Below are 1,153,433 nucleotides of genomic sequence, written 5' to 3'. Positions count from 1 at the left end.
TGAATTTGTGACCCCGGGGCTTAGGGATTTTTTCAAAAAAATATTTTCTGCCGGTTAAGTTTTTGAGGGCTGATTTCTTGTCACAATTTCAGCAAAAATCTGACTTTTGGCAATTCACTCAAAGATGGTGCCAAAAGCCTGAAAATGCTCTCCTGAAAGGTTTAGCACTCGAAACAGAAGGCTTTTTATCACAGGACAAGAAATCAGCCCTCAAAAAACTAACCGGCAGAAAATATTTCTTTGAAAAAATCCCTAAGCCCCGGGGTCACAATTTCCAAAAGTCAGATTTCTGCCGGTTATGTTTTTGAGGGCTGATTTCTTGTCCTGTGATAAAAAGCCTTCTGTTTCGAGTGCCAAACCCCGGGGCTTAGGGATTTTTTCAAAAAAATATTTTCAGCCGGTTAAGTTTTTGAGGGCTGATTTCTTGTCCTGTGATAAAAAGCCTTCTGTTTCGAGTGCCAAACCTTTCAGGAGAGCATTTTCAGGCTTTTGGCACCATTTTTGAGTGAATTGCCCAAAGTCAGATGTTTGCTGAAATTGTGACCCCGGGGCTTAGGGATTTTTCAAAAAAATATTTTCTGCCGGTTAGGTTTTTGAGGGCTGATTTCTTGTCCTGTGATAAAAAGCCTTCTGTTTCGAGAGCCAAACCTTTCAGGAGAGCATTTGAAACCGGTTGGCACCATTTTTGAGTGAATTGCCCAAAGTCAGATGTTTGCTGAAATTGTGACCCCGGGGCTTAGGGATTTTTTCAAAAAAATATTTTCTGCCGCTTAAGTTTTTGAGGGCTGATTTCTTGTCCTGTGATAAAAAGCCTTCTGTTTCGAGTGCCAAACCTTTCAGGAGAGCATTTTCAGGCTTTTGGCACCATTTTTGAGTGAATTGCCCAAAGTCAGATGTTTGCTGAAATAGGGATTTTTCAAAAAAATATTTTCTGCCGGTTAAGTTTTTGAGGGCTGATTTCTTGTCCTGTGATAAAAAGCCTTCTGTTTCAAGTGCCAAACCCCGGGGCTTAGGGATTTTTCAAAAAAATATTTTCTGCCGGTTAGGTTTTTGAGGGCTGATTTCTTGTCCTGTGATAAAAAGCCTTCTGTTTCGAGTGCCAAACCTTTGAGGAGAGCATTTTCAAGCTTTTGGCACCATTTTTGAGTGAATTGCCAAAAGTCAGATTTTTGCTGAAATTGTGACCCCGGGGCTAAGGGATTTTTTCAAAAAAATATTTTCTGCCGGTTATGTTTTTGAGGGCTGATTTCTTGTCCTGTGATAAAAAGCCTTCTGTTTCAAGTGCCGAACCTTTCAGGAGAGCATTTTCAGGCTTTTGGCACCATCTTTGAGTGAATTGCCAAAAGTCAGATTTTTGCTAAAATTGTGACCCCGGGGCTTAGGGATTTGTTCAAAAAAATATTTTCTGCCGGTTATGTTTTTGAGGGCTGATTTCTTGTCCTGTGATAAAAAGCCTTCTGTTTCGAGTGCCAAACCTTTCAGGAGAGCATTTTCAGGCTTTTGGCACCATTTTTGAGTGGATTGCCAAAAGTCAGATTTTTGCTGAAATTGTGACCCCGGGGCTTAGGGATTTTTTCAAAAAAATATTTTCTGCCGGTTATGTTTTTGAGGGCTGATTTCTTGTCCTGTGATAAAAAGCCTTCTGTCTCGAGTGCCAAACCATTGAGGAGAGCATTTTCAGGCTTTTGGCACCATTTTTGAGTGAATTGCCCAAAGTCAGATTTTTGCTGAAATTGTGACCCCAGGGCTTAGGGATTTTTTCAAAAAAATATTTTCTACCGGTTAAGTTTCTGAGGGCTGATTTCTTGTCCTGTGATAAAAAGCCTTCTGTTTCGCGTGCCAAACCTTTCAGGAGAGCATTTTCAAGCTTTTGCCACCATTTTTGAGTGAATTGCCAAAAGTCAGATTTTTGCTGAAATTGTGACCCCGGGGCTTAGGGATTTTTTCAAAAAAATATTTTCTGCCGCTTAGGTTTTTGAGGGCTGATTTCTTGTCCTGTGATAAAAAGCCTTCTGTTTCGAGTGCCAAACCTTTCAGGAGAGCATTTTCAGGCTTTTGGCACCATCTTTGAGTGAATTGCCAAAAGTCAGATTTTTGCTGAAATTGTGACCCTGGGGCTTTGGGATTTTTTCAAAAAAATATTTTCTGCCGGTTAAGTTTTTGAGGGCTGATTTCTTGTCCTGTGATAAAAAGCCTTCTGTTTCGAGTGCCAAACCTTTCAGGAGAGCATTTTCAGGCTTTTGGCACCATTTTTGTGTGAATTGCCCAAAGTCAGATGTCTGCTGAAATTGTGACCCCGGGGCTTAGGGATTTTTTCAAAAAAATATTTTCTGCCGGTTAAGTTTTTGAGTGCTGATTTCTCGTCCTGTGATAAAAAGCCTTCTGTTTCAAGTGCCAAACCTTTCAGGAGAGCATTTGAAACCGGTTGGCACCATTTTTGAGTGAATTGCCAAAAGTCAGATTTTTGCTGAAATTGTGACCCCGGGGCTTAGGGATTTTTTCAAAAAAATATTTTCTGCCGGTTATGTTTTTGAGGGCTGATTTCTTGTCCTGTGATAAAAAGCCTTCTGTCTCGAGTGCCAAACCATTGAGGAGAGCATTTTCAGGCTTTTGGCACCATTTTTGAGTGAATTGCCCAAAGTCAGATTTTTGCTGAAATTGTGACCCCAGGGCTTAGGGATTTTTTCAAAAAAATATTTTCTACCGGTTAAGTTTCTGAGGGCTGATTTCTTGTCCTGTGATAAAAAGCCTTCTGTTTCGCGTGCCAAACCTTTCAGGAGAGCATTTTCAAGCTTTTGCCACCATTTTTGAGTGAATTGCCAAAAGTCAGATTTTTGCTGAAATTGTGACCCCGGGGCTTAGGGATTTTTTCAAAAAAATATTTTCTGCCGCTTAGGTTTTTGAGGGCTGATTTCTTGTCCTGTGATAAAAAGCCTTCTGTTTCGAGTGCCAAACCTTTCAGGAGAGCATTTTCAGGCTTTTGGCACCATCTTTGAGTGAATTGCCAAAAGTCAGATTTTTGCTGAAATTGTGACCCTGGGGCTTTGGGATTTTTTCAAAAAAATATTTTCTGCCGGTTAAGTTTTTGAGGGCTGATTTCTTGTCCTGTGATAAAAAGCCTTCTGTTTCGAGTGCCAAACCTTTCAGGAGAGCATTTTCAGGCTTTTGGCACCATTTTTGTGTGAATTGCCCAAAGTCAGATGTCTGCTGAAATTGTGACCCCGGGGCTTAGGGATTTTTTCAAAAAAATATTTTCTGCCGGTTAAGTTTTTGAGTGCTGATTTCTCGTCCTGTGATAAAAAGCCTTCTGTTTCAAGTGCCAAACCTTTCAGGAGAGCATTTGAAACCGGTTGGCACCATTTTTGAGTGAATTGCCAAAAGTCAGATGTTTGCTGAAATTGTGACCCCGGGGCTTAGGGATTTTTTCAAAAAAATATTTTCTGCCGGTTATGTTTTTGAGGGCTGATTTCTTGTCCTGTGATAAAAAGCCTTCTGTTTCGAGTGCCAAACCCCGGAGCTTAGGGATTTTTTCAAAAAAATATTTTCTGCCGGTTAGGTTTTTGAGGGCTGATTTCTTTTCCTGTGATAAAAAGCCTTCTGTTTCGAGTGCCAAACCCCGGGGCTTAGGGATTTTTTCAAAAAAATATTTTCTGCCGGTTAGGTTTTTGAGGGCTGATTTCTTGTCCTTTGATAAAAAGCCTTCTGTTTCGAGTGCCAAACCTTTCAGGAGAACATTTTCAGGCTTTTGGCACCATCTTTGAGTGAATTGCCAAAAGTCAGATTTTTGCTGAAATTGTGACCCCGGGGCTTAGGGATTTTTTCAAAAAAATATTTTCTGCCGGTTAAGTTTTTGAGGGCTGATTTCTTGTCCTGTGATAAAAAGCCTTCTCTTTCGAGTGCCAAACCTTTCAGGAGAGCATTTTCAGGCTTTTGGCACCATTTTTGAGTGAATTGCCCAAAGTCAGATGTTTGCTGAAATTGTGACCCCGGGGCTTAGGGATTTTTCAAAAAAATATTTTCTGCCGGTTAGGTTTTTGAGGGCTGATTTCTTGTCCTGTGATAAAAAGCCTTCTGTTTCGAGTGCCAAACCTTTCAGGAGAGCATTTGAAACCGCTTGGCACCATTTTTGAGTGAATTGCCCAAAGTCAGATGTTTGCTGAAATTGTGACCCCGGGGCTTAGGGATTTTTTTAAAAAAAATATTTTCTGCCGCTTAAGTATTTAAGGGCTGATTTCTTGTCCTGTGATAAAAAGCCTTCTGTTTCGAGTGCCAAACCCCGGGGCTTAGGGATTTTTTCAAAAAAATATTTTCTGCCGGTTAGGTTTTTGAGGGCTGATTTCTTTTCCTGTGATAAAAAGCCTTCTGTTTCGAGTGCCAAACCCCGGGGCTTAGGGATTTTTTCAAAAAAATATTTTCTGCCGGTTAGGTTTTTGAGGGCTGATTTCTTCTCGTGTGATAAAAAGCCTTCTGTTTCCATCACCAAAGCTTTCAGGAGAGCATTTTCAAGCTTTTGGCACCATTTTTGAGTGAATTGCCAAAAGTCAGATTTTTGCTGAATTTGTGACCCCGGGGCTTAGGGATTTTTTCAAAAAAATATTTTCTGCCGGTTAAGTTTTTGAGGGCTGATTTCTTGTCACAATTTCAGCAAAAATCTGACTTTTGGCAATTCACTCAAAGATGGTGCCAAAAGCCTGAAAATGCTCTCCTGAAAGGTTTAGCACTCGAAACAGAAGGCTTTTTATCACAGGACAAGAAATCAGCCCTCAAAAAACTAACCGGCAGAAAATATTTCTTTGAAAAAATCCCTAAGCCCCGGGGTCACAATTTCCAAAAGTCAGATTTCTGCCGGTTATGTTTTTGAGGGCTGATTTCTTGTCCTGTGATAAAAAGCCTTCTGTTTCGAGTGCCAAACCCCGGGGCTTAGGGATTTTTTCAAAAAAATATTTTCAGCCGGTTAGGTTTTTGAGGGCTGATTTCTTTTCCTGTGATAAAAAGCCTTATGTTTCGAGTGCCAAACCTTTGAGGAGAGCATTTTCAAGCTTTTGGCACCATTTTTGAGTGAATTGCCAAAAGTCAGATTTTTGCTGAAATTGTGACCCCGGGGCTAAGGGATTTTTTCAAAAAAATATTTTCTGCCGGTTATGTTTTTGAGGGCTGATTTCTTGTCCTGTGATAAAAAGCCTTCTGTTTCAAGTGCCGAACCTTTCAGGAGAGCATTTTCAGGCTTTTGGCACCATCTTTGAGTGAATTGCCAAAAGTCAGATTTTTGCTAAAATTGTGACCCCGGGGCTTAGGGATTTGTTCAAAAAAATATTTTCTGCCGGTTATGTTTTTGAGGGCTGATTTCTTGTCCTGTGATAAAAAGCCTTCTGTTTCGAGTGCCAAACCATTGAGGAGAGCATTTTCAGGCTTTTGGCACCATTTTTGAGTGAATTGCCAAAAGTCAGATTTTTGCTGAAATTGTGACCCCAGGGCTTAGGGATTTTTTCAAAAAAATATTTTCTACCGGTTAAGTTTTTGAGGGCTGATTTCTTGTCCTGTGATAAAAAGCCTTCTGTTTCGCGTGCCAAACCTTTCAGGAGAGCATTTTCAAGCTTTTGCCACCATTTTTGAGTGAATTGCCAAAAGTCAGATTTTTGCTGAAATTGTGACCCCGGGGCTTAGGGATTTTTTCAAAAAAACATTTTCTGCCGCTTAGGTTTTTGAGGGCTGATTTCTTGTCCTGTGATAAAAAGCCTTCTGTTTCGAGTGCCAAACCTTTCAGGAGAGCATTTTCAGGCTTTTGGCACCATCTTTGAGTGAATTGCCAAAAGTCAGATTTTTGCTGAAATTGTGACCCTGGGGCTTTGGGATTTTTTCAAAAAAATATTTTCTGCCGGTTAAGTTTTTGAGGGCTGATTTCTTGTCCTGTGATAAAAAGGCTTCTGTTTCGAGTGCCAAACCTTTCAGGAGAGCATTTTCAGGCTTTTGGCACCATTTTTGTGTGAATTGCCCAAAGTCAGATGTCTGCTGAAATTGTGACCCCGGGGCTTAGGGATTTTTTCAAAAAAATATTTTCTGCCGGTTAAGTTTTTGAGTGCTGATTTCTCGTCCTGTGATAAAAAGCCTTCTGTTTCAAGTGCCAAACCTTTCAGGAGAGCATTTGAAACCGGTTGGCACCATTTTTGAGTGAATTGCCAAAAGTCAGATGTTTGCTGAAATTGTGACCCCGGGGCTTAGGGATTTTTTCAAAAAAATATTTTCTGCCGGTTATGTTTTTGAGGGCTGATTTCTTGTCCTGTGATAAAAAGCCTTCTGTTTCGAGTGCCAAACCCCGGAGCTTAGGGATTTTTTCAAAAAAATATTTTCTGCCGGTTAGGTTTTTGAGGGCTGATTTCTTTTCCTGTGATAAAAAGCCTTCTGTTTCGAGTGCCAAACCCCGGGGCTTAGGGATTTTTTCAAAAAAATATTTTCTGCCGGTTAGGTTTTTGAGGGCTGATTTCTTGTCCTTTGATAAAAAGCCTTCTGTTTCGAGTGCCAAACCTTTCAGGAGAGCATTTTCAAGCTTTTGGCACCATTTTTGAGTGAATTGCCAAAAGTCAGATTTTTGCTGAAATTGTGACCCCGGGGCTTAGGGATTTTTTCAAAGAAATATTTTCTGCCGGTTAGTTTTTTGAGGGCTGATTTCTTGTCCTGTGATAAAAAGCCTTCTGTTTCGAGTGCCAAACCTTTCAGGAGAGCATTTTCAGGCTTTTGGCACCATCTTTGAGTGAATTGCCAAAAGTCAGATTTTTGCTGAAATTGTGACCCCGGGGCTTAGGGATTTTTTCAAAAAAATATTTTCTGTCGGTTAAGTTTTTGAGTGCTGATTTCTCGTCCTGTGATAAAAAGCCTTCTGTTTCGAGTGCCAAACCTTTCAGGAGAGCATTTGAAACCGGTTGGCACCATTTTTGAGTGAATTGCCCAAAGTCAGATGTTTGCTGAAATTGTGACCCCGGGGCTTAGGGATTTTTTCAAAAAAATATTTTCTGCTGGTTAAGTTTTTGAGGGCTGATTTCTTGTCCTGTGATAAAAAGCCTTCTCTTTCGAGTGCCAAACCTTTCAGGAGAGCATTTTCAGGCTTTTGGCACCATTTTTGAGTGAATTGCCCAAAGTCAGATGTTTGCTGAAATTGTGACCCCGGGGCTTAGGGATTTTTCAAAAAAAAAATTTCTGCCGGTTAGGTTTTTGAGGGCTGATTTCTTGTCCTGTGATAAAAAGCCTTCTGTTTCGAGTGCCAAACCTTTCAGGAGAGCATTTGAAACCGGTTGGCACCATTTTTGAGTGAATTGCCCAAAGTCAGATGTTTGCTGAAATTGTGACCCCGGGGCTTAGGGATTTTTTCAAAAAAATATTTTCTGCCGCTTAAGTTTTTAAGGGCTGATTTCTTGTCCTGTGATAAAAAGCCTTCTGTTTCGAGTGCCAAACCCCGGGGCTTAGGGATTTTTTCAAAAAAATATTTTCTGCCGGTTAGGTTTTTGAGGGCTGATTTCTTTTCCTGTGATAAAAAGCATTCTGTTTCGAGTGCCAAACCCTGGGGCTTAGGGATTTTTTCAAAAAAATATTTTCTGCCGGTTAGGTTTTTGAGGGCTGATTTCTTGTCCTTTGATAAAAAGCCTTCTGTTTCGAGTGCCAAACCTTTGAGGAGAGCATTTTCAAGCTTTTGGCACCATTTTTGAGTGAATTGCCAAAAGTCAGATTTTTGCTGAAATTGTGACCCCGGGGCTTAGGGATTTTTTCAAAAAAATATTTTCTGCCGGTTAAGTTTTTGAGGGCTGATTTCTTGTCCTTTGATAAAAAGCCTTCTCTTTCGAGTGCCAAACCTTTCAGGAGAGCATCTGAAACCGGTTGGCACCATTTTTGAGTGAATTGCCCAAAGTCAGATGTTTGCTGAAATTGTGACCCCGGGGCTTAGGGATTTTTTCAAAAAAATATTTTCTGCCGGTTAAGTTTTTGAGGGCTGATTTCTTGTCCTGTGATAAAAAGCCTTCTCTTTCGAGTGCCAAACCTTTCAGAAGAGCATTTTCAGGCTTTTGGCACCATTTTTGAGTGAATTGCCCAAAGTCAGATGTTTGCTGAAATTGTGACCCCGGGGCTTAGGGATTTTTCAAAAAAATATTTTCTGCCGGTTATGTTTTTGAGGGCTGATTTCTTGTCCTGTGATAAAAAGCCTTCTGTTTCGAGTGCCAAACCCCGGAGCTTAGGGATTTTTTCAAAAAAATATTTTCTGCCGGTTAGGTTTTTGAGGGCTGATTTCTTTTCCTGTGATAAAAAGCCTTCTGTTTCGAGTGCCAAACCCCGGGGCTTAGGGATTTTTTCAAAAAAATATTTTCTGCCGGTTAGGTTTTTGAGGGCTGATTTCTTGTCCTTTGATAAAAAGCCTTCTGTTTCGAGTGCCAAACCTTTCAGGAGAGCATTTTCAAGCTTTTGGCACCATTTTTGAGTGAATTGCCAAAAGTCAGATTTTTGCTGAAATTGTGACCCCGGGGCTTAGGGATTTTTTCAAAGAAATATTTTCTGCCGGTTAGTTTTTTGAGGGCTGATTTCTTGTCCTGTGATAAAAAGCCTTCTGTTTCGAGTGCCAAACCTTTCAGGAGAGCATTTGAAACCGGTTGGCACCATTTTTGAGTGAATTGCCCAAAGTCAGATGTTTGCTGAAATTGTGACCCCGGGGCTTAGGGATTTTTTCAAAAAAATATTTTCTGCCGCTTAAGTTTTTGAGGGCTGATTTCTTGTCCTGTGATAAAAAGCCTTCTGTTTCGAGTGCCAAACCCCGGGGCTTAGGGATTTTTTCAAAAAAATATTTTCTGCCGGTTAGGTTTTTGAGGGCTGATTTCTTGTCCTTTGATAAAAAGTCTTCTGTTTCGCGTGCCAAACCTTTCAGGAGAGCATTTTCAAGCTTTAGGCACCATTTTTGAGTGAATTGCCAAAAGTCAGATTTTTGCTGAAATTGTGACCCCGGGGCTTAGGGATTTTTTCAAAGAAATATTTTCTGCCGGTTAGTTTTTTGAGGGCTGATTTCTTGTCCTGTGATAAAAAGCCTTCTGTTTCGAGTGCCAAACCTTTCAGGAGAGCATTTTCAGGCTTTTGGCACCATCTTTGAGTGAATTGCCAAAAGTCAGATTTTTGCTGAAATTGTGACCCCGGGGCTTAGGGATTTTTTCAAAAAAATATTTTCTGCCGGTTAAGTTTTTGAGGGCTGATTTCTTGTCCTGTGATAAAAAGCCTTCTGTTTCGAGTGCCAAACCTTTCAGGAGAGCATTTTCAGGCTTTTGGCACCATTTTTGAGTGAATTGCCAAAATTCAGTTTTTTGTTGAAATTGTGACCCCGGGGCTTAGGGATTTTTTCAAAAAAATATTTTCTGCCGGTTAAGTTTTTGAGTGCTGATTTCTCGTCCTGTGATAAAAAGCCTTCTGTTTCAAGTGCCAAACCTTTCAGGAGAGCATTTGAAACCGGTTGGCACCATTTTTGAGTGAATTGCCAAAAGTCAGATGTTTGCTGAAATTGTGACCCCGGGGCTTAGGGATTTTTTCAAAAAAATATTTTCTGCCGGTTAAGTTTTTGAGGGCTGATTTCTTGTCCTGTGATAAAAAGCCTTCTGTTTCAAGTGCCAAACCTTTCAGGAGAGCATTTTCAGGCTTTTGGCACCATTTTTGAGTGAATTGCCCAAAGTCAGATGTTTGCTGAAATTGTGACCCCGGGGCTTAGGGATTTTTCAAAAAAATATTTTCTGCCGGTTAGGTTTTTGAGGGCTGATTTCTTGTCCTGTGATAAAAAGCCTTCTGTTTCAAGTGCCAAACCTTTCAGGAGAGCATTTGAAACCGGTTGGCACCATTTTTGAGTGAATTGCCCAAAGTCAGATGTTTGCTGAAATTGTGACCCCGGGGCTTAGGGATTTTTCAAAAAAATATTTTCTGCCGGTTAGGTTTTTGAGGGCTGATTTCTTGTCCTTTGATAAAAAGCCTTCTGTTTCGCGTGCCAAACCTTTCAGGAGAGCATTTTCAAGCTTTAGGCACCATTTTTGAGTGAATTGCCAAAAGTCAGATTTTTGCTGAAATTGTGACCCCGGGGCTTAGGGATTTTTTCAAAGAAATATTTTCTGCCGGTTAAGTTTTTGACGGCTGATTTCTTGTCCTGTGATAAAAAGCCTTCTGTTTCGAGTGCCAAACCTTTCAGGAGAGCATTTTCAGGCTTTTGGCACCATTTTTGAGTGAATTGCCAAAATTCAGTTTTTTGCTGAAATTGTGACCCCGGGGCTTAGGGATTTTTTCAAAAAAATATTTTCTGCCGGTGAAGTTTTTGAGTGCTGATTTCTCGTCCTGTGATAAAAAGCCTTCTGTTTCAAGTGCCAAACCTTTCAGGAGAGCATTTGAAACCGGTTGGCACCATTTTTGAGTGAATTGCCAAAAGTCAGATGTTTGCTGAAATTGTGACCCCGGGGCTTAGGGATTTTTTCAAAAAAATATTTTCTGCCGGTTAAGTTTTTGAGGGCTGATTTCTTGTCCTGTGATAAAAAGCCTTCTGTTTCGAGTGCCAAAGCTTTCAGGAGAACATTTGAAACCGGTTGGCACCATTTTTGAGTGAATTGCCCAAAGTCAGATGTTTGCTGAAATTGTGACCCCGGGGCTTAGGGATTTTTTCAAAAAAATATTTTCTGCCGCTTAAGTTTTTGAGGGCTGATTTCTTGTCCTGTGATAAAAAGCCTTCTGTTTCGAATGCCAAACCTTTCAGGAGAGCATTTTCAGGCTTTTGGCACCATTTTTGAGTGAATTGCCCAAAGTCAGATGTTTGCTGAAATTGTGACCCCGGGGCTTAGGGATTTTTCAAAAAAATATTTTCTGCCGGTTAGGTTTTTGAGGGCTGATTTCTTGTCCTGTGATAAAAAGCCTTCTGTTTCAAGTGCCAAACCTTTGAGGAGAGCATTTTCAAGCTTTTGGCACCATTTTTGAGTGAATTGCCAAAAGTCAGATTTTTGCTGAAATTGTGACCCCGGGGCTTAGGGATTTTTTCAAAAAAATATTTTCTGCCGGTTAAGTTTTTGAGGGCTGATTTCTTGTCCTGTGATAAAAAGCCTTCTGTTTCAAGTGCCAAACCTTTGAGGAGAGCATTTTCAAGCTTTTGGCACCATTTTTGAGTGAATTGCCAAAAGTCAGATTTTTGCTGAAATTGTGACCCCGGGGCTTAGGGATTTTTTCAAAAAATTATTTTCTGTCGGTTAAGTTTTTGAGGGCTGATTTCTTGTCCTGTGATAAAAAGCCTTATGTTTCAAGTGCCAAACCTTTCAGGAGAGCATTTTCAGGCTTTTGGCACCATCTTTGAGTGAATTGCCAAAAGTCAGATTTTTGCTAAAATTGTGACCCCGGGGCTTAGGGATTTTTTCAAAAAAATATTTTCTGCCGGTTAAGTTTTTGAGTGCTGATTTCTCGTCCTGTGATAAAAAGCCTTCTGTTTCAAGTGCCAAACCTTTCAGGAGAGCATTTGAAACCGGTTGGCACCATTTTTGAGTGAATTGCCAAAATTCAGTTTTTTGCTGAAATTGTGACCCCGGGCCGGCTTAGGGATTTTTTCAAGAAAATATTTTCTGCCGGTTAAGTTTTTGAGTGCTGATTTCTCGTCCTGTGATAAAAAGCCTTCTGTTTCAAGTGCCAAACCTTTCAGGAGAGCATTTGAAACCGGTTGGCACCATTTTTGAGTGAATTGCAAAAAGTCAGATGTTTGCTGAAATTGTGACCCCGGGGCTTAGGGATTTTTTCAAAAAAATATTTTCTGCCGGTTAAGTTTTTGAGGGCTGATTTCTTGTCCTGTGATAAAAAGCCTTCTGTTTCGAGTGCCAAACCTTTCAGGAGAGCATTTTCAGGCTTTTGGCACCATTTTTGAGTGAATTGCCCAAAGTCAGATGTTTGCTGAAATTGTGACCCCGGGGCTTAGGGATTTTTCAAAAAAATATTTTCTGCCGGTTAGGTTTTTGAGGGCTGATTTCTTGTCCTGTGATAAAAAGCCTTCTGTTTCGAGTGCCAAACCTTTCAGGAGAACATTTGAAACCGGTTGGCACCATTTTTGAGTGAATTGCCCAAAGTCAGATGTTTGCTGAAATTGTGACCCCGGGGCTTAGGGATTTTTTCAAAAAAATATTTTCTGCCGCTTAAGTTTTTGAGGGCTGATTTCTTGTCCTGTGATAAAAAGCCTTCTGTTTCGAGTGCCAAACCTTTCAGGAGAGCATTTTCAGGCTTTTGGCACCATTTTTGAGTGAATTGCCAAAATTCAGTTTTTTGTTGAAATTGTGACCCCGGGGCTTAGGGATTTTTTCAAAAAAATATTTTCTGCCGGTTAAGTTTTTGAGTGCTGATTTCTCGTCCTGTGATAAAAAGCCTTCTGTTTCAAGTGCCAAACCTTTCAGGAGAGCATTTGAAACCGGTTGGCACCATTTTTGAGTGAATTGCCAAAAGTCAGATGTTTGCTGAAATTGTGACCCCGGGGCTTAGGGATTTTTTCAAAAAAATATTTTCTGCCGGTTAAGTTTTTGAGGGCTGATTTCTTGTCCTGTGATAAAAAGCCTTCTGTTTCAAGTGCCAAACCTTTCAGGAGAGCATTTTCAGGCTTTTGGCACCATTTTTGAGTGAATTGCCCAAAGTCAGATGTTTGCTGAAATTGTGACCCCGGGGCTTAGGGATTTTTCAAAAAAATATTTTCTGCCGGTTAGGTTTTTGAGGGCTGATTTCTTGTCCTGTGATAAAAAGCCTTCTGTTTCGAGTGCCAAACCTTTCAGGAGAGCATTTGAAACCGGTTGGCACCATTTTTGAGTGAATTGCCCAAAGTCAGATGTTTGCTGAAATTGTGACCCCGGGGCTTAGGGATTTTTCAAAAAAATATTTTCTGCCGGTTAGGTTTTTGAGGGCTGATTTCTTGTCCTTTGATAAAAAGCCTTCTGTTTCGCGTGCCAAACCTTTCAGGAGAGCATTTTCAAGCTTTAGGCACCATTTTTGAGTGAATTGCCAAAAGTCAGATTTTTGCTGAAATTGTGACCCCGGGGCTTAGGGATTTTTTCAAAGAAATATTTTCTGCCGGTTAAGTTTTTGACGGCTGATTTCTTGTCCTGTGATAAAAAGCCTTCTGTTTCGAGTGCCAAACCTTTCAGGAGAGCATTTTCAGGCTTTTGGCACCATTTTTGAGTGAATTGCCAAAATTCAGTTTTTTGCTGAAATTGTGACCCCGGGGCTTAGGGATTTTTTCAAAAAAATATTTTCTGCCGGTGAAGTTTTTGAGTGCTGATTTCTCGTCCTGTGATAAAAAGCCTTCTGTTTCAAGTGCCAAACCTTTCAGGAGAGCATTTGAAACCGGTTGGCACCATTTTTGAGTGAATTGCCAAAAGTCAGATGTTTGCTGAAATTGTGACCCCGGGGCTTAGGGATTTTTTCAAAAAAATATTTTCTGCCGGTTAAGTTTTTGAGGGCTGATTTCTTGTCCTGTGATAAAAAGCCTTCTGTTTCGAGTGCCAAAGCTTTCAGGAGAACATTTGAAACCGGTTGGCACCATTTTTGAGTGAATTGCCCAAAGTCAGATGTTTGCTGAAATTGTGACCCCGGGGCTTAGGGATTTTTTCAAAAAAATATTTTCTGCCGCTTAAGTTTTTGAGGGCTGATTTCTTGTCCTGTGATAAAAAGCCTTCTGTTTCAAGTGCCAAACCTTTGAGGAGAGCATTTTCAAGCTTTTGGCACCATTTTTGAGTGAATTGCCAAAAGTCAGATTTTTGCTGAAATTGTGACCCCGGGGCTTAGGGATTTTTTCAAAAAAATATTTTCTGCCGGTTAAGTTTTTGAGGGCTGATTTCTTGTCCTGTGATAAAAAGCCTTCTGTTTCAAGTGCCAAACCTTTGAGGAGAGCATTTTCAAGCTTTTGGCACCATTTTTGAGTGAATTGCCAAAAGTCAGATTTTTGCTGAAATTGTGACCCCGGGGCTTAGGGATTTTTTCAAAAAATTATTTTCTGCCGGTTAAGTTTTTGAGGGCTGATTTCTTGTCCTGTGATAAAAAGCCTTCTGTTTCAAGTGCCAAACCTTTCAGGAGAGCATTTTCAGGCTTTTGGCACCATCTTTGAGTGAATTGCCAAAAGTCAGATTTTTGCTAAAATTGTGACCCCGGGGCTTAGGGATTTTTTCAAAAAAATATTTTCTGCCGGTTAAGTTTTTGAGTGCTGATTTCTCGTCCTGTGATAAAAAGCCTTCTGTTTCAAGTGCCAAACCTTTCAGGAGAGCATTTGAAACCGGTTGGCACCATTTTTGAGTGAATTGCCAAAATTCAGTTTTTTGCTGAAATTGTGACCCCGGGCCGGCTTAGGGATTTTTTCAAGAAAATATTTTCTGCCGGTTAAGTTTTTGAGTGCTGATTTCTCGTCCTGTGATAAAAAGCCTTCTGTTTCAAGTGCCAAACCTTTCAGGAGAGCATTTGAAACCGGTTGGCACCATTTTTGAGTGAATTGCAAAAAGTCAGATGTTTGCTGAAATTGTGACCCCGGGGCTTAGGGATTTTTTCAAAAAAATATTTTCTGCCGGTTAAGTTTTTGAGGGCTGATTTCTTGTCCTGTGATAAAAAGCCTTCTGTTTCGAGTGCCAAACCTTTCAGGAGAGCATTTTCAGGCTTTTGGCACCATTTTTGAGTGAATTGCCCAAAGTCAGATGTTTGCTGAAATTGTGACCCCGGGGCTTAGGGATTTTTCAAAAAAATATTTTCTGCCGGTTAGGTTTTTGAGGGCTGATTTCTTGTCCTGTGATAAAAAGCCTTCTGTTTCGAGTGCCAAACCTTTCAGGAGAACATTTGAAACCGGTTGGCACCATTTTTGAGTGAATTGCCCAAAGTCAGATGTTTGCTGAAATTGTGACCCCGGGGCTTAGGGATTTTTTCAAAAAAATATTTTCTGCCGCTTAAGTTTTTGAGGGCTGATTTCTTGTCCTGTGATAAAAAGCCTTCTGTTTCGAGTGCCAAACCTTTCAGGAGAGCTTTTCAGGCTTTTGGCACCATTTTTGAGTGAATTGCCCAAAGTCAGATGTTTGCTGAAATTGTGACCCCGGGGCTTAGGGATTTTTTCAAAAAAATATTTTCTGCCGATTAAGTTTTTGAGTGCTGATTTCTTGTCCTGTGATAAAAAGCCTTCTGTTTCAAGTGCCAAACCTTTGAGGAGAGCATTTTCAAGCTTTTGGCACCATTTTTGAGTGAATTGCCAAAAGTCAGATTTTTGCTGAAATTGTGACCCCGGGGCTTAGGGATTTTTTCAAAAAAATATTTTCTGCCGGTTAAGTTTTTGAGTGCTGATTTCTCGTCCTGTGATAAAAAGCCTTCTGTTTCAAGTGCCAAACCTTTCAGGAGAGCATTTGAAACCGGTTGGCACCATTTTTGAGTGAATTGCCAAAAGTCAGATGTTTGCTGAAATTGTGACCCCGGGGCTTAGGGATTTTTTCAAAAAAATATTTTCTGCCGGTTAAGTTTCTGAGGGCTGATTTCTTGTCCTGTGATCAAAAGCCTTCTGTTTCAAGTGCCAAACCTTTCAGGAGAGCATTTTCAGGCTTTTGGCACCATCTTTGAGTGAATTGCCAAAAGTCAGATTTTTGCTAAAATTGTGACCCCGGGGCTTAGGGATTTTTTCAAAAAAATATTTTCTGCCGGTTAAGTTTTTGAGTGCTGATTTCTCGTCCTGTGATAAAAAGCCTTCTGTTTCAAGTGCCAAACCTTTCAGGAGAGCATTTGAAACCGGTTGGCACCATTTTTGAGTGAATTGCCAAAAGTCAGATGTTTGCTGAAATTGTGACCCCGGGGCTTAGGGATTTTTTCAAAAAAATATTTTCTTCCGGTTAAGTTTTTGAGGGCTGATTTCTTGTCCTGTGATAAAAAGCCTTCTGTTTCGAGTGCCAAACCTTTCAGGAGAGCATTTTCAGGCTTTTGGCACCATTTTTGAGTGAATTGCCCAAAGTCAGATGTTTGCTGAAATTGTGACCCCGGGGCTTAGGGATTTTTCAAAAAAATATTTTCTGCCGGTTAGGTTTTTGAGGGCTGATTTCTTGTCCTGTGATAAAAAGCCTTCTGTTTCGAGTGCCAACCTTTCAGGAGAGCATTTGAAACCGGTTGGCACCATTTTTGAGTGAATTGCCCAAAGTCAGATGTTTGCTGAAATTGTGACCCCGGGGCTTAGGGATTTTTTCAAAAAAATATTTTCTGCCGGTTAAGTTTTTGAGGGCTGATTTCTTGTCCTGTGATAAAAAGCCTTCTGTTTCGAGTGCCAAACCTTTCAGGAGAGCATTTTCAGGCTTTTGGCACCATTTTTGAGTGAATTGCCCAAAGTCAGATGTTTGCTGAAATTGTGACCCCGGGGCTTAGGGATTTTTCAAAAAAATATTTTCTGCCGGTTAGGTTTTTGAGGGCTGATTTCTTGTCCTGTGATAAAAAGCCTTCTATTTCGAGTGCCAAACCTTTCAGGAGAACATTTGAAACCGGTTGGCACCATTTTTGAGTGAATTGCCCAAAGTCAGATGTTTGCTGAAATTGTGACCCCGGGGCTTAGGGATTTTTTCAAAAAAATATTTTCTGCCGCTTAAGTTTTTGAGGGCTGATTTCTTGTCCTGTGATAAAAAGCCTTCTGTTTCGAGTGCCAAACCTTTCAGGAGAGCTTTTCAGGCTTTTGGCACCATTTTTGAGTGAATTGCCCAAAGTCAGATGTTTGCTGAAATTGTGACCCCGGGGCTTAGGGATTTTTTCAAAAAAATATTTTCTGCCGGTTAAGTTTTTGAGTGCTGATTTCTTGTCCTGTGATAAAAAGCCTTCTGTTTCAAGTGCCAAACCTTTGAGGAGAGCATTTTCAAGCTTTTGGCACCATTTTTGAGTGAATTGCCAAAAGTCAGATTTTTGCTGAAATTGTGACCCCGGGGCTTAGGGATTTTTTCAAAAAAATATTTTCTGCCGGTTAAGTTTTTGAGTGCTGATTTCTCGTCCTGTGATAAAAAGCCTTCTGTTTCAAGTGCCAAACCTTTCAGGAGAGCATTTGAAACCGGTTGGCACCATTTTTGAGTGAATTGCCAAAAGTCAGATGTTTGCTGAAATTGTGACCCCGGGGCTTAGGGATTTTTTCAAAAAAATATTTTCTGCCGGTTAAGTTTCTGAGGGCTGATTTCTTGTCCTGTGATCAAAATCCTTCTGTTTCAAGTGCCAAACCTTTCAGGAGAGCATTTTCAGGCTTTTGGCACCATCTTTGAGTGAATTGCCAAAAGTCAGATTTTTGCTAAAATTGTGACCCCGGGGCTTAGGGATTTTTTCAAAAAAATATTTTCTGCCGGTTAAGTTTTTGAGTGCTGATTTCTCGTCCTGTGATAAAAAGCCTTCTGTTTCAAGTGCCAAACCTTTCAGGAGAGCATTTGAAACCGGTTGGCACCATTTTTGAGTGAATTGCCAAAAGTCAGATTTTTGCTAAAATTGTGACCCCGGGGCTTAGGGATTTTTTCAAAAAAATATTTTCTTCCGGTTAAGTTTTTGAGGGCTGATTTCTTGTCCTGTGATAAAAAGCCTTCTGTTTCGAGTGCCAAACCTTTCAGGAGAGCATTTTCAGGCTTTTGGCACCATTTTTGAGTGAATTGCCCAAAGTCAGATGTTTGCTGAAATTGTGACCCCGGGGCTTAGGGATTTTTCAAAAAAATATTTTCTGCCGGTTAGGTTTTTGAGGGCTGATTTCTTGTCCTGTGATAAAAAGCCTTCTGTCTCGAGTGCAAAACCTTTCAGGAGAGCATTTTCAAGCTTTTGGCACCATTTTTGAGTGAATTGCCAAAAGTCAGATTTTTGCTGAAATTGTGACCCCGGGGCTTAGGGATTTTTTCAAAAAAATATTTTCTGCCGGTTAAGTTTTTGAGGGCTGATTTCTCGTCCTGTGATAAAAAGCCTTCTGTTTCAAGTGCCAAACCTTTGAGGAGAACATTTTCAAGCTTTTGGCACCATTTTTGAGTGAATTGCCCAAAGTCAGATGTTTGCTGAAATTGTGACCCCGGGGCTTAGGGATTTTTTCAAAAAAATATTTTCTGCCGCTTAAGTTTTTGAGGGCTGATTTCTTGTCCTGTGATAAAAAGCCTTCTGTTTCGAGTGCCAAACCTTTCAGGAGAGCATTTTCAGGCTTTTGGCACCATTTTTGAGTGAATTGCCCAAAGTCAGATGTTTGCTGAAATTGTGACCCCGGGGCTTAGGGATTTTTCAAAAAAATATTTTCTGCCGGTTAGGTTTTTGAGGGCTGATTTCTTGTCCTGTGATAAAAAGCCTTCTATTTCGAGTGCCAAACCTTTCAGGAGAACATTTGAAACCGGTTGGCACCATTTTTGAGTGAATTGCCCAAAGTCAGATGTTTGCTGAAATTGTGACCCCGGGGCTTAGGGATTTTTTCAAAAAAATATTTTCTGCCGCTTAAGTTTTTGAGGGCTGATTTCTTGTCCTGTGATAAAAAGCCTTCTGTTTCGAGTGCCAAACCTTTCAGGAGAGCTTTTCAGGCTTTTGGCACCATTTTTGAGTGAATTGCCCAAAGTCAGATGTTTGCTGAAATTGTGACCCCGGGGCTTAGGGATTTTTTCAAAAAAATATTTTCTGCCGGTTAAGTTTTTGAGTGCTGATTTCTTGTCCTGTGATAAAAAGCCTTCTGTTTCAAGTGCCAAACCTTTGAGGAGAGCATTTTCAAGCTTTTGGCACCATTTTTGAGTGAATTGCCAAAAGTCAGATTTTTGCTGAAATTGTGACCCCGGGGCTTAGGGATTTTTTCAAAAAAATATTTTCTGCCGGTTAAGTTTTTGAGTGCTGATTTCTCGTCCTGTGATAAAAAGCCTTCTGTTTCAAGTGCCAAACCTTTCAGGAGAGCATTTGAAACCGGTTGGCACCATTTTTGAGTGAATTGCCAAAAGTCAGATGTTTGCTGAAATTGTGACCCCGGGGCTTAGGGATTTTTTCAAAAAAATATTTTCTGCCGGTTAAGTTTCTGAGGGCTGATTTCTTGTCCTGTGATCAAAATCCTTCTGTTTCAAGTGCCAAACCTTTCAGGAGAGCATTTTCAGGCTTTTGGCACCATCTTTGAGTGAATTGCCAAAAGTCAGATTTTTGCTAAAATTGTGACCCCGGGGCTTAGGGATTTTTTCAAAAAAATATTTTCTGCCGGTTAAGTTTTTGAGTGCTGATTTCTCGTCCTGTGATAAAAAGCCTTCTGTTTCAAGTGCCAAACCTTTCAGGAGAGCATTTGAAACCGGTTGGCACCATTTTTGAGTGAATTGCCAAAAGTCAGATTTTTGCTAAAATTGTGACCCCGGGGCTTAGGGATTTTTTCAAAAAAATATTTTCTTCCGGTTAAGTTTTTGAGGGCTGATTTCTTGTCCTGTGATAAAAAGCCTTCTGTTTCGAGTGCCAAACCTTTCAGGAGAGCATTTTCAGGCTTTTGGCACCATTTTTGAGTGAATTGCCCAAAGTCAGATGTTTGCTGAAATTGTGACCCCGGGGCTTAGGGATTTTTCAAAAAAATATTTTCTGCCGGTTAGGTTTTTGAGGGCTGATTTCTTGTCCTGTGATAAAAAGCCTTCTGTCTCGAGTGCAAAACCTTTCAGGAGAGCATTTTCAAGCTTTTGGCACCATTTTTGAGTGAATTGCCAAAAGTCAGATTTTTGCTGAAATTGTGACCCCGGGGCTTAGGGATTTTTTCAAAAAAATATTTTCTGCCGGTTAAGTTTTTGAGGGCTGATTTCTCGTCCTGTGATAAAAAGCCTTCTGTTTCAAGTGCCAAACCTTTGAGGAGAACATTTTCAAGCTTTTGGCACCATTTTTGAGTGAATTGCCCAAAGTCAGATGTTTGCTGAAATTGTGACCCCGGGGCTTAGGGATTTTTTCAAAAAAATATTTTCTGCCGCTTAAGTTTTTGAGGGCTGATTTCTTGTCCTGTGATAAAAAGCCTTCTGTTTCGAGTGCCAAACCTTTCAGGAGAGCATTTTCAGGCTTTTGGCACCATCTTTGAGTGAATTGCCAAAAGTCAGATTTTTGCTAAAATTGTGACCCCGGGGCTTAGGGATTTTTTCAAAAAAATATTTTCTGCCGGTTAGGTTTTTGAGGGCTGATTTCTTGTCCTGTGATAAAAAGCCTTCTGTTTCGAGTGCCAACCTTTCAGGAGAGCATTTGAAACCGGTTGGCACCATTTTTGAGTGAATTGCCCAAAGTCAGATGTTTGCTGAAATTGTGACCCCGGGGCTTAGGGATTTTTTCAAAAAAATATTTTCTGCCGCTTAAGTTTTTGAGGGCTGATTTCTTGTCCTGTGATAAAAAGCCTTCTGTTTCGAGTGCCAAACCTTTCAGGAGAGCATTTTCAGGCTTTTGGCACCATTTTTGAGTGAATTGCCCAAAGTCAGATGTTTGCTGAAATTGTGACCCCGGGGCTTAGGGATTTTTCAAAAAAATATTTTCTGCCGGTTAGGTTTTTGAGGGCTGATTTCTTGTCCTGTGATAAAAAGCCTTCTGTCTCGAGTGCAAAACCTTTCAGGAGAGCATTTTCAAGCTTTTGGCACCATTTTTGAGTGAATTGCCAAAAGTCAGATTTTTGCTGAAATTGTGACCCCGGGGCTTAGGGATTTTTTCAAAAAAATATTTTCTGCCGGTTAAGTTTTTGAGGGCTGATTTCTCGTCCTGTGATAAAAAGCCTTCTGTTTCAAGTGCCAAACCTTTCAGGAGAGCATTTTCAAGCTTTTGGCACCATTTTTGAATGAATTGCTAAAAGTCAGATTTTTGCTGAAATTGTGACCCCGGGGCTTAGGGATTTTTTCAAAAAAATATTTTCTGCCGGTTATGTTTTTGAGGGCTGATTTCTTGTCCTGTGATAAAAAGCCTTCTGTTTCAAGTGCCAAACCTTTCAGGAGAGCATTTTCAGGCTTTTGGCACCATCTTTGAGTGAATTGCCAAAAGTCAGATTTTTGCTGAAATTGTGACCCCGGGGCTTAGGGATTTTTTCAAAAAAATATTTTCTGCCGGTTAAGTTTTTGAGGGCTGATTTCTTGTCCTGTGATAAAAAGCCTTCTGTTTCAAGTGCCAAACCTTTCAGGAGAGCATTTTCAGGCTTTTGGCACCATCTTTGACTGAATTGCCAAAAGTCAGATTTTTGCTAAAATTGTGACCCCGGGGCTTAGGGATTTTTTCAAAAAAATATTTTCTGCCGGTTATGTTTTTGAGGGCTGATTTCTTGTCCTGTGATAAAAAGCCTTCTGTTTCGAGTGCCAAACCTTTCAGGAGAGCATTTTCAGGCTTTTGGCACCATTTTTGAGTGAATTGCCAAAAGTCAGATTTTTGCTGAAATTGTGACCCCGGGGCTTAGGGGTTTTTTCAAAAAAATATTTTCTGCCTGTTAAGTTTTTGAGGGCTGATTTCTTGTCCTGTGATAAAAAGCCTTCTGTTTCAAGTGCCAAACCTTTCAGGAGAGCATTTTCAGGCTTTTGGCACCATCTTTGAGTGAATTGCCAAAAGTCAGATTTTTGCTGAAATTGTGACCCCGGGGCTTAGGGGTTTTTTCAAAAAAATATTTTCTACCGGTTAAGTTTTTGAGGGCTGATTTCTCGTCCTGTGGTAAAAAGCCTTCTGTTTCAAGTGCCAAACCTTTCAGGAGAGCATTTGAAACCGGTTGGCACCATTTTTGAGTGAATTGCCAAAAGTCAGATGTTGGCTGAAATTGTGACCCCAGGGCTTAGGGATTTTTTCAAAAAAATATTTTCTTCCGGTTAAGTTTTTGAGGGCTGATTTCTTGTCCTGTGATAAAAAGCCTTCTGTTTCGAGTGCCAAACCTTACAGGAGAGCATTTTCAGGCTTTTGGCACCATCTTTGAGTGAATTGCCCAAAGTCAGATGTTTGCTGAAATTGTGACCCCGGGGCTTAGGGATTTTTCAAAAAAATATTTTCTGCCGGTTAGGTTTTTGAGGGCTGATTTCTTGTCCTGTGATAAAAAGCCTTCTGTTTCGAGTGCCAACCTTTCAGGAGAGCATTTGAAACCGGTTGGCACCATTTTTGAGTGAATTGCCCAAAGTCAGATGTTTGCTGAAATTGTGACCCCGGGGCTTAGGGATTTTTTCAAAAAAATATTTTCTGCCGCTTAAGTTTTTGAGGGCTGATTTCTTGTCCTGTGATAAAAAGCCTTCTGTTTCGAGTGCCAAACCTTTCAGGAGAGCATTTTCAGGCTTTTGGCACCATTTTTGAGTGAATTGCCCAAAGTCAGATGTTTGCTGAAATTGTGACCCCGGGGCTTAGGGATTTTTCAAAAAAGTATTTTCTGCCGGTTAGGTTTTTGAGGGCTGATTTCTTGTCCTGTGATAAAAAGCCTTCTGTCTCGAGTGCAAAACCTTTGAGGAGAGCATTTTCAAGCTTTTGGCACCATTTTTGAGTGAATTGCCAAAAGTCAGATTTTTGCTGAAATTGTGACCCCGGGGCTTAGGGATTTTTTCAAAAAAATATTTTCTGCCGGTTAAGTTTTTGAGGGCTGATTTCTCGTCCTGTGATAAAAAGCCTTCTGTTTCAAGTGCCAAACCTTTGAGGAGAGCATTTTCAAGCTTTTGGCACCATTTTTGAGTGAATTGCCAAAAGTCAGATTTTTGCTGAAATTGTGACCCCGGGGCTTAGGGATTTTTTCAAAAAAATATTTTCTGCCGGTTAAGTTTTTGAGGGCTGATTTCTTGTCCTGTGATAAAAAGCCTTCTGTTTCAAGTGCCAAACCTTTCAGGAGAGCATTTTCAGGCTTTTGGCACCATCTTTGACTGAATTGCCAAAAGTCAGATTTTTGCTAAAATTGTGACCCCGGGGCTTAGGGATTTTTTCAAAAAAATATTTTCTGCCGGTTATGTTTTTGAGGGCTGATTTCTTGTCCTGTGATAAAAAGCCTTCTGTTTCGAGTGCCAAACCTTTCAGGAGAGCATTTTCAGGCTTTTGCCACCATTTTTGAGTGAATTGCCAAAAGTCAGATTTTTGCTGAAATTGTGACCCCGGGGCTTAGGGGTTTTTTCAAAAAAATATTTTCTGCCTGTTAAGTTTTTGAGGGCTGATTTCTTGTCCTGTGATAAAAAGCCTTCTGTTTCAAGTGCCAAACCTTTCAGGAGAGCATTTTCAAGCTTTTGCCACCATTTTTGAATGAATTGCTAAAAGTCAGATTTTTGCTGAAATTGTGACCCCGGGGCTTAGGGATTTTTTCAAAAAAATATTTTCTGCCGGTTATGTTTTTGAGGGCTGATTTCTTGTCCTGTGATAAAAAGCCTTCTGTTTCAAGTGCCAAACCTTTCAGGAGAGCATTTTCAGGCTTTTGGCACCATCTTTGAGTGAATTGCCAAAAGTCAGATTTTTGCTGAAATTGTGACCCCGGGGCTTAGGGGTTTTTTCAAAAAAATATTTTCTACCGGTTAAGTTTTTGAGGGCTGATTTCTTGTCCTTTGATAAAAAGCCTTCTGTTTCGCGTGCCAAACCTTTCAGGAGAGCATTTTCAAGCTTTTGCCACCATTTTTGAATGAATTGCCAAAAGTCAGATTTTTGCTGAAATTGTGACCCCGGGGCTTAGGGATTTTTTCAAAAAAATATTTTCTGCCGCTTAGGTTTTTGAGGGCTGATTTCTTGTCCTGTGATAAAAAGCCTTCTGTTTCGAGTGCCAAAGCTTTCAGGAGAGCATTTTCAGGCTTTTGGCACCATTTTTGAGTGAATTGCCAACATTCAGATTTTTGCTGAAATTGTGACCCCGGGGCTTAGGGATTTTTTCAAAAAAATATTTTCTGCCGGTTAAGTTTTTGAGGGCTGATTTCTTGTCCTGTGATAAAAAGCCTTCTGTTTCGAGTGCCAAACCTTTCAGGGGAGCATTTTCAGGCTTTTGGCACCATTTTTGAGTGAATTGCCAACATTCAGATTTTTGCTGAAATTGTGACCCCGGGGCTTAGGGATTTTTTCAAAAAAATATTTTCTGCCGGTTAAGTTTTTGAGTGCTGATTTCTCGTCCTGTGATAAAAAGCCTTCTGTTTCGAGTTCCAAACCTCTCAGGAGAGCATTTTCAAGCTTTTGGCACCATTTTTGAGAATTTTTTCAAAAAAATATTTTTTGCCGGTTAACTTTTTGAGGGCTGATTTCTTCTCGTGTGAAAAAAAGCCTTCTGTTTCCATCACCAAAGCTTTCAGGGGAGCATTTGCAACCGGTTGGCACCATTTTTGAGTGAATTGCCAAAAGTCAGATTTTTGCTGAAATTGTGACCCCGGGGCTTAGGGATTTTTTCAAAAAAATATTTTCTGCCGGTTAAGTTTTTGAGGGCTGATTTCTTGTCCTGTGATAAAAAGCCTTCTGTTTCGAGTTCCAAACCTTTCAGGAGAACATTTTCAAGCTTTTGGCACCATTTTTGAGGATTTTTTCAAAAACATATTTTCTGCCGGTTAAGTTTTTGAGGACTGATTTCTTCACGTGTGAAAAAAAGCCTTCTGTTTCCATCACCAAAGCTTTCAGGAGAGCATTTGTAACCGGTTGGCCCCATTTTTGAGTAAATTGCCAAAAGTCAGATTTTTGCTGAAATTGTGACCCCGGGGCTTAGGGATTTTTTTCAGAAAAATATTTTCTGCCGGTTATGTTTTTGAGGGCTGATTTCTTGTCCTGTGATAAAAAGCCTTCTGTATCGAGTGCCAAACCTTTCAGGAGAGCATTTTCAAGCTTTTGGCACCATTTTTGAGTGAATTGCAAAAATTCAGATTTTTGCAGAAATTGTGACCCCGGGGCTTAGGGATTTTTTCAAAAAAATATTTTCTGCCGGTTAGGTTTTTGAGGGCTGATTTCTTGTCCTGTGATAAAAAGCCTTCTGTTTCGAGTTCCAAACCTTTCAGGAGAGCATTTTCAAGCTTTTGGCACCATTTTTGAGGATTTTTTCAAAAAAATATTTTTTGCCGGTTAAGATTTTGAGGGCTGATTTCTTGTCCTGTGATAAAAAGCCTTCTGTTTCGAGTGCCAAAGCTTTCAGGAGAGCATTTTCAAGCTTTTGGCACCATTTTTGAGTGAATTGCCAAAAGTCAGATTTTTGCTGAAATTGTGACCCCGGGGCTTAGGGATTTTTTCAAAAAAATATTTTCTGCCGGTTAGGTTTTTGAGGGCTGATTTCTTGTCCTGTGATAAAAAGCCTTCTGTTTCGAGTTCCAAACCTTTCAGGAGAGCATTTTCAAGCTTTGGCACCATTTTTGAGGATTTTTTCAAAAAAATATTTTTTGCCGGTTAAGATTTTGAGGGCTGATTTCTTGTCCTGTGATAAAAAGCCTTCTGTTTCGAGTGCCAAAGCTTTCAGGAGAGCATTTTCAAGCTTTTGGCACCATTTTTGAGTGAATTGCCAAAAGTCAGATTTTTGCTGAAATTGATTTCTTGTCCTGTGATAAAAAGCCTTCTGTTTCGAGTTCCAAACCTTTCAGGAGAGCATTTTCAAGCTTTTGGCACCATTTTTGAGGATTTTTTCAAAAAAATATTTTTTGCCGGTTAAGATTTTGAGGGCTGATTTCTTGTCCTGTGATAAAAAGCCTTCTGTTTCGAGTGCCAAAGCTTTCAGGAGAGCATTTTCAAGCTTTTGGCACCATTTTTGAGTGAATTGCCAAAAGTCAGATTTTTGCTGAAATTGTGACCCCGGGGCTTAGGGATTTTTTCAAAAAAATATTTTCTGCCGGTTAGGTTTTTGAGGGCTGATTTCTTGTCCTGTGATAAAAAGCCTTCTGTTTCGAGTTCCAAACCTTTCAGGAGAGCATTTTCAAGCTTTGGCACCATTTTTGAGGATTTTTTCAAAAAAATATTTTTTGCCGGTTAAGATTTTGAGGGCTGATTTCTTGTCCTGTGATAAAAAGCCTTCTGTTTCGAGTGCCAAAGCTTTCAGGAGAGCATTTTCAAGCTTTTGGCACCATTTTTGAGTGAATTGCCAAAAGTCAGATTTTTGCTGAAATTGATTTCTTGTCCTGTGATAAAAAGCCTTCTGTTTCGAGTTCCAAACCTTTCAGGAGAGCATTTTCAAGCTTTTGGCACCATTTTTGAGGATTTTTTCAAAAAAATATTTTTTGCCGGTTAAGATTTTGAGGGCTGATTTCTTGTCCTGTGATAGAAAGCCTTCTGTTTCGAGTGCCAAAGCTTTCAGGAGAGCATTTTCAAGCTTTTGGCACCATTTTTGAGTGAATTGCCAAAAGTCAGATTTTTGCTGAAATTGTGACCCCGGGGCTTAGGGATTTTTTCAAAAAAATATTTTCTGCCGGTTAAGTTTTTGAGGGCTGATTTCTTGTCCTGTGATAAAAAGCCTTCTGTTTCGAGTGCCAAAGCTTTCAGGAGAGCATTTTCAAGCTTTTGGCACCATTTTTGAGTGAATTGCCAAAAGTCAGATTTTTGCTGAAATTGTGACCCCGGGGCTTAGGGATTTTTTCAAAAAAATATTTTCTGCCGGTTATGTTTTTGAGGGCTGATTTCTTGTCCTGTGATAAAAAGCCTTCTGTATCGAGTGCCAAACCTTTCAGGAGAGCATTTTCAAGCTTTTGGCACCATTTTTGAGTGAATTGCCAAAAGTCAGATTTTTGCTGAAATTGTGACCCCAGGGCTTAGGGATTTTTTCAACTAAATATTTTCTGTCGGTTAAGTTTTTGAGTGCTGATTTCTTGTACTGTGATAAAAAGCCTTCTGTTTCGAGTGCCAAACCTTTCAGGAGAGCATTTTCAAGCTTTTTGCACCATTTTTGAGTGAATTGCCAAAAGTCAGATTTTTTTTCAAAAAAATATTTTCTGCCGGTTAAGTTTTTGAGGGCTGATTTCTTGTCCTGTGATAAAAAGCCTTCTGTTTCGAGTGCCAAAGCTTTCAGGAGAGCATTTTCAAGCTTTTGGCACCATTTTTGAGTGAATTGCCAAAAGTCAGATTTTTGTTGAAATTGTGACCCCGGGGCTTAGGGATTTTTTCAAAAAAATATTTTCTGCCGGTTAGGTTTTTGAGGGCTGATTTCTTGTCCTGTGATAAAAAGCCTTCTGTTTCGAGTGCCAAAGCTTTCAGGAGAGCATTTTCAAGCTTTTGGCACCATTTTTGAGTGAATTGCCAAAAGTCAGATTTTTTCTGAAATTGTGACCCCGGGGCTTAGGGATTTTTTCAAAAAAATATTTTCTGCCGGTTAAGTTTTTGAGGGCTGATTCTTGTCCTGTGATAAAAAGCCTTCTGTATCGAGTGCCAAACCGTTCAGGAGAGCATTTTCAAGCTTTTGGCACCATTTTTGAGTGAATTGCCAAAAGTCAGATTTTTGCTGAAATTGTGACCCCGGGGCTTAGGGATTTTTTCAAAAAAATATTTTCTGCCGGTTATGTTTTTGAGGGCTGATTTCTTGTCCTGTGATAAAAAGCCTTCTGTATCGAGTGCCAAACCTTTCAGGAGAGCATTTTCAAGCTTTTGGCACCATTTTTGAGTGAATTGCCAAAAGTCAGATTTTTGCTGAAATTGTGACCCCAGGGCTTAGGGATTTTTTCAACTAAATATTTTCTGTCGGTTAAGTTTTTGAGTGCTGATTTCTTGTACTGTGATAAAAAGCCTTCTGTTTCGAGTGCCAAACCTTTCAGGAGAGCATTTTCAAGCTTTTTGCACCATTTTTGAGTGAATTGCCAAAAGTCAGATTTTTTTTCAAAAAAATATTTTCTGCCGGTTAAGTTTTTGAGGGCTGATTTCTTGTCCTGTGATAAAAAGCCTTCTGTTTCGAGTGCCAAAGCTTTCAGGAGAGCATTTTCAAGCTTTTGGCACCATTTTTGAGTGAATTGCCAAAAGTCAGATTTTTGTTGAAATTGTGACCCCGGGGCTTAGGGATTTTTTCAAAAAAATATTTTCTGCCGGTTAGGTTTTTGAGGGCTGATTTCTTGTCCTGTGATAAAAAGCCTTCTGTTTCGAGTGCCAAAGCTTTCAGGAGAGCATTTTCAAGCTTTTGGCACCATTTTTGAGTGAATTGCCAAAAGTCAGATTTTTGCTGAAATTGTGACCCCGGGGCTTAGGGATTTTTTCAAAAAAATATTTTCTGCCGGTTAAGTTTTTGAGGGCTGATTCTTGTCCTGTGATAAAAAGCCTTCTGTATCGAGTGCCAAACCGTTCAGGAGAGCATTTTCAAGCTTTTGGCACCATTTTTGAGTGAATTGCCAAAAGTCAGATTTTTGCTGAAATTGTGACCCCGGGGCTTAGGGATTTTTTCAAAAAAATATTTTCTGCCGGTTATGTTTTTGAGGGCTGATTTCTTGTCCTGTGATAAAAAGCCTTCTGTTTCGAGTGCCAAACCTTTCAGGAGAGCATTTTCAAGCTTTTGGCACCATTTTTGAGGATTTTTTCAAAAAAATATTTTTTGCCGGTTAAGTTTTTGAGGGCTGATTTCTTCTCGTGTGATAAAAAGCCTTCTGTTTCCATCACCAAAGCTTTCAGGAGAGCATTTTCAAGCTTTTGGCACCATTTTTGAGTGAATAGCCAAAAGTCAGATTTTTCTGAAATTGTGACCCCGGGGCTTAGGGATTTTTTCAAAAAAATATTTTCTGTCGGTTAGGTTTTTGAGGGCTGATTTCTTGTCCTGTGATAAAAAGCCTTCTGTTTCGAGTTCCAAAGCTTTCAGGAGAGCATTTTCAAGCTTTTGGCACCATTTTTGAGTGAATTGCCAAAAGTCAGATTTTTGCTGAAATTGTGACCCCGGGGCTTAGGGAATTTTTCAAAAAAATATTTTCTGCCGGTTAAGTTTTTGAGGGCTGATTTCTTCTCCTGTGATAAAAAGCCTTCTGTATCGAGTGCCAAACCTTTCAGGAGAGCATTTTCAAGCTTTTGGCACCATTTTTGAGTGAATTGCCAAAAGTCAGATTTTTGTTGAAATTGTGACCCCGGGGCTTAGGGATTTTTTCAGAAAAATATTTTCTGCCGGTTATGTTTTTGAGGGCTGATTTCTTGTCCTGTGATAAAAAGCCTTCTGTATCGAGTGCCAAACCTTTCAGGAGAGCATTTTCAAGCTTTTGGCACCATTTTTGAGTGAATTGCCAAAAGTCAGATTTTTGCAGAAATTGTGACCCCGGGGCTTAGGGATTTTTTCAAAAAAATATTTTCTGCCGGTTAGGTTTTTGAGGGCTGATTTCTTGTCCTGTGATAAAAAGCCTTCTGTTTCGAGTTCCAAACCTTTCAGGAGAGCATTTTCAAGCTTTTGGCACCATTTTTGAGGATTTTTTCAAAAAAATATTTTTTGCCGGTTAAGATTTTGAGGGCTGATTTCTTGTCCTGTGATAAAAAGCCTTCTGTTTCGAGTGCCAAAGCTTTCAGGAGAGCATTTTCAAGCTTTTGGCACCATTTTTGAGTGAATTGCCAAAAGTCAGATTTTTGCTGAAATTGTGACCCCGGGGCTTAGGGATTTTTTCAAAAAAATATTTTCTGCCGGTTAAGTTTTTGAGGGCTGATTCTTGTCCTGTGATAAAAAGCCTTCTGTATCGAGTGCCAAACCGTTCAGGAGAGCATTTTCAAGCTTTTGGCACCATTTTTGAGTGAATTGCCAAAAGTCAGATTTTTGCTGAAATTGTGACCCCGGGGCTTAGGGATTTTTTCAAAAAAATATTTTCTGCCGGTTAAGTTTTTGAGGGCTGATTTCTTGTCCTGTGATAAAAAGCCTTCTGTTTCGAGTGCCAAAGCTTTCAGGAGAGCATTTTCAAGCTTTTGGCACCATTTTTGAGTGAATTGCCAAAAGTCAGATTTTTGCTGAAATTGTGACCCCGGGGCTTAGGGATTTTTTCAAAAAAATATTTTCTGCCGGTTATGTTTTTGAGGGCTGATTTCTTGTCCTGTGATAAAAAGCCTTCTGTATCGAGTGCCAAACCTTTCAGGAGAGCATTTTCAAGCTTTTGGCACCATTTTTGAGTGAATTGCCAAAAGTCAGATTTTTGCTGAAATTGTGACCCCAGGGCTTAGGGATTTTTTCAACTAAATATTTTCTGTCGGTTAAGTTTTTGAGGGCTGATTTCTTGTACTGTGATAAAAAGCCTTCTGTTTCGAGTGCCAAACCTTTCAGGAGAGCATTTTCAAGCTTTTTGCACCATTTTTGAGTGAATTGCCAAAAGTCAGATTTTTTTTCAAAAAAATATTTTCTGCCGGTTAAGTTTTTGAGGGCTGATTTCTTGTCCTGTGATAAAAAGCCTTCTGTTTCGAGTGCCAAAGCTTTCAGGAGAGCATTTTCAAGCTTTTGGCACCATTTTTGAGTGAATTGCCAAAAGTCAGATTTTTGTTGAAATTGTGACCCCGGGGCTTAGGGATTTTTTCAAAAAAATATTTTCTGCCGGTTAGGTTTTTGAGGGCTGATTTCTTGTCCTGTGATAAAAAGCCTTCTGTTTCGAGTGCCAAAGCTTTCAGGAGAGCATTTTCAAGCTTTTGGCACCATTTTTGAGTGAATTGCCAAAAGTCAGATTTTTGCTGAAATTGTGACCCCGGGGCTTAGGGATTTTTCAAAAAAATATTTTCTGCCGGTTAAGTTTCTGAGGGCTGATTTCTTGTCCTGTGATCAAAATCCTTCTGTTTCAAGTGCCAAACCTTTCAGGAGAGCATTTTCAGGCTTTTGGCACCATCTTTTAGTGAATTGCCAAAAGTCAGATTTTTGCTAAAATTGTGACCCCGGGGCTTAGGGATTTTTTCAAAAAAATATTTTCTGCCGGTTAAGTTTTTGAGTGCTGATTTCTCGTCCTGTGATAAAAAGCCTTCTGTTTCAAGTGCCAAACCTTTCAGGAGAGCATTTGAAACCGGTTGGCACCATTTTTGAGTGAATTGCCAAAAGTCAGATGTTTGCTGAAATTGTGACCCCGGGGCTTAGGGATTTTTTCAAAAAAATATTTTCTTCCGGTTAAGTTTTTGAGGGCTGATTTCTTGTCCTGTGATAAAAAGCCTTCTGTTTCGAGTGCCAAACCTTTCAGGAGAGCATTTTCAGGCTTTTGGCACCATTTTTGAGTGAATTGCCCAAAGTCAGATGTTTGCTGAAATTGTGACCCCGGGGCTTAGGGATTTTTCAAAAAAATATTTTCTGCCGGTTAGGTTTTTGAGGGCTGATTTCTTGTCCTGTGATAAAAAGCCTTCTGTCTCGAGTGCAAAACCTTTCAGGAGAGCATTTTCAAGCTTTTGGCACCATTTTTGAGTGAATTGCCAAAAGTCAGATTTTTGCTGAAATTGTGACCCCGGGGCTTAGGGATTTTTTCAAAAAAATATTTTCTGCCGGTTAAGTTTTTGAGGGCTGATTTCTCGTCCTGTGATAAAAAGCCTTCTGTTTCAAGTGCCAAACCTTTGAGGAGAGCATTTTCAAGCTTTTGGCACCATTTTTGAGTGAATTGCCAAAAGTCAGATGTTTGCTGAAATTGTGACCCCGGGGCTTAGGGATTTTTTCAAAAAAATATTTTCTGCCGGTTATGTTTTTGAGGGCTGATTTCTTGTCCTGTGATAAAAAGCCTTCTGTTTCGAGTGCCAAACCTTTCAGGAGAGCATTTTCAGGCTTTTGCCACCATTTTTGAGTGAATTGCCAAAAGTCAGATTTTTGCTGAAATTGTGACCCCGGGGCTTAGGGGTTTTTTCAAAAAAATATTTTCTGCCTGTTAAGTTTTTGAGGGCTGATTTCTTGTCCTGTGATAAAAAGCCTTCTGTTTCAAGTGCCAAACCTTTCAGGAGAGCATTTTCAAGCTTTTGCCACCATTTTTGAATGAATTGCTAAAAGTCAGATTTTTGCTGAAATTGTGACCCCGGGGCTTAGGGATTTTTTCAAAAAAATATTTTCTGCCGGTTATGTTTTTGAGGGCTGATTTCTTGTCCTGTGATAAAAAGCCTTCTGTTTCAAGTGCCAAACCTTTCAGGAGAGCATTTTCAGGCTTTTGGCACCATCTTTGAGTGAATTGCCAAAAGTCAGATTTTTGCTGAAATTGTGACCCCGGGGCTTAGGGATTTTTTCAAAAAAATATTTTCTGCCGGTTAAGTTTTTGAGGGCTGATTTCTTGTCCTGTGATAAAAAGCCTTCTGTTTCAAGTGCCAAACCTTTCAGGAGAGCATTTTCAGGCTTTTGGCACCATCTTTGACTAAATTGCCAAAAGTCAGATTTTTGCTAAAATTGTGACCCCGGGGCTTAGGGATTTTTTCAAAAAAATATTTTCTGCCGGTTATGTTTTTGAGGGCTGATTTCTTGTCCTGTGATAAAAAGCCTTCTGTTTCGAGTGCCAAACCTTTCAGGAGAGCATTTTCAGGCTTTTGGCACCATTTTTGAGTGAATTGCCAAAAGTCAGATTTTTGCTGAAATTGTGACCCCGGGGCTTAGGGGTTTTTTCAAAAAAATATTTTCTGCCTGTTAAGTTTTTGAGGGCTGATTTCTTGTCCTGTGATAAAAAGCCTTCTGTTTCAAGTGCCAAACCTTTCAGGAGAGCATTTTCAGGCTTTTGGCACCACCTTTGAGTGAATTGCCAAAAGTCAGATTTTTGCTGAAATTGTGACCCCGGGGCTTAGGGGTTTTTTCAAAAAAATATTTTCTACCGGTTAAGTTTTTGAGGGCTGATTTCTCGTCCTGTGATAAAAAGCCTTCTGTTTCAAGTGCCAAACCTTTCAGGAGAGCATTTGAAACCGGTTGGCACCATTTTTGAGTGAATTGCCAAAAGTCAGATGTTTGCTGAAATTGTGACCCCGGGGCTTAGGGATTTTTTCAAAAAAATATTTTCTTCCGGTTAAGTTTTTGAGGGCTGATTTCTTGTCCTGTGATAAAAAGCCTTCTGTTTCGAGTGCCAAACCTTTCAGGAGAGCATTTTCAGGCTTTTGGCACCATCTTTGAGTGAATTGCCCAAAGTCAGATGTTTGCTGAAATTGTGACCCCGGGGCTTAGGGATTTTTCAAAAAAATATTTTCTGCCGGTTAGGTTTTTGAGGGCTGATTTCTTGTCCTGTGATAAAAAGCCTTCTGTTTCGAGTGCCAACCTTTCAGGAGAGCATTTGAAACCGGTTGGCACCATTTTTGAGTGAATTGCCCAAAGTCAGATGTTTGCTGAAATTGTGACCCCGGGGCTTAGGGATTTTTTCAAAAAAATATTTTCTGCCGCTTAAGTTTTTGAGGGCTGATTTCTTGTCCTGTGATAAAAAGCCTTCTGTTTCGAGTGCCAAACCTTTCAGGAGAGCATTTTCAGGCTTTTGGCACCATTTTTGAGTGAATTGCCCAAAGTCAGATGTTTGCTGAAATTGTGACCCCGGGGCTTAGGGATTTTTCAAAAAAATATTTTCTGCCGGTTAGGTTTTTGAGGGCTGATTTCTTGTCCTGTGATAAAAAGCCTTCTGTCTCGAGTGCAAAACCTTTCAGGAGAGCATTTTCAAGCTTTTGGCACCATTTTTGAGTGAATTGCCAAAAGTCAGATTTTTGCTGAAATTGTGACCCGGGGGCTTAGGGATTTTTTCAAAAAAATATTTTCTGCCGGTTAAGTTTTTGAGGGCTGATTTCTCGTCCTGTGATAAAAAGCCTTCTGTTTCAAGTGCCAAACCTTTGAGGAGAGCATTTTCAAGCTTTTGGCACCATTTTTGAGTGAATTGCCAAAAGTCAGATTTTTGCTGAAATTGTGACCCCGGGGCTTAGGGATTTTTTCAAAAAAATATTTTCTGCCGGTTAAGTTTTTGAGGGCTGATTTCTTGTCCTGTGATAAAAAGCCTTCTGTTTCAAGTGCCAAACCTTTCAGGAGAGCATTTTCAGGCTTTTGGCACCATCTTTGACTGAATTGCCAAAAGTCAGATTTTTGCTAAAATTGTGACCCCGGGGCTTAGGGATTTTTTCAAAAAAATATTTTCTGCCGGTTATGTTTTTGAGGGCTGATTTCTTGTCCTGTGATAAAAATCCTTCTGTTTCGAGTGCCAAACCTTTCAGGAGAGCATTTTCAGGCTTTTGCCACCATTTTTGAGTGAATTGCCAAAAGTCAGATTTTTGCTGAAATTGTGACCCCGGGGCTTAGGGGTTTTTTCAAAAAAATATTTTCTGCCTGTTAAGTTTTTGAGGGCTGATTTCTTGTCCTGTGATAAAAAGCCTTCTGTTTCAAGTGCCAAACCTTTCAGGAGAGCATTTTCAAGCTTTTGCCACCATTTTTGAATGAATTGCTAAAAGTCAGATTTTTGCTGAAATTGTGACCCCGGGGCTTAGGGATTTTTTCAAAAAAATATTTTCTGCCGGTTATGTTTTTGAGGGCTGATTTCTTGTCCTGTGATAAAAAGCCTTCTGTTTCAAGTGCCAAACCTTTCAGGAGAGCATTTTCAGGCTTTTGGCACCATCTTTGAGTGAATTGCCAAAAGTCAGATTTTTGCTGAAATTGTGACCCCGGGGCTTAGGGGTTTTTTCAAAAAAATATTTTCTACCGGTTAAGTTTTTGAGGGCTGATTTCTTGTCCTTTGATAAAAAGCCTTCTGTTTCGCGTGCCAAACCTTTCAGGAGAGCATTTTCAAGCTTTTGCCACCATTTTTGAATGAATTGCCAAAAGTCAGATTTTTGCTGAAATTGTGACCCCGGGGCTTAGGGATTTTTTCAAAAAAATATTTTCTGCCGCTTAGGTTTTTGAGGGCTGATTTCTTGTCCTGTGATAAAAAGCCTTCTGTTTCGAGTGCCAAACCTTTCAGGAGAGCATTTTCAGGCTTTTGGCACCATCTTTGAGTGAATTGCCAAAAGTCAGATTTTTGCTGAAATTGTGACCCCGGGGCTTAGGGATTTTTTCAAAAAAATATTTTCTGCCGGTTAAGTTTTTGAGTGCTGATTTCTCGTCCTGTGATAAAAAGCCTTCTGTTTCAAGTGCCAAACCTTTCAGGAGAGCATTTGAAACCGGATGGCACCATTTTTGAGTGAATTGCCAACATTCAGATTTTTGCTGAAATTGTGACCCCGGGGCTTAGGGATTTTTTCAAAAAAATATTTTCTGCCGGTTAAGTTTTTGAGGGCTGATTTCTTGTCCTGTGATAAAAAGCCTTCTGTTTCGAGTGCCAAACCTTTCAGGAGAGCATTTTCAGGCTTTTGGCACCATCTTTGAGTGAATTGCCAAAAGTCAGATTTTTGCTAAAATTGTGACCCCGGGGCTTAGGGATTTTTTCAAAAAAATATTTTCTGCCGGTTATGTTTTTGAGGGCTGATTTCTTGTCCTGTGATAAAAATCCTTCTGTTTCGAGTGCCAAACCTTTCAGGGGAGCATTTTCAGGCTTTTGCCACCATTTTTGAGTGAATTGCCAAAAGTCAGATTTTTGCTGAAATTGTGACCCCGGGGCTTAGGGGTTTTTTCAAAAAAATATTTTCTGCCTGTTAAGTTTTTGAGGGCTGATTTCTTGTCCTGTGATAAAAAGCCTTCTGTTTCAAGTGCCAAACCTTTCAGGAGAGCATTTTCAAGCTTTTGCCACCATTTTTGAATGAATTGCTAAAAGTCAGATTTTTGCTGAAATTGTGACCCCGGGGCTTAGGGATTTTTTCAAAAAAATATTTTCTGCCGGTTATGTTTTTGAGGGCTGATTTCTTGTCCTGTGATAAAAAGCCTTCTGTTTCAAGTGCCAAACCTTTCAGGAGAGCATTTTCAGGCTTTTGGCACCATCTTTGAGTGAATTGCCAAAAGTCAGATTTTTGCTGAAATTGTGACCCCGGGGCTTAGGGGTTTTTTCAAAAAAATATTTTCTACCGGTTAAGTTTTTGAGGGCTGATTTCTTGTCCTTTGATAAAAAGCCTTCTGTTTCGCGTGCCAAACCTTTCAGGAGAGCATTTTCAAGCTTTTGCCACCATTTTTGAATGAATTGCCAAAAGTCAGATTTTTGCTGAAATTGTGACCCCGGGGCTTAGGGATTTTTTCAAAAAAATATTTTCTGCCGCTTAGGTTTTTGAGGGCTGATTTCTTGTCCTGTGATAAAAAGCCTTCTGTTTCGAGTGCCAAACCTTTCAGGAGAGCATTTTCAGGCTTTTGGCACCATCTTTGAGTGAATTGCCAAAAGTCAGATTTTTGCTGAAATTGTGACCCCGGGGCTTAGGGATTTTTTCAAAAAAATATTTTCTGCCGGTTAAGTTTTTGAGTGCTGATTTCTCGTCCTGTGATAAAAAGCCTTCTGTTTCAAGTGCCAAACCTTTCAGGAGAGCATTTGAAACCGGATGGCACCATTTTTGAGTGAATTGCCAACATTCAGATTTTTGCTGAAATTGTGACCCCGGGGCTTAGGGATTTTTTCAAAAAAATATTTTCTGCCGGTTAAGTTTTTGAGGGCTGATTTCTTGTCCTGTGATAAAAAGCCTTCTGTTTCGAGTGCCAAACCTTTCAGGAGAGCATTTTCAGGCTTTTGGCACCATCTTTGAGTGAATTGCCAAAAGTCAGATTTTTGCTAAAATTGTGACCCCGGGGCTTAGGGATTTTTTCAAAAAAATATTTTCTGCCGGTTAAGTTTTTGAGGGCTGATTTCTTGTCCTGTGATAAAAAGCCTTCTGTTTCGAGTGCCAAACCTTTCAGGGGAGCATTTTCAGGCTTTTGGCACCATTTTTGAGTGAATTGCCAAAAGTCAGATTTTTGCTGAAATTGTGACCCCGGGGCTTAGGGATTTTTTCAAAAAAATATTTTCTGCCGGTTAAGTTTTTGAGTGCTGATTTCTCGTCCTGTGATAAAAAGCCTTCTGTTTCGAGTTCCAAACCTTTCAGGAGAGCATATTCAAGCTTTTGGCACCATTTTTGAGAATTTTTTCAAAAAAATATTTTTTGCCGGTTAAGTTTTTGAGGGCTGATTTCTTCTCGTGTGAAAAAAAGCCTTCTGTTTCCATCACCAAAGCTTTCAGGGGAGCATTTGCAACCGGTTGGCACCATTTTTGAGTGAATTGCCAAAAGTCAGATTTTTGCTGAAATTGTGACCCCGGGGCTTAGGGATTTTTTCAAAAAAATATTTTCTGCCGGTTAAGTTTTTGAGGGCTGATTTCTTGTCCTGTGATAAAAAGCCTTCTGTTTCGAGTGCCAAACCTTTCAGGAGAGCATTTTCAAGCTTTTGGCACCATTTTTGAGTGAATTGCCAAAAGTCAGATTTTTGCTGAAATTGTGACCCCGGGGCTTAGGGATTTTTTTGAAAAAAATATTTTCTGCCGGTTATGTTTTTGAGGACTGATTTCTTTTCCTGTGATAAAAAACCTTCTGTTTCGAGTGCGAAACCTTTCAGGAGAACATTTTCAAGCTTTTGGCACCATTTTTGAGGATTTTTTCAAAAACATATTTTCTGCCGGTTAAGTTTTTGAGGACTGATTTCTTCACGTGTGAAAAAAAGCCTTCTGTTTCCATCACCAAAGCTTTCAGGAGAGCATTTGTAACCGGTTGGCCCCATTTTTGAGTGAATTGCCAAAAGTCAGATTTTTGCTGAAATTGTGACCCCGGGGCTTAGGGATTTTTTTCAGAAAAATATTTTCTGCCGGTTATGTTTTTGAGGGCTGATTTCTTGTCCTGTGATAAAAAGCCTTCTGTATCGAGTGCCAAACCTTTCAGGAGAGCATTTTCAAGCTTTTGGCACCATTTTTGAGTGAATTGCAAAAATTCAGATTTTTGCAGAAATTGTGACCCCGGGGCTTAGGGATTTTTTCAAAAAAATATTTTCTGCCGGTTAGGTTTTTGAGGGCTGATTTCTTGTCCTGTGATAAAAAGCCTTCTGTTTCGAGTTCCAAACCTTTCAGGAGAGCATATTCAAGCTTTTGGCACCATTTTTGAGGATTTTTTCAAAAAAATATTTTTTGCCGGTTAAGATTTTGAGGGCTGATTTCTTGTCCTGTGATAAAAAGCCTTCTGTTTCGAGTGCCAAAGCTTTCAGGAGAGCATTTTCAAGCTTTTGGCACCATTTTTGAGTGAATTGCCAAAAGTCAGATTTTTGCTGAAATTGTGACCCCGGGGCTTAGGGATTTTTTCAAAAAAATATTTTCTGCCGGTTAGGTTTTTGAGGGCTGATTTCTTGTCCTGTGATAAAAAGCCTTCTGTTTCGAGTTCCAAACCTTTCAGGAGAGCATTTTCAAGCTTTGGCACCATTTTTGAGGATTTTTTCAAAAAAATATTTTTTGCCGGTTAAGATTTTGAGGGCTGATTTCTTGTCCTGTGATAAAAAGCCTTCTGTTTCGAGTGCCAAAGCTTTCAGGAGAGCATTTTCAAGCTTTTGGCACCATTTTTGAGTGAATTGCCAAAAGTCAGATTTTTGCTGAAATTGATTTCTTGTCCTGTGATAAAAAGCCTTCTGTTTCGAGTTCCAAACCTTTCAGGAGAGCATTTTCAAGCTTTTGGCACCATTTTTGAGGATTTTTTCAAAAAAATATTTTTTGCCGGTTAAGATTTTGAGGGCTGATTTCTTGTCCTGTGATAGAAAGCCTTCTGTTTCGAGTGCCAAAGCTTTCAGGAGAGCATTTTCAAGCTTTTGGCACCATTTTTGAGTGAATTGCCAAAAGTCAGATTTTTGCTGAAATTGTGACCCCGGGGCTTAGGGAGTTTTTCAAAAAAATATTTTCTGCCGGTTAAGTTTTTGAGGGCTGATTTCTTGTCCTGTGATAAAAAGCCTTCTGTTTCGAGTGCCAAACCTTTCAGGGGAGCATTTTCAGGCTTTTGGCACCATTTTTGAGTGAATTGCCAACATTCAGATTTTTGCTGAAATTGTGACCCCGGGGCTTAGGGATTTTTTCAAAAAAATATTTTCTGCCGGTTAAGTTTTTGAGTGCTGATTTCTCGTCCTGTGATAAAAAGCCTTCTGTTTCGAATTCCAAACCTTTCAGGAGAGCATTTTCAAGCTTTTGGCACCATTTTTGAGAATTTTTTCAAAAAAATATTTTTTGCCGGTTAAGTTTTTGAGGGCTGATTTCTTCTCGTGTGAAAAAAAGCCTTCTGTTTCCATCACCAAAGCTTTCAGGGGAGCATTTGCAACCGGTTGGCACCATTTTTGAGTGAATTGCCAAAAGTCAGATTTTTGCTGAAATTGTGACCCCGGGGCTTAGGGATTTTTTCAAAAAAATATTTTCTGCCGGTTAAGTTTTTGAGGGCTGATTTCTTGTCCTGTGATAAAAAGCCTTCTGTTTCGAGTGCCAAACCTTTCAGGAGAGCATTTTCAAGCTTTTGGCACCATTTTTGAGTGAATTGCCAAAAGTCAGATTTTTGCTGAAATTGTGACCCCGGGGCTTAGGGATTTTTTTGAAAAAAATATTTTCTGCCGGTTATGTTTTTGAGGACTGATTTCTTTTCCTGTGATAAAAAACCTTCTGTTTCGAGTGCGAAACCTTTCAGGAGAACATTTTCAAGCTTTTGGCACCATTTTTGAGGATTTTTTCAAAAACATATTTTCTGCCGGTTAAGTTTTTGAGGACTGATTTCTTCACGTGTGAAAAAAAGCCTTCTGTTTCCATCACCAAAGCTTTCAGGAGAGCATTTGTAACCGGTTGGCCCCATTTTTGAGTGAATTGCCAAAAGTCAGATTTTTGCTGAAATTGTGACCCCGGGGCTTAGGGATTTTTTTCAGAAAAATATTTTCTGCCGGTTATGTTTTTGAGGGCTGATTTCTTGTCCTGTGATAAAAAGCCTTCTGTATCGAGTGCCAAACCTTTCAGGAGAGCATTTTCAAGCTTTTGGCACCATTTTTGAGTGAATTGCAAAAATTCAGATTTTTGCAGAAATTGTGACCCCGGGGCTTAGGGATTTTTTCAAAAAAATATTTTCTGCCGGTTAGGTTTTTGAGGGCTGATTTCTTGTCCTGTGATAAAAAGCCTTCTGTTTCGAGTTCCAAACCTTTCAGGAGAGCATTTTCAAGCTTTTGGCACCATTTTTGAGGATTTTTTCAAAAAAATATTTTTTGCCGGTTAAGATTTTGAGGGCTGATTTCTTGTCCTGTGATAAAAAGCCTTCTGTTTCGAGTGCCAAAGCTTTCAGGAGAGCATTTTCAAGCTTTTGGCACCATTTTTGAGTGAATTGCCAAAAGTCAGATTTTTGCTGAAATTGTGACCCCGGGGCTTAGGGATTTTTTCAAAAAAATATTTTCTGCCGGTTAGGTTTTTGAGGGCTGATTTCTTGTCCTGTGATAAAAAGCCTTCTGTTTCGAGTTCCAAACCTTTCAGGAGAGCATTTTCAAGCTTTGGCACCATTTTTGAGGATTTTTTCAAAAAAATATTTTTTGCCGGTTAAGATTTTGAGGGCTGATTTCTTGTCCTGTGATAAAAAGCCTTCTGTTTCGAGTGCCAAAGCTTTCAGGAGAGCATTTTCAAGCTTTTGGCACCATTTTTGAGTGAATTGCCAAAAGTCAGATTTTTGCTGAAATTGATTTCTTGTCCTGTGATAAAAAGCCTTCTGTTTCGAGTTCCAAACCTTTCAGGAGAGCATTTTCAAGCTTTTGGCACCATTTTTGAGGATTTTTTCAAAAAAATATTTTTTGCCGGTTAAGATTTTGAGGGCTGATTTCTTGTCCTGTGATAGAAAGCCTTCTGTTTCGAGTGCCAAAGCTTTCAGGAGAGCATTTTCAAGCTTTTGGCACCATTTTTGAGTGAATTGCCAAAAGTCAGATTTTTGCTGAAATTGTGACCCCGGGGCTTAGGGATTTTTTCAAAAAAATATTTTCTGCCGGTTAAGTTTTTGAGGGCTGATTTCTTGTCCTGTGATAAAAAGCCTTCTGTTTCGAGTGCCAAAGCTTTCAGGAGAGCATTTTCAAGCTTTTGGCACCATTTTTGAGTGAATTGCCAAAAGTCAGATTTTTGCTGAAATTATGACCCCGGGGCTTAGGGATTTTTTCAAAAAAATATTTTCTGCCGGTTATGTTTTTGAGGGCTGATTTCTTGTCCTGTGATAAAAAGCCTTCTGTATCGAGTGCCAAACCTTTCAGGAGAGCATTTTCAAGCTTTTGGCACCATTTTTGAGTGAATTGCCAAAAGTCAGATTTTTGCTGAAATTGTGACCCCAGGGCTTAGGGATTTTTTCAACTAAATATTTTCTGTCGGTTAAGTTTTTGAGGGCTGATTTCTTGTACTGTGATAAAAAGCCTTCTGTTTCGAGTGCCAAACCTTTCAGGAGAGCATTTTCAAGCTTTTTGCACCATTTTTGAGTGAATTGCCAAAAGTCAGATTTTTTTTCAAAAAAATATTTTCTGCCGGTTAAGTTTTTGAGGGCTGATTTCTTGTCCTGTGATAAAAAGCCTTCTGTTTCGAGTGCCAAAGCTTTCAGGAGAGCATTTTCAAGCTTTTGGCACCATTTTTGAGTGAATTGCCAAAAGTCAGATTTTTGTTGAAATTGTGACCCCGGGGCTTAGGGATTTTTTCAAAAAAATATTTTCTGCCGGTTAGGTTTTTGAGGGCTGATTTCTTGTCCTGTGATAAAAAGCCTTCTGTTTCGAGTGCCAAAGCTTTCAGGAGAGCATTTTCAAGCTTTTGGCACCATTTTTGAGTGAATTGCCAAAAGTCAGATTTTTGCTGAAATTGTGACCCCGGGGCTTAGGGATTTTTTCAAAAAAATATTTTCTGCCGGTTAAGTTTTTGAGGGCTGATTCTTGTCCTGTGATAAAAAGCCTTCTGTATCGAGTGCCAAACCGTTCAGGAGAGCATTTTCAAGCTTTTGGCACCATTTTTGAGTGAATTGCCAAAAGTCAGATTTTTGCTGAAATTGTGACCCCGGGGCTTAGGGATTTTTTCAAAAAAATATTTTCTGCCGGTTATGTTTTTGAGGGCTGATTTCTTGTCCTGTGATAAAAAGCCTTCTGTTTCGAGTGCCAAACCTTTCAGGAGAGCATTTTCAAGCTTTTGGCACCATTTTTGAGGATTTTTTCAAAAAAATATTTTTTGCCGGTTAAGTTTTTGAGGGCTGATTTCTTCTCCTGTGATAAAAAGCCTTCTGTATCGAGTGCCAAACCTTTCAGGAGAGCATTTTCAAGCTTTTGGCACCATTTTTGAGTGAATTGCCAAAAGTCAGATTTTTGTTGAAATTGTGACCCCGGGGCTTAGGGATTTTTTCAGAAAAATATTTTCTGCCGGTTATGTTTTTGAGGGCTGATTTCTTGTCCTGTGATAAAAAGCCTTCTGTATCGAGTGCCAAACCTTTCAGGAGAGCATTTTCAAGCTTTTGGCACCATTTTTGAGTGAATTGCCAAAAGTCAGATTTTTGCAGAAATTGTGACCCCGGGGCTTAGGGATTTTTTCAAAAAAATATTTTCTGCCGGTTAGGTTTTTGAGGGCTGATTTCTTGTCCTGTGATAAAAAGCCTTCTGTTTCGAGTTCCAAACCTTTCAGGAGAGCATTTTCAAGCTTTTGGCACCATTTTTGAGGATTTTTTCAAAAAAATATTTTTTGCCGGTTAAGATTTTGAGGGCTGATTTCTTGTCCTGTGATAAAAAGCCTTCTGTTTCGAGTTCCAAACCTTTCAGGAGAGCATTTTCAAGTTTGGCACCATTTTTGAGGATTTTTTCAAAAAAATATTTTTTGCCGGTTAAGATTTTGAGGGCTGATTTCTTGTCCTGTGATAAAAAGCCTTCTGTTTCGAGTGCCAAAGCTTTCAGGAGAGCATTTTCAAGCTTTTGGCACCATTTTTGAGTGAATTGCCAAAAGTCAGATTTTTGCTGAAATTGTGACCCCGGGGCTTAGGGATTTTTTCAAAAAAATATTTTCTGCCGGTTAAGTTTTTGAGGGCTGATTCTTGTCCTGTGATAAAAAGCCTTCTGTATCGAGTGCCAAACCGTTCAGGAGAGCATTTTCAAGCTTTTGGCACCATTTTTGAGTGAATTGCCAAAAGTCAGATTTTTGCTGAAATTGTGACCCCGGGGCTTGGGATTTTTTCAAAAAAATATTTTCTGCCGGTTAGGTTTTTGAGGGCTTATTTCTTGTCCTGTGATAAAAAGCCTTCTGTTTCGAGTTCCAAACCTTTCAGGAGAGCATTTTCAACTTTTGGCACCTTTTTTGAGGATTTTTTCAAAAAAATATTTTTTGCCGGTTAATTTTTTGAAGGCTGATTTCTTCTCGTGTGATAAAAAGCCTTCTGTTTCCATCACCAAAGCTTTCAGGAGAGCATTTTCAAGCTTTTGGCACCATTTTTGAGTGAATAGCCAAAAGTCAGATTTTTCTGAAATTGTGACCCCGGGGCTTAGGGATTTTTTCAAAAAAATATTTTCTGTCGGTTAGGTTTTTGAGGGCTGATTTCTTGTCCTGTGATAAAAAGCCTTCTGTTTCGAGTTCCAAAGCTTTCAGGAGAGCATTTTCAAGCTTTTGGCACCATTTTTGAGTGAATTGCCAAAAGTCAGATTTTTGCTGAAATTGTGACCCCGGGGCTTAGGGAATTTTTCAAAAAAATATTTTCTGCCGGTTAAGTTTTTGAGGGCTGATTTCTTCTCCTGTGATAAAAAGCCTTCTGTATCGAGTGCCAAACCTTTCAGGAGAGCATTTTCAAGCTTTTGGCACCATTTTTGAGTGAATTGCCAAAAGTCAGATTTTTGTTGAAATTGTGACCCCGGGGCTTAGGGATTTTTTCAGAAAAATATTTTCTGCCGGTTATGTTTTTGAGGGCTGATTTCTTGTCCTGTGATAAAAAGCCTTCTGTATCGAGTGCCAAACCTTTCAGGAGAGCATTTTCAAGCTTTTGGCACCATTTTTGAGTGAATTGCCAAAAGTCAGATTTTTGCAGAAATTGTGACCCCGGGGCTTAGGGATTTTTTCAAAAAAATATTTTCTGCCGGTTAGGTTTTTGAGGGCTGATTTCTTGTCCTGTGATAAAAAGCCTTCTGTTTCGAGTTCCAAACCTTTCAGGAGAGCATTTTCAAGCTTTTGGCACCATTTTTGAGGATTTTTTCAAAAAAATATTTTTTGCCGGTTAAGATTTTGAGGGCTGATTTCTTGTCCTGTGATAAAAAGCCTTCTGTTTCGAGTTCCAAACCTTTCAGGAGAGCATTTTCAAGTTTGGCACCATTTTTGAGGATTTTTTCAAAAAAATATTTTTTGCCGGTTAAGATTTTGAGGGCTGATTTCTTGTCCTGTGATAAAAAGCCTTCTGTTTCGAGTGCCAAAGCTTTCAGGAGAGCATTTTCAAGCTTTTGGCACCATTTTTGAGTGAATTGCCAAAAGTCAGATTTTTGCTGAAATTGTGACCCCGGGGCTTAGGGATTTTTTCAGAAAAATATTTTCTGCCGGTTATGTTTTTGAGGACTGATTTCTTGTCCTGTGATAAAAAGCCTTCTGTTTCGAGTGCCAAAGCTTTCAGGAGAGCATTTTCAAGCTTTTGGCACCATTTTTGAGTGAATTGCCAAAAGTCAGATTTTTGCTGAAATTGTGACCCCGGGGCTTAGGGATTTTTTCAAAAAAATATTTTCTGCCGGTTAAGTTTTTGAGGGCTGATTTCTTGTCCTGTGATAAAAAGCCTTCTGTTTCGAGTGCCAAAGCTTTCAGGAGAGCATTTTCAAGCTTTTGGCACCATTTTTGAGTGAATTGCCAAAAGTCAGATTTTTGCTGAAATTGTGACCCCGGGGCTTAGGGATTTTTTCAAAAAAATATTTTCTGCCGGTTTGGTTTTTGAGGGCTGATTTCTTGTCCTGTGATAAAAAGCCTTCTGTATCGAGTGCCAAACCTTTCAGGGGAGCATTTTCAAGCTTTTGGCACCATTTTTGAGTGAATTGCCAAAAGTCAGATTTTTGCTGAAATTGTGACCCCGGGGCTTAGGGATTTTTTCAAAAAAATATTTTCTGCGGGTTAAGTTTTTGAGGGCTTATTTCTTGTCCTGTGATAAAAAGCCTTCTGTATCGAGTGCCAAACCTTTCAGGAGAGCATTTTCAAGCTTTTGGCACCATTTTTGAGTGAATTGCCAAAAGTCAGATTTTTGCAGAAATTGTGACCCCGGGGCTTAGGGATTTTTTCAAAAAAATATTTTCTGCCGGTTAGGTTTTTGAGGGCTGATTTCTTGTCCTGTGATAAAAAGCCTTCTGTTTCGAGTTCCAAACCTTTCAGGAGAGCATTTTCAAGCTTTTGGCACCATTTTTGAGGATTTTTTCAAAAAAATATTTTTTGCCGGTTAAGATTTTGAGGGCTGATTTCTTGTCCTGTGATAAAAAGCCTTCTGTTTCGAGTTCCAAACCTTTCAGGAGAGCATTTTCAAGTTTGGCACCATTTTTGAGGATTTTTTCAAAAAAATATTTTTTGCCGGTTAAGATTTTGAGGGCTGATTTCTTGTCCTGTGATAAAAAGCCTTCTGTTTCGAGTGCGAAAGCTTTCAGGAGAGCATTTTCAAGCTTTTGGCACCATTTTTGAGTGAATTGCCAAAAGTCAGATTTTTGCTGAAATTGTGACCCCGGGGCTTAGGGATTTTTTCAGAAAAATATTTTCTGCCGGTTATGTTTTTGAGGACTGATTTCTTGTCCTGTGATAAAAAGCCTTCTGTTTCGAGTGCCAAAGCTTTCAGGAGAGCATTTTCAAGCTTTTGGCACCATTTTTGAGGATTTTTTCAAAAAAATATTTTTTGCCGGTTAAGATTTTGAGGGCTGATTTCTTGTCCTGTGATAAAAAGCCTTCTGTTTCGAATGCCAAAGCTTTCAGGAGAGCATTTTCAAGCTTTTGGCACCATTTTTGAGTGAATTGCCAAAAGTCAGATTTTTGCTGAAATTGTGACCCTGGGGCTTAGGGATTTTTTCAAAAAAATATTTTCTGCCGGTTAAGTTTTTGAGGGCTGATTTCTTGTCCTGTGATAAAAAGCCTTCTGTTTCGAGTGCCAAAGCTTTCAGGAGAGCATTTTCAAGCTTTTGGCACCATTTTTGAGTGAATTGCCAAAAGTCAGATTTTTGCTGAAATTGTGACCCCGGGGCTTAGGGATTTTTTCAAAAAAATATTTTCTGCCGGTTTGGTTTTTGAGGGCTGATTTCTTGTCCTGTGATAAAAAGCCTTCTGTATCGAGTGCCAAACCTTTCAGGGGAGCATTTTCAAGCTTTTGGCACCATTTTTGAGTGAATTGCCAAAAGTCAGATTTTTGCTGAAATTGTGACCCCGGGGCTTAGGGATTTTTTCAAAAAAATATTTTCTGCGGGTTAAGTTTTTGAGGGCTTATTTCTTGTCCTGTGATAAAAAGCCTTCTGTATCGAGTGCCAAACCTTTCAGGAGAGCATTTTCAAGCTTTTGGCACCATTTTTGAGTGAATTGCCAAAAGTCAGATTTTTGCTGAAATTGTGACCCCAGGGCTTAGGGATTTTTTCAACTAAATATTTTCTGTCGGTTAAGTTTTTGAGGGCTGATTTCTTGTCCTGTGATAAAAAGCCTTCTGTTTCGAGTGCCAAACCTTTCAGGAGAGCATTTTCAAGCTTTTTGCACCATTTTTGAGTGAATTGCCAAAAGACAGATTTTTTTTCAAAAAAATATTTTCTGCCGGTTAAGTTTTTGAGGGCTGATTTCTTGTCCTGTGATAAAAAGCCTTCTGTTACGAGTGCCAAAGCTTTCAGGAGAGCATTTTCAAGCTTTTGGCACCATTTTTGAGTGAATTGCCAAAAGTCAGATTTTTTTTCAAAAAAATATTTTCTGCCGGTTAAGTTTTTGAGGGCTGATTTCTTGTCCTTTGATAAAAAGCCTTCTGTTTCGAGTGCCAAAGCTTTCAGGAGAGCATTTTCAAGCTTTTGGCACCATTTTTGAGTGAATTGCCAAAAGTCAGATTTTTGTTGAAATTGTGACCCCGGGGCTTAGGGATTTTTTCAAAAAAATATTTTCTGCCGGTTAGGTTTTTGAGGGCTGATTTCTTGTCCTGTGATAAAAAGCCTTCTGTTTCGAGTGCCAAAGCTTTCAGGAGAGCATTTTCAAGCTTTTGGCACCATTTTTGAGTGAATTGCCAAAAGTCAGATTTTTGCTGAAATTGTGACCCCGGGGCTTAGGGATTTTTTCAAAAAAATATTTTCTGCCGGTTAAGTTTTTGAGGGCTGATTCTTGTCCTGTGATAAAAAGCCTTCTGTATCGAGTGCCAAACCGTTCAGGAGAGCATTTTCAAGCTTTTGGCACCATTTTTGAGTGAATTGCCAAAAGTCAGATTTTTGCTGAAATTGTGACCCCGGGGCTTAGGGATTTTTTCAAAAAAATATTTTCTGCCGGTTAGGTTTTTGAGGGCTTATTTCTTGTCCTGTGATAAAAAGCCTTCTGTTTCGAGTTCCAAACCTTTCAGGAGAGCATTTTCAACTTTTGGCACCTTTTTTGAGGATTTTTTCAAAAAAATATTTTTTGCCGGTTAATTTTTTGAAGGCTGATTTCTTCTCGTGTGATAAAAAGCCTTCTGTTTCCATCACCAAAGCTTTCAGGGGAGCATTTGCAACCGGTTGGCACCATTTTTGAGTGAATTGCCAAAAGTCAGATTTTTGCTGAAATTGTGACCCCGGGGCTTAGGGATTTTTTCAAAAAAATATTTTCTGCCGGTTAGGTTTTTGAGGGCTGATTTCTTGTCCTGTGATAAAAAGCCTTCTGTTTCGAGTTCCAAACCTTTCAGGAGAGCATTTTCAAGCTTTTGGCACCATTTTTGAGTGAATTGCCAAAAGTCAGATTTTTGCTGAAATTGTGACCCCGGGGCTTAGGGATTTTTTCAAAAAAATATTTTCTGCCGGTTAAGTTTTTGAGGGCTGATTTCTTGTCCTGTGATAAAAAGCCTTCTGTTTCGAGTGCCAAAGCTTTCAGGAGAGCATTTTCAAGCTTTTGGCACCATTTTTGAGTGAATTGCCAAAAGTCAGATTTTTGTTGAAATTGTGACCCCGGGGCTTAGGGATTTTTTCAAAAAAATATTTTCTGCCGGTTAGGTTTTTGAGGGCTGATTTCTTGTCCTGTGATAAAAAGCCTTCTGTTTCGAGTGCGAAAGCTTTCAGGAGAGCATTTTCAAGCTTTTGGCACCATTTTTGAGTGAATTGCCAAAAGTCAGATTTTTGCTGAAATTGTGACCCCGGGGCTTAGGGATTTTTTCAAAAAAATATTTTCTGCCGGTTAAGTTTTTGAGGGCTGATTCTTGTCCTGTGATAAAAAGCCTTCTGTATCGAGTGCCAAAGCTTTCAGGAGAGCATTTTCAACTTTTGGCACCTTTTTTGAGGATTTTTTCAAAAAAATATTTTTTGCCGGTTAATTTTTTGAAGGCTGATTTCTTCTCGTGTGATAAAAAGCCTTCTGTTTCCATCACCAAAGCTTTCAGGGGAGCATTTGCAACCGGTTGGCACCATTTTTGAGTGAATTGCCAAAAGTCAGATTTTTGCTGAAATTGTGACCCCGGGGCTTAGGGATTTTTTCAAAAAAATATTTTCTGCCGGTTAGGTTTTTGAGGGCTGATTTCTTGTCCTGTGATAAAAAGCCTTCTGTTTCGAGTTCCAAACCTTTCAGGAGAGCATTTTCAAGCTTTTGGCACCATTTTTGAGGATTTTTTCAAAAAAATATTTTTTGCCGGTTAAGATTTTGAGGGCTGATTTCTTGTCCTGTGATAAAAAGCCTTCTGTTTCGAGTTCCAAACCTTTCAGGAGAGCATTTTCAAGCTTTGGCACCATTTTTGAGTGAATTGCCAAAAGTCAGATTTTTGCTGAAATTGTGACCCCGGGGCTTAGGGATTTTTTCAGAAAAATATTTTCTGCCGGTTATGTTTTTGAGGACTGATTTCTTGTCCTGTGATAAAAAGCCTTCTGTTTCGAGTGCCAAAGCTTTCAGGAGAGCATTTTCAAGCTTTTGGCACCATTTTTGAGTGAATTGCCAAAAGTCAGACTTTTGCTGAAATTGATTTCTTGTCCTGTGATAAAAAGCCTTCTGTTTCGAGTTCCAAACCTTTCAGGAGAGCATTTTCAAGCTTTTAGCACCATTTTTGAGGATTTTTTCAAAAAAATATTTTTTGCCGGTTAAGATTTTGAGGGCTGATTTCTTGTCCTGTGATAGAAAGCCTTCTGTTTCGAGTGCCAAAGCTTTCAGGAGAGCATTTTCAAGCTTATTGCACCATTTTTGAGTGAATTGCCAAAAGTCAGATTTTTTTTCAAAAAAATATTTTATGTCGGTTAAGTTTTTGGGGGCTGATTTCTTGTCCTGTGATAAAAAGCCTTCTGTTTCGAGTGCCAAAGCTTTCTGGAGAGCATTTTCAAGCTTTTGGCACCATTTTTGAGTGAATTGCCAAAAGTCAGATTTTTGCTGAAATTGTGACCCCGGGGCTTAGGGATTTTTTCAAAAAAATATTTTCTGCCGGTTAAGTTTTTGAGGGCTGATTCTTGTCCTGTGATAAAAAGCCTTCTGTATCGAGTGCCAAACCTTTCAGGAGAGCATTTTCAAGCTTTTGGCACCATTTTTGCGTGAATTGCCAAAAGTCAGATTTTTGCTGAAATTGTGACCCCGGGGCTTAGGGATTTTTTCAAAAAAATATTTTCTGCCGGTTAGGTTTTTGAGGGCTGATTTCTTGTCCTGTGATAAAAAGCCTTCTGTTTCGAGTTCCAAACCTTTCAGGAGAGCATTTTCAACTTTTGGCACCTTTTTTGAGGATTTTTTCAAAAAAATATTTTTTGCCGGTTAATTTTTTGAAGGCTGATTTCTTCTCGTGTGATAAAAAGCCTTCTGTTTCCATCACCAAAGCTTTCAGGGGAGCATTTGCAACCGGTTGGCACCATTTTTGAGTGAATTGCCAAAAGTCAGATTTTTGCTGAAATTGTGACCCCGGGGCTTAGGGATTTTTTCAAAAAAATATTTTCTGCCGGTTATGTTTTTGAGGGCTGATTTCTTGTCCTGTGATAAAAAGCCTTCTGTTTCGAGTGCCAAACCTTTCAGGAGAGCATTTTCAAGCTTTTGGCACCATTTTTGAGTGAATTGCCAAAAGTCAGATTTTTGCTGAAATTGTGACCCCGGCGGCTTAGGGATTTTTTTCAAAAAAATATTTTCTGCCGGTTAGGTTTTTGAGGGCTGATTTCTTGTCCTGTGATAAAAAGCCTTCTGTTTCGAGTTCCAAACCTTTCAGGAGAGCATTTTCAAGCTTTTGGCACCATTTTTGAGGATTTTTTCAAAAAAATATTTTTTGCCGGTTAAGTTTTTGAGGGCTGATTTCTTCTCGTGTGAAAAAAAGCCTGCTGTTTCCATCACCAAAGCTTTCAGGGGAGCATTTGCAACCGGTTGGCACCATTTTTGAGTGAATTGCCAAAAGTCAGATTTTTGCTGAAATTGTGACCCTGGGGCTTAGGGATTTTTTCAAAAAAATATTTTCTGCCGGTTAGGTTTCTGAGGGCTGATTTCTTGTCCTGTGATAAAAAGCCTTCTGTATCGAGTGCCAAACCTTTCAGGAGAGCATTTTCAAGCTTTTGGCACCATTTTTGAGTGAATTGCCAAAAGTCAGATTTTTGCTGAAATTGTGACCCCGGGGCTTAGGGATTTTTTTCAAAAAAAAATTTTCTGCCGGTTAGGTTTTTGAGGGCTGATTTCTTGTCCTGTGATAAAAAGCCTTCTGTTTCGAGTTCCAAACCTTTCAGGAGAGCATTTTCAAGCTTTTGGCACCATTTTTGAGGATTTTTTCAAAAAAATATTTTTTGCCGGTTAAGTTTTTGAGGGCTGATTTCTTCTCGTGTGAAAAAAAGCCTGCTGTTTCCATCACCAAAGCTTTCAGGGGAGCATTTGCAACCGGTTGGCACCATTTTTGAGTGAATTGCCAAAAGTCAGATTTTTGCTGAAATTGTGACCCTGGGGCTTAGGGATTTTTTCAAAAAAATATTTTCTGCCGGTTAAGTTTTTGAGGGCTGATTCTTGTCCTGTGATAAAAAGCCTTCTGTTTCGAGTGCCAAACCTTTCAGGAGAGCATTTTCAAGCTTTTGGCACCATTTTTGAGTGAATTGCCAAAAGTCAGATTTTTGCTGAAATTGTGACCCCGGGGCTTAGAGATTTTTTCAAAAAAATATTTTCTGCCGGTTAAGTTTTTGAGGGTTGATTCTTGTCCTGTGATAAAAAGCCTTTTGTATCGAGTGCCAAAGCTTTCAGGAGAGCATTTTCAAGCTTTTGGCACCATTTTTGAGTGAATTGCCAAAAGTCAGATTTTTGCTGAAATTGTGACCCCGGGGCTTAGGGATTTTTTCAAAAAAATATTTTCTGCCGGTTAGGTTTTTGAGGGCTGATTTCTTGTCCTGTGATAAAAAGTCTTCTGTATCGAGTGCCAAACCTTTCAGGAGAGCATTTTCAAGCTTTTGGCACCATTTTTGAGTGAATTGCCAAAAGTCAGATTTTTGCTGGAATTGTGACCCCGGGGCTTAGGGATTTTTTCAAAAAAATATTTTCTGCCGGTTAAGTTTTTGAGGGCTGATTTCTTGTCCTGTGATAAAAAGCCTTCTGTTTCGAGTTCCAAACCTTTCAGGAGAGCATTTTCAAGCTTTTGGCACCATTTTTGAGGATTTTTTCAAAAAAATATTTTTTGCCGGTTAAGTTTTTGAGGGCTGATTTCTTCTCGTGTGAAAAAAAGCCTTCTGTTTCCATCACCAAAGCTTTCTGGGGAGCATTTGTAACCGGTTGGCACCATTTTTGAGTGAATTGCCAAAAGTCAGATTTTTGCTGAAATTGTGACCCCGGGGCTTAGGGATTTTTTCAAAAAAATATTTTCTGCTGGTTAAGTTTTTGAGGGCTGATTCTTGTCCTGTGATAAAAAGCCTTCTGTATCGAGTGCCAAAGCTTTCAGGAGAGCATTTTCAAGCTTTTGGCACCATTTTTGAGTGAACTGCCAAAAGTCAGATTTTTGCTGAAATTGTGACCCCGGGGCTTAGGGATTTTTTCAAAAAAATATTTTCTGCTGGTTAAGTTTTTGAGGGCTGATTCTTGTCCTGTGATAAAAAGCCTTCTGTATCGAGTGCCAAAGCTTTCAGGAGAGCATTTTCAAGCTTTTGGCACCATTTTTGAGTGAATTGCCAAAAGTCAGATTTTTGCTGAAATTGTGACCCCGGGGCTTAGGGATTTTTTCAAAAAAATATTTTCTGCCGGTTAGGTTTTTGAGGGCTGATTTTTTGTCCTGTGATAAAAAGCCTTCTGTTTCGAGTGCCAAAGCTTTCAGGAGAGCATTTTCAAGCTTTTGGCACCATTTTTGAGTGAACTGCCAAAAGTCAGATTTTTGCTGAAATTGTGACGCCGGGGCTTAGGGATTTTTTCAAAAAAATATTTTCTGCTGGTTAAGTTTTTGAGGGCTGATTCTTGTCCTGTGATAAAAAGCCTTCTGTATCGAGTGCCAAACCTTTCAGGAGAGCATTTTCAAAAGACTGATGGATCTTCCAGTCTCGGTTAGCAATCTTACTACCCTGCTTTGGACCAGTCTCAAGTCTCCAGATTGTTTTCACAAGCAACTCCAGGTAATCCAACTGGGAGCTTTTACGAGAGCGTGGATACACTGTGTCATTTGTTATATTGATTTTAATGGATTACTGTTCCTACCTATTATGAATTACTGATTTTATATTGCAAACTGTTTTGTGAATGAGCATTGCAAAATGGCATGTGAATGCTGTGCATTCCATTCAATATTTTCTCACTCTTTTGCCACAGCTTGTCACAACTTCTACACCCTCTCCTTTCTGTTTTGCAAAGGCATTGAACTGTATGCGTGTAATAAAGAGAACTGAAGGGCTTGTGGTTATTTTCAGTTCCTCTTTTCTTCCTTTTGCGGCAAGAGCTACAGTTGCTTGTGAAACCCACAAAAAGTAAGAAAAACAGCTGTAAGGGTGGCCCTTGGGTAATTATGGTCTCTCTGCGTTTATTTATCAGTGAATTTATATACCCAGTGCTTTTTTCTGGGGGAACGCAGGGGTACGCATACCCCTAAACATTTTGTGAATCTTTGTACTTTTGTCCATTTATTGTATTTATTTTCCCCGATTTGACCTATAAAAAGGTGATCTTCTTGCGTCAAAATGAGAGTACCCCTAAACTTTTTTTTTTAGAAAAAAAGCACTGTATATATATACCAACTATTACAAATCTGTCTCAATGGATCGTACAAGTTAAAATGATAAAATAGTAAAATTGTAATAATATAAATGCATTTATTTGTTGCATTTATATCCCACCCTCTTCTCCAAGGAGCTCAGTGTGGCATACATTGTTTTCCCCCATCTCATTTAATCACCACTACTACAACAACTCTGTGAGGTAGGTGTTAAGCTGTGGATGAAGATATCAGACGACACAGCGATTCTTCAAACAGCTCTTGTTTATTCACAGGCCAGAACAGAACTGAACTGAAGGGTTCAGCCAGCCTGCTTATATAGAGCTCCACTACAACACAACAGTAACCACTTTCTGTAACTATCCAATCACTGAACGTCACTTTCAATCCCTTATTTGCCGATGTGGACCTGAGTGAAAACTATCTACAGTATCCCCCTGCTGGTCCAGGGTGAAAACTTCAGTACATAACAGTAGGTTAGGCTGAAAGGCAGTGACTGCCCCAAGGTCACTCAGTGAGCTTCATAGCCAAGTGGGGACTTGAATCCTGGTGTACCAGTTCCTAGTTTGACACTCTAACCACTATATCATAAATAAAATGGAACTGGCAACCCAAGATTGTCATTCTGACACTAAACACCAGAAAAGTCTAGACTACACAGGTAAGGTTTTGGCTGAATAGTGGAATTAGATGAAATTATTATGATTGGCCAATGGGGCCTGTTGACTGCATAGACACCAGGCTTCCTCAACCTCGGCCCTCCAGATGTTTTGAGACTACAATTCCCATCATCCCTGACCACTGGTCCTGCTAGCTAGGGATCATGGGAGTTGTAGGCCAAAAAACATCTGGAGGGCCGAGGTTGAGGAAGCCTGATACACACCATACATTTAAAGCAATTTTCCTCCCACTCACCCCCAGAAAAATCCTGAGAACTATAACTTACTTGTGACAGAGCTACAGTTCCAAAGCGCCTGCAACAAACTACACTTCTCAAGGGCTCTTTGGGGGTTTGTGATTTGAATCTGTGGTGTGTGTGCAGTCAACAAGCTCTAATAATAATAATAATTTTATTATTTATACCCCACCCATCTGACTGGGTTTCCCCAGCCACTTTGTCAGCCAATCATAAATCATTTCAATAAATCCCAATAATCAGGTGCCATTGGTCGTGAAGCCAAAACAGCACCACCCAGACACAAGAGGGAGATACAGCGGTACCTCAGGATGCGAATGGGATCCATTCCGGAGCCCCATTCACTTCCTGAATAGAACGTAAGACGCAATGGCGCGTCTGCGTGAGTTGCGTTTTGACACTTCCGCACATGCGTGTGACATCATTCTGAGCGTCTGCGCATGCGTGAGCGGCGAAACCCGGAAGTAACATCCTCCGTTACTTCTGGGTTGCCGCGGAGCGCAACCTGAAAGCGCTCAGCCTGAAGCACATTCAACCTGAGGTATGACTGTACCAGCAGCCTTGGCAGAAGGCCTCAGGTTTGCAGAAGTGCTCTATGGAAGGATAAGAGAGGTTGACAACCCAAGAACAGCCCAATGAGGACTCAGTGAGAACAGGCCACAGACTTACTCTAGAGCAGGTGTGGTGGGGAGTAGAAAGGATCAAGAATCAGTAGCCTTAGTGGAATAACCTGAACAGGAGTGCTCTGCACTGCAACATTTTGCTGCAGTACTTGTGAAAGAACAAATAGTATATTACAGGTGTGATGATAACATGCCACATCACACCATACATTTAAAGCACTCTTATACAATCTCGCTTCCCCCAATCAATATTGGGAACTGTAGTTTTTTTAAAGGATGCAGATAGATGTCATGGGAAATATTAACAAATAAAGTTCCCAGGGTACCTTTGGGGAAGCCTTGATATAAGATAGCTTTAAATATATGGTGCAGATGTGGCCAACTCTCTCTCCCCACCCCTGCATTTCTGATTGTGTTTTTGTGGTTTGCTCCACCTTTCCTCCATTCTCTTTCTTAATGTTCTTTTTTAATATCTTTGCTGGATTTGGGACTCACAAATATGATATAGGATACCCAGAGAGGGTGGTTGCTGCTGCAGGCTCTCTTGTTTGGTATTCTAATGTCAACCTTCCTTAAATGAAGAATGTGAAACAAAACACAGGGTTTGGAGAGGGAGCCTGTACCAGAGTTGATGACAGGACACTGATGATGCAAGAGGAGTGGTTTTCTAAAATCAAACCATTTCGTAGACCTTCTTCATTCAGGAGTGTTGCCTTGGATTAAAAAGCAGTACAGTGGTACCTCGGGTTACAGACGCTTCAGGTTACAGACGCTTCAGGTTACAGATTCTGCTAACCCAGAAATATTACCTCAGGTTAAGAACTTTGCTTCAGGATGAGAGCAGAAAATGTGCTCCAGCGGTGCGGCGGCAGCAGGAGGCCCCATTAGCTAAAGTGGTGCTTCAGGTTAAGAACAGTTTCAGGTTAAGAACAGACCTCCGGAATGAATTAAGTACTTAACCCGAGGTACCACTGTATATAAATAAACCATAGCAGGAGGCTAGCTTAATTCAGCTGAAATTATAGAATTCCTTTCACTTGCTTCTTTTCAAAAACAACAGTGACCCCTAGAGGTTTGATATTTAACAGCCACATAAACAATTTTAATTTACTGTGGCGTAAACTCCCGTAAGCCTACTTGAAGTGGCCTCTAATCCACGAGAGTTTAGGCCACAATAAATGTAAATTTATGATGTGACTGTTAAATATCAAACCCCCGTACACATACCCAAAACGCTTGGTTTGAGTAAGTTGCCATTTTCTGCAGCATATATATGCATAGCCAGTGCTTTTTTTCCTGGGGGGATACATACCCCTAAATATTTTGTGAATCTAAGTTTGGCCTCATTGAGGGGCAGTATTTCAATATGAGTAGGAAAATGAGAGTATTCCTAAACATTTGTTTTAGAAAAAAAGCACTGCGTATTGCAAACAGGAGAGGAAAAACATTCAGGAGGACTTTTTGCTGTCTGAAATCTGCTACCTCCAATTTATCTGAAAGAGAGGCTCATTCCCTTTCATATTTATAGGGAGCAAGGGGTGCAGTCTGTTTGTTGCTACGGCAAATGGGGGCGACTGGTTGGTACTTAGCCAAATTTTGCTTCCTGTTGCATCACACTGGGCTTTGAGGTGTCAAGAGGAGTTCGGAAAGGAGCAGCTGGGGCAAGGACATAAGGCTTGCTGAGTCCAATAGTGCTTACTCCCAGGTAAGCATGCATGAGACTGAAGCTGTGGCGCATGAGCCTGTTCCATTAGATGTATTATCTTTATCCCACAAAGCATCTTACAAAATTTAAAAATTGTAAAACGTGCTCAAAAGCCTCATTGACTTTTATTGCATTATATTACATTGCATTGCATCCATATTCCAGATTTTCTCCACACAACAATCCTGTAAAATAGATTAGGCTGAGAGACTGTAACTGCCTCAAGGTCACCCAGTGAGTGTTATGGCTGAGAGCAGACTTGAACCCTTGTCCCCCAGGCCCTAGTCCACTACACTTCAGTGGGACTTACTCATGTAAGCATGTAAGGCTACAGCACCCAGAACAGATCTATTCAGAAAGATGTTCAACTGAACTCAATAGGATGTGCTCACAATTAAGTTGCATGAGAGTGCAGCCGGTGGAGGACGAGGATGCAAGACTCCTTTGCAAATACGAGGACCAGATGCTGTGATTAAGAACACGTAGGTTTAACAGTTGTGTAGGAGAGGGGATTTTAGAAGTTGCAGCTTCTGTATTTTCGCGCTGCAGGGGCGAAAAGAGACACACCTGCTCAAATTCTTGCTTATGTACAGTCGGCTCATATGGACCAGACCAAAGTCCTGTCTAGTCCATCTTGGAATACATAATAGTTGTTGTTGTTGTTGTTGTTGTTGTTGTTGTTGTTGTTGTTGTTGTTGTTGTCATATTGTATTTTCTCAATTAATGGAGCCTAAAATGACAACAAATAGCATGTGGGGTGTCTGCAACATTTTTTTAAAAAATGATATTTATTAAATTTTACAGACCATATAAAATTACAAAATTAAAAATAGGCATAGAAAAAAGTAACAATAATAAAAGAAAAAAAATACAAAAATACAAAGACAAAATACATAAAAAGTAAGAAAAAGAGAAAAGTTAGAAAAAAGTCCATGTTTTCATATCTTATATTTCATTTACTTGTTTCCTGACCTCCTCACACACCCCTTTTTTGTATTCCAGTTCACATGATTAATTCAGCAAATCCTTACCCTCTATCATTTATCTTCACATTATCTTCGCATCTTCACATTATCTTAACCTATTATAACTATATATTTCCAATCATTGTCAATCCATATTTACATATTCTTGTTAATCTTTTTACCAATACCGCTTATTTTCAATCCAACATCACTTTAACATTCATTAATTTTACAGTATTTCTGCAAGTAGTCTTTAAATTTCTTCTAGTCTTCTTCCACCACCTCTTCTCCCTGATCTCGGATTCTGCCGGTCATTTCTGCCAGTTCCATGTAATCCATCACCTTCATCTGCCATTCTTCCAGTGTGGGTGAATCTTGTGTCTTTGTCTGCAACATTTTTTGAAGTTAAAAAGGGGTCATCGTAATTATAAAGATTGGGAACCGCTGTCCTAAATCATAAACTCCAATAAGTGTTTCAACAAAACCGCTTGATTGCTATTCTTAGCAGTGTGTCCGTTGTGAGATTCTCTAGTGCAGTCTCCTTCTTCTTTGGGCGTCCAAACTTTTTTCAAAGAGGGCCAGATTTGATGAAGTCAACATGCATGAGGGCCGACCAAAGTTGTTGACCTTCTTTTAAGATTGAAGTTGTTGTTGACCTTTTTTTATTTTTAGGATTTTACCCCAAAGTTGTTGACTTTTTTTTAGAACCCAGGGAAGGAACTGCCTGTGGGGGCTGGATTAAACCGACTGGTGGGCCGGATTAGGCCCCTGGGCTGGACTTTAGACATGCTGCATTGCATGGATTCTCAAAATGTGGTCCATTGAGAGTTTCATGAAGACTGTTGGCATCCATCTGTCTCAGGATGAGGCATCTGATCAAGACCTGCATTTTAAAATGAGCTTAAAAATAGATATATTTGTAAATGTTTTGTATCTCTCATGCCAGGCAGAAACCAGCTGGGTGCTTTGGCAGATGTTTATCTTCCTAAACAGGGCCCCACTGATCTATAAGCAGTTCCTCAGGGTTGTAAAAGGAAATTACAGGCTGGGAGCAAAAGGCCACACTGACCATACAAATTACAGAATACAATCAAGCTGCAAAAACCCAAATTAAGAGTTGGTAAATAGTAAGTTTTATTGTTTAACAGAAGACTCAAGCCATATTTTCATAAGGTTAAAAAGGGCAAGAGCTAATAGAAACAGCAGCTGGCTAGGAAAGGGAGTTGTAAACTGAAGAGGCTTCTCTTTGAAAACGCCATTCCTTCTAAAAATCTATCTATGTTATGTATGAAATATATTGGCTTAAATGTAATTATGCAAAGGATTTAGAAAGTAAGAAATGTTAGATTCTTATGTTAGATTCTTATTTCATTGATGGTGTGTGAGAAGGCGAACCCAAGATCTCTGTTTAAGATAAAAATTAAAAACCATGCACCATCTGTTTTAGCCATCTGTTTTGCAGTGAATAGGGCAATAGGGCAAAGATGATCTGATAATTAAGGTGCCTGGTCGAGGCAAATGTAAGATATATGGCTACTTGTCTGCCATTTATGGATAGAAGGAAATATAGCTCTTTGTCTCCCATAAAAGGTAATAGGAAATGGGTGTATCTTTTATGATTGGTTCTAGCAAACAGCCAATAGGAATTTCAACCAGGCTGATTGGACAGAGGCAGCCAAAGGAGGAGCAAGGGGGCTGGGCTGAGGAAATATAAGCGCTGGCCATCAGGGCTGGAGTGGGCAGAGCTTTGGTATCCATATACCACTGTGTCTCTCATTTATTTGTCTGACAAATAAATTATTATTTTAATTTCTCTATTGTTGCGTTGAATATTTCATTCCAGCTAAGCGTTAACCACAAGCAGGGTGCTACAAGGAGACAATGAAAAAGTGCACCTTTTCAGGTAAAATCAAACTGTCGGAGCATTACAGCACCTGCTGTGACTGTAGAGAGGGATACAGGAGAGACATATTTTATTTCAGGTGAGGCAGTGGAACACACCTGCTTTTTTGCTGCTACAGGTGCACCAAGGAGTTTATTCTCTCTGCGCTCTTCCCAGCGGTCCACAGTATATATCTGTGACTTCGCAGTTGAAGACCAGAAACAGTACACGGCATTGCATTAAATAGGCATCTTGATTTTTAATTGTATGTCTTATTGTTTCTTTTATTGAATTTCAATTTGAATACTGTGGAGTTCAAATTGTAATGCAATTAAATGTAATATATAAGAAATAAAAAAGCAACAGAAGGTTAATTAAATGACCCTACAGCATCTTGCTGTAAGTGTTACACTGCTACAGTTGGCTGAACAATCATTAAGGGGCCCACCGTAAACCTCAGTAATTTTAAAGTGGTCCATGTGAAAGGAAGTTGGGGGACACCAATTTGCCACATGCTTCTGCTCTGTGTGTCATTCCATACTTAATTCTAGGGGGTAGACGCTGGTGGCCATATTGTGGTGGCACCTGTGCTTGCCCCCCCCCCCTCGAAAGGTTTTGAGCAACTAGTCTGAGATGGTATTTGATGGTAAGAGCCAGAATGATGAAGTAGCAAGTGTTAAGACTAGAACTTGAGGCTCCATCATGAATTTCGCTGCATGACTTTGGGGGCAGTCACCCTCTGAACCTAGTCTGCCTCATAGGGCTGTCGTCAGGATATAAGGAAGGAAGGGTAAAAGTGTGGGTGGCGCTGTGGTCTAAACCACTGAGCCTCTTGGGCTTGCCAATCAGAAGGTTGGTGGTTCGGATCCCCATGACAGGGTGAGCTTCCCGTTGCTCTGTCCCAGCTTCTGCCAACCTAGCAGTTTGAAAGCACCCCAGTGCAAGTAGATACATAGGTACCACCACGGCGGGAAGGTAAACGGTGTTTCCATGCACTCTGGTTTCCGTCACGGTGTCCCATTGCACCAGAAGCGGTTCAGTCCTGCTGGCTGCATGACCCGGAAAGCTGTCTGTGGACAAACACCGGTTCTCTCGGCCTTAAAGTGAGATGAGCGCCGCAACCCCATAATCGCCTTTTAACTGGACTTAAGGACTTGCCGATCAGAAGGTCGGCGGTTCAAATCCCCGTGACGGGGTGAGCTCCCGTTGCTCAGTCCCTGCTCCTGCCAACCTAGCAGTTTGAAAGCACGTCAAAGTGCAAGTAGATAAATAGGTACCACTCAGGTGGGAAGGTAAATGGCATTTCTGTGCACTGCTCTGGTTCACTAGAAGCGGCTTAGTCATGCTGGCCACATGACCTGGAAGCTGTATGCTGGCTCCCTTGGCCAATAAAGCGAGATGAGCGCCACAACCCCAGAGTCAGTCATGACTGGACCTAATGGTCAGGGGTCCCTTTACCTTTACCTTTTTAACCATCCAGGGGCCCTTTAGAGAACACTTTGGAGGAAGAAGAAGAAGAAGAAGAAGAAGAGTTTGGATTTGATATCCCGCCTTTCACTCCCCTTCAGGAGTCTCAAAGCGGCTAACATTCTCCTTTCCCTTCCTCCCCCACAACAAACACTCTGTGAGGTGAGTGGGGCTGAGAGACTTCACAGAAGTGTGACTGGCCCAAGGTCACCCAGCAGCTGCATGTGGAGGAGCGGAGACACGAACCTGGTTTCCCAGATTACGTGACTACCGCTCTTAACCACTACACCACACTGGCTCCTAGTGAAGAATGGGGGTTGTCCACACGGGAGCAAAATGCAGACTGCCCCCCCCCCTCCATGCCATTGTTGTCACTGATCTTTCTTGCTTAAAATGGAGGTTGTTGGTTGTTGTTTTTTAAAAAATCATTTCAAAGGATCAAAACCCCCAGCATTTAAAAGAGCGAAAGTTCAGGACAACACTAGGATGGGAAGAACATAATACAGACCCCCAACATTAAAGAGACAAGATGCCGCGAATGCTTCCTTGTGGGCAAGCCAAAAGATGGAAAGTGTAAAACTATACCTTTATCAGGCGACTTTCTGATTACAGTATATGATTATGGAATCCTTTATGTACCGTATTTTTCGCTCTATAAGACGCACCAGACCACGAGACACACCTAGTTTTTGGAGGAGGAAAACAAGAAAAAAAATATTCTGAATCTCAGAAGCCAGGACAGCAAGAGGGATCGCTGCGCAGTGAAAGCAGCGATCCCTCTTGCTGTTCTGGCTTCTGGGATAGCTGTGCAGCCTGCGTTCGCTCCATAAGGCGCACATACATTTCACCTTACTTTTTAGGAGGGGAAAAACTGAGTCTTATAGAGCAAAAAATACGGTACCTTTGCTTTCCCATACCACGGGTATGAATGCCAACCAAATCCAATAGCACAAGAAATGTGTATGAATCATATCACAAGATGGCAGAGCTCTGTCCCAGAGAGTTTACAATCTAGAATTTGGTGCAGAGAGGACATAACAAAGAAAGAGGAGGGAAGGAGAAGGTAACAGAGAATACATTTATTTTTCGTAGGTGATATGGGGTCTACAGGGTTGTGCTTAAAGCTGCCTTAGGTGACTTGTATGCCCAAATTATATTGCAAATTTATGGAAATTAAAAGCATTAAAAGGGTTTTTTTGAGGTTTCAGAAAATCTCAGGCCACACATAAAAGCTTTGAATCATAGGATAAAGAATCCGCTTGTGGGTTGTTTTTTTAATCACTCCAGTGCAAGGACAATCTAATACCCAGCCTTCTCAAGCTACTCCTGTTTTATATGTAATCAGATACAATGAGTGCCTGAGAGCACCCTCCCCACTCTCAAAAGAGCTGTTCAGCTTGTCTGGACTGCTTTAAAACGTTGAAACAGATTGGGGGATGCTGGCGAGAGATAATTTCCAGACACAAACTCATTTGAGCCTTTTATAGCTGGTTCTCTTCCAATTGTAAAGGATTTAGATTGTACAAATGCTGATATTTCAATATGAATGGCAAGCGAGTCTGTTTCATAGAATCAGACAGTACATAATTGGAGCCCTCGTTAAAAATAGATCTGTCAGACGTGTGAAATCATTTTCACTAATAGCAATTTTTAAGTCCTTGTCCAATTTTTTTTTAAAAATAAAAAAACCGACATTGATTGGCATTCCGCTGAGCGACACCATACTGTGTTTTAAACAAATGTCTTGTCTGAGGGAAAATAATTCCAAAGTTTCATGTATATATATTTTGGAATGTACAAAAAGGGCAGCGTTCAATTTGGATGAACATGTTGCCATTTTCCAGCATTTTCCCCATGGAGAATTTTTACCACCATCTTAAATCCATGACAGTCCTAATGGTGGCAGTACTGTCTAAAGGTTGGAGCCATGGCTGACACTGTCTCCCAGGGGTAGCCAAGGTCCAGCAACATCTGGGGGCAACTCCCAACAGCCACAGTTAGCTTGACCAATGAGCAGGGGTGATGGGAATTGCAGTTCAACATCTGCCCTGCCTCCTTGCTTCCAACCAGAATAAGCGGCGACATATAGCCTGTCAGCTTCCTTCTTCTCCAGCTCATTGCTGCCCCCTCCAGAACTCAGCAGGGATGAGGATGGGGACAAAAACTAGAATGAGTTTGCTGTGCCTGTCGTTGGCTCTGGCGCCACCTGCTGTTGGGCTCCCTGCTTTCCATCCTACCAGTCCTAATGAACACAGACCACCAGTGGAAATAAAAGGGTGTGTTGCCTGTTATGTACTGAGTTGAATAGGATCTAAAATGCAGCATTCTGATTGGTCCTAGAACAATAGGATCCAGAATGCAGCAGTCTGATTGGTCCTAGAACAATAGGATCCAGAATGCAGCAGTCTGATTAGTCCACAGGAGCCACCCAATCCAGTTCCAGGTGGAAGAGAATCTGCAACCTGATTGGCCTACAGGAGAATTAGCCCGGAATTAGCCAATCACGTGGGGCCCATTGTGTAAATAATGTATATAAAGCAGACATTCTGGGGGAACTTCCATTCCTCCTCACCACTATGAGCTCAATAAAGACCATGAAATCCACTCTCGACTTCATTGCCATTGAGGACTGATCATGCTCCGTGGGGATGGACAGCTGACTGTGGCAGGCCGGGAGAGGGAAACCAGAGGGAAGGTCGAATGGAGTGGGGAGACTGGGAGGCTGGACAAAAAAAACACTCCACATTGCAACGATCCCTAACTCATATTTGTTTTAGTGCAGGGACACACACACACACACACACACACACACACACACTGACGCCAAAGCTCTGTCTTATCAATTGTGTGCCTCTTCCTTGGCTATTAATCAGGACTTGGTATGCAGCTGCGGTTGTGCTACTCCTACGCCCAGCGGTTGCTCCACCCCATCCCATTATCTTCTTGACTGCGGTTCAGGGCCATCTCTCACACAGATGCTAACAATAGCACCAAAGTGTGTCCGCAGGGATTAGCATAAGGGTGTGTGTGTTTAATGCAGCTTCCAGACAGAGGCTTTCTTTCCACGTCTTCTCATTTTGATGCTTTTACTTTTTGGTGCTCCGGTTTCCCTGTGCTCTCCCCAAGCAGCAGTGGGAGTGTCAGGACCCACAATGATGGTATTGGGAACCTTTGACTCTCCAGATGTTGCTGAACTATAACGCCCATCCTCTCAGCCAAACAGGCACGCTTGCCAGGTGGCCACTGGAAGCGATAGTTTGGAAGGCAAGGAGCCCGATAGTTGACCCAACACAGAGAGAGCCAGAGGCAGCTGATTTTTGTCTTGTCCCCATTATGCCGAGTTCTGCAAGGGAAACACTCAAGACTGAAGAGGAGCAAGCTGACAGCCAGTCTGGACAGGTTGTAAGTAAGAAGGCAGGTAGCTGGGGGCTGGCTGAAGACCAACAGAGTTTGGTGGGGCTGTGCCCCATTTGTTCTAATGGACTAGCGATGGGAGTTGTAGTTTAGCAACATCTGGAGGACCAATGGTTCCCCAGACAGGGAGCCAATGGAAATACAATCATACCTCGGGTTGAATGTGCTTCGGGTTGAGCGCGTTCGAGTTGCGCTCCGTGGCAGCCCGGAAGTAACGGAGTGCGTTACTTCCGGGTTTCGCCACTCGCACATGCGCAGACGCTCAAAATGACGTCATGTGCATGCGCGGAAGCGGCAAAACACGACCCGCAGACGCGCCGTCGCATCGTGCGGTGTAGTGGTAAGAGCAGTAGATTTGTAATCTGGGGAACCGGGTTCGCGTCTCCGCTCCTCCACATACAGCTGCTGGGTGACCTTGGGCTAGTCACACTTCTCTGAAGTCTCTCAGCCCCACTCACCTCACAGAGTATTTGTTGTGGGGGAGGAAGGGAAAGGAGAATCTTAGCTGCTTTGAGACTCCTTCGGGTAGTGATAAAGCGGGATATCAAATCCAAACTACTCTTCTTCTTCAGGATGCGAACAGGGCTCCAGAACGGATCCCGTTCGCATCCCGAGGTACCACTGTATAGCAGCAAAGGCAGACTTATACTAGCACGATCATTTCTACTACACTGGGCACCGAGCCTAGGGAGTGGTGCAGGGCATTGCAACTATGGCACAGTGAATTTAGCTGAACGGAAGGGGTGGTGGTACCAAATTTTGGGCATGCACAGGGAGCCGCCAAAATATGGAAGACTAAAGTCTGCTCCTGATGGCTGAATGCTCATTGCCAATGTTTCCCCTCCGACACAGGGAGAACAATGGGGATGGATGCTGTGACATGATGGAGGGATTGGGACCAAGCAGAGTATCCCACCCTTCTTAAACACGTGAAGGCTGTGTTCTCTGCCATGTATAGGAGCCACTCACCCATAATGTGCCTAGCCTCCACAGGCCCTTGATTTATTTGGTTGCAACTCAGCAGGCTTAATCTGGTGGCTGTGTGTGCAAATTTCATCCACTTCTGCCAAAAGGCGGGAGGGAGTTACAGGCATTTTCAATACATTCCCCATAATAAGAAATGGTGTTTCGTTTTTAACGAAGTTGCTACAGACCTGACACATGAGTCGATTAGGACAGACCACAGAATGTCTCAGAACAGACGGGGCTTCTTCCTGAAGTGATGAGAGATCTGAACCAAATGTTATAAGGCCAGTGCAGATCCCTAAATTATAGTGATTGTTTCTAATTCGTGCATATATTGGCACAGGCAGATTTTACGCAAATATGGACCCTCTTTTCTTCTTTTTGCAGGGTGTGTGTTTTGTTGGTGGCACTATAGTGCGCAGTCAAGAGCCTTTACTAATTAGGCGCAGTACATAAAACACAAACATCATCCAGCATTGTGTTCTCACAGAGGCCAGGCAGCTGCCCATAGGAAGCCTGCAAGATGGCCCTAGAAGCAAAAGCACTTTTCCTACTTGTGATTCCCAGATACTGGCCTTCAGAGGCATACTTCCTCCAACACTGGAGCCAGAACAGTGGAGAAGAGACAGTAATGGACTTAACAAGATTGAACGGTGGTCTGATTCAGCATACAGCTCCTTATATCCCATACAAAATTGTGATATGAGGTACTTTTGTGCCTCTTTCCCAGAACCCACTATGTTGATAAGTCAAAACAAAGTGCTTAAATGCTACAATTTTACACATCCCCCTCAGAAAAAAAACCACACCACATTAACTCAAGAAGCTGAAAAATATATACATATGTATTGAGAGCCACAGAAATTAGAATTACAGACGGAGGGCCACAAAGCCTGAACAGATACATTCCAAAAATTCAAGGTAGTAGAACAGGTGAAATACAGACTGTTAAAGAGATCCCAACCACAAGGTCCTCAAACCATGCACTTGGTAACAACATTGCCTCCAGTCTTCCAGTCAGTTTTGTCTTTATCTTTTAGGCTCTGGTGTAGATCACTCCAAACACTTTAGTGGCTACCATTTTGGTCAGGGATGAAGAACCTGGAACTCCTCCAGTTGCTGTTGGGCTCCAGCTCCCATGAACCTCAGTTGGCCATGGCCAATAGCATGGAATGATCGCAGCCGTAGTCCATCATCATCTGGGAGAGCCACAGTTTCCCCATTCCTGATTTAGGGTCTTCCTACAGGCATGTAGTCCTCACTTGGGAGAGGCTCCCTTGTAGTCCCAATAATACAATAAACCTGGGCAAATATTTACACAATCCTGGGTTTGCCTTCTTCAGCAAGCCAACTTTGCTGCTGCATATCGGATTTTCAACATCAAAGCATACATCTGCATAGTTTTCATGTGTGCATGTATGTATGGTTGTTGGGGTTTTTTTACAGTTGAGGTTATCTACCGAAAGAAAGATTATTTCATTTCACTTATATATATATTTATATATATATACAAAATAATAAAGGCCTTGGGAATCTCTTTGATACCTCTGAAAACACAGTTGAAAACTTGACAGCCATTCCCATGAAAAATATATATCCGAAAGGAATGTTCTCTGTTCTCCCATCCTTAACATTGCAAGAGCCCTTTACTTTGTCATCATCAACTAGTTTTTTTTATTTTTTATTTTTTAAAGCATATCAGGGTAAATTCTGGTCTTCAACCCAAGCAGAAACATAGTACGTGGAGTGTCTCTCATAAACTGTTCTCCATTGCTAATTCAGACAAAGAAGTAAAATGTTAAGGCTTCAAGTTAAAAAAAAATCAAAAAATCAAAACTAATCTCTCTCTCTCTTTCTCTCTCTCCCTGCAAATATAAAACCCACATAATGCCAGAAATCTCAGCATTTTTTATTGTGAATTCAAGCTACAACACTGCAGTTTGCCCAACTCAGTGAAATGACAGCGATGGGAGGAGACGGGATGGCACACCCCAAATCTGTAATGCAAAACTATTGCTGTTTCTTCAGTAAGATGGAGACTTCAATGCAAAAGCTGAATTGTACGGGTCACATTTAAGAACATAATAAGATTCCTGCTGGATCAGACCAAAGGCCTATCTTGTCCAACATGCTGTTCTCACAGTGACATAGCCCTCATGATTCCTGGCCACCAATAGCCTGATCTGCCATGAATTTGTCCAATCCCTGCCCACATTGATTGTAACCGAGACATCTTGCGATTGCATATTCCATTATCACACTGTGCTTTCATCTGTTTTGCATTTCCCACCAAAGATTTGCTTGAAAGGGTGTTTGAAGTACAGGCTTTGAGAAAACTAAGATTTACCTGCACTCAATCATTTATTGTCAGCTTATTCTGCCTTGATCATAATAAAGGATCCATGTCTGGTGTAGAACACCAGAATGAGGGGAACCCAAGTTACATCTTTGGCATGTTGTTTTATGGCGACTCCATCTAATTTAACCAACCGGAACAAATGACTGTGTAATCCCATAAATATCTAGTCACAAGTGAGCCCCACCAAGTTCAATGGGATTTGACTCCCAGATTATAGGATTGTAGCTTCATTCTCACATCGGCCTTTGTTTTACCCAGTCAGGAGCTGGAAAAACACACCAGCTTGCTTGAACTTGATTGGATGCCTGTGTCCCCGATAGTTAAAAGAGTTAGCCAAGATCCAATGGGGTGTATGTGAAATCAGAGCATATGCCCTGAGTCTTATAATACGGGATACCCTTTGCTTTGGGACGCGGGTGGCGCTGTGGTCTAAACCACAGAGCCTAGGGCTTGCTGGTCAAAAGGTCGGTGGTTCGAGTCCCCGCGACAGGGTGAGCTCCCATTGCTCGGTCCCTGCTCCTGCCAACCTAGCAGTTTGAAAGCATGTCAAAATGCAAGTAGATAAATAGGTACCGCTCCGGTGGGAAGGTAAACGGCGTTTCCGTGCGCTGCTCTGGTACGCCAGAAGCGGCTTAGTCATGCCGGCCACATGACCCGGAAGCTGTCTGTGAACAAACGCCGGCTCCCTCGGCCAGTAAAGCGAGATGACTGGACTTAACGGTCAGGGGTCCCTTTACCTTTACCCTTTGCTTCAGCAATCGCCAGGTAAATGGCTAACCAAAAAGAGGAGAATCAATTCCCTCCATTTTCTCTTGCTCTGTCCTTCCCCAAAATCCCCCTGCTTACAGTTGATGCTGAATAGGCTCTTTTCAATGGAGAATGGGCTATTTCAGGGCTCACCCCACTGCCAAGGAAACAGCCCGGGCATCATTATTTTCACTTTTTAGACACTCGGTTAAAAGACATTTTTATTTACCCAGGCTATTGGTGTTTATGGTTTTGAAATCATACTTCTGCGTGATTCTAGCCTTAATTGTGGTGCTCAGCTTTTAGCGGGGTGGGGTAGGATTCATACTTTTTAATTCTATTTTTGGATAAGCACATGGCAGTGTTCAGTTTTAAAATTTTATTTGGCTTTTATTTTATCTGTTGGTACTTTATCTTCCTGTTAAGTTGCTCTGCAGCATTTTATTTTTTTTAAACAAAGCGACAAACAAATGCAATAAATAATATTACTGACAAAAGAGAAAGAGACCAAATCAGTACACAGAGAAACAACCCCTTCAGGTCTTCAGAGCACCTCGGTTGAGACAAGCCTGGCTGGATCAAAGCCTGTGTGCGAATCAAAAATGGCACCTATGAACTGTAAACTTTTATGGGATGCAGTAGCCCTGTTCATATAGGGTGTCATGTGCCGCCTCTTGCTCCATTGATGTTTGTGACCCAAGTTTTATAAGTATGCATGGAACCATAAGAGATCCAAAGCTTAAGTGCTGATCCAAAGGTATCTATTTAAGTCTATTACTGATTCGGGAAATTATCCTGTCTTTCCACAACCTTCCACCTTTTGTCCATTCCCTCCCCCACCTGCCACAGACACCCCTGCAATCCTGTTTGCCACCATAAATCTGCCCAATTCAGTGGCGATCAGTGGGGTGACAGATGTCGCAGCCAGATCGCCCTCACATCCAATTCAGTGGCAAATTTAGCAAAACGGAAGGAATCTCTGGATTGACACCTGACAAGCTCGTCCTAACCCGTATGTGCACCAAAACCACGCTGAACTCTCTGGGCCTTTCTTCTTAGCTGATGTATTTAGAATCACAGCATTAGACAGAAATAGGGCAGAACTGGGTGCCTCTGCCTTTTTTCAGGTTAATGCTAATCTGCAGATGCAGACTTCCAGGAAGATTTGAATAATTTACTGTCGTCTCTGGGCCACTCAGGCTATTTTAAATGCAAACTTCAAAGAAGAAGAAGAGGGGTGGAATCCGGGGCTATCATAAGCCTATTAATATGAAATGTATCTCCCCATCCCAGAGGAGTCTTGTGTCTGGATTTAACAAGCTACTGTTTGCAGCTTGTGTGTGCACGGATCCATCATACATCTTAACCTAATATGTCTTCCCCAAATGCATTCAGTTTTCAACCTCTATCCCTACAGCTACTGCAGCTTGGTAATGAAAGCTTCAGAATCACCCAACCCACACATAAAAATAGGGTTGTATCCAATTAAGTGCTACTCAGAGTAGACCTATTGAAGTTAATGCACCAAAATTAGTCATGTGCATCCGTTTCAATGGGTCTGATTTGCATGGGACTAGCATTAGATACTGTCCATAGTCTTACCCAGGGGTCAGCAAACTTTTTTTCAGCAGGGGGCCGGTCCACTGTCCCTCAGACCTTGTGGGGGCGGACTATATTTTTGGGGGGGAAATGAACGAATTCCTATGCCCCACAAATAACCCAGAGATGTGTTTTAAATAAAAGCACACATTCTACACATGTAAAAACACTAGGCAGACCCCACAAATAACCCAGAGATGCATTGTAAATAAAAGGGCACATTCTACTCAAGTAAAAACACACTGATTCCCGGACTGTCTGTGGGCCAGCTTTAGAAGGTGATTGGGCCAGATCCGGCCCCCGGGCCTTAGTTTGCCTACCCATGGTCTTAACTTTGAGCAGGTATTCTGAAGTCTCAGCTGGGCAACACTGAAGTTAACCTTTACCAATCATCTGTAGCTGATATTTCCCCGACAAAGTCAGGTAAGCACTGCTATCACTTGGCTGACATTTCAGTAAACTAGGCTGCATCCTAAATCAGTTAAAAGGTGAAGTCAATACATAATAGATAAAGGCCTTTCAGCCGTTTGGGCTTCACAGCTTGAAAAGACACAAGTGCAATGCAGTGAATCAAAAACTGGCACCGCTGTCAGTCTCTCTGTGTACCAGCTGCCCCTTTTACATATTAAAAATAAGTTTTAAGAGCACCGCAATTAGCACCCACGTGCCTAAGTTATTTGCTGCCTTATTGTGTGTGCTTTTAAACATTAAGAAAAAAAATCCAAAGGGGGCTGCTGCTCTACTTTGGTTGCATCTGTGGTTGAGGCAAGATTCCATCTTTGTGAGTTCCAATATGAACCAGTGTGAATGACGACGCTTGAAAGAATGGAGTAGACCCACTGAAATTAGTGGACATGGCTAACTTAGGTGCTTTCATTACAATCTGTCTACTCTGAGTAGAACTGAGTTGGACCTACAGAGCCTAGGACTTGCCGATCAGAAGGTCGGCGGTTCGAATCCCCACGACGGGGTGAGCTCCCGTTGCTCGGTCCCTGCTCCTGCCCACCTAGCAGTTCGAAAGCACGTCAAAGTGCAAGTAGATAAATAGGGACCACTCCAGCAGGAAGGTAAATGGCGTTTCCATGTGCTGCTCTAGTTCACCAGAAGCGGCTTAGTCATGCTGGCCACGACCCGGAAGCTGTACACCGGCTCCCTTGGCCAATAAAGCGAGATGAGTGCTGCAACCCCAGAGTCGGCCACGACTGGACCTAATGGTCTGGGGTCCCTTTACTTTTACCTAACCTAGTGTGTGGATTGGAACAAACAGGGGTGTTGTCACAGATGAGTTGACAAGGCCTCAAATCTCTTCCTATGTGCTCTGAGTATTTCTGGGTTGGGTAATCGGGGGTGACCTAGGTTACTGAGTACATCATCCTCATCCTCATCATTATTATTGGAGGATGATAAATTGATTTGAGATGGCTTTATCTAGAGATGATTTGGGGTTAATGAATGGAGGTGAGGGAAGGGGAATTGGGTGCAATAAGTGGGAATGAGTGGGAAATTAGCTAGCTTGTGACATTTCTATTTTAAATTTGACTCTATTCATACAAATCAGCATATGCTAATTTTATGCATTTCTGTGTATTTGGGCCCATGTCCCAAATCTGTTAAGTACACAGCAACAACTCTGGGAACACAGCTAGCCATTCGTCTTTGCATTTTGCCAAATTTTGCAATGCAGCATTCAAGTTTTAGGTTTTTAAATATCAAAATAGGAATGCATATTTGGATAGAAAATGTGTTCAAAAGATACATATTTAAATATGTACTTAAACGCAAACCTTTGAGCAGTGGTTTTTTAATTGAAGATGAATGCAGAAACAGGGCACAGCAGAAGGGACTTGCGTGAACACTTCTGGAAGTGAGATGCTCCAGAAACTGAATGATTTAGCTATCCCTAACCTACTGAAGCCAAAACCACAATAAATCTTGTGGCACCTTAAATGCTAACACATTTATTAGGATACAGACTTTCATGACCCTGAGAACCCTCTTCATTGAATTCACAATGCAACTGATGAGATTAGTCTGCAAGCTGATAAACAGCTGCATTGTCCCAGTGAACTCAATGGGCTTGCAGGGATCAGCAAGCTTTTTCAGCAGGGGGCCAGTCCACTGTCCCTCAGACCTTGTGGGGGGCCGGACTATATTCTGAAAAGAAAAAAATAAATGAACGAATTCTTATGCCCCACAAATAAGCCAGAGATGCATTTTAAATAAAAGCACACATTCTACTCATGTATAAACACCAGGCAGGCCCCACAAATAACCCAGAGGTGCATTTTAAATAAAAGCACACATTCTACTCATGTAAAAACACGCTGATTCCCGGACCATCTGCGGGCCGGATTTAGAAGGCTATTGGGCCAGATCAAGCCCCCGGGCCTTAGTTTGCCTACCAATGGGCTTGCTTCTCTTACTTCTGAGTAGGCATGCATAGGATTGCACAGTTATTTTAGGAACAGAACAGAATACAAACAATGAACAGATAACAAAAGCAGCTTACCAAAAACAAAACAGTAGAATAATACCTCCATCAAAACAACAATCAAAAGACAACAGTACTAAAACTCACACTAAAAAGACCCACACTATAATGAATTAAATTACTAAATGCTAATCACTAATTAAATTCTAGCTTGAATTAAAATATTTTACCATCCATCGAAAGGCACAGGGGGAGCCTAACAAATTTGGCCCAAAAGGAGTTTCTTCATTGTGGTGCCAGCACAGAAAAGGCTCTGTATCTCATGCCCTGCACTCCCTGCCAGATCTCACATATGGACAATATTCAGGGTCTGTAAGGCTGATTACAAAGCCTGAGCAGATTCACACAAAAGCAGGTACTATAGCTTCTGAGATAATCCAGTCCTAAACCATTTAGGGTTTCAAAGGCCAATTATCACCACGTTAAATTGAGCCTGGAAACAAACAGATTACCAAAGCAGATGAAGTAAAATTGGAATTATATGCTCTAATAATCTCCAAGCACCAGTTAATCTTCTTTTGCAGGGCAGAAGTGGGCCCTGGGGCCATGAATGCTTCTAACACAATGTATTTGCCACAACATAAGGTGCCACAAGACTTTCCACTGTTGTTGCTGTAGGTGCAAACAATCCCAAAGAATTGGGAAGGGAGAAATTTCTTGCTGATGTCATGGAAAGCCAGCCAATCAGCATCATGAACAGACAACCAGCTTTGGCTGCAGACTTTCAGAATTATTATGTTTCAGAGTTTTGCCCGGGAGACAAGGAGTCGTTATGGTCGGACTGAATGCTGTAAAAGGATTCCCAGGCTAGTCGCATTGCTTCTTAAACATTCCATTTGTTCTTCCCCTAAAATCATGGAGTTTGCTTAATATTATGCAAAGGATCAGCTGCTTAGGTTGCCAGTGCCAGCGAAAGGGAAGACCCCAGCTCCTTGACTGCTGTGACATTGTAGTCTAATTACACACATCCTGTCTTTGAACACTAAGCACTATCAATACGGGTGCTCCAATATCCCGAGGCAGCCCTCTGCACACCACTGTTGCTTTTCACTGTCCCATTTTGAAACTGTAACAATTTTAACCACCCCACCAGTGCAGTGCAAAGCCACAGCTTGTATCCAATGGTAAACCCCACTCAGAGCAGACCCACTGAAATTAATGGACATGGCTAACTCATTGTCTATGGGACGCGGGTGGCGCTGTGGGTTAAACCACAGAGCCTAGGACTTGCCGATCAAAAGGTCGGCGGTTCGAATCCCCGCAACGGGGTGAGATCCCATTGCTCGGTCCCTGCTCCTGCTAACCTAGCAGTTCGAAAGCATGTCAAAGTGCAAGTAGATAAATAGGTACCACTCCAGCGGGAAGGTAAACGGCATTTCCATGCGCTGCTCTGGTTCACCAGAAGCAGCTTAGTCATGCTGGTCACATGACCCGGAAGCTGTACGCCGGCTCCCTCGGCCAATAAAGTGAGATGAGCACCGCAACCCCAGAGTCGGTCACGACTGGACCTAATGGGCAGGGGTCCCTTTACCTAACTCATTGTCTAATTTCCATGTGCTGTTCTATGAGCCTGATCAGCTGAAACACTTGGACCAAGTTCATGCTCTGGTACTAAACTAGCTCCATATACCCACTGCCCCAGGCTGTGATCCTGTGTGCAGTTACAGGAAAGCAAGGGCAGGCTCACACAAGTCTCCAGAACCATACATGCACTTGGGCGGCAGATCTGTGCATGCACAGCCACTCACATACCACATACATGATGGAACGTGATGCAGCTGTACACATGTACATTCCTCCATCTGCACCTCCCCAGTTTTCTATGATTCCTCCACCCTTGTTCTCTCAGAAGGCAGGATCAGAGGATGCCACACATTTTGGTGCGCACTGAGTAGATTGTATTCATTTTGCTAGACATTGCGCTGTTTCCAAATTGGAGATGGCACAAAACTGGCCACATGTTCTGTTGAAATTTCGCTCGGTAGTTCATCATTCTGTTAATAAATATCCTTGCACCTTTCCGTGAACATAAGAATGATGCTTCTGAGTCTCAAAATTGTAGTTTGAGAAATCGCCTCCGCTGCGCCGACCCTTTAGCTGAACCCCAGGCAGACAGAACCACAGGGCTAGTTGGCTTCAGAAGACGAAGACTAATGACAAAACAAATAAACAAACCCACAGGTGCCATGAAACATTTCCTGATCCAGAGTGCTCATAGAGCGATGTGCTTATCCAGGTGCAAAATCCTGTACCATTCCCATGAAACGCGTTTTTTGGGGGGGTTGCCTGCAGTTTAGACTTGGAACCATTGCAGCCTTTTTTGTTTCCTCTTTAGAATCTTTTAGCAGTCCCCCCGCTCCCCTTATCTAAGAAACCAAAACAGTTGGGAAAATAATGAAACAAGGATGAGAGAAGAAAACTTAAAAGGCACTGAAGGTTCAAACCAGACATGGTGTTGAATACATCTTTGCATCTGATCTGCAGGTTTAGTCAAATGCAAAATCCATCAGTTGGAGGCTGGGGGCGGAATATGACCCATTTATAATGGGATTAAGAGAAGAGCAGAGGGGGAAATTCAACTTCCTCTTGCGATGTGGCCATCCTGGGGAGAAAACCTTCTTAGGAAGGCCATATACTGAGTCAGATCATTGGCTCATCTAACTCAGTATTGTCTATACCAGGGGTCTGCAACCTTTAAGACAAAAAGAGCCACTTGGACCCGTTTCTGAAGGAAAAAAAACCTGGGAGCCGCAAAACCATTGCGACATTTAAAACAAATATATCTCCAGAGCCGCGATCTGACAGCGGGCGGGAAGGTGACATTGGGACTAACGCACGCACCGCCCCCATGCGGCGTCACAGCCAGTACAGCGCCCGCCACAGTGGGGAGTGTCGGGGCGCACAATGCGCCTCCTCCCCTCGCTAGTATCCGCCCCGGAGCCGCGGCAAAGGTGTAAAAGAGCCACATGCGGCTCCGGAGCCGCGGGTTGCAGACCCCTGGTCTATACTGACTGGTCACAGCATTACAGGATTATAAACAGGGCTCTGTCACTGTCCCACCCAAAGATGAGGGGTCTGAACCTGATCTTTTGCATGCAGAGCATATGTTCCACCACTGAAGTATGGTCTTCCCCACTTCTGAAGCATGCATTGACTTGGGGAGGAAATCCCACCATTGATATCAATGGTAACTTTCCTTCCAATGCAAACGTCACCTCCAGATTAAGGATTTTCCTCTGGTGGCAGCAGAAGAGGAAAGGATTAACTTGACCACTCCCCGCCTGCATGGATCCCATTCATTATCAGTGGTTGACCGGAAGAACCAGAAGCATGCCCCAGAGAAGGATCCATGCCTCTTCTATCAAAACCACTCTGCAGAGAGGAAGCCAGCTGTGGCTGTCACCAGCTGTGTGACTTTGCAGGGTGCCAGTGCCGGCTGAAGGGCTCTCGACTGAGAGGGCCGAAATATGCTAAAACAAAACACTCAAGTTTTTGAAAGCAGAGCTGTTTCGAGAGTTGGCTGGACGTGACTTGGCTGCATGGTCCGCTGAAGTTGTGTGTGTTTGTATTTATTGCCACGTTTAGTTAATTTGATGTGCGTGGTTAAATGCAGCAATGCAGGGAGGGGGCAAGAATAAGATCAGGATTGCTGGCGCTGCAGTGAGATCCTAGCTTAGTGGTAGAGACAGTCCCAGAATCAATTCCAGGTACCTGCAGCTTGAAAAAGATTTGGGTGGAAGGATCAGCCAATGGGCAAGACTCTTTACTTGAGACCCTTGGTGGGCCGCTGACAGTCAGGGCAGATAATACTAGATGAACAGATACAAGGCATAAGGCATCTTTCCGTCTTCTGCTGAGGAAACCGGGGCTAACTTTTCCACTCAATGGCTGTTGGTCCATTAGGGCGAATGGGGTACTGCCCCACCAACCTCAGTCTGCCCTCAGCCAATCCCTACCTGCCTCCTTACTTACAGCCAATCCAGGGGTTGCACTGACTGTCACCTTCCTCTGCCCTAGTCTAACTGTTGCCCTTGTAAAACACAGTAGGGAGGAGGCTAGGGACTAAATAGAATAAGTTGGCTCTGCTTGTCATTTGCTCTGGCGCCACCTACTGTTGGCCTCCCTGCCTTCTACCCTACCAGTTTGACTGGCACCTGACATCACTGTTTCAGTTATTATTTGGTGACTCCCTTGCCTTGTAGCTGGTGGTTGTGCTGCAAGTGAAAAATTCCAGGTTTCCCTGTGCAGAACAAATATAAACTTAATGGAGGCCATTTTAAACTGGTAAATAGAACAGGATTTACCTCCTCCCTACTCAGTACTGTAGTCACGATCTCATTCAGGTCTCCTGCAAATGGTCTCTGGTGTCACCTCTCATTTATACACCTGGATGTTAAACTTTTAAAAACTCTTACCCCTTCACTTAGGGACACTTATAAAAGAAATCATTTGAATAATAAAAAAAGAAAGGTTTAAGGCAATCACGTTAAGCATCAGGTCCCTAAATGCAATGCTTTTTCAACTTGCTTTTCTCTAAAAACGTGCAAATCCAATAGTGTCCGTGATTGACAACTCTGGGGCGGCAGGACAAGAAACACTTTCTACTTCAGAGAATGAACATCTTGAATCTTTGTAAACAAGTCGCTTGAGGATTTTCTTTTGTCTCCAGATTCCCATTCATGGGAGCTCTAGCCAGCGTGAGCACCAGCACTGGAATATACCTGACTTGTCTCTAAATATTTAGGGTTCACTGATCATCAGGCAAGCAATAAAATCTATCTCCTACAGGCACGTGCCCGGCTGACAATCACACACTATCAGTTATGCACGCAATCATGTGCGTGCACACACACACACACACACACACACACACACACACACACACACAGCAAATTTCGACAGATCATATAATACCTTGCACTGAGATTATACACACTGCACCTGTGCAAGACAACACATTGTATTACAGCCCATCTCCAGTAGCACAAAAAGAGGAGGAAGGAGGATGGCTGTTTACATTAATAGGTTACCATCCAAATATTTGATTTTCTCTCTCTCTCTCTTGAGCAAGACAGGCTTTTTTCTTTTTTTAAAAAAAAACCTACCTAAAATTGTCCAAGGAAGAAAATTGTCCTTGCTTGTTTAATGGTTCTAGGACATGGACAGATGCAGTTGTTGACACAGAATCTCCTACACGACCACAAATGGCAATAGGGTAACTAAGAAACCGCCCCTTTCCTTATTTTGCCCATATAGACCAGTCTCCAAGATGGTTGCTGGATGACTACTGGGAACCCACTGGCCTCCTTCAGTTGAAGAGGGATACAATCAACATCACTTGGGAGTTCTTCCTCATGTGTTTGCTCACCAATGCAGAGATCCATACATGGTCACACGTGCGCATGACCTTCAATGTACCTGTGAGCTTCCCCATTCATTCCAATGGAAGAAGCAGATCTGTCCTCATGAACATGAGGACAGGCACAAGGAATCTGCATTCTCCCTGGAAATGAACCAGAAACCATTGTAGGCAAGGAACAAGCCAACCCTGCTGATTAGGGGCAACGGTCTGCTACATACTCAACTTCTCCAAACAATTGAACAGTTTGATCACTTGTAGGCCAAACCCGCTACCCAAATATATAAAACCCTTGTTGGGCTCAGCCGCTCCTTCATATTCTTTTCCATCAACCCTGGAGAGTTTAAGAGAAAACACTAAGCCCACATGAAATTGTTTTTAGACCACAGCACGACAATGTCCACATGACAAGGTTTGGTGGACAGAGACAAACGCACAATAGCTTTCCCATTCTCTTCCACGCACAAAAAACCCAAAAAACCCTCTGAATTGTGGTGCCATACGTCAGCAGATGTTAAATTAGTTCCCAATTGTCTGTTCAGGATAGTTTCCAATGAGCTGTACAAAGTCTGATTCCTTCAAGAATAAGGCTGCAGCTGGTTTTTGGCCAGAAAAAAAAAGATTGTGTGTATGTATTTTTTTTTAATAAAAACAACACAAAATAATACAGAAAGGTCACCATCAGCTGCTGCTCCTACTTTTCATCTTGTTGGCATTATTGTGTGACTCTTCACAGTGCACCTAGCTTCATGGCCGGGTTTGCGGATGGCTCTTTATATTACGAATTTCTTTTTATACTGAAATTTCGTAGGTTGTTCCACCCACTCCAGACACTTTCTTAACGTTTGAGTGTCTAGCAGGACTCATGGGGGGCCCCTGAGAGCTAGACGTTGAACCTAGCCGACACTCTACTCTGGAAATTCCTTTTGGCTGTCCATTAATTTTACTGTGAGGTGTCTTCAACTGGATGTCTTCCCTGTGTTGGAAGAAAGACAATGGGATTGGGAGTTAGTAGACAGAAAGCAACAGAAACCAAAGCTCAACATAAACTTCCAAGAGGTTGTTTATGCTCTGGTTCCGCAAAGAACAGCCAAGAGAACACATTCGCAAGAGCCACTTGCTTAGGAGACAGAAAGACCTAATATGAACCATTGTTGTAGTCACTGAGTTTTGTTTAGGAAGACAGCTTTTTTTCCTATGGCAGGGGTGGGGAATCTGTGGCCTGCTAGAATACTGGACTACAATTCCCATCACCCCTGAACATTGGCCATGCTGGCTGGGGATGATGGGAGGTGCAGTACGACGACATCTGGGGGGCCACACGTTCTCCAGCTTTGTGATATGGAATTAGCTCAGAAGAAAATGGTTCCATGTGTTTATGGTGGGGGAAAAACATGTTGTGTACAGGACTGATTGGCTGAAATATCACTCACCCACATACCCAAAGCAGTTTTTACTCAACACTTTAAAAAAAAAAAAATCTGGTTTAAGGAGAGAGAAGGATGGGCATACATTTAATTTAACAGATATGTGCCATTTTATTCATTTTTCAAAATCGGGCGGCTCGGCTGAAGTATGGCAAAAGGCAGTGTCTAATGAACTGCACTTGATTCGCTGACTGATATAATAATTAATAATAATAATAATAATAATATTTTATTTATACCCCACCCTTCCTGGTTCAGAAAACCGGGCTCAGGGCGGCTAACAACAAATTTAAAACACTTAATTGATGCAACAAAAAAACAGCATAAAATACCGTACAAAACGTGAAGAACAATAAATTCAGAATTCAAAAACCAGTTTAAGGGGAAAATCCATCCAATAAACATTAGATGATCACCAGGGCTAGCTGGCTAAATTAGTCCTATTTGGGCCAGCGAGGAGACCAGGGGAGAATTAGCTGTGGGATCCCAGAGCGGGTAACCTTCATAAAACGGGGAGGGGGAGGGAAGGAAGGGGAATAAAAGATCAGGCTAAGTTCAAATTGAAAGCCAGGCGGAATAGCTCTGTCTTACAGGCCCTGCGGAAGGAAGTTAAATCCTGCAGGGCCCTGATCTCATCTAGCTGTCAAAGGTGGTGGGGAAGCCAGGCTTCAGTTTCAGGAGAAACACAAACATACCAAGTCCTGCCACTGTAATTTCTTAATGTTATCTGCCTGACCTCCAAGGAGCTGAAGAAGGCATACATGAGCTTGTCCCACTTTATCCTCACAATAGCCCTGAGAGGTAGGTCAGCCCTTGAACCAATGCCCCCTAGTAATCTTCATGGCTCAGTAAGTATTTCAACCCATGTTTGCCTTCTCCACGTCCAGTAAGACAAGCTCTGACATACTACATGAGAATGAAATGCTTCAGAAATGCCAGGTCCACCACCTACAGGTGTGAGGAGAGGAAGATTCCATACACCTAAATGTTATTCTACTCCAATGCAAACATGGCAAAATGCAGTTGTTGTTGTTGTTGTTTTAAAAAACTGCACGTTCCCACACATCATTCAAATTAAACTGCAACGTTTCCCAGGAACTATCCCAGGAATTGTCATTCCAATTTTAAAATGAGCTGCTGCCTGCGCCGCATATCTTTAGGCAAAGAAATCCTACCACGTTAGCTCATATAGGGTTAGAATTGGTCCGGCAGATATCCTAGATCCAGGTCACAATATATTTATAATGGGTGGGTGATTTTTTTTAAAATAAAAAAACCCCACCGTATCTGTTTTTAATTCATATTGCGAGCTGCCTTAGGTCCTGAACTAGGAGAAAGGTGGAATAATTAATTAATTAATAGTTAATTAATGGTTAACACTGCAATCCTATATGCAGCACCTCTACGCAGACATCAGGAGTGCCACAGGTGGTGTCTTAACCCCTGGTTTCACCAGCAATCCAGACACAGAGAGTCAGAGGCACCGGCTAAAGAGTTCAGGGCTGTGAGCTGACTGCTGGAGATCAGAAATCTACTGTGCTTGAGGCTGTCTGACAGGAGCTCCCAGAAGAACCTCTCAGAACAGCAGGGCCCGTAGGATCAGAGCCTGGAGCCAGATGCCTCCCCTTGCATGCCGCTGGGCCAGCAATGCAAGGAGGGCACCAGGAGAGAGGCTATGGAACAGAGGAGTGCCCGTCTCTAGATCACATGATTGGCCCTTGAAAGCTATGGCATTCCCCAGCAGGGGGCAGAGCCTGGGGACAGCATTTCCCAAGGCCTCAGCCTGATCCCCAACCCTTGTTGGAGCACGTTGCTCACTTGGAGCTATCCATGGTCCTGCAACTTCAGATGAGTCCTGCCTCTTTCTCCATGGGATGTTATAAAAGGCCCTTAATTATTGCTCAGTGCCTTCCTTAGACGCTTCAGAGGCTTGAGAATTTATTTATTTTCATTAAAAAACGGGGGGGGGGGACACTTCCGCTTTTAAAATCTACCCAACTACAGAAACAGCTTGAAAAAGGTGGACAAAGATTTAATCATTTAGTTATTTCTGTACTCCTTTTTCAAGATGTTTCTATAGTTGGCTAGATTTTAAGAATCTCTCTCTCTCTCTCTCTCTGTGTGTGTGTGTGTGTGTGTGAGAGAGAGAGAGAGAGAGAGAGAGAGTTTTGCTTTTTTTATTTTATTCTGAAAGGCACTGAGCTATAATAACAAGTCTTTCATCAGTGAGCACCAAAGCACTCTTTGTTCATTTGAAGTGCTTCTTCCCCCTTTTTCTTGCACGCCTGCTGTCAACAACAACAGTGATATGAAAGCTTATCCGTACCTTGGAGTCCCCATAGGCTGTGCCTCTGTTATCTCCATGGTGTTAACGAAGGAGACAGCTTTAGGGCCTCCATAAGAGGGCGACCTGGGAATCCCCCCGGGGGATGATGGGACTTGGTGGCTGGGTGACTTATAGGAGCCATTGCTCATCCTGCCCTGCAGTGCCTGATGGGCCTGGACATTGTTATTGGCTAGGTCAGCTTGGAGGGAAGGAGTAGAAGTCCTTGACGTTCTGGTCATCGCACTTGAGAGCGAAGAAACGGATGCCTGCAGCACAGGATTCCTCACGCTAAAGCTGTTGCCGGTCATCAGGTTGTCCCTAGAGCCATACCTCATGACTATGCTACGGGGGTCTTCTGACAGCATGCTGACTTGCTGAAGGCTGTAGGAGCTAGGGGTGTCGTACACACCAGAGTCTGCAAACACCGAGTCTGGGTGAGAGAGGAGGAGCTTCTCTCTCTCTTCCATTTCTTTCCTTTCCTGAATGGATGCCATGATTGTTTTCGATAGGTTGTCGTAGCGCACTGGCGAGGGGTCACGTGGGTGCAGGGCCGAGCTGCCCAGCACAGGGCTGAAGCTCTGTGGGGGAACGCGCTGAAGCTCCCTGCCCCGCAGGTGGCACATTTTGGCAGACAAATACGGTGAGTGGTACCCAACGGAGCCCACGGCGGAATGAGCTATGCATCTCCTCCCTGAGGGGGACATGGGGTTGAGTAAGCTGTCATACGACAAGCTCCCATTCCTGTTTGAGAGGGAGTTGGGGGAAAAGATGCTTTTGTAAGGTGTGGAGGTGGCCCCTTCTGACTTCATGGGATGCAGGGGCATTTTGTCTGTTCCTCCTCTCCTGCTGGCAGATTTCAGGCTCAAAGACCTCGAGTTGACAGCAAAGGAATCTATCTGCAGCGGGGAAGACTGGTAAGTCTTGTGAAGGGAACTCTTCCGGTAGTTCGGGATATCCAGGCTGGGCTCTGACTGGTAATCGAGGCTGCTGTCATTCTCCTCCATCACAGATCCTGGCTTGTGTCCTTCCTGAATGGAGATCTGATGGGAAAGTAAATATGAAGAGGGAGGGGAGACAGGTCAGGAGCAGTAAAATGTTGATGGTTGTTCCCACATCTTAATCTATGACAGATCTCTTTTGCCCTCAATGTACAGTTCCCCTAATCTCAACTTCTGAATAAAGGTTTTGTAGCAGGGATGATGGGTTCATGACCCTCTAGATCAGCCTTTCTCAACCTGTGGGTCCCCAGATGTTGTTGAACTACAACTCCCATCACCCCTAGCTAGCAAGGCCAGAGCTCAGGGGTGATGGGAGTTGTAGTCCAACAACATCTGGGGACCCACAGGTTGAGAACCGCTGCTCTAGATATTGCTAGCCTGCCATCATCCTTGACCATTGGCCATGGTAACTGATTGATGGAGTGATGGAATTTCTATGCTGCTTTTCAGTCAAATAAATCCCAAATTGGCCGACAAACAATAAATAGCAGTAACATAACAAGAGCACCACAAATTAAGCATAATTCATATAAAATAATTTAAAAATCACCAGTGAAACAAGTACAATCTGTAAAACCCTGTTAGCAAAGCAGCAAATTAAAAAATAAGATCAATGTCATAATTATAGCAAAGGTCAATATTATACAGGCAGCGCCCTGTTTAATTGTGTTCAATATACACACGACTGTGCATACACGCATTGCGCTGGAAGTGACCCTAAAACGTCATAAAGACACCACTGAAACATCACTAAAAGGGCAGAATGGAGGCGGGGCGTTTGCAGGCTTTTTCAATGGATTTCAATTATGCACAATTTCACTGGTGTGTGCAGTGCCTTGGAACATAGCCCCCGAACAAACGGGGAGCTGCCTGTATGATTCACAAATCAATACGGCATTTATGATCTATAACAACAATATTGACAACATTAACAGAGCAGCAACTAAAAAAATAAGCTGAGCACTGTTAAGTTCATACATACATGCTCCACATGACTCAAAGACACATAACCTTTCACTCTATTCCATTCATTAAAATGCACATCAAATAGATCTAATGCCCATTGTTAAGTCCTTGGTGGAGATGGTGAGGCCCTCAGGTCTACTGGGGCCAAAGGGATTTGAAGGCCCCAAACCTGTTTCCCAATCTGTTTGACTGCATAGGCTGCTGAATTTATCTAACCCAGGGGTCTGCAACCCGCGGCTCCGGAGCCACATGTGGCTCTTTTACATCTTTGTCGCGGCTCCGGGGCGGATACTAGCGAGGGGAGGAGGCGCATTGTGCGCCCCGACACTCCTCACTGTGGTGGGCGCTGTACTGGCTGTGACGTCGCATGGGGGCGGTGCGTGCGTTAGTCACGCACCGTCCCGACGTCACCTTCCCGCCCGCTGTCAGATCGTGGCTCCGGAGATATATTTGTTTTAAATGTCCCAATGGTTTTGCGGCTCCCAGTTGTTGTTTTTTCTTCGGAAACGGGTCCAAGTGGCTCTTTTTGTCTTAAAGGTTGCAGACCCCTGATCTAACCCCTCTAAGAACATAAGAGCAGCCCTGCTGGATCAGGCCAAAGCTCCCCTGGCCCACCCCCTTGGTCCAGCATTCTAGTCTCACAATGGCCCACTAGATGCCTGTGAGAAGCAGGACCAGAGTCAAACAACAAGCCCTCCCCACTTGCAAGCGGCATCATTTCTCCTGCTTTGTGGGGGTAGATAAGAACATAAGAGCCAGCTGGATCAGGCCAGAGGACCGCCTGGTCCAGCATTCTGTGCTCACAAGTGGCCAATCAGATGCCTGTGACAGGCACAGAAGTAGGGCCTAAGCTCAACGGCACTCTGCCCACAAATAAGTGGTATTCAGAGGTATACTGCCTCCAAGAGCAGAGGTGGAACATGGCCATCATGCTGAATAAAGGTAAAGGTAAAGGGACCCCTGACCATTAGAAGAAGAAGAGTTTGGATTTGATATCCCGCTTTATCACTACCTGAAGGAGTCTCAAAGTGGCTCACATTCTCCTTTCCCTTCCTCCCCCACAACAAACACTCTGTGAGGTGAGTGGGGCTGAGAGACTTCAGAGAAGTGTGACTGGCCCAAGGTCACCCAGCAGCTGCATGTGGAGGAGCGGGGACACGAACCCGGTTCACCAGATTACAAGTCTACCGCTCTTAACCACTACACCACACAGTCGCGGATGACTCTGGGGTTGCGGTGCTCATCTCGCTTTATTGGCCGAGGGAGCCGGCGTACAGCTTCCGGGTTGCGTGGCCAGCATGACTAAGCCGCTTCTGGCGAACCAGAGCAGCACACGGAAACACCGTTTACCTTCCTGCCGGAGCGGTACCTTTTTATCTACTTGCACTTTGACGTGCTTTCGAACTGCTAGGTGGGCAGGAGCAGGGACCGAGCAATGGGAGCTCACCCCGTCGTGGGGATTCGAACCGCCGACCTTCTGATCGACAAGTCCTAGGCTCTGTGATTTAACCCATAGCGCCACTTGCGTCCCTTGTATCATGCTGAATATTCTGTGCTAAAAGCTGCAATTCTGTGCTTGCTTGCTTTTCTTGCCCAGGACTGCAATATACAGAAAGTTGTAAGAACACAAAAAGATCCTTGTTGGACTGGACAAACGTTCAGCATCCTGTTTCTGTGGCATATGAGCATGGAAGCTCCACATAGTATACACAATCCTGCTTTTTACCTATATTCGGCTTGATCTATTCAGTTCCAGGCTACAAGTTCAGCACTAGCCGAAGCACACATAAAGCAATAGCGGAGGGAAGCAGCAAGCCATTTGTCAAGCTAATAAGGTGAAGCGGTTGAGATAATAAGCTTTTCAGCCAAGGCTAACTCAGTGCTGTAATCTTGCACCGCAAGGCTCCCTTTCAAAAGCTCTCCCTCCATCAGCCAGCAGACAAGTCCCCTTAGAGAGACTGATGAGTCACCACACTGAACTCCAATCCCAAAAAAACAAAAGCCCTGCATGTTTCTTAAAACCAAAGTTTTCGCTCGGTGTCTCTGCCTCAGTTTTAAAGTTAAAAAGGATGGAGGGATTGCTTTATGCGAGGAGAAGAAACTTCAGCTCATAGAGAGTAAAAAATAAAATGGCCCGCACTGTAGCTCTGTAGCTAATTGGGAGGGACAGAAAGGTCCACTTCTGAAGTTCCCCCTCTGGTTCTTCTTGCTAGAAAATGTAATAAAGACCATCTTAGCTGTGAGACCTGAAAGACTTGCTCCCTCCCTTGCTGGCCTGGGAGGGCAGAGCCCAGATTGACTCCAGCTGAAAAATCTGAGGCTGCTGAAGAGAACAGAGATAATCTTGGCTGTCTCTTAGTGCAGACCCAAGTCATTGAGCCTGGGCTGCCAAGTCATCGCCTGCCATGAACCACCATTGGCAAGATTAGCAGCAACAGAAGCAGATATGTATTTTGCTTAAGAAAATATTTTATTCCCTTGCTAATTATACTGTTTTAAATGTGCATTTTATACTTGACTTCTTTTAATTAAGTTTTCTTTTGAAATATAAATATATATATATATATATAGAGAGAGAGAGAGAGAGAGAGTTAACTTTACTGCGTTAAATGTGCATTCTGTCCTTGACCTCCTTTTCTAATGCTTTATTTGGAAATCCTTTAAGATAATATTTTAGTTCCCTTTTAATTATGTTGCTTGGAATGTATACTTTATATTTTACTTTATTCTGTAATGTTTTATACTGGATTGTTTGATTTGATGAATTAATGTAGTTTGTAAACCGCTTTGAGATCTCCCCTCCTTAAAAATATAAAGTAATACAGAAGTGAAATGAATGATAAACATTTTCTGAGGTTCAAATTTGTTCTTCATGCAGATTTTTTCCTGCATAATTGCTGCTTTTGGAAAGACTTTTTGATTATTTTACTACAATGTAATCCTGTGCTTCTTGACCTGGAAGTAAGCACCACCGTATTCAAAAGGGTCGTATTCCCAGTTAAGTGTCCATAAGACTGCAAACTATTGATAGGCTCACCTGTTCGGATGCTCCGTGGTAGTGCACTTTGGGATCATTGCTGAAAGCTGGACGATACTTGTACATTGCAGGTGTGGGGGGGCTCATCAGTTTGGGTGAAAGGCTGCTCTCTGGTTGTGGGGAAGAAGAAAGAAAACTCACTTACTCTCTTTCTTTCCACTAAGTCACGTTCTCTGGCTTCAACCTGCCCCCCTTTGGCTTTCTTCAGTTTTGATATATAAACAGACACCATATATTATTCCACAAGGTATAGTGTCTTTTACTATTCAGTGCCACTCAAGTTTAAAAGACAGAACAGAGGCCCTATTTTGAAGTAGAGGATCAGCAGCCTCCTCACTCCAGGACCTACAAGGCCAGAAGACATGGCTTTACGTGGCTCCTAGGCTCCTGACGTGGACAGCTTCCCTCCCACTAATGGAGTTCTCACCCCCAACATGCCATAGGAGCTAGTACCTGCAGCTTCAGGTAATGCCCCTTTAAATCCTATCCTCAGAGGGAGAGGGGTTAACAGCAGGTCCAGACCAGTCAGCCTTCATAAGGCCTCAGCATGCTGCTGAGACAACAGCTCTCCTTGGGTGAGCTCCAGCCAGCCCTTGCCATAGGGTCCTGAAAGACTGTGCCTTGCTTGCCTGCTGCAATCCTTTGTAACCTATCTTGACTCTGCCCTGGACGATAGGATTCTGCTCTTCTAGTAAGTTCCACCATTTCAACCCAGCTTCCCCTGGGAACCTCAAGGCAAGCTGGGACAGTCACAGATAAGACAATAATTTGTTCATGTTGATGTGCAAGCATATGAAAGAAGCACATGCGTAGTAGCACTGGATAAGCAAGGTGTTCCCTTGGATAATTCACACTGAGCATATGAAACCGCCACTGAGCTACAGCCCCTTCATGTTACAATGTGCAAAGGGATTTGGAGGTGGTGATAAAATGTTTGGCAGAGACTGGCATAGATGGAACAGAGCAGGTGAAGCAGGCAAGAGTCTTTGGCTGCCATTGGCTGATTTGTTTGGCTCTTCAGAGGGACAATGCAGTCAAAAAGGTCATAAGATGAGGAGAAGGAAATTCTAGGAAATGAATCAGGGGCTTGAGGAAAGTTAGGGGAAGCTGTGAAAACAGAATGTTCCGTGATTCAATTTATACCCTACTTTTCTACAGACAGACACCCAAGACACCCAACTACCTTCATAAAGAGAAAATACCAGGACAAAAAACCCAAAATATATCAACATTGGAAGACACAGCAACCAAGACCAAAGGAGAACATGGCTCCCCCTTTACCTTTTATTATTTGTACAAGCAAAGAAGCCATTTTGGCTGGTCCAGTTTTGTCATACAGGGATTTGGATGATGTTGGCGTAGGGATAGCTACAATTAAAGATCCCTGTCTTTCTTTGCATCTTGTTACTCTATAAATGAAAGAGGGGTGGCCCAGAGGAACGGCAAAGTGATATCAGAGAACACCAGCAGGAGAACTATAAACTGCAGAGATGCAGGGTGGCGTTCAACTAAATTTTACTCAGAGTAGACCTGCTGAATTTAATGAGCCTAACTTTGTTGCAGTGACAGATAGGTAGCCGTGTTGGTCTGCCATAGTCAAAATAAAAAATTCCTTCCAGTAGCACCTTAAAGACCAACTAAGTTAGTTCTTGGTATGAGCTTTCGTGTGCATGCATTCAGATTGCAGTGATTTATGCCAGCAGGTCTACTCTGAGTAAAAATTAGCTGAATACCACCCGCAGAATCACATCTTGATTTGAACAGTGTAGGTTGCTAGCTCTTATATAAAATACATAGGATGCTGCCTTCTACCAAGCAAGAAAACGGGTCCATCTTGCTTCATACTGTCCACACTGCCTGGCAGTGACTCCACACAGGTCTTTCCAAACCTTCCCTGTAACAGGTAAAGGTAAAGGGACCCCTGACCATTAGGTCCAGTCGCGGCTGACTCTGTGGTTGCAGCACTCATCTCGCTTTATTGGCCAAGGAAGCCGGCGTACAGCTTCCGGGTCACGTGGCCAGCATGACTAAGCTGCTTCTGGTGAACCAGAGCAGTGCACGGAAACGGCATTTACCTTCCCGCCGGAGTGGTACCTATTTATCTACTTGCACTTTGACGTGCTTTCGAACTGCTAGGTTGGCAGGAGCAGGGACCGAGAAATGGGAGCTCACCCCGTTGTGGGGATTCGAACTGCTGACCTTCTGATCGGCAAGTCCTAGGCTCTGTGGTTTAACCCACAGCGCCACCCGCGTCCTTCCCTGTAGATAGCGGCAACTGAACTTGGGACCATTTGCTGACAAAGTGTGTGCTCTTCCACTGAGAGGTGGCCCTTCCCTGTAAAGTGGGGGGTGGCCAACCTGGGCCCCCCAGATGTTGGACTCTAACTCATTTCAGCATTGATGTCCGTGAGCATGTCAGCAGGGATAACGAAAGCTGGGAGTCTAACAACATCTGGAGGGCTAGTTAGAAGATGTGGTCTAACGCTGCAAGTGGTGGGTCCCCCCCCCCATATAACATCACTCTGAAGCTCTCTTATAGCAAGTCAGACCACTGATTGAGCGAGCCCAGTCTACTCCTAATGGCAGTAGCACTCTAAGGCTTCAGGTGGATAAAGGTGTTTCTCAACACCTGCTTTGAGTGTCAGCTTCACCTTTGAGCCGGTGCCAACGACTGGGCTCAACCTCTTCAACCCCGACTGGGCCAGGTGAGCTGGGAAAGCACTCCCAGAGACCTTCCACTGCAGGAGAGCAGGTCTAAGTGCAATGGACTCACAACTTTGAGCTGTGAGTACCAAACTCATTGCCAGAGTCAGCAGAGCACAGCAGAGGATGAACTACACGGACGACGGCTCTGAAGCATAACTTATTTTATAGCTACTGCAAACTAAAAATGAACTAGAAACTAACGGAGGCTACTGGACTGCATGAGTGTTACAGTTGCTTAAGCAGTTGTCAGGGAACTGCCATCAGAGGCATGGGAGAAGGAGAGGGTCTCTGATTCTGCAGGGGAAGGTCCAAGCGCTAGAGGGAGACTCAGCCGGGAAGAAGGGGAAGAGAATGAGTGTAACACCAGGGATCCAGGAGAGCAACGGGACAGGGAGGTGCAGGGGCTCCAGGACTCTTCGTTGGAAGTTAGCGAGGAGAGCCCAAGCACCCCGCTGCCCACGCCCACCCTGCGCAGGAGACTCCCGTGCAGTGAGAGGCGGAGACGATTGGGCGTCAAACAACTCTTATGTTGGCAACGCTTTAAGAAACGCCCACAGACAGATTCTACGAGTGACTAAGGGCAGCCACGCTGAGATGGGCTGTGCAGTCCGGAGGGTTAAACCAGGCAATCTAATGCTCAAATGGAGCAGGATTACGCACGAGTAACTCCCAACCCATTATAGCAGTCATCTTATCTCTAGACAGATAACACTCAGACTCCCACAGAGTCAGGCTGGAGCGGTCCTTTTCTGAAAACATTGTCAGGAGATTCTTGCAATGGGACGGGTGAAATATCCACAATGAGATCTTTTTAACCAGAGAGGATTGAGATTTAACCTAGGACCTTGTGCACACGCAACATGTGCTTGGCTATGTCCCCTCTGCCAACTGGACAGAGTTTTCTGCATCACAGCTACCAACTCAACCTATCTTCACATTCTAGCAGAAAGGAGGTTTCAAGAGACCAAAGATACTTTCCCTGGTTTTAAAAGTACAAAGCACAAAACAGGGTACTGTACCTTCGCTGCTCCCCAGCTCACTGTACTTGCTGGAATCTCCTTTGGGGGGTAGAGGAGGCTGAATATCCATGGTTTTATCTTCCAGCCCTTCCAGGCTAACTTTAGACTGAAAATAACCACAAAGCAAATGAGGTCTTTCCATACCATACCAGAGAGTGTGGCATAGAAGTCGTGCAATCTCTTCAAGTAAGGAGGTTGATTCCGACCATGCCATTTTGCAGGCATTTGGCAATATTTCGAATTACTTCTCCAAATTGTCAGGGTGCAAAGGAAAACACTTAAGTCAGTCTCATAAGCTAATGCCTGGATTCCTCCTAGATTTGGTTCGTAAGTGCACGGAGCCCCCAGAATACATATCCCTGAATTACTAGGCTGTGTAACACATTACTGGTTTAAAAAGCAGCTAGGTGGTTGTTCTTCTCAATTCAGAGCAAAACTGGTTTGTGTCCGGGGTGTGTGTGTATGCATGGCACCAGCTTGCAGCATTTCATAAGAAACAGCAAGACAGATACAGGGTAGATACAGATTCTTTTCAAACATGCAGTGGAGTTCACTGGATGCAGAATTACCATATTTTTTGCTCTATAAGACTCACTTTTTCCCTCCTAAAAAGTAAGGGGAAATGTGTGTGCATCTTATGGAGTGAATGCAGGCTACACAGCTATCCCAGAAGCTAGAACAGCAAGAGGGATTGCTGCTTTCACTGCGCAGCGATCCCTCTTGCTGTTCTGGCTTCTGAGATTCAGAATATTTTTTTTCTTGTTTTCCTCCTCCAAAAACTAGGTGCGTCTTGTGGTCTGGTGCGTCTTATAGAGCGAAAAATACGGTAACAGGAGTGCGCACACAGTCCTAGAATCTTTTGATCACATTTCCATCTGTTTTCCTACTAGCTTTGAGAGGTAGCAACATGCTTAGTAAACAAACTAATGAATGAGATTATATATTTATGCATCACACACACACACAAGCATTTTTACTTCAAGTAATTAGCCTGAAATTATTATTTCCCTCCGACTGCATCTCTAGTACCTGTTAGAATTCCAGCTCAATCCATAAACAAGCATTCAAAGGAAAACTCAGTATTTAAACCACTCTGATTGCAAATACAATTAAAGGGTTAGGTCCAAACTATTTATTTTATTGTGGGTTGCATCCAGCTAAATTCCATTCCGTTTAACTTAATGGTCCTGAATGAATCATGTCTATCAGTTTCAAGTGTCTAGCATTACAGTGGTACCTTGGTTGTCGAACAGCTTGGCTCCCGAACAAATTGGCTCCTGAACACCGTAAACCCAGAAGTGTTTTGGTTTGCGAATATTTTTTGGAACTCAAACTTCCGACACAGCTTCCAATTGAGTGCAGGAAGCTCCTACAGCCAATTGGAAGCTGCGCCTTGGTTTTCGAACGGTTCCGGGAGTCAAACAGACTCCCGGAACAGATTAAGTTTGACAGCCAAGGTACCACTGTATTTTACTTATCACCATGAGGTCCCAGGGTGCGTTACAACAATATAGAATTATAGAATAACAAATGGAACAATCGCAGAACAAGGAAAACAACCCATCACTCGTGCCCTATTATTGCATCAATGACATGTTGCAGAATATACCTGCCCCAAGCCGCCACCAATCTGGAGGGACCTGAAATCTGTGATGCCATGAATGCTTTACCTTGCTCCGGTTGAGATTGGCTTGGATGCCGTTGTCGCTTATCTTCACTGTGATCTGTCGCTCAGTTAAGTCTGGTCTCAGGAACGGTGGTTTCACACTTACGGGCTGTTTCTTCTTTGGCTCAACAATGTACCTGAGAAAGTATGTAAGCAATTCTCCTTTGAAGACAAAGTCTTCTTGACATGCAGCAGCTGTCCCCAACCTGGTGCCCACATCCAGATGATTTGGACTACAACTCTCATCAGATTCTGCCTTAACAGATCTGTTTATGGGCTTCAGATAATTCATTACATCTGTGAACTTTAAACCGCTTAGGGTTTTATAACAATCAAGCAGCATCAAAATGTTGTGAAATAAATACGTTTGAAATTGGAGAAAATCATTCCAAAGGAGAGAAAAAAGTATATGGGTTTTTGTTGATTAATCTATTAAATCTGCTAACGTTGGAAATTGGAGGAAAAAACAATTGTTCTGAAGGGGGAAAGGACATGATTTTAGTTGATTAATCCATTAAATCTGCGTACACTGGGAACTGGAGAAAATGCAATCATTCCAAAGGAGAAAAAAGTATATATTTTTTTGTTGATCTATTAAATCTGCTTACAATTGAAATTGGCGGTGGTGGTGGGGGCACTCATTTTGAAGGAAGAAAGTATATGGTTTTAGTTGATTAATCCATTAAAACTGAATACAACGGAAATTGGAGAAAAAGCAATCATTCTAAAGAGGGAGAAAGTATATAGGATATAATTTTTGTTTTTAGATTATGATGCCTGCCATGAGAAAGGCATCATTATTGGCGAGGCATTCTCTCCTGCCTCTTCTAAGATGAGACCTCCGGTGAAACATGCAGGATTATATTTATTTAATACAAGTATATTTTAAGAAAACCTTAAGGTTGTTAGCATCATCGTAGAAGAGGCACCACCTCCTATGTGAGAGAAGAGAGGGGAAACCTTTTCTGAGCCACTGATATGTTCCCTCCAACCAAGACATGTGAATAAGTCAAGGAGGTAGATTTGAAACAGGCTGTCCAGGCCCAAAGCTGACTTTTGCAACACAATAAAAACACAGTGGGGATTCACCCTTGTTCAGTAGCTAGAGTTTCATATGTCTCTCCTCCTAGCTTACCTGGGTGCCAGAGGGCTGCAGAGAACATGTTCCACATTACCGCAGCATCCTCGAGTGAAAGGATTTACTCCCCCACGGAACTTACCCGTCACCTGGAATTATAACATTCAGGGCACTTTGAACAGGTACGTGAAGCATCAATCAACCCTTTAGAAACCAACAACACATTGATCACCTGTGCCCCATTTCGTAAGACCTTAAGAAGGATCCTGCTTGCTCAGACCAGAGATCCATCTAGCACAGTGTCCTCTTTCCAGCAATGGCCGACTCGGTGCTTCTAGAAATTCTACGCACCAGAAAAGACCGGCCTTCCCCAAACTGGTTCCCCTTAGCTCAGGCATGGCCAAACTTGGCCCGCCAGTTGTTTTGGGACTACAACTCCCACCATCCTTAGCTAACAGGACCAGTGATCAGGGATGATGGGAACTGTAGTCCCAGCTGGAGGGCCAAGTTTGGCCATGCCTGCCTTAGATGTTTGTTGGGACTCCATTTCCCATCAGCCACAGCCAGCATGAGCAGTGGTCACGGATGCTGGAAACTGTAGTCCCACCAACATCTAGAGGCAACTAAGTTGGGGAAAGACTACAATAAACGTCTCCCAGCAGCCCACAGCAGTTCCTAGATGCTTTTAAAATAAAATTTAAATAGCAAAGCTCCTTGGGGAGCAAGGGAGTACTTACTTTCCTTTACCCTGCCTATCATTTCCCTGCCCTAAGGCCCCCATTCCCTTTCCCATTTTCCTCCCACATGTAGGGGAAAGCTGTTTTTTAGCTTTATTTACATAAACCCTACTGGCAATGGTGGGCAGCAGAAGTTCAGTGAAAAATTCTGAGAGCATGTGATGGCCTAAGAGAAAATTATATGCAACGGATATATCAATGGTATCTAACACCGAGTAAATTGGCAAAAATGTATAAATCTAAATCAAGTAAGTGTTGGAAATGTAAAGAGAAAGAAGGTTATTTTTATCATATGTGGTGGTTTTGTAGTAAGGCTAAAACTTACTGGGAAATGATATATAATGAATGGAAAAGGGTGTTTAAAATAACGTTTGTAAAAACAAACAAACCTAGAAGCTTTCCTTTTGGGAATTACAGGGACAGAACTACCAAAACTGTATGGAAACATATTCATGAATGCTACTATAGCACCAAGAATGTTACTTGCCCTCAAATGAAAAGAAGTCTCAGCAGGAAGAATGGATACAAAAACTTAAGGAATATGCAGAAATGGTGAAACTTACCAGAAGAATAAGAAATCACGATAACAAACTTTTTATAAAAGAATGGAAATGGTTTATTGACTATTTACAGACAAATTGTAAACTGGTAAGAACTTTGGCAGGATTACTGTAATAACCTGCAGTTTCATAAGAGTATATTTTTAAAGTAGATGAATAAAGGAACAAATCAAGTTAATTTGGATAGGCAGAAGATATTAAAAATAAATGTAAGGAACTGCAGAAAGAGGGGGAAGGAAGTCAAGTTTTGAAATGGTGTTGCTGAACTACAGCTTCCATCATCGCTGGCCATTGATTGCATGTGCAGGGGCTGATGGGAACTGCAGTTCAAGCACACCTGGAGGGCCACATGTTTCCATGGAAATATACATTACCATGCAAATTCCTGCTTTTATCTATCTGCTGTTTGCATCTTTGAATGTGTTTATTGCGTCGCTGAGTTCCTCTAGGCAAACTGTTTATTGAGCATCCATCTCTGCTTTGCTTATACAGAGCTTGTTTGGAGATGATAAGATGTCTGCTTTTTATTGAAAGCTAATCAATCGTTACCTCACGCTTTTTTGTGCATTCCCCTGTCACCTTCATAAGTGGAAAAAGTCAAATGAAAATGCAGGTTTGTTGCAACAGAGCACGACAGAGTGCGACTTTAACTGTGCAAACCCAAATTTCCAGAACACTATTGAATCCCTCCCCCAAAATAATGATAAGCTGGAGGTGATCTTTAATATTTTCATGTATGCTGCCCGGCTAATGCAGTCTAAGGGCAGGGTATACATTTTTACTACTCCTGCTAATAATAATAATAATAATAATAATAATAATAATAATAATAATAATAATAATGTCATCTTACCTGTTCATTAGTAGTGCGTCCCCGGGCCACTAAAACAATATGGAAACCTGTGAGACCAATGACTGGAATAAAGAACAAACCCGCCACACACATGACAGCCATACTGTATGCTAGCATTAAGGAAATTCTATACTTAAGGATGACGAAATGACTGAAGGAGCAGAAAAAATAACCTGGAATATAATCGTCCTCCATTTGGGGGCAGGGAAGACCCAGTGAAACTTATTTCCCTCCATTTGTTTGTCCTCTGGCAAATACTAGTGGGTGGTATACTGCCTTTGACTACAGAGATTTTACTTAGCTTTCTTCTTCATTATCATAATTTATTATTGATAAAGGTGTCTAAAAATATACTAAGAACTGTAGAGGAATAAAAACTATCAGGCCCACAATCTAGAAAACAAGACACAAAAGGGAACAGAATTAGAAGGAAGAAAGGGAAAACTCTGCACTAGCTGGGAGAGAGACTGATCTGTTTCAAAACACAACACTAAGCCAAACCATGTCTAAGGGTGAATGGTGGAGTGTGCTAGTACGCCGAGTGCAGCTGCTTTGCAACTCGCCTTGCACCCAGCTGGAAATATGAGAAACGAACACAGGAAGCTACTTTATATTGGGTCAGTCTCCTGGTCCATCTAGTTCAGTATTTCCCACACTGATGGGCAGCAGCGTTTTAGGATTTCAGATGGGAGTTTTGGGCAGCCCTACCTTGGAGATCAGAAGGTCGGCAGTTCGAATCCCCATGACGGGGTGAGCTCCCGTTGCTTGGTCCCTGCTCCTGCCAACCTAGCAGTTCAAAAGCACATCAAAGTGCAAGTAGATAAATAGGTACCACTCCAGCAGGAAGGTAAACGGCGTTTCTGTGCGCTGCTCTGGTTCGCCAGAAGCAGCTTAGTCATGCTGGCCACATGACCCGGAAGCTGTACGCCGGCTCCCTCGGCCACCAAAGCGAGATGAGCGCCACAACCCCAGAGTCGGTCACAACTGGACCTAATTGTCAGGGGTCCCTTTACCTTTACTTTACCTTGGAGATGCTGAGGATCGAACCTGGCACCGTTTACAGGCAGTGTAGGTTCTCTAGCTGGGCCACAGCCTTTCTCCAGCAGAAACAGAGGAGGCCAGGAGGGCTTTTGGACCCTGCATCATGCCATGTTAGCTGACAGCTGCATAAAACATCTGCACCAGGGATGGGGAACCTAGGACCTTCCATGTGCTATTTGGGCTGCAGAACTCCCATCGTCCCCAATCACCGGCCATGCGGCTGGGAGAAGTCGTAGAACTACCATGACTGAAGGGCCAGCTGTTTGTGCAGGTCCTAAGAGAGGCCCCATCTGCCCGGTTCCTTCTGCACAGTTCTTGAACATCCCAAACACCGAAGGAAGGATACGTGATGGCTGTGGGCGCCGCCCCCAGCTTCTGCGCATGGTGTAAAACATAGATAAGCCCAAAGCTGAACACTCCAACCATGTGGGCGCTTAAGGACAGCAAGAAAAGGAAAAAATATCGGTAGTTCCTCCGTCCTATGCAGTTATTAACCCAAGGGCAGTGATGGTCAAAATCCTTGCAAAGAAATGAAGAGACACAGCATAACATACAGCTACGGAAAGAAGCAACGTTATCACAGATGCCACCCACAATTTCCAACTTTGCTTTGCCCGGTATTTAGTTGGCAACAACAAAACCACAGAATCGGGCTGGATTGCACTATTTTGAGAATCTTGAGCTTTTCATTATTTTTAAACTTGGTCCTAGGTCCCATTGCTTAGAAAAAAAGGAACACAGCAAGTCAGACCATTGGTCCATTTAGTTCAGCACTGTCGACACTGACTGGCAGTGACTTTCCTGGGTTTCAGGTAGGGACACCAGGGATTGAACCTGCGACCTTCTGCATGCAAAGCAGATGCTCCACCACTGAGCTATGGCCCTTCCTGTCAAAGAAAGACCCAATGAGAAAGTGGACTTCTATGGAAAGAGAAAATGTGGGTTGATTATATCTGCATCATAGTTTGGTATGCGGCAGAGTAATTACCATATTTTTCACTCTATAAGACGCACCAGACCACAAGACGCACCCAGTTTTTGGAGGAGGAAAACAAGAAAAAAAATATTCTGAATCTCAGAAGCCAGAACAGCAAGAGGGATCTCTGCGCAGTGAAAACAAGCAATCCCTCTTGCTGTTCTGGCTTCAGGGTTAGCTGCGCAGCCTGCATTCGCTCCATAAGACGCACACACATTTCCCCTTACTTTTTAGGAGGGAAAAAGTGAGTCTTATAGAGCAAAAAAATAAGGTACCTGATGGCTTCACCCCATGCCCAGGTAGAAGCTGAATTCTCTGCCTCCGCACCAACACCACTTTAAGTTAAACTGCTGAAAGCTAAGCTTTTACACTCACATTTTCCTGAACTGTACATAACTTGGTTTCTAATTTGAACAGCAGAAAGTGTGTTGTCAACAACACTCAAGGTGCTGCACAGCAATATAAAAACAGACTTTTTCAAACCTGGGGCCCCCAAACACTACTGGACTACAACTCCCATCAGCCCCAGACAGCTTAAGCCAATGTCTAGGGATGATGGGATATGTAGTCAAAAAAAACAAAAAACCGTTGGCAACCCAAGGTTGAAAGACGCTGCTCTAGATATTGCCTCATTCTGGAGCATTGGTGGTGGAGTGGTGGTGGAGATGGCAGTCATCATTCAATATTGTAACCAACTTATTTCTTCTCTCCCTCTATCTCTTAATGGTTGATAAAAATAAAAAAAAACAGCAGCCATCATAGGAACATGGCAGTCTGCACAGGTGGTGGCAGCAACCCCTTTCTCCCAGCAATACCCATGCAAAGTGGCAACTTCTGGGGCATTCTGGGAAAATAAAGTGGTAGCCATCAGAAGGCACCTGCAAAATTTTAGGCCCACTGCCTATCCCCAAGTGACCGGGACAAATGAGCTGTTGAAAACAAGCCCAATTGTTACTCATGGGATTAATGTTGAATGTAGGGCTTCATTTGGCTAAATCTTTCATTCATTACCAAACGACTATGTGCCCCTACTGCAGGGCGCTATATTGAGTCGCATGCCCTACCCATTGCCATCCTTTCCAAGACAAGTTTGGTGGGACGGAGTGAGGTCTACCTGCTCAAGGGCCTGGCAAAAACTGGAACCAACTGAATGGCAGCATGCAAAATTCAGGCATGTGTGGACAGAACCAATTTATCCCACGTGCCACTGGGAAAGGAAGATTTGGGCTTGTCTTGTGCGAGTAGAATGGTTGTGGGGACTGCCTGTCTCCCGCATTTGCTATCTCGCCCTGCAGCATTTAAGTTATGCTTTCCATTGGAAGTGATTGTGAAATTTAAAACCTGGATGTGAATGAAACAAATGAATGACGACTCTTGCCTTTTAAAGGGAGCCTCTGGATTGAAACGCCAATAAAGGCTTCATTGTGACCAAGTCTCCTGGCACCAGTGTGATACATAAGCACATAGGAGTTTCACCTCGCCAAAAAGGGAGGGGGAAATCAATAGACGGCTTGGTCTGATGACAAAGCTTATTGATTCAAGGTTTGTTAATGGCTCTGCTTATTCTCCTCGGTAAGCAATCAAAGCTTAATAATGTAGGAATGCTGTCTGCTACAGCAAACCAGGACGGGAAGTGATGCAAGATGGTCTGCACTATGTCTTACTCGGAAAACTGGGAGGGAAAAAGGACAGCTGGTCTCCTTGTGCTTCCTCGGGGGAAAGCTTGTAGGGCAACCTCCCCTAACTTGGATGCCCGCCAGACGTTGTTGGACTACAAGTCCCATCAGACCCACCCAGCATGGTCAATGTTCAGGGGTGATGGGTGTTGTAGTCCAGCACCTGGCCACAGTTTCCCCATCCCTGCCCAAATGGAAGGTTGGCCTCAGTGAGTGCGCTTCCACAGTGAGCTCCCTGCTCAGATTAGGGCTTTCTCTTGTGCAAATGGCTCTTGCAAATTCTAGTTCAACATCATCTAGTTCAAGGGCGGAGAACGTGACGCCCTCCAGACAGCTCACATCCATTCCAGCCAGCATGGCCTATGTCAGGAATCATGGAAGGTGTAGTCTAACATCTGGGTCTTGAAACAGGCTGAGTGAACAGGCATTGAATCCAATGCTTTTCGAATCTCGTGTCTTTTCCTGTTGCTGTGCAGGGTGGCAGAAAAAGATGGGAATTTTTTAAAAGTGCCACGTTCAAGCAGAGGCTGGAAAGGAAGTAGATTCTTTCTTTCTTTTTGAATTTAGCACTGTGGCTTATGTATCTATCATCTATCTATATCTATCTATCTATCTATCTATCTATCTATCTATCATCTATCTATCTATCATCTATCATCTATCATCTATCATCTATCATCTATCATCTATCATCTATCATCTATCATCTATCATCTGTCATCTGTCATCTGTCATCTATCATCTATCTATATCTATCTATCATCTATCATCTATCATCATCTATCTACCTATCATCTATCTATCTATCTATCTATCTATCTATCTATCTACCTACCTACCTACCTACCTATCCTCTATCTATCTATCTATCATCTATTGTTCTATCTCTCTCTCTCTCTCTCTCTCTCTCTCTCTCTCTCTCTCTCTATCTATCTATCATCTATCTACCTATCATCTATCTATCTATCTATCTACCTATCTACCTAGCTACCTATCTATCCTCTATCTATCTATCAATCATCTATTGTTCTATCTATCTATCTATCTATCTATCTATCTATCTATCATCTATCTATATCTATCTATCATCTATCTACCTATCATCTATCTATCTGATTCATATACCACCTTTCTGCCAAGGCACCTAAGGCGGTTTACAAGTTCAAAACATTGAAACAACTGCGTTGTCTGACATGTAGAGTGACAGAGTCATCTCAGGCCAGCTGGGAGCTGATGATGCATGTCCTCCCTGCTCTGGGCCTCCTCGCTTCTGCCTTCCCTCAGGCCACACAGGTCAGGACAGCCATATGACATCAGGTGATGGGCAGATGAGTATTCCCTCCCCCAAAAAAACCACCTGGAAGGCTGGAGGTTCTTCACCACTGGACCAGATGATCTCCACGTTCCCTTCCATTGTCATTAAGTTCAGCAGGTGTTAAGACTTCAAAAATTCTATTATAATACTTCACTAAATACAATACAATAAAGAATTATTTGGCTCCAATATAGCACAGTATCGACACCCATTGAACCTTATGAGAATGTTGCTTTCTAAAATGTGTAAACTAATATTAGAATGGCATACAAAAGATGAACAGGTTAAATCAGTTATGATACACTGGGCGAGGAACTTTGGACATAATATACAACTTACAGCATGTGAGAGGTTATGGAACTGGGATCTGAAGTTTACAGCATATTATACTTTGAAAGAAAATTACATTGAAATGATGTACCGTTGGTACTTCTGGTAAATTAGCTAAAATATATAAAACAAGGTCGAATACATGCTGGCAATGTAAGGAAAAAGAAGGTACCTTCTATCACATGTGGTGGACTTGTAAAGTAGTAAAAGAATTTTGGGAGACGGTATATAATGAACTAAGGATTGGGTGGCGCTGTGGTCTAAACCACTGAGCCTAGGGCTTGCCAATCAGAAGGTTGGTGGTTCGAATCCCCATGACGGGGTGAGCTCACGTTGCTCGATCCCAGCTCCTGCCAACCTAGCAGTTCGAAAGTACATCAAAGTGCAAGTAGATAAACAGGTACTGCTCCGGTGGGAAGGTAAATGGCGTTTCCGAGGACTGCTCTGGTTTTGCCAGAAGCGGCTTAGTCATGCTGGCCACATGACCCAGAAAAACTGTCTGCGGACAAACATCGGCTCCCTCAGCCAGTAAAGCGAGATGAGCACTGCAACCCCAGAGTCATTCGTGACTGGACTTAACTGTCAGGGGTCCTTTACCTTTTTTAATATAATGAACTGGAGAATTTTTTAAAAAAAATATCCTTTTCTAAAAAAAACAACCCAAAGATTTCCTTCCAGGAATTCTAGGTACAGAAATACCAATGGATCAGAAAAGACTATTTATGTATGCAACCACTGCTGCTCGGATGTTACTTGTCCAGAGATGGAAAGAAGACATATTCCCTACCAGGGAAGAATGGCAAATTAAACTGATGAAGTATGCCAAAATGACTGGAAGAATTAGAAATAAGGAAGACCCAAATTTTAATAAGGAATGGGGAAAACATATAATTTATCATTGTAAACAATTAATATTATGAATAGGATTGGAATGAAACTTGTAGTTTAATGTTGACCTATGGTTGTAATGGAGATTTAACAGACTGGGATTAATAGAGAAGTTGCAGGAGGAAAAAAGTTAACATAAGGACCCACAAAGGGGAGGAGGGAAGTTCAGGAGAATCTATGGAATTCTCTTTTTAATTTGGTTGTTTGATAATTGTTTGTAAATTTCAAAATTAAGAAGATTTTATTTTTTAAAAAAGAGAATGTTGAAACCCGCTTAAAGGTTTGTTAGGGTTGGTTTTTTTTAATTGCTGTTAGAATTAAAATCCTGTTCTTGTTTCTCGGAGAATGAATTCTGCTCCGTTAGTTTTCATTGCGACCGATCTTGTGATTACAGTCAGAATGCTTTACAATTGACTCTGGCTGCCTTTGACACCTCACTTAATGAGTTTCTGCTTATTACAACTGATTAGATTTCCCCTCCCTTTTTAATTACACAGTTGACTACTTTTAAACATTGTGTTAAAGACTTAAGAGTGCTTTCTTACTCTTACTTTCTTAGAAGTAAGTCCTATTGAGTTCAGTGGGGTTAGCATTACAACTTTAGTCAACCAACTGATGGAAAGAAATGGCCTCACAACAGAAATGACCCCGAATAATTTTGGTATGGAGGACAGCTACACTTTGCCCGACAGTAACATCCTGGAGTCACAGTTCTCTAGTTTACAAACAACATTTCCTTGTCTCTTTGGCTGCATTCTTCACCAGATCAGGCTAGAAATCTCCACTATACTTTGCTATTAGGGGGCTGAAGCTAAAAAAGAAAAGAAAAAAGTAACAGTCCTGACCTCACCAAAAAAAGTCAATGGCTGAAAAAGTATATTGAACCCAGGGATTCAAGCTCAATGCTGTTGAGCCAAATATTCATGCTAAATACTACCACCATACATTTTTATATCAATGCAGGATCCCAGGATGGTATGCAACATTAAAAAACAAACAAAAGCAAAATTAAACTAGTTAAAACTAAGCTATGATTTCCCTCTCCGCAAAATGCTCAAGGATACAGTCAAACCTTGGTTCTCGAACGGCTCCATTTTTGAACGTTTCAGCTCCCGAATGCCAAAACGCGGAAGTAAATGCTCCAATTTTCGAATGTTTTTTGGAACCCGAACGTCTGCCACGGATTCCGCTTGAGTGCAAGAAGCTCTTGCAACCAATCGGAAGCCACGGCTCAGTTGTTGAACGTTTCAGATGTTGAACGGTCTTCTGGAACGGGTTATGTTTAACAACCAAGGTTTGACTGTACTGGGGAGTCATATTTTGTTATGGCTCCACCACGGAGCTAGAGTCTCTTCCCCCAAAGTGGGCAGGGGAGCCTTGTCCTACCTCAACACAATTGTCACAGACGCTGCAATGGGAACAGCGCGGAGGGCGGTAGAAATGGCAGGTGGCGCACCACTTCATCCGTACTTGGATCCCTTTAATCTCCACGTTCTTGTAGAGCGGAGCTCGGAAGTCGTCGTCTTTATCCTCGTCTTCGTCTGCTGCTCAAAGGTTTCAACCCCGTCCCCGGGAAAGGAGGAGAAAACACATGGTTAGATGGAGGCAGAAGATGGTTAGCGCCAAACCGCTAAGAGCACAGCACAATGTAATACAGTGGGAATCTGCCTGGTACCAAGTCAGACTATTGGAGCATCTAGATCAGTACTTCCTACACTGCCACTGTTGGGTTTTCCAGCAGAGTTCTGTCCCAGCCCCACCTGGAGATGCCAGGGATTGAAGCTTGGACCTTCTGCATGCAAAGAAACTGCTCTAGCGCAGCTCTGGCCCTTCACCACTGTCTAGGCAAGAGGATGCAGTCACTGAACTATAGCCCTACCAGTGAGAGCCAGTGTGGTGTAGTGGTTAAGAGGGGTAGTCTCGTAATCTGGGGAACCGGGTTTGCGTCTCCGCTCCTCCAAATGCAGCTGCTGGGTGACCTTGGGCCAGTCACACTTCTTTGAAGTCTCTCAGCCCCACACACCTCACAGAGTGTTTGTTGTGGGGGAGGAAGGGAAAGGAGAATGTTAGCCGCTTTGAGACTCCTTAAAGGGAGTGAAAGGCAGGATATCAAATCCAAACTCTTCTTCTTCTCTACCAGTGACACACAGCTGGAACGGGGAAGAGAGGAAAGTCCCCGGGCACGCCAGCCTTAAATGTGTTAGGCCACGCCTCCCCGGCACTCCGATTGGCTGGCCGGGGCGGTGACGCGCCCGAGGATTCCCCTGCTCTCGCGGGGGCTGTGAGCCAGCCCCTGCGTGCGTGGGGAGGGGGTGGGCCCGCAACCCCACCTCCTCTCCAGCTCGGAAGTGGCTTTGTCGAATGGCTTGGCTCCCGAACAAATCGGCTCCCGAACGCCACAAACCCTAGAGTAAGTGTTCTGGTTTGCGAACGTTTTTTGGAAGCCGAACTTCCAATGCAGCTTCTGCAGCTTCCAATTGGCTGCAGGAAGCTCCTGCAGCCAATCAGAAGCTGCGCCTTGGTTTTCAAACAGTTCCGGGGGGCGAACGGACTCCCGGAACAGATTAACTATGACAACCAAGGTACCACTGTAGTCTGATCATTGGGAACAGAGGGAATGATACATGAAACTCATGTCTAAACTGTACAGTCACATTCACACCATGTATTTCAAGCACATGGCTTCGCCCAAATAATCCTGGGATCCTGTGGTTTGTTAAGGCTGCTTCTGTTGCCAGGATTCTTTGGGGGGAAGTCATGTGCTTTAAATCTAAGGTGTGGAAGCGCAAATAAATAAATAAAACCCCCAGCACATTAAAAATCAGAATATCAGGGGAGAAGGCTAGGCTAACATAACCTCCTTCCTCACATCCCATTTTATATATTCAGTGTTTTCTGCTCTTAAAAATACATATTCCATGGAGTGCCCACCTGCAGTATAAATTTACCTCCCTCCTCTACCATTTGTGACAGGCTTGGCGTCACTAGGAAATCTCAGCAGAGGTAACGCATTGAATAAAGCCTAAACCCCAGAAAAACAAACATCAGCAGCATTGCACTAAAGGCTCCTGAGAAGGCAGGAACAAGCCGCTAGTTTCATGACTTAAAAGGACAGGCACTTCAAAAGAAAGAGGCTAAGCTATCCAGACAAGAATCTGCATAGTGTTTACCAGCACATCTCCCATCAAACGTGATAAAAGCTGGCATGTTGCATGAGTTGAAGCCAGACACACACGCGAACACACACACCTGACAAGAGCATTTGTCGCTGTTCACAATGGCAATCCATTGCAAATAAACAATGAATGATCCTATTTGGGATACGGGTGACTAACACATCTAAATAACAACAACAATTCCAATATGCCAGAGATGGGGAATCTGTGCACTTCTAAATATTACTGAATTGCAACTCCCATCTGCCCATCCCTGCTATTTACCAATAGTAAACTCACTCTCTGTTTATAGAACACAACTTGGCCAAAATTGCACCATCCAGGAGGGAGGTATCTACATGTTCAGAGGAGCCCCCAAGGGTTACAGAAGTCCATCAATTTGGGTGGGGGGAAACCTAAGTGGCATTAAAAAAACCCCCACCAGTCTGATGAGGACTGAGCATGCTCGATAGCAACAGAACGCAGAGTATCTGTTGCGGGAGGCGGGGGACGGATGGACGGGACAAGACTGGTGATGGTGGGGAGGATGGAACAGGGCACAGCTGGCTGGCTAGAACTCTGAACAGGAGTTCTCCAAACTGCAGATTAAGGCAGTTAACTGATTTTCCTATTAGGGGTATTAATAGTGGCGGAGGGGGGGGGGGATAAAAGCTGGTTGTGCCATTTTGTAGGCTAAAAAACAGTTCCTATCCATGGGCTGTTAGGCTGCTGAACGGAAAATAATATAGTGCAACTGACATTCAGGATTGGTGTGTTGTGTGATAAGCAGACAAAGTGCAATGAGATTGAGTGTTTGGGGGGGAGGATCAGTTAATTTCATTGTACACAGATTGTACATTGACATTAAAGATATTATTATTATTATTATTATTATTATTATTATTATTATTATTATTATCTGTTTGTTTGCCTTCATTCCTTCCTGCCCATATTTTCCCCGAGCCACCCGCCCTCATCCTGTCCAGCTTTACCTCGTGGAAAAACCCCAGGGTCCATGAAGGTCGCCATGCTGAAGTTTGCGAGTACAAACAGGAACACGAGCCCATTGTATAGAGGGATGGCTGGAGAGACGGCTCTTGTTAACCAGGGGCACCTGCATACAAGAGAAAAGCGAGGTTGGAATTAGTCTTAGTTTGTCAAATGATTTGCCTTTGTCAGTGTCTCCCACCCTAGAGCATCTCAACCCGAACACATTTTAATATGGCATTCCCCAAAGGCAAAAGTAGGAGTGAAGCAGAGATGTTGCTGGCATCTGTCCGTCTCGAGAGACAGTGGAGTTTGAAGTCAAATCGCTGGAGAATCACAGCGCCTGCTGTGGCTGCAGAGAGTGGTAACTTGCAACTGCTGCCTCCAGCACTGTTTTCCTGCAAGCCTGGGCAGCATGTATGGAGGTCCTGGGTTACTCAGACGACAAGACCCAAGGTACTACTGTACATCAACTCTGAACGTGCTCTGAATGCACATGCACATGCACATGAATGTTTCTAGCCACTGGGCACTGTCCCCCCCTCAGCCTTGCTGATGTGGTTCAAAGGATGTGGAAGTGCAACCCATCAGGGGAGCGTATATAAGCCGGGAGCAGGGTGGGTCTTGCTGTCGCTGCAACTACTCTGCAAGGCACAGATCCGTGGGGGACAGTGCCCAGTGGCTAGAAACATGTGTGTGCATGTGCACTCAGACCACATTCAGAGTTGATGTACAGTGGTACCTCGGATTACAGACACTTCAGGTTACAGATGCTTCAGGTTACAGATTCTGCTAACCCAGAAATACAGTGGTACCTTGGGTTACATACGCTTCAGGTTACAGACTCCACTAACCCAGAAATATTACCTTGGGTTAAGAACTTTGCTTCAGGATGAGAACAGAAATCGTGCAGTGGCAGCGCAGCAGCAGCAGCGGGAGGCCCCATTAACTAAAGTGGTGCTTCAGGTGAAGAACAGTTTCAGGTTAAGAACGGACCTCCAGAATGAATTAAGTTCTTAACCCGAGGTAGCACTGTAAGTGCTTCTTCATCAATAAAGACTTAACTATCAGACTTCCTTAGCTGGGGCGGGCCAGGGCACCACTGCAAATCCAACCCATTCACACTTGGTTGCAATTCCACCATGGGCAGCTGCTGTTCAGTTTTTTCCTGTGCAACCCTGGCTTGATTTCAAGATGCAAGAATAATCTTGGTTCTTCTTTTGCGGTTGCGGCTTGAACTGAATGCTTTTTTAAAATTTGGCTTCTTTTCCTGACCGCGTGCAAGGGGACTGAAGAAGGTGCCAAAATCAAAAGGCGTTGAGTTCACACTGCAACTGCAAAGGAAGAATCGGGAGCGTGTTCAGAGTGTGCTCCTGGGTCGCCCTTTGTGACTACTGCTTGAACGTTCCCGTGTCTAATGCCGTTATGATGGAAAGGTGTTCCTGGTTTGCCCCAAACGACCTGGCAAGTCAACGTCCGATAACTGGAGGCTCTACCTCTTTAGACTCTGCGGCTAATTAGCTACCCAGTGAAAATTAATAGGCTATTTTTCAATAGGAAATTAGTGCCACCAACTCCATCATGGAAGGAAACCTACAACCATAAACAAATCTGTTCATTTACTGGAGTTGCATATTTGAATGAGTTCACTGAAGTTTAAAGAAAGGACACAGTGAATCATTATTAGTATTAGCCAGAGTTCTTTCGTCTCCACCCTACCATTGTTCCTTGTATAATTTGTTTTCTGGATTTCTTTCTCTTTTTCGTTTTTTTGATAGGGTATAAACTGCGCTGTGAAAAAAAAGAAACTGCTGCAGCTCTGCTGAGAACTGCAGAACTGAGTTCTGAGATAAGCAGTTGTGAATGAAATTGCCAGCTTAAATGCAAAAGGTAAGATAGGAATACTGTATGTTGTTGTTGTTTAGTCGTTTCCGACTCTTCGTGACCCCATGGACCAGAGCACGCCAGGCACTCCTGTCTTCCACTGCCTCCTGCAGTTTAGTCAAACTCATGTTGGTAGCTTCGAGAACATTATCCAACCATCTCGTCCTCTGTCGTTCCCTTCTCCTTGTGCCCTCCATCTTTCCCAACATCAGGGTCTTTTCCAGGGAGTCTTCTCTTCTCATGAGGTGGCCAAAGTATTGGAGTCTCAGGTTCAGGATCTGTCCTTCAGGGCTGATTTCCTTCAGAATGGAGAGGTTTGATCTTCTTGCAGTCCATGGGACTCTCAAGAGTCTCCTCCAGCACCATAATTCAAAGCATCAATTCTTCGGCGATCAGCCTTCTTTATGGTCCAGCTCTCACTTCCATACATCACTACTGGGAAAATATCACTACTGGGAAACATCACTACTGGGTAAACATCACTATCAGGTAAAGCTCTGCCATGTCATTCGGCCGCATGAGGGATGGGGAACCTGCAGCCCTCCAGATGTTGATGAACTAAAGCTCCCATCTTTTGTGGCCACTGGCCATACTCCCAACTGATGGAAGTAGGGACCTGGAAGCAACACCTGGAAGGTACGGGTATCCCATCCCTGCTTTAAAATGTAATCAAGAATAAAGCTTTTTCAAAAAGCTCAGTATAGCTGAGTGGCACAGAGCACACTTTGCATGCTGAAGGTTCTGAGTTCAATGCTTCACATCTTCAGATTGATTTATTTATTACTTTAAAAAGGATCTCGGGTACTAAATGTTGTGCCAAAACTTCTGCCTGAGATAGTTCAGAATTGCTTCCAAACAGTGAAGACATTAACTGGACCACAGGGAGGGAAGATATTTGACTCTGTATACGGCACCTTTTGCCCATCTGGCTAATGGGAATTGTAGCCCAGAATTAAGAATAATAATTTATTATTTATACCCCGCCCATCTGGCTGGGTTTCCCCAGCCACTCTGGGCGGCTTTCAACAAAATATTAAAAGCTTCCCTAAACAGGGCTGCCTTCAGATGTCTTCTAAAAGTCTGGTAGTTGTTTTTCTCTTTGACATCTGGTGGGAGGGCGTTCCACAGGGTGAGTGCCACTGCCAAGAAGGCCCTCTGCCTGGTTCCCTGTAACTTGGCTTCTCGCAATGAGGCAACTGCCAGAAGGCCCTCGGCGCTGGACCTCAGTGTCCGGCAGAACGATGGGGGTGGAGATGCTCCTTCAGGTATACTGGGTCGAGGCTGTTTAGGGCTTTAAAGGTCAGCACCAACACTTTGAATTGTGCTTGGAAACGTACTGGGAGCCAATGTAGCCCAGAGGGCATCAGGTTGGCGAAGCCTGGTATAAAGTATGTTTTTAAGTCTCTAAACCTTCATTTAGGACAGGCATAGGCAAACTCGGCCCTCCAGATGTTTTGGGACTACAACTACCATCATCCCTAGCTAACAGGACCAGTGGGCAGGGATGATGGGAGTTGTAGTCCCAAAACATCTGGAGGGCGAGTTTGCCTATGCCTGATTTAGGAAGTCCTTGAAGAGCTAGTGTTCTAGATTTGCCCAAAAGTCAAATCTAAACACGTGGGGCAATGTTTTTGCCCTATTCACGAATAAAGCAGGGTGGTGGTGTTGCATTTTTGCACAAAATGGTGCGCATGGGGAGGAAAGCAATACCCAACCCTCTCCCCATGCCTCACCTCCCCCCTTATAACTTTCAAGCATTCCTCCCCCTGGCCCGGTTCTATTACTTCAAAACCAAAAAAGGCATCCTCTGTCCTCTGGCAGCAGCCAAGAGAGGAAGGGTCACTGGGAGGCTAAACTTCCTTGCCTCTGACAGTGAACATCATGGCATGGGGAGAGAGGCTCTATCCATTGACTAGTGAAAGAAAGCTGCTTCAATTCATGTTTTCCTCTTCCCTCCTCATTCCCTTTTCCTTTTGTGTCATGCCTATTTGATTCGGAGTCCAATGGCAGACGTTGTCTTATCTCTTGATGTGTGTGCAGCTTTGCAGATGATTTTGATAATGATAATGATAATACTGGCAGTGAGAAAAATGCTTAACAAGCTTCTGTTTTGTTTAAAAAGCAGACGTCTCCATTCCCCACTTTATATGTGAACAGGATAAACTTTTAACACATAGGTGATTGCCTTGCACATCTAGTTTGGGCCAAAGCCGCTTGGTTGTATGAAACTACCTCCCATGCTTGGTAGGCCAGCTGTAACACGCTTTGATTAACAAAGGATTTCCCTGAAATACTTTGGTACAAATTGTTCTTGTGCGGCTGGCCCGAGATGGTACAAACTAGATGATGTGCTTCCCTTCCTCCCACGCCCACAGAATGGGTAACATTTTAAACAAATATTAATAATATTATTACAAATTGCACAGAAATGCCAAAAAGAAAAAGTCTCCGAGAGCAGAAAAGAAAGGGAGTTTCAATTAGGTTAATTGCAAATCACTAGTCTATGACATCGCCAGCATGTGTTCCTTGACATTATGTTGAGTAAATGCATTGTTCCAAAAAAACAGATGAACAATTCCCAGTCACAAACAAATACTTGCCTTGCCCTTGAATTGCTTTCACGAGCATGGATTATAGCAGTAATTTTACGCAAGATCCTAGCAAGCTAAGCCTTCTGCAACCTCTCCCTCATGGTTGGAATTTTCCATGAGTTCCAGTTTTTGGCAATAAGCTTATTTGCAGTTATCTACATCTCTGTCTTCATCCATAGCATCTTTCGGATTATTTTGAGAGGCAAAAACAATAGGCTTTCCTAGTACTTCCTGAATGGTTCTTGCCCTTGAAATCTGAAAGGTTTTAATCCCTTTGAACAGCCACCAATCCTCCTAATGCTTTCAAGGCTAGATTTGAATTGCCGGAGTATCATATTTGACGCACATCTTTTGAGCAGGTGTGTATTGCCAAACCAAATTGGGCCCCCACATTTTGAAGGGCCTCAGAAATAGAAATTTCAGCATGCGGTTATCATGCTACTGTTACAAGGCCATAGCGGGCAGACAAACAAAGCCACTGTTATAAGAGAGCAAGGCCACAGCCGGCAGACGAACAAAGAAGCCTTCAAAAGGAAGAAACATGGAATGTTAGAGATTGGGTAAGAATGTAGACTTTCACTCTCTGTTTATTTAGTCTATAAAAAGTGGGCGCACCCTGATTGGGGTGTGCAGATTGCGAACATATTGCACTGCACCATTTGCTATGCATAAGGTAAAGGTCCAGTCGTGACCGACTCTGGGGTTGCGGCGCTCATCTTGCTTTATTGGCCAAGGGAGCCGGCGTACAGTTTCCAGGTCATGTGGCCAGCATGACTAAGCCGCTTCTGGCGAACCAGAGCAGCACATGGAAACGCCGTTTACCTTCCCGCCAGAGTGGTACCTATTTATCTACTTGCACTTTGACGTGCTTTCAAACTGCTAGGTTGGCAGGAGCAGGGACTGAGCAACGGGAGCTCACCCCGTCGCGGGGATTCGAACCGCCGACCTTCTGATCGGCAAGTCCTAGGCTCTGTGGTTTAACCCACAGCATCACCCGGGTCCCTATTTGCTATGCATATGCAAATCAAATAAACCTGGTTGAAACCTGAATTGGCGTTTGCCTCCCTGTGTGCAGTCTGTGCTCCAGAATATCCAAGTCACATGTGGTCCAACAATTTCACCACCTGATTTACAAGGCAGCAAAATGGTTTTATGCGGCATTTGGTGATTTTTATTTTTTTTAGGAGAAGTAAAAGTTTAGGGGTGGGGATGTACATAAAACAGCCTATGCATCACTCCTCTTAATGGCCAATGACTGGCACCTGCCATTTCCTCCCCAAAATTCCTTTCTGAGGTTTGATGCTGCTACTGCTGGTGCCGCCGCACACAGCAAAGACGAAAGAGAAACAGAAGTGGGCGATTTCACCTCTGAAATACACCGCATTCGGTGCTATGAGTGTTCCTGAATTATGCACATGCATGCATACAGCCAGTCTTATTATAGGTATTTTTACATAGGAACGTAAGGTCATTTCTAATGTTCTCTGTCTGCTAGCACAAGCCTCTGCCCCACCTCAAAACGCACACACACAAAATCTGCAGCAGAAGCAGCAAGAAGTATACACCTGAAATGTTCTAAGTGTTGCATGGAGATTAAACAAAAATAAATCCCTGCCTGCAGGCTCACAAAAGGAAAAAGGAATGAGGACTTCAGAGGAAAGTAGGAATTGGAGCAGAGTGTCCTTTCTGGGTGGAACAGAGGGGTGGCAAACTCCTTATAGCTGCTCCTTCTCTGGCCCACTAGCAGTAGAACTGAATGCAGGCAGGCTATTTATTTATGCATTTATTTATAGATGTGAAAGCATTTCTAAAGTGCTTAATACAGTCATACCTCGGATTACAGACGCTTCGGGTTGCGTGTTTTCGGGTTGTGCACTGTGCAAAACCCGGAAGTACCGGAACAGGTTACTTCTGGGTTACGGCGCTCGCGCAAAAACACTAAAATTGTGCTTTGCACATGCGCAGAAGCGCCAAATCGCAACCCGCGCGTGCGCAGACTCGGCGCTGCGGGTTGCGAACATGTCTCCCACACGGATCACGTTCACAACCCAAGTGTTCACTGTATTCAAAAAAATTTCTAGGGGGTGTACCATATCAAAACAAACAATATGATCAAAACCAAAACACAATGTACAACACAAGCATATTAAGCCTGTTTTGGGGTCACTGCCCTACAACATCCTGCAGGGCAAGTTGCCAAGAGAGGAATTTTCCCAAATGAGCTAAGGCATGGGTAGGCAAGCTAAGGCCCAGGGACTGGATCCGGCCCAATCGCCTTCTAAATCTGGCCCGTGGACGGTCCGGGAATCAGCGTGTTTTTACATGAGTAGAATGTTTACATATTAAAAACTTCCCTGAACAGGGCTGCCTTAAGATGTCTTCTGAATGTCAGGTAATTATTTATCTCTTTGACATCTGCTGGGAGAGCGTTCCACAGGGCGGGCGCCACTACCGAGAAGGCCCTCTGCCTGGTTCCCTGTAGCCTCACTTCTCATAATGAGGAAACTGCCAGAAGGCCCTCGGCGCTGGATCTCAGTGTCCGGGCTGAACGATGGGGGTGGAGGCGCTCCTTCAGGTATACAGGACCGAGGCCATTTAGGGCTTTAAAGGTCAGCACCAACACTTTGAATTGTGCTCAGAAACGTACTGGGAGCCAATGCAGATCTCTCAGAACCGGTGTTATGTGGTCTCTGCGGCCACTCCCAGTCACCAGTCTAGCTGCCGCATTCTGGATTAATTGCAGTTTCCGGGTCACCTTCAAAGGTAGCCCCACGTAGAGCGCGTTGCAGTAGTCCAAGCGGGAGATAACTACAGCATGCATACTAAATGCAGTCCCATGTTCTGTTTATTTTAGTCTGCAGTTTCGGCACCCTTCAGCACAGCTTTTCTCTCCTTTCCCAACCTCCTTTCCTCCAGGAAATGTCACAAGTGACTGCCTGTTAAAACCTGACTTCTCCCACTCATTTGGCAGAGCAAACTTCAAAAGGCTGGTTGGCTGCCTGTACGGAGAAAGGAAGCTTTGTTTTGGTTAACATGCAACCCGGCTCCCTTAACCAACTAGGAATTTTGATGTGGAGACAGGGGCATTCGGACATTCTTTTTCAACCTGTACCTCCTGCCTTTCCTTCAGAGAGCTTTCTCAGTTCACTCTGGCGGGGTAACTTTAGCGGGAGAGCAAATCTTATCAATTGCTTGTATTGTTTCACTCAGCCGCCGCCAACTCAGTGCCCACCAGATGTTTGGGGCTGCATCTCCCATCAGGTCCTGACATCCAGCTTGGCTTTGAGGAGGCCCCACCAGGCACCTCAACCCATAGGCCTAATTGCAACGATGGTGAATGACCTTGGAGAAGCCAGAGATTAACTGCCAGGAGACATAGCTGTCAATTTACAGATTTGAAAATAAGGGGCCAGCAGCCTTGAAAATAAGGGACCAGCTGCCAAAATAAGGGACCTGCAGCCTCACCTGTTCCAGGCATTCCAGTCCTCCTGCAGTCTGGTCAAACTCATGCTGGTAGCTTCGAGAACACTGTCCAACCAACTTTGTAACCAGAGGTTCAACTGAATAGAATCTGAATCACATGCACCACAAGGCCTATGCAGCCTCAACTTAAGATGGCTCCCCGGCCTGGCTTTGCACTGCAAAGTTTGCAGCAGCACATGCAACAAAATGGCGTCCAGCATTCAAAAACCCTCTCAGCTTGCATTAACTAGCCACACACAAGGCATGCAAGCTCCACCCCCCAGTCGTTCTTAGACTTCTTATTGGGTGAGCAACACAGCCAAGCAACACAGTTGGAGCCTCCCTCCTCCCTGGCCGGCATGGAGGGAGGGAGAGGAGCTGCTTCCTTTGAAATTTAAGAGGCATCATTTAAGGGACATTTAAGGGACATCCATCAATAAGGGACAGCAGCGGGACATGGCGCTGGAATAAGGGACTGTCCCTTCAAATAAGGGACACTTGACAGCTATGCCAGGAGAACATAGCAAGGGATATTATGGTGGGTTTCTTCTCTGCAAAGCCACAGCTCACCTGGCATGACTGCCGCCTCAAGCCTCCCAATCTCCCACAGAAGCTATTTCACTCTTCACACTGCTGCACCAGCAATGCTAATTTCTTTCTTGTAAACACACACACACACACACACACACACACACACACACACACTGAAGCAAAGGCTAGCTGGCTGGCTGGCCAATAACAGCAGGGCATTCAGCTATGCCTAATTCTGGTAACCAACAGCCTAAAGCATGAATAGAGAATCACTTTTCAGCTCAAGGGCCACATTCCATTCTGGACAGGCTTCCAAGGGCCACATGTCAGGGGCCAGAGGCAAACGTGAGGACAGCAATAAAAGTGAATTTTTCCGTTGTGCATTAGGTCTTCACATTCACACATCCTTGTCTATCCTCCATCTAGACCACTAAGAAGCATCCTTAAGAGTTCAAGGACACACTCCAGCAAGCAAAAGCACTCAGGGTGTTAAGTAGGGACAGTGATGGGTGTGACACACAAGGGCATGTGTCCTGGAAGAATCCAGAGCACCCAAACACAAACTGAGTCTTCCTGATTGTAGTAGTAGTAGTAGTAGAAGAAGAAGAAGAAGAAGAAGAAGAAGAAGAAGAAAAAGAAAAAGAAAAAGAAAAAGAAGATTGGATTTGATATCCCACTTTAACACTGCTGCTGTGGGTTAAACCACAGAGCCTAGGACTTGCCGATCAGAAGGTTGGCTGTTCAAATCCCTGCGATGGGGTAAGCTCCCGTTGCTTGGTCCCTGCTCCTGCCCACCTAGCAGTTCGAAAGCACGTCAAAGTGCAAATAGATAAATAGGTACTGCTCCGGCGGGAAGGTAAACGGTGTTTCCGTGCACTGCTCTGGTTCGCCAGAAGCGGCTTAGTCATGCTGGCCACATGACCCGGAAGCTGTACGCCGGCTCCCTCGGCCAATAAAGCGAGATGAGCGCCGCAACCCCAGAATCGTTCACAATTGGACCTAATGGTCAGGGGTCCCTTTACTTTTAAGGAGTCTCAAAGCAGCTAACAATCTCCTTTCCCTTCCTCCTCCACAACAGACACTCTGTGAGGTGAGTGAGGCTGAGAGACTTCAAAGAAGTGTGACTAGCCCAAGGTCACCCAGCAGCTGCATGTGGAGGAGCGGGGAACTGAACCTGGTTCACCAGATTACGAGTCCACCACTCTTAACCACTACACCACACTGGCTCAGGTCCAATATACCAGCACCCTGCTTTGCACAACGGCAAATTAGATGCCTCCAAGGATCCCACAAGCAGGAAGTAAATGCAACAGCCTATCCATACTGTCTGCCCCCCAGCAGCTGGCATTCAGCAGTCTATTGCCTTGAAACATGGAGGTTCTATTTTGCCAAACAGCCATTGATCATATCCTCATTTTTAAATTGGTCTAGTACTGGGGGTGGGGGGGCAAATCAGTACTCCTCCCCACATCATGTGAATTCGATAAGTTAACTATGGAGCGTATGGTAAATGCAAAGATGAGAAGATCTTACACTGCCTTTAAAGGAGAAGTGGGGAAAACTGTTGCCCTCCAATTTGCTGTTGGGACTCCAGTGTCCATCTGCTCCAGCCAGCAGGGCCAGAGGTCAGGGATGATGGGAGTTGAAGTCCCATAACATTCACAGCAACATCAGAAGCAGATATAGGGTAGCCCGACCGGTTCGTCCACACTAGGTGCTGAGCCGGGAAGGCGCCGCAGGAGGCACTGCAACAACAGCAAACAACGGAAGGGGCATCAAATTTTGGCATCGCACAGGGCGCCGCTGAGATTTTAAAGCCCAATGTCCTCCACTGGGGCCACTGATTCACCATCTCTGCTCTAGAAAAATGGTCGTGATTGAGATGTTGAGTCCTGTATGTATTGTTCATCATCATGTTGGCTTTACAATGTCACACTGCGTACCTTAATGTGTGAGTAAACGTGTGTGTGATATTATCTCGATCTTGATATATCTCCTCCAAGTTTCCCTGTTTTCCAGGGACAGTCCTGGATTCACAGAAGCCATCCCGGTTTCTGATTTGATCCTGGAATGTCCCACTTTTCCTTAGGACGTCCCTATTTTCATCAGATAAATGTTGGAGGGTGTGGAGTTATGCAATCCCCAAGTCAAGGAGATAAGTAACATAACCTTTAGAAGACATCTGAAAGCAGCCCTGTATAGAGAAGTTTTTAAAAGTTTTATGTTTTATTATGTTTTTATATATGTTGGAAGCTGTCCAGATTGATTGGGGTAAACCAGTCAGATGGACAGGGAATAATAATAATAATAATAATAATAATAATAATAATAATAATAGTAATAATAATGGCTTTTTTTAGCAGGAACTTCAGGTGGGCAGCACTGCCATTCTAAGAGAACAAAGGAGGTGTTCATGAAGAGTTCTGGCTCCTCTTTTTCTAGAAAAATAGCACTAATAATACTAATAATAGGACGTCCCCATTTTCATCGGAGAAATGTTGGAGGGTATGTATCTATGTATGTCTACATCCTAATGAAGGTAATGATTGGTTCCTTCCAAATAAACCCTGTGGTTTTGAGTTCTAACACTACCACCAACTTTACAAAGGAAATCTCCATGCACCCATCCTTCAGATTCAAGATTTGCAAAGTGGGCTAACAAATCAGGATCTTCTGAATGCTGCAGTTGCGTTTGGAGATCAATCTAATTAATACAAAGCATAACACACTCTGGAGTGTTGCTTGTATCCTTAATTCCTTTTGAAATTCCTGTTTTACATAAACATATTACCATATTTAGATATGATTTAGGGACGACTGGCCTAGAAAATGACGGGAGGCAAGTGTTGAGAGTCATTAAACAAGATCTGGCAAACAATAGGGAAGCCATTTATTCTCTCTCTACCACATTTTGAAGGGTATTTGTGTGCATTAGAAACTGAAATTCCACGCTTACATTTAATGTAATGAATGCTAACATTTGTGCTTCTCAGGAAACACATGGGGGACTTTGTCTCTGTAAGTCGAACCAATTTGGCTTTGAAGCAGGAAATCATATCTAGCATTTGGGCTCTGTTGGTAAAAGCAAATACTTAAAAAACACCCAGCTTGTCTCAGCTTTTTGATTTGAATGAAAACTGTCCTATAGGAAATGACATTTGGGTAGGGAGGTGCACCCACACCCAGCAGCCTTTTGCTGATGCCTACCCAGTTCAACATCTTCAGATATGCAGATGACACAACCTTGATGGCAGAAAGTGAGGAGGAATTAAAGAACTTTTTAATGAGGGTGAAAGAGGAGAGCGCAAAATATTGGTCTGAAGCTCAACATCAAAAAAACAAAGATCATGGCCACTGGTCCCATCACCTCCTGGCAAATAGAAGGGGAAGAAATGGAGGCAGTGAGGGATTTTACTTTCTTGGGTTCCATGATCACTGCAGATGGTGACAGCTGTCACAAAATTAAAAGACGCCTGCTTCTTGGGAGAAAAGCAATGACAAACCTAGACAGCATCTTAAAAACCAGAGACATCACCTTGCCAACAAAGGTCCGTATAGTTAAAGCTATGGTTTTCCCAGTAGTGATGTATGGAAGTGAGAGCTGGACCATAAAGAAGGCTGATCGCCAAAGAATGGATGCTTTTGAATTATGGTGCTGGAGGAGACTCTTGAGAGCCCCATGGACTGCAAGAAGATCAAACCGATCCATTCTTAAGGAAATCAGCCCTGAATCCTCACTGTAAGGACAGATCCTGAAGCTGAGGCTCCAATACTTTGGCCACCTCATGAGAAGAGAAGACTCCCTGGAAAAGACCCTGATGTTGGGAAAGATGGAGGGCACAAGGAGAAGGGGATGACAGAGGACGAGACGGTTGGACAGTGTTCTCGAAGCTACCAGCATGAGTTTGACCAAACTGCAGGAGGCAGTGGAAGACAGGAGAGCCTGGCGTGCTCTGGTCCATGGGGTCACGAAGAGTCGGACACGACTAAATGACTAAACAACAACAACAACCCAGTCCTCACCCACTTGGCAAAAAACAAAAAGGTTTCTAACCTTCTGGTGCTTTGAGTGGCACTAGGTGACCAGATCCCATCCCCATTTTAATTTTGCACAGTGACTTGCACTCCCCCATGGGTGGGTTTGGGGTAGGGTTGCCACCTTTGGTCAGGCAAAACATGGGACAGGTCAGGCAATTCACCATCCAGCTATAGATAAACGCACAGGGTCCAGTTCTGCACACATGATCCCCAGCCAGATCAGGGAGTCTATCTGTAATACAACTGCCTACAACCTTCTCACTGTTTCTTTTTAGATGGCCGATTCAGTGCCCTGAAGGCTGAAAGCATTTTCTATAAAGGTAGATCGAAAGCAAAGGCAAGCGCCAAGGAATGTCAGTTCATCGCTAACACTGATTCAGGATGAAGCCTAGACCGTGTAGGCCGAATTAGACTATATCAAAGTAGAAATATAAGTCACACCACCCATTAGCAGAAAACTTGCTGAATGCGGTTATCTATTACTAAAGGTTGTTGTTGTGATTGTTGTTATTTTTAAAGAGCAGGTGAAGGGGAGCAAAGTACCTTTCAGGAAAAGGGAGCTAGATGCACCATCCCCTGAGGTTCAACTCTATCCAATTTAACCCTGTTTAATTATTCAAATCAGCTGGGCTGAATAGAAATTCGCTGCAGTTTAATAAGATATGATGGGTTTCGGTGGAGCGTTCCATTACAACCTGGACCCTTTCCAAATACTAGTGATGTTGGTTCAGTATACTGCAGATCGGGTAAGGCGAATCGATTGAAAACGCAAGAGAAGAGAGCTGCTCTTAGTAAGGAAAGTCTGATCAGAGCTCTGTCTCACCACCAAGTAGAAACCGCACACAAAAGAAGCTTCTCAACAATGCAACTGCTGAGTGCAACAGACTGGTCCTCGATCCCTTTTTTTAAAATGGCACCCCATCTTAGAATATCACCTCCTACTACGCAATGTTGCACTGGCGGTTTTATTTCTCCTGCATAGCAAATTATGTGTATAAAAAAATCAGCCTTCTTCAAGCTGGTGCCCTACAGATGTTATGGACTACAACTCGCAGCAGCCGAGGTGTATATTTGGGGGCCCTGTTTGGTAAAGTATTCTCTGCATTTCCCCCATTCTTTCTGGAATTCTTGTTGGAATTCTTTTTAGGAACGCTTGGCTTTCTGCCAAGCTATCCTATTAAACCTTTCATGGTGCAAGGTACGTAGTTAAATGTGCAAGTTTTGCAGGTGCCCCTTTTTATGTACTGAAGTTCTCACCCTGGGCCAGCAGGGGGATACTGTAGATAGTTTTCACTCAGGTCCACATATGCAAATAAGGGATTGAAAGTGACGTTCAGTGATTGGATAGTTACAGAAAGTGGTTACTGTTGCGTTGTAGTGGAGCTCTATATAAGCAGACTGGCTGAACCCTTCAGTTCAGTTCTCTTCTGGCCTGTGAATAAACAAGAGCTGTTTGAAGAATCACTGTGTTGTTTGATATGCTCACCCACAACTTAACACCCCTGCTCCGTTGGCTGACTCTTAATTGCTACTTTAGCAGTGCTATGAAAAGGAAAGTGAGAACGTGGCAGCGGAATCAAATATCCATTTTCACTGTTTGAGTTTTAAGCCGCTGAAACAATTCAAAATTCTTGCATCTGTAACCAACTTTGTTGTCTTATCTATTACATCAGCTGTGGTTGGCAGGCTATGCTGGCAGGGCAATGGGGGCACAGGCAGGTTCCCAATGCTGAGCACTGCTGCTGCTCTCGGAGAGGGGAAGAAGAAGAAGAAGAAGAAGAAGAAGAAGAAGAAGAAGAAGAAGAAGAGAGGAGGAGGAGGAGGAGGAGGAGTTTGGACTTGACATCCTGCCTTTCATTCCCCTTAAGGAGTCTCAAACCGGCTAACAATCTCCTTTCCCTTCCTCACCCACAACAAACACTCTGTGAGGTGAGTGAGACTGAGAGACTTCAGAGAAGTGTGACTAGCCCAAGGTCACCCAGCAGCTGCATGTGGAGGAGAGGAGACGCGAACCCGGTTCCCCAGATTACGAATCTAGTGCTCTTAACCACTATACCACACTGGCTCTCCAGTGCAGGGCAGGAGAGGTGGCAGAGTCAATCTGACAGTACTGCCACTGCGCTGGCACCTCCGTGAGCTCCCCACACCTCTCTGCTCTCAGTAGGCGGCAGCCAGTAAGCCAATGAACACATGCGAGTATCTCAAACAACGGCAAGCTCCTACCTACGCCAACATACAGCAGTTCAGTAGCAACATTTAATGTGTTTCACATTCTCCATGGTTCAAAAATGACACTGAGCAGGCATGTGGATTTCTTAATAAGGCATTCTTATCACAAAGCAAAGGGCGGGGAGGAAACGAGGCTCGCCGGTCTCCCTGGGATTCGGGAAAATAATATATTCTGGAGGGAAGTAATTATAATTACACATGCTGCTGATCACAGAGAAAACCAGGAGCTTCAAGAGAGTGGGTCACAATGCAAAGTCTGCAGCGAAAGAGTTTAACAAAGCTAAGCTAACCAGATTTATTTTTGCTCACTGTAACTAATCTCTGAACAGAGAATGCAATTTGGTTATTATAAACCAAATTGCTTGATTACCAGTAGGGAAACTGGGGTAGGAAAAGCTAGGGCACTCACCCTTTGTGCCACTGTTGGCATTGCCAGGCACTTGACAAAGCCCAGGTTTAAGAAGGAATACACTGCCAACTCTGGAGCCCTCTGTCCCAGCTGCTGTTCCTTGTAGCCAATGGAGCCTCTGTTTACCTCTGTTTGGGTCAATGGAGCGCTGCCCCAATAATCTCAGTCCAGAGGTGAGTTTAGGGGAGCACGACCAGTTCGGTCACACTGGGTTCAGGGGGCCTCGGGGCACTGCAACCAGGGCTTTTTTTCAGCCAGAACTCAGTTCCAGCACCACCCAGGTAGGCGCCAGTGGTACCTCAGGTTACAAACACCTTGGGTTACAAACACTTCGGGTTACAGACTCCGCTAACCCGGAAGTAGTACCTTGGGTTAAGAACTTTACCTCAGGATGAGAACAGAAATCGCGTGGTGGCAGCGTGGCGGCAGCGGGAAGCCCCATTAGCAGGAGGCCCCATTAGTCTCAGGTTAAGAATGGATTCGGGTTAAGAATGGACCCCCGGAACGAATTAAGTTCATAACCAGAGTTTTCAAAGGCACAGCCTCACTTGGCTCTCAAAGCAGCAGTCTCACGGGGATTCTCTCTCTCTCTCTCTCTCTCTCTCTCTCTCACACACACACACACACACAGACACTCGTAATCCCCCACCCCAATTTTACACCTCAAAATAAACATTTTACATAATATTATATATCCAGTTACTTCTCTCCTCCTTCCATGGTCCATTTTGCTTATTTATCATTCCTTCATATTTTACTTTAACCATTTTAATCTTACATCACTCCAATATTAATTACACTGTTGAATTTATCTTAATGCTGCCAGGGCTTTTGCCCTTATACAATTATTTCCCATATACAGTGGTGCCTCGGGTTAAGTACTTAATTCGTTCCGGAGCTCCGTACTTAACCTGAAACTGTTCTTAACCTGAAGCACCACTTTAACTAATTGGGCCTCCCGCTGCTGCCGCACAATTTCTGTTCTCATCCTGAAATAAGTTCTTAACCTGAAGCACTATTTCTGGGTTAGCAGAGTCTGTAACCTGAGGCGTATGTAACCTGAAGCGTATGTAACCCGAGGTACCACTGTCCTCAATACATATTTTCCACTCTTCTTTGAATACATGTTCTACTTGCTCTCTTGTTCTAAGTGCTAAACCTGCTAGTTCTGCACATCATAACACAGGGGTCAGCAAACTTTTTTCAGCAGGGAGCTGGTCCACTGTCCCTCAGACTTTGTGGGGGGCCGGGCTATATTTTGGAGGGGGGAAATGAACGAATTCCTATGCCCCACAAATAACCCAGAAATGCATTTTAAATAAAAGGGCACATTCTACTCATGTAAAAACACACTGATTCCCGGACTATCCATGGGCCAGATTTAGAAGGCAATTGGGCCAGATCCAGCCCCTGGGCCTTAGTTTGCCTACCCATGTCCTAAAATCTTAAGTTGCCAATCCTCCTTGCCTGGGACCCCCCATCACCTTCCATTTTTGGGGCTAACAAAACTCGCACAGCGTCTCATAGGGATTCGAACTGGCAACCTTAGAATTAGAAAGCATCTGCTCAGGTGTTACTGACTTGAGGATGTCAGATGAATTGACCGGAATGCACAAAGCTCCTTTAATCAGGTGAGCGTCCTAATCACTTGCTTACATCCCTGTAAACCCAGGTAGGAAAAATGCCCTACATGAAACAGCTATAAGGAAAAAACCAGACAAAATACCCATTGTCTTTCTGCTCTGTTCTGTGTTCTGGCTAAGGGTCGACAACACCCCATTGTAATACCCTGCTGGTACCAGATCTCTTCCCCCACGCCGACTCAGTATAAACAGTGCGCAAGGGGCATTAATAAACGAGGAAATGGCAGGAAAGGGAGCAATTTTGTAAATGTAACACAGTATACGCCTTTGTTGAGAAGTCGTTCCAGCTTATTAGCTGCACCTTTTCACCATGCACACTGCAGGGGGTGCAAGACATTAAACCTTTAATAGATGCCACCTTTCCTTGAAAGGCCCAAGGGGAAATAATTAAATGTAGCAGTGATGACCAAGCAGAGATGTACAGCATTCTGATTCATAGCTAAACAAAGAAAGCCAGTTAGGGCTCACAGCGTAGTTAGGGTTCACAATATTACTTATGGCTGGCAGCCAAGAAAGCAACGTATTAATTGTGTCCTCAATGCGCTTAGGTACTCTGATCATCCGTTTATCTGTATGCCACTTTTCCCGCAAGACTGGGCCCACAATGACTCGCAACGTATCAAATGAACAGCAGCAAATATAATATTTCAAAGAAGAGCAATAAGAGAAATAGTTACAGGAGTGTTTATAATGGCTGCCCACATGTAGAGATGGGCAAGTCTGTCAATTTTAAAATATTATTAAAGGCAGTTGAAACAAACTGCGGTCAAAAGAGTAAGGTGGGCCCAAAAATATGTACCTCAGATGTCAAAGGCTAAGGTCAAAGGGTGAATCTTCAGCTCAGGGGCTGCCACAAAACATGCCATCTCCCACCCAGGCCATCCAGGGCAGTGGAACTACCAAAAAGGAATGTTCTTGACAGCAAACCCTCCAACATTTCGCCGATGAAAATAGGTACGTCCTATTCTATAATGATATTCTTACTATTTATACTCCACACATCTTACTGGGATGCCCCAGCTACTCTGGGCAGCTTCCAACATATATGAAAACACCATAAAACATTAAACATTCCCTGTGCAAGATTGCCTTCAGACGGCTCAGGGGTTGGATCCAATGAAAACAGGGACATCCTAAGGAAAAGTGGGGTTCCGGAATCAAATCAGAAACGGGGACTGCTTCTCTAAATCAGGGACGTCCCTGGAAAATAGTGACACTTGCTGGCAGACTGACTGTTTTAATAGCTATAGCAGTAGGCTATTACTTGGTAACTTGTCATATGTACAGTGGTACCTCGGGTTAAGTACCTAATTCGTTCAGGAGGTCCGTTCTTAACCTGAAACTGTTCTTAACCTGAAGCACCACTTTAGCTAATGGGGCCTCCTGCTGCCGCTGCGCTGCCAGAGCACAATGTCTGTTCTCATCCTGAAGCAAAGTTCTTCACCTGAGGTACTACTTCTGGGTTAACGGAGTCTGTAACCTGAAGCATATGTAACCTGAGGTACCACTGTAGTAGTCAGGCAACTACTTGGAAGAAAGCAGTGGTTAAAAATGCCCAAATGCAGGCTATGAGGTCAGATGCAGACCCAGTCAAAGCCATTTTGCTCCCCTATTCCATGTACAGAAGACAACCAGACTGGGAGCTAAGCTTTCCTTCAACATTGGCAATGCGCTGTTGCGTTAATGTCCTGCAACAGAGGGCAGCAAGCTAGCTAAAAGGGCGCAGGGCAAGCCAAATGGCATGCATCTCTGTCCTGTGACACCTCGTCACCATTCCCTGCCCCTTAGCATCTGGCATCCACAGTGACTGCCTTACTGTGCCTAATGTAGAGATAGCGAACGTGGTGCCCGCCAGGTTTTCCGGACTGCAACTCCCATCACCCTCTATCATTGGCTATGCTTCCTGGGGCTGATGGGAGTTGCAGTCTGAAAATCTGGAGGGCACCAGCTTGGCTACCCCTGGCTTAATGGTAGGGCCAGCTCTGTTCAGATAACAGGAGGAAAAGTAGTGTTTGCCTAGGGTTTATTATTATTATTATTATTATTATTATTATTATTATTATTATTATCCTTCCTTCCTCCTATTGCATTGCCATCTGGCCAATATTTCTCTGCTGGATTTTAGTGCAACAGACACACATGTATTGTCGCATTGTCAGTTCTGCTCACGTTTAGTATGCAAAAGGCATGGCCCGCTGGGAGGTTGCTTCACTTTCCCTCCCTGGAAAAAGAAAGAAAGAAGTGTGCTTGTTTTTCCTCTTTCAATTTCTTCCAAGTTCTCAGTCTCTCTCCCCCCCCCCACTCCTAGGAATAAGCACCCTAATTGTGGTCTGCCACACTCTATTTCACAGCCTCCTGTCACCCAGTCAGTCAAGCCAATTTGACTGCAGCAAGAATCCCCATATCTCCGCAAAGGTTACAGGTGCTGTAGGCTTGAACTGTGCAACAGAATGGAGGTGTTCCAAATTTAAATCTCCAAACAATTTGCAGGGAGAGGTGTGATGAAGTCAGGAAGGTGGTCTAGAAGAATCACAGAAGATGAGCAGCTGTGGAGCTCCTTTTTGTGGTGGGGGTATTTGAAGCAAGTTTGCTTAACAAATGGTTTGCTGCGGGGTATTGAAGCAGATGCTTGCAAGTCCCCTTGAAAAGGCACTTGAGAACCCAGAGGTGATGATATTCACTGCAGATGTTGTGATCATTCATTCACAAAGGCAAGCACCCGTGAAAATGCGTGAGCACAATCTGGAAAAGCGCAGTGGGCCTTCTCCTTGGTGGGAATGTTCCTCCTTTGTCCTCCTTTGGGGACAAGCTCAGAGAGCTAATTTCAAAGAAATACAGTGGTACCTTGGGTTAAGTACTTAATTCGTTCCGGAGGTCCGTTCTTAACCTGAAACTGTTCTTAACCTGAAGCATCACTTTAGCTAATGGGGCCTCCTGCTGCCACCGCGCCGCCGGAGCACAATTTCTGTTCTCATCCTGAAGCCAAGTTCTTAACCTGAAGCACTATTTCTGGGTTAGCGGAGTCTGTAACCTGAAGCGTATGTAACCTGAAGTGTATGTTACCCGAGGTACCACTGTACAAGTTTCTTCAGAATCCTTAGGAACCTTTTGAATCATTTCTTTGTTGGGTGTGTTTTTGTATCCAGTGCTCTCATATTGGATCTCTCTCTCTCTCTCTCTCTCTCTCTCTGTGTGTGTGTGTGTGTATAGCTATATAGTTTACATAAAGACATTTCTTTAGTAATTTGATTCATATATAACGTCTACAATACCTGTCAGGATACAAGTTACAGATGTACATTAATTAAGAGCAATCTTACACATGCTGGTTAACACAAGCAACTCAGGGTTTCTTTAGCTCAGGTGTGGGGAGCCTTTGTCCCTCCAGATGTTGCTGAACTACAACTTCCACTGGTCCAGCAAGCATTGCAAATGACCAAGGATGATGGGGTATGTAGTTCAGCAACATCTGGAGGGACAAAGGTTCCCTACACCTGTTTTAAGCTGTTGGGAGAATTGGAATTGAAGCATACAACAACACTTCATGCGATGATTCATTATTGTATGGGATTTGCTGCCATGTGGTTTGGTTATCATCAAATAACGGCAACTATGAATGGATGCTAATTGCAAACACCATATTAGGAGAACTAGAAAAAAGAGCCAGTGTGGTATAGTGGTTAAGAGCACTAGATTCGTAATCTGGGGAACCGGGTTCTCGTCTCTGCTCCTCCACATGCAGCTGCTGGGTGACCTTGGGCCAGTCACACTTCTTTGAAGTCTCTCAGCCCCACACACCTCACAGAGTGTTTGTTGTGGGGGAGGAAGGGAAAGGAGAATGTTAGCCGCTTTGAGACTCCTTCGGGTTGTGATAAAGTGGGATATCAAATCCAAACTCTTCTTCTTCTTCTCAGGATGCAAACAATGCGTAGGACTTCACCTCCAGAAAATTTCCCAAGTCAATTCCTCACCCCACACCACTGGCTATTTGTTACCCTGGCTTGTAATGTGCAAGGATTTCCACTTGCATAACAGAACACTCTGCCCGCCCCCTAAATTTGTTCTGAAGTCCCACTCAAACCTCTGGAGCCGATCTGGGGGGCGGGGGAATGTTTCTGGGAAAAGGATGGGAGGAAATACCATTGCGCAAGATAAAATACTTGTGTTGAGGGAACGCATTCGCTGGATACCGCCTATGGAGTACAGTGTTACCTCAAGTTACAAACGCCTCAGGTTACAAACGCTTCAGGTTACAAACTCTGCTAACCTGGAAGAGTTACCTCGAGTTGAGAACTTTGCCCCAGGATGAGAACGGAAATCGTGCTGGCAGCGCAGCTGCAGCAAGAGGCCCCATTAGCAAAAGCACGCCTCTAGTTAAGAAGTTTCAGGTTAAGAACAGACCTCCGGAACGAATTAAGTTCGTAACTAGAGGTACCACTGTATACACAGCCTTCTGGTTTTAAGAAGCAGAATGCCGCAGGATACCAGCTGCTTAGAGCAGCAACCAGAGGGGACCTCTGCCCTTGTGTCCTGCCTCTGTGCTCCCTCAAGGCATCCAACTGGGCTTGGTGGGTAATGGGATGCTGGACTAAATGGGCAACTAACTGGTCTGATCCAGCCCTTGAGTTAAACATCTACCCTACAGTGATAAGGACAGCCTCTGCGACGAAGTCTGAAAACAAGGGGCTGAATCCAGGGCCTGCAAAAAGGAATCATAATAATAAAAAAGCTCCCCACGCAAAGCACCCGAAAACAAAAAGGCATTGTTCAGCAACTTTAGCAGTATCGTTCTCACCCAGGCAGCACACACTCCCACTCAGATTGCTAGCCAGCGACTCAGCGTCTGCCATTGTTTGTGGTTAAACATCATTAAAAAGCCAAAGGGAGTTTAAAGTGCCCCGTACAATACAGCCGCTTCTGTAACTCACTTTGCAAGCTGTAAGCCAAAGAGCAAATGCCCTGGGGGCAGGCGGCAGGCGGGGAGCCACAGAAAAAGGGAAATTTTGTTGGCCTTGCCCCCTCAGAAATATTCCAGTCCCTTTCTCTGAATTTTCAGCTTTGGTAAATCGCATAAGGGAAAGTGTGCAGGCAGTATTCTACCCAGCTGCTCACTAAAAGTAGTTACACTATTCCACATGAGGCTACCTGTATTTTTACACTGGATGTTTCACTACGATTCCTGACTGTCTTAGGCCCCCAAGCTCAGGCCTGCCCTCGGCACACAACATCTTCAGTGGTCTCACCTCACCGGGCAACTGTGCCTGAGCTGCCATTTTAGTTTCCAACAATGCCCTCAGATATACAGGCCCAAGAAATTTGGATGTCCGAGAGCAGAGCAATACAGGGTGCCTCTCCCAAGTCAGGGTGCACAACATCCAAAGCCAACATCCAAAATTATTCTGGCACCTAAGGCAAAGTTTCTTTCCCTTCCCTGGTAGTCAAAACACAAGAATAAATTAACTAACAACTCGCTGCCTGAGGCAATTTGCCTCCCTCCGCTTAGAGGTTCGGCAACCTTGGGCTAATCGTGGTTGATACGGCCTTGGAGGGGGCCTGTTGTCAGCTGCCAGGAGAAGGGCATGACCTAAAAAGGCAAGATGGAGGTTGGAGCAGACAATGGGGTGAGGAAGAGGCAAGGGCACAGCCTAAATAGGCATAGTCAACTTCAACTAGGGTCCATTACTCAAGGCAAAATATTGTTCAGACTGACAGGCCAGGACTGAGGCCAAGGCTTGATAGGCCTAAGTGAGCTGGGAATGGTCTATGACAGGGCTGGGCAACATGTGGCCCTCCAGATCTTTGTTGGCCTCCAAGTCCCATCATCCCTGACCGCTGCCCATGCTGACTGGGGCTGATGGGCATTGGAGTCCAACAAGAACTAAACATCAGGAATAACTTTCTGACATTAAGAATTGTTCGGACACAGAATGGACTCCCTCAGAACGTGTTGAACTCTGCTTCCTTGGAGGTTTCTAGACAGAGCTTGGATGGCCATCTGTCATGTACGGTCTGGTTGATATTCCTGCATTGCAGGGGGTTGGACTAGATGACCCCCGTGATCCCTCCCAACTCTACAATTCCATGTATCTATGATTCTAACACACTTCCTTCGTTTCAGGCAGAAATCTGACAGAAATAATCTGTCATGGAGCAGTGGGAATACACCAGTCCAAAAGACATTTAGATGACTTATCCATTTTTACTGTAAGAGGGAACTGATATTCCAGTCCAAACTTGCTTTCTAATAAGGATGCCCTGTTAGAAACCAAGACATCCTTTATGGCACGTGCTACTAATCGATGCTATTAAGCCAACAGTGTCATAGGATTTGTGTCAGGTCAGCAAGCTAAATTTATAAGGAGGCAATCTGGCTGGCTGAAATGTAGAACTGAGAAGACGATGAAAATTCTGCTGAGTCTAGTGTGCTATGAAACAGTGTAGTTAGTAGTGGAAGGAAGACATTTTCTCAAAGGCAGAGGTTTCCTTACACTGAAGCAGATCCATAGCCATATAACCCAGCCTTACTAGCCCTAGCTGTCCAAGGTCTCGGGCAAAAAACCTATCTGCAGATGCCAGGAACTGAACTTAGGGCTTTTTGTATGTGAGAAGCATGTGGTCCACTATTGGCCTATGGCCTCTCCTTTCATTCTTGCCCATCAAAATTAGGGAATCTGGAAAAAGGGGAGATTTGGGGGGTGAGGGATGTAGTAAGTTTCCTTCCAGAGGTTTCACCTGTCCTTTTTGGAGACCTTTTAAAAACAGTATCTTTTTAAGGGCTCTACTAGACGACCTGTTTCTCCTGCCAACCTAGCAGTTTGAAAGCACACCAGAGTGCAAGTAGATAAATAGGTACTGCTCTGGCGGGAAGGTAAACAGCGTTTCCATGTGCTGCTCTGGTTTGCCAGAAGCGGCTTAGTAATGCTGGCCACATGACCCGGAAGCTGTACGCCGGCTCCCTCGGCCAATAAAGTGAGATGAGCACCGCAACCCCAGAGTCGGTCATGACTGGACCTAATGATCAGGGGTCCCTTTACCTTTAGATGACCTGTTTATTCAGAATTCATCCTGATTCGCTTGAACAAAGCTTGTAGTTAGTTAGTCTATGCCTGGTATTTATTGAGCATTTGTTCTGCTTGCAGAGGGTCTACATGTCTTCCCATTCATTCATCCCACACTTTTCATGGTGCATTTTGTAACCACAAGCCGTCTGTTGCTGTTGTATCTTATTTTATTTTTGCAGCACAGTGTTTTAATTCATTTTAACGGTGTAAACCTAAATTTCCAGGACACACTCGAATCCTTCCTGCAAAACAGTGACAGCCCACCCATGAGGCAAGTTGAGGCAATCGCCTCGGGCAACAGGATCCACAGGGCAGGGTTTGAAATTAGCAGGGCGCCAGGTGCCTTTTGCGCCTAAAGATTCTCTACTTGTGAGCACTTCAAAAAGTTTGGGGGCCAAATTTTGCGCCTGGCTGACACTCGAGGATTACTGAAATGTGTGTGCTTTGAAGCCTCAAAGTATACGTTAAGGATAGACAATATGTTTATAAGTTTAACAATAAAGAGCAGAGTGTTTTGAAAACTGAAGTATGGTACCAATATTTTTATTGTAAGCACCAAATTAAACATGTATTAACAATTTCTGATAAAAATGTGATATTAACAATGTGTAACTTATGTGAATTGCGTATTAAGTTTATGCTAATTATGTACCACTGTACATCCACAATTACTGCTTCGGTTTATTTTGAGTTGCAATTCAACTGAGTTTTACTCAAAGTAGACCCACAGCTGATGGCTAAGTGTGTATAAGTACAATGGTACCTCAGGTTACATAAGCTTCAGGTTACAGACTAACCCAGAAATAGTACCTCGGGTTAAGAACTTTGCTTCAGGATGAGAACAGAAATCGTGCTCCGGTAGCGCAGCAGCAGCGGGAGGCCCCATTAGCTAAAGTGGTGCTTCAGGTTAAGAACAGTTTCAGGTTAAGAACGGACCTCCGGAACGAATTAAGTACTTAACCCGAGGTACCACTGTATAAGTATAAAGAGTGTATAAGGGAGACCCAGAAGTAAGTCCCTCCTTAGCCACTATGTTCCTTAACGGACCTGGGCTATTAGCCCCCACAAAGGTACCAGCACAAGTCCACTAATGAACCTAGAATAATCTACAAAGGTAAGTGTAGCATAGTGGCTAACAGATGGTACAGTGAATCAGGAATGTTATTATTTTTTTGGAAGGAGAGCACCTCTGACATAGGGTTATACTTCTTGACTCCCAGAAAAAAAATCACAAGAAGGAGGCCAGCCAGATCCCATTTATCATCCAGGAAAGGAGCATCTGTAGGGAGCTTGCTTCCCACTCACTGCTAGAATGAACACTCAGCTCCATTTGCCAGTTGCTGTGTGACCGCAGAGCTGAAAGGAAGCCCACACTGGCCTCATCCATTAGCCAGGGAACTGAGGACTCCTGGGTTATACGGGCTTTGAGTTTTTTGTGCATGTATTGGTGCAATCTGCCGTAAACCACATTTATAATTACTTGATCTAAAGGCAAGGTAAAATTTATTCTAAAAGAATCAAATGAAGACAGACCACATCCTCGCAATCACCAATATAGGGATAACAAGTGGTCCTGCAATAAAATGTTGCTGCGTAGAGATCTCAGGCTCAGGGTTCCAGCCAGCCTTCTATGCCCTCTTAGAAGAAGAGTTTGGATTTGATATCCTGTTTTATCACTACCCGAAGGAGTCTCAAAGCAGCTAACATTCTCCTTTCCCTTCTTCCCCCACAACAAACACTCTGTGAGGTGAGTGGGGCTGAGAGACTTCAGAGAAGTGTGACTGGCCCAAGGTCACCCAGCAGCTGCAGGTGGAGGAGCGGAGACGCGAACCCGGTTCACCAGATTACGAGTCTACCGCTCTTAGCCACCACACCACACTGGCTCTCTTACAAGTTACTCTGTTCCATTCCTTCTTCCCTCAGTTTTCCATTACCTCCGCCCAGGGCTGGATTTAGGTTTGATGAGGCCCTAAGCTACTGAAGGTAATGGGGCCCTTTATATATCCAGCTGTCCTTTGTCAACAACAAATTGTCACTGTTTTTTGTGTTGAATATATGCTATATGGTAATTTGTGGACCTACTAGGTATCTAAAGCCATGCAACCAGTCCATGCAGAATGTAGGCACCCTATATATAGAAATGAGCAAACCAGTGATATTTTAGAGAGCAGGCTAGCAGGCGGGGCCCATTACTTACATCACAGGAACCTACACAACACAAAACACTGTTGCTGTATGTAGGTTTGATTTGATTTGTTTTTTTATCTTGTATTTTGGAAATGTACATCCAAGTTTTTTTCTTTATTTTTTTTGGCAGGCCCCCAAGAGAGTGGGGCCCTAATCTATAGCTTGTTTAGCTTATACAGTGGTAACTCTGGTTACGAACGGGATCCGTTCCGGAGGCCTGGCCGTATCCTGAAAATTCCATAACCAGAGGACCGCTTCTGCGCACGTGTGCAGCGCTGCAGAGGGCTTCTGCGCATGCGTGAGCGGCAAACCCACTTCCGGGTTTGCTGTGGCCATAACCCGAAGATTCCGTAACCTGGAGGTTATGCAACACAAGGCACCACTGTACATGAATCTGGCACTGCCTCCGCCCCATAACTATCAACCAGTATTCTGTGGCCAGTGAGCATGCACAGTCCTCATTAGGTTACAGTGGACGCTTGGGTTGTGAACGAGATCTGTGCGGGATGCATTTTCACAACCCGCAATGTTCGTAACCCGCAGCAGCGCTTCTGCGCACACGCGGGTTGCATTTTGGCACTTCTGCGCATGTGCGACCCCCGAAACCCAGAAGTAACCCATTCTGGTACCTGTGGGTTTCAGCGGGCCTGTAACCCGAAAAAACACAACCTGAAGCATCTGCAACCCGAGGTATGACTGTATTTAGGGATTTCCCCCTACCTGAGGTCTTTTTTCTGCTCAAAAATATTATTTTTTAACTGCAATCCTGCAACCCGCAAACCTGCTAATACCTTGTGCATGGAAGGTGTTATTTACCGTATTTTTTGCACCATAACACTCACTTTTTTCCTCCTAGAAAGTAAGGGGAAATGTCTGTGCGTGTTATGGAGCGAATGCCTGTGGGTGGTGGTGGGGATCTGCAGCAGTCGTGAGCAGAGGATCCATGGTTCCCCTTCCTTTCCTCCTCCGTGGTTACAAAGCATGGATCCACATGGATCCTCAGGATTTTTGCATTGGGCTACTCCAAACTCACTGTCAGATCACATGTCTGTGGCCACAGCATGAACCACAAAAATCATATATCCACTATTTCGTTTAGAATATTTTTTTTCTTGTTTTCCTCCTCTAAAAACTACGTGCGTGTTATGGTCTGGTGCGTGTTATAGAGCGAAAAATACGGGTATTTATTTTCTTACTACAGAAGGATCTACATTAGAAGAAGAACCGAGTTTGCTATCAGGCTATAGACCTACCCTACTTTACAAGGATTCCAAGAAGAGAGTAGTTCTCCACCTTAAGGCCTGCACATACATCATATATGGCTTCACCCGAAAAATCATGGGAACTGTAGTTTACCCCTCAAAGGGCTGCGGTTCCCCAGCACCCTTAACATGCAACTGCTCCCAGGATTTAAAGCCACATGCTTTAAATCTGCTTTAAATGTTTCGTGTGCACACAGGCCTTCATGTGAAGTGCTTTGACACACTACAGCTAGAATATTGCTTTATGACCACAAATGCTAATAACTTTGCAAAGAAAGCATTGCATATTAGACAATTATATATATTTTGTCAGGACTGTGGTTTTCTTTCCAATAGCCAATGGGATTTTTTTTGGGGGGGGGGGAATCGCTGACATTTGTGTTTGCAGTGACCTTCCCTCAACCCATTTAGGTACGTTCGGAAAGAAACTTAATTAAGGCTACAATCTGGTCTGTGCACACGAACTTAGAAGCAAGGACTTCCAAGTTTACAGACAGAAGGTCAGTCTGCAAAAAATAATAATAATAATATCAAAAATCCTTGTTGCTCATTGCACGACTTGTTTTGAAAAATGTCATCCCACGAACGGAAAGGCATGGAAAAATTGCACAAGACTGGGCTTTCCCTTCAAGTGAGCAATCCGTTTTCCTGGAATAATATGGAGACAGAGGATAGATTTTCTGCGCACACTTACTGAAATTAAGAGCACTAAAAAACATTTGTGCGTAACTTTTGGCTAGATCACGCTCTGTGTCTTTAGCTTGTCACCCTTTGTTCTCCATCTCCTGTGTTCATTCTGCTTCTCTCTGCATTTTGTACATCCACTGGCAAGTCTGTTCTTTCCCAACTACTCCCCCCCCCCCCCACGTTGGCCCAATTTGATTTCCAGGGAGTCTATATTGGCAGCCTGTCAAGCCAAATGTTCACTCCACTATCGACACAGCCAGGGGCGAGGGGGTCCGCCGATGCCAGCCAAGCCTTGCTTAACAAACGTTACTGTTTTATAACATGACATGCTTGGCGATAGCGAAAAGGAAAAGCATTAGGGAGAAAACTTAATCTAGTGATTAAAACGCAATACTTGGTGTTGCTGGCTGCAAACCCTGGCGCCGTGCCTCCCCCCTCAAGGCTGGGTGGGACCTGTATCTGGCGAGAAGTTGTTTCATTAACTAAACGTCCCAGGATACAGATGACGGCAGACCGCATACGAAAAGTGAACCGGGCCAAGCATGACCGCAGCTAAATACGTGCTGCTCCTAGGATGACTTTTCAAGAAGTACGATCCCAGGCACAAGAAGATACAGACAAATACGCAAGAATCATAAAGTCGGAAGGGACCCCCAAGGGGATCTAGTCCAAACCTCTGCAAAGCAGGAATCTCAGCTAGAGCATCCATTGCAATTGGCCATCCAACGTCTGCTTAAAAACTCCCTATGAAGGAGAGCCCACCACCTTCCAATGGAGTCCGTTCCACTGTCAAACAGCTCTTACTGTCAGAAAGTTCTTGAATCCATTGGTTCGGATCCTAGCCTCCACAGCAGGAGAAATCAATTGTTTTTCCCGTGCTGAGCTGTTTTAGGTTGGAGGGGTGTTGAGAAGAGCTTTGATGGTGGTAGGACTACACAAGGTATTTCATTCATTCATTCATTCATTCATTCATTATAAAAGCAATAATATACCACCCACCAATATAGAATATAAAAATGGTGCCCAACAAAACATGCAATGCAATAAAGACATACACACAATACTGTAAAACAGGGACAGGGAAGATTTTGGCCCTCCAGAAGTTGATGAACTTCAGCTCCTATTTATCCCTGGCCATTGGCCGTGCTTGCTGGGGCTAATGGGAGTTGTACTTCTGCAACAAGTGTGCAGAAGACGGCGGCCATGTTTATAAAAGGTCTGGAAACCCAAACCTTATGAGGAACAGTTTAGCGTGTTTAGCTTGGAGAACAGAACACTGAGAGGTGATACGATAGCCATCTTGAAAGATCTGAAGGGTTGCCACATGGAAGATGGAGCAAGCGTGTTTTCTGTTGCTCCAGAGTATATGACCCGAACCAATGACTTCAAGCTACAAGAAAGGAAATTCCAACAAAAAACATTGGGAAGAACTTTCTGATAGCAAGGGCTGTTTGACAGTGGAATGGGCTACCTAAGAAGTTGGGGGCTCTTCTTCATTTGAGGTTTTTAAACAGTTTGGATGGCCATCTGGTGGGAATTCTTTAGCTGTGACTCCCGCGTTGCAGGATGTTTGAATTGGATGATCGTTGGGGTCCTTTCCAACTCTATAATTCTGTGATTCTAACATATGGAGGGACAACAGTTGTCCAGACCTGCTTCAATACAAGATGGCAAGAGGAATCAACAAATCTGTCAATTTTTAAAAAATTCTTTCAGATTCTTGGTTTTCCACATACAGTACAGTGGTACTCGTGTTATGGACGAGATCCGTTCCGGAGGCCCATCTGTAATGTGAAAAGCCCGCAACTCGAAGCGCCGTGTCTGCGCAGCCGCGCGAAGCGATTTGGCGCTTCTGTGCAGGCATGAGCAGCAAAACCCAGAAGTAACCCGTTCTGGTACTTCCGGGTTGCCGCAGGATGCAAGACAAAAACACACAACCTGAAGTGGACGTAACATGAGGTATGACTGTATTTGCACCAGTTTTCGTCGTTGCTGTTTTTCAGGCCCTAATGAAAATTTATCAGCAATTTAGAGCGTATATTCTCCAAGTTACACATTTTTGCAAGCAATTCCCCGTAATATAATGCATTTCTGTACATTGTTTGCACAAATATATGTATTTTATACACACTTCCCCAACAGATCTGTAGAAACATAGATGCACTGAACACCACCAGAATGGATGCCCCTTTTTGCCCACACCAAGTTCTCTGCACCTATCTTTCCAAAGTGCTTCAGGGGTAGCCATGTGTCCTACTTTATATGGTTGCCAAGAGACTTACCGTATTTTTCTGTGTATAAGACTAGGTTTTTTTACCAAAAAATTAGGTTTAAAATTAGGGCTCGTCTTATACACAGGTAGTACTGAGGGGTGTTTTCTTAATTTGAAGTCCCCAAAATAGGGGGCATCTTATACATGGGGGTGTCTTATACATGGGAAAATACGGTATATTTTGAGTCTGGAAGGATAAATAAGCACTGTCCATGGTCATACACAATGGTCACTGCACAATGGTCCGAGTACCTTATGGCCCTGGCTACATTTAAACATACTTCACATAGACGTCAGTTTTGTGTTAACACCTATCTGGCCATTTGGAGGGCTTATATTAACTTAAGATGTAAGTTTCATTTTTCTGGAGACAGTGCGGTGTAGTGGTTAGAGTGTTGGACTGAGACGCGGGTGGCACCATGGTCTAAACCACTGAGCCTCTTGGGCTTGCCGACTGGAAAGTCGGCAGTTCGAATCCCCGCAACGGGGTGAGCTTCCTGTTGTCCTGTCCCAGCTCCTGCCAACCTAGCAGTTCAAAAGCACACCAGTGCAAGTAGATAAATAGGTACTGCTGTGGCAGGAAGGTAAACGGTGTTTCCATGTGCTCTGGTTTCTGTCACGGTGTCCCGTTGCGACTAAAGCAGTTTAGTCCTGCTGGCCACATGACCCGGAAAGCTGTCTTTGGACAAACACAGGCTCCCTCAGCCTGAAAGCGAGATGAGCACCGCAACCCCATAGTCGCCTTTGACTAGACTTAACCATCCAGGGGTCCTTTACCTTTACCTTTAGTCCCCACTCACCCATAAAGCTCACTGAGTGACCTTGGGCCAGTCAACATTTCTCAGACTAACTTACCTCACAGGGTTAGAGTGTAAGGATAAAATAGGCAGAGGGAGAACCTCAAATGCCTTGGACAGGGGTCTGCAACCTTTAAGACAAAAAGAGCCACTTGGACCCGTTTCCAAAGAAAAAAAAACTGGGAGCCGCAAAACTCGTCATTATAAAAATAACTTTTTTGTCACTTTTTTATTATTTCTTTGTTTGACCCCTCAGAATTACTCCTCCTCATAGAAATAAACGTTAAATTAACAAGTTACCTTTTTTTGTGTGTGTGTGTGTTCTTCACTCCCCTTCAAAACAGTGACCAGCGTACATGCCCCCTTTCAATGCAGTGACCAGCGTACATGCCCCTTACAATGTAGTGGGCGGGTGGGCGGGAAGGTGACGTCGGGATGGTGTGTGACTAACGCACGCACCGCCCCCATGCGACGTCACAGCCAGTACAGCGCCTGCCATAGTGGGGAGTGTCGGGGCGCACAATGCGCCTCCTCCCCTCGCTAGTATCCGCCCCGGAGCCGCGGCAAAGGTGTAAAAGAGCCACATGCGGCTCCGGAGCCACGGGTTGCAGACCCCTGGCCTTGGAGAAAAAAGTGGGATATTAGTGCAATAAATAAGTATTTTATGTTACTCAATTCCCCCCTTCCCCCTTCTTTTCCTTTATTAAATTTGCAAACTCTAAAAATTGGAAAAATTATAGTGGATTATTTCTAAATTTTCAGAGACGCAAGAAAGTGTCCTCGCTTGTCCTCCTGTTTGATGACGCATTTCCTCTTTTTTCGCAAAGTGTAAGCAGCAACCCCAAAAGCATTGCATGGATGCTGGGAAATGTGCCTTATTCCAGACCATTCTGTTCCACTCACTGCTCTGTGCCCAATTCTGAACTTGGCCTTGAGCTATGGAAAAACGAGCTGTCTGCTTCCTGCTCTGAACTCTGAAACATCTGCAATTTTTCGTGTTATGTCAGCCACTGATTTCTGTGGTCCCCTGTATAAAATTAGAGGAGGTTGGATTGCCTTGCTGCAGAAAGGGAGGGAGGGAGAGAGAGAGAGGCAGATATAAAAAGTATAGGGTGGTAAGGGGAAAATGTAAACAATAATTAGAAATAAAAGAACTACTCCCATCTTTTCTCTTCCCCCCGCCTTCCCCGCAACCCCCTCTGCAGCTCAAAGGCTTTGCATCGCATAAATATCTACTTAGGAGCCTGCAAAATCTATACTGCGATCTCCAGAACAGCTTCTCAAGCACAATGCCGCTGAAGTGAGTGGACATACTACACAGTTAAAAGCTGTTGAGTACTGCTCTCGTGTATCATAAGCGCTCCTGATGAAATCAGAGGCTTCTCAAATGTGGTCCTAGAAAGCTTTCTCCAAGCCAAGGAAGAACTTAGTTGTACCCAGGGCTCGATTTAGGTTTGATGAGGCCCTAAGCTACTGAAACTAATGGGGCCCTTTATACAGTCATACCTCAGGTTACGAACGCTGCAAGTTGCGTGTTTTCAGGTTGCGGACCACGCCAAACCCGGAAGTACCAGAATGGGTTACTTGCAGGTTTCAGCGCTCGCGCATGCACAGGAACACAAAATGACGTCATGCGCATGAGCGTCGAATAGCGTCACATGCGTGCACAGACGTGGCACTTCAGGCTGTGAACACTGCGGGTTGCGAACGTGTCTCCCGCATGGATCACGTTCGCAACCCGAGGTATGACTGTATGTCCAGCTGTCCTTTGTCAACAACAAACTGTCGCTGTTTTTTGTGTTGAATATATGCTATATGGTAATTTATGGACCTAATAGGTATCTAAAGCCATTTGCACATAACAAAATATGTATTTTATCAAAGTAATTGTTACAACCAGTCCATGTAGAATGTAGGCACCTTATATATAGAAATGAGCAAACCAGTGATATTTTAGGGAGCAGGCTAGCAGTCAGGGCCCATGACTTACACCATAGGAGCCTACACAACACAAAACACCATTGCTGTATGTAGGTTTTATTTTATTTGTTTTTTATCTTATATTTTGGAAATGTACATCCAGTGGTTTTTTTTCCTTTAAATTTTTGTGGGTGGCCCCCCAAGAGAGTGGGGTCTTAAGCTATAGCTTGTTTAGCTTATACATAAATCTGGCACTGGCTGTACCACCCAAATGTAGCCAGCCTGAGAATCGCAGGGCTAGCCCAAGCCATTTTGCTGCCAGTCAAGAAAGGCAATATGGTGGCCCCTCTCCACATCATCCTGTGTATATAGAAGCTGGCTGGAGACTGGCAGCTTCAGCAACTGACAACAGGACAGTGTTGTCCATCTCAGCCGAGGAGAACAGGCTGCCAGAGAAGGCACCTGGCAGGCTGGGTGGTTCGCACAGCTCTGCCCACAAGCATCTTGGCACTGACTCCCACTCTCCTGGCATCTGACACTTGAGGAGGTGCCTCAAGCTGCCCAATGCTAGGGTCAGTTCTGTAAGGATAAAACAGTAGAGCTAGATGCAATGGAGGGGGCGGACTTTCACCCTATGGCAGAATCCAAGGAACCTAAACATTCTGGTTCTTTAACCTTTAAAGCCCTATACGGCCTAGGACCCTCGTACCTACGGGACCGCCTCTCCTGGTATGTCCCACAGAGGAATTTACGGTCTTCAAATAAAAACATCTTGAAGGTCCCAGGCCACAGAGAGGTTAGGCTGGCCTCAACCAGAGCCAGGGCTTTTTTGGCTGTGGCTCCGATCTGGTGGAACGCTCTGTGACTAGGGCCCTGCAGGACTTGACATCTTTCCGCAGAGCCTGCAAGACAGAGCTGTTCCACCAGGCCTTTGGCCAGGGCACAGCCTGACTCCCTCCTTTGGCAATCTTCACAGAACTCTAGCCCAATGGTTGCCATAAATTTGACTTGAATTAATTTTATAATGAAATGATTTTAGAATGTTGTATTATTTTATTGTTGTTAGCTGCTCTGAGCCCGGCTTCGGCTGGGGAGGGCGGGATATAATAATAATAATAATAATAATAAATTTTATTTATATCCCGCCCTCCCCAGCCGAAGCCGGGCTCAGGGCGGCTAACAGCAATAAAACAGTACAAAAGTACAACATAAACAACATTCTAAAATCATTCATTATAAAAATTAATTAATTCAAGCCACTAGCAACCATTGGGCCAGAGCTCTGCGAAGATTGCCGAGGGAGGGAGTCAGGCTGTGCCCTGGCCAAAGGCCTGGTGGAACAGCTCTGTCTTGCAGGCCCTGCGGAAGGATGTCAAGTCCCGCAGGGCCCTGGTCTCTTGTGACAGAGTGTTCCACCAGATCGGAGCCACAGCCGAAAAAGCCCTGGCTCTAGTTGAGGCCAGCCTAACTTCTCTGTGGCCTGGGACCTTCAAGATGTTTTTATTTGAAGACCGTAGGTTTCTCTGTGGGGCATACCAGGAGAGGCGGTCCCGTAGGTATAAATAAAAATTATTATTATTATTATTATTATTATTATTATTATTATTATTATTATTATTATTTATTAGTACTTGTATCCCTCCTGCAAGCCACTGGCAGTTTGGAGTCAGCCTGGAGGAAGAAGACATGTAAACACCCCACTAGCAAATCAGGATTTGTGCGGAATGAAAGCTCATTATCATAGAACCTCACGCTAAACAAATCAGAATAAATGCTCAATAAAGGACCGGACATGGTGTATCTACCACTTGCACTTTGTACAGGCAGATCAGGATGAATGCTCAATAAAGAGGTCATCTGGAAGTCTGCCCATGACAAGCATTCCCGCCCCCCCCCCCTCGTTCCTAATTCAGGAACAAGGCAGCTTCAGAAGTTTACGCAATGTGGTCCAGTGTTCCGTTTTCCTTCAGCCTACCTTCTTCTTCCTCTCCCTTCAACCCCCACCCTGCCTTTTCAAAACGTTTGAACATGTGGTGTGATTTTTGGCTACCATCCTAAGCAGCGAGAACAATGAGACTTCCAAGTAAACAGTGATTAGGATTGGGTTCTTTTATTCGATTCCGGAAACACCTGGAGTGCTTTATTGTGTAGCAAAGTGCCTCCAAAGCTAACTGGCACTGTGTGTGTGTGTGTGTGTGTGTGTGTGTTATGAGTGTGCATATGTATCGCAGCCTGTTGTCTTTGTCCATGGAGTTTTCTTGGCAGGGATACTGGAGTGGCTGGCCGGTTCCTGCTCCAGGTGGATCACGTTTGGTCAAAATTCTCCACTATGACCTGTTTATCTTGGGTGCTGTGCACGGCATAGTTCATAGCTTCTCTGAGTTATTCAAGCCCCTTCGCCACGGCAAGGCAGTGATTCATGAAGGGAGAGCTGGACCATAAAGAAGGCTGATCGCCGAAGAGTTGATGCTTTTGAATTATGGTGCTGGAGGAGACTCTTGAGAGTCCCATGGACTGCAAAAAGATCAACCTATCCATTCTGAAGGAAATCAGCCCTGAGTGCTCACTGGAAGGACAGATCCTGAACCTGAGACTCCAATACTTTGGCCACCTCATGAGAAGAGAAGACTCCCTGGAAAAGACCCTGATGTTGGGAAAGATGGAGGGCACAAGGAGAAGGGGGCGACAGAGGACGAGATGGTTGGATAGTGTTCTCGAAGCTACCAGCATGAGTTTGACCAAACTGCGGGAGGCAGTGGAAGACAGGAGTGCCTGGCGTGCTCTGGTCCATGGGGTCACGAAGAATCGGACACGACTAAACAACAACAACAACAACATGTATCGTAGCTACCAGGCTACGTTCAAGGTGCTGATTCCTGGTGTGCAAAGCGCTATGGGACCAGGACACCTGAAATATTGTCCCAATCTTTTATATAATCCTTGATCATTGTGTTCTGCACGTGAGGACCTCCTGCAGGTATCCATCACATCAGGAGAAGAATCACACCTTTAGAGTTGTGGCAGCTACCCTGTGGAATTCCTTCTCTTGAAAGGCAGGTGGCATTATTTCTGCTGCCTTTTTAGCATCCATTGGCAGTCCACGGATTGAGGTTGAATCCCAACAAGACCGAAGCACTTTCTCTTGGGGGGCAGGGGGAGGGCAGGTGTGGGGGACTCCCTGGTCCTGAATGGGGTAGCTGTGCCCCTAAAGGACACACATGTTTCCACTAGTTGTGAACAAGGGCAAAGGACTATGTTGGGCCTGGAAAACCCCACCTTCTGTCCACTGGACCTTCTACTGGTTTCAAATTGTGTCATCAGCCTCCATGAATTTCAGTGGAGACCCTTAACGCTTTTTCTGCTCTTGCCCCCCCCCCATGAAAGTATCATCCAATCACATGCTGAGGAAATCTGCTTCTTGCCCCGGGACCCACAACTCCCTAAGGCTGTTCCCAAACTGCTTGAGCTCACTAAGAATACTAGATTGCTGCAATGCACCACATTTTAAAGAGATGTGGTATTTTAAGGGCATGCATGCTGCAGTTACGCTACTAAACTGCTGTGACAGCTGTGACCTTAATGTGACAGCAAAATGGCAAGAAATGCCTTCAAATTTAGCAGCGTTTTGCAACCCTGCAACCCTGCGGCAATCGCTGCAACGGCCCAATTTGTTGAGCAGAAGTACTTGGGTTGAAGCCGATTTAGAGATCTTATGAGTCGGGGGGGCTGCAACAAAACGTTGCAGTGTGAAGTTTTCCTGTTCACTGTTCCGAATCAGCCAGCCAACCCCCTCTCAATGACACTCCCTTCCATTTCCCTGCATCCTGCCTCCCCCCCACAACAAAACAGTCGGTCAAGATTACATGGCCACTGAGCCTCCAACAGGCCAATTTTAGGCCCCTTCTGTTGTGGTTTTTCCTAAAGAGTTTCTTTATGCACTTCTGCAAACCTGGGGCTTCCTCAACATGTGCTGATATCCTTGCTCCTGTGAATGGATGGTGCTGTTTCAGCTATGAAAGCAACAGAACTCGTGCCTGAACACCTGAAATACAGTGAACGAGTCGAAGACTAGTTGTGCCAGTTATGTGTGTGCAAATCGGAGGAATTCAGATTTTTATTCATTGGGAAGAGTTTCTGCATCATCCATTCAGTGACTGCTTTTCCAGGAGTTCCCCATGCTGTCATACACATATACTTGGTCGAATTCACACTGCATCATGGGTTAACTAGCCTGAAAATTGTTTACATACTTCATTGCTGTCACAGATGTAAAACAAGCAAGCAAGCAACACCACAAGTCCTGATAGGGCCAAATTTGGCGTGATGGCCTGGTAAGAAAGTAAAATAAAATGTGAGAATGCAGATAGTTTGGTGAGAAAGGCTTAAAACCTTTATCCCTAATGCTCCTGATGTAGCTTGACAGCAAGAAAGCTTTCCCGGTTTGAGGATGAACATGACGATTTGGTTTGATTTATTGTATTTCTATTGTAGTTTCATTCAAATGAATCTCAAAGTGGTCTACACATAACATAATAAAAGATACAGCATGAATCACATAAAACAATTAACAAATCAATCAAACAATTACAATCTATAAAACACCGTTAACAAAACAGCAACAAACAACAAAAAAATGAGCAAAGCATCACAATTACAGCAAAAGCATGCCAGGTTTTGGTATAGCTGCCCGCATGTGCAGAATCCAGATTTGCAAAACTGCAACATTTGGTCTAACTATCGCTTCCCTCCCCCCCCCCAAATTCTAAAGGAAAGTAAGCAAGATTCCTGTCTTCCTTCCAAAAGCAGCAGTTGGAGACACTTCCGACTGCAGGAGGCCTAACAGTTGATGTGGCAATGGTGGATAGTTACATATTTATATGCTAACCCCATTTACCTGCTAGAATGCTAAATTAATTCCATGCCCTTGTTAGATCCCTGACAGTTATACAGACAGACAACTTGGTCTCTGGCCAATTCTAAGCACGCAGTTATCAAGGCAGACTGGCCCTTAAAAGCTGAGGTCTTCTCCTTGGCACGCTTGAAGGAGTCACCCTCAGTCTGACTCGGCTTTTCAGCTGTTAGCACAGGACTGACTCAGCATTTCTGATCAGGCAGCAGCGGGAGTCAGTGAAACAGAGGAAGGCAGAGGCAGACTTGTTAGCTCTTGCACAATTTCACACCCCATCGGCAGAATCTCACGAAATCACCACTGCTGGTGGTGGCTTTCAAATATCGCATAAGAAACAGAGGTGTCCTTATAGGAGGAAGGCTTCTTATACCCTCACGTCCCTTAGGCAGAGGCTGCATTTGCACGCCAAGGTAAGTCAAGGTTCCTGTCTTATCAGGGTTCGTGGTGCATGGGTGATGTGCTAGCGCATGATGCGAAATTACTCCTGCTTTTGTTCATTCTGCAGTGCAAGGAGGAGAAACGACCCAGGAGGCTGCAATTAAGCTTGGCTTCCTGCGGTGTCTGAAACTGGAGTTGTGGTTTGTTTCTTCCTAATAAGGCCAGGACGCCTGCTTCTTGGGAGAAAAGCAATGACAAACCTAGACAACATCTTAAAAAGCAGAGACATCACCTTGCCAACAAAGGTCCATATAGTTAAAGCTATGGTTTTCCCAGTAGTGATGTATGGAAGTGAGAGCTGGACCATAAAGAAGGCCGAAGAATTGATGCTTTTGAATTATGGTGCTGGAGGACTCTTGAGAGTCCCATGGACTGCAAGAAGATCAAACCTATCCATTCTTAGAGAAATCAGCCCTGAGTGCTCACTGGAAGGACAGATCCTGAAGCTGAGGCTCCAATACTTTGGCCACCTCATGAGAAGAGAAGACTCCCTGGAAAAGACCCTGATGTTGGGAAAGATGGAGGGCACAAGGAGAAGGGGACGACAGAGGACGAGATGGCTGGATAGTGTTCTCGAAGCTACCAGCATGAGTTTGACCAAACTGCGGGAGGCAGTGGAAGACAGGAGTGCCTGGCGTGCTCTGGTCCATGGGGTCACGAAGAGTCAGACACAACTAAACAACAACAAGGCCAGGAGTCATAAGCCCAAAACAAACCATGGTTTAAAGCAGGGATGGGGAGTCTGTGGCCCTCCAGATGTTGTTGGACATCATCCCTCCCAGCAAGGTCCCAGGACAGGGATGATGGGAATTGTAGTCCAACAATATCTGGAGGGCAACAGAAGGAATGAAAAGGTTTGCCACAATCTGTTTAACTTCTCTGTAAAAACTCTAGACATAATCATACTATCTAAAACTAAAAGCCCAAACTAAAAACTATTCATGATTGCTAATGATGTGCATCTCAGCAAAATTGTCTTTCCACTCCCATGTTTACACTTATGCAGGAATTTTCATGCGTCCAAGGCATACATACTTGCCTGCGGGGCAGTATCATCAGTTAGCCATACTTTAATCCTATTAAAATAAATGTTAAATCATCCTTGTGGATCCATTCAGGAATGTAAGATTTTTCCACTGGAGTGGTGGTCAGAAAGAATAGCAGGGCCTTTTCAGTTACAGCCCCAGTTTTATGAACATTCTTTCTCCGATGAGGCCTGCCTACCCATGTAGGAGAATGAGAGAGGAGGGCACTGTATCATTTCAAATTGCAGGTGGGGGAATCAAATTTTTTACAGTGATACCTCGGTTCCCGAACGCCTCCGTTGTCGAACGTTTCAGTTCTCAAACGCCGAAAACCCGAAATGCTTCTGTTTTTGAACGCATCTCAGAACTTGAACGTGCAACGCGACTTCCGCTGAGTGCAAGAAGCTCTTGCAACCAATGGGTAGCTGAGCCTCGGTTTTCGAACATTTCGGAAGTCAAATGGTCTTCCAGAACGGATTACGTTTGAGAACCAAGGTACCACTGTAATCCCTAATGGGGGAAAAAAAATCCCTGACAGAAAAAAAAGCTAGCCTGGGAGGGAGGAAGACTCTAGCCAGCCCTCGGCCCCTGCAAGTTTTCTGTTTCTTTAAAAAGAAAAAGAACGAGACCATGTGGTTTGCTGTCATTTTGAAGTCACATAGAATTCTTCGCTGATAGAATGGACAATCTTATTCCCAATTTTATTCTGCTGTATGTACAGTACACTCACAACTTACACACATTTAACTTGTGCGCATTCAGCTTTACATGCTTGGCAAAAAAATTAAAACAAATTGAAAAGGGGGCGGAAAGGGGGCAACCCCATCCAGTGTATTTTGCCTATACAGTGGTACCTCTGGATACGAACGGGATCCGTTTCGGAGCCCCATTCGCATCCTGAAGTAAACATAAGACGTGACTGTGTCTCTGCGGTTGCGCGGGTTGCATTTCACCGCTTCCGTGCATGTGCGTGACATCATTTTGAGCATCTGTGCATGCGCGAGCGGCGAAACCCGGAAGTAATGCACTACGTTACTTTCAGGTCGCCGCAGAGTGCAACCCGAAAATACTTGACTTGAAGTTACTTCAACCCAAGGTATGACTGTACACAATTTTGACTTTAGGTACTACTGTACAGATCCAGCCTAAGTACAGCTCAAGAATTACTGTATAGTTTTTAGAAAAAGACTTTAAAGCAACAATATTCAGGAGGGAAATTCACTGATCTTTTATATCTGTGAACTGATTCCATGCAAGCTGCTTTTATCACATCTTTTCCTCGCTGTAATGTTTCGCTTCCCCACCTCCAGTGATTGCTGGTGCTGTGTTTTGTTTTTCTGCACAATGTGCATTTTTATTAATGTAGAGCATTTATAGCTGCTAAGGATAAGGAAGAGTAATACAAAAAGAGCTGTTCGACAGTGGAATTTGCTGCCAAGGAGTGTGGTGGAGTCTCCTTCTTTGGAGGTCTTTAAGCAGAGGCTTGACAACCATATGTCAGGAGTGCTCTGATGGTGTTTCCTGCTTGGCAGGGGGTTGGACTCGATGGCCCTTGTGGTCTCTTCCAACTCTATGATTCTATGATTCTATGAAAAATGTGTTCGTTAACGTGTACGTTTGTGTGTGCATGTGTGTGTTTTTATTTATAATATTTTTATTCTCCTTTTTGCCCTAAAGGCCCCCAATTTGGCTAACAAAATACTTTAAATCCGTAATTTAATAAAACACCAAAATACACAGCCAGCATACCCGGCCAAACAATAATCAACACAGGTACTAGAAAATTAATCATATAACAATAAATAAAAGAAGTCATTGGGGAAACCCAAAAGAACAACCCTCTGCAATGCAAGGATATGCAGCTGCCCCATATGGGGACCGAACCTACAACCTTGGCATTATCAACACCACACTCTAGCCAACTGAGCTGTGCAGGTTAATATTAATAATACAGTGGTACCTCGGGTTACAGACGCTTCAGGTTACGTGTTTTCGGGTTGTGCACTGCGCTGACCCCGGAAGTGCCGGAATGGGTTAGTTCCGGGTTTTGGCGCTCGTGCATGCGCAGAACTACTAAATTGTGCTTTGCACAGAAGCGCCAAATCGCAACCCACGCGTGCGCAGACGTGGCGCTGCGGGTTGCGAACGTGCTTCCCGCACAGATCACGTTCGCAAACCGAGGTTCCACTGTAATAAAGATATCATAACCAAATCTTGAACGGTGATTCCTGAGATCAAGGAGCAGGTTTTTATCTACCACATTTTTCGCACCATAGGACGCACCGGACAATAGGACGCACTTTGTTTTAGAGGGAGGAGAACAAGAAAAACAATTCTCCCCCTCTCTGCCCAGCGCCCCTTCAGTGAAGCGGCAGGAGGCGCTGCACAGAGAGGGGGAGAACTTTCTCCCTCTTGTTTTCCCGCTCTAAAACAAGGTGCTGTTTAAGGTACGTTCAGGCGACTACCTTTGAAGCCTGGAGAGCGAGAGGGGTCGGTGTGCACTGACCCCTCTCGCTCTCCAGGCTTCAGGTTCCTTTCGACCTGCTCTTTGGGGCTGGCGGGGGAAGCCCACCACCAGCCCCAAAGAGCAGGTCAGGGAGCAGCGGAAAGGGGCAGCGGAGAGGCTCCTGCCATAGCCGCGCGTCACCTCTCCAGCCGGGAGAGCGCGCGCGGGGCTAAAGCAGCTCCCCGTGACCCTCTCCCGGCTGGGGAGGTGACGCGCGGCTATAGAGGCTCCTGCCATACCCGCGCGTCACCTCAGCCGGGAGAGGGTCGCGGGGCTATGGCGTCTTTGCTCCATAGGACGCACACACATTTCCCCTTCATTTTTGAAGGGGGAAAAGTGCGTCCTATAGAGCGAAAAATACGGTATGTTTGGGTAGAAGTGGACACCATTTTGAACAAAGATGGTAGACTGATCTTTTCAAAGCTGCACTGATATATATATATATATATATATATATATATATATATATATATATATGAGAATTCCTGGACAATGCCAGGTAAAAGTCTGCTAGTGTGTGTGTGTGCGCGCGCATGCGAATGTGTTGTGCATATGTATAGCCAAAGGCCCAGTTTGCACACAGTGATAAATTTTGTTAATGGCCCTTCTGGGGGTCAAACAGTGTGCAAGAGCCTGTTGTCCAGTGGCTCCCACTTTGCTCCACCCATGTTGTGAGCAGAAGCAACAAACCCATAGTCCTTGGCTTGTTGTTATGCCTGAACCAGAATCACAGTGTGTTTCTCCTGAGCAACTATAATCAGCAAACCATGGTTTCACAAGCACAGTTCGTTCAGGAGGAAAAAGCTGTGATCCTAGGTCTGGACACTACAGCGAGCCTAGGATTCATGGATTGCTGCCAATGGAGAAGCAAAGCAGGTGTTAGTCTTTGTTTTAAATCAGAGATGTGGTCCTTCCGTGAATTTTATATCTTCCCTCCAAAGCCTCTCCCATGATTCCATTTGGATGTTGCAGCCAAAGTCCCTGGCCCACTGCACCATTACGGATTTGACTTCTTCCTCCTTGACCTCCCAGTCAAGGAGTAGCCTACATATTTTAGAGAGTGGTTTATATTTAATTTGGGACGCAGGTGGCGCTGTGGGTTAAACCACAGAGCCTAGGGCTTGCCGATCAGAAGGTTGGCGGTTCGAATCCGCGTGACGGGGTGAGCTCCCATTGCTCGTTCCCTGCTCCTGCCAACCTAGCAGTTCAAAAGCACGTCAAAGTGCAAGTAGATAAATAGGTACCGCTCCAGCGGGAAGGTAAACGGCGTTTCTGTGCGCTGCTCTGGTTCGCCAGAAGCAGCTTAGTCCTGCTGGCCACATGACCTGGAAGCTGTACGCCGGCTCCCTCGGCCAATAAAGCGAGATGAGCGCCGCAACCCCAGAGTCGGTCACGACTGGACCTAATGGTCAGGGGTCTCTTTACCTTTACCTTTTATATTTAATTTGAATCAAATCTTTTTCAAGTCTCGAAGGTTCTGTAGAAAAACCGATTTTTCAAATCTTTTTGGAAGGCCTCATTCAATTGGAAATACTGCATCCAGTCTGTCAGGTGATTTCGGATTTCTTCAATTTTTTTGAGTTTTAGCCTATTGTCTTTTTCTTCCAGCAGTTTTTTCTTTTTCTTATCTGTTGATTCCTTATGTTACACAGTTTTTAAAACCAATAAAGCATATATTTATAAAAAGGAAGAAACCTGTGGTCCTTCAGTTTCTTCTGGACTTTGATTCCCATCACCCTTGATCATAAGCCACTGTTAGCTGGGGCTGATGAGAGTTGGAATCCAAAAGCATCTAGAGGACCATGAGTTTCTCTCTCTGCTTTAAATGAAAGCTCAGGCTCTTGAGAATACACAACAGCTTCCCAATTCAGCATTTGCAAACACTGTGACGTAACTGCATGCACACAGATTACTAAACATGCTGCCAGTTTGGAAACCAGCTCTTCAGAACATCGGGGATGATGCCAAATGGTTGAAACACGAGAGGATTTCAGAAAACCGCTTGACAAAGGGATCTCGAGGGACAGCAATCATGCCTCCTAATTTCTCACCCTTCCTCCCAGACAAAAAAGGAACTTCTTTGAAGATTGACTTCATTCTTCACCCAAGCTACTAGGACTTGGAAAGCTCTCGCAACAGCTGCTGCTCTCGAAGAGCCAACTCATGGCGCCACAGATCACACTGAGATCCTCGGGAGCAGAAGACTATTTATGCTAGCCTCTTAATTGAGCGTTCCTCTGCCAGCCAAGACATTCCGTGCTCCGCCACACAAATAATGTAAGCTAATTTGCAGCTAAGTGCCGCCGTTGGAAACATACTTTATAAATATCTTCCTCAGCTGAGCAAGGGGGGCCTGGCAGAAGGCAAGTGTTGAAATGGTGTGAGGAAATGCACAATGGGCAATGAATACAAACACCCTCTTTCATCGGCGAACGGGAGGTTGACTCTGGCCTATGACTTGACTGTGTGCCTTAGAGAACCTACATAATAGGTATTCTCATCCCCAATAGAAGATACAGCAGGGTGTACTGAATGCAGCAGTGGTTAGGACAAGAATGGCCCAACTTACTTATTTAGACCATGAGACTCCAAATCTTAGGGTTGTGGGTTCAAGCCCCACATTGGGGATTGGACTAGATGACCCTCATGGTCTCTTCCAACTGTACAATTATATGATCTAAGCAAGGGATGCCTCACTCCACTTATGTGGACCTGGCACTGTTACATGTGCCACATACCGTATTTTTCGCTCCATAAGATGCACCTGACCATAAGATGCGCCTAGTTTTTAGAGGAGTACAAGAAAAAAAATATTCTGAATCAAATGTTGTACTAAACTATTTAATAAACTACCGGTATATCAGAATAATATTTCAACCATGAAAGTGAACAGAAGTCAACAGTGGCATTAAGAACCATCATCACTGTCATGAACAAATGAAGAGAGACTTTATCCCCTAGTAAGAGGGGCAGGCAATGGAAATATATGAGTTTCCCACATTGAGTCCCTTAGATCCAAGGACTGTATGGTTTGGCCCCACACAATTATTTTAATAAAGCCAAAATAAGTGGGACTTTCTTCCTTTCTTGTTCATTGCAGAGAGCTCTGGGGGCTTTCATATGAGGGAGGAATGAAGGAGAAATCTGATTCAATTCCCATTTTGAGTCAAACCTACATAATTCATACCTTTGTACACAACACAAGGATCAAACCACAGCCACCCTTCAAATTGCACACTTCTGGCAAAGGAAGGCACTACTGCCCTGGCAAGACCAGTGGCGGAGGGAGGGTCTTGCGTGGTGGCATGTCGCCTGTGGGGACGTGGGACATCGCCCACGCGAGCGTCATCCCAAGGGGGTGGTGCTCGCCCACCCACCCATCCCAATGGGGCAGCCGAGCGTGGGGGCCGAGGGATTGCACGGCTCCCGCTGTGCTTGCTTTACACCTGTGTAAGCCATGGAAGGTGAGCCATGGCTCCTGTCCGTCCCTCCTCTGAGCAGCATTCACTTCATAAGATGCACAGACATTTCCCCTTACTTTTTAGGAGGAAAAAGTGTGTCTTACGGGGTGAAAAATATGGTAATATGTATTCCACGTCTGTAAGAAATTGATCTTTTAATGTAGAAGCACCCACACTTCCTGCCTACTGATCTCAGGCAGGCGACTTTGCTGTATATACTCGTTTTGGGCCTTCTAAAAAAGACACCAGACACGAAGAATGTTGATGTGTTTTTATCTGCTTTCTAGCTTCTTGTTGATTTCAATTTTTTAATATTTAAAATCATTCTTTTTAAGAGATTCTTTTTTACTTATTGTTTTATTCTTTTTGTAAACCACTTTGAGGCTCTATTACAAGCAGTATATACATCTAGGGGAATAATTAAATAAATTTCCTCCCCAATTTTAAGTTCAGTTTTCCCTACTTCTGCACAGTTTGTAATTAAAAAAACAACATCACAAAACTTTGTACAACTTTTTGTGTGTGTTTCTCTTAATGTATGCAAATTTTGCCTATTATACAGAGTTTTTGCAAGCCAGGTTCCTTAATATAATGCATTTTAGTATGTTAATTTTTCTAACGTACACATTTTTCTGTACACACTTTCCCTACTAAATGTAATTTTGAACACTTTTTTTAAAAAAAGGTTTTCAGAACTTCATAACAACATTTGGAGATTTCTGGTTTTTCCATTTTATAAAATCCATCTTCCAGTATCAACTTTGCTTCTTCTTCTCTCTTTGCGTCATGAGCCAAAATATGTGTTCTACAAGCTCAAGTGAGCTCAATACTCCTGAGTAAACAGGAATGGGACTGTGCCGAACACATCACAATGCAGTACACCTTTCAAAATCACGAAGATTCTATTAACGATTTGCTGTTTTCCATCAAATTGAAGAAGCACAGCAAACAAGAATATAAGGACCACCTAGAATGTTGATGGACTAGATCAGGCACGTCCAACTTCCAAGAGACTGCGATCTACTCCCATTATAAAAAAAACTGGCAGTGATCTACCCTTTGGATTGACCAGAGTTGTTGAGCTTTGGGCGGGGGGTGGGGGGTGGAGAGGATGAAACAAAGTTGATGGGCTTTTTTGGGGGGGGGGGAGGATGAGCTAGAGTTGTTGAGCTTTTTTGCGTGGGGGGAGGGTCCCACGATCAACCATGATTGACCAGGGACACCCTGCGATCATCCGGTACATCGCGATTGACCTGTTGGGCATCCCTGGACTACACCACCCAAATGTCATCAGAGTAATATTCAAGGAAAGAAGATGGACCCTAACAACACATTATTTTCATCAAATTTAAGCTACAGTCCTTGACTATGGAGTAGGTCCCATTGAACACAACTTCTGAGCAAATAAGCACAGGACTGCACTGTTTAATCACATTGCTTTTAATCAATCGAATCTGTGTATATTCACATGCAAATAGTCAAAGCCACATGTCACATCAAGCACCCATCTTAGATGAGGCATTTCTTTCTTTATGTCAACAGCCTTGATAATTTTGGAAAGGCATGGCAAAAAAAATGCATAAAACAAACGCAAGCAAAGAAAACATGAAAGTAACGTCACATCTCAGCCAGTGTTACCTTTACCCATTCCTCCCCACATTCCTTTCAAGTTTGATACCACCCTCCTTCAAATCAGTGGGGGGGCGGACTACCTTAGATAGCTCCAAAGCAAGCCTGCTAAGAAGACAGTGGTCTTCTCTGCTGCCAAGATTGCTGGAGAAAGGTGTTGTTCCAGTGGGGAGCTGCACACAACTGAAGTCTTATGTCAGCTGGCTCCATATCCCCAGAGAAGCTGGCTGGACTGCAAAATGACCCTCACCTGATTTTAGTCTGCAAGGTTGGGGAGACGGGGGTACTGCAGGGACTCTGAGGATGGTAGAAAGGTTGTACCCTCTAGGTGGGAGAAGCCTGGATGCTGTCCTGGTGGTTTTCCACTGAGGAAATGAAAGCATCCCCAGAAACCTGTGCCATGCAGCTGCAAGGTCAAAGGGTCAGGGCTCACAACAATTTCTGTACTGTATGGGGTGGCATTTGAATTTGTCTTGCAAATTTCAGCTAGTCCAAAACAATAACTGGGGGGATGTATCTTTGCAGTTATTTTTCTTTTCCTGACAATGCTAGAGGAAACCAGAGGAAAGACTGCCATGTGCAGAAAGCCTTGTCAGGTGGCGGTTCTAGGGCAAGGGGAGTTACATGCGCTTGTGGGGTGGCAAGGGGGTGTTTGCAACAGACAGCAGAGATGACAGAAACAGGAGGGTAGTCCATGGAGGGACTTGAGCTAAGACGAAGGGCCCAGATTTTTAGCAGAAGGTGACAGAGGTGGCAGCTATTACACCACTCATGGTTGGTGCATTCGTGAGTGCCAAAATTAGGCCCTCTCAAAGGATGGTGTGTATACAATAACAGAGAGGTATACTCTTCCAATCTGCAAGCTGGCCAAGGGAACCCTTCTTCAAAATACCGGAGGGGGGGGGAATGTTCCTGGTTTTTTGTTCCCCACCCCCCAAAAAGTTGCAAAAAGAGGGTGGGGCTTGAGGGTGGGGCTGAATGGGGAGAGCTCTGGCCCTTCACCATTCCAGTGCTTTCGGACCTCCTCTTTAAAAAAAAAGAGAGAGAAAGAAATGGGGGAAAGAATATCTTACAAAGCCTCCCTAAGATGCAACAGGCTGGATGGAGAGGAGGCTGCCGAACTTGAAGTGCTGGATCACAGGGAACTTCTCCAGGCATTCGGCTTTGTACATGCGAACAAGGCCTTGGTTGACCTTCGCCCATGTAGGGACAGCGCTAATGTTCCACAGCTGGTTGGAGTGCTCAGCAAATGGGCCTGTCTTCATTTCTGTAACGAACAGGATGCACTCGAGAAACATGAATTCCTTGTGGTTTTCATTCACCACCTTCTCGTCCAGGAAATGTTGAGGCTCCAGGTTTGGGTGATCTATCAGTTGTGAGCTGCCCCATATGAAGGGCAGGAACTGGAAGTCATCCAAGCCCCAGACTCCTCGGCTGCCGGCCGGTTCCATTCTGTAGGTCTTCTGCAGCTTCCGCATGACTTCCAAATACCTGCTGAACACTTTGAAGACAATGGCGAGCTGGTCATCCACTCTGAGAACTCCAATTTTGCAAAGGCAGCAGAGGAAGGCGACAAACGCTGCTTCGTGACCTGTCCCATAGTCGATACGAGTAGGGTTGCCCACAGACTCCTTCAGGTACACCGCCACCTCGGAGACAGCTTCTGACAGCTCCCTCGGGACCACCGTGGCCACCAGGTTCTCAGCCCCCTGGTCCAGTTTGGTGTACCACGTCCGGAAGGCCTTGTTCCCAAAGCGGGATGGCTGCTCCACTGGTGGGGTTTCGTCAATCCACCTGTCAAGCGTGTCTAGGAGAGCAACCAGCTTCTCAATGGGCTCAGAGACTTTGTAACTGCAGCTCAGCTTCTTGCCCTTGACGCTTTCATTCAGCTTGAGAATGAAGCCCATGTAATCTGCATAAGCCTGTGAGCGTTTCCACTTCGCCATGTCAGGAACCATGTTGATTTCCTTCTTGGGGATCGTGAAACTTGGGCGGGGAGCAGGCCAAGGTGCCTCCTTGGGGGCTTCTAGATACCACTTGCTTTCTGCCATCTTGTTTGAGCTGCCGCTGCTGTCTTTCACCTCCCACCGCCTTGTATCTTGTAGTTCTTAAAACAACTTTATGAAGGAGCAAACTTTATTAAGGACCTGCAGGTTAAACCAACAGTGAAGTCACCAGTATACTTCTCATATTCTAAGGAATTTCCCTTAAGAGAAAACAAGTAACTTTATTTTTTAAAAATATTTTTAAATAATTGATGCATGTAAGTTGTCTCAGATCAGGAGCCTACACCAAATGAAAGGCCACAATTTTTTATTTTATTTTTTGGTCTAAGAGACCTCTAGGTTCCTTGTTTAAGTCCAGCTAAGTCAAGGAACTGAGCCCAAATCAGAATGTAAAAGAAATGCAACCCCCCTGGCTTTATTAGTCCCTCGTTAAATAAATTATTTGCCATACCCCTTATACTTCACAGCTTTACTGTAAGATGTGTCTGATGACACAATCACCGTAAGACAGGGTGTGTGGAAGGCAATTAATTAATTACCGTATTTTTTGCACCATAACACTCACTTTTTTCCTCCTAGAAAGTAAGAGGAAATGTCTGTGTGTGTTATGGAGGAAATGCCTATGGGTGGCATGCCTACAGATTTTCCTCCTCTAAAAACTACGTGCGTGTTATGGTCGGGTGTGTGTTATAGAGCGAAAAATACGGTAATCCCCCTCCCGCAACATTATTACTGTGAGTATCATTTCTTTCGAATAATTCCTACTTCTGGCCCTCTTGACTGCATTCCTAATAATTTCACGTTCATTGTCACCATTTTTATCTTGTCGCTCATGACTACAGTGTTTGTTCTGCATTTCCCGGTCCCTAAACTTCCAGTTATTAACAGCTATCCCCAAAAATGAAAGTACTGTCTTGCTTCCTCACCAGCAGCCAACAGGGCCATCTGAGCAGAAGAAAAATTCTGCAATACAGCTTCCTTGGAGTTCCCTTTATTAATAAGTAGTCTCATCCCAGGCCGTGTCTGCCCAGGAATGTAGCAAAAGCAAAATTTAATGCCTCATATTTGGGGTTTGCTAAAATACTAAAGCCAGATCAATACCAGCCAGCCCCACACACCAGTTTACATCTAGTGCAAAAATTCCAACGGTAAGGTGTACTGGCTCACTTCAGTCCTATCACCTACTGATGCAAAATAATATACCGTTAATATATTTTCAAGGTCCTAAAAGCTCAATTCAAAGCATAAATAGCAAATGTACCACCTATTAAATCAGATGAACAACCTGTTAATCAAACATGATTTGCTTATCTCATTTCCCACAGCTTTGTGTGTGTTTTTAACTCCAGTGACATGAAAGGAAAAAATGGGTAATCTGCTTCCGTCCCACTACAAGTGTGGAAGACATCTTCTGGGGAGATGTTTTCCTTTTACAGTGGTACTGTACCTTGGTTCCCGAACTTAATCCATTCTGGAAGTCTGTTCCAAACCAAAGCCAAGACGTGCTTTCCCATAGAAAGTAATGCAAAATGGATTAATTAATGGTTGTTTTAAAAACAACCCTTAAAACAGCAATTTAACATGAATTTTACGACCTAACGAAACCATTGATCCATAAAATGAAAGCAATAATCAGTGTACTGTACTATAAAATAAAAAAGACAGTATTGTAGATGATAAAAATTAAAATAACTTTCTTACGTGCATTGATGATAGTCATTGTTTGGAAGGGGGGCTTTTATCCATTTCTGCAGCCACACAGTCAATCAATCAGTAGCTGAACTGGGTTCCACACAGTCACAAAAACAAGTCACAGAAATGAAGTCACAAGCCACAGTCACAATCAGTCCCATAAAAGTCACAGTGGGGAAAAACAAAAAAGCCACACAAATAAAAATGCAATGTTTTTTTTAGCAAAAACAAAAGCTCCAAATATCACATCTGTGCTGTGTGGGTGCTCAGGACTCAACAGCCGACAGACTCAACAGGAAGCTTCCTCTGATTAGCAGCGGGGGACTCAATTTACAAGCGGAACACACTCAACAGGAAGTGGAACATGTTCAGCTTCCAAAGCAAAGCTCACACCTACTTCCGGGTTTGCAGCATTCTGTTTCCAAGTTGCTCATAAACTAAGCTGTTCTAAAACCAAAGTACCACAGTACAATCTCCCAATCATCTTAAGCACCCTCCCCTCTTTTATTTTTCCAGCTCTGCGAGCAGATCTGACTGTAATGCTGACAGTACAGCGGAAGCCTTGTTGACGTTAGCAATCATGAGGGTTTTGCTTCCAGGTAGAACTATTATTGCATGAAAAAAGGAATGCCCACCCTGCTTCCTGTAGCTTTAAAGGAGAGGGGTACATCACTTGTGCCAAATTTTGTATGCTCTTAACAGGTATGTCATTGGACTTGGGAGTCATTGACAACTTTCTTAACAGTTCCTACCTTTTTGTCTCCCTCACCCACCTCCTCTTGAATCCCATACAAAAGCAGGTTGGTCCCCCACATTAAAATTTTCAATCTCCTCTGTCAGGGAACTGCCATCAGCTCAGAGGCGAGAGGTGGAAGGGCAGTTGTGTTATAGGGAACCTCCAAAAATCTCGTGAAGCAGTTCCTCCTCTGGCAAGGAGGAAAGCCCCACCTCCAGTGGAGAGGCGGTGGTGGGACCAGAGGATGCTAGGGAGAGCCTCAACACCGAGACTGAGCAAACCGGAGAGAGGGGAAGTACCCCTTTGCCAGCGCCCATTCTGTGCAGTAGGTTTTGGTGCAGGGAGGGGAGGAGAAGGTTGGGGGTCACGCGACTGTTATGCTGGGGGAGGTACAAGGACCGACAACTCCCAGATTCCGCTAGCGACTGAACCAGACATGAACTTGCAATGCTCTTCACTGTAAATAGTTTGCACTAAGAATAAAGCCTGGAAAATACAGGTCGGAGTCTTGCCTGTTTGCTCTCAAACAACCACACCACCACCTGACATCCTCCTCCAGTGCTATTTTTCTAGATGAAGAAGTGCTAGAACTCACCATGAACGTCTCCCTTGTTTTCTTTTATAATGGCAATGGCGCCAACCTGAGAGGTGCTGGAACTGAGTTCCAGCAAGTTCTGGGTGGGGAAAAAACCCTGTCCTCCTCCTGCATTTCTAAAAGTTACCATTTCACTTTCTTTACTGAGTAATTCTGGGCTATGGTAAGATCTAAAACCAAAGAGGCAGTTGCTCAAACGCTATCATTATAAATCTCCAAATCACAAAGCTTACTTTCCAAAAACTCTGTCCAACTTTCCATTAGCTCCAATTCAAATTATTTGAGCTGCAGAGCCTGTTCATTTCAAATGTTGAACCGTCTGTCTGTGTGCTTTTTGTCACTCTCTGTCGATCTAGCATCATTCTGAAGCATCCAAATATTTTTAGGACTGTCTGGTTGTTTATTTGCGTCAGCCATCGGCCATAGCAATAAAACAACAATACGATATACAAAGAATAGAAACAAAAAGTCAATTATATAAAATATATTTTATGGTTTTGAATCAGTAGTCAAATAGTGGACCTTATTCTGATTGCCCCAGCTAAAAACCTTGCATCCTTTGCTGTCACCTGCTCATCTTGATCTGCAAAGAGAAAGGACACTGTGGCAGTGGCTGAGCGACCGGAAATGGACAATAAAAGAGGGGTGATAACCTCATTCCTCAAATCTTTATAAAGAGCACAAGCCAGCAGGGCATGCACCACCGATTTGGTACTGCCATCTCCACAGGGACAAGCGTTTTTTGTGTGGAATCTGTTGGAATCGTCCCTCAAGTACAGCCGAGGGCAATACAGTCAATCTTGAGAGAGTAAAAGCACGTCTATATTTTAGAATTGCTAGGTGATGCAGAGAGGGTGCCAGAGAGTTGAAATGGGAAGGTGGAAAATACCATGGGCAAAATTTCCTAATTGTGACCAAGTTGTTCTGACGCTCGATATCATTTAGGCGCTGACAAATTAGACTGTTTGCTTTACTAAAACCCAAAGTGAGTAGCTGTTGTGGTGATAAACCACAAGAGTGAAGTTTTTGATAGGCAATTTTAGTCCAGGCGCTCTTGTGACAATCTTGCAGCACTAGGGATATTAGACCAGGGGGATTTAAGTTTAGGCGAAGCCAATAGTTAAGTGTCCTACGACTGGGGCCATCCATTTTGAGATGCGGTGCTCACCCCTCCGTTCCAATCAATTTCCATTTTCAATGCAAGTTTCCACTGGCAACATTTGCTGCACCCAGACTAAGCCAAACACATTTTTAAAAAACAACCAAGAACAGACCTAATGTTGCGGTAAAGAAGCAGCTGATGTTATAAATACTTGGTGGGCCTGCCTCAAAATACAAACATTTCTGAAGAAAAATGCCTATGCAATTAAGCTAATGGCAAGTTACATCATCTCCTTTAACCCTCTAAGTATACTTTTAGGCTGTCAAGACAGTTTTGTAAGAAAGGGAACACTAAAAGAAATCGCTTAACTGTAGCAAAACAATGTAATCGCCACTAAATTGCATATTCCAACGACCGCTACTGCTAAAGGATGGTTATATAATCCCTGGAAAAATAACTGAAAGAGGGTCAGCCCGAGACATTTTGCTGCCTGAGGTTAAAAAACAAGATGGTGCCTTCACTTCACCATTCCACGCATCAGCGACTGAGTTTTGCATCAACACTGAAGTTGGGACGGTATCGTCCACCACACCTGAGGGCAATAGACCAAGTGCCTGTATATTTAAAGAAGTTTCGTACTACAACAGTCATGCCTTCCCCCAAGGAATCCTGGGAAGTGTAGTCGGAAAGGGTGCTGAGAGTTGTTAGGAGACTACTAATTCCCTCACGAAACTGCACTTCCAAGAGTTCCCTGGGAAAAGGCACTGATTGTTAAACCACTCTGGGAATTGTAGAGGGGAATGAAAATGTCATCAGGTGAGACACTTCTTGTTGAACTCTGGCATCATCATCATCAATTTATTAACTGCCTTCTAAGCATCTGTCTCAGGGCGATGTATACTAAAGATAATTAAAAGCAGTTAAAAGCAGCAAATGCATTTAAAAGTAAACAAAATAGAAAATAGAAACAAAGGTAAACAAGATAGAAAATAAAAATGAAACCGCAGACAACTGAAGCAACACTCTGCATTAGCACTGGGCAGCTGAGAACTGCCATTTTAATTTCCCACTGCCATAGCATCTCTCGAGAGCGTTGTGAGTAATTTTGCTATAAACCATCTACTCCTAAGGCAATCCGTCTTCCATTGGTTGGTTAGCCAGCGTTCTTTAGAAAACGCTGGACCTCTGAGTCATTAAATGCCTAGAAAGACCGAACGGCTTTGAAAGCATCAATGCAAAATAAATATATTAAACGTCAGAGAGGAAGATTGAATGAACTCCGACATGGGTTTTTCAGAATGTAACTCCCGGTGTACTTGGACAGTGATCATATGCGTAGGATAATTCCAGTGAGATTTCTATGTCTGCTGGGCATGTTTTCCACCTTATTTGGCACTGACCTTAGGCTCTTCCATATCATCCTATTATGGGGCATGAGGGAGTCAGACGGCATGATTCACAAACACTTCCAAGATGACACAGTTTGGGCCTTAAGCCATCTATGGTTATGTCTGTGATTAAAATCCCAAGACTTTGGAAGGAAATCCATACCTAATGCAAGGCCTGCTCCCTTATGCACCTGCCTGGGGGAGCTCGCTTAATGGTGTCACACTTGTTAGAGACTCAATGCGCAGCAACATGAGAGGCAGGGATTCCACAGGCATCCCAACTGTGGAACCCTCTCCCACCCTCCTCAGACAAGGATGGAGCAACAGTTCTTTCTGAGTACCAGCTAAAGACCTACTTATTCGCCCAGGTTTTGGGTTTAAATTTGCGTTACCGCACCTGATAGCTATTTAACAGTGCAGATGCTCTCACCTGGTTTTACTTCATTATTGTTTATTGATTGTTTGATTGTATTGTGTTTTCTCAATATTACACTCTGTAATATTAGGAAACTCCCACTCCAAAGAATTTTGTGCATGTGTTTGGGGTCACAAAGGTGGCCTCAAAGAATCTGGGTACTTGAGTGAAATTCACCGCCCAATACTGTCTGTGTGTTGTTGCAGAAGCCAGCTCTATGAGCGCTGCAAAGAGCCTTTTTCAAGAAAGATAGTTCTGGCCAACAGCATGCCTCACCTTTCTATTGCTATGCTTATAGTGAGGGAGCTCTCTGTGGAGCAGGGACAGCCTGTTCATTTCCTAATCTGCTTCTATAGCTCTCTAGACTTGTATTCTGCTCTGGTCAGACCTCACCTGGAGTGCTGTGTCCAGTTCTGGGCACCACAATTCAAGAAGGACACTGACAAACTGGAACGTGTCCAGAGGAGGGCAACCAAAATGGTCAAAGGCCCGGAAACGATGCCTTATGAGGAACGGCTAAGGGAGCTGGGCATGTTTAGTCTGGAGAAGAGGAGGTTAAGGGGTGATATGATAGCCATGTTCAAATATATAAAAGGATGTCACATAGAGGAGGGAGAAAGGTTGTTTTCTGCTGCTCCAGAGAAGCGGACACGGAGCAATGGATCCAAACTACAAGAAAGAAGATTCCACCTAAACATTAGGAAGAACTTCCTGACAGTAAGAGCTGTTCGCCAGTGGAATTTGCTGCCAAGGAGTGTGGTGGAGTCTCCTTCTTTGGAGGTCTTTAAGCAGAGGCTTGACAACCATATGTCAGGAGTGCTCTGATGGTGTTTCCTGCTTGGCAGGGGGTTGGACTCGATGGCCCTTGTGGTCTCTTCCAACTCTATGATTCTATGATTCTTCCAGAATGGAAGTATGCTGGGGACCAGAATGCAGAAATGCCCATTAAGGTTGTGCAACCTCAGTCTTTTTTTAATCATTGGTTTTTTCAATAGCTTCTCAGCTTTTTGATTAAGTATAAGTGTAAAATCACAAGTTTTCATTTGGTAGCAATTCTAAAGCAACAATATCTGTATTGCTCTGTGAATTGCTATTTTAGGACTAATAATGTGCCTTATTAACACTATTAAGTAGAACACATATTAAGTGAATATGCGAAAGCAAGGCATCTTCCTATGTTTTAATTGATTCATCAGGTAAACATCACAGCCCAAGTCCATAGCAATGACTTCTTTTTAAAGGTCTTGTCCACATAGCCTTTTCTCCTCTTCAATGGACACTCCAAGCAAACTTCAAAGCATTTTAAAGCTGAGCTTTGAGCTGTCATTGACTCTAATTAGACCTCTAATTAGACCCTAATCCATTTTTTCCACTGTAGTTGAGTGCAAACCAGCTTTGATCTCTGGCTTTTTGCTTAACTGTTTAAAGCACTTGTCTTTGTAGGTTCTCTGGAAATCCATAATCAGAATCTTTCTCTCTAAAAAATAGTCCAGACAGTCGTCCATGCTTACAGTTTCACCCATGCTCACTGGGCAAAACTGATGGTCTGGAAAAATCAACCCAAGATTAACAAACAAACCAGTGTCATGACCATAGGACTCCTCTATTTGAGGAAAAACCCAGAGGATCAACAAATCCACCCGAAAACAGAATTAATAACAGCAATAGCAAAATCAGTGCTGGTTTGAGATTACCATTTAGTTGGAAAAAGCAGAATAATTACCGTATTTTTTGCACCATAACACTCACTTTTTTCCTCCTAGAAAGTAAGGGGAAATGTCTGTGCGTGTTATGGAGGAAATGCCTATGGGTGGCATGCCTACGGATTTTCCTCCTCTAAAAACTACGTGCGTGTTATGGTCGGGTGCGTGTTATAGAGCGAAAAATACGGTATACGATAATAATATCATACAATAAATAAACACAAGAGTCAGAAGACAAAATGCCTAAAAATACAAAACTCCCAGCATATCACTGAGTATATCAAGAACTGCAATCTGCATGGAGGCAACTTTGCTAAATGCTCTATCAATGCAGGCAATAATTAGTTTCTTAGTTGTTTCCATAAATGTATACCCACCCTTTTTCCAAAAGGGAGGCCAGGGCAGACTGCAAATGTATAACACAGTAACAACAACAACACACTTAAAATACCCATCAACTCATTTTGAAAACTCCCTAATAAAATAAAATAAAGCAGCAGTAAGTTCAGCAGAAGAATCATTGAACCCCACAACTCCTGGTGGTATAAAAAAAATAAATCCACAGGTCACCTTAAAGTAGACAGAGCAGAGGACAACTAAACAGAAATAAGAGGGAGTCACATAATCTAGGGTTCACTGTGGAAAATCCCTTGTCAGGTGTCACTGCCTGGATGATCTTAATGACTGGCTGCTGCAATACTGGAGATGGTGTTCTTTTGGGTCCTTGTGTCCCAGGTTGTTCAGGGCTTTGTGTACTAATATTAACACTTTGAACCAGACCTGGAGGTTCTCAGGCAGCTGGTGCAGAGACTGGAGGATCAGTGTCATATGACCCCCGCCATCCTAGATAGCAGACTACGATGCGGCATTCTGCACCGCTGCAGCATCTAGACAGCCTTCAAGGGAAGCCCCACATGGAGCACACTACAGTTATCTATATGGGAGGTTATCAGTGCATAAGTAACTGCAGTCAAGTTGTCCATCCAGTAAGAGCCATAGCTTGCCAACCAGCTGGAGCTATACATTAAAATAAGAGGTTATTTCTTAATGCTCTGAATACATTTTTTTTTCCTGAATGAACACTGGGAGAAGGAATTGTTCCAGCAAAATATACCCCTATCTATTATCTCCTCTTTTATGGGACATGCAAAATAAACCTGTACAAGGTTTTAATGCACAGCTGTTCCTTCATAAACTCAGCACCTTCCAGATGTTGTTGTTGGGACTCCAGCTCCCATCAGCCCCAGGAAGCATGGCCAATGGTCAAGGATGATGGGAGTTGTAGTCTAAAACATCAGGAAGGCACCAGAATGGGGAAACCGCTGCCTTATAAGAAGACCAATTCCATAGCACTCATGCGATGGTTTTGACACTATGTATTCTGACAGTGTATTTTCCAACTTGTCAGCTCTCATCTGGAGGTGAATTCAGCCGCTGTCACCTTCTGCATTTTTCGATTATTTTTTTTTTAAGAGGTGTGTTCACTGATCTAAGAATGGAGGCTAAATGTGGGATTGGTATGATTAGCAAAATGGGGACGTTACAGGTTTCATAAGACTGCCACGAGAGGTTGTGAATATATGGAGCCACTTTATATTGAATCAAGCCATTGGCTTATCTGTGCTTATAAACATTATATACTCTAATTTGAAACTTGTATTCTTCTGAACAGGATGCAAGGGCATATTGTGTCCTTAGTTGTTTGTTCCCAACACCTGATTTCCAGGGTTATTCTGCCTTTAAACATTGTGCTATTGTGCTTATAGATCACTGAGATGAAGCGGGCAGGAGAAGCTTTGAGTAGGAGCCTAGGAAAGGTGTGGTAGGAGAATTTTGTCAGGAAGGGTGGGGTCCCTCCTCCTGTCACCTGTCTCTAACCTCCATATTTCCTCCCCTTCCTCCCGAAAAAGCCCAAGTTTGTCTGTCCTCAGCCTTGTCCTCACAGCTCTACAGCCTGCATGAAGGCTTTTCTACACAAGCACAAAGTGACCTTTCACTTTAACTTGCATAGTTGGAATGTCACCAACATTCTTAGGCCAACAGCTTCCCTCTGCAGGCAGAATTTTCATGAAAATTCTAGATCTAGAAAATTCTAGATTGGCCAATCCATGGCAGATGCTTCAGCACCATTTCCACAGAAACACTTAGCATATTTAAGTATAGAAAGAAGAGTGCTCTCAAAAAGTTTGAAAACTTGAGCTTTCAGTAAAGATCGGGGCTTTTTTTCAGCTGGAACTCGCCATTGCCATTATAAGAGAACAAGGGAGGAATTCAAAGGGAGTTCCTGCACCTCTTTTTCTTGAAAAATAACACTGGCAAATGTTATTTTGTAATGTTATGAATCTGGTGGCCTGATTAGTGTGAATGGACACCACTATGATTTTTGCCTAAATCATTACTTGATTGGAGTCAGGGATTTGACAAAACAATGTGACTTCAACAGATGTGGGTGTTTCCTGAATGGGTAATTCACCTGCCAGAATGAGATCTCCAAAAGCTCTGCATGGCGTGAGTCAACATATGTGTAGCAGCAGAAATAGCAGATTGAACAGAGAATCTTGGGGTAGGGGAGTGGGAACGCTAGCTTTTACGTGGGAAAGCCGAGATTAGATCATTAACCACGATTTCTTTTGCTAAAGGTAGTGCCACAGGATGCAAATCTCCCACCCACTTACAGTTACCTATTCACCATGAAGGGGAAAACATACAGGAGCTCGTATTGCACACATGTGTCCCCCCCCCCTCCTGCTTAAAAGCAGCCCTAAGGGATGTGTGATTTTAATCAGGGTGAGAAGTGTGTTGTTAGATGGACACCCCTCCACAAACACACTCCTCTCCAACTACCAGGCATAACTGTCAACTTACAGATTTTAAAATAAGGGACCAGCAGCCTCGAAAATAAGGGATCAGCAGCAAAAATAAGGGATTTTCCAAGCACAGGTATGTTCAACTTCTGAGCCCCTCCGAGCCAAAGACAGAAAGCCCAGCCAGCAGTCAAACGAAGCCTCAAGGAAAACCACTGTCCCCTCTCCGCTGGGAAGCGCTGAGCAAAGGCGAGTCCCCAGGCAACGCAGCCGATTTCATCAGCACAAGGCATGCAAGCTCCACCCTCCAGTCATTCTTAGACTTATTGGGTGAGCAACGCAGCCAAGCAACACAGTTGGAGCCTCCCTCCTCCCTGGCCGGCAAGGAGGGAGGGAGAGGAGCTGCTTCCTTTGAAACCTGGGAAATTTAAGGGACATCATCAATAAGGGACATGGCGCTGGGATAAGGGACTGTCCCACCAAATAAGGGACGCTTGACAGCTATGCTACCAGGTCTAAAACAGGGGTCTGTGGCACTGCTTTTAGGAAGAGAAGACAACAATGGGAGACCTAACTGCAGAATTCTTACATGTCCACACCATTCATTTAAAGCGCTATGATATCACTTACCCCCAATTAATTCTCAGAACTGTACTTTGCTAAGGCTGCTGAGAGCGAGTGGGAGGACTCTATCCCCTCTCATGGAGCTACCGTTCTCAGAATAGTTTAACAATCCCACCGTCTTTGTAGAGAACACGGGGAATTGTAGCTCTGCGAGGTGAATGGGGTCTCCACTGCCATTGGGAACAGACTCTTCAGGGAAGCCCACAACTCCAAGCGAACCAATCTCGTAGAGAGAGTCTTGTGAGCAAGCCGTGTCTCATCCTTAAAAACTGAAATATACTGGGAGTCGAGAGTGGATTTCATGCTCTTTATTCAGCTCATAGTGGTGAGGAGGAATAGAAGTTCCCCCAGAATGTCTGCTTTATATACATTATTTACACAATGGGCCCCAAGTGATTGGCTAATTCCAGGATTCTCCTGTAGGCCAATCAGGTTGCGGATTCACTTCCACCTGGAGCTGTATCGGGTGGCTCCTGTGGACCAATCAGACCACAGTAGTGCCTCGCAAGACGAAATTAATCCATTCCGCGAGTCTCTTCATCTTGCGGTTTTTTCGTCTTGTGAAGCACGGCTATTAGCGGCTTAGCGGCTATTAACGGCTTAGCGGCTTTAAGAAAAAGGAAACAAACTCACAATAACTCGCAAGACGTTTCGTCTTGCGAAGCAAGCCCATAGGGAAATTCGTCTTGCGGAACGACTCAAAAAACGGAAAACTCTTTCGTCTTGCGCGTTTTTCGTCTTGCGAGGCATTCGTCTTGCGAGGTACCACTGTACTGTATTCTGGGTCCTATTGTTCTAGGACCAATCAGACTGCTGCATTCTGAATCCTGTTCTAGGACCAATCAGACTGCTGCATTTTGGATCCTATTCAACTCAGTACCTAACAAAAGCTGGGGGGAGAGATGGGTTTGTTGAGGCCTCTTTCTTGAACTCTTTAAGTGGCACCTTTGGGGATTTCCACCTGTATCGTTGGAAGCCTTGGAAAAAAGCTTTCTTTCTTACATGCACACCAGAGCCTCTGGCATCGTGCTTCGGACAACAGCCAGGACCAAAGTGGCATCTTTTGCTCCTCCTGGCCACCACCATTGTCTGGGGCAGAGAGAAAGGAGGGCAAGCAGTGGGGGAAAGGAGAGGCAAGTTGGGGGGGGGCTGCTCTTGTCACCTGCCCCTTGCCTCCGCCGAACTACATCAGCCCTTGAACGCAACCCTTGTTCACAGCAACCCCCCCCCCTTTCCTTGCACCACAGCCTTGGTCCAAATCCCACCTCCGTAGCTGCTTTAGCAAGAGGGAAGAAGAAACGGAGAGTTTGACTCATTCAACTCCCACATAACATCTAGTTCGGTCCAGAGAAAGGGAGTTGCACTTTCCTTGCTGGAATTGGAGTGCATCTTTGAGGGAGGGGTGGACAAGTAAATCCCTGGGGGTCTTGCAGAAGTGCAAGCTGTTTTGTCTCCGCTTACGCACTGAGACTCCAAAAGCAAATAGAATAGGAGCCAGAAGTCTCCACTCCCCTCTCATGCAAAGGAAACAAAGGGTGTTGTCCTATACAGCAGGAGCAGGGAACCTTTTCAATTCCAAGAGTTGCATTAATTTCTGGACTATTTTCTGGGGGGCAAATTGGGTGGGGCCTGGGCCAAAAGCAGGCAGAGCAATAAATATACTCTAGTTCCTGCACACTTGCCACTCCTATGTCTACCCTTCATCCAGGCAAGCGATGGGCACCATCAAAGGCACATTTCTGCCAGGTAAAAACACTCAGAGAGCAGAGCTACAACTCCCAGAGTGGTTTACCAATCAATCCTTCACCCCAGGGAACTCTGGGAATTGTAGTTTAGTGAAGGGGAGTAGGGGCCTGCCTCCTAATGACTCTCAGCATCCTTAACAAACTACACTTCCCAGGATTCTTTGGGGGATCCAGAGTGGCATGCTACTGCTTTAAATGTATAGTTTGGACAGTTTCCTCAAACTATGTTTGCAGCCTTCCATTGTAAATTGGCATGAGCCAACACGCTTACAACAAAGTTTAGTCGAATAGACACAAGGTTGTTGTTGTTTTTCCAATGCCCCACAGCAAAGGGCAATTTATACAGAACTTTTGTCAAGTGCAGAATGCTGTCGGTAAGCAAAATGCCTTCACCCACTCCTAGGAGTTGGGAAAAAACCCTGCTTGTTTTTAAGGGGAAAGTGCTTGTCAGATTTAATCTCCTTAACCCTTGTTTACCCGGGCATTTGAAAGACACTGTCCCTGGCACCTTTAAATTATTGGCTGTGAGGGTAATAACTGTTTTTAGATGTTTAAAGCTTGCTTCTGTTTTCTTCTTTATTATATTGTTTAAACTTTTGGTGTGTGCAGTTGCTCTTAAGGGCTCCTTTGAGTGGAAGGGTGAGGTATCAATTAAACAACGTAATTAATAAACAATGCAAAACAATTAACGTGGCCATTGTGAGATATAAAGCTCTTTAAAGAGAGATTTCTCCCCCACCGTGCATTTCTGCAATTTAATCTTGGATTTATTCAAGAGCAGATCTTTAAACCTTGCCAAGTGCCATTTCAGTCCTTGCCGAAGTCTGAAATGGTGCCTCTGGGCCATACAATAATACTGGAAGGGCTCATGGTCCTTCAAGCATGTACAGACGTTCCTTTATTCTGAAGACATGATGTCAGCAGACCACTTAGGGCTTTGTACAATTACTACTGTGGTTTCTCTCGCTGCTGCTGCTGAGCACGCATTATGTTCAATAAATTCAGGGTCCTGTGGAACATCAGTGAGGTCAAGCTGGTATCGCCGGTGGCTGTGTCAATAACAGCCATTGTATATCTTTGCCAAGTCCTAACCACTTCCTCCAAGATGCAACTCCAAGATCCTCCCATCACTTTCTCGGCCAGCTGCTAAAACCCTCACACATTACAATCTGGTTCTCCCTCTTAAGAACGTAAGCCCTGCTGAATCAGCCCAGTAGCCCATCTATTTCAGCCCCTTGTTCTCACAGTGACTAACCAAATTCCTACTGGGAGCCCCAAAGCAGTGCAACAGCATTTTCTGCACTTGTGATTCTAAGCAACAGGCATTCAAAGGAATCTTTCCTCCAACAGTGGGAGGAGAGCACTTTTTCTGCACCCTACAATCTTCCAGCCAGATGTTGTTCTCCACAGGGCTAGAAAGATGGTATTTGGGTGTGGAGGCAGCTGGCATGCCTGGAAGGTCGGTATGGTGTGAGTCGTGCATTTTTTCCCAAGAAAAATAGGTGCCGGAACTCACCATGAAGTTGTTACAGCAAGTTGCTGGGTGACTCGGGGCAGCCCAGCTTGGCAACCACCTGAGGAGGGGCTAAAAACTACGGCAAGCTGTCTCCCTAGCTGGTTTGGGGGTTGCTCCTGGTTTTGGTGCAGGTCAAATAAATGCACCCCTGCCTCCCTCGTTCTCTTAGATTCAGACAGAGGCAAGGGCAACTCGGAAGGGCCCTCGTACAAACGTGTGTGCGCGCAACAGTAGAGGCCTGGCTGCAAAGCTGATAGCCCGCCATTGCTACAAGGGGGATAGATTGAAGAAAAGGAAATATGAATGGGCCCTGCCCCATAGCTTGACCAATCATGGCTAGGAGCAGCTAGGAGCTAGGTGCAGTGATAGATCTAAAAAAAAGTGTAGACTCACACATGCTGGCCAGCTTCCATTTTGACTTGAAATGTTCATTTTGGGCTTCTCGAGAGTACACAAAGGCACAAAGAGGGAAGGGGGAGTGCCGGCTCACAATGGTGCCCACCTAAGAGGTGCCAGAACTGCAATGCAGCATGTTCCAGCTGAAGAAAAGCACTGGGTGTGACTGCTTCAGTGCAGCACTCAAAGATCCACAAGCTCATTCGCCAGCTGGCCACTCTCAAGTGCTCATTTTGCTCTTGTGGGAGCGCAAAATTGAGCTGAGCCCCTGTCTTTCTTCTGTGCCTGGAGAAACATGTGTATACTCTGCGGTGCCAGACTGACTCCAGAAGCATGGAAGGGCTCTCCTTGGTAATGCATTGAATACTGAAGCAATGTGAGAGTGGCCAAGCGCAGAGCTTTCCAAACTTTTCACGTTGGTAACACGCCTTTTAGACATCCATCATTTCACGACACAGTAATTCAGTTTTACTAGCAAACCAGAGGTTAAACTAACCCCTTTCCGGTCTCAGCATCATGCCCCCTCCTGTTGCAGGGGTCCTCAAGGGAGCAAACTTTGTCAGGACACCAAAGGTGATCCAATATTTGTTGATTCCTGCCTAGAATTTTAGACCAGAGAGACATGGATTCAGATCTCTGTTCAGCTGCGAGTCTCTCATCATGTGACCTTGGGTTAGTCAGGGATATGGAATTCATGGTTGCACTCCAACTCCGAACAAGGCTGACTGGATTTCCAACAACCATCAGCCTTGACCATTGGCCATGGTGGCTCAGGCTGATGGAAGTTGGAGTCCAACGACCTCTGGAGGGCCACAGGTTTCTCCTCCCTGCTCTAAGTCTTACCTACCTCACAGGGTTAATGGAAACTACAACTAATCCAGAATGCGGCAGCTAGACTGGTGACTGGGATCGGCCTACATTGACTCCCAGTACGTTTCTGGGCACAATTCAAAGTGTTGGTGCTGACCTATAAAGCCCTAAATGGCCTTGACCAGTTTACCTGAAGGAGCGTCTCCACCCCCATCGTTCTGCCCAGACACTGAGGTCCAGCACCAAGGGCCTTCTGGCGGTTCCCTCGCTGCAAGAAGCCATGTTACAGGGAACCAGGCAGAGGGTCTTCTCGGTAGTGGCACCCACCTCGTGGAACGTCCTCCCACCAGATGTCAAGGAAATAAACTACTATCTGACTTTTAGAAGACATCTGAAGGCAGCCCTTTTTAGGGAAGCTTTTAATGTTTGACGGTCTATTGTATTTTAATATTTTGTTGGAAGCCGCCCAGAGTGGCTGGGGAAACTCAGCCAAATGGGTGGGGTATAAATAAATTATTATTATTGTTGTTGTTGTTGTTCCTTCCAGTAGCACCTTAAAGACCAACTAAGTTAGTTCTTGGTATGAGCTTTCGTGTGCATGCACACGAAAGCTCATACCAAGAACTAACTTAGTTGGTCTTTAAGGTGCTACTGGAAGGAATTTTTTTATTTTGACTATGGCAGACCAACACGGCTACCTATCTATTATTGTTGTTGTTGTTGTTGTAAAGATAAAAAAACAGGACAAGGAAGACTACATGTCTGTTTTCCTGAGGGTTTCAGTTTTTATGTTAATTTGACACTGTGGTTTTAAGATGGATTTATCTGGCTCTTGTGTACAGTGCTTTCAGAGCAGCAGAAAGGACAAGGTTGAGAGAGGGGAATTGTATCTATTTATAAAAGTGCTTCTATCACACCTTTCTGATGAATAGCACCCGAGGTGCAAAAAAAAATTACATAAACAAGTCAAATGCCAGGAAGAAGGGCCATAGGTCAGTGGAAGAGCATCTGCTTTGCATGCAGAAGGTCTCGGGTTCAACCCCCAGCCTCTCTAGGCAAGGCTGGAAATGCCCCCTCTCTGAAACCCTGGAGGACCCCTGCCAGCCATACTGTGGCTCCAATAGCACCAGAAATTTAAAGCACCATCGTAGCACTTGGTGATAATAGTCATGGCTTCCCCCCCAAAGAATTCTGGGAGCAGGGCAGATATTTGGGGTACAAATATCTGCTCAACGCCCCCAAATTACCACGGATAGTGGGGATGGTGGCGAAGCTGCACACCCGCCAGCCATATAATTAGCGGGGCGCAGCTAATTCCAACAAAATATTAATATTCCAACAAAATATTAAAATACAATAGACCGTCAAACATTAAAAGCTTCCCTAAACTGGGCTGCCTTCAGATGTCTTCTAAAAGTCAGGTAGTTGTTTATTGCCTTGACATCTGGTGGGAGGACGTTCCACAGGGTGGGCGCCACCACCAAGAAGGCCCTCTGCCTGGTTCCCTGTAACATGGCTTCTTGCAGCGAGGGAACCGCCAGAAGGCCCTTGGTGCTGGACTTCAGTGTCTGGGCAGAACGATGGGGGTGGAGACGCTCCTTCAGGTAAACTGGTCAAGGCCATTTAGGGCTTTATAGGTCAGCACCAACACTTTGAGGCTTGGGAGGCAAACTGCACGCCCACCAGCCATATGTTTGACGGGGCGCAGCTGGCGGGCGTGCAGGGAAAGGGGAGTCCACCGGCAAAGCTGCGCAGCTCCCCCACTCGCTGGGGCGCCCCGAAAGGCCGGCGCCCTGCCGCAACCCACCACTAAGCCATATGGGAAAGTATAAGCTCTGTCTGGGAGTATAGCTTATTCAGGCTGTTGAGAGTTGTTATAATAATACTACTAATAATAAATTTTATTTATACCCCGCCCTCCCCAGCCGAGACCAGGCTCAGGGCGGCTAACACCAGATATAAAACAATTGATTGAAATACAACTTAAAAACAAGATTAAAATACAACATTAAAATGCAGCCTCATTTCAGCAGAAACTCAAAAAAAAATTGGGGGATAGATAGACTTCACCAAGGCTAACTATCCAGACTGGTCCTACATGGGCGAGAAAAAAGCCAGGGAAGTCCCCAAGTAGGAGTTCCATCACAGAAGGAAAAAGGAAAAAAGAAAGAGGGGGAGGGGATCAGGGAAGTTTTTAATATGTGACATTTTAGTGTATTTTTCATCTTTGTTGGAAGCCGCCCAGAGTGGCTGGGGAAACCCAGCCAGATGGGCGGGGTACAAATAATAAATTATTATTATTATTAATTCCAAGCCAAAGGCCAGGTGGAACAACTCTGTCTTACAGGCCCTGCGGAAAGAAATCAGAACCTGCAGGGCCCTGGTCTCATGAGGCAGAGCGTTCCACCAGGCCGGAGCCAGTGTTGAAAAGGCCCTGGCTCTGGTTGAAGCTAATCTAACTTCCTTAGGGCCCGGGACCGCTAGGGTGTTGCTATTTATGGACCTTGAGGTCCTCCGTGGGGTTGTTAGGAGGCAAGCACACCCCTATTCCCCTCGTAGAGCTGATACGTACTCCCCTCACAAGAACTTATATTCCCAAAGATATTCTCCACAAAGAGGGAAATGTTGCAGCATTTCCTTTCTCCTAATAAAAGTGCTGCTTGTGAAGGGACAGGATACCCAAATCCTGTCTGTGAAATCACCCCAGGCCTCAAAACTATCCAAAATTCCCTTTTGTCTTCTAAAAATCCAAAACAGCTTTTCTCTGCTCTTCTCACAAGATGCTGTGCATAGGCAAAATGTTACTTTTAAAGGCTAATGAATAGGCTCTGTTCAAAGCAGGCCTGATAAACGAATCTTATCTCATTCGGTTGCAACATCTTTGGACACGCTGAAACGCTTTCCTGGGAAGGGTGCCAAGAGTCCAAGAGTCCCAAGACAGCTTTCTGTTCATGCTCAGAGGAACTCATGGGGCAGGACTCTGGAAGGAGGAGGAGAAAGGGGGAGGAAACTGGAAGGGGTATATATGTTCTGTGCACATGACTGTGAACTGGTGCATATGCTTTTTGTGACGTATCACACTTGCTCCTTCTACCAGTTCATAGATGGTAGAAATAAAAGCTTTTGGAAGGGGTTCTAGCAACAAGGTAAAATGTAAGACGGGATTGATAATAGATAAACTAATAGGACATGAATTTGCTGAACCAATTTTTAAAAGGGATACAACAAAAGGGAGACGTGAGGAAGTCAGGAAAATAAGTTAACTAAAGATGAGAAATCAAGAAAGAGGGAGTTTTCTTTTCTTTTATATGTGTTTTTTCTTTTTCTTTTTTGTGTTTAATGTTTGTATTTTGTAATTTTGTATATTTATGTTTTTGTATTTTTCTGAACTTTTCTATTGATAAAACCTAATAAAATATTAATAATAATAAAAAAAGCTTTTTCTCCGAAACTATTCCTTGAGTGTCTGTTGACTCCCACTTCCCTTTCCCGGGCGCAATATTTTTCCCACCCGAGGGCAAAGCCTCATAAGGCTACACTTGAAAGAGCCTGGCCGGCCATGCCCTCATCGAAGCCACTCCATTCCTTCCTCCCCTGCCCTTAGGTTGAAGAAAATAAAGGTGTGTTGTTGTTTTTTTAAAAGCAATGCATGGCTCCCTAGCAGAGCACATGCTTTTCATGCATGTTCAATCTTTGGTATCTCCTGCTGAAAAGATCAGAAAGATCATCTTCCTGAAGCCATGGAGCTACTGCCTGTCAAGAGTAGAGAATACAGTGGTACCTCTAGTTACGAACTTAATTCGTTCCAGAAGTCTGTTCTGAACCTGAAACTGTTCTTAACTAGAGGCGTACTTTCGCTAATGGGGCCTCCTGCTGCCGCACACGATTTCCGTTCTCATCCTGGGGGAAAGTTCTCAACTCAAAGTAACTCTTCCAGGTTAGCGGAGTTTGTAACCTGAAGCGTTTGTGACCTGAGGCGTTTGTAACTCGAGGTACCACTGCGCTGACAAGAGTGGCTGTGGCAACCCAGCGAGATGGGCAGGGTATAAATAAAATTAATAATAATAATAATAATAATAATAATAATAATAATATGGGTGGGTCTAGATGTTCCTGTGCAAAGCTCTAAACCAAATATATTAATACCTGCCTGCAAGCTTAATTCCAGACTTTTAATTGGGGGGTGTTGCTGTTATGTAATGTTGGCTGTGACTCACTGGAGCTTGGAGAAATGTAAAAATAGATGAAACGTTGAGAGATATATAAGTTTATAAGTTATCGAGAGCTCGCCTGGCTGTGAAAGTGATATGCACAATAACGGCTAATTTTAAGACGAATGTAGCCTGCTTTATTAATAGCAAAATTCCAAGATGATTTCAGAACTTAGGCTTTTGATGAATGGAAGAACAAGGGAGGAGAGGGGAGGGGGCTATTTTAAGACTTGGTTTTCCAAACTGGGACATTGGTACTTTATTTATTTATTTATTTATTTCCCTGTTTACAGCTGGAATATATACTTCTGCATCCCAGGTAAAAGAACAAAACTCTGCTGCTACCACAACATGAAATCCTGGGACCACATTGCTGAAGCTAATCAGGTCTGGATCTGGGCAGTGTACTACACCTCCCATTATTCCACTGGCCATGATGGCTGAGGCTGATGGGAGTTGTAGTCCAACAATGTCTGAAGGGCACCCATGTGGCTACCTCTGCCTTATGCACCCAGGCTAGAGAGTTTCATTCAGGGAGCAGCAATTGGGAGTTCCCTGAAATATTTAATAAAAAAATAATGTTCTATAAAGAAGACAAGGGACCTGTCTCTCAAGGTGCTGATGGACTAGCACAGAAGCTCACAGGATGAGTCCACAGCTCCCTCAAATATTTTACCGGGGGGTGGGGGTGGGAAGCAAAGGGACCTCGACCCCCACGGCTCTGGCTCATACACAATACTGTCAATTCCAACAATGCCCCAATGAAATGGATAAATGAATGCTCTAATTTGATACCAACAGATATCAATATACAGTTGTACCTTGGAAGCTGAAAAGCTTAGTTCCCGAACGTTTTGGCTCCCGAATGTCGCAATCCAGGAAATAACTGCTTCGGTTTGCAAATGTCTGATGGGGCTTCCGATTGGCTACAGGAGCTTCCTGCAGCCAATCAGAAGAAGCGCTTCGGTTTTCGAATGTTTTGCAAGTCACACAGACTTCCGGAACGGATTCCATTCGATTTCCGAGGTACGACTGTACAGATATAGACACACATACACATATACACATTTATAGAATTAGGTTCTTAATCTACCATCTGCTTCTAATTTGTATCGGAAGATAGAAAGAATTCAGCAACCTTATCTGGGACATAAATAGTCGTCAGTTAAATAGAAAGATATCAGTTTCAGTGGTTTTTCTAGGTTCTTATTAAAGGAAGAATCAGCCTCTGTTGTCTGCAACTGTAGTGTTAGCGGACATAGCCAATAGATTCTATATCTCCATTTCCACAAGGACACAGAGCCTTCTTTGTTAATTACTGTACTTGCATGTGAAAAAATAAGTGTGGAGTTTGGGGGCTGCACCTTTACCACTGTCCCCCCAAAGCCACACTCCTCCTCCTCCTCCTCCTCCTTTTCCTGCTACCATATGAAAGAGAGCACCTGCAATGAGCAGCTTTATCTATGCTCCCCTGTGATTTAGAGCCCTTGCCAATTGCGTCCACGCATAGAGAAGACTCCCTGTGGCAGAGCCTATCCTGAACAAAGTTGTGGAGCCGGCCGGCCCTACTGTTTACCGTCACCATGATCAAGATAATCTCTGCAGCCAGGAGATGCATGGAGACAATTTTATGCATGGAGTGTGACTTTTGGAATGGGGCTAAAATGCACAGCTGTGATCTCCATTCAGCATGCTTCGCATCTACTCGGGAGTAATGTGTGAAGATTGTTGTAGTCATGGCCATGAGGCAGACTAGGCAGCTGCCTCAAGCGGTGAAATGCAAAAGGCACCAGCAGAAGGAAAGAAGTAGATGCAGCAGCAGTGGGGCTCATTTACCAGGTCTTGAAAAGGTCACATGAGATCTCTGGAGGCCTCCATGCAATCTTGCTGGAACCCGGAAGCTGCATCTATGTGACCCTGGGTAAGTGAAGCTCTGGTGGCTGCAAGGGTAGCTTCCCGTTTCACCTCAGGCGGCAAAACGGGATAGACGGCCCCTGGCTGTAGTCATTCACTAAGCAGAAACTTATTCAACTATCTAGTTAGGAGAGCAGAGGCCAGTAAGTCATACCTTGGGTTACAGACGCTTCAGGTTGCGTTTTTTTGGGTTATGGACACGCCGAAACCGGTTACTTCCGGGTTTTGGCGGTCGCGCATGTGCAGAGCGCTAAATCGTGCTTTGCGCATGTGCAGAAGTGCCGAAGCGCAACCCACACATGTGCAGACGTGGCGCTACAGGTTGTGAAAGCTGCTGGTTGCGAACATGCCTCCCGCACGGATCATGTTTGCAGCCAGAGCATCCACTGTACTTAAAACATCTGAGGGAAGCAGGGGGGCTCAGGGGGCGCAGGGGAAGCCACACAGTTCTACCATCCATCATCTTGCCCCCACGACATCTGCAACCTGAAGCCATTGCTTTGAATTGCCTAACGGCAGGGCTGGCCCTGCATTTAAATACATATGTTCATTGCTCAGTTCATGTATGGAAAACAGATGAGTCAACTGGCCTCCTGTTCTGTTTCCAGTGATTTAATACTATGACTGCACATGCTGTGTGAATTTTATCTATATGCTACAAAAACTCTGAGCCTGCACAGTTATTGGGCATTGTGTCATCTTCCCCCCCCCATCTTTCTTTGGAGCCAAATATTACGTCTGAGTATGAATATATTTATGCTGCACTTTTAGTATACAAGAACTGAACACAAACAAATTTGATTAGCCCCAAATTGCGATGCTTGAAAGTAGTCACTGGAGTGTAGATTTTTAAAACTGAAGCAACATGCTGCTCATTTTTGGCTCTATGTATAGGTGTTTATTTTGTTTTTGTTTCGTTTCTGTAATGTGAGGAAATTGCAATGTTTATCTGCTGGAAAGATCTCAAAAGAAGTTGCTTGTCTGTAAATACATTTGCTAGATTTACAGTCCTATTAAAACATGGCCTTTATCTAAAATTACTTTCTTTACGCTGGTACATACAAATAATGGGAGCATAGCTTTAACTCATACACCACAGGAAGCTGGGGCAATATTTGCTTAGGCAACACAAAAACGCCAGCAGATGGATGTAACACACACACACACACACACAGAGAGAGAGAGAGAGAGAGAGAGAGAGAGAGAGAGAGACCCTGCCTTCAATGAAACAACAATATTTGTAGTGGCTCATTTTCCAGTTCTATGTGTATCTGACTCACTGTCAAAAGAAATACCTCCTTTCTTTTTTTTTAATATAAGCACCATTATAGCACCATATTTAATTCAAGGGAATTTCACAGTCATGGGCTATGAATCCATTTGTTTCAACAAACCACAGTTACAATTAGCTACAGCTTAGGGTTCAGGTGGGACGCGGGTGGCGCTGTGGGTAAAACCTCAGCACCTAGGACTTGCTGATCGCATGGTCGGCGGTTCGAATCCCCGCGGCAGGGTGCGCTCCCGTCGTTCGGTCCCAGCGCCTGCCAACCTAGCAGTTCGAAAGCACCCCCCGTGCAAGTAGATAAATAGGGACCGCTTACCAGCGGGAAGGTAAACGGCGTTCCGTGTGCTGCGCTGGCTCGCCAGATGCAGCTTGTCACGCTGGCCACGTGACCCGGAAGTGTCTGCGGACAGTGCTGGCTGCCGGCCTCTTAAGCGAGATGGGCGCGCAACCCCAGAGTCGGACACGACTGGCCCGTACGGGCAGGGGTACCTTTACCTTTACCTAGGGTTCAGGTGTGACACTAAACTGTGGTTATTAAAAAATGGGAGCAAAATCTGATTTCCTTGTGGCCACACTGGAGGAGGAGGAGGGGAGGGGAGGAGAGGAACTGTTTGTTCTGACCTCCAAGCTGGTACATAGTGTAACAAATTGGAGAGGCAATCCTTTTTAAATGTTCTTAGTTATTTCCACCGCTGGATCTTCAGATAGCTCTTGATTTAGAAAAAAAACCCAAACAGTTCAAATCTCTGCTCAGCTATGAAGCTCACAAATGACCTTGGGTCTGAATCTCTGAGAATAAAATAGGCTGGAAAGAGGGAGAGAGAACCCACAGAAGTGCTTTAAGCTCCTAGAAGAGAGGCGGGGCAATTTAAAGTAATTAAAAGGAAGAAGAAATAACTGCAGTTTGTGATTAAATTGTGCGCTAATTTAGTTACCTCTGGTAGACTAGCTTCTTTTTAAAAATGAAATCTCAGTGGCACCCTTGCAGGCTTGGCAACTGGGTAAATGGAATTACAGCCCCGTGTATAACTCTACAATTTTCATGTGTGTCGGGGAGTTTCTGAAATTTCACAGCCCCACAATACTAGGTCATCTTTATTTTGGCTGTAAATGTTTTTCATAATAAATAATAATAATAATAATAATAATAATAATAATAATAATAATAATATATTTATACCCCCCACCCATCTGGCTGGGTTTCCCTAGCCACTCTGGGCTGCTCCCAACAAAATATTAAAAAAATCGATAAAACATCAAACATTAAAAACCTCCCCTAAACAGGGCTGCCTTCAGATGTCTTCTAAAAGTCAGATAGTCGTTTATCTCCTTGACATCTGATGGGAGGGCGTTCCACAGGGCGGGCACCACGGCTGAGAAGGCCCACTGGTGGAGTAAGGCGAGTGCGGGGGTGCGGTGTGGTGCGTACCGGGTGTCAGCTGTGAGGGTGGGTGACATTGCCACGCCACCCCCCGCTCACTGCACAGTGCCCCCGGATGCTCACCGCACAGGCAGCGCCCCCAGATGCTCGGCTAGCCCTGCCCCCACACCGCTCCAGGTGCCGAGACAGGTAGCTCCGCCCCTGAGAAGGCCCTCTGCCTGGTTCCCTGTAATCTCACTTCTCGCAGTGAGGGAACCAGCAGAAGACCTTCAGAGGAGGACCTCAGTGTCCCGGCTGAATGATGGGGGTGGAGATGCTCCTTCACTCATTCTTTCGGTTTAAATAAAAAAATTCCTTCCAGTAGCACCTTAAAGACCAACGAAGTTAGTTCTTGGTATGAGCTTTCGTGTGCATGCACACTTCTTCAGATACACATCTGAAGAAGTATCTGTGTATCTGAAGAAGTGTGCATGCACACGAAAGCTCATACCAAGAACTAACTTCGTTGGTCTTTAAGGTGCTACTGGAAGGAATTTTTTTATTTTGACTATGGCAGACCAACACGGCTACCTATCTTTCGGTTTAAACTGTCTTGAACACTGGCCAAACACACTGACCAAACCAATTCATGGAATCACAGAATTGTAGCGAATGTCCTCGTTCTCTCAATATGTTAAAACAATACTGTGCTTCAGAAATAATCAGACAAGTGGGGGGATATATTAAGACAGCTATTCTTGCTCTGGGGGAGCTTGTAGCTAGGTTTACACTCTCGGAACATCCTGCTTTTAAGAGCTCCGAGGGGTGGTTTTTTGGGAGGGGGGCGGGGGGACTTCTGCTTGCATAGTGTTCTGCCATCAGCTTTGCATAAAGATGCGTTTCCCAGAGGGGTTACACAGAGCTCACACACAGTCACTTCTAGTTAGTTTTGAAAGGCTGGCATAGGTCACTAGCTAGAAGATGAAACTATGATGCAATATCCATGTAGACAGTTGCTGCTGGGAGCAATCGGGACGAGACGCGCTGTCACATGGTACTTTGCAAGGCTTTGACTTACACGTAATTAAGAGAGAGAAAACAAATCAGCTTGCAGGGCCAGCCCTACCGTTAGGTATATGGCACGCAAGCAGCTTAGGCCATAGGTGCTGGGGAGCAAGGAGTAACAGCAATGTGTGACGATGACAGCGCTGGGTGTACCATTTGGCTTGCTGTGCTAAGCCAGGTGTGGGGAACCTCCAGGCCCTCCAGATGTTGCTGAACTACAACTCCCATCAGCCCCAGAAAACATGGCCACTTGCATAAATAACGGCTGGAGGAAAGAGTTGCCTGAATCGCTTTGCCGCAGTTGTTGTTGTTTAGTCGTTTAGTCGTGTCCGACTCTTCATGACCCCATGGGCCAGAGCACGCCAGGCACTCCTGTCTTCCACTGCCTCTCGCAGTTTGGTCAAACTCATGCTGGTAGCTTCGAGAACACTGTTGAACCATCTCGTCCTCTGTCGTCCCCATCTCCTTGTGCCTTCCATCTTTCCCAACATCAGGGTCTTTTCCAGGGAGTCTTATCTTCTCATGAGGTGGCCAAAGTATTGGAACCTCAGCTTCAGGATCTGTCCTTCCAGTGAGCACTCAGGGCTGATTTCCTTGAGAATGGATAGGTTTGATCTTCTTTGCAGTCCATGGGACTCTCCAGAGTCTCCTCCAGCACCATAATTCAAAAGCATCAATTCTTCGGCCATCAGCCTTCTTTATGGTCCAGCTTTCACTTCCATACATCACTACTGGGAAAACCATAGCTTTAACTATACGGACCTTTGTTGGCAAGATGATGTCTCTACTTTTTAAGATGCTGTCTAGTGCTCACCAAAACCACCACCGGAAGCACAAAGCAAAATAAGAATCCTATGTGCATAAGCAAAGGCTGTTCATAAGATAAATTACACCACAGTTTTATAGCCTCAGAAAGCCCATTTGAGTATCCGCTCCGATTGTCATGCTTTTCCCAAGCCCTGTTGCACCCGCCATAGTCTGAAATAAGAGCCAACCTGATGCCATTGCTTATGTCCAACAGCAAAGAGGAAGGCTTAGTGGGAAACCTTGCAACTATTCATTCCATATAAATATATGTGTACACACACACACATGCACACATATAATGAAGCTATTTCCAGAAGCTTGGCACAGATGCGACAAAACTGGACAGCTTGGGAGTATATTTATCCAAGGAAAAAAACTTTCCAGAAGCTTTCAAGCAAATGAAACATAAGGACAGAGCGAAAGTCAATCTCTAGCATATTCCAGACTTGAATAGGACGAGATGGGTTTAAAAAATTCTTGCAGACCCGCTGGCTCTTGCCAGCTCTTCCTAGCTAAAGATGGATCCTTTCAAGGCTACTTCGCCAATACAACAACAGCTGGCGGAGCAAACTATTATCTGCTGCATGTGTTACAGTTGTCCTACACCAGATCAGTCCCAGGGTCTGAGGGCACCTTGTTGAAGCTAAGTGGGTTGGGCTGTGGTCAGAATTTGGATGGGAGACCACGACAAAACCCCGTATTATTGGATTGGGATCCATGATGGGAGACAGGTGGGGATTAAGGGTGCCTTTCGAGTGGAAGCATAGACTTTGGAACAAAAATGTCTTCAGTTGTTTCTGGAAAGTACAAACAGTAAGCACCTATCTTGATGGGCAACATCAAAAAAACAAAGATCATGGCCACTGGTCCCATCACCTCCTGGCAAATAGAAGGGGAAGAAATGGAGGCAGTGAGAGATTTTACTTTCTTGGGCTCCATGATCACTGCAGATGGTGACAGCAACCACGAAATTAAAAGACGTCTGCTTCTTGGGAGAAAAGCAACAGCATCTTAAAAAGCAGAGACATCACCTTGCCAACAAAGGTCCATATAGTTAAAGCTATGGTTTTCCCAGCAGTGATGTATGGAAGTGAAAGCTGGACTATAAAGAAGGCTGATCGCCGAAGAATGGATGCTTTTGAATTATGGTGCTGGAGGAGACTCTTGAGAGTCCCATGGACTGCAAGAAGATCAAACCTCTCCATTCTGAAGGAAATCAGCCCTGAGTGCTCACTGGAAGGACAGATCCTGGAGCTGAGACTCCAATACTTTGGCCACCTCATGAGAAGAGAAGTCTCTCTGGAAAAGACCCTGATGCTGGGAAAGATGGAGGGCACAAGGAGAAGGGGATGGCAGAGGACGAGATAGTTGTTCTCGAAGCTACTAGCATGAGTTTTACCAAACTGCGGGAGGCAGTGGAAGACAGGAGTGCCTGGCGTGCTCTGGTCCATGGGGTCACGAAGAGTCGGACACGACTAAACGACTAAACAACAACATCTCGACGGGAATGCTGTTCCACGGAACAGGAGCAGGCACACTGAAAGCCCCACTCCGAGTAAATTTGGGTGGTTGGGATTAATTCACCTTCAACCAATCCTGGAGGGAGGAGCAAGAAGGAAGGAACAGTCAACTCTGCTGGTTTCAATGCATCACCCCCTCTCTCCCTCTACCATTAGGCAGAGTGAAATGGCTGCTCAGGCTGCTAAATCTGAGTGTCATGAAAAGACCACCAATTAGTTTTTATTATTGGGGGGAAAGAGAAGCTTGTGAGCTTTACTTTTTCCCTTCATGCGACTTAAATTCAATCACTGGCCTTGGATAATGGGCCACATTGAAAGCACATGGCTTCCCCCGTATAATCCTGGGAACTGCCGCTTGTCAAGGGTGCTGGGAACTGTAGCTCCATGTGGTAAACTACAGATCCCAGGATTCTCTGGGGTGGGAAGCCATGTGCTTTAATGTGGATGCGAATGCACGCACCTTGATTTGGCGGTGGGGGACATTTGCTGCTCCACTTCAGGCGACAAAACCCTTTGCGCTGGCGCTGCCTACCCCTTTCTACCCACAACAGCCAGTTCCTTGGAGACAGGATATAAAATGTGCCACCTTCATCCCCTCCTGAAGGAAGGTCTCAGAGGCAGGGATACACACATCCTGTCTCCCTTGTCAGCCCTCTGCTTCTCTGAAACCATCCAAGGGCGATAAAAGAGGCAGAAATGTCAAGGCTAATTACAGATCTAACATGCAAACTCACTTGTCAAAGACCCAGTTTCAGCTGCATCACGGAACAGTTACAACAGTGATGGGTGGGTGGGGAGCAAATCGCCTTGCATCCATCCTCATCTTAATGTGCTTCCTCTCCATCACCACAAACACAGGGGCTGTTGTTGCTTTTCCAAAGCAGAGTCTAGTTCTAAAGCGCTGTGCTCTTGCCTTTTCTCCCTTCCTTTCTTTTTCAAATTGGCTCAGACTGTTTGCACTTCTGTCATTCCCTTTGGGAAAAACCCGATTCCACTGACTAATAACGCCTTCGCAGAAAATAAACTGGAGTGTGGGGAAGGGGAAGGTCACAAAGATTACAATGGAAACACGCAAGCCGTTCTCTCTCCCTCTCTCTTTGAATCTCATGGAAGGTCAATGGAAAACGCGAGGTCAGCATAATTCTCTTTCCGGAACTAAGACTGCAAAGAGTATCCAGTCAACCAGAAATCGGCAGAGAGCACGCAGCCGACTGGACAGGGGAGTTCTTCTGGGATTAAATAAGAAGGTGATGGAAGGGCAAGCCCTGGGCCATTGCTACCAGATAAGTCCCGGTCCTCAGCTCCCTGGTCTGAAGATGTGGCTCTGTCTTCTTCTGTCTTAGAGGACTTCGGTGTAGAAGACGTGACCCATTTGTCCTGCCTTTCTGTGCATCCAGACATCTAGGCCTCTCCTTGTCCTACAACCTGATTAAGCCTTGCTGCAATGCAGAGCACAAAGAAACTTAGATATATAAACTAATCACCAAATGGCACCGTAAACCGGGATTACGGTCACCACAACAGAATGTCTAAGTGCCTTTCCCCCTTCCCCAGGAGAAGTTGTTTTTTTATTTCATTTTTATACCGCTTTCTATTTTAAAATCTCAAAGCAGTTTACAACACATTAAAACATCAAATAAAAACAATCCAGAATAAAACAAATTCAAGCTTAAAAGAAAATATTCCAGATCCTTCTCTAAGTGATATTTTGCTTTTTCCATATTTATATACCTACTTAAGTTTATATAGCTGCCCCATAGCAGAAGTAATCTAGGAAGGCAGTGCAGTGTAGTGGTTAAAGTGTCGGACTAGGACCTGGGAGATCAGGGTCCCAATCCCCACTATGTCATGATGCTCACTGGGTGACCTTGGGCCAGTCACAACCTCTTAGCCTACCTCACAGGATCATTGTAGGGATTTTCTGAGGACAGGGTGAACCATGTACCCCCTAGGGGAAAAGGTGGGATATAAATGCAGAGAATAAGCTCTTCTTATGTGGATTTAGTAGTTATGAAGACATTTCACCAAATGGATGCTGCCAGGATCGCTGTAGCACAACAGCGAAATTTTACATATGTAAAGTGATATAATAATATCACTTTGATATGCCGCATGTCTTAATGAAATAATAGTAACAATATAAGTAAATAATAATAAGTAAACAGCAGATTTGGGGTGAAAGCCAGTTAATTTTTCAGTTCTTTAAATCCCATGTTCTGACTATTAGATCTGCCCCGCTCATCTTGTTCTACAGTGCCAGAGATGTAACTTGGCACACAAAACCTGCCAGCGCAGAATGAGATGAATTAATGTTTAAAGACAACAGCATTAGAGCATTAAATTTTCAAACAATGGCTCAGGGAAGACTCGTTCCAAGTCACACTGCTGTGTAAGACCTGTGTGTAAAAACAAAACAGCTGAGTCCAACAGCTCTGCTTGATTCTTGGCATGAATGCAATGGCTATATGATGACAAACCTTTATTTTATTTTTAAGGGAAGAGGAAATGGGTGAAAAGATGGGAAGAGATTCCTGCAGAGGAACCACTCTGGCAAAATAAACTTGCTCCTGCCATACAGGAAAAGGCACATGCATCTGTATAAACAGGTAACCGAATGATAAGGGATTTACTGCAGAGGGGAAATTATATTTTGCAACCTCAAGGCTACACTGCTATGCTGCTTTCTGCCTTGAGGGTAGACCTTAATGACTGTTCAAAAGCAGCAGCGGTTGTGAAAACACAGCCAGACTCCTCAAGAGGAAAGGTATCTCTGAGAATATCTTACCAATCCTCATTTATCTTGTGCGGGACCATATAATCTTCCAAGCTACTTATTGAGATTTAGGAAGCTCTAAGCAGCTGAAGCCCAGTATACCTAAGAAGCAATCTCCTTCCCCAGAAGACATGTTTAATGAGCCAAATCTCTGAGATTCTTCTGTATCTCATCTCTCTAGAAAAACAGGCCACTTTCTAGAACTGTCTCCAAATGTTCTCCACCATTTGTGTGTGTGTGTGGTGGTCACATTCCAACCCCTCTCCTGGTCAATTTAGCTCGGCTTCCCATGTTCCCAGAGTGGCCAGTCAATGAAATCATAACAAACCAGAGCACCCTAGGTAAAGGGACCCCTGACCATTAGGTCTAGTCGTGACCGACTCTGGGGTTGCGGCACTCATCTCGCTTTATTGGCAGAGGGAGCCGGCGTACAGCTTCCAGGTCATGTGGCCACATGACTAAGCCGCTTCTGGCGAACCAGAGCAGCGCACAGAAATGCCGTTTACCGTCCCGCTGGAGTGTAACCTATTTATCTACTTGCACTTTGACGTGCTTTCGAACTGCTAGGTTGGCAGGAGCAGGGACCGAGGAACAGGAGCTCACCCTGTCGCGGGAATTCGAACTGCCAACCTTCTGATCAGAAAGTCCTAGGCTCTGTGGTTTAACCCACAGTGCCACCCGCGTCCCAACCACAGCACCCTATCCCTGTCCAAAAAAGATACTGATCTTTAAAGACCAGGGTGGGGAGCCTGTGGCCTTCCAGATGTTCTTAGACTACAACTCCCAGCATTCCTGATCATTGGCCATGGTGACTAGAGCTGATGGCTGGTGGATTCCAACGCCTGGAAGGCCAACGTTTTGCCATTCCCATTGTAAGGAAGGTCTTGAACTTGCCAACCATTTGTAGTAGGCACGAAAACAATAGACACTGAAGTTATCCAGAGCAGAGTTCCCCAATTATGAAATTCACAGAGTACAAAATGGTATTTCTTCCTGGGCAAGTGGTGGTGTTTCCCTCCCCCACCCCCACCCCCAAATGAACAACACAACCTTCCTACTTTTATCACCTTAACATTTAAAATGATGGGGCAAGAAATAAGGCTTGTCAGAAGCCATCCTGCAAGGCCTGAATGGGAAAAGGTCCATCTGGAGTCCTAAAGCCTTGCGATCATTGCCTTAATACGTAATTCAGAAGAGCTTAGAGCTCCAAAGAAACATTCTCTAAAGAGCAGGACGTTCAGGAGGAGGAAGCAAATCGGTGCTGACGAACTCTGCCAAATGCAGAAATGACTAATAATAACAATAACAAGCAATTGGTGCGAAGCATGGAACACAGCTGCTATGGGGTGGGGTTGTATTTTCTCACAGTGATTTCCGAAATATCCTTAAAGTTGGTATAAGAGGTGTTGGGCCCATCCATACCTTACCTTAATGCAGATTATGAACCCCTTCTGCCTCTCCTCCAAGTACTGCTGCCCCACATTTTCTCCACCCTAAAACCAGAGATTCCCTATGCTTTGAAAATCTAACTAGGAGAACTACATTGTTTACATGATCACAATCCACATTAAGACCAAGGTATGGACAGGCTCATTTATAGCCACTCAGCATATTACAGAGCTGCCCTTTTAAACACCTGCACAATTTTGTTTTGTTTTCAAAAATGTTTTATTTAGATATTGAAAGAAAACCTCAATATAGGAACAGTAACAACAGGGACCTACATGGGTCATTCCATGCCAAATCACCTGATTTTAATACTCGACCGTGCTCTCACAATGCAGATTTTCTTCAATATTTTTTTTATGAGAGAACCTCAAATTAATTTTTAAAGATTTTTTGGTCCAAGAGAATTTTTGAAATTTTTGTGCGATTTAGGCTAATGCAATTTCTGCGTCAGTTTAGAAAAAACCTCCTGTTCCGCTTATTTTTCAACCAATTGGGCTATAAAGTATAAAAATGGTATTAAGTGCCACAGAAAAGGGTCACTGACCATTCAAAGTGATTTTTTTGTCTGAGTTGTGAGAGCACATGGGCACCAGGTGATTTGGCATGGAGTGACCCACATAGCTGAGAAGTGACTGATAGCGACTATCCCACCGAAAGAATGAGTACTTGCCACTTGCAGCAGAAATAATCTAATTCTTCATCGGCACAGTATACAAAAAGCAGTATCATACCACCACTTTAAACCATCATGGCTTCCCCCAAAGAATCCTGGGAGGTGTAGTTTGTTACACTATGGAGGCAGGAGTGAACCGAAGAAGTACTGAGACGACTGGAAACAATCCCATGGTTTGTTCAAGGCACAGTTGGAAGTTCAATCTATGCCACGCGTTCTAAACTATGGTTAGCTGAAACCACATTTGGACTCTGAACTGAGCCAAAGTCAACATCTGCCCAGCTTTTTAAAACTCTTCCTCATATTATAAAGACTTTTTTGTGTGTGAATTAAGCCATTCTTAATTTGTTGTTGCTCTTTGCGATAATAAATAGTGACAAATATCTTGAGGTTATATTCTGAAGACAGCTTTCTTTGCTGCGAAGACTGGCTTGTGATGTTTGGATCTTCTTGTTAACAAAGCAACTCTCTAATTCAATTTAGAGAGCCTAACATAATTACGGGTACTCCTAATTAGTTCAAAGGGAACAGCAACCACTGTAAGAACTTGTCCACCAGAAACTGGATTGAAATAGCAATTTCACTGTATTATAAGGGCAACCTAAGAGAGCAGCAGAGATGCCTTGTCAGATCGAATCATATGTGAGCAGACACAATCCACATCCAACAAGCTGCACAGCCACACTTAGGAAAACGATCCATCATCACTAAATGATTCACTCAAAAAAAGATGTGCGGCCTGATCCTGCCATATTAAGGTCTACATATATACAACTCATCTCTAGGACAAGAGAGGGGTATCTTCACATAGCAGCCCACTGGAAAATTTAATGTAAGGTCACGGGAGTGGAGGTGGTCTTCAGCATCTTAAGTCTCTCTCTACAAAATCTACAAAAATGAGTGTTCCGCCATGCCAGCAACAGAAATTCAGCTTTCATGGGAACCAGATTATTATTATAATATCATATCATATTATTTATTATTTTGACAAAGTAATAATCATAAATAAATAAGAATAAAAATGTGCACCCCACCCCGAGACTATTCCATTACTATTCCACGTAGAGAGGGCACATTTGGCCCCTGGGGCCACAGGTTCCCAACCCTGTGTTAAAACTCGGGGCTAGCAGCCCAGTCCCAAACCAGAAACCTGTGACAGTATTAAAGGGGGGGGGGGAGAGAGGGTGTTGGCATCTCTCCTCCCCATCCTTCTGAAGCTGCCCCACCACAAGAGGTCTGAACTACAATAACTATAAGTATCCTTGTTCCAGGCTTGCTGAGAGCCAGTGTGGTGTAGTGGTTAAGAGCAGTAGACTTGTAATCTGGTGAACCGGGTTCGCGTCTCCGCTCCTCCACATGCAGCTGCTGGGTGACCTTGGGCCAGTCACACTTCTTTGAAGTCTCTCAGCCCCACACACCTCACAGAGTGTGTGTTGTGGGGGAGGAAGGGAAAGGAGAATGTGAGCCGCTTTGAGACTCCTTCGGGTAGTGATAAAGTGGGATATCAAATCCAAACTGGGTAACTCCTCTTGAGGGAACACTCTGCGGCCCAACCGTGTACCATTCACCAAGTCGCTCCCACCCTGGCAAGGAAATGCTTCCAGCCAGTTTGAGCATTTTCATTTAAATTGCTGCTATTTATAAATGGAATATGCTTGATATAGTCCAACGCACACAGTCCCGATATTCCACAGAAGACCTCTTCAGCTGCACCCCAAGAGATGGGATGGCTTATATGGAGCTAATATTGGCCACAGCTCAGTTCTACTGGAGCAGCTATTTTGGATTGCAAAAGATTCTTCTGGCTGAGTTTGTTAGCAGAACAAGAGGAGCATTTGCTGGCTGCCTAGGTCACACATATGTTCACTGGACAGAGAGCTGGAGTCAACATCAGGAATAGCTTTCCTAAATATAGTCATTTCAATTTCTTGTCAAGCGAGGTGTATGAACAGTACTCAAATGCGACTCGGAAATTCACAAAAATCACCCTTTCCGCTAATGAAGTGATGGTGATTCATTTAAAGAAATGGTTTGACACAGTAAGGTTCATCATACCTCAGCGCAGCTAGAATATGGAAGGGAAACAATTGTGTGTTTGCAAAGAAATCAATGACTACTTGTATATGATGGAGGAGACTGAGAAAACAAACCATTTATGGGTTCTGTCTGTGAAGAAAAGCGAAGAAAACTCTTATTTCATCGATATGATGAAGCCAAGTAAATGAACTAGACTTTATTTATTAATTTCTGACACTTATCAGACATCTATTTATAAAAGCAATCTCTTAAATATTGCGTGACGCATTTAAAACACAACCCTATATAGTAAAAATGCATATCAAAGCTTGAAAATCGAAATCAGCATGCCTTAATGGCACTAGACCTTTAAAGCACATTCTTTCCCTCAAATAATTCTGGCTAAAATGGACGCTTGGGTTGCGAACGTGATCTGTGCGGGAAGCACGTTTGCAACCCGCAGTGTTCGCAACCTGCAGCGCCTCATCTGTGCACCCCTGACTGCTTTAAATGTATAATGCAGATGACACCAGTGACTGGGGGTGGCTCTGAAGGGTCTCAAGCAGGGCTCCCCCTCACAGCTAACCCATAGTTTTCCAGTTTCCAGGAGTCTGGGATTAAAACAAAGACATGCTCTGCCACTGAGCCTAACGCCTCCAATATTCATCCATTATGATAGGCTGTGACCCCAGCTCACACCGGCTGCTTAACTGTTGGCAAGGTTTTCTTGTTTCTTAAAAACAAATCAAATGGTAATCGTAGAAAGTCATCTTGGGAATTTATATTCGGCACGGCAACTCCCTACCATGTAATTTTAATAAACACACTTCAAGGCCTTGAACTCTCAGCTTGGCTGAGCTACGCCCAGGACGAGAGCAGCTGTCAGAGAGAAGCCACATGCTCTGGTCATTCAGCTCTAAGTAAAGCAGCATAGTTCATCAATCTACTCTAGCGCCTTACCTTGGACATTTATTGGCCAACGTCAAAGGCTCCACCAGCGCCACAGGCTGCATTCAGAGGAGAGCCAAGAACCAGAAATGGGAACCAGAGGAACGAAAGCAAGAAACAGGGCACAGGAATTGTCAGGATCCCACCCAACCCAGAAGCGACTCTTCAGAGAAAGAGCTTGAGGGCCTACGGAGAACCCCAGTACTATTTATTAAATTTGTATCCTGACCTTTCTCCTAAAGGAGCCCAGGTCAGTAAACATCAAAATGTTAAGAAGAAGAGTTTGGATTTGATATCCCGCTTTATCACTACCCGATAAAACAATACAATACAATGGTACCTCTGGTTGCAGACATGATCTGTTCCGGGGTGCCACTGGCACCCCGAAAAGTCTGTAATCAGAGCAGTGCTTCTGCGCATGTGCGAAGCGCAACAGAGCATTTCTGCGCATGCGTGAACCGTGCAGAACACTTCTGCGCGTGTGGCAAAACCCGGAAGTAAACACTTTCGGGTTTGCTGCGTTCTTAACCCGAAAAAATCGAACATGAAGTGCTCGCAAGAAGAGGTATGACTATACAATATAAAAAACCCCCCTCAAAAACAGGAAGTATTTAACTACCATTGCAGGGGACCTTTGCTGAATGTGATTTACTTGTGGACAAACATTACAGACGAATACACGTTACATGCAAATTTAGGGCAATGGCTCTGTGACAGCAAAGCTGCCTGGATGCAGAATGTCCCAGGTTCAATCCCAGGCATCTCTGTTTAAACGAACCAAGTGACAATTAATAAGAAAGACCGCCACCTGAGATTCAGGAGAGCTGCTGCTAATCAAACTGGTCAATGTTATGACATCGATGGGTAAATAATTTGACTTGGTATAAAGCAGTTTCCTATCTTGGCCATGTGGAAGGGCATTGGTGGATAACGTGGCACTAGATTAAGCGTTTGGGGAACGTCCCTTTTAAATCCCACTACCAGCTAATTGCAATCTCTCAGCTGCACTTAAAAGAGCAGAGAAGCCACCTAAGCCAGCTTCTTAGCCTCTCAGCGGCAGTCAGCTTCCCTAGTAGATGTTACACAGTCTTTAACTTAAAGTGACATCTACACCATGTTTGAACAAAACAGCTTTAATTAAGCTCTAGTCTTCCAGCGGACCGAATTAGACCCACCACCTGGCATTCCACTCAAAGCAATCCCATTTGAGAGCGCACTGTGGTCAAAGTCGGCTTTCCAAACGCGAGCTGCCGAAGCCTTCGGTATTTCCAGATCAGAGAATAGCGGCGCAGGTTGCCAGCTGAATGGATAAGGTTATAAACAACAATCCATAATGAAGCCTGACCAGATTAAGAGTAAAAGAGCTTATCGATTAAGCAGCGTAATGGAAGAAAGCTACCTTCGTTTCAAAGTGGGACTTGGCCCAATTAATTAAAAAAAAATACATATAGGAAATTAAGCAATATTTTAGAAGAAACTAAGCTTTTTGAGTCTCTAATCCCTGCCACAAATTGAGTGAGCTGCACCTCTATGCTCCTAGATTATGTTTAGCATGAATGTTTCTCTGTGTGTCTGAAGATTGACTGGGGGGGGGGGAGAGAAAATATTAAGGAGTGAAAGCTCCCCCGCACAATTTGCAATCCACCAAAGTGGATATAGGATACCTACAAAGTATTCTGACTTGCAAGTTGTTCAACACCTCTCCCGTCTAGTATAGTTCTTCATTATTACAAAGCTAAAAATATAGACATAACCTACAAATGGGAAGCTTTTAATTAACACTGCATATGATTTTTATTGACTTAGCTGAAAGTAAACATTACTGGCAAATTTAGGTGAGCCGCTCAATAGCAAAAGCTTTTCTCTGTATGCAGGATGTCCCAGGTTCAATACTGCATGTCTCTAATTACAAATAAAGACATATACTGTAGTCCTGGCAGCTCTTTCTTATACCAGGAAATCAGCTTTCAGGAAGACATTTGGGATTGCAGTTGTAGTACAGGGCTAAACTGTGTCCCTGACTGCTGTTTCTCTGTTCTAAATTGTTCCGAGCTTCTTCCCTGCCTCCCACCAGAGGGGCAAAGCTACAAGAGAGAGCAAGAGGTGTGCAAGGAAAGGGTTAATCAACTCCTCATGTTTCTTCATTCGCACTCCCTTCTGCCACAAAAATGGGTTGTTGTTTTTTTAAAAAAAATCTAATTTTGCCTTAGGGTTCCAGTGGGATCTTTGACTACTTCCCTTTGAATAGCTCATCTCGCTTTATTGGCCGAGGGAGCCGGCGTACAGCTTCCAGGTCATGTGGCCAGCATGACGAAGCCGCTTCTGGAAACGCTGTTTACCTTCCCGCTGGAGCGGTACCTATTTATCTTCTTGAACTGTGACGTGCTTTTGAACTGCTAGGTTGGCAGGAGCTGGGACCAAGCAACGGGAGCTCACCCCGTCGCGGAGATTCGAACCGCCGACCTTCTAATCAGCAAGTCCTAGGCTCTGTGGTTTAACCCACAGCGCCACCCGCGTCCCTTATTGCAATAAATACATAGCGATAAATCAACAAACAAACATGAGCAGGGTCCCGCTTGACAAACATGCCCCTAACTTCCTCATGTGTTTCAAACACATCATGTAGTTGGATCCATGCCCTTAAGGTTTCAGATAGAGATCTTCTTTAATCAAAAACAAAATGGCGCCTCTGAGGCGTTTGGGGGCTTGGAGATCTGCAGAATACATATAAGGTTGCCTAGAGATTGCTTAGTTGTCAAGACAGAGGAAAATTAATGGAAGACTTTGACCCGCTACCAATTGCTCATCCAGGTGTATGAAACCTGGCCTCTGAGCCTTTCTTTAAAAAGAGGGGGGGGGAAACATATATAAAATCACTTTATTTATTTCAAACATTTATACACTGCTTAATTTACAACCATCTCCAAGAGTTGGGCAAAAGACTCAGTACCTTAGAACTGTTTAAAACAAAAAAATCAGAAATGAATTTAAAAGCCTGCTGTAGTAAAAAATGAAGGCGAGGGCTTTGGCTGGCTTTGAAGTTCAACTGTCTAGACTTCAGCTAGAAGGGAGTTGAGTTCCACAAAATTGGGCCCACAATACTGAACACAAGTTAACATGATGCAGAGACACAACAGGGGTGTTCACACATTATATTCAAGTTCAGGCTGTAAATGTTGTGCACTCATACATTTATCTGCATGTAACATTCAGCATGTAACATGTCTGTAACATGTATGTAACATGCATGTAACAGTGTTGCCTGTATGTGCAACAGCGGCATCTGAGTACACCTGCGAGATCACCTTAACCAAATATATACCCTCTCGGTCGCTTTATTCTGCAGACGTGGCACTATTGAAGGCGCCACATAATACTCGTTCCACATCTGTAAGAAATCGATCTTTCGCTGCAATAGCATTCACACTTTGGAACTCCCTGCCCATTGATATCAAGCAGACACCTTCACTGTAGTCTTTTGCAGCGCCTGCTAAAAACATTTTTGTTTAGACGAGCCTACCTAGGTATCTAGAATGCTGATGCGTTTTTTTAAAGCATATTGCTGGTTTTCATTTTTATGGGTGTTTTAATGGTTTTTACTCATCGTTGTATTGTTTTATTCTTTTTGTAAACCACTTGGGTTGTTTTTTCAAAAAACAATCAAGTGGTATATCAATTTTATGAAATAAATAGTTGCTCTGTATAACTCAACAAGCATACACACTTCACACAAACCCTCCTACACTGAGAGAAAGAGAGAGAGAGAGAGAGAGAGAGAGAGGGAGACTGCGTCTGCGTGCTGATGCATTAACCTGCAGGTTACCCCATAAAAGCCCTAAACGACCTCGGTCCTGTATACCTGAAGGAGCGTCTCCACCCCCATCGTTCAGCCCTGACACTGAGATCCAGCGCCGAGGGCCTTCTGGCGGTTCCCTCGCTGCAAGAAACCATGTTACAGGGAACCAGGCAGAGGGTCTTCTCGGTAGTGGCACCCACCCTGTGGAACACCCTCCCTTCAGATGTGAAGGAAATAAGTAGCTATCCTATTTTTAAAAGACATCTGAAGGCAGCGCTATTCAGGGAAGTTGTTAATATTTAACGCTGTACTGTTTTTAACACTTGATTGGGAGCCGCCCAGAGTGGCTGGGGAAACTCAGGCAGATGGGTGGGGTATAAATATATTATTATTATTATTATTATTATTATTATTATTATTAAATGAGGAATATTGCTGCTCACTTGTGCCTTTGCTGCTCACTCGTGCCTTTGCACCATGGGATATTATGCACCCTGGACCTCTTTTTTGCATCCCCCTCCCCTTTCCATTCCTTGAAGGTATCCAAAAAAAGATGTGTGTCCCCTTCTAACACAGTCATGAAGGATTTAAATTTTAGAGCATCTTTGGACCGGTGCTTAAGGAGACAGAAACTGTGGGTTATGGTATGTTTTGTGCTCTGTGCTATCCAGAGCTGATGTGCCGTACGGATTCAGTGCACGTGCTGCAAAGTGGAATGCGTCTTGGCTATGAAGAGATCTCAGCCTATCCTTCTGTGATACAGTGGTGCCCCGCAAGACGAATGCCTCGCAAGACGGAAAACTCGCTAGACGAAAGAGTTTTCCGTTTTGGAGGTGCTTCGCAAAACGAATTTCCTATGGGCTTGCTTTGCAAGACGACAATGCCTTGCGAGTTCCTGCTGGTTTTTTTTCCTCCCCCCCCTTTTTCTAAGCCTCTAAGCCGCTTATCAGCTGATCCGATCAGCAGATAAGCCGCTAAAAGCCGCTAAAAGCCGCTAATAGCGCTAATCCGCTAATCCGTCAATGGGCTTGCTTCGCAAGATGAAAAAACCTCTAGACGAAGAGAATCACAGAACGGATTCTTTTCGTCTTGCGAGGCACAACTGTATTAGGATCATAAAAGGTAGCTCATTGTAAAGGGCAGGTGAGTAGCCGACAGCCCAGAGGCCACCTGAGGCATTCCACCTACTTCAGCCAGGCTACACAAGCCCCAAAGGGAAGATGGAACAGAATGATTGGATCAATAAAGGTAGGTGTGTGTGTATGAGAGTGCATGCATTTATTTAACAAAATGTATACACCACTTACGTAATTGTAGTACAGTGGTACCTTGGGTTAAGAACTTAATTCGTTCCGGAGGTCTGTTCTTAACCTGAAACTGTTTTAAACCTGAAGCACCACTTTAGCTAATGGGGCCTTCTGCTGCCGCTGCACGATTTCTGTTCTCATCCTGAAGCAAAGTTCTTAACCCGAGGTACTATTTCTGGGTTAGCGGAGTCTGTAACCTGAAGCGTCTGTAACCCGAGGTACCACTGTAAAACCTCGAAGCTAAGTGCAGCAGACCCCCTGTTTTTCAAAAGCTAAGCCATGGACCCCCTACTTTTGAAAAAAATTGATATTTCTACTGTAGTTTTTGTTACGTGAATGAGACCACGGTCCCTGGAACTCCAACTGTGAACTACTGCTCTAAGCAGTTTACAAGAGATATTAAAATTATCAATTAAAAACATGTTTAAAACTAGGGATAATTAAAATTAACAGTTTTTTTTTTTTTTAAAAAGGATTAAAAATGCCAACATGTCTGGATAGTCTTGTCTAAACAAAAATGTTTCAAGCAGGGTATGAAAAGAAGTCCAGTGAAGCCACTTTCCAGATGTCAATAGGCAAGGAGCTTCAAAGTGCAGGTGCTGTTGCCATATTTCAAACAGTGAAAAATCCGGATGGAAAACTTGACCTTTTTTTTTTGGAAAGCTGTTGATCTTTTTTACAACTGCGGTTAGTGATCTCCCAAATTGCAATTCTCAACAGTTGGCATTCAGAGATGAGGCATACTGCCTCCAACAGTGGAACTGAGGCCTTATCCTCCATTAATTTGTCTAAACCATTTTTGCATTGGTTCCCAGTGTGTTTCCGATCACAGTTCAAAGTGTTCATGCTGACCTTTAAAGCCCTAAACAGCCTTGGCCCAGTAGACCAGAAGGAGCACCTCCACCCCCATCATTCAGCCCTGGCAGTTCCCTTACCGCGAGAAGTGAGGTTACAGAGAACCAGGCAGAGGGCCTTCTTGGTAGTAGCACCCGCCCTGTAGAACGCCCTCCCATCAGATGTCAAGGAAATAAACAACTATCTGACTTTTAGAAGACATCTGAAGGTAGCCCTGTTTAGGGAAGTTCTTAATGTTTTATCATGTTTTTAATATTCTGTTGGGAGTTGCCCAGAATGGCTGGGGAAACCCAGCCAGATGGGTGGGGTATGTATGTACCGTATTTTTCACTCTATAACACGCACCCAACCATAACACGCACATAGTTTTTAGAGGAGGAAAATCCGTAGGCATGCCACCCGTAGGCATTTCCTCCATAACACACACAGACATTTCCCCTTACTTTTTAGGAGGAAAAAAGTGAGTGTTATGGTGCAAAAAATACGGTATGTATGTATGTATGTATGTATAAATAAATAAATAAATTATATGATTATTATTGTTTAAAGCCATCCATGCATCAGATATATATGCTAGCCGCCAAATGGCGCCTTAAACCTAGGTTACAGTAGTTACAATGGAATGTCTAGGCAACATTTTTTACCATCAATTTATTATTATTATTATTAATAATAATAATTTCATTTCTCTACCACTTTATACTTTAAAGGGAAGAAAATCAAAGCAGTTTACAGTTCATTAAAACATCGAATAAAACGATCTAGAATAAAACAAGCTTCAAGGAAAATATTTCAGATCGTCTTCTAGATGGCATTTTGCTTTCCCCATATTTATTTACCTACTTCATTTATATAGCTGCCCCATAGCAGAAGTAATCTAGGAAGGCAGGGTGATGTAGTGGTTAAAGTGTCGGACTAGGACCTGGGAGATCAGGGTTCCAATCCCCACAATATCATGAAGCTCACTGGATGACCTTGGAGTCACAGTCTCTTAGCCTACCTCACTGAGTTTACACAAGTTCATTGAGCTCGGCTTGCAAATAGCCACTTGCCTGAGACAAATAAGCATTGCCTGCCATCACCTAGAAATGGTAAATAGGAAGGTGATAGATCCATTTAGCCTTCATCATCCATAGTCAAATGTTGTAGCGAGAGGGTCTAAGGCAGACATAGGCAAACTGGACGCTCCAGATGTTTTGGGACTACAACTCCCATGATCCCTAGCTAACAGGACCAGTGGTCAGGGATGATGGGAATTGTAGTCCCAAAACATCTGAAGGGCTGAGTTTGCCTATGCCTGATTTAAGGAATAGGGAAGTTGAGCCACAACATTCAGAATCAGAACCAAACTGCAGACAGTTGAATAGGATTTCCTTGTGTTAAACAAAATAAATCAAACAGAATTTTAAAATAAGAGCTTTGTGGTGGTGAAATTATCCCACTGCCTTTGTACTGACTGCCCAGAACATTGGAAAGCAGAAACAAGTTTCCTTCTTTGTTAGTGAATGGTTGGACTGCCTCCTGCATATTTCTCCTTATATTTCTGCAAGTGAAGGAACTAGAGACTTAGGTGTCCTGTTGTGGTTTTTGCATGAAAGCTGAACAAACAAGGATAGGACTGGAATATCACTGATATCCCACAGGGCCCTTTATGGCTTCATTCCTGTCCTCCTATATCACAAATGCCAAATATAGACAAATATTAAATATTGCAGCATGGCTAATTTGAACTACATGTTCAAAGTGAAAATCAAGTCCCCAGAACAAACAGTCACAGCTGAAACATTTCTGGTTCAACACTGCTTTTGGGTCATGCACCACACAAATGGCCACCTGGGATTTGAAGGGCTCTCGCCATAGGTCACCATTGCTCCCAATAGTTTTTTTACTCAGTTTCAATATCGCTCTTATACCAAGGTTTTCTGAATCACGGAGACTCCTCTTCCAGAAAATATCTGTTTTTTTGTTTCTATTTAGCGAAGCTGTTTTTTCTACGCTGGCTTGCAGCCAAAGCTTCCAGAGCCATTAGCATATGTATAATTTTCAAAAGCTCATTAAATCTGAAATATTAATTAAAGCAAGCACCAACAATACAGACAAAAATAAATAAATAGCAAAACACCAAGGTAGCCATTCAAAGCCAAGAGCTGATAAACATCTTCACCTAGGGTTGAAAAGACACTAGGGTCCACTGCAGCTAGCTGTCTTTGTGTAGAGCATTTCACAACTGAGGTGCTGCCACTAAAAAGGCCCTTTATCCACTGAGCACTCTTGAAGGCGGCGGCATCTTCCCCTGCTCTGGTGTCCCCCAGATATTGGTGTCCATCTACCTTGATCACTAGCCATGCCGATTGGGGCTGACGGAAGCTATATCCCAAAGCGTCTGGAGGAGCACAAAGTTGGGGAACGCTAGTAGAGCCCTGGAAGCAGAACCTACCAAACTGGCAATCTCGTATGGGAAACAGAATTCTTTCAGGTAGCCTAGGAATACTCTCTTCGAAAATCAGACCTACACCTACAATACGTCAACTTTTCCAATGTCTTGTGCCATGGTAAGCTTGGATTCACTGCCTATAATTAGAAAGGGGTCAAGTCTGCAAAATAGGTGGGGCTGGGGGGGGGGGGAAGAGTCAGTAGAAGAGAAGAGAAGAGAAGAGAAGAGAAGAGAAGAGGAAAGCAAGTCTTTAACCACCAGCTATGTCTATGTCTCATCCAGGAAGTATAGCCAGAGTTTTCAAAAGCAGTTTTCAATCAATGTGCCATTCAAAGCAAAAAAATAAATAAATAAAAATGCAATTTGTCCCAGATACAAACACACTAAGCAACAACCCCAGAACCATTTGACTAGGGCAACACAACTGACGTTGATCTCTCATGCAAACATCCCATTTTACCATCAAGGTACAACAATGACTCCAAGGACATGAACCCTTGGTTGGGTGTCAACACACGTACACAGCATTTTTGCAGCCAAGCTAGACCCACATTTGATACTACATCCCCATAAATACCTTCCCTTGAGCTCAGATCCAGTGCAAATAAGACCGCATGCTAACAGCTAATCAGCAGAGAATAATGTGTGTGTTTTTTCTAAACATCTCAATAAACATTTGGATTCTTTTACCATTCAGAGAGCTACAAGACCCAACAAACAGTTCAGAGCACAAACTATATCTTTGCTGGAATCAAAGTTATATAGAGGTTTTCTTTAATAGGCAAGTAATTGCAATTACTTTAACAATCCCCTCCTTTACATGCAAAATTTAAAATGAGGAGAAAACTAAAAGAAAGCTACTGGAAATCTCCAAGCTAAAGCATTGGGGGGGGGTATATGAAGGCAAATGCTTTTAAATCTCTCCCCCTTTCCTTTTAAATGAGGGAATGAACCCCATTAAGATGTGCACATTAAATACTGGAGTTTCCAGCACAACCAGAAGCTCAATGGTGCTGCCTCCGAAGGATTTTCTCCAGGCAGCCTTCACCATCCTCCCAAAACCAACAAGACATTTGCTGCAAAAAAGCCCCAGAGGCCAATTCTCTCTTTCGCTCCACACAGCCAGCTTAAGGGGGGGGGGACAAGGCAGGCGAGCTGAATCTGCCCATATAAAAAAACAAGAGGCTTGATTTGGGTTGGCTAATTGCAGCAAAAAAAAAAGAGCGCCTTTTGCACTTCTCAGGATGATGCTCACTCAAAACATACATCAACTCCCCCCCCCTCCTTTTTTCCCTCCCCTTTTGCGCACAGGAGCAGAGCGCGGGGGGGAGAGGGAGGGAGACAGAAAAAGAAGACAGCATTTAATTGGCGCCTCCAATGTACACAGACAAGCAGCCGCAAGTCTGATAGGGCTGATTTGCCATGAAATGGTGGTTCCTTATGAGTCGGGGATCTTTTCTTTTTTTAAAAAGGCTGCTGGAGCGAGAGGATGTGTATTAAATAACCAGGGAAATCTCTGCAAAGTAGGAAGCGTCCCCCTCCACCCCACCCAACGCCACGGCCGCCGCAATCGCCACCCCCAAGGGGGGGGGGAGATCTGGGCACCTCGAAAGCATCACCACCAACGCAGGGGCCTCTCCAATGGATCAAAGCAACTCTCCTGCCTCCTCCATAGCAACCCAGTCCCGAAAGGTACCCAGCCGGCACCACAAACCAGGCCTTATTCGTATCCCCCCCCCCCCCGCACTCCCCGCTTCCTGGCAGAAGCTCGTATCGTCGGCGTTCTCCTTTTAAACTTACGTGAAGACGAAGAACAAAGTAGTAGATCCCACTAATAAGGCTGCTGCTGTGGAGACCGGGATGTATTTGGTAGGTTTAAATCTCTTTCCGACGCTACTGGGCATCCTGTAAGTTACACATCACTAGGTATAAAATCCCAAAGAGTCCGAGTCGCCAGAGAAGAGAGGGAGAGGGAGAGGGGGTCGGGGGGAGAGAAAGAGAGAGAGACACACGAGAGAGAGAAAGAGAGAGAGAGAGAGCGAGGTGAAGCCCTGGCAATGCGGAGACGAGGCAGGGGAGGGGGGAAAGGGGGTAGGGAGGAAGAAAAAAAAAGAGGGAATGAGACAGAAAAGAGGGGGAGGGAGTGAGAGAAAAAGAGGGATTGGGAACAGCTGACCTCTCCAGCACAGGAAATCCCACCCACACAACAGGCCTGCCCACTCGGCTGATGTCAACGAGCCCCTTAAGGTAGAACTGCGGAGAGCGCAATTGGAGAGGGAGGACGCGCGCCCGCCAGCGCGCAGGGAGAGAGGCGTTAAAGGGGCCAGGAAAGCGCCGCCGAGGAAAGGCAGCCCCTCGCCTCCCTGCCCTCAAAGGAGCTGCATTTGCTCCCTAGCTACCTGGCGGGGCTTGAAGGCCTCTTCTCCCGCCACGGAGGGTCCCTCCCGCCAGCTTAAAAAATAAATGGAGAGGTTTTCATGCTTGCGATAACAGAGCAGCGCGCTTCCAAGCTGGCGGCGTCTCCTGCGTGCGCGCAGCATCATCGCGCCTGGAGAGCCCGCCGCGAAAAATGGACCCCGCTAGGAAGGGAGTGCAAGAGATGCCTCCTTTAAAATGTGTTTATTTTTTTAGTGGAGGGGGTGATCTTCACGTTTTGGAGGTCACCTTGTAATGCAGAAGTTGTTCGGATCGGGGCTTCGGCTGCGCCAGGGGTTTTTCCTTCCTAGGAATAATAACCTCCAGTTTGTTTATGGCGTTGAGGTTCCGCCCCAGAGCAGCCTAGTGTTGGGTCAAGCCAAAGGCCTATCATCCTGCTGTCACAGGTGCCCCTCCGATGCTTCCTGGAAGCTCACAAGCAAGACCTGAGGACAACAGTCTCTCCATCCTTGCAGTTCCCAACAACTGGTATATACTGCCTCCTACGGTGGAGGTAGAACATAGCCTGTCTATGAGGCAGCTGCCTCAGGCGGCAGAATCCACCAGGTGGCAGCTTCTGGGTATCAGTAAGATCTTGCAGGGCTCTTGCAAGATCTTGCTGGAAGCCGCCACTTCTCTGGTGCAACTGTGGCTGCCTCCGCCCCTGAAACGAGGAGAAGTGGCTGCAGTGGTAGCTTCCAGGTTCTGGTGAGATATTGCCTAATGCTGCCCTGCGAATCATGATGTGTGTTCATGCTATATAATGTGGGGAAAACCCCTTGAAGCCAGAGACGCGCCTCTTGATTCCAGCAGCCCTTGTTAACTCTGCCGGCAAAAATCACGATGCGGGGAAAACCGTGAAGCCAGCCAATGCCTCTACATAGCTCCATCCTTATTTCAAACATCGTGATACAGTGGTGCCCCGCAAGACGAATGCCTCGCAAGACGGAAAACCCGCTAGACGAAAGGGTTTTCCGTTTTTCAATGCGCTTCGCAGGACGAATTTCCCTATGGGCTTGCTTCGCAAGACGAAAATGTCTTGCGAGTCTTGAGATTTTTTTTGCTCCCCCCCTTTTTTCTAAACCGCTAAGCCTTTAATAGCCTTTTAGCAGCTAAGCCGCTAAGCCGCTAAGCCTTTAATAGCCGCTAAACCACTAATAGCGCTAATCCACTAAGCTGCTAATAGGGTTGCTTCGCAAGACGAAAAAACCGCTAGACGAAGATACTCGCGGAACGGATTAATTTCGTCTTGCGAGGCACCACTGTATTGCAATGTTTAGCTGGTGATATGTCACAGTGTTGAAAACCAGGTATCGCCCAGCCCTCCGGATAACTTTGTCCTCCATGAATTTGCCTAATTTGGTCCCAGGCCCAAAGAAAGTTAGATTAGCTTCAACCAGAGCCAGGGCCTTTTCAACACTGGCTCCGGCCTGGTGGAACGCTCTGCCTCATGAGACCAGGGCCCTGCAGGATCTGATTTCTTTCCGCAGGGCCTGTAAGATAGAGTTGTTCTGCCTGGCCTTTGGCTTGGAGCCAATTTGATTCCCTCCCCCTCTTTCTTTTTTCTTTTTCCTTTCTCCTCCTGTGATGAGGCTGCATTTTAATATTTTAATGTTTCAATATTTTAATGTTGTATTTTAATTTTGTTTTTAAGTTGTACTCATTCAACTTGTTTTTATTATTGCTTGTTAGCCGCCCTGAGCCCGGCCTTGGCTGGGGAGGGCGGGGTATATAAAAAAATTATTGTTATTATAAATCCTCTTTCAAGGTCTTCCAAGTTGGTAACCATCATTGCCTGCTTGAAGAGCGGGTTCCGTAGTTTAACTATGTGCTGTCCCTTCGTTTTGTCTCTCCTCCATCTTCCAACATTCAGCTTCATTGCATGGCCTTCGGTTCTGTTATTGTGAGATTTGCAGAACTCGTTCACCAAAAGTCACACTGCACATCGTCTTTTGCTTGGCGGTGAGCAGCTGCAGCAGCTTCCTGGACATACGGCTTGATCAGTATATGTACCGATTTACTGACTGACTCCGTCATACTGAACTACATGGTGGTATATGAACCTGCCTTTTTAGGTGGCTGCACACAGTGGTGGTTGGTGGTGGTAAGTGGAACCAGAGCTAACTAAGCCAACTAACTCTAGCTTCCCCTCCATCCTGCTTTCTGATGAGTACTAGGAGGGCAACACTGGAGGAAATTGACTGCCAGTTCCTCCCCCTAGGTTGGTTTTAAGTTAGAAGGCAGGCAAGGAGACAGGTGCTACCAAAGGGGAGACTGAGGTTGGTGGGACAACTCCAGATTTGCCCTAAGGGATTAGCCTGCACTGGCTGTACACTCTTAGGATACTGCTTCCAGACTGAGCTTCTTATCTCCTGTATAACTGGAAAAAACAAACATATGACAGCACACACCAATGTTCGTGGATCTCTTCCCAGCTCCAGCCAAGGGTGTTGTTAGGGACTGACCCAGGAAATCTAAGCCCTGGGGCTTTGGAGCTGTGCCCTGGAACTTCTATCCCATTCTCCTACTTCTAAAAAAAACCCAACCTTTTTGGCTGGTACTATCCAAAGTAATGCTAAAGGTAAGAGCCATTTAGTGATATACTTATCCTACCAGAGGTGGTTTTAGGATAGCCCAGAAGGGGGCGCCACAACGTTATAGCAAGAAAGGCTGGGGGCGCCAAAATTTAGTGGTGTCCAGGGTGCCACTGAAATTTGAGCTAGTGAACAGAGTACAGTCCCCCTTCCTTTTTAATTTTTACTTTGCTTACAGGGCAGCTGAGCACACTGCAAATGTGATATCTGGTAGCAGATATGACTAACTTTGATCAATTAATTTAAATGGGTCTATGAGTCTAACCCATCATCTATCTAACCTGTGCTTTTTTTATAGCTGCTATAAAGGCGGAGGTGCACCTTTGTGGAAGATGGATCCGATCCACCAGTCGACTGGAGATTCTTTGGATGTGCATAGCACCTGCACTGTGGACCTGAAAGGCTGTAATGTTGTGATGCCTAACGTGTTTTTCATTCCAGGTCAAGAAGCCCAGCTGATGCAAGTGATGTTATGTCTGATAACCAGTCTTTCCATGCAGGATGTGTGCATGGGTCTTCCAGATTGCTGATGTCTGACATGAAGATGGTCAGGTGTACCAGTGCTCAGGACAAAGCAAAAGGGGGAGGCAATATGGGTATCATGCAAAGGCACCCTATTAGTGATGATGACAGAGACAAGGTGAACCCAGAAAAAGCCAAGATGCCAATGATTGGATCTGACATGTGGGTTCCAAAGTCACAGAGCGATATGCTCAGCAAACATAGTTTGCAAGGCCATTCCCTGGGTTCAGACAGAGTTTCTGATGGGAACTGTGACAAGATAAACCTGGAAAAAGCCAGGATGCCAATGGATGGGTCTGACATGTGGGTTGAGATGTCACGAGGCAGGGAGCATAGATTCTTCCTGGTGCAAGGCTTGTACGGAGTACTAAGGCCTAATAAAGGTAAAGGTAAAGGGACCCCTGACTCTTAGGTCCAGTCGTGACCGACTCTGGGGTTGCGGCGCTCATCTCGCTTTCTTGGCCAAGGGAGCCAGCGTACAGCTTCTGGGTCATGTGGCCAGCAGGACTAAGCCACTTCTGGCAAACCAGAGCAGCGCACGGAAACCGTTTACCTTCCCGCCGGAGTGGTCCCTATTTATCTACTTGCACTTTGACGTGCTTTTGAACTGCTAGGTTGGCAGGAGCAGGGACCGAGCAACGGGAGCTCACCCCGTCACGGGGCTTCGAACCACCGACCTTCTGATTGGCAAGTCCTAGACTGTGATTTAACCCACGGTGCCACCCACGTCCCTAAGGCCTAATACCGAGATGATTTTACTCACTAGGGATGTTGAGTGCAATGCAGAATGCGAGGAAAATCAGGGTATTTTCCTAGGCTACCCCATTGCTGAAGACTTAGATACTAAATCTGTTACTGTTATAAACAGCAGTGCACTGAGGTGCGTTCCACTGATACAGTGGAGGAGATGCGTCAGGTGCGCAGATCAGGAGGAGCTACACAGGGTGAAATGCTCACCAGGTATGCTCAGGAATTTGCTAACACAGCTGTTGCAGATTTAGCTGTGGTTAGTGGCTCGACACAGGTCTTGGAACCCGGAGTCTTGAAAGGGGTACAGGGTTTGTCCTCAAAGGACGGGAAACCATGCCCAAAGGCTGTAAGGGTAGACACTGTTTCCTTGGAGAAGGAAGGTGGATCACGTCCAAAGGCTGTGTGTGCCAACACTGATTCCTTAGAGAGGAACAGGGCTAGGGTTCGAGTCCCAACAAAGCCAGGTGTGAGACTTCCTGATAGTCAGAAGGGTTATGACGCCAAGACTAGTCAGAAGTGCAAGATGGTAAGGCCTAAGGCCAATCCAGCTGCAGGTAGTTCCAAGGGTGGAACGAGTGATACAGGGGTATACTGTGTGTATGACATCTGTATGGTGGTTGCAGTTATAATGTTGACTGCAACACAGATCATGAATCAGGGGAGGATGTTAGAATTCCTGCTCTGTGATTGCAGTCATGGGATTGTTGTCTTATCACATGACAGTGTATGTTTTGACTCGATAGTTCTATGATTCTAGATGTTGGGGCCCCCATCAGTTTCCCATCACTTGCTACATTTTTAAAAAAAGACGAGAGGATGCCAGCGACTGACTCGGGGACTCTCTCTTGCAAAGCAAGTACTGTGAAGCAAGCTTATTGACCCTTTCCACTGCCAAGTCACATTGATCCCTGAACACTTTTGCATGACCAAAGGAAGGAAAGGGAAGCTGTTGCCTTCCAGATTTTGTTGCTGAGTCGCAGCTCCCAAGATCTCTGACCCCTGGTCACACTGGCTAAAGTGGATGAGAAGTACCAGCAGCACCCGGAAAGTCACAGGCTTCTCATCCCGTGACCCAAAGGGTATTTTTCAGCCCCCAAAAGCTGCAGAAAACTTTTCAAAAGGTATTACATTTAAGAAAGGAAAGGGAAAACGTGCGGACTATTTGAAAAACTATTGTAACTTTAAACTTTACCACGATTAAAATAGAACGAGCAGTTAAGAGACAAAGGAATGGGGAATTTTAAAGGGAAGAAAAGGGAATAATTAGAATATGCAGTAGCAAGTATTAAACATAAGAAACCACGGGGGGGGGGGGTTTGACTCAATGGGTTGGTTTTATTGAATTTGTATTGTTGTAAAATTGAAAAATGACATTTTAAAATATTCCGTTTAATTATCCCAATCTTTAAGGATGAATGTGACCTTGTTTTCTAAAAGGCCAGGCAATTCACATCTGATAATTAAAGTTTCAAAGCAATTATCTCACCTGCACAAAATGAGTGTTGGGCAAGGTCCACTTTCTGCAGCATAAAAAGAGAGCATTTACAGCTTAATTACTGCTGCAGCCCTCAATGCTTATTTAATTATGAATCAATGTTCTTGAAACATTTTATATTCATTTCCCTGGTGCCATTTAGGTTTTTTCTTCTTAAGTCAGTACTATTCAAAGCACTCAAGTCACGTAACTAGTCCTGGCCCAACTGCACTGGGCAATTAGTTTCCTGGCCAAATTCAATGTGATGGTTTTCACCTTTAAAACCTTGTGTGTCTCAGGGCCCCAATATCTCACGGACCACCTCTCCTTAGTTGAACTGACCCAGACCCAAGGCCCTTCTGTGTGTTCCCTCCTGGGGGGGGGGTCCAGAGGGTGGCAACACGAGAACACTCGTTTTCAGGGGTGGCTCCCCGCTTGTGGAAAGCTCTCCCCTGATGACATAGCTTTAGGTGCCAGGCAATTTTTTTATTTTGCAAATGCTTTAGCTACAGTGGTACCTTGGTTTAAGAACAGCTTAGTTTATGAACAACTTGGATTAAGAATGCTGCAAAGCTGGAAGTAGGTGTTTTGCTTTGTGAACTTTGCCTTGGAAGCAGAACATGTCCCGCTTCCTGTTGAGTGTAAATTGAGTGCCCCGCTGCTATGGGAAAGCACACCTTGGTTTAAGAATGGACTTCTGGAAAGGGAACAAGTTCGTAAACCAAGGTACCACTGTATTCTGGACTCAAAAGCGGGGGGAATGTTTTGATCCCGACTTAGATTTCTTTTATGTCAGTTTTAATGCATTTGTTTGTTTATATATGTTAAATTGCCGAGTAACCTTTTTAAAAATCTTTTTTGAAAAATAGTAATATTCCCATTCAGACTTTTGTTCATGGAATTAGGCAGTTCTGCAGACATTTCCCAAGGCAGTGTAAATTAGTTTTAGGAGCCTTGCTATCAACATATGCTTCCCAGAAGTTCACATAGCACTTCTACAAAGATATCCTTTTACACAATAACACAATTCAACCTAGAAAGAGTTCATAGCTTAAAATGGCAGCAACCAGACTCCAATTCACCTCCCAATTTTAAAGAGAGAAAATTAAATTATAACACCTCACTTTAGTATATTTATTATGTATAGAGAAGTTGAAATATTGTTTATAAAGTTCTGCTGTATGGCTTCGGTTCATTTTTGAAACATTCTCTTCCATAAAAGCATAACACGTGAGTATGAACAGACAATGTAAACCTCCCCCCCCAAAAAAAAATCCAGTCTTGGTTCAACATTGGAAACCTCCAGATTTTACACTGGAGGCTCACAAAACTCTTTCTTCTGCGTAGTAAGTTAACACACTAACACACACAAGCACACCTTCCTTCCTCTCTGCTATAAAAAAACAAAAATGTGAAATACATTTTAACATCCAAAAGGCGCTCCAACCTCAACATGTTTTATGGTCAGCAAATGTACCATATAAAAATCATGTCACCTGAATGTTTTAAACAGTTGTAAACAATCACAGGTACAAGTCAGAGGATGTGAAGAAGTATACAAATGTGTCATGAGACAACATATTTGAAGAAAGGCATGGTTGCAGCAAAGAGGCACCCTTAGCATTGAAAAGGTCACATGATACGGCTTGTTGCCATTTTCTGCTTCTGTAACATCAATGTATATCTGATGTTATTATAAGAACTAAAAAAAAACAAGAATGATGATTACAGTTAAATTTATTTTGAAGTTAGTTTGGTGAGCAAAATTTCTCCCTTTGACAAGATAAATCAGAATCCACTTATGGTGACTTTTACAGATGGGAGGATCTGAAGAGCAATAGACAATGCCCTTTTCACCTTCAAATGCATTACTATCATATATACTGGCAAGAGTCCTTAATAAGGGATTTGTTGAGGTATTTCTGCAGGTCTTATTCCCACCCCCACATAGAAAAGTCCGAAGAAATTCTAGCAGTCTTGACAGACTCAGCCATAAGAATCAAACATGACAAGGGCAAAATGCTACGCAGCTAACAGTATGCACAAAAAACAGGGGGGGGGGGAATAATCATAGAATTGAAATCCAAAACAATTGTTGGAAACAGAAAATCCAGGAAATGTTTATAATTCTAGGTAAAGACAAGAGGACGCATTCTAAATCCATTATATTAAGTGAAAGGTTTCGCCACCCAGCTTCACGTGAAAAGGCTTGCGTTCGAAGTGTTGTGCATACCATTACGAATAGGAAAAGCAACGTTTCACATCTACACACATGCACACTCAATATACAGTCGATGTGTACATGGGAGGCTCAGACCTTTAAAGACTGCATCAGTTATTCTCACCTCTCAAGTACGTTAGACAATCTATGTGTTTTGAGGAGACCCACACAGTTAACACAAGTGGGACAGTATAAATGTATAAAAAATGGACTTGGACTGAGACAAACCCCAATCCAGACACACACACTTGTGCAACAAAGACCTGGATACAGGAATATCATTGGCATTGTCAGCAATCATTGCCTATTTTGCAGTAGAAGTGTAAACTTGTGTGCCAAATGCAGTCAGTCGCAAACACCCTTGGCTGTTCCTTACGTAGAGATCGAAAAGGACTTCCGTGTGGAAATAAGTTTCCACATAAGCCTATCCTTGCAGTGAATCCTGCAAGATAACCAATTTTTATTATCAGTAGCAGAACAAGCGATAGAACATCTTAGTTTAGGTACATGGCATTGAAGTTTAACATTAAATCTGCCCGAGGTTCTATCCCTATGAGTGATGCGGAGTCCTTAAATGTTGATGCTTTCCCCCAAGAATGCTAAGAGATATTCAACTTTCCCACAGCCTGAAGCCCCATTAAGATTAAGTCAATTCCCCCACCTGCAAAAAGCACTAGGGTATGCTATCATTAAGACAGCAACAAATAACAGTATATGTAATACATTAATCTTAATACTTGTGTTAAATGGATAGCTAAACTGAAGATTTAAAGAGATCATAGTGAACTGGGCTTCGTGTCCCATCTATTCCGCAAACTGCGAGCGATCATAAAGCTTTCCAGACAGCACATTCTTGTTCTGCGTGGAGAAATATTTGAAATATAGTAAGGTCTTAAGCTTCATTGTTGCCAACCAGCATCACTTTCAGCCATGGCAAATTCAGAACGTATGTTCTGCCATGCTCGGTCAACTACAAAGGACCATTAGAAACCATACGTATGCTGAAATCCATTGGAGGATTATGACATTATATTCTAAGGGGTACGCCATTTTCCGTAACAAAGTTTCACGAAACACGTACGTTCACTCAAACCCCACTTACAAGGAAAATATAGAGTATTTTGTTTCATTCATTAACAGCTTTCAGTCACAGTATATGAGAAACATCTTTATTACCTGCACTTTTTCTACTGGTATAATTCAGTTATACTACATCTCATCTAAAGTTATGCACTGAAAAATATAACCCAAGGTAATAATTGCAGCCACACATCTGAAGCATACAGAAAATTCAGTTCTGTCCTTTGACACCATTTTCAAACTTTTATTCACTCTCTTGGATGACTATAAATAAGTGTTTCCACTATGGAAAAGAAAGTTTAGCACAGTACATTTTCATGACTGGGGAATGGATTTTTTCTGAAGATCTCTTCAAAAAGGGCAAAAAGTTAGGAAAAAAAGTGAATGTTGTAATACAGTTCTTTATAAAGTCCCTTGTAAAAATTAAAAAAATTAAGAAAAAAATAAAACACAAGGCCCAAGATGATTTATTGCTTTTCTTCAGTTTTCTCCTTGACTTCTTTCTCCGATTCTTTGATCTCCTCCTTTACAGAAAGTTCTTCTAGTTTCTCGGCAACTTTATCAGCACTATCATTTTTTTCTGTTCCTGCTAAAAAACGTTTAAAGATATTATTAGACAGTGCAGCAGGTAATATGGAAACATGTCAAAAAGATCTGAGAGAACAATATAGTATTTTGTATGGTGTAATAATGCAAGACAGACAGTGTGGCGAATGCTGTGATTGGAACAACGGATAAGCCAGATTCAAAGTTCCACTTAATGGGACAGCCTTGCAAAAGCTGTTACATTTCTGCTCAGCTTACCCGAGAGGGATATTGCTGTAACATGCAATAACCCACCCTATGTGTACTGCCCCAAGTTCTTTGGAGGAAGCAGGGTAATTTGGTTAGGATAAAAGACATGCAACTACAGGCCCAGGAGGGAAGAAGGAAAAGGCATTGGTTGGTTCCTGACTTCCCAATTTCTCACAGGCAGATCCTTATGGCACTCAGATCATAAGCAGCGAAGTTTTTAAAAAAGATACAGTGGTACCCCTGAATGCGAACGGGATCCGTTCCGGAGCCCCGTTCACATCCTGAAGTGAACATAACACGCGACTGCGGGTCGCATTTCGCTGCTTCCATGCATGGCGTCATTTTGAACATCTGTGCATGCGGCGAAACGCGCTCCATTACTTCCGGGTCGCCATGGAGCGCAACCCGAAAATATTCATCTCGAAGCTACTTCAACCCAAGGTTACATGATTTGAAAAGTAGAAGCTCTCTATTGCAACATGTCTATGTTTTTATGCCTTCAGGATAATCTGCAGGAAAAAGTAATGCTTCATAGTTTGAAAAAACATGAATTCAAAGAGGGGGGGAGAATCTCCCCTCCTTACCCGACGATTTTGAATTGCTAACCATTAATACAATTTTAATTACAAAGCAACTAGCTATTCCACTGTAACAAAGTGCTGCAAGAAAGAAATAATTTTGGAATGTTCTGATATATATATATATATATATATATATATATATATATATATATATGAATTTGTATCCATGCAGAGCTATGACGCAACTATATGAAAACCAGACACTTCAGTGGGAATAACACTTCACGTTCTGATGAGTACATAAAAAGTCAATTGAATACTAAGAGTCTCTCTTAAAAAATCCCAACGTCAAGATTTTTAAAACTTGTAACTTTTCTATACCTCAAATTCATCAGTAATAATGAAGTACCTGGAATCATAGAATTGTGGATTGGAAAGGACAAAAAGGGTCATCTGTACCAAGATCAATTGAAATGGACTTCCACAAGTAGGGAAAGTGTTCACAACATCCTGGATTACTCTAGCAGGCCTAAAAAGCACCATGACTGAATATTGCAGTCAGGCACAGAGTGAGCCTGCTATTAAGCATAAAAATGAAGATTGCTTACCTGTTAATCATGGCCCTGAACACTTGATGTAAGAGCCCTGCACAATCAAACCAAAGGTCTATCTAGTCTAGCATCCTGTTGTAACAGGGGCCAACCAGGTACTTACGAGAGGCTCACAAGCAGGACACAAATGCAACAACACTCCTGTGTAACTCCCCCATTATGACTAACAGCCATTGAGAGCATCCTCTATGACTGCCTGATCCTCTTCTAAAGGCATCCGAGATGGTGGTGATTATCACATATTGTGGTAATAAATTCCGTACCTATACAGTGGCACCTTAGTTTACAAACTTCCGGATGTCAGTTCTTAAACCAAGGCATGCTTTCCAACAGCAGCAGGGGGCTCAATTTACACTCAACAGGAAGTAAAACATGTTCTGCTTCCAAGGCAAAGTTCGCAAACCAAAACACCTACTTCTGGGTTTGCAGCGTTCTTAATCCAAGTTGTTCATAAACTAAGCTGTTCTTAAACCAAGGTACCACTGTGTGTGTTTTGTGAAGTACTTCTTTTTGTCTATCCCGAATCTCCATCTGGGATCTTAAGAGGAAGTCGCAAAAATTCAACCTCTCCTTGATTGTAGATACTGAGCTACTTATTGGCTATCTGCCATCAGGCTGCAATCACTCATATCACAACTTCATTTCCTTATCAGCTGCTTGCAGGGCAGAGACATCCAACAAGGTGACAGAGATCCAGGTGTCAAGTAATCCTGTCAATTGTGGCTGAGAGTTCCCTGGTCATAAGAACACCATGTTTGATAGTGAACGTCCAGTTTGACTAGTGAGTGATGCGCAAGGAACTGAGATCAAGCACTCTTTAGAAGAGTATAGTAAGCCCCACTTGTATCAAATGGAGGAAACAGTAAGTACAGTCGTACCTTGGTTGTCAAACGTAATCCGTTCCGGAAGTCCATTCGACTTCTGAAAACATTTGCAAACCAAGGTGTGGCTTCAGATTGGCTGCACTCAACCGGAAGCTGCGTCGGACGTTTGGCTTCCAAAAACGTTTGCAAACCGCAACACTTACTTCCAGGTTTACAGCATTCGGGAGCCAAAATGTACAAGTACCAAGGCTTTCAGGAACCACGGTATGACGGTAACTGAGAAGAGATTCCCTTGCATCCCCTCTCACATGTCAGAAACAAGGCACAAACACTTTGAAAACCAGAAATCATGTACAGGCAAGCCAAGAGCATCAGAGCACAATGGAATACCTCTAAGACAAAGGATGCTGTACAAGTCTTTCACTTCACATGTAACATGCCATGCCAAGGTTATCATATGAAAGACCCGCGATACCCTGGATGATCTTAGTGTGACTTGGATGGCTGATGGCTTTAGCACAACTCAAAAAATACCACTAGCTTGTCAGAAAAGCTTATAGGATGCTGGAAATGGGAGCTGCTTCAAACATACAGGTCCCCATTCTCTCTTTCAGCTACTGTAGCTAAGGATGTAATTTGCTATGTCTCTGTTTTTAATGCGAAAAGCTATTATCCTGCCTAGGGGTGGTGAAACTACTGGTTGAGAAACATATTTCTTGGAAATACTCTGAACATAGAAGTCACTGTTTTTAAGAAACCTCAGGCTTTGAGCTGCGCTTATATTTCAATAAATTTGTTATGTACTAGAATAATTACATGCCTGGCCAAGGTGCTATCTATAACACATTCCTTAATTATATAGAATTCTAGAATGCATAAGTTGGTCATCCTTTTTCTGGCTTATATATTTAGGAAATGTTTTGCATTTTTCTACTTTTATGCAATCATAGAATTTAGTTGGAATGGGTCCAAAGGGCCACCTGCTCCAATCCCCTGCGATGCAGGAATCTCAACGAGATCATACATAACAGAAGGCCATCAAGCCTCTTCTAAACAACCTCCAAGGAAGAAGAGTCCATCAACTCTCATCGGAGTCTGTTCCACTTTCAAATAGCTCTTACTGTCAGAATTTTCTTCTTTTGTTTAATTGGAATTTCCTCTTGTAACTTGAATCCATTGGTTCGGATCCTAGCCTCCGGAGCAGGAGAAAACAAGCTTGTTCCCTCTTTCATGTGACAGCCCTTTAGATATCTGAAGATGGCAATCATAACTCCTCTCAGTCTCCTCTTTTCAAAGCTAAACATACCCAATTCTCTCAACCATTTCTCATAAGACTTGGTTTCCAGACTCCTGATCATCTTGGTTGCCCTCCTCTGCTTGTCAATAACCTTATTAAATTGTGGTGCCCAGAACTGGACTTGGTACTCCAGATGTGTTCTGACCATGGCAAGACCAACAGAGCAGGATGAATACTTCCTTTGATCAGGACACTATACTTGCCTTGGGAGATCTGAATTCATTTAAAGTAACTAGCTGTTCCCATGCCACCTCTTTTCCTATCGTGGGTTGCAGCTCCCTCCTTGCAACATTTATTATTCTGTTATCACCAGGTTGGGCACTGCTTTTCTTTTGGGTGAAGACAGAGGCAAAGTAGGTGTTGCGCAGTTCTGCCTTCTGTCACCCAATAAAATTTCTCAGTCTTTTCCACGCAGAGGACCCACTACTTGTTTGTTGTTCTTCTTGCTTTGAAACATAGCCAAATAAACTTACTTTGTTATTTTTAACCTCTCTTGCAAACCTGAGCTTTGGCCCACCTGACCTTTTCCCTGCAACTGTTGGCTACTCTCCTTTGTGAATGCCCCTTTCTTCCATTTCTTATATATGTCCTTCTTAAATCTCAGCTCATCTGTAAGCACCTTATGCAGCTACATTAGTTTTTTCAGAAGTTTCCCACTTTTCTTGTTGGAATGGTCTGCCTTTGTATCTTCAATATTCCACTTTTTAAAAAACTCTCATTCTTCTTAGACTTCCTTCTCTTTGAGTATTTCTTCTCTCTGAGTATTCCTTAAGCTTTTTGAGATCAGCCTTCTTAAAAGTCCAGAGCACATGTCTGACTGCACTCAAGATTTCTCTTGCCTCTGTATCATTTGTCAATCTCTTCCTGGTAAGTAACAGGTCCAAGAGAGATGATCCTCTTGTTGCTTCTTCCACCATCTTGCAGTTTCCTGCCCTTCAGCAGGTTTCTGGAGCAACACCTCCATTTCCTGTGCGCAAGTGAAGCTGTTATCCTCACTACCAGGTGTCTCCTTGTAGTCTGTAATGTCCTCTTCCTCTTTCTCAGGGTTTAATTGAAGGCTTTCCTGATCAGGTTCATAAGACTCTTAGCAAAAGCACTCTTGCCAACTGCCATGAGGTACAACCCATCTCTTGCCAGACATCCTTCCTCAAAGGAGCAGAGAACGTGGTCCAAGAAGCTACACCTTTCCTGACATCACCTGTGCCACCAGTACTTCCAGCATTTTCCTCTTCCTGTGCCCCAATCTTCAACAGGAAAGAGTGATGAAAATACCACCTGTGCCCCAAGGCCCTTCAGCTTCCTGCCCAGAGTGTCAACGTCCCTTGCTATTATGCTGAAGACTACATCTAGCAGTATCATTTGTACCCATGAAGCAGAAGGGGTTGTCACCGTCAGTGGGCTTTATAAAACTTGGCAACCTCTCTGTCACATAGTGAATTGTTGCACCTGAAGACAGTTCACCACCCAATACATCCTGTTAAACCTGCACACTGCTGCCTCTGTCCCCCTCAAAAGGAAGTCACCTACCACCAGCACACTTCTCTTCCACCTCTGGGGAGTGACAGGAATTGTTCTGCACACTGAACCTTCCACCATCACTTCTATGTATTCTGAGGTCTGCAACTACTGTACTTGCTCCTCTAGCCCAGAATTGGTGTCCAAGTTGAGGGCATGGAATTGATTTTGCAGCTCCAGTGTCAAAGCATGGTTCCTGACAGTACTGCTTCTGTGTGTCATGTTCCTCCAGGCATTCGTTTCCTGCAATGGGCAATCTTCCTCCTTCCTAGGGGCACCCCACCTGTGTTGCTGTTCCAAGAGAGTCCAGTCTGCTCTAATGAGAAATTCCTCACCTTGCCCAGTAGCTTGAAGTGTGGCTAGGCGGGTCTCAAGTTGCTCTATCTTCTCTTTCAGCAAGGGAATCCGCTTGCACTCCTTGCAGGTGTAGTTTTCCACATTCTCAGGCATGAAGACAGACATGGCACAGGTGTTGCAGGTCACTTTAGTAGCTCCCTCGCTGTCCATGTCTCTTGGTCCTATGTACACTATAGCAAGTTAATTTTCTTATATACAGGTGTTAACAGAAAATTCTTTAGCAGTCACTGGCTGTGTTACATGCAACAATAAGTGAATAACCTTGGCTTAATAAATCATACTGTGTACATGATGCGTGCTGGTGTACAGTTCTGCTCCCACTTCATTCCTTCTCTGGCATGAAGAGTTAAACAAACTAGAAAAGGAATAATTTAGCACTGTGTCCAAACCAGGCTTGTGGTTTGTTTCTCCTTATGAAAATCTTGTCAGTTCTCAGTGATTTATAAAGGTAAATGTAAAGGGACCCCTGATCATTAGGTCCAGTCGTGGCCGACTCTGGGGTTGTGGCACTCATCTCGCTTTATTGGCCGAGGGAGCCGGCATACAGCTTCCGGGCCATGTGACCAGCATGACTAAGCCGCTTCTGGCGAACCAGAGCAGCACACGGAAACGCCGTTAACCTTCCCGCTGGAAGGTATCTACTTGCACTTTGATGTGCTTTCGAACTGCTAGGTGGGCAGGAGCAGGAACCGAGCAACGGGCGCTCACCCCGTTGCGGGGATTCGAACCACCAACCTTCTGATCGGCAAGTCCTAGGCTCTGTGTTTTAACCCACAGCACCACCCACGTCCCACAGCGATTTATACTGGCTGCTAATTGGTTTCTGGGTTCAATTCAAGCCTGAAAACCCTTAATGACTTGGGACCTGGGTACCTTAGGAACCACCTTCTTTCGTGTGTCCCTTCTCACACACACCAATATCATCTAGTGCCTGAGGGACAAGACTGGTGTCTGCCCGTAGTAGGGCTTGATTTGTTTAACCATGCATGTGAAACAGATTAAGGTTGAACGCACTAGCACAGAGCTCATACAAGTACAATTTATTAAGTCCAGGCTCTTTGCTTGTTGTGAACACAGTCAATATGGGAAATGAGTTAGTCATCGCTGGATATGTAAACAATGTGTGCTGGACTTCTTATGCAAAGGCCATGTATCTTGTTTATATTTCCAATTGTTCTCCAAGATTACATACTGTTTCTTGCAACTGCTATAATTTTAGTACCTTGCCTGAAAGCCAGATTGTCTATCCTCAAAACAGCATATAAGGGTGTGCTAACAATGCACAATTTGCTTCTCTCTTTAGCAATAAATTGATTTGAATAAAGTTAACTAAACTTTATTTTGTAGAATCAACTGCCTGCCTACCGTTTCATGAGGAGGATTTCTTAAGTGTCTGAAAGTCAGTTGCTCTGACATGCAAAACAAGATAGCATGCCATTTTCTGACATTGCTAAACTGTGGGGTATGATCAAGAAATTCTAAAATTAGGTAAACAGCAAGACGAGACAGTAACGCTGAAAGGTTCAGAGATGCATGTTGCTGAAGATTATGGAAAAAGGAAAGACCACCTCAGTGCAAGCCTCTTTAATTCTTACATTTCTGCTTAAGTAAATGAGGATCTAAAAGAGGGTCTAAAACTTGGCATATAGTACATATATAAAATGCCAGTTATTCTGACGGTTCAGGGGCTTTTGCAGAATTGTTTGCAGTCTCCTGACTACAGTGTTCCTTCATCAGAAGAAAAAAAATTCTTACCTTTCTTTCCCTTGTCAACCTCATTTCTACATTCTTCAAATTTTGCCTTGAATTTCTGTGCATCTGTTTTAAGGAAACAAAGTATCATAAAATATACTGCAATGGATCTAGACACAATTTAAAGTAAGTAACGTTTTTTCTCTGGTACCTCAGATTGCATGAACACTCATCCTCTTTGTATCAAGACCAGAGATTTCCAAACTTTTGATGTTGGCAAGACACTTTTTAGACATGCATCATTTTGGGACACAGTAATTCAGTTTTACTAGCAAACCAGAGGTTAAGCCAACCCATTTCCTGCCCCAGGAGGAGCATGGAGAACGTTCGTGTGACACACCTACATACTGCAGCTGAAACGTATCAAGACACAGTTTGGAAAGCTCTAGTAATCTAGTAAAGCCACATGTACATATGCAGTCTACAGAGTATCTGAGTTTCTAGAACTGTTTATACATTTCAGTGTAAAATGCACTCTTTGATGTTTTGCTGGACAAGTAGGTGCAGTGGAGATTTGTATCATAAAACCTACTGATTAACTAGATCTTAGAGTTCATGTACTAGCATCACTGCCAGATTTTTCTTTAATAGAGTTAATATTAGCAAAAAGGATTTCTGATAAAGATAGCATATCAATACTTTCATAACTATCATACAATGGAAGTTGTCAGGTGGTTTACCGTTACACTACAATATATTAGCAAAAATGACCACTTGAGGTCACTGTTGCTCAATGCTAGAGAATGAAAAATGTCATTCATCAAAAAAGGCATTTTTATTCCATAGGCCAGAAAACAAGAAACAAAGGCCTGTGTCTGATTTGCTTCCCCCCACCCCCAACTTCAAGTCCGTAAAGCCAATTTCACATTATGCACAGAAAGTACGGTTGTGCTCCATTTCCCTGGGTTTACTGAATGGCTTACATGCAACAGCTAACTATGCTCCTCACTGGCACACCACAAGAAGGTATCAACACAGAACCTGAAGGTTGCTATGATAGTAAGTCAATACTTTTTATAGAAATAACAGCTACATTTGGCCAAGACACATGAGAGCAGAACACAATAACCTTTGCTTCCACTTGTTAAGAGGCAAGGATTTAAGGACCTCTAAAATCCTATCGATCCAAAAAGTAAACCCAGTATACTTAATTTGCTTGCCCACAATTTGCATGTGACCTATAATTTTTTTTTTTAACTAGCCCAGACTGCCTACTTTATAGAAGTCATGAGACGTGCTCTTTAGGCCTGTCAACCCTGTTGAAGTATTAACAGAGTACTAGCACAGAGGGTAGCCTGTTTCATTACAGACAAATGTGATGCAATGAAATACAAAACATTCAGTTTACACTCACTTCACATGTCTTCATACATACACAGCAATTTTAAGTGATCAAAGTTATGTTGCTTTTAACTTACTTTCTGCATTTAAAAACCGAATTGCCAGAAGTTCTGGCTTAGGACTCTCATCTGCGAAATCAGCATGTGTATTCCACACCCATGCCCTGTCACTTCCTGCATTGGGCTTCAGCTCCATTACAGGTGTAACTAGAAAGGAAAAGCAGGGGCAGGAAGAGAGAGAGAAAAGTAGCTGGGCACAGGAAGTACTAGAGCAAACAACACAGCCTCCTTAACTGTCTGCCTGAAGATATTCACCTTATCGGCAACATAAAAGATTGTTAAAAATGCATTTAAGTTCTAGTCTAGCCTATTTATCAATGAAGGCATGACTAGATTTTATTCACAATTAAGACTGCATTCCAGACTCTTGACGCTACCCCTTTAGGACTAGTTTTCTGAAACCCTACTACATAGTGTGGCATGTTTTTCATGCTATTGTTGTTAAGACATGTGAAGGTTTCACTGCCATTTTTAAACTAAAGAAGGTTGGACTATAAGTGACTGGGCCCTGCGTAGTTTTCTTCATTTGCACAGCACGGTTCCCCTGCCTTGCTTAAAGCTACTTGCGTGCCTTTGTGAAATATCTCATGTCTGCTTGTGGCATACTGGATTATATTTGGAGATTGTATCTGAAGGACTTTTGCTAAGAGAAGGTAAACTACATAGGCTTCTTGATCCTTTTAACCTCCAACATCGCACCAACTGATGACACAGGCAGAAGCTCGCTGTGCAAGTGGCCTTGGGTCTAACGCTTCCTTAGTAACCAGAACCAGAAGGACCTTCACCACCTTCTGTCCCTATTATTAATTTCCTTTCTTGCTATTACAGCAAAATAAGTAGTACTGTACAACAAGTGCAGTGTACCAAATCACATACTGTAATGATTTGCACAGATTTTTAGGGTTTTATCTCTCCTCATCAAGAGACGAATGGTCCCCTTCTCTTTGTGCTTCAGAAGCTTTACATCACCAGTGCCTCGTTCTTTCCATTCAGGAAGATCGTTTTCCGATGCAAAGCGGAAGAGTTTTGCTCGCCTTTTGGGGAGGGAGACACAAAATGAAAACAAGGCATAGCTTAGTTTATGCATGGAACTTTTTACCAGATTTTTCACAGAACTGCGATCTCTTAACATTAATGCTCCATATGAATGTACATTTGATATGCTTCCCTCCCCTAGACCATTTGTTTCCCCAATATTTTCTCTCAAAAAACACACACAAGTTGTTGTGGGGGACATACTAATCCTTACTAAAGACAGTAGTACTAGGCTTCTAGTCTACTATAGGTACATTGGGAAGAAATAGCTGTTGGAACAAGATAGTCTCTCTTTTTATATGTGTATGTATTTTTAAAGTATTGCTTTATTTTACACTTTCAAGTTGCTTTGGGGCATTCTGTTGTGGGATGTAATTCATAAATTCATGAACTAACTGGTCTGAAAATTGACATTCCTTATATGATAGAAAACACTAGTTTCTGTCACAGAAAAGGAAACCAACTTTGCACTCCTCGTTTCTAGGTAAGTGGATAACGGTTCAGGTTTTTTTTTAAAAAAAGATAGCCCTTCTATCTCAGAGAATTGCTCACTGAGAATAAATAAAGCCTTAAGTTGTTGAATACAGACTACCACATGTTAAAAGTTTGGCCATTCGAAGAGTTACATTGCCATCTAGAAAAAGACAGTTGTACTGACTCTTAAGAAAAAATCCCATATCCCAAAGCTTGGACACTATTTTTTTACATTTTGGTGGCCTAATAAAGACACTGTCCTAGACAACATGTATGCCTTGCCAATGTGCACATGCTGCAACCCATCAGCATATTAATATACCCCAACCCAAAGTTTGGAAGTCACTGACGCACCATTCGTATTGTACTTACATCTTAAAGAGTTCTTCCTCATCTTCTTCAAGAGTTTTGATCTCTTGCTCAGGAAGAGAAACTATGGGCTCAAACTGAGGGTCATGGTTCGAATCATCTACGTTGTCAGGTGCTAAGTCATGCTCCTCATGTGTGTCCTGTGGAAAAAGTCACATGACGAACCTTAAAACAAAATTGCTAAGAGGCTTGTGATATTTAATTCAAAAAGACCCCCAATAATAAAAATGCAAGATCTTATGAACTTGCACATCTTAGCCATTTAATCCAATTTTTCTATTTTGGTCTGAAAGTGATAGTTGCATTCATTTTACTAATTAATGTAACAAGTATATACATCAGCCAGCCTAGGCAAGCAGGAATTCCATGCTGATGAGTGAGCTGGTGGAGGGGGCTCCACCCCTCCTCTAGTCTGCTTGTTAGAGGTGGCTTGCAGCCCACACTTTCATCCTCACCACAAAGAAATGGAGCGTTCCCCTCTTTGGAAGCCAGCAACTTTAAGGGCTGAGAACATGGTTCACTCATCCACATGCCTTTTGATACCAATGACAATGTGATGCTCATGGATTAGCTCAGTGTTAAGAACTGATGGTATTGTTTTTCACTGGTTTTTTCCTACTCAAAGGACCAGTTTCAGAGTGACTTGGCGTCCTGATAATTATGTTATGGGGTGTCCAGGGTGCCATCTTCTCTCCAATGCTGTTTACAGTGGTACCTCGCAAGACAAATGCCTCGCAAGACGAAAGTTTTCCGTTTTTTGAGTCGTTCCGCAAGATGAATTTCCCTATGGGCTTGCTTCGCAAGACGAAACGTCTTGCGAGTTTGTTTCCTTTTTCTTAAAGCCGCTAAGCCGTTAATAGCCGCTAAGCCGCTAATAGCCGTGCTTCGCAAGACGAAAAAACCGCAAGACGAAGAGACTCGCGGAACGGATTAATTTCGTCTTGCGAGGTACCACTGTACTTATATGAAGTTGCTTGAAACAGTAATTAGGAAATTGGAGCATACTGTCATCAATAAGCTGATGACAGCCGCCTCTATTTCTCAGTAACATCTGAGTCAGGTAAGGCCATACAAGTCCAGAACCAGTGCCTCAATGCAGTGATGGTCTAAAACTGAATCTGGACATGGCAGAAGTCCTGTGGGCAGGTGATTCCCAAGTCTGAGATCTGGGATGCTGGCCTACCCTGAATAGGGCTGCACTCTTCCAAAGGAGTAAGTGTGTAACAATGTGATGTTTTGTCAGCTTTGAACTGAAGGACCTGGTGGGCACAATGGCTAGGAATACTCCCCCCCCCAGCTTTGGCTAGTGCACTAGCTATTATCATTTATGAACCAGGAGAGCCTTGCTACTCTGCCTCATGGATCAACCACCTCAAGACTGGATTACTGCAATGTGCAGCAATGGGGCTGTTCTTAGGGTTGGTCTGGAAGCTGCAGCTAGAGCAATATGCAGTGGCTGGGATGCTGACTGAGACATCCTACCATGTATATACTATACCACTCTTAAAAGCAGGCATAGGCAAACTCGGCCCTCCAGATGTTTTGGGACTACAACTCCCATCATCCCTGACCACTGGTCCTGTTAGCTAGGGATGATGAGAGTTGTAGTCCCAAAACATCTGGAGGGCTGTGTTTGCCTATGCCTGCTTAAAAGTGTAGCAGTGGCTGCTAATATGCAATTAGAACAGGTTTAATGCTTTGGTCTTTACCTACAAAGCCATAAAAAACCTGACACTAACTTACCTGAAGGAGCACCTTTCTGAAAATCAACCTGACTGGTCACTAAGATTCTTGGATGAGGCGGCCCTCCTAGTCATGTCACTGTCTACAGAGGCTCTTTAAACTGTGATTAGAAGGTCGGTCTTTTTCAACAGTAGAACCCTCTGTGTGAAACCACCTCCCTCTGAATACACCCACATTTATACAATTCTAGTGCTTGATGAAAAACCATTTATTTTCTGAAACTTTGGCTGGGCAGTAATGCCAATTTTTAACTTACCTGTTGTTGGCCTAGTAGCTGCTGTTTAATCTGAATGGTGCCTGCTTGTTCTTACATATAAAAAGGCAATATAGAACAACTAGGATCCTCCCAAGGACAGGGGATTGTGGTGTTAAGTTAATGTGTCTATTAGCAATGTGAGGTGTCAGAGAAGGTAGAGCAGACACAACGTTTTTTACTTGGTGATCAAAAGATGGGGGGTAGAAACCAAATCAAGGAAATACAAATATCACTATTTTAAACACAGTTTTCTCTTTGTAGAGTGTGCACAACAAAGTTACTAAATTAAAACTGGTATTGTGGGATTTAAAGCCGTTTTACTGTGCTTAGTAGCTATTTTATCTTCTGGGCCAATTGTCAGATTTTTAATTGTGCCCTCCCACTGTTTAGTTTTGCTTTCCTACCCATCCCATTTCTTCTATCATGCCAAATATATCAAACGAGAAAATTCGCATCCCCTTTTATATTGTGAAGGCCTGCGGCCTTAATGGATTCAACTGCCTCTTCCTCCAGCCAAGCGGGTGCACAGGACTGCATCCCTCGAAATACTTGGTAAGAATGGCAAGCAGCAGCAGCAGCCACCTTCTGCATCCTGTTTGAAGCCTTGTGACCCTGAGCGCGCTTTCAATGCGGGTGTTCTCAACGATATTTTAAAAATTGAAATACTAACGAGAGGACATCGCTGTGACAAAACCGGGCTCTCTGAAGGAGAAGCGGGGATGGGCAGCGGAGCACGTGGGGCGGCCTCCTCCTCCAGCAGGCGGCGGGGGGAGAGATCTCAGCACACCCCGGGGCTGGAGACAGAGAAGGGCCCAGTACACCCCCCACTCCCCCCCAAAAAGAGGGGAGGGGGTTTATAGAAATTATTACAAGCCCAAGGGAACGCCACGTCCCAGCAAGCGCGAATCGCGCGCAGCACGTTGCTGCTGCGGCGGCCCTGCCTGCGCGCCTTGGAGGATAGGAGGCCCCAGGCCTTGTTAAGACCGGGGGGGTGGCGGGGAGAGAGAAACGGCTGCCAGGCAGCGCTGAGGCAGCCCGTGGAAAGCGGGCGGAGAAATAAGGGGCGTCAACGGATTAATAAACCTGAGGTGGGGGAGGGGGGATGAGTCAAGAGGGCGGCCTAGTCTCAGGCTTTCTCTCTCTCTCCAACCCCCCCGCCCCCGGGACCTCCTTTGACTGCTCCCCGCTCTCGATTTCGAGGCTCGCCGGCGCTTTTCGTCAACCCTCTCGAGTCTCACCTTCGTCTCGGCCATGGCGGGGGCTGGCGTGGCGTCGTCTCTTTGCTAAGGCTCGAGTGAGGCGCGTCTCTCGTCAAATGTAGCCGCTGCTTTTCTCTCTCCCGTTTCCCGCCGCGACCCCTTTCCCTGCCTGGCTTTTCGCCCCGTCCCGTTCCGTCCGTTCGACCGACCGTGCGCCCGCCTCCCGGCCTACACTTTCTGCCTCGCACGCTCCTTCAGCGCCGCCGCTGCTGCCGCTCCGCCTCCTCCGTCGCTCGCGCTCCCCGCCCCCTCCTTCCTCCCCCCTTCTTTCCCCTCATTCCCGCAGCCCGCGCCGTGGCCGCAGGGGCTGATGGGAAAACGAGGCTCTTTAGTTCCCTCACGAGGGCTCGCGGCGCCATTGCAATAAGAGAGAGGGAGCGGGTTGGTGTAGCGCGCCAGGCAGGCAAGGGAGGCGCGCGGGCAAATGAGATGACGGACTTTTTTTATTGGTTTTCACAACATTATAAACAAACACATAAAACAAACAAACATAAATCATAACCTTATTAAAAATCACACTTTTTTAACATTGTTAAGTGACTTCCTCGCTTCCCCTTGGTTGAATTTCATTGCATGTCCTTTTAACGGTTTCCCAAATCACAGTTCTTAAAAAATAACTTAAAACATTAACATCCTTAGATCTTCACATTATGAAATTAAACATATTAATTCATCAGTTAACTTAAATAAAATCCTAAGCCAATTAAGTATCTGCAAGCTGTTTTCAGTTAATTTACCTTAATATATTAAACTAAGTGATCATTAAATTTGGAGATGACGGACTCTTTGCTGGGTCAGGCCACCTAAGCCCAGCATCGTATCCGCCAGACGCCTGTTGTCCTCAAGCAGGACAGGAGCGCAGCAGCAGCCGCGCTCTAGAAACAGCCTGAAGGCATCCTGAATGAAATTTCATTTTGTGTAGCCGGAGCCATTACGAAAGATATACAGTACAATACAAAAACACACACAAAATAAATACCAGACATTCTGTCAGATAAGAGCTTGGCGGCCGCCCTTCTAAAGGCATTAACCATCCCCACAAGGAAAAAAAATATTGTCGCTCTAAAAGCAAAACAGGCCACTTTTTCTGAGGCAGAGGACCCGTCCCCTAATAAGAGGTGAATCAAATGCCCACTCGATCTCCAAACCAAGAGACCTAAATCTTTGAAAAAAGGCTGGTCAGAAATCCTCGCAGATTGGGCAAAACCAATAAGTAGTGCGGCAAAGTCATGAGCAAAGTTCTAAAAGTACATTAAAACCCACTCCGTAATAATTATTATTTTATTTATACTCTGCCCACTCTGGGCGGCTTCCAACAAATCATGAAACCTCAGGAAAACATCAAAAAAGTTATGTAGTTCTCCTTGACATCTGGGTTTTCCACAGGGAGGGCGCCACTACCCAGTGAAGAACGCACCTTCACTATGCTATTTTCGGTGCCTGCTAAAAACGTTCTTGTTTAGGCAAGTCTGCCCAGATATGTAGAAAGCTGACGTGTGTTTAATCAAGTTGTGTTTTTTTAAAAGCTTATGGTTGATTTTTAACTATTTGTGAATGTTTTATGGAATTGATATCCCGCCCTACACCCGGACGTCTCGGGCCGGCTCACGCCACAGATCCTCGGCGGCTCCCGCCCCCTTTACTTAAAATGGCTGCCGCGCGTGGCGAATCCGAGGTGGGTGGGGGGGCGGAGGCGGTTGGAGGAGTGAGATGTTGCATGATGGGAAAGAGCGGGAAAAAGACTCTGGCATCTTCGCTTATAACTTTTTTAATTTTAGGTTTTTATTTATTTTATTGGTGGATACAATGTATTGACCACAAAAGTGTTCAGCGCATTTATGAGGCTACCCATGGATTCTCTCGGCCCCCTACGGTATTTTTTTTTAAATAAATAAATAAAATCATGCTTTTATTTTTTTAAATGTTTTTTTTAATGTAATAATAAATAATAATGACAAGGTGGAATCGATCCAAAAAGAGGAAGATGGCGTGAAAGGAAATAATATAACCTAAAAACATAAAAAAACCATAGTTTAATAAACAAAATAAAAGAATTCCTTCCAGTAGCACCTTAGAGACCCAGCTAAGTTTGTTCTTGGTATGAGCTTTCGTGTGCATGCACACTTCGTCAGATAATAAGTTTTGTTTTTAATGTAATGACGACGATAATTAATAAAACAAGTTTTTGTTTGATGTAATAATGACGATAGGGAGAGGGGAAATCGAACCTAAAATGTGAAAACAAAACAAAACACCAAACAATAAAAATAATACTTTAATAATAATTATAATTTAAAAATGCTATACGGTACAGCAATAATTAATAATGTCGATGACACACAGAGAGGAGGAACCGAACCTCCAACGGTAGAACCAAAGTATTTTTTTCAAACGGACGGTCTCCCGCGCGTGCGCGGCGGTGACGTCACCGGCGCCCTTCGTCGCCCCGCCCCTTTCCTCCACCCCCTCCCTCCCTGCTTGGCCGAGTCCCGCTGCCTGACGAGGCCTCCTCCTCCGCCGCCGAGAGATGTGAGAAACGAGGTGGGGTGGGGGATGCTTGGCCTGCGGGAGGGGCTGCCTACGCGGGTTCGCACCTCTGCGAAGGGGGGGGAGGGGGAATAAGTGGCCTCGTTGCAAGGAGGGGGGGGGAGGTTTTCATTTTAAGGGTGGTCGCCTGCTGCGTTGCTGTATCGCCTCAGCGCGTGGCTCCCCCTGTGGTGGTGGTGTGGTTTGGCGGAGCCCCCCCCCCCCAAAGCATGGGATCATTTTCCGTAATCGTCATCATCATCATAAAAGTCAATGGTGAGCTAGAACTAGGCAGCTGCAATGTTCAAGCACCCCCCCCCCAGCTCACTCTCTCAGGCTGACCTACCTTATAGGGTTGTTGTGAGAGGGTGAAAGGAGGGACAAGGATGAGGGAGAACCGTTTATTAGTGCTTGTTGTTGTTGTTTAGTCATGTCCGGCTCTCCGTGACCCCCTGGACCAGAGCACGCCAGGCAGTCCTGTCTTCCACTGCCTCCCGCAGTTTGGTCAAACTCATGCTGGTAGCTTCGAGAACACAATGATCAAGGATTATATAAAAGAGTGGGACAATATTTCAGGTGTCCTGGTCCCATAGTGCTTTGCACACCAGGAATCAGCACCTTGAACATAGACTGGTAGCTACGATACATGTTGTTGTTTAGTTGTTTAGTCGTGTCCGATTCTTCGTGACCCCCTGGACCAGAGCACGCCAGGCCCTCCTGTCTTCCACTGCCTCCCGCAGTTTGGTCAGACTCATGTTTGTAGCTTCGAGAACACTGTCCAACCATCTCGTCCTCTGTCGTCCCCTTCTCCTTGTGCCCTCCATCTTTCCCAACATCAGGGTCTTTTCCAGGAAGTCTTCTCTTCTCATGAGGTGGCCCAAAGTATTGGAGCCTCAGCTTCAGGATCTGTCCTTCCAGTGAACACTCAGGGCTGAGTTCCTTTTTTTTTTTAATTAAAGATTTTCTTGTTTTACAGAAGTAAGTGTAATGTCTCTCGTATTTTTTTCCATGTAACATTTTTACAAATCCATTTGTTGAGACATTAGGGGGAGGAAAAAAAGGGGTGGAGGGAGGGAAGATGGGTGGCGATGTTTCTATTATGCTTAATGTATGTAGGGTTTGGTGTCAGCGTTGCTTGTGCTGTTCACTTGTGTTCCTTTGGTGGTGAGAGAGGTTGGGGTTGGCCTAGGGTGCGATTGTTTGCTTGTGATTGGCTGTGGTGATCTTTGTTTTCGTGTGTGAGTGGGTTCGGTGGGTGTTTTGGATCAGGTTAGCCATATTGATTTGTATGCTGTTGGTGGATTATTGTCATTGTCTTGTTGGGCTGTGTATGTGATAAAGGGGAGCGTATAAACTTAACGAAAACAAGCGTCGTATAAATTTAATGGAATGAACAGTGCTATAGACTTGGAAGGGGTCTCTGGCCACTGTCCAGGGGGGGTGCCTAGAGGTTAGTTAAGTTGCCCCCTGCCAAGGGCACAGGTTCTGGGGTGGGGTGGGTGTGGGCGCACAAAAATTGCTCTTCTCCACCGTCCAGGCCTCCCTGGGCCACTTATCCGCTGCTCTGGGTGGCCAGGCGAGGTGTGCAGGCTTCTCTGGGCGCTTCAACAGAGGACTCTGGTTGCTGGTGTGGGCCATTGCACAGCCCTGCAGGTCTCCTCCCCAGTTGGCCCTGGTGGAAGAGTTGCAGGAAGAAAAAGGAAGGGAAGGAAGAAAGAGGTAGGAGGGAAGGCAGCAAGTGGAGGGAGGGAAGGAGGCAGGCAGGACAATGGTTCCCCAAACCTGCTCTAACCCATCAGGTTCCCTCCAGGTGTTGTTGAACTCACAGTTCCCATCATCATCATCATCAACAACAACAACAACAACAACAACAACAACAACAACAACAATAATAATAATTTATTATTTATACCCCACCCATCTGGCTGGGCTTCCCCAGCCACTCTGGGCGGCTTCCAAAAGAATATTAAAATACTATAATACATCAAACATTAAAAGCTTCCCGAAACAGGGCTGCCTTCAGATGTCTTCTAAAAGCCTGGTAGTTGTTGTTCTCTTTGACATCTGGTGGGAGGGTGTTCCACAGGGAAGGCGCCACTACCGAGAAGGCCCTCTGCCTGGTTCCCTGTAACTTGGCTTCTCGCAGTGAGGGAACTGCCAGAAGGCCCTCAGTGCTGGACCTCAGTGTCCGGGTAGAACGATGGGGGTGGAGACGCTCCTTCAAGGCCCAGGCAGTGTAGTCAACAGTGATAATGGAAATTTTAGTACAGCACCATGTTGGCCATCTCTTATAATCTCTACTCCACATAGGTAAGCCCCGCTGTGTTCACTTCCAGATGAGTGTGCATAGGATTGCAGCCTGTCGGAGTGGGATGCCTCTTGCTTTTGAGACATTAATTATATTATTAATAGCAACACCCTAGTGGTCCCGGGCCCTAAGGAAGTTAGATTAGCTTCAACCAGAGCCAGGGCCTTTTCAACACTGGCTCCGGCCTGGTGGAACGCTCTGTCTCATGAGAACAGGGCCCTGCGGGATCTGATTTCTTTCCGCAGGGCCTGTAAGACAGAGTTGTTCTGCCTGGCCTTTGGCTTGGAGCCAATTTGATTCCCTCCCCCTCTTTCTTTTTCCTTTTTCCTTTCTCCTCCTGTGATGAGGCTGCATTTTAATATTTTAATGTTTCAATATTTCAATGTATTTTAATCTTGTTTTTAAGTTGTATTCATTCAACCTGTTTTTATTATTGCTTGTTAGCCGCCCTGAGCCCGTCCTTTGCTGGGGTGGGTGGGGTATAAATAAAAATTAATATTAATAATAATAATATGGCAGATACCTCAGTGCTGCTATGTGTGCTATAACTTATTGTAAAACAAACCTTTCCTCAGACAGTCTCCTCCATCATCCAATACACTGCTGGGTTGTTAGTGCTAATTTTGCTAGTACTGTTCTTGTGTTTTAACATGTAACCTGATTATATTTCATCAGTCCAACTTGCCATGAGGCAGCCAAGAGATCTGATCACACTTGGGTATGGCAAGGACTGCTTTTTAACATGTTAAAGGTAAAGGTCCATTAGGTCCAGTCGCGGACGACTCTCAACTTTATTGGCCAAGGGAGCTGGTGTACAGCATGTGGCCAGCATGACTAAGCCGCTTCTGGTGAACCAGAGCAGTGCACGGAAACGCCGTTTACCTTCCCGCCAGAGTGGTACCTATTTATCTACTTGCACTTTGACGTGCTTTGGAACTGCTAGGTTGGCAGGAGCTGGAACTGAGCAACAGGAGCTCACCCCTTCGTGGGGATTCGAACCGCCAACTGTTAGTTTCTGTTTCTCACTTTGCAGTTGCGTGGAGTCACAGGACTATGTTTACATTCCAGAGATCTTGCAGTCTCACGGGAAAGGGAGACGGGATGTGACGTTAGTGGTTTCATGTTTCCTTTGTTCCTTTGTTCAGTTGCTCTCTGCTTCCATAGAGAGAGGATGTATATTTCTTAGCTGTCTGTGTAGCTTAGAAATAAACTCTTTTAAAATGTAGCTCATACTGTCTCATCCTTCCCTGTGCTGTTTTGATGCTCTGCTGGGAGGACGTGCCTTGGAGCCTCATCAAAGGCTCGAGGTCGTTAAACATGTCGGGAGGCGATTTCAAAGGCTCGGCCGAACGGAGTTCCGACACCGACCTTCTGATTGGCAAGCCCTAGGCTCTGTGGTTTAACCCACAGCGCCACCCACGTCCCTCTTTAACATGTTACCTGTGGATTAAAGCTGCCATATGTACATCACCCTTTAGTTTCTTGAAATTTGATTCTTAGCTGTGCAGGTAAGCATGGAGCCAAGCCTAAATGTGTAGCTAAAATAATAATATTGTTTTTCCCTATGTACTTCTGCCTCCAATTCTCTCCTCTTCCTTTTTTTCTTCTCCAAATTTTAGACTGTAAGATCCTTAAGGGCAGGGACCTGTCCTTATGCACACTGACAGCTTACAGAAGAAATAACTGCTTTGGCCAAACTTAACTAATCTAGAACTTGATAATTTCACCCTTTTGTCAATTCCAACACAGAGGAAAACCTAGTGGGCTTGATTTTTGCAGATGAGGCTTAACTAAACATGATTTGGCTAAGCATTTAACACATTTTGCCCTAGAATAATTAATTCTGTTACTGTTCTCTACAGAATGACGGAAGACATCAGTGGTGCGTGCTTTACTGACACACAAACTGCAGTTCCTCTTGTGGAAACGGAGAGTGCAACTGAAAATCTAACAAAGGAAGATGTGGGAGAAGAAAACAACACGGCGAACACTTCAGATGCTTCCAGCATATATAGATATATTAAAGATGGCTTGTTTACGTCAGAGATCTATAAAGTAGAAATTCAAAACCTCCCCAAATATATTGGTTTTAACGAAGTAAAGAAGTTCCTTGCCAAATATGGCCTTATCCCTCACAAGATAAAACTGTTTGCGAGACAGACTTTTGCATTTGTCACCTTTAAGAGTGAGGAGGGTAGGGACAGAGCTATGAAGGTCCTTCATGGGGCCCAGTGGAAGAACCGAAGCTTAACTGTGAAACTTGCAAAACCAAAGGCTGATCCCATCATAAAGAAGAGGAAAAGAGAAGAGGAGGAGGGAGAGGAGATGAAAGAGCAGACAGCAGCAAAGTGTTTGGCTTCAAATAATGGCAAAGAAGAGCCTCTGAGTAAGCAGATAGCAGATGTGGTGACCCCTTTGTGGAATATCCCATATGAGGAGCAGCTGGCAAGGAAGAAGGAAGAATGTGAGCAAGTGCTGCTGAAACTGACAAGGTAATTTTTCTGTTTGTAATAAATATTATGATTATCTCCATTTCTTCTGTTTAGAATGCCAACACTCGTGTAGCCAAAATGGCACCATCCAGGTACAGGAGGGGACATATCAGTTCCAAGACTTGCAGAAGTGCAATTGGGGAGGGTGTGAACGGAAATGAAGGGTGCATCTCCAGAACAGTGCACTGAGAACTGAGCCTGCTCAATAGGCACAGAATGCTGACTGCCTGCCTGCTTGGGAGAGTGGAAGCAGGAACCCTGAACAGGAACACTCCACACTGCAGCACTTCGTTGCAGGTCTCACTTGCATGTATTCAGAAAGCTTTCTGAGACAGCACAAGCACAGTCCAAGAAACCAAGCTGGTTTTGGCCTCAGCATTAGTGGGAATGAAGCTGATAAATATAGGTATTCTTCTGCTTCATTGTGCTGAGATTTTCTGGCTTCTATTCTCAAACTGCAGTTTGCATATTTGCAATAAATACTTTAGAAATGTGTAAGGGTTTTTTTGTTTTTATATTTCGTCCCAAAAGGCTCTGAGATGCTCTTCTCATCACAGGCTGCCATGCATTGTAAGACCAGGCATCCCCAACCTGCGGCCCTCCAGATGTTTTGGACTACAATTCCTATCATCCCTGACCAATGGCCCTGTTAGCTAGGGATCATGGGAATTGTAGGCCAAAACATCTGGAGGGCCGCAGGTTGGGGATGCCTGCTGTAAGACAAAAGGGCTGAGCCTGTTCCATTTTTAGATCTTCGTGCAGCATCTTAATAATTTTAGATGTTTTATAAATAAACACCAATGGTCAAATTCATAGGTATTTGTGCAGGGGAGGGGAGGGCATAATGTTCATTGATTATTTTTGCTCTGATTATCATGAACGATCAAATTGTTTTACAGGGACATAGGGAACAACAACCGAGCTCTTCTACCATGGCTTTTCATGCAGAAGGAGAAGTGCGGTGGCCTGTGTTGCTCCCTGGAAGGTGTGAAAGCATCACCAATACAGGTCATACATCTCAGGAACTGCTTATGAAGTGTGATACTGTGAGGAAATGAATCATAGACATGGAAGGACAGGGTTAGCCTTACTACTGCACTGTCCATGGTCCATAACCTAAGCTATGTAATTTTTGGGTGGGCACCTTTAATCTGGTAGCATGTTGCAGTACTGGGCATAAAATTCTGGAATTCTGGAATGGATAGATTATTACCATATATATTATTTTAGTACTCATTTAGCCTAACCTGTTTTAATACTGCAATTTGCAACAAATGTTTATGGATGGAAGTAGCAAGCATGTCGGATTCTAGAGGTGTCGGATAGGCATTCTAAATTTTCCCTTACTTTACATTTAGACTGAGTACCGCAACAAATGTGAATTTTTGATCGGCATAGGCCCGAATCAAGAAGATAAAACCGTGGGGTTTCGCCTTGGCAAATACAAGGGTGGAACATGTGCTGTAGTGGAACCATTTGACACCATTCACATTCCTGCTGTAACCAAAAAGGTAGCAAAGGCTTTTCAAGATTACATAAGGTGAGTCCTCCGTTGGGCTGGATGACAGACTCCTAAACACCTTGCCTGTATAAAATTTACCTTTTCTGTGAAACCTTTGGCACAACCTACTAGTTCCTGTGCTATACTGGAACTAAGCCTTTAGTATATGTAAATGAAATAATTGCCTGTTCTTCTCTTGTTTACCCCTGTCTCCATTGCCTTCTCTTCCTGCTGTTGTCTACTCTGTCAGACATCCTTTGAGGCAGGGACCTGCCCTCTTGTACTTTGCCATATACGTTAATGGCACTATATAGATAATTAAAGCCCAACTTAACCACAAAGCTCAACATTGCCTGTGTGAATTCCTTGAGGGACTGTACCAAAGAAGGCTAAGTGGGAGCCTTTTGATAGACATTAGTTTTTCCAAGGAGAGAAAGAGGGGAACTTCCAGTGTGTGTACATTTGCAGCAGTTAGTACATAGAATCCATTTTTGGTCAGGTGATGTGAACAGATCACTGTGAAAATTGATGCAATGCAGATATTTACATGTCATCATCCAAAAATTATAATGTTCAGGATCAGTCTTCTAGTTTAATGTGGCAGTTTCTTAGCAGAAATAATTTTAGCATTATGTGGTTATGCTTTTTTAAATCCAAGTTTAGTAACCAAGAATTTCAAAATTGCAGGTCTACATCCTATGGTGTCTACAGCCCAGAAACCTACAAAGGTCACTGGAAACAGCTAACAGTTCGCACTAGTAGAAATGGCCACATCATGGCAATTGCTTATTTTAATCCACAGGTACTGAATATGATTTATGTAACAAGGGGAAACAAGCGCATGCTTGTAAAGCAGGCATTTCAGAAACTCTTCATGGTTACAGTTTTTCCTGATTCCGGAAATGTATTTTGTGAAACTAACAGTGACACAATGTTTTAAAGGGAAATGTGTCCTCATATGTGTTATGGAGGGTGCACTATTTAAATAAGTACAAGCATACCTATGCTGTTATCCCATAGTTCTTCACTACACCTGTAATCTGTAGGAACATTTTTCTTTGAAGTTTGTAAAATTAAGCACCTTAATCATTAATTTTCTTTTTCTTTTTTGAAATGTCTAGAAACTAAATGAAAAAGAGCTTGCAGAACTGCAAACTTCTATGGCTAAGTACTTCACAGAAGGCAATGGAAAGGACAGTGGAATAACTTCTCTCTACTTTGTGCAGGAAGGTCAAAGGTGATTGTTGCATCTCAAAAAAGAAACTTAGTATGACAATGTAATGTATGGTGTAGCAAAGTTTTAGAACTTGAGCTGCAGTCTCGGCCATTAAGGCACTTGAATCGATGACAACAGTGGGTGACATCCAATACGAATAATTCTCAGAGTAGACCCATTTAAATCAATGGACCTAGGTTACTTAGCTTGATTGATTTAAATGGTCTACCCTGATAATGACTTGCGTTGGATGATACCCAATAAAAACTGCCATAAAATATAGTAAGATTCAAAACTCTAAGCCAGGATCTATCCCAGGATCTATTAAACACTAATGGATATGGTCAAACATAATTCAGTAAAAATTAAAGTCACCCATAGTAAGGAGCTGTTGTTCCTGGTGATTATTTTTATGAGCATTATTGTTGGGAGTATTGTCGGGTGATTGCTTTTATGAGCATTAGTGCTGGGAGTTGATATTCCTTGCATGCTGAAATGTAACTATTTGTATTTTTCTCTTACTGTTTAGTGTTTGCCATTCCTTTGAGTAGCTTTCTTGGATGATGACATCACACAGAGAAAGGGCATGTCAGTTCAGTCATGCATATCTAAATCCCATTAAGACCAGCATTTTTTGAGCTTGCACAGCTGTGTGTTCCTGCTAAAGAAATACAGAATGAATGCATTCAAAAAAGTCCCTAGATCTTTACAGCTTTTTTGCTTGAATTGGTTATCTATACTATTGCATCTGAGTGCGCTTTAGAAGATTAGGACGCAAAGGAAGGATAATGATTTAAACACTGTTTCTTGCTCCCCTCTTCTCCCGCAAGAAAATCACCCAATCGTGAAGATTTGACCTTGGAGCATGTTGCTGGTGACAAGTACATATATGAAGATCTTCTTGGGCTAAAGTTCCGGATTTCTCCCCATGCTTTTTTCCAAGTAAGCATTTAAAGCATTGGGCTTAAGTGTTTTGTAGAAGTTGAGATCTCTTGTTGATTGAGTTTTGCTTTTAGCGAGTTACTCCATAAAAAGTGGGAGAGAGTGGTAGAACCTCCTCATTGTCTGTCAGGGAACTGCCATTGGTTCAGGAGGGAGAGAGGAAAAGCTGGATGGATTACAGAGAGCCCCCAGAGATCGTGGGAAGCAGCACCTCCTCAGCGGAGGAAGGAAGCCACGCCTCTAGTGGGGAGGAGCTGCAGGGCTCGGAGGAGGCGAGGCAGTGCCAGGACACCTTGCCTGGGCAAAGCGGGGAGAAGAGAGGTGCTCCGTTACCCACGCCTTCCTTGCACAGTAAGCTTTTGCGCAGAGAGGGGAGGCGCAGACTGGGCGTCAAGAAATTACTTTGCTGGGGAAAGTTTAAGGACCGCCCACTCATGGATTCTGCCAGTGAATGAGCCAGCCATGGGAGAGTGGCGCTCCGGACAGATAAAGTTTATTTTTGCATCAAAAGCAAGGCCTCACAGCTGAGCAGGGAGGTATTTGCCTGCTTGCCCTCGAGCAACCCCTTGGAACCATTACATTGTCCTTCTGTAATATCCGGAAAGCCATTTGTGAAATCTAGAGTTCATTGTAAGAAAACTCTGGAATCAAGAAATCAGCATTGGTGTATTTTTCAAAAATACATTTCATCAACTTGCACACTTTTTAAACAGTAGTGTGTTAAAGCAGCAGCACAGTCAGAGGTTTCAAGTGTAATGGCTAATCATGCTCTGACTTTCCTTTTTTTAAAAAAATTAAAAACTTGGGTAAGGAGCAGTATATAGTGTAATGTTGTAGAGTAGATTTTAGCCTTTGACATGCTACCCGCCTGCTGAATACTGACACCCTATACCGATGTTGAAATTCTGTAGGTAAACACACAGGCTGCTGAGGTTCTGTATTCAGTCATCCAGGAATGGACCCAGGTGAACCAGGAGACGACTGTGATGGATATTTGCTGTGGAACTGGATCAATTGGTATTTCGCTTGCCAAGGTGAAATAACATCTTTCATGGGACATATGCCCTTTGGTATTGCTTTTGTCTCCTAAAAGTACTAATTCAAAGGACAAAGGTCACCCAACAAGTAGTCTCGCCATGTGGGTAGCTAACTGCATGCCCTGTGTTCTGGAAAACTGAAAACTAACAAAATAAGTAGTAAAATTATGACTACTATTGCAAAATGAATTATCTTAGAGCCAGCATAGATGTTACTTTAAATGTATGGCCTGTATCCAAAGTAGTGCTAAACCTCTCATTACATTAGCACAAATTTAGGAACAAATGCCTCCTAAATTTGTTCTGGAGGTTTTAACGAACCTTCTGCAGCAGATTTGGGGAGGGTGTATGTGGCCAGGTGGAGAGAGCGGCAGGTTCTGTTGTGCAAGTATAAATCCTTGCACAATTATAAATGAACCACTCTGTAATTGCACTTAATATATCTTTTTTCTTTAAACGTTGCAGCTGTGGGGGGATCAGGGTCAAGAAGGCACATTAACCCCACCCCCAAAAGGTGTCATTAGTCCCAGGAGGGAAACTGCTGATGGTGTCAGTTGCAGATTTGGATGGGGGGGGGCGTTTGTTGGTATTAGGATATGAGGGGAAAGGTTTTAACTGTGTGTTGTGGTCCTGACAAGGTCACCCAAGTGTATTTTTCCTTTTGGCCCCTAGGCTCACTTATGATGTAGTTTGATAGATTTTGGGGTGCAGTTTTCTTTCTGTTGCTGGGGCCAGGGTAAAGGCAGAACAACCAATCCTTTGCTCTTGCTCCTCCTCCTTTTCCTGGCTTCCTTGCAAACCTAATCTTTTCATCAGCCTCTCAGGTTTAAAACTGAGACACTCTCTAAGGTCCCTAAAAGCACTAGCTCTGCTTATTTTTGTAACTATTTTGTTTTGTTTTGAGAGGTTTAGATTAACTGTAAACAGCCCCTCTGTAAACCTGTTTTCAAGTCTAGTTCAACTCTGGAGTGGGAACACACAAAAAGTTTGAAGCAGCCTAACAAGATAGCTCCTCAAGTTGCAATACCCATATTTATTTTGCTTGGTACTCAACTAAAAATGTAAAACTGTACATTATTGCTTTCGTTCTACAGAAAGTGAAGAAAGTTATTGGAATTGAACTTTGTCAAGAAGCTATTGAAGATGCCAAAGTGAATGCTCAGCTTAATGGTTGGTAAAAGAAAGCATAATACGGGATCTCAGACTTTAAAGACAGCTCTCATTATTAAGCAATTCACTTTCTAGTCTCTTCTGTCCCAATTTTCTTTTTTCCTTGACTACTTGTCAAGATGTTTTAGACGATTATTATTTGCCAGAACTGAGGTCTGTGTTGACGTTGAATAAATGTCAACTAAGGGATTGGCTCTTCTGGATAAAATTCAGAAGGGACCTGCAACTAATTAGGAGCACCGGGTTTTCTCTTGGTATCTCCTCTTGAGAGCAGAACATTTCTCCTTAAGAAATCTGACCAGCTTCCTTAAAAAAAGCATTATTGAGCTGTGTTTCAAGTGATGCCCACTACAGTCTTGGATGGGCACTACAACATACACAGACAGACTTTGTATTTGTGGTCAACCTCAGATGGAAGACCTCCATCATTATCTGTTAGTCTTCCCCTTATGTAGAGACCCAAGAGATCACTTTCTGAAACCTTTGTTTGCAAAAGCAAGCAGGTACACACCAGCAGAAATGGTCTGGTTTCTGAGCAGGGCCATCTTTTTCCCGGGGGTGCAAGGGGTATGGGGCACCTGGCCGTTGAATTCGGGGGCAGGGCGCCAGGCGCCCACCACAGAAGCCGCCTATGCGTATTGTATCAAGCTGCTATGCGGCAGCGGGGTCAGTGGCACCTTTGACACGACTGATCTTGTGCCGCCTGCCTGCTAATGTCCTGCAGGGAGAGTTCTCTGGAAAGTCTCGCTCACCGAGGCTGGGAGGAGGGGGAGTGACAGGAAAGAGGGACAGACAGAAAGAGAATGCGCCTATCTAGCGATGGGAGCGCGCACAGGCTCTGGAAGAACTCGTATACACGCTCTTGCAAGGGCCCTCCCAGCTCCTCTAGAAATAAGGTTGCTCCCACAATGAATGGCTGCTTGAGATGGCTCTCCCACACATGCACACAGTGCCCACCCGTCTCATTTTCCAGACACCTCCCTACGATTGTAAGCGCGTGTGTGGAGTCTTTACACTGACTTCCAATGTGTTCTTTGTCTTCTTTAGAAAAGTGTGCTAAAAACACACACAAAAACCTCCCTTTTGGAGCCACGCAAGCATGAGTGCTATTTTATCAAATGGTAATAGTGACGTAAAGGTAAAGGGACCCCTGACCATTAGGTCCAGTCGTGGCCGACTCTGGGGTTGCGGGGCTCATCTCGCTTTATTGGCTGAGGGAGCTAGTGTACAGCTTCGGGGTCATGTGGCCAGCATGACTAAGCCGCTTCCGGCGAACCAGAGCAGCGCACGGAAACGCTGTTTACCTTCCCGCCGGAGCAGTACCTATTTATCTACTTGCACTTTGACGTGCTTTCGAACTGCTAGGTTGGCAGGAGCAGGGACCGAGCAACGGGAGCTCACCCCGTCGCAGGGATTCAAACCGCCGACCTTCTGATCGGCAAGTCCTAGGCTCTGTGGTTTAACCCACAGCGCCACCTGCGTGACATGTGACATAAGGCATAATAAAAGTTAATTTGGGGGCTAAACTAAATTTGGGGGTGCTGGGCAGAACTTTGCACCCCAGTGGCACATATGCTAAAGACAGCCCTGTTTCTGAGTGACAATAATACCTTAACACAGAGTGGTCCTGTGTTACGAAGGTATTAAAATCACAATTTTTTTGCAGGGACTGTCTGGTTCCTGTACCCAAGCTGCTTGCAGTTATTTAGTGAGAGTATGCAGGCTATAGGTAGCAGTTGATAAAGCAGAAGGATGTGAGTTATGACTTAAAACTTTTACTGTAAAATATATTAAGATTTTTTGGTTACTAAATAAATCAATAGTCTGACCACTGACCCATCTAGCCAGCACTGTAGTTTATTCTGACTAGCAACACTTCTCTAGGGCAATGGGCAGAGCTTTCCCAATCCCGTTACTTTGGACTTTCTGTGTATCCTGTTTTGGAACAGTAGATAGTGCCCCTGTAGTTCATGCAGCAATGCATGTAGTTTAAATCAACCACCTGCAATCATGGCCTTAGCCATGTTTCTGATGGAGGTCTCTATGCCTGAACAAGTTGCCTACCTTAGAGCCTTTATCATGAAACTGCATATTGATCCTGAAGTAGGTTACTTTAAGACTTCTTTTAAAATAAAATTTTTAATTGAGGAGTGAATGAAAACCTGTATTTTAAGAGACTTGTTTTGCACTAAATTGTGGATGAGGTAAACATTTACTTCAGAGGAACTGTATTAATACTTTTTCAACCAGCATGGACATGGAAAAACTGACAGTTGCAAGCATCAGTTATTAAAGGAAATATCGATGGGGCATGTGTAAATAAGCAAATGTGTTACACTGTTTTGGATTTGTTTTCTCTCTCCAGAGCTGAATAATGTTGAATTCCACTGTGGAAAGGCTGAAGATCTTGTTCCTTACCTTGTTAACTTCCTGGAACTGCAGAATTCTATTACAATTGTAGATCCGCCTCGAGCAGGGCTGCGTGAGTTTTGTTTTGTGACCTTCTTTTAGTGGAATAGTTTGAATAGAGATGGAGGTGTACAACATAGTGAGCAGTAGTGACAAACGTAAATGGGGAGATGTGCTGGTGGGCAGTGAGATCAGCACTGAGAATAAAACAAAGGGAAAGTGTTTCTGGTTCTGCAGATCAGCTGTGGAATTCCTTGGGTGCAGAAATACAGCAATTAGGTCCTTTCAGGCAGGAAAGACTGGTTGATGACTTCAAAGAATATTGTTAGTTAAAAATAAACCTATTTTTTGCTGGCTAGCAGAGGAGCACATAACCTCTTCTAATTTCAATGTAGACTTCATATTTTTCTGGTGTCAACTATTCGCCACAGTTTAATAATATGGACCACTTGGGTCCATTCCCCATTCTTTGTTATGATGGATGGGTTCAGGGTGGAGAAATATGGTTTGTATTGTAACGAGGGCTATGCTATAAATGGATATATTGTCTGATATCAGGTTTTAGATCAAATCGTGATAAGTTTTTTAAAAAATGACTTTGCAATTTATTGCATATTGTGTGTGTGATATTAAAAAATCACAATACTGGAAAAACCAGGAAGCCGATGCTTCTTCCTGTGTGTGCAGCCCTTGCTAACTCCATCTCAGGCAGCTCTTTCCTGCCTCCTGCAGAAACAAGAAATACCGTACTTTTCCATGTATAACACAATCCCTTGTATAAGATGCCCCCTATTTTAGGGGACTCAAAGAACATGGGGGGGGGGGAAATTGCCCAGAGTTCTGCAAACACAAAAGACATCTCTATAGCCAGAGAATGCCAAAACACCATTTTTCCTTGCAGATGATTAAATTTCATTTAATAATTTTTGTTCTGTAAACTTTTATCCATTCTTTCTGATTTGGCTTGGTTTATAAAAGATATGCAATTTTTCCTGGCAATGAAAATACACATTTTGTTTATATTTTGTTCAGTTAAAATTTATCCATTCCATTCTTTCTATTTTAGCCTGGTTTAGAAAAGAAAATTAACAATCAATTTGGTGTTGTGCGATATACACTTTCAACTAAAACTCAATAGTGAATTATATTTGAACATCTAAAAGTGTGACACTGAATTTGTTTTTTTCTTGTTTAGTAATGTAATTAAATTTTTAGGGAATGCTACTAATTACTTCTACTGATTTAATTTTAGAGAAAATGTGCTATTGGTAAAGTAATACTATAACATGTTGTAATAAAATGTTAAAGGTAAGTAAAAATCTGTCAGTTTTATAGATAGACCCATATTTAGTAGCAGTTGGCAGGACATTATCATGACATAGCTCCAGCCTTATTTCAGATATCATGACATCAAAATATTGCAATGTTTAATTGGTGATACATTGTGATGTAGAAAGCCAGATATTGCCCAGCCCTAATTGTAACAGTGTGGAGCTACTTCATGTCAGGCGGTGCTATCACAGTAAAGAATCTAATTTCAGTTTTTGTCAAAATGTTACCATTGCAGATTCCAAAGTAATTGTTGCAATCCGAAAAGCAGAACACATAAAGAAGCTTATTTATGTAGCCTGCAATCCTCGAGCTGCCATGAACAACTTTCTGGAGTGAGTTTACAATGGTGCTGGTGGGATGGAGTAATTTTTTTAAAGTGTTGATCCCTTCTCTCCCCCCCCCCCAATCAGCATTGATTTTCAGTGTTTCAAAGAGAGTAATAACCCATGGGATTAGGAGGTTAGTTAAATCTCTTACTGAAGTGAGGTGGGAAAGTCAGCCCTGACACTTAAAGGACTTTGAACGGAGCAAATGGCCTTTGCCCTTTTCAGCCACATCATTTTTTGGGCAACTTGGAGGGGTGAGCTTAGTGGATGTGGGTCTAACAGTGGATAGGGCTTCATAGGTTTCTGAACTCATGCATTCCAGGAGGGCTGGCGAGGAATGTGGCCTGGAGTGATAAGATATTTGGCCCCCAGGCCTCGTACCCCATTCCTGGCCCAATCAATTATAAAGAAATGTGTAAGACTAATACTGGTCTCTTTGGTAGCCTTTGTCGAGCTCCTTCGAATCGTGTCAAAGGAAGCCCTTTTCGTCCTGTTAAAGCAATAGCCGTGGACCTCTTCCCTCACACTATGCATTGCGAGCTGCTGTTCTTCTTCGAAAGAGTTCAGCATTCAAGTGACAAGCCTTCTGAAGAAGTCCAGAACTCAACTGAAACTCCAGAATTGAAATTGGAAACAGCAGGTTCTACAGAAGAAGGTGATGCAAACCTGCCTAAAGAAGAGGAAACCCCCTGACTGCTCCAGCAATTGATATTTATGCCAACTGGCTAGGCTGTGCCTATTTTCATTCTTAAAATTCAAAACAGCTGCTGTCCTGTTTAAGAAAATTGGAACATTGGTTGCTGGGACTTCGGAATAGTGGCCAATTATCAAAACTACTTGTACAATGCAATCCTGTGCTCAGAAGTCCCATTAAGTTTAATAGGACTTACTCCAAGGTAAGCAGGTAAAGGATTGCATCATCATTGTGCAGCTCTAGAGTTGTCTAAAGCTTATAGGAGGCAGAATGTTTGTATATGTGTGTATATACACACAGAGATGAAATTTAATTTGTTTTTATGCCAAACTGATTTGTTTTTAAATCATGGAACAAGAAAGGTGAGGGATGACTAGGGAAGCTATACTGCTACCTTAGATAGTAAATGATTAACAATACCAGATATGCCAATGGTGTAACAAGCTTTCTCAATAAATGTTCAAAATATTATTTTAAGATTAGGTGAATGCAAAAGCAAATACTGTACCACAATATCCAGTTCGCACAGGTCTGAAGAGGAATTATCTGCAATGAGGAGGGAGACAGGGATTTCTAGCATCCCAACTCTGGAGCCTCAGCAATGCTACATTGCTTATGATATGTCTGTGTGCCTAGGCCAATTCAGCTTTAATGTGGAGTTCTGTCCACATCAACAAGGACTAGTTTGTATGTGCTTAAAATTGCTACTATATAATAAATGAAATAAGTTATTGGTTATTTTTTTTACTCATACATTCAATATTAATGGGCTAAAACACAAAGAGATTTAGTCAGCCGGCAGTCCTACTTTAAAATGTTACATACTGACAGTTCCATGACTTCCATTGAGAAAGTTATGATTTGTAGATATATTTAATGAAACAATGACCTGCAGCACCAGTTACTCACAGCATCTTATGCAATATCAAACTTTATTGCTCAAAACTAATGTTTGTGGGGGAAACAAGTACTTAAAAGACCTAACACACAGGCTCAACGATAGAGGCTTCATAGTTGTACCAACTGACCACCGGCATTGAGAAACTGCACTCAACATACAATCCATACAGCACCCAATAACATTGAGTTGGTCACATTAACTTTTAAAATACAATATTGTAATTGATCACTGCAAGTTGTTCCAAATGGCTGACTTAATTTGGAATCATTTCTACAACAGCTATTTCCATTTTCTGACCAGAACCAAAGAATTACAGACTAGGGCTAGAAAGGATACTTTTGTTAAGTGTGACAACCATTAGAACAGCATAGATAGATACTTGTTTCCAGCAGCTGGAAAGCCAAGTGCTAAAACAGTTAATAAAGCTTAATTGGAGGTTTTAAATGGGTAGTATTCCCCCCCCCCCCACTTATGTTAGTAAATTTCCACTCAGTATCAAACATTCAAATAAGAACCAATTTTTAGCTTTCAAAAAAAAATCACATCTGTGAAGAAGCACATATTAATATGTAATATGGAAAGCAAAAGCTATCCCTAGAGGATGGAACAGCTATTAGTGAAGACCATCCACAATGATATTGATTTACTGAGAGAAAAAGAGGGCTTGAAACAGTTTTTGCTTTAGGCATCGTTAGGACTGAAACCATTACAGTTGACTAACTAGAAAAACAGCAACACACAAGTTACAAAACAATTTTGGATGTCAAATCACGCTGCATAAGTACTCATGCAGAAGCTGAAATTAATGTAATGATTTACCCTCTTATCATAGCAGCTTATGCTCATGTGCAAATGCAAGACTGTTACACTTCAAACAAAATAGTAAACATCAGAAATACAATACTTCACAGTGACAACAGTAGTTACATTGTTTGTTCCAGCAGTTATTGCGCTTTGCCTGAACATTTTGCCGAAGAGGCTACAGCACATCAAATACTTTTTTTTTTTTAAGAAAAATGCATAATTTGTACTAGCCTTTGGTTCACAATGACACATCTGGATGTTTAAGGGCAGTGGTCACCTTTTGCAGGATTCAAATCTTGGCAGACTGAGGTAAGACTAAAGCAAGATGGCCAGCGTGGCAAACACTTAAAAGAATGAGGCATCTATGGATATATATGCTGCAGGTACCCTGCAAAACATTCTGATTTTGGAAAATATATATGCAGAAATTTGTTGAAAAAGTGCAGTTACAAGTAGGCTTTTTTTAAAAAATGCAAGGAATGCACAGATGTAAACACCTACGTTAAAAGGCATAGAAGAAAGCCTATTTGACTTTTAACAACTTTTTAAAGTACTACATCAGTGATGGACAAAGATGAAGACTAAAGCTAGATTTTCTGTAGAACAGAGGCAGTGCATTTAGAACTATGTCCTACTCATTAAACAAATTGCGACCATATTCAGATGTGCTGAATAAAGTTCCAAAATAAATTCATTCTGTAGAGAACACAAGGATTCTTTGCATAAAAACATGAATGAAAACACTTAAGCTTGAATAAAGGCTATATCTCAATGTTAGCATGGGCTCACTACTGCCAAAATTACCAAGGGTAAGCATAACATACAATAAGAGGCTTCCAGCTGGGAGCTTTCAAGTAGTCTGCTTCCTCTGGTTCGTAAGACAAAACCCTATCAGCTGGGGCACACAGATGTCCAATAACATTTCATCAAGAGGTGTTCAGTATTACCAATTTATTCATCACAGGCTGCCTGCTCTTGGTAACTGGTGGCAAGAAACTGGGTGAATCAAAATGGCTGTGCCAAGCAGTAATGTACAATGCAGGGAACATTTAAGCATTTTGCAAGATAATTTGATTAGGATCCGAAAGGTAGCTTTGGTGGAACACTACAGTTGAGTTAGCATATAGTACTAGACACCACCCAATTAAGTTACCACCTGGCAAATCTATGTATACCCAATGTCAAACTGAGTTGTGTAACGAATGTATGGCACTAAGAACTGTAGAAAATTTGCATTCCGAGTGGGAAGCAATGAAACTTGACATATAACTGGATCAGGCAACTCAATTTCTGGCACTCTAGAATGCCCTTTCATGGAACCTGTACAACCCATCTCAAGTATGAGGTGGGACCCTGGGCCTACTTCCTCCTAAAAGGTCTTGGAACAAACCACTACCACTTCCATTTAATTGTCTCCTGTTGCATTATTTTCTTGTGACTGTTGCAGCAGACATCTAGAAATGAGTATAACTTAACAGATATCCACTGTAACATACACAGTACTAGGAGATACCTTAGCAAAGGGCCTGAACTGTAGTATTTCTGGAGTGTAAATCTTAAGTGTAGAAGTATTTCTGGACCACACTGTATGTTTTTTTTAGGGCCATGTGTTAGCTATTCAGTATCTTGTAGCGGATATTGACTGCTTAAGAAACTATATAAAGACAACAACTTGCATATTCATATTCTTTATTTCAACTCAATACAACTTATGCAGAAGATCTTATTAAAGTCCTCTGATGTACCCCAATTTACATTCTAATAGTTTCCATGCAGAAACTACTCTGCAAATGCTAAACATTTAATAAAACAAAGCCAGTGACAACTTTTTTTGAAAATGTTAAAACTCTTCCAGTGAAGAATGCTTCCAGTGATTTTCATGACTGCCATTAGTCAATCCACAAAGGAAAGGGTTTTTCATGTTTGTTTAAAGGTAATAGGGTGCATGAGATTGAAGTATCAATTAGATCTAGCTGCATTAAATAAAAATATATATACCATAAAGGGAGATGCAATTAAATCTCTATTTTAATTGTTAGAACTGTCAGTATATTTTCAAACTGTTTTCAAGTGGGGTCTTAAAAACAGAAGGAAATGCAAATTACCAAGCACCATCACTGCTCACTCTCAGTTCATTCTAATTAATTGTGGAGGACTCTCTCAAGACCAGAATAAGAACAGGCTGCAGAGCACTGGTGCTTAGTCATCCACTCCCAATCACCTGTAATTAATTATGGTAAAAATAATTAGAAGCTATATACTCCTTTCCAGTTGTCTTTTATGTAAACTATTATGGTTTTTCCTATGTTTCCCTATCTTCTTTTTTTTAATATTTTAAGTAAATATAGCCAGCAATTTTGAAAACAGAGACACACTGGTGCTCAACACTGCAGGTGCCATTCTTACTGTCTAAAGACCACTGTACCAGAATATTAAAAAAATTATGCCTGCCAAAATTCAAAAACAAGCAGCACTGGCCTAATCTTAATGGCATTAAGGAACATTGCTTTCCACTTTTCTTCAATGTAGTTGTCAAAAGTGTCTTATCAGTGCATATTATTTTGTGCTGAAATGCAACAAAGCTCTTTTTGAGAAAACAGTTGTCAGCATGTTCATACGAGAGTGTGTACAGCTGTATTCCTATATTATACATTCACTCCACTCTTTACATAGACATTCTGGATTAATCCTTAAACATATCCATTCAAAGACAGCATAATAGTTTCAAAAGGGGTGGGGGAGTGCTTACTTCAGCTTATCCTGTGTGAACATGCTTTTCTGCCCATTTCTATACATTGACCCACACAGATTTTTGCTGTCTTGTATAAATGTATATCTCAGAGGTTTTTTTTAAAAAAACCCTCAAAAGTTCAGTACTATTGCCCTGATTATGCAAAAGAACAATGCATATTTGAAGCAGCTTGGATTGTTACATTATTTTGCATTCTGAAGCAAACCAATTATTAATTAAATTGGGTGAGGGGGACTAGCTTTCTTCACATGTTTTATTGCTCCCCAATTATTCCTTCTGATCACACATCAACAGTACACAGAGGCTCGCTGCCAGGTTGAGCAGATTCGACAATTGTCATCTTGGGTTTCTTTCGAGTTTCCTCCTTAAAGATATAAGAAGCCAACCATAATTATAAACAAACTTGTACACATAGATGGTGTCAACATTTTGAAAACATTTCAACAGATCAAAAACCAGAATTTTCTACTTTTAGCCCCATGGCACCCTAATAAAAGGAAGAGATTAGCATCTATATTGTGAAAATGCAGAACACAAAAGCTACTTTTTAGTGCAAGTCTCTATGTTCCCTTTTGCAAAGGGAATCTGAAATTGATCACAGATGAAAATGTGGCAACTCCCCTTTCACACTTAACCTCTGATTTGGTGGGGGAAGATTTTCTTTTAGTGCTTAACAGCAATCAACCTATGCCTACAGAATACTTGCTAACAGAGAACTGAATTACAAAGATTAGAAAAAGAAAGAGCAATAGTCTAAGCTAGTTGTTTATACTGATGGGCCGTAAGGGAAAACTGACATGCCAACCCCCTGTGACAGCCACATTTCCATGCAAGGACAAAGGCCAGTCATGAAGAAGAAGAAGTCATCACAGCAAGATTATAAACAGTCACAACACAGGAGATATTTCAAAATGTCTGCATCCTAGATAACCATAGTGACCTTTGTTTGAACAGTAAGGAATTTGTTAACTGAAAAAGCATCACAGAAGAATAAAAACTAGTTCTTTCAAAATTTAACTTTAAATTTCTGCAATGTGTATGAAGTTAAACTGTCAAGAAATATAAACACAGCTTTCATGCATGTTCTCAGAATTAAACAAATTTTAAAATTAGTAATCATGCACTTACCCTTTCTTGTGCCAACTTCTTCATTTCTTCCTGTAACTTGTTAAGAATGTGCAGATTTGGCTTGTTCTTTTTGGCATACTGCTGAAGCTCTATCACACTTTTATCAGACGTCTCCTGTATCACAAAGTATCAGAAAGACTAAAGAAAGAGCTCCCATTTTCATCTTCAAGAGGAAGGTTATTTTTATAATATGTTTACTACTAAGGCTGACCAAATTGGCGAGTGCTAGGGACAGGGTTTTTGCAATGATGGCCCCAGTGTTGTGGAATTCCCTCCCCTGGTAACTTCACTTGGGCCCCTTTTCTTGTAACCTCTAATTCTTTGAAGACTTTTTATTCTGGCACACTTATTGCTGATCCCCCCCCAGCCCCTGTATATGCTTTTATCTATTGTTAATTATATTATTTCACAATTGTTTTGTGGTTTTAGCTGTTTTATTGTAAGCCACCTTGTGGTGGTTTGCTTATATATTAAGTAAATAGATAAATATAGGAGAAGAAACCACGCTGGAGATTTTGTACTTTCATTTTGTAGAATGAAAATATTTTCATAAATAAATGGCAACATGATGGAAGTATGGTATCCCTCAAGTTGCACCAGTTCTCTTACACACAGGTGATGCTGTAAGGGCTCTTCCTCCTGATCTATTCAGCCTGCCAAACTGTGCCTAAAACTTCAAGAATGTCAGGACACTAACTGTTGCAGCAGCTCATGTGAGGAACACTTTCTGGGTTGGTGTATGCATGTGGTCCCAGATTATTGCTCAGTGTAAGCATTTGCACTCCCTCATGGGTTTTTGCTGCATAAACTCAACTTATGGATCACATCAGCGTCTTTGCAACACAGCAGTCTCAATGTTAAGGAGTTTGCAACCACGGCATTTAAACAGCATTGTTATGAGGAATTGAATTTAAGTATTGCATAGCTTTAATAAGAAGACAAAAAACGATTCAGAAAGTTAACAGAGCAAAGCATACATAACTTACCTGCTTAACCATCTTACTGCTCTCTCTTCCATACATGCGCAATAAGGACCCCCAGTTTTTCACATGCGGATGAAGCAGCTGAAGGATTTTCTGAGATGCCAACTGTTTCCCAACTCTCTTGTTTTTGCCTGCATAATCGCCATGAAACAAAGTTTTGGGAGGAAAAGCAGGTCCACATCAGAGCTTTTTTAAATCCTTTGTAGTAATTGGTTCATAATCATTATGGAAAGTCAAGATTAGGTCCACACTAAGCTGCAATCAGCTCCCATTTAAATAACTGCAACCCAAGACATGACTTTCATACCAATTTCCACAGAACCTAAGTGTAATTATTTATCTCTCTATTTATGAAATTTATACTTTTCCGTTATATATCTCAAAGCAGCTCAGTCAGAATGAAATTGAATTTAAAACATCAGAAATAGAAACATTAGAACTGCATTCATAGTGCAAAGATCTCCTGAAATAAAACCATTTTAACCTGGCATTTGAAACCTAATAGGGACTGTGCTTAATAGGAACAAGTTCTATAGAACTTGGCCCACTACATTGAAGGCATGACTCAATAGCAAGAGTCATGCTTCTGGCCCATAGGGGACCACCATTAGCCCTCCAAGCTGATTTAAACTGATCCAACCCAGGAAGATAAAAAATACCAACCCCTTAAAAAGGGGTGTGTGTATGGAAATGTCCTCTAATCCTGGCAACATTTCACAACAAGATGCCTTTTCTATTCCTAATATTTGTGTATTTCCAATATACAAGTCCCGTATCTCAGGAAGAGCATTTCAGTCTCACAATGCCATGAAATTCCCAGGTGTAGTTCCTAAATACTTAATATCTAGATCCAAATTCCTATCTTAATTAACAGTGGTGTCAAGGCCATGAGACTGGTGTATACAAGAACACAGGTAAAGCACAAAGATCAGGAAAATTAGAAACAAATGCTACACAATCAAGCAGAGAATGAAGAGGAATATTCATCTCAAAGGCTTTCAAACCAGCCATCATACTTACACCAGCCACGCACGGTGTGCTTCCCACATGTCATGACATATTCACTCTTCTGATTTTTACCAGGAATCACTTCAAACTTGATGGATGTGTCACCCATTCCATGGTTTCTTACAGAGATGAAATGGTGTTAGCATACCAAACCACAATCTCTACTTATACCACATGTGGCTAACAAAGTTTCAAAAGTAAGAGATCTGGTAATGAAAAATTATTTTTATTTCTATCTAACCAACAAATCCTGTTTTCTACCCAACATTCTACACATGCTCCTAATATTGAATACTGCTTTTGTGCAAAACAAACAACCGGTCAAAAATGAATGTTTCTTTAACATCTTAAAAAGCCCCACAAAAATATTGCCAAAGTTAAGCACATTTGCATTTCTCAAGATTTCACTGGGGGAATTAACATGCTGAATGCTCTTCCATTTTAATTAATGTGTCTAAAGTGTGTAATTTGGAAGTATCATGCCAAAACAAATAATTTAACGTGCCTGCATTTGAGAGGGCAAGCTAAACTGTTTGGTTCAGAGTCAAACTTTACATCTGCTTTGTGAGCACTATTACTGAACAGTATAGCAAACGTATAGTTGGCATGAGAGTTTGTGCTGACTTCTAGGCTCATGTTTCCCATCAGATGGTTCCATGGTCCTACTACTGTTGATGAATAGCTGTCACAGGTTAGGGGACTGTCTGTAAGCATGAATTCAAGCATGAATTGTTTGTGCCATTGTAACATTAACAAAAAACAGAAGAACATATGAACATAATTTTAATTAGTAAAAAGCACCCCCCTCACAACTGCTCAGGAGATTTGAATGTACACTGGGATATCCATAATTCTACTGAACACATTAGCAGTACCCAACCTTACCTTTTAAGGCACTCATGAAGGATTTGATATGGAGACAATAGTCCAGCTTTACTGGTCAGTTCGTATACCCGTGAGTCCTCAATACTGATATGGTTAAAATACTGCAACAAAATTGGTAGATCATCATTACTTAAATGGCAAGAAGGAATTCTGAGCCTTGACTTTAAAGGTTTATGCCTGAAGGATGGATCTGCAGTACTAAGCAGAACACTCTGCATAGCATTGTGCCATCAAAATTCATTATTTATTGCCATTTTGTGCAGCCTTAAATGAATTCATTGGGAAATAAATGTTTCACTATATAAGAATACCACTACTTTATTTTGCTTTGGCTCCACTTTAGTTAGCAAGATAATTATGCTGGCCACATACTCCATTTTAAGGAAGCCTAAAACAAAGATTAATACAGTTTTGGAAGACTATGAGTAAAGGCTGGAAAAAACCCTAAATACATATAATCCTAGCCTTAAAAGATAGTAATATTTGGAAAGAGGGGGAAATGACTGTCATAATCAGTTTATTACAAGTCACACACAGCAGTCAGACAATCTTATCTCAGATGAATAAACCAAGAAAATGCCCAAGTCTTCTGTCAACCTGCTGCCTCAGCCCAGCACAATAAGCCAGGAACTCTTCAATTAACCATAATCTCCCATTTCATCTGAACCAGAAAACTATTGCTACCAGATTTGGAAAACATCAGCTCATAAACTAGCTCCAAAAAGCTGCTAAGATCCAGCCTTGTTCTAAAATTGGTAACTGTAGATTCCCATTTAATCGGAACTGGTAAATGTTCAACTGAAGACTTCCATGCATAACTGCAATTTGCTAAGAAAGAAGGAAATAAGCAGTGATGTGCAAGACTCACTCCTATTTCAGCTTATTAAGCAGATCATTTCAGCTTCAAAATTTTGACAAGTTCAATGAAATTTCATATTACCCACTTTCCCCCCTATTCTAGATAGTCCAGGAAAATATCTAGGTTCATTGTTGAGTATTTCTGGAAGACTTTCAGTCTGAACATTTCCCACTGTCCTAAGGTTGATGTAGATCTGATTTAGCATTTATATCTGGGTTACATTTGATAAGACTAAAAATGTTGTATTAATATTATATGCTGCACAAACATCTTAACTCTTCTGAAGAGCAAAGAACGACTGGAGCAAAAATTCAATAAAACGTATTCAGTGTGATTTAAATATTATATTTAAAACAAATTCTAAGCTTTATTTAGAAATAATTTTATTGGACTCGTTGTAAATATTCCAAACCATGACAATTCAACAGCAGACACATACTGTTACATTTTAAGACACTGGAAATAGGTTATCATATGACATTGCTATCCTATGTATGTCTACTCCAAAGTTAAGCCCTTACTGAAATCAATTGAACTTGCCCTCAGGTGTGTATAGGATTGCAGTCTGATTTTAGCATGTCTGAACAGCTATACTCATGAATCTATGAACTTATGTGTTGGAAAATGTTAATCACCAGTTTAAAAAAATATTTGACTACTAGTGAAACTGGGATATTTCCAACTAAGTCATACTCATTTAAATAAACTTTGAGTAACTTGATTTCAATAGTCTACACTTAAATGATGAGCACTTGGATATAATCCACTATTTCAAAAGTGTCAGTGTAAAACTTTTTGAAACTTTATCCTCAAAGCACTTTCATACAGTCTACAATGTAAGATAACGCAACTAATTATTAAAAGAACTGCAAAATGCTACTGTGTGGGTTAAGCTAAAATTAAAAGGTAAAGGTAAAGGACCCCTGACAGTTAAGTCCAGTTGTGAACGACTCTGGGGATACGGCGCTCATCTCTTTACTGGCCAAGGGAGCTGATGTTTGTCCGCAGACAGTTTGTTCGGGTCATGGCGAACCAGAGCAGCGCACGGAAACGCCGTTTACCTTCCCGCCGCAGCGGTACATATTTATCTACTTGCACTGGCGTGCTTTCGAACTGCTAGGTTGGCAGGAGCTGGGACCGAGCAACGGGAGCTCACCCCGTTGCGGGGATTCAAATCGCTGACCTTCCGATCGGCAAGCCCTAGGCTCAGTGGTTTAGACCACAGCACCACCGGCGTCCCTCAAGATAAAAATACACCACCACAAAAAACAACAACAATGTATCACATTCCATTAAAGTTGCAATCCTACACACACTGGGAAGCAATTCCCACTGAGTTCAATGGGATTTACTTCCATGTTCAGATGCACAGTATTGCATTGTAAAGTCCATACCTCTAGTTCCTCACTATCTTTGGGCTTTTCCTCAGAGGTCTGTTTAACAAAATCAGGAATGAGGATTTCCAGTGTAGCTCGGGCTATGGAAGATAATGAAAGGGTTAGGGTCTTGCCATAATCGCGTATTGCACAAAATTACATTTCTGACAAATGTCGATGAACCAAAAACAAAAATTTCCAACTGTTTTTACAGTAGAAAAAAGACTTCTATTTTACAATCAACTTGTGTGATAAGCACAAGATGTGTTTATACAGCATTTACAGAATCAATATTAAATATCACAGGCTCAATCCACCAAGCTCCGAGGCTATGAACTCTCCATACATTACATCAGGGCTCCAAGACTGCAGTCCTGCTCATTGTTAGAGACTGCTTGAATCCCACCAACTTAAAAATATGAGAAGTAATACTGTACTGCAGCCCCAAGGCTGCATCTTTCCTCATGAGCCACCATCCTTTGCTTCACCTGTTTAAAAGTTTAAAGGAGTTCTTCTAAATCTATTTAATCCATACATTGTAGAACTAGTACTATAATTGTTTCTTAAATCGTTCAAGAACGTTGTACTCAATATTATCCATTAAAGAAGGGATTGCTAACCCATGACTCGCATATCCTCTCCAACCTGTCATTTTTTAAAAATAGTAATTTTTAATTTTTAAAAAAACTGGCTCCCCACTGTGATGTATGAAGCCCAAAGCTTTTTTTGGTCCCCCTTCCCGACTGCATTTTTTAAAAAACAAAGTTAATCATGCCCACTTACATGCCCATTACAACATGCGGCCCCCGGATGACTGAAAAGGTTAGCTACCCCTGTATTAAAAGGTACATACACCCTAAACCTGCATGTATTTATTACGGAGTAAAGCCCATTTTGCGACAGTAGAGCTGAAATGCATACACTCTTTGGATTGCAACCTTATTGGTACTGGCTATCAAGCACACATTCAATATATGACATTTAAATATGTTTACATTACCAGCTTTATTCTTCGCAAGTTTCTTGCTGCTTGCTGTACCTGCCCCATAAGTCACTCCATCAATAATAACCGAGGCTCCAAAAGGCTCACTTGGGTTCTCTTTAAAAAGGAGAGAAAATGGGAAGCCACCATATTCTAAACAAATCCTAAACCTACATGATTTAGGATGTCTGAGAACTACCAATTCTCTTTGTGTAAGATAAACTAAAGTGATTTTGACCAAATAATGCAAACAGGCTGCTTTCATCACAGGTTTACAGAATAAAAACGACAATTTCCTTATGTCATCTGTTTGTGACATAACTACTAAAAAAGAAGTTTTTGAAATGCTAACACAGTCTTCAGATGCTATGTTAAAGTTCTAAGATGTAATCTAAAAAGGTTGTACAAGTGCTATCAATATGCAACTCTTAATTTAGTAGTTCTCAGATTCCACATTAGCTGGTCAATGACCTGCCATCTTAAGACTTTGATTTCCATTTGTTGGTGATTGACATTTTGAATGAACAAAACTAGGAATCTGCACATTACAATGAGTCTGTTTTTCCTTCAAAACCAACAAGGGACACTTCTTAATTTACGTTATTCTAGATGCAGTGCGCATCCTGTCAATGCCTATACTGTTTATTTTCCTGGAATACTTGGCTCAAGCTTAGATCAAGTACAGCCCAGACACTGCCAGTAACTGTTGTCCTACAAAAAAATACTATAGTGAAGACTTACCACATTCAAAGAAATTGTAAACAGGTCGAACCTTTAGGACTCGTTGCATATATTCATGAAGGATGCAAACTTCAGACTTCCCATTGGGATTAATAACAAACTCTATTAAGAAAAACATTTTTCAAATGCCTTTAAGGATTTTACTACCAACAGCATAACATATAGATTAGGAGCTCCTGATCATAAAGCAAAAAGTAAAATCAGTATTCTAATTCAGCTTAGACAAGTTCACATACTACTCAAGTTTGCCTGAAAGAGGAGCAGGTACATACCCTCTTCTACTCCTCCCCAACATAACATTTCTCAAAGTGCAAGAATCACTTGGACATGCCTCTATAACTGAAACACCCACATTACACAATACTTTATGTGTGAGGGGGAAAAGGAGACACATGTCTATCACATGCAGAGTCATTGGCTGGGTATGTGTGCACTCGCTCCTTAATTTCAGAGTGTTCATTTTGGAGAAGCTATATAGAATATCTCCAATAACCAATCCCAATGACAATAACTGGACATATTCTATTTCACATTCAATGATCTGCTTATAGGAAGCTGCTTATAAAGTCAGAGCTCAGTACTGTCTATACCAGCATTTCCCAAACTTGGGTCTCCAGTTGTTTTTGGACTACGGGTCCCAACAACTGTGATCTGGAAATCCATGATTGGGAAACACTGGTCTACACTGATTGATAGCAGCTTGACAAGGTTTCAGACATGCCTCTTCCTGGAGATGCTCAAGATTGAACCAGAGACCTTATGCATACAAAGCAGACGTTCTGCAATAGAGCTCTGGCCCTTCCCATTCAGTTTCCATCACTTCCTGCTCCACAAAGCAAAGTATTTCAGGTAGACCATTCTACACTTGCCAAGTACAGAATTAGGTTCAAGCTACAGAAGTACTTGGGAAAGCTTCCATAAAGTGTAAGTCAGATAGCATGGCTTCATTACTTCTGTACCTCTCCTCACATGGTCTTACAACAAATTGGTCGCTGCACAATCAAACAAGGAAAGTATTATGTCCCAAGTCCTTCTAAAACAAAACATTACCATATCCAAAAGCAATTATCTGTAATGAAGACAAGCAGTTTTAATACTGTCATAGCTTGAAATCAAGACAAGACTTCTATAAGCATTCAAAAAAAGTTTTTGGCAAGAAAGTCAGTTTTATGAAAGGCAGGGAAATCATCAATTCAGCCCTATTAGAACCTGGTGCCCTGACCATTTTGGGGTATGCAAACCCAAATTTTCATATTTAAAGAGGAACCAGGTGATTGCAAGCAACCTGTTCTGCAGGGAAGCTAGGATCATTTTTACACATGCATTTTGTTAATTCCAGTACTAATCCAACTCAGACAAAAACTAAGCACTCGTCAAATGAAAAAAGTTAACATACATAAAACGGCTTACCTTTTTTTGTGGGTGCATCTTGCACAGACAAAGTAATAAGTTTCTGATTGGCTGGTAAAATGGGTCGCTCAGATTCTGCTTGTTTCCTCTTCATCTCACGATTGAACTGTCGTCTCTCTGCCCAGGTTCTGAATTTCTTTACAGTTACTTGTTCAAAATCAAAACGCTTTTCAAGATAGTGTCTAAAATCTTCAAGATCTAGGAAAAATATTCAATCCCCATGGTCAATTAAAACTACCACTTTTACATTACAAAGACAGTGACAAAATGGTTAGGCTCAAAAGAAGCGTTCTGCTGCTGTGTCCTAGCGTGCCCACTCAAATGTCCCCAGTTTGCAAGTGTGCCCACAGGCCTCAAAAGGTTAGCAACCCCTAGTTTTGATGGCTGGCACGTCCCAGCTATGCTACAATTCTAGCATTTCACTATGCATGATGATGGAATATTTGAAGTAAAGATTTAGACATTAGTTTTACTGCACATCCAAATTATTTTAACATGTGCTTCCATCGGAGAACTGAAAAAGGGCTGCAGCATACAACAAACCAACTAAATGCTTATAACTACAACTAAATACAATGGAATTGTATTTAAAACACACAAGCAGCAGCAGCATTTCATTACAAATTGAAGGAGAAATGGAATACCGAATTAGCATGTACTGTACTGCAAGCTGGATTTTGAAGGGGCAGAGGAACCAAATTGCAAACATGCGCTGGATTATGGAGAAAGCTAGAGAGTTCGAGAAAGACATCTACTTCTGCTTCATTGACTATGCAAAAGCCTTTGACTGTGTCGACCACAGCAAACTATGGCAAGTTCTTAAAGAAATGGGAGTGCCTGATCACCTCATCTGTCTCCTGAGAAATCTCTATGTGGGACAAGAAGCTACAGTTAGAACTGGATATGGAACAACTGATTGGTTCAAAATTGGGAAAGGAGTACGGCAAGGCTGTATATTGTCTCCCTGCTTATTTAACTTATATGCAGAATTCATCATGCGAAAGGCTGGGCTGGATGAATCCCAAGCTGGAATTAAGATTGCTGGAAGAAATATCAACAATCTCAGATATGCAGATGACACAACCTTGATGGCAGAAAGTGAGGAGGAATTAAAGAACCTTTTATTGAGGGTGAAAGAGGAGAGCGCAAAATATGGTCTGAAGCTCAACATCAAAAAAACTAAGATCATGGCCACTGGTCCCATCACCTCCTGGCAAATAAAAGGGGAAGAAATGGAGGCAGTGAGAGATTTTACTTTCTTGGGCTCCATGATTACTGCAGATGGTGACAACAGTCATGAAATTAAAAGACGCCTGCTCCTTGGGAGAAAAGCAATGACAAACCTAGACAGCATCTTAAAAAGCAGAGACATCACCTTGCCAACAAAGGTCCGTATAGTTAAAGCCATGGTTTTCCCAGTAGTGATGTATGGAAGTGAGAGCTGGACCATAAAGAAGGCTGATCGCTGAAGAATGGATGCTTTTGAATTATGGTGCTGGAGGAGACTCTTGAGAGTCCCATGGACTGCAAGAAGATCAAACGCATCCATTCTTCAGGAAATCAGCCCTGAGTGCTCACTGGAAGGCCAGATCCTGAAGCTGAGGCTCCAATATTTTGGCCACCTCATGAGAAGAGAAGACTCCCTGGAAAAGACCCTGATATTGGGAAAGATGGAGGGCACAAGGAGAAGGGGACGACAGAGGACGAGATGGTTGGACAGTGTTCTCGAAGCTACCAGCATGAGTTTGACCAAGCTGGGGGAGGCAGTGGAAGACAGGAGTGCCTGGTGTGCTCTGGTCCATGGCGTCACGAAGAGTCAGACACGACTAAACGACTAAACAACAACAATGGGTTTAGTATAGAAATCTCCTAGGCTTGCAGTCCTCTGCGTTCGCAAGTTCTAAATCTGTAAGCCAAGTGCCACAGTATCCACAAGGAAGCCTACATGCTTGAGTTAGATTCTTATCACTCAATAAATCAACATTTTTGACACTTACCTACTGATTCATCTTTGCACACCTCAACCTTGGCCTTAACTTGACCTAAGGCTCCTTGTGCTGCATCTCCCCCGGGTGGGTCTTTCTCATCTAAAGTCCCAGAATCAGCAGCAGTGGAGTCCGGCTCCTCTGTTTGGCAGTCAAATTCTAAAGACTTATCCATGAGTTTTATAGGCGATACTTCCCCATTTGGGGTGATGTCATTACTTTGTTCCCTTTCCTCATTTTCCTTCATTTTCTTATAATGCAAACATGGAATGCTACTCAACGGGGGATCATGTTTCTGCAAATATAAATTTTTAAAGTTAAAATTATGAGAACATATCTAAAAACCCAGATCTAACATCTTCCAGTAGTGTTCAGAGTTTGCTATATGTCTCCCCTATCATACACCAGCAAAGCCTGAGATCCTGAGAACTTTGTAGAGATTTGCTAGGTGAGCATTTTCAAGAAAATGGACTATGTTGTCGAAAAGCTATTTTATGCTTTATATAGCCAGCCACAGCATGTCAACCATTTATAACCTTCAACATCTGAATGGAAGTTGTATGCAGGTGAACAAAAGGGAATTGCACTTTGGAGCTATGCAAAGTCATGCTGAATTTATTATTTTATTTGTTAATGCAGTTATTCAATTATTACCAGAATACCATGTGGACGTAAGTGCAATCCACTGGAACTGCAGTGCTCCTATAAAATGCCCAGTTTAATAAATGAAGATAATGAAGCAACAGCACGATATGATTGTGAAAATACAAAATTTTATAACATTGTTGAATTTGCTGTATGTTTCCAATTATGACTTAGATACAGCCTAGTAAAATTCTAAAATATATTTATACAAATGGCATTAAAAGAGGCAATATTTCCCCATACAATCTACATGATATTATTCAGATACCTTCATATTTAACTTGGTTTCCCAAGCTACTGTGGAAACTAATTCTTAGAAACACAGCACATTTTTAGAAACATAAACTGAACCAGCAAGTAAAACCAAAGTAGGTCTTTAGGCAACTATATTAAGTGACATTTTGTCACCAGTATATCTACGAATAATCACAACAGGCTACAGATATATTCAAAATCTAATTTCTCTAAATGACCAAATTTATTAAAGCCTGTTCCATACCCTTATGCTTCCTGTTCCTAAGAAGTAAGGTCTGGACCAGGTGACAACTCTGGATTCTCGGTGCAGATATACAGGAATGCCAGAGTTATGGAATGTCATGATCCATCCATCAGGCAAGGGCTCTGTAGGTGGACGGCCACGACCTTCAGAAAAAAGGAGAAACTGCTCAATGCACAAGACGTCTTATCGCAACAAAAGTGGTTGGAAGGATACACAAGAAGTCTGAAGTTATATATCAAAGAAATATATCAGTGTAAATGATCAACCAAGAGGAGAGTAAAAGCTGCTGCCACCTCTCCCAACCCCTAGTTAATAGCAAGGCTGTGAAGGAGCTCCCTGTTTTTGAAGGCCCACAATGACATTCACTCGATGCCCCATACGTCCCGGTAATATTTTGAAGTGGTCAGATTGCATTTACTCCCAACCTGTACACAAAGTTAGCAATTTGCTTTCCAGGGTGAAACAGTATTTTGAACAGCAAGTTCAAAACGGAAGTAAATATGAATATATTGTTTTATTTCTCTCTCTCTCTCTCTCTCTCTCTCTCTCATCCTCAGTATTATTCAAGCTGCAACTTGTTTGCTGCACCATATCAACTTTTTAAAACCCGTACAAGCTGTTTACAAAAAGAACAAAATGAATAAATTATCAGTAAAAAACAGCAAAACAACTACTTAAAGCAGAATTTCCCCAACTTTTCGGGTTGGTGACTCATTTTTTAGACACGCATTATTTCATGACAAGTATTTCAGATTTACTAGCAAACTGGAGGTTAAACTAACCCCTTAGCAGCACAGGGAGCATTCACGCAACACACCTACACACTGCAGCAGACACACTAACATGTTGTCACACAATTTGGAAAGCTCTGACTTAAAACCTTCGAAAAAATAATTAAAATTGATGATGAACTGAAAGCCAGATTTAAACATAACATATCTGGGTAGACTTCCCTAAAGTATGGCAGTGGGTGCTACCACACTGAAAGATTAATTTCTCACAAATACTAACCGCTGTTAAATAAATTTATTGCATGCCTCTTTTTGTACCTCTCCTTTTTCATCAGAAAAAGAGCAGGGAATGCAAATCCCTAGGAATATGTACTTGCCCCCTTTTTGTGGCTTCACAAAGGACTGAAAACATTCCATCTTTATTGTAATTTATTAACTTCATGAGAAGCCATATGCATTTTTTAAAAAAAAAAATCAAGCAAAAGGCAAAATATTTAATACTCTTTCCCACATCATAACCAGCTTGATTTAGGCTGCAATCCTGAGCACACTTATTTGACAGAAACTACCACTGAACAAGGCAAGACTTATTTCCAAGTGCAATGAATTGGGCTGCCGAGTATCACCAGCCTGCAAAACCAATGTGTGGCACTTTAATGAGATGTTATTTTTCCTCCGAGATACTGGTCCTAACAAGAATAAAAACTCAACACAAGTTTAGTACCCCTCGAAGATTTCTAATGAAGGTGTTCACAGTTTACCTTCACAAACCTCACATTCAACATCTATCTAAAATATTCTCCTTTAGGATTCCACAATACTAATATACAATAAATGTCTACGACAGGGTAGAGCAGACATAAGGCTTGCGGGATCTACTGTGGATTTTAATAGAGCCTCAAGGTCAAAGAAGAGCTAGATCCAAAAGACGCACACTTAGATTTAAGAGCGTGTGATGTCTCTAAGCAGCTGCTGAGCAAATGGTTTTAAGTAACAGAACCAAGCAGAGTTCATCATTCTTCCACACAGAAATGTACTTTTGGCACTCCAAGCTTTCCTTGTTTCATCCGTCTAATGGGACATGGGGGTGGGGGGGGGGGTCACATTGCAGTTGATACTGTTCAGCAATTGAGACTCAGAAACCCTTGCCAATCTACTGCAGATCATCCAGAGATCCCAATCTACCTGGGTTACACAGCCTGTGTGAGCCTCAGGGCCAGCCCACCCATGAGGCAAGATGAAGTGACCACCTCAGGGGGCAGGATCCACAGGGGCAGTAGATCCAACCCCCAAGGAATGCATTGCCCACTGCTGCCACTGCACCAATGGCAGTGACAGCTGTAGTACACTCTTTGGAAGCCAGATCTGCTACCTCCTCAGCAGCTACAGTAGCCACTTGGCAAATAGGTGCTGCTACTAGTTTCCTTCCACCCTTGCTCCAGATACAGATCTTTAATTCTCCCCTTATTCCTGACGTAGCTCTTCACACCCCTTCTTCCCTGGTGGGGGGGGGGGCATTTTGTGGTTCACCTCAGGTGCAAAAATATATTGGGCTGGCCCCAAGGAGCCTACAAGCTCAGTATTTCTTATCATCTATGGTGGCCAACCAGGAACTTCCTGGTTTTGCTACCTGCTTCAGAAAGAAAAAAGAAGGCCGATATCAAGGAGACCACAAGACCTGGCCAATGGACTGCTTTTGGACTAATATAACTAATATATTGTGGGTATGTTCAGACCATTACCTCAAAAGTATTATTGCAAAAAAGAGTACATAGTAAACATATCTATAGTTATACATAATGTAAATAGCTTACTTTTAAGAACTGTTTTTATTTTGGTCATCATTGGCTGCACAGTTGTCTCCCCATCAGATTGATGGTCACTCTCCCCTGCATATTTCTCATCAATTCTCCTTTTCTTAGGAACAGAAAGGCCTTCTTCCAGCAAAGCATCCACATCATTATCAAATTCATCCTGAAAAACACATTGTGATATACCATGCCCCTATATCTATTCTCCTCCTCAGACAATACTGAAGTCAAAGCAAGAATGATTTGTACAGGGATCCACAAAATCCCATCCCCATCATAAGCCAACTAAGAATTAAAGTGCCATGTTTTAAGTAAATTATTAATAACTTGACACTTTCTCAGCATTTAGCATTCTCTAGAATAACAAAGCTCACAGCCTTCATACTGAAACAAAAAAAGAAAACAAATCACAACATATCCATTCTCAGTACTGTCTAAATGTATATTTCATACAGTTAAGCAGCTCTTAACACCACTCCCAAATTTAAGCATTTGTTATAATCTGAATATTACTTGGTACAGAGACCTTTTAGTTAATGTATAAAACCTGGAGAAATGTTTGAAATTAGAAACAGAATTTACTTACCTCGTAAGAATAGCTTAAGGTTTCTTCATCCACTTTGTCTCTCTGAACGATTGCTTTAGATGTAAACCCTCCTTCTTCATCTATTTCCATCAAATTTTCTGTAAAATCTTCTAAATCATCCAGAACTGCATACTCAACTCGCTTTTCCTGATCTACATCATTTTCATCCTCCTTTTTGTCATCATTTTCACCAGCTACTCGTGTAGCTTGACCATTACTACCCCCACCCAGAGGACAAGCATGCATACCCCCATTAACATTATTAATACCTAAATCTGTATCTGCTTCATAACCATGCTCAGCTCCAGTGTACAGAACTTTTCTGTCTTTACTTTTGCAGCTCTCTGTAAAGCTAACACTAATCTTTACATCTTTAAGCAACTTAAGATCAGGGGTGAACTTTCTAACTGACGGCGCATGACGAGCAGTTCTTGGGCTTTGGTCACTATTAGGATCTACGATAAGACGACTTTTGTAGCATGACGATCCCTTTGTGAGAAGTTGTATTCTGCCGACAGTGTGCGCGTCCCCAGCAGGGGTATCTGACTGTCCATCACCACCAGAGCCAACGTCCATTACCTCTGCGTCACTGGACGTTTGCAGGGGAGGTGGTGGAGGCTGTTCATTAGGCGGCAGTGGTGGGGGACAAGAATGGTTCTCCACATTCGCTTCTGTTGCTGGCTCTTTTGGAAGGGGAGGTGCATTTTCATAATTCTCCATAATTAAAACTTACAAAAAACAAGGCTTTAAATAAAAGGTATATTGATCTATACTCCTAATATGAAGAAGTCCATCAAGATCGGATTTGTCATGCTCTATTCAATATGCAACACTGATGATTCAATTAAGCTGACTACATTGTTCTTTTCATTAATGTAGACAGCTTTCAGAACCACTGTCTCAATTACTGGAAATCACAATGCATTCAGCTTAAATAGCTGATGTCGAAGTAAAGAGCATCTTCACTGGCCGCATGCAGGTGTCCTTTTCTTCTTTCAACCTACAAAGAGAAAAAAAAGAATAATCAGAGAAGCTTTCTTTCTATTGCTCTCTACAGTGGTGCCCCGCAAGACGAATGCCTCGCAAGACGAAAAACTCGCTAGACGAAAGGGTTTTGCGGTTTTTGAGCTGCTTCGCAAGACGAATTTCCCTATGGGCTTGCTTCGCAAGACGAAAACGTCTTGCAAGTTTGTTTCCTTTTTCTTAACACTGTTAATACAGTTGCGACTTGACTTCGAGGAGCAACTCATAGAACGCGGTGTGGTAGCCTTTTTTGAGGTTTTTGGTGATTTTTGAAGCTTTTCCAAAACTTTTCCGACACCGTGCTTCGCAAGACGAAAAATTCGCTAGAAGAAAAAACTCGTGGAACGAATTAATTTCGTCTTGCGAGGCACAACTGTAATTCTATAGGACAATTCTGCCACACAAAATTCAGAATGACATGTTTTAACTACATGCTGCTAAACAGCAACACAAACAGCAGTTTAATCTAAAAAATAATGCTTATGGTGACTGAACAAGCAGGTGGACTTGAACAAGCAGTTGAAGCATTAAAATGGGGCTATGCAAAAGTACCTATTCTTCTTTAAGTCAACGAACTGCTGAACAGACTACAACACAGTTACTGCTCACATGCTATTGAAAGCTAATATTGGCACACAGAAAATACAGTTTTATTTTTAATTCCAAGTTTTTTAAAAAGCAAGCTCCTTTCATATGAAACATTTGACTACCTATTATTAACTAAATGCTAATTCTAGTAAGACAGTAATGCCTCATAAACATTAGAGTATTATTATTATTAGGTTTATTGTCTTTATCTTAATTAACAAAATCTGAAACCCAGAGACAACATAAAGGAGAACTACAAGGATACTAGAATGATTCCAGTGATGTACACAGTTACACCAATATGAGCAGTCACAGAATCTTAAGAATGACTTTACACAAGATGGTTCTCATACATGAACATCACTTCTGTGTAGCAATCTGCATGTTATTTTTCTCACACATTTTGACGCAACAAATGCATACATCTGTGCTGCAAGATTAGATAATGACAAGTGCAGGCTAAAAGGAAGATGATGCAGGGTCCAAATCAGCTGAGACAGGCACTCACTGGATATTTTTAGAGAAGCTTAAGACCACCATAAATAACATATCTGAGGTTGGCATATTTTTGGGACTGCTTCCTTAATAAAATCCTAAATGAGGTTACCTATAAATGATGTTACTTTAGCTGCACATACACACTTTTAATCTGGGCTTCATATATATCTCTATATCCCTATCTAATATACCTCTATTTAATATTATATATAAATATATAAAATAGTTTGTGTGAGACAGCAATTTGCACAGCTGGTAGTAATTAAACCTGTGAATAAAATTCTTATTGCACCGTGGTCTTCTTTTGCACTCGTAGGGTGAAATTCAGAAAACACAATTATCTCTATGTGCCCTACCCACAAGACAGGAGATATTCATCCTGAAGAGCCTCTCCCAAAATATTTTTTACAGCAAACCACCCTTTTACTGCCCATTTTAAAAACCTACATGAAAATCAAAGGTTTTCAAGTACATTATATTTTAAAGACATATATACCATATTTTTCTGTGTATAACACCCCCCGTGTATAAGACACCCCCTATTTTGGGGGACTCAACCAATCACCCAGCCCCACAATGCACGAGCCCCCCCCCCTTTAACATTATTTTTGAGCAAAAAACCCTAGTCTTATACACAGAAAAGTACGGTACTTATTTTCACTGCAGTGACCATGGAGAGATAAGATGGGAAATTCTTACCTGTTGCTAATTGATTTCTCCAAGTCCCTCTATATAACCCCCCCCAAAAAAAATCCTACCAGCAGGGAATAAAGGAATTACTCCCACATCCCACAAAACCCAGCTGTTTGGATCAGCTCAATTCAAACTTCAAAGAAAACTAAATACTTCCATGCACTAAGGCTGGGTGATATATCAATATACTGTCCAGAACTGGTTTGATGTCCATATTGTGATATCAGTTTCATAATTTTTGACCTGGCAATATATCACCAATCATAAGGAGTGTGCGCGCACGCTATGCAAAAATATGGGAAAACCCGTGAAGCTAGCCAATGCCTCTGCATAGCTTCATCCTTATTTCAAACATTGTGATATATCACAATGTTTAGCAGGTGATATACTGCAATGGCAAAAAACTGGTATCATCCAGCCCTACCATACACAGTACTTTCAAACATTCACACCCCCAACACACTACATAGGAGATGCAATTTCAACACAACTCCCTCTCCCCATTGCTCCTTCCATGAATTACTAGATTTGCGGGGGGAAAGCCGGGGTGCAAGAGTTTAACTTTCCACATTAAGTTTATCTGAGAGGAGGAAGAGTACATAAATGCAGATGGATGGAAGTCTGGAAGAATACTTCTATTTCTTCTTTAAAAAGTGAGATTAGGAGAACCTACTGGTTTGTATAAAATGGAAGGAAGACCCAGCTTACATAAACTTAAAGGAGCAATGCTGTTTTGATGTGCAGATGTCACAATTCCATAAATGAGTGGTAGATGGTTATAACACAATGACTGTTTCCATGAATACTAAACTTGTTTTCTTCTAAACATCAGGAAGAACTTTCTGACAGTAAGAGCTGTTCAACAGTAGAACAGACTCCTTTAGGAGGCTGTGGACCCTCCTTCAGAGGAGGCTTTAAAGCAGAGGTTGGGTGGCAATTTGTCATGGATGCTTTAGCTGAGATTCCTGCATTGTGGGGGATTGGACTAGATTACCCTTGGGGTACTTTCTACTTCTACAGTTCTATCATTCCATTCTTCTAGGGTACACATACGATACAGGCAAAGTACACGTTATGATTGTACCAGCAATGTTTCCTGCAGCAAACATATACAGTGCCGAAATTACAAAATACAGTCGTGCATCAGAAGTCGAACGAAATCCGTTTCAGAAGTCCGTTTGACTTCTAAAATGTTTGGAAACCGCGGAAGCAGCACCAGGCATTCAGATTCCAAATAACATTCACACACCGGAACACTCACTTCCGGGTCTGCGGTGTTCAGGAGCCAAAACATTTGACTTGCAAGGCATTCGGGATCCAAGGTACGACTGTACAGAAATATCTGTCAAAAATGTATTTATCTGGGGAGGAATCTAGACTCATATAAATAACCCTGTTAAAATGCTTTAAAAAAAAGTTTGAAAAATATATTGAATATATTGAATTTGCCATAGTTCACCATCGCCATCTAGTGTCACAATTGTATAATGCACTTTACAACACACTTAAAACGTTTTATTTGCAGCTGTATAGCTGAGTCCAAATACACCAGGTTAACATGCAAGTACCATTTACCTATTCAGAAACAAGTCCCTCTGATTTTAGGCTCACAATCATAGTGTAAGTGGGTTTCAACCAGTGTGCCATAGTACCCTGGGGTGCCTTGAATGATGGTCAGGGGTACCACAGGCAACACTACCTCTGTTCCTCTTCCCTTCCGCCTCTGATGCCCTCCTGCATCTTGGCCTCTCGCGCAGCTGTTTATTGCAGCAGCCCTGGCTATAAGCTCCACAGTCGAATGGTTTCACTTGGAGGCACCTCTCTTTGGGGCGGGGCAGTTCAGAGACCAGGGAGGACAGCAGCAGCTGCCGGAAGGACTCCCAAGGAGAAGGGAAAGGAGGCTGAGGGAATACTCCACAAGGGAGGGTGAGAGGCAAGAGGTGACATAACTAGGCTCCTGAGCCCCACAGGGGTGCCGCAGAAAGAGTGTAGTTGGTCAAGGGCGCCGTGGTCTCAAAAAGGTTGAAAACCTCTGGTCTAACTGATTGGAATGTGTTAATGTTAGAATGCTGAAATTAATGACCGAATTATTATTGACCAAAGACAGAGAAAATTACGAAAAACTGCAGACAGACCCACTATTCAAACTCTGACAAAGCAAACAGCATAGAGTAGTAACAGATTTTGTAGCTTAGTATGTTATCATTAAACCTTTATTGCGGTCGAAAGACCAACAAAACAATTTCAAATTAGTATGTTTTTGTACTTATCTCCAATATTTAATTAAGTTCCTGAAAATCCACTAAAGTTCATAGTGTGAAAGTGATACCAGAAAATTACAAAATACAACTGGTTCACAAACCCAGGCAAGCTGGCATCACCCCATAACTATGTCTGAAAGAGAAAGTCCCTAGACTTCATAATTTCCTTAGTAGCAAAAGAAGAGACCAAACAACTTCAAGCCTCTCTCAGCTGTCGCATGGATATGCCCAATGATTTTTCCAGTATCCACTCAGGCAACCCCTGAATGTACAAAAATAGCTTATAAAAATCAAAGTTCTATATTATATAGTAAAGCAGCTAAGCCAAATGTATTTTCTGTGCCTACTGGCCTCCCATTTGCAAGAACATGCTCCACTAAGTGACTTTGGCATATATGTTTTGCAATGGAGAAACTAAGCAACTAATTGGCTGATACATACTCCAAACTCCTTTGGGATTCAGAGGTGACAGGTTTTCCCAGCCCAGAGTGGTTCTCAGCCAAGTTGAGCCATGTAACCTTAGGCAGCCACGCTTCCCCCCTCCCCAACATGAAACATGACCCTAATACCAGCCAACCATGCAAAGCTGTTGTAGAAATCAGAGCTTTGAACACCCATAAAACACTATATACCATGTTTATTATTTTCAATTACTATCCAGTTATGAGGCATCAGTGTGCTAGGTGCTGTATACAACAAATAAATAAATCTCTGCCCAGTAGAACACACACACTATGATGCAGAAACTGCAGAATCACTTATGTGATGCTGAGCCACACCTCACCTAAATAAACACTTCTGAAGAAGTGTGCATGCACACAAAAGCTCATACCAAGAACTAACTTAGTTGGTCTTTAAGGTGCTACTGGAAGGAATTTTTTTTATTCTAAATAAACACTGTCATTTAAATGCTAAGCCAAGTTTTAACAATGGTTAACATGTGGCAACACTTGTGAATACAAGCAAAGTTCTAGGATGGTGCGCTTAATAACAACAAAGAATTGGTCCTGCTACCATACTTTCAAAAGTCCAACAAACCAAAATCAAGTTGATTAAAGTTTCCCTCCTTCCTTTTATTTATTGGGGCATGAAAGCAGGTAACCCTACTGGAATTTAACAAGCCTGAGTTAAACAATTTCTTCCCTTCCAAACACAACAGCACTTAGATTACATAAGATGTTCTGTAGACTATAGACCATGCAGGATGCAAACATCAGGTGGGGGCTAGATCACAACCACCACACACTGTTTTCTGTGTAGTGGCTGTCTAGTGTTACAGAATAAGGTACAAATCCTTTCAAAATGTAGCAAAAAAAGGGCTAAGAACAAGCTCCTCACCACCATCCTTTAAGAAAAGGCTGACCCTTCTTCAAAATCCAGTAGGTAACAAATGATAGAATAACGAATGTGTGTGGGGGGGGAGAGAGGATGATCAAACTGGAAAGCAGGATGCTGGACTAGAGGAAACTATGGACTGCAGTCTTTGAAGAAACAGGAAACTGCTTCATACAAAGTCAGAGCAACCATTCTTCAGGATCTTACAAGAATCTTTCCCGGTCCAGCTACTAGAGATAAGTTTCAAAAACACAACGAAACCTGATTCTAGGGTGGTAGCAGTGTTAGTCTGTTAAACAATTTTTTTTAAAAAAAATGAGACTGTCTTGGGCCATGATAAACACTGCTATATCTCCTAATCTTTCCTCTTAATATTGTTGTCTTGAGAAATTTTAGAAAGTAGAATATATGCATTACTTAAATAAATAAATTAAGCAAATAGATTATGGCACTGCTTTTTGTTCTCTATGGTGTGGCAAAAGCTTTCCTCAATCAATCTCGACTTATCAAAGGCATAATAAAGCCTCCTTGATCACTTTCTTTGAAGACCAAACTGGCTCTAACCAAGGAAAGCACCTGCAAGTTTTTCAAAGGCCACAAGACCAGGGCATTCTTTTTGGTGCTTTTAAAAAAGCCCGAAGAAATTAAACCTCTTACCTCCTACCTGCACAAGAAGTCATCAAGCCAGTACACTACAGCCCCCAAACTACTACCATAAACAACTGTTCTTAGAAGGCTGGGTGTATCCGTCCCATAATTTCACGACGGTGGTAAGTTAATAGTATAGCCATCTTCGGCCTCACTTTTGTATCCCGCCCTGCTATCCAATATATTTATTTATTAAATAAAAAAACCAAATCTTGAGGGATCGGGGGTAGCATGCGCTGGTCTTACTAAGGTTTCCCTCCCCGCCACCCCCAAAAAAACCCCATTTCGCACCCACTTCCATATAATTCCATTCAACGTGGGGTTTTTTTTGTTTTTTTTTTTTTGTTTAAAGGCGGGCGAGAGAGAAAAAGTAATTCGCCTCAGCCGCATCAACAAGGTTCCGCCACCAACCCCGGAGCTTCCGCCTCCTCCGGGAACCGCGAGGCCCAACCCGAGTAAAAAGAAGGCCCGGGGGCTCCGCAGGGATGATTCCCCGTTATCATTCCGCATCTCCACCACCCGCTCCCTACACACAACCACCGCTCCCCGCCCCCAGTAGCTGCGCAGGGCCTAGGCCCGGGAATGGGCTCTCTCGCACGCGTGCCGCTACCGTCCAAGGACGGCGGAGCTGAGGCGGCCAGGCCGCGCCAAGGCCCCGTTCTCTCCTCGCCGCGCCCTGCCGGAGCCCACAGGCCCGGCACCCACCTGGGCCATGCCCGGAGTAGTCCCTGCCGCTCCTCGCTCGAGGGCTCGCGTTTGGGCTTTCTCCTCGCCCCACCTCCAAAGCCAAAGTGAGGGGGGAGAAACCAGCCGGGGTAGGAGGAAGGGGCCGCGCCGGCGTCGTTATCTTTTTCCCCCTTTTTCTTCTTCTCCTCCTCCGTCGCGGGAGCTTCTTTTCTTTCCCTTCCCTCCCGCCCCCTCTCAGGGAAACCGCCTTCTCGTTGCCACGGCCGCCATCTTTAAACGTTCTCTCCCTCCCTCCCCTCCTCTCGAGGCTTTTTCTTTTTTTTTGGCTGGGTCCTCTCCCAGCCAATCGACGTCGAGGGCTGGACGCGTTCTGGCTCCCGCCTTTTCTGCCCATTGGCTGAATGCCGGCTTTATTGCGCGCGGCGGCCGTCGGCGTAAGAAACAACAGGCGCGAGAAGGGAGGAAGGGCGGGAGCAAGGAGGCGAAAGGCGGTTAGGTTTTAAAAACAACAACGCCAAAACGGCTCGGTCGAGTGAGGTGTGAGGGAGGAGCCAACGGAGACTTCCATGAGGCAGGCGGGAAAAGATGGTGGCTGTGAGGGAGCTTTCTGGACAGACTCCTAGAGTTGGAAGGGATTCCCCAGGGATCATCTAGTCCAGGCACCCCCAAACTGTTTTTTTGGGACTACAATTCCCATCATCCCTGACCACTGGTCCTGTTAGCTAGGGATGATGGGAGTTGTAGTCCAAAAACAGCTGGAGGACCAAGTTTGGGGATACCTGATTTAGTCCAACCCCCTGTAATCCAGAATGCATCCCACAGCCATCCCTTGAAAAGCCTTACTGAAATCAGTATACACTATACCTACATTCCACAAAGCTTGCAATTTTACCAAATAAAGAAATAAGATTCGGCAGACATGACTCATTTTTGGAGAAACCCATGCTGGGTCTTAGTCATCACAGCATCCTTTTCTAAGTGCTCACAGGCGGACCATTGAATCTGTTCCTAGGACCTTTCCTGGTCATAGGCGCTGACTCCATGGGGCCTGAGGGGGCCCGAGCCCCCTCAAAAATTCGTTTGGGGGGGCTCCGCCCCCCCAATAATTTAAGAAAATTATTAGGCACCTTGCCAAAAACCGCACAGGGGACTCCGGCGCGCGCCTCCCAAAGTGACCGGGAGCTCCTGAGAAGGGGCGGGCAGGTCGGTCAGTCAGAGGAAGACCCCTAGCGGCGGGACTTTAGAAAGGAATGCAGCCGCGGGGCCAAGGAACGGCGTATTCATCGCCGGCGAGGGACCGGGGTGAGGGGAGAATGGAGGGGACGGGAGTTCCCGCCGCCGGAGCGGGGCTTTTTTTCTGGGTTCGGCTAAGGTGACGTTGGTAGGAGGGGGTGGCCGCCTCCCGGCGCGAAGCCTGGGGAGGGCAGGCCGGTTCTTGCATGCAAAAGCACCACTGCCATCCTGCCGCCAGTATGGACCCCGGTATGGGCCCCCCCCCAATATTTTTTATAAGTCGGCGCCCCTGTTCCTGGTATCAGTCTTCCATTTGCCTGCCTCCAACTGCAGGGATCTTACCTGTTTTCCAAGAATGCTCAAATATAATAAACAAAGATCACATCTGCAAGCTCCTTTAGTACCATTGGGTGCAGCTCATCAGGCCCTGGATATTTGAATTCATTTAAAGTACCTAGGTGTTTCCCTAAGCACCTCTTTTCATATCTATGGCTGCAGTTCTGCAATTGCAACATTTATTCTGTGTTCATACTGCTTTCCTTTTTGGTGAAGACAGGCAAAGTAGGTGTTGAGTAGTTCTGCCTTCTCAATGTCACCCAAGAGCAGGCACCCCCAAAGTTGGCCCTTCAGCTGTTTTGGGACTACAATTCCCACCATCCCTAGCTAACAGGACCAGTGGTCAAGGATGATGGGAATTGTAGTCCCAAAACAGTTGGAGGGCCGAGTTTGGGGGTGCTTGCCCAAGAGCATTTCTGCACTGCTTCCCTTTTGGGTAATGACAGAGGCAAAGTAGTTGTTGAGTAGTTCTGCCTTCTCAATGTCACCCAAGAACATTTCTCCATCTTCTCCATCCAGAGGACCTACTACTTGCTTGTGACGTAAGAAAGTATGGCAGTTAGCTTTGGTGGAAAAACTGACGAACAAATTAAAGCTTGTGAGGGGTTTGCAGAGAAAGGACACATTTACAACAGTTTGGTATACCTTCTTCTTTGGTGATCACTCGTAACCGAGTAAGATTGTCTTCCATGAGCACGGTCTTAACAGTGAGTCCATAAGTGACTGTGGAGGCCAATTCTGGATCCTTCCACAGTTGGGACATAGGTTTCTGGGCAGGAGTTGATCATGGTTTGCCAAACATTCCTTACTCATAGCTCGTTTCTCCTTTTTGCCCTGAGTTCGTGCCTCTTCAAAGTCCATGACATCTTTGGTAAAGGCTGTTCTCCAACTGGAGTGCTCGCAGGCCAGTGTTTCCCAGTTATTGGTGCTTATACCATATTTTCCTTGAGAGCATCTTAAACCTCTTTTGTTGTCCACTAGTATTTCACTTTCCATTCTTAAGTTGGGAATAGAGTAGCTGCTTTGGAAGACGATAAACAGGCAATAAAAAATATCAACAGTTATTAAGCTGTAAAATCAGCCTCACTAGGTAACAGAGGAGCCTGTACATACTAGTTTCAGATTTTTACTGCCTCTGACAGGAATTTTGCTACAACTAGTGTAATAGTATCAAACTTATCCTTGACATGAAATAAGTCAGCAATTGCAGGTTGTCCCGAGAGTATTGGATTGATTAGATGCTGTCAAACCTGTTTGTACAGATTACAATGCGGTAAAATGTGTTCCATACATTCAACATCCTGGGAACAGCCTATCTTGGTATATCTGTATTATTTGTACAACTAAAGAAGAAACGGTGGCTCGTATAACCTGTGACTGCTGTATAACCTGTCAATCATTGATGCCATCGATTGACAGGTGGATTGTCCTGCCCAGCTGTCAAACGTAGCTCTCTCAGCAAGGAATACAGGAAGCTACCTTAGATCAAATCAGACCCATCTAGTTCAGTATTGTCTACACTGACTGGCAGAGGGTTTCAGACTGGGGACATTCCCAGCCCTATCTGGTAAAGCAGACATGGGGGTAGCTGGGAGGTGAGGCAGCAAGGCAGCTACCTTCCAGGAAATCAATACAAATCTGAGGTTCTGGCCCCCACAACAAAAATCCTGGCTACAACATGAAAGCAGATGCTCTACAGCACACCAATCTTTCATCCCTGACTGCCTCACATTGCAACTCGTCTTAAAACTATTATAAACTGTAATCCTAGGTTCTTTATCTTTCCTGGGAACTATTCTGTATTTTAAACTCAGGTGATAAAGAGTCAGAATAATTTTACCAGGCTTTTTTTGCAAACCCAAAAGGGATATATTCCCCCGAACTGGCTAATGCAATTTCTTTTTCCTTTATTACCTTTTCTCCCCAACAACTACTCAGAGATTTTAAACAATGAGCCTATCATGTGGCAATGGAAATATCAGATTCAATATCCTTGCCCACTTGATTGACTGAGGTACTTTGTATAGGGAAAAATAAAGCCCAAATTTGTATGGATGATCCAGCTAGGTTTTTATATTTAATCTCCTCTATAGATTGCATTCTTTTAAAAATTGGTTCTCTCTTGTATGAACCCTTACAAGATATCTTGCCTTCCCGTGATAAAACCAACTCCAAAGGGGTAGCCTGGGCTCAGTGTAACACATTTAGCAAAGGAGACAGAAGTGAACCCACTCATTCATCTCCTAAAAGATCCAATGTGGCCCACTTTGTATTTGTCTTCTAGGAAGACAGAATCAATAAGCTATCAGTGGACTGAATTACATGCCAACATCCATGTGGTTTACCCCCGGATAGTCCCAACCCTTGAAGTGACATTCTATTAACTCTCCTCCAGTCCTTTTCAAGACTGCACAATTCCTTTTTCTCCCGCTCCTGTTGAGGCAGAAGAGAGTACCTGAACTAGGTGTCAGTTGCAGATAGGTAGCCATGTTGGTCTGCCATAGTCAAAATAAAAAAATTCCTTCCAGTAGCACCTTAAAGACCAACTAAGTTAGTTCTTGGTATGAGCTTTCGTGTGCATGCACACTTCTTCAGATCTGAAGAAGTGTGCATGCACACGAAAGCTCATACCAAGAACTAACTTAGTTGGTCTTTAAGGTGCTACTGGAAGGAATTTTTTTATTTTGAACTAGGTGTGTGTGTGTGTTTGTTTGTTTGTTTGTGTGTGTGTCTGTGTGTGTGTGTGTGAGAGAGAGAGAGAGAGAGAGAGAGACAGGAAGGTGAAATATTCTCCCCTTAATTATTTCTTCTTGAATAGAACTTCCTGTAGATTATTTTTCCTCTAAGTGCTAAAAGACAACTGAAGTAGGGAGCAGCACATAATATCCAAGACAAAAGTAAGGCCAAGAAAGTCCAGATAGATACCCCCCCCCCAACATTCAAGCAGCAAATAAGAAACAGAAACTCAGAACCACCTAATCAGTTTGATTTTGAAGAGTAGCCAGTTTCCTCCAGAGGCAGTAGTTATTTTTCCTTCTTATTCTCAGAGCCTTTGCCCAAGCAGATTAATAACAGAGCCGAATACTCTGCTGTACTGGATGCAAAGGACACTAGATCCATCATGTCCTATAGGCCAGCTGTATGTTGAACAGCAGTAAACAATCACTCGGTAGCAGCTATGTTCACAGGAGCAATCAGGCTTTGTAACTGCCTTACAAAGCCAAGGGCAGGCTGTTTATTTTGTTGCATTAAAAAATGGCTCCGGCAATGGAAGGCCACATATAACACCTCTTGCTGCAATGGTCTGTTTAGCACCCACTTAGGCAGAGGAATCAAAAACAAAGCCAAATAATCTCTAATTGTTAATAAGGTAGCAGAGGACAACACTCAGATTACAGGGGAAGAGGTAAGTGGCTCCTTAATAAAATCTACAAACCTACATAGTTATGAACATGTATAAAACTTGCAATGGGACAGTTTCTCCGCTTGAAGGGCTAAGTTCTCAGCATTTGTAGAACCAGAATGTAAGGATGATGTTTTTATTAATATTAACAATCATTTATGAATCACTTCCCAGTACGTTTCCCAGTACGTTTCCGAGTACAATTCAAAGTGTTGGTGCTGACCTTTAAAGCCCTAAACGGCCTCGGTCCAGTATACCTGAAGGAGCGTCTCCACCCCCATCGTTCTGCCCGGACGCTGAGATCCAGCGCCGAGGGCCTTCTGGCGGTTCCCTCATTGCGAGAAGCAAAGCTACAGGGAACCAGGCAGAGGGCCTTCTCGGTAGTGGCGCCCGCCCTGTGGAACGCCCTTCCAGCAGATGTCAAAGCGATAAACAACTACCTGACATTCAGAAGACATCTTAAGGCAGCCCTGTTCAGGGAAGTTTTTAACGTGTGATTTTACTGTATTTTTGGTTTTATGGAAGCCGCCCAGAGTGCTTCCCATGAGGCTTCCTGAATTAGTTTCCAATACATCAGCAGATATAAAACTGTTAAAACAAATCCATATTAAAAACAATTAGAAACATTATAAATATAAAACCAGTTTAAAAGAACAGCAGGACCAACTGTACTAGATATTATAAGCAGCATCAACCGCCTTTAAGCAGTTGTGGCTTCCCCAAAGAATCCTATGAACTGTAGTTTGTTAAAGGTGCTGAGAAGAGCTCTTTCCCCCTCACAGAGCTGCGGTTCTCAAAGTGGATTAAAAATCAATCCTGCTACCTGGGGAGCTCTCAGAATTGTAGCTCTGTGAGAAGAGTAAAGGCCTCCCATCCTAAAAACTCTCAGCACCCTTAAACTACACTTCCCAGTATACGCTGGGGGAAGCCACAGTTCTTTAAAGTGGTATGGTGCCACTTAAAATACAGTGGTGCCCCGCAAGACGAACGCCTCGCAAGACGGAAAACCTGCTAGACGAAAGGGTTTTCCGTTTTGGAGGCGCTTCGCAAAACGAATTTCCCTATGGGCTTCCTTCGCAAGACGAAAGCCCATAGGGAAATCTCCGGGACAGCGGGGAAGCGCAGCGTGTCTTCCCCACTGTCCTCGGACCTCCTCCGAAGGCTGGCGGTGGGGTGGAGAGACCTTCTCCCCGCGCCAGCCTTCGGATGGCTGTCCTGAAGACTTGCGGTGGGAGGAGGGTTTTCCTTCCCACCGCCAACATTCAGAATGCTGTTCTGAATGTTGGCGGTGGGGAGGAAAAACCCTCCTCCCACCGCAAGCCCCGGGAACAGAGGAGAAGCGCTGCGCCCCTTCCCCTCTGTTCCCGTACCTGTCCTGAAGGCTTGCGGTGGGGAGAAAAGCCCTTCTCCGCACCGCCAGCCTGGCAAGCAGTTTCCATAGGAACACATTAATTGATTTTCAATGCATTCCTATGGGAAACCGTGCTTCGCAAGACGAAAAACTCGCAAGAAGAAAAAACTTGCAGAACGAATTAATTTCGTCTTGCGAGGCACCACTGTATATAGTGCAGATTTTGGGCCTGAGTAGCTGCATCTCGTTCAGTCCATGATGATAATAGTAATAGTAATAGTAGTAGTAGTAATAATAATAATAATAATAATAATAATAATAATAATAATAATAATAATTTATTTACATCCCGCCCTCCCCAGCAGAAGCTGGACTCAGAGCGGCTAACAACAGTAAAAATAACACAGTTTACATAAAATCACAATCAATTAATTTAAATACATTCTAAAATCAATTCAGAGTCAAATTAATGGCAACCATTGGGCTAGAGTTCTATGAGGATTACAGAAGGAGGGGGTCAGATTGTGCCCTGGCCAAAGGCCTGGTGGAACACCTCTGTCTTGCAGGCCCTGCGGAAGGTTGTCAAGTCCTGCAGGGTCTTGTGACAGAGCGTTCCATCAGATTGGGGCCACGGCTAAAAAAGGCCTGGCTCTGGTTGAGGCCAGCCTAACCTCCCTGTGGCCCGGGATCTCCAAGATGTTTTTATTTGAAAGCTGTAAGGTTCTCCATGGGACATACCAGGAGAGGCGGTCCTGTAGGTACGAGGGTCCTAGGCCGTATAGGGAGCTGTGCCTTTCCTTGCTCCTCACCCCCTTTCATGCAGGCACCCTAAACGCTCAAAACACTTTGTTCCTTGTCCATAGATGCAGTTGCACCGGGTGTGTGTGTGTGTTTAATACATTAAAAAACAAACAAAAATGAAGCTTCCTTGGTCACAGCAAGCATATCTCCACAGTGATGCAGCTGCCTGACATTGTAATCTGAACAGGTGCCAAGTTCAGGGTTATAAATTTCCCCGGAGCAGAGAATCCAAATATTCTGTCAGTTCTGATTATTTCCCATTCCAGTCTAGCATCACTCTCTCTGACACGAACGAGCCAACCTGAGCTTGCCCATGGAGTACCCTCGACGTCTTTCCACTGGGCATGGTGCTTTCATCCAGAAATACTTCCTCGCTTTTCGAGGTCAGCTGAGGAGACGGTGCTTCAGGTGCCTTGTCACTGCTTTTTCTTTGAGAAAAAGATGATTTCAGCTTTGAAATTGCCCCATGCATTCTGTTGGCGTACGCATAAAACAGAACTGTACTTTCCTTGTAAGTTAATCTTTTACATGATTGGAGCAGAACCGTCATATTATGTGAGACAATGGAAGGTGCAGACATTTCCTCCGTAGTTTGAATGGAAAAGTGTTGTAAGTATTATTATTATTAGCTTTTCTGATTGAATTTTCCACACAAAAAAGAAACAATAAGAAATGCAGTCAAATGATGAAACTTAAATCATGAAAGATCAATGCAACATGTTCCATGTGCACAAGGGAGAGGGGGAAATTGTTGATTCCTGCTCCGTGATTGCAGTCATGGGATTGTTGTCTATCACATGACGGTGTATATTTTGACTCCACAATGTGGGAAGTGATGGATATAGGATGTTTGTGTTACTGTGTTCGGTGAAGTGGGACTATTGTCCTTTCTTCTTTTTCTCTTTGCTGTCTGATGCTAGAGAGAGAGGGAGCCATGTTGCAGTGCTCCGTGTGTGTTTATATGTAAATAAAGTAGATTAGCCAAAATGCTGAGTTGCTGAGGTCTGTTCCGCAAGCTGCAAAGACTCTGCGGATCCCTAAGTGTGCTGATGTCTGTTGGCATCGGTCGCTGTGATGCTCGGGCAGAAGAAAGCTTTTGAAGCTCTCGGACGATCGACCAGGAGGGAGAGAACATGCTAGTCAGGCATGTGTCTCTGCCAGGGTCCTACTCAAGAGTAGAACAAGCTTGTGACAGAAATGGCTGCTCATCTGGACTAACCACTCCACTTTCATTAAGACACTGGAGGACCCTGAATGCTCAGGGAGGCTAACAAATCAGTTTGCATGTCTCTATCTGGTAACCCTACTGACCTTGAGCACTGAGATGGGGAGACACACACCAGCTGTTGTTTATTGCCCCCTCCTTTTTGTGTGCACCCATGTTTTTGCTCTGTGGCTACTGTAGTTAAGGAGTGGAAGTTCCTTGCTCTGGTGGGATGCTTGTGGGCAAAAATTCACTCCACGCAGAGAGCCTGGATGCTTTGGAGAGCTGGGGGTGCTGAAGGCTGTTAAGTTACTCAAAAGCCGCAGAGTAGGGTCCTCTTTGTGTGAGAAGGGGAACTGTTGCGGTTGTTTAATCTGTTTCCATCTGCTTGACTGTTTTGCTGATTTTACACATGTATTTAGCTATTTAACTTTTGTTGATGTAGATCTGCTTGTATGTACCTTATGACTGAATTGTTAAGATGCTGTCACAGAGCAAGTCAACAGTAAATGACACCATTCAAAGTTGGAGCTCACTATTAGCAAAACCACAAGCTTCAGAGACTTGGCTGAGTGTCAGGCCTAATGAGCACAGCAGCTCATATCCCTGGTAGGTCTTGTCCCATGGATCAGTTGCTGAGACTGAAAGCCTCCCCACAGCCATCTAAGTCCCTACCCTCTGCAAGGCTTTCTCCAAGCAATGAGAGATTGCACTGTCACTGCTGTTTCAGCCCTCTCCTGGGAGACAGGGGAGAGGGGAAACTTATCACAGCAGGAGGGGGGAGCCATCTGCGACTCTTCACCAGCCTGACTCATCTTTGCCTTTTGGCTGCCCTCTTCCCATTCTCCTGCTTCAGCTTCTGAGTCTGAACTTCTCTCTGCCCCAGACTCTCCCAGCTCACCAAGCCCTGTTACCTCCTCAGCTTCTCCCGACACCTCCTCCTCCCTGTCTTCTCCCCCTTCTTCCTCTGACCTCTCATCGTCATCCCACCACCACTCCCCGGGCTCTGAGTCTTCTTTCCTTAGTGGTTCCCCAGCAGGTCCCTCTCACCATTCTGGACGCAGGTGGCACTGTAGTCTAAACCACTGAGTCTCTTAGGTTTGCTGAAGGTCAGCAGTTCAAATCCGCATGACAGTGGCGAGCTCCCACTGCTCTGTCCCAGTTTCTGCCAACCTAGCAGTTCGAAAGCACATCAGTGCAAGTAGACAAGTAGACAAATCCCGCTGTGGCGGAAGGTAAACGGCATTTCCGAGCACTCTGGTTTCTGTAATGGTGTCCTGTTGAGCCAGAAGCGGTTTAGTCCTGCTGGCCACATGACCTGGAAAGCTGTCTGCGGACAACCCCCCTCGGCCTGAAAAGCAAGATGAACGCTGCATCCCATAGTCGCCTTTGACTGGACTTAACTGTCCAGGGGTCCTTTACCTTACCCACCATTCCTCTGTGTCCAACAAGTCCACCACAGTTGCTAAATTGACCTGTTTATACAAATTTGTAATTTATGTGAATTCATTTTCCTCTGCTCATTTTTATTATTGTTCCCTGCTTTGGAATTTAAAGCATTCAATGAAGAGCTGGCTAGAAATACTGTGCACATGTAAATAATAAAGAAGCATTCTGAGGAAACGCAACACAGTAGAATTTTTCATTTTCTTTTAAAGCCCATCTAGGAACTCCTGAAATTTGTCAGACGGGTAGCAGGGCTGGACTCTCTGCCCCTTGTTGGTGTCCAAGCAATTGATCTTGCAGCACAAGAATGGATTCCCCCAATAACTCCTTGGTTGTAGGATCTCTCTTGCCACATATGAAAAAGATGTTTTTGTTTGGTGGCACAAAGAAAAAATAATTCTGAGATCTGGGATTCCTGTTTAGAACTGTTCATGTGATCTGTTCACAACAGGGGTTTTGCCAGAGCCTCTTCCTTCCTTCTCCTTTCCCTTCCTGCTTCTCCTTTTAATTTTTTTCCTTATGTCTTTATTCCTTTTTTTCTCAGCTTTGAATACATATGCCTGCTCTTCTTATTGGTGTTATGAACTGACATGCCGCTTTTTAAAATATAATTGTACATAGAATCATAGAGTTGGAATAGACCACAAGGGCCATCGAGTCCAACCCCCTGCCAAGCAGGAAACACTATCAGAGCACTCCTGACATATGGTTGTCAAGCCTCTGCTTAAAGACCTCCAAAGAAGGAGACTCCACCACACTCCTTGGCAGCAGATTCCACTGTCGAACAGCTCTTACTGTCAGGAAGTTCTTCCTAATGTTTAGGTGGAATCTTCTTTCTTGTAGTTTGGATCCATTGCTCCGTGTCCGCTTCTCTGGAGCAGCAGAAAACAACCTTTCATGTTCATTACTTACATTGTTACAAAAAAACTCCTATAAAAACCCTCAATAAACTATGCATTAAAAAAAAAGACCTATCGAGGAAGATGGCAAACATTTCCATCAACCTTCACAATGTGTGGCTGCCATTCCAGATTAAATGTGTCTCCTGCCCACAGCCTGTAATGCTCCCAGTAGCTGCTCACAATAGATATCACGCCCTTGGCAATAATTTCAGACAGCATTGTAAACAGACAACAAATTCTAGCAGCAATGGCTAACCAGGGCACCATTACAACACACAGATGAAAAACACAGCTTGCAGAAAAGGGAACTTTGCCTATCCGAGATGAACCAATGGTGGTGCTATTGCATAAGGAAGCTTCAGATGAGGTGGTCCAGACCATCACTGTTTTACCATGAAACAGATTTTGATTCCAAGGTCCTGAAGGGAGGACGAAGGAAATCCAGCATATTATCCTATGAAAAATGGACAGCTGCATAAAACTATTTTTATTTGGGGGTGGGGAGAGAAAACTCATGAATAAAGTACTGTAATATATACTTCAACCTTCCTTATTGGTAGATTCGCACGTCCAGGCACTGTAACACTCACACAACGCCTCTCACAATTTCCTAAGGATGATTTTGGAGCATCTGGATGACTCGAATGGGATCCAGTCCTGCACCCTCTCTCACCACTTCTGGGACTAGTCATTTAGCAACTCCTCTCAATCAGCTGGCATCTATCAGGATGTCATTGGGACGAGGCTGTAGCTCAGTGGTAGAGCAACTGCCTTGCATACAGAACACCCCATCTCTGGCATATCCAGGTAGGGCTGGAAGAGACAGCTACCTAAAACCATGGAGAGCTGCTGCCAGTCACTGTAGACCAGTGATGGCGAACCTTTTAGAGACTGAGTGCCCAAGCTGCAACCCAAAACCCACTTAAAGGTAAAGGAACCCCTGACTGTTAGGTCCACTCGTGGATGACTCTGGGGTTGCGGCACTCATCTCACTTTACTGGCCAAGGGAGCCGGCGTACAGCTTCTGGGTCACATGGCCAGCATGACTAAGCCACTTCTGGTGAACCAGAGCAGCACACAGAAACACTGTTTACCTTCCCGCCAAAGTGGTACCTATTTATCTACTTGCACTTTGACGTGCTTTGGAACTGCTAGGTTGGCAGGAGCAGGGACTGAGCAACGGGAGCTCACCCCGTCACGGGGATTCGAAGCGCCAACCTTATGATCGGCAAGCCCTAGGTTCAGTGGTTTAACCCACAGCACCACCCGCGTCCCCTCAAAACCCACTTATTTATCGCAAAGTGCCAACACGGCAATTTAACCCGAATACTGAGGTTTTAGTTCAGAAAAAACAACTCATACATTAACCTCTTTTGTCTTAAAAGAAAAACAGAATGCCAGAGCTTTCAATGATACAAACAACTTTTTATTGAAAGGTAAAAGTTTGCATTAACTTTGTTTGGGAAATCATGAAAAGGGGAATTACTCCCAGACAACATGGCCGTTTTGATAATTTCCCTTCAAGGAGTTATTCTTTGGGAGATTTCAAAGCAGAAACTGAATGGCCATCTGCCATGGATGCTGTAGTTGAGATCCCTGCATCGCAGGGGGGTTAGACTTAGGTGATCCTCGGGTTCCCTTCCAACTCCCTACAATCCTATGGAGCAAACAAAACAGTCTCCTTCGCCCTCTGCTGTGTGTCCCCTGGCAGGGAAGCTCGAAAGTTTGCTTCTTGGCCTGACCAATCAGGTGAAAAGGAAAGCCTGGAGTGAAGTCCAAATGCACGCAGCAGTTCAGCGCTCTACTGCAGTTGGTCGCAGCCTGGAAGGGAAGAAGCTCCAGCACAGAGTTCGTAGGGGCACATGCGCAAGTAGCCGGTTTGCCGCCCATGGGCTACACCTGAAACGTGAACGTTCCATTCCACTGTCTTAAGGCACCTTGGTACAGAACTGCCAGTAAGCCCGGCCAGATTTTGCTCCCTCCCACAAGAGCAGGCTTTAGAAGTGCAGCCCGGCGGTCTAGCCATCAAATCATAGGATTGTGGGGAGTTGGAAGGGGCGACAGCGTGCGTGCCCACAGAGAGGGCTCTGAGTGCCCTCTCTGGCACACGTGCCATAGGTTCACCACCTCTGCTGTAGACAGACCATGGGTAGGCAAACTAAGGCCCGGGGGCCGGATCCGGCCCAATTGCCTTCTAAATCTGGCCCACGGACGGTCCAGGAATCAGCGTGTTTTTACAGGAGTAGAATGTGTCCTTTTATTTAAAATGCATCTCTGGGTTATTTGTGGGGCATAGGAATTCGGGTTTCCCCCCCCAAAATATAGTCCGGCCCCCCACAAGGTCTGAGAGATAGTGGACCAGCCCCCTGCTGAAAAAGTTTGCTGACCCCTGCTGTAGAGAATACTGATCTATAAGTACCATTGTCTGGCTCAGAATAAGGTGGATTCCTATATATCAGCTTTCTATATTTTCCACCTGGCTACAGCAAGGAGAGATGACAATACTGAATTCGTGTCAGGGATGGGCTAGATCATGGGTAGGCAAACTAAGGCCCAGGGGTCGGATGTGGTCGAATCGCCATCTAAATCCGGCCCACGAATGGTCCAGGAATCAGCGTGTTTTTACATGAGTAGAATGAATTATTTAAAATGCATGTCTGGGTTATTTGTGGGGCCTGCCTGGTGTTTTTACATGAGTAGAAGAATGTGTGCTTTTATTTAAAATGCATCTCTGGGTTATTTGTGGGGAATAGGAATTTGTTCATGATTATTATTTTTCAAAATATAGCCCAGCCCCCACAAGGTCTGAGGGACAGTGGACCTGCCCCTTTCTGAAAAAGTTTGCTGACCCCTGGGCTAGATGCAAAGGAATGGTGGGAGACACCGGTTGGGGAACCCCCAAAGGAAGATAAGAGCCCAGGGATAGGCAATGTTATGACCATGAGCGGTTATAGCAAGCAGAGGGAGCAGACTGGGAGGACGTGTCAGAAGCTGAAGACGTACCAGGGTTGCTTTGGAATTCCTTTGTCGTGCAACATCAAAATTCACCAGTGAACTAGACTAGTGGATGGAGAATGCTGGATCTTCTAGTATTAATTTAACCTGTTCCACCCCCCACCCCATGCAATAGATGTTGATCTATACCCTGGGCATTCCCTGCCCTGAAGCCGCTCAGATGATGAGCTTTACGCTTTTTTAAAAAAAGGTTTTGCTGCCTTCCCCTTGTGTGCCAATACTTCCCCCCTTGCTAATAGGGGTAAAAATCAATTATTAAATGCATTCAGCACAAACTGTGTGAAGCGAACTGGCACTGTAGGAATCTTCAGCTTTTAAATAAGCAGATGACACTGATCCCGGGCTCGGGCTGCAGAAGGCTGATTTTAATTTGATAAAAGTGGAAGTTGGTAAGGAATATAATAAAAAGAGGAAGACATGCATACCTCCTCCAGCACACAGCTTCCATTAAAAAGAAGACGAGGAAGAAAGATAGATCACAGTATTTCACATTGGCTCCAACAGCAAGCCTTGCTTAATGGAATCCAGCTGCAGTCTCGCTCACTTTTTTGCAGTTTATGGGACAAAATGCTCTACATCATTGCCACTGGAGATAGAGGCCACTTCATGTTGAAATATTTTATTTATATGCTAGCTCCCAGACTATGCATTGCGAAGGACAAATGAACTACATATGCCTTCTTTGCAACTGTCAGGAGCCAAACTGAGGTAAGAAAGAACCAAACTGGGAATTCAGAAGCATCCAAGCACTCGGGCAACTTCAGTCTTATTTTTTGAGCTTAAGGCCGGAAATCTAAACTTATACTGTGTACTGTCCCATCCTGCCAACCAATGCATCAACCATCGGTCAATACTACAAGTGTTAATACATTTAGCAATGCTATGCTGTTATTTTATCACCTTTTTTTGCTGCTGTAAATGGTCACTTGCAACGCAAATGGGGGCCATTATGATCTGGTGCTGGGGCGATTGTTTTTATATATTGCTTCATTTACAGTGGTGCCCCGGAAGACGAATGCCTCGCAAGACGAAAAACGCGCAAGACGAAAGAGTTTTCCGTTTTTTGAGTCATTCCGCAAGACGAATTTCCCTATGGGCTTGCTTCGCAAGACGAAACGTCTTGCGAGTTCTTGCGAGTTTGTTTCCTTTTTCTTAAAGCCGCTAAGCCGTTAATAGCCGTTAATAGCCGCTAAGCCGCTAATAGCCGTGCTTCGCAAGACGAAAAAACTGCAAGACAAAGAGACTCGCGGAACGGATTAATTTCGTCTTGCGAGGCACCACTGTATATCTTGGCTGTGTGTGAGTCCTGGAAGACCTTGCTCCCTGCCTTGCAGGAGTTTTCCCACTTGGCCTGGGAGGGCCCTGACTGACTCCAGCTACAAAAGCTGAGGCTGCTGAACAGACTCTTGGGTTGGGGAATTGTTTAGGGGGGAGGTTGTTTGGAGAGGGGGCTGTTGCGGTTATGGATATTCATTTTGTATCTTTATTTTAGATCTTATTATGATTATGTGGAAATTGATTTGGTTGTGTACTTTTTGATGTTTTATTTATTGCTCATGACTTTTGTTATGTTAGTAATTATGTATTTTTCATGTTCTAAGTTGCCTTGAGCATGGTTTGAACTATGGAAAGGTGGCATACAAATAAAATTATGTATGTATGTATGTATGTATGTATGTATGTAATATTGACTCCAATCACAAGTTCCCAGGGCAGCTTAGAGAGCGAAGAACAAAATACAGAATTAAAGTTCAATGTATTAATTAAAAGCATCAACGAAAAACCCCAATAAATCAAAGGATGAAAACTGCTTTTTGTTAAGAGACAAGAGTACTTTTATCATGTATCGGTGTAACAAAACACAAGATAATGCTGAATCAGATATATGATTGGGAACACGGTAAGAACATCATGCATAAATGTGCTTTTCTTTAATTCTAACATTCTGAACTTAAATAAGTTTGATATATATTTTTTTTATTGTGCAAATGCATTTTAGATTGGCAATTTTTGCATTTAAACTAATAAACCATTTGTGGCAGGAACAAATATAACACAGTAAACCATAAAATGCACCCTAAACAATTAAAGCCCAGATTTCATTTTTTAAAAAATGCTAGCCATTTACCATATTTTTCGCTCTATTGGACGCAGTTTTCCCCCTCCAAAAATTGAGGGGAAATGTGTGTGCGTCCTATGGAGCGAATGCAGGCTTGTGCCATAGCTGCGCGCAACCCCTCCAGCAGGAAGAGGCTGCGCGGGGCTATGGCTTGAGATTGCGCGGGGCTAAAGAGGAAGCCAAAGCAGCGAACGGGATCCATCCCACTCGCTGCCTTGGCTTGTGCCATAGCCACGCGCAACCCCTCCGGCAGGGAGAGGTTGTGCGCAGCCTGTACGCTGCTCTTTGGGGCTGGGGGGGGAAAAGATTTCCCCCCTTGATTCCCCCCCCCTAAAAACTGGGTGCGCCCTATGGTCCGGTGCGCCCTATGGTGCGAAAAATACGGTAAAAGGCCTGGGTAAACAGTAAGATCCTTTACCTGGTGTTGAAAAGACAATAAAGAATGTGTCTAGGGAAAATATTCCACAGCTGGGTGCCACCAAGAAGCCATGCACTCTACCTCTTAGAGGCCTTCTGTAACTTTTGAGCAAATTCCTTCTGACCCCATACATTCCTCACTACTCAATTTTATAACGTGCCAAATCAGCACAGGTCCACAAAGGACTGGGTCCTCATTAAGATCCACAGAATCCTGTTCTTTAAATGTCACATGGAGACAGTAATGCTACAACACAGTATTGGTCAAACAAGTTTATTGGTTGCATTTGGACACAGGTGTAAGTGATAAAATATAAAACAATTTTTAAAAGAAAAACAGAAATTATATATTTATATTCTTTTCTTTTTTAAAAAAAAATCACTCTACTTCAATGGACCAAACAACTTAATCACTTCAGCACACACAGAGTTATGGCTTTTACAAGATCATTCAAAGCCACACCAAACCGCAGCAAGCTTTATTCTTAAGACTGCCTCTATTTATTTATTTTTAAATACATTACAAAAATAAAGAAATTATTTTTCCTGCAACTTTTGCCTTGTGACACATTTCTCATTTGCATTTTTTTTGGTGCACAGAAAGGAATAAAAATCTTGCATTGATCAAAAGTCACTTTGCCTCCATTTACTAGGCCCAAGTTCTAACTAAACCAGGTACGGCTGCAGCTCCTGGTGGTGCAAACGTCAAAGTTTTAATTGTGCCTCCTGTGAAAAAACTATTTGTACACTCAAAACCAGGTTTCCGGGGAAATATCCTTTGCTGCAGTCCTGTGTCTGGGCATCGCATTTTGAGGGCATTATTAACAAGAATACATCCAGAGGAAGGCAACCTGGATGATGAGGTGGTCTGGAAACTAAGGTGATACCCCTAAGTGTCTGATGCTCATAAGTGACTCACAGAAATCAATGCTAATAGCTACGAGGAATGGTCAAAAGAGCAGGGTATGTTCTGCCTGGTGAACCTTCACCAAGTTGAGGTGGGGGACACACAACAGCTGTCTTCAAATATCTGATGATTTGTCAAGAAGACGAAGCAGAGCTGAGTCCCGTCTGTGTCGTATCACACCACTTTAAACAGTCATGGCTCCCTTCCACAAATAATTGTGGGAATTGTAGTTTGCCAATGGCACTGAGAATTGTTAGGAGACCCCTCACGGAGCTACAATTCCCAGTGCTTCCCGGGAAGTGGGTTAAACCACTCAAGACTGTAGCTCTGCTGTGGGGGGGGGGTAGAGGTCCCCTAACAACTCCCAGCGCCCTTAACAAACTACAGTTCCCAGGGTTCCTGATACAGGATTGCCTATACAGTGGTACCTCGGGTTAAGTACTTAATTCGTTCCGGAGGTCCGTTATTAACCTGAAGCTGTTCTTAACCTGAAGCACCACTTTAGCTAATGGGGCCTTATGCTGCTGCCACGCCACCGCAGCATGATTTGTTCTCATCCTGAAGCAAAGTTCTTAACCTGAGGTAATATTTCTGGGTTAGCAGAGTCTGTAACCTGAAGCGTATGTAATCTGAAGCGTATGTAACCCGGGGTACCACTGTACAAGATTGCCTCCAGATGGCTTGGGGCGTCGTATCATTCCATACAGAAATAGCACCTTGGGTTAAGAACTTTGCTTCAGGATGAGAACTGAAATCACGCGGCAGCGGGAGGCCCCATTAGCTAAAGTGGTGCTTCAGGTTAAGAACAGTTTCAGGTTAAGAACGGACCTCCGGAAGGAATTAAGCACGTAACCAGAGGTACCACTGTACCCTCCAACATCTCTCCAATGAAAATAGGGACGTCCTAAGGGAAAGAGGGACATTCCGGGATCATATCAGAAACCGCGATGGCTTCTCTAAATCAGGGACGTCCCTGGAAAATAGGGACACTTGGAGGGTCTGTTATGGGATTATCCCAAATTACAAGAGGGGGAAGGAGGGGGGAATCCTAGCCACACTCTCCAAAACATGCCTATAAACCTCCATCATTAAGAACATGAGAAGAGCCTGCTGCTCTCAGTGGTCCATCTAGCCTAGTCCTGTTCTCACAGCGGCCAACCAGATGCCTGTGGGAGACCCACAAGCAAGACATAAGCACAGCAGCAGCATCCCTGCTTGCCATTTCCAGCAACTGGTACCCAGAAGCATTACTGCCCCTGATCTTGGAGGCATATAACAGCTGTCAGGGTTAGAAGCCATTGGCAGCCATCTCCTCCATGCTTTGGTCATGCCCCAAGCCCAACGAAAAAGCCCCAAATTATTGAGCTGAACCTTCGCTAAATCTGTGTGTTCATCTGGAGTGCATCCAAGGCTCTATTCATTCATGGTTTAAAAGCAGGTCACATCTCATGTCTTGCAAACCTTCCTTCTCAGTACTGTGTGTTATCAGCAGGCCTCCTACCGACACTCAAGAAATAAAAAGAGCCAGCAGCGTCAAGTGTCAATACACAATATTGTACCAATACACCGAGCGATGTTTAAGGCGTGACGAAATACGGAGGTACTAAAGTGGAAACAGCAGCAGTAACTGACTGTGTCAGCATTTCCCATGCAACGCCAGGTGCATACTGGATAAAAAAATCCCAAAGTACATTCAGAAAGATAGCACATGCCTCACACGTGGTATGTGTGTCCTTAAAACACACACACACATACTGCATAACCAACAAGACCCACAAATTCACGAATAAGCTTAATATGTATTTAGTTCTTGTCTTTTCCTGGGAAGAAAAGGGGAACAGCCTGTTTGTGTCATAAAAAATCCAATCTGCACTTCCAAGACTTTAGTCTCTTGACAAAAAGGAAATTGATCCATTAAATGAGTCCTTACCAACCAATGACGAACCAGAGGAATCTCTTGGTTACACAAGAACGTTTTGAGAACCTTTCCCAAAGATCCCGTATGAATTGGGAGATATTTGAAAAACACTTAATAATCAAATTGGATCTGTAACCAGCTGTTTTACTATTATCATGTATTGTCCTGTTTGTTAACTGAAGTATAAGACGTATAGCCATATATTTGTGGGTCTTCTTGTTTGGGCATGTTATATAGGGACTGTTACTGAACACAGCACTGCATTTTTTAAACAAAAACACCATCGAGATGATCTCCATGTAGTGAAAAATGGGTACACCGTCACTTTGCACATGTGGAACTTTTTATTTCGGCAGAAGTAATGGCTTGTGAACGCCGGGCGTTTGCCACCCACTCTTCACACTGAGCCTGCATCCTGAAGGTTGGAGTTGCCAAACAACTGAAATCCCCTTATTAACAGTCGTGAGAAGGAAGCTGGAAAGTTAACACTTATTCCCTAAAGTTCACCAAGATGCAAAGTCTCCAGGATCTGAAACACGCAAACTGTATGCATGATTGTACACCTGAACTCTGTTTGGGGAGCACATTTGTGAGTCTACCTACACAATATGGCCCAGCTACAGACACCGCTGAATATTCAGCATTCAACCCTTTTAACATTCCCAGATATTTAAGCAAAAGGGTTTGCTTTTATCTATCTATCTATCTATCTATCTATCTATCTATCTATCTATCTATCTATCATCTATCTATCTATCTCAGTTTGCTTTGCACGTACCAGTACCCGCAAAGGAGGGAGACACAACCCAAACCACATGCAAAGGCAACTGTAATGGAGGTGTAGATTTAGCAGGACAATGGGTCACAGCTCAGTGGCTCTGCTTTTTTGCATGCAGAAGGTCACGGCTTCAATCCCCCTCATCTCCAGAAAGGGCTGGGAAATTCCTGCGTCTGAAACCCCTAAAGGGGGACATCGCTGAGCTACTGGGAACAACGGTCTGACTCTGTATAAGGCAGCTTCCTATGTTTCGAACCCCCAGTCCATAAAGCTTGCTTGTAGGAGAGGCTGCTAGTTCAAAGCTCTATGGCAGCTTCTCCTTTGCTTCCCCTGAAGTGGTTTTTGGGTTTGTAGGCCATCCAAGGACTGCTCTGGGCACACTGCTAGTGTCTGCCAAAGCGAGAATTTAAGATACACTCACCTCCGAAGGGTGTGCGCATCTTTAATTGATAGCGTCCAGGCATCCCATGCTAGTATTTGAAGATGCCAGTGCGGTGGTCTTTAAGGATGTGCACACTCATGTGTGACATTCTCACATCACCTGTGCATTGTGGGAAATGATGGGGTAATATCAGTGTTCCCTATGGCAAGCTCCCTACCTCCACCCCCAGCCCAGCCCATCTCTTTTACATTACCTTGCAACACAACCCCTTCCCACACATACTTCGGTGAGGATTCAGCCGCTGTAGCTCAGTGGAAGAGGATTTGCTTTGTGTGTATGCATGCATGCAGAAGGCTCCAGGTTCAACTCCTCGCATCTCCAGGCAGGGCTGGGAATATCCCACTCCTGAAACCCTGAACAGCCACTGATGGTCAGTATGGACAGAACTGAGTCCGATGGAGTGATGGTTTGCCTTGGGGTAAAGTCGCTTCCTGTGTTCCTATAACTGCTCCTGTCCCAATCTGGGAACAGCACCCTGCGATCCTGTCGCCGTTCTCCTAACCACACATTTCCCAACGCATTACAGGCTATGCTGCAAGAAGCCTCACACCTGAAGTTGCTATCGAAGCCCTCGACACAGAGGCGAATCGGCTGATGAGATCTGCAGGACGTGTAAGAAAAGCTAAAACTTCAGTCACTTATGCAGCTTGCGGAATACTAATGCAGAAATAATATGCTGTACAAGAGACAGAAGGGAGAAGGGGTGTGTGTGAATACAAATCCATTCTTACATATAATGCCTTGTCTGCTGATTTAAATGCAGAGAAAACCTAAGTGCAGACTTAAGACTCCATCACTTAAGCGACTCCTCCAAACTCCCGGTACTGTCTAACTGAAATGCAACCTAGGATTTGCTCTGGAGGAACCGAGTTCAATGAGCCACACTCCCTAGAAAGCTCACTCAGGATTGCAGTTTGCAGGATTGCAGGATTACTGTTGCCCATTGGGACTGGTAGGGTGGAAGGCAGGGAGGCTGATGGTAGGTGGACCCAAAGCCAAAGGTAGGTGCAGCCAACTAATTTTGCTTCTGTCTCCATTGTAATTCTGGTATCGTCTCCATCCTTTCCCCTGCCGAGGTCTGCAAGGGGCAACACTGAGACTAAGGGGAGGAGGCTAACAGGTGGCGAGGGGGCTGGTTGTCAGCAGGAAGGCAGGCAGGTAGGGGCTGGCTGAGGTTGGTGGGGCATTGCCCCATTCATCCTGCCTCCCATTGAATCCTGTATACACTGACCGGGTAGTAAGTACTCCCAGTGCACATGATTGCACTGGAAAATATGCACAATTAACAGCACTTGAGTGTCTGCCTGGAGGAGACAAGGAGACTATGAAGTTGCAGAATTATGAATGGCAATCGAGAGTCCATTTTTTAAGGCCCTCCCCAGGAACCCACGAAGGAGGCATTAGCAGTGCTGCGCATATGGCTCCAAGGGGCTTGCTCCCAGCTAAATGGGTACACTAGAATTGCAGCCCAAGGCTCGACTTCCTGTGTTACATCACTCAGGTGTTAGATGCAAAGCAAAATTCACGTTAAAAAGAAAACCCAGTCTTAGCTTTGTTCTCTTGGAGAGCGTAAGATCGAGAGAGCAGTTGCCATTTTGCCTATAATCACACGTACTGCAACACTGAAACATACATATATTCAACACATCAAAGGCTGCAAAATTACACATTCAGTTATGATGAGAAAAGGGGGTTCCAGCTCTCCCCACAACTCTTTTTTTTTTAAATCTGCCTTAAAAAGCAGACAGGACACAGCTTGATTTTATTTTTTACAAAGACACTCTTAACTTAGAAGTGCTTGACAAAAGAGTTAAAATCAAAATGTGTTGATTTTAACCTTTCTAGGCTAATTCATTGTAGCAGTCGGGGGGGGGGCAGGGGCTGGCTTACTGAAGAAATTCCATCAGGATGTCACAACATATATGTAGGGTTTGTGTGGGAGCAGAGACTATCCCATTCACTTCAATGTTAAGGCCAACTCTGAATGCCCAGTGGGAAAAGCACACACAGAATGAGAAAATGGGGAGTTCCTGCAAAAGTTGAGCTCTGCATGGGCAGGAGTACTCCAATGCCAGTGGACTGAAACTAGCAGGATATCACCAATTCCGAATTGTGCCCCCCCCTTTTTTTACAGATTTGCATTTTAGTTTACCAACTCTGCCTCCCCCTTTGACCGAGCAAACAGGAAATGCTGTCCATGATTATCCACAGTTCCTATTTATCCCCTTCCACACACATGATTCTCAATTTAAATACTTGCGCCACGTAACTGTGTTACCCAACAGCATCCCTTTCAAAAGTCAAACATGTACACTTGTGCAAAATGTGGTTTGCTTCTTAAATACAGCCCAGCTTTTCCTGTTCAGATTTTTCTGTTTTGGATTTTGTGCAAAAAATAAATAAATTGTTTTGGTGGTCGCTAGGGCGTGCTACGCAGCATCAACAAGCCTCTGCTGTATGAAAGCTGCAGCCAAGGCCTTCCGCACCCCTACAGCTCAATAGACTGCACTTTGCCAACCTCCCCTTCTCCCCTTTTTGGTGTGACCCATTCCCATGGAGAGCTGTCAAATCTGCAGTTTGAACTGGTAGGTGCTCGTTTTCCACTGGTCGACGTCCGCGTTCAGCATGGTGCGCTCGGTGAAGGTGACGTGACCTGCCGCATCAATGAGAATAACTGTATTTGTCCTAAAGAGGAAGGAATAAGATCATCAAGAATGCTTCTAGGTAGACAAAGAAATAATACGATGTACTCAATTTTTATTTTTATGTTTTTAGGTTTGATGTTACTGTATAAATATGTTAGTAGTATTTTTTTCTTTTAGGAGGTAGCAAAGTGGGTGAAAGGAGAAACAAACCAGAAACAGAAGTTGGGGGAAGCCCAGGAGGGGACGGAGGAAGGAATGAATAGTAAATGTTATGGATATGAAATGTATGTAATGAATGAAAAAGAAAAATGTATAATTTTTTTTTTTAAGAATGCTTCTAGGTAACCAACTCCTGGGATTCTAATTCTTCGCTCTTGAAAAAATAAAAAATCCCCACCTTGCACAGTGAACCAAGCAGCAAGTTGTTGGGGTCAAAAAGGAAGGAGCGAAACTAATTCAATTTTCTCTTGTCACATTGCTAAATTCAGGCTCTTTGCCTTTGCTGCACTGCTAAGCCCACCAATGGTAAAAGTAAAAGTAAATGACCCCTGGACAGTTAAGTCCAGTCAAAGGTGACTATGGGGTTGCGGCGCTCATCTCACTTTCAGGCCGAGGGAGCCAGTGTTTGTCCACAGACAGCTTTCCATGTCATGTGGCCAGCAGGACTAAACCGCTTCTGGTGCAATGCAACACTGTGACGGAAGCCAGAGCGTATGGAAACACAATTTATCTTCCCGCTGGAGCGGTACCTATTTATCTACTTGAACTTTGACATACTTTCGAACTGCTAGGTTGGCAGAAGCTGGGACAGAGCAACGGGAGCTCACCCTGTCATGGGGATTCAAACCGCCGACCTTCCGATCGGCAAGCCCAAGAGGCTCAGTGGTTTAGACCACAGCACCACCCATTACCTGTAAAGCATACCAATACAAAGTGATGGATAAGGAGAATATACCAACCCCCCCCAAACCCCCAAAGAACTCCTTCCTCCTCCACCCCGTTTTGACATATTAAAGTTTGGGGCAGATCTGGATAAACAGCCCCCCAAGTCTGCAAATTCACTTGCTGTAGACTCAGTGACTCTACAGCACAACCAATTACTTCTAGAGGGAACCACGAAATCATTTAAACCAAATGTAACGGACGACCACATTTTCTTGCGCAAGGGTTCTCCCTTACCTGGTTCCATAATCAGGGCAGCGGACGCATACAGCTGCATACTTGTTCAAGATGGGGAGGATGTAGTCCTTTCCTTGATCCTCAATTGCGGGATCTGGCAGCTGACTGGAGACAGAAAGCAAACCAAATGGAGGTGGCACAACTTCTGCTCCTTCCAGCACACGTTTCCCACCATAGATATCGAAACCTCGAGAGCACACAGTAACGTGATAAGCTGTCAAAATACCAGCAAGGACAGCCTCCCTGGGCTTGGTGTTCTCCAGATGTTAATGGACTGCAACTTCCATCCGCTGCAAGCCATCATGGCCAATGGTCAGGGGTGATGAGCACCAAGTGGACAAAGGCCGGTCAAGGGCAAATTACAGGAGATGTCCACCGGGTTTTACTTGGGTGCTTACTGACTTTATTGCTTGACTTCTGTTTTATTTTGATGGTTCTCCTATATAAGATTTGTTGGTTCTTAATATATGAGGTTTTAACAGCTACCTAAGAAGCTACCTCTTCTTCCCCTCTTACATACCCTACCAATCACTTCGTTCTGCAGGAGAGGGCATCCCGTCAGGAGGCCAATTCTGCATGATGGACAGAATCAGGCCTTTAGTGTGCTAGCAACACTGATGCTTTAGGACTCCCACTCATTACATATCAAAGAGGCACTTTTCCCATTTTTTCCCCTGCTTTTGCTAAAGACAACCCTCTTCCAACAAACCTTTATCCCCGCTGGTATCTACCGTATTTTTCGCCCTATAGGACGCGCCACCCCATAAGGCGCACCTAGTTTTTTTTTGGGGGGGGGAATCAAGGGAAAAAAATTATTCCCCCCCCAGCCCCCAGAACAGGTAACTCTCCGCAAGCCGTGGGAGCCCAGTGCTGGGCTCCCGCGCCTTGCAGAGAGCTGTGCGAAGTCTGGGTGCGCTGAGCTCAGCCTTCGGCATGCAGGCAACTCTCCGCAAGCTGCGGGAGCCCAGCGCAGGGCTCCTGCGGCTTGCGGAGAGGTGCACGAAGCCTGAAGAGTGAGAGGGGTCAGTGCGCACCGACCCCTCTCGCTCTCCAGGCTTCAGCGAAAGCCTGCATTCGCCCCATAGGACGCACACACATTTCCCCTTCATTTTTGGAGGGGAAAAAGTGAGTCCTATAGGGCGAAAAATACGGTATATTGAAGCCAAACTGATTTTATGCATGTGCTGCTGTTACTTTAAACTGTTTATCTCTCTCTATATATACATATATAATGGTTTCAACTGTTTTTATACATGTAATTGTTTTGTATATGTTTTTGCTATACTATATATTGCTTTGGGATGCCTCATGGGAAGTAGATAATAAATTAAATAAATAAACGCATTGTGACTGCAGCCTACTTTGGAAGTCTTTTCTGTAATGAAAAGCCGGCTGGAAATATTGCAAATAAATATTGCAAATAAATAAGTAAATATGCTTTCACACACACAAAAACCACCCATCCCTGGTGTGGAAGATAATGAGCCAGATGGAACAATTGCCTGGCACCATTATCAGGAAGCTTCCTATTTTTCTCTCCGCTAATGCAAGCAACCGTGTACATAAGAAGGAATTTAGTTCAATACACTTAAGACTGAAAGCATTAAAAAGCACAAGACGAAAAACCGATCATTTTCCCACAAGCATTCTTATTTACAGGCAAAGCAAAGGCTTAGAGTTGCCGATCCCTAGGTAATGGCTGTACGTTACAGCCAAGGCACTGACTTACGGGTCTTGGTTATTCATCACTTTAATGAGCTCTTGCACCAGATCTTCCTTCACAAGGTCCTGGCTGTGCCTGATGACATCCGTGAAAAGCTGCTTTCCATACTGAAGCTTCTTCCATGGTGTATCCAGCAAAGAATTGCTCAAGCCATATACCCCTGCATGGGAGGAAAGGTGATAAAAGCTTATGAAAGCTGAACTCTTTATCTGCAGTCATAGCTCAAGCAGTACAGCATCCGAGCTAAGTGCAGGTGGTCTCAGGTCCCGGGCATCTCCTGGTAGGGCTGTGAATGTCCCTTGTCTGAAATCCTGAGGAGCTGCTGCCAGTCACTGGGTTGGTGAACCAAAGGTCTGACTTGGCATGTTCCATTTGACAATGAAATCAAGAGCTGACACACCATAGCAAACCACCCCCAACTCTCATTCACAGTTATTATGTGAGCGGACTGTTCAAAATTGCTGCTTTTGGTGACATGCTCTACACACGAAAGAAGGCCCGCAGTACAGTGGTACCTTGGTTCTCAAACGCCTTGGTATTCAAATGCCTTGGTTCCCAAATGCCGAAAACCCGGAAGTAAGTGTTCCGGTTTTCAAACGTTTTCCAGAAGCCAAACATCCTATTTGGTTGTCCGCTATCATTTCTGGGGCGCCTGCACCAATCAGAAGGGGCGCCTTGGTTTTCAAACATTTTGGAAGTCAAACGGACTTCTGGAACGGATTAAGTTCGGCGCTTTTGTTTTTCCTATTTATTTTGCATTTTTGTTTTTGAGGCTTTTTCAGTTAATTTGTTTTTGTGACTGTGTGGAACCCAGTTCAGCTACTGATTGATTGATTGATTGTTTGTGTGACTGTGGAAATGGATAAAAAAATCCCATCCAAACAATGACTATCATCAGTGCAGGTAAGAAAATAATAATTTTTATCATCTGCAGTACTGTCTTATTTATTTTATAGTACAGTACATTGATTATTGCTTTCATTTTATGCATCAGTGGTCTGGTTAGATAGTAAAATTCATGTTAAATTGCTGTTTTAGGGGTTGTTTTTAAAAGTTTGGAACAGATTGATTCATTTTGCATTACTTTCTATGGGAAAGGGCGTCTTGGTTTTGGAACACTTTGGTTTTGGAACTGACTTCCGGAATGGATTAAGTTTGAGAACCAAGGTACCACTGTGTGTCTGCATATATAAGGCCATCATGGAAGGACCGAGAGCATTGTACTTTCTGTTATACAGACAGCTCCCCATTTATGCACGTTCAAGGCATGCATGACCGTGCCATCCGCCAGGAAGTGACACGGAAAGGCGCCAAAACGGCCCTAAAAGAGCATGAAAACAGCCAAAATGGCACAAACACAACATCAAGCAACCCCATGAGACTTTGCAAGTGCAATCCCAGGAGTCTTGCGCCAACCTTTGAGGCCTTTGGAGAGCCGGAGTTTGAGAAAGGAGGTTTGGAGAGAGCAACTGTGGTGGTCTAGTTGTTTTTTGGTTTTTTTTAAAGGGTTTCCAGAGGTTTAGGAGGAGTTTAGAGGCTTTTTCAATGGTGTATCCCAATATACAGCTTGGGAACATAACCCCTGTGTATATGGGGAGTTGCTTGTACTGCCCCTAATATGATGATTCAGGAGCTGGATGCTTGTGGAAGTTCTTCAAGGAATTCCCCAATTTTGGGTGGTATCCAATGTTAGTTCAACTCAAGAGCAGACCCAATGAAGTTAATAGGCAAGGCTAACACAGCCCCCTTAGGTTCAGTGGGCCTATTCTGAGTAGATAGATCTTAGTTGGATACAACCCTTTGTTTAGATTTGCTTCCTTTTATAGAAATCAAGAGAGGTCCAGCACCTACAGAGTAGCTATATTTGCTATTATGGTTTGTAAGATCAAACCGGGACGCGGGTGGCGCTGTGGGTTAAACCTCAGAGCCTAGGACTTGCCGATCAGAAGGTCGGCGGTTTGAATCCCCGCGACGGTGTGAGCTCCCGTTGCTCGGTCCCTGCTCCTGCCAACCTAGCAGTTCAAAAGCACACCAAAAAGTGCAAGTAGATAAATAGGTACCGCTCCGGCGGGAAGGTAAACGGCATTTCCGTGTGCTGCTCTGGTTCGCCAGAAGCGGCTTAGTCATGCTGGCCACATGACCCGGAAGCTGTACGCTGGCTCTCTCGGCCTATAAAGCGAGATGAGCGCCGCAACCCCAGAGTCGGTCACGACTGGACCTAATGGTCAGGGGTCCCTTTACCTTTAAGATCAAGCATAAGCTGGTGACAGCCAGTTGTCATCCAATCCTAATGTTATGCTTTAAACTAGTGAGTAGGAACATTTTGCTCCACTTTGTTCAGATTGTTCTAAATCATAATTTGTTTCATTGCACCTCTGTCCCACCTTTTTTTTTTTTAAACATAGTGGCACTCAAATTGGTCCAAAGGTGTGGCAGATGAAGGTGATAGACTATATGGGATTGGCAGAAATGACTGGCAGAATCCGAGACCAGGGAAAAGAGGCGGCAGGAGAAGATTGGAAGAAATTCAAAAACTATCTTAAGAAATATTGCAAAATTATTGAATCTTAGAATGACGCTGGTTTTAAAAACTAAGGGGTTTACAGCTGTAAGGGTTAAGTTTAAAGAAAAATAGAGGATGTAAATTAAACAAAATTAAGAGTAAGGATTTGCTGGGAAAAAATTTGAAAATAGAATGCAGAAAGGGGAGGTATGGGGAAGTCGGAGAAAGAAGTTACAAGAAAATAAGGATCTGAAATTATACTTGTTATTTGTTTTTGTGTTTGTTTGTGTTATTCGTATTTGTTTAAAAATTTGTGAAAAGTGAATAAAAATTTATTAAAAAAACCTACAAATTGGTTCAAAGGTGGTCTCCCATCTAGGGAGACTGACCAGATCCAAACCTGCAAGCTCAGTGCATCACGTGCCATAGCAATGCAAGCAGCTTACTTGAACTTTGCAATGTGGTGTTCTTTTTATCCTGTGTTATGACTTAAACAATAGAATTTGAACTCTGACCAAGTCAGTGTTTGCAACAGAATGCAAATCAAAACCAGGTTAATCTCAACCCAGAATTGTGTGATTACCTAGATTTGTTTTCTTTTAAATTTGCATTTCCCTGCCTTACAACCATTGGCATTAAAGGGGAGGGGGAAAATTAACATATAAATTAAATGTTTAATATATAAATATTAGCATATATACCCACCTGATAGCTCTCAGGGCTGTCTATATATGGCATAGGGCAGGTGGTTTTAAAATAGATTCTATATCTGGAAAATCTCATGTTTATTTCATTTGGCCTTTCCCTACCTCCAACCCAACAATGTAATTACTTATTTTATTTTAGCATTTGGAAGGGTCCTTTTAAGACACTATGAGCCCACAAGGAAAAGAGGGAGATCCACCCTATCCCTCGACAGTAAAATAAATTGGAGCTGGGGGGGATAGGACGACTCGAGTGCATATTCTAGATACTTAGCACTGTATAACAAAAATCGTCACCATTTCTAAAAGCTCTGTATGTTTGAAACACTTGGTCAAACAAGGTGTGCACCAATACAGAGCGTGCTTGCTAGACCAACAGACCTGCAGGCTTTTACCAGGGCACAATATTCCTATTTTATGGGCACATTTGTAGCTGCCTTGCCAGGCACAGTATTCCTGAGCTGTGTTTTATTGGTTGTTTTCATAAAGGCTGCTGTGACATGCCATGCCCTGAATTGATATAAATACAGTGGGGTTGGAGAGCCATGTATTAAATAAAATGCAAACAAGAAAATGGACTTTGACCTGAAAGATGAAGGACCATCTCAGCCTCTACCATAGATATATTTTTTTACACTGCTATGTAATGGTGAATGGTGCCCATTGGGTACTGGTCAGACAGAAGGTAGGGATACCTATTATATTTATTATTGTTGTTGTTGTTGTTGTTATTTAAATTTGCATACCGGCCTATACCTGTAGATCTAAGGGCAGTTACAATATAAAAAACACAAAGTACATAATAAAAACAAAGACAACCTGATAATTGCCCCGTCCACAACACATTTTAAAAGGGCATTAGATGTCATGTTAAAGATGTTAAAGAGGAATGTTTTCTCCTGGTGCTTAAAGGTGTATAATGAAGGTCCCAGATGGACCTCTCTGGGGAGAGCATTCCACAACAAGGGAGCCACCGCAGAAAAGACAATGGCAGGTGGAGCCAAACCCAAGGACAGGTGGAACTTGAGCCAATGACAGGTGGATCCAATTACCTCTGATTTTGTCCCCATCCTCTCCCCTGCTGACCTCTACAAGGACAAAACAGAGAGTGAGGAGGAGGAAGCCGACAGGCAGCTGGTAGTAAGTGAGACGGCAGGCAGGTGGGGGCTGGCTGGGGCACTGCCCCATTCGCCCCATTCGCCTTAATACAGTGGTGGCCAAACTTGGCCCTCCAGCTGTTTTTGGTCTACAACTCCCATCATCCCTAGCTAACAGGACCTGTGGCCAGGAATGATGGGAACTGTAGTCCCAAAACAGCTGGAGGGCCAAGTTTGGCCACCACTGCCTTAATGGATCAGCCTCCACTGCTGATATGGCTCTGTGTATTTCTAGATATTAACCACACCTGGGCAGTTTTGGGGGATGGGGAATTAATATCGCAACTACCTCTCCACTGGCAAAATGAAAGCCCATTACAAGAGGGTCTTGCTGAAAGGGAGGGCAACAGCGTGCCAAGGGTCACTCTGTAAATTAGTTAAACCATGCCTAAAGAACACTCTAATGAAACTTGCAAAACACCCAACTGATTGTTTCCTGCTTGGCAGGGGGTTGGACTCGATGGCCCTTGTGGTCTCTTCCAACTCTATGATTCTATGATTAGTCTCAATAATTGACTAAATAACTCATCACAGATTTTCTTTTCCTGCAGATTTCAACTGGATCAGTCCCACGTGAGCTCTCTTCATTAATGAATCCTCTTCAGTCATTATTAGCCTAAAGACTCATCCGCAGACCCTTATTACCACCATTCAATTAGCTAAAAGGCGATTTAAGCATCCTTTTATCTATGGGGAGATGTACATTAAACAGGGTTCAAATGTCTGTTGCTCTGTAAAGAAGAATAAGAGATGGGGGAGAAAAAAAGCCTTTCATACAATTTCTGCTCGTAACTTAAAGAAAAAAGCTTGCATCCAAAGCCAGTCCTACTCATAGTAGACCCATAGAACCATAGAATTGTAGAGTTGGGACCACGATAGTCCAGCCCCCTGCAAAGCTGGAATCTTTTGCCCAACATGGGGCTTGAACCCACAACGCTGAGATGAAGAGTCTCATGCTCCGCTGGAATTGATGGACATGGTTAATTTAGGTTCACTAATTTCAAAGGGCCTACTTTGAGTATAACTTGGTAGGACACAACTCCCAAGTTCCCTAACTTTCTGGCTTCTCCCCAGGGATAGGATGCAGGATACTGCCAGGGATATTCCCCAGGGATAGCATGCAGGCGAAAGCTGCATCTCAGTGGTAGATTGTGGATTGCAGAATGTCTCAGGTTCAATCTCTGGAGTCCTCCGGTAGGGCTTGGGAAGACTCCCTGTCTGAAACCATGGAAAGCCCCTGCTACTCAGTGTAATACAGAACTAGCAGACCTGTCAGTGCGACTTGGTTTAAGGCAGCTTCCTATGTTCTTACACAATGATGACAGCGGACTGGATCTCACCTTCTTCAGACGAAAGATTGCAAGGCATTGGCACGCCGAAAGAGCTGCATATATGGCTTAATGAAAGGCACTTTATCCCCTTTTACACGCATACGGCACATCTCTCAAATAGGGTCCTTAACGGTGCGCAGCAACACTGGTTGACAGCAGAGATCTCTCTCTCTCTCTCTAGAACTGCCCTACATTTACTGGCCATAATCCAGAAGAATAAGCACTAGCTGTGTAATATAATGATCTATCCCGCAACCCTCCAACATCAGCTACTCTCCCCGTGGAGGCCACATTTAGCAGAGAATGAACTCGTCGTTGATGCAGAAAGATCAGGGATGTCAGCGGCAGTGCCCAATTCTTGCATTATAGCTTTGTGGCACGGTGTGAATAAGTGATCATTGATCTCTTAATGTGGCATTAAGGCATGCAAAAACAAAGTCAGATGTGCTGAGAATTCTCAACACCCCCCTTTTAATTAAAGAGAAGAGACAGGGCTTGAATCCCCTTGCTCTCCCTGGATTTATTTTTAACTTGTGGACTTACATAGTCGCCTTGTACTGAGACAGACCACTGCGCCTCCTTCTCACACAGCTGGGGACCCTCGCTGAGGTCTCAGGCTGATGCAGAGACTGAACCTGGGACCTTCCACATGAAAAGCACGTGCTCTGCCACTGAGCTATGCGCAGCCTTTCAAGTCAACAACTAGGTTGCTTCCATTCTGAAAACTCATGCAACAGCCTGGCTAGGAGGGGTAGGGTTGAAACCACTGTACAAGAGTGGAAGACAAAAGGGACAACAGCTCCAAAATTAAGGTGGCTCTTCCACTACCAAGAAAGTCCTACAGTGGCCATGAATGTAGTTCTAAGTCAAAATTACTACCTTAATAAGCCAGGATATGAGTGATGCCAGGGACACAGGTGGCACTGTGGTCTAAACCACAGAGCCTAGGGCTTGCCAATCAGAAGGTCAGCAGTTCGAAACCCCGCGATGGGGTGAGCTCCTGATGCTCGGTCCCTGCTCCTGCCAACCTAGCAGTTTGAAAACACGTCAAAGTGCAAGTAGATAAATAGGTACCACTCCGGCGGGAAGGTAAACAGTGTTTCTGTGTGGTGCTCTGGTTCGCCAGAAGCGGCTTAGTCATGCTGGCCACATGACCCAGAAGCTGTACACTGGCTCCCTCGGCTAGTAAAACGAGATGAGTGCCGCAACCTCAGAGTCGGCTATGACTGGACCTAACGGTCAGGGGTCACTTTACCTTTACCTTAGGAGTGATGCCAGGTTCCTTTGTGATGCCAGGTACAGAGATGCCATGCTCCTTTGCAGCCCGTCTGTCCCTCCCTCCCTGTGATTATTGTTTTATTCTCAAATGGTGTATAAATGTAATGAAAGAGTAAATGTCAAGCTTCAAAAGAAACCAGGATACAAAGCTATGCTTTGAAGCTGGCTTCACACTCTGGCTTGTTCCGAAGCCATTAATCATAGTTTTTTGGATTTGCACGCAGTTAACTATGGTTAACTGCTGAGCAATGTGGCTGCAAATCAGCTGCGTGCCCCTGCATACAACTCATGCATGTCCTGGCTTATTATGCCAGGATTTTTTTGGGCTTTGCACTGCATGCAGGTGTGGCCAGTGTCCCCATTTTATTTGCCTACAAACTTTCTAATGCTCTGCTTATACTTTTATATCCCTGCCTGATCACTGAGGTCTTGGGGAGATTCTCTCATAAGAGGTCCTTCATGGCACGGGTGAACAGTTTGTATCCAGCAGGAGCTGTGCATTCAGTATTGTGAGCCCAAATTTGTGGAACTCTCTTCCTGATGAGGTCAAACAGCCCCATCCCTGTTGAACTTCTGCACCTACTGGAGGCTCCCCAATTCCAGCAGACATTTTCCATTCAAGTTTGGCTTTAATCCATTTTAACATTTTATGTATTACGTTTAGTTAAGTAGCATGTATTTTTATTTTTTTAAAAAACAGCTTTGTGCAATGCAAGTGAGGGATGGTGGGATATGAACATGCGGAACGAGCTTATAGGTTTGTTGTTTAGAAGATGGAGCAGACTTCATCTCTGTTGCTCCAGAGGGCAGGTCTAGAACCAAGGGGTGGAAATGGCAAGGAAGCAGATTCTGGCTGGGCAGGAGGAGAAATTTCCTAATAGTGAGAGATGCTTGACAGATGGTCTTAAACCAGTGATGCCAAACTTGGCCCTCCAGCTGTTTTGGGACCACAAGTCCCATCATCCCTAGCTAGCAGGACCAGTGGTCAGGGATGATGGGAACTGTAGACCCAAAACAGCTGGAGGGCCAAGTTTGGCCATCACTATCTTAAACGGTGGTTGGTTCACTTTTCTCTGGGGACTTGTCAGAGATGCTGGACTCTGCATATTGCACTGTAGATTCTGCATTGAATGGGGTGGGGTATGGATGAGATCAGGGGCAGGGAACCTTCTGGGCCAGATCTTTATCAGTTTCCACCCTGCAGGCTGGTCTTGACATGCTGACAAGAGTCAATCCCACCATTCAACCTGACATAAAGCCCCAAGTCATGGATCATGGAATTGTAGAGTTGGAAGGGACCACGAGGATCATTTAGTCCAACCCCTGGCAATGCAAGAATATGCAGCTGTCCCATATGGGAATCAAGCTTGCAACCTTGGCATTATTGGCACCATGTTCCAACCTACTGAGCCATGGGAGGTCGACGCATGGCAATGAGGGTTCTGCTTCACCAGCATGTTCCCTGCAGGGAACGCACAGGCGAATCAGCACCCAGCAGGACTAAACTCCCCAGCTCATCAGCTGATGGGAGGAAGGTTCAATCCTGCTCCCTGCAGCATTGCCAGTGCCGAACCTGCCCCAGTGATGTTGCTGATTGACAGGTGGGCGTGGGTTTTTGCAGGCCAAACAGGTCTCCCCGCCCTGTCCTGAGCCAAGACTGGCCCATGGACTGGAGATTCCCCATCCCTTGACTAGACAGACGTCCAAGGTCCCTTCCAGCACTAAAAGTATCTAGTTCTAAGTTATGTTGAAAGAAGATCCACCCAAATGATATACTACATCAGCAGTATGCCTCAGCACTGCCTGACTCCTGAATTCCCCTGCAAGCCGCTGTAGGCAAAGTAATTATTAGAACAAGCCCTCAGGCTACAACCTTCCATGTTTTAGTTAAGTGCCCTACTCATCGGTATTTTGAGATGAGTTGAGATATTTATAAAGCCAGTTTACTCCACATGTAGCCAATGCACCTCTAAACAGAAATGTACCATTGAATGAGACTCCTCTTACAAAGACCCAGTAGCTCTCTTTCATGGGATTCCGCTTTTCAGGACAAAGACTGTGCAAGCACACACACAACACACACACAAACGCACCCCACTGCTATAACATAAACCAACATTCCAACAGTTTTTGATATAACCCACCGGGATTTAAGAAGACAGGTTCTGGGCCGCCTTTGTTTCCGTAATACCAAATTACATCTCCTTTGGTGGTGCTAAAAGATAAAAATAAGGGCGGAGAGAAGAGTTTTCCTTGCAAAATGGCAACTCATATCTTTGATTAAGTTTAAATTCTGTGCAACCCTCCCCACAGTGAGACATCCCCCCCACCCACCCTCAGTTCATGGATCAGTCAATTACTTATTTAAAATAATAATCATCAAGTCACTATTTAAAAGGCTGTTTAAAGGGGAAAAGAAAAAGGAACATCCCCCCACAAACTACAAAAGAAGAAAAGAAAGGAAATTTTTTTACAAGGTTAATAGGAGCTACTAAAGGGAAAAGGAAATAAAGATCTGTATCCAACAGTTTTCATGCTGCATAACAGAGGAATGCAATGCAACAGTTGCACTAGCAGAAACCCATTGAACAACCCATTGTGCGTTCTATTGTGCAACAAAGTTACCAGCATGCTGCTTATGCATTCCCTTGCACAACAACAACAACCCACTGGTGCAAAACACTTCACCAGCAGAACAAGCAACCTAGTACCGTATTTTTCGCTCTATAGAACGCACCTGAGCAAAGGACGCACCTAGTTTTTAGAGGAGGAAAACAAGTAAAAAATATTTTGAATCAAATCAGTGTCGGGGCTGAAGGGGGAAGCCCGGGGTTTCCCCATAAAGCCCTGGCATCCCCAAGCTAGAACAGCGAGACGCTGCGCAGCGCTCTGCCTCACTGTTCTGGCTTCGGGGACAGCCTTTCAAGCCTCTCCAGGGCAGCGGGGTGAAGACACCCCGCTGCCCTGCGGAGACTTTGCGCAGCTAACCCCGAAGCCTTTGGAGCTCAGCACAAGGTACCGCTGCGCTCCAAAGGCTTCAGGTGGCTATCCCTGAAGCCTGGAGAGCGAGAGGGGTCAGTGCGCACGACCCGTCTCGCTCTCCAGGCTTCAGCGAAAGCAACGTGTAGCCTCCGGAGCGCAGAGGGAGCGCTCCCTCTGAACTTTGGAGGCTTCACGTTGCTTTTGCTGAAGCCAAGGAGCCTGCATTTGCTCCATAGGATGCACAAACATTTCCCCTTCATTTTTGGAGGGGGAAAAGTGCGTCCTATAGAGCGAAAAATACGGTAAGTTGCTTTTAATTGTTGCAACACTGGATACAACCCCTTGAGTTGTTCCAAAACAAACCAAAAGCTTGTTATCTAGGGACGATATTCAGAGAGCCACTGCTCATGCGTGGGGAGTGTGCCAATTTCTGCTGATTCTTTCCCCCAGAGGCATAAGGGCTGCAGAACCAAGGGTGCAAGGAAGTCCTGCTATGTGCCTGCAAACTCTACTTGTGCTTTTCTGGATCCAAGTCTGTGTGTGTGTGTGTGTGTGCGCGCGCGCACGCACGCTTTGAACAAAGGGAAATGCAATTGAGCTTTCCCACATTTGATTCAATTCTGAACAACGCCACCCTGTCTCGGATGAGCACCTGGCGAGTTCAGATATGCATCCGAACTGCAGCAGTCAGGACTTATGCTGATCCCACTCGTGTCTGCCCTGATGAGTCAACAGCAATTTCAGATTGGTTTTTCCCTCTCTTTATTTACTTCTTCATACACGTTTGTTTCAGCAACAAGCCACAGGACATTTCAAGAGTGAGTTCACATCTAGCCATCACAAAACAGCTCTCCCGCATCCCACTTCATCTTAGTTATTTCCCATCCACACCATTGCTGCTTTTATTCTACTGGGAAAGTGGTACACAAAGCCAATTACGTTTTAAAAATTTTTCACAGATGCTGAAAATATGAATCAAAGCATGGAATGTAATGAAGCCCCCAGAGTACAGCACAGTTCAGCATACACCTACGTGTTGAAGGCAAAATTCAATCTTCATGGCAATAGCACACCATCCAACAATTGTGCATATGTACAAGTTTACAGCACAAAACACACAATGTGTCAGTCCCCAATGAACAAAAGCTTAGTTCAGTTTGGGTTTTGTCCAACTTAAGTTCTGCCGTCGTGTTCTGGTCTGATGCAGAACCTGCCTGGAAAGGGGCAAGATTGGAGGCATGGCTACTGGACCACTGATGGGTGCAAGTGAGCAACTTGCTCTGACGAAGACTGGGAGCAGCCTGGGCCTCTTGGGTCTGGAGACAGCCTCCTCTAGGCTCCACGCCCTTGAGTCCAAATAACTTCAGAGCCTTAAAGAAGCAACCCTCTGGACTGAAGATGGACAAGTCTCCTTTGTTCCATAGCCTCCCCTACTGGTGGACTTCTAGCACTGCTGGGCCGGTGATGTGCAGTGAGAGACATTTGGTTCTTCAAGGGAAGTTGTCTATGAGGGTCCCGGGTCCCAATAGGCCTTGATGGCCTGGGAGGTTCTTCTGGGAATTCTTGTCCAACCGTCTCAAGCCCAACAGCCTCCCTGTCTTCTGCAGTCAGCTCTGATACCTGACCCAGACTAGCTCCCCATCCAGTTCCCCTGCAGCCTTCAACTTTGTGTCCAAATCACTCCTGGATCCAGGGGTCATGGCATTTACTCAGACTGTAATTAAAGGATCTAAGATAGTAATTTCCTTTCCTTTCAGTGCAACCACTCCGAAAATGACTAATGCTGTATACAACTCTAAGTGTGCAGTACTTGGATATCAGAGCAAACAGGCTATCCGTTTTCTAACACAAAAAGCCCAGTGTTGAGAAATCAAATTGCTCTCCAATATTTATCGAGCTCAAATATGGTGGGGAAGACATGGACTCTACACCCCTCTAGATTTCGCCAGATAACAATTTACTGACCACTGGCCATGCGGGCTGGGACCCCAATGAGAAATGTTACACAACATGCAGGCCAGCAACCCAAAATAGCATTGACACACTGCTTGTTCCACCCTTTCCCTACCAGGAGGGGCAGGTGAACGCATGGCATGGCCCCATCTTGTGTTTCACTGCTGTATGTTATGAGCAGGGGACAGTAGAGAAGCCCCAAGCCAGGGCCACATCCTGAATCACGCAGGCACATCCCTAGTTAAAAGGGAAACAACAAGAGTTCTGCTCTTGCAAAAGAAAAAGAGTTAGAGAGGAAAAGAATAGGAGAATGTTGGATTTTAAACTGTCAATCCACAGCATGAACGCTATGGGGAAATTGCAATATAGGTTAAGGACAGAAATGGGATGCAGTTTAGTAGGAGAGTTCATGCTTTGCATGCCAAAATCCATTAAGTTTTATTTATTTCCCAGGTAGGGCTGGGAAAAATTCTTGGGACCTGGAGACCCACTTTTTGTCAGATTAGACCACTCTTCCTCACCTGGTGCCTTTCATATGCTTTGAGCTATAACTGCCATCAATTGCTGTCAGCATGACCATGTTGCCTGGTGCACATGGGAGTTGCAGTTGAAAACATCTGGAGGGCACCAGGCTTGAGGCAGGCTGGTGCAGACAAAACAGAGTGAGATGGACCAACTGGGACTGAGACAGAGGAAGGCAGGGAGACCAAGAGCCAGAGCCAGAATGATCATATGGATGCTTGTAATGAGGGAGAAGGGACGCGGGTGGCGCTGTGGGTTAAACTTCAGAGCCTAGGGCTTGCCGATCAGAAGGTCGCCGGTTCGAATCCCCACGATGGGGTGAGCTCCTGATGCTCGGTCCCTGCTCCTGCCAACCTAGCAGTTTGAAAACACGTCAAAGTGCAAGTAGATAAATAGGTACCCCACCGGCAGGAAGGTAAACAGCGTTTCTGTGCACTGCTCTGGTTCGCCAGAAGCGGCTTAGTCATACTGGCCACATGACCCAGAAGCTGTACGTCGGCTCCCTCAGCCAATAAAGCGAGATGAGCGCCGCAACCCCAGAGTCGGTCACGACTGGACCTAATGGTCAGGGGTCCCTTTACCCTTTACCTTTAATGAGGAAGGAAGGGTTCAATATTCCTAAATTTCTCCCAAGTTTTATCCAAGAAAATGGGACTGTGAAATTGACTAAACCAGATTACAAAGCAGCTGGCCTAAATAACTTTTCTCCCAAAAGTAGACTTGGCATAAGGCCACTAATGCCAAAAGGTGGATATGTGGATATACAGCAGGCATGAGCTAAACAAACCTGGCTCACTCACTCTCTCTCACTGCTGTGGTGGCTGTGCGAATCCGATCCGAGCCGCTGGGTCACCGCCCACTGTGGAGGGGGTGGGTGCCAGGCGTGCGGTGCAGAGAGAGAGCGAGGGACTATCTGGGGGAGGGACAGTGCAGCGGCCGCCCAGCGCAGCGCTGAGCGCGGGAGAGAACCACATCAGACCAGCCCAGGCAGCAGCAAGAAGCTGGCAGCGGCGGCAGGTTAGGGGCTAGGGGGCGCAAATTACTTGCCTTGCCCCGGGTTAGGGGGTGCAAATTACTAGCCTTGCCCCGGGTGCTGACAACCCACGCTACGCCGCTGATGGGGCCAACTGAACATAAGGTTGGGAAAATGAGAAACAAAGTTGACAAGATGCATCTATCTCTACCTCAAGGTCTGCGTGATTCGCTTCCTTCAGCTGTTAGCAGAGTTGGTGTGGGAGCAGCCACGCCCTTGCTGCTAAGAGATGAACTGGCTTCCAAGCAGGGAAGGCATTTATGGGATTTAGCTTTCTTTCTCGATACGGAGTTTTAGAAATAAGCTAGCAGGTGCTGCTAGTAGCATGTCAAACTCAAGTGGACTGGGGAGGAAATTGGACAAGGCAACAGTTTTAAGGATCTCCCCCCTCTACACACCTTCCTCTTTCTTTTTCTTTTATGAAGTAGCAAAGGAAGAATTGCAGAGCTACCATTAGATGGCTCACTCTCTACATCCTTCAGCCCTTCCTGCCAGCACAGAAAGGCAATTCCTCAAACTGCTCTGGGATTATTAGGCTGGACGTCAGGATGAGATCATATCAGGCAGTATTTCACTCAAGCGATTCACTTATTATTTACAATGGTGGTGGTGGAGAAGCAGTTCTCCAGCGACAAATGAAGTACATCTGTAGTCAAGATTTTAATTCTATCCAAGCTTTCAGAATTGTCTTGCCCCTTTTATGCAGGATTCTCTTCCCCCTGCTCTTTCCCGTTGCAGATAAAAAAATAATACACACACACACAATTCTGTAGCAAATCATATAGATAAGCACACACACACATACATGTATGCACTCACGTACACAAATATATAATGATAGTATGGAGTGTTTGCACAGCAGATGAGCAACCATTTCCCAGCATTTCATTTTGTCCGAGAACAGGGGAGACAGACCAACAGGCCCTTGCAAACCGAAAGCAGGCTGGGTACAACCTCATTAAAACTAAATGTAACGCGTTGGGAATTTAAGCTGCCGGTGTATAAATTGGCATCTGGTACACAAAGTCTAATAAGCAGAAATTGTTCTTTACTCAGCTATTTATAACCTATCCTATACTTTGCAGCTATAACACAAACTGAGATGCGTTGCCCTCCCTTTTTAAAGCAGCCAAAGCTCTAAAAACACACTCGCACCCACCCCGCAACAACAACTTTCTCCTTCTGTAGGGCATCAACAACAGGGTGATTGAGATCAAAACAAGATTAAAAAAAAAGAAAATGAAAGAAACAGAAGCACTGGATTTACTCGACCTCTTGGGCTCTCCCTCCTTTCTACTTTCAAGGCATTCTTCAAAAGATGGCTTATGCTACACAGCTCATTGCTATTAGTTAAAAAGCTCCCCCGGAAAAGCAATTGTTAGCTTAGCTAATAGTAAAATGTTGCCTTGGCACAAGGGACAGATCCGATCCAGTTCATGCAATTTGTGCTTTCCAAAAACAGTATGTGAACTGAAAAACAAGCTGCCACTTTAAAATTCACACTGCTCCAAATCGTACGGTGCGGCTCTCTCCGGCCTCCCCTCAAAAATGTACAAAAATTGCTTGCGTTAAGGGAAACACCACAAAAATGAATGTGCTAGTGAAAGCAAATGAAAATGCAATATATTTGGAGGAATTGCCTTGCAAAAAATAAATAAATATGTGTACATTAGGCAAAATTACATGCAAAAATATTTGCATTAGGTTATTTATTTATTTCCCACCTTTCCTCCAAGGAGCGCTAGGTGATGCACATGGTTCTGGGGCTGCCCTTGAGACTGACCCAGAAACTCCAGCGGGTGCAGAATGCCGCGGCGAGACTCCTTACGGGGTCCTCACTGTGGGATCACATTCACCCAGTGCTATACCAGCTGCACTGGCTCCTGGTGGAGTACAGGATCAGGTTTAAGGTGCTGGTTTTAACCTTTAAAGCCCTATACGGCCTAGGACCCTTGGACCTACAGGACAGCCTCTCCTGGTATGCCCCACGGAGGACCTTACGGTCTTCAAACAAAAACATCTTGGAGGTCCCGGGCCACAGAGAGGTTAGGCTGGCCTCAACCAGAGCCAGGGCTTTTTCGGCTGTGGCTCCGATCTGGTGGAACGCTCTGCCACAAGAGACTAGGGCCCTGCGGGACTTGACATCCTTCCGCAGGGCCTGCAAGACAGAGCTGTTCCACCAGGCCTTTGGCCAGGGCACAGCCTTACCCCCTCTTCTGGCAATCCTCACAGAACTCTAGCCCAATGGTTGACATTAATCTGATTTGAACTGATCTTATAATGAAATGATTTTAGAATGTTGTATCACTGTACTGTTGTTAGCCTCTCTGAGCCCGGCTTCGGCTGGGGAGGGCGGGATATAAATAAAATATTATTATTATTATTATTATTATTATTATTATTATTATTATTATTATCACCCATCATTTAATCCCCACAACAAGCTTGTGAAGTAGGTTAGTGACCAGCCCAGTGAGCTCCATGGCTGTGTGGGGATTTGAACCCTGCTCTCCTAGGTCCTAGTCCAACACTCTAACCACCACACTAAAAAAAATAATTGTGAACTGATGTGGAAATATCCAAGGCGTTGTTTGGTTTGCCAATTGCATTCACTGTTGAGTATACAACTCTTCGTTGTCTCTCTTCCCTTGGCAATCACAGGAAAGTTTGGCCCACAGAGTTCATCTCCCATCCCACAATGGAGGAAAATCCACACTGTAAAATATCTGTGTTCAGTTATTTACAGCGCTTATATCGTAAGCTGGCAAACTCTGAGGCACAACCCATTCTTCACATTAGTGTTCTAATTTTATTTTCATTCACTCTTAGCCTTCACCACAGAGTAGACTGTAAATTCTAATCCACCTGAAAAATGCAACGAAGATTAATTGAATTCTCCGCATTTTCAACATAGGTGCCGGCTGCCTCGTTGTCATTTTACCAGCGTTTAATATTAGTTATAACCACTACAGAGTTCAAGCCTCTGTGTTCCTAAGGTTCAGCACAATAATTACTCATGCTCTTGTCTGGGCTGATGTCTGTACTGCAAGAAAGCAAACATATATCTTCTCTCTCTGGCTATAGCGACCTTCCTTACCTCCTTATTTTGTTCAGGACCAAACTAACATGGCTCCCATCACAGGCTGAGCATGAAACAGCTAGGCAGCCCAACTCCCTCATCTCAGAAGACTTCGGTGCAACCTGTTGCCTGGCAACTGCCAGCAAGGGAAGCCTTGCCTCCATCATGGACCACTGTGAAATCCAGTTGCTCATCTTCCCTCCCTTGGAATCAAGGATGGGAGCATGAAACACTGCCCTAATAAGCTTGTTTCTACATGGACACCATGTCATTTCTGTTCCTCTCCCAGATCTGGATCTGATCTTGGTTTGAGAACCTTTTGCACAACACTTTGAAATTTTAAATTTTTATTGTTTTTTAAAAATTGCACACTCTTTACAGCAGAGGATTTTACAACCAAAATAAACGGTAATACAAACAAGAACGTGACTTTGCTTTTCATGCATGTTAATATCCTTCTTTTAACTTATTGTTCTTAAATCACATATATATCTTTAACAATTTTCCAATACCTTCCTCCCCCTGTTCCCATTACTTCCCTTCACCCATGTGCGATCTTCTCAGCCTAATATTGTTTCTCGTTGTGTTAACAAAAGTTTGTATTTGTTGTTCCATATACGTATGTCATATGATATCGTTTTGTATCCTTGCATTTTACCTACTGAGAGTCTCCTGTTGCTATAAAGCAGGACATAAATATTCTAAAACAAATAACCTAAAGAAAACAAAGTAATGCATAAATTGCATTAAATGCAGTGCCACATTTAGGTTTGTGTGTTTCAAATAGCAGGCATGGGCTCCCCCAATACAGACAGCAAGGGCTGGACTCACCTGCCACAATCCTACTAAAATACCCACCCCAGGGCAAATAGCAGCTTGAGTTGGATTTTCAACCAGGCCCTGTGGCACAGGGGGAAAGGGCCTTACCCATTCTTTTCAATGGATCTACTCTGAGTAGAACTACTGTTGCATACAACCCTCTATACCAGGCATAGGCAAACTCTGGCCCTCCAAATGTTTGGGACTACAATTCCCGTCATCCCTGACCACTGGTCCTGTTAGCTAGGGATGATGGGAATTGTAGTCCCAAACACCTGGAGGGCTGGAGTTTGCCTATGCCTGCTCTATCCTCTCCACCACTTCCCCCTAAAATAAGATTAATGCTACTAGTAACACTTGAGCCCGTCGCTCGCCCATAAACTTTAAACACTTTTCCTGCTTTTAAAAGCCGCTTATTTCTCATATACACAGCCTTTTAAAAAGTCTTTTGAACAACAACAAAAAGAGGTTATCAGACAAGCGCAAGGCTGGCAAACAATGGAAGATAGAGAATGGGACTATATATCATAACCCCGTGGTTTTCAGTCTTCCTGCCTTTAGAGGGGCTTTCCCCCCTCCCCCTTGCCTAGGAATCAATGCGCGTGCCAGAGGATTTCAGAGCATGTACCAGAGTGCCTTCTCAGTTCAGAGGAGGCGACAGCCAACCCCCTTAGATGAAATAAATGTGCCCAACCATGCCTTGCAGCTGTGCATCGCAGGAAAAGATTGTCAACAAGGGACACCATCTGAGAAGAGAAGCTTGCCTTGCTGATCTTGCAGAGACACCTGATTCAACTGTGGAGGAGCTCCAGGATTTGGAAACCACTGCCTTAAGTCACCTTTCAACAGGCAGCACCTGGCAACTGTACCACTGCCCCCCCCAAAAAAACTAGCTTCCTTCTGTGGAAACCTGTCTGGATGCTTAGATGATTCATCCCATGGGAGCCTGCCCCTGGCGCTTCCAAGCTCTCTCCACTGCCAGCAATTAGGTGGGCGCTACCTTCTGTCATCACATAAAGAGTTTCGAAGCATGGTTGTCAACTGAATCGAGCGCACAAAAATATCTTCATCCGAATGTCATTCAAGTTTCAAAGTAACAGCTGGATGTGCAGTAAAGGGCCATCAATGAAAAGAAACCTCCAACATTTCGCTGTCAACAGAAGTTAGACCATCACAATCCCTATTAGTCAGAACACTGGGGCAGGCCTTCTCTCTTTTCTCTCTTTATTAAACACAAAAATCAATTTTACACAGCAAATTAAACATGAATTAAACCGCCGTCTGGTTTGAATGCAATGTTAAGCCATGCTAATTTTTAGCTTAATGCAAACAAGTGACGTACTGCTGTCCTTGCTTCGCTCTTGACTTTGTGTTACAATAGCAGACTAATATACCGTATTTTTCGCCCTATAGGACGCACCGGCCCATAGGACGCACCTAGATTTTTTTGGGGGGGGGAAATAAAGGGGAAAAAATTATTTCCCCCTCCCCCAGGCGCGGGGCCCCCAGAACAGGACCCAGAGCAATGCGTGCAGCTTTGGCATGGCTCTGGGAGCTTGTGGGGCTGGAGGAGGGGGAAGCCCTCCATCAGCCTTCTAACCAAGTCGGGGGACAGCGGGAAAGGCGCGCTGCGCTTCTCGCTGTCTCCCGAGTTTGCGGGGCTGGCGATGGGGAGGAGCAGGCTTCTCCCCCCGCCAGCCTTCCAACCAAGTCGGGGGACAGCGGGAAAGGCTCTCGCTCTCCAGGCTTCAGCGAAAGCCTGCATTCGCCCCATAGGACGCACACACATTTCCCCTTCATTTTTGGAGGGGAAAAAGTGCGTCCTATAGGGCGAAAATACGGTACTCCACCAGCTTTTTACAACCTGGGGCCATCCAGATGGATTGGGATGCAACTCCATCAGCCCCCCAATAGTCAGGGATGATCGTCAGTATGACCAACAACCAAAGACGATGAAAGCTGCAGTCCAATGCGTCTGGGGTGGGGGGCATACCAGGTTGCTGGAAGGCTGTACTAAGGACTGTGGGTTGTAACCAAAGCAGAACCAGCAGAGTTTTACTTGCACAGCATCACGTTTGTTTCCTCCACTGCCTCTTTGCACCCCCAAAATCTTCTCTGGGGGGGTCTGTGAACCCTCTGGAGCTGATTTTGAGAGTGCACAGGGGACTGCAGGTGAGAGGAGAGGAGAGAGGAGAGGAATAGCCTGTTCTCCTAGTGCAAGTCCCAGTGGCTCTACTGCAGGGGTCAGCAAACTTTTTCAGCAGGGGGCCGATCCACTGACCCTCAGACCTTGTGGAGGGCCGGACTATATGGGGGGGGGATCAACAATTTTCACCTGCCCACAAAGAGGTCTGAAGATGCTTCGCTTTACCTGTCCCAGTTGTCATCCCAATAGCCACAGTTGGGCATCTCCAGCCAGCCAGGAACCATGGCAGGGCAGGAGGCTGTGTTGGCCAGTGAAGACAGAAGCAGCAGCCCCGGCGGAGGAGCCGCGGACGGAGGTAGGGGAACCGGGGCGTCGCCGGAGCTTTTACCCACCACCTGCTGCTGCTGCTTCCCGAGAGGCACGGCAGAGAAGAAGACCACCACAACGACCCGCCTGAATGCCATGGAAGGAACTGAGGGAGGCAGGCAGGCAGCGACGAAGAAGAAAGTGTGCGAGGAAGTGGTGCGGAAAAGGGGCGCTCGAGCCTAAATAAGCAGCGAAGGAAAGGCGGACTGAGGGAGAGGGAGGAGCAGGAGGAAAAGGCAGCAGCCAGCAGCCGGCGTCCCACGCCCCCTTCACAGCGCTGCCCTGCTGAGGAGGGCAAGGCAGGCAGGCGAGCTGACTCCCGCCGCCGACGGCGCCCGGTGTGGGACAAGACTGCTCCGTCCCTGAGGAGAAAAGTGCCGCCGTGTGAGGCAGAGGGAGGGAGAGGGAAAGAACGCGTGTGCTGGCGATCCACGTGCCGGATCCACGATTCCTGGAACGTCCGTGTGCCGGATCTAGAAGGCAATTGGTCCTGATCTGGCCCGCGGCCCTTAGTTTGATGACCCTTGCTCTAATGCCACACATGGAACAGGCAGTAAACAACTAAAGCAGCAGGGAATAGTTGTGCCAAACAAATCAACGTCTGTCATTAGAAATGAAGGATTTGCACTCTTTTGCAACCGTTTTGCGGCCCTCATAATTGCATGGCAAATATACACCTTTGATTTATCACTTTATTTTCTATGGAGGGAGCACCTTTGCACTTGAAATATCTCCCCCTCCCACAAAAGAACCCCAAGTGGATGATGCATCACCCATTAGTCATGTTGCTATGTTTCACCTTAGATCTTCACCCCCCACCCCTCTTCAAAGACATACATTCCAGCAATTCCTTACAAAACCCAAGCTGGTCACGCATCGCTAAAAAGCCAAAGTTTTTTGTTTTAAGGAAAGAAAGCAAAATTCAGCAAAAAGAACGAACGTATCAGACTCGTTCCCAAGGCAAGTCAATCAGATGTTCTGCTCAATATAAATTCATCTCATGTACTATTCCACAACTCCTCCAGGATAAGAGTTTTGTAGTTTCCAGGCTTCTAGATTTTAACTATGTATTTTGCTGGTTTTTTTTTTTAAAAGGAGAGAGACGAGAGAGGAGAAATCTATTAATAAAGATTGTGGCAAGAACTTAACATATTTTCAAGCAACCAAGCAAGTTTCAAATACTGCTATGGGCTTCCACAAATACCGTATTTTTCGCTCTATAACACGCACCCGACCATAACACGCACGTAGTTTTTAGAGGAGGAAAATCCGTAGGCATGCCACCCGTAGGCATTCCCTCCATAACACGCACAGACATTTCCCCTTACTTTCTAGGAGGAAAAAAGTGAGTGTTATGGTGCAAAAAATACGGTATTTCACGCATTTGCAGTAGTGCACAACAGTTTAATGGAATGTGTGCTAAAACACCAATGGTCATGTGCTTTCCATTTCACCCCCCCCCCAAAGAAATAAAGCAAGAGTCGTGTATGTAACACCCCAGATACTCATCATTGTCTGAATTGCCCTTGTTATTACTCATTGCCGAAGAGTCTTCTTTGATTTCTGCATGCTATGTTAATTTAATCTGCTACTGCCTTCCTTCCAAGCTATTATGGTGTTTGCTTTTTTTCAGCTGAACACACTAGAAAACCACAACTACCTTACAATAGGTTATCAACAATTCAAACTAAGCAGCAGCAGCAGCAGCAGCAGCGGTATGTGAATGTGCAGGCTGTATAATGCAGTGTGTCACTGTGTCCATTCAAATGTGTTGACACTAGACACAATGCACCTACAACTTCAGCATTCTTCAACTCTGGTTCCCACACATTGCTGGACTGCAACTCCCATCAGCCCAAACCAGCTTAGCCAATGGTCAGGGATGATGGGAGTTGTAATCCCACAACATCTGGGGACCCAAAGCTGAAGAACACCAAACTACTAGAGATCCCGGTAAGGCAGATGAACCCTAAAGAACAAGTCCTCTAGCAATTCACTTATGTTAAAATGTTTTTCAAGAATCCCCTCAAAATGCAAAAATAAAGACTGTACCTGATTAGGCTCAGGTACCTGAAAACAAAGACCATTCCTGGTCAAACAGGGATAGTTGCACGCTATACAAAATTCAGGATTTTTCTTAAGTGGAGATTTAGCTCCTTCTATTTTCAAGCTTCCCTAGGTGGATAATACCGTTGCAACAAGTGCATTGGATAGTTGGTTCCAGGACAGCGCTGGCTCTGGTTCCAGTACAACATTCTAGCCACAAATAGCACCTGCCTAGGAAGTCTCTATAGAAAATGTCCCAACTTGACCATGTAGATCAACTCCTTGAAAGGCTATACGCTCCTAAAGACATAAGCAAAAAGAGCTAAGTATGTGGGAAACATCAAGCCTAGTTTGCTATCTGCAGAGTCAGATGTAATATAAAACAGCTTGCTTAAATTCAAACCATCATTTTATAATCTGACTTCTGCCCCGTCGCAAACCAAAGTTTGTCAATTTAGACTCATCAAACCAGTTAGGCTCTGTAAACCGTGATCTGACTGATGTTTGTGCCAAGCCTGTATGAAGTATATTAAAAAAGCTGTCTTTGAGTGAGTGAGGGGGCACCCAGAAGCTGATCCAGAGCCAGTTCTTACATGTATCTATTAGCCAAGCATTGCTGCAAAAGACTATCTTGTGCTGATTTAAGTAGTCACCAGAGACTTTCTTTAGTAGCAGAACTTGAGTGTGAAAGCAACATTAATACTTGCCTTGAAGTTCTGGTTTGAGAATTTCAGCAGTTAAGATTCCTTGGAGTTTAGGGGGTTGGGGGCAGGACAATGGGAGATGAAACTGAAGCACAGCCTTGTTAATTCAGGACATCTGTAGCTTATTTCCCCAACATTCCACATTTTCCCAGAAGTACACTCTCTATTCCACATACCTCAAACCGTAACAGATTTGAATAGCAAATAGCTTCAGCAGCTAGAAAACACACACATATACAAGCTGGCATTCACACATTCCAGGAAGGGAATGTTATAACTAGCTCAGGAAAGAAGGGCCACATTCTGTCCTCTAAAACTGGGCTGGCAGGTCAGCTTTCTCCCAAAATACTGCCACCCGCTCTGATTTTTCATCGCTGTTGCCCATATTAGCAAGAGGGACGCGGGTGGCACTGTGGGTTAAACCACAGAGCCTAGGACTTGCCGATCAGAGGGTTGGCAGTTTGAATCCCCGCAATGGGATGAGCTCCCGTTGCTCGGTCCCTACTCCTGCCAACCTAGCAGTTTGAAAGCACTTCAAAGTGCAAGTAGATAAATAGATACCGCTCCAGTGGGAAGGTAAACGGCCTTTCTGTGTGCTGCTCTGGTTCGCCAGAAGCGGCTTAGTCATGCTGGCCACATGACCCGGAAGTGGTACGCCGGCTCCCTTGGCCAATAAAGCGAGATGAGCACCGCAACCCCAGAGTCGGTCACAACTAGACCTAATGGTCAGGAGTCCCTTTACCTTTACCATATTAGCATGATCTTCAAAAATAAGATGCAGTGCCGGACTCAGACATGAGGAATGGGAGCTGCCACCCTCGTGACTGGAAGGGAGCATCCAAAGTTTGTTCTACTCAGAAAAGACCCATTAAAATCAATGGAGACTAATAATAATAATAATAATAATAATAATAATAATAATAATAATAATAATTTATTATTTATACCCTGCCCATCTGGCTGGGTTTCCCCAGCCACTCTGGGCAGCTCCCAACAGAATATTAAAAACGTGATAAATTTGGCTCAATTGATTTCAGCTGGGTCTGCTCTTATCAAAAACAGTTGGACCCAACCCTATATTCCTGCAATAGCTATTATATTGTTGTTAGCTGCCTTGGATATCTTGCATGACAGAAAGGAAGGATATACATGCTTTTATTCATACACATTTTATTTTAAAAGCAAGAGCTAGCACGAAAGACAAGGCATTTTTAATTATTTATTTAAGAGAGCTTTCCTTTCCTTTCTTTTAATCCCGCCTTTTTAGAAGAATCTATTCTACTTGGATCCAGAGAGGCCCTTAGATGGAGAAGTTCTGATGAGCAGCTACTGTTCCACTTTGTGCAAGGGGTAGTATTGGCAGCAAGTTGTGTAATGCACAGGGGATTCTGCGATGCTGATCTCTGGTTTCCCAGTCCTTTCTTTCTTGTGCAAGAATCTTGCGCTATGTCAGAAAGGGCCCTTCTGCCCACAGAAGAGGCCCTTCTATTGCTCACGGGCAGCTCTGGATCCAGCCCAACATCAACCCGCAGAGAGCCTCTGAAAACAAGTGATGTTAACTTCGCCGCAGACAAACAGCAACATGAGCCAGCCACGGAAATTTATAGCTTGAGTGTAAACTGTTTGGAATTATGTTTCAAGATCAATCTTATTACCAAAGGGAACTCTGAGTGCCTTGTGGGCAACGTAGCCACTAGTATCAAAGCCTAAGGGCGAAATATCCACAAGACATCGCTGAAGGCTTTTGCAATTCAGAGATTATTGTATCCAATGTTGGCCGCAGTGAATATTTGGCATATAAGCCAACCACATTGCCTGGATTGTTTTACAGCCATCATAAAAACACCAAAAAAAAAAAACCACACACACACACACACACAAGGGCAATGGAAGGGAGCAGCACTTTCAGAAGCTGCTCACATATTTCTACCCACTTTTGTCAAATGGTCACAAGCTAATCGGAGCAGTCCCTTTATGCTGCGTTTTAAAAATATACCTGCTTTGCTGTCTTTCCCTCTTCACAGAGCAGAGAAAACAGTCGGACATATAAGTGAAGCAAAGGAAAATCTGTGAGGACAGGGCCCATCTTGGGCTAGCGGAACCAAACTGGAATTGGCACACTGCAGAATGGAAAAAAGGTAAACTAAAGAAACCAGGAAAGCGAGACCTAACCATGTGCCTCCATGTAATGAGAACTCTACTTATCACTTGTTACAGGAGTGGGGGGAGAGAAAGTGCAGAATGGACTTCGAAACAGGAGCAAATTAAAAGCAAGAAAGAAAAGAACATAAGCATTTGAAAGTGGGCAGAAATTTCCTATTTATGGGCGAACACAGATGTGGCTCAGCAGGAGAGCACATGGTTTGAATGAAGACTTCCCCAGGATTAATCCCCATCATCTTCCAGTTTAAAGGATGCCCATTGCCAGGGTGGAAGAAAGGTTTCTGCTCAAGAGAACTGTTGCCATTTGGAGTAGACAGCATGGCGGGTAGATGGAGCAATGGTGTTGACTCCGCAAATGACAGTTTCAGGTACTCACTGATGTCGGGAAAGGCAGGGCAGTGGAAGGGAATTTTTAGAAGCTGTACTGTATTTTTAGAGGCTCTTTAAAAATGCTGCTCTGTTTTGCCATTCCTTTATAAGCCACCTCAAATATTCCTGAATTATAAAAAGGCAGGCTGTTAAAAAAAATCCAAAGAAAGAAAGAAGAAAGAGGGACAAAGGAAGGCGAAAGAAAGAAAGAAAGAAAGAAAGAAAGAAAGAAAGAGGAAGGAAGGAAGGAAGGAAAGAGAAACAAAACTATTTATTACCCAACCTTGTCCAACAGATTGTGCACAGAGCAGGTATTTGTGGCTTTGTCATTGAGAAGGGACGAGCAGGGGCTAATCGTACCAAGACCACAAAGATCTGGTCAGGGCTGGCTCTGAATGACTGCAACAGAAAGAGGTCTAAACCGCCTGAACTTGTAGGGAGAGAAGGCTGCCCCCATTTGTGAACGGTGTCTGCCCTCCCTGCATGTCCTCCCCAGCCCCTGGTTCCAGGAGAGTGTTCATCTTCATTACAGAGAGACCAAGGGCAAATTAGCAAATCACAAAGATGCCCTACAGTAGTTATGATTCCACTGGGATTTGAAGATCATCACTCTAAGCAGGAGACACTAGGAAATGTTTTAAATGAAAGCTTCTGCCTGACCTACCACGACTTGCGGCAGTCTGCAGCTGAATTCTAATGGTCCACTTTACTTGAAGCAGGGAGGAAGATTCTACTACGGATTGTTCTGACCTTCAAGCTATGACATTTATAAAAAGCATTCTCTCAAACCCATGCTCATGATTAACATGGCTCCATCACAAGCCACAGGTCCAGACAACAGAGTAAGGTTGCCATACGGAAGCGATCGGCACTCCAGAACTAAGGGGGAGGGAATGCAGTGCTAGTCAAACAAACAAAGCCAAGTGCTACTACTGGGAAGACGAAGGAGAACAGGCATTCCCCACTCCGTCCAAAAGAATGGGTGACTGCTGCTTTCAAGGGGCAGAACCAGAGACCGTCCTTCTAAAGAAAAGAAAACGCACCTGAACTAAGCTACACTTCAAGCCAGGGTTAGCCAACGTGTTGCCATCTGAATGCTGTTGAACTACAGCTGCCACCAACTCCAGTCATCGTGGCTAACAGTCAAGGATGATGGGAGTTGCAGTCCAAGAATGTCTGGTGCCACGTTGTCTAAGCCAAAGGTTCTCAAGCTGCGATGGTGCAAAAGCTCCATTATCTACAGTAAGGTTGTGGAGCAGTCAGAAATATCTGCACTTGGTCTTGCACTCAATTTATTTTTTCTGATGACAGAAATCAAAACCATTTTGAACAAGGGCCTGTGATATTCATGCACTGGTGCAGTCTACTAATTTCCCCTTAAATGTTTAAAAAGGAGCCCTTCTTAGCAGCCTGGCCCAAAGCCCATGATTTTCATAATACAGTGATGATATTGATGTTGATGCTAAAGAAAGAATAAGATCGTGGGTTTTTTGCCTTCTTCCATTGGATTATAAGGCACCTTGACAGTTATTCAAATATGAGTTACGTATGTATTTTGATTTGTAGAATAAACAAACAAAAATGTTATTATGTGGTCTGCCAAGACCCCCAGCATTTTTTAAGTTGTCTGGAGAAAACAAATTATTCTCCTTCCATTTGTAAGCCTGGGATTCACCGGTCAGCTATCCCACGGCAGGTCACAACGCATGCCCACCAACTCAGTTTCACTAGTAATCTTTGTATAGTCAAAGCTCCACTAAATACAGGTAACGCTCAAACACCAACCTATTGATCACTAACAGCTGCAGTATGCATTTACAACACACTGGAACACAAATCATGTTTTATTCAAACATAGGCTCACCCTTGACTTGTGCATTGACTCGCTTGCACAAAACTTACACAGAGGTTAGACTATGCCTGGTCTTTACTGAGTATCTGTTCCAATTTGGTTGTGTGTGTGTGTGTGTGTGTGTGTGTGTGTGTGTGTGTTATATGGTCATGAGTTCGGATCTTGATTTCATCCTGATTTGCTTGTACTGTTCATCGTTCATTCATCCAACACTTTTCAGAGGATTTTCCTAATCGCAAAACACCCATTTAAAAAACCAAAAAAAGTGGGTTTGCCGCACCAGGGCAACAGAGCCTTTGAATCCACTGAAATTGCACAAGCCTGAAGTTCTGGTATGCACCTGAAATCCTACTGCAAAACACTGAGAGTCCAAAGGCTACCTATTTGAGGGGAAGAACTCTTATAACTACTTCTGAGAAACCAGAGTGCTATTTTGGGGAGGGAGAGCAGGAGGAGGACATGGTTTGTTTGGCATATTCTGAATACCCCCCTCTTTGGCTAGCAGCCATCCATCTTTGATACACTCTATTGAGCTGTCAAGAAATGGATATAGAAAGTAATTACTGCCCAGGGGAAGCTTCCTCTTCTTGTCAAAATACATATAGCGTATTTGAAGGAGTCAGCTATGCACTGTACACACATAAGAACGAAATGGCAAATGCACAACAGGGGAGCAACTTTGGGGGAGGGGGGGCGCATGCCAGTGGTGGGCAGGGCCAGAGTCCAAAGCAAGCAGAGCAACAAGCGGGTCCTTTAACTCTGTACAGTCAAAGCTATACACCCATCTCTCAATCAGCCATCCATGCAAGCAAGAGGCAGTATCACAGTTCAAGAATGCATTCCTGCCATGCAAAAGCACTCAAGGAGGGTGAAAAGCAGGGACAGGGTGTGGCCTGGGAAATGTCTTGAAGGCCAGACAGAAAGGCCTGGAGGGCTGCATTTGGGCCTTGGACTTGAGGTTCCTCATCCCAGATACAGTGGTACCTCGGGTTACAGACGCTTCAGGTTGCAGACTCCGCTAACCCAGAAATAGTACCTCGGATTAAGAACTTTGCTTCAGGATGAGAACAGAAATTGCACGGCGGCAGAACGGCAGCAGCGGGAGGCTCCATTAGCTAAAGTGGTGCTTCAGGTTAAGAACAGTTTCAGGTTAAGAACGGAGCTCCAGAACGGATTAAGTTCTTAACCTGAGGTGCCACTGTATACACCACAGACTCCTAACTATACCGTTAACAGACAATGCTTTGGTTCCTGAGGAGTTCAGCATCTTTGGCAACTTGTTCAAGAAGCATTACAAAATACCGCTGAGGCCTACCTATCCTTCAATGCAACTGGCATAAATGAATAAATAATAATAATAAATTTAATAAAGTCAGTTAGTGCATTTGAAAGCTAACCAGAAGGCAGCTCGGCTGGGCTGAGGCAGCCCCAGTAGGCAACAGGAATGCTGAAAGCAGAGCTGAACTAAGGGCGGCAGAGCCCCAGAAATAATTGATTTACAGATCGGCAAAGAGCCAAAAGGACTGTCAAGCGGCACAGACTTCAGCATCCACTCCCATTTCTGTATTCCACCACAGGAAAACAAAATGGTATGATTTATGTTGGCCTGCACCGTGGGGCAGGGTTGGCAAGCAAAATGAAAACAAAATTCCCATAAATTTGAAGCTTGTGGCAGCAAAGTCTTAGCAACACCCTCCATTTGGTTCAGCGGCAGGTTAACCCAGTGAGCGGGGAATGACATTAATTATACCATTTTAGAGTTAGAATGAATCTTAGGGGCCGCCTAATGCAACCCCACCTTCTCAGTGCATGGTGCCACCACAGCATCCCTGATAGATGGTCATCCAGCCTCTGCTGACCCAAGATTTTTGTGCTCTAGCAGGGGATTCTTACATCCCTTTCAGGGCTACACAAACGCCTGGTGGATATGACAGTCCCACCACACCTCTGCATGATTAAGTGTGCCACAAAAGCATGTAGAACAAACAGGGTATATTGATAAGAGGTTTAAGCATGTGCTTAGTTTGCTGGATCCAAAAAGCTAAGCAGCTGTACCGTTCGTAATATACACCCAAACAATGGGCAATTTCCTTCATTGCTATGATTTCATAGATCAGGGTGGGGGGGGGGGAACGCTTTAAGACTCCTTCTAGAAAGGCTACTTCAAATCCAGGTTGAGGTCACCCTCTTGGGTTAATTAGAGCTCTGCTAGGTACTGCAGAGCTCACTAGCACTCTGTCTCTGCTTTCTCCCAGGACCGCATTCTATATTCATTATGTGACTAATTCAGAAAGCCCCGCGAAGATCTACAGAACCATATGAAATGACACCTGAAGTGTGCTTGACTTCAGATCCACTCGGATTATTGGCAGTTCCCACTTGACACCTGGGATGTGCCATTTTACATTTCCAGGGAGCGACATCCTTGACTTCATCATTATCACCACATCTGTTTCTGCCTCTCGGTCCTTTCTCATTCAAGTTCTCCCTAGATGCCTGACCAGGTGAACAAAGCGAGCAGATTGCAGCCATTAGTTTGTAATAACTGTGAGATGGCACCGCGCTTCCTTCCTTATCCATGTCTACTCCTTTTAGTCAGCTATGCAGCTTGCCTGGCAATCCCATCTCCCTTCTCCACAACCGCATTGTAGCATGGCTAGGGAACCTCAAGCTCAGAGGGCAAATGTGGCCCTCCAGGCCTCCCTACCTGGCCCTCAGATCTCTCCCCAGGCCACACCTCCCACTGGCTCTGTTTCTAACCCCATAAGGTTTTTGCCTGGCTGGACTATGTCCTGACAATGCCTCTGGCTTGCCTGGATGAAGGTCAGAATGTGGTTTGTGAGGGCCTGTAGAAACTAGCCTACTGAATAAAGGTAAAATGTATATTCATTGCCCAGAGTAAACCCATTGAAAGTAAGACTGCCATGTCTACCAGTTTCAATGGGGCTGCTCTGAGTACAACTCAAGACTGCTACAACCCTAAATTCGTTCCTTAATAAAACAACCACAAGAACACCACAATTTCTTCATTAAAAAAAAGGGGGGGACAGAATAGGCTTTGCTCTGACATGCTACAAACATTTAGTGCTATCCATTATATGCACCCCATTGGTTTTTCCTCCCCCTTTGCTGCCTTAGCTGTGAAGTTTTTATATACTTACTTCAAGTCTGCTGCTATTAAATTAAAGCCATTGTAAAGGTGTCCTTCTAAGGCCACTTTCTTCAAGTAAGAGTAACTGTCCAGATCTGAAGTCAAAAAATTTGTCACAAGGGCACCTGAAAAGTGGAAGAAAAAAGGGGGGGTGTTAGATGCTGGTAGAATGCTTTCCAATGAGGAAAATGGACATTTCCCCCCTCACTGGGCTAGCTCAACGAAGTAGCAGAAATGAATAAGCTTTCTGACTCACTGCAGTCAAGGACATAGCATGGAAGCGGATTAATGTAAGTTTGATCAGCTGTGTACCAGGCTCACTGTTAATAAGCGACCTTTATATGATCAATTTTTTAAAAAGGCTTTTCAAATGTTTTATGCCCCCCTCTGAGACAAATTTCACAAATAATACCAACCCCATCAAAGCATCCTTTTATTTTCCGCAAGTCAGTAATGCTACACAATTACGATCATTGCAAATCTGCTGTAGCAGACCCACCACTTAATACCACCAATTAATAATGCGGTGGATCCTCTCCTGCTAACTGCCCTCAATTAAATATAGTGCACCCACCTCACAGTACACCAATTACATGAATTTCTACAATTTACCACAGATTATCTGGCGGGGGACTTGTGTGAGGGAAAACTTAATGATTTAGAGTCTCAGGCAGGAGCTGATCAAACAAACAAGAAACGTTTCATTAAACAAAAAGAAGTTTATGAAACAAAGCGGGTCAGGAAATGTGTTCTTTCAGGCTGAAGTTAACTTATTTTATTTAATTATGTCTCTGGCTTAAACTTAATACTATAGGCACAACTCTTCTTCAGTTACTAAAAATGAGTTGTTACACTTCAGATGGTAAATGTTCAGGTTTCTAGAATAGAGGGTAAAATGCTCAACTCAGTTTCTGCCACTTAGATATTACAGTTAAATACTTTCAGCACCAAACAGATTCCTTCACAGCTTAATCCTTTGGTTCATGAGGTCTTCTAAATGGTATTACAGAGCCAGGGGATCCCCTCACCCCTTGTTACTGGTTTGGGAGTCTTCAGTACCTAGAAGAACTCTCCCCTCCTGACTCTACTGAGACCCAGGTAGCCCGTACACTGGTACCTCGGGTTACATACGCTTCAGGTTACAGACTCTGCTAACCCAGAAATAGTACCTCGGGTTAAGAACTTTGCTTCAGGATGAGAACAGAAATCGTGCTCCGGCGGCACGGCAGCAGCGGGAGGCCCCATTAGCTAAAGTGGTGCTTCAGGTTAAGAACAGTTTCAGGTTAAGTACGGACCTCCGGAACGAATTAAGTACTTAACCTGAGGTACCACTGTATTCCCACAAGATCTACCTCTCCCGGCTCAGACTCAGCCATGCCAGGACACTCCGGCCTATATACCTTCCCCAGACCCTCAACCCAGTCTCCCTATCCAAGCTGCGAGGCTCCATCCTCTCGCTATGAATAGTCCTCCTCAGTGTGAATGCTTAACTTTCCTCGGAACCAGTTCTCCTGAACTCACTCCCTAACTCCCAACTCCAACCAAGCCCTATTTCTTAACCTGAACCTTTGCCCCTCCTCAAAACCAAGCCCAACTTCTCATCTTAAATCCAGCCTTGTCTACCCCTCTCCCTCAGAAACTCCTTTTATACCCCCCCAAGTGCTGTTCCTCCCCACTCTGTGGCTACCTGACTCCGTAGCCAAACAGAGAGAGGCTCCAGCCTACTCTGGAGGGGAGACTACATCACCAGACTGTGGTCTGGCTCTACTGTCCATCAGACAGTATTTCAAGCAATGCTGGGAACACATAGCTAAACCCAGCTCCCCAGGATGTGGGCAGGCATAATATATGCAGAAACGCTGAGAAACGCAATTAAGATATGCTCTATTCTCGGTACACATCACATTTTTAGCGCGATCTTGCAAAAATTGCAACGGAGAACTAGTGGCTAGAGAAAAGACTTTCTCCCTTTCTCTTACGAGTAGAACTGGGGGGCGTCTCATGGAGCTGGGTATTGGAAGATTCAGGACAACCAGGAGTAAGTACCCCTTTATACAGAGCATTGCTAAATGATTAAATTCTCTCCCACAAGATGTAGCGATGGCCACCAACTTGATGGCTTTAAAAGATGGTTAGACACTGTCAGGGAACTGCCATCGGCTCAGAGGTAAGAGGTAGAGGGAAGTTGTGTTACAGGGAGCCTCCGAAAATCTTGCGAAGCAGTTCCTCTTCTGGCGAGGAGGAAAGCCCCACCTCCAGTGGGGAAGAGGTGCAAGGACCAGAGGATGCTAGAGAGAGCCTTAACACCGCGCCTGAGCAAGCTGGAGAGGAGGGAAGCACACCCCTGCCATCACCCATCATGCGCAGTAGTTTGAGGCGCAGGGAAGGGTGGAAAAGGCTGGGGGTGACAAAACTTTTATGCTGGGGGAGGTACAAAAACAGACCACTCCTGGATTCTGCTAGCGATTGAGCCAGACATGAACTTATGACGCTCTTCACTGTAAATAGTTTGCACCAAAATAAAGCCTGCAAAAGACAGGTCGAAGTCCTGCCTGGTTACTCTCAAGCAACCGCAACAGCACCTGGCAGACACATTCATGGAGGGCAAGCCTATCAGTTGCACTCACGTCCTGCTTTGCGGGCTTCCATTGGGGGCTGGTCACTGTGAGAACAGGTTAATGGACGAGATGGGCCTTTGGCCTGATCCAGCAGCCACTTCCGATGTTAGAAGCCAGAAGCCTTAGCATTCTCTAAGTCCTACCGCCATGGTTACATATGGCAGGAACATTGGAAGCTGGCTAATACTGATCAGTCTATGTGCCGAATTCAACTAAATAGTTGCACTAGTGGGAGCCAGCGCAACCAGACCCATTAATGCAATAGGGTTCCCTTCCTTCTTCCTCCTGAGCCCCCCCAAATCAGTTTGTGTGTGTGTGTGTGTGTGTGTGTGTGTGTGTGTCAGAAGCACCCCGAGAGCAGTGCTTGGAGAGAGGAGAGCAGAGATTGTTCCATCTAGGAAGCAGAAAGGTTTGCCCTGATGGAACCGTCACAGTCATGGGACATTGAATTCCATCCTGTATGTCCAACTAAATCAGGGCAGCCTAACTTTTCATACCAAGCAACTTTGACACAGAATCTGTGGGCCATATACTGCCTTGTCACGTGGCGGAGTGAGGCCAAAATTTGGTCCACACTTTGTGCTGCCTTCCCAAAGCTGGCAAAGGGAGGCACCAGGCTTTGGGAAGGAGGCAAGAGGCTCAGGCCGGCTCCTGGAGCCTTGCCTCTACTTTCCCAAAGCTGGGAAACCACTAACTAGGCTTGGGAAAGGAGACAGAAGGACTTTAGGACCTTGTCAAAGCCTCACACCTATTTCACAAAGCCCAGCACCGCACTTACCCAGCTTTGGAAAGGCAGAGCAAGGGCTTGGAGGGGTGTCAAATGTTGCCGAGGGCTGCAAAAGAAGGCCTTGAGGGTTGCATGCAGTGCTTGGGGTGTGCGTGTTAGGATATTTCCGTTCCACCTTAAAAGGGAGCAGGATGTTTGTGTCACAGCCTGCGTATTTCCTGTTCACAGGATGTTTATGTTTGCTATTGCTTTCGTTTCTCTCTCTGTCGAAGACACTGTCGCAGGCAGTCATGTCTTTCTTTGTTCTGATCAACGCTGAATAAAAGCTTGTAAATAATGCTCTCCTGAGTGCGACTTCTGGCTGTGCATTATCTGCTGATAAGAGTGTGCATGAGCCCTGGAATGTGGCAAGGTATTTTCAGGAAACTCGTGTCGCTAATCGCTCATACTGCGTGACTACGGGAGATCGATGGATCGTCCGGCAGCCGGCTTGGGGGCCATGATGGACTTTATCTCCCTGGCAGTATCCCAACAGTGCGTTGGTCCACCCTGACCCAAATCCTACTATTCCCTATTTCTAACTGGCAGTGGTTCTCTAGGAGCTCAGGAAAATGCTTTCCCTATTACCTGGTTTGTAACTGGAAATGCCAGATTCAGAACAGATTCAGTACCACTGAGTTATAGATCCTCCAGCAAAGAAGCGGTTTCTGCCTAGTTCCAGACCTTTTGCACAGGAAACAAAGGTGATGCCCACTATTCTACCTAAACTGAAGCTTCAATCCTGCTTAAGCTTTAGGTATCCAAACATAGGGATAACTCAGCTTTCCGGAGACCACTGAATTATTCCAAAACAATGGGTTCCCAAGACAGTTAAATGCTATTAATTGTTCCACCAAAATCCTGGCTGGCTGGAACACTAGCATTATCATCAATAGAAGCAACCTAGCAATTACAAGCCCCATCACTTTAATATGTAACATATCTAAGCATTTTTTGGCAACAGTTGGAAGCATATGCCTATGGAAATAAAATTATTTTCAAAGTAGCAGGCAGGTTTTTAGAGCAGAATTTTTAAAGCAGTTGTGTGTTGTTGTTGTTATTGTTGTTATTGTTGTTTTTAAGAGGAACAGCACCACTTTCAACTAACTTGATGTAACCCTGGGGACTGATGCATGCCATTTCCAAACATGAAATATGTGTATCCTAGTATTAGTAGTAGTAGTAGCATCTATAGATTTCAGTGCAGCTCGCAACATAAAAATGCAAGCAGAAATTGGAATTGGACTTTGTAAACACTGCAAAGACTGACCAAAGGAAGATAAGAATTAACTCTCTCAGCACACCAGGTCTGAGACAATAATGATTATGAAGGACTACACAAGTGAAATGGATTTTATATTTTAAAGAAATAACCGAGGCACTGTTGGTAAGGAGGCAATGATGGTCAGCTGTAAGAATGGACGACAACAAGTGAAGGATGAAATGGATATTAATGAAGAGATGATGTGGCTACAGGAGGAAAAGATGGACCTATGTTTGTAACAGGAGCGGGGAACCTGATTTTTTTTAAAAAAGAAATTGTATTAAATTAAAGTAATTCGGTTTGATTTGTAAAAAACATTGGAAAACTAATAAAAATAATTGGGGGGGGGGGGGGACAACCACAAAATGCAAGCTAAAAACCGCATAAGAAAAACAACTTTTCGCTGCCAGCTAGCCCATAATGCTTGTGGCAGCAATACTGCATGATTGCATCCCTATAATCAGTGATGGGAGTACCCCAAAAACAAGGGAAGATGGAGGGAAAGAAGAACTGAGTTTGAAGTGAGCATATGAACAGTGGTACAGAGCACATGGTCTGCATGCATCGGCTTCCAGGTGCAATTTCTGTCATCTCCAGTTAAGCCACCCATGGCAAGGGAGGCCTGGGAAAGATCTCCGCCCCAGACTCTGGAGAGTTGCTACCGACATTGACAGTAAGTAGGGCCAGCTAGACCAACAATCTGTCTCCATACAAAGAGATCTTCTGGATCTATACTGGAGGGGCAGGGGGTTGAAAGAGAAGATTCTGGTTTAGTAAGGGAGAGGGAACACAGGAAGCTGTCTTACACAGAATCCATTCAGCTCAATAGTGTTGACTCTGACTGGCAGCATCTCTCCAGGATTTCATTGGGGGCTCTCTCCCAGTCTAATCAGGAGATGCTGGGGATTGAACTTAGGACCTCCTGTGTGCAAAGCAGGTGTTCTACCACTAAGTCATGGCTGTTCTAGGTTTGGGAACACCGCAACAGAAGATATGACTGTAGTAAGGGCAGGATTTATAGCTGAAGAATCTGCATATTAAGGGAACTTCCAGGAATGTTCATGTAACCCAGTCCCCTCTCGTTTCCATATACATACCTCTTCCTTTTGCATTCTTGTCTATCTTTGGCTGCATGTAGTTCGTCAGGGCTGCCAATTTACCTTTCTTGCTGATTCCAAGCCACGTCCCGCCTTCTTTTCCTTCCTCCATATCCAAACCTGCTAAAAACATTTGTTTTGTTTAGACAAGCCTACCCAAATACTTAGAATGGTTAATGTGTGTTTTAATCTGTTTTCAGTTTGCTGCTGTTTTTAATTTTTTGAATGCTTCAACTTATTGTTTTCCATTGCTTTTATTGAACATTTCATCGTTTCATCTTTTTTGTAGACCGTGTTGGGGTTTGCTTGTTTGTTTTCCATTCAAGCAGTGTGCAAATTTTATGAAATTTTAAAAATACACAGTAACAACAGTAATAAAGTAAGCAGCATTTTTAAAAAATCTAAAAGGTGTCTTTGGTCTCTGTTCAAGAGCTTCATACTTTCATATCCTCCAACATTTCAGATATGAAAACATGAGGGACATGCCCAGCTCCAGGGTTGAGAGTGTTCCTTGGAAGAACACTGCCTGATTTGGCTCTCAGTGGGTTTTAAAGTGTCCCAGGAGGTAGGTTAGGGCTGAAAGGTAGTGACTGGCCCAAAGTTACCTAGTGAAGAGTAATGGATGAGCAGAGATCTGAACCTGAGTCTTAGTCTGATATTCTAAGCCAGCCTTTCTCAACCGTGGATTCCCATATAGTGTTGGACTACAACTCCCTAGCTTCACTGCCCACTGGTTCTGCAAGATATGGATGATGGGAGTTTTAGTCCAACAACATCTGGGGACCCAGGGTTGAGAAAGGCTGCTCTAATCCAAGGGTGAGGAACCCCAGGCCTGGGTGCCAAATGCAGCCTTCAAGGCCTCTCTGTCTGGCCTTTGGAACCCTTCTTAGGCTACACCTCCTCCCCCCAAGCTATACTGCGTCTGCTTTCAGCCCTCCTTGAGTTCTGCCTTTTCGCAAGCATCTCCCATTATCCTGGACCATTGGTTATGCTGACTGGGGGTCAGGGGACACCAAGAGTTCTCTAGTCCAACCCCCTGCAATGCAGGAATCTCAACTAAAGCGTCAATGACAGATGGCCACCCAGCCTCTGATTAAAAACCTCCAATAAAAGAGAGCCCACCGCTTCTGAAAATAGTTGGTTCCACTGTTGAACAGCTTTTATTGTCAGAAACGTCTTCCTGATGTTTAGTTGGAATCTCCTTTCTTGTAATTTGAATCCACTGGTTTGGGTACTACCCTCTAGATATTTGAGTATAGCTATCGAAGGCTGATCACCGAAGAATTGATGCTTTTGAATTACGGTGCTGGAGGAGACACTTGAGTCCAATGGACTGCAAGAAGATCAACCCTATCCATTCTCAAGGAAATCAGCCCTGAGTGCTCACTGGAAGGACAGATCCTGAAGCTAAGGCTCCAATACTTTGGCCACCTCATGAGAAGAGAAGACTCCCTGGAAAAGACCCTGATGTTGGGAAAGATGGAGGGCACAAGGAGAAGGGGATGACAGAGGACGAGATGGTTGGACAGTGTTCTCGAGGCTACCAGCATGAGTTTGACCAAACTGCGGGAGGTAGTGGAAGACAGGAGTGCCTGGCGTGCTCTGGTCCATGGGGTCACGAAGAGTCACCACGACTAAATGACTAAACAACAACAACAAATCCTGTCTCCTCTCAGTCTCTTCTTTTCCAGGCTAAACATACCCCAGCTCCTTCAACCATTCCTCATAAGGTTTGATTTCCAGGCCCTTGATTACCTTAGCTGCCCTCCGCTGCACACATTCCAGATAGTCAATATCCATCTTAAACTGTTGCCCCCAGAAACAGCAACATCTGGACACCCAATGGTTTCCCATCCCAGTGGTAGAGGAAGGTCAGAATGATCTTCCCCTCTGCCCTCTGCCAACCGGCTGCATTTGCATGCTGGTTGTGGAGGAAAGTGTGTTCCCCCATAGAACGATCCATTCTTCCTTCCTTCCTCTGCCAGCTCCGCTCATTCATCCGCATGGAGTTCCCTGTTGCCTATGGGCCACCAGGCAAGTAAATACAAGGCTGCATGAAGGCAAAAATGATGCAAAACTATTTTACTGCACTTACTTTCCACACCGGGCCCCCACCGGCCCAGTGTGTCTGGTTTTATTTGAGACAAAAAAGGCAGGTGTTATTAATTCAAAGGGTGTTATTCACACAAGAAATGAAACCTAGACCACTAACACCCTTGAGAATATTTCAAGGCACTATTGCCTCAAAAATGAAGAAAAAAGAAAAAGAAAAATAGGCAGGGAAAAGCTTAAACAGGGACAACAACAACACATCAAAAAGTGGGTTCAGCATCTCCCCACTTTGCTACAGCCTGGTGCCTGGTTAAAATTCAGATTTCAGCATCAAAGTGTACCACTCCACTCCCCCCCTTGCATTTGTATAAAAATGGGGGTGGGGAAGTTTACAGCATACCCTGCAAGAATTTGGAATGAGTGAGAGACTTTCCGAAAGTAAAAGGAACTGCAGTGCAGAGAGAGTGATTTATCCTTACAATTCTTCCTGCCAATGACAACAACATCAACCATAAGAGAAAAATCTTTGCACCGTCAAAAGATTTTAAAGCTATGCTTTTGCCTGCCTGTGTCTCATTTTTATTTATGTGCCTAGCGAGGCTTATGCTTCAGTCTGGCTAGGCAGAGAAAAGATGTTTTTGGTCTTCTTTGAAAGAGAGGCAGAGCATTAAGTGAACAAAAAGGTTGCTTAACTTTTTAAAAAGTCACCAGGTAGAAGGTTGGTAGAGTCGCTTTCAGTAAATTGCAAACTGACAAAAGGCAAAGAACAACACACTTTCTCTTTAACCCCAAGCTATTAAACTATTTTTGAAGACACTTGTCTCTTGGCCAAAACTGCACGCTTGAAAAATGGGATATCGGACCACATTTATGGGAGAGCAAAATGCATTTCTGTTACGATTTAACTATGGCTCAAATCACTCGATTTCAGGTGTCAAATTAAAACACTGTTGTGAAAGTTGTAAAAACAAAGACAAACCACCAGAAATAAAAGCAACATTTCAGAAGACCTCGCCTGTAATAAGAATTCAGGGGTCTTTGAGAGGCATCTGAAATATCACATCACAGCCCAACTTACAGATGATAGGTGCCCATTCCAAAACACACTTCACATAGATTTACAGTCAAAAGCAAAGAGAGAGAGAAATTAGCATCAGCATGGTTTAGGGATTAAAGTTTTGGACTAGAACCTGGGAGACCTGGGTTCAAATCCCCCAGCTCAGCCTTGAAACTGACTGAGTGATCTTGGGACAGTCACCATCTCTTAGCTTTGCTTAGCCTATCTCACAGGGTTGCTGTGAGAATGAAAGGGGAGAGGGAATACCATGTACATAAATGCAACATATGAATAATTACTCAAGGAGAGTGTTACGTACCGCTGAGGATCTCATTGCTGCCGTCCCAGAAGTCAGCTGATTTTGACGGTCTGTGATAAAATTCATCTCTGTTAGCTGCTAAGATAAGCCTGGAGGACAAGAACAGGAAAGCATGGTTGCCATGGATAATGTGAATAATGTTAGACATAGGAGCATTGTTGGCCCACCTAGAGGATCCTTCAACAATACAGTGGTACCTTGCGTCTCAAACGCCTTGGTACTCAAACAACCTAGACCCCAAACACTGCAAACCCAGAAGCAAGTGTTCCAGTTTGCGAACTTTCTTCGGAAGCCGAACATGGTCCGTTTTGAGTGTTACGCTTCCGATTTGAGTGTCACACTTCCGTTTTGAGTGTTATGCTGAGGTCTGTCTGTTTTTGCTATTTATTTTGCGTTTTTGTTTTTGCAGCTCTTTCTTTTGTTTTTGTGACTGTGTGGAACCCAGTTCAGCTACTGATTGATTGATTGATTGTGGGACTGAAGTACATTGTTTATTGCTTTCGTTTTATGGATCCATGGTCTCGTTAGTAAAATTAGTAAAATTCATGTTAAACTGCTGTTTTAGGGGTTGTTTTTAAAAGTCTGGAACGGATTAATCCATTTTGCATTACCTTCTATGGGAAAACATGCCTTGGTTTTGGAACGTCTTGGTTTTGGAACGGACTTCTGGAACTGATTAAGTTTGAGAACCAAGGTACCAATGTATGCAAAATAAACAACATTAAAACCCCACTGCATTTCCATCTAAAGACTTTGCACATGGAAATGGTCCAACAGCTTCTTATAAGAGGGAAACACTGCTGACCCATAAATTCAGTCTATCATGGAGGAAGGACAGGACAACATGGACTGCCTCACATGCAATGTTAACCATGGCTTTGTGCTATGCAGACAAGCCTTAGTGAGACCCAGCAAAGCAAACCGTAGGTTACGAAGCTGGCTTGCTCAATCAAACAAACATGTTGTATGTCAGGATGCCTGGTTTGCACTAATGTTAAGCCCAGTTTCTTTGAAATGGCAAAGGAACTTGGTAGAAATTCTCCTCCTCCTGGGGAAGGGAGAGCACATACCTGATGCTTTGCTTGGGCTCAGTAAGGCTCATCCACGATACACTCAACTATGGCCTAGTGCTACATGTGAACTAGTCCTGTCCTTCCTGCTGGGTTCCTTAAGGTATGCTCACACAGTTTGCTCCATTGACAACTGGATGACCTGGATTGCAGGTAGTCTTTGCAAACAAAAGCCAAGCTATACTTGAACCCACACAGCCTAGATGAAAGAGCTCTTACTGCTGCAAATCAGCATTATCCATTAATCCTCATCCTAAGAGTCATCAATCATGGACCACAGATGTTCTGATGATGGAAACAGAGGCAACACTTGAGGAAGAGGGGGTGGTGCGTGGGGAGAAGTTGCCCCTTGACTTGTGTGCCAAGTTTCCAGGTGTAATACAAGTGGGTGGGTGCAGGGGGATGGAGCCAATTTTGCTTTGCATTTTACTGGTTTGATTATCAGATTTTGTTGTTGTTGTTTAGTCATTTAGTCGTGTCTGACTCTTCGTGACCCCATGGACCAGAGCACGCCAGGCACTCCTGTCTTCCACTGCCTCCCGCAGTTTGGTCAAACTCATGCCGGTAGCTTCAAGAACACTGTCCAACCATCTCGTCCTCTGTCGTCCCCTTCTCCTTGTGCCCTCCATCTTTCCCAACATCAGGGTCTTTTCCAGGGAGTCTTCTCTTCTCATGAGGTGGCCAAAGTATTGAAGCCTCAGCTTCAGGATCTGTCCTTCCAGTGAGCACTCATCAGATTTTACCACTTTTGAATTTTACAGGAAGAGCAATATACTATAAATAAGTGATTATTCTTTAGGAGCACCTTTATCATCTGGTCCTACACAATGAATGATTATTCCTGTTAACAAATGAAATGGCCTGTGTTCAATGCGTAAGTACCAAAAGGCAGGTGCGCGCGCGCACACACACACACACACACACACAGACAGAGACAAGAGACAGACAGAGAAAAGATAGCATTTATTTGAAAGACAGGAATTCCAACTAGCTGCTTCAGGTGGGAAGAAGCAAAGCCATCTATTCAGCTGGGATCTGTTGCTATTTGGCTCCTCTCCTCCCAGAACTGCCACCTCCCCATGCTATTCTACTATAGTAATATAATAATAATATAATAATAATTTATTATTTATACCCCGCCCATCTGGTTGGGCTTCCCCAGCCACTCTGGGCGGCTTCCAAAAGAATACCAAAATACTATAATACATCAAACATTAAAAGCTTCCCGAAACAGGGCTGCCTTCAGATGTCTTCTAAAACAGTGTTTCCCAACCTTTTTTGGGCAAAGGCACACTTGTTTCATGAAAAAAATCTCGAGGCACACCACCATTACAGCCCCGTGACGTCAGCGCGCAGCGTCACGCTGGGAGGGATGCACGAAAGTGTAAGTTTCAATTTTTTCCCCTCCCCTTGCCTTCCTTCTGTGCCAACCGCCAAAAAGCCAAGAAAAAAGCCAAGACTTTAGGGCAGCAGGTCGACACGGAAGAAGCTCCTACCTAAGGACAGGTGCGACGGCCGTGTCCTCTTCTGCCACACTTGGCAGCCCTGCCTCACGGTCGTGACTCCCACCCTGATTTCTCCCCGCAGGTCGAGCGGCACAGGCAGCCCAATGTGTCCAGCCCAGACACAAGCCCCGCTTCCCCACTCTAGATCCTGAATGCGACCAAGTGCTCTGGACTCCCGAGCAGGGTGGGAAAGAGGACTCGCATCTGGTAGCCTCCGGGCTCCTCGCCTGCTCGAGGGATGGCATTGCAGGCAAGCTGCCGGCCGTTGCCATCGCCGCCCCCTCATGCGAGTGGATCTGCCTGGAGTGGTGGGCTGGGGGAGGCTCGCTCTCTGTGGGGATGTGGCCCGCACACGCGGCCCCGCTTCCTCCTGCCCAGGGCTGAGCTCCTTACCCGCGATCTCGGTCTCGCGCACGCGGATCCCACTTATTCCGAAGCTCGCGCCACTAGCCGGGGCTCTCACACCGTGCCAGGGCGAGGTGGCGCGGCCCACTGACGTCATCACGGCTCGCCACCGCCCTCAACTTCCCTGTTCCCTCCCCTCCCTCGGGTCGCCGTGGTTACCGAGGACTGCAAGCTGCTCGGGCGAGCGTGGGGCATTAAGTGGGAGAAGGAAAATTAAAATTAAAACTCGCCTGAAGGCCGCCTCTCCGGATATCTTTCGAATTTTTTAATTTTTCCCGCGGCACACCAGGCAACGTCTCGCGGCACACTAGTGTGCCGCGGAACACCGGTTGGGAAACACTGTTCTAAAAGCCTGGTAGTTGTTGTTCTCTTTGACATCTGGTGGGAGGGTGTTCCACAGGGCGGGCGCCACTACTGAGAAGGCCCTCTGCCTGGTTCCCTGTAACCTCACTTCTCGCAGGGAGGGAACCGCCAGAAGGCCCTCGGTGCTGGACCTCAGTGTCCGGGTAGAACGATGGGGGGGGGGGGAGACGCTCCTTCAGATATACTGGACCAAGGCCGTCTACTAGCTCATTATGGGCTTGTTCACACATTAACACGGAACACGGGTGCAAGCTCTCTCCACACATGTACACACGTGAAAGGTTGTGTGCACTGGTTGATTTATACAAATGCTTAATGTTGCCTGTATACAGCCAAATGAGCGTGCAGTTCAACTACCCACATACACAGATTGAACGCTTGCTGAATGTACCATATGAGCTCCCATTATGCAGTTTCCCTACGGAACAAGAAATGAAGCAAGAGAGGTATCGACAAGGGCAGTCTTCTCCAACTTGGTGACCTCCAGATGTTCTTGGACTCCATCAGTCCTAGCCTGCATGACTACATGACTGGTGGTCCATGGATGATGGGAGCTCTGCCCCAACAGCATCTGGAGCACCATGGGTGCATAGGGGCTTGGAGGATGTGACATAAGCAGGCACAACACCGCTCCTAAGCACTTGGTGAATAAAAGGAGGTCTTTTAATAGGAAGAGAGACTGGGAGAGGTCGTGTGGCAATTCAATATGCAGCTGAACCCATAAGACATCTAGAGTCAGGCAGAAGGGTCATTTCTCTTGTAGACATATAGAAACACAATTTTTTGAATTCAGAAACCAAGGAAGAGGATAGCATAAGAGCAGTCGATATGGGCAGCAATCCTCCAAGGAGCACAGAATCCATATATTTCAGCTCTTTGAGCTCCAAGTTTCACTCAACTACTAAAGCAAAGAAGGATGCTTTGGGTATTTGCTTTTGGAGTTCATTCTAATGCCCACTGGAAGAGCAGTGAGCTTCTCACCGTTATTGATGGAGCAGATCTAAAAAGTTCAGAAAGCCACAAGCCACTCCTTTAAATAAAGGCACAAAACATAATAAATAGTCCCTATAATCTCCTTTAAAGAGTTTTCAGAAGTCTCTCTCTCTCTCTCTCTCTCTCTCTCTCTCTCTCTCTCACTGTGTGTGTGTTTGTGTAGTCTACCACCAAAATCTCAAAGCCCATCCACAGTGATTTTGCCTTGTATAAATATATACAGATAAACCTCAAGCATAATGGAAATATGTATCATGCTGCTCAATATTAGCAGTTAATCAGAACCAACCATCAAGGTCTTCTAAATATATTATGCACAAACAGATACAGATTTGGCTTGTAGTTAGGGAACTGTTCTTAGCTATCAACATAATTCAGTGTGCCAGGAACGGCAGCAGCCTGATGACAGAAATAGTTTTCATAATGTGCCATGATGAGCATGTAGCTCATGGATTTACTTCCTGTGTATCATCTCCCAGTCTAGCCACAGCCATGCAAAGGCACCCATAGCCCAGTCTTAGGAACACCCATGACCCTAACTAGCAACACCACCTTCTGGTCTTTCTTCCCCAAATGGTCATCAGTCCTTGCATGGAGCTGATGGCCAGGCCTATCAGAACTACAGAAGCTCCTACCAAGATGGAGGAATGGCCCTATCATTGGGCAAATTAAAACAGCCACCACATTCAACAGATGTGTGTGTTGGGTGGTGGTGGTGGCTGTACCAACAGCTCTCTCCCTCCTCCCCAAGGTCATTCTTTTTAAGTCTCCCCAACACAGACAGATCAGGCACCACAAGTACTTATTTACAGGTAGATGCAGCCAAAAAAGTGGGGAAGAGTGTGTAAACCCAGAGGATGTACTATACCTTACAGGAAAAAGTTATCTCTGCCCCATCTCAGTTATTTGGGTTTGGGGAGTTTGTATCTAAAAGGTAAAACGTAAAGGACCCCTGGATGGTTAAGTCCAGTCAAAGGCGACTATGGGGTTGTGGCACTCGTCTTGCTTTTCGAGGCTGAGGGAGCCAGTGTCTGTCCACAGACCGCTTTCCAGGTCATGTGGCCAGCAGGACTAAACGGCTTCTGGCGCAACGGAACACCGTGATGGAAACCAGAGTGCACGGAAATGCCGTTTACCTTCCCGCTGCAGTGGTACCTATTTATCTACTTGCACTGGCGTGCTTTCGAACTGCTAGGTTGGCAGGAGCTGGGACAGATCAACAGGAGCTCACACTGTCACGCAGATCAAACTGCTGAACCGCTTCTGATCGCCAAGCCCAAGAGGCTCAGTGGTTTAGACCACAGCACCACCCACGTCAGAGTCTGCTCCTTGGACAAGGCAGCATGGATTTTGCACTGCCAAAAACCAGTGGTGTAATGCAAGCACTGGGAACTGCATCTGACAACAAGAAGAAAAAAGTTCCTCACCCATCTTGCAAAGGTAACATAGTCTCTCATCCTCCCTAGGAAATTTACTTGAATTAGCGCCACCCATGTCCCAGTTTGCATCTAAGGTCCTTTGGGAAGAGAAGGCAGACTGCAAGGTAAGGAGGATTCTGTTTGCTCCATCTACTGATATGAAAATAAAAGCAGGGATAGGGAGCCTGCAGTCTTCCTGTTGGATTAGTTTTCATCTTTCCTCACTACTGACCATGCTGGCTGGGGCTGATGGAAGTTGGGAGTCCAACAGCCTCTGGTGGGTCTCAAGTTCCCCACTCCACCCCTTTTAAAGCCAATTCTGTGCATGTTCCGGGGGTACTATGCACCTTTTGCTGCTTCCCCTTAGGTAGCAAAGCATCTTGAGTTGGCCCTGTAAAGGTGGGAGGACTGCTTGGCTGAAAACCAGAGCACCATTCATGTAATTGGAGAAGTGGATAGCAGTTATTGCCCACTCCCAGTTTTACGACCAAGTGGTAACATTCATTTTTATTTTTCATTTAAATATGCAATATTTTATCCTGTGCAGGAAGGTTTCAGGATTGCAATTTTTCTGAAAGACACAGTAGGTTGTATCCAGAATACATTATCTGAAATGAATGGGACAAGTTAGGAATGACTGGGGCTTTATCTGTGCTATGCATTTAAAACTCTACTATGCCACCAAAAATTGTTGCTTCCCTCCAAATGTCCTGGGAACTTGTTAAGGGTCCTGTGAGTTGTTGGGAGACCCCCCTATTCCCCTCACAGAGTGGTTAATCAAACAATCCCTCTTCCCACGGAACTATGGGAATTCTAGTTCCACAAGGGGAATAGGGGTGTCCTAACAACTCTCAGCATCTAAAGAGGATAAAATGGTATAGGTAAAGGGACCCCTGACCATTAGGTCCAGTCGTGGCCGACTCTGGGCTTGTGGCGCTCATCTCGCTTTGTTGGCCGAGGGAGCCGGTGTACAGCTTCTGGGTCATGTGGCCAGCATGACTAAGCCACTTCTGGCGAACCAGAGCAGCACACGGAAAAGCTGTTTACCTTCCCGCCGGAGCGGTACCTATTTATCTACTTGCACTTTGACGTGCTTTCAAACTGCTAGGTTGGCAGGAGCACGGACCGAGCAACGGGAGCTCACCCCGTTATGGGGATTCGAACCGCCGACCTTCTGATCGGCAAGCCCTAGGCTCTGTGGTTTAACCCACAGCGCACCCGTATAGCGGTGCTTTAAATATATGGTGCGGATGTGGCCCAAGGGACTTCATTGGGGACTAACTTAAGTCTTTCTCCAACACAATGTTCCAAAGCAACACACTGGCTAGGTGCTAAATGAGAGGAAAGATCCTTCTTTCATCCACTTGAGCAATGAAGCATACATTAAAAAGGTATTCAGATTTAATGCAAGAAGTTAGTCAAGAAACACCAACATTTAAGGGTGACCTCTGAAGCAGTCTGCTTTCTTAAGCCAATTAGTTATAATATATTTGGTCATTATGAAGTAATTTTGATGATCTAGAAGGGACTATAAAAGCTGACATTAATTCATAGGAAGAGAGGGCTTTGGCTACAATGGCTACACACTTCTAATCAATGATCTAAACTAGTTTTACGTTCAGTGGAGTATCTTTAATCTCAATTACTGCTTGGTTTCATAATGCACAAATCACAGACTCAAGGGCTACTGCAGTTTCACATCCCCCAAGCATTACATCCAAAGGGAAATGTTTTTGGAGGGTTCTGAATAATATGAGTTTGTCTTACACTATGGAGAAAGGAAGAAACTTGCCCACAGGCACTGCTCACGAGCGGTCATTATAGAATTAGCAAGATTTGTCCACCTATGCTTTGGTGGAATGGAAAACTGGAGAAAACTGCTTACGCAAGTAAAGCAAAATTCCAAGTACAGGGAACATGCACAAGATGTTTGCTGGTGCTTCAGACTGGCACCGAGATTTGCCAGGTTCATTAGAACACTTCAATATACAGTTGTACCCTGGAAGCTGAATGCCTCGCCAGTCAAACGTTTTGGCTCCCAAACGCCGCAAACCCGGAAGTGAGTGTCCAACGTGACTTCCACAGCTTCCGATTGGCTGAAGGACCTTCCTACAGCCAATCGGAAGTTGTGCCTTGGTTTTCGAATGTCTTGGAAGTCGACTGGACTTCCGGAATGGATTCTGTTTGACTTCTGAGATACTACTGTACAAGGCCACACCTACCTTTGCATACTGGTGGGGGGGGACACCCTGCACCTCTTTGGAATCACCTGAAATTCCACTTGTTTATTATATGTAATGGCACAGTTCAGGCATCAGGGCCAAGCCATGGTTTAGTTGCTATGAATAAGCTTTAAGCTTGCATGTTCCTTCTCTTCCTTCCCTCCTTTCATCCAGCTCACTCGCTTATTTACTGGACTGAGCAAACCACAGTTTGTGGCAATGGCCAAATCGGACAAACTTTGGTTTGGGCAACCCTGAATTCGAACCCCATTTCAAACCGTGGCTTCTAATACTGGTTCAAAAGCAAACAGGATGTAAGTGAGCAAATTAAAGTAGGCAAGGGAAGGGAACCCATGAGCCTGAAGCTCAAAGACCACAGTCAAAACAGGGCCAGTAAATCTGCACTGGGTCTGTGTTTAATTCCTGAATGTCTGCTAGCCACAATGCAACTTAGAAACTAAACTTCTTAAATTGGGTGTGTGAATGCAAGGTTCTAAATTCATACTTTATTAGAATACCTTACTTCTTTCTTTCAAAGTCTCCATATTGGAGAACAGCAGCAGAAGTGCTCTTCTCCAAATAAATTATACAAGACCCTAAAAATAGCTACATAACCTCAACTGTGTTAAGATTTATGTAACTTCTTAATGTGGGGGCAGAGAGAGATGGAAGCATGAGAAATCATTCCATTGAAGCAATTTCCTGTGATATAATTCAGTTCCATAAAAAGATTATGAGATTATGGCTCTGAAAGCTAAAACCTGTATTTACAAAAAGTAGCAATTTGTATCTCAAAAATGAGATTTATAAATCTTTATATGTATGTGAGAGTGAGTGAGAGAGAGAGAGATGTGTGTTTAAATGGAAAACATTTATACACAATTGGATATTGGAAAAACATGGTTTTGGAGGAATCTCATGCCTAAACCCTAGCTACAAGACATAGCCAGCTGTCCACTACCACAAACTCCAGCTATCTGCATGGTTTCTCACTGCCCTGATTTTTGCCTTTTGGGTGGGGACTTCCTAATATTGCATTAGTATGAGATGCTGGCATGGTCATCATGGAAACACAGGAGGTTATCGTCAAACAAACACAGGAAGTCAGACCACTGGTCTATGTAGCTCAGCATCACCTAAGGTGACTGGCAGTAGCACCCCAGAGTTTCCAACAGGAGTCTTTTCCAGCCCTACTTGGTTTGCCAGAGACTGAACCAGAGACCTTTGGCATGCAAAGGTTATGTCCTACCACTGAGCCCTATTGTCAGGGAACTGCCATCAGAGGCAAGAGGAGAGGTAAGACGCTCCAATGATGCAGGGGAGGGAGAGAGAGAGAGCTTCCGCTGGGGAAGGAAATCCCAGGGACACCAGGGAGAAAGAGGAGGCTGAGAGTACTGTGGAGGGGAGGCTCCGAGACTCTTCCAGTGAAATCAGCGGAGAGAGCACAGGACCTCCGCTTGGCACGCCCACGCTGCGCAGAAAGCTTCCGCGCAGAGAATCTAGGAGGAGACTTGGAGTCAAGGAATTTCTATGTTGGAAGAAATTTAGGAGACGCCCACTGACGGATTCTGCCAGTGACTGAGACAGTCACGTTGTAAGGGCTGTCAAACCAGGGAAAGGTTTAGCTATACAACCAGCTTGGAGCAGTTTGCAGTTTACGCACAAGCAACCCCAATTCCCATTACACCTATACATGACCCTATATATGCCCAAATAAGATTCTGGCTCCAAAGGTTCAATCTCATAGCTGGTTAGTACTTGCATCTGATTTCTATTACACGCAGCCTCTATAGATCCTGACCATAGTACATGGTCTTGCAAACCAGTGTGTTCTAAGATGATGTGCCAATACATTCTATCCCATAGCCTTGTTTTACAACTGAGCAGTAAGTGGAAGAAAAATGGTACTCTGTGCTCAGTGTCTATTTTTACAGGTGGTACACACTTCTTTTATGCAAGTTTTAGATCTAGTCAATATGATGATAAACCCAGGTAGTATAAAAAAACAAACAAATAAATAAAGAGATGTTCACGTTACACATTATTTTGCAAACTGTATTGTTCTGCCCCTTTGGTTTGTTCTCCCCCTGTGATTTATCATGCTGATGTAGCCTTGACCAAGTTTCTTCCTATTCTGCAAATTCAGGATTTGCTTGTACATTTGTCATTTTTCTTGCTGTCTCTGTTATTTAGTATTTATTATTCTCGTATGGTTCCCAAGTATTTCATCCTTCATTAATCTTACAAGTTTTGTTTACAATGCCAGTATCTTTTTTTCTTTCCTATGTGCATGACAAATTGATGAAGGATGCTGCTTAATACTTTTATTTATTTATTTTAACAACAACAACAAAAATGCAGCTTAACATTAAAATACTAAGGCAGTGGGCAAAAAGGGGGTGGTGGAAATAATGTGGTTACTGCTGGGAGGTGGCGAGAATGGGGAGGAGACTGTGGCTCAATGAGACAGGGCATCTAGCTCCTCCTCCTTTGTGGGAAAGGAAGCCAACACAGGCTAATTTAATTTCACATATATGCTCATGGGGTCTGAACTGGCGGTGACGGACTAGGAATGAGACCTTGGGTTTGTAGCAGATGTCGACCCAGTGTGTTGCAGCAGTGGATAAGGCAAAGTCCATGCTAGGGAGGATTATTAGGAAAGGAACCAAAAACAAAACTGCCGGTATCACAATGCTGTTATACAGATCTATGGTGCCAAAGCATCTAGGATACTGTTGACAGTCCTGGTCACCCTCACCTTGAATATTGTAGAGTCAGGAAAGGGTTAAGAAAGGGGCAATGCTCAAGGGGATGGAGCAATTCCCCTATGAGGAAAGGTTGCAGTGTTTGGGACTTTTTCGTTTAGGGAAAAAATTCGGGTAAGAGGGGATGTGGAAATTTGTTGTTGTTTAGTCGTTTAGTCGTGTCTGACTCTTCGTGACCCCCTGGACCAGAGCACGCCAGGCCCTCCTGTCTTCCACTGCCTCCTGCAGTTTGGTCAGACTCATGTTTTTAGCTGTGAGAACACTGTCCGTCCATCTTGTCCTCTGTCGTCCCCCTTCTCCTTGTGCCCTCCATCTTTCCCAACATCAGGGTCTTTTCCAGGGAGTCTTCTCTTCTCATGAGGTGGCCAAAGTATTGGAGCCTCAGCTTCACAATGTGGAAATAGAGGGCTTTTAAAGAAGGTTGGACAAATTAATGGAAGGGAGGGTTCTATTGAAGGCTACTAGCCATGGGGGTGGCGCTGTGGGTTAAAGCACAGAGCCTAGGACTTGCCGATCAGAAGGTCGGCAGTTCGAATCCCTGCGATGGGGTGAGCTCCCATTGCTCGGTCCCTGCTCCTGCCAACCTAGCAGTTCGAAAGCACGTCAAAGTGCAAGTAGATAAATAGGTACTGCTCTGGCGGGAAGGTAAACGGTGTTTCCATGCACTGCTCTGGTTCTCCAGAAGCGGCTTAGTCATGCTGGCCACATGTCCTGGAAGCTCTCTGTGGACATGGCCTATAGACCAAGATGAGCCCGCAAACCCAGAGTTGGTCACAACTGGACCTAATGGTCAGGGGTCCTTTAAAGAAGGAAGGGATCTATTGAAGGCTACTAGCCATGAGGGCTATGCTCTGCCTCCACCTTTGGAAGCAATAATGCTTCTGAATACCAGTTGCTGAAAAAACACAGGAAGGGTTGATTGGGTCCTGCGTGCGGGTTTCCCATAGGCATCTGTTTGGCCACTGTGAGGACAGGATGCTCGACTAGATGAGCCATTGGCCCAAACCAGCAGCTTTCCTTATGCAAGGAGGCAGCAGGATTGTGCCCACGCCCTCTAGGCCAGCTCCCCCTCTTGCATAAGACTTACAGGGTACAGTACAACAGGCATGGCGCTGCAGGGGGGAAATGAGGATCGGATGGTGACAAACAATCCTATGACAGGAGCCCTAAATGCATTGGGCTTTGCAACCGCTACATGTAGCATTTGGCATGTGAAGGCTCAGGAGTCATCAGGCAGAGGTGGGTGGGTGCAATCCTGCTGACCCACGAGGCACTGAGTATATACAAGTTAAATTTGTGAAGAGGACTCTAGATCTACCTCCTAACTAGGTGTTAACGGAGAAATCTGAGGGCTCCCTTGGACAAAAAACAAGGACACCAGCCAGGAATATCAGAGCAAAACAGCAGCCAGTAGGCTTGGTCTTTATTGAAGACTGTCGTGACAGGACTCCCACCTGCCACAAGGTGAAACAAGATGGAAGCCCCATACAAAAGAGCCCCCAAACTTTTATTAGCTGCTAATCCCCATGTTACACCCCCCAAACTACACCACTAATACATCATGGTTACATCATGAAAGGAGAGGTCTGGTGGCAGTAATCTGAGCATCCTGGACCCTGCCCCATTCCTCCCCTTGCCCTCCAAAACACCCATCAAGCGGAACAAAAGAGATATTTACATTTCCCTGTTTCCCAGCCAAGTTAATCACACCCTTTTGTCTTCATCTGGGTTTGTTATTTCTGGAATGGCTACCTGTCTGGCATTCAGGTATCAGGAAGCCAGGGATTACAGTGGTGCCCCGCAAGACGAATGCCTCGCAAGACAAAAAACTCGCTAGACGAAAGGTTTTTTCATTCGCGATTTGCCTCGCAAGACGAATTCCCCTATGGGCTTGCTTCGCAAGACGAAAACGTCTTGCGACTTTGTTAAACCGTTTAAACCGTGCTTCGCAAGAAGAAAAATTCGTTAGACGGCAAAAATTGCGGAACGAATTAATTTCGTCTTGCGGGGCACCACTGTATTACTCAGGCAGAGGGGCTGCTGAGTAGTTGAGCTCACATGTCTATATGAATTTATGAAGTTTTCCCAGTGAGCCAGTACATAGATACATTTATCAGTGAATTGTTACATTTAGTATTGTGCAGCAGAGGCCCTCTGAATACAGTCATAGCTTGGGTTACAGACGCTTCAGGTTGCGCGATTTCGGGTTGTGCACCGCACCGAACCCAGAAGTACTGGAACGGGTTACTTCCGGGTTTTGGCACTTGCACATGTGCAGAAGCGCCGAATTGTGACCCGCGCATGCACAGACGTGGTGCTGTGGGTTGCAGACGTGCTTATTGCCCAGATCACGTTCGCAACCTGAGCGTCCACTGTAAATAGGAAGAAACTGTGATGAAGTGTTTTGTGGGGACAAGTCACAAAAGTGATTGTGCTGATTTTGGTAGTGGGATGCATGTGCATGATATCTGCTGGAGGGGCAAACCCACCCCCAGCCTGTACAGTGGTACCTCGGGTTAAGTACTTAATTTGTTCCGGAGGTCCGTACTTAACCTGACACTGTTCTTAACCTGAAGCACCACTTTAGCTAATGGGGCCTCCTGCTGCCGCCGCGCCGCCGAAGCACGATTTCTGTTCTTATCCTGAAGCAAAGTTCTTAACCTGAAGCACTATTTCTGGGTTAGCGGAGTGTTTAAACTGAAGCGTATGTAACCTGAAGCGTATGTAACCCGAGGTACCACTGTACATAAATTCCTGCAACATAGGAAATATGAAAACAGGTGCAAACGACAATGCTCTGCCGATTCAATTCTACCTTTTCCTAGGCGCCAGAAAAAAAAGGGAGAGGGAGAGGCGGATGGAGGGGGTGTTTTCTTTACGGCATTGGTTTTCCATTTAGGAGACAAATAGGAGGTTAGATTAAGGTCACAAACAGCACAGCAAAGGCAGCACAGCGAGCAATCCCATGAATAGTGTTACATATCCCAGCAGCTATGGCAGCAAAACATTTAGATAAGAGACTAATATAACCAGAGTTGAAAATTACCTGTATGCATTTTTGGAAACAGGTCGCGGGTCAAACTTAAAGAACAGAATGCACATGAGTAACTGAAGGGGAGAAGTTGTGCTTCTTCCGGAGAGGGTCAGTGAAGGGTCATACTGCAGCAGCCTGCAAATGAAACATAAGCAATGAAGGACCAATCTGACTTGGAAATTTACAAAGAGACAGTCCTCGGTTCTCAGCTGGAGTTCAGAGTTCCCACTGTTCTCATTAGCAGTGCTCCTTTCTGAAATTAAGAGGGCTGCGGAGGTGCATATTTTCCCCCGTCTCGGTGACTCATGTATAAGCATGCCTCTGAAAAGACGGGTCTTTGGCACTACCTAGGCTTTAAATGGGAATTTAAAGTTCAGAGGAGGAAAGCTTGCAGACGGTTACTATTTTGGGGTGGGATGCAATCGCAGACAGGCAAATTGCGGTCACACAATTGTAGTTGACTGGGAGGTCTGGTGCGACAAACCTGCTTCCCCCCCAAATTGGGCTTTTAAAAATAAGTGAGGGCAGGGCAAAATGCACCCAGAGGTAAGGCTTGCTTTGGTGCAACACCATCTAACCTCCTCGCAAACCTATCAGAACAAATGCTCAACAGGCGTCCGCAATGTACTGATACACCTAAAAGCAACTAGAGGCAAAGGCTTGGTTTAGACCAGATTTCTCTAACCTGGTGCCTTCTGGTTCTTTCAAAAAACAGCCCCCGTCATTCCTGGCCATTGGCCATGCTGGCCGGAGGCTGATGGGAGTCGCAAGCCCAAAGCACGGGGAAAGCACCAGAATTGTGGAAGGCTGGTTTAGTTAATCATCCAAGTCGTATTTTGGAACCTTGTGTTCATGCACTCTTTTGTCCACTGGCATGTTCCAAATCTCTCCCCCTTTTCTAATTTTGTTCAAGCCATGGTTTACTTCCGAACTGAAACGGAAAACTCAGATCAAGCCACGGTTTCCAATTCTGTCCTAGAGAAAAAGGACAGCTTGCCCGATTCAAGCGTCTTGACAAACTGCATCTCTTGAAACTACGAAGAATGGGAGCAAATCACTTTGTGCAGAGAGGAATGGGAGCCTGAGGTTCATTCTGGCTCCTCCGAACCATGGAGGACCAGGCAGCTGTACCAGTTGGGAATGATGGGAGTTATAGTCTAAAACCCCAGACTGTGGAATGCTCTCCCCAGAGAGGCTTGCCTGGCACCATCACTACATGTTTTTAGACGCCAGGGTAAAAACAACCTCTTTACCCAGGCCTATGGCTATTAAATAATCTACAACCTGTGAAAGTGTGGGGGACTATTATTACGATGATGATGATTATTTTACTATTAGGCTGTCTGCCATTATGTTTTTTTATTAAGTTTCTTTCACTTATGTTCTGTAATGTGTTTTCTTAATGTTGTACAATGCCCGGGGATCTTCTGATAAAGAGTGGCATATACCACATTTTTCACTCCATAAGACGCACCAGACCATAAGACGCACCTAGTTTTTGGAGGAGGAAAACAAGAAAAAGAATATTCTGAATCTCAGAAGCCAGAACAACAAGAGGGATCGCTGTGCAGCGAAAGCAGCGATCCTTCTTGCTGTTCTGGCTTCTGGGATAACTGCGCAGCCTGGATTCGCTCCATAAGACGCACACACATTTCCCCTTACTTTTTAGGAGGGAAAAAGTGAGTCTTATAGAGCAAAAAATACGGTAAATTGAATAAATAAACAAAACATCTGGAGGACATCAGGTTGATGAAACATAGGGGTATGTGAGAGCAGAAGAGGAGGCCATAGCTCAGTGGTAAGGGACACGCTTTGCATACAGACAAACTATATAGGTTCAACCCATGGCATTTCCATTTTAAGAGGATAAGATATAAGGCAGTGGTTGCCAATGTGCCATCTGGAGGCCCAATGATGCCCTTGAGGTCTTCCCCACCTGTGAAGTTTTTGAGCCCCTCCCCCAACCTATTACCTTTTTCTCCATTTAGAAGCACACAGAATGGCCCAGGAAAAGACTAATCATATTAATAATAATACCTTTATTGTCATTGTACAACCTGTGTACAATGAAATTAAATGAGCCTCACTCCTCCCCCAACACTCAATCTCTTATCAAACAACACACCACGTCGCAAGTCAATTTCGCTATGTTATTTTTCGTTCAACAGCCTAACAGCCCACGGATAGAAGCTATTTTTTAGCCTGTTGGTACGGCTGATTATACTTCTATATCTCCTGCCCGACGGTAGAAGATTAAAGAGGGTATGAGTCATCCCTGAGAATTTTTCTCGCTCTCCTAAGGCAACGATCCCTTGCGATGTCATCTAGCAAACTCAAGGGACAGCCCATGATATCATGTGCTGTATTCACCACCCTCTGTAGAGACTTTCTGTCTGTGGCTGTCAGGCCAGCATACCACAGTGTGATACAATATGAAAGGACACTTTCTATTGTGGACCGGTAAAAGGAGTTCATCAGTTGTTGTGTAACATTATTCTTTCGCAAGACCCTGAGGAAATGGAGTCTCTGTTGGGCCTTTCTGACCACCTGAGTTATGTGGAAAATGACTGATGCTAAAAAAAAAATATGAAGATATGATATTGAGATGTACAGGTTTTGATGGACTTACTGAACGAAAGATATTGTTCCTGTACTCAAGAGTCGATGTCAGGCCAAGACCTGCTAGCTGCTCCTCCAGAAGGAAGAAGCCTCCGACAAAGAAGAAGAAGAGTGGCAAAATAAACTTTTGAACTACGCAGGATAAATTAGATAACTTGAAACCCAAGAAAGAAAGGACTTCGAATTTTTAAAAAGGGGGTAAATATTTAATGCATATCCTTTGAGCTTTGTGTACAGATTTTTACACTAGTATAACTTTTTAATGTCACTTGTATTAAGATGAAGAAGGTTTAAAATTGGATCATGAAGAATACGTATAAGGTTTTATGGACATGCATGAACAAGTATTAAACAATCAAACCAAGAGGGGGAGGGGAGGGAAGTCAAGCAAAATTTACTTATGATTTTTTCCCTGTTTTTTATTTTACTTCAATTTTTTATTTTTTATTCTTTTATGCAATTTTGGAAAATTAATAAATTGTTATCAAAAAAAGAAAAGGGGAAAAAGAAGCACACGGAATCAAAGGAGGAAGTTACAAGAGTGACACTCTATCTCACTTCCTCTTTCAGCTCTATGTGCTTGTCAAGACTCAGATTCAATCTAACTTTTACCCAGATCCCTTGGTGCATGGGTGGGTGGGTGGGTGGGGGGAGTATGTGTGCATGTGTGTTTCTGCACTCTTTCTCTCACTTTCTTGAGGGGAGGGGGCAGTTTGATGAAGGGGAGGAGGGAAGTGAGGTGGTGGTGTCCACAACGCTTGCTCAAAAATCCGGATGGGTCCATGGGTATAAAAAGGTTGCCAACCCCTGCAATAAGGTGAGGGGGAAGGTCATCTCCCCAAGACCATGAAGAACTGCTGCTGCAAGGGAAAGGAGACAAAATATGGGGCTTAATGGACAAATCGTCTGACCTGGTTTAAGGCAGCATGCTATTTGCTTTGTGTACATTTCCTAACACAAAATCCCTACATTTGCAGCCTGCTTAAAGATTTCAGTCACATTTGGATGGCTCGAAAAACATTCTTTTACCTTTTCAAATATTTTCTAGAAAGTCCCACTTTGGGGACCGTGTCTGGTAATGAAACCGCAATGTAGCCTTACTCCCCCCCCCCCCCGCACTGAAAACGGTGATTAGAATGGCAGTAGCTGAACTCCCAAATGTTTCACTGCTACAGGCAGCCTGCATGTATTAAGGGTTTTCCAGAATGTGGAGATGGCGGTACAGCAGAAAGGCAGATCAATACCTGAACTCTATAACGGAGCTGAATAATTAACTTAACCTTGCCCCAGTGAGTGATGACCAAGGGGTTTTTATTGAAAACAAATTAAATTATTTTTTATGAGCCCAGGAGCATTGTTCAAGATAAAGTGATCTTTTCTCATTTCCACGCTACGCTCTGCTTCTAATTCAAGCCCTACATTTCACAGTACCTCGCCAAACCTTCCCACAATATCCCACATTCTTAATTCCAACAGAAGGAAGCCATTTTCTGCAGCATTTCACGCTGGGTTCCCCCCCACCCCTTCCTTTTTTGCTCTTTACCACTAAAAACAGAGTTGCATGTGCAGTGTTCATATGAAATCTTAAAACTAATTGAAGCCTGCCAAACCAGCAGCTTGCTGCTGTCAAGCCACAGATCAGCTCAATACTGATAGAAGTCCACTACCCACTGTCAAGGTTCCATAGTATTCAGTTGCCAAAAAATTGATTTTGTTCAATATTATTTACATACCGCGCAGGTGGCACTGTGGGTTAAACCACAGAGCCTAGGACTTGTCGATCAGAAGGTCGGAGATTCGAATCCCTGTGACGGGGTGAGTTCCCGTTGCCTGTTGACGACTCTTAACAGGCTCATCTCAGCTATCTGCCAATCACCCATTCCCACCACCCTTCTGAGTAATACCCCTCCCCACCTTCTCACTATATAGAAGGATCTGGCAACTTCTGTTTCAGTGTATCTGAAGAAGTGTGCATGCACACGAAAGCTCATACCAAGAACTAACTTAGTTGGTCTTTAAGGTGCTACTGGAAGGAATTTTTTTATTTTGACTATGGCAGACCAACACGGCTACCTATCTGTCGCATGCTCTAGTTACGCTTGGACTACTGCAATGTGCTCTACGTGGAGCTACCTTTGAAGGTGACTTGGAAACTGCAATTAATCCAGAATGTGGCAGCTAGACTGGTGACAGGAAGTGGCCGCCGAGAACACATAACACTGGTCTTGAAAGACCTAAATTGGCTCCCAGAACGTTTCTGGGCACAATTCAAAGTGTTGGTGCTGACCTTTAAAGCCCTAAAGGCCTTGGCCCAGTATACCTGAAGGAGCGTCTCCACCCCCATCGTTCTGCCCAGACACTCAGGTCCAGCTCCAAGGCCTTCTGGTGGTTCCCTCAGTGCGAGAAGTGAAGTTACAGGGAACCAGGCAGAGGGCCTTCTCGGTAGTGGCACCTGCCCTGTGGAACGCCCTCTCGTCAGATGTCAGGGAAATAAACAACTATCTGACTTTTAGAAGACATCTTAAGACAGCCCTGTTTAGGGAAGTTTTTAATGTTTGACGTTTTATTCTGTTTTTAATGCTCTGTTGAAAGCTGCCCAGAGTGGCTAGGGAAACCCAGTCAGATGGGCAGGGTATAAATAATTTGTTGTTGTTTAGTCGTTTAGTCGTGTCCGACTCTTTGTGATCCCATGGACCAGAGCACGCCAGGCACTCCTGTCTTCCACTGCCTCAGGCAGTCTGGTCAAACTCATGCTGGTATTATTATTATTATTATTATTATTAATATTATTATTCTCTGTTGTGAACATTCTCTGCAGCACAACCTACTCAGGACTCATGGATTTCTGTTCTTCTGTTTAATCATCCGGTATATTGCTTCACTTCACATTGCAACTTGCAGACAGATAACGAAATATTTTCTGCTATTAAAAATCATAAAACCATGAAGTCATTTGCTACAAAGAGAGGATGTGAGAAATCATTTATTATTATTTTAAATACAGGCTGGATTTGAGGCACTTTGTGAGAAAGTTCTCCTTTTTTGCCACTTTTAACAGCCAAAGGCACTTCTGGGCCTTGCTTCTGCCAAAATGCAGCAGATAACAAGCATCTGCAAACTACTGCCCTCTACTGTCAAGTGCCACAATCTCCTTTATCAAACGGCCTTTGAGAATACGCTGGGGAGCCATGAAGCAGAAATGCTCAACTTGCTGGGTAAGGCGGTGTCAGTGTGAAAACTAAAGAGGACCTTGTTCTCTTGCTAATTGATATGTTCCAACGGAAGACAACAGTCAGTGAAGCAGCCTGTTCTTTCCTACTAGAAACAAAAGAATCCTCATCAGAGGCGGATTTAGGGGAGAGCAACTAGTGTGGAGCCTCTGGGGTGCCGAAAATATGATTTACAACGCAGCGTGAGAGGCGGAGGGGCATCACACAGGGCACTGCTGAAATTTGAGGCCCCAATATCAGCCACTGTCCCCAATTACATGGGAGACTTGCTGGTCTCAAGGCAGAAACTGAGCCACATCATTGGTCCATTTAGTTCAGTATTTCTACACTGATTTGCAGCGGTTTTTCCAGGATTTCGGGTAGGGAGCCTTTTCCAGCCCTACCTGGAAATACTGGGAATTTAACCCAGGTATTTCTAGATGAAAAGCAGGTGCTGTACCACTGAGCTATGGCCACATCAGACCCACAACTCAATGGCTGAAATGCTGGACCTGAAGCATTTACCCCCCCCCCAAAAAAAAAGCACTTACACTTGATCTTAGCCAATAGCTATTATTTCACAAAAAGTATCAGCTGACTCTTTAATACAGTGGAGACTTGTACTAAAGTTGAACAGAAGCTCCTCGGGCAGTTAATAAAATCAGCATAAATATCACATCATAGTAATTGGATATAGCAAATTTAAAAAACAACTAAGGACAGACAGGTCAGGAACTCAGCTCAGCTACTGGTAAGTCTGAAATCTGAACATTAGCATTCTAATCGGCTGAAAGCCATCTTGGGGCAAGGGGGAAGGAATTTTTTTTTAAGTCTAAAAGCTGAGTTTCTTTGGGCAAGTGCCACGTGCGAGAACGTCCTGGATCTCAGATTCACCTTCTGTGCCTTAAATGGAACAAGTTTTCCTTGAAAGAGAAGAGAAAGACAAGAGAAGAGGCATTTTTAAGTGAACACCAGAATCCTGAGTATGTTGGTTAGCGTTTTGCAAGTGACAGAGGCTGTGTACCCACGACCACTTAATCCAGCTTCATCATGCTCCCACCTCTGGTTTTAAGCTGAGGACACAATCCATAGGAATCCTGTAGCTTCTTGAGAAATACTCCAGTCTGGTGCACTTTCCCTCAAATCAGCTTCTGTCTGATTTGAAAGAGCTGCAGTTAAGATGTGGCGTGTACACTGGACAGCCATTGGACATGCTCAGATAACAGCTTCAGTGAATTGGAATTCAGCATGTGGAAACAAAGCAGGTGATGGGCATTGTGTGAAGACATCTCTCTGGCCCCTCCCTGGTCTGTGCAGCGATGATAAGACTGCAATGTGCAACACAGCAGAGGGAAATTACCGTATTTTTTGCTCTATAAGACTCACTTTTCCCCTCCTAAAAAGTAAGGGGAAATGTGTGTGCGTCTTATGGAGCGAATGCAGGCTGCGCGGCTATCCCAGAAGCCAGAACACCAAGAGGGATTGCTGCTTTCACTGCGCGGCGATCCCTTTTGCTGCTCTGGCTTCTGAGATTCAGAATATTTTTTTTCTTGTTTTCCTCCTCCAAAAACTAGGTGCGTCTTGTGGTCTGGTGCATCTTAATTAGCGAAAAATATGGTGCCTCGCCATGTTTCAAGCCCCTAAATTGTAAATACTACACAAACAATACACACAGCACAGTATTAAATATCTGATGATTTGCCGTGCTGAAAATGTGTTCATTGTCTACCCCCAGCCGATGAATGACACAAGGCATGAAGCATTAAGAAAATATCTTAACAGAATGGCATTCTGCAATGTGAATACACATGGGTCTTGTTTTAGTGTTCCAAAATTAAGAACCATGGTTTCATCACTCTCACCCCTTGGAAGCCAGCCAAGGAAGCATCCATGACAAGTCATTCCCCTGCTTCTCTCCAAACTCCTATAAACATGCATCTCGAAAAGGCATCAAAACAAAATTTACAATTCCAAAGCAAGTTACAGCCCTCTCTGGTTGAAGCATGGCATGCTGAGAGGTTAACATTTAACAGATTTCCAGAGAGATTAGTAACGTTGCAGCAAAAACAGCCAAAGAGTCTTGTGGCACCTTAAAGACAAATTTACTGTGGCACAAATTTTTGCAGACTCAATTCCACTTAAAGAGACAAAATTTTCTTAATCATTCTACATATGTTAATTAGTTTACCAATGCCAGGCTACCTGTGATATCTATGACTGTTTCTTCAAAATGGTTCCTTGCCCCACTATAAATATTAGTAATACAATCATCTCAGCAATTATCACCCATCTGCTGATGTAAAGGTGGCTATTTAACACACATTTAAACTCTAATAATCACTGATTTCAGTATCTCCTGGCAATTCAACTTTCACCTTACAATTTTCTGCTGTATATACCTGCCAACTAAGATTTGACCACATGCTTCTGTCAAACGGGGGCTCCAGTCCACAAAAACTTACGCCACAACAAATTTGTTAGCCTACTTCCGTAAGACATCTTGATTAATTTTAGCAGGAAATTCCAGAGGCCTGTATGGAACGCTCCCTCCCAACCCCAACCCCCCGCCCCAATCTCCCACCAAAGGAAGTGGATGTAACAAGTTTAAGGACAGATGTCAGATAACTATAAGCAGCAACAGCATTTCGTTGGGAACCCTGCCAGCAAATTAATTGGATTACTCAATCAAAAGAAACTGTTGACAGTTAATGGCTTGCAAAGACTCATGAGGGTTGCTTTACAGGAGATTTTCGTCTCCGTTTGCCGATTAAAATGCACTACTGAGTGGCGAAGTTTACTTCGGCAAGTAGAAGTTAATTTGGTTCCAGTATTAAAGCCAAAGCAGCTGTTTGCATCAAGCTGGTGCCTGCCGCAAGGCTCCGAGGAAAGCTGCTTGGCACAAACCGACCATCTCAAGAGCTCAAAACAAGAGCGAGACTCTTACTCCCTACAAAGTTTGTACTGCTGGGATACCGGAGATTGCTTTTCAGCTTTTTGGTGCTGATGCTTTCATAACCACTGGGGGTGGATCATGCAAAAGATTCTCCTGGTGGGTGTTCTTAGACCTGGACAAACACCCTCCCCAACAACCAACTGCCCACTGGAGATCCTTTGGTGTTGGGGATCCTAGATAATCACTGGCCAGGGTAAAAGCCAACCTTGTCAGGTAGCACTGCTTCCATCCCTACTATCCCCCAACCTGAGCTAGGGGAAAGTCAGATTGTTCTCTGGGTGTCCTTGGAATTCACAAAGACAAGAGCCAAATAAACCACTCACTGTCTTTTGAGCCCCAAGTCTACGCTTTATTTGGCAGCACAGAACCAAGCAGCCAGGTATCGGATTCGGAGCCACACTTACTTAAGAAGCCATACCAGGATAAATGCAACGCTTTAAGGAGGTTATAAATACAAGCATTTATAATAGAAGACAGTTAAGAAAAGACTTAAACAGCATAGACATAGCTTTGGGAATTTGAGTACGAAATAGAAAATAACAAAGCTGCCGTAGCTTGCCTCACCCTAATACAAACCATTAGAGTCGTGGACCCAGGGGCAGAGGCATCCTGTTTCACCACTCGAGGTGAAATAGGAAGTGCCATGCTGTCCTGCCGCTGCTTCTGCCACCACCGATCTGCTTCTGCCGCCACTGTGTGCCCTGCCATATCCACTGCTGGCAGAGAAGCTGTGCCACCCTTGGCGCCAATTTCAGGAAAGATTGTGCTGATTTGGGGGGGGAACCTCTTGCACTCTGCAAAATCTGGTGCCAGCTTCTCTGTCAGAGGTGGCAAGGCATCCACGGGTGTGCCATTTGGGGCAGTGGCCTCACCCTGCTTAATGGCTGGATCAGCTCTGCACGGACCCCACCAAACCGGCAAGCTGCATCCAGGCATACACAGGTGTTGCAATTCACGATCCTCATGCAACCGGGATCTGGTTGGGCTCACGACCTCCGAGCCTGATCGCCTGCTGAAAACCTCCTACAGTAGTCTGCATCCTTCTCAACAGTTTTTAAGTTTACTTTTTTGCCCCCTAATCTTTCCCCCTTTCATTTAGTTAAATATTTGCACTGATTCAGTACTGCCCTGCCATATACAGACGCTGACCCCCCAGCAGCATGAAGGCTGCCCCTGTGTGGTCCTGTTCACACACTATTCCATATCCTGACTACACCTACACACACACACAAACACACACACACACACACACACACACACACACACACACACACACACACAGAGAGTATATTCAAATAAGTCAGCAAAGCATCCAGCAGAAAATAGATTGCATGGTGTTTGGGCACTGGGGCATTTAATGATGGTTTGGCACAGAGAATGATGAATGAGGCACAACCAGCACAGAAGAAAGCAGAGGAAAGGGGATGAAGTGGAGAGGTGGGTGGGAAATTGCTCTACCCAAAGGTGTGATTTGTAACTTTATCAGGGTGGTGCACTTGGAAAGAACAGGCAGAGTTCAAGAGTGGTGTTGCACAAAGTGGAAGAAGAACCCAGAAGGGAAGATCTGGTTTGGGGTGGGGAATAGAATATAGGAATTTATCTTATACCAAGTAAGACCATTTGGTCCATCTAACTCAGCATTGCCTACCCATTTCCTGCCATACCTGGAGATGCTGGGGGTTGAAACCAGGCACTCTGAGCACAAAGTGGATGCTCTAGCACTGAGCTACCTCTAATATGAAGCTGTCTTACATCAAGCAACACCAACTTGCTTAGTAGTGCTGCTATGAGATGACCCTTCTGACTGCAGGTGCCAGGGATTGAACCTGGGGCCTTCTATGCACAATGCAAATAATCAACCACTCACAGAGCTACAACTATTCCGCCTCCACCTGCACAAGGCAACACAATGCGGTAGGATCACCATAGGCTGATTACAAGAGCAGATGGTGAAAGGGTCACTGTGAGCAAACCCAAGCTCATTTGCACTCCCACTACCACTCTATATCTTAATCTTGGTAGCTATAGGAAATCAAATGCAAAAATGCCTTGGTGCCTGAATGAAAACAACAACGACCCAAGTATATGGTGGATCTATAGGAAGAGGATGCAGCCCATAATTTTAGCTGCAGTTTTCAGCCAATCCACATCAAAGAGGAGGGGGAAAAACATATTTCTGTTGCCTTTCACTACAGGACTTTTGATCTGGCAGTACTCTAGCCGTTGAAAACTCTGCCCGAAGGAATAGATGGTTTAAATATTTCAGATACGCAGATAGCAGTCCAACTGAGTTTTAATAGCTAGCGGGGACACATTTCACCACTTTTTTTTGTATGTATCCAAAATCATTCCAGCCACATCTCTCCTTTTTTCACTTACCAGTTGGGGATTCAGAAACCACAGGTCATTCGTACAGCCCTCAAGCAGTGACCCAGCCTGTTTGACTCCAAAGAGTGAAGAGAGACAGTTGCAGAGAGACAGTCAGACTCCTAGAAAGAGGAACCGGATGTCTTGTTCCCAAAGAAATCACAATTTTTGTTGACAAAAGAAAAAGCTGGCTCGAAGGATGGCGTGGGGAGAGAAAGGAAACTAGGTCAAAAGTACAAGCAGCTTTTTTACTTGTTTTGACGAATGCAGCTATTTTTTCATTCTTTATCTAAAGCAACGGAAGAAAGCATCAAAATACCAGTCTCTCTCTCTCTCTCTCTCTCTCTCTGAAGGACCATGAACACAATGGCAGTTCATATGCTTCTTTATATGCAGAAAGATCCAACTTCAATCCCTGGTATTTTCAGGTAGGACTAGGAGCGTACCTCTGCCTGAGGCCCTGGAATGCTACTGCAATTCAGGACAGGTGATACCAGGCTTAGATAGACCAATTGTCTGGTTTGGTATAAGACAGCTTCCTATGTTCTTCTAACATCAAGCAGATTGGTGCCTGAGCAAAGGAAGTACAGTGGTGCCTCGCAAGACGGAAAACTCGCTAGACGAAAGAGTTTTCCGTTTTGGAGGTGCTTCGCAAAATGAATTTCCTATGGGCTTGCTTCACAAGACGACAATGTCTTGCGAGTTCCTGCGGGTTTTTCCCCCTCCCCCCCTTTTTCTAAGCTGCTAAGCCGCTTATCAGCTGATCCAATCAGCAGATAAGCCGCTAAAAGCCGCTAATAGCGCTAATCCGCTAATCCATCAATGGGCTTGCTTCGCAAGACGAAAAAACCGCTAGACGAAGAGAATCACAGAATGGATTCTTTTCGTCTTGCGAGGCACCACTGTACAGGAGAATCTTAGGTCTATTGATAAACTGCACCACTCAACATAAGGAGGCCCTCTGCCTGGTTCCCTGTAGCTTCACTTCTTGCAGAGAGGGAACTGCCAGAAGGCCCTCAGCACTGGGCCTCAGTGTCCGGGCTGAACGATGGGGGTGGAGACACTTTGAATTGTGCTCAGAAACCAACACTTTGAATTGTGCTCAGAAACGTACCAGGAGCCAACGTAGGTCTTTCAAGACTGGTGTGATAATGGTCCCTGCGGCTGCTCCCAGTCACCAGTCTAGCTGCCCCATTCTGGATTAGTAGTAGTTTCCGAGTCAACTTCATAAGGGATGATGATAGTCGAAGTTCAAGATCACCTGGAGATCACCACGTTGACTACCCCTGCTCTAGAGCTTTGCATGAGAAAATGTGAAAATCCAGATGCAGTGTTCTGCTTGCAAGAGGGTGAGAATCCAAAGAGCACTACACAAAGTATCATGTAACTGCAAACAGCCCTTGCAGCTGTGATCCTTCTGTTCAGGGTCCCTTGGACCCAATCCATAATTACAGTTATAAACTTGCAGCTTTCGAATTCTGGAGCTGCGGAGATGGCAATGGTGTGCACAGTAACCATATTGCTCTCCAATATGTTTGCTCCCCAAGGAGCAAACACGTTCTCCAGGGCGCAGTATTTTATGAAGGGCAAAAGCCAGGCCAGAAGCTTCACAATGGCTGGCACTTATATTCCACTGCGGTGTGCAAGGGTACCAGGCGGAATGATCGTAATAGGAAGCACTTGCCTTACAGCACTAAAATAATGGATTGAATTCTTCACAGGACAAATTGCAACTTATCAAGCCCAAGTCATTACACATTCCACCGCTTGTCTTCTTTAAGAATTCATGCTGCTTTATGCAAACATACATTTTTCATAAAGCCACCATCACAACTCGCACAAAGGAAGAAAACTGTAGTCTTTTCTCAACACCAAGAATCTGTGGTGAGTATCTTTTGTTAGTTAATAGTCTCAGCACAGGTCTTTAATGTGCTTTGAACAGAGAGAGCAGCAGTAGCCCAAGACTTAATGTTTAACCAATTAGGTTATTTGAAGGCTTCGTCATCACTGCAGGCAGGTCAAAAATGCACACATTAAGAAATAGAGCAGCATTCTGAGTAAAAACAGGCAGGCAAGAGTGAAAGCTGGCAGTCTATACAGTCGTACCTTGGAAGTTGAACGGAATCCATTCTGGAAGTCGTTCGACTTCCAAAACATTTGGAAACCAAGGCACATCTTCCAATTGGATGCAGGAAGCTCCTGGAGCCAATCAGAAACCGTGGAACCCACGTCGGACGTTCCAGATCCAAAGAACGTTCGCAAACCGGAATACTCACTTCCGGGTTTGTGGCATTTGGGAGCCAAAACGTTTGACTCACAAGGTGTTCGACTTCCGAGGTACGGCTGCATATTTAAAAGTGAATTTTAAAACTCTTTTTTTAATAGTTTACATGTGCCATGTATAGGGATGGGCGTATCTGTCAAATCTGAGTTCTCTCAGTTTCTAGTTGTTCCTCTCTTAAATTCAGTTTCTGCATTAGCTTGTGAACTGTTTCCCCCCCACCCTAAGTCCTCATAAAAATTCATCGGCATTTTAATCCGAATTTACCTTGATATACACAAGTTTATATGCAATTTTGCCTAATATACATTTTTTTCCCAGCAACTTCCCCGAATATAATGCATTTCTGTATATGACTTTCACTAATACATGCCTCTTCAAGTATACTTTACCTTAATATATGCATTTTTACACACATTACTTGGCTGGATGACTTCATTGCAAAATTTGGAGAAGTGCAAATTTCTAAAGATGTCAATGCCTATTGCTTTGGAAAGTGTGAAATACCGTATTTTTCGCTCTATAACACGCACCAGACCATAACACGCACGTAGTTTTTCGTGGAGGAAAACAAGAAAAAAATATTCTAAACGAAATAGTGGATAAATGATTTTTGTGGTTCATGCTGTGGCCACAGACATGTGATCTGACAGTGAGTTTGGAGTAGCCCAATGCAAAAATCCTGAGGATCCATGTGGATCCATGCTTTGTAACCACGGAGGAGGGAAGGAAGGGGAACCATGGATCCTCTGCTCACGACTGCAGCAGATCCCCCCCGCCACCTGAGGCATTCGCTCCATAACACGCACAGACATTTCCCCTTACTTTCTAGGAGGAAAAAAGTGAGTGTTATGGTGCAAAAAATACGGTAGGTATTTTCACCATTAAATGTGAGCTGAATATAATTTCTCCCCCCTCCCTAGTTATGTGTGTGCCATATTCAGCACACAGCAGCACACAAATGAGAAGGATGCAAACACACGGTCCTACTGTCACAGCTTATATCCAAAATGCACAGGCCCTGACAGGCCGTCAACAAACTAGCCTTCAAGCAATTAGCTAAAGCCTTTTTGTGCATCTCGAACTGCAGCAGAGAAACAAGCAATATCGACGTAGGCTGACAACCTGTTACCAGGGTCAGGGGCCTGCAGTCCTGCAGTTGTCACTGGACCCCCATCAGGCAAGCATAGCCAACGGTCAGGGATGATTGGAGCTGTAGTTCACAAACACCTGGAGGGCTCCGGGTTCCCCAACACTGCTCTATTAGTTTACCGGAGTGTCTAGATCCTGATCATTACTGCCTTTTACCCCCTTATAATTTGATATGGAACAGCATCATTTCACTCACCTCTGCAAGCCGCTGCAATTTGCTGAATATTACTACAAACCTCTAAAGTCATTATTAATGAAGCTCCCTCTACAGCAGTAGCTACAGAGAGACCAGAGTAGAATGAGATATAAATCATAAAGTGATGGGCACATTAAAGCTGACATTTCCAATATTTTGCCTGTCTCACATCGCTGCTTCTCGTTATCACCCTTTGTTCCATATTTTATTTATTCTATGTGATTAACTTTATATGGATCTGTTAAAAACATGACAGCTTAACATTGTTATAATAATTGAAATCTATTTCAGAGCCTTGATTTGCCAGTTTGTTGTTCAACAACAACAAATACTCACTTAGCGGCCTTTGAATAAAGAAGCGCATTGGTAAGCTTATGTAAAAGCAAAGAACAAGTTTGCATTTGATTTTTAAGATGCAACGAGAAAATAAAGGGGATGGGGAGGGATGCACACAACTGCGTTTTTACTAACACAATCAAAGGAAGGCAATGGAATATTTTTTAAATATTTTGCTCCCCATACTTACTAAAATGAAAACTTGAACCAAAGAAAACTACTTCAACTCTTTTGAGTATACCAGAGGGACATGGAACAAGGAGAGTTCATGTGATTAAAAGAACCATCCCAGATAGCTCAGTTGTGCAAAATCAATATTGAAGAATCATTTATTGTTATATGATGAATACAGTGGTACCTCGGGTTAAATACTTAATTCGTTCCGGAGGTCCGTTCTTAACCTGAAACTGTTCTTAACCTGAAGCACCACTTTAGCTAATAGGGCCTCCTGCTGCTGCCGCGCCGCCGGAGCACAATTTCTGTTCTCATCCTGAAGCAAAATTATTAACCCGAGGTACTATTTCTGGCTTAGTGGAGTCTATAACCTGAAGCGTATATAACCCGAGGTACCACTGTATGGTCAATTGAATGAGTTCCTACTTTAACAAGCACAGCTTAGATTTTCAGGTACCTTTTGGCTTTTACCTGAAATCTGTTTTCCCCATTCCTGGTAGTTTCTATTGCACAATTACAAAGATCAAATTTGTGTATACCTTTCTATGAACTGGTTTGTTGCAGTTCCTTATGTACAGCCCAATAGAGAAATAGGCTTTCTCCTGGAAAGAAATTATTTTCAATCATATTTAGGACTGCAAAATTTGTTCTGGAAAGTAAGGAATTCTGATCTCAGCATTTAAGAGACACTGAGATGTTTTGATTTTGATAACTCACTTGATATGAAAAGCACAAGGCTGCAATCCTAACCCCCACTTACCTGGGAGTAAGCTATACTGAATGCAGTAGGACTTACTTCTTAGTTGGCTTACTCTGCTAGCAGTACACCTCAGTATATCTATTTCTTGATTATTTGTGATCCCACCTCTTTTTTTAGCCTGTAGGGTGGGTACTGTTGTGAACTGTTAAAACATGTTGCTATTTAAATAGTGCCATACTTATAGATTGTGGTGGCTTTTTATTATTATGCAATAACATACATATGTCTGCATTCTTGCACATAGTTCTGTAGTTTTACACCAGGGATGGCCCTTCAGATGCTGCTGTACTACAAAACCCATCACCCCTGACCATGCTATCTGGGGTTGTTGGAAGCTGAGAGTCCAACAACTTCTGTAGGGCCAAATATGCAATGCAAGACCATGTTTCTGACTAATTTCCAGCATGCTGTGGGGGAAACTATCCCCAGTACATTACTACTGCTTCTAGAAATATCGTGCCTTGGTCCTCATCATTTCTAAAGTTATGTTTATTCAATGCATTTGTCTTGTGTTTTATTGTTTTTCTAATTTTAATCATCTGTTTTGTGCTTGTTTTTAACTTGAGTGTACTTCCCTTGTCAATGCAGAATGTCTGTATTCATTAAGCACTTTTTCTTTTTACATTTTATGTTTCCTAGTAATGGTAACTAATGACTAATAAATGACTAGATATTGATATTTCTTGACTTTATTTGATGTACATTCCTAAGAATTTGGGTTGGGGTCCAGGACAACTTTTTAAGCACATCAAGGGGTCAATGAACTTAAGAGGTTTGGGAAACTCCGCTTTAAATAGTTATTTCTGAACCTTATGTACACAACTGTGGCATGGAGCTCACACACTGGAACACACAGGAATGCCTTTCACAAGCTATGATAGCTTGGGAAAAGAAGGCTATGGCAACAGTGAAATCTGTGGGATTGGGGGATCAAGAGCCATGTCCCTGTCTGTGGAGGTGGGTGGGTTGAGAGAGAAAGCGATGAATATATGGGCATGAAAAAAGAACGTGTGCCAAAGACGGCCGAGAGTCATACATTGAGGGAGATGTAACAGGGACAGGGGCTGAGGGTCTTGGCAACACTTTTCATCCCCTTTGCCAGTCCCAAAAATTGGCTTCTAGTGTCGTTCACAGCAATTAAAATGAAATACAAGGAACAATATAAAACACTGCTGGGGGGGTGGTTCTTGGCTATGTCCACACATGATGGAAGGGTGCCTGGACAAAGCCTCTGCTCATTCTGACAGCCATAGCGTCTGTGACAAACACTGCAGATGATCTAAAGAATACCACAAATTCTCAACATACCAATTGGTTCTGTGCAAACATTATAGGCAAGAAATTAAGATACAGCAAATCCAGCGCTGGGGAATCTAAGGGTCTCCAGCTGTCGCTGAACTACAACTCCCATCATCCATGACAACCGATCATGCTGGTTAGGGCTGATGGGAGCTGGGAGCCTAACAATCTATGGAGGTGGGATACGACCTCATCCTTGCATTAAGCAAAGCAATATCTAACTGCAAAACATGGTACGTATACAGCTATTAGGCGTGGTCAGGATACAGCACTTGTACACGATATGGAAGTGCTTGTGCACTCAATGCCACCACCATCATCCTGGTGCTTCCCTTGCTGCCCTCTGCCTTGCTACATCCTCACTCCAGCACATGGCAGCAGTCCACCTAGTGCGCCGTGACCGAGGTATGGACCTTCATAATGTTGGTGTACAAGCCTCAACCAAATTGTACAATACCCTATTGCAGGGGTCTTCAACCTTTAAGACAAAAAGAGCCACTTGGACCCGTTTCTGAAGGAAAAAAAACTGGGAGCCGCAAAACTCGTCATTATAAAAATAACTTTTTTGTCACTTTTTTAAATTCTTTGTTTGACCCCTCAGAATTACTCCTCCTCATAGAAATAAACTTTAAATTAACAAGTTACCTTTTCGTGTGTGTGTGTGTGTTCTTCACTCCCCTTCAAAACAGTGACCAGCGTACATGCCCCCTTTCAATGCAGTGACCAGCGTACATGCCCCCTTTCAATGCAGTGACCAGCGTACATGCCCCCTTTCAATGCAGTGACCAGCGTACATGCCCCTTACAATGTAGCGGGCGGGCGGGAAGGTGACGTCGGGACGGTGCATTACTAACACATGCACCGCCCCCATGCGACGTCACAGCCAGTACAGCGCCCGCCACAGTGGGGAGTGTCGGGGCGCACAATGCGCCTCCTCCCCTCGCTAGTATCTGCCCCGGAGCCGCGGCAAAGGTGTAAAAGAGCCACATGCGGCTCCGGAGCCATGGGATGCTGACCGCTGCCCTATTGGTTAATTATTAATTTTTTAGAAGAGAAGGTGAAAAGGGGAGCCCACAGCTTATTAGCAGAAGGCATGCTCTGCACGCAGAAATCCCAGATTCACTTGGCATGTCCAGCTAAAAGCAGGGTTTCCTCAAACTTGGGACTCCAGCTGTTTTTGGCCTACAACTCCCATCATCCCTAGCTAGCAGGACCAGTGGTCAGGGATGATGGGGACCGTAGTCTAAAAACAGCTGGAGACACAGGTTTGGGAAACCCTGAGCTAAAAGCATAGGCATATGATGGAAATGACCTCTGCTCAAGACCCAGGAGAGCTACTGGCAGTCAGAGCAGACAATACTGAGCTTAGGTCCACCTTCCCAGCCTGGTGTCTAGATGTCTAGGTCTACTGCTCCCATCAACCCTGGTCAGCACGACTAATAATCAGGGATGATAGGATGGGTAGTTCAAAACATCACGTGGGCACCAGGTTGGGGAAGGCCATGCTTGAAGCAGAATTGGTCTAACTTGGTATAAGGCAGCTTCCCGAGCTCTTATAATGCTGCAGGAAACACTTGGGAATGAGTCTTTGATCTACTCCAGCATACAGTGGTACCTCGGGTTAAGTACTTAATTCGTTCCGGAGGTCCGTTCTTAACCTGAAACTGGTCTTAACCTGAAGAACCACTTTAGCTAATGGGGCCTGCTGCTGCTGCCGTGCCACCAAAGCACGATTTATGGTCTCATCCTGAAGCAAAGTTCTTAACCTGAGGTACTATTTCTGGCTTAGTGGAGTCTGTAACCAGAAGCGTATGTAACCCGAGGTACCACTGTATTCTCAAGACAGCAGTCCTCAAACTTGCGATAAGATAGAAGTATTTGTAGAAGGGATCACAACTCAGCAGTGAGCACATGCTTCCCATACATTCGATGCCAGGATCAATCCCCGGTATTTCCAGTTGCAAGGACCCAAAGCAAGGACTCTACCGCTGAGCTTGTTCAGTTTCTGTTAATTGGTTCTCGTGGGAAACTTGCAGATTCTAGCTTCGCACAATTAACTCAAGCTGGTGTCAATTTACTCTTGGCAGAAAGCCCAGGTCTGCTTGACCTAGAAACTACTCACTCTGATTGGTTAACGAGCAGCACTCAACTCTGTTATCTAGGATTGCTAGCACAGTTTGATGTGAGGTGTGTTAGGAGTTAGAAGTGCTGTGTATGGTTATGAGAGAGAGAGAGAGAGAGAAAGAGAGGATTTATTTGCTTTGTTTTGTATGCAGAAACTCTGCTGGTTTTATTTTTTCCTTTTAATAAATCCTGTAAATAGTTATTCTGAGTCTAGCTGACTAGTCATTACTGCCGCAACTAGCTTCCTCGCTGTGCAGGAAAACTCTGCTACGTTTGGGCTAAAGCCAGTAGGGCTATGCCTGACACTTCAAAGTTCCATGAGGTTATGGGCATTGTGCTGCCAGCCTGAGTTGCGGTGGTGTCAGCATCAACGGCGTTGGTTCCAGTAGTTCCAGAAGTTGTTGTTCACTGGCTGGTTCCTGACCGTGGTGAGCTGGTGACGCAGCGGACACAAGGACAACAGCTGCAGCGTGTGAGTGCTGGGTGCTGTGGTTCCTGTTTTCTCTCTCAGTGGTCGTGAGTAGCTGGTTCCGGGTTCCAGGGACATCGCTCTCAAGATGGCCTCACAACCAGTTCAGATGGCTTTTGAGCGTCTGAATGACTCCAATTACTTGCTGTGGTCGGAACGCATGCAGGCAGTGCTGCAGAGGGATCGTCTCTGGCAAGTGGTGAGTAAGTTTCCTACGAAGCCTGATGATGAAGACCTCGATAAAGACCAAAGAGCAAGGGCCACAATTGTCTTGGGGCTGGAAGAATCCCAGTTGCCGTATGTGAGGGGAATCAAGACAGCTAGAGGTGTGTGGCAAGCACTTAAAGAACTCCATGTGCGTGAGACAGCGGTTTCCAAGCTGTTCATTCGCAAGGCATTGTACAAGGCAATGTTACAGCCTGGGGTTACAATGCAGGAACACCTACACAGTTTACAGTTAAAGTTTACTGCGCTACAGGAAAGAGACTGTGCATTAGACCAGCAGGAGAAGGTGGCTATTATTTTGAGTTCTCTCCCGGAAAGCTGGGATAATTTAGTTTTGTCTCTAGAAGGCATACAGGAGCGTGATTTATCAGTCAGTTACGTTACTGGGCGTTTGATTGAAGAATGGCAGAAGAGGCAAGAAAGGTTGTTGGCTGCAGAGGCTTCTACAGGTGGACGGTTTGGAAGGAGTTCTCATGCCGTGCCAGAGGTGAAGCAAAAGCAGCGTACTGGTGAGGAGTCAGCGTTTGCTGTTAGGCGTTGTTTCCGATGTGGGTCTTCAGCGCATCTAAAACGACAATGTCCGGAGTTGGTCAAGTCTCAGTTGCCGGTGCAGGAGCAGAGACGAGATCAGCAGCAGCAGCAGCAGCAGCGTAAAAAGAAATTCTTCAAACAAAAACAGTCGGCTCAGCTGGTGACCGGCGAGGTCAAGAGTGCTGATGAGAAACAAGCGGTCTGGGTGGTCGATTCGGGAGCGTCTCGCCACATCGTAAATTCAGATGAATTGTTTGTTTCCAAGAACTCAGCACAGCGCAGCCAGGTGGCTCTAGCAGACGGAAGTACTTCCGAAGTGATTTCGGGGGGTGCAGTTTTTGTTCCTTGTCTTCGTGAATGCCTGCAAAATGTACTTTGTGTGCCGTCATTAAGGAGCAATCTGATGTCTGTAGATTGTTTGCTAAAAGCTGGGTTTAAAGTGTATTTTGAAGGAGACAGTTGCATTATTAAGAAGGCTGGTGAGATTTTAGGCACTGCTAAGTCAGAGGGAGGCTTGTTTTGGCTTAAAGCAGGATCTCAAGTTGCAGCAGTAGTCAGTAAATCTCAGCCTGCAGTGAATAACAAAGCTATACATGACAACTGTGTGCACTTATTGCATAGGAAAATGGGACATGCTTGCTGGAAAAGTGTACTAAAAATGTCTGAATTGGCTGATGGGGGTAATTTAAAGAGTTGTAACAAGTACCTTGATTGTAATGTGTGTAAAAAGGTTAAAACCCACAGAGTCTCTTACCCCAGAAGTGACAGAGTTAGTGAGTCACCGCTACAGCTGGTTCACATGGACGTAATTGGTCCATTTGCTGTAAGCAGGGGTGGATCGCGCTTTTCACTAACAATTGTGGATGACGCCACGCGTAATTCTTGGGTTTTCCCCATGAAAAATAAGGGTGACGTGTTCACTAAGTTTAAAGGCTGGGTGGCATCTGTGGAAAGATTTCTGTCTGTTAAACTCAGAAGGATTCAGACGGACAGAGGTGGCAAATTTATGTCAAATGCTTTTAGAGATTGGTTACAAAAGCGTGGCATTGGGCATAGAAAAACGAACGTTTTTTCCCCAGAGGAGAATGGCGTTGCAGAACGAAAAAACAGATCTTTACAAAATATGATGTTTGCCATGCTTGATGATGCTGATTTGCCCATGTCTTATTGGGGGGAGAGCATGCTCACCGCGTGTTATCTCCAAAATAGGCTCTTTCATCAAACAATAGGTACAACCCCGTACTTTAAATTGTTTCAGAAAAAACCTAAAATTGACCATTTGCATGTGTTTGGATCAAAAGCCTGGGTATTAATTCCGAAACAAATGAGAAAGAAGGGAGATCCTAAGACCAAACAGCTAGTGTTTGTGGGTTACCAGGAGCTGGGAAAAGGTTTCCGCTTTGCTGAAGGGACAAATGGCATTGTGATCTCCAGGAATGCCAGTTTTTGTGAACATAGTGGCTGGGAGAGACTACATGCCAATACTGAGGTTTGGTTTGAACCTTCCCAGGAGCTCCATGACTCTGAAGGTAGACACAGAGAATCAGAGTCTGAGGGGGAGGAAAGTTCAGATAAGAGCTCTCAAGAAAGTGGAGTTAGCCAAAGACCAGTTGCTAAGCAACAAAAGAGAGGTCGTAGTTCTGAGGAGGAAAGTGGGTCAGAAGAAAAATTTTCTCCCAGAAGATCTAAAAGACAAAACAAAGGAGTGCCTCCAGTGCGTTTTTCTCCAGATACTGCAAATGTGTTTAGTGTAATTGCAGAACCCAAGAGTTTTCAGGAGGTGTTAAAGTTACCAAAAGAGGAGGCAGAGCGCTGGAAACAGGCAATGGAGGAAGAGATGTCCTCTCTGAATGAGCACAAGGTCTTTACACCAGTAGCAGCGCCTGAGGGGGCAAAGATTGTAGGCTGCAGGTGGGTGTACAAAAGACTTAGGCCCGGTTAGGACATATCTAGGGTTGGAAGTGTGCTGGGCCCAAGATGGCAGCTGCCTAATTAGTCAGCAGAACAAAGTTAAACAACTACTGACTACATACAGGATGCAGGATTGCAAAGGGGCAGTGGTGCCTATGGATCCAGGTTTCATAAAAACACTTCATATAGATGAGAGTCCTGAATTTGAACATCCTGATGTATATCACTCTGTAATTGGAAGTTTATTGTATCTAGCACAGTGGTCCAGACCTGATATTAGCTATGCAGTAGGCATATTAAGTAGATTGGTCTCAAAACCCACACTAAATGCCTGGAAAGGGGTAAAACAAGTTCTGAGGTATCTCAAACAGACAATTGGCTATATGTTACAATTAAATTCTTCAGAGGATGAAATGTTGAGTTGCTACTGTGATAGTGACTGGGGAAATTTGCCAGATAGAAAATCTGTCACAGGACTAGTCATAATGGTCGGTGGAGCTTTAATCAGCTGGCGGTCACGCAAGCAAGACGTTGTAAGTGTGTCATCAACAGAATCAGAGTATGCTGCATTGAGTGAATTGTGCAACGAGGTGATTTATTTCAAGCATTTGTTAACAGATTTAAATGTAAATTGTGGAGAACCAGTACAAGTTTACATTGATAATCAAGCTTGTATAACCTTAAGTAAAACAGAGGGTTTCAAATCGCGTTCCAAACATATCTCTGTAAAATACCAAAATGTACGTTGCTGTGTACAGGACAATATAATCACCTGTACTTATGTATCAAGTGAAGAAAATGTAGCAGATGTGTTAACTAAACCATTGGCAAAGATAAAGAACAAGCGAATGTGCAAGGGTTTAGGTTTGCTGGAAAAATGATCTCCTACATAGGTGTATTTGGTGTTAATTGTTCAGCAGAATCTGTGAGGGGGTGTTCAGTTTCTGTTAATTGGTTCTCGTGGGAAACTTGCAGATTCTAGCTTCGCACAATTAACTCAAGCTGGTGTCAATTTACTCTTGGCAGAAAGCCCAGGTCTGCTTGACCTAGAAACTACTCACTCTGATTGGTTAACGAGCAGCACTCAACTCTGTTATCTAGGATTGCTAGCACAGTTTGATGTGAGGTGTGTTAGGAGTTAGAAGTGCTGTGTATGGTTATGAGAGAGAGAGAGAGAGAGAGAGAGAAAGAGAGGATTTATTTGCTTTGTTTTGTATGCAGAAACTCTGCTGGTTTTATTTTTTCCTTTTAATAAATCCTGTAAATAGTTATTCTGAGTCTAGCTGACTAGTCATTACTGCCGCAACTAGCTTCCTCGCTGTGCAGGAAAACTCTGCTACGTTTGGGCTAAAGCCAGTAGGGCTATGCCTGACACTTCAAAGTTCCATGAGAGCTGTGGTCCTTTCTTGGAAACAGGGGTCAAGTAGCTGCTGATAGGAAAGACCCCTACCTGACACCCTGGTGAGGCAGTAGAAAATACAGAGGCAGAAGGGCAAATAGTTTGCTATAAGGGGGCTTCCTGTATCGCTAAGGAGACGGTAGGAATTAAGACCTTTTGTCATTGAAAATAGTGGATCTCAATGTGACACGCTAGAATTGAAGACGGCCCTATGTTTAATCAGGTTGAAGTCTACAGGTTTAAAGTATTCTAATGCTACTCCAGAATTCAACTTCAAATTAATTACAGTGGTACCTCGGGTTACGAACTTAAGGTCCGTTCTTAACTCGAAACTGTTATTAACCTGAGACAAGCTTTCACTAATGGGGCCTCATGCTGCCGCCGCACCACTGGCACGTGATTTCCGTTCTCATCCTGGGGCAAAGTTCTTAACCTGGTACTACTTCGGGGTTAGCGGAGTTTGTAACCCGAAGTGTTTGTAACCCGAGGTGTTTGTAACCCGAGGTACCACTGTACTATTGACAACTAGTTCTGCTTACATTTTAGTATATGGCATAACATTAACATTTTAAAGTGATTTTGAAAACACAAAAAAATGGATATTTCAACAACAAAACACAGTGGTGTTGTTTTTTGCACAATACTCCTGGTTGAGGAATGACCACATATGCTTTCTGTGTGGTATAAATATTGCACAATGGTTGGGGGGATGCTTAAGAGCAGCTTTATTATGCAATGCCAGAAACAGATGGCCAGAAGAAGAGTTATGCCTGAGAATTGTGGAGGGGGTGGGGAATCATAGCAGCAGTCATGAGTATTTATCGCTTTTCACAGTTACCAGGTAAAACATTGATCAATTCTTTCAGCTGTTACCCAACAGCATTAATTTCTTGTTTCCCCCTCTTGCTTTTGTACTAAATAAGAAAGCCATTTATTAAGCCTTAAAGATGTGTAGCAATTCATTTACAACTCCAAATCCAGTCACACCTGTAAAGTACTGCTGCTTGTATAGTTCTACAGCTTGGGAAACAAATTAAACTTTGGCACATACTTAAAATTTAACGTGCATTTGATTCACAACAGTTGCTTGTTTTTATGGGCACACAACACGTGCGCTTCCACTTGGCTTAAGCTTACCGCAAAATTCCTATCTTCTAAGTATACAAAACATGGATTGAATAAATATAGGAGCCAGAGGAACTGGAATAATCTAATTTTGAATACTGAGAAACACCTTGTCACAGTTCCGAGTCCAATTCACTGAAATAAACAGGGATTGTGCATTAGCCTAGTGCTGTTCTTTGACAATTCCCCCATATTTCAACTGAGATTAAAGATACTTCTGATGGGTTGTGCTATTTATGAAGGCTGGTGTGGTACAATACATTACACTGGGAACTACTATATTTAAACTACATCAACAAAATAAGTAATATAACATCTACAACAATGTAAGAGGATTCACTTATTTTTACTAGAATCCTAATACCATATAAAGCATATACATTCACTTCTAAAGTGATTTTCAATCTCCACCCCGTTTCACTCAATGCCCAAGTGAGTTTACTTATAACAGATGTATCATGTAGTTTAATGTGCCATTTTCTTAATATACCGGTAGTCATTTGAAAATTCCTCAGGTATTGTTAAATCTTGGTGTTACAATGATGTAAAACATAATCAATTCTTTTATTTCCGATACAGTCCATTTTAATATTTAAAATATTGAATACTTTTTAAGGTAGAAACTTAACTTTCCAAAAGCACATATTTACCTTCAGAATCCTCTAGCACTGCCATAAAATCACAACCAGTGAACAAAGCCCCTTCCCTCTTGTCTACATTTCAGAAGTTTCCAATCATTTTTATATTATAATTAGCTCTTGATACCACTGCAATATCATTTTTAAAAATTATGTTCCTTTAATCATATTTGATCTTGTAATAGGGTCGCAATACCATTGATATCATTTTAAAACTATTTTCATGTAATACAGAAGCTACTTTACTCATTTACTTCTTAATTACAGTGACATGTGTCATTACTACCAATTTTATTTATTACATTTATACCTCACCTCTTTCTCCACAACAACCCTGTGTGGTAAAAGGTAAAGGACCTCTGGACGGTTAAGTCCAGTCAAAGGCAACTATGGGGTTGCAGTACTCATCTCGCTTTCAGGCTGAGGGAGCCAGCGCTTGTCTGCAGACAGTTTTCTGGGTTATGAGGACAGCATGACTAAACCGCTTCTAGAGCAATGGAACACCATGACAGAAACCAGGGCGCACAGAAACGCCATTTACCTTCCCACCACAGCGCTGCTTTCAAACTTCTAGATTGGCAGGAGCTGGGAAAGAGTAACGGGAGCTCACCCTGTCTCAGGGATTCGAACCGCTGGTTTTGATCGGCAAGCCTAAGAGGCTCAGCGGTTTAGACCACAGCGCCACCCGTATCCCATGTGGTAGATTAGCCTGAAAGACAGTGACTGACCCAAGGACCAACTGGGGAACCCTGGTCTCCCAGGTCCCTAGTCTGACACTTTTAACCACTACAGGACACTGGCTTTAAGGTTGTGATGGCACATGAAGTCCAATACAGCTTGGATCTCAGTTACTTAAAGGATCGTCTGTCTCTTTATCACCTTAAAGGTAAAGGGACCCCTGACCATTAGGTCCAGTCGTGACCGACTCTGGGGTTGCAGCGCTCATCTCGCTTTATTGGCCGAGGGAGCTGGCGTACAGCTTCCAGGTCATGTGGGCAGCATGACTAAGATGCTTCTGGTGAACCAGAGCAGCACACGGAAACGCCGTTTACCTTCCCGCCAGAGCGGTACCTATTTAGCTACTTGCACTTTGACGTGCTTTTCAAACTGCTAGGTTGGCAGGAGCAGGGACCAAGCAACGGGAGCTCACCCCGTTGCGGGGATTCGAACCACCAACCTTCTGATTGGCAAGTCCTAGGCTCTGTGGTTTAATCCACAGCGCCACCCGCATCCCATACTTTATCAGCTTACCTGTCTGAAAACCATCAGTGGATACCCTTCTTTGTGCTACATGGCCTGGTGAGATTTGTTATGCTGAGACATGGGAGAGTGATTTCTCTGAGCTGGCGCCCAATTTATGGAATGCCTTCCTCTCTATGATCTACTGGGAGCTGACTTTTTGCTTTCCAGTGCCAGCTAAAATCATAGTTGTTCACTCAGGTGTTGACAATGTGTTATTCCCTGGACTGGGTGCTAAAATGTAGTTGGCTGTGTTCTGTAGACCAGAGGTTCCCAATTGGTGCTCCGCGGACCCCTGGAGGTCCATGGCACCATTCATGTAACAAAAAACTACCATAAAGGTATCAAAAATTTCAAAAGTAGGGGGTCCATGGCTTGGCTTTTGAAAAAGAGGGGGTCTGCAGTACTTAGTTAATTAGGAAACACGGGCTACAGACTGTTAAGAGGCTGATTTGCTTTATCTGTCCTCATTTTATTGTATAATTCTATATATTATTGTTGGTTGTGGGGGTTTTTAAATTGCTGATTGCATCCCACCCACCCACCCACCCACCCTGGGATGGCTTGCAATGAAAGGCATGTCACACATACTTTAAATAAATTAAAATATTATTGTCATTTAAGGGTCACAAACTCCACTTGGCCAAGAATATACAAAGAGGCTGCAGCAAGAGTTAAACACTAGCCTCACAGAAAAGACTCTCCACTGGATGACACCAGCAGCTATTTGAATACACTTTACCAAGAATACCAGAAGGCTGGATGCTGCTGGAATATCTAGTCAGTTTTCTCAACCAGCCAGCATCCGGGGCAGACCTCACCATAAAGTAGTGTGAAAATAGTTAGATGATAGATTCCAGATTTCCATGCCTCCAGTCTCCATTTCCGTATGTCACAAAAAGGCTCGATGGGTCATTATTTTGCTTCAGAAGCAAAGTATCTCTTAAGGCCAGCTCTGACAGCATGTACAGTTGTATTGTCAGACAATGATCATCACAAGTACATCAGCAGAAAACCGCTACCTCTAAAGCTGTCGCGCGCAGCACCCAAGGCTGACTGAAGACATTTATTCTTTAACTCTCACTGTAGTCAAAGGTTACTTACAACCGGCAGATGGAAACTGACTTCAAAAGAGCTTTGAAGAATCAAGGTCAGAGAGAGCTAATGCCCTGAGGATTTATAGCAGTCACGAAAAGGCATTGGCACATACAACTAATTATACGTATTGGATGGTGGCTATTAGCTATGGCACCCATGTTCACGTAGCCTAATATATAAAAAATATGTAGATACTTATTTATAAATGGCTAACAAAAAGTGGTATGCAACACGCTTAACAAAAAATGAAGGTCAAAATACAATCAATAGAGCAAAACAAGTAATCATCAAATACGTGCCGAGTAGCAAAAATGAGATACCAAGCAATATTGCTATTTCCCAAAGGTTTATTTAAAAATAAATGTTTCTAACATGCATCAGAAACCACAGATAGACTCATGTTGAATGTCCACAGGGAGTGTGTTCCAGAGCGTAGGCACCATTATGGAAAATGATCTCTTCTGAGTAACTGCCAGGTTGAACGTGCAACCGTACCAGGAGGGCCTCTTTGAATGACCATCGTGACCAGGAACAATAAGGGAGAAGGTGGTCTCTCACATAAACATGTTCTATACTAAGGGAACTCTGGGAGAGGTGAGTGAGGGGAAGTTCTGTTGTGCAGTCAGCTAGGACTGCTCATGCTAGGAGAACTGTTTAGTTTCACACTGCCCGTTATTATTTTTGGAGAGGGTTGTTTGAGATAGTGTAGAATACTGCCTTCCAGTGTTTAAAAACTGTGCTCACAATGAGTTGCACTCAGCTAAGTCCTACTCATAAGGAAACCTATTAGCTTCAATGGGTCTACTCTGAGTAGGAGTAGCATACACTACCCATTAACAATATTTTATATGAAAAATAGTAAGAGAGGAACTAATATTGCAAACTAAGGGGGCAACTCTATATGCACTTATGTGGATAAACAACCATGGAGTAAATGAGATTTAACTTATTCTGAGTTGACATGCATAGGAATTAGATATGCACAGGAAGAACTGGATAACTCAGTTGGTTAGAGCATAGTGCTGATAATGCCAAGGTTACAGGTTCAATCCCCATATGAGACAGCTGCATATTCCTGCATTGCAGAAGTTGGGTCCCATCCAACTCCACAATTCTATGATGCTATGACTGACCTGTAGAACACTGGGGTCTGCCGTTAAAACCCTAACCAGGTTTTGAAGAGAAATTTCTTAACTTATCAGTGAAAAGGGAGGAGGGGGTCCAGGCAGATATGCCAAGGAAGAAGCTGCAAGGTTTTTGAATGAAGACTCTCTCACATATCCCAACCCACTTTTGCCTGAATAACTGTTAGAAGAGCATCTTCATCAGATCTTAGGGGACTGGCACTATGATACAAGAGCTAGTGGTCCTTTAGATAGGCTGGACATAAGCAATTTAGAGCTTTAAACGTGACCACAAACATCTTGAACTGTGCCTGGAAACTGAATGGTAATGAACACTCCTGCAAGCATGGGAATCCACAGGAATGTTTTGGGGGAGGTGCTGAGATGAGGTAACAGGTCAATTTCTTACAAAAAAGGAGTAGTGTCTGTACATTTGGTCTCATATCCCAGGTTTTACAAATGGTAGAAATGCAATGTTCTTTTAATGAAAGCTGGGAATTATGGTTGGGGAAGGGCTTGCCCCCACCATGGACTCCCATGGCTGCAAGTATGCTTCCACCATGAACCTAGTTGCCACATTCTGGACCAACTACAGTTTCCAGAGACTTCTCAGAGGCTGCACCCATAACAGAGCATGTTACAAATCCAATCAAGGTCTAACCATTGCTAGGAGGATCCTGCTCAAGGATGCTAACTGGCTGTTATATCAATTAAGCTGGTACCTCTGTGAAATTCATCTGATTCCCCTTCTACCACTCACAAAACCAGATTACTCCAATACCAGAAAAGAGAATTGTTCAAGGATTCTCAATTACCATCATTTACTTACAATGAAATAAAGCCATTTTGCATTTAGTAAATTAACGTTTAAAAGCTTATTTCTGAATACAGTCAACACTGACCATTTTGCATTCACGGTAATGCTTTCCTCGGGAGTACTGTTGAGTATTGTACTTAACAGCTTTCAGTTGCCTTCTGCAGGGTGAAATGGCCAGGTGCTAACATCATTATACATAGTTCTACACAGATTTAGCAAAAAGAAAACATTTAGAATACCTGAACAGAAGTCCCCAAGGAAAAACACAAGCCTGTTCTTAAGAGTGCAGAATCTCCACTGGTTTGGTTTGCAGTACTAAAACACATCACCTTCAATTAATTATATCCTAAAGGGCTGCTGATTTTGGCAAGAGCAGCAGGAAAGACAGCACTCTATCAATCACTGGTTTTGGAACAGACATGGTATCATAACCTATTCCACTACAATATTCTGAAATAGGGGAGAATGCAGGCAGCACAGATTTGCTCAAGGGAGATGTGTGGAACCTGTGGCCCTCCAAATGTTGGATTACAGCTCCTATCATCCCTGACCATTGGCCATGATGGCTGGGGCTGATGGGAGTTGGAATCTAGCAACATCTGGAGGGCTACAGTTCTCCACCTCTGGCCTAAGGCATTTTAAAAATATGTGATAGTGTGTCAGAGAAATAAACTGAGCACTGGTTCCTGCACAGACTTTTGAGGAAGATGCCACGCTAGAAACCTGGGTTCTAATACCCTTGAATACCAAACTCTCATATGTACTTTTCAAAAGCAAGATACTTTTAGCATGTTATTGTAATGACTGTAATATTTTAATACTGTAGGTTTATGACACAATTAACATTTTACTATGGATACTTTGGAGCCACAGAATTTTTTCTACAAATAAACCTGATACTCTGGCCTTCTGAAAGAAGGGCCAAACATTTAATAGGGACCAAAGCAGCACAGTGGTAGAGCACATACCTCACAGGTAGACTGCCACAGATTCATTTCCTGAAATCTACAATTAAAAGGATCAGACCTAAAGTGACTGAAAAGACTCCTCTATCCGAGATCCTGGAAAGCCACTGCCAATTGGAGGTGGTACGGAGCTAGATGGCCCAATGGCCTGATCAGGTACAAGGCAATTTCCTATGTTCCTATCCCATTTTCTAAAGCAATGATACTCTGCAATATGAAAGCCTCCTGTCATATAGGACAGTGACAACAGTATCAATGGACTTTAGTATACCTGTATTTACACAAACCAATGAAAAGTATGCTGAGCGATCCTGTAATAGTTAAGTTTCTATATGTGCTTGCACATACAGGAGCATGCACATTCACAAATGAATAGAGTGTAGTTTGATGCCTCATTTAACATCTTGGCAAATACCAAAATAAAGTAAGAGAAGGCTCAGCTGGTTTTGCAGCAGCCAGAGATACCAGTCCTTGGAGGTGTTATCAGATGATTAAAGGTAAAGGGACCCCTGACCGTTAAGTCCAGTTGCGGACGACTCTGGGGTTGTGGCACTCATCTCGCTTTACTGGCCAAGGGACCCGGTGTTTGTCTGCAGACAGCTTCCAGGTCATGTTGCCAGCATGACTAAGCCATGTCTGGAGAACCAGAGCAGCACACGGAAACGCCATTTACCTTCCCGCCAGAGCGGAACCTATTTATCTACTTGCACTTTGACATGCTTTCAAACTGCTAGGTTGGCAGGATCAGGGACCAAGCAACGGGAGCTCACCCTGTCACGGGGATTCAAACTGCCAACCGTATGATCGGCAAGCCCTAGGCTCCGTAGTTTAGACCACAGTGCCACCTGTGTCCCTATCAGCTGATTAGGCACTGCCAATTAAGGAGATCATGTCTGTAAGAGCAGCATTTCAGTGTCACTGCTGCAAAGTTTTCTAAGAGTAAGAAAAAAATTATTTTGGACCACAGAAGTGCAGAAATATTTTGAAGGGTGTGTATTAGCAACACAATGGGTAACAAAGGAGCATTCATCTATCCACCCTATGTTTGGTGGAAAGGGCAAGGGCAAATCATAATATAGAGCATTCTCCTTTAAAAAAAATTGTCCTGGGGAAAATGAATTTTTAAAAAGGCAAGATAAAAAGGTATAACATAGAAACAAATCAATCCTTTGCTGACAGGTAGTCCTGAGTACAGAGTTTCCATCCACAGAGTTCCCACACATATCATGAAAAGCTCACTCATTACAGAACTGTAAAGCGCTGGGGATAGTTTGGGGTTTTGGTGTGTAACGCAACTTCATTTTCAGAACTTAAGTTTCTGAACCTCACAGTTGCAGAAAAATAAACACACAATGCTACAATGCACCGTGAAAAGTCATCTCACCAAATGTAAAAGAATAAAAAGGATTGCCGTTCCTTTATTACTTTTCTACACCAACCTTCCTCCTGTGAATTAATGTGCAGCTCAACATGGAAATAGTAGGTTAATCTTATACGAAAGTATAAGGTAAGCCCCATTGAACTAGGAGAGTATAAGGATTGTGATTAAGCTTTTCCCATTACTTTACCTCAAAGCAAGGAACAACTTCTCACGCCAGGCTTCGTCTTAAAGATGCAGGCCCAGTAAAGAATTAAATAAAGGTTTGCAGCTGCGGTTGTGGTGGGGGTGGAGTGGGAATCCTAATCTCCTCTTCTGCTTATTTGGTATGCAGAATCAGCAGGTGGACAGTTTCAAGGACTTGAAGACAAACACTATTACCTGATTGCTACTGACCAAATAGCTGCTAAAGGTGCTGCTAAATTCAAAAGTTGATTACACTCCTGACAGACTTAAAAGAAAATGTGTGGAGCTATCATTGTTCATTGTTCATTGATCTCCTGCACAAGCCCACGTTGGAATCCACTCAGTTGTGCAAATTTAAGCACAGACTTTCCTTAGGGCCAACTGTATGTTATGATGGAGATCCATGGTTACATTTTTAAAGAATAAATTGAAAGGAACCATAGAGGGGTCTCAATTTGTCCACAATGGCAGCACTATTGTGGTGCTGTTTTGCTGATCAAAATTACTCCCCCAGCTGCTCTTTGCCCTGTGAGGGTCTTGAACTGAAATAGTGACAACTCCCTCCCTCTTGCATTTTTCATTTTTCAAATAAATAAATAAACCACAAAATACAAGGACAGTTCTTCTACATCAGGCATCCCAAACTCAGCCCTCCAGCTGAGGGACTACAATTTTTGGGACTACAATTCCCATCATCCCTGACCACTGGTCCTGTTAGGTAGAGATAATGGGAGTTGTAGTCCCAAAACAGCTGGAGGGCCAAGTTTGGGGATGCCTGTTCTACATAATGGCCCACACTAGTAGAGAAAGCCTAAGGTGTACTACTTCAAGCTGAAGTCAAGAACTAAAAAAATATTTATGTAACGTCACTATTACATCTTTCCCTATGGAATTCAAGGCAGCACACACGAAGCTCCCAGCAGACGTCAAAAGGGTTATCATTAGCAAGGATTGCTAAATTTGTATCATTTTGTTACAACTGAAGTTCCCCCTTACCTCCCAGGAAATCAAAGTTACATATGTGGCGTGTGGCCCTTCAGTTTTATCCTCACTACAACCCTGAGAGGTGGTTTGGGCTAAAAGACAGTGATTGGGCCAAAATTAGAGTGAACTTCCGTACTAAGCAACGATTGACCCTGGATCTCCCGAGTCATGTGACTTTCTATCCCCAAAATAGAAAAACAGCATGACGTTTTTCCATACCTCAAGCAGCACTCCTGGGAATATACACCTGTGTTTCTAATGGTTGTTTTCAGAACTGTAGTTTATATTTTTTCTGCTTCCTTCCCCAACCCATATTTCTTGTTTGCCATGTCTTTTCAATTGTAAGGGTAAGAAATATCTTACTACAGGTTTTCATAAGCTGCTCTGAGCACCTTTTTGGCTAATCAGCAGGGACAAAAGTGCTTCAAATCAATAAAACAATTTACGACTCTTTTTTTCAGTACAGAGAAAATACAAATTGAAGCAAGTCAATACACACAAGGGTGGGGGGAGAAGAACGCATGAGAGAGAGAGAGAAAGTCCGCAACTCTTTCCCCAAAAAAGGTTACTTTTCAACAGGCAGGGGAATCTGTGACATTTGTTTGATGCTGAACAAGACTCCCTCAGATGAGCCTCCATCTGCAATCTGTGAAGTCCAACACCTCACTGAGAACTAAGGATTGTTGTACACTATTCAACAAAGTGTAACATCCTTGCTATTTTGCTTTACTGCGTAAGTTGCTTTGAGGCACTTGAATGTAAAAATGAAACAAAAATAATAATAATTCTCAGAAAGGTGGTCTCATTGGCATAAATGGACCTAACCACCGGATAAGCTCAGTTGGTAAAGCATGAAATACTTGATCTCAGGGCTGTGGGTATAAGCCCCACGTTGGGCTAAAGTTTCCCACATTGTAGGAGGTTGGACTAAATGACCCTAGCGGTCCCATCCAACTCTACAACCCTACAATTCCAATATACAGTGGTACCTCGCAAGACGAATGCCTCGCAAGACAAAAAACTCGCTAGACGAAAGGGTTTTTTGTTTTTTGAGCTGCTTCGCAAGACGATTTTCCCTATGGGCTTGCTTTGCAAGACGGAAACGTCTTGCAAGTTTGTTTCCTTTTTCTTAACACCGTTAATACAGTTGCGACTTGACTTCGAGGAGCAACTCATAGAACGCGGTGTGGTAGCCTTTTTTGAGGTTTTTAAAGACTTTGGTGATTTTTGAAGCTTTTCCAAAACTTTCCCGACACCGTGCTTCGCAAGAGGAAAAAAATCGCAAGACGACAAAACTCGCGGAACGAATTAATTTCGTCTTGCGAGGCACCACTGTAGTTGTGTCCATTCATTTCATTTTGCTCCGTAAGTCGCTTTGAGGCACTTGAGTGCAAGAGGGCAACTAATAAATAATGATGATATTCAAGAATTGGTCCCATTGGAATGGAGCAAGCTTGTTTTCTCCTGCTCTGGAGGGCAGGACTTGAAACAAGTTACAAGAACAGAGATTCTGACTGAACATACGGGGAAACCTTCTGATGTTAAGAGCTGTTCGACAGTGGAACGGACTCCCTCGGGAGGTGGTGGACTCTCCTTCCTTGGAAGTTTTAAAGCAGAGGTGGAAGGCCATCTGTCATTGGATGCTTTAGCCCCATGGTTCCCAGCATGGGGCACATGCCCCACAGGGGGAGCAATTTGATTTTTAAGGGGGGCAATTCGAGAATGAGTTATTAACAGTTAATGGCCTTTTAGGCTTCCTCCACGGAGTTCATTTTCTGAATAATAAGAATTATATGCCACATGGGGTGGGGGGGCACAGCAGGATTTTAGAGATGTTTAGGTGGGCAAAGGGACACAGGTGGTGCTGTGGGTTAAACCACTGGGTCTAGGGCTTGCTGAACAGAAGGCCAGCAGTTCGAATCCCCGTGACGGGGTGAGCTCCCATTGCTCGGTCCCTGCTCCTGCCAACCTAGCAGTTCGAAAGCACATCAAAGTGCAAGTAAATAGGTACTGCTCTGGCGGGAAGGTAAGCAGCTTAGTCATGCTGGCCACATGACCCGGAAGCTGTACACCGGCTCCCTCGGCCAATAAAGCGAGATGAGTGCTGCAACCCCAGAGTCGGCCTATTGGTCAGGGCTCCCTTTACCTTTATGTGGGCAAAAAAAAAACGTTGGGAACCGCTGATCTACAGCAAAAGGAAAGAGCCTCACCGCTTAGATAGGGAAATTGGACTGAGGGTCTGCAGAAGGTACACAGACAGGAGTTAACTGGAGCATGAGCTTAGCCAAGGTGGGGAGACAGTCACTCCCCGCCCTCAGCCAAGGTTGGGAACCACTGCTTTAGCCGAATATATCCTGCATTTCAGGGGCTTGGACTAGAAGACCCTTGGCACCTCTTCCAATCCTATGAATCTATTTCTGAAGGAGCGTCTCCACCCCCATTGTTCTACCCGGACACTGAGGTCCAGCACAGAGGGCCTTCTGGCGGTTCCCTCACTGCGAGAAACCAAGTTACAGGGAACCAGGCAGAGGGCCTTCTCGGTAGAGGCGCCCACCCTGTGGAATGCCCTCCCACCAGATGTCAAAGAGAACAACAACTACTAGACTTTTAGAAGACATTTGAAGGCAGTCCTTTTTAGGGAAGCTTTTAATGTTTGATGCATTACTGTATTTTAATATTTTGTTGGAAGCCGCCCAGAGTGGCTGGGGAAGCCCAGCCAGATGGGTGGGGTATAAATAATAAATTATTATTATTATTATTATTATTAAGGACGCGGGTGGTGCTGTGGGTTAAACCACAGAGCCTAGGACTTGCCGATCAGAAGGTCAGCAGTTCGAACCCCTGCGATGGGGTGAGGTCCCGTTGCTCAGTCCCTGCTCCTGCCAACCTAGCAATTCGAAAGCACGTCAAAGTGCAAGTAGATAAATAGGTACTGCTCTGGCTGGAAAGGTAAACAGCGTTTCCGTGTGCTGCTCTGGTTCGCCAGAAGCGGCGTAGTCATGCTGGCCACATGATTTTATTATAATAAATTTATTATTATTATTAGTCTGACTCCCTCCTTTGGCAATCCTCACAGAACTTCTAGCCCAAATGGTTGCCATTAATTTAATTGGAATTAATTTTATAATGAAATGATTTTAGAATGTTTTACCATTTTACTGTTGTTAGCCGCTTTGAGCCCGGCTTCGGCTGGGGAGGGCGGGCTATAAATAAAAATTATTATTATAATTATGACCTGGAAGCTATACGCCAGCTCCCTCGGCCAATAAAGCGAGATGAGCGCCGCAACCCCAGAGTCAGCCACGACTGGACCTAATGGTCAGGGGTCCCTTTACCTTTATGATGATGATGAATGAATGGACCCAGGTTTGTCACGCCCATTCATTCCAACGGGTCTGCTCCGAGTGCGGCCAACACTCCAAGGCAGCCCTAAGTCAAGAGCCCTCCATCCCTCCGCAGGGAAGGGAAGCCGCGCCCCACCCATCCAAACGTCAACAGCCGCTTCGCAGCACTGGAAGCGGGAACTGAACGGAGGGCAGAGCCGCTTCTTTCCTCCCCCACAGCCGGCTCCTTGTGCCCGGGCTCCGCCGGGCCCCGCCCTCAGCTGGCCGGTTCCCCTCCCGGCGCCAAACCGCCCTCAGCCGCCTCTCCTCTCCCACTTACCCCCTCAGAAGGCTAAGCGCGCAAGAACCGCCGAGCTCCCTTCGACCCGCTTCCGGGAACACAGCCCACCTCGCAACAACGGCCGCGCTCATTCGCCTCTCGGGTCTGACCACGCCCGGCGCCCGCTCATTGGCCAGGTTTGAACGCACCTCGCGCCGGCCCCTCCCTCGCCCCCGCCTCCTCCTTCCTTTTTTTTGCTCCTCGCTGATTGGCTGGCTTCGCCAAGAGCAGCTGGAAGCCTCTCAGGCTTCCAGAAGAGGCGGGGCTTTTTGGGCAACCTGCTTTAGCTAGGGAAGGTTTTCCCTGGCTGTTCCTTCCTCCTGCTCGGCCCTTTCTCTTCGTTTCAAATAACTTTTATTTATTTATTTATGCTTCTTTCTGTAAATGTCTTTTTTTTGGGGGGGGGGGAGAAAATATATACGGTATTTATAACGTTTTTGATTTTACATGTACAGAAAATAGCGTTTTTGAAAAAAATATTATGCAAATATAAGAGGGAAATAAGTCATAAGTTTAATAGAAATAGATAAAAGCAGTGCTTTTTTTCTGGGGGGGACTCAGGGGTATGCATACCCCTAAACATTTTGTAAATCTTTGTACTTTTGTCCATTTACTGTACGTATTTATTTTTCTCAATTTGAACTATAAAATGGTGATTTTCCTGAGTACCCCTTAACATTATTTTTTTTAGAAAAAAAAGCTCTTGCCAATCAGAAGGTCGCGGTTCGAATCCCCGTGACGGGGTGAGCTCCCGTTGCTTGGTCCCAGCTCCTGCCAACCTAGCAGTTCGAAAGCATGTCAAAGTGCAAGTAGATAAATAGGTACCGCTGTGGTGGGAAGGTAAATGGCGTTTCCATGTGCTGCTCTGGTTCACCAGAAGCGGCTTAGTCATGCTGGCCACATGACCTGGAAGCTGTCTGCGGACAAACACCGGTTCCCTTGGCCAGTAAAGCAAGATGAGCGCCACAACCCCAGAGTTATCTGTGACTGGACTTAATGGTCAGGGGTCCCTTTACCTTTACCTTTATAATAAGATAGGTAGTTGGTTGAAGACAATGGAATACAGAGGAGAATAAGAGGGAGGAGAAGACACACAACATAATTAGGTGTATATGATTGGATGCACCAAAATTCTGTTACATGCTGGATGCAGACTTAAGTTGTGTGCATATTTAATTTTTGCTTTTTATATCATACCTTTCCTCCCAAGGCTCAGGGTAGTGCACAAAGCTCTTCCCTTCTCTATATTATTTGCGTAACAACCTTGTGAAGTAGTTTAGGGCTGAGAGATGGTGACTTACCCAGTGAGCTTCGTGGTTTGCACTTTGGCATAGTGGGCAGTTTAGGTTTTTTTCTCTCTCTTACTCTTTCAAACCCAATACATTATAGTTTGAGAGGGTGTCAGGGGGAAGGTGCTATTGTGACTCACTTATGTGAAATTTGCATTTCAATAAATTCATCCATGCTATTACCATTCACCAGTTGTGGATGCTGAGACAATGAAAATTAAGGCCTATAAACAATTTTCTGGGGGTATTCAGTGGGGCTTACCTTCTGGGCATTACACACACATTTTTTAAGAATCATAAAGCCATCGTCTCTCCCCCCCCCAAAAAAAATATAAGTGCTGTACAGATATGAGGCTAGGATTGCCATGTTTCAAAAAGTAAAAACCAGGACACCCTGAAAGTTGTTGAGGTTTTTTTCTGATTGACTTGCCTAAGATCCAGGGCAAAGTGCCACCTTTTGGAAATTTCTCCCTGGACGTCAATTCCACCTTTGAAATCCCAATAATGTCTGCAGAAATCTGGACGTATGGCAGTCCTATTGAGGCCAAATCTCACAAAGAAAGCAGTGAGTCAAAGGTTGCAGACCATGGATAGCTCCAAGTGAACAACTTGTTCACATAAAGTTGGGAGCATACTGAGGCCTTTTTCGGCTATATTCACACCATACTCATAAAGCACCACTTTAAATGCTCATGGCTTCCTTCAATGAATTCTGGGAGCTGTAGTTTGTTAAATGTGCTGAGAGTCCTTAGGAGACTCTATTCCTCTCACAGAGCTACAGTTTCCTCATAAGAAGAACTGACCGTTAAACCACTCTGAGAATTGTATCGCTCTGAGGGTAATGAGGTAGGGTGCCTCTCTCAGCACCCTTGACAAACCACAGCTTACAAAATTATTTGGGGGCAGCCATGCCTGTTTAAAGTGGTATCATAATGCTTTAAATGGTTTGTGCAAATGTGGTCTAACCCTTCATCTCCCGACTATCTCCTCAGGCTCCACCAGCTTGTAGAGACCTTCAGAATCTTAAAGGACCACTTCACTAGCTTAAATGCAGGACTGATGAATGCAGTGGTTCCTCAAGCTCAGTATAAGGCACCCATAAGGGTCCAGGCTCTGGTCCTGGCAGACTGAGAGGTTCTTGTCTGACAGCTTCAGTCACAGTCAGTTCAAAGCCTTGAACTTGATCGGCCTCCTTAGCTGCTGCCTCAGATTCTGTGTCTGGTTTGCTTCTGCATTCAGGGGTCATGCCACAACCTGTGGTTCTCCAGATGTTGTGGAACTATAAGGTAAAGGGACCCCTGACCATTAGGTCCAGTCGTGACCAACTCTGGGGTTGCAGCGCTCATCTCGCTTTATTGGCCGAGGTGTAGGGATCAGATGGGATTACCATGAGGAATTATAGAATATACATCAAGCCATCGTGTCCACGATGAAGACATTGTGTTGACTGGGTTTGATATATTGACGATAATTTCTGATTAAATCCCATAAGATTCTACATTCATGCCCTTTTGATGCCCTTTTGCCTCTACTGCCCATTTCTCCTTGCCTGACAAATCGCGTACACACTTAGACAGGCAGGCGTCCTGTGCCCTCAAAGACTCGGCAGTTTCGTCTTTGTAGTTTCTAATAGGTAATCTTAGGATGTTAATCTTAGGGCCAGGAAACAGATCTCACATGAAGGTGATAGTGATTGTTGTCTGTCCTGCTGGCCATCCTCCTTATCATGTGTATTGCTTGTTTATTACCTCCGGGGCTGCCAGATGCTCCCCTTTTTTAGTTCTCAACTTATTTACCCTAGAAATATTTGTGCTTAATTAGTTTTAGTAGTTTAACTTGTCCTCACGTGGGTTTGTGGAATTGCTCAGAAGAAATCTGATTGGTTCTTTTGAACACTCTGTAAAAAGTTCTTTCGTGAATAAAACGGCCTGGGCTGGGGGCTGCGAAAATCTGACACGGACAAGCACAGAGAGACACAATTATACGCACCCTTCCCAGAGTCTTGCTGGTTCAAGTCTCTGTGTGTATTCTTATTAATCAGAGTTCAATCCTTCCTTTACTTTGCAAATGCAACACGAGGGAGCCAGCGTATAGTTTCCGGGTCATGTGGCCAGCATGACTTAGCCACTTCTGGCGAACCAGAGCAGTGCACGGAAACGTCGTTTACCTTCCCGCCAGAGCGGTACCTATTTATCTACTTGCACTTTGATGTGCTTTCAAACTGCTAGGTGGGCAGGAGCTGGGACCGAGCAACGGGAGCTCACCCCGTCGCGGGGATTCGAACCGCCGACCTTCTGATCGGCAATCCCTAGGCTCTGTGGTTTAACCCACAGCGCCACCCGCGTTTCTCTTGTGGAACTATAGCTCCCATTAAATAAAATCATCAAGTCTTTGAAGCTCTCCCAGAGGCATTGAATAGACTAAGTCTTCCATCATATTCCATGGAGAAAGAGGCAAGTCTCATTAGGAAATGCAGGACCACGGAGAGCTCCAAGTGAGCAACTTTCTCCACAAAGGTTTTTAGGCTGCACTCCACTCCTGTTTCATAACCTCTCTTTTGATGTCCTTCATGCCCCACTGGATGCCTTCCATTCTATAGCCTCCCTCCTGGAGTGTTCCCTGTGCCCACGGGACTGGTGATCTGTGGGGGGAAGCATCTTGTTCCTCAGAGGAAGGTGCTTAAGAGAGTCTGGGTTCTGGCTCTACAGGTCCTGGTGGTCTAAGTGTTTCCTCTGGGAGCTTCTGTCCAACAGTCTTTGATGCAAGGACCTCCCTATCGTGGATTTTTTAAATAAAGGGTTTTTTTTTTTTTACTTTTGCAAATATTTCCTCTAATTCTGTGGATACCTCCCTCTTGTTCAAGCCAGTGCCATTTTGGGAACAAAACTGGGAAATGTTATAGTGTATCTAAAGTCAGTATTATTATTTTTTTAAAGAAAATAAACTATTCACCAGCTATGGGTCCCCCCTCCTTAATGGGCTGACAGTTTGGCTAGCAAGATTAAATTAGTCTATTAAGCTCATGCAAATATTATGCAGATTGAGTGGGAAAATCCAAACCTGCTGGAGTTCTCCTTTGCATAATACATTCTAATTGTGACTGCAGAACAATTTACCTGCTCTGGATTTTAAGGCTGTTTTGTTACTGTGGTTGGAAGAATTATATTGTTATGATGGCCTCTGTTGTACACATCACGCACCAATTGCAAAACAGTAGCTGGAATAAACACACAGGCAGGATTTCAGTGTGAAATTGGTTTCCAAGGTGCAACAGTTCTGATCAAGTCAAGCTGCAGTATCTATTAGTGCACACGGAGCTACAATTGATTATTTAATGTATGTGCAGTACTTTGAGGCAGAGAACACTCATCGTTTCTCAGGAATGACTCTGTAACTTACTATATTGAGACCAGCAGATAATTTTGATGTTAAGCAGAAGAGATTACATTGGGAAGCAGTGCCTCAGAAAATGCTTTTGAATGGTTGATTAGAGTATAGCGAAACATGTCATAAGCTATCACTCAAGAGCCCAGCAAAATGAGGTTGTTTACTGCAGGTGGATTTGGATTAAAGGTGGTGTAGAATTGTTCTGAGATGGCTTAAGGTAGTCTCTTGGAATATTCAGATTTGCATTACTGAGGCAGCCTTGGTGATAAATGGCAGGAGCAATTTGCTTAAAAAAATAAAATAATTCATGTTTTGCACCTGTCATCACAATTTTTGTTATGGGGAGGCGACTGCGCCTTTAATCAGAAAAAGAAAATAGGGAAAAATAAGATGGTTTGCAACATAATCTGATTCATGCTTTTACTTGGAAAGTAAGCCTAGTTGTATTCAAGGAGATTACTCTCTGGTAAGAGAATACATAGGAGTGCAACCATCTAACCTGTGCATGTTTACTTGGGACCCTGAAATTTGCAATGTTTACTGAAAATGTTTATGGCAGGAATCATATGTGGAGAGTGGAATCTTTCCAAAAACAGTCCAATGAGGACTGAGGATGCTTAGCAGCCACAAGATACTGACAGACTGGACTGGAGTATCCTGGAGAAGGCACACCAGGGTGGAACAATGGACTCTGCACTGCAACTTTTTGTTGCAGGTCCTACTTGTAAGGACTGGATTATTGTGCTCCTAGCAGGAATTTAAAATAATATACTGTTTATAGGATGTGTGTGCGCGCACACACACACAATTGTCACGTTGTGTTGTTGTTATTTGGATTTGTTGGTAGTTTTTTCTTGCCCAGGGCAACCCAAAGTGATTTACAAACAACCAAATAAACAGACAAAAAACCCCACATAGATACATTAAAACGAAGAGGAAAAAGAAATATATTAAAAACATCCCACTAATAGGCCACTAATACTGTAGTTACAACATCAAAGGTCTGGTTTTAGAGGAAAGTTTTTGCCTGGCACATTATGTATACAAGGCCTTCTTTCTAGTGATGTCAGGAGAAAATTCAAGCACTTGCCAAAATTATAATAACACAGGTATCTTCTTAGCATCAATTTGTCCAACTGACACACAATGAACATTATGGGAACTTTTATTACCAAGGTTGAGGGCAAGTGAATGTATTTTTATTGATAACCAAGGGTGTGGTGTGTGTCTATCTCCATGAGTGTGTGCTAATGTATGTGCATTTAGCTATTGAAAATGTATTGGCCAGAAAACACAGTTCACAACAGAACCATCAAAGTTTTGATCTGGTTCTTCACAAACTTTTAAGGCATTGGAGTTTAGTGCAGGAAACAGGGAGATGAGTTTACAACCCATCTCAGCCATCAAAGTCTTATTTTATCTAGATGACTATGTGCAGCGGCGTAGCGTGGGGGGTGCATGGGGGGCCATCCGCACCAGGCGCAACATCTGGGGGGGGGGCGCGGAAGAGACTCGAGTGCTAAAATCCACGGGTTAGGGGGCGCAAATTACTTGCCTTGCCCCGGGTGCTGACAACCCACGCTACGCCACTGACTATGTGGACTCTATTACTTGATTTTAAACATGGTGAGTTGGTCCACCAGGAAAAAGGAGGGGTATGAATGAATGAATGGAATCTTTATTGCTAAAAGCTTTAAGCCATCACAATTGGGAAAGGAGGCGTAGCATTGGTATATAGGTGATAACTCTGCTGGAATGGGATCGTGTCAGGTTTTGTTTTGCTGTTGAAAAAAATGTGCCCGGTGTTTCACTGCAGGAGGTAGGAAGTCCACAGCCCACAAAGAACACAAATGGGTTCCTGAAGCGGTGTTGTTAGCAGAGGCAAAAGCCTTGCTGGCATTTGCAACTTTTAAAAAACAACTCAGTTTACTGTTGCCGCATGATTTGTGTTAACAGCAAGGATGCACTCATGACCTATAGATGAAAGCTGTAAAAAATTTTTTAAGTTACCTTAGCTTGTTGTTGTTTGATCATTTAGTCGTGTCCGACTCTTCGTGACCCCATGGACCAGAGCACGCCAGGCACTCCTGTCTTCTGCCTTAGCTATAATCATCAATCAGTGCCGGATTTATGTATAAGCTAAACAAGCTATAGCTTAGGGTCCCACTCTCTTGGGCCCCCCCCCCCCGAAAATTTAAAGGAAAAAACCAACCTGGTTGTACATTTCCAAAATAGAAGATAAAAAAAAATAGAATAAAACCTACATACAGCAACAGTGTTTTGTGTTTTGTAGGCTCCTATGTGGTAAGTAATGGCCCCTGCCTGCTAGCCCGCTCCCTAAAATATCACTGGTTTGCTCATTAATTGTATTTCAATTCAACAATTACTTTGATAAAATACATATTTTGTTATGTGCAAATGGCTTTAGATACCCATTAGGTCCATAAATTACCATATAGCATATATTCAACACAAAAAAACAGTGACAATTTGTTGTTGTCAAAGGACAGCTGGACATATAAAGGGCCCCATAAGAAGGGTGGTGCTGTGGGTTAAACAAAAGAGCCTAGGTCTTGCCGATCAGAAGGTCGGCGGTTTGAATCCCCGCAACAGGGTGAGCTCCCGTTGCTCGGTCCCAGCTCCTGCCAACCTAGCAGTTCGAAAGCACAACATCAAACTGAAAGTAGCTAAACAGGTACCGCTCTGGCGGAAAGGTAAACGGCGTTTCTGTGTGTTGCTCTAGTTCGCCAGAAGTGGCTTAGTCATGCTGGCCACATGACCCGGAAACTATACGCCGGCTCCCTCGGCCAATAAAGCGAGATGAGTGCCGCAACCCCAGAGTTATCAGCGACTGGACTTAATGGTCAGGGGTCCCTATACCCTCGCCTTCCATAGCTTAGGGCCTTATCAAACCTAAATCTGGCCCTGATCATCATCACCATCAACTACATCACAACCATGGACTAGGAAGTGGTGAAATGGGCGTGTGCCGTCTCTGACCAACGATGCCACAGATACTGATAAGCATCAATGATACCCATGCCACCAAATTTCACACTGTACTTGCTAGTGCAGGCATGGAAATCCCTGTAACCTTCCTGGTGGTGCTAGACTACAACTGCCATCATCCCTGGCCATTGGCCATGCTTGCCACGGCTGATGGGAATTGGACTTCAATAGCATCGGGAGGGTCATATATTTCCCAGTGTTGCACTTCCACAATGGAAACACACATGTGTGATATTCAATAGTGTATTTGGGCAGGGAGGTGATTTTGCAGCTCCCTAAGCATTTAGGTGAGAGACACAGGTGGTGCTGTGGGTTAAACCACAGAGCCTAGGGCTTGCCGATCAGAAGGTTGGCGGTTCAAATCCCCACGACGGGGTGAGCTCCCGTTGCTCGGCCCATGCTCCTGCCAACCTAGCAGTTTGAAAGCATGAAGTGCAAGTAGATAAATAGGTACTGCTCCAGCAGCAAGGTAAACGGCATTTCTGTGCACTGCTCTGGTTCTCCAGAAGCGGCTTAGTCATGCTGGCCACATGACCCGGAAGCTGTACGCCGGCTCCCTCGGCCAATAAAGGGAGATGAGCACCGCAACCCCAGAGTCGTCCGCGACTGGACCTAATGGTCAGGGGTCCCTTTACCTTTAAGCATTTAGGTGATGACTGTTTGTGCCGTGACAGTTGCAGTGATCCCGACACATTTGTTGCCAGTATTGAAAATAACTTCTAGAAAGGGCTACATACATCGGATAGCCAGGCAGGCTTGAACAAATTGCACCATCAGCCTCGGTTGCTGAGCCGTACAATAGGAATAACGGTGCCCTCTCTCTCACAGTGTTGTTTTCGTGGCTGCCCCTTTTGAAAGCAGAGGGAGGGTGACAGCCCACATTACAAAGCTGTTTGAACCCACATCCTAGCTGAGTTTATGATGCCATTCAAGGCATCACATGCCTACTCTGGATTTTTCCCTGGGAAGCCTGCAAATGTCAACAAACGGACTCTAGTACCTGCGAGGGTGAGAAGATTCATTGTTGTCTATTGAAATCCAATGACCTTTTCTGGAGAGGTTTAGTCAGGGGTTATTAGCTGTCCTTCCCATTTCCCAGAATGGTGAGCTGTTCCAGTGGAGCTTCTGTAGCTGATGCACAAACACAGGATAAAATGTGTCTGGGGAAGCCCATCCAGGGACCTAGAATACAGAGTTGTGGGGAGGAGATGGAGAGAAAGAATGAGCCACCGACGGACTGAAACTGCTTTGACAGACAATCGGATTACCCAACACAAAGAGAGCAGCAGCCGCAAGGGCGTCCAGCAAGACAGATCCCACCAATCGGGTGGTGGTCGCTGGGTATAAGAGAACCAATCCATGAACACAGCTGTAAAAAACGGGATGGTGAGTGGGGAGTTCGTCTGCAGCTCCCTCTGCTTGAAGCCACAGATGCAAGTGATAATACTTAAGAAGGAGCCCCATGGTGTTCAGTGGAGTGGGGGCTGTGAGCCTAACTTTTACTTACACAGGAGTAAACCCCCGTGGAATTCCATAGGACCAGGGCTGGATTTAGGTTTGATGAGGCCCTAAACTATTGAGGGTAATGGGCCCCTTTATATGTCCAGCTGTCCTTTGTCAACAACTAATTGTCGCTTTTTTGTGTTGAATATATGCTCTATGGTAATTTATGGACCTAATAGGTATCTAAAGCCATTTGCACATGCAGAATGTAAAAAGGTAAAGGACCCCTGACAGTTAAGTCAGGTCACAAACGACTCTGGGGTTGCGGCGCTCATCTCACTTTACTGGCAGAGGGAGCCGACGTTTGTCTACAGACAGTTTTTCTGGGTCATGTGGTCAGCATGACTAAGCCACTTCTGGCGAAACCAGAGCAGTGTACGGAAACACCGTTTACCTTCCCACCAGAGCGGTACCTATTTATCTACTTGCACTTTTGGGTGTGCTTTCGAACTGCTAGGTTGGTAGGAGCAGGGACTGAGCAATGGGAGCTCACCCCATTTTGGGGATTCAAACTGCCGAGCTTCTGACTGGCAAGCCCTAGGCTCAGTGGTTTAAACCACTGTAGATAAATAGGTACTGCTCTGGCAGGAAGGTAAACGGCGTTTCTGTGCGCTGCTCTGGTTCGCCAGAAGTGGCTTAGTCATGCTGGCCACATGACCTGGAAGCTGTACGCTGGCTCCCTCAGCCAGTAAAGCGAGATGAGCGCCACAACCCGAGTCGTCAGCAACTGGACCTAATGGTCAGGGGTCCCTTTACCTTTAAGTCCCTTGGAACAAATAGGAACTTGCTGGGATCAGACTGTGGCAGGGAACGGGGGAAGAAGGAAATGAAATAAAAAAGCATTGCTTGGCAGAATATTTATCTAGCTATAGCACGTTGACTTTTGCTCATTGGGGCATACTCCCAGTTAAGTCTTCAGGGGATTGCAACTGGTTTAAAGCCAAACTAGTTTCAAATTGTACCCTGTTTGAAAACGAAGCCTTTTCAGTGTGGTGTTGCAGTTGTGGAGAGCGTCGCACCAGGGTTCAAATCGCCCCCTCCCAGCCACGAAGTCATTGGGTGACCTTGAGCCAGGCAGTTTCTTAGCCTAACCCACCTCACAGGGTTGTTGTGTGAGGGTAAAACAAAGAGGGGGGCGGGAGGAGAGCCATGGACACCACCTCTAGTTCCTTCCTTGGAGGAAAGCCGGAATATCAACAAAATAATAATAATAATAATAATAATAATAATAATAATAATAATAATAATAATAATAAACCTTTTTATTGTGGGGAGGGGATCTTTTGTGTTTGTTTGTGGCGAGTGGGGGAGGGGGGGAGAAAAAAGTCGGGAGGACAAAAAGTAGGATCTGGTGCATCCCCAATCCTAAGCACGTGGCCTTGCAAGTATTTTAGGGCCACCTTCGCCCTAAAATGTGCAGGGAATGGCAATTCAGGCTTTTGGAAAAAATAATAATTCAAACCTCCCCCCTTAATATAATGAAGATCTGTGCATGCTGGCCTATTAAAATTATTTTTGGAGAAGAGATCCAGACTTTCCCTCCCTCTCCGCCCTGCTCGTGGGGTCGTCGGCGTGTTCCCATTTTGCTCCCTCTGCGGGCAGCGAGGCAATTGTGTGCGACTCTCTCTCCGATGCGCCCAGGCTGTTGGGCCAGCTAGACGAGGAAAGCTTTGCAGGGCCGGGAGAGGGCAGCTGGGAACAGGAGGCAATTCGGCTCGTCCCTGATGCACCTCCTGTGCGTGTTGTGTGTCTGTTTTCTTCCTCCTCCTCCTCTAGAGCCAGGCGAGAGAAATCTGCAAGGGGAGGAGGAAACCTTTGCGGGCGCGCTTGGCAGCTCCGGCAAGAGCGAGAGCGCAAAGCGGGAGAGCGAGATGCCGTGTGCGCGCGTGTGAAGCTTTGACCTTCTTGCTCTGCTGATCAATTGCTGAGTATTTGATTTGAAGGCGGCTCCTCCCCCTTCCTCCCTCCCAGCCCGCCTCCTCTGCGATCGTGTGAAGCGAGGAGGAATCTCTCCCATGACTGTGATCATCCTCAAGCTGAAGGCGGAGACGCAGCAGAAGGCGGCGAGATGGTGAGCTGATCTGGGTCACTGGGGTGCTGATGGAGGGAGACCACGAGCATGCATCTTTTTTTGGGGTGGCGTGGGGGTGTGTGTATCCGATCTCGTGCAAAGAGAGAGCGCACCTTACACCCCCCCCCGCCGCCCTCCTTTCCACGCTAACCTTTGTTTTGCCCACAAAGGTTGCGTCTTGTAGGCGCCTTCCCCTCCCCCATGTGGAAGGGTGGTTGGTTTTTTTGGAGGGGGGGGGGAAGAGAAGCTAATCATATTAGGGATAATCGCCCACGTTTCGTGGGCTCGCTCATTGTTTCGGAGCGGTGGGGGAGCAGCGCGTGTGCTGGATTGCTATGGGAATGGGTTAAAGGAAGAAAAGGAGAAGAAAAAAAAACGCATATGCAAAAAAGGCTAAACAAACCGGCATTGTGCCGTGTGGGAACGCTGCAGTGCAAAAGGAAGCCTTTGCTCTTGTCAGGGTAGGAAATCGGCGCCTCCCCCTCCCCCTTCTGCGTGGTTTGCATTGTGAACAGTCCAGATCCAGGGCTTAAACCACGCTGCCCTTTCCCTCCCCAATAGGTAGATGATTGGGCACCCTATGCCCCCCCCTAAAAAACTAGCTTGCCCCTTAAACTTTCCTCTATTGCCTGAAGAATTCTTTCCTGGGGCTGCAAAGAACTTGAGAGAACTCCTGCTTCTTCCTCCTCCTCCTCTTTCCTTTTCAAAATCAGTGCCACCATGGTGATGAAATTGGATAAATAGACTTGGCTGTCTGCAATGTGCTAATTCTCTGGGGAGAAAGCTGCAGCCCTGGGCAGGCTTCCCTGGGAGGAAGCCCCACCGAGCACAGTGGGGTTTACTTCTGAGTAAGCATGCCTACAGGAGTGCAGGGCTGCACATTCCTTTTAGCTGCTTTGGGTAGCATGGCAGTGGGTGCCACCCCCCCTTTCCCCTTCACACTGCAAAGCCTCTCATAGTCTCCCCCCCTCCCGTTGCCCCCTCCCTGCTTTTGAGATGTTTCCAGGCGCCACTTATATATGTCAAAGCAGCGACTTGCTTGCAGATAAATATGTATTTTCTTCCAGGGAGCGAGGATAAGGTTTATTTCTGTGCCGTTTTAAAGAGAGAGAGTTCTAGTCCCAAGTGACAGAATATTGACATCTGCTGATTGTATCTTAGCCGAGGTGACATGCTGCAGTCTCGGCTTTAAGCGGGTTGCCAAGTTTGAGTTTCCAGAGAGATTGGAATGGATACTCCTAAAACTTACAAAATTGTAGGAACGGCGAAGCTGAGCGTTTGCTTTCCCACACAACCCTCAAGGGCACACAAATCAAGGGGGGAAGCAGTGTTGCTGTACCAAGCTCTTTGTGTGTGTGTGTGTAAAAAGTATATCTAAAATAGCATATGGCAGGGTAGCAGGTACTTGTAAACTAGGAAGATTGGTTCTGTGCTGTCAGCCAGGGCATTGCTGGGTGTTTGCCCTCCACTCGCTGTTTCCGTAAATGTATGAAATGTTTATACGATGTATTTCATTAGGCAAATTGTTTGCTTGTTTCTTCCTCGAACAAACCAGCTAAGTAAGGCTTAAGAATGCAAGAGAGTTCATGTTCTTTCAAGCATCCTGGATTGGAAGATATTGGTGATTCCCCACCCCCCCTTTTGTTCTTTTCTTTGATTAAATGATTTTTTCATATGAAACACACACACACACACACACACACACACACAATCAACAGCATAGAAACCAAACCAATATAAATATACCAGCTGCTGCTTTTTGTTTTTTTAAAAATCTGTTTCCTATGTAATATATTTGGTTGGACAATTACTTGAGGCTAGTTACTAGGCATGGGTGAATCTGTCAGTTTCAGTTTCTCAGTTTTTGCCTCTTCAATTTAGTTCTCCATATTTCCATATAAGTTTGTGATTTATTTACTTTTAAATAAAGGGAAAGTCCTCGTGAAAATTCATCCGCAGTTTGGTGCAAATTTCTCCTAATGCACACTTTTCTTTTCTTTCAAAGCACTTTCCTCATATTTAATGCACCTGTGCATGTTTCACAAAAGCATGCAATTTTATGCACATTAATGCACATTTTTGTGCCTATCACTTGGCTTTGGCTTGCGAAACTGGCAGAAGTGTGGGTTTCTCAAAGGACTGCTTTGTTTCTGTTTGCTAATTGTTTCGGCAAGTGCGAATTAGGTGGGTTTGCCTTTAAATGCAAATTTAATCCTATTTCTCCCCCCCTCCCTAATCTGAGTTCAAGGAAACATTCCAGCCAGGCAAAAGCAGTCAAGTGTAATGGAGCAGAGCTTGGGAGAGGAGATGTGGCCTGGGGAGAGTCCCAAGGGCTACAGTGAGAGGCCTGGAATACTGCATTTGGCCCACATTGAGGTGTGATTTCCCAGCATGCCTCACTCCTCAGGCCAGCGCCCCTGTTCAGTGTCTTGAATTTAAGAATGGGCTGCCATATTGCACAGTCCGTCCCCAAGCCAGAGGTTCGCCACCATTTGACTCATGGAATCGGTTGACTGCTGAAGGTTACCTTCATAATGCAGGGGTTCCAAAATTGTGGTGGTCACCGGCATGCCCGTATCAAATATCCATAATTGGTTTCTTAATTGCATGTGTATTGCTTCTTCTGTTTCTGATGCATTGCAATCTGGAATCTACGGCGTTGTAATTTGCAATATACAATAAAATATAAGAAATAAAAACCATGCAGCACCTAGCACAGTGCATTACAACTGCTACAACAGGCCATAAAATTTTTAAGTGGTTTGCCAAGACCATCAGCAATTTTCATGTGGTTGATAGGGAGGGATAGCTTAGGCTGTGTTTGCTTCGTGTATCATTTTGGAAGGTGTCAATTATAGTAGTACCTCTGGTTACAAACTTAATTTGTTCCGGAGGTCCGTTCTTAATCTGAAACCGTTCTTAACCTGAGGCACCACTTTAGCTAATGGGGCCTCCCGCTGCCACTGTGCCACCAGTGTGCAATTTCTGTTCTCATCCTGGGGCAAAGTTCTTAACCCGAGGTGCTACTTCCGGGTTAGCGGAGTCTGTAACCTGAAGTGTTTGTAACCCGAGGTACTACTGTACTTAAGTTGATGGAATGTGAACTGAATCACTGAAAAGTGATCGGAGTCAGATTCCTTCCCCCAATCCTACTTGTTAGCACCAATACAAGACCCACCTGTTCCATGTTTTCAATAAAAGCCTTGTCAAGTTGCCTGTTTTCCCTCACCTGTGCATTCTTAGTTAGCTTTACTATATGGGCTATCTCCCAGTCTGTTACTAGTCGATTAAAAATACCGTATTTTTTGCTCTATAAGACTCACTTTTTCCCTCCTAAAAAGCAAGGGGAAATGTGTGTGCGTCTTATGGAGCGAATGCAGGCTGCGCAGCTATCACAGAAGCCAGAACAGCAAGAGGGATTGCTGCTTTCACTGCGCAGTGATCCCTCTTGCTGTTCTGGCTTCTGAGATTCAGAATATTTTTTTCTTGTTTTCCTCCTCCAAAAACTAGGTGCGTCTTGTGGTCTGGTGCATCTTATAGAGCGAAAAATACGGTACATATACACAAGTTGCTATATAGGCAGTTGCCAGCAAGCATTTTACCAGTTTTATATCTACTGGTAAGGCGGACATATCCTTACATATGCAAACAGTGGGACCAATGGATCTACAGTGGTACCTCAGGTTACATACGCTTCAGGTTATAGACATTTCAGGTTACAGTCTCTGCTAACCCAGAAATAGTACCTCGGGTTAAGAACTTTGCTTCAGGATGAGAACAGAAATTGTGCTCCGGTGGCGCAGCGGCAGCAGGAGGCCCCATCAGCTAAAGTGGTGCTTCAGGTTAAGAACAGTTTCAGGTTAAGAACGGAACTCTGGAACGAATTAAGTTCTTAACCCGAGGTACCACTGTATCAGCAAATCAATATCCTGTTGTTAGTTTGATCTCATTTTCCAAAATACTTCTATTTTGGGCCAGCATCAGAAAATAGCCGCATTTACTGGATACTGGTGAATTTATTATCAGTGTGTTCCTTTATCAAACAAAAAATTGGGTTTCTCTCCCAGTAGTTGTTGGTAATATCAATAACTAGTTCTGTTATTGAGCCAAAAGTAGTGGCTGCTGTTGGCTTCCATTTGGTCGTTTGGGATTCCCCTGCAGAGAGTTCTAAAAATGCATTTGGCTCTTTGGTGGAAGGACTGGCACAAAGTTAGCAAAATGCGGTGTTGCTGTCTCTATGTGAGTGCACACACACACAGGATAGCTTTGTATCAGCACCAGATTCTTCCCTTTTGCATGTTGGTGAGAGCTACATATTCTGTCATAACTCTACTTAAAAAAACAATAATACACCTCTTGACATTTATCTAGGCCATCATGTGTATGCAGACATATCACAGTTATGGGAATCTGAGCTGGCGCATCTTATTTTCTTCGGTGCAATTTGCAAGAGCATTGCAAATGCCTCTGGAGGGTATATATAACTTCGGAAATGAGGGGGAAAAAATCTATCAGGAAACTCGTTAGAGCTGTTGTAACATCGGATCTATAATATGCTGCTCTTAATATTTTATTGTGTGGGTATAAATCATTGACATGGATGCTGTAAAGAAATCCCTTTTATAGCTATGGAGGGGAAAAAACCTGGGGTTGGTTTCTCCCTTTTGAACTGAAGTGTAGTGTGATAACACTTAGGCCATTGGTTATTGTAATCTCTTTTGCAATCAGTTTCTGCCCCCCTCTCTGTCTAGTTTTCTATTTACTTGAGTCCCTCAGGTTGTTCCTTTCTGAGGCCCCTCCCACCAGCCATTTCTTCCTGTTGCCTCTTAGCCTTTACTGAGCTCCCTAATCTGGCTTGCTGCCTTGGGTGTCATGCAGGATGCTGTTCCATTCACTAGCGTTGAAGTCGGATTCAGCTTCTACACATGGAATGAGGAGGGGCGCCATCTTGGTTCTTTGCCTTAGGCACCAACATATCTTGGGATAGCCCTGCATGAGCCCCAAATCCAGCAGCTGCTGCTGATCATTGGGACGGTTGGGGCAGTAGGCAGGGAGCCCAAAGAGCAGGTGGTGCTACACAGCCAGGTAAAAAGGTAAAGGGACCCCTGACCATTAGGTCCAGTCGTGACCGACTCTGGGGTTGTGGCGCTCATCTCGCTTTATTGGCCGAGGGAGCCAGTGTACAGCTTCCGGGTCATGTGGCCAGCATGACTAAGCCGCTTCTGGTGAACCAGAGCAGCGCACGAAAATGCCGTTTACCTTCCCGCCAGAGCGGTACCTATTTATCCACTTGTACTTTGATGTGCTTTCGAACTGCTAGGTTGGCAGGAGTTGGGACAGAGCAACAGGAGCTCACCCCGTCATGGGGATTCGAACCACTGACCTTCTGATCGGCAAGTCCTAGGCTCTGTGGTTTAACCCACAGCGCCACCCGGTCCCTTCAGAGCCACCTAATTCTGACCTTGTCCCCTTCTTCCTCTCTTCTGAGTCCTACAAGGGCAACACTAAGGCTAAGGAGAGGAAACTGATAGCCAGGACCAACTCTCTGGGATGGTTGTGGGTAAAAATGAGGCAAGTGGGGGCTGCTTGAGGACAGACTGAGGTTGGTAGGGCAGTGTCCGATTTGCCTTAATGCACCAGCTTCCATTACTCAGATGCCTGAGCTGTGTTTGGTTTGTGTATTGTTTCAGAAAGTGTGAATAGCTTAAGTTGACTGAATGTGAACCGAATCACTGAAAAGTTATTCAAATCAAATTTCTTCCCCAACGCTACTTAACACAAATACATGACCCACCTGCTCCAGGTTTTCACTGAATGCACCTTCAGGTTGCTTGCTTTCTCTCACCTGTGCATTATTAGTTACCGTATTTTTCGCTCTATAACACGCACCCGACCATAACACGCACGTAGTTTTTAGAGGAGGAAAATCCATAGGCATGCCACCCGTAGGCATTCCCTCCATAACACGCACAGACATTTCCCCTTACTTTTTAGGAGGAAAAAAGTGAGTGTTATGGTGCAAAAAATGCGGTAGTTTTACTATATGGGCTGTCTTCCAGGCTATCATTATCTGGTGTCCTGATGTGGAAGTGACCATTCCCATCCCCCAAAATTGCATATAACATGACACATGGAGTGTAGGGTTTTATAAGAACCCAATAAGAGCTCTGCTGGATCATCATCATCATCATTTTATTTGTATATAGGCGTACCTTGGTTTTCGAACAGCTTAGTTCTCAAACGTTTTGGCTCCCAAACACCGCAAACCCGGAGGTGAGTATTCTGGTTTGCGAACTATTTTTGGAAGCCAAACGTCTGACAGAGCTTCCTTGGCTTCTGATTGGCTACAGGAGCTTCCTGCAGCCAATCAGAAGCCGCACTTTGGTTTCGGAATGTTTCGGAAGTCGAACGGACTTCCGTAACGGATTCCGTTTGACTTCTGAGGTATGACTGTGCTACCTTTCCAGGAAAAGGAATCCTGCTGAAAGCGGCTTAGAACAACAAAGAAAAAAGGAGAACAGCTCAAAACCTGCCGTTGCAAGGGCGATTTTGTAACGATGTAATGTGCCATCAACATAATATCAAATACAACAATGAAAGAAAAAACAACATTTCGGTGCCATAAATATAACAAGGCTACATTATAGCATCACACCTCCTGGCAACAAGAGAAATAGCAAGGGAGCTACATAGTTTCACCTTTGCCCCAGGAACACCTCTCATGTAATGTTTGCTGACAGTCTCCTGCAGCAACTTGCAAGGCTTCCAAAGGCAGCGGGTGGGATCAGCCCCACGTCCCTTCTAGTCCAGCACCCTGTTTTCACAGTGGCCAACTGGAAGCATATGGGAATCTTGGAAGCATATGGGAATTTAATTCGTTCTGGAGGTCCGTTCTTAACGTGAAACTGTTCTTAACCTGAAGCACCACTTTAGCTAATGGGGCCTCCTGCTGCCGCCGTGCTGTTGGAGCACGATTTCTGTTCTCATCCTGAAGCAAAGTTCTTAACCTGAAGCACTATTTCTGGGTTAGTGGCAGTGGCGTAGCGTGGGTTGTCAGCACCCGGGGCAAGGCAAGTAATTTGTGCCCCCTAACCCGTGGATTTGCGCCCCCTAACCTGTGGATTTGCGCCCCCTAACCCCCAGATGTTGCGCCCGGTGCGGCCGGCCCCCCCTGCACCCCCCACGCTACGCCACTGGTTAGTGGAGTCTGTAACCTGAAGCGCATGTAACCTATCACTGTATAACATCACTCTCCCCATTTGCAACGGGTATTCAGAGACTTCTTTGCCCCTAGGATTCAACAAAGCACTATCTTTTGCCTAATTTCTCTCTCACCTGCACTGTCAATTTTATTTCACCTATGCTTGACACCGACTGCTGAGAGTTGTCTGTACCTGAAAAAAATATATAAACTTGCAAGTTTGCATTATTTATATTGCGCCCTGCTTTTCTTTCAAAACAGGAATTCAAAGTGGACCAAAGGATGGATAGATTAGTATCCATAGCAATTTCACAGACGCAGATGTCTGTTGAGCCTCATTAGCACATTAATCTGTGACTTTAAAAGCCAGTATGAAAAAATTGTTAGAATACGTATTTAAATATCCCGCTGTACATATTTCTAAAACATTTTATTCCTAAAATAATGTTTGTCGATGCATTGGGCTACAACGGCTTTTTTCTTTCCATGAGCCAAGGGCTGTGTCATGCAGAATTGGAAAGATAATTACATTCCAATTGTGAACTGGTCCAGGAGATGCGAATTAGATTAAAAAGTCTGCTTAAAAATGCAGACTTAACAAAAATCTTCTTCTGTCCTTGAGGACTAATTTATTCTTCTTTGCAAATTTAACCCTAGAGAGAAGGAAGCGATGCAAGGCCTGAACTTCGAGTAAAAATCGAAAGCCTCTGTTAGCTATGATTTTCAGTGAGGGCGGAGGTTTGTGGTTCTGGCTCTTGCATTTCTCTCATGAAAACTCTCTATACCTTGAATAGAAGTTAGAATGGGAGAACCAGTTCAGTTTTTTTTAAAAAAATAATTTTTATTAACAAACCAATCAAGTCACATTAGTACCAAATTACAAAACCGAATTTTAAATTTTTGTTGGGGGTACCCATGCTTCGAGCTCAGAAAGGGTCCAATCATCTCTTATTTCTGCTGCTTTGATGTTCACAGTTCTGGCCATTCATCTCTTTGTTGTTTTCCTTTACAAATCATCTTTCAATTTTCTTGTTATCATATTTTTTTCCTTTCTTTATAACCTCTGAAAGTCTCCACAAGTAAGTTGAAACGAACGTTGTTATAGTCCTGTGTGGATTTTCACATTAATCCAAAAGTCGTATTCAGACGGCAGACGCCATTTCGACATTTCCATAAAATACAGTCTCAGCTCATTAGCTTTCTCAGACCTGTTGCTTCGACATCAGTCTTTTCAGGGGGTTCTGCCAGATCAAACGCGGAGTCAAATATGATAACAAAACCGTGGCTTCCTCCCCCTCTTGACCGTCAATCCTGCAACAGAACCTGTCTTGTCATGGCGGGAGAACCAGTTCAGTTTTAGGCTGGAAGTGCCAGTAAAATCTCCAGCGGTGGATCTAGACTTTTTCTTTCTACGAAGATGAATGCCTTGTTCAAGTCTGCCTTCTACAAGGGGTGACCAGAAAGTTCGGTGAATGGTCACAGAAAGCGGACAGCGAGAAATATTTGAACATACATACTTTATAGGCCTTCAGAGTAGGCCCCCTCTGATACAATGCACCACTGACAATGTTCGTAGAACTGTTGGAAGCTTCTGGAGAAGTCCTCTTTTTGTACTGCTTTCAGTTCGCTCGTCACAGCAGCTTGGATGTGTGAAATGTTGGAAAATTGACCCCACCGGATTTTCTTTCTGACCCCACCGGATTTCTTTCTTTTTCCAAAACTGAACTCTGCACTGAAAGGGCACAGATTTTCAAATGAGACAAAAGAAAATCTGTGCCCTTTCAGTGCAGAGTTCAGTTTTGGAAAAAGAAAGAAATCCGGTGGGATCAGATTGGGAGAATATGGAGGGAAGGACAACTCAGTAACCTCAGTAAGGATTTCATGTGGAATATCCAATTCTTCCACCATCATTCAGATGGACAAATGACAATCCCGCAGCAATAACTCGCAAACTCTGTTGACGTTTGCCACCGTTCTGCTCGTCAACGGTCTACCAGACGAGGGTCATCTTCGATGGTTTGCCGTCCTTCACAGAAGCGTTTAAACCACTCATACGCTGTCGTTTGAGTTACAGCTTCATCTCTGTACACAACCGTGAGCATTTCGTGGGTTTCTGATGCCGATTGTATGTCCAAATATTTCTTGCTGTCCGATTTCTGTGACCATTCACCAAACTTTCCAGTCACACCTTGTATGTTTACCCTCTTTTGAATCTTACTTACTTTCCTTGTCACCTTTCTCTGTAGCTTTTTCAAATGTTCATTTCCTTCCGCATAAGCACCTAATCTTTCTTTCTTTCTTTCTTTCTTTCTTTCTTTCTTTCTTTCTTTCTCTCTCTCTCTCTCTCTCTCTCTCTCTCTCTCTCTCTGTATGTATGTAAACATTTTGTTTTTGCTATTGGGAACTGTGGCTGATGTGGGAGTGGTGGGCCTGCTGTAACAGGAGATAAATAAGAAATAGAAATATACCCACCATGTTATTGACTTGAGTACTTATTTGCTTCCAGGACCAAGCATGAGGTAAAATGGTTCTGCAGGTGATTGGCCGTAATCCTCCCTTCTGTGACATGCTACAAAGTGGGTTATGCTTTTAAATATGTAATAAAATGTAATATAAAAATAAGATGCCAAATGAGCAGATAAAACTCATGAACATTCATGCCGCAACTTTTAAAAAAAGCATAATCTTGTTGCTGTAATCCGCTCTGGGGATGAGGGCGGGCGGGCTGCAACTGTTGGCCAATCAGTGCTGTGTACAGGCAAAGCTGTAGCAAAACTTGTCAGAGGTTGCTCATTTCACCACACAAGCGGGGGTGGGGGGAGAGAGATGAGGTCTAATATTTATGGAGGGACGTGGGTGGTACTGTGGTCTAAACCACAGAGCCTAGGGCCTGCCGATCAGAAGGTTGGCGGTTCAAATCCCCGCGACGGGGTGAGCTCCCGTTTCTCGGTCCTTGCTCCTGCCAACCTAGCAGTTCGAAAGCACACCCAAAAGTGCAAGTAGATAAATAGGTACCACTCTGGCGGGAAGGTAAACGGTGTTTCCGTGCGCTGCTCTGGTTCACCAGAAGCGGTTTAGTCATGCTGGCCACATGACCCAGAAGCTGTACGCTGGCTCCCTCGGCCAGTAAAGCGAGATGAGCGCCGCAACCCCAGAGTCGGCCACGACTGGACCTAATGGTCCCTTTACCTTTAATATTTACTGGTGTATAATGCAAGCATATTTGTACCAAGCTGATAATTAATTAATTTGTACCAACTTGATAATTAAGGGGGAAACTGTTGTGTGCACATCCTTGGATATTGCAGCTCAGATCTACAATCATCGATTGCAAAACTTATGAGGCCTGGTTCAGTTGTAACAACCCTAGTTTATTAGAGAGCAAATAAGTGCTGTGAACATGGCAGCCTCCCTTCCCTTTAAGACTTCAGGGTTTTTGCTAAACCTTAGTTAAACCAAGAAACTCTGATTTGCTTTGCTTAGTAATGAAGATGTTGAACTAAGATCTGGCGGTGGTGTCATACCAGGTTTCTAGTGCTTTAAAAAATCTGGAAATAATTGAATTCCCACACAAAGAAGAGAGCGGAAATTGGAACAAGTGGGCACAACTCTTGGTTTATTTGGCTGACTGTTGTGTTTGAACTGAGCCAGAGAATAATCAGAAATAGTGACAATTAATACTACGGTATGCCAGGCAGTTATGGTGATGACTGAGTCTGGATGGGCAAGCTCTCAGCTCATCAGAAAAGGAAACAATGACAGGAAATACAATTTGGTATGTTCCATGCCTCTGAGAATAAATTATATTCCAACTCAGACTGTGTTCATCCTTGGGAAGCGTGTCACAAGCATTCTCTGTTGCTTTCATGGGTAGAGGAGAACACCCCAGTTTTCAGAAAATCAAAATATTTTTAGTGGGGGATTAAGGAAGTGATCTTGGAATGCTGGCTAACTGTTGAGAGGAAAGCCCTCCCCCTGGGGGAAAAAAAACTGGAGTGAAGGTGGGATGAAATAGAATGCAGGCCATGGCTGGCTCCCGAAGCAGCAGCACTCTATGCTGCAACATTTTGTTACAGGCTCCACTAGAATGGGTTACAATTTCAAAATAAGAAGGCATCTTTGAGCCCTCTTAGTAATTAAATTATAATTATCTTGAGTTTTGGCATTGGGGAAGTTGGTACGGAGAAAATGTAGTAATATAATCATACTGCTGTCATGGGGCGGGTACAAAACACCCCCAATCGCAATGGGCATGGTGAGGGGAGGAACTGTAGCTTAGTGACAGAGGCCATTTTTGTACGGAGAAGGTTGCAAGTTCAATCTCAGTACTGAGGACCAAGTGGGTTGCCGGAGGCTAGGTGGGTCAAACAGTCCGACCCAATATAAAACAGCTTTGTTTGCTGTTTTGAATGTTATTATTCTCATCCAGTGGTTGTTGCCCTCATGTGTGAGAGAAAACCAGTGGCTTTACGATTCTGTATGAGTATATGTGTGGATCTCTTAAATTAGGCACGGGGAACCTGTGGCCTTCCAGATCTTGCTGAATCGTGATTCCCATGATCTCTAACTCTTGGCCATTCTTGCCTGGGCTGATGGCAGCTGCCATTCAGCAAGGTCTGGAGGGCCTAAAGTTCCCCGCACCTGCCTGAATTGAACCAAACATACGAGTACTACATATGCAGCTAGTGTCCCCTCCTCCTTTAAAGGTCAGGACCTCAATACCTTAAGGACCGCCTCCAATCATACGAACCAACCCGGACCCTGCGTTTGTCATCCAAGACCCTTCTCTGTGTTTCTCTGAGAGGTTTGGAGGGTGACAACAGGAGACTGGGCCTTTTCTGTGGTGGCTCCCTGCTGTGGAATGCTCTCTCCAGAGAGACTCACGTGGCACTTTCATTCCGTATCTTTAGGCGCCAGGCAAAAGCATTCCTCTTTACCCAGGCCTTTGGCCATTAAATAATATACGGCCTGTTAAAGCTGTGAGGGGAGGGGATGTTATTACGATTATTTTTTAAATTATGCTGATCATGATTATGCTTTTTATTATTTTGCTCCATAAAATGTGTTCTTCTTGTATACCACTCTGAGATCTTTTGATAATGGGTGGTATAATAATAATAATAATAATTAATAAGAATAATAAAGTTCAACAAGAGAATAATAAAATCTAGAATTGTAGCGTTGGAAGAGACTACAAGGGTCATCGAGCCCAACTTCCTACAATGCAGAAATGTTTTACCCAACATGGGGCTCGAACCTGCAACCTTGAGATTAAGTGTCTCCTGCTTTACTGACTGAGCTATCTGTTCTTAGAACATTTCTGAGCAGTGCGGGACACAACCAGCCCCCCTATACTGTGCCTGAAGGCAAAGCCATTGATTCATGACACACGCTTATACCCTTTCCTCCAAACAACCCAGGGTCCATGGCTCTCCCTCCCTTGCTTTTTCCTTGAAACAATCCTGTGAAGGGCTAAGATAGAGAGGGGTGACTCAAGGTTACCCTGGTGACCTTCATCAGGGCAGAATGGGCATTTGAATCCTAGTCTCCAAGGTCCTGGTTCAGCAGCCTAGAACCACACCACACCACACTTGCTTTCAAATGGTGTTTTCCCATCTACCTCTTTTAAAGGAAGAAATTCGGAGGGGGGGGGTATTCTTCTCTTGCAAACATCCTAGAATGCTCTTGGAGTATGGTAAGCGGAAAACACCGGAGAACATGTTGCTCCTCAGATGTTGCTAAGCACCAGCGCCCATCATTTCTTGCCGTGTGGTCCAAGGTCAGGAGTGATGGTGTTAACGGAAAAATCCGAGGGCTCCCTTGGACAAAAACAAAGACACCGACCAGGATTACTTGGAGCAAAACGGAAGCTTGTAGGCTTGGCCTTTATTGATCTGTTGCAACAGGGTGCTCCCCTCACCCGCAGGAGAGAGGAGGGACCCAGAAAAATGGCATGCAAGGCCTTATAAAGACTTTTGAAATTCCCATCCTGTAGATCAAGACCACCCCCAGAAACATCATGCATACATCACAGAAGGGGTGTAACCTAAGACCACCCCTCAGATACATCCCACCTACATCACAGAAAAGGCGGTCTAAAACAGAAATTTGAATGTTGTTGTTCTCCTGTTGTTGTTTAATCTCCTGTCTGGCAGGTTACTTGACTGGATTGCCTGGGGAGCCTGGCCATTCTTTTGTAGTGATAAATACAGTGGTGCCCCGCAAGACGAATGCCTCGCAAGACGGAAACCTCGCTAGATGAAAGAGTTTTCCGTTTTGGAGGTGCTTCGCAAAACGAATTTCCTATGGGCTTGCTTCGCAAGACGACAATGTCTTGCGAGTTCCTGCTGGTTTTTTCCCCTCCCCCCTTTTTCTAAGCCGCTAAGCCGCTTATCAGCTGATCCGATCAGCAGATAAGCCGCTAAAAGCCGCTAATCCGCTAATCCGTCAATGGGCTTGCTTCCCAAAACGAAAAAACCGCTAGACGAAGAGAATCACAGAACGGATTCTTTTCGTCTTGCGAGGCACCACTGTACTTAGTTCCTGGGCCATGTCACAGGCTCACACCCTATTCAAACACAGACATATCCTTAAGACAGGATTTGTGAAGGAAAAGACTGGCTTTTCCAGTTTGACCTTGCAGAGAAAACATTTGCTTGGTTTAGGAATCAAAATGGTTCCAGGTTGGCCTTCCTGTGCTGATCTATGTATGTGCTTGGTCGGTACACTTATGAACATTACCATATATCTAAGACCATAAAATTCCTATCACAATGGGAGGAGCCATGTACGGAGGGCCACAGATTTCCTCTCCCATCACCTATCAAGCTCACGAAGACGTTATTTCACTATCCTTCCTCCGGACAACGGCCAGAGTTCCATTTGTAACTGTTGCAGCTTATGGCTCGTCAATGGACTTATCTCCATGACTTTTCCCCTCCTAATCCTTTTAAATAGAAAAGCTGTGTAAATGAAATCTGGCTTTCTCAATACTCCAGCAAAAAACTGTTTGTGTGCGGGGTGATTAGGGAGGCAGATGTTGTCCACACTTTAGCCTCTGAGCATTGCAAAAAAAGAGAAAAAGAAAAAAGTTTTGTTTAAAAGAAGTGAGCATCTGTTAAGCTATTTTTAAGCATGAGGTTAATAGGGGGAAAAACTGATGCGGAGCGGTTGAGATCGAGCTTGTAGTTCAAAGCGCGCGCACACACTTCTGATCAAATCCATTGTGAGTCTCCTAATTGGAAGGAGGCTCAGCTAGCCTTTCGGTTGTGGAAAGATCTCCCATGTTATATTCAGTTTTACCACAGCAGCGAATTAGGAGAGATTGAATGCCTTTTTTGAGAAAGGGGGAGAGGGGGAAAAAGGCCAGTATGAAGGATAATCCTTTGCCAAAAAGTAGCCTCAGGTTTAGTCTGGCAAAAGGGTAGTAAGGTCCTGGTGATTAGTTTTGAAACCTTTTGATGAGGTTTAAAGGGAGTACAAAAACACGTTCCTTCTTTCTCTCTTCACTATAAGGACACAATGAAAGCAGTTCTTTGTATGGGAAAGGGATGTGTGTGTGTGTGTGTGTGTAAAATGAAATATACATTCTCTTATCGCTGCAATAATACTGCTGTAATTTCATTTGTTTCGCTGTTGAACAAGTGAGCTAAACCCACTGCCACCCCCCTGGCAAATCGCTGAATTATTTGTTTTAACACTTTGTTCGTCAGCTCTTATGGCAGTATAATTTTGGTCACACATGACTTGAGAGCATATCATTGTCACACCTCCATTTACTCATTATAGTTAAGCAAAACCTGTTTCATCCAGGTTATGCAGTGATAAAGTGCTTGGCTCCCCCCGCCCATTGCCAATTCCCCTCCCCCCCCCAGCCTTTCCATTTTATTTTGCTGTTTTGATCGCTGAGGTTGGGTCCACGGAATTAATCTCATCCTAGACAGCACTAAAACAGCTCGTCTAGATTATAATTAGATTATCGTTATGGCGGGTGGACTTAAAACGCAGCGTGATTAAACAGCGGTGTCTGCTGCCACAGGATAAATGGTGCCTTGTCACGCAGGTGAGCATGTTCAGTTAGGGATGTTTTGAAAAGGCTCTTTGAGCATTCAGACTGATGGAACACTGGGTTGGAAGGGCTCGGAGAGTCGAGGAGGGGATTCTGTTTATCCTAGGCCAGTGGTGGCCAAACTTGGCCCTCCAGCTGTTTTGGGACTACAATTCCCATCATCCCTGACCACTGGTCCTGTTAGGTAAGGATGATGGGAGTTGTAGTCCCAAAACAGCTGGAGGGCCAAATTTGGCCACCACTGGCCTAGGCTGTTTGGAGTCTACTAAGTTGACCTAGGGATGGTCAGTTCTGCCAATTTCAGTTTCTCTCTTTTTCTAGTCTTATGTTCAGTTCAGTCTTATAGACAATGTCCACCTATATCATAATAAGATCTGAAAATAAAGATGCAAAAATTAATATCAACAACTCCCCCTAAGCGATTCCAACATCCTAAGCACACTAGAAGCCTTGCAGGTGAACCAAGCCACTATATCAAGCAATGCTATAAAGTTCCATGAAGTCATCAAAGCCATACTGATGAATCTTGAATTTGGTTGCTTTTCCACACAGGGGTGCATGTTACTTTACGAAAGGTTGGGGGATCTGAAGCCCTCCAGATGCGCTGGGCTACACTTCCCCCCATCTCATACCTGCCAAGTGTCCTGGGAAAAATGGAACATCTCATTTCTCTGTGCACGATCATGGCAGCCATCTTGGGTGCCATGTGACACCTCACCCTGGGTCACGTGACTCGTCTGGGAGCGTTCCCTGAGTTTTGAAATGAAACGGTTGGACAGTAGGCATCCTTTACTGTTGGCTGTGCTATCTGGGCCCAAAGTCCAGTTGTTGGCCACACTCGCTGTGCTTGGAGTGCAACAACATCTGGAGAGCCGCAGATTCCCCATCCCTGAGTTACATCTGTGCTGTCCCATCAGCTGAGGACCAGAGGTCCAGATTCGCACTCTCAGCAGCTAGTTTGCCCATCTTACTGCTATGTATTGAGCCCAAATTTTTTTAGGCCTTGAAGGCGAAAGCGGGCTGACTCTACCCATCCTTGATATATTGTCATTGAATAGCTTTGTTCTGTGCCACATTCTGCCGGTATGTCAGTAATATGCACACAGAGAGGTGTTAAAATAATTTTACTGTAGATAAGGGTCATAAATTTAAAAGCTTTCCGCTGTGTTTCAGTTGTAAGTCTTTCCCTCTGGCTGGATGAGTACAATATCTGACTTTATTTTCTCAGTGTAATGTCAAGTGGAGTATTGAAGATGAATCTTGCCTGAAACTGGCAGCGTTCTGCTTCCTGTCCTGTCATCATGGCATAACTTCATTTTTTAGAAAAAACTTCTCTTCTACTTTAATACAGTGCGACAACACAAGAAGTGAGTTATTGACAGCGGCTGAGGTTGAGACTATTATAACCATAATCAATAACATGCCTGCCGGAATAATAACCACTACCAGGAATGCATTTTTTTGGTGGTATTGATCTCAAAATTATGTCTCCTCTTCTCCCCCCCCCAAAAGATTGCTTTGTTACTTTTGATTTATACGATGAAATGTTTTACTTTGGACAGATAGCAGCGTCTCTTAAATATTAAGGAAGGATGATGGCATCTCAAGGTGTAGCCGAGCCACACTGAAAGCTGCCTTATAGAGAGTCAGACTGTTGGTTCACCTAGTATTGTCTACACTGACTGGCAGCTGCTTTCCAGGATTTCAGACAAGGGTATCTCCCAGCCCTGCCTGGAGCTGCTGGGGATAGATAGAACTTGTGACCTGAAGCAGGGAGGAGTTGTTGTTTAGTCGTTTAGTCGTGTCCGACTCTTCGTGACCCCATGGACCAGAGCATGCCAGGCATTCCAGGTCCAATCACTGGCATCTCCAGGTAGGGATGGGGGCTGTCTAAAACCTTGGGGACCCACTGCCAGTCAGTGTGGAGCATACTGAGCTACATGGGCCATATCCGTGCCATACATTTAAAGCACTATGGAACCAGTTTAAACTGTAATGGCTTCCCCCAAAGAACTCTGGGAGTTGTAGTTAAAGGTGTTGGGGGTTGTTGTTGTTTAGTCATTTAGTCTTTGTGACCCCATGGACCAGAGCATGCCAGGCACTCCTGTCTTCCACTGCCTCCCGCAGTTTGGTCAAACTCATGCTGGTAGCTTCGAGAACACTGTCCAACCATCTCGTCCTCTGTCGTCCCCCTCTATTTGCCAGGAGGTGATGGGACCAGTGGCCATGATCTTTGTTTTTTTGATGTTGAGCTTCAGACCATATTTTGCGCTCTCCTCTTTCACCCTCATTAAAAGGTTCTTTAATTCCTCCTCACTATTGATGCTTTTTGTAAATCTAAATAAATTGAACACCCAGATCAAGGGAGGCATGGCGGTAGGAAGAGTCAGGGCGTTAAAATAAAATCTGATTTCCAAATTCTACTGTGCGTAGCCAGTGTATGATTTTAAGATTTTGTGCACTGTGTACATTTCTGGGTGCCTCACCTCAAAAAGGATATTGCAGAGTTGGAGAAGGTTAAGAAAAGGGCAACCAAAATGATTAAGGGGATGGAGCGACTGGCCTATGAAGAAAGGTTGTAGTGTTTTGGACTTTTCAGCTTAGAAAAAGCAGTGAGTTAGAGGTGCCAAGATAGTTTAGAAAATTCTGCATGGCATGAATAGAAAAGAAGTTTTTCTCCCTCTCTCATTGAAGTGTAGGTGGGTTCCCACGGGGCAAGTCACAGCGATAACAGCAAGAACCTTTATTGAACTGACAGAACTGGACAACAGGGGCAAATCAACTGCTTATATACATTTCTGAAGGCATGGGCCACTCCCACTCCCCATGTGATTGGCTGTCTAAACTTCCAAGCTGCGAATCATGACTCAGAGTTGAAGGGCCAGTGGCAGAGGCCTAAATCCTGAAATGTTCTGTGATTGGATATCATGTATTGAATGAATCAGAACACAGGGGCTTAGAATCTTTAGTCCAGACCAGGGGTAGGCAAACTAAGGCCCGGGGGCCGGATGCGGCCCAAACGCCTTCTCAATTCGGCCCACGGATGGTCCGGGAATCAGCGTGTTTTTACATGAGTAGAATGTGTCCTTTTATTTCAAATGCATCTCTGGGTTATTTGTGGGGCCTGCCTGGTGTTTTTACATGAGTGAATGTGTGCTTTTATTTAAAACGCACCTCTGGGTTATTTGTGGGGCATAGGAATTCGTTCATTATTTTCCCTTTCAAAATATAGTCCGGCCCACCACATGGTCTGAGGGACGGTGGACCGGCCCACAGCTGAAAAAGGTTGCTGTCACCGGTCCAGACTCAAGCACAGGCAAACCCAGACCACTGAATACATAACACTTGAACTTGCAGACATGCAGTGAAGTTGAATGCTAGAATGCAGACAAAAGGAAATAATTCTTCACACAGCGGATAGTTACATTATGGAACTTGCTTCTTCTTTTTTAAAAAAAATAATAATATTTATTACTTTTTCCAACAATTTAAACACAACACTAAAAAAAGAAAAAGAAAAACAATACAATACAATACAATACAATACAATACAATACAATAATACAATACAATACAATACAATACAATACAATACAATACAATACAATACAATACAATACAAAACACTACATAACACTAACACATTAAACTAACAAAACCAAACAAAAACAGTTTAAAACACATCAAACAATTTCAATATCTTATCTTTCATTCACTTATTTCAACAACCTCCTCACACCTCCCTTTTTGTATTCCACTTCTGTTAATTGTTTCAGCAATTCCTTTCCATCTTCCTCTGTTTTCTATCCTATAATTATCTTAACACATTCTAACCTTATTTTTCTTTTAATATTCTTTTAATCTATTTATACTTAATTCCTTATAACATTTCTACTAAAGCCATATAACTTCATTCCAACATCCTTCTAACATTCATTAATTTCACAGTATTTCTGTAAATAGTCTTTAAACTTTTTCCAGTCTTCTTCCACCGACTTTTCTCCCTGGTCTCGGATTTCTGCCAGACATTTCTGCCAGTTCCATATAGTCCTTCATCTGCCATTCTTCCCGGGTGGGTAAATCTTGTGTCTTCCAAATGGAACTTGCTTCTTCAGGAGGCACTGATAGCCATCACCTTGGATGGCTCTAGAAGAGGATTAAACAAATTCACGGCAGGGAAGGCAACTGATGGCTGCTAGCTCTGATGGCTACGGTCTGCCTCTGCGCTTGGAAGCAGCAATGCTTTGCACAGGCATCTGGTTGGCCACTGTGAGAACAGGATGCTGGACTAGATGGGTCATTGGCCGGATCCAGCCAGCTCTTATGTACTACCTGAACACTGAAAATTCTCTTGTGAGTTGGTTTTTATAGTTCTCCCAGTAAATGCTGACAATTTCCCTTGTTTTCTTGGGTGGTGGGTGTTTTAAAAAAATGCTCTATGATGTGTTTTATTGGTTTTCTAAAGACTGCTACATTAATACAATACAATCCAAATTTTGTTATATGTTCACAGACCCGTTAAGACTTCTGTATTAGGATGCACTTAGTTTGTGTGTTAGTACGCTGCCTTGAGCACTGATTTTTGGAAAGTCAGGACTGAAATATTATAAATCAACCAGTCAATCAATCAATCAATCAATCAGTCAGTCAGTCAATCAATTAACCATTCTCTATTAAAGGGTATCCCGGGTGCACCCATGTCCCAGCAAATATATTCTGGCTCAATTAGCTCTTTTGTAGCACCATTTAACTGGCATGGGGCTCAATGCAAGGTGTTATTTTTGGCCTATAAAGCCTTAGGCAGCTCAGGACCCCAGTACCTCAAGGACCACCTCTCTCCTCATGAAATGACTTGAATCCTGTTATCATCACCTAAGGCCCTCCCCTGTGGGAGCTTCAGAGGGTGGCAACATGAAATCAGGGCTTTTAAGTGTTGTCCCCCTTTGTGGAATGATCTCCCTCGACGCCATTTTGATTTTTAGGTGCTAGGCAAATACTGTTTTCTTTATTTAGGATTTTGGCCCTTAGGTGACATTAGGAGACATTGGGCCTCCTCTTGGGAGGTGGGATCTGTAAATCCTGCTGTGCTTTTATATTTTTACTGGATATTCTTGAACGATTTTAACATAAGTCATTTTGGGTCCCGCTGTGAGAAAAGTTGTGAACATTAATGAGAACAGTAATGTTCCTTTTGAACAGGGATGGGGAAACTCATGTCCAGGGGTCAATTGCAGCCTCTCTCTTAGGCACTCAGGACTCTCTTCAGGCCACGCCCCCTCTCCTCAGGCCACGCCCTTCGCTGGTCCTGGATTGGGGTGGGGGATTGCATACCCCGCAAGTGTCCTGGGCTGGGACACCCCATTTTTTTTTATTGCGAGAGCATAACGGCCATTTTGGTTGTTGCCACGATCTCTTGCGATTTTGCGGTTCAATTCCCCTCCCCCCACAAAAGTGCTTTTTCGGGGCTTGATTTCGCGCAGGGTGAAATTGCGTGTGATCACCAAAATGGCCTCCATGCTCTCATGACAAAAAACAGCTTGACAGAAAACATCCGGCAAGATGGCGTCCCTGATTTTGGCTTCCAAGTATTGGAGGGTAAGGGGGAAGGAGGGAGGGAGAGAGAGATTCAGGAAAATGGAAATATAGGGCAAACTGTATTGAATCAATACAGGACGTAGCATTTTACACTGAAATATGGGACAATCCTGTATTATACAGGACAGGTGGCAACCCTTGGCACAACCCACCCCTGGCATCTGGTCCCTGGAAGGTTGTACAGTAGAGAATTTGGCCCTCAGCTTGAAAAAACCGCTTTCCATCTCCGCTTCAGAAGATAAACATGGTACAGCAAGCATCTTGGTTAAAGGCAGAGCATTTAAGTATAGGATTTACTGGAATCTCTCCCCCTTTTCAGGCACTAATCTACCTGGTCAGGGAAGACCAGCCTTTCTTCCTAGTTGAAATTGAGGCTTTGGTCACGCTTCAAAGCAGAGGTTTATCCCTTTGGTGCTTCTCGTTGTCAGAGGCATGTTGCTTTGGCCTGAAATCTTATCCACCCTCACCTGGGAGTGCATCCCGATGGACTCTGTAGGGCTTGTTTCTGAGCAGAAATGGATGGGCTTGCTCTGCAAATGTCATCATCGTCTAAAACAGCCTTTTCCCCAGGTAGTACCCTCCAGATGTTTCAGACAATAACTTTAATCACCCCGATCACTGACCAAGCTGACTGGGGCCAATGGTGGTTAAACTGAAATTGAAATATTTAAATTGAAATACAGTGGTACCTCGGGTTACATACGCTTCAGGTTACAGACTCTGCTAACCCAGAAATAGTACCTCGGGTTAAGAACTTTGCTTCAGGATGAGAACAGAAATTGTGCTCCGGCGGTGCGGCGGCAGCGGGAGGCCCCATTAGCTAAAGTGGTGCTTCAGGTTAAGAACAGTTTCAGGTTAAGAACGGACCAATTAAGTTCTTAACCTGAGGTACCACTGTATACCATTGTCACTTGTACAACTTGTATACAGTGAGATTACACGAGAACCCCCCACTCAGCTCTCTTAAGTCATAATTGCCTATTAATTCCATAATTTTGCAAATTTTTTATTTTATACTAATAATTTATAATAATAAAAATAATTAAATTCCATAACATCTGGAGGGCACCAGGTTGGGGAAGACTGGTTCACCGAAATCCGGTGACAATGAAAACGGAAGCAAGAAAATATTGGAAAGGACAAAATTATGATTTGGAAAACTGAGGGAAGAGAGACTCGTTGGAAACAGTGAGAGGAACAGTGAGTACTGAAAGTGAAATTAAAGCTAGTTTATTTTTTTTTATTAAACCAAACTTCCATAGCTCAGTTGGTTGGAGCGTGGTGCTGGCAACACCAAGGTTGCAAGTTTGATCCCCGTAAGGGACAGCTGCATATTTCTCCATTGCAGAGGGTTGGACTAGATGATCCTCAGGGTCCCTTCCAACTGTATTGATTCTTTGAGCACCAAAATATCTGGAGGACTGTCACATGGAAGAAGCAACAAGCTTGTTTTCCACTGGCTCCGAGGGTAGGACCCGAACCAGTGGATTCAAATTACAATAAAGGAGATTCCGACTAAACATTAGGAAGAGCTTTCCTGGCACTAAGAGTTGTTTGAAAGTGGAACAGACTAGATAAGCCTTTGGGTACCTTCCAAATACACAATCCCATGAACTCACAGCTGTACAGGGTAAAAAATAAATAATTAGTTAAATCATATTTTTTTTATTTAAATCAGATTTTTTTTATTTAAATGAATTATTTTTTAATTTAAATTGGATGTTTTAAATAAAATGCTTTTGGAGGAAATAATCTTTCTAAAGATAATTTTCTATTTATGTTACGTTATAGTCCAAAGGCCATCAGGAAATAAGGATTTGTTTTAAGTTTTTCACTTGTGCTGAAACTCAGTCTTAGTTTTTTTTTTAAAAAATGTTTAATCACATCAGTTAACAAACATGCATACATATGCTATAATGTTACTGTTTTAGTTAAATAAATTGTTTAAATTGTTATTACGGAAATGATTATTTTTCTCATTCCAATAAAGGACAGCAGAAAAGTTGTCCAAATATAAACAGTTAACTTACAGTATTAAACCTCACAATAATTTCATAATTATCTGTCTATGTATTTCTAATAGTACAGTGGTACCTTGGTTTAAGAACAGTTCAGTTTACGAACGATTCGGTTTATGAAGTCCGCAAAACCGGAAGTTGTGTCCTGGTTTGCAAACTTTACCTCGGTCTAAGAACGGAAGTTGAACGGTGAAAGGGCACTGGTGGTGCGAGGCCTCATTAGGGAAAGCATGCCTCAGTTTAAGAACAGACTTCCGTAACGGATTAAGTTCGTAAACCGAGGTACCACTGTATAACCAAATCAGTAATTTCTGATATAACTGTAAAAACTACTCTGGAAATTTATTATTCCAAAAATGAAACCTTCAACTGGTTGTAAATATTAAGATTATACCAGCAGGAATACCTTTCTGTAAAAAAGAAGAAGATTTCAATCAAGCCTGAGTGACGAGTGATTTAAATCGATTTGATTTAAATCAAGCCCACCCTGCAGCTGTAGGAATAGGGTGGGTTCCAAAACACACACGTTTCAGGCGTCAAAGGCCAGGCTAAACAGGTGCCTTTTCAGCAGGACCTGAAAGCTGTACAGGGAAGGTGCCAGGCACATCGCTATGGGGAGGGAATTCCACGGTTTAGGGGCTGACACAGGGAATGCCCACTCCTGGTCCAGCATCACTTGAATTTCTGGTGGCAGCAGACCTGCCAAGAAGGCTTCCACTGCTGATCTCAACACCCAAGAGGGTTTGCGGGGAAGGAGCTGGTCTCTTAGATATTTGGGGCCTAAGTCGTCCGCATGTATTCCCATTAGTCATTTGTCCACCCCAGACATTTCAATGCATTTTGCCGTCACTTTCCAAAACGCAAAAAAACCCCACCATAGCTGTCAACTTACAGATTTGAAAATAAGGGACCAGCAGCCAAAATAAGGGACCTGCAGCCTCACCTGTTCCGGGCACTCCAGTTTTCCTGTCCTCCTGCAGTCTGGTCAAACTCATGCTGGTAGCTTCGAGAACACTGTCCAACCAACTTTGTAACCAGAGGTTCAACTGAATAGAATCTGAATCACATACACCACAAGGCCTATGCAGCCTCAACTTAAGATGGCTCCCCGGCCTCGCTTTGCACTGCAAAGTTTGCAGCAGCACGTGCAACAAAATGGCGTCCAGCATTCAAAAACCCCCTCAGCTTGCATTAACTAGCCACACACAAGGCATGCAAGCTCCACCCCCCAGTCGTTCTTAGACTTCTTATTGGGTGAGCAACACAGCCAAGCAACGCAGTTGGAGCCTCCCTCCTCCCTGGCCGGCAGGGAGGGAGAGGAGCTGCTTCCTTTGAAATTTAAGGGACATCATTTAAGGGACATTTAAGGGACATCCATCAATAAGGGACGGCAGCGGGACATGGCGCTGGAATAAGGGACTGTCCCTTCAAATAAGGGACACTTGACAGGTATGACCCCCACCTTCATAGTGTGTTTGTGCGTTTTAAAGGTGTTGGTTTGTTGTGCCAGGGCGACAGAGCCCTTTAATCCACTTTAAATGTGCAGTTACGGCATGTGATTGAACGCAGACGGTTTGCAGGCGCCTGCAGCTTTTGGGAACTTTGAAAATGTGGTCCGTGGATGTTTCAGCAGCCGCTTAGTTGAAAGTTGTTTTCAGTTTAATAGATTTAACAATGCCGATGTCCCAGATAAAATGCTGTGCAAAGCTTTTTTTATTTTTTTACACTATTTAATCCCTCCCTTTTGTCCTCGAAAGGCCTCTGCTTTTGTCAGTGTCAAATTAGTTTTTGTGGCCTCAATATGGATAGGAAGTGGACTTGACGCTAACTGGGGCAGGAATCCTGACAAAATATTTTTTGTTTCTCTGGACTCTTTATGTCTGTTTCTTTCTCTCTCTGTGACTGGTTTCTCAAAATCAAAGAATGTTTCCTTTCTGGGGGGTGGGGGTGGGTATGGGAGGCATTCAACCAAAAATTGGAAATGATCACACAATGATGAAGATTAGAAACACCTTCTTCTTCTTCTTCTTCTTCTTCTTCTTCTTCTTCTTCTTCTTCTTCTTCTTCTCTCTCTCTCTCTCTCTCGCTCTTCCCCTTCTCCTCCTCCATTGCTTATTATCGAAGTCTCCAAGAGATACACCTTTCAAAACATGAACATATTGCACCATTAACATCCTTGTGAAGCATTAATGTTCTCATACAAACATACTGGGATACCTCAGTCAGTAGAGCAGGAGACTCTTAATCTCAGGGACATGGGTTCGAGAGCCCCACATTGGGCAAAGGATTCCTACATTGCAGGGGGCTGGACTCGATGACCCCAGTGGTGGACCCTTCCAACTGTACAGTTCTGTGAAACACCTTGAAATGTTCTCGGTGTCCTGTAGTGATCTCATGCTCTTTATTGCAGCTTGTAAAACAGTGATTGAATTGCCCCCCAATCCTCAGGCTTTTATATACATTATTTACACAATAAGTCCCATCTGATTGGCTGATTCTGCTTCCCTCCTGGAGCCTGATTGGTCTTTTCCTGCAAGCCAATCAATTGCTGCATTCTAGGTTCCTACCAGCCTAATAGGTTGATTAACTTCCTCCTGGAGCCTGATTAGTCTTTTCCTGCAAGCCAATCAGTTGTTGCACTCTAGGATCCTACTTGCCTATTGTTCTAGGATCCAAGCTCAGTACATAACACATCTACACATACAAATACACCCACATATCCCAGAGTGGTTCAGCAGTCGTTCCTCTCGACAGGGAACTCTGGAATTGTAGCTCTGTGAGGAAAATAGGGGTCTCCTAACAACCCTCCTAACAACAGCATCTTAAAAAGCACAGACATCACCTTGCCAACAAAGGTCAGTATAATTAAAGTTATGGTTTTCCCTGTAGTGATGTGTGGAAGTGAGAGCTGGACCATAAAGAAGGCTGATGGCCGAAGAATTGATGCTTTTGAATTATGGTGCTGGAGGAGACTCTTCAGAGTCCCATGGACTGCAAGAAGATCAAACCTATCCATTCTGAAGGAAATCAGCCCTGAGTGCTCACAGGAAGGACAGATCCTGTAGCCAAAGCTCCAATACTTTGGCCACCTCATGAGAAGAGAAGACTCCCTGGAAAAGACCCTGATGTTGGGAAAGATGGAGGGCACAAGGAGAAGGGGGCGACAGAGGACAAGATGGTTGGACAGTTTTCTGAAAGCTACCAGCATGAGTCTGACCAAACTGCGGGAGGCAGTGGAAGACAGGAGTGCCTGGTGTGCTCTGGTCCAGGGGGTCACGAAGAGTCGGACACGACTAAATGACTAAACAACAACAACAACAACAACCCTCGACACCTTTAACTACAACTTTCAGAGTTCTTTGGGGGGGAAGCCATTACAGTTTAAAGTGGTTTCATAGTGCTTTAAATGTGTGGCACGGATATGGCCCATGTAGCTCAGTATGCTCCACACTGACTGGCAGTGGGTCCCCAGGGTTTTAGACAGCCCCCAGCCCTACCTGGAGATGCCAGTGATTGAACCTGGGACTTTGTGCTTTCAAATAAATCTCCCACTTGACCTCCTCCCAGGGCCAGATTTAGGTTTGATGAGGCCCTTTGCTACTGAAGGTCATGGGGCCCTTTATATGTCCAGCAGTCCTTTGTCAACAACAAATTGTCCCTGTTTTTTGTGTTGAATATATGCTATATGGTAATTTATGGACCTAATAGGTATCTAAGGGACGCGGGCGGTGCTGTGGTCTAAACCACAGAGCCTAGGACTTCTCAATCAGAAGGGCAGCGGTTCGAATCCCTGTGACGGGGTGAGCTCCCGTTGCTTGGTCCCTGCTCCTGCCAACCTAGCAGTTTTAAAGAACGTCAAAGTGCAAGTAGATAAATGTGTACCGCTCCGGCGGGAAGGTAAAGGGCATTTCCGCGCGCTGCTCTGGTTCACCAGAAGTGGCTTAGTCCTGCTGGCCACAGGACCTGGAAGCTGTTTGCGGGCAAACGCCAGCTCCCTCAGCCAGTAAAGCGAGATGAGCACCACAACCCCAGAGTCGTCCACGACTAGACCTAACGGTCAGGGGTCCCTTTACCTTTAATAGGTATCTAAAGCCATTTGCACGTAACAAAATATGTATTTTATCAAAGTAATTGATATAGAAATGAGCAAACCAGTGATATTTTAGGGAGCAGGCTAGCAGGCAGGGCCCAATACTTACATCAAAGGAGCCTACACAACACAAAACACTGTTGCTGTATGTAGGTTTTATTGTATTTGTTTTTATCTTATATTTTGAAAATGTACATCCAGTTTTTTTCTCTTTAATTTTTTTGGGGGGCCCCCACAAGAGAGTGGGGCCCTGAGCTATAGCTTATTTAGCTAATACGTAAATCCAGCACTGCCCCTCCTATAATGCTCCCCTCTGATTAATATGTTTCCACAGTGGTCCTCGAATCTGAATCATACGATTCCTCAATAACATGGTGACTTTCATAGATGCAGTTCCCTCCAATTTCCCTAAGCCTACATTCTATTGCCCCCCCCTTTTAATTAGAAATCATCCTCCCCCTTTTAAGACCAGGTGCATTCTCTTTTATCCTCTTAGCTCAGGTTAGGGGGGGGGCGGACATGCTCTTTGTTCTCTGGATTCCAGAAGGGTAATGCAGCTGTTTGAATGGAAGTAGAAATATTCCACATCTTCTTGAATGGCGACGGTGAGCGATGGAAGCGATCAAACCTTCTGGGGTCAAGTTCAATTGATGTCACATACTTCCCATCATTCATATATACCAGACATGTCCACCTCCCAAGAGACTGTGATCTACTCCCAGTATAAAAAAAAACTGGCAGTGATCTACCCAGAGCTGTTGAGCTATTTTGGGGGAGCATTGCCAAGAGGAGTTGAGCTTTTTTAAGGGGGGAGCGCCAAGAGTTCTTTTTTTGGGGGGGGGATTGCAAAAAACCGCTCTCCCAACTCATTCACTGCCCTCTGCTCCCAGCGGCGATGGGATCTAGCGCCAGGGGTGGCGACATTTCTTGCCCACTTTATTTAATCCCGCAATCAATCAGGATCACCCCGGCGATCTACCTGCCCATCGCGGTCAAACATGTCCGATACAGTCATACCTCGGGTTGAAGTTGCTTCAGGTTAAGCCTTTTTGGGTTGCACTCCGCGGCGACCCTGAGGTAACGGAGCGTGTTGCTTCCGGGTTTTGCCGCTTGCACATGTGCAGACACTCAAAATCATGTCACGCGCATGCGCGGAAGCGGAGAACCGCGACCCGCGCATGCACAGTTGCATGGACGCGGGTTGCGTTCGCTTCAGGATGCAAACGGGGCTCCAGAACTAATCCCGTTTGCATCCAGAGGTACCACTGTATATACCTAGTGGACTCTTGTAAATACAGTGGTGCCTCGCAAGACGAAAAGAATCCGTTCTGTGATTCTCTTCGTCTAGCGGTTTTTTCGTCTTGCAAAGCAAGCCCATTGAAGGATTAGCGCTATTAGCGGCTTTTAGTGGCTTTTAGCGGCTTATCTGCTGATCGGATCAGCTGATAAGCGGCTTAGCGGCTTAGAAAAGGGGGGGGGAAGGAAAAAAAACCAGCAGGAACTCGCAAGACATTGTCGTCTTGCAAAGCAAGCCCATAGGAAATTCATTTTGCGAAGCACCTCCAAAACGGAAAACTCTTTCGTCTAGCGAGTTTTCCGTCTTGCGAGGCATTCGTCTTGCGGGGCACCACTGTAAAACAATTCTTAGAAGTCTGCGGAAAAAGTTCCTTAAAGGGCAACCAGGATGTTCAAGGGGCCAGAGCGATTCCCCGGTGTTGCAAACTTACAACATTAGGGGCCTTTTAAAATCAAGCAAGAGCCGGAGGGATGGACGGGACTTGATAGAGGTGTGTAAAATAATCCTCGGGGTGGAGCAAGTGGGTAGTAGAAGAAGAGGAGTTTGGATTTGATATCCTGCTTTATCACTACCTGAAGGAGTCTCAAAGCGGCTAACATTCTCCTTTCCCTTCCTCCCCCACAACAAACACTCTGTGAGGGGAGTGGGGCTGAGAGACTTCAGAGAAGTGTGACTAGCCCAAGGTCACCCAGCAGCTGCATGTGGAGGAGCGAAGACACGAACCCGGTTCCCCAGATTACGAGTCCACCACTCTTAACCACTACACTGCCTTCTCCCATAACAAAACTTGGGGGCGTCCAACAAAGCTGAATGTTGGCAGGTTCAGGACGAACAAACTGCACTGCTGTGGCTGAAATCCAGAGCAATATGTCAGCAGGTCGATACAGCCGCAGTCCCATAACACAGCAGTGTGAAAGGAACATTATAAACCAGGGCAGAAGGATCCCGAATACCTTTAGGGAGGTATTTTCATATGCAACGGCTGCAGCTCGGACTTTGGTGGCAAAGGGGTGGAAGGAAGAAGTCGTCCCGACAATAACAGATTGGCATAACAAGCTACAAGAATTTGCTGAAATGGCGCAGTTGACAAATAGCCTGAGAGGCAATTCAAAACAAAAATTCATGGAAAAGTGGGATAGATATAAGATATATGTTCAAAAATACAGTAAAGGTTCGCTATCTATGCTAGCATTCGATTGACGTTGGAGAGAGACTGAGTTGAGAAATAAGACCAAGGGTACATATTGATATAGAAATGTATTAGATAAAATGTAAATAAATATACAATAATAAGAGTACATTCATTTGTAAAAAAGGAATTTAGACAGGAAGTCCAAAGTGTTGGTACATATATGATTTTGGAATAGTTTTTTGTCCTTGTTCCCCCCCCCCCTTTAGGTATATAAACTTTGTTTATAAACTTTGTATACATGCTGAAAATTATATTAGAATAAGCCTTGTGATGTAATATGATAATGTTTACCAATGTAACATAAGAACGTTAATAGCGTTTATTAATTTTCCAATAAAAACATCTAATTAACATATCAAATCAAATCCAATAATAAAAAAACTAAAATAAAAAAAGTCCAATTGTCTTCCAAATTGTAATAATTTTTGTTTTGGCTTCCCACGGTCTGAATTCTGAAGCACTTTCAACATCATAGTCCTGCCTCTCATCATCATCAATGTTTTTCATAATTCCATATCCGATTCCCCCCCCCCCCCACGTTTTGACTCTGGTTCTGTGATCCTCATTCATGTCAGAAAACAGATACTTTTTTTCCTATGGAGTGCAGATTTGTCCATATATTGTACTCTTTCAGCTGTTTTTGTTTTTTCATTGCACATAAGAACGTTAATAAATAAAAAACAACCAAAAAAACACCAGGGCAGAAACATAACCAAGAAAGTTGGCATGAGAATTGTAGAAACTGGGTGGGACCCTGTGGGGTCATCTAGCCCAACCCCCCTGCAATGCAGGAATCTCAACTAAAGCATCTGTGTGCAGACAGCCGTCTGGGCTCTGCTTAAAAACCTCCGAGGAAGGGAGAGTCCACGACCTTCCAAGGTAGCGCATTCTACTGTTGAACAGCTCTTACCGTCAGAAAGTTCTTCCTGAGGTTTAGTCGGAATCTGCTTTCTAATAATAGTAATAATAATAATTTATTTATACCCCGCCCATCTGGCTGAGTCTCCCCAGCTACTCTGGGCGGCTCCCAATCAAGTATTAAAAACAATACAGCGTTAAATATTAAAAACTTCCCTGAACAGGGCTGCCTTCAGATGTCTTTTAAAGATACGATAGCTACTTATTTCCTTCACATCTGAAGGGAAGGTGTTCCACAGCGTGGGTGCCACTACCGAGAAGGCCCTCTGTCTGGTTCCCTGTAACCTTACTTCTCGCAATGAGGGAACCGCCAGAAGGCCCTCGGAGCTGGATCTCAGTGTCTGGGCTGTAACTTGAAGCCATATCTGAATGCACCGTCATTCTGTTTATTGCAGAATTCCAAATAGTGGAAACGCTGCTATCCCTGCGGGGGGAGACCATGCCAGGCTTTTACCCTCTTTCTGCCAGTTCCCAAGTTTGAATACTTAATTCAGTTCCGCCCCCCTAGAAAAAAAATTAAGTGGCTTCCACAGGGGCTCAAAACGGCAGTGATTTCCCGCCTCTAAATACAATAATTGGCCAATTCGCCCCTTCCAATGAAATAATTCATTTCATGTCCATAAGAGAAGAAAGACCCATGTAATGTATGTATGTTCTTCTCCTCAGGAGGTTTTTGACATTTCCTTGCTTGTTACTTTTGCCCTTCTTGGAGCAAATGTCACTTGAGACCCTTTAACGACAGCCAAAAAGGAAAAAAGAATTGTGTTTATTTTGGACCACTTGTGTCATTTCAGATGACATCAAGAGGCTGACTTACGGGAAGTCAAAATGTCATGTTCGTGGAGGCTCGCTTCTTCCCTTGTTATTATAACTTTCACGTTGTTCTTACAAGGAACCTCAGAGCCCAAAATCATATGTGGGGTTGCTTAAAAATGCTTGCATTAAAAAAAACAAGAGGGAAAAGGTCCTGTCCTGTGAATGTCATGACATAACCTGGCGTGGTCTGCAAGGTCCCAGCAGGAGTTCCACCACGGGGAATTCTACAGGAACGGAACGAGAGATAATTGTGTTGATTTTCCTCATTATAATCCTAGCTCTTTGGTCCTGGTTTCTAACATTCCCTTTGTTTGTTGCGTTATGGAATTGTGGCTTTTTGATTGACATGCTGCCATGTTGCGCTGAATTTCATTCGTGCCGGTGTTTCTGGCTAGCTGGAACTTGTCCTTTAACTCTTACAATGCCTCTTCCTTTTCTGGAAGAAGGGTCAAGACTGTGTGTAGAAACTAGCCTTCTGTGGAAGGATAAAATTCACATACCGTATTTTCCTGTGTATAAGATGCCCCCTATTTTGGGGGACTCAAATTTAAGAAAATGGGGGGGGAGAGATGGCCCAGAGTTGTTAAGTTTTTTGGGGGCAGGATTACCCAGAGGAGTTCTTTTTTTTGTGGGGGGTGGATTGCCCAGGGTTGTTGAGCTTTCTTTGGGGGAGAATGCAGAAAATCACTAACCCGACTAACAAACGCTGACAATCTCTCCCTCCTGCGCACTATTTGTGTATAAGATGACCTGCCTTTTTAAACATTATTTTAGAGTAAAAAAAAGCTTGTCTTATACACAGAAAAGTACAGCAAATTGTTCCGTCCACTGTTGCCTCTCGACCCGCCCACCACCGGCTTCCCACAAGTGGCCCTCTGGCTGGAAAAGTTTCACCTCCCCGGGGCAGTATTATTATTTTTAAACCCCCACCAATTCATGGAGGTAATGGCCTTTTGCATGGCCACTACTAAGCATTAGGAAGAACTTTCTGATGGTAAGAGCTGCTTGACGGTGGAACGGACTACGTCGGAAATTAGTGGAGTCTCCTTCATTGGAGGATATTAAGCAGAGATTGGATGGCCTCTTTAGCTATAATAATAATAATAATAATAATAATAATAATAAATTATTATATATACCCCACCCTTCTGGCTAGGCTTCCCCAGCCACTCTGGGCGGCTTCCAACAAAATATTAAAATACCATAATACATCAAACATTAAAAGCTTCCCTAAACAGGGCTGCCTTCAGATGTCTTCTAAAAGTCTGGTAGTTGTTGTTCTTTTTGACATCTGGTGGGAGGGCGTTCCACAGGGCGGGTGCCACTACCGAGAAGGCCCTCTGCCTGGTTCCCTGTAACTTGGCTTCTCGCAGTGAGGGAACTGCAAGAAGGCCCTCGGCGCTGGACCTCAGTGTCCGAGCAGAACGATGGGGGTGGAGACGCTCCTTCAGGTATACTGGACTGAGGCCGCTTAGAGCTTTAAAGGTCAGCACCAACACTTTGAATTGTGGTTGGAAACCTACTGGGAGCCAATGTAGGTCTTTCAAGACCGGTGTTATGTGGTCTCGGCAGCCGCTCCCAGTCACCAGTCTAGCTGCCGCATTCTGGATTGGTTGTAGTTTCTGGGTCACCTTCAAGGGTAGCCCCACGTAGAGCGCATTGCAGTAGTCCAAGCGGGAGATAACCAGAGTATGCACCACTCTGGCGAGGCAGTCCGCGGGTAGATAGGGTCTCAGCCTTTGTACCAGATGGAGCTGATAAACAGCTGCCCTGGACACAGCTATTATTGGTAAAACCTATTTGGAGTTTCACAACCTTCTAACTAGTTGCAGGACCTTAGCCAGACCTAGCATAGTACACACAGAATCCATGGAAGCAATTGGCAAGTTGGCTGCAGACAGGATAGACGAAGCAGGAACCAGGAACTTGTAGTTAGGTGTTTATTATATACAGTGGACTATTTACAGGAACAGAACACGGATCTTTTGCTAGCTTTCTCATACACGACTCACAACTCCTACACTGACACAGAACTCTGAACTCAAACACTGAACTAACACATTCCAGTTACTGGGCCATTAATTACCACTCCTTTGAGAGCGCTTGACCAATCAGGGAGTGGTCTCCATGTCTCTGTCATCACCAGGCAAACTTACTCCTTCAGATTGCCTTCTGGCTGTTTGCCAAACCTTAATTGACTCTGTGTGAGTAGCTGCATGTACACAGTTTCCCAACAGCTATGATTCCTGCATTGCAGGGGGTTGGACCGAATGACCCTTGCGGGTCCCTTCCAACCCTAAAATTGTTTGATTCTGCTAGCCATAGTGGCTCTGCTCTGCTTCCATGGTTGCAGGCTGCATGCTTCTGAATACCCGTGGCTGGAAAATGCAGGAGGGGAGAGGGCTCTGGTACTCTGGCTTTTGTACAGGAGCTGGTTGGCCACTGTGAGAGCAGGTTACTGGATTAGGTGGGCCATTGGCCTGACCCTGCAGGCTCTCCTTTTGTTCTTAAAGGTGTGCTTAGATTCTCTCCACACACCACTAACGTTGTTGTTGTTTAGTCGTTTACAGTGGTGCCTCGCAAGACGAAATTAATTCGTTCCGCAAGTTTTTTCTTCTTGCGAGTTTTTCGTCTTGCGATGCACGGTTTCCCATAGGAATGCATTGAAAATCAATTAATGCGTTCCTATGGAAACCGACTTCAGACCAGGTCCGGGGACAATCTGTCCCCCGACCTCTTCTGAAGGCTGGGGGGGGGGGCGAAAGTCTTTGCTCCCCCCCCCACGGCAGCATTTTAAAATCGCCCGGGACAGCGGAGGACTTCTCCGCTGTCCGGGGCGATTTAAAAGCCCTCCCGGGAAGGCAGCCAGGGGGGACAAAGATTTTCGCCCCCCGCCAGCCTTCCCCTCTTTTGAAGCAAGGGGCGGAGGGAAGAAGATCGCTTCTCCCCTTTGCCGCCCCTTGCTTCAAGAGGGGTCCGGGGGAAGAGAGAGGAAGGCGCGCGCCTTTCCCTCTGTCCCCTCTTTTGAAGCAAGGGGCGGCAACGGGGAGAAGATCGCTTCTCCCCTTTGCCGCCCCTTGCTTCAAAAGGGGTCCGGGGGGAGAGAGAGGAAGGCGCGCGCCTTTCCCTCTGTCCCCTCTTTTGAAGCAAGGGGCGGCAACGGGGAGAAGATCGCTTCTCCCCTTTGCCGCCCCTTGCTTCAAGAGGGGTCCGGGGAGAAAGGGGAAGACGCCAGCATTTTAAAAAACCTCGGGACAGCGGGGGACTTCTCCGCTGTCCGGGGCGAATTTAAAATGCTGGCGGGCGGCAGCAAAGCCTTCGCTGCCGCCCGCCAGCATTTTAAAAAACCTCGGGACAAAGGAGAAGTCCCCCGCTGTCCCGGGGTTTTTTTAAATGCTGCTGGGCGGCAGCGCTGCCGCCTGGCAGCATTTTACAATCGCCCCGGACAGCGGAGAAGTCCTCCGCTGTCCCGGGGTTTTTAAAAAACCTCTCCGCCCCCCGCCAGGCTTCGGAGCAGCCTTCCGAAGCCTGGCGGCGGGAGGAGGTCCGAGGACAGTGGGCAAGACGCCCTGTCCCGGAGATTTCCCTATGGGCTTTCGTCTTGCGAAGGAAGCCCATAGGGAAATTCGTTTTGCGAAGCGTCTCCAAAACGGAAAACCCTTTCGTCTAGCGGGTTTTCCGTCTTGCGAGGCGTTCGTCTTGCGGGGTACCACTGTAGTTGTGTCCGACTCTTTGTGACCCCATGGACCAGAGCACACCAGGCACTCCTGTCTTCCACTGCCTCCTGCAGTTTGGTCAGACTCATGCTAGTAGCTCACTGTCCAACCGTCTCGTCCTCTGTCGTCCCCTTCTTCTTGTGCCCTCCATCTTTCCCAACATCAGGGTCTTTTCCAGGGAGTCTTCTCTTCTCATGAGGTGGCCAAAGTATTGGAGCCTCAGCTTCAGGATCTGTCCTTCCAGTGAGCGCTCAGGGCTGATTTCCTTCTAGGTAAGCAATGTGCGTCCTCATTTGGTATCTGTAGGAAGGAACTGCATAATAATTTTATATATTACTCCACCCTCTCCAGCTACAGCCGGGCTCAGGGTGGATAACACCAGTAAAATCACAATAAAAACATAATAGGGGAGGGGGAAAAACAATTTAAAATACAGTGGTACCTCGGGTTAAGAACTTAATTCGTTCCGGAGGTCTGTTCTTAACCTGAAACTGTTCTTAACCTGAAGCACCACTTTAGCTAATGGGGCCTCCTGCTGCCACTGCGCCACCGGAGCACGATTTCTGTTCTCATCCTGAAGCAAAGTTCTTAACCCGAGGTACTATTTCTGGGTTAGCGGAGTCTGTAACCTGAAGCGTCTGTAACCTGAAGCGTCTGTAACCCGAGGTACCACTGTACAGGTTAAAATGCAATTAAAAATGCAGCCTCATATTTAATAGTAGCCCATAGATCAAAACCATAAGGGGAGGGAGACATAAGGGTCAGACTGAGTCCAAACCAAAGGCCAGGCGGAACAGCTCTGTCTTGCAGGCCCTGCAGAAAGATGTCAAGTCCCTTAGGGCCTTAGTCTCTTGTGACAGAGCGTTCCACTAAGTCAGGGCCGGTACTCAAAAGGCCCTGGCCCTAGTTGAGGCCAATCTAACCACCTTGGGACTTGGGACCTCCAAAGTGTTGTCATTTGTGGACCTTAAGGTCCTCAGCGTGGTATACCAGGAGAGGCGGTCTTGTTGGTACATGGGTCCTAGGCTGCACGAGTACCGATTAGATCTGTTGCCTCTGCACCAAACAGCTGCTTCCAGTCATGTCACTATAATAATAATAATAATAATAATAATAATAATAATAATAATTTATTATTTATACCCCGCCCATCTGGCTGGGCTTCCCCAGCCACTCTGGGCGGCTTCCAAAAGAATATTAAAATACATCAAACATTAAAAGCTTCCCGAAACAGGGCTGCCTTCAGATGTCTTCTAAAAGCCTGGTAGTTGTTGTTCTCTTTGACATCTGGTGGGAGGGTGTTCCACAGGGAAGGCGCCACTACCGAGAAGGCCCTCTGCCTGGTTCCCTGTAACTTGGCTTCTCGCAGTGAGGGAACCGCCAGAAGGCCCTCGGTGCTGGACCTCAGTGTCCGGGTAGAACGATGGGGGTGGAGACGCTCCTTCAGGTATACTGGACCAAGGCCGTTTAGGGCTTTAAAGGTCAGCACCAACACTTTGAATTGTGCTCGGTAACGTACTGGGAGCCAATGTAGGTCTTTCAAGACCAGTGTTATGTGGTCTCTGCAGCTGCTCCCAGTCACCAGTCTAGCTGCCGCGTTCTGGATTAGTTGTAGTTTCTGGGTCACCTTCAAAGGTAGCCCCACGTAGAGCGCATTGCAGTAGTCCAAGCGAGAGATAACCAGAGCATGCACCTCTCTGGCGAGGCAGTCCGCAGGCAGATAGGGTCTCAGCCTGCGTACCAGATGGAGCTGGTAAACAGCTGCCCTGGACACAGATTTGACCTGCGCCTCCATGGATAGCTGTGAGTCCAAAATGACTCCCAGGCTGCACACCTGGTCCTTCAGGGGCACAGTTACCCCATTCAGGACCAGGGAATCCTCCACACCTGCCCGCCTCCTGTGCCCCAAAACAGTACTTCTGTCTTGTCAGGATTCAACCTCAATCTGTTAGCCGCCACCCCTAGGTTCAGTCCTAATGGGAATCACAGAATGATAGAATTCTAGGGCTGGAAGGGACCATTGGGGTCATCTAGTCCAACCCCCTGTGGTGCAGGAATCTCTTGCCCAACGCGGGGCTTGGACCCAAGATTCTGAGATTAGGAATCTCATTCTACCGACTGAGCTACCTCAGGTGTAAGTTGTGCCTTTGTCATCCTACAGGGCTGCAGGGTAGTGGAAGGAAAATTCCCTGCGCTGTGCTATTGTTTTCTGTGTTTTTTTTTGAGCTCTTAAAACAGAAAGAAAGGGAGGGCTTTTACTCTTGGGTGTGGTTGGAAGGGAGGGAGAAAGGTGTCACGGGAAACCCTTTTACATATTTTAGAACTCATTAAGCAAATGCTCTCCGCTGCTCAAAGAATGTAACTCATTAGTCTGTGCTATAAATGCTGCGCTAGACATTTGTTAGAGCTTGTGATTGTCGATTAGATTAAGTGCTCTCCCCCCCCATCATTAATGATGTTAAGCTATATTAGTTGTATATATGGCGAGTTAAAACTGCATTTCCCTTTTATGCTGCCGCTCGTAGTTTCTTGGGCATTGTACTTTGCTGGCCCTTTGGGAGCTAATGTTTGGCAGATGAAACATTCAGAGATAAAAATATGACATGCTGTGGCTCCCTCCCTTTGGCTGTGAGCATTATATATTTCCATAAACAAATTCTGATGCATGTGTTGGTTTTGATTTATTTTGATTTATTACATCTCTATCTCCCTGTTTCTATCTATGGGACGCGGGTGGCGCTGTGGGTTAAACCACAGAGCCTAGGACTTGCCGATCAGAAGGTCGGCAGTTCGAATCCCCGCAACGGGGTGAGCTCCTGTTGCTCGGTCCCTGCTCCTGCCCACCTAGCAGTTCGAAAGCACACCTGTGCAAGTAGATAAATAGGTATCGCTCTGGCCGGAAGGTAAACAGCATTTCCGTGCACTGCTCTGGTTCGCCAGAAGCGGCTTAGTCATGCTGGCCACATGACCCGGAAGCTGTACGCCGGCTCCCTTGGCCAATAAAGCAAGATGAGTGCCGCAACCCCAGAGTCGGTCATGACTAGACTTAAATGGTCAGGGGTCCCTTTACCTTTTTATCTCCCTGTTCCTCCAAAGAGCCCAAGGGAGGAAACCTGGTTCTCCCTCTCCCTGCTTATATCTTCACAACAACCCTGTGAGGCAGATTAGTTTCAGCACACAGTGCTAGTTTTGACCTATAAAGCCTTATGCAGCTCAGAATCTCAAGGACCACCTCTGCCCATCTGAATCGACCCAGACCCTGTGATTGTCATCTAAGACTCTTTTTTGTGTGTGCCCCCTCCACAGGAGGGCTGGAGGGTGGCAACGCAAGAACAGGCCTTATCAGTGGTGGCTCCCTGCATGTGGAATGCTCTGCCCTGGGAGGCTCACCTGACACCATCATTACATAGCCTGATGTACCAGGCAATGCATTTTCTTCTTCTTTTGGCTGGACCTTCAGCTCTTAATTATCTGTGGCCTTGAGTGTGTGGAATGTTTCAATCCTTCCTTTTAAAAATACAGTGGTACCTCGGGTTACAGACGCTTCAGGTTACAGATGCTTCAGGTTACAGACTCCGCTAACCCAGAAATAGTACCTCGGGTTAAGAACTTTGCTTCAGGTTGAGAACAGAAATCTCACGGCGGCAGTGGGAGACCCCATTAGCTGAAGTGGTGCTTCAGGTTAAGAACAGTTTCAGGTTAAGAACAGACCTCTGGGAGGGCGATGGGTCTCAAACCCTCAATGAATTAGGGTCTTCCCCTGCATGTGAAGACAGGCTCTTGTGGACTGAGTGGACAAGACCAATAGTGGATCAAGCAGTCAAGAAGGTGGTTATAACATGTGCAGTAGAATGAAATAAGGGACAGATGGGGCTTGTCAACCTGGGAAAACTCTGATTCTAAACCTTTTGCTGCCTTGTGGCTATACTCATTTGTGAGGAAGGCTTCAGGAGTAAACCCCAAGGGAAAAATGCCTTTACACTGCTTTGCAGGACATCTTCAGGAGAAGAAAAGGCTAGGGAGTAAATCCTGCAGAAATCCAGAGTAGAGTCCCTAAGACCACTGTCTTGTATGCCTCCTTCCAGCAACTCCTGCAGCCCAGCTGGTGCCAAACATATTGCTCTGCTTTCCTTTGGACCACATCAGAAATGTCACAAAGGCGGTTTTGTTGCCCTGGGCAGCTCAGGACTTTCATACACACTTCCCAGGCTTGCACCCCAGGGAGGTCACTTTGCTGCTGCTAATGCAGCAAAAACAATACAGGAGGCAGCAGTTATGAGTTAACAGGCTCTGCAGCCACAGCAGATGCTGTGATTCTCCAGCAGTTTGGTGTCACCCCTAGGGCTGGGCGATATCTGGTTTACAACTAAACATTATGATATACTAGGCATGTCCAACAGGTTTGCCTCCCCCCGTGAAAAAGCTCAACAACTTTGCCTGGTAAAGACAATGGATAGATCACAGCCAGTATTTTTATACTGTGAGTAGATCACAGTCTCTCTGGAGATGGACGTGCCTGAGAAATACTAATAAATCACAATGTCTGAAATAAGGATGGAGCTATGTAGAGGCATTGGCTGGCTGGCTTCACAGTTTCTCCCCACATTGTGATTTTTGCACAGCACACACACATATCATGATTCACAACACATTGCCAGGTCAAAAGCTATGAAACCGATACCACAATATGGTCTTCAAACTGGTTTTGGATGATATATCTTCCAGTCTTGATCACCCCTGGAGGTGCACTCCATTGTCTCTAGAGACAGATGTATATGAACTCCCAACTATGCTTGGAAGACCATAGGTTTGCCCTACCTGCCTTAAGGCAAGTAAATTGCACAGGTGCCATGTTCTAACTGCCAACTTTTCACCTGGCAATTGATGGGCAGCCCAGCTGTTCACTATGCAAATTGGGCAAAACAAGTGTGGCATCAGAGGGCTTATTGTGATGAGAACCTAATCGTGCTTCTATAGTTGTGTTTTGGTTTTTTGCTATTAAAACGCAATGAAGAAAGAGTATGCGGTGGAGAAAGACTGATGCCTAATTATTGTAATAGCCCCTCTATTATGTTACATGGCTGCTTCATTCTCCAGAGTGGAACAACGCTAACATGAATGATCTTTTCTGCAAAACAACTCACCCCCTTATTCATTTTAAAGCATGCTTGCTGCTGGGTCGTTGGCTTTTTTGCCAGTTCCAAAATTCCTGTCTCGCTCTCGAATGCGTATTTCTTGCAGCGGAAGGCAAGAAACAGCGAGAAAGCTCTGTCCTTAAGTGTGGGCAGAGCTCTTGAAATACGAATGGTCCGTAAAATACTGTGGATTGAATCATAGAATCATAGAATCATAGAGTTGGAAGAGACCACAAGGGCCATCGAGTCCAACCCCCTGCCAAGCAGGAAACACCATCAGAGCACTCCTGACAGATGGTTGTCAAGCCTTAAAGACCTCCAAAGAAGGAGACTCCACCACACTCCTTGGCAGAAAATTCCAAGGAATTGGAAGGAACCCTCATTGCAGGATAAGTCCTTCTCTGTATGCACCCACAGATTCTGTTCCAGGAGTCATCTCTTCTACGCAGAACGCTGCATAGAAGCTGACCTTTTGCGTTGAGCAGCTGACATTAACAAGTGTGATAATTAAACATTGCTACTGGCTTTATTATCTCTTGGCAACCTCAATACCGGGGGTGGGAGGTTTGATTCTGATGTAATCTACTTTCATCCATGGAATGCTTGCTCTCTCTCTTTTTAAGTTATTCTGGAACAGATAGGAGTCGATTGGATTTTGCTTGAAGAAAGAGTGGATGCTGATGTGGCCTCTGGCTTGTGAGTCTTTTCGGGAAAAGTGAACAAGACTTTGCATGCCCTACAAGACTTTAGGGTGCGCCCTAAAGTAGTGGAGGAGGAGGACAGCCTGAGGGATTTTGTGAGCACAGCTATGGGAGGTTTTATGATTCCCTGGCCTATAGAGCGAGATGAGCGTGCAACCCCAGAGTTGTTTGTGACTGGACTTAACGGTCAGGGGTCCTTTTACCTTTACCTTTTACCCTTCTCAATGGGACGCGGGTGGCACTGTGGTCTAAACCACTGAGCCTCTTGGGCTTGCCGATCAGGAGGTTGGCGGTTCGAATCCCCGCGACGGGGTGAGCTCCTGTTGCTTGGTCCCAGCTCCTGCCAACTTAGCAGTTCAAAAGCATGCCAAAAAGTGCAAGTAGATAAATAGGTACCACTCTGGCAGGAAGGTAAACGGCGTTTCCATGCGCTGCTCTAGTTTTGGTGTTCCATTGTGCCAGAAGCGGCTTAGTCATGCTGGCAACATGACCCGGAAAAACAGTCTGCGGACAAACTCCTATGGCCTGTAAAGCGAGATGAAGGCCACAAACCCCAGAGTCGTCTGCAACTGGACTTAACTGTCAGGGGTCCTTTACGTTTACCTTTACCCTTCTCAATGACCCAGAACTCTAAAACCAAGTGTCACACTTGTTCCAGGGATGCTTAATTTGTATTAGACCATGGGTGCAGAGCCCCAATGGGACGCGGGTGGCGCTTTGGGTTAAACCACAAAGCCTAGGACTTGCCAATCAGAAGGTTGGCGGTTCGAATCTCCGCAACAGGGTGAGCTCCCATTGCTCGGTCCCTGCTCCTGCCAACCTAGCAATTCGAAAGCACGTCAAAGTGCAAGTAGATAAATAGGTACCGCTCTGGTGGGAAGGTAAACTACGTATCCGTGTGCTGCTCTGGTTCGCCAGAAGCGGCTTAGTCATGCTGGCCACATGACCCGGAAGCTGTACGCCGGCTCCCTCGGCCAGTAAAGTGAGATGAGCGCCACAACCCCAGAGTCGGTCACGACTGGATCTAATGGTCAGTGGTCCCTTTACCTTTACCTTACAGACCTCGAGGACAATTGAAACAGCTCAGTTGGTAGAGCGTAAGACTCTCTATCTCAGGGTCATGAGTCTGAGACTTGTGTTGGGCAAAAAGATTTCTGCGTTTCAGGGGGTTGGCCTAGATCAGTGTTTTTCAACCACTGTTCCACAACCACTAGTGTGCCGCGAGATGTTGCCTGGTGTGCCGTGGGAAAAATTGAAAAATTCGAAAGATTTAAAAAAAATAAAAAAGTCAAATTTTCGCCCACTAGGCGGGCGCCGGACTGTGTCCACCCTATTTTCCATCCATCCTGGGTGGGGGTCAGATCGGATGGGATCGGATGAGAGCGGACAGGCAGTCCGCTCTCATCCGATTCCCTATAGAGAGCAGCGGGGCTCTGACATCTCCCTCTCTGCACACAGTGCGGAGACGGAGCTGTCATCCGCCGGCTCAGTGGGGATCAGCGGATTGGTCCCCGCTGAGCAGAGAACGGTCTGCAACGTTTGATTCCAGCCAGAATATCAGCTTTGTGTTCAGCCAAACAGGCCCAGGTTGCGCACTGAATAAAGTATTTTATAATTTTTCATATTTCTGTTTACTTACTATTTCATAATAAAGTAATTGTAAAATACTTTCTTTGTGTTTATTTGATTCCTATTCAAGAGAATGACTTTATATATAGTCAATATAGGCACAGAGTTAAATTTTTTAACATTTTCTAATGGTGGTGTGCCTCGTGATTTTTTTCATGAAACAAGTGTGCCTTTGCCCAAAAAAGGTTGAAAAACACTGGCCTAGATGACCGGTCCCTTCCCACTCTACAATTCTATGATTTTATGTGGTTCTCCAGGCCTTATTATTATTACCATTATCATCTGCATCATGGATTCAGCAATCGCCTTCTAATCTCAAGGTGATTTATACCTAAGATAAAGATAACACGCCAAATCCCTGGGCAGAGGGATTGAATTTTAAACCACTATGGAAATTGTAGCTCTGCGAGGGGAATAGGGGTCTATTTAACAATTCTTGACACCCTTAAGAAATTACACTGCCCAGGATTCTTTGAGGAGACGTGGTTGTTTAAAGTGGCATGATACTGCTTTAGATATACACTCGTACCTTGGTTTTCAAACGGAATCCATTGCAGAAGTCCGTTCGACTTCCGAAAACGCTCGAAAACCAAAGCGTGGCTTCCGATTGGCTGCAGGAGCTTCCATTCGGCGTCCAAAAAAAGTTTGCAAACCGGAACACTTACTTCCGGGTTCGCTGAGTTCGGGAGCCAAAATGCTCGAGTCACAAGGTGTTCGAGAACCGAGGTAAATGGAGCCTTAGAAAAGTGAGTTTTCTGGAAAATGTTGAACTGTGGAATATTTTTCCCTGTGAATTAGGTTAATTTTGATCCCCCCCCCGATGTCCTAGAACAGAGGCAGGGTGCCTCTGTCTGGCTACTGAATGAGGCCAATCAGCTCTCCCCATTTATTCCACCCACCTGCTCTATACCGGATGCCAGGTAAAGGCAATTAGTATGGAGCCTGGCCAAAAGGGGATGATTGACAATGTCTGCAAAGACCCTTGTGCAGCCCTTCCCATGGCCTGATAATCAGTTGTTTGTCCTTGGAATTCCCTCCGCCCAGCTCCATGGGTTAGCTTTGACCAGTGGCGTAGCGTAGGGGGGCCCGGACGCACCGGGCGCAACATCTGGGGGTTAGGGTTAGGGGCGCAAATCCACAGGTTAGGGGGCACAAATTACTTGCCTTGCCCCGGGTGCTGTCAACCTACGCTACGCCACTGGCTTTGACAGTGTATTTATAACACCAGATGATTGACAGATATCACCTGTCAAAGTTGTCTCACAAGAGGGACGCTGCAAAAGATTCCCTTCTCCTCTCCTAGCAAACTTTTTCAGCAGGGGGCCAGTCCACTGTCCCTCAGACCTTGTGGGGGGTGGACTATATTTTGAAAAAAATAATGAACGAATTATTATGCCCCATAAATAACCCAGAGGTGCACTTTGAATAAAAGCATACATTCTACTCATGTAAAAACTCCAGGCAGGCCCCACAAATAACCCAGAGGTGCATTTTAAATAAAAGGACACATTCTACTCATGTAAAAACATACCGGTACTGATTCCCGGACTGTCCGTGGGCGGGATTTAGAAGGCGATTGGGACGGATCCGGACCCCAGGCCTTAGTTTGCCCACCCATTTTTTACTGGCTTTAGGAAACAGAACTGAAAAAAGAAAAGAAGCAGTATTTAGCCTGGAATATTTTAGAGGGGGAAATGAAACTGCACTTAATGCACTTTTAAACTTTATATTATTTAGGTATGTTTATTATGATCCTTGTAAACGTTTATAGTTGTGTACTTCCTGTGCATTGTTTATTGTTTATTTTCTAAAAGCAGAGATGCTGGAAAGTGTTGACACGCTAATAGGTTTTAGCAGCCCAGTGAACTGTGCATGATGCGCTGACTCACAGACTTCCTAGTGATAATCACCTGAAAGACATTAATTACAATGTTAAAACTGCCATGCTTGCCTAATACTGTATCCTTGCTACTGATGAACTTACGGAAATTGCAACTTTTCTGTGTAAAATTAAAGCAGCAGGAATTTTTTTGTCCCACTTTCTGTTCATTCCGATTTTTAAGCTTTTTTTCTTTTTTAAATTGGTTGCTCCTGTTCTTGTTGTTTTTCTTCTCATTTTAATTGGTACTGATATTGTAAGGCTGGTTTCTTGGCTGTATTATCATCGAATCCTTTTCCCTGTTTTTAGTGGTCTCAGTGGACCAGTTTAGAAAGATGGCTTGTAAATTTAAATAATAAATAATCTTTACAGTGACCTTGTGAGGGAGGCTCAGTGAGGCATTACTGACTTGGCAGTGTGGTGTAGTGGTTAGAGTGTTAGGCTAGGTTGTGGGGAGCCGAGTTCAAATTCCCACATGGCCATGAAGGCTCACTGGGTGGTTTGGGGCACATTGCCTCTCTCAACTTAGCCCACCTCACAGGGTTGTTATGAGGATAATACGGAGCAGGGAAGTTTTGGGAAATGATATACAATGAATTGAAAAAAAAGTTTAATATGACATTTGTAAAAAAACCAGAGGCATTATTGTTTGGGATTGTAGGACAAGACCTGCCAAGAAAAACAAAGAATCTATTTATGTATGCTACAACAAGAGTCTTGATAGCACAAGGATGGAAGAATGAAGAAATCCCAACAAAAGAACAGTGGCAAGAAAAATTGACGAGTTATGCAGAACTGGCTAAATTGACATACAAATTGCAGGACAAGGACAGCTGTGATTTTAAGGAAGAACGGGAACTTTTTACAAATTATCTAAAAAGACAACAAAACGAACTGGACTCCTTGGCAGGTTTTTAATAAACATACACAAATTTATTGGTTGATAACATGATAGATAGACAATGCAAGGATATGTATAATTTTATAACATGCAGAGAATTATATAAGCAGAGAAATCAGAGAGAGGAGCTGAGGGAAGTCCCTGCTGGGTGGGGGGAGGGAGGGATGGAAGGGGGGCAGGGAAAAAATGAAAAAATAATGTATGTGATTATATGATTTGATAATTTGTTATGTCAAAATTGCTTAATAAAAATATTTTTTTAAAAATACGGAGCAGGGAAGAATGATGTACACCACCTTAAGCTTCTTGGAGGAAAGACGGGATATAAAATCATAGAATTGTAAAGTCGCAGAATTGTAGAGTTCGAAGAGATCAAAAGGGTCGTTATGTATTCAGTGGTCTGGGTTTGCCTGAGCTTGAGTCTGGACTAAGGATTCTGAGCCCCTGTGTTCTGATTCAATACATGATATCCAATCACAGAACATTTCAGGATTTGGGCCTCTGCCATTGGCCCTTAAACTCTGAGTCATGATTCGCAGCTTGGGAGTTTAGACAGCCAATCACGTTGTTGGCCCAGAAATGGAAACAGGAAGAATTACCGATGAAAGAAGAATGGCAGAGGAAATTAATGGACTATGCAGAATTAGATAAGATGACAGGAAGGATTCGAAACCTGTGGGACCAGAGAGTCTCGGAAGACTGGAATAAATATGTGAACTATTTGAAAAGCCATTGTAATCAACAAATCACGCTAGTAGGACTACAAGAAGTTTTGTAAGGAGGAATATTTGAAATATTGCAAGGATGGTTATGAAGAGAGTTGTTAGTTAAGATAATTAAAAGCACAGTGATACCTTGGGTTACAGAAGCTTCAGGTTACAGACGCTTCAGCTTACAGACTTCGCTAACCCAGAAATAGTACCTCGGGTTAAGAACTTTGCTTCAGGATAAGAACAGAAATCGTGCGGCGGCAGTGGGAGGCCCCATTAGCTAAAGTGGTACCTCAGGTTAAGAACGGACCTCCAGAACAAATTAAGTTCTTAACCCGAGGTACCGCTGTAAAAGTAAAATTAAGAAATGTAAACTAAGTGAAAAAGATTAGAAAATTTTCAGATGTGATTGATGGAAGTCTAAAAATTGTATAAGATATGAAATTATGTTAAACAATTGTTGAAAATGATATGTTAAAAATTAATAATAAAAAAGACAGCCAATCACGTTGACAGTGGGAGTGGCCCAGTCCTTCAGAAATGTATATAAGTAGTTGTTTTGCCCCTGTTGTCCCGTTCTGTTAGTTCAGGCTTCCTCAACCTCGGCCCTCCAGATGTTTTGAAACTACAATTCCCATCACCCCTGACCACTGGTCCTGCTAGCTAGGGGTCATGGGAGTTGTAGGCCAAAAACATCTGGAGGGCCGAGGTTGAGGAAGCCTGTGATAGTTCAATAAAGGTTCTTTGCTGTTATCGCTGTATCTTGCTTCATGGAAACCTACTTACACTTCAAGAGTCACCTAGTCCAACCCTCTGCAATGTGGGAATCTTTTGCCCAGCGTGGGCAAAATCAATCAATAAAAGTGAATCAGTAGCAGTCACCCAGTGAGTTTTGTGGCTGATCAGGAATCTGAGCCCCAGTCCAATGCTATGCATGCTGTACTGCAATCTCTGGATGAACGGTAGAATTTCTATGTTCCTATTACTGAGTTGGCTCCCTGTGAGCTCGAGATACTATTTGCTCCTCTGTTAGACAGATTATGTGAGGCATGATAGTTTGCCTTAGTCCTATAAACTTTCCAACTCTGCAATTGTATGATTCTAAGAGTACAGTGGTAAATCAGGTTACATACGCTTCAGGTTACAGACTCCGCTAACCCAGAAATAGTGCTTCAGGTTAAGAACTTTGCTTCAGGATGAGAACAGAAATCGTGCTCTGGCGGTGCGGCGGCAGTAGGAGGCCCCATTAGCTAAAGTGGTACCTCAGGTTAAGAACAGTTTCAGGTTAAGAACAGACCTCCGGAACGAATTAAATACTTAACCCGAGGTACCACTGTATCTGTCTTTACGATGGGGTTCTTCTCTGTTCCTTCTTCTAAGAAAATGGAAGGCGAAAATATTGCCATTACAGGCTCTTGACGTATGAGAGGCCTCATTAACATCGTCTCTCATAAAGCAATCATGTTCTGACATATATGCTCCATTTCAGAGTAATTTAAACTATTGATCTTTCTTCCTACCCCTCCTTCCATGCCCCTTCATTTCCCGTGAAGGAGGCAGTCTTGTTTTGAATTCTTCCTTGTCCCCTTTTATCTGACTGAGTTACTCATCTGTCCCCCCCCCCTTCATTTGGACTTAATTGCATTCAGAAGTGAGTTTCTCCCAGGTTATGCCGTCTCCTTACTTCAGGGCACGCCTCTTGTGAGTTGCCGTTGGTTCTTCAGAACAAGCATTGTAATCACTCTGCTCAAGAGTCCACCCCCCCCAACTCCACCCCGGGATTTCGAAAATAGCTTTTCTGATTGCAAGGCAGGCTGGTATATATGAAAATACATTTCGTTTACTCATAGCCTCTGAATAGATGATTGAGGGCTGGAAGGAACGCATGTTTGGACAGAAAATAGTGAGTGAGTTAATTGCAAACAAGACCTCTTGCAGGCTGGGGGGGGCACAGGGCAAGCTTTAAAAGGCACACACGATCCTGTTGATTGGATTGCACCCCCCTCAGTCGGCGATGCCCTGAAGTGGTGCTCCTCAGCTGGCTGGCATGGTGAATTTTCAGGGCTGGGCCACGAGACAGAGGTGAGTATCCTTTCCTTCGAAATTGCTTCGTTGGCCTTTCGTTACGCTTCTAGAAAATTGCTGTGCCTCTTTTAAAGAAAGCGGTTTCACATAATAACATACAGGGCAATAACAGCAAGGCAGGCCACATCTAGTGGTGCTTCAGGTTAAGAACAGTTTCAGGTTAAGAACGGACCAATTAAGTTCTTAATCCGAGGTACCACTGTATACTTTATTGTCACTTGTACAACTTGTATACAGTGAGATTCCATGAGAACTCCCCACTCAGGTCTCTTAAGTCTTAATTCCCTATTAATTCCATAATTTTATAATATTTTTATTTTATAATAATAATTTTATAATAATAAAAATAATTAAATTCCATAACATCTGGAGGGCACCAGGTTGAGGAAGACTGGTTCACTGAAAATCTGCATTCTATGTTTAAAGCAGCATCATACCACTTTAATGGTCACCCGCGGCTTCCCCCAAAGAATCCTGGGAGCTGCAGTATGTTAAGAGCGCTGGGTGGTGTTAGATTGGGTGGTAGCTGTGTTGGTCTGTAGAAATATACAGTGGTACCTCGGGATGTGAACGGGATCCGTTCTGGAGACCCGTTCGCATCCTGAATAGAATGTAAGATGGGACGGCGTGTCTGTGCGTGCGCAGGTCGCGTTTTGCCACTTCCGCGCATGCGCGCGACGTCATTTTGAGCGCCTGCGCATGCGCAAGCGGCGAAACCCAGAAGTAACGTGCTCCGTTACTTCTGGGTTGCCGTGGAGCGCAACCCGAAAGTTCTCAACCTGAAGCACATTCAACCCAAGGTATGACTGTGTATAAAAAATAAAAATGTCCAGTAGCACCTTAGAGACCAGCTAAGCTTGTTCTTAGTATAGCTTTTGTGTGCATGCACACTTGTTCAGATACACTGAAACAGAAGTCACCAGACCTTTATATATAGTGAAAGGGTGGGGAGGGGTATTACTCAGAAGGGTAGTGAGAATGGGTGATTGGCTGATAGGTGTGGTAAATCTGTTGACTACTGTTAACGACTGCAATTGGTCTTACAGGAAAAAGCAAGGGATGAGATGGCCAAAAATAGTTTTATCATGTATAATGTGATAAGAATCCAATATCTCCATTCAGACCAGGTCCCTCCATGGTTTTAAGTTTGGTAATAAGTTGTAATTCAGCAACTTCTCTTTCCAGTCTTATTTCTGAAATTCTTTTGTAATATGACAACTACTTTGCGATCTTGTATAGAATGTTCTGGGAGATTGAAGTGTTCTCCTACTGGTTTCTCTGACTTGTGATTTCTGATGTCAGATTTATGTCCAATCATCCTTTGGCGTAGGGTTTGGGTGGTGTTAGGAGACCCTCCTCTCTTTCCCTCATGGGCTACAATTCCCACAGTTCCCTGGGAAGAGGGACTGGTTGTTAAACCACTCTGGGAACTGTTGCTCTGTGAGAGGAAATGAGGATTCATAGTTCTTTGCACCATTGAAGTAAAACACGATAGGTGAACAGAAAGGACAGGTGAACGATAGCCTGGCTAATGTGGTTTGTGCTTTGGGCCTTCTGGTGCAGTTTAAGCAGCGGCACAAAGCCTCAGGGGACGTAGCAGTCAACCAGGGCAGGGAACTGAGGTGAGGATATAAGAGAATTAAACTCTGGTTGGCTTCCATCCAGCAGCTTCTCCTCCAGTTGTATTGCTCCCCCATGAAATCTGCCCAAGGGCCCAAGCCAAACATGTTGCTTGATAGCATCTTTATGAAATGGGTGGGAATGCAGTTTTTCAGCCCATGGGATACACTACATTCTGGGCAACCTTCTGAAGTGCGGCAGGGGCACATGCCGGTGGTGGATGGGGGCAGAGGTAAAAATGGGCAGAGCGAGGAATGTAAATTTCACCTTTGCGCATTAGAAGAAGAAGAGTTTGGATTTGATATCCCGCTTTATCACTACCCGAAGGAGTCTCAAAGTGGTTAACATTCTCCTTTCTCTTCCTCCCCCACAACAAACACTCTGTGAGGTGAGTGAGGCTGAGAGACTTCAGAGAAGTGTGACCAGCCCAAGGTCACCCAGCAGCTGCATGTGAAGGAGCGGAGACGCAAACCCGGTTCCCCAGATTATGAGTCCACCGCTCTTAACCACCACCCCATGCTGGTTTCGACACTCCCTCTTGCACCCATCCCTGCCCTCCATCCAGACAAGTAAGAGCAGAGGTGGATTTAAGGGAGTGTGACTGGTTTGCCTGCACAGGGAGCTGAGCTGAGAGGGCACCACAACCACGAGGAACAAGGGAAGGCAAGGGGCAGAGGGAGGTCTGGAGTTTGGTGTCACACAGGGAGCTGCTGAAATTTGAAAGCCCCAAGTGTGCCACTGGAAAAAGCAGGGGTCAACAAACTTTTTTCAGCAGGGGGCTGGTCCACTGTCCCTCACTGGAAAATGAATGAATGAATGAATGAATGAATGAATGAATGAATGAATGAGTGGAAAAAAATATGAATGAATTCTTATGCCCCACAAATAACCAAGAGATGCATTTTAAATAAAAGCACACATTCTACTCATGTAAAAACACTCTGATTCCTGGACCATCCACTGGCCGGATTGAGAAGGCGATTGGGCTGGATCCGGCCCCCGGGCCTTAGTTTGCCTACCCATGGGTAAGGGGCATCATCGGAGTTCAAGGACGCATTTCATCCGGGCAAAAACCTTGGTGTGCAAAACAAGATCCGTGAGAAGCGTGGCTTAGGGAGAGGAGGTGTGGTCTGGAAGGAGTTCCAAGAACCAGATAAAGAGGCCTGGTGGGGCCGCATTTGGCCGCTGGACCTGAGATTCCCTACCCTCGTTATCAAACGTTTCCATGTTTTTTAAATATTGTGTTGGGACCCTCTGCTTTTTTATTTGGATTGCAGGAGGGAAGTAGTAGTCTTCTCATGTCACATTTCTGCCAACGATGGCCTCGCTTGTAGAATAAGAAGAAAGTCTCATTGATGTCAATGGGAGTCTCTCCCCCCCCCAAAGAAGCATAGCCATGATGATTTTAATCAAGAATGCAGCTTGGAAGGGAAGAGTTGAACCTCCCACCCCCACGGAAATCTCCTCCTGCACCTGCTATTATAATAAAACAGCAGCCCTGATATTCTTTCTGGTAACTGCTTGGAATTGCCTCGCGTTTGCCTCCCTCTAAGTACTGTCATTTGCTGTGCTTGCAGTTTTCTTTTCCCCTTTGGATCTGGGTAGGGGTGCTTATTTTTAGGAAATGAGTTAGCAGGGAACAACTGGATCTAAAATAATGCCAAGATCTTTCCTCCTTGACTTTCTGAGTGTGGATTTGCTCAGCAGGTAAGAAATTACAATTGGTAATTGCAAGATGTGGGGTAGGGGAGAAATCTTTTGGGCCAATATTGGATATGCTTATGCGTGACTCACGGCTGCTCTCCTTACCAGCCTGCATCAGCTCCTACAGCATTGTAACCCTCTTAAGTCAATTGACTCCTTAATTTATTTATTTTTTTGATAAGCAGAATTTCTTCAGTACGTGCTTGACTTGCCACTATGTTTCTTCCATTTCCGAGGGCATTTCGCTTCCTGACCTGCTCATGCGAACACAATGCCAAGCAAACAACGTGTTTTTCAACAGTTATTGCTGTACAAATGATCACAATCAAGCAGCTTCCTTTGCGTTCAGGCACAAGTTGTCCTGTTAAGAAGAGCTGCACTGTTTTCTACCTGTGCAGTGACTAATTGTGAAACAACAGATTGCCTGGAGCTTACTAGCTTACTGGGCAAATCTTGAGTTCAAATCTTGTTTCTGCATCAGGCATGTGTAGTACAGTGGTACCTCAGGTTAAGTACTTAATTTGTTCCAGAGGTCCGTTCTTAACCTGAAACTGTTCTTAACCTGAAGCACCACTTTAGCTAATGGGGCCTTCCTGCTGCTGCTGTGCCACCGGAGCACGATTTCTGTTCTCATCCTGAAGCAAAGTTCTTAACCTGAAGCACTATTTCTAGGTTAGCAGAGTCTGTAACCTGAAGTGTATGTAACCTGAAGTGTATGTAACCCGAGGTACCACTCTACCTGTGTAGAGTTGAGAGGGTGAGTGAGTGGGCCTTACCCCCTCTTTCTGTGGTCATTCTACATTATTCTGTTTGCCCCAGGGTTCAAAGGGTTGACAAGCCAGCACACACACACACACACACACACACACACACGGGTTCCTGCAAGTGGTCTTTGCAACCACTTAGGAATCAAGAAGTCATTAAACGAAACAAACATCTGGTTTGGGCGTAACCTACCTTGCTCTGTAGAGAGCTTGTGTCTCAGGAGAAGTCCATCAGTGTCAATAGTCTTGAGTCAGGAATCCATGTCACCCGAAGCATTTTCAGGACCTTGGAGAGCTCCCGGAGTCCAGCTGAAGCAGTATTATAGATGGCTTTGCAAGCACCTGCCGTATTTTTTGCTCTATAAGACTCACTTTCCCCCTCCTAAAAAGTAAGGGGAAATGTGTGTGCATCTTATGGAGCGAATTCAGGCTGTGCAGCTATCCCAGAAGCCAGAACAGCAAGAGGGATTGCTGCTTTCACTGCGCAGCGATCCCTCTTGCTGTTCTGGCTTCTGAGATTCAGAATATTTTTTTTCTTGTTTTCCTCCTCCAAAAACTAGGTGCGCCTTGTGGTCTGGAGCATCTTATAGAGCGAAAAACACGGTATATCCAACTGAAGCCTTGTATCAAGGATGGGGGAGCTTATTTTAGCCAGTGGGCCAGATCTTTATCTCCCTACACCCTAGAAGTCCAGATTTGAGAGCTGGGCCAAGTCACAATGATGCCAAATGATGCTCCAACTCTTGGGACTTCAAAGCACAGCGAGGGGGCTTTTTGAAAACCCTTTTGCAGAAAGCCCCAGGCTTATCTTTGCACCTCTGAAAACCAGAGAGGTAAAGAGCAGCATGGCGTTGTTTGCAAAAGGGCTTTCAAATAGCCCCACCCTGTGCTGGGGGTTCAACCTGGGGTCTTCTGCGTGCAGCGCAGGTGCTCTTCCACTGAGCTATGGCCCTTCCTTTTGGGAACTTGGCTTGGATCTTCGTATGTTATTGCTTGTCTTTTTTCAGAGGTGTTTATGGGTTTATCTAGTTATGTGAAGCCAACAGCAGATTTCTACCAGCTGGCCAACAGGGGGAAGAGTTGTTATTTCTTATCCACAAAGCAGGCAGACGTGAATTAGATGTGCAGACATGAATCCTGGACAGAGGCGCCGTCTTGTGCCCAAGATTGGGGGGGGGGGAGACCCTGTTGCAGGCATGTGACATCATGCGCCTGGCACCTGTTGCACATGTATGACTGTGATGACCTGGGATTCGGACTCGGAGGCTGAACCTGAGGAATCCCAGCCTGCACAGGATTCCCCGCCTCCAGAACCAGCTGAGCCGGGGCTGGGGCATGAGCCTGAAGGGTCCTCACCTGTGCTGGATCCTCAGGTGCAGGCACCAGCTGAGTCTGCTCTGGCTCCGGAGGTGATGGAGGACCCATTGCCTGCAGGTGCTCCTCTCCCAGCCCCGGCAGAGGAAGCTGGGGTTGCCTCTGGGTCCGGTAACCCTCCAGCCTCTCCTGAGCTGCAGAGGCTCAGGGCAGAGAGGCAGAGGGAACTAAGATCCCGCAGAAGGAAGGTGTGCTCAACTCCAGGCCAGAAGATGCGAGTCACCTGTGGACCGGGGCCGCCCTATGCCTCGGGGCAGATAAAAGCTGGCCAGCCCCAGTCCCAAGTTGCGGGAGCAACGTTGTTGGTAGTCAGTGCCTGCCTGCACCTTGCCCTGCCAGATCTCCTGACCTCACCCAACTCCCTGCCTTGGACCCAGCTTCAGCTTTGATGGATGGCTTCAATACAGCACCCATGACCTCAGACCATGCCTCACGGAAACCCATGGGACCAGCACAGTGACGTCATGTGCATGCGATGTTGCATCATTTGGGAGGAGGCTGAGCATTGAGCTCAGTGCTGTGCATCATCTTCGCTTGCTCTCAGGAGGAGCCAGCTACTGAACCACACCATGTTCCGCCTCCTCTGCCCCCTCAAGATTGTGGGGGCCTGGCCCCGTGCCAGCAGATATTGAGGGGGCTGAATACACCTCCACCCCTAGGAGTTGGTGTGCCTGCTGCCTGAATGTAAAAGTTCCTATCGTAAGTCATTTCGAGCCTTCCTGACCTTTGCTGTTCCAAGATCTCTTAAAAGTTTCTGCTCCTTTTGACCAGAAGTTGTTCCCTGTTATACTGAGTTCAACTTTTGGAAATTACTTGTAGTGACCTTTTTTTGTCAAATAACAAGACAGATGAGTTTCAATGGCAGGCTTGGAGTTCTGTACCAGCTTTCTGGGATTTAATCAAGAACACCGGAGAAAACAAATGCCTGGCTTGGAAAACTGTTGCTTGGGAGCTGTTTTCAGTTAAGTGTAGATTATTTATCTATTTTATTTGCATCCTCCCTCCCAAGAGGCTCAAGGAAGTGTGCATGGCCCTCTCGCCATTCATTTGCACAGCAACCCTGTGTGGTAGGCTAGGCTAGCAGCTGATGACAGGATCAAGGTTCATGGAAGATAAGTCTATCCATGACTGCTGGGCCTGATGGTTATGTTCTGTGTCCCGTGTCAGAGGCAGTAATGCTTTTTTGGAAACCACAAGGAGGGAAAGGCGCCCCAGTGCTCAGGTTCTGCTTCCCAGTTTCCCAGAGGCATCTGTCTGGCCTCTCTGAGAATGGGATTCTCATCTAGATGGGACCGAATCCAGTAGGCCATTCTTGGCTTCTCATGGTATCTACCGAGCTTCATGGACAAGTGGGAATTTGAACCCAGGTCCCCACCCCATCCTAGTTCAATACTCTAACTGCTTTAGTCTGCTACTCTAGCCATTATATCACTGGGCTAGTAATTGAAATTGAAACTGAAGTACTTTATTGTCACTTGCACAACTTGTATACAGTGAGATTACACAAGCACCCCCCACTCAGCTCTCTTAGTCTTATTTCCCCTCGTTTACTGACGCATACCCACCAAACCCGAAAGCCAGTTGCCCTGTAGTTATCTTTTCATTCAGCAGCCTAACAGCCCACGGATAGAAGCTGTTCTTTACCCTGTTGGTGCGACTAATCATGCTTCTATATCTTCTGCCTGAGGGCAGGAGATCAAGAAAGTGCCGGCCAGGGTGTGAATCATCCCTGAGAATTTTCCTCACTCTCCTGAGGCAACGTTCTTCCGCTATTTCATCCAGCGGATTCACGGGACAGCCCATAATATCTTGCACTCTATTTACCACCCTTTGTAGGCACTTCCTATCAGGTGATGTCAAACCAGCATACCACACCGTGATGCAGTATGAAAGGACACTTTCTATGGTTGACCGGTAGAAGGAGATCATCAAATGTTGATTGACGTCGTTCTTCCGCAATACTCTGAGGAGATGGAGTCTCTGTTGGGCTTTCTTAACCACCTGAGTTGTATTTATTTTCCAAGTAAGGTCTTCACTGAGATAAACTCCTAGGAATTTAAAGGAAGAGACACTCTCCACACAGCCCCAGCACCCCTGATGTAGTAGGGAGTAGGGAGGGAGCTGCCTTTGGTCTTTTTTTCTTTTTAAACTAGAATCCCGATGTTACACCAAAGTAAGTTTGTAAGTCTTAAAGCAAGAAGATCTTTATAATGATCTTGGGAGAGTAGCTCAGTTGCACTCTAGATGCTTCAATCAAATTGCTTCCCCTTACAGCTGCATGACCTCTGCTGGTCATTGTAGAGAGCACTGAGCTAAGTGCTTGGTGAGATAAACTCAAGATGTGACTATAAGGAGCATTATAGGGAACCCTTTAGGGCATGATAAGCAGACTTGGCAGTCTCCCCTCATCCCTGCCATGCTGTTTGCCTGAGGAGGTAGGCATGCGGTTCCTCCATGGCCACCTGAGTGCAGATCTCAAAAGAGGTTCCTACGCAAGGAGGGAAATATTGAGTTGCGTTGGTCTTCAGGCAGTTGAGGGCTTTAAATGGCAAAGGCAACACCTAGAGTCAAGTCTGGAAATAAATTGGGTGCCAGTGTAGCTGGAATAGGAAAGATTCCATCAACGGTGTCTCCAAAAATTTTTACACATCACTTGGGAAGACAGGCGAACTAATACCAGTATCCTGGAAGAAGCAAAGATCACCAGTGTTGAAGCAATGATTCTTCAACATCAACTTTGTTGGACTGGTCATGTCTTGCGGTTGCCTGATGATTGTCTTCCAAAGCAACTACTCTATTCTGAACTTAAAAATGGAAAGTGTAATGCTGGTGGTCAACAAAAGAGTTTTAAAGACTGTCTCTAGGCAAATCTAAAAAAATGTAGTATAAACACTGACAACTGGGAAACTGTGGCCTGCGAGTCCTCCAGTTGGAGAACAGCCCTTACCAAAGGTGTCATGGACTTTGAAGACACTCAAACTCAGGACGCAAGGGAGAAACGTGCTAAGAGGAAGGCATGCTTGGCAAATCCACACTGTGATCAGCTCCCACCCAGAAACCTATGTACCCACTGTGGAAGGACATGTGGATCCAGAATTGGCCTCCACAGTCACTTACGGACTCATTGTTAAAACCGTGTTTATGGAAGACAATCTTACTCAGCTATGAGTGATCGCCAAAGAAGAAGAAGAAGAAGCCTGAAATGATCTGCCTGTCTTCAAGAATCTGAACTTTTTGGTCTTCCTGGACATTCTTTGAGGGCAGCCCTAGGTGGAGTGGGCTAAAATAATCCAATGATTAAAACATGCCTATAAGTATTAGAGCTATCTACTTGCAAGGCACAATATGTGATTTATATTAGTATGAGATGCACACACCCCCTCAGCGCACTGGATATATGAGGCGGAAGGGGCTTCAGCTCCCTCAATATTTTGAGGCAGGGAGCACTGCTGCCAACCAATATTGAGGGGTTGCCATCCCCCTCTACCCCAGGTGAGCGCTGGCACCCTTTGTGGCACCCACCGCAATCTCTTAAGTGCTAGGCTGGGTGGGAGACTTGGGAGATTTTCACTCCCTGCACTGCCCAGCGGGACCGCCAGAGTGCATCCCTGCAGGTGTAGCCAACATGGTGCCCTCAAGACGTTGTGGGACTCTTAACTCCCATCAGCCCCAGTCAGCATGGCCAGTGACCCGGGGTGATGGGGGTTGTAGTCCAGGAGCATGCCAGTCAGTAATTACACAGTTCAAGTTGGAGTTAACTCTTTATTAGCTAAAACATGATCTTCACAGACTTGGCTGAGTGTCAGGCCTAATGAGCAGAGCAGTTCATTCCCGGTGGTCGTACTCCATGGAAAACAATTGCCGAGACAAAGTCCCCACATCCCCACAGCAGTCTAAGTCCCCTCCTTTCCAGGGCTTTCACCAAGCAATCAGAGACTGTGCTTGCATGAAGCCTGCTGCACCTCCACTCGTTTCAGCCCTCTTCTGGTTCTGGGAGACAGGTTTGTGTGTGTGTGGAGAGGAGTTGTCGCAGCAGGAGGGGGAGATGCCTGTGACTCTTCATTAGGGTGACTCATTTTTGCCTCTTGGCCTCCCTGCTCCCACTCTCCTGCTTCTGCCTCTGATTCTGGACTGATTCTGCCACAAGCTCTGTTACTTTTCCTGCTTCCAACACCTCTTCCCATTCTTCTCCCTCTGGCCACTCCTCCTTGTCCCACCACTTCCCCCCAGGTTTTGAACCTTCTTCTCTTGGTGATTCCCCAGCTGGTTCCTCACGCCATTCGCCTGTGTCCAACAAGTCCATGACATCCTGCAACACCTGGAGTCCACTACCTTGGCTTCACCTGATTTATATGGTGCATTTAGGTTCCAGAACAATACAGCTTTGAGAGTTGCCTTGAGCATGAGCAAAGAGTAGAACAAACACTTTGCCTGGGAGTGCTGATAAATAAATTCTTAATGTTCATTGTAATGCTTCTGATGCTTGTTGTCTTGGCAACAAGACCTCTCTCTTGTTAAAAAGAAATCTACCTCTTAGCAAGCTATATTTTCATTGCATTTTTAAACAACAAAGGTTCCAACTTATACGGATAAACTAATAACAATACAGCAAATTAGTGACAGTGCAGGGTGTTCTACATTGCCATTAAACTTACTATCCCAGAACATTGCAAAAAAAAAAATAAAAAAATCCAGCCATCTCTCCATAAACGTGTTAGTTTGATTATTATCATGTTTATCACCTGCTAATTGTACCTGGTTTTGGGTCACAGCTATCTTTTCAAGCTAGGACTTCAGATGATCTTTCAAGTACCTTTTATGGATGATAAAAAGGTAAAGGGACCCCTGACCATTAGGTCCAGTCGTGGACGACTCTGGGGTTGCGGCGCTCATCTCGCTTTACTGGCCGAGGGAGCCGGCGTACAGCTTCCAGGTCATGTGGCCAGCATGACTAAGCCGCTTCTGGCAAACCAGAACAGTGCACGGAAACGCCGTTTACCTTCCTGCTGGAGCAGTACCTATTTATCTACTTGCACTATGAGCTTTTGAACTGCTAGGTGGGCAGGAGCTGGGACCAAACAATGGGAGCTCACCCCATCGCGGGGATTCGAACTGCTGACCTTCTGATTGGCAAGCCCTAGGTTAAACCACAGAGCCACGTGCGTTCCTTTTGTGGATGGTACTCAGGTTTAATTTTTCATGCAGATAACCATGGTTTTAGAAGGCACATGCTAAAATGTGAATATGGAGCCGAGAATACCTCTTGTGAAAGAAGTGTGTTTGTGTGATTGGCTCCTTGAACCGTACAGTAGATGTGGCCAAGGAGTTATCATTTTCCAAAACTGGGTAATTGTTGCCCTCTGCAAAACAAAAGTTTTTGAATACTACTGAGATCTTGGGAGCAAGGCAGGAAGCTGAGCTGTTAGCAGTCTAAATTATAGGCTGCGGGTGTGTTTGTGTCGCGAGACATCCTGTTATTGCTTTGCACTATCCCTCTGTACTTGGGGACTCGCTGGCTTTAATACTCCAAAATAAAGAGCAGCGAAATTAGGATCATTACAACATCTCTCCCCCCACCAACTCCTATCCCAAGAGAGTGCAACTCGGGCTGTGTGATTTGCTTCTTTCAAGACTTAGATGTGCTCTATCCCTTTCTGCGAAATATGTGTCAGCTTTAATAAAGGCAGTGAAATGTTTTCTGAATGGCTGTGCTACCCGAGTTCATTGTGGGGCACTGCCTGCTGTGTTGGTGCCTCATCCATTTTTCTTTTGCAAAATTTGGGCCTGGGTTGTGTTCCGGTCTAGAAAGAGCCTTTGTTTTAGAAAGGTGATTTTTAAGAGATTTGGTTTGCATTTCCCACAGGGGATTTGCTGGGTGGTTTGTGTGTGTGTGTGTGTGTGTGTGTGTGTGTGTGTGTTTGTGTGTGTTGCCTGTTTCTCTAGCAGCAGGTGGTAGAATTTGCATTGCATTGAAGTGGGTGTAGTGGCAAGGATTGCGAAAATAAAGATTACATCTCTGCTTCTCAGTAATATAACAAACAGTGCAATCCTACACACACACACACACACACACACACACACACACACACTGTTAGAAACTCAGATATATAAGCTAGGCGCCAAATGGCTTCTTAAACCAAGGTTACAATTGCCAAAATGGAATGTCTAGTTGCCATTTGACCAAACTGCAGGAGGCAGTGGAAGACAGGAGTGCCTGGCGTGCTCTGGTCCATGGGGTCACGAAGAGTTGGACACGACTAAACAACAGCAGTTGCCATTTTGGAGTGAGATGGCTCCAAAGTCTTTGTTTTCAAATGATGGACTGCCTGTGATGGATTCACAGTTAAGCATCTGGCTAGTTCAGATGAAACCTTGAGCTCAGTTAAGAGTTTTGAGAACTTGAAGAAGAAAAGTCCCTTGATCCAGGGACCGTCCACATATATATTGGCCTCTTCCTACCTCCTTTGGTTAACGGTGACATGAACCATTCGCAATGTAAGAATATTCTTCACAACTGTGAGCCGGGCAGTGGGGTGGGGTAAATGAAGACAAGCTATGACAATTAATTATAACATTGCTCACCGCTCCTGCTCAGGCTGCACAGAAAAAAAATGCATTTTCGTTCCAGAAATTCATTCCAATTTGCAGATGAAATATAACTGATAGACTTGTACAGAATGGGGTAATAATGTGTGAAAGCGGTCCAGTGATCCCCAGGCATGCACCTCCAGATGGTGGAGATGTCAGGCACTATCCTGGGGCCCAGACATCTTCACTTGGTCATAAGTGGTCGAAAGCACACCCCCACCAGTCTTTCTTGGTTCATTGGGGCTTACTCCAAGCTCAGTATCTATTGGATTGCAGCCTAATAGTGCAAGTGCAGGCGCCCTGGGAGGGCATTCTGGGGGAAGAGCATGGATGGGGAACCTTATGCTCAGGGGCCAAATATGGCCCTCGAGACCACTGTGACTGCCTTTGGGACTCCCCACAAGCCACACTCCCCACCACCGCTCGATGGAGTAAAGGCAGTGGAGAGAGTGCACATAGTAACTGTAGGGACGTGGGTGGTGCTGTGGTCTAAACCACTGAGCCTCTTGGGCTTGCTGATCAGGTCGGCGGTTCGAATCCCTGCGATGGGATGAGCTCCCGTTGCTCTGTCCCAGCTCCCGCCGACCTAGCAGTTCGAAAGCATGCCAGTGAAAGTAGATAAATAGGTACTGTTGCGGCGGGAAGGTTAACAGCATTTCTGTGCGTTCTGGTTTCTGTCACGGTGTCCTGTTGTGCCAGAAGCTGTTTAGTCCTGCTGGCCACATGACCTGGAAAGCTGTCTATGGACAAACGCCAGCTCCCTCGGCCTGAAAGCAGAGATGAGCGCTGCACCCCATAGTTGCCTTTGACTGGACTTAACCATCCAGGGGTCCTTTATCTTTTACCTTTACCTTTACATAGTAACTAGGGCTTGCCAATCAGAAGGTCGGTGGTTTGAATCCCCACAACGGGGTGAGCTGCCGTTGCTCGGTCCCTGCTCCTGCCAACTTAGCAGTTCGAAAGCATGTCAAAGTGCAAGTAGATAAATAGGTACTGCTCCAGCGGGAAGGTAAACGGCATTTCCGAGCTCTGCTCTGGTTCACCAGAAGCGGCTTAGTCATGCTGGCCACATGACCTGGAAGCTGTCTGCGGACAAACACTGACTCCTTCGGCCAGTAAAACGAGATGAGCACTGCAACTCCAGAGTCATCCGCGACTGGATCTAATGGTCAGGGGTCCCTTTACCTTTACCTTTAGGCAAACTAAGGCCCAGGGGCCGGATCAGGCCCGATCACCTTCTAAACTCGGCCCGTGGATGGCCCAGGAATCAGCATGTTTTTACATGAGTAGAATGTGTCCTTTTATTTAAAATGCTTTTTTTGGGTTATTTGTGGAGCCTACCTGGTGTTTTTACAGGAGTAGAATGTGTGCTTTTATTTAAAATGCGTCTCTGGGTTATTTGTGGGGCATAGGAATTCGTTCATATTTTTTTCTTCTTCAGAATATAGTCCGGCCCCCCGCAAGGTCTGAGGGACAGTGGACCGGCCCCCTGCTGAAAAAGTTTGCTGACCCCTGGTTTAGACTGTGTGTCAGAAAAGGACCATGAAGCAGCTTGGATCTGAAGCACCCAAATCCATATTCCCCATACATGCCCCTCACGCGAAAAATCCAGGGAGTGTTTTAAACCATCTCAGATGGCTCAAATGCTTCTTTTTTTCCTTCCCTCCCCATGGAAACAATGGAGGGATTTTAAAGGCGAAATGACAGAGGAACAAAGTGTTTCTCCCCAAAGCAGTTCACTTCTCTCTGTTCACTTTCTCCACACTTTGCTTCATCTTATCTCCCTCCATCACATTCCCTCCTTTTTCCTCCTCACCTTTTCTTTGTCAACTAAATACCCCTCCCCAGTGCTGTTAATGTTTGCTCATGGGGAAGCTGCCCTAGTCCTTCCATAATTTTGTTTGCCCTTTTCTCACTTTTTTTTTTACAGTATTCTTTTTGGGGGTGTAGTGACCAGAACTGTATACAGTGCTTCAAGTGTGGTTGCACCACTGATTTTTAAATATATATATTTTTTATTAAAGGTGTTATGATAGTGGCTGTTTCCTTTTCAATCCCTTCCTTAATAATCCATAACTTGGAATTCATTTTTCCCACAGCCGGAACACCCCCCCCCAACCCGGGAGTGTAGTGTCTTGAGCAGGCATAGGCAAACTCCGGCCCTCCAGATGTTCGGGACTACAACTCCCATCATCCCTAGCTAACAGGACCAGTGGTCAGGGATGATGGGAGTTGTAGTCCCAAACATCTGGAGGGCCAGAGTTTGCCTCTGCCTGGTATTGAGGAATCATTTATATTTTATAGCAATTGGTTTAAGTTCTGGTTCACTTCTAACGAGGACCCCCTAAAGGTATTTATATTGTTCATCTCTGATTTACTTTGCAAATGTGTGACTTGCAAATGTGTGAACATCTCTTTGTGTGAGTTTTATATCACTTTGAAACTTTAGGTGTGCGTTTTCAGATGGTGTTGGGTTCATTTTTCTGCCTTAGCTGTTTTAAGAGATGTTCACATGTAGAAGAGAGTAAAAAGATATTTAAAAACACCATTAATAGTGGTGTGGGCAGTTGTAGGCGATAGGGCTTAGCCTCCTGAGCGTTTTGATATATGATCAGTGCTAGACGTATGTATAAGCTAAACAAGCTATAGCTTAGGGCCCCACTCTTGGGGGGGGGCAAAATTTTTTTAAAGGGAAAAAACCTGGATGTACCTTTCCAAAAGATAAGATAAGAAACAAATACAATAAAACCTACATACAGCAACAGTGTTTTGTGTTGTGTTGGCTCCTTTGATGTAAGTGATGGGCCCCACCTGCTAGCCTGCTCCCTAAAATATCACTGGTTTGCTCATTTCTATATATAGGGTGCCTTACATTCTGCATGGACTGGTTGCATGGGAACATGTGCAAGTGGCTTTAGATACCTATTAGGGCCATAAATTACCATATAGCATATATTCAACACAAAAAACAGCAACAATTTGTTCTTCACAAAGGACAGCTGGACATATAAAGGGCCCCATTACCTTCTGTAGCTTAGGACCTCATCAGACCTAAATCCCGCCCTGTATATGATATGCTTCCTGCCCCCTTTTGTCTCTGGCTGCACCCACCAATGTCATGTGGCCCCTGAAAGGTTGCGCAGACAGAAAAGTGGCCCCTGGGATGAAAAGCGTTCTCCAGGCCTAATCTATCAGAAGACGCAATGGAAATCAGAAGCAACAGAAATACACAAAAAGTTCTTTAATACTTAGACTTGTGTCGTGCTGGGATAAATATTTGCCAGGCTTTCTTTTTTCACCCCCTCCAGGAAGGAGCTGCTGGAGGGAAGACAGTTGGCCTGATGATTAATGTAAAAGTATGGAACTGTGAATGTCCACTCAACCGCTGTGTGTGTTGATAGGCGAGGGGAATATTCTTTTGGAATGAGAGCAGGGGGGATGTGATGGTGGGAGCAAAACCCAGGGAGTCTCGCCTCCCTTCTCTGAGGATGATTATCCTTGCAGCGTGCTGTATAATAATTTGTGCCAACATGGAGAGTGAAAGATTAAGGGGATTCCGCAAAGTGATTTGAATATTCTCGTAGTTTGAGAAGCCACTTCTCAACCTCAAAGTCCCTCAAAGTGCTGTAAGTTAGGACAAATATGAAGGATAAGAAATGAGAAAGGCTTCTTTGTGTTGATGAGCAGGTGAGAGTTTGTTTGTCTCGAATCAGACCTAATATAAATGAGCTCAATCTCACACCTCTCATTGAATCTGTATACGCTCTTAAGGTGCATATGTAAGAGGTTCGTTTATAATTATATTTTGAGTATGATTCATGTTCTCATGTAGATGCATTGTTTTATACTTTCTGGGCTCTTTCCCTTGATCCTATTATAAAGTGGTTATGTTCTATGTTTCTTTTCATTTCCCAGTGTATTTCTTATCAATAAAAGTTGGGCATGGCACGAGCAAGTTTTTAATTCTGAAAGTTTGAGAACCACTGTTTAAATGTCTGGTGCTGGGGGAAGCCACGTACTTTAATGGAAGAGGCTCCTCTACAGCTGTGAACTCTTAGGTGGAATCTACACACAACTAGAAAACCGTTCTGAAAATGCTGTTTTTAAAAAAGCATTTTTAAAAATACAGTGGTACCTTGGGTTACATACGCTTCAGGTTACAGACTCCTCTAACCCAGAAATAGTACCTCGGGTTAAGAACTTTACCTCAGGATGAGAACAGAAATCGCGCCGCCACGGCATGGCAGCAGCAGGAGGCCCCATTAGCTAAAGTGGTACCTCAGGTTAAGAATGGTTTCAGGTTAAGAACGGACCTCCAGAACGAATTAAGTTCTTAACCCGAGGTACCAATGTACATTGAATTTTCCATAAGGCTCACCATCTACAGTGGTACCTCGCAAGACGAATGCCTCGCAAGACGAAAAACGCGCAAGATGAAAGAGTTTTCCGTTTTTTGAGTCGTTCCGCAAGGCGAATTTCCCTATGGGCTTGCTTCGCAAGACAAAACGTCTTGCGAGTTCTTGCGAGTTTGTTTCCTTTTTCTTAAAGCCGCTAAGCCGTTAATAGCCGCTAAGCCGTTAATAGCCGCTAAGCCGCTAATAGCCGCTAATAGCTGTGCTTCGCAAGACGAAAAAACCGCAAGACGAAGAGACTCGCGGAATGGATTAATTTTGTCTTGCGAGGCACCACTGTACTGTCACATTGTATATTGCACTTGAAACATTTTATTTTCAGCTGTATAACTGAGTTCTTAGGCTTTCAACCTTATGACTGTTGAAATCAAGGTGTGTGTAGAATCATAGAGTTTGAAGGGACTGTGAGGATCATCTAATCCAGGGCTTGGCAACCTAAGGCCCATTTAACTAACCCATGGACCCCCACCGCCCGCTTGGTTGGCTCCCGTGTGCTGCGCTAAACCAGCTTTGCTGGCCAGCTTTCCATTGGCTGCAGGAAGCTCCTGCAGCCAATGGGAAGCTGTGCATGCCTCCTCTGCGCTGGAAGGAGCACTGGAAATAGCTTTTGCACTTGTGGCGTCTGCGGGACTGTGAAGCGGCCCAAGCCAACCCTTGATCTAATCCAACCCACCATGCAATGTAGGAATATGCAGCTGTCCCATACAGAGATCAAACCTGCAACATTGATGATATCAGCAACATGCTATGGAACCTTTGCTCTGTTACTCCTCAAATGAATGACACCAGTTCTCTTCAGTGGCAATGACTTGCTTTTATGGGCAGACACCAAGGGATGCGGGTGGCACTGTGGGTTAAACCACAGAACCTAGGACTTGCCGATCAGAAGGTCGGCGGTTCGAATCCCCGCGATGGGGTGAGCTCCTGTTGCTCGGTCCCTGCTCCTGCCAACCTAGCAATTCGAAAGCACATCAAAGTGCAAGTAGATAAATAGGTACCGCTCCGGCGGGAAGGTAAACGGCGTTTCCGTGTGCTGCTCTGGTTCGCCAGAAGCGGCTTAGTCATGCTGGCCACATGACCCGGAAGCTGTACACCCACTCCCTCGGCCACTAAAGCGAGATGAGCGCCGCAACCCCAGAGTCGGCCACGACTGGACCTAACGGTCAGGGGTCCCTTTACTTTTACCAAGGTCTCTAGGACCTTCCTAAGGCTGCCCACAACTATGCTGCCTTCAGCAATCAGCTGGGCTCCCAAGTCCAGGCTGCAGCAGAACTTAGTGAGTTTCCCAGAGGCCAAAAAATGAGGCTGGTCTTTCTTTCGCGTCCGGTTTCTCAAGGGTTCTTGGGGAAATTCGTTGCTGCGTTCTCCCCTACAGCTCTCCCTGACTCCCAGCGAGTTTCTCGAAAGGAGAGCAGGGCTTCATTAAGAACCTTGGCTCCACTGTTTCCTCTCCAGGGCGCGGGGGCTTTCAGCTGATTCTACAACATTGCTTTGGATGGCTGCCACCAACATTGGTATTGCTCAATTATTCATTTTCCGAGGATGCATTATTTATTGGCTCAAGCAGCGCCAGGGAGCCAGATCTGAAGCTCTGTTCACCCTGTTAATGTTTTGGGGGGTCTACCTCACCAACGCTTGAGACAAAGGATGCTCTCAACATGGTGAGGAAATCTGCCCAGCATCTTGAGACCATTTGTATAACTTGCAAAACAGTAGATAAATCTGAGATCAAAGCAGAGGCTTTATTCTGCCCCCCCAACAATGCACGTGTGCTTTCCCTCTTGTGTTGTCAGTTTGTCCCCACTAGAGGGAGATGTGTGTGTCAACAGCTTGATTATACTCTTTTTTTGAGGCAATGTGGTGTAGTGGTTAGAGCAGTGTTGTTCAAACTTGGGTCCCTTGCTATTGTTGGACTACAACTCCCATCACCCCTAGTGAGCAGGACTGGTGGGTCAGGGATGATGGGAGTTATCATCATCATTTAGCAGACTCACCCCGCTAGGCTCTTTAAACAAATTTCTATCTGGTGGGGGTCTTGTGTGTGTTAGTGATTTAAAGTCTCAGGCAGGAACTGATCAAACCAGACAAGCTTTATTTACAAAAGGAAAAAGTTTGTGAGACAAAGTTGGGTCAGGAAATGCGTTCTTTCAGGTAGAAGTTGACTTATTACTTAAACTTAATATAAAGATATCACAGTAGCATATGCACAGCTTTCCTTAAACTTCACGTGCTAAAAATCAGTTGGTACACTTCAGGTGGATGTTAAGGTTTGTAGAATAGGTGGTAAAATGCTTTACTCAGTTTCTGTTACTTCCCATTCATTCATTTGTTCCCTTACTTAGTTATTACAGTTAAATACCTTTAACACAGCACAGCTTCCTTCACTGTCTAATACAGAGGTGCCCAAACTTTTTTCAAAGAGGGCCGGATTTGATGAAGTGAACATGTGTGAGGGCCGACCAAAGTTGTTGACCTTTTTTACAATTTTACCCAAAATTGTTGACCTCTGCAAGTAGATAAATAGGTACCGCTCTAGCGGGAAGGTAAACAGCGTTTCTGTGCGCTGCTCTGGTTTCTCCAGAAGTGGCTTAGTCCTGCTGGCCACATGACCCGGAAGCTGTATGCCGGCTCCCTCAGCCAATAAAGCGAGATGAGCGCCGCAACCCCAGAGTCAGCCACGACTGGACCTAATGGTCAGGGGTCCCTTTACCTTTACCTTTACCCCAGGAGATAGACTGCCACAGGTGCCGGATTAAACAGACTGGCAGGGCCAGATTAAGCCCTCAAAACAGACTTTGGGACATGCCTGGTCTAATACTTTGGTTCATGAGCAAGGGGCACTTTTCGTCTGTTACCCATTCCGTTAACAATCCCACTCCTGAGATATTCAAGTTAGTATAACAGACCCTCGCCCCTTGTCACTGGTTTAGGAGTCTTCATCACTTAGAAGAGCTCTCTGTTCCTGGCTAGAATGATTCCCAGGGAGTCTGCATTCCCACAGCTTCTTCCTCTCCTGGCTCAGACCCAGCCCTGCAGGTCATAGGTGTAGCCAGGATTTCTTTGTGGGGGAGGGGTATCCATAATTTTTTTTTAGGGGATCTGCCAGAATTGCTGAGCTTTTGGGGTGAGATCATCCCCTTAAGGTGTTGACCTTTTTATTTTATTTTTTAAAAAACAAACACCATGGGTAAAAATACCCCCCAGGACATTACGGGGGGGGGCAGGCTTTGGTTGGGGGGCAGGCTTCTGCTAGGTGGGGAAGAACCTCAGTTAATTGAATACTTTCAGTGTTTTTCAATACTTGTATTTGTTTTGTCCGAACCCTTGCCCACTTGGGCCCCCTCAATGGAATATTTCTGGTCTTGGGCCTGTCTACCATTAGGCCACTGCTGCAGTTATTTCTATTATCTACTGTTCTATTGATTTAATGGTTATATTTGTTTCTACTTTACATTATGGAAAGTTCTCTGTCTATTTGCCTTTCATTTGGATACCTCTTAACCACGTTTTCCATGATGTTTCCTGAGATCCAGGAGCAGGTTTTTAATTAAGATATGGTGAGAGTTGGGTGCCATTTTGAATCAAGCTGGTGGACTGAACCTTTTAAAACTGAACTGCTTTGAACCACTGATTTCAAAATTGTACTGATTTATTTTTTGGGGTATCTTCTAAAATTCCTGAGCAATACTTGGGTATGAGGCAGTGAGAAAATTTAATAAATACCTCTTAGAATGTTACCGGAAATAACAATTGCGGGTAAAATAAGAATTTAGTTGGGTGGGGATAGCAACAGCCTGCCTCTGAGGTAATCGCTGTTACGATATAGAAGCAATGCGGCCGCGAGCTGGTAGCTTGAAAGCAAAACATAATGGGAATGTTGGGACTGTTCCGTGGGAAACAGAGGGACAGTCTATTCACAGTGCGAAGCACCGGAATTAGCTCAGAGTGTAATATGAGCTGTACAGGAAGTACAGGAGGAGTTTGTCTCTCGGCTGTTGGAGTTTGAAGAGAGCTGTCGTGTTTTTCTGTAACGCTGCAAAGACAGAAATAAAGGCATGTAAATACATTTCTGTCTATCTCTTTCCCCTGCCGGGGGGGGGGGCAGGAAAGAGGGGTGTGTTCTTCTCACGCTGAGAAGGATCGCCTATCGCGACCTCTGCCTGGATCTTGCCGGGAAAGCAGACAGGGAGGTCATCAGGAGATCAAGCCGGGTGCCTGGAGAGTGGCCAGTTTCCCAACAATCGCAACTACTATTGTGATGAACATTTGAACATTATGGTGTATGCCCTTCAGTTAAAGACTGGCATCTCAGTAAAGATAATTGAAATGCTTCCATTGTAGATTTATTTCTTAAGGGATACACACACACGTCTTTTTCCTTCCTTTTATGGCTCGCAATAAAGAAAAAACACCTCTAAGTTAATTACAGAATTGCTTCGAAAGGGTCAGCTCTTTTCCAGTAACATCTTTAATCAGTAAATTGTTAGGAAGAGTCAGGTTAAATGAGCTTGCCATTAATTCTTATTCTGCCCAGTGGAACTAGCTCTATTGTCTTTAATTTGGAGGAAGCGATAATCTTGAAATAGAATCCCTGTAGGTAGGGCTTGGACAGAGGAATATTGCAGAATTAATGACTATTGACACATATTCTCCCACTTTCCCAGTTGTAGTGGATAAGCTTGACTATTATCAAAGTGGGCCTACCCTTAATGGTCAGAACCGCAGATGGCAATGGGAAGCTATGGTTGGCTCTCCCACTGGTAGCCTTTGGACATCACACTAAACCGTGGTTTATATGGAATGAGCCTTGCCTTCTCCTGTCAGTGTACTTCTTTTCCGGTCTTAAAATAAAATATTGCATATATACACACATCAAATATACAAAAAAAGAGAAAAAAGGAAACACAAACGCATACATACATACATACTGAAAAAAAACCAAAAAACAGAAACAAAAACAAAAGAGAACCGGGAAAAAATATACAGTGAATAACCTTCAAGACAAACATTTTCAAATACACTTCTACGTAGGGAGTACAAGTTGTCTTTTACAACTACTGGCTTGACTCCTTGATTTATAACATGGCTTCCCGCTACTCATGAACGTTACTTAATAATTCCTCTTTCTAAATATCTGTAATTGGTTGTTAAGTCTGTGGAGAAACAATCTAATTCTCCTTCTCCTGTCAGTGTGGCTGTGAGGAGCAATTTGTATGTTATTTATTTACCCTGGCTTATTGTGTTGTTTGAACATGACAAAATGTGGTTAATTGTTTGAAACAGGCCAACTTCAAGCAGTGGGTTGTGGGTTTGCACGTAACACCAAATTGTAGTGTAGAGAGCCAGTGTGGTGTAGTGGTTAAGAGCGGTAGACTCGTAATCTGGTGAACCAGGTTCGCTTCCCCGCTCCTCCACATGCAGCTGCTGGGTGACCTTGGGCTGGTCACACTTCTCTGAAGTCTCTCAGCCCCACTCACCTCACAGAGGAAGGGGGAGGAAGGGAAAGGAGAATATTAGCCACTTTGAGACTCCTTCGGGTAGTGATAAAGCGGGATATCAAATCCAAACTCTTCTTCTCTTCTTCTAGTTAATCTATAGCAGAAGCTGCTTACCTTTTCTTCATGGTAAGGCAGGAGGAGGGGATAAGGGAAGCGTATCAGCTTAATAATAATAATAATAATAATAATAATAATAATTATTTATTATTTATTCCCCGCCCATCTGGCTGGGTTTCCCCAGCCACTCTGGGCGGCTTCCAAAAGAATATTAAAATACTGTGATACATCAAACATTAAAAGCTTCTTCTAAAAGTCTGGTAGTTGTTGTTCTCTTTGACATCTGGTGGGAGGGCGTTCCACAGCTCAAGGACAGACTCAGTCCTGCTACATAAACCATGGCTAACTGTGATGTCTAAATGTAGCCAATCTCTTCTTTAAAAATTCCTCCCCAATTTGGATACGATCGTAGGTGGAGAGTTAATGCTTTCTCTCCCCAGCACACGATTATAAATACTTCAGTAAATAAATAACGCATTCACTGTGGCATAAGGTTTCATGAACTCGAATCCTTTTCATCAAGGGTTATCGTTAGTTGACTGATTTGTATGCAGTGGGTGTAAAGGAAATAAAAATGAAAGTGTTGTAAACAGGAGCTTTGGAATTATAGCAGTTAACCTTGATGAGTTGTATTCCTCTGAACATTCATAGAGGTTCCTTGCATGCTCCTGCAATGTGGATGCAGGTCTCTGGATGTGATAAAGACACTTGAGACCTGAACAAAGAAACAATTCTTCACTATGGAAATGAACTTGGGTTAGCCCAGCATTTACACACCTTCCTTTTCCTCCAGCATGACTGCAAGGAAGTGATTTGAAGATTTTATCCCCAGTTTACTGCAGATACTTGTTTCTTCCAAACCATGAATCATAGTTAGTGTTAACTATGGTTTAGAGCAGGGTTCCCCAAACTTGGGCCTCCAGCTGTTTTTGGACTACAACTCCCATCATCTGTATCTAGCAGGACCAGTGGTCAGGGATGATGGGAATTGTAGTCCAAAACCAGCTGGAGGCTGAAGTTTGGGAAACACTGGCTTAGAGCTGTGATATGGACCTTGTGGCCCAACAGAGTTTGTGGGACTACAACTCCCATAATCTCTGACCATTGGCCATGCTTGTGTGGCTGGTGGAAGTTGTAACCCAACAACATCTGGAAGGTGAAAGGTTCTCCATCCTTGGTTCAGCGAAACAAGCCACAGTTGTAGATCATGGTTTGAAGTTTGCTTGTTTCCCAAAATAAGCCTCTCACAACCTGGTATTCTCCAAATGTTGGATGTCAACCACCACCAGCCTGAGCCGTTCTGCAGTCTGATGGTCAGGGATGATGAGAGCTGTAATTCAGCAACATCTGGAGGGCCACCAGCTCATTGTTGTTGTTGTTTAGTCATTTAGTCGTGTTCGAATCTTCGTGCCCCAGGGACCAGAGCACGCCAGGCACTTCTGTCTTCCACTGCCTCCCACAGTTTGGTCAAACTCATGCTGGTAGCTTCGAGAACACTGTCCAACCATCTCGTCCTCTGTCGTCCCCTTCTCCTTGTGCTTTCCCAACATCAGGGTCTTTTCGAGGGAGTCTTCTCTTCTCATGAGGTGGCCAAAGTATTGGAGCCCCAGCTTCAGGATCTGTCCTTCCAGTGAGCACTCAGGGCTGATTTCCTTAAGAATGGAGAGGTTTGATCTTCTTGCAGTCCATGGGACTCTCAAGAGTCTCCTCCAGCACCAGAATTCAAAAGCATCCATTCTTCGGCGATCAGCCTTCTTTATGGTCCAGCTCTCACTTCCATACATCACTACTGGGAAAACCATAGCTTTAACTATACCGACCTTTGTTGGCAAGGTGATGTCTCTACTTTTTAAGATGCTGTCTAGGTTTGTCATTGCTTTCCTCCCAAGAAGCAGGCTTCTTTTAATTTCGTGGCTGCTGTCACCATCTGCAGTGATCATGGAGCCCAAGAAAGTAAAATCTCTCACTGCCTCCATTTCTTCCCCTTCTATTTGCCAGGAGGTGATGGGACCAGTGGCCATGATCTTCGTTTTTTTGATGTTGAGCTTCCGACCATATTTTGCGCTCTCCTCTTTCACCCTCAATAAAAGGTTCTTTAATTCCTCCTCACTTTCCGGCAATCTTAATTCCAGCTAGGAATTCATCCAGCCCAGCCTTTCGCATGATGAATTCTGCATATAAGTTAAATAAGCAGGGATATATAAGTTAAATAACCAGCTCATTACCCCTGCACAAAACCACAGTTTACTGTTACATGTGAACCATGACCACTCTAGAACTGCAAGTCTTCTCAGCGGGGAGAGTGTTGCATCCTTGTTGCTGGTGCTAAAGCATGCAAGATGAAGAAGAAGAAGAGAAGAAGAGTTTGGACTTGATATCCCACCTTTCACTCCCCTTAAGGAGTCTCAAAGCGGATAATCTCCTTTCCCTTCCTCCCCCACAACAAACACTCTGTGAGGTGAGCGAGGCTGAGAAACTTCAGAGAAGTGTGACTAGCCCAAGGTCACCCACCAGCTGCATGTGGAGGAGTGGGGAAGCGAACCCGGTTCACCAGATTACGAGTCCACCGCTCTTAACCACTACACCACGCTGGTTTACCACCATGGTGGTAAGGCAGGGGCAGCTTGAGAAGAAATGTAGTAGGAAATGTGACTACTCTGGCTATCTCAAATTTATTTTCCCACCATTTCAGCCAGTTGGATTCCGGCTTGCTTTACAAGGTTCGACTGCTGTGCCGCAATACGTAAGGCTCACGGTGGGGTGGACAGCAGTAATTAACTCGCAGCAGGGCTGTGCGATGTTTTTGGGGAAGGATGCAGTGAGTGCGTGCCAACTGGAAAGTGCAGCGAGAAAGCAATTTACCCGGAGTGGAATTTGTGAAACAATCCTTCCCTGGCAAGGCTCGCCATTGGGATTATTGACGCTTACAAATGGTCATGAACTGCGATAGATGTTGGCAGACTAAGGCTTGTAGCATTTACTCTTGGGGTTAATGAGTTTCATGTAGAGCTGCAATTAATCGGTAGATGAATCAACTAAAGCTTGGGTTGATTAATTAGAGGAGGCTAATCGGAAGGTGGGTTTGATAGAAGAAGGTCTGGTAAGGTAAATTTGTGAAATTGCAAACCATCTTGCACTTCCTTCTCTTCCTCGATAAGGCACCTACAGTGTATTGAGGTTCTAGCAATAGCCACATTGATACGCTTCCTTTATAATGAGCGTGATTGCTTGCCTATGAACTTTGGAAGCTCTGCTTGGCTGTCAAATATCAGTTGCTGTGGCTTATGTAGCAAGAAGGTGACAGCAGCCACAAAATTAAAAGACTCCTGCTTCTTGGGAGAAAAGCAATGACAAACCTAGACAGCATCTTAAAAAGCAGAGACATCACCTTGCCAACAAAGGTCCGTATAGTAAAAGCTATGGTTTTCCCAGTAGTGATGTATGGAAGTGAGAGCTGGACCATAAAGAAGGCTGATTGCCGAAGAATTGATGCCTTTGAATTATGGTGCTGGAGGAGACTCTTGAGAGTCCCATGGACTGCAAGAAGATCAAACCTCTCCATTCTTAAGGAAATCGTGCCTTCGTGCCCCGCTCAGGGGTTTTTCAGAGGCTTTTGAGTGGCCACACTGGAAATAGGTTGCTGGAATGGACGGACATTTAATCCAGTTCAGACTTCCCCAACCTGCTGCCCTCCCAAACTGCGATAGGTAGGTGGAACCAGTCCTGAGGTTCTGTTGAATCCCGCCCATGGCCTATCATCCCAGCTGTGTTCTTTGAAGCCAACAGGGCTACTCAGGAGCAAGCAGTTCACAGCTGGAAGGTCTGTCTGCACTGATAGGAACGTCTCACTCTATAGGTGCAAGAAAGGATTTATCCCTCCCCCCCCATTGTATGTGCCTCTTAAATGGAAGAAAGGTCATTCAAGGGAAGCAATTTTTAATGAGAATGAGCAAGGAAGCTGCTTGCTCCCTTCTTGCCCTCCCTTTCTTCATGGATAACAATGTGCTCGGATTAATCCTCACCTTTATGTCCCAAACTAATCAAAATTTGTTATGTAAACACTCATGATTTCTGCATATTAGGCACTTTTGGGAACAGAAGAGGGTGGGGGAATCACACCACCCCTTTGATGCTTCAAGGCGATGGGCATGTTGAGTTTGCCCTCCCTAATCTAAATAGCTTTTTCAAGAAAGTCGCTCTGATATCGTGAATTTAAGGTTCAGCGGGATCAGAAGCTATCGGATAAAATGTGATAATGAAATATGATTGCAGCTTTTAGAGCTGCAAATAAATTTTTTAAAGTGTTTCAGTGTGATTTATTTTTTTTCAAAGAAGATGTACTATGCTTAAAGGCACACACTCAGCAATTATGTTTCTTTACCTTGTTCACTGAAGTTGGAAGCTTATTGGATTTTTTTTATTTAAAAAATGGGAGGGCAGTTATGTGTGTGATATATTTTTGCCTTCTGGTTTTTGCATATTTCTGTGTGTTTGTGCAGTGCTGTGTTTTCAAAATACTTTGATTGGGTTCTTTGGAGAGGATAAATGTAAGGTTATCTTGTTAGACTAGAACAGTAGAATTTCGTCGTCTTTGGTTTTTTTTTATATAAATTTTTATTGGTTTTTCAACATTTGTAAAAACACAAACAATATACAATACAAACAAACAAACAAACAAACAAACAAACAAACACATAAACACACAAGTATAATTTCAAATCTTTTTTTTCTTAAACCCTACTTCACCGACTTCCCCGTACCTCCCCTTTCTGCATCCCTATTTCCAAATTTATTTCAGCAAATCCTCCCCCTTAAATTTATCTAATTTTCCCTTGTTCTTCTCTTCTACTTGATCTTTTACAGCTGTAATCCCCTTTTTTCTATAACCTCAACATTTTAACACTCATTAATTTTACAATGTTTCTTGAGATAAATTTTGAATTTCTTCCAATCTTCTTCCACCGTCTCTTTCCCTTGGTCTCGGATTCTGCCAGTCATTTCAGCCAGTCCCATATAGTCTATCACCTTCACCTGCCATTCTTCCAGAGTGGGTAGATCCTGTGTCTTCCAATACTTTGCGATGAGAATTCTTGCTGCTGTAGTAGCATACATAAAAAAGTCCTATCTTTCTTTAACACCAATTGGCCGACAATGCCCAAGAGAAAGGCTTCTGGTTTCTTGGGAAAAGTACATTTAAGTACCTTTTTCATTTCATTATATATCATTTCCCAGAAAGCCTTAATCTTCGGGCACGTCCACCAAAGGTGGTAAAAAGTACCTTCAGTTTCATTACATTTCCAGCATTTATTATCGGGCAAATGGTGGATTTTTGCAAGCTTGACTGGGGTCATGTACCACCTGTAAATCATTTTCATAATATTCTCTCTTAAGGCATTACATGCCTTAAATTTTATACCGGTGGTCCACAACTGTTCCCAGTCAGTAAACATAATATTATGGCCAATGTCTTGTGCCCACTTAATCATGGCTGATTTAACAGTTTCATCTTGGGTATTCCATTTCAGCAACAAGTTGTACATTCTTGACAAATTCTTAGTATTGGGTTCTAACAGTTCTGTTTCTAATTTTGATTTCTCCACCTGGAAGCCAGTTTTCCTGTCCTGTTTACACAACTCCATTATTTGATAATAATGGAGCCAATCTCATACTTTGGACTTCAATTTCTCATAACTCTGTAATTTCAGTTTTTCACCTTCTTGTTCCAGAATTTCCCAATATTTTGGCCATTTGGCCTCCATATTAAGCTTTTTCACAGCTTTTGCCTCCATTGGCGACAACCACCTTGGGGTTTTATTTTCCAACAAATCTTTATATCTAATCCAAACATTATATAATGCTTTCCTCACAATGTGATTTTAGAATTTCGTCGTCTTTGGCCTGTTCTAAACATGCAGAAGAAAAAAGGAGTGAGGGACCTTTTTCAGCTTGAAGGCACAGCAGTCACAAAAGTGAGCTACTGAACAAATGTAAATCTTCCCTGTGTATAATAGGTTAAGTACCGTATTTTTTGCTCTATAGGACGCACCAGACCATAGGAGGGGGAGAACAAGAAGAAAAATTCTCCCCCTCTCTGCTCAGCACCCCTTCAGCGAAGCGGCAGGAGAAACAGAGCCCCTTCCATTTCTTCTCCCGCTTCGCTGAAGGGGCGCTGCGCAGCTCTCCCTCTCTGCTGAAGCCAGGAGAGTATTGCTCTCCAGGCTTCAGCAAAAGCAATGCGAGGCCTCCGGAGTGTGGAGGGAGCGCTCCCTCTGCACTTCGGAGGCTTCGCGTTGCTATTGTTGAAGCATTCGCTCCATAGGACGCACACACATTTCCCCTTAATTTTTGGAGGGGAAAAGGTGCATCCTATAGAGCGAAAAATACGGTAAGTTTCTACACAAAGACACACACCCATCTCTATCCAGACAAACAAAGGGCATTACCAGCATTCAAGGATACATTCCAGCCAGGCAAAAACATTCAAGGTGTGATGAGGGGCCATTGTGAGGTATGGCTCCTGGAGAGTCCTAAGTATCAGATACAGGGACCTGGAGGGCCACATTTGGCCCTGGGTTTGACATGGCTTACCCCTGCAGTAGAAGAAGTCAACAGAACAACTGTTTCTAAATAAATTTGCTACAGGAAAGCTGACAGGAGCTGAGGAGCATCCAGTTTGGGTCAAATAACCCCCCTGGCATGATTTATGGCTGTGGCGATCACACAGGGTCCCCGGACGTTTGACGGTCTATTGATCCCTGTGCCACCACTGCGATTGCTTCCCCACTGCCACCAACCCGTTTCTCTCAGGTACACACGGAGTCCAGACAGTTAACATTAATCCAAATAAACAAGTTTGACAAGCTTTAACAAGTTTATGGTTTCAGATTATTTTTCTTGTCAGTTTCTTGATCTTAGTTTCTTTACCGGCCTATACCTTCCTAATAACGACTAACTGATTATCCCAACTGTCTATCTGACTCCTCTTAACAGATTCTCCCACTCTCTCACATCAAGCTATACCAACCCACAGACTTATCCTCCCTCTCTCTTCTCTAACACCCGACTGACTCCCCAACAACTCCAACTCTAACTCCTCCCCTTGGGTTCCCACTGGCCAATCACTACACACTCATTTAACCCTTTCCTTATGACCCAGCGTGATGTCACCTAGGAGGGCAAACGCCACAATGGCCATCCAAATAGAGGAGGGGATAGAACTAAGGAGCACATCCCGGCAGCAATGGAAAGTGGCCAAAGCACATCTGACATATTTGTAGAGAGATGCTGCTAGATGCTGCTGAGCCAAGATGGGCGAGCTGATGTTCTTGGTCTTAAAGGAAAGCACAGAAACAGTGGAGAAGAATGCAGAGCAGGTAGAATGGAGAGAACCTGTGGGATGCAGTTGACTCTGGACACAAACTCTGAAACTCTGAAGCCAATCCTGCTTGGGAACCCCACTGTTCAGTCGGTCCAAAGGCTCATCTACTCCAGCTTCCTATTTTCATGGTGGCCAATCAGATGCCCTTTATGGGAAGCTTCCAAGCGGGACCTGATGGCCACAGCAACTCGGCCCACTTGTAGTTTCCAGCAACTGGTATTCAAAAACATACTGCCTCCCCCACTGGATGTAAAATAGGCAACATTTGAAATTTGCCAGGTGCAACCAAGTGAAGGTGGTCGGGTGCCAGGATGGCACCTGACATCTCCACCATCTGGAGGTGCATGCCTGGGAATCCTTGGATCTTGCCGTTTTCATTCTCTAACAGCACATCCTTTCGAATTCTACCCATGATGTTTTATCTGTACAATCAGAATGAATTTCAGGCTTAAGGGCTGCTGCATCATGTGACCTTCAAACCACATGACCTTCAGATTTATCAAAGTCGTGTGTGTGTGTGTGTGTGTAGGCGGTCCTATAGGAATCTGTGTGGGCTTGTTGTTTTCTGCAAAGTCATTTGCAAGGCTGAATCAATTTTCTTTTGGTTTTCTCTCTTCCCACACCCCAGGTTTGAAATATTAGTGATAGCCACAACCGTTAAAAACAAAGGGGGGGGGCGTGATTCATGGAGGACTTGCAATAGGAAGTAAGAGCTCTTGTTATCTTGGGAATCGATCTGGCTTTATTTGCTTGAATTTACAGCTTGGCTTGTCCCGAAGATGTGGAGCAAGGTTATTGATTAGAAAAAGAAGTTGCAAATATAAAATATCCCATTAAAATTCAATTAAAAGCTCATTAGGTTAAAAAAAGTAACAGGTGCAGATTCGACTCTAGCGTCACCAGGATGAGGCATGCCTGCGTCAAAAATGGCAGCTTTTGGAGGGTTCCATTGAAGGACATCTAATGATTGATGAAAGCCGTAGTCTTAAGCTTGCTTGCTAGGAAGTACCGTAAGTCTCAATGAAGTCATCGTGGTTTACTGTATTTTTTGCACCGTAACACTCACTTTTTTCCGCCCTAGAAAGTAAGGGGAAATGTCTGTGCGTGTTATGGAGGGAATGCCTATGGGTGGCATGCCTACAGATTTTCCTCCTCTAAAAACTACGTGCGTGTTATGGTCGGGTGTGTGTTATAGAGCGAAAAATACGGTAATTGCATGGGACAGGGATGCAAGCTGATTATATAGAGATGGTGGTGGGGAGAGGATTTTGTTCCTCAGGAATGAAAAATATCTAGGCAAAACCCCAAAGTTTTTACTAGTTTAAACAACAGGGTGGGGGGACACAATCTTTTATGGGAAACCTTTGGGGAGCTGCATACTAGAGCAGGCTTCCTGAACCTCGGCCCTCCAGATGTTTTGAGACTACAATTCCCATAATCCCTGACCACTGGTCCTGCTAGCTAGGGATCATGGGAGTTGTAGGCCAAAAACATCTGGAGGGCGGTGGTTCAGGAAGCCTGCACTAGAGACAAAAGTAGGTGGCACAATGGATGTGACTCTTAAATGATTTGGTTTTTTACTCAATAAAATTTAAATACTGCTTGATTGTAAAACAAAACAACCACCATCAAAGCCCTTTACAAAATGATAAAACCAAGAAAAAAATTACAAAAATAGTTTTAAACTTGCAAAAGTTAAAATACTGAAACAGATTAAAATCACCTTGACTTTCTAAACATCTGGGTAAAGGTAAAGGTAAAGGGACCCCTGATCATTAGGTCCACTCGTGGCCAACTCTGGGGTTGCGGCGCTCATCTCGCTTTATTGGCCGAGGGAGCCGGTGTACAGCTTCCGGGTCATGTGGCCAGCATGACTAAGCCACTTCTGGCGAACCAGAGCAGCGCATGGAAACACCGTTTACCTTCCCGCCAGAGTGGTACCTATTTATCTACTTGCACTTTGATGTCCTTTCGAACTGCTAGGTTGGCAGGAGCAGGGACTGAGCAACGGGAGCTCACCCCGTGGCGGGGATTCGAACCACGGACCTTCTGATCGGCAAGTCCTAGGCTCTGTGGTTTAACCCACAGCGCCACCCGCATCCCAAACATCTGGGTAGGCTCGTCCAAACAAGAACGTTTTCAGCATGCACTGAAAAGAGTGCAGTGAAGGTGCCTCTTTGATCTTATGAGTTCTAAATCGTAGGCATTGCCACACTAAATGATCAAGTTCTTACAGAGGCAGAACAGGTATTATGCGGTACCTATGGCAGTGTCAGTTCCATAAATCAAAGTGAAGTGGGCACATGCATTTGTGCAGTAGGCGAGCAATCCAGCCTTGCAGAAGTCAGGCGTTTCTTCCCAACCAACCACCTCTCTCTGTCCTGGGAAGTGAGAGCCATTCTAGTAGGTCAAGGACATGTTCAAGCCAAGCTATAGCACCCAATGAGGGTATAGGGTGGGCTCTGGGAAAGGTTTTGAGAGCCACACAGAGAGTCTTGGAGGAGCACAGTTGTTATAATTTTTCACACATTCGCTTTTTTAGCAAGAATTGTGTTGAAGAAAGACACAAGGCTATATTCTTATCCATGTATAAATCCAGAAGGTGTGAGTTAGATGGACTGAGCAATATTCTCTTCCATCCCGGGTTCTCCCCAGCGAGAATCCTTTTCCACTGTGGTGATTAGAGTAAGCCCTGTGTGATCATTTTTAACAGATTTGTGTAAGCATGCTTCTGGTGGTTTACATTTTGAAATTTGCATCCATTTGCACGAATTGGCTTGTGGAAATGATAAGACTCCTATCATGTAAACCAGGGTTGTGGGCAATAAATATTTTGCAAACGCTGTGCTTGTCACTTAGTGGTTATGGAACTTGGGGTTGGCATTGAGGAACAGAGTTCAGAATCCGGTTCAATCACCCCTTCATCGCCTCCTCATTACCATACAGTGATACGTGTTTAAAAACATATAAGAAAGACCCTACTGCTAATCTTCTTCCTCATGAATATCGCTACAATGGGGAAATGCTGATTGTCTCCTGTGACATACTTCATGCCCTGCTTTCCTTTCTTGCAAGGTTTAAAGAATTCTCTCCCTGCCAATCACCGTGGCCATATCTGCTCCAAACACTGAAAGTACAGTCATACCTTGGAAGTCAAACGGAAACTGTTCTGGAAGTCTGTTCAACTTCCAAAACATTCAGAAAGCAAGGCGCAGCTTCCAATTGGCTGCAGGAAGTTCCTACAGCCAATCGGAAGCTACGGAACGTGTGTTGGATGTTTGTGTTCCAAAGAACAGCCATGGCTTTCCCCCAAAGGATTCTGGGAACTGTAGTTTGTGAAGGTTGCCAGGAGTTGCTAGGAGACCCCTATTCCCTTCACAGAGCAGCAGTTACCAGAGTGGTTTATCAATCAATCCCTCTTCCCAGTTAACTCAGGGTATTGTTGCCCTGTGAGTGGAATGGGTGGGGGGGGGTCTCCTAACAATTCTCTCTCTTTTTAATATACATTTTATTATTTTCAACAACAAAAAAATAAAAAATGCAAGAAGCAAAAACATACATTCACAGAAATAAGAAAGATATTAAAAAACAAAATGCATACTCCTTAGGGTAGTGATAAAGTGGGATATCAAATCCAAACTCCTCCTACAGTGGAACCTCCAGATACAAACTTAATTCGTTCTGGGGGTCCATTCGCACCCTGAAAATTATGTAAGTAGAGGCGCGTTTGTGCATGCGCGCGGCGCGATTGAGCGCTTCTGCGCATGTGCACCCGGCGAAACCTGGAAGTATACACTTCCGGGTTTGCTGTGGCCGTAACCCAAAGATTCCGTATCTAGAGGGATACGTAAGTAGAGGTATGACTGTATTCCATTCTTTCTTGAATTCATTGTCATCTCTCCCTCTCAGTTTCATCATCACTTTTGCCATTTCAGCATATTCCATCAGTTTAACTTGCCAGTCTTCTTTAGATGGGGCACCTTCTTCTTTCCAATGTTGTGCTATTAAAGTCCGTGCGGCCGTTGTTGCAATTCTCAACACCCTTACAAACCACAGTTCCCAGGATGCTCTGGGGGAAACAATGGCTGTTAAGTGGTATCACAGTGCCATTCATGTTGGCCGCCATCACTGCCTCTTGTGGCCGTGAATTGTGCCCTGTTAAACTGATAAGAGTGTTTCCTTCTTTTTCTATCCCTGAATCTTCCAGCATTGGTTAGCTGCTGGACAACATAACTCGGGCATGGCCAAACTTGGCCCTCCAGATGTTTTGGGACTACAACTCCCATCATCCCTAGCTAACAGGACTAGTGTTCAGGGATGATGGGAATTGTAGTCCCAAAAACATCTGAAGGGCCAAGTTTGGCCATGCCTGGCATAACTGAACAGGAGCCAAGGCCATCTGGTCTCCACTCCGGTAAGATGCAGTGGATTTCTGTTAACTTCCGTTAATTATTTCTTTGTGTGCATCTATCGCCATAAAGTATACACAGTCAAACACTTTTGTGCTTCTGTCGACAAACCCATCGAGCCAGGGAGCAGAGGGGTTGTGTGTGACGACTGTCGTTGAACGGTTGCTTTTCAAAATATTTCCACATACCTCTGAAGGTATAATTATGGCATTCGTTCTGCCGCAAGTGTAATTACTGCTCTCTGAATTGCACCCCACCCCCTCGAGTAATAAGAAGGAAGCAAAGGATTCATTTGCAACTGTTATACTGCCTTGTTTTGTGAAACGGTTGGCTGTTACAGTTTCGCTCTTTCTCTGGAGCAGCTTCCCTTTCGAAGGATAGAAACTCCCTGTTTTATAAGCCACTGTGTAAGTTAGCTGACGCGTGGCTTCTGGCAGGAGGACACAAGCTGTCAGATAATCTCCAATCAGCTGTTGCAATTATTCCCAAGCATCTGTAGTCTGTATTCTGTCCTGAGCCACTTAAGGCTGGCTAGGCTCCATTATTCAGCAGCCTTGTCCAGAAACGCTGGCTTCTGGCACTGATTGCACAGGAGAAAAATCAGGTGGCCATCAAACATGGGTTTTATGCCCCTGAAGATCTGGACCAGGGCTGGCTCTAGACTAGGCATAGGCAAACTCCGGCCCTCCAGATGTTTGGGACTACATTTCCCATCATCACTGACCACTGGTCCTGTTAGCTAGGGATCATGGGAGTTGTAGTCCCAAACATATGGAGGGCCGGAGTTTGCCTATGCCTGCCGTAGACCTATGGGCCTTCAGCTGTTGCTGGATCGTGCCTCCCATCCAGTGTTCAAAACTCCCATTGTTCCAGGCGCATTTTGCGATGGGGAATTTCATTAATGCGAGCAGTTTCTGAGCTCTGGGAGCAGTACTGCCCCTAAGATTTCAGATTAAAATTGCCACTGCTGGAACGAAATTTCACAAGTTTGTGAAAACAATGCGATTCAATATTTAGTATTTCTATGCATGCACAACCCTAGTACAGTGGTACCTCCAGTTGTGGATGGGATCCGTTCCGGAGCTCCGGTCGGATCCCGAGGTTTTTGCAACCAGAGGTGCTTGTTCTGCGCATGCGCACGGTGCGGTAGAGCGCTCATGCACACAGTGCGGTAGAGGACTTCTGCGCATGCATGCAGCGAAACCCAGAAAAATACTTCTGGGTTTGCTGCTTGTGTATCCCGAAGTATATGTAACCTGAGGTACCACTATATATGCGTTTTGTGCTTGCATTACTTGGCTAGACAACAGCATTGCATAATTTGGCAGAGTGTGAATTCCAAATGATAGCCGCCTTTTCTTTTTGCGTATTGATTCGGAAGGCGCACGGTTGGTGGCTCTCCTTTAAATGCGAACTGCATCGGATTTCCCCCCTCTGTCCTCGGATATGTGCAATGCTTTGCAACCTTGTCTCTTTCCCACAGCCTCCTCCCCCCCCCCGTTCTTCTCTCTCCCACTCCTCTCTTCCTCTTCAGAAAAGGAACCAAAGATGCATTGGTGTGGCTGGCACATCCTCCCGCTGCCTCCTCGTGTCCCCTGCAGTGCTGAGGATGCTTGTTTTTAATGCTGAGGACGAGGCAGCCCTGTTGCGCTCCATGCTCTGCAGCGGCACACTAGCTGCACACAGAGCGAGGCAGAGTAGCAGGCTCTGGAGCTCCCGTGGGCATCTGTGCGCTGTTATTGGCTCCCTGCATGCTCCTGTCTGCTGAGAAGGAGGCTGAAGGGAAGCAGGCAGAACGCATGCAGGGAACGGCGGTCTTGGGCCCACAGCTTTCCTCCCATTTCCCGCAGCGCCCGGCTGCTGTGAAAAGCCATCTTCCATCATCGTCAGCATTGATTAAATTTTGATCCATCCCGGGAGCGCTAGAGCCTCATTCGGCCGCATTGTCTCCGAGAGCCCGGCTCCTTGACCTGATTGCAGAGGAGAGAAACAGGGGGCAATTTATGCAAATGGTTTCTTCGTGGCCCTGGATCTGGAAAAACAAAGCCCTCCTCCCTCGGGTTGTGTGTTTGGTTGCACTAGTGCAGTGTTGCAGTTCGTGAAATCTTGCTCCCTTCTTCCTTTCTGCCATGGACTGGTTGGACACAGAGGAGTAAGCTGGGAGAGTCTGAGTCAGAGAGAAGTCCAAAATTGGAGGCAGAAGCTGAAGCAGGCGAGTGGGATGAAGGAGGCAGAGATGAGATGGTTTAGTCATTTAGTCGTATCCGACTCTTCATGGCCCCCTGGACCAGAGCACGCCAGGCACTCCTGTCTTCCACTGCCTCCCGCAGTTTGGTCAAACTCATGTTGGTAGCTTTGAGAACACTGTCCCACCATCTTGTCCTCTGTCATCCCCTTCTCCTTGTGCCCTCCATCTTTCCCAACATCAGGGTCTTTTCCAGGGAGTCTTCTCTTCTCATGAGGTGGCCAAAGTATTGGAGCCTCAGCTTCAGGATCTGTCCTTCCAGTGAGCGCTCAGGGCTGATTTCCTTAAGAATGGATTGTTAAGGGCTTTCTATGTTGTTAAGTTGTTAAGGGTTTTCTATGCTAATAGTAACACCTTGAACTTGACCCGGTAACAAATGACCATGGCTGATCTCTGAACACAGGTGTTAATATGCTGACAAGGCTTCACTCCTGTCAGCAACTGTGCTGCAGCATAATAAAGAGGATTGGCAAAAATCATCTCCCTTTTTGTGCGTACCTCAAGTCTTTGGGGATACCACACTCCAGTTTAAGACACTGCAATGGTCATTAGGAGACCCCTTCATTTGCAGATTCTCTTATCAGGGTATTTTTCTTAACTAAGCCAGAAAGCAGTTTCCTACTCCCTGTGGTTTCCTCCTTCAGAGATGGCTCGGATGCATTCCTTGCTATTGCCTAGCAACCGCATCACTGCTTTCTGCCACATGCTAGATCCAAGATGGTCCTCCTCGGATGAAGAAATGCAAATGATCTTAAGAACTTGTGCGCACCTCCGGTCCAGAAAGGTCTGCTCTGATACTGTACTGTTTGCGCTTCTTCTGTTCCTATTCGGTGGGCCCGATTTTCCTTTGCTCTCCTTTCCGGAGGAGGAATAGGTTGACTCCCTGTGAGTCAGCTAGCTCAATATACCATACTTTTCCATGTATAAGACTAGGGTTATTTTATTTTTTTACTTTAAAATAAGGTTAATAATAATAATAAATAATATTTTTTATTTATATCCTGCCCTCCCCAGCTGAAGTCGGGCTCAGGGCGGCTAACAACAATAAAATAATACAACATTCTAAAATCATTTCATTATAAAATTAATTCAAATCAAATTGATGGCAACCATTGGGCTAGAGTTATGTGAAGTTTGCCAAAGGAGGGAGTCAGGCTGTGCCCTGGCCAAAGGCCTGGTGGAACAGCTCTGTCTTGCAGGCCCTGTGGAAAGATGTCAAGTCCCGCATGGCCCTAGTCTCTGGTGGCAGAGTGTTCCACCAGATCGGAGCCGCAGCCGAAAAAGCCCTGGCTCTAGTTGAGGCCAGCCTAACCTCTCTGTGGCCTGGGACCTCCAAGATGTTTTTGTTTGAAGACCGTAAGTTCCTCTGTGGGAACATACCAGGAGAGGCGATCCTGTAGGTACGAGGGTCCTAGGCCGTATAGGGCTTTAAAGGTTTAAACCAGCACCTTAAACCTGATCCTGTATTCCACCAGGAGCCAGTGCAGCTGGTATAGCACTGGGTGAATGTGATCCCACGGCAAGGACCCCGTACGGAGTCTCGCTGCGGCATTCTGCACCTGCTGGAGTTTCTGAGTCAGTCTCAAGGGCAGCCCCACATAGAGCGAGTTACAATAATCCAGTCTGGAGGTGGCCGTCACGTGGATCACAGTGGCTAGGTCAGGGCGAGAGATATAAGGAGCCAACTGCTGGAGACAAAATCTGAGGGTGTCTTATACACGGATAGTGCATATGCCCATTTTCTAAATTTGGGGTCCCCAAAAGTAGGGGTCGTCTTATACATGGGGGTGTCTTATACACAGGAAAATACAGTAGTTATCCTTGTCTAGCAGCATCTCTGCCGGGATTCAAATCAAGTTTCTTTCCCATTTCTACCTGGAGATGCCGGCGATCAGACCGGAAACCTTCTGCATGCACCAGTGGTCTCACTCTGCATAAAATAGCATTTCCTGTTCACTCGGGACCCTTGATTCATTCTGGGGTTATGTAATTACACATTGTAGATCATCTTTATTGATGGAAATGTTAACGATTTGTTTCTTCGTTTTTATTATACGCGGCTGAATTTGTCCAATTATGTTCTTCAGAGGCCCTGCAGTGAATGCTGCTGTCATTTGGAATTTGCTGGGCAATTTTGGTTGTGCACCCCCCCCCCCGTATTTATAAATATTGTAAATGTATAGAGTCCTAATTTATAAATTTATATATTATATGCATGCGATTTCATGCAAGCGTGCAATGACCCCGTGCAAATCAGGGGTTGCCTGTATACAGTGTGTATATTAAGAAGGCTTTGGTCGAGATGTGACCCAGTTATTTATGGAATATCAGTTTTACATCCGAAGAAAACTGCTTTGCTGTTTTTTAGAGTTTGTTTGGATGCTTTTATTATTAAAGTTTCTTGAACTGATTTTTTTTTAAGTGTGTGTTTTTCTGATTTATTTTGCTTTTAGCATGTATACTGTTTCCATGACTTTATGCTCTAAAGCAGTCTATAAATTTGTATAATAATAATAATAATAATAATAATAATAATAATAATAATAATATTGGGACGCGGGTGGCGCTGTGGGTTAAACCACAGAGCCTAGGACTTGCCGATCAGAAGGTTGGCGGTTCGAATCCCTGTGACGGGGTGAGCTCACGTTGCTCGGTCCCTGCTCCTGCCAACCTAGCAGTTCGAAAGCACGTCAAAGTGCAAGTAGATAAATACTGGTAGGTACCGCTCCGGTGGGAAGGTAAACAGTGTTTCCTTGGGCTGCTCTGGTTTGCCAGAAGCGGCTTAGTCATGCTGGCCACATGACCCGGAAGCTGTATGCCGGCTTCCTCGGCCAGTAAAGCGAGGTGAGGGCTGCAACCCCAGAGTCGGCCATGACTGGACCTAGCGGTCAGGGGTCCCTTTACCTAATAATAATAATAATTTATTTCATTTATTTCATAAAATTTATATAATACTTGATTGTAAAGAAACCCTCAAAATGGTTTACGAAAGGGTAAAACAATAAAACTGAGACAAATTCACAACTGTACTTTAAAACATATAAAAGTTAAAATGCTGAAACAGATTAAAAGAATAATGTAGTGCCATCTGTGTGCATTGGGCTTTACGGTGTACAAGATGGCAGGCCCCTGCCCCAAAGAGTTTACAATCTAAAATTTAGCCCAGAACAGACAACAGGTGCAGGGGGGAGGCAGGAGGAAATAGCTGTATGCCAGTTGTTCTGGTATCTTTGCTTAGGTTGCATTCACACATCAATTTATTCCATTTCTGCGACGTTTCCCTAACTGTTTATTTCTGCCATATATTTGAGCTTTTCACCTAATGTGAAAGCCGCTTCCAAAAAACCCTAATGGAATATAGTGCATGTTCAGCGCTCATTTCCATGCTGTTCGATTCCAGAAAAAGTTCCATTTGCAGCCCTCTTAACCTGGAAAATGGTCGGAGTCAGATGATGAAATGTGGAGTGTTGTCTACAATTCTTTCCTGCTCTCTTCACGGGGGTGTGCTGGGCCCGGGGGTAACCCATGAAACACAGTCCAGGACCAGTCCAGAATCCGAAGGTTCTGCTAGGAGTCAGTCCGACAGGGCCAAGGCAGGACACGAGGCAAGAAACCAGGCAAGGACAGGTACAGGATCTCAGGCAGGATCTAGCATACAGCATGGTTGCTCCCGCAACCTGGGGCAGGGTCCAATAGCCTTTTATCTTTGTCGGGGTAACGGCTGGTTCTGATCCCCCGGCGACTCACCTTCCTGTCTCGCCCGAAGGCGAGCACTCCTCCTGCGAGTACTCAGGTCTCTCCTTCTCTCAGACCTGAGTCTCTGCAGCTCGGGAGACGTCGGTGGGTTACTAGACCCAGAGGCCGCCTCAGCCTCCCCTGACCAAACCGTTAGTGGAGCAGCTGTAAGTGATGGCCCAACTGAAGGCAACGAGGTCATCCCCGCATCTGGAGCCAGGGCAGGTTTAGGCCCCTGACTCGGCCCAGCTGGTACTTTTTGCAGGGAAACCTGTGTAGAATGGGACTCTTCAGGATCAGGCCCCAGACTTGGTTCAGATGATGCCTGAGGCAAAGGATATGGTGCAGACTGAGTCTCCTCTGGTTCCGGGTCCAAGCCCGAGTCCCAAGCCATCACAGGGGGAAACAGAAGCACACATGTGCAGAAAGTTTGGGGGAGCTGTGACATTGCCCAGTAATGTTCACTGTTGTGTCACACCATTCCTGCTGGTGCGAATGAAATCAACGCAGTCAGTTTCCACAACAGCACAGGAACGGCAGTGTGAAAGGAACACTGGAAAACGGGACAGAAGCATAGCTCAGTTGGTTAGAGCATGGTGCTTGTAACGCCAAGGTTGCAAGTTTGATCCCCATGTGGGACAGCTACATAGTCTTGCATTGCTGGGGGCTGGACTAGATAACTCTTAGGGTCCCTTCCAATGCTACAATTCTATGATTCCATTGGGAAAACTAGCACAGTATTCTCCTTGTCTGAACGCACCTTTAGTTATGGGCTGAATGACTATAGCCCAAGGATAGGTAACCTCAGCCCCAGGAGCCAAATGTGGCCCTCGAGGACTCTCTATCTGGCCCTTGGGTTATTCCCAGGCCACCCCCCCTCACTGGCCCTTCATGGCCCCTCCCTGAGTGTTTTTGCCTTGCTGGCATGCAGCCTTGAACTCCAATAATGCCTCTTCCTTGCTTGGATGTGTCCACAGATTTGCCTACTGTTGTTGAGTGTTGTTGTTGAGTCATTTAGTCATGTCCGACTCTTTGTGACCCCAAGGACCAGAGCACGCCAGGCCCTCCTGTCTTCCACTGCCTCCCGCAGTTTGGTCAAACTCATGCTGGTAGCTTCGAGAACACTGTCCAACCATCTCGTCCTCTGTCATCCCCTTCTCCTTGTGCCCTCCATCTTTCCCAACATCAGGGTCTTTTCCAGGGAGTCTTCTCTTCTCATGAGGTGGCCAGAGTATTGGAGCCTCAGCTTCAGGATCTGTCCTTCCAGTGAGCACTCACAGCCGATTTCCTTAAGAATGGAGAGGTTTGATCTTCTTGCAGTCCATGGGACTCTCAAGAGTCTCCTCCAGCACCATAATTCAAAAGCATCAATTCTCCGGCGATCAGCCTTCTTTATGGTCCAGCTCTCACTTCCATACATCACTACTGGGAAAACCATGGCTTTAAATATACAGGCCTTTGTTGGCAAGGTGATGTCTCTGCTTTTTAATGGCATCCAGCCACTCACCTGCCTTTGCCTCTGGCCACACACAACACTGGCATGTGGCCCTCAGAAGCTTGCCCAGAAGGGAATGTGGCCCTGGAGTCACAAAGACTCCCTACCTATGAATTGGAAAATTGTAAAAAAATAAAATAAAGAATTGCAATGTGGGCAGAGCGCCTGGGAGCATTCCAGAGTTATGAAGTGCTTACAATTCCAGAATACACTTTTTAGGTTGGGATTTATCTCTAGCTTAATGGAGCTTATGCCCTTTACAGTTTTGTGCTAAGTCTTTTTATGTACTGAGGGTTTTTTTCTTTCTTTCTTTTTTCTTTTTCAAGAAAAAGAACCTGGCAGGTAGAGTGCTTTAAAATTATGAGGCTGGACTTTGAAGTGTACGGTTTCACGTTACAGGTTTGATGTGCTCTGTGAGTCTTAAAACGTCTGCAAGGATGCCGCAGAGAATTGAGGAGGAAATGAATAGGGCATTTAAGGGAACCCTTTACCTGCCCAACCGGAATCTTGAGTTTCACTTGACTGGTGGCTTGCCTTTTGCCTGGACGATCTGGATTTCATGCCAGAATGTCAACCGGAAATGTTTGTGCTTTCAGTCCCAAAGCAGCAGAATTCCGTCTCATTGGGTGCCTCATAAGCCTGGCAGGGACGACTTTTGAGTCTTTCCTTGCTGTGGATCCATGCAGCGGCGTAGCAAGGTCAGGTGGTACCCGGGGCGGAAAATTTCTCATCACCACCCCCATTGAAATTATTAAAAGAAGGAAAAATAAGATACTTAAAGTTGCAAGTGTTGTTTTCTGGTTTATTTACTTAACATTGTGAGCATAAGCACTTAAAACCTTTTTTCCGTGATGGGAATTTCTTAGGTGATATGTAAGTAAAACATCCTGTTTCCCCCTGGCTGGGACATACTTCCTTTGCATGTGACTAAAGGTGGGCGTGACCTTACCTGTCCAGGTATTAAAAAGGACAAGGCTCATAGCACCCTCTCTCTTTCAACTTCCTCCGTCGTTGGAGCAGCTTTTAGCTTTTAGCTTCCAGCCAACAGAACACACTGAGATTATCCCAATATGGGATAGCTCCACATGTATATACTTTGTAACTAAGTCTGCCTTCAGGGATCCAACTGTGAACCGAATGTGAGTAAACTACTTTTATATACTTTACACAAGATTGTGGCATGTCTATTCTTTTAAGAGGGATATAAGGGAACTTAAAGGTAAAGGGACCTCTGACCATTAGGTCCAATCGTGGATGACTCTGGGGTTGCTGCGCTCATCTCGCTTTACTGGCCGAGGGAGCCCGTGTACAGCTTCCGGCTCATGTGGCCAGCATGACTAAGGCACTTCTGGTGAACCAGAGCAGTGCTCGGAAACACCGTTTACCTTCCCGCCGGAGCGGTACCTATTTAAGGGAACTTACCAGGAACCTAATAGTGAGACGCTTATACAAGCCTGCAAGCAGCTACCCACTGTGTGTTTAAAAGGGGAACGTGAAACTCTGCTAAGTAACGGAACTTGCTAGCGCAAGTTAGGAAGGATATTACAGCCATACCTCATGTTACATTTGCTTCAGGCAGCGCGTTTTCAGGTTGTGTCCCGCGGCGACCCAGAAGTACCGGAAAGGGTTACTTCTGGGTTTCACCGCTCGCGCATGCGCAGATGCACAAAATGACGTCACGCGCATGTGCAGACGCAGTGAATCGCGACCCGCGTGTGTGCAGACGCGCAGTCGCAGGTTGCATTCTTTTCAGGTTGCGAATGGGCCTCCGGAATGGATCCTGTTCGCAACCAGTGGTACCACTGTAATAAACAATATACCCTCTCCTGCCTCCCTGAACGTTCCCACATGTTTTACTTAGGCGATCACAGCTTTGCGTGGGTGGGGAAAAATAAATAAAGAAGCAGAGTGTGGAGGAAAGCTATTCTACATTTATTTGTCCCCCCCCCGACATCGGTGGAATGCTGTGATTGCTGGCTTTATGCCTGTTTGCGCTTACCTGTGCACCCTGGAACCAAACCCTCGTGTAAGCTGCAGGTTACCTGTAAGTGCTTTTTGAGAGGGGGAGTTTAAAAATGAGGTGCCACTACTTCTGTCTTGCTAAAAGTGCTGTGGGTGCCAGCGCACAATGGATGCCATGGGCAATGAAAACAATGTGATGTTCCTCTGTACTAGCGAAAGGTGTCACAAAAAGAAGCACTGATAATAATATATAAAAGGAGGTTCCAGTTGTGTTTCCCTCTGCTGCTACAGAGGTTTAGGTAGGGTGGCTTTGCATCCTGTTTTGCTGACAGTCAAACAGGGGACCTTTTATCTGAAGAGATGTCAGATTGACAGAGGGACTGTCTGATCCAAATCTATTTTAAAGATGAAGAACCACAGAAAAGGGAGAGGAGGGGCACTGAAATTGTCCATCAGCCATTAGCACCAGGTGAGGAGGTGCACAGGTGCTCTGTCCCCACGGTGGCATGACACACCTGATTTCTATTTAAGTTCTAGCAGTTGCTACCGAATGTGTATACGAGGCACGTCCAACTCCCAAGAGATTGTGATCTACTCCCAGGATAATAAAAAACTGGCAGTGATCTACCCATTGTCATTGGAGGGAGGAGGAGTGTGCGTGGGGGTGGGGTGGAAGGGAGAGGATTGCCCACAGTAGTTGAGCTTTTTTTTTGTGGGGAGGGGTAGGGAAAGGTCAAATTTGCTGAGCTTTTTTTTGGAGGGGAAAGGTCAAAGTTGCTGAGCTTTTTTTTAGGGTGCCGATTAGGATCCCGCAATCGGCCACAGTTACCTGGGGAACTACCTGTCAATCACAGTCAACCGGGGTTGGACATCGCTGGTGTATACAAATTGGCATATGCAAATCTGGGTAATCTTTTGACCCCTTTTTTGTTGATGATGAATTCCCTCCTTTTTGATGATTCGTAAGAGGCTACTCTAAGCCAGGGGTCAGCAGACTTTTTCAGCAAGGGGCTGGTCCACTGTCCCTCAGACCTTGGGGGGGGGGGGGCGGACGGACTATATTTTGAAAAAAAAAAATGAACAAATTCCTGTGCCCCACAAATAACCCAGAGATGCATTTGAAATAAAAGCACACATTCTACTCATGTAAAAAATGCTGATTTGCGGACCGTCTGCGGGCTGAAGGGGATTGGGCCGCATCCGGCCCCCAGGCCTTAGTTTGCCTACTCCTGCTCTAAGCTGTACAGCAAACAACAACAATTTTTTGGGGGGGGTGTCTTAGGGCGGTTCACAACACGGTTCACAACACAAAGTTGCAACATAAATGCACAAAATACATAATAAGAATAATGAAAGCTATTAACAATACTAATGTATAAAACCTAATAAAAAATACACTCCCCAGTAAAAGCCCCTAAACAACCCCCAGCCCACAAATCCAAATACAAAAATCCAAATTAACAAATAGCATTTAAAAACAATTTAAAACAACCCCACTCCCTAAATAAAACAGCACTCACCCAGGTTAAAACCCCATCCTTGTTAAAACAGTAATTTTATTTCCTGGGAATATTAGTCATTGCCACTGAAGTGACTTGCATTAAAAATAGAAACATATTATGCCATAAAAGAAAGGAGAGAGGAGAAAAGTGATATGAAACTTGAATATTCTTTATAATTCAAAACAACCCTTCCTAACCTTGGAAGCATCTTGTAAAAAGATCAATTTATTGGTGGGACTCATCCTAAACAGCTTTTGTATATGATTAGAGACAGGTGTTGCCTATTTCTGTTCATGTTATGACATGCATCTACCAGTGGGATGGAGAACCACAAGCCGAGGGGCCAAATGTTGGCCTCCAGGCATCATCCTCTGGCCCTCAGAACCCCTTCCTAGGGCGCAACCCACTTCCCAGGCCACACTCTTCATTGGTCCTGTTGTGTCTCCTCCTTGAGTGCTTTGCCTGGTCGGAAGCTATCCTTGAACTGAGATAATGCCTCTTGCAAAACCTCTGGTTTTTGCATGGCTGGAAGGTAGTCTACTATACAAAGCTCAGAGTTGCAGCTATTAACTTCGGCCCCTGACCCCATCCACCAATGGAATGTGGCCCTCACATTGCAAAAAGTTGGTGGCAGACAGGAGAACCTCTCCTGATGTTGCTGGACTATAGCTCCCATCATCCCTGACCATTAACCATGCTCACTGGGGCTGATAGAATTGTAGTCCACCTGCAATATCTAGACCAGCATTTCCCAAACTTGGGTCTCCATCTGTTGTTGGACTACAACTCTTATCATCCCTAGCTAGCAGGACCAGTGGTCAGGGATGATGGGAATTGCAGTCCAAAAATAGCTGGAGACCCAAGTTTGGGAAACCCTGATCTATGAAGAAGAAGAAGAAGAAGAAGAAGAAGAAGAGGAGGAGGAGGAGGAGTTGTTTGGATTTGATATCCTGCTTTACCACTACCTGAAGGAGTCTCAAAGCGGCTCACAATCTTCTTTCCCTTCCTCCCCCACAACAAACAGTCTGTGAGGTGAGTGGGGCTGAGAGACTTCAGAGAAGTGTGACTAGCCCAAGGTCACCCAGCAGCTGCATGTGGAGGAGCGGGGAATGAAACCCGGTTCCCCAGATTACAAGTCTACTGCTCTTAACCACTACACCACACTGTCACAGTCCCCTGCTGCTGCAATCCACAAGGCCTAGCAACTTACGAGCTGGGCTTTTGGCGTAGTCACCGTGTGGCCGATGAGTCTCAGGTGTGCTGATGCAGCACACCTGGTTGTTTTGGGAGGCCTACTGCCAGCAAAACGGAATCAGCAGAACGGGATTATTTTTCTACGGAAATGCAGAGTCACCGTTTTATTAAGTAAAGAAATGCACAAAAGTGCTGTCGCTGCAGCCATGCCTGTGAAGTTACAGCACACGCAGCCAAGAAGGCAGAAGGAGAGAAGCAAAACCTTGTTAGGTGTGCTTTCCTGGTTGCTAGCCCAGTGTGGTCAGGAATTGCCCATTTTTAATTTAGAAACTTCTGTGTGCTGGCCCCGGGGGTAAGGTACCGTGAATGTAGCAGAGTCCACACGAAGCGGGGCGAGGTCCGATGCAGAGAGACGGGCGGGGAACAGGAACGCTGGAACAGAAGGCTGAGCAGGTAACAGGAACACCGGATGGTCGGGAACAGGAGGCCGAGCAGGAAACAGGAGTACTGGATAGTCAGGAACATGAAGCCGAGCAGGGATCAGGAGTACCGGTTAGTCAGGAACAGGAGGCCGAGCAAGGATCAGGATCACAGGAAGGTCCGAAGCCAACAACGACGTTGCTCCCGCAACCTGGGGCCGGGATGAGTGGGCTTTTATCCTCTTCTAAGGTCAGGGGCGGTCCCGACCCCCAGGAGCCCCGCCTACCTTGGCCTTAAGGCGAGCACTCCTCCTGGGGGCAACTAGTTCCCTTCGCCTCTCTGCCCTAAGCCTCTGCAGATCAGGAGAGGCCGAAGGGTTACTGGGCCCTGGAGGAGGCTCACCTGTGGCCACTGAGTCATCAGGCTCCTCTGGGGCCAGGAGGACTTCACCTGGGGCCAGCTCCTGCTGCACTGCCACAGGTGCAAGCTCTTCAGCCTCTAGGCCTTGCCCCAGTTCAGCCGGCCCTGGGGGCGGGGACTCCTGTGCAGGCTGGGATTCCTCTGTTTCATCCTCCGAATCGGAATCCCAGGCCATCACACCATCCCCCCTCCCAGGCCCCCCCCTCAACCGAGGGTCCGGACCCGGCTTGCCGGGGTACGTCGCATGGAACTCTCGGAGGCAGGCAGGTGCGTGGACGTTGGCCGCTGGTTCCCAGGAACGGTCCTCCGGTCCGTACCCCTTCCAGTCAATGAGATACTGTAGCTTTCCCCTGCGGTATCGGGAGTCCAGGATGCGTTCCACCTCGTACTCGGGCTCTCCCCGAACCAACACTGGCTGCGGTTGGGGACGGTTCGGGTGGAACTCGTCGGGTGGGGCCACAGGACTCAAAAGGGACCTGTGGAAGACCGGGTGAACCTTCAGGGTTGCGGGTAACCGGAGACGGAATGCCACAGGAGAGACTTGGTCCACGATAGGGAACGGGCCGGTGAAGCGGGCGTCCAACTTCCGCGAAGGTCGAGAGGGGTGGAGATGGCGAGTAGAGAGCCAAACCAGGTCACCGACGCGAAGTTCCGGCCCCACCTGGCGGTGGCGGTCGGCCTGGGCTTTGTACGCTTCCTTGGCGTGGTGCAGTTGCTCCACCAAAAGCTGTTGCTGGGACTGGAGCTCTTGAAGCCACTCCGTCACTGCCGGGACCGCGGATGCCGGCAGCACCTCTGGAAACAGCCGTGGATGATAACCATAGCTGGCCTGGAACGGGGTCTGCTGGGTGGATGCATTCACTGCGTTGTTATAGGCGAACTCCGCCAATGCCAGGTGGTCGACCCAGTCATCCTGCTGGTAGCTGCAGTAACACCGGAGGTACTGCTCTAGCACAGCGTTCGCCCGTTCCGTCTGGCCATCGGTCTGTGGGTGGTAGGCTGACGAGAGGCAGACCTCTGTCCCGAGGGTCTGGTGTAATGTTCGCCAGAACCGGGATGTGAACTGAACGCCCCGGTCGGACACCACGCGCTCAGGTAGTCCATGTAGGCGGAAGACATGCTGAAGGTACAGCTGCGCAGTTTCCTTGGCTGTGGGTACAGATGGACAGGGAGCGCAGTGTACCATCTTGGTGAAATGGTCGGAGAAAACCAGAAGGCAGGTACAGCCACGAGACGAGGGTAATTCCACTATAAAGTCCAACGAAACCGTGTGCCAAGGGCGCGGTGGAACTGGCAATGGCTGAAGTAGGCCGGGGGGTCGTCCGGTAGGACCCTTGGCGCGACGGCAGACATCACAACCAGCAACGTAGCGAGCCACGTCAGCCTTCAGGCGGGGCCACCAAAACTCCCGACTGACCAAATGGGTGGTCCGATACCGTCCAAAGTGCCCTGCTGCTGGGGCATCATGGGCCATCCGGAGAACCTCCAGCCGTAGTGGCCCTGGCGGGACGTACAGACGACCGTGGTGCAGCAGCAGGCCCTGATGCAGGACCAGCCCCGGATATTGTGGACTGGACCCTTCAGCCAGCTCCCGGAGACGATCCTGGGCCCAAGCGTCGACCCGCTGCTGTTCCCGCACCCGAACCTGCAGTGGCTGCGCCTCCTGGGTGGCCAGGAATGCAGCCGGAGGTAGAATCGTGGTGGGTTCTGCTTGCTGTACCGTGTCTGCGTTGTCTTCAGGTTTCCGGGACAGAGCATCCGCCCTCTGATTCTGAGAGCTAGGGATGTAGCGGATCCGAAACTGGAACCGGGAAAAGAACAACGCCCACCGGATCTGTCTTTGGTTCAGCTTGCGGGTGGTCTGGAGGTACTCCAGGTTCCGGTGGTCGGTTCTCACCTCCACCGGATGTCGTGCCCCCTCAAGATGGTGGCGCCAGACCTCGAAGGCTACCTTGATAGCCAGTAGTTCCCGCTCCCACACAGTATAGTTACGCTCCGCTGGGAGGAGCTGGCGGGAATAGAAGGCGCAGGGTAAAAGTGGCGCTTCCGGTCCGTGCTGCTGAGACAAGACGGCACCGAGAGCCGTACTGGAGGCGTCAGTCTCTACCACAAAGGGTCGAGAAGGATCCGGATGCTGCAAGATTGGCGCTCTCTGGAAACAGGCCTTCAACCCTTGAAACGCCTCCTCCGCCTCCTTGTCCCAGGAAAACGGCGTCTTGGGGCGCAGTAGTCGGGTCAACGGGGTGGTGCGGTGAGCATAGTCCGCAATGAAGGTTCGGTAATAGTTGGCGAACCCCAGGAAACGCTGTAGGTCCTTGCGGTTCCGAGGTGCCGCCCATTCTCGAACCGCTGCCACCTTCCCAGGATCCATCTGCACCCCACCTGGTGAGAGTCGGTGACCCAGGAAGTCCACCGACCGCTGATGAAACTCGCACTTGCTGAGCTTTGCATACAGACGATGCTCGCGCAAGCGCTGCAGCACGGTCCGGACATGGCCTTCGTGGCACGCCGGGTCACGGGAGTAAACCAGAATGTCATCCAAGTACACCACCACATACTTGTCTAGCAAGTCCTGGAACACGTGGTTGATGTACCGTTGGAACACAGCAGGCGCGTTGCACAAACCAAAGGGCATAACCAGGTATTCGAACTGTCCGTACCGGGTCCCAAATGCGGTCTTCCACTCATCCCCGGCGCGGATCCGAATCAAATTGTAGGCACCCCGGAGGTCTAGCTTGGTGAACACCTGCGCCCCTTGCACCCGCTCCAGTAACTCCGAAATAAGGGGCAAAGGGTACCGGTCCGGGATGGTGATTTTGTTCAGGGCCCGGTAATCATGGCAAAGGCGGAGCTCCCCACATTTCTTTTTAACAAAGAGCACTGGCGCAGCAGTGGGCGAGGTAGAAGGCCTAATGAACCCACGCTCCAGGTTCTTGCGCAAGAAGTCCTGTAAAGCCTCGCGCTCTGGCTCGGTTAACGAGTATAAGCGACTCACCGGTAGAGGCGCTCCGGGCTGGAGGTCTATGCCACAGTCAAAGGACCGATGCGGCGGTAGCTGGTCTGCCCCCCGTTCCTCAAACACGTCGTGATAGTCCCGGTATTCAGCGGGGAGCGTTGCAGCAACCTCCTCAGTGGGCGCAGCTGCTAGCATCTCAGTCTCAGCCGGAGAACTGGGGTCTGGGAAGTGTACAGTCCGTTTGACCCAGTCAATCCGCACATTGTGAGCCTCCAGCCAGTCCATCCCAAGCACCAGGGGGAACCGGGGCATGGAGGCAATATCCAGAGTTCGCATCTCACGGTGCTGCTGGAGGCACAGGACCAGGGGCTGGGTCTCCTGAGTGACGGCACCCGAACGCAGGGGCCGTCCGTCGATTGCCTCCACCTGCACCGGTTCTGGCTTGTTCCGCAGTGGCACCCGATGCTGGGCAGCAAAAGCAGCGTCCATATAAGAGCGGGTTGCGCCCGAATCCACCAGCGCATGGGTAAGAATCCATGGCCCTCCTGGAGGGTATAGATGTACCGGAACCATAAGGTGTTGTAATTCAATTGGTGCGGCCCCATTCTGTGCTGTTTGGGACCCCCGGTAGCCAGGGCCATCAGCTACTGGGGTTTGGTGGTTTCCCTGCGGCTGGTGTTTCTCAGGACAGGACCTTGCATAGTGTCCGCTTCCGCCACAATAGAGACAAAGATTCCCCTCCCGACGCCGCGACTTCTCTGCGGGGGAGAGGCGTGGCCGCACTGCCCCAAGCTGCATAGGTTCCTCCAATGACTTAGCTGGGCCCGTGGGGCTGCTGGTCGACACTGGGGCCAAGAACTGGAGGTGCCGGCGGTCCCGAGCCTGACGCCGGTCCTCTAGCCGATCGTCAATCTGTAGACTCCATTGGATAAGGGTGTCTAGCGTGGTGGGGCGTTCCATCGTGGCCAGCTGGTCCAGTATCTCATCTGAAAGCCCCTCGAGATACTGGTCCCGGAGAGCCGAGTCGTTCCAGGTCAAGTCCTGTGCCAGCAGCCGGAATTCTGTGGTGTATGCGGCCACCGTGGACTTGCCCTGTCTCAACCGCCGAATCGCCCGGTTGGCTTGACTCCCTTTCTGGGGGTTGCCGAACGCGGCCTCCAAACGATTGCAAAACCCCGTATAGTCTGCCAGCAAGGGGGAGTCTTGCCTGAGTAGCGGCAACGCCCACTTGGCCGCCTGGTCCTTTAACAAACTAATCAAAAAGTGCACCTTGGTGCGGTCGTCAGGAAAGTTCCGGGCTCGCCCCTGAATATATAGCTTGGCCTGGGCCAGGAACATAGGAAAGCTGGCCGGGGCTCCATCAAATTTCTCAGGCAAAGCCACTGGGTACTTGCCAGGAGTCGGGGCGTCGGCCCCAGGAGCCGGTAGGGCTTCTAAGCGTTGCTGAAGTGCCACGACCGCGTCACTGAGCTGCTGCACGGTGTGAGTTAAGGCCTGGTTCTCCTGGGCCAAAGTCACCAGTGCAGCCGCCTGGTCCTCCATGGCCTCTGGCTCTTCCCGAACGCACCCCTACGAAGGGGGAGTGCGGGTGTGGCGGGAGCAAACTGTGCTGGCCCCGGGGGTAAGGTACCGTGAATGTAGCAGAGTCCACACGAAGCGGGGCGAGGTCCGATGCAGAGAGACGGGCGGGGAACAGGAACGCTGGAACAGAAGGCTGAGCAGGTAACAGGAACACCGGATGGTCGGGAACAGGAGGCCGAGCAGGAAACAGGAGTACTGGATAGTCAGGAACATGAAGCCGAGCAGGGATCAGGAGTACCGGTTAGTCAGGAACAGGAGGCCGAGCAAGGATCAGGATCACAGGAAGGTCCGAAGCCAACAACGACGTTGCTCCCGCAACCTGGGGCCGGGATGAGTGGGCTTTTATCCTCTTCTAAGGTCAGGGGCGGTCCCGACCCCCAGGAGCCCCGCCTACCTTGGCCTTAAGGCGAGCACTCCTCCTGGGGGCAACTAGTTCCCTTCGCCTCTCTGCCCTAAGCCTCTGCAGATCAGGAGAGGCCGAAGGGTTACTGGGCCCTGGAGGAGGCTCACCTGTGGCCACTGAGTCATCAGGCTCCTCTGGGGCCAGGAGGACTTCACCTGGGGCCAGCTCCTGCTGCACTGCCACAGGTGCAAGCTCTTCAGCCTCTAGGCCTTGCCCCAGTTCAGCCGGCCCTGGGGGCGGGGACTCCTGTGCAGGCTGGGATTCCTCTGTTTCATCCTCCGAATCGGAATCCCAGGCCATCACACCCTGGGTCTAAACCGACTGTAAGAGGTATAGGTTGGTTCCTCGAGAGCAATCAGGCGATATGCTTCAATAGTCTGTTTTAAAGCTTTCTTATCGGTGAGAAAAACCTTTGGAATACAGTGTGCCTCTATTCCGTGTCTTGCTCATTCACTGGCAGAATCTGAGAGTGGGTGGTCCTTAAAGCTTCCCCAGCAGAGTAGTTTCTTGACGCCCAGTCTGCACCTCCCCTCTCTGTGCGGAAGCCTACTGTGCAAGGAGGGTGTGGGTAACGGAGGACCTCTCTCCTCCCTGCTTTGCCCAGGCAAGGTGTCCTGGCACCGCCTCGCCTCCTCTGAGCCCTGCATCTCCTCTCCACTAGAGCCATGGCTACTCTCCTCCGCTGAGGAGGTGCTGCTTCCCATGATCTTTGGGGGCTCTCTGTAATTCATCTGGCTTTTTGCCTCTCGCCCCCTGAGCCGATGGCAGTTCCCTGACACCGACAAATCATGAGAACGGATAGTGTCTCATCCCTCATATACCCAATTGATCGCTGGGGTCTGCAGGGGAAGGCCTCCTGCAGGTACCATCTTCTCAGGAGGCCTGTTCCATACAGTATAGGGATTGAGCCTTTAGCTTGGCACCAGCCATCCTTTGGAATTCCCTCTCTTTACATCTTAGCCAGGTGCCATCTGTTGTCTTTTTGACACCTGGTGACAATCTCTTCCTCCTCCAGCAAGCTTTTTAAGCAGAGATTGTTCCCAGTCCGTGTTTTATCGCTTGTGTGTTTGACACCCCGGGCTCCTTTGGGAGGAGCAGCCTGACACAAATTCAATCATGGACTACCTCAGCAGGTTATGAACTCTTGCTTCGCTGGAGGTTTTTAAGCAGAAGTTGGATGCAGTGTTTGAAATTTGCCAGGCACCAGGCACATTTTGCACCTGGCTATCAGCCACTTGTGACCAAGTGAAGATGCCCGGGTTCCAAGATGGCGCCTGACGTCTCCACCATCTGGAGGTACATCCATGGGGATCCTTGGATCTTGACTGTTTTCAGCATTGGCAACACATCCTGTGGAATTCTATCCATTACATTTTATCCGCACAATCGGAAACAAATTTCAGGAACCAAAGAGTTGTATTGAAAAATAGGGCTTTTGAGCTGTCTGGCCCCCAAATGGCCACTAGGCATTCCATTTTGGCAACTGTAAACTCTGGTTTACCATATTTCCCCATGTATAAGACTAGGTTTCCCTCCTAAAAAAATAATGTCCAAAATTGGGGGGCATCTTATACATGGATAGATCTTTCCCCATTTTCTTAAATTGGAGTCCCCTAAAATAGGGGGCGTCTTATAGATGGAAAAATACGGTAAGTAGCCATTTGATGCCTAGCTTATATATCTGAGTTTCTAACCCTGCTTGGATGGTCATCTGTCATGAATGCTTCTTTACTTGAGATTCCTGTATTGCGGGGGGTTGGGGGTTGGGGTTGGACTAGATGACCCTCGGGGTCCCTTCCCACTCTACGGTTCTATGATTCTTTGAATAAAATGCACCCATCCATTCATGTCCAACAAAAGAAGCTTTTCTCTCTCACACACAATACTTGAACCCAGTGAAGCTGAAAGTTGAAAGAATCAGGACAGACAGACAGGAGAGAGAGAACATCAACAGCTTGTTGTTCATTTGGTCCCACAAAATGTAGCATTGGCCACCAACTTAAGTGAGGATGAGAAAACCCTTATGGAGGATAAGGCTACTATCAACAATGGCTGCGCCTCTAATGTCAGAGACAGCATGCTGGGGATCAGAAATGGGGAGAGTGTGGTTGCTGTCTCTGCTTTTTCCATACGGTGCATAATTTTATATGCCTCCATCACCCCCTCCCCTCAGTTCCCACTTTTGTAAGCTGAAAAAGCTCCAAATGTACTCTTTCCACACATACCCCGATTTAGCTGCCCTTCTCCACCATTCAGTCCGTCCTTTGCAGTTCAGAACAACAAAGGCATTTAAGTACAGGATTCCGTATGATGTAGCTTGGCGCTGCTGTTTCTGCTGCGTTAACTGCCCACCGGCTCCCTTATTCTTCCCATCTGCTGTTTGGGAGCTAAAGTCCCTTCCTGCTTAGGTTGATAAGAGTCTCCTGTACATCTGTCGATGTCTGTTTCTGAAGGATAGCTCTGAGTGACGGCCCCGATGACCACGTCTGGCAGCTCTGTCTTCAGGCCCTGATTATAAATACGTAAAGCTAACGGGAGAGTACACGAGTTCCATATTGGCAACATCAAGGGGGCAGGACTGTGTTTCCTCGCTTTGCTTGCAGAACGTGTCCAGGCTTCAGTTCCAAGGAGCAAGTGATGGGGAAAGCCTTGCTTGAGATGTTTTAGAGCAGGGTTTGATGGCCTGGGATTCGGACTCGGAGGCTGAACCTGAGGAATCCCAGCCTGCACAGGATTCCCCGCCTCCAGAACCAGCTGAGCCGGGGCTGGGGCTTGAGCCTGAAGGGTCCTCACCTGTGCTGGATCCTCAGGTGCAGGCATCAGCTGAGTCTGCTCTGGCTCCTGAGGTGATGGAGGACCCATTGCCTGCAGGTGCTCCACTCTCAGCCCCGCTAGGGGAAGCTGAGGTTGCCTCTGGGTCCGGTAACCCTCCAGCCTCTCCTGAGCTGCAGAGGCTCAGGGCAGAGAGGCGGAGGGAACTAAGTTCCCGCAGGAGGAGTGCTCACCTCTAGGCCAGGAGAGGCGAGTCACCTGTGGACTGGGGCCGCCCTATGCCTCAGGGCAGATAAAAGCCAGCCAGCCCAGTCGCAGGTTGCGGGAGCAACATTGTTGGAAGCCAGTTCCTGCCTGCCTCCTGTCTTGCCTCTCTGCCGGATCTCCTGACCTCACCCAACTCCCTGCCTTGGACCCAGCTTCAGCTTTGACGAACTGCCTCCCTACTGCACCCTCAACCTCGGACTCGGACCTCGCCTCACGGTTAACCCACGGGACCAGCACACAGGGTTTCTCAACCTTGGGTCGCCAGCAGTTTTTGGACTACAACTCCCATCATCCCTAGCTAGCAAGACCAGCGGTCAGGGATGAAGGGAACTGTAGTCCAAAAGCAGCTGGGGACCCAAGGTTGGGAAACACTGCTTTAGAGTAAGGGCAGAAACTTTGCTAGGAGAGTATCTGCTTTACTTGTGGAAGGTCCCAGGTCCAATATCCAGTAGGGTTTTACTTGTGGAAGGTCCCAGGTCCAATATCCAGTAGGGTTTTGTTTTTATGAGACTCTGGAGAGTTGCTGCCAATGACAGCTGAAAATTTAGCTGGGTAGTCCAATTGGTCACTTTCTCATATTGCGTTATGTCAGGCTTTCTGGTTTGCTGATCACAAAGAGTGGTTGACACCTGCTCCAGCATTTTCTCCTTTCTTGCAACTGCATTGCATTCAAACCAGGGGTTATGGTTTGTTTCTCCCCAACTAGCCATGGCTGCAAGGCAGCCTTGAAGCCATGGTTTGTTGTTGGCTACCTGATTGTGGCTATGGTTTTCTCAGTAGTGATGTATGGAAGTGAGAGCTGGACCATAAAGAAGGCTGATCGCCGAAGAATTGATGCTTTTGAATTATGGTGCTGGAGGAGACTCTTGAGAGTCCCATGGACTGCAAGAAGATCAAACCGATCCATTCTGAAGGAAATCAGCCCTGAGTGCTCACTGGAAGGACAGATCATGAAGCTGAGGCTCCAATACTTTGGCCACCTCATGAGAAGAGAAGACTCCCTGGAAAAGACCCTGATGTTGGGAAAGATGGAGGGCACAAGGAGAAGGGGATGACAGAGGACAAGATGGTTGGACTGTGTTCTTGAAGCTACCAACATGAGTTTGACCAAACTGCGGGAGGCAGTGGAAGACAGGAGTGCCTGGCGTGCTCTGGTCCAGGGGGTCACGAAGAGTCGGACACGACTAAACGACTAAACAACAACAACCACCACCTGATTGTGGGTTTTAAAAAGCAACACGGTGCTTTAAATGTATGGCATGAACATGGCTTGAGAGTCTGCAGAAGAGCACATGCTTTATCAGAACGAAAGGTCCTTCTGGTCCAGAATTCCATTCTCACTGGGGCCAGCCAGATCCCCCTGGGAATCATCCAGGCAGGCCGTGTGTGTAATGGGATGCTATCGCCAACCGCAGGAGATAATATTGGGCAAGACGGTGAAGCAGTCTGATCTCACATCTCATTGTTGCCATAGCTCTGAGCATCAAACATTACTTTAGCACTTAAGGGGGGGGGGGTGGAGGGCGGAAATAAGGCGCTCTCTGAAACTGTTCACGTTGTGCAAGAATGCTACACAGTAATTTGCAGCAACAGATAAAAAATAAAATAAAAGAGGGGGTGGAGAGAGAAAGAAAAGGTAAACAAGCATTTTTAATCCTAAAATCCATGAAACGAACACATTAGGCATGTCGTTTTTTGTATACATAGATTTGTTTTGCTCTTGAACTGGTAAATGAGGGTTGTTTTGGTCCGAAGCCAAATAATATATTGAGGCAATTTCATGCCTCATGAATTATAGAAGAGAATGCTTGGTACGTGGAGCTCCAGTCTCGGCTCGGCTGGCTCTCCCCCCCCCCACACATTTGGTTTAATCCCTTTGGGAATCTCGGTTTTGAACTGCCTTCCAGAGCCTGTGCGATGCTTCTGAAAGCCCGCAGACTGGTCCGACAGAATAGAAGGAATTCTAAATATGAGCCCCTTCCCCCCTTGACTGGAACCTTCTCTCCCACCCCTTTTATTTTGCTAACTCCCAGATGGTAGCAAGAATGCTTTGATCTTATCATAATGGTCAGTGCTGCTTACAAAAGAAAAAAAAAAACACTTTCCTGAACTCTGAGCTCTGATGCATTTTAAAATTCCTTCTGGGCTTTTTGGAAATAGAAAAAATGTTGCTTGCATCTTCTTCTTTATTTTAAGCTGCACTTTGCTTTCTAGGAAGGAGGACTGAATTGTTTGGGCTTCCTCGGTAAGGCGGAGCCGCTCACAATTTAGGATCCTCTGTCTTGGGGTTGAGCAATTTGCTCAGAGCCCAGAGCAGGAATAGATCACAGACCCCAGAGGGCTGCTCCTAATTTGCATTCGTTAGTTACAAGTCATTAACTGAACCCGCATGTTGTTTTTTTCCAGACTTGCTGGATGTGGAAAACTGGCTTGTGGACGTGTTGCATGCATTTTGCAAATTCCTAAAGGAGCTGTTGTGTTAGGCTGTTGTGAGGGCAGAATGTGCCATAACAACATTGGGATTAATCCATTTCTAGTGGCATGCCATAGATCTGGAAGCAACCTCATTCTCTTGCGTATAACAGAGTGCATACCAGAACGTTAGATTTGTGCCATTGGGTTTGTGGCTGCTTGGGGCTGCCAACTTGTGACAGGGCCTTTTCCGTGGTGGCTCCCCAGTTGTGGAATGCCCTCCCTAGTGAAGTGCACCTGTCTCCATACCTTTCAGGAGGAATTGGAGTGGAAAATCCTATTTACCCAGGCATTTGGTAGCTGAAGAATATACTGTTCCTGGCAACCCCAAGAGCACTGGACGGAATAATTATTTTAGCTGCAACTGGTTTTTAAAAACTTTTAAACTGTAACTGCTTTACAGTTTAAAACTGCTTTAAAACTGTAAATGTTTTAAACCGGCATCATTTTGTTTTTAAGTTGTGGGTCTGCTTACCACCCTGGGCTCCTTCGGGAGGAAATGAGTGATATTAATTCAGTAAACAAATAGGTAAATACAGTGGTACCCCGGGTTACAGACGCTTCAGGTTACAGACGCTTCAAGTTACATACTCTGCTAACCCAGAAATAGTACCTCAGGTTAAGAACTTTGCTTCAGGATGAGAACAGAAATTGCGCCGAGGCAGCGGGAGGTCCCATTAGCTAAAGTGGTACCTCAGGTTAAGAACAGTTTCAGGTTAAGAACGGACCTCCATTTCTTAACCCGAGGTACCACTGTAGGTTAAAAGGGAAAGGACCCCTGGATGGTTAAGTTCAGGCACAGACAACTATGGGCTTGAGGGGCTCATCTCGCTTTTCAGGCCGAGGGAGCCGGCCTTTGTCCACAGACAGCTTTCCGGGACATTTGACTAGCATGAATGACTAAACCGCTTCTGGTGCAACGGGACATCATAACGGAAACCAGAGCGCATGAAAATGCCGTTTACCTTCCTGCCACAGTGGTACCTATTTATCTACTTGCACTGGCGTGCTTTCGAACTGCTAGGTTGGCAGAAGTTGGGACTGAGCAATGGGAGCTCAGTCCATCGCAGGGATTCGAACCGCCGACCTTCTGATCGGCAAGCCCGAGATGCTCAGTGGTTTAGACCACAGCGCCACCCTCTTCTCTTAGTGAATAAATACAGTGGGTTTAAAGCACTCTGTCACCACAGTGCAACAAATCCACTTTTCAAAAAGAAGCAAACAAGTCCCAGACTTTTTACGGTTTGGAAAGTGATGGGGAAATACATTGAAATGTGTGGGGTCAATGGATGATTAATGGAAGGGGGTATAAACTCCCGAGGGATTACATAGAACCATAGGATGAATGCAGTTTGTATGCTTGCTGTTGCAAAACCTCTCCATCATTCAATAAATCAGAAGTCCGAACTTCTCAGTGAAGTCCAAACATAGTCCAACTAGAGTGTAAGCTTTGTGCAAGCACATCGGGATGAATGATCAGCAAAACAGGACATCTGGAGGAGCCCTCAATCAAACTGGCATGTGTAGCTACAGCTGTTGGATATGCATGACCCGATCAATGTCTCTGTGTTTTCTTTAAAGCAGCTGTGTGCATTGATGTAGGAATTTGACCAAAACCTGGTGAGGTCTGAGGCAACCAGTGTGGTTGAGGATGGGCAAGTAGTCAGGTTCTTGAGATGGGATACAAGGACCCAAAAGGCTGGAGGCCGATGGCATGGTCCAAGATGGGTCAGTGATCAAGTTCTAGGCAAGGCAAGGAAGGGGAGAGGGGCAAGGCGAGTCCATTCATCAGCTTCTCGCAAGAATGATACTAAAATCCGCAGTAGCACAATACCTTTATCAGGACCAACCAAAAAGTTACAAAATAGTGACCAAGTGCTTGAGTTTTCCAGAGCTCTTCTTCAGACTGGATGCTTAATTAAGCAATGCAGGAGAAAAGGGAATTTGAAAAATCCAGCTTGGTGTTAAAGCCAGGCAATATTTATTTTTATTTATTATTACATTTCTATCCTACTTTGTATCCAGTGTGGTGTACATGGTTTTCCCTGTCTCCATTTAACCCTCACAAGAACCCTTTGAGGTAGGTTTGGCTAGAGATGATTGGTGACCCAAGGTCACTCAGTGAGCAGGGATTTGAACTTCGGTCTCCAAAGACCTGGCCTGACACTGTTCTCAATCCAAAAATGGAGACAAAGCCAACTTTTCTTCTTCCTCCACCTTAATTAACATCCAGTGTAATAAAAAAGACCTTTGGAGAACCCAAAAGCTTGCTTGCTGTTTTGTGTAAATTTTTGTTTGGTCGTTATAAAGGTATTGTACGTACTCCGGATTTTGGAATTTTTGTACTCTGGATTTTGGAATTTTTATTGGCCAGGATGTCAATATCTGCCTTTTGCATTCTAAGGAAGAGCTGCTCAGGTAGAGGAACCAAACCTGGAGTAGCAGTTACACAGCGTCAGCCATGCCACCAGTCATTTCTTTAACAAAACTAGCCAGACTGGGCAGATAAGCTGCAGTACCCTTTTTGTCCATTTTTTAGCGTGGCACTGTGGTCCCCCGTCACATTGTAACTTCCCTGCATGTCACATTCCTCCACCCCCAAACCCCTTTGCTGTTTAGCTCTGCAAAAAATAAAATATAATGCAGTTTAGTCATTGTAAAGATCATGTTTCTAAATCTTGCTTCCAGTCCCTGAGGACATTTCCTGGTACATTTTCAGATACTTTTTTTTTGCATCCCTTGGGGACAAAAGCATGCTTGTTTTTTAAAAGTGAAATATTAGATTCTCTGAATTATAAGAAAAGCCTGCTTTGGTGTCACAAAAGTACTTTCATGGAAGTTATCAGTGTGGAACCTTTGACTCTCTAGACCAGCAGTTCTCAAGCTGTGGGTCCCCAGATGTTGTTGGACTACAACTCCCATCATCCTTCAGTTCTGGCCTTGCTAGCTAGGGGTGGTGGAAGTTGTAGTTCAACAACATCTGGGGACCCACAGGTTGAGAAAGGCTGCTCTAGACTTTGCTGAACTACAACTCCCTTCATTCCTAGCCATTGGCCATGCTTGCTGAGGCATATGGGAGTTGTAGTTCAGCAATATGGAGAGGGCCAAACATTTCCTACACCTGCTCTTCTGATTTTTCTTTAAAATTAAAAGAAAAGAAAATAATGAAGAGACTATAGTGTTTAAAAAGTGACTCTCCTGCTCTAAAAAAACTGGATGAAGGAGATTTTAATTGTATTGATTGTGGAAGTAATTAAGGTACTGAAGTGTCCAGGCTAAGAATGTGAACAAGGAAATCCCAGACTCAAAACTGACCGTAATCATTAACTTACTAGGTAGACTGATGCAGACTTCCTTTGATTTGCAATAATCAAAACAAAGCAAAAATGAGACAAAGTCATGCCAAAGTCACATTTTGTACCGTCATCAATTCAAAATATTGGGAACTGTCATGCTGAGTTTGGTGATGTTCTGTTGAGAGGTGGCCAAACGTCTACCCAAAAATGAACCAAGTCTCACCCAAGTGATGTTTCAGCCCACAATCTTGCTTCAAAATGGTGTCTCGCGTGGCATCCCAACATCAACAAAACCTGCTTGTGCCTCTCAGGAGGCATCCAAACCTCTTGGGAAACAAATGGATGAACCGCTTCCCAAAATTTACAGTAGATTGCTGTAACAGATTTCTTTTAACTCTGTCATTAGTTATATTGGCTGCCTGTATTTTTCAAGAAGTGCAGGAGTGGTGGAAGAGACAAAGTGTGCCAAATTAAGGAATAATGATTGTGCTGCTGTGGTTTGAAACATAATGCATAAAATAGAAGAAAAAACCTATTCGCTTTCTCTGTCTTAGGCTAATGGCGTTGTTGTTTTTTACCTTGTCATTCCAGAATTCTCCTCCTTCATCTCCTGTGGAGCCAGTCTCAAGTTAGAAATCTGATAAGGTAAGAACATTTAGTATGTTTCATTAACAGAAAGGGCCAGACAATGACTTTAAAGTGAATGGTGCCTTTGGGAGAGACCATAACTCAATGTCATGCTCTAAGAAGCGCCTTCATGGACTCAGTCCAAAGAAGGTAAAGTCTTACCAAAATTCTTAGGCAAGAGTTGTGTAGTCTCAACAAGCCAAGGTCAAGCACAGAGAATCAATCTTGGTCCAAAACATAATCCAGAAGTTGAGGTCAAGAAACAGTTCGGCATCAATACCACAGGAAGAGCTCCTTGCCAGAAAAAGTGGTATATAAATGTAATAGTAAAGGTAAAGGTACCCCTGCCCGTACGGGCCAGTCGTGACCGACTCTAGGGTTGCGCGCTCATCTCGCTCAAGAGGCCGGGAGCCGTCGCCGTCTGAAGACACTTCAGCCAGCACCAGTGCCGCACACGGAAACGCCGTTTACCTTCCTGCTATAAAGCAGTACCTATTTATCTACTTGCACTTAGGGGTGCTTTCGAACTGCTAGGTGGGCAGGAGCTGGGACCGAACGACGGGAGCTCACCCCGCCGTGGGGATTCGAACCGCCGACCTTACGATCAGCAAGTCCTAGGCACTGAGGTTTTACCCACAGCGCCACCCGCGTCCCATATAAATGTAATAGCACAACACAAATAAATAAAATAAAATAGTTTTTCAAGGACTCTGTGTCTAGAACCAAGTCAGGGCTAGTGTGATGCCCAACGCAGGGCACACATGTTGCCTTCAAAAGGATCATACGTTCATTCCCTGGTATTGGCAGTTAAAAGGATCAGGGAGTGTGTGATGGGAAACAAGCTTTTACCTGCAGCCTTGGAGAGAGGTCGCCAGTTGCAGCAGATAATACTGAACTAGGCTGACTAGAGGGACGCGGGTGGCGCTGTGGGTTAAACCACAGAGCCTAGGACTTGTCAATCAGAAGGTCGGCGGTTCGAATCCCCACGACGGGGTGAGCTCCCGTTGTTCAGTCCCTGCTCCTGCCCACCTAGCAGTTCAAAAACACATCAAAGTGCAAGTAGATAAATAGGTACCGCTCTGGCGGGAAGGTAAACGGCGTTTCTGTGCGCTGCTCTGGTTCGCCAGAAGTGGCTTAGTCATGCTGGCCACATGACCCGGAAGCTGTACGCCGGCTCCCTCGGCCAATAAAGCGAGATGAGCGCCGCAACCCCAGAGTCTGCCACGACTGGACCTAATGGTCAGGGGTCCCTTTACCTTTTAGGCTGACTAGAGACCTGAGTTTAAGACAGTTTCTTATGAATGGAGAAGGCTAGGCAGTGATGGGACAGTTGTAGAGGAAGAGTCAGAGCTCAATGGCTGAAAACACACTTTGTATGTTGAGGGTCCCTGGGTCATTCCCCATATCAGGTAGAAGATATTGACAATGGGCCAAGCAGAGCCACTAAACTGTTTCAAAACGCCTGCTGGAAATGTTTCTGTTTTCACAAGCCTGCCCAGAAAACGATTTAGTTAACCTTTGTTTTAAATGTTCTATTGATTTTATCTTTGGGTTTAACGATGGGTTTATGTATATTTGGCTCGTATCTGTTGCTTTTGTACTCGGAGGAGAAATTAACGCACCTAAGTTAATCACATTGGATGCAACCCTTTGCTTTTCATTGCTCTGTGCATTTTCGTTGTGTTTGATATATAATTGGACTTGTACACCGCTCAGAGATTTGTTTTGTTCAAATGGTTAATAAATGATATAAATGACTAATGTGGAAGACTTCCGCCTGCCAGTCAGATTAGACAAAGTGGGGCTTGGTGGACCCAAGATCTCAGGGCAAGATGGCTGATTATGCTTCACCGGGGGTAAGCACTTTGCATCCGTGGAAGGGCTTTTGCTAGAGTTTATTACAAGGAAAGTTAAAACTACAGTGGTACCTTGGTTCTCAAACTTAATTCATTCCAGAAGTCCGTTCCAAAACCAAAGCATTCCAAAACCAAGGCTCTCTTTCCCATAGAAAGTAATGCAAAATGGATTAATCCCTTCCAGACTTTTAAAAATAACCCCTGAAACAGCAATTTAACATGAATTTTACTATCTTAACGAGACCATTGATCCATAAAATGAAAGCAGTAATCAATGTATTGTACTATAAAATAAATAAGGCAGTATTGTAGATGATAATTTTTTTAAAAAAATAAATAAATTCTTACCTGTACCAATGATAGTTATTTTTTGGATGGGGGGCTTTTATCCATTTTTGCAGTCAATCAGTCAGTCAGTCAATCAATTAATCAATCAATCAATCAATCAATCAATCAATCAATCAATCAATCAGTAGCTGAACTGGGTTCCACACAGTCACAAAACAAATTAACCAAAAAAGCCTCCAAAACAAAAGTGCAAAATAAATAAATAGCAATAACAAAAGCGCCAAACTTAATTTGTTCTGGAAGTCTATTTGACTTCTGAAATGTTCAAAAACCAAGGCGCAGCTTCTGATTGGTGCTGGTGCTCCAGAAACAATATCTGACAGCCACATTGGACGTTTGGCTTCCGAAAAGCGTTTGAAAACCAGAACGCTTACTTCTGGGTTTTTGGTGTTTCGGAACCAAGGCGTTTGAGAACCAAGGTACCATTGTATATCCAACAATGTTTTCCCACTGGCACACCAACTTATGCAAGTGGACATGCAATAATGGATATAGGGGTTGTAACCAATGTGGTGCTAAGTTGAAGTCCTTTAGTGGTATATTTGTTCCACTGGCGGAATGTTTCTATGCCAGGAGAGCATAGTTGCGCTGAGGAATGCATAAGCAGAATGCTGGTAAATTTGTTGCATAACAGATGGCACAGTCTGTTGAATGATGAGTTTCTACTAGCACAACTATTGCGTTGGACTCCTCTGTTGTGCAGTATTACAGCTTGCCCACCTGATAGCGCAACAATCTTTGCGCCAGCAGACAAGAGAATGTTGGATGCAGCCTGCAGAATCTACCTGTTACAAATAGTCAGAAATTGCCTGAGTCCTGTCCCTCAGTGTTACAGCCCCCCCCAAAAATAGGTTTGGAAATTCAAAGAGGGTAAAATGTGCTTGATTGTGTTTCAAGGCATAATTTAGCAGACGCAGAAGGAATTCAGCGTTGCAAAAGAAATAATGTAGACTTAAATAAGTTGTTGTTTAGTCATGTCCGACTCTTTGTGACCCCCTGGACCAGAGCACGCCAGGCACTCCTGTCTTCCACTGCCTCCCGCAGTTTGGTCAGACTCATGTTTGTAGCTTCGAGAACACTGTCCAACCATCTCGTCCCCTGTCGTCCCCTTCTCCTTGTGCCCTCCATCTTTCCCAACATCAGGGTCTTTTCCAGGGAGTCTTCTCTTCTCATGAGGTGGCCAAAGTATTGGAGCCTCAGCTTCACGATCTGTCCTTCCAGTGAGCACTCAGGGCTGATTTCCTTAAGAATGGATAGGTTTGATCTTCTTGCAGTCCATGGGACTCTCAAGAGTCTCCTCCAGCACCATAATTCAAAAGCATCAATTCTTCGGCCATCAGCCTTCAGCTCTCACTTCCATACATCAGTACTGGGAAAACCATAGCTTTAACTATACGGACCTTTGTCGGCAAGGTGATGTCTCTGCTTTTTAAGATGCTGTCTAGGTTTGCCATCGCCTTTCTCCCAAGGAGCAGGCATCTTTTGTGACTGCTGTCACCATCTGCAGTGATCATGGAGCCCAAGAAAGTAAAAATAAGTAAAGAGCAAAAAAGAAAGCTAGCTGGTGATAAAGTTCCAGGTGCTGAACTTGCTACATTCTAGGACTGGCTTCAGTGCGGTTCAGAAGGTAAGGGGTCTTCTCAGCAGGCTAGATGACCTACAGTTGGCTCTCTTGTCTCTCCTCCAGGGTTGGCAGCAATGCACCTTATGAATTGATGATATGTGTGCATGTTATGAATTGCTAATAAGCTGCATCTAACAGCTTGAGCCCTAAATGTATATTCCCACAGAGTAAAAACTTGATGCAACTAGGGATGGAAGGATATGTCAATTTTGGTTCTGGCTGTTTCGCATTTTGCAATTTCCACATTTTCTGCAGCAGTTTTCTTTAAAAATAAATCCTCATGGAAACCCTTCAGCATTTTAGTGCAAATTTCTCCCAATAATTTGTAGGCAGTTTTGACTAATGCAAACACCTTTCAGGCAATTTCTCCTGATATAATGCATATCTGTATGGCTGTTTTAACTAAACTGTTCATTTTTATCCACACTTCCCCCTAATAAGATGCATGTGAGAGCAGGTGTTGGGAGCAAGTCGGCAAGAACACACAATGTGTCAGTGAAGTTGACTCTTCATTCAAAGAAACCCAAGCAGTGCAGGCCTAGTGAGCACAGCAGCTCTTCCCAGCAGGTCTTGCCCCAATGAGGCAGTTATGAGGACTGAACGTCCCTGACTTCCCACCACTCTCTAAGGCTCCTCTTCTCCTGATTCATTGCCAAGCAATCTGAGACTCTGATGCCTTGTCTGTCTCTGCTCATGCCTCTTCATGCTTCTTCTGGTTCTGGGAGACCAGGCTTGAGGGGAGCTGGTCACAGTAGGTGGGGGAGACCCCCCCATCTTCTCAGCCAGCCTCCACTCTGCTTCTAGACCCCCCTCTGCTTCTGTCTTTGCTTCTTGGCTGCTCTCTGCCACAGCCTCTTCCTGCTCACTAAACCCCGTTCCCTCTTCAGCTTTTGACACCTCCTCCTCCTCCCAGTCTGCTCCCTCTTCTCCCTCTGACCACTCATCATCGTCCCACCCAGGGCCAGATTTAGGTTTGATGAGGCTCAAAGCTATTGAAGGTAATGGGGCCCTTTATATGTCCAGCTGTCCTTTGTCAACAACAAATTTTCGCTGTTTTTGTGTGTTGAACTATGGTAATTTATTTGCTCTATGGTAATTTATGGACCTAATAGGTATCTAAAGCCATTTGCACATAACAAAATATGTATTTTATCAATTAATGAGCAAACCAGAGATATTTTTTAGAGTACAGACTAGCCGGCATGGCCCATTACTTACATCATAGGAGCCTACATAACACAAAACACTGTTGCTGTATGTAGGTTTTACTTTATTTGTTTTTTTATCTTATATTTTGGAAATGTACATCCAGGTTTTTTCCTTTAATTTTTTGGGGGGTCCCCAAGAGAGTGGGGTCCTAAGCTATAGCTTGTTTAGCTTATACATAAATCCGGCACTGGTCTCACCACCACTCCCCTGGCTATGAGCCGTCTTCCGGGGGGGGGGGTAGGGGGCGGTTCCCCAGCTGGCCCCTCCCACCACATTGCTAGTCCATGACAATGACAATGCATTTCTGTAAACATTGGTCGCAGAATCCTGATAAGGGCAGGTTTTGAAGGTTGACTGTTTCTCACATTGTTTTTGGAAGGTGCAGACTTGGTTTTAAATTACATCCGAATCCAGTTTCTCTCAGGTCCCAAGACACAGCCTCTTTGTTTGCTTAGCCAACGTGCAAAGTGGGGGTCCCTTCTCCGCCACAACGTAAAACTGTTGCAAACACACCACAGGCCAGTTGTTTCTTCTGACAGAAGCAATCCTTCAGCTGAGGTGGGCCGGGCCGCGGTTGCCTACATGTCTCCTCGCATCAACGACCCATCAGGAGAATTAAATCACTTTTATTGCTTTTATTGCATTATCTCAGGCCAGTATATGTCTTGCTAGCATTTATTGCCCTTAAAAGTGCAGCAGCTTCAAGGTATTTAGGTTAGGAGTCAGTCTGCCGGGGTTTCTTTGTTGCTAGGCTCAGTTGGAGGGATTCCATGTTAAATGGTAGCGATGGATTGTGAATTATGATTCATGGAGCAGCCTGTGACTTTATAGCTTTTAAGCTCGGAGCTCTTCTGTTGGTGATGGATTTGTTTGGGGCCTTTCCAGTCCCCGGTGTCATTTCGGCTCATCACGTGGCTTCTATTTATTTTTTAAACCAAGGCTCCTTTCCTTGGCATATCAATTCCATTTGATTTCTGGTTTATCCACACTGCTTCTTTTGAAATCTGACTTCCTCTGCAATCTCCCCTTTGCCGTAAGAGCAGCCTCTGCCAGCCCTGATGCCTTCTAGTTGCTTTGGACAACCGCTTTGCCCGATATATGCCCACTCGGCCACTTCGATCTGTGGAATCAGTGCTGTTTTGGGTGCCACAGAACGCTCATTCTGCATTTGTAGGAAATTGCTCTTTAAGTGTGGCAGCACCTACACTTTGGAACTCCCTGCCTAGTGATGTCAGGCACGTGCCTTTGCTGTCCTCTTTTCAATGCCTACTGTCAGGGAATTACCATCAGCTCAGAGGTGAGAGGTGGAAGGGCAGTTGGGTTACAGGGAGCCTCCAAAGGAAGACACAAGATTTACCCACTCTGGAAGAATGGCAGATGAAGGTGATGGACTACATGGAACTGGCAGAAATGACCGGCAGAATCCGAGACCTGGGAGAAGACGTGTTGGAAGAAGACTGGAAGAAATTTAAAGACTATTTGCAGAAATACTGTAAAATTAATGAATGTTAAAGGCATGTTGGATTGAAAATAAGCGGTATTGGTAAAAAGATTAACAAGAATATGTAAATACGGATTGATAACGGCTGGAAAAATATAGTTATAAATAGGTTAAGATATTAAGTAAAGATAAATGATAGAGGGTAAGGATTTGCTGAATTAACTATTTGAACTGGAATACAAAAAATGGGTGTGTGAGGAGGTCAGGAAACAAGTAACTGAAATATAAAACATGAAAATATTGATTCTTTTTTTTCAACTTTCTTTTTACTTTTTATGTATTTTGTCTTTGTATTTTTGTATCTTTTTTTCTTTTATTATTGTTACTCCGTTTTTTCTATTTTCTATTTCTAATTTTGTGGCCTTTTGATGTTTTGATGTTTGTAAATTTCTAATAAATATCATTAAAAAAATAAATACAGGGAGCCTCCAAAGATCCTGAGAAGCAGCACTTCCTCCACGGAGGAGGGAAGCCCCGCCTCCAGTGGGAAAGGGGTGCAGGGCTCGGAGGAGGCAAGGGAGAGCCACAGCACCGAGCCTGAGCAAAGCGGGGGGGGGGGGGGGAGGCAGGTCTTCCTCTGCCCACGCCCTCTCTGCGCAGTCGGTTTACGCGCAGAGAGGGGAGGCGTAGGATGGGGGTCAAAAGACTACTCTGCTGGGGAATGTTTAAGGACCGCCCAGTCCCAGATTCTGCTAGTGACTGAGCGAGACATAGAATTGAGACATCCTGCACTGTGAATGTTTTTGCACCGATAATAAAGCCTTGAAAAGACCAGTGGGGGTCTTGCCTGTTAGCTCTCGAGCAACCACGCCGGCGCACATAACACCTACTAAAACCATCTTTCTTTAAGTTAGCCTTCCCAGATATGTAGAATGCCAATGTGTGTGTTTTCATATGATTTTTATCTCATCGTTGATTTTAATTATCTCTTTAATGCTTTAAAGAGTCGTTTTTACTGATAATGTCACCGTGCGTGTGTTTCTGGTAAATCCCTTCGAGTTCTTTTAAAAAACGATCAAGTAATATATAAATCTTGCGAAATGAACAACAGACTTGCAAAAGCTCTGGCATAACTCTAATCATGCCATTTGGGGCCTCGGTCTGTAATCTCCGGAAATGGCAAATAATTCCTCATTCCTGCTGAAGCCAAGGGGCCCATGACAGCCAGCACTGCAGAGATGTGCAGCTAGGGAGCAGGGATGGAAGGAGCTGTCAATTTCCTCTGCTCCATAAAATGAGCTGTGCTGCTCTGATTGCTTTTGTGGATCTTATAGCCAAGGCTGTCTCTGAAAGCACCAGATGAGCAAGTTGCCGCCCTTTCCTCTTGATTGCGCATCATATAGCAGGCCACGGAGCATGTCCCAATGCACTCCGTTGCTTCTCCTCAAAAGGAGTACAGATGGGAACTGCTGCATTCAGGCAATGAATTGACCAGATTATAATCGGTTTAAAGCAGTTTGAGCATATATATATATATATATATATATATATATATATATATATATATATATATGAAAATGTGCCCTGCATAATCAGAGATCATGGTTTCCAAATCAGTAATCTACCAGTAATCCAAACCCAGTAATCTACTGGGATGTACATTTGTGTGCTGCCTTTCAATAGTTAAAATTAAGTTAAAACAATCCCCACGTAAGTCATAACAAGTTATAACAATAAAGATGCAAAAACGTAATACCAATAACAGCAGAAGTTAAATATCGCCAACATGTAAAACTTCGCTCCGACAAGAAAGCTCTTAGGTGTCAGGATGCTGTCAGTGGCTCCCGGCTGGTTGCCCAGGAAAGTATAAAGACAAGGAAAAGTTTCTTACCGTCCTTTTTTTTTATTTCAGTCTTTACAGAGAGAGAATATAGAACCTAGCCTCTTGGATAATGGCGTTGTCCTGAGTGAATCTCCACCCCCCGTCTCTCCCACTTCCTCATTCGACTCCTCTGTGGGTGCTGCTAGCTGCCCTCTGTCTTTGAACTCTTTGCTCTCCTACTTTTATCGCCCCCCCCAATTTTTTTATTCATTTTATAACACAAATAAACAACACAAACAGAAAAACAAACAATACAAACAAATTCTTGTTTTATCGTTTTTTCTAAACATTGTTAGGTGAGCTTCCCCCAAGTCCCCCCTATCTGATTTTCATTTTACCTCATCTTTAGCAGTTTACATATATCATAATTTTTAACCATTTTTTAATCACACTTTTACCATAAAAATCTTCACATTTTATCCCTTACAAATAATACTATTTTAAAATACAAAGTATTAAAAATGCTATAAAGCATCAACCATTGAAAACTCCCCTGAACAGGGCAGCCTCCAAATGTCTTCTAAAAGTTAAATAGTTGTTTATCTCCTGATGGGAGGGCTTTTCACAGGCTGGGTGCCACTACCGAGAAGGCCCTATACCTGGTTCCCTGTAGCTTCAAGTCTCACAGTGAGGAACCTCCAGAAGGCCCTCGGAGGTGGACCTCAGTGTTTATTATTAAAACGAGGATGTTGAAAGAATGGAGTGTGATCCTTGGGCCGAAAAAGCTTCCTCAGCACTCCATTAGGGCAGCAGCCCTCTCCTGCTCCCGTTCCCTGTAGAGTTGCATTCAGAGGCATTACTGGTCTGATCCTGGAAGGCAGTGTTGCCATTCATAACTAGTAGCCATGGACAGCCTAGTCCTTTTAAGCCATCCAAGTTGGTGGCCCTCGCCACACCTCCTGGTAGCGATCCTTACATTTAAACTATGCTCGGTGTGAAGAAGTACCGTATTTTTCGCTCTATAAGACGCACCAGACCACAAGGCGCACCAAGTTTTTGGCGGAGGAAAACAAGAAAAGAAATATTCTGAATCTCAGAAGCCAGAACAGCAAGAGGGATCGCTGCGCAGTGAAAGCAGCAATCCCTCTTGCTGGTCTGGCTTCGGGGATAGCTGCGCAGCCTGCATTCGCTCCATAAGACGTACACACAAATTTCCCCTTACTTTTTAGGAGGGAAAAAGTGAGTCTTATAGAGCAAAAAATACGGTATTTTGTCTCATCTGTTCCATTCAGCTTCATTTGGATGATCTGCAGATGAGAGTCCTTCAGACTCATGAACCTGGGTGTGTCCTCAGCCCCAAGCCCGAGACGGAGGCTGCAAGGTGGTCAGAACACCATTTGGATTCTCTCCACTCTGTCCCTAAAATGCTTGACATCTGGTACAAAGCGCCAGCACCACTTCCTTGCGAGGAAGGAATTATGGAGTGAGGTGGAATGGATAAAAGGCCACCTTCACCCAATCCTCAAGCCTGTTATATGTTCTAGATCAAGAGTCTGTGTTGCTTAACTACCCACTTTGCTGAATACTAATTTAGTTGTAGTGCCAAAAGTGAGTCACCGGGCAGAGTAGAGCTGCTTTGCTAGCTCCCCAAAAGGTGGGTTGCGAAAGCAGCGGCAGTGTGGTGCAAAAGTAGCAGCAGAGCCAATCTGGTGTCCCCGCTGGTGCGTTTGCACCATGCCAGTCTCCCCTCTGCTCCCTCTGCCTCCTGAAAAGCAACAAGGTCCTGCCTGCTGGGCAGCTAGCACAGTAGTTCCAACCCAAAAGCCAGCATGCTACATCCAGCACGATATCTTCTGCCCATTGCCTTTGAAGACAGGGGACCCCTTCACATGGAATCTTGCCGTGTACACCGGGCTCAAGGAATTCTTTGTGTTAATTTTTTCCCCAAAGCAGACTTTTCATTCAGACTAATTTAGCATGACAGGACCAATCATTCCACACACACCCCTTTTAACCATACCTTCTCTTAATTAGCGAAAGAGACACATATATCAAGCTTTATATAGTACCCTGTGGTTCTTCTGCTAACTTTGATGATTTGGGAAAGTGCTTGGGTTTTTTTTTTTAATCTTCTAATTGGGAAGCCACTGAATGTTGAAACTAGCCTATTATGCAGAGTACTAAATTTCTCAATGCTCTGAAATGTAAAATCGTTAAACGGACATTAAGAAGGGATGGGACAGAGGTCAGTTCCTCCCTTCCCTTTGACAAGGGGAGAGATTTAAGAGGGATTCTCTAAACATTTTGCTCATAATGGGTAATAATGGTTCCCTCTAATAGCAAACTCAGGTGGCTGAGTGCCGACCAGTTTGGTGCCCACCCGCAAAGAAAGTAGTGGCACTTTGCATACTTAGGGTATATGCCCTTTGCATGCAGAAGTAGCTAACTTTGTGAATTAAAAAGAGAGTTACATTTTTAAAACAACTGTTGACCAGAAACCTAACGATGTTAAGGGCAGTTTTTCTTGGCGCCTAAAGGTGGTGCTGTGGGTTAAATCACAGAGCCTCGAACTTGCTGATCGGAAGGTCGGCGGTTCAAATCCCCGTGACGGGGTGAGCTCCCATTGTTCAGTCCCTGCTCCTGCCAGCCTAGCAGTTCGAAAGCACATCAAAGTGCAAGTATATAAATAGGTACCGCTCTGGCGGGAAGGTAAACGGCATTTCCGTGCACTGCTCTGGTTCGCCAGAAGCAAATTAGTCATGCTGGCCACATGACCCGGAAGCTGTACGCCGGCTCCCTCGGCCAATAAAGTGAGATGAGCGGCACAACCCCAGAGTCGGCCAAGACTGGACCTAATGGTCAGGGGTCCCTTTACCTTTTTAAAGGTGTATAATGAAGGTGTCAGGTGAACCACCCTGGGGAGAGCATTCCCCAAATGGGGAGCCGCTGCAGAAAAGTCCTGCTCTCGTGTTGCCACAGTCTGGAGAAGGAGGCATACAAAGAAGGGTCTCAGAAGATGATCTCAGGATCTGGGTAGGTTCATGTGGAAAGAGGTGGTCTTTCCAGGACCAGCGAGAGGACTGAGCTTCTTACCTTGTGGAACTCACTGCTGCTAGTGCACCGGCAACAACAAGTGTGCTCAGAACATTGCCATTACCTGCTTGCCACCACCTCTGCCTTTTGATTTGCTTAACACCTTTCTGTACAATGCTTCAATAAAAAGTGTCTGGGGCAGTTTACAGTTGCTCATAATAAGACACAGTTAAAGCAGCAGCAACCAAGAAAATGGTTGGCTGCAGTAAAACCCAGTGCTGAGAACAACCACATAAGAAATAAGAATATACCAGAGGTTAGAAGCTTCGGAAAACCTCGGTCCAGTATACCTGAAGGAGCATCTCCACCTCCATTGTTCTGCCCGGACGCTGAGGTCCAGCGCCGAGGGCCTTCTGGTGGTTCCCTTGCTGCGAGTTAGAGGGAACCAGGCAGAGGGCCTTCTTGGTAGTGGTGCCTGCCCTGTGGAACGCCCTCCCACCAGATGTCAAAGAGAAAACTTTTAGAAGACATCTGAAGGCAGCCCTGTTTAGGGAAGCTTTTAATGTTCAATGCATTACTGTATTTTAATATTTTGTTGGAAGCCGCCCAGAGTGGCTGGGGAGGCCCAGCCAGATGGGTGGGGTATAAATAAGTTGTTGTTGTTGTTTTGTTGTTGTTGTAGGGAAGCTTTTAATGTTCGATGCATTACTGTATTTTAATATTTTGTTGGAAGCCGCCCAGAGTGGCTGGGGAGGCCCAGCCAGATGGGTGGGGTATAAATAAGTTGTTGTTGTTGTTGTTGTTGTTGTTGTTGTTGTTGTTGTTGTTATTATTATTGGAAATGAATTCTCAGAGGGGTAGCTGCATTAAATCTGTTGCAAAAACAGTAACAGTCTTTGCGGCATCTTAAAGACCAACAAATTACATCATGAGATAAACCGGGTTAGCCAATGTGGCTTTTGTTTTTGTTCTGGCTTTTGTCTTTGTTTGGCTGGACTACAACTCTCATCATTCCTTACTGTTGGCCATGCTGGCTGGGACTGATGGGATCTGTAGTCAGAGGCGGATGTAGAGAAATGCGACTAGTTTGGCCACATTGGGTTCTGAGCCAAGAGGGTGAGCTGCAACAATGACGGACATTTGGGCCTTAAAAGAGGACTAGATACTATACATTTATGGTGGAGAGGACTATCAAAGACTACTTGCCCTGATGGCCATGCTCTGCCTTCACAGCTGGAGGAATAAATGCTTCTGAATGCAAGTTGCTGGAAACCTCAGGACTAGAGAGTGCTCTTGTGCTCAAATCCTGCTTCTGGGTTTCCCATTGGGATGTCTGGTTGGCCACAGCAGCGACCAGAGAAGGAAAGACTGCTGAGAGGAGCACAGAGAGAAGCAACGCCATGGTGCACCTGTAGCAGCAAAGCCGTACGCCTTCATATGCTTCCATATTGGTCTCTACAGCCACAGCAGGCGCTGTAACTCTCCAATGGTTTAACTTCACCCTCGAAGGCTCACTCTTCCATTGTCTCCTGAGACAGACAGATACCAACATCTAGTTGGCCACTGTGAGAACAGGATGCTGGCTTGGATGAGCCACTGGCCTGATCCAGCTATCTCTTCTTATGATGCCTCAGGCCCTTTCGAAGGGCAGAGAGGCCCCATTACTTGTTTGGAGAGGTACCTTGGGATTGTGCTCCCAGGTGTGTAGCCTGGGAGTCATTTTGGACTCACAGCTGTCCATGGAGGCGCAGGTCAATTCTGTATCCAGGGAGCTGTCTACCAACTCCACCTGGTACACAGGCTGAGACCCTACCTGCCCACAGACTGTCTCGCCAGAGTGGTGCATACTCTAGTTATCTCCCGCTTGGACCACTGCAATGAGCTCTTATGGGGCTACCTTTGAAGGTGACCCGGAAACTACAACTAATCCAGAATGTGGCAGCTAGACTGGTGACTGGGGACAGCCGCCGAGACCACACCAATCTTAAAAGACCTACATTGGCTCCCAGTACGTTTCTGAGCACAATTCAAAGTGTTGACCTTTAAAGCCCTAAATGGCCTCGGCGCAGTATACCTGAAGGAGCGTCTCCACCTCCATTGTTCTGCCCGGACACTGAGGTCCAGCGCCGAGGGCCTTCTGGCAGTTCCCTCACTGTGAGAAGCAAAGTTACAGGGAACCAGGCAGAGGGCCTTCTTGGTAGTGGAACGTCCTCCCATCAGATGTCAAGGAAATAAACAACTACCTGACTTTTAGAAGACATCTGAAGGCAGCCCTGTTTAGGGAAGTTATTAATGTGTGATATTTTAATGTATTTTTAATCTTTGTTGGAAGCCGCCCAGAGTGGCTGGGGAAACCCAGCCAGATGGGCGGACTACAAATAATACATTATTATTATTATTATTATTATTATTATTATTATTATTATTATTATTATATTGGGGGATGGATGTGGTCCTCTTAACCTCTCTGTTTGACTCCTGGGGAATCTCCCAAGGACATGCCCCCTCACCTGCTCTGCTCCAGGTCCTTAAAGGCTTTTGGCTGGCTGAACTTGCCCGATGGAAGATGGAGAGGTTGTGTGTGTATAGAATCTTTGGGCTTCTGCATTGCTGCAGTATAGACTCTCTCCCATTAACGCTCTACCTACGGTAATTTTGTCAGTGGCTCCATTTGCCTTTTTCTCTCTGACCTCACCCATCGCTTTCATGTTGTCCCTGGAATGTGTCTGCCCCCCCCCCCCGAGTCTCCTGCAGGTTCCAGGGTCCTGTGAATCCTGCTCTTAAAACCCAAGGACCAATTTGCTGCATTGGAGGATAATCAGCATTTAGCTTATAGTTATTAGGATAATTAGGCGGCTCCCCTCCGTCATGAAAATTTTGGGTTGTCAGTTTGGAACCAAGTGCTGATTAGTTTCTATATTCTTTCCCCAGTGAAAGAATCTGGAGTAATGAATGGTTTATGAGGAAAGCATAAATTGTAAATGCTTGCGTCAGAATCATTTTACAACTTTGCTTCTCTGATTGCCGGCTGATGTAAACTCCATCCCCATCCCTTTGGATTACATTCCTTCCAGTCACCCCTGTTTTGGCCTAAAGTCCTCATTAGTTCAGTAGTCTTGCATCTCGGTATTTGCATAAAAGCAAACCATATAAATTGATGGGGGGGGGAGAAGAGGAGAGACAAATGTAGAAAATATCATGTTCTGAAATGAGCCCCTCCACAACCTTTGTAGCCTCCTACTGTTTGGAAATTAAAGTTGCAATTAAAGTGTCATATTTTTTCCCCAAGGGATCCTATTCCCAGTAATCTGTTTTGATTAATTTTGCAGCAAAGCCTTGCCTTTCCCTTTGCCCCCCACCCCCCACTCCTCCAAAAAGGCTCATTATATTCTGTAACTGACACAGGAATGCGATGCCTAAGAAAGGAGCTTTGCTCCTTTTTATTTGCAAAAAGTTGAATAGTGCAATTTTCATATGCATCTGAAATACCACAAGTACATAAATTCAGCCAGGCGTTAGGCATAGCTTGACAGTGATTTGTAAAAAGTAGCATTTTGCAGAGAAGTGCACAGGAACATGGGATGTGGGCGGCGCTGTGGGTTAAACCACAGAGCCTAGGACTTGCCGATCAGAAGGTCGGCGGTTCGAATCCCCACGACGGGGTGAGCTCCCGTTGCTCGGTCCCTGCTCCTGCCAACCTAGCAGTTCGAAAGCACATCAAAGTGCAAGTAGATAAATAGGTACCACTCTGGCGGGAAGGTAAACGGCGTTTCTGTGTGCTGCATCCTGCATGGATCATGTTCGCAACCAGAGCGTCCACTGTATCCTCTACTGTTGCTTACAGTAGGAGTGGTCAGCAAGGCAAGGCAGATCAGAACCCTGAACAGCTCCCAGTGAGCCCTCCTGACCGAACTATCAAAGATGTTGCTTCAACAGAGACCCAGAATCATATGAAGGTTGGGTTCCAGTGGCTCTCCAGGAAACTGGGAGAGTTGTTCCCACAGCTGATTCTGAAGTCACATGCTCCTGCATGGCTGTGGAGAAGGAGAAGCTACAGGGGAGTCAACCATGAGTCCAGGGATTATGGGAGAACCTTATGCTGGGCCAGTGGGGCAATGTAGAAGGGAATACTGAAGTTTCCACCTGAGTCAAATGACCTGTGAGTTGCCTGCATATGAATCCTCCATGGAGTGACACTGGGGCCAGGATGCAAGCGTCATAACAGTTGCACCCTTGCCTTCTTGGTTGCCTGCAAGGTGAGAATTTCCACCTAAAACCTGAACGGATCTGGATTTTCTACCTTCGACGTTCTCCAAAGATCTTTTGACATTTGAAATATAAAGAGAGTATTATTCTAGAACTTTCTTCAGTGCCCTGAAGCTTTGTTTATTTTTCAGGGGAAAGAAAAGGATCTTCTGTTTAAATCAAAATGTATGGAGATAAATACCTCTTCCAAAAAATGAAAGAGAACTGTTTTTCTTTTTCCTTTTGCCTTGCTAGGAGTCAACAGCTCTATCTATATTATCTAGATTTACAGATCTTTGCCTGTTGCAAGCTGCTGAATTTTTTTTTAAAAAATTGGCTTGTTTGTCTTGGCTGATGATTTTCTAACCTTGTTGTGAAGGTCATACTGCAAGTTGGCAGGACAGTCTACCTGCAGTATTTAAGTTATGGCTCCAGCGTTTATTATATTACATGTTTTTGATGCATGATGGTATGATCGTCCACTAAGCTCACAAGGTGATTCATGGGACCAAATTTTATAGTGCTTGCACTGCTACCAGAGGCAGTATTATGGTCTTGGCATTATGTGTTATGACTCTACCTTAGAACACAATTCATTTTCATCTGAAACATCGTCGGGGTATCTCTCTGTCTGTGTAAGAAAAAGACTGGGCTTGGGTTTATGACAGAGCTATGCTTCAGCCTTCACTGATAGATTGGAAAAAGAAATGGAACGGCAAGAAGCTTTCAGACCTGAGGAAAGATCTTAAGGTGCAATATGAAGCTTCAGTATTATTACATGTTACAATAGTACATTGCACAATCAATATCTGGGGAGTGAGGAGTCAGTTGTGACTGAAGGCTATGCCTTTCCAGGTCTGCTTATTTAGATCTGAGTCATGTGATCAGCTGTTGATCATGTGGTACAGCTGCTGTGGGCCCACCCTCCTTCTCAGTTCAGGTGGGTTCCTTTAGCTTGAGGAACTTCAAGAGCTGTCTGACAGTGGTTCGAATGGGCTATCTCAGAAGGTGGTAGAATCCCTTTCATTGAAGGTTTTTTAAACAGAGGGTGGGTGGCCATCTGTCTGGGATTCTTCAGCTGTGATTCTTGCATTCCAGGAGGTTGGTACGGTCTAGGGCTGGGCGATATCTGGTTTTCAACATCGTGATATATCACCAGTTAAACATTGCAATGTACCAATTTATCACAATGTCTGAAATAAAGATGGAGCTATGTAGAGGCATTAGCTGGCGTCATGGTTTCCCCCACATTGTGATTTTTGTGTAGTGCGCATGCACACATACACATCATGATTCACAATATATTACTAGGTCAAAAATTATGAAACTGATATCATGATATGAACTTCAAACCTGTTTTGGACGATATATTGCCCAGCCCTAACACACATCATGATTTGCAATATGTTGCCAGGTCAAAGATTATGAAACCTTTATCACGATATGGTCTTCAAACCAGTTTTGAATGATATATCGATATATAGCCCAGCCCCAGTCCCTTCCAACTCTACATTTCCGTGAGTACTTGTATGAAAGATTTCTTGTGTGTAGGAAGCTAGCATGTCAGACTACCGTATTTTTCGCTCCATAAGACGCACCTGACCATAAGACTCACCTAGTTTTTAGAGGGGGGATGCAAGAATTTTTTTTTTTTAAGGGAGCGCTGAGCAGAGCCTGTCTGCATCCCAAGCTCTGCTCAGTGCTCCCTTTCATGAGCTGTGTGGAGCGTGTGTGCGGCGCTTGCAGGCTCTTCCCCAGGAGGGAGAAGAAATCCCAAGAGCCGCACACATTCTCCACGCGGCTCGTGAAAGGGAGTGCGGTTCTTGGGGGCTTTTGTGGGAGGTGGGGGAAGGGACTAAGGGGCTGCCCTCTTTCTCTTCCCCCACCTCCCACAAAAGCCAGCAAGAGCCACACACTCTTTAAAGGGAGCACGGCTCTTGCGGGCTTTTTTACGAGGTGGGAAAACCCCCAAGAGCCGCGCGGAGTGTGTGTGCGGCTCTTGGGGCCTTTCCCCGCCTGCCTCCTGCCTGCATTCACTCCATAAGACGCACACACATTTCCCCTTACTTTTTAGGAGGGAAAAAGTATGTCTTATGGAGCGAAAAATACGATACCTTTTTTAAACATTTGGCAGATCAAAATGGTTTCTGCAAGGTGAAAGCAATTCTACCCCAAAAATTCTCTGCAGGAGAGATAATTAGCAAGCTACATTTATACCAAGTAACCCCATTTCCCATGTTGAAAGAAACAGCAAAGGAATCCGACACAATAGCTTCCCTAGCAGAAGCTTGCACAACAGCCGATTCTTCTTCTGTAATCAGTTGCACAGCTATCTTTGGTAATGTACTTGTGTTCCACCAGTGCAAAAGGATATACTGCCAAGTGACGTTAACGCAGCGCTAAATTGGATATCACCTTATGGTTTTAAGTGTGTTTACGGTTTCAGCTGCAGGCTATTGGAAGCCTGCCCCTGTTTTCATTCATGGAATGTTGCAGAGCATGGGACTGCTTTCATGAGGTCTAGTTGCATGTCCTACCAACATTTATTTGTTCACGTTAGCTTCAAATTGTACAGGGAAATGCCTGGTAAATGCTGTGAGCCAAATCAGCTTACAATATAGCTTGGAAGGCTTCCACTGCACATAGCTCTGTGCAAGAGAGGTGCTTGTGTTTATATGAGGGCCCCAGACAATAGTTTGTATTGAATTCTTCAGCTCTTTCAATATGGTCTTGGCTTGCATGCATTTGTAATTTATAAAAGATTTTTTTAAATAGAAATTAGAAAGCTGTTCCTTGTTACCGCTGAAAACACTTAAACTGAGTGCATGGATTTGTGAAAAGCTATGCTCCTCGCCCTTATGGTTCAGAATGTGGATTTAATTTGGAGCTGTGTTTGATTGCAGAACATCTTAATCTGTGAAAACAGGTAGAAGGCAGGAGTTGATGAGGCTTTGGCATCGGGTTCCGTTTGCCTGTCTAATACAAACACGTCTGGCATCCTGTTAAGCTCTAATCCTTGGCCTGCTATTACTGGATGAGCTCCAGATCAGGAATTCCTCTGTAATCCCTTGTATTTAACTGCCACGCGCCATCGTGTGTGTGTAATATATGGCCTAATTATATGCTATTGGTCATTGTCTCATGGTGCAAATTCAGTTTCCTAACCTGGTGATAATTAACGGCCATAGGAAGATGCCTTATGCTGAATTAGACTATTGGTCCCTCTGGCTCAGGACTCCCTCTGCACTGATTGACAATGGATCTCCTCCCGGGTGTCAGACTGCAGATGTTTCCAGTCCTATCTGGAGATACTGGGGATTTAACCCGCGACCTCCTGCATGCCAAACAGATAAGCAGATGCTCTACAGATGCAAATATAACATTTTAAGTGCATTATACAAACGTGACACTAGATGGCGATGGTGAGCTTATGGCAAATTCAATATATTTTTCAAAACGCATTTTCACACCGTTTTTTAAAAAATATATATGTGTGTCTAGATTCCACCTTGGACTTGCATAAAATTTTACACAAAGCAACGGAGGAGGAAGAAAAAACGAATGCTTCCAACCACCTGTCTCCTTGATCCTTGCCCATCCTGGCTTATAAAAGCTAGCCGGGAAGGGCTGGGCGATGGGCTTCGTGGGGTGGTGAATGCTTCCCTCTGTGAGGGAGCCTTCCCAGACCCGCTGAAAGAGGCGGTTATTAAACCGCTTCTTAAAAAACCATCTTTAGATGCGGCCACAATGGCCAACTATCGCCCAGTCTCAAATCTTCCATTCTTGGGCAAGGTGATTGAGCGAGTGGTTGCTGAACAACTCCAGGCACGCCTGGAAGAAGCGGACCATTTGGATCCCTTCCAATCGGGATTCAGGCCTCATCACAGGACTGAAACTGCCTTGGTCACACTGGTTGATGATCTCCGGCGGGCTAGGGACAAAGGTGAGAGCTGTTTCCTAGTTCTGCTGGATCTCTCAGCGGCGTTTGATACCATCGACCATAACATCCTTCTGGACCGTCTTGAGGGGCTGGGAGCTGGGGGCACTGTCATACAGTGGTTCCGCTCCTTCCTCCTGGGCCGTGTTCAGAAAGTGGTGGTGGGGGATGAGTGTTCAGACCCTTGGGCTCTCACTTGTGGGGTGCCTCAGGGTTCCGTCCTCTCCCCCATGCTTTTTAATATCTATATGAAGCCGCTGGGAGAGATCATCAGGGGGTTTGGACTGGGTGTTCATCAGTATGCAGATGACACCCAGCTCTACCTCTCCTTTAAATCAGAACCAGTGAAGGCGGTGAAGGTCCTGTGTGAGTGTCTGGGGGCGGTTGGAGGATGGATGGCGGCAAACAGATTGAGGTTGAATCCTGACAAGACAGAAGTACTGTTTCTGGGGGACAGGAGGCGGGCAGGTGTGGGGGATTCCCTGGTCCTGAATGGGGTAACCGTGCCCCTGAAGGACCAGGTGCGCAGCCTGGGAGTCATTTTGGACTCACAGCTGTCCATGGAGGCACAGGTTAAATCCGTGTCCAGGGCAGCTGTGTACCAGCTCCATCTGGTACGTAGGTTGAGACCCTATCTGCCCGCGGACTGCCTCGCCAGAGTGGTGCATGCTCTGGTTATCTCCCGCTTGGACTACTGCAATGCGCTCTACGTGGGGCTACCTTTGAAGGTGACCCGGAAACTACAACTAATCCAGAATGCAGCAGCCAGACTGGTGACTGGGAACGGCCGCCGAGACCATATAACACCAGTCTTGAAAGACCTACATTGGCTCCCAGTATGTTTCCGAGCACAATTCAAAGTGTTGGTGCTGACCTTTAAAGCCCTAAACGGCCTCGGTCCAGTATACCTGAAGGAGCGTCTCCACCTCCATCGTTCTACCCGGACACTGAGGTCCAGCACCGAGGGCCTTCTGGCGGTTCCCTCACTGCAAGAAGCCAAGTTACAGGGAACCAGGCAGAGGGCCTTCTCGGTAGTGGCGCCTTCCCTGTGGAACGCCCTCCCACCAGATGTCAAAGAGAACAACAACTACCAGACTTTTAGAAGACATCTGGAGGCAGCCCTGTTTAGGGAAGCTTTTAATGTTTGATGTATCATAGTATTTTAATATTCTTTTGGAAGCCGCGTAGAGTGGCAGGGGAAACCCAGCCAGATGGGCGGGGTATAAATAATAAATTATTATTATTATTATTATTACTATTATTATTGTTATTATTATTATTCCGTAGTCGGGGATGATGAGAGTTGTAGTCCAGCAATGTTTGGAAGACCACTGCTCCCCCCCCCAATTATAACACATAGAATATTGCAATGGAGCCCCCAGTATGCATTTTTGAAGTTAGTCTGGGAAGAGGAGGTGTCAGAAGCTGAAGAAATAACAGGGCGTAGTGAACTGGGAGAGTGTGTGGCAGAGAGGAGTCCAGAATCAGTAGGTGAAGCAGGCGAGTGGGAGGAGGAAGGCCAAGAGGCAGAGATGAGTCAGGCTGGGGTAGAGTGACAGGTGTCTCTTTTTCCTGCGCTGACAATATCTCTTCCCCCACCCGTCTCCCAGAACCCAAAGAGTGCTGAAATGGGCACAGCAGCCAAACTCGTATGGTTAAAGCAGTTTTGAAACATAAATCTAGAATTAATGAATGTTAGAATGATGTTGGATAGAAACTAAGTGGTCTTTAGCTGTAATGTTATAAGAGAATACGAGAAAATGGTTATTAACAGGTAAAAACTTAATGTTATAATATTTTAAAATTGAAGATTAAGATGATTGAAGAGGGGAGGGATTTGCTGAATTAAAAATTTGAATTGGAATACAGAAAAGGGAGGCGTGAGGAGGTCCGGGAAATAAGCAAATGAAAATATGTGATGGAAAGACTGAATTGTTTTTAACTATTTTTATTTTGTATTTTTTCTTTTCCCCCTCTTTTATATTTGGTAACTTTTTTGAAAATCTCAATAAATATCTTTAAAAAAAAAGAAACATAAATCTAGGCTATTGCCTACTTTTGTCTCTAATGTCACCCACCACTGGCTGTCAGGAGCTTGGCCTACACTCGAGTAGGACCCTGGCAGAGACACATGCCCGACTGGCATGTTCCCTCCCTCCTGGTCAATTGTTCGGGAGCTTCAAAAGCTTTCTTCAGCCCGAACATCACAGCAACCGATGCCAACCGACACCGGCACACTTAGGGATCCACAGAGTTTGCGCCTCTTGCGTAACGGACCTCAGAAACTCAGCATTTTGGCTAATCTACTTTATTTACATATAAACACACATGGAACACTGCAACACTGACAAGATGGACTGTTTCAAGAGGTGGCAGAGAGACATCTCGAAATTTGTCTGGCAGGGCAAAAAGCCCAGAATTAAACTAAAAATACTGACAGATGCTAAAGAAAGAGGGGGATTTGCCCTGCCGGACTTAAAATTGTACTATGAAGCAGCAGCGTTTTGCTGGCTGAAAGAGTGGATGCTCCTCGAGAACACAGACATTTTGGACTTGGAAGGTTTTAATAATGCATTTGGTTGGCATGCATATCTATGGTATGATAAAATCAAGGTGCATAGGGCCTTTAAAAATCATATTGTCAGAAAAGCATTGTTTAATGTTTGGATAAGATATAAAGATTTGTTGGAAAATAAAACCCCTAGATGGTTGTCACCTTTGGAGGCTAAGGCAGTGAAGAAACTCAATATGGAGGTCGGATGGCCGAAGTATTGGGAAATCTTGGAACAGGAAGGAGATAAATTGAAACTACAAAGTCATGAGAAATTGAAACCTAAAGTACAAGACTGGCTTCAGTATTACCAAATAATGGAGATTTTTAAACAGGACAGGAAAATTGGCTTTCAGGTGGAAAAATCTAAATTAGAGACTGAACTGTTAGAACCCAATACTAAGAACTTGTCAAGAATGTATAATTTGCTGCTGAAATGGAATACACAAGATGAAACAGTTAAATCAGCTATGATTAAGTGGGCACAGGACATTGGCCATAACATTATGTTTGCTGACTGGGAATGGTTGTGGAACACCGGTATTAAATTTACGGCATGTAATGCCTTAAAGGAAAATATCATGAAAATGATCTACAGGTGGTACATGACCCCAGTCAAGCTAGCAAAAATTTATCATTTGCCTGATAATAAATGTTGGAAGTGCAAAGAGACTGAAGGTACTTTTTATCACCTTTGGTGGACGTGCCCAAAGATTAAGGCTTTTTGGGAAATGATATATAATGAAATGAAAAAGGTACTTAAATGCACTTTTCCTAAGAAACCAGAGGCCTTTCTCTTGGGCATTGTCGGCCAATTGGTGTCAAAGAAGGACAGAACTTTCTTTATGTATGCTACAACAGCAGCAAGAATACTTATCGCAAAGTACTGGAAGACACAAGATCTACCCACCTTGGAAGAATGGCAGATGAAAGTGATGGACAATATGACATTAGCTGAGATGACTGGCAGAATTCGTGACCAGGGAAAGGAGACGGCGGAAGAAGAATGGAAGAAATTTAAAGTCTACCTTAAGGACTATTATAAACTTGTTGAATGTTAAAATGTCGAGGTTTTGAGCAAGAAAGGGTTACAGCGACATAAGATTAAGCTGAAGGAAAGATTAAGAGGACAGAGGACTGATGGATATATTTAGAGTTGCTAAAAACTTTTGGACATTGGGATGCAGAAAGGGGAGGTATGGGGAAGTCGGAGAAACATGGTTTATGAAAAAAAGGTTATGAACTTATACGTGTTTGTATGTCTTTTCTTTTTGTTTGTATTGTCTCAAAAATTTTGTAAAACCAATAAAATTTTTTATAAAAAAAACACAAAAAAACCACTGCAACATGGCTCCCTCTCTCTCTAGCATCAGACAGCAAAGAGAAAGAACAAAGGACAATAGTCCCATTTCACGGAACACAGTAACACAAACATCCTGTCTCCGTCACCTCCCATTCTGTGGAGTCAAAACATATACCATCACGTGATAGACAAAATTCCCATGACTACAATCATGGAGCACTGGAGCAGGAATTCTAACACTGGCATGAGGGTGCTCGAAAGTTGTCCAAATGTGGTCCTCAGGCTGGAAAAAGGTTCCTCACCCTTGGTATGCATGAAATCTGTTTGCGTTTCAGTGGTGGTTTGGTGATAGGAATGGTTCGTTGGACTGGTCATGTCGTTCAGATGCCTGATTATCGTCTTCTAAAGCAACTATGGTGGTACCTCGGGATACAAACACCTTGGGTTACAAACCCTTTGGGTTACAAACTCCACTAACCTGGAAGTAGTACCTTGGGTTAAGAACTTTACCTCAGGATGAGAACAGAAATTGCGTGCTGGTGGCAGCGGGAGGCCCCATTAGCTAAAGTGGCACCTCAGGTTAAGAACGGTTTCAGGTTAAGAACGGACCTCCGGAACGAATTAACTTCATAACCCGAGGTACCACTGTACACTATTCCGAACTTAAAAATGGAAAGCGTAATGTTGGTGGTCAACAAAAGAGGTTTAAAGACTCTCTCAAGGTAAATCTAAAAATATGTAGTATAAACACCGACAACTGGGAAACACTGGCCTGTGAGTGAGCGCTCCAATTGGAGAGCAGCCTTTTCCAAAGGTGTTGTGGACTTTGAAGACGCTTGAACTCAGGACAAAAGGGAGAAACGTGCTAAGAGGAAGGCACGCTTGGTAAACCCTCACCGTGATCAACTCCCACCCGGAAACATATGTCCCCACTGTGGAAGGACATGTGGATCCAGAATTGGCCTCCACACACACTTATGGACTCACTGTTTATGGAAGACAATCTTACTTGGCTTACGAGTGATCGCCAAAGAAGAAGAAGGTGATAGGAGTATCCTATTTGCAGATTGAGATGCATCACACCACCCTTTTTGTAAGAGTTGCATAAAAACACTGAGAAATACATGTGCTCCAAACTCACAATACTGATTGCATTCTGTTTATTTTTCTGTTTAACTATACATGGAGTGAAGAGGTTTCTTGGAATTTAATTTTGCCAGGAGTTGAGAATTATGTTTTCTTATGTGCCCTGAACTGAGTAGGGCATGATGTTGTTGTTTTTTAAATAAAAAAGCCGTGATATGTTTTGTTAAAAAGCTTTTACATATTTAAAATATATATTTTTAAGGCATGCTTCTTTTGCAAATGGTAGCAGGGGGATGCAGCTGTGAAGATGAGTTTGCTTCTGTTACACACCTGGAGCTGCATTGACCGTACCTGTTTCTACCTGGAAAACTATCTTCAGCTGACAGCAGAGTTCAAGTTAGTTTTCATAATGGTGAACTGTTCAAAGCAATAATGCAGATAGGGAGGCTTTATGTGGAATGGATGGCTTTAGAAACAGAATTAAGGTAGCCGAGGAAGCTTGCTAGACTGTACATAGGGAAGGATTAAGACCGGAATTGGCAATGGGGAGTGGGGGGCAAATAGGGACTCCATCTGGCCCGTCTATTTATTTACTGGCTCACTTACTATATTGATATACACCACCTTTATGCCAAAGCAATTAAGAACATGAGAATATGGAACTGAGCCTTTCATTAAAGCAAAATGAAGTGCTTTAATGAAGAGCAAAGTTGGGTGCAAATTCTGTACACCAATTTGTGTCACCCGGACTGGTCCATCATCTGTGGGATATGCTAGCAGCTATTTGCTGGACCAGGGGATCCTAGAAGAATAGAATTGTTTGATAAAGTTAAGGAAAACAGACCAATGCAGTAGGAAGAGGATTCAGATGGAGCTCAACCGTTACTTAAGAAAATGTTCCTCTTCAACCAGGCCTTTGGCTGATTAACACCCTTTCCCCTTTTAAATTAGTTTGTGGGGGTGTTATTGTTTTGTTGTGCTTTATTATGCATTTGGTGTTTTTACCTTGTATTTGTATGCTGGGAGCTGCCCTGAGCTCTATGCATGAATGGCAGTGTACAAATGTGAATAATAATAATAATAATAATAATAATAATAATAATAATAATAGACTGCGCTTTGGGATAACATCCATCATAGGAGCAGACTCCTAGGGGCTGTGGGGGCTTTGGCCCCCACAATAAAATGTGGCCCCCACAAAGTGGTTGGACATTCCCATTCAAATGGTGTATGCGCACTGCGTCATCTTAATGCTCTGGCAATAACTCATACACAGATTCTCTTTCCAAATTATAAAGATTTATAGAAAGTAAAAATTTCCCCTATCAATTCCTACTAAGAATAAAGGTTCTACATAGGCTTACATGAGCCTGATATTTGCATATACTGATAGCACTGAGTGACCATGTGTCTCAATATTTGTGTAAAAGATAAAATCGTGCCATATATGGGGGGGGGACCCCCAGTCATTCAGGGCCTGCCCTTTCGATACTTTCAGTTTGTGAAACATCTCCTTCTCTCTGCTCCATGTGAGTAAAGGGGCTCTTGTGTTAGTGCAAGCATGATTTGGGACCAAGAATCTATGGGCACCTTCAATCAGGGGCAGGAGAAGGGGGGTGCAGTGGGTGCGGACCACCCCGGGTGTCACCACTGAGGGGGGTGACAAAATGCTGGGTGTCACTCACCACGGGGCCTGCAGCACACCAAGCCACGTTTCACTCCTGGGAGAGACACTGTGGCTTGCACACATGCAGGCTCTGCGCTGCCCAAACAGTCTGTTTGCTGCCCCTCCCCAGTTGTAGGGTGGTTGAGTGGGAGGAGGCAGACAGACTCCGGAGGCCCTGTGGTGCACCCCACCCCTATGGGCAGCTCGCCCCGCCCTTGCCCGCCCTTTGGGCAGCTCGCCCCGCCCCTGGGCACGCCTTCCCAGGTGCTGGAGCGGCTTCCTCCGCCGCTGCCTTCAATCCTAACAAATCTATTGTTGCATAAGCTTTCATAGGCCGGGGCTCATGGTAGCTTGTGCTACAGTAAACATGCCAGTCTCCAGGAGGCCACCGGGCTCAGAGAACAGTGATGATAAAAAAAAGTTCTTATTGATTAGTATATTCTTGAGCAAGAGTCATGCATATTCCATGACGATTGGACCATCCTTAAATTAAATCACAGTTGAAGAGTTCAGAAGCATCTTCCGCAACACTCCTAATTAGCTGCATCAATAGCAGCAGCTAAGTTCAGTGGTTGCCTAGGAAATGTCTCTGTTCCTTTAAACCAGCCTCTTCGACACCTCTACCATAAGATAGTAGATTTGCAGGAAGAGCTGGAATAATCACCCTTTGACAGAGAGTAAGATCTTGCCGACTGGATGCAGTATCCAATTTAAGCAAACTTTGATTGCAGCAGGCAGTAGATTTTGGACCCTTGACAGAAGCTCCGAGCATCCTGCAAGCCTTTCTGCGAGTGAGGTCTCAAATGCCTGTAGGTCAGGCTGAAATCTGGAGGTCGCAGACCTTTAATATCAAACATAATATGAATATATGGCAAAGGCATATAAATCCAGTTTCGCCCTCCTCCACACTTCAGCTCTTGACCTAGAGAGATGCTTGGCAAACAGAACTGAACAGCTAAGAGGGATAACGAAACAACCGTGTGAAGGCTTCGTTTCCCTATTCAAAGGACAGGAGGAGAAGGAGAGGTGTTTCAAAAAGCCACTGGCCTGTCTTGAGGGATGATTGTGAGTGGCAGAGGTGTGGAGGTGCATAATAAGAAGAGGGCTTTGACAGATCTGTTGCTCTTTGGGGAGAGAAGTGGCTTAAAAGAGCTGTTTGCCTGGATTTAGGCTTGCGGAGCAGTGAAATCAGTTGAACAGAACTGCTGTTGCTGGACTCTTGTCTCTCATTCATTCATTCATTCATTCATCCACTCATTGTTTCTCTCCAAGGTGATCAAGGTGGTGTACACCGTTCTCTCCCCTCCCAATTTATTCCCACGCCAACCCTGCAATGTAGCTTAGGCTGAGGGGCAGTGATGGGCCCAAGGTCACCCAGTGAGTTTCATGGATGAGAAGGGTCCTGACCCCTGGTGATGTTTAAATTATCTTTGGACCGGGCCAGGAGTGTGAAGGAGCAAAGCAGAGGAAGAAGATGAACGGCCGCTAATTAAATCTGGCAAGAGGCTGTGTTTGAGAAAATACTTTGTCTTTAGCTGTGTGCTGAGGAAGAACCCCAGAGTGGAATTTTAATGGCGCAGATTGGCCATGTTATCTGGGAGTTATTTATAGCCGCAGCCTGTACGTAAGTTGGGGAACAGCAGAAGGAATGGAATGCGAATTGACCTTGTAAACTCTGCAATGGACTGAACAAAGGAATAGAACTCTTCCAATACATCATGTTTGAGAACACCATTTATGAAGGACTACACACGTGGAATGGATTTTATATTTATGAGAAATAACAGAGGTACTGCATGGAAAGAACGAATAATGGCCAGCTGTGAGAATGGATTAACATCAAGTGAAGGATTAAGTGGATATTAAAGAAGAGGTGAAGTGGTTACAGGAGGAACTGATGGACCTATGTTTGCAACAGGAGTGGGAAACCTGACTTTTTAAAAAAAGAAACTGTATTAAATGAAAGTAATTTGGTCTGATCTGTACAGTGGTACCTCTGGTTGCGAACGGGATCCATTCTGGAGGCCCGTTTGTAACCTGAAAAGAACGCAACCCGCACCTGCGCACACGTGGGTCGTGATTTGCCGCTTCTGCGCATGCATGTGATGTCATTTGCGCGTCTGTGGCATGCGCGAGTGGCGAAACCTGGAAGTAGCTCATTCCGTTACTTCTGGGTTGCCGTGGGACGCAACCTAAAAACGTGCAACCTGAAGCAAACATAACATGAGGTATGACTAATAATTTGGAAAACCAATAACATCTATATCTATATCTATATCTATATCTATATCTATATCTATATCTATATCTATATCTATATCTATATCTATATCTATATCTATATCATCTATCTATCTGTCTGAACCCTGGTGACCTTCACGACGAGTGAATATTTGAACCTGGGTCTCCCTGGACCTTGGTTGAAATGACTATATAGATATTAAATAGCACTGGAGGCAAGATGGTGCCTGGCAGTACCCCATAGCATAACCATAGCCAGGGGGTCAGGGAATATTCATCCAGTGCTAGCCTCTGGAACCAGCCCAGCTGATAGGAGCAGAACCACTGCAATAAGGTGCCCCCTACTCTGAACCCACCAAGTCACTTCAGTAAGAGACTGTGGTTGATAGTGTCAAAAGCTGCTGAGACAGCGGGCAAGAGCAACCAGGGTCTCATGCCACAGAATATTTTCTGGTTGAAGGAATGGGTTTCCCAAACCCAAAACTGACTGTGCAGGCAGTTGGAAACGGGCACCAAAATCCCTATTTTTCCTTAGCTAAAATCCATTAACTTGAGCTCTGAGTCAATGTATAAACAAAAACCTGGCTGTGCTCAAAGCTCTCTCCCTTATCAGTCCGTGACAGCAATGAGTGACCTTGCCAAGTTCCAGTAGAGCAGGGATGATGCGTCTGTGCCTTATCTTACGTCCTGACCACAAAAGACGCACAGTCCCAGTCTGGGAACAGCGCCAGAGGGTGTTCTTGGAGATGGTGACCTTTGCTCCAAGATAAGAGTAGGAACAGGAAGAACCTTTTATGGTCAGTATGGGAAGGAAGGAATACCCTTTTATGGTTAAGAGTGCCAGAGCAGGAACATCTGTGATGTCAACCTGCGTGTACAAGCTGACATGGCTGGATTCCTGGGGAAGGGGGGAGAGGGTGCCTGGAGGATATATATACTGCATGAAATTTCTCATTTCTTTGGACTTGCTGTGGACTGACCACGCAAGTGCCTTCTGCTCTCCGGAGAGCAGAATAAAAGAACTCTTTCTCTGAACCAACCCTCGGTATCATTTGACTTCCTTCCTCCCGTCCGGGAGCAACGCAGAGCCCACCAATCGGTAAAGTCTAATAAGGCTACATGGTCACGATAATTTGTCAGGGTGACCAAGGCCAAACCAAGCCTAGAAGGTAATGCAGAAGCTTTCTGTGTAATATGCAAGTTTCCTGCTGGCTTGCGGTCTCAGATCTTCCCTGAAGAAAATCTATAAATATATATATTCTGACCTAACATATTCCACATCTGTACCTCACCAGGGAGCATCCCAGGAGCCTGCTGTGGAGAGAACTGCTAATTTGGAAGAAGCTGTTTGCTTTCTTTCTGTTTTTGCCTCTCAAAAGGTTGTGTGTGTGTGTGTGTGTGTGTGTGTGTGTGTGTATGTGTGCAGCTCATCATCTTGAGTATTCCTACGCCAACAACAGTTGGTCCCATGGCAGGCATTGCCTCATCTCTCCTGCATTTCCATTTCCCAGGGAAATAGCATCCTGGAAACATCCCACCTTCACTGCAAACCGGCCCCCTCCCCCCCTCCCTGAGTTTATTAAAGAGCTTTTGATAAATCACATTTGCATGAGCTGCCGCTCTTCGCATAGCGCCGGAGCTATTAATAGTTTATGTAGCATGAATAGGTAGAGAACAAAATATTATTACTAGAACAAAAATGTTTAGTGTGTTTATCATTTTGGCTTGATAGCTGACAGCCAACATAAATCAGAATAATTAAATAACACTTGGGAAGGAACGGCGGCTGCACTGACATTTCCTTCTGATTTGATTTGTGCCTTGTTGTAAGGAAGTGTGATAAGGAGTTTCAAACTGCTGCGCTGTAACCTTTCTGCAACTTTTATCTGCATCTCCTGATCCTGGAAAAGTAAATCCACTACCAATACCGCTAGCCTCCTTAATGGCGGTGGAACAATCTGATAGTGAAATCCAATACTGTTTTGCTGCACGGACTTGTGGGTGGCCAGCCCACACACACACAGAGAGATTGCTGCCACCGGTCTCCGTTTCAAGTGGTGTGGATGTTATACTGTGAGCTCAGTCGAATCTCCAAGAACTGGTTCTCCTCTTTAGCCCTCTGTTCTTTCTCCGAGGCGGTTCTCACTCTGTCAACCTACAGAATGACAGGTGTGCCCTGAGAAGTGGTTGTAGAGCAGGGGTAGGCGACCTAAGGCCCGGGGCCCGGATGCGGCCCAATCGCCTTCTCAATCCAGCCCACAGACGGCCCCGGAATCAGCGTGTTTTTACATGAGTAGAATGTGTCCTTTTATTTAAAATGCATCTCTGGGTTATTTGTGGGGCCTGCCTGGTGTTTTTGTTGTTGTTTAGTCATTTAGTTGTGTCCGACTCTTTGTGACCCCATGGACCAGAGCACGCCAGGCACTCCTCCCGCAGTTTGGTCAAACTCATGCTGGTAGCTTCGAGAACACTGTCCAACCATCTCGTCCTCTGTCGTCCCCTTCTCCTTGTGCCCTCCATCTTTCCCAACATCAGGGTCTTTTCCAGGGAGTCTTCTCTTCTCATGAGGTAGCCAAATTATTGGAGCCTCAGCTTCACAATCTGTCCTTCCAGTGAGCACTCAGGGCTGATTTCCTTCAGAATGGAGAGGTTTGATCTTCTTGCAGTCCATGGGACTCTCAAGAGTCTCCTTCAGCACCATAATTGAAAAGCATCAATTCTTTGGCGATCAGCCTTCTTTATGGTCCAGCTCTCACTTCCATACATCACTACTTACATGAGTGGAATGTGTCCTTTTATTTAAAATGCATCTCTGGGTTATTTGTTGGGCATAGGAATTCATTCACCCCCCCAAAAAAAAGTATAGTTCGGGCCCCCACAAGGTCTGAGGGACAGTGGACTGGCCCCCTGCTGAAAAAGTTTGCTGACCCCTGGTTTACCTGCCACTAAAGAGATGTTGGCAGTACTCCAACGTATTATATGCCAGCATTGTGTTTTTACCTTTGCTTGATCACCTATGGCAGGCATGTCCAAAGTCCATTTCAGGGGTCCGCTGGTTGATTTAATCTGGCCCCTGTGGCAGTATATGTCCTGCAGTAAAATCCTAAAAAAAGCTCAGCAACTGCAGTCCTAACGCATGTTCACCTCATCAAATCTGGCCCTCCTTGAAAAAGGTTTGGGTCCTATGGTGAGTAACAGTTGCCTCCAGGCAGCCAGGCCTGTTATTGCTACTACAAGGATAGCAACCCCCCACATGAAGCTATCACAGCACTGGCGCCGATCAACATAGGACTGTGCTATGGAGGCTAGGCATACATGGCTTGTTCAGTGTGGTGAGAGCCAGTGTGGTGTAGTGGTTACGTGCGGTAGTCACGTAATCTGGGGAACTGGGTTCGCGTCTCCGCTCCTCCACATGCAGCTGCTGGGTGACCTTGGGCCAGTCACACTTCTTTGAAGTCTCTCAGCCCCACTCACCTCACAGAGTGTTTGTTGTGGGGGAGGAAGGGAAAGGAGAATGTTAGCCGCTTTGAGACTCCTTAAAGGGAGTGAAAGGCGGGATATCAAATCCAAACTCTTCTTCTTCTTCTTCACTATGGCTGGCTGAGGCTGATGGCAGTTGGAGTCCAGCAACATTTGGAGGGCTACCTGTTCCCTACCTCTGCACCAGAGCATCTGTTTCATAAGCTCAAAAGGAGATTCAGCATCTGTCCTAGCACTGGCCTCTCTTTAACTTGCCAAGTTTAACTTGGCAGCGTTACAGATGCTGCGTGCATGGCTGCCTCACGACGTGCTTACGGAACTAACACATACATAATGCAGATCAGATGATGGTGATTGTGTTTAATATTGTGTGTGTCTGTGTGACGGCTTTGCTTGCTCCTGTTTGTGTAAACATTTCGCCTCCTCAACGTGATATTAAATATGCCCGAGTCGATAGGGCTTGTTCATGAGTGTGTTTTAAGGACAGCGTTCTGGAAAGAGTCCCAGATGCTCAAGCTTTTACTCCATCCTCCTCCTTTTTTTGGAAGACACCTGTCCGGGTTAAACACTTCAAAAATTAAAACAAGGAAGTTCTGTAAAGAGGAAGAAGAAAAAACTTCATATTCTTGTGATGGTGGGGTTTTTTGGTGTGTTTTTTTAAGGCTCAACCTTCAAGTCAATATGAGTGGAACATAAAAGTGTGACTATTTAACATTTTAGATTTGATGTGACAGGTACCATATTTCAGGTACATATGTACAATGCCTTCAGAATCTAAAAGGTTTTATAAAAATGAAAAGGAACTATGATAGGAGGCAGACAGTATCTCCCTCCTGAGAGATTAAAGTCATTTAAATTGGATTATATTCCTCCACACGCCATCACTGACAAGGCAGCCCAACCCCCTTTGCTCCATTGTGTGCTGCAGAAACGCAAAAGAAGGTTGATGAAGTTTCACAAATATCGTTGAGCGAAGCTCCTAGCATACAAACTAGTATTTTCCACTTCCTCTCTCATTCAGGTTGACAGATGGTCCTGATCCAGAAAACATTAGCATCTCACACTTGAGTTATGAGTGGGAACCATGAGAGCATCACACTAATTTTATCTGGTTTGGGACCATCAGTCAACCCACATGAGAAAGAAGGAGGTTGTCATATATATATTCACTAAGAATATAGCCTTATTCCCCATGAAGCCACACAAATTGGTGGCCATCACACCCTCATTTGAGGAAGAGGAATGGGACTCTGCAGAAACCTCCACCCTGACTGGGTGTGATGGCCTGGGATTCGGACTCGGATGCTGAACCTGAGGGATCTCAGCCTGCACAGGATTCCCCGCCTCCAGAACCAGCTGAGCTGGGGCTGGGGCATGAGCCCGAAGGGTCCTCACCTGTGCTGGATCCTCAGGTGCAGGCATCAGCTGAGTCTTCTCTGGCTCCTGAGGTGTTGGAAGAAGAAGAAGAAGAAGAAGAGTTTGGATTTGATATCCCGCCTTTCACTCCCCTTCAGGAGTCTCAAAGCGGCTAACAATCTCCTTTCCCTTCCTCCCCCACAACAAACACTCTGTGAGGTGAGTGGGGCTGAGAGCCTTCAAAGAAGTGTGACTGGCCCAAGGTCACCCAGCAGCTGCATGTGGAGGAGCGGAGATGCGAACCCGGTTCCCCAGATTACGTGACTACCGCTCTTAACCACTACACCACACTGGCTCTCAGGCAATGGAGGACCCATTGCCTGCAGGTGCTCCACTCTCAGTTCCGGCAGAGGAAGCTGGGGTTGCCTCTGGGTCCAGTAACCCTCCAGCCTCTCCTGAGCTGCAGAGGCTCAGGGCAGAGAGGCGGAGGGAACTAAGTTCCTGCAGGAGGAGTGCTCGCCTCCAGGCCAGGGGAGGTGAGTCACCAGTCCTAAGTTGCAGGAGCAACATTGTTGGTTGCTAGTTCCTGCCTGAACCTTGTCCTGCTTTCCAGCCTGAGCTCCTGACCCACCCTGGCTCCCTGCTTGCAAGCTTGTTCCTGACTTCAACCGGCTCCCTGCCCTGAACCCAGCTTCAGCTACTACGGACTGCCTCCACGTTGCACCTTTGACCACGGACCGGACTTGGACCTTGCCTCTTGGGTAACTCACGAGACCAGCACACTGGGTGACAGTCAAGCAACCCACGTTGCCCAGCCTCCCTCCCTTGATCCCGGACAGCACACCTGGATCCTCACTTTTGCACCAAACACTCTTCCTTCTCGCTCTCCCTGCCTATTGAGTTTCGGCACCAGTGAGTAGCCCAAAGCCAGCAGAGGAGCACTTGCTGAGAAGCCAGCAGGATTCACTACTCAGGAGGAGAGAGAAGCCAGAGAAGAACCAGATGTGCATTAGGACCCATTAAATTAGTGGTAGCCAACATGGTGCCCTCTAGGTGTTGTTGGTCTATAGCTTCTTCCATCCCAAAACAACCTGACCAATGGCAATGAATGGTGGGATTTGCATTCCAGCACTGACTGAAGGGTCCCACATTAGCTACTCTTGCAGTAGATTATCTGGAGGGGGGAGGATCTGCCTGAGCTGATATAACCTCTCATTCGGGTTCCTTTAGGCACCATCTGAGCTCCCAGCTCCAGGTCACCCCCTATCATGTATGGGGAAATACTGATGGGCAACAATACGGTCGCACCTTGGATCCCGAACGCCCTGGAACTCGGACGTTTTGGCTCCTGAACACCACCAAACCGGAAGTGATTGTTCTGGTTTGCGAACGTTCTTTTGGAATCCAAACATCTGGTGGGGCTTCCGCGGCTTCTGATTGGCTGCAGGAGCTTCCTGCAGCCAATCAGAAACCGTGATTTGGTTTTCAAACGTCTTGGAAGTTGAATGGATTTCTGTAACGGATTCCATTCGACTTCCAAGACATGACTCTATATATCAACATTCACCCTCAGTCCTCGGATGGAGAACTAGGATATGTTGGCCAACTACAAAGTATTACCCTGTGCGCACACACAGACATTGCAGAAATGGATTTCACTGTTGTTGGATGTGGGTCAATGTTATCAAAGCCACAGAGGATCCAGAGCAAGAGACTAATTTGATCTGGCATGAATAGCCATCTGTCACAAGCTGGAACTTCATGCTTCAGTTAACAATCCTCCTTTAACGACTCTCGTAGCCAGAAAATAAACTGCATCAGTAGTGTGGTGTAGTGGCTAGAGCATTTGACTAGGACCTGGGAGACTGGGGCTCAAATCCTGACCTAGCTATGAAGCCCTCTGAGTAACCCCTTAAGCATGTTGCTATCTCTGAGCCTAAACTGCCTTGCAGGGTTATTGTGAGGATAAAATGAGGAGCGGCAGAGCCATGTACACCACCACCTTGAGATACTTGGAGGAAAGACTAGGATATTAATGTATGAGTAAAAAATAGACTTAGAAATGACTTCTGTGGACGGGTGTGTGTGTGTGTGTGTGTGTGTGTGTGTAGCTTTCTGGTTCTTGTAATTGCAGAGATGACTTTGCAATTACAATATGTGTCAAACATTCAGCAGCCAGAGAATAACAGGGAATTCCATCTCGGCAGCTCTAAGAATAGCAATCCCGTGTGGCAGCTAATAGCCTTTTTAACAGAGAATCATGGCATGTTTTGAGAACCTCAATCTCCATTTGATTTTATTGGAGAGCTGGAGGCTGTGTGGCTGCACTTTCCACAAGGAGGGAATCATTTTGAAAATTTGGTGAAGGCTCTTGACGGTAGCCTAGGTAGCATTAGAGTTGATCTACCCCTGTGCTGAGATGACACTGGGATGCACTGGTCCAGGCTGCAGATGGCATTGAATGCTGCTGTTCTGTAACTCCTTGCAAAAATGGCTGATGCAAGTGAAAAATAAGATGCTATAAATAGATCTGTATTTACCTGCTGGCAGCTGTGCTTACAACTAAGCCCCTTTTGCTCCGCGGGTAAATGAAGGCTGCCTTTAGGAACTGGGGCGGGGTGACGGGTGAGACTGAGGATTTGGCAGATCTCTTCTCCCCCTGGATTTCACCATTTTGCTCCTGTACGTGACAGGAGGTTCCAACTTATTATTCAAGCTTCAAGCTTAATGGCACCTTCAGTTAATGAAGCAAGACTGTTTTGACAGACTGCTCTGCCGAGTCAGCATCCCGGGTGTATTTGACCAGTCATTATGGAATAGATTAACTCTCCAGAGGGTAGTAAGATTGAATATTAAGCAGGTGAAGTGACAATTAAAACTTTGGTGCCTAAAGCTGGAACGCTAGAAGGAGCTCACCTAGGTTTTTTGGTTTTTTTAAACTCTTCTTTGCTCTTGTTCAAATAAGGGGAGTGTGGGGGCTCTGACATCCACATCCCTACTAGATTTTGAATCCATGAGAAATGGAATCCCTTCTATGCATCCATGTCCCAATTGTTCTTGTATCTTCCTGTCCCTTTGGCCTGTCTGCTTCTCTTCTCTTCTCATTAACAGTAAAAAGGTAAAGGGACCCCTGACCATTAGGTCCAGTCGTGACCAACTCTGGGGTTGCGGCGCTCATCTCGCTTTACTGGCCGAGGGAGCCGGCGTACAGCTTCCGGGTCATGTGGCCAGCATGACTAAGCCGCTTCTGGCAAACCAGAGCAGCGCACGGAAATGCCGTTTACCTTCCTGCCGGAGGGGTATCTATTTATCTACTTGCACTTTGACGTGCTTTCGAACTGCTAGGTTGGCAGGAGTTGGGATTGAGCAATGGGAGATCACCCCGTTGCGGGGATTCAAACTGCTAACCTTCTGATCAGCAAGTCCTAGGCTCTGTGGTTTAACCCACAGCGCCACCTGCGTCCTTTTTTCATTAACAATAAACATCCCCTGTTGCCCTTACTTCCTGCGTGAGGTGCCCCTCCAGCCTTTATCCTGTTCTGCTGGGCCTTGGGCAGGCTTCCTCAACCTCAGCCTTCCAGATGTTTTGAGACTACAATTCCCATCATGCCTCACCACTGATCCTGCTAGCTAGGGACCATGGGAGTTGTAGGCCAAAACATCTGGAGGGCTGAGGTTGAGGAAGCCTGGTCTTGGGGCTTACAGGGGAAGTGGCAGTAAGTTTCAGCATCTATTTCAGGACCCTGGACAGCTCCCAGTGGGCCTTCTGGTGGAGCAACGGAGGAGGTTGCCTCAGCAAAGGACTTAGACTTATCCAAAGGTTCAAGAAGGCTGGCAGGGTCTTGTATTCCAGTGGCTCTGCGCCCCCCCCCAAAGGGAGCTGCCTGTAGTCCTTAAAGGGACTGTTTTTGATTCTGCAGTTTCATGCTTCTGGATAGCTGTGGAGCAGGAGAAGTTACCAGGGAGTCGTTGTTTGAATCTCAGGATGATGGGAGACCATGCCTTCAGACCAGAACAGTGCAGAAAGTGGTGCCAAGGACTCCTCGAACCCCAAGCAGAATCTGTGTCCTCCTTGAGGAAACACTGGGACTCTGAAGCAGGAGACATGGCAGTCTTCTTTGTCCAACTTTTTTCTCCCTGCGCAGGTGTGGAGCCACAGAGCAACAGACATAGATGAGAGGAGGCTGATCAGGCACATGGTCAAGGTCAGGCAAATGGTGATGTTACAACAGGCAAAAGTACATAGTATAGGCTCCTGTATGACTACTGTAGGGATGAGCTGCTCAGACTGGGGAAGGAAGCCTGAAGCTACCGCTATTTAACCCTTGCTAGTCTTCTGTTGGCTCCCTAGATCACTTGGTTCTGTGGGGCTGATGACTTTGAAGCAGTCCCCAGGGACTAGAAGCGCAGACTTTTCTAACAAAAGTTTGGATTCCCAGAATGTCAAGAAGATACTTTGGATTAAACCACAGGTCCCCAGCCTGTGGCCCATGGGCCAGAAGCGGCCCACAGAGGCCATTTAACTGGCCCACGAGCCTCCCCTGAACTGAGCCAACCACTCAGCGAGCCCCCATGTGCCGTGCTAAACCAGCACAGCGTGGCGCGGGGACTCTCTTCCGTGACTCCAGAAATTGCTTCTGCACATGCCCAGACGCCGGAAATCGCGTCCATGTATGTCCGTGGTGCCAAAAATTGCTTCCTTACATGCCCAGACACTGGAAATAGCGTCCATGAATGTCTGTGGTGCCAGAAATCACTTCTGTGCATGCCCAGATGCCGAAAATCACTTCTGCGCAGGCACAATGCATAGATGCGATTTCAGGGCATCACACTACGCCGGTCTGGCCCATGGGGGATCTCCGCGGGGGCCCATGTCTGGTAAGCCTTGCCAACCCCTGGATTGGACTAAAGGGGCTTGTGGTCATGTCTGTCTTGCCAAATCTGTGGAATGGCAGTGCTATGTTACTGTCAGCAATCACTAGGAATCTTTGCCTCTTCATGCAACTGTCATTTTGGAGCATCTTCTTGAGCAGTGAAGTATTCTTAGGTTCTAGAGCAGAGGAGGGCAACCAAAATGGTCAAAGGCCTGGAAACGATGCCTTATGAGGAACGGCTAAGGGAGCTGGGCATGTTTAGCCTGGAGAAGAGGAGGTTAAGGGGTGATATGATAGCCATGTTCAAATATATAAAAGGATGTCACATAGAGGAGGGAGAAAGGTTGTTTTCTGCTGCTCCAGAGAAGCGGGCACGGAGCAATGGATCCAAACTACAAGAAAGAAGATTCCACCTAAACATTAGGAAGAACTTCCTGACAGTAAGAGCTGTTCGACAGTGGAATTTGCTACTAAGGAGTGTGGTGGAGTCTCCTACTTTGGAGGTCTTTAAGCAGAGGCTTGACAACCATATGTCAGGAGTGCTCTGATGGTGTTTCCTGCTTGGCAGGGGGTTGGACTCGATGGCCCTTGTGGTCTCTTCCAACTCTATGATTCTATGATTCTAAGTGCTAGAAAGCACCCTGTCCTTGCTGGGTTTGAAGGGACCTCCCAGGTAACAGTGTTACCATGGATGCAGACAGTAGCATCTTCCAAGACCAGTATGAGGTCCAATTCAGGCAAGCAGAGGTCCAAGGAAGGGCTCAGGCAGGAGGCAAGCTATGGGCGTTCTGGGGTCTAATTCCAGGCAAACAGAGAATCAGATGTAAGGCACAATGTTCATAGAAAGACATTGCTCCTGCCTGGTACTGACACTTTCGGGCTGAAGCGATGCCAGGGCTTCTGAGTCATCTTCTGATGAGGAATCCTCGGGACGAGACATTTCACAAAGGACTTCCTCTTTGGGCTGGGTCCTTTTCTGAGCAAACGTCTTTTCACCCCTATCTCTTCACCTTTCATTCGCTTTCAGACCCCTGCCTCCTTCGTGATAGTTACATAGCAAACTAGCAATGCAAAATTGTACAAAAACAGTTTCTCAGATTGACTCATTAAGTTGGTGTGTGTGTGTGTGAAAGTTTGCCCTGCTCACATATTTGGTATTTTTTCCCTTTGCTACTGAAACTCTTATTAACAATGAAAGCCCAAAGCCTTAAATACAACCTTAGTATTGTCTGCGTAATAAGACGTATAAGTGCAGCCTCATAAAATGGAGTCGGCCTCGCAGCCATTACCACTGCGTGCATCTATTCTTGTGCCTCAGCAGATAATTTGCCTTTTAACTGGCTGTGAAGTGTATTTGCAAAGATTGCAAAAGCTATAGGCCCTGATTATTCGGGTGAGTCTGTTGAGAGGAAGGGCAGATTTGGCAGACAAACAAGTTTTGAAGGGTCTGGCTGAAAACAGTTGCCTCTTATTTAATTACGTTGCACTGACATACCCACGCAAAGCTGTAATATCAGAAATACCGGAGGGTGGGGTGGGGAGGTGGACTGTTTTGAAAATGACCACGGAGTGAGCTTTGCTGTAGCATACGTTTCGTGAAAACTCTCTCAGTATTTTCTCCCTGTTAGCGACAGAACGTGCTATACAAAGTGTCTGGGGAGAGAAAAGTAAAGCCTTCCATTCTTGGACAGCTCTGGCTAAATACTGTGGTGAGAATAAAAGAGAGATGATCTTCAGGCTTGCAGGGGAAAGTATGTGATGGAGTTCTCTGGGACTGTACCACTTTGGAATGTGGAAGAGGGACGGGTGCAGCTTTTGAAATATGTAGAGGTAGAAAACTGGAAGAGCAAGGAGTCTGGGCTAGGACTTTTCTCCCTAATGTAGACTTTTTTGTTTTGTTTTGTTTTTGTATACCTGAAGGAACATCTCCACCCCCATCGTTCAGCCCGGACACTGAGATCCAGCACCGAGGCCCTTCTGGTGGTTCCCTCATTGCGAGAAGTGAGGTTACAGGGAACCAGGCAGAGGGCCTTCTCGGTAGTGGCACCCGCCTTATGGAAAACCCTCCCATCAGATGTAAAGGAAATTAGCAGCTATCCTATTTTTAAAAGACATCTGAAGGCAGCCCTGTTTAGAGAAGTTTTTAATATTTAATGCTGTATTGTTTTTAACACTCCATTGGGAGCCGCCCAGAGTGGCTGGGGGAAATTCAGCCAGATGGGCGGGGTATAAATAATAAATTATTATTATTATTAGTGTCAGGGAACTGACATCAGAGCAGAGGGGAGAGGCGAGGCTCCCAGATTCTGCAGGAGAGGGAACTAGTAAGGGAAGAGAGAAAACGTCATCTGGGGAAGGAAGTCCAGGTGACACCAGGAAGAAGGGAGAGGCAGAGAGCATCTCGGAGGTGAGGCTCCGAGATTCTTCCAGTGAAGTCAGTGAGGAGGGTGGAGGACCACCACTCGGCACGCCCACTCTGCGCAGAAGGCTTCCGCGCAGAGAGGCGAGGCGAAGGTTGTCCATTAAGGAATTCTTATGCTGGAGGAAATTTAGGAGACGCCCACTCACGGATTCTGCTAGCGACTGAGCAGCAGTGCCAAGGGCTGCTCAGTCAGGGAAAGACACAACCACCCCTAAGCCGTTTGGAACAGCTGGAGGTTTACACACAAGAAACCCCAATTCCCTTGACAATTAGGTTTGGTTTTTTGTTTTGTTTTGTTTGCTGGGAACCGTTTTTTCTGTTGAGGTCCATTCACCTTATTCCATTTATTTGTTTCCCAAAATGCATAACCCCCTGATTGGGTACTGTGTGGTGGCTGTAACAGTGGCATGCAAATTTCACATTTGTGGCTGCCTCTGACATGTGGCACTCGGAAGGTTGACCAGAAGCAGGGGCATAGCGTGGAGAGGGCCAGGGTGGCTGTGGCCCCGGGAACAGATTTTTGAAAGGGTATGAGGGGACACAACCAGTGTGGCATTTGCCCGATCGTTTAGAGCCTGTCTGTACAGGGAGAAAAGGAAGGGTTAAAAATGTAGACCAATAGGAAAGCTGGAGGCGGAGCCTCCATGTGTATAAAAGGGCTTAGCCCGAGGTATGTTAGAGTTGTTGGTGGGTGAAGGTAAAGGTAAAGGGACCCCTGACCATTAGGTCCAGTCGTGGCCGACTCTGGGGTTGTGGCGCTCATTTCGCTTTACTGGCCGAGGGAGCCGATGTACAGCTTCTGGGTCATGTGGCCAGCATGACTAAGCCGCTTCTGGCGAACCAGAGCAGTGCATGGAAACGCCGTTTACCTTCCCGCCGGAGCGGTATCTATTTATCTACTTGCACTTTGACGTGCTTTTAAACTGCTAGGTTGGCAGGAGCAGGGACCGAGCAACGGGAGCTCACCCCGTCGCGGGGAATTGAACCGCCAACCTTCTGATCGGCAAGTCCTAGGCTCTGTGGTTTAACCCACAGCGCCACCTGCATCCCTTGTTGGTGGGTAGTTGGTTGGTTTTAGTGGGTTGGTTGGTTGGTTGGGAAAGGCAGTTGGAGAAGCAGTTGGCAGGCATTTGGAAAGAGAGAGACAGTTAGGGCAGTGGGTTCTTGAGTGAGGGGATGTAGAAGAGATAGAGAGAGGAAAATAAGACCAAGAAAGTAAAGAGTAACAACGTTTGGAATGCCGTAAAAGTTGGTTTGTGTCTGAAATAAAATACACTCTTCTTTATTACCTTGAGAACCTGACTGAGACTGAAGTGATTTTACCGGAGAGGACCTGGTTGGTGGCAGCGGATTAGTGGTGTACGGGTCAATAGTCCGTGAGACGACCGGGGGCTCCATACGAACGCCACAACCAGGTACCCCCACAACAGGCTCACTCACTCACCAAGCCATGCCTGGGTTGGGCCTTCAGGGATGGGGCAACAATGGCGCCTCCTTCTCCTGCTCATGCCCCGCCCCTGGGCAGGCTGAGAGGGAGGGAGAGGGCAAGAGGCTGTGGCAGCTACCTTCTTCTTTGCGAATGGGGCACCACAGCCTTCAGGTCTGATCCTGGTGGCTTTGAGCCTCTTTCTCCCTTGCTTCATTCACTGCCAGCTCAGACTGCTGTGCCTCTGTTAGCAAGGAGGGCTTGGGCTGGCGCGGCCACCCTCTGCGCCCTTCCCCCTAGCACGTGCACCGGCGTCCCGGGCACCAAGAACCTGTGCTACGCCACTGCCCAGAAGGGCTGTAAAATCTTCCCAGCCCTGCTATACCTAGCAGTTTCAGCAAAGTGCTGCTGTTTTCAGAGGGTGCCTCTGGACCGCTACAGGTAGCATGTTGCTTAAAACGAAAATGGCAAATAGCCGAGTACGGCACGCAGATTTTCCACCTCGCCAGTGTGACGCTTATGCAGCGAGAAGCCGGCCTTATCAGTTTTAACAGATTGGACCATAGCCTCTGAGAGATGAGATTTTTATCTCAGGAATGAAAGGAAAGGGAGGTGGGAAGGATGAAAATGATGTGGATTTTCAGATCTAAAGCTGAGGGCAAACAATGTCTTTTCAGTTGCCAAAACAGTAACTACATGTTTTCCCCTTTACAAAGAGAGAGGAAGAAAATGTTAATTAGAAAAATGCACATTTCAAAGGAAGCCCTATTGGTTTCATTATACAGCTCCCAATTTATTTTGCTTCCCATTGATTTATAATTAGCTTGGGCCAGATTCTAAGCTACACTAATCAGTACTTCAGGAATCCTAAATTACTCATTTCTTTCTCTCAGTGGAAAGTTAATCACTGCTTCAGGTTCACTTTAACCGATTGCAAGGAACACCCGGTGTCAATTGCGAAAGTTTGAGGCAATTCCCTGGTTCCCTTTGGCCTTACGCCCCTCTTTGACCCTTATATGTCTGAATCCTCTTTTGCAGAAGTGCAGAAAGGTATGTGGCATTATGCCTGGAATAATTTTTGTGGGTCTCTTTTTGTTGGGAGGCGAGCACAGAACTTCATACATGTTAGTAAAAGAAAACAAGAAAACGCCTCTTACTCATTGTAAGAATGAGCCTTTCCAAGGTGTTCTTGGGAGGGGGAAATTGGGTTTATTGTTGTTTTTGTTTTATTATGCATTTTCTGTTGCCATTTAACATTTTTACATTGTTAACCGTCCTGTGATCTTGAGATAAAAGGGTAGTATATTTGTACCTTGGAAGCCGAACACCTTGCAAGTCAAACGTTTTGGTTCCCAAGAACGTTTGGCGAACGTTCTTTGGAAGTCGCACATCCGACACAGCTTCCACAGCTTATGATTGGCTGCAGGAAGCTCCTGCAGCCAATCAGAAGCTGCGCCTTGGTTACTGAACGTTTTGGAAGTCGGATGGACTTCTGGAACTGTTTCTGTTCAGCTTCCAAGGTACGGCTGTATATCAATTTAATAAATGCTGATCCTGATGCTGATGTTGGGTGGTTTGGAGTGCTCCCCGTGCTCTGCCCTGGAAGGAAAGTTAAAAAGAAAAAGAAAAAGAAGAATTAAGTTTAGCAAAAGGGAGAGGGAGGAGATAGGAGATTCAGAGGCTGGTGGAAAAGATCTGGGTTTCTACGTGCACACATAGAGAGACATATGCAGACACACCAGACCTCAGCAAGAGTCAAGCCCAGGTAGTCAGTTGAATGAAGTTCAAAAATCCAGAGATACTATACCAGAAAGTGAATTTTGGGGCAGAACTTTGAGTGGTTTCTAGTACATCTTTGCATGCACTAAAACCACCAACCCTGTTAGGAGGCCTGGATTCTTAGACCTCATTTCAAAAAAAGTAAGTCAAGCACTGGGAATATTAAATGGATTTCATCTTGGTGGTGGGGTGATTCCTTCCTTCCACATAGGGCCTCTATAGACGGGTGGTTGTCTGAACATATCTAGAGTTACTGGTTCATCTTAGCTTAGCTAAGAGAAATCAGGAATATTGTTATGGGGTGGCCCAAGTGTTCCAAGTCCTAGGGTTTTCCCACCAGGCCATGAATCCCCTCCCCTTCCTCCCCTTCAAAAACGTATTATTATTTTTTAAAGCATTGCAACATTCCCTCTGAAAGTTGGCCTGAATTTGGAGCTATGCATATAAATTAGCTTCCGTAAATTTTATGCAAATCCAAAATATGGTCCTGTGTCCCGGATTTTTTTTATTAAAAAATAAATAAAAAATGGATCTAGCAGCACCCCTAGGCAAAATAAACTTATGTTTGGGAAAGAGAAGGAGATGCAGACATTAGAAATCTATCTTGTAGGCTGAAGTTAGTTAGAGGGGAAAGCAGGAAGGACAAATTGCAGATATGTGGGATGCTTTCTTGCATTATGTGGCTAGTCAGACGGGGTATTTTTTTTAAATAAAATATTTATTGCAAATTTTAAACAAAAGAAAAGTCAACAAACATATATAATACCATCACCATACAACCACACAACAAAAAGAAAAGACAAAAGAAATTTAGAAAGTAAGCATAAAATAAAAGGAAAGAAAAAAGTATATAAAAATCAATTTCTCCATAAATCATATTTCCATAATCTTTGGACTTCCTCACATCACCCTTTCCTGCGTTCTCAGTCATATAGTTATAAACAGCAATTTATTACCTTGTTTCAAATCTTATTGATAGTTCTCGAATATTATGTCCCCAATTATCAATATTTTTATCATATATTAAACTGGTTGACTTAAGCATAATATTACCTCAAATTTCACATTTTCTTAAACATCACTTACTCATACATCTTATAGCTAAATTACTGATGCCATGTTGTTTTCTGTCATGCATTCTCCTAACATTCATACAGCTTATAATGTTTTCGTAGATAGTCTTTGAATTTTTTCCAGTCCTCTTCCACCGTCTCTTCTCCCAGGTTATAATACAGGGGTATTATAACCACTTTTTCAGAATTATTATTATTTTTGGTTCAATTTATTACTGAGATACCTCTGTTGCTATGCAATCCCTGATGGTCTTTGCTAAGTGAATGTATTCTGTTGCTTGTGAATGTTCTCTTTTAACACGTAGTAAACTGCCTTGTTGTTGCTATGGTTGTTGTTGTTGCGATAATTTATTACCCACCTAAGGACCCAAGATGGGTTACCACATTAAAACACACACACAACATTAAAAACAGCTCAGAACAACTTACAACCACAGAAATAAGGTTTTGTAGAGTTCTTTTGTATAATTATGTACTGCATGGTGTTGTGATGTCATGGATTGGCAAATAAAATTTTAAAAAGAAATTATCTAGGTCAACCAGTTGTGCACATTGGTGGGAGTTGTGCAAAGGAAGTTCTGCTACTCAACAGACATTATAAAACTGGTTTGTTTGTTATGGATAAAATGAAGAAATTCCTGATTTATCAGTGGGAAATACCGTATTTTTCGCTCCATAAAACGCACCTAGTTTTTAGAGGAGGAAAACAAGAAAAAAATATTCTGAACAAAACAGTGGATGTATGATTTTTCTGGTTCATGCTGTGGCCACAGACATGATATGTGATTTGACAGTGAGTTTGGGATAGCCCAGTGCAAAAATCCTGAGAATCCATGTGGATCCGTGCTTTGTAATCATGTTTTTGCACCATTGCGGCCCCACAAAACAGTGGATGCGTGATTTTTTGGTGCAGGCTGTAGCCATGAACATGCTATGTGATCTGATGGTGAATTTGGCGTGACCCAATGCAAAAATCCTGAGGATTTATGTGCTTTTACCTCCCCGCTCCCTGGCAGCCTCCATTATCGCTAGTGCCCCTTATCTCCCTCCTGATCGCTTGCCGATCATCTGCTCAGCAGCTTCGTTTCAACACCCCCTCCCTCTTTCTAAATAAAATAAAATAAAATAAAATGATCTGCTTTTTGCCCCTGGGCAATTCGGTTTCAGGGACCACACATTCGTTCCATAAGGCGCACAGACATTTCCCCTAACTTGTCATCCATAATCTATCATTGTCGTTTACACGCAGAGGGAAAAGTAGCTCAGTGGTAGAGAATCTGCCTCACATACAGAAGGTCCCAAGTTCATCCCTGGCATCTCCAGGTAGGGCTGAGAGAGAACCCTGTCTGGAACCCTGGAGAACCACCACCAGTCAGTGTAGACAGTCCTGAGCTAGGTGGACCAGTGATCTGACTCAGTATAAGGTAGCTGCCTATGTTCCTATTTTCAGGAGGAGCAGCTATAAAGAGGCTTAAAAAAAAACAAAAGAGAGAGGAAAAGGCAATCGAACAGGCTGTTGGTTTGCACGAACCCTAATTGTGCCGCTTTCCTAGGTTTCATTATTCCTGAATGTCTTCAGTTCAGCGAATGACAAGAGGGCTGGGTGTGAAAGTGATGCCAGACCACATCCCTGATTAGGAGATTATTGCTGACACTAGCGATAGTTCATTGATTTTCGTGTAGGGGTAATGCGTAAACAAAAATGCATTCCATCAAGATTTAAGACTTTCTGTCGATACTTGTGAGATCCTAGTGAAGAAAATCTGCCTGGCTTTATTGTCTTTTCTATCATATTATCCTCTTTGGTGTTTGTGGGTTGTATCCAACTAAGTCCTACTTAGAGTAGGCCCACTCAAATTCATGGACTTTGGAGCAACCCCATAGTTTGTTTTAAAGCAATGTATACTATTGGGTTTTAGGCCTGGGTAAAGTTGGGATACATGCCATCTTGTAGCTACACCTGTGCTTCTCTGCGGGGTTCTGGGATCACATAGCTGAAAACTTAGGTAACCTTACATCAGGTATAGTCTCTTCTGGTAAGGTCATGTAGGCAAAATGTTAGTAAGGAAGGCCACACCACGTAAGGGAAGCTGGGTCAGGTAAGGTAACATCAGGTTCTGGATATGGTAGTATGATTGGGCCAGATATGTCTAGACTCAAGTAGTTCTTTCAAGTATCCTTGGACAGCTCATTGTGAGCTTTGCTGGTTGTAGTTGTCCCTTTGTTGTAGGTAATTGGGGGTGCTATCTAGGACCACAGAGAGCTGCCAGTGAGATCTGTGGGATGTGGCTCTCCCTCTGTTGTAGATAATGGAGGAAGTAATTACAGACCCTGCAGAGCTCCCAGTGAGCTTTTTGGGCTGCAGCTATCCCTCTATTGTAGCTAATGAGAGATGTTGTCTCAGTAAAGGCTGAGCCTTATGAAGGCTGCAGTTGGCCTCACATCATTGGGTGTCCTTATTAAAGGGCTCCTGTGCCACTCTGTAAGTGCTGGCTTTTACAAGGTGGAGCAGAGAGGGGGACTTTTCTTCAAAGTCTAAGAAAGGCAGAAGAGCCATGTTGCGGGAACATAGGAAACTGGCTGAGTCAGACGATGGGTCCACCTAACTTAGTATTGCCCACACTTGCTGGCAATTGCTCTCCAGGGTCTGTGATGGCCTGGGATTCAGACTCGGAGGCTGAACCTGAGGAATCCCAGCCTGCACATGAGTCCCCGCCTCCAGAACCAGCTGAGCCGGGGCTGGGGCTTGAGCCTGAAGGGTCCTCACCTGTGCTGGATCCTCAGGTGCAGGCACCAGCTGAGTCTGCTCTGGCTCCTGAGGAGATGGAGGACCCATTGCCTGCAGGTGCCCCACTCCTAGCCCCATCGGGGGAAGGTGAGGTGGCCTCTGGGTCTGGTAACCCTCCAGCCTCTCCTGAGCTGCAGAGGCTCAGGGCAGAGAGGCGGAGGGAACTAAGTTCCCGCAGGAGGAGTGCTCACCTCCAGGCCAGGAGAGGCAAGTCACCTGTGAACCGGGGCCACCCTATGCCTCGGGGCAGATAAAAGCCAGTCAGCCCAGTCGCAGGTTGCGGGAGCAACATTGTTGGAAGCCGGTTCCTGCCGGCACCCTGTCCTGCTCTTCTGCCAGAGTTCCTGACCTCACCCAACACCCTGCCTTGGACCTCGCTTCACCTTTGATGGACAGCCTCCATACCGCACCCTTGACCTTGGATTGGACTCAGACCTCGCCTTTCGGTTAGCCCCCGGGACCAGCACAGGGTCTCTTCCAGCCCTCCCTTGAGGGGCTGATGACTGACCCTTCTGCATGCAAAGCAGATGTGATAACTCTATGCTACCACCCTCTCCCTTCCTTGGGTTCCTCCTCATTTTTCTTGGGGCGGTGCAGAGCACTCTAGCAGGATGGGTTCAGGTGTCATGACAGTACCACAGTGGAGGTTGTAGTCGAGAGGAAGAATCAAGGGTGAACGGGACAAAGCAAGGCAGGGCAGAAAAGGCAATGAATGGCAGCAGGAGCATCCTGAAAGGAGAGGTGAAAATTAGGAAGTATGGCAGATCAGATTTCCTACCTTGTTGCCCAGGATGTAGGATTTGAGTTGTTGGAGAAGTGTAAGTTGCAACACCTGTAAGTATTGGGTGCCATGTGGTGCTGGTCACTCGATACAAGTGGTGGTGCCCTGCTAGTAGAATGCCAATGCGGAGTGGCTGAGCACATGCTTTGAGTGCAGAAAGCCCCAGCTCCAATCCAGGGGAAAATTACTATTGACTTTTAACTATTTGTTTGTTAACTCTCTAGAGCAGACTTTCTCAGTCTTGGCTCTCCAGATGTTGTTGGACTAGGGATGATGGGGGTTGTAGTCCAACAGTATCTGGGGACCCAAGGTTGAGAAAGGCAACTCTAGGACCACCTCACTCGGAATGCCTTGCTCTGAGGGAGGACCCTCTTCCTTTGAGGGATTGTCCCGTGAATCCGCTGGACGAAATAGCGGAAGAACGATGCCTCAGGAGAGTGAGGAAAATTATCAGGGATGATTCACACCCTGGCCGGCACTTTCTTGATCTCCTGCCCTCAGGCAGAAGATACAGAAGCATGATTGGTCGCATCAACAGGGTAAAGAACAGCTTCTATCAGTGGGGTGTTAGGCTGCTGAAAGAAAAGATAACAACAGGGCAACTGACTTTCGGGTTTGGTGGGTGTGAGTCAGTAAACGAGGGGAATTAAGACTAAGAGAGCTGAATGGGGGGTGCTTGTGTAATCTCGCTGTATACAAGTTGTACAAGTGACAATAAAGTATTTCAATTCAATTGCAACTGCAAGAGAGCATTGGCACTGCTGATAAATCAACACCAGCAATTTTAAACCAGGGTAGTTGAGGAGAGGAAGACAAGAAGGAGTGGGGATACCAGCAGTGCTCCTCTTAGTTAGCACAGTGACCTGTTCTGGTCCTGTTCAGGGGGCCATGCTGATTTATCATGGTCTGGGGGCAGCCCTAGTGCTCCCCACCCCTGCCAAATGCTTCTGTAAGAAACACATTTCTCTCTGAATGTGTGGCATGACTCACAGGGGGTGTGGGTTTAGTTGCCCCAGATTGCCAACATACCCTGCCACCCCCCCCCCGATTTTGCTACCCATTTTGGTTCAGCCTGACCTTTACTAGCAACTTTGAAGAGCTGCTGCCAATCAGCCTGGACAAGGTGCAAGGGACCTAAACTGTGAAAGGACAGAGCCAAAAGTGTGTGCAGAACAGTAGCTGTGATTCTTACCTTGACACCATAGGTCAGGGGTTGCCAACCTGTGGCGCATGGAGCACCAGTGTCCTGCAAGCATTCAGTAGCCATTGCGCTGAATAATAGTATTGATTTTTAATTGCATTTTTATTGCTTCTTTTATTTCTTACATTGCATTTTATCGTGTTACAGTTTGAATTCCGCAGAACACAATAAAAATCCAACGTATAAAAATAAAATAAAAGAAGCAATAAAAATGCAATTAAAAATTATGCAGCATCTAGCACAGTGCCTTACAATTGCTGCAGTGGGCAGAAAAAATAACATTAAGCGGTCTGACTAGATCCTCAGCATTCTTCAGGCGGTCCATGGTGGGGGGGGGGAGATGTTTGGGAAGTGCTGTTGTGGGTCGCATTCTGGCTGTGCAAAAAAGCAGAGGCTTCTACACCCCCACAACACACTGAAATTTCACTATCCTCTATCGAGGCAATGAGACCTACATTCCAGCCAAACCAAGGCACTCAAGAGCAGACCCTGTGAGGGGCGTGTCTTAGCAGAGAGAGGGTGTGGCTTGTGGAGAGTCCGGTGGTGGTGGTGGTGAAAGTGCAGGGTCCCCAACCCTAGTCTCCATCGTCCTGAGTTTGATGGGTCAGTGCTCTGACTCAGGCAGGATGTTCCTATGTTGGCATGGTTGCAAGAGCTCAGGGAAAGGCTTGTAGGCATGTAGAGTTGATCAATATGCTATCGAGCAGCCTTTCTCAATCTGTGGGTCCCCAGATGTTGTTGGACTACAACTCCCATCACCCCTAGCTAGCAAGGCCAGAGCTCAGGGATGATGGGAGTTGTAGTCCAACAACATCTGGGGACCCACAGGTTGAGAACCACTGGTCTAGAGCCTCATGACTTCATTTATAGCAGGGGTCAGCAAGGTTCATCTTGCCTGGGTTGGATCGGTCCCACGGAGATCCTTCCATGGGCCAGATCCCATGCTTGCGCTTGTGATTTCCGGCATCTGCATGTGTGTGGATGCTATTTCCGGCGTCTGCGCAGACACAATTTCTGGCCCTATGGAAGCGGTTTAGAGCAGCGTGCGAGTGGGCAGCTCAGTTCAGGGGTGGCTTGTGGGCCGGTCAAACGACATCCACGGGCCACTTCCAGCCCATGGGCATTAGGTTGCTGACCCCTGATTTATAGGGAGCCTCTGGTTCTCCAGATGCTGCTGAACTTCAAATCCCATCAGCCCCAGCCAGTATGGCCAATACTCAGGGATGATGGGAGTTGCAGCTGTGGAAGACAGGAGTGGCTGGCGTGTTCTGGTCCATGGAGTCACGAAGAGTCGGACACGACTAAACGACTAAACGACAACAAATAAATAAATTTAAAAATCCCCAGCCACAAGTGTATTGTATTGTATTGTAGTTTCTCTGTTTCACTGTGTGCTACACATATTGGCGTTTGTTACTTTGTCAGCTGCTTAGAGACTGTCTTTAACATCAAGCAGCATAAATAGACAGTCTCACCAGAGAGCAACAAAAATGCAGATGGACGCATCATTACAATAAAAACCAAAATACCAAATGCTTTCAAAGTTTAGCATGATTATCCAACAAATAAGCCAGGGTGATTATAGGCACAATTTCAATCCGTCATAAAACAAAGTGCAAATCTTTAAGACCTGCCTATCAATTAATGGCAAATATAATAAACATTCCAGAGCAGTCGCATGTCAGTGATAATATAACCAGTCACCACTGCATGGCAGTGCTTTACCAAACGGTACAAAAAATTAGCAAAGTGTATACAAATTTTCATAGAGGCTAAACTTTTTGACTACCAGTAACTTGCATCTTATGTGATCATAGCTTTGCTTGGGTGGGGGCTGGATAATTAATAATAATAATAATAATAATAATAATAATAATAATAATAATTTTATTATGCCCAAGTCTACAATTCTATGATCTCTGAACGAGGCTGTTGCTTGAAGGGGCTGCTTGTAGCTCTTCCATTTCCTGACCCTTTGGCACCAGTGTTTCTATAGCAATGCATTTCTGCCTGCCTCAGGGATGAGGAGCGTCAGGCTTGGGTTCTCCCAGGTCTCTCTGCCTTCCTCCCAGAACTCTCCTGAGGCCACACCTCCCCTTGACCCTGCTGTGTGCCCCAAATGCTGCCAGGAAGGTGCCATTGAATTCTGACAGTGCCTCCTGCCTGCCTGAAAGGAAGGCCGAGAGGGGTGTGTGAATGTGCGTAGAAATGAGCCTACTGTGCAAAGGTAAAATTTGCATCCACTGCTCCACACACTTTTGCCTCTGGCCCTGACGGCCACTGGCATGTGGCCCTTGAAAAGTTGCCCAGAAGAAACTGCAGCCCTCAGGCTGGAAAAGATCCCCCACTCTGATCTAATCTACTCCCCATCATGTGTATGATACAGGGAATTGAGGATAACTCTTCACACATCTGATGAAGTAGATTCTAGTCCACAAAAGCTTGTGCCGTCATAACAGACCCTGTTTTCCACGGACAGTCCTGGATTTATAGAAGCCATCCTGGTTTCTGATTTGATCCCGAAATGTCCCGCTTTTCCTTAGGACGCCCTTATTTCCATCGGAGAAATGTTGGAGGGTATATGGTAGAATGTTCCTGTTTTCACCGGAGGGCAAAATGTTGGAGGGTATGGAATTATGCTACCCCCGAGCCAAGGAGATAAGTAACGATGCAACCTTTAGAAGACATCTGAAGGCAGTCCTTTATAGGGAGGTTTTTAAAGTTCAGGTGTTTTATTATGTTTCTGTATATGTTGGAAGCTGCCCAGAGTGGCTGGGGCAACCCAGTCAGATGGGTGTGGAATAATAATAATAATAATAATAATAATAATAATAATAATAATAATAGGATAAAAAGGTAAAGGGACCCCTGACCATTAGGTCCAGTCATGGCTGACTCTGGGGTTGCGGAGCTCATCTCGCTTTATTGGCCGAGGGAGCCGGCGTACAGCTTCCGGGTCATGTGGTCAGCATGACTAAGCCGCTTCTGGCGAACCAGAGCAACGCACGGAAACGCCGTTTATCTTCCCGCTGGAGCGGTACCTATTTATCTACTTGCACTTTGACGTGCTTTTGAACTGCTAGGTGGGCAGGAGCAGGGACCGAGCAACGGGAGCTCATCCCGTCACGGGGATTTGAACCGCCGACCTTCTGATCGGCAAGCCCTAGACTCTGTGGTCTAACCCACAGCGCCACCTGCATCCCAATAATAGGATAGGACATCCCTATTTTCTTCTGCGGAAGATATGTATGTGTGTGGCCATCAGTAATGGGCATTTGCTAATTGCTCCTTTGTTAACATTAAGGCTAAGCTTTAGAACAAATATGCAGAACCAGCAGGGAGGCAAATAGTGAGGAAAGCTGGCTCAATTTTCTTTTCTTTAAGGAGCTGAAAATCACCCCGTTTGTCTGAGGTGTTGCTTTGCAACCTGCGAATTTGGTTGTGATGGTTTATAACTGGATATTTAAACTGAGAATCATAGAGTTCCATATTTCTATACCCCTGCTTGTAAATTTCTTTAGATCAAATGTGGGGAGCCTTTGGCTTGCCAGATGCTTCTGAGCTACAACTCCCATCAGCCCCAGCCAGCATGGCCATTGGCCAGGGATGATGGGAGTTGTAGTTCAGTAAACACCTGGAGGGCCAAAGGTTCACCATGCCTGTTTTAGGTCAATGCATTTTTTTTTAAGTAACCCAGACAAGGAAGGTGTAGACATGCGTCTAGTGAAAACTGTAAATTTGTCCCAAGAGCTTAATTTTTGGATGTGGTGCTGGTGGGGAAGTTTTTCTTTTTTCTTTTGCAAAGGCAGCTGGCTATGATTCCCATTTTTTAAAGTTACATCAAGTTACTTTTCCTGAGATCACAGGTCACTGGATTTATACACAACCCGTAGAGAAGCTAGCTTTAGAAATGGGTTTCAGCTCCAGTTTGAATGCTGACTGGGCAAATAGCTTCATGTATCCACTTTGCATAACTTGTTGTGCATGGTATGCAGTTGAGAAGTTTAAAATAACATGCCTGGGCCACACCAAATCCAGAGTTTTGGGCAAGGATGAAGGAAGATTCAGTCATGAGGCAAGTCTAGGGTTTCAGGGGTCAGCAAACTTTTTCATCAAGGGGCCGGTCCACTGTCCCTCAGACCTTGTGGGGGGCCGGACTATATTTTTTTTTTGGGGGGGGGAATGAACGAATTCCTATGCCCCACAAATAACCCAGAGATGCATTTTAAATAAAAGGACACATTCTACTCATGTAAAAACACGCTGATTCCTGGACTGTCCATGGGCCGGGTTGAGAAGGTGATTGGGCTGGATCCGGCCCCCGGGCCTTAGTTTGCCTACCCATGGTTTAGACTGTGTTCAACATCCTCCATCCAGTAGCATAAGAGCCCTTGTGCGAGTGGATGGCAGAATTTTAATGTTGCACAATAGCTCAGTTGGTTAGACTGTGGCGCTGACCACACCAAGGTTGCAGGTTCGATCCTGGTACATACAGCTGTGTTTACCTGCATTTCAGGGAGAATCAGAAGAATATTTATTTGCATCAGCCACTAGCCAAAGCAATAAAATAAAATACAACATACTGAAGATAGAGGCAAAAACTTAACTATACAAAATACATTCTGGAGGTTTACATCAATAATCAAATAACAGATCTTATTCTAATTGCCCCTGCTTAAAAAATGTGCAGTTTTTGCTGTCTTGATCTGCTAGAAGAAAGGACAGAGCAGCAATGGTTGGGTGACCTGGTATGGATAGTAGTAGAGGGGTAATAACCTCACGCCACAAATCTTTATAAAGCATGCAAGCTAGAAGCACATGAGCTACTGATTCAGTGCTGCCATCCCCACATGGAAATAAGTTTTTTTCCAGCGTATTTTTTTGAAATCGACCCTCAAGTGCAGCTGAAGGCAGTATATTTAATCTTGTGAAAGTGAAAGCGCGTCTGTATTTTGGAATTGTTAACTTTTGCAAATGGGGCGCCAAAGTATCAAAGTGACTAGGTGGAAAATAGTCATACTATGGAGAAAGTTTCCGTATCGTGGCCAAAATTCTGCATTGCAGTGAGTTGGACTGAATCATCAGGGTCCCTTCCAATTCTATGAGATAGCCTATGGTCTGAAGCGCAACATAAAAAAAACGAAGATCATGGTCACTGGGCCCATCACCTCCTGGCAAATAGAAGGGGAAGAAATGGAGGCAGTGAGAGATTTTACTTTCTTGGGCTCCATGATCACTGCAGATGGTGACAGCAGTCATGAAGTTAAAAGACTCCTGCTTCTTGGGAGAAAAGCGATGACAAACCTAGACAGCATCTTAAAAAAGCAGAGACATCACCTTGCCGACAAAGGTCGGTATAGTTAAAGCTATGGTTTTCCCAGTAGTGATGTATGGAAATGAGAGCTGGACCATAAAGAAGGCTGATCACTGAAGAATTGATGCTTTTGAATTATGGTGCTGGAGGAGACTCTTGAGAGTCCCATGGATTGCAAGAAGATCAAACCTCTCCATTCTGAAGGAAATCAGCCATGAGTGCTCACTGGAAGGACAGATTGTGAAGTTGAGGCTCCAATACTTTGGCCACCTCATGAGAAGAGAAGACTCCCTGGAAAAGACCCTGATGTTGGGAAAGATTGAGGGCACAAGGAGAAGGGGACGACAGAGGACGAGATGGTTGGACAGTGTTCTCAAAGCTACCAGCATGAGTTTGACCAAACTGTGGGAGGCAGTGGAAGACAGGAGTGCCTGGCGTGCTCTGGTCCAGGAGGTCACGAAAAGTCGGACACAACTAAACGACCAAACAACAACAATGAGATAGCCCCCTCGTGTTCTCTTAGAAAGGAACACAACACAGCGGTTGTGCTGGAAGAAAGGAGTTGTGCAACCGATGGTTGTTGCGCAATCTGTGTGTCTGGAACTCTATGGAAAGACACAGTGGGCAGGAAACTGGTCCAGAGGGGCAAATGGGGCACTGCTCCACATGCTTCTACCTGCCCTCACCCATCTCCCACCTGCCTGTCTTCTTACTTACGAGCAGCCCAGGGGCAGCCTTGCCTGTCTGCTGCCTCCTCTTTCATCTCCGTGTTGCCCTTATGCAACTCTGCAGGGAGGAAGAGGATGGGGGCCAGACTAGAATTTGTCGACTGTCATTGGTTCTGGCTCCCCCTACTGTTGGCCTCCCTTGCCTTCTGCCCCATCCATCTCAATGGGCACCAGCTGCCATTGGCACAATGGATGAATCTCTTGTCTAAACGTTTCCGCTTCAGCCAAAAAGCAGCACCCGCGAGTCAAAGGATTAAGCTTCGTTTCGCCACCGCTATCTGTAGAGTACAGCATTTGGGAAGCTTCAAAAGAAATGTGTCTGCGTTGCAAAGAATTAGATTTCAAATGGTGTGTTCTGCGCTCACCCCGCTTCAAAATAACCGCAGCAAACCCTGAGCGTCTGTAGTCTACAGTGAATTTTTGCATTCATTTTTAGTCAGGTTATCTCATTTGAACCGGTGGGGAGAATCTTTTCTCCTGAGAAGTTAAGCTCGTTGCTATAGCTACGGAGCTCTTTTCCCCTCCCAACTTTCAAACGTAAATGGTTAAATAGTACGGTTCTTATTGCCTGTAATATCTGGCATTGGGGCTACTTAGAGATGCTTCTCAGAGGCTAACGTGGGATTGCATGCATGTAGCCCATTTTACATTATCCACACGGGCGGGCCGGGCAACATTTAAATGCAAATTTGTAGATGAGCGAAAAACACAAACTCTTAAACATGCATTTATTTTTTTAGAGGGCCATCGCAAAAAGCAGGCTCGGTCAAAGTCTAAACCAGGGGTCAGCAACCTTTTTCAGCAGGGGGCCGGTCCACTGTCCCTCAGACCTTGTGGGGGGCCGGACTATATTTTGAAGGGGGGAAATGAACGAGTTCCTATGCCCCACAAATAACCCAGAGATGCATTTTAAATAAAAGCATACATTCTGCTCATGTAAAAACATGCTGATTCCTGGACCGTCTGAGGTCCGGATTGAGAAGGCAATTGGGCCGCATCCAGCCCCCGGGCCTTCGGTTGCCTACCCCTGGTCTAAACGGTTTCAGGATTTCTGCAGTGTGCAAGACTAGGTGGCGTTATTGGAGGATCAAAGGCCAGGTGTGAGTGTTACAACCCAGCAAGGGGCCAATTGCTGACCCTTTAGGATCCCTGTGTGCTGTGTCCACTCTGAGCACCAAGACATTGGCAGGCAACAGCTATCAGGGGTTCAGGTAGGAGACTTTCCCAGTCCTGCATGGAGATGTTGGGGATTCCACCAGAGACCGTCTGTATGCAAGGCAGTTGCACTTCCGCTGAGCTATGGCCCTTACTACTGCTCCCCCTTCAACAGTAATAATCAATAATATTTATTTATGCCCCGCCCATCTGGCTGGGTTTCCCCAGCCACTCTGGGTGGCTCCCAACAGAATTAAAGCCACAATAAAACATCAAACATTAAAAACCTCCCTAAACAGGCCTGCCTTCCGATGTCTTCTAAAAGTCAGGTGGTGTTTATTTCCTTGACATCTGATAGGAGGGCATTCCACAGGGCAGGTGCCACCACCGAGAAGGCCCCCTGCCTGGTTCCCTGTACCCTCACTTCTCGCAGTGAGGGAACCACCAGAAGGCCCTCTGTGCTGGACCTCAGTGTCCGGGCTGAACGATGGGGGTGGAGACGCTCCTTCAGGTATACTGGAACAAGGGGGTTGTTGCTTCAGTTCATTGTACACCACTTAGACATATTTTAAATATGTTAAGCGGTATAGAAATTAAATATATTTTAAAATATATTCATTAAAAATACATGCAAAGTAACAAGAGCTGCTCTTTAGGGCCTCAGGTAGAGATGGGAGTGAAATTCATTTCCCTTTGCATTTCAAGGGAAACTTACCCAATTTGCACTTTCTGGGAGGGAAACAAGCAAACCAAAAAATAGCCATCCTCGGAAGCGGTGTATACATTTTGTTACTAAATAAATAGATGGACAAATAGTCTGATCTTATATAAGGCAGGTTTCTCTGTCCCATTAGAAGTGTTCACCATTCCTTTTGCAGAGGTCAATCTGTGTCCAGACTGGTCTGGAATACTTTTATGGCGAAGTCTGTGTTAAAAGGACAACAGTGATGTAGTAGTTTTGAAACTTTTTAAAGAAGCCTGTGTGTTACTTTATCAACAGCCCATATGTCTGGACAGATGGCTTCTGAAGAGAAGAAAGTAAGCAGTCTGGATCTTTTGGCCTTCATGTTTTTGACAAGAAATAACATGGGGGTCTTTTTTTTTAGACTTCACAAGCCATTAATCTTGTGGCTGTGCTGTTTCTTTCTCTCTCTCTCTCTCTTTGTTGGAAACACAATCATTTTGTGTCATGAATATGATTTCAACGCTGTTCTGTTAAAAGACCATTGTGCAGTTCTGCAGCACATCTAAATGTGGTTCTTGGAGCCAAAAAAAAAAAAAAGAAAAGTTTCTGTCAGAGCCTTCTGATAGACCTCTGCTCCCCAATTCAGACAGTGTGTCTAGTTTCCTGCTCTGAAGCTTTGATTGGACAAACCACTAATCCTGCAAATTATTTTTTAAAAGTTTTTGTTTTGCCTAGGCCTTCTTGTATCTGGATTGTAGTGCTTCCAGTTGCAGGCAGCGATTCGCATGACAGAATTCCTTTGCACTTAAAAAAAATTCTTTGCACTTCTATGTACCTCCATGTACATAGAAAGTTAGCGTGTCAGGGATAAGGTGAGGGCAGAACCTTTCCTCCTGATAGGCTGCTGTTCTGCATGCATAGTATTTTAGGTAATTATATTTTAGTATTTTAGGTAGAGTATTATACAAGTTTTTCACCTCAGAACTTCATGTCAGAATCCTATATCTGCTTCAGAATATCTGGGCTAGGTGACTCTTGCCTTTACAGAGTAGAGCTGATTTCAAAATATGTTTTGGTCTTTAATGTGCATAATTGTCTTCATGTCTTAGAGACGTGGGTAGACTTTAAGCTAGTTTGGGTTTCATTTGTTTTTAACTAGAAATCAAAGCTCTACCAACCAGAGCCAAGCGCTAAGGGCATATAGTTTGAATTAGGTTGTGTACACATCATATGTTAAAAGTACATCGCTTCTCCCAAAGAGTCCTGGGAACTGTAGTTTGCCCCACACAGAGTTACAGTTCCTAGTGCCCTTAAAAAACTGCAGCACCCAGGATTCTTTGGGGGAAGTCATGTGATTTTGAAGTATGCTACATGAACAGCCTTAAAGAGCACATTGTGAGCCTAAGAATTGGTTTTCAGGACCAGAACTGCACTGAGCTCACTGTCTATTCACACAAAAGTCCGCTCTTGGTTAACTTTCTTTATTTCAGTCACCCACTTCTATAACAGTATAGGGGAAGAGGCATATAGTATAGTGGAACCCTGGTTTTCGAGCGTCTCGGAAGTCGAATGTTTGGAAGCCGAACGCCAAAAACCCGGAAGGAATTGTTTCCATTTTCAAGCATGCCTCAGACGTCGAATGGCTTCCACTGCATGTTTTTCTTTTTTTCTCGACCGCCCACCGCCCACTGCTCCTCGATTTTCGAACGTTTCGGGAGTTGAACAGTCTTCCGGAACGGATTACATTCGAAAACCGAACTGCCACTGTATAGGACTAGGTTGTTGGCATCCGTCTGTCTCAAGAATCAATGGAGTGCGCCTCTCGGGGTGAAGTCAAACTGTGTTAGCAGTGCTGAAGTGACCTCCTCAGGGTGCAAGCCTAGGCAGTGTGTATTGAGCTCCTGGGCTTCCCAAACAACACCACCTCTCTCTTTGCCTTGCTGATGTGGTCCGAAGGAAAGCAAAACAGGAGTTGACAGAAGGAGTCATACAAGGGGCCATACAACTGTTAGATTTCCTGCTCCATGACTGCAGTCATGGGATTGTTGTCTATCACATGACGGTGTATGTTTTGACTCCACAGAGTGGGAAGTGACGGTGACAGGATGTTTGTGGTACTGTGTTCCATGAAGTGGGACTATTGTCCTTTGTCCTTTTTCTCTTTGCTGTCTGATGCTAGAGAGAGAGGGAGCCATGTTGCAGTGCTCCGTGTGTGTTTATATGTAAATAAGGTAGATTAGCCAAAATGCTGAGTTGCTGGGGTTCTGTCACACACATGATGCGCAAACTCTGTGGAACCCTAAGTGTGCTGGTGTCGGTTGGCATCGGTCGCTGTGATGTTCGGGCTGAAGAAAGCTTTTGAAGCTCCTGAACGAACGACCAGGAGGAAGGGAACATGCGAGTCGGGCATGTGTCTCTGCCAGAGTCCTACTCGAGTGTAGGCTGAACTCCTGACACCAACCGTTTTAGGGACTCCACTCTGAATTTGTGTAGGGTTTACTCCTTAGCCTTTTCTTCCTAGATGAGTCCTACCTTCCCTGGGTGATGAGCCCCATCTGCCCCTCGCTTCCCTCTATAGCATGTGCTTTCTCGAAGTCGCCAGTAATTTGCCAGCATTGATTTCAGGCCCCCCCACTACTAACCCTTATCAGTGTACGAAGCTGTCATTAACGTTCTTGTTCCGGCGCCAGGTTTTCACAACGAGCTCCACCCACGTGAAATGAGTTTCTTGGCTTGGATTGAGCTGGAGAGGGGAGGAAAGACCTTGGGAACCGATTGTAAAGCATGCTTAACAAGAGGATATTTTTACTGCTTAAGTTAATTGGTAGGAAACACACCCCAGAGGGAGTATGGTTCCACTCCCTTCCCCGGACATGTCAGTGCTGAAATGACCCCTATTGATTCTCTCTCTTCTTCATCTGGGAGACTTGTTGCAGCACAGGCTGAGCTACGGGAGGGGCAATTTAAAACAAAAACAGACAGTGGCAAGGTTCTGGGTTTCACAGTGTATATTCATAAGATGTTTCTTTGCTAATCATAGAAAAGCTCTTCTTCTTAGATCTGACAGCCTGGCAGACTAGGATAGAGGCCAGTAGCAAAAATTATGTTTGACAAAATATGGAGAGGACAAACAATAGAAGAGTGGGTGGACAAAGCCTGGAGATTTACTTCAATGGCAAAAATCACTTTGTACTTTAGAAGAAGAAGAATGACGCAACTTTATAATAAATTGAATTCTATTTATTGGTTATTGCAGAAATAATTTGCTGCTTCCAAACCTCCCCTTTAAGAGAAAGTAGATTCTCAATCTTTTAAAATTCATTAATGGCTTGAGTTTGTTTTTCATTTCTTTTTTCTATTTGATAATGGTATATATTATTGTATTATTCACTGATATTAAGCTATTAACAGAGCTTATTTATTACACTGACTTGTTTTATTTCTACATGCAAATATTTATATTCCTTGCATGCAAGTGGCCTCCCAATTTTTCTCACAGGCCCATATAAGTTCAGCACAAACAGTTGGGCCTGGTGAGCATTTAAGGTCCCCAACCCTAATCTGTGCGTTGCGATCCGATTGGATTTTATTCTGATCCTGATCTGATTTGAGGATGTATTTTAATTGATTGTCTGTTTTTATGTTAATGTGTTATACATTTGATGTTAGCCGCTCTGAGCCCGGCTTTGGCTGGGGAGGGCGGGATATAAATAAATTTATTATTATTATTATTATTATTATTATTATTATTATTATTATTATTATTATATTACTCTCTTAGTTTTATTCATTTGCTAGCAGCCTCATACCTGCCGTTGCTCAGAAACTCTGAGAAATCGGTGCAGTTTTTATTATCTGCAGTTAAGATCAGTGAAGTTCTGAAAGGTTCAGTCTGCCATATTGATTTGAAATGGTGTCTAATTGTATCAAACATAGGTGAAAACAGAGGCTCCTTGATCTCAGGTACCATCATGCAAATATTGGTTATTCTCTTTTAAGAGGTGTCCAAATGCATAGCAAACAAACGGATTTAGAAAGTATAGGGCAAATGGAAGTTGTTGGATTTGAACTCGACACCAGACTCTTTTGTCTGGTCTGAAGAATATTGCTGTGTGGACAGGAAATTCTCCCAGAAGGCTGGTGGAAGGAAGGAATAGGACCCTGAATCTTCAGGAACAGCACAGGGGATTTCTTCCTGTATGCATAAAAATGTAAGGTGTAGTCATGCTCTGTGGTGTGAGGTCAGGCAGCCCAGGTGAATTGTTTAATGGAGGAGGAGAGCTGGATTTAGGGCCAGGAAGGAATTTTATCCCACGGGGCTTTTGCCTCCATCAATGCAATCGGCACCACTTTGTTGGTGGAAGAAGCACTGGGCTGGATCCTTACCTCATTGGGAGCAGGCTTCCCTTAAGTGATTAGGAATGGCAGTGATTTCTGCCCAGAAGCGGCTACGCTGTGCATGGGCCCTTAGTTAGCACCACCAGGTAGAAAAACAACAACAACAACAACAACAACAACAACAACAACAACAACAACAACAACAACATATTTATACCCCTGCCCATCTGGCTGGGTTTCCCCAGCCACTCTGGGTGGCTTCCAACAAAAGATTAAAAATACATCAAAACATGAGTCATTAAAAACGTCCCTAAACAGGGCTGCCTTCAGATGTCTTCTAAAAGTCAGATAGTTGTTTATTTCCTTGACATTTGATGGGAGGGCATTCCACAGGGAGAGGGCCACTACTGAGAAGGCCCTCTGCCTGGTTCCCTGTAACCTCACTTCTCGCAGTGAGGGAACTGCCAGAAGGCCCTTGGAGCTGGACCTCAGTGTCCGGGCTGAACAAAGGGGGTGGAGACGCTCCTTCATGTTTACTGGGCTGAGGCCATTTAGGGCTTTAAAAGTCAGCACCAACACTTTGAATTGTGCTCGGAAATGTACTGGGAACCAATGTAGGTCTTTCAAGATCGGTGTTATGTTGTCTCGGCGGCCACTCCCAGTCACCAGTCTAGCTGCCACATTCTGGATTAGTTGTAGTTTCTGGGTCACCTTCAAAGGTAGCCCCATGTAGAGAGCATTGCAGTAGTCCAAGTGGGATCCTGACACAGCACAGCAGCACAGGAAGGGAGTGCCCTATTCCTTTTTGATAACTGCCTTCTCCCCTGGTTGAGTGCCGTTTTGATGCCTCTCCCATTCTTGGAGCTGTAGACTTTGAGTTTCGGGGGCAGTTGGCTTCCTCCAAAGGGACGGCTTAAATACCTCCATGCTCAAGGGAAAGGCTGTCCACGGGGACTTAGATATTCCACCAAGTTTTTACGTTGCCCGGGCCCTGAGTCCATAGTGCAAACTTGATTCACCTTCCATGTCTCAGAGCTTCTTAAGTTTCCTTGTTTCGTTTAAGATACTCCTTAAATAGACTTAATAAGAGCTTCAGTTCCCATGATTGCCTCTTTGGAGATGTCGCCGAGTATCCCAGCTGTACGAGAAGTTCAGCGCAGCATTAATTATGCACTAAAAACATAATGAGAGCTCTTGACATTTTTCCCAGATCCGTATTGCATTGTCTTGTCGTGTTTTCGTTTCCATTGTCTCTATTGATTGGGGGGAGGGGGGGAGGGAGAGAGAATTTTGGAGTGCTACATTCTAATTTAATCCCAGGCTCGGGGTATTTCCCCTCCTCGGTAAGATCTATTTTCTCATGTTCTGGCCCGTATGATACGATTGTTTAAATCAAGATCAGAACGACCCAAACCCTGTGTGACTAATTATATATCTGGTAATTACTTATTTTGCCTCCCTATTGTCTTTGCCAATCTACAAGCTTGCAAATAACACATTTTTGTACCGTTTAGGTTCGGTTTAGTTAATTGCTGATTGCGGCTGAGATGAGGCCAGTTAATTAATTAATTAATTAATTAATTAATTAATTGTATTTAATAGAACCATAGAGCTGGAAGGGACGCTGAGGATCCTCAAGTCCAGCCCCCCGCAATTCAGGGATATGCAGCTGTCCCTTACGGGGACCGAACCTGCAACCTTGGCGTTATCACCACCATTGTACAACACCACAATGTACAAAGGGTGCATGGGGCATTTTGATGGGTTATGAGAAAGGTCAATACGTTTTATTGCCTGATTCTGACACAGTGATTCTTACTAGGAATGTAGAAGGCACTGCATAACAAGAGAAGAAGAAGAAGAGTTTGGATTTGATATCCCGCCTTTCACTCCCTTTAAGGAGTCTCAAAGTGGCTAACATTCTCCTTTCCCTTCCTCCCCCACAACAAACACTCTGTGAGGTGAGTGGGGCTGAGAGACTTCAAAGAAGTGTGACTGGCCCAAGGTCGCCCAGCAGCTGCATGTGGAGGAGCGGAGACGCGAACCCGGTTCCCCAGATTTACGAGACTACCGCTCCTAACCACTACACCACACTGGCTCTAACTGTGGAGAGAGGTTCTTCACAGTTTCCCCATCAATGCCAACACAGTTGTCGATTCTGACATTGAGAGTGACACTGAAAGCACCACTGAGAGTTCTAGTACAGATGACACAGTCATTGAGAGAAGTACGCAAGCAATGTCCAGGCCATCATCTGAGGCTGAACTGGAATTGCCAGAGCCACTGTTTACTGTTGGTCATGGTTCTCCCAAAAGTCCCAAGGAAGACCCAGCCAGCAAGGAGGATCTGCACCTGATATGTAGATCTGAGAGAGTCACAAAGGGGCTTCCACCCAAGAGGTGCTCTCAGGAGTTTGCTATCACAGCTGTTGCATGTATAGCTGTGGCTAGTGGCTCAAACCAGGTTTCAGACACTAAGGTCTTAAGTGGGGCACAAGGTTGGACCACAGGAGGGTCAAAGCCACACCTGAAGGTTGCAAGAGTCAGCACTGTTTCCGAAGACCAAGATAGAGCAAAAGCCCTAGTCCCATGGAAGACAGGTAACCAGAGGTTTGAACTGGTCAGTCCAGTTGCAGGTAGTTCCAAAAGTGGAACTGGTACAGCAGGGGTATGCTATGTGTATGGCAACTGTTTGTTTATGTCTCTTGATGCTGCACTAGCTTTTGCAGCTAGGGTTACCTAAAAAGGGGGGAGTGATGTTAGGATTTTTATTCACCTATGCTGCTCAGCAAGTAGCACTATGTTGTTTATATCAGGTGAGTGTCTGAGAGAGCGTGAGACAGGAAGTCTTAGCACTGTTGCAAGTTAGTTTCATGTCTCTGTGTTATGCTGTTCTGTTCTGATGTTGAGAGAGCACAGACATGGATTCTTTGTACATAGACTGTAAATAAAGTAGTTTTAGAGCTACTAATTGACTTTTTCTTCTGCTATGAGATGCCAGAAGATGAGCGTGCTCCTCTCAGGAGGGAAGGGTCGCTTATCACCGGCCTCTCTGGACTGAGGAAGATTTACAGCCAGAGAGTGACCACCGGAGAGACAAGCAGGTGTCTTGGGAAGGTGGTGGCCTTCCCGGGCCTTTTCCCAACAGTTCTAACCAACTGAGCTACCCAGGCGGACGTGAGACCTCTTCATGGAACAAACTTTCTGGCTGTCATTCTGTGCTCCTCTCTCCTGTGCCTCCTTCTCCACCAAGTAAAAAGCAGAGAGAGCGTATTTTTGGTGTTATCATGTAGGCAGGAGCGAAGTATATTTGCTTTATGAGCTTTGGAGAGGGCAGGGGATGAGTGTCAATGCCCAGTGTAGTCAGAATAAAAAAATTCCTTCCAGTAGCACCTTAAAGACCAACTAAGTTAGTTCTTGGTATGAGCTTTCGTGTGCATGCACACTTCTTCAGATACACATGCATGCATGCACACACACACACACACACACACACACACACACACACACGAAAGCTCATACCAAGAACTAACTTAGTTGGTCTTTAAGGTGCTACTGGAAGGAATTTTTTTATTTTGACTATGGCAGACCAACACGGCTACCTATCTGTAACAGTGTAGTCAGAGGCAGTAACATCGGGGAAAGGCTGTAGCTCAGTGGTAGAGTGGTGGACTCAGCGGCGGAGCAAGCCAATCGGGTGCGTGGTGCGGCGTGCTTGCCCTGCACCAAGGGGTGGGGCCAGCTGCCAGTGGGGCGGGGCCAGCTGGGGCAGGATTCTCCACGGGGCCCAGAGGAGTCTGCCTACCTCTTCCCACTCAGCCGCCCTACAGCTGAAGGGGAGGTGGCGTGCGGACCGTTTGGGGCAGTGTGGAGCCGGTGGGCACCCAAGGCACTGTGTCACTCCCAGGAGAGATGCGTGGCTTGGGCATGCTGCAGGCCCCACGATGAGTGCTGCCTGCCATTTTGTCACCCCCCTCAGTGGTGACACCTGGGGCGGCCCGCCCCCCTTCCTCCACCCCTTGGTGGACTCTCCAATTTGGAGCACTGATTGGCTGAGGTTCGCCTCTTCTCCTCCAATTAAAAGAGTTGGATGGAACATGCTCTAGGAACCTGGAAAGTTCCCTTTACATCAGGAGTAGGCAACCTAAGGCCCGGGGGCCAGATGCGGCCCAATCGCCTTCTAAATGCGGCCCATGGACGGTCCGGGAATCAGCGTGTTTTTACATGAGTAGAATGTGTCCTTAATGCATCTCTGGGTTATTTGTGGGGCCTGCCTGGTGTTTTTACATGTGTAGAATGTGTGCTTTTATTTAAAACGCATCTCTGGGTTATTTGTGGGGCATAGGAATTCATTCATTTTTTTTCAAAATATAGTCTGGTCCACCACATGGTCTGAGGGACGGTGGACCAGCCGTTGGTTGAAAAAGTTTGCTGATCCCTGTTCTACATCGATAGCATTGGGCTAGACCAGCCTTTCTCAACCTGTGGGTCCCCAGATGTTTTTGAACTACAACTCCCATCACCCATAGCTAGCAAGGCCAGAGCTCAGGGATGATGGGAGTTGTAGTCCAACAACATCTGGGGACCCACAGGTTGAGAACCGCTGGGCTAGAAGGACAATTTGTTGTACCTATTATCGGTTGGCATTCTGTGCCCTCTTACAAATGTCACTTCCCTTCCTCCAGCGTTTTATGCAGCCATCGTGCTTATATCACCAGCACCATTAATTGCCAGTTAATTATTTGCCAATTAATTGTGAAAGAAAGCTGGGAGGCGGATCAAATACAAGTGGAGGGAATCCCAGTTGATAGGGACCCCCACCCCAGGAACATACAGAGGCACAAGAGGAGAGGGAGGGAAATTTCAGCTGTGCAAGCAGAAATCCATGGGCATACAAGCACAACCCTATTATCTAACTGTAGAAAAATAACAGCTCCCAACTCTTTTAGATAAGTTTCCGAAGCCAATCTTGATTTAAGCATGTGAAATTAGTGCTTTAAAGAGATAAGCTTTTTCAGAAAGAAGAGGTGCAAATTAGGGCTCATGGGGGCTTTATGCCATTGCTACCTCTTATGAGGATTCATTATTTGTATTTATTTTGTAACAAAGAGCTTTGGAGTGGATAATTGGCCTCTAAAATGTTACCGCATTTGGGGACTAGCTGAACACTGCTAGGCGGCCAGCAATTGCCACTGTGATCATGCGGGATGTGAGAAAAAGGAAAAGTTGGCCGTGGGTAGGCGAAAACACCAGGGATTGCATCCAGGCATGCTCATGCAAGCGTAATGCTCTTGCACATTGTTTTGAACTTCTCCATCTCGGATTCAATTCTGGCACTCCAGGTAGCCAGGAGCTGAAAGAGAGACAGAACAGCGTGGGGCCCATGACATTGTTTGTCCCTGAAACAATTTTCCGATTTGCTAAAGAGAACCCTTGCTGGCTCTGGTGGAATAACGTGCCCCTAATACGAGATGGGACGAGTCTCTTCAACCAAGCCTAGGCTTCCTTGAGCTTATGGGCCTCAGATCTGGGAGGACACGGGTGGCGCTGTGGGTTAAACCACAGAGCCTAGGACTTGCCGATCAGAAGGTCGGTGGTTCGAATCCCCGCGACAGGGTGAGCTCCCTTTGCTCGGTCCCTGCTCCTGCCAACCTAGCAGTTCGAAAGCACGTCAAAGTGCAAGTAGATAAATAGGTACCCCTCCGGCAGGAAGGTAAACAGCATTTCTGTGCACTGCTCTGGTTCGCCAGAAGCGGCTTAGTCCTGCGCCACATGACCTGGAAGCTGTACGCTGGCTCCCTTGGCCAGTAAAGCGAGATGAGCGCCGCAACCCCAGAGTTGGTCACGACTGGACCAAATGGTCAGGGGTCCCTTTACCTTTTTAGTGTTAATGAGAAGAGAAGAGAAGCAGACAGGCCAAAGGGGTAGGAAGATACAAGAACAATTGGGACATGGATGCATAGAAGGGATTCCATTTCTCATGCGAGATGAGCGCCGCAACCCCAGAGTCGGTCACGACTGGACCTAATGGTCAGGGGTCCCTTTACCCTTTACCTTAAATACGGGATGGGACGAGTCTCTTCAACCAAGCCTAAGCTTCCTTGAGCTTATGGGCCTCAGATCTCTTTTCAGGAGCCTCAAAGGTCAAACAGATTCCTTACTGGCCTTGCAGACAACTTCATTGTCCAGAAAGTGGGAGAAGCAACAAGAGGAACAGCTATTTTAGATCTGGTCCTAACCAATGTTGATGACCTGGTTAGTGGGGTAGAAGTGGAAGGATCATTAGGCGCGAGTGATCATGCTCTTCTGAAGTTAACTATACAGCGGAAAGGAGCAGCCAAGCATACTAGGACTCAATTTCTTGACTTTAAGAAAGCTGACTTCATAAAACTTAGGAAAGTGCTGGGTGAGATCCCATGGACAGTAATACTAAAAGGAAAGGGAGTTCATGATGGCTGGGAGTTTGTTAAGAGGGAGATAGTAAAAGCACAACTTCAGGCAATACCAATGAGACGGAAACATGGAAGGTGCCTAAAGAAGCCAGGGTGGCTATCTAAAGAACTTTTAACTGAGTTAAGATTAAAAAAGGATGTGTACAAAAGATGGAAAAGGGGGGAAACCACCAAAGAGGAATTCAAACAAATAGCCAGCACATGTAGACACAAAGTCAGAAAAGCTAAAGCACAGAATGAACTCAGGCTTGCTAGAGAGGTTAAAAGCAACAAAAAAGGCTTTTATGGGTATGTCCGTAGCAAAAGGAAGAACAAAGAAACAGTGGGGTCACTCAGAGGAGAAGATGGTGAAATGCAAACAGGGGACACAGAAAGGGCTGAACTCCTCAATGCCTTCTTTGCCTCAGTCTTCTCCGATAAAGAAAACAATGCCCGGCCTGAAGAATTTGGAGCAAATGATTCAGCAGAGGAAACATAGCCCAGAATAACTAAGGAGATAGTACAAGAATACTTGGCTAGTTTAGATGTATTCAAGTCTCCAGGGCCAGATGAACTGTATCCAAGAGTATTAAAAGAACTGGCAGGTGTGATCTCAGAACCACTGGCAGTCATCTTTGAGAATTCCTGGAGAACAGGCGAAGTCCCGGCAGACTGGAGGAGGGCAAATGTTGTCCCTATTTTCAAAAAGGGGAAAAGAGAGGACCCAAATAATTACCACCCAGTCAGTCTGACATCAATACCAGGGAAGATTCTGGAGCAGATCATTAAGCAAACAGTCTGTGAGCACCTAGAAAGGAATGCTGTGATCACCAATAGTCAGCATGGATTTCTGAAAAATAAGTCATGTCAGACTAACCTGATCTCGTTTTTTGACAGAATTACAAGCCTGGTAGATGAAGGGAACACAGTGGATGTAGCCTACCTTGATTTCAGCAAGGCATTTGACAAGGTTCCCCATGAACTTCCTGACAGTAAGAGCTGTTCGACAGTGGAATTTGCTGCCAAGGAGTGTGGTGGAGTCTCCTTCTTTGGAGGTCTTTAAGCAGAGGCTTGACAACCATATGTCAGGAGTGCTCTGATGGTGTTTCCTGCTTGGCAGGGGGTTGGACTCGATGGCCCTTGTGGTCTCTTCCAACTCTATGATTCTATGATTCTATGATTCTGTGATATTCTTGTAAAGAAGCTGGTAAAATGCAGTCTTGACTATGCTACCACTCAGTGGATTTGTAACTGGCTGACTGACCGAACCCAAAGGGTGCTCATCAATGGTTCCTCTTCATCCTGGAGAAGAGTGACTAGTGGGGTGCCACAGGGTTCTGTCTTGGGCCCGGTCTTATTCAACATCTTTATCAACGACTTGGATGATGGACTCAAGGGCATCCTGATCAAATTTGCAGATGACACCAAACTGGGAGGGGTGGCTAACACCCCAGAGGACAGGATCACACTTCAAAACGACCTTGACAGATTAGAGAACTGGGCAAAAACAAACAAGATGAATTTTAACAGGGAGAAATGTAAAGTATTGCACTTGGGCAAAAAAAATGAGAGGCACAAATACAAGATGGGTGACACCTGGCTTGAGAGCAGTACATGTGAAAAGGATCTAGGAGTCTTGGTTGACCACAAACTTGACATGAGCCAACAGTGTGACGCGGCAGCTAAAAAAGCCAATGCAATTCTGGGCTGCATCAATAGGAGTATAGCATCTAGATCAAGGGAAGTAATAGTGCCACTGTATTCTGCTCTGGTCAGACCACACCTGGAGTACTGTGTCCAGTTCTGGGCACCACAATTCAAGAAGGACACTGACAAACTGGAACGTGTCTAGAGGAGGGCAACCAAAATGGTCAAAGGCCTGGAAACGATGCCTTATGAGGAACGACTAAGGGAGCTGGGCATGTTTAGCCTGGAGAAGAGGAGGTTAAGGGGTGATATGATAGCCATGTTCAAATATATAAAAGGATGTCACATAGAGGAGGGAGAAAGGTTGTTTTCTGCTGCTCCAGAGAAGTGGACACGGAGCAATGGATCCAAACTACAAGAAAGAAGATTCCACCTAAACATTAGGAAGAACTTCCTGACAGTAAGAGCTGTTCGACAGTGGAATTTGCTGCCAAGGAGTGTGGTGGAGTCTCCTTCTTTGGCGGTCTTTGAGCAGAGGCTTGACAACCATATGTCAGGAGTGCTCTGATGGTGTTTCCTGCTTGGCAGGGGGTTGGACTCGATGGCCCTTGTGGTCTCTTCCAACTCTATGATTCTATGATTCTATGAAAGTTTGGGGCACCCCTGGCTAGGAAAAGCTGCTTTCCTTGGAAGTCTGCATGAAGAGTTAAAGTTAGTGGGAACCAGAAACTAGGGAACAAGGACATTTCCCCCTCTTAAAGCTTCTGGTATTTGCAGGTTTCCTTTCCAACCATATGCATGTGCTCTCTGGATCAGTGGTTCCCAAACTCCCACCCCTGCCCCCATGGACCACTTGAAAATTGCTGAGCTTCTTGGCAGACCACTTAATATTTTCCCCAGCCTTTTGTTGTAATTGCAATGTGCTGTACTGGATGCTGTTTAATTTTTTAAAATTGCATTTTCATTTATTCCTCCCCCCATATATTGAGATTTATTGTATTATAATAACAGCAGCAGTAGCAGCAACAAAAATTTTATTATTTGTACCCACCCATCTAGCTGGGTTGCCCCAGCTACTCTGGGCAGCTTCCAACACATGTAAAAATATCAAATATTAAAAACTTCCCTATAATTCTATTTATGTTATTATTTATTTACGATTTTCAATTTTATACATTTCAGTATTTTACAATCATTTTAACATTTCGAAACTCAACTTCCTTCCCCTTCTTTCTGCGATTCCTTAATTTTTTTTAAAAAATATATATTTTCTGCATATTCCAAACTGACTTCATTTACTCATCTACTTTAAATATATACAACTCTTATAAAACTGCAGGTTATTACAATAATCCTGCCAATGTTCTTATCTGTTTACAATTTATTTGTAAATATACAATGACTACCTATGTTATTTAGTTTGTAAACCAATAAAGCATTTATAAAATAGTAAAAAAACCATTTCCATTCTTTTATTTGTTATCTTGATTTCTTATTTTCCCCGTAAGTTTCCCCATTTCTGCATATTCCGTAAGTTTTTGCATCCATTCTGTGTATTGGAATTTGCACCCAATTCAGTTCCAACTGTACTGCATTGCAACGTGAGAAATAAGAACAATTAAAAACCAACATGAATGTTTAAGATGATGGATGCATAGTCTCCCGCTGTCAGGGAACTGACATCGGAGCAGAGGGGAGAGGCGAGGCTCCCGGATTCTGCAGGAGAGGGAACGAGTAAGGGAAGAGAGAGAACGTCATCTGGGGAAGGAAGTCCAGGTGACACCAGGAAGAAGGGAGAGGCAGAGAGCATCTCGGAGGTGAGGCTCCGAGACTCTTCCAGTGAAGTCAGTGAGGAGGGTGGAGGACCACCACTCGGCACGCCCACTCTGCACAGAAGGCTTCCGCGCAGAGAGGCGAGGCGAAGGTTGTCCGTTAAGGAATTCTTATGCTGGAGGAAATTTAGGAGACGCCCACTCATGGATTCTGCTAGCGACTGAGCAGCAGCGTCAAGGGCTGCTCAGTCAGGGAAAGACACAACCACCCCTTAAGCAGTTTGGAACAGCTGGAGGTTTACACACAAGCATCCCCAATTCCCTTGACACCCGCCTTCAACTACATACCTGCTGACCTGCCGCAGACCACCTGAATGACCCCTGGTGCTTGTGGACCACAGTTTGGAAACCCCTGACCCAAAGGTTATTTTCAGAGGTTTCATTTCTGTGTTGTGAAGGACCGCACCAAGCCTGGCTCTCTGGGAAAATGGAGGTCAGGATTTCCCCTTCCCTATTTTCCCAACGTAGGCCATGACGGGGCATGGCAAAAACATTCCTCCCTCTCCCCACCTGCCCTGCAATTGGGAATTACTGGTAAATAGTGTGAGGTGCTACTGAAAATGTAGGTTATTGATCCTGATCTAATTCTTCTTGGCTCCCTCAAAGAAGCAGCCATATAGAAACACAAATACTTTTATTACTCATTTTCTGGCAGCAAAAAGAAAAATATGAATTCTTGCCAGATATAGGCAAACTGCTGCTGTATCAAATGGCTTTAAAAGGCTTCCGACACCAGCCTCTGTGGGAACGCGGATAGCAATAAGACATGTAAGTGAGACCGGCAACAGAATTTGTTTATTTATTCATGGCATCTGTAAGTCACCCCATAATAAAAAGTTAACAGGGTGGCTTGCGGTCCATATCAAAGCACTTTTAATTTAAAGTGAAACCTAGAACCATGAGAATTTGCAGTGTGTGCTGGTCCTGAGGGTTAACCGTGAGGCAAGGTCCGAGTCCAGTCCGAGGTCGAGGGTGTGGTATGGAGGCTGTTTGTCAAAGCTGAAGCTGGGTCCAAGGCAGGGAGTCGGGTGAGGTCAGGAGCTCCGGCAGAGAGGCAAGACAGTGTGCAGGCAGGAACAGGCTACCAACAACGTTGCTCCCACAACATGGGACTGGGCTGACTGGCTTTTATCTGCCCCGAGGCAGGTGACCCGCCTCTCCTGGCCTGGAGGTGAGCACTCCTCCTGCGGGATCTTAGTTCCCTCCGCCTCTCTGCCCTGAGCCTCTGCAGCTCAGGAGAGGCTGGAGGGTTACCGGACCCAGAGGCAACCTCAGCTTCCCCTGATGGGGCTGAGAGTGGAGCACCTGCAGGCAATGGGTCCTCCATCACCTCAGGAGCTAGAGCAGACTCAGCTGGTGCCTGCACCTGAGGATCCAGCACAGGTGAGGACCCTTCAGGCTCAAGCCCCAGCCCCAGCTCAGCTGGTTCTGGAGGCGGGAATCCTGTGCAGGCTGGGATTCCTCAGGTTCAGCCTCCGAGTCCGAATCCCAGGCCATCACACAGTGTCTGCTGACCAACCAGCCAGTCAGCCAGCCATAACCTCTTTCATTTTACTCCAGTCCAGTCACCTTCCCTGATTTTCCATTTAAGAGTATAAGAAGAATCTGCTGGGGAAAGCCAGTGGCCGATCTAGCCCAGAATCCTCTTTTTATGAAAGCCTGAAAGCAGGGCCTGAGTGCAGCAGAGCATCTCTCCAAATTTGTAAATCCCAGCAATTCAGTATCCCAGCATACTGCCTCCAACATTTGAGGGCCATAAGAGCCACTGTGACTAGTTTGTTATATCAGGGCTGTCTTAAGCATATGTTGTGCTGGGGTGCAAATATCCGCCCCCCCTCCAGGTTGCCCAGTCCCAGGCATGTAGGAAGGCAGAGCTGGCCAGCTGCCTCAGCGTCTTGCTGGCTCGGTTGCCCCTGAACTCGCGGCACAGAGCTGCCCGCAGCATAAGAGCCCGCCGCGGTGCTCTAACCAACGGGCGGGCTCTTTCCCGGACTCAACTCTCGGCCCCCGGACTCTTGACCTGGTGCCCCTGAGAGCCTGGTACGCAGGTACCCTGCACTCCTAGCGCCTATGGGTAAGACGGCCCTGCGTTATATATTGTTTCCCAAAATTCCCTGATTTTGTTGCAATTCCACCACATGTGGATCATGGTGCCTTCCGCCTCCCTGCATCTCCAACAGCTGTTTGATCTAGATTTGTACATTTTGGCCAGTTTTACAGGTGTTAAGTACCATCTGCAGAGCATTTTGATGAAATTCTCTTTCAAATTGGGGCACCTACACAAATCCAGAGAGACGTCCCTAAGGTGGCTGGATGGCGCCTTGTACACCTCCTTCCGGCAACTCCGGTGTGATGGCCTGGGATTCCGATTCGGAGGATGAAACAGAGGAATCCCAGCCTGCACAAGAGTCCCCGCCTCCAGGGCCGGCTGAACTGGGGCAAGGCCTAGATGCTGAAGAACCTGCACCTGTGGCAGTGCATCAGGAGCTGGCCCCAGGTGAAACCCTTCTGGCCCCAGAGAGGCTTGACGACTCAGTGGCCACAGGTGAGCCTCCTCCAGGGCCCAGTAACCCTTCGGCCTCTCCTGATCTGCAGAGGCTTAGGGCAGAGAGGCGAAGGGAACTGGTTGCCCCCAGGAGGAGTGCTCGCCTTAAGGCCAGAGGAGGCGGGGCTCCTGGGGGCCGGGACCGCCCCTGGCCTTAGAAGAGGATAAAAGCCCAGTCAGCCCGGCCCCAGGTTGCGGGAGCAACGTCGTTGTTGGCTTCGGACCTTCTTGTGTTCCTGATCCCTGCTCGGCCTCCTGTTCCTGACTATCCGGTACTCCTGTTCCCTGCTCGGCCTCCTGTTCCCGACCATCCAGTGTTCCTGTTCCCTGCACAGCCTCCTGTTCCAGCGTACCTGTTCCCCGCCTGGCTCTCTGCCTCGGACCTTGCCCCTCTTCGTGTGGACTCTGCTACGCCCAAGGTACCTTACCCCCGGGACCAGCACATCCTGAATCCAAACTCGTGCCAAACGTATTGCTCTGCTTTCCTTTGGTCCACATCAGCAAGGCTGTGTGTGTGTGTGTTTCTGTGTGGGTGGGTGGGTGTGTCTTGTCATCTCAGCAGCCCAGGACCTCCATACACACTGCCCAAGCTTGCGCTTATGGAACTTGCTCATGTAACATTCGATTTTGATTTATAGATCCCTTTTCATAAACTCACAACAAAAGCAGTAATAGAGTATTTACCTTGAGCTAGTTTTGCTTCACTTTCCCCTTCAATGCATATTGTTTCGTATTGAGCCATGCACACACACACACACACACACACACACATTTTACTTTGGAAATTAGGTCAACGTTGCTAAGGCATATTTCCTATGCACACGCCCGAGCATCTTGCATTGTCCAATTTTCTGTACAAATCTGGGTGTAGGTCACATTTGCCTTGTCCCTTTTTTTCTGCATAAAGAGTTTGGTTGTCAGCCTGTGTATATTTATTATTTTGCTTGTTTATCAAATAGTTGCATACTGTCTTTCGCCCACAGAGCAGAAATCCAAGGCTGTTAACAGCATAACAATAAAACACCATGGAAACAGCAGCTAGAAAGAAAGAAAAATAACATGCAATTGTACAACTAACAGCAGTAGTTAATAAAGAAATAAAATTTGTGCTCCCTCCTTGCTTTCACAAGGGATCTAGAGAAAAACTTGAGCCAGTAGAATTAATCTGAGCCTTGGAAAGCACGTATAGTGAGGTAAAGGTAAAGGTAAAGATAAAGGGACCCCTGACCGTCAGGTCCAGTCGCAGACGACTCTGCGGTTGCGGCGCTCATCTCGCTTTACTGGCTGTGATGGCCTGGGAATCTGATTCAGAGGCTGAACCGGAGGAATCCTGGCCTGCACAGGAGTCCCCGCCTCCAGGGCCGGCTGAGCTGGGGCAGGGCCTTGCTTCTGAAGCGCCTGCACCTGTGCCGGATCCTCAGGAGCAGGCACCAGGTGAATCCACTCTGGCTCCGGAGGTGATTGAGGACACATTGCCTACAGGTGCGCCTCTCCCAGCCTTGTCAGGGGAAGGTGAGTCTCCCCCTGGGTCCAGTAACCCTCCAACCTCTCCTGAGCTGCAGAGGCTCAGGGCGGAGAGGTGGAGGGAACTGGTTTCTCCCAGGAGGAGTGCTCGCCTTAAGGCCAGAAGAGGCGCGTCATCTGGGGGCCAGGACCGCCCCTGGCCTCAGAGGAGATAAAGGCCAGTCAGCCCGGTCCCAGGTTGCGGGAGCAACGTTGTTGAAGCGCTGTTTCGGCCAGCACCCAGTCCTGTTCTTCCAGAGTTCCCAACCATGCCCAGCTTCTTGCTTCGGATCCCGCTTCACCCTGTGTGGACTGTTTCTAGACCCAGGACCGGACTCTGACCTCGCCTCACGGTAACCTCCCCCCGGGACCAGCACACTGGCTGAGGGAAACAGTGTTTACCTTCCCATCGGAGCGGTACCTATTTATCTACTTGCACTTCGTGCTTTTGAACTGCTAGGTTGGCAGGAGCTGGGCCCATAGAATGGGAGCTCACCCCGTCGCGGGGATTCGAACTGCCGACCTTCTGATCAGCAAGCCCTAGGCTCTGTGGTTTAACCCACAGCGCCATCCACTCTGAAAATGCCAATATATTTCACATCTGGCAACCAAAGCATCCCTTTTGTTTCGGAAGGTACATGGGTAAATGAGTCTAGAAAGGCTGGGACACAAATTTTCACAACCCTCTAGCAGCTATGGCGGCTCAGTTACCAGAAGTCATGTATTTAGTGTTCAGTCTGGAAGTGTATGCTCAATTCTGACCAAGTTAAGCCTCCTAGAGCAGAATATAGATAAGCTGTTTTAACATTTTATGGCCTTTCAAATGTATCTGTGAGAGGGGCATTATTGGTTCCTTTTGCTTTTGTTTTATTATGTATTCTGTGTTTTCATTTTTATGTTGTGAACCACCCTGTGATATTCGGATGAAGGGGGGTATGCAAATTTCATAGTGTGTTGTGCTGCTTACTGTCTAATGAACAAAAGTAATGTGAGACCTGTTCTGGTTGCATCTCTTGGGAGCGCAGGGTGTCAGCCAGAGGGTGCATGGAGCAGTGGTGTCAGAAGTGGTGTAAAAAAACAAATGAGATACATTGTTGAGTGGTTGCTAAGGAACTCCAACCACAGGCTGGAACTCAGTCAGGAACAGGGAGTTCCCTTTGGTCCTAGGTTAAGCTGTTTCTCTTGCCCCCAGAAAAAAAAATACAGGGGGATAGAAGAGATGAGATTGTGGGAATGTTGTTGTTTAGTCATTTAGTCGTATCTGACTCTTCGTGACCCCATGGACCAGAGCACGCCAGGCACTCCTGTCTTCCACTGCCTCCCTCAAGTTTGGTCAGACTCATGCTGGTAGCTTCGAGAACACTGTCCAACCATCTCGTCCTCTGTCACCCCCTTCACCTTGTGCCCTTAATCTTTCCCAACATCAGGGTCTTTTCCAGTGACTCTTCTCTTCTCATGAGGTGGCCAAAGTGAAATCCTCAGCAGGCCCCACTCACTGAAATTGGCACTGCCCAGATATGAAATATGGGTTGTGAATCAGCTTTTTAGATGTTCAGAAGACATTTAGAGAACTGGACCATTTCCTTCACATTATTGCTGGAGTAGATTTACAGGTTATCTTACCCATCTCTGCTTCTGAACTACGTGTGTGTGTGTGTGTGTGTGTGTGTGCGCGCGCATGTAAATGTTAAAAATATACTTAATTGTATTCAGAATTGCAGAACCTTAATAAAGATGCCTTTGAAAATACAGTTTTGGTGATAAGATATATCCAAGGTTTCTAGTTTTTATGTATTATTTGTTGCTCCCCCCCGAAAGGTGCTTTTAAAGTGGCTTAGAATATTGTTTCATAGTCCTAAGCATCTGGAGGGCACCAGATTAGAGAAGGCTATCCTGTTAAGCATTGTTATTGCCCTGCTGGAATCGGAAAGGAAATCTTTTCCAGTGTATTCCTTTTAGTTTAAAAAAAAAACAAAAATGCAGCACTTTTAGCAAGACAAAATTATATTTTCTTCTTTAGAATCTTCTTAGGCCTGATGGCAGCCCACTAGAGAGTTCTCTGAACTTTCATGATTTTTAGCACCGTAATGCCCAAGAGGCCAAGTTTTCAAGTTTTACAGGCAACAATATTAGATTGCTGCTGTTGTTGTTTTTAGAAAAGCTCTGGAGAATAAGATGAGCTCTCTGCATTACAGATTTAGGGAAGGGCCGTGGCTCAGTGGTAGAACATCTGCTCTGCATGCAGAAGGTTTCAGGTTCAATCCGCAGCATCTCCAGGTCAGGATGACGCAGGGGAGGAGGAAGTAAATGAGACCCCGTGCTGCTGGAACAACAGCATCAGCGAGATGGATGGAGGAGGAAGAGGGTTACAGGCATTGCTATTTTTCTAGAAAAAGAGGTGCCGGGACTCACCATGAACTAACTTTGTTGTCAGGCTTCGAGGAACCGCCGTATTTTTTGCTCTATAAGACGCACTTCCCCCTCCTAAAAAGTAAGGGGAAATGTGTGTGCATCTTATGGAGCGAATGCAGGCTGCGCAGCTTTCGCTGAAGCCAGGAGAGTGAGAGGGGTCGGTGCACACCAATCCCTCTTGCTCTCCTGGCTTCGCTTCGCTGGAGAGGTGCTTCGCTGGAGAGGGAAAGCTGCACAGCGCCCCTTCAGCGAAGCGGGAGGAGAAACGGACCCCCTTCTGTTTCTCTTCCCGCTTTGATGGAGAGGCGCCGAGGAGAGAGGGAGAGAATATATTTTTTTCTTGTTCTCCTCCTCTAAAACTAGGTGCGTCTTATGGTCGGGTGCATCTTATAGAGCGAAAAATACGGTAGATCCCTCCCACAGTGGCAGCCAAGAATAAGAGAAATGATAAACATTCTTATCAGGCAATTTATTCAGTAATTCACAGGCAAAGGAATGCAGCCTTCCCTAATAATGGCATTACTCCAAGTAAAGTCCCACTCCCTTTTGTCTCCCCTATTCTACATCATTCCTGCGTCGACTAATATGAGGTTTCTGCCTCTGAGCTCTATGTTCTACTACCTTCAATGCCCGCCTGGTCCTGGGAGTGGGTGGCGGGTCAGGAATGCTTTCCAAGGTCACTGAGTCTGTCAGCTGTCTCTCCCCTCATGCTTTTTCTTCTTCCTGCTGTTCCTCTTCCAATATTTCCCAGCTTCTGCCCTCTGCAACCTCTGAACTGTGCCCTTCTGCAAACCACTGTTCTAAATCTATACTGTCCTCCTGTTCTTGGGAAGGTTCAGGAGAAGTGAGGGGCGGTGGTCCCCACTATTCCTCCTCAGTCCAGCCCCTGACACTTGTTCTCTTAGAATGGCGATGGTGCCCACCTGAAAAAAAGCCCTGGTTATAGGCAGGACCAGCCCAAGACTTTTTGGCGCCTGAGGCAAACTCCAAAATGGCACCTCCCTCCCCTCCAGGAGAGAAGGGATGAGTGAAGATCTATATTAGGGACAAATGGGGGAGAAATATCAACCATCAGGGGTTCTGATGGCCCTGGGGATCCTGCCGCCTAAGGCAGTCACCTAGTGTCATGGGTGGGCCGGCCCTCATTATAGGTAAGTGGGTGTTAAGGAGGTGTCAGGCTCTTCCCTGCCTCAGATGAACATCTGAAGGAAAGAAGAACATGGGCTGATGAGTGGGTCTTAATTCTGATTCTATTTGAGGTGTGTATTTTGAGTCACTGAAGTTCACAGTTAGTTAGTTATTTTGTTTTTACATTTATATCCCACTATGCCTCTAAGAGGCATAGTCCCATCACCTCCTGGCAAATAGAAGGGGAAGAAATGGAGGCAGTGAGAGATTTTACTTTCTTGGGCTCCATGATCACTGCAGATGGTGACAGCAGCCACGAAATTAAAAGACACCTGTTTCTTGGGAGGAAAGCGATGACCAACCTAGACAGCATCTTAAAAAGCAGAGATACCACCTTGGCGACAAAGGTCCGTATAGTAAAAGCTATGGTTTTCCCAGTAGTGATGTATGGAAGTGAGAGCTGGACCATAAAGAAGGCTGGTCGCTGAAGAATGGATGCTTTTGAATTATGGTACTGGAGGAGACTCTTGAGAGTCCCATGGACTGCAAGAAGATCAAATGTATCCATTCTGCAGGAAATCAGCCCTGAGTGCTCACTGGAAGGACAGATCCTGAAGCTGAGGCTCCAATACTTTGGCCACCTCAGGAGAAGAGAAGACTCCCTCGAAAAGACCCTGATGTTGGGAAAGATGGAGGGCACAGGGAGAAGGGGACGACAGAGGACGAGATGGTTGGACAGTGTTCTCGAAGCTACCAGCATGAGTTTGACCAAACTGCGGGAGGCAGTGGAAGACAGGAGTGCCTGGCGTGCTCTGGTCCAGGGGGTCACGAAGAGTCGGACACGACTAAACGACTCAACAACAACATGCCTCCAAGGAGCTCAAGGTAGTACACTTAGTTCCCCATACTATCCCCTTCAACCCTGTGAGGTTGGTTAGGCTGAAAGCGAGTGACTGGCCCAAGGCCACCCAGCGAGCTGCATGGCTGTGTGGGGGTTTGTATCCTGATCTCCCAGGTCCTAGTCCAATATTCCAAGCACCACACCACACCGGCTCTCGACAGTCTAAGTCCACTGGACCACAAAGTTTGGTGGAACCTCCTTATTTGCCACATTTGGATTTGATTTAATGGCCACCTCTCTCCTGTGCATTTTCTGTTTTGCTTGCCGTCTCCCTTGTGCGAGCAAGATTGCACATCCTTTCCACGGAGAGCCCTCCCTTTGAATTGAGTTTGTGCAACAATGCAAGAAAGGGAGTTAGTGTGTTAGACGGCGTTGATGACAGATGCTATTATTTATAAAAATATGATGTGTGAAAAGAGTGAGAGTGAGACAGAAACAGAAATAATTGGAGTTGAACAAGGGACCGTGGCTCAGTGCTAGAGTGCATCTTCTGCTGCAATTTAAGTATACGGCACCACTGAGCCTGTTACCTTTTCTCTAACTTAGGGGGTCAGTGGCAGACTCACCCCCCCAAAAAAAACACCAAATATATCTCTTTTGGCAGCACAAATCATCTTGCAAAGGTACAGGTGTGATATTTTGGTGCTTATTTTATTTATCTATAAAATATTTATATGCCTCTATATACTCGGATGAGATGAGTCATCTGTGCCAAACAAGTAAATGTCAGATTGATATTACCTTGATAAAAGTCTGTAAACAAGCATACGTTTGCAAGTGTCTCTGAATCCTTTTGTTCGAGCAAAGTGATTAATAAAAATACTAAAGTGGCTTACAACAATGATATTTGCATACAGTAAAAAACCATGTGGAAAAAATTAAAACTGGAGATCATAAACTGTCACAGAAAGACATTTTCTTGATCGCCTGCATGAGTTTGGTAGCGTAGAAAAGTTTTCAGGAGGTGTTTAAAGGTGAAAACAGAGAATTTGACAGGATGAGGCTGTTGATGTCAAATGGGTTCACCATTTTGGAGGGTGGCTGGCAATTCTCTTGCAGGTGATCTCAGTGATCGAGTTGGGATATAAGGGTTCAGGTGATCTTTAAGGTACTATGGTTACCAAAGGATAGGTGGGGCAAGAGCACAGATCACTTTAAAAGTGATGGTAAGGGTTTGCTCATGCAGAAAGTTCTGTTGGGGAAGGGATTTAGCTGAGGGGGAGATCACCTGCCTTGCATGCAGAAGGTCTCAGGATCAATGGCAAGCAACTTCCGGCAGGCCTGGGATTGCGCTCTCTGTGAAATCCTGGAGAGCCACTGTCAGTGTAAACCAGGTATCTTCAACCTTTTCAAGCTGAGAACCCACTTTTAACCCAAACATACAATTGGGGAACCTTTTCTTTCAGACCCTCCAAGCGTCCCTATTTTCCAGGGAGAGCCCTGGATTTCTGACTTGATCTCAGAATGTCCCACTTTTCCTTAGGATGTCCCTATTTTTGTTGGAGAAATGTTGGATGGTATGGAGTCATGTGACCGCCCCCACCCCCCGGCCATGGAGATAAGTAACTGTACAGCCTTTAGAAGACACCTGAAGGCAGCTCTGTATAGGGAAGTTGTTGTTCTTATAAAAAAAGTTTCATGTTTTACTATGTTTTTATATACGTTGGAAGCCACCCAGAGTGGGCCGAGTATACATAATAAAATTGCTGTTGTTGTTATTATTATTATTATGGAATAGGATGTCCCTATTCTCATTGGAGAAATGTTCTTTGCATGTTGCTGGTGTTCATATTTGCTACCCACCTTGGACCAGGCTGTGACCCACCAGTTGAAGGCTTGTGGTGTACAGCATTGAGTTAGATGACTTCATGGTCTGACTTCCAGTGTTCCAGTTTCAGTCCCTGATATCTCTAGTAAAACTCAAATGATCAGGCAGTATGTGGTGGATCAGGCCCTTCTTTCCTGAGAACCCAGAGAGCTGCTGCCTGTTCCAAGTAGACACCGAAGGAGTGTCTCCACCTCCATCGCTCAGCCCCGACACTGAGGTCCTCCTCCAAGGGCCTTCTGGCGGTTCCCTCACTGCGAGAAGCCAAGTTACAGGGAACCAGGCAGAGGGCCTTCTTGGCCGTGGTGCCCGCCCTGTGGAACGCCCTCCCACTAGATGCCAAAGAGAAAAACACTACCAGACTTTTAGAAGACATCTGAAGGCAGCCCTGTTTAGGGAAGCTTTTAATGTTTAATAGACTACAGTAGTACCTTGGGTTACAGATGCCTCAGGTTAGAGACGCTTCAGGTTACAGACTCCACTAACCCAGAAATAGTACCTCGGGTTGAGAACTTTACCTCAGGATGAGAACAGAAGTCGCATGCCGGTGGTGCGGCGGCAGCGGCAGGCCCCATTAGCTAAAGCGGTACTTCAGGTTAAGAACAGTTTCAGGTTAAGAATGGACCTCCAAAATGAATTAAGATCTTAACCCAAGATACCAATTTATTGTATTTTAAAATTCTGTTGGAAGCTGCCCAGAGTGGCTGGGGAAACCCAGCCAGATGGGCAGGGTATAAGTAAATTATTATTATTATTATTATTATTATTATTATTATTATTATTATTATTATTATTATTACTACTACTACTACTACTACTACTACTACTACTGCTGGACCAGGTGGACCATTATTCCGTTCCGGTGTGAGGTGGCTTCCTTGCTTCCTACATTTCCCAACTCTGCTCCACCTGACGTCTGGCAAAATGTTCCTTCTTGCCAACTAAACACGTCCTCCTTCCTCGTAATCAGCTTGCTTACGGTGAGAATGAAGGGCACTCTTGCTGTAGCCCGGTGTTTCTGTGTCGCTCTTGTGAGGAATCAATCTCCCGCGCTCAATAGGTTGCCAGAAATAGATACAGTGCAGGGAGTTAGAGCAGCTGTGGGCTTATTTTTCTTCCACAAAGATATCGTTTCCTTTAACCTGGGCATGTCTTTAGTTGTGAATAATGAAGGGTTGGATAGCAGGGGGTTGTTTTGTTTTTGCAAAGGTGCTGGAGGCAAATTTAACGCAAAAGGCATCAGGACACGCCTGCGGTGTGTTTGGGTCAAAGTGAGAATCTTCATTTCTTTTGCTGCTGTTTCACCCAAATACCTGGCTGTTCTTTGTTCAGCAGCAATACAGAAAAGTCTCTTGGCTACACTCATACAGTTGTGTCTGTGATTTTGGGTGGCAAAGTGGACAGGAAGACATTTTTCTTCCTCGTAATGCAAGGACCTGGAACCACCTGAATGCTGGACAATTCAGGACAGACGAAATGAAGACATTCTTCACACAGCACAACTATGACATTGGCTCCCAGAAGATGTAGCGATAGCCACTGGTTGCATGGCTTTAAAAGAGAATTAGATGAATTAATGTAGGATAATGCTCAGTGGCTAATAGTCACAATGGCTATGCTTTCCCTTCACTATCAGAGGCAGTATGTCCTGAGTAGCTGTTGGGAATCACAGGTGGGCAGAATACATCTACATGTCAATTCTGTCTCTACCAGCTCCATCTGGTATGCTGGATGAGCCCCTACCTGTCCACACACTGTCTTGCCAGAGTGGTACAATTCAGCATGTTGGTGCTGACCTTTAAAGGCCTAAACGGCCTCAGCCCAGTATACCTGAAGGAGCGTCTCCACCTTCATTGTTCAGCTCAGAAACTGAGGTCCTCCTCCGAGGGCCTTTTGGTGGTTCCTTCACTGTGAGAAGTGAAGTTACAGGGAACCAGACAGAGGGCCTTCTCGGTAGTGGCACCCTCCCTGTGGAACGCCCTCCCTTCAGATGTCAAGGAGATAAAGAACCGCACAACTTTAGAAGATATCTGAAGGCAGCCCTGTTTAGGGAAGCTGTTAATGTCTGACGTTTTATGGATGCAGGTGGAGCTGTGGTGTAAACCACAGAGCCTAGGGCTTGCCGATCGGAAGGTCGGCGGTTCGAATCCCTGCGATGGGGTGAGCTCCCGTTGCTCGGTCCCTGCTCCTGCCAACCTAGCAGTTTGAAAGCATGTCAAAGTGTAAGTAGATAAATAGGTACCACTCTGGCAGGAAGGTAAACACCGTTTCCGTGCGCTGCTCTGGTTTCGCCAGGCATCTGGTTGCCCACTGTGAGAACAGGATGCCGGACTATACAGGCCTTTGGCCTGATCCACCAGGGCTCTTATGTTTGGGTGTGTGAGGGGAGAAACTCCACCAGGCAAGGCCTCCTTCCACCTGCCTTGCTCCACCCTCTAGTCTCTGCTTCTCAATTTGTATTTTTTGTACTCAATTTGTATTTTGTGTACTGTGGTTTGCCGTCATTTTATTGATTATAGTTTAGAAATTATTTATTGTAACTGTTGAGTGGATTTCTGTTTAACTTTTATATGTTATTATTATTCAATAATATTCTAATGATTGTTGAATGTTACTTTTTGATGTAGGTTGCCTATTTTAAAGTTATGTTTTATTATCACATTTTCGTATAAGATGTACATTTTTTGTTTCTTCAGCTTGTAAACCGCCTTGAGTATAGTCAGATAGAAAGACGGTATACAAATTAAAAATGATGATGATTGTTAAGTTGTGGGTGAACATATCAAACGACACAGCGATTCTTCAAACAGCTCTTGTTTATTCACAGGCCAGAACAGAACTGAACTGAAGGGTTCAGTCAGCTTGCTTATATAGAGCAGTGTTTCCCAAACGTTTTTGGGCAACGGCACACCTGTTAGCCGGAAAAAAATCTCGCGGCACACCACCATTAAAGCCCCGCCCCGTGACGTCAGCGCGCAGCGTCACGCCGGGAGGGACGCACAAAAGCGAAAGTTTTTTCCCTCCCCCTTGCCGGGGTGGGAGGAGGCAGCAGAGCGAGGGCAGCTGAGGCGGCGGCGGCGATAGCGGGCGGAGGAGGGGGCGGCGGCGGGAGTTGCTGCTGCTGTTGTTGCTGCTGCTGCCCGGACATGCCGGCCTCCTCCTCCTCCGCTGTCTCGCGCTCCTCCCTTTTGCGTGCGCTGCCCCGCCGCTCGGCACCACCACCGCGGAGCCGCCCCCGGCTCGACGCGGATCCTCGCCGCCGCCGCCGCCTCTCACCGCCCGACTCGCCCGCCTTCCTCCCACGGCACACCAGCCGGTGTCTCACGGCACACTAGTGTGCCGCGGAACACCGGTTGGGAAACACTGATATAGAGCTCCAGTACAACGTAACTGTAACAATTTTCTAAAACTATCCAATCACTGAACGTCACTTTCGATCTCTTATTTGCATAACTATCTACAGTATCCCCCTGCTGGCCCAGGGTGAGAACTTCAGTACATAACACCCCTCCCCACCGAGATAAGGCGTTAGTTACAATCGTAATGGTGATGATGATGATGTGTGAAAGAGAGAGAGAGAGAGAGAGAGAGAGAGAGAGAGAGAGAGATATGCTGGAGGAGTCTTGAACAGGGGCTGCCAGCAGTCAAGCTCTGTCCCCTTTACCTCCATCATTGCCATTGCTCTTCCACAGCAACCCTCTCAGACCCAGGGAAGGCCATCATTTATTGCTCGAACACCTGCTTTGCATGCAGAAGGTCCAATCCCTGGCCTCTCCAGATAGAGTTGAAAACACCCCCTGTCTCAGTATTCTTTACATTGACTGGCTATTTGGGATTTCCGACAGGAGTCAATCCAAGCCCAGAGATGCAGGGGACTGCGCCTTGGGCCTTCCTTCTGCATGCCAAAGCAGGTGCTCCACAGCCCTGAGCTTACAGCCCTTTGAGGTAAGTGTTCGAAGCAGAAAACAGAGAGAAGGCTTTCTTCCTGTCGAAAGCTTTGCAGCCTGGGAATATCTAGACACAGACGGGGTGAATGCGGGTTCCCACTTCCCACTGCTCAGCTCAGCTCCCCGCCCCCGTTGGTGCTTGACAGATGTAATGTAAGGATATGACTATTTCTCTGCCATTTTTCCAACTCCAGTATCAACACTAAGGAATTAAAGGTGACAGGCGGAATTGGAAATATTCAAATAGAGTGGCACGTTTTTATTTTATTTTCCTGCAGTTCGTCTCTCTTTCTCTCTGTCTGGTATTACATAATGATGGTATAATGATGGAATTGATTTGTTTCTTGATCTCACCCATTGGTTCTGCCTAAATAACTTCTTCGCTCTCCTGTCTTTTCTTAAATTGCACCCGAGGGAATTTAAGCCAGTGGGGGGGGGGGTGTCAGGAAACCAAAGGTGGGATGCAAAGGTATCTGCTTCCTGGTGCTGTTTATCAGTGTACATTCTCAGTGCAATCTCCTCCCTTCTGAAAGGAGTTAAGGCATGGGTAGACAAACTAAGGCCTGGGGGCTGGATCCGGCCCAATCACCTTCTAAATGCGGCCCGCAGAATCAGTGTGTTTTTACATGAGTAGAATGTGTCCTTTTATTTAAAATGCATCTCTGGGTTTGGGGATGCGGGTGGCGCTGTGGGTTAAACCACAGAGCCTAGGACTTGCCGATCAGAAGGTTGGCGGTTCAAATCCCCACGACGGGGTGAGCTCCCGTTGCTCGGTCCCAGCTCCGGTCAACCAGCAGTTCGAAAGCACGTCAAAGTGCAAGTAGATAAATAGGTACCGCTCCGGCGGGAAGGTAAACGGCGTTTCCGTGCGCTGCTCTGGTTCGCCAGAAGCGGCTTAGTCATGCTGGCCACATGACCCGGAAGCTGTACACCGGCTCCCTCAGCCAATAAAGCGAGATGAGTGCCGCAACCCCAGAGTCGTCCGCAACTGGACCTAATGGTCAGGGGTCCCTTTACCTTTACCTTATCTCTGGGTTATTTGTGGGGCCTGCCTGGTGTTTTTACATGAGTAGAATGTGTGCTTTTATTTAAAATGCATCTCTGGGTTATTTGTGGGACATAGGAATTCGTTCATCTCCCCCCCCATATAGTCCGGCCCCCCACAAGGTCTGAGGTACAGTGGACCTGCCCCCTGCTGAACAAGTTTGCTGACCCCTGAAAGGGTTCACAACAGTACAGGCAAGAGGGGCCTTCGTGTGGATTTCATCCCCTCCCCCTCCCGGTCATTCTTCCCTGTTCTCTGCTCTGAAATCCCACTGGGTTTGCCAGCTCAGCAGAGCTCCAACTCTTGAATATATAAACCACCAGGTGTGATGGGAGCTGAATATTTTAAGCCAGGCAGAAAAAAAGAAGCGAGTAAGCAAGCAAGGGAGAGAGAGATAGAGATGATTTTGTCTCACGCATGTGTTAACCTGTGTGTGTGTGTGTGTGTGTGTATATGCACAAGGTTGCACATTCAGCACACAAAACCCTGTTGCATTTTTTTTGCTGCGCTGATTTGTTATTATATATTTGCTGTGTTTATGTTGCGCTTTAGGGGGGGAAATGGTTCTCAGAGCAGCTAACAAGAAAAAAATCTGCATTGAGTAGGTCTCTGCCTTCAGACTCTCAAACTTAAAAAGATACAACACACAAGTAACAACAACAACAACAACAATTTATTATTTGTACCCCACCCATCTGGCTGGGTTTCCCCAGCCACACTGGGCGGCTCCCAACAGAATATTATAAACACAATAAAACATCAAACATTGAAAACTTCCCTAAATGGGACTGCCTTCAGATGTCTTCTAAAAGTTGTGTAGTTCTTTATCTCTTTGACATCTGGTGGGAGGGCGTTCCACAGGGCGGGCGACACTACCGAGAAGGCCCTCTGCCTGGTTCCCTGTAACTTCGCTTCTCGCAGTGAGGGAACCTCCAGAAGGCCCTCGGAGCAGGACCTCAGTCCGGGCTGAACGGTGGGGGTGGAGACGCTCCTTCAGGTATACAAGGAAGAGGAAGGGGGAAAGTGAGCTTAAGCTCAAGTTTGCAGTTTCAGCTGACTTCAGTGGTGGTTCTGGCTGCCTCGTCCTCGATGAAGGGCAGTGCCTTTCTTGAAAGGCTCTTCCACATAAACACCCACCCACCCACAATGAGATATCCAGGAGAAAAGCTGACATTGTCCAGGACAGGAGGAGAGGGCAGCTCCTGCCACAAAGTTCTTCTCTCTGGCTTATTGCAGGGTGTGCACCCAAACCACTAACCTCTGCAGCCTATTGGGCATCTGTGTGTGTTGCTGTGCTGTGGTTGAAGAATACAGTGGTACCTTGGGTTACATATGCTTCAGGTTACAGACGCTTCAGGTTACAGACTCTGCTAACCTAGAAATAGTGCTTCAGGTTAAGAACTTTGCTTCAGGATGAGAACAGAAATCGTGCTCCAGCAGCACGGTGGCAGCAGGAGGCCCAATTAGCTAAAGTGGTGCTTCAGGTTAAGAACAGTTTCAGGTTAAGAACGGACCTCTGGAACAAATTAAGTACTTAACCCGAGGTACCACTGTATGCAAAAGTCTCCCTTGGAACATTTCTCCAGATTTGTTTACTGGAGTGATGAGCATTCATCCTGATTTACTGTATTTTTTGCTTTATAAGACTTACTTTTTCTCTCCTAAAATGTGGAAATGTGTGTGCATCTTATGGAGCGAATGCAGGCTGCGCAGCTATCCCAGAAGCCAGAACAGCAAGAGGGATTGCTGCTTTCACTGTGCAGTGATCCCTCTTGCTGTTCTGGCTCCTGAGATTCAGAATATTTTTTTCTTGTTTTCCTCCTCCAAAAACTAGGTGCGTCTTGTGGTCTGGTGTGTCTTATAGAGCGAAAAATACGGTAGTTGCTCACTGGTTATGCATCTTCCCACTAACCATCCCATGCTTTGCAATGTCCACCCCCCTTTCCCCCTATTTGCAAAAATTCAGAGTTGTTTTTTCTTTAAAAAAGAAGAAGTGGATTTGTTATGGCAGAGTGCTCTTACCAACTTGAATTGTGCAAGCCTACCATTGCAGCGTGCTCTTGAATCCGCCCCCAAAATTACGAGGGTCTGAAGGTGGCCCAAGTCCAACTGTCCCATTTGCAAAGCTGACCTCATCAATTAGGGTGAGATTGATTCATTTTTGGTTGGAGCCCAGTAATAGGAATGAGGACGGGGTAGTTTAATACAGTCGGCTGGTATGACGAATCCGTTAGATAAAGAATTCAGACTGCAGAATGGCTGAGCCTTCGTGCCTGATGGATGATCGCGGTAACCAAATGACTTATCACCCTTACTGGTAGCTTCCTCCACGCTACTAGAGGGAAGAGATCTCCTGCCTTGTGCAATAGATTTACTTTGGACTGCGCAGCGTTGGTCTCCCTTGCCTATCAGAAAAGGGAAAGAGAAACGAGGTCAAATTGGAAGGTTCCCTGCATTCCTTCACAAAGGCGCCGCCCAGGGGTATGTGGATGAAAGCTTGTTTTTTGGTTTGTTCCTCCGTGCTTATCGGGGAATGTAGAAGCTAATCTCCTAACGACCTCGGCCACCGAGTCTGTTTTGATAAATCAGCCAGAACAGAAGCAGAGTTAATAAATAGGGATAGTGGCACCTCTGTTCCAGACATCAGCGACACACTCGATCACTGAGCTGACGAATGGCACATAATGGAGCCATTAAGGACTGTGCTGAGCAATGGTGCAGAACTACATCGTTGTAGGACAGTATAAGTCAGTGCTGCAACAAAATGTTGCAGTATGGAGTGCTGTTGTTGATGACTCTGGCTACTCCATCCTTCCTCCTAGTCTCTCCTCCAAACCAAAACAATCAGTCAGCGTTCTATGGTCCCCGAGCATGCTCAGTCAGTCCTCATTGGGTTGGTTTTATTCTACCTTGAGTTATTTTCCTTTTGGTACTTTTTGTGGTTCTGTAAAACCTTGGGGTTTCCCAAATTCCCCATTTTGCATGGGTAGTACCACATGAGTGATCACTTCTCCTACCTAGGCAGTTATCTTTCCACAAGGGTCAACATTGATGGTGAAATCCAGGATTGCCTGAGCTCTGCGAGTGCGGCTTTCTCCCCATTGAAGTGCAGAGTGTTTGAGGACCGGGACATTCGCAGGGAAACCAAAATGCTTGTTTACAAAGCTATTGTACTACCAACCTTACTGTATGCTTGTGAAACATGGACCACTTACAAACGCCATCTCCAGCTTCTCAAAAGATTCCATCGACGGTGTCTTCGAAAAATCTTACACATCACTTGGGAAGGCAGGTGAACCAATATCAGTGTACTGGATGAAGCAAAGATCACCAGTGTTGAGGCAATGATTCTTCAACATCAACTTCGTTGGACTGGTCATGTTGTGTGGATGCCTGATAGTCTTCCAAAGCAACTACTCTATTCCGAACTTAAAAATGGAAAGCGTAATATTGGTGGTCAACAAAAGAGGTTTAAAGACTGCCTCAAGGCAAATCTTTAAAAATGTAGTATAAACACCGACAACTGGGAAACACTGGCCTGCGAGTGCTCCAATTGGAGAACAGCCTTTACCAAAGGTGTCATGGGCTATGAAGACACTCAAACTCAGAATGCAAGGGAGAAACGTGCTAAGAGGAAGGCACGCTTGGCAAATCCACACCGTGATCAAGTCCCACCCGGCAACCAATGTCCCCACTGTGGAAGGACGTGTGGATCCAGAATTGGACTCCACAGTCACTTATGAACTCACTGTTAAGACCATGTTCATGGAAGACAATCTTACTTGGCTATGAGTAATCGCCAAAGAAGAAGAAGACTACATGAGCAATAGCACTCAGTTCTGGAACATTGGAAATTGAAGGTATGCAGCTGATAACATCTGAGCTGTGCTGTGGGAGTACATTGGAGTGTATTCATTTATTGATTGTTTACGTAAAATATGTTGGAAGTGCAACAGCAGGGATCATTCAGTTTGTAACTTAAGTTTTAATTCTGTTTTAAATAGGGTGGTGGTGGAGGAGGTGTTGCTTAGAAACCAGGCTGAATGCCCTGGTGTTTACCTCTGTAGCGCCTCCTCTGATTGACTATGTAGTTCTGAGGGAGTTTTCCCTTTGTATGTTTAGTTGAATGTCTTTCTGCCGCATACATACAAAACTTGAAGTAACAAAGGCAAAAGCTCTCAAATTATACACTGGGTTTTCTTTCCAGATTTGCTTGCTCTGGACTCCATGTCTGTTATTTAAATGGTTTTGCTAAAAATAATAATAATATTGTATTGTGCTGTTCGGGCAGGACGCAGGTGGCGCTGTGGGTTAAACCACAGAGCCTAGGGCTTGCCGATCAGAAGGCCAGTGGTTCGAATCCCTGCGACGGGGTGAGCTCCCGTTGCTCGGTCCCTGTTCCTGCCAAGCTTGCAGTTCGAAAGCACATCAAAGTGCAAGTAGATAAATAGGTACCACTCCAGCGGGAAGGTAAACGCTGTTTCCGTGTGCTGCTCTGGTTCGCCAGAAGCGGCTTAGTCATGCTGACCACATGACCCAGAAGCTGTACGCCGGCTCCCTCGGCCAGTAAAGCGAGATGAGCGCCGCAACCCCAGAGTCGGCCACAACTGGACCTAATGGTCAGGGGTCCCTTTACCTTTACCTATATTGTACTGTTCAGCCCCTCGGGATCCTCAAGGTGGTAAAGAGCAATCTGAAACCACATCATAAAACAATTTTCACAACCGTTTGCTCCCAAACTACTGTGGTACACTCCACAAGAAGAGATCCCATTTTCAAGTGGCCCTGGAGGAGGTTAAAAACATAGAACAATTGCCTGCCATCTTACAGAGCTTGGAAACCCTCCCATATAGAGCAGAGATTTTCAGCTTGCCTAGAGAATTGGGGCACCTCTAGATGACCTGTTCACTGAGCATTCATCCTGATTTTTTTGCACACGACTTGCGTGGAAGTTATGCTAAATCTTGTTTTTATTGGTCATCTGTTCTGATTTTTGTGTGTGGAGTGAGCAAAAATCACCCCACATTAATCTTTATTTGTTTGCAGATTGCGTGTCTTCTCGCTCGTCATTTCATAGAATCATAGAATCATAGAATCATAGAATCATAGAATTGGAAGAGACCACAAGGGCCATCGAGTCCAACCCCCTGCCAAGCAGGAAACACCATCAGAGCACTCCTGACATATGGATGTCAAGCCTCTGCTTAAAGACCTCCAAAGAAGGAGACTCCACCACACTCCTTGGCAGCAAATTCCACTGTCAAACAGCTCTTACTGTCAGGAAGTTCTTCCTAATGTTTAGGTGGAATCTTCTTTCTTGTAGTTTGGATCCATTGCTCCGTGTCCGCTTCTCTGGAGCAGCAGAAAACAACCTTTCTCCCTCCTCTATGTGACATCCTTTTATATATTTGAACATGGCTATCATATCACCCCTTAACCTCCTCTTCTCCAGGCTAAACATGCCCAGCTCCCAGCTCCCTTGTTCACCCCACAATTTTCACTGCATTTCAACATCACTTTTCCAAATTGCAAAGAAGTCGATTTGCTGCACTGGAGCGCTCTGGAGGGTAAAACTCGAACCAATGGCTTCAAGCTTACAAGAAATGAGATTCTGACCAAACCTATGAAAGAACTTCCTGACAATAAGAGCTGTTCGACAGTGGAATTTGCCCCTACACTCCTCTACCTGGTGGCATAGCTTGGGTTGTCAGTGCCCAGGGCCGCATGGATTCGAACCGCCGACCCTCTGTTCAGCAAGCCCAAGGCTCAGTGGTTTAGACCACAGCGCCACACGCTCCTCTGATTAGGAAAGGAGCCCACCATGGCTGCTTTGAAGTGAGTGTCTAGGAGCCGAGAGATGAAACCCTAGATTTCCCTTGTCATGTCTGTTTTGAGTTTACTTGCCTGCTTGCAGATAAAAGAAGTATGGAATTACAAAATACACATGATGGAACATTTCCCCTATTGCACGATAACAAGTGATTGCTAGTCCAAGTATATGCATAGTGTATAGCAGGAAGGGAACCCACCCCCCACCTTCCTCTCGTGGTTTCTCACCTCTAAATTATTCTTGTAGAGCTGGATCTGCTGGCATGCGTGTTGGAATGCGAATCTGCTCAGGGGTCTAGAAGCACACAAAGCACGCATGCATCTACTTGTGGAGGAAGTGTGACTGCAAAAGGATTGCAGCCTCGAGGCAATTTTTGTAGCAAATGCAGATTGGAAACTGACTCTCACTTTCTCCTTGCAGAGGCAACATCTGGTGGAGAACTTGGAAGGCATTAAGAGCTGTGTGTATTGTGTACATGATTGTGCATTTGGGTTGGGTAATGTAGTGGTTGGGAGTTACTCGTGCGTAATCCTGCTCCGTTTGAGCATTAGTTTGCCTGGTTAAACCCTCCGGACTGCACAGCCCATCTCAGCGTGGCTGCCCTTAGTCACTCGTAGAATCTGTCTGTGGGCGTTTCTTAAAGCGCTGCCAACATAAGAGTTGTTTGACGCCCAATCGTCTCCGCCTCTCACTGCGCGGGAGTCTCCTGCGCAGGGTAGGCGTGGGCAGCGGGGTGCCTGGGCTCTCCTCACTAACTTCCAACGAAGAGTCCTGGAGCCCCTGCACCTCCCTGTCCCGTTGCTCTCCTGGATCCCTGGTGTTACACTTATTCCCTTCCCCTTCTTCCCAGCTGAGTCTCCCCCTAGTGCTGGGACCTTCTCCTGCAGAATCAGAGACCCTCTCCTTCTCCCGTGCCTCTGATGTCAGTTCCCTGACAGGTAACTTCACCGGCTGCTACATCAGCTATTAAGAGCAATAAAAGAGAAACCAATGTTGCAGCGTAGAGCACCTTCCAGGGGCTGCATGCCAGTGGTGGGCAGTGCCAAAGGCAAAAGTGGGTGGAACAATGAATGTAGATTTGTCTTTGTCCTGTAGGCTAGTGTCTACACATATGCACCTATACAAGGACACATTCCTTGTGTTGGTGCTGACCTTTAAAGCCCTAAATGGCCTTGGTCCAGTATATCTGAAGGAGCGTCTCCACCCCCATCATTCTACCCTGACAATGAGGTCCAGCGCCAAGGGCCTTCTGGCGGTTCCCTCACTGCGAGAAGCCAAGTTACAGGGAACCAAGCAGAGGGCCTTCTCGGTAGTGGCGCCTTCCCTGTGGAACGCCCTCCCACCAGATGTCAAAGAGAACAACAGCTACCAGACTTTTAGAAGACATCTGAAGGCAGCCCTGTTTAGGGAAGCTTTTAATGTTTGATGTACTACAGTATTTTAATATTTTTTTGGAAGCCGCCCAGAGTGGCTGGGGAAGCCCAGCCAGATGGGCGGGGTATAAATAATAAATTATTATTATTATTATTATTATTATTATTATTATTATTATTATTATTCCAGCCAGGAAAAACACTTTGGGCCAGGGAGGAATGTCTAGTCTGGGGAAAACTCTGGGGGCCAGAAAGAGAGGCAGGGAGGGCCACATTCTGCTCTCAGGACCTGCGGTTCCCCCTTCTGAGGTAGGTGGAGCATTGCACCATTTCACTCCCTGTTTGGAAGCAATTACCCGTTTCTTGCTTCCGTCTAGCGTCTTACAGTTTTGCAACTTAGGCATGTCTGGAAGACGGTTCTGAATGGTAAATTAGCTTAACCTGATACCTCTGTGATTGAGTTGGCCTTCTGGGGCTTATAGATCAAAACAATTGATATCTAGACTGTTTAAAGTTCAAACACATCTGCGCTCTTGGCTCCATTGAGTCGTCTCTGGCTGCGGAATTCTGCAGGAACAGCAGGTAACAGATTTGCAGCCTGGCTGCCAGGATTGGAGAATCCCAGTGGCTTGGCAACGCAGTTTGGGCATTAGTCCGAGGGACAGAGATCACTTAAAATACAATATTAAGACAAGGAAAGAGGTGAGGGGAAAATGCTTCCCAAGGTCACAAGCATTTAGTTAGACAGGAGAATCCTAACATGTAATAATAAGTTAATAAGCCTGGGTTGGGAGTGGAACTCTATTTTGCTATTACAGTGGTACCTCGGGTTACATACGCTTCAGGTTACAGACTCCGCTAACCCAGAAATAGTACCTCGGGTTAAGAACTTTGCTTCAGGATGAGAACAGAAATCATGCTCTGGCGGCATCTGCTTGAAGTCTGGGAAGGGTTAACCAACAGTAGGGGGAGCCCTGCTGATGCACATCAACTAGGAACTTCCCCGGGGTCATCGCTAGGGGGCGTTCCTTAGGCCCTCACCTCCATAGGCTTCGGACAGGGCCAGGCCCTGGAATCCTTTATCGAACTACCCTTCAATATGTGGGGCAGGTGATGGCGCTTCCTCCCCTCTTCCATCTACAAAACGATACCAATACCAATGCCTAACCGCCAATACCCAAGAAAGTTGTGATGATTTGCTACAAGGTAGGCGAAAACCAAGTGGCTGGTGCCAATTTGCCAAGTGGAAAAATTCCTCCCAGGCCCCTCAACGGCGACCAACCGAGGTCCATAGCAAGGTCAAGGAACGAAAACCTTTAAGGGTGGGAGGGTAGGAAACAGGAACAGCTGATATGCGGGAAAAGATGGAGATCCCTGGCCGCGCCTGCGTTTAAATCGGGCAGGACATGCCCCCCAAGCCAGCCGATTGGCTGGCCAGGGGTGATGCAGCCGGGGATTCCCCCAATCGCGCTGGGGCTGGGGCCGTGACATCTGCAATCCCACCTCCTCTGTAGGATAGAAGTGTCTTTCACCCTGGAGTCGCACTTCTTTGTTTCACGAGACAGACGGATGCCAACAGTTATCTGAAGCCTGTGCTGTGCGGTCTTTTTAATCCAGGATGGGGAAAAATCTGATATATGGGTTGGAAGAATCCCCAGAACAGCTTGGGGGGGACGGAGATGGAGTGGAGAGATTGATCCATCTGGCAAGCGGAAATGCTTGTGTTGATGGAGCGATGGTCTTAGTGTTTATTTTATTTAGTTCATTTCCATACCGCTTTATATTTTTAAGAAAACCCTCCAAGCGGTTTACACCGTATTAAAACATCAACAAATCAATCCAGAATCAAACATTTCTGAAGAAAGTCCAATATAGTGTTTGCAGTCAAAGCAACATAATTAACAGAAAACTAAAATATTATCCTAAAGAGTTAAAACAAAAAAAAAGCATTGCAAAGGAGGTCAGCTACAGAATACATATTTAACATAAACAAAGTTAACGAAAGAAATCTTAAACATTTCAAAACAACAACAACCCACCATTGCTAAGTGGAGTCAAATATAAAATGCACATTTAAAACAGCATAATTAACAAGAGAATAAAATATGATAAACAAGACACGGCTGTTTGGCAGGCGCAAAAAGATAGGGCAAAAGAATCCAATAGTTAGGGTTTGTTTTCAGGCATAGCAATGTCCCTCTAGTCTCACCAGGGGCCTCTTTGGTAGAGCTGGTGAGTGTGGGCCCCGCCACCTAGGCCAGGTGGAAAGGGCCTTGCAGGCAGCAGCGAAGCAAGCCAATTGGGTACCTGGGGCACCGTGCATGCCCTGTGCCCATGGGCGGGGCCAGCTGCCTGTGGGGCGGGGCCAGTCATCGTGGGGTGGGGCCAACTGGGTCAGGACGCTCCATGGGGCCTCTGAGGAGTCTGCTTGCCTCCCCCCACTCAGCCGTCCTACAGCTGAGGCATTTTGTCACCCCCCCTCAGTGGTTACACCTGGGACGGCCCGCCCTCACGCACACCCTTCCTCCGCCCCTGCTTACAGGGAGCAGCCTTCACGACTCTCAGCTGGGTGCTGGCATTTAATTCCACCCAAAGTGTCCTGTTCATTATAAATTTAAAGGTAAATTACAATGTGGTACCGTATTTTTCGCCCTATAGGACGCACTTTTTCCCCTCCGAAAATGAAGGGGAAATGTGTGTGCCTCCTATGGGGCGAATGCAGGCTTTCGCTGAAGCCTGGAGAGCGAGAGGGGTCGGTGCGCACCGACCCCTCTCGTTCTCCAGGCTTCGCGGACCTCTCCGCAAGCATCGGGAGCCAGCGCTGGGCTCCCACGGCTTGCAGAGAGCTGCCTGTTTGGGGGCTGGGGTCGGGGGAAGCTCGGGCCTCCCCCGCCCCAGCCCCGCGCCTGGGGGGGAAATAATTTTTTCCCCTTTATTTCCCCCCCAAAAAACTAGGTGCGCCTTATGGGACGGTGCGTCCTATAGGGCGAAAAATACGGTATTTAAAATGTCTTGCCATGTACTTACTGTACCCCACCGTGGAATCCATCAGATGAAGTGTGGCTTGGAAATACTTTAAATAAAGTAATGCAATCAATTCCTGTTGGTGGAGCAAGTGCTTGAGACCCAGTGGTTCTTTGGCCCAAGATGGTGTACATTCATAACTTGGGTTGAAGTAGCTTCAGGTTAAGCATTTTCGGGTTGCGCTCCGCGGCAACCTGGAAGTAACAGAGTGCGTTACTTCCGAGTTTCGCCGCTTGCGCATGCGCAGACGCTCAAAATGACGTCATGCGCGGAAGTGGCGAGTCGCAGCATGTGCAGACGCGGGTTGCGTTCGCTTCAGGATGTGAACAGGGCTCCGGAACCACTGTATTACAATTCGTCATAATAACACTGCCTTTTGACCTTCGTCATTGGAGGACAGCAACATCCATTTGTATTCTATAACAAGGCCCAGAGGTTTCCCAAAGACTCATGATTTCCACCTTGCGCTTAACTTTCCGAAGTTCAAACACCCCCTTTGGAGATGGGGAATGCTAAGGGCACTGAAATGCCAGAGGCTGGCTTATGGGCAGAAGTTTCAGTTTTGCAGCACACTTGGGGGTGGTGAAGGCACTGGGGAGTGGGTCTATCCTTTGATGCGAGATGGCTCCGAGGAAAGGATCGGTCAAAATGGAACGACTAGGTCACAGATATTTAAGCTCCGTCCAGCATATGCTGTCGCTCCCAGATGGGCTTTATTGCTAAATGTCCACATCTGGCTAGTTTGAAAGGGTGCACACAGACCGGAATCTTATTACACTATTGCTGCAAATCTCAAACATGCTTATCAGATGGTAAATCCCATTGAACTTGACCCGTAACCAGACATTTTATGCTTGGGGCGCATAAGCGTTTGCTAGGTGTATGGGCATTCTATAAAAATTTAAATCGAAAGGAGACTTAATATACTGAGATGTGTTTAAATTATAAAATAATTGTTATGTGATGCTTTTAAGGTGCACGCGCGCGCACACACAGTATACTTTTATAGTTATAGTCTTTTTCTCAAGAAAGAGAAAGGAAAAGGGGAAAAATAAGAACAGGCTTAAAGCATTATAAACCCATTCCTTAGGATAGCCATGCCAAACTTTTCAAGTTAAATATATAGCATTTTATTTGAATTGTTTCAAAACAAAATTACAGCTGCATTCACATGGCTCAATCATAAAAACCCCAAAGTGGTTCACAGAATACTAAATATGCATTAAGATTCTAGATTAAAACTCAGAGTTAAAAACAAGCTAACCTAAAAAAAAAAATCCAATGCAAATAAAACCAACAGTTAGAAAATATAAAAATAAGATAAAACCACACATATAAAGCTGGCATGTGTTTTAATATCTGTAAACTTGCCTAAGCAGAAAAGATTTTATCATGCACCAAAAACAGCACAACTGCCTAATATCAATGGGCAGGAGGTTCCAGAGGGCAGGTTCTGCCATGCTAAAAGATTGATTCTTTACAAGTGCAGAATGAATTAATTATCTAAATAACTGGTTTGGGTCCATATTTATCAGTTGCCTAACCTGGGGTTCATAGTCTAATCCTCCCCACATACCTATATATCAGGAGGGGGGAACCTTTATTCAGAGTGAGTGAGTAGCAGGTCAGCAAGAAAACACTTGGTGTCAGTGAAGTTATCTCTTTATTCAAAGAAACAAAAACAGCTCAGCCCTAGTGATCACGGTAGCTCTTCTCTTCTGCCCCAACAAGGCAGTTGCAAGGACTGAAGGTCCCAAATTTCCCGTAGATGACTAAGCCTCCTCCCCAACTCGGGTGCTTCCCAAGCAATCTGAGACTTCATCTACATGTCTTTCTCTGCTCCCCTCTCTTCATGCCTCCATCAGGGATGCGGGTGGCACTGTGGTCTAAACCACTGAGCCTCTTGGGCTTGCCGATCAGAAGGTTGGTGGTTTGAATTCGCACAATGGGAAGAGCTCCCGTTGCTCTGTCCCAGCTCCTGCCAACCTAGCAGTTCGAAAGCACACCAGTGTAAGTAGATAAATAGGTGCCGCTGCAGCGGGAAGGTAAATGGCGTTTCCATGCTCTCTGGTTTCCGTCACAGTGTTCCGTTGTGCCAGAAGCAGTTTAGTCTGGCTGGCCACATGACCCAGAAAGCTGTCTTGAGGACAAACACCGGCTCCCTCGGCCTGAAAGCGAGATGAGTGCCACAACCCCATAGTTGCCTTTGCCTGAACTTAACCATCCAGGGGCCCTTTACCTTTACCTTTACCCCATGCCTCCAGCCTGCCTCACCCCTGTCTTCTCTCCCCCTCCTCTCCTGCCTCTGAATCTTTCCGCTTTCTGTACCACTTTCTGCCCCAGCCTCGTCCTGCTCACTGAACCCTGTTGCCTCTTCAGCTTTTGACACCTCTTCCTCCCATTCTGTACCTCCTTCTCCCTCTGACCACTCACCGTTGTCCCACCACCAATCCCCTGGCTCTGAGTCATCTTCCCTTGGGGGCTCCCCAGCTGGTGGCCCCTCCCCCACACTTCTGCATCCAGCTAATCCATGACACTTGCCCAGCTGGATAAATGAATTTTTACCATGAGTATCCATTTTGTTAGGTTTTATTTATTTTATTTTTTAAAATATATTTTATTAAGTTTTACATAACAAATTTAAATTCAAGCAAAACATCCACATCATTATTTAGGATTCCCCGACTCCTTCAACTTCCCTCTGCCCTTCCTTTTTGGTTACCATTATCAATCTCCCCCCCCCCCAACTGCTTCCTTTATCTTCTCTATTTTTTAAGAAAAACAATCCATTTTTACCATAGTTTTTCGTACATTACAAGCATTACTCAAATCCTGCCAAAGTTTTAAGCTTCTTTACAGTGTTCTCTTAAATACATCATAATTTTTTCCCATTCCTTCTTAAAATCCTTCTCTTCCTGGTTTCTGATTTTCCCAGTCAATTTCGCCATTTTGGTGTAGTCTATCATCTTCATCAGCCGTTCATCTCGGATTGGAACTTTGTTTTCTTTCCATCTCTAGACCAGTAGTATCTGTGTTGCTGTCTTGAATTTTGTTAGGGTTTTAGCCTTGTTTTAAATGTATTTGCTGCTTTCATGTTTCTAAATGTTTTTAATTGTCTAGTGCAGGGGTCTGCAACCTTTAAGACAAAAAGAGCCACTTGGACCCGTTTCCGAAGAAAAAACAACAACTGGGAGCCGCAAAACCATTGCGACATTTAAAACAAATATATCTCCGGAGCCACGATCTGCCAGCGGGCGGGAAGGTGACGTCGGGACGGTGCGTGACTAACGCACACACCGCCCCCATGCGACGTCACAGCCAGTACAGCGCTCGCCACAGTGAGGAGTGTCGGGGCGCACAATGCGCCTCCTCCCCTCACTATTATCCGCCCCGGAGCCGCAGCAAAGATGTAAAAGAGCCACATGCGGCTCCGGAGCCGTGGGTTGCAGACCCCTGGTCTAGTGTGTAAAGTGCCTCAAGATGGTTAATTAGAAGGCGATCAATAAATCAAGGATGATTATGGTGATAATAATAATCACATTCTCAAAATTGCCATTAGGCAACTTACCTACAAACACACTTACACACATAACACCCCAACAGAGAAAGGATATGGACTGATTGAAAATGATCAATTTTTATCCAATTTACTAAATTCCAACTGATGCCAAACGAGATCCGTTTTCAGCCTGCTGTTGAATGTCTAGAATATTTTTAGCGATCCAGCCTCACCAGGTTTTCTGTCTGGCAACCAGAAGAGCTGTCGGCCCCCAGTAATGGCGCTGGCCTGTCAGGCCCCTTATATAGATAGCTGGAAGGCATCCAACTATAGCATTCAAAGGTTCAGAAAGACAAACTGTTCTCAAAATAAAATGGAAGTTTCTAGGCTCTGGTTGCCAAAATAGTTTCACTCCCACAACACATGAAGGAGAAACAAAATTTAGCATCCGACGGAGCTCAGCTGAATCCATCACATCCAACATCCTGTTTCTCACGGTCGTCATGCAGAGGCTCAGGGCTTGAGGGCAATCAGGGCCGGCCCACCCATGAGGCAAGGTGAGGAGTCTGCCTCAGGTGACAGGGTCCCCAGCAGCAGCATATTCGGTCCCAACTGCATTGCCCACAAGAGTGGCTGTCTCTCCAATTTTGTGTTCTGCCCCTTCCCCCACGGCAGCTATTTTGTGACTGGTGCCCACAGCACACTCTTATGGACCCTCCTGCTGGCAATGTTGGAACCACGCTGTTTTTAAATTTTACCGGGTTGTTCAGTGGAGCTTTTTTCTTTTCTCTGATAAAGCCGTACAGCATTTTGTATTATGCCATCACCTTTCCAATCTTCACCTCCTGCTCTCCTCCGTTAGCGTCTGTTCGTGCCGTCGCATGGAAAGCTGTAGAGCTTTCTTCAGATTGTCAGGGAGTGCCTTGGGCAATCTGCAAATTAGATGATGGAAAAGATGCCCTTACGGTGAAGAGGGAGAGATAGAGATGAACCTTATGGAACAGCTCCAGTGTTTAATTTGAAATATTAGAAACAAAGTCACTCACTTGTTATCTCCTGCGTCCTTGCTCCTCTGGTGGAGATGTAGCTAGTTCTGAATACCTGCAGAAACACCTAGCTTTCTCTGCTGGCTTATTTTCTTGGCTAGTGGTCTAGCATAGCTGTCAACTTACAGATTTGAAAATAAGGGACCAGCAGCCTCGAAAATAAGGGATTTTCCAAGCACAGGTATGTTCAGCTTCTGAGCCCCTCCAAGTCAAAGGCAGAAAGCCCAGCCAGCAGCCAAACTAAGCCACAAGCGGTGGTTCCCACAGCGCAGCAACCCGGCTAAGGGGATGCAGCAAGGAAAACCACCGTCACCTCTCCGCTGGGAAGCGCTGAGCAAAGGCGAGTCCCCAGGCAATGCGGCTGATTTGATCGGCACAAGGCATGCAAGCTCCACCCCCCAGTTGTTCTTAAACTCCTTATTGGGTGAGCAACGCAGCCAAGCAACACAGTTGGAACCTCCCTCCTCCCTGGCCGGCAGCGAGGGAGGGAGAGGAGCTGCTTCCTTTGAAACCCGGGAAATTTAAGGGACATCATCAATAAGGGACAGCAGCGGGACACAGCGCTGGGATAAGGGACTTTCCCGCCAAATAAGGAACGGTTGCCCGCTATGGTGGTCTAGATCTGTTACAGTGACCTATCCCCATTTTTCTGGATTTTATTGCCTTTCTAGCATGCTACCGTTTGACCAGGATAATCAGTGTGGAGTCCACAGGTGCAAATGTACCCACTAATACCTTCTGTGCCATCAGCAGGAGGCTCAGTACAGGGATAGCCCATCCCGTTCCACACCTGAGATGTTAGTTTCTGTCTCCTCCCATGCCCCCCACCCTACCCCACCCCAAGAACTCCTTGGCTCTCCACACCCGACAGCAGCTGGTGACCTTCCACAAAGTGTTGCCTCTCAGTTTCTCCACCCCAGTAGCAGAGCCTCCTAGTGTCCTTGTTTTCCAGGGACAGTCCCGGATTTACAGTAGCCATCCCAGTTTCTGATTTGATCCCAGTATGCCCTGCTTTTCCTTAGGAAGTCCTATTTTCGTTGGAGAAACATTGGAAGGTATGGAGTTATCCAACCCCTGAGCAATTTGAAGGCAGCCCTGTATATAGAAGGGTGGGTTGTTTTGTTTTTGTTTTTTAAAAAAATGCTTAATGTTTTATTTTGTTTTTATGTATGTTGGAAGTTGCCCAGAGTGGTTAAGAACAGACCTTCAGAGCGAATTAAGTTTGTAACCTGAGGTACCACTGTATCTGATGTATGTCTCATGTGGGTGATGTTTGCCTCTGCATTCATTAGACTGAAGCAAGGCCAGGAATATGATACGACTCCAATGAAATATAGTGGTACCTCAGGTTACATACGCTTCAGGTTACAGACTCTGCTAACCTAGAAATAGTGCTTCAGGTTAAGAACTTTGCTTCAGGATGAGAACAGAAATCGTGCTCCAGCAGCACGGTGGCAGCAGGAGGCCCCATTAGCTAAAGTGGTGCTTTAGGTTAAGAACAGCTTCAGGTTAAGAACGGACCTCCAGAAAGAATTAAGTACTTAACCTGCGGTACCACTGTAGCTCAGAGGGCTGTGGCCACGTTGACAAACTGAATGGCTATCGGATCAGTCAACTGCAGTGGACGATCAACAACCTGTGGAAAGTAGGGAAACAAACAGAAACCTTTTGAGATAAGCTGCGAATGTTTTTTTCACTCCGCGTTGCGCTGGACACTGGCAGGTCTGTTTTGTGTAAGGTTAACAGCTCGGCGGGTCCACTGACACGAATAACTGATTCTTAATTGCGCGTTGTATTAAATTCCCAAAGTGGGAGGTAATAATAGGTCTCAACATTACCAATATTGTGCATCACATGGGGCAGGTAGCTTTAGTGAAGCGCCAGCGATGCAATGCCAATCTGTGTTGGTGGGTGTTGAGTAAGATTGACTATTTCCCCCACCCACTTGGTATAACCTGTAACTTGTTTTGACTGTTTGGACCCACTCACTGCAATGACATTAGGTTTGTGGGCAGAATAGTGGTGACCGATTGTTGAGAGAAGGTAGCCAAGAAGGCTGCAGGGAGAAGAGTTTAATAATAATAATAATAATAATAATAATAATAATAATAATAATAATTGTACCCTGACCACCTGACTGGGTTGCCCCAGCCACTTTGGATGGCTTCCAGCATATGCAAAGACATAATAGAACATTAAACATTAACAGCTTCCCTAAACAGGGCTGTCTTCAGATGTCTTCTAATGGTCAGATAGTTGTTTACTTCCTTGACATCTGATGGGAGGGCATTCCACAGGGCAGGCGCCACTACCAAGAAGGCCCTCTGCCTGGTTCCCTGTAACCTCACTTCTCACGGTGAGGGAACTGCCAGAAGGCCCTCGGAGCGGGACCTCAGTCCGGGCTGAATGACAGGGGTGGAAATGCTCCTTCAGGACTAAGGACTAAGGAAACTGATGGAGTCCTGCAGTTAAAGCAGTGGCCAGCAAGTTTAAAAGGGGATGGGTCAGCTTCACAGGGAAGGATCAGAGGTAGGATGCCTTTGAATACCAGTTGCTGGAAAGCAACTACAAGAGAGCCAGCTATTGTTTCTGTGCCCATGTTTATTTGTTTGTTTGCTTTAAAATTTACATCCCCCTCTTCCTCCCAAAGGAGCCCTCAGTGGGAAACATGCTAAGAATAAAATACAGTGGTGCCCCGCAAGATGAATGCCTCGCAAGACGGAAAACTTGCTAGACGAAAGAGTTTTCCGTTTTGGAGGTGCTTCGCAAAACAAATTTCCTATGGGCTTGCTTCGCAAGACGACAATGTCTTGTGGGTTCCTGCTGGTTTTTCCCCCTCCCCCCTTTTTCTAAGCCGCTAAGCCGCTTATCAGCTGATCCGATCAGCAGATAAGCCGCTAATAGCACTAATCCGCTAATCCGTCAATGGGCTTGCTTCGCAAGACGAAAAAACCGCTAGACGAAGAGAATCACAGAACGGATTCTTTTCGTCTTGCGAGGCACCACTGTAATGGGTGGTTTCCAGCTAAGGTGTCCTGCCACTGCACTTCTGTTTGCACTTCTGCAAACAGAGCTTCTACCCTTTTCTCGCATGCCCTCTGCCCTTCTGAGAGGCTTAAGGGAACTCCTAGAACAGAGGGAGGGAAGCATCCATTTTACAAGCAGAAAACGTTGACCTGGCAAACACAATGTGTTTCAAAAGAATGGTGTGCAAATTGTGTATCCTGAAACTTCCAGGAAATCACGACTTGAGCCATTCTGAAATAAGATAGCGGAGCACTCCAAATTATTTGCCCATGTGGGTGCACAGAAAATACTAGATCTAGTATAAAGGCCGCACATCATTGCAAAGCATCCCTTGTTTTTATTACAGTGGTACCTCAGGTTAAGAACTTAATTTGTTCTGGACGTCCATTCTTAACCTGAAACTGTTCTTAACCTGAAGCACCACTTTAGCTAATGGGGCCTCCCGCTGCCGCCACGCCGCCGGAGCACGATTTCTGTTCTCACCCTGAAGCAAAGTTCTTAACCCGAGGTAATATTTCTGGGTTAGCGGCGTCTGTAACCTGAAGCGTCTGTAACCTGAAGCATCTGTAACCCGAGGTACCACTGTATTGTATAATTATATGACCGTTGGATAATCTTAGAAGGCTGTATAATCTTAGAAGGGGGCATGACTGTCACTATCACAAAGGGACCCTGCACTTCTTGACTTGCCAGTACACAACTGCACCCAAATAAATATCAAATGAGGAACACAGAAAGCTGCCTGATACTTCATCTCAGGCCATTGGTCTGTCTAGCATTGTATTTGTCCGCACTGCTTGGCAACAGCACTCCAGGGTTTCATTCTGGGGACGTTCCCAGTCCTACGGGACCACCTCTCCTGGTATGTCCCACAGAGGACCTTACGGAGGGCTTCAAATAAAAACATCTTGGAGGTCCTGGGCCACAGGGAAGTTAGGCTGGCCTCAACCAGAGCCAGGGCTTTTTCGGCCTTGGCCCCGATCTGGTGGAAAGCTCTGTCACAAGAGACTAGGGCCCTGCGGGACTTGACATCTTTCCGCCGGGCCTGCAAGACGGAGCTGTTCCGCCAGGACTTTCGCCAAAGCACAGTCTGACCCCCTCTCTCCCTCTAATCCTCATAGAACTCTAGCCCAATGGTTGCCAATAATTTGATTCTGAATTGATTTTAGAATGTATTTCAATTAATTGACTGTGATGTCATGTGCCGTATTTTTTGCTCTATAAGACGCACCAGACCATAAGACTCACATAGTTTTTGGAGGAGGAAAACAAGAAGAAAAAAAGCTGAATCCCAGAAGCTAGAACAGCAAGATCGCTGCGCAGCGATCCCTCTTGCTGTCTGGCTTCTGGGATAGCTTGCATTCGCTCCATAAGACGCACACACATTTCCCCTTACTTTTTAGGAGGGAAAAGTGCATCTTATAGAGCGAAAAATACAGTAAATTGTGCTATTTTTACTGTTGTTAGCCATTCTGAGCCCAGCTTTGGCTGGGGAGGGTGGGATATAAATAAAATTATTTTGTTGTTGTTATTGTTTTTGTTGTTATTATTATTATTCCTGGAGATGCCGGGGGAGCAAACTTTGAGCACAGAAAGCAGCATCACTCAGTGACAGCCTTCCCAGTCCTTGCAGTTTGGATCTGGACCGTGGTCTGCTAAGCGTTCATTGCTGCCATACTAAGGGATCCTTCCTTTGCTTTCTGCTAGCTTGGCCCAAGATGCTAAGCCGTGTTCTCTGTTTACTGAAGTGTGGGGGACAGTTGGGTGATTAGTGAGTGACACGGTAGTGTATTCCTTGCGTTGCACCGGGGGGCTCTTTTCAGATTACGTTGTGGCTGTTCAGGGCTCTCCCTCCTCCTCCTTAAGCACCTGTGCTTCCTTTGCCTCATTACCTTTCAAGGTATGCTTAGAGAGCTGCAAGGGCCAATTTGTTTCCTGTGCTGGCCGATATCCAAAACACATTAATTTAAGTTGGTTGCAGGCAATACATGCTTTGTCAAGAAAGCTCTCCTGAGTGTAAAAGAGGAAAGCCAACTGTTCTCACAGATTGGAGGTACTGGGGCATAGTAAAGCTCTGCTGTAAGTTCTCTTTAGGATGCTGGAATGCCAACATGGGCACCTATGGGCACCGGCATGTCTGCCAGTACCTCTTACAGCACTTTGGAAAGGTTTCAATAGATAGTCCCTCAGAAATCCACAGTGCTCTTCCTGCTCCGTTTTCCATTAAAATGGTTGCTCCCAGATCCACCAATGAAGACTGCCATTTAAATTTCCCACAATGCTTCAGTGTAGTGCTATGTCAGAAACATTGAGGGAAATAAAAAGGGAGCTGCCTTATAGTGAGTTAGTCCATTGGTCCATTTAGTTCAGTCGTCTTCTTCTTTGGCGATCACTTGTAGCCAAGTAAGATTGTCTTCCATGAACACGGTTTTAACTGTGAGTCCGTAAGTGACTGTGGAGGCCAATTCTGGATCCACACGTCCTTCCACAGTGGACAAGGGTTTCCGGGTGGGACTTGATCACGGTTTGGATTTGCCAAGCATGCCTTCCTCTTAACACATTTCTCCTTTTTGTCCTGAGTTTGAGTGTCTTCAAAACCCATGACACCTTTGGTAAAAGCTGTTCTCCTATTGGAGCGCTCGCAGGCCAGTGTTTCCCGGTTGTCGGTGTTTATAGTACATTTTTAAAGATTTGCCTTGAGACAGTCTTTAAACCTCCTTTGTTGACCACCAGCATTACGCTTTCCATTTTTAAGTTCGGAATAGAGTAGTTGCTTTGGAAGATGATAATCAGGCATCCACACAACATGACCATTCCAACAAAGTTGATGTTGAATAATCCTTGCTTTGACACTGGTGATGTTTGCTTCTTCCAGTACACTGGCATTAGTTTGTCTGTCTTCCCAAGTGATGTGTAAATTTTTTTGGAGACACTGTTCATGGAAGCTTTCAAGAACCTTAAAGGGAACCCTGACCATTAGGTCCAGTCGTGACCGACTCTGGGGTTGCGCGCTCATCTCGCTCTATAGGCCGAGGGAGCCGGCGTTTGTCCACAGACAGCTTCCGGGTCATGTGGCCAGCATGACTAAGCCGCTTCTGGCGAACAAGAGCAGCACAGGGAAACACCGTTTACCTTCCCGCCGGAGTGGTCCCTATTTATCTACTTGCACTTTTATGTGCTTTCGAACTGCTAAGTTGGCAGGAGCTGGGACCGAGCAATGGGAGCTCACCCCGTTTTGGGGATTCGAACCACTGACCTTCTGATCGGCAAGTCTTAGGTTCTGTGGTTTAACCCACAGCGCCACCCGCGTCCCTCTTCAAGAACCTTACTACCTCATTATTGTCTACATTGACTAGCTCTCATGTTTCAGGCAAGGGTCCCAATAATGAACCCTCCCCCAATAATGTTTATTAGGTTTCTTACAAATATAACACATACTGAAAAACAAATAAAATAAAAATAAAAAGAGAAATAAAACAAATAAAGCAAATAACAACAAAAGATATAACAACAAACACATAAATACAATACAAATTATAATTGATTAAACATCCAACTTCATAAACATATTACTTGACTTCCTCTAGCCCCTCCCGTCTGAATTTCCTTGTAACTAAATGTAGCAGTTTCCCAATATCATTATTCAAAAACAATATTCCAATTGTAGTCAAGTTTCTTAACTTTTCTTAACCTTCTAAAATCTCATTTATTTAATTAAATACTAATTTAATCCTAGGCCTAATTGATACTTTCAGGTAACTTCTAATTTTTAATGTTACAATATCTATTCAAATAGTCTTTAGATTTCTTCCAATCTTCTTGATATTCCTCTTCTTTCTGGTCGCGGATTCTTCCAGTGAGGTCAACTAGCTCCATGAACCAAGCACTTTGTGTGCTAGCAGATGCTCTACCACTGAGCTGTGGTCATTCCCCATATCCCAGTGCTTAGCAATCACTAGAGTACAAGGGGGGGGGGGGAGTGAGACAGAGCAGTAGTTTTATGATTTCTCCCAGTACTGTTTGTTAGGATATTTCCGTTCCACCTTAAAAGGGAGTAGGATGTTTGTGTCACAGCCTGCGTATTTCCTGTTCACAGGATGTTTATGTTTTGCTATTGCTTTCATTTCTCAGTCGGTCGGAGACACTGACTCAGAACGGTCATGTTTTTCTTTGTTCTGATCAACGCTAAATAAAGTGTAAATATGCTCTCCTGCTGTGCATCTTCTGCTGTGTGCATTATCTGCTGATAAAGAGTGTGCACGAGCCCTGGAATGTGGCAAGGTATTTCCAGGAAACTCGTGTCGCTAGAAGCTGCGTGACTACAGGGATCGATGGATCGTCCGGCAGCCGGCTTGGGGCCATGATGGACTATATCTCCCTGGCAGTATCCCAACACTGTTGAGGGTGCATTTGACTCCACCTGTCCACAGTGGGTTAAACAATACTAGTCCTACTTGGAGTAGACCCATTGAAGTAAATGGAACTAAGTTAGTCCTGGTCCTTAATTTCAATGGGTCTACTCTGAATAGGACTAGCACTGGACACAACCCTGTACGAATCCACCATCCTACACTTTCGTTTCAGAAGGAAGACACTACCTGGTCCTACACATTTTTTCTCTCACTCTCACCTTTGGAATAAAATGTGTTTTGTGTGTGTGTGTGCCTAGTTATTAAAACTGTGTTTTGCTACTCCTTCTCCCCCCCTCCCACCCTCCGGCTCTCTTGATTAGGAATGGTTTCCACAGTCTGATTTATTTGTTTATACACAGGGAGAGAAATCTAATTTCGGAAGAGAATCAGATTATGTGATTTTATTCATTTCTTTCGGTTTGAGAATCATACGAGCACACATATAAATCAGGAAATATATTTTATCCGCGGTTGGAAATGGCTGAGTTGCACGGTATTCGGAAAATGGGACATCTCCGTCCTCTTGTAGTCCTTAAAATGCTAATGACTTTTAGCATTGTGCTGCAGCAAATTGAAAACACAGCGCACACATGTATATTTATCTGACAAAGCTAATGCAAAATTATGCACTGCATAACTATTTTACTCGGATATAGTCGTAAAATTCAGGGAGATTGGCCGTTGCTTGTACCTCTTGAGTGCAGGCATATGGCGTACTCCATCAAAGATTAATCAGGCCTGGCTGCTGGGCCCAGGCTTTTCAGACGATCCTTTGAAATATCAACCAGAATCGCATGCCTGGGTTTTTTGGGTGGGTCTAAGAAGCCTTCACGGCTGATTCTATTTTGGCATGCGCGCAACACTATCATTTATTAATTAAACAGCAAGCTTCAATATACATTTTGCTGATGCTTTCTCAACTCTTACTTTTGCACTAATTTAAAGCATAGCTTTTAGGTGCTGGGCACTGCCAATATATGCCAGAATTCTTGGAAAGACTGGCAGTGATCCTTGCTTGTTGCAAATGGAGAAGCTGTTTAATGACCTACCCAGCAGTCGAAAGCAGAGTAATGTGTGTGTGTGTGTGGGGGGGAGATTACAGTGGTACCCCTGGTTACAAACTTAATTCATTCCAGAGGTCCATTCTTAACCTGAAACCATTCTTAACCTGAGGTACCACTTTAGCTAATGAGGCCTCCCGTTGTCGCTGCTCAACTTCTGTTATCATCCTGAGGTAAAGTTCTTAACTCGAGGCACTACTTCCGGGTTAGCAGAGTCTGTAACCCGAAGTGTTTGTAACCTGAGGTGTTTGTAACCTGAGGTAAAGGTAAAAGGTAAAGGGACCCCTGACCATTAGGTCCAGTCGTGGCCGTCTCTGGGGTTGCGGCGCTCATCTCGCTTTATTGACCAAGGGAGCCGGTGTACAGCTTCCGGGTCATGTGGCCAGCATGACTAAGCCACTTCTGGTGAACCAGAGCAGCGCACGGAAACGCCGTTTACCTTCCCGCTGGAGCGGTACCTATTTATCTATTTGCACTTTGACGTGCTTTCGAACTGCTAGGTTGGCAGGAGCAGAGACTGAGCAACGGGAACTCACCCCGTCACGGGGATTCGAACCACCGACCTTCTGATCGACAAGTCCTAGGCCCTGTGGTTTAACCCACAGCGCCACCCGTGTCCCGAGGTACCACTGTATATTAATTTATATTTCTTTGGTTGTATTTAGTCATTCACTTGTGACAATCACAAATCAGCAGTTTAGCAGTATTCATTTACTTATATCATTTATATCCCACCTATTTCTTCAAGGAGCTCAAGGTGGGGTACATGGTTCCTCACTCTTTGTTAATCTTAACTACAGCCCTGTGATGTAGGTTAAGCTCAAATCACCCGATGAGCTTCATGACTGAGTGGGGATTCGAACCCTGGACTCCCAGGTCCCAGTCCTACACTCTGACCACTACGCCACACTGGCTCTGTGTGCAAGTAACATCAGTAGTTCCTAACTCAGACAGAAAGAAACTGCAACATAAACTTAACATAGCAAATTTCCCTGGCAGATCACAATACATCCCTTATTATTATTATTTTTTTAAAGGGAACCACTGTTCCTCTTTTAACAAACACTTAAAATGAAATATTGAAATAAAATAAGATGGGATGGGAGAAATTGAATTTATGCAAATCTGAATAAAATTATGTAAAACACACATGAATGAAAGCATAAAATAAATGTAAAATCCTGAACCTCAGTGACAAGACTCTCCATTTTCTGTGTTGATGGCTGCCCATTTATCTTGTCCTCCCAGTAGATAAATTATGGCTCCCTGGTTGAACCTCCCCACCACCCACCATCTCTCCCTAAAATTTTATGTGTGTCTGTGTGTCTATGAGAGATGTATGAGAGAGAGAGAGAGAGAGAGAGAGAGAGAGAGAGAGAGAGATTTGGCTGCTGCTGTTTTTTTTTAACCTCTTCTCCCATCAACAGACCCATGGTGTTCATATATTAATTCATTTCATTAACGCAACTCGTGCATTTATATACTTCCTTCCTGCCCATTGCCGGTCCAGCAGGTTTGCTGCTGCTTTTTAATTCCTAAAGTTTCCAAACAGTATAGATTTAAAATATTTAAAAAGCAAGCAATGGATATAAGTGAATTAAGGTTAATTATAAAAACAGATATATGATATCAAGCAAAGTTCATTGGCTCTTCCCTTGTAATTTGGGGAAGTAGAGTAGAATATTCAAATGTGCCTAATTTGTATAACTCAGGTTGCAGAATGTGGATTCAGGTCTTGGATGAATCATACTCGAATTTGGCTTTCTATCTGGGGGCTATCCTTGATACCCTTTGGATCATAATTTGCTTATCCCTCAAGCAGATTAAGATTGTCCTGTGATGATGTCCGCACAAGGAGTGCCCTCAGTTTTCTGCCATGCAAGCAGATAACCCACTATGTGTGCATCCACAAAATGAGTTTCCTGGCACTTCAAGGCTGATTGTTTAGCATGAGCTGGAGGTCAGTCGTCAGATGCACGAAGCGTTGTCATCTTCGCGGGGCAAATAGTCCCGTTCGGCGCTATAGAGAACCAAATTGTAAATGGTGGGAGGAAAAGGCGATGAAATGCAATAAGTACACTCCGAGTGACATTTTGTATGCAAAGCTGTAACGGACTAACACAGCTGTCTCTGTGGAATTTGTCATCGTATGGGAAGCGGCTTTGTGTTTTGAAAATGCTTTGAGATATGAACACCCTTTGCAGGAGTGATCATGCACTGGCTTGCAGTCTGCCAGTCAATTCACACCTAGGCCAAAAGCAGGCAGCTCTCCTAATGCCAATTGGCAACTTGCTAATGTTCCGAGCTAGACAACACGGAGGGGGTAATTAGCTGCCTGAGTTATTTGTCAGGCTCTCCCATCCAGCCCTGTGCAGGCGGCTGTCAGAAATCCAAGTGCTAAAAGGTGAATGTTGCCCTCTTTAATACAATGGATGATACTGCTTCGTCACATGTTGGGTGTAGCAAATGTGCAGCCCTTGGTGAGAGTGGGAGGTAGATTAATGCATTGGAACCAGGGATGGAGATATCTACCCATATCTGTGCCATCTGCACTATATGTTTAAAGTGGTATCATGCCACTTTAAGGTAAAAAAGGTAAAGGACCCCTGGATGGTTAAGTTTAGTCAAAGGCGACTGTGGGGTTGCGGCGCTCATTTTGCTTTCAGGCTGAGGGAGCTGGCGTTTGTCCACAGACAGCTTTCTGAGTCATGTGGCCAGCAGGACTAAACTGCTTCTAGCACAACGGGACACTGTGGTGGAAGTCAGAGTGCATGGAAACGCTGTTTACCTTCCTGCCACAATGGTACCTATTTATCTACTTGCACTGGTGTGCTTGGTTGGCAGGAGCTGGGACAGAGCAACAGGAGCTCACCCCACCACTTTAAACAGTCATGGCAACCCCGAAAGAATCCAGGGAATTGTCATTTGTTAAGGGTCCTGAAGTGTGTTAAGAGACCCCTTGCAGCAGAGCTAGAATTCCCAGAGTTCCCTGGGATGGTTGTTAAACCACTCTGGGAATTGTAGTTCCATGGGGGGGGGGCTCTTCACAAACTACAGTTCCCATGATTCTTTAGAAGGAAGCCATGACTGTTTAATAGCACCATATCACAGTGCTCTAAATGTCTAGTGTGGACGCAGCCAAATTTCTTTCTCTCTGTGTGTGCAAAAGGAAGGATGGTCTTTAGGGGTTAAATTTAAACTCTTGGCTAGGAAAAGGATCGAAACCTCCTCCAGTTACTTGTTTGTATAGTGCTAATGATAGCCCACTTGGCAAAGGCCGCTCATGCCACATCCTGGAGTATGTTTCTGTTTATTTTGTAATTTGGCTTGGAAGAGAAATTCTGCAACAGATTGCACAGAGGGAGGCTTCCCAAAATAGCTAAGAGAAGATGGCTCCTCTTGCTGTTAGTGGAGGTGGAAAAGTTAGCCAGGGAAGAGATGGTTCCTGAAGTAGGAGGTGTAGACAATCCTCAGTGGAAGTGTGAGCTGTTCCTTGACCTCTCCTCCTGTGCATCACAGTCAGGCCACAATATCATCTTAGCCCTGCCTTTCTATCCCCTTGTCTTTTGGTAAAGGATGGGTGATTCACATTTTTCCAGTTGCAAATTCGGTTCTCCTCATTTCCACATCAGTCTGTGAATTTTTTTTAAGTCTTTGTGAAAATTCATCAACGTTTTAGCGCAATTTTCTCCTAATATGCACAATTCTTAATATGCACATTTTTGCAAAACAGTTTCCCCATCTATGATGCGTATTCTTACTTTCACACATATGTGCATTTTAATGCACACGTTACCTTAGTATATGCCTTTTTTTGGTACACATTACTTGGCTGCAGAACTGCGTTGCAAAAATCAGAAAAGTGCAAATCTCGAAGGATGGCTCCATTTTTGTTCGCATACTGTTTCAAGAAGAGAGAATTTGGTTAAGTTTGCCTTTAAATGTGAACTGAATTGAACCTCTCCTCCACCACTACTTCTGGGTCAGCAGGTTCTATGTTTCTTAAGGGGCTGGGAAGCTTTTTTGAGTCCAAGAGTTGTGCAAAAGCAGGTGGAACAATGGATGCAACTCTTAACCTTTGTACAGTAGCTTACATTCCAGCTACACAGAGGTCAGAAGTTCCTTCTTCTCCTTCTCCTTCTCCTTCTCCATCCTCTACACAAGACAGGAAAACACATGATCATGGTTCAAGCACACATTCCAGCCTGGCAAAATCACTCAAGGAGGTGTAGCTTGTGGGAGGATGTGTGGCCTGGGGAGAGTCCTGAGGGCCGCATAGAGAAGGCTGGAGGGCCACATTTGGCCTCAGGCCTGAGGTTCCCCATTCCCTGCCTAGTACTGAGTACCAGAATATCTCTGGATCTCTCTTTGAAGCAGGGGTGGTAAACTTCTGCCCCTCCAGATGCGACTGGTCTACAATTCCCATCTTCCCTTGCTTGCTGTTGTGTGTAAGTGTGCGTGCACATGTGATAATGGGAGTTGGAGTCCAGAAATATTGGCCGGGTCGTGGGCACAGGTTCCTCATCTCTGCCTTTAGCATCCTTTGTCTCCTAGTAAGGTAAAGGGACCCCTGACCATTAGGTCCAGTCGTGACCGACTCTGGGGTTGTGGTGCTCAACTCGCTTTATTGGCCGAGGGAGCCGGCGTACAGCTTCCAGGTCATGTGGCCAGCATGACTACGCCGCTTCTGGCGAACCAGAGCAGTGCACGGAAACACCGTTTACCTTCCGGAGTGGTACCTATTTATCTACTTGCACTTTCTCGTGCTTTTGAACTGCTAGGTTGGCAGGATTGTCTCCTAGTAGAGATGTGTAATTGCCTCCTTCTACCCTGAGGCTTTTCTTGTGCTCCACTCTAACACCTGACAAGTCTTAACGAGCTTCACAGTTAACAGTATTTGTTACAACTCTTGAAGATGCCCTGACAAACCAGCATTGCATAATATACCAACACTGGTCAGTGGAACAATTTACCATGGTCAACCTTTAAGGCCTCAAATGGCTGTGGCCCTATATACCTAAACTCCACCCACCTTGTTCAGTCCGGACACTGAGGTCCAGCTCCAATGGTCTTCTGGCGGTTCTCTCATTGCGAGAAGTGAGGTTACAGGGAACCAGACAGAGGTTCTCGGTAGTGGTTTCCGCCCTGTGGAACGCCCTCCCGTCAGATGTCAAAGAGCAATTATACTCTGAAGGCAGCCCTGTACAGGGAAGATTTTAATGTCTGATGTTTGTTGCGTTCTTTTTATATTCTGTTGGAAGCCACTCAGTGTGGCTTAGGCAACGCAGTCAGATGGGCAGGGTACAATAAATATCTTAAAAATGATTATTAGGACTGTGAAATCAGGAACAGGAATATAGGTCACAAAAATTAAAAAAGGTACAATTCAGTTTTCCTGGTTGCAAGTATAATGCAAATGTCCACTGTACATTTGCCCAGAAGCCTTTAAAACACAACAGAGGCCATAATTACTAATTAATGGTTGCTTACTTGCCACCTTCAGCAAAGAGGGATGTCCAGTCTTCCAGTCTTTGGGTGGAAGCGAGTCTTGGGTATTTTCTGGTTTAGTCTGAGGCAGTGGCAAGGAATTGGATCTGGCCGCTGGGCTAGATTTGTAAATCCGCCCACCACTTCCATCTCAACTTTTGGCTAGCTTAGTGCAGATCCCTAAATGATCAGCAGTAGGCACGAGTGCATCTACCCATGAAATACCTGAATTATTCACCCACCTGAGAGAGGATGTATTTTGATAGCTGGCATTTGGGTTTCTGCAGACAGGATTCACTTTACTGCACTGGTAAAGTCAACAAAGACTGAATCATGAACCTCCAAAGTCTAGAATCACCTGGTTTCACTCATGGACATCAAATGAACCTGAAAATTGGAAAATTTAGGACAGGCAAAAGAAAGTTCTTCTTTACGCAGTGGATTGAAAACAATGGAATTCATTCCCAGAAGAGATAGCATACCCTTCAACTTTTCTCCGGTGCAAATAGGGATGTCCTAGTCAATGATGATGATGATGATTTATAGCCCACCCATCTCACTGGTTTTCTCTAGCCACCCTGGGCAGCTTCCAACATACAGTCATACCTTGGGTTACAGACGCTTCAGATTGCATTTTTTGGGGTTACGGACCGCTGAAACCCAGAAGTACCGGAATGGGTTACTTCCGGGTTTCGGCTGTTGCGCATGTGCAGAAGATTAAATTGTGCTTTGAGCATGTGCAGAAGCGCAGAATCGCAACCTGTGCTGCTGTGGGTTGCGAATATGCATCCACTGTATATAAAAACATAATAAAACATAAAACATTTTTTAAAAAGCTCCCCTATACAGGGCTGCCTTCAGATGTCTTCTAAAGCTTGTGCAGTTACTTATTCCTTGGCTCGAGGGTCGGATAACTCCATACCCTCCAACATTTATCCGATGAAAATAGGGACATCCTAAGGAAAAGCGGGACATTCTGGGATCAAATCCGAAACCAGGACGGCTTCTGTAAATCCGGGACTGGCCCTGGAATATAGAAACACTCGGAGGTTCTGAGATAGTGATGGCCACCAACTTGGATAACTTCAACAGAGGATTAGACCAAAACCATGGAGGATAAGGCTGTCACTGAATAATGGTCAAAACGATTACAGTGGTACCTCGAGTTAAGAACTTAATTCGTTCTGGAGGTCCGTTCTTAACCTTAAACTGTTCTTAACCTGAAGCACCACTTTAGCTAATGGGGCCTCCTGCTGCCGCTGCACTGCCGGAGCATGATTTCTGTTCTCATCCTGAAGCAAAGTTCTTAACCTGAGGTAATATTTCCGGGTTAGCGGAGTCTGTAACCTGAAGCGTATGTAACCTGAAGCATATGTAACCCAAGGTACCACTGTATGTCCTTCTTCCACTGTCAGAGGCAGTATGACTCTGAATGCCAGTTGTTAGGAATTGCAAGAGGAGAGTTTATTCCCAGGGGTATCTGGCTGGCCTGTTGTTTTGTCCATGGAGTTTTCTTGGCAGGGATACTGGAGTGGCTTGCCAGTTCCTGCTCTAGGTGGATCACGTTTGGTCAAAACTCTCCCCTATGACCTGTCCACCTTGGGTGGCCCTGCACGGCAAAGCTCATAGCTTCTCTGAGTTATTCAAGCCCCTTCACCACGGCAAGGCAGTGATCCATGAAAAAGACCCTGATGCTGGGAAAGATGGAGGGCACAAGGAGAAGGGGACGACAGAGGACGAGATGGTTGGACAGTGTTCTCGAAGCTACCAGCATGAGTTTGACCAAACTGCGGGAGGCAGTGGAAGACAGGAGTGCCTGGCGTGCTCTGGTCCATGGGGTCACGAAGAGTCGGACATGACTGAATGACTGAACAACTAACATCTGGCTGGCCACTGTAAGATTGGGATTCTCGTCTTGATGGTTTTTGGCCTGAACCAGCAGGGCGTCTTATTATTAAACACCTGCCCTTCCCTTTTCTGCATTTTTCTCCCACTTTGTATTTGCCCCTATTGTGTAAATGCTCTCCATTTTTCGATAGCAATATTACTTCTCCTCCAGCGTGCAGCTTGTAGAAAATCCAATTAAATTTTGGAAGATGAATATTCATGCCCCTTTCTGGGGGGGTTCCTAGTTCTAAAGCATTGTGGTGGGCCTGAATAAGTCCTGCTGATGCTTCACGTTTGCCCAGGGAAGTTCACGAGGTTTGTTATATCCCAGGGTAAAGATGGTCCTTTTGAACACACAAAAAATGGCAACTCAAGATTGTCATGAAAATAGGGCACATCCTGCATCCTGCTAGCTAATGAAGAATGCTTATTCCTTTTTTTAAAAGGAAGACTTTTCATATTTAAATCTTTTTTTCTTTTCTTTTTTTGAAGAAAATATCCTGGCAGAACACACTGCTTCAAGCAACAGGGCCATTAACTGTGATTTCATTCAGCTTAAATTATGCAAACTTGGCAGTTTTAATAAATTGCATGAGCTACGTTTGGTTTTCCTTCCCCGTAACCCCTTTTTGCAGCTGAAATCCTGAGTCGTTGGCATGATCCTGGGTTTCCATAGCAGCAGGGTTGGAACAGGATAGCAAGCAGAGATCTCCAGGAACCACTTGCTTTGCTTGCAGAAGGTTCCAGGTTCCCTCCGGGGAATTTCCAGTTAAATCAGGAAAAATTAGCAAGGGGTGGGAAAGACCTTTCTGGGTTTGAGACCCCCAAACGCCCTAGGGCCCATCCATGGAATCTCCTGATAGGGCTGAGAAAGACCCCCTTTCTGCAACTCTGGAGGTCTGCTGCTTGTCAGTGTAGACTGCACTGTAGTTCAGTAGGTACAGTGGTACCCCGCAAGACGAACGCCTCGCAAGACGGAAAACCCGCTAGACGAAAGGGTTTTCCGTTTTGGAGGCGCCTCGCAAAACGAATTTCCCTATGGGCTTGCTTCGCAAGACGACAGCCCATAGGGAAATCTCAGGGACAGCGGGGAAGCGCAGCGTGTCTTCCCCACTGTCCTCGGACCTCCTCCCACCGCCGGCTTCGGAACGAAGCTCCGATGCCGGGCGGCGGAGGGGGAAAGCCTCCTCCCGCCGCGCGGCATCGGGATGAAGCCCCGATGCCGGGCGGCGGAGGGGGAACGCCTCCTCCCGCCGCGCGGCATCGGGACGAAGCCCCGATGCCGGGCGGCGGAGGGGGAAAGCCTCCTCCCGCCGCGCGGCATCGGGACGAAGCCCCGATGCCGGGCGGCGGAGGGGGAACGTCTCCTCCCGCCGCGCGGCATCGGGACGAAGCTCCGATGCCGGGAGGGGGAGGGGGAAAGCCTTCTCCCGCCGCCCGGCACCGGATGGCTTTCCTGAAGACTTGGGGTGGGAGGAGGGTTTTCCTTCCCACCGCCAACATTCAGAATGCTGTTCTGAATGTTGGCGGTGGGGAGGAAAAACCCTCCTCCCACGCAAGCCCCGGGAACAGAGGGAAAGCGCTGCGCCCCTTCCCCTCTGTTCCCGTACCTGTCCTGAAGGCTTGCGGTGCGGAGAAAAGCCCTTCTCCGCACCGCCAGCCTGGCAAGCGGTTTCCCTAGGAACGCATTAATTGATTTTCAATGCATTCCTATGGGAAACCGTGCTTCGCAAGACGAAAAACCTGCAAGAAGAAAAAACTTGCGGAACGAATTAATTTCGTCTTGCGAGGCACCACTGTAGCTCTGAGCTAGATCTAGGTGAATTACAGTGGTACCTCTGGTTATGAGCTTAATTCGTTCTTAACCTGAAACCATTCTGCTCTGATTCGCCAGAAGCGGCTTAGTCATGCTGGCCACATGACCCAGAAGCTGTACGCCGGCTGCCTTGACCAATAAAGGGAGATGAGCGCCGCAACCCCAGAGTCATCCACGACTGGACCTAATGGTCAGGGGTCCCTTTATCCTTTACCTTTAGTAGCCATTCATAGCCTTCTCCTCCATGACTTTGTCATGTCTTTTGAAAGTATCCAAGGGACTCCAGTGGGAGTGAGTTCCATAGTTTAAGTATGTGCTGTGAAGAACTCCTTTCTTCTAACTGCCCTGAATCTTCCAACATTCAGCTTCATTGCGTGTCCATGAGTCCTAGTGTTACGAGAGAAGTTTTCTCCATCCACTTTCTCCATGCCATGCAGAATCATGACCCTTCTTACTTGTAAAGGTAAAGGTAAAGGGACCCCTGACCACTAGGTCCAGTCGTGGCTGACTCTGGGGTTGCGGCGCTCATCTCGCTTTATTGGCTGAGGGAGCCAGCGTGCAGCTTCCGGGTCATGTAGCCAGCATGACTAAGCCGCTTCTGGCGAACCAGAGCAGCACACGGAAACGCCGTTTACCTTCCCGCCGGAGCGGTACCTATTTATCTACTTGCACTTGACGTGCTTTCGAACTGCTAGGTTGGCAGGAGCAGGGACTGAGCAACGGGAGCTCACCCCGTCACGGGGATTTGAACCGCCCACCTTCTGATCGGCAAGTCCTAGGTTCTGTGGTTTAACCCACAGCGCCACCTGCGTCCCTCCTTCTTACTTACCTTTGCTCTAAATTAAAAACTCTAACGGTCTGATCTGGTATACGGCAGCGCCCTATATTTCTAGCCCAGGTCTTCCTATTTCCAGTTCAGCTGTGTATTTGCTACATACATGCCCCCTCCGCCCAGACCCCGGACTCCATCCTTACATGCTGCCAAACCAAATTTCATTGTTTGCAAAGGAAGTGGATTGATTGCCGAAGAGAAGCTGAGAGCAAATAGTTTTATTCTGATAGCATGGGATTTTGTGTGTGTGTGTGTTTCTCTAAGCCGCTCAAGCCCTGCCTGCCCACTCATGCAGGGGAGTGATTAACATTTATTTATTTATTTCGGAGGAGCAGCTTTTAAAACATAATTTGCCGGGATGATGGATGGCGAGTGCCCGTTGAGTAGATTTCGTGCTAGGAGAGCGGCTAAAGTTACCTGCCAACTTTTGCAAGCCTTTACTTTCTTTGCAAACCTCATTAATGTGCCGTTCTGATTGTAACGATATCCATTTCACTCTGCGCTGTTTTATGCTGATAACAAGGGCAACAAGCTCACTCTAGCCATTTGCAAATACTCCCTTTCCCCTCTTTCTGTGTGTTTTCTTTGTCGGTGTTCATTCAAGAAGTGGTAGCTCAGGCGATCCTGAAACCATCCCGCCCCTGGACTGAGGCGGTATCATCACCGTCAAGTTTAATTCATATCCTGCTCTTCCTAAGCCCTATACGGCTTAAGTCCTCGAGAGCTCCAGAGGGTGGCAACATGAGAACAGGGCCTTCTCTGTAGTGGCGCCTCACCTGTGGAATGCTCTCCCCAGGGAAGTTCGTCTGGCGCCTTCATTATACACCTTTGGCACCAGGCAAAAACATTAACCAGGCCTTTGCCTGATCTGATTTACATCCTATGCCCTTTTAAAATGTTGTGTGTGTGTGTGTGTGTGTGTGTGAGAGAGAGAGAGCTATTGGCTTGTTGTTTTTGTTTTTATTATGTATTATGTGGCTTTATATCTTGATTTTATTCTGTGAACTGCCCCGAGACCCCCAGGTATAGGCCGGCATATAAATTCAATAAATAAATAATAATAATATACAATAAGTCCAAGCTATCTAAAAGACCACATTCTCTCCTATGAGCCCGTATGGGTTTTGCTACCTTAAGGTGAGACCCTTCTCTCAGTCCTGCCTCCCTCATGGGCACACCTGGTGAGGATGATGGACAGGGCCTTCTCGGTGGCTGCTCCTAGGTTCTGGAACTCTTTCCCTGGAGAAGCTAGGCTCCTTGTTGTCCTTCTGCCGGCAGGTGGAGACTTTCTTGTTCCAACTGGTTTTGGGGAACTAATGAAAGGGCTCATTCTGTTTTTATTCTAGTTACTTGTATGCTTTTCGTAGATTACAGGCAAGCCCCCGTTTTCGTGAGAGTTAGGTTCTGAGGCACCGCACGTGTGTGTCTGTTAATTTTTTAAAAAACGATTGTTTTCCCACCTATGTTTTTAGCCGTTCTTATTTTTATTTGTAAGCTGCCTTGAATCCCTGTCAGCGAAAAAGTCGGGAGATGTATGGGTAATGCATTCCAAAGAAGCGCGAGGTGGTAAAGAGATAGGTAAAGGTAAAGGGACCCCTGACTGTCAAGTCCTGTAGCGGATGACTCTGAGGTTGCGGCGCTCATCTTGCTTTACTGGCCAAGGGAGCCGACGTACAGCTTCTGGGTCATGTGGCCAGAATGACTAAGCCGCTTCTGGCGAACCAGAGCAGCGCACGGAAACGCCGTTTACCTTCCCGCCGGAGCGGTACCTATTTATCAACTTGCACTTTGACATGCTTTCAAACCGTTAGGTTGGCAGGAGCAGGTACCAAACAACGGGAGCTCGCCCTGTTGCTGGGATTCGAACCGCCGACCCTCTGATCGGCAAGCCCTAGGCTCTGTGGTTTAGACCACATCGTCACCCGCGTCCCTACAAACAGAGAGACAGAACAATAAAAATGCATTTAAAACAAGTTTATTACCATTAACACCCAGTTACAAATACTCACTTTTTGGTTAAGTTGCTCATAGGGGGTGGGGCTCTTGCAGAAACCTCTTATCTGGATCAATTTCAGTCTGGTTTTAGTCCCTGTGTTGGGGCTCACTCAGCCTCGGTTGGATCAGAGATTCTTAGAGGACTGGAGTAAATATTTGAATTATTTGAAAAGCAATTGCGATAAACAGATTACGCTAGTAGGACTGCAAGAAGTTCTGTAAGGAGGACTTTGTGAAATATTGCAAGGAAGACTTTGAAAAGAACGATTAGTTAAGGACAATTAAAAGTAATAGAGAAATTACGAAATGCAGAATAAGTGATAAGGAACAGACAATCTTCAGAGGTTGTTGTCTAAAATATTGTATAAGATAAGAAGTTATGTTAAATGATTGTTGGGACTGATATGTTAAATGATTGTTGGAACTTACACACACACACACACACACACACACACACACACACACACACACATGAATGAATGAAAAAACTTCCCTGCCCCCCTCTCTCTTAGGTAGACTCTGGTATATTGGTTCATGGGCCACCCTGCTATCCAAACCAAGGTCCAAAGTGTTTTGTCCAGAGACTCCTAACTCCTGTATGGCTTTAGAACTTAATATCCTCTCCCTGCACGATTTCCTGTAACAGCTGCCTGAGACAGAAAAATGCCCTCGGAGGGATAAGAGCTGCGGTGAAATGATTCAGGGCCTTTTCTTGACACGGTTTCTGTTTTTAGCTCCAAATGCATGCTGGCACCTTCTTGCCTTGCCAGCTCTCACTTGGCACGGCTGCTTCTCCTGACAGAGTGAAAATGTGGGTCCCTTTAGGTTCGTTTCCTTGCCGGCTTTATTTTTGTTTTATTCGTTTTTATTTTGCTGCATCCTTCCTTCCTTCCTGCGTTATGAATTTGGAGTCGGCAGGTTTGAGGTGCACAGCCTTTTCTCGACTCCCCCCAAGTGCAGCGGTACCTCGGGTTACATACGCTTCAGGTTACATACGCTTCAGGTTACAGACTCCACTAACCCAGAAATAGTACCTCGGGTTAAGAACTTTGCTTCAGGATGAGAACAGAAATCGCGCAGTGGCGGCACAGGAGCGGGAGGCCCCATTAGCTAAAGAGGTGCTTCAGGTTAAGAATAGTTTCAGGTTAAGAACAGAACGAATTAAGTACTTAACCCGAGGTACCACTGTATCTCTTGTTTCTGCACAGAGCGGGTGCTAAGATGGCTGGGCCAGGAAAGTGTCATGACCCTGGGGTCAGATTTCCCCCTCTTTCAGGGGATGAGGTCAAAGACCGCAGAACTGAGCCCATCCTTCCTGAAGATGTCATCTTTCCTTCCTCGGACGCAGAGGACTCCACCGCAGAAGCCATGGGATGATGGGAGTTGTAGTCTAGCAACACAAGAAGGTTGCATCCACCACCACTTGAACGGTATTGGCTCTCCCCCAAAATCCTGGGAACTATAGTTAATGGTGTGGCTGGTTATAGCTCTGTGAGGGTCTCCTAGCAAACTCTTTAACAGACTACAGTCCCCAGGAGGGAACCATGACCTTATATAAGAGTACTTTAAATGTACCGTATTTTTCGCCCTATAGGATGCACTTTCCCCCCTCCAAAAATGAAGGGGAAATGTGTGTGCGTCCTATGGGGCGAATGCAGGCTTTCGCTGAAGCCTGGAGAGCGAAAGGGGTCGGTGCACATGGACCCCTCTCGCTCTCCAGGCTTCAGGAAGCTATCTGCAAGCCTTGGGAGCCCGGCACGACTTCCCGTCGGGCTCCCAAGGCTTGCGGATAGCAGCCTGCATCCCGAAGCCTGGGGCACGCTACACAGCGTGCTCCGGGCTTCCTGCAGATATCGGGAAGCCCTACAAGCTCGGGGGACAGCGGGGAGGTGAAGCGCCACCATCCCGTTATTCCCCGACCTGGTTTGGAGGCTGGCGGTGGGGAGAAGCGCGCTTCTCCCCACCGCCAGCCCCACAAGCTTGGGGGACAGCGGGGAGGCGGAGCGCCGCCATCCCGCTGTTCCCCGACCTGGTTTGCGGAGTTGCCTGCATCCTGAAGAGATATGCCTGCATCCTGAAGCCTTCAGGCAGATATCCGCAAGCCTGGGGAGACCGGCGCGACTTCCTGTGGGCTCCCTAGGCTTGCGGATAGCAGCCTGTTCTGGGGGCTGGGGTCGGGGGAAGCTCGGGCTTTCCCCGCCCCAGCCCCGCGCCTGGGGGGAAAATATTTTTTTTCTTTATCCCCCCCCCAAAACCCCCTAGGTGTGCCCTATGGGCCGGTGTGCCCTATGGGGCGAAAAATACGGTATAGGGTAGATGTGAACATAACTTCCTCATCTCCATAATGGACAGCAGAGATGCAGCTGTGAGGACAGGTGGTGCTTTGTCCTATTTTTCAGCAGTCTTTGTCACTTTTCTAGGGCTTATCCTGAGCATCTTTCAAGGTGAGAACTGCCCCCCACTACAGTACAGTCATACCTCGTGTTACATTTGCTTCATGTTACGTTCTTTCAGGTTATGTCCCACGGTGACCTGGAAGTACCGGAAAGGGTTCCTTCTGGGTTTCGCCGCTCGCGCCTGTGCAGAAGCGCAAAATGACGTCACGTGCATGCGCAGACGCGCCAAATTGCAACCCATGCGTGTGCAGACATGCCGCTGCGGGTTGTGCTCTTTTCATGTTGCTAAGGGGCCTCCGGAATGGATCCCGTTCACAACCAGAGGTACCACTGTACTGCTTACTACTTCCAAGGACACTCCATTGTTTATGATACTCTGCTGGGCTAAGGTAAAGGTAAAGGGACCCCGGACCGTTAGGTCCAGTTGTGACCGACTCTGGGGTTGCGGCGCTCATCTCACTTTATTGGCCGAGGGAGCCAACGTACAGCTTCTGGGTCATGTGGCCAGCATGACTAAGCCGCTTCTGGTGAACCAGAGCAGCGCAAGGAAACACTGTTTACCATCCCACCTGAGTGGTACCTATTTATCTACTTGTCCTTTGACATGCTTTCAAACTGCTAGGTTGGCAGGAGCAGGGACCGAGCAACGGGAGCTTACCCTGTTGCAGGGATTTGAACCGGCGACCTTCTGATCGGCAAGCCCTAGGCTCTGTGGTGTAACCCACAGTGCCACCTGCGTCCCTTCTCTGCTGGGCTAGACATTCTTTTACAACTCTCATGGAAGTCACGAAAGTCTTCCTTATGGGGAGAGGGCTATTGCGTGCATACCCTGGTTGCAGGCTTTCCACAGACATCTAGTTAGCTACTGTGAGAACACAATGCTGGACTAGATGGGCCATTGGCCTGATTCAGCACACTTTTCTTAGCTCCTTAGCTATGCCCACTTAATCAACCTGAATCACTTAATCAACCTGAATCCCATTAACCCTAGCGCTTTGGTGGGCCAAGCCATTGTCTCAAGGTGGGAGCAAGATGACACCAGCCATCCTTGACTGACTTTGCTGCAGATTTCTCTCAAAATCTTTTCCGTGCCGCAGAGCAGGGAACTTAGTGAATGCTTTTGCTTTACAACTTTGTTTCCCGGGCCTCCCGATTCCTACTGTTTCTTCCCATATGGCGCAGAGCAACCCGTGGCTTTGATCTTTCAATTAGCAATTCGGGATTCTGTTTTTGTTTTTGGTGTTTAGAGGAAGCTGGCAACCTGACAGATGGGCTGCATTCTATAGCTAATGACCCTCCCAACCTGGAAATCTGCTTGGGGTTTTGCACAGCCTCTTTTCTCTGTCTATATCCTTTCCTTTCCCCTTCTGCTAGCATGTAATATGGTTGTTCAATCGATATCAGATGATAGCGGGTGGTCTCAGGTGCAGTTATTTTCATGAGCTGGACATAACTGCATGCATTCAGGAGTTAATCGAATTTTGTTCTGCCACAGAGGTTATCATAGCTGTCAAGCTCCCTTATTTGGCGGGACAGTCCCTTATCCCAGCGCCATGTCCTGCTGCTGTCCCTTATTGATGATGTCCCTTAAATTTCCCGGGTTTCAAAGGAAGCAGCTCCTCTCCCTGCTGGCCAGGGAGGAGGGAGGCTCCAACTGTGTTGCTTGGCTGTGTTGCTCACCCAATAAGAAGTCTAAGAACAACTGGGGGGGTGGAGCTTGCATGCCTTGTGCGGATCAAATTGGCCGCGTTGCCTGGGGACTCGCCTTTGCTCAGCGCTTCCCAGTGGAGAGGTGACGGTGGTTTTCCTTGCTGCATCCCCTTTGCCGGGTTGCTGCGCTATGGGACCCACCACTTGAGGCTTCGTTTGGCTGCTGGTTGACTGGCGATCCCTTATTTTCGAGGCTGCTGGTCCCTTATTTTCAAATCTGTAAGTTGACAGCTATGGAGGTGATCCGTGCAGAGCTGGGTTTGCAACCAGGTTGTTTTGGGAACTGAGAGCCACTGAGGTTTGTTCCTGGCAGTGGGTTCCTGGATGGTGCAGGTGTGTCTGGGATGGGGATATTTCACTTTGCAATCCAGGGCTGCCCCAACCTTTAGACCAGGGGTGGGGAACCACTGACCTTTGGGCCAAAGTTGGCGTATCAGCCCTCCCCATTTGGTCATGAGGCCACTTTTATGAAACCACCCACACCTGCCTCATACATTGTGTCATATGTGTGGGATGTGATCCATGAGAGGCAATCAAGTGCAAAATTCCTTGTAATGCTAGAGAAGACATGTGAAGGGAATGTTTGGTCCAGCCAGTCGAAACTTCCTGTTCCTCCTGGCTGGCGCATCCTTCCTTTTGCATGTGATAGAAGGTGGGCGTGACCTAACCTAAGGTTAGCAGATTTTTTTTCAATGAATCCGGGGACACTTTTGAACTTCCTACTAAATAGATAGATTTTGTCAGGGGGCTGATTTGTAAATCCGGGGACTGTCCCCAGGAAATGGGGACTTCAGGTAACCTTAACCTAACCTAACCTGTCCAGGTAACAAAAAGATGAGTCACACAGCACACTTTGCTCTTTTTGCCTTCCTTCTTTGTTTGACCAACTTTTAGCTAGGACTGCCCTGCTAGCTGTTAGCTAGCAGAGGCACTGGGAGTATTCCCCTATATGTGGTAGATCCACATGTACAGATTTGTAACTAAGTCTGCCTTCAGGGATCCAACTGTGAACTGTCGTAAGTAAACTTCTTTTATTGGCTTTGAATAAGATTGTGGCGTCTTTATTCTTTTAAGAGGGATTCAAGGTTACTTATCATGAGCGTACAATTCAATCTTAACAGACTGAATTGTAAAATAGTGAGAGGCTCACACGAGCCTGCAGCCAGCTATCTGCTGTGTATGTAAAAAGGGGAATGTAAACTCTGCTAAGTAAAGGAACTTGCTAGCTTAAAAGTTAGGAAGGATATTAATAAACAATATAACCTCTCCTGCCACCATTAACATTCCCACAATATGTGACTTCTGGTGTGGGGCAGGTATGGATGCAGCTGCAGAAATCAAGACTGAACCTTCACCAGCTGATGCACAGGGAGTTCAGTTCTGCTCTGCTCTGCTCAGGTGCTTCAGCCAGTTCATTCTGAGAATTGGCTGGCATGCCCTCACCCTGCACTAACCAGGAATGAACTCACCTTATATCAGGTGTTCCACAGGCTGTTTGACCCTGTGCAGTAAGTATCTCCCTCTACCCCAGCAGACCAGGTTTGACAGAGCGGTGGGACAACCTTTCTGTCAATCACCAGGTGTCAGTATTTATCCATTTTTAGGTATACATCTTAGGGTGATAGATATTTTTAGATATACATCTTGGGTGCTACAAGCATATGTGCATATATATTTATGCAGTTATGCATATTCATGCAGTTATGCAATTTTTATAGTCTACATTGGGACAAATGTCTCAATGCTTCGCGCACAGGAAACTTGTCAGTACCTCGGTTAATCCTAATTAAAGTCCAAATCTCAATAATGCAACAAAGGAGAACCAGCAGAATCCGCTTGATTTGTTTCTCAGAGGCGAAAACGGAACAGCAGAATGTTTTACCTGTTTTACATATCCACAGAGGAACCTATATTGTGCGAAGAGAAATACGTTGTGAGTCACTGCAGTGTTATGGCTTGAGTGTTGAGATTTAGTGGATTTAGACAACTCCTTAGCCATGCAGCACAGGGGGTGATTTTAAGCAAATCTATTATTAACAAAGCCCACATAACAGGGCTGTTAGGAAGAACACACCAACCTGAGATCATTGGGGTAGAAGGACTGTTAGTCTTCAAGGTGCCTATATATATATATGTAAAAGGACCCCTGACCATTAGGTCCAGTCGTGACTGACTCTGGGGTTGCGGCGCTCATCTCGCTTTATTGACCGAGGGAGCCGGCGTACAGCTTCCGGGTCATGTGGCCAGCATGACTAAGCCGTTTCTGGAGAACCAGAGCAGCGCACGGAAACGGCGTTTACCTTCCTGCCGGAGTGGTACCTATTTATCTACTTGTACTTTGACGTGCTTTCGAACTGCTAGGTTGGCAGGAGCAGGGACCGAGCAACGGGAGCTCACCCTGTCATGGGGATTCGAACCGCCGACCTTCTGATCGGCAAGTCCTAGGCTCTGTGGTTTAACCCACAGCGCCACCCGCGCCTATATATATATATATATAATATCTGGGTGCTTCCAGATGATCATTTGAGTATTCATCCTGATCAATTTGCAGAGAGACTAGATGGCTTCACCTATTTAATTCATTCATTCTGATTTGCTTGCAGGGAGATTGTGTCAATTCAAGTGTTTTCCTACTCTTTCCCAGTGCATTTCCCTTTCAGTCAACTATAATTGCAGAAACTGAATCTGCCGCTATGAGATCAAATCCCACCTGAAACTTTTGACGCTCTAAAAGGCCATTTCTTGTTTTTGGGAATGAGAGTGTGCCAATAATGGGCCAGATGAATCGCTTTTAAATTGTTATTACACCATCCTGAATGCAGATGCAATATTTAATGGTAATAACTGTTTCTTTCTGTCAGGGAAAATATCAGAGGCAAATGATTTATGATTGGGAAAGGCAGGCAATTTAAAATGTGTTCTTTGAATGAAAACACTGGTTCCGATTCCTGACTTGATAACATTGGTGGCGGTTTTTTCATTGATCTTTATTGAAAGTTGCGTTGAACAGATTGTTTCACCGCTGAGCCAAATGCACCGGACACTTTCTCAGGTGGCAACTCTGAGTTAATCCTAATTAAAAATCTATTATTATTGGTTGAATGCACTATGCCTCCTAAATGAGAACATGGAGAGTTAACAGGTAACTAATTAGTAGCAGTAGCCTAAATATACTTCCATTTTGAAGTGGGAGGCAGGAGGTGCAGAGTGACATGTCACAAAGAACACCTGATGACCTATCCAACATCTGTTTTAAAAACCTCCAAGGAAGAAGAGTCCATCACCTTCCCAGGGATACCATTCCACAGTTGAACAACTCTTGCCACTAGAAAGTTCTCCCTAATGTTTAGTTGGAACCTCTATCCTTACAGTCTGAATCCATTGGTTTGGGGTCCTACCTTCTGGAGCAGCAGAAAACGAACTTGCTCCATTGTCCATGTATCAGCCCTTCAGATATTTGAAGTTCTCAAAGCCTGGGCAAGCTCTTTTAGGGAGATATAGTCCTTCAGATAGCCTGGGCCCAAACCAAATAGGACTTCATAGGTCATAAGCAGCACTATGAATTGTGCCCAGAAATGATCTGGCAGCCAGTGGATCTGTTGTAACAGGGAGTTTCTGTTCTCCCTGTGACCAGCAAGGGCAAGCCTTTTCTAGTATGAAAATCCAATTATGGGAAAAGTTTTACCTGTTGGCATACTGTTTGTCCACCCTCTAATTACTTGTGTGGGGACCCTGGTTTATTTTTGGACCTTATGTTTCAACGCAGCAACTTGCAATATTCCTAATGCTGTGAGATGGTGGGATGCAGAGGATAAACTTTTTTTCTTACAAACTAAATGATGATTCGAATGAATTTGGACCTTGAGAAAAGGGTGGACTCGAACTAGAGTTCCTTTTTTAAAATGAACTTTCCAAGCACTGTCTGTTCTCGTAGGCAAGGGTTGTTCTCCTCATGTTGCAGATGTTGTGGGTGGTGAGGATGAGAGAGAGAGAGAGAGAGAGAGAGAGAGAGAGAGAGAGAGAGAGAGAGAGGATTGCCAAAAGGCCACCTGGAGAGTTCATAGCTGCTTCAGGGATCACATCGCGTCTTGCGCTAATGTCCTCCCATAAGCCAACATTTTGCTGAGTGTCCCTTTCTGTGCTTTCCCAATAAGGATTCCTAAATGTGGAGCGAAGGCTGGTATAAATTATTAATTCTTTCTCACAAGTCTACCCAGTCAGCTTTCTCTCTCGTGTACCTGCAGGTTACAGCTTGGGTGATGCTATTTTTATCTCTCCCTCTCTCTTATCTCTGCAGTGATGCTCCCGCAACACCACCGCCCCAAGTCTGAACGCCACCACCTTTTGCCTTTAATTTTAACCTTTTCTCTCTTAGAGCATTTGTATTAAGCGATCTTAATCTATGCTAGTGCAATGCTGATCTGCAGGTGTCTTAAGTGCGTGGCTGGGAGGGAGGAGCTCCTTATCTTCCGCCGTGTTTGAACTTCGCCTTTTGCTTTCAGATCGATGCAGATAAACGCTGGTCTCTGGAATCCAGGTTATTTAGGGAGGTAGAGTTGACCCTGGGAAGCGTTTTCTTTTCGTGTTGAATTCAGAGGCATCTTTATGCCACACGCCGTCTCCTTCCTTTTGCCTCTTCACATCTCTGCTAGGAATTTGAAAAGTCAGGAAGAATATCATTCCTTCTAATATCGAGCTCAAGGGACGCAGGTGGCGCTGTGGGTTAAACCACAGAGCCTAGGACTTGCCTATCAGAAGGTCGGCAGTTCGAATCCCCGCGACGGGGTGAGCTCCCGTTGCTCGGTCCCAGCTCCTGCCAACCTAGCAGTTCGAAAGCACATCAAAGTGCAAGGAGATAAATAGGTACCACTCCGGCGGGAAGGTAAACGGCGATTCCATGCGCTGCTCTGGTTCGCCAGAAGAGGCTTAGTCATGCTGGCCATATGACCTGGAAGCTGTACGCCGGCTCCCTCGGCCAATAAAGCGAGATGAGTGCTACAACCCCAGAGTCGGCCACGACTGGACCTAATGGTCAGGGGTCCCTTTACCTTTACCTTTAATATCGAGCTCAGGTGGACTGGAGCAAAAAAAGAAAGAAAGACAATTGAGATGCAATCAAGTTCCACCCACCAAGGCTTGTTTTCAGAAATCATCCATGTGGAAACTACATCTCGCACCATCTCAGGCTGTGCTTCCCAAGGCGGATGGGAGTTGTAGTTCAGCAATAGCTGGAGGGTCAAAGAACCATTTTCTCTGCCTGCAGAAGAAACACACACACACACACACACACACACACACACACACACACACACACGGCCCTGGAATGCAACATATACTTACATGGATTTTCTTTTAATCTGTGACATATTTTTAATCCTGAATTTTATTCCGTAAATCATGGATGAGGGACAAGTGTCTTTGCAGATGTTGTTGTGCTATGACTCCCATCATCCCTAGCCATTGACTGTGCCGGGTAAGAATGGCATCAGATGCTATCTCTGATTTAAATGGTTTCAGATTATCATTACAGCCCTGGAACAGCAGTTTTAAAATAGCTAAAATACAACATTATAAAATCAAGATACGGTAATTATAAAAACAAACCAGAATAAGAGCAGGAAGACAAGTGTCTCTGACCAACAGGTTAAAACAACTAAAATGGTAACTATTACTATTTCCTGTATGGTTGTGGTGAACAACTGAGAAAGAGGGAGAGAGAGAGATGAATAGTGGTATACATTTCTTTAGAAATAAAGGAAATATGAAATCCTCTAGATTGTGCACAAAGACCTTCATTTCTAACTGGGTCTCCTGGAAAACCCATTTCTCCAGAGAGTCTGCAGCTTTTTCCTGGGGGGGGGGGTCTTCCCCAAGGTCAGCAGAGAGGCTATAGGTGGGCAGTGTGGTGGTCAGAGGGTTGGACTAGGACCTGGAAGATCAGAGTTCAAATCCCTCCACAGCTATAGAACTCCTTGGGTCGGTCGTAGCCTCTCAGCCTCCCCTCCCTCACAGGTCCAAATGCAGATGAAGAGAACCATATACACCACTGTGAGCTCCTTGCAGAGAAAAGTGGGGTATACAGTGGTACCTCGGGTTACAGACGCTTCAGGTTACAGACACCTCAGGTTACAGACTTCGCTAACCCAGAAATAGTACCTCAGGTTAAGAACTTTGCTTCAGGATGAGAACAGAAATCACACGGTGGCAGTGCGGCAGCAGCGGGAGGCCCCATTAGCTAAAGTGGAACCTCAGGCTAAGAACGGACCTCCAGAATGAATTAAGTTCTTAACCCGAGGTACCACTGTAAATGCAATAAATAATAAGCTATCAGGCTCATTCCATGGGGTATTGGCATCCCGAGTGCATTCTCAGAGCTTCCATTTAAAGAGACTCCAGAAGTCCTGTTCTAAGCCGATGTTCCACCAGACCCGTTGGAGAGAAATCGCTCCTCTTAATTCTGCATATTCCTGCAGACAGATCTTTTCGATGAATTGCTTTTAATGGCCGGCTTGTTCTGTGCTTTCTCGGTGTCCTTTGGGGGCACACCGATTCTTTAAACCCACAAAAAGGGGGGCTTTTCATTGTACATATGTTAGGAAAGAAGCGATGCATTCAGCTCAATAACTAGTAGTTCCCTTCCTCTCCACCCGCTCCCCCGGCCTCTGTCTCTCTTGTTTTGTTTTTGGAGTTCGAGATCCTGCCAGCTTAATTGCTCAGCCGATGGATACTAGCTACTGGCAGCGTCCCATTGTCCTGCGTAATTAAAATTCGAGCAGAACGTCTGCTAAGCACGGAATCGTTTGACAGCGTCGGGTTGCAGAGTGCTTCTGGTTATTGCAATTATAACCAAATGGCTGCCGTTCTTGTTTGTGTGTGTTTTTATAGTGGTTAATCTCTGTGTTTGTAAGGAATACAATCGAGAATGTTTCTTGGGGGGGAATAGCAAGCTCCTTTGTAAATTCACAAAGTGTTGGCGTTGGTTTGCTTCTTGGAGTTGTTGTGGTCCCCCCCCCCCCTTTTAAACTGCTAACAAAAGCAATTCAGATTGCTTTGAAGACTGCATGGCTGTGGCATAAGGCAAGTTTGGATCCTTTGCCATTTTCTTCTTTGAAACCACTAAAGCATTGGGGAGGAGGAGCGGGGGAACCAGTATATAATGGGATCAGCAACCAGTTCCTCTGGAGAGGTCCTGCTGAGCTCTGTTGAAGTGGCAGCTATAAGAGGCGACTTCCAGCCTTCCAGGATACGGATTGCTACTTGAGGCTTCAGGAGCACCCAAGTTTCAAGTCTCTCTGTATTCTCCTCCTGCTACCTGAGACCGAAAGCAAATAAGGTTTCTGGAAACGCATTGCAGCAAGGACTCCTCCTTCAAGATATTTTCCTGGCACAGACTAGCAGGCAGGCTGCTCAGGCTTATTGTGCAGTGTAAGGGAAAGCAGCACTGCAGGTGGTGTAGCTTGGGCAGGTGCCTTCAAGATGTTACTGGACCTCCAACTCCCAGCCAGCCAGCATGGCCAGTGTTCAGGGATGTGGTCCAACATCATTTAGAGGGTACCGTATTGGTTACCCCTGAGCTAGGGTGAGACCTTGTGCTGTTCCAAGCTTGTGCCAACTGAGCTTTCATAAAGTATGAACCAGCCTGGTCTTAGCATGGGAGGATGAGCTGTAGGCAGCTGTCAAGTGGGAGCCAGACTCGGGTCAGGGCAGAGGGGTTCAGTCCCAGGAACACACCAAGAGTTGGAAGAATCCAAAAAAGACAGGGTCCCTGGACGTTTGACGGTCTATTGACCCTGTGCCACCACTGTAATTGCTTTCTTCGCTGCCACCAACCCGTTTCTCACGGGTACACACGGAGTCCAGACAGTTGTGAACATTAACAAATAATCAAGTTTATTTTATAGGCATGAACAAGCTTATGGTTTCAGTTAATTTTTCTTGTCAGTTTCTTAATCTTAGTTCCTTTACTGTCCTATACGTTCCTAACAACTTCAAACTGATTATCCCAACTAACTATTTGACTCCACCTAACAATTCCTCTCACAACACACTCAACCAACACACAGACTTATCCTCCCTCTCTCTTCTCTAACACCCGACTGACTCCCCAACAACTCCAACGCCAACTCTAACTCTAACTCCTCCCCTTGGGTTCCCACTGGCCAATCGCTTCACACTCATTTAACCCTTTCCTTATGACCCACCTAGGAGGCAAACTCCACAACGATCATTGCCAAAGTGAAATTCCAGTGCAAATCAGATAGAAGGGCCTTAGCTCAGCAGTAGAACAGTGGGGTGTAGTGGTTAGAGCGTTGGACTAGGACCTGGGAGACCAGAGTTCACATCTCCGCTCAGCCATGACGTTCAGTTCATGACCTTGGGCCAGCCACTCACTCTCTCATTTTTTTAAAAAAAACCTTTTTATTAACAATTTCAACATAACAAATTATCAAAACAAATCATCTGCATTATTTCCCCCCTTTCCCCTCCCCCCCCCCCAGAGACTTCCCTCAGCTCCTCTCTCTGATTTCTCAACTCATGTTATGCTCTGCATACTGTAAAATTGTATATATCCTTTTATTATCTGTCTACTATATTAAAGGTAAAGGGACCCCTGACCATTAGGTCCAGTCGTGACCGACTTTGGAGTTGCGGCACTCATCTTGCTTTATTGGCCGAGGGAGCCGGCGTACAGCTTCCGGGTCATGTGGCCAGCATGACTAAGCCGCTTCTGGCGAACCAGAGCAGCGCACGGAATCGCCGTTTACCTTCCCGCCCGAGCGGTACCTATTTATCTACTTGCACTTTGATGTGCTTTCGAACTGCTAGGTTGGCAGGAGCAGGGACCGAGCAACGGGAGCTCACCCTATTGCAGGGATTTGAACCGCCGACCTTCTGGTCGGCAAGTCCTAGGCTTTGTGATTTAACTCACAGCGCCACCCGTGTCACTTATCTACTATATTAACCCACAATAAATTTGTGTATGTTGATTCAAAACCTGCCAAGGAGTCCAATTCATTTTGTTGTCTTTTAAAATAATTTGTAAAAAGTCCCCATTCTTCTTTAAAGTCACAGTTGTCCTTATCTCGCAATTTGTATGTCAGTTCTGCCAGTTCTGCATAGTTCATCAATTTCTCTTGCCACTGTTCTTTTGTCGGGGTTTTGTCGGGCCAGCCACTCACTCTCAGCCTAACCTACCTCTCGGGGTTGTTGTGAGGATTGAACGGGTAGGAGGAGAACTTGAGTTCCTTGGGGCAAAGGTGGGATATAAATGCAACAAACAAACATCTGTTTTGCATGAGGGAGATCCAGAGTTCAATCCGTAGCATCTCAAGGTTGTTGTTGTTTAGTTGTTTAGTCGTGTCCGACTCTTCGTGACCCCATGGACCAGAGCACGCCATCCTGTCTTCCACTGCCTCCCACAGTTTGGTCAAACTCATGCTGGTAGCTTCGAGAACACTGTCCAGCCATCTCGTCCTCTGTCGTCCCCTTCTCCTTGTGCCCTCCATCTTTCCCAACATCAGGGTCTTTTCCAGGGAGTCTTCTCTTCTCATGAGGTGGCCAAAGTCTTGAAGCCTCAGCTTCAGGATTTGTCCTGGAGGGCCGTGCCAATTAGTTTAGACCAAGGTTTCCAAAACCTCCAGCTATTTTTGAACTACAGTTCCCATCATCCCTCACCACTGGTCCTGCTAGCTAGGGATGATGGGAGTTGTAGTCCAAAAACACCTGGAGACCCAAGCTTGGGAAACCCTGATTTGGACACTACTGAGCTTGGTGAACCAGTGGTTTGGTTCAGTATTAAGGGTGTTCCTAAGAAATCTTTTACACTCCTTCCCATGGAGGACAAGAAGTGAGCAGTGTAGGTTGGGGAAGCCATTCCTGTACCTGGAAACTATTTCATTGCTCAGGGAGGTTTTCCCACCTGTAGCTTGGGGGCAGCTATGGATGGAGTTGAAGGTTCTGGTTTGCAGCCCCGGTAACCCTAGCAAGAGGTTGCTATAGCGTTTGAGTATAGTACGCACTTCCCACCTGCAGTTTCTATTGGTGCTTACTATTAAAATACATATTTTTTAAAAGAAATAAATATGCTGCTCAAGTTAATTGGATGCACCTCTTAGTCAATTAAAATATTCTAATAATAATAATTAATAATTATTTATACCCCACCCATCTTGGCTGGGTTTTCCCAGCCACTCTGGGCGGCTTCCAGCAAAACACAAAAATACAATAGTTCCAATAGATTGATTGCAGTAATTGCTTAGCTGATTAAAAGCTGCATCCTTGCTTTTTTATTTTTCATATAGTACACATATTAACATAATTCACACAGAGAAATACAAATCAACCTCCCTATTATTTCAGCATAATAATAACACTGATAAAATCACATCAAACTTTTTTGTGCGTTTTAAAAGCAAGACTCTGTTTAAAAGCATGAAGAAAAAGTTGTTAGGTGGAAAGAATAAAAATTAAACCTTTCATTTTTGATCTCAGAAGCGACAAATTAATGCTATTGATTGAATAGCTTTCCTGACCAAAAATAGAAAAAAGGTGGTATCCTTTGGATAATGTTATTGGAGTGAAGAATTGATCTTCGACTGTTTTGTTGTTCAGAATGACACTCATTTATAAAGAAGGCTGGTCATGACGCACCCTTGCAGCCTTGACTGCTGCTTCTGTTAAAAAGAGAACATGGTGTTAACACCTTAGGACAGCTTCATGGGAGATGTAGTCTAAAACCTCTGGAGGTCACCAAGGCAGGGTAGCAAGACCTCCAAAGCTGACCTGAAGTCTCCAGGCTTGCCTTGCCTCTTCCAGGGTTGCAGTGAGAGGGCTTGAATCTTCCGTTGTGGGGGTGGGGGCAAGAGTGCCTTTGCTTTTTATTTCTACCAGCTGCACCTGGTATGCAGGCTGAGACCCTACCTGCCCGCGGACTGTCTCACCAGAGTGGTGCATGCTCTAGTTATCTCCCACTTGGACCGAAGAAGCATCTCCACCCCCATCGTTCTATCCGGACACTGAGGTCCAGCACCGAGGGCCTTCTGGCGGTTCCCTCGCTGCGAGAAGTCTAGTTACAGGGAACCAGGCAGAGGGCCTTCTTGGTACTGAGAAATACTGGACTAGACTGCAGGGGTCAACAAACTTTTTTGGCAGGGGGCCGGTCCACTGTCCCTCAGACCTTGTGGGAGGCCAGATTATATTTTGAAGAAAAAAAATGAACGAATCCCTATGCCGCGCAAATAACCCAGAGATGAATTTTAAATAAAAGCACACATTCTACTTATGTAAAAAACACGCTGATTCCCAGACTGTCTGTGGGCCGGATTTAGAAAGCGATTGGGCCGGATCCAGCCGCCGGGCCTTAGTTTGCCAACTCATGGACTAGAGTAACTCATGGACCCAATCGCCTTCTCAATCTGGCCCGCGGACGGTCCGGGAATCAGTGTGTTTTTACATGAGTAGAATGTGTCCTTTTATTTAAAATGCATCTCTGGGTTATTTGTGGGCCATAGGAATTTGTTCATTTCGCCCCCCCCCCATATAGTCCGGCCCACCACATGGTCTGAGGGACAGTGGACTGGCCCACGGCTGAAAATGCTTGCTGATCCCTGGACTAGAGGAATAACTGCCATTTTGGCAAAGAGGAAAAAGATGCTTCCATCGTCTGACGGCCTTCTAGGGAGCCGATTGTGCTATTCCTGGAAAAAACTAGAGTCTCTTAAACTTAATTCATAAGCTCTGTCTAATGTTTAATGTTGCGATGATATAAGGACAGGGTGGGTGTTAGGGTGTGGGATCCTGAAAACGAGATCTCCCTTCTCTCTGATTGCTCTGTAAAGAAAGGAAGAATTAAACTCTTGGCTTGGAGTCTGTTTAATGGACTGGGCAGCACAATTGGGTAATTCATCATCTAAAGGATATGAAACTCAATATTAGCATATAATGTAATAAACCCCTTTAAAAATTTGCATAAAAGGTGATTGCGTGTTGCATTTTAATTTAATTGGGTCCAATGAACCCTTGCACGTATTAGGTTTAAAAAAAATTAAATGATGGGATTTCGTATTGGTTTCATGGCAAAATAAATTCCAAGGAGAGGGTCTTCTGTTGGCAGATAGGAATTTTAGGTTTGCACATAATTATTTCTACATGCCTATTAGCAAGTCGTTAATGTTCCATGGGCATAGTGCTTGTTTCCCTTCCACCCCCAGTTCCTACGTGTCTTTTATTTGTAATCGGAAAACCGTACAAAAGGTAACGATCTCAGCTTTTCCACAGCACCTTCGCACAAGAATTATGGCACATTAGCTTTAAGCAGTCAGCGATGTATAATTCATGGGGGCTCAGTGGGTTTTGCAAATCTCCCGGCTGTGTACATCTGTTAATTTGCAGAGTTCGTTGGAAAACAAATTTTGGATGTGCTGCGGCTTATGCTGAGTTTCCATTGTGATGGTAGCACAGTTGGAATTGAGAGATTCGATTTAGTTTACATTTAAAGGTGAACTTACTTAATTTACACTTTTTTGAAAGCAACCCTAAAACGCAACCATCCTTCAAAATTTGCACTTCTCTGAATTTTGCAAGGACATCCCCCCCCCCAGCAAAGTAACGTGTACTAAAAATGCATACGCTAGGGTAGTTTGCACAAAAGTACAAATATTAGTAAAACTAACACACATAAATGTATTGTACCAAATAGCTCTGTTTAGAGTAGGTAAAGTCTTGATAATATAAATGTTTTAAGTTTTTTGTATTAATCCAGTATATTTTCTTTTAATTTTTGAATGATTCTGTGTACATTGCGGCAGCCTTTGGCTATGTGCAATAAAACTGACTGACTGACTGTTACTGAAAAATGTTGACTGTGCAAAATGTTTCTGTTAGGCAAAATTGCATACAATTGCGTGTTCTTAGGAGAAATTTGCACTAAAATGCTGATGAATTTTCGTGGGGATTTTAAAAGTATGAATCATGAACTAATGTGGGAAACTGAATGATTTCTCTCTTGTTAACACCAACTTTTCCTTCACTCCTCATAAGAAGCCCTTTAAGTCTGGGCTAGAATCTGCCCTAGCTTTTCATGAATTCTACTTAAATAACCAACAAAAACCTCTGATAGTATCTTTGATATCCCGAATTAATTGAAATGATTACTTTCTGTTGAAATAAACTCAAAGCATGTGCCTCACATCTGCTGTACCATAGCTTGAAGTAAGGTTCAAAAGTGTAACCCATATATATAACTTATAATCCATATTTATATATGAATATAAGCAGTGTGCTAGCCACTGTCTTTATTTATTCTCTTTTATGTGAATTAATACTGGAGAACTTCTTTTTTTATATAATGATATTTATTGAAAAAAGAATTTTTTTAAATTACAAAGAAAAAAGACAAAATTACAAAGAAAAAAGACAAAAACAGACAAATAAATAAATAAATAAAACCATCATTTTCAAATTCTCCACTTTCATTACCTTCTTTCCATGACCTCCTCCTCCTCCCATCTCTTGTATCTTGATTAATAATTGTCACAGCAAATCCTTTCCATAATTCATAATATTCTTTCATTGCATTACCTTACTCTATTTTCATCTTATCTTATAAAAAACCTTAAAACTTAAGACTTAAATCTTATTTTTACCAGCTTCTCATAACCATTACCTTTTTACCTAATTCTTTAAACATTTTTACAAGAGCCAAGTAATTTCATTTCAACATTTTCCCAACGTTCATAAAACATTTCTGATGATTAAAAAAGAGAGAATAAAAACAATCCAATCTTCTTCCAGCGTCCCCTCCCCCGGTCCCGGGATTGTCAGTCCTTTTTATCCCATTAGTCTGGCACATTAACCTGGTAATACTGGAGAACTTCTTGAGAATATCAGAGGCTGCTGGATCAAGCCAATGGGCCCATCTAGTCCAGCATTTTGTACTCACGGGGGCCAACCAAATGCCTGCAGGAAATCCGCAAACAGAATTCGAACACAAGACCACTCTCCCTTCCCCAACCATGGTGGCAGTGCAGCTTCAATGGCTGGCAGCTGTTCCTTCTCCTCTTCCTTCTCCAGCCACCACAACCATCCAGGGCGCTGCTTTCCCCCTCCTTCCCCTCCGCGGTAGGAAGAGGATGAGAACGAGCCAGCCACTGAAACTGCGCTTGGCCCTGATATTTTCAAATACTGGGGGGTGGGCAAAAGGGTTGGGTCCCTAGTAGCCTGTGATAGTCCTCTCTTCCATATGGACCATTGGCCTGATCCAGTAGGCTCTTCTTATGTTCTTAGTTATTTTTCTAAGGCTAGGGATGCCCCCTCCCTGATACCTACATTTGCTTGTAGAGCCAAAAGTACCATTTTTTTTAAAAAAAATATTTATTAGATTTTCCAATTTTTTGCAAACAAAAAGAAAAAAGCAAACATAAAAACATTAAAAACACATAAATTTCACAACTTATTTTCTCATAACTTATTTCCCGGACCTCCTCATACCTCCCCTTCTTGTATATCCAGTTCAAGTTATTTATACAGCAAATCCTTATCTCAAAGCATTACAGCTTAAAAAGAAAAAAAAAGAAAAAAGAAACACCTTATTTTCTCTCCAACATCTTAGATTATTATAACTTTAAATTCTTACTTACAAAAAGAAAACCATTTTATCATAATTACAGCTTGAAACCACTTAATTTCAATCCAACATCATTCAACATTCCTTAATTTTACAATATTTTTGTAAATAGTCCTTAAATTTTTTCCAGTCTTCTTCTGCTGACTCTTCTCCCTGGTCACGGATTCTGCTAGTCATTTCTGCCAGTCCCATACAGTCGATCAGCTTCATCTGCCATTCTTCCAAAGTGGGTAAATCTTGTGTCTTCCGAGCCAAAAGTACCATTACTGGGAAAAAGCAATAGCTCAGTGGCTCCAGACGGCGCTGGGTTCAGTGCCCACCATCTTCAAGTAAGGCAGGGAGAGATCCTTTCCTGAAACTTTGGAGAGCCATTGCCCATCAATGCAGATCATATAGAGTTACCTGAATGCAACCGTTTGAAACCGCCAGGTAGCTTTCACTATGTTCTACTTAGATGGAAATTACTACAGTCACACCTTGGATCTCAAATGCCTTGGCTCCCAAACAAATTGGCTCCTGAACGATCGAAACCCGGAAGTGAGTGTTCTGGTTTTTGAATGATTTTCGGAAGCTGAACGTCTGGCGCGGCTTCCGATTGGCTGCAGGACACTCCCGAAGCCAATTGGAATCCATGCCTTGGTTTTCGAATGGTTCTGGGAGTCGAACGGACTCCCGGAACACATTCTGTTCAAGAATCAAGGTACTACTGTAGTTCAAATACATAAAATTGAACAAGATTTATATCCCACTTCATAATAATAGGAATAATACAAATCTATAGATAACAAAAACCCTTAGCATTTGCTTCTGAAGGAAACTAGCAAGCTCCCTTAGTCAGTGAATGAGTCACTGGCTTTCTGGCAATTTTTCTGGACTTTTTGCAGCTACTGCATCTAATCGTTATTCGTTTTTTTAAAGAAGCAAAATCATTTTTAATTTGCAGCAGTCTTCCCCCTCCCCAATCACCATAGGATGCTAAATGTACATTATCAGTTACAAGCATACATTTATGGAAGGGGTTCAATTTAGAAAACGGTGCGTAATGTTTTGAAGCGATTCATTACGAACCAGTCTGGAATCCTGAGCAATAATTCACTCCTTAAGAACACAGCAAACCACCGGCGTTTGATGGATGGAAGTCAGTGGGGTGGCCATGCTCTGGGAATTGATCCAATGGGGGCAGAAGCGGCTGGCGACTTCTGAACAACCTCCGTTGGCATTGTTGCTGGAGGCAAATTCACAGTGTATCTGCTTTCAACCCCTGACATCTCCCTGGAGGAAGAACTGTAAGGGGAGAGACTCCATCAGGCAAGGCCTTCTTCCACCTGCCTCGCCCCACCCTCCAGTCTCTGCTTCTCAATTTGTATTGTATTATTTTATGCACTGTGGCTTGCCGTTGTTTTATTGATTGTAGTTTCGAAATTACTTATTGTAATTGTTAAGAGTGGGTTTCTGTTTAATTTTTATATGCTGATATTATTATTCTATACTAGTCTAATGATTGTTGAATGTTACTTTATTTGATGTAGATTGCTTATTTTAAAGCTGTTTTGTTACCACATTTTTGTATTGCATTAGATGTAAGGTTACATTCTTTGCTTCTTCAGCTTGTAAACGAAAGCCAGCAGTGCAGTGAGGTGGAAGCACTGCTGCGGCCGCATTTTGAGCCGCTAAACCCCACCCCCAATTGGATCCCCCTGATTAGATGGCTGCCAGGGGATGAGATGCGGCAGGAGGGACAGCAGAGCAGGGGCCAGAACACCCCCTGCTAAAGGCGGGAAATGGCTCCCGCTCAGAACTCTTCCCCTCTGGGAGGAAGAGAGGCTTTGTAAAATAGAAAGGCGGTATCAGTGGCGTAGCGTGGGGTGTGCAGGGGGGGCCGGCTGCACCGTGCGCAACATCTGGGGGTTAGGGTTAGGGGGTGCAAATCCACGGGTTAGGGGGCGCAAATTACTTGCCTTGCCCCGGGTGCTGACAACCCACGCTACGCCACTGGGTGGTATACAAATTAAAATTGATGATGTTGATGAAGAAGGAGTTACACTCAGGCAGCTGGCTCTACTAAGCCACAGAGGAGCAGCCATGACAGGTTGGGGCGTCGTCTCAGCAACCATCCAGCTCCTTTGCTTCCCACTGCTTCTCGTCCTCCACTTCTGAGTTTGAAACGGTTTTGCAAGCGAGATGGACAGTGGTGGCAGCAGCAGAGCAGGATGGATGCCCTGCCCTGGCTGTTGCTCCACAACTCCCCTGAGCTGTTCTTCATGAGCCCTGTTCAGTTGTCCTGGAAGGGATAGTCGGATCGGGAAGAAGGGGGAAAGGTCCTGAAGAGTTAGACAGCAGAGATATTAGGAAGGGTTTCAGCAGGTTCAGACAGGCTTCATCTGGTCTCTGAGATGTTTTGGCAGAGGGGGAGGTGGTAAATCCTGGATCTGGATCCTGGGCAGGGGCTGTTAGAAAAATCAATGAAGTTTGGCTTCAGGATTAAGGATGACCGACTTTGCTCTGGTCAACAGTTGAAGTGTGGATGTAACGAAGGATAGTGGGTGAGGGTGGCTCCAGTTTCATTCTGCTCTAGCTACTGAAGATGTGCAAAGATGTTCTAACATGTTCAATAATCACAGGCTGTGAGCAGAGCAAAATAATTGCTAGACGAGCAGATTTTAAAAGGGCAAACCTATTTTAGTCAATTGTTGGAATCTTCTTGCAACTTTTGCCGTTTTTCACTTTTGCACATTCAAGGAAGCAGCTCGCGTGCTTGTTGCGTGTCGTCTGCCATGTAGACATTTTGCACTTTGTGCAATGTTCAGAGCCCCTCGTGGCACAGATGGGCAAGGTGACTTCTGATGGGCATATCAGAAAAGGAAAGCTATGCCACTGGCCCCTGTGTAGGGGAGGTATCACTCATTGACTCAACATCTTAGATTGCTTGGCCATTCACATGTACCATACGGAATTGGGCAGAAGCTGTAACTTGAGTTTGAGTTCTTCATCCCATGAGAGACCGGGGAAGCCACCCACTGCCTCCCACCTCTGATGCTGCAATGGTCTAGAACAGGGGTCAGCAAACTTTTTCAGCAGGGGGCTGGTCCACTGTCCCTCAGACATTGTGTGGGGGGGGGGCTAGACTATATTTTGAAAATAGAAATAAAAATGAATGAATTCCTATGCCCCACAAATAACCCAGAGGTGCATTTTAAATAAAAGGACACATTCTATGCATGTAAAAACACACTGATTCCTGGACTGTCTGCGGGCTGGATTGAGAAGGCGATTGGGGTGGATCTGGCCCCCGGGCCTTAGTTTGCCTACCCATAGTCTAGAAGCTCTCAGACGGCTGTCATTGCACTGCAGTTCACAGCACCATCTGTTGGCAGGTGGCTTTGCAAACTGCAGCGTGACGACAGCCTTAGGAAAATATACTATAGGAGAGAGTTAATTTATGTGGCTGGTAACCATTGATTAGCTTATCTTCCGCAGATTTGTCCAATCCTCTCTTAAAGTAAGCACCGTTTCGAGGCAGGAAATATAAATGTGGTATCTTCACTAGTATTTTTCAGTGGGTGTGAATAACTGATCTATGAAGAATGCAAGTGCCACTTATTCTGTATCCATTATAACACTCATTTAGCTCTTGGCTGCATTCCATTGTCCGGATAGTCTTTAGAATATGTTTCTATGCAATGTATTGTCCTGCGTATGTGCGTTTTCTGGATCAATAAAGTGTTTTTTAGGGAATAGCTAATCTAATTCTCTGTGTGTGTGGCTCCGGCTTCTTACGAAGCAGCCCCAAAGCAAATAGACTTTTTCTTTTCTTTTTGTATTCGTAGTGCATTACATCTGCAATACAAAGAAGAAAAATTGTACTTATGACAAACACTAAAAGCTCTATTTAAAAGATAAAAAGTATTTAGGATCATACTGATCTGGGAAATCACAGTACCAATAGCAAAGAAATTGTTTCCATGTCTTCTCAAGAACATTATGTGTACCAGTAATTTCATACATTGCAATTTTTCCATTTAAAAATCTTCCTGTTAGGTTTTTAATATATAACAATATAGTCTCAATTACACAGCTCTCTCACTCTCTCTCTAATGAAATCGTATGTTTAATTTCACTGACGTCTTTTATGAATTGCAGTTTTCTGAGTTTCTGTAAACAGGGAAAAGTTGCAAAGGGAATGATTACATACTGTAGCTGTTACCTGGCAGAGGAAAAGAAAATAATGGAAAACTACATACAGTATTCCAATTTTCTATAGGCTTCTGATATTTATTGCAGCCTTTGATGGAGGCATTTAATGAGTGTTGAGAGATGTCTAGATGTGGGAGTCAGATGGGCAGGTGACCCTCTCGTTAACTTCTTCCTCCGAAGAAAAGTATTTTATTTTTAATTTCATTCACTGCCTCTTCTAAGGGGATACTCCTGATTTGTGTTCATGTGTGAGGGAGGAGATAATTAGCCCGTTGGGGTTGATGCAGAACTCTGCAGGAGTGAAGCATGCTATGACCCACATCCAGGTAGTTTTTGCATGGTAGTGAAACATGCTAGTTAAACTATTATAGTCTGTTCTCCCTAAGTGCAGAAACAGCTCCTTTGGATGACATGCATAAGGAAAGGAAAAATTGGGCATTTCCCATATCCCTATGAGCAGGAAACCAGCAAGGGTGGTGAACCTTTGGCCCTCCAGATCTTGCCAACTGCAACTCCTATCATCCCTGTTGAGAGCCAGTGTGGTGTAGTGGTTGAGAGCGGTGGACTCGTAATCTGGGGAACTGAGTTCGCGTCTCCGCTCCTCCACATGCAGCTGCTGGGTGACCTTGGGCTAGTCACACTTCTCTGAAGTCTCTCAGCCCCACTCACCTCACAGAGTGTTTGTTGTGGGGGAGGAAGGGAAGGGAGAATGTTAGCCGCTTTGAGACTCCTTCGGGTAGTGATAAAGCGGGATATCAAATCCAAACTCTTCTTCTTCTGTTCATTGTAATGAACAAACTATGTATGTAATGTCAAACTATGGTTAGCCATGAATGTCCAAGCCTGCTGGCACTCGCAACAAAACTGATGTTGACTTTTGTCCTCCTCCAGCCCTCCTCCTGCTGTTCTACCCAGAGCTAAGCCACGATTTGGCTTATCATTACGTCTGAACCTGAGCTCATGGTTTGTCTCCCACGGGCAAACCATGAGCAATAAACCGAAAACAAACCATTGCTACAGCTTGCGGTTTGTCTGGGGTACCAGCACTTTGACTTGTGCTTGGAAATGGGCTGGAAGCCAGGGGAGTTATTTCTATCCCAACAAGATATGTTTCCATCAATCGACCCCCAGGCAACCACCGGGTGGCTGCATTTTGAAGTAAGTGTAGTGTTGAAACAGTCTTCAAAAGCAGTAGCTTGTACAGCACAGCACGGGAGTCAACCCTAGATTTCCCCAAAGTTATGGATAACTGTGGCCAAATCCTCTCTTCTGAACGATGAAGAATTTGAGCAGAGTATTGGGTCTTGGTAGCTATCACAAGCAGAGACAAAGGCATCTGGTTGGCCACTATGAATAATAATAATAATAATAATAATAATAATAATAATAATAATAATAATAATTTATTTATACCCAGCCCATCTGGCTGGGCTTCCCCAGCCACTCTGGGCAGCTTCCAACAAAATATTAAAATACAGTAATACATCAAACATTAAAAGCTTCCCTAAACAGGCTGCCTTCAGATGTCTTCTAAAAGTCTGGTAGTTGTTCTCTTTGACATCTGGTGGGAGGGTGTTCCATAGGGTGGGTGCCACTATCGAGAAGGACCTCTGCCTGGTTCCCTGTAACATGGCTTCTCGCAGTGAGGGAACCGCCAGAAGGCCCTTGGCGCTGGACCTCAGTGTCTGGGTAGAACGATGGGGGTGAAGACGCTCCTTCAGATATACTGGACCGAGGCCGTTTAGGGCTTTAAAGGTCAGCACCAACACTTTGAATTGTGCTTAGAAACGTACTGGGAGCCAATGTAGGTCTTTCAGGACTGGTGTTATATGGTCTCGGCGGCTGCCCCCAGTCACTAGTCTAGCTGTTGCAGTCTGGATTGCTTGTAGTTTCCTGGTCACCTTCAAATGTAGCCCCCTAGAGCCCATTGCAGTAGTCCAAGCGAGAGATAACCAGAGCATGCACCACTCTGGCGAGGCAGTCTGGACAATTGGCCTGATCCAGCAGGCTTTTCTTATGTTCTTGTTAGCTATGGTCTACATGACATATGTCATGTTCTGCACAAGATGGGGGCCTTCTTTTCTCATGAATTTTGGCTGTTTGAGTGATTTTGATCCAGCAAAGTTTTATTGCCAGAAAATATTTCTTCACATTCGTTGCTAGAGATGGTTGTCACCAAGGATGGCTTAATTGTGCCTCTCCTTTTCATTTCTCTTAATGCTTGAAGGTATGCTTCAGTTGCCTGAGTGTTACAAAAGAAAGAGCCCCAGAAACTATACAGGAGTATGATTAGGGTAATTAGTTACAAGTGACAGAGAACAAGCAATTAGAAAAGCCATTATACTCCCCCCCCCAATCCTTTTTTCACATTCACCTTTTTCATCTGAGAGCTGTAAGATATTTGATTAAAACCCATGATAAAAGTATATCATTGGAAAGAGAGCTATGTTTTACAATGAAGACATCACCTTGCCAACAAAGGTCCATATAGTTGAAGCCATGGTTTTCCCAGTAGTGATGTATGGAAGTGAGTGCTGGACCATAAAGAAGGCTGATCGCTGAAGAATTGATGCTTTTGAATTATGGTGCTGGAGGAGACTCTTGAGAGTCCCATGGACTGCAAGAAGATCAAACCTATCCATTCTGAAGGAAATCAGCCCTGAGTGCTCACTGGAAGGACAGATCCTGAAGCTGAGGCTCCAATACTTTGGCCACCTCATGAGAAGAGAAGACTCCCTGGAAAAGACCCTGATGTTGGGAAAGATGGCGGGCACAAGGAGAAGGGGACAACAGAGGACGAGATGGTTGGACAGTGTTCTCAAAGATAGAAACATGAGTTTGACCAAACTGCAGGAGGTCATGGAAGACAGGAGTGCCTGGCGTGCTCTGGTCCATGGGGTCACGAAGAGTCGGACACCACTAAACGACTAAACAACAACAGTTTGGGTTTTATTACAGTTTGGGTTTTATTTTTGGGTTAGGCACACAGCATCTCCTCCCCTTTTCTATTTTGCTCTGGTTCAGGTCATCAAAATGGACAGCAGCCAGGAATGGAAAAAAGGGCACAGTATAATCAGCTTCATGCAATGTGGGAATCTCAACCAAATCATACATGACAGATGGCCACCCAACTTCTGCTTAAAAACCTCCAAGGAAGGAGAGTCTGTCACTTCTCATTCGAGTTTGTTCCACTGCCAAACAGTAGACGTTCTTCCTGATGTTTAGTCTGAATCTCCTTTCTTGAATCTATAGGTTTTGGAGGAGCAGAAAACAAACTTGCTCCATCCTTCATGTGACAGCCCTTTAGATATTTGAAGATGGCTGGCCTATCTCCTCTTAGTCTCCACTTTTCCAGGCTAAACATACACACTTCCCTCAACCATTCCTCATAAGGTTTGGTTTCCAGATCCTTGTTCAGCTTGGTCGCCCTCCTCTGCACACATTCCAGCTTGCCAATATCCTGCTTAAACTGTGACACCCAGACCTGGACACAAGACTCCAGGTGTGGCCTGAGGAAGGCAGAATAGAGCAATTCTATGACTTCCTTTGATTGGGAGACTAGACTTCTGTTGGTGCAGCCTATTACAGCACTAGATTTTGATGCTGCATCACACTATTGACTCATGTTCAGCTCACGGTCTGCTAAGACCCCTAGATCCTTCTCACATGTACTACTGACAAGCCAGGTGTCCCCCAGCTTACATTTGTGCAGCTGGTTCTTCCTGTCTAAGTGTAGAACCTTACCTTTGACCCTGTTGAAATTCTTTTTGTTAGTTTTTGCCCAGTTCTCCAATCCCTTTAGGGCCATCTTGAATTTTGTCCTCAGCAGCATTGCCTACCCCACCCAGTTTGGCTAGCCTTCTCTTTTGTGAATCTGTCTAATCCTATTGTGAAGGGATGATGAGCTGCTTGTGCGTAAAATTGTAGTCCCTCAGAGTTTGTTCAAGTCCACAAACCTCTGTCTGTGACGGAGCCCCTCAAACATGGCTCCGTCAGTCACTGGCAGATTCCGACAGTGGTTGCTTTCGGAATCGCTTCCAACATAAAAGCTCCTTAACGGAAACACGTCTTCTGGACTCGCGGCGTAACAGTTTCCGGTGAGGAGTGGGTCTCCCTATGGGAGGTCCAGAAACCTCCCCACTGTTCTCGCTGGACGTGTCCCTGAGCCCTCCCTCTTGCTCGCTTTCCCTCAGAGACCCACCTCTCCCCCTGCTGGTGCCTGCTTCAGCTGCTGGGTCTCTCCCAGCCTCCGTGAGCCCTTCCACCACCTGTCCCTCCGATGGCAGTTCCCTGACACCTATCTTAAAGCCATTCAATTTGGTTAGCATCAGCACACCTTGCAGGGTGGTGAATTTTATAATTTAACTCTTACACCTTTTAACACTGTTGGAAATATACTTTTTTTTGGGGGGGGGGGGTCTGTCCTAAATCCTCCAACATACATCTTCATTGGATGTCACTGACTTCTTCTTCTTCTTTATTTTTTCCCCATTTTAATATTCTTTATTGATTAAAAAATTGCATGTCTATGCAAACATTATGTACTACCTCTTAACAGTTAGAAAAAAGAAAATTATATAAAATAGAACATTTATAAAGAAAGAAAAAAATAAACGAAGAAGAAAGAAATAAAAAAGACAAAGTTATTTACATAGTAAAAGTACTCATCGACACAATCCTTCCCATCCTCACATTATACTGTTTGCTATAACATTCTTTTTTACACAGGTTTACATTATATATTATCATTTCTTTCTGCTTTGTATACACTCCTTTGATCTTTTCCTTTACAAATATCGCTCAGTTTCTGCTAATATGGAGTTATTTGTACAATAACGTTTCACATAATTCTTCAATATTATCCATTCTCTAGTTGTTTTTTGTTTCGATATTCCTCTAACTGATCCCGTCAGCTCTGCTAATTGTAGATATTCTAACATGAGTATCTGCCAATCCGTAATCTCTGAGAGCGTTTCATTTTTCCAATTCCTTGCTATAAGGGATGTCACTGACTTCTAATGTTAAGAGAGAAGACTATCAGTGTCTACTAGCGATGGTGGCCATGCTCTGCTTCCACAGTTGGAGGCAGTGATGCTTCTGAATACCAGTTGTTGGAAACCGCAGAAGGGGAAAGTGCTTCTTGTGCTCAGGTTCTGCTTGCATGTTTACCACAGGCATCTGGTGGGCAACTGTGAAAACAGAGGGTGCTGAAGTAGATGGGCCATTCTCAGCCTTCTCCTTTCCCGGCTAAACAAACCCAACTCCCTCCATCATCTCTAATACGGCTCGGTTTCCAAAGACTTTAGCATCCCTTTATCTTTTCTTCTGCCATTTCAACCTTCTTTCTTTGGCGATCACTCATAGCCAAGTAATAATAATAATTTATTATTTATACCCCGCACATCTGGCTGGGCCTCCCCAGCCACTCTGGGCAGCTTCCAACACAATATCAAATACAGTAATGTATCAACCATTAAAAGCTAAACAGGGCTGCCTTCAGATGTCATCTAAAAATCTTTGACATCTGATGGGAGGGCGTTCCACAGGGCGGGCGCCACTACCGAGAAGACCCTCTGCCTGGTTCCCTGTAACCTCACTTCTCACAGTGAGGGAACCACCAGAAGGCCCGCGGCACTGGACCTCAGTGTCTGGGTAGAATGATGGGGGTGGAGACGCTCCTTCAGATATACTGGACCGAGGCCGTTTAGGGCTTTAAAGGTCAGCACCAACATTTTGAATTGTGCTCGGAAACGTACTGGGAGCCAATGTAGGTCTTTCAAGACCGGTGTTACGTGTTCTCGGTGGCTGCTCCCAGTCACCAGTCTAGCTGCTGCATTCTGGATTAGTTGTAGTTTCCGGGTCACCTTCAAAGGTAGCCCCACATAGTAAGATCGTCTTCCATAAACACAGTTTTAACAGTGGGTCCGTAAGTGACTGTGGAGGCCATTCTGGATCCACACTTCCTTCCGAACTGAAAAATGGAAATGCTGGTGGTCAACAAAAGAGGTTTAAAGACTCTCTGAAGGCAAATCTTTAAAAATGTAGTATAAACACTGACAACTGGGAAACAGTGGCCTGCGAGCGCTCCAGTTGGAGAACAGCCTTTACCAAAGGTGTCATGGGCTTTGGAGATTCTTGAAGTCAGGATGAAACGTGCTAAGAGGAAGGCACGCTTGGCAAACTCTCACTATGATCAACTCCTTCCTGGAAACCTATGTCCCCACTGTGCCATTTTGATTTCCCACCTTTGGCTGCAATGACATCATTACCACCTCCAATTCCCTTTCTAGGGACCTTTTCGATAAACCTTTTGATACTGGTGAAACCATGAAGACTGCGGTTATAAAAAGCAAAGGTTGTGCGTATAGAAGGGAGAAGAGAGGGGAGAGGAAAGGAAGAATGCCCCCCCCCCCGATTCAGAGGCTGACTAGTGTATTAAACGTTGGTGTTTATATAGTGATTTTGAGAATACACATAGGCTGTTGCGATGGGTAGAAGGACCAGAAAGATGAACGGAATCAAAAGGAACATTAAGTGAATCTGAAGGCTAATGAGATTTCCCTCCAAACTTGTTCCAACATCAGAGAACTCCATTCTTTGCTGTAGAAGGAAATTATGCGGAGACATTTCAGAGAGGTTCCTAGCAGAAGAGACAGTTTGATTGCTGGACATGTTCCTCAGCCAGGGCATCAAGATCGTTTAGCCTTTTCATTGGCAATATGTGCCAATTATACCTTTCCCTTAAATTCTGAGAAGGCTCTTTTTCACTTCGTTTGTCTGCTCCCCTCCGATGATGTGCTGGGAAGCTAGAGTAGTTCAGGGGGGAAGTTACACTCAGTGCTGACTGACAAAGCACTCATTACGGCTCTATTAGGCATTGCCCAAGGGTGGCTTGTTTGCCTGGGCTTCTTCATTAAGAAACCGCCCCAGACTCTGCAACCTGAGCCAATGATGTAGACATGGCAAGGTGGATTGACTGAGTGAAGTGTTCTAACTTGAGATGGATTTGCAAGTGTTGTATGTTAGTTTTATTTTCCTGGATTTCCACCGGAATCAGCCTTGCCGAGGCCTGGCGATTATCGGTTTGCAGTGATGCGGAGGTAGGCTTTTTCACTGGTGTCACTATTGTTATGGAAAGCTCTCCCTGTCGAAATACAAGAGAATGCACATCTGTATTGGCATTCTGCCAGCTTTCGAAAGCACACCTGCTTGTATGGGCATTCCCTTAATCTCTTGACCTGAGCATCCTGTTTTAATTGCTGTGTTGTTCTAATTGACATGTTTCATTGCATTTTTTTTAAAAAAATCTTTTTATTAATTTTCGTTTAAATAACCAAAATTAAACAAATCAATAATACCATTTCATTGCATATTTCATTGCATATTTTAAATGACAGATGTTTACAGCCATACCTCAGAAGTCGAATGGAATCCGTTCCGGAAGTCCGTTTGACTTCCAAAACATTCGGAAACCAAGGCACGGCTTCCGATTGGTTGCAGAAAGCTCCTGCAGCCAATCAGAAGCTGCGGAATCTGAGCCAGACATTTGGGTTCCAAAGAACGTTCACAAACTTTAACACTCACTTCCGGGTTTGTGACGTTCAGGATCCAAAATGTTCGACTCGTAAGGCGTTCCAGAACCAAGGTACTACTGTATTTTTGTGTGTGTGTAACCGATTTTTATGCTTGTAAATAACTTAGAAGTCAATTTTGGCATTGGCCAGTATATATATATATATAGAGAGAGAGAGAGAGAATGGCTAGTTTGTTTACATGCTCACATGCTCCTCTCCTGGGTAAGCAAGGAACATTATCAGAAGGACACATTCTAGGCAGGCATAAATAGTCAAGGAATGTACCAAGCAGGGCTGGTGAAAGGTGTGACCCACGAGAGTCCAAAGGGTCAAATAGACAGATCTGGAGGGCAACATTTGGCCTCTGTGCCTGACGCTCCCTACCCTGGATCACATTGGTTCTTAACCTGTGAGAAATCTCAGCATCCAGGATAGGCACAATGAAAGAAATCCTTTGTTCTATCTCTCCCACGCAGCGTTGTGGTTTTGTTTTTCTGTGAAAGTTATGCTAAAAGCTTAGGCTCTTCTATTGTGGAACTTTTGTAAACATATTCATTCCCTTTGCGTTGTTGCGTTATTGAAGGTGTCTTTCTTTTCCTTGACAGTTTTCATCAAGCTAGGAATTCCCTGGGCTTAATATCAAGCAGGAGGATTCAGCTATAAGGAAAAGAGGCCTTCAGAAAAGAGGTATTGAATTCCTGCACTTGATTCCATTCTCTCTTCCTCCTGTGATGCTCTGTTCCTTTGATATTACATAAAAAACCCTTTTTTAATTCACAGAAGTCCTTGCTGCTTCCTGTGTTCCGATTAATTCTTGTTGTAATTAATTGGATTCCCCATTTGCTGCTAATCATCAGCCTGAAGTGTGCGGTGTATGTTGCTGCAGCCGATTCTCCATTGTGAATGGAAGGCTGGGATGGGCTGAGATGGGAGGGCAGACCCTGAGAGCTTTGAGATATAATGTCAGAAACTTGACTTTTCCAGCAGGACTGGAAATTCGCTGCTAAGTCTGCTGGGTGGCTGTGAAATGCAACAAGGCAAAACGAGCTTTTTGCTAACAAAATTAGCATTCCAAAGTATTATTCCAGCTTCACTTTTCCGTGCCATTCGTGGTGAAGGGCTGTCTGTTGCTCAGTGATAGAACGTCTACCTGTAACGCTGGAGAGTCTTCTCTTCTTGGTGATCACTCGTAGCCGAGTAAGATTGTCTTCCATAAACACAGTTTTAAAAGGGAGTCTGTAAGTGACTGTGGAGGCCAATTCTGGATCCACACGTCCTTCCACAGTGGGGACAGAGGTTTCCGGTCGGGAGTTGATCACAGTGAGGGTTTGCCAAGCGTGCCGTCCTCTTAGCATGTTTCTCCCTTGTGTATTGAGTCCGAGTGTCTTCAAAGCCCATGACACCTTTGGTAAAGGCTGTTCTCCATTTGGAGCGCTTGCAGGTCAGTGTTTTCCGGTTATTGGTGTTTATACTACTTTTTAAAGATTTGCCTTGAGAGAGTCTTTGAACCTCTTTCGTTAACCACCAGCATCGCGCTTTCCATTTTTAAGTTCAGAATAGAGTAGTTGCTTTGGAAGAAGATAATCAGGCATCTAACAGTGGTGATCTTTGCTTCTTCTAGTACACTGGCATTAGTTCGCCTGTCTTCCCAGGTGATGTGTAATATTTTTCAGAGACACCGTTGATGGAATCTTTCGAGGAGTTGGAGATGGTGTTTATAAGTGGTCCACGTTTCACAAGCATACAATAGTAGAATAGCTTTGTAGACAAGCGTTTTGGTTTCCCTGGGAATGTCCCAGTCCTCAAACACTCAGACAATGTTGAGCTGGGTGGACCAGGGATTTGACCCAGCGTAATGAAGCTTCCCATATGTTCACCTGTCTACACCATCACCTGCAGGGCTGGCCCACTCATGAGGCCTCTCCCCATATGGATCAACCCAGACCCTGTGGTCATCCTCTAAGGCCCTTTGTTGTGTGCCCCTTCCACAAGAGGTCTGGATGGTGGCAACATGAGAACAGGCCTTTTCTGTGGTGGCTCCCTACTTGTAGAATGTTCTGTCCAGGGAGGCTTGCCTGGCACCTTCATTACATATCTTCAGGCGCCAGGCAAAATCATCCCTCTTCTTACAGGCCTTTGGCTAATTAAACAATCTGTGACCTTTTAGGGACGCGGGTGGCGCTGTGGGTTAAACCACAGAGCCTAGGACTTGCCGATCAGAAGGTCGGCGGTTCGAATCCCCGTGACGGGGTGAGCTCCCATTGCTCGGTCCCTGCTCCTGCAGTTCAAAAGCACGTCAAAGTGCAAGTAGATAAATAGGTACTGCTCCGGCGGGAAGGTAAACAGCATTTCTGTGCGCTGCTCTGGTTCACCAGAAGCGGCTTAGTCATGCTGGCCACATGACCCAGAAGCTGTACGCCGGCTCCCTTGGCCAATAAAGCGAGATAAGTGCCGCAACCCCAGAGTCGGCCACGACTGGACCTAATGGTCAGGCGTCCCATTACCTTTATGACCTTTTAAGCTGCTTTGGGGGGGAGGGGTTATTATTTTTGTTTGTTATTATGTTATTAAACCCCCCTGTGATCTGAAGGGCAGTATAAAAATTTAATAAATAATAATACTGAATTAAATGTGCTCAATCTGCTGTTGACAAGGGACACTGTGGCTGAATAGTGACTTTTTTAAAAAGCCCTTGCAGAGAATCTAATGCAAAGCTAGTTCTTATTTATTTCCCTAAAAGAGAGAGAGAGAGAGAGAAAGTGTGTGTGTGTGTGTGTGTGTGTGTGTGTTGCTCTCTACATCACATTTTGTGTGCAGGTGGATTTAGTCCTTATTTCAGCAGCTTTCAGTCATTTATTTCTGATTTCCGGAAATAGTTCCTTTTGCTTCTCAAAACAACCCAAATCAAATTTTGTACATCAGTGCTACTAAGCTCTTCCCATTGTTGCCGCTGAATGTCTCTGACTTGGCACCAAAGTTGGCAAGGATCTGCCATCTACACAAATGTTTATTTTAAATTAGACTTTGCCTGTCCTCATCCTTGGAATTCTACCTTGCAAAGTTTCTTCATATTTTGCCCCTTCCTACTCCCCTCCCTCTCCAATCCTTTAATCTCATTTCATTTCTTTGTTGCTTTGCTTTAATGGGCAATTCTGTTCTCATAAATAGAAATGTTCAATGGTATTCTGCTGCAATTCAATACAGTTGTGTTTTTCGACTGGAGAGTTTTGTATCAAAAGGGTGGGTACTGCTTTATGCTGCTCCTGCATAGGATAAAAGGATGGAGCTCATTTTGTCCTACGCACTTTGATCCTGTTGTGTACAACTTTCTGGTTTATGTAGACTTCTGTTTAAAGAAAAAACAAGTTTTTCATTACGGCTAAAAGCTATTCATGTTTTGAACAGTCTGGGATCTGGACGGTTAAGTCTAGTCAAAGGCGACTGTGGGGTTGTGGCGTTCATCTTGCTTTCAGGCCAAGGGAGCCAGCGTTTGTCCACAGACAGCTATCTGGGTCATGTGGCCAGCAGGACTAAACACCTTAAGACGCAACAGAACACCATGATGGAAACCAGAGCGCACGGAAACGCCGTTTACCTTCCTGTCACAGTGGTACCTATTTATCTACTTGCACTGGTGTGCTTTCGAACTGCTAGGTTGGCAGGAGCTGGGACAGAACAATGGGAGCTCACTCTGTTACGGGGATTTGAACCGCTGACCTTCAGATCGGCAAGCCCAAGATGCTCAGTGGTTTAGACCACAGCATCACCTGCCTCCCAGTAGTTGTCTCTGGTATCCCCCTCTTAAAGGGAGGAATGTGGAAACCAGTCTTCCTAGACAATCTATAGTAGCTTTTACCAACCTGGTACCCTCTGGATGTTTAGGACTACAACATACCTGTCAGCTGCCCTGGGAAAAAACAGAACAACCCATTTTTTGTGTGTGAGAGTATAGCAGCCATTTTGGGTGCTTTGTTCTCTCACGATTTTAGGCTGAGATCTTCTACAAAAACGTGTTTTTTTCCAGGTCCACGATCTCACAGAGTGCCCCAAAATGCGTGTTTTTTGGTGCCATGCCCCCCAAGAAACATTTTTCCCAGATCTGTGATCTCATGTGGGTCATGGGACTCAGGCAGGATTTCAGATCCAGAAGATGGTGTCTCAGATTTGGGCTGCATCATGTTGGCAGATATGCTACAATTCCTGTTAAACCCTGTCTGAAAAAGGAATGGCAAAAAAGGCATATATCTTTAGAGACAATATGCATAGTCCCTGGAGAATGCCCATATTGCCCAGAGAATGTCCAAAATGCTATTAGGGCCTGTTGAGGATTATGCATATTGAGTGGGAAATGTGCACAGTTCCTTCTTCATGGAAAGATAATGTGCACAGTTTCTATGCGGCCTGGTGAATGTGCACAATGACTGGTTATTATGCACATTAACCACTCAGCTTACATTCCTCTCAAAGAGAAGCGTGTGCAAACCTGTTTAGAAAGTAGCCTACAGTACAAAAGCAACGTTTGCATTGTGGTGCACACTTTTGCTTCTGGCCCTCCTAACCACTGGAATGCGGCCCCCAAATGGTTACTCAGAAGGAAATGTGTCCCCTGAGCTGGAAAAGGTTCCCAAATCCTGGACTAGAGCAAATGGTGTGCTCTCTTGATATTGGCGGACTCCAGCTCCCACCAGCCCCAGTGAGCTTGGCCAATGGTGAGGGATGATGGGAGTTGTGGTCCATCAGCCTTTGGCGGCACACCTTGGTTAGAGTGCCACCATGCCTAAGCCTGTATCTTGTGCTCTCTGCTCACTTCCGGAGCTGCAGGTGAATGCTGACTGCACCAACCCCGAACTAGAGCTCGTTTGTATGCATGGAGGCTCATAAAGCCTTATTCTGGCTGCACAAATGTCTCTGGCGTAACAGGCGTAGGCTGCAAAGCTATTTTGGGCTTCTCTTGAGCACCTGCTGTGCTTTGCTTCACGGCAGGTGTGGGGCATTTTCCTAGCCTGGAGGAGAGTCATCATAGCCTGTTGTCTCAGTCAGCCTGGTTCTTTGGACCAGAATTGCAATGATCCGCTCTGAGTTCAGAGGTGTTTTCCATGTACTGTGCTGGTCCCGAGGGTTAACCGTGCAGCGAGGTCCGAGTCCAGTCCGAGGTCGAGGCTGCGGTATGAAGGCTGTCCATCAAAGCTGAAGCTGGGTCCAAGGCAGGGAGTCGGGTGAGGTCAGGAACTCTGGCAGAAGAGCAGGTCAGGGTGCAGGCAGGAACAGGCTACCAACAACGTTGCTCCCGCAACCTGGGACTGGGGCTGACTGGCTTTTATCTGCCCCAAGGCATAGGGCGGCCCCGGTCCACAGGTGACTCGCCTCTCCTGGCCTGGAGGCGAGCACTCCTCCTGCGTGAACTTAGTTCCCTCCACTTCTCTGCCCTGATCCTCTGCAGCTCGGGAGAGGCTGGAGGGTTACCAGACCCAGAGGCAACCTCAGCTTCCTCTGATGGGGCTGAGAATGGCGCACGTGCAGGCAATGGGTCCTCCATCACCTCAGGAGCCAGAGCAGACTCAGCTGATGCCTGCACCTGAGGATCCAGCACAGGTGAGGACCCTTCAGGCTCAGGCCCGGCTCAGGTGGTTCTGGAGGCGGGGAATCCTATGCAGGCTGGGATTCCTCAGGTTCAGCCTCCGAGTCCGAATCCCAGGCCATCACATGTACCTTGGAAATGTAGGAAGCTGCGCCTTATATTGGGTCAAACCATTCAGGGGCGGAGGAAGGGGGGTGCGGTGGGTGCGGCCCGCCCCAGGTGTCACCGCTGAGGGGTATGTGTCAAAATGCTGGGCAGCACTCACCGTAGGGCCTGCAGTGTGCCCGAGCCATACGTCTCTCCTGGGAGAGACATGGTGGCTTAGGCGCATGTTGGCTCTGCGCTGTCCAAACAGTCCACCCGCTGCCTCCCCCCCCCAGCTGTAGGGCAGCTGAATGGGAGGAGGCAGGCAGACTCCGGAGGCCCCGTGGTGTGCAACGCCCCTATGGGCGGCTCGCCCCGCCCTCGCCGTGCCCCAGGCGCCCGAGCAGCTTCCTCCGCCGCTGAGACCATTGGGCCCATCAAGCTTCGTGTTGCCAATTCTGACATTCCCCAGTGAAAATAGGGACATCCTATTCAATAATAATAATAATAATAATAATAATAATAATAATAATAATAATACTTTTTATACGCCACCCATCTGACTGGGTTGCCCCAGCCATTCTGCGTGGCTTCCAATATATATAAAAACATAATAAAACATTAAACATTTTAAAAAACCTTCCCTATACAGGACTGCCTGCAGATGTCTTCTAAAGGTTGTGCAGTTACTTATCTCCTTGGCTCAAGGGTCGCATAACTCCATACCCTCCAGCATTTCTCCAGTGGAAATAGGGCCATCCTAAGAAAAAGCGGAACATTCCAGGATCAAATCAGAAACTGGGATGGCTTCTGTAAATCTGGGCCTAAAAAAGGGACACGCAGAGGGTTTCAAGCAGGGAATCTCTCCCAGTCGTACCTGGAGATGCTGGGGATTGAACTTGGGCCCTTCGGCATGCCAAGCAGATATCCTACCACTGAGCTACTTCTCTCCCTCAGGGGCTGTAGCTTTGTTGTTGTTGTTTAGTTGTGTCCGACTCTTCGTGACCCCATAGACCAGAGCACGCCAGTCACTCCTGTCTTCCACTGCCTCCCGCACTTTGGTCAAACTCATGTTGGTAGCTTCGAGAACACTGTCCAACCATCTCGTCCTCTGTCGTCCCCTTCTCCTTGTGCCCTCCATCTTTCCCCACATCAGGGTCTTTTCCAGGACGTCTTCTCTTCTCATGAGGTGGTCAAAGTATTGGAGCCTCAACTTCAGGATCTGTCCTTCCAGTGAGCACTCAGGGCTGATTTCCTTCAGAATGGAGAGGTTTGATCTTCTTGCAGTCCATGGGACTCTCAAGAGTCTCCTCCAGCACCATAATTCAAAAGCATCAATCCTTTGGCAGTCAGCCTTCTTTATGGTCCAGCTCTCACTTCCATACATCACTACTGGGAAAACCATAGCTTTAACTATATGGACCTTTGTCAGCAAGGTGATGTCTCTGCTTTGTAAGATGCCGTCTAGGTTTGCTATTGCTTTTCTCCCAAGAAGCAGGCGTCTTTTCATTTCGTGACTGCTGTCACGGCTGTAGCTTTAGCTTACTTAAATATCTGCCCCGACATAAGGAGGCAGCAGAATGTTGGGGCTGGGCTTGGAAGAGCGCATGATGAGCCTAAGCCAAGACTGCTTGGTTTCTCCCACCCCAGAGTCGCGAAGTTAATTGGTGGCTCTCGAGATTCCGCTGCCGATGCTCCTAGTCAGGCGGTGACGCTCTGAAGCGGGAGGCAACAAAGACAGTTCTGTTTGGCAGCTTTGCCCGAGACATTTCCGTGCCAGAATCCATCACTTGGGACGATGGGCCTCTGTGAGAGTCGTCATTAAAATGTATCTGTTTTCCCTTGCCTTTGAATGAAGAGACTGATTATTCCCGACATCCAGCGAGACCCGGTACATTTGCTTCTCGCAGATATTGCTTATTTGTGCTCTGAGATGGGTTGCCTTGCATTAAGAGAGGACTTTTCCTCCGGAGGAGTTTCTCCCCGCTCCAAGGGCAGGAGACTGATATTCAAAGTCTGAGGCTAGAATTGATGGATTTCAGTCGATATGGAAGTGAACCTTCTTGAGCTTTGTGCATAATGTTTCCAGGTGGGAGCAGGAAAGGGAGGAGGAAGAATAAAGTCCGGTTTTCAATGGCTGCGTTTGGATTATCATATAATGCAGAGATGAGGAACCTCCAGTCCGGGGGGGACGGGGGACTGGACAAACATAGCACTTGAGACTGCTTTTTCTGGCCCTTGAGGCTCTCCTCAGGCCACACCTATCACTAGTCCTGTTTCATGCCCCACTTAGCTGTTTTTGCCTGGCTGGAATGTGTCATTGAACTCTAATAATGCCTCTTTCTTGCCTGAATGGAGGACAAAAGTCTGTGTTTATGTGTGTGGAAACTACCCTACTGAACAAATGGGGGGTTTGGCCCCTTTTGGTATCTGGCCCCCAGAATGCTCCCTAGGAACGTATGTGGCCCCCTGAGCTGAAGTTTCCTCATCCCGATATATTGGCTTAATAAGCTGAGATACAAATGAGCCTTTCCTCTTGTGTATGAACTGGGAAACATTGGATAATGACTGGACATCCATGGCTTCAAATCCTAGCCTGACTTGGTCCAACGGATCAGCCATTAAGGGAAACCATAGTGAACTGAAGACTTCCTGGCATGATCCTCATCCGACAGCTGTACTTTCCTAGTTCATTCTCCACTGACCGTGGGTCATCTGGAAGGGAGATGAATGGGGCCCTTGGATTCAGGACACCGCATCTTCTGGAAGCTGTAGGGGGCCACAGTGTCTGTCCCCCAGCTCGCAAGGTACCATTTTAAATTCCACCAGTTTCCTCCATGCCTGAGGGCACTGTGGGAAATGATGGTTCAAGGCTGCCATCCAACACTACCTGGTATGCCTGGGGACAAGTCCACCAGTGTAGGAGGACTCCTGCTAGAATTAATTCTGCAAATGGGCTCTTCAAACCTGGAGCCAATCCCTGCCTGGCCTGTTACCCAATATCTGATCCCGTTGCAATTTGGTGGGGAAAGTAGCTGTTCCTCAGGGTTGTAGGGCTCCAGAACAGGGTTTCCCAAACGGGTCTCCAGCTGACTGTTGGTCCTGCTAGCTAGGCACGATGGGAGTTGTAGTCCAACAACAGCTGGGGATCCAAGGTTGGGAAACTCTGATCTAGAAAGAAGGAACTGAATGTTGAAACTGGACATTGGGAAGATTCAGGATGGACGAAAGTGGGTCTTCACACAGTGCATGGTTAACCTATGACATTTGCTGCCACAAGAAGTAGTGATGGCCGCCAGCTTGGATGACTTTAGAAGATGATCAGGTAGTGTAAGGGTATCAGGGAGTTGCTCGAGAGTAATCAGGCAAATGCCTCCCTGGTCGTCGGCTGTAAAGCCTTGTTATTGGTGCCAAAAAAACCTTCACTACGCAGAGCGCCACTATTCTGTGGCTCGCTCATTCACTGGCAGGATCTGAGAGTGGGCGGTCCTTAAACCTTCCCCAGCAGAGCAGTGGCGTAGCGTGGGGGGTGCCAGGGGTGCCAGCCGCACCGGGCGCAACATTTTGGGGGGCGCGTTTGGCCGGCCCCCCTCAAGGAAGCGGGAACCTCTCCAAGGCACAGCGCGCCGTCGGTAGAGGAAAAAAGCCGAGCAGCAGCAGCAGCAAAGTCGGGAGGAGGAGGAGGTGGAGCGAGCCTGCTAAGAATTCCTCGCAGCTGGCCATCCAACCTCCAGCGAAGGAGGGCCCCGCTCCACCTTCCGAGGGAGCCTGCTAGGACCCCCGGCTCCCTGCAGGTGGCTCACAACCCCCGCTAGCCCGGCCGGGGCTCGGGGAGGATGGGAGCCGCCTGCTGGGCTGGCACAGCTGCGTGTGAAGGCGCGGAGGGAGGCGCTCCCAGGGCTGCCGGCGGCCTTTCCCCGCACGCGAAGGAGCAAGGGCGGCGGCGGCGGCGAGGCTGCGCAACAGCCGCTGCGTGAGAACAAGCCCTTGCCCAGCCCGGGGGACGATCCGGAGGCCCTCTCCGAGCGCGTCGCGTGTAGCCAGCCTGCCAGCCTGCCTGCCAGGGTGGAGCAAAGCGGCGGAGTGGGGAGAGGTTGCCCTTCTTCGCACGCAACCCCCCCCCCAGCGCCACGCCTTAAATCCACCCTCCCACAAACTAGGAGCGAGCAGCTGAGAGGGAACAGCTGAGAGCCACGAGCAGCTTTTTCTGAAAATGCCCTTTTAAAAAAAAAAATCCTAAAATTTATAAACCGCTTGACAGCTACAAAAGCGGTTTGCCAAGAGAATAAAACTGCCAGGAAGCAGTGGCGTAGCGTGGGGGGTGCAGGGGGGCCGGCCGCACACATCTGGGGGTTAGGGTTAGGGGGCGCAAATCCACGGGTTAGGGGGTGCAAATCCACGGGTTAGGGGGCGCAAATTACTTGCCTTGCCCCGGGTGCTGACAACCCACGCTACGCCACTGCAGCAGAGTAGTTTATTGATGCCCAGTCTGCTCCTCCCCTCTCTGTGCGGAAGCCTACTGCGCAAGGAGGGCGTGGGTAACGGAGCACCTCTCTTCTCCCCACTTTGCCCAGGCAAGGTGTTCTGGCACCACCTCGCCTCCCCCGAGCCCTGCAGCTCCTCTCCGCTGGAGGCATGGTTACTCTCCTCCGCTGAGGAGGTGCTGCTTCCCACAATCTTTGGGGGCTCTCTGTAATCCATCCGGCTTTCCCCCTCTTGCCCCTGAGCTGATGGCAGTTCCCTGACAGATAGATTCATGGAGGACAAGGCTCTCAGCAGCTGCTAGCCATGACAGCTGCCATTTATGATTACAGTTGTACATCAGAAGTCGAATGCCTTGCAAGTCGAACATTTTGGCTCCCAAATGCTCCAAATCCGGAAGTGATTGTTCCGGTTTGTGAATGTTCTTTGGCTCCTGAATGTCCATCGTGGCTTCCGATTGGCTGCAGGAGCTTCCTGTAGCCAATCAGAGGCTGCGCCTTGGTTTCCGAATGCTTTGAAAGTTGAACGGACTTCCGGAATGGATTCCATTCGACTTCCGAAGTATGACTGTTTTTATTTCAACAATTTGCATCACGCTTAATCACAGCCATCTCTAAGTGGTGTGCATGCGACCCAATACAATAAGACTAAAAATGAGTTGAAATTATAAAATCAGAATTCAGTTAAGAAGCCTGTTGGAAGAAAAGTCTTCAGGAAACATTAAGAAAAGTCTTCCTAAAGATTAGGAAGAACTTCCTGACAGTAAGAGCTGTTCGACAGTGGAATTTGCTGCCAAGGAGTGTGGTGGAGTCTCCTTCTTTGGAGGTCTTTAGGCAGAGACTTGACAACCATATGTCAGGAGTGCTCTGATGGTGTTTCCTGCTTGGCAGGGGGTTGGACTCGATGGCCCTTGTGGTCTCTTCCAACTCTATGATTCTATGATTGTCAGACATTCAACAGCGAAGGGGCCTGTTTGGCTTCAACTGGGAGGAAGTTGCACAAACTGGATCCACAGGACTGCAAAAACTTGGAACAGAAGCCGTGAATTCCAAGCCATGGGGGGGGGGGGGGAGAACCACTAACAATGATTCCCCCAAAGACATCAGGGATCAGAATGTAAATAACAAGCCATCCCTGAGTTATCCTGGACCCAAGCTGTGAAAGGCTTTGTAAATTAACACAAGGATTTCGAACCTGGCCTGGTAGCATATGCACAGCCAGTGGAAGCATTTGAATAAATTTTACCTCCAGTCTTAGATGCAGCAAGCCTCTGAATACCAGTTGCTGTGAATCACTAGTGGGGAGATTGCTGTTGCACCCAGGTCCTGCTGGTGGGCTTTCAAGAAGCAACTTGTTGGCCACTGTAAGAACAGGATGTTGGACCAGATGGGCCACAGGCCTGATCCAGCAGGGTTCCTCTCTGGTTCTCATATAGGCTGTTGGAGGATGGATGGCGGCTAACAGATTGAGGTTGAATCCTGACAAGACAGAAGTACTGTTTTGGGGGACAGGAGGCGGGCAGGTGTGGAGGATTCCCTGGTCCTGAATGGGGTAACTGTGCCCCTGAAGGACCAGGTGCGCAGCCTGGGAGTCATTTTGGACTCACAGCTGTCCATGGAGGCTCAGGTCAAATCTGTGTCCAGGGCAGCTGTTTACCAGCTCCATCTGGTACGCAGGCTGAGACCCTATCTGCCTACAGACTGTCTCGCCAGAGTGGTGCATGCTCTGGTTATCTCCCGCTTGGACTACTGCAATGCGCTCTACGTGGGGCCACCTTTGAAGGTGACCCGGAAACTACAACTAATCCAGAATGCAGCAGCTAGACTGGTGACTGGGAGTGGCTGCCGAGACCACATAACACCTGTCTTGAAAGACCTACATTAGCTCCCAGTACGTTTCCGAGAACAATTCAAAGTGTTGGTGCTGACCTTTAAAGCCCTAAACGGCCTCGGTCCAGTATATCTGAAAGAGCGCCTCCACCCCCATCGTTCTGCCCGGACGCTGAGGTCCAGCTCCGAGGGCCTTCTGGCGGTACCCTCACTGCGAGAAGCCAAGTTACAGGGAACCAGGCAGAGGGCCTTCTCGGTAGTGGCGCCCTCCCTGTGGAATGCCCTCCCACCAGATGTCAAAGAGAACAAACAACTACCAGACTTTTAGAAGACATCTGAAGGCAGCCCTGTTTAGGGAAGCTTTTAATGTTTGATATATTACAGTATTTTAATTTTTTTTTTGGAAGCCGACCAGAGTGGCTGGGGAAGCCCAGCCAGATGGGCGGGGTTTAAATAAATTATTATTATTATTATTATTATTATTATTATTATTATTATTATTATTATTGAGTTTGCAGAGATCAGGAACTGCATGAACAATGTGTGCATTTCTCTCTAAGCCCTTGAGAAATCCCATGCAATAAGCTTGTTTTGAACTCCATACAATACTTTATTCTTTCTCTCTCGCAGTAAGAATTTGTTCACAGCAGAAAGGGGGAAACACAACCCCTAAACCAATAACCCACCACATGACAGATATTAATTGTTTGATTCAGGCATATCCATTTTGCTTTAATGCGTTTATTCGTGTTACTCCCTCAAAGCGGGAATGAACGTTGTTCTCATAAATCCAGAGAGACAGAAAGAGAAAAAAACATGCCCCGAAGCCGTACAAACATTTTTTGGGGTTGCAGAAATGGAGCTACACAGTGTTGTGTTTGCATGTGTCTATTATTTTTTTAAAAAACCACCCGAAAATGAAATAAATAGACCCGCAGAAGCTTTCTTCCACACTCCAATCTCTAGACCTAATTAGCTCTCTGCAATATGGCACCTTCTTCCCAAACATAAAGGCAATCCCAATAGCCTGAAATCAAATTATTTGACTGGGCTAATTGACATGTAAAACAACCAATCTCTCTGCCTCTTTTTGCTCATCCAGCCAGCGGCAGATCTTCCCCATGAATTCAAATCCATGTCAGTGATTAATCACATGGCTAGACGGTGCGTTTTAGATCGGAGCATTAAGTCGCTCTGTGTTCTCAGTGTCTGTGCAATACTATTTATAGCATCAATTAACTCCTCATCTTTGGAACATGCCGTTTGACACATCTGTTACAGAGCCCACACAGATACTCGGCTGTGTGCACAAACTCCCTATTGTTCCCATCAGGGCTTTGTTACTGCCGGGACCCACCCAGCCATTGACACTGGGATTGTTTTCTTTCCTCTCCTGGAGCCTCAGGGCTCAATTCTATAATCGGAGTACAAAGAATCAAGAAATCATTGCCATAGCCTTCTAACTTGCCATCAAGGCCTAAACCCATAATCTCTGGAGTTAATCCAAAGTCACTCATTCATAACTACATTGGATTGCTTAGCTTGTGAAGCAGTTCAGAAATTCAGTGTGCCTGGTTCTGGGTGTCACATTGAGGAAGGACTTTGGGGTCCTCCAGACAAGTATTGTCTTGTTTTGCTTGCACGAGGCTAAAATTGAGGTTAGACTGTGTTGGGGGGTATCACCGAGCACTTGTTTTGATTTGTTTGTGGAGTGGTTAGACGCCAATGAGCATTCATCCTGCACCCGTCCCTATTTGCTTGCACTGTGTTCCTTTGTTCTTCCACGAGTCATTTGTTCACCTCACACTTTTCACTGCATTTTGCTGTCACTTTCCAAACTGTGTTAAATAAATTGGAGTTCTTGTTATTAAATAAACCAAGAAAAATAGCACACCAAGAACTCAGGCCAATATAAGTTTCAGGTCGTGGGAGTGGTCCCTACTCGCAAATCAAAAGTCAGTTGTAACAAAAACTAATCCATTCAAAAGAACTTACAGTGATACCTCGGGTTACATACCCCTCAGGTTACAGACTCCGCTAACCAAGAAATAGTACCTCGGGTTAAGAACTTTGCTTCAGGATGAGAACAGAAATCGTGCTCCGGCAGCACGGCGGCAGCAGGAGGCCCCATTAGCTAAAGTGGTGCTTCAGGTTAAGAACAGTTTCACGTTAAGAACGGACCTCCGGAACGAATTAAGTACTTAACCCGAGGTAACACTGTACTGATTTCTGATCCATAATTGGATATTCATATCCTTATGAGTTTGAGTTTGTAATCTCTATTTGAGTCTGTTATCCTTGTCAGAATATATGCTTTTGAATGGATTAGTTTTTGTTACAATTGACTATTGATTTGCGAGTAGGGACCACTCCCACTTTCCAAACTGTGACATGTCTTCTTCTTTGTGGCTCTAGGGCAGGCATCCCCAAACTTGGCCCTCCAGCTGTTTGGGGACTACAATTCCCATCATCCCTGACCCCTGGTCCTGTTAGCTAGGGATGATGGGAGTTGTAGTCCCAAAACAGCTGGAGGGCCAGGTTTGGGGATGCCTGCTCTAGGGTCACAAGAGCACTTTAATGCACTTTACTTGTGCAGGCCTAAATCTGCAGGTTGTGCTTGAATCGCTCCATCAAAAGAATGACAGCTCAGAGGCACCCGTTGACAAACTGCTGCCTGTCTATCTATCGGAGAGCCACCTGGGTGGTGAGACGTCTGGATGCTATGAGCTATGGGGGATGGCTGGAAGAGTTGAGTATGCCTAACCTGGGGAAGAAAAGGTGAAAGGGAGACACAGCCGCTGCCTTCAGCTATCTTTTGGGGACTTTTTAGTTTCAAGAAAAGTTGAAGCTTATGAAATTATGCATTGCCTGGAGGAAGTAGATAGAGAAACGTTTTTCTCCCTCTCTCATCACACTAGAAATTATGGACCTCCAGTGAGAGATTTAGAGCAGGTGAAAGAAAGGACAATGGGATGATGGGAGCTGTAGTTGAACAACATAGAGAGAGGCAAACGTTCCCTAGCCCTGATCTAGACTGAGAGAAAGAGTTATGTATAACTCAACAGCTTGCACGCTTCAATTTTTAAAATAAAAATGGCCAAGCTAATAAAAGCATGGTGTTATTGATCCTAAACGTTGTACCCTCAGACTGAAGAGCCAGGATCCAGTTTGGATGGACACTATAACCAAAGCATACCTATTCTAAAATTCATGTTAGTTTGTTAGTTTGTGTGTGAAGAATCCGTATAACAAAGGGGGGAAAGATGCAGTGTAGGAGTCAACTTGCTAAATAAGAGCCGTGAGAAGTCAGAGTAAAAAAGTGAAGCCTGTTTCTGTATGGTTCTGTTTTGTGGAATACAGTCGTACTTTGGAAGTCGAACAGAATCCATTCCGGAAGTCCGTTTGACTTCCAAAATGTACGGAAACTCAAGCACGGCTTCTGATTGGCTGCAAGAAGCTTCTGTAGCCAATCAGAAGCCGCGGAAGCCCCGTTGGACATTCAGCTTCCAAAAATATTTCACAAACCGGAACACTAACTTCTGGGTTTGTGGCGTCCGAGAGCCAAAACGTTCGAGAACTAAGCTGTTCGAAAACCAAGGTACTCTACTGCCCTCTTATAAATGTCTCTAGTTGGCTTAAAGGTTTCCTCACTTTGTTACAGTGGTACCTCAGGTTACATATGCATCAGGTTACATACGCTTCAGGTTACAGACTCCACTAACCCAGAAATAGTGCTTCAGGTTAAGAACTTTGCTTCAGGATGAGAACAGAAATTGTGCTCTGGCGGCGCGGCAGCAGCAGGAGACCCCATTAGCTAAAGCAGTGCTTCAGGTTAAGAACAGTTTCAGGTTAAGTACGGACCTCCAGAACGAATTAAGTACTTAACCCGAGGTACCACTGTATTTGGTTTCAATATTAACAGAGTGGGCATATCCCCCGGTTCCAGTGAAGACATATTTTTTTTTGTTAGATGAGGAGGATATGATTTATATAATTCTTTTCGATTCTGATTCCAACTTTTAGTTATTCACCGATCTTCCGATCCAGTTATTTGTACGAATTTAGCTCTGTTTACTTTTACAATATGCTTTGGGTTTATGTTGATTAATAAAATAAAACTTTTTTTTTTAAAAAAAGGAATGCGCTTTTCCAGAAAATAATAGACCACTGAGCAGTAATAATAACGATGGTGACGAACAAACAGCACTGAATTAGCTTAATTGTGTTCTGTTTGTCTAATAGAGAATGACAAAATTAGGGAACAAATGCATTTTCGCAGATGCGGAGTGCCTTCAATTTTCAGCAGAGCCCTTGAAACGTTGTCTTCAGCCTTATTTCAAAATAAGAAGAAAAAATAATAATTACATTTGGATTAGGCCAGAGCCCCAGCACCCTGACTGAGAGAGCTGGTCTGGTGACTATGAAGCGAAGGATATTGGCATGTTGACAGCGCTGAGAGGATTAATGGGGAGCTGGGACTGATTTATACTTATTTCATGCAGCTCAGAAATGGAGACAAGGAAAACCAGTGAATTTTTTTGGTCTTTTCTTTTGCTGGGGGCAGGAGGGAAAGTCTCTCAATGGTGTGGTGTTGTAAATACCAATGACTTCAAAATACAGTGGTACCTCTGGTTACAAACGTAATTTGTTCTGGAGGTCCGTTCTTAACCCGAACCCGTTTTTAACCTGAGGTACCACTTTACCTAATGGGGCCTCCCACTGTTGCCGTGCCGCCGCTGTACGATTTCTGTTCTCATCCTGAGGTAAAGTTCTTAACCTGAGGTACTACTTCAGGGTTAGCAGAGTCTGTAACCCGAAGTGTTTGTAACCCGAGGTACCACTGTACGATGCTGGAGGTTACAACCTTCTTAGAAAGTGGCCTTTGTTAGCCTCGTGGCGCGCCCCCCCGCCCACATTTGGGCTGCCACTTTCATCAGTCTGAGGCAAAATGGGCACCAGGTTGGCGAAGGGGAGGAGTTGGAGGGTTCCAAACCGGAAAGGGAAGGGTGTGCAGGATGAAACCCAGAAGTGTGGCTGCCCTAGAGGAACCTGTGGGGCCAATGTCACCTCGCCCGCCCCCGCCAGATGATGTGGCAATGCTATACTCAGACTTGGAGGACTCAGTGTGGCGAGAAACTCCCCTCATTTCATCTCGGCAGGAGACAAATCCTTTCATCCTCACCAGGAGGAAAGAATTGTCTATCCTCTGCTTGATGATATTCCTCATTTGCTGACTTCTTCTGTGCTAATCTGTCAAAACTTGTAAGCCTCCTTATCGCTTCATTCACTTGCTAGAGCAAGGGGGTGTCCGTCAGTTCCTCAGAGCACCGTGACATCACTTCCGCTCTGAAAAAGACAACCCTGGGCTTAGATTGCCTGTGTTAACCTCCACAACCCTGCTGGCTTTTAATACATGTATAAAACTGTGACACCCGTTAGATTTGTGGGAGAGATGCAAGCACATGCCTGAAATGTAGGTTTGCCTAACTGAAGTGAATCGGACCACTCTGCTTTGTTTGATTTGACTGGGAATCTGGTTTGATTTCCAATGCTGATGTTGCTGGTCTGCTGGTACAGATAAGTATCTCAGGGTCCCCCTTAGGCTTAAATCAGATACAATTGATTTCTGTCAAGTGGGGGTGGGGCATAATGGTGTCTGGGTTCAGAAATGCTTGTGCATGCTGATTGGATGTATCTGTCTATTGTTGTTGTTGTTTAGTCATTCAGTTGTGTCCAACTCTTCATGACCCCATGGTCCAGAGTGTACCAGGCACTCTTGTCTTCCACTGCTTCCTGCAGTTTGGTCAAACTCATGCTGGTAGCTTTGAGAACACTGTCCAGCCATCTTGTCCTCTGTCATCCCCTTCTCCTTTTGCCCTCCATCTTTCCCAACATCAGGGTCTTTTCCAGGGAGTCTTCTCTTCTCATGAGGTGGCCAAAGTATTGGAGCCTCGGTTTCAGGATCTGTCCTTCCAGTGAGCACTCAGGGCTGATTTCCTTAAGAATGGATAGGTTTGAACTTCTTGCAGTCCATGGGACACACAAGAGTCTCCTCCAGCACCATAATTCAAAAGCATAATTCAAAATCTGTCCATATCTGCATGCAATTCAATGTGTAAATGTGCATGAAGTTCAGCGAGGGAGAGGAGTTCTTGCATAGTTCCTTGGTCCTGAACAAAGAATCTAAAGAATGTGGGAGTTTGGGGGGTATTTTTATGTTGTGAACCGCCCTGTGATCTTTGGATGACAGGCGATATAGACATTTAATAAATCATAATAATAGTGTCAGGCTTTCTCCTCGTTTCTGCAGCAAGTCTGGGGAAGTTCCATATGCTGTAGGAAACTGATAAGTCACTTGTCAGTTTCACCCACACAGTGAAGATGCTTCTCTTAGGAAAGAGGGTGTCAGTTTCACCACTGTTCTTGGTAGCCATTGTGCAAGGAATCACTAGATGAAGCACAATCAGTGCTGAAAATGAGAGCGATACAGCAAGCTTCCAGCACTACTGTGCACAAAATACACAGGATGACGGCGACATGGAGTTCCCTGTGTAGAGCAATTGATTGTTCAACCGCTCTGGGAATTGTAGCTCTGTGAGAGTGGTGGTGGTCTCCTAACAATTCTCAGCGCCCTTAACAAACTGCAGATCCTAGGTTTCTTTGGTGGACGCTGTGACTATTCAAAGTAGGTACGGTAAGGTAAAGGACTCCTGGACAGTTAAATCCAGTCAAAGGCAACTATGGGGTTGTGGTGCTCATCTTGCTTTCAGGCCGAGGGAACCAGTGTTTGTCCACAGACAGCTTTCCGGGTCATGTGGCCAGCATGACTAAACCGCTTCTGGCACAATGGGACACCGTGATGGAAACCAGAGCACACAGAAATGCTGTTTACCTTCCTGTCGCAGCTGTACCTATTTATCTACTTGCACTGGTGTGCTGTCAAACTGCTAGGTTGGCAGGAGCTAGGAAAGAGGAACGGGAGCTCACCCCGTCGTGGGGATTTGAACCGCCAACCTTCTGATCAGCAAGCACATGAGGCTCAGTGGTTTAGACCACAGCGCCACCAGTGTCCTTATTCAAAGTAGGATCATAGTGCTATAAGTGTTGTGGCCAAAGAAATTTCCTTCTATTGGAGAATTCCCAACAACAATGGAACCATCCACACCTCCAGAAAGGGGGTGTTCCAAACTGGGACAGCACTATCACTATGCTAAAGCCCCTTGGGTCTTCCTTTCCTCCATCTCGGGCTCCCTAGATTGACACTCTGTTAAGGTTCTTTCCATCTCATAGTCAGATTGCTTACACTCAGGTGAAAGCCACAAGACAAGAGGTCTTTGACCCTTGCCAGGCACCAGATTAACTGTACCTGGGGAGGCAGGAGGGGAAACAGTGTGAAGATGAAAGGAGCTAAGGCAGGGGACGTTCTACTCCCTTGTAGGGTCTGGGTGGAGTTGGGATGAAGAGACTTGGGATGCTATATACTGTCTGGGACTGAATGTTATGACACCAAACCACCTGCATCTTTTCTGGAGAATGTCTGAAGAATGCAGAGTGGAAATGGGGGTGACTTGGTGGATATGTTGGAAGATTCAGGAGGGATGAAAGAAAGCAGCTTATGGTTGAATGATGAAACTCGCTCCCACTTGCAGGCAGTGATGCCCACCAACATAAAAAGGTAAAGGTAAAGGACCCCTGACAGTTAAGTCCAGTCGCGAACGACTCTGGGGTTGTGGCGCTCATCTCACTTTATCAGCCGAGGGAGCCGACGTACAGCTTCCGGGTCATGTGGCCAGCATGACTAAGCCGCTTCTGGCGTACCAGAGCAGCACACGGAAATGCCATTTACCTTCCCGCCAGAGCGGTACCTATTTATCTACTTGCACTTTGACGTGCTTTCGAACTGCTAGGTTGGCAGGAGCTGGGACCGAGCAAAGGGAACTCACCCCGTCGTGGGGATTTGAACTGCCAGCCTACTGATCGGCAAGTCCTAGGCTCTGTGGTTTAACCTAAAAGGTAAAGGTAAAGGGACCCCTGACCATTAGGTCCAGTCGTGACCGACTCTGGGGTTGCGGCACTCATCTCGCTTTATTGGCTTTAAAACCTAGATGGCTTTAAAAGAGAATCAGACAAATTCATGGAGGAGAATGGCTACTAGTCACAATGGCTATGCTCTGACTTCACAGTTGAAAGCAGCAATGCTTCTGAATACTAGTTGCTGGAAACTACAGGAGGGGAGAGTGCTCTAGTGCTCGAATCCCGCTTGTGGGTTTGCCACAAGCACCTGGTTGGCCATTGTGAGAGTGGGGCATTGGTCGAGAGGGACCATTGGCCTGATTCAGTGGGTCTCCCCTTGTGTTCTGCATAAGAGAGGCGTGCTTTGCACATCTCCATATTGCCAGTTTGTTTGGCATACGTGACTTTTTGTGAATTATCACTTTGCTATTTTGTTCTTGGAACCTGAGTTTTATTAAGCTAATTGTTAATTTAAAAACACTGTGGGACTCCCAGTTTTCTTAGCATTGTGAATATTAAATTCCAGCTCATGGAATCACCGAGGGCTCGGTCGAGGCTGCCTAATTTCTAAAATCAGCAGTTGTAATCTCATGTTGAAGTGTTATTCTTCCCTGTCCTTTTTTTCTCCCCCTGCTGAGGCACAACTTTCGTTGACCTACCCATACAGTTGAAGCTTTAAATAATTCCAGAATTCCTTCTGAAAGGAATGTCTAGTTAGGGAGCATTTCTTTTTCTGGATGGCATTTCTTTTTGCTCTCATTTCCTCCTTGGCTGAGCTCTTTATTTCACAGGTTGCTTTTCTTTTTCTTTGTGCTGAACAAAACCTCCTAACCAGCCCTATTTTTGTTTCCTCTGACACCAGCACGCTGTGCCTGCCTCTCTTGCCCTTACATTGAAATCACCTTCTTTGTGGGTTGCTTTTCGTTGGCATGGGATGGTGGACAGTGAGCCAGATTGGAAGTTGGCCAACCAGAGCTTGGGTAGTTGTGTGGAGGAAGCATCCTGCTCGGGTGAAACGAGGCAAGGCAGATCTCAGGCTGGGTGTATGGTGGGCTGCCAGACTCAGAGCTCTGATGTTGCATCAGCAAGGAACAAACTGACTCTCAGTCCTGTATAGCAGCAGCAACATGTGCATCCTAATTGTCAGCTGAGAAAGGTCCCCCATGCCATGATCCACAGGGATGCCCACTATCAAAGAGAGAATTCACCCAAGGGGAGGGCAGAAGTTCCTGGTTCTCTAGGCAGGACAACAAGGCACCGTCAGTACCTTGGAGGAACATAATGGTGTGGTTTCAGGACCATGGACAGTGGTCCAGCAGTTGAGTCTGAGCATTCAAGTTGTTTCAGCAAAGCCCAGGAGCACCTGGCTGAGTTTTATAGCAGAATTAGGTAGTTACTGACTGGAAGTATGTCTCTAGTCCACATAGTTGTAAGAAAAGAACTTAGGTGTAGCTAGGGATGGATGAATCTGATAAACTTACTTTCTCTTGGTTTCTCATTTTCCCACTCTTTAAGTTCAGTTCTCCACATTTTCTTATCAGTTCGTGATTATTTTTTTAAAGTCCTTATAAAAATTCACAAGCATTTTAGTGTGAATTTCTCCTAATACACACATCTTTGTAGTTGTGCCTAAAATACACACTTTTGCAAAGCAGCTTTCCCTAATACTTTTTGGATCTTAATTTTCTTAAAACATGCATTTTAATGTGTACATTTTGGTATCATGCTATGTGCCTGGAGAACTGCATTGCAAAATTTTGGATCTGTGAATGTTGAAGGATAGTTTTGTGATGGTTCACGAATTTTGGAAAGTGCAAATCAGGTAGGTCCGCCTTTTAAATACAATTGGATTTAATTTCTCCCCATCGCTGTGTCTATCAAAGAAGGCTACTCCAGTTACTAACCCCTCTAGAACTAACTTTTCTTCTCTCCTCCTCTCTTCTCTTGCAGTTGATTCGGCTTGAGGCCTTCTATGGGTTTACTTTCCTCTAACTTTTAAAGTGCGATGCCCCAGCTTCATTGACACAGAGACGTTCCTAATCTTATTGGGTGTGTATTGCCTGGTTTTCAGTGCATGTCTTCCAAATCTGCATGAGAAATCACATGCCCTTGAATGCTGTTTGATTACTGTGCCATCACATCTAACCTGCTCCATGAGCTATCAATTTCATTGCAAAGAGGATGCTATCTTTGCTCCTTCCTCTTCAAGTGCACAGCTCTACACCCTGCAAAAATATTCTAGGGGTTATACTCAATGCTAGACCTTCTGAGTGTAGACCCATTGAAGTTAATCAACAATTTAAGAAGGGTATTGACAAGCTGGAAAGTGTACAGAGGAGGGCAGCCAAGATGAGAAAGGGCCTGGAAACCAAGCCTTATGAGTAACAGTTGAAAGAATTGGGTATGTTTAGCCTGGAGAAGGGAGGACTGAGAAGTGATATGAGAATCACCTTCAAATATCTGAAGGGATCTCACATGGTGGGTGGAGCAAGCTTGTTTTTAGCTGTTTCACAGGGCAGGACCCTAACCAATGGATTCAAATTACAAGAAAGGCGATTCTGAATAAATGTTAGGAACAACGTTCTAATGGCAAGAACCTTCAACAGTGGAATGGGCTACCTGGGAAGGTAGAGGACATTCCTTCATTGGAAGTTTTTTTTTTAATAGAATTTTTATTGGTTTTTCACAATTTATATCAACACAAACAATACACAATACAAACAAAACACACACACATAAACAAACATGTATAATTTCAAATCCTTTTTTCTTAAACCTTACTTCACCGACTTCCCCGTACCTCCCCTTTCTGCATCCCAATTTCCAAATTTGTTTCAGCAAATCCTCCCCCTTAAATTTATCTAATTTTTCCTTGTTCTTTTCTTTTACTTAATCTTTTACAGCTGTAGTCCGCCTTTTTCTATAACCTCAACATTTTAGCACTCATTAATTTTACAATATTTCTTAAGATAAATTTTGAATTTCTTCCAATCTTCTTCCGCCGTCTCTTTCCCCTGGTCTCGGATTCTGCCAGTCATTTCAGCCAGTCCCATATAGTCTATCACCTTCATCTGCCATTCTTCCAGAGTGGGTAGATCTTGTGTCTTCCAATACTTTGCGATAAGAATTATTGCTGCTGTAGTGGCATACATAAAGAAAGTCCTGTCTTTCTTTGGCACCAATTGGCCAACAATGCCCAAGAGAAAGGCTTCTGGTTTCTTGGGGAAAGTACATTTAAGTACCTTTTTCATTTCATTATATATCATTTCCCAGAAAGCCTTAATCTTCGGGCTTTCATTGGAAGTTTTTAAGCTGAGCTTCAATGATCATTTTTCAGGGAATCTTTTGCTATGATTTCTGTATTGCAGGGAGTTGGACTAGTTGACTCTCGGGTTGTCTTCCAACTCAACAATTCTATGACTAACTCAGGCCCTTTAATTTCAGTGGGTATACTCTAAGTAGAACTTAGTTGGATACCACCGCCTGGTCTATTTTCTTGCACTTGTGCACAGCATGGAACAATTGTTAATTTGCTATTCAAATTAAGTCTCTGGCCCTCGTTGCTGACTGACCAAAAATGCTTCACTAACATGCTCCTCTCCCAGAGACTCTCAGGAAGGTTGCATCCTGTAGTGATGGGTAGGGAATAAAAATTATGCAAGATCTGGCTTGTGCATAATCTTTTGACTTTCTGCGGCAAGTGTTCACCTATCACCAGTTTTGTTTATGGGTGGTGTTTTTCAATCCGGTTCCATTTTTACTGCAAACAATGGCCAATTTGCAAATGGCAGCTCGTTTTAACTTCATGAATTGGCACTATAGCTGGATAAAAATTTGGAGATTCAGTTAACTGAGGCTGTAAGGAAGGAATAAGAAGCGCAGTTCGTCCTCAACCCCAACAATTTCTCTCCAACACACACTTTCGTTTTCTCTCAAAACTGTCCAGCCCATGACAACAGATGCTCTCACTTGAGAGTAAGGAAGAGATCTTTAATGAGACAGAGAAGACATACACGCACAACGACAGGTGATACACTCCAGCCAAGCGACAGAAAAGGCGAGACGAAGCAACAGTCCAACTCTAAGTAATCCTAAGATCAGGGCAGGAAGATCAGAACTGCACAGAAGCAATGGAGTTGTCCCAGTTGGGGTGGCAGGCTGTTAGACAGGGCTTCGGCAATAGGGTACTGTGAAGCCGAGAGCAGACTCAAGCCTCTTCCCCTTCCACCCCACGCGCACGACAGCTGCCGGGGGATGATCGGGGTGTGTGTGAGTTATTCTCGCTCTGCTGGAGCCTTAGGGTCCCCACTCTTCCATGGGGGATTTTTCATGGGTGCGCCAAGCCCTGGCAGCACCCTCAACCCTTAAATTGCCGGACTTGTGTTGTCTTTTACTCCAACGACACAAAGCCCGCCGCCATACCCTCCGCAGCAGACCGGAAGTCTCCACCCGCAAGACACTTGTGCCTTGCAAGACTGCTGAGCATGCAGACATTCTCTGCATCAGGGAGGCTGCATCTGTTCCCAGAGATGGGAGTGCTGCCTGTTCTTGGCCACCAGGCTGCACCCTCCGCTTCTGACTCTGCTTCCTCCACCGCCAGTAATGGGCTGACACCCTCTTTTTCCTTTCCCCAGGAGGGAAGAAGGCAGAAGGGAATCCTGCATCCAAATCTCTCTTCCCTGGCTTCAGCCTAGCCCCAGGTCACCCACCTGTTTCCCCCTCTTTGTCCACATGCATTTGATCACATGGAGCATGTTCACACATGTGACCACACTGGAAATGGTGGGGTGTATGTTTAGAGTGTTGTACTAGGACTTAGGAGATGAGGGTTCAAATACCCACTCAAGCATGGAGCTCATGAGCTGACCTTGGGCCAGTCACTGCCTCTCAACTGTTTTTTCCCCATTACTCTAGCACATTAACCTGGTGCCCTTATATCCGAGGCCTTCAAATCTCTTCCATGTCCCTTTCGCAGCTCTTCTTCATTTCTTCCTTTCAGTCGCGGGAACTCCAGCCTTGTAGTATTTTTGTCCCTTTTCGACAAATCAGCCCCTTTCACATAGTCCAGACTAATCTCCATGTAATGTTTTAAGGCATGTTTCAAATTTCCTCCAAGCTTAAAAGTCCCAACAGCTCCAAATCTCTGACGGCCCATTTCCACACTCTGAAAGTCCAAACGTCCCAACAGAGGGGGTTCAATCCAACCCCCCATTTCTAATCCAATCAAGACTTTATCTTTCCAGGTCTGGTTTTTCCCAAATTCATTTATCAAATCCAGAGGCTCATTTTCCTGCTGGGCCAAGAGTCCCTCCATCTCTGGCTCCCAAGATTCAACAGAGTCCTCTTCTTTTCGTTGTTCTGTCTTGGCACAGAGTTGTGGGGTTTAATTGAGTAGGGGGAGAAGCATGCATGCCACCTTGAGCTCCTGGGAGGAAAAAGGCGTGATATAAATGCAATCAATCAATCAATCAATCAATCAAATATCAAGCATCTTTTGGAGCAAGTGGAAGGATGCTTCTGTGCTGCAAAGCAATGCGCCTCTTTTTGCAGAGCATGGAGAGATAAGCTCCCCTCTCAGCCAAACACATAAGGCCTCCCTCCTCTAAGCTCACCTTGGCTAGGATTGAATGATGAGCAATCCAAGGGAAAGACCCCCGTTCCAGAATAGGATCCTATGACCCCCTTTTTTGTATTGCCCATTACGCTGTTGTCTAGACACCCTAGCTTTAATCTCTGCTTTTTCAATCTCTGCTTAAGACTCGGGCATTGCAAAGCACAAAAGACACAGCAACGAAACAAAAGGCCTTGTGGTGCTCCTTGAAAACGAGAATTCTTGGAGTTCCTTTAATGGGTGCCTTAATTTGCAAGGAACCGTAAGTGGCCTCTGAAACAGGCCTCGGTGGTTCCTGAATTCTTCATGAGCACTTAAGGGGTCCTGAGTGGGGAGGTGGCTATTCCCCACCAACACCCGTCTCTGTTCTTAGCCCCTGCTTACAATTGGGAGCTGCCATAGTGCGTTTAATACGCTCGGATGTGCAAAGATAGTGGAGCCTGTGGGTTTAGCTTCCCATTGGCCCTGGAAGAAGCCTGGGGGTGGGGGTTGGTAGCAGAGAGAGAGAGACAGACAGAGACAGAGAGAGACCCTGTACAGCTTCAGTCTTTTAAATGGGCAATGGAGCAGAAATATCCGGGATTCCTCCTGGATAGCCAGCCATAACCCAAGTCTCTCCATGCCTCACGGCTACAGAGCTATGCAGGCTTCAAAAAAGCACCCAGCAGTGTAGAATCTATAAAGCAGCATCAAGGGCCCTATTGTAAGATGTTGGAAAAGAGGGAGGGGAGCCACATAAGCTTATGTTGATGTGGAGTGGAAGGAGAGAGGTTTCCCTGCTCTGTCTCCTGTAGACAGAAGAGAGATTTCTGGAAAGGGAGGGGTGTCATTCCTCCCTAAAGACCTTTTCTTTCTGCATACTGCAAAAGGAGCTGGGGTTGCTACTTAGTCGGCCAGCATTAGAGCCCAAAAGGTCTTCTCCTTTCTCCTTTTTGTGATGGAGGACAAAAGGAGCTGCAGGTCAAAGGCTCGGACAGGTAAGCATCCTCTGATTCCGATGCCAGCCTAGAAATAGAAGAGAGGTTGTTGTGGCTGTTCAAGTCAGCACCGGGACTCTGTGAGGACAGGTGGTAGGAAGTGAATGGAGCCCCTAGATAACACTGGCAGCATTTTGAGCAGAGGTGTAACACTGGTGATAGATGCAGCACGAATGGGCTTCTGCCAGGGGTCTCTGCATCCTAATTCTAGTCTGTGGACCAGCAAAGCTGTAGCTCACTGGTGGAGCACATCCTTTGCTAGGAGATTTGCTGCCAGTCAGAGTAGGCATTGCTGGGCTTAGATCAGCCTTCTCCATCCTGGTTCCCTCTAGATGTCTTGGAGCTCGGAACACCTGCTTTGCATGTAGAAGGTCCCGGGTTCAATCCCTGGCATTGGCTGGGTTACAGGAAGGGAGTCTTTCCCAGCCCTACCTAGAGATGTTGGGGATTGGACCTATGACCTTCTGGATGTTAGGCCCATTGACCTCTGCTTAGCTTCAGGAGGGAAATTGAATTGCAGCGGGAATGTTGATATTCTCCTCCACCCCACCAAGATCCCAATGCAGATAACATCCCCACCTTTTATTTTAAAAATATGTGCAAATCAGTAATTTGGAGCAGAAAGTCCATGGCCCTAAACCTGCAACTGTAATGTCCTTTTAACCTTCATCACAAAAAATGCATGGAAGCAATAACAATTGAAATAGCCCCCCCCCCCCCTGTTTTGACTGGGCTCCCTTTAATCCACAAATGCAATTATAACATTTCTGGCTGGGGATTGTGAGATGAGCAATGGGACACAACATGCAGGTGTAAAAACAGGAGGGAAATCTAGAAGATGTCTTACTAGTGTTTCCTCTTCTTCATGCAACCACATGCACTAGAGACTTGATGGATTTTAAAGCAGAAGAGGGCTGGCAACGTAAAGGAAGCTCAGAATTTTTTGTCGATAGCTTTTGAGACTCCCAGGATATGAGGCTGTCAGGCATGCCCAGAGCATGGAGGCCACAGAAGTGGTCCAACCACACCAGGAACCCCAGATCATCCCAGAAGTCAAATACAAGATGCTCATGTTGCCCTTTTCCTGTACTCTGAGTGACGGCTTTGCTCTGTCTGACTTTGCTGTCCATATTCTGAGTGAAGCTCCACACTCTTCAGTGGAGCTGATTATGCTTCCATGTGTGTGTGAAGCTCCCAGTGTTTCTTCCATGTACACCATCAACTCCTGCCAAAGCTACAGGATCCCATTCTCCCTCCCCCCTTTTTTTGCAACTTCAGAGAAAAGAGTCTCAGTTAAAGCGCCCGGCCATCTCTGCACAGAAATAGTACCATTTTGCAGGAGCCATTTCACTTTGCAGCAACCGAGCGCCCTTGCCAGGTCAACGCAAAGTTAATTTTCACCCTGTGCCTCTGCGCAGGTGAGGATTATGCACCAATCCTTTCTGTGGTTCCGCTGACATTCCTTTGAAGAGGGATCAGAAATATATTCCTTTGTGTGGCTCCTTGCTTTCTTCCAAATCATTTGATATACTCAGCAGCCCCTACACTTCCTTTGCAGGAGGCGATGGCCACAGTGTCCTTTGCTTAACCATGTTTCAAAGCAGGCTGCTGCATGAATTGCCTCTTCCAGCTTGTGACAATCCTTGCTGATTAGCTTGTGCATGCAGACGATCTGCTAATGAGATGTGAAAGAGCGTGCCAAGATCTTGCCTGTCTCCAGCAAGCTTACCTTGTCATCCTGCTCCCCAGATTTCTGTACGCTTTAAGGAAACCAACAAGAGGGTCACCACCAGAATTCACCTCCCTCTAATCATAAGAGACCGTTAGAGTAAAAATTCTGCAACCAGAAAAGCTGGGCTTTGTGACCTCCATGAAATATTCAGGCACACATCAATTTTGAGATTTTATGCTGCTGGGATGTGGAAAGGAGTTGAGGATTGGCTCTGAAGGCCATCCCTCTGGCAGCTGAAAATCTATTCAGCACTTCCTCTGCTTCTGAGATTTTCAGCAGGCATTGCCTGCAACCATTTAAGCATTGTATGCGTGTGTTCATAATGGCTAGAAATTTTTGTTTTTTAAGCAGAAGCTGAGATTCTTCAGAAGGTGAATTGTATACCTTACATTTGTGCAGAATTTCAACTCCTGCACCCCACCCAAAAATAGTCTTGATGACTGGAATGGTCTTGATGATCTTTCTCTTTCACTATCGCCTTTTGATGTCAGGGTTTGTGTGCATGTAAGCATGCTTAGCCTCTCTGCAATATGTCAATTGTCTTATTTACAACACCTGTCACACTTTGCAGTGTACATTGTGCTGTTACCCTCTCAATAAGGGCTAGTGAGCTAGTGGCTCCCTGTGTAAATGCTGTAGCATGTGAATATTTTCAAATGCATTTGTAGATTTTTTTGCTAAGAAAGAAAGAAAGAGAAAGAACGTAAGTAGGAAGGAAAGTCTGCCATGCTACAAGGCAAAAGACCACACCTTGAATTTAGGAGAGCCTGCCCACATTTAGAGGAACCCTACTTTGGGCTGCCTCAAACCTGGAGCTGGCCCCTACCAGGCAGACAGCACAAGAAGGAATTTATCAAAAATTTGGTTGACCAACACACATTGCTAGCAAGCTGCATTTGACCCTGTTCATGAGCATCTATCCCTCCTGGGTTATGTGAATGAGCAGATTTTACCTTTGGGCTCGCACCCCCCCCCCACCTTCCCTATTTTCTGCCATGACTTCAGGAAAGATATCAGAAGCATCCTTTTGCCCCTTTTAGCTAACAGCAGCTTCTTGTTAAGTCTGAATTGGAGGAAACTCTGGTTTGTTGATGCTTTATTGAAGCATGCCAGGATGAAGCTATGGCTGATCTTAAGAACATAAGAAGACCTCCATCTAGTGCTGCAGCCAGATGCCTAGGGGGAAGTTTAAGCCATAGTTTAAACCAGGCACCCCCAAACTCGGCCCTCCAGATGTTTTGGGACTACAGTTCCCATCATCCTTGACCACTGGTCCTGTTAGCTGAGGGAACTACAGTCCCTCAGTTCAAATGCACCAATAAACTCTGGTTACTGTATTTTTGGCGTATAAGACGACCCCCATCTTTTCCAGTTAAAATATAGAGTTTGGGATATACTCGTCGTATAAGACTACCCCTCTTCCAACACACACCAAATAAATTTTAAAAACCAGTCTCCAGTCCGGCTCGGAAATCCGCTCCACTTCCCAGTGGCCGGGGGCTTCTGGGGCCAATTTTCAAGCATATTTCTGCTTCATCTAGAGAGCTTGGTGTCCTCTGATTTAATTTGCTATTGTTTTATTCTTTGGTGGGGAGTTGCTGCAGGAGCTGCTGCTGTAGCCGGCGTATAAGACGACCCCCGACTTTTGAGAAGATTTTCCTGGGTTAAAAAGTAGTCTTATACGCCAGAAAATACAGTAATTTCAACTAGGAAGCAGATGCTTCTTCAATGCTCCTGAAGGAAGGAGTGCATGAGTCAAATATTCATTCACATAGCACTGGAAAGCTACTTCTAGCAGCCCAGGCTTCCTCAACCTCGGTCCTCCAGATGTTTTTGGCCTACAACTCCCATGATCCCTAGCTAGCAGGACCAGTGGTCAGGGATGATGGGAATCGTAGTCTCAAAACATCTGGAGGGCCGAGGTTGAGGAAGCCTGTAGCAGCCCATCAACCGTCTGCCAAAATAGGGCGCCTCTTCTTAGCTTGCAATAGCAGGTCTTCTCCCTCTGCTGTGAGACCATTTCCACAATGACTCGGAGAAGCAGAAAACAGGAAGGACAGCGGGGCCTGGCTTCCTGTTTCCTTCCTTTCCTTTTATTAATCTAGATTTCTGAACTCCTGAATTCCAAAGCTGTCTTGCAATAGCACCACACCAGACTGAGAAGAAGGAAGGGGAATGCTTTCTTTCCCATTGCAGTGCTGGGCTAGGTAGAGAGAAAAGTCTCCTCTCTTCCCAGTGCTCCAGTGGGGAGGGGGGCAAACACACCCCTCTGTTTATTGGCAGAAGAGTCTGTGCGGGGTTGTCCTGAATACGTGCGCATGTCTATACCCGCCTGTCACTCAGTTCAATTTATTGTATACAGTGGTATCTCGGGTTACAGACACTTCAGGTTACAGGCGCTTCAGGTTACAGACTCCACTAACCCAGAAATAGTACCTCAGGTTAAGAACTTTGCTTCAGGATGAGAACAGAAATCATGTGGCAGCGGTGTGGCGGCAGCGGGAGGCCCCATTAGCTAAAGTGGTTCCTCAGGTTAAGAACAGTTTCAGGTTAAGAACGGACCTCCCAAACAAATTAAGTTCTTAACCCGAGATACCACTGTATATGGGATGCGGGTGGCGCTGTAGGTTAAACCACAGAGCCTAGGACTTGCCAATCAGAAGGTCAGCGGTTCGAATCCCCACAATGGGGTGAGCTCCCATTGCTCGGTCCCAGCTCCTGCCCACCTAGCAGTTCGAAAGCACGCCAAAGTGCAAGTAGATCAATAGGTCCGCTCTGGCAGGAAGGTAAACGGTGTTTCTGTGCACTGCTCTGGTTTGCCACATGCTGGCCACATGATCCGGAAGCTGTACGCTGGCTCCCTTGGCCAATAAAGAGAGATGAGCGCCGCAACCCCAGAGTTGGCCACGACTGGACCTAATGGTCAGGGGTCACTTTACCTTTACCACTGTATAGCCAAAGGCTTTCACAGAAAGCAAGACATTCCTCTAAAATCAAACAACACACAAGTCTGTAACTTACAGCATAAAAATTTAAAATCACAAGGCATCATCACAAGCTTCTTAGCTGCCAGAGAAAATTTGGCTACCAAATGTGTCATTTGTATTGGCTAAGAGTTCAGCTGTCACTTTCCTGGGAGAACCAATAGAAAATTGGAGATAATCTATTCTCCCCGTCCCCCTCTGGGCACTGTATATAAAGGGCAAACCTGCCTGTCGGTAGGTACACCTGGCATGCCTGTGTTAGTGCCTCTTTGCATGTTCATTTGCCTGCCCAGGGCTGGCTAAGGATGTTTTGCCACTCCAGGCAAAACTGGGGGACGGACGGACTGGAAAAAGGCTGCCCACCCCCATAGCAACCCTAGCCTCCTCTTCCTCCTCTGCAAACCTCCAACAATTGGGAGAGGAGGCCCTGGCAGTGGGCTGGCGAGGGACAACTGGCTGGCATCTGAGTGGGCAGGGACTGCAGCCGCACTGCCCCTCCTAGCTCTCCAGAGCCTACTGACCTGAGGCAACCTCCTCACCATGCCTTACGGGTGCGCTGGCCCTTCCTGCCTGTGTCCTGTGCACACAAGGCAATGCTTATTGGTCACTTTGGCCACAACCACCTCCGTGGCCCTTGTAGGGTGGGCCAACCCTCGGGCCAGATCTCAAGACATATGGAGAGAAGATCCACTCGCAGTCTGGTGCAATGCCCAAGCCATACATGCTTGCGCAAATATAACATGCACCGATCTGTAGGTGGACATGATGCTTTTGGGTTCTTTTTGCATGGGGAAGCTTCCGGTGAAAGAACCCCCATTGTAAACATATAGGGAAACATGTGTTAGAGGAGCTCAGCCTTGGAAACTCCACTCCCAGCTGTTTTGCGAAGTCACAGCAAGTCTCAGTCAACCTTGAAGCTTCATCTTGCCGCTAGCAGTCCTCTGGTGTGGTGCTTTTGCAGCTTAAAAGAGTTAATTCTGGTCCATCTATTAAAAGCGAAGGCATCAGATGTGAATGAAAGTTATAGAAATAATTGGTCGGCCGGGAGGTGGGGGGGGGGGGGAGAGAAGAAAATGGGAAGCTAATGTATTCTTAAAAGTACATTATTGTTTGCATAGTGAAATTACTTTCATGAAAAGTGTGAGAATCGCTTGTCAGACAGAAAGCTTGGGGCGGGGGGGGGGACAGTGCATGTTGAGATAAATCTAAATTCTGTTCAAGGTGTACATAGTCTTCATAAAAAAATAAAAAAAAAGGATTTGATGCAATGCCATTAAGTGTCTGGAAATTAAACCTTTTCTAAACGGTATGAACAAAACAACCACCACCTTGGGTTTGGATCCAGTGCTAATCAGAGAAGACACATTGAAATCATTGGACATGACTAAGGACCATGTTCACATCATATGTTTAAATCATTATGATGCTACTTTAAACACTAGGTAACCTCTAGCCCCATGGTTCATTTTACATATCATAAATCCCTGCATATTTTACAGAAACTATACCATTCAGTATTCCATTATTACATCCATTATAACTTTTTTTTACACTTTTGAATTTATCTTAATGCTGCCAGTGTTTTCAGCTGTACACAATTATTTCCCACATATTCAATAAATGTTTTCCAATCTTCTCTAAACGTATGTTCTCTTATTCTATATGTTAAGTCTGCAAGCTGCGCAGATTCCATCAACTTAAGTTGCCACTCTTCTTTGGTTGGGACCTCACTCGTTTTCCATTTTGGAGCTAACAAAAGACGGGCCGCAGTAGTGGCATACATAAATAACCTTTCCTGACACCTAGGAATTTCAGTCTGAATTATCCCCAACAGAAAGGACTCTGGTTTTGGGGGGAAAGTACCGTATTTTTCGCTCTATAAGATGCACCAGACCACAAGACACACCTAGTTTTTGGAGGAGGAAAACAATAAAAAAAAATATTCTGAATCTCAGAAGCCAGAACAGCTGCGCAGTGAAAGCAGCAATCCCTCTTGCTGTTCTGGCTTCTGTGATAGCTGCGCAGCCTGCATTCGCTCCATAAGATGCACACACATTTCCCCTTACTTTTCAGGAGGGAAAAAGTGAGTCTTATAGAGCAAAAAATACGGTACTTTTAAACATTCCCCTCCCAATTCATTATGGATCATTTCCCAATACTCTTTTACCCTTTTACAAGTCCAACACATATGCAACTGGGAACTGTAGCTTGTCAGGGAAATCTGGGAATCACAGCTCCATGAAGTTAATAGGGGTCTCCTAGCAGCTCTCAACACCCTTAAGAAACTACAGCTCCCAGAATTCTCTGGGATATGCCATGGCAGTTTAAAATGGTATTGCAGTGCTTCCAGCGTATGGTGTGAATGTTTCCTAAGCTAAGCCCATGAATTTCAATGCGTCTGTTCTGATTAGAACTTAGCTGGATCCAGCCCTTTTGCCTTTGAGCATAGATATGATGTCACAGACTAATTAACCTGTGCCGTTTTCCTTTTCCTTTTCATTCCTGACCTCTGACCTGTGTCTCCTTTCCTCCCACCCTTCCCCTGACCTTTGTCATTGGCCCATACCAGTGAACAGGCAAGACAGTCTGAGCCCAGTCATGGAAGACTATGATATCAGGTCTGCTGCCAGCATTTTGGCATCCGTTAAGGAGCAAGAGGCTCGTTTTGAGCGCCTCACCCGGGCCCTCGAAGAGGAGCGGCGCAATGTCTCCTTGCAACTCGAACGCGCCAATCAGCCCTCCGACCGAGTGACCATGTGCAACATTGGCAGTGCTCAGCCCCTGGCAACCGCCTGGCAGCAGCTGGTCCTGCAGGTAAACTGCCTGCTCTTATTGCTTGTCCCCTCTACGTTGTGCATCATCCCCACCCCTGTCTCCATCACCAACGTCCATTTACCGTATTTTTCGCTCTATAGGACACACTTTTTCCCCTCCAAAAATTAAGGGGAAGTGTGTGTGCATCCTATGGAGCGAATGCAGGCTCCTTGGCTTCAGCGATAGCAACGTGAAGCCTCCGAAGCGCAGAGGGAGCGCTCCCTCCGTGCTCCGGAAGCTTCACGTTGCTTTTGCTGAAGCCTGGAGAGCGAGAGGGGTTGGTGCGCACTGACCCCTCTCGCTCTCCAGGCTTCAGGGATAGCCACCTGAAGCCTTTGGAGCGCAGCGCGAGTTCCCGCTGCACTCCGCAGGCTTCAGGTTCCTTTCGCTGAAGCCAGGAGAGCAAGACTCTCTTGGCTTCAGCAGAGAGGGAGAGCTGCGCAGTGCCCCTTCAGCCAAGCGGGAGGAGAAATAGAAGGGGGTCCGTTTCTCCTGCCGCTTTGCTGAAGGGGCACTGAGCAGAGAGGGGGAGATTTTTTCTCTTGTCCCCCCCCCTCTAAAACAAGGTGCGTCCTATGGTCGGGTGCGTCCTATAGAGCGAAAAATACGGTAAATATGAAAGACATTTATTCGTGGGTCATGTTTTGTATACCAGCCACCTTTTCCATTTTGTTGGGAGTTTCCCGAACCAGTGGGGGGCAGTAGACGGAAAGGCAACCTCTTCTTCCCTCGCCGATTCCTTCTTGATTAACTTCCTGCAGATGGTTCTCTCTCTCAGGCTTTACTTCCTTCCTGCTGCTTCTTCGGTGTTAGTGTTGGACCTGCCTTTTTCCGTTAACCTCATTACTCCGTGGTGGCCAGGTGTAAGCCTGTACTCAAGATGGCTTTGTTTGCTAGGAGGAATAAACCTTAAGTTTCTTTTTAATTTTTTTTTTCTTCAAAATAATCTTTATTGTTTTTTTAATTACATACACATATTGCATTACATTTTACATTTGTACTTGCTCCTAGGAGCTGACTTCCCTTCTTCCTTCTTCTGGCTTTTTTTATATCGTCTCTAAATTTTGGAATAAACCTTAAGTTCCGTTATCGTTTCAGCCGACGGTCTTAACCCGGCTATTTATCAATGCACTCTGCTGATATATGCATTATATCTAACCTCCTTCAAAGAGCTCAAGCTTAGGCCTGGTCAACACATGTTGGGAAATGAGGTAGTTGGATGTTGTGAAAAGATTGGAATGGATTGCAAGGACAGAAGCTGCATATATTGCAAGGTGACTGTCTGGAGTGCCAGACTTGGGCATGTGTTTACATATGAGCGTGAGGCTCAGGGCCACTAAAACTGAGGATTGTTAAAACTGAAGGGAGACCTAGAACAAATCACGGCAACAAGGAGTGCTCATGTTCAGGGTTTCAGTCACCTAGACACACTCCTCTCCAGGATACTCAATTTGCCACCCCGGTTTCCTGTCCCCCACCTCAGCAGTCATATAGAAGTGTAGGGTTGGAAAGGGTCCCGAGGGTCATCTAGTCCAACCCCCTGCAATGCAGGAATCGCAGCTAAAGAATCCCTGGCAGATGGCCATCCAACCTCTGTTGAAAAACCTCCGAGGAAGGAGAGTCCACCACCTTCCAAGGTAGTCCATTGGATCAGGACTACAGCTCTTGCGTCAGGAAGTTCTTCCTAATGTTTAGTTGGAATCTCCTTGTTTTTTGAATCCATTGATTCAGGACAATCGGCATTCTTTGCCCAATGAGCATGCTTATTCTACGCTGGGCTGCTTTTCAGTTCCTCCCCTATTTAAGGTCCCCCCCCCTATTCTTTCTTAAGAATGGCAGTGACCACTCTGGCTGCCAGCATCACTTCAGGGTTTTAGACAAGGGGTTTCCCTAGCCCTACCTGAAGATATCAGGGATTGAACTTGGGACCTTCTGCATGTAAATCACTGGATTATGGCCCCATCACCAAATAGAAACAGCTGTGCTGGTGTTGTCTCTGGAGCATGTTCAGTAAATGGTCAAACCACCTGCAATCTCAGGTAATGCAGTCTGTTCTGATACCTCTTATTGCTGCATGTAGAGGCTACACCTTGGGGTAGCCTGGGCTTTTAGTCAGCCTTTTATTGTATAGCATGGTGGGTGTCCTCCGCACCTTGTTACCCAGGGTTCCTGGGCTCCTTCATACTCCAGCAGTATATTCCAGACTGACTCTTATATGCAGTACTATTGTAAATTGGAGCACTTCTTGGTGTTGAGATTTGGTTTTTCGTTTGCATTCTGTTCCCCGAGAACATAATTTGAGTAAAGTCAACAAAATGGGAGTGGCGGATAGGTTTGTGTCAACTTCTCCAAGGTCTAGATTTTGTTTGGGGGGGGCACCAAGTGCTCTGGGTACTGGCTGAATTGAAATGGATGTCCAAGTCTTTTCCGCAGAGCAGAAATGAAGGCTTGGTTTCTCTTTGTGAATATCTTGTGTTGTGATATTTGCAATTGGCCTCATGTTGATTTGGGTACAGTGTTATGTTGGGGTCCAGTGCTGGAAGCCCATAGAGAAGGAGGCAAGGTTGCTGAGGGATTACAGGACCACGGATAGCTCCAAGCGAGAGATGGTTGAACCTCTGAAAAAGGGTGGTCCAACTTTTCATTCTAAGTGGGCCACAAAAGCATAGTACTTCAATATGGAACCTGTGGGGCACACACTGCCTTGCATGGGTGGGGGTAGCGAGGCCAAAATTTGACCCTCCCAGCCCTAACTGGTTACACCCTGTTTTACAATGTCCTCCTCCTGGTTCTATTTCGTACCTCAAGATTACATGTCCTCTTTATTTATCTTCTGATGGAGTAAAGGAGCAGGCATGGGTGCCTCATTTTTCTCTAGACAGACCAGAACTAGAAACTTTTCTACCCAGGCTGTGTGTTTTCTACAACAACCAACTTCATTGTGTGTGGTTTTGCAAGTATCTTCAGACCTCTATGTGGGGTTAACAATGTCAAGGGTTCCATCACGGGTGCAGAGAGAGACACTTGGTCCTGCAGTAATCAAGTGCCAAGCATACATGTATGAACTAGGCTTTAAGGCAGACCCAGAAACTGCTACTGAGAGTGTGAAAAAGGCCCTGGTTGTGTTAGGCGACAGAAACTGGACAAAAAAGCTACTTGGGTTTATCTACTTTGGGGATTAAGGAGTTTCTGAGAATTCTGCTTTGGGACTAGGACTGTTCCTGTTGGAGAACTTTATCCATTTTCTGCAATAGTAGTTCGGAAGGACCATAGCTCTGTCTGTCTCCAAATCAGTCTCTTAAGCATAAGCCAAGAAAGATTGAATACCAATACACATATCAAGACTTTGAGATTAGATAAATGAAGAAGCCCGGAAAACTATCTTGGGAGTGTCCTACCTGCCACAGTTAAAGGGCCCCATCAGGGGCGAACAGCGGCCCTTTGATTACTTGGACTGGCAGGGCAAAACAGGTGCAAAACACCAGCACCCTGTTGTCTACAACTTCATTGTCTACAACTTTATTAACATCTATCTACAACTCTACTAGGGACGCAGGTGGCGCTGTGGGTTAAATGACAGAGCCTAGGACTTGATGATCAGAAGGTCGGCGGTTCGAATCCCTGTGACGGGGTGAGCTCCCATTGCTCGGTCCCTGCTGCTGCCAACCTAGCAGTTCGAAAGCACATCAAAGTTCAAGTAGATTAATAGGTACCGCTCCGGCAGGAAGGTAAACGGCGTTTCCGTGCGCTGCTCTGGTTTGCCAGAAGCGGCTTAGTCATGCTGGCCACATGACCCGGAAGCTGTACACCAGCTCCCTCGGCCAATAAAGCGAGATGAGTGCCGCAACCCCAGAGTCGGTCACGACTGGACCTAATGGTCAGGGGTCCCTTTACCTTTACCTTTACAACTCTACTAGCATCTCTCGGTATTGTGAATATCACCAAACTTACCTTTTGTTGCTATCTTCATGAACTTATCTAAAAGACTGAGTTAAACATTTGAAAAAAATCTATTGAAACCAGACATTGTAAATTCATTTTAGTCTGGGTAGTTCGCAAGTCTTTGTGGCTTTGTTTAATGTTTTGTATTTTTATCAGAAGGTTGATAAAGTATGTATAATTATTGTTCTGTGTATATTAATTGCCAATGTGTTGCATGAGTAGCACTACTGTCTCCAGGTAGGGCTGGGAGAGCCAGCCTTGCCTGAAACCCTGGAGAGCGTCTGATAGAATCATCAGAATTGTGAAACTGGAAAGGACCATGAAGGTCATCTCGTTCAACCTCCTGTATTGCAGGAATCTTTTGCCCAGTGTGGGGCTCAAACCCATGGCTTTGAAGTTAAGAGTCTCATGTTCTATGGACTGAGCTATCCCAGCAACCAGTACATAATGCGGAGCTAGGTAGGTCCAATGATCTGACTCAGTATATGGCAGTTCATATGATCCTGCTGAAGCCAGCCCTTTGTTCAGAACCATGAGGACTATAATCCTACTATGTTTTAGAGCAGGGGCCGTAGCATAGCGGTAGAGCAGATGTCCTGTGTGCTGAAGGTCCCAGGTTCAATCCCTGGTATCTCCAGGTAGATCTGGGAGAGACTTCTGTCAAAAATCTTGGACAGCTGGTGCTATCCAGAGTAAACAGTGCTGAATTAGACAGACCAAAGATCTGACTCAGGAGAAGGCAAGATTCCTATGTTATAAATTTATCTTTTCCACTTTTTGTTTATACAAGGACCAACCTCCAAGGGAATCTGACCTTGCAACTCTTCCCCCCACCCCAAATTTCCCATTGCTTTTGGGGAATGGGGAATTAAATAATAAGTTTATTTCTGTTCCAGTGGCCAGTCTTTTCCCTAAGGAAACCCGTGACCTGAATATTTCAGCTGTGCTGGCTCCTTCCTTTGGCAAAATGTAGATTCTCCATTTCTCACACCTAGCAGGTCAAAGGGGATAGCGGCAGATCAATCAGTCTGCCGAGGTTCATGATCTTCTGTGGACTCCGTAGGTGTCAGTACTGTTATAATGATTTTCCTTTTCCTTTTGAGCTGTGAACCTCTTGCATTTGAGATCACACCCTGTGATAGACCTTGTTGTGATTCTTAGGAAGAGTTGCTGTGCCCTTTAAGATGAAAGGACCAGACGATATGTTGAAATGTCCTTGCAAACAAAAACAAATGATCTGCAATCCTCTGCACACTTTCCTGGAGCAAAGGCACATTGGACAGTTTGGTCTGAGTAGACCTGTGGATGATTAGACTCCACATCTGCTGTGATAAAGCACCTCTAAGTGACTTCAAGGAGAATCACATCATATTCATATACTTTATTAGGATTTTGGAAAGCACCGGGGTTGTGATAGAGCTTAAGTCGGAGAGACAGAAAGAGAGAGAGAGAGAGAGAGAGAGAGAGAGAGAGAGGCACCCATCTGCACTAGACATTTCAAACAGTATCATATCCCTTTAAACCAGTGGTTCTTAACCTGTGGGTCCCTATATGTTGTTGGACTACAACTCCCATCATCCCTGAGCTCTGGCCTTGCTAGCTAGGGATGATGGGAGTTGTAGTCCAACAACATCTGAAGACCAACAGGTTGAGAAAGGCTGCTTTAAACAGTTATGGGTGCTGGGAGTTGGAAGGAGACCTAAAGTTCTGAGTAGTTTAATAATCAATCCCTCTTCCCATGAAAATCTGGGAATTGTAGCTTTCTGAGGGGAATAGTGGAGTGGTCTCCTAACAACTCCCAGCACCCGTAACAAACTACAGCTCCCAGAAGCCATGACTATTTAAAGTGGTATGATACTGTTAGATGTTCCGTGAATATGGGGCCAGTGAGAGAGAGAGTGAGAGAGAGAGAGAGAGAGAGAGAGAGAGAGGATTGAGAGAGAGATGTTACCTAGAGCAGTGGCTTCCAAACCCAACTGTACCACTATAAAATTTATAATGGTCTTGGAAGACCACGATTATTTTTCTGCCTGTTGCCTGTGGACCCAGGTGCAGTTGTGCAGTGGTTGTGCAGAGCAGGTGGCACATGAAGACCAGGAGGACCAATCACCAGATCAAACCATTAATTAGCAGCTGTTTGGAAGGTTGTATAGCACTACATGTGTGTGCATGGTGAAGGTTGTTAATGGTTCATGCGTGGCATATGTCCACAGCTTCTAGTAGTGATGGAAACCCTTGATTTTGAGCCATCTTTGGTGGACCACTGGAAAGCTTAAGACAGAGGATCCTGTTGTGGGTTTGTGGAGTAGTTTACAGGACAGGATGGCACTGAAGAGAGAGAGAGAGAAAGAGAGAGAGAGAGAGAGAGAGAGAGAGAGAGAGAGAGAGAGAGAGAGATTAAACAGGAAATCAGAAGCATTGCCTAATGGAGCGACAATAGATTGTTAAATGTTTTTCAAGGATGTGGGAGAAACTATTTGTGACCGTCAAGTCAAGGGGCAAGGAGGCAGACAATTTATTGAGCCAGCTTGAGGGTGTGGGTTGGTGAATCCAGTGCTGGTGGGTAGGGTGGGGAAGAGATTAGACCTTTTATATTTTTTCATCTTGAATTTCTGAGAAGGGAAGAGCTAGTCCTCCCCTTTCCTTATGCCAGCCTAATGTGAAGAGAAACGGGAGCTTCAAAAACATGGTCAGTGCTGGGAAGGAAAAGCAGATCTAAAAAATGTAGCAAGATGTCTAGTACAGTAGTCAAAATAAAAAATTCCTTCCAGTAGCACCTTAAAGACCAACTAAGTTAGTTCTTGGTATGAGCTTTCGTGTGCATGCACACTTCTTCAGATACACTGAAACAGAAGTTGCCAGACCCTTCTATATAGTGAGAAGGTGGGGAGGGGTATTACTCAGAAGGGTGGTGGGAATGGGAGATTGGCAGATAGCTGAGATGAGCCTGTTGACGACTCTTAACGACTGTAATAGGTCTTACAGGAAAAGGCAAGGGGTGAGAAGGTGAGAAATGGCTTAGTCATGTCTAATGAGATAAGAATCCAATGTCTTTGTTCAGACCAGGTCTCTCCATGGTTTTAAGTTTGGTAATGAGTTGCAATTCAGCAGCTTCTCTTTCCAGTCTATTTCTGAAATTCCTTTGTAGTAAAACAGCTACTTTGAGATCTTGTACAGAATGTCCTGGGAGTAGTAGTGTCTACACAGTAGTGTCTACATAGACTGGTAGCAGCTCTTGAGAGGCCTTTCTCAGCCTGATGTGGAGATGCAAAGGATTTAATTTGGAGCTTTTTGTGTTCTGTACCACCAAGCTATGGGCCATGCCCTTAAGAGTTGTATTGGTTGCTGCCTTAAACTGACCTGGATCATAAGTCATAAGAAGGTAAGAAGAGAGTTGCTAGGTGAGATCAGTGGCCCATCTAGTCCATGGGTAGGCAAACTAAGGCCCGGGGGCTGGATCTGGTCCAATCACCTTCTAAATCCTGCCCGCAGACGGTCCGGGAATCAGCGTGTTTTTACATGAGTAGAATGTGTCCTTTTTATTTAAAATGCCACTCTGGGTTATTTGTGGGGCATAGGAATTCATTCATATATATTTTTTCAAAATATAGTCCGACCCCCAGAAGGTCTGAGGGACAGTGGACCAGCCCCCTGCCGAAAAAGTTTGCTGACCCCTGTCCTAGATGTATTCACAGGGCCTTGCTAACACAAGAACGGACCTTCTTGGTGGTGGCTCCCCATTTGTAGAATGCTCTCCCCTGTGAGGCATGCCTAGTCCCATCACTATCTGTTTTTAGACAACTGGCAACAGAATCTGAGTGCAAGAGCAATCACTCTACCTATCTGTCCATGATTTTAGCCAAGTACATTCCCAGCCTTACCTGAAGATGCTGGGGGGTCTTTTGGCATGTCCAATATGTTCCCCGCCACTGATCAGCAAGGGCCAGTTGTGAGTTAAGCATGAGCCCCATGGCTGCCTGGTCTTCATTTCCCCCGTGACACTTCCTTGCTCCCCTTCCTTCTGTGAATTTCTTCCCCTGCCTGTGTGAATTTATTCCCTTTGCCGTCTATTTTAAGATACCATTTGCAAATTCGTGTCTAGGTGGAAATGCCTCTTCTAGCTAAGCACCCATCATATTGCTACAGTTTGAAAAGAATATCTGAGCAGCTGAGATTTGTTTTATTTTAAATGAATTAAAAGCACAGGGTCTTTTCTGCAAGATGTTTGTAGTTGCAAACAGACTATTGTGGGATGGAGAGGGGGAGAATTGACCCCCCCCCCGGTCTTTATTATGCTGCTTAGTTTTCTGGTGGTAGAACACAAAATAGACCAGATGCAACCTCTGAGAGAGTTTTATTTGAAAGCGAGAAGTCGGGATGAATGGTCTGGAAATGCTTCCTTCCTCCCTGAGATGCTTGTCATTTGATTGATGCAACCAGCACGTGATTACTCCAAACAGTGGAAGCATTTTCTAGGAGAAGCTGAGGGGGGGGGGAGCATAGGAGACGCTGGAAATGGGAGGAGGCAGAGAGAGAGAGAGAAGGATGAAAGAAGGGAGCTTTGCAGTGTGAAAATGCCTTCTCTAAAAAAAACCAGCAATCTATGTGACCTGACTTCCGGATTTGGCTTTTTCTGTTGTTGAAGGCTGTGTATCTCTCTCCCGCTTGGCAAGGGGGAGTGTGGGCCTTTTGGACCCCTTAGCTAGGCTCACACAAGTCTTCAGGATTCAGGACATTTGCACCCAACCCTCCGAGGAGCATGCGTGGGAATTCTCCCAGCCCCAGCCCCCATGAGGTAGATAAGACTGAGACTGTGTGACTTTTGACCCAAGCCAGCCCATGAGTGCCGTGGATGAGAGGAGGGAAATCTGAGTTGGAACTCCCAAAATTCTGGCTTCCAGTTGGAGAAGGGGAGAAATTTGACTCAGTTCATGTTCAAAGGTAAACCTAATTCGCACTTTCTCAAACATTCTGAGAACTGAAAGGGAGCCATCCTTTAAAATCTGCCCTTCTCTGAATTTTGCAATGCAGCTTTTCAGCCAAGTACAGTGGTGCCTCGCAAGACGAAAAGAATCCGTTCTGTGATTCTCTTCGTCTAGCGGTTTTTTCGTCTTGCGAAGCAAGCCCATTGACAGATTAGCGGATTAGCGCTATTAGCGCTTTTAGCGGCTTATCTGCTGATCGGATCAGCTGATAAGCGGCTTAGCGGCTTAGAAAAAGGGGGGGGGGAAACCTGCAGGAACTCGCAAGGCATTGTCGTCTTGCGAAGCAAGCCCATAGGAAATTCGTTTTGCGAAGCACCTCCAAAACGGAAAACCCTTTCATCTAGCGGGTTTTCCGTCTTGCGAGGCATTCGTCTTGCAGGGCACCACTGTAATATAGACACAAGTGGATATATTGGGCTACATCACATTCCACCTTAGTGGAAAAACACACATAGAGAGAAATGGATTCCTTTTGCGGAAATCGCTTTGCAGAAATGAGCATATTGGGTGAAATTGCATACAAATATGTGTTTATTTGTGGGTGGGGAACCACAAATATTTTAGGGCATTTTGAATTTTCACAAGGCCCTAAAAGCATTACAGACAGATGCAGAAATGTACAAGACTAAACGTAAGATGGGGAATAATGAGAATTGAAATATTGAAACTGAAGTACTTTATTGTCACTTGTACAACTTGTATACAGTGAGATTACACGAGCACCCCCCACTCAGCTCTCTTAGTCTTAATTTCCCTCGTTTACTGACGCACACCCACCAAACCCAAAAGTCAGTTGCCCTGTAGTTATCTTTTCATTCAGCAGCCTAACAGCCCACGGATAGAAGCTGTTCTTTACCCTGTTGGTGCGACTAATCATGCTTCTATATCTTCTGCCTGAGGGCAGGAGATCAAGAAAGTGCCGGCCAGGGTGCAAATCATCCCTGAAAATTTTCCTCACTCTCCTGAGGCAATGTTCAAAAAGAAAGGCCATTTGCCAAGTCTTCAAATATCAATAATCCCGATTATTGAGATCACAAGTCTTCAAAAACCTTTTAAAAAATCAATATTTTATTAAAAGAGTTTCATTTATGAAAATAAAGTGGGAAGGGGGAAAAAAGAAAGAGAAAAAAAAATACAAGGGGTCAAGGTCTTCAAAAGCTTGACAATTATGGGGCAGGCCACTGTCAAACTAATCACACCCACACCCACACACCCCTTCTTGCATTTCTTCTTTCTGTACCTGCCTGTTGTTATTAAAACTCAATAAAAATATTTAGGAAAAATGTACTTTAAAAGCTTTAATCCAGAATGATTAAATCTGAGGGCAGGGCCACCACATGAGGGCAGGAAGAGCCAACAGTCCACATCTCTTGCCTCAGTTCTTTGGACTCCCTGCCTGAGAAAGTTAGTTTAGGCTCTATCTGCTCTACATCTTCTGCTGGGAAGATGCAAATAATCCTCTTCTTTTCCTCCTTTAGCGCAATGTTGACTTCCTTGTCATCCAAAGCTCCAACCGTCTCCTTAGCCAACTTCCTGCTTATAATGTATTTAAAGATTTTGTTTGTTCGTTTAAAGGTGAAAGGGTTATCTGAGCTGAAAGCAACCTAGAGCAGTGGTTCCCAATTAGCTACCGTATTTTTTGCTCTATAAGACTCATTTTTTTCCTCCTAAAAAGTAAGGGGAAAATTGTGTGCGTCTTATGGAGCGAATACAGGCTGCACAGCTATCCCAGAAGCCAGAACAGCAAGAGGGATTTCTGCTTTCACTGCGCAGCGATCCCTCTTGCTGTTCTGGCTTCTGAGATTCAGAATATTTTTTTTCTTGTTTTCCTCCTCCAAAAACTAGGTGTGTCTTGTGGTCTGGTGTGTCTTATAGAGCAAAAAATACGGCAATTGCTGATGACCCCCTATTTTTCAAAAGCCAAGCCATGGAACCCCTACTTTTGAAAATTTTGATAACTCTATTGTAGCTATGTACTTGTGCAAAGCATTTTTTGGGGAAGAAAATGTGGGGTAGCCCCTAATAAGCAAAGAATTTTAGGTATGCTAAAAAACAGACCATAAAAGTTGTTACCACATATTGCCTATCCCCAGACAGTAGGAAAAACTTGTTTCCGTTGCTCTACTACACTGAATAATAAACAAAGCAATTGTGTCCCTAACTTGCAAGTGTTCTATATGCAGAAGGTGTTTTCATATTAAAACATGCTATTCCTTACTTGTAATCTGAGATGGTACATTTTAGCAAAACTGTGCAGCATATGGTTCTGCTGGCTGAGGGATCTTGCCCCTTCCAAGACATAGGTGAAGGCTTGGTCAGGGCTTGGTAAAGTATTGGTGAAGACTGAGTAGAAAACAGCTGGAATTTTGTAATGTTTGTAATAGCAGCAGCAGCAGCAGCAGCAACAACAACAACAAATTTAGCCCTCCTGTGCCCGTATCATCCCTGGTTTAAAGAGATTAATGAGTTAAATACAGTACTTCTTTGGAGTGAGTTTTTTTATTCTTGCTGATTACCCAGTAGTAACAACCAGCTTATTAATTTAGTAGGATTCTGCTGTCCATCTGTTTTGAAATACTACAATGATTGTGAAATTATTGAAATACTTAAAACTGAATATGGGGCATGGGTGGCGCTGTGGGTTAAACCATAGAGCCTAGGACTTGCTGATCGGAAGGTCAGTGGTTCGAATCCCTGGAATGGGGTGAGCTCCCGTTGCTCAGTCCCTGCTCCTGCCAACCTAGCAGTTCGAAAGCACGTCAAAGTGCAAGTAGATAAATAGGTACCACTCTGGCGGGAAGGTAAACGGCGTTTCCATGCGCTGCTCTGGTTCGCCAGAAGCGGCTTAGTCATGCTGGCCACATGACCCGGAAGCTGTACGCCTGCTCCCTTGGGCAGTAAAGCGAGATGAGCGCCGCAACCCCAGAGTCGGCCACGACTGGACCTAATGGTCAGGGGTTCCTTTACCTTTTTTATAAAACTGAAAATCATAAATCAGTATAAAAAGTAGAGAGCAAGAGGTAAGGACCCCTTACATTTTTTAAAAAATGATAAGCATGTGAACCTGCCCCATGGAGCAAGGTGTTTGCACTCCCCCCCCGCCCCCTCCAACTGCAAGAGCCCTAAGAAACTGTCAGAGGTTTGTGCCCAATCCAGCTCACTTGCCATCCAACAACTCTTTCCTAAGTTTTCCCCTGCCAGCAAGAAGGCGCTGGTCGCGAGCAGAGGCTGGATGATCCATGGAAGGCTTTCACTGTGCAATTAACAAGTGAGTCTCTGGCAGGGGGTGGTGCTGTAGACCCCCAGGGGTCCCCAGACCCCAAATTAGGAACCACTGATCTAGAGTATGAAGGAGCGTCTCCACCCCCATCATTCTGTCCGGACACTGAGGTCCAGCGCCGAGTCATTTTGGACTCACAGCTGTCCATGGAGGCACAGGTCAAATCCGTGTCCAGGGCAGCTGTTTACCAGCTCCATCTGGTACGCAGTCTGAGACCCTACCTGCCTGCAGAATGCCTCGCCAGAGTGGTGCATGCTCTGGTTATCTCCTGCTTGGACTACTGCAATGCACTCTACGTGGGGCTACCTTTGAAGGTGACCCGGAAACTACAACTAATCCAGAACGTGGCAGCCAGACTGGTGACTGGGAGCGGCCACCGGGACCACATAACACCGGTCTTGAAAGACCTACATTGGCTCCCAGTACGTTTCCGAGCACAATTCAAAGTGTTAGTGCTGACCTTTAAAACCCTAAACGGCCTCGGTCCAGTATATCTGAAGGAGCGTCTCCACCCCCATCGTTCTACCCAGACACTGAGGTCCAGCACCAAGGGCCTTCTGGCGGTTCCCTCGCTGCGAGAAGCCCAAGTTACAGGGAACCAGGCAGAGGGCCTTCTCGGTAGTGGCACCCACCCTGTGGAATGCCCTCCCACCAGATGTCAAAAGAAAAACAACTACCAAACTTTTAGAAGACATCTGAAGGCAGCCCTGTTTAGGGAAACTTTTCATGTTTAATAGGTTATCGTATTTTAGTGTTCTGCTGGAAGCCGCCCAGAGTGGCTGGGGAAACCCAGCCAGATGGGCGGGGTATAAATAACAAATTATTATATTATTATTATAGTTTTTATTGATTCTTCATAATGCAATCCTGATTTCAGGACTCTTTGAACCTGAATTTTTTGGGATAGCTATCCTGCTTCATTTCCAATTGCGTTGGTTGGCATTGGTTCATGGCAGGGCCTCCTCAGTGGTGGTTCCCCATTTGCGGAATACCCTTCCTGGTGTGGTGCATCTGTCTCCCTCATTACTGTCTGTCAGGAGGGATTTGAAAATGTTTCACTTTAGCCAGGCATTTGGTGGCTGACAGATACTTTCCCCATCAACCCTGGAATCATTGGCTGAGAGAACGTGACTATTTTTAGATGATATTGTTGTATATCCTTGGCTCTTTTGAGCGAAAGAGTGATAAATAAATTGAATAAATAAATAAATGTTGTGCAGGAGCACCCTTCAAGGTGGCAAGAACACCAAGGAAGCATCATAAAGTGGAATGATTTGTGGAAGGGAGTATAAAAAATTAGTGTTGTGACCCTATCAGTGCACTCTTAGATTTCTCTCTCTCCCTTTTTTTAATCCGTTATTGTCTGCTTGCATTTCTTTAGAAGCCAAATGTTCATCGACACTTCCATCTCGGACACTTTAGCCACCCCACTGAATAGGTTTTCAGGATGAATTAGGAGAATCCTGAGGGTTGGCAAACAAATCTGAGCAAAAATATTATACAGTTGTACCTTGGTTCCTGAATGCCGGTGTTGTCGAACATTTCAGTTCTCGAACGCCAAAAACCCGGAAGTAAATGCTTCTGTTTTTGAACATTTTTTGGAACTCGAACGTGAGACACGGCTTCCGCTGAGTGCAAGAAGCTCTTGCAACCAATGGGAAGCCACGCCTTGGTTTTCGAAGGTTTCGGAAGCCGAACAGTCTTCCGGAACGGATTACGGTCAAGAACCGAGGTACCAATGTAACCCCATCCAGAAGAGGGTGGCCAGGGGATCCACCCTCTGGCACTCAGATCTGCTTTGACTGTGATGAGATTTTGTTTTATTTTGTTTACAGGGAGAGCATTTCTGTGTTTCAGGGGCGAGAGTGCGTGCACTGCATGTGTGACATCGCATGATGTCACCACACACACGCCGCATGTATTTTCATGAAATACATGCAAGAAGACAGTGATAGATGCAGTGGCGTAGCGTGGGTTGTCAGCACCCGGGGCAAGGCAAGTAATTTGTGCCCCCTAACCTGTGGATTTTAGCACTCGAGTCTCTTCCACTAGATTAGCGTGCCCCCCCTCAGATGTTGCGCCCGGTGCGGCCGGCCCCCCCTGCACCCCCCACGCTACGCCACTGGATAGATGCTCTTCATGGGTGATTTTGTAGGTGTACCCAGGTACGAAAATTAACATTCCCAGAGAAGCTTTTGGTGTTGTTTGGAAGTCTCCGAAAGAGGATAAATGCGCCAGAAGAGGTCGCAGAGGAGGCAGGTGTGCGGCACCTGTTGATGGTGTTGCACCCGGTGCTTCCCCTTGCCTTTCAAACCGGCATGTTCTCAACTCCTTTTGAAAGAGAGTGAAATTTGCTTGTTTGGCTTGGGTCGACGCTGTCAGTGGGGTCTGCTGTGTGAGCCGACCGTGCCTCTCTGGAGCGGCTGGCTGGCTGGCTGGCTGGGTGTGGCCAGAGGCTGCTGTAGTGGAGCTTCCAGCTGTGACTGTCAGTTTCCGCCCCCTGAAGCGGACGGGGAGAGTTTGCACAAGCCACAGCTTTGCTGCGAAGACCGGCACTCTCCAGGAGCAGCAGCACAGGAAGGACATCAGTTTGGGGCTTTTCGCCGCCCTCTCCTGCTCCCCCTCCAGGAATGGAGAAAGGCGGGAGGGAGTGAAATCAAAAGCATGTGAAGAAGACCTTCCCCCTCCTTCCTTTCATTCAGAGCAGGTTTGATTGGGGGGCCGGCTGTTTTCCTCCTTTCCCGATTGGTTCTGCTTCCCGTCTGGATCGATTTGAGGGACTCTCCAAATACTAGAGAGGGAGGGAGGGGGAGGAAAAGAGACCATTGCCTGCCAGATTGTCAAGGCAGGAGGGACGGATCTCTTCCCTAAAACACCTCGCCTGCAAACCGGATTGATTTGGGACTTCATGTATTTTTTTCCAATTATAAATATCTATTTTTTCAAAATATTTTTTGCCCGGTGGGAACTACAAAACTGATTCCTTGCATAAATGCCTGCAGAACTCAGACAGGTTAGTAGATTCACTTGACACCTGCTTTTCTTCTCTGCCTGCCTTTTCAGGTTTCTTGGGTGTGTGTGTGGAGAAGGTGTTTGATGTTGATGGCGCCTAATTTTATGTGTGTGCATGTAGTGTTTTCCTGTGTGAGAGAGGGAGAGAGCTGGAGAAAGGGTGAGCTGTTTTTCTTCTTCTCCAGAGAGAGAGAGAGAAGCAAAGAAAGCAGTTTTAAGTCTCCTCACCTAAACCAGCTTTTCGGAGAGAGAGGGAGAGAGATTTTGCTTTTTGTCTTTTGCTGTGCTAAGAGTCGAGGGAGAAACCGGCTATTGTTTCCTTTGACCTTCCAGCTCTGCTCAGTAAATCCAGGGAAACTCTTTTGAGACCTGAAAAGCTGGGAATGCCAAGTTGGGGAGGGTGAGGAGAGGTCTGTTGGTCCTGCTGTTGCTGCTCTGGCTTTTGCCCACCACAGATTTTGTTAGGATGTGTAGAAAAGGAAAAATGTTGGAGGGGATGAAAGCAAAAGTTTTAGGCCAGGGGAGACTCCCTGCTCCTCCTTTGAGGAGGAGACGACCCTATTCAATATCATGAAACACTAGGGGCTATGGAGGTGCTGAAATACATTTCTGCCTTAACCTCGTAGTGAATTTATGCAGGTCCTGTTAAGAATAAATAAATGGGAAATTGTGCTCTTCTGCAATGAATGTTTGCTCACTTACCTTTGCAGATGGAAGAAACTCTGATGGAAAAGAACAGAATCTAGTCAGCTGTGAAATGTGAAACCCCTGTGTTTTTTCTTCTGTTTTTAAACCAGGCTGTGTGGCTTTCAATCTTTGCACCCTGAAAAGGGTAAATTCCAGTGCGGCGGGGGTAGTAAAAGTTACTTGCTGGTGCTTAGAGTTGTGCAGGCATCTTTTAATTGGATGGTGGCAGGGAGAGAATTGCCTGCCCTGCTTTGATCTTTAAGGGCTCGCTGTATACCTTGGAAGCGAAAAGTTGAACAAGGCTTTGAGACCCGGGTCGCATCGATCCGGTTTAAGAGACGGCGTTCCTTGAGTGTGGTTTCTGTTCCTTGAATTGGTTGGCCCCCTCCATAAACCGGGTCACGGGTGAGCTAAGATGTTAGGCATGGACCCTGATGCATGAAGGTCTTGTCTCGGGGGCCAAAGGAGTGATTGGGTGACCTTCAGCTCCGTTGCAAAGCTTGTCGTTCATCTGTTAGGAATGCACCCCTGTCTGCCACAAAGCATGGTCTGTCTTTTGCGGGAATGATGAGATGGGGTCCTTCCAGTGGGTTAGTAGAGTTCTTAAGCGGCGGCTTTGACCCTGACATCATATATGCATTCTTCTCCTCGTTAAGTGCTTTCTCGTGTTTGCATTCCTCGAGGAGTGTGTGTAACACCTGTGGATGTTGTAAGAAGGGAAAGTCCTTCTTATTGCCTATTGTGCCGCCTGACCCAAAACTATTGCAGCTGTCTCCTTGCATGCAGTCAGCTGCTGATGTACACAAAATTAGGAACAGAAATCTGTCTCTTTGAATATTTTCTACTGGGAAGGGAGAGGGAAAAAGGGGGAGACCCCAGATACATGCAATAACCTTAGAGGTAAGGAGGAGAATGTTAACAAGGATTGCCAGGAGTAATGTTAACATTCTAAGGGGGGAGTCATTGACAAAGGAATGTGTGTGTATTCTGGAGAATGATTATTGTCTTAACAGTGTCGGAAATAAATTTCCCCATGCCACCCTTAATTTTTCAGGCTCAGGCAGAGAGAGATAAGTGTTATGGTTTCGGTTTTCAATGGACTGTCAGGCATTTAGGAGAAGACAGATGTCTGTTTTGCTTCCTGTGCTCTTCTTGGGGGCGGGCGGGGGGGGGGAGCGATGGCACACGGGACTAGATTAATTGAGGCTATTTTTCTAAAGTCTGAATTCCTCATGTGTCCCTGGACTGTCGATGAGTACAAGAGGGGCTTTCCTTATAAGGACAATGGTGGCTCCTCAACTCGATGCTGTCAAAGGAATTTATTTTACCGGCAGCAGAAGTTTCACAGACTGGGGGGGGGGGGGAGAGGGAGAACGCTTGTAAATCTCCCCCCTTCCTCCAGTCACCTCACAATGGCTGATAGCATAAAATTGGCAGAGAAGAAGGGACGCCTTGAAACATTAGCCATTTCGGTTGCACACCTCAAAACGTGAAGCCTGAAGGCCAAAATGGATATGGAGTGGGAGATTTTTGATTGGTTCTCCTGGAGGGAGTGTTTAACCCTTTCTTCTTGACCATTTCCCTGATTGAAATCGCACCCCCTCCCCTTCCCGAAGCTGCTTTTAGTCTCGCCGAGGGTAATAGACAGAAGACAATAACAGAACCATCAAGTAGGTCTGTGATGGGCACTATGCAGTCCTCAGCCTAATTTCATGGGGTGGGGGCAGGTTAAGAAGGGAAAGAACAGGGTTGAAATGGGGTTGTTGAAAGAGGGAGAGGGAAAAAGTCCCTCCCCATTCTGGGATCTGGTCCCATCTGCTGCTGGTTCTGCTCCTGCCAACCTCTTAGTGAATGTGCCCCCCCCCATGGCTTAAAGGCTCCTCAACCCTTGGGGTAGGTGGTTTCACTTTTGTTCAGGAAAAATTGTACAGGGAGGGAAGGCAGAACTATCTCTGGTGTCGCTGCCCTACTCAAAACTGAAAACTCCCCCCACAACTACTTTTCAAAGTAAGTAAATAAATAGAAAGGAGATCTAATCATGGACCTCCTGTGGTCACGCCTGTTAGGACTTCCAGGTTCTGAATGTTTAATTTGTTTCCATTTATTTATTAAAGACCTTCACGTCCTGGTTTTTATATGCCGTATTTTCCGCACCATAAGATGCACCTGACCATAAGACGCACCTAGTTTTTAGAGGAGGAAAACAAGAAAAAAAGTATTCTGAATGAAACAGTGGATGTATGATTTTTGTGGTTCATGCTGTGGCCACAGACATGTGATTTGACGGTGAGTTTGGGGTAGCCCAATGCAAAAATCCTGAGAATCCATGTGGATCTGTGCTTTGTAACCATGTTTTTGCACCATTGCGGCCCCACACAACAGTGGGTGCGTGTGTTTTTTGGTGCAGGCTGTAGCCATGGACATGCTATGTGATTTCATGGTGAATTTGGGGTAGCTCAATGCAAAAATCCTGAGGATCCATGTGGTTCTGTGCTTCGTAACCACATTTTTGCGCCATTGCGGCCCCACACAACAGTGGATGTGTGATTATATGAAAAAATCAAGGCACTATAAACTTCACTGTATTTATTTTTTATTGCATTTTTTACCCTGCTTTTCTTCCGCCATGAAATACAAGGCAGTCTACGCATCCTTTCATGCAGGCACTGACCAGACCTGTTTGCCTTCAGCCAGGGCTTCCTACCCAAAGTTCATTCAGACTATGCCCTAGGACCAACCCAAGCATTCAGTTGCCTTTCAGTTAAAAATCCCATGAGCAGGGATGGGGAACTAGTGGCCTAGATGTAGGTGGACTGCAACTCCCATCAGTCCCTGGCCATTGACCACACTGGCTGAGGCTGATGGGAGCTGAAGTCCGACAGCATTTGGGGAGAATAAAACATTCCCCATCCCTGCCTTAGACAGAACATAAGAAGAACCCTGCTGGATCAGCCCAATGGCTCATCTGTTCCAGTACCCTGTTCTCATAGTGGCAAACCCACCACTTAACCCACACATTTGGGGAACCTTTTCTTTTTTACCATATATTTCTCACAGGCATTTGGTTGGCCACTGTGAGAACGGGTTGCTAGAACAGATGAGCCACTGGCCTGATCCCTGCGGGCTCTTCTTATGCTACTGTTGTAAAGGTAAAAGGTAAGGGACCCCTGGATTGTTAAGTCCAGTCAAAGGCGACTATGGGGTTGCGGCGCTCATCTCGCTTTCAGGCCGAGGGAGCCGGCATTTGTGCACAGACAGCTTTCCAGGTCATGTGGCCAGCAGGACTAAACCGCTTCTGGTGCAATGGAACACTGATGGAAACCAGAGCGCACGGAAATGCTGTTTACCTTCCCGCCGGAGCAGTACCTATTTATTTACTTGCACTGGCGTGCTTTTGAACTGCTAGGTTGGCAGGAGCTGGAACAGAGCAATGGGAGCTCACCCTGTTGTGGGGATTCGAACCACCACCTTCTGATCGGCAAGTCCAAGAGGCTCAATGGTTTAGACCACAGCACCATGCGTGTCGCTGCTGTTGTGACCCACCTTGGATCAGATTACAACTCGGTGGTAGGTCCCAACCTACCAGTTAAATACCAGTGCCTTGCAGCATTTAAAGGGTCTTGATCTGTATTGTAAACAAAATCTTCCCTTCTTCCCTTATGGGGTATCTAAGAGCCCATATAGAGTCCTTATGTGGGTTCCCTTTTGGTAGGAGAAAATAACAGAGGCCAACCAGAGATTATTGAGAAGCAAAGCAGCTAGTAAGCCTGATCTTTATTAAAGCTGTTGCAACAGGGTGCTCCCCTCACACGCAGCAGGAAAGAGGAGGACCCAGAACAAAGGGGTGCCTGCCCTTATATAGACATTTTAAATTCCCTGCCCTGGAGCTCAAGACCACCCCTCCATACATCATACATACATCACAGAAGGGGTGTAACCCAAGACCACCCCCCACAAACATCATACCTACATCACAGAAAAGGTGGTCTACAACAGAAATTTGAATGTTGTTGTTTTTCCTGTCTGCCAGGTTATCTGATAATGCCTTATCTGATTGCCTTTCCTGGTAGTATGCCCATTCCTTTGAAATGGTGATTACCCAATTCCTGTAACAAGGAAGGTTTTTTCACCTCCTCCCTCCTTGCAGAGAAACATTTGGTCAGGCTGGGAGTCAAAATGGTTTCAGGTCAGTCTTCCTGTGCTGATCTATGTATGTGCTTGGTTGCTACATTTATGAACATTTGTCATATATGTATATGACCTTAAATTTTATTATTACACCTGGCTCCTCAATGGCACTGATTCTGTGCCTCATGAAAGTTTGCTGAGTTACCACTGGCCACCAGGTCACCATCAATGAGTCACCACAAAGGTCCTTCCTCCATCTGCCTCTCACCCAACCTCCCAAATAGAACTTGAAAATCCAGTACGTTGCTATGGGAGAAGGGTTCCTTCAGATTCTGAGCTCCGCAAACACTTAAACTGTTATCATAGAATCATAGAGTTGGAAGAGACCACAAGGGCCATCAAGTCCAACCCCCTGCCAAGCAGGAAACACCATCAGAGCACTCCTGACATATGGTTGTCAAGCCTCTGCTTAAAGACCTCCAAAGTAGGAGACTCCACCACACTCCTTGGCAGCAAATTCCACTGTCGAACAGCTCTTACTGTAAGGAAGTTCTTCCTAATGTTTAGGTGGAATCTTCTTTCTTGTAGTTTGGATCCATTGCTCCGTGTCCGCTTCTCTGGAGCAGCAGAAAACAACCTTTCTCCCTCCTCTATGTGACATCCTTTTATATATTTGAACATGGCTATCATATCACCCCTTAACCTCCTCTTCTCCAGGCTAAACATGCCCAGCTCCCTTAGCCGTTCCTCATAAGGCATCGTTTCCAGGCCTTTGACCATTTTGGTTGCCCTCCTCTGGACACGTTCCAGTTTGTCAGTGTCCTTCTTGAATTGTGGTGCCCAGAACTGGACACAGTACTCCAGGTGAGGTCTGACCAGAGCAGAATACAGTGGCACTATTACTTCCCTTGATCTAGATGCTATACTCCTATTGATGCAGCCCAGAATTGCATTGGCTTTTTTAGCTGCCGCGTCACACTGTTGGCTCATGTCAAGTTTGTGGTCAACCAAGACTCCTAGATCCTTTTCACATGTACTGCTCTCAAGCCAGGTGTCACCCATCTTGTATTTGTGCCTCTCATTTTTTTTTGCCCAAGTGCAATATCCTTGAAGGGCTCTTCATTTCCCCCATGCCACATCACTTCTGGCCTTGACGCAGCTGCTTTCAGGTGGGTTCACAGCAGCAGCGCTTTTGCAGCTCAGCCCCTGTGACTGTTCAACCTGGACTTGTCATCCTATTTTGGCTGATAGCAGCAACGCTCACAAAGCTCCTTTTGTGAGGACAGAACAACAGTCTTTTTGCCGGATCCTGAGAATACGGGCCAGCAGAACATGGATGTGAGGTTGTGTGTGCATGTGTGCATGTGTTTGTGTTTTAGGAGTCCAAACTTCAAATGAAGGAGAGCAGAACCAGGCAACGGCTGGGGAAGGTTTCGCTACGGTTGTAATGAAACCCCACACCTTAGCAGCTTGTACGCTTCTCACCAAATCATGCCTGGCTTGCGGGGTTGAAGCTCTTGTTCCAAAAGAATAAAGGCAGCTCTATAGAGTTTGCATGCAATTAGTGGTGGGTGTCTGTTCTTCCCTAAAAGGGTAAGGAAAGGTGCACCCACCTGGCTAATCTGTTTATTTGCAAGCATACCTGGATCAAAGGAAACGTTCTGTTTGCTTTTCATGGCCTTTTGTGTAAGCTGGTCTTTACAGTGGGTGCTGTAACTCAATACCCTGGGAAGTACATATTAAAGTCAGGTGATTCCTCAGGGCTTCATTCATACACACCTCCTTGAAAACATATAATATCACAGCTTTTTTATTGAGCTACTTCACTGGACAATTCTATTTAGGGAGGGCTGACTCACTAGGGCAAATGATTTGAATCAATAGTCAAATAGTGGATCTTATTCTAATTTTTTTTATAAAGATATTTATTAAAAGTTTTTAAGATACAAATAAAAACAAAAAACAAACATACAAAATAACAGACAATTAAAAACACACATTAATTTTCAATAACATAATTTCCATACACTTATTTCCTCAGACCTCCTCATACTTCCCTTCTTTGTATTCCAGTTCAATTTGTTAATTCAGCAAATCCTTACCATTAAACTTTTACCCATTTATAATCCTTTTTTCATGTCTCTTAGAGTATTACCGCTGGAAACCCCTTAGTTTCTATCCAACATCCTTCTAACATTCATTAATTTTACAGTATTTCTTTAAATAGTCTTTAAATTTCTTCCAGTCTTCTTTCACCAACTCTTCTCCCTGGTCTCGGATTCTGCCAGTCATTTCAGCCAATTCCATGTAGTCGATCACCTTCATCTGCCATTCTTCCAGAGTGGGTAGATCTTGTGTCTTCCAATACTTAGCGATGAGTATTCTTGCTGCTGTTGTAGCAAAATAGTGGATCTTATTCTAATTGCCCCAGTTAAAAACCTTGCAACCTTTGCTGTCACCTGCTCATCCTGATCTGCCAAGAGAAAAGACACTGTCCTTCTTAGCTTTCTCCCGAAGATGTCCTGCAAGGCAGTTGGTACAGATTTTTCCACAGGGTTTACTCATTAGCCTTTTCTTCTCTGGCAATATCCCACAAGCAAGCGGATGTTTGGAACCAGAGTTTTCCTTCGCCTAGGTGGGCTACCTTCTCAAGTTGAAGAGTCCCACCTGCCCCTCACTTCCCTCTGCAGCACATGCAGAAACCACCTACGTGACCATTGGACCCACTATTGGTCTCGTCCACTCAGTCCGCCAGATCCTGTCTTCGCATGCAGGTGAACCAATTCGCCTTGGCTTATTAGAGAGAACCAAACCTTGACCTCCGGCTTGGGTGTAGCGCTGAGCTTGTTTGATTGCCTGTTTGCAAAAGGCGGGGAGCAGAGGGGGAGATTTCAGGCTGTGTGCACCAGCAGGAGACCTGTGCATAGTGTGGTTCATCCAGCCAAAGATTCTTGGCTCACTGTTATGTGTGAACGTAGTCAATCAAACGGATTGACAGTGGATTCAGGAGGAACAAAAGAGAGCCTGTTTTCGCACAACGTGGAATTATTTTACAGAATTTGCTGTTGCAAGATTGATGAGGCTGTGAAGGGAGATTAGAAAAATTTGTGGAAGATAAATCTAATCAAAGGCTACTGGCCAAAACAACAGAATGGAACCTCTTGGGTTCAGAGGTATATAATTCTGAAGACCAGCTGCTGGGTGGGGTGGGAATAGCAGCCTCCGTTCCTTGATGTGGGGAGGAAGGGCTCTTCCCACTGTGGGAAACAGGAAGCTGAGCTTAATTGACCTTCGTTTTGATGCAGCACTGCTCTCCTAGCACCAGTGCATCTATTAGATACTACAAGGATACTACAAGATGCCATGATAGCAGTCTAGCAAAACAACAACAACAACCAAACTTATGGTCACGTAAAGTATACTCAATAAACACACGAGACATAACCAGCTGTGTTCTTAGATAAATAAGGTATACTATTCATAGTATCAAATTGTAAATTTCAATGGAAGTAACTCATAAAGTTCAACAAACGAACAAAGCAGAAGACCCAGTGGATAAGATCATTCTTTAGTCAGAATGATCTGTAGACCGTGGAACTCTCTCCCACAGGAGCCAGTGGTGGTCACGAACACTGCTTCTCACAACAGATCCTTATTTGAACACTGAAAGGATTAGTTCTCTGTGGGCTGCAGTGCTTTGAAAAGTAATTATAGTTCGCGTGTTGCAAGGGGTTGAACTTGATGACTTTTCCAACTCTCTCTCTCTGTGTGTGTGTGTATATATATATATATATATATATATATATATATGTATGTATATGGCTTCAGCAGCCATCTGGCTACCACCTTCTGAAATTCCTTTGTTATAATTTTGATCTTGTATATTCTGTATTCCCTCAGCAGCCCTGCAAAAACCTGAGTGCAAGCTTCCGGTCGTGAGTGAGGGCTGCCTCAGCGGCCTTCCCATGGCTCCATAATCTCTTTATCAACAATGATTTAATTATCTCCCGACTTCCTTATTACATCAACCCTTTTGCAGATAGCCCATGAATATCCTTACTATGAACACAGCATTTTTAATAAAAGGGGTGGGAAAGCAGTAAATATTCATCAGACTGGCCTTTTTGTCACCTAAATATTTCTGCGAAGAACGGGTTTCTGTGGGTGTATGAAAACACTCGTTGTTGATAAATCCAACTTTTGCCAAGTTTTAAACAATCTTAGATCTCTGTATTGTTATTTTTTTAAAAAAACCTGTAATATATTATGTCAGTCCATTGACTCATTTAGTTCAGTATGACCAGTGATTGGGGGGTGGGGTGGAGAATGGGGCTTGAAACTGGTCCTTGGAAATGGATCACAGTACTGAGCCAGATTTGTATTCAAGGTAGGGATGAGGTGGGGGAGGGAGTTGCGTTCATTTCCCACTATTATGTAGATGTACCTAGTTGCCAGGGATGCGGGTGGCGCTGTGGGTTAAACCACACAGAGCCTAGGACTTGCCGATCACAAGGTCGGCGGTTCGAATCCCTGCGATGGGGTCAGCTCCCGTTGCTTGGTCCCTGCTCCTGCCAACCTAGCAGTTCGAAAGCACGTCAAAGTGCAAGTAGATAAATAGGTACTGTTCTGGCAAGAAGGTAAACAACGTTTCCGTGCGCTGCTCTGGTTCGCCATAAGTGGCTTAGTCATGCTGGCTACATGACCCAGAAGCTGTACACCGGCTTCCTCGGCCAGTAAAGCGAGATGAGCACCGCAACCCCAGAGCTGGCCATGACTGGACCTAATGGTCAGGGGCCCCTTTACCTTTACCTTACCTAGTTGCCATTTGCCAGAAGAATATGTTTTCAGAAATGCAGCAATCTTCCAAAATTCACCCTCTGCTGAATTTTGCAACACAGTTTTCCAGCCAAGTATTGTGTGCAGAAATGCATGCATCAGGGTAAAGTGTGCATAAAATACATATATCTGTATGAAAATAGAAATAGATCTGTCAGGAATAAGCATGGACCAATGGTACCAAATAGTATGGGAAACAGCCCTACTAGAAAAATCAACCAATAAACTGAAACTGACATGGGGACAAACAGAAGAAGACACCTTTACCCTGGTATGGCTCCTCTTTATCACATACACAGCCCAACAAGACAATGACAATAATCCATCAACAGCATACAAATCAATATGGCTAACCTGATCCAAAACACCCACTTACACACGAAAACAAAGATCACCACAGCCAATCACAAGCAAACAATCGCACCCTAGGCCAACCCCAACCTCTCTCACCACCAAAGGAACACAAGTGAACAGCACAAGCAACGCTGACACCAAACCCTACATACATTAAGCATAATAGAAGCATCACCACCCGACCCCCCCATCTCCCCCCCCCCATGTTTCAATAAATGAAACTGATTTATAAAAATGTTACATGGAAAAAATACGAGAGACATTACACATACTTCTGTAAAACAAGAAAATCTTTAATAAAAAATAAAAATATCCGTATGAAAATAACATACAAAAATGCAACGCTTTTTTTGGGGGGGGGGTGTATATTAGCCCATGCAGAAATATACATGTTGGATGAAATTCACAGTAAAATTGCTTACGAATTTTCACAAGGACTTTTTCCAAGCAAAATTTGCCAACAGGGGTGGGAACGCGGAGAACATGGGGAACATGTGGTTTCCAGCAACTACTGACCATAGAGGCAGAACGTGGCCATCACGGCTAGTAGCCACAATTTGTCCCTCTCTACACACATGCAATGGTTGTATTTGCTGGGGGAGAAGTATTGCCTCCCAGAAACTGAATCCAGTGACATGAGTACAGGTGAATGACAATTCCTTGACAATTCCTGCCCTTGCTGGGAGGTTCAGGGCACTTAGAAAAGGATAGTGTTTTTGAGGGGTCCACCCTAAAAGTTGGGTATAAAATAAAATCTTACATCACATTCACTGCATACATTTAAAGCACTATGATACCAGTGTGTGTGTGTGTGTGTGTAGTGTGGTGTAGTGGTTAAGAGCAGTGGACTCGTAATCTGGGGAACCGGGTTCACTTCCTCGCTCCTCCACATGCAGCTGCTGGGTGACCTTGGGCTAGTCACACTTCTCTGAAGTCTCTCAGCCCCACTCACCTCACAGAGTGTTTGTTGTGGGGGAGGAAGGGAAAGGAGATTGTTAGCCGCTTTGAGACTCCTTTGGGTAGTGATAAAGCGGGATATCAAATCCAAACTCTTCTTCTTCTACGACTTTAAATAGTCATGGATTCCCCCTAAGGATTCTGGGAGCTGTGGTTTGTTTTGGGTGCTAAGAGTTATTATGAGGCCCCTATTCCCCTGTTTACATTCCTACAATTTCCAGAGTTCCCTGGGAAAGACGGATTGACAGTTAAACCTTTATGAGAATTGCAGCTCACGTGGTGGAGGAAATCATGGTCTCCTAAGAACTTTAAGCACCCTTAATGAATGACAACTCCCAGAATTATTTGGCTGCTTGAAGTCATATCATACTGCTTCTGTTTTTCATAATTCCTTAATAAAAAGACCATGTGATTGTGTTTCTTTTGGGGGATGGGTGGACTTTGGAAGAATGAATCACCTCTATTCTGTGTTGATTGGTTTGTGTGTTATCAAGACTTGGCTGTTTCCTTTCGAGTTGATAATATTCCACAATGCTGACATTCAGCCAAAGAAATACATTATCCGAGACTTGCTTATCACCTTCTCTCCCCCCGCACCACACACCCTGCTTATTTTATTGCTGCCTCATTTTATACAGCAGCACTGTAAATCAGTCTTTGCGAAGAAAAGGCTTCTGTATCTCACAAAATTGTGTAGGGTCCAGAATATTAGTGGAAGAGAGAGAATTGGACTGAATGGGGAAGATAATATTTCTCCTTAACGTGTGCTAGCTTTTCAATAACCCGGCGAGGTAAACCGGACAGAGAACAATTGGCTCAATGTTATAAAGACCACAGCGTGGTCAGAGGCACTAGAACTGCTTGCAGGTGCAACTGAATGAAGATTATCACTAGCTATGAGACTGTGATATGCACAGTTTCATAGCTAGTGCCTGTAAATGAAATTTTGGGAAGAGGTCTGTTTTGCATGAGAGCACAGCACAAGAAGGAAATTGTTGAATCTTTTGTGGTAGATCACCGCTATGCATGTTGGCAAAGAAGTAAATTAAGCTTACTCCCAAGTAAGGATGTTGGAGTATACTGATGGAAATGGAAACAGGAGCAGAAATTGCTGGTATTCACTTATTTGTCCCATGTTGAGTGGATATCAATCCAGTGATTACAATTTGAAATCCCTGTTGTTGTTGTTGTTGTTGTTGTTGTTGTTGTTGTTTTCAGTCCGCAAATGGTAAGTAAGTGATAGATCATCCTCTCTGGTTTGCATTGCATCTCCTTTGTTTCAAAATGAATAGTGTGGAATAAATACATAAAGATCTGCCACATTGTGGAATAACATAGTTTTTGTTGGAAATTGATCTGCAGCAGAACAGAAGCAGCACGGCATGGGTCAAAATGGAAACTGATGTCTCTCTACATCTCTGCTCCCGAGTAAGTGTGCATAGAATTGCAGCTAAACAGTGCTACTTAGCCATAAGCTCTCTACTGTCCAGAGGCTTACGCCCTATAAAGTCTGTTGAGGATTGCAGCCTTAAGGCTATTAAAACAGATATGCAGTTTTATAAGACTCGCAGGCGCACTTATCAGGAATTAGCTGTAATTAGCTATCAGGGATTCAGAAGTTAAAATATACGGAATATTTCAATTTGAATGGCACAGGAAACAGTTGGAACAAATCTGCAAAAAGATACACAAATGATTATCTATGTTGAGGAAGCACAACAAAGATTGAGGCACTACCTTTTGGCAGACCTGCCATATGTGTAACTCAACTTTGCAAAAGTTTGCAAGGCTGACTCCAGAAAGAAACAATCTGCATGGTGCAAAAAAACCTAAAAACTAAAAGCAAACAAACTGGAAAAGTCTATGGCACCAGAGCAGGAGCCTTTTTCTTGAAAGTCTGTAAGCGGCATCAGTAGCTAGAGCAGGGTCAACCCATGGGGTGGGGAGAGACGACCTCCAGATGTTGTGGACTACAACTCCCATCACCCCTAGCAACTGACCACACTGTCTGGGACTGATGGGAGTTGTAGTCCACAACATCTGGAGAGTACCTCATTGGCTACCCCAATCTAGAGGCTGGAAAATTGCTCTAAACATAAATGGAACTATGTTAAGATCTGCACGTGTGGCTGGATTTTAGCTATCATAGGATGGTTCACATTTGGGCAAGGAAATAAGTATGCAGCTGAGTGCCACATTTTGGAGGAAGAATGCAAAGAAGAAATGCAGATATTTTCTACTTGCTCTCCTGCTACCCACAACAAAATATTTTAGAAGAGCTATACTTCCTATGGCTTCGAGACATAATTAGGATTTATTTATTTTTGCTTAATGCTGTCTAATGTCATCACAGTGATTTTGCAAATTTAAATATAGTAGATGTTTTCTGGATGCACTTCAAAAGAGATCACATAAGCATATGAAAAAAAAAGCTTGTCTTGGGTTAGAAGCTTCCCTCCTCCCTTTCTTCTGAAAAATTCAACACTCTTGCCAGGTAGCTTGGTGGATAGTTATTTGCAAGCAACATTGCATCTCAACCCATACTGTGAATCTTTTTAAATGTGTTCCTGTGCAGGAATGTAAGAGAAATCTCAGATGCAAAGTCAAAACTTAACAAAACCTTCCTGGACTAGAGGTCGATTTTCACAGCCATCCAAGTGCCTTAGCATATATCCAAGGAACTCACTTACCATGTGCCTCCTTGTCTGTAAAGGAAATAAAATAATACAGTTTGGCAAAAAGGAAAGTCTTTTGTGGTCTGCCCTTTTCATTTGTGGTCATTTCCCCCCCAGGAAAGGCTATTTGCCATACACTTGAGGACCAGTACACTGTATCAGTATGATCTAATGTCTTCCAAGATGCCAGGATTCTTTGGCAGAAAACAGTATTATACCAGGAATGTTGTTGTTGTTTAGTCGTGTCCGACTCTTCGTGACCCCATGGACCAGAGCACGCCAGGCACTCCTGTCTTCCACTGCCTCCCGCAGTTTGGTCAAACTCATGCTGGTAGCTTCAAGAACACTGCCCAACCATCTCGTCCTCTGTGGTCCCCTTCTCCTTGTGCCCTCCATCTTTCCCAACATCAGGGTCTTTTCCAGGGAGTCTTCTCTTCTCATGAGATGGCCAAAGTCTTGGAGCCTCAGCTTCAGGATCTGTCCTTCCAGTGAGCACTCAGGGCTGATTTCCTTCAGAATGGAGAGGTTTGATCTTCTTGCAGTCCATGCGACTCTCAAGAGTTTCCTCCAGCACCATAATTCAAAAGCATCAATTCTTCGGCGATCAGCCTTCTTTATGGCCCAGCTCTCACTTCCATACATCACTACTGGGAAAACCATAGCTTTAACTATTCAGACCTTTGTTGGCAAGGTGATGTCTCTTCTTTTTAAGATGCTGTCTTTTGTGGCAATGACAAACCTAGACAGAACCAGGAATGTTAAGATGGCATAATACAGTGTTAAATGTAAGGTGCAGAGACATATCTGAGGAGCCTGATTGCATCCACTTCTTGCGATCTTATCACAGCCCCCACCTCGTTGGTCTCCTGCATTTATGATACATCCCATGAAGCCAAGGTAGTTATCGTGTGTTTTACGATGTGATCTTGTCTCAGTGTTCTTTCCTGCTCAAATTTTCATCCATCAATTGCAAGTCCAAACACCAGCCAATGGCACAGTAATGTTGAGGTTGTGTGTGAAGTGGAGCTTCTAGGCATTTATTTTATTTTATTTTATTTTTTAAAAGAATTGTACCTTGTTTTCAAGGTACAACGTTTTCCCCAGCAGGTTATTTTTGGAGGGGGGGGGAACCATTTGAAATCGCTCTGGAAGTGCTCAACATATCCATCATCTCCCTTCTCTACTTCCTCCCCCAAACGGGGAGCGTGTGGCTAAAAAGAGGCGTGCAGATGGCGCAGATGAAGAAAATAAGAGGTGACATTTGACAGTCCTCCTCTCTTTATTGTAAGATTAAAAGGAGGCAGAAGGCAATACAGTTTCTATTATTTATTAAGTGTCAGGAATGACCTTCACATCTGGAGTTGCAACATCCCTGGCGCAGAATCTCATTATTTTAATAGCCATCAACATTATTTACTGTGTTTCAGCACCTTGCTAAAACAGGAGGGTGATGTCTTACATCTGTGTTGGTTGTCTCGTAACTGAAGACACCACAGTGCCTTTAGTAGGCAGTGACAGAAGTGGAATTATTTCCTTCTCCTCTCCCCCCCCCACCCCCACCCCAGCCAGTTTTGTTGTATTCAGAAGAGTTTGGGTTCTGCCATCTTCAAATTACTCTCCTGGCTTTTAAAAAATGTGCGTATTCCATTTGGCTGTTATCCACCATGCAAACTGCAGAATTTGACACTGCTAACAATTTCCTCTTTCATAAGAATCCCATTCCTTGTAACTGGATTGAATGCATTTTAAAAAAAAGGGACGTCTTTGTTTCAGATGGAGAAATAGGTTAGGTAACGTTATCTCTACCTCACCTCAGCAATTCAGCGTCTCCCCTCCCCTCCCCACCATTCCATATTCCTTATGTAGTGGGGAAAGACTTTGTGAAGTGTTGCAGAAGAAGCATCGGTAGAAAATCTAAGGCAACCAGATTTCTGCGGCTGCTTCATTTTTGTGTGTGGAAGGCGCTTGGAGCAACTGTTGGAGCTGCAGCAGCAATTGGCAACTTAAGGGTTAATTACACTGTCCGGTGCTGATGTTGTTGCTTGAGAGCAAAACAGGCAAGACTCCAACCTGTCTTTTTCAGGCTTTATTCTCTGTACAAACTATTTACAATGTAGAGCGTCGCAAGTCCATGTCTGCTCAGTCGCTAGCAGAATCTGGGAGTGGGTGGTCCTTATACCTTCCCCAGCATAACAGTCGTGTGACCCCCCCATCCTTCTCCTCCCCTTTCTGCGCGCAAACCTACTGCGCAAAGTGGTCGCTGGCAAAGGGGGACTTGCCTCCCCTCCGCTTTGCTCAGGCTTGGTGTTGAGGCTCTCCCTAGCATCTTCTGATCCCTGCGCCCCTTCCCCACTGGAGCGGGGCTTCCCTCCTCGCCAGAGGAAGAACTGCTTCGCAAGATCTTCGGAGGCTCCCTGTAACACAACTGCCCTTCCACCTCTTGCCTCTGAGCTGATGGCAGTTCCCTGACATCTGCTGTCACTGTTTTGGGGTGTTAGGAGAGGGGGGTACCTCTGGTGGGAGAGACATCATGCTCCTCCTGGGGTAGTTGTCCTCATTTGGTCCTCACCCTGCACTCAGCTCTCATCTGTGGCTCCTGGAAACTGTCAGCATGTGACAGCAGCCACACTCCAGGAACAGCTTTGACTGGCTGGGCTTAACCAGGTGAGGGTAACCGGCGCATCTCAAACCTTCAATGAGTTAGGGACTTCCCTGCCATGCAAAGACAGGCTCTAGCGGATTGAGTAGATAAGATAAATAGCAGGTCCAACAGTCAAGAAGGCGGTTTCTGCATGTGCTGTAGAAGGAAGCGAGGGGCAGACAGGGCTCGCCAACCTGGTAAGGTAGCCCGTCTTGAAGGAAAACTCTGATCCTAAACCTCCACCACCTTTGGGAAGAAAAAAAGGCTACACTAAACCAGAATGGAGTCCCTGGCAATTGTTTTGTACCTTGCCTCCTTCCTCCCGCAGCCAAGCTGGTGGCAGACATATTGCTCTGCTTTCCTTTGGACCACATCAGTGAGGCCGAGAAGATGGACTTGGCATATAAACACTGCCCAAGCTTATGCCCCAGGGAGGTCACTTGAGTGCTGCAGCAATTTGACCTCACCCCTGGAGGCATACTCCATTGTCTCTCGAGACAGATGGATGCTGACATATTAAAGTCAGCAATCCTGGGACGTGGTGGAGGTATTACTTGGCAACCAGCCATTGGCTGAGACAGGAAGTGCTCTGATTGGCTGTGCTGCTGTGAGGGAGTTTTCTGGCGAATGTTAAGTTGGACCTAAGCCTGCCCCCGATGAGACCTGCCCCTCTCTGTTTCTTTATCCTCAAACTATACATTTTTTGGGAGGTTCAGTTTCCTCTGTAAAATGCCATCAAGATTTCTTTTGTCTCTAGACTCCTGTGTTATGTAAGTGACTTTGCTAACACCAACAACCGCAGTGTAGCCATAGCAGAGTCACTTATTCCAGGTGATACAGGGCAAGGATGAAGTGCAAACTATTGGCTCCTATGTTTGTGTAACCCCATGTACACATTCTGTAGATCTGTAGTCATATCCCATTTCTTTTTATCTTAAAAACTGATAAACCACTTTTCAGATGCACATTTATGAATCTCAGAGTGGTTCATGATACACATAAAACATTCAGATCCATAAATAACAATAGTTTAAATGTCCTGATGGGACAGGCAGCCCTGTATCAGGAAGTTTTTAATGCTTGGTGTTTTATTATGTTTTTATATATGCTCTTAGCCGCCCGGAGTGACTGGGGAAACCCAGCCAGATGGGTGGGGTATAAATAATAAAAATATTTTTATAATTCTATACTTTCAGCAACTACAGCAGCCAGAACTACAATAAAAAGGAATCAGTTCAATAGTCAGGAAGTACCAGAGTAACTCCAGAGGTCTCCCAACTGTCTGCAAAATAACCCCATCATCACTGACTGCCTTATTGTTTTACCCCTTATGTATTTGCCGCCTTGTGCTCCTTTGGGAGGAAGCTGGGGAGATAATTTTAATTAATAAACACACTTCTTTCATCTGCATAGTCTAATCTGAGTTTGGGCCTGGTAGTTTGTCAGGAGCGAGCCAGCAGTAAATCACACATAGTGGTTGACGTTAACTCTTTATTAGAAAACAGGATCTGCAAAGGAGTGCTAAGCCTACTGGGCACATAAACTCTTATTCGGTAGAGACAATTGCGAGGACTGAAAGTCCCTGCCTTCCCACAACTGCCTAAGGTTTTCTCCAAGCAATCTGAGACTGCTCCTGCCACTTCATGCCTTTTCTGGGTCCGGGAGAACATCAGGGAGGGGAGCTTGTCACAGCAGGCAGGGGAGACACCCGGGACTCTGCACCAGCCCAACTCATCTCTGTCTCTTGGCCTTCCTCATCCCACTATCCTGTTTCAGCTTCTGCCTCTGATTCTGGAATGCTCTCTGTCACAGACTCTCCCTCCTCACTAAGCCCTGTTATCTCTTTAGCTTCCGGCACCTCATCTTCCCAGACTTCTCCCTCTGACTACTCACTGTTGTCCCACCACCAAACTCCAGGCTCTAAGTCTTTTTCCCTTGGGGGTCCCCTAGTTGGTTCCTCCTACCATTCCCCTGCGTCCAACCAGTCTGTGACAGTAGTTGTGAATCATTTCACCTTTAATCAGGAGGGTGGACTAGGCAATCTTTGGTTCTTTCTATATCTTTCATTTTCTGCTACTCCGAAGAACTGACTGCTTTAGAAATCTAGTCCTGAGCCACTTCAAAGGTGCTGATAAATGCCTTTGATCTGCCAGGTTGGGATTGGAGGATCCTAATCTCCCTAACCAACATGGTATTACTTATATTTTTCTTTTCTCCTGTGACTTCGCATTTTCTCCCTTGCTTGTTTAATATAGCCGAATTCAAAAAAAAAGGGGGGAGAAGGGAAACCATCTTCGGTTAAAAGCCAAAAAAAGCCAAAGACCCAAAGAAAACTCTCCTTCAGTCTTTGCTCCCCGCCCCCATCAGTCTGTACCAGAAGCTGAGCAAATACCAAATTAACCCCCTCCTCCAAGATCCTGGCTGGTGTCCAAAACCTTTCCAGAAAAGGAAACATTGATAAAATCAGCATCTGCCTTGTACAACAAGATAGCTGAAGAAAGGCTTGTGCCTTTGGTGGTTTGGCTGTTTGAGTCTGTGTATAATCCATGTTGTATTTTGAACTGCGGGTGCCTATCCACAATTACAGCTCTCTCGCTGCTCAAGAAACCTGGCCAAAGTACATTGTGCCGTGATCATTTATGTTGGTTGCTTTTGCACAGCAAAGGATTCCTGCAAATGAAAAAAGTCTTTAACTTCTGTCTCTCCTTCCTGTTTTGATAAGAAAATAATATAACAAGAGTCGAGTTCCTTCTTTACAAGGATGAGAGCCAAGACTTTTTGTTGTTGATTTAAGGAAAAGGATTCGGCGTTAGGTTTCCAGTGGGAATAAACAGTGTATAATTTGAGATCTGAACCGACTCCCTTGCTAAGATGTATTTTGGGACACGTGGAATAATAAAACTCGCCTCTTGTTCTATATTTGAACTTCAGTGGTATCCAAGGTTTTTGTTTCATCTCCAGGCCAAGTCCAGCTCTTTGGGGGCCTTTAGTCAGCTTGGCTGGGGTGGGGGTGATGGCTTGACATATCTGGGGGGGGGGGGCTAAGTAGAGGCACAGCCTGGTGTAAGGAGGCAGTCATTTCCATCCTGTCCTGTGTTCATGGCAATCAAAGCTGTTTCCGTTCTACTACAGTTCAGCTTCTGCTAAAACCTCCTCTACAGCCAGAATGAATGTGATTTACTACAGAAAAATCAGCAACACATTTAAATGGAAGGGAAATGTTAAGAACTGGGCAGAAAATACTGTAATTATTTATGTAACATTCATGGACACAAACATATTAGCCAATACCACTCACATTCGCTTGCATGATTTCTGTTTATGAAATCAGGCGAGCATGTAAATTGTGGCTGATGGAATACCCCAGCATCCCTTGACACAGCTAGTTGGGGCTGAAAAGAAGTCAGACAGGTGAGCTGAGGACCTGTTCTGCAATGCGGTTCACTCTATTAGACCAGGGTCTAGATGAGTTGGGAAGCAGGTAAGAGCCCATGCCAAGAGAGAACAAAGATGGCAGCACTGAGTCTGATTTGATGGGTCTGGGCATGGCGACTGCCCACCTGCACCTATGAGATATGCAAACACTGTTTGTTTGTACCATGCTTTACTTTGCTATATTTGCATTTGTGCATGCTAGAATATATTTTGTTAGACTGGTAAAGTTGTGATTCCTACATTGTCGGGATTGGCCCTTCCAACTCTACAACTTGATGATTCTATGAGAAACCTTACTTTGCTCCTGAGAATTAGCCTGATGAAACCAAGTGACTAATACACATTGCAACAATGCAGCATGTACTGAGAACTGGTCATTTGAAATGAGACCATTATGCATACGATATACCAATGGCAGAGGCTCTGACCAATACCAATGGAGGGCATTTGGTTACAGGATTGGTGTGGGCTCTTTCTGCATTTCTTGATTGCTGAGCACCAGACCTCATGGCCAAGTGCCAGATCAGACCAAAAACCTATCAGCCTCGCCCAATCAGAAGGCTCTCTAGATCAGCATGTTTTTTCCCCATAGAGGCTGACCATTGTGGCCATCTTTTCTTATATGTGAGTTTGAGTTAGTTAATTCAGATAAACTGCGTACCATAAAGGGTACCTTTGCACCAATTAAACTGTAAGAGAAGCAGTTGTGCACCAGAGGATTAATGGCGATCTCAGAATGAAGAAATACAGTAGTAGTAATGTTTGTGGTTGTCTGGGATCTGAACAGGATCCCACCTTTTGTTGCAGATTTCGGTTGTCTCTCTAAATGCATCACTCTTATGTCTGAACTGTGAGCTTTCCAGAGCCATGTGGTTTCTTAAAAACAATTCACTGAAGTGGTTGGATGGAAAGGTCCGTATAGTTAAAGCTATGATTTTCCCAGTAGTGATGTATGGAAGTGAAAGCTGGACCATAAAGAAGGCTGATCGCCGAAGAATTGATGCTTTTGAATTATGGTGCTGGAGGAGACACTTGAGAGCCCAATGGACTGCAAGAAGATCAAACCTATCCATTCTGAAGGAAATCAGCCCTGAGTGCTCACTGGAAGGACAGATCCTGAAGCTGAGGCTCCAAGACTTTGGCCATCTCATGAGAAGAGAAGACTCCCTGGAAAAGACCCTGATGTTGGGAAAGATGGAGGGCACAAGGAGAAGGGGACGACAGAGGACGAGATGGTTGGACAGTGTTCTCGAAGCTACCAGCATGAGTTTGACCAAACTGCGGGAGGCAGTGGAGGACAGGAGTGCCTGGCGTGCTCTGGTCCAGGGGGTCACGAAGAGTCGGACACGACTGAACGACTCGTTGTTGTTGTTTAGTCATTTAGTCGTGTCCGACTCTTTGTGACCCCATGGACCAGAGCACGCCAGGCACTTCTGTCTTCGACTGAACGACTAAACAACAACAACAACATGCAGATTCCAATCGCCATCTCTCATCCCACCCCAGCTTTTTTTTTACTCCTCTGAAAAAGCACTGGTCTGAGCTGCATGTGAACAATTTCTGTGCAGTAAATCCACAGCCTGTGTTTGGGCTTCCAGAAGCATTAGTTGAATTGTTTGAATCAAGGGCACAGTGGAGACTGTTCCATTCAGCGCCCATGTGTTCATCCTGATAGCCCTTTGTTCCAAGAGTTGGAGGGCTGCAAATTTTTGCTGATGAAAGTGCAAAAACAGCTGGGGTTTTTTGGTGTGTTTTTTTAGCAGCTCTCTAAGATCAAGCTACTGTTTGTAGACCTCGGCAGACAATTGGAATGCATCCTCTGTTCGCTGGCTTTGCACAATGCAAGCTTCTGACCTCTGCCTCTGGCTGCTGGGGATCTGAAAGCGTTGACGTAGAAGACTTGGGCCTGTGCAAAAGTTTAATTATGTTGAGTGGATGTGGATGGCAGAACTGACCGAATGCTTCTCTGGAAATGCTTCCAGACATTTATCACAGAAGATGTGGCATCCTAAATTGAGTTGTTCCAGATGGTCGCCATGTATTGTAAGCAGGGAGCAGGGAGCTATGGGACAAGAAAAACCAAAACCCCTGGTGTGCCAATTCTAGACCTTCACCATCCATGACCTACCAAATTGGTTGTGTTTAGGGCAACGTGCTTCCCAGTTTGTGTCTTCAAAAGTGTAACCACTGCATTTATTTAATGGGAGCCCTTCTGAGATCGTATTGCAATCTCCCCCAATCCGGTTGCTATGCAGAAACCCTGTTCAGCAAACTGGTTAAAGTCTTTAGTATGCATAGAACAAGTTGTACATACCCTGAACAAGGGTCATTATTTTTTAAAAATTGTTTCGGAAGGGCATAACATCCACTTCATACTGTCCTGGCCCTCGGTGCCAGATCAAGAACTTGTTCGCCCAGTCCAGTTTCTGCCAAAGGCTTTAATGCATAAATCAGATTGGAACATAGCCAAGGCATGGGTAACAAGGTGCAGCTGGTACAAAAGGTATGCATGGCTATGTGGAAGCTAAGATATTGATCCAACACGCCCCGTACACTTTCCTTTTGAAGAGTGGGGCAGACACAGCCTTAGTGCAGTAAGCAGCCTGAGTTCCGGGACCAGGTAAGCATACAGGTGCTCCTTTGAGGTGGTCGGGTTTGTGAGGTCCGTTTGCTCCTGCGCTGGTGTCTCCATGTCCTTGGAGATGGGGGTGGTGTTGACACCGACTGGCATCTGATTTAGTCGCTTCTCCAAAACAGAGAGGCTTTTCACTGATACAGCACAGCTCCACAGCAGGAGGTGGCTAAAGGTAAAGAGACCCCTGGCCATTAGGTCCAGTCGTGACCGACTCTGGGGTTGCGGCGCTGATCTCACTTTATTGGCCTAGGGAGCCGGCGTACAGCTTCCGGGTCATGTGGCCAGCATGACTAAGCTGCTTCTGGTGAACCAGAGCTGCGCATGGAAACGCCGTTTACCTTCCCGCCAGAGCGGTACCTATTTATCTACTTGGACTTTGACGTGCTTTCGAACTGCTAGGTTGGCAGGAGCAGGAACCAAGCAGCAGGAACTCACCCCGTCGCGGGGATTCGAACCGCCAACCTTTTGATCGGCAAGCCCTAGGCTCTGTGGTTTAGACCACAGCGCCACCCGCATCCCTCCGAAGGGCATACAACTCCCCAAGTTCCTCCCATTCCTCCTCAGTGTGCTGGTCCCGGGGGGGAAGGTACTATTACCATAGCCAAAGTTCAGTCCAGAGTCACTAGCAGGGTAGACGATCACTAGATGAGACATGAGGTCCGAAACAGGGAGCCGGGTGGGGGAACAGGAACGCTGGTAGGGCAGAAGCAGGAAGCCAGGCGGGGAACAGGAACACTGGTAGGGCAGAAGCAGGGAGCCAGGCGGGGAACAGGAACACTGGTAGGGCAGCACTGGGCAGCCGGGCGAGGAACAGGCACACTGGGAGTGCAGATCTAGGTCTGGGTAACAGCAGGTACTCCACAACGACGTTGCTCCCGCAACCTGGGACCGGGCTGACTGACCTTTATCTCCTTCTAAGGCCAGGAGCGGTCCCGGCCCCCAGGAGCCCCGCCTCTCCTGGCCTTAAGGCGAGCACTCCTCCTGGGAGAAACCAGTTCCCTTCGCCTCTCTGCCCTAAGCCTCTGCAGTTCAGGAGAGGCCGAAGGGTTACTGGGCCCCGGGGGAGGCTCACCTGTAGACACTGAGTCCTCCAGCACCTCTGGGGCCAGAATGGTTTCACCTGGTGCCTGCTCCTGAGGATCTGGCACAGGTGCAGGCTCCTCAGAATCTAAGCCTTGCCCCAGTTCAGCCGGCCCTGGAGGCGGGGACTCCTGTGCCGGCTGGGATTCCTCCGGTTCACTCTCAGACTCGGAATCCCAGGCCATCACACTCAGGATTCGGACATCCCTTCCAAGAGACCTCCATGGGGCTTATGGCGCACACAGAGAGATTTCTGCATTCTGGGAGGTGCAAGCTATCTTGGTGATGTTCAATATTTTCCCGACACAGAGATACCCTTGTAATGTTGTTGCTTTTCTTAATTTTCATAGTGGAATATAGACAATTACCAGCTGAGATATCTGTGTAAGGTTGGTTGGTCTAATTGGTTTCCCCCCACTCAGAGGCATCCATGCACACTATAGGTATTTGGTGCTCCGAATGCTGCATTAATGGGCATTTAATGTACATTGCAGCCGGGAGACTGACATTTAGGAATCAGGGAGGTAAAATACAGTTATCTCATTGTACTGTTGCCAAATCGCTCTTGAGGGAGAAACACAAAACTGTGTTATAAAAAAAAGCTTCTTGAAAATACAGTGGTACCTCAGGTTACATACGCTTCAGGTTACATACGCTTCAGGTTACAGACTCTGCTAACCCAGAAATAGTGCTTCAGGTTAAGAACGTTGCTTCAGGATGAGAACAGAAATCGGGCTCTGGTGTCGCGGCAGCAGCAGGAGGCCCCATAGGCTGAAGTGGTGCTTCAGGTTAAGAACAGTTTCAGGTTAAGTACGGACCTCCAGAACGAATTAAGTACTTAACCTGAGGCACCACTGTACTTGATTGTGCCTGTCCCTTGATGGTAGTCTGGGGTCTCTCATTCTCTCTTTTTTGGGGGTGAGGCTATACACAGAGGTGTTGGAGAATTCTGATGGAACAAAATATGGCAATAGAAACTGCTGGTGTTCACGTATTTATCCCATGTCCAGAATGGAAATCAATCCAGCGAATAAGAACAGTATTTGTTGTGGTTCCTTTCGGTCTGCAGATTATATGTTATTGATTTTATCCCACTATTTGCCTTGTGTTTCCTTTGCATTGAAATAAACAGGTTTAGTAAAAACCATAATGACAATGCACTTTACATAAGAATTGTGTGATTTATTTAACATCTAATTTCACCACAGAGGACAGTGAGAAAAATAGTGTCGTTTTTGGCAGAATCTGAACTGCAGCAGAACAGAAACAGTGCTGTGTGCGACGAATACAAGGCGGAATAGGAGATGGGAAACATAACATTATGGTGCCACATACCTTAGTGAAAGCTAGCTTGGTCATAGACTGCTTTTTAAAGAGGTATTATCCATCCTATTCTTTTACACAAATAGAACCGAGAAAGCAGGTCCTTTCCCCCTCTTTATATCCCTTTGGTTGCCTGTTATGTATGTCTTACTCCAGATAGCAACTAGTTAAAAGTTTTCTTGAGATGATGTACAGTCTGCCAGAGAAGTGAGAAACTGAAATCTCAAGGCAAAAGCTTCTTCTCTTCCTCCTTCTTTTCTGCCTGGAGACAGAATCTTGAGGTCACTGTTTATTGGCCACGGTCATCAAAGTCTGCTTGGCCAGCTATAAATATGGGACGCTGAGGCAGAACAAGCTGTTCCATTAGTTAGTAGGCAATGACCTGCCACCGTCCAAATTAGGGGAATAATTCTATCTTTAGAGAGCTCAACTAGATGAGGTGGCTTCCCACCAATTACTTCACAGCCTTAGAACGTCCGATGTTGTGGTTTATTCATTTATCTCTGAGTATTCTAAGCACTGTTCTTATTCATGATTGTGTGCTATTAAAAGTTCTCTTTTTTATAAAGATTCTTTATTACAATTTACAAAGAACATAAACACAACAAAAAATGACATAAACAAACCATAGACACTGACTAACAACACCTCATTTGACATTACATACCCTTTAACTTCCGATTCACCTCATGGTGCTTTTTATACCTTATTAGTCAATACACACTTCATTTTTATTATTCTTTTCAGGTAATTATCGGGGGGGGGGGAATTACTTTATAATTTCCTTAAACTTCAAGATTCAATCCAAATCTGTCAGGAGATTTGTGCTATTACAGTACTTTTAAAGATATTCTTTGAACATTGTCCAATCTTTACTAAATTTCTGGTTAGAATTTCCTCTTATTCTCCCAGTCATCCTTGCAAGTTCTGAATATTCTATCATCTTTGCTCGCCAGTCAGTTTTTGTGGGGATTACATCACCTTTCCAGTTTTTTGCTATTAAAATCCTCGCTGCTGTGGTTGCCTATATGAAGAGGGTTCTGTGATTTTTTTTGTATATCAATGGACATAATGCCTAACAAAAAGGGTTCAGGTTTTTTTAACAAATGAGAATTTAAAGATATTTTTGAGTCCATTGTATATTATATCCCAAAATTCTCTTATCTTTGCACAGTCCCACCACATGTGCATAAAGGTACCAACCCCTTTTTTGCATCTAAAGCAGACATCAGAGCTTTTCTTGTACATCTTGGCCAGTTTGGCTGGGGTCAGATACCAGCTATTAAAAGTTCTCTTAAGGCCGTATTCAATGTTCTCCATCAATTAGCACAAAGGGTCTTGCGCTAAAAGATGGGTGAGTTTCAGTGTCGTGTAACTGAGGAATCCAGCGCTACAGTTGTACAGGCGGAAATGTCTTGCACAACAGATTCCTCAATATGTTGTGGAACAAAATTAACAGAGGCTGCTTATGCATTCTCTTGCACAACAATGTCCCACTGGCACAAAACAGTTCATCAGGAGAACCATTATGCTGCTAAGTGACTTTAACTTAGAGTCACGTTGGCTACAACCCTCAATCTGTAGCGACGACAGATACACTGCTGAATCTTACCTGTTATGATAGGAGGTACATGCTACCGTGCATAAAAACAATAATCTGTTTGTGACCCCATTTTAAGATTCAGGCTTATGAGGTAATGTCTCAATCAGGCTCAGATCTCCAATCCTTGAAAGGGGGGCTTGCGGGAGATTGTCGCCACAGTATTGTACCTTTCCCCCTGTTAACCTTAGATGGCAATCCACACATATTATAAGCTGCCCAGTTCCCTGCTGGAAAGAACTAATACCCTTGGATTTCTGGCACTTTGAAGTGGGAGGTTAAATATTTACCCAATTTGGTTATTTCAAGCAGGGCATTAAATGAAATCCAGGCTTGGGGAGTAGCAAGCCTTGCATCTCTGGAGACAGGATTGATGAACAAAATAACAAACAGTTAAACCCTCACATTTTACCTTTGTGTTGCTTAAAAATGGGGTCAAAATTCAATTCATTTTGCCTTTAATGGGGATCCCATAGATTACTCTCTTTCTGAAATCATAAGCAACCCAAGACACAGGCATCCTTCAGAATTCACATTTGTTTGAATATTGCAATTCAATTCTCCAGCCAAGTAATGTGTACAAAAATTAATATACTAGGCTGAAGTGTACATATAAATGTATATGTTTGTGAAAATAACGTCTGAAAATGCGTTATATTTGGGAACATTGCTTTGCCCCAAAAATGTGTCTATTAGGCAAAAATTGCATACAAAAATGTGTATATTAGGAAAAAAATCACACTAAAATGCTGAGGAATTCAGATGAGGACTTTATTTATTTATTTATTTATTTGCAAACTGAGGTGGAAACACGGAGAATTGAATGGAGGCCATTAGTGGGCTACTTGTTGAATTATCATTCTTATATGGAATCCTGTACAGGATTTGAGATATGAGCACCGGAAGAATGTAGAGAATGCATATTTGGGGCTTAGAAAATAAATGTAGATGTGATTTAATGGAGCTGTTAATGGGGAAGAAGAAAAAAACACCAGGGAAGGAGGGATGGGAAATCAAGAAGAAAATGTGTAAAAAAAATGATACATATGATTGGAATATTTAATAAAAACCATTGTAAAGAAAGAAATGTGGAGAACCATACTTAAGATTGGAATTTAAAAAAAAACCAAAACAAGAAACTGAAATGGTCAGATTCACATGTCAGTAGTTGTGGCTCAAGATTCCCCCCTTCCACACACACATAGAGACCCATGAAGGACACTTACAAATTTTCACTTCAGTTTGTTGCAAATAAATTGGCTATCTTTACCTGTGCTCTCTGTTAAGGAGGAAAAAGCCTCTTCTTGAAGGAGGTTGTCAGTGAGAAAATAATAGAAGGTGAAGAGCCCTGAGGGGAAAGGGATCAGTTTGACAAAACTACTCAAGGGCAAGGTGCTTGTGTAAAAGGAGGATATGGCAAGCAAGTAACAGCTTGAGGAAGCGGTACATGGACTGCTTTTGGGTGGCACAAATTGCATCACAAATCTGAAGAAGAAGAAGAAGAAGAGGGGTTTGCAAAGCTGAGGAGGAAAAGAGCATCACCTCAGGCAGATGGGGGTCAAGAATGAGGTGATAAAACTAAGAACTCAAACTGACTGATTCACAGAGGTGAACGACCAGGTTAAGGAGCTGAAGGCACAGAATTCTCATTTGGAGAAGGCATTGATGGCAAAACACAGCTCTGGGAAGAGCTTTAGCGCAGCTCAGGCGAGGGTGTCAGGTGTGTGTGCAGGAGCCAGGCCCTGTGACCAGTAGGACTCTGCAGGACTGGGGCCTTCCTAAGTTTGTTCTGAAGAGGCAAGGCGCGGCCACACAGGTGAGACCGATTGGTAACTCATAGCACCTGGTGGCAAGAGCCGGGAAGGGATAAGAGGTCAGCATTTCCCTTCCGCTCTTTGCCACAGCAACACATTTCCTGCCTTGCTGTGTTTGGCTTCTTGCTTTCTGATCCTTGAACCTCGGCTTCTTGACCCTTGGACCCTTGACTTCGTGACTCCTTGCTTCTTGATCCTTGGACCCCTGACTTTGTGACTCCTTGCTTCTTGATCCTCGGACCCCTGACTTCGTGACTCCTTGCTCCTTGCTCCTCAGACCGCTGACTTCATGACTCCTTGCTCTTTGCTCCTCGGACCCCTGACTTTGTGACTCCTTGCTTCCTGACCCTCGGGCCCTTGGCTTCTTGACTCCCGGCTATCTGAACCTTGGACTCTTGGCTTTCTGACTCCTGGCTTCTGGACCCCATTCCTGCTCCCACCCCGCCATCTTGCCCCCGGTCCTGACGTCCCTTGCCGGGACTTTGATCACCCGTGAACCAGACCATGACAGAGGGAAGTGAAATGTCAGGTGTCTCAACACCCCACACCCTGGCAGAAGAAGAACCCTGCGGATCAAACCAGAGGCCCATTCTCTTCTCACAAGGGCCTATGGGAAGCCCACAAGAAGAACCCCAGTGCAAATTTATTTCCTTGCTTGTGATTCCCAGCACCTTGCATTCAGAGAAATACTTGCTTCTGACAAGAATGAGAGAGACAGGCTGAGGTGAAGAAAGGGAAGTAAAAGACTGCCCAGCCTCTAAGAAGCTACTCTGTCACTGGGAAAAAATTGCTTGGAGCCAAGGCCTGGAAGGAACAACAACAACAACAAAATGGCGTCAGGTGAAGGCACCTGCCTGGTATCCATAGGTACTTCCACCCTGAAAAATCTATTCTTCCAAATGCAGAACGGATATTATGTGGCAGTGCCAGTCCCTCAGACTGAAGTGCTGGAGTGGACCTGTGTGGGGTAAGGCAACCTTGTGAGTAAACTGTTCCCAAACTGTTAAAGGCTTTATGTACTAATAGTAACACCTTGAACATGAGTCATCATTGAGTCGCCGTATTGACTGACAAATTGTGGTATAATGGCATGGTTGGAAAAGTGTGCTGGATTTTTTTTTAAAAAAATATACATCCAGGTTTAGTTTGTGGATCCAGAGTTTCTCACTTTGGAACCCTTGGTGCCTTACACACTACTGGATCCTCTGGTTTTAGGGACAACACTTTCTGTCAGTTGCTGGTCCAAATACAGACGCCAATCCTCTTCTAATCTTGTCCTCCACTCCCTGCTGTTACGCTTTTGAGCTGCTCCTGTTAAACCCTGGTGTGTTTCTTCTGACAGTACAATGGCTTCCTTTCCCACAGTGTCATAAATCTTACATTATAATCTTTGTGATCTTTAATGATTGAATAATAACATTTTCTTGAGGGTAACCTGCATCTCCTTTCTCTTTGATAACCAAAGCAACATGTGGTGTTTTTTTGTTTTGTTTTTAACTAACACTGCTTTAATGATAAAAAAGAATCACTTTCATCTTTAAATCACATCAATTTACTTGCATCATAGTATAGCCCACGTATGCCTAATCCTCTCTCCCACCTCCCTTTAATCTTGGCCTGATTTACAATTTATCTCAGGCCTTTCGCTGTTTCGTGTAAAAACTCAATTGCTTTCTTTTAATCTTTTAGTAGATTATCTCATATTAGCAAAGGTATATTCTGGAATGAGTAAAAAACAACTCTTGGCATTAGATTAATTCATATTGCGTTTACTCATCCGAAAGCAGAAGGCTTTTAGTTGAGATGAGGTTTTTTGGTAACCTTTGAGAACCACTTTGCCTTACACAAGGTCTTGCGCAGATGTAAGGAACCTAAAGTCTTCCAGATGTCGCTGCACTACAGTCTCCATGATTCCTGGCCATTGGCCATGCTTGCTGGGACTGATGGAGACTGGAGTTGAGAAGCACTTGGAGGTTCCTCACACCTGGTCTTCGATCTATATCAACTTTGTATGTGTATGTAATTTTTACTATACCAATTGTGAGCCGCTGCTCTTTATAAGGTAAAGGGTAAAGGGACCCCTGACCATTAGGTCCAGTCATGGCCGACTCTGGGGTTGCTGTGCTCATCTCGCTTTATTGGCCGAGGGAGCCGGCGTACAGCTTCTGGGTCATGTGGCCAGCAGGACTAAGCCGCTTCTGGTGAACCAGAGCAGCACACGGAAATGCCGTGTACCTTCCCTATTTATCTACTTGCACTTTGACGTGCTTTCAAACTGCTGGTTGACAGGAGCTGGGACTGAACAACAAGAGCTCACCCTGTCGCGGGGATTCGAACCGCTGACCTTATGATCTGCAAGTCCTAGGCTCTTTATAGGAGATCATAAAATCATAGAATTGTAGAGTTGGAAGGGATCATGAGAGCCATCTAGTCCAACCCCCTGCAATGCAGGAATCTCACCTAAAGCATCCATTGAACCTCTGCTTCAAACAGGTAGCTAAGTGGCACTTGGTGAAGTAAGCAAACTATGATTGTGACGGATAACATTTAGCCTATGCCGAAGGAGGGAGCATAAGAGGTGTATTTGTTTGTCAGAATGCAAATACGCCATGAGAATAACCTACAGAACCTGAAGAAGAACCTGAAGAACTACTCTGAAGTGTGCATGCACACGAAAGCTCATACCAAGAACTAACTTAGTTGGTCTTTAAGGTGCTACTGGAAGGATTTTTTTTATTTTGACTATGGCAGACCAACACAGCTACCTATCTGTACCTACAGAACCTTGCATTCTAACACTGAGAAGAGTTCTCCTGGGCAAATGCTTTCACAATTTCCAGTGGCTTTCCTTTGGGTTCAGAGCTGCAACACACACTGTTTACCCATTGCACCCCTTGAAGCAAAACACAAACCCTGGAGTTCTTCCTAGTTTGGGACTGACCCACAGCAAGATGGGGCACAGAAGGTCTTGGAATTTGGGAATGAACTGCTTAAAGAGCAGACCAAAAGAGAATGAGGGAGAAAGTGGGTTTTCAACCCTGTGCCCCCCTCATAATTCTTATTTGGGGGCATTTGGACTAGCTAGTCATCAGACGAGAGCTTACTCCTAATTCTCTTCCTATGGTAATACTTGGCAGTTGTATTACCAAAGTTGGAAGACACTTTGGACAACAGACAGGGCCTTGTCAGTAGCTGCATCTTCTTTTGACTCTTCTTTTTAGGAGAAGCCTGCCAGGCTTGCTGCCAGCCTCCACCTTCCAGAAATTGGTTTGGCCTTTTCTTTACATGTTGCCGTTAAATGTTGCCCAGGTCCCATCAGCGCCATGCATTTCTTTCTATATACATAGAAATGTAAGGCTGTCGTCACGCAGTCCCCATGGGAGGTTTGTAGTGCTGCACACCACAACCCCGGGTTTGCCCAGAGTCAGAGCGCAGTCCCCATTGGAGAATTCACAGTGCCCATTCAGAATCCTGCATTTGCATGAAGCCATAGCAGGAGAAGAGAGAGAAATGAATGCAGGTTTTAAAATGGCAGTTTTGCATCTGCTGGATTGGGTCAGAGGTCCATCTGGTCTGGTATCCTGTTATCACAGTGGCTGATCAGTTGCCTGTGAAAACTATCATCCGGGTTCTTTAGGAGAAATCATATTCTCTAAATGTGTTTTAAACATATGGGGCAGATGTGACCATTATTTTTCAGCACCGTTTTGCAGTTGTAATAGTTGGTACATTTCTAATGACCATTTGGCCTTATTTCGGTGTTGTGCTTGCAATGATAAGCTGCCCTGCAGCCTATTTTAAATGGATAGATTTAAAATAAATAAATAGGTTTGGGGGATGTGAACTGCCTGTTCACCTTTTCTCCCGCTCACTGGTTTTCTTCTGCAAACCTCTTGCCGCCCCCAGCTGTTTTTTAGCCTCTTTTTCCCTGGCCAGCCTGAAAGGCAAGGTTAACCTGGCTGAGGAAGAATGGCTTTTGGGATAGGGAGTTCATTTTACCTTGAGCAAATGGTGATTAACGAAGAAAACATTTGCTGAGGGAGCATGCAATTGTCAACACCTTGATTGTTACAGGTCCAGCAGAATTTTCTGACTTTCGAGAGCCAGTGTGAAGTGGTTAAGAGCGGTAGACTCGTAATCTGGGGAACCGGGTTCGCTTCCCCACTCCTCCACATGCAGCTGCTGGGTGACCTTGGGCCAGTCACACTTCTTTGAAGTCTCTCAGCCCCACACACCTCACAGAGTGCTTGTTGTGGGGGAGGAAGGGAAAGGAGAATGTTAGCCGCTTTGAGACTCCTTAGGGTAGTGATAAAGCGGGATATCAAATCCAAACTCCTCCTCCTCCTCCTCCTCCTCCTCCTCTTCTTCTTCTTCTTCTTCTTCTTCTTCTTAAAAACAAAAACAGAACCCAAAATGTTTGCCAGTTTAGGAACAAGTGTTTGCTGAGGTGATGTCATAATTATCTCTCAGATTATTTCAGGCATAGCTGAAATTTATTACTTTGAAACATGGGGAAACTGCTTTATATAAAACATGTTTTATGTTGATTTAGGATTAGGCATTTGCTGAGGAAACGCCTAACTGTTAGCACCCTGGTTACTTCAGGACTAGATGAATTTGTTTTTTAAAACAAAAACAGTGCTTTAAATAAAACAAAATAAAACTATGTGGCTAATCATCTATGTATTTTAAATTATATATGTCAGTTATTAGGTAATAAAGATGGGGGTTGGGAATGAATTTTGAAAGGAAAAGGTGGTCCTTTGTTTACTCCTCAGTGTAATTCTTAAATTCAATGGTCCGGAAAGAATGTTTATTTTATTTATCTGTAGCCTATTGTTTAGGAATACCACAGTTAAAGTTAATGGGGAAAACACAAGTTTTCCTAAATTGTTTGTTCTGGCTAGCAGAGCAACACTCCAAATCTCCCAGCACATGGAGCTAAATTCATATATCCAATTCCCAAGCTGCTGCTGCTACTGTTTATCTAAACAGGATGGACTGGCAACAAAATGTTGCAGTGTGAAGTGTTCCAACAAGTGACCAGGGGTCTATTTCCAGGATGCCCCATACCCCTTCTGCCCTGATTTTTGCCCAATAGGCCTCAAATCACTATACTTTTAAAGCAGTATTATAGCTCATTAAATGACAATGGCCTCTCCCAAAGAATCCTGGGAACTGTAGTTTGTTAAGGGTGCTGAGAGTTGCTAGGAGACCATTATTCCCTTACCAGATCAGTTTAATAATCCCTCTTCCCCGAGAGCTTCGGGAATTGTAGCTATGAGAAGGGGAAATGGGTCTCCTAAGAAGTCTCAGCCCCCTTAACAAACTACAGTTCCCAGGATTCCTTGGGGAAAGCTGCAAGTGCTTAAAGTGGCATGATACTGCTTTAAATGTACAGTATAGTACAGGGACACGGGTGGCACAGTGGGTTAAAGCACAGAGCCTAGGACTTGCCGATCAGAAGGTCGGCGGTTCGAATCCCGGCAACGGGGTGAGCTCCCGTTGCTCAGTCCCTGCTCCTGCCCACCTAGCAGTTCGAAAGCACGTCAAAGTGCAAGTAGATAAATAGGTACTGCTCAGGCAGGAAGGTAAACGGTGTTTCCGTGCGCTGCTCTGGTTCGCCAGAAGCGGCTTAGTCATTCTGGCCACATGACCTGGAAGCTGTACGCCAGCTCCCTCGGCCAATAAAGCGAGATGAGTGCCACAACCCCAGAGTCGACCACGACTGGACCTAATGGTCAGGGGTCCCTTTACCTTTACCTTATATGGGGACTTAGGGGTCCCTTTACCTTTACCATATGGGGACTTAGCCACAGAGCATGCTTACTCATCACTGGGGATTTTGCCTCCTTATTCCCCCCCCCTTCCAGGTGCCCCCCCAGCACACCTGCAAATATTTGAGTTTCCCTGGAGCAGACTGATATCTGGCTCCTTTCTGGGAGTGGTGGTGCCATTTTGGCTACTTAAGAATCCACAGATTGAGAGGTGAAAAGGTTTAAGCATCTCTTGGCCCGTCCACAGAATATGGGCTGGGCCATACACTTTGCTCTGGTGGGTCTCATGAAGTCTGTGTCACTACATTGGGTTGGCAGGGAAACCTACAGGATGAGAACATGTTGTGTTCTGATCCAATGGCAGATCCCACAGGAAAATAAGTGAGGTTGCAGGACCACGGATAGCTCCGACCGAGACACTTGCTCTGACAAAGGTTGGGAGCAGCCAAGAAGCCATTTCAGTTTCTGTCTCCAGAACACCACCTCTAGGCTGCACCCCCTGGCACTCCTCTGTTCCATTGCCTCCCTCCTGGTGGGCTTTCTCTGCTGCTGGAACATTGATGTGTGTTGGGAGGCATCCGGTTCTTCAGGTTCAGGGAAAGGTATCCATGAGGTCCAGCCTCTGGCCCTACAAAACCCTGGTCTTCCAGGATGTTCTTCTGGGCTTCAGGTCTCTTACAGCAATCAGCTCAGAGCTATGAACTTGTTCTGGTAGCCATCTTCAAATATCTAAAGGGCTGTCACATGGAAGATGGAGCAAGATTGTTTTCCGCTGCTCCAGAGAGTGTGACCTGAACCAATAGGTTCAAGAAACGAGATTCCAAATAAACATTAGGAAGAACTTTCTGAAGGTAAGAGCTGTTCAACAGTGGAACTGAGTACCTCAGTAAGTGGTGGACCTTCACTGGAGGTTTTTAAACAGAGTTTGGATGGCCATTTGTCAGAGATTCTTTAGTTGTGAAGTTGTTATTGATGAAGGTCTCAGTGATACAAGCAGAGAGCTAAACAGACTCAATGTGGTTCCTGCTCTTTGTTTATTGGGTGATAATGAAGAGTATGGGTATCCCAGGAACATTGGGTAATATCAGAGGAGAATTAAGGTGAGGGTAGAATGACTCATTGGGATGCTGGTGGCGTCTAATCTACACCACTGAGCCTAGGGCTTGCTTATCGGAAGGTCGGCGGTTTGAATCCCCACGACAGAGTGAGTTCCCATTGCTCTGTCTCAGCTCCTGCCAACCTAGCAGTTCGAAAGTGCATCAAAGTGCAAGTAGATAAATAGGTACCGCTCTGGCGGGAAGGTAAACGGTGTTTCTGTGCACTGCTCTGGTTTCGCCAGAAGTGGCTTAGTCTTCTGGCCACATGACCTGGAAAAACTGTCTGCGGACAAACATCGGCTCCCTCGGCCAGTAAAGCAAAATGAACGCCACAACCCTAGAGTCATTTGCGACTGGACTTAACTGTCAGGGGTCCTTTAGCTTTTTTACGAGTGACATTGTATTGAACATGCAGGCTTTGAGAACGGCTGCATATTATTTTGCATTATATCAGCTTGGTCATATCTTGGCTTCGAAAGGTTCCATTGTTGGCCATTGTGTGCCTATCGCAGTCACTGCCTTTGCTATTTTATGCTCCCATTGTCCAGTTTATCTTTGATGTGTAATAAGGCTGATAGCCAAATTTCCAAGAAAAGAAACTGAACTGGATCTGCTGAAAGTTTTTGACAAATGGAGTTGGCCGTTCCCAACTGAGGAAACATCAGAGCTGGCCTGGCGATGAGACAGGGAGAGGCGACCCACTTTAAGCAGCAGATTTTGGTGTATAATTAACACGGAGCAAATAGTCTATTGTTTAGTTTATTAGAATGCCTTTACCGCCATGTGGGTGCAATTTGGATTTTTCTCTTGCAAGAAGCAGAATGATCTTGGACAGTTGCTGGGCAGCAGGCATGGCAGAGCTATCAGCAATTGTACCCCTGTTTTCTCTTCTTTTTTGACTTGATGACTGCTCTTACGACTGGCTGCTTGCCATTCCCTGTCTCATTTCATGTTTTGACCATTTCCTGGTGAGCTATTGATCTGAAAGTATGAAGATGCTAAATGCATTTGGTACATACCTCTTTGTACCTGCTCCCTATATTAAAGGTAAAGGGACTCCTGACCATTAGGTCCAGTCGTGAACGACTCTGGGGTCATCTCACTTTATTGGCCTAGGGAGCCGGCGTACAGCTTCTGGGTCATGTGGCCAGCATGACTAAGCCACTTTTGGAGAATCAGAGCAGCGCACGGAAACGCCATTTACCATCCTGTTGGAGCGGTACCTATTTATCTACTTGCACTTTGACGTGCTTTCGAACTGCTAGGTTGGCAGGAGCAGGGACCGAGCAACGGGAGCTCTCCCCGTCGTGGGGATTTGAACCGCCCACCTTCAGATCGGCAAGTCCTAGGCTCTATGGTTTAACCCACAGCGCAACCCACGTCCCTAATGGAGGCATGTAGTTGCACATATAAACTTTTATATAGCTTTTTGAGGTCTGCTGAAAGGGCAATGCTCCCTTGGCCTTAACCTCCAAACATCTCTCTGGAAACAAATCAAATTAAAATCTCCTTTCAAGGTGCAACTTGGCTCTGTGCGCAGCGCCACACCCAGGCTCATTAGAGCTGATTAGTTCCTGAAAATTGCAGTGTGATATTCTAATCAACCAACTGCAGACTTTGACACAATTCTGTGTCCAACCAGAGTAGACGGAAGATATGTTTCTGCATCAATCTCCTCTTGTCCTTCCCCATTTAAAAATGTGTGTGTTATCTTCGGTCAGTGCACATTCCTTTCAAGAACAGGCTTGTAAATAAGGTTGCTTTCCTTGGCGAAGAGAGAATGTTTTGAAGGCAATGCGAAGGAGTCCTTTGAGACTGGGAGGGTGAAGAGCTCTGGGTAAATTTCCTGCTTCTGACCCCTTCTTGCTTCTTTTGTTTTGGAATATGTTTGCACTTTCTACCTCTCAGGGGGACCTTTGAAGCACTTACAAAGACAGGCAAAACAACCCCCCCCCTGTGTTCAGCTCAAAAGAGGGAAGTGCCCGATACCTTATGAGGGGATTTGCTTTCTAGGGTTTCCTGTGTATAGAACATGCTTGGCAGCCCGTTCAATGTGGGGAGAGGGGCAGTATATTAGAATTCTGGCCTGAGCCAGAAGGCAGTATGTGGATACTAGCAAGATGGGGCTTTGGGCAGCAGCAGGGGATTTCTGGTAACCCTGTCAGAAGGTAAAGGCAAATGTGAGGTGAGAGAATAGCCTACAAGCTGGGGATGGGGCAGGGGGATGGGAGGGAGAGGCACAACTCAGGAAAACAGGAGAAGCAGGTGGTTAGGAGGCAAACAGGCAAATTTGTCTTGAGTAGTTCAAAAGACTTACTGGCTTATCAGCCTGAAATTGTTAGAGTGCTCTTGAACTCAGGGCCTGCTTGCAGGCTTCCAGTAGGCATCTGGTAGACTACTGTGAGATAGGTAAAAGGAAAAGGTAAAGGACCCCTGGACAATCGTCCAGTCAAAGGAGACTATGGGGTTGTGGCGCTCATCTCGCTTTCTGGCCGAGGGAGCTGGCGTTTGTCCACAGACAGCTTTCCGGGTCATGTGGCCAGCAGGACTAAACCTCTTCTGGCGCAATGGGACACTGTGACGGAAACCAGAGCGCACAGAAATGCCGTTTACCTTCCCGCTGAAGTGGTACCTATTTATCTACTTGCACTGGCATGCTTTCAAACTGCTAGATTGGCAAGAGCTGGAACAGAGCAACAGGAGCTCAGTCCATCGCGGGGATTCAAACTGCCAACCTTCTGATCGGCAGGCCCATGAGGCTCAGAGGTTTAGACCACAGCGTTGCCCGCATCCCCTGTACTGTGAGAACAGGATGATAGACTAGGTGGGCCACTGATCCAGCAACACTCTTCTTATGTACATATCTAGGTGGATGTTGAGGCTAACAAGATAAGATGTGGAATGAAATTAAACCAGAGTTCCCTCTTTTTTCAAAAATGTTTTCTGTGCCCCTTGTCAAAGCAGTCAGGGCATGGAAAGGCATTTGTGGAACGTGTCATCTTCCTGCCTTTCCATCAAAGCCTGGGATCAGTGGGTGGTGGAGGTTTTGTTAGGGCTGCTTGCTAATCTTGTTGATACTATTCTTGTCACTTTTGCAGATGAGCTTCTGAGGCTGAGGGAAAATATTTGAAAAATTCCTTCCCTTTCCCCATAGAGAACCACAGAAATTGACCCTTGCTGGGAGGTCTGGAGAAAGGACGGTGCACTTTCTGCCTCTCTTCTTTAGAGCTGTTTGTAGTAAAAGAGGGGCCCCTCCCTTACTCATATATAACTCATACATTACTCACAGAGCTGTTCTTCCCGGGGAGGCTAGAAAAGGAACAAGAACAATGCAATGGATGTGGGAGATTTCACATTCTGTTTGCATGACAGATAGCTTTTGCTTTGTGTGTGAATGCAGCCGGATGAGGGTAGGAAGTTACCTGCTGATAGGGATGGATTCAGTATGCATTTGAAGCCAAATCTATCAAATAATGCACTTTCCAAAACAATACATGAACCAAAACATAGCTATCCTTTGAAATTTGCGGTGCAGGTCTACAACCAACCAGTGTTTCCCAAAATGCATAGATTAGGGAAATGTGTACATAAGAAGGAAGCTGTACAAACTGAATCTAGTCCCCCACCATCCCTGAGATATGGATGCTTCCTCCTTGCTAAGACGTCATCTGCACTAAACATTAAATCAGTATCGTACCACAGAGTGGTTTAATAGTCCATCGCTCTTCCCAGGGAATTCTAGGAATTGTAGCTCTGTAGTCTAAACCACAGAGCCTAGGGCTTGCCGATCAGAAGGTTGGCGGTTCGAATCCCCGTGACAGGGTGAGCTCCCGTTGCTTGGTCTCTGCTCCTGCCAACCTAGCAGTTTGAAAGCACGTCAAAGTGCAAGTAGATAAATAGGTACCGCTCTGGCGGGAAGGTAAACAGTGTTTCCGTGTGCTGCTCTGGTTTCGCCAGAAGCAGCTTAGTCATGCTGGCCACATGACCCGGAAGCTGTCTGCAGACAAACGGCGGCTCCCTGGGGTAGTAAAGCGAGATGAGCGCCACAACCCCAGAGTCATCCATAACTGGACTTAACAGTCAGGGGTTCCTTCACCTTTACCTTTAAACAACTCTCAGAGCCCTTAACAAGCCACGGTTCCCAAGATGCTTTGGGGGAAACTATGATAATTTAACATGGCAGGATACTGTTTTAAATGTATAATGCAAGTGGAGCCTAAGATGCATATTACATTCCACAATGCCCAATGAGCATAGAGTTGCAGGGAATTATGGGAAAAGAGCAAGGAACTCTTTTCCTGTTGCGACTTCAGGTGTTTCACCAGATGTGCCCTGTGGCACTAAGAAACAGCTGGGAGTATTCCAGCCTTCTGTTCTGCTTGACGTTCTCACAATTAAAATCTGGTGCTTCAAATTTTTTGAAATTTTCCCATGCTCAGCTGGCGAGTCCAAGTCCATCCAGTGGCACATTGGGCTGTGAATAGACTTGAACATGAGGCAGTGCCCACATCCAGCGCGCCATCTATTGATCCTCACTGGCCAGATGCTTGTGTTGTGGTATAATTGGCACGATTTCAGAGCCCGTACAAAGACTTATTTTTCCCGGTGTCCTAATGTGTCTCTTGCAGGAGAAGAGCCTACTGTTTAATGCACAGTTCTTTCCTTGAAGAGACTAAATTAAACAAGGCCAGTTTTCAAAGGGGGGAAAGTGTATCAAGATTTATTGAGAGATGAAACAAGGATGCATGAAGTAGCTGAGATCTGAAGTAGCTGAAATTGGAGGAGGGGCGGCGGTTGCTTAGTATGAAATTGCAATTCACACATTTTTTACCTTTGCTAGGTTTGTTTGCTTTTTTACAGATTATTTGGATACGCTTCTGTGAAGTGAGAACAAAGATATGGTTGAATTTTTAAAACACTCTTTTTTTGCAATATTTATACCTTGCCTGATAACAAAGGTTCTTTGGGCAGCTAACAGCAAATAATCAAAATGTCATATTGCTAGATGAAAGTCAGCTCTGCAGAGACGAAAGGAAACTATATGTCCCCAGAGCTCAGTAACAAAGAAGCCTTGGTTGAGGTTTTTGAACTGTGGCTGGGGGCCAAACCTCACTTTGCAATCTGTGATGGGATCTTCCAATGTATTTCCCTTTGCTTTAAAGCAACAGTAGAGTAGGAGGAGGGAGGCAGATAGGACTGTGGCAGCCATGTTAGAGGAAGATTCCCTGCCCATCAAAACATCATTTCCCTGGCACAATGTTCCTGATTAAAATATCCTCCTTCACCTGAACTGTTGGAGAGAGAGGTTTGAAAGAAAGATTCTTACTCTCTCATAGCAGAGTTACCACAGTGGTGATTGCTCCAAGCACATTAAACCTTGGTTAGATTTACATCTGCCTTCATCCACCTTTAAACAAACGTTCCCCACAAAAATACTTAGGCTAGAATAAATCACAGACACTTATCTTTGCAAATAAGTGGAGATTTTACTCATAGTTACAGCAAACAGGTTTCCATCCATGGGCAGTAAAATAAAGAAGAAAAAGGTTCCAAACAACTTAATAAAGAAAATAATGTAGTTTCCTTAGAAAAGAATCATGCAATCTTCGCAATAGGAAAGAAGCAGGCTGTAAAAATCCCCATTTGGAGAGATTAATTAACTTGTAGCCAGCTTCTTCAAGGAAGCAGAGAGCAAAGGAAGAAGCAAAGACTGCTGGGAGACTGCTGAGCTTCTTACACTGGTTACTTGAGCTCTGGGCTCAGGTTAACCCTTTCATGTATGCAAGTGTGAGTCAGTAACTGTATATTGCAACAATCCCTTCTGGGGGTGAGTGTAAGGGGACTGGTATCAGTAATGGGGGTAGATGAGGTATCCTTTTGTGCTTAGGATCACATCCACTGTGTACATTTGAAGAAATCTTGTACCATTTTAATTGTCATGCCCTCCCCCAAAGAAACCTGGGAATTGTCTTTTATTAAGTGTGCTCGAAATGGGAGCTCTATACAGGGGACGGGGTGTCTCCTAGCAACTTCCAGAACACTTAACAAACTTTAGATTCCTGAATTCTTTGGCAAAGTGCTATAGGAAAATTTTAATTGTATGGTATAGATGTGACCAAAATATGTGTATTGAGTGGCTTGCTGAAATGCGTGTGCACTTTTATTGTTTACTATAACTGCATTGTGCATTATAACATATGTTTTTTTGCAAGATTTTTGAGATATCATAAGCTCCCTTGGGAAAATAATTGCATTTTGTGTTGTATCTTGAAAGGCAGCCAACACATTTATTAAATAAAGAAAAGCATTGACATTGTACCCTTCATTTTCCCTGCTGCTTTGGCATATTTGTGGAATTTGTTTTTTATTTATTTTTACAATTTATATACTGCTTAATTACAGTCACTTCTAAGCAGTGTATAATAAGCTTAATAAATACAATACAATTGGTTGAAAGCTATGATATCTGAAATGCTGAAATAAAAAGATATTCACTGGGCATCCAAAGTTCAACAGGGAGGGTTGCCTAGTCTCAGCTAGAAGGGAGTTCCATTAAATTGGACCCACAACTCTGAGCGGCTGATGGAGATGAGCCATTCAGCTGAACCACAGGGAATCACTAACAGTGTGACTCCCCTGAATTTCAACTGGGAAACTCTTGAGAAAGAGTAAGCATCATATCCACTCCAGCACATTTCAGCAATCAAATCGGCAGCCTTCAACGACTTCTTTGGTGTAAAGGAAAACATTGGGTATGGTTGCCAGGTCAGGAGCACCCCAGACCCTGAGAGTTCAGGGCCCAAATCTGAGAAAACTGGGGCAGCCCCTGGTGGAATAATTTGGGGCTGGGGGCTGGAGACGGAAGTTAATTGGGAGACGGGAGCAGAGAAGGACAGATCTCCCGTCCTCTCTGAGTGTCTGTGTTCCTGCTGGGCTGAAACTTGCATGCACAATCATATATATTACAGTGCTATTTTTCTAGAAAACGATGCCAGAACTCTTCATAAACATCTAGCTCGTTCTCTTAGAATGGCAATGGTGCCCACCTGAGAGGTGCCAGAACAGAGTCTCAGCACGTTCAGGCTGGAATAGAGTGTGTGTGTGTGTGTGTGTGTGTGTGTGTGTGTGTGTGTGTCTGTAGTGCTCTTGCCCACCTGGCGAGGGGTCCAGGCAGACCTGGAGATCTGGGAACCTCAACTCGGGCAGCTTCTATCATGCACATCTGAAACTGACCCTCAGCTTGTGACTTGCGGAGGGTCCACAGAGTGTTATGTCTTCACGGTAGTGGCGCCCGCCCTGTGGAACACCCTCCCTTCAGATGTCAAAGAAATTAACAGCTATCCAACTTTTAGAGGACATCTGAAGGCAGCACTGTTTAGCGAACCTTTTAATATCTGATGAATTATTGTATTTTAATGTTTTGTTGGAAGCCGCCCTGAGTGGCTAGGGAAACCCGGCCAGATGGGCGGGGTATAAATAATAAATTATCATCATCATCGTCGTCATCATCATCTAGCCTCTGCTCTGTTTCTCTCTTTATTAACTCATCTGACCTTCCTGTGGAAAAAAAGATACTGTTTTGCGATTTCATTTCAAACCTCACATCCTTTTAGTCATAGTTAAGTGCTTTACAATCATGGTTAAGTGCCAGAAACGGCGAGTTCAGAACCAGTGAAGATGTACCCCTTTCATACAATGTGTCTATCTTAAGAAACGCACAGTTCCCTTTGAAATGGCATCAGAATTGGCCCTTGAACTCAGCTTGATTCGCTCCTACAACATTTTCAAGTGTTACTCGCTGCTGTTTCCCACTGATTAATCTGTCTGACTAGCCCATTTACTGTTTTTCCATGGGACACTCTTTTTGTTCTTGAGCAGGAAAATGCAATCTGACTTAATTGGTACTGAGGCGGTAGCTAGGTTACTATTCCGTGTTTCTTTTCTTTCTGCATATACCCAGTTCGTTAACTTTTTAATTTCCTGAAGCAATGGGTAGGGATTCTGCTTGTGGCTGTTGGTTTGAAAATATCACGTGAAGTCCCATTAGTCCCCTGGGTTTCTCAAAGTGGTTTGGGGAAGCTGACGGCGAGGGAGAAAAGCAAAAGGTGTATGAAAAGAAAAGTATAGGAGGGTGTTATCCCCGGTGGTCAGAATAAGCTATTGCAGAATTGGGAAAATGCAGGTGTTATATTTTTCTGGTTATGAGTTTTATGGGTGTGTGAAATTGCTTTCTAGTCCAGCAGAGGAAGAAATGGACACTAATCATCTCAGAGCAGCGGCATTTTGGACTGACTTAGAAACATGTGTGAATGAATGAAAATGAAATATGTAGACATCCTACCATATTCTTCATGCTCTATCTAGAGTGGCAAATAAAATAGCTCCAATGACTTGATGAGGAGTCTGCTTTGTTGCTTACCTCATACCTTAATCATTTTAATCACCTGAATTCTCTTTTTCTCCCCCTCCCCTATCCTTCTTTTTTCTTAAGTCAAAACTACTCACTGTTCTAACAGAAAGCAACAGTTGGGTGTCATTCTAGAGTGAATATTTGGAATACTTTATTTTATGTAACTGGCAGACAGAAGCTTGGAAGTCCTTTTTATTTTTCCTCTTTTCTCTCTCTTTTTGTGTATGTTTGTTTTCTTTTGGTGTTTTTTTCCTTTTCCTTTAGATAGGTTCCTTTTCCTTATTGTATTATGAATAAGCTTTAATAAAATCTTATTTATTTATTTTAAAAAACCACTATTTACTGTTCCTTTGGCAGTACCAAAAACTGTTTTCCTATTTTATTTTATTTTAGTACTTCTTGTGGAGATATTTGCTTTTTTGTTTACACTGCCTTTTCTTGCCCTCGCTTGCTCCCTCAGCTGACTTCACTTGGCCTTGCTGATATTGTGGGTGATGATATACTGTACAGTAATGTTTTTGTTCAGCTCAGAATATTTCTAAAACATTTCCAAACAGTGGAATCATAGGTAATTTACCAAGACTGCACAATCATAGAATTGGAAGGGATCCTGATAGTTCAACTAGTCCAAAATCTTGCAGTGAAGGGGTGTTTATTTTTTTTGGGGGGGGGAATATTTATTTTTAGATTTCCACCCCACTTTTCTTCCAAGTAAAGGTCTATACATGGTCCTCTTCCTCGCAGTCACACTGTCAAGTAGATTAAGCTGAGATATAGTGACTGGCCTATTGTTGTCAATATCAGCTGGTGAGCTTCTAGTGACCCAGGAGGGATTTGAACCCTGGTCTCCTGGGTCTCCAAGACTCTAACCACTACATCATGCTGGCTCTATGAGTCAGTAATTAAGGAAATGATAAGATAGTAGCTACATGTCTTTGCACATACAGAAGCACATTTTGCATCTGCTGTATTCAGGGAGAGAAAAGGCGATGGACTGGTTATTATGTTACACCAGATTATGGCCTGATTGTCTTTGCATTTCCATGCGCCCACAACACGAAGGTGTCAGCGATTTTTGAGTCACAATGATTTATGGATTGCCAGGAACAATATCTTTCAGGAATCAAATGCCTGAGTAAACAGGAATATTCAGATTTCAACTGAGGGCCAATAATGAGAAGACACACTTCGCCAGGAAGAGCATTCCACAAACGGGGAACCACCACCAAGAAGGCCCTGTCATGGATCAACATATTAACCAGTGCACAATCACGACAAGCCCCTCGTTGATGAGTAAAACACCAGGACACAGATATTAGGTTAATGTAATTGGGCAAATTTTGGCCACAACTTTATTGGTTACAGAATGTGAGCAGTATTGGCTTAGGCATTGGATTGACCTGACTATATCTGACTCTTGCCTGTCATGCAGGGAGTCCGGTAAGGGTAAACCACTGGAAGGGGGAGCCCCGTTGATGCAAACCAACTCGAGCCCCCCCTGGGTTCCCAATGGGGTCGTGGCATGGCCCTAGCCCTGCCCCGGGCTTCAGAGCAGATCCACACCCCCAAATTCCTTTAACGGAATACCCTTAAGCTTGGAGGGACAGGTGATGGCCACACCTCCCTTCCTCCATCATAAGTTCACCCAATGCCTAACTGTACAACCTTACAAGTTGTGGCGATTGCTATGAGGTAGGCGAAAACTGAATGGCCCATGCCAATTTGCCAAGTGGAAAAATTCCTACCAGGCCCCTCAACAGCGAACAACCAAGGTCCATAGCAAGGCCAGGCGCCTCCATTTAAATGGGTCTTGGCCACGCCTCTCCAGCCAGCGGATTGGCTGGCCGGTCGATGACGTGGCCAGGATCCTCCAGGCAACACGGGACTCCACCCCTGGAGGGTCCACCACAACTCCTCTCCACATTTAAGTGGAGCAGATCTTTCAATCAATGATTTATGGATTGCCAGGAACAATATCTTTCAGGAATCAAATGCTTGAGTAAACAGGAATGTTTAGATTTCAACTGAGGGCCAATAATGAGAAGACACACTTCGCCAGGAAGAGCATCCCACAAACAGCAAACCACCACCAAGAAGGCCCTGTCATGGATCAACATATTAACCAGATACGTTGTCACAGGGTGGCTCCTTCTACAACAGTACACAAACACGACAAGGCCTAAAATAAGAGGCTGTGGCGGTGGCTAATCTTGCCATTATATTTCCAAGTGTATCTTCTTTCACACGGTGAAATCCAGAGAGTCAGTGGTGAAACTTAAGTTCTGAGCTGAATGCATCCATCATGGATCTGAATGGCACACAAGAACCATCAATGGAGTAAGCCACCAGTTAGTCAAATGCAGGCTGTGGGGTGCACATCCTTGTTTTATAGCCTGTAGCCTGCCTTGCTGCTTAAGCATTCCCTATATTTCATGAGCCATCAAATTGTGAGCTTTTAACAGCCACTCTTGAGCTGTTATGTCCCATAGGGTCACTGTGGATTCTTTCGATAGCGAGGTCAGTTGGAGTTCAGCCTTGAACTCCTCTACAAACCCGTAATTTGTCCTGAATTGCAGCGCTCTTCCCATCTTAATTCAATTTGAAATTCATAGAACTGAATTAACCAAGAGAAAGGATTGCTTCAGAACAGAAATGGGCTATCTAGAGTGATTTTTTTAATTTTATTTTTTGTTACTCTGCTTCTTGTGTTCTTCCTATTTTTTAAGGGCAGTGGTGGTCAGTATCTGCCACATCTGGTTCCCCATGACCAGGTGTGTGTGTGTTTTATTTAAATTCAGTTATGGCAAACAGTTCACCCACAGTTTTACATGTTAGCAAAAAGACACAGCAAATTTCTGTGTGTATATGACACAGAAATGTCTTTATATGCTATCTTCTGCACATTCAGGAATAGCAAAGGGGTCACTTCCAAACTGCATTTTAAGGGGATATTTCAAGGCAAATATTTATCTGGCTCCCACCTCATCAGATACCTCACATTTGCCATGTGGATGGCTTCAAAGTTGTGAAGCACTTATGGCTAGGGGGTGATTTCCGTTGAAGTTGACTGCTAAGGAACTAAAGCCCCATCCGGACTTTACATTTAACGCAGTATCATACTGCAGCTGTGGCTTCCCCCCAATGAATTCTGGGAAGTGCCATTCATTATGGGTGCTGAGAGTTGTTAGAGACCCCCTATTTCCCCTCCCAGGGCTACAATTTCCAGAGTGGTTTAACACTCAGCCCCCCTTTTCCAGGGAACTCTGGGGATTTTAGCTCTGTGAAGGTCTCCTAACATCTCTTGGCAGCCATAACAAATGGCACTTCCCAGGATTTTTGGGGGGTGGGAGTGGGGGGAAGTCATGACTGTTTAAAATTGAAGGACAATAAATATATAGTGGGATGCGGGTGGTGAGCTTGCCATTGGGCTTGCCGATTGGAAGGTCGGTGGTTCGAATCCCTGCGACGGGGTGAGCTCCCGTTGCTCAGTCCCTGCTCCTGCCCACCTAGCAGTTCAAAAGCATGTCAAAGTGCAAGTAGATAAATAGGTACCACTCTGGCGGGAAGGTAGATGGCATTTCCATGCACTGCTCTGGTTTGCCAGAAGCGGCTTAGTCATGCTGGCCACATGACCTGGAAAAACTGATTGTGGACAAACATCGGCTATCTCGGCCAGTAAAGCGAGATGAGCACTGCAACCCCAGAGTCGTTCGTGACTGGACTTAACTGTCAGGGGTCCTTTACCTTTTTAAAATATATAGTGCAGATGGGATTGAACTGTAGCCTGCTAGCTGAGGACAGCACAGTGTCCTGTGACTTTGCTCCAAGATACAGAAGTTGATTCTATCTGGTTAAGCTTAGTCTGAATGGGCTGCAGCTCAAGGTGTATATTAAAAATCCCTGAAAAGTGATCTAATATGAAGCTTGTAAGTCGCTGCAGAAATATTAAGTGTTTATAAGCACATCTATTCCTGCATTTAACAACAGCCCATTGGGCAATTTGGGTACATTTTAATATCTAGCAATCAGCAGGTCATCATTTTTATTTTATTTTTACTCTAATTGTTGCCTCCTCAGCAATTTTATCCTGACATTTTATTACTCAATTCTTGAAATAGCCCTGAATGGGCTATTTGATTCTCCTTGAGTTTGCGGTGGCAAAGGAGCATCTAAGAAGGTTGTTAAATGTGCAAGGTTGGGTATTAGCTTCTGTGACCAGGCCTTCACTGAGTAAGGCTTTGGTGTGGGGGCAAGCGATATTGACTAAGGGTGCATTCAAATGTTGCATTAGTTTTACTGATTTGGGAAAAGGCATGACTGTTAAAGTAGTATCTTTAACAGTTATGGCGTTGCCCAAAGAATCCCGGAATTGTAGCTCTGTGAGGAATAAGCTACAGTTCCCATGATTCTTTGGTGGAATGTATTTAAAAATACGTATTCCACCACCTTTGGTTGAATGTATTTTAAAAGCAACCCTAGAGAGATTTTGAGGTTGAAGGCTGACAGAGTCGAAGCATGGATAGTGTGTGTGTGTGTGTGTGTGTGTGTGTGTGTGTGTGTGTGTGTATGTGTGTTAAACACATCCTCTGCTCTGAAAGCAGGTGGGAGAGTGTTTATGAGCACACCTGAGAAATGGGGGTTAGGACAAAATGGCCTCTCTCATTCGTCTCCCCTCTCTGACAGAACAGAGAAGTTGGAAGTTTGAGCAGTGCTGGTTTGATACAGCAACATGCTCTGCAGAAGCAAAGACAGGTGAGAATTGAGCTGTATGATTACAGGACTTTTAGGGTTGCCATATTTTGAAGAGCAAAAAAAGAGGACATGTCCTTTTAAAATGTGTTTTTTTGGGGGGGGCGGTACTGGGTTGCTGTTTTTATTTTTATTAGGTATTTTGTGGTTTTAGATCTTGATTTCATTCTGTGAACTGCCCTAAGACCCCCAGGCATAGGGCAGTATATAAATTCAATAAATAATAATGAAATAATAAATTTGCAAGCTACTACTAACTAGGGATGCTGGTGGCGCTGTGGGTTAAACCACAGAGCCTAAGACTTGCTGTTCAGAAGGTTGGCGGTTCGAATCCCTGTGACAGGGTGAGCTCCTGTTGCTCGGTCCCTGCTCCTGCCAACCTAGCAGTACGAAAGCACGTCAAAATGCAAGTAGATAAATAGGTACCGCTCCAGCGGGAAGGTAAACGGCATTTCCATGCGCTGCTCTGGTTCACCAGAAGCGGCTTAGTCATGCTGGCCACATGACACGGAAGCTGTACGCTGGCTCCCTCGGCCAATAAAGCGAGATGAGCACCGCAACCCCAGAGTCAGCCACGACTGGACCTAATGGTCAGGGGTCCCTTTACCTTTACTTACTTTTAACTATGGATCGCTATGACAGCCCTACCCATGAGGACATATGGCAACCCCAGCTGGGGTGCGTGGACCCCTGTTTTGATGTGCTGGGAGGCACGAGCTATTTCACCCTGTCAGGCCTGGTGTATCAAGAAAGCAGGGCGAGGGAATCTGCACAGAGTCTGGCAAATGGGTTAGAAGCAAATGCATCTGCCAATCTCTGTACACATCCTCACACCCTTCCTTCCCAGCACACCAGATTGAGTCTTGCAAAGTGTCCCCCAGCCCCTCAGAAACGATCCTCCTCTAGTTGTCCCTGTTATAAACAAAATTTGCCCTTTTCCCTTATGGGGTATCCAAGAGCCCATATAGAGTTCTTACATAGGTTCCCTATTGGTAGGAGAGAATAACAGAGGCCAACCAGAGAATATTGAGAAGCAAAGTAGCTAGTAAGCTTGATCTTTATTGATCTGTTGCAACAGGGTGCTCCCCTCACCTGCAGGAGAGTGGAGGGACCCAGAAAAATGGCATGCAAGGCCTTATAAAGACTTTTGAAATTGCCAACCTGTAGATCAAGACCACCCCCAGAAACATCATGCATACATCACAGAAGGGGTGTAACCTAAGACCACCCCTCAGATACATCACACCTACATCACAGAAAAGGTGGTCTAAAACAGAAATTTGAATATTGTTTTTCTCCTGTTGTTGTTTATCTCCTGTCTGGCAGGTTATTTGATCGGATTGCCTGGGGAGCCTGGCCATTCTTTTGTAATGATAAATACTTAGTTCCTGGGCCAGGTGACAGGCTCACACCCTATTCATATCTTAAATGTGTCCTTAAGACAGGATTTGTGAGGAAAGAGACAATGGGGAGGTTTCCCACTTTGACCTTGCAGAGAAAACATTTGCTCAGTTTAGGAATCAAAATGGTTCCAGGTTGGTCTTCCTGTGCTAATCTATGTATGTGCTTGGTTGGTACACTTATGAACATTACCCTATATCTAAGACCATAATATTCCTATCACATCCCCAAGTTAACAGAATGGCAAACACCACTCATCCATAGAGAACTTTCTGAGTCTGTTTGTCTCGTCCTCCTTAGATCTTTTAGGATGAGCCATGGAAGTTTCTCTGACATGAGTGGGAGACTTAAATTGATTTGTAATGTGCAAAATCAACTCTGAGCGCCGTGTAATCTTGTTCCAGAGTCTCTTAATGCAGCTTGTGAAAGTGTTCCAGCTCTCTTGAGCTCTGCCAATGGATGAATGTGAAAGGGAGAAGAGAAAAGAGGCCTGTAAGATGTTTTGGAGAGGGAGTGGCTGGGTGGTAATTGCAGAACAAAGGCTTTTGATAGTTCAAGAGGGCGAAGGAGCACTTGCCAGCTTTTGAACTGTGGTGGGCAGATCCTGCTAATATTTCCAGATGCTCTGGTGATGGCCAGGATAATTGTTAGGCCAAATTTAGAAGAATCGTGGTTGGAGGCGGAGTGTGTGTGTGTGTGGGGGGGGGCAACTGCCCTTCCCCTCTAGATTTCTTAAATTGAAAAGAGCACCCTGAGACAGAGGCCTTTTCATGTGGAACATGTTGCCAAAATGCTTGTTTCTATTCCAGGGACTGATGTGAGTTTTCCATGGAACTGCCTTTGGAACAATACATATTTTGTGTGCACCTTCTGATGATCTGTACAGCTTCTGGTTCATAACCTATGATAGGTTCAGAGTTCCACATCCTGCCAGCTACATCCATCACCAGGATTCTCTAAGCTCCTGGGGGCTCAGTCGGGGCAATTCCATCTTCTTTATGTGCTCTCACAAGAGGTGGGCATTGTACAAATGGGGATCCACCACCGAAAAGGCCCTGTCATGGGTCAATGCCAATGTTCCCACACCCAGCTGTGGCACCACCAGCAAGGCCTCACTGACTGATGTAGGGTCCAAAATGGTTGATATTGGAGAAGACACTTTTTTAAGTCCTTGGGTTCTGAGCCATTTAGGCCTTTATGTGCTCATACTAAGACTTTGATTTGGGTCCAGTAGCTCACTGGCGGCCAGTGCAGTGCTTTCAGGGATGGTGACACATGGTCCCATAATATAGTTCTACTTACTATCCTAGCAGCTACTTTCTGCCATACTTGCAGTCTCCAAACTGTTGTCAAGGGCAGCTCCACCTTACAGCACCTTACAGTAGTCCAGATGGGAGACTACCAGAGCATGGAAAACTGAGGTCAGGCTATCTCAGTCTTGGGATATCACAGAGCAAATGCTACCATTTGAAATTCATGAGCTTTTGGTCTCATTTTTTACATTTATTCCCCCCCCTCCCGTGTGTGTGTTTATGTCAGTGTTTCCCAAACTTGGGTCCCCAGATGTTGTTGGACTACAACTCCCATCATCCTTGACCACTGGTCCTGCTAGCTAAGAATGATGGAAGTTGTAGTCCAATGTTAGTTTATGTGAATCACACACACACACACACTGATTTTCTAACTGAGCATAACACTTCATGAATCTCATATCATAGCATCTAGCCCATTAAAACCTTTGCCAGAATAAATTCTCGGGGCTCTAAGACTCTTCATCATTTCTTTGCACCAGCAAAACATGACTACAGTGGTAAGGGAAGGGAAAAGCAAGCCTGAAGTGACTCACCGCTGAACTTTTCAAATGTCCTCCTTCCTCCCTTCTATTCTATTGTGCGGATTAGGATGAAAGCTAGTTTCTTTTTAATGGACTTCTGTCAGGGTTTGTCACTGGCTGAGACTTCATTCTGTGCTTTACAGTGAAAGAGGTGGAGAATCACTATTTCCATCCTGGCGAGTGAAACCAAAGAGCACCTGAACCGAGAACCTTTCTCTTATTTGCCCTGCTGGGATGGAATGAGTGTGTAATGGCTCATCGTAACGGAGGATCACACGATTGGGAAATCGGGCCAGTGTGGGCAGAGCAAATGGCGCATCCAAGCAACTTGGCATTGGGTCTGAAGGACTGTCAGATTTTCCACAGCTGTTCCCAAAGCTGCCAGGGGCATCAGATGCCCACAACACGCGAGGGAAGTTGTGGGCAGTAAAAATCCAGTGACCCATCTAACTAAAGCAGGCTTTATGCAGTAAGCAAATTTCGCCCACAGGCTGCAGCTGTTGACAGGCTTAGAAGTCATGGGGAAGCAAGATCTCTTGTGTCCTTAGGAGATTGTGCCACATCCATGAGTGGTGGGTGGCGTCAGCCTTTTTACACCTGAAATCAGCGGCGTAGCGTGAGTTGTCAGCACCCGGGGCAACGCAAGTAATTTGCGCCCCCCCAACCCCTAACCTGCGAGTTGCCGCACAAACAACGCTGCTTGCCCGGAGGAGGATGGAGGCAGAAGCAGCCGCCGCCTGTGGCTGGGCCGAGGGGATGGCGGCGGCGGCAGGGTGCAGAGGCTGCCCGTGCCCGGCCAGGCGTCGGTGGCGGCGTCGGCGCTGCTGCAGCGGCTGCTCCTCCTGCGAGCAGTGAGCGGAGCGCAGCCACAGCGACGGCGGGGGGCGCGCGCGCTAGGGCGCAAGGCTGGCGGTGGCGGCGGGGAGCCCGGCGGAGGAAGGAACTTGTCCCTTCCCTCTGGACTCGCGCCCCCCCCCAGATGTTGCGCCCGGTGCGGTCGGCACCCTTGGCACCCCCCACGCTACGCCACTGCCTGAAATTAAAGAAAAGCAAAACAACAACAACACCTTTCAGAGATTAAGGATACCGTATTTTTTGCTCCATAAGGCGCACCTACTTTTTTGGGGGGGGGGAATTGAAGAAAAAAACCCCACATTATTTAAAGGGAGCTCTGAGCAGAGGAGGGAGAAGGGCAGCCCAGCAGCTTCTCCCTCCTTGGGGAAAAGCCCCCAAGAGCCATCGCACAGCTCTTTAAAGGGAGTGCAGCTCTTGGGGGCTTTTGCGGGAGGTGGGGGAAGTGGCAAAAGCCAGGGATAGCCGTGTGAGACCTCCCCAGGGCAGCGGGATGAATGCCTTCCCGCTGCTCCCAGAGCTTGTGGGGCTGGCGGTGGGGGAAGCCGGGCTCCCCCCCAGCCCCAGGGACCACACATTCGCTCCATAAGACGCACAGACATTTCCCCTTAGATTTTAAGAGGAAAAAAGTGCATCTTACAGAGCGAAAAATACGGTAATGCTGGACCAGATGTTGTGGCTGAACATTTTCTCTGCACAAACGAAGGCCTAAAGAAACGAAAAGGGAGCAAAAAAAACACATTTCAACCCATAACTTTTAAAAACTGATTATTATAATTTGTTTCCTTGCGCTTTTGGGTTTGTAAATATATTTGATTTAATTTCATAAAATGTATATACCAATTGAATGGTTGTTTGTTTGTTTTTAAAGAAAACTCAGAGCTGCTTACAAACACACACACACACACACACACACACACGCTGAAAAGTTGAGAAGTTAAATCTCTGGAAAATAATGAAAATCAATGATAGGTGAAAAACCAGATTGAAATGCATGTCAACATCGTACAGTGGTGCCCCGCAAGACGAATGCCTCGCAAGACGGAAAACTCGCTAGACGAAAGAGTTTTCCGTTTTGGAGGTGCTTCGCAAAATGAATTTCCTATGGGCTTGCTTCGCAAGACGACAATGTCTTGCGAGTTCCTGCTGGTTTTTTCCCCTTTCCCCCCCTTTTTTCTAAGCCGCTAAGCCGCTTATTAGCTGATCCGATCAGCCGATAAGCCGCTAATAGCGCTAATCTGCTAATCCGTCAATGGGCTTGCTTCGCAAGACGAAAAAACCGCTAGACGAAGAGAATCACAGAACGGATTCTCTTCGTCTTGCGAGGCACCACTGTACATGTGTATTACGCTGCTTCTTAGCAGCTATGTAACCCAGCCAATCAGGGATCACGCAGCTACAACACCACCAGACTTGGCAGCATGACAATGCCAATTCAGTGTAAGGGACAATGCTTCCTGCCCTGGTTTGGAATGAATGGAACTGCTTCAGGTTGCTTTGCGATAAATCCAGCTATTGAATGTAAAAGGTATTCACGGTATTCCCTCCCTCCCCACAGTCTTCACTGCAAGCTGCAAAAACAAGGGATTCTCAGACTTCTGATAGACCACCTTTTTTTTTTATGGGCTGCATGCCTAATTGTTCAGGGCTGGTACGGAGGTTTCCTGTTAACACAACATTACCTGCAGTGGATGACTAACTAGGGGAAATACTGTCATTCTGACTCATAATAAGGACCCTGCTAGAGAAGAACAAAGGTCCGTCTATTCCATCATCCTGCTTTGTCCAGTGGCCAATCAGATGCCTCCAGGATGCACACAGTCAGCGCATGGGATGCAACAAACTTAGATGGCTTTAAAAGAAAATCAGACAAATTCATGCAGGATTGCTAAGACTGCATCTGTTTTATGTGCATTTGAAAGTGCATTCGAAGCTCATGTCTTCCCCCAAAGAATCCTGGGAGCTGTAGTTTGTTGGGGGTGAGGGGGAAACTGCAGTTCCCAGAAATCTTTGAAAGAAGCTGTGTGCTTTAACGTGTGTGGCATGTGTGCAGGTCATAGCTATCCTGCTCAAATTTGCCTTTTCAGTTCGGCTAAGCCTTCACCACACCTAATGCCAGCAAATTCCATACCGGTGTTTCTATTCTGGTAGTGTTTTTAAGAAAGATGTATCCAAAATGTGTTAGGTCTTGCAACATGTACAACTTTTTGTATGTGTGAGAAACGTCTCGCTGGCACTGCCTAAGAGGTGTGTATAACAAAGCTCCTTTTGTGTCTGGCTCGTTCTCGCACATTATCTGTGTGATTACAAATAATTTCTGTCTCTCGCATGTGCCTTGAAGCTTGATGCATGATTATCATGTTTTCTTTTCCCTTCCCAATGCTGGAAGTTTGTGTGGGACTCAGCTGGCAGAAATGAGTTTGGGGTTTAAATAAATAGTGCAAGGGACCGCCAGATTCCCAAGCAATCCCTGCACCAGCTATTTATTTATTTATCTATCTATTTCATGACATTTATACCCTTCTTGAATGTTAAAAACAAAAACAGAAAACCCTCAAAGCAGTTTACAGAAGATAAAAGAGTAAAATGAATTTAAAAATCACAACCATTGTTTAAAAACATACAAAAGTCGAACTTCTAAAACAGATTAAAAGTAACTCAACTTTCTAAGCATTTGGATGGCAGAGAGTACAGTCGTACGTTGGACCTTGAACGCCTTGGCTACTGAACAAATCGGCTACCGAACGATCTAAACCCGGAAATAAGTGTTCCGGTTTTTGAATGATATTCGGAAGCCGAACATCTGGCATAGCTTCTGCGGCTTCCGATTGGCTGCAGGAGTTTCCTGCAGCCAATCAGAAGCCGTACTTTGGTTTCTGAAGGTTTTGGAAGTTGAACGGACTTCTGGAACGGATTCTGTTCAACTTCCAAGGTACAATGAAGGCACCTGCTTGATCTTCATGGGCTGCTGACCTCCCCATCCTTAAAAGTTTGGACTGCTGCAGCTTAGGTTGCATTTTGTTTACAGCTTCCATTTTCTCTGCACCTTGAGGCACAAGGTCATCTTGCGTGTATCTTCTGGAAACAAAGGGGCAAGCATGACTACTGCAATGCGCTCTATGTGGGGCTACCTTTGAAGGTGACTCGGAAACTGCAATTAATCCAGAATGTGGCAGCTAGACTGGTGACTGGGAATGGCTGCTGAGACCAAATAACACTGGTCCTGAAAGATCTTCATTGGCTCCCAGTACGTTTCCAAGCACAATTCAAAGTGTTGGTGCTGACCTTTAAAGCCCTAAACGGCCTCAGTCCTGTATACCTGAAGGAGCATCTCCACCCCCATCGTTCAGCCCGGACACTGAGGTCCAGTGCCAAGGGCCTTCTGGCGGTTCCCTCACTGCGAGAAGCAAAGCTACAGGGAACCAGGCAGAGGGCCTTCTTGGTAGTGGCGCCTGCCCTGTGGAACGCCCTCCCAGCAGATGTAAAGGCAATAAACAACTATTTTACTTTTAAAAGGCAGCTCTGTTCAGGGATGTTTTTAATGTCTGATGCTGTATTGTTTTTAATATTTGGTTGGAAGCCACCCAGAGTAGCTGGGGAAACCCAGCCAGATGGGTGGGGTATAAATAATAAATTATTATTATTATTATTATTATTATTATTATTATTATTATTATTATTGTTGTTGTTGTTGTTGTTGTTGTTGTTGTTTTGTTGTTGTTGTTGTTGTTGTTGTTGTTGTTTTGTTGTTTATTATTATTATTATTTATTAGTTTCTTCAGGTAGTTAGTTAGCTAGGACTATAGGACTCCTTCCTATCAAGAATGCACTTCCCTTAATGAAGCTTTCTCAAGTCTCAGTCGGAACACCTTACAATTATGCTCCAAGCTGGGATTCAATTTGCTAAAGTTAATCTCCGCTGTTGCATATAAACTCTATATGCCATGCAAGCTCCAGCGATCTCCAGCACCCTTGGTTTTTTTCCAGCTTGGTGCAATTGTAACACTTCCTGTCAATTTCATGCCTGGCAGTCGGCAGGGAGCAGATAAGCTTGGGAGGGCGAGGACTGAATCTTTGCCTGCAAAATCTGGTAGGAGTCGATTCGTTCTCCCTCTGCGCTGCTGGGAAAGATCCCATCAACAGGCCTATCTGTGGCGAATGGAAAACATTGCTTACAAGCCCTTTCCTCCTTGTGGAACCTTATTTGCTAACATGATGTTGAATGCCTAGTAACTTTCTGTTCCCACCCCAGACTTTCTCATGGAAGCCAGATGATAATTTCCTCCCAGTGCTCTCTGCCTTGATTAGGTTAGAAATGTGGCCTGCATATTGTGTGGCGGTGGTGTTTCCCTCCCGCCTCCGTGTAATAAACTTCATTGATTGTTTGAAATTGATTAGCCAGGGGTGCTATTCCCGTATAATAGAATTTGGCTTACTACACATTCTAACGCTCTTGGCGGAGGCTGAATGGGAGTTACTCAGCTGTGAATTTCCCAATGACATACAGGATTGAGACCTGGCATTGTGTGTCTTGTTTGTTAGAATGAAGGGGATTTACTGGAATATGGCAAAGCGACAAACCTTCCTGGCAGAGGAAGGCGAGAGAGCTTTGATTCTCCCCCATTCTCTCACACAGTGTTTTATTAATAGGAGGCATGCCTTTCCCATTAATAGACGCTTAGGTAAGCATTTTCAGATAGTTGTAGAATCGTGTTATCACCAATGAGCAACATGAGGGAGAAAAGGTCATTTTAGGGAGTTAGCAGGCTGCCCTACATTGAGTCAGACAACCATTGATCCATCTAGCATTGTCTGCTAGGGATGAACAAGTCTGTCCATTTTTTATCTCCAAGTTTCTCTCTCTACACGCCCCCTCCAATCTTCAGTTTCCTACATTTCTGCAAAACTTTTGTGATTCTGCATGAAAATTCACATTGCATTTTTCACGCTAATATCTCGTAGTAAACCTATTTTTGTATGCAATTTTGACGAATGTGCACATTTTTTCATGAAGTCTCCTCTAATGCAAGACAGTTTTGTAAGCTATTTTACCCCAATGTATGCATTGGCTGGAGAACTCCATTGCAAAATTCAGAGTAGTGTGAATTTTGAAAGGTTTCTGTGTTTCAGTTTGTACATTCTTTCACATAGTGCAGATTTGCCTTTGAAGACAAATGGAATTGAATCGCTCCCCCCTTGCCACTGTCTCTGCCTAAGGACAGCAGCTAGACCAGAGCTTTCCAAACTTTTCATGTTGGTGACACTCTTTTTAGACATGCATCATTTCGTGACACAGTACAGTGCTGCCCCGCAAGACGAATGCCTCGCAAGACGGAAAACTCGCTAGACGAAAGAGTTTTCCGTTTTGGAGGTGCTTCGCAAAACGAATCTCCTATGGGCTTGCTTCGCAAGACGAAAATGTCTTGCGAGTTCCTGCTGGTTTTTTCCCCTCCCCCCTTTTTCTAAGCTGCTAAGCCGCTTATCAGCTGATCTGATCAGCAGATAAGCCGCTAAAAGCAGCTAAAAGCCGCTAATAACACTAAGCCGCTTATCAGATGATCCGATCAGCAGATAAGCCGCTACAAGCCTCTAAAAGCTGCTAATAGCGCTAAGCCGCTAATCCTTCAATGGGCTTGCTTCGCAAGACGAAAAAAACCGCTAGACGAAGAGAATCACAGAACGGATTCTTTTCATTTTGCAAGGCACCACTGTAATTCAGTTTTACTAGCAAACTGGAGGAGCTCAGAGAGTGTTTGTGCAACACACCTACACACTGCAGCCGACACACTAACGTGTTTGGAAAGCTCTGCTCTAGACCTTCAGGCTGAGAATCTTTTCCAACCTTACCTGTGGATTCCAGGGATCGAACCTAGAACCTTCTGTGTGCAAACTGCTGAGCTTCAATTTTCAAAATTATATTCCAGCTTTTCACCTTCCCTGTCTCAAAATAGCTGTACAGCTCAGCAAAGTCAAATGTGCATGAAATAGCTGATTAGTACCAGTTAAAATTTTTACCAGTACAAACCACCTACTACCCCAGTCTTGTATTACCGATATATGCTTGGGCTTTGCTGAGCTGCCAGAGCTGTAAAAGAGTCTCTGGGAATGTTTGAACTTGGCGCACTGATGCCATAATTGGACATTATGCTTTGGAGTGATCAGAGATACTAGCTGGGGGCCTCCTCATGTAACGTAGCTGCATAACTGGGTCCCCAAAGGGAAATGGAGTCATCCACTGTATGAGAATGCTACTTCCATCCCTTTATGCAAAATGCCAGGCTTTTAAAAGCCTCTGCCACTGCTGGCTTTGCAACTGCATGCCAGACATGGCTCCTATCAAGGCAGAGGGTCTGACTGTGGGAGAAAAGCATTATGGGAAAGGATGTAGCTCACTGGTAAAGTTTATGCTCTGCGTGCAAGAATGGCCAATTCCTGGCACATCTAGGTAGGGTTGGGAATAATAATAATAATAATAATAATAATAATAATAATAATAATAAATTTAATTATACCCCTCCCATCTGGCTGCATTTCCCCAACCACTTGGGGCGGCTTCCAGCAATATATTAAAATACAATAATTCATCAAATATTAAAAGCTTCCCTAAACAGGGCTGCATTCAGATGTCTTCTAAAAGTCAGATAGTTGTTTATTTCCTTGACATCTGATGGGAGGGTGCCACTCCTGAGGAGGCCCTCTGCCTGGTTCCCTGTAACTTCACTTCTTGCAGTGAGAGAACTGCCAAAAGGCCCTTGGCGCTGGACCTCAGTGTCACGATGGGGGTGGAGACACTCCTTCAGGTATACTCCTTCAGGTATACTGAGCCAATGCTGTGGATGATAGCCATGCAAGTCAGTATAGACCAGGGATGGGGAATGGCCCTCCAGATGTGGCTAGACTACCATTCCCATCATCCCTGACCATTGGCCAGGCAGGCTGGGGCTGATGGGATTTGGAGTCCGACAACAGCCAGAGTGTCACTCCAATTCAACTTGGTATGGTGCAGCTTCTTATGTGTGGCAGGGCTGAGAATCAGAGGCGCCTTCTTTTTCAGAAGAGGGTACAAGCCCAACTTGGAGGTTTTTTAAAATAAAAAATGTGGGGCCTAACCCTACCACACAATGGTATTTTGTTGCTGCTGCTGTTGTTTTTGGCTTATTGCTGTTTAGGAGACTAATTTTCTGCTATGGCAGTGGACTTGCTGAATGTTTACCACCTATCCTTTGGTCCACTAGTTTAAAACCTCTAAGACTTGGGATGCGGGTGGCGCTGTGGGTTAAACCACAGAGCCTAGGGCTTGCCGATCAGAAGGTTGGTGGTTTGAATCCCTGCGACGGGTTGAGCTCCCATTGCTCGGTCCCTGCTCCTGCCAACCTAGCAGTTTGAAAGCATGTCAAAGTGCAAGTAGATAAATAGGTACCGCTCCGGAGGAAAGGTAAACGGCGTTTCCGTGCGCTGCTCTGGTTCACCAGAAGCGGCTTAGTTTTGCTGTACGCCGGCTCCCTTGGCCAATAAAGCGAGATGAACGCCGCAACCCCAGAGTCGGTCACAACTGGACCTAATGGTCAGGGGTCCCTTTACCTTTACCTTTAAGACTACATCACATCCGCAGTTCCTTTGAACTGCAAGCTGAACTTCTTCTCTTGCTGGTCATTTCACCATCTTTAAGCAACGAGACTGCTGCGCATCTTCTGCAACATGGAAGCTAATTCACCCAGTTTATTGGGTGACCTTGTTCTCCTAACATCTTAACCCATTTCTAAGGGAAGTGTGTCCTATTTTCAAAGTCTCTCTCTTCACCCGCTTCTAAGTGGAGCTATTTATGTCTGGGAAAAGGGCCTTCATATGCAGCGTTCTGTTCCGAGACTCTTGATTAATAACTGATATAAATTTAGGAAAGGTTGTTGCCCTTAGTGCAGATTACTTTGGCTTTGACGCGTTTTAGTTTGATACACCATTCTCTCTCCCCCCCCCTTTTCCCTTAATGTTATTTTTCTTGCGTGGCTTAATTAGGTTAATTTCCAAGCTCCTTGACATGCTGATTTATGCCTTTTCCTTCTCCCACCCCTCAAAGCTCTGATTGCTGAGAGTTGGCATGGATGAGATCAGAGAATCCCCTGTGGTGTCTTGGCATTCTGCCAGCAAGATTCCTTTCTTGGACGAGGGTCTCTGTAAAATGGGGACTTCATAGATCTATTCAAACGCCGCTGCTGCTTTTTCTTTGGCAACATCCAAGTCCCAAGGCAGCTTGAATCTGGACTCTGGCTTGCAATTATTAAAACAAGAATACTGGTTGTTGGTGCTTTTTTTCCTTTTTTACCATGAATTTAAAAGTTAGGCATTGGGCTACTGTATTCCTTTGTGGCTGTCCACAAAACAGGCCAAACAAAAAGGAAGGAAATCCCAACAAGCCAAGAGAGGGGATTACAAATTCCTCTCTATTGGAGGGAAAAAATTCTATTATTTTCAGCTAGGGATATAATAACTTGATATTTTGGAGCAGCAGAACCCACACTTCGGAACTCCCTGCCTATTGATAGCAGGCTAGTGTAATGATCTCTGGCAGGCAAGCAAGCCCTGATAAGAAGTAATGACTCTCCGGCAGTTTTATGTACGCTTCTTTTCAACGAAACACATCCAGAGCACGGCTTCTCGCCTGCTCACATTGACGATAGTTGGTCAGTCTGAATCTTCGCCCCTCCCACAGCAGGAAGGATGCCAAACTTCCGCCTTTCCCCTCTTGCCCTTCCGTTGCCCTCTGATATTATCCAGTCTCCTAGAACGAGGACTGAGAGGCTGGACTTCACCCTCCCCACTTCTACTTGATACAGTCTCAGACCTCTGCTTATCTGCTGATTGCCTAGCAACGCTCTGGCTACCTTCCAACTCTTCCTCTTCTTGAGAGCTAACAGTGTATTTCTCAAGAAGGGAGGGTCGAACTGCCTTTTCTCGACTCTTGTCAGCCAGCTCTCATCTGCAGAGTCGGTCCCTCTTTCACTTACCTCAAATTCTGAGTCTGACTCTTCCCCTGCGTTCTGGTGAGCCACATTCCTAACAGCAGGCCCCTTCCCTGTACTTTCTTCAGTGCCCACTAAACACAGTTTTGTTTAGACAGGTTCAGAAGGTAGATGTGAGTTTTCATCTGTTTTTAGTCTATTGTTGTTTTAAGTTTTTGAAAGCTTGATAACGTTACAGTTTTATCAAATGGTGTATACATTTTTAATGAAATAAATAAAATAAATGTCAAAGAATTCCACCAGAAATGGACTGGAAATTGCTACAGTTCACATGGTCTTCATCCAAGGTCAGGAACAGAAAGGATGCAAACAGCATTGGCTGTCTCCCCCCCTTTTTTATTTTAGTCTATCCATATTTATGTTAGTTTCTTTTTTTTATAAATATTTATTAAATTTTCACAAATTATAAAAACACACACAATACACAATACAAACATACACACACCAAGACAAACATGTATAATTTCAAATCCTTTTTTTCTTAAAACTTACTTCACCGACTTCCCCATACCTCCCCTTTCTGCATTCCAATTCCCAAATTTATTTCAGCAAATCCTCTCCCTTAATTTTATCTAATTTCTTCCTTTTCTTTTCTTTTACTTAAACTTTTACAGCTATAATCCCTTTCTTTCTATAACCGCAACATTTTAACACTCATTAATTTTATAATATTTCTTAAGATAAATTTTAAATTTCTTCCAGTCTTCTTCCGCCGTCTCCTTCCCCTGGTCTCGGATTCTGCCGGTCATTTCAGCCAATCCCATGTAGTCTATCACCTTCATCTGCCCATATTTATGTTAGTTTCAGCCATCACAGATGGCGAGATGAATAATGTAAGCCATGGCAGAAACTGAACTGTAGCGGAATAGAAACATCACTGCTTGCAACCAACGCAGAACAGGGCAGAATTCATTGCCTACTCGTGTCCCTTGTATCAACCTCATAGCTTGTTTCCCAACTGTATTTTGAATGTTTCTGACTTATGGGTCTGTCATGGCGAGGGGCCTTCTCCAATGACTCACCATTTAGTAAGAATTAGCATTATTATTTGGAAGCAGGTAACTGTCCGCCATATTGGGTATACTTCATTTTATTTTATTGAGTCATGTTATGTTTTGTTGGTTTATAATTGTTTGATCATATAATTGTAGAGTTGGAAGGGACCCCAAGGGCTTTCTAGTCCAACCCCTTGCAATGCAGTAAACTCAACTAGATCATACGTGACAAATGCCCATCCAATCTCTGCTTCAAAACCTCCTTACTAATTTAGTTTGTAGGTGCTGGTCATGTTCTGTTCATAATCACCTTCCTTGGTGGTCATTCCAAATAAGTGGCAATGACAGTGTTTATCTAGAACTATCTCTTTGGATCTCCATCGTTCTGCTCGGACACTGAGGTCCAGCACCGAGGGCCTTCTGGCGGTTCCCTCGCTGCGAGAAGCCAAGTTACAGGGAACCAGGCAGAGGGCCTTCTCGGTAGTGGCACCCGCCCTGTGGAATGCCCTCCCACCAGATGTCAAAGAGAAAAACAACTACCAGACTTGTAGAAGACATCTGAAGGCAGCCCTGTTCAGGGAAGCTTTTAATGTTTAATAGGTTATTGTATTTTGGTGTTCTGTTGGAAGCCGCCCAGAGTGGCTTGGGAAACCCAGCCAGATAGGTGGGGTATGTATGTATGTATGAATGAATGAATGAATGAATATCTTAAGAAGCTGCAGACCATTGGTTCATTTAGCTCATCATTGCCTACCCCGAATAGCAATGGCTTTCAAGAGTTTTAGAAGAAGAAGAAGAGTTTGGATTTGATATCCCGCTTTATCACTACCCGAAGGAGTCTCAAAGCGACTAACAATCTCCTTTCCCTTCCTTGCCCACAACAAACACTCTGTGAGGTGAGTGGGGCTGAGAGACTTCAAAGAAGTGTGACTGGCCCAAGGTCACCCAGCAGCTGCATGTGGAGGAGCGGAGACGCGAACCCGGTTCCCCAGATTACGAGTCTATCCCTCTAAACCACTACACCACAGTGGATACAGTAAAAGTCTCACCCTGTACTACTTGGAGATGCCAGAGGTTGAAACTGGGACCTTCTGCATGCAAAGCAGATGCTCTAGCACTGAGCCACAGCCCTTCCTCTTAAGTAGCAGCTGGAAGTGATGCCCAGGAGTTCTTGAGACAAGGCCATAGCTGCTGCTACCAAGTTCCATATAGCTCTGTGGCTTTAAAACATTTCTGTTCATTCTTTTGGCTTTCTCCCAGGGGGTGGTCGCGGTGCAACGTGAAACAACAGCAGCTTTTCAGAGAACGATTCAACTGTTTGCCTGTAGTAGCGGCAGACAGAGGACAACCCATCTAATAAATCAGCCGAAGCAAGAAAGCTCCATAAAAACGTTCAACTAACCTTTCTCTGAACCTGCCAGCTTCAATTCTTTCTCAGTTTTATTTTTTCTTCTTGATTTGCATATTTTCTCCGTTGTCTAGCTTAACAAAGAATCCTGAACCTGGTCTCCTAATCACAGGAACATCTCCTGCCTCAAAAGCAACTGTTGCTTCTGGGAATGCTAGATACATTTTTGTCTGTTGGGGAGGTAGGACCAGATACTGGCTGCTGGTGCCCCTGCCTTGTTGTGTTGTATATTTTCTGAATTCCCTTTGATATTGACCTTGGGCTGTTGCTTGACTTTAGATCATGTTTGGATCTGGACTGTTTCTCCATGCTTGACCTTGGTTCATTTGGATTGTGCTGCATCTGCAACCCTCTGCTCCTTGTTGAGTTCTTTAGTGAAGGCTTGTATCTCCTGTAACTGGGAGCCTGGAGAGCATCCCCCAGAGTGGGACATTCCGCTTGACAGTTGTCTGTATTGGGGAATGTACATAACAGGATGGAAACCCAAGACTCCAGGGCCAGTAACTGAAGGCAAAGCATAGAATCACAGAATGGTAGCGTTGGATGGGACCACAAGAGTAATCTAGTCCAACCCCCCTGCAATGCAGGAATCACAGCTAAATGGCCACCTGATCTGTTTAAAAGTCTCCAATGAAGGCAAGCACACCGCCTTCTGAGATTCAGTTAGGACCTAGATCAGATTACAGAGATGCTTGGTCCTGATCAGAAGACATCTTAGACCAGAGCTGGTGAAGAAGTGGTGTTTAGATTTGATATCCCGCTTTATCACTACCCTGAGGAGTCTCAAAGCAGCTAACATTCTCCTTTCCCTTCCTCCCCCACAACAAACACTCTGTGAGGTGAGTGGGGCTGAGAGACTTCAAAGAAGTGTGACTGGCCCAAGGTCACCCAGCAGCTGCATGTGGAGGAGCGGGGAATCGAACCCGGTTCACCAGATTACGAGTCCACCGCTCTTAACCACTATACCACATTGGTGAATGACCTTTCAGCCCCAGCCAGCATTGTGCAAAGCTTTCCCTCCTAACCTCTGTATTCATAAGAGTTGCCAATATGCCCCTTGGCCATTTACAATATAGTTTTAAAAATCCTGCCCATATATGTAGTTGTGGCTGCTCCATTAGGGTGAATGGGAAACTGTCCCACCAACTTCAGCCAGCCCTTGCCTGCCCTGCCTTCTTGCTTATAACCAGAGGGGGATTTAGGGCAACCTCAGCTGTGCAGGGACACTAGCTATGCAGCCAAGGAGGGTCCTTTCTCAAAGCCTGGGAAGCACTTATCAGCTTTGGGAATAAGGTGTGACGGCTCTGGCAGGGTCCTAGAGCCCTCCTGTCTCCTTTCCAAAGCCAAGCAAGAGCCAGTGTGGTGTAGTGGTTAAGAGCGGTGGACTCGTAATCTGGTGAACCGGGTTCGCTTCCCCGCTCCTCCACATACAGCTGCTGGGTGACCTTGGGCTAGTCACACTTCTCTGAAATCTCAGCCTCACTCACCCCACAGAGTGTTTGTTGTGGGGGAGGAAGGGAAAGGAGAATGTTAGCCACTTTGAGACTCCTTAGGGTAGTGATAGGACGTGGGTGGCATTGTGGGTTAAACCACAGAGCCTAGGACTTGCCAATCAGAAGGTCGGCGGTTCGAATCCCCGCAACGGGGTGAGCTCCCGTTGCTCGGTCCCTGCTCCTGCCAACCTAGCAGTTCGAAAGCACGTCAAAGTGCAAGTAGATAAATAGGTACTGCTCCAGCGGGAAGGTAAATGGCGTTACCGTGCGCTGCTCTGGTTCGCCAGAAGCGGCTTAGTCATGCTGGCCACATGACCCGGAAGCTGTACGCCGGCTCCCTCGGCCAATAAAGCGAGATGAGCGCCGCAACCCCAGAGTAGGCCACGACTGGACCTAATGGTCAGGGGTCCCTTTATCTTTACCTTTAGGGTAGTGACAAAGTGGGATATCAAAACCAAACTCTTCTTCAGGAAGGAGCAGGAGGGTTCTAGGACCCTGCCAGAGCCTTGTGCCCACTTCTCCAAACCTGGTGACACACTTAGCTGGCTTTGGGAAGGCAGTGCAAGGACTGGGGGCGTCAAATGTTGGCCTTGCACAGGGTGGCATATTACCAAGGTCAGCCCCTGTTACAACCATCAGGGGGGAGCTTTACCTGTCATTGGCTCTGACTCCACTTACTGCTGGCCTCCCAGCTTTCTGCCCTACCCGTCCCAATGGGCACCAGCCACCACGGCTGCATTCACCCCAGTTTCTTTGTCCCTTTGTATATAGGTTGGCTACTATAGGAAGCACCCCTGTGAATTGCATCGAGTGCCATGTTGAACCTGGAGGCTGGGGAAGACAGCTCCTCTTTCTGTACTGGTGAAAGCAGGAGATGGATTGCAGTCACGGGACTCTGCAGTACTCCACTTATTATCGGAAGGGATGAGGTTCCAGTGTTGGTAAAAGCAGGGGGTGGATTGCAGAAGCAGGATGCTAGTTTTCCGTTGCCAGGTCTGGAAGAGCTGAAGGCAAGGATGTTCTGGAAGCGCTTCAAGGGATAACAGCTGAAGCAGTGCTAAAATGGTAATATGTGATCACGTTGAGGATTTCAGGAACGAGAGATCAAGCTACAATCCAGGACAGCTTTCGCCTGCAGGAAAAGGATAGAGTAGGAAGGAACCGACAAGGAAAGGAGAAGAAAAATCCTGGGAAGGATTACCCTGCTGATAAACCAAGGAAAAGCTTTGCAAAGCAGGGCAGGGACCTAAGAGATGCTCTCGCTGCATATGGATATGTAGAAGAGCTGGTGGAACAGCGGCCATGTAAATCAAGGCTGGGTTTCCACCTCTTCTTCCTCTGCTAAAGGGAAATGTGGAGAGTGTTAATCAATTTTGCATGTAAATCCCTGCACATCTAATCCCTCCGATACGAAAAAGCTGAGCAAAATGTTTGCATTTCAACAAAGGGCGTCTAAAAGTGATAGGCAACATCTGCATTCAGCATTTCTGAAATTGCTTACAAATGAGTTCCAGCGGGACGCTGCTCTAATTCTTTCCTCCTTCCCTGTTCTGGCATTTTCTTTATCTTTAAAAATTTCACAGGACACCAAATCCTGGCAACCCCGTTCCCCCACAAAAACTGTTCTTCCCCTGTCCCACTTTATAGCCACGGGGTTTTAGCCATGGTGTATCAGGGGCGGGTGACAGGAGCAAGTCAGTAAAAACTCACATACATGTGAGTTCAAAATACATGTGGACTCAAAGGTTAGTTGGCTCTGAGACAGAAACAAGGCGAACGAGGGAAACATTTTGGAATCAGGGTGCTGAGAGTTGTCAGGAGATTCCTGATCCCATCATCCCTTTCTGGCTAAGGAATAAAAGGATTTGAGAATGGAACCAGCACCTGGCAAGGACCAGGTTGGCTACCTCTGCCCCAGGGTAGTTAGCAGAGCAGTGTTTCTCAAACTTGGGTCCTCAGCTGTTGTTGGACTACAACTCCCATCATTCCTGACCACTGGTCCTGTCATCTCAGGATGATGGGAGTTGTAGTCCAACAACAGCTGGGGACCCAAGTTTGCGAAACACTGCTGTAGAGTCATCCCCTGCGTAACATACTTACTGGGTATGTGTTGGTATATTCCACATCCTAAATACAATAATTTGAAGGGGTCTTACAGTACGCTTCATGTCAGGAGCTGGAAATCCGATTTCCTCATTGTGAACCTTTCGGGGGCCACGCGCCACTGGTGCCTGGGTTCGGAGGCAAAAATTGGGGTAGCAATGGCCATGGTTATTGCCTGTGTAAGGTCCTTATAGTTAAAGCCATGGTTTTCCCAGTAGTGATGTATGGAAGTGAGAGCTGGACCATAAAGAAGCAATTGATGCTTTTGAATTCTGGTGCTGGAGGAGACTCTTGAGAGTCCCATGGACAGCAAGAAGATCAAACCTATCCATTCTGAAGGAAATCAGCCCTGAGCGCTCACTGGAAGGACAGATCCTGAAGCTGAGGCTCCAATACTTTGGCCACCTCATGAGAAGAGAAGACTCCTTGGAAAAGACCCTGATGTTGGGAAAGATGGAGGGCACAAGGAGAAGGGGACAACAGAGGACGAGATGGTTGGACAGTGTTCTCGAAGCTACCAGCATGAGTTTGACTAAACTGCGGGAGGCAGTGGAAGACAGGAGTGCCTGGCGTGCTCTGGTCCATGGGGTCACGAAGAGTCGGACATGACTAAACGACTAAACAACTACAATTGCCGGTGTCCCATAGGCCACGTTTAAATTGGAGGTGTCGGTACACACCTCACATCTTTCCATGCTCCATCCAGCAGGATAGACGTACCCTCACATTTCCAGGGTTTATTCCAAGTGAGTGAAAGTTCTCAGAGACGGTGTAGTGAAGGTGAAGCCTACGGTTTGCGCTTCCCTGTTACATAAGCTTTCTGCCGCTCCCACTCTTGCTTGCTCATTTGGTCCTCTCGCTGTGCTTTCCCAGCTTTACTGCTTCACATCTGACATTGTAGTTTATTTGGCGGGGGTGGGAGAGCTTATCTCAATTTCATTATGGATGCAGCATGAGAAGAGGGAGAAAGCGAGCTAAGCTTTCTCTCCCCCCCCCCTTCTTTCCCTTCAGCGCTGTCACCTTTTTCCTGCAACAAATGGATCAGAGGATGAGATGGTGGGAAGCTCATGACTGTGAACTGCCTACACTATTGTTAGACGTTCAAAATAGCCACAGGAGGGGGGCACAGACCAACCCTCCCCCTGCAACCCAAATTGCCCCAAAGCTCCTGTTTCCTTTTCAGGGGGGGGGGTTGCATAAAGGAGTCCCACCATCCTCATCTCTGCTGAAATATTCAGGATGGAGTATTTCTTCAAGCAGTACATGGCCACATTTTGGAATTCGGTTCCCCAGCAGGTGTCAGGATGCTGCCAGTGGCTCCCAGCTGGTTGCCCAGGAAAGTATAAAGATAAGGGAAAGTTTCTTGCCGTCCTTTTTATTTCAATCTTTACAGAGAGAGGCTATAGAACCCAGCCTCTTGGATAATGGCATTGTCCCGAGTGAATCTCCACCACCCGTCTCTCCCTCTCCCTCATTTGTCTCTTCTTCAGGTCCTGCTACCTGCCCTCTGTCTTTGAGCTCTTTGCTCTCCTACTTTTAAGGCTCGCCGGGTTCTGGGAGATGGAATGCTTTCTAATGACAACGTGTCAGCCGGGTGTTGTTCCGGCTGTCCTATGATTTCCCAGCTTTCCCCCTCATCTTCCTCTCAGCTGGGACCTCCCTCAAACCCCTGTTGTAAATCTATACTGTCTTCCTCTTCTTCCTCCTCCATGGAAGGGTCAGGATAGGGAGGCGGTCTCCACCATTCCTCCTCTGCCCAGTTCCTGACATCAGGCAGTGATGGGCACTGACTTGGATGACTTTGAAAGAAGATTAGACAAATTCATGGAGGAGAGGGCTATTGATGTCCACTAGCCAAGATGGCTATGGTCTGCCTCCACAGTGTGAGGCATTTTCATTGGTGGCCCCCTAACCTCTCAAATGCTTCATTCAGGAGGATGCACCTGGCACCTTCCTTGTCAGTGTTTAGGTACCAAGCTAATATGTTTTTGTTCGCTTAGTCCTTTGGCAATTAAGCCACCTCCTACAGCTCAGTTGGTAGAGCATGGGTAGGCAAACTAAGGCCCGGGGGCCGGATCCGGCCCAATCGCCTTCTAAATCCGGCCCCTGGATGGTCTGGGAATCAGCCTGTTTTTACATGAGTAGAATGTGTCCTTTTATTTAAAATGCATCTCTAGGTTATTTGTGGGTCATAGGAATTTGTTGATTTTCTCTCTCTTCAAAATATAGTCCGGCCCCCCACAAGGTCTGAGGGACAGTGGACCGGCCCCCTGCTGAAAAAGTTTGCTGACCCCTGCAGTAGAGCATGAGGCTCCTAATCCTACACTGCAAGGGGGTTGGACTAGATGGCCCTCGTGGTCCCTTCCAACTCTACAATTCTGTGATTTCTCATAATCATTCTATGGTGGCATTCATCTTTTTGTGGAGTGGGTAGAACTTGTCCTTCATTAATTTGTTGCTGGAGGAACATTTTTTGTATTGTTCGTTGGGTTAGGTTTTTGTTTTGTTTTCAATTGCTTGTATCTGTTGCGTTTAATCTTGCCAAGTTGCTTTGAGACTTTTCCCTTTCTGTAAACTGACTGATAAACATCGATGATGTTGATAACAATTGTTCTGGTTATGATGTAGCATATTAAGAGTTGGAGTTGGGGAATGAAAGCTCAGTTCTTTCCCCCTCCCGTCAAATTTTGCAATTCATAAGGCGGTTTCTTCCCCTGAGTTTGTTGACACAGCCATACCTGGGAGCCTTTATTGCCTGTCCGCAGCTATCTCTATCAACCACTCTGAGCTACTTGTCTCAGGACTGGTAGAGGGGCAACAGAACAAGCTGCCCCATGGGGTTGCCAGGTGAGGAACACCACAGGCCCTGAGATTTCAGGGCCCAAACCTGAGACCTAGGAGAGGCCCCTTGTGATATCACCATGGGGTAGGGCTGGTGATTCTTCCTCTGTGCTCCCTCCCACCACTGAACCATGGAAATGGGGATTAATTGGAAGAGGAGAGATGGGTACGGAGAAGACCAGACACTCCAGAAAATGTATGCAATAATTTGTAGCAGGCTCCTGCCAGGCTAAAGATTACATAGTCTTCTTAATTAAAAATAAAATTAAAAATTAATATATAAAAAATTAAACAAATGTCCATTCGCACCTTAAAGGTAAAGGTACCCCTGCCCGTATGGGCCAGTCTTGTCAGACTCTAGGGTTGTGCGCTCATCTCACTCTAGAGGCCGGCAGCCGGTGCCGTCCGAAGACACTTCCGGGTCATGTGGCCAGTGTGACATCACTGCTCTGGCAAGCCTGCGCCAGCGCAGCACACGGAACGCCATTTACCTTCCTGCTATAAAGCGGTACCTATTTATCTACTTGCACTTTAAGGGTGCTTTTGAACTGCTAGGTGGGCAGGAGCTGGGACCAAAGGACGGGAGCTCACCCTGCCGCGGGGATTCGAACCGCCGACCATACGATCGGCAAGTCCTAGGCACTGTGGTTTTACCCACAGCGCCACCCCCGTCCCTGCGCCACCCGCGTCCCTAGTCGCACCTTGGAGACCAACTAAGTTTGTTCTTGGTATAAGCTTTCGTGTGCATTCACACTTCTTCAGATACACTGGAGCAGAAGTCACCAGACCCTTGTATATAGTGGGACGCTACAGCAGCTTCCCTGCAGGCGGGTCATTGTTGCTTCCTGGGAGGGGGCAAGGGGGCAGGGAGGTTGGCACAATGCATGTTTCCCCAGCAGGAGTGCCATATCAGCTGCACTGGGCCATTTGCACCAGATCACCTTCCCTACCAATATCCCCTCTTTGTTGGGGAGCAATCAGATGTTAAAAAAGTTGTGTTGGCTTTCATGTTTATCAGGCTGGTGTTTCTGTCCTGCTTTCTAATGTGCCTTTCACACTGCAGTACCTGTTGTGTTACAGAACTGTGCCTTTTTATTGTTGTTACTGAGACACCAGCGTGTCAGGCTAAATTCACTCACACCAGCGAGTGTGGTGTTACTGGATAACATCTCTACACCCCGATGTTTCCTGCACACATGTGCTTCTGCTCCCCTGTGATTCTCCAATTTAGATACAAGGCAATAGCTGGATGCCAGTATGCCGCTCCAAGTTTCATCACTTCACTCCCACGGTTTTCCAGATTAAGAGGGCTGCAAACGGATTGTTTCTGGAATCAAATAACGCGGAAATGAGCGCTGAACATACACTATAGCCCATTAGATTCCCAGAAGTGGTTTTTGCATCATATGAAAGCTCAACTATAATGGGGAAATTACCCTTTTCGGAAAACATCAGAGCGATGGAATAAACCACCCTGTGAAACTGCATCCTTGCCTGTTGGCTTCCATCTTTCTCAGGAGACGATGGAGGAGTGTGCCTTTGGGGGTGAAGTCAAACCAAACCATAGAGGGGAGGAGACTGATAGACATGTTTAATTGCAGCTGGGACAGATGGAGGGGTCTGGTTTTGCTGCTACAAGGGCACCATGGTGTTTCTTTCCCCTGCGCTCCTCCCAGCAGTTGCTGCCAGTGGCGTAGCGTGGGGGGTGCAGGGGGGGCCGGCCGCACCGGGCGCAACATCTGGGGGTTAGGGAAATCCACGGGTTAGGGGGCGCAAATCCACGGGTTAGGGGGCACAAATCCATGGGTTAGGGGGCGCAAATTACTTGCCTTGCCCCGGGTGCTGATAACCCACGCTACGCCACTGGTTGCTGCTGTTGCTATGTGGCCTATCTGTCTCCAGGCACTGTGATTGTCTGCAAGGGATTTCCACACAGTGGGCTTAATGTTGCCAGCCTTCAGGAAGCTGGTGCAAGAGCTCTGCTGCTACCTAGGAGGACTCCCCTGCTCAGCGCCTGAGGGTCCCAGTCCTACCACTCACCACCTGGCCTAGGGCGGGGCCTGACGGGCTCCATAAATGACTGCTGCCGCTGCTGCTGGGCAGAGAGGGCTCCATTTTGTGTGTGTTTTAATTGCTATTGCTATTTATTTAAATTATTATTTTTTACCTATGTCATTTTAAACTGTGATATTAATGCTGTATTCTTAGTTTCAGATTTTGATTGATGTGGAAATTGTTTTCCATTTGGCTGTGTGAGTTTTGATGTGGTTTATTTATTGTTTATGACGTTTGTGATTATGCAAGTTGTGTCATGTTGTAGAAATTGCTGATCTCCGCCAGCAATTTCGAAATCAACTCTGCAACCCCAAATGTAAACCAGAGTTAGAGGTCATACATTCTCTATTACTGGGGAATGATCAGGAGCTCACCAAGTTTGTGGCTAAATATCTCTGTTTGGTTTTTTGCCGTCGAAATACACTGCAGACGCCTGATCTCCCTGGAGACCTAGAGATGTGACGATAGACTGCTCTGCCTCCTTTCTTTTAGCAAATGTTTTGTGCCACTGGGGAAGTGGTAATTCTGTATTGATTTGGTTTGGATGTGACGCCAATAAAAGGTTTGATGATGATGAGCATCAAGCCACCTTGAGCATTGTTTTTAACTGTGAAAAGTCGGCATATAAATAAAACAATGTTGTTGTTGTTGATGATGATGATGATAGTCAGCCACTTCTGGTTTCTGGGCACTTTGGCAAAGCCCTGCAAGTCTTGGGGTGGCTCCTCAATGACCTCTGTGCTGAGCGGTGGCTGCAAGTGCTGTAGGAAATTGCAACGGGTCCTATCTTGTCTCGGGTGGCAAAACGGCTTGGGCAGGCTCTTCAGATCAGCCTGCAACCAGGGCCCTAGGTAACAGGTGCTGCCTCAGGGAGAGTGTGGTTGAGCCAGGCTGGCTCCAGCTGTACTTAAAACCGAGGCTGCATATCATCAGCTGAACCTTTGATGAGAATCAAGCATTTTTCCACTTAAAAGGAAGAGGATTATATATTAAAGAGAAGCACTTCATAACGTAAACTCATCCAACCCAAGAAGCAAGGCCAAGCGTTTCCTCTTTGAAATGCGGAGCGTGACAGTGTCATAGCTTGGGGGTGTTTTAATATTCGAGGCAGTGTGTAGTCGAGAGCAAGGCTGAGCTGTGTGGTGGGTTTAATCCAATCAAAAAAAAATTCTCCCTCCCCCACTCCTGATGAGTTTTTACCCCTACATTACCGAATTCTGTGATATGCCTCCAGGGTGAGCAGGCTTCTGTTATTTTTCATACAGTTAGATTCTGGACTCTGTGAATTTTAGGAGGGGGAAAGTTTGCGTCACTTGCTAATGTCGGGCCGCAAAGTTCACATCTGGGCAAACTTGGGATCTGAAAATTTCTGTACAGTGGTACCTCGGGTTACAAACGCTTTGGGTTACAAACTCCGCTAACCCGGAAGTAGTTGCTCCGGGTTGCGAACTTTGCCCCAGGATGAGAATGGAAATTGCGCAGCGGTGGCAGCGGGAGGCCCCATTAGCAAAGCGCACCTCGGGTTTTGAGTTAAGAACGGACCTCTGGAACGAATTAAGTTCATAACCCAAGGTACACTGTACATCTTTACGGTCCCATCTACACTATACATCTAAAGCAATATCATAGGGGTTTTTTTTCAGGCGGAACTTGCCGCAACTCATTTCTGGCACCTCTCAGGTGGGCGCCATTGCCATTCTAAGAGAATAGGGCATTCATAGCGCTGGTTATCCTACTTTAAGCAGTCATGGCTTCCCCAAAGAATCATGGGAAGCGCAGTTGGTTAAGGGTGCCCAAAATTGTTAGGAGACCCCCTCACAGAGCTACAATTCCCAGAATTCTCTGGGAAGAGGGATTGTTAAACCGCTGTGGGAATTGTCGCTCTCTGAGGGGAATTGCAGTTTCCTAACGGCTCTCAGCATTCTTAGCAAACTACTCTTCCAACCCAGCGTTGTAAAGAAGAACACTGGACAAGGCAGCTCCAACCACCACCTTTTTCCTTACTGCATGTGCATTTTTTCTGCTTTAACAAAAAATCAATTGTTTTACAAAGAAGGAGTTGGATGAGGCAGCTATAGCTGCTCACGTTATCTTCCTTATTCCCAGTGGCTCTGGGTATCACCTAGTATGCATTGGGGAGTCCCACCAGGGGGGTCTTGTGGAGCCCCCAGAGAGCATGTTGTCCTGGGCCCCATCATACCTGGCATCAGTCTTATGCCTTCCCTTTGGGGTACAGGATTAGGAGGCCTTGATGTAAATGACATGCATTGTCTGTTTCCAGGAGCCTGGAACCCATTCCCTGGCAAGGAAAGATGCTCGACCAAGATCTGTAACAGCTTGCCTCCATCTTTCTATGCTCCATGGAAGGTTTCTGGATCTTGGGGCAGGGAGTGATGGATTGCTTTGAGAGCCCCTGCAAGGATTTGAATCAGATGTTTGGCTTAGCCCTTTTAGGGAGAGCAGTGGGATGCCTGAACACCTCAGTTGTCTTGCAGTGTTAGCCCTTTGATGGGTTTTGGATGGAATGGTACAGTGGTGCCTCGCAAGACGAAAAGAATCCGTTCTGTGATTCTCTTAGTCTAGCGGTTTTTTCGTCTTGCGAAGCAAGCCCATTGACGGATTAGCAGATTAGTGCTATTAGCGCTATTAGCGGCTTTTAGAGGCTTTTAGCGGCTTATCTGCTGATCGGATCAGCTGATAAGCGGCTTAGCGGCTTAGAAAAAGGGGGGGAGGAAAAAAACCAGCAGGAACTCGCAAGACATTGTCGTCTTGCGAAGCAAGCCCATAGGAGATTCTTTTTGCGAAGCACCTCCAAAACGGAAAACTCTTTCGTCTAGCGAGTTTTCCGTCTTGCGAGGCATTCGTCTTGCAGGGCACCACTGTAGTTTGATTTGTTGCAAATTCAGCATGGGCCATGGGGAATATTTGTTTTTGCTACCTCCCAGAGATGATCCGAGGCCTCCTTGTACTTGCTAAGAAACATAGTGCCCTTTTGTCTGATCTGAGGAAATTGTTAATGTGTTTGTGAAAGAGAGAAGAGACAGTAGGAGGAAGAAGTCTCCTGGTGAATTTGTAGGGGACAGACAATTGCCACCATACGTTCTTTAAATCTCCCATAAAATGTTGTTGTTCCTTTGCAAATACCTTCTCCAATAGCCAAGCAGGTCACTTAGCTGTTTCTTCCATTACAGTTATAGCTTCCCTGCTCCTTCCTCATAAATACTGGCATTAACATCCTTTGTGCCTGTAGGAGGTAACGATCCGCATCGTCTCAGGTGTTTGATAAAGTGCCAGGAGTAAATTGTTCTCTGTAGTAAATGTGGAGGATTTAAAGCAAACATCATTGCTCTCGTAATGTTGTAGTTGATTACGGAGAGAGGAAGCTTTTATTTATCTGATGTAAAGAAGGAAAAGTTACATGTGTTTTCCTTTATTGGTATTGGTAATTACATTGTTCTGGATGCAAATTTGCTAGATGCTCACTGCAGATCTCTCCTACATAGTCACTGGTTTGGTGACTGCTGCAGATGGAGGAGTGAATATCTTCCTACAATGTTTTAACTCTGCCGCAGTTCATTCCCAGTGCTGAAAAGCATAGCGAAACAGTTCCTTTGTCTTCAGGAACGATTTTAACGAGGATGGGCAACAGTTTATCCTGAATTCAGCACTTCTCCATGACTATTGCAATTGCAAGCATAGTCGAATATTGCAACTGTCATGGATGCACTGTGGGCAATGGTTTGGTGAGAGTTAGGAGCCAGGATCGAAGAGCAGGCCAGGATCCCAAAGGCAGGACCAGGGAACAAACCGAGAGTCTGGACAGAGGAGCAATGGGGATGTAGAACCGAAGCCAAGAGTCAGAATTGAGAGCCAAATTAGAAATGAAAGATTCGCTCAGGTAGACCTGCTTGCTGCAGTTAGGCACTCATCATGTGAAGCAGCGATCAGCTGTTCTTGAGTAGGGATGGGGTCAGAACTATGTTTCAGTTCATATTTAAAGTTGGGCATCCTAATTCGCACTGCCTGAAACAATACATGAAATGAAAGATTGTTTGTTGTTGTTTAGCCGTTTAGTCGTGTCTGACTCTTCGTAACCCCCTGGACCAGAGCACACCAGGCACTTCTGTCTTCCACTGCCTCCCGCAGTTTGGTCAAGCTCATGCTGGTAGCTTCGAGAACACTGTCCAACCATCTCGTCCTCTGTCGTCCCCTTCTCCTTGTGCCCTCCATCTTTCCCAACATCAGGGTCTTTTCTAGGGAGTCTTCTCTTCTCATGAGGTGGCCAAAATACTAGCCTCAGCTTCAGGATCTGTCCATCCAGTGAGCACTCAGGGCTGATTTCCTTCAAAATGGAGAGGTTTGATCTTCTTGCAGTCCATGGGACTCTCAAGAGTCTCCTCCAGCACCATAATTCAAAAGCATCAATTCTTCGGCGATCAGCCTTCTTTATGGTCCAGCTCTCACTTCCATACATCACTACTGGGAAAACCATAGCTTTTACTATACAGACCTTTGTTGGCAAGGTGATGTCTCTACTTTTTAAGATGCTGTCTAGGTTTGTCATTGCTTTTCTCCCAAGAAGCAGGCGTCTTCTAATTTCGTGGCTTACCTTTCTTCAAAATTCACAGTTCTCTGAGTTTTGTGATGTGGTCCTCCAGTCAGGTACAAAAATGCACATACAGTGGTGCCTCGCAAGACGAAATTAATTCATTCCGCGAGTTTTTTCGTCTAGCGAATTTTTCGTCTTGCGAAGCACGGTGTCGGGAAAGTTTTGGAAAAGCTTCAAAAATCACCAAAGTCTTCAAAAACCTCAAAAAAGGCTACCACACCGCATTCTATGAGTTGCTCCTCGAAGTCAAGTCGCAACTGTGTTAATGGTGTTAAGAAAAAGGAAACAAACTTGCAAGACGTTTTCGTCTTGCGAAGCAGGCCCATAGGGATATTCGTCTTGCGAAGCAGCTCAAAAAACGCAAAACCCTTTCGTCTAGCGAGTTTTTTGTCTTGTGAGGCATTCGTCTTGCGGGGCACCACTGTACTGGGGTAAATGTGTATAAAAAGCATATATTGGTGAAAGCAGCATATTTGGGTAAATCCCAGCACTATGGTTCCCAGATTTCCCCGAGAAGAGGGTTTGATAGTGGGGATTGTGATTCTGTGAGGGGAATGAGGGGGTGTCTCCTAACAGCTCTCAGCACCCTTAACTGGCTAAAGTTTTCAGTATTCCATGACTAAACATGGTGCTTTCAGTTCTGATGATTGCAGAGAGAGGTAAATAGAATGCTGTATTACGTGCTTTTAAAAAACAAAACCAGAATATTTCAGAAGAAGTGCCGCATGTCTTCCAATTGTAGTTTGACATCTGTCGTGTTTAGAAAAATGATAGGCAATTGTGCTAATTACATGCAAATTAGCAGCCGCTTTCTAGCTCACGGTAACCAATCTGAAGTAGCCCCTGCAGTGCTGAAGAAGCTTGCCTCCCCTGCTGAAAAATATGAGTGTACATTTCTCATCTAGGCAGCGCACTGAAAGTTGTTTTGAAAACAGTGAATGATCTTGGCTGCAAGAACAAATGGAAAGGCTGTGTGATTCCCTTTGAAGAGCCTCAGTCTCCTAACATTGATTTTCATTACGGAGCTGATGAATGCATTCGTTAAAGGCAACTTCATCCAATGGCCAAGAACCCCTCTTCTCTCCCCCGCTCCCTCCACACTGAGGTTACCAGACGTCCCCGTTTCCTGGGGACAGTCCCCGGATTTACAAATCAGTCCCCATAGAAAATCCACTGAAGTTGAAAAGTGTCCCCGGATTCATTGAAAAAAATCTGGTAACCTTACTCCACACGGCTATGCTTGGCATGTTTTTGGTTCGTTTTTCAGTAGTCTCTTTTTAAAGGTTTTGTAGTATGTTTTTCTGACAAAAATACGTCATTAAAACTATCCAGGCCTACACTCTAACTTCCTTCATGGCTTCTGTTCGAAGGGTGAATCCCTCTCCCAGGCCAAGATGTCATCTGTGATCAGAACCTCTTAGCTGGAGAGACATCTCAAGGAGGGAGGGTCCGGGATGTTGCTGATCTGGATTGTGTTGAAGTGTGGGTTGGGCGTCTATGCTTGTTTGATCTGTTTTTGGTGCCATGCTACTGGGGTGATCTTGGAGGGCTCTAAGCACAGGAGCCAGGTGCAACGCATCTCCAAGGCATTGCAGTTCATGCAATGCCCACTTCCTTTCATTGCTTGAAAGGAAAGAAGGAGAAAGAAGAAGGTCTTAGGTCTCTTGCAGATCTTGGTGTTGTTGTTTTTCTGTCTGATGGCAAAGTTTAGGTTCTGGCCTGGGTCCCCATATAAACATGAGATGTCATGGTCTTTAGAAACATTCCTGATAGAAAACACACACACATTTGCCAACATGGGATAATGCTGCATGCATCTGAAGAAGTATGCTCTAGTGCATGAAAGTTTAGGCCAGGGGTACTGTTATGAGGAAAAACCACTCCCTTTCCCTTATGGGGTATTCTGGAGCCCGTATAGAGTTCTTAAGTGGGTTCCCTATTGGTAGGAGAAAACAGAGGCCAACCAGAGTACAGTGGTACCTCGGGTTACAGGCGCTTCAGGTTACACACTCCACTAACCCAGAAATATTACCTCGGGTTAAGAACTTTGCTTCAGGATGGGAACAGAAATTGTGCTCCGGCGGCATGGCGGCAGCAGGAGGCCCCATTAGCTAAAGTGGTGCTTCAGGTTAAGAACAGTTTCAGGTTAAGAACGGACCTCCGGAACGAATTAAGTTCTTAACCTAAGGTACCACTGTATACTGAGAAGCAAAGTGGCTAGTAAGCCTGATCTTTATTAAAGGAACTGTTGCAATAGGGCCCTCACTCACCACACGCAGGAGGGAGGAGAACCCTGAACAATGGTGCAGAAGCCCTTATATAGACTTTTGAAACTGCCCACCCTGTAGCCCAAAACCAACCCCCAAAACATCATGCATACATCACAGAAGGAGGTGGTCTACAGCAGAAACCCTGCCTGCCAGGATTCCTGATAATGGTCACTGATTGCATTACCTGTGCAGTCTGGCCATTCTTTTGTGATGGTTTGTATTTTTGTTCCCGAATCCAGGTCACAGGCTCACCCTATTCATGCCCTTAAGACAGGATTTATAAGCAGGAAGACAATGGGAAGGCTTTCCCCATTTGCTTCCCTTACTGCAGAGGAATATTTGAGGTCATTGGGCGAGTCAAAATGGCTTCAGGCTTGCTCTCCCATACTATTTCAGACACATGGTTCATATATTTAGATATGGTTCATATATTTAGATATTTAGATAGTGATGTACGGAAGTGAGAACTGGGCCATAAAGAAGGCTGATCGCCGAAGAATTGATGCTTTTGAATTATGGTGCTGGAGGAGACTCTTGAGAGTCCCATGGACTGCAAGAAAATCAAACCTATCCATTCTGAAGGAAATCAGCCCTGAATGCTCACTGGAAGGACAGATCCTGAAGCTGAGGCTCCAATACTTTGGCCGCCTCATGAGAAGAGAAGACTCCCTGGAAAAGACCCTGATGTTGGGAAAGATGGAGGGCACAAGGAGAAGGGGACGACAGAGGACGAGATGGCTGGATAGTGTTCTTGAAGCTACCAGCATGAGTTTGACCAAACTGCGGGAGGCAGTGGAAGACAGGAGTGCCTGGCATGCTCTGGTCCATGGGGTCACGAAGTGTCGGACACGACTAAACAACAACAATGTGTGCATTTATGAATATTTATTCTATATTTGAGACCTTAAAATTCTTATAACAGTACCGAACATGGTGACCTCCAAGTGTTGCGAACTGCAACTCCCACCAGCTCCAGCCAGCATGCCCAATGGTCAGGGGCGATGGGAATTGTAGCCTAAAGTTTCTGGAAGAAAGCACATTAGCCATCCCTAGCTTACGTCATAAGAAGCTGGATAGTCTTTCGGTTGCCACAAACCTCTTCGTTGTTTTTTGTTTAAATAGATCTGATTTCAGGTGGGGCAAGACAGGTTATTTCCCCCCATTGTTCTCTAAAAGGAGTCAAGGTTCAGGCTTGGAGCTGCAAAAGAATCTTTCACTTGTGAGTCTGATGAGGCATTTGCTATGTCTGTAAATCAAAACAATCCGTTGTGTTCTGCATTATAACCTTGGAGAGTCAAGAGATTGCGCTGGAAATGGAAATGAAAAATGCCCCGAGATTTTGCTCCCATGGTTCTAACTCTTCAGGTGAAATTAGAGTCCCTTCTGCATTTTCCTTGACTTTAATAAAAGAGGGTGGGGAGAGGATCCTTTGTAGGTGTTTGTGGCATCTGTGCATCCCTTTCTACAGATGAAACCATGATTGTCATTATATTTCAACCTGTATTCTACTTTGCCAAACCAATGAGCCACCCCAAACAGCTCAAAAACCCCACCATTAAAACTCCGACCAGTAATATAATATATAAATTAATACATTAGAATCAGAGTAAATTATAAACTTAATAGGTTTATATTTTTTCTAATTTTCTAATTTAAGAAAAATCACAATAACCAGCCTAATATCACCAAGTCGCAAGAGCGCCCCATTCCCTCCAGGGCGCCTGACCCTGAACACATCAATCTCCAGGCCTCCTGCCAAGTGTGCATTGCAGCTGTAAGCTCTAACATTGGCTTGCAGTGGCATTGAAAAGGTGTGACTTGTTGCAACAAATCCTTCTGCTCAGTTTCCAGCGCTGGTGTTCCCTCCTGCTGTTTCCACTAACAGAGCCATGGCTTGCCTTGAGACTCTCAGTGTTTCCTTGGACGGATGCCAGCGAATTCTGGAAATTTAGGTTTGCACGATTAAAGCCACCTCCATCACCCTGGTGCAGGCATAGGCAAACTCCGGCCCTCCAGATGTTTGGGACTACAATTCCCAGCATCCCTAGATAACAGGACCAGTGGTCAGGTATGATGGGGATTGTAGTCCCAAAACATGTGGAGTGTTGGAGTTTGCCTATGCCTGCCCTGGTGCAACAAATCCACTAAAAAACACACACAACACCATCTCTGGACTTTTTGTGGTTAGGAATGGGATTTTAGACCCTGACCTGAAGAGTTGCACTTGGCTATCAGCATGAGAGATTTGCTCCTCTTTGGCAAGACAAAATGCCAGGTCAGGTCATTGGTGGACACTGGGCTTTAAAGATTTCAGCGCCACCCTGTGCACTGCCGAAATTTGGTGCCCCCCTGCGTCTTGCCTTCAGTTGTTGGCCATTGTTGCTGCACTTCCTGAGGTCCCCTTTTGGCTCAGCACCCAGTGAGGGCCAACCAGTCGCAGTCCCCTAAATCTGCCTCTGATCAGGCCTCATAAAGTAGTGAACTATTGAGAGCAAGTTAGGCTGAGAGACTGTGACTGAATAATAATAATAATAATAATAATAATAATAATAATAATAATAATAATATATTTATACCCCACCCATCTGGCTGGGTTTCCAACAAAACACTAAAATACAATAACCTACAGTGGTGTCCTGCAAGACGAATGCCTCGCAAGACGGAAAACCCGCTAGACGAAAGGGTTTTCCGTTTTGGAGGTGCTTCGCAAAACGAATCTCCTATGGGCTTGCTTCGTAAGACGACAATGTCTTGCGAGTTCCTGCTGGTTTTTTTTCCTTTCCCCCCTTTCTCTAAGCCACTAAGCCGCTTATCAGCTGATCCGATCAGCAGATAATCCGCTGAAAGCCGCTAATAGCGCTAATCCGCTAATCCGTCAATGGGCTTGCTTCGCAAGACGAAAAAACCGCTAGACGAAGAGAATCACAGAACGGATTCTTTTCGTCTTGCGAGGCACCACTGTATTAAACATTAAAAGCTTCCCTAAACAGAAGGCCCTCTGCGTGGTATTGTAAAGAGGTATTGATTGTTAGATCACTCTAGAGAAGACTATTTATGTACACAACCACTGCTGCTCTGATGTTACTAGCCCAGAGATGGATTGCCGATTAAGTTGATGGACTATGCTGAAAGGGCAAAAATGACTGGAAGAATCAGAAATCAGAAATACCAAAACTTTAAAAAGGAACGGGGAAAATATATAAGTTACCTCAAAAATCATTGTAAACAATTAAAATTATTAGTGGGATTGGAATAATACTTGTAGTTTAATGTTTATCATTGTAGTTTAACACCTATCCCGCGGAACTCCTTGCCTATTGATATTGGCAGACATCTTTGTTGTCCTGTTTTAGACGTCTGCTGAAAACCAAACAGATGCTTTAGTTACATTCCTCTTAAGTGCTTTATGCTTCTTTTTAATTATGGTCTTATGCCTATTTGTTTTCAATTAGCTTGTGTGTTTTAGTTCTGCTTTATATATAATTGGATACTTCTCTTTTTTTTCTGAGCAAGCAGTTCAAACATTTTCTAAATAAATAAAGGTTGCATTCAGCAGGCAGAGTCAAGTTTTCAGCCATGTGTCATAGTGGTGGGAGGCTGTAGACATTGGTATGAGGAGAACAGCGTTGCAAGCATGTTCCTATTTTCATCTGTGACGAGTTGGAGGTTCTCCTACCTACATGATTTCTTAACCGCCTGGCCTCATCCCTTGCTGCCGGGCCTTTTGCTTGCTAACAGCAAGAGCAAAAATAGCACAAGCTGGCAAAGGAAGAGATCCCGTCAAATATAAGTTGGGAGGTCCCAACTGTCTCCCTTTCAACCTCAGCAGAAGTCCAACTCGAAACCAACTCGAAACCTTTGCTACTAAAGCAAAGGAAACACTCTAAAACTTAACACGGCCACTTCCTCCTCCTCCTTATTTATTATTGGTTGCCATATTTCAAAAAGTAAAAACCAGGACACCCTGAAAGTTGCTGAGCCAAAAAAAACACGACTTTTCAATTGACCTCTCTAGGGTCCAGGACAAAGCGCAGCCATATTATTATTATTATTATTATTATTATTATTACTACTACTACTACAATGTACTGACTTTTTCGCTCCATAAGACGCACCTATTTCCTCCTAAAAAGTAAGGGGAAATGTCTGTGCGTCTTATGGAGAGAACGTGTGGTCGATCGCTGGCTTCCCTTTCCAGCCCAGGCCTCCGTCGTTGAATGTTCTGCAGACGGAGGCTGTTTGTTTCCCCAGCGACATGTAACTGGCTGATTAGATTATCTGTCTGGAAACTGTAGAAATAGCTCCCTTTCCTTTCCTAAAGAAGCTGCAGAACTGCGAGTTGAACCCCATAAAAACAGGATTTTCCCCCTTTGCAAAGTAAGCTCAACAACTTTGAGCTGATCCTCAAAAAGGGTCTTTTCCCCTTTGCAAAAGAAGCTGCACAACTGTGAGCTGATTCCCCCCCAAAAAACGGGGCTTTCCTCGTTTCCTCCTCTAAAAACTAGGTGTGTCTTATGGTCAGGTGTGTCTTATGGAGCGAAAAATACGGTAATTTCCTGCCCTTGACCCTAAGGTCACAGGGTAGATTACAGCAACTGAAACACAGCATTCATCTCAAAACACAATATTAAAAACAGTTTTAAACAACATCAATTTACAAGAATGAGGTGGGCCTTTACAATAGGCACCTCAAGCGTCAAAAGCCAGAGGTGCTACCATTACTCTGTGGAAGTGTACATGGACTGGTTGGATGAAGAAGAAGAAGAAGAAGAGTTTAGATTTGATATCCCGCCTTTCACTCCCCTTCAGGAGTCTCAAAGTGGCTAACATTCTCCTTTCCCTTCCTCCCCCACAACAAACACTCTGTGAGGTGAGTGGGGCTGAGAGACTTCAAAGAAGTGTGACTGGCCCAAGGTCACCCAGCAGCTGCATGTGGAGGAGCAGAGACACGAACCCGGTTTCCCAGATTACGTGACTACCGCTCTTAACCACTACACCACACTGGCTCTCAGAGGATGCAGAGGAACCAGCTGGGAAACCACCAAGGGAAGATGGCTCAGAGCCCGAGGAGTGGTGTTGGGACAACAGCGAGTGTTCAGAAGGAGAAGCGGGAGCAGACGGGGAGGAGGTGGTGTTGGGAGCTGAAGAGGTAACAGGGCTTAGTGAGCTGGGAGACTCAGTGGCAGAGAGCAGTCCAGAAGCTGGAGCAGGAGAGGAGGGGAGAGGCAAGAGGCAGAGATGGGCCAGGCTGGTGAAGAGTCAGAGGTACCTTCTGCTGCTGCAACAAGCTCCCCTCCTCCCTGGTCTGGAAACCACAGGAAGAGAGACTGCTCTTGTCCCACAGGCAGCTGTGAGAATAGGACGCTGGACTAGATGGGCCACTGGTCTGATCCAGCAGGGTTGTTCTTATGTCTTTATGGTGCTGACGACGCTGAGCTACTCAGTCTAATGTTGTTGAACTACAACTCCAATCACCCATAGCTAGCAAGGCCAGATGTCCAACCACTGTCTCACATGCCGTTCCAGTTTCCTGGTGCTTGTCATCCTCTTGATCTTTCTCCTATTCATCAAAAAAAAAAAAAAAAAAACAAAAAAAAAACCACCGCCTTGCTTTCTTATGACAACGTACCTCTCCACCTCCCTGAAACTTCTTCCAGGTGCTCCTCTGAACTTTTCATATTTATGGATTCAGCGAGAAACTGCAGCATTTTATTTTATTTTTAATTTGACAGTGGGACCCAGATCAGCCAGGCTCTTGGATTTGAATGGAACAAAACCTCTCTCTCTCTCTTTGAAGGATCATCATATCAGATGCACCTCAAGCCTCTGATCTTCCAAGAGGGGTTTTTGCTGCAGGCGATCAGGTTGAAGTGCTCCAAAAATAAATGTATGTATTATGTAACGTGCTTGAAACAAGCTCCCCTACCGAGAGAAGCACAGCAGGTCACGGACTCACCAGAAATGAAGGAGGTCAAAGAAGAGGCTCGATTTTGCATTTTCAAGTCAAAACTCTCTCTCTTTCTAACCTAATCACGATGGCTCCTTTCTGCACAACAGGTTTAATTTAAAAGAAGGATATTCGTTTGGCTCAGGGTGTGGGTGAGAAGGAAAGATTTGTAGAACACGTCACCTGTAAAGAGTACCAGCGAAGTGTGGTGTAGTGGCTGGAGGGTTGGTCTAGAACAGCGGTTCTCAACCTGTGGGTCCCCAGATGTTGTTGGACTACAACTTCCATCATTCCTGAGCTCTGGCCTTGCTAGCTAGGGGTGATGGGAGTTGTAGTTCAACAACATCTGGGGACCCACAGGTTGAGAAAGGCTGGTCTAGAAGCTGGGAGAGAGAGGGTTCAAATCCCTGGCGCAGCTGTGAAACTTAACCTTGATCAAGCTCGCTTGGACTACTGCAATGCGCTCTATGTGGGGCTACCTTTGAAGGTGACCCGGAAACTACAACCAATCCAGAATGTGGCAGCTAGACTGGTGACTGGGAGCGGCCGCCGAGACCATATAACACCGGTCTTGAAAGACCTACACTGGCTCCCAGTACATTTCCGAGCACAATTCAAAGTGTTGGTGCTGACCTTTAAAGCCCTAAATGACCTCGGTCCAGTATATCTGAAAGAGCGTCTCCACCTCCATTGTTGTGCCCGGACACTGAGGTCCAGCACCGAGGGCCTTCTGGCAGTTCCCTTGCTCTGAGAAGCCAAGTTACAGGGAACCAGGCAGAGGGACTTCGTGGTAGTGGCACCCGCCCTCCCATCAGATGTGGAATGCCCTCCCATCAGAGGTCAAAGAAATAAACAACCATATGACATTTAGAACACATCTGAAGGCAGCCCTGTTTAGGGAAGTTTTTAATGACTGATGTTTTAATGCATTTTTAATCTTTCGTTGGAAGCCGCCCAGAGTGGCTGGGGAAACCCAGCCAGATGGTTGAGGTAGAAATAATAAATTATTAATTATTATTACTACTACTACTACTACTACAGGGAACTCTTGGAACTGTAGCTCTGGAACGGGAATAGGGATCTCCTAACAACTCTCAAACTGGATCTCTCAGAATTTTGGCATGGGCGATAGCCATGACTGTTTATTTTGCACGGGTTTAAAGTGGTGTTGGACCGTGGGTGGCGCTGTGGATTAAACCACAGACCCTAGGACTTGCCGATCAGAAGGTCAGTGGTTCGAATCCCCACGACAGGGTGAGCTCCCGTTGCTCGGTCCCTGTTCCTGCCATCCTAGCAGTTCGAAAGCACGTCCAGGTGCAAGTAGATAAATAGGTACCACTCCGGCAGGAAGGTAAACAGTGTTTCCGTGCGCGGCTCTGGTTTGCCAGAAGCGGCTTAGTCATGCTGGCCACATGACCTGGAAGCTGTACGCCGGCTCCCTTGGCCAATAAAGCAAGATGAGCGCCGCAACCCCAGAGTCGGACACAACTGGACCTAATGGTCAGGGGTCCCTTGACCTTTAAAGTGGTGTTGTGGTGCTTCAAATGTACATTGTCAATGTGGCCTGACTTAGGGCTCTAAGGTGGAGTCTTTTTCATACCCCTTGACCTTGATGCATCGATGTAATGGCCTGCTTTCTTTAAAAACATCCTCTCCACTGAAAATGCAATAAGAGGCGAGAACTGCATTTATAGGTTGTTGGTTCTTTTGCTCCTCTCCTGCTCAAGCACAGGCACGTAGCCACCTTAGCAGTGGTCAAACATCTGCTCCTTGGCCACAGCAGCTTGCTTTTGACAGCATGTTATTACGCCAGTAAAAACGGTAGCAAAAAAAGCTTGGAAAGCGATATGCTTCCTTAGCGAGGGAACAATTTCCTGCCCCCTGGAATGCCAACATTAAAATAGCTATGGAAGGAAATTAGAGGGGAGTTAGAGGGAGAGGCTGACCAGTGTCCTCGTTTATGGAGACTGCTAAGGTTCAGACCTGCCAGCTCAGCCTCTCTGGGTTAGCGAAGCCTCAGTCGGACGGAGTGATTTGCACTTGTAGCCAAACGAGTCACATATCAAGAGCTGCTGGAGCAAGAATCAGCAACCTCGGGCGTTGTGCAGAGCTTCACTGTGTGGTAAGCCACCAGTTGCACATGTTGGATCGTTTCCTAGTTTTCCCAGCTGCTGACTGCAGGAGGGGAGTGTTCTGCTTGAGTCCTCCTTGCGGATTTCCAATAGCCTTCTGGTTGGCCACGGTGAGAACAGACTGCTAGGCTGGATGGGCCATTGGCTTGGTCCAGCAGGCTTCCTTATGTTCTCAAGTGCTTGTTGCTTCTGCCCACTTAATCAACCTGCATCACTTAATCAACTTGAATCCCAGCTCAGCTGAGCCAGTGCCCCAAACTGGAAACCAGGCAGCACCACCCATGCTTGATGGACTTTGGTGCAGATTTCTCTCAAAGCCTCTCCTTATATTCCAGTTAAGGGTTGGTTTGTTTTAGAAAATAACAAGTTTAACAAAAAGAGAGGAAGAAAAACAAGGAAGAAATAAAAAAGTGAATATTGGCTCACATTTAAAATACAATGACTAACAATATATCCATCTCAGTTTGAGCGTAAAAGTCGATTTAGGACATCCACAGTCACTTTAGAATCATAAGAGCTGGAAGGGACCACGAGGGTCATCTAGTTCAATGTAGGAACCCATGACCCAGAGATAGGTTCATGGCCATCTCTTTCTTGGAGGCAGTAGTGATTCTGAATATCAGTTGCGTGGCAAGTCTCCTCCCCCATGTGAAATGAAGACACTGGACACAGTAATTAAGGTTAATGGGCATAAAAAGGCCACAACTTTATTGATTACAGAATTGGAAGGTATTGGCCTTAGGCATTGGCTCCTATCGACTACCCGGCTTGGGGACCGGGAAGGGTTGTCCGCAAGCCGTGGGAGTCCTGTTGAAGTACACCAACTAGGATCCCAACGGGTGTCACCGCTCTGGGGCGTGCCGGAGGCCCTTACCTCCCTAGGTTTCGGACAAGGCAACGCTCCCCGGAGTCCTCTACTGGACTACCCTTTTCTTTTGGGGAAGGTGATGGTGTTTCCTTCCCCCCTTTATTTGCATAACAATAGACCCCTGCCAATGCCTAACCGCCAACACCGAATAAGTTGTGACGTTTGCTACGAGGCGAAAAAACCAAAAGGCTCGAAGAGTGCCAACTTGGAAAAATTCCTACCAGGCCCCTTGCGGCGACCAACCGAAGTCCATAGCAAGGTCAAATAGGCTAGGTCATGCCTCCCCGGTCTGCCGATTGGCGGGCCGGGCCGCCAACACGCCCGGGGATTCCCTAATCTCGCGGGGGCAAAGGCCAGCCCCCGCGTGGGATGTGGGAGGGATTTCTGCCTGCAACCCCCTCTCCTCCCAGGTCGGAAATGGCTTTGCTGGAAACTCTAGGAGGTGAGAGTGCTGTGGTTTTCCACAGGCATTTTGTTGGCCACTGTGAGAACAGGCTGCTAGACTAGACAGTCCATTAGCCTAGTCCATCAGGCTTCCTTATATTCTTAAAGGCTCATTGTTCCTGATTTTATGCCCACTTAATCAACTTGCATCACTTAATCAACCTGAATCTCATGTCTTACGTTCTTAAGGTATAAGAAGGTGCCAGCATATGCTCCAGCTGTGCCTAATTACCCCTCTTTCCAAACCTGCTGATGGCTGAATTTAGCTAGAGTTAACAGCACGTTCTGCCCCTTCCACAGACAAGGTTGCTCCATCAAAGCAGGTACGATGAGATCCATTCAGCTCTAGGTCATAGAACTTAATTTAGTTAAGATCCCTAATTTCAAGCTTCCCGCACCCTGTGTCAGACACACCCTTTCGTTCGGCATGACAAAGAGGAGACAATTATGTCATGTTCCAGTTGGTGCCCTTGGCGGACAGGATACCAACGCAGGGATGCTGCATGAGTCCTACTCAAAACTCGCACCAATAAGGGCTGGGATGAAAGTGCAGGACTGTCCAAATCAAGCCAAGGCCAAGCACAGATAATCAGTCCAGGTGCCAAAACAATCTTGAGATGCCAGGAATCAAAACTGGCACCTTCTGCATGCAAAGCACATGTTCTACCACTGAGCTTAAGGACTGATGGGAGCCGTACTCCAAAACTTCTAGAGGGCACCAGGATGGGGAATGCTGAACGAAGCACAATATTGTCGACTTGACTGTCAGCGACTCTCCAGGGTGTCAGGTAGCAGGTCTCCTATCATCAGCAAACTGATTCAATTTTAACTGGAAATGCCAGGAATAATAACAACAGTATTCCAATGTATAATCCACCTTTCACCCCAAGACCCCAGGGCGGTTTACAACCATTGAAACACAACATTAAAAATAAAAACAGTTTTAAACAACGTAATATTACAAAAACAAGGTGGGACCTAAAATTTGGTGGGACTTTGAGTGCCAAAAAGCCAGAGTAAAGATGTGCTTCTTCAGTATTTGCCCAAAAGCTGTATAATAAAGGTGCCAGATGAAAGGTTCTTGTAGCCCTTCTACAAGCACAGCAGCTGTTCTGCTACTGAATTCCAGTGCCTCCCGAAATCACTGTTTCACAAATATCATCTGCATTAAACCGTTGCCAGAAAGGAGAGGAGAGGCACAACTTTATTTTTTTACAAAACAAAGCAATTGGCAGCCCTAGGACTCTTGCTGTTCCTTCGCACAACAGCAACAACCCCCAAAGTGTTGATCTGTTTGGATTTGCTTGGTTTTATCCTCGCATCTCTTCGCTCTTTGAGACAATCCTCGGAGCCACGGAGGAAGAATTAAAAACCCCAGAAAACAAAGCCGAAATCTGCAGCCCAAGCAAAGTATTAGGCAAGACCCCCCGAGCCCACAGGCGGTAGATGAATCCCACCCATGTTTTATGTTTTTAATTTGCGAGCAACATTTCCAGGGAGTGAGGGGAGAGGGTGAGTGGTGGAAGTTAGCTCCAGCCAGTCAGCAATTCTCTCAGCCCCCCGCCTGGCCTGACACAGCACGATCGATGAAGGGAAGCTCCTTCTTCGGGAAATGAAAGGAGCCTTGGAGGCTGCCAGCTGACGTGATGAATGTCTGGTGACTATAGAGGCATCCCCTGAATGAGATGGATGGTTCTGGAAGTGATGTCACAGGCTGTTCTGCTGCCACGTGCTACAGCAGACCAAAAATACTCCTTTTGGCTTACACACCAGCGACCGGGGAGGATGGCTGGGAGTTTGAGAATGCATAGAATTCAGAGTTTAATAAGGTGCAAGGGGGGGAGGGGCTGAGGCAAAATGCTGCAGTGTTCAGGGTTCCTGTTTAGGATGCCAGCCAGCCATGCTCTTTTCCAGGATACTCCATTCCGTTCCTCTTTCCCAGTAGCCAAGTCAGCAGTAAAGGTAAAGGTAAAGTCAGGCCACATTCACAATGAACATTTGAAGCACCACAACCCCACTTTAAAGATAAAGGTAAAGGGACCCCTGACCATTAGGTCCAGTCGTGGCCGACTCTGGGGTTGCGGCGCACATCTTGCTTTATTGGCCGAGGGAGCCAGCGTGCAGCTTCCGGGTCATGTGGCCAGCAAGATTAAGCCGCTTCTGGCAAACCAGAGCAGCGCATGGAAACGCCGTTTACCTTCCCGCCAGAGTGGTACCTATTTATCTACTTGCACTTTGACGTGCTTTCGAAGTGCTAGGTTGGCAGGAGCAGGGACCAAGCAACAGGAGCTCACCCCGTTGCGGGGATTTGAACCGCCGACCTTCTGATCGGCAAATCCTAGGCTCTGTGGTTTAACCCGCAGCACCACCCACATCCCTAAGTCAGCATTAGGGATGGGCTAATCTGTTGGTTCTCCACATTTCCACATGTGTCTGTGAGCTTTTTAAAAATTATTTTTTAAAGAGGCCCCGTGAAAATTCGCCAGCCTTTTAGTGTGGATTTCTGCATGTTTTGCACACAGGTTAGCCTAACATACACACTTTTGCAATGCAGTTTCCCCTGAAATAAGGCTCTTTCTTTTTGCATGCATTTTTTCATGCACACTTTATCCTAGTAAAATGCATGTTTGCTTGGGTGGAGAATTGCACTTCAAAGTTTGGAGAAGAGTGAATTTCAAGGATGGCTGTGTTTTGGTTCATGTATTGCTTTAGAAAGGGCGAATTGGGTAGGTTTGCTTTTAAATGCAAACTCGATAGAATCTTGGGGAAAGCATATTCTTCCTTTACCTGCTATCAGATCCTTTCAACTGAGAATTAAACCTGGAACTTTCTGCATACCAGTCATGTAGACCACAGGAGTGTGATGAAGCAGCAGCAAAAACTAATGCAGTTCTGGGCTGCTTCAATAGAAGTATAGTGTTGATGAAGGGAAGTCATCGTCTTGCTCTATTCTGCACTGGTCAGACCACACCTGGAGTCCTGCGTCCAGTTCTGGGCACCACAATTTAAGAAGGATATCGACAAACTGGAACGTGTGCAGAGGAGGGCAACCAAGATGATCAAGGGTCTGGAAACCAAGCCTTATGAGGAACGGTTGAGGGAGTTGGGTATGTTTAGCTTGGAGAAGAGAAGCACTGATATGATAACCATCTTCAAATATCTGAAGGGCTGCCACATAGAAGATGGAGCCAGCTTCCAGAGGATAGGATCTGAAACAGTGGATTCAGATTACTAAAAAGGAGATTCCAGCTAAACATCAGGAGGAACTTTCTGATGGTAGGAGCTGTTCACCGGTGAAACAGACTTCTTCAGGAGTTGATCAACTCTCCTTCCTTGGAGGTTTTTAAGCAGAGGTTGGATGGCCACTTGCCATGTACACTTTAGTTGAGATTCCTGCATTGCAGAGTGTTGGACTAGATGTGTTAGAATTCCTGCTCCATGATTGCAGTCATGGGATTTTTGTCTATCACAGGACGGTGTATGTTTTGACTCCACAGAGTGGGAAGTGACGGAGACAGGATATTTGTGTTACTGTGTTCCGTGAAGTGGGACTATTTTTCTTGGTTCTTTTTCTTTGCTGTCTGATGCTAGAGAGAGAGGGAGCCATGTTGCAGTTCTCCGTGTGTGTTTATATGTAAATAAAGTAGATTAGCTAAAATGCTGAGTTGCTGAGGTTTGTTATGCAAGCTGCAAAGACTCTGTGGATCCCTAAGTGTGACAATGTCTGTTGGCATTGATCACTGTAATGTTCAGGCTGAAGAAAGCTTTTGAAGTTCCTGAACAATCGACCAGGAGGGAGAGAACATGCCAGTCGGGCATGTGTCTCTGCCAGGGTCCTACTCGAGTGTAGGACAAGCTCCTTACAAGATGACCCTTGGGGACCCTTCCAACTTGTCAATTTTATGATCCTATTTCCCGTACCACTGAGCGGTGTCCCCTCCCTGTCACAGAGGTGCCTGGCGTCAGTTCTTCTCTGTGCTTAATTCAGTTTCGGTGGTGCCATACATGAAAAAGTAGACAGCACCTAGGAGTAACAGCGAATTAATCACCATTTCAGTCGTTTCCGCTGCTGTCTCTCAGCAAGAAACTGATTCTGATGACAGGAAGGATAATCAACCTCCTTCTGAATTCTGTTTTGCAGTATTTGACAGTGCAGATCAGGGAAATGTTTTACCGCCTATTCTTCAAAGTTAATTGCTTTTTTCCTTGCTTAAAAAAAAAAGGTCTCCTCTGTAATACTCATACACAAGTGGATTATGAAGCCTATTTTGTAAATAGCCATTGGTGAATTTTTAACCCAATGGATTGGAACAGGGAAAAAAAGTCTAGGCCGTGTTCAATGCCTTTCAGTAAAACGAAAAAGAATTTGTGCAGCCCATTTGTGGTGGATTTCTGGGTTGCAGCCAAGTTTTCCCCCACCTGACACAAGACACACCAGCCACTATTGTAATATGCAAGCTCCTTGGTTCTTGTTTATCATATTTCCTGATGGGGCCAAGATAACAAGGCGAGTGTGGGAATGCTAATAGGCCTTGGTGTTGCGATATCACTTTCAGTCTATATTTGCATTTTTGCTCTCTTCCGTTCCCAAGGGGACTTGTCCCTCAGTACCACTACAGGCACAGCAGATTATGGATGGAAAGCAGATGAGATATCTCAAACATGGGCCATTAGAATATCTTGCCAAATTAAGCTTTGGATTTCAGTCGAGGGTCGTGGGATTCTCACACAAACAACCTTATCACGAATAGGGTCTTCTTCAGGCTTCAGTTGCTCAGAGCTGATCTAGATGGGCTGGTCTTGGTGGTGTCTCCAAGTTTAATGATTTTCAGAAGCCATGGAAAGGCACACCTTTTGGAAGTGACCTTATTGTTGTTCATCTGTTAATGGATTTATTGCTGTAATGTTGTTACAGTGATTCGTTTATTAAGCTATAACTCGCCGGGGCCTTTGCAGACCTTCCAAGTATCCCGCTTTTCCAGGGACAATACCGCATTCCTAGAACCTGTCCCTGTTTCTGATTTGATCCCAGAATGTCCCGCATTTCCTAAGGATGTTCCTATTTTCATGGGAGATATGTTGAAAGGTTTATGACTCCAGAGCCATCTGAAGGCAGCCCTGTATAGGGAAGTGGGTTTTTTTAATGCTTAATGTTTTATTATGTTTTTAAATATGTTGGAAGCTACTCAGAGTTGGCTGGGACAACCCAGTCAGATGGACAGGGGTATAAGTAGTCAAATTATTATTATGGAATTGTTGTTGTTTAATCATGTCTGACTCTTTGTGACCCCATGGACCAGAGCACACCAGGCACCCCTGTCTTCCACTGCCTCCCGCTGTTTGGTCAAACTCATGTTGGTAGCTTTGAGAGCACTGTCCAACCATCTCGTCCTCTGTCGTCCCCTTCTCCTTGTGCCCTCCATCTTTCCCAACATCAGGGTCTTTTCCAGGGAGTCTTCTCTTCTCATGAGGTGGCCAAAGTATTGGAGTCTCAGCTTTAGGATCTGTCTTTCCAGTGAGCACTCAGGGCTGATTTCCTTCAGAATGGAGAGGTTTGATCTTCTTGCAGTCCATGGGACTCTCAAGAGTCTCCTCCAGCACCATAATTCAAGAGCATCAATTCTTTGGCAATCAGCTTTCTTTATGGTCCCGCTCTCACTTCCATACATCACTACTGGGAAAACCATAGGATGTCCATCTTTTCATCAGAGAAATGTTGGAGGGTATGCCTTTGGTGAAGGGTAGGAAATTTATGTACCAAATAAATAAATAGCCTAGCGCAGGGGTGTGGGAACTTTCGACCTGGTTCCAGTATGGCTCACAAGACTGTTTTCCCAAAACCATGTCCACCTGCCCCACAGCTGATGTCATACGTGATGTGGGGCAGGTTGAGATGCCACTGGATTGGCACATTGGGAAACTTGGCCATGCAGACGAATCCTGAAGAAAATAGCTTTGCCACCCTTATGCTTGGGCAGTGGCGAAGCTCTTGCCCTATGGTTCCGAAATGTTTGACAACTAGTTGGCTTTCCGGTGCTGCACAAGGGATTTTGACAGGTGGTTGGGGCAGCCCACATGTCAGTCACTTGATGTCATAATGATGACAGGTGGGTTGTACCATCCACTAGTCAAAGTCTTCTCCTTTCCTAGCTTAGCAGTTTTTAAGCGTATTATAAGCACCGGGCTGAAGGTCCTGAATTCAAATGCTAGCTCACTCCAGAACCCACTAAATCACAACCCCAGTCTCCCTCCCACCCCCATCAGCAATATGAGATTTTCATATGAGCTTTGTAAAAAAAAAAAATTACTGAGTGTTGAAACGTTTTGAGCCATCAGGGAAATGGCAATATATAAATATTTAACAGTTATTACTGTTATTGTTTCCCAGACAGTTCTGACACATTGCATGCATCCGTGCGTCTTTTGTTACTGTAAGATCTCCTGTTTAACTGAAAAGATATTTACAAGCATTTATGTATTTAGAATGTTTCATATGCTGTTTTTCAACAAAAGTTTCTCAAAAGTAAGATGCACGGTGGGGGGAAATGGGCTACAATTAAAACATTCTGGAAAAATACTAATCCTGGGTTGTATCCAGTAGAGTAGACCCACTAGAATTAATGAGTGTGCTTAACTTAGATCCATTCATTCCAGTGGGTCTACTCACTGTGTAGAATTCAGGTGGCTACAACCCAATTTAGTATGCTCATGTTGTAAAGATACCATTTTCTTTTGTGTGTGATCTGTATGTGATATCCAATGGATATAATTCAGTGTCTATATCCAACGGACTTAATCTGTTGATTTCAGTGGAATCCAGCTTCCCGTGGGCTATCACTCTGTCTCTGTGAAATCTGCATGCAGACTGTGCACTGAAATGTTTGCTAAGCTGCAGTTACAGGTTTATTATATCCCTACATCCAGGAGCACTTTAACTGTGGAAATTATTAGTTGCCCAACGATAGCTGTTGAAATGATTTCATAAAGTCAGCAAAAAGGGGCTTTTCGTCCAGCCAACAGACCAAGCAGGTTTAACGCACTTGGACAAACTGCAGCACTCTGCAAAATATTATGGATCCAGAGAGAGAAAGAGAGAGAGAATGTGTACAAATTAAATATGCCCATGAGGTTTGACGTGTCTTGAAAGATAATAACAGATAAAGAATGACAGTGCTAGATTGTGGAGAGCAGGTTTGTCCTGTTACAGCAGGAGCAGGTCTCTGTTTCTATAGTACTGACAATGGATCTGTTTCAAGGTTCTTGTTGGTAATCTTAAACAGAATGACCAGTTACCCTTTCGGATTTCCTTATGGGCTGCGTAGGTTTGACATGGGGGTTCTGTGCTCCCGAAGGATGCTTCCAAAAAATCTGTGTATTCATCATTCGTCCAAATTTGCTTGCAAAGAGATCAGACGACGTTGGCTATCCGTCGAGCACTCATCCTAATCTGTTTGCAGGGAGATTAGATGAGGTCGACTTGTTTACTGAGCACCCGCCCTAATTTGTTTGTAGGGATATTAGATGACGTTGGCTATTTTGGGAGCGTTCCTTCTGGTTTCTTTGCAGGGAGGTCAGATGATGTTGTGTCAAATTAAGCCTTATACCACACTTTGCACTGTATTTTCCAGTCACTTTCCATTGCAAAATGTTCTCTATGTGGGTTTGTGTCTATGCACAGGTTCAGGACCTTGCAATCAACTGCAATTGTTCCACCTGAATTTGCCAGTACAGTGGTACCTCAGGTTACAGATGCTTCAGGTTACAGACTCCGCTAAATAGTACCTCGGGTTAAGAGCTTTGCTTCAGGATGAGAACAGAAATCGTGCGGCGGCGGCACGGCGATAGTGGGAGGCCCCATTAGTTAAAATGGTACCTCAGGTTAAGAACAGTTTCAGGTTAAGAACAGACCTACAGAATGAATTAAGTTCTTAACCCAAGGTACCACCGTATGCGATTGAACCCCACCTGAAAACAGCAGCAGTCTGAAAGCCCTTTGAGTCTCATAGTCTTCCTCTGGCAACCCTACCAGGAAACACATGCATGTTTAACTTATTCTTTTCTCCTTTGCACCCCCCCTCCCCCGCATTCCTGGCTTTTGTAATCCCATCCAACTCCTATCCCACTGCTTGTTTTCTCTTCCTTGTTCTGTCCCAACCTGTTGATGATTCACCCCAACTTAAGGGGCTGCGTATCTGGACTTGACTGCCATTCTGCTTTGATAACCAGCCCCTTCTTAAAAGGAAAGGTGAAAGGCCACAGGCCCTTAGTGAAAGAATTCAAGCCCCAGATAACACGCTGCGGTGCTAACCTACATGCTCGGTGAAGGAAGTTTACAGAAGCGGCAAACGGGGGGGGGGGGGGCATCTCAGAGAAGGTCAAGCTTGTTTATGTTGAAGCTCCCGTTCAGACAAGTCTAGCCTCAGGGAAGGAGATGTAGCTCAGTGGTAGAACATCAGCTTTGCATGCAGAGAGGGCCGGATTTAGGTTTGATGAGGCCCTAAGATACTGAAGGTAACGGGGCCCTTTATATGTCCAGCTGTCCTTTGTCAACAGCAAATTGTCGCTGTTTTTTGTGTCGAATATATGCTCTATGGTAATTGATGGACCTAACAGGTATCTAAATCCATTTTCACATGCAGAATGTAAAAGTAAAGGTAAAAGGACCCCTGACCATTAGGTCCAGTCGTGGCCGACTCTGGGGTTGCGGCGCTCATCTCACTTTATTGGCCGAGGGAGCCGATGTACAGCTTCCAGGTCATGTGGCCAGCATGACTAAGCCGCTTCTGGCAAACCAGAGCAGTGCACGGAAATGCCGTTTATCTTCCTACCTATTTACAGTGGTGCCTCGCAAGACGAAAAGAATCCGTTCTGTGATTCTCTTCGTCTAGCGGTTTTTTCGTCTTGCAAAGCAAGCCCATTGACGGATTAGCGGATTAGCGCTTTTAGCTGCTTTTAGCGGCTTATCTGCTGATCGGATCAGCTGATAAGAGGCTTAGCGGCTTAGAAAAAGGGGGGGGGGACCAGCAGGAACTCGCAAGACATTGTTGTCTTGCGAAGCAAGCCCATAGGAAATTCGTTTTGCGAAGCACCTCCAAAACGGAAAACTCTTTCGTCTAGCGAGTTTTCCGTCTTGCGAGGCATTCGTCTTGCGGGGCACCACTGTATCTACTTGCACTCTGATGTGCTTTTGAACTGTAGGAGCAGGGACCGATCAACGGGAGCTCACCCCGGCGTGGGAATTTGAACCGCCGACCTTCTGATCAGCAAAAAATACGGTATTTGCCTTTGTGGAGTCTTCTAGCTTCAACACACCCCTCTCTGCCCTCCATCCAGGCAAGCAAGGGGCATGATCACAGTTAAGGACACATTCCAGGCCAGGAGGTGGGACACTTGAGGTGTGGCCTAGGGATAATTTCAAGGGCCAGGTAGAGAGACCTGGGCGGGGGCACATCTATGATCTCCCCACCCCTCCAGCTCTGAGGTTTCTCACTCCATGATTTTAAAATTCCTGTAGGGCACCTCTGCAGTGCCTCTTTGATAAGACTTCAGTTTATTCTCGAATGAAAAGCATTCTTGCCTCGATCTGGCTTTCCAGCTTAGCTTGGAATACAACTGCATCTCTCTCTCTCTCTCTCTCTCTCTCTCTCTCTCTCTCTCACACACACACACACACACGGATGAAACAAACACTGATCCAATTGAGAGGAGCATGATTTCCACTCCAGCAACCTGAGCGAACACTTAGTGATGGATTTCTTGACTCCCAGCTCCTAATTTCCTCCTTTTCTAGGGAGGCTTGTTGCTGTTATCTTTTACTGTCCGGTTTAATACTGAAAGAACATATTGAGTGACCCAGCGCAGCTCTTGGAGACGAGAATTTAGATTGGTTCCTTAGGCACAAGCACGGGCCTGTTCTTAACCTTATCTGTCAAACTCTTGTTATCCGGGGCCAAAAACGTAACTTGAGCGCTGCAGAAGCAATGAAGTCCAGAACAAGCTACTCAGGGCTAAACGGCACACGAGGCAGGGGATCTGTGCTGGCTGGCTGAAAGCAAAAAGGCGGTTGGGTAGAGATTTAGATCAGAGGTAGGCTCCGGTGGATTGGGTGTCAATCCTCCCCAACCCTGCTCCATCCCCCTGGTTTAAGAGGAGAGGAGGAAAAACAACACCCAGGACCCCCTATTGTGTCTCTTAGGCTTTCCTCTCTGCTGCTGATAGCAGCTGTGGTGGAGGGGCAAATTGAGCTGGAGGAACTGTGCAGGGGGAAAGCATACATTGGCTCCTGGTACATTTCCAAGCACCATTCAAAGTGTTGGTGATGACCTTTAAAGCCCTAAACAGCTTCAGCCCAGTATACATGAAGGAGCGTCTCCACCCCCTGTCATTCAGCCCGGACACTGAAGTCCAGCTCTGAGGTCCTTCTGGCAGTTCCCTCACTGCGAGAAGTGAGGTTACAGGGAACCAGGCAGAGGGCCTTCTCAGTGGTGGCGCCCGCCCTGTGGAATGCCCGCCCATCAGATGTCAAAGACATAAACAACTATCTGACGCTTAGAAGATATCTGAAGGCAGCCCTGTTTAGGGAAGTTTTAAATGTTTGATTCTATTTTTAATATTCCATTGGGAGCTGCCCAGAGTGGCTGGGGAAACCCAGCAAGATGGGCGGGTATAATTAAATAATAATAATAATAATAATAATAATAATAATAATAATAATAATTACCCTGCATTCTGGAGGCCTCAGAATGTGGATTTCAGAATCTGCAAGAGTGTGCGCTGGACGCTGGGTCATAGAGCCACCCTCACGTCGGCTTCACTTTGATTCCTAGACTAGACGGGGCAAAGGGTGAAACATGACTGACAAAGGAAAGAATTTGCAAACGATTCATTTGGTAGGGTGTGCTTTTTTTTGTTTTTTGTTTTTACACATGTCTGTTGGCAGGCATGATGTCAGCGGCAGGTGGAGAAAGGTAGGGGAAAATTCCCTGTTAGGAGATTGTAGTAGTCACCGGCATTTCGTAATCCCAACCAGTCTCTTGCGGCGTCTCTTGCTCATATGTTCCGAAGGTGCTTTGGGAAAAGCGAAAGCTCTTTGAGGTGTTTCTGGAATGCCAGGAGCGGCAGGTAAGGAGGGTCTTAAATGCGTCTCAAATGCAAGGTGTGTTTTATTTGCAAAGATTCTGTTGATCCAGAGAGACTCGGGGCATTTGCTCCAGCAATGCTGAGCACTGCATTTTGAATCTTATGTCATTAACGCAGGAAAGGAAGCAAAAAAAGAGAGTCTTGTTTTTCTTCCCGGATCAAGGTTGCATTCTAAATTATCACCAGCACAGCTCCTTAATTCAGCTTACAGATTTAGGAGGCAAGGTAGCAGTTAAGTCTGTATCCTTCTTCCCGCCCACCCCTCAGCTGCTGCCAAATGAGGGGTTTAAGTTCTAAGTAAACAATTTTTTAAAAATTAAATATTTTATTGATTTTGCCAAGAAGTGCAAGCACAACAAAAAGAGAGAAAACTACGGATAAAAAAAATGTAAACCTTAGAGTGTCACAGCCTGGAAGGATGAAAGTACAAAGGAGTGGCTCCGCTCCAAAGGAATAATAAAGTATTGACTCATACAAAGATTCCCTTTGCGAAATAACAAAGATATGTAGAAATGAAAGTCTTCTCCACCTGCGAGTTCCATCCATTATTGAGAATAAAGGTTCTGCAAAGTCTTAGATGAGCCAGGCATTTGCATATCCTGGTGGCGCGGAGCAACAATGTGCCTCCATATTCATATAAGAAATAAAATCATGTCATATAGGGGGAAAATGTATATCTATCATTAAGGCTCTGTCCTTTAGACACTTCTAGCTTATGAGATACCTGTTCCAGGAAGGCAATAAAACAACAAATTTCAGTGATAGGGGCTGTCCTTGTTTAGACCCTTAACCTAGCACAGGATAGACTAAGGGAAGGTAAAAGGGACGTGGGTGGCACTGTGGTCTAAACCTCTGAGCCTCTTGGGCTTGCCAATCAGAAGGTTGGTGGTTCAAGTCCCCATGAAGGAGTGAGCTCCCGTTGCTCTGTCCCAGCTCCTGCCAACCTGCAGTTTGAAAGCACGCCAGTGCAAGTAGATCAATAGGTACCGCTGCAACAGGAATAGGGGCTGTGCTTGTTTAGATCCTTAACCTAGCATAGACCAAGGGAAGGTACAATGGTACCTCGGGTTACAGACGCTTCAGGTTACAGACTCTGCTCACCCAGAAATAGTACCTTGGGTTAAGAACTTTGCTTCAGGATGAGAACAGAAATTGCGTGGCGGCGTTGCAGTGGCAGCGGGAGGCCCCATTAGCTAAAGTGGTACCTCAGGTTAAGAATAGTTTCAGGTTAAGAACAGACGTCCAGAACGAATTTCTTAACCCGAGGTACCACTGTAAAAGCAGGGGTCAGCAAGGTTTATCTTTCCTGGGTGGGATCGGTCCTGCGTGTGTGGGCCCGAGATTTCCGGCACTGGGGAAGTGGGTCCCTGCGCCGGTTTAGCGCATTGTGCAAGCGGGCAACTGAGTTCGGGGGCAGCTCGTGAGCCAGTCAAACTAACTCTGCAGGCTACTTCTGGCCCATGGTTGCTGACCCCTGGTAAAAGGGATACGGGTGGCGCTATGGTTTAAACCACTGAGCCTCTTGGGCTTGTGAATCGGAAAGTCGGCGGTTTGAATCCCCACGACGGGGTGAACTCCTGTTGCTCTGTCCCAGCTCCTACCAACCTTGCACATCAAAGTGAAAGTAGATGAATAGGTACCACTGCGGCGGGAAGGTAAACAACGTTTCTGTGCGCTCTGGTTTCCGTCACGGTGTTCCGTTGCACCAGAAGTGGTTTATTCATGCTAGGCACACGACCTGGAAAGCTGTCTGTGGACAAATGCCGGCTCCCTCAGCCTGAAAGCGAGGTGAGCGCTGCAACCCCATAGTCGCCTTTGACTGGACTTAACTATCCAGGGGTCCTTTACCTTTTTAGCTAGACCAAGGGAGCAATCCTATGCCAAGAAACTGCCCTAAAGCAGGCCTGTGTAAATTAAACTGGTGCGAAGTGACGTTAGAGCCAGACCCCATCAAGCAGTGGTGTGCAGCTTTACCTAAGCACAACAGAGGGGAAACGAGCCTGTAAAACAGTCTTCTTTGCTGGGTTGCCAGGTCATGTGTCCGAGCTGAACTGACTTCAGATCCAGGCTAAATCTGCCCTCACCATGCCTCCAAAATAGCCCTTTTGGGGGACTTACACTAACCCCAGCTTGCTGAGCATGTTGCAATGTGGTAGCTGGGTTTGGAGACTGAATGCTAGTTGAGCCAGAGATCCGCTGCCCCTGAGCTGCTCATCCTGTTGCAGCTCATCACAGACTTGCCCCCTAAGTATATCCTCTTCAGAGATATAGAGTAGAGTAAGTATGTTTCTCTTTATTTATTTCCTTGTTTGGTATTACCATTGGTAACAGAAGCACCACTAAGTTCTCGGGCTCGGCTCTTGTTTGCACGCTTCCCGTGGGAATCTGGTGATAATAATAATAATAATAATAATAATAATAATAATAATAATAATAATAATATATTTATACCCCACCCATCTGGCTGAGTTTCCCTAGCCACTCTAGGCGGTTCCCAATCAAGTGTTAAAAACAATACAGCATTAAGTATTAAAAACTTCCCTAAACAGGGCTGCCTTCAGATGTACAGTGGTACCTCGGGTTACATAAGCTTCAGGACACAGCCTCCGCTAACCCAGAAATAGTGCTTCAGATTAAGAACTTTGCTTCAGGATGAGAACAGAAATCGTGCTCCAGCAGCGTGGCAGCAGCAGGAGGCCCCGTTAGCTAAAGTGGTGCTTCAGGTTAAGAACAGTTTCAGGTTAAGAACAGACCTCCAGAACGAATTAAGTACTTAACCCGAGGTACCACTGTATTTTAAAGATAAGATAGCTGCTTGTTTCCTTCACATCTGAAGGGAGGGCGCTCCACAGGCCGGGCAGCACTACTGAGAAGGCCCTCTGCCTGGTTCCCTGTAACCTCACTTCTCGTGGTGAGGGAACTGCCAGAAGGCCCTCGGCGCTGGATCTCAGTGTCCGGGCTGAACGACGGGGGTGGAGACGCTCCTTCAGGTATACAGGACAGAGGCTGTTTATGTCAGCACCAACACTTTGAATTGTGCTCGAAAACGTACTGGTTCAACAGGATGCTGGACTCAATGGGCAGTTGGCCTGATCCAATGGGCTCTGCTTATGTTCTTATCTCCCGAGATAAATGCATACGTACCCGTATTTTTCGCTCTATAACACGCACCCGACCATAACACGCCCGTAGTTTTTAGAGGAGGAAAATCCGTAGGCATGCCACCTGTAGGCATTCCCTCCATAACACGCACAGACATTTCCCCTTACTTTTTAGGAGGAAAAAAGTGAGTGTTATGGTGCAAAAAATACGGTACTTTGCTTTGATGCTACCTTGTGATTGAGCTCATTCCTTTTGCACCCTGTCTGTCTAGCCGGAGCACAAGGAGAGAAAAACAAACTCGGACCTCCGGAACAAATTAAGTACTTAACCCGAAGTACCACTGTAATAGTGTCTACATTTCCCTCATATCCCAAATTCTACAAATGCAGGAAAGCAATAAAAACTGTTTTAAAATGCTGGAAATTTACTATCACTCTCTCTCTTTTTGTAAAGGAAAGCTAGGGATTTTTGATTTCCCTAGACATCCAAATGCTTAGATTTGAGGTTGGGAACAGTTGAGCTATCTGTGTCCCACCACTGGAATTTATGGAATTCCAAAAATCCCCTCAGCCTGATATGTTCTCCCTGATATCTCTCTCTTATCTTAACTCCATCTCTTTTACACTGGAGGTTTCCAGCAGATTCTGTCCCTGGTGATTCTAGACTTGGATAAGCCATAACTTACATGCCCTTGACAAGATAGGCATTTGGCCAAGTGACTGGCAAACAAAGAGTCTTTTCAGTCTACGCCCATGTCACTGAACTCTAACTTGGGAGACCAGCATTGTGTGGACTGGCTCCAGAACCAGGCCAGATTTAGGTTTGATGAGGCCCTAAGCTACTGAAGGTAATGGGGCCCTTTATATGTTCAGCTGTCCTTTGTCAGCAACAAATTTCGCTGTTTTTTGTGTTGAGTATATGCCCTATGGCAATTGATGGACCTAATAGGTATCTAAAGCCATTTGCACATAACAAAATATGTATTTTATCAAAGTAATTGTTGAACTGAAATACAGTTAAGAAGAAGTATATTAATAGTGAAATACAATTAAGAAGAAGTATATTAATAGTGAAAATACATTTAAGAAGAAGTATATTAATAGTGAAATAATTATTAAGCTCTAACTGTATGTAGGTTTTATTTATTTATTTTTATCTTATATTTTGGAAATGTACATCCAGTATTTTTTTCCTTTAATTTTTTTTAGGGCCCCCAAGAGAGTGGGGCCCTAAGCTATAGCTTGTTTAGCTTATACATGAATCCGGCACCGTCCAGAACATAAACAGAGCGCAGATGAAAACATTTACAAACAATACAGTCGTACCTTGGAATTTGAACGGAATCCGTTCCGGGTGTCCTTTCGACTTCCAAAACATTCGGAAACCAAAGCATGGCTTCTGATTGGCTGCAGGAAGCCCCATTGGATAGTCAGCTTCCAAAATTAGTTCGCAAACAGTCACTTCTGGGTTTGCGGCGTTCAGGAGCCAAAACGTTCAAGAGCTAAGCTGTTAAAAAACCAAGGTACGACTGTACTGAGAAAACTGCCTCTACCTGTGGATGAGATGACTTTTATCAAAACACATACTACAAATCCATCACTTAAGAGGATCTACTGAGATCTGGGGGTGATGGGATAATGCAAAAGATTAGACAATAGGCAGGGTTTTCTATTTTTGCAGTTACAAGCTGCTGTACCCCCAAATACCCCTTGTTTTAAACAACTCATAAAGGTAAAAACTTTCTTTTACATCTTGTCGTGCTACTTACGACTCCTCTCCCCAACAAACCCACCATCTGGTCAATAGCTCATAAATACCTTAAATTTCTGGGGAAAGGGGAAGCAATAGGGATAAGAGACTGGATGGTCTCAAAACTGAAGGAGAGAAAGAGCCTCTTTTTTAAAGGGACACACTGTAGGGATGGGCAAATTGCTCAGTCTCAGTTTCTCTGAGGCTAATTCTAGAAGTGTTTCAGTTAAACACATTATAAACACATACAGTGGTACCTCGGGTTACAAACACCTCGGTTACAAACATTTCAGGTTACAGACTCCGCTAACCCAGAAATAGTACCTCGAGTTAAGTACTTTACCTCAGGATGAGAACAGAAATCGTGTCAGCGGCAGCGGGAGGCCCCATTAGCTAAATTGGTACCTCAGGTTAAGAACAGTTTCAGGTTAAGAACGGACCTCCGGAACGAATTAAGTTTGTAACCAGAGGTACCACTGTACAGGGAAATCCGGTGGGGAAAGATGGGACTCCACAGCACCACCTGGTGTCACAGTGTTATATCACACATATAAAACACTTCTTTACCAATCTAGCTGAATCCTGATTTTCTCATTTTCCCTGTTTTAAACTCAGTTATGCAGATTTTCCACATCCATATGCAATTTTTTAAAAAGTCCTCATGAAAACTAATCAGCCTTTCTATTTCTCCTAATTTTTCATATTATTATTATTAACCCACTCTTCAACCTAAAGTCCCACACAATATTAAAGACAATATTTAAAATGGTTTAAAAGAATTTAAAATCACAGAAATAAAGTGGGTCCTAAAGATATACATTTCAAGTGTCAAAAGCAAGGGTATATAGGTGCTTTTACAGCATTTCACAAGAAAACACACATTTCTGCATGCAATTCTGCCTAATATGCACACTCTAATATTTACATTTCCCCTAATACAATGCATTTTTGTTTGCTATTCTTCCTAACGTGCATTTTACATGGAATCATAAAATTGCAGAGTAGGAAGGTACCTGTGGGCTACCTAGTCCAATCCCCTTCAATGCAGGAATCTGCTCACAGCTGTCCCTGTGTGGCCTCGGACCACCAACCTTGTGGTTAACAGCCAGACACACTTACACATTGTGCAACTGTTGGCTAATCTACGCTTTGCATTTCTTGCAAATTTATGTACACTTTTCTCACCCTGAATTGCAAGGTTTGCTAGAAGTGTGAATTTGGAAGGATAGCTGTGTTTTGTTACGTATATTGTTTTAAAAAGCGTGAATGGGGTAGATTCAGTGGCGTAGCGTGGGGGGTGCAGGGGGGGCCGGCCGCACCGGGCGCAACATCTGGGGGTTAGGGTTAGGGGGCGCAAATCCACGGGTTAGGGGGCGCAAATCCACGGGTTAGGGGGCGCAAATTACTTGCCTTGCCCCGGGTGCTGACAACCCACGCTACGCCACTGGGTAGATTCACCTCTAAACATGAACGGAATCCAATTTCTCCCCAGTCCCAAACTCCCTCACTGTTCTGTTCAAAACAAACGAACAAAACCCCATCAAGATCTTTTGCCACATCACAGTCCAAACTCAGCCATGAACAGACTCTTGAGTGGCAACAGTTCATTAATTAACACGTCCTGTGATTCAAATAACTGGGCTTGGCTCCTATTTTGGATACCAAAGCAAATCTCGTTGGAGTGACTCCTCTCCAACTTCCTGGGTAAGAAGCCAGTTGAGCCTTGCAAGCGGAGAACATGTTTTGGAGTTTAAATCTAAGCCGCTCTGGTATCAGAGATGATTCCCCTGTCCCCAAATCCATCTTGTGCCACAGTGAAGTTCTCTGGCCAGCGAAAAATTATCTTTGTCCTTCAAATAAGAGACAACTAAAGAGGAAGGGAGAAGAAACTGCTCTGCCGCCACATGCCTGCCGAAAGGAATTGCTCAAGAACAACAAGCCTTACAAGAGTTATGTGGTCATGTCAAGGCAGTAGCATAGTTGGGGTGGGGGGTGGGGCATGGCCCCGGGTGCAAATTTATGAGGGGGTGCAACCAGGTGCCCCCACAACAGGCCTCTTCATTGTGGGTGGATATTCTATTCCAGGCACTTCCAACTTCCAAGAGACTGCAATCTACTGCCACTATATAAAAACCTGGCAGTGATCTACACCATTGGATTGACCAGAGTTGTTGAGCTTTTTGGGGGGGGTTGGGGCCCCACAATCAGCCAGTAGATTGTGATCGACTTGTTGGACATCCCTGTTCTATTATCATTATCATTATCTATCATTATTTGATTTATACCCCACCCATCTAGCTAGGTTGCCCCAGCCACTCTGGGCAGCTTCCAACATATATTAAAACATTAAATATTAAATACTTCCCTATACAGGGCTGCTTTCACATGTCTTCTAAAGCTTGTATAGTTGCTTACTTCCTTGACTCAGGGGTCACATGACTCCATACCCTCCAACGCTTCTCCAATGAAAATCGGGATGTCCTAAGGAAAAGTGGGACATTCCGGGATCAAATCAGAAACTGGGATGGCTTCTGTAAATCTGGGACTGTCCCTGGAAATTAAGGATACTTGGAGGGCCTGCAGTTTTCAGAGTCTTCAGGGAAGAGGGATTGATTGATTGTTGTTTAGTCATTTAGTCGTGCCCGACTCTTCGTGACCCCCTGGACCAGAGCACGCCAGGCACTCCTGTCTTCCACTGCCTCCCGCAGTTTGATCAAACTCATGTTAGTAGCTTCGAGAACACTGTCCAACCATCTCGTCCTCTGTCATTCCCTTCTCCTTGTGCCCTCCATCTTTCCCAACATCAGGGTCTTTTCCAGGGAGTCTTCATTTCTCATGAGGTGGCCAAAGTATTAGAGCCTCAGCTTCAGGATCTCTCCTTCCAGTGAGCACTTTGAAAGCTGTCTTTCTGCCAGGCAAACAGGGGTCTCTATTGCCCTTAACAAACTACGGCTCCCGTAGCTGCTTGAAATCGTATGAAACTGAGTCAAATGTATGGTGCAGATATGGCCTAAGGCAGGATATTCTGGTTACCTCAAATAGCAATAAGATAGCAGTGCCATCCCAACTCTGCCTGGAAATTTGCTCTTGAAACTGTGACATCTGCATAGCGAGCCAAGCAGGAATTTAATCTTCCAATTTTTTATGTATGTTATTTTATTTTTTGACGGGAGACCATCTCTTCCAACAGATAGTGAGCTACTTTAGGAATGCAGATCCATCCCGGAAAAGCTCTCGGGACTCACATTTCCAAGGCAGTTGCTGGATAAAACACTAGCTCACCAGTGCTCGTTTAAAACCAGCATGCTCCAGTTTTGCAGGATGCTTATGTCTAAGTGCCAGGCTTTAAAGATTTGCTTTGCCCACAGGCAAGCCTGAATACAAAGTGTGAATTTTATTTTCATTCTAAACACGGTGGATTTTCTTTTGGGGGTGGGGTGGGGAGCGGAGAGAGAGAGAGAGTCACAAAAAGTGCATGAAAAGAGCAGAAAAATATTCCTTTCCCTCCTGTTATTCTCCCTGGGTTTATTGTCACAAAACAGTTTTGCTGCAGAGGGATTTAGAGCAAAGGATGAAAAGATTCCCAGTCTAGTACGCCCCAGAATGGACCCTGATTTGGAAGACATTAGCATCTGTAATATAATGAGATATCCAGAGCGCTCATATTCCAGAAAATTGGGAGGATACTTTATGGTGATGTCGGCAAGACATGAAATTTCAGGACTTGAAATGCATTGGAGAGCCTGTGTGGTGTAATGGTTAAAGTGTTGGGCTAGAACCTGGGAGACCTGGGTTCGAATCCTCACTCGACCATGACAGGGTGACCTTGGGCCAGTGACTGTCTCTCAGCCTAACCGACCTCACAGGGTTGATGGAGGGCAACCAAAATGGTCAAAGGCCTGGAAACGATGCCTTATGAGGAACGGCTAAGGGAGCTGGGCATGTTTAGCCTGGAGAAGAGGAGGTTAAGGGGTGATATGATAGCCATGTTCAAATATATAAAAGGATGTCACATAGAGGAGGGAGAAAGGTTGTTTTCTGCTGCTCCAGAGAAGCGGACACGGAGCAATGGATCCAAACTACAAGAAAGAAGATTCCACCTAAACATTAGGAAGAACTTCCTGACAGTAAGAGCTGTTCGACAGTGGAATTTGCTGCCAAGGAGTGTGGTGGAGTCTCCTCCTTTGGAGGTCTTTAAGCAGAGGCTTGACAACCATATGTCAGGAGTGCTCTGATGGTGTTTCCTGCTTGGCAGGGGGTTGGACTCGATGGCCCTTGTGGTCTCTTCCAACTCCAATGATTCTATGATTCTATGAAGATTAAAGGAGAACCAGTGTATGCCACCCTGAGCTCCTTGGCAGGAGGAAAATGGTGGGATATAAGCACAATAAGTAACTAAAAATATAGTGGCCACTTTCAGATTGCCTGTTTCTTGGGCACTCGTCCTGATTTGTTTGCACAAAGTTTTGAAGGGAGGAAGATAGGAAAGCGGCCTTATAGAGCCATCTAGCTCAGCTCTGCTCACACAGTGTCATGAATGAGCCAGCTCCAAGGAAAGGTTTGCAGCCAACTGCAGAAAGCAGCCTCTTGGAACAGGGAGGCTTGGATGTTAGTCAGACAGGGGAAAGCCAGCAGCTGCAGACTGCGGCTCCTCCAGACCTTGATGGGCTGGCTGATAAGGCTGTAGCTGAGAGTAGGCTTGAACACAACCAAAGCTCACCGGAAGGACACACAGGAGCGAATAACAGCCTCTTGGAGCAGGAAGAGCTTGGGGCTGTCCCACTAAGTCTGAGGAGTCGGCGAATGGGAGGGCTGATAGATAGGAAGCAAAACCAGAGATATAAGGGTTGTAAGTTCAATTTCTTCTGTCGACGCCGGAAGGACTCATGAGAAGGGTCATCTTGAGTAATGATGCTTTGTTAGAGCCGTCTGGAGCTATTTGGTTGTTTTTGCAATAAATCCTCCTTTTTAATTATCTACGCTTACTGTGTTATCAAGCTGGGAACTTGGACTCCTGACACACAGACTGGTAGCGGCTCTCAGGATTTCAGACATTCCCAACCGTACCTGGAGATTCCAGGAACTGAAACTGGGACTTTCTCCATGAGGAGCACCTCCTCCTCCACTGAGCCACAGCCCTTCCAGAGGTTAGATTATGCCTGCAGGGACGTTTGCTGGGAAGTTAGGCACCATTGCATCAAGCGAATATTGAGAGTTGGTAGGAGAACCCTATTCTCCACACAGAGCAACTGTCAGGTGTGTGTGCAGGAGCCAGGCCCTGTGACCAATAGGACTGGGGCCGTCCTACGTTTGTTCTGAAGAGGCAAGGCGTGGCCGCACAGGTGAGGCCAATTGATAACTCACAGCACCTGGTGGCAAGAGCCGGGAAGGGATATAAGGCCAGCATTTCCCTTCGGCTCTTTGCCACAGTAACACATTCCCTGCCTTGCTGCGTTTGACTCCTTGACTCCTTGCTTCCTGACCCTCGGACCCTTGACTTCTTGACTCCCGGCTCTCTGACCCTTGGACTCTTGGCTTCCTGGCTTCTGGACCCCCGTTTCTGCTCCCACCCCGCCATCTTGCCCCCGGTCCTGACGTCCCCTGCCGGGACTTCGATCACCCGTGCACCAGACCATGACAGCAACAATTCCCAGAATTTCCCTGGGGGAAGGGATTGGCCACTGAACCACTCTGGGTACTGTACTGTAAGGGGAATAATGGGGGTTCTATGAACAGCTCTCAGCATCCTTAACAAGCTATACATCCCAGGATTCTTTGCGGGGGAGCCAGGACTGTACTTTAGGAAAGAAAGAGACTGGAAGTGGGAGGTGCGGAGCAGCGGCAGGGCAAGCCGATTGGGCGCCTGGGGCAGTAGGTGGGGCCAGCCGGCCATGGGGGCAGGGTGAGCTGGGGCAGGATTCTCTGCTGCAGGACGTGGGTCATAACATTGTGTCAGCTGACTGGGAATGGTTATGGAACACCGGTATTAAATTTACGGCATGTAATGCCTTAAAGGAAAACATTATGAAAATGGTTTACAGGTGGTACATGACCCCAGCCAAGCTGGCAAAAATTTATCACTTGCCCGATAACAAATGTTGGAAATGTAAGGAGACTGAAGGTACCTTCTATCACCTTTGGTGGACATGCCCAAAGATTAAGGCTTTCTGGGAATTGATCTATAATGAAATGAAAAAGGTACTTAAAAGTACTTTCCATAAAAAACCAGAGGCCTTTCTCTTGGGCATTGTCGGCCAATTGGTGTCAAAGAGGGATAGAACTTTCTTTATGTATGCCACAACAGCAGCAAGAATACTCATCGCAAAGTATTGGAAGACACAAGATCTACCCACTCTGGAAGAATGGCAGATGAAAGTGATGGACTACATGACACTGGCCGAGATGACAGGCAGAATCCGTGACCAAGGAAAAGAGACGGAAGAAGAATGGAGAAAATTCAAAAGTTATCTTAAGGACTATTATAAACTTGATGAATGATAGAGTGTTGTGGTTTTCAGGAACAAAGGGATACAGTGATATAAGGTCAGATTATAGAGATAACTAAGATGACAGAGGTTGGAAAGGTATATTTAGAAGTTGCTAAAAAATACTTTGGACATTGGGATGCAGAAAGGGGGGGTATGGGGGAGTCCCGGAAAAGAAGTTTATGAAAAAATGTTATGAAATTATACGTGTTTGTTGGTTTTTTATGTGTTTGTTTGTGTTTAAAAAATCTGTAAAACCAATAAAAATTTTATAAAAAAAAAAAAAAAGGATTCTCTGCTGGGGCCTCTGAGGAGTCAGTCTGCCTGCCTCCTCCCACTCAGCCACCCTGCAGCTGAGGGTGAGGCGGCGGGCAGAGCGTTTGGGGCAGCGCAGAGCCTGCGGACACCCAAGCCAATGCGTCACTCCCAGGAAAGACGCGTGGCTCAGGCGTGCTGCAGGCGAGTGCCGCCCGACATTTTGTCACCCCCCTCAGTGGTGAAACCTGCCCCAACTGCACCCCCCTTCCTCCACCCCTGGTGGGGAGGCAGGAAATAATGAAAAATATGCAATAGTTGCTGTGCACGAAGAGAAACCTTTTTTTTAAAAAAAAATATGGGAATGTGAGCACAACAGATACAAAGCAAATGCGATTTTCAGAAATGAATTCTGAAAAGGAGTGCTGGGTTTAAAAAAACAAAAATGAACGGAGCAGTGAAATGGTTGAGGGGGCGAAATCCCATTTTTCAGTCGGAAAGAGTTGTGTGAGCAGCATAGCTGAACAAACAGGATCCTCTTCCTCATCTGGAGCTGACAGGTGTTCAGGTCCGTCCGTCCCCCGTCCGCATTTGCGGGTTCTTTCGGTGACATTTTTTAGGTGCCACTGTCTTCAGCTAAGATAGCGGTGTGCCAAGATTTGACGATGAAGAAGCCACATTTTAACGGATTGTTATTTTCCTTCCTGTCCAATTTCCGATTCCAGGGGGCGGGTAAGGAGACAGAACAGGCCTCATTAAAAGAAGGGATGACTTTGTGTGCGTCCCGGTTTAAACAGGGCAGCGCCTATTGAAGAAGGTTGGGAAGGCTTTGTGACTGGGCTTATTGTTTGAGCTGACTGGGAGCTAAAACTGCCTGCAGGGTTAAACTCCAAAGCCCTTAATTGCGACACTCAGTATTCTTCCAAAATGTCAGTCTGTAGCTGTAAATAAAACTGTCCGGAACAAGGGCACCTTAGCCGGTTTTGTCTCAAAGGAGTTTTGGAAAACCACGTGAGGATTAAGAAGAGCATTTTCTTCCCATGTGCTTTAACAAAGAGCATTCAAAGCTGTTCGGCTGCGCAAACAGACAACTTTGTTGTTGCTGCTGCTGCTGCTGCACAACAATGGATAGGCCTTACCTCTTAACCCCGCAGGGCTGCAAAATGAGGGACGAGGTGGGGATCTGTCTGGGAATATAACGGCAAAGCATTGAGGAATGAAGGACGTTATCAAACGATATCTAGTGAAGAGAACGTCTGCTTTGAATGCAGGACCCAGGTTCCCTTGCATCTCCAGGAAAACCTTGTCTGAAGTCAAGGAGAGCTTCCTGTCAGTGTAGCCAATACTGGTCTAGATGAACGCGGATGAAGCTCTGGCCTAAACCACTGAGCCTTGACTCATACAAAGATTCCCTTTGCGAAATAACAAAGATATGTAAAAATAAAAGTTTTCTCCACCTGCGAGTTCCATCCATTATTGAGAATAAAGGTTCTGCAAAGTCTTAGATGAGCCAGGCATTTGCATATTCTGGTGGCGCGGAGCAACAGTGTGCCTCCATATTCATATAAGAAATATAATCATGTCATATGGAGGAAAATAGATATCTATCATTAGAGCTCTGTCCTTTAGATACTTTTAGCTTATGAGATACCTGTTCCAGGAAGGCAATAACACAACAAATTTCAGTGATAGGGGCTGTCCTTGTTTAGATCCTTAACCTAGCACAGGATAGACCAAGGGAAGGTAAAAGGGATATGGGTGGCGCTGTGGTCTAAACCTCTGAGCCTCTTGGGCTTGCCAATCAGAAGGTTGGTGGTTCAAGTCCCCATGAAGGAGTGAGCTCCCGTTGCTCTGTCCCAGCTCCTGCCAACCTGCAGTTTGAAAGCACGCCAGTGCAAGTAGATCAATAGGTACCGCTCCGGCAGGAAGGTAAACGGTGTTTCCATGCGCTCTGGTTTCCATCACGGTTTTCCATTGCGCCAGAAGCGGTTTAGTCCTGCTGGCCACATGACCTGGAAAGCTTTCTGTGGACAAACGCTGGCTCCCTCAGCCTGAAAGCGAGATGGGCGCCGCAACCCCATACTTGTCTTTGACTGGATTCAACTGTCCAGGGGACTTTTACTTTTAATTTACCTAGATGAACCAGTATAAGACAGCTCACTGTGACCCTTCATTGTTTGGAGAAGGACTGTAACTCAGTACAGTGGTACCTTGGGTTATGGACGCTTCAAGTTACAGACACTTCAGGTTACAGACTCCGCTAACCCAGAAATAGTACCTCGGGTTAAGAACTTTGCTTCAGGATGAGAACAGAAATCATGCAATGGCGGCGCGGCGGCAGCGGGAGGCCCCATTAGCTAAAGTGGTACCTCAGGTTAAGAACAGTTTCAGGTTAAGAACAGACCTCCAGAACGAATTAAGTTCTTAACCTGAGGTACTACTGTATTAGATCATCTGCCTTTTATGCAGAAGGTCCCAGATTCAGTTTCTCATGTCTGGGAGTGACTCCTACCTCATACCCTAGAAAGACAATGCCAGTCATGGTAGACAATACTGAGAGAGATGGATCCAGTGTCCTGGCTTGGAGTTGACCGGCAGCTCTTTCCTCGCTGAACCACTAGGACAGCTCAGCTAGTGGTCTCTGGTGCCTTCATTTTTAAAAATGTAGCTTGCATTTTTGGCTGCAAATCTTGGTTAGCCACATAGTAGCTCAGCTACTATGGACAAGCTCCTTCAGATCTCAATTTCTGCTCTCTGGGTTTGTCAAGGCACATCAGTTGTGGAGGACTGACCCCACCAAGCAACTTTCAAGGCAGCCCATTCCTTACTTACAGACGCTTTAAATAAGAACTGGTTGGCTTGTTGTGAGCAGCAAATAGCTTTTCAATATGTAGAAATGGCCTTTTGTAAATAGGTAATAAATGACACCTTTGAATGAACTCCACTTACCGGCGTTATTTAGAGCATCTGCCGGGTGGCCTCTGCAGGCAAGCTGACCCTCTTTTCTGTTCAGTTCAGTTCCTTTCCTCCCCACTGTCTTAACTATAATATATAGTGATTTACGTTTACAATCAAGTGCTGCAGAAGAAAGTAAAGCTATTGCCATAATTAAGTGAACAAAATTAAACCAGCCCATTGCAATTAATTTTTAAGTGAATCGGAATTATGCCTAGTTTTTATTCTTCCTGCTCTGTGATTCTATGCGATCGATAGAGAAGTCCCTATGATGTGCCTTTCCTGTAGATTTAAAAGGAGTGTACCAGTAAGTCTACTCACCTATTCTGGTGGGTGGCATTGCGACCGGGCATTGGGCCCTGCAGTGATCCGGCTGGGGGCGGAGATCAGCCCCCTCCTCGCCACTGCCCAGCTGAGTCACTGGCGCTGGCTGGGGCCCTGCCCATGGGAGGCCCTTGTGGTCCAATCAGCACTGACGGGAGCCATGGCCACTGGAAATTTAAACCGCGGCGTGGCCAGGGGCCATCCTCTCTCGTCCTTCGCCAGATCCTGTAGATGCTCCCCTGATTTAATTGTTGGGTTGTGATGGCACAAACTCCATACTGAAGATGCAGTGCGAGTTTGCCATGTGACCAGAATGCCTGCCTTGCTAAGGGAGATACAACATGCCTAATTCTATAATATAATATAATATAATATAATATAATATAATATAATATAATATAATATAATATAATATAATATAATATAATATAATATAATATAATATAATATAATATTAATTATATTGATATAATTTTTATTAGGAACTTAAACAAAACATATTATCTTAAAACATACCATCCTTAATCCCCCCCATTTTTCTCCTTCCTCCCTCCCTCCCTCCCATAAAACAACCCCCCTCCCCACCCCCACCCCTGACTTCCCTCACTTCCAATCTCTGCTGTTCTCTGCATGTTACAAAATTGTATAAATCCTTAATTTATCTAGCTGGTTATTATCAATAAAAAGTTTGTGAGTGTTTATTCAAAACCTGCCAAGGAGTCCAATTCACTTTGTTGTGTCTTTAAATACTTTGTAAAAGGTTCCCATTCATCTATAAAGTCACAGTTATCCTTGTCCCATAGCTTATGTGACAATTTTGCCAGTTCTGCATAGTCCATCAGGTTTTCTTGCCATAGTTCTTTAGTTGGGATTTCCTCAGTCTTCTATCTTTGTGCTATTAAGACTCTCACGGCTGTTGTCGCATACACAACATGCCTAATTCAATACAGGAGCTAAAGCCTGGTGATGGGATGGCTGGGGTTGGGCATTTATCAGGAACGACTCACTTCTCCTAATTGATCAGGAGGCTTCACAGAGGTTGCTGCTGAATCGGTGTGAACGTGGGGAGCACAAAAGGGGTCTTTGAAAGTCAAAGAGGCACCTGAGTCTTACCTGCATGTGGGTGTTTCTGTGCAGTTGTGACATCCAGTTCTGTCCCAGCATTTTTTTAAAAAATTATTTTCATTAATAATTTCACTATAACAAATTATCATAACATATCATCTTCATCATTTCCCCCCAATTTCCCCCTCCCCCAAAAAGAACCTTCCCTCCTCGCCCCCAAGACTTCCCTCCATTCCTCTCTCTGATTTTTCAGCACATGTTGTTCTCTGCATATTGTCAAATTGTAAAGATCCTTAAATCGTCTGTCTATTATATCAACAGTCAATAAATTTGTGTATGTTTATTCAAAACCTGCCAAGGAGTCCAGTTCATTTTGTTGTTTTTCTAAGAAGTTTGTAAAAAGTTCCCATTCTTCTTTAAAGTCACAGTTGTCCTTGTCTCGCAGTTTGTATGTCAATTTCGCCAGTTCTGCGTAGTTTATCAATTTCTCTTGCCATTGTTCTTTTGTCGGGGTTTGCTCATTCTTCCATCCTTGTGCTATTAAGACTCTTGCCGCCGTTGTCACATACATAAATAAATTCTTTATTTTCCTTGGCAGGTCTTTTCCTACAAACCCTAACAATCTGGTTTTTCTTACAAATGTTAATTCAAACATTTTCTTCAACTCATTATATATCATTTCCCAGATTTTTAAAATTTCTCCACATTCCCACCACATATGGTAAAATGTCCCTTCTTTTTCTTTACACTTCCAACATACATTTGACCCAGTTCTGTCCCAGCATTGACACAATCTGTCCTTTATTCTCTAGGAACAAAGCCCCAGCAACCAGACATCAATAGCAATGATGCAAGAGCCCCAGGAAATGGTAGAAGAGACTGTAACTGTGGAGGAAGACCCTGGAACCCCAACGTCCCATGTTTCCATTGTGACTTCAGAAGACGGGACCACGAGGAGAACCGAGACCAAGGTAGGAACCATCGGCTTTGGCCTTTTCTCTGCCAAGACCTCTCAACAGGATGTGGGGAGGTGAAAGGAGCGCAGTTTTATCTAGGGTTTATTGTGGTTTGATTTAAATACTTTATTGTCACTTGTACAACTTGCATACAGTGAGATTACACGAGCACCCCCCACTCAGCTCTCTTAGTCTTAATTCCCCTCGTTTACTGACGCACACCCACCAAACCCGAAAGTCAGTTGCCCTGTAGTTATCTTATCATTCAGCAGCCTAACAGCCCACGGATAGAAGCTGTTCTTTACCCTGTTGGTGCGACTAATCATACTTATATATCCTCTGCCTGAGGGCAGGAGATCAAGAAAGTGCCGGCCAGGGTGTAAATCATCCCTGAGAATTTTCCTCACTCTCCTAAGGCAACGTTCTTCCCCTATTTCATCCAGCAGATTTATGGGACAGCCCATAATATCTTGCGCTGTATTCACCACCCTCTGTTGGCACTTCCTATCAGATGATGCTAAACGAGCGTACCACACCGTGATGCAGTATGAAAGGACACTTTCTATTGTGGACCGGTAGAAGGCGGTCATCAAATGTTGATTGACATCGTTCTTCTGCAGTACTCTGAGGAGATGGAGTCTCTGTTGGGCTTTCTTAACCACCTGGGTTGTATTGATTTTCCAAGTAAGGTCTTCACTGAGATAAACTCCTAGGAATTTAAAGGAAGAGATCCTCTCCACACAGCCCTCCCCAATGTACAGTGGGGCTAGTTCTCCTCTCTTCCTCCAAAAGTCCAACACCATCTCCTTTGTCTTGCGGATATTAAGGTGAAAGTTGTTCCCTATGCACCCTGTAGATATATTGATCTGAAGCTTCTGGAGCGTAGGCATTGAAGAGCTGCAGATCTGCATGGGGGGGGGAGGAGAAAATGCAGCCCTCCAGGTCTCGTCATCTGACCCTTGGAGCTTTCCCCAGGTGACACCCTTCCCCAGCACTCCTTGGCACTCTGAACATCTATGCCTGGCTGGAAGGTGTTGATGGACCCTGAGAACGCCTCCAGCTTCCCTAGCTGTGCAACAGAAAGGGGTAAAAATAAAAAAAATTCCTTCCAGTAGCACCTTAAAGACCAACTAAGTTAGTTCTTGGTATGAGCTTTCGTGTGCATGCACACTTCTTCAGATACACTGAAACAGAAGTTGCCAGATCCTTCTATATAGAGAGAAGGTGGGGAGGGGTATTACTCAGAAGGGTGGTGGGAATGGGAGATTGGCAGATAGCTGAGATGAGCCTGTTGACGACTCTTAACGACTGCAATAGGTCTTACAGAAAGGGGTGTTCTAGTTACAGGTAGGTAGCCGTGTTGGTCTGCCGTAGTTCAAACAAAATAAAAAAATTCATTCCAGTAGCACCTTAGAGACCAACTAAGTTTGTTATCTGAAGAAGTGTGCATGCACACGAAAGCTCATACCAATAACAAACTTAGTTGGTCTCTAAGGTGCTACTGGAAGGATTTTTTTTTTATTTATTTTTTTGAGAGAGGGTGTGCAAGGGTATGTAGAAGCTGGCCGGCTGTACGAGGGTGAACTGTTACATGCATTCACCGCATGCTTTGGCCTCTGGCCCTGGCCGTCACTGGCATGTGGCCCTGGGAAGGTTGCCCAGGTGGGACTGCGGCCCTTGAGGTGGAGAAAAGGTTCCCTGCTCCTGGATTTAATAAGCCAAAAAAGGCAAAATGCAGGCAGCTCAGGCAGGTGACCGGGGGGGGGGGGCGGACAGAAACGTTCCTGTTCTGAAAACAGAACAGAAACCTCCACATAACTGGGCTTTCCTTGCTCTTGAGCACTTGAGAATTCACTTTTACTTGGGCATTTGTGACCCTCCTGCCTGGGATGCCACTGAGTGCTGAGCTGGTTCCCAGAGCCTGTCAAAAGCTGAAGGTAAATCACGTATATAATCTCCAAGCGTTCCTTGGAGAAACTATAGTTTGTTGGAGTGCATAGGTTGCTGGTACAAGGGGCCAGGTTCCATCCTCTGCATCTGCCGTTAAAAGGAACAGGTAGCGGATGATCAGAGGAACCTACCCCTGCTGCCAGTCAGAGTAGACAGCACTAGACTAACTGAACTAATAACCTTGCCTAACTGAACTAATAACCTTGCACAGCTGTGGATCTGACAAACCTTTTCTGACTATTTCAATCATACCATGTTTTTCGCTCTATAAGACGCACCTTTTCCCTTCTAAAAAGTAAGGGGAAATGTGTGTGCATCTTATGGAGCGAATGCAGGCTGCGCGGCTATCCCAGAAGCCAGAACAGCAAGAGGGATTGGTGCGCAGCAATTCCTCTTGCTGTTCTGGCTTCAGGGATAGCTGCGCAAAGCCTCTTCAACAACATTTGATTCAGAATACTTTTTTTCTTGTTTTCCTCCTCTAAAAACTAGGTGTGTCTTATGGTTGGGTATGTCTTATAGAGCGAAAAATACGGTATTTTATTTTGCAGGGAGAGGGGGAATTAGATGTGTGAATCATGGCAGAGATTAGACTTGGTGAGGCGGATGGGGGGGGCGGCCGGTGCCCCTTGGAGCCCCAATGGTAGGTGGTGCGAGAGCCAATGGCAGGCGAGCCACCTAACTGCTTTTGTCCCCATCCTCCTCCCTCTTGGGTTGTACAATGGCAACAAGGAGATTCAGGAGGAGGAAGCTGACGGCCAGTGTAACCTCCTGGACTCCTTGCAGGTAGGAAAGCAGGCAGGTGGAGGTTGGAGGGGCAACACTCTATTTGCCCTAATGCATCAGCCCCTGCCAGCTCCTCCTTAGAAAGCGAAAAGGAGAGAGGGAGGATCAGATCCGAGGTGCCGTGTTTGACGAGGCTGCAACATAAGCCTTGCAGGGAGATAAGATGGAGGATTGGACTTTAATGGGCATTGTGCTTCATGGAACTAGCAGGGGCCTCCGCCGCACGCTAACTGTTAGATAAAGAAAGACAGACACACGGATGACAGAGTTTGCCCAGAATAGTCATACCACTGATAAGAAACATATTTGCGGTTGGAAGCGAAATGTATATGATACCTGGTATCTTTTTCCCAGCAAGGGAGCAGAGAAATCATTTAAAACAAAGGCGAGTGTCCTATTCCACAGGGGCCCAGAGCTCAGTGGTGGAGCACACATGCATTGCAGGTTCAATCCTTGGCAAAGGAAGATGCCCAGTGGAGACTCTGCAGAGTTGCTGCCTCTGAGAGTAGACCAAGGATGGGGAGCCTGTGACCCTCCAGTTTCCATCAGCTGCAGCCAGCCTGGCCCATTCGTTAGAGGCGAGGGGAGTTTTCACCCAGAAACATCCTTGCATTAAAGGCTGCACACTCAACAGCCACATTCGACTGTTTTTCAAAGACTCCTGTTGGAGTTTATCTCCTCTTCCTACCTGCAGATGATGGGCATTGAACCTGGGACCTTCTGCATGCAAAAATTGGTTCTCTGTCACTGAGAACTGGCCCTTCCCTTAAGACAGCCTTTCTCAACCTGTGGGTCCCCAGATGTTGTGGAACTACAACACCCATCACCCCTAGCTAGCAAGGCCAGAGCTCAGGGATAATGGGAGTTGTAGTCCAACAACATCTGGGGACCCACAGGTTGAGAACCGCTGCCTTAAGACATAGGAAGCTGCCTTCTACTGAGTCAGACCATTGGTCCACCTAGTTCTGTATTGCCTTGCACTGACAGGCAGCAGCTCTTTGGGGTTTTGGGTAGGGGAACCTCTCCCAGCCCTTGCTGGAGGTGCTGGAGATTCAATTTGGGGCCATCTGCATGCAAGGGGGGTACCCTAACACTGAGCCATGCCCCTTTTGCAACGGGCACTACCCACCACTGCCTTAATCCTGTTTTGAAACCTGGCAAATGTCATTGAGTTGCAAGCACAGGCCTTCCCCCATACGGGGTGTGTGTGTGAGAGAGAGAGAGAGAGTGTGTGTGTGTACACATGACACACACACACAAAGAGAGAGAGTGCCCTTCTGTGAATAATTGCTTTTCCAAGCCCCTGTTTTGCTCCTTTCATCTAATGTACCTCGCCAGCTAGGACCCTGCGTAAGTATCATTCACAGCACAAAGGACTCTTTCAGAGGCACCACTCGCAAATCTTCGCAATCGCTCTTGAAAGCCAAACATTTTAGCATGTTAAAACAATGAAGGTCACCTTGGACAGGGAAGGCACAAACCGTTTACCTTCCCCGCCTCCCTTCCGCAGACTAATACTGTGGCTGATTAAAAGGAGCCCGTGGTTGGTTGGTTGGCTGGCTGGTTGTTTTTAAGGGCTGGGGAATCTTTGCATAAAAAGGTGTCTGATGAAATCTGCTCTTTCTGAAATATGTCTCTTACACTCTCCCACTCTTCTATATCTTTATCATGATCTGCCTTTGCTGCAGTGAACATAATTAATCTCTCCCCCTCCCGGGCCTGTTCTTTCTCAAATGCATGCAAGGTATTTGTGCTCAGACTTTGCCCAGAGGTCTACTCAGAGGAGGAGCAAAGGAGTCAGGATGCTCGTCCCCCCCCCCCCCACATCTGATTTCCAGACTTCCAGTGGCTTCATAGTGCCGTTCAGTCTGGACAGGCTTGCCCTAAGACTGGGAATCCTTACCTGGGCTCATGGCTGGCTATCAGATCACACACCTCACCTCCTCCAGGGCCACAGGAGCAAAGGATTCAGTGAGCCAGGCAAGAGCTTCAGGGCTACTGCAAAAGTGCACAGCTACCTGCATGTGAGGCAACTCAGGAGGAGAAGGAAGCACCTGGAAGCACCTGCCCCGGTCAGGTCGTGGCTGAGGTCACATCCATTTGAAGCACCTATTGATTCCCCCCAAAAATACTGTGAACAAGTCAGGTCTGCGAAGCAGATCTCAGAATGTGTGAAGGCTAATGGAGTGCAAGCAATCCCTTCAAATATACGGAGTCTTCCCTCGAGACAACCTATTTATTGAGCCTTCATCCTCATTTGCTTGCACCAATCTGTCAGGTGTGCGTGCAGGAGCCAGGCCCTGCGACCAATAGGACTCTGCAGGACTGGGGCCTTCCTAAGTTTGTTCTGAAGAGGCAAGGCGCAGCCACACAGGTGAGGCCGATTGGTAACTCACAGCACCTGGTGGCAAGAGCTGGGAAGGGAATATAAGGCGAGCATTTTCCCTTTAGCTCTTTGCCACAGCAACACGTCCCCCGCCTTGCTGCACTTGACCCCTTGCTTCCTGACCCTTGGACCCCTGACTTCGTGACTCCTTGCTTCCTGACCCTCGGACCCCTGACTTTGTGACTTTTTGCTCCTTGATCCTCGGATTCCTGACTTCGTAACTCCTTGCTTCCTGACCCTCGGACTCTTGGCTTTCTGACTCCTGGCTCCTGGACTCCCGTTCCTGGTCCCACCCCGCCATCTTGCCCCCGGTCCTGATGTCCCCAGCCGGGACTCCAATCGCCCATGAACCGGACCGTGACACGATCTTACACAGGGATTAGATTATCCCTGGTCTTTATCGAATCTTCATCTCAAATTTGCTTGCAGGCTGTTTACACACCTTCCTGTTAGTTCATCCAGCACTTTTTAGTCCGATTTCTTGACACTTTTCATTCTTCAAAGTGTATTAAAGTTGTTGGACGGCTTTATTTGCACAAAGCTATATTTCTGGTGGGACGCAGGTAGCGCTGTGGGTTAAACCACTGAGCCTAGGGCTTGCCGATCAGAAGGTCGGTGTTCGAATCCCCGCCACGGGGTGAGCGCCCGTTGCTCGGTCCCTGCTCCACCAACCTAGCAGTTCGAAAGCACGTCAAAGTGCAAGTAGATAAATAGGTACCGTTCTGGCGGGAAGGTAAACGACGTTTCTGTGCACTGCTCTGGTTTGCCAGAAGCAGCTTAGTCATGCTGGCCACATGACCTGGAAGCTGTAAGCTGGCTCCCTTGGCCAGTAAAGCGAGATGAGCATCGCAACACCAGAGTCGGTCATGACTGGACCTAATGGTCAGGGGTCCCCTTTACCTTTACCTTCACTATATTTTCCGGTATGCTCCTGAATTCCACCTGCAAAATACTGCTGGTCTGGAGGAACCATGATTCATCCACCCACCTTCTGATCAGGCCGCTAGTCTTGGTGAAGGCAAGCAATGCTGCTGCCCCTCAAACCACAGTTGCCCACCTCATTCAGATTTCCGTGGGAAGCAGCCTTCCTTGGCCTCTCTCAGTAAAGCTCCACCACTTTCAGCATAAGTGGACATTTGGGAGAGAAGCTTGACCTCCCCATTTCATAGTCTTCTAAAGGGTATGTTCTTTCATAGCCTCCTGTTAACAAGGTAATGGCTTGTACCTTTTCGGCCTGGTAATTTTACAGTCTATATGTCAAAAGTAAGCTCTTGGAAATGTCAAAATGCTTTTATACTTGAGTGCTTTCTCCTTACTTATTTTCTGTTTTATGACACAATTTGGGGTGGGGGGAGAGAGAGAGAGAGAGAGAGAGAGAGAGAGAGAGAGAGAGAAACTTGTTCCAGTTTTGGAAGTTTCTATAAATTATTTAAGTCATCTCAAGATTTAAAAGGAGTGGGGGGGGGGACGCCACCCGTCTTTCTTACCCAACCACACATCCTACTTAGAGTCTGATGGCTTCATTTGAGCAGAGAAGAAACTGGTTCAGTCTTGTTTGGCATTCATGTTTGTGTTCCATGCACTTGAAGAAATGAAGGTTGAGTAATAATAATAATAATAATAATAATAATTTATTATTTATACCCCGCCCATCTGGCTGGGTTTCCCCAGCCCCTCTGCGCTGCTCCCCAAAAAATTAAAACCACAATAAAGCATCAAAATTAAAAACCTCCCTAAACAGAGCTGCCTTCAGATGTCTTCTAAAAGTCAGATAGTTGTTTATTTTCTTGACATCTGATGGGAGGGCATTCCACGGGATGGGCGCCACTACCAATAAGGCCCTCTGCCTGTTTCCCTGCAACCTCACTTGTCGCAGTGAAGGAACCACCAGAAGACCCTTGGAGCTGGAGCTGAGCTGGAGCTGAGCCAGTGTGGTGTAGTGGTTAAGAGCGGTGGACTCGTAATCTGGTGAGCCGGGTTCGCTTCCCCACTCCTCCACATGCAGCTTGGCCCTCCAGATGTTTTGAGACTACAATTCCCATCATCCCTGATCACTGTTTCTGCTAGCTAGGAATCATGGGAGTTGTAGGCCGAAAACATCTGGAGGGCTTGGTTTATATTATCTGTTTATTGCAGGGGTGGGGAACCTTTTGCACCCCAAGAATCGCCTTCCCTTCTGGGTGCCAGATGCGAGGGGTTAGAGAGAGGCCCTGTCCATTTTGGCCTTCAAAACAGCTTTGAAGATGTTTCAAAAAGCTTTAATTGAGATTATTTTACAGAATATGTTTTCATTATGGTGGCTAGAACTGTATTTTTCAATGGTTTATTGTCAATTGGTTAGTTGTTGGTGACATTTCGAACGTTTTTAATTTGTGGTTTGAAACTGTGCTATATTATTCTGTTACTTCCGGGTCGCTGCGGAGCGAAAGCGCTCAACCTGAAGCAACTTCAACCCGAAGTATGACTGTACAGTGGTGCCCCGCAAGACGAATGCCTCGCAAGACGGAAAACTCGCTAGACGAAAGAGTTTTCCGTTTTGGAGGTGCTTCGCAAAACGAATCTCCTATGGGCTTGCTTCGCAAGACGACAATGTCTTGCGAGTTCCTGCTGGTTTTTTTTCCTTTCCCCCCCTTTTCTAAGCTGCTAAGCCGCTTATCAGCTGATCCGATCAGCAGATAAGCCGCTAAAAGCCGCTAATAGCGCTAATCCGCTAATCCGTCAATGGGCTTGCTTCGCAAGACGAAAAAACCGCTAGACGAAGAGAATCACAGAACGGATTCTTTTCGTCTTGCGAGGCACCACTGTATATGAAAGAATATTGTAAACATCTGAAAACGTTTGTAGCTTTGAGTTGAAATGTTTTGTAATGACAATATAAGGAACTGATTTCTATTAAATAAGGGAAAATATAAAAATAAGAGACAAGGTAAAAAAAAAGTGGTTATAGAAATCCTAAGAATAAAGTAAATATGTATGGAAGTCAGGAAGAGGGGCGGGAGGAGGTCGATGCTCGGTTAGAGCTTATTGATTTATGTATGGATATTGTGGTTACAAAAAATTGAAAATGTAATAAAAATTACTTTTTAAAAAACAACAACAAACACAACACACACACACACACACACACACACACACACACACACACACCAGCATTTGGGGGCTGCAGAGTTTTATAATCATCCCAAATATTTCAGTCGCTTGACCACACAGTTTGTTGCTGCGGTGGTTTGCCAAGCAAGCGAAAAGATTAAAGCAAAACCTCTTTTTAAAAAATGTTATTAGATGAGTTTTGCCCAGGGAAGTCCCTGCAAAATGCACCTTGTGAGATTCCAGGGATGTTGCTGAAGTGGATCTCTTAACCAGCCCAGCATTTTGCAGAATATCGTTGAGCAGGGGGGTTCTGTCTCCCAGGAAGGAGAAACGGCCTTTTCTTACGAGGGAAAGTTAACAAAAACTGGAGCCCCAATGAGGGATGGTTCTGGGATGTGATTTGACTGGTAGCAACTGTTTCCAGGGCATTTCATGGGGAACAGCTGGTGTGGGCACAGTCTGCCCGCTCCAGGAGGCCATCTGTATGCCGAGCAAATGATGAAAAGCCCGTCAAAGAACTGGACCGGTTACTCCTCTGCAATGGTAGAGCTCTCGCCCCCTTTGAGCTATTTCCCTGCGTTTGTTTTCTGCCTTTCCACCATCACGGAACCCGAGATGAAGAGAATATGTAGTTCTGAATACCGTACTTTTCGCTCTATAAGGCGCACTTTCCCCCCTCCTAAAAAGTAAGGGGAAATGTGTGTGTGTGTGTTATGGAGCGAATGCAGCTATCCCTGAAGCCAGGAGAGCGAGAGGGATCAGTGCACACTGATCCCTCTTGCTCTCCTGGCTTCAGGGATAGCCACACAAAGCCTCTTCAGGGCAATGGGAGGAACTCTCCCCCTGCCCTGAAGAGGCTTGGCATGGTGTGGTGTTTGCCTCCTAGGTGGGTCATAAGGAAAGGGTTAAATGAGTGTGATGTGATTGGCCAGTGGGAATGCAAGGGAGGAGTAAAAGTTAGAGTGGGAGGTTTTGAAAGTCAGTTGAGGTTTGGGAATTGGAGAAGGAAGAGGGAGGAATAGGCAGTGGGTTGATCAAGTTGTATTGTGAGAGAGTGAGAGGAATTGTCAGGTGGAGTCAGATAGAAAGTTGGAATAATCAGTTTAAAGTTGTGAAGAACAGATAGGTCAGTAAGAAACTAAGATTAAGAAACTGTCGAGAAAAACTAACTGAAACCATAAGCTTGTTCCAGCATTTAAAAATAAACTTGATTATTTGTTAATGTTAACAACTGACTGGACTCCGTGTGTCCCCGTGAGATACGGGGTGGTGGCAGTGGAAAAAGCAATTGCAGTAGTGGCACAGGGTCAATAGACCGTCAAACGTCCAGGGGCCCTGTGTGATCGCCACACATGGCAACCCCAGAAGCCAGAACAGCAAGAGGGATCGCTGCACAGCGATCCCTCTTGCTGTTCTGATTTCGTTTCGCTGGAGAGGCGTGGCGCAGAAAGGGAAAGCTGCGCAGCACCCCTTCAGCGAAGCGGGAGGAGAAATGGAGCCCCTTCCGCTTCTCCTCCCACTTTGCTGGAGAGGCGCTGCGCAGAGAGGGAGAGAATTTTTTTTTTTTAATAAAATATTTATTAAGATTTTACACAAAACATACAAGACATAAGTTTTTTTAAAAAGTTAAAAATAATTAAACCAACTATTACACGTGCAAAAAAGAAAAAAGAAAAAAGAGCAAGAGCTAATAAGAAAGTTCCCAAAAAAGAAACCTAAAAAAGGTAGTTGAAAAAATAAAAAAGAAGAGAAAAAAGAAAGAAAAATATCTTTAAAATAGTCCATTTTTCAATATCTTTAAGTTCATTTGCTTATTTCCTTGACCTCCTCACACCTCCCCTTTTGTATTCCCGTTTACAAAATCCTTTCAGCAAATCCTTACCCTCTTTCATTTATCTTTACTCTATAATCTTAACCTATTATAACTATATATTTTTATCCAAATAACTATCTATATTTACATATTCTTATTAGCCTTAATACCAAAACCACTTATTTTCAGTCCAACATCATTTTAACATTCATTAATTTTACAGTATTTCTGTAGATAGTCTTTAAATTTCTTCCAGTCTTCTTCCACCATTTCTTCTCCCTGGTCTCGGATTCTGCCAGTCATTTCTGCCAATTCCATATAGTCCATCACCTGAGAATATATTTTTTTTCTTGTTCTCCTCCTCTAAAACTAGGTGCGTCTTATGGTCGGGGCGTCTTATAGAGCGAAAAATACTGTATATCACTCATCTAAGCCCAGACCAGGAGCAGGGAGGAAGACGTCTTGCTTACTGGTCGGAGCATCCACTTTGCATGCTGAAGGTGCTAGCTGTCAATCCACAACATCCCCAGACAGGGCCGGGGAAAATCTCCTTCTCTGAAACTCTTGAGCACTGCTGCCTTTCCACCCATGTGGCTTCTGCCCCTCCATGATTCACCCATGAAAACAGCAGGAGAGAATTATATTCCGATACACCTCCCCAGTTTTCATTATTTTACTCCTGCGATTTTCCAGGTCAAGGAGGCTGCAAACGGTTATTTCCCTGGAGTAAAAATCCATGTACTTATTTATTTAATTGCATAAAATTTATACGCCGCCTGAAAGAAAAACCCTCATAGTGGTTTTCAAAGAGAATAAAAACAACAAAATTATCAGCAACAAGAGTTGAAAACAACTACAGTGGTACCTTGGCTTTCAAACAGAATGCCGTTCGACTCCCAGAACAGTTCGGAAACCAAAGCACAGTACTACTACTTCCGCAGCCAAGTGGAAGCTGCGCCAAACATTCGGCTTCTGAAAATTGTTCAAAAACCAGAACATTCACTTCTGGATTTCAATCATTTTGGAGCCAATTTGTTTGGGAGTGAAGGCGTTCGGCTTCCAAGGTACGACTGCATTTAAAACATTTTTTAAAACCTTAAAATCAGCGAGAAACTAAAAAAAAGACATGTCCACATTCGATATATCTGGGTTGTCTTACCAAAAATGTTTTTTGAAGGCGCCAAAAAGAGTACAGGGAAGGTACAGGCAGGGAATTCCAAAGTGTAGACGCTACCACACTAAAAGATGGATTGGGTATTAAGTGGTGCTTGTAACTGAGCCAGTTTCACAGATCAAAGTGGTCGAGTGGGAATATATGGGATAAGGCGATTCAACAGGTAACAACGTGGAAATGAGTGCGAAACATGTGCAGTATTCCGTTTGGTTTCTGGAAGTGGCTTTTGCATCTTGTGAAAGCTCAACTACAATGCAGGAATTAACAGCCAGGGAAATGGAATGCGTAGGCCAGGGGTCAGCAAACTTTTTCAGCAAGGGGTCGGTCCACTGTCTCTCAAACCTTGTGGGGGGGCCAGACTATATTTTTGGTAGGGGGAATGAACGAATTCATATGCCCCACAAATAACCCAGAGATGCATTTTAAATAAAAGGACACATTCTACTCATGTAAAAAGACACTGATTCCCAGACCGTCTGCGGGCTGGATTTAGAAGGCGATTGGGCTGGATCCGGCCCCTGGGCCTTAGTTTGCCTACCCATGTTGTTGTTGTTTAGTCGTGTCCGGCTCTTCGTGACCCCATGGACCAGAGCATGCCAGGCACTCCTGTCTTCCACTGCCTCCCGCAGTTTGGTCAAACTCATGCTCGTCGCTTCTGTAACGCTGTCCAACCATCTTGTCCTCTGTGCCTCTTTTCCTTGTGCCCTCAATCTTTCCCAATATCAGGGTCTTTTCCAGGAAGTCTTCTCTTCTCATGAGGTGCCCAAAGTATTGGAGCCTCAGCTTCACGATCTGTCCTTCCAGTGAGCACTCAGGGCTGATTTGCTTCAGAATGGTTTGATCTTCTTGCAGTCCATGGGACTCTCAAGAGTCTCCTCCAGCACCATAATTCAAAAGCATCAATTCTTCGGCGATCAGCCTTCTTTATGGTCCAGCTCTCACTTCCATACATCACTACTGGGAAAACCATAGCTTTTACTATACGGACCTTTGTTGGCAAGGTGATGTCTCTGCTTTTTAAGATGCTGTCTAGGTTTGTCATTGCTTTTCTCCCAAGAAGCAGGCGTCTTTTAATTTCGTGGCTGCTGTCACCCATGCCTACCCATGGCATAGGCCTTTCCTCCCAACCCACAACCTGTTCTCTTTCTTGACCTCATTGCTGACCTAAAAATGCTACGTTTGAAATGTGACCAACATTCCAGATCTGTGAATCTGCCACGGCTGTCCTAGGTGTGGCTCTCGCTCCTCGGTATAAATTATCCCGAAACAGTTAAAAGAAAAGGCAGACTTGCGCTGCCGAGGAAAGCATAATTGCTGACGAAACCCCCTTGGGGCACAGCTAGTCCTTTGTAGATCTTAGGGTGGTGGAGACACTGTTGGTGCCGGTGCAACGAGAGCTTGGCTCACGGAGTGGCTTAATTATTCCTCCGGCGGGGGATCTTGACTTGCAGCTTTTTATGGACTTTGCGGGACCTCATTAGGCAAGAGTATCATTTGCTTGCACATGTCTTGAGGAGAAAGATGCTCGGCTTGTTCCTCTGTCAACACAATATGGGAGCCGAGGACATATGTTTTGTAGCCTGCTCTAAAAACAGCACGCTCTAATTATTTCATGTTTTTAATTCTTTTTTTCATTCGGCCGCGACTTGGCTAATCTGTTGCCTGATCGATATTTTTTTAATCAGTCGCTTTAGGTCACAAATGCCTCTTCCCCCCTCCCCTGCGCTTTCAACTTCCGAACCACTGAGCACACCATGTGCAGATTTACCAGCTGAGCACTGATCTTAAGATGCGGACCGCAGATGGACCGACGCTCGTTGCGTTTTCAAACGCATGTTGATTTGTAAAGCTGTCGTTTGTCAAAGGGAGGGGGGTGCAAGCTCATAAAAGAGCATTTAATCTCCTTTTTCAAGATTCTTGGCTTCTTCTCGGCTCGTGGAAGCTAATATAATCTCTCAAATGGAGAAGAAATTAAAATAGCTGTGTGTTTGCTCCTTGTATGGACAAACCTCCAGCATAGATAGTGGCTAAGTATTGTGCGGTAAAAAAATAAAAATAAAAAGTACTTGTTATTGCTACTGTAAAGCCCTGTGGAATTTTCTACTCCCACCCTGGGTGGGACAATGAAACATTTTGTAGTTGAGGAGTAAAGAAAGCTACTTTGAGACTCAAGCCAAGAAAACTGAATGTTGGACGCTACGGGACAGGCGAGAGAAATTGCTTCTTCACACAGCACATATTTGAACTATGGAATTTGCTCCCACGAGAAGTACTGGTGTCCACCAACTTGGACGAAATTGTGAAGGATTAGGTCATCCATGGCTACTAGCCATGATGGTTATTGAAATATACTCGGAGTCGAGTGTGGATTTCATGCTCTTTATTCAGCTCATAGTAGTGAGGAATGGGGGACGCGGGTGGCGCTGTGGGTAAAACCTCAGCGCCTAGGGCTTGCCGATCAGAAGGTCGGTGGTTCGAATCCCCGCAGCGGGGTGAGCTCCCGTCTTTCGGTCCCAGCTCCTGCCCACCTAGCAGTTCGAAAGCACCCCTAAGTGCAAGTAGATAAATAGGTACCGCTTTATAGCGGGAAGGTAAATGGTGTTTCCGTGTGCTGCGCTGGTGCTGGCTCGCCAGAGCAGCTTCGTCACGCTGGCCACGTGACCCAGAAGTGTCTCCGGACAGCGCTGGCCCCCGGCCTCTTAAGTGAGATGGGCGCACAACCCTAGAGTCGGACACGACTGGCCAGTACAGGCAGGGGTACCTTTACCTTTAGAGAGGAATGGAAGTTTCCCCGAACTGTCTGCTTTATATACATTATTTACACAACGGGCCCCACGTGATTGGCTAATTCCGGGATTCTCCTGTAGGCCAATCAGGTTGTGGATTCACTTCTACCTGGAGCTGGATTGGGTGGCTCCTGTGGACCAATCAGACTGCTGCATTCTGTATCCTGTTGTTCTAGGGCCAATCAGACTGCCTCATTGTGAATCCTATTGTTGTAGGACCAATTAGACTGCTGCATTCTGGATCCTATTCAACTCAGTACATAACAGTTATGCTCTGTGGCCACTGTTGCAGGAGATATGCTTCCAATTACCACTTTCTAGGGATACCAAAAGGGACGCAGGTGGAGCTGTGGGTTAAACCACAGAGCCTAGGACTTGCTGATCAGAAGGTCGGCGGTTCGAATCCCCATGACGGGGTGAGCTCCCGTTGTTTGGTCCCTACTCCTTCCAACCTAGCAGTTCAAAAGCACATCAAGTGCAAGTAGATAAATAGGTACCGCTCCAGCGGGAAGTTAAACGGTGTTTTCGTGCGCTGCTCTGGTTCGCCAGAAGCGGCTTAGTCATGCTGGCCACATGACCCGGAAGCTGTACGCCGGCTCCCTCGGCCAATAAAGCGAGATAAGTGCCGCAACCCCAGAGTCGGTCACGACTGGACCTAATGGTCAGGGGTCCCTTTACCTTTACTTAGGGATACCAAATGGGGAGAATTCCTGTTGCTCTTAGACCCTGCTTGCAGCTTCTCATAGGTATCTGGTTGGTCACCATAAGATCAGGATCCTGGACTAGATGGACCATTGGCCTCATCCAGCAGGGCTTGTCTTGTGTTCTAAGCCAATCTCTACTGGAGACATGAAGGCAGGAGACACAAGAAGAAGAAGAAGAAGAGTTTGGATTTGATATCCCGCCTTTCACTCCCTTTAAGGAGTCTCAAAGTGGCTAACATTCTCCTTTCCCTTCCTCCCCCACAACAAACACTCTGTGAGGTGAGTGGGGCTGAGAGACTTCAAAGAAGTGTGACTAGCCCAAGGTCACCCAGCAGCTGCATATGGAGGAGCAGAGACGCGAACCCAGTTCCCCAGATAACGAGACTACCGCTCTTAACCACCACACTACACAAAAGATTGCCCTTGGGATAGATCAGCTTTTATAATTATGTCTGCTGCTGCTTGTCTCCAAACAGGTAGTCTCAACTGAGTCATAACTAGGGCTGGGGAAGAAAGTTGGCTCAGTTCACAATGAAGGGTTCCTGAAACAATACATGAACAGAGACACAGCCATCCTGTGAAATTTGCACTGCTCTGAATTTTGTAATGTGATTCTTCAGTCCGGTAACATGTGCCGAAAGAAAATAATAATAATAATAATAATAATAATAATAATAATAATAATAATAATAATATATATATTTATACCCCGCCCATCTGGCTGGGTTTCCCTAGCCACTCTGGGCGGCTTCCAACAGAATATTAAAATACAATAATCTATTAAACATTAAAAGCTTCCCTAAACAGGGCTGCCTTCAGATGTCTTCTAAAAGTCTGGTAGTTGTTTTTCTCTTTGACATCTGGCGGGTGCCACTACCGAGAAGGCCCTCTGCCTGGTTCCCTGTACCTTGGCTTCTCGCAGCGAGTAAAGAGCATATTAGGGTGAATTGCGCATGAAATGCATGCCAATATTACCTTTAATTACTGAAAATAACCTGCATTGCATTAGAGGAATTTGCTTGCAAAAGTCGCATTATATTAGTGATGCAAGGAAGTGACGTAACATTGCTCTCCACCATCTGATAACCAATAGGGACAAGGCACTGGGGATCTGGGATTGGCTCTCCCATTGCTTTGAACACCAGCCTTGAGAATGTGGCAGGGAGAGAAGCCATTGCCTTGGGGCAGATGGCTGGCAGCTACAGAAGGGTCGCAGCTCAGTATCTACCTCACATGCAAAATTCACAGGTTCGATTCCCAGTATCTCCAGTTAGGCTGGGAGAAAACCCAGTCTAAAAACCTGGATAACTGCTGCCAGTCAGTGTCAAGAAGGCAGTAGTAGGTGGAACAGTGGCCTGAATTTGCTGTGTTCTTACATTGTTGTTGCTTTAGGTGGGGGAAAATCTTTCTCCCTCCAGTTTTCTCCTTCTTCAGTTGATCTTTGTTCCAGTAAGAAAAGCTTACCATGCACCTTTAAGTTTATCCTTTGAAGAGTAACTCTCTCAATGGCCACCTCTCCTGGTGGTTATATGGTGCCTCCAGCTCCAGAGGTAGTTTGCGGGTGGTGCTGTCGTCTAAACCGCCAAGCCTCTTGGGCTTGCCGATCAGAAGGTTGGCGGTTCGAATCCCCACAACAGAGTGAGCTCCCGTTGCTCTGTCCAAGCTCCTGCCAACCTAGCAGTTTGGAAGCACACCAGCGCAAGTAGATCAATAGGTACCGCTGCAACAGGAAGGTAAACGGCGTTTCCGTGCGCTCTGGTTTCCGTCACAGTGTTCCATTGTGCCAGAAGCAGTTTAGTCCTGCTGGCCACAAGACCCGGAAAGCTGTCTGTGGACAAACACTGGCTCCCTCGGCCTGAAAGTGAGATGAGCGCCACAACCCCATCGTCGCCTTTGATTGGACTTAACCATCCAGGGGTCCTTTGCCTTTTTTACCTGCTAGGCTGATGCTTTCATTTTCTGTTTGTGAGTTTCCAAGTGGCCTCTATCTAGTGGACGACTGTGGAAAACTGGAAGCTGGACAGAGCTTTGTCCATATGCAGCAGGGCCCGTATGTTCTTATACAGTGGTACCTCAGGTTACAGACGCTTCAAGTTACAGACGCTTCAGGTTACAGACTCCGCTAACCCAGAAATAGTACCTCAGGTTAAGAACTTTGCTTCAGGATGAAAACAAATCGTGCTCTGGCGGCAGCGGGAGGCCCCATTATTTAAAGTGGTACTTCAGGTTAAGAACAGTTTCAGGTTAAGAATGGACCACCGGAACGAATTAAGTTTGTAACCAGAGGTACCACTGTACAGGGAAATCTGGTGGGGAAAGATTGAGGTACCACTGTAGTGTCTACAACAGGCATAGGCAAACTCTGCCCTCCAGATATTTTGGGACTACAACTCCCATGATCCCTAGCTAACAGGACCACTGATCAGGGATGATGGGAATTGTAGTCCCAAAACATCTGGAGGGCCGAGTTTGCCTATGCCTGGTCTACAAGGACTGGCAGAGGCTCTCCAGGGGTCCTGGAAGGGGACATTCTCAGCTACACCTGGTGATGCCTTTGACTGAATGTGGGACCTTCTGCATGCAGACCTTCCAGGTGTCCCTATTTTCCAGGGACGTTCTTGTCTCTGTTTCTGATCCTGGAATGCCCCACTTTTCCTTAGGATTTCCCTGTTTTCTTTGGAGAAATGTTGGAGGGTATGGAGTTATCTGACCCCCGAGCCGTCTGAAGGCAATCCTATACAGTGGTACCTCGGGTTACATACGCTTCAGGTTACAGATGCTTCAGGTTACAGACTCTGCTAACCCAGAAATATTACCTCGGGTTAAGAACTTTGCTTCAGGATGAGAACAGAAATTGTGCTCTGGCGGTGCGGTGGCAGTGGGAGGCCCCATTAGATAAAGTGGTGCTTCAGGTTAAGAACAGTTTCAGGTTTCAGGTTAAGAACGGACCTCCGGAACGAATTAAGTTCTTAACCCGAGGTAGCACTGTACAGGCAAGTTTTTTTAAAAAAAAAATCAAATGTTTTATTACCGTATTTTTCGCTCTATAAGACGCACCAGACCACAAGACGCACCTAGTTTTTGGAGGAGGAAAAGAAGAAAAAAACTATTCTGAATCCCAGAAGCCAGAACAGCAAGAGGGATCGCTGTGCAGCAAAAGCAACGATCCCTCTTGCTGTTCTGGCTTCTGGGATAGCTGCGCAGCCTGCATTCGCTCCATAAGACGCACACACACTTCCCCTTACTTTTTAGGAGGGAAAAAGTGAGTCTTATAGAGCAGAAAATACGGTATGTTTTTATATCTGTTGGAAGCTGCCCAGAGTGGCTGGGGTAACCCAGTCAGATGTGTGGGGTATAAACAGTAAAGTTATCGTTATGGAATGGGACGTCCCCATTTTCATTGGTTAAATGTTCGAGGGTATGTTCATGCCAGGCAGATACTCTGCATGTATCTCTGCACCTGGCTGTTGTTTATGCATGCATGTTAGTCTCTGTTTGAGCAAAGGTCTCCAACCCCGACACAGAGACAGAACGATTGCCTGCCATCTTTATTAGGTGACTGCCCATTGGTGTGCGTGGACTGTACTGAATATTCTGCTGTGAACCACCATTGCCATCCTTGATAAATTTGCTAACAGGCCTGTTTAAAAATAAATAAAAGAGATGGGCCTTGAACTCCGGTGCATGAAATCAACAAATTTGACTCACGGCGACTACAGAAATTGCTTTTGGCAGTAAATAGGACGCGGCCGTGGCGTGCCCTGGAAACAAATTATCTGCACCAATATTAAAGTCCATTCCTCCCTGCCCTGCTATATTACACCACCGTGAAATGGTTGAGCCTTAAGGGGGCATTGGGTGAGTAATAGATGTCCACGGGAAAATGTTACATTATGTGATTCCTGGTGGCCTTCGCTTTTAGGTGCTCCGGTGATCTTAAAATGTGGGGGGGAGTTTTGTTGATGGCTTTGCTACGGTTTACTTAGATGTTGCTTTTCCACAATGAGCTGCTTAGAGCAAACATTCAAAACATCAGAATACAAATATAGCAATTTTCAGAGCGTGTGAGCAAATTCAACAAATTAACAAACACAGAATAAATTCAACATTACAGACAAAAACCACGACAATCTAGGTTTAAATACATGAATAGAAAGCAAAGTAAGAGTTAGGATTCTGGCTGTCCACCCAAAGGAGACTGGCTTAAATACAGTTCAGAAAGGAGGGGTGCTGTCACCAGTCTAGATGACATACAGCTGACTCCTTACTCCAGAGGAAAAGAAAGAATGTGAGTGTTCTAAATGGGAGGAGCTAGAGGGCCTGTGAATGGAGCAAAATGGTGACGCTCAGGGGGTTTCATTCACTTGAAACGAACTAGTTCAATGAAGACCACGGAATTCATTCTAAACCATTTGACCTACCCCTGAAAGTAATTCCCATAACAGCCAGGTGAACTTTGCATGAATTTATTTCATTTTGGGGTGAACTTCATTTCGAGTTCGTCTACAACAGGCTTCCTCAACCTCATCCCTCCAGATGTTTTTGGCCTACAACTCCTAGCTAGCAGGACCAGTGGTCAGGGATGATGGGAATTGTAGTCTCAAAACATATGGAGGGCCGAGTCTGAGGAAACCTGGTCTACAAGTTCATTCCCTTACATGTGGTGTGTGGGTTTTTTTCCATTTATTATTTAGACTCTCTGGGTGTTTAAGCTTAAAAATCATAATTGCTGGGGAAAATAAAGAATTCACATTCCAGTAACAATGTGTTGGTGTTTTCTTAGTCGTCTTAAGTACTTTTTATACTTAAGTATATTTTATACAGGCACAGCAGCTTGTAACTTTCTAGATGCTGGGTGGGGAATTGCTGAAGATCATTTGGATGAATTTAAATCAAACTGTGAACTGGACAAACTGGGTTTTGATGGGGATGTAGGAAGCTATCTTATACAGAATCAGACCATCTAGCTGAGGATCGTCTACACAGAATCATAAAATTGTAGAGTTGGAAGGAACCATGTGGGTTCTCTAGTCTAACCCCATTCATTGCAGGAATCTTTTCCCCAATGTGGGGCTCAAACTCACAACCCCGAGATAGAGGTGCAGCCTCATGCTCTACCGACTGAGCTATATCTACCTCTGAGCTATGGCCCCTCCAATAAGATGGAGGGTTACCTGCAGCTGCCAGGTGGATGTGCATTGTGTCATTTGACGCACTGTGAAAATGATTTCAAAAGTGGGCCCAATCGATGGTGTTCAGGAAAACGCTCATGGTTCTATCTTTCCTCTCTGTTTCTCAGGTGACGAAAATGGTCAAAACTGTCACAACCAGAACTGTCCGGCAGGTCCCCGTTGGGCCTGATGGGCTCCCCGTGATGGATGGATCATCTCCCATGGGCAGCTACACTGACTCCATAGACAGGAGACACATGAAGAATGGGGAGCGGTACATCACGCCGCAAGCTTCTTCCACCTTGACCCGCTCTTACAACAGCTACGACTCCTATCCTGATGGTCACGACAGCCAGTACCGCCCGTTCATGGGTCACGACGGTTACGGGGAGCTGCCCGACAACTATGGTAGCTTGTCCCGGGGCGTCAATTACCGCCCGCGCTACGGCTACGTCCCCGGGAACAGTTACCGGCCGGAGGACGGTAGCTTCACGTTGCCAAGCAGAAGGGATAACTACGGTCCACTACCCCAGCCCCAGGTCCCAACGGGGAGCAACGCAGACCTGAACCGCTCCCAGCCAGAACGATTCCAGCCGGAGCCATACGGGCTCGAGGATGATAACCGCAGCCTCGGGGTTGACGACGAGGGGTACGAGCTGGATCCGGAGTATTCGACCGTGAACCGTCGGACATCGGCCGGGATGCCTGAGAGAGGAAGACCTCACAAGACGAGGTAAAGGGATTGGGTTGCATATTTACTTTCCCCTACCTATCTACTCTTACAGGTTGTGAAAACAGGTACCTACCGGGGCGGACTTTAGTTATATGAAGCCCTGAGCAAAGGTAAACTTTGGCACTCCCCTCCCAAAATATTTCTCATATATTTACTATTTATTCTTTTTTTACTTTAATTCAATGTTACATATATCTTTGTATGTGTGTGTATTACAGTGAATTAAAGGGAAGAAGAAGAAGAAAAAGGGGGGAAATATAAAACATTTTAAAAAGCAGAGGAAAACAGAACAACCCTAAAATATTATTGAGATTGCAAAACTATGTACAGTGGTACCTCTGGTTGCAGAACTGGATCCGTTCCGGAGGCCCGTTCGCAACATGAATAGAACGCAACCCTCAGTGGCGAGTCTGCACACACGCAGGTCATGATCCGCCGCTTCTGCACATATGCATGCCATAATTTTGCGTGTCTGCACATGCGCAAGTGGTGAAACCCAGAAGTGACCCTTTCCGGTACTTCCGGGTCATCACGGGACGCAACCTGAAAAAAGTATCAACGTAACATGAGGTATGACTGTAGTATATATGCAAGTAGATAAACTTACTATTTCCCTTGAGTATACATTGGTTTGTGGGTCACTATGGTTTTGATAAATACGTCCCAAGTATAATTAAATTCGTCCATCCATAATCTTCGCCTGTAAACAGTCCATTCATGGGTTGCAAGAATTGTCATGTCGTCCATCCATCTATCAAAGGGAACCACGTTTTTGTCCTTCCAATGTATCAGTATCAATCTTCCTGCAGATTTAAGGGCAAATGATTTTCACAAGATTGCCTTTTGGTACAGTCGTCCTTTTATGGATCCTCTCAGGAGGTAGCCATATAAATATAGCTATTATCATTATTATTTTGCCCCCTCTGACTCATTGCCCTGTGCAGGGGAACTGCCTACACTGTCCTAAATCAGGCACTGAACCCAGAGCAGGAGAGCAGTTCTGGCTTGCTGGCATCTGCTGAATGGCTGCCTATCCTGGAGGAATAGTATATATGCAGGGCTCCCAGTACACTGTACAGCTGCCAGCATCAGAGGTACTGTGCTTCTGGGCAGCAGATGATGGGGAGCCACTGCAGCAAAGGCCCTGCTTGTGGGTTTCCTGGAAGCATCTTGTTGGCCTTTCTGAGAACAGGTTGTTGGATTAGATGGGCTCCCCTCAGGTCCCCGGCTGATACTGCATCCTTGTAAGAAATGGATGGCAACTTTTCAGATTTACGTGACAATTAAACAACTTGAGTCTCCTAGTACCTATGCAATTGCATCTTTTAAGAATCGTAGGCATCTCTTTCTGGCCCATTATTCTTTGGCAACTTGCTCACGAGGATTCCCCTCCCCACTTTGTATTTCTTTTGGTGGTTTTTTTCCATATTTAAATACGACCGAGGAACTTTTGACAAGCAATTTAATTTGACTGCAGCTTGTAGAAGCATAAAGAGGCACGTGCCAGGCCTCCTCTATAAGGCAGCGTTGCTTGTTGGCTTCAAAAAAGGGAAAATATTCAAAGCCATTTTTGCACAAATAAATTAGCCTTCGCCTTTCATTTCCCAGGAGCCTTTGACAATAAATAATGCCTTCTGTTTAATGATGAAACCCCACGGTAATTAGCCTTTGATTGTGGGCTGGCCTTTGTTTTGTTTCTGTTTCGCTCCTGAGCTTTTCCTCCTTAAAAACAGATTTGGCATTCAGTTAAAAGCAGTAGGTTTGATGACACTTGAAACCAATAGAAGAAATATGACTGTCGATACACTTCAGGTGTCTTACTCCATTGCAGCCTCCCCTTCCTCTTCTGCCAGTGGCAGATGTGCTCCTTTTCAGGATATGCCATTTGCCACTAAACTCCAGTTCAGAATGCTTCTCTGAGCTTTTGAATTGGTGTAATACAGTAGTTAGCAGTGGCGTAGCGTGGGTTGTCAGCACCCGGGGCAAGGCAAGTAATTTGCGCCCCCTAACCTGTGGATTTGCGCCCCCTAACCCATGGATTTGCGCCCCCTAACCCTAACCCCCAGATGTTGCGCCCGGTGCGGCCGGCCCCCCCTGCACCCCCCACGCTATGCCACTGGTAGTTAGAGCTACCTGCCCTCTGCTTAGTTCCTTGCAGGTGGGCGGGGACGACATGGAAAGAGAAGAAGATGGGAAATACAACAGCCTTTGGGAAAGGTTATTCATTTATGCATTTATTGAAATCTTTTTAGACTGCAATTTCATAGTAATACAGCAAGGCAGTTGGCAACATGCAAAATCGCAGTAAGATAAATAAAACATCAACTGATAAAGAAATTCACATTGCAAACACCTTTCTGAGTAACAGAGCTCTTAGGGGACAGCTAAAAGAAAGCAGGGGTGATTCCTCCCAAACTTCTGCTAGCAGGGAGTTCCACCTGACAGGACCTGTCACACTAAATACTCAGTCCTTAGTAAAGACCAGCCAAACCTTAGGGGAACGAGTTAGGCTGAGAAGCCATAACTGGCCCCCCAATCACCTAGCAAGCTTAATGGCTGAGTGGACCCTTCGACTCTTCGACTTATTGACTAAATGCTAGCCCAGACTTTCTCTCAGCTTCTAAATTTCTCAGAGTACAGTGACTCATTTGTTGTCCCTACATGGGATGGATGGCTTAGGGCTCCCAATGAGAAACGGGAGCCTGCAGCAGCTTTTGCAACTGATCACAATGAGACTTCTCACTGATAGCATAGTCAAAAATTCAGGGCAGGGTCCCTTTATGATAGCTACAGCTGCGCCCCTTGTAAGATGATAAAACCTCCTAAGATTAGTGTGCAGAAATCTTTTTAAAAAATACAAAAATGATTAGGAATACGTTGCAACAATCAGTGGAGATCTACTGTTTTCTGTGCACCTAACACGGGCAAATGATCTGGAGCACTCCTCCTTTCAGAGGGGCAAGTTGTGCTTTCCTTGAAATTCCATTGTATGTAATAGAATTTGCACCCCATTCTCTTGAAATGGAAGCAGCCAATGTTTTCAGTGCTTCCCACTCCCAGTTTTCCATGATGCTTTTCCCAACAGGCATTCTATAATGTCTTCTTATTCTTATTCTTTGATCACTCATAGCAGAGTAAGATTGTCTTCCATGAACAGGGTCTTAACAGTGAGTCTGGGAGGCCAAGTCTGGATCCACACATCCTTCCACAGTGAGGACATAACTTTCCGGGCAGGAGTTGAGGAGTTGATCACAGTGAGGGTTTGCCAAGTGTGCCTTCCTCTTAGCACGTTTCTCCCTTTCATTATGGGTTTGAGCGTCTTCAAAGCCCATGACACCTTCAGTAAAGGCTGTTCTCCAACTGGGGTGCTCGCAGGCCATTATGTAATGTAACCACTCGTTATTATGAGAGCCAGTGTGGTGTAGTGGTTAAGAGCGATAGACTTGTAATCTGGTGAACCAGGTTCGATTCCCCGCTCCTCCACATGCAGCTGCTGGGTGACCTTGGGCTAGTCACACTTCTCTGAAGTCTCTCAGCCCCACTCACCTCACAGAGTGTTTGTTGTGGGGGAGGAAGGGAAAGGAGAATGTTAGCCACTTTGAGACTCCTTTAGGTAGTGATAAAACAGGATATCAAATCCAAACTCGTTGGCTGCTGAGGGACATCCCTCCCTTAGCAGGGATGGATTTCGGTCTTTGGCGGTGCCCTGGGCAAGGCCAATGTTCAGCATCTCCTGCCCCTCACCTTCTATTCTGTGCATGCACTATGGCAAAGCTGGGGCAACCCCCTTGGCCTGGTACCCAGTACAGTGGTACCTCGGGTTACAGACACTTCAGGTTACATACGCTTCAGGTTACAGACTCCGCTAACCCAGAAATAGTACCTTCGGTTAAGAACTTTGCTTCAGGATGAGAACTGAAAGGAGGCCCAATTAGCTAAAGTGGTGCTTCAGGTTAAGAACAGTTTCAGGTTAAGAACGGACCTCCGGAACGAATTAAGTACGTAACCAGAGGTACCACTGTATAACCTCCCCATTTTCGTTGGAGAAATGTTGGAGGGCATGATGTGAACCAGGGTGTGATGGTGGCTAGAGTGCTGAACTAGAATTTGGGAGCTTAAAGACCCTAGCGGAAGACGGGAAACATTGGATAGAGCCCATTATATCTGTTCTGTATGACAACACTTGAATTCGGAACTTCATATAGAAGTTGGCATGGCAGCTGCACAGAGGCAGAGGCTGCCCAGGCAATTGTGGTTATCAAGGCAGGAAATAACTGTGTCATGCAAGTGTGGCTAAAAGTCCAGTTCCTGCAGAGGAAGACTCAGCAGCTTGGTTGGTTTCTGAAAGTGGCAATAATATCTGCTTTAGCCGCCTGTTGCCAGCTGCATTGTTTGTCCATTGGCCGAGTTTCATTTATCGCCAGAATTATTAACCTTTCAAGACTTATTGAAAATCAATTCCTGCACTCATTTCTAAGTGGGAAGGAAGCCGCCAGGCTCTCTTTTCATGTCCGATCTCTGAGGGATAGTTGTTTACACCAGGATGGGAGAGTGGGGGGGTTAGTGGGAAGCAACAATAAATCAGCACAACATGTCACTAAGTGGAGAAATAGTTGGCCGGGGGGGCGGGCGGCTGAGCTGCAGAAATGTGGCCAAGCAAGTGGTGTCTTAAGACCTGGAGCCTTTCTAAAGGGTACTTTCAAAAGTCAATGGAAAAGTAATAATCATCATTCCGGTTGGGTCCCAAGTTGCAGGTTGAGTTGAAAGATGAGTCTCAGGTTCGGTATACCTATCCCCTAAATTTCCAGTGTTTGGATGTCGGTGCCATTAGTTTTGTAGTCAGAACAGAATCGCCCATGCACAAGGTGGAGGCATTGAGAGGGGCAGATTTTGGGAAAGTGACCAGTTCCCCTGTACAGTGGTACCTCGGGTTAAGAACTTAATTCGTTCCGGAGGTCCGTTCTTAACCTGAAGCTGTTCTTAACCTGAAGCACCACTTTAGCTAATGGGGCCTCCAGCTGCCGCCGTGCCGCCAGAGCACAAATTCTGTTCTCATCCTGAAGCAAAGTTCTTAACCCGAGGTACCATTTCTGGGTTAGCGGAGTCTGTAACCTGAAGTGTATGTAACCTGAGGTACCACTGTATTACAGTCGTACCTCAGCTCCCGAACGTCTTGGGAGACAAACGTTCCGGCACCCGAACAATCAAAAATCAGAAGTGAGTGTTCTGGTTTTCGAACTTTTTTTGGAAACTGAACGTCCAGTGTGGCTTCCACTATTGTTTCTGGTGCGCCAGCGCAATCAGGAACCAAACAGAAGCCACGCCTTGGTTTCCGAACTTTTTGGAAGTCGAACAGACTTCCAAAACAGATTCCTTTTGACTTCTGAGGTACGTCTGTATTATTCATTCATTCATTTAAATGTATACCCTGCCCATCTGACTAGGTTGACACAGGTTGACACAGCCACTTTGGGTGGCTTCCAAAATGTATAAAAACATAATAAACATTAAGCATTAAAAAGCTTCCCTATATAGGACTGCCTTCAGATGTCTTCTAAAGGTTGTATAGTTACTTATCTCCTTGGCTCCGGGGTTGCATAACTCCATACCCTCCAACATTTCTCTGAAGAAAATAAGGATGTCCTAAGGAAAAAGCAGCGGGGGACGCGGGTGGCACTGTGGGTTAAACCACAGAGCCTAGGACTTGCCGATCAGAAGGTCAGCAGTTTGAATCCCCGCGACGGGGTGAGCTCCCATGGCTCTGTCCCTGCTCCTGCCAACCTAGCAGTTTGAAAGTACGTCAAAGTGCAAGTAGATAAATAGGTACCACTCCGGCGGGAAACAGCGTTTCCGTGCGCTGCTCTGGTTCGCCATGACCCGGAAACTGTACGCCGGCTCCCTCGGCCAATAAAGCGAGATGAGCGCAGCAACCCCAGAGTCGGTCATGACTGGAACTAATGGTCAGGGGTCCCATAATCCACCTGGAGAAGGAACTGGCAAACCACTCCAGTCTTTCGCCAAGAAAACTCCATGGACATAAAAAAGGAGAAGCTTTGAGAAGAAAGTGAGAGTTTCCAAGGCATGCTCTGATTCATGGGATCACGGAAAGTCAAACATGACTAAACAACAAAGGAAAAGCGGACACTCTCGGATCAAATCAGAAACTGAACGGCTCCTGTAAACTCAGGACTGTCCCTGGAAAATAGGGACATTTGGGGGGGGGTCTGTGGCATGTTCATGTTGACTTATAAGAGCTGTAACAACAAGTTTAGAAACCAGAGCTCAAAAAAGAGGAGGGAGGCTGATTTCCTGATGGTTCCTTGTAGCAATCGGCCTAGCGCCGCTTTTTCTCCGCGTACCTGCCGGCGATTCCAGCAGATGGGTTAAACCTGTAATCCCTTTGCTAATTGTCAGTTGCCTGGTTCCTTGCATATCTGATTGGACAGGTAGCTGGCTATTTGCTCCTTTCTCTCTCTCTCCCTCCCTCTCTCCTCTCACTGCTGACCCAATTTCAGAACACTCGCATTTGAATATAGATTGGAAAGCGGGGTGGCGGCGAAACGGAACGGCTTCTTCCGAGAGCGCCTTCAAATGCACAAGAAGCAGATTTTCCGTCTGTCTGCACACCAATGTGCGTCCATACGTCTTGTGCTAATTTTTGTCAAGCCGTAACAGCAGATGATGATAAGAGCCCTGCTCAGCCAGACGAAAGGCCTGCCTAGTCCGGTATCCTGTTTTTCCGGGGCACGGCATGGAGAAAGTGAACGGGGGAGTCTCTCTCTCTCATAGCACTAGAACTTGTGGAAATCCAATGGCGCCGAATGTTGGAAGATGCAACACAGGCAAAAGGAAGCACTTCTTCAAGCAGAGTATTGTTAAACTATGGAACTCACTGCCACAGGATCCTGGCAGGGATGGCCATCTACTGGGTGGCTTCAAAAGAGGACTGGGCAAATTCGAGGGGGATAAAGCTATTGAACATCTTCCAAGACAACGACACACACTCACATTAATAACAACAACAACAACAACAACAACAACAACAACAACAACAACAACTGTTTACAATTTATCTGTAAATCTTCAGTAAACCATTTCCACTCTTTTATAAAAAGTTTGTTATCTTGATTTCTTATTCTTCCGGTAAGTTTCTCCATTTCTACACATTCCATAAGTTTTTGTATCCATTCTTCCTTTGCTGGGACTTCTGCTTCTTTCCTTTTTGGGGCAAGTAACACTCTTGGCACTGTAGTGACATGCATGAATAAATTTCTATTCTAAATTTCTAAACTACCTGAAACTACTACCTGAACTACTAAACGCCTTCAGCCTGGTGTGACTCCTCTTCTGTTACATATACAGCCAAACAAGACAACAACATAACCCCCCCATCATACATCAACATGGCTAATTCGACCCAGCAACCCTTCGCCGCCCCTCACACACAAACAAAACTCACTGCAGTCAACTGAGCAGACAAACTAGGAATCGATCCCTGTGATGCTGACACAAAACACTAAGCAACCAATTGAAATATCATTATTCTTTCTCCCCCCCTTCTCCCCGATTTACACTGCTGAACCCCACAATGTCTATGACAGCAATGTCTCTCACTGAATGTAACTGGCCTGTAGAAAGGAATCTATGAGTTGAAAACAGAGACATTGTCTTGTTGTTGTTGTTTAGTCATTTAGTCGTGTCCGACTCTTTGTGACCCCCTGGACCAGAGCACGCCAGGCACTCCTGTCTTCCACTGCCTCCCGCAGTTTGGTCAAACTCATGCTGGTAGCTTCAAGAACACTGTCCAACCATCTCGTCCTCTGTCATCCCCTTCTCCTTGTGCCCTCCATCTTTCTCAACATCAGGATCTTTTCCAGGGAGTCTTCCCTTCTCCTGAGGTGGCCAAATTATTGGAGCCTCAGCTTCATGATCTGTCCTTCCAGTGAGTACTCAGGGCTGATTTCCTTAAGAATGGTTAGGTTTGATCTTCTTGCAGTCCATGGGACTCTCAAGAGTCTCCTCCAGCACCATAATTCAAAAGCATCAATTCTTCGGTGATCAGCCTTCTCTATGGTCCAGCTCTCACTTCCGAACACCACTACTGGGAAAACCATAGCTTTTACTATACGGACCTTTGTTGGCAAGGTGATGTCTCTACTTTTTAAGATGCTGTCTAGGTTTGTCATTGAGATGCTGTCTAGGTTTGTCATTGAGAGACGTTGTATGTACAGTCATACCTCATGTTATGTCCTGCGGCGACCCGGAAGTACCAGAAAGGGTAACTTCCGGGTTTCACCGCTCGTGCATGCGCAGAAGCGCCAAATCTTACCACGCACCTGCGAAGATACGGCGCTTCAGGTTGCGGGCTTTTCATGTTGCGAACAGGCCTCCAGAATGGATCCCGTTCGCAACCAGAGGTACCACTGTACCCATCTTATCCTTGAAATTTTTTCCAATAAAAACAAAGAGATATCTCAATGGCTGCTTGCCACAATGGCTGTGTTCTACCTCCACTGAGTACCAATCGCTCTGGAATCACAAGCAGGGAGAGGGTTGTTGCGTTCAGGTCTGGCTTTCAGGCTCTCCATAGGGATCTGGTCAGCCACTGTGAGAACAGGATTCTGGACTAGACGGGCCATTGGCCTGACCCGATAGGATTCTTCTTACATTCATAGTCTAAATTGTGGCAGCGAGGATTCTGTTGGAAGCATTAGGTTGTGGCCACATTGCCCTCCTTCTGAAACATCTGCACTGGTTGCCATTTTTTTCCTGGGCCCAATTCAAAGTTCTTTTAAAGGCCCAAATGGTCCTGGGCCCAGGTACTTGAAAGAGCACTTTCTCCAGTATTGACTCGCCTGTCTCCTTAACTCAGCAGATGTGTCCCTCCTTTATGTTCCCTGCGTAGGATGAGATGTGAGGTGCAGGGGGCCGAAGAAGAGCCTTTAAAGTGGTGGCTCCATGTATATGGAACTCCCTCCCCACTCAGATGCCTCTTGCCACTTCAGTTTGTTCTCTTACATGAGAGGTTATGAGGCACACCTCTTAGGCCAAGCTTACAAGGGTGTGTGTGTGTGTGTGTGTGTGTGAATAATGTGCTTAGGATGAATGTCCCCCCTGTGTGCTGTTGCAATGATGATGCTTTTTATGTTGTAAACCGGTATATTTTTTTTTTAAATTAAGTCTGCCCTTGTTTTATTTCTGTACATGCCACCTGCTGCGATCATAAGGTGAAGGGCGATATGGAAATATTTGTGTGACATATATATATATATATATATATATATATATATATATATATATATCTCACTAAACCATAAGGTTTGAAACTTTGAACAAGCAAAACGTTGGAGAAGGGAGGTTGGGGGATTAAGCGCAGAGGTTAATCTCTTATATCTAAACAGTATATGGAAAATTGGATGCATTCATCATTCCCTCGGCTTTGGTGTGTGCTGCTGTTAGAGAAATGCTGAATCCTTCCTTCCTTCCTTCCTTCCTTCCTTCCTTCCTTCCTTCCTTCCTTCCTTCCTTCCTTCCTTCCTTCCTTCCCCTTTGGTGAGGCTACTTTCAGGACTGGGGAACCTCAGGTTTCTGGGCCAAACATGGCCCTCCAGGCATGAGTGTCTGGCCCTCGGCACTCTAACCAGCCACATCCTCTGGTGGCGCTGTTTTGCACTCTACTTGAGTGCCTTTGCCTAGTTCAAATGTGTCCTGGAGCTCTGGAAATGCTTCTTGCTTGCCTGGATGGCATTGGGAGAGGGGGGCATTACGAGCGTGTAGAAACTAGCCTAGCGAACCGAGGTTACAATTGCCTAAGTCTCCCTATTTTCCAGAGTCAGCTCCAGATTTACAGAAGCCGTCCCAGTTTCTGATTCTATCCCAGAATGTCCCGCTTTTCCTTAGGACGTCCCTATTTCCATGGGAGAAATGTTGGAATGTATGGAAGTTGTGCAGAAGAGAATGTGAGCTCATTTGGCCCCACCCATCCCTGGACCAGGGGGGATCCCATCACCTTTCCCCATAGATGTCCTGCCTTTGCACTTCCCTCTCCATGTTTTCTCCTGTTTCCTTCTCCATCAGTCAGCGACGCCTTTCCCTCCCTCCTGCCTTCTGTCAAACTCACTCTGCGCTTTTATAGGGATGTCTTTCCTGTGGTCATATTTCTTAGAGCTTTCTGCTAGCTTTGCCAGGAATCCTTCATCCTCTCCCTCACTCCTACCTTCCCAAGAATGCCCATTTGTTCAGCCTTGTGGCCCATCCATCTCGCTCTGAATATTCCTCATCTTCCACCCACAGAGCTAAAAATAAACAAGCCATCCCTCTTTTCGTTTGTCTTGAGTGAATAGCTGCTGTTTGGGCTTCTCCCCACCCTGCCCTCCTCCTGCCGTGATGTTTTCATTTGTTTCTTTTTTCGATTCCCATTCTCTCTCTCCTCCCACCCTCCATTTCCATCATTAATCTACCTTTCCTTCTAACAACGGCAAAGGCACTGAATCATCTTCATTTGTTTACTTCTGGAATTGCCCAGCTGAGCCAACAAATTCAAGATATTTGTTCTGTGCCCCCTTCGTAACTTTGATCGCGGGAGCTTTCTCAATCTGCATTTTCATCAGGAATCCTGAAGGCCACCAATCACAGCAATTCCTCAGGATGCTACAGAGACACATTAAACTGTATTCGATTTGGAGCTCCAAGCGCCATAACATTAGGCCTCCTTTATAGCACAAACCTACCTTCTTATATGGGTTATATATGGGTTATGGGTTATAGCATAAACCCACTACATGGGTGGCGCTGTGGGTTAAACCACAGAGCCTAGGACTTGCCGATCAGAAGGTCGGCGGTTCGAATCCCTGCGACGGGGTGAGCTCCCGTTGCTTGGTCCCTGCTGCTGCCAACCTAGCAGTTCGAAAGCACGTCAAAGTGCAAGTAGATAAATAGGTACCACTCCGGCGGGAAGGTAAACGGCGTTTCCGTGCGCTGCTCTGGTTCGCCAGAAGCGGCTTAGTCATGCTGGCCACATGACCCGGAAGCTGTACACCGTCTCCCTTGGCCTATAGAGCGAGATGAGCGCCACAACCCCAGAGCCGACCGTGACTGGACCTAATGGTCAGGGGTCCCTTTACCTTTTACCTTTCCCAAGCTAGTATCCTCCAGATGTTTGGACTACGACTTCCATCAGTCCCAACCAGCAACACCTAATGATCAGGAAAGAAGGGAAATGTCACCCAAAACATCTGGAGGAGATCAAGATGGGGAAAAGCTGGATTAGGCAAAGCAGAAGAGTCAGTGTATAACACATTTTATTCCTGCAGAGGTTTGCAATGGGCAGTTGCCTAAATCAGGGCAGTCCCACTTTTCTTACCAAGGGGGTTGTAAGAATACTTTAATACAGAACACACAGGCTTTCGGAGGGGGGGGGGCATGAGCCCAAAATTTGATGCCCTCCAGCCCTCACACTACTTTCTCAAAGCCAGCTAAGTGAGACACCAAGCTTTGGGAAGGAGTACAAGGCTCTGACACGGTCCTAGAGCCCCCTTCCTTCCCAAAGCACTAACTAGGCTTTGTGATGGAGGAGGGAGGACTCTAGGACCCTGTCAGAGCCCTCAGGCGTCCTTCCCAAAGCTCAGTGTCTCACTTGCCTGGTTTGGAGAAGGCGGTGTGAGGGCTGCAGGAGTGTCAAAGGTTGCTGTGGGCCACTTAAAAATGGAATGCGGCCCTCGGGCTGCACATTGGACCACCCTGGCCTAAACTAGCGCAGAAATTTTTATTGGGAGAAATTAGCATCAAAATGGGTGGCACTGTGGTCTAAACCACAGAGCCTAGGGCTTGCCGATCAGAAGGTCGGTGGTTCAAATCCCCGCAACGGGGTGAGCTCCCGTTGCTCAGTCCCAGCTCCTGCCAACCTAGCAGTTCGAAATCACGTCAAAGTGCAAGTAGATAAATAGGTACCACTCCGGCGGGAAGGTAAACGGTGTTTCTGTGCGCTGCTCTGGTTTGCCAGAAGTGGCTTAGTCATGAACCAAAACATAGCTATCATTTGAAATTTGTGATGCAGTTTTATAACCAACTAGTGTTTCCCAAAATGCATAGATTAGGGAAATGTGTGCATAAGAAGGAAGCTGTACAAACTGAATCTAGTACCCCACCATCCCTGAGATATGGACGCTTCCTCCTTGCTAAGACACCATCTGCACCAAACATTAAATCAGTATCATACCACAGAGTGGTTTAATAGTCCATCCCTCTTCCCAGGGAATTCTGGGAATTGTTCCTCTGTGGCGCTGTGGTCTAAACCACTGAGCCTAGGGCTTGCCGATCAGAAGTTAATAAAGGTGGTTCGAATCCCTGCGACGGGGGGAGCTCCCGTTGTTCAGTCCCTGCTCCTGCCCACCTAGCAGTTCGAAAGCATGTCAAGTGCAAGTAGATAAATAGGTATCACTCTGGTGGGAAGGTAAACGGCATTTCCCTGAGCTGCTCTTGTTCGCCAGAAGCGGCTTAGTCATGCTGGCCACATGACCCGGAAGCTGTATGCCGGCTCCCTTGGCCAACAAAGCAAGATGAGCGCCACATTCCCAGAGTTGTCCATGACTGGACTTAATGGTCAGGGGTCCCTTTAGCTTCAGCATCAAAATTTTGATGGATTTTCATGAGTACTGGGGGAAATTGAACTCACTCATCCCTGAAAGATTCAAGCATCCCACCCCCACCCCTACCGCGCTTGGATGCTACAGGAGCTCCGGGGATGCTGGAAAATATAGGCCTTAGCATGGACACCCTAGAAGCCACAAGGACTCCTTGCCACTGCAGGAGACTCTTGTCACTTTCTACGGAAATTGGTTCCAGTTACAGATAGGTAGCCATGTTGGTCTGCCATAGTCAAAATAAAAAATTCCTTCCAGTAGCACCTTAAAGACCAACTAAGTTAGTTCTTGGTATGAGCTTTCGTGTGCATGCACACTTCTGTGTACACTGCCAGTGTATCTGAAGAAGTGTGCATGCACACGAAAGCTCATACCAAGAACTAACTTAGTTGGTCTTTAAGGTGCTACTGGAAGGAATTTTTTATTTTGACTACGGAAATTGGGTGTGTGATAGGAATTTTGTGGTCTTGTTGTTTTGTGGACGACAGGAGAAAAACAACATTCAAATTTCTGTTTTAGACCGCCTTTTCTGTGATGTAGGTGTGATGTATCTGGGGGTGGTCTTAGGTTACACCCCTTCTGTGATGTTTGCATGATGTTTCTGGGGGTGGTCTTGATCTGCAGGGTGGCAATTTCAAAAGTCTTTATAAGGCCTTGCATGCCATTGTTCTGGGTCCCTCCACTCTCCTGCAGGTGAGGGGAGCACCCTGCTGCAACAGATCAATAAAGATCAAGCTTACTAGCTGCTTTGCTTCTCAATATTCTCTGGCTGTCCTCTGTTATTTTCTCCTACCAATAGAGAACCTATGTAAGGACTCTATATGGGCTCTTGGATACCCCATAAGGGAAAAGGGCAATTTTTGTTTACAGCAGGTGCTTTGGGGGAATGCATTTCCTTGTGTCCCTACAACCTAGGATTCTGCTGCTGTGGCCTTCGTGAGGCACCAAGCTAGAAAGGGGCTCTCAGGTGGAAAGATGCACACTTTGTAAAGTATGCAAGCATTATGCAAGCGGAAGGGGAGTTTGCATACCGAACCAGCATCATCGCTACTTAGATCAAACCAAAAGAAATGCAAGAAAGCGCTACCACAGGAAGCAGCGGGTGAGGGTTGTTGCCTACTTATAACCCATCCATCTGTTACCCCGGATAAATGCACATTAAAAGCATCTGGCCCCTTTCCATGTGGACCACTCTCATTCTATTTGTGCATCTGGAAAGGGGAAGCTGTTCGAAGCAGAGAACATCCTTATGGGTTGCTCCTTGTGTGCTGTAGTTTCCTGGGAAAGGCTTCCAAAGTGTTAATCTCGTTGTGAAGGCTAGTGGCTGTAAGAGCTAATGGGATGGCGGCAGGGTCTGTAATCCTGTTTGTTTTGCAATAATGGGCTCATTGACGGAGGCTTTGGTTGGAAAGGGACAAAGTCCGAACAAAGAAGGCCTTAGACACAGTTTAATAGTGGTGGAGTGAGTTATAGGAACTCCAAGCCAGTGTCCCTCTGACTCCAAAGACTATGGTTTCTCTTGTCAATATGCTGCTTCTCTTTTGACAATGACAACCAACCTGCGAGCTTATCGGATTCCTCCAGGTTGTGTCTGGATAGGCAAAAGAAGATATCGGTAGGTATAAAAACAGGGGTTAGAGAGAATGTATGTGTGTGTTGTTTGCTTGTTTGTTTGTTTGTTTACCATAGAACTGTAGAAAAGGCACTTCTACAAGTGCCCCATAATGTTCCTTCTGCACTTGCAAGAAAGCGATCCTTTAGTATAACAGCACCTATATTTTGGAAATCTCTGCCCATTGATATTAGGCAGGAACCTATTGTTTTTAGCACCCTGCTTAAAAAATGTTTTTTTTTTTTTGTTCTGGCAAACCTATCTAAGCATGCCATTTTAGCTTGTAGTGTTTTGCGGTTTTTTGACATGTCTTCAAATTACTGATTGTATTTTAACTTATTTTTATGCCACTTGTTTTTAGCATTTTGTGTTTTTTATTTGCAACTTTGATTAATATTTTGGAGTGGCTATTGCAAACTGCTTAGAGGTCTTTTGTTCTAGGGAGCAGCATATACATTTTGTAGAAGAAATGAAGTGGAATGGGAACGCCCACAGAGCCCTAGAATCATTCTCTGAACACCAAGGATTCTGAAAGATGTGAACAAATAGGCAGTGCCTCTGAGCATGTGAAGAGTGCCTTAACCTCGGCATTGCGTAATGTGCTGAACCTTGAATGTGACTTCTCATCAGACTTTAGTTTTGGTGCCTCCCAGGTTCAGAAGTTAACCAGAGGATGGGAAAGCAGTGTGGCTCATAGTTTGCATGTAGGGAAGTGGGAGAAATTTGATTTGGTTTGCACCGAAAGGCAACTCTTACCCAATTCCTTGAAACTATACGCAAACAATACACACAGCCATCCTTTAAAATTCACATTTCTCCAAATTTTGCAAGGCTGTTCTCCAGCCATTTAATGTGGACTGAAAGGCATACATTAGGAGGAAGTGTGCAGATGTTCCCTGCCTGGAATGCCACTGCTAGAGCAGCCGTCTTGCGTGGGGAAGTCTCCATTCTCATTCCCTGCGATCTCTATTTAGGGCTGCCCTGCAGATTCCCAGCACCTGAAACCCCGGAGAGCTATTTAGGTGCCCAGGCACCACGGAGCCCAGTATACGAGATCCGGGAACCACTTGCAATGGCATTATTTTGGTTCAAATTAAGCCACAACTTTATTGATTAGAACCGTAAGGGGTTTGGGCTTAGGTCTTGGGTATACAGTGGTACCTCGGGATGCGAATGGGATCCGTTCCGGAGCCCTGTTCACATCCTGAAGCGAACGTAAGATGCGTCTGTGCGTGCACAGGTCATGTTTCACCGCTTCCGCGCATGTGTGTGACGTCATTTTGAGCGTCTGCACATGCACGAGCGGCGAAAGCCAGAAGTAACATGCTTCGTTACTTCCGGGTCGCCGTGGAGTGCGACCTGAAAATATTTAAGCTGAAGCGTATTCATCCTGAGGTATGACTGTAGCCTGCATTGGAGGGATGTGGGTGGCGCTGTGGTCTAAACCACTGAGCCTCTTGGGCTTGCCGATCAGAAGGTCGGTGGTTCAAACCCGCACAATGGGGTGAGCTCCTGTTGCTCTGTCCCAACTCCTGCCAACCTAGCACTTCGAAAGCACGCCAGTGCAAGTAGATGTGGCAGGAAGGCAAACGGCGCTTTCATGCTCTCTGGCTTCCATCACAGTGTCCCGTTGCGCCAGAAGTGGTTTAGTCCTGCTGGCCACATGACCCGGAAAGCTGTCTGTGGATAAACGCCGGCTCCCTTGGCCTGAAAGCGAGCTGAGCGCCACAACCCCATAGTCGCCTTTGACTGGACTTAAACACCCAGGGGTCCTTTGCCTTTTTACCTTATAGCCTGCATCAACTGGCCTGCCTTCTGGTTGATTCTCTTAAGGGGCTCAAACCAGTGGCATACCCTTCGAGTGTCCAGATTTTCCAGGGACAGTCCTGGAATTACAAAAGCCATCCTGGCATCTGAACCGATCCGGCAATGTCCCTATTTCCCCTACCAGTGCCGCTGCTGCTGAGCTCGGGGAGGAGAATGAGCCGGTGCTTCTCCCAAGTGACAGCTGCGAAGGAGCATCCTGTTGCCTCCCCATGGCCTCTCCCTGGCCACCGCTGCCAGCCTCCTCCCTTGGGTGGCTTGTAGCAGCTGCTGGAGTGCAGGCAAGGCCGAGGCCTCAGATAGGGTGTCCTGGAGAGCCACCTTTGAAAAAGAAAACTGGGGGCCTACAGGTCTCCATCCCAGTTTGGGGGGTCATCAGGACAGAAGCTCTGGCTGTTCTGGTCCCTTCTGCCTGGGGCCGAGGGCAACAGCATCGGGAGCGAGTGCGAAACACCTGTTCGCACCATGCACAAAGAGGGTGAAGGGAAACCCCTGCACCTGTGAGTGGCGTTTAGGCGCTCATTATCCCTGCTTCTTACAAGGAAAAATATTGATGTGAATGTAACATTATTACCTTTCTTTATGCTGCAGAATGGAAACAGCTCTCCTGCATAAAAGCAGACATAATGGCTGTTGAGACAGTGTAAATTGCAGCCCTAAAAACTAATGAATTATACATATTCCAATAAGTGCGTCAATAAAAGGGTCTCTTGGTTTTTTTCCTCCCCCTTTTTTTTCTTTTTTTGGCTTTCCCATGCTTACCCAAATTCTTCAGGCTATTTCTGTTTATTGATTTCTCCAGCAGCTGAATATAATCGTACGGTGGAAGTGTTTGATAACACAAGCATTAATTGTGGCATCGAAAAAGGCTAATTTGAAAAGATTAGTCACCCTGAGAGTCTAACCTCTTAATTTGGTTCAGTCCCTGATTGGATTATATGACCCAGGGGTTAATTAGGGGGGTTAGGCCCTCCAGGCGTTCTTGAACTACAAGTCCCATCATTCCTCACCATTCATCATGCTTGGTGGGGCTGATGGGACTTGTAGTTCAACAAACACCCAGAGGTCCGCTGGAACAGGCCAATGGCCCATCTAGTCCACCACCCTGTTCTCACAGTGACCATCCAGATGTCCCAATGGGAGGCATGTAAGCAGGAACCAGACACAAGAGCCCTCTTCCCTCCCATGGTTTCCACCAATTCCTCCAATCTCCACTGTCAATTTATTATTTATACCCTGCCCATCTGGCTGGGTTTCCCCAGTCACTCTGGGCGGCTTCCAACAGAATATTAAAAACACAATAAAACATCAAACATTAAAAACTTCCCTAAATAGGCCTGCCATTAGATGTTTATCTGTTTGACATCTGATGGGAGGGTGCCACTACCAAGAAGGCCCTCTGCCTGGTGCCCTGTAACCTCACTTATCGCAGGGAGGGAATAGCCAGAAGGCCCTCGGAGCTGGACCTCAGTGTTCGGGCTGAACGATGGGAGTGGAGACGCTCCTTCAGGGATACTGGGCCAAGGCCATTTAATGCTTTAAAGGTCAGCACCAACACTTTGAATTGTGCTCGGAAACGTACTGGGAGCCAATGTAGGTCTTTCAGGACCGGTGTTATTTGGTCTCAGCGGCCACTCCCAGTCACCAGTCTAGCTGCCACATTCTGGATTAATTGTAGTTTCCAGGTCACCTTCAAAGGTAGCCCCACGTAGAGCACATTCCAGTCGTCCATGCGGGAGATAACTAGAGCATGCACCACTCTGGTGAGACAGTCTGCAGTTAGTTGGGGTCTTTTTTATACAGCGATTCTCAACCTGTGGGTCCCCAGATGTTGTTGGACTACAACTCCCACCATCCCTGAGCTCTGGCCTTGCTAGCTAGGGGTGATGGGAGTTGTAGTTCAACAACATCTGGGGACCCACAGGTTGAGAGAGGCTGCTCTAATATATGGATGGGGTGGGGTCTAGCTTAGCATTCCTGGATGACACGCCCCACATATCCTGTTTAAAGGCACGGGTCTTGTTTTAAAATCAGAACACCTTCTAATATCTCCCCCTCTTTCTCTTAGCAGGGGTTACGATGACCCGATCGAGACCGAGATCGTCGACGAGAGGATCCCCTATCTGCATGGCAGCTATGCGGCGCCCTTGGCGCAGCCCGAACGGGGGAGTATGGCCAGCATTGACCGCCTGGGCAAGCGCTCGCCTTCCATTGACAGCATCCGCAAAGACCCCCGCTGGCGGGACCCCGACCTCCCAGAAGTCATTGCCATGCTCAGCCACCCCATCGATCCGGTCAAGTCCAACGCGGCAGCGTATCTGCAGCACTTGTGCTACGAGAACGACAAAATCAAGAAGGACGTGAGGCACCTCAAAGGCATTCCCATCTTGGTGGGCCTCTTGGACCACCCCAAGCCCGAGGTGCATCGCAAGGCTTGCGGGGCGCTCAGAAACATATCCTACGGGAAGGATAATGAGAACAAGGTGGCGATAAAGAACTGCGATGGGATCCCCGCTTTGATCCGGTTGCTGCGGAAGACGAATGACATGGAAGTTCGGGAGCTGATTACAGGTCAGCACCTCTGTTTGTACCTATGGGGATATGTTTATTTTTATGGAAAGCTTTCGCTTGCTTCAGCACCAGTCTGCAGAGTTTGCCGCGGAAGTAGGGGCCGTAGTCTGCCAACAACTTGGTCTGAATTTATTCCTTGATTTATTAATCATTTAGGTAAGGTGAAAAGGTAAAGAACCGCTGGCGGTTAAGTCAAGTCAAAGGCGACTATAGGGTTGTGGCGCTCATCTTGCTTTCAGGCCGAGGGAGCTGGTGTTTGCCCGCAGATAGCTTTCTGGGTCATGTGGCCAGCAGGACTAAACCACTCCTGGCACAATGGGACACCGTGACAGAAACCAGAGCGCACGGAAACACCGTTTACCTTCCTGCCGAAGCGGTACATACTTATCTACTTGCGCTGGTGTGCTTTCGAACTGCTAGGTTGGGAGGAGGTTAATCATTTGCTTGTTGTTGTTGTCGGCATCTGTCTGTCTTAGGAAACAACAGAGGAGTGCGCCTTTGGGGGTGAGGTCAAGCTATTGGATAGTTGCAGCGCCTGCGGTGGCTGTAGAGACCGATGTGGGACAGATATGTCATTTATTGACGTACAGTGGTACCTTGGGTTACAGATGCTTCAGGTTACAGATGCTTCAGGTTACAGACTCCGCTAACCCAGAAATAGTGCTTCAGGTTAAGAACTTTGCTTCAGGATGAGAACAGAAATCGTGCTCCGGCGGCACAGCGGCAGCAGGAGGCCCCATTAGCTAAAGTGGTGCCTCAGGTTAAGAACAGTTTCAGGTTAACACTGAAGAACCTGTGGAACGCCCTCCCGCCAGATGTCAAAGAGAACAACAACTACCAGACTTTTAGAAGACATCCGAAGGCAGACCTGTTCAGGGAAGCTTTTAATGTTTGATGCATTACGGTATTTTAATATTTTGTTGGAAGCCGCCCAGAGTGGCTGGGGAAGCCCAGCCAGATGGGTGGGGTATAAATAAATTATTATTATTGTTATTATTATTAGTATTATTATTATTATTATTATTATGAACGGACCTCCAGAACGAATTAAGTTCTTAACCCGAGGTACCACTGTATATCTCATCCTTCCACCCAAAGGAGCCTAAACACACACACACAGAGAGAGAGAGAGAGAGAGAGAGAGAGAGAGAGAGAGAGAGAGCACAAAAAATATCTTAAAACTATCAGCAATGAAAACGCTTCCAGCACAGTTTTGGGCTGGGGCAAGGATCTCTACTTCAAAAGCATGTTTACAGTGGTGCCCCGCAAGACGAACGCCTCGCGAGACGAAAAACTCTCAAGACGAAAGGTTTTTTCGTTTTCGAGTTGCTTCGCAAGACGAATTTCCCTATGGGCTTGCTTCGCAAAACGAAGCTTGCCCCCGCACCCCGGACCTCTTTTGAAGCAAGGGGCGGCGGGGAGAAGATTGCTTCTCCCCGTTGCCAGCCCCGCAATCTCCGGGGACAGAGGGGAAGGCACGCACGCGCCTTCCCCTCTCTCCCCAGACCCCTTTTGAACCAAGGGGCGGCAACGGGGAGAAGCGATTCTCCCCGCTGCCCCTTCCCTTGCTTTAAAACAGGTCCCCTCTGTCCCCGGACGGTCTCCATAGGAACGCATTAATTGATTTTCAATGCATTCCTATGGGAAACCGTGCTTCGCAAGATGAAAAACTCGCAAGAAGAAAAAACTTGCGGAACGAATTAATTTCGTCTTGCGAGGCACCACTGTATTTGTTTGTTTGCTATTACATTTCTACCCCACCTTTCCTCCAAGGTGGTGCTCAGCTCTTGTTTGCAGGTTTCCCACAGGCATCAGGTTGGTCCCTTTGAGAGCAGGGATGCTGGACTGAAGGGGTCGTTGGCCTAATCAGTGTGCTCTTTTCATATTTTATTTCATTAAATTTATATACCGCTTTATGGTACAAAACAAACCAACCGTCAAAGCAGTTTGCAAACTGTGTCTTAGATTCTTAGCACTCCTTCTCATTGTCCCCAGGCTGCCAGCCAGAGCCTCTCCTATGCCTCTTCCCTGCCTGAACCCACATTATTCACCCAACATTTGACAGTCACTGGGCATGCTCAGTGCTTTTGGATTTCTGCTGCCCCCCCCCCCGTCCCATCCCCCCCGCCCCAAGTTATTTTTGTTTCCCCAAGTGTGCTGGTGCCTCCCTCTTGGTGATATTTTGGCTGCATCAGGACCAGCGCTCAGAGGACTGAGTTTGCATTTAGTATATAAGATGTTCTTTTAACTTGAATGGATTGATTGCTTCAGGTCCTGGATTATTTTGCAGACTTTTATTTAAAAAGGTTCTTCCTTTTTTTTTTTAAAAAAAAGTGAAATCCATTTATTTTTCAGTAGTAATTTGTCAGAGAAGCTAATTTCCCAGAAATATGCACATTTCCTTCCTCGCCCCCGTTTTTTTAAGATTTAGAAATGGAAAAGCTGGCCCATAATTTGACCTGCATGGATAACATTTTAATGTTAAATGGTTATCAGGCTTCTCTGCAGTGACAGAATCACGTCTGAGTTTGCCCTTTCCCCTGTTGAAAGGGGTGGCTGCAGCGGCTGTGAATCTTGATTAATGAATTCATTTTGTGCTCTGAACATGTTCTGTCGGGATTGGGGCCAAACGAACGAAGACACTAGACATGCTGTCAGGAAAGTCATTCATGGCTGCTTAAAAAGTAAACAGCAGATCTGGAGAAGGGTGCCACATTTTGCACTAAGCGCATAAGGCCAGATTAGCTGGATCAGGCCCATGGCCCATCAAGTCCATGATGGCTATTTTTGTGACTCATGCAGAGTGATACAGCTGTTTCACCCTCGAAGTAGACTCCATACACAAAGCTTTGAAGATGACTCCTTACTTGCAGGGTGGCAACTATTAACCAGCAGTATCATCCTAGGTAAAGGTCAAGGGGCCCCTGACCATTAGGTCCAGTCGTGACCGACTCTGGGGTTGCAGCGCTCATCTCGCTTTACTGGCTGAGGGAGCCGGCGTACAGCTTCCGGGTCATGTGGCCAGCATGACTAAGCCGCTTCTGGCGAACCAGAGCAGCACACGGAAACGCTGTTTACCTTCCCGCCGGAGCAGTACCTATTTATCTACTTGCACTTTGACGTGCTTTCGAACTGCTAGGTTGGCAGGAGCAGGGACCGAGCAATGGGAGCTCACCCCGTCGCGGGGATTCGAACCGCCCACCTTCTGATCGGCAAGTCCTAGGCTCTGTGGTTTAACCCACAGCGCCACCCGCGTCCCCCATATCATCCTAAGAGCAGTACAATTCATTTCACTCTCTTGAGCCCAAGAGAGGGTTCTTCTTCCTTCGAAAATTCCTTTGAAGCAGTCCCTAAATTATACCTTTGTCTGTCCTCACCAACTCCTCTGGGTAGCGTGTTCTTGGAGTCTCCATGCTCAACAAAACAATGTCAAAACAACCATCCAAACACCAACCTCTACCCCTCCTTATCTAACACACACACACACTTTTAAAGGGAGTTAACCCATTAACAGAGCAACGGTTGTACTGTTTTTAATATTCAGTTGGAAGCCGCCCAGAGTGGCTGGGGAGGCCCCGCCAGATGGGCGGGGTATAAATAAATAAATAATAATAATAATAATAATAATAATAATAATAATTACGGTTCAGCATTTCTGTGACCTTAATTGGAGCCACAAGATTTTGCAGCTGTTGCATTACATTATGTTGGTTTTCTTTTCCCCAATGCACTTTATGCTTTGTAAAATGCACTTTCTAACAAATACAATACGAATACTAACTGTTATGTACTGTGTTGAATAGGATCCAAAAGGCAGCAGTCTGATTGGTCCTAGAACAATAGGATTCAGAATGCAGCAGCCTGATTGGTCCTAGATCAATAGGCTCTAGAATGCAGCAGTCTGATTGGTCCACAGGAGCCACCCAATCCAGCTCCAGGTGGAAGTGAATCCGCGACCTGATTGGCCTGCAGGAGAATCCTGGAATTAGCCAATCACGTGGGGCCCATTGTATAAATAATATATATAAATCAGACATTCTGGGGGAACTTCCATTCCTCCTCACCGCTATGAGCTGAATAAAAAGCATGAAATCCACTCTTGACTCCGAGTATATTTCATTAACAGTCCAGCATCTGTTTTCACAGTGGCCAAGCAGATGTCCCAGAGGGAAACCTGCAAACAGAACCTAAGCAAAAGAGCTCTTTCCCCTCCTGTGACCTTCAGCAACTGAAAGCCTTTCTGCCTCTGACCATGGAGGCAGAAGATTGCCATCATGGCTGGTAGCCATTGATAGCCCCATCCTCCATGAATTTGTCCAATCCTCTTTTAAAGCAATCCAAATTGGTGGCTATCACTGCCTTGTGGGAGTGAGTTCCGCAGTTGTTGTTGTTGTTTAGTCGTGTCCGACTCTTCGTGACCCCATGGACCAGAGCACGCCAGGCACTTCTGTCTTCCACTGTCTCCCGCAGTTTGGTCAAACTCATGCTGGTAGCTTCAAGAACACTGTCCAACCATCTCGTCCTCTGTCGTCCCCTTCTCCTTGTGCCCTCCATCTTTCCCAACATCAGGGTCTTTTCCAGGGAGTTTTCTCTTCTCATGAGATGGCCAAAGTCTTGCAGCCTCAGCTTCAGGATCTGTCCTTCCAGTGAGCACTCAGGGCTGATTTCCTTCAGAATGGATAGGTTTGATCTTCTTGCAGTCCATGGGACTCTCAAGAGTCTCCTCCAGCACCATAATTCAAAAGCATCAATTCTTCGGCGATCAGCCTTCTTTTATGGTCCAGCTCTCACTTCCATACATCACTACTGGGAAAACCATAGCTTTAACTATACGGATCTTTGTTGGCAAAGTTCCACGGTATAACTGCATAAAGAACTTGCCCCGAATCTGCCCTAAATCTGGCAGCATTGAGCTTCATTGCTTTCTGCCCCCAAATCTAGAGTTGTTGTAGGAGCTGCCTCGGTTTCAGCAATCTCACAGTATTTATTTAGGCACATCTTGAAACTGAGCAATCCTTTTTCTTCTTCTTATTTTACTGTGCTTTCTCCCCTGTTCTCCCCGCCCCCCTCCCCAATACTGTGACTTGCATGTGATCTCTTGGGACTGGGGGGGGGGCAACGTTATTTCAGCAGACCATTCTCTCATCCTCAGTGTGGAGAAGAATGAGGGCAGGTCTGATAAGGGAAGTAATACGTTGTGATTCGGCAAGGCAGCGAAAGGTCTTATTTTATCGTGAGCGATAAGGCTGGGCGCAGAACGAATGTTCCCCATCAGAGATACAGGATGTGCGGCTTCTATTATGTGGCTCGGACAGGCAAGCAGAAGTTAGGGGCTTTTAACGAGCTTTTCCGTCATTGGGTACTTACCGCAATGTAATTTGTGTGGATTATTTGAAAATGCTGCAGTACTGTGGCCACGGGGTCTGGTATTCTCTGCCAGACAAATCCCTAATCCTGTAGGCCAGAAACTCCATTTCTGCAAAGAATTGATTCTAGCTCGCTTTACCTGCAGAGCAGGGTTTACACAGCATATATATATTTTTAACAACTGGGCTTTGTGTCTTTAGTTTCCAAAGAGGCTACAGCAGATTTCTTGCCTCTTGCAGCTTGGGATGTGTGAGCTTCCATTGGAGGTGGTGAGGAAGGTTCCCATAGTTTATATCTCCTTCCACTCCACCCCCAAGGAATGGCTGCATGACCAACTTGCTGTCAGAGTTAGGCAACATTCACACTATTCATTTAAAGCACTATGATACCACTCAGCTCTATCTCTCCTTTAAATCAGAACCAGTGAAGGCGGTGAAGGTCCTGTGTGAGTGCCTGGAGGCGGTTGGAGGATGGATGGCGGTCAACAGATTGAGGTTGAATCCTGACAAGACAGAAGTACTGTTTTGGGGGGACAGGGAGCGGGTGGGTGTGGGGGATTCCCTGGTCCTGAATGGGGTAACTGTGCCCCTGAAGGACCAGGTGCGCAGCCTGGGAGTCATTTTGGACTCACAGCTGTCCATGGAGGCACAGGTTAACTCTTTGTCCAGGGCGGCTGTCTACCAGCTCCACCTGGTACGCAGGCTGAGACCCTACCGGCCCGCAGAGTGTCTCGCCAGAGTGATGCATGCTCTAGTTATCTCCTGCTTGGACTACTGCAACACACTCTACGTGGGGCTACCTTTGAAGGTGACCCGGAAACTGCAATTAATCCAGAATGCGGCAGCTAGACTGGTGACTGGGAGTGGCCGCCGGGACCACATAACACTGGTTCTGAGAGATCTGCATTGGCTCCCAGTACGTTTCCGAGCACTATTCAAAGTGTTGGTGCTGACCTTTAAAACCCTAAACGGCCTCGGTCCTGTATACCTGAAGGAGCGTCTCCACCCCCATCCTTCAGCCCGGACACTGAGATCCAGCGCCAAGGGCCTTTTGGCGGTTCCCTCATTGCGAGAAGTGAGGCTACAGGGAACCAGACAGAGGGCCTTCTCGGTAGTGGTGCCCACCCTGTGGAACACCCTCCCATCAGATGTCAAAGAGATAAACAACTACCTGACATTCAGAAGACATCTTAAGGCAGCCCTGTTCAGGGAAGTTTTTTATATGTAACGCTGTACTGTTTTTAACACTTGATTGGGAGCTGCCCAGAGTGGCTGGGAAACTCAGCCAGATGGATGGGGTATAAATAATAAATTATTATTATTAGTAGTAGTAGTAGTAGTATTACTATTACTATTGTTATTATTATTATTACTCAGGGCCGGCTGGCCTATGAGGTGGACTGAGGAGTCTGCCTTGGGCTGCGAAATCTCGTGAGGGTGGTTACCCCTGAAGGTGCTTCACCCACCCTACTGCCGCCGGAGAAGCGAGGAGAAGCAGTGGCTTCTGGTGAGATCTCACGAGAACTCGCAGAACTCTCGTGAGATCTCACAAAGATTGTGAGGTCTCACCACTGCCATCGCTTCTCCTCACTTCTCCTGCCACTGCCACCAGAGAAGCAAGGAGGGAGAGGCTGTGGCTTCGGGCGAGATCTTGTGGACCTCTTGCAAGAACTCACCAGAACCTGGAAGCCACAGCTGCATGATCCCAGTTCATAACCTCCAACATTTCTCTAATGAAAACTGAGACATCCCATTCCATAATGATAAATTTTACTATTTATATCCCATACATCTTGTTGGGTTGCCCCAGCAGTCTGGGCAGCTTCCAACAGTTATAACAGCGATCGGGAGGGAGATAAGGGACTCTAGAGATAAAGGAGGCTGCCTGGGAGGGTGGAGGTAAAAGCACATGGATCCTCAGGATTTTTTGCACTGGGTCACCCCAAATTCACCATCAGATCACATAGCATGTCCATGGCTACAGCCTGCACCAAAAAAACCCTCATGCATCCACTGTTTCGTGGGGCCGCAATGGCGCAAAAACGTGGTTACAAAGCACCAATCCACATGGATCCTCAGGATTTTTGCATTGGGCATTTGCCTCCTCTAAAAACTAGGTGCGTCTTATGGTCAGGTGCGTCTTATGGAGCAAAAAATACGGCATGTAAAAACATAATTAAACATTAAATGGTTTTTTAAAAAAAAACATCCTTCCCTACGTAGGATTACCTTCAGATAGCTTGGGGGTTGGATCACTCCATACCCTCCAACATTTCTTCAGTGAAAATAGGGACCTCCTAAGGAAAAGTGGGACATTCCGGGATCAAATCAGAAATCTCTAAATCAAGGACACCCCTGGAAAATAGGGATACTTAGAGGGTCTGCTGGTATGCAGGACCTTGGTGGAGGGCTGGCGTTGGGGTGGCAAAAGCTTCCCGTTTTGCCTCAGTTGGCAAAAGAGGATAGGCCACCCCAGATACCACCTTGACAGTCCTAGGAACTGTCATTTTTAAGCTTGCTGAGAATTGTTAGGAGGCCCCTACAGTGGTACCTCAGGTTACAGATGCTTCAGGTTACAGACGCTTCAGGTTAGAGACTCTGCTAACCCAGAAGGTTAAGAACTTTGCTTCAGGATGAGAACATAAATCGTGTGGTGGCGGCACGGCAGCAGCAGGAGGCCCCATTAGCTAAAGTGGTACCTCAGGTTAAGAACAGTTTCAGGTTAAGTACAGACCTCCAGAACAAATTAAGTTCTTAACCCGAGGTACCACTGTATTCTCCTCCCAGGCCTACAATTCTCAGAGTTCCATGTGAAGAGGAATCGACTGTTAAACCACTCTAGGAACTGTAGCTGTAGGAGAGGAACAAGTGGTCTCTTAACAACTCTCAGCACCCTTCACAAACTATGTCCCCCTCCCCAAAGAAAATGGCAAAGGTTCTCCTGTATCCACTTCCACATAATACATTTAAAACCACTTTAAGCAGTCATGGCTTTCCCAAAAGAATCCTGGGAGGTGTCAAGTTATCCTCCAGGGAGGGGGAAATAATCCAGGTTAGATTTCAAAAAATAAGTGGTTGTCATTGTTCTGAGCCCCCAGCCCATTTTTTTATTTATTAAAAAAGCTCCAAACTTGGAAATGAATTCTTTGAACAAGCCCCTGGCCACGGGGCCTGCAAATTTAATTGTTTGCACACAGAGAACTTAACACGGCGTCTTCTCCTTTCTCAACCATGCAGAGTAACCGTAATCTTCTTTGAAAAGAATAAACCTTATTACAGAAGCCAGTGTTTCATGTTTACAATAGCTGATTTGAAAATGTGTCGAGCTGGAAATCTTCTGCCAACTGGGACGGCAAGTTTGCGAAGAAATCAAAAGAAGATGTCCCGAATGGTGTGCGAAAAAGAAAAAAAGGAAAGTGTGGGGGGGAAGCCCTTTGGCACATCTCTGCAAAAACTAATATGTATGATCAAGATAATGTTTAAGCAGGGTAAGAAAATGCCTCCTCTGCAAGGCACAGCCAAGAGAACATTCTACCAGAGGAGCCCTCTTTTCTGTAGAGGGGAGATGTCGGTGGATAAAATTATTTCAGCAGGGATGTTGCATGGGGTTTGCTTTTAGGGTGCGTTGCAGGTTTTTTGTTTTCACAGCCCCCCACCCCAGTGCAGTGGCGTAGCGTGGGGGGTGCAGGGGGGCCCGGCCGCACCGGGCGCAACATCTGGGGGTTAGGGTTAGGGGGCGCAAATCCACGGGTTAGGGGTGCAAATTACTTGCCTTGCCCTGGGTGCTGACAACCCACGCTACGCCCAGTGGCAAGGGGATGGAGCAACCCCCTCTAGGAGGACAGGTTGCAACGTTTGGGACTTACTAGTTTAGTGCAGAGTTCCCCAAACCTAGGCCTCCAGCTGCTTTGGGACTACAGTTCCCATCATCCCTGACCACTGGTCCTGCTAGCCAGGGATGATGGGAGTTGTAGTCCAAAAGCAGCTGGAGACCCAAGTTTGGGAAACCCTGGTTTAGAGAAAAGGAGAATAAGAGTTGACGTGGTAGAAGTATTTAAAATTATGCGTAGCATGGAAAGTGAAAAGTTTGTCTCCCTCTTTCATAAAACTAGAACCCATGAAGCATCCTAGAATCGCAAGCTTGTGTTTCATTCTGCATCATCATCATCATCATCATCATCATCATCATTTTATTTGTATGCCGCCTCTCCACAGTTAAAAACACTGCTCAAGGTGGCTTACAACATGACAAGATTTGCATAATTACAAAAGTCATAAACCATAAATAAACCACATCAAAAAAATCAGCATAGGCAAGGCCCTCTGCAAGTCGTGTGCGGTGCTTTGAAGTCCTGATGGTATTACCTGAGGAAGAGGGAAGATACAGATCTGGCCAGATCAGTTTCGCTACCCCTGGAAACCCAACACGAAGGATGCCCTGCAACATTTTATTGCAGACCCGCTTGTTCCTGGCGCTTGAGGGCCTTTGACAAGATTTCTCATGCTCAAATTCACAACACCCTTGCTGCACAGATTGCAGACCTTCTAGTTTTAAAGGAATTGGCCTTACATTGTTTGGCTGCTATATAAATAAATGCTTCATAGCAGAAAATAGTATGTTCTGTGAAAATACCCAAAATATTGGCTCGTTGACTGGGATCACCATGCTTAGGGAAAAACAAAACAAAACCCTTCAGCTGGTAATGGATTCTGGATTAATTACTCATTTTCTTGTTCTCAATGGCTAGCCGTCAGGAGCTAATTTATTCCTTTTTTATTTCTATTATATTAATTTGTTTAAATGCTAAAGTGACTTGCTTTTTTTTTAAAAAAAAATCCATATTACTATAATTACTGCTGTGCCTTGTGTGGACATAAAGTGCAATGTAGTGAGTGAAGTGATTCAAGGAAATAAATACAGTGATTAACGTCCCTGCTGGCAGTAAGTAGCAAAAGACTCTTGGCAGCAGGTTAAAGCAACGCAGAGGAAAGGGCAGGTTACAACTGATTATTGGAGTCAGGAAGTTTAGATTATTGGAGCCAGGAAGCAGGGCGTTTGTGTGTCCCACTTGGCAAAAGGCCGCCCTCTATTTGCAACTCCGTAGTTTAGAGAAAAAACGACTGCGGCCACATTTGCACCATACATTTCAAGCATTATGGTATCACGTGAAGCAGCTTCCCCTCCAAGGAATTCTGGGAGTTGTAGTTTGTTACGGGTGGTGACAGTTGCTAGGAGAACCCTGTTCCTACCCACCCACCCAAAGCTACCCAGAGTGGTTTAACATTAAGTCCCTCTTCCCAGGAAACTCTACATGCCGTGAGGAGTGTGGCTACGGCTGCTGGCAAATTCACCCATTTGAACCCTTATGAATCCCACTGCCCCCCCCCCCAAATTGCCAAAATGCTCCCCTCAGATTCTCACCAAGGATCCAGTCACATATTGGCAGATCCAGGTTCTGCGATTAAGGTTGATCTGGAGGTCTCGCTCAGCGAACCCATCTGTTGGATGCCATTGGAGCCAGTGTGGTGTAGTGGTTAAGAGCGGTGGACTCGTAATCTGGGGAACCGGGTTCGTGTCTCCGCTCCTCCATATGCAGCTGCTGGGTGACCTTGGGCCAGTCACACTTCTCTGAAGTCTCTCAGCCCCCCTCACCTCACAGAGTGTTTGTTGTGGGGGAGGAAGGGAAAGGAGAATGTTAGCCGCTTTGAGACTCCTTCGGGTGGTGATAAAGCGGGATATCAAATCCAAACTCCTCCTCCTCTTCTTCTTCTTCATCTGTTCAGCTGGAATTCCTACAGTTCTACAATTCCTACAACTCTACAATTCTATGATTCTGTGAACCCGCTTCCTCCAAATATTGGGCTCTTTGCAACAAGGAAAGTGATTGGGCAATACACTACAACTTGTGGGATAACTATTCCTTTGACACATCATCTAACCTCTCTTCAAATGTGTAAGAATGAACGTTCATAAAATAGCCAGTGTCATTGAACCGCCCGGCAGACAAATTGGAGTGAATAAACAGGGCATCTAGAACCATGTAAAGCCAGAGTAGGGAGCATTTGGGCCTCCAGGTGTTGCTGAACTACAACTCCCATCAGCCTTAGCAAGCATGGCTAATGGGCAGGAATGATGGGAGTTGTAGTTCAACAACCTCCAGAGGGACGTGGGTTCCCCACACCCGGACTATAATATCCGGCTAAGGAGGAGGCAAGTTCAGCACCAATCCTGCTTATCCTTTTCCCACTAGCCACTCTCAGCCACCCTATGTGGCTTTCAAGATGTGCACTGAGCAGAGCTAATGTGCAGCAAACTGCCCCCCTAGACACTGTATCCTATACCCCAAAGCAGGAAAGGGACGTGGGTGGCACTGTGGTCTAAACCACTGAGCCTCTGGACTTGCTGATCAGAAAGTCGGTTCAAATCCACGTGACGATGGTGAGCTCCCATTGCTCTGTTCCAGCTCCTGCCAACCTAACAGTTTGAAAACATACCAGTGCAAGTAGATAAATAGCTACCTCTGTGGCAGGAAAGTAAATGGCTTTTCTGTGCGCTCTGGTTTCCATCACGGTGTTCTGTTGCACCAGAAGCGGTTTAGTCCTGCTGGCCACATGACCCGGAAAGCTGTCTGTGGACAAACGCCGGCTCCCTTGGCCTGAAAGGTGAGATGGGCCCCGCAACCACATACCGTATTTTTCGCCGTATAGGACACACTTTCCCCCCTCCAACAATGAAGGGGAAATGTGTGTGTGTCCTATGGGGCGAATGCAGGCTTTCGCTGAAGCCTGGAGAGCGAGAGGGGTCGGTGCGCACCGACCCCTCTCATTCTCCAGGCTTCAGGAGAGCCTCACCGCCAGCCCCACAAACTCGGGGGACAGCGGGAGGCGCAGCGCGCCTTTCCCGCTGTAGCCCGACTTGGTTAGAAGGCTGGCGGGGGGGGGGGAGAAGCCTGCTCCTCCCCGTCGCCAGCCCCGCAAGCTCTGGGGACAGCTTCCCGCCCCAGCCCCGTGCCTGGGGGGGAAATACATTTTTTCCCTTTATTTCCCCCCCAAAAAACTAGGTGCGTCCTGTGGGCCGGTGCACCTTATGGGGCAAAAAATACAGTAGTCGCCTTTGACTGGACTTAACCATCCAGGGGTCCTTTACCTTTTTCTTACCCCAAAGCAGGGCAGAAGCAAAATCCCAACCTGGTTGCGCCAAAGTTGTTTGGTTCAGCTAAATTTAAAGGAGCCCCTTTCAGAGGTCACTTTTCAGGGAGGAATGTTTTATATCACCAAAGATCTGTTAGTCATCTGGGTCTGTTAGACTATAGTTGAAGTGCCACTTAAGCGCTGGGGAGCTGGGAGATAAAATTCCTGCTGGCACATGCTGCCTACCTAAGAATGGCCCTAAAAGGATTGCAGCCTAAAAGCAGATGCCCTTGGGACGTGTGTTAAGCCACAGACAAGTAGCGACAAGGGCACCGGCTATATATTCCAGGGAACCTTTGGCCCGGCAAATGATGTTGGAGTCTCAGCTCCCATCGTCCCTGAGTTGCTGGAGTCCAGCAACATCTGGAGGGCTGGAGATACCCGACCCTTGACGCAAGTGTCAGCTTGGTCCAACCAGTTTTCTTTCCCTACTGGTTCAGGCAGGTTGTAGGGTTGGTTGGTTTCCTGGCATACCAATCCCAACATTGCATAATCTGTCGTAATTATTTCAGGTGTCCTCACAGAATATTGATCCTTAAAATAGGCCTGCCATTGAGGCATAGAATCATAGAACTGTAGAATTGGAAGGGACCACAAGGCCAGGAAACTTTTGCCCCACGTAGAGCTCAAACCCAAGACCCTGAGATTAAGAGTCTCATGGATTACAAGCAGCTAGCTATGGCTAAACCACAGAGTTTAGGACTTGCCGATCAGAAGGTCAGCAGTTCGAATCCCCGAGACAGGGTGAGCTCCCGTTGCTCGGTCCCTGCTGCTGCCAACCTAGCAGTTCGAAAGCAGATCAAAGTGCAAGTAGATAAATAGGTACTGCTCTGGTGGGAAGGTAAATGGCATTTCCGTGTGCTGCTCTGGTTCGCCAGAAGCAGCTTTGTCATGCTGGCTACATGATCCGGAAGCTGTACGCCGGCTCCCTTGGCCAATAAAGCAAGATGAGCGCCGCAACCCCAGAGTCGTCCGCGACTGGACTTAACGGTCAGGGGTCCCTTTACCTTTACCTTTGGCTATGGTGCATTTAATCGAAAGTGTCAGCACTCATGCACTGGAACTACCTGCCTATTGACATCAGGCAGATGCCTTCTCTATAGTCTTTTTTGGTGCCCACTTAAAACATTTGCCTTTAGGCAAGCCTATCCAAATATGTAGAATGCTGGCGTGTGTTTAGGTCTGCTTTTTCAACTGGCATCAACTATTATTATTTTGTGAAGGTTTTCAGTACAGTGGTACCTCAGTTTTCAATCGTAATCCGTTCCAGAAGACCATTTGAGTTCTGAAAAACTCAAAATCTGAGGTGGTCTGAAACTTCAGTAGAGAAAATTGAAAAAAAACCTCAGCGGAAGCTATTCGACTTATGAGGCACATTTGAAAATGGAAGCATTTACTTCCGGGTTTTTGGCGTTCGAAAACCGAAACATTTGGCTTCCAAGACATTCAAAAACCAAGGTACCACTGTAGTTGATTTTAACTGTAGTAGGCAAAAATCGTGAGAATTGCTATTTTGAAAATCGAAAATACCTGGCAAGTAATGACTTGATATTAGCTTTGGGGAAATGTGAGGCCTTTTGGAAAGGTTACTTTCTGCCTGATCTGCCCCTAGGAAGTTTCAAGCTGGCATCTCCTATTAAATTTCCAGTTGGCCACTTAGGTCTCAGGTACATAATTCTGCTGAGACCTTGCTCTCTTTTTTTGCAGGTTGTGGGTGTCCCTGCAGCATGCTAAGTAAAGAAAAGAGGGATTTGAAAATGGAGAGTTTTCACTTGGGATGCTCATGGGTCTTGCTTAGCATTTATATAGCAATTTTGGGGGAGGGGTGGCATTATTACTTTGCCGTCTCTCCCTCCTCCATCCTGACAGTAACTCTGGGAAGTAGATTATTATTATTGTGCTGTTTTACTGGGGTGGAACCAAGCCTGAGAGAGTGTGACTCTCGCAAGCATCAAATTCTCTTGCTTTCCCTCCCTACTCCAATCTCACTGGAGGCAGTGCGTTTAAAGCGTTTACATTTGCACTCTCGATTCCAAGCAACAACAAAGAATTAAATGGAGATCTTGGGAGCAAAATATAGCCCAGGATCTGCAGTGAGAAATGTAGATTAGGCATGTATTTATTTATGTATTTAATAAGGGGTTGGGAGCCAGTTCTGGCCAGGGGCCAGATCCTTTCTTCTCTACCACTCATGAGTCAAAGGTGACAGGTGGGTGGGGCCAAATTTCAGTCCCCTGATGCCGCAATGACGTCAGGTGATGATCGTCTTCAAAGCACCACATAGGGCTAGTGAATTGCCCTGAGCTGTGCTCTGAAGCACCGTTGATGTCCTGGAATGAAGAACTCGAACTCAGTTGGTGGTTTCTGCCCAAATCTTTAATACTCAGATCAATGTTATGCATAGGCAAAACACTCTTCAGTGTTGGTCTACGCTTGGGTTGCGAATGTGATCCATGCGGAATGCATGTTTGCAACCCGCAGCGGCACGTCTGCGCACACGCGGGTTGCAATTCGCCGCTTCTGCGCATGCGCAAAGCTCAATTTAGTGCTTCTGCACATGCGCAACCACTGAAACCCGGAAGTACTTCCCGGTTTCTGCGGTCCGTAACCCGAAAAAACACAACCTGAAGCGTCTGTAACCCGAGGTATGACTGTACACATGGCAACGCAAATAAAGATGGTGATGAAACAATGACACACAAACGCACGCGCAGACACACACACAGAGAAACAGGACTGGACATGGGTTGTAACAACTCTGGAGGCTGAGTTGCTGGTGTGGGTGAACCAGAACCAGCTTCCATTAGCTATGGAGGTTGAGGTGGAGCCCGTACCTTGTACTGCAGGTTTTGGCAGGGGCGGAGCAAGTGGGGGGTGGGTTGCCCTAGGTGTCATCACCGAGAGAAGTGACATTTGGCACACCGCACGCCCCCAACTCCCACCTAACCTGAGCAAAGATTGGCTGAGGGTCAAGTGCCCCATGGAGAACCTGGCCAAGCAGCTGACTTCAAGTCTGGTTTCTGCAGGGATTGCTGGGCAATCAAGTTCTCAGCATGGCCAATCCAGCTGTGTGTCTTCCTGATCCACACCTGATCATATACAATGTCAGGTCTGGGGCAGGTGGGGGTGGTTCGGGGAAAACAGCCTCATGGACCAAACTGGGACTCATGTCAAGACAAAGTTGGCCCACAGGCTGGAGGTTCCTCATCCTGATATAATAATAATAATAATTTATTATTTATACCCCGCCCATCTGGCTGGGTTTCCCCAGCCACTCTGGGCGGCTTCCAACAGAATATTAAAATACAACAGTCTATTAAACATTAAAAGCTTCCCTAAACAGGACTGCCTTCAGATGCCTTCTAAAAGTCTGGTAATTGTTTTTCTCTTTGACATCTGGCGGGAGAGTGCTCCACAGGGCAGGTGCCACTACTGAGAAGGCCCTCTGCCTGGTTCCCTGTAACTTGGCTTCTCGTAGCGAGGGAACTGCCACAAGGCCTCAGCACTGGGTTCTTCCAGTCTTTCCACACAATGATGCCTAAGGTGGCGAGCAATAAATAAGGTAAAACAACATGAAACAATCCTATGAAAACACAAGCCAGTTGTCATTGGTGGCTTAGACTGGGGTGGCTAACCTGTGGCCATCTCCAGAAGTTGTTGAACTACAACTCCTATCACATCAGGCTCCTGGCCACGATGGCTGGGGCGGATGGGAGTTGGAATCGAATAACCTCTGGAGAACCAGCCCTGGCTCGGACCTGCAGAAGGCAAACAAGTCAGGTAGCTTGACAAGAAATTTATTGTCTGTCCTAAAAAAGAACAGGACAGAGACCCAAAGTTGGTGTGCATTACAGCTTCTTGGTATTTACACCTTTCAGTCCCCCTATAAGCTTATAGAAAACTGATGGGTATTTCTTTGCTTATATACAGCAGGAATAAGCACAGATTTACAGACCTATGCATTCAAATTTATTGCCTTATATGGCTGGGATAAATCACACATGCCGATTGAGCATCCCAGTCGCGGAATGAGATGCAAATAAACAGGAAGGTCATCAAAAACTGAAGAAGGGAACATCGGAAGCTGCCTTATCCCATTGTGGTCTATCTAGTTCAGTATTGTCTACACTGATTGGCAGCAGCCCTCCGATGTCTCTCCCTGCCTTACCTGGAAGTGCCAGAACTTGAACCTGTGATCTTCTTAGATGTTGCACCGTTAAGAAATGGTCCTTCCCCATAACATTTGAAAGAGGGCGAGGGGAGAGGGAATGAGAGGGGTGGGGATGAATTTCAGAACTCACTACAGTGGTACCTCTGGTTGCGAACGGGATCCGTTCCAGAGGCCCGTTCGCAACCTGAAAAGAACGCAACCCGCGCATGCACAGGTCGCAATTCGCCGCTTCTGCGCATGCACGTGATGTCATTTTGCGCATCTGCGCATGCGTGAGCGGAGAAAGCCAGAAGTAACCCATTCCGTTACTTCCGGGTCACCGTGGGACACAACTTGAAAACCCACAACCTGAAGCAAACGTAACGTGAGGTATAACTGTAGTTCTAAGCACCTTCAACCCAGACTTCAGTTTACTGTAGATTTGTTTTCATTGTTTTGTGAATTAACGTTGTCAACTCTTAAGAGCAGGGGTAGGGAATCTGGGCTCCAGGGCCAAATGCAGCCCTCTATGCCTTTCTGTGTGACCCTTGGGATTCTCCCCAGGCCACACTCCTCACCAACACTGCTTTGTAGCCCTCCTGGAGCGGGTTGCTGTTTTTTTGGCCTGCCTGGAAATTGTCCTTGCACTCCAATAATGCCTCTTGCTTGCTGTGTGCAGAAGCTAGCCTATTTTATAAAGGCAACATTTACATGTGTTGCTCCGCCTACTTTTGCTCTTGGCCCTGCCCACCACTGTCACGATTGATCGGAATGGAATGCAGTCATCAGGATGAGAAAGGTTCTCCACCTCTGCTCAAGGGGCTGAACGCTAGGGCTGGGCGATATATCAATATATTGTGCAAAACTGGTTTGAAGTTCATATTGTGGTATCGGTTTCATCATTTTTTACCTGGCAATATATCACTAATCACGGTGTGTGTGTATGTGCTATGCAAAAATCACAATGTGGGAAGAACTGTGAAGTCAGTTAGCCAATGACTCTACATCCTTATTTCAGACATTGTGATACAGTGGTACCTTGATTCTCAAACTTAATCCGTTCCAGAAGTCCGTTCCAAAACCAAAGCGTTCTAAAACCGAGGTGTGCTTTCCCATAGAAAGTAATGCAAAATGGATTAATCTGTTCCAGACTTTTTAAAACAACCCCTAAAACAGCAATTTAACATGAATTTGACTAACGAGACCATTGTCCATAAAATGAAAGCAATAAACAATGTACTTCAGTCACACAATCAATCAATCAGTCAATCAATCAGTCAATCAGTAGGTGAAACAGGTTCCTCACACTCACAAAAAAGAGCCGCAAAAACAAAAACGCAAAATAGCAGAAACAGACAGACCTCAGCATAACACTCAAAATGGAAGCGTAAAACTCAAAATGGAGCACATTTGGCTTCCGAGAAAAGTTCGCAAACCGAAACACTTACTTCCTGAAGTAAGTATACCTGAAGGAGCGTCTCCACCCCCATTGTTCTGCCCGGACACTGAGGTCCAGCGCCGAGGGCCTTCTGGCGGTTCCCTCATTGCGAGAAGCGAAGCTACAGGGAACCAGGCAGAGGGCCTTTTCGGTGATGGCGCCCGCCCGGTGGTGGCGCCCGCCCTGTGGAATGCCCTCCCATCGGATGTCAAGGTGATGGACAACTACCTGACATTCAGAAAACATCTTAAGGCGGCCCTATTCAGGGAAGCTTTTAATGTATGATATTTTAGTGTTTTTTGGTTTCTGTGGAAGCCGCCCAGAGTGGCTGGGGAAACCCAGCCAGATGGGCGGGGTACAAATAATAAATTATTATTATTATTATTATTATTCCAGGTTTGCAGTGTTTAGGTTCCAAGTTGTTTGAGTACCAAGGCATTTGAGAACTAAGGTACCACTGTATATCATTATATTGCGATGTTTAGCTAGTGTATTGCAATGTTGAAAGCCAGGTATCTGCCAGCTCTACTGAACACCTGCCTGGATACTTACATTTATGCAGTGCTGTTGGCACAGGTAAGACAGCCGCAAACCAATGGTTAAAAGATCAGAAAGGCAGCAGTCCCAAGAAACCATGGTTTGCTGTTACAAACCATAGTCAGTTGAAACACAGTTTTGGTTTCGCTATAAAGCTTGAACCAGATTGCGCTTGAACAATATTCTTCACAGCCACTTAGCAACACAGGTTCCCATGACTCTCCGCTGCCATTTTCTCTTCTTCAAGGCACCCTCTGGAACCTGTCCTCCTACGAGCCCCTCAAAATGGTGATCATTAACCACGGTCTACAGACCCTGACCAACGAAGTGATCATCCCCCATTCCGGTTGGGAGAACGAGCCAAACGAAGACTCGAAGCCTCGAGACGCCGAGTGGACAACCGTCTTCAAGAACACGTCAGGATGTCTGAGGTGAGATTGGTGCGGGGCGATTGTGGCAATTGGGGTGAAGAAAGCAGGAAGGGGGGAATGGTTAGAGATTCACATTTTGCCCAGAATCTGCATAGGAGCAAAAGGGGGATGGTAACGAAACATTTAAAAAGTCTTGGCTCGTGTTACACCTCAAGTTTTCTGTTCTACGTGTTCAGAAATGTTGTGTTGATAATCATAGCTGTCAACTTACAGATTTGAAAATAAGGGACCAGCAGCCTTGAAAATAAGGGATCAGCAGCCAAAATAAGGGATTTTGCTTAGCTTATGCACTTCGGGGCTGCCGTCGTCCTGGCGCGAGGAGTTCCATCGGCCCTTTCCCGCCCGAGAGAGAGGGAGGGAGGAAGAGAGACTCTCACCCGCGAGCCCGGCATGAGGAGGTTGCGGCGCTGCAGTGGCCACTGAAGCACCACCCTTACGCGTCCCTCCCCATCCCCTCCTCTTCCTCCTCCCTCAGGCCGCCTCCAGCTTCCCCTGGCAGTGTGGCGGAAGTTTTGCAAGAGAGGGGCTGCCTGCCCGCCCGCTGCCACCCGTCTCCTCACAACACGCCCGGGGGGGGGGGAAGGGAGAGACGGAGATGCGGCAGCTCATGCGCGCGCTCTCTCTCACAGCAGAGGACCCCTCCCGAGCTGGGCGAGCATGAAACCCGGGAAATTTAAGGGACATCATCAATCCAGGACAGCAGTGGGACACGGCACTGGGATAAGGGAGTTTCCCGCCAAATAAGGGACGGTTGACAGCTATGGTTGATAATACGGACTCCTGAATGACCTGGATCCAGGTTTCCCTGTAGCAGCTGCCTGAACCTTGATACCCCACCTTGATCACTAAGGTCACACGAATCTCAAGACTTCCCTCCTCCCCTCCGTGGGTTCTTTAAGTAACTTTTTAAACTACGTATTATAAGTCCATCCAATTTCCAATCGTCCATTGTATCCAAAGTCTGTGTAACATTGCAAGCGTTATTTAAAACCTGCCAAAGAGTTCAAATGTTTACAGTGGTCTTTCAATAATAATGTAAATTTGTCCCATTCTTTGATACTCCTGGATCCTGAAGGCCTGGCAGGTCTTTGCAGCTGTTTCAGACTTCCTTGATTGGCCAGTCATTGTTTCGGACGGCTTTTAAACGTCTTTTATTGTGTGCACATTGCCCTGCACTGCCCTGATAATTTTAGATAAATAGAAGTGTCGTCTCCACCCCCCACTTATAGGGGGTTACATTCCGGGCTCCCGCGCACATAATTGAAATCACGTAAAGTGAGGAGCATGCTCTGAAAAGCCTCCACCCACCCTTTCTCTCCATCTCTCTCTCTCCTACTCTATCCCCAATCCAGATCAAAATATCTATCCCCAGTCAAAATCAAAATGGAGGACGTGGCTGCACTTGTCTGTGCATCAGCTGTTACCTGAGGAGGCTGAGCAGCTGAAACAAAGCGCCACTCCACCTCCGGTCTCTTAGGGGCTTCCTCTGCCCTCACTGATGTCCTCTTTGGGTCTCCTCACAAGTCACAGGGACTCTCCAGCTCTCTCCCGCCATTTCCGGGTTTGAATGAAATTATTTGCTTATTTCCCGGCGCTGCCCGTATACGCGGTCATGTGTGAGTGGTGGTGGTTATGCCTGTACTTTTACAAATAAAAGCAGTACATTATTAAATTTCTACCCCTGCCTTCCAGAGAATCCCAGACGGAATGTATGCAAAACATTTACCTGCGTTTTTGAACTCCTTTCTCTCCATATGTGCTGTTTTTAGCTTAGGCCAGTTTTTTATGAATGATGTGTCAGGAGCTGCTCGTGCAGTGGGGCAGCGCAGAACAGAGTGGACTTCAGTGGCTAGCTAAGGGTATTTTATTTAATTGGTTACTGCATTTATATCCCAATTTTTTCCCTCCAAGGAGCTCAAGGTGAACTATTATTATTCAAGTTACAGGGAAACAGGCAAAATAAAAAAATTCCTTCCAGTAGCACCTTAAAGACCAACTAAGTTAGTTCTTGGTATGAGCTTTCGTGTGCATGCACACTTCTTCAGATACACTGAAACAGAAGTTGCCAGATCCTTCTATATAGTGAGAAGGTGGGGAGGGGTATTACTCAGAAGGGTGGTGGGAATGGGAGATTGGCAGATAGCTGAGATGAGCCTGTTGACGACTCTTAACGACTGTAATAGGTCTTACAGGAAAAGGCAAGGGGTGAGAAGGTGAGAAATGGCTTAGTCATGTATAATGAGATAAGAATCCAATGTCTCTGTTCAGACCAGGTCTCTCCATGGTTTTAAGTTTGGTAATGAGTTGCAATTCAGCAGCTTCTCTTTCCAGTCTATTTCTGAAATTCCTTTGTAGTAAAACAGCTACTTTGAGATCTTGTATGGAATGTCCTAGGAGATTGAAGTGTTCTCCTACTGGTTTCTCTGTTTTGTGATTCTTGATGTCAGATTTATGTCCGTTTATTCTTTGGCGTAAGGTTTGGCCTGTTTGTCCAATATAGAGAGCTGAAGGACACTGTTGGCATTTGATGGCATACACAATGTTAGACGATGAGCAATTAAATAGTATGTGTGATGTTGTTGGGGCCAGTAATGTTGTTGTCCGGGTGTATGTGGCAGCAAAGTTGGCATCTGGGTTTGTTGCAGGCTCTGGTGCCAGTGTCCGTGTTAAGTCTGGTTGTAGTATTATTATTATAATACCCCTCCCCACCTTCTCACTATATAGAAGGATCTGGCAACTTCTGTTTCAATGTATCTGAAGAAGTGTGCATGCACACAAAAGCTCATACCAAAAACTAACTTAGTTGGTCTTTAAGGTGCTACTGGAAGGAATTTTTTTATTTTGACTATGGCAGACCAACACGGCTACCTATCTGTAAAGGGAAACAGGCAGAGGGCCTTCTTGGTAGTGGCGCCCGCCCTGTGGAACGCTCTCCCACTAGATGTCAAAGAGAACAACAACTACCAAGCTTTTAGAAGACATCTGAAGGCAGCCCTGTTTAGGGAAGCTTTTAATATTTGATGCATTACTGTATTTTAATATTGTGTTGGAAGCCACCCAGAGTGGCTGGAGAAGCCCAGCCAGATGGGTGGGGTATAAATAATAAATTATTATATTATTATTATTATTACCTGGTTCTCTCTTTCCTCCTTTAATCTCCACAACAACCCTGTGAGGTAGGTTAGGCCAGGCACTGACTAGCCCAAGGTTGTGGCCTTGTGGCCAAGTGGAGATTTGAATCCTGGATGTTTCATACAGGAATTCACAAAATTCAAATTCCGCAAGCATCAGGAAACAGACCCATCTTTTCCTTATCTGTAGCATTTCTCTGCACATGCCAGGATCGTGTCTCAGCAAAAAGAGTAAATATTGGCCAGTCTCATTTCCAGACTCCCCTTGTGTTTTTTAAATTTTGCCTTCCTGACCAAAAAGCATCCAATGTGATTCTCTTGTGCTCCCAGATCTCAAATTTAGTCGTCTTCTAATAACAGAGACTTCTAAAGGCTGCCAGAGCGGTGGTAAATTTGTGATTGATCATCCACGCAAGGGGGGGGGGGAGATGAATGTTTATTTTTAGATTTTCTCGCATGGAGATAAGTTTCCGATAAACACACTTACATCAGCTCAAACTTAATCACGACGGCTGAGGATCACCTCGTGGGTCTTAGGATGGGGCTGAGGCCAGTAGGCTGATACTGTCTTCTCCATGCCAAATTTATATTTTGATTAATAAAGCATTTATTCCTTTTGAATGAAGCGCTCGGTGTAGCTTACAACAAATATTAAAGGGAAACAACACGCAAGAGAATAAGGCTTCAATCGCAGCCCCCTTACTTGAGAGTAAACCCTGTTGGATCCATTTGGACTTCCTTCTAAGCACATATGGTAAAAGAGTTGGAACGGCAGATTTTTTAAAAAAATATATATTTATTAGAGTTTCCAATTATTACAAACAAAAAGAAAAAAGCAAACATAAAAAACAAAAAAGACACATAAATTTCCCAACTTATTTTCTATAACATATTTCCCCGACCTCCTCATACCTCCCCTTCTTGTATATCCAGTTCAAATTATTTATACAGCAAATCCTTATCTCAAAGCATTACAGCTTAAAAAGAAACGAAAAAAAGAAAACACCTTATTTTCTCTTCCACATCTTAGAGTATTATAACTTTAAATGAAAGAAACCATTTTATCAAATTCCTTTTGCCATTAGAGCTAGAAACCACTTAATTTCAATCCAACATCATTCAGCGTTCCTTAATTTTACAATATTTTTGTAAATAGTCCTTGAATTTTTTCCAATCTTCTTCTGCCGACTCTTCTCCCTGGTCACGGATTCTGCCAGTCATTTCTGCCGAGAGTTGGAACAGCAGATAAAGGCTTGTTCTCTGATGTGTCCCTTCCCTTATATCAAGAATAGGGGACCTCTGGTCCTCCTGATGTCCTTGAACTAAAATTCCCATTATTCCTGGTTATTGGCCATGCTGGCTGTGACTGATGGGAGCTGGGCCCCATCCACACTGTAAATTTAAAGCAGTATCATACCACTTTAACAGTTGTGGTTTCCCCAAAAGAATCCTGTTAAGGGTGCTGAGAGTTTTTCGGAAACCCCTCTTTCCCTCACAGAGGTACAGTTCCCAGAGTTGTTTATGAAGAGGAATCTATCGTTAAACCACTCTGGGAATTGTAGCAGTAGGAGTGGGAACAAGGGGTCTCCTCACGACTTACAGCACCCTTGACAAACTACAGCTTCCCAAAACCCCTCTTCCCAGGGAACACTGGGAGCTGTAGCCCCGGGAGGGGAACAGCGCCCTTACCAAACTACCGTTCCCGAGATTCTTTGGGGAAGCCGTGCCTGTTTAAAGTGGTATGATACTGTTTGAAGTGGTTCTTTGGAGTCCAAGACCATCTGAAGGCTCTGTGTCTTAAGTATTCTGTAGGCAGCCTTGAAGATGGAACATTTAGCAAGTTAGGAGAAGAGTAATTTTTGGCCCCATGTGGAAGAATAATAATAATAACAACAACAACATTTATTATTATTATTATTATTATTATTATTATTATTATTATTATTACCCCACCCATCTGGCTGGGTTTCCTCAGGCACTCTGGGTGACTCCCAACAGAATATTGATAATAATTTTAAAAGCGATAAAACATCAAACATTAAAAACTTCCCTAAACAGGGCTACCTTCAGATGTCTTCTAAAAGTCAGATAGTTGTTTATTTCCTTGACATCTGATGGAAGGGTGTTGCACAGGGCGGGTGTCACTACCAAGAAGGCCCTTTGCCTAGTTCCCTGTAACCTCACTTCTCGCAGGGAGGGAACCGCCAGAAGGCCCTCAGAGCTGGACCTCAGTTCTGAACGATGGGGGTGGAGACGCTCCTTCAGGTATACTGGGCCAAGGCCGTTTAGGGCTTTAAAGGTCAGCACCAACACGTTGAACTGTGCTTGGAAACGTACTAGGAGCCAATGTAGGTCTTTCAGGACCGGTGTTATATGGTCTCGGCAGCCACTCCCAGTCACCAGTCTAGCTGGAAGCTTTCTCATTGTTGCTTGATGCCCATTGGGACTCAGAGAGCAGAAGCCTGGAAGACCAACAGTAGGTGGCGCAAGAGCCAATGAGCAACAGAACTACCCACTGAAAAGGCAGGCAGGTGGATATTGGCTGAGGACAGGCTGAGGTAGGTGGGGCACTGCTTCAGCTGGACCATGATTGTCCAGCCTCCACTCAGTTTTCTAATGCAGATATGGCAATGGTCTCTCTACGCTTTTGTGATGTCAAGGATCAGTGCCTGCGAGGCTCTAAATGCCTCCCTTAATACTAGCTAAAAGGAACTTGCATTGCCAGCAAAGTGTCCTATTTGGTAATATAAGATAAATGGCAGAAAACCATGGCTAAAAAAGCCACCTCTATTGGTCTGTCTCCCCCCAACTGTATTACCTGGGTTATGAAGGCACCCAAAAGATGTTAAAGCAAAGATTATAGGATAATGCACACAGTGACTTGCGATCTCGATCACACGCAGTCTGTAGTCTGCTGGCAGTAGGAGTACAATATGGGCATGTCTTTAAGTTAACATCTTACATTAAAAACCTGACAGTACCAAACTATCGAAGGCTTTTCACCAAAGCCAGACTAAATGTCTTTCCTTCTGCAGTGTTGGATGGCAGGTTGAGAGGAGTTCCCTACCAGGACAGACTTTGCTCGTGTGCTCAAGACATCGATTCCATAAAACATATTTTGTTGCATTGTGCAAAATATGAGCAAGCCAGGGCTGAACTGATACTACCCTTGCTGGTACCTTTCCCTGGAAAATCAGAGGCTCACTATGTCAGGTTCCTTCTGGAAGACAGGACAAATGCTAGACCATTAGCAGTGGCAAAGTTTTTATAGGTGGTTGCAAGAACAAATGAGCCCTATATTCTAAACAAAATGCTTGTTTAAACTGGAGGTAGGCTGTATGAATTGTGTATTGCTTTGTAATGATTTGTTGGGTCTCTGGACCATAATAAAGATTGATGATTGATGATGATGATAAATAGAAAATCCTTGGAAGTAACAAATAGGCTTAGGGGTAGAATAAGGATACGTGGTAGTAAATATTAAGGATTAGAATATTAATAAAGGAGAAGGGGTTAGTAAATGAAAGAAGTTAATATTATTAGAAATATGAACTTGGAGAACTGTTATAAAGGTGATATAATGAAATTCAGTTAGAGGGGTTTCAAGGAAGTCAGCCATCAATGAGATGAAAGTTGGATATTTGAAGAGCTATTCTTTTCTTCTTGTGTGTTTAGTTTATTGTAGTGTGGAGTTTTTGTTGTTGTGTATTTTATGTTATGTTTGTGATAAATGTTGAAAAGCAATAAATTTGGTGGTGGTGGGGGGGGGACAACATCAACAGCAACAACAAAGTGCCCTATTTGGGACATCGTATCACTGCAGGTCACACCTTCCTAAACGGAGAAGTTGCTAGCACAGCAAGTCTTTTTTGAGATTTAGAGTTTGTGCATCCATGATATCATGGGCGCATCACTCCAAGGCAAAGAAATGTTAGCCCGGAGACAGCTTGGAGGCTTGCTGGTACCTCGAGATGATTTATGCAGCAGCTATTTCTTGCTACGGCACATAAATAGAACAGCACCATTCGCCTGCAAGCCAGCTGCTTCTTGCATCCATTGGCAGTTTGTTTGAATGGGTGGGTTAACAGCAGAGCTAGCCCTGGGAGATGGTGTCTTGTTGGGAATGTCCACAGGTGAGCAAGATTTCTCCAAGCAGCTGGTGAGTTCTGGGAGAATTAGGTTTTTAGCTTTTCCGGGGCCTGGGAAGCTTTCGCCATAAAGCAAAAGTCCATAAAAAGGCAAAGTGTTGTCAGTTGTTGTTGTTGTTGTTGTTTCTGGCCGTGCTTTGAAATCGTTCGGTTTTTACGGCGAGGGCGAATAAGTTCGTTCAAAGCTAATAAAAGGAGCTGTGTTGCGCCTTGCAGAGCGCTGGAGTGCTCTTCAGACCCGTTGCCGCTGATGAATGCGGACCTCCAGAATGTTTCCTTCATTTCCATTTCTTGGGCTTGCGGTCTCTGCGTTGCACTCTGCTGTTCCCCGGAGAGCCACTTTCTAAATGCAGAAAGTAATGAAAAGTGGTGTGAGAGGCCTCGTTACTGAAATGATCATTGGTCCCGGAAGAGAGACGGGGCCTTTTGAGTAGGATCCAGGCGCGGCCATTTATTTATATATTTATTTTATTAACATTCCCCCCTCCTTCCCTTATCACCACAGTGCAAGACCTTATTAGATGTGGCAGGGCGAAAAGGTTTATGGGAATGGAAACTAGATTCCCCCGGATGCTGCAGAAATATTAAGCTGATCATTAATAGGTTGGCTTAATCTACACTGCGGTGTTTCTTTCCCTGCCCTCCTGTCAACAGGGAACCTCAGACGTTATGGTCTAAGCAAAGAATTTCCCTTGTGCGGCAAGCAATCTTTTGCTTTCCTTTCGGAAGACCACCCACCCCCAGCTCAAGACACAAAAGGGATGTTCAGCAGAATTTCCTCTTCTGTTAACGTGGGGCTTTGGGGGGTTGTTGCAACCGCAGAGGTCTTTGGTTTCTTGAATTTGATGTGAAGGTCTAGTGTGAGGAATAATACGTTGCTTTCAAATACTCGTGCTTGGCGCTGAATAAAGGTAAAGGTAAAGGGACCCCTGACCATTAGGTCCAGTCCTGACCGACTCTGGGGTTGCGGCGCTCATCTCTCTTTATTGGCCAAGGAAGCCTGCATACAGCTTCCGGGTCATGTGGCCAGCATGACTAAGCCATTTCTGGCGAACCAGAGCAGCGCACGGAAACACCGTTTACCTTCCCGCCAGAGTGGTACCTATTTATCTACTTGCACTTTGACGTGCTTTCGGACTGCTAGGTTGGCAGGAGCAGGGACTGAGCAACAGGAGCTCACCCCATCGCGGGGATTCGAACCGTTGACCTTCTGATCGGCAAGTCCTGGGCTCTGTGGTTTAACCCACAGCTCCACCCGCATCCCGCTTGGCGCTGAATGTGGAGCTGCAAATCTAGGCAGGTTTGCATGTTGTCTCTTAAGGATTGGAAAGAAGCCTCATGTTTGTCTGGAGAATGAATTGGGCCATTTGAATATTCCAGGGGTGAGGGACTTCAAGGCCTTGGGTTGAATGCGGACCTCCAGACCTCTCTCCGTGGCCCTTGGGTTGCCACACCTTCACCATCTCTGCTCTGTGGCTTTGTAGGTTCACTCACAGCAGTGGGCAAGGTGTGAAGGAGCGTCTCCACCCTTGTTCTTCCCGGTCACTGAAGTCCAGCTTCGAGGACCTTCTGGCGGTTCCCTCCCTCCGAGAAGTGAGGTTACAGGGAACCAGGCAGAGGGCCTTCTCGGTGGTGGCACCCGCCCTGTGGAAGGCCCTCCCGTCAGATGTCAAGGAAATAAATAGCTATCTGACTTTTAGAAGGCATCTGAAGGCAGCCCTGTTTAGGGAAGTTTTTAATGTTAGATGTTTTATCATGTCTTTGATACAGTGGTACCTTGGGTTAAGTACTTAATTTGGTCCGGAGGTCCGTTCTTAACCTGAAACTGTTCTTAACCTGAAGCACCACTTTAGCTAATGGGGCCTTCCTGCTGCTGCCACGCCGCCGGAGCACGATTTCTGTTCTTATCCTGAAGCAAGGTTCTTAACCTGAAGCACTATTTCTTGGTTAGTGGAGTGTGTAACCTGAAGCGTATGTAACCCGAGGTACCACTGTATTCTGTTGGGACTCACCCAGAGTGTCTGGGGAAACCTAGCCAGATGGGCGGGGTATAAATAAATTATGATGATGATGACAACACAACAATGGATGTCATTGGACAACATTGCTTCTCCACCCTTTCTGCAAATGCATCATTCTGTTCCCCTATGATTCCCCCATAAAAACAGCAGAAAGAGCCGCACGCTCATATACCGCCCCAAATTTCATAGCTTTCCTCCCACAATTTTCCGAGTTAAGAGAGCTGCAAATGGATTCACCCACCCCACCCCCTGAAATCAAATAACACAGAAATGAGCACTAAACAGATTTGATTACTTTTCTGGAAGTGGCTTTCACTTTGCGTGAAAGCTCAGATATAATGTGGAAATGAACAGTTAGGGAAATGTCGGAGAAATGGAATAAACTGCCACACGAATGCAGCCGTTGTTCCTACGAGTGAATGGGCTCTTCCCCATCTCTGGGTTCACCTGAATTCAATTGGCTGGGCCTCATTCCACCTTTCTGCAAAATGGGAACAGTTTCTCCATTGCCTCATGCTTTGGTTTGCAAACACGGGCTGCTGTTGCCTGCGAGGGCTTGAGATTATTAAGTCTGTTGATGCTGATGGCGGCCTGGTGCGATAAATAAACCTCTCTGTCTGCTGTGCGACACAAAGCCTGCCACCAGCATGGCGAACACCAACAGAGAATAAATTTTGCAGCCATCTGGCTGGCTGGCTTGTGTGTTAAGTTTCCCTTTTTACCATTTCTGGCATGGAGGGTAGACCCAGGAATCCAATCTTTGATGAATGACACTAACTTCAAATTACAGAGCGTGCTCCACTTTTTTCAAAAAACAAAACAAAACAATAACCTGACATGTTTTGATTTGTTCCTTTTCTCCTCCTTGATTTCTTCCCCACTGGAAGGATGCAATCTCAATGGAGGGGGGCTGCATTGATTTTATTGCACCAGGGAAGGTGTTTGGAGGGGAAGGGAGAGAGAAGAATAGGTCTGATTGTTCAGAATGGCGGAATTTTAAAATAACTTGGATCTCGGCAGTGCCAGCTCTCAGCACGTCTGTTCCACAATCACAGATACTTTTCATTTCAGATTATTATTATTTTATTTCAGTTGCAATGTTAACGAATTTTGCCCAACAAGTTGTGGCATGTGGGCAGGGGCTGTCAAACTCCTTGCAGTGCTGTGCAAAGTAGCTGGATGTGCACTCTCTCTCTCTCTCTCTCTCTCTCTCTCTCTCTCTCTCTTAGCTAGGGCAAAAGGACCCAAGCCACATGGGGTCTTAAATGTATGAATACATTTCTTTTTCTGATCCCGGTCAGAGCAGTGGCACAAAGGGAGGCGGCTTAAAACTGCAGCCCCAACAAAAACGACGGGTGTTTGCCCCAGAAGGGAATCTCCCACTCGCTTTGTATTCATTTTTTGCAGCGTTTCTCAACCTGCGGGTCCCCAGATGTTGTTGGACTACAACTCCCATCACCCCTATCCAGCAAGGCCAGAGTTCAGGGATGATGGGAGTTGCAGTCCAACAACACCTGGGGACCCACAGGTTGAGAACCGCTGATTTATTGTCTTGGGCCCCATGTGTGCTTTGATACTCTGGGAAGAGGGATTGTGATTGTTAAACCACTCTGGGAATTGTAGTTCTGTGAGGGGAATAGGGGGTCTCCTAACAACTCGCAGCACCCTTAACAAACTATACTTCCCAGGATTCTTTGCGGCGGGGAGCCACAACTGTTTGGAAGTTGTATCATAGTGCTTTAAATATATGGAGAATTCCAGTTCGCTCCTTATTTTTGAGTCAGCCTCCTCATTCCACACCCTCTTGGATACATGAATGGATCAGAATGCTGATCTAGGGATTAGAGAAAACTGCATGGATCTGTACTTATAAGGAGGTCTAAGGGCTTCCTCTTTTCTTTTCTTTTCTTTTCTTTTCTTTTCTTTTCTTTTCTTTTCTTTCTCCTTTTAAACTTTGTAATTTGCCTAGAGCAGCTTTATGGCTGTGTGAACAAAAATCCCTTTTTAAATGCTTCCGGGAAGTGACTGTAGATAACAACATCATGTGGTCTCTTCCTGGGGAATTGTATGGAGGGGTGAGCGGAATGCCCCCACACCCATGCCCTTATGGGGATTTCTTAAAAAGTTCCAATAATTCTTTGGGAGAAGCCATGACTTGTTAAAGTCGTATTGCTGAGCTTTAAATGTATTGTGTGGGTGTGGCCTAAAGCCTGTGCTTATTCTTGAGGGCAGAAGTCCTCTCAGTGTAAAACCAGACATCATCCTTAATAAAAGCCAGTAAAATTAAAAGATGCAACCAACCCGAAACAGAATTACCAGAACACAGGTTAAAAACACCCATGACTGGACTCATCTCTGCCTCTTGGCCTCCCTCATCCCACTATCCTGCTTCAGCTTCTTCCTCTGATTCTGAACTGCTCTCTGCCACACATTCTCCCAGCTCACTAAGCCCTTTTGCCAATTCAGCTTCTGACATCTTGGCCCAGTCTTCCAGACCCTCCAAGTATCCCTATTTTCCAGGGATGTCCCTGATTTAGAGAAGCCATCCCGGTTTCTGATTTGATCCTGGAATGTCCTACTTTCCCTTAGGATGTCCCTATTTTCATTGGAGAAATGTTGGAGGGTATGGCAAGATATCCCTGTCTTCATTGGAGAAATGTTGGGGAGTATGGAGTTATCTGACCCCCGAGCCATCTGAAGGCAACCCTGTATAGGGAAGTTTTATGTTTAATGTTTTGTTATGTTTTAATATCTGTTGGAAGCTGCCCAGAGTGACTGGGGCAACACAGAAAGATGTGAGGGATATAAATAGTAAAATTATCATTATGGAATGGTGCGTCCCTATTTTCATCAGAGAAATGATGGAGGGTTAGGCTCCTCTCCATTTTCTGCCTTTCACCTGAGCCTTCTTCCCTTGGTGGTTCCCCAGTTGGTTTGTCCCACCATTCTTCTGCATCGAACCAGTCCATGGCACCTACCTGGAGATGCTGGGGCCTGAGAGCCAGTGTGGTGTAGTGGTTAAGAGCAGTGGACTTGTAATCTGGGGAACCGGGTTCGATTCCCGGCTCCTCCACATGCAGCTGCTGGGTGACCTTGGGCTAGTTACACCTCTTTGAAGTCTCTCAGCCCCACTCACCTCACAGAGTGTTTGTTGTGGGCAAGGAAGGGAAAGGAGATTGTTAGCCGCTTTGAGACTCCTTCGGGTAGTGATAAAGCGGGGTATCAAATCCAAAACTCTTCTCTTCTTCTTCTTCTGCATGCAAAGCAGGTGTTCTTCCACTGAGTGACGGCACTCTCTGGCAGAAGGCTTCTGTACCGACCTGAGACAACAGCTCCCATTGTGTTCTTCTGTGCCTTTATCAGACGTAACTTTGCCCTACCAGCAAGTGCCTCTGTTGCAGTCAGCTTCATCCCTGTGCCTCGGGCTGTGTGCCAGGACAGAGAACGTGCTTTGCCTGCGAGGGTCCCGGGTTCGATCCTTGCCATGTCAGGGATCTCAAGTAGCAGGACTTGAGGGGAGGGATTCACCCTCAGACCACAGAGCACCACTGCTGGTCAGAGGAAACTGTGATAATGTCTCGGTGTCAGTGCTGAAGCAGAAGGTGGGAGTCTAGAGGGATGGGGTGGAATATAACTGTGTCAAAATGAGCGAGCCACGGTCCCTGCTTGCCTATTAATCATGATTAATGTACAGCATTTCTCCAAAGAAAAGTGTTTGGGAATTAGAGCCTTCAGAATGAATTACTCTGTAAGCTTTCTCCCTCTCTCTCTTCCCCCATCTTTCAGGCGTGATAATAGCACACGGTAACAGCCGCAACATATATCCTCTGCCGCCTCCTCCTTTGCAAATCTTCCCCCTGGTGCGAGGCAGGGGCTGGTCTCCAGACTGACAGGGGGAGGACGGGAGTGAAGCAATAAATCTTCGATTTTGAGGAAGAGAGATGGCTGGGTGAGCTGGCTCCCGATTTAGCTTGTCTGGTGAAGAGAAAAGGCATAGCCTGTGCGTTTGTGTGCTTCTTCAAACTTTGCCAGGAGAAATCGCGGGTTTATATTCCTGCTTCAAAGCAAAGGCAGATCAGGGAGAAAAGTCCTCCGAGTGCCGAGGGCTTTATTTAAATGGCATGAAAATTTAAACAGGTTAAAATGGTGTGCAGAAGCCTTTTTTTCAGCCAGGGGCCGCATTCCTTGCTGAGGGCCGCATAGTAGGTCAGGAGCTGCTCAGACCCTGGCCAAATTTCAGGGCCAAAATCTGAGACTTGGAGGCAGTTCCTGATGATGTCACAGAGGGGAGGCCCAAATGATGTCATTATTATGATATCATTATGTTTTAATATGTGTTGGAAGCTGCCCAGAGTGGCTGGGGCAACCCAGCCAGATGGGCGGGGTATTATTATTATTATTATTATTATTATTATTATTATTATTCACAACACATGAAACATTAGCAGCAGCCTCTGAGAGTATGTCATTCAAATGAAAAAGATGAAGTCTAACAAATGAGCAAATGTGTCACTAGCTGGAAATTAAGGTAGAAACTTTAGCTAAAGGGCGTGTTCCCAGGTCCACCTGAAATGAAGGGAACATCCGTGGTGGACCTATGTTTTGGGAGGCCTGAACCCTGAACAGTTATGAAGAGCCAGCAATGAGGTCTGTGGGACCACTGTTATCTTCTTCAATGGAGTTGTTTACAACAACCTTTACAACATCTGTGCTGTTGTTGTTTAGTCGTTTAGTCATGTCCGACTCTTCGTGACCCCATGGACCAGAGCATGCCAGGCACTTCTGTCTTCCACTGCCTCCTGCAGTTTGGTCAAACTCATGCTGGTAGCTTTGATAACCATCTCATCCTCTGTCGTCCCCTTCTCCTTGTGCCCTCCATCTTTCCCATCTGTGCTATTGACTCTAAAACTTTGGGATTGTTGAAATACTTACAACAAAATATTAATCCATGTGAGTCATGCAACTCAGATTGTGTCTGCTAAATCCATTTTTAAGAATCAATGTGGGCTAAAGTCGCTTTGGGGGCCCCTGTGGAATTAGAAGCCCTGAAGCTTAAGCTTCATTAGTTTCATAGCAGACTGGCCCCTTGGGATCCTTCCTTCTCATCTGTTTAGGGAGCCTGGGTAGGGAAGGTGCTCTTGCCCACCTGGAGATTCAAGCGCTCTCCGTTGCCAGCTGGGGTGTTGTGTGGCAGACAAACATGCAGACCTCAGGTCAACCTTGAGGGTCTGACAACCAGGCTGGGAAACCTCGGGTTCAGGGGCAGATAGAATCATAGAATCATAATATTATAGTCTTGGAAGGATCAATTCTGTGTCTAGGGCAGCTGTTTACCAGCTCCCTCCAGTGTGCAGGCTGAGACCTTACCTGCCCTCAGACTGTCTCGCCAGAGTGGTGCATGCCTTGGTTATCTCCTGCTTGGCTACTGCAATGCGCTCTATGTGGGGCTACCTTTGAAGGTGACCCGGAAACTGCAACTAATCCAGAATGCAGCAGCTAGACTGGTGACTGGGGGCGGCCACCGAGACCACATAACACCGGTCCTGAAAGACCTACATTGGCTCTCAGGACACTCCGAGCACAATTCAAGGTGTTGGTGCTGAACTTTAAAGCCCTAAACGGCCTTGGCCCAGTATACCTGAAGGAGCGTCTCCACCCCCATCGTTCAGCTTGGACCCTGAGGTCCAGCTCCGAGAGTCTTCTGGCTGTTTCCTCCCTGTGAGATGTGAGGCTACAGGGAACCAGGCAGGGCCTTCTTGGTAGTGACACCCATCCTGTGGAACACCCTCCCATCAGATGTCAAGGAAATAAGCAACTATCTGACTTTTAGAAGGCATCTGAAGGCAGCCCTGTTTAGGGAAGTTTTAAATGTTTGATGTTTTAATATTCTGTTGGGAGCCGCCCGCCCAGAGTGTTTGGGGAGACCCAGCCAAATGGGCGGGGTATAAATAAATTGTTGTTGTTGTTATGTAGTGCAACCAATACGCAGTTGTCCCATACGGGGATCAAACTTGAAACCTTGGCGTTATCAACACCATGCTCTAACCAACTGAGCTATGTGGGCCTCTCTATTTAGCCCTTGGGACCCCTCTGTAAGCCTCAACTCTCACTATCCTGCTCCATTTACAGATAGGTAGCCGTGTTGGTCTGCCATAGTCAAAATAAAAAATTCCTTCCAGTAGCACCTTAAAGACCAACTAAGTTAGTTCTTGGTATGAGCTTTCGTGTGCATGCACACTTCTTCAGATACACTGAAACAGAAGTTGCCAGATCCTTCTATATAGTGAGAAGGTGGGTCTGATATGAGTAATCTTCTGAGTAATACCCCTCCCCACCTTCTCACTATATAGAAGGATCTGGCAACTTCTGTTTCAGTGTATCCGAAGAAGTGTGCATGCACACGAAAGCTCATACCAAGAACTAACTTAGTTGGTCTTTAAGGTGCTACTGGAAGGAATTTTTTATTTATCCTGCTCCATGTGTGCTTTCTTATAAGTGTCCTAAGAGGGCCACCTCTTTTTTGATGGAGAGTTGTTGTGCATGGGAGCCGCTTGACGGAGTGTAGCCTGCTGGCCAAAGACAAGTTCCCCATATGCTGCTCTGCCTTTTGCCTCTGGCTGCACCATCCCTGACACGCACACCACAAAGATTGTCCCATGAGACGATATGTGCTTTGCAGGAGAAAACATATATATCCCCCAAGCCTGCAGCAGAGGATGGCAGTGGGGAGGGGTGTGTTTTTCCCCATCGAGCAACGCAGGTTGAATGAGATGGTGCTTCTCAGGAGCTGTAATAAAGGAGGCTGAGCTGGAGGAGATTCTTAATTAGCTCCCAGATCCTGGATGGGATCAGGGCATATGGCTTTCCCCAGGCTTATATCATGAGCAAGGGAGTGTAATTCCTGCCACTGTTGGAATCGTTCAAGTTCAGGCTGACGGCGCCTGATGTTTAGCTTGTAATAGCGATGCATTATGCATTGCCTTTTTTCAACTGCAGAGTCACAGCCTGAGCCCACGTGCCCCTTTTACGCTGCACAACCTGACTCCAAAATGCAGATTAAAAAGCCGCCCTGCAGCTCGTCACCTTCTGGCGTCCCCTCGGAAGCGAAGGCGAGCCCCTTACCTCTTGATCTCCAAATGCAAATGGCCCGCTGGCAAGGGCCTCTGCCCCAGGATTTCATTTTTAAAAACCCTGAATAGTGTGCAAGCTTCGTTGCTACCCAGTTGTCTCACCTCTGGCAAAGGACCGTGTCTTTAACCCTTTTATCTTCTTCCATGTTTACATGTGCCGATTCAGTATAGAGCTTGTGCACCTCAGTGCTTTCATGGCGTAAGTATAGCAACGCCACAGTTTATGGAAAGCACAAGAGGGGAGAAGGCTCTTGCACTCGAGTTTCCCACAGGTATCTGGTGGACTCAGTCCAGTATACCTGAAGGAGTGTCTCCATCCCCATCATTCAGCCCGGACACTGAGGTGCAGCGCCGAGGGCCTTCTGGCTGTTACCTTCCTGCGAGAAGTGAGGCTACGGGGAACCAGGCAGAGGGCCTTCTTGGTAGTGACAGCCGTCCTGTAGAATACCCTCCCATCCGATGTCAAGGAAATAAACAACTATCTGACTTTTAGAAGACATCTGAAGGCAGCCCTCTTTAGGGAAGCTTTTGATGTTTAACAGACTATTGTATTTTAATACTTTGTTGGAAGCCGCCCAGACTAATAATAATAATAATAATAATAATAATAATAATAATATTTGTACCCCGCCCATCTGGCTGGGTTTCCCCAGCTGCTCTGGGCAGCTTCCAACAAAAATTAAAAATGTTAAGTTGTGGGTGAACATATCAGACAACGCAGCGATTCTTCAAACAGCTCTTGTTTATTCACAGGCCAGGACAGAACTGAAGGGTTCAGTCAGCTTGCTTATATAGAGCTCCAGTACAATGTAACTGTAACAATTTCTAAAACTATCCAATCACTGAACGTCACTTTCGATCCCTTATTTGCATAACTATCTACAGTATCCCCCTGCTGGCCCAGGGTGAGAACTTCAGTACATAACAAAAAATACATTAAAATGTCACACATTAAAAACTTCCCTGAACAGGGCTGCCTTCAGATGTCTTCTAAATGTCAGGTAGTTGTTGATCTCTCTGACATCTGATGGGAGGGCGTTCCACAGGGCGGGCACCACTACCGAGAAGGCCCTCTGCCCTAGATCCTCTTCACATGTACTACTGGCAAGCCAGGTGCCCCAAGACATTTTGGGACCTCAAAATGGTACCACCCCACCAGAGAAGGAGGGGTGAGTGAAGATGTACATTGGGAACAAGGATGGAGGAGACCAGCAGCCCCTCCGATTCACCAAGAGGGGCGATGAGTGGAGTGTGCTGAGGGGGCAACAGATCTAACCTCCAAGGAGTACACTACTGCAGCCATCACTGCTTACTGCGGCAGCTGCAGCAGTAGACAAAGTATTCCTTGTAGGCTGTGTTAAGTTGTGAGTGAACATATCAGACGACACAGCGATTCTTCAAACAGCTCTTGTTTATTCACAGGCCAGAACAGAACTGAACTGAAGGGTTCAGTCAGCCTGCATATATAGAGCTCCAGTACAACGTAACTTAACAATTTTCTAAAACTATCCAATCACTGAACGTCACTTTCGATCCCTTATTTGCATAACTATCTACAGTATCCCCCTGCTGGCCCAGGGTGAGAACTTCAGTACATAACAGGCTGGATCTGCTGGAGCTATAGATTCTGCCACCTGAGGCAGATGCCTCACCTTGCCTCATGGTGAGGGCTGTCCCTCTCCCTCAGACCTACCTGGAGATGATGGAGATTGAACCTGAGGCCTTCTGCATTCAAAGCAGATGTTCTTCCACTGAGCTACGGCCCTTGCAGTGCTAGAAAGAGTTTGCGGATCTGTCTGTCTGTCTATTTCTCTAGCTCTCTGTCTTGGCAGCTGTGCCCATGTTCCACCAGACAACTCAAAATTTCTGCAGGTTCTCTTCACATTGTTCCAAATGCACTCAGCATCTCAAGCTGCCTCTGCGCACAGAATAATAATTTTAAAGTTGAGCAGGCGCCAGCTCTCTCTCCCTTGCACAGCAGGCCTCTGAACCGCTCAGCATGACAGTAGCGAGAAGCGAAACTCTTGCAGAAAGGTCGCCTTTAAGGTGACCTGCAAATGTCTTTAAAGCTTTTTTTTTTTTTTTAAGTAGCTGCATGCAGTTTTATCTGCTGAATTGTCTCCAATGACAGGGAGGCAGCTGCAAGTCAGCTTAGCAAGTCTGCAGAGCATGGGGGGGGTGTCTTTGCAAGGGGAGGCCTGTATCTGTGTGCAGAAAATTCTGAGGATTTGGAGGGTGTGAAATTCATTTTCTTTAGGCCGCGGAAGGTGCCTTTTCATTCCTATCTCCTTTTCTTTTGCCCGAGCATGTTGCTATCATCCCCTTGTAAAGGTAAAGTAAAGGGACCACTGACTGTTAGGTCCAGTCATGACCGACTCTGGGGTTGCGGCGCTCATCTTGCTTTATGGGCCGAGGGAGCCGGCGTACAGCTTCCGGGTCATGTGGCCATGACTAAGCAGCTTCTGGCGAACCAGAGCAGCACATGGAAACGCCGTTTACCTTCCCGCTGGAGCGGTACCTATTTATCTACTTGCACTTTGACATGCTTTCGAACTGCTAGGTTGGCAGGAGCAGGGACCGAGCAACGGACGCTCACCCCATCACGGGGATTCGAACCACCGACCTTCTGATCGGCAAGTCCTAGGCTCTGTGGTTTAACCCACAGCACCACCCGCGCCCCTTTCATCCCCTTGTAGAGATGGGCTAATCTTTCTATTTCGGTTTCTCTCAGTTCCTTGTTTTTCCAATCTTGCATTCCATTCCTCATGTTTCCACGCCACTCCATGCTTTAAACCAGGCATGGCCAAACTTGACCCTCCAGCTGTTTTGGGACTACAACTCCCATCACCCCTAGCTAACAGGACCAGTGGTCAGGGATGATGGGGATTGTAGTCCCGAAACAGCTGGAGGGCCAAGTTTCGCCACGCCTGCTTTAAACCAACCAGCCATCATGAAAATTCATGAGCCTTTCAGTGCAGAATTCTAATAAATTTAAGTCCCATTATCCGCCCGCTCACTATCTGAAAATTCACTTATCTGCATGTAAAGAATTCTGCCCAAACCTCATTATATGCTCCATAGATTCACTTATCCAAACAGCCAACTTCCTTGTCAGTTTGTGCTCTGCTGGTCAGTGGCGGCCATTTTCAGACAGATAGGTGGAGGGGGCGATATCTGACAAATCAGGGAGCAGGAGAGATCAGTGTTTCCCCTTGTCCTTCTTTTGTTGATTGGTTGCGGCCATTTCAGGAAGAAACCATTGAAAAGGAGGGGGGAAGATTGGACAAATCCCACATTAGAAATATTTCCATAGGGGAAAATGGAAACACTGGACTCATTATGTGAACAAAAGGTTTCCATGGAACACTTTGTGTTTGGTAAGCAGGACCTGCGTACATACACATTTTTGCATGCCGTTCAGCCTGACATCCACCATTTTGCAAGCAATCTCTCCCAATATAATTCATTCCTCATGCCTACTTTACCTTGGTGTGTGGATTTTTGCATGTGTTATTTGACTTACTCGGCTGAAGAACTGCACTGCAAAATTAGGAGAAATGCAAATTTCGAAGGACGACTCATCAGTTGACGTATTGTTTCAGAAAGTGTGTATCAACCTTTCAGTGCAAACTGAATTTGATTTCTTCCTCACCCACATTCCATTGTGGCTGTCTAATGTCCTGTGTACACCCAGAGTTCCCTGGGAAAAGGGATTGATTGTTAAACCGCTCTGGGAATTGTAGCTCTGTGAGGGGAATGGGTGTCTCCTAACAACTCACAGCACAATGAGCAGAATATAGTTCCCAGGATTCTTGGGGGCGGGAAACCATGACTGTCTAAAATGGTTTAACACTGCTTTAAATGTATGGCGCTGATGTGGCCTAGACCACTGGCTTCACTTCCCATCCTTTGAGATGGTCTCACCTAATGCCAGAGCCCCCTCTGCTGTTGACCTGCACTCTGCTGCCTTCTCTTTTTTTATTATTATTAAACAAACCTCATATACAAAAAACAAAACAGAAAACAAACTAATCTTACATTAGATATTTCTAGACTTAAGATAGTTATTACAATATACATAATCAAATTGTCAAGAGATCTAGAATAAATCCGTATTATATAAAAGAAATAAAAAGAGAGGAAAAAAAGAAGAAAAGAAAAAGAAAAATGCACGACGACAAAACCGGAAAAACTAACGAAACTAAAACGTACCTATCAAACAAAAAGCAGTATTTAATTAATTCAAACCGGTACCAGGGTATTCTGCTCACAAAGTCCCTGGTGCTGGATTGAACCTCATTTTTTAATTTGTTGGTTTGTTGACTTTCCGCCTACTCTTCAATTCAGCCATTTCTGTTTTTGATCTGCATTTAATTATTTGTCTCCATCTTGTGATACCTCTGCCTGCGAAATTAGTCTAAACACAGCCGAGTGTTATTATTGGAACCATAATTATTCAAGTAATTTTTAAAGCATTCCCATTTTTTCTTAACCTTATCTATCGATTGATTTCTTATTAACTGCCTTCTCCCTGAACCTCCTGCACTCCCGTTCCGCTTTGTTCCAGGCTCCTTTTCCCCCATTGCCCAGACACCTTCTTGCTCCCCTGCCTGCTATTACTTTTTCTGCTTCCTCCGTGTCAGAATTCAGACTGCTTTGCTATTCAGCGAAAACGCCTTCCTTCTCCCTCTCCGCTAGCATTAAGGGGAGAAGGCTTTTTCGTTTAAATCGAGTTAATGCGCAGATGGTGGCGCTCACCGGCGGGGGGTCTTTTGCCACATCATGGAAATGCCCCAAATAAAATTCAGACCATGCCTGGTGATGTTCTTTAATGTTTATGGGTCACCTTGGGCAGGCTTCAAGTCGGCAACTTTAATAAGAAGAGACTGCAGGGCTGCCGCTGAGGATTTTAGCAAATGCGCCAGGGCAGGAGGTAGAGTTAATATAAGCATACTGAGAATCTTCTTTGCAGAGGACACTCAACAACTCACTGTGTTTTCCGCAGTCAAATGAAAGGAGTCCATAGCAATAGATTTTTAATGATGGTGATGGGCCCAATTGATTAGGCTCATCTAAGGACTTTTGATCGTCTGGATCAAAGCGGAAGGGCCATCGTTCAGTAACAGAGCATTTTCTGTGCATGCAGAAGGTTCCAGGTTCAATTCTTGGTATCTCCCTTTCCCCCGAAATAATTTTTATTTGAATTTACAAGTGTAAATTTATAACAATACCACATATACATCCATATTTAGTGATTTCTCTGAATCTCCAGACTTCCCACCATCTCCTCCACGGGTCCTGTTGTCAACATTTTCAACTGCATATTATTTCATCGTCCATATTTTATATCTCTCCATATTGTCCAGAAATATTGCCAAATTACAAGTGTTATTGAAATCCTGCTAATGTTTTCATCTATTTACAGTGGTCTCCTAGATAAATTATAATTTTTTCCCCATTCTTTGTTGAAGTTTTGGTCTTCTTGGTTCCTGAGCTTTCCAATCAGTTTTGCCATTTTGGCATAGTTCATTTGGCATAGTCCATAGTCCAATAATTTGCCATTCCTCTCTGGTAGGGACTTTGTCTTCTTTCCATCTCTGGGCTAGTAACATCTGCACGGCTATTGTCGCATCAATGGAAAGTCTTTACTGCTCCTTTGAAATGTCGGTACCTAGAATTCCTAATAAAAAAGCTTCTACTGTTTTTGTTCTTTTTACAAAAGTTATTTTAAACATTTTTTTCCATTTCATTGTATATCATTTCCCTAAGTGAAATCCTGGAGATCTGCTGCCCCTCAGGTTGGGGAGCTCCCAGGGAAGGGTTGCAGCCAACTGAAGAAAGCAGCCAGGAACAGAGTGGGTTAACTGCCTGCCCCTTGGAATGCCGGTTGATAAGGGAATGGCTGGGAGCAGGCTTCAAAGCTTGCCAGAAGCACAAACAGGCGGGAAAGAGTTAAGAGACAGCCTCTCAGAGAATGGGGAACAGGCAGGGGCTGACCCACTCAGTCTGAGGTCTCGGCGAATGGGAGGGCTGCAAGATAGGAAGCAAAACAGAAGACGTATGAAGCGAAAGTTTAGTTGCTTCTGGTCATGCCGGAAGCAGTCCTCAGAAGGGTCATCTTGATTGATGATGGCGGAAGCTCTGCTAAAGCCGTCCGGAGTTAGCTGTTTGTTTTGACAATAAAGCATCCTTTTTAATTAACTACGCTCAGTGTGTTATCAAGCCGGGGACTGGACTCCTGGCACCTGGTCAGAATCCCTGGTGTGGACAATGCTGAGCTGGATGAATTGGTGTAAGAAAACTTACTAAGTTCCTAGCTTGCTGGAGCAATGGCAGCTGTGATGAAAAGGTGGGTTACTCACTGAGGCAGATGCGGTACTCATAGCATCTTTCCACAAACTCCCTCCAAACCTGGACCAGGTGGGAGTGCTCACTACATCTTGTCCTGCTCTCCTTAATAGTGCCCCAATTCTGTTGCCCCCTAGTAGTATGCTCCAGCCCTACTGGGAGATGCTAAGAATCTCCCAGTAGGGACCTTAGATGCTCTACCACTGAGTTACGTACGGCCCTTCCGTAAGTATTACTTATGGTTGATGGTTGGTCCTGAACGCCTTTCCGGATGCCTTTGCCTCCGTACGTGAAATCAAGAAGAGATTCCTAACATCTCTTCCACCACTCTCCCTCCCCGCAATGCTAACAGAACACATTCCCCGTCGGATGGGTTTCTCCAACGATCGGAATTTACTTTTCTTTTAACATTTACTCAGGGCTCCTCCGTTTTGTTTTCCTAAGGAAAGCAGAGATTTCAACAGCCAGACAAATCCTCTTCACATCATTTCTGCCTCCAGTTTGGCAAGGTGGTTGGAACTCGAGGGGTGAATCGAGGTCATTCTTTCTCTGTTCCGCAGCGATGGTGGTGCGTTTGCCTTCAAAATGAGTGTGCAATTTTTTTAATACCTGTGTAAACATACAATAGGGACGCGGGTGGCGCTGTGGGTAAAACCTCAGCGCCTAGGACTTGTCGATCACATGGTCAGCGGTTCGAATCCCCGTGGCGGGGTGCGCTCCCGTTGCTCGGTCCCAGCGCCTGCCAACCTAGCAGTTCGAAAGCACCCCTGGGTGCAAGTAGATAAATAGGGACCGCTTACTAGCGGGAAGGTAAATGGCGTTTCCGTGTGCTGCTCTGGTGCTGGTTCGCCGGAGCAGCTTCGTCACGCTGGCCACGTGACCCGGAAGTGTCTGCGGACAGCGCTGGCTCCCGGCCTATAGAGTGAGATGAGCGCACAACCCTAGAGTCTGTCAAGACTGGCCCGTACGGGCAGGGGTACCTTTACCTTACCTTTAAAAATACAATACAGCTGTGCACTCGTACAATTGCTTGTGTGTAGCGTTCCGCGAGGATGTACACTGTAGCTGAGCTGTGCAAATCAACAAGTGTACATGCTTTCACACAAACAGGTTTTTTGAGATGCTCTGTTGAGTGTAACATCTGAATAAGCCCATTGTTGTTGTTTAGTTGTTTAGTCGTGTCCGGCTCTTCGTGACCCCATGGACCAGAGCACGCCAGGCACTCCTGTCTTCCATTGCCTCCCGCAGTTTGGTCAGACTCATGTTTGTAGCTTCGAGAACACTGTCCAACCATCTCATCCTCTGTCGTCCCCTTCTTCTTGTGCCCTCAATCTTTTGAATAAGCCCATAGTGTTGGGCTTAGACTTTGGAGCGGTGCATTTGAAAACAGGGACATTATTCTGTACTGCTACCGTACCAAATATCACCTCCTGAGCTTTGGAGCTTTTTCTCGCCACATCACACCACTGTCCTCCGCTTCTGACATATTGCAAAAGGCTCTTTCCTACATTCTGAGTGACGCATCCATTTACTTTATGGTAGCATATCCTGCATAGAAATGGCCTCTGGAGCAGCTGTTTTAGTAAACTGATCATAATCCCTCTTTGAAAAAATTTAACCTCAAAAATCCTTCAGAGAACGTTTAATCTCACAATGGATCTGGTTTTACTTATTCCACAAATAGTTTACGTGAAATCAAATTCATCTAGCACCAGATGCAATTTGGATAAGCAATTATGGAGTGTGTGTGTAAGAATAGCTAGTTCTTATACAATCTCAACCGACCTCCTTGAGTGTTAAGAGCTGCAGAGGGGCACTGTTGATAGTTCTGCCACCCTCAGAAGTGTGATGAACAGCTGCCCAGGAGAGGACCTTATCTGTGGCAGCTCCTAAACTGAAGAATTCTCTTCTACACCAAGGTGCTCTAGCACAGGGCAGGCCAAATTTCCACACAAAATGGGCCATGAGAATACTTTGACGGAGAACCCACAGGCTGCATATTGCCTTGGTGAGCAGGCTGGGGATCAAGGCCAAAATGTGATGCCCCCTTCCCCAGCCCTCATTCTGCCTTCCCAAAATCGGGTAAGCGAGACACTATCAGCAAGTTGGACCATGTTTTGAGTCTAGGGATGGTCAGGTCTCTCAGTTGCACTTTCTAATTTTTCCCATCTTAGGTTCTGCTCTCTACATTTCCACATCAGCTTGCAATTATTTATTTATTGAAAACATGCTCGCGAAAATTCGCTGGTGCTTTAGTGCAAATTTCTCCTGGCGTACGTAGTTTTGAAAACCATGCTTTCTAGTACGGTGCTTTCTTGCATGTTATTTTTCACATGCATGCAAGTGTTACTCTGGTTATACTCACTTTTGTCCACGTGACGTGGCTGGAGAACTCCACTGCGAAATTCTTAGAAGTGTGAATTTCGAAACGACGGCTGTCTTTTGGTTCATGTATCATTTCAGAAAGGGCAAATGGATTAGACTTAAAATGCAAACTGGATCAAATATCTCCCCCAATAAGAACACAATAAAGGCCTTTGGGAATTGGAGCAATGGCAAACCAGAAGGAAACTTGGAAGCAGGACATGAGCACAATACCACTCTCCTCTCCTGTGGTCTCCTTCTGCTCCATGAATTTGCCCAATCCTATTTTAAAGCCACCCTAGTAAGTGGCCATCACTGCCTCTTGTGGCAGAGAGTTCCATAGTTTATGTGCTGCATGAGCAAGTGCTTTCTTTTATTGGTCCTGAATCTCCCAATATTCATATTCATTAGATGTCCTGGGGTTCTAAGGTTATGAGAGAGGGAGAGAAGCTTTTATCTACCCACTCTCACTATGCCATGCAGAATTTTATACAATTCTATCACAATTGCACTCATTTCACACGCTAGCAAAGTTATGCTTAAAATTCTACAAAGCAGGCTTAAGCAGTATGTGGACCGAGAACTCCCAGGTGTGCAAGCTGGATTTCGAAGGGGCAGAGGAACCAGATACCAAATTGCAAACATGTGCTGGATTATGGAGAAAGCTAGAGAGTTCCAGATAGACATCTACTTCCGCTTCATTGACTATGCAAAAGCCTTTGACTGTGTCAACCACAGCAAACTATGGCAAGTTCTTAAAGAAATGGGAGTGCCTGATCACCTCATCTGTCTCCTGAGAGATCTATATGTGGGACAAGAAGCTACAGTTAGAACTGGATATGGAACAACTGCTTGGTTCAAAATTAGGAAAGGAGTATGACAAGGCTGTATATTGTCTCCCTGCTTATTTCACTTATATGAAGAATTCATCATGCGAAAGGCTGGACTGGATGAATCCCAAACTGGAATTAAGATTGCCGGAAGAAATATCAACAACCTCAGATATGCAGATGACACAACTTTGATGACAGAAAGTGAGGAGGAATTAAAGAACCTCTTAATGAGGGTGAAAGAGGAGGGCGCAAAATATGGTCTGAAGCTCAACATTAAAAAAAAATAAGATCATGGCTACTGGTCCCATCACCTCCTGGCAAATAGAAGGGGAAGAAATGGAGGCAGTGGGAGATTTTACTTTCTTGGGTTCCATGATCACTGCAGATGGTGACAGCAGTCATGAAATTAAAAGACGCCTGCTTCTTGGGAGAAAAGTGATGACAAACCTAGACAGCATCTTAAAAAGCAGAGACATCACCTTGCCAACAAAGGTCCGTATAGTAAAAGCTATGGTTTTCCCAGTAGTGATGTATGGAAGTGAGAGCTGGACCATAAAGAAGGCTGATCGCTGAAGAATGGATGCTTTTGAATTATGGTACTGGAGGAGACTCTTGACAGTCCCATGGACTGCAAGAAGATCAAACCTCTCCATTCTGAAGGAAATCAGCCCTGGGTGCTCCCTGGAAGGACAGATCCTGAAGCTGAGGCTCCAATACTTTGGCCACCTCATGAGAAGAGAAGACTTCCTGGAAAAGACCCTGATGTTGGGAAAGATGGAGGGCACAAGGAGAAGGGGACGACGGAGGACGAGATGGTTGGACAGTGTTCTCGAAGCTACTAACATGAGTTTGACCAAACAGCGGGAGGCAGTGGAAGACAGGAGTGCCTGGCGTGCTCTGGTCCATGGGTCATGAAGAGTTGGACACGGCTAAATGACTAAACAACAACAAATCATGTTGTCTCGTGCTCGCCTGTTCTCTAAACTGAAAAGTCCCATGCCCTACAACCTTTCTTCATCCCCGAATAAAATGGATCAACTTAGATTACTGCTTGCACCATCCACTCCAACTCTGGGCAGAGTCTGTTTGTGTCCGGCATAAGATGTGAGCGGTGCATCGTTGCCAAATTTTGCTAGTCTGATCTCTGTGTTCTTCCTTGTCATCCAATCAGAAAGTACATTAATGCTAATGCTTACTAATGTAAGAAAATAAAAAGGACAGTGTCATCTTTGCATTCTCGGAGCATTAATATACCTGCAAAATGGACACTGTTAGAAGTGTAGTTGCCCTAAATGAGCCACTTAAAATTCTGTTCGGAATAGGTGGCAGGAAATTGGCGAGGCGGGAATTGTCTTTGGGAAATAATCTGATCATTTCTTCATTAAAATTCTGCCCAGTTTCCCTTAAATGAAGGGCGCTTCAGAATGAAAGAGAATTAAAATGTATAATAAAAGGGTTTTATTTTTTTAATAAAAAAAAATTACATGTTGCTCCAGGTGGTTCATTTTCATTGCAGTGGTGTCGCCCTCTGAGCTTTAACTAAAAAAAAACAAAAAACCCTCCTGTTTTTACTTAATGGTACTTGAAGGTGGAGCTCCAACTGTTATTACTGCAATAGCTTCAAGGTGTCATCAGAGTATTCGGGTCCCTAATTTCCATTTCATAAAGGGCTCAACTTTTTTTAAATTGATTGCTTGGCCTGGTTCCCTATTTTAGTGTAGCTCTCTGGTAGCCAGCACAGCTTCCTTCAAAAGTTGTTGGACTACAACTCCCATCATCCTTGACCATTGGCCATGCTGGCTGGGACTGATGGGAGTTGGAGTCTGACAACATCTGGAGAGTGCCATGTTGGATAGTACATAGTTGTTGTTTTTAAACTCACTCCACTCGATTAGCTAATGAAGGCTGCCTTGAGCGACTCCGTCTGGTTCACAACATCCTCTTGGTCTCGTCCACAAGGCAAGGTCAGCAGCAGGCAATAGTCGCTCTCCACCATCATCCTGCCCTCCAACTGCGACGCTTCCAGCCTCATGCGCTGAACAATCCTCAGGGGAGGTCCCCCTTCTGGGGCTGGCAGGGAGCGGTGTGTCAGGACGTTATTGCCGGAGACGAAGTGCAGCTGGACGGCCGCCGTGTCAGCAGCTGGACTATGTCCATTGGTCTCTGGGAAACAGGATGAGGCGCAAGGTCTTGCTTGAGCTCCGACTCAATTAGAAATGGCTAGCTGAGACTGTATTGGGGAGATGAATTAACCACTGTGCCCCGACACCCTTTATTTGCCAGGAATCTGTGCACTGTTAACGTTGTTGTAAGTTGAACTAGCTTGGTTGGTGTGAAGGATTTGGACCAAAGACTGCCCATGTGTTTGTTAGGATATTTCCGTTCCACCTTAAAAGGGAGCAGGCTTTGTAAGTCACAGAGTCTGCGCAAGTCCTGTTCACAGGATGTTTATGTTTGCTATTCCTTTCGATTTCAGTCGGTCAGAGACGCTGACTCAGAACGGACATGTTTTTCTTTGTTCTGTTCAACGCTAAATAAAGTCTGTAAATTATGCTCTTCTGCTCTTCTGCGGTGCAAGCTTTCTGCCTGTGTTTCTGCTGAGAAACAGTGTGCACGAGCCCCGGAATGCAGCCTATCTATTTCTGAGGTTTCGTGTCGCTAACTGCTGGATCTGCCTGTCTACGGGAGGCCGATGGATCGTCCGGCAGCCGGCTTGGGGGCTCAGATGGACGTTATCTCCCTGGCAGTATCCCAACAGTGTTCCCCCTGAAAAGAGAGTGTTGGTTGCTGGAAGGCTGTGTTTCTAGTTTTGAAATGGGCGAGGTGTGTGTACAGTCATACCTCGGGTTAAATGTGCTTCAGGTTGAGCGTTTTCAAGTTACGCTCCGCGGTGAGCCGGAAGTAACGTCCTCCATTACTTCTGGGTTTCGCCGCTTGCGCATGCGCAGACACTCAAAATGATGTCATGCGCGGAAGCGGCAAAACGCGGCACACGCAGACACGCAGTTGCATCTTACGTTCTACGCAGGATGCGAATGGGGCTTCGGAACGGATCCCATTCGCATCCAGAGGTACCACTGTACAGTGAATGGATGTGTGGATAGGAAAGGTTTTTGCTCCCTCTCGCATAACATTTAGATCAGGCATAGGCAAACTCTGGCCCTCCAGATGTTTGGGACTACAATTCCCATCATCCCTAGCTAACAGGCCCAGTGGTCAGGGGTGATGGGAATTGTAGTCCCAAACATCCGGAGGGCCGGAGTTTGCCTATGCCTGGTTTAGAGGGTCGTCTACTGGTTTAGAGGCTCAGGGTCGTCTACTGAAATTGAGCATTGAAGCAAGTACGTCTTTATACAGTGCGTTTTTCAACTGTGGCATTCGCTCCCGGAAAATGTGGGAATAAGCTAGAGCAGGGCTAGCCAGCCCCAGTCTGCATGGCTATTTCATGATCAGGGATGATGGGATTTGTAGTCCCCCAACACTGAGTGAGGCTGGATCAGTTTGGAGGTTTGGAGTTTGCTCCAAACAAACTTTGGATTTCACTTGTCGGAAGTAAAGAAGAGGATGGCCCTGGGATATGGCCACTCTACGGCTGATATCTCCATCTTGTGGTTCTGTTTTTGAGGATTGGCACTCCAAAAGTGAGGTTGCAAGCACATACCCCGGCCCTAGATGTAACAGCATGTCCCTCCTGATCTTTTCAGGAATCTTCCAGCGCTCGCTAAGGCCCTTGTGCGGCACAGTGTGACTTTCTACATGCCGTGCCGGAAGATTAAAGAGAAATATAAAGCAGCGCTGCGGTTTATTTCCTTTGATCTACATATCTAGAAGACATTTCCATATCAGTCTCTGTGTTGTTTGGCACAGGAACCAGGGAGCTCCCTGAAGATGTGTTAAAAATAAATGGAAACAAGGCTCTTCACACACACGCACACACACACACCACGCTGCCCCAGCTTTCTCAAACAAGTCGGCAGAACCTTAAAGTTGCACAGGAGCTGGTGTTCAGTTGTGCAGTTGGCTTCTGAGAGGGTCGCTCCCCTTCCTGGGGGGGGGCGGTGTTGCAGGCAGGCCATGTGCTCTCCCCGTGTTCAGCAGGGGGCGTGGCAATGCCGCCCGCATCACAGGGAGTCCCGGCCGCATCACGCCCCTGGCTGACCAATCCAGTTGACCGGGGGACATGGCTTGCAGTATTTATACAGCCACGCGGCTGGGGGTTCTCCCTTCTTGCTTCCACTTCATTGGATCTTCCGCCCTCCTACCCTATTTTCATGTGTTTGCCATCTTGGCCTTGCTACGGACTACAGTTGGTCACCACTTGAAGGGGCCAGGTAGGAATTTTTCCACTTAGCAAATTGGCACCAACCATGTGGTTTTCACCTGCCTGGTAGCAATTGTCACAACTTTAAGGTTTGCCGGTTAAGCATTGGTAAAACCTGGTTTATGGGAGGGTTATGCCCCTCCTTTTTAAGGGTATTCCGTTAAAGGGATCCGGGGGTGTGGATCTCGTCCGAAGTCCAGGGATGGGCTAGGGCCATGCCACGACCCCATCGGGGGCCCCAGGGGAGCTCTCAGTTGATGTACAGGGCTCCCCGTACCAGTGGTTGACCCTTACTGTACTACCTACATGGTGGGCAGGAGTCAGATAGAGTCGGTTCAATTCCAATGCCTAAGCCAATACCACTCACATTCTGTAACCAATGAAGTTGCGGCCTTAATTAACCCATTAACCTAAAATACTGGTGTCCATGTGTCTTATTATTCAACAAATGGGGGACGGCTCAGGGTCTTTGCAGGCAATACGGAAGCAGACTGAACTACCTGTCAGGATGCAAGTTCCAGGCAGAACAGTACACAACCTGTTGTTATGCCAGCCATGACACATCTGTATCAAATATCATTCCAGAGAATCAGCTGGTGTGTGGAGATGATACCTGGCCAAATAGAAAGAAGATGGGCTGGACTGTCGTGCTTCAAACGCCGCCTCCATTGACCCAGGAATTACATCACTTCCACTCATTGTTCCTCCATTCCCTTCGCCAGCTTCCTCATCTCCCTTTTACTGCTTTTGCATTCTCAGTCTCAAATATATTTTTTCAACCATGAGGACTAGCGGCTTTAAAGATCGGGGACACTCAAGATCCCACAAACCAAATGCTTCCTACCATTGGGTTAAGCTGCCTAAAATTTAACCTTAGCTGCTGGCTTCACTGTGCAGTTTTGATCAAGGGCCATCCAGCTGTTTCTAGAAAACACACACTTCTCCTCCTCCTCCTCCAGATTTTACTGTGGAAAAATGTGAAATTGAATGTGGTGCATTCCACCATCCCCGTTAGGCCAGGCATAGGCAAACTCCGGCCCTCCAGATGTTTGGGACTACAATTCCCATCATCCGTGACCACTGGTCCTGTTAGCTAGGGATGATGGGAATTGTAGTCCCAAAGCATCTGGGGGGCCGGAGTTTGCCTATGCCTGCTTGGACTCAATGGTACATAAGTGTGCTTAACTATGTGGTGGATTTCTGTTTATTATTGATGATGGATTTCCACCATCTATTTCGGGCTATGGTTTATAATCCAAACTATAGACTCCTTTTTGAAACGAGTAAAACAAGATGCCTATTTCTTTTGAAAAAAGGTTATCTGCTAACGTATTTGTTCCCAACCTGGTGCCATCCAGACAGTTTGGACTACAACTTCCATCTAGCACAGCTAGCAAAGTGTTGGTGCTTCCGGCCGATAGGCATTGTATTCCAACCTGAAGGTTACCTGCTAGGGAAGGCTGTGCCAATATATAGAGGGTAGTAAAAGGGTAATGGGACCCCTGACCACTAGGTCCAGTCGTGGCCGATTCTGGGGTTGTGGCGCTAATCTTGCTTTATTGGCCGAGGGAGCCGGTGTACAGCTTCTGGGTCATGTGGCCAGCATGACTAAGCCGCTTCTGGCGAACCAGAGCAGTGCAGGGAAACGCCGTTTACCTTCCCGCCAGAGTGGTACCTATTTATCTACTTGCACTTTGACGTGCTTTCGAACTGCTAGGTTGGCAGGAGCAGGGACCGAGCAACCGGAGCTCACCCCATTGCGGGGATTCGAACCGCTGACCTTCTGATCAGCAAGTCCTAGGCTCTGTGGTTTAACCCACAGCGCCACCCGCATCCCTTATATAGAGGGTCTTTTGCCTTTAACATTTTAACAACCACCTGTTAAACACTTTTGCTATTATACTTATTTTGACAGGTAGGGAACTCTGGAATTTTACAGGGAGAGAACATAGGAAACTGCGTCTTATCCAATAAATATTCATGGCTTTCAGCCACAGGCCATTGCAAATACAAGAAAACGCTTGTTGGCAGAGACATAAAACATGGATTAAATATATACTCCCGTTTAAAATGCAGCCGAAAAGAAAACAAACCCGAAAGCTTCCAGGGGTTACTCTTAGATTTAGCTTGCTCAAGTCAGTGAGTCACTTTTACCGAACCACCACTGACATTCAGTTCAAGATTCTCTCTTGGGTTTTCTTTGAGAAGGGGAGTAATAAAGATACACGTCAGGGAGAAGGAGGGAGTGAAGATCTACACCCGGAGGCTGGATCTGCTACCCCTGTGGTTTCTGCTGCCCAAGGCAGTTTCCTCACCTTGTCCAACGGGTGGGCCAGCCCTGCCAAGAGCTCCTGGGTGTGTTGCAGAGCTGCAAGCTGAAGCTCTGCTTTTCATGCAATTCAGAAGCTGTGGTTCCCTGTTGGTTCGCAAGATGATCTTTTGTGTGCGTCTTGGTTAATTCAAGATCATTAGGTTCTTAATGTCTGTAATTGATGCAGGAGGGCTCGGCTTAATTTTGCTATGTGGAGATTATGGCTTGTAACGTTTGCCTACCTCTCATTTGCAGGAATGTCAGTTCGGATGGAGCGGAAGCGCGCAGGAGGCTCCGGGAATGCGACGGCTTGGTAGACGCCCTCCTTCATGCCCTGCAGTCTGCGGTGGGCAAGAAAGACACGGATAACAAGGTGATTCTGCTCTCTGGTGCTAGTGTGAATAGACACTCACTGTGGCTTAAGCAAATGTGGGTTTCTTGATGTGGGGGAAATACAGGATGCATTGAAGGTGAGGGGGCAAGGTCTAGCTGGGAACATCTGCTGGCTTGAAAGATGCTTGTGTTCACAGATGCTTAAAGGCAGCCAGGCCTACTAGAGGAAAGCATTTATCTCAGTGCAAGCTGGTCCATTAAGAGGAATCGGGGCATTGACCCACTTAGCTTTGTCTGCCTGCAGCCAGCCCCCACATACTGGCTTCCTCCATACTGAAGGAGCGTCTCCACCCCCATCGTTCAGCCCTGTCACTGAGGTCCAGCGGCGAGGGCCTTCTGGAGGTTCCCTCACTGCGAGAAGTGAGGTTACAGGGAACCAGGCAAGAGGGCCTTCTCGGTGGTGGCGCCCGCCCTGTGGAACGCCCTCCCATCCGATGTCAAGGAAATAAACAGCTATCTGACTTTTAGAAGACATCTGAAAGCAGCCCTGTTTGGGGAAGTTTTTAATGTGTGATGTTTTATTGTGTTTTTAATATTCTCTTGGGAGCCACCCAGAGTGGCTGGGGTATAAATATTACTACTACTACTACTACTACAACCAGTCCAGGGTGTATGCTGGCGATCAGCTTCCCCCTGCTTCTACCCTCTCCTGCTCCATAGGGTAGGACCCGATCCTTCTGATTCTCACTCGGCTTGACTTTACCCCTATTCTTAAAGGGCCGAGTGCTTTTTGTTTGAGCTCCCTTTAGGGTAGCTCTTTTAGATAGAGGTCTTAGATCACTCCGATAAAAGCCTGGTGTTCTACAGCCACTCCTGGTCGTCTTGTGAAGGTCAAGTTGGTAAAAATCTCACCTCGGTTCATTGGCTCCGTCAGGTGTTGCAGGAGGGTTCTCCGCGGGACTACTTCCAAGGTAGGCAGGTAATTGAGACCAATTTGCTGAGCTCCTTTGCCGTGGTGGTGGAGGCCGCGGCGGCGTCAGCGGCGCCTTTCTGTGCCGTGTCGCTCTCCTAGCTCAGTGGGAAGGCGTCCGAGATAACAAGGAAGTAAAACCATGAATTGATAAGATAGGGCAGTAAAACAACAAAGTAAAACAATAAAAGGACCATAAAACTATAAAATGGTGAGAGCAGCTGCTTCACCCTGCCTCACAGATCAGCGGCCATCTTCCTGAAAAACCATTCTCTACTATACTCGATCCAGTAGATCCAGTAGATTCAAATCACAAGAAAGGAGATTCTGAGTAAACATTAGGAAGAGATTTCTGACATCAAGAGCCTGTTTGACGGCGGAACAAGCTATATTGGAAGGTGGTGGGTTCTCTAAGCAGAGGTTAGAGGGCCACCTGTCACGGATTCTTGAGCTGGCGTTCCTGCATTGCAAGGGGATAGACTAAACAGCCCTTGGGGTCCCTTCCAGCACTACAATTCTGTGATTCTGTGATTCATAGAATCATAGAATCATAGAGTTGGAAGAGACCACAAGGGCCATCGAGTCCAACCCCCTGCCAAGCAGGAAACACCATCAGAGCACTCCTGACATATGGTTGTCAAGCCTCTGCTTAAAGACCTCCAAAGAAGGAGACTCCACCACACTCCTTGGCAGCAAATTCCACTGTCAAACAGCTCTTACTGTCAGGAAGTTCTTCCTAATGTTTAGGTGGAATCTTCTTTCTTGTAGTTTGGATCCATTGCTCTGTGTCCGAATATATGTGATATGGTCATTTAAGGACCTAATAGATATCTAAAGCCATTTGCACATGTTGCCATGCAACCAAAACATAGAATGTTGGTACCCTATATATAGAAATGAGCAAACCAGTGATATTTTAGGGAGCAGGCTAGCAGGCAGGGCCCATTACTTACTCATAGGAGCCTACACACCACAAAACACTGTTGCTGTATGTAGGTTTTATTTTATTTGTTTTTTATCTTATATTTTGGAAATGTACATCCAGGTTTTTCCCCTTTGGATTTTTTTTGCCCCTCCCCCAAAGAGAGTGGGGCCCTAAGCTATAGCTTGTTTAGCTTATACATAAATCTGGCACTGCTTGTACCTACCCCACCCCTCACCCCTGGTAACAGCTTTCCGCAGTATCATACAGAAGTCTTTCCCAGCCCTGCTGAGCAATGCTGGGGGAATTAGAATCACAGAACCATAGAATTGTACGAGACCCTGGCCCAACCCCACCCTTGCAATGCAGAAATATGCAGCTGCCCCACGCGGGGATTGAACCTGCAACCTTGGCATCATCTGGACCATGCTCTAACCAACGGAGCTATGCAGGCTGAGGCTGGGACCACCTGCATGCATAGCAGATGTTGTGCCACAGTCCCAACCCCGGCTGTTGTTGGTCATTGGCCTCTGTGCCGAAGGAACAAGACTCATAACATGCCGAGTCTCTCTTTTTCCCAGCCAGGGCATTCAGCGGAGATTTAGTTGCATGGGGCGGGTGGGTGGAGGGGCCCGTTTCCGGGTTGGGGGGGTACCCTATGGGATTTTGATGCTCTTTTTGTCCTTCCTCGACTCCTGCCAAGCCCCTGATGAATGACCCCACTCTGGAGGCTGAGGCAGTGGCCTTTCTGCCTCCCGAGAGACTCATTAGCTGCAGACTGAACCTAGGGAGCCTCTTTCATAAAATGTGTGTTTTCCATCACTGAGCTGCAGCAAAAGGGAGGGGGGAAAGGGTGCTTAAAAATTTGCAAGTGACTTCCCTTGATGAGGTTTTGTTCATTAGGGGAAGGAACAGAACTCAGTTGTAGTCAAGCTGTTTCTCACACAGAAGGTCCCGGGTTCATTTTACGGCATCCCTGCAAAAAAGAAAAAGGAAAAAAGAAATAATAATAATAATAATAATAATAATAATAATAATAATAATTTTTTATTTGTATCCCGCCCATCTGGTTGGGTTTCCCCAGCCACTCTGGGCGGCTTCCACAGAGACCAAAAATACACTAAAATATCACACATTAAAAACTTCCCTGAACAGGGCTGCCTTAAGATGTCTTCTGAATGTCAGGTAGTTGTTTATCGCTTTGACATCTGATGGGAGGGCGTTCCACAGGGCGGGCGCCACTACCGAGAAGGCCCTCTGCCTGGTTCCTTGTAGCTTTGCTTCTCGCAATGAGGGAACCGCCAGAAGGCCCTCGGCGCTGGACCTCAGCGTCTGGGCAGAACGATGGGGGTGGAGATGCTCCTTCAGGTATACTGGGCCGAGGCCGTTTAGGGCTTTAAAGGATAGGAATGGCTCCATTTCTCCCTGAGAGCCACTGACTGTGTCATGCTGGCACAGCCCTCTACAACCCGGTGCCCTATAGATGTTTTGGACTACAACTCCCATCAGCCCCTTCCACATTTGCTGTGACTGATGGGAATTGCAGTCCAAAAACCTCTGGAAGGCACCAGGTTGGACAACGGCTGGCGTACGCCATACTGAGCAAATAGTCTCACCTGGTTTAAGCAATTTCCTATGTCTGCTTGTTTTTCGCATCTTCAGTGCTGTAAGATAATTGCTTACCAGTGATGGTTTTTCCTTCCTCCCCCCTTTTTGGGCATCCGCCTTGCCGCAGTCTGTGGAGAACTGTGTGTGCATCATGAGGAACCTCTCTTACCACGTCCACAAAGAAGTCCCGGGAGCTGACAAATTCCAGGAGCTAGAACCAAATCAACTTGGAGGCCTGGGAGGAACTCAGAAGAAGAAGAAGGACGACGCGGGCTGCTTTGGAGGAAAGAAGGCCAAAGGTTTGTGTTGCCGTAACCCTAAAGCAATGGAGTCTGCTCCATTGGGGCAAACAGGGCACATCCCCACCAATTGATTTCTCCAATCCCACCTGCCTTCTTGTTTATGAGTCAAGGAGGGGCACTTACTTGCCATCTTCTTCTTCCTCCTCCTTCCTTCTCAATGTTGCCCTTCCAGAACTCAGCAGGGAAGAGGCCGTGTGCAAAACGAGAATTGGTTGGCTCAGCCTCTCCTTGGCTCTGGCGCCACCTGCTGTTCGCCTCCTTGCCTCCTGCCCTACCAGTGCCCTACCAGCCATAACTGAAAGCCAGAAGCAAAATGCTTGTGTTCACATCATACAACCCAGCTTGTCCAAGGGCCAGCCTTTTGCACTTGGATCCTGGTGTGTGTGTGTGTGTGTGTGTGTGTGTGTGTGTGTGTGTGTGTGTGTGTAGCTGCCCCTTGCCCTGCCCTGTTTGAAGAGGCACTTCTGTCTCTTTCATCTGAACCTCCCAACAGTCAGCTTCATGGGACAACCCGTGAATTTTATTCACCTCTATCGTGCCCCTGCTTACTTGCCTTTTTTTCTAAACTAAAAAGTCCCAGGTATCAGAACCTTTCCTGCTAAGGCAGTCGCCCCAATCCCTTGATCGTCTTGGTTTTCCTTTTCTGAACCTTTCCTTCAGTAACTGTTTGGAAGCAAGGTGACGAGACCTGTATCCTGTATTCCGAGTGTGTTCGGCCATAGATTAGTGTAACAGCATTAGGATAGGGGCGGTTTAATGAATAATGGCATAGAAGATGATGAACCAGAGGCTGGGGAGTGAGGCTCATGCAAGCCCCAGTAACCCAACACTCAGGAATCTCTGCACACCTGTTGGACCAGGTTGGCCCAGCATATTAAATGAAAGAGAAAAGACACAATGGGAGGTGTGGTTTGCATTACACATCTAAATCAGGGTCAGTCTCTGGTACGTCACAAGCTTTTAACCTAATCTGTGCTGAACAGGCCTGGTGGCTACCGAATGTTAAGAATGTTATACAATAAAGATCCATTGGTATGTAACACCCAGGCATTTCCATCCCTTCGTCACCCTGACCTTTCTAAACAGCTGTTTCGTATCTCTGATCCATGGGCCTTTTAACCCACCGACTCTGTTTCTGTTGTGTGAGAGTATATTGGCCCTGAGTGTGTGTGTACCTTTGAGCACAGTTGTGTTAAAGGGTGAGAGGGAAGCTGCTGGAGAAGATCTGAAGGCAGGAATACAGGATCAGAAGCAGCAGATTGCACTTGGGAGCTCACACAGAGCCTAGAGTTGTATCCAGTATAGCACTAGGTTTATGATTTGATTTCTTTATTTAATTTATCGATATACACTTTAGGCAGTCCCATTAAGCAGGCTGCAGAATAGCAAAATAAAATATATACAACAACGGAACTGAGAAACTAGGATAGAATGCAATGCATCAGAATATTAAATAAAACTGTGATCGAAACTATACATTCCTAAAAACTGACAACAGAGCAGAGCATTTTGAAACGTCTTTAGAGTCACGGATCCCTTCCTGCTTCAGCCTCCGTCTTGGCAAAGCACATTGTGGCTCACGAAACGCTACACGTCACCCCCAAATTCTGCCTTACATCTACTGAAATTGTACAGTGCTTATGACTCATTCTGTTACCACTCTTCCTATTCTACTCCCACATCTCACATGCACCCACCAGTGTGCAGAAATGCGGGTGGCGCTGTGGTCTAAACCACTGAGCCTCTTGGGCTTGCCGATCGGAAGATTGGCAGTTCAAATCCCCACGACAGAGTGAGCTCCCGTTGCTCTGTCCCAGCTCCTGGCAACCTAGCAGCTCAAAAGCACGCCAGTGCAAGTAGATAAATAGGTACTGCTGTGGCAGGAAGGTAAACAGTGTTTCTGTGCGCTCTGGCTTCCGTCACGGTGTCCCATTGCGCCAGAAGCAGTTTAGTCCTGCTGGCCACATGACCCGGAAAGCTGTCTGTGGACAAACGCTGGCTCCCTTGGCCTGAAAGTGAGATGAGTGGCGCAACCCCATAGTTGCCTGTGGCTGGACTTGACCATCCAGGGGTCCTTTATCTTTACCTTTTACCTTTTTACAAACACACCATTCATGCAACCACTCCAGAATCTCCAATTCTCGGCCACTAACCACTATCACAAGTCTCTCCTTTGACTCAACAAAACAATTCACTGCAAAAACGGAGAGGAGAGGACAGGAGAGGGTTCAAGTCACTTAGTGATATATTTGTTCTTGTTCTGCTGCTGGGGCCCTCCAGAACTTGCTGCACCAAAACTCCAGTCAGTCCTGATTGTTGGGTCATACTTGCTAGGGCTGTTGGGAACTGTAGCACAATCACATCCAGAGGGCACCACACTTTCCTTGGCATAGGAGCTTAGCCTACTTCAACCCCACCCCACCCAAGCTCTTTTTGATGTTTGTAGAAGAAGAAGAAGAGTTTGGATTTAATATCCTGCTTTATCACTACCCGAAGGAGTCTCAAAGCGGCTAACATCCTCCTTTCCCTTCCTCCCCCACAACAAACACTCTGTGAGGTGAGTGGGGCTGAGAGACTTCAGAGAAGTGTGACTGGCCCAAGGTCACCCAGCAGCTGCATGTGGAGGAGTGGGGAAGTGAACCTGGTTCACCAGATTACGAATCTACCGCTCTTAACCACTATACTGCACTGGCTCTCAAAATCAAACAGAGAAAAGTGGACTCTCCTTTTTTGCAAGTAACGAGTGTGGTATACACCATGGGGGCAAGTGTGTGTGTTTTCCCCTCTTCAGGAATTCAGAGTTGCTATTTACCTGTAGCTCTCGGGTTTTGAACCTGTTCTGTGAAAATCCTGCAACTGATTGTTCGTCTGTTTCCCCCTCTCGCTTTCCTCCTTGAAAACTTTTGTTTCTTTTTTTCTTCTTTGGCTGCTTTTGTGGTTATTAGAGGAGTGGTTCAATCAAGGTGAGTCTTTTCTACATTTCTTCTCTGACGTCGCTGTCCTTTCCCCTTTCCTCTTCCCGTATATACAGAGGCGGAAACTGGGAGCAGAGGTTGGCTACCCCCTGCTGCCCCTCCCCGGTTCCCAAGGTGTGTTGCTGCTATGATGCCCCATATCCCACTTGTTTGCTTCTGTTGCTGTAGATTGCAAATCCCTGTGATGAATTCAGACTGCTTTGAGTTACTCTTCTTCTAGTGTGATATGGAGGAGAGCTACTCTTAGAAGACCTTCCCGTGGCCAGTCCATTAGGGCAAGTGGGGCTCTGCTTCCTCCAAGCAGTAGTGTAGTGGCAAATCCAGAAATGCAGGGTCCCTCCAGGATGGTCTCATCCATACCCCCTCAATAATCTTCTAATTCTCCAATAATAATAGCTGGGAATGCATTGCAATGATCATTACAGATCTCCCAACCCCATGCCCTGTGCCAGGAGTGGAAAGCTGCCTTTCAGCTAGATTTTCTGTGCACGTACACGGGCAAATGATTTGGAGTGCTCCAATATCTTATTTCAGAGTGACTTAAGATGTGTTTTCCTTGAATTTCCATTGTACATAACAACTAGCATGCCATTTTCTTGAAACTGAAGTGCCTTGTGTTTTCAGTGTTCCTATAAATGCTTAGTTTTGGAGCATTCGGTACAAGTCCTCCTTGAGATTTTTCCCACGGAGCTTCTCCAGAGCCACCCTAGGAGCCAATCCTCAATGGTTAGCTCACTTCATTTTTTGCTGATGGACTCCGATCAGCACAAAGTGTGGCAATACTCCTTTCTCAGTGGCTAAAAAGCTCCCCTTTCATGCTGATTGGATGGCTCTAGGATGCTGGAGACAAAAAAAAAAACTACTGCAGAAATAGTAATTGGTCTGGGCCACTACACCTCTGCCTCCAAACCCATCTGACTTGTTACTTAGATCCAGTCCAGAACCTGGTCTTGGCTGTCCAGTGCCCTGGGACAAGTACGGAGGCCTGGAGGGCACATTTGGCCTAGCCCAAAGCTTCCCAGCCCTGGCATAGGGCATGGGGTTGGGAAGCACAAGATAGGAGATGGCCCCAGTATCCTTTTGCATGCATGCCCTCCCAAAACTTGAACCCACACTCCACATAGTTCCCCACCACCAGTGGGGTGGGGAGTTTTTCTGCCAGTACCAGCTGTTGTGAAATGCTAACATGGGAGTGTTCCATGTGGTAGGCAGAATCTATACTTTGAACAGCATTCATGAATGCTCTTGTGCTCAGCTCCTGTTTGCATGGTTCCTGCGGGGCATCTGACTCGTCACTGTGAGATGGGGCACTGGCCTAATGAAGCCAGGGTCTCCTTGTGTTCTTGGTGCTATCCATTGGTTTGGGATGCACCCAGATGTTGAAGCCATTCGTCCGGCTTCTGTGTGGTGGTCACCATGTCATCCTGTTAGATTCCAGTGATGTGGCCCTCCAGATGTTGTGGGACTCCAGTTCCCATCAGCCACAGCTAGCATGGTCAGTGGTCAGTAGTTTTTACAACATCTTGAGGGCCACAGGTTTCTCCGTGAGCATGTATATCTCAATGTGAAAATCAGACCTACTGCCTTTTTCTAGATTTCTTGGTTGGAAAGGTTTTGTTTTAATACTAAAAGGTTAGAACTTCATTTGTAAATTCAGCCTTTCTCGTCTTTTCTCAGTGGCCAGAGCAGGGGATAATGAAAGTATGGCGATTGTTTATATGCTGGGAATCAGATGCACTTGACAGCCCCCTGTTTCAGAAAATATGGCGTTCAAGAAGCTTTTAATTTCACGGCTTGAGAGATTGCAAATCGTTTATTATACAAGCAAGTTTCCTGTCAGGCAGCCCTTCCTGTCCCCAAGGTCTTTGCCAGCTCTGATAGCCAACTCCCATAAAGCAGGCCTGTCAGCTGCCATCTTAAAAGCTGTCTTTCTTCTGCTGAGGGCTTCAGCAGCGCTGCTCGTCTGAAAATATACCTCTGTCCCCTTTGGGACGGGGCCCCTGGGTGTTGTCAGACGCCACTTGACGGCGGGGAGAACGAGAGGAGCAAAGAGGAGGGAGAGGATACACTGTAAAGACAAATCTGATGTGCCAGAACTCCTGGCAGCTGTTGAGTGCCACATAGGTTGTAGACCTGCCATTGCTGAACTCTGAGGTAAACCCAGGGCAGGGGCAGAGAGAACAGCCCTGGATTTCCCTAAACTTTTCCTTGGGAATTTAAAAACCTCTAAGGCTGCTGATATGTTGGTCTTCTTCCAAAATACTACATCCTGAGGTGCAGTTAGGTCAGGGGTGAGGAGCCTTTATCTTGCTGAGGGCCTTATTCCCTCATGGACAACTTTCCAGGGGTGGGTGCGGCCTGAGGGAAACATGGATGGTGCAATGGGTGTGAACCTTCCTTCTGTACATTAGGCTAGATTTCAACCACGCAAGTGTCACTTCGTTCTACACAGTGGCATAGCGTGGTTTGCCAGTGCCCGGGGCCACACAGAGTAGTGGTTGGGAAACGGATGAAGCACGCATGCGCATTCAACTGCCTAACAGTGTCCGCATTAACCAGGACAGAGATAAGAAAAGAAGAGGCATTCTATTGTCTGGAGAGGTCACTTCCTAGTTCGTATGGAGAAGTCATTTTCAACCGAAGTGTGCAGTGGTATTGAGGCAGCACCAGGTGTTGAAATTTTGCGCACCTAACCATTTTGCGCCCGGGGGCAACCAGCCCTCTGCCCCCCATGCTACACCACTGTGCACACACTGCCTCAGCACAGCTGCACACTTCCATTGCAAGAGGCAATATTACCATTCCAGAAGGGATTCCCTACCGGCAAAAACACTCACAGAGGGGTGGTAAGGGACGTGGCTTATGGTGAAACTCAAGCGCCAGGTATAGAGACCTGGAGGGTCGCGTTTGGCCCATGGGCCTGAGGTTCCCTACCCCTGAGTTAGGTAATTTTTAATTCTGGATTGAATGGTCTTATGGGGTGGTGGTCTTCACTTACTTCAAATTGTCTTCTCTTTTCCACGCCCCACCCCCTTAGTAACGTGTACCATTTTGCTTGGTGAGCAAGTCCAGCTGCCTTCGGGTGACCCTTCTGCTGACTGGGGGTCCTGGACTCCTGCCCCACATCATCACTTATTGCCTACACCTGCATTCCAGCTATGTCACTCTGCCCTCCAGCTGCTGGGATCAGGCCCCAGCTGAAGACCAAGACTGCATGGGACATTAAGCCCATCCAAGAGCTGCTGTACATTTACTGGCAGTAGAGCACAAGGAAGGGATATCTGTGGTCTTCCGGGTGTTGCTTGACTTGCAGTTCCCATCAGCCTGAATGGCCAAGGCCAGGGGTGGTGGCAACATCTGGCTTCCCACAGATTCGCCAACCCCTGCAGTTAACTATGTAAAATTCCACCCAAGTGGACAGAGTAGCTTTTGCTGGAAGCCAAATGCAGCAGAACAGAAACAGCACTGCATGCAATCAACATGGGTTGGAATGGAAATCAATGCTTCCTCATCATGCACACCCTTAACAGGGAGCAAAGGTGTTGAAGCAGAGAAAAAGGGCATAGGGATCTGCAGGGCAGTAAGACCAGGCAGTGTTTTGTGGAGAAAACAGAGTGTGTGCTTCAGGGGGAGTGTGATGTTCTCCACTTTTGCATTCTAAGTTCTCCCTTTCCTTCTCTCTTTCCCCCTCTTGCCTTCTGCCATAAATTCTTGTCATTTCCGAAGTGACAAGTTAAGAGTCCTCTTCTCAGAGAAGCATATGGGCTTAGCTCTCATCAGGAAAAAAATAAAATAGTGGCGTTCTGTCCCAACAGCTGACATCTTGCCTCTTGGCTGTTCTGTTTGTCTCCCAAAGCAGGGTCCTGCTGTCTTGTTTTGAGTGGTCTAAAAGAAACAAAAACAAATAAGAATGAAGGATCTTCTTCAGATTGCTATCATTGACCCTAGCCAAGATTTTGTCAAAAAGCGAATAAGAGAGACCGGTTGGGTGGGGAAGCGACTTTGGTTTTGACATTGAGCCTGTTCTGTCGACAGACACAAACAAACTCTGTTAGCCAAGTTGTCTGGTTAAAAAAGTGACGGTTGGATTGAACGGGTTTTGAAACCCAACAGCTAAAGTGTATGAAATATTGAAAAACTGTGATCAGACCTCCTGTTTCCATGGCAGAAAAAAAAGGAAGGATATCAATGCAATAAACTATTAATAATCATGAAAATATATCAGGGACATCATGCAAGCAGGAAGATGAACCCCATTCTCCCCATGAATGACCCCCACATTAGATGTTTAATATTGGGCCATGAGATATTTTGGTCAAAGACCAGAATTCTCCCCAAAGCATGTCCTTCCCATGTATTAGAGGCAACGACAACTGAGCCACTTTGAAACTGGCTTACCTATGTTTGTAGTGTAAACATGTCCTTGAATCTGATCAGACCTGCACATTGACATTTGTCCGTTTCAGATTTAAAACTTTGCTCTTGCGAATAAAGAGTATACCAACACACATTTAAAAACACTTGACCTGTACTCTGGGAATGTTTTGAGGAAACTGGTTGCATTTTTCTGTGTATATCGTGTTATTTAAGCGAAATAAGAGGTAATGTTTAGTTTTTTCTTCCTGGTAGCAAAAATATTTGGGGGAAGTCCCCCTTAGAAGGTGTGGGTTCCCCCCACTAACTCTTTGAGGCCCAGATAATGGCCACTCATTCTCTGAATAGTTGTTTTGTTTTGTTTTTCTCTGTGGCCTTTTGTTTTTAGATGTTTTTATTGTTTTGTTGGTGGTGTGTTTGCCACCTGGGTTCCTTTTTGGAAGGAAGAGCAGAGGTTTTTTTTAAAAAAAGAGAGAGAGAAAAAAGGATGAATAAATAACTTTTAAAATAAATAAAGAAGTGAAACAAATTCAGGATTAGGCCCGGTGGTTGACATTGCAGCAAGTCTCACTAACCAGTACATAAAAATATGTCAAAATAAAAAAATTCCTTCCAGTAGCACCTTAAAGACCAACTAAGTTAGTTCTTGGTATGAGCTTTTGTGTGCATGCACACTTCTTCAGATACCTGAAGAAGTATCTGAAGAAGTGTGCATGCACACGAAAGCTCATACCAAGAACTAACTTAGTTGGTCTTTAAGGTGCTACTGGAAGGAATTTTTTTATTTTGACTATGGCAGACCAACACGGCTACCTATCTGTAATAAAAATATGTGTTTATTACCTTGGAATGTAAAGCCATGACAAATGCTTCCTTGCATGCCTGGAACTCTCCTGCAAATGGTGCGCGCATGTGATGATGTTGTGTAATGTTGGGCTTTGTGCCCCATTTGTCCTCTTCTCTGGACGCAACAGTGACTGATTCAGGTTTATTCGTGTGCTGCTGATTCCTTTCATTGCTCATTCTTCTGTGTCGTGCACAGGGAAGAAGAACGGAGATGTGGACAGAAACTTTGATACACTGGATTTACCTAAGCGGTCTGAGTCAGCAAAAGGTAATGTGCTCGCGGGCGTGCTTTTTCAAAGATCAGGAAGGGGCGAGGGAAGAAGCATTCTCTTGAGGGGTCTTGCAGAGGGATTGAAAAACGCCACATTTATCCGTATCTTTCATGCTTCTTTAATTTCACTATTAAATGCGCGTTCAAGGGCCGGTTCTGTTCCCGTCTATTATTTTGCTTTCCGATTGAATTGGTTTGGAGAAGACATAACAAGAGCTGAAGTCTTCTTTTGCAAACAGTGTGCATTTTCTGCTCTGCTTCCTATAGCAGATTTAAAGGATTCTAACAATATTGCCTAACGTGTGTGTGTGTGCTGTTACAAATTTCATGCATATCTAATAATTAAATTTAATATTGAGGAGATGCCGTCTTTGCTTTACATCACCCAAGGGCAGCTCCAGGGCTGGGTGCTGTTTGTGTACCACTGTTACCTTGGCACCGCTTTTCTTCTGTCACCCATCGTGGTCAATGTCTGGTTTGAGCTGTATACTCTTCCTTCTGTTTGGGTTTGATGGGTTGAAAAGATAACAAAACTTCAGGTTTGTTATCGTGGCAAACAAAGCCATTCTGAGTACAGGCTTTACACGTGGCCAAAATGGAATCACAAGCGCATGCGAAAACATACCGTACTTTTCCGTGTATAAGACTAGGTTTTTTATTCAAAAACCATGTTGAAAAATGGGGGTCATCTTATACATGGATAGTGCGTTGTGGGGACGTGGGATTGGTTGTTGCTGCGAGTCGGAGATTGTTATTGGTGGCAAGGGATGGTGTTGATTGGCTGTTGCTGTGGCAATTGGTGGGCGATTTGCTGCTTTTGTCAGCGAGGGAACAGAGGATAGGTGTTTTTTGCGACATATGCGAGCATTATTTTTGGTGTGGTGGGTGAGCGATTTTCGGCCATCCCCCGCTAAAAAAAAGCTCAACAGCTATGGGCAATCCTCCCCCCTAAAAGCTCAACAACTTGGGGGAATTCCCCCCCCCCATTTTCTAAATTTTTGAGTCCCCCAAAATAACACGAGGGCATGTTATACACAGAAAAATACAGTACTGTTTTTTTCTTCCTAAAGAGGTGATTTGAGATGGGTTGCAAAAGCTGCAAAATGTTGAGGCTTCCCCCCTGCCCCAAGAGTGGGGCAAACCTCTCGGGGGGGGGGGGGTACAGATGCCGGCCAGTGGAGACAGCTGTTTTCTTCCTTGGCAAGAAGGTATCTTGGGACTCAGCTACAGTGGTGCCCCGCAAGACGAAATTAATTCGTTCCGCAATTTTTGTCGTCTAACGAATTTTTCGTCTTGCGAAGCACGAAATCCCATAGGAATGCATTGAAAATCAATTAATGCGTTCCTATGGTCAAAAAAAGTCCAAACAAAGCCAAATTTGGTACAACAACAGTTTATTAACTGCTCTTTAAAGTCACACATACTGTAAAGAGCAGTTTGAAAATTTAAGGGAAAATAAATTAACTTTATAAACAAAACATGTCTTTGTTTTTAGTCAAAGAAAAAAAGTCGCGAGACGTTTTCGTCTTGCGAAGCAAGCCCATAGGGGAAATTCGTCTTGCGAGGCAAATCGCGAACGGAAAAACCTTTCGTCTAGCGAGTTTTTTGTCTTGCGAGGCATTTGTCTTGCGGGGCACCACTGTACATTAGTAAAAAAAAGCAACAGTGTTTTGAATGTGTTACAAACATGCAACACCAAGATGGCTCTGGAATGCAAATAAATAAATAAATTTAATGCCATTTTTCTATAGCGATTATTTCTTTTGTTATAACGATTTAATTTCTGACTTATTTATAGCGTGTGTGTTTCCCCCCTGTGTGTAGATCCAACCTTGGTAAGGCAGAGAAACAGAATGCCAGCCTTTGTGTCGGTCAGGGTTTGATGAACAGACAGCTGCATTTCTTGATGCCTGTTTTAAAAGTTGTGGCGACTATTCCCCTTGGAGCTTCTAGGGGAGAAGGCAGGAAGGCCAACAGTAGGGGGAGCCAGAGCGAATGATGAGCAGAGCCAACGAATTCTGGCTCAGTGCCTGTTCTTCTCCTTGATGAGTTCTAAGAGGGTGACCCGGAGACTAAGGAGGGGGAAGCTGACAGCTAGGGTCACCCCCTGGATTAGCTGTAAGTGGGAAAGCAAGCAGGTAGGGGCCAGCTGAGGTTGGTAGAGTAGCTGCCTGTTCACTACTATGGTACAGTCTCCACTGCAGGGAGCCCAAAGCATTCATCCAATTCCATCCAATTCCATCAGATTTTATTGTTGTTAGCTGCTCTGAGCCCAGTTTCAGCTGGGGAGGGCAGGATATAAATAAAATTTTATTATTATTTATTATTATTGCCTGGCGAGTTCCCGCCTCCCCCCAAGAAATAAAGACACAGGACACAAGAATTTGAGTTAATGGGTCAAATTAGGCCACAACTTTATTGATTACAGGATTTGAGCGGTATTGGCCTTAGGCATTGGTCCTAAAAACTAACCGGCTTCAGCCTGCATGGTTGAAGGCCGGTGAGGGTTAACCACCAGTGGGAGGAGTCCTGCTGAGGCACATCAACTAGGACCTCCCCCCGGGGTCACCGCGTGGGGGCGTGCCGTGGGCTTAGGACAAGGCCACGCCCCCTGGAATCCTTTACTGGACTACCCTTTTGTTCGGGGGAAGGTGATGGCGCTCCTTCCCCCTTCATCTGCATAACAATAGAACAGTACCCCCACCAATGCCTAACCACCAATTCCGTGGAGTTGTGATGGTTTGCTACGAGGTAGGCGAAAACCAATTGGCTGGTGCCAGTCTGCCAATTGGAAAAATTCCTACCAGGGTCCTTGACTGTGACCAACCGAAGCCCATAGCAACGTCAAAGAACCTAGCCTGAAGGGTGGGAGGGGAGGGAAAACCAGGTCAGCTGCGGCGCGGGAAAGAGGGAGACCCTCGGCCGCGCCAGACCTAAGTAGGCGAGGCCACGCCCCCCAAGTCAGCCGATTGGCTGGCTCGGGGTATGACACGTCCGAGGATTCCCTGTTATCACGTGGGCTGGAGCCAGCCCCCACGATTGTGGGGAGGGGCGTGAAGCCCGCAACCCCACCTCCTCCCTATCTCGGAAGTGGCTTTATCCCCCCATAGAGAAAATATACAAAGGTTAATATTAAATATCCAATATCTTTTAATCAAAGATAGAAGAAACTAATCTAAATAAAAATGCAAACACAAAGAAGGCCAGGGAACAGGGGAAAATAAAAAGGAGAGCTTCTGATCCTTCTTCTGTCAGCTGTATAGAGAAAATAGATCAAAGCCTCCACTTCAAGATAACCCCCAACATTTCACTTTCTACAAACCAATATATTCTTCAATCCTCAAACCCAGATATCATAAGTTCATTTTCTTCTTCATGCAAAAAGCCTATAAGGGGTTTCCAATCTTTAGCAGATATCAACAATGGTTTTTCTCTGATTAAACACGTCAACTTTGCCATCTCTGCTAAGTCAAAAAATTGTAACTACCATTCCTCCAAGGTAGGAAATGACGACTCTTTCCATCTTTGTGCATATAAAAGTCTCGCCACTGTGATTAGGTACTGAAATAATGTTCCACAGTCAGTTTCTAATTGTATATCCAACTGTATTTCCTAGCAGGAAAATTTCTGCTTTCAGTTGAATGGTCACATTTAAAATCTTCTGCATCAATGTTTGTATTTGTATCTGACATTTCTTAGCTTTTTCCACCAAGCATGATAAAATGTCCCTTTATATTTTTCACACATCCAGCAAACATTTGGAACACCTTCATACATTCTGAATAATTTCCAATAAGGTGTCTATGATCATAATTGGAAGCCCTTCTGATTAGAAGTTGGTTAGAGATTGGTGCTGATAACACAAAGGTCGCAGGTTCGATTCCCTTACAGGGCCCCCTATAAAATATTTGAGGAATACATGAAAAAAGTCAGTGCTGGAGCTTAAAAATGAATATGCAAAAGTTTAAAAGGCGCAAAGAGATAGGATAATATTATACTAAGGATGGAATAACAAAGTAAGTAACGCAACAATAACAAAAATAATAGTAGGCAAAGAAGATCGCACATGAGTGGAGGGGAGTACTGGGCTGTGGGGGAGGGAAGTGAAGGGATTAATTGAAATTGTTAAAGCTTGGTATAGGATTTAAAAAATTTAAATTTCCGTAAAGATTCTATAAGGAAAGCAGAAAGAAATATCAGGTAAAGGTATCAGAGAGGAGATCAGTGTAAATGAAAACACGAGACTTATGATTTTGCTATATATGTTTTTATTTTGGAGTTGTCCTTTGTAAGTACTGTAATGTATATTATGTGAATAAAATAATAAAGATGGGGAAAAATATTTGAGGGGGTTGCCCCCCCCCCCCCAGTTGTTGGGTATTGAAATTCAAATGATGTGTGAGCATTGTGTCATGTGATTGATCATGCAGGGCGGAGCTTACCAGCCAGCCCGCCCCCCAATATTTTATTCAAGTTGGCACCCCTGATGCCAGGTGTCTGAGGGAGATGCTGTGGGCAATTTCAGTAATGACTCCCCGTTTGCGGAATGTTCTCCCCAGTGTTAGGCACCAGGTTAAGACACTTTTGCTTACCTTTGGGCTGCTAAATTGCATTGTACCGAAATATGACTTCTGGCCTATTTTATGGTGTTGATCTAAGATCCATTGTTTTTATGGTTATTGATGGGTGAGTGTGTTGGGGGTATTTTGTTCCATTGTTTTATATACAGTGGTACCTCGGGTTAAGTACTTAATTCGAACTGGAGGTCTGTTCTTAACCTGAAACTGTTCTTAACCTGAAGCACCACTTTAGCTATTGGGGCCTCCTGCTGCCACAGCGCCGCTAGAGCACGATTTCTGTTCTCATCCTGAAGCAAAGTTCTTAACCTGAAGCACTATTTCTGGGTTAGCGGAGTCTGTAACCTGAAGCGTATGTAACCCGAGGTACCACTGTACTGTCTTAAACTGGAGAGTAAGAGGAGGTAGCTAACATTCAAATGAGGCTCCAATTAGTTGCTTTGCATACTTTCGGTTGCAGATAAGACTGATGGGAAGGACGTACATACAGTAGACCCTCGGCTTACGTTACCCTCGGGTAAAGTAAACTTCAGGTTGCAAAAGTGGCAAACTCAGAAGTATTCGGCGCATGCAGAAGTGACACCTCCAGTTGCAGAAACTTCAGGATACGGCCAGAACTCTGGAATGGACCCTGTCTGCAACCGGAGGTACCACTGTATTACGCTTGGTTCCCCCTTTTTTGGGGGGGGGTGGAAATCCATCTGTTAAAATCCATCCATTCTTATGAGTAAGACACATGTTTTTTGTTTACCAATTAGCCTGATGGACAGTTCTGGAGAATAGCAATCAAGGCCTAATAAAGGAATTGCCCTAATGTGGATTTTGGATTTTAGCTAGCTCTCAAGTTCCTTTTCTTCTTCAGAGCAGGTATCTGGCCAAAGCAGCCGGCCTACATAGTTACTTAACGTTATAACGAGAGTGCAGCAATTTGGAATTATTAGGTGAGATAAGCAGAAGCAGAACGGCCATTTTCAAAGTCTTTGCCTCAAAGGTCAGATCTGTAGCACGGAGCTTTAATTGGTTCTGATGAGATCAGCTGCCAAGACCAAAAAGGTCTTAATAATCACATGAATTTGATTTGAGTGACATAAGGTAGGGTTTTTCCTTTTTAAAAAATGAATTCTAGATTGATCTCTTTCAAATGAAAGCACATTTTAGGTTCTGCATTTTTATTTAGCGAATGGCACTGCAGGCGCCGTCAGAACGGCTCATGCAAAGCTTGAAATGATTCTGCCCTTGATTCTGTCCACCATTTAAGATTGCTTGGCTTTCCACATTTATAAGAGGTACAGCGGATTAGAACACAGGGCAGGGCCTTCTTTGTAGCTGCCCCTTCTGATCTTGTATGTTTCAGCTTCTGTTTGTTGATCTTTATTCATTGGCTGCTTAATTGAATCATGGCGAAGGACCATGTCCCAGGACCTTGATGCTCTACTGAAGTGTTGTTGTTGTTTTTAAGAAATCTACACAAACACCTGCATTTAAATATGGGTTTGCAATTTCTTTTTGAGCAAAATGGGCATTTCTAAATGTCCACCATCCGTGCAAGTACACATGTCTAAACATGCATAGGGATGCGGGTGGCGCTGTGGGTTAAACCACAGAGCCTAGGACTTGCCGATCAGAAGGTTTGCGGTTCGAATCCCCGCGACGGGGTGAGCTCCCGTTGCTCGGTCCCTGCTCCTGCCAACCTAGCAGTTCGAAAGCACGTCAAAGTGCAAGTAGATAAATAGGTACCGCTCTGGCGGGAAGGTAAACAGCGTTTCCATGCGCTGCTCTGGTTCGCCAGAAGCGGCTTAGTCATGCTGGCCACATGACCCGGAAGCTGTACTCCCTCGGCCAATAAAACGAAATGAGCACCGCAACCCCAGAGTCGGTCACAACTGGACCCAATGGCCAGGGGACCCTTTACCTTTACTTTGCAATTTCTTTTTGAGCAAAATGTGCATTTCTACATGTCCACCCTCCATCCAAGTACACATGTCTAAACATGCATTTTCATATGGATTTTGCTTTGCTTTTGAGCTAAGACCTCCCTTCTCAATTTGGAGAAGGGTGAAACCTGGAGCTAAGTGCCCTCCTGTGGCGCAATGGGTCAGTGCGTCTGGCTATTAACCAAAAGGTTGGAGTTTCAAGCCCACCAAGGATGGCTGTGGGTGGGATTCCTGCATTCCGGGGGGTTGGACTAAATGACCCTCAGGATCCCCTCCAACTCTGCAATTCTTTGATTATATGGTAAGAATAACTTTGTCCGGATCTGTGCATTAGCCCAGGAGGTGCAGATCAGGTGTGTTATTTTTTGAAACTAGCGAAGAATAAATTCCTCAAGCATTCCTAGTCCCTAGCTGTTAAAATGGTCCCCTCGATCAGTCCCAGGAAGTCTGTTTTGAATGCCAAGATTTCAAACCCTAGAATGTGAGAAAGAATACAACACAGGAGAGTGCATCTGAGCATGCGCAGAATCCCTGGCTCTCTCTCGCCACTAAACTGCATCCCATCTGAGGAATGTAGAAGCGCACATTTGCGACTTGTGCACCGATTAAAGAATGGCCCATATCTTTGCCGGGACTGACAGCTGCTAATTACACAGCAGCCAGGCTGAGCAATGCAAAATCGTCCCAGGCAATTTGAACCTGGCCTGTGGGAACCTCAATTAAGATACAGTTTGATTAAGCTTAACTGCTCTACATTGAGCTGCCCTTGAAAAGCATTTGTGGGCTACAATCAATTCAGAATGCAGTGACCAGGTTGTTACGCAGAATGCGCTCCCCTCTAGTGCTGAAAGAACTGCACCAGCTTTCAGTTTGCAAAAAATACAACTCAGCTGCTGCCATTTACTCCTCCTCCTCCTCCTCCTCCTTATTATTATTATTATTATTATTATTATTATTATTATTATTATTATTACAACCTACATCTCAAACTTCTGAGAGCTAAAAAGCTACCCTTTCTGCTGATCTTCATGCCCAAGACAGTCTGTAGGGAAGGAGGCAGCCTTTAAGATAGTGGTACCTCAGGTTACATATGCTTCAGGTTACATACACTTCAGGTTACACACTCCGCTAACCCAGAAATACTGCTTCAGGTTAAGAACTTTGCTTCAGGATAAGAACAGAAATCGGGCTCCGGCGGTGCGGCAGCAGCAGGAGGCCCATTAGCTAAAGTGGTGCTTCAGGTTAAGAACAGTTTCAGGTTAAGAACGGACCTCCGGAACGAATTAAGTACTTAACCCGAGGTACCACTGTATCTGAGATGTAAGAGAATGCCTTTTCATCTTGAATTCGGCCCAGAAATGAACTGGCAACTAAAGATCTCAACCTATGCATTTCTAAACCTATTTAATCCTAAAATATGCATTTGTTAAGCCCTTAAAATATGATTCCTGATCTGAGGATTGTATTGCAAGCGGAGAACTATGTTGCAAAATTTGAAAAAGCATGAAACTGGAATGTTTCCCCTCAAGATGAGCTTGCCCTCAACCTACCTACCTGTCTTCTTCTTTAGTTACAACTAATCCAGGGGGTTTCTCCTGTCCATCACCTTTCTCCTCCTTTATCTCAGTGTTCCCATTGTAGAACTCAGTAGGGAGAAGAATGACGACAAAACTAGAATTAGTTGGCTCTGCCTATCATTGGCCCTGGCGCCACCTAGTGTTAGCCTCCTGCCTTACGCAGCCCCACTCCCAATGAACAACAACCATCTCCACTGCAAGGACGCTATTGTCTTTCCCTTCCCTCTCTGAATGGCTCCTCCAGAGACGTCATGTCTTGGCAGGTATGCAAGTAGTAGGGCCTGTGAAAACCCACCTCCGTTTGAACCGCCTTCCCTTATTAAAGCTGCACTCTTTGAGCTGAGAAGCTTCGATCCGGTCGTGATCCTCTTGTAAAGTCCTCAAATAAAAGAGGTAGTTAAAGTTGAGCCGATCTAATGTTCATGACGACCTTGGGGAACTGGAATCGGCGCACGTCCTTTTCTCGCTCCGGAAAGTCAAACTGTTCTCCACGGGACTTTAATCACAAGGGTCTTTTGTCTAATAGGCAGTGATATGTGCCGTTTAAACAATTCTGGGTTTAAAGCACCATTCGTTCCAAGCACTGAGTTTGAAACAAACCGAACGATGAACTTTTGTCTCTCTTTCGAGAGACACCAAGGGAAGGAAGATCTGGATTGCTGCCTGGCAATCTCAAAGCATGTAGTGCTCCAGGATATTTTAAATGGTACTATATTCACGAGAGAGCTGTTGTGATGCAGAATGAGCCTGAGCTGCTGAGCCTCCCGCTATTATATATTTACTCTCATGGGGAGAAAAGCAGCTGGGGGTGGTTTTTGAGTAGGAAAGCAGCCTGAGAGGAAGGAACGAGGCAGGCCATTCTCTCCCCATTCCCACCACTCAGGAGTGTAGTCTTGTGACGACAAAAAACCTCCATTTAAAGCAGACATAGGCAAACTCGGCCCTCCAGATGTTTTAGGACTACAACTCCCATCATCGCTGACCACTGGTCCTGTTAGCTAGGGATGATGGGAGTTGTAGTCCCAAAACATCTGGAGGGCCAAGTTTGCTTATGCCTGATTTAAAGCAATGACATCCCACTTTAAGCAGCCAGGGCTTCACCCCCAAGGAATCCTGGGTAGTTGGTTAAGGATGCTGAGAGCTGTTCGGAGAGACCCTTGTTCCCCTCTCAGAGCTACAATTCTCAGAATAAATTGACAATTAATCTCTTTTCCAAGTGGGAATTGGAGTTCTGTGAGGGGGGGGGATTAGGGGCTTTCCCAACAACTCTCATTTCCCAGGATTCCTTGGGTGGGAGTCATGACTGTTCTAGGATGATGCCCTAAATCAGCGGTTCTCAACCTGTGGGTCCCCAGATGTGGTTGGACTACAACTCCCATCAGCCCTGAGCTCTGGCCTTGCTAGCTAGGGGTGATGGGAGTTGTAGTTCAACCATATCTGGGGACCCACAGGTTGAGAAAGGCTGCTCTAAATGCATTGTGCAGATGGGGCCCCGTGTTTCATCAGCAACGATTTCGTCACACGTTTAGGATGCTTCCCCTCAGAACCTGACCCAGTTTAACAGCCAGCCATTTTCTCGCCGGCAGCTTCTGCTTCGGCGACGTCTGACCTGCGCTCGCAACCCGCCAGTTCCAGCCGCTGGTTCCCCTGGCAAGATCTGTCACGTCTCTTTGAGGAGAACGCAGGGCTGCTCCCTCAGACGTTTCCTGCCATGACAGGAACATTCTAGACCCTGTCAGAGGGGATTGTTTTATTTTTATGTGGGTCAGCTCCTGAAGACAAGGTGTCGCTTAAACGACGGCAAGCGCATGCCTAAGCAGCCTCCGTATTGGAAGCAGTTTGCACTTAACTTATAAAGAAAGAAATATGTCAGCACTGACATCAGCCAGAAAGACTCACTCTCCGTGCTGGAAGTCTTGGTCACATTGACATCACACATTTTAAATTTTTTTATTTTAAATCGTTCTTTGTTGTTATTTAGTCATGTACGACTCTTCGTGACCCCATGGACCAGAGCACGCCAGGCACTCCTGTCTTCCACTGCCTCCTGCAGTTTGGTCAAACTCATGCTGGTAGCTTCAAGAACACTGTCCAACCATCTTGTCCTCTGTTGTCCCCTTCTCCTTGTGCCCTCCATCTTTCCCAACATCAGGGTATTTTCCAGGGAGTCTTCTCTTCTCATGAGGTGGCCAAAGTATTGGAGCTTGAATAACTCAGAGAAGCTATGAGCTATGCCGTGCAGGGCCACCCAAGATGGACAGGTCATAGTGGAGAGTTTTGACCAAATGTGATCCACCTGGAGCAGGAACCGGGAAGCCACTCCAGTATCCCTGCCAAGAAAACTCCATGGACAAATCACTCTTAGGCCATTCTTAACATGCAGAGCTTGCCCTCAAGGATCTTGGGAAGCGTAGTTTGTTAAGGACACCAAGAATTAGACCCCTGACACCTCTAATCACCTGTAACAAACTACAGTTCCCAGGAGTCTTTGTGGTTAAAGGAGTACTTTAAACGTGTGGTGCGGATGTGACCTTTTGCTTTCTCATTACCCATACGGAAGAATGGAAGAACTGAGGGGAAGCAGAAATAAGATCCAAACAGGATCAAGCACCCAATGGCGTCATATGCAGCTGTGTGAATCGTTTTATGAAACGTCACCAACTTCCCTCATGAATGCATACGCCTCAGATTTTCAGCCAGCTGCTTCAAGTACTTCTTGATTTTACCCCAATCTTTTCTCTGTCTTTTCCTTCTGTTCTTTGCAATTAAGATTGAATTTTTGCTACAGTAGGCAGGTGGCCCAAACTAGTGGCTGTGTCATTTTTGTTTCTTTATGTGCATTTATATCCCTCATTCAAGGACCTCAGGGTGGGATATATAGTTGTCCTCCTCCCTGTTTTACCCTCACAACAACCCTATGAGGTAGGTTAGGCTGAGAGAGAGTGACTGACCCAAGGTTCACCCAGGGAGCTTCATGGCTGAGTGGGGATTTGAACCCTGATCTCCCAGGTCCTAGTCTGACACTCTAACCACTACACCACATTGGCTCCCACTAGTAGTTGACTTCACTGCAGATGGTGACAGCAGTCATGAAATTAAAAGACACCTGCTTCTTGGGAGAAAAGCAATGACAAACCTAGACAGCATCTTAAAAAGCAGAGACATCACCTTGCCAACAAAGGTCCGTATAGTAAAAGCTCTGGTTTTCCCAGTAGTGATGTATGGAAGCGAGAGCTGGACCACAAAGAAGGCTGATCGCCAAAGAATTGATGCTTTTGAATCATGGTGCTGGAGGAGACTCTTGAGATTCCCATGGACTGCAAGAAGATCAAACCTCTCCATTCTGAAGGAAATCAGCCCTGAGTGCTCACTGGAAGGACAGTTCGTGAAGCTGAGGCTCCAATACTTTGGCCACCTCATGAGAAGAGAAGACTCCCTGGAAAAGACCCTAATGTTGGGAAAGATGGAGGGCACAAGGAGAAGGGGACAACAGAGGAAGAGATGGTTGGACAGTGTTGTCGACACTACCAACATGAGTTTGACAAAACTGCGGGAGGCAGTGGAAGACAGGAGTGCCTGGCATGCTCTGGTCCATGGGGTCACGAAGAGTCGGACATGACTAAACAACAACAGTAGTTGACTAAGCAGCTCCACCTCCCTGAAACCCAGTGCTTCCCCACTTAGAAGCTGTGTAGCACAAATGGCACACAGGTCAGCATGGAGCCACCAGTAGGAAGGCCCTGTCTTGCATGCAGGAGATCCCAGGCTTAATCTCTAGGTGGGGCTGGGAACGTCCCTTGCCTGAAATCCTGAAGAGCCATTGCCAAACATTGTACTGGGCTAGATGGACCAAAGGTCTAACTTGGTATAAGGCAACTTCTTATTAGGGGAAGGGCCATAGTTCACTGCTAGGACCGTGGGGCCCTGTCTGAAATGTCAGGGAGATGCTGTCAGTCAGTGTCGACAATATTGAGGTAGATATTTCTAGATATTTCATCAGTTGTGACTCAGTATGTTAGAAAGTCTTGCAGGGAGGGTCAGAAAGGAGTTCCCTGCCACCTTGAACCCTAGCAAAAAAACCTAGGGGGCCTGATCTCCCCCTCACAAAGACCATGAAAAGCATTAATTTCATTTCTAAGTAAATTATCAAGGAGGGGAAAAAGCAGAACACTGTGGAACAAGAAGCCAACACTTCTATTCCAGCTGAAGCTGAGAAGCAGCCAGCTGGTACCCAGAGTCTACATTTGTGATGGATGAGGAGCGGTGAGAATTTAATGTACTGAGCGGAGGGCGGGTGGGGGGAGTTTGCCACATGAAAAGATCCGCGAGGGAAAAAATCTCCTATCCAAGGTAATAAAGTTCTGCCGACACGAGACACTGCAAGACAGATGAGCAATCCTTAGCTCCTTTGTAAATTATGACCGCCACAGGGGATTGCGATGAGCAATGTACTTAGCAAAAACCATTGAAATATGAGAATTCTCACCATTGCATACCAAATGCTTAGTGGGTGTTAATGCAATAACATGTGCTTTTGCTTTGTTGTCTTGGGAGAACATCTTGCAATGGCCATTGCAGAGGAGGAGAGGCTTGACCGGCGCTGTTAGCCTATTAAGGGGCACATAGAGGTGTATTGGGGTGTGAAGAACAGGTGCTGTTTCTGAAACATGGTCCCAGCTTTGAGCCGATCAGAGTGAAAGGAGATAGATCCGTCACTGGGGATCAGCTCCTAGGGTCACTCTGGAGAAGGGGTGTTGCCAGGGTCTGGTTGGATGAGCAAGATCGGTGGGAGCTGCCCACCCAATAGCCCCCCAGGGAGGACACAGAAGAAGATCACTTAGATCCGGGATCCTGCTGGTGGGACACTGAAGAGCAGCCTGCAGAAGCAATGAGCTAGATGCAGAGGGTTTGAGCAATCAATAAGGGGGGTCGGGAGAAGGAGGACTAGAGTAATAATAATAATAATAATAATAATAATAATAATAATAATAATAATAAATTTTATTTATATCCCGCCCTCCCCAGCCGAAGCCGGGCTCAGGGCGGCTAACAACACTAAAATAGTGCAACATTATAAAAACATCATAAGAATTAATTAAAATCAAAATTGATGGCAACCATAAACTAAAGTATTGTAAAGATTGCCAAAGGAGGGAGTCAGGCTGCGCCCAGACCAAAGGCCTGGTGGAACAGCTCTGTCTTGCAGGCCCTGCGGAAAGATGTCAAGTCCTGCAGGGCCCTTATCTCTTGTGACAGAGCGTTTCACCAGGTTGGAGCCGCAGCCGAAAAAGCCCTGGCTCTAGTTGAGGCCAGCCTAACCTCTCTGTGGCCTGGGACCTTCAAGATGTTTTTATTTGAAGACCCTAAGTTCGTCTGTGGGGCATACCAGGAGAGGCGGTCCCGTAGATACGAGGGTCCTAGGCTGTATAGGGCTTTGAAGGTTAAAACATCTGATGGTTACCAGATGTCTCTATTTCCCGGGGACAGTCCCCGGATTTACAAATCTGTCCCCAGACAAAATCCGTCCCCGGATTTCATTTAATGTCCCCGGATTTATATTTTAAGTGTTCTAGATTTATTAGCAGGGAATGAATGTTGCGTGATTGGTTCAGCGACACAAGACACATCGTATGGGGACTTCCGGCGAGGTAAAATGGTGGGTGCCATGGCAGCGGGCAGCTCCTGAAGCCAGCCAGAGCCAAATGCGCTACCAGGTTGGCTCCAGGCTGCTGCGACTGCTGCTGCTGAGGGGGAACCGGGGGGTGCCCAGCTCGTCAGCTGGGGGAACCGCTGACCCCCCCGACACAAATTGAGCTGGGAGTGAGAGCGCCCGGCCAACTGGCCAACTGCCCAGCAGTTCTCCAGGGCCAGTAAAAACCCCGGAGCCAACGTAGGGAGAAGGAGGGAAGGAGAAGGAGAAGGAAGAGAAAGAGGAAGGAGAAAAAAGAGGGGAGCCCTGACCTTGCCACGCTGCTGCTGCCGCTACTGCTGAGGAAGAGGTAGGAGACCACTGGGAGGGCAAGTACACATGGCTGAGCCCAGGCCTGATCCGAGCCTCCTCCATGGCACATAGCGCTCCAAGAGATCAGAGGAAGGCCACGTGACAGAGGAGACCCAGAAGAGAAGATATTACTTATTTAAAAAAATTTAAATGATTTTTAAAAAATAACTTTGTTTCTCTCTTTAAAAAAAAAAGTGTTCCCGGATTCTTTGAAAAAAATCTGGTAACCTTAGGCTAGAGGCTGGTTAGAGGCTGAGAGTCAGAGTGTGAGCACAGACTCAGAGATGTGTCTGAGGTTGCCTCTGCTACCCCACCAGTCCTGTTGGCTCTCCTCCCCCTCTGTAACCCCAAACGAGGAAAGTCCTGTTGAGCAACGGGCCAGACAGGCCCAGAGCTGGGGGTCACCCCCTTGACACAGCCTTCGTCTGCTTGGGAGGGATCCAAAGTGAGAGGCTAGAGGGGGAAGGGTGATCAGTTTCAGCAACTTCTCAACTGGATTAAGACAAACCAGAGGACTCTACTGTGCTGCTATTTTCTGTTAATAAAGAGCTACAGTGGTACCTCAGGATACGATCAGGGATCCGTTCCGGAGCCCCATTCACACCCAGAAGCAAACGCAACTTGCGACTGTGCGTATGCGTGTGTGGCGATTTGCCGCTTCCACGCATGCGTGTGACATCTTTTTTACTGTCTGCGCATGCGCGAGGGGCAAAACCCAGAAGTAACGCGTTCCATTACTTACGGGTCGCTGCGGAGTGCAACCCGAAAGCACTCAACCTGAAGCACATTTAACCCGAGGTATGGCTGTAATGGGGACGCGGGTGGTGCTGTGGGTTAAACCACAGAGCCTAGGACTTACCGATCAGAAGGTCGGTGGTTCGAATCCCCACGACGGGGTGAGCTCCCATTGCTGTGTCCCTGCTCCTGCCAACCTAGCAGTTCGAAAACACGTCAAAGTGCAAGTAGATAAATAGGTATCGCTCCGGCGGGAAGGTAAACGGTGTTTCCGTGCGCTGCTCTGGTTCGCCAGAAGCAGCTTAGTCATGCTGGCCACATGACCTGGAAGCTGTACGCCGGCTCCCTCGGCCAGTAAAGCGAGATGAGCGCCGCAACCCCAGAGTAGGTCACGACTGGACCTAATGGTCAGGGGTCCTTTTACCTTTACCTTTAAGATTATGGTATAGTCTTAGAAAGGGGTGTGGCTGTGGAGGGAGTGGCGATGACTATAATGATAGGATCCTGCACTTCTGAATCTGTCACTACTACACTACTGGGAGCGTATACCTAGGATTGGAAGACCTACCTGATGAACAGCGATATAATCCTCCAGGGTTGTCCTGATGTTAAAAAAACAAAAAAACCTCAGAGTTCTGACAGGTCAAAGCACCAGTTGTACCACTGCATCAATCCTGTCTTCAGCCAAGTGTTCCTGGGAAATGTAGCTTGTTAAATGTGCTGAGATCGTCCATTTCTCTACCACGGCTACAGTTTTCAGACTGGTTTTAACAAGCAACCCCTCTTCCTAGGGAATGCTGTGAATTGCAGCCCTGAGAGTGGAATAGGAGTCTCGGTACCCTTAACAAACTACACTTCTCAGAATTCTTTGGGGGAGAGAATAGTGTTCTAAATGTATGGTGTCATCCACACCCAAAGCGGCTTTTCCAGAAAGAGAAAGTGGTAATAATAATAATAATAATAATAATAATAATAATAATAATAATAATAATTCATTATTTCTACCCCACCCATCTGGCCGGGCCTCCCCAGCCACTTTGGGCGGCTCACAACAGAATATTTAAAACATGATAAAACATCAAGCATTAAAAACTTCCCCAAACAGGGCTGCTTTCAGATGTCTTCTAAAAGTCAAATAGTGGTTCATTTCCTTGACATCTGGTGGGAGAACGTTCCACAGGGCGGGCACCACTACTGAGAAGGCCCTCTGCCTGGTTCCCTTTAACCTCACTTCTTGCAGTGAGGGAACCTCCAGAAGGCCCTCGGAGCTGGACCTCGGTGTCCGGGCTGAACGAGGTGGAGGTGGAGACGCAGTTGGGACTCAACTGCACACACGTCTGTGTGTTTCATATAGCTGGACCATTAACCAGAACGGTCTGCAGATGACTTTTCAGTAGGATGTGCATTCTCCGAAGCTCTTTTCCTCCACGGGAGGAGAGCCTCGTTGCTCCACAGATGTTAAATAAAAGAAAATCATTAGCCCAGCTCTTAGAAGCAAAGCTGCTCCCCTGTCACTTTCATTCACAGAATACATGCTGATTAGTTTGACCTTTGGAGCACATGTGACCCCAGGATGACCCCCGTTTTTTCCCCGTTAGCAGAGGAGGCTGTAATGCTAGCTGCGTATTTGAGCACCCGTCAAAGAAAATATGGAGCTTCATTTGAAATAACTATTGCATGGCGTGAAAACAGCAGCTTTCAACCCTGGGAAGGAAAAGCAGTTTGAGGACACAGGAACATGGGAACCTGATTTATAACAGGTAGACCATTGGTTCATCTTGCCCGGTATTGTCCACATGGGCAGGCAGCAGCTCTCCAGGGTTTCAGGCAGGAGATTTCCCCCACCCTTGCCTAGAGATGCTGGAAATTGAATCTGGGCTGCCGTATTTTGAAGAGCAAAAAAGAGGACACATTTGCCGACTTCTATTTTTAACCTTGCCAACAAAGGTCCGTCTAGTAAAAGCTATGGTTTTCCCAGTAGTGATGTATGGAAGTGAAAGCTGGACCATAAAGAAGGCTGATCGCCGAAGAATTGATGCTTTTGAATTATGGTGCTGGAGGAGACTCTTGAGAGTCCCATGGACTGCAAGAAGATCAAACCTATCCATTCTGAAGGAAATCAGCCCTGAGTGCTCACTGGAAGGACAGATCCTGAAGCCGATGCTCCAATACTTTGAGAAGAGAAGACTCCCTGGAAAAGACCCTGATGTTGGGAAAGATGGAGGGCACAAGGAGTCAGAGGACGAGATGGTTGGATAGTGTTCTCGAAGCTACCAACATGAGTTTGACTAAACTGCGGGAGGCAGTGGAAGACAGGAGTGCCTGGCGTGCTCTGGTCCATGGGGTCACGAAGAGTCGGACACGACTAAACAACTAAACAACAACAATTTTTAACTACGGATCGCTATGACGGCTCTCATTTTCCATACCCATGAAAAAGAGCGTGTGTCCTGGAAAAAGAGGACATATGGCAACCCTAAGATTCTGAGGCCTTCTCAAGCCAAGCAGATGCTCTAACCATGGAAGCTGCCCCTTAATGAGTCAGGCGATTGGTTATTCCAGTTCAGTATTGCCAACACTGACTTGATTCATAGAATTGCGGAGTTGGAGCAGGCCCTCCAGACGTTTTGAGACTCCAATTCCCATCATCCCTGACCACTGGTCCTGCTAGCTAGGGATCATGGGAGTTGTAGGCCAAAAACATCTGGAGGGCCGAGTTTGAGGAAGTCTGATCTACTCCAACCCCCTGCAATGCAAGAATTTCCCCCCAATGTGGGGCTTGAGGGATCTGGGATAGCTTTTGCCGTGAGATTTGAAAGTTTCCTATGCTGGCCCTCTTAGCTCTTGCAAAATAAAATTGATGGGTTTTTAAACACCTATCTATCTGCCTGTCTAATTAATGAGTTGGCAGCCTGAAAATAGATGTTCCTCCTGCCTCTGCCAGTGGCTTTCCTGAGGCTATGAAATATTTTAGTTTCCTAGGCAGAGCTGAAATCTGTTGTGCCTGAGGGATGACACCCGAGAATGCAATTAGGCAAGGACTGTAGCTAAGTGCTTGAGCATCTGCTTTGCATGCAAAAGGTCCCAAGTTCAAACCGTGGCATCTCTAGGTAGGGCTGGGAGGCACCTCTGCCTGAAACCTTGCAGCGCCGCTGCCAGTCAGTGTAAAATATACTGAACTAGAAAGAACATTGGTCTGACTTGATGTAAAGCCGCTTTTTATACTCCTGTGATCTTTGTTGCTAAACAATGGCATTTTTGCAAAGTATGGATCCTGGGTAGCAAATTGCCCTCCCCTTTCCTTCCAAAACTTCTGTTAAATGTTATGTGTCTGCATTCCAAATACATGCAAAAGTAAATGCATTAACCGTTTCCTACTCTTCTGTAACCTCCAATTCCAGAGCCTGATCAGGGGCACAGCCATAGAGCGTCTGTTGTGTGGTGGCAGTGGTGTTGCTGCTGTTAACTTTATTGTATAATTATGTAATTAAACTGTTGATATAGTACGCCTCTCTGGCGCAGTGTCCAGTTTCGGCTCAGGGCAGAAACTGAAACAGCAATATCATCCAAACACAACAGTTGCAAAATGAAATTGGAAATAAGCATTGAATTGAGGTGTTTGGGTTTTTTTAAGCAGTCAAATTGAAAACAGCAGTGAGATTTTAAAACAAGATAAATCCTACCAAAAACATGGATGAGCAATACCACCCTCAAGCTGCTGCCTTGATTTGGAAGGATCATGGAAAGTTGCCTTATATCAAGGCAGATTATTTCTCCATCTAACTTGGCATCATCTACTCTGATTGGCCACCTGCTACTTAACCTCAAGGGTGGGGAATGTACTAACATTCCAAAAGGGAGCAAGAAGGCTGCATGGGCTAGATGTGGCCCACAGGACGCCAGTTGCCTACCCCTGTTTTAACTGGAGATGCTGGTGGGAACCTTCTGCATGAAAGCAAATGCTCGGCTACTGAGCTATGACTTTCCACCACCTCCACCATGAAAGAAGGAGCCACCGGACATAACAGCATAAGAAGAAAGTGTTAGGATTATGATGTTCCGTTCCACCTAAACAGATGTGTGGAGCTGTTGTATGTGACATGTCTGTTTACATTCCAGCACAGCTTGCTGGGAACTTCCGTTTGTGTATTGCTTTTGCTTTCTTCCTGCTGCTGCTTGGACACGAAAGAGAGCAGACATGTTTTCTTTGTCTATGAACTATGCTGAATAAAATGCTTGTAAATACGCTTTACATATGCCTCTGTCCACCACTTCCGTTGTGAAGAGGTATTCAGTCTGCTGATTAGAGCGTGCTCACGTTTCTGAAGGCTTCTGAAGCTATGAGTCGCTTATTAATGCTGTTCCAAGGGAGACCAGAGTTCGCCTGGCTGCCGGCCGGTGGGCTGGAGCCAGCTGGGGGCCTGCGAATTGCCCCCATTCCCTGGACGCTTCCCAACAGAAAGCTGCTGCTGGATGAGGCCCATTGAATACAGCATCACACTTCAAAATGACCTTGACAGATTAGAGAACTGGGCAAAAACAAACAAGATGAACTTTAACAGGGAGAAATGTAAAGTATTGCACTTGGGCAAAAAAAATGAGAGGCACAAATACAAGATGGGTGACACCTGGCTTGAGAGCAGTACATGTGAAAAGGATCTAGGAGTCTTGGTTGACCACAAACTTGACATGAGCCAACAGTGTGACGCGGCAGCTAAAAAAGCCAATGCAATTCTGGGCTGCATCAATAGGAGTATAGCATCTAGATCAAGGGAAGTAATAGTGCCACTGTATTCTGCTCTGGTCAGACCTCACCTGGAGTACTGTGTCCAGTTCTGGGCACCACAATTCAAGAAGGACACTGACAAACTGGAACGTGTCCAGAGGAGGGCAACCAAAATGGTCAAAGGCCTGGAAATGATGCGTTATGAGGAACGGCTAAGGGAGCTGGGCATGTTTAGCCTGGAGAAGAGGAGGTTAAGGGGTGATATGATAGCCATGTTCAAATATATAAAAGGATGTCACATAGAGGAGGGAGAAAGGTTGTTTTCTGCTGCTCCAGAGAAGTGGACACGGAGCAATGGATCCAAACTACAAGAAAGAAGATTCCACCTAAACATTAGGAAGAACTTCCTGACAGTAAGAGCTGTTTGACAGTGGAATTTGCTGCCAAGGAGTGTGGTGGAGTCTCCTTCTTTGGAGGTCTTTAAGCAGAGGCTTGACAACCATATGTCAGGAGTGCTCTGATGGTGTTTCCTGCTTGGCAGGGGGTTGGACTCGATGGCCCTTGTGGTCTCTTCCAACTCTATGATTCTATGATCCTTTTCTCAGAGACACCAACCAGATTTCAGCAGAAAGCCTGCAAGCAGGACCAGAGTGCAAGAGCGCTCTCTCCTTCTGTGGTTTCCAACAACTGGTATTCAAAAGCATACTTTTTCCAACAGTGGAGGCAGAACATAACCATGAGGCTTAGTAGCCACTGTTAGCCCTGTCATCCATGCACTTGTCTAAAGACAAATGGGCATCAGAAGGGAGTTCCATAAGTATCCCTAGTGGCCACTCTCCCCACCTCTAATGGTGGGTTTCGAGTTCTGAGCAGGGCCTCTGATGAAGATCGGAACAGCTTCAGCAGTGCTGCAACATCAGATGTTCTCAGACTGCCCTAGGAGGAAGGGGAGAGAGAGAACCCACAGCATTTTAAAAAATAAAACCCACAGCATTTTTAAAAATGCAATTTTCAAAGAGAACATCGTCAGATTCAAGCAGCGCAAACCCACTTGTGTAATAAAACAGCCCGCGAGAAACTGCACGGCAGGCTTTTTCCAGCTGCGCTGAATTATTAGAGGAAGCCGAGAGATCTGGGGGAGCTTTTGCAATGGGCTTTGGAGGTTTCCTATGCCGATCCTCTTAGCTATTGCATTGCTGAGTGTGTCCACGGGCAGATTACCTAACCGGGAGAAGCGGTGCCTACGCTGAGCTTGACGGATGCCCCCGCTGTTGCTGTTTCGCTGGCAAAGTTGGTTGCTGGCATGTTTCTGTGGCCATGCCTTCTAACCCTGTTCCAAGCAAACCAAGGCAGCAGGATAGGAAGCCAAGGAAGTGTTGCCAGCTCCGTGTTTTCGACTGGAGCAGCTTTTGCACGGTTGGGGAATCTTAATAAAACACCTCCTGACCAACAGCCCAGGTGCTGTGCATCGCAGCTGACGCCGCTCTGAGTTTCCAGGGGGTGTTGTTGAGAATTGATTAAGCTGTTCCGTGCTTACCTAGGCTGCTTTGATAGTGTTGAGTGTTATTCTTCTATAAGCACTTTGTACAGATATATTTTTAATAGGGCAGGTGTCAAACCGTTTCCCTTCTAAATCTTCATAGATAGGGCCCTGCGCTTTGTTATTTATGAGCCTCTCCATTAAATATACATCTGCACCACATTGGGAGCCTCTAAATAAAAATTATAGATCTGCTGGGAAGATTGGGCTGTCTGGGTAGAATGCTGAATCTTTGCTCACCCACGAGGGAACGGCGCGGCAATTTCTGTGCAGCTAATGGCATTTTGAAAGGATGAGCCACTGATGGCTGTTTTATATTTTGCTTTTTGCTAAAGAAGGACTGAGATATCTGAGTCCCCATTTTCTGATAATAAAGAATGATCAAATAGGTAACGCTTGGAAATGACAGCTGCCAATTTGCCAGCTCTGGTGTTTTCCCCATTGTTCTCTTGCTCTGAATGTAGGAGGATTTTAGGAGTGCTGTTGTTGCTGTTGCTGTTGTAGTTGTGCGTGGGCATGCACACTTCTGTTCCTTTTCTCACTGTTGTTGTTGTTTTCAATTTGTCTTTTTTAAATTTTCAATATTTTCTTCCTGCTTTTTCGGCTCAAGGAATTTCCAAGATGCCTTATGGACAATCAATCAGTTCAAGGCAACATGATAGAGTACAACAGGCTACAGGCATGTCAGACATTTAGAACAGCAGGAACAGGATAGAAATAGCAGCAGGGACAGGGTTAATAACAAGCAACATTTTTGAAAGACCCAGGTAAATGGGAAGGTGTTCTCCTGATACTTAAAATGAGTGCACTGTAGCCAGCATTCTCTGTCCACTAGTGAAAAGGCTCCTTCAAGGAATCTTGCACTAGCGAATGGGTGAGTTTTAATATTGCACAGCAGAGGAATCTAGCACAACAGTAGCAGTAGGAGAAACTTGTGCAACAGACTGTGCAATGTGTTTATGCAGCTCAGGCCCTATCTGCACAATACATTTAAAGCAGTATCATGTCACTTTTAAAACACATGGCTTTCCTCCCAAAATCCTAACAAACAAAGGATGAGTCCTATTCTCTCGCCACCAAAAAAGAGGCAAAGTATTTTGCCCCCACCATCCTTAAAATTAAAACCCCCATTTTGGAGGTGGGGGGATTTTATCCCTCCGATTTCAGATGAGATTAGGGAAGGGTTTGTGTGTCTGTATCCATGCGTTTGCATGATCCCTTTAGAATTTACATTCCCCGAGCAATTGTGTCAATGCCTGTGTGTGTGTGCTCTTTTAAAAAAGAAAGGAACTGCCTGCCTTATGGAGCCTAGTTCATTACCGAACTGCAGTTGCAGAGCGCGTTTGTCAAATGAGCACGTGCCAAGCCAGGCAAATCTGCCAGGGATGAGAAGCAGGAGTTGGAGTGGGACGTGGTTTTTCCACTTCGCTGCGGCTGGCTCAGTCTTGGGATTTCAGACGGGAGACGCCAAAACAGGTCTGCCCATCCACCCAGAACTGTTGGATTGGAGCTTTTTCCCTGCTATTTCAGCTAAACAACATCAACCTCCAGCAGCAGCAACAACAGAATCAACTCTCCATGGAAGGCCCTTCAAGCCAGCACAGATTTCAAATAGGTATACACATCTTCTAATGCACACACACACAACAAAGGAAGTGGAAGAACTTCAATTCAGCTTGTGTTAAAAGATAAAGCTACAGTGGAAGCTCAGTTGTCAGACGTAATCCGTTCCAGAAGACCATTCAACTTCTGAAATGTTCCACAACTGAGGAGCTGTTCAACTTTTGAGGTGCATTCGAAAACAGAAGCATTCGCTTCTGGGTTCTCGGTGTTCGAAAACCAAAACATTAGACTTCCAAAGCATTGTGCCTGATTTGCAGCCTCGAGAGCATCATGTGAACCAAAAGGCAGCCATCCTTCAAAATTCACGCTTCTCCAACTTTGGTTTTAGGGAAAAACTTAACAGATATGGAAAAGGAGAAATTTCAAGAGGAAACAGGTTTGATTGTGGTAAAGAAGGTGAAATATCTAGGGGTTTACTTAACATCTAAGAATGTGAATTTGTATAAGGACAACTATGAAAAATGTTGGTCAGAAATTAAAAAAGATCTAGAAATATGGTCAAATTTGAAATTGTCAATGTTAGGCCGAATTGCAGTAATCAAAATGAATGTATTGCCTAGAATGTTATTTTTGTTTCAGACCTTGCAGATTCTGGACAAGATGGAATGTTTTAAGAGGTGGCACAAAGACATTTCGAAATTTGTCTGGCAGGGCAAAAAGCCCCGAATTAAATTTAAGATATTGACAGATGCTAAAGAAAGAGGGGGTTTTGCCCTGCCGGACCTAAAATTGTACTATGAGGCAGCAGCTTTTTGCTGGCTGAAAGAATGGATGCTCCTCGAGAACACGGACATCTTGGATCTGGAAGGTTTTAATAATGCTTTTGGTTGGCATGCATATCTTTGGTATGATAAAGTTAACAGTGCCTTTAAAAATCACATTGTTAGAAAAGCATTGTTTAATGTTTGGATAAGATATAAAGATCTATTGGAAAACAAAACCCCTAGATGGGTCTCACCAGTGGAGGCTAAAGCAGTGAAGAAACTCAATATGGAGGTCGGATGGCCGAAGTATTGGGAAATTTTAGAACAGGATGGAGATAAGTTCAAACTACAAAGTCAGGAGAAATTGAAGCATAAAGTAGAAAATTGGTTCCAATATCGTCAAATAATGGAATTTTTTAAACAGGATAGGAAAATCGGTTTCCAGGTGGAAAAATCAAAATTAGAAACCGAACTGTTAGAACCCAACACTAAGAATTTATCTAGAATGTACAACTTGCTGTTGAAATGGAACACACAGGATGAAACAGTTAAATCGGCTATGATCAAGTGGGCTCAGGATGTTGGACATAACATTATGTCAGCTGACTGGGAATGGTTATGGAACACCGGTATTAAATTTACGGCATGTAATGCCTTAAAGGAAAACATTATGAAAATGGTATACAGGTGGTACATGACCCCAGTCAAGCTGGCAAAAATCTATCATTTGCCCGATAATAAATGTTGGAAGTGTAAAGAGACTGAAGGTACCTTTTATCACCTTTGGTGGACATGCCCGAAGATTAAGGCCTTCTGGGAAATGATCTACAATGAAATGAAAAAGGTACTTAAATGTACCTTTCCTAAAAAACCAGAGGCCTTTCTCTTGGGCATTGTCGGCCAATTGGTGACAAAGAAAGATAGAACTTTTTTTATGTATGCCACAACAGCAGCAAGAATACTCATCGCAAAGTATTGGAAGACACAAGATTTACCCACTGTGGAAGAATGGCAGATGAAAGTGATGGACTATATGACATTGGCCGAGATGACAGGCAGAATCCGTGACCAACGAAAAGAGACGGTGGAAGAGGAGTGGAAAAAATTTAAAAGCTACCTTAAGGACTACTATAAACTTAATGAATGCTAAAATGTTGTGGTTCCCAGAAGCAAAAGGGTACAGGGATATAAGGTTAGACTATAAAAGAGGATTAAGACGATAGAGATTGGAAAGTAACAATTGGGAGTTGCTAGTTGAATTATGGACATTGGGATGCAGAGAAGGGGGGGTATGGGGAAGTCCAAGAAAAGAGGTTTATGAAAATATGTTTGAAATTATACGTGTATGTTTGTCTTTTTTAATGTTTGTTTTTTCTTAAAAATGTTGTAAAACCAATAAAAATTTTATAAAAAAAAAAAAACAAAATTCACGCTTCTCCAAATTTTGCAGTGCAGTTCTCCAGCCAAGAAACGTACACAAAATGCATAGATTAATGAGCGTTGTTGCGGATTATCATATGCGTGCATAATTAAAAGGTAAAGGATCCAAGTCCAGTCATGAACGACTCTGGGGTTGCGGCGCTCATCTCGTTTTACTGGCCGAGGGAGCCGACGTTTGTCCGCAGACAGTTTTTCCGGGTCATGTGGCCAGCATGACTAAGCCGCTTCTGGTGAAACCAGAGCAGCACATGGAAACACTGTTTACCTTCCCGCCAGAGTGGTACCTATTTATCTACTTGCACTTTGACGTGCTTTCACACTGCTAGGTTGGCAGGAGCTGGGACCAAACAACGGGAGCTCACCCCGTCGCGGGGATTTGAACTGCTGACCTTCCGACCGGCAAGCCCAAGGCTTAATGGTTTACACCACAGCGCCACCTGCGTCCCATAAGTAGTGAAAATAATAATAGGTTGGAGTTCATGATTCATGATGGACAAGCAGCCTGAGTGAGGAGAAGAAGGCAGGTTCCTTTGCTCTTGTGGACGTATTCAAATCCAACTTCAATTTGTTGATACCAACCAGCTTCTGAATACCCTACATCTGGATCAGGGACCTAGCATTTTCTTTGCTGTCCGTAATGATTTTGTGGATGGTATTCAGGGCTGCAACCACTGTGTTCCTTCTCCAGGTTTTTTTTGTTTGTTTGTTTTTGAAGACCTCTGTTGCCTGCTAGGTACATTTCTTACCGGCTTCCCCATGGCATAACTAGCTAGAGAACAGAACGCACTCTCAATTGTTCAATCCAATAATTCAGTTCAAGGGAAAGAATAGAGTCGTAACTCACAGTGGAGTTCACGCTTCGTGTGTGTAAAGGTCCCAGATTCATTCTCCAGCTTTTCCAGCTTCAAAGGATTGAGATGGCGGGGAGATTTAATTCAGTTTGCATTTACAGGCTAACCTTCTAAACCTTTCAAAATGATATGAGAACTCAAACACAGCCTTTCCTCTGAATTTTCACTGCTCCAAATTTTGCAATGTCCAGTCAAATAATGTGTCCAAAAAATAATAATAATACGTATTAGGGGAATGTGTGCCTAAAAATGTGTACATATATCACTCAAAATAACATACAAAAGTACATTATATTAGAGGGAATTGCTTTGTAAAAAAACGATGTATATTAGGCAAGATTGCATAGCAATGGGTATATCAGGAGTTATTTGCACGAAGATACTGATGAATTCTTACGAGGGCTTGTGCAGAGGGTGCAAAGAAGAATCACAAGCTGCTGTGGGAATGTGGAGAACTGAACTTTAGAAAATGAGAGGCTGAGAGAAACCGATATTGACAGATTTGCCCATTCCTAGTGCTTTGTGCTGAGACCAAAGGCAATTACACACAGAGAGAGAGAGAGAGACTTTGCTTCACAAAATTAGGGGTGCCTTGGCTGTCCATCAAAATCACTGCAGCACACTGTTTTGCTGACACAGAGGACAAGTTTGGAGAACGGCAAAATTTTCCAGGAATGGCTGAGGCAGAACAAGTGACATGAGATAGTTCCCTTAGGTCAAGTGCTTCGTTGCTGAAAACTTCCTGCAGTTGAAGCCCTTTTATAAGTCTGGAAGAGACGCCCATGGCTATTTGTATCCTTCTGTTCCTGCGGTCAGGGCTTTCTAAGAGAGGGGCATGCTTAATGATTCCCCAGGAAATCAGATATGTTTGTTACTCTTTATCCCCATGCCAAGGGCCACAGGCCAAGGCCGTACTGCAACCACTGTTACACTCTTTTGTTGAAGGCTCTGAATGTGAGAATACAAGAATAGCTCAGGTCAAAGGAGAACTATCTAGTCCAGCTTCTTCTTCTCATGGTGGTCAGCCATATGCCTGTAGGAGACCTCCAAGCATCATTCGAGTAGAAGAGCACGCTCGCCTTCTGCACTTTCCAGGAACGAGTATCCAGCAGCTCTGCCTCCGACCAAGAAGCCAGTAGCCAGTAGCCAGCAGAAGTTGATAGGCCTTTCCTCTGTGAATCTTGTCTAATCCTCTTTTAAAGTCATCTAGCGAGTTTCATAGTTTAATGATGTGCTGCGTCCTGAATTAGAAGAAGAAGAAGAAGAGTTTGGATTTGATATCCCACTTTATCACTACCCAAAGGAGTCTCAAAGCGGCTAACATTCTCCTTTCCCTTCCTTCCCCACAACAAACACTTTGTGAGGTGAGTGGGGCTGAGAGACTTCAAAGAAGTGTGACTGGCCCAAGGTCACCCAGCAGCTGCATGTGGAGGAGCGGAGGTGCGAACCCAGTTCCTCAGATTACGAGACTACCGCTCTTAACCACTACACCACACTGGCTCTAATTACCGTATTTTTTACTCTATGACGCACCAAACCACAAGACGCACCTAGTTTTTGGAGGAGGAAAACAAGGAAAAAAAATATTCTGAATCTCAGAAGCCAGAACAGCAAGAGGGATCACTGTGCAGTGAAAGCAGCAATCCCTCTTGCTGTTCTGGCTTCTGGGATAGCTGCGCAGCCTGCATTCGCTCCATAAGAAGCACACACACATTTCCCCTTACGTTTTAGGAGGGAAAAAGTGAATCTTATAGAGCAAAAAATACAGTACTTCATTTTATCTTCCTACATTCAGATTCATTGGAATCCCACGAGTTCCGGTGCGTTGAGAGAGGGAGAAGAGCTTTTCCCTATCCTCTTTCTCAATGCCATGCCTAATTCTGTCCATTTCTCTCGTGGCATCTCTTTCTTGCCTTGCCTTTTTCCGTAAACTAAAAAGGCCCAAACGCTCAACCTTTCTTCATAGGGGAGTTGCTCCTTGGTCATTAATTAGGTTGCCCTTTTATGGACGTTTTCCAGCTTACAATATCCTTTTTGAGGTGCATATAAGAGCACGAGAATAGCATCGCTGAATGGAGCCAAAGGGGAACCACTCTCAGGCAGCAATTTTTATTAAACCCTCTGAAACGCAGTTGCATGTGTTATTCTGCTCCAGTTCTCCAGAGCATGCACTGCTCTCCCACCATTGTCTTCTCATAGTTGCTTGATCTAAGTCTTGCAAGCCAGTCCACAATAATCACTAGCCCATGGAAAATGTTAGTAGCCCAGTCTGCCCCATCCTACTTGTTTGAATCGCTTGTGGCACATGGATGGCCTGAAAGGAAGAAAAGGGGAAATGACCAACTCTTACTTGCTTTCTTTCAAAGATGTCTTTGCCTGGAAGACCCCTTTTTCTCCACAGACAACCAGAGGGCACAGGTTATTCTGTGAACCGCCCTGAGACCTCCGAGTATAGGGTGGTATATAAACAACGACAACAACGACAACACCAAGCCTAGCATCCTGTTCTCATATTGGCCCCAATGGGAAGGGATAGGTGATAGATAGATGATAGATAGATAGATAGATAGATAGATAGATAGATAGATAGATGATAGATGACAGATAGATAGATAGATAGATAGATAGATAGATAGATAGATGATAGATAGATAGATAGATAGATAGATAGATGATAGATAGATAGATAGATAGATAGATAGATAGATGATTGATAGATAGATAGATAGATGATTGATAGATAGATGATAGATAGATAGATGATAGATAGATAGATAGATGATAGATGATAGATAGATAGATAGATAGATAGATAGATAGATAGATAGATGATAGATATATAGATAGATGATAGATAGATAGATAGATAGATAGATAGATAGATGATAGATAGATAGATAGATAGAACTTTATTCGCATTAGCCAATGGCCATAGCAACAGTAAAACAGTATGTGCAGAAATGGGAATTGCAAATTCCATTGGTTCACCTTGAAATGCAAACTGAATCAAACTAATGCTGACAGGGAACATCTCATGTAGCAAATTCCAATCTGGAAGTGCCTTGAAATCACAAGCTTCAAAGCAGTGATATCAATTGAGCATATAATTACGACAGCGGCCTGCCAAGATCTTTAAAATGGAGGATGAAGGGGAAAGCTTCTCTAATGGCCTTCTGCCTTGTGATAATTTCTGAGGTGAATTTTTATTTAAAAGGAATATGGAATGGATCAGAGGATAGGGACAAACATGGTTTAGATCGGGGTCACCACTCTTTTTGAACCGATACATATATTCAAAACTTTGAGAGTTTTGGGGGTGCCTGTCACAAAATGGCTGCCGTGGGGGGTATGATGTAATACAAAATGCCTCAGTGGGGCATGGCATAACACAAAAAGGCTGCCATGGGGATCTTGGGATCGTATAAAATTAGAGAGATCACACACACACACACACACACACACACACTGCAGGAAGTTGGCTACTTCCTACTGGTCCTGATTGTGGAGATCACATAGTGTTTCTTTCTCTCTCTCTCTCTCTCTCTCTCTCTCTCTCTCTCACACACACACACACACACACACACACACACCCCACACCCAGTACCAGGAAAAATATACAAGGTGGTCACATAACACTCCCATTTCACAGTTTGACCCATAACTTTCTTTCTTAAAAGGCTGGAGACTTACTTTTTAAATAATAATAATACACTAGCACCTCGGCTTATGTTACCCTCGGGTAAGGTAAACTTCAGGTTGCAAAAGTGGCAAACCCGGAAGTGTTTCGCTGCGCGTGCATGCGCAGAAGCGCTCTACCGTACCGTACACATGTGCAGAAGCGCTCTATCGAACCACGCACATGCACAGAAGCAGTCTGCCGCCTCGCACACATGCACAGAAGCGGTCCCTCCAGTTGCAGAAACCTCAGGATCTGACCGGAGCTCCGGAATGGATCCCACCCGCAACCGGAGGGACCACTGCAATAATATCTCAGAGTTTGGTGCACCTGGCCAGAGACACCCACACCTATGAAAATCTTCGTGGGTGCCATGATTTCCATCAAGCTCAGTGATTGCAGCCTTTTGACTTCCCTGCAGTGGGGGCTTCCTCTTGTCATCTTTTAGATGCTGCACGCCTTGTGTGTACCCGGAGGATATTGCAGGAGCAGCTGCAGAGCCTTACAGAATGTGTGTGTGTGTGCAAGGAAAGCAGTGAGCAGATGCTCAAGATGAGTACCAAGGAAGGGTGTGAGGTTTGCATCCTCAAGCAACAACCCCAGGCCGTGTTTTTGCAAGCAAAAAGGGTATATTAAGAGCATGCAAACTAATCAGCCATGCTCAATTAAATCCTGTCCAATCCAGGAAGGGAGCGTTCTCCTTTGGGATGCAGCTGGTAAATAAAAGTTTAACAGAGGTGGATGCACATGATTAGAAGATCTGAACAAGATCATTCGCGGCTCTGGGAGCCTTTCTGCCGTCCACCGCATTCTTAATTTCATTAAGTTCTCCGCAGACAGAAACAGACTGCAAGACTTTTGTTCTCCGTAGGAAGAACATAAGAAGAGCTTGCTGGATTAGGCCAATGGCCCATCTATTATTATTATTTTATTGATTTATTATGCAAATACAAAACAAAGGCAAAGCATACATACATCTGGCAAAAATAAAGACAAAAAAAGAGAAGAAACATACACACACCCCTACATACAAACAAAAACAAAACAGGTACAAAAATAAATATGAAATGAAAATGGAACAAATTCAAAGAATATAAAAAGGAAAGTCAACTAGGAAAGACATCCCAGGGTGCCATTTCTCTGCTAAGGTACTGGCTTTTCTGGGATGAATTCCATTTGCTTATTATTATTATTATTATTTTGTTTTTGACTTCCGTCAATCACACAGCAGTTCATTTCCTGTGACTAAGACAGTTTCTCTGCATTTTATTATATTCCTCATCTTGGTATGAGGAGTCATATCCTCACTTACTGGCTTATTCTAAACACAGCCAAATCCTGGTTGTTGACCTTTGATTCGATTAAATACCCTATTTTTTGCTCTATAAGACTCACTTTTCCCCTCCTAAAAAGTAAGGGGAAATGTGTATGCGTCTTATGGAGCGAATGCAGGCTGTGCAGCTATCCCAGAAGCCAGAACAGCAAGAGGGATTGCTGCTTTCACTGCGTAGCGATCCCTCCTGCTGTTCTGGCTTCTGAGATTCAGAATATTTTTTTTCTTGTTTTCCTCCTCCAAAAACTAGGTGCGTCTTGTGGTCTGGTGCGTCTTATAGAGCGAAAAATACGGTAAGTATTTAGGCATTCCTATTCCTTCCGGGTAGTTTTGTTAGACTTATTCCTTAAGGCTTCAGTTAGCTTAGCAAGTTCCAAGTACTCACTCAGGTCAATGGCCCATCTAGTTCAGTGTCCTGCCCTCACAGGGACCAACTCGATGCCTGTGGGAAGTTCGCAAGCAAGATTTGTGCACAAGCGCATTCTCCGGCAATTTCTTGCTACCGGTGTTCAGAAGCATTACTGCCTGCAACCGTGGAGGGAGAGCGTGGTCATCGTGGCTAATAGCCACCGATAGCCTCATCCTTCCATTAATCTGTCCGGTCCTCTTTGAAAGCCACCCAAACTGGTGGCCTCCTGCTGGAGAGAGTTCCATAGATTACCGTATTTTTCGCTCTATAAGACGCACCCGTCCATAAGACGCACCTAGTTTTTAGAGGAAAGCAAGAAAAGCCAGCAAGAGCCGCAGATACGCTCGCTCTTTAAAGATAGAGCGGCTCTTGCTGGCTTTTGCGGGAGGTGGGAGAAGGGACTGACGGGCTGTCTTCCATCCCTTCTCCCACCTCCCGGAAAAGCCAGAGCAAGCTGCTCTGCTCTGCTGAACCCAGGAGAACAAGAGTGATAGCTGCGCAATGGCTTTTGCTCTGCTGGCTTCCCATTGAAACAGGATGAGGGACGGAAGGGGCTCCGTAAGGGCTACCTTCCATTCCTCCTCCCTCTTTGCTGGAAAGCCAGCAGAACAAAAGGCGCTGCGCAGCTCTTGCTCTGCTGGCTTCAGCGATAACTGCGCAGCCCGCACTTCTTCCATAAGACGCACACACATTTCCCCTTACTTTCTAGGAGGAAAAAAGTGCGTCTTATGGAGCGAAAAATACGGTGACTGTGCTTCACGTGAAGAAGTGCTTTCTATTACCTGGCTTGGTCCTTCCTTCACAGGACGTCTGTGACTTCTGGTGCTGGGAGAGAAGGAGAAAAAACTTCAAATTGGCACACCCACAAACCCAGGACTACCGGTGAAGTCTGGTCCATTTGGGCAAATGGAGGACTTCCTCAACAACCTCAGCCGGCCCCATCTGCCTGCACACTTACAAGCATCCAGAAGGGGGGGGGGGCATGAGTGGCACTGCCTGTTAACCTCCTCCAGCTTAGCCTCAGTTTTCCCCTAGCAAAACTCAGGAGGGTGGGACAAAACTAGCTTGCTCTGCCTGTGATTGGTTGCAGCTCCAGCTACTGCTGGTCTCTCTGCATACTGGCCCACGAATCCCAACGGGCAACAGTTGCTGCAGATTGTTTTGTACAGTGGTACCTCGCTCCTGCCAACCTATCAGTTCGAAAACACATCAAAGTGCAAGTAGATAAATAGGTACCACTCCAGCGGGAAGGTAAACGGCGTTTCCGTGTGCTGCTGTGGTTTGCCAGAAGCGGCTTAGTCATGCTGGCCACATGACCCAGAAGCTGTACGCCGGCTCCCTTGGCCAATAAAGCGAGATGAGCGCTGCAACCCCAGAGTCAGCCGCAACTGGACCTAATGGTCAGCGGTCCTACCTTTACCTTTACTTACCTCGGTTTACGAACAGCCCTGTTTATGAACTACAGTGGTACCTCTGGTTGCGAATGGGAGCCGTTCCAGAGTCCCGTTCGCAACATGAGCAGAACACAACCCGCGTCTGCACATGCGTGGATCGCGATTTGCCGCGTCTGTGCATGCGCATGATGTCATTTTGCGCATGTGCAAGCGGCGAAACCCATAAGTAACCCTTTCCGGTACTTCTGGGTCACCACAGGACACAACCTGAAAAAACGCATCATGAAGCAAATGCAACACGAGGTATGACTGTATTCAGTTGACGAACTCCGCAATACCGGAAGTAGTGTTCCGGTTTGCGAACTTTACCTCAGTCTACGAACGGAAGCTAAACGGTGGAAGGGCAACGGCGACAGGAGGCCTCATTAGGGAAAGCACGCCTCGGTTTAAGAGCGGATTTGGTTTAAGAATGGATTTCAGGAATGGATTAAGTTCGTAAACCAAGGTACCACTGTACTGAGGAAGGCTGCATTCTCTCTGTTCTGTGTTGCAGTCGCTTGTTATACAATAGCCGGTGTCGATTTAATCACCAAGACATGTAAAAGGCAGTAAAAAGGTAAAGAAGCCCTGAGCAGTTAAGTCCAGTCAAAGGTGACTATGGAGTTGTGGAGCTCATCTCACTTTCAGGCCAAGGGAGCCGGCGTTTGTCCACAGACATTTTTCCAGTAGTGGCACCTGCCCTGTGGAACACCCTCCCACCAGATGTCAAAGAGGAAAATAACTACCAAACTTTAAGAAGCCATCTGAAGGCAGCCCTGTTTAGGGAAGCTTTTAATGTTTAATTGGTTATTGTATTTTAGTGTTTTGTTGGAAGCCAACCAGAGTGGCTGGGGAAACCCAGCCAGATGGGCGGGGTATAAATAAATTATTATTATTATTATTATTATTATTATTATTATTATTATTATTATTCCAGGTCATGTGGCCCACATGACTAAACTGCTTCTGGCACAACGGAACACCCTGACAGAAACCAGAGTGCACACAAACGCTATTTACCTTCCCGCTGGAGTGGTACCTATTTATCTGTTTGCACTGGTATGCTTTCGAGCTGCTAGGTTAGCAGGAGCTGGGATAGAGCAACGGGAGCTCACCTCATGGCAGAGTGATCAGCAAGCTTGAGGGGCTCAGTGGTTTAGACCACAGCGCCACCCGCACTTGTTATGCAATAGCCGGTGTCGATTTAAGCACCTAGACATGTCGAAGGCAGTGTGCCTCTGAGCACACCGGTTGCTGGGAATCACAGGGCTGGAGAGCATTTCCACCAGCAGGGTTCATTGGGTGAATTTTACCCATTATTATTATTATTATTATTGCCCGGCCCCTCCTGTCAGTATCCTGTATCCCCTGAGCATCCTTAGTCCACATTGTTTTGTAGAAACTAGCCTACTGTACAAGGCTTGCTCCATTTTCCATGGGACAGCCCATTAGAGTTGTTGAGCCAAATGTCCTCTGAACAGAATGGCTGAACCTTAATTTGAAGTGCTTTGAACTCTCAAAAGCACCATGCAGATGTTGTCATTACTACTACTGATGCTACTACTACTACTACTACTATATCAGAATTACAGGTGATACCCAGGCACCTTTCTTAAACCCCATGCCAAACTTCGGAGAAGCAAGAAGCACGAATCTTGCGCGGCAGGGAAGGCTGGATTGTGGACACATTAAGCAAGTGCTTTCATCATTCACCTGGAGATGAGAGGACTTATCTCTGCAAAGACTCCTTCCCTCCATAAGCCCTTCTCTTTGCTTCCATCGCAGAGGCTTTCTCTTTGATCTGCATCCTTTGAAGGAGGAGGGAGCTGGAGACACCTGTTGCGCTCAGAGAGCCAGACAAGCAGCTTGTATTCTCCCTTCTTTGGCGCTGTCCTGACAACAAATTCGAGAGGATCAGGAGAGGGTGGTTTTTTAAAAAAAAAAAAAACTTTTTTTTTTTTTGCTCCTGTTATTTCAGAGCTGTATGAATAGTTTCCCTGACAGCATTGCGGCGGATGCAGCCAAGAGGGATTTAGAAGTCCTCGTGCTTTCGCCGAAGACAGACGACAGCTTTTCGTGAGCTGGGAAGAGCCCAGAAAGGAAGCTTTGACTTCGGGAAGAGACTTGGGGTGGAGATTCTGGTTAATTAGCAGCGTCAAGTAGCAAGGGTGGAGGGTATTCTAAGTCATGTGTACATAGCTGTCAACTTACAGATTTGAAAATAAGGGACCAGCAGCCTCGAAAATAAGGGACCAGCAGCCAAAATAAGGGATTTTCCAAGCACAGGTATGTTCAACTTCTGAGCCCCTCCGAGCCAAAGGCAGAAAGCCCAGCCAGCAGCCAAACGAAGCCTCAAGTGGTGGTTCCCACAGCGCAGCAACCCGGCAAAGGGGATGCAGCAAGGAAAACCACCGTCACCTCTCTGCTGGGAAGCACTGAGCAAAGGCGAGTCCCCAGGCAACGCGGCTGAATTGATTGGCACAAGGCATGCAAGCTCCACCCCTCAGTCGTTCTTAGACTCCTTATTGGGTGAGCAACGCAGCCAAGCAACACAGTTGGAGCCTCCCTCCTCCCTGGCCGGCAGGGAGGGAGGGAGAGGAGTTGCTTCCTTTGAAACCCGGGGAATTTAAGGGACATAATCAATAAGGGACAGCAGCGGGACATGGCACTGGGATAAGGGACTTTCCCACCAAATAAGGGACGGTTGACAGCTATGTGTGTAGTAAGACAGGGCAAACTCCTGTATTCCTTTCTTCCTGCAAGCAGAACCACGGGTCTCCCACAACCCAGTGCTTGAAAAAGAATTAAAAACAGCAGGATTTCTGCCAGTCTCCTGGCATCCGGGCCATTTCAGCTTATGTTTTCTCGCTAAAAATGAAAGGTTTTTGTTTTTTGTATGCTTGAGCTGAAAAGGAGGGGGTGAGCTTTGTGAAACAATTTGCCTTCCATGACATTTGCTTCCTTCCACCTCCCAGGAGGGAGTTGTGGACTGAGATAAAAACATCCGCCTATTCAGAGGGAGGGCAAGAAGCATTGCCTTCGCTCTGAGTTAGCTTAGCGCTCTCTCGTAAGGAGATGGCCATTAGCATTTTACCTCCTGCGCGGTCTTCAGAAAGGCTATGGGCCTTATTTCACAGAGACCAGTCTGCTACGTCTAGAAGTGCATGGGCCAAGAAGAGGGAACCTTTAGCCTGCAGGCCAAATTAGACCAGAGGCAGAGGCAGTTTTAGGGTAGCGTGACCAGTTCAGCCACACTGGAAGCAGGTTCTGCTGCAGGGGCACCAAAACAATGATCTAGAATGGAACGAAAGAGGTGGGGGGCATCAAATTTTAGTGTCGCACAGGGCGCCACTGAAATTTGAGAGCCCCAAGTCTGCACTGCCAGAAGTCATAAGTTTTGTCGGCCAAGGATCTTGCGAGGCTGGTTTTCCTCCAGTGAGAGCCAGTGTGGTGTAGTGGTTAAGAGCGATAGACTCGTAATCTGGGGAACCGGGTTCGCGTCTCCGCTCCTCCACATGCAGCTGCTGGCTGACCTTGGGCCAGTCACACTTCTTTGCAGTCTCTCAGCCCCACTCACCTCACAGAGTGTTTGTTGTGGGGGAGGAAGGGAAAGGAGATTGTTAGCCGCTTTGAGACTCCTTCGGGTAGTGATAAAGTGGGATATCAAATCCAAAACTACTCTTCTTCTTCTTCTTCTTCTTCTTCTTCTTCTTCTCCTCCTCCTCCTCCAGCCATGCCCACCTTCCTCCCACTGTTGGGATTGGTTCCACTCAGGAGCTCCCAGCTAGAGGTGGCAGTCAATGTGATAGAGGGTTTGGAGTGTTGGACTAGGAACTGGGAGGAACCCGAGTTCAAATCCCCATTCAGCCATGGCTGCCATTGGGTGACCTTGAGCTAGTCACTTCTTCTCAGCCTAACCTCCCTCACGATGCTGTGAGGATAAAATGGGGAGGAGGCGATCTATGTAAGGCTCCTTGGGCTATTCGGAGGAGCGGTATGATACAAATGGTGGTAATAGTAATAATAATGATGATGATGATGGGTGATGATGATCCTAATTTGAGTGAGTCCTTGCAGGAAGAGGTGCTTGCTTTTAAATTTGATGCCAAATGCAAGTACAGTGGTATCTCAGGTTAAGTATTTAATTCGTTCCGGAGGTCTGTACTTAACCTGAAACTGTTCTTAACCTGAAGCACCACTTTAGCTAATGGGGCCTCCTGCTGCCGCTGCACCGCCGGAGCACGATTTCTGTTCTCATCCTGAAGCAAAGTTCTTAACTTGAAGCACTATTTCTGGGTTAGCAGAGTCCGTAACCTGAAGCATATGTAACCTGAGGTACTACTGTACGGATCAGGTCAGTCCGTATCGAGAGTTCGTAAAGCTCTACTGTTATTTTGTATTGCTATCGTTCTTTAATTGGCTTAGAATTCACATGGCTAAGAATGACTTCCAAGGTACAGTCATACCTCGGCTCCCGAACGCCTTGGGAGTCGAACGTTCTGGCTCCCGAACAATCAAAAACCAGAAATGAGTGTTCCGGTTTTCGAACATTCTTTTGGAAGCTGACCGTCCAACGGGCTTCCTCAGCTTCCGATTGGCTGCAGGAGCTTCCTGCAGCCAATCAGAAGCCACACTTTGGAAGTCGAACGTTTCGAAAGTCGAACGGTCTTCCGGAGCGGATTCTGTTCGACTTTAGAGGTACGACTGTACTGGACCACTTAAAAACTCTGACCCCCTGGTGTACCTTTCAAGCTTCTTGGTTGCCGTTGTTGGTTTTAAAAGGAAATGCGCCCGGGAATTTCGTGTCTGGCCTGTCCACTTCTTCCTCTGTCCCACCGGCCATCTAGCTTTGAAGTGGAATAATTTGTCACTGCAGCTGAATAAGTAAAATGTTTTAGGAGCTGGGAACGCCAGCGTGCGGGAACCGATTAACATCCCCTCTGCAGTACTTGAAGGAATCCAAGGACAGAGACAAATCTTGGAGGCCTAGTAGAAGAAAATGTCTATTTTCTTGTGAGCTGCCATACAACAGCTGGGGTGGACTTTTTGGGGTGGGGGTGGAGCTAATATAGCCTGTTCCTTGATTTTTTTTTCTTTTTTAATTGAAAATGTTATTAGACAAACAGATTCTTAAAATACATGGAATACCAACAAAATAACATGTTATAAAGATTATAGAGAATATAAATATGAAAAGAACAGAACAGAAGAAAGAAAAAACAAAGAGAAAGAAGAAGAATGAAAGTGTGAATAAAGGCAAAGACATAATGATATCCACTGTTTGAATGAGTAAAGAAAAGAAACTTCCAGCTATACCCATTTATTATCACAGTACCCTTTGAGATATTCCTTAATTATTGAGCATTCCTTGTTTACTTCTTGTGTTGAATTTCCCGTGTTGAATTTACTTACAATTAGCAAGGAGAACGGGGGCAGTGAGAGGAAATTCAACACAGGAAATTCAACACAATATAGCCTGTTCCTTGAAAGAGGTCTCTGCTCTACTTTTCTTTGTGATTTTCTGTGTTCTAACTAAGCCACCTTTCCTATCCATCGTTCTGAGCTCTTTGCTGCTGGGTCTGCCTACCACCAATTAACTTGAAAAAAATAAATCTCTGCTCACTTTCTTGAAGACCCCACCATCACGTCCCCAAAATTCCATTTTATCTCAACATTCTGATTGCTGGCAGACGAGGAGGTGCGGAAGTGCAGGATACTGACCAGGAGTAGCAAGGTTATTGTTAGTTTTGTATTAAAGGTGTCTTGCGCTAGTAGGCAGGGCTCTTAGAGAGCAAATCTGCACATTTTTGGTTGGCCAGGGAGAAGCTTTTGTGCCATTTGCATCTTTGGAAAGGGCCCAGCTCCTGATTTAAAACACTTTCTATTACAGTCGTACCTTGGAAGTAGAACGGAATCCGTTCCGGAAGTCCGTTCAACTTCCAAAACGTTCGGAAACCAAAGCGCGGCTTCTGATTGGCTGCAGCAAGTTCTTGCAGCCAATCGGAAGCTTTGTCGGACGTCCGGCTTCCAAAAATAGTTCGCAAACCGGAACAGTCACTTCCGGGTTTGCAGCGTTCAGGAGCCAAAACATTCGAGAACTAAGCTGTTGGAAAACCAAGATACGGCTGTATTATTATTATTTATTAAAATTATGTATCGCCTTCCATTCAAAGATCACAGGGAAGTTTACAACATAGAAACTCAAAATACATAGCACAATAACCAAAAGAACAAACCAATAATCCTCCCATGAACACTAGTTTACATCTCTTTCCAATTTGCAGAATAGTGAAATATATCCCCCTTTGCAATTGAAGTTGCTAGTGCTTCAGCTGGGGAAAAACAAGCGTCCAAAATCGGCTAAGTTTTCCTTCATGTTTGTGGTTTTTGTTGATGTTGATTTTAATAAAATGGGATGTTCTTTTGCTTTTCAACTCACGTTTTTCTAGCTGCTTAGGGTTTGCCTTCTCTTAGGGCTGCCTTATGTCTAGAATTTCCCAGACATTTGTCTGTTGCAAATGGTGTCCAGGCAGAATTTTCGAAAAGCGGCTATAATGTCTGAGGAAAAACCCAGGCGTATTGAAGCCCATATTGGAAGTGTCAATTTTTTTGTGATTTCCCTTTAAAAATGGGTTCAAAAAAACTTCCCTTTTTGGGGAGATTTTGATAAAAAAAGAGCCCAAAACGTTGGACTCCCTCCCCAAAAAATTTACTTTTTGAAATATGGCAACCGTACCTTCTCTTCGCAAAACATGCTACTCTTTTAATATATGTGTGACCTTGCAGAAAGAACAGGCATCTCTGCTTTTGGATTCCGTGACTGCCATCTGGCGGTTGTCCTTTGGTATCTATTCAGTCCGAGTTTGAACTATAAACCTCAATAATAAAACAAACAGACATTCTTTCTTACGGTCCGAAGACCCGCAAAACCATTTCGAAAGCAAAGTAGAGCAAAAATGTGGAAGAGGCATTACTAGGCAGACACAGTGTTTTTATAAAAATGGATAATCATCAAGCTGCGAAACTTTGGGGCATGTGCCGTTAACCATTTCAGGCCTGAGGCCCACCTGTCAGCCCCAGCTTTCAATATGGGGCCCCTTTTAATTTATTTTTACTTTTTTACTGAATTGCCCATTCCTCGTTTTCATTTTTTTCTCCTTTGTCCAGTCTTCACTTATCTCTTAAAGGCTTAGGAATCCTTCTTGGGGGGGGGGAAATGCAACCTTTTCAGGAGTTCAGCCACGGCAAAGGTGGGCTCAGATTAGCCCCATAACCTGATCAGTTGGCTGTCTACCGTTCTTATAAGAATCCAAAATCAATTGGGCTGATCATGTACGCTTAAAATTAGTGGTAAGCCAGATCCTCACTCATTTTTCCCCCTCACCCCCCCAAAAAAAAATCACTGCCAGCACAGGACAAGATGTCAGTAATCCACCTTGGAGGGAAAATGGGATAGAAATGCAATAAAAGATTATTGTTGTTGTTGTTGTCATTATTATTATTATTATTATTATTATTGCATGGTGCTTTCAAAATCTTGGGTGCTTTATTATTATCATTATTATTATCATTATCATCATCATTATTATTATCATTATCATCATCATCATTATTATTATCATTATTATTATTATTATTTATTAAATTTATATACCACCCTTCATCTGAGGATAACAAGGCGGTTTTCAAGGCGGTGTAGTAGCAGGTTATTAGTAGTAGTACTAGTATTCAAGATATTTATATATCACTTACAATTAGCATTTCTGTTTCTGCTCATAATTCTAGTAGCCAATTTATTATTATTATTATTATTATTATTATTATTATTATTATTATTAGCCCTAGCAGTTATGGTTGCTAGACTTGTGTCCTGTGAGATACTTTACATGCACCAGACCTGCCTGTATTTTAATTGCCGCAACAGACCAAGCAACAGAGCAATTAGCATTTTGTTGATTTCTTTTCTTTCTTTCTTTCTTTTTTTTCTCATTGGCTCATTAGCGGCATTGATTGACCTTTTCGTCTCTTCAAAATTCCATGGCGCGTTTAAAAAAAAAAGAAAGACACGAAACAGAAAGCGGCGGCAGACAATTAGCCATATATTACGCAAAAAGTAGCGAGTATGGCAGGGGGGGAAATAATTAAGATGATTTTGAAATTAAGAAAATGGGTTTAAGGAGAGAAGCAGGTGCTTAATGGGAGCCAGAACAGCTGTGCCTTGCAAGGATCTGCGGCTGAAGGTACTTGAAGGAAGGGTTTGACGGCGCCACACACAGCTGGAAGAACCATTGCAATAATGAAATAAAAATCCCTTCCGCAAATGGGGCAGCTGGATTGATGGCGCCTAAGAAGTCGGTGTATGTATGTGCCCATGTCTTTGGTTTGGTTTGGGATCTGTTGTGATGCATGCAAAAGGGGTATTTGAATCAGCACGTCTACTGGTATAGCGTCAGCAAGAAATTGCTTTTTCAGGGCTGGAATGGGGACTGGGGTAGATGGTTGCTGGTCATGTTCTTCTCCCACACGATCCTTTTCATTGGGGCAGTATGTCAGTTTGCATTTCTTAGTGCATAAAGCATTGATCTGATGTGTTGAGTTCTTCCCTATTCTAATTAATTCCAGAAGGTTCTGGAAGCTTCTCTGTGTAAAAGAAACAAGCAGAAGGTTCATGGTTCTTGGGTTATTCGCAGTGCCGGATTTACGTATAAGCTAAACAAGCTATAGCTTAGGCTCGACAGCAAAACTTTGGCACCAGTTTTGAAGGGGTCCAGATTTGGGGGTTCATCGTTAATGAAGCTTGCCCATGTTAAGCCTGTAAACAAGGACTAAGGGTAACAGCACACTTGCCACTTGTGCTCACAGAAACTGGCATTCGGAGGCATGCCAGTGGTCTTGCAGGTCCTTCTCCCTGCTGTTTGGATGGCGATTAAGGAGTTGCCAACATGGTGCCCGTGGGCACTTCTTCACCCACAGAGGCCTTCCCTGGAATGCACAGGCTTCTCTTCCCTGGTCGCCATGAAAAATTCACCTGAAAGCATCCCTCTCTTGCAGCCAATATGATAGGTTGTGGTGTGTGTCAACAGTTTTGCCAGCTTGTGTATGGGCCCACAAGCCCATCAAATGTTAGCACCCCCTGTAGGCAAAATGTATTGTTGTTGTTGTTTAGGTGTTTAGTCGTGTCCCACTCTTCGTGACCCCATGGACCAGAGCACGCCAGACACTCCTGTCTTCCACTGCCTCCTGCAGTTTGGTCAGACTCATGCTGGTAGCTTCAAGAACACTATCCAACCATCTCGTCCTCTGTCGCCCCCTTCTCCTTGTGCCCTCCATCTTTCCCAACATCAGGGTCTTTTCCAGGGAGTCTTCTCTTCTCATGGGGTGGCCAAAGTATTGGAGCCCCAGCTTCAGGATCTGTCCTTCCAGTGAGCACCCAGGGCTGATTTCCTTCAGAATGGATAGGTTTGATCTTCTTGCAGTCCATGGGACTCTCAAGAGTCTCCTCCAGCACCAGAATTCAAAAGCATCAATTCTTTGGCGATCAGCCTTCTGTATGGTCCAGCTCTCACTTCCATACGTGAGAAGCAATACAGCAATATGTATTACAGCAATATGTATTAAAGGTAAAGGGACCCCTGACCATTAGGTCCAGTCGTGGCCGACTCTGGGGTTGCAGCGCTCATCTTGCTTTATTGGCCGAGGGAGCCGGTGTACAGCTTCCGGGTCATGTGGCAAGCATGACTAAGCCGCTTCTGGCGAACCAGAGCAGCGCACGGAAACGCCATTTACCTTCCCGCCAGAGCGGTACCTATTTATTTATCTACTTGCACTTTGACGTGCTTTCGAACTGCTAAGTTGGCAGGAGAAGGGACCGAGCAATGGGAGCTCACGTCAACGGGAATCCCCATCGCGGGAATTCGATCCGCCGACCTTCTGATTGGCAAGTTCTAGGCTCAGTGGTTCAACCCACAGTGCCACCCGCGTCCCAGCAATATGTATTACTTCAAAATACAGTCGTACCTTGGAAGTCAAACAGAATCCGTTCCGGAAGTCCGTTCAAATTCCAAAAGGTTTGGAAACCAAAGTGTGGCTTCCTGTTAGCTGCAGGAAGCTCCTGCAGCCAATCAGAAGCCACTGAAGCCCCATCGGACGTTCTGCTTCCAAAAGAACGCTCGAAAACCGGAACACTCACTTCCGGGTTTCGATCGTTTGGGAGCCAATTTGTTTGGGAGCCAAGGCATTTGAGATCCAAGGTACGACTGTATGGCAAGCCAGTCCTCCTGATCCTAATTGTCAGGGGACTGCCATCGGAACAGGGGAGGGAGGCCGGGGGGCCGTTGGGATACACAGAGCCTCTGAAACTCCTGAGGAGCAGCTCCTCTTCCAACGGTGAGAAAAGCCACACCTCCGGTGGAGAAGAGAGGGAAGGGGCCAGCCAAGCGAGGAAAGGGCTTGAGGGTGCTGCTGAGAGCCCCAGCGCCTCACCTAGCCAGGCTGGCCAGGAGGGACGCATGCCACTTCTGTCGCCCAGCTTGCGTATAGGGGTGAAACACAAGGAGGGGAGGAGGAGGCTTGGGGTGCCGAAGTTCTTATGTTGGGGGAGAAGCCGGAAGGGGCCACTCCTGAATTCTGCAAGTGACTGAGACAGACATGAACTTTGTAGATCTGCACTGTAAATAGTTTGCACAATAAAACCAGTAAAAGACAGGTCGGAGTCCTGCCTAGTTACTCACGAGCAACCACCACCAGCATCTGACACTAATGATGAGCGGGGGGCCAAGGACATCTGCCCTGAAGTCCTTCTCTGGTGTTGCCACTGCTCCTTAAGACCCATTCCCTTCCTTTAGATTTGCATGGAGCAACCACATGACTGATGCCTGCGCTGGGTCTACGTTATGCTGCGGGGTATTAATTCAGCGGCTTCCTCACTCTGCTGCTTACAAGTGTCTCTGTCTATTTAGACTGCAAGCCTGCAGGCCCAGTACCCTTGTTTGTATGCCGTGCTCTTTTTTTAAAGTGTTTTGCCGTGCCCCCCCCCCAACACTTCGTTCAGCACCTTGTTGGTGTCGCCGGCTGGTTTGTTTTCTGCACCTCCCTCGGGCACCGAAGAAATAATAAACGCTGCTATCAAAATCTTACACTGCAGAAATCTAGCAAAGTGTGCCTAAAAACATCATTATATTGTTTAGGCAAGCCGACCCAGACATGGAATTTTAATATGGGATTTTATTATGTCTGTCTGTTTTACGACGCCTGGCTTTATCCTTTTTTCTTTTTTTTGATGAATGTTTTAAGTCCCTTTGCTTTTAAGGTTTGGTTTTTATCGGGATTATTAAAATGAATATTTTGTGCTGTCTTACAGAAACCACTTAGAACCGGGGGGGGGGGGGCGATCTCAGACTCTCAGGTCTATCTAGCCCCACTATTTATACTGTGGGGCCATTTGGGGCAAGTTACAGTCTCCTGCCCTGCACCCAGACTCCCCAAGTGCCTCTATTTTCCAAGGACATCCGTGATTTGGAGAAGCCGTCCCAGGTTTCTTATTTGATCCTGGAATGTGCCGCTTTACCTTAGGATGGCCCTATTTTCATCAGAGAAATGTTGGAGGGTATGGAGTTATCCGACCCTCCGAGCTGTCTGAAGGCAATCCTGTATAGGGAAGTTTTTTTAAATGTTTAATATTTTATTATGTTTTTATATATGTCGGAAGCTGCCCAGGGTGGCTGGGGCAACCCAGTAAGATGTGTGGGGTGTAAATAGTAAAAATATCATTATGGAATGGGATGTCCCTATTTTCGTGAATCATGGGTAGGCAAGCTAAGGCCCGGTGTCCGGATGCGGCCCAATCGCCTTCTAAATCCGGCCCGCGGACGATCCGGGAATCAGCGTGTTTTTACATGAGTAGAATGTGACCTTTGGTAATCCTCATAGAACTCTAGCCCAATGGTTGCCATTAATTTGAATGATTTGAATGATTTTAGAATACTGTGTTACTTTTATTGTTGTTAGCCGCTCTGAGCCCGGCTTCGGCTGGGGAGGGCGGGATATAAATATTATTATTATTATTATTATTATTATTATTATTATTATTAAAATGCATTTCTAGGTTATTTGTGGGATCTGCCTAGTGTTTTTACATAAGTAGAATATGTTCTTTTATTTAAAATGCATCTCTGGGTTATTTGTGGGGCATAGGAATTCGTTCATTTCTTCCCAAAAAATATAGTCCAGCCCCCCCCCCCAAGGTCTGAGGGAAAGTAGACCAGCCCCTTGCTGAAAAAGTTTGCTGACCCCTGATTATTAGGAAAAAGTAATAATAATACATTTGTTAGCCTTTCAGATACTAGACAGTCACATCCACATCACATACTTAAATCATATAAAAGAATTGTTGGAACTGTGGCTTATTAAGGGTCCTGGGAATTGTTGTTCTGTCAGGGGTGAACTACAGTTCCCAGGAATCTTTGGGGCTTTACATGTGCTTAAAACGTCTGGTGTGTATTTGACACAAAACCCTTTCATTGTCTTCGAGGAAACTGGCCTCCCTCTCTTTAAGGTAAAGGGACCCCTGACCATTAGGCCCAGTCGTGGCCGACTCTGGGGTTGCGGCGCTCATATTGCTTTATTGGCCGAGGGAGCCGGCGTACAGCTTCCGGGTCATGTGGCCAGCATGACTAAGCCGCTTCTGGCAGACCAGAGCAGCGCACGGAAATGCCGTTTACCTTCCCGCCGGAGCAGTACCTATTTACAGTGGTGCCTCGCAAGACGAAAAGAATCCGTTCTGTGATTCTCTTCGTCTAGCGGTTTTTTCGTCTTGCGAAGCAAGCCCATTGACGGATTAGCGGATTAGCGCTATTAGCGGCTTTTAGCCGATAAGCTGCTTAGCGGCTTAGAAAAAGGGGGGGGAAGGGAAAAAAACCCGCAGGAGCTCGCAAGACATTGTCGTCTTGCGAAGCAAGCCCATAGGAAATTCATTTTGCGAAGCACCTCCAAAATGGAAAACTCTTTCGTCTAGCGAGTTTTCCGTCTTGCGAGGCATTCGTCTTGCGGGGCACTACTGTATCTACTTGCACTTTGACGTGCTTTTGACCTGCTAGGTTGGCAGGAGCAGGGACCAAGCAACGGGAGCTCACCCCGTCGTGGGGATTCGAACCGCCGACCTTCTGATCGGCAAGTCCTAGGCTCTGTGGCTTAACCCCCAGCGCCACCCGCATCCCATCCCTCTCTTTAGCAGCCTTACAAATCTAAATGTGGGTTTTTCCGCCTTCTCTGCTTTTAGGTTTCGAGTTGCTCTACCAGCCCGAAGTGGTGAGGCTTTATCTGTCGATTCTCACCGAAAGCCAGAACTTCAACACTCTGGAAGCGGCAGCAGGAGCGTTGCAGAACCTCAGTGCCGGAAACTGGACAGTGAGTGATGTGTGTTCTTCTTCTACCCTTACTGTCATTAAGTACTTTACGGTGAGAGGCATATTTCTGTTTAGGTTTCACCTTGTTGCCCAGGTTTGCTTTGGAAAGATGATCTGGCCTCCTCCCAGCCCCAGGTTTCCTGTGAGGCTCATTTATGCCTCAGGTGGAGAACCTTTTTGACAGTGATCAATATTCATGGTTGTTGTTTTTCAGTCTGCAACTGGTACATAATTGATTACTGTTTCTCCCCCCCCCCCTTTAAATGATGTTTCTTTTGCACTGAAATGAATGGAGTGTAAATAATTATGTAACTAATTCAGTTAAATCAATTAACTTACATAAATCATGTGCATAGTTATGTAAATTACATGAAACAGAGGACCGCAAGACAAATGGCATAGTATTTGATGGAAACCGAAATGCAGTGCAATGAAAACAGCGCTGATTGTGACAAAGCCAGGCTGGAATGGATCCAGCCAGTGTTTCTCAGACTTGGCTGTTGTTGGACTACAACTCCCATCATCCCTGATCACTGGTCCTTCTAGCTAGGGGTGATGGGAGTTGTAGTCCAACAACAGCCAGAGACCCAGGTTTGAGAAACGCTGCATTAGGTCGACCTTCTTAAACTGCAAAATCATTTTTTTATTAAAAAATGTCTATAGAAACATGGGTCTTTGACTTGAAGCCCCTCTAAATTCCTTGGGTGTCCTCCTTCCCCATTTCTTCCTGGTCAGTGGTCCACGTATATCCGGGCGACAGTGCGAAAGGAGAGAGGACTTCCGGTCCTCGTGGAACTCCTCCAGTCCGATTCTGACAAAGTGGTGAGAGCTGTGTCCATCGCTCTGAGGAACCTCTCCATGGATCGCCGCAATAAGGATCTCATAGGTATGTTCCAAATGCTTCCTAATAATAATAATAATAATAATAATAATAATAATAATTTTTATTTATACCCCGCCCTCCCCAGCCAAGACCGGGCTCAGGGCGGCTAACAAGCAATAATAAAAACAAATTGAATGAATACAACTTAAAAACAAGATTAAAATACAACATTAAAATCTTGAAACATTAAAATATTAAAATGCAGCCCCATCGCAGGAGGAGAAAGGAAAAAAGAAAGAGGGGGAGGGAATCAAATTGGCTCCAAGCCAAAGGCCAGGCGGAACAACTCTGTCTTACAGGCCCTGCGGAAAGAAATCAGATCCCACAGGGCCCTGGTCTCATGAGGCAGAGCGTTCCACCAGGCCGGAGCCAGTGTTGAGAAGGCCCTGGCTCTGGTTGAGGCTAATCTAACTTCCTTAGGGCCCGGGACCGCTAGGGTGTTGCTATTTATGGACCTTAAGGTCCTCCATGGGGCATACCGGGAGAGGCGGTCCCGTAGGTACGAGGGTCCTACAGCAAATGGGTAGGTCCCTGAAACGAGGATGTCTTCGGCTGGAGATCTATTCCCACAGCCAATGTTGAGGTGGAAAAAATCTTCTCTCCCCCTTCATCCATGGTGACATTAGAATGTGAAAGAGCCCTGACTAGATAAAGCCAGTGCTTGGCCACGTAATGTGTAGGAAAAGGCTTACAGGGACACTGATGGCACTGTGATCTAAACCACTGAGCCTCTTGGGCTTCCCGATCAGAAGGTCGGCGGTTCGAATCCCCACGACGGGGCGAGTTCTCATTGCTCTGTCCCAGCTCCTGCCAACCTAGCACTTCGAAAGCACGCCAGTGCAAGTAGATAGATAGGTACCACTGTGGCGGGAAGGGAAACAGAGTTTCCATGCACTCTGGTTTCCGTCACAGTGTCCCGTTTTGCCTGAAGCGGTATAGTCCTGATGGCCACATGGCCCAGAAAGCTGTCTGTGGACAAACGCCGGCTCCCTTGGCCTGAAAGTGAGATGAGTGCCGCAACCCCATAGTCACCTTTGACTGGACTTAACCATCCAGGGGTCTTTTACCTTACAAAAATGCTTATACCAGGGTAAAGTGTGCATGAAAATGGATACATTTGGGAAAACAGCATTAAAAAATGCATTACATTAGGGAAAATCACTTTGCCAAAACGTATAGAATTCCACAAAATTCCACATGCACATGTGAATATTAGATGAAATCCACACTAAAATATGAATGAACTTTCGTAAGAACCTTTTTTTAAAAAAACAATCCACAAACTGATGCGGAAGTGTGAAGAACTGAACTTAAAGATTGGGAAAATGAGAAATTGAGGGAAGCCTAAGCTGGAGTCGTGTGTCCATTTCTGAGCACTGCAGTTTAGGAAGGATGCTGACGAACTGGAATGTGCACAGAGTAGGGCAACTGAGATGATCAAGGGTCTGGAAACCAAGCCTTATGAGGAACAGTTGAGGGAGTTGGGTTTGTTTAGCCTGGATAAGAGGAGCCTAAGAGGAGATATGATAGCCATCTTCAAATATCTCAAGGGCTGTCACATGGAAGAGGGAGCAAGTGTGTTTTCTGCTGCTCCAGAGGGTAGGACCCGGACCGATGGATTCAAAAAAGGAGATTCTGGCTAAACATTGGGGGTTGGACTAGATGCCCTTTGGGGTGTCTTTAGACTCTACAGTATTACGATAAACTCCTGTTTGCCCATTCCCACTTCTTACTGAATGCATTACATCCATTAACACCCGCAGTTCAGTAAGTTTTATATCCACGGCCTCAAGTATTAAAACTGAGAAGCAGCTTAGGCAGCCTTTCTCAACCTGTGGCTCCCCAGATGTTGTTGAACTACAACTCCCATCACCCCTAGCTAGCAACGCCAGAGCTGAAGGATGGTGGGAGTTGTAGTCCAACAACATCTGGGGAGCCACAGGTTGAGAACCGCTGGCTTAGAGCATGGGTAGGCAACCTAAGGCCCGAGGACCGGATCTGGCCCAATCGCCTTCTCAATCCGGCCCGTGGACGGTCTGGGAATCAGTGTGTTTTTACATGAGTAGAATGTGTCCTTTTACAGTGGTGCCTCGCAAGACGAAAATAATTCGTCCCGCAAGTCTTTTCGTCTTGCGATGTTTTTCGTCTTGCGAAGCACGGTCCTTCGCAACTGCGCCTCTTCAAGCAGCTTTAAGAAAAAAGCGCAAGACGTTTTCCTCTTGCGAAGCAAGCCCATAGGGAAATTCGTCTAGCGAAGCAACGCAAAACCGAAAAACCCTTTCGTCTAGCGAGTTTTTCGTCTTGCGAGGCATTCGTCTTGCGGGGCACCACTGTGTTTAAAATGCATCTCTGGGTTATTTGTGGGGCATAGGAATTCATTCACACACCCCAAAAAAATAGTGTGGCCCCACACAAGGTCTGAGAGACAGTGGACCGGCCCCCTGCTGAATAAGTTTGCTGACCCCTGGCTTAGAGCTTCATCCTGCTGAATGGCAAAAGAATCGCATTTGGGGATACTAAGCCTTAGTCTCCTGAAAGCATTCGCAATACTATTAACATGAAGGATATGCACACCTTGTTCAGGGCTGAGCTGAGAATATGCAAGGCAGCGCTCTTGGTGACCCTGTGGGTCTCTTCCGAGGACATCTTGAGAGTAAACTGTTTATATATTGGCATTAAAGCATGGCCTAAACAACTGTTCCCCCGTGCCCGTATGATGAAAGCTGCAAAGGGTAATATATGATAGCAATGAAATCTGCAGCGCAGGATGCAAACCCCTGTGCTTTTTCCTGATGACCACAACTTTTCTTTTGCAGAATGTGCTCGCTTTGGGCAATGAGTCTTCAGAAAACTTTCGAGCAAGGATCTGAAACTTGTAGAAAGGCTCACAAAGATCTATTGATAGCCCCAAATTACAAAGAGGAGCCTTAGGGCTAATCAGAAATGGCATTAATGTTTATTTAATCTCTTGTCTTCCTCATTTGTAAATAGTGTGGATAAAAATAAATGATTTTTTTAAATTAGATTTTTTAATTTAAATAAAAACAATTATTTAAATCATTTTTAAAAATTTGAATCAGATTTTTAAAATGAAATGCTTTTGGAGGAAAAATATTTCTAAAGATAGCTTTCTATTTAAGTTAAATTATAGTCCAAAGGCTATTCATCAGGATATAAGCATTTGGTTTTTTTAATCGTTTAACCACATCAGCTAACAAACATGGATACATATGCTATAATGCTATTGTTGTAGTTAAATAAATTGTTTAAATTGTTATTAAGGAAATGATAATTTTTCTCCTTCCAATAAGGTACAATAGAAAAGTTGTCCAAATATAAACAATAATTTCATAATTATCTGTCTATGTATTTCTAATAGTATAACCAAATCAGTAATTTTTGATATAACTGTAAAAACTACTCTGAAAACTTTTTTTTCCAAAAATGAAACCTTCATCTGGTTGTAAATATTAAGATTATACTAGCAAGAATGAGTCTTTCTATACTGATTAGTTATTTAAATTGATTTGATTTAAATCAAATCCACCCTGTTTGTAAATATATGGTCTAATTTTATATCGAAAGAGAAATGTGTGTACCCACAGGAGCATAGAGAGCTGTCCTGTACTGATCCAGACCATCTAGCTCAGGCGTAGGCAAACTCTGGCCCTCCATATGTTTGGGACTACAATTCCCATCATCCCTAGCTAACAGGACCAGTGGTCAGGGATTATGGGAACTGTAGTCCCAAACATCTGGAGGGCCGGAATTTGCCTACGCCTGATCTAGCTCATAGAATCATAAATAGTGGAGCTGGAAGGAACTCAGGTCATCTAAAACATTTAGATGCTAAAAAAATTTTTGTTTAGACAAGCCTACCCAGATACGTAGAATGCTGATGTTTGCTTTAATCTGTTTATTGCTGGTTTTCATCTTTTTCTGGGTGGTTTTCAATAGCTGCTTTTAACCGTTTATACGGATAACTTGTATTGTTTTGTTTATTGATTTTTGTGACGAGACCTTATACAATCAAGCACTGCATATGTTTTATAAAACAAAATAGATGGAATAATACAAAGCATGAACTCCCGGCTGAGTCGTAACCCTGTTCTTTTCAATAATAATAATAATAATAATAATAATAATAATAATAATAATAATAATAATAATAATAATTTATTTATACCCCGCCCATCTGGCTGGGTTTCCCCAGCCACTCTGGGCGGCTTCCAACTGAATATTAAAAACAGTACAGCATCAGACATTAAAAACTTCCCTAAAGAGGGCTGCCTTCAGTTGTCTTTTAAAAGTAAAATAGTTGTTTATTGCCTTGACATCTGATGGGAGGGCGTTCCACAGGGCAGGCGCCACTACCAAGAAGGCCCTCTGCCTGGTTCCCTGCAACCTCACTTCTCACAGTGAGGGAACTGCCAGAAGGCCCTCGGAAGTGGACCTCAGTGTCCGGGCTGAACAATGGGGGTGGAGATGCACCTTCAGGTATACAGGACCGAGGGCTTGAATTGAACGATCAGGTTGATCTAACGAGAGCCCTTTCTGTTCCTCAGGTAGTTATGCCATGGGGGAGCTAGTGAGAAATTTACCCAGCAAGCAACAGAGGTCTTCGAAAAACCTGGAGGAGGACACCGTGGTTGCAGTCCTGAATACCATCCATGAAATCATTACCGACAGCGTGGAAAATGCCAGGTCCCTGATCCAGACGCAAGGCATTCAGAAGCTGGTCGCTATCAGCAAATCGAGGTTAGTTTTTCTTTCACGTGTCCGCAAGGACGAAGGATCCTGCCTTCTACCTACCCAGACTGCTGCTCCATCTTGCCCAGTGATGACTGCTCTTGAGTAGCAGTGTCTCTGGATCATTTCAAAGGATCCTTCCTGTCGCCTGCTACCTTGCTCCTTTTCATCTGGCAGTGCTGGGTTTGGAACATGCATGTGGTCTGCTGATGAGAGATGGTGCAAACAGGAGAGGGTAGCTCAGTTTGGAAAGAGGCCCTCAGATAATGAGTATTTATAATAATAAATAATAATATTTTTTTATTTATACCCCGCCCTTCCCAGTTCAGAAAACCAGGCTCAGGGTGGCTAACAACAAATTTAAAACACTTAATTGATGCAACAAAAAACAGCATAAAATACAGTATAAAACGTGAATAACAATAAATTCAGAATTAAAAAAATCAATTTAGGGGGGAAATCCATCCCATAAACATTAGATGATCACCAGGGCTAGCTGGCTAAATTAGTCCTATTTGGGCCAGGGGAGAATTAGCTGTGGGATCCCAGAGCGGGTAATCTTCATAAAAAGGGGAGGGAAGGAAGGAAGGGGAATAAAAGATCAAGCTAAGTTCAAATTGAAAGCTAGGCGGAATAGCTCTGTCTTACAGACCCTGCGGAAGGAAGTTAAATCCTGCAGGGCCCTGGTCTCATGGGACAGAGCATTCCACCAGGTCGGAGCCATCACTGAGAAGGCCCTGGCCTTGGTGGAAGATAATCTGACTTCCTTAGGGCCCAGGACCGCTAAACTATGATTATTCATGGACCTTAAGGTCCTCTGCGGGGCATACCAGGAGAGGCAGTCCTGTAAATACGAGGGCCCTAAGCCACAAAGGGTTTAGCGAGTTCAAATAGAGAATCATGGGAGTGCAAATCCTGTTTTTCTCCCCAAGAATTCCAAATGCACTTGTATTCCTGATTGAAATAGAGTGCTGTGTCAGCTCCTGGTTTCAGAGGGCCTTGGGTAATAAATAATAATAATAATAATAATAATAATAATAATAATAATAATCTATTATACCCCGCCCATCTGGCTGAGTTCCCTCAGCCACCCTGGGCGGCTCCCAACAGAATACCAACAACAACAATAAAAAAGCGATAAAATATCAAACATTTAAAACTTCCCTAAACAGGGCTGCCTTCAGATGTCTTCTAAAAGTCAGATAGTTGCTTATTTCCTTGAGATCTGATGGGACGGCGTTCCATAGGGCGGGTGCCATTACTGAGAAGGTCCTCTACCTGGTTCCCTGTAACTTCGCTTCTCGCAGGGAGGGAACCGCCAGAAGGCCCTCAGAGCTGGACCTCAGTGTCCGGGCTGAACGATGGGGGTGGAGACGCTCCTTCAGGCATACTGGGCCAAAACCTAGGAATCTTTCTGATCAATCTTTCATCTAGCTCATTCTTGTCTACATTGACTGGCTGGAGCTCTCCAGGGTTCAGAGAGGCGTTCCTTACTGCTGTCCCTGGAGATGTTGCACAGAGACCTCAAGGCCTTTTGCTTCCCAAGCAGATGCTCCACGTCCCTTCCTCTTGGCCCCCACCCCACCCCTGGTGCCACTGCCTGTTGGCTTCCTTCCACTTTGAACCCAACCAACACCACCAATCAAAGAGAAAGAGGACAAGTCGGCACAGAGAGGTTATTTGCTCCTTGTCCTCTGACGCCAGCTGTGCTGGAGACACCCGGCATTTCACTTCTTTGGTCCATGTCCTGGGCATTAACGTTAGCTCAGACAGCATTTGCATTGAACATAGCTGTCAAGTGTCCCTTATTTGGCGGGACAGTCCCCTATACGGGGCCATGTCCTGCTGCTGTCCCTTATTGATGATGTCCCTTAAATAAGCTACTGAAGGTAATGGGGCTCTTTCTATGTCCAGCTGTGCTTTGTCAACAACAAATTGTTGCTGATTTTTTGTGTTGAATATATGCTATATGGTAATTTATGGACCTAATAGGTATCTAAAGCCATTTGCACGCAACAAAATATGTATTTTATCAAAGTAATTGTTGATCCCTTATTTTGGCTGCTGATCCCTTATTTTCGAGGCTGCTGGTCCCTTATTTTCAAATCTGTAAGTTGACAGCTATGGCGTTGAACAAGGAGCATCCTGGAGGACGTCTTTTGTGACTGTGTGTGTCTCTTGTCCTAGGATAAGCTAAAGAGGTCATGAAAAGCACAGGTCAAGCGGCTAGGTTGCTAAGTCTGGGCTGATACTCTGGGCTGTTTGGGTTAGCGCACTGCTCAACCCCCAAGGCTCAGGAGCACCACTGGACTTTCCCAGGTGCCTGTTTGCTGAGCTAAGCATGAGCACTAATTGGTGTACAGTTGTACCTCATGTTACATTTGCTTCAGGTTGTGCGTTTTCAGGTTGCGTCCCGCTGTGACCCGGAACTACCGGAAAAGGTTACTTCCGGGTTTCGCTGCTCGCGCATGCGCAGACACACAAAATGACATCATGCACATGCGCAGAAGCAGCGAATCGCGACCCGCAGACACGGGTTGCGTTCTTTTCAGGTTGCGAACGGGCCTCCAGAACGGATTCCGTTCACAACCAGAGGTACCACTGTATTGGACTTAAATATATATTTGAGCTTTAAAGAACACTCCCTATGCATCTGCAGGAACTGATTTTCTTTTCCAAGCCAGAGAAGGACTTTTCAGGGCTCTGAGGCTCACCTCCTCTACAAGAGTTAGGAGCATCATGCTGACCATCATATTCCTAAAGCAGGAATTGAAATAACTCTGGGACATCTGCGGCTTCCAACTTTTGCATTTCATCTTTTGGTTGCGCAGCTGGAGCGCTTAATGCACATGCCGTAACTGCTTATCGTAAATCACCGCCCATAATAGGTTGAGTTGACTTCAGAGACAAGATCAATAGAATGAAACGATCCGTCATCTCGGGACAGATTCCCTTGTTGCCTGCTCTATTCCTCAGCATCAGGCATGCATTTATCAGGCATCATCATTTAAGGAAATCCAGACATTTATTGGCAGAGTGGGAGACGTTTGTCCTTTCACAACATTCCATTATATGGATGGCAATGATAAGGCTGTTAACAAAATAAACTACCCCAATATGGAACGATCGTAAGGAGATGGACAATAATCTCAAATAGCTCTCATTTGCACCACAACAGTGCTGGAGAGAAGCTGCCCTTTGATGGCAGGGCGAAAATATTTTTATTTTTGCATTGGCAAACTCGGCCCTCCAGATGTTTTGGGACTACAACTCCCATCATCCCTAGCTAAAAGTGGTCAGGGGTGATGGGAGTTGTAGTCCCAAAACGTCTGGAGGGCTGAGCTTGCCTATGCTTGCAGTCTAACCTCTTTCATGCATTGTGGGTTTTTTGAGGGGGCATTTACTAAGACCTTTCACAGGTGCCATAGGAGGTCCTAGTGGGAACACTGGTGCTTGTGGGTGCCAGGTTGGCAGCTACACTTATTAGTCTTGAGTGGAACTGCCACCACCACCTTTCCATTTTTGAGGCAGCTGGAAGGGAAGCACAATTAAGTATCGCAATGAAATAATTACTGTGAGTTTAAGCGTTTGGTCTGTTATTTTGGTCCCGAGACCATTCAGCTCCTCAAATTACTCCATAGGAGCACCTTGGTAGTACAGCCATACCTCAAGTTACGTTTGCATCATGTTACGTTTTTTCAGGTTGCATCCCACGGCGACCCAGAAGTACCGGAAAGGATTACTTCCGGGTTTCACCACTCACGCATGCGTAAAAGCGCTAAATTGCACTATGCGCACAAGTGCCAAATCACACCACTCACCTGCGCAGATACGGCGCTTCAGGTTGTGGGCTTTTCATGTTGTGAACGGGCCTCTGGAATGGATCCTGTTCACAACCAGAGGTACCACTGTACATGCCCAACTTACAAAATGCAGAAAAACCCAAGCAAAAAAAACAAACAAGCAGATAATAATGACTTGTTCAATAAAGGAAACGGAAATATAGGGACAGAGTTAAAGTATTAAGAAATAATGCCTGAAATATAAACTTTGTCTTAGGCTGTGTATTATCTGAAGCCAAGATTCTTAAAGCTTATTTGCAGAAATGTTGGTCAGAAGCTGCTTTCTCCTGGCTTACAATTCCAAGGCATTGATGCAAATATTTCTCAAACTCATCACAGGCAGAAGCGAGTCAAAAGGGGCAAAGCCACATTCCAGAGCCTTAGCAAGCAAGACAAGTGAACTGTTAAATGGGAGAGGTTATATTTATATTTAGGGTTTCATGAAAACCCAGGGGTTCAGGTGGGCGAAGCTGTTTCTACCTCTTCCTTACACCCCAGTTCCATCCAATCACGTTTGAGGCATTGAATCATAGAATCATAGAATCATAGAGTTGGAAGAGACCACAAGGGCCATCGAGTCCAACCCCCTGCCAAGCAGGAAACACCATCAGAGCACTCCTGACATATGGTTGTCAAGCCTCTGCTTAAAGACCTCCAAAGAAGGAGACTCCACCACACTCCTTGGCAGCAAATTCCACTGTCGAACAGCTCTTACTGTCAGGAAGTTCATTGCTTGTCATACAGTACCCCAATTTGTTTGCAGGCACCAGCAGTGTTGAAAGCAGGTTTGTGTGTGACCATCCTTAAAAGTGTCATGAGCACAAATAATCATGCCTGAGCAATAAAAAGGATATTTGCAGGAATCCTAAGATAAATGTTCCATGTCATAAACATGGTCATGAGAACTGGCCCTTTGTAATAGTTTCAGGTTCAAGAGAACGGCTGACCGGTCCCTCCAGATGCTTGCATTTGTTAATGACTTAAATTGTCAACAGGCTTCAATATCTGAATTTCTCTGACTTACGACGTTTGCTTCTTTGCCTGCCTTCTTCTCCCCCCGCCCCGCCCCCTCCAAAACCAGCCAGTCTTCCAGGGAAACGAAAGCAGCCTCTCACGTCCTTCAGATGACCTGGAGTTACAAAGAGCTACGGAGCGTTTTGCAGAAGGAAGGCTGGAACAAATCCCATTTCCAGGTGAAGGCGACCGCAGAGATCTGCTCAAGAGCTATTGGAGCAAATGGGGTTGGGAAGGCGAAAAGCGAGCTTACTGGTTTGGGAAGGGAAAGCTCTATGGGATGAATGTGGGGGTAGTAAGAGGTTGCGAGTGGAGCAAGCAGGAACATCTCTAATAAATAACATTTGTGAAAGCAATGTGGTAACCAAATAAAGGACCACACCACTGCAACTTAAATGTTGTCACGGAATTCCACTCAATATTGATCCGGAGCAAAACTCCAATGTATAGTTAGCAGACTAAAAACTTAAACACGTTTCAAGATTCCCCCCAAAACAGACTAGAGGCAATTAATATTTCATCCAGCAGAGCTTTACTGCTACTGAAGTACAAATGAGCATAGTGGTCGCAAATTCAATACATTCAGGATTGGCACTGTCCATAAGAAATCCAGTTGCGGCAGACTTAAATTTACAATAATTTACAATAAGACTTGGGACGCGGGTGGTGCTGTGGGTTAAACCACAGAGCCTAGAACTTGCCGATCAGAAGGCTGGCGGTTCGAATCCTCGCAACGGGGTGAGCTCCTGTTGCTCAGTCCCAGCTCCTGCCAACCTAGCAGTTCAAAAGCACATCAAAGTGCAAGTAGATAAATAGGTACCACTCCAGCGAGAATGTAAACGGCGTTTCCATGCGCTGCTCTGGTTCACCAGAAGCGGCTTAGTCATGCTGGCCACATGACCCGGAAGCTGTTCCCTTGGCCAATAAAGCGAGATGAGCGCCGCAACCCCAGAGTCGGTCACGGTTGGACCTAATGGTCAGGGGTCCCTTTACCTTTACCTTTACAATAAGATTTAACCAAGCGACCGACAAAAGTCATTGCAAGGCCATAGTTAAACCATGCAAGAAAGGGGGTGGATGGGCTGGGAGATCCCGCGAAATGGAGGCAAACAAGGAGGATGCTTCCCCAGCCGTGCCACAATTTAAACAGGCGTAGCCACGCCCCCAGGCAAACCCGATTGGCTGGACCGGGGCGTGACATGGCTGGGGATCGTGAAGACATGTGTGGCGTTTCTCCGCCCCCTCCAGGGTCGCTGCGAGGACCCGGATTCCCACCCACAAAGCAGCCCCTCCTAAAGGGGGGAGCTGACTTCGCCTGCCAGGAAAGTAATAGAGCAGCGTTGTCACACTTCCGTCCCCTCCATCCCAGTAAGACCATAAAGCACACAAGCTGGAAAAATGAGCTCTCAGCATGCCGACTTATTGCTGACTACCGCCGTACTAAAAATAGGAAGTAGGACGCAGATTGGTTTTGTTGGAATGAGCGTTTCATGCTAACTTTCTGAAGCGGCTTTTGCTTTCCGCTCTGTTCCCTGCGAAGCTGCTGACTCTGGCGTTTTCCTTTCTTTCCAGTCTGCGTCTGCGACTCCTAAGGGATCCAAAGGCACCTTGTGCAAGTCTGGCTATGACGACAGCACCCTGCCGCTCGTGGATAAAAGTCAAGGTCTGTGCTCGTCCCAGAGGGGCCCGTCTTGAGCTCTTCTAAGCAGCCATGTGAAAATGAGAAGATACTGGGGGTCAGGCTGGACGCGATGCCAACCATTCATTCTAACACGTTTATTCAATCAATATATATTCCACCTTTCCTCCCTAGAGGCTCAAGGTGGCACAACGACCCTGCAGAGTAGGTTAGGCTGAGAGACTGGCCTCACTTAAAGCAATAACATGCCACTTTAAGCAGTCACGACTCACCGCAAAGAATCCTGGGAAGTTTGCCTGGCGCCTTCATTATACACCTTTAGGTGCCAGGCAAAAACATTCCTTTTTAACCAGGCCTTTGGTTGATTTGATTGACATCCTATGTATGCCGTTTTAAAATGTAGGGTTTTGGGGGGGGGGGCGTTATTGTGTTGCTGTTTTTATTTTGATTCTATATTTTGTGGCTTTATATTTTGATTTTGTTCTGTGAACCGCCCTGAGACCTTTGGGTTTAGGGCAGTATATAAATTCATTATTATTATTATTATTTGCCTCATGGAGTTACAATTTTCAGAATGGTTTAATGGTCAGTCCCTCACCCCAGGGAACTCTGGGAATTGTAGCTCTGTGAGGAGACTGGGGCGGGGTGGGGGAGCTCCTAACTCCTCTCAGGACCTCTAACAAACTATACGGAGTTATTTGCGGAATCCATGACAGTTTAAAGAGTATAATACTGCTTTAAATGTAAATAGTGTGGTTCGAATCCCCACGACGGGGTGAGCTCCCGTTGCTCGGTCCCTGCTCCTGCCAACCTAGCAGTTCGAAAGCACGTTAAAGTGCAAGTAGATAAATAGGTACCACTCCGGCGTTCCCATGCACTGCTCTGCTTCACCAGAAGCGGCTTAGTCATGCTGGCCACATGACCCGAAAGCTGTACGCCAGCTCCCTCGGCCAATAAAGCAAGATGAGCGCTGTAACCCCAGAGTCATCCGCAACTGGACCTAATGATCAGGGGTCCCTTTACCTTTACCTTAGTGCTGAGAATTGCTAAGAAGCCCTTGTTCTCCTCGCAGAGCTACAATTCCCAGAGTTCCCTGGGAAGAGGGATTGATGGTTAAACCGCTCTGAGAGGGGAATAGGCATCCCCTAACAAACTACAGCTCCCAGGATTCTTTGGGAGAAGGCATGGCTTTTTAGAGTGGTATCATGGTGCTGCCTCGCCAGAGTGGTGCATGCTCTGGTTATCTCCCACTTGGACTACTGCAATGTGCTCCATGTGGGGCTACCTTTGAAGGTGACCTGGAAACTACAACTAATCCAGAATGTGGCAGCTAGACTGGTGACCAGGAGTGGCTGTCAGCACCATATAACACCAGTCCTGAAAGACCTCCGTTGGCTCCCAGGATGCTTTTGAGCACAATTCAAAGTGTTGGTGCTGACCTTTAAAGCCCTAAATGGCCTTGGCCCAGTATACCTGAAGGAGCGTCTCCACCCCCATCGCTCAGCCCGGACACTGATGTCCAGCTCCAAGGGCCTTCTGGCAGTTCCCTCACTGCAAGAAGTGAGGTTTTACAGGGAACCAGGCAGAGGGCCTTCTCGGTAGTGGCACCTGCCCTGTGGAACACCCTCCCACCAGATGTCAAGGAAATGAACCACTATCTGACTTTTAGAAGACTTCTGAAGGCAGCCCTGTTCAGGGGAGTTTTTCATGTTTGATGTTTTATTGCTTTTTTATTCTTATTAATATTCTGTTGGGAGCCGCCCAGAGTGGCTGGGGAAACCACATGGATGGGGTATAAATAATAAAGTATTATTATTATTATTATTATTATTATTATTATTATTATTATTATTTACTTTAAGTGGGCTGGAAGTCACCAGCCTGTAACATTTGCTTTTAGCACACTCAGAAAATTCTTGCCTCCTTCCCTCTCCGTGGATTGTGAGGCCTGATCCGCCTCTCCAATAGTCCAACTAGTTTCTATTCTTCTCTCCTGTAGATAACGAGAAGACTGGAAGTCGGGATATGATTCCTATGGATGAACTTGGGCCAGGTAAACGCAGTTACAGATCAACCTCTTCTGCCTTTTCCCCATAGTGGAGCTTTTCCCTCACAAGGGAGTTCGGCTTCTCAAGAATAAGTGCTTTCAAGTGTCTGAACTTGACATTTCAGAGCTGATTTTTTTTTCTTTCCAAAATATCAATAGCATTTTTAAGCGTGTGTGTTTGTAAAAATGTAAAGAGGCAGGTAGAAATATAGATATGTGGGTGTGGACAGCTACTCTAATTTTATGTGGCCCTCAAGATAGGGATGGGTGAATCCTGACAATCATGGTTTCTCTCAGTTTACTAATTTTAGGTTCAGTTCCCCATTTCCAACATCAGTTTGTGCTTTTGTTTTCTTGAAAGAGAGTCAGCACGTCACTGCAAAGTTCTCCTGATACGCAAATTACTGCGTGCATTTTTATCTAATATACATATTTTTTGCAAGCAATTTTCCATAAGATACTGCGTTTTTTTGTGTGTGTATGTTGTTTTCATTAATGTAAGCAGTTTTGTACACACTTTACTTAGTATATGAATTACTTGGTTGGAGAACTGCATGGCAAAATTCGGAGAAGCGTGCATTTCAAAGGAGGACTGCGTTTCAGGAAGTGCAAATTAGGTAGATTTGCCTTTCAGTGCAACTGAATTTGAACTGAACACAATTTCTCCTCCATCCCCACCCTTGGCCTAACTTCAGAAATGGCCTGAAAGCAAACCGTCCTTTCCTTAGCTGCCCACTGGGCTTGGGAGGAAGAGTGAGACGAAGGGCTATCAGATAAAGTGTGTATGAGAAATGGGGATGGGGGTGTCAGAAAGAGAAAGAAGCGTTAGAGTGGCAGAAGGAGAAGGGAGAAGATTTTGGGTACCACCACTTTGGAATCTGGCTCCACTCTCCGCTGGCTTCAGCCCCACCCATAATTGGCAAGTGAAAACGGCCCTCCACAGGAAAAAGAAACATCTACTTGTCAAAATTAAAAATTAAAAAATAGTCCAGTAGCACCTTAGAGCAGTGTTTCCCAACCGGTGTGCCGCGGCACACTACTGTGCCGTGAGACACCGGCTGGTGTGCCGTGGGAGGGAGGCGGGCGAGTCGGACGGCGAGAGGCGGCGGCGGCGGCGGCGAGGATCCGCGTCGAGCCGGGGGCGGCTCCGCGGTGGTGGTGCCGAGCGGCGGGGCAGCTCGCGCAAAAGGGAGGAGCGCGAGACAGCGGAGGAGGAGGAGGCCGGCATGTCCAGGCAGCAGCAGCAACAGCAGCAGCAGCAACTCCCGGCGACGGCTCCTCCTCCGCCCGCTATCGCCGCCGCCGCCTCAGCTGCCCTCGCTCTGCTGCCTCCTCCCACCCCGGCAAGGGGAAGGAAAAAAACGTTCACTTTTGTGCGTCCCCCCCCCGCGTGACGCTGCGCGCTGACGTCACGGGGCGGGGCTTTAATGGTGGTGTGCCGCGAGAATTTTTTCCGGTAAGCAGGTGTGCCGTTGCCCAAAAACGTTTGGGAAACACTGCCTTAGAGACCAACTAAGTTTAGGTATAGGGGACGCAGGTGGCACTGTGGGTTAAACCACAGAGCCTAGGACTTGCCGATCAGAAGGTCGGTGGTTTGAATCCCTGCGACAGGGTGAGCTCCCGTTGCTCGGTCCCAGCTCCTGCCAACCTAGCAGTTTGAAAGCACATCAAAGTGCAAGTAGATAAATTGGTACCACACCGGCGGGAAGGTAAACGGCTCTGGTTCGCCAGAAGTGGCTTAGTCATGCTGGCCACATGACCCAGAAGATATACCTCTGCTCCCTCGGCCAATAAAGCGAGATGAGCGCCACAACCCCAGAGTCGGTCACAACTGGATCTAATGGTCAGGGGTCCCTTTACCTTTACCTAAGTTTAGGTATAAGCTTTTGTGTGCATGCACACTTCTTCAGACTGTTTTTTAATTTTTAATTTCGACTGCGTCAGACCAACACAGCTACCTACCTGAATCAACTTGTCAGTAAAGCATGATTATTTAATTGCATTTTCTGGTAATCTTCTCTTATGGTCTCTTGCTCCAGCTTGTGGAGAATCACAAGTTTGAAAGATCTCAATGATACAGCATCATTCTAGGGGCATTTTGGGAATTGCTGGGGTGGGGGCATTGAGAAGGAAACGGTTGTACAGGAATCCTACAAAAAAAAAAAAAGATGAAACAGATGAATTAAGGGGCAGTTGTGGGGGCTGCTTTCACATGTAATTCAGAGAGTTTTTTTAAAAAATATTATATTAATAAACAAAATAAGCCAAAGAAAAAGAGCATAAAGAAAAATACTTTTACAGCAGGTTGAAATCAGCATATGGTTGGACTTTATCACTGAGTAGTTTGCAGATTTTTGAACTAATTCAGGGAACTTTGTTAATTTCCCTGAATTAGTTCATTCCAAACAATGTTCATTCCAAGTGGTGGCCACTGATGTTTACTGCAGATAACGCTACGCTAAAGGGTATGGCTCCATTTACAGCTGGTTCCTATATTTTAAGTCTGCGCTGATAAAATCCAACATCTGAGAGTTTCGGATTTGCATCTGGAATAGAAAGCATTTAAAAATAAATAAATAAATGTTAGATCCAGCTTTCTCATCTATGAGAAGGAAGGTTGCGTGCGTTTTTAAAAACCAAGTACAGCTCCTCTTGAAACCTAAAACTGTAACAACAGGAAGGAAAAAGATTCTGTTGTGTTGCTTTTCATTTACCTCACTTCAAACCTTCCAGCCAGCGTGAATAAGCTGTGAATATGTTCCTTGCTTAAGGGAAAGCTCCGATATACATCCTCTCGGTGGGAAGAGATTCACTTCAAATGAGAACGCACTGCAGGGTGACCATGTATTAACCAGCCTGGCAGTGTAAAGCTGAGGATCAGAAGCTACTTTGTTGGAACATATTAGTTATGTACTCAGAGTAAAAAGGGTTTTCCATCGATCGGCATGCATTGTGACTTTAAGAAAGACTTACGGGGGTGTAGAGGGAAACTGGATCTCAAATGCAGGCAACGGCAGATGGTAGGATTAAGAACGCTGTCATAGACCTATTAGATGAGGCTGATGGACCAAGCTAATGGCCCGTGCCATTCAGCATCCCATTCTCACAGTGGCCAACCAAATACCTGTGGAAAAAACTGCAAGCTGTGGGAATGTTCAAGGATGCAGGAGAGGATATATTGTCTGATAATAGCCTTTCCAACTTGTGTTAACAAGTTCACAATTTAGCAGAGTAACATTCCCCTTTTAAAACTTGGAGCGGATGCGTTTGCTGAGGCTCGCTAAAGCCTCTATAATAACTGTTCTGGTATTTTCCCCTTATTCCCTCATAAAAGATAAGACACAACACAGTCTTCTATAAAAGTATAAATAGGTTTACTCACACATCATTCTGTTCACAATAGGATCCCAGAAGGCAGACTTAGCTTAGAAAAGTAACATATACCTAGAAACTATCTCATAAGAAGACAGTCCCTTTGTCCTCTCTTGGCTGGAAGCCAAGAGGGCATCTTTGGCTAAGCAGATGTTGCTTCTTCAATGCATGTAGTCAAAAGAGAGATATGGCTGCCCTGCCCTGTGCTTTTGTCATTACCTGCACAGGTGAGGCCACACCCACCTCTAGTCACATGCAGAGGAAGTCTGTCCCAGCCCAGAAGGAAACAGGAAGTTTACCTGCTGGCTGGACAAACATTCCTCCCCATGTGAAAACATGTTCACTCTAGGAATGTTGTACTTGACTGCTCTTGTGTTTCACATCCCACACAAGCTGGGCATGAGGGCAACAGCACTCTGCCTGTCTGCAATTCTCAGCAACTGGCATCCAGAAGCACTATGCCTCTGACAGTGGATGGGGTACATAGCCTACATTGACAGCCTTGTCCTCCGTGAAATTGTCTAATCTTCTTCTAAAGCCACCCATGTTGGTGGCAGCCACTGCCTCTATCAAGCTTGAGGTGGCATAGATGGTTTTCCATCTCCCCATTTTATCTTCTCCTGCCTGAGCAGAGGAGCAGCCTGAACTCCCTCCTCATCTATATCTTCCGTAGGGTAGTGTGAGGGGTTGTGACAGGTATTTGTGGAGGTGGTCCTTCAGGAGAGGGGCTAGAGACCCGTTTCCTAGGAGGTCTTCACCTCTGAAAGTTAGAGGTGTCTGAAGCAGGGCTGCCAGTGGACCTCTGAATAGCCTGGCAGGTTTGTGGGGCGACAGGGAATCCCTCATTATGCCCAAGTGCTCAGATAACATAAGAACATAAAGATGTCTTTGAAAAGACCTCACAGGTGCTCAGCTGACATCATGGGACCAAAGGGTGTGGCAACACTTTTAAATGATAAACTTGCACATAAATTAAGAATAGCAGGAGGAACCAGACAGAGACACATTTGTGGGGTAATGATGGAATTATAGTTTGTTGTGTATAATCTAGATAACAAAAGACAGGTCCTTGAAGTCTACTCTTAATATACAGACATTATAATATGTTAGTTTCATTGGACATTACATTTCTGCAATCCAGGGAGAAGATTTTCTTTTCAGCTAAGGCAAAGTAATTTTGCTGCATTGTTTGGGGCAATTTGTTCTAATGTATCTAGAGAAACAATTTTTTAGAAAAAATAAAAGAAAAATGCCTACAGATGCTAGCAGTGGAACGACGTCTTTGTATGTGTGTGTGACCATGTTGTGCTAGTTTTGGGATGGGGTGAAGGTTTGTATCCACTGTGGTGCTGTTTTTGAAACAGTGGAACGGGCACCCATTTAATGCCATGCTGCCATTGATGCCGCAGATTCCTTTATGGCCTCCTCTCATTCCTCTGCAGATGGCTACTCGACCATCGATCACCGGGAGAAAGAGCGAAAATACAAAGCCAATGACAACATGGGGGACGCGTCAGAGAAAGAACCACTAAAAGTAAGTTGTGTTCTTCCAAGTTGTGTTCTTCCAATTTGCAATGCCCCCCCACCTTTTAATGGAGTTTTGTGGGCCAGTGTAAGGCAAAATTAATTAGAATTGCTCTATATAGAGGTGCAGAGCTCCCCTTTGAATATCCCCAGCCATCATGGCTCTGATAATACCATCTGCTCATCTACAGAGGAGAAGATACTAGGCCTCACCTCCTTGCCTTTGGCCTCCATGTTGCTACCGCTGGTGCCTTCAGTAGCACTGAAGATCAGGGAACCTGTTGTATTCATTAGCAGTGAAGATCAGAGAATCTACTGTATTTGTTGGTAGTGAAGATCAGAGAATCGGTCGTTCCCCTCTGTGGTGTTCCCAACCCTCGTACAAGACACCGTGCTTCTAGAAGCTGGGTTTTCTGCTGTGGAAATTTTGATATAAAGAATGGGCGTAAAATGAAACCTTAGGTTGACACCTCGGTGTTGGCCCACCCTCCACACCACCTGCCCAGCCTGTTGGGATGGCAAGGGGAATTCCTGTGGGCCACTGTGTCCCAAGGACCTCTGTTTCCCTTTAGTCTCTTAGAATGACCCTTCATCCTTGCGGTTCTAAGAAGAAGGAAGTGCGTCCCCTCGCTCCACATCCCAAGGCCATTTCCTTCACAGGAAGTTTGAGTGGAGGAGGAAGAGCTCTTGGGGCAAGGCATTTCTGTGGAAAGCTAAGACCAAGACTCGGGGTGACAGCAGCAGCCATGTTTGATGGGGTCCTGGGCAAAGTGTGTTCTAGTGAGCCCCCTTCCTCTTTTGGTTTTGCCTGGCATCATTCGTTTCTAGGACTGAGTGGCAGAGGGCCACTCTTTTAATGACGTTTCCTCCACATGATGCTGCGTCGAGAGGCATTGTGTGGCGTTAAAATGGCAGCTGGACTCAGCCACCTGGTTCTGCTCAGACCACTGAGTTGGAGAATAAAAGCAAAGGATGGACCTCAGTGGTGGGCCCTGCTAGGATTTTTGGAGCCAGTGGTGCCATCAGGGCAGGAATTTGGGGACTAATGAGCCAAATGAGCAGGAGAACCCCTCAAATGAAGTGCTGCATGAAGTAACACATATGACCGTCTATAGAGAGCTCAGGATACCCCTAAGACAAGGGTGGGAGACCTCAGGTGCCAGGGGCCAAATGTGGTCCTCCACACCTCTCTGTTTGGCCTTCAAAACTCTCCTCAGAACACATCCCCCAGGCCAAACCCCTCACTGATCCCCCCCAAACCCCACCCAAATGTTTTTTCCTGACTGGAAGGCGTTCTTGAACTCTGGCAATGCCTCTTTCATGGTTGGATGGAGGACAGAGAGGAGTGTGGGTAGAAACTAGCCCATTGCATAAAGAGAAAATTTACATTTGTTGCTCCTCCCACTTTTGCCTCTGACTCCACCCACCACTGACTGACATGTGGTCCTCAGAGGCTTGCCCAGAACGGAATGCAGTCATTGCGCTGAAGAAGGTAAAATTTACATTCGTTGCTCCACCCAGTGAGAGTCCTGAGGTCCAGATAGAAATACATGGAGGGCCGCATTGAGCTCCAGGGCGTGAGATCCCCCGCCCCTGATATAGCAGCTCCTTACATATAAGGCACACACGGTTTGCTTTTGTTCTTTGTTCTGTCACTTTCAGTTCCTCCATTTGGAAACCAACCCCAACCTTAAAGTCTATAGCTGTGCAGGAGACTTTGTCCTGAGAATAGTCACTACCAGCACCTCTGCTCCCTTGTGGTTTCCGTGGTGAGAAGAACTGGAAATGCGTGCGAGTGTCTGTGCAAAACTAGGCGAGGTTGACTCTGCAGGCTTGTGCTCAAATATAATCTGGTTTCCCATCCTTCCAACTTACTGGTGGACATGGAACATGGAACCATCACGTGCTGTGGATTCCACAACACTTACTCCCTATGTTATGGGTTCCAGTGTCCCTGGGAAGTGATAGAGCATCTACTTGCTACCAGAGAAGCCAGGGATTGCACCTGGGACCTTCTGCATGCCAAGCAAGTGTACCTAACACTGACCAGCAACAAATCACTATGGCTTCTGCCTTCGAAAATCTCCCTTTATCTGGGCCCTCGGTCCTCTCCCAATATGTCAAGCTGCGCTCGTCATCTTCTCTCTTTTTTTTGTCCTAATGGTTTTGTAGTTGGCATCCTGTCTTGGGGAACTTTGTATCATTCAAGTTGCAAGGGTTGTTTCAGCTCAGCAATTTTGTCAGGGACTTTTTAATTTTCATCTGCCCGCCTCATTAGGGTAATCCCTCGTCTTCCCAGCCACACTCCCAGTGGCAACTCCAATAAGCCGCATGCTTTATTTAGCTGTGCTCGAGAGCCTTAAAGCTGTGGTGTGATCGCAAGACCCACTGCCCTCTTGACCCGCTGCTCTGCTTTCCGTATGAAGTTCCACCGGGCAGCACTGTTAGTGGGTGAAGATTACAGCTGTGCGTGGATTATGAGACCTCAATGACCCTTAGAGCTGGCCCTGCCCCAACGACACCATTGTTGTTGATACCCATTTGGCCTGACTGCAATTTTCTCCTAAGCCTGTGCTTGGCCAGGAAAGGGGACTTACTAGCTATCCCCTTTTGGCCCAGGTGAGCAGCACACAGATTACAACTGCCTTTTGTGTCAGGACCACAAAAGATAGGAGAGGATTTTTTCGCAGAGCTTTCTTACCTCTTGCCACTGAGTGAGGCTGGTGTCTTGACTGAGCTGTAGGCAGTAACCTGCGGCAAACCAGCCCCTGAGAACCAAGAGCCAGGAAGCAAAGCGAGCACTCAAGTCTGAAGAGTGAGTCAGAACTAAAGGACAAACCGAGAGGCAGGTGAGAAGTCAGGACATCAGAGCAGCGTGCAAAAGACTTCTCATTCTCCAACCTGTTTGTGGGTAGAGGAATCGGGAAGGTGTAAGAAGAAGAAGAAGAAGAGTTTGGATTTGATATCCCGCTTTATCACTACCCGAAGGAGTCTCAAAGCGGCTAACATTCTCCTTTCCCTTCCTCCCCCACAACAAGCACTCTGTGAGGTGAGTGGGGCTGAGAGACTACAAAGAAGTGTGACTGGCCCAAGGTCACCCAGCAGCTGCATGTGGAGGAGCGGAGACACAAACCCGGTTCCCCAGATTACGAGTCTATCGCTCTAAACGACTACACCACACTGGCTCTCAAGTATAAGCACTTGACTAAATTTCTTGAGGGGAAGGAAAAGTTCTCTGACATTTTCTCAAAGAGGTGGAGCTCACTATTAGCAGTAGCACAGGTTCCTGCTCTCTGTCGACATGCAGAGGGCCAGGAGGCCAGCTGATAAGCCCTAGCTGTGCCATCTCCTTCTATTGGCCCGTGCTCCGACGTACATCGGTGACCCGAGCTTCTAAAGTCAGGGCATGCTATTAGCAGAGTGTACTGCGCACACAGAATAGGCGTGAGGCTTGTGAAGTCATGCTACAGATTTATTAATCATAAATCAGAACAAAGAAACATGTCGTCTCTCTCTCATGTCGTCTCAGAGAGAACAGCAAAAGCAAAAGCTATACATACATAAATGGAAGTTCCCAGCATACTCTGCTGGAATGTAAACAGACGTGACATGCAACAATTCCACACATCTGTTCCTTAAGGTGGAACAGAATTCTCAACACTCTCCTCCCCCCTACAGGTATGTGTGTTAGTGCCACATTGGGTCAAGATGCGCAAGTGTTTATTCTGTAGAAAGGTGAGAGATAGGCCTCATTGCTCCATGGGCTGTATACTGTAGAACAGGCATGCCCAACAGGTAGATCTCTGGACGTCTGCGGTAGATCATTGGCTCCCTCCAAAGAAGCTGAACAACTGTGGCTCCTCTAAAAAAAGCTCAACATTTCACCTCTTCCCTGAAAAAACTCAACAACTTTGACCTGAACCCCCAAAAAGGGGTTAGATCACTGCCAGTTTTTAACTCTGTGAGTAGATCTCAGTCTCTTAGGAGTTGGCCACCCCTGCTGTTGAACAAGAAGAAGGCACATGATTCTAACAATGCAGTCCTAGGCATGTCTACCCATTGAGTTTAATGGGACTTAACTTCCAGCTAAGCGTGTGTGGCTAGTCCTGTCTGCTGTCTGCTGAGCAGCAGCCATTGGGTACCACAAATCAATACACATCCTCTGAGCTAAACTGGGCGTGATGCAGGATATCGATGGAATGGCCTGTTGTTTTTACTTTGAATGCAGCTGTGGGTGTTCTGAATTTTATCAGAGTAGTAGCCACGGGGCGCTTAAGCCTTCCTTTGTGGGCTATCTTTCCAATCAAAATCTCCTCCTTTCTCTTCCCTGCAAGTGCTTTCTCAACTACAAGGGGAAAGATACTGGTTCTAGGCATATTCCTCCCTGAAAGGAGAAAAGATGCTCAGGAAAGGAGCTGCCAGCAGCTGAAGGATTAAGCACTTCTCCTCCAATCAAATTCAGAGCCTCCACAACTGCTATTTAAAAAAAGTAATAATTTCAAAAAATAAAATACCAGCAGGAGACATACCAAGTGTCACTGGTATTGTTTTTGATTTTCTAACAACGAGAACAATCATAAAACAGTAGAAAGCAGTAGAAGTGTGAAAGCTCCCCAATCTTATTCCTGCAAATTGAGTATCCAAATGTTGCAGGTGCCGAAATGTCTCTGCCTTTGTGGAAGTTGAAATACAGTGGTGCCTCGCAAGACGAAAAGAATCCGTTCTGTGAGTCGCTTCGTCTAGCGGTTTTTTCGTCTTGCGAAGCAAGCCCATTGACGGATTAGCGGATTAGCGCTTTTAGCGGCTTATTGGCTTAGCGGATAAGCGGCTTAGCGGCTTAGAAAAAGGGGGGGAACCAGCAGGAACTCGCAAGACATTGTCGTCTTGCAAAGCAAGCCCATAGGAGATTTGTTTTGCGAAGCACCTCCAAAACGGAAAACTCTTTCGTCTAGCGAGTTTTCCGTCTTGCGAGGCATTCGTCTTGCGGGGCACCACTGTATGTAAGCCAGTGCTTCATCTTGGGCTGCTGGGCATGTGCCTTGTGCCATTGCTTGATGTCCTAAGCATATAAGGCATTAGACTTCTGGTAGGTCTCTGCATTTTCTCTAAGGAAGCCGTTCTTCACTCCAAAATATCAAAGAGCCCAGCTGGTTCATAGGGGTGCTGGATGAGATCCTTCTGCTGCTCACTAGTTAGCAAGATCTGCTTTGTCTTCTTCAGAAGTGTTTGCCGAAGATGTGAAGTTCTGTTCATATTAGGAAAGCAAAATATACACAAGCTGGATGCTTTGGCTTCCCTGCTCTCTCTCTCTTAGTTCAAGTCCATGCTTTTACTTTTGGAACTCAGGCTCAAACATGAATCAACACAAAACATGGATCAAGAAAGGAGAATGAAGTTTTCTTCTAATGCCTTTCCCAAGTTCACCTTATTTCTTATCTGTTCCCTGACTCAGCCTTCCTATAGAAAGGTTCATTCCCCCCCCCCCCTTCTAGGTAATGTGGACAGGCTGTGTTACTTTGCCACACTCTGAGCAAGCCAGTAGCAGCCACTGTTGGAATGCAAAGCAATACATCATTGGGGAGGACCTGTGGCCCAGAGGTAGAGTGCTCCGTGAGGCAGAGCCGCAACACTAGCTCCTGGACAGCAGAGTTGTTGCTGCTTAAAGGGAAGAGAAGGGGACAAAGCAGTGGGGAGGTTGGCGCAGTGTTTACACACTGGCAGGATTGCCGGATTGGCTCTGCTGATGTGCTTGCACCGCGCCTGCCACTTTGCCACAACTCCCCTGCTGGGAAGCTAACACTCTGTCCTAATCCCACCCTGGGCAAGTCACTTCCACTGGGTAGCCCTCCAGATGTTGTTGTACTCCAACTCCCATCAGCTCCAGCCAGCATGGAGTGGTGGGGGTTGTCGCCCAGCAATCTCTTATGGGACAGGGTGCAGATTCCCTAGCCCTGCAATGCAATATCCTCCTCTCCTCCAAAGGCAAGGTGTGTGTTGATCTCCAGTGCTTGCAGTTGATTGGCTCCGCTGCTGGGAGAGCCACTTGTCGTAAGCTGCAATTACGTTGATGCATCCAGCACTGTCTGCCTAGCGCTCACGGCTATTGTTATTAGAGTTTGGAATGAAGCATGCTTTTTACTGATTCTGTCTCTCTCCCTGTTTCTCTGTCTCTCTCGTTTTCTTTTCTGCACTAATGCTACCTTGCAAACCTTTTGAACTGGCAAGTTTGTTTGTCTGTTTGATTAATCTGCTCTGTTTTGCCTTTTTAACGCCTCACCCTGTCTGCTGCAGAATGACACAAATAGGAAAACCATTAACAGGAGTAACAGGGCTTCGGTGACTCTGGTGGATGCCCGTGACCCTAAACCCCAGCCTGTTGACTCCTGGGTCTAATTTGCATGCATGGTAGGTCTTTTTCACGGTAATTGGTGCTCGTGATTAACTTTTCTTGTTTGCGCATGGTGTTGCATCGCTGTGTGTTCTCTCTGCCCGCCTGGCTCCTTTGCAGTCAGAAGCAGATAGGAAATTGCTTTCAGTGTGTTCTGTTTAATATATATTTCACTCATCACTGTTTGATAAAATGCTGCAATGCACTGCTGGTGGAGTCTATTGTAACCCATCTGAAATGTACGTGAAGCTAAGCAACTGGTTGCAAAACTCCCCGCCATCTGCTTTTGAAACAGAAATTCCTGATAAAATTTTCCTGAAAAGGAGGTGAAACGGTGTTCTTATATATGGAGCCAGAATACTTCCAGTTCTCCGTGTATTTTCACTTTTATTAGCAGCCCGATGTTGAGGGTCTTCTTCGGTGCCTTCAAGGATTTGCTGATCAATCCACTACCACAAAACTGAGAGGGGAGAGGTGGCCATGTAACAGCTGAGATCAAAATGGATCCCCATGTCCCATGGACAGAACAGGCAGCCCTTAGTATCCCGAGCCAAAATTGCAGGAGCTCTGCTTACCATACCCTAAGTGCAGCTCAAAACCATTCCCTTATCAACAAGCTTGATCCAAGGGCAATCTGGAGCAAGTGGATGCCTTCTCCTGGAAAACGGGCACAGTCTTCTGACTCCTAGCCCTTTAGACCAGGCTTCCTCAAACTCTGCCCTCCAGATGTTTTGAGACTACAATTCCCATCATCCCTGGCCAATGGTCCTGCTAGCTAGGGATCATGGGAGTTGCAGTCCCAAAACATCTGGAGGGCCGAGTTTGAGGAAGCCTGCTTTAGACAATGGCTCATTGTGCTCTTGCCTGATCTCGTTACTGGCCAGTCCAACCACAGATCAACAGTTCCATTTCTTGCTGCAATCCCAACCTGATAGGCTCACTTTTTCTTACACACTTGCTTGCTTTCTTCTTCCACGTTGATTTCTCACAGATATTCTCTCTCAGCTGCTCTAGCCACAGCCGGACTGTGGTACAGTCATACCCTTGACCCAAGTTTGACTTCCATTTTAGAATTTGCCACGGTTTGTCAGATATGATGTTGCATGGAAGCAATGTGAACCTCACCGTTCTGACTGTTGAGCAATGAAACCATGCTTTGCAGCCATGGTGGCCAGCACAACTTGGGTCTTCCTGTCTCCAGAGTCTCAATAGGCAAGAACCTAAGCTCTGTTCCAGTGGTTTGAGAAGCATCTCTCAGGACACAAGGGGATACTGTAGCATCATGGCAGCTGGCTTCACCCCTCCATGTTGTTGTTGTTGATGATGATGATACGAACCAGGAAATCCCTTGTTTGAATCTCACCACATCCAAGCTCACTAGATGGCCTTAGACCAGCCACTCTTTCTGACCTACTTTACAGGGTTGTCAAGTAGAATCATAGAATCTTAGAATCATAGAATCATAGAGTTGGAAGAGACCACAAGGGCCATCGAGTCCAACCCCCTGCCAAGCAGGAAACACCATCAGAGCACTCCTGACATATGGTTGTCAAGCCTCTGCTTAAAGACCTCCAAAGAAGGAGACTCCACCACACTCCTTGGCAGCAAATTCCACTGTTGGAACAGCTCTTACTGTCAGGAAGTTCTTCCTAATGTTTAGGTGGAATCTTCTTTCTTGTAGTTTGGATCCATTGCTCCGTGTCCGCTTCTCTGGAGCAGCAGAAAACAACCTTTCTCCCTCCTCTATGTGACATCCTTTTATATATTTGAACATGGCTATCATATCACCCCTTAACCTCCTCTTCTCCAGGCTAAACATGCCCAGCTCCCTTAGCCGTTCCTCATAAGGCATCGTTTCCAGGCCTTTGACCATTTTGGTTGCCCTCCTCTGGAAAAGGAAAAGGAAAAAAAATTGACCAGCTTTACAGGGTTGCAGTATAGATCACAGCAAGTGAATGGATGTGCCGTTCTTTGAACGCTGTATTAAAGCACAACTTAAATGCTAAATATTATTAATGTTGCTGTGATTTATCCCCCTTGCCTCGTTCATTCTCTAAAGAAGGTTCCTTCCAGACATTGCTGGTCTGCAGCACCCATCTTCCCTGACTGCTGGCCATGCTGGTTGAGGCTGGTGGGATTTAGAGCAACTAGAGGGCACCATGTTGGCAACCTTTGTTCTAAAGCAAGGACCTGTTTCAAACCCCAAAGTGTGTTATAGCTGGGATTATTTAAGGATTTTTGCAGAGGGGCTGCTCTACGCAGTTCTGCTCCAACTATGGAGATAACCCTGGGGCAGAGTTTTGCCTATTCCTTCCTCTCTTCTGTTCCTTTAGAATACAGTGGAACCTCAGGTTACGTTACCCTTGGGTAACGTAACTTCAGGTTGCGAAAGCGGCAAACCTGGAAGTGTTTCACCTCTTGCGCATGCGCAGAAGTGGTCTCTCCGGTTGCGAAAACTTTGGGATACGGCCGGACCTCCGGAACGGATCCCATTCGCAATCGGAGGTACCACTGTAATGTGTTACCTTCCAGGTAGGGTTGGGTGGTCTCCTTCCTGTTTACCTCAATAGGAGCGGAGACTTTTCAAGTTTCCCAGTCAAGATCGCCAAAGAAAAAGCCCCTGTAGTTCCCACCATCTCATCTGTCACAAACTCCCTACCCTGACTCAGGGCTGGCCCAAGACATTTGGCTACCTGAGGCGAACCACAAAATGGCGCGCCCCCCACCAAGGAAGGACGTGTGAGCGAAGGTCTACACCAGGAACAAGGGCGGAATGAAGATCTACATTGGGAACACGGGTGGGAGTCATATCTACCTTACCCAACGATTGAAGTGGGAATCAAAGGCCGTCGCGGGAGCGAAAGGGCCCCGCTCTGAATGATGCTAAGTGGGTGCAGAGCCCAGGAGACCCCAGAGGGAAGCCCCTGCCATTTCCTCCCTAGGGGTGAGGAGGAGACCAGCAGCACCTCCTATTCACCAAGAGGCCATTGTAGAGGTGGCATGGCGGAGTGGGTGGGGGCAGCAGATCCACGTGGCAAATCTGCCACAGACACACCCCTTGGTGGATCCTTGGTGACAGATCCAGCCTTCAAGGAGTGCACCACAACTGTAGCAGCAGCAGCAGATGGGTTCCTTGGAGGCCAGATCTGCTGCCCTTGTGGATTCTGCCACTTGAGGCGCTTTTCTTACCTTGCCTCTTGCATGGGCTGGCCCTGATGCTGAGCATCCCCCCCCCCCAAAAAAAAACACAAACTTGAAAGAGAGGTAGCAGCAAGCACTTCCCTCAGGGAGAAGCCCCTGTGCCAATACAGTCAAACCTCGGTTGTCGAATGTAATCTGTTCCAGAAGACCGTTCGACTTCCAAAACGTTTGACAACTGAAAACTGAAAGCGGAAGCCTTGATACAATAGGGAAACTCAAGACAGAAGCCGCGTACCACGTTCAGCTTCCAAAAATTGTTCAAAAACCGAAGCAGTTAATTCCAGGTTTCCGGCGTCTGGGAGCTGAAATGTTCGACTACAGAGACGTTTGAGAACCGAGGTTTGACTGTACCTTGTTTTAATTTTCTTCCTTAATTTCAGATGCTCTTAGAATAAAACCTATTTGGAGTCTGTGGTGCCTCCCTGCTCCATTACCCCTATTAATTAACTCTTGCTTTTCTTTTTTTAGGGCTAAAGTCCCGCCGCTTGTTTTGTTATTGTTATTATTATTTTTCCTCAACTAAAAAAGAAGAAGAAGAAGAAGACGACTCAACAAACAGGATCTCATTAATTAACCATCACTGCCATTCAGATATGGAAACGCCTTGGCGCTTGCGTCGGTGGAACCAACCAACCAGGCTGCAGATTCTCTATGGGGCAGGGACAGGGCGACGGACCATCAGCCAATCCCAGAGCAGCATGCCTTACAGCAGGGACCATTCTGCTTTTTAAGAACCAATCACATTCAGGCCCAACATCTCCCTGCCCTTTCAAACTTCCGCACAGAAAGGCGCAAGACAATTTCTCCAAGCTTATGTCGGACAGGTTTGGTTCTTAGCTGACTCTTCTATGTGGATGGTGCCAAGTTATGAGTTGAAGGTCATGAGATGGGTAAGGAGAAGAAGAATGAGAAGTTTTTAAAAAAGAGAAAGAATTCACATGTGGAAAGAAAAAGTGCAGAATATTCGGAGTATATCTTAGGTATAGTCATAAAAAAACAACTTAGCACTTTTTCCTTTCTTTTTGAACTGTGATTTTTTTAAAGCAAGTTTTTTTGTGGCCTGTTGTTGAGGTTTTTATTCTTTGATCCAATGGAAATGCAGAATTGTGGAGCTGAAGTTGGATGGATTTTGACGAAAGGAGAGAAAGAGTTGGGGAAAATCTTGGTGGACTGGCTTGGAAAGATGGAAGCTGGAATTGACGTGGGCTGTATACTTTGCTTTTGAAGTAAATGATATCACACTGTGCTGCCTATATTATCATTAGTGTTCCATTCATCTGCCTTTTGACTTCTGTAATGGCTCTGTTTATACTTTCCAAACATATAAATGATTCATTCGAGGTTTCGCTGTCCTCCTTCAGGGGGGGAAAAGTGATAACGACATCCCCTGACCACACAGACATGGTTGACTTTCTGTTGTTGCTGATGAGTGCTTCTTAATTTTCTAGGCTGCTGGTGTTGAGTTGACGGCAACATGATGTCAGCATCGCGCTCCCCACCCACCAGTATTTAAAACTTTTGGGGAAAGTGGGATCTTCCTTGCAAGGAAGATGTTTCAAATGCATCATAAACTTCATATGCCTCTACTCTTTTTTGCTGGTAAAATGTTAATAATCGCCACCCATTGCTGGATCTCATGTATGATTTTGGCTAAGCTATTAACAGAGTGCTTCAAAGGGAACTATAATATGTTTTGAGCCACCCATGTGTGGATAGATTAGTTTGTAATTAATTAGGGTTGTACACTCGAGGAATGACGACATCCTATTTATGTGCAAAGCCTTATTACCTAGGATCGCTGTTATGGGTCTTTGGCGAGATGTTTGCCACTGGTGCATATAACCATTTCCCTAGTCCTGTGCATTGTGTACAATGATGCTTTGTGCTTTAACCACATTAATTTCTTTCGGGTTTGGTCTGTTGTAGAGAGAAAATGGAAGCAGAACCTTTAACTGTGCAGTGCTATGCACCCCCCTGAAAAGTAAGTCCCATTGAGGTCAATGTGTCTTACTCCTCAGAAATCAGGCATAGGATTGCAGTCTGAATCTTCAATTCCCCTTACCCCTGCCTTCTCTCTCTCTCTCCCTTGTTGCTAAAATGAGTTGGTTGCCATATTCACTTAAATTATGTGATTGGAAAGCACTTTTTGATTTTTTTAAAAAATAATAATCCAGCAAATTTCATTGGGGGGGTGGGTGTCGTGCTGTTTCCTTTGTAATTTAAAATGAAGTTTGGGGTGGGGTGGGGAGGGCAGGGGAGAGAATAAAATAAAAAAATGCTGTATTAGTTAAACATCTAACTTTTTTGTAAAAAAAATAATAATAATAGTAATAATAATAATAAAAATCCATAAAAAGAAAGAAAGAAAGAAAAAGCAAGCATCAATAGCTTTGTATCTTCTGGAATATAAAGAAAATAAAATTTGACATGAATTACATATATAAATATATATCTCTATCTATATATTGTGCAGAAAATAGGTTGCCAAAACCGTGTGACATTTGTAGCAGGAAAGCATTTTGCAACAATTCAGGGAAAAGACTGGTGTCAGAAGCTATTTGGCAATTTGACTGGTGCAGACACAAGCATGTACCTGCCCCTCTCTGCCCCCAGTCTCTCGCCCCCTAACCCATCACAGTCACGTAACTGGGGTTACCTCTGAGTCTCTTTATGGAAGCAGAGGCACATGGCGCCAGTGACCTATAGGAGGGAGGCCCATGCTGGCCCAAGATCTCTTTATTGGCCAAAGAACACAGGTGGATCTGCTTTGGATTCTAACTGGAGACCTCTTTGCCTCCGTGATCTAAACAGTGAAGAGTGGAACAGGATCAATATCTTTCTTGCTTCTAACAATGGTGCTCTTTTCATACTTCTACTCTTGATAAGTGAAGACCCTTTTAACCGGGCTGTACATTTTTATATCATCTATATACGAATCGTATGTAATTCCTTTTTTCTTTTCTTTTTTTGTATACAAAGGGTTTTTTGTTTTGTTTGGTGTGTTTTTTTAAAAGAAAAGCTCGTCTGCAAGTTGTAACTAATTGAGTCTGCTGCTCTGTAGTTTTATTAGACCCCCCCTGCAAGCGAATCGTCTCAGTCACCCTGGCTTCAGTCTATGCTCTGGTCCTGCCTTTTATTTACCAAAAGAAATGGGAGTCAAATTGCTACTTGGGGGGTGGGGTGGGGGTATAAATCTCCCCCATTTGTTCACTGGCATTTCTGACGATCATGCAGCTGCCCTTTTCCTGCTGACTGCCCCAAAGATCTCTTGAGCCTTCCAGGAACATAGGAAACTGCTTTCTACTGAGTCAGACCCACTGGTCCATCCAACTCAGTACTGTCGACACGGACAGGCAGCAGCTCTCCAAGGTTTCAGAGAAGGAGCCCCCTCCTAGCCCTACCTGGAGATGCTGGAGAATGAATCTGGGACCTTCTGCATGCAAAGCAGGTGTTCTACCACTAAGCTATGCCTCTTCAAATATTTTGAGGCAGAGAGATCCATAATCCGAAGGTCTAATTTCCACTGGGAGGTTAATATAGGCAGGAAGAAATGGCCAGGAAAGGGGAAGGGGAAGATGACCGGCAACAGAGACGCCTGGAATGCGGAAGCAAGCAATGGATTGCGGAATGGAATGCAGAAGCAAGCAATTGGCACAAGCTTTCCCAGGGCGATGTGCTCAGTGGGTGAAATGGGGGGAAAGCAGAGCTACTAAGTTTTCATTAGCCAGAGGGAAAGCTTCATTCTTCTGCTCAGTCATGGTAGCTCATTGGACCTGCTACCTATGGATTGCAAAACCACAAAAAATGGTACGATGCAAGCAAATAGTTGCATCCTTAAACTGCATAATTGATTTTGGCTGCCACATTCGGCTCTGTTCGCTCTATGTGTGTGTGTGTGTGCGCATCTAATCACATATACCCTGCCTAGACATTTAATCCTTCTCAAGGGCTCTGGAGAGTTTCACTTCTGCAAGGCACTTGAAGGATTGATAGCCTAGTTTTTGGAACCGTGATAAACTGCTTATACAGAATCAGACCAATGGTCAGCCTGAATTGTCTTGTGAATATTCGAGCAGGAGGTGTTCACTCATGATTGCAGGCAGGATCAATTTGAGCATAGCTCAGTTTGTGGCCAGCGGTAGTCTCAACCCTGCAAGCTGCCACCATCCCCTTCTACTTTGAACAAGGCAGTGCAGTGGACAGTCTCAGATTAAAATGCTGGCAAGGGATTGGCCCTTTTTCAAGGGTGGTAAGACTGCTCAATCAACTGTATTGTTGAATCTTGTTGTCAGTGGCTCTCCAGGGTTTCAGGCTGGGATGTTCTTGGTCCTGCTAGCCAAGCTGGAGGTGCTAGGGATCAGTCTTGGAACTTTCAGCTTTCAACACATGTGTTCTACCTGTGAGTAAGGACCTCTCTCCAAAAGGCATTCTCCAACCCAAAGACCATTCAGGCAGTTTCAGGATTCCCTTGAGTCAAATTGCAAGCCATATGACTCATTTGAAACCTAGTTACAGGTAGGTAGCCGTGTTGGTCTAGCATAGTCGAAACAAAATAATTTTTTTTCCTTCCAGTAGCATCTTAGAGACCAACTAATTTAGTTGTTGGTATGAGCTTTCGTGTGCATGTGGCACTGTGGGTTAAACCACAGAGCCTAGGACTTGCCGATCAGAAGGTTGGCGGTTCGAATGCCCACGACAGGGTGAGCTCCCGTTGCTCGGTCCCAGCTACTGCCAACCTAGCAGTTCAAAAGCACGAAGTGCAAGTAGATAAATAGGTACCACTCCGGCGGGAAGGTAAACGGCATTTCCTTGCACTGCTCTGGTTCACCAGAAGCGGCTTAGTCATGCTGTACGCCGGCTCCCTCAGCCAATAAAGCGAGATGAGTGCCGTAAACCCAGAGTCGGCCACGACTGGACCTAATAGTCAGGGGTCCCTTTACCTTTACCTAAGGTGCTACTGGAAGGAAAAAAATTAATTTTGTGAACCTGTTAAGATGATGCTCTTAAGCATCATAAACCTAGGCTTGCCATTTGTCATGAAAATTCCTGACATGTCCTGGTTTTCGGATGTAAAAATGGCGTTAGGGAAAACCCGGGGGGGGGTGGAGCTCAACAATTTGGGGGTCTTCCTAAAAAAAAGCTCAACAGGTGTCAGGAATTTTTGAAATATGGCAACCCTACCTAAACCAGATCCAAAACATCAGTGTGGGCGATCCTTTGGCCTTCCTGATATTGCTGAACTACAACTCCCTTCGCCCCTTGCAAGCAAGGCGAATGACCAGGGATCATGGGAGTTGTAGTTCAACAACATCTGGAAGGCCAAAGGTTTCCCACGCCTGCTCTGCACAAAACACATCACTGATGTTGTCGTCTGAGCCAGGATGAACACTTAGCAATGCCATTGGGCCAGCAGTGTCTATAAGGACCCAAATGAAAGGACATTTGAAAAGTAAGGTGGTGAGCCAAAAGGATTCGTCTATCATTCAGGAGACCTCGCCAGGGAGCAAACTGGCTGCTAGGATCACTTGCTCCTCACCCACGGGGCCTGTTTCTTAGTATTTGTATTGGCTGTCTGTCCCTTTAGTACGCCAGAGCTTCTTGTAGCTGATCCTCGCCAATATTAGCTGTTCATGAGATGTAAAACTGACAGAGAGAACCTTGGCAATGTGTGCCAGGGCTGTCAGTAGGAGTCTAGGTGGCTTCTCCTTCCGTGTTCTGTCTAGTGGCAATTTTTACTCTGCTTGTACGTAGCAATAAGTAGGCATTTACGGTAATAGGTCAGTTGTAGGAATCTCAGCACTGCTACCTGTCCATGGGCAGTGACAAAAAACCCCACAATCCCCACCCCTTTTGTTAACCCTTCTATTGTGAATGCCACCACCTGCTGGCTTTGAATGCTCAAAATAGAGCCTCCTAGTTCAGGAGCAGTATTCACTTCTTATTTCTAGATGCATTGTGGCCAGTTAGAGGGCTTAGGGAGAAGGAACTGTGGCCCTCCAGATATAGTTGAAAATGGACAAATCGTGTCAGTTTCGATTTCTCTCCATTTCTCCTTTCCCCACACTTTAAGTTCAGCTCTTCACATTTCCACATCAGTTTGCATTTTTTTTAAAAGTTACCATCAGCATTTTACTGCAAATTTCTCCCAGTGTACTCATTTTTGTATGCAATTTTGCCTAACGCACTCGTTTTTTTTGCAAGACAGTTCCCCCTAATGCCATGCCCTTTTGTATGTTATTTTCATGGGCACACACTTTTTAAATGCACACTATGCCCTAAAATATGCATCTTTGTACACGTGACTTGGCTTATACTTGGCTGGAGAACTGCATTGCAAAATTCAGAGCAGCGCGGATTTCAAAGGATGGCTGTTTGCATATTGTTTCGGAAAGCGTGAATTAGGTAGGTTCGCCTTTAAATGCAAACCAGATCCAATTTCTCCCCCTAGATATGATTGGACTACAGTTCCCATTATCCGTGGCTATTTGGGTATGCTGGGTGGTGCTGATGGGAGTTGAAGTCTCTTGCCCTTAGGTAAACTATGTCTGTTGTGGCCTGCACATCCCCAGGGCACTTTGCTGTGGGACCAGATTGATGTCGGTTCTTGTTTATCAGTTCTCCGCGGTCCCTTCTTCATAGCTCCTGCTTGCATCATGGGCGTCCTCTCTGATCCATGGCAGAGTTTGAATGTGCTACAAATCTCCTTGCTTCCCCTACCCCCTGGATAGCAAAGGCAAGATAAATTACACCACATGTGCAAATATATGAAAAGGTGCTTACGTCATATGCTGTGCGGAGCTGACCTAATACTATTTTCTTGTTTTGACCCCGCCCTGCCTGTCGCACGCTCTTTGGCTGTTGTGTTATGCTGCCGTTTCACACAATTGCCAGTGCAGCAGCATCAAGGCAAGAGCCTTGCTTGTTTACCCAGGCAGGCAACAGTGGGTCAGGGTTCTCCTAGCCTCCTTGCCCTACATATGGGCTTTTATGTAGGGATTTGATTGGCCACTATAGGAAATGGGGTGCTGGTGTAGCTCAAGAATAGCCAGAAGTTGCTGGACCACAATTCTCTCCATCCCTGACTATTAGCCATGCAGGCTGTGATGGAGCAGAAATCTCATCCAGAAATATCTGGAGAACCCATTGGACTAGATGAGTATGCCTCTGGATACCATTTGCTGGGAATCACAAGCGAGGAGAATGCTGTTATGCTCAGCTCCTGCCTTCAGGCTTCCCATAAGTTTCTATGAGAATAGGATGTTGGAGGAGATGGACCATTAGCCTGGTGCTACAGAGCTGCTGCTGCTGCTGCTGCTGCTGCTGTTGTTCTTAGGATCTTTGGTCTAACTCAACAAGGTTCTTCTTAAGTTCTTAACAGTCATGGCTCAGTTTTGGCACTGTGGGGCTCTCATTCTATTGGCCTTCATTCACAAGAAACAGTCCAGGGTTGAATTTATTGTGCCAAATTTCCAGATTAAGCCAACCTGCTCCATCAGTCTGAGCTGCCATCCCTGTTCTGTTAGTGATGGATGGAGTTGGTGGGATATTGCTCTGGACCAATAACAGAACAGGAAGGAGAACCTGTGGTCCTCCAGATGTGGCTGGACTATAGCTACCATCCTCCCTGAACATTGGTCATGGTGGCTGGGACTGATGGGAGTTTTGAGTCCAACAGCACCTGGAGGGTGATAGGTTTCCCATCTCTGGTTTAAAGGTGGCACAGAACACAACGGTCCAATGCTTGACCCATGAGATCACGGCGTGCTAATGCTGATGGGATATGAGCTGCCCGTGGATATCAGGCATAGCCTTTTCATCTCATTCAAGCAAAGCGTCTGCACCTGAGACCACTAGGATGCTCAATGCAACCCTTTGTCACTCCTTGACTCCATTTGGGCAGTATCACATAAGACTAAAGATACCAAAGAGAGGCAGGTGTATTGGTAAGACCTGTGCGGAATAAGCTGGGGCAATGGGATGTGGAATGTGTGGCCCAACCATGATAGTGTGTGTGTGTATACTCAGTTTGGCCAAACTCCTGCATTTGGGCAGAGGATGCTGTCTGTGTTCCCAGAATTCTTGTAGGTAGTTTTGGACAAGGATACCTCAGAAATCTATAAGCAGATAGATGGTTCCCAGGCGGTTTGAGTGAGACAGTGGTTAATGGAACGAACTGTTATGGTTTCAAGAGGCAGCCACACCACGGCGTCTCTAAATATCATACCTGGAAGATTATCAGTGCTAGAGCTGACCCCAAAGGACCTTTCAACTTTTGACTTGAAAGTGAATTGAGGAGGGAGAGAAAGTTTCAATGACACCCACCCAATTCAGCTTTTTTTTGTTGCTATCACCTGTTTCATTGCCTTGGCATTGATGGAGTCCCTGCTGCTGGTGGGCATTAAAAAAAATAATCACCCACAAGGCTATGGAGTGAGAGGTCAAGAAACATTTGTCCTTGCTCGGATTGGCCTTTGTGACAATTCCAGGTCCTTAAGTACAATAGCTTTAAGCTCTGGCGGGGGTGTGTGGAGAGCAGGCAGGGGCATGGCTGGCACACATCCCGGGGGGCATGGCACGGCATGGCGCACATCCTGGGGGCATGGCATGCTGCCTGCAGGGGTGTGGCATGCGTCCTGGGGCCGTGGTGCCCAGTGCAGGGGGCAGCCGCAATGGCACCCCACCGGGATCGTGCCGCCAGGGGCGATGCGCTCCCCCCACACTCCTGTTCCTCTGCCAGTGCTTAAGTAGCAGCAACATGAAGTAATCTGAGTGAGGGCAGTGCTTCATTTCCTGACTGGTGCATTGTGGGTCAAGGATAGGACTCCCGCTCCGGCAGCTGGAGATACTATCAACACTGCTGGTGATCCACACGCTTTAGACCCCTGCTCCTCCCCCCTCAAAATCAGTGAAACCTCCTCCAAAGAACAAAACAAAAAAACTTTACAGCCTGAAAACAAGGTGGCAAACTTACGTCGGGGCATTTGAGTTCAGCACTCACCAACACCCATAAACCACAATGTGTGTTTCCACTTACCTGGTCTGGGACTATTGTATATTAAATTACACTCAGGGCAGACTTCCTTGACTTGGTGCCCTCCAGCTGTTGCTGGACTCCAGCTCCCATCAGCCCCAGTCAGAAATGGTCAGTAATGATGGGAGCTGTAGCCCAGCAACGTCTGGGCGGCATCTGTGTGGGAAAGGCTGTGGCATATGAGAAGGTTTAACAACACCCCAACACTGTTGGAGGCAGTAATGCCTTTGAACAGCAGTTGCTGGAAACCCCAGGAAGGGAGAGGACTCTGGTGCTGGGCTCCTGCTTGCAAATTTCTCACAGGCATCTGGTTGGCTGCTGTGGGAACATGATGCTGGACCAGTTGCACCACTGGCCTGATCCAGAAGGCCCTTCTTGTGTTTTTACGTTCTCAAGATGAGTGCATTCAGTTCCTGTTACCTTGTTAAATCAGAACCAGTATGCAGACACACCCGGTCATTGCTGCCTCTCGTTCTTCACATGAAGATCTCTGCTAAGCCTCTGTTGAAAAGCATTGTGTCGCAAGGCAGAAGGAGACCTCTGCCTGTTGCATATGACAAATTGGGGCTCTTTCATCTCAACAAACAGTGCAACCCCAACCATACCAGCTCAGAAATACCCCCACCTCCTGCAAAAGCCAGCAAGAGCCACACACTCTTTAAAGGGTGTGCGGCTCTTGCGGGGTTTTCCCGCCTGCATTCGCTCCATAAGACGCACACACATTTCCCCTTCCTTTTTTAGGAGGGAAAAAGTGTGTCTTATGGAGCGAAAAATACGGTAAGTCCTATTGACAATGGGGCTTACTGCTAGGTAAGAACTGCAGCCTTTGCCACTCTCGGATCCCTTGTACTCCCAGAGTCCCGGTAGCAAAACGAGGTGGTAGAATCTCTGAGCAAAGAGCGGACAGGACCACCTCAAACCGTAGTCGCCACTATTTTGTTGAAATCCTGGTGCTTGAGTAAATGGATCACATGGATTTGCCATGTAAGCAGAAATCGAGGACATCCGGTGGAAAGACTGAGGCCCGAGTTGCCGTATTTTTCGCTCTATAAGACGCACCAGACCATAAGACGCAACTAGTTTTTGGAGGAGGAAAACAAGAAAAAAAATATTCTGAATCTCAGAAGCCAGAACAGCAAGAGGGATCGCTGTACAAGGAAAGCAGCAATCCCTCTTCCTGTTCTGGCTTCTGCGATAGCTGTGCAGCCTGCATTCGCTCCATAAGACGCACACACATTTCCCCTTACTTTTTAGGAGGGAAAAAGTGAGTCTTATAGAGCAAAAAATACGGTAACTGTTCCAAGGAAACCCAAGCATTTCAACCCAAAAAGGTTATAAGGGCAAGCAAAACAATGAAAATACAAATGCTTGCATGTCAGATATGGGAGGTCATTTAGTCCAGAGTTTTCCAACATCTAGGCCCCTAGATGTTGCTGAATACAGCTCCCTTCATCCCTGACCTATGACTAAGCTAGCTGGGGATGGTGGGAGTTGTAGTCATAAAAAAATCTGTGGACTCCAGATGTCAAAGGATACTGATCCATTCCAAGCTCCAGCTCATGCACGGAATTTATGGCTCTGGCACCAGAGATGGATTTACGGCAGGGCAACCGGTTCTGTCGCACTGGGTGCCAAGCCTGGGGGGCGTTTCAAGGCGTCACAGCTATGATGTAGTGAATTGAGCAGAATGGAAGACCAGCGACATGTTTGTGTGTGCCAAATTGTGGCCTTGCACGGGGTACCGCTGACTTTTGAAAGACCCAGGGCCACCTCTGCAAGCATCTCTGATAGGTAGACCTTCCAGCCTCTTCTTCCAGCAAAGGTAGAAAGTTTCTAACTCGCAGGAAGTGTGTTTGTTTGACACAGATGAACGCCGCCAACGTTGCATGGGCTCTTCTGACCCCTTCTTCCTTGTCAGGGGTGGCCATGTTGAGGGACTGCAGTGCCCATCGTCCCTGACCATGCTACATGCAGCGAGTTGTGACGCAATGAGCGCATCGGTGCATGTGTGTGTGTCAACTGGACCTTAGCGGCGTGCCTCAGCAATGTCCCTTTGTGGCCAGCACCTTTGCGGCCCAGTTCATGCCTCTGAGGGGCATCTGCCACAATAACCCCCCACACAAGGGAATCTCTTTAAATCGCCACCCGGCCGTTTGGGCTTTTGTGTCTTTGGAACGTAAGATGAGGGGTGCGCTAAGCACTTTTGGGGGTAGGCAGCTGTGGCCCCAGACTTTTAAGTGGATATAAGATCGTCGTGCCCCGGGGGGGGGGGGGCAGGAGCGTGTGGATCCCACAAATCCAGCGGAGGCCGCTTTCAACCCCAGCAAGTTCCTGGCGAATTAGTAGCCAATGTGTTTGTAAACAATCATGTGCCTTAAAATTTTCTCACGGTGGGGTGGGGTGGGAAGGAAATAACCCAAACCCTTAAAAAGAGTGGAATTTAAAGAGAGAGAAAGAAAAGACAATTAAAACCAACAATGTGTGCTTCTGTACTCTTCCTCAAGGTGGTCGCTCTGGTTTAGACTGGGGGAGGGCGGTCGCAGGGCTGGGGCCGGGGAGTCTTTTAGCATTGTATTTAAACTGTACTATAAACAGACTGATTTGGTTTTAAGATTCAAGAAAGGGAGGGGTGGGGGGGTGGATTATACGCTTTACAGAACCAATGTTTAACATAACCCGAATGTATTAATATTATTCTAGGAACTTTCCGTAACACAGACAAGTAGAATGCTTGTTGGAAGCAGGTGTGTAGGTTAACAATTTGGTGTGTTTTCAATAAACAATGCCTGGAACGAATTCCTGTGTTCTCTGTTATTTTGCTTTTGGTCTGCGCGAAATCTTTGGCCTCGGATGCCTGTAGTGATTGGTGGGACAGCATCTCTTCTGGTGCCGCTAGCTAAGTGTTGGGTTGAAATAAACGACAGACGAATGACAAGTGTCATATGGGAGGCATCTCTCGAGCATGTCTCAGGAAGTCCCTTTTATTGAATATTACAGCATTTCCACATATGTGCTTGTTGCTGATTGGTTAACACAAATACAATGCAAGAGTTGCATATAGGCATTAATCATCAATAGATTAAAGGTTGGGAAAGGGAACACATGGTTGGACAGGTATGAAAACCTCCTTATTAAACTATTACTAATGATTGATATTGCAAAACTTAAAAGAGCATAACAATCGCATTCCGTAAATGTGGTCAACCATGCATTAAGAACAGGTCAGGGTACGATGTTTCATGAACTCAATGTGAACTGAACATTCTAGGGTGGGTGAGGAAGGAATGCTTCAGCTTAGAGCGGTTTGCCAAACTCGTGTGCAGAAGCAAAACTTCCCATCACTAAGGAATGGGCAAATCTGTCCATTCCCGTTTCTCCAGTCTTAAGCAGAGTTCTCCACATTACCACCTCCATCTGGGTTTTCTTTTTAAAGCCCTCGTGAGAATTCATCAGCATTTTAGTGCGAATTTCTCCTCAGAGACATTTTTTTTTAATGCAACTTTGCCTAACATAAAAAATAATAACAATAGTAATTTTTGTATGTTACGTTCACAGATATATGCATTGTTATGTACACTGCTGTAACCCCTTTATTCCTTTGTTCCATTGTTTATTTCCTACAAGTTCCTGTCTGTTTGCTTTTCTTTTCTTTTTACCCTACCAAGTTTGAAAGAACATGACCTTAGTGAGAAATGACTTAACTAGCTGTCTTGTATGTTTCCCGAATCATGAGTTTACCTTTGGAAGAAGATTATATTATGTGTACAAACACCATTCTTTCATACCAGATATTATTATATAAATTTAATTAATAAATAAAATAATATTTGCTGGTGGGACAGGATTAGTGTGCTGATATTTACATTAAGTATTAGGTCGTGAGAACTTTTATTCATCCCTTCCAGGTTACGTTTAAGATAAAGACCAAGACCAAGGTCAAAATTGTTCCATGTTGCGGAGTCTTTTTTTATACCAAGTTATGCCATGATCCACAGAAATAAGCCATAGAAAAAGTTCAGATTGGCACATAATGTTACGCTTGCTGAACATCTTCAATGTTCTGCTCCACTGGAGGGTTTTTTCCAGGATTTCCCCCCTCTTCCCAGGTGGACTAAAATGCCCATAAGCCATAGATGCTGCCTGAGAGCTAGGGAAGTGAAATAAATTGCAGTATTTCTGCATCTTGACCTTTTCCAGCTGTCAGAACTGCTTCATTCGGAGCCCATCACCGCCTGAGCATATTGGAGAATGGAGTCTCAAAGGTCAAAGGTTATCCTGGGAATCGCGAGCATGAAATATAAGGGCCCTAACCTTATATTAGGGGTGGGGATCTAACAGAATCAGCCGTGTGCTCCAGAAGTAGTCACTGCAGTAGCTTTGGTTTCTCTTGTGAAGGGAAAACTTTTGTGTTTCAGAATTGTGTCTGAGCATAGCTGTCAACTTACAGATTTGAAAATAAGGGATCAGCAGCCAAAATAAGGGATTTTGCTGAGCTTATACAGAAATCCAGCACTGATGGAGCCATGCTGCTTTGGCTGCCACTGACTGTGTTTTGCAGGGGGTTGGACTAGATGACCCTAAGGGTCTACAACTCCCACCAAAGAAGAGTGGCAGACAAAATTGATGAACAACGCCGAGATGGCAAAGCTTACAGGCAGAATTAGAAACCAGGAAGAGGACCTCTTTAATAAAGAGTGGGGAAAGTTTATAATTTATTTGAAAAGCTATTGTCAAGAGTTACATACATTGGTAGGATTGACAGAAAACTTGTAGTAAAAATTTGAACTATGGATGGACAAATGATTTATAAAAATAGAGTTATGAAAGGGATGCAGAGGGGGAAATCACTACATTAAGATGCTGCACAGATTGGAGGGGATGCTAAGCAGCACGTCGGGGCTGCCGTCGTCCTGGTGCAAGGAGTTCCATCGGCCTTTCCCTGCCCGAGAGAGAGAGAGGGAGGGAGAGAGACTCTCGCTCATGCCACCCGCGAGCCCGGCATGAGGCGGTTGCAGTGCCGCCGTGGCCGCTGAAGCGGTGCCCTTCTGCGTCCCTCCCTATCCCTCCTCTTCCTCCTCCCTCAGGCCACTGCCACTGCCGCCTCCAGCTTCCACTGGCAGCGCGGCGGAAGTCTCGCAAGAGAGGGGCTGCCTGCCCGCCCGCCGCCACCCGTCTCCTCACAATGCGCCCCTGAGTGGGGAAAAGGAGAGATGGAGACGCGGCAGCTCATGCGCGCTCTCTCGCGCACGGCGGAGGACCCCGAGCTGCTGTTTCCCTCCCGAGCCGGGCGAGCATGAAACCCTGGAAATTTAAGGGACATCATCAATAAGGGACAGCAGCGGGACACGGCACTGGGATAAGGGAGTTTCCCGCCAAATAAGGGACGGTTGACAGCTATGTGCCTGAGTCGCGGCTTACATTTCCTTTCGTGATTTGTTTCAATTTGGTCACAACAGCACTATTTAGAACACTGAGATGCCACTTGTAAGAGTCATGGCTTTTCCCAAAGAACTTTGGGAACTGTAGTTTGTAAAGGGTGCTGAGGGTTGCTAGAAGACCCTCTACTACACCCCCTCACAGAGCTACAATTCCCAGAGTGGCTCAACAATCAGCTGCTCTTCCTAGGGAACTCTGGGAATTGTAGGTCCTCATGACACTTGGTGCGCCTTTAACAAACTATGACTCCCAAGATTCTTTGGGAAGTCATGTTTAAAGTGATATGGAACTGTTTTAAATGTAGAGGGCAAATGGGGGGGGTGTCTTTGACTGCATCCCTCTTGTTATGGTGCAGCAATTTGAATAAATGCAGTTGGCAGATGTAAAAGCTGAGGTGGTTAGCAGACAACAGGAACGGAGCTTTTAAAGATATACAGGTGGTGACCATGTCATGCAGGGGTTCCGTTAAGCCATGCCCCCATTCCACCTTGTTGTGCCCTCTTCCGGATCGCGCGTCCACTGGGAGTGCCGAAAATGGTCACCACCTGTATTCCAATATGCAACTGCTGAATCAGAATTCATCAGGAAGTTTGATTCTATCCATCTGGGCAATGCCTGGATTGAACACTGGGAAAACATCAGCTAACTGGATGCTACTTTGGACATTGGACTATTAAGAGGAACTCTTGCAGGCCCAACTTACAGACGGGAGATTTAGAAGGCACTGTTACTTATCTCTTTCTCTCTCTTTATTCTTCTCTCTCTGGTTGTTTGCTTTCTTCATTTTCATTCCTTCTTTCTTCTTGTCTTGTTTCTGTTTTTTATTGTCCGTTGAAAAGTTTTAATAATAATAATAATAATAATAATAATAATAATAATAATAATAATAATAATATATTATTATTTATACCCCGCCCATCTGGCTGGGTCCCCCCAGCCACTCTGGGCGGCTTCCAACAAAACACTAAAATACAATAACCTATTACACATTAAAAGCTTCCCTAAACAGGGCTGCCTTTAGATGTCTTCTAAAAGTTTGGTAGTTATTTTTCTCTTTGACATCTGGTGGGAGGGTGTTCCACAGGGCAGGTGCCACTACTGAGAAGGCCCTCTGCCTGGTTCCTTGTAACATGGCTTCTCGCAGCGAGGGAACAGCCAGAAGGCCCTGGGCGCTGGACCTCAGTGTCCGGGCAGAACGATAAAATATAAAACTATTTGGAGGAAAAATCACTCTAGCCTGAGCATCAGAAATAGGAGGACATCTGAATACAGTGGCGAGTTTGGTTCTGAAAGACTGAAGAGTTTGGAAGGCTGTTTGCGTTTGTTCTTCTTTTGTAATTATTGACCGAGAACAGTGTCTGGCTCCTTTTCCTTCCTCCTGATGTTTCCTGATGCAGCTTATTAAAAACCACATCTCGAATAAATGAGAAGTAGGCAAGAAAATGAATCAGCCATTGACCCAATTGTTTGCTCTTGTGTTAGCAGATCATTAGCTACTGGGCCCAGCCAATATATCTTGTTTGGCTAATTGATCTTAATTAGGCCTAATTGTTTGAAATCAACTTGTCTGAAACACACAGAGCTCCCTTTGGTGTGGGGTAGGGTGTTATTTTGACCTTGTTTTCAATCCATCAAAGGTGCTCTGCTTATTGACATCTTTCCCTCAAAAGAATTGAAAACAGATCCATAACTCCAGAGCTATAGAAGTCATACTGTGGGTTGTCAGCTCAGAGAAAAGTACTAACCTGTATGCTTAGAAATTGCCTTCACCTTTCAGGTGGCATTAAATATATAGCTGCAATGCATCGTCAAATAGCTGAAGAGCTGCTGCAACGAAGAGGGCAAAGGTTTGTTCTCTGCTGCCCCAAAGCGCAGGACTGAAGTTCTGGTTGAACGTTAGAAGAATAGCTTAATGGTATGAGTGGTTCAAGGGACGCAGGTGGCGCTGTGGGTTAAACCACAGAGCCTAGGACTTGCCGATCAGAAGGTCGGCGGTTCGAATCCCCGCGATGGGGTGAGCTCCCGTTGCTCGGTCCCTGCTCCTGCCAACCTAGCAGTTCGAAAGCACGTCAAAGTACAAGTAGATAAATAGGTACCACTCCGGCAGGAAGGTAAACGGCGTTTCCGAGCGCTGCTCTGGTTCACCAGAAGCAGCTGTCATGCTGGCCACATGACCCAGAAGTTGTCTGCGGACAAACGCCAGCTCCCTCGGCCCATAGAGCGAGATGAGCGCCGCAACCCCAGAGTCCGTCACGACTGGACCTAATGGTCAGGGGTCCCTTTACCTTTATGAGTGGTTCAGCAGTGGAGACAGTTGCCTGGGGACGAAGTGGGTGGAAGGGTAAATCTAGATCAGTGATGGTGAACCTTTTAGAGCTTGAGTGTCCAAACCGCGACCCCAAACCCACTTGTTATAATAGTATAATAACAATAATTTATTATTTATACCCTGCCCATCTGGCTGAGTTTCCCCAGCCACTCTGGGCAGCTTCTAATCAAGTGTTAAAAACAATACAGCATTAAATATTAAAAACTTCCCTAAACAGGGCTGCCTTCAGATGTCTTTTAAAGAGAAGTTAGCTGCTTATTTTCTTCACATCTGAAGGGAGGGCGTTCCACAGGGCGGGCGCCACTACCAAGAAGGCCCTCTGTCTGGTTCCCTGTAACCTCATTTCTTGCAATGAGGGAACCACCAGAAGGCCCTTGGAGCTGGATCTCAGTGTCCGGGCTGAACGATGGGGGTGGAGACGCTCCTTCAGGTATACAGGACTGAGGCCGTTTAGGGCTTTAAAGGTCAGCACCAACGCTTTGAATTGTGCTTGGAAACGTACTGGGAGCCAATGCAGATCTCTCAGGACCGGTGTTATGTGGTCCCGGCAGCCACTTCCAGACACCAGTCTAGCTGCCGCATGCTGGATTAATTGCAGTTTCCGGGTCACCTTCAAAGGTAGCCCCACGTAGAACACATTGTAGTAGTCCAAGCAGGAGATAACTAGAGCATGCACCACTCTGGCGAGACAGTCCGCAGGCAGGCAGGTAGGGTCTCAGCCTGCCTTGTTTATCGCAAAGTGCCAACACTGCAATTTAACCTGTATATCTCATTTTTTTCTGTGAATTTCTTATTTCTTCTTTATGACTGCTGTTGTAATAAATAATCCTTCATAAAAGTGATTGCATTACGTTCTTCATTAAATTATCTTTCCATTGATATATAATTTTATGGTATAACTCAGTGCTTTTTTCCTTAAAAAAATGTTTAGGTGTACTCTCATTTTGACTCAAGAAAATCACCACCGAGGGAAAATAAATACAGTTCAAATCGGGGAAAATTAATACAGTGAATTTCTTCTCCTGTTAAATTCACAAAGTGCTCAAAGTGTTTAGGGGTATGCGCCCCCCCCTCCCTGCGTTCCCACAGGGGGGGGAAGCACTGGTATTACTCCAAAACAAAGTGGTGTTATGAGCCATCAAACCTCGGAAATATATTTTTTCCAGACGGTTCCACAATTTTGGCCACTAGTGTACACTGGAGGACTGTACAAAGAGCCACCCTCTCCCAGTTTTTAATATGAGATAATAATTATTGTCTGTGTGTGCACATACAAATAAATATAAATAAATAAACATAGCTGTCAATGTTTCCCTTTTTTAAGGGAAATTCCCTTATTCCAAATAGGATTCCTTGCAAGAAAAGGGAAAAGTTGACACCTATGTAAATAAGCCCAGCCAGATGGGTGGGGTATTATTATTATTAATTTGCTGTTTTTTCGGCTGCCATTTGATCGCAACCTCCATGAAATGAATTTCTCTGTTGGCTTCCATGGGGAAACACAGCGAACATGCAAACCCAGCAGCCCCTTCTTAGGTTGCCGTCTTTATATGCTTACTGGTCTGGGAGTTAAGCCCTGCTGAACTCAAGGTGGCTTACTCCCGAGTAGGAAAAACAGACTGGCGGGATGCCCTGGCACATCAAAAGTCAACGCCTGCGCAGCCCCTCGCTCGCTCGCCAGGCCCTGTTGCCACAGCCTCCTCTCCTCCTCACATGCCCACAGAGTGCCCTCTCTGGCACGCATGCCATAGGTTCGCTACCTCTGCTTTAGGTGGAGACTTTTTAAAAAGTCTGGGTAGCCACATCTTGATGAGACTCTTTACTCTTGATTCCCTACCTCAGGTAGGAGATTGGGTTTAGGTGACCTACAATACCAGTACAGTGGATGCTTGGGTTGCGAATGTGATCCATGTTTGCAACCCGCAGCGGCGCGTCTGCGCACACGCGGGTTGCAATTTGGCACTTCTGCGCATAGCGTGATTTAGTGCTTCTGCGCATGCTTGACAGCCAAAACCCTGAAGTACTTCCAGGTTTCGGCGGGTGCATAACCCGAAAAAACCGCAACCTGAAGCAGCTGTAACCCGAGGTATGACCGTATCTGATTTTGCCGGATGCCTGGACTGGACACCCACTCTTCCTCCTGTTCGGAACAGGAGGAGCAAAGAGCTTTTCAGCGTAAGCAAATGCCGCCATATGCTGATGTACTGTAGGTGTGTCTTGTCTACACTGGTGGAGGTGTGTTTTGTGGTCCTCTTTTTCTGCTCCTTTAAATATGGCAGCCATTTTGTCTTATGCCACACACCTGACAGCAGCCGTTATGTAGTTATGCCACACCCCCATGGCAGCCATCTTGTGAGCAGCGACCCCAGCATCTTCTCAAAAATCCTCGTTTGCCCACAGGCCCCGAAAGGCTGGCGACTCCTGTTCTGATAATCGTTGGAGGCCCTCTTGGTTGATAGCACCCCATCTAGGGAATTCTTCCCCCGAGGAAAGCTCACCTGGTCCCACCTGCTATCTTTTCAGTGATTGGCAAATACTTAAAAAATAATAATTTCCTTGGGGTTTTAATTCTTAACCAATTATGGGGTTCCCTCCCCGCTCAGTGGCTGTTCTTCTTCTTGCTTATAAATTTTAGTCCGTTTATGATTGTTATATTATGTACCAATCGTTACTACAGTGGTGCCTTGCAAGACGAAATTAATTCGTTCCGCAAGTTTTTTCTTCTTGCGAGTTTTTCGTCTTGCGATGCACGGTTTCCCATAGGAATGCATTGAAAATCAATTAATGCGTTCCTATGGAAACCGCCTTCAGACCAGGTCCGGGGACAGTCTGTCCCCCGACCTCTTCTGAAGGCTGGGGGGGGGGGACAAGGGCTTTTCTTCCCACCCCCAGCATTTTAAAAAACCCCGGGACAGCGGAGGACTTCTCCGCTGTCCGGGGCGATCTTAAAATGCTGGCGGGCGGCATTTTAAAATCGCCCGGGACAGCGGAGGACTTCTCTGCTGTCTGGGGCGATGTAAAAGCCCCTGGGAAGGCAGGCAGGGGGGACAAAGACTTTTGCCCCCCGCCCGCCTTCAGAAGAGGTCCTGGACCTCTTCTGAAGGCGGGCGGGGGGCGAAAGTCTTTGCTCCCCACCGCCTGCCTTCCAAAGCCGTCCGGGACAGCGGAGAAACGTGCTGCCTTTCTCCGCTCTCCCGGGAAGGCAGGCAGGGGGGAGCAAAGACTTTCGCCCCCCCCCGCCTGCCTTCAAAAGCCGTCCGGGACAGCGGAGAAACGCGCTGCCTTTCTCCGCTCTCCTGGGAAGGCAGGCAGGGGGGAGCAAAGACTTTCGCCCCCCGCCCGCCTTCAGAAGACCTCTTCTGAAGGCGGACGGGGGGCGAAAGTCTTTGCTCCCCCCCGCCTGCCTTCAAAAGCTGTCCGCGATAGCAGGAAGCGCTTCCCTGCTATCCCGGACTGCTTTTAAAATGCTGGCGGTGGGGAGCAAAGCCTTTCGGCCCCCGCCGGCCTTCCTGGACCTCTTCTGAAGGCCGGAGGGGGGGAAAGGCTTTGCTCCCCACCACCAGCATTTAAAAGAGGTCCCCGGAGATTTCCCTATGGGCTTTCTTCTTGCGAAGCAAGCCCATAGGGAAATTCGTCTTGCGAAGCGCCTCCAAAACAGAAAACCCTTTCGTCTTGCGGGTTTTCCGTCTTGCGAGGCATTCGTCTTGCGGGGTACCACTGTACTGTGTGTGTATATATACCGTCAGGGATACATGCATCTTTAAAGGCAGCGCGGAAAGAAATGAAACAAGTGTGTGATACATAAGAGAGTCTGTTATAACGTCGAGAATTTATAAAAGAGTACAGGCATGAGTGATGCAAGAATGGCAAATTACACAAATGGTTCTCTTTGGGTGGGTGAGTAAATCTATTTTTTATTTATAAATCTGAATTATATACGCCCTTTGGGACCTGCAAGAGGGAGTACACAGCCAGGGGATTTATTGAAAGCTTTGAGGAGAGACAAAATCAATCTCTCTGCTTTGGTCCCTCTCACCTTGGAAAGTGAGGAAATCACTCAGCAATTTTACAGTGCAGAACACAAACGACAGCTCAACCAATGGGAGCACGACTATCAACTGCAGCAACATGAATTTCCCATGGATCATTCCGGAAGGATTCCCTTGGTTTACAAGCAATGCCCAAAGAGATAAAAGTGAAGAACGGCTACACCTCCATCAGGGTCTTTGTCACCTGCACATTCTGGGCCTTTAGTAGAAAGAAGCGGCTTCTCCTTCTGCAGCTACTACAACATTGTAAGAATTCATAGAATCAAACGGAGTTGGAAGGGACCCTGAAGGTCATCGTCAATCAGTTCAGACGAAGGACCCGCCATAAATCCAAGCATTTCTCTCCCCCCCCCCTATTTAATCTGTTTACAAGGCAGCAGTATCACCTCTCCCCAGATGTCCCTGGGCTGCAACTCCCATCTTCCTTGACCATGAGCTGGGAGGTCCCGACACCGTTCGGAAGACCACCAGTTCCCCCATCCATGCACTAATGGGAACACAGGGGAGGTAATTTTGTCCAAATTCCCTCAAAAATCTGTTCATTGCTTTCCCCCATATTTCCCCCCCAGAAATGCCCCTTTTATGTCTGTCTCCAAAGGCAATTTGGTCTTGTTTGGCTGAGAAACACAAAGCGAGCCACTGGGCTTTGGCATTGTTGGGTAAAAAGCAGAAAATCCAATAGGTGCAGTCCATCAATGAAAATGGTCATTCGCTAAAATGGAAATGTAACAAAATTGCCCATCATCTCCAGATGGATCCTTAGCTGACTAGCCTATTTATACACAAGGGGTTGTATCCTGCTAGGGTCTACTCTGGGTATACCCACTGAAATCAATGAACCTAGGTTGGCCATGTTCATTCATTTCAGTGGGTCTCAGTTGACCATAACAGAAGCTCCCTTGTTCTCCTGCTGACTTGCCTTCTTTGCAACGTGTTCTACTGTGACAAATTCGCTTTAACCACAAGCCCAAAACTACAGAAAGCTAACGCCGACCCACAGACAGGACTACGCTGTGTGTTCACACATACAAACAGTGGCTCGACACTAAGGTTTTAATACTCTCGCTCTCATCCCATGTAAACGGCCTTTTCCATTGCGTCCTCCACTTTCATGTACTCCAGGTGAGAGGGGTAGTTAGTGCAGTCAAAACTTTTGTGGCTATGGATGTACTTGATGAAATCTGGAGCCCCCGGGTAGACGATGTTGTCCGCCAGAAGGATGGAGCCCTTCCTTAGGTAGCCACATTCCTGAGAAAAGAGACAGGAGATGGACGATTAGCTCTCTCTTGAGAGTGGTCCTACCACTCTAAGGGAGGTCTTTACTTCATTTTGAACAATCCCAGAAGTTCTTCAAGGAGATGTTCGGAAGATCTACCACATAAAAACGAGATTCCAAGGAATCTCTTGGACTTCCCTCCTCCCCTTTGTGGGTCCTATTGTTAATCATTTCCTCCCACATCTTTTATAATAACCCAAATCTTTTACCTCTCCATTGTGTCCAAAATTCACCATTAAACTACAAGCAATATTCCAATCCTACTAATGATTTTAACTGTTTGCAATGGTCGTTAAGATAAGTTATAAATTTCCCCCATTCATTATTAAGATTTTGGTCTTCCTGACTTCTGATTCTTTCCGTCATTTCTGCCATTTCGGCATAATCCATCAACTTGATCTGCCATTCTTCTCTAGGAGGGGCTTCATCTTCTTTCCATCTCTTATCTAATAAGGTTAGAAGTGGAAATGTGGAAGTTTGGAAGTGGGCTGGGCGAGTTTGTTTTGTTTCTACACTGACTTGAACTGTACTGGTTCCATTATTTCCATATGTTGTTCACTTTATGGCTTGAATGGGAGACCTGGCCAGACTTCTGCTGCCTCTAACGTGTTTTCTAGCCATTCTGCGATGACACCACCCTCCCTTGGCTAAGTGCAGGCAGGGTCCCCATTTTGCAGACCCCATTTTCAGTTCCGTCAGTTTTACTGCTCTCCCGCACCCTCCACCCCTGGTGGCTTTCTAAAATATTGTTGTGCCCTTTTACACCGGCTTCAAACTCTTTCACTGTTTTCATCCCCGTAGAAACCAATGAAAAACAAAGGTAATTTTCATTTGGAACTCGTTCATTTGAATTCCCATTTGTTTTCATAGCTAAAACAAATAGGACTATTTAAAAAATGCAAGGCCCCTAGCTAGCAAGCTGATAGCTTCTCCCTCTCAAAGGACACAAGGCAGGCTAACTCAGCCCTCCCCAAGCTGCTGATGTCCAGATGTTTTTGACTCCAGGTGTTCTGAACTCCCATCGCCTTTGGTCTTTTGGAAGACCAAATTGAAAGACAAAATCTAGCAGTCTCTAAGCCATATTAGAATTCAGACCGCTGCGTGTGGTCCACACCAGGAATATGGAATCTCTTAATTTCCACAGAGGCACCGCTCCAACTTACTTCGAGGAGGATGGTGTCGGGACAGTATCTTTCTTTCCAGTGGTCCAGAAAGACAAAATCGACCTTGTCCACCTGATATTTTTCCCTCAGCTGTGGGATGATGTCCTGAGAATGGCCCTCGATGATTGTGATCTGAAAGCAAAGAAGAGCTGTGTTACAGAAAGGTTCGGCGTCAGTATCTGCCTTCCTTGGGCAGCTTTTGGGGTCTCAGTGCACTTGGGTGGGGGGCATTGCTGATGTCTCTTCTGGAGCCCCCTTTAATCCCTAATCCCTGACCTAGTACTGTGAGCAGCATCTAGTGGCTGGGTCCAGCGGCCATTTTAAATTTTCCACAGTGCCCCTAGGCCTGGCTTCCTCAAACTCAGCCCTCCAGATGTTTTGAGACTCCAATTCCCATCATCCCTGACCACTGGTCCTGCTAGCTAGGGATCATGGGAGTTGTAGGCCAAAAACATCTGGAGGGTCGAGTTTGAGGAAGCCTGCCCTAGGCAGTGTCACTCTGGGCAATATGAGACATCAAAAGGGCAGCTAAAAAGGTAAAGGGACCCCTGACCATTAGGTCCAGTCGTGGCCGACTCTGGGGTTGCGGCGCTCATCTCGCTTTATTGGCCGAGGGAGCAGGCGTACAGCTTCCGGGTCATGTGGCCAGCATGACTAAGCCGCTTCTGGCAAACCAGAGCAGCGCACAGAAACGCCGTTTACCTTCCCGCCGGAGCGGTACCTATTTATCTCCTTGCACCTTGACGTGCTTTCGAACTGCTAGGTTGGCAGGAGCAGGGACCGAGCAACGGGAGCTCACCCCGTCATGGGGATTTGAACCGCCGACCTTCTGATCGGCAAGCCCTAGGCTCTGTGGTTTAACCCACAGCGTCACCCGCGTCCCACAAAAAGGGCAGCTAGTGCAAGTTAAAATGGTGCCGCTGTCTCTCGCCAACGCCAGGTAAGCCCGCCAGGTCCCACCAACAGAAGAGGCGGCTCACAATAGGCCACTTTGCCCCAGGCCCCAGAGCCAGCCCTGGATACAGAACCAAGATTGTATGCTATGAATAGACTGCGGAATGCTCTCCCAAGGCTGACTCACCTGGGGCCACCTTTTATCTATTTTTAGACACCAAGCAAAAACTCTTCTTTTAGCTCATAACTGGAAGGGTTTTGAGCACTTGTGGTTGTTTTTAGAGGGGTCGGTTATGAAAGAGCTGCCTTTTATTGGCATACTTATTAAACATTTCAGTAGCTCGTTTGAGTCACTTGTCGTCAGAAAAGCAACTAAGAAATTATTACAATAATAGCAATAGTCAGCTCCTCGTTTGAAGAGTTTCAAGTACTTGTGGTTGATTTGCATAGACTAACCATTTTAGTGCCTTGTTTGAGTCGCTTTCGGAAGTAAATCAACTAATAAATTAATGATGATGAGGATGATGATATGCTTTAGACGTTGAAAGCAGGAGGGCCAAAGTGGGTGGTCCACAGCTGAAAATTAAACTAAATCATTTTAATTGGACCTTGAATAAATGTGCAATTGATTGCTACTGTTTTGAAACTTACTGTGCTATTATCTTCCATAGCGGATTGTGCAAACCGCTGTTCTGAAGAATGCTTTTTATGGGGAACAACAACAATTTATTACTTATACCCCGCCCATCTGGCCAGGCCTCCCCAGCCACTCTGGGTGGCTTCCAACAGGATATTAAAAACACAATAAAACATCAAACATTAAAAACTTCCCTAAAAGGGCTGCCTTCAGATATCTTCTAAAAGTCAGATAGTTGCTTATTTCCTTGACATCTGAGGGGAGGGCGTTCCACAGGGCGGGTGCCACTACCGAGAAGGCCCTCGCTTCTCGCAGTGAGGGAACTGCCAGAAGGCCCTCGGAGCTGGACCTCAGTGTCCAGGCAGAACGAGGGGGTGGAGACGCTCCTTCAGGGGGCATTGGGGATGAGTTTATGAAGCCAAAGGAAAGTGGCCTGAAAAAGTTTGGAAACCACTGCAGTAGAGGCTGGTTTATAGGGGGCACTGCCCTCAACCAGCCCCCATGCACCTGCCTCCTTATTTACAACGAATCCAAGAGGAGTAAGTTGGAGTGATGCCTCTGTCAGGCTTCTTCCTCCTTCGTCTCAGTGTTACCCCTTGCAGAACTCAGCAGGGACAAAACTAGAATTGGTTGGCTCTGCTTGTCATTGCCTGCAGCGCCACCTACTGTTGGTCTCCCTGCCTTCTGCCCTATCAGTCCCATTGCGCACCAGCCACCAAAGCAGTTGAATTGCCCTGCTGTAAACAACAAAAAAATGCTTCGGTCAAATACGACTTGGGGGGTTCACTTGGGTTTTGTGTGCGCATAATAAGCTGGCTTGGTTATTTCTTCCCCAAACGTTTTCTCTCTGTGTAGTTATAAAGTAGATGACCTTTGCTCCTGGTCAAGGGGATGTTAACACATAACCTTGCCAGTGGCAAGGGAAGTCTCTGGTGGGAACTAGTGATTCGCTTGGCTTATGATCCGGGAAACTTTATGAGGCTGCAATTTTTTCTTCTGTAAGGGCAAAATAATAAAGAGCAAGCTCTTTCCCAACAACTCAGCTTGGACAAGGGTCACTCACGGCCAAACTACCCCCCAGTCAACCCCAGATCTGCCCCAATCATCTGCAGGGATGGGGAACTTGTGGCTCTTCAGAAGTGGTGGACTACAACTCCCATCAGCCCTGGCCAGCATGGCCAGGAACAATGGGAGCCGTAGTCCACCAAAGATCTGGAGAGCTACAGTTTCGACATCCTTGATCACAAAACAGAGTGTGCGCTCCATTTCAGCAGCAAAACGGATATGTAGTCTAAGATAGGGTTACCAGATGTTCCCAGTTCCTGGAGATTTGCAAATCTGTCCCCAGACAAATTCTGTCCCCAGAATGTCCCCATATTTGCAAATCTGTCCCCGGGAAACGTGGCAGCCTCAGCAGCCCTCTCCTGGGCAACGGCGCACCGCCCACCCGTGACTCCCGAGCCTCCCCTGATCTGTCAAAACAAAGGGGGAAGGAGGAAGGAGATCAGGGAGGGCTTGGGAGTCACGGGTGAACGGTGCGCCGTTGCCCAGTTTTAAAAAAAACTCTGGGCATTTACAGGGTTTCACAGGATGCGAAAGAAGGGCTTTGCACCTTTATACAATATGCATGTATGCTTGGGACCAGGGTCTTTTGCCTCAACATCCCCACTACTGACTCCCTGTTGCTACTCAGATTCACACACACAAAAAAAGTGTCCCCGGATTCATTGAAAAAAAATCTGGTAACCATAGTGCAGAAATCGTGCTTTAAATGTGTGTCGGATATGTTTCAAATGTATAGTTTGCATCTTCCCTTTCCCACCTCATTCTGGCCTGGCATCCACCCACATCCTTAGGCAGGGCTACCAGGACTGATGGACAGATGCCCTGATTTCCAATCCAATGAGCACTGGGCCTGACATTTTAATTTCCAGCAGCACGGCTGGTGTGGAGGTCTGCCATCTAAATTTCCCACAATGCCCCAGAGCGTTGCCACCTATCAGGGATGCTGTGGGAGCGTTGGGAGGGACTTGGACCAGATGATCTTTGATGGGCCCCCTCCCAACTCCACAATTCAACGGAATTAAAAACAACGACTCTCTCAGAGAGCCGCGACCACCATCCATTTGCTGCTGACAAACATTTCGGAGCTCTCTGTGTGCCGGATAGTACCTTCTCGCTGAGTCCAGCAATTTCGATGATCTCTCTGGCAATGGAGGCAAACTCGGGGTTGAATTCGATGGTAAGAAGACGGGCGTTTGGTTTCAAAAGGCGAGCGATCCTGATGGCCGAGTAGCCTACGTACGTTCCAAATTCCAAAGCGATAGTAGGATCCGCCTCTTCGACGACCTTATCTAGGATCACACCTGGAAAAGGAGGGTGTTGACTTTAGCAGGGCTTGATTAATAGGCCTGGATACCTGATTAGTTGACAGAAGAGCCCTAAAAACTGCCTTTTTTCTTTTTTCCAAATTACAGTAGAGGTGTCTGAGACAGGGTACCTGGGAGCAAGATCATATGTATAGATTTACCACTGAATAGCTATTGAGAATTTGGGACATGGTATACCCAGTGAAATTGACTAAGACAGTGAGAGACTGAGAGAGGGGGGAAACATACAGTGCTTCTGTTTGAAAATGGAGGCACTGGGATGAGAAACGGACAGGACAATGTACAACTTTATGCTTTATTAACAAGTGTTTAATATTGTTTAAGAACAGAATACATTGGAGTTTTTGTTGTCGGTTGTTATATCTGTTTCATTTGTCTGAATAAAAAAATTCCTTCCAGTAGCACCTTAAAGACCAACTAAGTTAGTTCTTGGTATGAGCTTTCGTGTGCATGCACACTTCTTCAGATACACTGAAACAGAAGTTGCCAGATCTTTCTATATAGTGAGAAGGTGGGGAGGGGTATTACTCAGAAGCGTGGTGGGAATGGGTGATGGCAGATAGCTGAGATGAGCCTGTTGACGAGTCTTAACGACTGCAATAGGTCTTACAGGAAAAGGCAAGGGGTGAGAAGGTGAGAAATGGACACAAAAAGCTCACGAAAGCTCATGCACACGAAAGCTCATACCAAGAACTAACTTAGTTGGTCTTTAAGGTGCTACTGGAAGGATTTTTTTTATTTTGACTATGGCAGACCAACACGGCTACCTATCTGTCATTTGTCTGAGTTTGACTTGTTGATGTTTAGAACAGAAATGCCATATCCTAAAATTTTTAGGTTACATTCTGATTGAAATTTTCAATCTGCGATGACCATAGCTCGGGACTGAATTGTGCACATCTTACCAGGAGGCAAGGCAGGTAATACAGAACTGTTCTGGGTACTGAGAGGGAGAATATTTTCCTTGCCATGAGCCAAATCCTGACATGTATCCTCACCTCTTGAAAGGGCTATTTAGGAATGCATGCAGTTGGTAGGTGGGGCCAAAGTCATTCCTCCCCCCTCTCTGTCTTTCCCATCACAACAACACCCTCCATTCATATCCCCTATCAGTCCCATTCATTAACAAAAACCCCATCCATTCACATAAATATACACTGCATTCCTTCATCCCCTGCATCAATGCATTCACCAGCTTCTTTTATTCATGCCCAGGGGCACTGCTATGTACTCAAAATGAACTGGGGCTCCCCTTCCCCTGTAAAGGGTAAAAGGACCCCTGACCATTAGGTCCAGTCGCGGATAACTCTGGGGTTGCGGCACTCATCTCGCTTTATTGGCCGAGCGAGCCGGCGTACAGCTTCCGGGTCATGTGGCCAGCATGACTAAGCCGCTTCTGGTGAACCAGAGCAGTGCACGGAAACACCGTTTACCTTCCCGCCGGAGCGGTACCTATTTATCTACTTGCACTTTGAGGTGCTTTCGAACTGCTAGGTTGGCAGGAGCAGGGACTGAGCAACGGGAGCTCACCCCGTTGCGGGGATTCGAACCGCCGACCTTCTGATCGGCAAGCCCTAGGCTCTGTGGTTTAGACCACAGCGCCACCTGCGTCCCACCAGTGCCAAAATGCAGCAGGCTGCCAATGGGAAAATGAAGAGATTGGTCTTTTCTCCACCAGGTGTCTCAATGGCCTACATGGAATTGTAAGGATGTGCCTGCATGGAATTCCTAGCCGGCTGTGGCTACCAGGCACGTTGTTAAATGCAAGGCTATCCGGAGGCAGTCTGCCTTCATTGGCTGAAGCAGAATGCCTCTGAAGGCCAGTTGCTGGGAATCACAAGGAAGGCTAGTGGTGTGCTCTCTCTATGGTACGCCTCTCCTGGTATGCCCCACAGAGGACCTTAAGGTCCATAAACAGCAACACTCTAGAGGTCCTGGGCCCTAAGGAAGTTAGATTAGCCTCAACCAGAGCCAGGGCCTTCTCAGCACTGGCTCCGGCCTTGTGGAACGCTCTGTCTCATGAGACCAGGGGCCTGCAGGATCTGATTTCTTTCCGCAGGGCCTGTAAGACAGAGTTGTTCCACCTGGCCTTTGGCTTAGAATCAGTTTGATTCCCTCCCCCTCTTTCTTTTTCCTTTCTCACCTCACTTTCTCACCTTTCCACTCACCTCACAGAGTGTTTGTTGTGGGGGAGGAAGGGAAAGGAGAATGTTAGCCGCTTTGAGACTCCTTAAAGGGAGTGAAAGGCGGGATATCAAATCCAAACTCTTCTTCTTCTTCTGTGAAGAGGCTGCATCCTAATGTTTTAATGTTGTGTTTTAATCTTGTTTTTTAAATTGTATTTTAATCAACTTGTTTTTATTATTGGTTGTTAGCTGCTCTGAGCCTGGCCTTGGCTGGGGAGGGTGGGGTATAAATAAAATTTATTATTATTATTAGTGTTGTTCTGCTGGCTCCTTCCCATGAGACTCTGGGTGGGTATTGGCGGGCCCTTGGCCTGATCCAGCAAGGCTTTCTTTATATTCTAAAGAGAAGCCATCTCCACATCTCTTGGTGGCGACCAAAGACCAACTTTAAAGGAGCTCCAGCCCATTGTCAAAGAGCGAACCGACAGCAGATCACACCACTCAAAGTTGGAGTTGACTCTTTTGAAGCAAAAGCACAATCATCACTTGGCTGAGTGTCAGGACTAAGGAGCACAGCAGCTCATCTCTGGGAGGTCTTACGCATCAGTTGCCAAGACTGAAAGTCTCCATCTCCCCACAGCCCTCCTCTCCAGGGCTTCTCCCAAGCAATCAGAGACTGTGTCTGCATGAAGCCAACCCCTCCTCCCCTCTTTTCACACCGCTGGGAGACCAGGGAAAAGGGAGCTTGCACCGCAGCAGGAGGGAGAGACACTTGTGACTCTGCACCCCAGACTCTGCATCCCAGCTCACTAAGCCCTGTTACCTCTTCATCCTTCGAGACCTCCTCTTCCCAGTCTTCTCCCTTTGACCACTCATTGTCATCCCACCACCACTCCCCGGATTTCGGGCCTTCTTCCTTTGAGGGTTCCCCAGCTGGTTCCTCCCACCCTTCCTCTGCGTCCAACTCGTCCACGACACCCGTTTACCTTTCTCATCGCCCACGTTCATGGCCCACTCTTTCTGGGAGCAGTAGTTGTCGATGCAGTCCAAGACGCTCTCGGGATCCCCTTTGACGGCATTGTAGGACACAGAGTTCAAGATTCGCTGCTCTTTGCTCTGATCCATGACGAAGTTGGTGATTTTCTCTAGCACGATTTCATTCCAGAACATAGTAGCATGGATGTTGTTTCTGACGAGGATCACCAGCGCCACCATAAACAGGAGGGAGCCGACACCGACAGATACCAGGATGGTCAATATCCAACCTTCCAGCATCTGAAAGACATAGGTAGGCAACCAGTTAGGGAAGGGGAAGAAATCCATTTCAGAACACATTGAAAGCTGGATTCATCACCAGAGGCCTTTCTTCTTGGAATAATAGGTTTGGAACTGCCCAAGAACGATGTTAAATTATTTTTGTATGCCACAACGGCTGCTCGAATATTACTTGCTAAAAATTGGAAAACACAAGAACTACCAACAGTGGAAGATTGGCAGACAAAGATGATGGACTTTTTGGAGCTAGCTGACCTGACTGGAAGAATCCGTGACCAGAAAGAAGAGGAGTTTCAGGAAGATTGGAGGAAATTTAAGGACTATTTGAATAAATATTGTAATATAAAAAATTAAAAACTACTTGAAAGTACCAAATAGCCCTAGGATTAGAATAGGATATAAATAAATAAATGGGATTTAGACTATTCAGAAAAGTGAATAAAATGGATTTAATTGGAGTGATTTTTAGTTTAATAATGATATTGGAAAGCTGTTACATTCAATTATAAGGAAACTCAGAAGGGAGGGACTAGAAGTCAATTAAGAGGTGTAAAAAGGTGGGATTTTCAAAGAATTAAGTTTGTTGTTATTATTTGTTTATTTTTGTCTTTGTGTGCTATTTTGCTTTGTGGTTTTTGTTACAATTGTGGAAAATCTAATAATTATTTTTTTAAAAAACGAAAGCTGGATTTATCACATGCACGCTCTCCAAAACAACATGTGAACCAAAACATTGCATCCTTCAAAATTTGCACTCATCTGAATTTTGCAGTGCTGACTAAACAATGATTGCAAAAGATACATATATTAAGGTATGCATAAAAATGAGGAAATTAGTGAAAACGACATACAAAAAATGCATACGAGGGAAACTGCATATAAAAAGGTGTCTACTGGGAGAAAGTGCTGATGAATTTTCACGACAACGTTTGTTTTTTAAAAAACGACAATTGCTGCAAAATGTAGATAACTGAATTTAAGACTGGAGTGAGAAACTGAGCTAATCGGGGCCGACAGTTCCTGCAAACACTTATGATCACCATGTGACTTGCACTGGAAAGATAATCACCCACAATCTACAACCAGGCAATGGTCCGGGGACCTTACTACCCTTGCATTATAAATGTCTATTTCATGTGGAAATGTCTCAAGGTGGCTGGCATATTTCGGCTTGTATGTTTAAGCTGAGACGGGTGTATTGACGGCCCCTGACCTCGTTAATGTGAGCTGGTGCACTAAACTTGGTATAATTTTTTTTTAAAAGATGGAACATTTATTTTATTGAAAGATTAATACATCAGTCAATGAGCTCTCCAGGCAGAGCACATCATAAAACTGAGGATAAAACCACAGCTAAAATCCATAAGACGCATTAAAACCAACTATACAATCATGAAAACACAGATTAAAAAACACTAAACATTTTTAAAAGGTCTCAGCAAAGCTGCTAAGGCAAAGGAGCGCAAAGAAAGCCACCACTTTTGTCACCACCTAAGTTTGTTGTTGTTGTTGTTGAATTCAAATTCAAATCTTTATTACAAGCGTAGACCAGGATAAGTAGGATGGGGTACAATCATTTAAAAACTGTAAAACATTTTGGAAAGCTAAAAAGTATTGAAACAGAAGGTATATATAAAAGTCTATAAGAATCTAATTAAAATGTGCGTGGAAGAGCATAAAGGGTTAGTATATTAAAAACTATGGCTATCAATTTGCAGAGCACTCCGATAGGAGTTTTCATCCAATCTGGTTTGTGACACAGGTGATTGCTGTTGTTATTCTGCAAGCCCTCCAAAAAAGGATGATTCCCAAACTGCTAGCATTCAATTACCTTTTCTTATTGAAATAAAATTCAGGAGAAGGAGAGCCTCTGGTACAGTCCAGCTATCGAAGACAAAGAGAAGGGAATGAAAGGTCCACTGTATCATAGGCAAGGTTTTGTAACTAGCTAGTCATCTAAGGAGACTGAGCCTACTGCTTCTATGACAGGCATAGGCAAACTTGGCCCTCCAGCTGTTTTGGGACTACAACTCCCATCATCCCTAGCTAACAGGACCAGTGGTCAAGGATGATGGAAATTGTAGTCCCAAAACAGCTGGAAGGCCCAGTTTGCCTTTGCCTGTTCTATGAAACCTAAGCCAAGATTCTATACGTGCCTATTTTAGCTATTTTACAGAGCAATCCTACCAGGTATGGTCGAATCTACCACTTTCGGTTTCCCATTCCCATACTCAGAAAAGGGCTTTATTAGGATGATAATCATCATCATCATCTATTCAATTTATATACCACCCTTTATCAAAAGATTCCAGGGTGGAAAAATTTTAAATCTATTTAAGAGACCATTGCAAGCAGATGAAAACATTAGCAGGATTTTAATCTCACTTGTAATGTAACAAATACTGTGAACAATATGGATTGATATAAAATATAGAATAGAATAATATGCAATTGTGAATGCTGACAATAGGACCCATGAAGGGGGTGGGGTGGGGAGTCTTGAGATTCAGAGTATTTGGATTGTTATAATTCTATAATTGTAAAATCCAATAAAAATGATTTCATAAAAACAAAAGATCCCAGGGTGGTATGCAACGTTAGGAGGACATTACAAAACATCAATGATAAAAATGTAATAAAGACATGGTAAAAAGCATACTGACTGACAGCCTAATAGTAAAATAATCATAATAATATCAGTCCTCCTCCCACACTTTCACAGGCCATAGATTATTTAACATCCATAAGCCTGGGTTAAGAGGAATGTTTTTTGCATGATGTCTAAAGACATGTAAGGATAGCACCAAGCAAGTCTCTCTAGGGAAAGCATTCCACACTCGGAATGTACAATTTTACATCTGCTTAGATGCGACATAATTCGTGGTGCAGCAGCGAGGAAGGACCACAATTTCATTACCTAAGCTAACAGGTGAGTCATGATCTCAGGTGAATGATCGGACACAGGCCACAAACACGGCGAAAAGGTGTCACCAAATGATGCCACTGTAACGGCAGTAGAAGTGATGGACATGGTCTCTGCACAAATTGCTGAGTTGCATGCCGACGTGGCAGCAAAGCTTTGGAGGACGAAAACTGCACCTTTGCTACCTGAGTGTCAGGCTTCAGTGAATCCTATCCCTCCTACAGTGACAGCCAAGGAGCAGATAAAATAAGAACAGCTCTTACAGATTATTTATTCAGTATTCACAGAGAGAGACGGAAGAATGCAATCTCCGCTAAATAATGGTGTTGTTCTGAATAAGTCACATCTCTCCTAATTCTACGTCATCCCTGCGATGGCTAAACTGAGCTTTCTGCATCTGAGCTTTCTGTTCTACTACTCTCAATGCTCACCTGGTCCTGGGAGAGGGGGGAGGTCAGGAATGCTTTCTAAAGACACTGTCAGCTGTCTCTCCCTTGGTTCTTCTTCCTGCTGCTCTTCTCCCAATATTTCTCAGCTTCTCCCCTCTGCAGCCTCTGAACTGTGCCCTTTGGCAAACCACTGTTCTAAATCTATGCTGCCTGTTTCTTCTCTGGGAAGTGTAGGAGAAGGGGGGGTCTCCACCATTCCTCCTCAGTCCTCTGACACTGAGTGGTTGATGGCTGAAGACCTAGAGGTAAGTGCCTGACATTCGGACAGGATTCAATGCTCAGTGATGAATCCAAGAGACATACAGTCGTACCTCTACGTACGTATCCCTCTGGATATGGAATCTTCGGGTTACGGCCACGGCAAACCCAGAAGTGTATACTTCTGGGTTTCGCCGTGCACGCATGTGCAGAACTGCTCAATCGCGCTGCGTGCGTATGCAGAAGCATGCCTCTATTTACGTAATTTTCGGGGTGCGAATGGACGGACCCCCAGAACGAATTAAGTTTGTATCCAGAGGGTCCACTGTACAGGTAAAACCAGAGGACCAGAGAAATTGGGGACACCACCACCACGTTCAATTTTAAGGCCTGAAGGTGGCCAATGGAGACCTTGTCGGTTTTTTTTACTTAACTAGCAGAGTGAGATTATCCCGGAGGTAGAGATTGCTCGTATAGACCCTGAAACAGTTTCTACCCAAATGCGATTTTGGTTTTAAACGCAGTGTAAGGAGTCTCTATGGAAGTATATTGTATTTAAAATGGGGTATCAGAGTTTTTAGGGGGGCAACCTGGTTGGGATAGCTGGGATAGCAGGCTTGTTGTTTTGAATGTTTTAGATTTTTCAATTTTGTCGTTCTGTATGGGACAATGACAATAAAGATTATCGTATCGTAAAAGAGCTCACAGAAGCCTGGGGACCTGTTCGTAAGAAAAACTCCCTGCCGCAGGATATTATCATTGGCTTTGCTAGTTTGGAACCAGGGACCGTCTTCCCCCAAATGCTGGCACCGCACAGGGCTGGCATCTTGCTTAAACAGGGATGGCAGCAGCTACACATGCCCTGATAGCTTACTCTCTCCAGTCGGTTTTGCTGGGGAAGCAAGTGGGAGAGATGTCCCTCCTCCTCCCTTTAAACTTCTTATCATTATGCAGGACGCAGATTGAAGTCAGAAAAATAATTACGTTGCCATGGAGACCCCCTCCGCTCACAGTGCAGTTGGTCTTTGTTCACCCATCTACTTATCTCGGCTGCGCGAGGAGCGTTATCCCTTTCAAAGTCTTGCAAACGGCCTCTTTTCCTCCTCAGCAAAACTTTGTGATGCATTTTCTCTGCCTTGCAAAGGCTGAAACTTCAAACTGCCCTTTTATATTGCTTTGTTTTGTTTTTGTGCACAGGAGCAGTTTGTAGAAAACCGGAACCGTAGCAGAGTGGTAAGCGAAAGCAGGCCAGGCTCAGGTTCAAATTCTGATCGGGGGAAATATAAGAAATATGAACCTCTAAGTCTAATGCTTTTGCAACAGAGTTCTTCCCCAAGGCACAATGTGTATCTGGATCTCTTCACACGGTTACAAGGTAATTCAGAATTATCTTGAGACAAGGTGAGGAGGCCACAGGTACAGAGGAAGCTGCCTACACTAAATCAGATCCTCGCGGCCATCTAACTCAGTGTTGCCAACACAGACTGGCAACAGCTCACTCAAGGTTTCAGGCAGAAGCAATTCCAAACCCTACCTGCAGATGCTGTGGACCAGACCTGGGACCTTATTCATTTAAGACGGATGCTCTACCTGAGCACCTGCCCTTCCAAGAGGAAAAGGTCAGGACTGAAAAGTGGAAGAACTCCATTTCCACATAGGAAGCTATGGAGTCAGACCATCGATGCATCTAGCTCACAGCGTTAGAAACTGAGATATGAAAGCCAGGAGCTAAATGGCGCCCTAAACTTCGATTATGGGAGCAACAGGGTGCCTAGGTGCACTTTTTTATAAGAATACAAAGTTGAAAATGAATGAACTGCAGCTAAAGTACTCTGTTCATTTTTCGCATGGTCTAGTCCTCCCCTGCCCACCCCCTAATATTCTTAAGAGGGTCTCTTCTCCAGTCTTCAGAGACTACAGTGGTGCCTCGCAAGACGAAAAGAATCCGTTCTGTGATTCTCTTCGTCTAGCGGTTTCTTCGTCTTGCGAAGCAAGCCCATTGACGGATTAGCGGATTAGCGCTATTAGCGGCTTATCTGCTGATCGGATCAGCTGATAAGCGGCTTAGAAAAAGGGGGGGAAGGGAAAAAACCAGCAGGAACTCGCAAGACATTGTCGTCTTGCGAAGCAAGCCCATAGGAAATTCGTTTTGCGAAGCACCTCCAAAACGGAAAACCCTTTCGTCTAGCGAGTTTTCCGTCTTGCGAGGCATTCGTCTTGCGGGGCACCACTGTAGTTGGAAGCGGGGAGCCAGAAAAAGGTCCTCCTTTCCTTCCACTTTGCAGTTTTAAGCTGAAATCTTAAGCACAGTACTGCACCCAGAGCTCAGAAGCTGCTCACACTAATGAAATTCCTTGTTGCAAAATGAGCCATAACAATGGGAGTTTCAAACACTGCTAGCTCAGTATAGTCCACTGGCAGCCGTTCTCTAGGGTTTCAGGCCCTACCTGGAGATGATGGGGATTGAACCTGGGACCTTCTGCATGCTAAGCAGGCGCCCTACCAATGAGCTATGGCCTTTCCCCTTCCTACGCTTTCACCCTGTGATGCGTATTTGTTCTTTTTTTCTCCTTGCTTCCTTCCTTGCTTCTTTTCAGAGAAGATGCCACACTTCCTTCTATTTCCAGCGTTCGAATTGAGAGTGCTTGTGTAGTCCAAGCATTGGCACCCACATATAAGAGGGAAACTCGGTGGTAGTGAGAGGAAGATACTTAGCTATCCCAGAATCAGAGTTTCTCTGCAAATGCAGAAAACAGGAACCCGATACTCTAGAGCATATATTCTTTTCCTGTGATTTTGGCAGTTATGCCAGGAAACAATTATTTGAGGCTCTAAAATTTAATAGACAGATTTTTAAACAACCAACTGTTCAGGACCTGCTGGCGGACAGCGATGACCAAATTACTTTAATAGTGGCCGAATTTTTATATTATATTATCTATGTACATCGGTTTATTTCTTGGAGTTAAGAATAGGACTGGGATAAATTGTGTTCGCTTAGCCCGTATTTTATACAGTCTGTATATGATGTTTGTTTGTTAATGTGTGGTGTGCTATGCCTAATAAAGGATTTTGAATATAAGAGGGAAACAGTAGTAGGTTTGCAGGAACCCCAAGGTATGAAGAAGGATGTGTGTGTGTGTGTGTGTGTGTGTGTGTGTGTGTGTGTGTGTAAGAAGCCCCCAGAATGTTCAATGAGGACTGGATTTGTTTTATAGCCACTGTGCACCTTAAGTTCTACTGTGAATGACTACCAACCATATGCCCTCCTTGTGCTCCAGACAGCTGGCTGCATCCCACATGCACAAATGTGACAATGTCCTGTAGCACCCAGCCTGATGTTTCATATGTACACAGGGGTGTGCCTTACACGAAACCAGACCTTCTCCTCCAACGTGGTCTACAGGGATTGCTTCTGATCCCAGTGGGGTTTGCCAGCAATACAGTGCGGCCATCATGAGTTAGCAAGATGGGGTTGTAGCAAACAAAGTTTCACTCTGGTCAGACCCAACTGAATTCAATGCGCCTACATTAATCATGCCCATTAATTTCAGTGGATCTGCGCTGAGTACGAGTAGCACTGGATACAGCTCCTGTTCAGTCCGCTTTCCTTCCCCTGTGTACCGTTCTTGCTGTTTTGTGCTGCCAGATTAATCTGTTTGTTGTTGTTTTGGTTGAAGCACTGGCAGCTGGTGCCACGAAAGACAACTAGAAGAAGCCAGCACCTTCCTTCCTTATCCCCAGGGTGCACACAGCAGGGGCAGAGGAAGGACCTTGCTGTTGCAACTGTTGCTCCACAACGTGCGGGAAAAGAGGGATCATTTTGCTGCCAGAGGGTTTATGCAGGTGGTGGTGGTGGTGGTTGTTGTTGCTGCTGCTGATTAATTAATTAATTAATTTATACCCTGCCCATCTGGCTGGGTCTCCCCAGCCACTCTGGGCGGCTTCCACCAGAATATTAAAATACAATGATTCATCAAATATTAAAAGCTTCCCTGATTCATTGCCATTTCCACCACAGACGAGAGGCGATGGCCAAAGCAAGATGGAGACCAGCAGGCCAAGGGATCTGGAGTTGGTTGTGAACTAAGGCCGCGGAGGTGTTGATGCAAAGTTCATGACATTCAGCACCACGGTTAGCAACCCTGCAGCTGAGCCAAAGATGCAAGTTGTTTCAGCCCCGGCTTGGAACAACTGCCAGAACTTTTATCTTCTGGACCATACAATGGCTATGCTCTGCCTCTGCAGTCGAAGGTAGCAGTACAGATGGGGAGAGCGCTCTTGTGCGCAGGCATTTGGGCAGCCACTGTGAGAACAGGATGAAGGTCTAGATGGGCCATTGGCTTGATCCAGCAGGCTCTTCTTACATTCAAGGTCAAGATTAAAAATTCATCCCCCAAGTGCTATATCTGGCCATGCAAAGGATGAGCATCTTTTAATGCAGTCATTAGCTTCTTCTGGACAGTGGGTCTTCAAGCTGTGGGGGAAGCTGCTCATATCTTTCTTGATCTTCCAAGGTACAGTGGTGCCTCGCAAGACGAAAATAATCCGTTCTGTGATTCTCTTCGTCTAGCGGTTTTTTCGTCTTGCGAAGCAAGCCCATTGACGGATTAGCGCTTATCTGCTGATCAGATCAGGTGATAAGTGGCTTAGCGGCTTAGAAAAAGGGGGGGGTGGAAAAAACCAGCAGGAACTCGCAAGACATTGTCGTCTTGTGAAGCAAGCCCATAGGAAATTCGTTTTGCAAAGCACCTCCAAAACGGAAAACTCTTTCGTCTAGCGAGTTTTCCGTCTTGCGAGGCATTCGTCTTGCGCGGCACCACTGTATCTGGTTTATTCACAGGCGTCTTGTGGCAGAGCTAACTCCATGGGGTACGGGGGGACAAGGTGACCGTGGCTCCACAGTGGCTCCTAAGGTGTGGAGCCATCTCCTTCCCAGAGTGGAGGTTGTAAGAGGATACTGGAATTGGGTATTCCTAGTCTAGAGCCTAGACAATTCGTGCATCTTGCTGATTAATCATTCAGCAAGTTTCACAGCAATTGTAGTTAATTGCAGGAGGGTTAATCATGTGGCTGACACAGCTCCTCACACCAGCAGAGGACAATAAGATCTGGGTTGAAGATTAAGCCCAAGTGGATTTGACCCACCAACAATTGGTGATGAATTGAGAAAAGATAATTACTTTCCACTCGCCTGAACTCAAGTCTGAAAATCAAACTTGGCAGCTTCACACTGGAGTTTTCTTTTGAAAAGTTATTGTTGTTGAGAAGTGGCAACTTTCAAGTCAGTTAAAAGAGTGTTCAGGGAGACTGAAATATTCCCCGCTGGTTTCTGTGCGTGACAATTTTTTAAATAAAAAATGTCTCTTTTATTCTCTTGCATAGAAACAGTCTCCGTTTAGCCTCTGGGAATGGCAGGGAGCCAACATGGTGTGCAGAGGCTGACAATCTTTTTGCTCCTTGTCCCCCAGACAGAAGGGGTATGTGTGTGTGCGCATGGACACATGTGCAATATGTGCACCTCAAAACTCCTGAAGGCGCAGTAAAACTGTTCTACTTTGCCAAAGACTATATTCACAATGCACAGATAATTTCAGGAGCTCGCAGAAAACCTGGCATAATCATGCCATTTCTGGTAACATGTCTCACAACAACTCAGTGGGGAATTTAAAATTATGTCCTGAATAATGGAATTATGCCCGTGAAGCAGTTGGCTTGGACGAAGAGAGTGTGTTTTGCTCCTTCTTTCTACTTTACTGCTGCCAGTCAGTACAGCAATAGTGAGCTGGATGCCCCAATGGTCTGACTTGGGGAAGAGGCACCTCCTTATGTTCCCAATATTGTCTCAGCCATGTACTGAGGCCATCCGGGGTCTTATACAGGCTGGCCCAGCCTCTTTGAGCAGTTGGCTTGTGTGATAGGAATTTTGAGGTCTTGATATATGGTAATGTTCATAAGTGTACCAACCAAGCACGTGCGTAGATCAGCACAGGAAGACCGACCCGGGACCATTTTGATGACCAAACTGACCAAATGTTTTCCCTGCAAGGAGGGAGTGGGGGTCAGGGAGCCTTCCCCTTGTCTCAGGAATTGAGTAATCAGCATTTTAATGGGTGACAGACTATCAGGAAAGGCAGTCAGAAAAGGCAATCAGATAACTTGGCAAACAGGAAAAACAACATTCAAATTTCTGTTTTAGACCGCCTTTTCTGTGATGTAGGTGTGATGTATCTGGGGGGTGGTCTTAGGTTACACCCCTTCTGTGATGTATGTATGATGTTTCTGGGGGTGGTCTTGATCTACAGGGTGGCAATTTCAAAAGTCTTTATAAGGCCTTGCGTACCATTGTTCTGGGTCCCTCCTCTCTCCTGCGGGTGAGGGGAGCACCCTGTTGCAACAGATCAATCAAGATTACTAGCTGCTTTGCTTCTCAATATTCTCTGGTTGGCCTCTGTTATTTTCTCCTACCAATATGGAACCTACATAAGGACTCTATATGGGCTCTTGGATACCCCATAAGGGAAAAGGGCAGATTTTGTTTGCAACACTTGCTGGCCTAAAGGGTCCTCAACCAATTCTGTTGGCACCGACATCCACACTATGGAGTGGATGAGGATCCCACTAGGGGTCTATCTTCAGAGACTGAAGAAGGCAGGAAAACTACATCTTTAGGTCAGGACGGCCCGGTTACTAAGGGGCAAACAGCAAGAGCACTATTGCCAACCAAGTTCTGCTCACGACATCCTGGAGCCATCTGATCTGCCGGTGGTCAAACAGGATGCTGGACTCAATGGGTCCCCCAATACAGGGCATTTCTCTATTGCACCCACCCCCATTAAAATGGGGCGTTTCCCGACGGGTCTATGGCGTGTGGAAGAGTTGTAGCTTGGTGCACAGACTTTCACATACAGGTTCGGTCCATGAACCTTCAGCTTGGGCTGGGAAAGGCTTCCGTTTGAAACCTCAAAGAGCCGGTATTATAGGCCAAGACATTACAGTGGTGCCCCGCAAGATGAATGCCTCACAAGACGGAAAACTCGCTAGACGAAAGAGTTTTCCGTTTCGGAGGTGCTTCGCAAAACGAATCTCCTATGGGCTTGCTTCGCAAGACAACAATGTCTTGCGAGTTCCTGCTGGTTTTTCCCCTCCCCCCCTTTTTCTAAGCCGCTTATCAGCTGATCCGATCAGCAGATAAGCCGCTAAAAGCCGCTAAAAGCCGCTAATAGCGCTAATAGCGCTAATCCGCTAATCCTTCAATGGGCTTGCTTCGCAAGACGAAAAAACCGCTAGACGAAGAGAATCACAGAACGGATTCTTTTCGTCTTGCGAGGCACCACTGTAATAGACAAGATGTCAAACTGTTCTTACATGCAACAACAGCGGCAAGAGTATTGTTAGCCCAGAAATGGAAGCAAGAAGGAATTCCGACGAAAGAAGAATGGCAGACGAAATTTATGGACTATGCAGAACTGGACAAAATGACAGGAAGGATTCGAAACCTGCGGGACCAGAGATTTACAGAAGACTGGGAGAAGTATATGAATTATTTGAAGAGCAACTGTAATCAACAAATTACACTAGTAGGACTACAAGAAGTTTTGTAAGGAGAAATATATGAAGTGTTACAAAGTAGAAAAAGATATTGGTTATGAGTTTGAAATGTAATAGGGAAAATAAGAAATGCATGCTGAGAGATTAGATTGGAAAATTTTCAGACAGGTCTGATGGAAGTCAAAAAAATTGAATAAGATGTAAAAGTATGTTTAATTACTGTTGAAAATGACATGTTAAAAAACTATTAAAAAGTGTGTGTGTACATATATGTGTGTGTGTGTATATACACCTCAAAGCCGCTGCAAGTTGGCATAGACAAGGGATAGAGAACAAAATGCCCTCCATGTTCCCACCATGTTCCCTTCATGTTGGCTGGAGCTGAGTTCAACAATATCTGCCTTTCTATACTGTGTTGGGGAATGGGGTTATTGGCTTGTTCTTGTTTTATTCTGATTATGTATTTTATGTTTTCATAATGTGATTTTATCTTGTGAACAACCCTGAGACCTGTGGGTATAGGTAAAGGTAAAGGTAAAGGTAAAGGTACCCCTGCCCGTACGGGCCAGTCTTGCCAGACTCTAGGGTTGTGCGCTCATCTCACTCTAGAGGCCGGGAGCCAGCGCTGTCCACAGACACTTCCGGGTCACGTGGCCAGCGTGACAAGCTGCATCTGGAGAGCCAGCGCAGCACACGGAATGCCGTTTACCTTCCCGCTAGTAAGCGTTCCCTATTTATCTACTTGCACCCAGGGGTGCTTTCGAACTGCTAGGTTGGCAGGCACTGGGACCGAGCAACGGGAGCGCACGGGGGGGGGGGGAATAGGGCAATATACAAATTTTAATCATCACCATAGATTCATAGAATTGCAAAGTTGGAAGGGACCCTGAGAATCATCTAGTCCAAGCCCCCAGAATTCAGGAATATGCAGCTGTCCCATAAGGGCATCAAACCTGCAACCTTGGTGTTATCAGCACCATGCTTTAAACAACTGAGCTCTCTAGGGATAATCTGGAAGGCAACATGTCAGCTATCCCCGACTGTATGTAGTGGGGATGCTCTTGAGATTTTCTGCCTCAGGTGTCAATATAGCTTTGCCCATCCCTGTGGAGCAGGTGGCGCTGTGGTCTAAACCACTTGGGCTTGCCGATCGGAAGCTTGGCAGTTCGAATCCGTGTGACGGTGGTGAGTTCTGTGTCCCAGCTTCTGCCAACCTAGCAGTTTGAAAGCACGCCAGTGCAAGTAGATAAATAGGTACCGCTCCGGCGGGAAGGTAAACGGTGTTTCCGTGTGCTCTGGTTTCCGTCACAGTGTCCCGTTGTGCCAGAAGCGGTTTAGTCCTGCTGGCCAAGTGGCCCAGAAAGCTGCCTGTGAACAAACGCCGGCTCCCTCAGCCTGAAAGCGAGATGAGAGCCACACTCCACTGTTGCCTTTGACTGGATTTAACTGTCCAGGGGTCTTTTACCTTGTTGCCTGTCCCTGTATTTTTCAAGCCACTGATCATTTATCTCTAGGACCGGAAGGTAACAATACTACATCCAATTGCAGCATTAGTTTTCAAATTCCTTCCAGGAGCATGATTAGCTTCTCAATGTTTATTACAGGGTTTTGAGGTTTGTGCGGCGGAATTCAGGCACACAAGAGTTTTCAATCTAATCTAGATGTTATTAGCTCACTCTGGCCGAAGGAGTGCTTAGGAAATCCAGTCCACTTTTCCACAAAAACGAGCTCTCCATCAGCCTGGTGGCGCTGATGGTAGCCGACGCAAACTTTAATGGCACAGTGCCTGGGGGAGAGCAGTCCTGATCTCATTGCAGAGGTGTTACTACTAATAACCGGAGTCCTCCCCAGCAAGAGTGTAATGATGCTTTGCAATTACACAGTGGGTTTATTTTCCAAAATGGCAAAGCAAAATTAATTAGCTCTTTCAGCGAGTTGCTATAGCCAAAGGCCATTGTAAAACCGACATGTACAAATTAAAACTCACTCTCTCTCTTTCTCCAGAAATGATACGACGAAAATACAGCAGTCTAGAAACTGTAGTCAAAAGAACCGGCCCAGTTCTTCGTCCTAGAAATTCATTTATCTGTGGTGGTTGTTTTTGTGATCAATGCAGGATTAATCACGATGGGTTTCAAAAGATGTTGAGAACCAAAGTGTTCATGCATTTTTTGTTTGTTGGTTTCTTTGGTGGCCAGCAAATGTTATGACACAAAAATAAGGAATGAAATAGATTTGATGTGGGAGATAAAGGACCAGGGTGAAGGGATGGGGAGAGGATGAAACAGAGGGAAAGGTTGTTGATGGAAAGGCCATAAAAAGGGGCCAGGATGGTCCTATTACAGCTCTAACTATATCACATCTAACTTCTCTCTCCATTAGTCACAAGAAGCTGCCTTAGTCAGATCTTTGTGTCACCTAGCACAGTATTGTCCAAACCGACAAGCAGATTGAAGTTTCTCCCAGACCTTCCTGTGAGCCTGAACTATGTGGCTGTTCCCTGAATAAAGCTATAGATACCCCTTGCCTGAGAATCTGCACAAGCCACTTGTCACAGATTAACTCATAGCATTTATTGTTATTTATTTACACCCTATCTGACTGGGTTCTCCAGCCACTCTGTGTGGCTTCCAAAAAACTATAAAACATCAAACAATAAAAAAATTCCCTATACAGGACTGCCTTCCGATGTCTTCTAAAACTCAGATATTTATTGTTTATTCCTTGACATCTGATGGGAGGGCGTTCCACAGGGCGGGCGCCACTGCTGAGAAAGCCCTCTGCCTGGTTCCCTGTAACCTCACTTCTCGCAGTGAGGGAACCACCAGAAGGCCCTCAGAGCTGGACCTCAGCGTCTGGACAGAATGATGGGGACAGAGATGCTCCTTCAGGTATACAGAGCCAAAGCCGCTTAGAGCTTTGAAGGTCAGCACCAATAATGTGAAGTGCGCTCTACAATGTATAATGCTGTGTATTTCCATTTTAGAACTGGATCAAGGCCGAGTGATACTGATTAGCCCAAATTTAACCAAAGGCTTCACGGGCTGGTTCAGACTAGTTCTCCCAAGTCCGACACTCTTAACAACAACAGCCCTCATGCTTTTGTGGATGGTGAAACTGATTTTTCGGAAGATATGGTGACCAGACATATATTCACAGAAAAGCTGTGGGTGAGAGGGTGGTGCTCAGGTATGCGTAAAATCCCTTACACTTGGTAAGCTCTCATTTTTCCTGGCTAAAGAATCTGAAGCAGCTGGAGTTCTGCTTGTTTCCTTTTCCTTTTTAAAAAAGATATCCCTAGCAATGTGCCCCGGTGGATATTTTAATTCTACCTACCACACGTGCCCAGCATGTGTCACACGAGCAATTCCACTGTTAATATTATGTTGCTGTGGCAATTCCCATTAAAACAGGAGACGGGTTGTTAGGGAATTTTAAGGAATATTCTTACCTTCAAAAACGGTTTATTTGTTCATGAAACAAAATTACCGGTAATATTTTTATTATTACCGGACTAAGAAGACCGACTTTGCTCCAAATTTCAGCGACTATGAGGAATAAGTTTTCTCTTCGATATCCTGGATTTTAAATACCAATTCCACCCCCCGCCAGTATGGAGAACTTCATCATAGTCAATGTGAAACCAGTAGTGCAACCTATTTATGTCAACTCAGAAGTTCATTAGACCGGTTCCCAGGTACACGTGGGAATAGGATTGCGGCATAAATTGTTTTCTTTGCCCATTTACCAAATTTTATAATTTAAAACTTCATTACAATGAAAACAGAAATGAGTACATTAAAAAAGCAAAAACATAGTGTTCCGATTTCATTTTTGGCTTTTAAAAATCCCACTTATTTAGAAGCTGCAGGAACTGTTTTTTGTTTTTTTAAGGAAGTTAATATTCCCTTCTCTGAAGATGTCTAAAACTGGCCACACAGCGTGTTTCAGAAAGTGAAGACCACATCTCACAAAGGAAGATTGAATGTGTTGAGATTGTTTTGTTGGGAGGCGATGTGACAGCTATCTTCAAAAACCTAAAAAGCTGTGAGTCACATAGATGATGGAGCAAATGTGTTTTTTCGTTCCAGAACATAAGCCCTGAATAAATGGGCTCAAATGACAAAATTTTGAATAAATATTAGAAATACTTCCTGGTGATGTAACAGCAGAACAAGACTGCTTTGGAAGGTGGCAAGCTCTTCCTCATGAGAGGTTTCTACGGATTTGTTTATTTAACAAAGTTTATATACCGCTTGGTTGTAATAAAACCTCTGTGGTACGCAAGAAATATTAAAATCATAAATAAAAACATTTAAAGATAATTAAAATTAACAATAAAAAACAGCATATGTAAACACGGATAGGCTTGCCCAAACCAAAATGTTTTCAGCAGGTGCTGAAAACAGTATAACAAAATGTCACCAGGCGGGGAGTTCCAAAGCATACTAAAAGATTGATTTCTTGCAAGTGTGGCATGAGAAGGTAACAGAGCTCAGATTGAAGTGGCTGAGTGAGAACATATGGGGCGAGGTGTGATCCTGCAGGCAAACCGGTCTCAGGCTGTTGAGGGACTTTATGCACCAATAGTAGCACCTTGAACTTTGGGCTGGCAACAAGGCTGTTTACAAGGCTGACAACTGCCCTGTGGTCCTTGGTTGAAGGGCGGTATATAAATTTAATAAGTAAGTAAGTAAGTCAGCAATCTCTGAGCTGAGCTGTTGAATGATGACAGGGTCTCACTCCAGCCAGTAATTGTGCTACATGGGTAGATAGCTGCCACCGACCAGGAGGTGCAGGCCAGAGGGCCACCCTACGTACCAGGGTTGCCGTAGAGTAGGTCTCCTGCATTAGGGTTTATAGGAATATCCTAGATCTGGGGTAGGCAAACTAAGGCCCTGGGGCCGGATGCGGCCCAATCGCCTTCTCAATCTGGCCAGCGGACGGTCTGGGAATCAGCGTGTTTTAACATGAGTAGAATGTGTCCTTTTATTTAAAATGCATCTCTGGGTTATTTGTGGGGCATAGGAATTCGTTCATATTTTTTTTCAAAATATAGTCTGGCCCCCCACATGGTCTGAGGGATGGTAGACCGGCCCACGGCTGAAAAAGGTTGCTGACCCCTGTGCTAGATGTATTCACAGGGCCTTGCTAACACAAGAACGGACCTTCTCGGTGGTGGCTCCCCATTTGCAGAATGCTCTCCCCTATGAAGCATGCCTAGTCCCATCACTATCTGTTTTCAGACACCAGGCAAAGATATCTATATCCACCTGGGCTTCTGGACCATAATTTTCTGTCTTTTTTAAATAGTGGGTCGGCTTTTTGGTACATATTAGCATGTTAGGCTTTTAAAAACTCTCTTGCTTTTACTCACTTTTAATGCTGCTTTGAGTTCATCTTGCAAAAAAAAAAAGGGAACTACCGAATATTAATAATAATTATGAATATTATATTTAAGCTAAAGCAAATGACCCTAAACATCACAAATGCATTTCAAGGGGCTGAGAACAAATGCAATGTTGGGGGCTGAGTATGGGGATTCAATTAACCTGAGTGCTCAAAGCACCGTCTCTTCATAATCACATCCCTTCCGCTAGGCACCGACGTACCAAAGAAGTTCAAAATGAAACAGTCGTGAAAGAGACAGCCAGAGGGTTGGATCCAGACCATCAGCACAATCTTAGGTGCGCTGACTTAAAAATTAAATTCCACTAAGGGGTGTCTGCCAAGGGAACCAGGGAGATTATCATATCCTGAGCTGGTTGCACTTAACTCCCATTGAAATCAAGGCCCACCCGACTTATCCCCTAGTTTTCAATGAGATTCAACTGCCGCTCAGCCTGGATCTCAGAACCAGATACGCAAATTACCGTACTGTATAAACACCACTTCATTTGCAAACTCCCTTTCGATTTTTTAGCTTCTTCAGAATCTGAGGGTGGGAGTGGAGATTTGCTTAGGAATTCTAGGCAAATTGGCGTTATCTCTAGCTAAGTGCCACTCAAGAGTAGATCCGCTGAAATTAGTGGACCTAAGTTAGTCATGTCCATTGATTTCAATGGGTTTGTGCCAAGTATAGTTTAGTTGGCTACAGCGCCCCCATTTCTGAACTTATTGATAAATTAAATGGCTCGAAAAGGAATGTCTTTAGAAATGGTTTCTGAAACAGCAGAACCCAGCAATCTTACAATTCCACGTATGGACAGGAGTCAGCAAGGTGCTGCTAAGCAACCACTCAAAATCTGTCGCTGCATAAGAAATGCGGCTTTCTCCCCTGAATAGCTATTTTACAGACATTTCATAGAATCATAGAATCATAGAGTTGGAAGAGACCACAAGGGCCATCGAGTCCAACCCCCTGCCAAGCAGGAAAATTTGCTGTGTTGCTTTTTTGCAGGGGGTGAGGGAGGTCTAAAGGTAAATATTTTCTTGCTGCTCTTGTTTAACAGCTCGGCTCTCAACAGAAGGTTGTCTGAGGCCGGACGGCAGCTGGACCGACAAAAATCTTACAGGCCCCAGAGACGCCAGCGGTGTTCTGGCATTCAGGCAACGGAGTGGTATAACGGACAGCATCAACTGCTCGTGTCGGACTGGCATTTAGAAACTTGCAAAAGGAACACCTGATAAGACGGCAATAAAATAAAACGCACTGAACAAAAGCAGCCTTGCTGCACCTCAACGATTCAACACCAACGCTAAGCAGGATCTGGAAGGTTTACAGCGCAAATCAAGCTATCTGTTTTCCAAAAACAAACCCATAAGCATTTGGGCAGGGAAATAAATTTTGATAGTGTAGTCATTGCTACTTCCCAGAAAGCAAGCACAGAGACAGAATGGAAATGAAGAAATCAGCTTTTAAAAATGATTTCAGGGGTTGGGGTGGGGGACAGATAAGTTGTTCTCACAAGCAAGGAAACAAACAAACAACCACTTCCTTCAAAATCAGGTTCCCCTGTTGGGCATACAAGTGGCAACCCGAATCGATTGCCTGCTTTTCCATTTCAGAAAAAAGGGAGAGGGAGAAAGATTATAACAGAAGCTCTTTAAGGTGAAACACAATCCAGGAGTTAACATAACTTGGCAGCCGACTCTATTTAAAGTATCAGCCAACCCCCCACTTCTGCTGTTCTGTCCTTTCTTGAACAAAATCCTTTCTGTAAACATACTATAGGTTCCACTATATGTTCATACTATATGTTCCACCCAGCCGTTATGCTTTCAGTTTAAACAACAACATCAACAACACAAAGCTATCTTGTTTCACCCTTTTGAAGTGCCATTGTTCCACACTGCATGCATAAAAAATAAAACGTTCTTTTCCCCGCACAGATTAGCTTCACGAAAGCTTGTGCAAGCGAGAAGCAAAGTGGAATTAAGAGAGACAAGGAAAGCTCCCCCTCAAATTTCTCCTCCTGACCTGGCTCCTTAAATCATGGCATTAAAACGCAACAAAGATAGACAGACGTCTGCAGAAAAACAGGAAAAATATAAACGGGTACCTTTCCGAGAAGGATGGGAGCAGTTTGCAGTGATCTTTCTCTGTGTTGGAGGGATGTGGATCTTACAGATATCTTGCGAGGCTGCAGTATTCTCTTTGGTCACAATTGATCACATTACGACAAGGGCTTAGGGATTCCGAGAGGAAGAGCTTCTTCTAAAAGGGGCAGCGTCCTCCCTTCTCGTCCTCCTTCCCTGCTGCTCCCAAACCTCACTCAGCTTGCAGGAGCTGTTTCTTAAAGCTGACCTCAGAACGCACCTCGGGATGCGCGCATTTTCTTGTGACACGCCCCCTGTTACTTGGTTACTGACACATAGCTGGCATGGCCAAGAGCCCAGGTAAGGAGCCAATTCACCCCTGAGCTGAACTCCTCTGAAAGAAAGTGCTCTTGCCCAGGGAATGCCATCTGGCTTGCCAGCTGGAGAGATTTTCAGGCAAGTGCTTTGCAGGCAAAAGGTCCCACTAAAGGGGCTGGGAGCTGGAGAAAGCCTCTGCCTGAAACCTTGGCAACTTGGCACCCATTCACACTTTGGGGGCATGTGCTTCGTTTTCTCAGCATTGCTGTGTTTTTATTTTCCACCTATGTGTTCCGTTCTGCCAGCAACAGGAAAAGATGCTTGGAAAGGGGGAAGAGGGACTGCTGTGTGACTGAGGTCACAAAAGAATTAGGTGCAAGGAGGACATAAAGGCACACACTTGATCCTTTGCTACATTAAGCCTGTAGATTTCACCCGTTTACTGTCACATCTTTTGCTTCCCTGTACTTTGGCTAAAACCATCCCCATTCTGCATCGATTCTTAAAGTCAAATTCTGCACTAAGAGCAGCTTGGTTTTGCAACTTGAATAAATTATGCAAGCAAAACTCATTTATACAATTTCTTCTGCATGGCATGGGGCCGTGCTGTTTTTACTGAAATTATTGGTATGGTTTTAATAGATTTTATAGAAGTATATAGTTTTAATCTTATCCATGCTTGACTGTTTTTAGTGACTGTTTTTAGGGGTTCTTATTTTTGTCTGTAAGCCGCCTAGACTCCCAAGAGGGGGGGAAACGGGGTATAAATAAATATATTATAATAATAATTAATGCAGACCGGCCTTTCCCAACCTGGTGCCCTCCTGATCTTTTGGACTACAACTCCCATCAGCTCCTCAGAGGCTTAACAAACTGAAGGACATCGTCCTCTTTCTGCGCTCCTCCCGATGGAAACATGCAGATGGGGACAGATAGGCCCCTGCTATCAGTCATTTACATACTGTCTTCTCTTGTGTATTATTTACTACAGAGTTTGATAACTAAGCTCTTTAGTAACAAAACGCCAACGTCCAAGAACTGAACCACTGGTATATCACAAGAGGACTCTTTATTACTGCGTTTCCAATTGTTCAAGATAAAATCTATTTTGGAAAGAGAAGAAATGAACACTGAACCACTGATAAATTACAAGTGAACTATTTATTTACTGTGTTTGCAATTGTTTAAGATAAAAAGAACTACAGTGGTACCTTGGGTTAAGAACTTAATTCGTTCTGGATGTCCGTTCTTAACCTGAAACTGTTCTTAACCTGAGGTACCACTTTAGCTAATGGGGCCTCCCGCTGCTGCCATGCCGCCAGAGCACAATTTCTGTTCTCATCCTGAAGCAAAGTTCTTAACCCAAGGTAATATTTCTGGGTTAGCAGAGTCTGTAACCTGAAGCGTCTGTAACCTGAAGCGTCTGTAACCCGAGGTACCACTGTATTTGGGAAAGAAACTACTTTTGCCATACTTATGGACATTTATTTTTTGTTTACAGATAGTTGTCTTGGTGATATTATCTTGCGTCAATTGCAGTAGTCATTGTACAGTGGAACCTCGGTTTTCAAACGTAATCCGTCCTGGAAGACCGTTTGACTTCCAAAACATTCAAAAACCGAGAAGCAATGGGCAGTTGGCAAAAAAGAAAAACACGCAGCGGAGGCTGTTCGGCTTCCGAGATGCTCGAAAACCGAGCTTCCGCTGTACCACCACCCTGTTCATTGTTTTATTGTCAGAGCAACACATACCAGGACAGGGTTTCAAAGAATGATGTGCTCTTCCAAGTCCACATTCCCAGCATGTTTGCACTCCTGTCCCAGCAACGACTACCCTGGCTTTGTCACAGATGCAAAATGGCAGGATCCCCAAGAACAGGGAACTGGCAGACCAACTCTGTGTTACAAAGATGTGCCGTATTTTTCGCACCGTCCCATAGGATGCACTTATTTTTTTGGGGGGGGGGGAGAAATAAAGGGGGGGGGAATTATTCCCCCCCCCCCAGCTCCAAAGAGCAAAGAAGCCATGACAGTGAGCGGGATGGATCCCGCTCGCTGTCCTGGCTTCGTTTTTAGCCTCAGGGCTGGGGATCCGGGAGCGAAGGCGAGGTTGCGCACCCTCGCCATCGCTCTCGGAGCTTGCGGGGCTGGGGGTGGGGGAAGCCGGAGCTTCCCCAGCCCCCAGAACGGGGAAGCTCCAGGAGATTGCCGGGTTGGGGGGATAGCTTCCTGAAGCCTGGAGAGCGAGAGGGATCGGTGCACACCGACCCCTCTTGCTCTCCAGGCTTCAGCGAAAGCCTGCATTCGCCCCATAGGACGCACACACATTTCCCCTTCATTTTTGGAGGGGGGAAAGTGCATCCTATAGGGCGAAAAATACGGTATATGACACAAAGGCTGGCAATGTCAACTGTTATGTACTGAAGTTCTCACCCTGGGCCGGAAGGGGGATACTGTAGATAGTTTTCACTCAGGTCCACATATGCAAATAAGGGATTGAAAGTGACGTTCAGTGATTGGATAGTTACAGAAAATGGTTACTGTTGCGTTCTAGTGGAGCTCTATATAAGCAGGCTGGCTGAACCCTTCAGCTCAGTTCTGTTCTGGCCTGTGAATAAACAAGAGCTGTTTGAAGAATCGCTGTGTCGTCTGATATGTTCACCCACAACTAAACATTAACCCCGCTGTAAGGGAATCCCTTGCAGACGACCACAGTGGCTGGAGACAGAAAGTCAAGTCATGTATCCACAGCAGTGACCAGAGGAGGAATGACTGCTCGGAGGAGCGCAGAGAGGAGAAATGCCATGGTGCATCTGCCACAGCACAACCGGATGCTTTCATCTGCCCCAGCTGCAACAAAACATGTCTCACCTGCATTTTTTCTCTACAGCCACAGCAGGCGCTGCGACCGTCCGACAGTTTGACTTCACCCCCAAAGCTGCACTCCTCCATTGTCCCGGAGACAGACGGATGCCAAACGACAACAATAAGAAGCTCAAGGCAGCACGCTTGGTTCCTGAGCATTTTTATCTATACAAGAACCCTGTGAGGTAGGCGGGGTTAACAGGTACTGAAAAAGCATCCACGGAGCTTCATGGCTAAATACTGGGCTAAAAGGACCAATATTTTGACTTATCTATAAGGCAGCTTAATATGTTTATATGGTACAGTGGGGTGGCCTAGGGTAGGACAACTGAGATAGCAAGACCCTGGCAACCGGCGTCATTTCATGATGATGATGATGATGATGATGATGATGATAATAATAATAATAATAATAATAATAATAATTTATTATTTGTACCCCGCAAATCTGCCTGGGTTTCCCCAGCCACTCTGGGCAGCTTCCACAGAGACCAAAAATACACTAAAATGTCACATTAAAAACTTCCCTGAACAGGGCTGCCTTAAGATGTCTTCTGAATGTCAGGTAGTTGTTTATCGCTTTGACATTTGATGGGAGGGCGTTCCACAGGGCGGGCGCCACTACCGAGAAGGCCCTCTGCCTGGTTCCCTGTAGCTATGCTTCTCACAGTGAGGAAACCGCCAGAAGGCCCTCGGCGCTGGACCTCAGCGTCCGGGCATAACGATGGGGGTGGAGACGCTCCTTCAGATATACTGGGCCGAGGCCTGATTCTGCTCAGGATCTCCCATAGCTGCACACATTAATTGCTTCCACATGTTAATGTCACATCTAATTTTTCCACCCCAACTTCCTGAAGTGGAAATAACAGCTATGATCATGCATGATCAAGCTTAGCATTTTAACCTGAGAGGTTTAACGTGTATTATTTAACATGATTTGTTGAGGCTTCTGCTAAACAAGAGCTAGGGCAATAGACTTTTTCTGCAGGGTAGCAAAAGTATCCATACTCAGCCAAGCACAGCCCGTACTTTCCAAGCATAATCGTAAGGGCTAGCAGCTTGCCTTGTTGTCGTCGTTTTTTAAAAAATAAAAACTGAGGAGCTCAAGAAGCCAGGCAAACGCTGCCCTCACAATTTCCCAAGCATCTTAAACGGGCTGGAAACTTGCCTAATTTTTGTTCTTTGAAGGAGAGGTTTCCCAAAAGCTGGATCCCATGCTCAGGATCACATTATGCGCTTGCAGCACATGTGCAAGGACCTCCACACTCCCACCTCCTGGTATTTCCACACGCAGCTGTCCAGCTTCTCGTTCTCAGACCGCAACCTGACTTACCAGGTAGCAAACTCCACTGAGTTCAAGACAACTCACGTCTGTGTAAACATGGCGCAGACGGTGCTGCGAGTCTGTTGAGACCAACTCCAGAAATTCCTGTGGCGCAATTAATGCTGCCTGGAATGCTATTGCTTTCCCATTGTGTGCTGTTCCAAAGGTCAGGGCTGATGTGGCAAGCATAGATGCAGCTGGAGCGCAGCACAGAGCCTGCAAAAATGCAAGCCGCCGTCAAAAAACTTTGGTAGGGCTAGCTGTGAGAGGGCATTGTTGAAATTATTGTTATTATTTATTATCACGGCAACTTTTAATCAATTAACCTATCGCATTTGAAACAACAACAAGAATGCACATTTGTGTTGACTAAACCAGGGGTCAGCAACCTTTTTCAGCCTGGGCCCATCACTGCCCCTCCTGGGGATCATTGGTGCAGGTTCACATCTGCTCAGCATGTAATTATTGCGCCACCTCTAGGGAAGCCAAAATGCTGATGTGCTAAATCTGCCAACAGCAAACATGTCTTAGTAAACAGGAGCCATCCCCATCAGCACCAGATCTGTAGGATCAAGGGCTTAGGACAAGTTCCCGGATTACCGTATTTTTCGCTCCATAAGACACACCTGACCATAAGGCGCACCTAGTTTTTAGAGGAGGAAAACAAGAAAAAAAATATTCTGAACGAAACAGTGGATGTAAGATTTTTGTGGTTCATGATATGTGATTTGACGGTGAGTTTGGATAGCCCAATGCAAAAATCCTGAGAATCCATGTGGATCCGTGCTTTGTAACCATGTTTTTGCGCCATTGTTGGAGCAGTTTTTTGCGCCTCCTTTTCTTCTAATTTCTCTCCTCATTGCTTGTTTTAGTGTTCCTGTCTCCTCTCCTTGCAAGTTCACTGTCTTTACCTCCCCCCTCCCAGGCAGCCTTCTTTATCACTAGAGTCCCTTATCTCTCTCCTGATCGCTTGCTGATCAGCTGTTCAGCGGCTTTGTTTCAACACCCCCTTCCCTCTTTCTTTAAAAAAAAAAGTACGATCTGCTTTTTGCCCCTGGGCAATTCAGCTCCAGGGACCAAGCATTTGTTCCATAAGATGCACAGACATTTCCCATTACTTTTTAGGAGGAAAAAAGTGTGTCTTAAGGAGCGAAAAATACGGTAATAGGATGCATCCAAACACCCAGAATTAAATTAGTGCTGGAACTGATCCTGTAACAACATCTGCATCAACAATTTCACTTCTGCCCCACTTGCAACAATGGCAGAAGCGGCTGATGGTCACAAAACAACAGCCCCATGGACCAGTGGTCGAAAGTGCCGTTATGACAACAATGTGAGTGGTGGAGGCCTCTGTGAGACAGCCATCAGCACCTTATTCATGACTCTCCTGATCTGAGGACACAGCCCTGCCACCATCCTCTAGTTTGATCCTGTTTCCTTTTGAGCTGTTTTAAGATATATATTTTTCTTTAACTTTGCTGCGTTAAATGTGCATTCTGTACTTGACCTCCTTTGTAATGTTTCATTTTGAAACATTTAAGATAATATTTTAGTTTCCTGTTAATTAAAGGTAAGGGGACCCCTGACCATTAGGTCCAGTCGTGGCCGAATCTGGGGTTGCGGCGCTCATCTTGCTTTATTGCTCGAGGGAGCCGGCGTACAGCTTCCGCATCATGTGGCCAGCATGATTAAGCCGCTTCTGGCGAAATTTACCTTCCCGCCAGAGCGGTACCTATTTATCTACCTGCACTTTGACTGGTGTGTTTTCGAACTGCTAGGTTGGCTGGAGCAGGGACCGAGCAACGGGAACTCACCCCGTCGCAGGGATTCGAACCGCCGACCTTCTGATCGGGAAGACCTAGGCTTTGTGGTTTAACCACCCGCATCCCTTTTCCTGTTAATGACATTGCTTTAAATAGATACTTTATATCTGACTTTCTTCAGCAATGTTCTGTTCTGGATTGTATTGTTTGCTGTTTTAATGCAGGCTGTAAACCGCTTTGAGATTGTTCCCTCCCTTAAAAATATGAAGTGGTACAGAGATTAAATGAACAGCGATACAACAATAATATTCTATGAACTGGTAAGTCTGCATAACTCTGCAAAGGAGTGCAACAACAATTCCATCAAAGGGGCAAAACGATCCACCCCTCTCTGTTTTTTAGACGTGCGCAGTGTACATTTCACAACACGGCGTCCACGCTGACACATTGCTTCAACAAATGTTTCGAGCGATAACAATGTGATGAATCCATGACTAAGCAAAGCCGCTGGGCTTTCAACATGCAAAGACCAATGCTGGAAGAGACTAAGGGTTTTGGATCAAGTTACACCAACATTTCCCTTCCTTTATAATCAACCTTTTATATGTTTATATGGCCAGGTATTGACATTGAAAAGAGGAGCCAGAGGTGAAATTAAATCCCGTCTGTGCCCACAAAGCTTCTAATGTCTTTAACGTCACCTTGATGCACAGGAAATTGGGCCAACAAAGAACTGCTCTTGGACATGAATGGATGGAAGGAATTTATTCCGCTCTCTGTGGAGGTGAAGTTCTTTCATACGAAATTGCACTTGCCGTATCAGTACCAGGCAAGTAATTACCTCCAAGATAACTGTCTTCAAGGTGATTACTTGCGTGGCAAATACAATTTCATATGAAAAGACTCGTGCTGTTTTGAAATTAATTTTTATTAAAGATTTTCTGTGTTACAAAGCAAACAAATAAACAAGGGAAAGTACATACAGCGTCTCCACTTTCAATTAATCGAGTCTTTTTCACAGTTCGTTTACATTCGGTGTGGGGCTTTATTGTTATTGATATTGGGGGGGAAGCGAGGAGAGAGAGCAAGGCAGGATTTAGGTCTGATGAGGCCCTAAGCTACCTAAGGTAATGGGGCCCTTTATTTGTCCAGCTGTCCTTTGTCAACAACAAATTGTGCCTGGTTTTTTGCGTTGAATATATGCTATATGGTAATTTATGGACCTAATAGGTATTTAAAGCCATTTTCACATAACAAAATATGTATTTTATCAAGTAATTGTTGGAACTGAAATACAGTTACGGAGAAGTATATTAATAGTGAACTACAATTAAGAAGAAGTATATTAATAGTGAAATAATTATTAAGCTCTAACTTTTTTATTCATAACAAACTGAATAATGCAGACACACTGGCATTTGGCAATAACAAAAGTTCCTTTAGAAACACAGTTTACAAAGACTCACCCTAGGCACCCTATATACTGTATAGAAATGAGCAAACCAGTGATATTTTAGGGAGCAGGCTAGCAGGCAGGGCCCATTGCTTACATCTTAGGAGCCTACACAACACAAAACACTGTTGCTGTATGTAGGTTTTATTCTATTTGTTTTTTATCTTATATTTTGGAAATGTACATCCAGGTTTTTTTCCCCTTTAATTTTTTTTGGGGCCCCCAAGAGAGTGGGGTCCTAAAGCTATAGCTTGTTTAGCTTATACGAAAATCCGGCACCGGGAGAGAGAGCGATGGCAGAGGATGGGGTAGGGATAATGACATTTCTTTCTATTGCATATAAGGATGCGGGTGGCACTGTGATCTAAACCACAGAGCCTAGGGCTTGCCGATCAGAAGGTCAGTGGTTCGAATCCCCACAACGGGGTGAGCTCCCGTTGTTCGGTCCCTGCTCCTGCCAACCTAGCAGTTTGAAAGCACGTCAAAAGTGCAAGTAGATAAATAGGTACCGCTCTGCCGGGAAGGTAAACGGCGTTTCCATGTGCTGCTCTGGTTCGCCAGAAGCGGCTTAGTCATGCTGGCCACATGACCCGGAAGCTGTACGCCGGCTCCCTCAGCCAATAAAACAATATGAGCACTGCAACCCCAGAGTCGTCCGCGACTGGACCTAACTGTCAGGGGTCCATTTACCTTTTTTTCTATTGCATAGTGTTTGTGCAGGGTTTTTGTGTCAAGTTGCAGCAATAGGGAATGCTGGGAGTAACCCAGGCAGCCCGCAAGGATTTGATTTAAGGTTCCATTTTGGTAGAACATGTTTTCAAATGCACTACTCTATACAGGGCTGACTGCCCTCAGGTTGGGTTGTCTGTCAGTTCATATATCAGGATGGCGGAACCTGGGACCTTTGTCTAGAATTCAGGGCGGCCCAACACATGGCCTCAAAGGCTTTTTGGTGGCCCTCGGCAACCTTTGACGTCCCCGCAGCCCTCATGCTGCCTTCCTAAAGCTGGGTAAGGAGGCACTGGGCTTTGGGAAGGAGGCATGGGGGATCTGACAAAGTCATAGAGCTACAGTTCATCAACATCTTTGGACAGGCATAGGCAAACTTGGCCCTCCAGATCTTTTTGGGACTACAACTCCCATCATCCCTAGCTAGCAGGACCAGTAGTCTGGGATGATGGGAATTGTAGTCTCAAAAGATCTGGAGGCCCGAGTTTGCCTATGCCTGTCTTTGGTTGCACAGACATCATTTCCTTCCTGTTCCTCTTGTGATGTGCTCTGACTAAAGAGCCACAAGTCCGTCTTAGTAAGCAGAATCACACAAACAATGCAGCGTAAACAAAAACAACCACCTTCCAGCCATTCCCAACCTACTATCTGCGCAAAGGAATGCTGCACCTGTTGAATGCCTTCCTTGCCAAGCTATGCTTTACCTGTTGGACCTCTGCCAGAGTAGGGAAGAGGGCTCCAAATGAAGTGCCTGGAATGCTCCACCTGTTGAATGCCTGCCTTTGCCAAGCAGTGCTCTACCCTCTGCTAGGGTAGAGAAGAGAGCCCCAAACCAAGTGCCTGGATTGCTCCACCTGTTTTGCCAAGCCCTAGTCTACCGACCTGTGCCAGGGTAGAGAAGGAGATCCCACCCAAGTGCCTGGAATGCTCCACCTGTTGAATGCCTGCCTTTGCCAAGCCATGCTCCACCAGTTGGACCTTTGCCAGGGTAGAGAAGAGGGGCCCAAACCAAGTGCCTGGAACACTCCACCTGTTGAATGCCTGCCTTGCCAAGCCATGCTCCACCAGTTGGACCTCTGCCAGGGTAGAGAAGAGGGGTCCCACCCAAGTGCCTGGAATGCTCCACCTGTTGAATGCCTGCCTTTGCCAAGCCATGCTCCACCAGTTGGACCTCTGCCAGGGTAGAAAAGAGGGGTCCCACCCAAGTGCCTGGAATGCTCCACCTGTTGAATGCCTGCCTTTGCCAAGCCATGCTCCACCAGTTGGACCTCTGCCAGGGTAGAGAAGAGGGGCCCAAACCAAGTGCCTGGAAGGCTCCACCTGTTGAATGCCTGCCTTGCCAATTATAGGCAGGGTGTTTCAGAGCACGTATCTTAGATGGGTGCACTGTACTGCCTGTAGTGCTCCACCTGTTGAATGCCTTCCTTTTCCAAGCCGTGCTCTACCAGTTGAACCTCTGCCAGGAAAGAGGAGAGGTGGCTGGCCCCTCCCTCCCCGGCCCCACCCATTGGGCTGGGCCCTTCCCACCGCGGACTCCTCCCCCGCGAGTCTCACCTACCCGGCACCTAAGGCGACCCTTCTCCGCGCCGCCCGCCTGGCTCCTCCTCCTCCTCCCTCGGCGACGGGGCGTCTGAGGCGGCGCGAGCAGGCAGCCAGGCACTCGCGCGGGCAGCCCCTGATCCGAGGCCGGGGTCCTCGTGGGGAAGCTGGGCTGCCGTACAGCAGCATGGCGGCGCTGTGCCGAGCGAGCCCGCGCTTCCTACGCAAGCCCGGGCTCTGCCGTACAGCGCGGGCCCTGTCTTCAGGTACGGGGATTCCCCATGGTCGGCGGGGGTCGCAGGCGGGCGGAGACGGAGCAGGCGCCTCTGCAAAGCTGGGCTGGAGAGGAGAGGACCCTGGCAGGCAGGAATCCAGCCGGGGAAGCCTTCCCAGCCTGGGGTTCCGCCTTTGCATTCTCCCCTATTTGGGGGAGGCTTTATCTGTTGAATTCCTGCCTGCTACACCACCGGTTTAAGCCACGACAGTAGGAGGCAGGGAAGAAAAAGAGCCGCCAGCAATGGTCATTATTACGCTTAGAAAATCTGTGCAGCTTTAGTCTATTTTATTGTGGTCTTAACTTTCTGTATGTTTTTAACTGGTCCTAATTTTTTAAGGGATACTTTTATTGCTTTATCTTTTTTGGGCGGGGGGACCTGCTTTGTGTTTTTCCCTACACTTAAGCAGGGTGTGTGTTTATATAGATATATATCTCATAGCTGTCAACGCTTCCCCTTTTTTAAGGGAAATCCCCTTATTCCGAATAGGATTCCTCGCAAGAAAAGGGAAAAGTTGACAGCTATGTGAGATATATATATATACATATATACCAGTTGGACTTCTGCTAGGTTAGAGAAGAGGGGTCCCACCCAAGTGCCTGGAATGCTCCACCCGTTGAATGCCTGCCTTGCCATGCCATGCTCTATCAGTTAGACTTCTGCCAGGATAGAGAAGAGGGGTCCAAACCAAGTGCCTGGAATGCTCCACCTGTTGAATGTCTGCCTTGCCAATTATAGGCAGGGTGTTTTAGAGCACATATCTTAAGTGGGTGACCTGTACTTCCTGCCTTGGCGCCTAAGTTATCAAGAAATTAGAAATAACACACAAAAATGATGAGTGGGTACTAAGATGGTTATATACATTTTTGGATCTGCCAGTCCTCAGATTAATTTAGCAGTGCAAAGGGAAGAGTTTTATTTGTTTGCCAAAGTATTTCTGTACCACCAGAAATACGAAATATCAAGGCGGTGTACAGTGTTGAACCCTAAAACACAATTTAAAAGATAAAATAAAAATGCACAGCGGTGTACTGGCTATTCAAAAATAAAAGTTAAACTTCTACAAAGGCATAAAAAGGTTTTTAAGAGACACTTGAAAGTCAAAAGCGAGAGTGCCTGTCGCATCTCTGCCGGAAGAATGTTCCACAACCTAAAATGCCCAAATTCTATTTGAGGCTGTTTAGGCCTCTATAACATAAAAGATGGCTATCTGTGCTGAATTATATCAGTGACTGAGCTGGGATAAAAGGTCTGAGGTGCTCCTTAAAGTATGCTAGGCCCAAATCCTTCAGGTTTTTTCACACGGGAGGATTATGTCAACAAAGCACCCATTTGTAAATACAAATAATTGATTTCTGTCAACAGCTGATGGCCTGCCATCTACATAGACCTGCAAATCATAGGGTTCCAAGCTATGAAATAAAATGCAAGAATCCAGTGACATCTTAAAAGACCAACCAGTGTTTTGTGCTCTGTCCAGAATAGGATATGTTGCAATTGGTTTGTGTGCTTGCTTCCACAGCACTCCACGCCAAACCATGGTTTAGTGTGAACATGTGGGCTCCCGGCTTGTTCTGGGTTTTACAGGTTGTGATTAGTCTGGAGAAAAGTAAACCGCAAGCCTGGATTTCAGTAACACAAAGGCCAGGTAATCTCTTTCCTGTCTTCATACTAAACCATGGTTTGACTTGCGTTTGCAAAACAGGCCTATATGCAAGTCTCCACAAGGGCTTTTCTCTTGCTGTAGTAGCTTAAAAAGTGTCAGCTATGAAATAATTGTGTTGCCTGGATGGTACCTTCTTGCACAATTACATCCTTTCTCTGAAAGGTGCTTCTGTGGGGGGCCTTGTCACAAAGTCCACCAGTGTTATCACATCTTCACTCACCTGCCCATGTACCTTTCTTCTGTTATCTAAAATCTACCAACTGCAATTAGGCTCTTTGCTTGATTCCCTGGCTGTGATTCGCACTCGCTCCAGCTGACTAGGCAAAGAGGTTGTTCCAAACATTACTGTTTACTTTATCCGGGTGGCAAGGCCTAGTTCTTACTCTAGGGATCAACCTGTTTCTGTCTTGTAGCTCTTCAAACTGCAGGTGTTCACTTACACGACTAGATGCACTATTGCAAATACAGTGGTACCTCTAGATACGAACGGGATCCGTTCCGGAGCCCCGTTCACATCTAGAGGTAAACGTATCTAGTGATGGCACGTCTTGTCACGCGCGTGTCGCTTTTCGCTGCTTCTGCGCATGTGCGTGACGTCATTTTGAGCATTGCGCATGCACAAGCGGCGGAACCCGGAAGTAACTAGCTCTGTTACTTCCGGTTTGCCGCGGAGCGCAACTCGAATGCGCTCAACTTGAAGCAAATTTAACCCGAGGTATGACTGTAAATTTTCCTGTGTAGATGTCAGGGAGAACTATTGTAGACATGCCTTTTACCTGATACAAAATCATAGAATTGTAGAGTCGGAAGCGACCCCAAGGGTCATCTAGTCCAACCCTCTGCAATGAAGGAATCTCAGCTTGTTTAAAACACGACAGATGTCCATCCAACCTCTGCTTAAAAACATCCAAGGAAGGAGAGTCCGCCATTTCTTGTGGGAGTCTGTTCCACTGTCTAATGGCGCTTACCATGCTATGCTTATGGGGAGATTTGTTGTTTTGGTTGGCACATTCATATACAGTCATACCTTACAGACGCTTCAGGTTGCGTTTTTTCGGGTTACGGACCCGCCGAAACCCGGAAGTACCGGAATGGGTTACTTCTGGGTTTCAGCGGACGCACATGTGCAGAAGCGCTAAATTGCACTTTGCGCATGCGCCGACGCTCTGAATCGCAACCTGCACGTGCGCAGACGTGGCGCTGCGGGTTGCGCACGCTGTGGGTTGCAAACGTGCCTCCCACACGGATCACATTCGCAACCGGAGCGTCCACTGTACAGCCCAATTAACCACTGTCTCTGAGCAATTCACAACTTTAATCTTTAATCGATCAAGTACAAAAGTAATGAAACTGAACAACAATCTAGTTTAAAAAACCTGTTATATTCAGGAAAGCTTTTTTGGGAGGAGGGGGGTTTCCTTGATGTGAGCACCCATCTAGTCACTGCGGTGGTACAACATTCAAAATACAGTTAGACCCATTTTTAAAAGATCGTAGCAATTTGAATATGGTATTTATCAACATTGCTAATTTGGCGGGGAGGTCCCTTCGAACCACAGCAGGATCTGCTTCTGAGCTGACTCACCTGACTCACCCCAAAGGATCTAGTTTGTTAAGGCTGTTGGGAACCATAGCTCTGTGAGGGTGAACTACAGTTCCCAGCATTCTTTGGGGAAAGCCATATGCGTTAAGTGTAATGTGTGTTCACAGTTTGAGTCTGTGTTTATAGAGATAAGCCTTGCAAGGGAAGATTCTCTTGCACCTCCTGCAATGCGGTATATTCTTTTGACTGCCAACTGTCTTAACCGATTTTAATCTTGCATTTTTATATTTTTTCACCTCCCCTGGGACCTTGCGGTGAAGGATAGGTAAGAAATCTAATAGACGGTTATTCTGATAATACTAAGTACATAGGAACAGAGTTAGACCATTGGTCTATCCAACTCAATATTGTCTTATACACTGACCATCTTTAGCTCTCCACGGTTTCAGACAAGGGGGTCTCACCCAGCCCCACCTGAAGATTTCGGGGATTTGAACCCAGGACCTTCCGCAATGTGAACCAGGTGCTCCACCACTAAGCTGCAGCCCTCCCCTAAAATAATAGTAATACAGTGGTACCTAGGGTTACATACACTTCAGGTTACATACGCTTCAGGTTACCGACTCCGCTAACCCAGAAATAGTACCTTGGGTTAAGAACTTTGCTTCAGGATAAGAACAGAAATCGTGCTCCGGCAGCAGCAGGAGGCCCCATTAGCTAAAGTGGTGCTTCAGGTTAAGAACAGTTAACCTGAGGTACCACTGTAGTAATAATAATAATAACAACAACAACAACAACATTTTTAAAAATTATTTATACCCTGCCCATCTACAACAACAACAAAAACAACAATTTTTTAAAAAATTATTTATACCCTGCTCATCTTTCTGGGTTTCCCCAGCCACTCTGGGCTGCTTCCAACAGAATATTAAAATACAATACAGTGGTACCTCGGGTTAAGTACTTAATTCATTCTGGAGGTCCGTTCTTAACCTGAAACTGTTCTTAACCTGAAGCACCACTTTAGCTAATGAGGCCTCCTGCTGCCGCCGCACCGCCCGAACGCAATTTCTGTTCTCATCCTGAAGCAAAGTTCTTAACCCGAGGTATTATTTCTGGGTTAGCAGAGTCTGTAACCTGAAGCGTCTGTAACCCGAGGTACCACTGTAATCTATTAAACATTAAAAAGCTTCCCTAAACTAAAATAGGAACTGCAAACAGAATCACACCCTAAATAAACACCTTGTTACTGAGCTGCCACACCCCATAACCTAGGGAATGTCCAACCTATTATCAATCCGTCCTACTTACCTTTTTTTCTCTTTCCTCTTTTTGCCTGCCGGGAAGATGCTAAAGGTGTGAGAGACAGGCAGTAGAGAAACTAGTCTGCTTTGGAAGCCAGGAGTTGAAGCAGCCGGCTGTCACATTAGCTTGGGTTTGATGGCCTGTAAACGTTCCCTCCATCCCTCTGATTCTACTATATTTGCTTTGTTGTTGTGCAATCTGGCCAATTTTGGGGGCCGTCTGAGGCGACTCGGGGAGGGCTGGCTTGATTCGGATACTGTCTGTGCTTCTCAGCAAAACTTCAGCAATCTGATGGTTGATAGGGTTTCTTTTCGTTTAGTTTTTTTTGGCTAAATCTCATTTCCTCCCTTGTGCACCCAGCGATGATAATGTTTCAGGCTTAAAAATAATCACTTCTTTGGTGTTTGTTTGTTTTTTGCACAACGGCCTGTCTGGCAACTAAACCTCAAGAAAAAAACAACCTTTTCCCTCTCAAACAATTCCCAAGGCCGTCTTAAAGAGCGCAGACCACAAAGCTGTTTTCCCCCTTCCCTCATAACCATTTGGGTCACTGAGATATGTGGCAGGCGGGGTTTGTCTCCCTCTCCCCGGCACAAATAAACAGATGGAAATTTGGGAACACTTTTGACCCAGCTCCTGTCATAAGAGTCTCCCTGTGTTTCATGATGACTTATCATCTGAGAATGCAATTAAAACATGTATTTTCTGCATTGTTTTCCTAACTCAGCATGCTCGATTTGGAAATTTCTAGATTCTCAGTGCCGGGTTATGAGATGTCCTTGCTTAGAGCTGTTTTGTACTTTTCCTGCATGCTCCTGCCTAGAATGGGTGGGGGAAAGCTGAGGTAATATTTTCTACTGTTGCAACAGCCTTGCAAGAGCACAAACAGGCTCATCGCAAAGAAATTTCTGTGTGATTCTCTCTGTTTCTGTCTGTCATTCTGAAGCTCAGCAAAAAAAAAAAAAAGAAGGGAGAGAGATTTGTGACACGCTTCACAGCATCTACAATTTTACAGCTGAAAATAGGAGCATTCTTGGGGACGGGGACCCACCAAATACTGATACCATAGATTACTGCGCTGAACAATCCTTGTAATAGTAAATAAACCATAATTAAGCCAAGGGGGTGGTTCAGACAGTCGACTTTAACTATGATTAAACTAAACCATGGTTAACTGTTATATGTGAACCAGGGAATTACTGAAAGTTCTGTTCCAGGTGTGTGAAACATTGGGCCCTCCAGATGTTGCAGAACTACCTCTCCCATCATCCCTGGCCATTGGGCACGCTTGCTATGGATGCTGGGAGTTGTAGTTCAGCAACATCTGAAGAACAAAAGGTTCCCAGCACCTGTTCAACTCCATGTACCACAGGGCAAGCAACCTGTAACCACCCCCTGCCAAGATAATAACAATAGTAATATTTTTTTATTTATACCCCGCCCTTCCTGGTTCAGAAAACCGGGCTCAAGGTGGCTAACAACAAATTTAAAACACAATTGTGATACAACAAAAAACAGCATAAAATACAGTATAAAAGCGTGAATAACAATAAATTCAAAGTTCTAAAATCAATTTAGGGGAAAATCCATCCAATAAACATTAGATGATCACCAGGGCTAGCTGGCTAAATTAGTCCTATTTGGGCCAGCGAGGTGAACAGGGGAGAATTAGCTGTGGGATCCCAGAGCGGGTAATCTTCATAAAAAGGGGAGGGGGAGGGAAGGAAGGGGAATAAAAGATCAGGCTAAATTCAAATTGAAAGTCAGGCGGAATAGCTCTGTCTTACAGGCTCTGCAGAAGGAGGTTAAATCCTGCAGGGCCCTGGTCTCATGGGACAGAGCATTCCACCAGGTCGGAGCCATCACTGAGAAGGCCTTGGCACTGGTGGAGCATAATCTGACTTCCTTAGGGCCCAGGACCTCTAAACTATGATTATTCATGGACCTTAAGGTCCTCTGCGGGGCAGATCAGGAGAGGCGGTCCCGTAAGTATGAGGGCCCTAAGCTAGATAACAAAATAGACCAACCAAATATCAGACTGCCTCTTCAGATACTTAGCATCATCTCTCCTGGATTGTGCTATTAAAATAAATAAAAAAATCTCTCCTTTCTCTCTTTCAGAGAAGCACGAGTATGATCTCCTAGTCGTCGGGGGAGGATCTGGCGGCCTTGCTTGCGCGAAAGAAGGTAATTCATGGCATCATGCGCAGTTGTGAGGCAACCTAACTTTGCTCGGGATAATGGCAAAAGGGGTCGAGTATAAAACTGTCAACATCATAGCACCGTTCTATAAATCGATGGAATACGAATACTGTGGGAGAGCAGGGGGTAGAGGAGGAGAATTAAAGGAGGAAGAAGGGGCTGACAATTCACATTAAGCCCAAAGGGCTTGTTCACACTTCCACTTGTGGCCTGAACTGTTTCCCGCTTGAACCACACTTTTCTAGGCATGGGTCAAAGCGGTTCCGCCTTCCCCCTTCCGCCTCCCCCTGGAAAACCTGCTCTTTAGCTCTGAGATCGGAACAAATGACAATCCGCAGAAAACCTGATTGCTGCTTGTTCCGATTGAGCTCTAAAGATCAAGTTTTCCTGAGGGAAGGAGGCAGGGCATACAGAGGTGTGGATAGTCTATCAGTGGCTATTTGCTACAATGACTATGCTCTGTCTCCACTGTCGGGGGCACTATGCCTCTAAATATCTGTTTTGCTAGGAATTTCAGGTGGGCAGAGCACTGTGGCGCCCAGGTCCTCCTTTTGAGCTTCCCGTGGGCATCTGGTTGTCCGTTTTGAGAACAAGGTGTTGGATTTTGGCCCGAATTATTAGCAGGGCTCTCCTTGGGTTGAGTTATCCCAACATTATCTCTGCCTGGCCTTTCGCCCAAAAGGGGTAATGAAATTCACCATGCCGTAGCAAGGTCTGCATCTGTAAATCATTATTGCAATGTGTTACAGTGGTGCCTCGCAAGACGAAAAGAATCCATTCTGTGATTCTCTTCGTCTAGCGGTTTTTTCGTCTTGCGAAGCAGGCCCATTGACGGATTAGAGGATTAGCACTATTAGCGGCTTTTAGCGGCTTATCAGCTTATCGGATCAGCTGATAAGTGGCTTAGCGGCTTAGAAAAAGGGGGGGAGGGGGGAAAACCCGCAGGAACTCGCAAGACATTTTCATCTTGCGAAGCAAGCCCATAGGAGATTCGTTTTGCGAAGCACCTCCAAAACGGAAAACTCTTTCGTCTAGCGAGTTTTCCGTGTTGCGAGGCATTCGTCTTGCGGGGCACCACTGTAGTTGGCAGCTCATCTGAGGGTGATCCTCCCAGTTGCTTTTGTTGCTCTAAAGGTAAAGGGACCCTTGACTATTAGGTCCAGTTGTGGCCAGCTGGGGTTGCAGCGCTCATCTCGCTTTATTGGCCGAGGGAGCCGGTGTACAGCTTCCAGGTCATGTGGCCATCTGGCGAACCAGAGCAGCACACGGAAACGCCGTTTACCTTCCCGCCAGAGCGGTACCTATTTATCTACTTGCACTTTGACGTGCTTTGGAACTGCTAGGTTGGCAGGAGCAGGGACTGAGCAACGGGAGCTCACCCCGTCTTGGGGATTCAAACCGCCACCCTTCTGATTGGCAAGTCCTAGGCTCTGTGGTGTAACCCACAGCGACACCCGCATCCTTTTGTTGCTCTAGCTCAGGGTTATTAGCCAGTCTGGTTCTCCCATATGTTTTTGGACTCCCAACTGCAATCAGCTCTGGCCAGCATGACCAATGGTCAGGAACAATGGGAGTTGTGGTCCAGCAGAACCTAGGTCACCTTTCCTTTGTGGTGCTGCAGACGACTGCTTGTCCGGATTGCTTTTAATGGAGGGTTTGTGATTCCCACTACCCTGACTGGCTTGGGGGCTGGGGCGGCAGGTGTTGTCAGATGAGGAAGAGGAGCAGGAAGACATGGATGGTGCCATAGGCAAAGAGCAGCTTGAGAGGGAGGACGGAGGCCCTTTGCCCCTCTGCTGTATCCCAGAGGTTGCAATTAAGAGTCAAGCAACAATAGTGTTTAATGTAGATCACAGGAGCCAAAGTGTTCCCTCCTGGTTTTGTTGGACCACAACTCCAATCAACCCTAACCATTGGCTGTGCTGGCTGGGACTGATGGAAATTATAGCCCAAAACATCTAGAGAGAGATTACCGTACTTTTCTGTGTATAACACGCCCTCTTGTATAACACACACACCCTATTTTGGGGACTCCAAAATGGCCCAAAATTGTTGCTTTTGGGGGGAGGATTGAGAAGAGTTGTTGAGTTTTTTTGTGGGGGGGATGCAGTAAATCACTAGACCGACGATTGCAATCGCTCACACCGCTTGCTAACCATCACTTGCATCTGCTACAAGCGTCTACCCGATCGCTGACAGCGGAAGTAAATAGCAGCTCTTGACGCAGCAACCAATCACACACCCATTTCCCACAGCCAATACAAAGAGACCCGTCGCCACAGCCTCCAATCACACTTCAGTTCGCCAGTGACAATCTGCAGCTCACAGCTGCAACCCATCGCCCGTCACCCCTACCCACTACCCATGTATAAGACGCCCCCAGTTTTTAAACCATGTTTTTGGGTAAAAAAAAACAACCCTAGTCTTATACACGGAAAAGTATGGTACATTGGTTACCTCTGGCCTGATTTATTGTGGAACATGTGACAGCAAAGTTACCGTCATTGAAATTCAGAATGAAAATAAAGGAACAGCATCTTGGCCAGCTCTTGGTTATTTAATTTATTGTGTAATACTGTATTCTAAATTTAAGTTATTGTGTACTCTAATGGGCTATTGGATATTACTTTATTGTTCATTTTATATCTATGCTTCTATGCTTCTTTGTATTGGATCAAATTTTTAGGATGTGTGTGACCTTCATTGTATTTTCTGTTTATTTGCTTGTTTGTTTCTTCAGCTTATAGACTGCCTTATTCATAGTAATATAGAAAGGCCATATACAAATTAAAGGTGAGAATGAAGTGAAATGAAATGAAATGCACTGTGATTACAGTAAGGTGCAGTGGATGTTGGGTACAAGCAGTGGCAAAACATAACTCACCAAAGCAACAAACCTCCCCCCCCAAAAAAAAACATTGGCACCCTAATGGTGATGCCTTACTCTTTCCTTTAAAATAACTCTAGGATTTCTTTTTATTTCTGAAGCTTCCCAATTTGGAAAGAAGGTAGCTGTGTTAGATTATGTGGAACCATCTCCGAAAGGTAAGAAACAATTCGGTCATCATCACCCTCATCATGTAATATATTGTTATGGATCTGTGGTTGCTAAATGCTTGGGTTTAATCATTGTTTAGAATTTAATTCGAACTAGTACGTTATGACTGGCAATAGCCAGACTCCTGCGTATTTAAGAGAGGGGTTAGCCGCGGTCAACCCCCTGGAATTAGCATATGTGAAGAGCTAACCCAGGAATGAGTTGTGCCTTGGACATTGCAATCCTAGCAAAATCAACAAGTGTTAATGGAGTCGGACAGACTTCTTTGTGAGGTGAACGGCCAGGGGGAGGATAAACAATTAGGGAGTTCAGAGCATCAAAGGATTAGGCATTAACACAACACAGGATCAAAGGAAATAGGCGTGAGACTGCAGATGTGAGGCCTCTTCCTGAGGTAGAAATGGAAAGCTGGGAAGCTATGGGGTTGGGGTCAGAAGGGATGTAACCAGGAAGCAGAGAAAAGAACAGTAAAGCTGGGTTGTGCCCTGCAGCACAGGATAGGCTGCAGAGAAAAGATGGTGCTGGGTTTTCGTTGCTGCTGCTATGAAATAAGCTGTCACATCTTGGGGTGCTGCTGCTACGAGCCCCTCAATAAGTAAGCTCATGTTTGGCGAAAGATTCCAGCATTGCAGGGGGTTGGACTAGATGACCCTTGTGGTCCCTTCCAACTCTACAATTTTATGATTTTATAAATGTGTGAATAAGCCTTATATGATCAATACACTATAGCCGTCATCATGCCTCATTGCCAAAGGTACGCCTACACCAACTGGAATCTCGTGTAGCGGCTCAGCAAAGATTGGAGTGGCGACGTAACAATATGAAGCAAAATACAGATTGGTTTTAGGAAGTTTTCACTGTTTTCGGATGGTGTTGTATTTGCTTTAAGTTGTGTATCTCTTTGCTGCCCTGGGCTCCTTGGGGAGGAAAGGTAAAGGTAAAGGGACCCCTGACCATTAGGTCCAGTCGTGACCGACTCTGGGGTTGCGGCGCTAATCTCGCTTTATTGGCCGAGGGAGCCGGCGTACAGCTTCCGGGTCATGTGGCCAGCATGATTAAGCCGCTTCTGGCAAAACAGAGCAGTGCACGGAAACGCCGTTTACCTTCCCGCCGGAGCAGTACCTGTTTATCTACTTGCACTTTGACGTGCTTTCGAACTGCTAGGTTGGCAGGAGCAGGGACCGAGCAACGGGAGCTCACCCCGTTGCAGGGATTCAAACTGCCGACCTTCTAATCGGCAAGTCCTAGGCTCTGTGGTTTAACCCACAGCGCCACCCGCGTCCCTTGGGGAGGAAAGGTGGGGCCTAAATTCAAATAATAACAATATTTATATATGCCGTTTTAAGGACAGGCTGGGGCACTGAACACATGCGTCCGTTTGTTTCTGTTTTTCCGCAGGAACCAAATGGGGTCTTGGTGGAACCTGTGTGAACGTTGGTTGCATTCCTAAGAAGCTGATGCACCAAGCAGCTCTCCTGGGAAGTTCTCTCAAAGACGCTCAGCGCTATGGCTGGAATGTATCCTATCCCGTGAATCATGACTGGTAAAACGAATCCCATTTATCTGCTTTACTGAAAGGATGGGGGAATTTATAGTTGTTTCTAAACTACGACTCCCATCATCTCTGACCACAGGCCTTGCCAGCTGGAAGTGGTGGAATTTGGAGTCTTAACAACATCTGGTGGCCCACAGATTCCCCATTCCTACTTCATGGTGTTCCACATATATGCGGATGAAGGGAACACCACATTTCTTCTGGAATAACTAAGAACTGTGACCATTTGTTTTGGGATAACAAACCTGGACGCAATCTGTCCAGTACACATAATACTCTGCCCCGATGCCTCGCATCTTGTTCTGGGGAGGCCTGGAGTTATGGGGATAGGGTGTGGGGAGCAGTCCTAGACTTAACTTAAGCCACATCTGCATTGTACATTTAAAATACAGTGAACGCCCGGGTTGCGAACATGATCCACATGGGAGGCACGTTCGCAACCTGCAGCGCCGCGTCTGGGCACACACGGGTCGCGAATTCAGCGCTTCTGCGCATGTGCAAAGCGTGATTTAGTGCTTCTGTGCGAGCGCCGAAACCCGGAACTAACCCGTTCCGGTACTTCCAGGTTCGGCGCGGTGCACAACCCGAAAACGCACAACCTGAAGCGTCTGTAACCTGAGGTATGACTGTACTACCATATCGTTTTAAACAGGGCTTCCACAAAAGCATCCTACGAATTGTCGTTTCTTAAGGGCACTGCAGGTTGTCAGGAGACCCCTGTTCTCCTCACAGAGTTACAGTGCCTGAATTCCCTGGTTTTTAAACCGCTCTGGGAGTTGTAGCTCTACAGGGGGAAATACAGTTCCTGGGAATCTTTCGGGGAGAGTTGGTGACTGTCCAAGTAGTATAATAGTGCTTTAAATGCATGCTGCAGATGTGGCCTGAATTGAGCGAATGCTCATCAGGCAGATGCATCGGGCAAATTCACAGCAGGAGGAGTCGAATCAGATCAAGTCAGGTATACGGAGAGAGAGGCCAGGAAAGTTGGGTTCAGGAAAAAACAGCACAAGTTCAGCACCATGGAAAGCTCCTAGTGGGTTTGTAGTGCAAGGCAGGGAAACCTCACGACTGGGGCTGAATGTGGCCCTCCGGGAGTTTCTCTCTAGCCCTCAAATAGAGCCACGCCCCTCACTAGCTGTACTTATCATCCAATGAGAAAGCGCTGCATGAACAGAGGCTTGGTGGCATTCTCCATCCAGGGCCCACACTTGTGCCTTCAGGGCAAACGGACTCAGATATTTGCATGGAAATTCCGGGCTCTTCTCCTGTTCCGTTTCCAGCCTGGCGTCCTTGCCCAGAAGGTGCCTTTATTTATGGTCTTGATTTGCAATCATTCCCTAAGTAATAGCTCACAGTGCTCACAGATAAATCAAATTGAAAGCTGGTTACTGTGCAGCGTGGTAAAATAAACAGCAGGATTCTAGCGCCGCCTTGTATTATCCAGAGCGCTAAAGAATTCGGCTGGAGCTTCGGAAGGGGAGGAGGCGGAATGGAACCGGGGGAGGCACGGAAATCAGCAGTGGGGTGGTGGGGAAGCTCCGGGTTCAATTTCTGAAAAGACAGTGGAGGCTGGTGCCAACTAGGACCAGTCCAGCACAAGGTGGAGACAGGGACAGGTGGAGACAGCGCTAATGATGGACAGAGGCCACTAATTCTGGTTTTGCTTCCTGCCTGCTCGCTGTTGAGTTCTACAAAGGCAGTACTGAGACTTAGGAGGAGGAAGAGCAGCCAGCGCCTCTCGCTGGACTGCTTATAAATTAGGAGGCCCTACTGCTTCTGACTCCATTCTGAAGGAAATCAGCCCTGAGTGCTCACTGGAAGGACAGATCGTGAAGCTGAGACTCCAATACTTTGGCCACCTCATGAAAAGAGAAGAGAAGATTCCCTGGAAAAGACCCTGATGTTGGGAAAGATGGAGGGCACAAGGAGAAGGGGATGACAGAGGACGAGATGGTTGGACAGTGTTCTCAAAGCTACCAGCATGAGTTTGACTAAACTGCGGGAGGCAGTGGAAGATAGGAGGGCCTAGCGTGCTCTGGTCCATGGGGTCACGAAGAGTCGGACACAACTAAATGACTAAACAACAACAACTGCTTCTGACATTGTTGGGGAGAGGCCAGGCTTTTGGATGGAGAAGGTCTTGTGTCTATTATCTAGCATCTGCAGTTGAGATGGATCAGGTGGCAAAGGATGGAAAAGACCCTTCTGGCTAAGGCCCTGGTGAACTGCCAGTAAGATGCAAGCGAAGAGGGACAAAAAGTATTATGCAACCTCATATGGAAACACGTGGCACTTGAACAAGGGCCAGTTTCCACGTTTCCATATGAGGTTGCATAATACTTTTTGTCCCTCTTGGCTACACTTGCAAGCACCCGCTCTCTGAAACTCCCTGCCCATTGATATTAAGGAAAGCGTATTGGTTGAATGATTTTTTGGCACTGGCTGAAAAGCTTTTTTGTTTAGGCAAGGCTACCCACCCGTGCAATTACGACATGCAATTTGAACAAGTACAGTGGTACCTCAAGTTACAGACGCTTCAGGTTACAGACTCCGCTAACCCAGAAATAGTACCTTAGGTTAAGAACTTTACCTCAGGATACGATCAGAAATCGTGTGGTGGCGGCGCGGTGGCAGCGGGAGGCCTCATTAGCTAAAGTGGTACCTCAGGTTAAGAACAGTTTCAGGTTAAGACCTCCAGAACGAATTCAGTTCTTAATTCAAGGTACCACTGTAGGTTTATTATGTGTATTTCTTTTTAGAACTGCTGGTCTTATTTGTACTTTGATAAATTTGTATGCCAATTTGTTTTTAATGTATTAATTTTATGAGAGTTCTTAAATGAATATTTTATATGGTTTTATGTAAAGTGCATGGTTGTTGTTGTGTGTTTTTTTTAAAAAAAACCAATTAAGCGATAGATGAATCTATTCAAATAAAAAATAAATAAGTAGAATATATTCCTGGGCCAGCTCAACACTCTGCTGGGCAGTCCATGAGGTGACTATGCTCTGGTTCTTGCATGCGCGGCGTCATGTAACTTGACCATGACTTCAGGTGACGCTTTTGCACATATTGTGGCCTCCGCACTGCCTTTTCCACATGCGGTTATGGGAAGCTGCAGCCTCATACCTGGTGTTGCTTGGAAACCAAACAAAAGTCAGGGCCATTTTGAAATCGGTTATCAAAAGCAGTGCAAAAGCTTTGAAAGCCTTTGCCTGCCATCTTCATTCAAGATGGCATCAAAACATAGGCAAAAACCATCATGTCAAATTTGCTTATGATTTGCTTAAGAGATGTCTGGATACATAGAGAACAGACAGGTGAATGTCTTCTACAAAATATCTAGCAGATGTGCCTCTTTCTCTCATTATTCTCTTAAAACAAGGGATAGTTCAGTGGGCAGAGCCCGAGACTCTTAATCTCGTGGGTTCGAGCCTCGTTGGGCGAAAGATTCCTACATTCCTGATCTAGATGATCCTCATGTTCCAGCTCTAGTATTCTGTGATTCTTCATGGCCTGTTTTGTTTTAAAGCAAATATAACATTCCTCTTCTTTCTTCCCAGGTCTGCAATGTCAAAAGCTGTTCAAAACCACGTCAAATCCTTGAACTGGGGCCACAGGGTACAGCTGCAGGATAAGTAAATGCAATTCTTCTTTCTCACGCAGTCAAACTGTTTTTACTTAATAAGTATCAACCACTGTGTTACCAATAGACGTAATTAGGTCAGGACGTGCACCAGATCCAGCTGAATCCCAGATCAAGGCGATTCGGATCTACCCAAGAATCAGCTGGATCAGGTTGAGGATCGTGCTGCAAATAGAGTAGCATTGAAGCTACTGTTTTTTTTCCCATTATAATAGGAAAGTGAAATACTTAAACCTGAAAGGGAGTTTTGTGGATCCACACACAATTCGTGGGCTGATGAAAGGCAAAGAGGTAAGTTGCTTGGCTATATTCCCTTTGTTTTTAAATAAAATAAAATGTAGTTTTAATAGTTTTGCAAATACAGTAAAGGATCCTTTTGAATAGTGTACACACGCTCGGGCTTGATGGCAGCTCTTTCCTTTAAACTCTCCTTCTTGATTTATTTTCATTTTTTATCCCCAGGCATTGCTCACAGCAGAAAACATAGTCCTTGCCACGGGCGGAAGGCCTAAATATCCCACAAACGTAAGTTTTTTGCATTAATCCAACCCTGGCTGGTGTCAACCATGGTTAGCGGCAGTACAACTGTCAAACCACGGTGAAGGGAGCGGGAGATTTGCAACAAGGAGGGGAGAGAAAGCAATCACACCTATACCAAGGCATGGATCCTGATTTGCAAGTTACGGCAGTGGTGGTAAACACTCTCAGCCCAAGGGCCACATGGTCTTCTGGGCAACCTTGTGAGGGCCACATTCCGGTAGTGGTCAGGGACTCCTGACCATTAAGTCCAGTCGTGACCGACTCTGGGGTTGTGGTGCTCATCTCGCTTTATTGGCCGAGGGAGCCGGCGTACAGCTTCCAGGTCATGTGGCCAGCGTGACTAAGCCGCTTCTGGCGAACCAGAGCAGCGCACAGAAACGCCGTTTACCTTCCCGCTGGAGTGGTACCTATTTATCTACTTGCACTTTTGACGTGCTTTCGAACTGCTAGGTTGGCAGGAGCAGGGACTGAACAACGGGAGCTCAGCCCGTTGTGGGGATTCGAGCCGCCGACCTTCTGATCAGCAAGCCCTAGGCTCTGTGGCTTAACCCACAGCGCCACTCATGTCCCTACATTCTGGTGATAGGCAGGGGCAAATTATGGCAGTGTGCCTCTCGGCACCAGTTTCCAGGAATCTGGCGTGGAAAACACCCAGGAGCTGCTGGAGAGCTTCCTTTAGGCATTTGTTTGGCCACTGTAAGAGCAGGACATTGGGCTAGATGGGCCTTTGGCCGGACCCAGCAGGCCTGCTCTTGTCTGCTTATGATGGTTGCACCTTTCTTTTGTTCTTTCTCTTAGATCGCAGGAGCACGGGAGTATGGGATTACGAGTGACGATCTCTTCTGGCTGAAAAGGTCTCCTGGGAAAACGTAAGTGTCGCAGATCGAGGTCTTCCACGTGAGCGATAACATTTATTCCCCAGAACATGGGACGTTTGTGGTGGTTCCTTGCCTTGAATATCCCAGGGGCAAGAAGGAACGTACAGTGGTACCTTGGTTCTCAAACTTAATCCGTTCCGGGAGTCCGGTAGACTTCCGAAACTGTTCGAAAACCAAGGTGCGGCTTCTGATTGGCTGCAGGAGCTTCCTGGACTCAAGCAGAAGTTGTTTGGCTTCCGAAAAACGTCTGCAAACCGGAACACTTACTTCCGGGTTTGTGGCATTTGTTCGTCAACTAAGCCATTCGAAAACCAAGGTACCACTGTACAGTGGACCCTCTAGTTATGTACCGCTCTGGATATGTAACTTTCGGGTTACAAACACAGCAAACCTGGAAGTGTATACTGGGTTTCGTTGCATGCGCAGATGCGCTCTGTGTGCCGTGCGCATGCGCAGAAGCGGCGCCTCTGCCTATGGACTTTTCGGGTTGTGGACACCTCCGGAATCAATTTAATTTGTATCCGGAGTGTCCACTGTATAACGTTTTGCTGGCTCAGTCTGCTGGGGCACTTGCTTGTCTATGTCAGGATATTAGTAAGGGGATAGATTCAGAAAAAGTGTGCGAGACAACTCCATTTCCTTCCTCATCAGCAAAGCTTAAAGATACCGTATTTTTCGTCCCATAGGACGCTCCGTCCCATAGGACGCACCTAGTTTTTTGGGGGGGAAATAAAGGGGAAAAAAATTCCCTTTATTTTTGCCGGCAGGCTGCTATCCGCAGTGTGGGGAGCCTTGCGGGGAACTCCTGCAAGGCTCCCCACGCTGCGGATGTCTGCCTGGCGCGGGGGGCGCTCTGCTTCAGGGCGCCCCTCGCGCTGGGCAGCAGGCTGCTATCCACAGCCTAGACATCCCTGCTGGACCTCCCGTAGGGCTGCCTAGGCTGCGGATGTGTTCCTGAAGCCTGGAGAGGGAGAGGGGTCGGTGCGCACCGACCCCTCTCGCTCTCCAAGCTTCAGCAAAAGCCTGCATTCGCCCCATAGGGCGCACCCAGATTTCCCCTTCATTTTTGGAGGGGAAAAAGTGTGTCCTATAGGGCGAAAAATACAGTAATTCTTTTAGATTGGTTCATGTGTGATATCTGACTCTGAGATGAATATTTCAGTGCCACCCCAAATTTTGGGAGGGTGGGAGGCTAGGTCTATGTTGCCATATGCAGTGGACATACGTGGTAGACAGTGATTGAAGAGTTTTAGAAGAAGCGCCAATAAAGATGCTTTATCAGAGTTTTATCAGTTTCCTTTTCTGTTAGGGCGGAAGCCCAAAATTGGAAACCGGTAACAGCTAATTTGACGGAGGAGCGGTATTTTCAGGGTGGTAGCTGTAGCTATTAATGGGAAAACCTGTTAGTTGAGAGAACGTCAACATCCAAGGAGAATATATATAGAGAGAGAGAAAGAGAGAGAGAGAGTGAAATGGTTCTGTTTTATTAAATATGTTTTGGTCAAATGGCATGACTGAGTGAACCAGTGTGGTACAACAGTTAAGGGTGTCAGGCTAGGATTTGGGAGAGCAGAGTTCAAATCCTCCCACTCTGACATGAAGCTCATTGGGTGACCTTGAGCCAGTCACGGCCTCTCAGGCTAACTTACCTCACAGGGCTGTTATGAGGATAGATGGGGAGGAGAGAACCATAGACACTACCTTGAGCTCCTGGGAGAGAAAAGCGGTGGGATATCGATGCAGTAGTTAAACTCAGAACGTGAGTTAACAGAGGCCATATAAGAACGGTGACTTCTAGACTGTAAAGCCCCACTGTAGATTTCAATCAGTGTTGATGGTGCGCAATAAGCAGAAGGGACGACGATAAATATCTTAAGCGAGTCATACATTCCCCTTTTTCTTGATTTCTCTTTTGCTGGTCGCTTGCCACAAGAGGGCAGCAAGTGCTTTAAGATGCAGACTCGATCACCTATTTTGGTTTATGTAATTCTAGAGTCTCTTCTCCATACATCTGTTGTGTCTTCCATTGGAATTGATGTCAGAGGAGGAGGGGAAGAATACAATTTGCTTTGTTGCTAACATTGATAACCTGGCAGAGTTCAAAGGATTTGAAAACCGCTGAAGTTCGAAGCGGAGGGTGGTGGTGGTGGAAGGAATTATCGCTATCAGTGCTTTTTTCCTGGTGGGACCTCCTAAACATTTTGTGAATCTTTGTACAGTCGTACCTTGGTTTTCGAACAGCCTAGTTATCGACGGTTTTGGTTCCCGAACAATCAAAACCCAGAAGTGAGTGTTCCGGTTTTCGAATGTTATTTCGGAAGCCGAACGTCTGACGTGGCTTCCGATTGGCTCAGGAGCTTCCTGCAGCCAATCGGAAGGCGCGCTTTGGTTTTTGAACGTTTTGGAAGTCGAACGGACTTCTGGAACAGATTCCGTTCGACTTCCGAGGTACGACTGCACTTTTATCCATTTGCTGTATTTATTTTCCCCGATTTGAACTATTTTGTTGTTGTTGTTGTTTAGTCGTTTAGTCGTGTCCGACTCTTCGTGACCCCATGGACCAGAGCATGCCAGGCACTCCTGTCTTCCACTGCCTCCCGCAGTTTGGTCAGACTCATGTTGGTAGCTTCGAGAACACTATCCAACCATCTCGTCCTCTGTCGTCCCCTTCTCCTTGTGCCCTCCATCTTTCCCAATATCAGGGTCTTTTCCAGGGAGTCTTCTCTTCTCATGAGGTGGCCAAAGTCTTGGAGCCTCAGCTTCAGGATCTTTCCTTCCAGTGAGCACTCAGGGCTGATTTCCTTAAGAATGGACAGGTTTGATCTTCTTGCAGTCCATGGGACTCTCAAGAGTCTCCTCCAGCACCATAATTCAAAAACATCAATTCTTCGGCGATCAGCCTTCTTTATGGTCTTTATGATTTGAACTATAAAATGGTGATTTTCTTGAGTCAAAATGAGAGTACAGCGGTGCCTCGCAAGACGAAACTAATTCGTTCCACGAGTTTTGTCGTCTTGCGTTTTTTTTCATCTTGCGAAGCACGGTGTCGGGAAAGTTTTGGAAAAGCTTCAAAAATCACCAAAAACCTCAAAAAAGGCTACCACACCGCGTTCTATGAGTTGCTCCTCAAAGTCAAGTCGCAACTGTGTTAATGGTGTTAAGAAAAAGGAAACAAACTTGCAAGACGTTTTCGTTTTTCGTCTTGCGAAGCAAGCCCGTAGGGAATATCGTCTTCCGAAGCAGCTCAAAAAACAAAAAACCCTTTCGTCTTGTGAGTTTTTTGTCTTGCGAGACATTCGTCTTGCGAGGTACCACTGTACCCCTAAACATTTTTTTGGGGGGGGGGAGAATCACTGATCGTTATCCTAGAATTGTAGAGTTGGAAGGGACCCTGAAGACCATGTAGTTTAGCCTCGTGCAATGCAGGAACCGGCAGCTGTCCCATATGGGGATCAAACTTGCAACCTTGGCATGATCAATACCATGCTCTAACCAACTGAGCTATCCAGTTGTTTGGATTCAGTTGATTTCACCAGCAGCTGATCAGACCTTATTCTTTATCTATTCCATTTTTATCCTTCCTTTTCCACCCATGAGCTCAAGGTGTTAAACATGGTTCTCTTTCTCCTTACTTAATTCCCACAACAGCCCTGCTGTGCTCAGTCACCTTTACTGGTTTCCAGTTGCTATTAGTATACAGTGGTACCTTGGGTTACAGACGCTTCAGGTTACAGACTCCACTAACCCAGAAATATTACCTGGGGTTAAGAACTTTGCTTCAGGATGAGAACAGAAATCGTGCTCCACCGGCGGCGTGGCAGCAGGAGGCCCCATTAGCTAAAGTGGTGCTTCAGGTTAAGAACAGTTTCAGGTTAAGAACGGACCTCCAGAATGAATGAAGTACTTAACCCGAGGTACCACCGCACGAAGCCCTCAATAAGTTGAGACTCATTCGCTCACGAGATTGTCTTCTTCCATATATCCCAATTTGACCACTTCGATCTGTGGAATTGGCACTGTTACAAGTGCCGCACCAATATCTGTTCCATATTTGTAAGAAAACCTACCTCTCAGGGTGGCAGCACCTTGACTTTGGAACTCCCTGAATCTTGGCGTCAGGCAGGTGCCTTCGCTGTACTCTTTTTGGTGTCTGCAAAAAACATTTCGGACAAGCCTCCCCAAATATGCAGAATGCTGGTTGTAATAGGTATGAGTTACTCGTGCGTAAGCTGGTGCCTTTCTCGGTTAATTTGCCTTGTTAAACCTTTCTGACTGCACAGCCCCTTCTCATCGTGGCTGCCTCAGTCACTGGCAGAATCCGTCAGTGGGCGTTTCTTGAACCTCTTCCAACATAAAAGTTGTTTGACACCCAGTCTCCTCCTCCTCTCACTGCGCGGGAGTCTTCTGCGCAGGGAAGGCGTGGGTAGCAGACGGAGGACCTGGGCTCTCCTCACTGATGTCCAGTGAAGAGTCCTGGAGCCCTCTCTCCAATTCCCCCGTCTGCCCCCCTTTATCCCCGGTGTTGCGCTGATTGGCTTCCCCCTCTACTGAGCTGTTTCTCCCCCTGCTGCTGGGTCCTTCGCCAGCATCATCTGGGAGCCTCCCCTTCGCCTCTCCCTCCGATGTCAGTTCCCTGACACTGGTGTATGTTTTAATCTTCTTCTTGTTGTTGTTTATCACTGGTTTTGTTTTTTAATTAAATAGTTGTTTTTAACTGTTTTTACTGATAATTTAATTCTTCTCTTGTACAGTCAGACCTCGTGTTAAATACACTTCGAGTTGAGCGCGTTCGAGTTGCACTCCACGGCAACCCGGAAGTAATGGAGCACGTTACTTCCGGGTTTTGCCGTAATCGCAGACGCTCAAAATGACGTCATGTGCAGAAGCGCCGAAAAGTGACGCGTGCGCGTGCAGACGTGCCATCGCTAGATATGTTTACCTCTAGATGCGAACGGGGCTCCGGAACGATCCCGTTCGTATCTAGAGGTACCACTGTAAACCCCTTTTAGGTTTTTGGGGTTGTCGTTTTTACAATCAGTGAGCATGTAAATTTCTCAAAAAAAAATTTGAAAAGAAGGGACATGGGCTAGCAGAGATTCATTGATTTCGATGGTTCTACTCAAAGTTGAATGTAATTGGATGCCACCTTTTTGCATTGGTTCTGTTCATCCTCGCCCAGGTAAACAGGGTGGTGGCCTTTTGATAGTGCTGAAAGCGAGATAAACTGAACCTGCTGTTGCTTGCAGTATATCAGTCACCTCTTGGATTTTGGGAGCGTGATTTATGTGAGGAAATTGTGTGTGTGTGTGTTTTAAAAAAAGAAGAAGCCAAAAAAAGCTAAACACGAGATTTATCCCTGTGAGATATTTCTCTGTAAATGTGGCTTTTGTCCAGTGCATGTTGTAACAGTGTAATGCGGGAGTCCTGTGTTTATACGTTGCATTCCTAAGCTTTAGTCAAAATAAGCCTTGAGGCCTACAGTAGCACTTCTGTACTTTATCAGACCGTGTTACGGCAGATGGAGAGCGAGAGCCGGTGCATTCAGCAACAATTTGTTTCTGTCAAACGAATTTCCCGTAGAAATGTTCCCATGATTCAGTTTAATGCCTTGACATTTGAAAACAATAATAATCTCCCAACTTTGCTTTGCATCTATGTGCTCTGCCTCTGTTTTACCTCTGTATATATATAAAAACTATATATGAGCTACACAGTCAGCAGCACAGGGGAGCCTTTGCCAAGCTGCCGCCTTCCATGTTGTTTTTGTTATTATTTAATATATTTATATACTCCCCTTTCTCTCAAGGCAGCTTACAGCATTTAAAAACAACATTGTAAAATACAGAGTAATAAAAACAAACAAGTTAGTTTAGAGCAGCCTTTCTCAACCTGTGGGTCCCCAGATGTTGTTGGACTACAACTCCCATCACCCCTAGTTAGCAAGGCCGGAGCTCAGGGATGATGGGAGTTGTAGTCTAACATCTGGGGACCCACAGGTTGAGAACTGCTGGTTTAGAGCATGAGACTCTTAATCCCAAAGTTGTGGATTCAAGCCCCATGTTGGGCAAAAAGTTTCCTGCATTTAATAATAATAATCATAAATAATTTATTATTTATACCCCACCCATCTGGCTGGGTTGCCCCAGCTACTCTGGGCGGCTTCCAACATACCCCAAAATAATAAAACATCAAACATTAATACTAACAATCAGATCCTATGTTTAAAAAGTCACAAGAACTTTAAAATAAACAACTTCTATCAAATAAAGCAATATTCAATAATCCATTAGAATCCCATAGTAAACAATAAAATTAAACACCAGCAAATAATAATTTATTTATTTATATTTTTATAAGGTATTTATTAAAGTTTCACAAATTATATAGACAAACACAATAATACAAACAAACAGAAACAAAAAAAAAACAAGTATAATTTCAAACCCTTATTTTCTTGTAACTTACTTCTCGACCTCCTCATACCTCCCCTTTCTGTATTCCAATTTCAAATTTTAATTCAGCAAATCCTCATCCTTGATTTTATCCAATTTTTAACCTTTCTTTTCTTTTAACTTAATCCTTACAGCTGTAATCCACTTGATTTCTAAAGCCACATCAATCTAACATTCATTAATTTTACAATGTTTCTTAAGATAGTTCTTAAATTTCTTCCAATCTTCTTCCACCGTCTCTTTTCCCTGGTCTCGGATTCTGCCAGTCATTTCTGCCAGTCCCATATAGTCTATCACCTTAATCTGCCATTCTTCCAAGGTGGGTAGATCTTGTGTCTTCCAATGAGTATTCTTGCTGCTGTTGTAGCATACATAAATAATGTTCTGTCCTTCTTTGGCACCAATTGGCCGACCATGCCCAGGAGAAAGGCCTCTGGTTTCTTAAGGAAGGTATATTTAAATACCTTTTTCATTTCATTATATATCATTTCCCAGAAAGCCTTAATCTTTGGGCATGTCCACCAAAGGTGAAAAAAGTACCTTCAGTTTCTTTACATTTCCAACATTTATTATCAGACAAGTGGTAAATTTTTGCAAGCTTGACTGGGGTAATGTACCACCTATAAATCATTTTCATAATATTTTCCTTTACGGCATTACATGCCGTAAATTTCATACCGGTGGTCCACAACTGTTCCCAATCAGCAAACATAATGTTATGACCAATATCTTGTGCCCACTTTATCATGGCTGATTTCACTGTTTCATCTTGTGTATTCCATTTCAACAGCAAGTTATACATTTTTGACAAGTTCTTAGTATTAGGTTCTAACAATTCTGTTTCCAATTTTGATTTTTCCAACTGGAAGCCAATTTTCCTGTCCAACTTGTAAACCTCCATTATTTGATAATAATGAAACCAATCTCGCACTTTATCTCTTAATTTCTCAAAACTCTGCAGTTTCAATTTGTCCCCTTCTTGTTCCAAAATTTCCCAATATTTCAGCCATTTGGCCTCCATATTGAGCTTTTTCACAGCCTTTGCCTCTATTGATGACAACCACCTTGGGGTTTTATTTTCCAACAAGTCTTTATATTTACTCCAGACATTATATAATGCTTTCCTGACAATATGATTTTTAAAAGCTTTATGAGCTTTAACCTTGCCGTACCACAAGTATGCATGCCACCCAAATATGTTGTTAAAACCTTCTAAATCCAAAATGTCTGTGTTCTCAAGAAGCAGCCAGTCTTTCAACCAGCAGAAGGCTGCTGATTCATAATAGAGTTTAAAGTCTGGCAGGGCAAATCCCCCCCTTTCCTTTGCATCAGTTAAAATCTTAAATTTTATTCTAGGTTTCTTGCCCTGCCAGACAAAGCAAATAATAATTTAAACAGTTTACACTCATCAGTTACAACAAAAGATTACTAATCTATAATCAATAAAATGGCAGCAAATCACAGTGCATAAAATACCACAAAACATACGAAACCATGTAAAAGGATCAAACTGAGGAACAAGGACACAGAGCTTATTTTTAAAAACTATCACTGACATCCTCTCTTCCTAGCTGCTTCTGCTATTCTCAAAGTCTGGACTGGGAAAGACTCCTGGGGCTGGATGGTGGGGCAAGGCAGGTGGAAAAGGCCTTGCCTGCAAAAAGTCTCCCTCCTAGATGGCTCTTGTGGTCCCTTTCTAACTATGATTCCAAAAAAGGCGCTGAAAATACAACTACCGGCATCACAAGACCATGATTCAGATCCATAGGGCAACTGGATTTGGAGTTCAGCATATAGTTCTGGCCCCTTCACCTCAAAAGGGATATTGCAGAGTTGGAAGTGGGTGGCGCTGTGGGTTAAACCACAGAGCCTAGGACTTGCCGATCAGAAGGTCAGCGGTTCAAATCCCTATGACTGGGTGAGCTCCCGTTGCTGGGTCCCTGCTCCTGCCAACCTAGCAGTTCGAAAGCACGTCCAAGTGCAAGTAGATAAATAGGTACCACTCCAGCAGCAAGGTAAACGGCGTTTCCGTGCACTGTTCTGGTTTGCCAGAAGCGGCTTAGTCATGCTGGCCACATGACCCGGAAGCTGTACACTGGCTCCCTCGGCCAATAAAGGGAGATGAGCGCCGCAACCCCAGAGTCGGCCACGACTGGACCTAATGGTCAGGGGTCCCTTTACCCCTTTACCTTTTAGAGTTGGAAGAGGTTCAGAAAATGGCAGCCAAAATGACCTGTGAGGAAAGATTGCAGCATTTGGGACTTTTTAGTTTAGAGAAAAAGTGAGTACTGTTCTTTCCATGAAAAGACTTGGGTTTTTTCTTTAAAAATTATGCTAAAAAGTGGGGATCGTCTTATACATGAATAGTGCATAGGGTGGAAGTTTGATAGGTTGCTGCCACGACTGTCAGCAGCTATTGGGCGTGTTATTGGTTGTTGCGTCAAGGGGTGGTTTGATTGGCTGACGCTGCAGCAATTGGGCGGGCAATTGGCAGCTTCTGCCGGCGAGGGGACAGACGAGAGGCAGATTTTTTGCCGCATGCGAAAAAATTTCAGCAATCCCCCCTAAAAAAGCTCAACAACCCTGTCCCCCGCCCATTTTCCTAATTTTGAGTCCCCAAAATACATGAGGGCGTCTTATACACAGAAAGTACGGTAACAGGCGGCAATATAGAATTTTGTAAAATTACGCATGGTGCTCAGAAAGTGGACAGAGAACATGTTCATCTCCCTCATGCCTAACACTAGAACTCGTGGAACCGCTGGAGGATTCAGGGAAGGGAAAAGGAACGATTTCTTCACAAAGCGCATTGTTAAACTGTGGGACTCACTCCCACAGGAGGCAGTCCCAACTGGGACGGCTTTAAAAAGAGGATTAGACAAATTCATGAGGGAAAAGGCTACCGGTGATGACTACTGCTGCTATTTCTATTATTTATTAAAGTTCTATACCACCCTTTATCCCAAGATCACAGGGCAGTTTGCAATACGAAAACATAAAAATGCATATCATAATAATAAACGAAAACAGCAGCAACACCCCCAACGCAATTTAAAAGGCTATTGATGGTTTAATGAGCCAAAGGCCTGGGAGAAGAGGAAAGTTTCTGCCTTGCGCCTAAAGATTATGTGACAAAGGCTATGCCCTGCATCTATGCCCAGCAGCGCGTCTGAATACTGCAGGGGGTGGAAAGGACTCTTGTGCCCAAATCCTGCTTACATTTGGTTGGCTGATGTGAGAACAGGATGCTGGACTAGGTGAGCCATTGGCCTGATCCAGCAGGCTCTCCTTACATGGATAAAAATCCACCCCGTTTCCCACATGCAAACGGGCACATGTTTGACGTTCGTGACTTGCGAGAGAGCAGAAAAAGCATTACGCTTCTTCACTTTGATTCGTTGACTGCTGCCCCTGCTTGCTCCACTCGCCAACCCCACCTGTCCCTTTGCCAACCTCCCTTCCTGCACAGTGGACCAAACCCCTTCCTTTTACACCTCACAGACCCGCCCCTCGCATGCCTGTTGGCAGTCAGGCAAACTGAAGCGTGACGACAGCCTTACGTTTTTATGTATATAGGAAGATATGCTCTTATAACAGGGGGGAAGAAACATCAGCAGCAGATGCTAACAGTAAAAGCATTCTGTAGATCCCAATTTAAGAATGGAAATGAACGTTGGTGATCCGAACATCCCATTAGGTATCCAAGATTGGATTTAGCTTTGCGTTCCGATGTAGGAGGGACAGTGAGAACTTTTGCTCAATGAATCCCAGATGGTGGGTGTTTCTCCTCCCACCCTTCCTGGACCATTACAACCACAAGGGCTCCCAGGATCCCACTTTTCTTTCTCATCTGTTAGCCCCTCACCCCCAGGAATACCATTTTAAGAGCGCCCGAACATCCGCAAAGTGTCACGCTCTTGTCTGTCTCCATTGTGGAAGCCAAATCTCAGGTCTGATCCTCCTGAGCCCCATCTATTCTCAGAAGCTGAATCGTGGTTTTCGAGAGCCGGACAGTTGCAAGCCCGCCCTGTCTGTGCGGGAGCCGTAAGATAATATCTCTAGGCGCATTCCTGTCACTCCACCCCTCGTGGCGCGGCAGAGGGTGGGTGATTATCGTCGGGGCACCCACAGCATTATTTGAAGATCCTGCCTTCTTGGTTTCTTTCTGAGGTGGAATTATATTATTAGTACCTCTTGGGGATTAGCTTTGACATGGCTATTATGTGATCTAGCGTTGCCTTATCCTTTTGAAAGGGCCAACGCGCAGGGCCACCCACACGTTAGTTTGCCTTGCTGAGGAGTTGCTGTCTTAATGTACAATATTTGCACATTCTTTCCATCTCTACCTCTCTCCCCGAGTTAAAATCTGCCTGCAGATTATCCCCATTAATTTCCCCCTCCTCCTCCCTTTACGTTTTTCTCTTTCCTGCCGTCGGGGCAGCCTTTTCACAAACAGCTCAGTTTTTCAGAAGGAGCCCCTCCCACATCACAACCAAAAACCCTAAAACCACTGTCTTCCCCTCTATCATTTTTTTTAATGGTTTTGTAGTGAAAGGGTTTGGATTTTTTTCTGTTAAGAAATGTGGGGAAACCTGGCCGGAAAACTGTTTTATTTCCACTTTGATTGAGGGGGCAGAAAGGATTCTTGGGTATAGCAGCAACCTTCGTCTGATTGGCCAGTTGGATGAATTGGTTAAGAAGGAACATAGAAAAAAGATAGGAAACTGTGTTATACCGAGTCAGACCATTGTAAGAGACCAAATGTGCCTGGTATCACGTTATGCACACACATACAGTGGTACCTCGGGTTAAGTACTTAATTCGTTCCGGAGGTCCATTCTTAACCTGAAACTGTTCTTAACCTGAGGTACCACTTTAGCTAATGGGGCCTACCGCTGCTGCTGCGCGCTGGAGCACGATTTCTTTTCTCATCCTGAAGCAAAGTTCTTAACCCGAGGTACTATTTCTGGGTTTGTGGAGTCTGTAACCTGAAGCATCTGTAACCTGAAGCGCCTGTAACCCGAGGTACCACTGTATTGAAAAGGAACAAAAAACTGCCTCCACCCCATCCTGCTTTCTGCCCTGGCCAGTCCAAACTGACATGGCTTGGAATGTGTTGGAGTACATCTGCCAATCCGCTCCTGCCCAGAATTGCTCTGCCCTCCCTGTGGAAATCTGATACAGTTTGACAGCGTAGTTCTCTATCTCTGTCCTTAAGTCCCATTAAGTTCCATGGCCCTTTCATCCCAGTTCAGTGTCTGTAATATTGCACCCATGATTGTCTAATGGTTTTAATAATCAACTTAGGTAAAGGTAAAGGGACCCCTGACCATTAGGTCTAGTCGTGACTGACTGTGGGGTTGCGGCGCTCATCTTGCATTATTGGCTGAGGGAGCCGGCATACAGCTTCCGGGTCATGTGGCCAGCATGACTAAGCTGCTTCTGGCAAACCAGAGCAGCGCACGGAAACGGCATTTACCTTCCTGCCAGAGCGGTACCTATTTATCTACTTGCACTTTGACGTGCTTTCGAACTGCTAGGTTGGCAGGAGCAGGGACCGAGCAACGGGAGCTCACCCCAGGGATTCGAACCGCCAACCTTCTGATTGGCAAGTCCAAGGCTCTGTGGTTTAACCCACAGCGCCACCCGCGTCCCACAGATAATCAACTTAAGATTCCTTTAATTGTCTGCAAGCTAAACAAGCTATAGCTTAGGGCCCCACTCTCTTGGGGGCCCCAAAAAAATTTAAAGGAAAAAAACAACTGGATGTACATTTCCAAAATATAAGATAAAAAACAAATACAATAAAACCTACATACAGCAACAGTGTTTTGTGTTGTGTAGGCTCCTATGGTGTAAGCAATGGGCCCAGCCTGCTAGCCAGCTCCCTAAAATATCACTGGTTTGCTAATTTCTATATATAGGGTGCCTACATTCTGCATAGACTTTGCATTCTGCATGGACTTTTCAACAATTACTTTGATAAAATACATATTTTGTTATGTGCAAATGGCTTTAGATACCTATTAGGTCCATAAATTACCATATAGCATATATTCAACACAAAAAACAGCGGCAATTTGTTGTTGACAAAGGACAGCTGGACATATAAAGGGCCCCATTACCTTCAGCAGCTTAGGGCCTCGTCATACCTTAATCCAGCCCTGAGCGGGTGACATCTTAGCAAGGGTTAATGTAGAGGTAGATCTTAACCCTTGTCTCACACAGAAGGAAGTGGATCCTCCCAATGCTCAGCTGGGCGTTTACTTTCTGGGATTTCTTCTGAACCCACGTTGCTGAGAAATCTCGTCTGAATCACTTTCTCACATAGAACGTCAGTGCTGTTGATGGCCTATTGCAAAATACAACAACAAAAATCTTCGCCAGTCTGAAGGGGCTGTAGGCGTGCTTAGGATTGCAGCCTGGCCGTGCAGTTCTGCGCATATTTACTCAGAAGCTAGTTCCACTGTGTTCCATGCAGCTTACTTCTCACAAAGTGCTTTTTTGGGTTTGCAGCCTAAACGTTTTTCAATCACTGGAGGTGCCTTGGGAGCGTCATGTAATTTCTAGCTGTTTTAACTTTTCAAAATGGGTACTCCAGTTAAGCTCTGTGTATATTTTGTTTTTGAAAAGCTGTTTTTTCTCTATCCCTGTCCACCTGTGAAACCTGACACATGTCAAGGACCGCGTCTTTCTGTGCAATTTACCTGTTATCGTGCCGCACTGTGCTCCAGAAAATAATTTGTTTTGTCTACAGCAATGTTCCCCATCTCATTCCTCTTCTCTTTTCTTCCCCTTCTTCGCATTGAACAGGTTGGTTGTTGGAGCCAGCTGTATCTTTTGTAAACGCTGTAACGATTTATTATATCACGTGACCGATTTACATTTCCTGTGAAGGTTCAATAGTCTCAAGTGTTGAAATCCATGGTTAAAATAAATCCATGGTTTAATTGTCATGGGGGCCCCTTAGGAACCAGCAACCATGGTCTGGTTAACCACTTTTATCTTATTCATTGAGTTCGTTCCACGGCAGATCACCACACCTTTACAACATTTGTGCTACTAACTCTCAAATTTTGGAGTTGTTGAACTATAGACAACAAATCAGGTCTACTAGACCCAACATTTTAAATCCATGGAGGCTAAAGTTTTTCCTGGGGCTCCTCCAGGATTAGGGACACTGAAACATAATGTTCATTACTTTCATAGCCCCAGTCCCCATCGGCTGTTGGGTGGTGAGTTCAACCCTGATGAGTTAACTGTGCAACTGAGACTAGTGACTGGGAGTGGACGCTGGGACCATATAACCCTGGTCCTAAAGGATCTACACTGGCTTCCATTATGTTTTCAAGCACAATTCAAAGTGTTGGTGCTGACTTTTAAAGCCCTAAACGGCCTTGGCCCAGTATACCTGAAGGAGCGTCTCCACCCCCATCGTTCAGCCCAGACACTGAGGTCCAGCCCCAAGGGTCTTCTGGAGGTTCCCTCACTGCAAGAAGTGAATTTTCAGGGAACCAAGCAGAGGGCCTTCTTGGCGGTGGCATCCTCCCTGTGGAACGCCCTCCCACCAGGTGTCAAGGAAATAAACAACTATCAGACTTTTAGAAGACATCTGAAGGCAGCCCTGTTTATGGAAGTTTTCAATGTTTGATGTTTTATTATGTGTTGGAAGCCGCCCAGAGTGCCTGGGGAAACCCAGCCAGATGGGCAAGGTATAAATAATAAAATTATTATTATGAGTACATACACCACGGCCACCTCTGCTTCACAGAAAGAAGCTTCACCAGCCCTGTGCTTGGTGCTTTGCCCTGCGGTTCTCAGACCCCCCAACAACCAGCTGGATGATAGGTGCTTGAGAAGCATCGCACTGGGTTGGACCAAAAGGTAAAACATGGCTGCCTTACGTCTTGCTGTTCCAGTTCTTGTCCATTTGCCCTCTCAAAATACTTGAGCTGTTTTCCTTAAGCCGCAACCCTCCAGATGTTTCCCTCGAATGTGCTGGCTTTCTCACTGGCCTCGGACTGAACGCGACAGTTATGATGAGGAGCATCCCACTCCGAGGATTTGACCAGGTAAGCTGTTTGCTGTTTTTCGGGCGCCCGACTCTGGCTTCTAGGTTTTGCTGGCAGGTGGTTTCCAAGCTCCTTCGCTGCTTTCTGCCTGTGTGTACACGGTGTGGGGCTTGGCTGTCAGATATCAGAAGAGGTCTCCTGCTCATGTAAAGGTAAAAAGGTCAAGGGCCCCTGGACAGCTAAGTCCAGTCAAAGGTGACTATGGGGTTGCGGTGCTCATCTCGCTTTAAGGCCAAGAGAGCCAGTGTTTTTCCACAGGCAGCTTTCCAGGTCATGTGGCCAGCATGATTAAACTGCTTCTGGCGCAACGGAAAACCGTGACGGAAACCAGAGCGCACGGAAATGCCGTTTACCTTCCCGCCGCAGCGGTACCTATTTATCTACTTGCACTGGTGTGCTTTCAAATTGCTAGGGTGGCAGGAGCTGGGATCGAGCAACAGGAGCTCACTCTGTTGTGGGGATTCAAACCGCCGACCTTCCAATCGGCAAGCCCAAGAGGCTCTGTGGTTTAGACCACAGCGCCACCCGTGTCCCTGTTCACGGTTCATCAAGCCCAATGCTGTCACTCTGGACAGATCACCATCCTTAGGCAGCAATCTTTCTCAAGGGCCCCCAGCAGACTCTCCCCCCCCCTGGGGAGGGGTCGGGTCCCTTCTGGGATAAAATAGGCATGGGGGCTCAAGTCGGCACAGGCTGAAAGGGAAACAGGAGTGTCAAGTTTCAGAAGAGAACAAACATCTTGCCCCCCACTTTTTTTTGGCCAGTTGCAACTGATAGCATGAGTGTAAAATGTATTTTTTAATTTATTTTAAAAAAGCCAAACACCAGCACTTAAATTCTCCTGTGTGGCCGTTTTGTGATATTTCCTTTACACGACTACCAGACTCATCCTTTGATGGATGACAGTTTTGACTTATCGCCATCAACAGCTGTGGCATCTTTTTTGAACAAAGTTGTCAGTAGGAGCGCTTAGAGCCTGACAGCAGCATGGCATTGGTTCAAACATTTGGAGATGTCTTCTGCAAAGGCATCTTTTCCATCTGTAAAACGAGCCCTCCAGGATACCTTAACGAGTCGTCTATATTGACGAGGCATCTGACAGGTGCCGTGGGGAGGGGGTAAAATCCTTTGTGTTCTCAGGGCTAGGTATGAAGTACGGGGTCCAAACAACCTGGTTCCTTTGGGCACAGTTTGGGCACCGGGAACCAGCTTTCTGCTAATCCCTCGTTTACACTGGGTTTTGGGGACAAACTCAACTCACTTCCTATTTAAAAGTGAAGCTTCCAGATTTGCACACTCCAAAACAATTCGCAAATCGAAACGCTTCCATCTTTTGAAATTCACACTTCTCTGAATTTTGCAATGCACTTCTCCAGCTAAGCAATGTGCGCATTATACTGGGATAACTTGTGCATAGATATGCTTATGTTTATGAAGGTAACGTGCAAAAATGCACCACGTTGGGAGAAATTGCTTTGCGAAAATGTATGTTGGGAGAAAATTGCACGGGAATCACATTTGTGGAATGCTTTACCCCCCAGGAAGACTCACCTGGTGTCTGTTGTATATCTTTAGGCACTAGCTGAAAATGTTTCTTTTTCACCAGGCCTTTGGCTGATTAACATTCTGTGTCTCCTTAAATATGCTCATGGAAAGGGGTTTATTGGTTTGTTGTTACTTTTGTTCTTGTTTGTACTGTGTATTTTGTGTTCTTGGTTTGTATCTTTATTTTGTGAACTGCCCTGTGATCTTCAGATTAAGGGTGGTATACAAATTTTAATAATAATAATAATAATAATAATAATAATAATAATAATATGCTGATGAATTTTCATGAGGGCTTTAGAAAAAGCAAACTGATAACTAAATTTAAGATTGGGGAATTGAGAAACTGAGAGAAACCAAAATCGATAGATTTAGCCATTCCCACTGCCAGCCAATAGCACTATTAATTTCTGTTGTCAGGCGGTAGTTGCTTATTATATACCACAGGAATGGAAACCCCTTTTCCGACTGAGGACCACATTGCCTTCTGGCAGCATCCTTCAGGCCACATGCCTTGTAGTAAGTAAATGATATATAAAAGTGAAAATAAAAAATGCAGTTTGCTTGTTCTTTTTTATCATCACCTTTATAGCAAATGGCTACTCTTGTGGCAGATCACATGGAAGGCCACGGGACGAGATTCCTGAAGAAATGTAGCCCAACGAAAGTGAAGAAGGCGGAGAACGGCCGGCTGCGCGTGACGTGGAAATACCTCGATTCTGGCAAAGAAAAGTCGGACGAATTTGACACGGTGATGTGGGCAGTAGGTAAAAAGAAGCGGTGTTTTGAAATACCTCTGGCACTCCTTTTCCTTTTGTTCCCTCCCATGTTTTTTCTTTAAAAAATGCAGCACAGGAAATTTTGGCGGAAGGGAAGCACATGGGAAGAGATAGGCATGCAAGAGTGATCGCAAACACCTCTCAGTTCCGAACAATGTTCTATATACGGAGGGTTGCATCCAATCTTCTCTGTCTGCTAGCACAAGGGTGAGATTTAATATTGTGTTGCAGAGGAACCCAATGCAAAAATTGCCCTAGCAGAAATTGTGCTATCTGTCATGCAACGAAGGGCAACTTTCTACATGCTTTGACTCTGAGCTGCAGCCCTTCCTCTACTAAGAAGCTGCCTTATTTTGAGTTAGATGATTGGATCACCCAATTGTTAACCTCAACTATCAGTAGCTCTCTGAGATTTCAGGCAGTGAGCCATTCCCAGGCCTTCCCTGGCGATTCCAGAGACTGAAGCTGGGATTGTTCGCCTGCAGAATGCATGCTCTACCACTGAGATATGTGACTCTTTTTTCTATCTACTGTTGTTGTTGTTTAGTTGTTCAGTCGTGTCCGACTCTTCGTGACCCCCTGGACCAGAGCACGCCAGGCACTTCTGTCTTCTACTGCCTCCCGCAGTTTGGTCAGACTCATGCTGGTAGCTTCAAGAACACTGTCCAACCATCTCGTCCTCTGTCGTCCCCTTCTCCTTGTGCTCTCCATCTTTCCCAACATCAGGGTCTTTTCCAGGGAGTCTTCTCTTCTCATGAGGTGGCCAAAGAATTGGAGCCCCAGCTTCAGGATCTGTCCTTCCAGTGAGCACTCAGGGCTGATTTCCTTAAGAATGGGTAGGGTTGATTTTCTTGCAGTCCATGGGACTCTCAAGAGTCTCCTCCAGCACCATAATTCAAAAGCATCAGTTCTTCGGCGATCAGCCTTCTTTATGGTCCAGCTCTCACTTCCATACATCACTACTGGGAAAACCATAGCTTTAACTATACGGACCTTTGTCGGCAAGGTGATGTCTCTGCTTTTTAAGATGCTGTCTAGGTTTGTCATCGCTTTTCTCCCAAGAAGCAGGCATCGTTTAATTTCATGGCTGCTGTCACCCTCTGCAGTGATCATGGAGCGCAAGAAAGCAAAATCTCTCACTGCCTCCATTTCTTCCCCTTCTATTTGTCAGGAGGTGATGGGACCAGTGGCCATGATCTTAGTTTTTTTGATGTTGAGCTTCAGACCATATTTTGCACTCTCCTCTTTCACCCTCATTAAGAGGTTCTTTAATTCCTCCTCACTTTCTGCCATCAAGGTTATGTCATCTGCATATCTGAGGTTGTTGATATTTCTTCTGGCAAACTTAATTCTGGCTTGGGATTCATCCAGTCCAGCCTTTCGCATGATGAATTCTGCATATAAGTTAAATAAGCAGGGAGATAAGATGCACAATTATTTCATAGCTGACACATTTTAAGCTACTACAGCAAGAGAAAAGCCCTTGTGGAGACTTGGATATAGGCCTGTTTTGCACACAACCGTGGATTGACTTATGTGTGCAAAACATACCTTCTTATACGATTACATTCTTTCTCTGAAAGGTGTCTCTGTGAGGGGCCTTGTCACAAAGTCCACCAGTGTTATCACATCTTCACTCACCTGCCCATGTACCTTTCTTCTGTTATCTAAAATCTATCAACTGTAATTGGGCTCTTGATTACTTGGCTGTGATTCGCACTCGCTCCAGCTGACTAGGCAAAGAGGTTGTTCCAAGCTTACTGTTTACTTTATCCGGGTGGCAAGGCCTAGTTCTTACCATAGGTATCAACTTGTTTCTGACTTGTAGCTCTTCAAACTGCAGGTGTTTGTTTACATGACTAGATGCACTATTACAAATAAATCTTCCTGCGTAGATGTCAGGGAGAACTATTGCAGACTTGCCTTTTTCCTGAGACAAAATCATAGAATTGTAGAGTCGGAAGGGACCCCAAGGGTCATCTAGTCCAACCCTCTGCAATGAAGGAATCTAAGCTTGTTTAAAACACGGCAGATGTCCATCCAACCTCTGCTTAAAAACATCCAAGGAAGGAGAGTCCGCCATTTCTTGTGGGAGTCTGTTCCACTGTCTAATGGCGCTTACTATGCTATGCTTATGGGGAGATTTGTTGTTTTGGTTGGCACATTCAGATATAGTCATACCTCGGGTTACAGACCCGCCAAAACCCGGAAGTACCGGAATGGGTTACTTCCGGGTTTCAGCGGATGCGCAGAAGCGCTAAATCACGCTTTGCGCATGCGCAGTCGCAATGCAGGAATATGCAACTTTCCCATAAGGGGATCAGATTTGCCACTCCTGGCATTCCCAGCACCATGCTCTTAACCAGCTAAGCTATTGCTACCTGTTTGTAGGTGAGAGTGGGGTGGAGATTCCAGGGAAAAATAACAAAGCCGGATCGAAAGGTATCTTTCCATCTGCCTTGTCAAGGGGCGTCGCCTGACAGTTGTGATGCATATCAAGAAAAGTTAAGGAAAGGTTCGTTCTGCATATCTGAGGGTGTTTCCCCTCTGCGCTCTTCCCCGAGCGGCTTATCTGATTTGCCTCAAACGCCTGGAATGGCGCCAAGCCCAACGCTTGATTTAGGAGCCATATGTCGAAGAAGACTCCAGGTGTACTTGGCGTGACGTTCAGCCGTGTTTGGAACTGCCGCTGCGGAAGGGAAAGTGGCCACGGAGCGCGATTGTCGGGATGTTTAGCATACTTGCTTGGAAAAGGTGGAGCTCCCAAGAGCCACAGGGACAGGAGCCAAGGCTGCCTACGTGGTCCTGTGCCTATGGAAAAAGAACACCTAGGTTGCCGGCAAGAGGTGCATTGAGTTCCTATGGGGTTACATAGGTTGGGGTGTAAGGAGGCGGCAATTTCCGTCCTGATTTTCTTTTGCATTTCCATATCGCCGCACTTCGGCTTTCAGGTTTGTTGATATCATGGCTTATTAAAGCAAGATGCGGGTGGCGTTGTGGTCTAAACCACTGAGCCTCTTCGGCTTGCCTATCAGAAGGTCTGCGGTTCGAATCCGCACGACGGAGTGAGCTCCCATTTCTCTGTCCCAGCTCCTGCCAACCTAGCAGTTCGAAAGCATGCCAATGCAAGTAGATAAATATGTACCGCTGTGGCAGGAACGTAAATGGCATTTCCGTGCGCTCTGGCTTCCATCATGGTGTCCAGTTGCGCCAGAAGTGGTTAAGTCATGCAGGCCACATGACCCGGAATTCTGCCTGTGGACAAATGCTGGCTCCCTTGGCCTGAAAGTGAGATAAGTGCCGCAACCCCATAGTCGCCTTTGGCTGGACTTAACCTTCCAGGGGTCCTTGACCTTTTTTAATAAGACGCATTGCTGCCTCCAACCGCGAATACAGGGCATAGCCGTCTTGGCTAGCAGTCATCAATATTCCTCTTTGCCATGAATTTACCCAATCCTCTTCCAAAGCCATCTAAACTTGGAGGCAATCACTGCCTCCTGAAAGAGTGAGTTCTGCAGATTAATTCCATTGGGCATTAACTACCAGATTTTTAGAAGACATCTGAAATGTTTTTAACATTTGATGGATTACTGAATTTTAATATTTTGTTGGAAGCCGCCCAGAGTGGCTGGGGAAGCCCAACCAGATGGGCGAGGCATAAATAATATATTATTATTATTATTATTATTATTATTATTATTATTATTATTATTACCTTTCCCTTTAAGAATGCTGGATGTGGGAGCAGATAAGCCAATGGCCTGATCCAGCAACCTCTTTTTATGACCCCCAAGTTAACCTCGCAAGGTGAGGAAGAGGAACCATTCCAGGCAACGGTCAGCTCAGTCACAAGATGGTCACGCCAGGCCAGGGTGGGGTCAAGATCCAGAAACAGAAACCTAGATCAGAAATTTTCCATCTGACTCTTTTCATTTTATTTTTAAGCCTTTTAAGAGGCTTATATTGGGAAAACAGAATAAAAGCATTCTCTCCCTCCCTCCCTCTCTTCGCTGGGAGAGGGAACACCGTTCCAACGTTTGATGTGAACTTGAGAGTCTCCTCCAAAGCCCGGATGGGAAATGTGTTTGCGTTCCGAAAACAAGGGCTGAGCGGAGGAAAACACTTAAGGGCCTTTGATGTGGAGGGAGGGAAATTATTAAACAAAAGGGAAGCCCGGCCCCTGCATGGGAGATCTGATTATAAATAAACATATGATTCACTGTATTATCCGCCTGCCTGAAAAGCCAGGTCGCTCCCCGCTCTTCCAATCCAAACAATGCTGAATCTGAACGGTTCTGAGACGGGGAGGTTGGGACGGCTCCAGCAGATTCATTTCAGCTGGCGAAACTGACACTTCCTCTGGGATCGGCGGGTGGAGCTGTCGGCACTCTAGCTATCTGTCTGCCTTCCTTCAGCCTTCCCTGTGGGACGCCGGATCCCTGCCGTCCCTCTCTTGGCCCTCTGGTCCCCCAGCTCCGATGCTATCAGGCACCAAAAATAATAACAACGACAATACTTTTAAAGAAAACACAACCGAGACCTTATCTCGGGCTCGGATGTGAAACAACTTCCTCCTGTTGTACTTCTTTTGTGCGCCGAGAATAAAACGTCTGGGGAGGCCTGCAAGCCGGCAGCTTTAATGGGGGCTTTTCCAGTTTCCCCGTTTTCCGGCTCAGGCAGAGCTTAGAGGAACAAGTTAGCACGCAATATGCTAACTTTTAAGAGAGAGAGAAAAACAAACAGAGAGAAGTGGGAGGGCAGAGAAGGAGAGAGAAACAGCCACACAAATTTCTCATCCCAACAACCTGCCGAGACATTAGGAAGGGGCGAATCTGCCCATTTTGATTTCCACCATTTTCTGTCAGACCTGGGAAGTGGGCGAATTAAAGCTTTCGTTTTAATGCACCACCTTGCAACCACAACTAGGGTTGGGAGATACAGTGGTACCTCGGGTTAAGTACTTAATTCGTTCCGGAGGTCCGTACTTAACCTGAAACTGTTCTTAACCTGAAGCACCACTTTAGCTAATGGGGCCTCCCGCTGCTGCTGCGCCACCGCCGTGTGATTTCTGTTCTCATCCTGAAGCTAAGTTCTTAATCTGAGGTACTATTTCTGGGTTAGCGGAGTCTGTAACCTGAAGCGTATGTAACCTGAAGTGTATGTAACCCGAGGTACCACTGTACAGTCAGTTTAGGTTTCCTTCAGTTTCTCATTTTTCTAATCTTGAGTTGAGTTTTCCACATCAGTCTGCATTTTTTTTTTAAGTCCTCATGAAAATTCACCAGCATTTTAGTGTGAATTTCTCCTGCTCTGCACATTTTTGTATCCGATTTTTCCAAATTCACATATATATTTTTTGCATAGCAGTTTCTCCACATACAATGCATTTGTGCATGCTACTTTCACAAATATATACCCATTTCCATGCACACTTTCCTCTTAATGTTTCGGTATTTGTACAGGTTAGCCGAAGGGAGGGTAGCGTTGCAAAATTCAGAGAAGTGCAAATTTCGAAGTATCACTGTCTTCTTCCAGTGTGCAAATTGTTACAGAAAGTACAGATTAGATAAGTGTGCATTTAAAGGGTAACTGAACTGAATCTCTCCCCCCTCCCTAAAACAGACTGATTTTTTTTTTTTAATGCTGTAACCAAAACAACAGCTGAGATGATCAAATCTGCAGGGCAATGTTTAATTTCTCTCAGTTCCAATCTCCTGACATCTGAATAGCTCAGCATTAAGAACGAAAAGGAAGAAAGTGAAATGAATTTGGCCGACCCAAATCGAAACCTCATCCTCTTTCCCACGTGTGTCCCATGCGGAATCCTAAAAGCAGCGACAAAAATGTTAAAACTTAACGTTGAAATTTTATTGGCTGGAAGCCATGTCCAGCTCTGGTTTCCAAGCCGAGGGATCTATTCAATACCCTCCATTAAGATCAAATGGGCAAAAGTATTTTGGTTTGGGAAAATGCTTTAGTTGCGTCTAGAGGCTTAGCTAGCTCCACTTCCAAATATTGAAGCCTCCCCCCCCAACATGTTCTTAATCTCCAGCTGTTTCTAGACTACCATTCCCATCATCCTTGACCGCTGGCCCTGCTAGCTAGGAATGATGGGAGTTGTAGTCCAAAAACAGCTGGAGACCCAAGTTTGGGAAACATTGGTGTAAAAAGAGGCCCTACTGGATTTGGCCATTGGCCCCTGTAGCCCAGCACCCTGTTCTCATAGTAATAGTAGTAATAATAGTAGTAATAATAAGAATCAGAATAAGAATAATAAAATTTATTATTTATACCTTGTTCATCTGGTTGGGTTTCCCCAGCCACTCTGGGTGGCTTCCAGCAAAATATTAAAATACAAAAATTCATCAAATATTAAAAGTTTCCCTAAACAGAGATGCCTTCGGATGTCTTCTAAAAGTCATAGTGGCCAACCAGATGCCCCAATAGGAATACAAGTCCTGAGCGCAACAGCCGCGCTTTTCCTCCTGGCAATTCCAGACACTGGCGTTCAGAGCCTAATGCTGGCTTTCTTCAGTGGCTTTCTTCAGCCAGTGTGGTGCAGTGGTTAAGAGCGGTAGTCTCGTAATCTGGTGAACTAGGTTCGCATCTCCGCTCCTCCACATGCAGCTGCTGGGTGACCTTGGGCCAGTCACACTTCTTTGAAGTCTCTCAGCCCCACTCACCTCACAAAGTGTTTGTTGTGGGCGAGGAAGGGAAAGGAGAATGTTAGCCGCTTTGAGACTCCTTAAGGTAGTGATAAAGCGGGATATAAAATCCAAACTCTTCTTCAGATGCTTAGACCCTTGAGAGCAGGAGGTGAAGGTGGCACACTGAACGCACCAAGTTGTAAGGGGTACTTAGGAATGCAGGAATCTGCCTGACAAAAGTCAAGTGGGTTGATCCAACACCAGGTCCAATGTGGCCTACCCCATCCGAGATCCTAGACCAGGGCTGGTCCCTCCAGATGCTTCTGAACTACAGTTCCTACCAGTCCCTCAGCAAACAGGGCCAAAGTGTAGGTGGGAGGTTGCTCCTCACAGAGCTAGGATTCCCAGAGTTCCCTGTGAAGAGGGGTTGGCTGTTAGACCATTCTGGGAACTGTAGCTCTGTGAGGTGAACAACAACTCTCAGCATCCTTGACGGACCATAGCTCCCAGAATTCTTTGGGGGAAGCCATGACTGTTTAAAGCAGTATCATAGCGCTCTAAACACATGATGTGACTGTGGACAGTTGGTTGACGCAATAATAGTGCAGCAGTTGTGGATTTATACTGGACTGTTCACACATTGTTCTGTTACATTGTTTGCTCTTTGGTCACACTATTGCCGCCTGGAGGAACGCTCTTGCACTATATATGTGGGTCCCGCTATCCAAATACAAAAATTCACTTATCCAAACATGAGGAATTAGGACCCAAATCTTGCTACACACACACACACACACACACACACACACACACACTGCAGATTCAGATATCCAAACAGCCTGCTTGTAGTAATGTAGACAAACAAGCAGCCTTAAACAAGCCTTACTTTATTTGTGTTTTGCTGGTCTTCGACAGACATTTCACCAGAAACCATGGTTGGAAGGATGGAGGGAGTTGGACAAATAAGAGAGCATTTTTCCCCCTTCTTGTATGCCTTTTGTAAGGTTTCAGAAGGTTTTTCTGGGTTTTTGTTGTTGTCATTTTGGAGGTCAAAATTCTGCGGTTGGGAACGCATTAGAAATTTCCCCATAGGAATCAGTGGAAATGGTTGGCTCATTTTGTGAACACTGGCAAACTGTTTCCTGAAAATGCCTTGTGTATGAATAGCGAGACTTGCACGTATAATGCCAAAAGTGGGGGGGAAACAAAGAAACCTAGAACACAGAATCATAAGGTTGGAAGGAACCCTAAGGATCAGCATTTCCAATTCCCGGAAGTGTGGGAACCACAGCTAAAGAATCACTGACAGACGGCCATCCAACCTCTGCTTAAAAAAATCAAATGAGGCAATATAATTTTTTTACAGGATTTCACCAGGAAGCTATGAGAAATGCATAGATTAGAAATAAAGCTGCATGTTCGCCCCAAAATTTTGCAGGCACAAACAGTATTTAAAGTGGGGTCATAATAAACCTCCCCCCAAAAAATAATAATGAATGCACAATAAAAAGAATATATGGATAGACCCATAGAACCAAAATACCAATGGGTCTTAGTTTAGGGTTCAAGGCAGTTCCTCCTTAAGGTTCAGCTAAAATCTGTCCACCTGTAACTTATGAGGTTTCTAGGTTAACAATGGCCTGGTGGGGGGAGGGACGAATCTCTGTCACGTGATAAGAGGAAAAGCCTCTTGAGTCCAAGGAAATGTTTGGACCTCATTAAAAATCCCCGACAAGAGAACCGGCTGGCAAATTCCAAGCTGTTCCCCCCCCTACCCCCCAGCACGCCCCCTTGGGAAGGATTGAATCCGCAAAGCTGGAGGAAAATGAACAGCTGGGATTCATCCTTGTAGAAATCAGTCAAGGCCTTTGCTTTTCGCATTAATGAGTTGGCTAAATTGGTCTGTGTCTGCCCCAAAACTGCACGGACCTTTCTCAAAACAATCTGGAGAGCTTTCTGCAGAAGGCGACATTTGTCTGTGGGCAGGCAGAGTTGATTCGTAAGTTGGCAACGGTTGATCAAGGCATCCTCTGCAGGGATGTGCAGGATCCCAACGGAGTCTTGAAAACTCCAGTACCTATTTATCTGCTTGCACTGGTGTGCTTTTGAACTGCTAGGTTGGCAGGAGTTGGGAGAGAGCAACGGGAGCTCACTCCGTCGTGGGGATTCGAACCGGCAGCCTGCCGATCAGCAAGCCCAAGAGGCTCAGTGGTTTAGACCACAGCGCCACCCGCGTCCCTGCTTCTGAGTACCAGTTGATGGGAACCACAGGAGGGGAGAGTGTTGTTGTTTAGTCGTTTAGTCGTGTCCGGCTCTTAATGACCCCATGGACCAGAGCACGCCAGGCACTCCTGTCTTCCACTGCCTCCCGCACTTTGGTCAAACTCATCTTGGTAGCTTCGAGAACACTGTCCAACCATCTCGTCCTCTTCTCCTTGTGCCCTCCATCTTTCCCAGCATCAGGGTCTTTTCCAGGGAGTCTTCTCTTCTCATGAGGTGGCCAAAGTACTGGAGCCTCAGCTTCAGGATCTGTCCTTCCAGTGAGCACTCAGGGCTGATTTCCCTCAGAATGGATAGGTTTGATCTTCTAGCAGTCCATGGGACTCTCAAGAGCCTCCTCCAGCACCATAATTCAAAAGCATCAATTCTTTGGCGATCAGCCTTCTTTATGGTCCAGCTCTCATTTCCATACATCACTACTGGGAAAACCATAGCTTTAACTATACGGACCTTTGCTGGCAAGGTGATGTCTCTGCTTTTTAAGATGCTGTCTAGGAGGGGAGAGTGCAATTGCACTAAAGTCCTGCTTACAGGTTTCCCACGGGCATATAATTGAAATAGGATTCTGGACTAAATGGGCCACTGGCCTGATCTAGGAGGCTCTTCCTATGTCCTTACATTATTGGGGTTTTTTTAATTTATTTTGGTAAGAATTAAAACTGCTAAAATCTTTTTTAAATGTTTCTATTAATTTTTATTGTTTTCTAAAAAACAAACAAACCTGTATGCACTCTCTTACTCTTTCTTTCCCAGGCCGAGCCCCTGACACCCAAACTCTCAACTTGGAGATGGCTGGAGTGAAAACAAATCCCGCGACGGGGAAAATCATTGTTGATGCAAGAGAAACTACTTCTGTTCCTCACATTTATGCAATTGGAGACATAACAGAGGTAGACGTCTACATAAACTCCTTGACAATGACAGGAAAACTTACTTTGTTCTTGATTAATAACCGCTGCCCATTTGTCGTCAAGCCTATATCAGCGTGTTAAAGCCTCGCTTTTCATTTTCATTTGGAGTGTTTATGCCAGCAACACAGAACAGTAATTTCCTCCACGCAGAACACCTCTGCGTTAGAGATTATTACTGATGCTTATCAGGTGAAAAGCATTATGTGGCAACAGCTGGCAAGAAGGCTTTGTTATCTCTCCTATATCAATTCTGCTTCTGAAATAAATAGGTTTTGCTGCCCGTGGAAGGCAAAAAAAAAAAAAAAAGGAGTACAGCTTTTTTTTTTAAAAAAGGCTGAAGGTGTTAGTCATTTGACTGCGAAATCAAACTGATTGACAATTAAGTTCACACGGTTTTTGCAAAAACATTTCTTACTTGCTCTCTCTCTCTCTGAAAGAAATGCATCATGCTGTCTTGCTGGCAGCAACTCACAACTTCTAACCATTCTTGCAAGAGAGGCAAAATGTTTCGGGGCAGAGAAGGTTTCCCCTCCATCTCTAATATACACTAGAACTTGAGGGCACCCAGCAAGGCCGAATGCCGGAAGATTCGGGATGGACAAAAAAAGAAGTAGCTTCTCCACACAGCCCCTAGTTAAACTATAGAATTTGCTCCCACAATGTAATGATGGCCACCAACGGGAATGACATGTACATATAATTAAATTTTCTAATTTACATTTCAAAATACACATTTACACTCTAGTCCAATGCAGGAATCTCAGCTTGATATGGATGGCCAGCCAACGTCTGCTTAAAAACCTCCATAGAAGGAGGGTCCACCAGCTATCAGGGGGGTCTGTTCCACTGTCAAACAGCTCTTTCTGTCAGAAACGTTATTCTTGATGTTTAGTTGGAATCACCATTCTTGTAACTTGAATTCATTGCTTTGGGTCCTCGAATTTTTATTTATTTTCTGCTGAGCTCCTAGTGGAATTTATGTGTGGTTTGTTGGTTTCTGAGGCCTGTACCACCATTCCTAGATACTTAAAATTTTTATTTCTTTTATTTTATTCTTTATTTTATTTTTTAATATAATTTTTATTTCTTTTTCATTTAATATTATGCATTCACATCATCTTTAGCCACTATACCTCCTTGGCTCTTAGAGCCTATCAACTTCCTTCCCCCCTGCCTCATGGCTTTCAAAATTCACCTTTTATATCATTGCAATTTATACGTTTTCCAATTCTAATTACACTCATTACAGAATATCTTGAAAATTTAAATAAATATAGAAAGAGAAAAAAATTCTCATTACAAGTCTTCAGACAACCCTGCTAGTGGTGTTAATTGCTTACAATGATCTTTCAGATATCGTATGAATTTACTCCAGTCTTTTTGGAATACTTGATCTTGCTGGTTTGGGATTTTTCCTGTCAGCTTCGCCAGTTCTGAAAAGTCCATCATCTGCATCTGCCACTCTTCTTTCGTTGGTACTTCTTGTTGTTTCCATTTTGGGGCTAAAATAATTCTTGCCGCAGTTGTTGCATACATAAACAGGCTTTTATCTTCCCTTGATATCCTTCACCCACTATACCCAAGAGAAAGGCTTCCAGTTTTTTAAGAAAAATATTTTTAAACACCAGCATCTTAAAAAGTAGAGACATCACCTTGCCAACAAAGGTCCGTATAGTAAAAGCTATGGTTTTCCTGGTTTTCCCAGTAGTGATGTATGGAAGTGAGAGCTGGACCATCAAGAAGGCTGATCGCCGAAGAATTGATGCTTTTGAATTCTGGTGCTGGAGGAGACTCTTGAGAGTCCCATGGACTGCAAGAAGATCAAACCTATCTATTCTTAAGGAAATCAGCCCTGAGTGCTCACTGGAAGGACAGATCCTGAAGCTGAGGCTCCAATACTTTGGCCACCTCATGAGAAGAGAAGACTCCCTGGAAAATCCCTGATGTTGGGAAAGATGGAGGGCCCAAGGAGAAGGGGACGACAGAGGACGAGATGGTTGGACAGTGTTCTTGAAGCTACCAGCATCAGTTTGACCAAACTGCGGGAGGCAGTGGAAGACAGGAGTGCCTGGCGTGCTCTGGTCCAGGGGGTCATGAAGAGTCGGACACGACTAAACAACAACAACAACAACAATTCTTGCCGCAGTTGTTGCATACATAAACAGGCTTTTATCCTCCCTTGTATCTCTTCACCCACTATACCCAAGAGAAAGGCTTCCGGTTTTTTAACAAAAGTATTTTTTAAACACCTTCTTTAACTCATTATATACCATTTCCCAGAAAGCCTTTACGAGTCCTAGAATTTTTATTGCCCACAATCTAACATAGCCCCACGCATGGGTGCAAAGAGAGCATTTGTGTCGACTTGTTTACTCAGGGACGTCTTAAGCCATTGTTTTTTCATACGCACAGAGGAAAAAAAATACCCTGCGCTTATGTCTGCAGGGATGTTTTAGTAATTAGCTTGGGTGTTCCTCGTGCTTTTTTTTAAAGGAATGTATGCCAGAGGCTTTCCTCCCCCACCCTCCAGGTTTTATCTCTTTCTCTGATCTCTGGAACGCCAAAATAACATCTGTATTTCCTGCCACAGAAATGATTGGCAGCTGCATTTCAGGCAGTTTGCAGGGGGGGGGGGCAGGAGGGAAACGGCAACGTTGACAAATCACATTGACAGACGATCTTGAAAGCCAAAACGTTAGTTCGGAAAAAGAGATAACACGTACATTTGCCTAAACCTTGGGATTAATCCCAAACTGCAACTTGGGACTTGCTTCCGTTCTTTTTAATTATCATTAAATGTATAACAAACAAGGCGAACAGATTATATGATCTGCTGTTTATGACTTATCTTGAGGTGTTACCGTATTGCCTCTTTCGTACAGTGGTACCTTGGGTTACATACGCTTCAGGTTACAGACTCCGCTAACCCAGAAATAGTACCTCGGGTTAAGAACTTTGCTTCAGGATGAGAACAGAAATCGTGCTCCTGCGGCGCGGCGACAGCAGGAGGCCCCATTAGCTAAAGTGGTGCTTCAGGTTAAGAACGGACCTCCAGAACGAATTAAGTACTTAACCCGAGGTACCACTGTACAATTCTTCCAATGTTTTTCTTTATATCTTTGTCTCCTTTCCTTATACCTGACTGTTCTCAGTTGTATCCCACCACCCGTTTGTTGATTTTGGAAATACTCTGTTAGTCTTGTTTGTTGTCTCTCTCTCTCTCTCTCCCCCCCCCTCTCTCTCTCTCACATACACACATAGATGTATTATAATTATAATGTCAATGGAGCCCAGCTAAAAGCTGCCAGAATTGAGTTCTGGTGAGTTCTGACTGAACAGATAGATAACATAACTTAGTCCAGGTCATGGGTTCAAGTCTCGCATTGACATTTGGACCTCTCCTAATTCCGTTGTCTTGTCTTAGGGTCGCCCCGAGCTAACGCCTACGGCCATTGCTGCAGGGAAACTGGTTGCTCAGAGGCTATTTGGCCAGTCAGCAGAACTCATGGATTATGACAACGTGAGTAGTTTACAAGTTTTTTTCTTCCCTGGGGGTTCAAAAATGAATGATTTGTTGCAAAGCAATCACATACCTCTGGGCATGAATAAGTGTTTTGTTGTGGTTGTTATTTAACATCTGTAGTACAGTGGTACCTCGGTTTTTGGACATTTCGGAAGCCTAACATTTCAGTTTTCGAACGCCGAAAACTCGGAAGTAAGTGTTTCCGATTTCGAATGCACCTCAGAAGTCAAACGGCTTCCGCTGCATGTATCTGTTGTTTTCCACAATTTTCTCTATTGAATTTGCAGACTGCCCTTTGTGCCTCGGATTACATTTGAAAACTGAGGTACCACTGTATTAAAGGTAAAGGGACCACTGACTGTTAGGTCCAGTCGCGGACGACTCTGGGGTTGTGAGTCTCATCTCGCTCTATAGGCCTAGGTAGCTGGCGTTTGTCTGCAGACAGCTTCCAGGTCATGTGGCCAGCATGACTAAGCCGCTTCTGGCAAACCAGAGCAGCGCACGGAAACACCGTTTACCTTCCCACCACAGCAGTACCTATTTATCTACTTGCACTGGCGTGCTTTCGAACTGCTAGGTTGGCAGGAGCAGGGACCGAGCAACGGGAGCTCACCCTGTCGCGGGAATTCAAACCACAACCTTCTGATCGGCAAGCCCCAGGCTCTGTGGTTTAGACCATAGCACCACCCTGCACCAGTGTATCAGTATTAATTAATTAATTAACCACTGTATTAGTATTAATTAAATCGATATACCCCTTAGTTGCCAACATGGCATCAAAGCAGTTTACAAATTGTAAAACATGGCTAATTCAAGTAAACAACAAAACAATGCTGGGGTCGTGGGGGATCAACGACTTGTTTGTATTATTTCTGTAGCAGAGTCCTTGTCTATAGCATCCTAGAACCACGCAATCAGCATGATAGGGGAGCTTTTTGGCCAATGAGAATAAGCCTTCTTGCTCTGTGTGTTGATGGGAGCCAATCAGAGTGCAAAGAGGCAAGTCAGCCCCTGAGAATTGGCTCCCGAGGGAAGATTGGGAGATGCAACTAATGGACTATATGGAGATGGCGGAGATGACTGGCAGAATCCGAGACCAGGGAGAGGAGACGGTGGAGGAAGATTGGAAGAAATTTAAAATTTATTTGCAGAAATATTGCAAAATTTATGAATGTTAAGGACATTGAAATGAACTGCAGGGGCTTTAGCAATACAGTAAAATGTAAGATTGGATTAACAACAGATAAATTAATAGGATATGAATTTGCTGAATTGATTTTTTAAAAGGGATACAAGAATGGGAGATGTGAGGAAGTCGGGAAAATAAGTTAATTGAAGATGAGAAATTAAGAAAGAGGGAATTTTTTGTTTTTTGTTAATATATGTGTTTTTATTTCTTTTTTCTTTTGATGTGTTTAATGTTTGCATTTTTGTATTGTAATGTTTTTTGTGACTTCGTATTCTCTTTGTTTTTGTACGTTTTTTTATTGTTGTGAAACTTAATAAAATATTTATTAAAATAAAAAAAAGAGAATTGGCTCCCGAGGTCACTCTGAAGAAGGGGTGAGGGAAGAACACCGAGAAGGAGTTGATCTAGGGGAAAGGCAATATATGGAGGATCTCCACTGATCATTTGCAATATATCCCAAATTATAACTTGTATAATTATAAAGTTATTGTATAGTCTAAGGGGGGGACACACATGGCTGTGAGTCGCCCTGGTTGTCACTATTATGAAGGGGTCCTGCATCAACCCCTCCTAGTGGTGCAGCAATGAAACCGCTAGCATATTTGTGAAGCTAAGCAGGGTCCGGTATGGTTTGAAATTGGATGGGGGACCGCATGTTGAGATTCTTGCATTGTTGGGGGTTGGACTAGATGGCTTTTTCCACTACACTACTACTGTGTGTCACTAACTTTTGTGGGATAGGGAGAAGTATGGGGCTCTTGATCTATTGGCTTGAGAGTAACAGGATGGCCGCGAAGAATTGGAAGAAACAAGATTTGCCAACTATCGAAGAATGGCAGATGAAGATGATGGACTATATGGAATTTGCCGAACTGACCGGGAGACTCCGAGACCAGTGAGAAGAGACGGTGGAAGAAGATTGGAAGAAGTTTAAGGAATATTTGAAAAAATATGTTAATATTTAGACCTTAGAATAGCTTTGGAAGTGGATGTAGGTTGTAGGGTTAGAAGTAGAAGACAGGGTATTTTAAAGTAGTATTATTTCTAAGTGATAAAATGTGAAGTTATTTTAAGTGTGATTAAAAAAAAAAGATGGTTAGAAATTATGATATATGTAAACTGCTAAAGATGAAGTAAAATGAAAATCAGATAGGTGGGACTTGGGGAAGCTCACCTAACAATGTTTAGAAAAAGAAGGATATGAAAAGAATTTGTTCGTTTTGTTTGTCGTTTCTGTTTGTGTTTTTTATTTGTGTTATAAAATGAATAAAAAAATTTGAGGGGGGCAAAAAGAGAGTAACAGGATGGCCTTCTATCGCCTAGGTGCCTACCACTGTCTTCACCCCCCTGGAGTATGGCTGTGTAGGACTCTCGGAAGAAGAAGCTGCTGGACGGTTTGGAGCAGATCATATAGAGGTACGCTGGGCTCCTGACAGGCATGGCTGCTGGCCACCAGTGCTGAGGAGCCAGCTTGCTCTGTCACTGTGTGTCAGGGACTGTGCTGAGGAGGGCTGCACTGAGGAAGAATGGTGGGAGCCATTCCAATCTGATCCTGATCCTGAATCTTCCCAGGAGCAGGACAGTATAGATTTGGAACAGTGGTTTGCAGAGGGGCCTAGTTCAGAAGGCAGAAGCTGGGAAATACTGGATGGGGGAGCAGCTAGCAGAAAAAACACTAGAAGAGAGAATCATAGAATCATAGAATCATAGAATCATAGAGTTGGAAGAGACCACAAGGGCCATCGAGTCCAACCCCCTGCCAAGCAGGAAACACCATCAGAGCACTCCTGACATATGGTTGTCAAGCCTCTGCTTAAAGACCTCCAAAGTAGGAGACTCCACCACACTCCTTGGCAGCAAATTCCACTGTCGAACAGCTCTTACTGTCAGGAAGTTCTTCCTAATGTTTAGGTGGAATCTTCTTTCTTGTAGTTTGGATCCATTGCTCCGTGTCCGCTTCTCTGGAGCAGCAGAAAACAACCTTTCTCCCTCCTCTATGTGACATCCTTTTATATATTTGAACATGGCTATCATATCACCCCTTAACCTCCTCTTCTCCAGGCTAAACATGCCCAGAGTGTTAACAGATTCACAGTCTCTGGACAGCATTCACCCCCCATTTCCAAAGTCACAGAGAGCTCAAAAAGTGTTAGAACAGAAAGCACAGAGATTACAAGACGTAGGAGCAATGTAGATTAATAGGGACGTAGGGGGGTAACCCTTAATTGGGAGCACCGCCATTCTGGGAGATGTGTTCTTTGTTCTCTTGCTGTGATTATTAAAGATTCTAACTGGTAAGGTGTTCCTTTTGTTTGATCTTCTTATCTACTGCCACGGGGGGAACGGGGCCGATTCACTGAAGTCTACTATTTAACAAAGGTTATGTACAGATTTCTCTTATCAGAAATGATAAAAATGTAAAATGAAGCAATGATGTAAGGCAGGCGCTGGCTCTGATTGCATCTTCCGATATTCCTTTCTGTTAGGTGTACCATGCGTTTTATAAGCCGTTGGAGTTTACCGTGGCCGAAAGAGATGCAGCTCAGTGTTACATAAAAGTAAGTCTGCGCTCCACTTCCAGCACGGAGGCTCTGCATCCTTGGCTTTGCTGGAAAGATGGTGGGGACAAAGGTGGCTTGTAGAATGTGTGTTTGTTGTTGTTTAGTCGTGTCCGACTCTTCGTGACCCCCTGGACCAGAGCACGCCAGGCACTCCTGTCTTTCACTGCCTCCTGCAGTTTGGTCAAACTCATGTTCATAGCTTCGAGAACACTGTCCAACCATCTTGTCCTCTGTCGCCCCCTTCTCCTTGTGCCCTCCATCTTTCCCAACATCAGGGTCTTTTCCAGGGAGTCTTCTCTTCTCATGAGGTGGCCAAAGTATTGGAGCCTCAGCTTCACGATCTGTCCTTCCAGTGAGCATTCAGGGCTGATTTCCTTCAGAATGGAGAGGTTTGATCTTCTTGCAGTCCATGGCCCTTGCTATAATCACTTACCTGGGGAGGCTGGCATGGGGCAAATGCACTGTCGGAGCCTATCCAGCCTCCTTGCTGCTGCGTTTGCACTGCACCAACCTCTCCGTCTGCCGGGAAACTGCCATAGCAGTTCTGCCCTACCTGGTGATTCGGTAGGGTGCCAAAAAACTGCCACCCCAGTCTTCCCAGAGCCAGGGTGCCCTGCTCTTGTCCAGGCTCACATTTGCCTCTGCTGTTGGCAGCCCTCCCCCAAGCTTGTGTATATTTTGTGGTATTTTATGCATTGTGACTTGCCGTTATTTTTATTGATTATAGTTCTTCATTGCAATTGTTAAGTGTGAACTGCTTATTATTTGCTGGTATTTAATTTTACTGTTTACTATTATATTCCAATGGATTGTTGAATACAGTGGTAGCTTGGCTCTCAAACTTAATTCGTTCTGAAAGTCCGTTCCAAAACCAAAGTGTTCCGAAACCAAGGTGCGCTTTCCCATAGAAAGTAATGCAAAACGGATTAATCCGTTCCAGACTTTTAAAAACAACTCCTAAAACAGCAATTTAACATGAATTTTACTATCTAACGAGACCATTGATCCATAAAATGAAAGCGATAATCAATGTACTGTACTATAAAATAAAACAGTATTGTAGATGATAAAAAATAAAATTACTTTTTTTTCTTACCTGCACTGATGATAGTTATTGTTTGGATGGGGGGCTTTTATCCATTTCCGCATTCACACATCAACCAATCAGTAGCTAAACTGGGTTCCACACAGTCACAAAAACAAATTAACCAAAAAAGCCTCAAAAACAAAAACGCAAAATAAATAGCAAAAACAAAAGCGCCTAACTTAATCTGTTCCAGAAGTCCGTTTGACTTCCGAAATGTTCGAAAACCAAGGCGCAGCTTCTGATTAGTGCAGGCGCCCCAGAAACAGCCAACATTTGGCTTCCGAAAAGCATTCAAAAACCGGAACACTTACTTCTGGGTTTTTGGTGTTTGGGAACCAAGGCGTTTGAGTACCAAGGTGTTTGAGAACCAAAGTGCCACTGTATTGCTTTATTTGCTACATGTTGTTTATTTTAAAGTTATCTTTTTATTATGACTTTTTTTTGTGTTGAATCAGATTGTTATTGGGCGCTGTGCCCTTTGCTGTCTATTTTGTTGTTTCTTCAGCTTGCAAACCGCCTTGTGTATCGTATTGTAGAAAGGCGTATACAAATTAAAAGGGAAATGAAAATGTCTGAAATCCTGGAGAACGGCTGCCTGTCTTTTTTTTAATAAATATTTTTATTAGATTTTCCATAAAAAAAAACATTTTTACAAAATTATACATCCATTTTTAACTTAAACCCTTTTTTTCTAGAACTTCCCTCAGCTTGTCTGATAATTTTCCGTTCATTTTTTATCCTCGTCTCACATTTCCCAATATTATATTGCACTCAAATACTCTTAATCACATCATATTTTTTAAACAATATTTCTAACAGTAATTTCACAGAGCTTCTTGAAAGCCAACGAACGTTATTTGCTCATCACATAAATTTTTGATATACTCTGTCAATTTCTTCCAGTCCTCGGAGAATCTCTGGTCATGTTGGTTCCTAATTCTCCCCGTCAATCTGTCCATTTCTGCGTATTCCATCAGTTTCATCCTCCATTCTTCTTTCGTGGGCATCTCTTCCTGTTTCCATTTCTGTGCCAGGAGAACAGCTGCCTGTCAGTGTGGGCAGTACTGAGTTAGATGGACGAATAATCCTCCTCCAAATAAGGCAGCTTCCTATATTCTAAGCAAAAGGTGTAGTTTGGTGGTAGAGGAGATGCTTTGCATGCAGAATGCTCCCAGATTGGAAAGGACTTTCTCTACCCATAAATCCTGGAGAGCCACTGCCAGTCAGAGCAGACAGTATAGGGCTAGGTGGACAAACAGTCTTGCCTGACCCAGTCTCAGTTCACGGCATCTCCAGGCAGGCCTGCGGGTGTCCCCTGCCTGAAACCATGGAGAAGTTGCTGGCAGTCAGTGCGTGCAACACTGCGCTAGATGGACCGATGGTCTGACGCACTAGATAGTCAGCTATTCTCTGATAGTGACAGAGCATCCACCTTGCAGAAGGCCCCAGATTCAGTCCCTGGTGTCTCCCAGTCAGGCTGGGAAGGTCCCATGTCTGAAACCCTGGCGAAGGCACTGCCAGCCAGTGCAGACAGAACTGATCTCCATGGGCCAGTGTTCATCAGAAGGCAGTTTCTTGTGTCTTCTTCTGACAGTCTCCTGTTGCTCCCCGTTTTGCTTTCAGATGGTGTGCTTACGCCAGCAAGAACAGCGAATCCTCGGCCTTCATTTCATTGGCCCAAACGCCGGCGAAGTTATTCAAGGATTTGCCCTTGGAATCAAGTAAGAGGGATCAAGAATTCTGCACTCCACCCCATCCGCTCCCTTCCTGGAGTTTTCCGAAAGCCTTCTCTTTTAAGTCACCCTAAGATTATGAAAGATAGCGGTTTAGCTTTTGGCAGTACTAAAAAAAGAGCCCATGTTTCCATTTACTTTTATGTCTCGTTTCCTAGATTTTAGTTTTTTTAAAAAATATGGCCTTTCTTTATTAATAAAATGTTGGGCTTAGTGACGGATGTACCAGGTTTTTTGCATTTATGTTTATATGTTTCTTGGCAAACCGTACAGCCCTCCTCCCCCCCCCAAAAAATCAATTTCACTACCCAGCTGTTAACTCTTCAAAGTGCAGCAAAGGGGAAAGCTTGATGTTTTCAGGATAATAAATGATCGCTGAAATATGCAGAAGCCTTTCTTTTAAAAGAGAATGGGGGGGTGGAATCTAAAAGCTTTTTTTGATTATGTTTCGTGGGGAGGCTTGCAGGAAGAAGCATCAAAGCTTTGGAGGGAATGGTCATATTTTCTTTTAAAATCTGCACTGTGGCAGGGGGGTAAAGATAAAGGGACCCCTGACCATTAGGTCCAGTCGTGGCCGACCCTGGGGCTGCGGCACTCATCTCGCTTTATTGGCCGAGGGAGCCGGCGTACAGCTTCCGGGTCATGTGGCCAGCATAACTAAGCCGCTTCTGGCGAACCAGAGCAGAAACGCCGTTTACCTTCCCGCCAGAGTGGTACCTATTTATCTACTTGCACTTTGACGTGCTTTCGAACTGCTAGGTTGGCAGGAGCAAGGACCGAGCAACGGGAGCTCACCCCGTCGCGGGGATTCGAACTGCCGACCTTCTGATCGCCAAGTCCTAGGCTCTGTGGTTTAACCCACAGCGCCACCCACGTCCACAGTGGGGGTGGGGTGTTGGTTTCACTAAACCAGAGGTGTGGAACCTGCAGCCCTCCAGATGTTGTTCAACTTCCAGCAGGTCCAATAGGCAGAGTTGGTGAGTATTGCAGTTTGGCAACATCAGAACTGAGGGGGTCCCACCTCCTGGAAAGTGTGGGGTTACCTAGTAGGGTACTAAGAGACAAGGATGCAGCAGTAGGGCACTGTCAGTATAAAAGATTATCAGACTGGATCAGATTCATCAGTTTTGTTGCATTAATTAAACTAAATAGTTCTGGATTTTGAATAAGCGTGCAATTAATTGTTACTGTTTTGAATTCGATCTTTTTAGTGGTTCATGCAAGCCCTATTCTGAATAATGCTTTTTATAGGGTTAGGGGGCACAGGGAATGAGGGTGGCGCTGTGGTCTAAACCACTGAACCTCTTGAGCTTCCTGATCAGAAGGTCGGTGGTTCGAATCCCCGCAATGGAGGGAGCTCCTGTTGCTCTGTCCCAACTCCTGCCAACCTAGCAGTGCGAAAGCATACCAGTGCAAGTAGATAAATAGGTACTGCTGCGGCGGGAAGGTAAACAGTGTTTCCGTGCACTCTGGTTTCCATCATGGTGTCCCATTGCACCAGAAGCGGTTTAGTCCTGCTGGCCACAAGACCCGGAAAGCTGTCTGTGGACAAATGCCAGCTTCCTCGGCCTGAAAGCAAGATGAGTGCCACAACCTCATAGTAGCCTTTGACTGGACTTAACTGTCCAGGGGTCCTTTACCTTTTACCTTAGAGGGCACAGGAGGTGAGTTTATGGAACCGAGCATCCTGTAGCCCAAAATAGCTGGAGAGTCACTGATCACAGGCTGGGAAAGCGGAGGAGTTTGGTTGGCGCTTCCCGAAAACAGTACAGTGGTGCCTCGCAAGACGAAATTAATCCGTTCCGCGAGTCTCTTCGTCTAGCGGTTTTTTCGTCTTGCGAAGCAACCCTATTAGTGGCTTAGCGGATTAGCGCTATTAGCGGTTTAGCGGCTATTAAAGGCTTAGCGGCTTAGCGGCTAAAAGGCTATTAGCGGCTTAGCGGCTTAGAAAAAGGGGGGGCGAAAAAAATCGCAAGACTCGCAAGACTTTTTCGTTTTGCGAAGCAAGCCCATAGGGAAATTCGTCTTGCGAAGCGCATCGAAAAACGGAAAACCCTTTCGTCTAGCGGGTTTTTCGTCTTGCGAGGCATTCGTCTTGCGGGGCACCACTGTACTCAGACTGAAACACGTGCCTTCAGAATTCACACGTCTCCAAATGTCGCGATGCGTTTCTCTGTCCAAAATACTCTACGAAAGGAATATATATTTGGGGAAAAGCATACCTCAAAATATACCCCCAAAAAACTTACGTTAACAGTTCCTTAAAATGAAATAAAAACTGAATTGTGGCATCTTTTAATGTCATTAAAGTGCAATCTTGTGCATACTTTCCTGGGAGTCTGTCCCACTGAGTAGACATTTCATTGTAAGAAGTGGCTTTAAAATAAAATAAAAGCAACTTTTAAACTTTGCAGATTTGCTCTACCCACCCTCCGAGTTTCTCAAATTCAGCCTCCCCCAACCAGATGGAGACCCCATCTCCCATAAGCACCGGCCACCATGGCCAATCATCAGGGAGTTGCAGTTCACCACATCTGGAGTGAACTACAAGTTAGAAGAGGCTGATCTAATTACTTTAAACTGTTGCTAAAAGACGACCGCGGTGCTCTTTGCGGACAGTGGGGGCAGACGCTCCTGGAGATAAGCAATTTTGGTAAATTTCCATTCCGGAGAAACTTTGCTCTTCAAAAAATCCCAGGGCTGGTTGGGTGCTTTTGCAACATTTAGGAAACCTCCCTGTGCCTGGGGCCAGGTTCCTTTTCCTTGTCACTGCTGCTCTCTAGCGTCTGAAAGGAGTAAGGTCTAAAAAAGGAAGCTGAGTTTCTGCATGGGATGATAGCAGCGCCGGATTTATGTATAAACTGAACAAGCTATAGTTTAGGGCCCCACTCTCTGGGGGCCCCCCAAAAAATGTAAAGGAAAAAAACCCTAGATGTACATTTTCAATATATAAGATAAAAAACAACTAAAATAAAACCTACATACAGAAACAATGTTTTGTGTTGCGTTGGCTCATATGATGTAAGGAATGCCAGCCTGCTCCCTAAAATATCACTGGTTTGCTCATTTCAATATATAGGGTGCCTACATTCTGCATAGACTTTGCATCCTGCATGGGCTTTTCAACAATTACTTTGATAAAATACGTATTTTGTTATGTGCAAATGGCTTTAGGTACCTGTTAGATTCATAAATTACCATATAGCATATATTCAGCACACAAAAAACGTGACAATTTGTTGCTGACAGCTGGACATATAAAGGGCCCCATTACCTTCAGTAGCTGTGGGTCTCATCAGACCTAAAACTGATCCTGGATGATAGAAAATGAAGATTTGTTTCTGTTGTTTTGCAAAGGATCTGCTTTAACAAGACAAGTTATTGCAGATTGCGTGTTGTGGAGAGTACAGTGGTACCTCAGGTTAAGTACTTAATTCGTTCCGGAGGTCCGTTCTTAACCTGAAACTGTTCGTAACCTGAGGTACCACTAATGGGTAATGGGGTAATGGTACCACTAATGGCTAATGGGGCCTCCTGCTGCCGCCGTGCTGCCGGAGCATGATTTCTGTTCTCATCCTGAAGCAAAGTTCTTAACCCGAGGTACCCTTCCATCAGATGTCAAAGAGATAAATAATTACCTGACATTCAGAAGACATCTTAAGGCAGCCCTGTTCAGGGACGTTTTTAATATGTAACGATGTACTGTTTTTAACACTGATTGGGAGCCGCCCAGAGTGGCTGGGGAAACTCAGCCAGATGGGTGGGGTATAAATAATTTATTATTATTATTATTATTATTATTATTATTATTATTATTATTATTATACTATTTCTGGGTTAGCGGAGTCTGTAATCTGAAGCGTATGTAACCTGAAGCGTATGTAACCCGAGGTACCACTGTAGTTACACTTTGCTTTGAGGGGAATTCACCTAAGACCCAGTGTGGATGAGTGAGGGCTGGACTCGGGTCTAAAAATGGTCCGAATCATGGAATTGTAGCATTGGAAGGGACCCTGGGGGTCATCCAGTCCAACCCCCTGCAATGCTGGAATATGCAGCTGTCCCATGCGGGGATCGAACCTGCAACCCTGGCATTATCAACATCATGCTCTAACCAACTGTGCTATCCTGGCCCTCTCAGTTTAACTGCTTCCTCAGGCTGGTCCATAAACTGTGGGCCAGCATCATTGGGAAAGATATCATGCTGACACAGGGACAGATCTTCCCAAGTTAGGGCCCTTTCGCAAGGCCTTTCTCTTCCACAGTCAACTGGACATGGAATTTAAATTTCCATTTCTGCGGTCACAGTTGCCCCATGCATTCAGACCACTGATATACCACTGTTAACAGCTGTGGCTTCCCCCAAAGCATTCTGGGAGCTGTCATTGGTTCAATATGGCAAGAGTTCATAGGAGACACGGAGCTACAGTTCCCAGCATTCTCCGGGAGAAGTGATAGAGCAGTGCTTTAAAATGTATTGTATGGATGTCAGTAAACCACTGTGTTTCCCCATAGCAATCCCACAACCAGCACAGTCCCATTCAGTTCAATGCGAATTGATTCCTAGAAAGCGTGCATAAGATTGCGACCTTGAAATGAATTTTGGTGCCACTTAATAATAATAACTTAAAGTTGCTGCTGATCCCCTGCTCCTGACTCTTTAAAATACAGTGGTACCTCGGGTTACATACGCTTCAGGTTACAGACTCCGCTAACCCAGAAATAGTACCTCGGGTTAAGAACTTTGCTTCAGGATGAGAACAGAAATCGTGCTCCGGCAGCACGGCAGCAGCGGGAGGCCCCATTAGCTAAAGTGGTGCTTCAGGTTAAGAATGGTTTCAGGTTAAGAACGGACCTCCGGAACGAATTAAGTACTTAACCCAAGGTACCACTGTAGCTGCTCCTTGTTCACTCAGTTTTTGACATTACTGGATCCTCCCTTTACTAAGTCATTTCCTTGCCTGTGGAACCTTTTAAAAATATTTCCCCCTTTGCAGCCCAAACAGTTCCTTGCATACTTGTTTGTTTTGCTCTTGCAGTTGCAGTAAAAGAAGAAATAAACACAAGCAATCAATTGCTCTGGCTCCTAGGAGGAAACATGTCATTAAAGCCCTCCTGCCCAAGCAGGGGTAAATTACTGGTTTAAAGGCCGATTCAGTAATCCTGTAGCAGGAAAGATTCGATAGGGCTTTCGCTGTCCACACAATTTTATCCCTTTTCCTTCTTTGTAGATGTGGCGCTACCTATTCCCAAATGGCGAAGACGGTTGGGATCCACCCGACCTCTGCAGAGGAAGTTGCCAAACTGCACATCACCAAGCGGTCGGGGGCCGATCCTACCGTCACCGGCTGCTGAGGTTAGCTGCCATCCCTGGGTAGCAACCAAAAGAGCACCCGGCGTCAGGAATCTGAAGAAAAGGAGAGAACAGCTGGAAGATTGAGATATGGCAGGTCAGTTGCTTTAGCCTCCTTTTGCCAGCCTTCAGCCTAGTCTCACTTGGGTCCAAGGAGAACGTGTTTCGGGATGCTTAAACTGTGGAACTCCCTGCCACATGGAATGGTGAATGCCACTAGCTTAGACAGCAGTAAAACCGGGTGGGGGGTGACCTTTCTCAGCTCAAAGGCCACATTCCCTTCTGAGCAAGTGACACGCCTGCTGTTGGGCGAGGCATTGCAGGGGGTTGGACTAGATGACCCTTGGAACCCAACTTTACAACTCTATGATTCTGTGAAATGTTTCTGCAACGCAGTAGGCTAGCTTTTGCGCACAATAGATGCCTTTATCCTCCATCCAGAGAAGCAAAAGGCCTTGTTCCAATGACACATTCCAGTCAGACACAAACAGTGAGGGGTGTGTCTTGGGGGAAGAGTTATTATTATTATTATTATTATTATTATTATTATTATTATTATTTGAATTTGTATACTGCCCTATACCCAGAGGTCTCAGGACAGTTCACATAAAAGATCACAATATATAAAATCAAAGTAAAAACAATGACCCCCCCTCAAAGCCCCCTTCAAAAAGAGCCACATTTTAAAAGGGTTCAGGGTGTCAACCAAAGGCCTGGTTAAAAAGGGCCATTTTTGCCTAGCGCCTGAAAGTATAATGAAGGCGCTAGGCGAACTTCCCTGGGGAGAGCATTCCACAGACAGGGAGCCACTGCAGAGAAGGCCCTGTTCTTGTGTTGCCACCCTCCGCACCTCTCGAGTCCTGAGATCCAGCTCCAAGGCCCCAGCACTGCTTTGAAAGAATATGAGACAAATGGATGGAGGGCAAGGCTGCTAGACATGATGCCTGTGTGCTACTCCAGGTGACAGGCTCGAGCCAGCAGTAAACCACACTGGGCAAGATGGAGTTAACTCTTTATTAGCAAAAACAGGATCTGCAGTGTCAGGCCTAATGAGCGCAGCACCCATCTCTGGCAGGTCTTGCCTCTGTGACACAGTTGCTGAGATCGAGAGTCCCAGCCTCCCCACAGCTGCCTAAATCGTCTCCTCTCCAGGGTTTTCCCCAAGCAATCTGAGGCTGCGCCAGCATGAAGCTAACTTCTCCGCCCTCTGCGTGCCTCTCTTGATTCTGGGAGACCAGGGGAAGGAGTTTGTCACCCCTATCTCATGGCAGGGCAGAGCCTCAAAAAAAGATGTGCTCCCCTAATTCCCCACATCCCCAGCATGTTTACACCCCTGTCTCAGCGACCCCTGTTGTAAGGAGCTCGGTCTACACTCGAGTAGGACCCTGGCAGAGACACATGCCCGACTGGCATGTTCTCTCCCTCCTGGTCTTTCGTTCGGGAGCTTCAAAAGCTTTCTTCAGCCCGAACATCACCGTGACCAATGCCAAACGACACCGGCACACTTAGGGATCCGCAGAGTTTGCGCATCATGCGTAACAGACCTCAGCAACTCAGAATTTTGGCTAATTACTTTATTTACATATAAACATACATGGAGCAGGGACACGGGTGGCGCTGTGGGTTAAACCACAGAGCCTAGGACTTGCCGATCAGAAGGTCGGAGGTTCGAATCCCCGCGATGGGGTGAGCTCCCGTTGCTCAGTCCCTGCTCCTGCCAACCTAGCAGTTCAAAAGCACGTCAAAGTGCAAGTAGATACCGTATTTTTCGTTCTATAGGACGCACATTTCCGCCTCCAAAAATTAAGGGGAAATGTGTGTGCGTCCTATAGAGCGAATGCAGGCTGCGTCGCTAAGCCCAAAGCCAGAACAGGAAGACGGAGCACTGCGGAGCGCTCCGTCTCGCTGCTCTAGCTTGGGGATCTAGCTTGGGGATTGCTGCGCGCAAACCTCTGTAGGGCAGTGGGGTGCCTTCACCCCGCTGTCCTGCAGAAGCTAGCAAGGCTGTTCCCAAGCCAGAACAGCGAGACGGAGGGCTCCGCCTCACTGCTCTAGCTTGGGGATTGCTGCGCGCAAACCTCTGTAGGGCAGTGGGGTGCCTTCACCCCGCTGTCCTGCAGAAGCTAGCAAGGCTGTTCCCAAGCCAGACCAGCGAGACGGAGGGCTCCGTCTCGCTGCTGTAGCTTGGGGACGGCTGCGCGCACAGCCTCCCCAGGGCAGCGGGGCGCTGCGCTCCAAAGGCTTCAGGGATCTTTGAGGCTGGTGGTGGGGGAAAGCAGCGCTTCCCCCCACCGCCAGCCCCACAAGCTCTGGTGAATGTACCTTGAACGCACATTGTTTTAGAGGGGGAGAACAAGAAAAAAAAAATTTCCCTGTTCTCCCCCTCCTATGGTCCGGTGCGTCCTATGGTCCGGTGCGTCCAATGGAGCGAAAAATACGGTAAATAGGTACTGCTCCGGTGGGAAGGTAAACGGCGTTTCCGTGCACTGCTCTGGTTCGCCAGATGCGCCTTAGTCATGCTGGCCACGTGACCCAGAAGCTGTACGCCTACTCCCTCGACCAATAAAGCGAGATGAGCGCTGCAACCCCAAAGTCGGTCACGACTGGACCTAATGGTCAGGGGTCCCTTTACCTATACCTTTATACACGGAGCACTGCAGCATGGCTCCCTCTCTCTCTAGCATCAGACATCAAAGAGAAAAAGAACAAAGGACAATAGTCCCACTTCACGGAACACAGTACCACAAACACCCTGTCTCCGTCACTTCCCACTCAGTGGAGTCAAAATATACACCGTCATGTGAAAGACAACAATCCCATGACTGCAGTCATGGAGCAGGAATTCTAACACCCCAGCACGTTTACACCCCTGTCTCAGCAACGTCTACCCTAGCCTGGCCATGCCCACAGAATGGAAGGTGGCAGGATCCGCAAGGACCTGCGCTACGGGGAGCTGGCTCCTGGCACCAGGCCTGTTGGCAGACCGGCTCTGTGTTACAAAAATGTCTGCAAACATGACATGAAGGCTGGCAACATCGACCCCGCCTTGTGGGAATCCCTGGCAGATGACTGTAGATAGTCAGGTCGTATCCAGAGCAGGAATGGCTGCTGGGAGGAGCGCAGAGAGAAGAAATAATAATAATAATAATAATAATAATAATAATAATAATAATAATAATAATAATATTTATACCCCGCCCATCTGGCTGGGCTTCCCCAGCGACTCTGGATGGATTCCAAAAAAAATATTATAATACTATAATACATCAAACATTAAAAGCTTCCCTAAACAGGGCTGCCTTCAGATGTCTTCTAAAAGTCTGGTAGTTGTTTTCTTTGACATCTGGTGGGAGGGTGTTCCACAAGGCAGGTGCCACTACCGAGAAGGCCCTCTGTCTGGTTCCCTGTAATCTCACTTCTCGCAATGAGGGAACTGCCAGAAGGCCCTCGGTGCTGGACCTCAGTGTCCGGGCAGAACAATGGGGGTGGAGACACTCCTTCAGATATACTGGACCGAGGCCGTTTAGGGCTTTAAAGGTCAGCAACAACACTTTGAATTGTGCTCAGAAACGTACTGGGAGCCAATGTAGGTCTTTCAAGAAAAGCTATTGAGCATTTGCAGCAGCGCAGCCAGACGCCATCATCTGCCCCAGTTGCAGCAAAACATGTCTCTCCCATATCGGACCCCACAACTGCACCAAACCCTCCAGTGGTTTGACTTCAACCCCGAAGGCGCACTCGGATGCCAACAATTTTTGGTCATGCTTGCTGCAGGCAGTTGGAATCCGAGAGCATCTGGAGGGTTACATCTTCCCCGTTCCTGTTGTAAATATTACTGAGCTTACAGTAGATGGCTCAGTGGCCTGATTCTGTGCCAGACAGCTTCTACGTCCCTGTTTCTAGGCCTGAAAAATCTTAAATGAACTCAGCAGCTCAAGGTTACTGCTGGTGGAGCCCGGCTGCCTTTTATGAAACGCGACCCTTTTTCATTTTCATTTTAGCATGGCATAATTTTAATTCCATTGATAAGGAAGCCTTTGTTCTCTCAGAGGGGTTGTGAAAGGGAGGGCGGAGCAGCCTTCTGCTAAAATCAAGGCTTCGTGGCTGGGATCGAAAGAGCAGATAGGGTAAAGTAAACATCCTGATTTTGCTCTGCGAGTTCCCACTGCGGAAGAGGCAAGCCGTAGAATCAGGAAATGAAACTTCGGCCGGCTCCGTGGCTCTTTTGCTCGCCGCATCCTGGTTTCTGCGTGGGGGCTGCGTCTCATCAAGCCGAATATCGCATCCTGTGTGCCAAGAGCAGTTGCATTCTCTAATTTGGATCCAGAACAACACCATCCGTGCACAAAACAGGGAGGTATCTCCACGCTTGGGGGAGCCACAAAGTTAGCAGGTGGAGCAATCCCCCGCATTCGGGACTTTTTAATTCTGCAAGTTGCCGGTGGCGGGATAGGCATTTATACAATTGTGCATGTTGTGGAAGCAAGTGGCTAGAAAATGGTTTCTCTCCTTCTCACATAACACTGGAGCTCGTGAACATCTGGCGAAGGCGAATGTCGGAAGATCCAGGCTAGATAACAGAAAGTACTTCTTTGTGCAGTGTGTAGGTAGACTGTGGAACTCACTGCCACCGGAGGCAGGAATGGCCACCAATTTAGATGGATTCTAAAAGAAGATTAGGGATGCGGGTGGCGCTGTGGGTTAAACCACAGAGCCTAGGACTTGCCGATCAGAAGGTTGACGGTTCGAATCCCCGCGACGGGGTGAGCTGCTCGGTACCTGCTCCTTCCAACCTAGCAGTTTGAAAGCCCGTCACAGTGCAAGTAGATAAATAGGTACCACTCTGGCGGGAAAGTAAACGGCGTTTCCGTGTGCTGCTCTGGTTCGCCAGAAGTGGCTTAGTCATGCTGGCCACATGACCCGGAAGCTGTACGCCGGCTCCCTCGGCCAATGAAGCGAGATGAGCGCCGCAACCCCAGAGTTGGTCACGACTGGACCTAATGGTAAGGGGTCCCTTTACCTTTACCTTTACCTTTACCTTTACCTTAAAAGAAGATTAGACAAATCCATGAAGGAAAAGGCTATCAATAGCTACTAGTCATGATGGTTATGCTCTGCCTCACTGGTCAGAGTCAATAATGCCTCTGAATATCAGTTGCCCAAAAGCACAGGAGGAGAGTGCTGTTGTGCTCAGGTCATAGAATCATAGAATCATAGAATCATAGAGTTGGAAGAGACCACAAGGGCCATAGAGTCCAACCCCCTGCCAAGCAGGAAACACCATCAGAGCACTCCTGACATATGGTTGTCAAGCCTCTGCTTAAAGACCTCCAGAGAAGGAGACTCCACCACACTCCTTGGCAGCAAATTCCACTGTCGAACAGCTCTTACTGTCAGGAAGTTCTTCCTAATGTTTAGGTGGAATCTTCTTTCTTGTAGTTTGAATCCATTGCTCCGTGTCCGCTTCTCTGGAGCAGCAGAAAACAACCTTTCTCCCTCCTCTATGTGACATCTTTTTATATATTTGAACATGGCTATCATATCACCCCTTAATCTCCTCTTCTCCAGGCTAAACATGCCCAGCTCCCTTAGCTGTTCCTCATAAGGCATCGTTTCCAGGCCTTTGACCATTTTGGTTGCCCTCCTCTGGACACGTTCCAGTTTGTAGGTCCCGTGGACAGATTTCCCAGACATCTGGGCAACCACTGTGAGCCCAGCATTCTAGACTGGGTGGCTCCTTGCCTGACGCAGCAGGTTATTCTTATGTTCTCATGCAAATGTCCCAAAAGACTCTTCACAGAAAAGGAGATTAAGGAGAAGAAACCACTTAAGAAGTGGCCTTTTGGATCAGGACAGAGGCCTATCCCTAACCCTAGAATTGTAGAGTTGGAAAGGTCCCTGAGACTCATCTAGTCCAGTTGCTTGCAATGAGCGAATCCTGCCCACAGCCATCCCAACATCCTGTTCTCATAGTGGCCCAGTATACTTGAAGGAGCGTCTCCACCCTCATTGTTCAGCCCAGACACTGAGGTCCTCCTCCAAAGGTCTTCTGCTAGTTCCCTCACTGCGAGAAGTGAAATTACAGGGAACCAGGCAGAGGGCCTTCTCGGTGGTGGCGCCCTCCCTGAGGAACACCCTCCCTTCAGATGTCAAGGAAAGAAACAGCTATCTGACTTTTAGAAGACATCTCAAGGTAGTCCTGTATCGGGAAGTTTTTAATCTTTGGTGCTTTATTTTGTTTTATATATTCTGTAAGCTGCCCAAAGTGGCTGGGGAAACCCAGCCAGATGGGTGGGGTATAAATAATAAAAAATCAGATGCCTCTGGGAAGCCTGCGAGCAGGACTGCAGTGCAGCAGCGCTCTCCCTATTTGTGATTCCAATCAACGGGTCTACAGAGGCATGCTGCCTCGGACAGTGAAGGGAGAACACAGCCAGGATGGCTCATAGAAGAAGAAGAAGAAGAAGAAGAAGAAGAAGAGGAAGAAGAGGAAGAAGAGGAAGAAGAAGAAAAGTTTGGATTTGATATCCCGCTTTATCACTACCCGAAGGAGTCTCAAAGCGGCTAACATTCTCCTTTCCCTTCCTCCCCCACAACAAACACTCTGTGAGGTGAGTGAGGCTGAGAGACTTCAGAGAAGTGTGACTGGCCCAAGGTCACCCAGCAGTTGCATCTAGAGGAGCGGGGAAGCGAACCCGGTTCACCAGATTACGAGTCATAGCCACTGATCCTCCATTAATTTGTTTGATCGGCTTTTAAAGCCATGCATTGCTCACCATGGAAGATAATACCTGACTGAATGGACCTTGGTCTGACAGGTTCATTGGGCCGTCTGTTGTTGACAACAGCTGGAAAACAAGGGAAGCAGTCTGCAGCGTGATGTTGCAGCACAGAGCCCTCCTGGTCAGGGTGCCAGCTGGCCAGTTGCCCATGCCCGCCTCCAGGATGCTTCCCTTCCCTCCCCCTCCCTCCTGGTTTTATTACTCATTCACCCTGATATTCAGAGGCATACAGCCCTAGCCAAGGCACAGGGCCTTCTTGGTAGTGGCACCCGCCCTGTGGAATGCCCTCCCACCAGATGTCAAGTAAATAAATAACTTTTAGAAGACATCTGAAGGCAGCCCTGTTCAGGGAAGCTTTTAATGTTTGGTGTTTTACTGTGCTTAATGTTTTAATTTGTTGGAAACTGCCCAGAGTGGCTGGGGCAGACCAGTCAGATGGGCAGAACAACAACAACGGTTGCAGCTCCTACTTATTCCTTAAGCAAAACGGCCCTTCTAAGTTTTTGCCCCATTCCTTTCCTAATTCCTTTCTTATTTCCATCTTGGCCAGCAGGGGGAGATGCTCCCTAACGTGAATCAAGGCAGATGCCTAGTTGGTCGGTTTGTCTGCTTTGCAGAAAATAATTAACAGAGCCGTGATGGCAAAATCCAAATCTAAATTTTTAAAAAAGCTCCTCTTGCTTGCCTTTCTGCAAAGGCAAGTCTTGCCAGCGATTTGATCGGAAAATCCGGCTGCGAACTTCCAGCAGGAGCCTAAACCTGTCTACTCAGAAGTCAGTCGTGTTGAACTCAATGGGGCTTACTCCCAGTTACACGGGAACACAGGATTCTCCCATGAGGGCTGTAGCTCAGTGGCAAAGCCCCTGCTCTGCTTGCAGAAGGTCCCAGACAGGGGAAAGAACCCTGGAGGGCTGCTGCCGGTCAGTGTCAGCAATACTGAGCTATATGGACCAATGGTCTGACTCAGTACAGTGCAAATTTATTTGTACTCCATTGGAGTACAAAACCTCCATTGCCTGGTAGGTTTTGTCCATGGAAAAAGAGGGTTCTCCCAGGCACCCCTGTATTCAGATGGGGTTCAGTCACATCCCAGCAAACTCGGGTCATGTGCAGTTACAGCCTTGCACAACCAGCCTGCTTCCCATAAAAAAAGACGAGACTTTCTTGCCATAAGGAAAAAGATGGGAAGATGCCCTGGAAAAGAGTGAGTCTTGCTTTGACGCAACACCGTCTTAATTTCCTGGCAAGCAAATCAGGACGAACGCTCAATAAACAGGTAATCTGGAAGCTCCTAAATGTGATATTAAAATGATAAGTCGGGCATCTGTTTCCCAGTAGCACCAGTCTGAAGCTTCACCTCTTCTGGTTTGGTTTTGGGAGGATGGCATAGAACGCCTCGTTGCCGCAGCGTGGCCTCGGCACTCCTGATTCCTTCTGCCCTGCATTTCAGCCTGTGATGAAGAGACCTTTTGCATTATTTTAGCTAAAGATTCCGCCCTGTTCCAAGACATTTTGGCACCGGAGGCGCATCACAAAATGGTTTCCCCCTTCCCCGCTAGGAGATAAAGGGCGAGTGAAGATCTGTGTCAGAAACAAGGGGGAATAAAGATCTACACTGGGATCGGCTGCCCCTTGGATCGTGACGCCTGAGGCAGTCACCTCACTTTGCCTCATGGGTGGGCCAGCCCTATCCAGTTGTTTGTATACTTGTGGGCCTTGGAGATAAATCGATTTCCCTCTCCTGTCGTGAGACCACCAAAGGACGCTTTGCTGCAGCCAAACTGGAAGGGCGGGGGAACTATACACAGTTACACGCAGGGTACGAAGCTAATCCTCACCATCTCTACCCAAAGCTCCGTCCTTTAATTGATCCCTTTATGTTGCAAGTGTTTTATTTCTGTTGTTTTAGCATCATGATACTGAGGCCTCCTAGAGGGCTTCTCAGAAACCGAACTCGGATCTTCAGTGTTGTTGTTCGTCAGCTATTTCCCCCCCTTCTTTTTTCTTTTCTTTCCATAGACGTCAATCTGGATTTATGCTGACGGGATGGAACTGACGGCAAAGCAGGACGGATGGAAACGAAAAGGGATTTGCTCCTTTCCTGATGGATTCCGCCTCGTGCTCTCCAGGGATGGCCTCGTTGTAACAATATCGGCCAGGCTAACGTTGACTTGAATGGCCTGATGGATGATTCGGATTATTTCCTGTGTGAGTGCGGAGCTGAAAAATGTGTGTGTGAGTTCACCAAACAAATAAATGCAGTCTGGCCAGCTGCCCCCCCACCCCTTTTCCCGGATACCAGCTAATGACAGCTTGTGTATTAAACCACACATTGGACTACACAAGTCTTGATTATCTGCTGGGACCCTCCTCAACGCAACAGATCCTGTTATATTTATGGTGCATATCCTTATGGAAAAATAAACATACTCTCTTACCTGCCAAGCAAATGTGGTTAATATTTGTAGTAACTCCCCCCCCCCCGAATATGTCAGCAGCATAGTGCCATTTTCTACTCTACTATCTTGGATGTAATCTGGTTTTTCCTCTGTCAGGCACCCCCAAACTCGGCCCTCCAGCTGTTTGGGGACTACAACTCCCATCATCCCTAGCTAACAGGACCAGTGGTCTGGGATGATGGGAATTGTAGTCCCAAAACATCTGGAGGGCCGAGTTTGGGGGTGCCTGTTCTAAGTAGATGTTGCTTCCATCATTCTGCCTTAGTTTTTTTCAGGGGGGGGGTGATAAAATGAAGGGTGTAGCCTGGCATTTGACCCCAAAGTTGAGGAAATGGGCAGAAAGACGTTGGGTGGCTTTAGAAGAAAATTAGGCAACTCCATGGAAGATCAGGCTATCAGGGACTGCTAGCCACAACAGCATCTCTGTCCAAGACCCCTTGATCCTTTTCGTGTGTTCCATCTTATATTTCTGCAGCTGGTTATTCCTGCCCAAGTGCAAAACCTTACCTTTGTCCCTCCTGAAATTCACTTTATTAGTTTTGGCCCAATTCTCCAGTCTATTGAATCCCAGTTCTGTCTTCTGCGTGAGTAGCGGGGTTTGGGGTCATCTGCAAATTGGATGAGCATCCCCTCAACTCCTTCGTCCAAGATCATTCATAACCCGTTGTGTTACAGAACCGTGGCCTTCTGGTCAATCTGCCACTTTGTCACATTACGTTTCAAGTGGTGGGAAAGAACTCCATGCCAGAATTCCTCCCCAGATTTTGCCGCATGAAATCACACGTGGAAATTACCAGGTAAGGAAGCTGGAATCAGGAAAATGGAATGAAGTGCTGCCTGAATACAGCCCAAGTCTTTCAAGAACACAAAAGGTTCTGTCCCGATTCAACTCTTGCCTTCAAATCTGCCCTTCCTAAGCTCTTGAAACAGTTGGACTTAATCCGTCATTTCGGGAATGATTTTTCTGCTGGCTGATCCCAGAAATGCAAAGTCAAAATGTGTGCCCTGCATTCAGAAGAGGTCAGCGATGGACTTGTGCCTTGAAAACCTTTAAGACAGGTCTGCAAAAGCTGTGGCCCTGCAGATGTTGCTGCAAAGCAAGTCCCATCAGCCTCAGCCAGCATGGCCTGTGGCTAGGGGTGATGGGACTTGGAAGTCCTGCCACATCTGGAGGGCCAACGTTTCCCCACGCCTGGTTTAAGATGGGGAGGGGAGGAGGAACAACAACTGCTTTTCCAATGAAGGGCCTTTGCCCCACGGGAAAAGTCAATCCAGAACTGCAGGTGATGAGTAGGCAGAAACAAAAGGAGTTTGCAGCCTGAAGAATACGGTCTGCAAACAACAACATTCTGAAGATCCCGGGCCACAGGGAAATTAGACTGGCCTCGACCAGAGCCAGGACCTTTTCAGCCGTGGCCCCAGCTTGGTGGAACGCTCTCCCACAAGAGACTAGGGCCCTGCAGGATTTGATATCTTTCCACAGGGCCTGCAAGACAGAGCTGTTCTGCCAGGCCTTTGGCCAGGGGGCCATCTGACCTATTTTCCTTTGTATAAGAACCAGCATGAAGTATAAGAACCATCCTGTTCACAGGTCCTTATATAATCAGTGAAAACAGTTGGTCCTGGCAAGTATTAAACGCTTTGTCTTAACCTGGTAACTGCCATTTGTCCAGATTTTAATTTGAATTAATTTTAAGATGTATTTTAATTAATTGATGCCTGTTTCTATGTATACTGTGTTATTTGTATGATGTTAACCGCTCTGAGCCTGACTTCGGCTGGGGAGGGAGGGGTACAAATAAAAATTATTACAGTGGACGCTCGGGTTGCAAACGTGATCTGTGCGGGATGAACGTTCGCAACTTGCAGCATTCGCAACCCGCAGCAGTGCGTCTGCGCATGTGTGGGTTTTGATTTGGCGCTTCTGTGCATATGCGATCCCCAAAACCCGGAAGTAACCCGTTCCGGTACTTCCAGGTTTTGGCGGGTCCATAACCCAAAAAAACGTGACCTGAAGCGTCTGTAACCCGAGCTATGACTATATTATTATTACTGGAAGATGCTGTGTTGGACCATTGGTCCATCTAGTTTGGTATTGTCTACACTGACTGGCAGCTGCTGTCTGGGACTCCAGGCAGGAGTCCCTCTCAACCCTACCTGGAGATGCCGGGGATTGAACCTGGGACCTTCTGCATGCCAAGCAGGTACTCTGCCACAGCACTGCAAGAATGTAGAATTCACATTGTTTCAGATGTTTGCGTGCCCAGGCGCAGATCCCTGCCCCTCCAGGAGACAGTCCAAGAGCAGTGACTTGCACACGACAACGTACTTTGGGATTTAAAATGGCCATAGCTTTATTAACCATTTCAGATGTAGGAAACCTTGGCTTAGGGATTGGGCATGTATCCCTCTCAGTCCCCCAGCCGGGGCCCTGAGGCACAGCAGGGTTAATCGGATCAGAGGGGGCACTGCCAAACACGTGTTTACACAGCCAGCCAGCTCCCCTCTGGGCAACTTAGGGGAGTTCACCAACTGCCTTTCAGCTTTTGGCCAGTGACTCCCCTCGCACAACCCCCTTTAATAGGGAACCTTGAAAATGCCGTCGCAGGGGCAGGTGAGTCACCACTTCACGCCCCCCTTATTTGAAGGATAGACTAAAGGATTCTGCCCAAGGCCTGAAACTGCCACCCAAGACCACAAAATCGCAGTCTTGCCACCAAGGCTACCTATGTAGGAATACAGTGGTACCTCAGGTTAAGTACTTAATTTGTTCCGGAGGTCCGTACTTAACCTGAAACTGTTCTTAACCTGAAGCACCAGTTTAGATAATGGGGCCTCCTGCTGCCGCCGTGCTGCTGGAGCACGATTTCTGTTCTTATCCTGAAGCAAAGTTCTTAACCTGAAGCACTATTTCTGGGTTAGCGGAGTCTGTAACCTGAAGCGTATGTAACCCGAGGTACCACTGTAACGAGGACGACGGAAGGTTGAATGGCAAGCATGCTCCAAAACAAGCTGCCGACTAGCTCTGCAGAGGCTCCTTTTATTGGCAGAAGTCAACAATTGGAAGCAGTAGTGAAACCACTCTGAACAGGACGTATTTCCATCTAAGCACATTTCCAGCGTTAGCAAATACACGTGTCAGCAGGTGTTTCCCTAAAATGTTTGCCCCGATACTTGATTACGTCTGCGTCCCCGGTCATGCTCCAGCCAAGCGTTATGTCTAGGAACCAACTCTGTGAGAGGACAAACGATGGTCAGGGGGGAAACCCTGTCTGGATTTGATATCCTGCTTTATCACTACCCAAAGGAGTCTCAAAGCGGCTAACATTCTCCTTACTCTTCCTCCCCCACAACAAACACTCTGTGAGGTGAGTGGGGCTGAGAGACTTCAGAGAAGTGTGACTAGCCCAAGGTCGCCCACCAGCTGCATATGGAGGAGCGGAGACGCGAACCCGGTTCCCCAGATTACGAGTCTATCACTGTTAACCACTATACCACACTGGCTCTCTGTTTGCTAGCCAAGAAGGCAAAAGGTCACGGAGCGTGGGCGTAAGGCTCCTTGGCACACTGTTGCATGCCTGGTGCGAGGTTTGCCTCAGCACAAGCGGAGCGTCACCTCCACATACCTACACCACCAGCAACTCGCCAACCATTCCTCCAGGCAATGCAAGACATCGTCCAACCAGTGTTCATTCCCTAAAGTGGACAGCTGCCCCCTGTCAGGTCTGAAAAATTCCACCCTATTGGGTTTAATGTCCGTATGGTTTAACCACTTGGCTACCGTGACCTGGGACCTTCTACATTCAAAACAGATGCTCTACCACAGCAGTGCAAGAATGTAGAACTCCCGTTGTTTCAAATATTCAGGAGATGTCTAAATGGCACATGAAATCCCAACTATACAATATTAAAACCAATGAAAATCGGAAGATAATTCTTTGCTCCATCCCATCTCCCTCTCCCGCACCTTTCTTGCTTTCCCCCTGTGCAACCCATCTCTGCGAACCACATGAAGTTAAGTAGAAGATGACCTTTGAACCAAAGCTGCTCCACCCCTGCATTAAGGGACACTCAAATTAACTACAAAGGATGGCGCTGTGGGTTAAACCACAGAGCCTAGGACTTGTTGATCAGAAGGTCGACGGTTCAAATCCCCACGACACGGTGAGCTCCCGTTGCTCGGTCCCTGCTCCTGCCAACCTAGCAGTTCGAAAGCACGTCAAAGTGCAAGTAGACAAATAGGTACCACTCTGGCGGGAAGGTAAATGGCGTTTCCGTGCACTGCTCTGGTTTGCCAGAAGCGGCTTAGTCATGCTGGCCACATGACCCAGAAGCTGTACGCCGGCTCCCTCGGCCAATAAAGCAAGATGAGCACCGCAAACCCGGAGTCGGCCACGACTGGACCTAATGGTCAGGGGTCCCTTTACCTTTAAATTAACTACACTGAGGGTGGGGAACTCTCTTCTGCTCAAAGGCTAAATTCTTTGCCTCTGGCCAGTGGTGAAAAGGGCCAAAGCAGCAACCAAAATTAGTTTCCACGCATACATGCACAAATAGTTCTTCACCCTTCCTTTAGACAAGTGAGAGGTGTGATCAGAGTTCATGGACACATTTCAGCTGGGTAAAGGCCCTCAAGGAGGGTGTGAAAGCCAGTGAAGGGAGACCTGGCCTTGGGAGAAGGTGGCGTGGCCTTCAGAGCATTCGGGGGGCCGAAAGGAAAGGCCCGGAGGGCCACATTTGACTCCCAGGCCTGAGATACCCCACCCCTGCTCTACAAGACGATAGTGTGAATTTGTACGTGTTAAGCAAAGCAGAACCCCCTCGGGCCCTTTAGCTTAGGCAATGATTCAAACGCTTGCCTGCTTATCCCAACTAATGAGGACTATCAGATCCACTTATGATAAATGCACGTTGGCAATGCTTCCTGGAAGAGGCATGCCAGGGAGGGAACTCCCTTAAAAAAACACAGTGGCAGCCGAGGAGGATTAACAGGAGAACGTTTGTTTCCAGTGCCAGGCTGCAACGAAGAAATGAAACTGATTACCGAGATAGCGCTTGGCTCCTCCCCCTGCCAAACAAAAATCCAGCTACCGGATGAGTATCAGGTATGACTGAGACATACTGGGATCCGGTCTGCGTTTAAAGGGGAACCTACCTAATTCGAAAAACAACACACAACCCAAAGCGGAACCCTCCTTTGAGATTCGTGCAGTTCTGCAGCCTGGTAATAATAATAATAATAATAATAATAATAATAATAATAATAATAATAATAATTTATTATTTATATCCCACCAATCTGGCTGTGTTTCCCCAGACACTCTGGGAGGCCACCAATAAAACACTAAAATACAATAACCTATTAAACATTAAAAGTTTCCCTAAACAGGGCTGCCTTCAGATGTCTTCTAAAAGTTTGGTAGTTATTCCACAGGGCAGGTGCCACTACCAGTATACCTGAAGGAGCGTCTCCACCCCCATCATTCTGCCCGGACGCTGAGGTCCAGCACCGAGGGCCTTCTGGCGGTTCCCTCATTGCGAGAAGCAAAGCTACAGGGAACCAGGCAGAGGGCCTTCTCGGTAGTGGCGCCTGCCCTGTGGAACGCCCTTCCAGCAGATGTCAAAGCGATAAACAACTACCTGACATTCAGAAGACATCTTAAGGCAGCCTAGTTCAGGGAAGTTTTTAACGTGTGATATTTTACTGTATTTTTGGTTTTTATGGAAGCCGCCCAGAGTGGCTGGGGAGGCACAGCCAGATGAGCGGGGTATAAATAATAAATTATTATTATTATTATTATTATTATTATTATTATTATTATTATTATTATTATTATTATTATACCAAGAAGGCCCTCTGCCTGGTTCCCTGTAACTTGGCTTCTCGCAGCAAGGGAACTGCCAGAAGGCCTTCAGAGCTGGACCACAGTGTCCGGGCAGAACAATGGGGGTGGAGACGCTGCTTCAGATATACTGGACCGAGGCTGTTTAGGCTTTAAAGGTCAGCACCAACTCTTTGAATTGTGCTCAGAAACGTACTGGGAGCCAGTGTAGTTCTTTCAAGACTGGTAAGAATATGAGACGAGCCAGGTCAATGGCCCACCTAGTTTAGCATCCTATTCCCACAGCGGCCGTTCAGATGCCAGTAGAAAACTTGCAAGTGGGACGCAGACACAAGTGCACTTTCCCTGCAGTTTCCAGCATTTGGGTGCATGGCTGCCTATGATTGTGGAGGCAGAACACATTGAAATTATTCGCGACAACATGCTGATTCTGGTGCGATCAATAGGCAGAATAAGCAATATGTAGGAACATGCACCTACTAGGGTAAAGTGTGGGACGCGGGTGGCGCTGTGGGTTAAACCACAGAGCCTAGGACTTGCCGATCAGAAGGCCGGCGGTTCGAATCCCCGCGACGGGGTGAGCTCTCGTTGCTCGGTCCCTGCTCCTTCCAACCTAGCAGTTCGAAAGCACGTCAAAGTGCAAGTAGATAAATAGGTACCACTCTGGTGGGAAGGTAAACGGCGTTTCCGTGCACTGCTCTGGTTCGCCAGAAGCGGCTTAGTCATGCTGGCCACATGACCCGGAAGCTGTACGCCGGCTCCCTCGGCCAATAAAGCGAGATGAGCGCCGCAATCCCAGAGTCGGCCACGACTGGACCTAATGGTCATGGGTCCCTTTACCTTTATGGTAAAGTGTGACTTAAAAATGTGTATGCTACAGAATATAACACGCATTATATTAAGCAAAACTGTTTTGCCCAGAGTGTATATTAGGCCAAAGACATACAGAAACATCTATATTTTCGCTGCACATATCCTTTCAAGTTTGCAGTATTGCAATGCAGCCGCCCAACCAAAACCAATGTCCAAAAATGTGTTAGGGGAAAGTATGCATTAAAAGAAAAAGAAAAAACCCACCTACATAATGTGTTCTATTGTGGTCGTCGTTTACAAAGATTGCACAGCAAAAAAGGTGTACATTCCGAGAAACGCACACTAAAATGGTGGCAAATTTTATGAGCGTGTTTAAAAGAAAGGAATAATCCGCAGACTGATGTGGAAATGTGAGGTCCGGGATTTAAGGCTGGGGAAAAGAGAAACTGAAAGAAGCCAGGGTCAGCCAGCCCTCATGGCTGAAAGCTTCTACATTGAGAAGAAGGTTTTATTTTTGTCTCCCAAGCCCCTTGCAACTCTCCTCAAAAAACAAGGCCAGATAATTTGGAACTCCGAATCCAGGGTGAAATTCAGAGAGGCGAAAACTTCTGGAAGTCTCCCTGCCCTTGGCATGACTTGCATACCTCCGTGAGGCTAAACCCCACATTTGACGAACAGAGATGGATGGAGGTTCACGCTCCGCTGAACGGAGACTTGTACCGTCATCCAAAAATGCGGGGAAAGGAGAGGAGACAGCGACAGCCAGATCCACCCACCTCGGCTTAATGGAGGCAGTTGCCGCGTTTGAAATGTGACGCTTTCTCTCCAGTGCTTACTTGACGGTTATCCGCGTTATTTGTACAGAAACACTTTCCCTGGCTTTGATCTTCCTTTCAAAACCCTGCCACGGAAAGACACACAAGCCGGGCTCTCTGCTTCGCAGGCAGACTTGCCACCTGTCAAGGCCGGGCCTGGTTTCTCCTCAAGCGTGAAAACGCGGAGGCGGGAGAAAGTCTGCGCCATGGAGAACGTCTCGAATCCTATCAAATATAAAGCTCTTAAAAAAAAAATCCTTGGAGTGAGACCACATCACTCAAATTACCCAGGGTTTCTCTTGACTGAGTACAGCTTTTTAGCCTAGAAACAAAGCCAAAAAAAACCCCTTTTTCGGCAAGGCTGGCTCTACTATAAGGCACCTGCCTCAGGCGGCAGATTCTTGAGGGTGGCAGTCAGCAGTAAAGATGTCGGAGAAGTAAAAATTGCTGATTCACCTCAAGCCAAGAATGGAAACCAATCCAGCTAATACAATCAGTTTTACAAGTGCCACATAATAATACAGTGGTACCTCAGATTAAGAACTTAATTCGTTCTGGAGGTCTGTTCTTAACCTGAAACTGTTCTTAAGGATCTGCTTTAACAAGACAAGTTATTGCAGATTGCGTGTTGTGGAGAGTACAGTGGTACCTCGGGTTAAGTACTTAATTCGTTCCGGAGGTCCGTTCTTAACCTGAAACTGTTCTTAACCTGAAGCACCACTTTAGCTCATGGGGCCTCCTGCTGACGCCGCGCCGCTGGAGCACAATTTCTTTTCTCATCCTGAAGCAAAGTTCTTAACCCAAGGTACTATTTCTGGGTTAGTGGAGTATGTAACCTGAAGCGTCTGTAACCCGAGGTACCACTGTACCCACAATTGCATCTGTAAGAACTCTGTCATTTAATGTGGCAGCACTGGCACTATGGAACTCCCTGCCTATTGATATCAACCAGGCTCCTTCACTATATTATTTTTGGTGCCTGCAAAACGCATTCTTATTTAGACAAGCCTACCCAGATGTTATGGGTGATGCTGTGGTCTAACCACAGAGCCTAAGACTTGCCGATCAGAAGGTCGGCGGTTCGAATCCCCGTAATGGGGTGAGCTCCCGTTGCTCAGTCCCTGCTCCTGCCAACCTAGCAGTTTGAAAGCACATCAAAGTGCAAGTAGATAAATAGGTACCGCTCTGGCAGGAAGGTAAACAGCGTTTCTGTGCGCTGCTATGGTTCATCAGAAGCGGCTTAGTCATGCTGGCCACATGACCTGGAAGCTGTATGCCGGCTCCCTCGGCCAATAAAGCGAGATGAGCGCCGCAACCCCAGAGTCGTCTGCGACTGGACCTAACAGTCGGGGGTCCCTTTACCTTTACCTTTTACCCAAATGTTTAGAAAGTTTGTAGAAGTTTTAATTTGTTTTGATCTATTTTACTGCAGTTAAACTTTCTGTATGTTTTCAAATTAACGGTTGTAAATATTTTAGTGATTATTTCATTGTTTTTATAAACCACTCTGAGGTTTTTCTAAAAGCAAGCGGTGTATAAATTTTATAAAACAAATGGGACAAATATTCGCTGCTGTTGTAGCCCATGAATGATACATTTAACGCTTAGCGATAATTCTATTGTTTTATTCTTTTGGTAAACCACTTTGAGGTTTTCTTTTTAACAATCAGAGTACAGTGGTACCTCGGGTTAAGAACTTAATTCATTCCGGAGGTCCGTTCTTAACCTGAAGCACCACTTTAGCTCCCACTGCCGCCACGCTGATGGCACTTGATTTCTGTTCTCATCCTGAAGCAAAGTTCTTAACCTGAGGTACTATTTCAGGGTTACCAGAGTCTGTAACCTGAAGCGTCTGTAACCTGAAGCATGTGTAAACCGAGGTGCCCCTGTATAAAATGTTTGAAATAAATACAAAACTTACACATTTAACTTAAAATGTATGTACTGGTGACTCTCACCTTCAGATTGTGTTCTGATGATCGCAGGGTGGTAGCTACTATTAGTCTTATGGATACACCATTTTTATTGTCTTTTTAAAGTTAGATTTGCAAATTAAATTTTTTTTAAAAAACAACAACAAGGAAATGGAGGGGAGGAGCTTGTATCCAATGCTGGTCCTACTCAGAGTAGACCTATTGACCATAAATAGACATGCCTAACTGGGAGCCACTAAATCCCAATGGGTCTACTCTGAACTCAGCAGGATCCAACCCGTATCGACCATTAGAAGTGGGGTAGGGAGCCAGCCAGGGAAGATGTTGATGTAATTACTTGAGCAGCCATAGAAACCTTGAGTCTTTCTGTCCGCCAAACGTCAAGCTGCTAATTATGTCTCCATTGTGCCACTCTGAGTCAATATTGTCAGCTATTCTTAGGTCTAATCCCCTAACATCGAGGTTTGATGGGGCGCGCGAGACATCCCCTTCAGCGCCTTTCTCGAAACTCGTGTCGCTGGGTTTTGCCGCGGAGAACACGCAAACTACAAAGGGCCGGGCCATGTTGTGGTATTAGGCATCCAACAGAACAGCTTTTAATCTCGTGTACACCTTAAGAAAACATCGGCTCAGCCTACCGGTGCTCTGCTAGACGCGGATGGGACCCTGCATGTTGGGGGAACAAAAGAACATGAGCTCCGCTCTGATGAGTCTGACAGGGAACCCTTAAGACATGTCAGGGAGACGGCAATGCAGAGCTACATTAGGGAAGAGGCAGATATGATGCACACACACACACACACACACACAGCAATGAGGAGCTGGCATAAAAGTATATCATTCAGCTCCCTCCGGTCACCAGGTTTTCCAGCAGGTGGCTATAAGGGCTCTCCCATACCCTGCGATGGGGAAGGAATTCGGTTCACCCTTTCCAAAAACAATGCATAAATTTATTGTTATTATTATTACAGTGGCATCTCGGAAGTCAAATGGAATCCATTCCAGAAGTCCGTTCGACTTCCAGAACGTTCGGAAACCAAGGCGCGGCTTCCGATTGGCTGCAGGAAGCTCATGCAGCCAATCGGAAGCCGTGCCGGACGTTCCGAGTTCCAAAAGAACGTTCGCAAACCGGAACACTCACTTCCAGGTTTGCGGCTTTCGGGAGCCAAAAGGTTCGACTCGCAAGGTGTTTGGGATCCAAGGTAGAACTGTATTATTATTATTATTATTATTATTATTATTATTATTATTATTATTATTATTTCTACCCGGCCTCTCCCGCTGAGTTTCTGGCTTACAGAACATTTAAAAATGGTAAAACATAAGACATTAAAAAGTTCCCAATACAATGCCTTCAGATGTCTTCCAAAGGTCAGATAGTTGCTTATTTCCTTGACATCTGGTGGGAGGGCATTCCACAGGGTGGGCGCCACTACCAAGAAGTCCCTCTGCCTGGTTCCCTGTAACCTTACTTCTCGCAGTGAGGGAACTGCCAGAAGGCCCTTGGAGCTGGACCTCCGTGTCCGGGCTGAACAATGGGGGTGGAGACGTTCCTTCAGGTATATGGGGCCGAGGCCGTTTAAGGCTTTAAAGGTCAGCACCAACACTTTGAATTGTGCTTGAAATGTAGGTGTCCGCCAAAATCCGCACTGCTGTGGATATTGCAATGTACTTATGCAGCCAAGTAATATCTGCAGAAAGGCATAGGAAGTGTGCACAAACATGCATGTATCGGTTTGATAAAGACATAGAAATGCATTGTGCTTTTGTCCGCCTCATGATAGTATTGTTCCAAATGCCGTGTGTCACCCTCACGATATGCCAAGCGACAGTGAGAGTTCCAGTCACTCACCCAGGGCCTGTGTTCCTTTGGAGAACTGAGACATAGTGGAGACTGTCGTAGCTTTAAGAAATAATGGGTTATTCACCTATTTACAGAGGGACGCGGGTGGCGCTGTGGGTTAAACCACAGAGCCTAGGACTTGCCGATCAGAAGGTCGGCGGTTTGAATCCCTGCGACGGAGCTCCCGTTGCTCGGTCCCTGCTCCTGCCAACCTAGCAGTTCGAAAGCACGCCAGTGCAAGTAGATAAATAGGTACTGCTCCGGCGGGAAGGTAAACAGTGTTTCCATGCGCTGCTCTGGTTTGCCAGAAGCGGCTTGGTCATGCTGACCACATGACCCGGAAGCTGTACATCGGCCAATAAAGCGAGATGAGCGCTGCAACCCCAGAGTCATCCGCAACTGGACCTAATGGTCAGGGGTCCCTTTACCTTTACACCTATTTACACCTTCAGTTTGCATGGAGGGAGTCAGTTCTTACAGCATGGCTATTTCAAGAGGGGCTTGTCCCTCACAGCAGTGCTGCAGCCCTGGAGTCCAAGGGTTTGGAATGCTTTCTAAAGACAGTGTGTCCATCAGCTGTCGCCGCTCTGGTAGTTTCTTCCTCCTCTCCCATTATTTCCCAGCTTTTCCCTTCATCTGCCTTTGAGCTGTGACCTCCCTCAACCCCCTGCTGCAATTCTGAACTGTCTCCTCCTTCTTCTCTGGATGGGTCAGGCTGCGGAGGGGGTCTCCATCCATTCCTCTTCTGTCCAGTTCCTGACAAGGCCATCCCTGGCCAAAGTCTCCATCCCTGGGCCAAACCATAGTAAACGCTTCACTGCCCATTCGAGTATTTGGCTCCATAAGACGCACCTGAGCATAAGGAGGAGGAAAGGGGGAAAGCCCTGTTTTTGGGGGATCCGCTCAAAGTTTTGCAGCTTCTTTTGCAAAGGGGGAAAGCCCCTTTTTTTGAGGATCAGCTCAAAGTTGTTGAGCTTACTTTGCAAAGGCAACAAAATCCTGTTTTTATGGAGTTCAACTCACAGTTCTGCAGCTTCTTTAGGAAAGGAAAGGGATCAATTTCTACAGTTTCCAGACAGATAATCTAATTGGCCAGTCACATGTCGCTGGGGAAACAAACAGCCTCCGTCTGCAGAACATTCAACAATGGAGGCCTGGGCCGGAAAGGGAAGCCAGCAATCGACCACACGTTCTCTCCATAAGACGCACAGACATTTCCCCTTACTTTTTAGGAGGAAAAAAGTGTGTCTTATGGAGCGAAAAATACGGTACATCACAAGCTCCAGACCATGAATGGGGAATCTGTGGCTCTCCAGACACTGTTGAACTACAACTTCCCTCATCCCCATCTGGCGTGGCGAATGGCCAGGATTGATGGGAACTGAAGCCTAGCAGCAGCGAAAGAGCCAGGGCTTCCCCAGCCCTGTCCCAAACAAATGTACAGTGGTTGTTGTTGTTGTTTAGTCGTTTAGTTGTGTCCGACTCTTCGTGACCCCCTGGACCAGAGCACGCCAGGCACTCCTGTCTTCCACTGCCTCCCACAGTTTGGTCAAACTCATGCTGGTAGCTTCGAGAACACTGTCCAACCATCTCGTCCTCTGTCGTCCCCTTCTCCTTGTGCCCTCCATCTTTCCCAACATCAGGGTCTTTTCCAGGGAGTCTTCTCGTCTCATGAGGTGGCCAAAGTATTGGAGCCTCAACTTCACGATCTGTCCTTCCAGGGAGCACTCAGGGCTGATTTCCTTAAGAATGGATAGGTTTGTTCTTCTTGCAGTCCATGGGACTCTCAAGAGTCTCCTCCAGCACCAGAATTCAAAAGCAGCAGCAAAAGAGCCAGGGCTTCCCCAGTCCTGTCCCAAACAAACGTACAGTGGTACCTCAGGTTAAGTACTTAATTCATTCCGGAGGTCCGTTCTTTACCTGAAGCACCACTTTAGCTAATGGGGCCTCCCACTGCTGCCGTGCCATGATTTCTGTTCTCATCCTGAAGCAAAGTTCTTAACCCAAGGTACTATTTCTGGGCTAGCGGAGTCTGTAACCTGAAGCACATGTAACCCAAGGTACCACTGTATTCCCTATCCATGGTTTCAAGATCCTTGGTTGAGGCATAAAACGTTTTATTGGCTCGAACCAGAATGGCTGGCCAGGTTTCCTCCTTCCTTTCCCTGCCTTCCTTGTCAATCAGGATCCTCGCTGTGGGGATGTTGTTGTTTTGCACATGCAAAGTGGGCCGTCGGAATCCCACAGGCGCTGCCAGGCCTGCTTCCGACAGGCAAGATCCAGCACATGCCAGCATCTGTCGGCCTCCGTGTGGAAAATTAAACCTCATTCCCGAGAGGGCTGGCTGGGACAGAGGTTGCAGGAGGCACTTTTCCAGAATTTGATTGCATCAGTCGGAATTGAGAGAGGGTGGGGGAGATCTTCCCTCGGGGAGGAGTGGAAAGGGAGACTGGTCTTGTTCAAACAGGGCGCTCCGCATTGTTCACTGGGTAGATACAGGTAGATTGCAGCTTGCCAAAACCAGCATCCAGGAGGAAAACGCCTGTTTCAATGAAAGGTCTCTCGGCAAGCCCAATGTGCTTGGATCTGCCAGAAAAGCTCTTCCGTCAAAGCAGCGGTGAGGAACCTCAGTCCTGAGGGCCACATGTGGTCCTCTAGACCTCTCTATGTGGCCCTTGGGACTTCTCCCACACCCCCTCTATAAAACTGACACTTGCTCTTCTGCTCACTTTCGCCTCTGGCCCTGTCCTCCAATGGCACGTGGCCCTCAGAAGGCTGGCCATATGAGAATTTGGCCCTCGGGCTGAACAGAGCAGAGGCAACAGGCCGGGGGAATTCCTGGCTACTGCTTCTCGTGTCAGGTGGCTTCGGTGAGATCGTGGCCTGATCCATAGCTGTCAACTTTTCCCTTTTATTGCGAGGAATCCTATTCGGAATAAGGGAATTTCCCTTAAAAAAGGGGAAAGTTGACAGCTATGGCCTGATCCCCAGGGGCAAGGAGTTCCAGGGGCACATCTACTCTGGCAGAACTTTGCCCCAGCGCCTCAGGGGGTTCACGAAGCGCCTGTTGATGTTCCACTTGCACAAACATCCAAGAGAGTGTTGCTTCTGATGAAACCTCAGTTGGCTTTCTGTTAACTTTTGAATTGGTCTCTTTAAGTGATTTTTTAAAATATACATATATATAATAATAAAAATAGGTGTTGCCAACAGGGGTACAGCAGTCCAGCCTCAGCCTTGAAAGCAGCTCTTCCTAATGACTCTTGTTAATGTATTTGCTCCAAAGGGAGAAAGGAAGTGTATCTTTTTCCCCTTCCAGCCTCACGCTAAGGGAAACTGCATAACCACAGCTGAGAATGTCAGGAAACCCAGGCCTTTTCCTTAGAGAGGTTGGTAATAATTCCCGTATGCTGTTGGCAGAGGAGCTTTCGAGATAATCCGGAAAGCATTGCTCTTAAATGCAGCGGTTTTGGGCATCTCACCAGACTTACTTCATTCTTTCTATCACTGTTGTGTTTTTCAGGCACCAGATAGATGGTGTGAAAAAGGCAGGGAGGTGGAATTGACGGAGCAAAGAGCAGGAAACCATTCATTGAGCAAATGGGGCAACCAAAGGCCATCTCTCATTTTCTTACAACGCCATTGACATCTGTTTGGACTCCCCCCCCCCCAATTGTGTTGGGGAGGCTGATGTTTTACATTCATGGTGGGATAGATATGTAGATAGATAGATAGATAGATAGATAGATAGATAGATAGATAGATAGGCATAGTTGTCAACTTTTCCCTTTTTTAAAGGGAAATTCCCTTATTTCGAATAGGATTCCTTGCAAGAAAAGGGAAAAGTTGACAGCTATGTAGATAGGTGAGGGACGCAGGTGGCGCTGTGGGTTAAGCCACAGAGCCTAGGGCTTGCCGATCAGAAGGTAGGCAATTCGAATCCCCGCGACGGGGTGAGCTCCCATTGCTTGGTCCCAACTCCTGCCCACCTAGCAGTTCGAAAGCACGTCAAAGTGCAAGTAGATAAATAGGTACCACTCTGGCGGGAAGGTAAACGGTGTTTCCGTGCACTGCTCTGGTTCACTAGAAGCGGCTTAGTCATGCTGGCCACATGACCCGGAAGCTGTATGCCGGCTCCCTCGACCAATAAAGTGAGATGAGCGCCACAACCCCAGAGTCGGCCACGACTGGACCTAATGGTCAGGGGTCCCTTTACCTTTACCTTTATGTAGATAGGTAGGTAGGTAGGTAGGCAGGTAGGTAGAGCACCGTTCAATGCTTATCAGAGCAGCCGATGAAGGCAGGAGCTGAAATATAAAATATATCCTCTTTTGTTAATCACGATAACATATGTATTGTTTTGGTGGGCGACCCTTTTGGGGCCACATTGGGACCAGGCAGCAGCAAGAAGAAGCTGGCAGCGGTGGCAGGTTAGGGGTTAGGGGGCGCAAATTACTTGCCTTGCCCTGGGTTAGGGGGCGCAAATTACTTGCCTTGCCCTGGGTGCTGACAACCCACGCTACGCCGCTTCCGCTTCCTGGTGTTATAAGAATCTAAGGTCTCAAATATATAAAACAAATGTTCAAAAATTTACAAGGCAAACACATACATAAGTATATAAACCAAGTGTCTGAAATAGTCCAGGAGAACAATCCTGAAACCATTTTGACTCACCCAGTGACCTCAAATATTCCTCTGCAGTAAGGAGGGAAATGGGGGAGGCCTTCCCATTGTCTCTTTCCTTACAAATCCTGTCTTAAGGGCGTATTTGTGTATGGATAGGGTGAACCCGTGACCTGGATTCAGGAATTAAAGCATTTACCATCACAAAAGAATGGCCAGGCTGTCCAGGTAAAGCAATCAGAGACCATTATCAAGTATCCTGGCAGACAGGATTTCTGCTGGAGACCGCCTCTTTCTGTGATGTATGTATGATGTTTTTTTTTGGGGGGGGTGGTGGTCTTGGGCTACAGGGTGGGCAATTTCAAAAGTCTATATAAAGGTAGCACACAATTGTTCTGCGTGTGGCGAGTGAGGATCCTGTTGCAACAGTTTAATAGAGATCAGGCTTACGAGCTGCTTTGCTTCTCAGTACAGTCATACCTCGGGTTACAGACGCTTCAGGTTGTGTTTTTTCAGGTTGCGGATCGCCGAAACCTGGAAGTACCGGAACGGGTTACGTCCGGGTTTCGGTGGTCGCACATGCGCAGAAGCGCCGAATTGCGACCCACGCATGCGCAGATACAGGTTGCGAATGCTGCGGGTTGCGAACGTGCATCCTGCACGGATCACGTTCGCAACCCGAGGTACCACTGTATTCTCTGGCTGGCCTCTGTTATTTTCTCCTCCTGATAGGGGACCTACTTAAGGACTCTGTATGGGCTCTTGGATACCCCATAAGGGAAAAGGAGCAGTTTTTTCTTATAACACTGGGAACAGGGCCAACCCACCCAGGAGGCATGGTGAAGCGACCGCCTCGGGTGGCAGGATCCACATGGGCAACAGAAGGAATGCATCGCCAGCTGCTGCTGCTGTGGTAGCAGCGATGGCTCTGGCAAAAACTTTGGAGTCCAGATCTGCCATCTCCTCAGCAGCAGCACCCCATGCCTCTACAGTCATCTCTCACCCTAGGAAGGGAGGAAATGGTAGGTGTTCCCTCTGGGGTCTCCATGTGCCCAGTGAGATTCAGAGTGCACCCCTTTCCCCTCCACCACGGCCTTTGATTCCCACCCCCAGTTTCCAATGTAGATCTTCCTTCACCCCTTCCCTGGTGGTGGTGGTGATGGGTGTTATGTACTGAAGTTCTCACCCTGGGCCAGCAGGGGGATACTGTAGATAGTTTTCACTCAGGTTTGCATACGCAAATAAGGAATTGAAAGTGACGTTCAGTGATTGGATAGTTACAGAAAATCGTTACTGTTGCGTTGTAGTGGAGCTCTATATAAGCAGGCTGGCTGAACCCTTCAGTTCAGTTCTGTTCTGGCCTGTGAATAAACAAGAGCTGTCTGAAGAATCGCTGTGTCGTCTGATATGTTCACCCACAACTTAACAGTGGGGGTGCCATTTTGTGGTTCGCCTCAGCCACCAAAATGTCTCGGGATCGCCAAAATGTCTGGGAATTGTAACTTTGTGAGGGGAAGGGGGGGGTCTCCTTACAACTCTCAGCGCCCTCAATGAACTACAGTTCCCAGAATTCTCTGCTTTAAATGCACAGTGCAGATGAGATCTGAACCATCAAAGTCATTGTAATGGGGAGAAGCCAGACTCTTGTGTTGTCGAACAATTGTTTTTCTCATTATTTACAACCAATGTACATTGTTGTTGTTTTCCTGCCAGAGCGCTAGAGGCAATTTAGGTTTGATAAGAATGACTTGATAGTGATCTCAGGCTGATTCTGCGACAAGCATCCTGAAACATAACATCACAAACAAATATTCAGTTTACAAAAAAAGATTAACACGCGATTGCCCACGATGAAAGAATCAACACCAGCCTTCCTGAACCACATTGACACAACAGTGTGGTGTAGTTGTTAGGGATCCCAGTAGCCCCCCTTGGGGTGGGTAGAATTACCTTGGGGGCACTGAGGCAAGGGGGGTGCTGGAGGTGTAAATAGCTCTCAGAAAAACTGGTATCAGTTTTTATAAAGAGTTTTGTTTAATTCATTAGACTCAATTGTTTTAATTGGATTTTGAATAAATGTGCAATTCACGGTTACTATTTTGAATTTTATTGGCTTATCTCCTTTGGCGGGCCTTGCAAGCTGCTATTCTGAATAACGCTTTTTAAGTAGCCTTGAAATCTGAACGTTTCTCTCATCCCACTCCTCTGGGTCTCCTCCGCCGCAGAGTAGATGGCAAGTCTCCCTTTTGTGATAAAGAAAAAGCCCCCATCGCCGTGCCTGTGAAAACATTTGCCGCTATCTCACCATACTGACAACAAGCCCTCCTTTTTCAAAATAAAAATTGTGAACTGAGGACAAGGTGCTCCGGATCAACAGAGGCAATGCAAGTGTCGCGGCAGCAATAAATCCTTGCAAGGACAAACTTCAAAAATAATAATGAAGTCTTTAGTGGTCATTTGAAGCCAGTAACCATGGTCAAAGGAAATGCGTGGGGTAGAACTAACAGCAATGGGTGGAAATTGCAGTAAGAAAGAAATATTAGGAGAGGGGTATAGAATAAGAGGTTAAAGCTATGGTTTTCCTAGTAGTGATGTATGGAAGTGAGAGCTGGACCATAAAGAAGGCTGATCGCCGAAGAATTGATGCTTTTGAATTCTGGTGCTGGAGGAGACTCTTTAGAGTCCCATGGACTGCAAGAAGATCAAACCTCTCCATTCTGAAGGAAATCAGACCTGGGTGCTCACTGGAAGGACAGATCCTGAAGCTGAGGCTCCAATACTTTGGCCACCTCATGAGAAGAGAAGACTCCCTGGAAAAGATCCTGACGTTGGGAAAGATTGAGGGCACAAGGAGAAGGGGACGACAGAGGACGAGATGGTTGGACAGTGTTCTCGAAGCTACCAAACTGTGGGAGGCAGTGGAAGACAAGAGTGCCTGGCATGCTCTGGTCCATGGGGTCACGAAGAGTCGGACACAACTAAACAACTAAACAATAACAACAACCATACCCTCCAACATTTCTCCAATAAAAATAGGGGCATCCTAAAGAAAGGTGGGACATTCTGGGATCAAATAAAAAACCGGGATGGCTTCTGTAAAACAGGGACGTCCCTGGAAAATAGGGACACTTGGAGGGTCTGGTAGATTAAACCAGAGCTTTGAAGAGCACATAGAGCTGCAAGAGTTAGTAGGAGAGAGTGTCACTTTTTCCAACTTCCTCCTTCAGCTCTATGCTCTTTTCAAGGGAGAAAAAGGCAAACAACCTCATGCCCAAGGGGACAGTAAGTGGGGTCTCAGAGGCGTTGTGAACATAGGGGAAAACCTCAAGGATGCCATTGCACCCATGGGCAGCGTGTTGCCGACCCCTGATTTAAATGGGTCATTGTGCTTTTCCCAGTTCTCCAAATGGTGAGGACAACCCAGGGTGCAGATGGGGTTATAGTCATACCTTGCTTCTCAAACACCTTGGTACTTGTATGTTTTGGCTCCCGAACGCTGCAAACCTGGAAGTAAGTGTTCTGGTTTGCGAACGTTTTTTGGAAGCTGAACATACGACGCAGCTCCTGCAGCCAATCGGAAGCCACGCCTTGGTTTTCGAACAGTTTTGGGAGTCGAATGGAGTTCTGGAACCAATAAAGTTTGAGAACCAAGGTACAACTGTACCTGTGTTCGCTCTCCTTTGGAATGAGGTCGTCGTAGACATTCCTGGAGAGATAACTGAAGCTCAGTCATAGAGCATCCCGCTTGCCCTGCAGAAAGTGTCATGTCCAATCCCTGGTGTTTTCAGGTAGGGATGACAAAGAACTCACTGCCAATCACTAGACAATACTGAGCTAGATGGACTAGTCTTGAAGGAGGTGAGGACAGGTGACCCCACCTAAGCCCAAAGTCACCCCCCACTCAATAATCAGCCCAGGCCTCAAAACTGTCCAAAATTCCCTTTCTCTCTCCTAAAAATCCACAGCTAAATTTTGCCTCTGCTTTTCTCACAAGATGCTGTACATAGGCAAAATGTTACTTTTATCAGCACGAGAAGGCTTCAAAAGGCTAATGAATAGGCTCTGTTCAAAGCAAGCCTGAGAACTGAGTCTTATCTCATTCAGTTGCAACAATCTTGGACATGCTGAACCGCAAGGCTCCTCGACCCCCTTGGCTTCTCACCCCCCCTTTCCCAAAGACAGGAGCTTTCTGTTCATGCTCAGGAAACACATCATGGGGCAGGATTCTTGAAGAGGAGGAGAAAGGGGAGGGAACTAGAAGGGGAATACAGTGGTGCCTCGCAAGACGAAAAGAATCCGTTCTGTGATTCTCTTCGTCTAGCGGTTTTTTCGTCTTGCAAAGCAAGCCCATTGAAGGATTAGCGGATTAGCGCTATTAGCGCTATTAGCGGCTTATCTGCTGATCGGATCAGCTGATAAGCGGCTTAGCAGCTTAGAAAAAGGGGGGGAAAGGGGAAAAAACCAGCAGGAACTCGCAAGACATTGTCGTCTTGCGAAGCAAGCCCATAGGAAATTCGTTTTGCGAAGCACCTCCAAAACGGAAAACTCTTTCGTCTAGCGAGTTTTCCGTCTTGCGAGGCATTCGTCTTGCGGGGCACCACTGTATATGCTCTGTGCAAATGACTGTGAACCCGTGCTTGTTTTGTGAATCTATCACACTTGCTCCTTCTACCAGTTCATGGATGGTAGAAATAAAGCTTTTTCTCCGAAACTATTCCTTGAGTGTCTGTTTTGGCTCCCATCTCCCTTTCCCGGGTGCAATACTTTTTCCCACCCAAGGGCAAAGCCTCATAAGGCTGTAGCCTGACTCAGTAAAAGACAGCTTCTAGCGTTGCTCACTTTGGTATGTATGTATGTATGTATGTATGTATGTATGTATGTATGCATTTATTTATTGATTGATAGTATTTCTGTCCCAAGCATCCTCTGTTTTCCCCCATCCTGAAACGCCACGCCAACCCACTATGCCTTAATTGCATTTATGCTGCTAATGTTAGGTTGAATTTGGCCCAGTATTTCTGGAATTCCGTTAATCTTTAGCATTCTTTAAAATAAAATTAAAAAATAGGGTCAGATTGCAACCAAATGGTAACTGATTCCTATAAAGAACTTGAACGCTTTATAGAATTACAGTCCTCCTCCTGCCCAAACAAATTTGGGGTATTGCTTTCGGATTCAACTTTTTTTACTGGAGGCATTAAAATACTTACGTCAGTCACCAAACCAAATAAAACAAACATATTGAATGGGGTCTATTATACAGGTCGTGGGTTTTTGTTTTTTTTAAAAAAACTAGAAACAAATATCCCACAGGTCTGTTCTTTATTTATAAGGGTTATTTTTTGCATTTCTCATCTAAGCTCATATTAAACAGGATTGTGGTTTCCACATCTGCGAGGCTGATGCCCGGCTTAAGCTGCAGCCCAAGATGAATTTGGGCACCCTCCAAAATGCTAAATGGGAAACACACAGCTCGACTGCAGCGATCTTAAAAGACCTCAGAAGCCAACTGGAAATCCAACCAGAGCTTACAAAGGGCCGGCAACCTTTTTTTACATCTGGCAACACATTTTGAATGTTGAGAAAGGGCACCAGTCACAAAATGGCTGCCGGAATGGGTGTGGCCTAACGCAAAATGGCTGCCACCTCCAGAAGAACACACACAAAAAGGAAACTTTTCCCACTTGGCTCCCATTGGTTCTGCCCACCGTCCGACCTATTGAAAGGGATGTACATCACTAGAGTTGCATCTACACAAAAGTTTGAGGAGATGTTCAGGGAAATCGAAGCAATAATGAGGCAAATTGTCATCAGGTGTCCAGAGTTGGCATTCCTTGACCTTTCTTTGGGAGACAATGCAAATCTGCACTCTAAATCCTGTTTTGAACCATTATTGCTAGCAGCAAGACCAGTGATAGCTGGATACTGGAAGCTTTTGCAGAGTGCCACACTGACTTCGTGGTGCAAGAAATATTGGCCACTAGCATTAACAGAAAAGCTAACCAATAAAAGAAAAATACCAAAGGAAATGAAAACAAAAGACACATTTTCAGTAGACTGGTACCCCTTTATTACATACACAGCAATAGGGGAGAATGGTCGGTCCCCCTCACATTACATAATTTTTTAGCTGGTAGGATTGTATGCTGCAGCCAATGTTTTCACACAACAGGAAACATGATGTTGTGAGATTTATCTCTTGAGAGTAATCCAAATTCATGTCTCCTGTGGTGGGGTAGGATGATTTAAAATCAAAAATCAAAATCTCTGTGTGTGTCGGTCATTAATCGTTGTAAGAAGTTGTGCCTTTCCCCCCTTTTCTACTGAATTTCATTGCTGTGTGACAGTCGTAAACAATTCCTTCCACAAATGAATAAAGGTAGGTGGACACAAACAGGTCTGAAAATGCTTCCGAGTCGATATTCAGCATCGCCTCTCTGATTGGATCCCAACCCGAAGAGCTGAAGATGTGACGGGAAGATTTTTCACCTATGCTCTTGTCTCTTGGCAATTGCCAAGGAATAAGTTATGCCTCTGAGATGCAGGATTGTGGAGGCTGTCAGGCAGAGTGTGAGCTACATTCAGTGCCAGATTCACGTATAAGCTAAACAAGCTATATCTTAGGGCCCCACTCTCTTGGGAGCCCCCCCAAAAAATTAAATAAAAAAACCTGGATGTACATTTCCAAAGCATAAGATAAAAAACAAATAAAATAAAACCTACATGCAGCAGCAACAGTGTTTTGTGTTGTGTAGGCTCCTATGATGGAAGTAATGGGCCCCGCCTGCTGGCCTACTCCCTAAAATATCATTGGTTTGCTCATTTCTATATATAGGGTGACTACATTCTGCATGATCTGGTTGCATGGCAACATGTGCAAATGGCTTTAGATACCTAGCAGGTCCATAAATTACCATATAGCATATATTCAACACAAAAAACAACAACAATTTGGTGTTGACAAAGGACAGCTGGACATATAAAGGACCCCATTACCTTCAGTACATGGGTAGGCAAACTAAAGCCTGGGGGCTGGATCCGGCCCAATCGCCTTCTAAATCCGGCCTGTGGATGGTCCGGGAATCAGAGTGTTTTTACATGAGTAGAATGTGTGCTTTTATTTAAAATGCATCTCTGGGTTATTTGTGGGGCATAGGAATTCATTCATCCCCCCCCCCAAATATAGTCCGGACCCCCACAAGGTCTGAGGGACAGTGGACCGGCCCCCTGCTGAAAAAGTTTGCTGACCCCTGCTTCGGTAGCTTAGGGCCTCATCAAACCTAAATCTGGCCCTGGCTAGATTGGTGCCAACCCCCAACCTCAAAGCAGGAGTCTGTAGCCAGAAAGATTGGCTCCTGAAATATACTCGGAGTTGAGAGTGGATTTCATGCTCTTTATTCAGCTCATAGTGGTGAGGAGGAATGGAAGTTCCCCCAGAATGCCTGCTTTATATACATTATTTACACAATGGGCCCCACGTGATTGGCTAATTCCGGGATTCTCCTGTTGGGGATTCACTTCCACCTGGAGCTGGATTGGGTGGCTCCTGTGGACCAATCAGACTGCTGCATTCTGTATCCTATTGTTCTAGGACCAATCACACTGCTGCATTCTTGAAATATACTTAGAGTCGCAAAGTGATTTCATGCTCTTTATTCAGCTCATAGTGGTGAGGAGGAATGAATGAAGTCCCCTCAAAGTATCTGCTTTATATACATTATTTACACAATGGGCTGCACATGATTGGCTAATTCCGGAATTCTACTTTAAACCAATCAGGTTGTGGATTCACTTCTATCTGGAGCATGATTGGGTGGTTCCTGCCAACCAATCATACTGCTGCATTGTTCTAGGACTAATCAGACTGCTGCATTCTGAATCCTATTGTTCTAGGACCAATCAGACTGCTGCATTTTGGATCCTATTGTTCTAGGACCAATCAGACTGCTGCATTTTGGATCCTATTGTTCTAGGACCAATCAGACTGCTGCATTTTGGATCCTATTGTTCTAGGACCAAT

General features: G+C 45.4%; 9 protein-coding genes and 3 long non-coding RNA genes across 67 annotated transcripts; 5 read left to right on the top strand and 7 right to left on the bottom strand.

Annotated features, from left to right (window-relative positions):
* The first annotated feature begins 61,336 nt into the window (after nucleotides 1–61,336).
* LOC310695121 lies at nucleotides 61,337–66,494 on the top strand. Its single transcript, XR_014519933.1, has 2 exons — nucleotides 61,337–61,496; nucleotides 65,201–66,494. It is a non-coding gene; the product is annotated as an uncharacterized lncRNA (long non-coding RNA).
* On the bottom strand, nucleotides 65,641–199,934 carry ZDHHC8 (zDHHC palmitoyltransferase 8). Its single transcript, XM_083479038.1, has 12 exons — nucleotides 199,796–199,934; nucleotides 105,115–105,236; nucleotides 102,354–102,511; nucleotides 96,129–96,301; nucleotides 94,742–94,844; nucleotides 92,649–92,740; nucleotides 91,518–91,650; nucleotides 89,848–89,953; nucleotides 86,123–86,232; nucleotides 81,122–82,161; nucleotides 75,018–78,344; nucleotides 65,641–74,694 (listed from the first exon to the last, which is right to left on the bottom strand). Exons 1-11 carry the CDS (start codon nucleotides 199,897–199,899, stop codon nucleotides 78,161–78,163), a joined length of 2,325 nt encoding a protein of 774 aa, XP_083335164.1. The 5' UTR covers nucleotides 199,900–199,934; the 3' UTR covers nucleotides 65,641–74,694; nucleotides 75,018–78,160.
* LOC310695099 (serine/threonine-protein phosphatase 2A activator-like) lies at nucleotides 151,846–199,934 on the bottom strand. 4 transcript variants are annotated; one of them, XM_083479084.1, is made up of 2 exons: nucleotides 199,796–199,934; nucleotides 151,846–154,197 (listed from the first exon to the last, which is right to left on the bottom strand). In XM_083479084.1, the coding sequence occupies exon 2, from the start codon at nucleotides 154,099–154,101 to the stop codon at nucleotides 153,133–153,135; it is 969 nt and encodes a 322-aa protein (XP_083335210.1). In that variant the 5' UTR covers nucleotides 154,102–154,197; nucleotides 199,796–199,934; the 3' UTR covers nucleotides 151,846–153,132. The 4 variants fall into 4 exon arrangements, with proteins under 4 accessions (XP_083335210.1, XP_083335213.1, XP_083335212.1 ...); XM_083479087.1 differs by lacking the exon at nucleotides 199,796–199,934 and adding an exon at nucleotides 174,615–174,692; XM_083479086.1 differs by lacking the exon at nucleotides 199,796–199,934 and adding an exon at nucleotides 157,080–157,102.
* Nucleotides 199,935–207,469: 7,535 nt separating this feature from the next.
* RANBP1 (RAN binding protein 1) lies at nucleotides 207,470–224,940 on the bottom strand. 7 transcript variants are annotated; one of them, XM_083479094.1, is made up of 7 exons: nucleotides 223,239–223,556; nucleotides 220,005–220,141; nucleotides 219,000–219,157; nucleotides 218,142–218,270; nucleotides 216,727–216,789; nucleotides 214,950–215,141; nucleotides 207,470–209,640 (listed from the first exon to the last, which is right to left on the bottom strand). In XM_083479094.1, exons 1-7 carry the CDS (start codon nucleotides 223,251–223,253, stop codon nucleotides 209,519–209,521), a joined length of 816 nt encoding a protein of 271 aa, XP_083335220.1. In that variant the 5' UTR covers nucleotides 223,254–223,556; the 3' UTR covers nucleotides 207,470–209,518. The 7 variants fall into 7 exon arrangements, with proteins under 7 accessions (XP_083335220.1, XP_083335221.1, XP_083335222.1 ...); XM_083479095.1 differs by having other exon boundaries at nucleotides 207,470–209,637; XM_083479096.1 differs by having other exon boundaries at nucleotides 214,950–215,132.
* Nucleotides 224,941–225,710: 770 nt separating this feature from the next.
* Nucleotides 225,711–241,950, top strand: TRMT2A (tRNA methyltransferase 2 homolog A). Of its 2 annotated transcripts, none has more exons than XM_083479042.1 (12): nucleotides 225,711–225,788; nucleotides 229,956–230,585; nucleotides 231,485–231,593; nucleotides 231,944–232,125; nucleotides 232,774–232,888; nucleotides 233,208–233,323; nucleotides 234,133–234,244; nucleotides 235,156–235,278; nucleotides 236,376–236,451; nucleotides 238,817–238,933; nucleotides 240,428–240,524; nucleotides 240,962–241,950. In XM_083479042.1, the coding sequence occupies exons 2-12, from the start codon at nucleotides 229,957–229,959 to the stop codon at nucleotides 241,209–241,211; spliced, it is 1,926 nt and encodes a 641-aa protein (XP_083335168.1). In that variant the 5' UTR covers nucleotides 225,711–225,788; nucleotide 229,956; the 3' UTR covers nucleotides 241,212–241,950. The 2 variants fall into 2 exon arrangements, with proteins under 2 accessions (XP_083335168.1, XP_083335167.1); XM_083479041.1 differs by having other exon boundaries at nucleotides 225,713–225,800.
* Nucleotides 241,951–242,125: 175 nt separating this feature from the next.
* Nucleotides 242,126–269,345, bottom strand: DGCR8 (DGCR8 microprocessor complex subunit). Of its 2 annotated transcripts, XM_083479039.1 has the most exons (14): nucleotides 269,050–269,345; nucleotides 261,299–262,298; nucleotides 260,716–260,875; nucleotides 258,171–258,313; nucleotides 257,039–257,321; nucleotides 255,042–255,239; nucleotides 253,632–253,733; nucleotides 252,909–253,007; nucleotides 251,927–252,009; nucleotides 249,674–249,774; nucleotides 248,801–248,907; nucleotides 247,784–247,911; nucleotides 246,798–246,911; nucleotides 242,126–246,033 (listed from the first exon to the last, which is right to left on the bottom strand). In XM_083479039.1, the coding sequence occupies exons 2-14, from the start codon at nucleotides 262,016–262,018 to the stop codon at nucleotides 245,950–245,952; spliced, it is 2,322 nt and encodes a 773-aa protein (XP_083335165.1). In that variant the 5' UTR covers nucleotides 262,019–262,298; nucleotides 269,050–269,345; the 3' UTR covers nucleotides 242,126–245,949. The 2 variants fall into 2 exon arrangements, with proteins under 2 accessions (XP_083335165.1, XP_083335166.1); XM_083479040.1 differs by lacking the exon at nucleotides 269,050–269,345 and having other exon boundaries at nucleotides 261,299–262,312.
* Nucleotides 269,346–285,516: 16,171 nt separating this feature from the next.
* TANGO2 (transport and golgi organization 2 homolog) lies at nucleotides 285,517–385,270 on the bottom strand (the record flags this gene model as incomplete). Of its 4 annotated transcripts, none has more annotated exons than XM_083479072.1 (9): nucleotides 285,517–291,988; nucleotides 293,128–293,232; nucleotides 294,857–295,010; nucleotides 303,968–304,038; nucleotides 325,019–325,133; nucleotides 330,754–330,876; nucleotides 334,182–334,270; nucleotides 347,969–348,091; nucleotides 385,179–385,270. In XM_083479072.1, 9 exons carry the CDS (start codon nucleotides 385,268–385,270, stop codon nucleotides 291,868–291,870), a joined length of 993 nt encoding a protein of 330 aa, XP_083335198.1. In that variant the 3' UTR covers nucleotides 285,517–291,867. The 4 variants fall into 4 exon arrangements, with proteins under 4 accessions (XP_083335198.1, XP_083335200.1, XP_083335201.1 ...); XM_083479074.1 differs by having other exon boundaries at nucleotides 330,754–330,873; nucleotides 385,179–385,267; XM_083479075.1 differs by lacking the exon at nucleotides 385,179–385,270 and adding an exon at nucleotides 359,117–359,260 and having other exon boundaries at nucleotides 330,754–330,873.
* A 10,681-nt stretch (nucleotides 385,271–395,951) lies between these two features.
* On the top strand, nucleotides 395,952–1,004,741 carry ARVCF (ARVCF delta catenin family member). 40 transcript variants are annotated; one of them, XM_083479026.1, is made up of 21 exons: nucleotides 396,044–396,437; nucleotides 505,504–505,557; nucleotides 658,908–658,989; nucleotides 680,239–680,337; nucleotides 692,162–692,406; nucleotides 823,979–824,137; nucleotides 844,108–844,712; nucleotides 862,861–863,360; nucleotides 882,290–882,473; nucleotides 915,336–915,453; nucleotides 919,041–919,212; nucleotides 927,607–927,678; nucleotides 973,517–973,653; nucleotides 974,379–974,529; nucleotides 979,092–979,284; nucleotides 984,199–984,310; nucleotides 985,704–985,794; nucleotides 987,770–987,823; nucleotides 992,632–992,723; nucleotides 999,005–999,118; nucleotides 1,002,771–1,004,741. In XM_083479026.1, exons 5-20 carry the CDS (start codon nucleotides 692,191–692,193, stop codon nucleotides 999,104–999,106), a joined length of 2,958 nt encoding a protein of 985 aa, XP_083335152.1. In that variant the 5' UTR covers nucleotides 396,044–396,437; nucleotides 505,504–505,557; nucleotides 658,908–658,989; nucleotides 680,239–680,337; nucleotides 692,162–692,190; the 3' UTR covers nucleotides 999,107–999,118; nucleotides 1,002,771–1,004,741. The 40 variants fall into 40 exon arrangements, 36 of the variants coding, with proteins under 36 accessions (XP_083335147.1, XP_083335143.1, XP_083335122.1 ...); XM_083479028.1 differs by having other exon boundaries at nucleotides 396,046–396,437; nucleotides 973,517–973,644; XM_083478996.1 differs by lacking the exon at nucleotides 999,005–999,118 and having other exon boundaries at nucleotides 396,043–396,437; nucleotides 692,169–692,406; nucleotides 862,858–863,360.
* LOC310695124 lies at nucleotides 985,692–993,007 on the bottom strand. The gene is made up of 3 exons (XR_014519936.1): nucleotides 992,927–993,007; nucleotides 989,780–989,967; nucleotides 985,692–985,832 (listed from the first exon to the last, which is right to left on the bottom strand). It is a non-coding gene; the product is annotated as an uncharacterized lncRNA (long non-coding RNA).
* Nucleotides 1,004,742–1,024,182: 19,441 nt separating the features above from the next.
* On the bottom strand, nucleotides 1,024,183–1,061,607 carry COMT (catechol-O-methyltransferase). Of its 3 annotated transcripts, none has more exons than XM_083479083.1 (5): nucleotides 1,061,521–1,061,607; nucleotides 1,032,620–1,032,908; nucleotides 1,029,290–1,029,483; nucleotides 1,025,587–1,025,718; nucleotides 1,024,183–1,024,395 (listed from the first exon to the last, which is right to left on the bottom strand). In XM_083479083.1, the coding sequence occupies exons 2-5, from the start codon at nucleotides 1,032,906–1,032,908 to the stop codon at nucleotides 1,024,216–1,024,218; spliced, it is 795 nt and encodes a 264-aa protein (XP_083335209.1). In that variant the 5' UTR covers nucleotides 1,061,521–1,061,607; the 3' UTR covers nucleotides 1,024,183–1,024,215. The 3 variants fall into 3 exon arrangements, with proteins under 3 accessions (XP_083335209.1, XP_083335207.1, XP_083335208.1); XM_083479081.1 differs by lacking the exon at nucleotides 1,061,521–1,061,607 and adding an exon at nucleotides 1,056,024–1,056,218; XM_083479082.1 differs by lacking the exon at nucleotides 1,061,521–1,061,607 and adding an exon at nucleotides 1,051,532–1,051,774.
* On the top strand, nucleotides 1,051,740–1,053,479 carry LOC310695115. Its single transcript, XR_014519927.1, has 2 exons — nucleotides 1,051,740–1,051,868; nucleotides 1,052,818–1,053,479. It is a non-coding gene; the product is annotated as an uncharacterized lncRNA (long non-coding RNA).
* A 24-nt stretch (nucleotides 1,061,608–1,061,631) lies between the features above and the next one.
* On the top strand, nucleotides 1,061,632–1,129,533 carry TXNRD2 (thioredoxin reductase 2). Its single transcript, XM_083479058.1, has 18 exons — nucleotides 1,061,632–1,061,767; nucleotides 1,068,412–1,068,477; nucleotides 1,071,481–1,071,537; nucleotides 1,072,949–1,073,093; nucleotides 1,076,669–1,076,743; nucleotides 1,076,967–1,077,042; nucleotides 1,077,214–1,077,276; nucleotides 1,078,090–1,078,160; nucleotides 1,091,435–1,091,454; nucleotides 1,092,602–1,092,693; nucleotides 1,094,831–1,095,005; nucleotides 1,104,698–1,104,834; nucleotides 1,108,280–1,108,375; nucleotides 1,110,891–1,110,983; nucleotides 1,112,054–1,112,125; nucleotides 1,114,839–1,114,936; nucleotides 1,120,180–1,120,398; nucleotides 1,129,103–1,129,533. Exons 1-17 carry the CDS (start codon nucleotides 1,061,689–1,061,691, stop codon nucleotides 1,120,301–1,120,303), a joined length of 1,539 nt encoding a protein of 512 aa, XP_083335184.1. The 5' UTR covers nucleotides 1,061,632–1,061,688; the 3' UTR covers nucleotides 1,120,304–1,120,398; nucleotides 1,129,103–1,129,533.
* Nucleotides 1,129,534–1,153,433: the final 23,900 nt, after the last annotated feature.

The sequence above is a fragment of the Podarcis liolepis genome (assembly GCF_965112155.1).
Source record: "Podarcis liolepis genome assembly, chromosome: 15".
Taxonomy (NCBI): domain Eukaryota; kingdom Metazoa; phylum Chordata; class Lepidosauria; order Squamata; family Lacertidae; genus Podarcis; species Podarcis liolepis.
Note: the sequence above shows the minus strand (reverse complement) of the source record. Positions and strands in the feature narration are given on the sequence as shown.

Bases quoted from the DNA above. Each gene is read 5' to 3' on its own strand.
- TRMT2A (XM_083479042.1), top strand. From the start codon at position 229,957: ATGACGGAAGACATCAGTGGTGCGTGCTTTACTGACACACAAACTGCA. The intron at 230,586-231,484 runs GTAATTTTTCTG...ATTGTTTTACAG, and splicing joins GTGCTGCTGAAACTGACAAG to GGACATAGGGAACAACAACC. The intron at 240,525-240,961 runs GTGAGTTTACAA...TCTCTTTGGTAG, and splicing joins GCCATGAACAACTTTCTGGA to CCTTTGTCGAGCTCCTTCGA.
- TXNRD2 (XM_083479058.1), top strand. From the start codon at position 1,061,689: ATGGCGGCGCTGTGCCGAGCGAGCCCGCGCTTCCTACGCAAGCCCGGG. The intron at 1,091,455-1,092,601 runs GTATCTTTTGTA...GCAACCCTCCAG, and splicing joins GTTGGTTGTTGGAGCCAGCT to ATGTTTCCCTCGAATGTGCT. The intron at 1,104,835-1,108,279 runs GTAGACGTCTAC...GTCTTGTCTTAG, and splicing joins CAATTGGAGACATAACAGAG to GGTCGCCCCGAGCTAACGCC.
- COMT (XM_083479081.1), bottom strand. From the start codon at position 1,056,203: ATGCTTGCCACATCAGCCCTGACCTTTGGAACAGCACACAATGGGAAA. The intron at 1,029,484-1,032,619 runs GTAAACGGGTGT...CTCCTTTTCCAG, and splicing joins GAACGTGGGCGATGAGAAAG to GTGTGATCCTAGATAAGGTC. The intron at 1,024,396-1,025,586 runs GTAAGTTGGAGC...CTCTTTTCTCAG, and splicing joins CCGACACCATCCTCCTCGAA to GAATGTGGCTACCTAAGGAA.
- RANBP1 (XM_083479094.1), bottom strand. The intron at 218,271-218,999 runs GTATGTGATTTG...TTTCCTTTCTAG, and splicing joins AATCTGTGCAAATCATTACA to TTACACCTGTAATGGAGCTG. The intron at 216,790-218,141 runs GTAAGTTAAAAG...TCCTTAAAACAG, and splicing joins TCGGTTTTTAAATGCAGAAA to ATGCACAGAAATTCAAGGCA.
- DGCR8 (XM_083479039.1), bottom strand. From the start codon at position 262,018: ATGGAGAATTATGAAAATGCACCTCCCCTTCCAAAAGAGCCAGCAACA. The intron at 249,775-251,926 runs GTATGGACTTTA...ATTTTGTTGCAG, and splicing joins AAGATAGTGAGGAACTAGAG to TATTTTAACCATATCAGTAT. The intron at 246,912-247,783 runs GTAAGTTATGTA...TTTGTGATACAG, and splicing joins GCAGTAAGATGGTTAAGCAG to GAGACGTCTGATAAAAGTGT.
- ZDHHC8 (XM_083479038.1), bottom strand. From the start codon at position 199,899: ATGCCCAGTAGCGTCGGAAAGAGATTTAAACCTACCAAATACATCCCG. The intron at 92,741-94,741 runs GTAAGATGACAT...TTATAATTCCAG, and splicing joins GACGCACTACTAATGAACAG to GTGACGGGTAAGTTCCGTGG. The intron at 82,162-86,122 runs GTGAGCCTATCA...CTTTCCCATCAG, and splicing joins ACCACGGAGCATCCGAACAG to ATCTCCATTCAGGAAGGACA.
- LOC310695099 (XM_083479084.1), bottom strand. From the start codon at position 154,101: ATGGCAGAAAGCAAGTGGTATCTAGAAGCCCCCAAGGAGGCACCTTGG.
- ARVCF (XM_083478994.1), top strand. From the start codon at position 692,191: ATGGAAGACTATGATATCAGGTCTGCTGCCAGCATTTTGGCATCCGTT. The intron at 863,361-882,289 runs GTCAGCACCTCT...CTCTTCTTCAAG, and splicing joins AGTTCGGGAGCTGATTACAG to GCACCCTCTGGAACCTGTCC. The intron at 973,654-974,378 runs GTGTGTTCTTCT...CTTCCTGGTCAG, and splicing joins GAAACTGGACAGTGAGTGAT to TGGTCCACGTATATCCGGGC.